This window comes from Manis javanica, chromosome 13 (assembly GCF_040802235.1).
Source record: "Manis javanica isolate MJ-LG chromosome 13, MJ_LKY, whole genome shotgun sequence".
NCBI classification, from domain to species: domain Eukaryota; kingdom Metazoa; phylum Chordata; class Mammalia; order Pholidota; family Manidae; genus Manis; species Manis javanica.
Window position 1 is genome coordinate 6113938 of NC_133168.1, and position 1083156 is coordinate 7197093.

Genomic DNA, 1083156 nt, shown 5'->3' on the forward strand with positions numbered 1-1083156 from the left:
GTGCGTTACTAAGTGCTCGCCTACCTGCTTCCTCACAGACATGATCTCCTTTACTGGAGAGTTCCGCCTCCACACCCCAATGCAGTCTTCAGATACTCCACTCTTTCTTCTCTTCATTTCTCTATCCATCCACTCTCATTAAAATAGCCCCTTATTCATGGTAAATATAATTGGCATTAATCGATACTTATGTATTTCATCACCAGACCGCACTGTAGCTTCTGACAGTCTGAATTCTGCTGTAATGTTTTCACTTCCATCTGCCGCTTTACACTATTCCGATTTTCCTGCTGTTTCACCAGCCACATCTTCATTCTCCTCATAAGCTTCTCCTCTTACTACACCCTCAGGTGCTTGTTGTTTGTAAGTATGATAATATCTATTTTTCCTCTCTTCACCTTATATCATTTCCCTAGATGATATTATCTGTATCCTGTTTTAATTATCATCTGAATGCTGATAAATTCTAAATATATATGTTCATCCCAAATCTTTTTCATGAATCCCAGACCTATATATCCAACTATCAAATAGACGTCTACACTTGGCTTTTCCAAATGCTTGCAATTCACCTCAATTCTTAGACATTTCAATTGCTACAAATTCTAAAGTGACCTCATAATTTACATAGCACACAAATGTTTTTCATTATTCTATGTCTTAAATAATTAGATAATTAAAAGACCTTCTAGTGACTTGGCTATTTCAAGGTCAAAATTAGCAATAGGAAGTTTTGGTAAAATTATACAAAATGTACCCTCCATATATATTTGCCAGGAATGAGACCTACTTTGCTCTAAGGAGGCACTGACCTTGACCCAATGTCCAGCGAGAATCTTTAGTTCTACTTCTCAAATCTTGAAAGGCAACACCTCTAATTCTCTCACTAACCACGTGGGACATCCAGCATAACCTCACTGGTGTTTTACAAAACATAAAATGTTTCCTAGAACCATCATTTTTCAGTCCTGCCGAAGATCCCAGAGAAGAGTCTGGTGAGGGAGCTTCCAGGAAGGAGAAAACAGAGGGAGCACACACAAAACGTAATCCAACATTTCAGTCATTACATACAAACTGAACAATATTTTCAAATATTACTTAAGTTTCAAACTTTTAAGTATTTTAAGTTAATATGAGAAGCTTACAATAATTTTATCATATCTTTAAAAGGATCTTGAAATCATTTATGTTTGAGAAACAGGAATACTGTCTACATTCTATTTCTCTCCCATGAAAGGTTTCAGCGTAGGACTGTCAATAATCGAAGGCACACGAGACCTGAGCAACGCACCACCCCAGGGCACGTCAGCCAGACGGCAGCTGCCTCTCTTACCCCCCGTGCCCCAGGAGAACGGCCTGGGGGCCTGAGGCTCTAAGCTTTGAGTCTACACGTGCTGTTGAGCCAACTTAGCCTTCTATCTTGTCGGCTGGTCGCTCATCTCCCTCCTGACTGCGGAGTCTCAGTTCACCACGGCTTTCCACCCCCACGTCATAGGACCCAGTATGCCTTACCGTTGATCCAAACGGACGTTTATCTTCATAATTCTCTTTACTTTCTTGTCAGTGACTGAGTCCTCATCTTCTCTGTTCTCCAAACTTCTCCCTTATCTTCTGAAACTGTCTCCTATTTAGCAACTTCCTGAAGCCCTCAGTCTCTTCTCACTTTCACCACCTCCTTCCTTTAGGCAGAACCAGATTATCTCCTGAGGACTTTCTCCATTATGACCTTCAAGTCCTCAAGTTCTCCGCTGTTCTCTCCTAACAGCTAGTTATTCTGTGCCAGACTCTAGTCCCTTATAAACAGTTTTTGCCTTAATACTTATTCCCTAAATTGGGAGTAATAAAATAAAGTTTTCCATTTTCCTTTTGACACCATATCCTAATTTTCCAGCAGAAATTGTTCTTTTCTGTCTCATTCCATGGAGTCCTGGCAATGTAGATTTCAGGTATATTATCTGAATTTCTTCTTCTACAAGATTTATAGACCCATTAAATGACTCACCCAATAATCTAGCCCCTCAGTTAGCGAAAGTCCTACTTTCAATAACCTTTTCTCTTTTACTGTATTGATGTTCAAACTTGTCAACAGTGGGAAGTTTTATATCCCAAACTAGAATTTCCTCTTTGACCAACTATCTTCTCTGCTCCAGCTTGCTTTACACAGTCATCTGTGCACCTTACTGGATGCTCCAGACTGTTCGTTCTTCACTTTTTCCTACTCATTGACTGGGATGGGCCTAATGTTCCCATCAGCTTGACTAAAGTTTAGGCCAGGTTCTTCCTGAAGATAGGCACCTGACTTCCCTTTTCCTAGAGTATTTACTTTAGATTGCAATTATAAATTCACTATCTGCCCTTTTGAAATGGAAATATTTTCCCAACCTCTTGACAATTTTATAATCCGTGAATATATCATGGTAACCATACCTTTGAAATGTAATTATCAAGAAACACAGTGCCCTTCTCCCTTTGTCTCTGTGAGAGAGTAAGGACCTGACTTCACTAAGGCCAGTTAGTGGCCTGATCACATCACCCAGCTTCCCATCTAACGTCCTCTAGTAGTTTTGAACTACCTACCTCATCACAGGGCTTATATATGATCCCAACTTTTACATCAGCAAGGAGCTCAGCTCAATCTCTCTCCCATATACCAGTATTCTTAAATAAAATCTTCCTTAACTGTTCAATTTGGTGCAATTTTTCTTTCACAGCATTAACACCTCGTATCAAACATGTTTATAAACAAACTGATTTCCCAAAGCGTTGGTCTTCTCCAACATGCCTACTGAACAAATAAAATGACCATGTAGTAACTTAAAACAGAAACCTATCACAAAATTGTTTTCACTTAGAAAATATGTATTATTCTGATTCACAACATTATACCCTTATTCAAACTATCCTTAGCTTTCATGTATGTTAGATTAACAGAGTTTAGTCATGTCCATTGCTGTGCCCTTCTGACCTCGTTATCTTATTTCAATCAGATTAAGTCTCTCAAAATATAAATCAGACCATATTCTCTCTCTTTAAAATTTTCATGGATACGCACTGCTCTTAAAATCAGAATTAAAAACTTAACATTTCGCAAGGTCTTGAACTGTGTAGCCTCTGCGTATTTCTCTAACTTCAGGTTTTCCCTATGTCCACCCTTCATTTCTGTGTTTTGATCTGGTTAACATTCTTTCATTTTAAACAAGCTACCAAGATAAGTGTTTTCTGAGGGACTCTACAAATATCCTTCAGTCACACCGAACTATTCAGCTGCGTTTACTGCCTTCGTCTTAATTCCTAGTCTTCCTTCAAAATATAGCTCATTTCTTCAGAAGAGCTAATGAATGCATGCGTGACAGACTCAGCAGAGGCGGGTAGAAAAGGAAGGTTTCACCACGGAAATACAAAAGTTAATAAAACCTGGGGCAACTGTGATGATGAGTAAGTAATCGTAGATCACAGACAGCCCATCTCTAAAAAAAATTTACATTGCCAGATATGTGATCCCTTGGGAGCATTATCATTGTTTGGTGGAAGGTAGGAAGAATCAGGTAGTAAAGTAATGAATTTGGAAGGATACATGTTTCTGGCCATGAGAATGAGACATGCTAAGAGATCTGGAAGAAGCAGGATGGAACATAGGTCATTATGACAGATGAACTGTCAGTGGGGAATCAAGCTCTACACCCTGAACAGAGGCTGTAGATGTGCTCTTACGAGTGTGCACTCCACTGCCCAAACCACATGCAGAGAGATGTGTTTTGGCAGTGTGAATTTTTTTCATAACTTTTTTCCGAAGGAAACATAATGCATACACTAAGTATCATCATTATTATTAAACAGCCATGGTGATATCTGAGACAACACTCCATAACCATAAACATTTATATGGCTTCAATGAAATACATACATGTTCACACTACTTCAGATAAATAAAGACTTAAATTGTCACCTGTAAATGCAGATCAGATTTTCTAACTGAATGTAATTATATCAAAATAAAACAATGCATGTTATACTTCTGAAGACTTCAGATATCAAAATTACAGAAAAAAATGAATGTGGATCTTTATCTCTTGAGTGTCGGAATGCATTAACAAAGTTAAAATTAAGATCAAGCACTTCAACATATGAATTGGAAATGAAGGTATGGAGTCCCTGGATTACCTATGATAGAAATAATTACCTTGTTGTAATTACTTTAAGGTCACAAGAAAACAGAGGAAAGGAAAACGGAAGGAAACAGTGAGTGGCTAGAGTACATTTATAAAAGTTTAAAGCTTTAAATTCTGCAGTAATAGCTGGCTTAAATAATCAGCCATTTAGTATTTCACATGCTGAATTCCTCAAGTAGAAAACTCCCTGACATCTCCGACCTCTAGGAAAAATTACCTAATCTCAAAGTATACATAATAAAATGTGAAGGTCTTAGACTAAAAGCAACAATCTTTGTGAAGATTATGAAATATTTAATTAAAATATATTTCTGTACTTGTTTGGAAGAAACTAAGCTTTAATGAGCTTATAATAAAAATAATTAAGACATTTTACTTCCTGGAAGACATAATTATTTTTATACAATGTAACACTAAAATGTTCTGAAATAAATATTTCTCTAGGTTTTTTAATTCTTAGAAGTGTTCAAAAGTTATAATATCACACCAAGTTTAAAAGACTAATGAACACAACTAGCTTAAGTAATGTTATCAATTTAGTTTTATATAGAACTCAGATTATAATGTCAAATTGACTCCTTTATCACAGAGCATTAAAAGATTTTTAGTAGAGTTATTTTCCTTTTGTTTTCTAAATGAAATTCTACATTTCACCAATCTGGTTTAATTGAATGATAATTTTTCAAGATTTTACATGCTTTCCTGAATTTTGCCATAAACACCACGTTATTTTTTCATTTTAAGCATTAAAGACCCACTTTTATACATCTGATTTTTATCCCTAAAATAATCCTCAGATTTTTTTCATCTCTATTCAGTCTTCGACTGCCATAGCACATGACCTTACATCTTGTCACTTGGATTGCCGCAACCTTTTCCTACAGGTACATTCTATGATTCTCAGAAGCTTTTGCCCATGGAGAGAAATAACTGAAAAAAATGTGTTTTACTTAATATTCAGTTACTGAAAATATTCATCCAACACCAAAATCTTTGTGTTTTAGGGTTCTCCAGAGAAATGGAATCAGTAGAGTATATATACATGTAAACAGAGAGAGGAGAGACAAAGAGGTTTATTATAGGAATTGGCTTGTGCAGCTGTGGAAGCCATGAAGTCCCACAGTCTGTTGTCTGCAAGCCAGACACGGGAAAGCTAGTGTCATATAATGCAGGCTGCGTCTGAAACCTGGGGACCAGGGGAAGCAGTGGTGTGACTCCCAGTCCAAAGCCAAAGGCCCAAGAATAAGGAGCTCTGATTTCTGAGGGCATGAAAGATGGACTTCTAGCTCAAGAAAAGAGAATTTGTCCCTCCTGTGTCATCTGTCGTATTCAGGCCCCAGTGGATAGGAGGATGCAGGTCCACATCTGTGAGGACAGGTTTCTTCTTTCAGTCTAGCGAATCAAATGCTAATCTCCAGAAACACCCTCACAGCCATCCCCAGGATCAAGGTTTCACAAGCCATCCTTTCTTTAGGGGCTCTCTGGGCTTCTAGGACCTGGGTGTCTATTTCCTTCTTCAGATTGGGGAAATTTTCAACAATTATTTCTTCAGAGAGACTTTCTACCACTTTGTTTCTTTCTTCTCCTGGTACCCCTATTATGCAAATACTGTTTCATTTAGAGTTATCATGCATCTCTAAGCATCTTCTCATCTCTAGGGATTCTTTCTTCTCTCTGTTTCTCAGCTTCATTGTTTTCTGGTTCTCTAGTATCCATTTCATTGATTGTTTCCTCCGCTTGCAGCAATCTGTTATTCATTTCCTCCATTGTGTGTTTCGTTTCAGTTACTGTATTCTTCAGCTCTGAGTGGTTATTCAACTCTTCTGTCTCTTTTTTGAAGTCCTCCCTGAGACTGTCAATACTTCTTGGCAGGTCAGTGAGAGTGTTTATGACTGTTACTTTGAAGTCTTTATCAAAAAGATTGGTGATCTTTATTTCATTTAGCCTTCTTTCTGGTGTCTTATCCTATAGTTTTCTTTGGAAAATATTTCTCTATTTCAACTGACTTTAATGTAGGGAGATTATCCTGGTGAGCCCAGTGTAATCACAAGGGCCTTTAATGTGAGAGAGGCAGAAGTTTCAGTGTTCAAGTGATGCCATGTGAGGGAGGCTCTATCAGACATTGGCTGACTCTGAGTCTGGAAAAGGACCAGGAACCAAAATATTATGGCAGATTCTAAAACCTGGAAAATATAAGGAATTGGATTTTTGTATAAATTTTCAAGAAAGCAATGAAACCTTTCTGACACCTTGATTTTAGCTCAGTGAGACAGACCTGTGTAAGATTTCTGACCTACAGAACTGTAGGATAATAAACAATAAATTTGTTATTTAGTTTATGATAACTTGTTATAGCAGCAATAGGAAACTAATACACTCATGCAAAACACAGATATTAAAGAAGAAATGCTGAGCCAAATTTATATTCTAATTTTGTTTTTGTATAAATTAATAGAAAAGTATTAATAAATCTATGTATCAAGTATCAACAAAAATACATTTGTTCTTCAATGTATGTTTATATCTACTCATGTTTTAAACTCTCACTTCCTCTATAGACCTTTCCTTAAAAAACTCAAAATATACTTAGTATTTCATATTTTCTAGGTTTACATAAAACATTTTTGAGATGTAATATATAACATCCACATAATCAAATATATAAATCTTAAGTGAAGAGTTCAATGAATATTTAAGTTTTGAATAATTTAAAACAACTGTTTTTAGCATCTCAACTGGTTTTAGAATATTATCAGGACACTCAGAAGTTTTTCTCATTATTCTTCCCAGAAATTTATCTTGCCAAAGAAAACAACTATTATTGTGAATTCTATACCTTAGATTTGTGAGAAGCCTAAAGTTCAATAGTTACATTTATATAATATCGTTAATTACAACTTCAGACAGCATGTTCCATGCCTGCCCTCTGTGAGTTTGGTGTCTTATGATGTCTGGAATGCTCTGGTTTAATTTCTTTTGTGAGAAGATGTCTGTTTTTCTGTGGAGGACATGCAAGTTTAGGTATCTGGTTACTTGATAGATGATCTGCTTTCTTCAAGTTCTGAGTATCTCAGGTATTTATTCTATAAATAAACTGATTTCTATATTAATCTCTGTTTCTCATGCTTAGATTGTAATTTCTTCAGCATTCACAAGTCAATTTGCATTCTTCTAGTTTCTATCTTCCAAAAACGTTTTAAATATTTTATCCACTTTTCTCCTTTCTCCAGTTCTCTTTGTCTTTGCAGGGTAACACTTTTATTCCTCTAATACCAATTTATTAAGGTTTTGGAAAGAAGAACATACAAAACATGTAGCATGTTTTCCTCTCTCTATACTCCTCACAGAGAGATCTCAATCATTATAATGACCTTAAAATAGTCAAATGTGCAGTTAATTCCAAAGCAGTCACTTTATGTCATTACTATCACACAGCCCTCAATTTCTATTGTGTAATTGATATTGAATAGTCCTTGCCACTACAAATACTACATGTTTTAACAAAAATTTATAAATTCTCCAACTTTCCACTCCTATACACATTGATATACCTCTTTTGGTTAATAATACCACTTTTGTCTCTGTTATCCACATAAAACATTGTGCAGATAATTATTTTTTATTCCTACCTCATGTCACTCTGTTTTCTCACTTTCTCCTTCACTTCTTGTCTCCTTGCATTACCGTACTTCTAAGATCTCTAATTTCATGCTTCCTTAACTACTTAACCTGAGATTTAATGTCCGTTTGTCAAAGAAGTGAGAAACAAAAGTACTAAATATAAATTTTATACTGAACACTAATATATATTCTTTACACATACAATCTAATTCAATGTTCACAATGTTGTGATATATTTTTCTTTTTTCAAACATTTTAATGAAATATGAGTAGGCTGCAATAAACTGAATTAAATGTATTAATTTTCAGTATATACCTCATTGTATATTTACATGTACGCATACCCAGAAAAGTTCTTTAGTGCCTTTTTCTAGTCAGTCCTGGCCCCTAAACAGCATACCTAAACATTATTCTGACTTCAAACACTACTGAATAATTCTACCTGTACTTGAACTTCATATAAGTAATGCCATACTATATGTACTATTTTGGGTATAGCTCCTTTCACTGAAACATAATGTCTGTGAATATTTTCAGGCTGTATCTGTTAACAGTTTTGTTTTTAAAGTGCTTTGTTATAACTTGCTGTTCTTCTGTTAATGGACATTTGCACTGTTTCATGTTTTAAACTATTATGAGTAGCATTGCTAGAAATATTCTTGTACATTCTTATAAATGTGTTTTGGTGTATATATACATAATCTCTTGGGAATTTTCTTAAGAATGCAACTACCCATTTAAGTGTGTTTTTTGATTATTGGTGTTGCCTTTAGATTGTGTCTAGAGTCATCTAAAAGCTCGACTAAAATAAATATTGAAAATGGCTCCATAACACAACTGACCGTTAATGCTGGTTATCAGATGGGAGTTCCTCTAGGTATTTCAAACACTAGAAGGAAAGCTCTAAAAAGGCCAAGAAGTTATTAAGGGTTAGATGTACTTTTCCCTAGAACAGAAGACATCCATTGTCAAGTCCTGACTGTCTTTACTAGCTGTGTGGCATGGAGGATGGTGTTACCATTTCTGTAACAGAGAATGTTTGCCTTCAGATTATTTTTCCTAAATCCTGGGCATAAAGTTAGACTATAGTTACTGACATCCTTTCTTAGTTATGACCATGTGACTATGTGATAAATTCTTGGCCAGTGCAATATGGGCAGCAGTGATGTACAGCTCCTCCGTTCTACACAATAAAAGCTTCCTGTGAATTTTCCTCCAGTATCTACCTGGCTTAATCTGCTCATTGAGTATTAATGCCCAGGACAAATTCAGAAACTACATATTGAAGAAGGCAGAGCTTGTATCAGACTGCATTCCAGAACGCCTGTGCAAACCACGAGGCCTCCCCCTTCCCCTCCCCTCTTATTTTGCATGTTACTGTCAGAAGCACCAAGAGCAAGAAATAAATGTCTACTGAATTAACTCTATAGGATTTTAGGGTTTATCTATTTTAGCTAATAAAAGATCTTTAACTAATGCAATACCCAAATTTCAGTCATCCCAAAAGCAAAATGGGATAATACGCTACACAAAGCTCTTGTCAAAGTTAAAAAGTGATAAAGAAATGTGTAAATCATTAAGTACTATATAAACATAGTTACTCATCTTCTTGAATTTTCAGGAGTGTATATATCCTCAAACAGACTTAACAGTGGGCATCCTAGTGATAATGTAATAAATAGTTTTTATTATTTAAAGCAATTAGTATAATGTCTTAGCCATAGTAGGTAATCAATTTTATTGAATTATTTTAATGTAATGTAGCACATCAATTAAGAGGTTGACATTCTGGCTTCCAAACTCTATCATATTTGAAAATTATCAATACGTTTATAGTTTAATCTGTATCCTGTTTTGCATTAAATTTGGTACTCATATAAAATCTTTTTGAATATTTAAATTTTTTTTAATTTACCCTTTCTGTGTAAATTTGTTTTTTCTTGTACTAGTTACAACAGTTATAAGCAATATATTAGAAGAGTAACAAAAAACAAATCACAACACTGACATTATCTTTGCATCACAAAGAGGAAGAAAAGCTATTTTAATAATCAAGGGGGTGATTATAGTAAATTTTAGTAAAATACATATTTAAAAATACTCCCTCATTTCTAAATCTATTGCTTTTTTGTTATACACTATAAATACTAAAATTAACTAAAACTACACATATAATAAAAACAAAGTCCCCAAACTACAAGGATTTGTTTCAGTGACCATCTCCATACAGTAATATGAAGTTTTATAACACACTTGAAAATTACTTTTCTTGTACACTTCAAATTGAGGCTCTTTTCTGGGATAAAAATATATATATTGTTTGTAGAAGCACTCGTGTGTAAAATATAGTTCAAAAAATATTCTGTAAACTCAAGCAAGCATACAATTTCCAATTTTAAAATGATGGGTTCCATTTTTTCTATCTTGCAGAATAGTTAAAATGGCCAAGTGTTTTAAAAGAATAAGGAAAGTAGCATATTTAGTCTTGATTTATTTGCACCATTGTTTCCCTCTTCCTATCAGTACCAGAGTCATAAAACTAAAAGGTAACATACAAGAAGTAGTTCTGTAGCTGCTGCATCCGTCTCTTCAGGAGTACCATTGACAGCGGTGCTCCTACCCCGGCAGTTGCCTGAGGCTTTGTCGAAGATTAATCTGTTGAAGGATAAACTGTCTTTAATACATCGCTCTTTCATAATCTCTTAGATTTCTTTGATATTACATTGTATTGCAACTCCTACTTCAAAGATCTCAGAGTGCTTTACAGATGTTATGTACTTCATTTCAAACTCCCTCCAAGGTCAGATCTACAAAGGAATATTTCCCCTTTTTTCATGACGGGATTACTCTAAACATGCAACAACCATAATGAAGTGTTTAGCCTATCTGTCTCTTAACCTGCAGTTACAGTGATGTGGGGGAATATGCAAAAGTAAAAATAACCGTAAGATAACTGAATTTTTGGTTGTAATGAAGTTTCCAGTTTAAATTACATCATGATTATTAACGATTGATTAGAAAACTTTCCAGGACCTTCGTTATTCCGATATATGCATCCTTTAAAATTAATCCTTACAAAAAATAGCTTTATTTTTTCAAAATGAGGCAGTATGTTCACATGGAAAATAAATTTGATTTGTTTTGAATTGAATCAACCTCTATTTTGATTCTGGCACTAACTAGCTATCTGATTTTAATATGAGGAACATCAATTAAATACCAAGTTTTGTCCACTGTAAACTATTACTTCCCAAACTCAATTAATAAAATAGGAAAAAGGAGAAATACACACACACACACACACACACACACACACACACACACACACACACACATGCATATATTTTTTATTTTAGAATTACAAGAAATAAAGGCCAATGTATAATAGATACTATTTGATGAGTGTCTACCATATGCCAGAAAAAAAAATGGGTAAGCTCTGTTTACCAAGAAAGAGAATAGTAATATTTTACAGATCAGGATATTGAGACTCAAATAGGGTGACTTTTTAAATTCATACAGTAAGTGGATTAGCTGAGAGGTGAACACAAGGCCACTAACTTAAAATTTTTCTATGATACTGCAATGACATCTGTTATGCAGTGAACACCTCATGGAACTAGAGTGTCAGGGGAGAAAGCCAGAGACACACCTGAGGGAACCCTCAGACGGGGGTCGTGTATGCCGAAATGCCCCCTGCTCTCTATGGGCAGCAGGAGGCTTGGGCTTGGGCAGGTGACCACGCTCCTGGGACGCAGCAGCCCAGGTCCAGTTAGCTGGAATCAATCACAGAGGAGAGGCACCCGAGCACGCACAGCAGGGCAGCCGCGTCTCCTGGCTCAGCGCAGCTCTCATTTCCTCAAACAAACCATCAAGACAGACGCAGCCGAGTGGGCGAGGAACCGCTCAGCCTAGGGAATTAGCATCTCTAGCATCTCAGGGTACTTGCGTGTGCCGGTCACAAAGCCCCTCAGAGCGACGTGACTAGCTTCTGCTCTAGTTTAGCACCATCCCATCCATTAATGGTCACTCCTCAATTCGCAGTTGTAAATAAGCAATCTCAGCGACCAGATGGCTACATGCTAACTCTGGCAGGGTGTCATTTACCATATTGCTTTATATGAGTAAGGGATACAAGATGTATCATATGGAGAGTCGAATTCTGAGGTATTACTGGTGTTAGAGGAAGACTACAGGACAGCTGCTTAACCATCCCTTTTGAGACCCTGTCAAGCTTATGCGCTTGACTTAACTGGAAATACATAAAGCCAATTCCTTTCTGCCAAAGGCTCTCTTAGATGTTTTTAATTTTCTTTTGGGGTGATAGATATTTTTCTCTTCATAAAGAATCTATTCATAGATACCACTAATCTGCTCTTTAGGAGGCAAGGGACCTCTGTTCTGGTCATACTATTTACTAACTTGAGAATATTAAGGAAATATGTCTGACTCTCTGGGCCTCTGATTCTTAATTTGTAAAGTAAGTGGGATTGACTAGATGATACCAAAACCTATTTACAAATATAATTTTTTTTAAATCTCTGATTCTGGTAAAATCCTCACATTAGTTGGCTGGAAGATTTGAAAAGCACTCTTTATAACAATACACATTTTAGTTGCTGATGAAAAGGGAAGTTTGGGGACCAAGAGAGACAGCTCTGCTGGCCTGTGTGCTCATTTTCTATTGTATTCACACTCCGAGTCCCTGTAAGGATTACACACCCCTGCTCTTTGCCATTGGCCTGTAACCTGCAGGGCTTTCCGGCGGGAGGAACACCCTGCTTTTCCTGTTGTCAGGCCTGGTCGCGCAATTTTTTTTGGCATGAGAAACTTTGAGTAGAACATGACAGCTCTGAGGAGAACCTCTAAGAGCCATTACATGCTTCAGCAGCTTATTTGAACTTTTCATCTGCTCCAAAGGCAGCATTTCCCCACGGGGACATTGAAGAACACAGCAAGTTTGTATCCTACATGTAGTGAGACAATAAATGTTTTATTTGAAAGTCACTGAGACTAGAGTTGTCATCAATTATAGGCTATTGATCAATCCAGGATACTCAGGAAACTATCTCAAAAACCAGATTTCTGCATAGCAACATCTCGATAATGGGTCCCAAAGGAGACTCACCTAAGACCACATCACTTCATTGAAAAGACTTTTCTGTTCCTATTTCATTTGAGTTTCTAGAGTATTTAAGTGTTGACCAACTGTCCCTTTCAGCTCTTACCGCCTCTAGTCTGTTTTCTCCACTCTTCTACCGGCTCAGTCTAAAATCTCTGACTCCGAAAGTGTTCCCAATATGTGATGTCAGCTCTATATACCCAAGGTTTCCAAATTTGTGTTCTCTGTCATCCTACACAATTTCTAATTAATTGCCTTTGAATATGTATAGTATTTACCCCACAGATTTGGTAAATATTTACTTAAGATTTTTCTTTACCTCTTCTTTTTATTTGTTTTTTTAAAAAGTAATTTAACTCCTTGGGGACTTGTGTTCCTTTGAAACCCTAAAGCTTATAAAACTGTGGTTTGTACATAGTAGGCACTTAAAACGTATTGACAAACATGCCTTTCAGAAGGAGTCTTATTATAGTTTGGTGCCACATTATTACAGCCTAAGAGCAAATGCAAATATCTTTAGTATTTATGGTAATAACAAGCTTGCAAAATTAGTCTTTAATAATCTTTTTCATTATGATGACATCATTTAACTTGTTAATATTTTAGAAATGACTTACTTAGAAAACTAAAATGTCAGTTTTAAAAATCCTCTATGCAAAGCAGAATTTCTTGATGTATGGTCCTTAATTTCAAAGCTAGATTCTTTTTCTCTTATTACATTTCACCATTTTAATTATTGAATGGGCTCAGAGATGAAAATGACTGTGAAATGAAATGCCTTTTTTTTTCACAACCAACACTTCATGATTATTTTGCCCTAACAGGTACTTTGGGAATGAAACACAGTTGTTCTGTGCATATAGCCTATTTGTCCTCTAAATTATGAGACATAGTCACTAGGCATCCACTTAAGTAGCAGAGGAACTAATATTTCTGATGAGGGCAATAAATAAGGCAATCTATGCTTCTAGTACAGAGTGTGTATAAGCAAAATGGAAAAACTAATCAAGCTAACTATACTGGGTGATGATAAAATGAGATGAAGTATATGAGTTCTCTTTTAAATCGTAAAGTAAGACACAAATGTAAGATAATAGAATAGTAATTATTCTCATAAATTGTTAATAATTTACTTAAAAATATATGCAAATTTTTAATTAAATGTTACATATTGAAAACAATTTTAAAAATGTGACACTCAAAGGAAAATAACAGTTCCAACCTTTTAGCACCTCACAGCCAAAAATAAGAAAGGGTTGGGGTACAGTGCAAGGGAAAAAGAATGGGGAAAGGGGAAAGGTAATTCCCATACATGACAGTTTGGCTGAAGGTGAGAAACAAACAAGTACATGAATATTTATTGTCATTGTTATTATTTATTATCATTATATAAAGGGGTCATAGTTGGGCTCTGATGAGCTTTATATATATATGTGTCATATATATAATATATATAATTTATATTATAAATCTACATATATTCTTTAAAAATTCCAGGGCATCTCAGTGCTCCGTAATCACCATATCATATTTCTCCATTGAAAGATGAATAGCCTTTTCAGATCTCTTTAAATGTTGGAAATAAGGATATAGGTTTATAGACTGGTAATAAATTATTTAGAATAATGAATTCAAAAGAAATCTTGAGTATATCTGAGATCTATGTTTGAGATTATATTATGAGGTTGGTTTAGGGTCAGTTGGACTCTTTTAAAGAAATTGATCCAAATATATGTGCTTTACTGTTTTGTTCTCCATGAAAATTTCCCTGTATTAACTTTGTCAGATTATTAAACTTTATGTAAGAGCTGCTCATTAATGCTTTTTGAACCATAGGATTAGAAGTGTATTTGATTATTAACATGTCAGCACAATTCTAATTTCCTTCGCTTTTAACCCTCCATTCATGTTGCTTCACAATATTAAAAATCTCAAAATCTTGTTTATAGTATGACCCAAATCAAAAATATACAATGGGAAAAATGAATTCCCTGCTTTTAACATCAAGGCTTCTCATGTTAGCTGCAATGCTCATTTATTGCTTTGTAATATACATTATGCCAGTAAAAGTTTTACTTTTATTTTCTTAGTGATATTCAGAAGTTGAATATGAAACATTAATAATTTGACAAGTCTGCTTTCTTCCCTCACCCAAATATTCTAAAATGTGTACTTCCAATGAATTTTGACCTTTTAAGTAGGGAATATTTTTTCATTTTAAGAATGTTTCTTCGGGAGTAGCCTAGGGTAAATATATCTACCTCAAACTGTCTAAATGTTGTATGATACCATTGTCCCCAAACTTGTTCTTTTTATATGCACTGATTTTGGAGAAACACTTCACCCTGCCAGTACTAGAACTTTAGCTCCTTTTTGAATTAGTGCCCAAATTAAGTGCCAAGTGGAAGCACAGAGATACAGTGCCCTATAGGAAAAGAGCCTATGCAACTGTACAACTTTTAGCCATCAAACTTATGCAATTACTTAAATTCTAAAAATACCAGTGTTCTTAGATATCACACATTTACAAATAAAGAAAATGTAATTATATGTCTTCTACCTAAATCACCACTTTAATGAATACATAAGATATACAAATGAAATGTTTAATGTAAAAGCCTAAAAGTACATAAAATAATACTCTAATTAATATGCTGCCTGATGTATATGTATATGTCTACAATTTGTTAAAAATGCCATAAATGGGTAAATTGGGTATTAAATATGAAATGATAAAAAATTGTCAACTCTTCCTGTAAATTAGTTCATGCTGAATTCTCTAAAGCATATTAACTGAATTCCATTGTTTTAAGAATACTCACAACTTGGCCAAGAACTTGATTATTAATTAATAGTTAAAGTATCCAAGTTTGGAGAATTTCTTAAGAAATGTAAGGCAACATATAATTAACAGGGGAAATGCATATGCAAACTAATGATTGTTTTCATATAATGAATCTGATCTTTATGTTCATTTAAAAATAGGCAGATTATTGTGGATCTAAACTAAAATTTTATTCTGATAAAACCTTGATCCTTGGTGTATAAAATAAAGAATTCATAGTGTTTTGACTAAAATATTATGGTTTACTATTATATTGATACTCTTCCCTATTATATTTTCTGACTTTTGTGTAAGAAAGTGAAACTATATCATCAGGCTTAAAAACAAAGTCATGTGTATTAAATATAACTTCAATACTTCCTAATATATCTTCTCAGGTACATTATATAGGCTATAGACTTTATTTAAAAGTAAACAAATATTTAGAGGAATAAAGAAATATATTTAGTTTTATACACACAGACCCTGCATCAAAACTAATTCTTTATAGTCATTGAACATTGAAAATATATAAAGAAAAAAGAGGAGTAAAATGGAACATGTATAAACATCCCAGGATAAACTAGAGCAGATGCTGACCCTAACAATGTCTTTAAGTAACTTCCGTGTGTACCGCTTGCTTTCTGTCTACAAAAATTAAAGACAATTCCATGATTAATTCAACAGATAGTAATCTAACCTGTCAAAGTACATTAGAAGATAAAAGCATCTAAAATTATGAGGCAAACTTAGTTCTTTCTTAACAAAAAAAACACATTAGTCAGCAATATATTTTAAATGGCAGTTTTTAAATTGTTGCTAAAATAATGGGAATATATTGTTGATTCTTCACCTGAAATACTGCCAGTAAATTAAATGTGTCTTTGACCTCTGTCTTATCATCTCCAGGATCCTTACTAATCCTAGTTAATAAGGTAAAAGTACAGAAACGATTGCGTATTGACAAATTCATCACTTAAACATAATAGACGACATTTACAATTATGTGGTGCAGTAAATCTCCTGGGTATTCCTTCACATGGTAAACTACACATAAGCACCCTTTTGAAATATAAATATTTTATCATATCATCATCAACGGAAGGGCCCTTTGACATTAAAACCACTATTTCATGGCCCTGCAGGAGGAAACTCCTTTATGCCTTTCAGGCAACTCTATAAAGAAGGTGGAAAAATGTTCTATACCATAAAGTAATGATTGATTTCAATATTATATTTTTCTCTTGTTTGTGCATACCTACAAACTATTTTCTTCAGTCATTTTAACATTAGACCAGCTATCATGTATATTATTATAGCATTTATATTTAAATCTTATCTTAATTTTAAATTTATTTGAATATTACTTCATTTTATAGAAAGTTCCTTACATCATGTTTGCCTGTGAAAGCCCTCCTGTATCAAAGTATAAAGACATAAAGACAATGTACACATTATGTTACTGATCAGAGAAGCATGGAATATCATAGACCTACATGATATCAATTATTAGGGGAACCCACTCTGGGACAGGGCAGGACATTTCTATCAGCTGTCACTATGGTCTACAAACCTATAGGGAAGCATATGATTTCTCCTTGGAGGAAACAGAGCACATACACAATATTTAAAAGCTACAAAATTTGCTCCAATATTTCTATACAATGACTAGTGCCCTAAAAGATTAGTTCTCAGACTTTAGTGAGAGTCAGATCACTTTGAGGACTTGTTAAAACAAAGATTTCTGGCCCACCTCCAGGATTCTGTTTCAGCAGTTGTTTGGGGAGAACCTACATTTCCACCAAGTTCCCAGGTGGTGTTAATGTGGCTGGTCCAGGGCCCACACGTGGACAACCGCTGTCCTACGAGGCCCGTCTCTCCAACACACAGCCATCCCTGGGAGATCTTCCCGGGCTGGGGGAAGGTCTCTACTCTGGATTTTCAACTGGTACTAGACACATACCTGCTTTTTTATATACTAGAAAGATAAAGGACTGGCAATCTTTACATATTTTTAACTTTGTACCTATGATATAGTAGCCATGAGGATACTAAATAAATGATCAAGGCCCTTTCTTTTAACTAGTGTAACCTGGTGTAACCTAGTGGGTTGTAAAGAGATAAAGCATGGTAAGTCCATGGTAGAGAACTGTTCATAAGTACAGAACATACAAGAAAGGCAACTAATGCAACATGGACTCTGAGTCATATAACAATTTTTTTAATTGAAGTATCATTGATATACAATCATACTGGTTTTAAGTATACAACACAGTGGTTCAGCAGTTACCCATATTATTAAATCCTCATCCCAACTGACAGATAGTGCGGTCACTGTCTGTGAACATAGAAAGAGGTTACAGAATCTTTAGCTATATTCTCCATGCCGTGCTCTGAGTCAGAAAACTCTTTTAGAATGGGGTGACTCAAAGGTTATGGCTCAAAAAGATGGATGGAAGTTACCCAGTGCCACAGTGAAATATTTTCAACAATGGAACACTCTGTGATGTAATCTATTCCATCTTTGTGATGTGTGTGGAACAAGACAAAAAGAAACTTTCTATTAGAATCTTCTCACAACATGGTTGACTCTATGCCCTTTTTCTCTTGATGATTTTGCCCCATTCTGAATACAAGTTTTTTTTGTTTGTTTTGTTTTTTAAGTTGAGTTGGAGGTATATTTGTATTTCCAGGTATATTTCTCATTTCATAAAATTGTTTAAGATTTCTTCACTCAAAATGAGAAAATTGCACTTTGAAAAAGTTTTCAGATGAATTGTTACGTGTTTCCAAAAAGAAATAGAAGTATAAACACAGACTGGCTCACTCAGACCTTCTAATATAAGAATGACAGGTCACAGGGGTGCCGGGCCTGGTTTCTTGTTGCTCCGTGCTTGCTCACCAAGGAGCCTGAGGGCCACACTGGCCTGGGCTTTGGTGGAGAAAAATATTACCATACTGCATGAATTTTCTCTTCCACTCTGTCTTTTCCCCCAACTCCTCTTAGGAGTTTGAAGGGAATTTTTGTGTAGGAAACGAAAGTCTGAACATTTGCTAACTAAAAATACTTGTTGATGAGATATTTAGTGAAGCCATACTTGTTCCAGCCAAGTCAATTGGGGTTTAAAACAACTATTCTTACATATTTCAGTATGCACAGCCCCCAAAGTGACAGAAGAAAAACATTCCATGCAGACGAACTTTCATGCACAGCATCATTTAGGCATAAATTTCGAAATGAAGAAATCCAGTGATTCTTTCTGAATATAAAATTAGAATGAACTAAAGCTGGAGCGAAATAAAGCACGTCAGACAGAGGCTTAGGCACCATCCACTGACACATGGATGAGTTTCTGTGTTCGGCGTGTGTGTGTGTTATGATCATGCACGATGCAGTAGTGCATGGCTATCAAGGATACTGTTTTGAAGAAGATAAGAAAACCCTTTTGTTAAATAAGCAATTAGGTTGTAAATTTCTGTGTAATATATGACCTTAACTACATTTCCACTCACTTACTCATCAAATATTTATTCAGAATGCTATCATGTGTCAAACACTGTTTCATAACACTGAGGACGGTGTCAAACAGCACCATTTCCTGCCCTCATCAGGATTACAGTCTATATCAAAGGGATGGAAAATAAACTGGAAAACAAGAGGGAACATATACAATGAAAAGTAATGCAAATACATAAGGGCAAATGATTGCAATTGCAACTATTTAAATATGGAGATCAAAACATTATCTTAGGGTGTGAATGTATTAGTTATCACTACTGACTATCAAATAATTGAAAATTTAGTGACTGAAACACAACAAACATTTATCTTCTTACTTTCTATTGCTTAGGATTTGGACATGGTTTAGTTGGTTGTCTCTGCCTCAACGTCTCTTAAGAGATTGTAGTCAAACTTCAGCCGGGGCTGTGGCCTCATCTGAAGTTTCAACAGTGGGGGATCTACTCCAGAGCCACTCACACGGTCGCTGGCAAACCTCAGTCTCCCATCACATGGGCCTCTACACACGCTGCTTCACTCCAAGGCAAATGGAGAGCCAAGAGAGAGGATGCTTAAGTTGAAAGCCACAAATATAAACTATTTTTTGAAAGTGACATTCCGTCGTTTTGCCACATACTATTCTTATTCCAGTCCACACTTAAAAAAGGAGAATTATACAGCAGTATGAATACCAAGGTATGGGTGTCACCTAGGGCCACTAAACCCTGCCTGAAACTTCACATAAGCTGAAGTCTTCAATGCCTATGAAGAAATCAGCATGACAAAACCAGGCACAACAATCCTTCAAGTGAGGCAATGACATCATGTGTTTTGTGATGTCATTTTAACCAAACTCTATTTGTAGACAGGGACATCAGAAAAAAAATATTTACCTGATTCAGGGCAAACCCTAGCAGGGGCCCTGCCTCAAAGTCTAATGTTTCTTACTTACTTCCCTTCAGCTCCTTCCCTGGTAATTTCCCACCACATAGCCCCTTTCTGCTCAAGCGGCTACACCTTACAGGGCTTTGCCTTTTAAGCCAGTCTGAGCTGCCATTCACTCCTTGCTGTCCACTTGGCATCTTTGCCTTTCTAAACCCTGAGAATGCTGGCTGCCCTCCAAAGCCATGCTCTGCACTCTCTTCCAGTAGCGTTATGTGTGGTCCAACACGTGTTTGCAGCTTAGCAATATCCAGCCCATTGTGACAAGTGTCGTGTGTCTGCACAAATCATTCTTTTAAAATACTCCTTACATGCATGCAGGAGACAGGGGAGATACCACAGCAACACCCTACCTAGTAAGACATGAACTTTCTTCAAAGAATCAAGTTACTTTAATTTTTTATGTTTATAGAGAGAGAGCAGGGTGATGAGTTATATGTCAGAAGAGCAAAATGAGTCTTCCTAACTCAGAACACATCTTATAGATGCATCTGGCATCTACATTTAGAAGGAAGCAGTGCTTGGCAGAAATATTCCCCTGCAACATCCTGTTACAGTATCACTGATAAAAACTTGAAAGTTTGTGATAGATAGGTAGATAGATAAAAAGACTTATCTTCCACCCTTCAGGTTATTTTAAGAGCATTAATTGCATATATGTAAAATTACTGGATAAATACATACGAAACATCTTAAATCTCTTCACTAAAATAATTTTTAGAAGAGACATTGGAAGGTCATCTCATGAAGGACACCACCAAAAAAACAAAAACAGAAAAAAAGAAATAATGAAAACCAGGGTTGTATAGTATAAACAGCCTTAAGACAATAAAGAGCTTCAGTAGGGCGTATGAGATAGGGAAATATAATTCAGCCTAGTGCCATTTTTAAGGATGACAGCATTGAAATATAATGTAAGTGCAGCGCTCACATTTTTCAAGGATTAACTTCCTTTAGCTGACCGGAAGAGCTGATGCATGGCACGTATTTTCTTTTGAAATGCCCTCTTGGAAGTCTCTCCTCAACATCATATTCTTGTCCCATTTCTTCCATTGTGATGCAGTCCTCTGTCCCTTAGTTTCTCCTCTCTGCCTAAAATGGTAAACTTTGCCCCTCAGAGGTTTTTACTCCGCTCCACAAGGTTCTTAGATAGTTGGCTCATGAAAGGCAGTTTTCTCTTTTCTGTCCTTTTTCGAACATTCTCAATTTTCCACTTACCTTCCCAAATAATTTTATGTCTTCTCATTTCATATTCTATATGCAGATCATTCTTTTTCCTGAAATTCTTTGTTCACTCCACAAAAATATTAATAAGCAATAAAAAAATGATAGGTCACCAAAAGCTTTGTTTCCTTTCATTAGCATAGGCAATGGCACTTACTCTGTGCATACTGACTTGCTAGGTTTTCCTAGTAATTTAAAAATCATAACTATGAAGGTAAATATGATTTACAATCATAAATGTGAATATAGAGATCTTTACTTCTGAATGAAAACAATATTGAAGATTCAAAAGTTTTCCAAGAAAATTAGCAAGTTATATGCAATTGAGCATAAAAAGAAACATGTACATAATTAATTGTACCTAAAATTATATATAAAGAGAAACATGCCCTCCAGATAGAAAAAAATGTGTAAGTGTAATCAATAAGAACAGCCAATATCTGAGAAAATGCACAGTGCAATATTATTTTGAATAATAAAACTACAAATGATAGTTAACATTTTTTGACTACTTTGTATATAGCAGGAACTGGGCAAAGTGATTTATATGTAAGACTTGGGAATCAGAAGATTTAAGGTTCAAATTTCAGATGCACCACTTAGTTGCTATGTGACATGAGGCAGTGACTTAATCAGTGTGAAATTCAGGATGCTCTTCTGTAAAGTGTGATAATAAAAACAAATAGCAAGAAGTGTGGCATCCAAATTAAATGATACAACACATGAAAATACCTGGTAAAAAAAAAAGGGGGATTTCCTCTAAATTAGCATTTCATATCTGTAGTAATAGGCTGCAGCCTGGTTAATATTTTAAAGTCCATAGTTGTAATATTTATTTTTATTGTAAAATTTGCTGCCACTCTATATATTAAAACCAAAACAATTTTCCTAAGGGGCCAATTGCTAAACTTTGCTTGAAGGAAATTACAGAAGCAAGGATATTAGTTCATGACTATCATGTCCGTACTGAGTCAATACTTAATATCTGCCTAAAAAAATGGAAAAAAATTGGAAAGCCAAATCTCAAACTGTCTTCTATGATTAGGAATATTGAATACATAGATAAAACATTTCAAAAAAGCAGAAGTGTATTGACTGGAGTTATGATTCCTTGTGGGGTTTTTTCTTGAATACAAGATGATTAAGAACTGGGAAGATGAAATTTCATAATACAGGAAAGTATAATTGAGACAGCAGGTTTAGAAAAAATGTAGAAAAAAGACAGAACAATTTAGAGTCCAAATGTGAGTGTCCCTCTTGAATAAGTGTGGTGATTAAAGAACAGACAATTCAGGTGTGCGACTTTATTTAACAGAGAAAAAAAAGAGAATACCCCCTACTCACCATCTCATTATATAACCTGTACCTACATACAAACAGGATAAATAAAAGGAACCAATTTTAATGACTCTAACAGATATTACTTATCTCAGTTACTAGGATAAAATTTATCCAAAACTGAGTGTTATAAAACAGCCATTTTACTGTGTGGGGCGGGAATTCTGAAAAGGCGTGTCTGGGAAGCCCTGTCTCTATTTCACATGTGGTGTCTCAGTTGGAAAGCCTCAAACAGCGTGCAACTTACCCAACAGAGGGCCAGAATTATCTTGATAGTTCATTCATATTTCTGCCATCTAGGCTGAGATGACTTATAGATCAAGTTCGACTAGGAATGGGGAACCTGCATGTGACCTCTGTGTGACCTGAGTATCATCTCCACTTAGTGTTGAAGGTTTTAAGTAGTGGCCGAGGGCTCCGGGAATGGGTGTTCATGCCAGCAGGGCGAAGACTAAAGGTTCACGTAAAGGGGACATAGACTCTGCCTCTTGTTGGGAAGAGAGCAAAAGATACAGTCATATTTTAAAATCACCATACAGTGGGTGCTGCCACATGTCTTCAGTCTGCCTCCCCAGACGAGGTCATTCCCTGACATGCGACAAGCATTTGGTCAACTGCTTGCTGCGTGCCTCAGCTTACCAGAGAGTCAGTGGCCCCAGGGCTGACACTCAAGCAATAGACAACTGGAATCAGAAAATGAATGTTCAGCGTCTCAGACTTCAAGGAGACAAATATAAGATATATTCTCATAATTTATTCAGACAGCCTTCTGCAAGATTGGGCCAGAGTTGCACACCATGGCCACTTTAGTAATTTGATCTGTTCTTGTCTTCTGTTTTTTCTCTGTTTCATGTTCTTTGAGCTCATGCTTTCACAGTCCTCACAAGTCTGATTTTGTTTTTGGACAAAGGGTAAAAATAAAATAGAAATCAATCTCATTTATGAATGAACACAGATGCAAAAATACTAAAGCAAAACAAAGTAAAAAAACACAAGAAACCATATTAAGCAATACATAAAAATAGTAGTACATTGGGAAAACATGGTGTAGTTTATGAATGCAAGAGTCTTTTGCATTTATTGAGGTATAATTGATATACAATAAGCTGTACATATGTAAAATGTATAATTTGATATATATATACCCATGGAATTCTCATAATTAAGATAATTTACATAGCCATCCTCCCCAAAGTTCCCTGGTGCACTATTTAAATTTCTTCCTCCTGTTCCTCCTGAATTATAATCCCAGGCAACCGCTCATCTGATTTCTGTCACCATAGATCATTTTGCATTTTGTGTAATTGTGTGTAAGCAGAGTCGTGTGGTATGTACTCCTCTTTCGCCATGCTTTAACATTCTTCCATGTGACAGCATCGTTAACTGTTTATTCTTTTTAATGCAGGGGCGTATTCCATTGTAAGAGATCCATTTGCCCAATGATACCATCTTCTTTGTTTTATTCTTCTGTTATACATGAAATGGCTGTGAACATTTGTGCATGAGTTTTTGTGTGGATATATGTCTTTATCTTTGGTAAAAGTCTAGGAATAGAATTCTGAGTATTATGGTTAGCATATATAGGGAGACAGAAAGATATAATAACTTTTTAAGAAACTGTCAAACATTTTATCAGAAATCATTGCACCATTTTCCAGTGCCACTAGCAATGTGTCACAGTTTAGTTCCAGAACATTGCTAACACTTGGTTTGATCGGCCTTTTTAATTTTAGCTGTGTGAATACATGCAGGGTACCGTGGCATTTCTATATGACTAATGATACTAACCTTTTTTTCTGGGCCTATTTGCCATTCCAATATTACTGTTGATGATGTCTGCTTAAATCAAATCTTTTGTCAGATTTTAAAGTTAAATTTTGCCTTCTTATTAGTGAGTTGTAGGAATTCATTAGATGCATTACGGGCAAGTTCCTTGTTAGATATAGCTTTGCAAATAATTACACCCAGCCACTGGCTTCCCATTTTGTGTGTATCAGTACGATTTGTGTGCATTTGAGAAGAATAAGCATTCTGCTCTTGTTGGGTGTATTGCTCCAGTGTTAGTTAGGTAAAGTGACAGTACCGTTCATATCTTCTAAATCCCTACTCATTTAGTGACTACTTGTTCTCTCTGTTACTGAGAAAGGGTACAATTGCTTCTAAATGTAATTGCAGATTTTTTGCATCATGTATTTGGAAGTCCTGTATTAGGTGCATGAACTTTAAGATGTTATGTTCTCTTGATGAATTGACCCCTTTATCATTATGAATGATATTTACTCTGTTACTTACTCACTCTGTTACTATTCCTTCTTACATAGCATCAGAAAAAGAGAATTGAATAAAAAAATCAAGAAAGTCAGCCAGACTTCCAATTCTCCCCTCCCCATTTCTCTACATAAGATCACCAACTATTAGTCATTTAAGACAATCTAACAAGCTTTAATGTCCAGGTCAGAAAGCAAAGGAGTATGGTAATATGATGTAAATAAAATTAAGCAAGTGGGTACAGATATGAAAGTATACATCAAACAAATTCAAAATTCAAAACAGGAACAGGCAAAAAAGAAAAAAGAGGTTGAAATAACAGCTTTTGTAGCTCAGGACAGAGGCTGAAAAAAAAAAAAACACCAAACCATTTTAGTAATGAATAAATTAAAGGTGACAAACGGAATACAGATATAATATGAAAAGCATAATTAAGGATAAAGCAGAGAAAAATGAAGAAAAGAATAATTAGGCCAAAAACAATTATTTGAAAATAAAGAAAGAGATAAAGGAGGTCAGAGAAAAATAGATATAAATGATAAATGTACAGAATACACAACATATAAAATTTGAGTATCTGATGATGAAAATGAACAGATTAAAGAGTAATTCAATGAATTACTAATTGCTACTACTAATAACTCAAGAAAATTTACTATTTATTTACCACTAATTCAAGAAAACTTACCTGGAATAAACAAAGACTTATAACTATAAACTTTCCAGAAAAAAATACATTAACTGAAAGTGGTCAGTTCATATACATTAGATACTAAGTGATGTGAATTAATTACTTAAAAAAAAATAATAAGAAACCTTAGACTCCAGTTTAAAAATAATCCAAATCATAGATAAAGGAGTTCATAATGGCAGTATCTAGCTCAAACTATATAAAAGAGACAGCATTTGAACAATGTAGCCCTAAAACTCATAAATAAAATGTGTGAGCTAAGGATTATATACCCACCTGAATTTCCCTTCACTTATCAAGGTGACAGAAAACACATTCAAATGTGGGGGAACACAGGGAATAACATGTACCAGGAGCCCTTGCTTAGGACTCTAACCTGGTGCCTGTTTTTTTGGGTTTTAGTACCGTTCCCCGGGAGAAGGGGGTCTTGGGACTGGTGACGGGCTGTGGGATCTGGGGCACCTAAGGTAGTGAGCATGTGCAGAAGATCGGGTCCCGCTGCGAGAGGCTTACGTACGCAAGACTGGGAACATTTTCAGCACTGAGGAGAATGTTTTTATCTGATTGTTTATAAGAATAAACAAAGAAATCTGAGTCCATGTTGATATACAAAAAGAAGGGAAGAAACATCTGATAATATTTGTGGTGACTATTAGATTAACTTCTTAATCTGAAAATTGGTCATTGAAAGAAACAAATTAAGCTCTAATTCTCATCTCCAGTCAACGAGGACAGTACTTCTCAAGGAAGAATGCCAGCTAATTAATGTAGAAAAGATAATGGAATTTTAAAAAAACACCATTTGCAGCCCCTGATAAATTTAATTTTTGCAGACCAGGATCATCAATGGATGTTGAAACCATTAAATATGGTGCTAAAATGATGCCCTATACAGCTATTGCTATTCACAAGGTGAAATACGAACTTTAAAACTGAAATATGTGTGGGCCCCCACCTTAGACAAGTTACAACGTAGCCTTGCTAGTGAGTCTGCCTGGCCTGATGTGCTCACAGACGGCACGACGCCAGGGAAATGTCCGCCCCAAACAGGCTTTCACCTGAGTCTAATAAGTTCTTCCACCCTAGCACGCATTTTCTTGGAAATTCAAGAAATGGAAAAATCAGTTTAATAACACTTCAAGGACACAGTCAAACAAATCCGGAATATGTGAGATCCTCAAAGACAACAGCACTTGTCTGTTCAAATAAGTAATGTCATAGTGTCCCAAAGTGTTCTACAACTATTTTCATTGAGTAAAATGTAAGAGGATGGTCTGCTTTTAGATTAAGGGAGGCTGGAAAGATATCCAGTATGAAGTATGTACTTTGAAAAATCAAAAAACTCATGTTTGAGACAATTGTGAAAAGATGAATATGGGCTAGACTAGATTTTAACTGTTTTATGGAATTATTCTTTTTGGTTTAAATGTTTATAATTATTCAGAAAATATCCCATTTTTAGTAAATTCATCCTGAATTGTTGCTTCACATATATGTAACAAATGTGGCAATATGTTAAAATGATTGAATTTAGCTGTTCATTGAAATTTTATTTATTTATTTGAATTTTTAAGGAAAGTTTATAATCATTACAAAATTTAAGTCTGTTTACTTGAGTATGTTGAAAATAAAATATACCAGCTTCTTGCAGTCTCCCTACATTCTTCACATTGCTGTCAGAATCATCTTACTGTAACACAGATCTGAGAGAAACTTTTTATTCCTCAAAGCATAATTTAAACAACACCTGTTCTGAGAAGTTTTTTTTTTTTCCAGAGGGCATCTCTCATATTTATTGATCAAATGGTTGTTAACAACAATAAAATTCTGTATAATAGGAGAGTCAATGCTCAATGCACAATCATTAATCCACCCCAACCCTAATGCTCGTCAGTCTCCAATCTTCTGAAGCATAACGAACAAGTTCTTACATGGTGAACAAATTCTTACATAGTGAATAAGTTCTTACATGGTGAACACTACAAGGGCAGTCATCACAGGAACTTTCTGTTTTGATCATGCATTATAAACTATAAACAATCAGGTCAAATATGAATATTCGTTTGACTTTTATGCTTGATTTATATGTGGATCCCACATTTCTCCCTTTATTATTATTATTATTTTTAAAAATAAAATGCTGAAGTGGTAGGTAAACGCAAGATAAAGGTAGAAAACATAGTTTAGTGTTGTAAGAGAGCAAATGTAGATGATCAGGTGTGTGCCTGTAGACTATGTGTTAATCCAAGGAAGAAAACGGCAATAAAACATCCACGGATACAGAAGATTTCTCTCAAAACAGGGGGGGTAAGGTCCTAAGCCTCACCTCTGGTGATCCCCAATTTCACACCTGATGGCCCCCCTGCGACTGTGCCTGTCTTAGGTTGTTCCTCCCTTGAGGAATCTTACCCGTCTCTGGCTAACCAGTCATCTTCCAGGGCCACACAGGGAGATGTAAAGTTGGTAAGTGAGAGAGAAGCCATATTGTTTGAAAAGGTTAGCTTTTTACTTCTTTGCAGATTTATGCCCTGTGGCTTCTATGCCCAGCATTTGTCTTGAAGTATCTTTACCACTTGGAGGAATTATGATACTCGGTAAATTCGATATGAGGCACGAATTCTATTTAAGGGTTGTAATTAGGAAGGAAGAAGAAAAGCTATAGAGGTAGCAGACGGAACAAAACATGGGAAGATTGATTATTTCTTTGACATATCTTCTTGTACAGTAACATCAGCATGTATAGGTTTTAAACTACTAATTAAATTGCGCGCACACATTAACACAATAGGAATACAGTTACATAACCAAAGCAGATCTATAATTACCAGCCATCTCCAGTGAAACCAAGAAAACCAGTTAGGCATCCTACGCATTTGTGAAAATTTATCTATGATATGATGGATATTGTCCAACTGTACTTGAACAGTCTGAGAGAAATCAGACAAATTAAAACAACCCATTCCTGGGAATTGTTCACATCCAATATGTTCTTTTAACAGTAGATAGTCTGTAGTTGTAAGATTTTGGAGCGCTACAACTTGCACTTCCTAATTCTTGGTTGAGTTCCAACAGTATAGATCCAGTCAAATTTGTTGTTTTACTGTATGCACAGGCCAGCTTAGATATCTCCTTAATTCCAATGGCAAGTCCAGGAACCAGTGGGATGAATGCAGCTACAACTGCAGCATCGCTTGGATCTTTATTGAGGTTTTTTGATGATCATCTTCCGGTATGTCTCTTCCAGAGAGTGCTGAAGTTGGAAGTTCTTCTTCATATCGTATCTTCATTCATTTTCTGGGTAGCCAAATTAGGCTTTGATCCTCTGTATAAACACAAGCACACCCTTTGCCCACACATTGATATGCCCTTTATACCATTGTGTAGAACTCATTGGAGGTCACCACACAGGAACTGCTTTTTTTTTTAAGAGAAAGGAATATTATCAGAAAAATGTACCTCCATAGCCAATCATCTGATACCCTTTAAGTGATCAAAATTAACGATATTTAAAGCATGCATTAATCGTTGATTTACAGTTAGTTTTATCCTATCAGGGAGTAATCCCCCTTTTCTTTCTTTCTTTTTTTTTGTTATCATTAATCTACATTTACATGAAGAACATTACTAGGCCCTCCCCTATACCAGGTCCCCCCTATAAACCCCTTTACAGTCACTGTCCATCAGCATAGCAAAATATTGTAGAATCACTACTTGTCTTCTCTGTGTTATACAGCCCTCCCCTTTCTCCCCCCCCATTATGCATGCTAACCCTAGCACCCCCCTTCTTCTTTCCCCCACCTTATGCCTCCCTACCCACCCATCCTCTGCAATCCCTTTCCCTTTGGTACCTGTTAGTCCATTTTTGGGTTCTGTGATTCTGCTGCTGTTTCTTCCTTCAGTTTTTCCTTTGTTCTTCTACTCCACAGATGAGTGAAATCATTTGGTATTTCTCTTTCTCTGCTTGGCTTATTTCACTGAGCATAATACCCTCCAGCTCCATCCATGTTGCTGCAAATGGCAGGATTTGCCCTCTTCTTATGGCAGAGTAGTATTCCATTGTGTATATGTACCACATCTTCTTTATCCATTGATCTATCGATGGACATTTAGGTTGCTTCCATTTCTTGGCTATTGTAAATAGTGCTGCAATAAACATAGGGGTGCATCTGTGTTTCTCAAACTTGATTGCTGCATTCTTAGGGTAAATTCCTAGGAGTAGAATTCCTGGGTCAAATGGTAAGTCTGTTTTGAACATTTTGATGAACGTCCATACTGCTTTCCACAATGGTTGAACTAATTTACATTCCCACCAGCAGTGTAGGAGGGTTCCCCTTTCTCCACAGCCTCGCCAACATTTGTTGTTGTTTGTCTTTTGAATGACAGCCATCCTTACTGGTGTGAGGTGATACCTCATTGTAGTTTTAATTTGCATTTCTCTGATAATTAGTGATGTGGAGCATCTTTTCATGTGTCTGTTGGCCATCTGTATTTCTTTTTTGGAGAACTGTCTGTTCAGTTCCTCTGCCCATTTTTTAATTGGGTTATTTGTTTTTTGTTTCTTGAGGCATGTGAGCTCTTTATATATTTTGGACATCAAGCCTTTATCGGATCTGTCATTTACAAATATATTCTCCCATACTGTAGGGTTCCTTTTTGTTCTATTGATGTTGTCCTTTGCTGTACAGAAGCTTTTCAGCTTAATATAGTCCCACTTGTTCATTTTTGCTGTTGTTTTCCTTGCCTGGGGAGATACGTTCAAGAAGAGGTCACTCATGTTTATGTCTAAGAGGTTTTTGCCTATGTTTTTTTCCAAGAGTTTAATGGTTTCATGACTTACATTCAGGTCTTTGATCCATTTTGAGTTTACTTTTGTATATGGGGTTAGACAATGGTCCAGTTTCATTCTCCTACATGTAGCTGTCCAGTTTTGCCAGCACCATCTGTTGAAGAGACTGTCATTTTGCCATTGTATGTCCATGGCTCCTTTATCAAATATTAATTGACCATGTATGTCTGGGTTAATGTCTGGAGTCTCTATTCTGTTCCTCTGGTCTGTGGCTCTGTTCCTGTGCCAGTACCAAATTGTCCTGATTACTATCGCTTTGTAGTAGAGCTTGAAGTTGGGGAGTGAGATCCCCCTTACTTTATTCTTCTTTTTCAGGATTGCTTTGGCTATTCGGGGTCTTTGGTGTTTCCATATGAATTTCTGAACTATTTGTTTCAGTTCATTGAAGAATGTTGCTGGTAGTTTGATAGGGATTGCATCAAATCTGTATATTGCTTTGGGCAGGATGGCCATTTTGACGATATAAATTCTTCCTAGCCACGAGCATGGGATGAGTTTCCATTTGTTAGTGTCCCCTTTAATTTCTCTTAAGAGCCACTTGTAGTTTTCATAGTATAAGTCTTTCACTTCTTTGGTTAGGTTTATTCCTAGGTATTTTATTCTTTTTGATGCAATGGTGAATGGAGTTGCTTTCCTGATTTCTCTTTCTGTTGGTTCATTGTTAGTGTATAGGAAAGCCAGATTTCTGTGTGTTAATTTTGTATCCTGCAAATTTGCTGTATTCCGATATAAGTTCTAGTAGTTTTGGGGTGGAGTCTTTAGTGTTTTTTATGTACAATATCATGTCATCTGCAAATAGTGGCAGTTTAACTTCTTCTTTAACAATCTGGATTTCTTGTATTTCTTTGTTTTGTCTGATTGCCATGGCTAGGACCTCCAGTACTATGTTAAATAACAGTGGGGAGAGTGGGCATCCCTGTCTAGTTCCCGAACTCAGAGGAAAAGCTTTTAGCTTCTCGCTGTTCAGTATAATGTTGGCTATGGGTTTATGATGTATGGCCTTTATTATGTTGAGGTACTTGCCCTCTATTCCCATTTTGCTGAGAGTTTCTATCATGAATGGATGTTGAATTTTGTCAAATGCTTTTTCAGCATCTATGGAGATGATCATGTGGTTTTTGTCTTTCTTTTTGTTGATGTGGTGGATGATGTTGATGGATTTTCGAATGTTTTACCATCCTTGCATCCCTGGGATGAATCCCACTTGGTCATGTTGTACGATCCTTTTGATGTATTTTTGAATTCGGTTTGCTAATACTGTGCTGAGTATTTTTGCATCTACATTCATCAGGGATATTGGTCTGTAGTTTTCTTTTTTGGTGGGGTTTTTGCCTGGTTTTGGTATTAGGGTGCTGTTGGCTTCATAGAATGAGTTTGGGAGTATTCCGTCCTCTTCTATTTTTTGGAAAACTTTAAGGAGAATGGGTGTTTTGTCTTCTCTGTATGTCTGATAAAATTCTACGGTGAATCCATCTGGCCCGGGGGTTTTGTTCTTTGGTAGTTTTTAGATAACCGCTTCAATTTTGTTGCTGGCAATTGGTCTGTTTAGATTTTCTGTTTCTTTCTGGGTCAGTCTTGGAAGGTTGTATTTTTCTAGGAAGTTGTCCATTTCTCCTAGGTTTCCCAGCTTGTTAGCATATAGGTTTTCATAGTACTCTCTAATAATTCTCTGTATTTCTGTGGGGTCCGTCGTGATTTTTCCTTTCTCGTTTCTGATACTGTTGATTTGTGTTGACTCTCTTTTCCTCTTAATAAGTCTGGCGAGAGGCTTATCTATTTTGTTTATTTTCTCGAAGAACCAACTCTTCGTTTCATTGATTTTTGCTACTGTTTTATTCTTCTCAATTTTATTTATTTCTTCTCTGTTCTTTATTATGTCCCTCCTTCTGCTGTCCTTAGGCCTCATTTGTTCTTCTTTTTCCAATTTTGATAATTGTGACATTAGACCATTCATTTGGGATTGTTCTTCCTTCTTTAAATATGCCTGGATTGCTGTATACTTTCCTCTTAACACTGCTTTTGCTGTATCCCACAGTAGTTGGGGCTTAGTGTTGTTGTTGTCGTTTGTTTCCATATATTGCTGGATCTCCATTTTGATTTGGTCATTGATTCATTGATTATTTAGGAGCGTGTTGTTAAGCCTCCATGTGTTTATGAGCCTTTTTGCTTTCTTTGTACAGTTTATTTCTAGTTTTATTCCTTTGTGGTCTGAAAAGTTGGTTGGTAGGATTTCAATCTTTTAGAATTTACTGAGGTTCTTTTTGTGGCCTAGTATGTGGTCTGTTCTGGAGAATGTTCCATCTGCACTTGAGAAGAATATGTATCCTGTTGCTTTTGGATGTAGAGTTCTGTAGATGTCTCTTAGGTCCATCTGTTCTAGTGTGTTGTTCAGTGCCTCTGTGTCCTTACTTATTTTCTGTCTGGTGGATCTGTCCTTTGGAGTGAGTGGTGTGTTGAAGTCTTCCAGAATAAATGCATTGCATTCTATTTCCTCCTTTAGTTCTGTTAGTATTTGTTTCAGATATGTTGGTGCTCCTGTATTGGGTGCATATATATTTATAATGATTATATCCTCTTGTTGGACTGAGCCCTTTATCATTATGTAATGTCCTTCTTTATCTTTTGTTACTTTCTTTATTTTGAAATCTGTTTTGTCTGATACTAGTATTGCAACACCTGCTTTTCTTCTCTCTGTTGTTTGCATGAAATATCTTTTTCCATCCCTTGACTTTAAGTCTGTGCATGTCTTTGAGTTTGAAGTGAGTCTCTTGTAAGCAGCATATGGATGGATCTTGCTTTTTTATCCATTCTATTACTCTGTGTCTTTTGATTGGTGCATTCAGTCCATTTACATTTAGGATGATTATTGAAAGGTATGTACTTATTGCCATTGCAGGATTTAAGTTTGTTGTTACCAAAGGTCCAGGGTTAGCTTCTTTACTATCTTACTGTCTAACTTAACTCACTTGTTGAACTATTATAAATGTGGTCTGATGATTCTTTATTTCTCTCCCTTCCTGTTCTTCCTCCTCCATTCTTCATATGTTGGGTGTTTTGTTCTGTGCTCTTTTTCGGAGTGCTCCCATCTAGAGAAGTCCCTGTAGGATGCCCTGTAGAGGTGGTTTGTGGGAGGCAAATTCCCTCAACTTTTCCTTGTCTGAGAATTGTTTAATCCCTCTTTCATATGTAAATGATAATCATGCTGGATACAGTAGTCTTGGTTCGAGGCTCTTCTGTTTCATTGCATTAAGTATATCATGCCATTCTCTTCCGGCCTGTAGGGTTTCTGTTGAGAAGTCTGATGATAACCTCATCTGTTTTCCTTTGTAGGTAACCTTTTTTTTCTCTCTGGCTGCCTTTAATACTTTGTCCTTGTCTTTGATCTTTGCCATTTTAATTATTATGTGTCTTGGTGTTGCCCTCCTTGGATCCCTTGTCATGGGAGTTCTGTGTACCTCTGTGGTCTGAGAGGCCATTTCCTCCCCTAGTTTGGGGAAGTTCTCAGCAATTATTTCTTCAAAGACACTTTCTGTCCCTTTTTCTCTCTCTTCTTCTTCTGGTACCCCTCTAATGCAGATATTGTTCCGTTTCGATTGGTCACTCAGCTCTCTTAGAATTCTTTCATTCCTGGAGATCCTTTTATCTCTCTCTGCATCAGCTTCTCTGTGTTCCTGTTCTCTGTTTTCTAGACCATTAATTGTCTCTTGCATCTCATCCATTCTGTTTTGAAGTCCTTCCAGAGCTTGTTTTATTTCTGTATTCTCCTTCCTTAGTTCTTGCATATTTCTCTGCACGTCCATCAGCATGGTTATGACTTTTGTTTTGAATTCTTTTTCAGGAAGACTGGTTAAATCTATCTCCCCAGGTTCCTTCTCAGGGGAAGATGTAGCAGATGCCGAAGCTGTCTGGGTTAGTCTTGTCTGGATCATATTTCTTTGCCTTTTCATGTTGACAGGTGCTATTGACTGTCAGCTGGGAGGGCCAAACTTTCCACTTGCTACTGGCCTTTCTTTACTGGGACAGCTGCGACCCCTAGTGGCTTGTGTTGGGTAATTGCGTGTAGGCTGGGTCTTTGTGTCTTGCCTGGCCTGTATGGAGGAAGCTCCCTTGCTGAGGGCGTGGCCAGCCTTAGGTTGCTTCTTTGCTTTCGCTGCCCCATAGGGGTAATGGACGGGGGGGCTGTTTGGCCGTTTACCTCCGTGAGGTGTCTCAGTGCTGTTGCCCAGGGGGTTAGTGTGCCCAGTTTTCCCTGTAATTTCCAGCTGCTGGACTGTGACCTGTGTTGTGTCCATCCAGCTGTTGCATCCTTGTCCCTTTAAGACTTTCAAAAAGCACTCGCTTTTCTTTGTCACAGGGGCGCTGGCTTTGGAACCCACTCAGAGGTCTTGCTGCCCTTTTTCCCTAGTTTCCAGCCCTCCACGCATGCACTGTGTCTGCGCTCTGGTGCGGGTGGCTGGGGCTGGGTGTTTAGCAGTCTTGGGCTCCCGCTCCCTCCCCGCTCCGACTCCTCTCCTCCTGACGAGAGTTGGGGGGATGGGCGCTCCGGTCCCACCGCGCTGCGGCTTGTATCTCACCCCTTTCATCAGGCGCTGGGCTCTCGCACATGTGGATGTAGTCTGGCTGTTGTCATGTGTCTTCTGGTGTCTCTTTTAGGATTAGTTGTATTTGTTGTATTTTCAAAAATATATATGCTTTTGGGAGGAGATTCCCACTGTCCTACTCACGCCACCATGTTGGCTCTTCCCTGTGTTCTGAGAAGTTTTATTTAAACTCCCTTGGATTCACTCTGCTTGTGTGTGTGTGTGTGTGTGTGTGAGATTCCTTATATTTTTGTGATACGAATTACATAATCAATATTCTATCTTAATCTACTTTTATAATACTTAAGTTTTTAGTTCTTTTTATCCAACTGTAATGTCTTTTATTATGCACTGATCCCCTGAGATTTTTGTCTCTAAAATTCAATATTTAACATTTTTTATATCCCAAGTTATGGAAGTGAGAAACTTTAAAAGTTACACACTTATTCAATATACTGTGTGGATGTTCAACTTGCTGAAAAAATAAAAAGATAAGCACCTTCTAATAAGCACATCTATAATACCTATGCTTAAACATTTTAACATTTTACTATTTAAGCATTGCATCAAATAAAAATGCCACTTAATTAAAAAATCATTACAATTAGCTATTATGTCAGATATGAAACATAAATGTCATTATGTATGTTGAAAAATAAAAACTTCCCAAAGGTGCTATATGTTACTTTAAAAATTAGAAATATCTACATCAAAGCTCCTATTAGTGTGATACATCCTAATACATACATTTTGGCAAAAACTGTGAATATTGACTCAGGGAAATTTAAGCTTTTTATTTTAAAACTCCTTTGTAATCATAGAATTTTATGCCCAACCCAGAATATCTTGAGAGACATTTTTGACAGTGTTTTTCCTTCTGAGTTGTTTTTAAAATGATGTGTAATAGACATGAGATAAAATTCCTCAATAATAGAAGAAATTTTGACCATCGAAGCTACTCTAATATTTCTGCATGTGGGTCATTGATTCCATTACTTTTGGCTTCTTAGGTTGTTACTATTACTGACATTTTAATACCATTCTTTGTTGAGAGAAAATTTAGGTAATGAGAGGTTTTGTATTTAATTAGCTCTCATGGATTTTATAGTCTGTATGATGAATCAATTCCCTTAATATACAAAACTAAATGAAAAGCAAACACTACCTCGTTTAGTCTATTGATTTCCCCCATGTTTTTGCTGTCTTGCTTTTATTTGTTTAGTTTTTATATTTTTCTTGCCATGCTTGGATTGAAGCCTAAGCTTTTCAGCTGCCACTCAAGGTAGTTGTTACCATCGAGCTAGTCCTGAAAGTAAAATAAAGTTCTCTCCCCTAGCTGACCTTCCCGGCCTTAGCTTAGACTTGGGTAACTTATTTTTCTCTCCTATACCAAAGGCAAAGCTACTCTGCTCATGAAAAGCTGCCCCATTCATATGCATTAGACAAAGCATGAAGCGCTGGTGATGCGCTGGCTGCTGGGTAACGCTTTCCTAGCACACAGAGCTTGCTCACCGCTTATATCTCAGCTCAGGAGACAAACAAAAAAGGCTTAAGGAGGCTTCTATTTGTTCTCAGGTCTTACTTTATTCTGCCAAGTAGAACTACAAAAGGCTTTATATTTCTCTATCCTTTTTGATCATGAGTCTACAAAGGAAATAACTTATATGGCCTCCTTCCCAATATGTTCTCCCTTACACAAAAGAAATACACATGAAAATAACTGGTATAATTAAACACTCAATACACTCACAGACTTGAGCCTCTGCTTCATGGATTGTCAGGATTCCATGATCATGCAACATAAATAAACATTCTAAAATGAGACTGGAACAAATGAGAAGTCAGTCATCCTTTTACTTTTGCCAAATTGCACCCCTCCGCGGTGGAGGGGTTAGCCCTGCAGCGATGCCCAAGCACGCCCATGGCCCCAACCCCAGTAATGACAGCGAGATGCTATCTTTTACTCTGATCCTTCACATTCACCAAGATCGGCTTTGGATCCTGACACATGTGTGCATATTTAATATTAGTTTAGTGAAAACCAGGACTGAGACCTCTTGAGCCAAGCCTTTCTTAATGTTAAGAAAACCATTAATTACAGACCACGTTCTCATATCCTGGATGCCACTTCTGGAGGCGATATATCACAGTGCTCAAGGACTTGGAATTCTACGTCAGGCTGTCTTTTTTTTCAGTGAGCTTTTTGTTCGTTTGTTTGCTTTTCACAAATCCTGTTAGTAATAAACTTTTGTTTCAACTTTGGTCCATTAAGTAACTTTTGGCAGTTCACTTAAATTTCTGTGCCTTAGTTTCCTCAAATATATGTCTGGAGGACAAATAAGACAATAACCAAAAATTGATGGGACGTAAGGTGGCTCAGAGAAAACATGAGTGTGTGCGCACTTGGTTTTTGCTTGACCTGGTTTGTCTGCCTTTGCTTTCCATGTGATTTCATATCGCCCACTACAGTCATTTTACTGCCCTGTCTTTAGCCACAAGAATTGCACCACAGAAGCCATTGACCAATTCTGTACCGCATGGATGTTTTGTGGGTAAAAAATTAGGAGGGACTGAGATGGATTCTCACTTGGGGTGTCTCCTGTGTTTACCATCACGTGTCAGGGAGGTCTTTAGATATCTGAAGGCTCCACTGGGCCAGCTGGCCAAGATGGGTCACTCCCATGGCAGCAGGCAGAAGCCGAGGGTGCACCTGTATGCTGCCTCCCAGGCGTCGTGATGTCGGTTTCCTTCCACAGCAGCTCTGTGACCAAGCAGGGAAATGGCATTACCTTTCATGACCCAGACTCAGAAGTCACACTGCATCAATGCCCTTACAAAGTACAGGTTATAAGTGTCATAAGCCCACCTAGATTCAAGGGAAACAAGTATAAACCCCATTTCCTGGATGGAGGTGAAAGAATATGTGGGACTGGGGATGTGAACGAATATGACGGACTGGGGGCATCGTTTTGGCCGTTTCTTTTAGAAAATAAAATTTGTGACAAATAGAATATTCTTTTAATCTTGATAAATTTAGCACTTTTGAATTCTATTGCTTCCTAAAAGGATATTTTTAAATTATTCCCTAGTCATTAATACCTTTAAAATGAACAAGACATAGGTGGTTCTTCATGTATATGTAAATATTTTCATTTGATCGTAAAAGTAATTATGTTGACTTCAAATTGAAAAGAAGTTTATGAAGATCAGTATCATTATGAATGGACATATGGCTTTTAAAATATGATAAAATAAGTACAGAAGTCATTTGCCATAACTTTTTTGGCATAATTTTTAAGTGTTATAATTTTTCTTGTAATGAAACAATAAAGGAGTCTTTTTTCTTCCTTTAAATCTTTATTCACCCACACTGCATCTAATTACTTCAAACAAAAGATTAGTCACTAGCTGGGTAAATGGTTTTAGAAGATAATAATATTATGAAACCACATAGTTGTGGCAAGAGATACTTAGGATATTAAAGAAATTAATATGGCCTGTTCTCCATGAACTAATAAAGATTCAAAGTATTTGATTAGTCAACACTTATAACTTAGGAACTTTACACGATGGTAAAAAAAAAGCTGTGGTATACAAAATTAATGTTGTTATATGATAGAGAGCTTTTGAAACTGATAATTAAACAACTAAATTCTCCTAGATGACACAGGCACATGTTCAACATGTCATACCTCAAACCATGTACTTGAAATGGTGATCATGATAAGTTAATGCTCTGTTCAGAGGCATGTTTTATTTCAAATGGCTTAATGATTTCACTCTCTAAAATAAAAACCCAAAGCTCCAGGTGAACAGGCTGGTGCTCTGTGAAGAGTTAGAACTTTATCTTATGTAGTGTGGAAAACCGCAACAGCAGCTACAAAGGGGATGCTTGCCTGTTTTGATAGCTGAAGCCCACAGTGAGTGAGAAGATGACTGCAGACACCGAAGCTTATTGCTGGGTAGTGTGGAAACCTGAGAGCAGATGCCAGAATTTTACAAAATAAATAAGAGAGTCTGGAGAGATAATTTATTCTGAGAAAATTTAATAGCTGTTTGAGAGCCTTTAAAGCTTGGAATTCAGCAACAAATAAATAACAATAAGTTGCTTAATACTTGCACTTCAACTGTTAGCTGAGTAGGAGCAAAAATGATGGTCAGGAAAAGGGAATGGACTGAGATTTATTACAGGTCATAGAAAGCATTAAAAAACACACAAACAAGCGGTAAAAGAGACGAGATGAAGTGAGAGCTGTGGTTAATAATACAATCCTTCAATTTTAAGTTAGACTTGTGTTTCTTTCTCTAACATCTTCTATCAGCTTTCAATGAAAGAATTGCTAAGTTGGGAGACACTATCTACAGTAAGTGCTATTTTGGGGCATTAAAAGGCACAATTAAGTATGCTTTTATCTAACTTAAATATCTCTGGTTCTTACTGGCTTAGTCAAGAAGTGTCTGTCTCACTCCGATCTTTAATTTATCCATGTTGTTACCCTCTCAGGCCCCAGCTGCAGGCAACCGAAAAAGCAAACACATCAACAAAAGACGCTTCCCCTGTAATGTCTGGTAATTTTCGATGGTTGTATCTGCCGAGTAGCCTGAGCAGTTAGCCATTCCTGTCTTTTCTTTCTTCTTTTTCTACTACTCTCTCTTCTTTCCTAGGTCATGTAAGCTAATAGAATTCCATCTTTTATCTACAGCTGTGCACGAGAGGAAAGTGGCATACTCCTATCCTTAGCACAGAATCACCAATCAATTATTCTAATGACAAGTGTCGGAGTTTCTGTGTGTGTCTGGGCGGGTCTGGTAGGAGGAGGAGGAATAGGCAGGCAGGAGGGAAACAACCACTAAAGGCCGTACCCATATCTCCAGAGGATGTGCATTGGTTAGAAAACTCAACACCCACCGCCGCCACCACAGCTTCAATTCCGACACAGCTCCTCGGCTTAGATAACAGGCACCGTGATGTGGTAACAGGCAAGGGAAGAAGCATGAGAGACGAGCTTTGAACACCAAGAAGGAAGAGCTCATGCTCAACCTTACATTGCATCCAGGACCACCTTGGCCAGCCTCCCGAAGTGCACACGAACCATCTTCACTCATTTCCTGTCATCTTTCACTGAAACTTGACTTCCGTTGCCCTTCTCCAGGCTGGCTGTTTGTATGTAAAACCAACGGTTAAATGAGAACATTTGACTAGATGCCCATATAAGTGTTTCAAGTACACTGACAGTTAAGAAAGCTTCGTTTGCTCAGAACAGATGGATGTTCTGGGCAGGGTGAGATGGGATGTTACCTGATCCACATACTGGCAATTCAAAGTCTAAATTTCAGCCAAAAATGTTAAGAAAATTATCACAAATATGCCAGATTCTTCAAACTTTCTTTTTTCTCTTCATCCAAAAAAAGAAAAATATTCAGTTAGGTCCTGAATTAAAATCTAAAAAAGTGTTCTGATGTGGATGAAATCTATGCGTAATTGTTGTGCATTGACTAATAAGTAGAAAGGCATCTTTTCACACTAGAAGGTAGTTCCTTAGGGACAAAGAACGATGTTCTATCCATTTAACTTGTATTTATTCAATAGTTTATCTCAAATATCAAAGGCACTTTCCTAGGAGCTAAACCCACCTATCTGGGCGTTACATACTTGCTTAGAAAAAAGATACTTAGGTCAATCAGCATCATACCTTCCCCTAATTGGCATGATGAGCATACGTACCATGCTCTGTGGGGACAGGAGGGACACCAGTTCTATGGTGTGGAGGAGAAGTCAAGGTCTCCTAGAGGAAGTGACAAATGAGGTGAGTTGTGAAGTATAATAGAAGATGGGTGGATAAAATGCACAAGGGTGATAGATGAAGTGCAGTTCATGAAAATGTAACAACATCGTGAGAAACTATGTATGTTTGGGGAAATAATGGTAGAGACCAAGAGGAGCTTGAGAGAGAACACAGATGGAAGGGTTTTGTTCTTTATTTTGGAACATATGGGACCACAGAAGGATTTTTTTTACAGAAAGTGGTGTGATCATATTTGGATCTTATAAATATCCCTTTTGTAGCAGCAAAATTCTTAGGAGGGGGCAAGATCGAAAGCAGAGGTACAAGTTACATTTTACCAAATGTAACATCCTCTTATGGTTCATATATTGCATTCCATCCAGTTTTAAATTGGCCCAGATCTTTTATTTTTTAATCAAAGCTTTATTGTTAATAGCTTTATTAAAATAAGCCAGAATAGGTTTGGTGGTCAGTGGTTCCAACTCTGACCTGGTCTAGTCTATTAATATGTGAGACTTATGTGCAATGAGAAGCCCTACCTTTGCATATAAAATCTGAAAGGTAGCCCTTCTCTTCCAACTACACTTGTAACTCAGTGCAACAAATTCCTGTCTTTCAAGTAGTGCATTTCACTAATAAAAAACAGTGACTCCAACCTGAATAGGTAGCACCTTCTGTTGGTGATGGCGGGAGAATCATCTGCTATTTGGTAGATGGTCAAATGTAGGAGAGTGGCTAGTGCCTTGAAATGCATGAGGTACACAGCTCACCAGGCCTGGCTTTGATGCAGTCATAAGGAAGTGTGGAAAGATATCTTAGGAGTCCACGTAATATGTGTAGGAAATGAAGACTGAAGTTCCTTCTTTTCACTATCAAACATCAGTATTTGAGAGGAATCATTGTACGAATTCCTGTATTTACTTCGGACAGTGTATACCCTATACTGAAATAGGATATTTAATAAGGCTGTGATTTTTCAACACTTCGTTTGGCAGACTCTTCAAAAGAAGCAGCCAGGTGACATTTTAATTGTTTTGTCTTGTAAATTCATTCATTGAAAAAAAAGTGCTCTGGTGGTTGACAAAAAGATAGTGGTTGGTCAAACATATCACCTCAGATAGCTATACAGTTTAAGGAAAAGTCTTCAATTAAGACTATCCTCTGTTTTGTAGCATTGGCTCTGATCTTATTAGATGAACTTCCACTAAAAAAATAAAAGAAAGTATCCCCATAGTTTTGGCTTCCTAAAAATAGGTAGCGTTCTTGAGAGCAGAATTGACTGAGGGCAAACTCTCAGAGGAGGAGTAGGGCACAGGCGGGGTCACAGGAAGGAGGGCGAACAAGGGGCCTTGGCAGGGGGTTAACGTCAGCCTGGTTTGGAGGGTGGGGAAGCTCAGAAGCACGAATCACACCAAAGAGTATGTCCTACATAAGGCCACTGAGCCACATTCTTTTACCTCCTTTGGTGGAGAGGGGCATGTTCAGCAAGGCAGCAAACATTCTCTGCCTGTTGAGAGCTATTCTCCAGGAAGACGGAGCAGCTACGTGAGTGAGCGACCCCGGAGCTCAGCTAAGAGCTGCGTCCTGAAGGGCACTGCCACCGTCTAGCAACTGGAAACCCGATCTGCATGTCTGTGTGCGCCTTAGCTGTGCACTACATATGAATCGCCCATAGAATTTCACTCTTATGACTGCTGCTGCATTTAAAAACAAAATCTTCAACTCACTGCTTAAAAATCATGAAAATACCTTCTTATTCTTGAGTAATTCACGGGTCCAAATTACCCAGTAATTTTTCTAATTTAATTGGAAAAAATATTCAGTTACCCTTTAAATATTGAATGCCAATTTTCACAGTACAGCTTAAAATCTTTGAAAAATAAGGGTTATATTGGAAGTGCAGAGACAACCTTAATTACGGCACTGGGAAAAGTAATGCTCTAATAGCTACATAGTTGATTGTATTTCAACTGGAGAAACAATAAAATTGTAGACCAGGTTGTGCAAGTGGGGTGATGAGACATATGTCTCAATCATTCAGCCTCCCCTAAAGTAAGAATTTTCAGACCCACTGGGATTCTCAATCAGATAACTTTATCAGGTACAAAGAGCTGTCATTCTCTGTGGCCATTTAAACATACCTTGTAAAAGGTGTAAAAGGGGGCTCTGTTTCTTTTTTTTATTCCTTGGTGCTAGACTTTGCAGCAGTGGAGTTTGCTCACTTCTAAAAGCTCAGCTCACTTTCATTTATGTCTTTTTAATTTTTCTCAGAATTGATAAAATTTTAAAACACTGAAGAGTTTAATCAGAATCCATAGCAAAAAAAAAATAGCTAAAACATTTTCACATGTGCAATTATTATTTTTTCTCTGGGGACTGCCATACTTTTTCTAAAAGGGATAACTTGTTAATTCAAATAAGGGTTAAAAGTCTTTTGAAACCTGTTTGTCCAGTGGAGGTGGCTGTGATTAAAAGCTGTGAAGAGCTAAAACAACTATGTAAAACTATTTTAATCGGTTATACTCAGTGCCAAGTTTCTTCTAAGACTGAAATAAAATGCAACATTAGAGGAGAAATATTTTTACTCATAAAATATGTCCCTGTGTTTTCCCTTTAAAAAACTGTGCTTTATCAGAGTAAAGATGGCGGCATGAGAGGAGAGACAGAGGCTTCCTCCTAAACTGGATACAATTAGATAATACAGTTGGCGCAACTAATCCTGAGAGAACAACAGGGAAGAAGACGGCACCAGACTGCACACACCTGGAGAAAAGAGCAGACCTCAGTGAACAGGGTAACGTACCAGAGCTGTGGCTCTGCAGGACCCGAGCCCCTCCCCCACCCCAGCTCACCGGCGGGAGGAAGAGAAACGGAGCAGGGAGGGCATGGAAGGCCTGGGACTGCTGAATACCTAGCTCCGGAGATCTGCTCTGGGAGCACAAACCTACATTTCACGGTGCTTTCATGAGACTTGCATGACTACCGGGTTGGAAAGTTAATACAGGCAGAGTTCCTGGGGAGACTGGGATTCTGGCTGCTTGTGGAAAGCAGGGATCCACATCTGGCTTATCTGGGACAAAAACTTATACCTGTGTGCCCGGCCCACTGGCTCAGACAGTAGAGACAGGCACAGGAGCCAGGAGTCGGGAGGAAACAGCTCTTTCCTACCCCCGGGCACCAGTACTGCTCCCCTGCGACCGCCAACATTGCTTCAGGGGCTCAGCAGCTCCAGAATAGAGCTTCTAGACACTAGAGGGCGTGATATACAAACATGAAACGCCAAAGGAACCTTGTCCAGAGTAAAATTGTTAATACAACTCCAGAGAAAGATTTAAATGATATGGACCTCGTGACTCTTCCTGAAAGGGAGTTCAAAATAAAAATTATCAACATCCTAATGGAGGTACGGAAAGACATCCAAGAACTCAGGAATGAATTCAGGTCAGAGATCCAATCGTTAAAGAACACAATGGAGGGTATTAAAAGCAGGTTGGATAGGGTGGAGGAGACAATAAATGAAATAGAAACTAGAGAAGAGGAATACAAAGAAGCCAAGGCACAGAGAGAAAAAAGGATCTCTAAAAATGAAAGAATCTTGAGAGAACTGTGTGACCAATCCAAGTGGAACAATATTCGCATTATAGGGATACCAGAAGAAGAAGAAGAGAGAGAAAGGGATAGAAAGTGTCTTTAAGGAGGTAGTTGCTAAAAACTACCCCAATCTGGGGAAGGGCATAGTCTGTCAGGCCATGGAGATCCACAGATCCCCCTACACAAGGGACCCAAGGAAGACAACACCAAGACACATAGTAATTAAAATGGGAAAGATCAAGGATAAGGACAGACTGTTAAAAGCAGCCAGAGGCAAAAATAAGATCATATACAAAGGAAAGCCCATCAGACTAACCACAGATTTCTCAGCAGAAACCTTATAGGCCAGAAGGGAGTGGCATGATGTATTTAATGCCATGAAGCAGAAGGGCCTGGAACCAAGATTACTTTATCCAGTGAGATTATCATTTAAATTTGAAGGAAGGATTAAACAATTTCCAGATAAGCAAAGCTGAGAGAGTTTACCTCCCACAAGCCATCTCTGCAGTCTATTTTGGAGGGACTGCTATAGATAGAGGTGTTCCTAGGGTTGCTAGCTGTCACCAGAGGTAGTAAAATCATGGTAGGGAGGGTGGAGCAGCTGATTGCAAGGCAAATGCAAAATTAAATTGACAATTCCCAAAGCCAATCAAGGGATAGAGAAAAAGTATAGAATATGATACCTAATATATAAAGAATGAAGGAGGAAGAAAAAGGAAGAGAAATAGAAAAGAACCTTTAGATTGTGTTTGTAACAGCATACTACGTGAGTTAAGTTAGACTCTTATATAGTAAGGAAAGTAACCTGGAACCTTTGGTAACCACGAATCTAAACCCTGAAATGGCAATAAGTACATATCTATCGATAATCACCCTAAATGTAAATGGACTGAATGCACCAATCAAAAGACATAGAGTCACTGAATGGATAAAAATACAAGACCCATCTATATGCTGCTTACAAGAAACTCACCTCAAATCCAAAGACATGCACAGACTAAAAATCAGGGGATGGGAAAAAAGCAGGTGTTGCACTACTAGTATCAGAAAAAATAGACATCAAAACAAAGAAAGTAACAAGAGATAAAGAAGGACATTACATAATGATAAAGGGCTCAGTCCAACAAGAGGATATAACCATTATTAATATATATGCACCCAACACAAGAGCACCAGTATATGTGAAACAAATGCTAACAGAACTAAATGGGGAAAAAGACTGCAATGCATTCATTCTAGGAGACTTCAACACACCACTCACTCCAAAGGACAGATCCACCAGACAGAAAATAAGTAAGGACACAGAGACACTGAACATCATACTAGAACAGATGTACCTAAGAGACATCTATAGAACTCTACACCCAAAAGCAACAGGATACACATTCTTCTCAAGTGCAGATGGAACATTCTCCAGAATAGACCACATACTAGGCCACAAAAAGAGCCTCAGTAAATTCCAAAAGATTGAAATAGTACCAACCAACTTTTCAGACCACAAAGGCATAAAACTAGAAATAAATTGTACCAAGAAAGCAGAAAGGCTCACAAACACATGGAGGCTTAACAACACGCTTCTAAATAGTCAGTGGATCAACGACCAAATTAAAGTAGAGATCCAGCAATATATGGAAATAAATGACAATAACAACACAAAGCCCCAACTTCTGTGGGATGCAGCAAAAGCAGTCTTAAGAGGAAAGTATATAGCAATCCAGGCATATTTAAAGAAGGAAGAACAAATCCAAATGAATAGTCTAACGTCACAGTTATCAAAATTGGAAAAAGAACAAAAGAGGCCCAAAGTCAGCAGAAGGAGGAACATAATAAAGATCAGAGAAGAAATAAACAAAATTGAGAAGAATAAAACAATAGAAAAAATCAATGAAACCAAGAGCTGGTTCTTTGAGAAAATAAACAAAATAGATAAGCCTCTAGCCAGACTTAGAGAAAAAGAGAATCAACACACATCAACGGAATCAGAAATGAGAAAGGAAACATCACAATGAACCCAACAGAAATACAAACAATTATTAGAGAATACTATGAAAACCTATATGCTAAGCTGGAAAACCTAGAAGAAATGGACAACTTCCTAGAAGAATAGAAACTTCCAAGACTGACTAAGGAGAAAACACAAAATCTAAACAAACCAATTACCAGCAAAGAAATTGAAGCGGTAATCAAAAAACTACCCACAAAAAAAAACCCTGGGCCAGATGGATTTACCTCAAAATTTTATCAGACACACAGAGAAGATATATTACCCATTCTCCTTAAAGTTTTCCAAAAAATAGAAGAGGACAGAATACTCCCAACCTCATTCTATGAAGCCAACATCACCCTAATACCAAAACCAGACAAAGACCCCACCAAAAAAGAAAATTACAGACTAATATCCCTGATTAATGTAGAAGCAAAAATACTCAATAAAATATTAGCAAACAGAATTCAAAAATATATCAAAAGGATCAAACACCATGACCAAGTGGGATTCATACCAGGGATGCAAGGATGGTACAACATTCAAAAATCCATCAACATCATCCACCACATCAACAAAAAGAAAGACAAAAACCATATGATCATCTCCATAGATGCTGAAAAAGCATTTGACAAAATTCAACATCCATTCATGATAAAAACTCTCAGCAAAATGGGTAAGTACCTCAACATAATAAAGGCCATATACAATAAACCCACGACCAACATCATACTTAACAGTGAGAAACTGAAAGCTTTTCCTCTAAGATCGGGAACAAGACAGGGATGCACACTATCCCCACTGTTATTTAACATATTACTGGAGATCCTAGCCACAGCAATCAGACAAAACAAAGAAATACAAGGAATCCAGATTGGTAAAGAAGAAGTTAAACTGTCAGTATTAGCAGATGACATGATATTGTACATAAAGAACCCTAAAGACTCCACTCCAAAACAACTAGAACTGATATTGGAATACAGCAAAGTTGCAGGATACAAAATTAATATACAGAAATCTGTGGCTTTCCTATATACTAACAATGAACCAATAGAAAGAGAAATCAGGAAAACAGCTCCATTCACAATTGCATCAAAAAGAATAAAATACCTAGGAATAAACCTAACCAAAGAAGTGAAAGACCTATACCCTGAAAACTACAAGTCACTATTAGAGAAATTAAAGAGGACACTAACAAATGGAAACTCATCCCATGCTCGTGGCTAGGAAGAATTAATATCGTCAAAATGGCCATCCTGCCCAAAGCAATATACAGATTTGATGCAATCCCTGTCAAATTACCAACAACATTCTTCAACGAACTGGAACAAATAGTTCAGAAATTCATATGGAAACACCAAAGACTCCGAATAGCCAAAGCAATCCTGAGAAAGAAGAATAAAGTGGCGGGGATCTCACTCCCCAACTTCAAGCTCTACTACAAAGCGATAGTAATCAGGACAATTTGGTACTGGCACAGGAACAGAGCCACAGACCAGTGGAACAGAATAGAGACTCCAGACATTAACCCAAACATATATGGTCAATTAATATTCAATAAAGGAGCCATGGACATACAATGGGGAAATGACAGTCTCTTCAACAGATGGTGCTGGCAGAACTGGAGAGCTACATGTAAGAGAATGAAACTGGATCACCGTCTAACCCCATACACAAAAGTAAATTCAAAATGGATCAAAGACCTGAATGTAAGTCATGAAACCATAAAAACTCTTAGAAAAAAACATAGGCAAAAATCTCTTGGATGTGAACATTAGCAACTTCTTCATGAATATATCTCCCTGGGCAAGGAAAACAAAAGCAAAAATGAACAAGTGGGACTATATCAAGTTGAAAAGCTTCTGTACAGCAAAAGACACCATCAATAGAACAAAAGGTACCCTACAGTATGGGAGAATATTTTCATAAATGACAGATTCGATAAAGGCTTGACATCCAAAATATATATTGAACTTACACTCCTCAACAAACAAAAAGCAAATAATCCAATTAAAAAATGGGCAGAGGAGCTAAACAGACAGTTCTCAAAAGAAGAAATTCAGATTGCCAACAGACACATGAAAAGATAATCAAATTAAAAAATGGGCAGAGGAGTTAGACAGTTCTCCAAAGAAGAAATTCAGATGGCCAACAGACACATGAAAAGATGATCCACATTGGTAGTCATCAGAGAAATGCAAATTAAAACCACAATGAGATATCATCTCACACCAGTAAGGATGGCCACCATCCAAAAGACAAACAACAACAAATGTTGGTGAGGCTGCAGAGAAAGGGGAACCCTCCTACACTGCTGGTGGGAACGTAAATTAGTTCAACCATTGTGGAAAGAAGTATGGAGGTTCATCAAAATGCTCAAAACAGACCTACCATTTGACCCAGGAATTCCACTTCTAGGAATTTACCCTAAGGATGCAGCAGCCCAGTTTGAAAAGGACAGATGCACCCCTATGTTTATCGCAACACTATTTACAATAGCCAAGAAATGGAAGACACCTAAGTGTCCATCAGTAGATGAATGGATAAAGAAGATGTGGTACATATGCACAATGGAATATTATTCAGCCATAAGAAGAAAACTAATCCTACCATTTGGAACAACATGGATGGAGCTAGAGGGTATTATGCTCAGTGAAATAAGCCAAGCGGAGAAAAACAAATACCAAATGATTTCACTCATCTGTGGAGTATAAGAACAAAAAAAAACTGAAGGAACAAAACAGCAGCAGAATCACAGAACCCAAGAATGGACTAACAGTTACCAAAGGGAAAGAGACTGGGGAGAATGGGAGGGTAGGAAGGGATAAGGGCGGGGAAGAAGAAAGGGGGTATTATGATTAGCATGTATAATGTTGGGGGTGGGGGAAAGGATAGGGCTTTGCAACACAGAGAAGACAAGTAGTGATTCTACAACATCTTACTATGCTGATGGACATTGACTGTAATGGGGTTTGTGGGGGGGACTTGGGATAGGGGAGAGCCTAGTAAACATAATGTTCTTCAAAAATAAAAAACTGTGCTTGTAGGACAATGATTATGTTTAGTTATCCTTTTATTACATCCTACAATCCGATGGGAAAGATTTGAAAAGGGGAGATGTACCTGAGATTTGATCTCTTACTCCCCGTTTTTTTTGTTTGAAGTTTTTAAATCAAATTACATGGGATTAAAGATGGCAGCATGAGAGGTGAGACAGAGAACTCTTCCCACAACCATGTATAATAGGAAAATATAGTTAATAAAATTAATCCTAAAAGAGCAATAGGAAAGAAGACTGTGCTGACTGCATAAACCTGGAGAAAAGAGCAGACCTCACAAAACAAGAGTGTATATCAATGATACCTTAATATAAAAAAAATGCCATCAAATTACATGGCCTCCCATTTCCAGACACAAAATTGAAAGGAAGAAGCCTAAAAAAGAATGAATGATGGAATGAAGAAATACCAACACACACACATTTTATACTCATGTATATTACTCCCAACTGCAAAAATAGGAACAAAATGTCTTCACTTGTCACAGAATTATAAAATCCAACTTTATTTTTTCAATCAGATACTATTCTCCCAATACTTACTAAACATGTTTTATATATAAAAGATGCTAGGCAATAGTCAATAAAGAAAAGAACTGGGTTTTGAGTACTTCAGAATTTGGCTAGTAGGGGAAAGATGGCATGTGGGTGAAGGTGACAGAGTCTCACAGTGACAGGCTGTGGGGCAATGAGATGTAGGACATACATGTGGGGAGCAATGAGGCTCTGAAGAGGAATTGAAAGGACAAATATAAACTAGGCCAATTACGCACACTTATTAGAACTGTTTTACAATTTAATATCCATTAGAGGGCTGATAAGGAAATTAAAAAATAAAGCCAGTTGACCCCCTCTCCTTCACCAGACCTTTAGTTACTATAGAGCGATAGTGTTTGGATTATTGATTCCCAGTCCCTTTAGTTGGGACTGATTATCCATATTTTTAGAATCATGTTAATAAGAATTTCCATGGTCATTTTAGAAAGGTTGTACTTCCTTAGAAACTTGAATCGCTACTAAAAATTTGCCTTTCTAGGAAAGTCAATTGTTGCAAAGAGATACAGCCATTCCTAGCTGCCAGTTCCAAAGGACACCTTTCTCAGCTTCTCTGAGGCATGGGCTTCTCCTTATCCATCTGTTACTGACTGAATATGTGACTTTATATTCAAAATCTCTACAGATAAACATTTTCCTTTTTAGAAATAGAATACAGTAATTCTTTGGTTACAAAGAAAAAAAAAGTTAAGATTATAGATCATTAACAATCTGCATGTAAGATACCTTCCATTTGGGGAATATTAAAAATCAAGAGAGATTAAAGATAAGGAAAAGGGGGAAACAATGAGCGAGCAAACCACAGAACACCACCAGAATTTGCCATATTCACAAAACATTTAGAATTCAGTGAACTAGAAAATATTTTAAAAAAGGGTAAAGCAGCCTACACAAAAACCAAGCAACATAGGCAATTAAACTATTTATTTATAAATGTGGCAAAACTTGATATAAGCAAAGTGGAAATTGACTATTAAAGCTCTTGCCTCTTAAAAATTAAATGTGATTTTAAAAATTGTATGTCAACATCCACCATACACCAGCGGCTTTTCTTAAAGTGTTTCATCTGTAAATAATCTCTTCATCCTAATTTCCCTATATAATCATAGAGAAAGAATAAATGTAAGTGGCTGTATGTACAATTCTCTCAGCTAAATGAACAAAACTTCGAAAACACTTTAAATGTCCATTCATAGAGTCTATGAGTGAGAAATTTACTAAAAGCAAATAAGGGAATAAGGATATAGTTGGATTTTATGATTCATTTATTATCAAAACTGCCTGTACTAACACAGACACCAATTTAAAACTAATTACATTATGTTATGATTAATTTTTTACAAGTTTGTTTTACACAGGAGATTGAATTAGTGTGGGGACAAACCTGTGTTACAAGGAGAGATCCAGTGCAATCTAAGACACCCAATCCAATCCTTAGACCGAATGAGAAGGGTGTAGTAAAAAGAGCCAATGTATGTATTAAAAGACAGAGGATCATGGGAAAAGTAGATTAGTGAGTTTATAATGACTGTGGGTAAAATTGTAATATTTCCAGAATCTCTCACCTGGCCTTAATACATCTCCATGTCAATAGGTGTTTCCAAGGGGTGGAGAAAAGTAGTCCATCTCCACATCAATAAATGATTATAAAGAAGGTGGGGAGCGAGCACGCAGCTTGACTGGAGAGTTATTTTGGGGGTCCTTTTGCAGCCGGGTTGTGAGAGACATGAGCAGAGTGGACCACTGCTTGTAGGCAATAAACAGTTTCTCCTACTTTATTTCACCCTTTGACTGATTTCGGCTTCAAAGGTTATTTGCCCCGATCTGGGAACTTATTTTCCCCAGTTACAATGACAAAAATGAAAATTTATTAAAATTGTGAAAAGAGTACTGTTTTAAATTCCTGAAGCCAGATTCTGTAAGGAAGTCTTTTATTTATTTGAATTGGGGAAGATATTCAGCATAGCTCATCAAATTCTCCTAAATACCTTTTAAAAGCATACCTCTCAACCCAGCCCCTTCAATCCAAACTTCCCACAACCATAGTGAAAATAGAAGACTTACTTCCTGTTTCATGGAAATTTGTTTCAACCTAATTTCATGTTTCTCAATCCACTCAGTTTTGAAAACATTCATTTTTGAGAATTTAACACAGTAAACGAGGTTAGCAGGAAAACTGAAATAAGGGGGGTGAAGAAGTCTACTAAATTTCACAATGAAATTATGCAAATTCTATAAAAGTTTTTCCTTCTTCAGGAGTCTTTCTCAACATGTACTCATACAGTAACTGCCAAACATGCTATTCTTTTCTAGTTTTCTCAATCTCTCTCTCTCTTTCTTTTGTTATTTATGGAAACAGAATCGCCCATTTTTTATAGGCAACTTTTATGTCAAGTATCTGTCTCAACATAGAGATTCAGTTAATTTCCAAATTTTGCATGTTTTCAAAGTTAATTATTCTGATATTTGAAAAATTTTAGAGGGAAGTGCTGTAAATGACTATGAAACTCAACATAATTGAAAATAACAGGTATAATACTATTTATAACATTTAAAATAGGGGTCTATGTTAAATATTGAAGAACAGTACAATAGAATTAATTTTAAAAATAAAGATTATGTATTTTAATATTTCTTCAGCATTGTATTTTTATCAGTTGGAGTTAAATAAAAAACAGGAAGGCTAGCAAATCAAAAATTTCTACTAAGGAACATAAATACAGCTTTTATTTATAATGTCTTTATAGTGAATACTCTGGTTCCATAATTGGTGCCTCAATTATTTTTTTCTTTCTGAGTATAATTTTTCCCATTGGACTATATACTTACTTATTGCCATGATCATTGTGAGAAAAAAATCATATAAACATCTCTAGAAAGTTCGTACCTTGCCATTAATTATTAGGCTATGCTTCTTATATATGGCAGCACCATATTAGAAATAATAGAACACTACGGCCAAAAGAGTACCTTAGCAATTCAAGTAAAGTACTCAGAATACTAATCGTGTTATAATCTGATCAGTATTTCAGTTTTGAACTTAAGACATTGTCCATTAATTCATTTTATTTTTAAAACTTTCTTTAAGTGATTAAGTGGCTCATTTCCAGGAAGTCACTAATATTTTCATATACACTAGTTGGAAAAAATAAGCTTCTACCTAGTTTGAGTGATTAAAATAAACTTCCCAAGGACTAACAATTAGGTCAATGTAAAAATATTAGAAAATTCTAATCAATAATTGAACATAAAATAACATGATCAACTGAAAATGATTAGAAAATTGCACCCATAAATCTATCTTTCAATCAATTAGGTATATCTATTGCCAGCAGGAAATGGTATTTCAATAACTATAAATGGTACAATGAATTCTACAGCCATCTCAGTCTACTAGTGAGCCCCCATAATATTTCAGACTTAAACTGAATAATGCCTGGCTATATGTGCAAGACTGCTCCATTCAGTCTTTGTAAGAATATTTCCATTAACTAGAAGAAATTTTTCCACTCCTAACTACCTTCACTTTAGCCATATCAATTCCAGGAGAATGCATTTTAAAATATCTTGTCTGTGTTCAATACTGCTTAAGAACTGAGCAGTTGAGAGGAGAAAGTAAAACACCAATTGTCTCAAACCAACTTTTTAACATATTTTAAACAGAATAAATGATCCACATAAATGAGACTCCATCAGGGGTTACAGGAACAAGCCCTCTCCTCATTATCAACAATGTTTATCAAGTATAGAGAAATGTGTTGATGAAATACAATTATTCCAGATAATGGAAGCTGGCCATATCTCCCTAAGGAGGTCACATGGCTACTATGGTAACAGCTGAAGAGCTGACAGCTTCACTCATTTAAGATGGTCTGTGTGAGCTCAATATGATGGAAGTCACAGTCATCTTGGTACCTTGATATCTGTTCCCAGGAGTCACAGAACCTCGACTCTTCCCATGGCTACGACTGTTGGTGTTGTGCCTTCTTAAATTCTATGCATGCCTGGTGTTCAGTGAAGGCTACTGTGTTTCATGAATTTGATTTTCAATGTGAACCCAAACACACCAACAAAGTTTTCCATCCCAAAGTCTTTGCTTCAAACCTAGAATAAAACAGACATGCATCTGGGCAAAAGTTACACTGAACCAAACCATATCAAACAAAACAAAATAAAGCACGATGTGCACACACACACACACACACACACACACACACACATACATCCCTCTATCATTTTAAATATTGATTTGTCTTTTTTATGCTGCTTGTAGAAATTTAATTGCTACAGTATAATAAATCTTTTGGAAAATGGAAAAAAATGTAAGTTAAATCTGTATCTAGGCAAGACTCAGGTTCATAGTAGGAGATATGAAATCTCAACAGCTTTGCTTATGAAAGTTAGCATACTTGGTAAACTTAGGCAAAGATTATTTTTAACTAATGTTAGTTTTCAGACTACATATCCTGCTGTGCATTTGCAATAAAAGGTCTTATGCATATAAGGCTAGCTTTCATGGTGCCAAAAAATGTGATAATTTACAAAGAGAAAAAGTCATCAGATATAATTAGCAGAAGTGTTAACCAAATAGCTCATATGCTTCAATGAAATCACATATTAAACTAGACACCTATGTTTTAATCCACATAGTTTAAGTACATTATATATGTTTAAGTTCTTATTAACTGGTCCACACATGAATCAAATAATACTTATTAATATCTCCTAGGTACGAGAGAGTCAAACATAAATTTGATATTCAAATGATTTTCTTGCCTAGAAAAGACATTTAAAGGTAAGACTAATTAACAGCTAAATGCATCTATAATAGATAAAAGAAAATTCAGCTAAAAGGATTTTTAATAGGTGCATTTGGCAAAGTGACTTAATTTAAAAGGAAAAAAACAGAATATAACAGAAGTTAAAGTTTTTGAAAGATAAAATTGCAAGTATTTAATCAGCAAACATTTTGAACTAGAACTTTCGAAATTAGGTGGTTAGTTTCACAGAATTCAATTTTCTTCCTTGAATAACTTCAAAAGTTTAAAGTTATGTATTTAGTAACAGATGTTGTATTGAATTACATGCTCTTATATCTGTTTGAAACAAGAATTATAAGGATATATAATAGGATTTTCATTTTCCAGATGATCAGGTCTGCCATGGGCCACAAAGCATTTTAGATTGTTAAATTCATTGGTATGGAGGAAAAACAGTTTCAAGAACATAAATGAAAGTACTTAATTAGTAAACCTGTTGAGTTTATTTGGGGGATTATAAGAAACATAGTTTTTATAATGCCACAAAGTTTTGCCAAGTTTAGGAACCTCAGAAAACATGCATTTAACTATCAGTAAAGAACATTCTAGGCTTAACCACTATCTGAAAATCATCCTCAGATCACAAAACTACTAAATGTGTTTCTTCTATGCTCATTTTAAATTAGGAATATTTGAGAAGATTTAGATATTCTGTATGTTTCTTGGTAGTCTTATTAATGTAAGTCATTCTTAAATTTTAACAATGGAGTACTAGAGGGGGCTCCTTTTACATCTGGGAGCTGATTGACACTGTTTAAGAGTTTTGTGCACACATCAGTAGTTTAAAATTGGCCATGGTGTGAGTATTTATACCATGTATTCAGCAAATGCAATAAATCTATTTTTCTTTTTTTCTTTCTTTTTTCCTGTTTTTTTTTTTCCTGCCCTGGAGAAACAGTTAATCATTTACTAGAGAAGTAGGGTGCTACTTAACACTCATAACCAGGAAATGAAGACAAACAATCAGAGGCTGAGAGCATTTATCCCAGTAAAATATCATGACTCCCTTGTTCACCTCCTAGATTTGAAACAATTTTTTGGTTTAAAATATGTTGATTGAAGAGGTAGACAGGAGAAAAGGACCCTGCAGTACCAGAGTAACCATATGAAGGACTTATTCCCTCAGTTCTTGCCCAAAGGGATCTTGACTCTATACTCTAGGGAAAGGCAAATATTAGGACGTTTTGAGGACTATTGGACACAGCAGCTGAGCTAACACTGAGAGCAGGAAACCCGAACTACCATCGTGGCCTATTTGACAGAGTGGAGACTTACAGGGACCAAATAATAAATGCATTTCTACTTGAAGTCCAGCTCACAGTAGGCCCACCTCTTCCATGGACTCATTCCATGATCATTTTCCAAGTCTCTACTTATATAATTGGAAATGATATACCTGACAATTAGAGGAGATTAATATTGGGAAAGACCAAGGAGAAATTTGAGAGAAAATCAAAACTATTATTAAAGAATTAAAGAATGCAGGACAAGTGGTTCCTATTACATGGCTCTTTAACTTGCCATTCTGGCCCCTGCAGAAACAGAATGGATCCTGGAGAATCACTGTAGTCTACAGTAAGCTTAGCCAAGTAGAAGCATCGATTGCAGCCACATACAAGATACAGCATCACCACGAGAGGAAATTACTAAAGCACACGGAATATGTAGGTCCACGGCATTCAGCCATTGGGTTGGTGAATGCAGTATTTTCTATTTCACTTACAAGAGAGAATCAATAAAACTTTTCATTCATATGGAGTGGAAAATAATAGCCACTTACTATTTGCTTGAGGACTATGTCAAGAAGAAGAAAGCACTCCAAAAATGGCTTGATAAGGACATGCACAGAATAGCCACACTGTCAGACGGGAATAACACTGGCAGATTCAAAAACACAGAGAACAGACTAGTGGTACCATAGGGAAGAGGATGGGTGATTTAGGTGAAGGGGATGAAGTGGTACAAAATTGTAATTATGAAATAAATGAGTCATGGGGATGAAAGTACAGCACGGGGAATGTAGTCAAGGACATCGCTATATCCTTGTAGGTTGACAGATGGTAACAACTCATCGTGGTGAGCATTTAAATAAAATATGTATGTAATTGTCAAATCACTGTGTTGTACACCTGAAACCAATGTAACCTTATATATCAACTATATTTCAGTTAAAAAAAAGAAAAAAAACAGCTTGGACCGCAACTTACGAGTACCAATACAGCTACTGTGGCCTATGAATGTCCAAATTGTGAGCAACAGAGATCAAAGTCGAATCCCCACTGTAAAACTATTTCTTGAAGAACCCAGCCTGTAACTTGGTCTCAATTTGTCTAAATCGAGCCCCTTCCATACAGCAAGGGCCGAAAACCTGTCTTCATAGGGATAGATATCTACTCTACATAGGAGTTTGCATTCCTGCCTTTAGATCCTCAGCCAGCACCATTATCGGGGCGTTTATGGAACACCAGACCCACTGGTGTGGACAGAGCACCTGGGCAGCCTCTGACGGAAATGAAACTCACTCCTCAGTTCACAGCGAAGCACGAGTGGGAGCGGCCAGAAGCAGCCAGTCGCTGGACCGCAGAATGAGCTACTCCAAGTACAGCCGGAGTGACAGCTTGGAGGCATGCTCTGAAAGGAAACTGTGTTACTCAAGATGCTGTGCATTAATTAAATCAGAGTTTTTTAAATGGTGCTCTGTCCTCAGTGGGAAAATAGACTGGTCCAGGGAGGAAGGACTAAAAGCCTAAGTAGCTTCTCTTATCATCACTCCCTGTGAACCGACGTGGGAAATGTGTCGACTTCCAATGTCCACAGTTCTGAGCCCTGAAGGGTTCGAGTCTTGTCTCCGAGGAGCCAACTCTCCGGAGCACAGCAGGGATCGCACTGAACTACAATCTGTGGCAGCCATCAGAATACTCTAAAGACAAGTGAAGGAGTTGCCCTCTCTGCACAAGTACTTTACCTTGACCGACAGGAGTGATTTCCCTTGACATAAGGCTGCTTTTATACAGTGGGTACAGGGGAGATGTGCTGAGCTCAGGTGACCCAGCTAGATGTCTCCTGGTGCTCATTAGTCCCATAATGCCTGTGAATAGACAAGTGTGGCACCTCTAGCTTGAGAGGGTAGGATTTGTCCCAGACTCCCCAGGAGTGTCCGTTTGGATCACACCGCCAGTTGAGAGCGGAAGGCGAGAAAAATTTTGGATGCCTAGGGGAAGATGAAGAGAATGAGTACGTTGCATTCCAATGTCAGCTAAGTATTGGCGCCTACAGATCTTCCCATTAAGCTCCGTCGTTTGAGTCTCCGCACAGTGAAAGAGATCTGTGAGAAGAACGGAGGAGTATTCCTTGAGCTAACATGGAAAAGCAGGCTCTGAAGAATATGCTGTGCACCATGGTGTCCACGATACGTGCCAAGCAGATCTGCGCTTTGGGGAGCAGAGTTGACTGACAGCTCCAGCTACCCTCCCTCTAATTACCACTGTATTTAGGCTAAGGACCCGCCCACTCCAGGATGCCCCAAGCCAGTGACAGAGCTTAGCAGATGAACTAGTTCTGGGCCCCTCCTGGGGGACTCCTCTCATGGGCAGGATGTGTGTAATTTTTAGGAATTTTATCTAACTTCGGAAAATCGCTATCAAGTTCCTTTCTTTCACTCACAGACCGTTACAGATGAATCTTCTGTTATGGGATTGCTACAGCTTTGTGCCCTACAACATAGGGAACCTTTTAAATTCTATATTTACCTACAAAGCAAGAAAAAAGTATATGGAAATGGAACATCTTTATAATTTTTATGCTACATTATTGAGTATATTCCGGGCAAGAAAAGTGTTAAGTTTTAATTAGGTATCAGTTAGAACTGAGTCCCCATTTACAATATAAAATGTGTATGTCTGATGATTGGAACAATGTTCCACAGCTTAGTTTAAGACTCAATACATATCAAATTTTGTTTTTCTTTCCTGACTACCTATTGCTGGTGCCAAACAACAAAGAATATGTTAATATAAGATGAGCCCTGCCCTGTGACTTTTTATTACCTTGTAGATAGGTTAGCAAACGGTGGATGGTACAAGTATTTCTGGAAGTTATTTCTGCAAGAGGATATTAACAGTAAGCTGATCTAAATACAGAAGTGTCACAAATCCCACTAAAAACAGTGTCCCTGACTCCAAGTCCCATTAGCCAAATCCCAGTAATTCTTCAGCCTCTTTGATATGTGCCAGCAACAAATTAGTGTGACAAAGGGGAAGTTTGAGTGGAAAGAGATGTCAGTTACAACTAATTTGGATTAACCAAATTTTACCAAAATGAGAATTTTTTAAAAAACATACAATCTTGTGAACACATTGCTGCTAAGACCACCACCCAACATCCCTGTGGCCCTGGAGTTTATACCTCATTAAATTCATGGTATATCATTTCTTTTTTGCCTCCAACAAATTTACAAATTTACTTCTACTCTTATATTGCCTTAGTTAATAAAATCATCTCAATCTCAAAGTAGACCCTCAAATCCATCTTTGACTTCTATCTGTCACTTTTTTTTTTTCCATCCATGCTGTCACACTATTATCTCAAATCTGTCACATTTTATAAACCCTTTCTTCTTCTCCATTCTTTTTGTACAACCATATAGCAGGGCTTTTTCTCGCCTAGACTGCTACAGAGCTGCCATACTCCCTCTGATCTCTCATACTGATGCTAGAGGTTCCTAGCTGTGCATACCACTACCACACAGAAACTCAGAAGAGAATGAAGTTCAAACTACTCTGAAAACTACAAAAACCATCTCAAATTGTCTCCACTTATCTCTCCAGCTACCCTGCCAAATGTGTCTTTCAAACTTTTGTACCTTATGTTCATTTATCCTTCTACATAACATATTCTTTGATGCTTTCTTTTGACAAATGCCTGGATACCTATCAAGAGCCAGGTCCTATGTGATCACCTGCTTCATAAAGACCAATCATTTCACCTCCCCCAAGTCACAGAGTCACTGTACTGCCATGAAAGGTGTTCACATGCCCATCTTTATATAGGACCTAGTCTTTTTCTCGGGTTGTGAATCCTCTAAATATAGGGACTGTGCCTTACTCATTTTTATTTTTGAAGTAGCTAGTAAAGACTTTATTAAGGGTCTTTTAATTCATCACTTTGAATGACTTTTAATTTTTCAAATGCTTGGCTCATCTTGCCAATCAGATTCTAATTGTGTGTGTGTGTGTGTATATGTGTGTTTGTGTGAAAAGACTCTGACCAAACAGATCTTTGTATCCCTATAGTTGAACTTGTGACCATTCTTGCCCTTCTAATTCATCACAAAAAGAACCAAACACACAAACAAGTGTAACAAAATAAGAATTAAAAGGAGTTGGGTACTCAAAAGAATGAATAACGTGCAAAAAATGGCCTTTGATAGTAATTACCCTATAAATTTACATGCCTTATAATGTAACCAATTATTATTACTCATGTTATTATATGGCAAGTGTTCAAAATCATCACTTTTGATGTGAAAAAAACAAACTCAGACCCATTAGTCAAAAAGGACCACATTTATTTAACAATGTATTTCTGGTAGCTTTTATATAACTGTTTTCACTGGCTATATTTTTAATGATATCAATACAACAAGAAATATCTTAAGGTAAAAACAACTGTCATTATAGGTAATAAAAATGTGAAAATAGGCAGTAGATTATGAGAGATGACAAGTAGTAAATAAGCATAGTGGGGAAAAAATAATGACATCTACTTGAGAGATAAAATAGAAATAAAATAACCCAGCACTCCACAACAGATTGGATATACTATTAATAGAGACAGAAGTGTAGAAAACTAAATGGGAAATTCAGTATCTAGCAATATGGATTTCAGAAAAAACCCCGCGATTCATCAATAGCCAGAGCATATAGAAGTAAGACTAACTGATACCTCTACGGCTCCGCATCTACTTACCACACAGATTAACCACCCTGAGACAGTGACTTCGTGACACTAAATCTTTTAGGCATTAGAATAAAATACAAGTGCATTCTGGGACAAGTTCCTCCATCCTAAGAACCGTAAATCCAGAGAGATGGACCAAAATATATAACAAAGCCCCCAAGGGACGTGTGGGACGATTAACAGAGAGTAAAAGATAAAGCAGTCACATTATATGTCTCTTAAAGCAAGAAAGCCAAAGAAACAACAAATATGAACAAATCCTATCACATTTTTAGGCGTCCTTAATGAGGAAAATGTTTCATCATACACATCCGTTGCATTTTCTCTGTGCTTGAACATGAGACCCGTAAGGAGGAGAAATTCACTGTCCGCTTATGGAGGAATGTGACTGCGATGGTTGATAGTCTGTGTCAGTGTGACTGGGTCAGGGGCTCCCGGGCATCGGGAGGAATGGCATTCTGGGTGTGTTTGTGAGGGACTTCCTGGGTGGGGTTAACATTTAAATCAGTGACGGAGTCGAACAGCTTGTCCTCCCTTCATCCAATCTCATGAAGACGTCAATACAACAAAAACGCTGAAAAGGGGGGAGCTTCACCCGCCTGGCTCCCTTGAGCAGGAACATCTGTCCTTTAGCGCCTTCGGACTCAAACTGAAACACTGCCTCTTCCGGAGTCTCAAGCCTGCTGATTTTGGGGCGAGGCGCTACCCCACTGGCTGTCCTGGCTCTCAGACCTGCAGTCCAGCTGGAACCATACGTTCGCCTCTCGAGGGTCTTCAGCCTGCTGACGGCCGTCGTGGGGCTTCTCAGCCTCCGTGCTGTGTGGGCCAGTTCTTTGTGATGAATCTCTGTCTGTCTGTCATCTATCACCTAGCCCATCGGTTCTGTTTCTCTGGAGAATGCTGACTAATACAGTGACACATGGGTTCAAATGCCAAGTTTTCTGTAATTTTCCATAAAACTTTCTTTAGGCCTATACCTAGACAGATACCAAAAATTACTAAGAAGTATGTGAACCACTTTGGTATACATAATGCCAAATTGGGAGAAGATGTGGTATACCTACTTTTTCTAACTTTTTAATGATCAAATCCCTTCTTTTCTTGTCTCATCATTTTACATTAAGAAAACCCTGTTTCTTTTTTTTTTTTTGTATGCACTAATTTTTATTTAAAGTCACACTTAGAATCCTTTATTTGGTATCTCTCACAGTGAATGACTAAACCTTATTGTTTGTGATTTTATGTGACACTTAGCATTTGGAACCATACAATGTCACATTTCTCCTTAAGTAGATGTTTAAGTCTGTGTTCTGTCTTTTCCCAAAATGCACACAGAAAAGCCCACAGGGTTGGGGGGAAGCAAAACCACAATTTTATTTTAATGAGATTATGATGATGTATAGTTTGAGTGGTTCTTAGTTTTGCTCCACTGCCCCTGTGCTGGGATCTGGTTGGGACTGGTTTGACCTGGTCCCAGTAGTCAAGGAAGTAATCTCCCTGTAAAGCCTTTCTTGGTTTCAAGTGGGACCCCCCCCAACTGGGTGATTTTTTTCCTTGAACCTTATCTTCCCCTTCCCTGGCTGCTCAGGTCTATGTTTCTCAAGAACCTCAAGTAGTAGAGGAAATTTCTTCCTCCCCAACAATGTAACAACAAAACATGCATGTTTGTACACACCTGCTTATAACTACCCATACTGTTGCCTGTCAGATTATAATAATTATTTCAGTTAAGTGTTATAAATATGTATTGGTAGCCATGGAAAACAATGCTGACTGGCTAACACAAATGCTATAACCAGCCCTTGATACTTTCACTTTCTTCTGCTATAGAGGCTATTAAAAAACAAAAACAAAAAAAACAGACATTTTCTTTCTTAGCCTCTCTTATAGCTTGTGGTCCCTGTGGGTCACTTGTCCCATAATGTGTAAAGAAAGTTTATAATAGAATAAAATAATAACACAAACAACCAAAAAATATGGCCAAAAGTTTTGGACAAACACTTGATAGAAAAGGACATACAAGTGGCCAATAAACACATTAAAAGATACTAAACAACATCTGTCATCTGGAAAATGCACATTGAAACCACAATGAAATATCATTCTATACCCAATGGAATGGACACAACCATTCATTGATGAGGTTGTGGAACAACTGGAACTTCATAATTATGCTGAGACAATACAGCCACTTTGGTTGGTGGTGTTGGGGAGAAGGAAATTTATTCTACTCCTCAAGGTTCTTCTAGCTGATCTAAGAATCAAATTGACATGGACAGATTAACAGGAAGAAGAAAATAAAGTCTAATTATAGGGATCAGATTCCCAAGACAGTCAGAGACAATGAGGTATATACATCATTCTGAATCAAGAAGAAGGGGTAGGGGTCTGAGACTTCAAAGGAAAAGGGAAGCAATTCACAAGAATATAAAACAGTAAATGTTTAGTAAACAAATACTGGATGGGCCACACAGAAAGAATGGGGCACAGAAAACAATTTTCACAGACTTGGCCACATCTCTGTCTGTCTTGCTCACCTAGTTTATGTTATAAGAATCTATGGTGGCTTCTCCTGGACCAGTTTCTCCATCTGAATTCTTTCTATGAAGTAAGGGTGGTGTGGGGCTGGTAGGTCAAAGTTTCTTCCTGAACCTTTGTGGCCTTAGTAGTTCTCAGCTCTGAAATAATCTGCATGTCACAATGGTTTGTCTTGGGGCAGCCTGCCCTCTGCCCCTACAGTAGGACCGTGTAATGTTGACCATACACTTAACATTATGAATGAACAATTTCACTCACCAGTATTTTCCCAAAATAAATGAAAACATAGGCTCAGCAAAAGACTGGGCTATGAATGTTTAAAGCATTTGTATTTTTAGTGGCTCCAAAGTGGAAACAGGTCAAATCTTCATCAACAAGTAAATGCATAAGAAAATATTGTAAATAATGCAATTAAAATGAAAATGAGAAGGAGTGGCCTACTGATGACTATAACAATGTGGATGTACTCAAAAGTATTATGCTGAGCAAAAGAATCCAGAGCTACCATATGACTCCATTTCTATAAAATTCCAAAATCTCATCAATAACCTATAGTGATAGGAAATAGAACAGCGGTAACCAAGGGCCAGAGTGGGAGGGCAGATGACTGCAGAGAGTCAAAGACAGTTTTCTGGTGTGATCAAAATACTCCCTATCTTGACGGTATTTTTACTTATAAAATTGTATTCATTTACCCAAATGAATCAAACTGTACATTGAAAATATGTGCATTTTATTGTGGGTAAACTATAGCCCAATAAAGTTGAGGTCAAAGTTTAAAAATAATAACCTAACACTATCCATCAGATTATCTTATTTTCATTAATACATGTTATGAATAAAGCATTAGTTTTCAAGCTGTCATTCTTCAATAGTTGTTTCAAGTATACATAGATTTTGATTTCTCTAGTTAAAATCTGTACTCCCTATGACTAAATAGTGCCATGAAATGTGTGTGTATGTGTGTATGTTCTGATTTTTACTGTTTCCGCTATCAGAAATCAGCCAAAGATTTTGAGTACGAATATAAATTCATTAAACTACGGATATCTCATATTTCAAAATTAAAATTGTGTCAGATAAAATCATTAAAATCCAATATGAGCTTCAAGGATATTCATTCTCCTGGAAGCTTTTTATTCTACTTCAGGAGGTGAATACAAATACAGTAGTAATGTGATAATAATTGTGATAAAGGAAGTGTGCACACTTCTACAGCTGGTAAAAGAGCAAAATGCTTTACACTGATGCAACTATAGTAATTGGTTTGTTCTGCTCTCAGTTCAATTAAAATTGGCAATAATTTCTTGAATATGTGATTTAAATCTTTCAAGATATATGACAGTAAAGAGGAAAAAAAGCTTTGGAATTGAAATGTAGACTCACACAACTAGTTATGGAGGAGAAAATTAGTGCCCATGAGATAACATTGTGACTTCAATCAAGAATGACTTTGAATTTTTTGAATGTTTTATGAAAGCATATGAATGTATAAGGCTAACTATATATAAATGGCTTTTAAATTTACAGTTAGACCCTAGTTAGACATACTAAATGAAATCTCATTCAAAATGACCAGCTGTGCAATCCTCTGCATATGAAAATATCCACCCCAGGCTATTTCATGTGTTATCACATTCATATTTTCACAACTATATGATATTATATTGCAAGTAAGACTCTCTTAAGAGTGAATGATCTCAGTTCACTAATCTAAAATTTAGAACTGTTCAAGTCAAGGAATAATGGTTTATTCCTTTTCTTCACAAATATTCATCAGCAACTGTTGTAGAGATGAATATTAAAAATACAATGTGTGGTTTTACAAAATGATGGAGCCTGTCTATAATAATTCACAATACAGTTTGAAGCAACAACATTATCATTACAATCAAAATTCCAAAGGATAAGAATCTTGGGAACTTATAAATTATAGTGAGACTCATGATAGTAAAATCAGCCTAGAGTTACATCATTTCCATGCAAACCAGGAAAATGTCATTTAATAATTCAAAACCATATTGGGGGATGTACATAGATATGTATAAAAATAGGACACTGGTCCAGGGAGTTTCCTTAAATTAATTTTACTGAAGATTTATTATTCCATTTCATTTTTCTTGTTGTAATACACTAGAATTCATAATGTTTCTGATTTTTATTTTACAGTGATGGGCCCATTTCCCAACCAGTTTAGTAATTCAAATGGACAAATTAAGCTGATCTTTGGCTGTCCTATTACTATCAATATTATTTCCTATTTATTGTATGGAAGGGGACTGATAAAAGTATACCTGCTACTGTTTCAATTTACATTTTTATTTTCATTTGGCCGTACTCAGTCCCCTCACTTAAGGACAGTTTTCACTATCACAATTATTAATGCCATATTAGCAAAAGGATGAGGGAAACAGAAGCTTAGCATGTTGACAGAAAGCAGCGCAAAGGGGCTAGTGTAAGTAGCTACAGGTCGTCTGGCTAGGGGACATCCCAAAAACAAATGGGTCTTCTTAACCAGTTGGAGTTGAATTGGAATATAAATATTCAAAGGGAGGAGGAAGCAATTAGTATCATATACTTACACCAAATTATGAAATATTTTAGACTGTTTTTCAGTAGCACAGCTACATAAGATCAGAGTTTGGTAGGGATGGACTTCAGTTACTCTGAAAGTATCTGTTAGGAGCAGATGCTGCCTTAGATTCTTGCTGCTAAAAGCATAGTTCAAACAAGAAAATCAGCATCGCCTAGGAGCTTACTAAAATGCAGAATCTTGTGCTAATCTTACCAAATCAGAATCTTCATGGTAATTATTTCCCTGAGGTGATTTTTTATGTACAGTAAAGTTTGAAAAGCTTTGATCTAGAGTAAAGTAGTTCCCCAAAAAACAGTGTATGTGAGGATTCAATGGAGATACAAGTGTTAGCACGGTCAGGAGCAAGAAAGATTTATGCAGAAGATTGACTTTCCTTTTTCATATTTTTTCTTCCTAGATCTACCCAACTTGTATATAAACAGATGATGTATGTGCAAGACAAAAATAGTTAAACAGTATTATTAAAACATGTAATTGTTGTATTTATTGCTTGGAATAAATGCACTCAATGATTATGGTTTTATCTGTGATATTATACTAGCAGTTCACAAATGAATACCTTGAAACAACAGTGCTGAAAAGATATTGGGAGAAGAAAGACTGCAGTCAGTAAGTCTGAACGGGTCTGCATGCTTTATCTTTCTTATATAATGTGCACTAGCATATCAAAAACTTTGAACACTTCAGCAATAAAGCAATGCATGTAGTGATTACCTCTGTATCCCAAACTAATTTGCAATGGATACCATTTATCTAAACCCCTACCAATAGGTGAGAGGATCAGTGTAGCTGAAAAGTGTGCGTGAGCCCGGTTGTACACACGTCCAAGTTTAAACTGCAGTTCGACAACTTCATAGATAGAATTTTAAGCAACATCTAACACTACAATTCCCAATCAGCTCGTGCATAATGTGAGGCATGATAATATTTACCCATGTCACAGTGCTACAGGAAACGAGTGGCCCAGATTTTGAGTAAGCTATTATTTATGAAAAGTATCTTGGGAAAAGCTGAGCTATATATCTTTAGGAATATATGTAAACACATATATATATTTACACACATATGTATGACCTATAACATTGATATGACATATATGTATATATAGAGTTGAATATATTTATGTATAAAATAATCATAAATGATATACATAGCTCTATAGTCATTCTATGATTTCAAAGCTTGTAAAGCATTAACATGCTCTTTATGCCTCACTAAAGCCACAACTTAATATATAAAAATGTACTGACTTCATCAATAACTTGTTGTAAGAATGCATGTTTTCATCAAGTTCATCAATATTTTTATTTTATAATTCTCTTTGATCTCATTCTATAACTTTCCTGTCAAGATCATCTTAAATAATCATTTTCTATGTAACTCCGGAGAAGAGAGAAATGGCTAGAAGCCTCAGATGCAGTTTGAAAAATGGATTTCTAATTTTGCATTAATAAAGTTATAGTTTTTCATGTAGGCAGGAAAAAAACCTATGCTTAAAGCTTTAAAAGGATATGTCTCAATGATCTGTTCAGTAAGAGTCTTAAAAAGCCTGGCAAATTCGTATTTATGCACTCAGAAACAGCTATACAATCAAACAGAATAAGAATTACATTGTTTGCTAAAAACCCCCTTTCAAGTTATCACTGATAGCAACCTGAACACAAAAATAAAAACTTTTCTTTATGAAATGACAAAAAAATATATTTTCTAAAAAAGAAGGGTCAAAAATAGAGCTTTTTTTCTGATTTTCCTATGCCCAGTATTCAATCTGATAGAATATAGACCAACTTCAGATACTTTTTATATGTTAAAAAGTATTGGGTTTTGTTTTTTTTAAGTGGGGTTAATTTATAATATTTTATAAGTATTTATTTTGTATTAAAATTTTCTATTTACAGTTAGACTTACTGCTAAATTTCAATGCCATTTGCCATCTATTCTAAAATAAACACAGAATTTCTCTTTTAAGTTATTGACATTTGTATATTTATGGATTTCTGACAGTAAACCATTTTTGCATTCCAGAAACAAAATTAGCTCAGTGTGTTAAAATTTTCAATATACTACCAAGATTAATTTATCTTCTTATTATTGCATCTATAATCAAGAGTGTTTTTGTTTGCTTTTCTTAATGTGTAACAAGTTTTGGTTATTGCACACCAGATATTTGGAAAATAAAAAAACAAGTCATAATTCTGTAAAAACCCAGTGAACCAAACCAGTATGATGTTGGCCAAATGTCAGTGAACTTGAATGCACCTGACCATTAACAGAGATCCACAGCTTGTTCCCTCAAATGTGTGGACTTGTCCTTGTACAATGATTCTGAGCTTGGTAAGAGATTAGGCTCATGACTTTTCATTCAAGAAGAGTGTGTAGGTTAGACACCAGGAGTTGGAATTAATTTTCTTGGGGATGCACCTAAATAATTTTCTGGCCCTTAATGTGAAGAGCATTACTTAGGTTTCCTACCTGTCATTTAACTTCATGATATCCTTCATCCAGTGTATCCTCAATTTGTGAGGAGTATGGCAAAATAACTGTTATTTGCTCTCATTAGGTTAGTATTCCGTAAGACAATAAAATGTATGCTTGGGATTATATTTCTAAAGGCAGAAAGTCAATTTTCTCTACAGTACATGTTATCTATCTGCATTGATAAGGACAAGAATAATAAGTATGACTGTCTTTATTCAACAGTACAGCCTATATACCTACAAAGTGGTAAAATACACTGGTCTTTATATAACGACCATCGAAGATGCACAGCTTTATATCCTGATGAATCCTAAGGTGCCCAATGTAACAAACACTCTTTATTTATCGTATCACTGCAGGAACGCTTTATTTACCGTATCCCTGAAGAACTTATCATGGTACTGAAGAACAAACAGTAGTGTCTTTTGCTCATTGACAAGTATTAGAAAGTATTTCCTGACACTTTTTTTTTTTACCTTTTACCAGCATCTTCCTATTTCCCATACTCCCAGCCATTGGCAGTCACCATTCCACAGTCTCTTCCTACGAATTTGGCTTTCTTTTCTTGTCTTTTTACATTGCACATAGGGAGATCATACAGTATTGGTCTTTCTCTGCATGACTTATTTCATTTAATGTCCTAAATTTCCATCCGTATTGCACAAATGGCAGGATATCCTTTATTCTTATAGCTGAATAAAGTTCCACTGTGTGTGCACATGTGTGTGTGTGTGTGTGTGTGTGTGTGTGTGCATATCACATTTTCTTTATCCACTCTTCACTCATCTGGCTAGTATGAAGATTGACACAAGGAACGTCATGATGCAGATCTCTCTTCAAGACAGTGATTTCATTTTCTTCAGATATATGACCAGAAGTGGAATTGCTGGACGATAGGGCTCTTCTATTTTTAGTTTTCTGAGTAATCTCCATGCAGTTTTCCAAAGAGATGGTTCCAATTCACATTCCCACTGTACTAGGGCTCACTTTTCTCCACGTTCTCTCCAGCACTTCTTACCTCTTGTCTTTTATATATGTCATATATTTTGTACCCTTTATATGATATATGGCTTACAGTTCTATAGGTTCCCTCTTCATTAGGTTGATTATTCTTGTGCTGGGCAGAATTTATTTAGTTTGATGTTGTTTGACTTTTTATATTTGTATTTGCTGCTTGTGCTTTTGGTGTCAGATAAAAAAAATCATTGCTAAGACCAATGTCAAGCTTTTTGTTTCCCCTGTTTTCTTCTAGTTTTATGGTCTCTAGTTTTATGGTCTTGTATTCAAGTATTTAATCCATTGTCAAGTTGATTTTTATAAATGGTACAAGTAGAGGTCTAATTTCATTCTCTTGCATGTAATAATCCAATTTTCCCAACATCATTTGTTGCAGAGACTATCCTTTCCCCATTGGGTCTTCTTGGCTACCTTGCCAAATATTAATTGATTGACCATCATGTGCTGATTTTGGGGATCTCTATTCTATTCCATTGTGCTAAATATCCTTTTCTATGTCAGTACCATGTTATTTTAATAACAATAGTTTTGTAATATAGTCTTAAATCAGGAAGTGTGATGTCTTCAGCTTTGTTCTTCTTTCTCAACATTTCTTTGTCTATTCAGAACCCATTGCTGTTCCACATGAATTTTAGACTTGCTTTTTCTGTTTATGTGAAAAATGCCATTAGGATTTCAATATACAGGTTGCATTGAATATAGATGGATCTGGATAGATGGATATTTTAGCAATATTAATTCTTCTGATTCATAAGCATGGAATATCTTTGCATTCATTTGTGTCTTTTTCAGTTTCTTTCATCAATGCCTTATAGTTTTCAGTGTACAAATATTTCACCTCCTTGGTTAAATTTATTCCCTAATATTTTATTTTTTTATGGTGCTACTGTGAGATAGTTCTTTAATTCTTTTTCAGATAAGTCATTGTTGGTATAGAGAAACACAACTGATTTTTCTATGTTAATTTTTGTGTGTTGTAACTTTACTGAATTTGTTGTCTAATTCTAACAGGGTTTTTTTGTGTGTGTATGGGTGTATGTATGTATGTGTGTGTAGTCTTTAAAGTTTTCTGCATAGAAGATCACATCATCTGCAGACAGACAGCTTTACTTATTTTCTGATTTGGATGCCTCATTTCTTTTTCTTGCTTGATTACTCTGGCTAGGACTTGTGGTACTACTCTGAATGAGAGTGCTGACAGTGGGCACTCTTGTCTTCCTGGTTTTAGAGGAAAACAATTCAGCTTTTCACCATTGAGCATATTAGCTATGGGTTTGTCATATGTAAGTTCTATTATGTTGAGGTATGTTTTTCCCTACATCCAATTTGTTGGGAGCTTTTATTAAGAAAGAATGTTGACTTTGTCAAATTCTTTTTCTACAATTGATGAGAGGATGATATGATTTTTATCTTTCATACTGTTAATGTGATATTCTTGGCAGTTTTTAGCAATTCCAATTAGTTTCAATAATAGACAGGAATTCTCAGGAATAAAATTACTGAGTTCAACAGTTTGAAAATTCTTTTCATACAACATAGAATTAATTAATAGATGTGAAATTTTTGAAAAAATTGTGACAATATGACTTCTATTGATATTTCTGAAGAACATCTTTTCTAAGAGTATTTCTGCAATTGAATATTACAAGACTAAATTATTTATAAAAATTGTTAATTTGCTAGGCAAATAAAAGGTATTGGGGTCAATGTTAGGTAGTTATAGATTTATTTATTTATTTTTACTGAGGCTCAACATTGAAAACATTTGGAAGTCCTTTGTGCTTTTTTAAATGTAAATGTTCTTTTTGTGCTTTTTGACATTATTTCCAGTTTAGACTATATTAGTGCCATTATTGATTGTTATTACATATACATATTGAGAATATTGATCTATTTTTATAGCTATAGCAAATGTTTTTCACTTAAATTAGTTTAGCCTTTTCATTTTAATTACACACTTGTGGTTCCATGATTTTTGTATTGATAGAAATTCTTAAGACTTTAGAGGCAAATCTGTCAATGTCTTGTTTTTGAGATTTACACTGTTTTTAAATAAAAACATTTCTAAATTCATTTATACATACAATAACTTTAACTGTATCTTATCAGTTATATCATGTGTGTGCATATATGTGTATGTTTGGGGTTGATGAACTGTATATCTCTATTTCCTTCTCAAATTACTGACTTGTTAAAAATTATCTTATTCCCATATTAAAATTTTATGTTAATTAAGATTTATTTCTGGGCTATGAAACCAAATTATATTATCTATTACTGTGCTATGAGCATGTCATATCATTAGTATTTTTCTAAGGAAAAACTGTTACCATTACTTCCTATTACATACCAGTGCTCAGCAGAGTTAGAAAGTAAAAAAGAAATTTATTTCCTACTCAAGGATGTTTATCAATCTCTAATACACAAGAGTCATTTCTGTTAGTTCCACTCATTCAAAAACCAAATCACAGCCAAATAACTCCCGAAAACTCATTCTAGAATAGATCAATTGGCTTTCCTCTACCTCAACTCCATCAATCCTTAGACAGAAGTGTGGTCACAAGAACCTTGCATATTATGTTTTTTTTCTTCCACCACCCCAAGCTGAGCTAGGGAAAAATGGAGAAAGAGATATCAAGAGAGATAGTTGAGGAAAGACATTATATATTCACTGTTATATATATGTGTGCAATATATTTAATACATTTATATGAACATAATTTATATATTTAGAAATTATAAATGTATGTCTGTGTTAATATATGTAAATGTTATATATATGTATTAAGATATACAATTGCAAATGTTACATTGCATTATATATATTATTCCACTCATATATATATATACAGGTATATATATTTCATCTCTACCATCTTTTTTTCTTCCTTTCTCTCACTTTTAATCAGTTAGTATATTATATAACTATGCTTAAGCTATAAATCCATAGAAAATAATCAGATTTCCTGGCAAAAGTAGGTAATTGCTTCAAAATGACAACATAGAAAAAATGTACTGGAAAATTTTCTTCTTTTTCTGTTTCCATCATATATAATGAATGTTGTAACCTACAAATCCAGAAAGAAAAACCTGGGGTGAATGACAAATGTTTTATTCTCCCTACCACAGAAAATTTGTGACAAAATGAATCATTTAAAGCACTACATAAAGTATATTTCTTCCCAGAATTGTGATATTTTGATATACTCATTTATATTTCCAATCAATCTCTTGCCGTCCTACCTTGCTGTAGTATTTTGGCCATCTGGTCCCCTCTACTCTTTTGACATCTTCCTCATTGTAAGGGTTTGGCACCATATATATGGCACCAACTTTAACACCATATATAGTTTTTTAACTATGGTCTCAGTTGTGTCATAGATAAAGTGTCAACACCCACTAGCTTCATAATATAATGTCTCTGTATACCCCAGGGTGTATTTCTTTACGTGAATATTGTTTCTTTGATTGTTTTAACAGAATTGATGTGTTTTTCCTTGGGTCCATCTATCACAAAACAATTCACAGTGCCCTGCAAAACCCCACTACCTTGAAAAAAATATATTTATGTTTTCTTTGGCTCAGGGTGAATGACTCAGGTAGTACTATATCCCCGAGGCCTTGTTCTTTAGGTTCTTTCTGTTTAAAGAAAATACATTTAGGTCAGACACTGCAAAGGGAGCTATGTTTAGATGGCTGTGAGAACAGGTATAAAATTGCGTGGGAAGTAAACTTTCTCATCAAAAGTTTGCTGAACTTAAAAGCTTTGATGCTTAAAAAGCCTATAACTATGCATTATTTTAATATGCAGAAATTTTTCAGCTACTATTTAAGACAATAATTAAACCTTTAATTAATAAAATAATAATATATGGCTGTGGTTTTCTACCTCTGTCAGTGATACTTGTCCTCTATGAGTCTAAAGCTAAATGGAAAACACTGTTTTCATTCCTGTGCCTACTTTAAATGGGCTTAGCATGTAATTATATACCTGACATGCACTACCGAGTCCACAGCATGAAAGCAGTAATATGCAGAACCTCAGGGAACATTTATTTTTTGCCCATGTAATTTGGTAAGCGCACAATCATAATAATGTAGTTATATATTATAGTGGGGTTTTGCAAGGCACTGTAAATTGTTTTATGGTAAGACGAAGCTAAGTTGGAAATGTATTACCTAGTTTCCCATTCCCTGTATGTTTTTGGGTTAATCAAAAGAAAATTAAGACATGGAATCTAAGTTACAGGCAAAAAATAGAAGTGATAGTTAAGCATAAATAAATGTTGGTTTAAAATGTAGATCATCAAAAAATAAAATTCCAGGATATTATAACAAGAAAAAGTTATAATGAAGACAAAAGATTGGAATGACAGAACAAAAGCGAGTTAAAGATTTCTTATATATGGGAGTGAGGAGGTCCTAGGAAGTGAGTTATAAATACTGGGTAAGTCTGTGTATCATTGAAAGAACAGTATTTGCAGAAAACCTGTATTAACCAAGAACACAACCAACCAAACACCAATAAACTATTAAGAATGATTTTTTTAAAAGTATTGACAAGGTTGCTTGAAATAACAAAAACATAAAAATCAATAGAATTTTTCTACTGAGAAATAACCAACTAGGAAATACAGAACATAAAATAAAATTAATTATAGGAACAAAAATACAAAGCTGATTACTTTCTAAGCATACACAAAAATGTCATGTACATGTGTGGAATCATTTCACATTACAAATAAGGTGACTTGATTTTAAAAATGCATATATTCCAAGCAATTCCACTCATTATTCTGGCAATATGATAAAAAGAACTAAATGAAAAGTGTATGTGGAAAAATAAGCTCCACACTTTTTTAACAAGATTAAAGAATGATATTCAGCCTGCCAGATTTAAGATAAACTGCAAAGCCATAATAATAAAAATATTTTACTGGAACTGAAAAAGAAAACAAATAGCCCCTAAATAGCCCCAAATATAAAAAGAAAATGAAAACTGAGAGAGGTTGCATAACCCATCAGTGGGGGCAACATTTATGGGCCTGCATAACTAGATCAACATATGGAGATAAATTAAAATATCAAAACCAAACTCCCAATAGATTAAACCTAAATGATAAGGCAATGGTGTATGATGCCAAAAAGCTAATAGAAAAAAGAGACTGAGGTTTGGAAAAATATTTCTTATAATGATACCCAAGAAGCACAAGCAACAAGAAAAATTAAGGTTTTATGACCTGTGAAGAACAATAAAAGCAAAATTAAGGAATTACAGATCCTGATGTTTGCAATGCCTGAAGACTCAAAGCAGTAATCCTATAAATTCACAATAAATGGATGAAAGAAGATGAGGAGAGAAAAAAAAGTGTCAGTGTGTGTCTGGAGAAGGAGAGTAGTTAGGGGGGTAGGATAAAATCAATGGCTTTAAAGCAACTAAAAAATGTAGAAAACAAATGAAGAATAGATTAAATATAAAAACTAACAATTCACACTGAAAATTTATAAATCAAGGTGAACTTACTAGATCGATTTATTAAAGAAATATCTAAAAGTAAGAGACACATGGCTAAAGTGTAAAATCTAATGATGCAGCTAAAAGTACAATGAGAGAAAGTTATTAATAGGAAAGTTAGGACAGTGATTCATTTTGGAGGATTGAAAGAAATTTGGTTTCCTCCCATTTGGCAACACAGAAGGGCCTCTGTTTTTTGACCTGAGTAGTGGTTACAAGTATGTTCACATTAAATTTTTATCGTTGTGCATGATTTTAACATACTGTTTTATTTTCTAATAAAACAGTTTAAGAATTAAAAAGAGCCTGTGGGTGCACACGTTATTCAGAACCCATCAGTCGGCACTTGGCTCAGGCGAAACCAATGCTCTACATAGTCCTTCTCGCCTATGACAGCTTTTGGGTTCTGGAAAAACCCTTCTCCAGAACTCTCGCTTTATGTCTTTAAACAAATTGAATCACTTCAGAATGCTGATAAATTCTGTTCTTTGAAATCTACCCCAGAGAAAAGCTTGCAAAAATGTACAAAAAGAGGCATGCAAATTACATTCATTCAAGCACACTTCATATTTTTGGAACATTCTGTGTTTATCAGTAAGCTATTTGGAATAATAAGCAGCTGTTAAAGAAAAGGTGGAACTATCTGAAAGATGTATTACTGAGCAAGCAGTATTGCCAAGATGGATTATAGCAAGATACTATTTATATAGAAAGAAAAATAATACCAAAAATATAACACAATATGTTTGGCCATATATGTATAACTTTACATGCATAGAAAAATACCTGCAATGGTGTATTCCAAATGATCTCTAATCAAAGCAATAAAATTTTTCTTTCAAAGCTTGAATATCCTAGAAAAAAACAAGAGTTAATTGTGGTAAATTTTAAAACAATATAAACCCAATCAAAATTCCAACAGATTTTCATGGATCTCCAAATTTAATTTTTAAAAGATACATGAAAATATTTAAATACTGAAAAATGTAGATACTTTCCCCATACCCAAAATAAATCCCTGATGGATAAAAGAAGCAAATATATATATATAATACTGGGTTAGGAAACATCACAAAGCAAATATAAGATGAAGAAACCACAACTAAATGAAATACATTCCTTTCATTGACAAATTGCACAAAAAAAGGAAGTACTTCAAAAGATAAAAGAACAGTGGTGACCTTAAAGGAAAATGCTATTAATTTTCAATGATTATATGTTCAAAATATTTTTTGTCTGAAACTATTTTGAAGAGTTGAAAGTATAGAAAGCAAATAAAGTTTTTTCTTGGCTTAATCTCTATTCGTTCAGAAACCAAACATTTGAGATACTCATTATCACTTATTATTATTAGTTTCCTCTTTATGGATGTAGATTTAAGTTCTCAATCATCATAGCATTTGAAGAGTCATAATTATCAAATCAAAAAAATTTAAACACACACTTTTTGATAATTATATTTACCATACACTGACTTTTCCTATTCTATAATCTGACCTAGGTTTATTTCTTGACGTTATAAAATAAACCAGTGTCCATGTAAATTTAAAATCTAACCTTTCAAAATGTTTTATGATCATAGTAAATGATTTATAATTCTTCAGTCTTTTAAAATATTGATGTCTTTCTCCTTTCTGCAGATAGTTCTTGGTATTTCATAAAGTTTAACTCTGCATACAAAACAGTTTACTCAAAGCCATCCGTTGGGTTTCTGAGAGTTTAGTACCCTATATTGTTCTTAAAAATGCCTCTTCCTTGCTTGATTTTGCCAAATTAAATACGATTCTGCAAACAATGGCGGTTCCTTATAAACAGTTTTCTATATTGTTTACATTAAAATGACTTTAGTGAAATTCATGCAAAGGAGTTTTCAAATCAAACATGTAATGAGCCCTTAGACTGACATCAAGAATACCTAGTAACTGCCGAATTTGCTCAGGAGTCAAATACATGTTTTGGATTCACCATCTCTAGAATCTTGCATCTGAACACATAACGTCTAGTGTCTCATTTTAATGGAAGAAGAGGAAAGCAAAACAGACAAAGATCTAGAATAAATTTGGAGAAAATTAAGAATAGGAAACATTATTAGGAAGGTAATTGAATGTTGAACTTACCTGTGTTCTTAACTTTTGTATTTTATTGTATCTTACCTGTTTCTTATCTTTTAAAAAAACACAATCATTTTGATTAATATAAAGTTCAAATTTTTAATATTTCCACAAATAATTACCCTTGGAGATTTAGTAGTTTATTAACTTTTTGGAAAAAATAATGTAATAGTCATGACAAACATTTTGAATATTTTATATTCCTTAAAAGCAATTTAGACATAATGACCACTGAAGAAGTATGCAATTTGAATTTAAAATTTGAATACTTAGGCCTCTTAATAAAAATAATGTCTCAAAAATTTCCATTACACTTCACAAAGGCAATTAATTTATTTTGCCTAGTGAATCTAAAAGCAAGCCAGTGTGCCAAATGAAAGCCTTACCAAGATTTATTATACATACAGCCTCAAATTTAACAGATCAGTTTTCAAATATTTCATTTAAAAAGGCAGAAATGTATATATTATGAGAAAACTAAATGAAAAAACAACTACAGAAGCATCCTGAAGGTGAAATAATAAAAAATCTGATAATGAAACATTATGAAACATAACTTGAGTCAAAAAGTAATTTTCATGTATATAAACAATGACAAAACTTAGCAAACCTGCCACCTATGCATTAAAGTTTTGACATTTAAAAAACTTACTCAAGTTTTCATTTCTTAGCTATCTTTTTACAATTTTCCAAATGATTTCCTTTTCATCATGTTCTTGACATTTGAGTTATTTTCACACAAAAATATTCTTTTGCCAAAAGAAAGCTGTTTTTTCTGCCAAAGGAAAAAAAATCCTTAAGACAATTTGAAACTCTGAACAGGTATAGAATACATCTTTTCTCTTCTTTAAAATATAAATCCAAGATGATTCTCCTTTATATTTTACTTTTTTCACTACCTATCTTAGGGGAACCCACCCCCCATCTTATTTGCGTCCATCTTAATTATGGGACTTAACATGTATACATTCTCAATGCCTAGGTTACATGAAAAATTGTCTACGAAGTTAATATTTGTCTTTTCAATTTGTTCTTAACATTACCTATAAACCAGTTTTATTTCTTATAATTTGACTTACTTAAATGTGAACACAGTGCGAAGCATTGTTGCTTATTGTGCTCCCTAAATTGCTTAAAAATAATGTAATTTTAAACTCTGAAATATGCCATTATAAACATTGAAGGGATTTTAGCAAATCAAATGCACATTACATTATATTCATTAAACTTTTGTTTAGGAAATTGTTTTATAAAAAACAAAAGTTTTAGAAATAGAAATATTTTAGTGATAGGATTTTGTAACAAAATAATTATGTACTAATACTTTCAAAACTTCTCCTCTGAGGTATAAAGCATGGAAGAGCTCTCCACCAGGCAGGAAAGAACAAGATTCTAATTAGGGAATCCCTAGTTGATTGCCGTGGGAAAGTTTTGGACGTGGTAACTGGGTACTTCTGAGAAGGCCAACCAAGATAAGGAATGTATCGGATTCCACCCTGTTCCTGGACTAAACCAGAATGAAACGGGTGGCGGGGCAACCACGCTCCTGCCACTGATCCAGTCTCACAGTTTCCCCCAGTAACTGTGGTTCTACCAGCTCTGATGTGTATGTTCTTTGACCATTTACTTGAACTTGTTGGCTTGATACCATATTCATAGCTGCTCCTCTCCTTTTTAATAGCGCTTTCCCACATGTCAGCTCACACCCCGGCATCGCAGCTTCCCTCCATGGCGTTGCACGAACTTTCATTTATGTCCAAAATATCCTTTCCCTTTGCTTGGTAACCTATTCCTTAGAACCCAAGTCAAGTATCGTTTTCCGTTTTTGCTTTTCCTTATTTCCCTACCAGAAATAGATGATGATAATCACCATATTTTGTAGCAATTTTGTGGTATCTGCATATTCCTAGGAAGGCATATAAAGTCATAATTTTAATTATTTGTTTGCAAGTTTTACCTCCCTCAGCCAAATATGTTTTTCAAGGACAAGCAACATTCATCTTTTTATCTGTCTCTTAGCAACATGCCTGAACTACAGTAGACATTTGATAAATTTGTTGAAACTGAAATCTGCATAAAAACACCACTCAGAATCTGCTGTGATGGAAATAAAAAAATATTTAGAAAATAAAGTTCAAAGCTACATTTTGAATGAAAATGATGCCACCATCTGGCTAATCTAAAAGAAAAAGAATTACAAAATAATTTCTTAGAGTACTGATTGCAAAGTCAAAACATACTTAGTAACTTAGACAAATAAAAACTTTACTAGCAATATTTTCTTAAAATGTCACTCATAATTTCAAAATCAAATTAGAAAATTTGAAAAACTATCTGTTTAAATTTCCAAGGCAATGGACAGAGCATCTGAGCATAGCAAACAAATGGCCTCACTTGGTCACAATACCTGACCGATTGATCCAAAACAGTACCTGTTATTCCTGTCGCATGTATCATTTATTTAGTTACGTAGTGCTGTTTTTTTCAAAAGTAAGCAGCTTACAATAATGATTGGTTTAAAAATGTGATTTCTATCTGGTCATTTACCCAAGGAAACATCTCCCTGAAATTTATAGGTTGCAATTATTCTTAAGCTAACTTGTACTATGTATCGTATATTTCATTTTTTAATAAAGATTTTTCTTTCTTCTATACCACACTTCATGTTCTCAGATCATTGGTAACAATTTACAAAGATAGTCGACATTTAGATTAGTCATTCAGGAATGCAGGAATGCATTCAAGCAAACTGAACATGCGGTAGTTGTCCCCTTGCACATGGGAATAGTTTTATAAGTAGACATGCAATGAAAATACTTCAGGTGGGAGGAAAGCCCTGAGGGCTTTGGGGAACCAGCAAAGCGAAGACGCCTGCCCAGCACTTCTGAGGGGGACTTTAACTCGGGGAATACTACATTCATCAAGCATTATCAAATTTTGTAGCTCTGATGAAAAATATATAAATTCTTCTTGGGTAGAAGATAAAAATAAAGTTGGCAGAAAAAGTAATGCTGTTTTGAGGCTTTGAAAAACATGTTAGAAAAATTAATATTAGTAGTAAAACGTATAATCTGTAATAAAAAATAAGTATACCTAACAGGAGTGTTAATTGACTCCTACTATCTTTCATTAAGTAGCATAAAAAGCCACAATCAGTCATACTTTAACTATTAGTTTAATTTATTAAAAAATAAATTTTACTATGGTTACACTCATTAATATTCTAAACATTTGTATAAATTTCTATTAATATGTATTATTTATTTCATAACTTGGCTTCTGCTTTGTAGAAACAAAAACAAAAAAGTTCATTGACCTAAATATCTATTTCTTAAAATGACTTTTTAAAAATTTATTTATTTATTTTGTTGTCATTAATCTACAATTACATGAAGAATATTATGTTTACTAGGGTTCCCCCTTCACCAAATCCCCCCACAAACCCCATTACAGTCACTGTCCATCAGCGTAGTAAGATGCTGTAGAATCACTACTTGTCTTCACTGTGTTGCACAGCCCTCCCCGTGCCCCCCCCACATTATACATGCTAATCGTAATGTCCCCTTTCTTTTTCCTGCCCTTCTCCCTCCCTTCCCTCCCTTTCTCCCCAGTCCCTTTCCCTTTGGTAACTGTTAGTCCATTCTTGGGTTCTGTGATTCTGCTGCTGTTTTGTTCCTTCCGTCTTTCTTTGTTCCTATTGTCTTTGGCTTTGAGGTGAGTCTCTTGTAAGCAGTGTATAGATGGGTCTTGCTTTTTTATCCATTCTATTATTCTGTGTCTTTTGATTGATTGATTGATTGATACATTCAGTCCATTTACATTTAGGGTGATTATTGAAAGATATGTACTTATTGCCTTTGCAGGCCTAGATTCGTGGTTGCCAAATTTCAAGGTTAGCTTCTTTAGTTCTTACTGTCTAACTTAACTCACTTATTGAGCTATTTTAAACAATGTCTGGTCGTTCTTTATTTTTCTCCCTTCTTATTCCTCCTCCTCTGTTCTTTGTTTGTTGGTTGTTTTATTCTGTGCTCTTTTGTGCTTCCTTTAACTGCTTTTGTGGGTAGTTGATTTTATATTTTACCTAAAGTTAGTATTTGGTTGGTCTGCTTTCTTTGCTGTGATTTTATTTTCTCTGGTGACATCTGTTTAGTCTTAAGAGTGCTCCCATCTAGAGCAGTCCCTCTAAAATACCCTGTAGAGGTGGTTTGTGGGAGGCAAATTCCCTCAGTTTTTGCTTGTCTGGGAATTGTTTAATCCCTCTTTCATATTTAAATGATAGTCGTGCTGGATACAGTATCCTTGGTTCAAGGCCCTTCTGTTTCATTGCATTAAGTATATCATGCCATTCTCTTCTGGTCTGTAAGGTTTCTGTTGAGAAGTCTGATGATAGCCTGATGGGTTTTCCTTTGTAGGTGACCTTTTTCCTCTCTCTAGCTGCCTTTAAAACTCTGTCCTTGTCCTTGATCTTTGCCATTTTAATTATTATGTGTCTTGGTGTTGTCCTCCTTGGGTCCTTTCTGTTGGGAGTTCTGTACACTTCCATGGTCTGATTGATTATTTCCTCCCCCAGTTTGGGGAAGTTTTCCGCAATTATTTCTTCAAATACACTTTCTATCCCTTTTTCTCTCTCTTCTTCTTCTGGTACCCCTATAATATGGATATTGTTCCTTTTGGATTGGTCACACAGTTCTCTTAATATTGTTTCATTCCTAGAGATCCTTTTATCTCTCTCTGCATCAGCTTCTATGCGTTCCTGTTCTCTGGTTTCTATTCCATAAATGGCCTCTTGCATCTTATCCATTCTGCTCATAAATCCTTCCAAAGTTTGTTTCATTTCTGTAATCTCCTTCTGGACGTCTTCCCTTAGCTCTTGCATATTTCTCTGCAGCTCCATCAGCATGGTTATGAGCTTTACTTTTAATTCTTTTTCAGGAAGACTGGTTAGGTCTATCTCCTTCTCAGGGTTTGCCTCTGTGATCTTGGTCTGTATCAATTTCTTCTGCCTTTTCATGGCGATAGATATATTTGTGGGGAGCTAGTGCATGTATTGGGTAAGAGAAAGTCCCTTCTTGCCAGTTTATGGCCTTCCTCTCCTGGGAGAACAGCGGCCTCTAGTGGCTTGTGCTGGGCAGCTGCGTGCAGACAGGGCTTCTGATCTTGCCCAGCCGCTATGAAGTTTGTTTAGCTCTGCAGTTGCTGTGGGCATGGCCTGCCTCAGGCTGCTGCTCCAATATGGCAGAGCCGTGTCAGAGGGGGAACAGGCAGGAGGCTGTTTATCATGGTGAGGGGCCTCCGAGCTGTGTTGTTGGGGTTCAGGCACCCAGAGTTCTCTGGGATTCCCAACTGCTGGGCTAAGTGTCCCAGGGCACTTCCGTCCAGCTGTGGGGTCCCTGTCCCTTTAAGACTTCCAAAAAGCACTCGCTTTACTTTTTCCCGGGTGCACCGGCTGCGGGGACCCACTCACTGGTCTTGCTGCCCTGTTTCCCTAGTATCCAGGGCCCCGCGCATGCATGTGTCTGCGCTCTGGTCCGGATGGCTGGGGCTGGGTGTTCAGCAGTGCTGGGCTCCCTCCCCCTCCCTGCTCCAAGTCCTCTCCTCCCACCCGGGGCTGGGGGGAGGGGCCTAGGGTCCGGCTGGGCCGGGGCTTGTATCTTACCCCCTTCGCCAGGTGCTTGGTTCTTGCGGGTGTGGATGTGGTCTGGATGTTGTCCTGTGTCTTCCGGTCTCTATTTTAGGATTAGTTGTATTTGTTGTATTTTCAAAAATATATATGGTTTTGGGAGGAGATTTCTGCTGCTCTACTCACGCTGCCATCTTGGTTTTCTAAAATGAATTCTTAAAAGTTATTTGTCTTCTAAAACTGTTCTAAGGTGAAACCACAAATTTAAAAAATGAGAAATTTAAATTTGAGGTAGTTTAATGAAAATATTCCCACTAGCTTTGAACTGCTCACAAATATAAATAACAAAAAGTAAAGATAAGCATAATAATGATTAATATTAAATTCTACTTTACTTTCATCCTTATTAAACCTATGAAAATATCTGTGTCTTCCTTACACTAGAACTCCTCATTTATGTAACAGTTTAAGGTAATTACTTTTGAAAATTCACAATGCAAATTTTTGCAGGAAAATGTCTTAAGTAGGGAAATTTTCACCATTATTTCACATGTGTTCACTTTTGCTTTGAGGTGATTTCCAGGCAAACCCAAATGAGATTGTGAAACAGTAAACTAGAGGTTCCGTACAGCCACTAATTTTGATGCCAATTTGTGAAACTATTTTTGTCATCTGAGCAAATGTATTGTAAAACCTTACAAATGTTCAGAATTAACATTTTTTTCACCAATTAGGAGTAACTATTAAGAGTGTCCCACTGCAGTAGTTTCTTTACAACAAGAAATTGTGACCTTCCTCTAAATATTAACTATTTATTTTCATTTTTATTTAAATATCTTGTAGATAGGCTAATCTCAAATAATAGACTATTTTATTGCCTTTTTATTGACTGTTCTATTTTATCTTCATTAATGCAGGCTAGGCAAGAAGACATTGATATATTACTATTTACATAGAAATAGTATAATTAATAGTAAAATTACTTGAGAATTAGCAGACCATTGTATAATTTATCTTATTCTATTATCTTCAAAGTGATTATAAAAATCACTATAATGATAAACATGTTAACTTATGTTGTATATAAGTAGTCTAATTATGTTTGTTACATTGTTTTGATATCAAAAGACCATAGAGACATTTAACTTTGAATTGACTGAGAAATTTTTCAGTCTCTTCTTCAATATCACAGGATATTTTTTGATGGAAAGGCCCAGTGACCCATGTATCCAAATACATTATAATTTGCATTTGGAACATTTTAGCAGGCTTCCTTTATTTTTAATTTAGTTTAGCTTTGGAAATACATTGTTAAAGACTCATAGGAGAATTGACCTAGAGAAAACAAAAATTATATTCATTTTCAATATGCTATATATTGAAACAGACTGTATTTTTTGGATAGAAACAACAATACATGCTAAGTTGTTTACTAAGAATAGTTCTAATATGTATTTTAGTATAAAATTGGGTCAAGAACAATGATTCTTATATTTTTGAGGATGTATTTCTCTGGAATCCCAAAATTTTCAAAGTTCTAACAAATAACTTGAAAATGAAGTAATGAACCATGCATCCATTAATCATGGCCATAATTACCATTTAAAATATTTATAAAGATATTTAAAGAAACCCTTTTTGCTTACACATTACAGTTTGGAAACCAAATACAAGAGGCACCAGTGGAGTTGGCGTGCAGACATGTGGAATAGATAACCACCTACATAATCTATTTTCAGATGCCCTCATGATTTAAAAAGCAATAAGAATTCTAGAAGTTAAATAACTAGAGATTTGTTTCTTAAATCTAAGGATTACATATCAGATTAAAAGGAAATATACTTAAATCACACTTTATTTTTTTTTACTGTGAAAGTATGAATAAGTTTCTGTGGAAGAAACTAGAAAGATAGAAAATTAAGTTCGTTAGGTGGAGCTTAATAATTATGCTTAGGTTCTGGTTTTTGTACAAATGTTAACTTGTAAACTTGAAAATGGAGAATTTTGTTTCACCATGAGCAAATTAGCCCTCCAATAGACTGTGAAAGGTTATATAATTTACTTACAATTCTCTCTCCCTTACCCACCACTAATTGGGTACCTGGAAATGTAATGTAATTCCTACCCCACTGCCGTTGGGCGAGTCCACATGATTTGCTTTAGCCAGTAGAAGGTGGGTAGAAGAGACAAAACACCGAGCTGAGCGTTTACTCGGCCTCACCTTTTCCCACTTGCCCCTCTAGTGGCTCGGCCCTCTGCTACGAGAATGCTGTGCTGGGAAGTCATTGGTTTAAGGAAAACAAAGAGACACTTGGAGTTCACCTGAACTTACACACCACAGTGCTGCCCGACTCATAAGTAAGGGAACATTTTTTTCATCATCATGTCACTAGTTGAAATCCAGTTAATTTCCCTTTTAACTCAATTAACCAGCCATGATAATGTATTCTTCTATCTATACTTGAAAATAGGTACATTGAAAAGCTTAGTGTGTTGGATTTTTTTCTGTGAAGGAAAGCCCAATCGTGGGCCCTGCATTGTTCCGCTGCCGTCTGCCTTTCTGCGCTGTGAACTCACACACCTGTGTTTGCAGTGACACTGTCACACCCTTTAAGATAGTTCACAGATCCTGGGCATACTTTTCCTACCCTTGTATCTGGAAAACATTTTATTTTGTTAAAACTCTAATCTGGGCAGGCTCTTCACAGTATGTATTTGTACTAACCGCTAAATCTATGCTCATCTTTGTTCTAATACATATAATTCAGGTCAATCAGTTTTACAAATGCAGTAATGTGTTGAAAATTTCTGGCAGCTGTGCCTTTATTTTTAAGTAATTTTTTTCTACCTGGGAATCATTCTATGTACTAGCTTTTGTATTCCCTGCACTGAGTTCTTACCTCAGAACCAAGAGGCTGAACATCTTGAATTGAACTAGTTGCAACAGTTTCTAACCAAAAACAAAACACCAACTCAAAAACAGTATACATGAAAAGAGAGAAGTTATTTTCCTCTTTGTTTTCTTTGTAAAAAAAATTTTTTTAAGAAAGATACAGAAAGTATGAAAAGATACTGAGAAATCCTGGTTTACAAAAAAAAAAAGAAGATATAAAGAAAAAGATGTCAAAGCAGATGTCTTCAATACTCTACCAGTGGAGCAGGAAATAGACCAAAAGAGAAGGTCATCTCTGTGTGAAGTCAAGTAAGAAAGATATAACCCATTTCTGAAATTTTTATCTTAAAGAGCAAAAAGATAAAATACAACCTATTATATTCCAAAACAAAATGTCTCTTTCAATTTTCTTCTTAAGTCTGTCGTACATTTACTTAATTTTCTTTGTATTAATGGTCATTATTCAGAACAAACAGAACAAACTAGTTTTAATGTCTGTTAAAGATTGAGAATAAAGAAAAATTGGCAAAGAAAAAATTCTATTCATTAAGAGTGATATATTTCATAAATTTTGCAGATTTGTTGTGGTTATGACAATAATAGTAAACTAGCATGCTTTTCTACATAATTAAGTTATATACTTGTTAACATTATGAAAATTTGTGAATGTAAATGCACAAGTGATATTTTGTTGTTTGAAAAGTTATATTTTTTTGTCTGTGCAGAATCCAAATACTAATGATATGATATTTGTTCATATCAGTACTGGAACAAACTCTCTTTAAGATTTTTCTTCCTTAACATTTTTTATCTATATAAAGCAATTTTTAAATTTGTAAATTAACTATGTACCAAGAAATTATAATATCTTTTCCAAATAAAGTGCATTTTAATCTTATGTCACATGGCAGTGAAGTGAACAATTGAAAAGATTCTAGAATTTCTATTTCTGGTAAACTAAAGAAACGTAATGTTCTGTGCAAGAGGGAGGCCAGGAAGTTTCTACGGTCAGTTTCTGTGAAAGTGAGCTCAAAGCAAGGTAAATGTTGGCCCCAAGGAAACTTGATAGGATTTTATGCAAGACACATTTCTTTCTGGTATTTATAGGCTAAAAGCATCAATAAAACAGAAGATACTGCTATTTCAAAATATGCCCATAAGAAAAACCAGATATTTCAGAATTTGAGAAAAAGTGTTTGGTATGTAAAATTTTTTAAAGCTGATGTAATTTAGAAAATGATCACATTTCTTAGTTTAGTAACCTAAACAAAATATATAATAATAGACACAAAAATCAGCCTAAGCATATTTATATTAAGTCTCTGAGATAAATTAAAACTGCCAACAATTTTGAGCACATGCTAAATCTTAGGAGCTTTAGTAAGAATATTACAGGACAGCATAACTTAATCACTGCAATGATCCTATTAAAAGGCATTATTTTTAGTTTCCAGAGAAAACAGAAGCTTAGATTATCATTTACCTAAAATTTCAAAGTTGTGGACCTGGAATTTAAACGTCTATCTATGCAGGTCCAAATTCTTAGGTATCATACTTTACCATTTACTCCTTTACATGCTATTATTCTGTCATTCTATTAAGGTGGGGTACTGAGCTACTTCTGTGTTCCAGGCACAGTTCTAGGTGACAGAATAATGAACGAAACAGGAAAAACACTGCCTTCCCAGTGATACAAGTCAGAAAAAGCTAACGATACACTAAAGTGGGGAAGAAGGAAAGGAATTATGGGTTTGGGGCATGCAGTTTAGAGTCAGCTAGTGAAGGCCTAAGTCAGAGGAGAGAGCTGAGCAAAGTCTGCGGACGGCCTGGAAAGAGGCCATGTGGATATTCTGGGGGGGAGGGGGGGGGGGCGGATTCCAGGCAGGAGGCAAGGGCGCATCCAAAGCTTCGAAGCAGGGGCCTGCCAGCTGCGCTCAAGGAACAGCGACGAGCAGAGTGTGGGCGGCGGAGGGAAGAGGGCCAAGCGGGCGGGAGATGCGCTCGCAGAGGTCTTGAGGGGCCGGCCAGCCGCGCTGGAGCAGGTTCCTAGCCAGACAGAAGCAGGGGGAGGGAGGGACGCTAGGGTCGCGGGCTTGCTCGTACTGCACAAATTCCGTGTAAGCAGTTTTCATGGGAAGTGGTGAGAATAACAGACTGGCTCAAACTGGCTGGCTCCAACATGGACGATAAAGTGACCCAAACTTCACCCCAAAACCTGCGAACAGAGGAAAAATCACTCCCTTCCGTCATTAGCATAGCAAAAACCACACCTGCCTGCGCCCTGACAGTGCCAAGGAGAACCAAATACAGCCCAAAATCCCTCCCCCGACGTGAGGGTGGAGTAAACTGAACTCCAAAGACTCTGTTCCCTTGGAAACCTAATCCCAGTGACTATTCATCACTTTTCACATAAGAGAGGCTCCCTATCGTTCCCTCAGCACCACCCGTGTGGGTCCTGCCTGTACCCCAACTCTCCAGCACATATTCTTGCCTTTCTTTGAACTCTAAACCTGCAAATAAACTCTTAATGCTCAACTGCTTTTCTGCATCGGTTCATGAATTCTTTCTTGCAGTGAGACTAAGGATCTGTCTCCGCAACACCTTGCGGTAAATCCCAGGTTTCACTCTGAACGGTTTCCAGAGCATTTGGAGAATTTTGAGCAGAGCATTAACGTGAAGTGGCTTACATTTGCTACAATCACTGTGGCTGAAGTGCTGAGATAAACTGAAGGGGAGGGAGTAAAAATGAAAATAGCATTAATTTTATGAAATGCACACTCAAAGTGAAAATGGAATGCAGACTATGGGTTAGGACAAGAATAAAATAAAAACTGTAGAGTCCAGGAACTAAAAAGACATTTTTCCAAAGGAGACCTACAAATGGCCAACAGGTACATGAAAAGATGGTCAGCTTCACTAAACATAAGGGAAATGCAAATTAAAGCCACAATGAGATATTACCTCGCAGCTGTCAGAATAACTATATATAATACTGTACGATCTCACATATGTAGAATCAAAAATAAAACAAATAACAACAAAAAATCTAAACATATATATACAGACAACAGATTGGTGTTGCCAGACGGAGGTGGTGGGAGGTGGGAAAAATGGATTAAGGGAATCAAAAGGTACAAACTTCCAGATATAAAATAAGTAAGTCATAGGGATGTTATGTACAGCACGGTAACTAAAGTTAACAAAACTGTTAGCTGAAAGCTGCTAAGAAAGTAAATCTTAAAAATCCTCATCACAAGAAAAACAATTTTCTGAGCTATGAATGGTGACAGATATTAATTAAAGTTATTGTGGTGATCATTTGACAATATATACAAATATTGGCTCATTAAAAAACTGAAGAGCCCAGCAAATGATAATCCTTAGAAAATCACATCACATGCTTTGTTCAATATTGGAGGTACTTAAGCAAAAGTTACAAATAGCCCTTTCCAAATCATACTGAAATGACTTATTTACATAGGGTAAGAGCTAGGAAAAATTAAGTTTAAGTAAAGCAGCTAGGAAACCATTGAAACAGCAAAGAGAATAGAGAGCAGCTATTTTCATGAGGGTGACAGACTTGAAGAAACCTGGAGAGATTTATTTTAGATACTTAGAACATAAAGATCAACAGACTATTTTGGTGGGTTACATACAAGCATCAGAGAGGAAAGGCAAGTGTTAAGGATATACTTGACTTTTAGGTTTCTATTGTGAAATAAAAATGAAATTCAAAAGTAAAGAGCTGGTGCCTTGCATTATCCATTCTCTGTGACATGAACATGGGAAAACGACTGTAGATAGGAGAGGAAGCAATGAGTATGGTTCCAACATAGGCAGTGATGGTTTTAAAACATGCAGACAGCAATGGCAAGTTGTCAGGTCTTCCCTCACAGGAACAGTTTTGAATTGGTATCATATTTTATGATTGATTTGACTATTGGTGATAAGCCATTGATAAAGATGAGATCACCAGAGGAGAAAATAAAAAACACCAGAGCCTGACCAAGGAGGTATTCTGATGTTTAGTAGCATGGTGCAGATAGGGCTCGAGCGGAGATGTACACAGGGAATGCGTTTCCTGTGAAAGCAGTGGTGGGCCAAGGAAGCAAGCATAGGATATCCTGGCAGGATCACACTACCTTTTCCTAATTTAGAGCAGACACGCCTGGAGGCATGGGTAGACTACAGATGAGAACAATTGGAATTCATTCTACCTGCAGACCATCAATAGCACAAGCCGCTGAATGGGGAAGAACCGGGATTACGCAGACTGGCAAATGCTTGGGGTTTTCCCTGGTGCACCAGAAAGAGAGCTTCGCTTCGCTACTACCAGGGCAGCTGGCAAGAAAGCCAGGTCAATCATAGTGCTGAATGCAGAAGCCTGGCTCCCAGGGCAGCCACCTCATTTACACGGAGAATAAACTATGCAGAAATGAAGTTCCTCTGCTGGAACTGCCCGGAGCTATGGTTCCCTTGCTATTACAGTCATTCTGTGAAATCGCTGTACAGGAAATATAAATTTATATCAACAAGCCCTCCAGCTTAAGATCTGAGGAGAGTATTAAAACAGCAACTAGGTAAACAGTGAGGAAATTTCAGTAAGAATACACCAGCGCAAATTATTAATATATGCAGATGGAATGTATATATAAATTCAGGAGAAAATGAATTAAAAAAGGATAAATGGATAAACATATTTTACTCTATTAAGAAAAGTACGTACAATGTAGCACAGAGAATACAAGTACTGACTCTATAGCATCTTACTACACTGATGGACAGTGACTGTAATGGGGTACATGGTGGGGACTTGATAATGGGGGGAATCTAGTAAGCACAATGTTGCTCATATAATTGTATATTAATGATAACAAAATTTTTTTAAAAGCCCATGATTAAATAAATTTGATTTATAGTAAAAAAAAAGTACGTACAGTAAAAGGAAGTAAACGGAGTCTATACGCTTGTTTGCAGAATAATTATAAAAATGTCAGCAATTATTCCTAGCCCTGTGTTCCTGTCTACGTCACAGAACTTCGGAAGTCCTCCGGATCTGACGGCGCTGACCTGCTATTTGCTTTCCAATGCGGCACCAGAAAATGAGATCCAAGCACGTGAAGAGTGAATGTGTGCGGGGCTTATGCTCTTATGGAACCCTGTTGCCCGTAAGAAGAATGGGCCAGCCTTGCTGGGTCAGAAAGACCAGTAGACACAGTCACCCATGTGGACACGGCCTACAGCAAGTCACCGAGTGAGGCCATCTAGGACGAGCCAGTGTAGTGGGACCACTCTGATCACCTGAGCGTGGCACAGAACAGAAGAAATGCCCAGTGGCAAAATGAGCTGAACAACCGTAGTTGTTTTACAACACTGTTTTGAGGTGATTTATGTGAAATACACAGTAGTTGATAGAGACCACGTTTCACAAAAATCCTCTAATTAAGGGTCAGAAAGAACAAGCCACCATGACTCCGATTGTGTGTTTACCTACGATTATGATCCAGTTGATACTGACCTGGGCCACATGAGGTAAAGTGGAGGGGTCATGGCTGGTCAAGGGAGGATATTGTTTTCTTAAACCATTGACAATGTGCTATAAATAATTTCTAAGCAAGTTGAAAATTTCATAAGTAACTCTTGCAAATTAAGAAATCTGACAATGAGAATATAAAAACAGAGGTGATAAGGGTCTGAAGTCCCATATTAAAATATACTAAATGGGATATGAGCAAGGAGAAAGAAGAAATGCCATGCTTAATATTTTGAATTATAGAGAAGAGACTCAAGAGATAATGTTTTTGTTTTTACATAATTAATAAAAAACAAGACTGCTGTGATGTACATTTGAAACCAACATACAATTGTACATTTAATACAAAAAATCAACTATGTATTTCATTAAGTACTATTGTTGGAGTAGTAGAGAGCCAGACATGAGCGGGGCAGCGGTCTGCGGGCTTCACCTGGTGTTTACATTCTGTTAGATTCCTGTTTACATTGTACTTATTCTGCATAAGGTCTTCTGGTGGGATGAGGGGAGTGAGCATCTAGATAACAGACTGGCCAGAACTGGCCACTTCCAGCATGGAAGAGAAGTTGATGCAAACGTCACCACAAAATGCATTATATGCTCATTGACATAGTCAAGTCATGCCCCTCCATCATTAACACACCTCCCTGAACCATGACAAATCTGATAAAAATCAAATGTAGCAAAAACGTCCTCCAACTGTCACGAGGGTGGAGTAAACCAGAGCTTCGAAAATATCTCCACCTGTTCCCTTTGAAAACCAACCCCATTTTGTGACGGTTCATCTTCCTTGACATAAAAAGGGCCCCCTGTTGTCTCCTCAGCATGAGGCCCTCTGGGTCTGCCTGTGCCCCACTCTCAGCTGTGCACTTTTGCCTTTCTCTAAAACCTTATTCTCCAAATAAACTCTTAATACTCAACCACTTTCTGTGTCTGTTCTTGAATTCTTTCTTGCAACAAGACCAAGGACCTGACTCTGGTAACATTACCACTAGTAAACTTGAAAATAGGATGAAAACTTAATAAAGCCTGCAAAATACATGTAAACTATATAAAACACAAGTATATAAGTTATGTGATTAATAAATGTGAGATAAAAATATCAGTTTTTATAAAATATATAAAATAACAAAATCAACATTGAAAGACAAACCCTCACAAATTAGTTAAAACAAGTCCATATGTATTTTTTTATCAGAGACCCATTTAGAACAAGTTGACTGATAAAGATTAAATTTAAACTAACAGAAAATATGTACTGGGTAAATGCAACTAAATGAAACTGGTTACTCTAATAGTGTCATAAGAAAAATAAAATTTTTTTAAAGGCTAAACTCATTAAAAGATATACTCCTTTGATTTTTATGGAAGGTATGATCGACAGTGTAAATGTAACACCAAAAATCTTCACAAGCAGAATAGAACTGACAGAATGAAAGCAAAGAGCTAACAGATAATAACCTTAGAAATGTAACAAGAAATTAACATAAATTTGGTGTTAGAAGATTTTGTTATACTTTTTCCTTCTGGATAAATAAATAACTAATAAAATAAAAAGTTGCCAAATCTAAATTAGTTAAATAAAAATTAATTTTATATCAAAGTTTGAATCCTGCAATAGAGAATATAACTATTTTGAGCAATATACAGAAATAATACCCATTTCACAGTCGTAAACTAAACTACTTCAAATAGGAGAAAATATAGTAAATTCCACAATGAGGATGTATTAAGATTAAAATTACTATTAAGAATATTAACAGAAAGAACCCAATCTGAAAATATTTTAACTCATTTAAATAATATTTCTGACCAAACCCCCACAAAATTGTAATTATGTAATATTCACAAAAAATCATTTCAAAATTTCTGGAGTGAATCCAAAGCTATACTCAAATAAAAATTCTCAAAATATTTCCATCTTCAAATAAGAAAAAATACATGCTTAAAATTAAGCAATTAATTCAATAGTTAGAGCAATTAAGCAGTTGAAGTATGTTTAGTAAACATAAAAACCCAAGGATAAAAGTGTCTTCAGACCAGAGACAGTGAAGAGGAAAAAAAAAAAGGAAAAACCCTCTCCCCACTCCCAAGACTCCTTCACCTGTAACATTTCAAGTTAGCCTCTTTTATACGTGCTGGATTTTGCCCTAGCATTTCACATGGACAAAGATTTCAAAGACTAAGAACAGTATCTGGAAACAATGCTGTTTTACAGTGATGCTACTTGTTATACTGATGTAATTGTTATACATAAATGGCAATCAAATACAAAAATAAAAAACCATATCAGCTTTAGATCATGGATATAATAACTTACCACAATAACTTACTATTAGAAAATCTAAAAATAGAAAGCAAAACTTGTCTTAGTCAAAGGTCCAACAAGAAACAGAAAAGATCTTCATGGATATGAAAATGAATTTAAAAGTCACCATGCACATTGATAAAAATATTTTAAAGTTAGAAAAAAGACAAAACTTTGTATCGCTGCTATTATTTTTAAAATTTTAGTAGTTCTAGTTAACACGAAGGAGAAGTGGCAAGAAGTGTTGTACAGAAGGAAATAAAATTATCACTCTGTGCATATTTTAACAGTGTCTACTACGAAAACCAAACAGTATCAACTGTAAATGTGCAGAAACAACATAAGTTTGGGTAACATGGGTAGTTTAAAATTAAGTTACATGTAAACAAAAACTAGATCACAATAAATATCCTAGTTTGGGAACATAATTCATGTTGAGGTCAATATTAGGAAATAAATATGACTGTTTTTGTTTAATATAGTAGTGATTCATTTGAAAGCTATGAGTTTTCTGACAATACACCTAAACTTAGAGGCTTATCAATTTTGTTCCACAGGAGCTAGCTACCCCTCTGTAGTTCTCAGTGATCATTAAGCAGTTTAACACTTCTAATTAAACTGAAATACTATATGAATTTCTCCACATGGACAGTCGGAAACGCCAATGCCGAGCCCCACCTAAACTACCGAAATGAGTGAAAGGAACAGGGGCCCAGTGGCCGACAGGACCCCTCGTGTCCCTGAGAAGGGCCCTGGCCTCTAAGCTTTGCTTCCCTGTTCCCACGGGGGAATGGGGCTCTTTCATTTTTCATATGAAATCTCCCTGTTTTTAATTATAAGAAAAGAGTTCAATTTCATTAAATCAGTGTTCAGGCCAAGTGCACACCATTTGGTATGAGAATTACCAAGTGTCATCTCAATTTTACCCATACAGATATCAGTAAAAACATAAACATTTTTGTAAAATAACAAAACGAGAGAACTTGGGACGTGGCTCCTAAAATGTCTAGGACACAAAATAAACATTACAATATGCAACATGCAATACAACAAGCAAAAAACATGTCAACAGAACGGAGACCAAGCAGAGCTTCCAGAAAAAGGTGCTAAAGTAAATACGAGTGTCACGCTGAGCTCTCATCTTGCTTGGATCAGCTGCAGACACTGCGGCTTGGACAGACCCTGGTGACACACAGTCCAGGTGGGGAGGCGAAAGGGAGCGATCCAGTCTGCAGCACGCTGCGGCGATCGCGCTGTGGGAGCGAAGGTCACATGACCTGGTGTGCTTGTGCCCCAGGCAAGGCTCACAAAACAAGGGACCTTACTGGTTCCTTTAGCTGGAGAAAAATCCGAACGACGTAGTTAGGAGAACTGGAGGCAAGGACGTCCTAATGACATAAAAGATGTTGTCATTTATTATGTGGAAGTCCTAGTGACGTAAGAGGCACAAAGTATTTACTATTAATAAGGATAAAATACATTTATTAAATGCTTTATCTACTTCACTTTGTATAATCGGAGCAGCAACAAATACAGTGTATTATCCCTATTTTTTATGTAAAGAAATTAATATTGAAAGAGGGTAATGAGTATACCAAAGGACATACGACTAGTAATGCAGATTCCAGAAATAACATTATATCCAGCCCCTCCATGCAACGTGCTGCCACTGAACAGGCAAAAGGGAAGACACTTCCCTAGTCAGGCTTCCGGAAAGTATGGAGGAAAGAGAGGCGGACACAAAAGTCTACTTTATTACTGACTTTCAGTGCCAATCATCTTGCCTTTCTTATTTGTGAAGATGAACCTGAGTTTGTTAAAAAGGGTCATCCAGGAAATTCAGTTAAGGTCACTTTAGCTTCACGGTTTCTGATTTTAAAAAAGTAATAATAATTAAAATACATTTTTAATTATTTTGTTTCAAAATAACATATAAAAATATAGCATATTGTGTAAAAGATAAAAAATTTCAAATATTAAGAAATGCATACAATGAAAATTCTCTATTTCTAACTCTGGAATCTACCTTCCTCCCAGGTGTAGCCCTGTTGAGGGGTTGCCTATACGATCTCCTAGAACTGATATCGTATGTGCATATACATATACATATATAGTTCTCTGTCTTTATATGTCTATGTATGTGCATGTAATGTGTGTATAAATGTATATATACATATGAAAATAAAAATGTAGTAATTACTAAAATATCATCAAATACCACAAATTCTTCTGAAATTTAAGGTCATCGCTATTTCACACATAAGTACTGTATCAAATACATCTCACTGTGGCTTCAACTATATATATCTAAATAAAACAAAATTAAAAATATTTCTTCAAAAAGCTTAGCAGCACTGTTTGACTGTAAAAGGAAATTGAAACATCCTGCTTCAGTACAAATAAGATAATTGGCAATTATCTGAAATACACTTGCTCTCTTATAAGTAGATAAGAAAATATTTATGTACATTAATGCCATAGAGTTTTCAATAAAAATAAAAATCAAGGAGTGAAGTACAAATCAAGAGCCAATATGTTCTGTAGTATTTTCCATCTTTAATAGAATTTAATCTGCTTCGCATACTCATTTTGAATTTGTTTAGTCTCTGAAATTTTATACCCTCTTTAAGAGAACTTCAATAAAATAATGATGCTCTTCTACAGGAGATAGGAAAAGACCTTTCTAACATATGGAAACAAAATATTTCTCTTGGTATTAGACTATTAGCCTGTGATTATACCAAAAGTACCCCTACAGCTTTATTTTTTTAAAACAGACTACTGAAAAATACTTTGTTCATTAACTCAACAATCATTATTGAGATTTTAGATGGTTTATTTAAAAAAGAAAAATAATTATTCTGCTAACTTTTTTTTTTCAGGTTGAAATCACTAAAATTCCAAATTAAAGCTTTTAGAAATTAAAAACAAACAAACAAATCAGCTCTGTGTCTTGGCCTCTATGTGGATATCCTATAAGCTGTTTACAGCTTGGTCCTTAGAAATCCTCCCGTTGCTTTGGCTGTTAGAAGTTCAGAATTAGTCGTATTTTTGTGCTTGTAGCAGTTTCACTGAAAAAAAAGGATCTTATTTCATGTTGATCCAAGTAATAAGGTGTAGGTTTTTAGAACTTCGGTTGGCTCCCTTTTAAAAGCATCTGCCATTTAATTAGGAGCTTATCTTATACTTTCACGAGGGAATTTATGCTGGATTGCTAACCCCAAGATCAACAGGAAAAATACCATGAGAGGACTTTGATCTCGCCTCACATCTCACCCCTTATAGCACAAATGAGGCGACACTTCCAGTGATGACCGTTCCCTTAAGGGGAAGATGCATGCTGCTTCTGCTACCGGGATGCTCTCATTCCCTCCTTGGCACAGCTCCTGCTTGCGGGGCACACACTCATTCAAACCTCACTTCCCCAGAGAAGTCAGAGTGTGTCAGGACTCTGTGCCATCTGTCCCCATCCTTCCTATGCCACTGCTGCTGAAAAGCAAGGCTCTGTTGGACAGACTTGGTATTAATATTAAGCTCCACATAAGTCTCTGCAAGGTTATGTACTCACTTCCCAGGAACAGGTTAATGTAAATTCATGAATCACTAGTTAGCAATTAACATTAAAACAAATGAAGTACTGTATTTTCTCCTAATCCTAGCACCTCGGTGTATTTCTAACTTTTAGAAATTTAACTCCATGATTTAGAAACTTTTATTTTCTAAAAAGCAAAAAAGAAACTAATTTTAACTAGCCACAAACAATAGACTATTTTGTGCTGTTGAATTTTCTTTCTGGACCATCTGTCTATGAAGCCGGAATTCAATGATAAGTTTGAGCTCAAAATAGTACCACTCTCTGAAATCTCTCATTCACCTTTAAACCCAAATGTCTAAAATTAAATACATCATCTTTTCACAGCTTCTGCTCCTCCCTCAGCACCAGTCTTGTTTAGGCTGCTTTCTCTTCATTTCTCTATAAAAACAAACCCCTTTATCTCCCACCTCTATCTCCAGTTTCCAAATCTCTGTCTCCATTGCATCACTTTCTTTGCAGCAATGTTCTCCGTAGTTTAATTCTTATGCGTTAGCATCTAAAAAACTGCAGCAGCGTAAAACTGGTGTGCTTTACTAGAGTTGTGCCTTCTCAAACCCATGCTCACAATGCTGTCAAAACGATCTATCACATACCAGGTATGTTAATGTTACACTACTCTTTAAAATGACTTCTTTTCTACTTCAGAAAAATTTTCCTTAGGTAGCTACTTATACTCATTTTAAAGATAAGGAAAAGCAGAGTCTTCTCCAAGTTGCATTCTCTGGCACTGCCATGCAACCTCCTCCCAAACTGCAAGGCTGGCACTTCAGTGACATCTAGTAGGCGACGCCTTCTGAGAACAGGTAGTGTGTGCTATTTACTGTCTTACTGAGTTAGCTACCTGAATTGTGGACATGATTTTTGAGTAAATCGACCAACCACCTTTACCACCTTTACTACCAAGGTGGTAAAGGAATAATTGAAATCTAAATGTAATGCACATATTCACATAAACAATCCTGATAACATCTTCATGAAGCAAGTCCTTTATATTAGTCCTCTAAAGAAGAAGTGAAATGAAGACATTTAGGTTCAGAAAGTTTACAGAGATAAATGACACTCAACCTCAAGTATGACTGACTTCAAAGTCTTCACAACTACACCGTCCTGCCTTGTGTGCCCAATCTGTGCAATCTTGGAAAATTATTTAAATCATATAGAATAAGGAAATGCTTATAATCATAATGCTGATGCTTAAGGTTTCATAGAGTAGTCCTACACCAAAATGTGTAGTTGGTACACTTTAATTAGAAATGCAAATTCATGCTTCTCACCCCTTAACTCTTTAAATCAAATCTCTGAGGTTGGCACCCAGCAATCTGTGTTTTAACAAGCCCTGCAGGAGTCTCTAATGCAGTCACAATCTGAGAACCACTGCCTTTGAATATTATTACAACCTTTGAAAAGATAGAAAGTACTTTCGTGCTCATTTAGTATGATTTCCTCTTTTCATAGATAAAGAAATTGAAGGTTTCCATATAGTTGACCTTTTTAAATTCTTATAATTAACAAGTGGCCAAGCAAAAACTAAAGCATCTTCTGATTACCAAGTCTTCCCTTGCACCTCAGTGAGTTTGCTGCTTGTCACACATGTCAAATTCTGACTGTCAATAACATTAAAGTTTTGTTTCAAAAGGAATCCGAAATGGAGATATATATATATATAAACTTATCTAAATACACTGAAATGACAATTGCTCTTGGGAGGACATGCGCAGAGAACTGTATCAGCAGGCTACCAAATCAGCTGGAATAGGGCAGTGACAGGTGAGGTCCACCAAAGAAACATGTGTAGGACACACTGAACCCGCATGACTTGGTGAGGCTTGGAGGTAGGGCGCTGAGACATAATCACAACATAGAGAACAGGCAGGAGCCCTGAAATCAGACAGGCTCTGCAAACATCCGCTTTAACCCAATAAAATATTACTATTCACATTTGCCCAGGGTAAAATAATCTTCTGGGCACATTTTACCAAACCTAGAGAGCAATTCTGAAACATGAGATGGCATAGATGTGTGTGTGTGTGTGTTCCATGTATCGAAATGACCTAAAAACAAAGCCAAGAGATAGCTTTCTATGGTGTGAAAAGTTCAGGAAAAAAATGGATTATCATAGCTTGGATGTATACTATACTTTCGTGCATACATTATCCCTTATATAAATAATGTCTTATAGCAAAGACAACCTTTCATGTGCTGTCATCACCCATTCTTATTTGAGCATCGATTTTCCAACAAGTGTATAGTCTGCTGCGAGGGACGGACACCTGTCCTTGTAGTCTAAGGACCTCAGTGTTCCTGCTGCTATTCTGCTGTCCAAAGAAAAGCACGGACTACGTAGGCCAAATAGCACTAACAATCCTATGGGAAAGCAATCACAGGATGCAGAGATTCGTACAAAAATCTTGGGGTTTGCCCACTCTTGGAAGAAAGAAAAAGGACAGAAATGGGAAAGGACTATGCATACCTTCCTTGGAGGCGATGATTAGCATACCTGTGGGTGGCGGTGCGATTTTGCAGAGGCCAAGGGCTCCTTTCGCCACAGTGCCCACCACAGCCTAATTCACTCAATTATTTTATGTGCTTGTCCCTGCAAGTTTCAGGATTTGTTTTCTTGGCTGTGGGACTTCGACAGAAGAGTCGTTTCCTTCAGATGACAAGACATCGCCAGTGATTTACATGGAGATTTGCCATCAATTACTGTGCAACTTTGAGAATTTTATTTTTTCTTAAGCTATTTGCTGATGATAGCCGTAGGTCTGAATGCAAATACATATTTTCTACTCCCACAGTCCCACTCCCATTCTCTTTGATTTTAGTTGAAAATAGTGAAGCAAAGAAACTATTGGTAATATGTTACCTGAAATATACATGTAAATCAAAAACATTCCCCCTATGCTGTCATCAAATGATTGAAAAAATCATATCATCTCTGTTCCTTGGAAACACAACTTCCATTAATTAATATTAGAGGCAATGCATCATCTCCTTGTGTGTGAGGGAATCAGTTTGCCATTTGTTTTTATGCTATTTAAGCATCTGTGAGGAACAAGAGTAAAATGATAAATATGCTAACCTTCTTGTTTGAATTGCTCTTTAATATGATGCCTAGATTTTATTGTTTGAAGACTGTTCCTTGGGCATTAAAATAATTATTATTTAAAAAGGAAGAGAAAGCGTGGGGATAACACAGTGTATCCAGGGTTTCTCTCCTCTGCTCTCCAAGAGCTGCCTCTCTGCTTCCTTCTGGGCGTGAAAAGAGGGTAAGTGAGTCTGACTTCCTTCTGCTCATTTTTTTTTTCTTTTGGCTACGTCTGTCCCCGAGCGGATAGGAAGTGTCAGGAAGCTTAGGAGGCAGCTTGTGGGTTGTGGGGGGGGGTGGGGGTTCCCACTGTCTGCCTGCTCAGTAGGAACCACGGGGCAGCTGTCACCGTCCGCAGTCCTGGAGGGCCATTTCAGACAAGGAGGAAAGGGTGACATGGGACATTCTTTAAAGCTTTCTGTATGTAGATGATTTTAGGTTCACAGTAGAGTTAGAAAAATAAGACACAGTTTCTACACACATTCCAACCAGGTTTGCCTCATGCTACCAAGGTACATAAGAATAGAATATAGATCAAAACTAAGCAATCAATATTGATACAACGCTACTTAAACCAAAATACAGAATTTATGTGAACCGTACTGTTGTTTCTACTGTTGCTCTTTTTCTGTTCCGGATCAATTCTAGAATCTCACATTGCATTTTTTGGCATGTCTCAGTCTAAGCCAGGAGAGTGCCTCAGTCTTCCCATTCTTTAAAAACTTAATACTTCTGAACGTACATTTATTCTGTAGAATATTCCTCAATTCAGGTTTGCCTGATGTTTTCTCTTGATTATATTGAGGTTATGCTTTGTTAGGAATGAGATCATATGCTTTTCCGAGCGCATCGTATCAGGGATACACGATGTCCACATGTCTTGTTACTGATGATGTCAACCTTACCCCTTGGAGAAAGCGGTGTTTGCTAGGATTCTGGGAAGTTGATATTTCTCCCTTTTCAATTGCTAAATATTTTGTAGAACACTTTGAGACAAATATCCTGTGTCTGCTTAAACTTAGGTCCACTAATTTCTACATCCACAACGGGATTGGTGATTTTCCATTTACTGGTGGAAGAAAAATGCCACCACTGATATTTGAAAAATTTCTGTAGAGGGTATTTGTTTATTCTTCTCTACTGATTTGTTTTCTTATTTATCATATAACATGGACTCATTCATTTTAATTTTATTTTTGGGATTAGAGTTGTTATTTCTTCCAGGTCTTCCAAATGTGGTTACTGGGAGGGCTTGCAGGATGGCTCATGTGCCCTTTCTTTGTGTTTATTGAATGGGACTAGCCAAGAGTGCTGTGATTTTCTAGTGCCATGTACATTTTATCTTATTTACCATTTCCTACTGATTGAAGATGTACATAGTCTGTAAGGGTAGCTACTGATTTGTATAAAATTGGTAGCACAGCAGATGCTTTATGTCAAAAAGAAATGCAAATGAATTGTGAGATGCAAATAGAGAGATCACCCCAAAGTTTTATGTATCTGATATTGTTCAGTGGGGCATCAACCAGTTTTGTATGTTATATAGAAATCTTATTCCAGTATTCTGTCTTTCTGAATAGAAAAGGAAAAAAAAAACTTTGAATAGAAATACTTTGGTTTTTCTTAAGCTTTTAAAAGTCATCTTATCATAAGCTGATTTCTTATTAAGAATACATTCTGACACATGGTTATTCTAAGTTTCTATGAGAATTACACCTTTAGCTTTTTGGAATGTTCCATGAGAATTTAAGTAACAGGCACCTGGTGGGCCTGTGGGAATAGGGGAAACTCAAATAGCTTAAGTTGTAAAATAAAGATTCTGGAGCTGCTCATGACCCTGAATACTTCTGCAAACCAAAATGTGGAAGGTGTAGGATCTACAGAAAGAGGAAGACGGGAAAGGAGAGAGCGCAGAAGGTAGGAAGAGTCCTGGCATAGTTCAAATAATTCCACTTTTTGCGCTGATCCTGTCTTTGACTTCCACTAGACCGCTTACATTCATAACTTCCCTATTTCTGAAGTTAATTCACGTGGTTATGTCATTTAGTTATTTGTTTGTAATATGACCCAAAATAGAAGAAATTAGAGTGTTTCCATTATAGCATATCTCAGAATACGTACCTGGTGTGTAGTACATCCAAGCCTTTCTTCACAAGGGGTTGATGGGTATGATTCTTTTTGCTATCGCCTATTTTCTCTAAGGCACGTTCTAGGAAGCCACAGGAATTGGAGATTTAAGGAGATTGGTAGGAAGATGTCAGGCGCCGGTTTGTATCTATATATCTGAGATGTGTGAGCTGTACTTAGGGACCTAGAAAATATAATATTAATGAATTAAACTGACAAAAATCTCACAAAGAAGTTACAATTTGTTAAAGAGTTTTTCTTAGTGAAATCCAGTCCTGATGGATGAACTGCCTGAGCTTAATAAAGGACTCACAATATGAGCTGATTTTGTAGAAGGAAACCCTTTCGCCTGCCTTCGGGTATATGTGAGAGAATGGGAGGTTACCAAGACCAAGAAAGACATTCAGGGATATTGCTGGGGGCAGGGGATTGGGTGGGTGGGTTTGGGGAGATAGATTCTAAGTCTTATAACCCAATACCATTGCTGATCCTCACCAGCAGGCAAATGACAATATATCTAAAAAAGAAAGACTGATTCTCCAGACTAATCCTAAGAAACAGAGCCAGAACAATGGGGTTCAAATTAAAATGCAAGATTTCATCTGTTTACTGGATTTTGATTATCGGCAAATGGAACTCCTTCCAATGAAATTGCTAATAAGCAAAGTTTTAAGGATTAAAAAGTTTAAAGTAAATTAATACAGTTTGTATCACTTTTAAAAGATTGCTATTCTATAGAAGCAACCTAAATTTACTGAAACCCTTAATTAAAAGATAGACATGATTCATATCTTCTAGGAGCTCATAATTAGGCTATGTAAAGTTATGAGGAAATAAATAACAGTACATAGTAGGGAAAAAAAGTCCAGAGGGATGAGCAAAATCATAGATTTTGCTACTGCCAAAGGGCCCAGATTTACTCTGAGCCTGGATCTATGTACTTGACATTCAGAGCAAAGCCAAATCGCACTTTAATGAGACCATTTTATCATCAGCTACTGCCTTTCTTCATTTAAGTAGCTAGCTGGTAAGAGCAGTATGTTATTAATCTACTTTCAAAGCAAACTTTGAAATAAGTCCTAAAAATATTACCTTACTCATGCACCATTACATTTATTTAGCAGAATATTTCTTTAATCAGTGACTATGCTTTCTACTATGAATGTATTTGTAAATAGTGCCTTAGTGTCCTGTGGACAGAAGAAACACAAATACATCCAAGAATAACAACAATGCTAAAGGAGCAGAATATAAGGACACCTAATCCATGTAATCTCAGATTTTAAAGCTAGACAATGGTTTACAGATTGTTTAAATGAATTCCTTTCATTGTAAAGATAAGAAAAGCCTAGATACAATATAGCACAGAGAAGACAAGTAGTGACTCTATAGCATCTTACTACGGTGATGGACAGTGACTGCAGTGGGGTGTGTGGGGGGAGACTTGTTAATATGGGTGAATATAATAACCACAATGTTGTTCATGTGAAACCTTTGTAAGATTGCATATCAATGATATCTTAATAAAAAAAGAAAGGAAGGGAGGGGATGGACGGATGGAGGAAGAAAAGCCCAGAAAGGTTAAGTACATGTATACAGCCAGGAGCAGACACCGATATTCCAATGAAAGTGGAAGCCAGAACAGAGAGGAACCACAGATTTCAGTATAGTCTTACAGCTAAAGACACACACACACACACACACACACTCACACACACACACACACACACAGAAGAGCGCCACTCTGAGCTGTTCTCATTTTCATCAATACACAAAACACCAAATCTCACTGATTCAGTAAATATGTACCCAGGACGCACCGTACACCAGGTAGTCTGTTAAGTATGAGCAAATGGAGTGTCTGCTGAAGTATTTGTCCTCTGTCACAAACAAAGTCTGGGTGAGCACGCCCTTAAAAAAAAAGGTCATGTTAAATCAAGTCTTGCCTGTCCCAGAAAGCTCTGACTCCTAATTCTCACTGAAGTATGATTCTAAAGGCATAAACATCCTGGAAATAATAGTCTCAGAAAATTGCAGTGGGTGACATAAATAAATAGCATGCCATGATTCAATTTCCTATAGGACAGAGCAGACAAAGTTAGGATTGCCACAGGATGAACCAGAGAAATTAATAGAAGGATATTAGTCACCTGCAGAATCAGACCTTCAGTTCAAGAGGGAGAAATAGAGAATTCAAATTCAAATTCAAATACATCCAAGAATTACAACAATGGTAAAGGAGTAGAATATAAGGACACCTAATCCTTGGAATAGCAAATATGACCAACGATGTTCATTCCGAGATGATAGAGAGTAATACGTGGGGAAGGATTTCTGCAAAACAGACATTATTCACCAGAGCAATTTTTCAAAGCTGTAGAATGGGAGGTTTGCCAGGTTTAACCAGAGGGTAACCAAAGGATGGCAGTAACCCCAGGAAAAGTCCTAGAAAGCAGAGAAGTATGTAAGGAAGTCAGATATTTGCAGCAAAAAATTTGCATGAGGGCCATGTTCCAAATGGAAACATTTGGACATGGAAAACAATTCCTAAAGCAACATGGGCACTTCATAAATGTGTTGAATTAGTGAATGAATTAATGACATCATCATTCACCATTGTAACACATTACACTCGGTCTTTCTTTGAGCACAGGTTGCTTTGTTTTGATACCAACAGCAAAGTATTCTGATTGGTTCTATTGATGATACAAAGTAAAACATGTGGCTCTGATCTCAGTGAGCACAGCGTTTAGCCAGGGAACTATGACAAGCATATCCGTGTCTAATTTATCAGGTGACACAATAAATGCAAATAATGGGCAGGTTATAAAATTTAAAGGAAGGAGAAGTCACTTGTGGTCAGAAGAAAAAGTGAGAGTTATAATTTGATTATGAGTGAGAAAGCAACTGAGATGTAATGAACAGATGTCCATTAGCATCGATGGGAAACACACACCCATGGCTGGGCCAGAATGTGAGGTACAGAAACAATGAGCAGAGTGATTGGAAAAGGATTTTACAAGTTACAATAGAGTCAAATCCTGAAGAGTCTTGTAAAATACTCTCAATTTTCACTTTACTTTAACAGTAAGAAGAGGGTCTGAAGGGCTGTGGGCAGTAGAGTCCGAATCCAAGTGGCTTATTAATGGCCATTTTGGCAGCTGTTTGTGGAATAGGGAGAAAGGGAAGAAACTGGATGCATATAAATCAGCGTGATGGCTATTACAAAGGTCCAGATTAATCAACTTGTAAAAAATAATTTCCCAGGGGTTTCAATGTAGGAAGATGTAGTTTCACATAAAATAATACTCTGGTTGATATAAATGGGATATTTTACAGTAAACTGTTAAAAATCAAATATTGAGTGTTTTAGGAATGTCAGAAGTAATAAAAATTAATGCAATATTAGTTATCGTACTTTACATTATAGCAAACTCCTAACTACTATCGACTAATGCTTTGCAAGTTCTTTAAAGAACATTATAATAGAGTTTTTAATGGAAAAAAGAAGGTCAGTTTCACAGCCAGAGAGGTCTCCATCAAATGATAGGAGAAATTCACGGTTCACTGCCTTTTCTATAGTGCATCGTTGGTTTCTGTTTCTTGCTTGAAATTTGGGGCCAATAACAACGGCAGGTGGAGGTGGCAAAGGTCAATTTTTTTGTGGAGGTGATGAACTGAGTCATTATAGAGAAAAAAATGATATAAAAAGCACAGCAGAATTCTCCAGGAAAAGAAATCTTAAAAACCTTTTGCCGCTGTCCTACAAAAAGCTAGATTTCCATTCTCGTAATGTTGCCATCAGTTCTTGATTATCTACACTAATTGGGAAAACAGTGGTACATTCATCTCAAATTCATTTGTACGTAATGACTGACTCAAGGAGACTTGATAATATTCACCGACTGGTGAGATTCTCCAGGGCCTATGTGCTAATAATGATCTAAAACCAGCATTCTAACCTAACACCCATTCTTAGGAACCTTGGAGAACCCTTGAGAAAACTGGAAGGGGCGAACCAAACAGAAAGACGCGTATTCATTTTGCTTCAGTAACTGCAGTGGACAGGATGGACGTGACAACATCAAGTAAAATACAATTTTCACAGGGCTGCCCTGGGATATGCTAGCAGGCAAAGTTGTGAATGTAGCTCTCTACTGGAAACAGATAATCTCCTGAAAACTTAGACAGAAAATTAAATCAAACCGAAAATCAACCGACTGTGTGGGGAAGCACTACACAACTACATCAATTCAAAATCTGACTTGTGAGACTGACAGATTCTGCCTGTCACCATGTTCAGACGAGCCAGGCTTGCAGGGAGTAAGCCCAAAGCCGCTTTCTTGCTCTTTTTCTCTCTGTCTCTCAATCCATCTCATTTTATACGTGGGGGGGGGGGGGAGAGGGGACCCGGGGGGCGCGGTATGTGAATATTATTCACAGGCCAATTTGCAATTCTGATGATAGTTATAAAGCCTAATTTTTTTTGTTTGTTTATATACTTTCTATGGAAGTATCTAGATGTACAATCTTATATTGGCTCCAAGTATACACCACAGTGGTTCAGCAGTTACCCAAACTATGAACTCCTCGTGTTCACAGTGTAGTTACTATCGCCCAACATAGGAAGATGTTACAGAATCATTAACTATATTCTCCACGCTGCACTAACCATCCCCGTGACCAACTTATACTATGACTGAGAACTTTTGTGCCCCTTTTAAACATGCATGAAATGTGCCTAATAATTTGCATGTAGCATGAGGAAGTTCAGCAGTCCCCTAAAACCCTCTCCAGTCGGTGAGATATTTTTGTCTAGGCTACAAGGCCTTCAGTTCTAGTCGATATTATGCAGTGGTTAGTAAGGCCTTGTGTTCTTGAGAGCGAGCTGTTGTCCGAGGTTATTGTCCAGTGTAGCTGGGAAATGAAAATAACCATGGTCATAATTATGAAACTACATCAGTATCAATACCAATAACTGAAGATTTTATTTAAGTTTCTTAATTTAAAACAAGACTTTCATTTAAAATAATTAGGAGAGATGAGTCCATTGTTTTTATAAGTGATGGATAAATAGAAAACTAAAACATTTTTTAAAGGCTACCAAATCCAAGACAATAAACTTAATCTAAATGTTCCCTTAGAAGATGAAGCTCTTAATGTTGCACTTACTTTAACTAAAGCAGTGTTTTGTCCACAGTCAAGCTGTTCTTTAAAAGCCTGGCACTACTTTTCTTTTTAGTTTAGGTACTTTATCAATTTTAGGCATTTCTGTGATCTGTCTGCGGTTTGTGATACACAGGACAATTTCTAAATTACTTGAAAGAAGAGGGTCAGACAGCTCTGAGGCCTTTCTGGGGAGTCTAGGGGAATGCCAAATGGGGTCATACAATGTCCCTGGCATGATAACTGCCGACTTGCCCAAAGGGTGGGAAGAGACATGGAAAGCCAGGGTCCCAAGAGCGGTGGCAGGATACCGAGGGTAGTCATGTAAGAATGACAAGGGAACTTCCTGCAAGCTTCGTGGGGTCATCACCCTGATGAAGTGGCATCAGAGGCAAAGGGACTGGCGGGCCAGGAAGCCCGTCCGACCCAGGGCACTGCTGTGTCCTCTCCGCTCTTTTCCCATATACAGGGAAATTGAAACATTTGAAATCAAAATATTTGCTTGGGGAGTTTGAAATGTTTGTGTTAGTCATCACCTCCTTGTGACAGTCAGTACATATCTATTTTAAAGTGATTTAGAAAAACGTGGGTATTCTATTTATAGTAATGCTATGAAAGTTTATTTCGAAATATAGAAAAATAGAGACAATCTAAAGAAAATTGTGAAGCCAATAGAAGTGCAGGTGGCCTGGAGATACGGTATAAACCTCATTTTCTAACTGAAGATACTGTATTTGGGGAAGTAATACGGCGTTTTCCCACCTGAATTTGGTCTTCTGGGTTATCCTATCACCCACATAACTCCTTCCTCTGTTTCCTTGATGGTGGCTTCTTCCCTTCACGCATCTCCAGCAGACTTCTCAAGGCTGTGACGTTGGCCCTCTGTTTCTTCCATACATAGAGCCAAGACAAAACAAAAAGGAAACATCAAAAATAAAATATTGACTGCATTTTCTAAAAAATGTGCATCATTCTCCCCTTGGTGGTAGCCGCTATCCATTGTCAGCACTCATTACCTCCCCATCAGACCAATGCACTAGCCCTCCTCTGGGGTCCAAAGGCCCACACCTCTTACATAACCACCCTCCACGCCTCTCCTTCTCCTGACCCCTTTGTACAAATGCACTTGATAGTAGAGAACAAATTCCAGAGGCCATCCCCCACCTTGAAGTATTTGGATCTAATCTCCCTTTCCATCCTTATTGCCGATCATCCGGACATCCCCCAAACCTTCACGTACAACCACGCCTAGAACTTGGTTCTCAGTGCAAGCCCGCCTTTGCTCTCCTGGAAACACACCGTCTCGTCCCTCTTTCTGGTACACCTTCAGTTTTCTTTCTTGATTTCTTTCATGACCACTTCTTTCATTAATTCATCCATGATTTTCTAGGTCATAATATTCACTCTCCTCTCAGTCTATGTACTCTTTCTATACTTTCTTCTACAGAACTATATTTAATTTTCCACTTCTATTTTCATTCACATTAAATTTGCTTAGATTTCCTTTGTTTTTTGAAAAGGCTGCCATTTTAAAAATATTTAAATTTGTTTCTTGACATTCACATTTCTCCAACATTTCATACTTTCACTCCAAACTTACCTTTTTTTGTCCTACCCTTTCTCATTCTATTCAGCCTCAAAATACTTCAGAGCTCACTCACTCATAATTTTTCTCTTCCCTGATGTTTGCAAGAGGAAAGTACCATTGAAGAGAGGATAACTGAGGTCAAACTGTTTTGTGATCAGACAGAACTTGGTTTGGATTTTGCATTCAGTGCTGCCTGGCTGTGTGAAATTCCTTGTCATTCTTATCACTTCCAGCCCAAATTCCCTCATTTTACAAATAGTTATTATAATACTTATCATTCAGTAGTTTTAAAAGATAGGTGCATTATGATTGTTTATAGTTCATAATGAGTGATCAAAACCGAAGGTTTCTGTGATGACTGCCCTTGTACTGTTCACCATGTAAGAATTTACTCACTACGTAAGAATTCGTTCACCATGTAAGAACTTGTTCGTTATGCTTCAGAAGATTGGAGACTGACGAGAATTAGGCTTGAGATGGATTAATGATTGTGCATTGAGCATTGACCCCCCTATACAGAATTTTATTGTTGTTAACAACCATTTGATCAATAAATATGAGAGATGCCCTCTCAAAAAAAATAAAAAAATAAAAAATAAAAAAAAATAAAAAATAAAGATAGGTGCATTAATGTATGTTAAGCCAGTAAGAGAAATTAAAATATGTTACTCTCTTCTTCCTGTTGTTTATGCCTCGGCACGAGTAAAGGAACAGGTAAACTTAATTATAAACCATGTAGAGCAAAATTCCATCACTGGGCTTTAACCACAGCATTAAGGATACTCTTTTATGATCCTCTCTGAACCATGTGAATATCCCAAGTGTCTCATGGTGAAAGAAACCTGAGTTCAAATCCCAGCAATGTCACTCCCTTATGGTGTGACCATGGGCAAGTTGATTAAACCTAGTTTCAGTTTATGTATCTGTAAAAAAATCAGTATAATAAATACTTACCTCCCAAAGGATTGTTTGAGGTAGAGTTTGATGCACAGTTAGACATATGCATAAATAGGTGGTGATTCTTGAAGGAGACTGTCCTGTGGTTTGCCTATTTCATAAATTTGAATAACATGGCAACCAGAATTAACATGACACCTTATAGAATAATCCAGCCACGCCTAGTAGGAGGCTGGAAAACATTTCCCTCTATGTGCTCCTCGTGTCAGGACAGAAAGCAAGCCAACAAGAGCTTAGGTGTGTCAATATTTTACAGTCTTACACACCACCTTTTCTCTTCACGTCATTTTTATCCATGCTGTTCTTATTCCTTGTGAATTGGACTCTAGAGACGCATGTGTCTTTTCATATTCTTTTCTGTGATTCTCATGCTTCACAACTCTGGCTACATGTTAAAGTCATGTGAAGAGGAAATGCTTATGCTCCAGATCGACTCAACTGCTATCTTACAATTGTTCTTAAACTTTACCATGAAATAGGATTGTTTAGAGGCATCATAAAAATACAGGTTTTCTGGGACTCATCCCAAGTTTCTGATTTAGCAGGTCTGTGACAGAGCTCAAACATTTGCATTTCTAACTGATTCTCAGGTAATGCTGCAGGTGTTGGTCCAGGAAACACTTTTGAGAACCCCTGCACTGAAGAGTTAAGACTCAGATACAGTATTTTAATAAAAAGCTCTCAAATGATCCTAATGCAAAACAAGGGTTTGAACCCCTATGTATTGTTTTCTTGGCTTTAAAAGACTGATTGGAACATTTATTTCCATGTCATAATGCTTCATCCCACAGCCTAGACCTGCCGTTGTGGACTGTCAAGGTAGTGGGAGTGAGCCCGCCCGTCACCCATCCATCAGTCCAGTCCTCCGTGGAGTCATCCATTCATTCAACACTTACAATTGACATAAATTCCATGCCTTCAGGATTCCAGGACCTACTGAGGAAGACTAACAAACAAAAATGTCAGCATAATACAAATATACTAACTCTGGGGTGTAGAGTTAGAAAGAAAGGCTCATACTGACTTTATGGAGCACATGATAATTAAAGTCAAGTCTTGAATTACAAGGACTAATTCAACAAGTGAGCCAAGTAAGGAAGAAAACTCCAAAACACAATTTTGGTTTGGTTTTTAATATTTATTTTCCCGGAAGAAGGATGCAAACGGTAATGACTTCATTTCTTAGAAGACTCACTTTAGTATCAACGATGTTCACCACTAAATGGGCACAGGGTCAAGGCTCACTCTGAGATGCCTGGGTGGGGAGTCGGTGGGAAGGGGGCAAATAAATCTGGCCGAACTGTACTGAAATTCAGTAAAAGTTTTAAACCCAGTGTCAGCACTAATCCACATTCTGTAAGTCAGAATAATCCTTACTTAGCAAAAAGAGTAATAGGACACAGGCACAACGATTTTCACCTAAACATTTCTCGCAGCTTTTTATGCCCGGGCCCCTCCAGTGCCCCTGCTGCATTTGGCATCCGGAGCTCCTTGCGCCCGGTCGGTGCCCGCTGAGACAGGCTGTAAATCAGGTTCCTTGCCCGGACCTCCCCTGATGCCACTGACGAATAATTAGCACCTGCGCCCCAGGCTCAGATCCCGACTCTGCTTCCGGTTTGTGCATCATTCCTAGTAAAACACAAGCTGCTTCTCTGCCGCCTCGGACCACCTGCCGCCCTGCTTTCATCCTGTCTCTAAACACAACCTTCAGAAGTAGACTGAGGTGTGCCAGACAAGCCAACAGCTTTTTTGAAAGGCACAGTTCACGTGCCTGTTCATTTGAAAGCTAAGCACCAATTATGCGCGTTCTTTGTAGAAGCGCCTACCTGCTAATTTTGTACCACCAGTTTCCATATTCTTGGTATTAGCAATTGCTGGTGTGGCCAAATCTCCATTTAAATGACTGAGGTGAGTGTATAGTTCAAATACACTTGTGGCAAACATAAAAGTGCTTAATTTGTTCCCGTGACTCACGCATGAAGGAAATGACGCCTGAACTGCTCCTCTCTGACGCCTGCAGGGAACACTCAGATCTCTCACCTGCTTTCCTTTCAAGGTCCCTGCAACATCTACTTGCCTGCATTCACCAAGTTATTTCCATGAATCATCTCAAATTAACCTCAACTAATTTGCAATATGTGAAAATAATAATATACAACTTTTTGTAATGCATGCAAGGTAACCAAGTATTTTGGCAGAAATATATTCAATACTAAATAGACTATTTACAGGATCAGAGGATCATAGCTTTCCAAAGACCTTGGGTATAATCTAGTCTTCATTTATACATAAAAGAAATCAAGACCTAATGAGTTTATGTAATAGAGACCCTCAACGAAAGAACTAAAAGTCCAGATTTTCTGACTTCACATTCAAGAATATTTTCTTTACACTTAATTTTTAAAGTGTCTCTAACTAGGGTAAAGCTGATGTAGAGAACTAAAATAAAATTACATAGTATTAAACCAAAGTGACACCTTAAAAATTTTTTTTCAAGTTCTGTTTGTGCAAAATCAGAATTTGTGCTTAAGCTGTTGTCTATGTTCATTTGTGAAAGATGCTCTTAGAGGGCTACTGTAATATATTTGCTCTGCTATAATGATGCCATTTTCTACACTTTTAATCTGACAACAGTATTCACTTGTCTCTTTGGAGCATCACAGACAGCTGCAGAACAGAGATCCAACCGCATATTGGCAGGAGCCCCCAGACATGTAAGGCTGTTTGGGGTACAATTGTGGTTTAATTTAGGTTGATGAGAAAACACACCAGAGTCTGCTTGTCAGGAATTTGGCCACATCTTCTGATGAATATTTATGTGCTTCTCAATTTCTACAATTCTTAAAAAAGAAAACACACAATTTTTTGTCGCTTTCACATTCTATGTACTGAAGATCTCAGGGTTTTCACACAGCCCTTATTAACTTTCAGTTGTAAGGTTATTTAGTCCAAGAAGAAGTTTCACATAGAAGAAAACAGATTCTGAGAGGTTGAGGAATGTTCTCACATTCACAAGGCTAGTTGGTTGCAAAACTAAATTCTAGGGTTCAGGGTTTCTTCTAATTACACCAATGTTTTTTTAGAGGGCGGTGTTAGGCAAGCATCATGTTTGAAAATAATGTTTTCTTAAAGCAATTTCCAGCCAAAATAATTCAAGAGTGGTGACTACTGCTTCCTTCTACCCACATACTTCAGCCATATTACCACTGCGCCCTCAATAAACTAGTCATCTTAAGTCATCCACTAATTATTTTCCACTCTATTTTGCTCCACTGTAGTTAGATTTTATTTATTTATCAAAGAGTCTTAGACGGAGTCTGAGAGTTCATCTTGTACTATCTCCCTCGTACTGGGTAATCTCATGCGTTATTCCACCGTGTGAGCTGGCTAACCTCTCCTTGAACACTTTGATAGCAGGAGGCTGTGAGGTAAGTTTCGCTTATTAGGCAATCTTAATTTGATGATCATTTTAGTCAACTCATACTTAGTTTAGGTCGACTATGAGCAAATGATGTGCTAAGCCCTAAGCATAAACAGAAAAATAAATCACAATATTGCTGATATCCCTAGTGCATACTCCAGAAGAGGAAAAAATAAAATAAATGCTTTGATGCACATAAGGATAATGCAAATTGCAACCATTGAGTTCAGTAAAGCATTTAGGTGGGATAGAAAGATCTGATAGCTCCTGCATCGCTTCTCTGTTCAAGGCACTGTCTGTGAAGTGCAAAGTACACAGGGAGGTACAGACTGTCACCCTAAACGCTGCTGATGAGGAGATCAAAGCCATCTCACAGCCACACAGTTAGTGACGAGCCTGGACTTTCAGTCAGTCTAACCAACACTCCCGTGCTATGATACTATGCTAATCTTAACAGAAAATGAGGATTCGTAGAGTTGAAGGTGGGACAGAAAAATTATAACGAGAGAATAAAATGGACAAAAGCTGACAGAAAGAAACCTTTAACAGTAACCAATAAAAGTGTTTCAGTTTCGAGAGAGATGGCTGTGGGAGAATAAGGCAGGAAATGCGGGCTGCAGTCCCATTACAGAGAACCTGGAGAGCCAGCTTAAGAGGCTTGTTGCTCACTGAAACTTCCTGAGCATGAAAAATGACACAATCACAGTGAACTTGAGGGATATTAATTTTGGAAGAGCTTGCGAAAATAGTGAGTCAAGCCAGAGCTGGAAAGGCACTAAGTTCAGTGGTGTCAGGGACAATGAAAGTGATTTTTTTTTTTACCATGAGCCAGCATATTTCTCCCTAAATTTGTTATGGCTTTGATTATATTTATGCCTTCTGGAGGGACAGAGGATACATGCCCTGACATTTTTTTATGGCCTAATATTTAGTTTCAAGAAAAAAAAAAGTATGTCTGAATATATGTATTCAAATAACAAAATATCAAAATTATCAAATGCTCATTAAATATTCTCTTCTAGAAACCCAGCTTATAAATGAACATGTACTTCTAGGTCCCTTTAAAATACACAATAACACCTAGACAGCAACTATATATCAGGTTTATTAATGTTTTCAGGATTTATACAAATGTATTAGCAAAATTTCCAGAGTGCATAAAAGAGGGTAATGTATGTTTGCATCTGATTGATTTATGAGAAAATGGAGTTTTTATGGTCTGACAATAGGAGTAAGTAAAAAATATATATATTTTTATAAAGTCTAGTACTATAGTGAAGTATATAGGAATTGATTATACCAATTATTAGAGAACTTATAGCATTAAAATAAATATAAACATTTATCTTCAACCTGTATTCTGACACTAGATGTCCTTAAGCAATAAAGCAACAAAAACAGTATTTATATTTTGCCTTCTTTTATGCATATTTGTTTATATTTCCCTTGAAAACTAAATGCTAAGACAATCCTTCGTTAAACAATTGATCCATTTAAAATGTAATCAGGATTTAAAATATATTCAAAATTCCTAAGAATGCATCCACTATATGAACTATCAATTTCAATTTTTTCTGGGGATAGACTGATGGATATGTGCCAAAATGTAACTATAAGAATGTCTACTATACTCTGCTTTATCTTAAAGAAAATTTGAGGATTGATTAAATAAATAACAACCTGACAATTTGGAATTTAGTTTTGTAAATGCATAGTTAATAAATAGAAAACTATTTTAAACTAATGAAAAACCCAGGCTGTAAGACAATACATAAGGAATGAAATAGTCATATATATATCTCTATATATATTATATGCAGTTATATTATAATTAATAATATATTATTTTATTATACATACGCTATATATATATATGTATGTATATAATACATTAATACCAGTTTTCACTGGGTGGCAATTTCATAGGTTTTTTATGCTTTTATTCTTTCAGCGACTTTCTGCATTAGGACATACCTGGGAAAGGACATCTTTGAATAGTTCAGGTATGTTCTGTGATTTAGAGATGCCCCTGGGGTAGGGATGGTAGTGTGAGGACAAAGCACCCTGGGTCACTCAAAATAGTTTGCATGCTATAAGATCTTATCCATTTTTTAATATTCATTTCTGCTTTTTACTGTTTTGAGCCTAAGACCAGATGTGAGGAAGAAGTGGACCATTCTTAGTGTTTTTCAGGGAAGATATTTTGGTCATTGTCTGCCATATGCTCTCCTGACTGATACAGACAGTTTGGGGTGGTGCTTGATTTTTGAATCCAGATGCATCATACTTGTCGCTAGTAGAAATATTTCCTGAATTTTATTAATAGGTTAATTATCATATTTAGTTTGGGTTGCATTCTGAGTTTTTAAATATTTTATGTTTTTATAGAGATTTTAAAGAGAATTTGAAAGAGAGAGTAGCAAGTGTTCCTGGTTAGATGCAACTTTAACTAACGTTACTTCCTAAGGAATAGTCCATGATGCAAGTGTTTAGAAAGCCAGGGTTTTTTCCTGCCCTGAAAAGAAAGATTAATAGAAGGAAGTGCTAATAATTCATTGTGCAAATGTGTAGCACACTCTAGGACAGCAGCAGTTTTGGTGCTTGCTAACTTTCCTACCAAGAGGCCATTTGTATGCCCAGAATATTTCACAGTGAACTGGATAGAATTTCAAGAGATGGATGGATGGATGGATGGATGGATGGAAAGAGAGAGGGACCCCCTTCAGATGAACCTCAGCTGATGAAATTAGTAAATGGCAGAGGTGGTTGGAGGGGAAAGAGAAGACTCTTACCTGTCTGTTTTCAGCAGTTGAGTCTTAAGTTGACATTTAATGGAATAACAAATCATAAAGAAACTACCCAAGTTTGGGGATTGATAGTAAGTCAAATTTTGGAAACAGTGAATTTGATATGCCAATAGGACATCAAAAGGAAATTAGCAGTAAGCTGCTGTAAAGAAGGAGAGAAGTTTAGCCATATTCATTCACAATTTATTTAATATATTATTTAATATCAATGCTACATACAATATAACAGATACTGAACCAAGACCTGTGCTACAACAATAAGTAAGACAAAATCGACTCTTCCTGTCCTGTTAGAGGTTTATAACTTAGCAGCATGAACCAGAACAAACTCCACAGGCTGTCGCTGATAAAAATAACAGCTTATGTTTTGTTAACTGGTTTCATTTTGTTTTGCTGTTTGCTTTTGTTTGTTATTCAACCAACACAAAATACATGACATCATCAAAGTATACGTGAGAGACAGCGACCATCAATGGCTCCCTTTTCCTTACAGATGTGAGATCAAAGTTCCAAGTGTGTGGATGAGGAATGAGAAACCTTATTCCAAGAGTGTGGACAAGGAATAAGAAACCAAAACAGGGCTCCCTGCCTCTTATCCACTTTAGACAGAAAAGATTGCGTTAACAAGGGTCTGTCTGAGGAAATTCTTGCTGTAGCACAATTACACATTCGCATTTCTTTCCTCACACCAGGTCACTGTTTCCATTTGAGGTTTCAACAGACAGGTCTGGGTGGTCCAACTGCAGATACACAGTAGGTAATCCTATCCCAGTAAGGGAAATGCTTCATATAAAACAGAACAGTGCACATGACTAGAATCTAGTGCTTGGTCCCTAAACTAAGGAGGCTGCAGTGGCGTTCCGCAGGGATGCCTTAAAGATATGAAAAGCTGTCTTGTCCTGGAGGAACTTTGTTCTAGGAAAAAGAAATAGCATAGAGCAGGAACAAAGGTCTAGATGAAAGGAAACAATCTAGGCAAATTAGAAAACTATATGTAACTGTGGCTATCGTCTGCCCTTCCTTTCCTTAGATTTTTCAGAGGTAGATCATCTTAAAGGTGTATCTTAAGCATTAGAACCTGAGAAGCAGATTTAATTATTTGACAATGGAACTCATTAAAAAGAAATTCAAATGTTGAAAAACTATCCAAGAACAATAGTTGGGAGGTGTGACATGTCCTAATTCAGTATTCAGTTCCCACCTCTGCATCAAAAAAGTGATGTCAGCTACTTCTGACAATACTAGGTACTATTTATTAAACGCCTTTTCCATGCCACCCTTGGAATAAACACATTTTTAAGTGTGTCCAGGGGGAAGTTTGCATTTTACGTGAAATATTGTTTTTCTTTGGCAGTAATCATAATTGCAAGCATTCAGTTCTCGATAACTTTCCCCTGTTTCTCTTACGTATCACTAGAAGGAAAGACACAAGAGGGACTTTAGTCTCTCTTTCTGGGATGACAGACTGAAGTTCTGGGGGACCGATTCACTTCAAAGGTAACCGGCAGAGCCAGGGTTTAAATCCATTCTCTTTCCCAGGTCCACACTAGTTCTTCACAACTGCAGGTGAAACAGGAGTTTACAACCATGCTGAAGTATATCTGACAGACTTTTGCTTTCACATTAGAAATATTTCAGTGTCCTACATAAGGACAGTATCCTGGGAGTTGTAAGGGACTTTGTAACAACACAGCCAACTAGCTTCATGATAACATCATTTCAGTTAACAGTACCTCTATCCCAGTCTCTCTGATCCAGCTAACTAATACATGAATGCCCAAATCTTTCCAAAATGTCATTGCATCCATTAAATGCATATTCCTGCAATATTTGAGTATAAAATAAACTTTTACTCTGCAGCTGTTAGACTGTGAGAGAAAGCCAGGGGCAGTCTAGCCTGGCGTGGGCTAAGACCCTTATGGACGGCATAGACTGGGAAGCACAGCCAAGGGCTCCCGGGCATCGCCCTTGAGCTTTTCCTGTATTTCATGATCCAAAGCAGAGAAATCATTTTTAAAGAAAATAATTAGAGAATGAGATTTTTATCCCTCCCTCCTCCCGTTTATGGTAGAAAATGAGACTTTTATCTCCCTCATCCCCTTCATCTCTTTTAACCCAAGTAAAATGGAGTAAATAGAAAAAGATTCACTACTTTAATAAGGCATTGCAGTTTTGGTATGAAAAGCATTCAATAAGAGCAAGAAAAAGCTTTGTCTTGTAGATGCTTCATGTCGAAGCTCATTGAAGATGTAAAGCTTCCTTTAGAATACTAAATCCAGTGTATCCATGGTGGTGATTTGCCATATAGAGTGAGAAGTTACAATCAGAACGTCGGGTTCGCTGGTACGTCCGTCTGGAGCAGCTAGCCTTCAGGAATAGGGTCAAATATGAGAATATACTGAGGACATGATGGCAGAAGTGAGGAGCAGAAAGGCAAAGAGAAGAAAGGGGAGATCATGGAGATAAGGAGTTCTCCAGAAACCCCTCTGAGACTCTGTCCAGGCCCAGAGAGGACACAGTGGAAGAAAATAAAGGTTTTTCTTCTTGACCAATGGTTGGCCACTTCTACATTGCTTTTATATTGGTACCTACAAAACTTTGATACCACAATGATTATATGAGGATATTTCATCTTCCCTAATGAAATGTAGCCTTCGCAAGATTGAAGAACTCTCTTTCACTTCAGCACTTGCACTACTGTAGCCACTGTTTTATTAAATGTTAATAAATGAATTAGCTGGGAAATGGACAGGTTGTAAGTCAGAACTGCACCATAACCATTGAGCTAATATTTATCCCTCTGATTACTCAACTGAGGTAAATAAGACCCTTCCTCGGAGTGTCTTCATAGGTTTAGAGTTTACCCTGAAGTCAGAAATGTTGGAGGCATTTATGACATCTCATTATTTCCTTCTGCCCACATTTTACCAGGTCCTTCTCCATTAAGAGTTCCTCATCTTATTAGACAAAGTTCAACAGTCATGGAGTCATACCTTAACAGTACAATGAAAGTTAATTCATGTTCATGAATTCATTGTCTCCTGTTTCCCGAGTAATTAAAGAAAGCGTTTACTCATCTGGTTGGCCTCCTCCAGTTTTTTTAACCATGCTTTATCTTTCTGAATCCACACACAGTGAACTGTCTTGCATTTCTCGTTCTTCCTTGCAGTAAGTACACCCTTTCTAGGGCCTGATTTCTAGTTTGTCTTCCTTGAGGATTTACTTCAGTTTGGAGGAAGGAGATAGGGGAGATCTTACTTATACTTCTAGGAATCTGTCCCATGTCCCAGAAAAAACTTTCTCTACAGAGAAGGCCTTCAGCAGGAGAGGAAAACAGGGACTGCCTGGAGATGTTACGTAGCCACTGGTGTTCCCAGCTATACTTTATTGCATATATTTCATGTCAGGATAAATCTTTGAATGTATATGGAAACCATAAGGCTGAATGATTAGATTAGGAAACAAATTTCTCATCCCTGACACCTACCAGCAGGACAAACTGGAAGCACTTTGATACAGTTTACAAACTGTCAGAAACAATCCTCTTTCTGATAAAATTTAACATTACCTATTGTCATATCAGAGGACTCAATGAGGAGTCCTGCAAAACTAAGGTTATATTTATTCTTATTGGCATGAATCAATTATTTAATTATTTTGGTAGCATAAGGGCCATTTTTATCAGAACATCTCCTGCAGAGCCATTTCACACACTACCATTTTTCATATGTGCATTATTCCTTGTATTCTTTTCTTTCTCCCTCTCTAACTTCCTCTTATTTTCTGCAATCCTTCCCATTTCTCCTTCCCTGTGAATATTTATGTCTTTGTAGTGAACTCATGGGAACTGCTAACCCCTGTAGAATAAAGTAGGTGTGTGCCTCCATTTAGCCCAAATGCTGATCTGTACTTCCCAATTGTCAACTAGACAAATTTTATGTCTCGTAAACACCAACTCAAATATTCTATTATTTGTTTTCCTTTTTATTAAGGCAACTACTGGGCAATAAAGTGGCTGTCTCTGCCCTCTCAGCACACTCTGATGGGGCTACTTTAGTACCACGCACGAGTTGGCAACACTTTAGGAGACCAGTGATACGGTGGCGCATTGCTGGGAGGTTATTGAGCCGTATCCACTGAGACTGAAGAATTCTTCAGCAACATTGAATGGAGAAAATTAGGCATGAACTAAGAACCCAGAGGATTATGTTACTTAAGGGCCATGAAATTACTTGAAAACTTAATTATGAAAAAGAATGAGATGATTCTAGGGCAGGTGGTCAACTTTGCCTCTGATTTTTACTTTTATTAATATGGACAAAAATATTTTTATGTGACATGAAATGGGCATCCCCATTAAGTTTCTCATTATATACTTACTAATTAAAAGTTTTGTAACCTTTAAATGATAAATTACAAGTAAATATCTCCATAATGTTCACATACCTGGTATAATTTCTTTTAGAGCAAAAGGTAGCCAGCATAGCATTGTTTATTAAGAGAAATTGAGTTCTTCATAAAGTATGGGGAATGTGTTCCTCTCACATATTCTAAGCACAGATGCTTGAAAGCACTCAATTAACAGGGTGTTGAGTTGTATCTGTGCCCTACCCGCTAATCATAGGATGAAAACATACCTTCTTTCAGTCTTTTCATTTTTAATATTTAATCTCAAAACATAAATTTTCCCCTACAGAGAACATCAAAAGACAAATTCCTTTAGTGACATTTTGCAATTAATTTTAATATCCGTGAACTAAGCACATAAATTCCTCTAGTTGTAGCATATGCAAATGTGTTTCTGCATATCTTTGAAGTAGCTGTTATTAAATGCAGATACCATCTTTGCTCAAGGCTGAGCATTAAAATCGTTTTTACAAAATAACAAAAGATACTGTATGTTATTTTCTAGATGGTTTGTTTTATTCAATACATTTCCTTAGACAGGAAGGGCAAAAATACTGCAACTTAAACTCCATACTTACAATCATGAAATGTGAGTCTAAGTATGTATAAAAGTTTTAACATAATTAAAGTCCATATCCCCAATCTAGAGAGGAAAGGCATGATAGAGAGGAAAGCATGCACAAAATCCATCCCAAATAAAAAATTCCATTCAGGAAGTTTGAATGCATGCATGATAAAATGTATTATCCCAAATGATGAAGAGCTCACAACATTTTCTGCATTGGTGCCCATATTTTAGTAATATCTCCCTATATTAATCAGGGTTCACCAAAAAGAACCAATAGGAGATAAATATATATGTGCATATATATATATATATATACACACACACACACACATACACATGTATGGAGATATATATAGTATAGAATAAATATATATATTTATAGAATAAGTTAATATGTAATATATAATTATATATAAATGTAATATAAAATAAATAGTATAATAAAATACAAAATTGGCTCACACAATTATGGAGGCTGGTAAGTCCGATCTGCAGAGTGGGCTGGTGGGCTGGAGCCCCCGGGTGGACTGCTGTAATGGGAAGGCTGTCAGGGGAGGATCAGATGTTGCACATAAAGTGTGAATGCTGCCTGTTGCAGAATTATCTCATACTCAGGAAAGCGTAGGACTTTTTGTCCAATTCAGACCTTCAACTGACTGGATGAGACCCACTCACATGTGGAGGGTAATCTGCTTTACCAATTCAAATGTTAATCCTGGGGGAAAACACCGTCTCAGAAACACACAGAACAGTTAGACCAACTATCTGGGCACCCCATGGACCAATCAAGGGGAGACATAAAATAAACTGTCACCCCCTCTGATTTATTTAAAATGAAAATACTTGCCTATAGATAGCAAGTTGAAAACTGAGATTTTACACATCAAAATATCCATTAAAATAGTCATGTATGCAGACCTCCTCTAAAGTAAATTTAAAATAAAATACTTAACTAACCAAACTTGACAGAAAAAAAAAAGCAGATTTTAAATTGAATGTTCTGTATCATTTTCAAAGCACGGTGCAGACTAAGACTTTGGCATTAAGACCGAACAGTGTTGTCCAAATGATAATCGACTGCCATTAAGTATTACTGGACAGTTCTCAGGAAGTCATGAAACGGACACCTGGGGCACTGAGCTAACCTCTCGGGGTAGATGCATAGTGGACTGAGTTCATTGTGTTCTAGGCAAAAAGCTTTGAAATTATAAGGGCAATCCTATCAGTAATCTTTGAGGAAAATATGTAGACATTATTAAAGGAAGAAAATATTCATGAATTTTGAAAGATGGCTTAGTAGCTAGAGTTTCCAAAATTCTAGAATGTATTATTGAGTGGATGCGTGGAGGGCATCCAGCAGCTATTAAGTAGTAACTGATTATCTTCCCTTTTTAATATATATAAAATAAATTGGTATATCAAGATAATGATACATAAATGTCTATAAAGGATATGGCAATAGTGTGTTAGAGAAGTTGGAATTCGGCTGAGCAAACATCCCGATTCCGTTTCAGCAAAGGGTAATATTTGGAGGAATTACAAAGGCTTTCCCTGTATCTCTGCCTTGTTTACTCTTTTCCTTATGAATAGGATCAAGTTATAGGGAGAATTTTGACTATAGAGGCAGTCCCCAAGTGGGAGGAATATTTAATGAACAAATTGTGATTTTAAAAAATAATAAGTGTTTCATAGTTACAGCAGCACTGTTTTGTTGTTGTCGAGCAAAACTAGGAGGATCTTACAGGTATAATCATGTCCAACAGCTCCTGGCTGAGATTGTGCGGAAAAAAAATCAAGGAAAAGGTCTCCGTTTCTGCCTGTCTGACAGTCTACAAATCCTGAAAAATATCACCACTAGGAAGTGACTAAAATAATAGTTAAATATTTTAAAGCATGTTTTTAATTCAAAGAATATAAAGCAGGGAGTTGATTTCCCCAGAAGCCAGACCTGGTTTTTCTTAAACAATTATATTGAAGTATAACTGACATTCAATAAACTGCACATTATTGAAGGGCACGATTTTTAGCTTTTGACAAATGCATAAACTTGCAAAAAGCTCACCACATTTAAGGTAATGAACTTGTCTATCCCCCGGAAGTCTCCCGGGGACCGTTTTGTAGTCCCGCTGTTCCTTCCCAGACAACCACTGATAGGCTTTCTGCCCTTAGAGATGACTTTGCATTTTCTAGAATTACATATATATCTCTCAAAACATACAATATGTGCTCTTTTTGTCTGATACTGTTCAATCAGAGAAGTCACTTTGACAGTCGCCCATATTGAAGTATCAGCAGTTCATTCTATTTTTTTGCTAAATACTATGCTAATATAGTAATATCCTACAGTTCATCTGTTTACCAATTGATAGACGTTGGGGTTCTTTCTAGTTCGGGGCTATTACTGATGCACTGAAAGCAGTGATGAACATTCCTATACAAGTCTTCTTATGCACATATGCTTTCATTTTTCTTAAGTAAATACCTAGGAATCGAATGGCTAGATCATGTCGTAGAGGTATATTTAACTTTTTAGGAAACGGCCAAACGGTTTTCTAAAGCGGTTGCAACATTTTACATTCCCACGAGCGGCGATGCGGGCCCCAGTTTACAGTCACTCTTAATTTTTAGCCATTTTAATAGTTTCGTAGTGATAGTTCATTGTGGTTTCATTTGCATTTTTTCCAAGAACTTATGGTAGAGCATCTCTTCATTTGCATATCTGCCATCTGTGTACCTCCTTTGATGAAGTGTCTGTAGCAGTGCCCTCATTGGAGTGTTAAATCAAAACTTTGACCCACGTTTGTTGGGTTGCTTATTTTCTTGCTAATGTATTTTCATTGCTTTTACTTTTTTAACCTATATACTTACATATATAGGTTAATACTGTCTACAGGAAAATGTGATACATATGAAGAGAAAACTGTATCAAAACTGAAAGTTATCAGAATCAACAGTTTTGATTGATTTTTCTCCTCATGATGTGTCATATTTTCTTGAGTTTTGCATGCCTGGTTAATTTTTATTTGATATCAGACATTCTGACTTTACTCGTTTAGGTAATTTCTGAATTTCTTAATCATCTCTTTATTTCTATAAATATTCTTGAAATTTTTCCTGTGACACAGTTATTTGGGAATCACCTGATTTTTTTCAAGTCATGTTTAAAATTTCTGAATAAATGGCTTCTCAGGCTAGGGATATTTTATTTCCTACTTGTAAGACAAAAACGTTCTCTTGACTCTACAAAATGTTCCATCACGTGTGACTTTTCCCAGGTGGTCCAATGGGAGGTGGCACTGTTTCTGGCGCTTTGCATGCAACAGAGACTGCTGCCTCTCTGCTTCTGGAGTTTCTTTTCTCAGCGTTAAGTGTTCTCACACATACGCACTGGTCAATACTCAGCTGAATGCTCATGGGCAATTCTTAGCAGATCTCTGAAGTCATATCTCTGTGAATCTATCTCTTTTCTAACACTGTTTCCTGTGAACTTTAGATACCTTGGTCTTCCCAAGATTCTCAGCTCCATCTCCTCGACTCAGGGGCTTTTCCAGGCTCTGTTTTTGTTCTCCACCCCTCCCCTGTTACTTTGAAACTCTCTCAAGGCAGTATGCTGGGACAGTGGTAGAGATACATTTTTTTTTATTCTTACTGTCTGCAAGATGAATGAATCATCGTCCTTCATTGTTTGGTGTTCCGTGTCTTAAAAACTGTTGTTTCATTTATTTTGTCCATTTGGGGGATGTTTCACATGTGAGGATAACTATGGTCATGTTATTCCATATTGGCCAGAAATAAAATGTAACACAGAACTTTCTAACTGAGGGGACAAAGAAGAAAGAGAGGACCTTACACAAGGTGGGAAGTCAGAATGGACACTTCTGCATAAAAATGGGACTGCCTAAATGCACCTCTTCTGTGGGAGGGTAAAGAAGAAAAAATATTATTATGCTAAGGGAGATGGCATGGAAACTCCCATCTTTGGGTGTTCTCTCTTAGATGAGAGGGAAATCACCAGACCTGAGAATATGTGTTCATTAAATAAAATTTATGGTTCAAACAAATCCAAGCTGAGTTTAGTGTAAAATGATTATCCAATGGTAGTGTCTTCAGACACTTGGAAGAAATTTTAGCCAATTCTCTCTGAAGGAACATATATTTCAATACATGGCATCTGAGAAGCTGCCACCAAAACTAGACTAGATGGGCAAGAGATTTATTTGAGTAAACACCTGTGAAATATAAAGGGCTTGGGAAAGAGTTTAGGAGGAGATCTCAAATTGTGATGTGGGGCTAGCATTTCCCAAAAAAGAGAGTGAGGGGGAGAGACTGGGTAGAACGGACACAACATAATCAGATTGCTGGTTTGCTTCCAGTTGGCGTCCTCGGTGAACACGGCCACGTCAGGAGCTCAGCATTGGTCTCTCGGTCACCTGGCAGTTTGGATGTTGTGAACCAGCAGGAGCTTCTTATCGGCATACAGATTGTCACAGAGACCAAGAGTAATGATAAAGTTAGAGATAAATTCACACATATATGGAAACTTGATATATAGCAAGGCCACATTTACCATCAGTAGTGAAGAAAGGTATTTAAAAAATTGCTAGAACACTTTCCTAATAAAGGTGTTTTCCCAATGAAACAAAATAAAAGGAAAATTGTAACTTACCTTTCAACTATCTTAATGCTGGATAAATTTGGAGCTGAAATGTGAAATGCAACTCTTTAAAGGTCTTTAAAACAATGTAGTAAATATATTCCTGATTCTGAGGAGAAAGAAGATTTTTGTTTTGTTTTACAAATGAAATAAGCAAACAATCACGGAAAAGTGATAAATTAAGCCATATCAAATTATAAAATTCTGTGAAGACACTATAAAGAAAGTGAAAGGCAATGTTTCTCCTAACCCAGAGGCAATATTTCAGTAGAAAAAAATGGAAAGTGTTAGTGTAGAGAATACATACAGATTTTTGCAAATCAGTAAGATAAGAAGAAACAATCTGATAGAACACTGAAGAAATGTTGAAATGAAAAGATATTTTAGTCTAAAGGAAACACAAATGAGCCACAAATAGATATTAGGAATGATTTCAACATCAAGACATGCTTATTAAAATTACAATGAGAAATATTTATAGCTTAGAAATTTGCAAAATTTAAAATGCATTGCTGGGGTTGTAAAGCAGGGGGAACTATATACTGTTAGTACAAGTTTGTACTGTTACAAACACCTTGGAAAGTAATTTAGCATTAGTTTCTGAAACTGACTATTAAATATCCAAGTCAGGCAGCAATCTAGGTACAGCAAGCATCTAGGGAAACGGTAGTGAAAACTTCATCATGCAGAAACAGACTTACTGGTCAGGACCTGGCAGTAAAACTTTCAGGGTAGTAACAAATTTAGGGAGAGTAGAAAATGTAAGGATAGTAGTAAATTTAGGGACAGAAACAAATTTGGGTAGAACAGTCATCTGTCACAGGTGTAGGAAAGGAGCAGCGTTCTCACCTCAAGCCATCTGGAAAATGGTAACATGTAAGGAAGGATTTCAAAATGTTACAGATTTCTGAAAATTAATAGAGTTGTCTATAGAAGTGTTTTTACTCTGTATGGTCTCAAAAGCAAAAAAAAGGGCCAGTAAATGAATATTCAAAAGTTTTATTTTTGCTTAGAGAAAAAAGATTTTTAAAAAAATCAGCCTTAGAAAATATTGCCTTTCAGAGGTAAAGGGACGTAATACCTTCAACTTACTCCAAGTGAATTATTGAGGAGATATGTAGATGTACATATAAATATAAATATAGAGAGAAAGAGACAGAACAAACACAATGTAAACATTTGGTGCATCTGGATAAAAAAATATATCTGGTAGCTTCTTGACCTATCTTATAAGTTTTTTGGAAGAATGCATTTATATTAAGAATAAAATCTACCAAAAAGGTATTCTGATATTAATATTTTGTGTATAAAGGGAGTTCAGGAAAAGATAGAAAGTCTCTCCTAAGGAATATATATGAAAGGAGGCTGACAACAAGAGTGGTTTTTAGCAGAATTACCTCTCCTAGTCCCAAATACCACTGTGGATCTAAAAAGATTAGTTTTTCCTCTATTGCTCAAGCAGATCTTAATACACATTTCTACAATTTCAGCATTTCACAAATGACATTTTAAAAATAATTATTTCAGAGGTACCCTAATATGTCACCCAAGGATCTAAGATTGTGTGGCTTCTGCACAATCTAGGATGACTTCTGGACTAGAATAGCCGTTTTGTCTGAATGAATTTATCAGGAATCAAAACCTCACTTTTTTTCTTATTCATACTACTAGATCTTATAGAGAGTTTTATGCTACCCTCAAAACTCTTAGAAAGAAAACTTGTATACCCAAACAAGAGTTTTAGTCAAAATGTAAAATTTCAGGTCATCCCCTTGAACTTTGAGACAGCAGTTCTGTAAGGAACATTTTTACTCTATTGGCAAAATTAGTGGTTGTTCACTACCTCCTGTAAAGCAAGCAAATGTGTCATAATTTATATCTAAGCAGAATGTTAAGCGATAATTGCATATTAAGCCCAACAGGAAAAATGCACTTATGTATCCGCAGTAGGCAGAGTGCCGAGATAGGGTCAGGTTGCCCTCGTCTCCGAGTGCGCATGTCAATAATCCGACCCCACTAATGCAGCCAGAGCCTGTGAATTGACCGGATGTTACTCTCATTATTAGGCTAATAATCAGATGACTTTGAATTCATCCAAAGGGAGATCATCTAGTTTCCCTGAGAGCCAGGCTTTATGGTTTGTTCTGGTTCAAGTGGTGCTGGTTTGATTGTCGCATGTCCGTGCAAGTGACCTCAGTCCTTTGGGACGTGTCAGTTTGCCGTGAACTTTTGATTTACGTGCAATGTCCGAACCCACTAAATCCTACACACACACACACACACACACACACACACACACACACACACACAGGTACCGCAGAAAATCAAAGAACACGCAAAATTTTAAACTAAAAAGAAAAATGATTGTAGCTTTCAAATAAAAGTAAGGTTACAGAAAGGAATGGTTCTCTTCTAACGTTCTGTAGCTTACAAGTTTAAAATATGTCATGAAATTCAGATTTTCTGGTTCAATATTTTAGTGAATTCAAAAATGTACTTCTTAATGCTTCCTCCCCTGAATATTTTCATCTTGTTCTCTCACAAACACTAGTGACTGACCCACTCCTGCATAGAGGAGAGTGAACACTTCAAAGTACCTGCGGTGTACCCAGCACGGTAGGTGGTATGTGAAATCCAGCCACTTCAAAGACATAGTTTGTCTTTCATGTTAGGGGAAAACAAATAATTTTAACATACCCCCTGGTATTGCCACTGGGATTTTTTTATGACTATTATTAAAAGCACCATACCTCCATTATCTTTGTTTCTTTACAAATATTGTATCTAATTCTTAAATCCTTCAGGTGTTGTGCTTTGGTTAAGATACAGAATAAATCTGCTTGTCACTATCTTCCTCCAGCATCGTATTTACAAATAATCTCATACAGTAATTGAGAAAATCACCATTGAACTGTCCAGGCCATCTTTATAGGAACTGACCATGGTCACACTGAGCCAAAAGGAGGTGTTGGAACCTACCTTCTAGAAACCTATGCGGATTATCTTTGCTCCATTAAGATGGCAGTATTGGTGCACGTGGATTTTATTTTTAGTGAATATCAAAGTAATCGTCTGGCAGGAACTGGAGACACAAAGCATTGCCAATCATCCTTGAGAAAGTTTGTATCAGTGTGAATTCCCGCCAGTACTGTCAGAATGGGAATATGTCATTCTCATCAAATTATAATAAATCTGCTCATTTTCATGTTAAAAAATCACTTCCCAGTGTGATAAGCAACATATTAGATCTTAAAATATTTTAAATATTCTTCCTTTATTACTAGTAAGGTTGTTTGCTTTTTAAAATATGAATTTATTGGTCATTCATTTTTTTTCTTCTTCCCTGAAAATATTCATGTCTTCACCCATTTCTAAAACACTTCCTTTTCATTTAATTACCTTGTGGCTTCAGATGGGGTTCTCCACAGAACACTCAAACACTTCCCTCTTTCTTTCTCCTAAAAGATAATTTGTAAAGGAAACATTTTGGCTTTCTCAGTAGGATCCATATTAATGCATTTGTAATATATTTTTTTAATTTTTATTATGAAATTAATAACTGCTCATTAGGGCAATTATCAATAGACAAAGGCTCATAATTTGTTCTTTCAAAAATACTTATTAACTGGAAGGTATTATTCAAAAGATAAAGTACATAATCAACCTTAGCAGAAAGAATAGCTGTATAATTTTAGTGACGGTAAAATTCATTATCTTAAGATTTTTCCCACATTATATCTCCAATAGTAAATATTGATCTTATCCAGTACAAATTATTTTCTTTCATTTTACTGTTTCTAATATTTGGTAATAATTATATTTTATATTTAAGAATTTACCATCTTTATAAAATTGTTTCTGTTGCAGTCTTTCTCTATTTTTCTCATCTTCTCCAGTTCAGCCATGCTTACAGTTAAGAAAGCTTAGACAAAATAGAAATAGTTGTAAACAAACTGCTTGACTTCTTTTACTAAGATTTAGTATATCTAGATAATTCTAATCTGTGAGATGATAAATATTAATAGTTGCATATTGGAATGCATATGCTAATTAAAAATAAATTACTACAGTGAGTTTTGAATAAAACTATATATGCTCCATCTCAAAAACTAATCTGTTTTATGAAATACTTCTCTTATTCAAGGAAATAAACCTTAAAAAAATGTCCTAGGTTAACCATCCTACACTGTTGGTGGGAATGTAAATTGGTGCAGCCATAATGGAGAGCAGTATAGAGGTTCCTCAAAAGACTAAAAATAGAAATACCATTCAATCCAGTAATTCCATTCCTAGGAATTTACCCAAAGAAAAAAAATCCCTGGTTCAAAAAGATATATATGCACCCCTATGTTTATCACCACACTATTTACAATAGCCAAGATTTGTAAACAACCTGAATGTCCATCAGCAGATGAATGGATAAAGAAGATGTGGTGCATATATACAATGGAATATTATTCAACCATTAAAAGAAAAGAAATCCTGTCATTTGCAACAACACAAATGGATATAGAGAGTATTATGCACAGTGATTTAAGCCAGGTAGAGAAAGACAAATACCATATGATTTCACTTATCTGTGGAGTATAAAAACAAATCAAAACAGAAGGAACAAAACAGCAGTAGACTCGTAGATACTGAGAAGTGACTAGTGGTTACCGAGGGGGAGGGGCTGGGTTGAGTGTGGTGGGGAGGGTGAGGGGATAAAGGGGCACAGCAATTGGTAATCACATATAAGCTGGTCAAGGGGATGGTAGTACAGCATGGAGAATACAGTCAATGATTCTGTAACATCTTCCTATGTTGATACATAGCAACCACACTAGAGGGGGTGAGGATTTAATAACATAGGTAACTGTTGAAACACTGTGATTTAAACATTTGAAACCAATATAAGATTGTATATCAATGATACTTCAATTTAAAAGTCTTAGATTTTTGCTATTCATAATGTGCCAAAAGAGATAATAGATGTTTTCATCATATATATCATATATATTTCAGTGTGTGTGTGTGTGTGTATATATATATATATATATACACATATATACATATATATGTATGTATATATAATACATAAATGTAGCATAAATAATATGTATATTCAGGATATATATAAAATAACCACAGTTTCATATTTTCACCTTCAGTTACTTAAAACATTTATATAAATAAATTGATCACTTTTATAAAAAAGGAAGTATGTTAGTTTTCCAATGCTGCTATAAAACATGATTACAAACTTAGTGCATTAAAACAATACAAATGCATTCTCATAACAGTTCTGAAGATCTGAGGTTCAGAGAAACTGTCGCTGGGCTGGAATCAAGAGGCTGGCGGGACTGTTTCCTAATAGATGTTCCAAGGAAGAATCTATTCATTGCCCCCTGTACTTTCTTGAGGCTGTGGGCTTTACTTGGTTTATGGTCACATTTCTCCAGTATCTGCTTCTTTAATTACATCACCTTCTCCTCTCTGTGACCTCTCCTCTCTGTGACCTCCTGGCTGCCTTTTGTAAGGATCCTTGTGACTACATTGGACACGCCCAAATAACCCGGGATGATCTCCCTGTACGGAAATCCTTGACCTGATCACATATGCATATACCCTTTGCCCTGTAGAGGAATGTATTATGGGGATTAGAACATGGGCAACTCGGGGGCAGGGCCCATTATACAGCCTACCAAAAGAAACATCTACTAATCTTTTAAAATGAGCAAATATGATATAAAATTGCTATCTTGAAATCCATAAAGTTTTATCCATTCTTCAGAAGAGGAATCTTTTTTCCTGCAATAAACATGGAGATGAGCTGAACATTGCACCAGGTAGAAACCTGTGCTGTGACTTACTTTTGCCAATAAGCACCACTATTAAAATACTCTTAATATCCTGAGAAGAGTTTAAAAAGACTTATGATTGATCTATTTTGTTCCATACTTTTTTAGTAAAAATGTGTATACTTTCCCATATGTCCAAGTATGCAGAAAAATAAGTTTTAAAAAGCAAATTAAAGAGATCCATCCTCGGCTTATATTATACACTGATTTTCAGCTTGAAGGCTATCTTTACTTCCAGAAGGACTATCAGGTGAACTGTAAAAAGAGAGCTTATAGCCTATGAAATTCATAAAATTTGAGGAAAATACCTTAATCTAGAATCCAGGAGTTTCTACCTTCATGGATTTTCTCTGCCTATGCTTATCACTCTACTTGGTTTTGAAAAAAAATTATCAGCAAGGTTCTTAAGAAACAGGCAACATTTCAAATAAGTAAATAAATGTTTATACTCAAGTCAATGGGGTATTTTAAATGCTCCACTTTGCATAACTACTCTCTTCAACTTCTGCTCTGAACCCAGAAAATAAATACAATTAATTATATTTTACAGAGCATAGTCCCCATTTTAACTCAATGACATGTATATTCTTGGTACAAATCAATTCTTAGCATTTGCTCTTAATATTACTATTTACTCCATAAGCGTCAGAGTTAATATACTAAAATAGAAAAAAAATATTTTGTTTTCTTAGCCACACTCAGGTTGGCAATACAAATAAATAAATTTTGAAAAGTGATGTTTCTTACCCATTCAAAAAAGATTAAGAACTTTAAAGCATACGTGTTTTAAACATAATAGCAGATTAGGTATGTTTAAGTGACATTACATACCCAAATGGCTATATATAATCCCATTTTTACTCAGCCATGTTCAGAAATTATTTATGAACTAAATACTTGTAGTAACTATTTTCAGCCTGTTCAGAAAATATTAATCACTTACTGCGCATAAGACAGGGAAAGAACAGATCAAGTCGTTGCCTATGCAGCGCTGGGCTGGACGTGGCTAACACGGCTGGTGAGGGCGGGCTGTCTCTGCCTCAGTGATGTCACTTTGATTGCTTCACGTGAGCCAGAAGGCAGGTACTGACACGTAATACAAGTGTAGGGATTTGGGTCCACTGGGCACATGTGCGTGGAGGTAGGAGATTACAGACTCGCTATTGAGATAGTTTTTTTCTTTTTCTTTTTTGGTTTATTTTCAAAGAAGTTCCTCCATTTAAATAATGACTAGGTCTAGGATATGACCATGGTTGAAAGACAAAATCACTGGATGATAGAAAGTCTATGAAACGCGAGGAAAGGACATTAGACGAGTCAAAGGCTTCCTGATCAGTGTGTGTTGGTGACAGTGAGCCAATGTATTAGAAGTTTCCAGAGAAACAAGACCAATAGCAGACATATAGGTAGAGACAGAAACAGAGATGAAGGAGGGAGAGAGAGAGAGGTGACACATACAGAGGCAGAGAGAGACACACACAGACACACAGAGATAGAGAGAGAAATAGGGAGGGAGAGAGATGGAGATTTTAAGGAGTTGGCTTACATCATTGTGAGGACTGGCAAGTCTAAATCTTGAAGCCAACAAGCCTTCTAGAAACTCAGGCAGGGTTTAGAAACACAATTCGTTATGATTATGGTGCACTGAGAATGATTTAATAGATAATACAAATAACACAGTGACAGTTTTCAGGCAGAATTTCTTCTCTGGGAAATCACAGTCTTTTCAGCCAAAGGACTGGATGAGACCCACCGACATTTTGGATGGTAATCTGCTTTTCTTAAAGTCCACTGATTATAAATGTTAATCTCATATGCAAAAAAAATGTCATGCCAGTGTTTGACCAAAACTTTTACTTTTTATGCCAGTGTTTGACCAAATAACTGAGCACCATTGTCTAGCCAAGTTGACCCAATAAATTAACCATCAAGAGCCAGGAGCTAAAATCCCTAAGGAATGCAGGGATAGAAGACTGAAAAGAGAGGGTTTGAAGGTAGTGGGTCTGTAACAGGACGTTAAAATTTGGGTGCAGAGGAATCTTAAATACATATTTCTAAGTGAAAGTAGCCCATCTGAAAAGGCCACATACCGTTTTATTCCAGCTATTTGAAACTCTGAAGAAAGCAAAACTATGGAGATAACAGCAGTGGTTGCCAAGAGTGATGGGTGGGGAGATAAATGGGCGGAGCAAGAGGACTTCCAGGGCGGTCAGAGCACTCCTGCGACACTGTAATGATGGGCTTGTGTCACTCTACTTTTATCCCAAACCACAGCATGCACAACATCTAGTGAAACCTAAGGTAAACTATGGGCTTTGGGTGGTTAAATATCAATGTAGGCTAATCTTTAGTAAAAAATGTACCATCTTGGTGAGTGATATTAATAATGGGGGAGCCTATGCATGTGAGTGGGCAGGGACTGTGTGAAAATCTTTGTGCCTACCTCTCAATTGTATGTAAAAGTTAAAGTGCTCTAAAAAATTAAGTCTTTGAAAAAAACAAACAAAAAGTATGATTCTGATGTAGAAACAGGAAGACTAGGTCAGCTAGATGGCTAGTACTCCGCAGTTTACGGCATGCTTTCAAATGCTTTCTCCTTTTCAATTTAATCACCTGAACATTCCTAAATGTTAGACAGCTCAGTCCTCACTCATTTGCGTAACACATTTACTAGGAGGCTGACTTACGCCAGCATGTGGGAGATACAGTGGAGAAGAGGGTCTCTGCCTTCTTGTTTTTTGAGTCTCTGCCTTCTTAAAGATTTTTGGGGAACACACTGACATATTGAGAGTTGAAATGACAATTAAACGGGTTTTCTACAATTAAAAAGAATCTGGCTCTACTTACAAAGTACTTTTTATGTAAGTTATCATTCTGAATTGTACTATTATTTTTGGGCCTGTTTATCTCTGGATGAAGACCAGAGGTGTACAGATTGTCACATTACAGGCAGGCATTTTCAGTTTACCAAACACTCCAATTTTATCCTCAGGCTTGTACTGGGAGATTATTTGAAAACTGACAAATGAAATTGCCTTAGAGATTCTAATAAAAGCTGAAGAATTAGAATTCATTGTTGTCGCGACCCTTCAGGGACCGAAGCAACACGCCCAAGGTCTTGATTCTTCTCTAGGCTTTATTCTCTAATCTCTCACGGTGGTTACAGTGGTTGTCGGGAAGCTCCTCTCCCTCCCGGCGGGCTCCCTTATATTCAGTCACCCAACCAATCCGGGACAGTATCATGCGTGACCTTTAAGCGGATAGGTGTCACGCGCCACTCTAAGCGGGCAGCACGAGCTGTGCACAGGTATGGAAGTCTGCTGGGCCAATCCCCAACAGGGAAGAGGGGAAAGGGTGGTGAGCAGGAAGCAGGCGCCATCTTTAGGGTGTTGTCCAGCTAGAGTGGGGCTCAGCCTCGGCCATAGGCCGGGCCCCCACAATTGTGATTACGGTGTATTGAGAATGGTTTAATAGATAATACAAATAATACAGTCATGGTCTATGGAATTTTAACATTTAGCTTTATGACTATACATGTGGGTTTATGACACCAGAATTTATACACAATTTTGTAGAAATGTCAACATGTTATTTTTAAATATACATACCTTGTAGTTTGGGGAAAAAATGGTAACTCGAGAGATTTCTATGTCTACTTCATCACTTTAAGGATTTAAGAGAAATATACTTGGAATGTTTCTAAGTTTGTATTAAGAAGTAGAAGAAGAATTTCTTCAGGATTACTCCTGTACAGTGAAACTTTCTCAAAATATGGATGCTGTTTTTCATTCTCAATTTTTTCTTTGTTTAGGAAAGCCTCAAAAGTAAACTAAGTCAGTAAGAAATGAATGCCAACATAACTAGCAGAATGGTTGAAATTCAGTGTGTTCAACTGGATCTTCTAAACACAATAAAAATAATTTTTGAAAAAATACTTTATTTGTTTTTGTTATTGTCTTTCTGGCCCTTAAAGGAACAATATTAATTTATAACAGTATTCAGGTTATGTCATTTCTATTGTTCTGTCTTCTAGTTCACCAGTTCATTCCTCTGTGCCTTTATTCTACTTTTGAACCCATCCACTGAGCTTTCATTCAATTCATATTTTTCTTTTTAGTTATAAAATTTGATTTGTCTTCATATGTTCTGTTTTTTGGCTGAGATTTTCTATTTCTTTGTTGAGGCTTTCTATTCATCATTTGTTTAAAACGTTCATAATTGCCGTTAAAACATTTTTATCACTTCTGCTTTAATTTTTAAAGTAATTCAAACATGTCATCTCACCATAGGCATCTTCTGTCTTTACATTCAGCTTGAAGTCTCCCTGGTTCTTGATATAACAGATAATTCCGTTGAAGCAGACATTTTCATTTTATGTTAAGGGGACTCTGGGTCTTACTGAAACCTTTCGCTTTAACTGGATGTCCCTGGTACCATGACAGCAGGAGAAAGGGGGCTGCTTTCGCAACTTCTCCAGGAGTCAGGCACCATTGTCCTCTACTGCAAGCGTGCATTGGCACGTGGCAGCCGCTCAGCAAATGTGCTATATGAGTGAGTGAAGAGTGAGCGATCCAGCTTATTAGGAGGGCTCCGAGGATTAAATTGAAATGTCAAGTGAAGCTGGAGGTCCAGTTTTACCAATCAGCCTCTTGTGACACCCTGCAGCGGGGACAGGCCGAGCTCCTCGCAGCTGCTAGCGCAGAATGAGGGCCCCGGCCTGAGTGGCAGCAGCTGTCAGCTCAGGCACCTGAGCCTCAACGCCACCCACATCTCAAATCACAACATTGGCACACAAAAAAGGAGGAGAAAGTCCAGTCCTGCACTGGGGTGGTCAGGCACAACCTCCTTAAAAAGACGGAAATATAAATGCAAATTAAACCACTGCCCCCATTTTTAATCCATTTTTTAATCACTGAATTTAAATCTCAGTGGCTTTGAAAGAATTTTGACCCAAAGTGAGCCCAGTTCTGTTTCTCTCTCCTCCTCTCATCTCCCTCACACCTCTTTTCTTCTCCTCTTTCTCTCTACCTTCCTTTTTCTCTCCTTCTCTTTCTCCTTCATTCCTTCTTTTCTTCCTTATTTCATAGTCCTAATGGAAAATTGAAATCAAATTAGTGTCACTGTTATACTGATATTAGTTAACTAACTGACAAAGACATAATCCTACTCTTGCAACAACTTATCATATTTATTTAGATCCATTTTCTTTCCCTTCAACCTGATTTTTATTTTAGTCCTTATAATTCAATGAATTAGATATGTTCTATATAATTTATCTCCACTTTGATGTGGTATTTTCATGAATTAATTACTTGGAGAAGACTATTCTCTTTATTTTAATCTCAAACAGTGAACAAAGATAAATATAGAGAGAGAGGATGGGAAATACATGAAAGAAAGTGTGTATTTATGTATTTGCATGTGCGTGTATGTGTGGAAGGACGCATTTTGTTTTGCATTCCCAAAGAGTAGAAAGGAAAATCATGATGGTATAGGCAGAGGTGAGCTGGAAGTAATTTAGTGACTGAGTAATTTGAACATCATGAAGAAGAAAGAGAAAAAAAAGCTCTCTTACAATAATTATATTGAATTGATAGGAGTCAGAAACACACCATACAAACAAATGAGAGATCAGCATTGAACTTGAAAAGTCACAAAAAGAAATGAATTAGCACTCTCCTTATTATCAATCGAATTTATAGCTTCGTGAAAGACATCCAAATAAGTTTTAAAAAAGAGGTCATGTTTTGTGTATTTATTTATGACATCAATTGTCTCAGAGACGTATGGGATTTAAATACTTACTTTACTTTGCTTTAGCTATTTGTCTGTTCATACGCTCTCTGCTCTCAAAAACTGTTCAACTAAAATTCTGTCTTTATAATTAAATGTCTCCGTAAACTCTTGAACACTGTGTCTTTTATTTTAAGAAATAAATATATCACACTGCCCTTAGGCTAGCATGTTGGGCAGGGACAGCTTGTACCACTGTGAATGTCCTCCAAGAGCTGGAAATAAGTAAGGTGACATCTCAGTTTGCCAAGCAGTCCATGCAGCATAAATAGGTTTGTGGCTATTGTTCTGTCATAATTATTAACAGTGTATCTACTGGCCCAAACTTGTCCTAATTTGGATGATAAACAACTAAAAAAGGAGGTCAAGAAGGTTGTCATCAGGGACCAGAAGTACAAAATCAATAGAATAGATCAATCAGAGCCAGGCAGGTACATCCTAAAGCCAGAATGAGCACTAATTAGAAGGTAATATCTAAAGAAATGCTATTCAATCAGAAAAGAGTTAGTGAGTAATAGTAACCTAGAAGAGTTATTGCCACAGATTCTGCTGGTGCACGCATGGCCCAAGTGCACCAATGCCTCGGACCAGGACATTTCTGGAGCCATTTAATCTCGCAGAAGCCCTCCCTGTATTGTGAAGCTGGGCGTACACGGCAGTCTGTGCACGATGTTATTACTCATTTGGAGCGTACAGCTTTCTTTCCCTGCTCTGCAATTGCTTATCAAGTAGCCTTCCAATTATCTTTTGACTTTTCATGTACAGCTGTGCACACTTACTCTTTTACTCCACTTTTATTTTATTCAACACCTACCAAGTGTCAAGAATTGTGATGTCTACTGGGAACACTAAGAAAGATCCTGCTCTCAGAAAGCTCACAGCTGTGTTGGGAGAATGAAAAAGAGGGACAGGGAACCAAGGGCCTGATATGGGAAGAGGCTCACATCAGCCTGGTATGTGGAGGATTCCAATTATTAATATTAAACAACATCCAATAACCGTTATAAGAATAAACAGAAAATAATAACCTGAGAAGATACTAACAATGAAACACGGAAGAGCATGTGTACTTCACTCAGCCTGATGTTTACAGTGGGACACTTAGTCTGCTGAAATGAATTAAACCGTGTTTAGTTCTCTAAATAAAACTGCATGTGCAGACACAGTCTGTATTGATTTAACCTATTATTAGGAAACATTTTATAGAAGACATATTATCAGAAACATTCTTTAAAATAATTTTAATTAATTGTACCTAATTGTTATATTAGTTGTGGATATAGGTTGATATGATAAGAATGCTGTTTGAAATGAGCCAGCTCTCTCTCTCTCTTCCCAAAACTCAAATGATGCAGGTTCCTTTAAAACTACACATTCTTTACAATAAAATTTTTAGACAACAGATGTTTTCATGGTGGAAACATATACTATGAATAATTTTGATACATAAGCATAATATTTTGCTATTCCTTCCATTATACATTATAATAAATTTTAAAGCAATTAATATATGAGATTCTTATTCAAAAATTAAAACAAAATCTCAATTTTCTATGCAATACAGGTAAAAAGAGACTCCAGAAGAAATGTAGATGATGATGTAATAGTGAAATTTTCTTCTAATGATTACAATTGTTTCCATGTGAAATCCCTGTTTGTTGGCTTAGAATGATGTAATTATTTCTCCACATTGAATTAACTGCCAAGAGGGTAGGGTTTCTGGTGCTTGAAACTCATTCTCTATATTTTGTATACTTGGGCACAGAAGTTGGTAAGATGTGACATGAGGATATCAAGTCAGAAGACAGGTAGACCCCATAGAGCCCATGTACGCCCTACAATGATGACACAGTTTTCTACACATTTGGCTGTTTGCCTAGGTTCTTCTACAATATCATAACAGCAATATCTGAGGTATTTGTGATCCACCCAATTCAGAGCTAACAATGTGAAGGAAAGTAGGAAGGGGCTGTTGGTTAATGTTTGTCCTACTACAATGGCCCTGTTCTCTTTCTCTTCCAAATTTGCATATTTCTTTAATCAGGTGTGAACTATTGGAACTCAGGCCTGTCTCTAACATATCTTTAGCAAAGTATTTGGGAAGGTTTAGGAGCAATAATATATTCCATTATTGATGCATTTTTTGATGAAAGACTTCATTACATAAAGTCTGCCACTTAGAAAACTGGTATTTGGGGAATATCTGCTAGTGGAAGTTCCTACGCCAGGATCCTCACCTGACCCTGAACTACTTGATGATGTGATTGGCCCACTGCTGGGCTGCCGCTTCCACACCCTCAGGCAATAAGCTGTTATTGACTGAGTCACTATGTAGAGTTCTGCCCAGTGCTCTGGGTGGAGGTAGAGACAGAGGTGGATTTGAACCTGCAGACTGCAGAAAGCAGACATGATTCTAGTGCTCAACCTACTGCTATGAGGATAAAGCCAGGTATAAGCCCTTTAACTGCAAGAATCTTCTACTGTCATTTCTCAGTCTCAAAAACATTCCACTGTTATTTCTCAGTCTCAGTGAATCCATAGTGGACTTGCCCAGGGCTGAAACCCTCAGGCAAGACAACAGGCATAGCTGGCAGGATTCATTGTAGACCAAAGAATGCAACAGTCTGTCCCATGGGAGAGGTGTTTCAGCAGGCTGCCCCAATAATGGGGAGACATTCAAGTGTCCCCCAGAGGGCATGTGGTCTGAGGTGGTTGCCTCCTAGAGGACTGTGCTTCACCCCAGGACTGGGGGCAGGTGGAGGTGACGCCTGAGTCAGTAGAGGTGGCCCTCAGTGTATAAGGAGGTCCTTTGAGAAACAAGTGCCCACGAGGCAATGGGAACCACAGGTTGCCTTTTATTCACTATGTTAAAAAAGGGTGCAGATGAGAAGAACATGCTCCAGAGATGGACATGAGAAATGGAAGCACAATGTGAGGTGCAAAGCGCTGTGGATTTGTTGAAGAAAGAAAGGGCATTGACACGAGAGGAGGCAGCAAGCGAACACGAGCTGCGAGGTGCTGTGGAGGAAGTAAAGGATTCGTTAAAAAATGAAGTGACATTGCTGTGAGACTCTGTGGAAGAGGTAACGGCCGTGAAGGAGAAGGATGTCCTCCTGCAGAAAGCACAAGAGGCAGCATGAGAATGCCAGCCGCGAGGGATTGAGGCGGCGGCTAGAGAGCTGTTGAGGACTGAGCCGGCGTTGCTGCGAGGCACTGTAGAAAAGATAAAGGGTGTAGCAGAAGGGGCACTTGGGGGAGTGGACAGAAAGGTCCTATCAGCACCGGGAGTGGAGGAGGAGCCAGGGAAGGACAAAGGGCTATGCCTGGAGTACCAACCCCTCCTCTATTGAAAGCCCATCTAGGTATAGTAAAGAAAATAAAGATTCAGCAACCACGTGGTCCTCTGGGAGACGTGCACCCCCTCCCCAGGTCATGGAGCACTCTATTCTCTGCTCCTATACTCAGGCTGAGCTAGTGGATCTGGCCTCCTGCTTTGGGCAAAAGCCCTAAGAATCGATATCAGCTTAGCTCCTGCATCTTTGAGATCAAGGAGGGGATGGAATTGTTCCGTCTGGATCAGAGAAGGGAAAGTTGGCTTTCCTGACAGTTCATCCTGCCTTGAGGCAGTGATTGCAAAATTCACAACAAACCACAGAAAATCACTCCCTCCTCAACTGGCTTATGCCCATGCTTCATGATGTATGGTCCAATCAGGATGATTTAGCATCCTCCCCTGCTAAATGGCAGACATATGCTGAGTTTCAACAGGTGTTACAGAAGTTAGGCATGAGAATTGTAGTCCAGAGAATTACGGCGCAGATGAGGAGCCTTGTATTGCTGGGGTGAGAACTGTGGCGTTTCAAATGGCTTTCACAAGCCTCTTTGGGCCTGTAGTGGCCATTCTTGCCCCTCACTTAGGGCAGTCCATAAGTGAGGTTACCCATATGGTAGCAGACTTGGGAGAGGCTGATACAATGAAAGCATGGAAGAAAATAAAGTCTGCTACTCAGGGGAAGAATTTAAAGGGCACCATGAAGGTTATGAGGACTCAGATGTGGCTTGATTTAATACAGGCAGGAGCAGACAGAAGGAAATCAGATGGGAAGTCAAATAGAATCTTACTGGAGCTGTGGCAACAACTGAAACTGGAACATATACTGTACATGGATTCATACACAGAAGTATATATACAGAAGATGAAATCGGCCTTGAAAGGGAACAAGAGCACACAAGGAATTAGCAGCTGGGACAGAAAACGACTTTCCAACCAATCACTATACACATATGTTAAAATACCCTATGATTTAATTATTTTGAAAAAATAATGTTTTGTTTATCATTATATGGGTGTGGAAAATTAGATATGGGACTGTTAAATAACTCGATCAAAGTCAGACCACACTGAAGCCAAGATTAGACTCAAGCAGCCAGCTGTATCACAAAATCCACTTTTAACCTCGGCCTGTAGAAAATGCAACACTTGTTTTTTTCATAATGCTCATTTGCGTGCTTTGTTATATACCAAGATTCAAAACAAAGCAGCTAAATATATGCAGACAAAAAACCTGGGAAAGCATATGCTACCATATAAGTTAAAATGTTGATAAGGTTTGCTTCGAGACATAGCACTTTGAATGTTTGATTTCCTCAACTTTGATGTTTTTAAAAATGTGGCTCAAGATCACCTATATACAAGTCATCTAAGGTGGGGTTTTCTGTGCTGACCCCTGACACACACATAGTATCAACTGACCCCAAATGCTGAAGTAATGGGTCAGAAATGTCCAGTTTAAAAAATTTCCTAGGTCATTTTCATGCAGACAAGTGTTGGCTAAAACCTCTTTCTTTTATTAAATGTTGCATTCTTTAATATTCTATAAAGGCTATGTGCATTTTAATTTTAATAAAAAATACAGAAATGTCCCTTTTTGATTTCTACATATCCCAGAATGTTATTTTACCTTAACCTACATTTATTTCTCCATCACATCCCTCTAAATTAAATGAGTGAATGAATATATCTTTTTCTGATATATGTTCTTTCAAACTCACTTTTGCTCTAAAGTAAAATTGAAATCTAATCATTTCAATTTTTGTTACAACTTTCCTTGCTTTGTGTCTCTCATTTCTTACCTCCAGTTCTTTGAGAGAAATATGAATGTGGTGGGCAGTAAGAAAATGCTGTATGAAAAACACTGAAACACTGCATTACACTTCTGAAGCTAATATAATAGTATGTGTCAGTTATAATTCAATAAAGAAGATGCTGCATGAGCTCATATTCAAGGATGTCAAAATATAGCTCCAGAGAGATTCCAAGTGGTGCTCAAACTTGTCTTAATCATCATTTGCATTATGTGAACTATTAGGATGCAATCATTTCGGAGAAACACTCAATTGTCATTAAACCTTATGAACAATTTCTAGCCCATTATCAAATGAGTAAAGATAGAAATTAAAATACCTCCTCCTTTTTTTCTGTTATTTCTTATTTGGATTTTTGCAATAATGAATGGTATTTTCCCCTTCAACTCTATTTACTGTAATCATCTTTCATGAGTATAATCTGACTAGTCATTCACGTATCAGACACAGAAACTGATTTAGGCTGAAGAGTTGAAGAAGGGTCTCTGGAGAAAGTGTAAGAAATGCAACATGAACATGAGTGTGCATTCTCCAGGTGACGTAAAAGAAGTTCAAAAGAACCAAACAAGGGATTGCGCAGTGTAGTTGGAAATACATTCAGACAGTGAGACTTCAGCTTCCTGTGGGTGGAGGAAAAAAAATGGGGTGGTTCAGAACATGGAATTGAGATGCTATTGAGAGAGAAAGGCAGAGAGTTAAACAGAGGCTGTGCAGGGATCTTATCATTACTTCTAATAATGGAGTGGAGTCAGTAAAAGTTTCAAAGCAGGTAGCTGGAATATTCGGATTGGAATTTAGGAAGACCATTCTGGTTCTATAGTGTATTAGCCTATTGGGCTGTTATAACAGAATGCCATAGGTTGGCTGGTTTATGAGCAACAGGAATTAATTTTCTTACATTTTTGAAGGCCAGAAAGTCCAAGATCAAATGCCAGCATCTTCAGCGTTTGGTGAGGGGCCCCTGCCCAGATAGTGTTTTCACTATAAGCTCTAACTGTACACGCAGAGAGGGACAAGGGACTTCTTATTTAGAGGCACTATTCCCATTCTTGAGGGCTCCCCCACATGACCTAGTTATCTCCCAAAAGCTTAACATCCAAATACCATCACATGGGGATTAGGTTTTAAGCTATGAATTTGGAGGGAGGGCTACAAATATTCATTGTACAGCAAATGGTCAGGGGGATTTTGGACCTATATTCAGAGGTGGCATCCTCCTCTTTGCTAGGACATATATATTCTTTATTCACTTCTCTGTATAAGGCACTGAATGAAAACCTCAAAATTTTCTAAGATAGGTATCTTTCATATTGTGTTTTTCTAATATTTTATTGTAATACAATTTAGATGTGGTCTAATTACAGAGTGTTGGCAACCTTTTTGAGATACAGAGTTGACATACAGAAACACTGTGCAGGTTTATAGGTACAATCTGACAAGTCTTGACACACGTCAACACTTGTGAAACATCAGCACAAACAAAATAGTAACATATCCATCACCTGCCAACAATGCGGTAGAGAGTGGGGGACGCCGATGTCTGGCTCCTTATCTCTTGGAGGAAACATTCAGTCTTTCGCCGCTAAGCATGACGTGAGCTCTAAGTTCTTCACAGGCAACTTCTGTCAAGTTGAGTCAGTTCCCTTCTATTCAGTTTGTTTAGAGTTGTTATGAGGAATTGATGTTGGAACAAGTGTTTAGTTTCATTTATTTTTTTTGTCCATTTTGTTGATTTCCACTCTGATATTTATTTCTGTTTTTCTACTTTTCTTTCCTTTTTTTTTTAAGGTGGGAACTGTGTTCAATGACTTGTGAAATCCTTTATGTATTTTGCACACAAGAACTTGAATTAGATGTAAGTATTGTGCCTGTTTTCTCATAATCTGTGGCTGGAAGGTCTTTTAATGAGTAGAAAACTTTAATCCATACATTCTTTTATACTTAATTCATATTACGTATATTCTCTGTAAGGACTCAAGTATATTCTGATGTAATTTCTTAGAATCTTTGTAGTTCTGGACCCATTGTTTAGGTCTGTGACCAATTAACTCGGCAATTGTTCAAAAGTCAATTGCAGATCTACCTCAGAACTTGATTTTGTTTAATCCATCCACTTTTTTATCCTCATGCCAATAGCATATTCTCTTATTATATAAATTTTATATTTTATCTTAAAATTAAAGTATGCCCTCCAATTTTGACATTCAGTTGTTCATAATATTCTTGTATTATCTTCATTCTAAAAAAATGTAGTAATATGTTTCAATCATGATATTATTTCTATTTTTCTTGCCAGGGTCTAATTAATATTTTCAATCTTTTTAAAATAACCATCTCATGGCTTTCAAATATTTTCCCAATAATTGTTTGATTTTCCTGTCATTGATTTTAATATTATCCTTTTTCATTTATTATGGATATTATTTAGTTTTTTTTCTCCAGCCTCTTAATGACATCATTGGTACTAACGTCTTTCTTTTCTAATATAGCCATTTAAGTTATAAACCTCCATTTAAAGACTTATTTAGCTTTATCCTACAATTAGCTTTGATGTTTTATTTTCACTGTCTTTGAGTATAAAGTATATTTTGATATATTTTGTATTTTCTTCTTTGACTTATGGGTTACTTATATGTCAATTTCCAATCATTTGCAGATTTTCTAGATATTTTGTTATTCATTTTTAGTTGATACCCTTGATTTCTAATTTAATACCCTTGTGATCAGAGATTACAAACCTTTACATTTTATTGAAACATTTTTTTTAAGACTTGGCATATGATCTATTTTATTGAGTGTTCCATATGCACATTGAAAAGAATGTGAATTTTGTAACTCTGGTATATAGTGTTATCTGTCCAGTCAAATGGATTGATAGTGTTCAAATTTTCAGTCCTTATTGCTTGTCTATTTGTTCAATTACCAGACAGGGCATTTAAATAAAGATTTTTAACTATGATTAATTATGATTTGTAAACTTTGATTATTTTAACTGAACTGTGATTGTGGATTGGGTTTGTCTATTTCTTCTCTTAGTTCTAAGAATATGTTGCTGTGTTATTGAGTGCATACATATTTAACATTATATCTTCTTAATGATACAATTTCTTCATCCTGTTATCATTATGAAACATCTCACTTTAGGTTTAAGTAGTACTCCTGTTTTGAATTCTACTCTTTCTGATAATAACATAGTCTTATCAAGATTTTCATATTATATGATATATATAAATATATGTACTATCATATGTGTATTTGGTATATATACACTATGCACTTTATATTCATCTTTTACATTCAATTTGTCTTTATATTTATAGCAGGTCTCTTGTAAAAAAAGATATCCTTGGGATTTGCTTTTATATATTATGATAATAATCTGTTTTTAAATGGAAAGGTTGGCCATACTGGTATCAAACCCATCCTTTGGAAATTCTTGAGCTCTAGGAGCCATGTCACAAGATTCCACCAAATTAGTTAAGTAATAGAAGCATATTTCCACTTAAATGAAATCTGAAGTTTATCTTCTAGATTTGGAATAGGTAGGATGTTTGAGACCATTGACTAATTTCTTGGTGCTGACATTGAGAAACAACTTTTTTCCACATAGTAATTCACTGTCTTAGTAATGACCCATCATAACTGATCCTTTGGCCCCTTGGAATATGTACAATTTAGCTTACAAAATTATATTTATCTAATAAAATATGTCCTCTCATAGTAATTTTCAATATTAAATAGAACAAAAAGTCATGAAGCATTTTTCCATTATATGTGAACTGCAAATATGCTCATAGTTAATTCTTAATAAGCAAATAAGTGATTTAAACCAATTATAAAGAAAATATTTTGTGATGTGTAAAAAAAAAAGATGACAATCAACTTTATACTTGTGATATGCTGATTCATAAAAAAAGATGACAATTGCCTTTATACTTATGATGCATTGATTCATGAAAATCATATTTTACACTAGAATTTTATCAATAGTTCATTCTTCTTTATTTTCTGATAAGTTTGTCATTGATGGGCAGCTGTTGTCATTAATGTAGTATTAATGGTATAATATGAATATGTTTTTGTCCTTTTAGGTTTTTTTCTGTAAGCAATACAAGTGTAAATAACGCCTTTTTAATTATAGTGTCCTCTCTGCCTTTAAAGGGAAGAAATGATGATAGTACACATTTTAAAAAATCATTATTTTGGTTTTTGTCATAAAACATATAGTTTATTTTACCTACATATTGCTTTCTCATGCATGAAAGTTAACCTAAAATATTGATGGCTTCATTATATTTTTATTAAAACATTTTGTAATGGTCAATAAACTAGTAATAGGAACTTAAAAATTGCCTGTTATATGCAATCTAATTCTCAGATGTTCGTAAGTATAATAATTCTTTGTATTTTGCTTTCTGACTGCCTGAGAAAGGTCTTCTACATGGAGACTCACTTTTACCAGCACATTCAGATTTTCATTCTGTATTTTTCCTGTTGATTTTATTTACAAGTAGGATATCATTCTACATTGTTATATATTATGACTATATTTATTACCATCTTTATATCTCATTAAACTTCTTTTGTGTCATTTGCTCATTTCTATAAAAGGGAATTAAAATGTAACAGCAATCACAGTAAATGTGCATTTAAAACAGTTCGAAATTACAATAAATCATACAAGACAGACTGTGAATTAGTTTCTAAATACAGTACTGTAGCAAATATAAAATCTTTTAGAACCTTTGTTGTTAAATACATTAAAAAGCTTATGAGAAAATAATAATTAATATTGTCATGCTGTGAAATTAATGTAAAACTATTTTCATTGTATTTTCCCATGAAGCAGCCAAACAACTGTGGCACTATTGAGAAACACCAAGAATTGAATTTCAATAAACATTTATGTAGAATTCGTTTCAGAGTAATGAATTTCAATTTTTTCACTGTTTAATACCTAAGGGTATTATTTTATTTTTCTGTGTTGTGTCAAAGATCCCCCATGATTTTTTTTATCAGGTGCTATAGAAAACAGTTTATGTACAAACTTTCTGATCTTATTGTAACTTTCCTTCTTCCCACATATTATATAATGGATTTAGATAGTCATCATGCTTTAGAGGATTATTTTGAAAGTGAAAGTTAAAAGTTTTTATTGGTCTTTTTTTTTTAATAGTGTTCTTTTGGGAAAATATGCTTAGAATTTTTCTCTTTAAAGAAGAGAAATCTGGAAGATACAGACAAAACTGTCCACTTATCTCCACCCCCCAAATAAAGATCTGAAAGCCTTGTGCTAGATAAGAAACATATTACACCTAACTTGATACACTGTATGTGAGAAACCTGAGGTTATGTGACTGGGTTCAGATTCATACAACTAAGTCAAACAATTCACACTCATGATCATTAGAATCAGAAATCCATTGTCATTTTGCATTATATTACCTTTTAAAGGTTAACAAAAAAGTGATTTTATATGTAGATTAAAATTCATTGTATGTCAAAGTGAAGCTCTTGAACTATGTGCATTGGAATTTGGAGTACTTACAAAATATAAGGCATGCTTTTTAAATTTGACTTAAACATTTCTTGTTGAGCCCAAATATTAAAACTATTCTCAACCACAGCCATATTCTACTGCTAATATATTGAAGTTCAAACTAAAGCTTATTTTCTATTTGTTTTTTAATCAAATATCAGGGGATTTTTTTCTCATGCTAGTCAAATAAAAAGTTTTGGCTTCATAAGGTGTGGATTTCAGTTATTGTGTTCCTTAGAAATGTAGAATTCAAAAGTATTTATGCAGTTTTCATACAAGCTCTGTGGTTTATAGGTGTTCATTAGTATGTTTCCTGATTTATCCACAGATTTGCAGATAAATCATTGCCAAAACTCAGTCCTCATACATTGACATTCATACATTTTATTCATTTTATTTTCATGATTTCTTCATTTACCCAGAAATATTGAATTCTAGAAACTCACTGCAATGTATTTCTAGGGATAAAACCTTAATATTACTGTTTTCCTAAGTGTAAAACCTCACTTTTAAATTATATAATCTACTACAGGTTCACTTATTTTTTTATATTCAGGATAGTAGTATTCTTCAGCATTTCCAGACCAGATCAGTGTTAATTATGTCTGAACATAGATGCACGGTTCATAGATAATTTGGACACTCATAAGAACTCAAAGTAGCGGTCACATTATTGCATCTGACCTGGCATCTGCGAATGGAGGGGCCAAATATAAAGAGCATGAAGAGAGTTTCCCCACAGATGAAGTTAAGTTTTCTGCCTATAATATTTAAAAAGTATTTGTTAAATCATTTAAGATTTCTTGACACGTCAGGTGACCTAAATCTAATGACTGCTCTCTGATTTGATCAGTTAATTAAGTCAAAACAGTTGAGAAATCTTGTGTATGTAAGCATGACAAAAGCCATTGAAAAGGTTAAGAACTTAGAACTTGTGAGTAAAGAACCTTCTGGTAGGCGGAGCAGACTGGGACTGTAATGAAAAGGATGGGAAAATTGCTTCTCCTTGAAGGAGAAAGAAAAGTGAAGAGAAAGGAGTCCAGTCAAAATTGAAGCACAGGAAAAGGGAATCCCTGATGTAAGTCACAATCTGCGAGCCTCCATCACCCTACAAGGCCTGTGTGTGATGCGTGGCCTACTGGAGGAGCCATCTCTCCTTTCTCAGGCAGGCACCCTGAGAGGGGTTCCCGAGGAAGTTTCAGGAAAAAGGTAACTTGATGCTCTGAGTGGCTAAAAGTCATAAAACTCAGTATCTATGAGTTTCATAACACCAGCAAGTTTTGTATCTGGTGTTATGAAAATAAGAGCTGACTTCCCACGTTGTTTTCTTAAAGGGTAGAGAATACTTGATAAACTAACATACATTTATAGTGCATTTCAGTTACACAGATAATTTTTCACTCGGGTTAAAACATAAGTCTACTGATTTTTTGGATAATGCTAATCAGCATAATCTGAATCTACACCTCGAGAAGCCATAGCTGACGCAGGTAGGATGCCGGGATGGAGACCCAAGGAGCCTCTGATGAGGCGATGCTTAATACCAGAAGCTCTGCAACAGAGACTGGGAGAGGGAGTGCAGGGCATCCACCACAGGTTTCTTAGGTCAAATAAAAAAGGATGGTTGACAGTCAAATTCAGGCAAACAGGGTGCATATGCCAAACCTAAAGTGACAGTAATACGTAATTATTTACTAGATTCAGTCAAGATTCAATAAATAAACAGCCTGGGAGAAAAATTTCCTTTCTTACTCTAGAGTTGCAGTGTGCCATCAAGTAGCCACTGGCCACATGCCCCTATTTACACATAAATTTAAAAATAATTAAAATGAATAAAATTAAGTTCTGTTTATCAGTTGCACATTTCAGTGCTCAGTTATTCCATGTGGCCAGAAGTTACTTTACTGCACGGTGCCGGTCTTGAGCATCTCAGTCGTCACAGACTATCGGGCAGCACCACTCCACAGTGACGGTCTCAAACATCTGTAAATAATAATAGCAAGTTGCATTTGTGTGGATGCATCTCCCTGGTTTAAAGGTGCAGCTTTCAAAAAACACAGTTCTACAGAAGCCAACAACTCCTAATAAAGATGAAGAAAAGTTCTGGACTTTTCAAAATTTGTGACTAGATCTTGGACTGCGAAGACAGCAGTAATGTCTTGTGGAAACACACAGTCATCTTTCCTCAATTTCTGTCTCTCTCAGACTCTGATAGAAACAAGAGGGTGTTTCTGCTGGGTGTTCATGGATTGATTCATTCAGTCAGTCATTCAAAAAGTATTCAGAGTAATGAACATTTGTTGTGCATTATGGTAGAAGATGGAAATTCCAAGAAAATGGAGATGCAGCCTGTTTCTTACAAGAATATCATAGCCCAGAAGTAGAGAAATACCTGTGAGAAAATCATTCCAATACACTGTGTTATTAGGGTTATAATGGAAACAGTTCTGGCTGATTTTAAAAATGTGATTCTTTCTGCAGTTTCAAGGGTAATTTAAGGGATGATGAGATGGAGACGAGAAAATAAGTTAATGTACCAACTCTGAAATGAGGCGGCCATAGAGGTAATGGGAAGAAGATAAATGCAAAAATACTCAGGAGGGCAGTTGATTGTAAGCTCTGTGAGGCTAGGGACTCAGTGTGTTATCTCAAGTATGTTATTTACATGACTAAATAATCACTTGTTGAATCAAAAAATGGGAGGAAAAGTTAATACAATTTAATAATAATCGGGTGCAGGGTTGCTGGAGAACGATGGGTGAAAGATAACGCTCGCCCGTGCCCATGTGTTGCCTTCTATGCTCTCTTATTTGTTGAAAGGCGTACTCCTCACGCTGGCGCGCCAGCCGGGAACCTGGGGGTCACGTCCCTCCCTCACCAGCTCCCTACAACAAGCTACATCTTATGATTCTAACTCAGTTTCTCTCCAAGCTGTGCCAATCTCTTCAGCCCTGTTTCTCTTATGTTTTGTTTTGCTTGGTCTGGTTTGCTTTGTCTTTTGCTTTTCCCCACAGACACTAAACAACAGCCCCCCTATTTCTTCTTGTTTTTCTGAAGACTCCAATTGAGGTCTTTTCAGACCCATTCTCACCCTGTCACTGAGGTAATTTTTTTTTTTCTAAAATATGAACATAACCAGATGGCCATCCTGTTGATGTTTCAGTGACTGTGCGTCCCCTAACGAGGCGGTAGGACCTGCTCGGGGTGGCACAACACCTTTGGGGGCTCTTCGTTCTACTCCTCACGTATATTTACCACCTACAAATGCAAGCTTTGGGCCATATTTAAGCTGTCACAGTTTTTGGAATAAAGTGGCTCCTGTTCCTCTTTTCTGTCTTTGGATGCATCCCTCTCCTGTCCATGCTTCCCACCAAGCCCCATACTTGGCCCAGTCATTTCTGTTGGTTCCACTATGTACCATGTCCTGAGGGGGGCTCTCCCCATTCCCGGCCCCCCATCTGGATCAGGTGCCTTCTCCACAAGGTCATAAAATCCTGTGCCTGCCTATGGAAGTACTTCTCACAAAGGATTTCGATCTGTTTATTGTAATACATGTGATTTTGACTTCTCAGCATCTACTCCAGTGCTCAGCAGTAACTTTTAGCAGGATATGGAATGCAGAGAGAGGAGACTTGGGGGACGCTGTAGATGCCCAGGGGGTTACACAGAGGCGTCTGGAAATCAGAGTATTCTGGGCTCAATATAAATGGGGGAGTCACTGATATCCAGCTAGTAATTTAAGCAAGGAGGTCATATAAGATGTCCACGGAGGACAAAAAGAACGGCGGTGTCTCTAGCTAATTCGTTTTCCCTTTCAGTTCAAAGTTTAATATTAAAAGCTACATAAAAGATATACTTACACTTGTAACTCATAACTTGCTTCCATCTTTCTATGTGGTTATGTAACTAGCTTGGTAATATTAATGAATTTTTTTCATATCGTGTTTCCTTGATAATTTCTTTAATTTTCCCCTTGACTCTTGACTCCTAGCAACCTGACCGCTAGCACTTCCATATCCCCACACCCCCAGCGCAGCCTTCTCCGCCGCCCTCCCCTCGTTCCCTGCCAACGGGCTTCTAACTGCTCATTGGTCGCTTGTTAGCTCCCTGAGATGCGACTGCTCTTTTTTTTTCCAACAAATATTTATTGAAGGTCTAAAACCTTCACAGACATGAAACAAATTATGTGAAGGAGAAAATGATGTTGTCTGGAGCTGTCCATTGAATGATCAAGGTTGTTTTTTTCTAGTTCTAGATCTAAGACTTTTTTTTCTTTTTTACTGGAAAAATCAGGAAACTAACTTTAGTGTGTGTGTAGATTCATACATTTTCAACATTTTGTGTAAGGTGATGATAGCCTCACTGATGTCCCTCAGGGATTTTTGGGTGCTTTTCCTGGAAACACAACTGCCAAAATTACCTGTGGAAAATTCAAATTTGATCACAAAATTCGCCTAATTAAAAACTCTTGGTGTTTCTGCTGTCCTAAACACTGAATTCTTTGTAAGTAACAAGGCCTTGAAGGATTCAGTGTATAGGCCTTGAATGCTTGAGTCTGTGGCTAGATGCCGATCCTACTCTCAGATCCATCCCTTCCCTTGCTCACTGCACTTCGGCTACACCAGTTCTCTGTTTTCCCTGCCTCTGTGTTTTCATATGTGCTATTCCTTGAGTGGTTCTCTATAACTTTTGCCCTCCCTCTCTTTTCTTATCCCATTCCAATGTTCACAGTTAAATCTAAAATTTCATTTACTCAGAGATACCCTTTACTCATGAATATAAACCATATTCTTTGTTATGCTCTGTAGTCATGATACTGGGTAATTGGCTTAATACATAACAACATATTGACTTGTGTGATTATTTGTGCAATGTTTGCCTACCCATCATACTGTAAACTCTACCTGAAAAATTCATTCTGTTTGCTAATCGTTGACTCCTTAGCTAATGGCATAATATCTGGTTCACAAGAGGTGTCTGGGAAACATTTGTGGAATTAACATGCTTCAAATTATTTTCTTTAGGAGGAAGGCAATCATAAATCATGATCTACAGACTCTCAAGTGGCCTTAACAAAAATATTACTGACACAAGTGACAAAGAAGGTTTGCTGCAGTAAGGACTGAATAATAAATTAAAACCACAAGCATGGCAGTGTAGACACAAATTCTTAAAACACATCATTATGTACTCAAAACTATCATAAATGGATGATGTGTATCAGTTCTATGTCAGTTGCACTGCAATTGCCAGATTTTTCTTAAAATTATATTTTCGTGCTTCCCCTCCTGAAATTTAATTGTTTAAAACTGAGTTGCTCACATTTTTTTCAGACTACAAAATATAAATTAAAATCATTGCTGAAAGGAATATTTACATATCACAAATTATTGTGCACCTACCATGTGAAAGACACTATGCTAAGTCCAAAGACCCTAAAAGAGATCTTGGTACACTTCTCCTTGCAAGCTAGACCATGAAAAAGGAGCAGAAGGTTCTGATAGGGAGAGAGGGGGTTAGAGGGAGTGCCTTGCAGACACAGCAAGGGAAGGAAATGAGAAAATTCATGGCAAAATTATTACCATTATTAATAAGTTATTTAGCATGTGTGAAGCTCAGGGTATATTACAGGAAATAGGGCTAATGAGACAGCTTGGAGTAAGTTTGTGTAGCATGATAAATGTCTCTAAATGGCACGTCAGAAGGCTATTATTTATATTGTTAAGTAACACTGAAACAGTCAAAGACTATTTGCTCTCTGCAGCAAATGATTTATCAGGTTCTATTTTGATACAACTCTATTGGGAGTGTGAGGAGAGGATTAAAAAGCAAAATGCTGGAAAAAGGAAAACCAGAAAGTGGCTGTGTTGGAATAGCAAAAGATAATGAGGGTCTGCCTTCAATACAGGCATTTAGTTGTTCAATTCTCTGCCTCCTGCACCAAGTCTCTCTTTGGGGAGGGACTGGAGTTCATATGTATGTTTGTAACTTGAGGGTCTGCATGCTCTTTGAAGCCTAGGGAGAGATCTATATAAGTACCAAGGAGGAAGGGAAAAAATTAGGTGGAGATAATCATTTAAGCATCTATCTCAAAATACTGAGAGGCAAAATTAACAGTGTCAAATAAGTTGGAAGCACTTCTTTTAAAGTCAGGAAAAGGCAAGATGTCTATGCCACCTATCACATCTGACATTGTGTTAGAGTCCCTAGACAGCTTTGTAAGACAAGAAGACACTTAAAAAAGAAAGACTGAAATAGGAAATAGGACATTCATTATTTGTGTATCATGTTCCTGTTTACATAAAAAATCCAAAATTACCTAAACACAAGTATGTAGAAATAAAAGGAGAGTTTAAGAAGGTTAATAAATATATATTATTATATATATAGATGCAGTAGTATATACAAGCAACAAAAGTATAAAAAAGAGCAATTTTAAATGGATGTGATTTATAATAGCTACAAAAGTATAAGTTGCCTAGGTATAAATGAAACAAGTACGTGATATATGTGTCAGAACTTTATGCAAAAAAAAATTGTAAAGGACATTAGAAAAGACAATTGTTTATGAGTAAGAAGATAATATCAAGTAAATACAAAAATTCTTTACAAATTGATACAATGATTTGACTTGATTCTGATTAAAATTCCAACAGTCATATGTGTATAAACTCGAATGATTGATTATGAAATTTAGGTGATAACAAGATACTTCTGAAGACAAAAGAATAAGAAAGGATTAAATATAAAACCCAGAGCAGACCCATGCGTATATGAAATCTTGTTATGTTCCAGATGTAGATAGCAGGTTACCCACAGGAGGCACCGTTCAACAAATTACGTGGGGAGATGAAGTGGCCACTCAGGTGGGGAAATAAAGAGGAATGTATACATTCCAATTAAATGAGAACTATTAAGTAGAACTTTAAATTTTTTAGAAAAACACATAGATAAATATAATTCCATTATCAGTAAAGGAAGATTCCATAAAGTGGTAATAATCATACAATAGAATGATAAATGTGGCAATATTAAAATTAGCAACCTCTGTTCATCAAAGAGACTTCAAAGAAAGTGAAAAATACGTAGGTAACACATGGGGAGGAGATGTTTGCGGCAAATAAAGTCAAGTAACAGATGAGCTAATACCAATAGTCTACAATCTCCAAGAAATGATAAAGAAAAACAATTCACTACAAAACTGGGTAAAAGACCTGAGTAGACATTTCAAAGAATATGAAACACATGCAGCCTAATACACATGGGAGAAGATGGAAAACACTAGTCAACAGGGAAATGTAAGGCACGACGCCAGTGGCATTTCGCACATTTAATAAGTGAAAGTGTCTTTGAAAATTTGACAGAAACCAACAGTTGGAGAGAACCTGGCTTACTGGGTTCTCGTACATGGATGATTAAGGGGCTGATGGGTAGAGTGGTGGTTTTGACAGTGCTGTAGAGGAGAACGTCAACATACCCCGAGTGTCAATTTCTATATTCGAGAGATATCTTGACACATGAGCACCAGAGGACACACAAATATATGTACATATATAATTACCACAAAGTATAAGTTAAAAATTACAATTGTAATATCCCCTGACTGGAGAACAAATAAATAAATCATACTAGGTTTAGTCAATAAAATTATAGAACAGTGAAAAATGGTGAACAAGAACTATTGGAAAAAACATGCACAAATCTTAGTAACGTAACTGTAAGATATAAAAAGGAAGTTTTGGAAGCCATTCTCTGTCTCTCTCTTTCTCTGGACATTGTCATTTCCGCCTCCTGCTGTCTGGGGACACACAGAGGAGACGTGGGCCACAGTGAAAGCGCTGAGAAGCTGGAGGCTGGTGAGGGCAGAGGTGGACATGGGAGCGGGAGCGAAGGAACTTGGCACAGACCCGAGAAAGTGGAAAAAGAGACAGCAGGGGCTTTTGTTGAGAGTTTGATACCCTGAAATGAGGGCGTATTCCTAAGTGGTTAGACGGGTGGGTCACTAAAATGGCCTCGGGGCAAAGGAGGCTCTGTGTAGTCATCAGGTCCCTATTGTAAATCATGTTTACTGTTCTTGGTCTGCTTTAAAAAAGCTGTTATTTTCTATCGATCTTATTTCATAGTCTGTTTAAGAGCTTGTGAGAACTCTTACGAATAGTCTACGGCTGTGCCTACTTTGCCAGTGGTGTAAGCAGTGGGGGCTGCGCACAGTGTTCAGCCACAGGCTGAGCCCTCCAGTCCTCAGGAGAACTGCCGGTGAGGCAAATAGAGTATCTGCATTCCTTTAACTACCTGGCAATCTTGTTTGGGGAATAGAAAATAAAGGACTTGGAGTGGCACCTCCTGGACACAGCCTGCCCAGCGGGGAGCTGCTCCTCCTTTTCAGTGCTACGGGTCTCTGCACACAGATCAGGCATGACGTCCACGGATGCTCTCAGGAAATGGCACCAGACATGGGCAAGACTTCCCAGGCTTGCATCAATCACGTTCCATTCACTGAATGAGCTTCGTTAGGTACAGGATGGCAAGATCCAAGTAGTAGATGGACCAGTGTTACTCAGAGAAATGGCGGGAAGATTAAGATAAGAACTTTCTCTGGGTGGATTTAGTTAGTGAAGGTTCCAGAAGGGAAGAACCCAACCAACTTCAGTACAGCATGCCGGCCAGTATTACAAGAAGATATGACACGGATTTAAACTTCATTTTCAATGTCAGTAATGGTCCAAAATGCCAGCAGATGCTTCTCCCAGGAATTTCTCAGATTTACACTGTAAATACCATTACTGTTCTTCTAGTAGTCAAAGTTGTCATAAATTAACCGTGTTCCTGCAGCATGGAATTTGAGATCATGCTCATTATCTGTCTGTAGGACGCTAAGGGCTGTGGGCATTAACCGAGGACAAGGCTGTATGGACCCTTCTGTGAGTAGCATGGTAATATTATGAAGTTGTGAAACATCATAGTTGTATTTCTCTGGCCATGTATTCACTATCTCCTTTACAAACCCAACCTCACTACCCAATTTATTAAAGCTTAGAGGCTTAGTTAAGCTCAAAAGCAGGGCTTTGTCTTAAACCCACATGTCCCCTTATTCTGTACTCTTTATTGAGGCAGTCTTGTTTATATTCACTACTTCAATTAATATCTCTATGCTGCTCTTTAAAATTTACGCATTAATTACACTCTCTAACTCAAATATGCATAATCAATTTCATTTCAAGGAATTTACATTTGGACATTGCAGAGATACCTCCAGCTGTGTTAAGGTGTAAATACAGAGTCTTCTCCACAAATGTAGAAAATTCTTCCACTTGCTTTCATTTCTTATTTGAGCTGATGATACTATTAGTTGAGAAAGCCATAAGGTGGTACATAATTGCTTAGCATTGTTGATATTACAAGTTCTCAGAAAACCAGTTTTCCTCTCCTAGATTGCAACCCTCTACAGACTTTGTGAGCCCCTTAAAGTGGGTCACGAACAAGTGACTAAGTTGTGCTAACAAGCCTTGAAGGTGATCTAGGAACTATCCTCACGAGGATAATGAAAGGCTGAAGCAACTTGGATTATGAATTACCACAGGGAAGACAATAGCCATCCAGAGACAGTCAAAAAACCCACAGCAGGATTTTCATGACTACAAATAAACCTACATTTTGATAAGCCATTGAAGTGCCATTGTTCGTTACTGTGACCAAGTACAGTGACAAATGGCACTGGAGTAATTGTGAATGAGCTGATACCTGTAAGACTTTAAAAAATTTATTTAAATTCTCTCATCAGTTGTTTCCTTATCTAAAGTGTGATAATATCGCTCCTAGCCTCATAGGAATGCTTAGAGAATTGGAACAGATAATTCTATAAAACACTCATTATAAATTATGGCACAACAGTTGTTAGCCATCTTTATTATTGAACCACCATTAGATTGTGTGAATTTTGCCTATTAAATAACCTCTTGAATTTGCCTTTCTCTTCTATTCACTGCTGCCAATTGAGTCTAATCCAAACTAACATAATATTTTACCCAGATTACTTACTGATAGGGCCTCCTCACGAATCCGTATCCACTCTGGCACCTATTTAGACCATGCTCCAAATGGCAGCCTGAGTGGTCTTAACAAAATGCAGATCTTATCCAGCAATATTGCTTCTGCTTAAGAGATTTAAGTGGTTTCCCATTGCTCTTTGGGTAAAGATCACATTAAGGTCGCCTGCATTCCTCCTAGCTCTGTTCTAAATGCCTCCCAAGCACGCGTCCCCACGCCTCCCTGCACTCCCTTAGCTCCGGAGGTCTATGAGGACATGCTGTGCCCCCTCCTGTCACAGGACTTTTGCATGTACTTTGTCACAAGCTTGCTCTTTGGGTACCTCATTCATATCTCAGTGCAAACATCACTTCCTCACAGATGTTTACCCCATCCCCCTAGTCTAAAAAAGCCTCCTTTGTTATAAACTTTCATGAAACACTATACTTGACCTCTTGCCACCTGTGTTGAGAGAAACTCAAGCACATATTTTGGGTAAATTTTTGGACAAGGGCTAAATGTTTGAGATTTGACTCCATTGTGCCCCATTTCAACAAAATATAAAGTCATTTTTAGGACACTGTTTACTTCTTACCCTGCAAGACAAGCAAGAAATTAAAAAGAAAAAAAAGAGCTCTGACAAAAATACTTTCTTGTACCTATGTGAGGACAAAGGGGAAAAAACGTGTGATGCAAATAGGAATAGTACAGGTCAGAGAAAAACAGCTATGGGGCCACAGTGTGCACATTAATGAGAACTTGCCACCCTGAGTAACGGACCCGCAGCCTGGTTCACACCTCAGTTCACGTTCTCCGTACTTGGAAGAATCCTACCCTGTGCCACGGTTTGAAGCCAAAGGAAGTCACGTATTTCTGGGAGGAAGACACAACCCAATAATACGTTCCATTACACCAATAAATGCTTGCCTGTGCATCCTTTATACATATAAAGCAGTTTTCACACTTTCCACTAATAAAGTTTAGCTTGAGATCCAGGGAGGGAAGTCTTGTCCCTTATCAGAATCTAAGGAAAAGAGACGCTTCTTATGACAGCTCTTTGCAATTTGTATTTATGTATTCAGCCCATTTGATCAAGGTCAGCCTCCCCTTCTAGACTCTAACCTCTGACAGCAATATCATGTCTCCTGATCATCATACCACACCCCATGGCTCATCTGAAGCTTGTTTGGTAGGGTCACTGTTTTTTTAATGTAAACAAATGGGTACATACTTGACTAATTAATGATGGCAGGGCACAGAGCAACAGGCCAGTTCTAATAAAGGTGTCAAGGTTTTTAAAGACTGAGAAAGGTTATCTTGGGAATCAAAGTAATGGTTAAGATAAGGCAGATCTTTATAACTAAATGAAAGATATTCTGCAGAGCAAAGAAAGTACCAACTATTTTCTCTTTTGATGAGTTTCAAGACAAATAGGGTCATAAGGGAGAATCCAGGTTTCCACTAGGGAAAGAGCTAGAGGAAATGTAAAGGAAAACAGTAAGAAGTGAGGGAATCGCATATAAAAGAGAGCAGTAGTAGTAGATGGCATGTAAGTGTAAATGAGCACAATAGGGGGTTAGTAGAAACAAGGCAGTTTAGAGGCCTGGGATGAGAGTCTGCAAAACACCATGAGGGCAGAGAATGAAGTTTGTTTCCCACGTATGTTTGCATCTATCCTTAGTAACAGAGCCCCTGACTTTCAGCTAGCACATGCTCCCAGAATCGATGTCTACAGTTCCTCACCTACCTCAGAGCTCAGCATGGACAAATGACTAAGGTCTGACCAGTGTAATGTACAAGTTGTGGTACATGTATCCTTAACAAGGAAGGAACAAGACCTTTTCTTTCCTTTGTCTTTTTGCTCGTAGAAATGTGGATACAGTGGCTGGAGCAATGGAAGCTATCCTGAGCCAAATGAAACCTTTGATTAGAAGCTGAAATATAAGGTAAATGTTAAAAGTGTTTAAAAATATTATAGAAGAATATCTGGCGTGTGTCTTTTATTTCCCCCTTTAACTTATGAATTTTGGTCAAAGTAAGTGGAATTTATGATTTATGTTAGATTTTTCAGTGCATTAATGATGTTGGTTAGATATTAAAACCTATAGATTGATCTATGGTTAACTATTCTGGTAATTGAGAGTGTTATATTTTTGAAGTATAATAGTATAGAAATTTCCAGTTGAAATGTAGGGAAACAGCAGTTGTCTTTTGTAAATAGGCAGGGATATATATATTTTTAAATATCTTTAAAAATTACATTCATAATAAATGTAAAAGTAAGGTACAGTGTAAAACCACACATTAAAGATGATTTTTAAAGTCTTACAATTTAGTGTGGTTCACTAACAAAGTGTTCATTATCTGCATTATAACACACGTTTCTTGAGCTTTATAAAATAGAAATTGGAATATTTTAAATTCGACCTAAGCCCTTAGGGTATAAATTATATTGGCTTCCAATTTTAACATTATCTGGCAGATGTGTCAGATAATGTTAAAATTGGAAGAAATCTCCCCCATTTCAGAAAAATTCTTCAGCTCCATTTTGTGAAATTCATTTTCATTGTGAAAATAAAATAAGCCTTCCTTTTTACCTTACAGTTAGAAAATTATTTGGTAAGAAGAAAACACTGGCAATATTTACGTTTTTTATAATTAAAAGAGCAAGATCTGTTCTGTTTCCACTCTGTCTGAACCAGAGTTCTTTGAATTTGTTTGTTTTCTATACTGCATTTCTGTAGTATATTTTCTTTAAAGAAAGGATTCTTGTTCCAGATAAGAGTGAAGGATTGAATGCATGCATCAAATTTTTCTCCCTATTAGCCATAAAATTACAATAGAGATATTTTTTAATGCATAAAATTCCAAAAGTAAAAAGAAGAAGAAAGATGAGAATTTCAACAAAACTTTGAAAGGAGAAAAGCATATGAACAAAGATAGTTAACTAAGCAGACTCAAAAAAACAAAACAAAAAAAGAAAGAATCCCAAATGGACAGTGTGAAAAGCTGTCAATCAATCAGATTAGATCACAGAATTTTTCGAAGGCCCAGGCAGGAAGCAGTTGTGCAGCAGACATTCAAAACTAGTAGCATGGGAGGGAGAATACAATAAGTAGGACTTACTGAATGCAAACTGAAAACAATGGATTCCTTTGTTCCTCTCACTTTTCCTCAAAGTGTAGGGAATTAGTCTCAAAAGGGGAAAAAAGGACTCCAGGCTGCAGGGTACCAGGTTTAGCTGAAAGTCTCAGTACTTTATTTAAAGCAGTTGATTAAGTGACCTTAGTCATTCTGAATATAGGATGCAGAGATCTCAAGCCCTCTTAACCCATGCTTACCAGAACGTTGGCCACCAGGGTCCTAATTTCCCCACAGGAAATTAAAAGATACTTCTCAGGGGAATCTAACAGCCCCAAGAGGAGATATCCAAAGATAAGAACGTTTTGAAGAATTTATCAACAAATAGTGCATCCAGACCAATCTATAGTGAAGCTCAAATTAGTGATTCTCCCCTCCACTGCTATGTGACTAGAGCTTCCAAATCAGATTTTAATCCCTTTTTCTTAATCACTAATGGGTTGCTAAGAATTAACAAATGTCTGAAGAAAACTTCTGCAGAAAAATATGGAAGATAGAAATCCAAATGAGCAAAAAGAAAAATGCAACTGGGAGGTAAGGTGGTTCTGTTCAGGAAGATGGATGTCGTAAGATTGCCATTAAAGGTTTCAATGGAAAGAGAAGATATAACCATAAAACAAGAATTCATAGAAATGACAACAATTCAGCAGAAATAAAAAACTCCCTACTTCCCAAATACAATATTTGGAAGATAAAAATGAGAAACTGGAGAGTAAAGGTAACAAATTTAGACTCAACAGTTCAGGAGCTCTAATGTTAAGATAAGAGAAGCTCTTAGAGTGAACAGAGAAAGCAGAGAAAAGGAAAGTTTTCCCCAAATGGAAGGACAACAGTAGTTAAATTGAAAAATAAAGCAAAAGCCCAGTACAATGGGTGAAAGATCCATGCCTATCATTGGGATATTTCAGGAGGCTGGGGACAAAAAGAGATCAAACAAACCTAAGAGAACGTTTTAAAAACCATAAAGAATCAGGGACCTGAATGACCCAGGTTTGTCCACAGCAGAGTAGAAGTAAGCAAGCAGTAAAAGAATGTCTTCGAATTTACCTAGGAAGATGATCTTCAACTTAGAATTCTATGCCCAGCAAAACTAACAATTACTTGTTAATGTAGAATAAAAGCATTTCCCCATATGAAATGTATCAAAAAATGGACCTCTCTGGCAATCCTTCTCTAGAAGCATCCAAAATTACAGATAAACCTAGAAATGGAGGGCATATGTTATAGGCAACAGGGACTCTTCATGGTAAAAAGACTAAGGAGACCCCAGAAGGCCATGGAATGGAGGGATTTCACAGTAATAACTATGCTGTGGGCCCAGAGGGCCACTCATCAGTCCATACTGGAGCAACGTGACCACTCAGATTACAGATACACTCAGGACTGCCATGACCAAAATCCGGACTTGCTATTATACCACCTTTTAACCCTGAGGACAGGTGAGCCTGGCTCATATAGTTATCCAGACTTTGTTTGCCTTGATCAGACACTAATGAAATTCTTCCAATTCTTTCCATGCCTGTTTCCTGAAACACCTGGGCATTGTCTTCTCTCCATGAATGTATTCTGATTAAATCTGAATCTGCATTTCTGTAGTATATTTTCTTTAAAGAAAGGATTCTTGTTCCAGATGAGAGTGAAGGATTGAATGCATGCATCAAATTTTTCTCCCTATTAGCCATAAAATTACAATAGAGATATTTTTTAATGCATAAAACTCCAAAAGTAAAAAGAAGAAGAAAGATGAGAATTTGAACAAAACTTTGAAAGGAGAAAAGGTGAGTGACAATAAGCAGAGTCAATTAATATATAGAATAGCCCATTCCCGATGAACAATAATTTTTGGTGCATACAACAGCAAGATGCCACGATCCTGTTGTACATCTGAATTGTATACAATCTGCTGCATGTATATTGCATAACAAACATTACAAAGTTATCATTGTGCTAGATCACTTTTAAATCACTAGTATTTAGTACATATATGTGTTCATTAATAACAAGGAACTTACGTTTTTTAAAAAAACATAGCCAAGTTGCAAATATTTGGAGCATTGCACTTAATAAAATATGCTTAAAACATTTTTACATATTTGTAAAATAGAATATATCCCCTTAGTATTCTCACTGTAGTTAGGGTTATTCAGCTGTAATTATGTGAATATATCTCCTTGGTATCCTCATACTCATTAGGGTTGCTTAGCTAGAATATATATAAATATAAATTCTTGCATTTTCGTCTGGCTAGGGTGATTTAGTTGTGGTATATGCAAATATATCCCCCTGGTGCTTCATACTGGCTAAAATTATCTATTTGTGGTATGTGCACCTCTGCTGATTACCTGGAATTGTCAGGTAATCATGTCAATGTTGTTGACTAGAATAGATATTATTTTCCTCCCCTTATAATTTGAGTGTTAACACTAGAGAACAGTTTACTCCAACATACTGCCTTCTCAGAGAGAGGAGACGTTCTTTCGTTGCTTCAAATTATTTTGAAAGTAATCAAGAGTTTATGAAAATTAACAATAGCATCCCATATATGCATAAGCACCTAATAAGTAGGGAAATATCTGTTTCGGCAATAATGTGGAAACCTTTTACGAAATGGATAAAATTTAAATGTTAGACATTATTTATTCTAAATTACCTTTAGAATTAAGATATAATGAGCTTTTTATGCTTTCCAAAGTTTGTTAATTTAATTCTTTAAAAAAAGGCTGTCAAATTTTATCAAAAACCTAAATAATTATTTTCTGGCTACTTAAAAAAAATAAAAATGATCATTCCCTGCCTATTAATAGGTTAACAAACAAACTGAAATTAAAAAGCACTTTAAAATCCAATTAGAATCTGATAAAAATCTTACTATTTTATATAAAATCTGAATATTTCATGAGATATATTATTTAAGGCTATTTACCACTTTGAAAAATCAATGCTGAGATTTTTAACAGTGACATGCCATCTCTCTCTAAAATTAAATTTTGGGACACAATGATCATTTAAATATGAATTTTACTTTAAAGTAACCCGGACTCCAGAAATTCTGAAATCACTTGTGCATTTAATTTGTAATTAACTATTAGCAATCTGATTATGCAACTTTTGCAGAGTTGAAGAAACACTTCACAGAGCTTCATTTTCATATTTCTTATTTGCTCAGGAGTTCTATGTAAAGGGGATAAAGAGATACAAAATTCCAATTATAAAGTAAAATAGTCACATGGAAGAAAGTACAGTATAGGGAATATAGTGAGCAATACTATAATATATTCGTGTGTTGACCGATGGTAACCATTTATGGTGGTAAACATTTTGTAAGGTATGTAATTGTCAAATGTCTATATTGTACACCTGAAATCAATATAGTTTGTGTATCAACTATATTTCAATTAAAAAATAAAAATAAAATGGGTTTCTTTTTGCTTAGTAAAGTATGCTTTAATTTTTAATTTAGAAAAAGTTCTAGGGTACTAACGTCTAAACCACATCATTATTAATTGTTGATATTCAGCCTATCTCTCCCTCTCCTTTTGCTGATTTACACTGAATTATCAATGTACAAGGAACTTTTAAATTAGACATGAGTTGAACTTCAAATACAATAACAGTATGTGGTTTTATACAACCCTATGAATAGAGTTAATATCCGCCCATGGAAGAGATGAGATCATGACTGCTGCCTCTAGAACTGCCACTTTGCTCATTTAAACTACCTAACCCTAAGGATCACATGGCATAGTCCAGCTTTTCCTACTTTTGGGCAGCTTATCACCCGAAGAGTTGTCTTCTTTTCTCCAGGTAGCAGAGAAGCGGCCATCCTTGATGACCCAGGACTCAGGAAGTGTACTTCCCTTAATGCAATGAGCATATCGTGATTCATTTACCCATGCAAGAGAAAAATGAAAGTCAAAGCTGAAAGTAAAATGGACATAATTTTAATGAATTTTTTAAATTTTGTGCATTGGATTCAAACAGCAAACTGTGTGCACTCAACTGTTATCACAATGTTGTCGAGAGGCCTGTGTCTTCACCATTTCACACACAATTGTCCATTGCAGCATGTTATCGTCCTTGTGGAAGCCAGGGGTGTGGCGTGGTAAGCAGGGTGGTAGTGCACCTAGCTTTTTATATCCTCTAACTCGAAAATATTTCTCTGCTATGATTCCTCTTTTTCTTGATAAAAATAGTTTTCACCAAACGTTGGTGGTGCACACGCACTACCATTCATGCTCGACATCACACCCCCGACAGGAACACGTGTTCTTATTTTGTTGATAAAAAGTATTACAAAAATTTCCATACAAAAACTATTTTCATAGAAATCTTGCATTTCCACAAATAAACCTGAACATTTTTTTGAAAAAAAACTGCTCAAGAATTTTGTTCATTTAACACTGTGACTGTATTGATAAATGCAGTCCGCTTCAAAGTTCTCTGCACATATTTTTCTCTAGAACTTTTTCCTTTCACCAAGATCTACCCAGGCTCCATCAAGTTCATTTACAGCAGGAACAAGGGTTTGGATTAACCTATCTGAACGTTAGAATGGAGCTTCGGTCTTCCACATCACCATCAATACTCAGTCCTCGTTTACAACTTAGGACAAAGCTTGCAAAACATTATCCTTTTAAACTCAGAATCTCTGAACCTACTGTTGCTTTTATATTACTGGTGTAGGGCTGGGGAAAGGGTCTCTGGGGGCAATAGGTAGGGATATGGTAGAGTTGCATGTGCAATCTCCTGTCTTGGTGAATTCAAGAAAAATATTATTGCCTTGGTAACTGACATTTCTACCTCGGTCAGTGACACAGATTGTCAAAAAGAAAGAAAGAAAGAAAATACTGATGAGGATCTGCTTTATATTCCACTTGCCATGAAATTCAGATTTGTTTTGCATTACATTGTTTTCACATCCCATAAACACATATCATCTATTCACTGTTATACTGAGTAATCGGGGGCTGGTAACATGACCACCTCATTATCTGGGGGCTCAGAAGACTGTACTGTTTCTTTTAACACTACAGTTTTTGCTCATTCCAGGTATTTTTATTCATAATGTTTTTTTTTTTTTACTGGTTACGCTTGGGGCATTGATATTCCATCTCCTGGCAACAGTTGGACTTCAAAAGGAACCTGTAATTTCTTACTGGACTGCATTTGAAACCAGCCACGAGATGCGCATGTCACATTCACTCAGAAGAAGGGAGGAGGAGCCCACGACAGTGTAACCCTGTGTGACTGGGTCGATCCATGATGCTTGTACATCAAGTCTGATCACGGCAACTGCTTAGATCACAGAGTCTCTAGTTCATAGACACAGCGGCATGAGGTAACTCATTTTATTTTGCACAGGTTGCATATTTCCACAGGAAACATTCTCGCTAAATTGTTTGGAAAAAAGACGACAGTTTGTGCTTGGGTATTTGGTCTCCCAGCTTTACGCCATGGTCTCTTTACCTGGCAACCTTCTGTCGTTAAATGTGTGCATGTTGATGACTTCCTCTGTTTTCACGATCACCGGGGCCTGCGGCTTGTGTTTTAACCGGCGCTGGCACTGCAGAGACATCCGCAGTTCTTCCACCATGGCGCTACAGAAGGACCTCTAAGAACGACACGGAAAATGCAATGTTACCAAACAGACAAAGGGCGACTGTCCAGAAGCAACATTCAAATCATTCTCAACAGACTTGTCAACAGAGTAGCCTTGAGCTTTCAGAAGTTTCATTATAAAAGTGGTAACAGAACTGTTACACTTTTAATACACATGATAATTAAAATATTTCATCCAAGTGGGCTAGTTTAAAGAAAATCTCCACCTGATCACCATTATGAACTGCCTACTAGGAAGGCATGTATTCCACATCCAGTGAATACGATTGTCAGATGGAAAATCGATTAGCATCGTAAGATACAAATCCACCTTAAAATTTAAATACAAACTTATATATACAAATCAATCACCAGAAACCTATTTTTGATCTTAAAGGAAATGAAATGTACTATTTCTTTGATCATAACATGAGATAGGAAAATTTTCTTTAAACATAGGTTCTTCATTTTGCATCTCAAAACAGAACAAAAATAGTACTCACACACTTAGACATAAAAACATGGAAAATAATTTCTGGTATTCATTATATTTTTTTGTGATTATGCCTATAAAACATATGATTACTAACACATATCATGAAATGACAAATTATAGCACATTAAAAATCTGTGAACAAATATTACATATTTTTATCATCAGCTTGATAACTGAGATCTGGTAAATAACCACTGCATGATGATGAAAGTATATATTTTAATTTCCATTTCATTGGCAATATATTTCTTAGAAATTCTGTATATCTGGGGTTCATATGTAAAAACCCTTCAAAATTCCTACCATGCTCATACATATAAGTGAAGCAAAATTTGCTAGTCTCCTTCCCCAGTTAATCGAGATACATGTGTTAGTTACATTAATCAAATTCATGAACCAGTTGCATATTACAGTTAAAATTCAGATGGGCTGAGACTTGGGCTCTTTCTGTGCAAGAACTAAAAATGTGGACAACCAAAAAGGTGGACAAATATGAAAAAATCACACAATTCCATAAAAAGTGATATGAGAACATAATGAAATAAATCTAATCAAATATGCATGTGAAGGGGTGTTTTTTTGTTTTAGTTGTTACTGCTATGAGGCTATTTCCAAAAGAACACAGGACAAAAATATTTGATACTATATATATGACTTATGTTTTAAAAATATTTTGCATACATAATCTTTTATGATGTTCAATTTAATTCTTTGAATCAAAGTGGGCATCTATGTGTCAGAGAAAACTGACTCAGAGAGAGCGTAGGTTAGGCACTTTCCACAGCTCTCATCTGAGACCTCAGCAACACATCCCGACACACTATTTGGTGATTTTGAACCCTGCTCCTGGACCTTCTTGTCCAGTCCTGTCTGTATTCTCATTTTTGTTTTGTGAGTTCCTGAACAGTTTCCATGGTCGTCTTCTCAAATCTAGGTCTAGGCTATTCCTACCCAAAAGGCTTATGACCAGAATAATCTATTTTTTTAACATCACTTATTAATAACATTATTTTGTCCAAAAACAGGTGAAACCCAAGTCTCTTTTTCCCATCATGATTTCTGTGTTCCAGCTTTCCGCCTTCCTCACCTCACCCCAGTTCCTTTTTCTCTCCACACACCCTTCCCTGCTTGGACTGCCCTGGTTTCTCTCCTTTGCTTCTATTTGCTCTGGCCCCCTGCTGAGGTCTTACATCCTTCATAGCAATCCAACTGTATCCCTTCCTCAGGACGTGACTCAAACTTTAACTTATTCAGGAATTGCTTTCCAATGGACCAGGCTCATTATTCTCACTCAATATAGTTTTTTGTGCTCATTATCACATTTTTCTATCTGGGCCCTAGGTCTTCGCCGAATTGCAAAAAGCAGAGATCAAGTTCTCGTGGGACTGACTGTACACCCGCGTGTTCTTTAAGTGCTGACTAACGTACTAGCTACACAGGATGCAAGCACCTTAATTCTTATTCACTAACGTTCTTAATTCAATTGCTTCAAAACATTTTCTCAGAAGCTTAGTAAAACACCTTATGTATAAGTCATCTCATTAATTAGGTAAAACTTTGGTATCTGTTTAATAACATTAAATTAGTCAAAATAATTAATTTATAAGTGCTTGTAATGGGTGATGAATAAATGCTACATGTGAATTCCCCACTAACTACAGAGTTATTGTCATGCATTACTTATTATGTGTTAAATGACACAGTTCTGAAAATCATGAATTTCTATTAGAGAATTTATATGACACCTGACAGCCAGTACATGGGCATGTTTTTCTTGTCATTTTATACCTACTATTAGATGTACTTATTAAGAACATGATGATAATGGTGGTGAAGATGGTGATGATGACAACACTGTAGAAATGGAAAAATCTGACTCCAAAAGGGGGAGGAATACATAGTCTTGAGGTAACTTAGTCTTGGCTCTCTGTTGAAACATTTAACAGAAGAATTGATTAGATACTGTAACAAAGTCAAAACGTGATGCCATTGACACTTAAACATGTTATACGATGTGAATAATGCTGGTTTGAAATAAGCCTTCATTAGAAATGTATGAGTTTCCCAAATGTGAAATCCTTTATAACGCCCTCTTCTTGGCAAATTCAATTTTTAGGTATTTTGATATTAGTTTCAAAAAACATAATAGAATAGACTCATTGGTTAATTTTTTTTATCATACTAAGAGAATGGTCTAAACAACCGATATTCTTAATAAAAGAATCTTATAAATGTATATCCCCATTCAACTATGACATGACTTTATTTCCAATAAGTTAAGGAGTAAATTTACCCTATATTTAACTTCAGATGACAAAGACATATAAAACTCTTTTTAAGCAATTTATGTAACATAACATTTGTAATGCTAACATAAAATGTAGACCATAATACTTTCAAAGACCATAAACAACAAAGACCACAGTACTTTCACCTTTTATCATTTAAATTATCTTAATTATATTTACATATGAGAAACTCTGAAAATTATAAATGTAGCCCCACTGTTACCTTTTTAGTCTTGTTCTTTTTGATAAATCTATTAGAGAGTGAACAATTTAATCAACCAATGAACAGCTTTAATTATATATTGTCAAGTTACTATTATTAATTTTTCTCTCTGAAGAAGCTGCATTTTGCCCCTTCTTTTTTGATATGTCAATGTAAGTTTATCTGGAAAATTATTTTATCTCCATCTCCATGAGACAATAGGTTCTCTTATCACTTATAGACTGTATCTAATCTTTCACAAAACTATGAAAACCTTTAGATTTGAATAAGAGTTTGGAATCAACAGGGCAAGTTAAAAGAATTTAATGGTATCATAAAGTACTGTTCACTTGTAGCACCAGGGCAAACACATATTCCTTTCTATTTTTAAAGCATTAAAATACTCAGTCCATATATTGAATATCTAAGAATCTATAAAGTTGAAACTGTAGAGATGTTTGGGAAATACAGTTTCCCTGTGCTGTACGTTGCCAAAAAAAGTACCATGTCTGACTTAACAAAGTTCAAATTTGTCACTCAATAGAGACAAATTGTCTTTCCTACTTCATATAATGATTGGAATTTTTAAAGTCTCCTTTTATTAAACTACGAAATAAAGCTTTGAAAAACTCAAGTGTACTTTAACAGGAATTTCTGGGTTATAAAAAGAAGAAGGAAGGAGAGGAGAGGGCGAAGGACAGGGAGTGTAAGAAGGAAGCCAGGAGGAAGGAAAAGGGGAAGAAGGAAGAGTAAAGGGGAAGAGAGAGGTGGAAGGAAGGAGAGAAAGGAGGGAGAGAGGACAGAGGGGCTGAGGGGCGGGAAGACGGCGGGAGGGAGAGAAAACTCTTGCTTTTCACATCACTTCTTAGGGATGGAGCCCCACAAATTGTGTCATTAAATAAGGTAAGTTTCTTAGGGTGAAAACAACAGCAAAGATGTTTCTCCACATTCATATAACAGACTACAAAAAGAAAAAAAGAAAGGCACAGGATACTAACCATTATTAAAAACCTCTTTTAGTAAGTTTCAAAAGTTTACTAAACAGTGTCTGGATGGTAGGGTGGCACTAACCAAATAGAAGATTCCTGAAAATGAAAATTTAAATCTTTGAGCTGTTAGCATGTATAATTGCATTTAAATTAGTAAAATTCATTATAAAAATTCACTATATTTAATGAGGCAAGCTGTATTTACACATCTCTAACGGCTGAAACAATGATTCTCTAGAAATCTTAGAAGTATGAATTTGGTTATATTTACATTGCTTTTTAAACTGGCTATATATACTTCTTATTTTGAGTGTAAGAAGACAACATAGTAATCCACAGATTAATGTTTCTCAAGAATATCATTATTGGTGTGATTCTTAGTAGCTTAACTTTTAATTTATAGGTATGTTTCTATGATAACATCATATGACAGCACTTGAAGCATATAATTTTTTAATATTAGAAATCTAGTCATAAACATGCTCCACATCAAACACATATTTAAACTCCATTTTTAAGTTAAAACCTTTATATTGAGCAATGTCTTTTTTAAAGCTGCAACTGATGAAAAATAACCAGTTTGATTTTTTTAACTTTGAAGCTCATCCCTTTCATGTTGAATGTTTGTAGTCATTTATCACCTGAAGGAGAAATAATCATAGAATATTATACATGACTATCAAGTCTGGATTTGGTAATTACTCTTTAAAGAGGGAACTCTATTTTATGTGTTCTGCTATCCTATTCTCTGATAGTATAAAATTATGATATTCCAATATTCAACCATTTTGGCATACAGTTCTTATTTGAAGCCTTACCAACACATCTTAGAGCTGTCACTGTCAAATTCTGTAGCTCGATGTTCTAATACCATCTAGCATGTATCTGCCAAATTGTTCTGATTTGTGTTGACAATAATTGTTAACTGATTATGGATACCTAATCCATTCTCAGACACTTTTCTAATGAATTTCTGAAGCTGTGGGTCATTTGGCCAAGAATTCAAACCACACGCAGTAGAAATAAATTCAAGCAGTCATAGTGATGCCTAGAGAAAATTATTCCACAGGAGACAATAATTAAATTAACTAAAAAATAACTAATGTGGAATAAAAAGCATATAGAGTGTAAAATGCAATATTTCATATAAATACTGTATTCAATGAGGAAAATAAATGTTATGTAATGCAGCGCATTGCTTTGGACTTATGTTCTTTTTACTTGGCACTTTAAAAAATATCAAATTAGCTAATGCTACATACACATCAGAAATATGAATTGACCTAAGGCTTTATGAATGTAACAGTGAAACAATGAGAGATGAAAAACGACTAGTTCAGACTCATGTCAAAAATATATACAGCAACTTTGATCTTCAGAGGCAGTTTTAGAGCAGCTCTCATTTTGAAAAAATTATATTATTTGGATAAGCTGTGCAGCAGCACACAAGAATTTACATGCAGGTCCTTTCTTAACCACTGTAATTTTGCAGCTAGAGAAATTAAAACTCAAGAAGTCAATTTATCTATCGATGCTTAGGCACTTAACTAGTATCAGTGCTAAAACAGGAGCACGGTCCTCCTGGGTTCATCCTATGGATGCTTTGCTGTATCAATTTGCCTTATTAACAGTGATTTGAATTTCACGCGAGTCTTTTGCCTGGACTCTGTTAGTAAATGTTAAGTTTTGAATACTACATAATAAATCAGAAAAAAATTATGGAGCAAAAGCAATACTATTTTTTCTCAGTAAGTAAAATGACAAAGCATCCTTTAGCCTGGAGTATTTTATAATGATAAACATAACCAAAGATTAAGATATTCTCAGAAACCTTGACTCTAACAGAAACAGTTACTGAATATCTTTATATGTATTTTGCAAATACAATGAGACAGAAAAATGGGGCATCATTATAGGTTTTTACACTTCCTCTACTTAAGCTAGAAAAATCAGTAAGTAAGGTCAGACAAGCTTCAACACCTCTTTAGTCAATACAGCTATGAATGAATTTTAAGAAACAGCACTGTTAATCATCACATTCTTTCTAGGATTTACAATGATACAATTTATCAACAAAAAATATACAACCAAATAAATAACTAATGCTTAATTCCAGGAAAGCTCTCTTTCTTAAGGTCCAGCGTTAAAATGTATCAGCTTTATGAATAATGGTAATTTATATTTAAAAAACAGCTGTTTATTTCATGCTAGTCAAAAACCCCACACATATTAGCTATCTTAATTGTTAAACACTTTCATTGATGGTGTATTCATAGCCCATTTATTTATTTATTTTAAAGGATGAATAGAAAGGTTAAGTAATTTTATCCAACATTAAATAAAGTTGAGAAATGAACCCAAGTCTTTTTCCTTTCAAAATTGATGCTTCATGTCGAGGAAAGTGAAATAACTAGACAGTGCTTATAATCAAAGCCCACAGTCTATTTAGTTCAAACTCCTATTCCAACATTTTACTGATGCAACTTGAGAGAGAAAGACTATCATGAAAAACAGTTAAATATTCTCCTTCCATTATATGCAGTATGATATAGTGCAAATAGTGTTAGACAAGGCATCTTTGATCTTGGAAAGCATATTTGACCCCTGAGACACTTATCCTCATCTGCAATATATGGATAATAATATCTGCAGAGTGTTCAGGCTAACTCCATCCTCGAATAAGGTATTATACTTTAAAAACTTAACGCCATTTACAAAAATGTTGTAAAATTATCAGCTGTTGAGCTACAATCTTAAATTTAAAACACCATTTGTGGGTTAAAAGAGTATATAAACAAATCAGCCTTTTGCTGATTTGAAAGATTAGCAAGTAAATGAAGACTGGCATCTCATTATAAAGTATGATTTTATGTTCATATGTAAAAACATTTAAAGGAGCCATCCAGTCAGTCCTTATATAGATCATTAATGGAAACTGAGAGATGTGCTCTCAGAGAAGGGTAGTAAATACAAAACAATACAAAATGGACTATTTGTCCAAAGTTTATTTGCAACTTTTAACTTCTGAGTAGCAACGTGCATTTATGAGCTAAACTTTATTATACTGAAAATACACTTAAAACTTTCAATGTCTAAAAATTGAAATGCAATTAAATTTTATACATTAAATTAATGAAAACCACAGATACTCTGTGTAATATTGAAACTGCAATATTCAGCAATTACTTAGAAAACAGCAATTACTTAGAAAATGTAAATATTGCAATAAAATCATTACTGATTTAAAAGAGTGCTTGCATTCCTTTATCTTAATCAACAAATGGCTTCTTTTGAAAAGAACTGCTCCTGTTAGAACTAATTCTGCAACACTCTGAAAACAATTTGTGCATAAGGATGTATGAACAACTTGCTTTCATTCTTCTGGTTCCATGAAATAAAAACAGATTCTGCCAAAATGTTTGCCTTGTGAATAATCCTTGACCGCAGATTTAAACCAAACCACTCTGATTTTCTGCTCATCCTTCCCCAAATTGCACTGCTACATTCATACCCTTGTACTATGAGATATAGCTGCCTTCTACGTTCGTTACTCAACTATAGACTGAAGAACATTCTATTTGCCCTTAAACATTTTTTTTGACTTTCAGTGACTACACTGACTAAAATGGACTATATGCTTCAAAACAAAGATACTACATAGCTCTTAAAATGTACTTCAATTATCTTAGAGGAAAGTTAGAACAAGAATATATGTCCAAGACAGGGCTTACAGCTTACAAATTCAATATCTCATCAAGAACTTGTATTTTTATTTCTCAGACATATTTATTGCATTTGGTTTGGACTTAAATAATAAGAAAGGGAATATTTTTGTTAAGGTTTTTCCTGTAAAATTCCAAGATTCACGTTCAAAATGTTAAATAGAAATAATCGGTATAGGCAAATCCATATTCAGTTACATGGGAAAGGAAATATGTCTGTATACAAACCAGACAAAACAAAAATCAAACTATATAAAGTATATTGCTATTCTTCTAGAAATCAAAGGAAGATAGAATTATGTATATATTTTAAAAGAGAACATACTCAAATATTTAAGAAATAAAAACTAATTTAAAACAAATCAAAATTATATCTTAAAACAGTTTTATACAAATTAAAATTTTTACAATCACTTATAATTCATGCTTACAATCCCAACATATTATCTTGAAGAGTGCCAGGGAAAACAAAATTCTGTATATAAGCAGCTTTTCTCAGTTATAAATAAGACTTAGAAGGATCCCTCACAGGATTTTTCAAATAAACCTGCATAACTTGAAATACATTGATTATTGGTTCAGATATACAATAGTTTCTTGGATTGCCTACTAAATGAAACTTAAGTAGCAGTATTTTAAAACTAGGGAGAAGTTAAGGCAAAAAAGAAAACCAATTAGAAAATGCATATGTTAATTATTTACTGTTTCCGACATATTCAGGAAAGAAAACCTTTTTGAGTATCTTTCCAAATGATCAAGTTATACTTTGGAAAAATCAGAAAAATAAACACCAATTTATCTTAAAATTTGAATAAATTAAAAGCAATGTGCCTATGATGCATCAATATTTGCATCAAAATTAAAACCACTAGATATTTAAAAAATCATAATACACCATCTTGTGGGTACCTGAAAGGAATACAATTTACAGTTTAAAAAATTTTTTTAAGGTCTACATGTCTCAACATTATCTTCTGTTTTCAGTTTTAACCTGCCTTCATTTAAAAACGATACATTCTTCAAGCAACTTGGAAATATAGAAAAGTTATAGTCAGCAAGACCTATTAATTCCATTAATATTTTACAAACTATGTGCTATAAAAACATTTTGTGTTCACCTTTAGTAAAAGCAATAATTGTTATTAATTTTATCATCATTGTCATTAAAGGTAAGATCTGGCATGGAAAGATATTAACTATTCATAAATTTTATCCATAAAGTCCATATCCATAAAATTTATATCCAAGACTGAGTGTGTATTATATCTGCTAGCCTATTTAAAAAAGGTAGAGAATTTCATTTGTTCTTTAAAAATTACTGAAATACTATAGACTAAAGAAAGAAGAAAGAAATGGAGAAATGGAAGGAAAAAATGTAGCAAAGCACTTTGGGATGGAAATTGTGAGTAATACATCCTGGTTTACCTTCAACTTGCAAAACAATTCACTGCATGTTTGGTTCTCGATAAATAATTGTTGAGTAGATGAATCATTTCACAACCACCTCATTTTTACAATTTAAGAAATTTATGTCAAAGGCACAATTATAAGTATAAAAAAGTGTGAATTTCTGTATGTCCTCATGCACATATTTTGATAAAATTAAGGAATATATTTTACAACTAATTTTAATCAACTTAAGTAAAGTGTTAAACTGTGTAGTCCAACAAAATAAAATATTTTCTCAAGAGAAATGAAGAAGAATCGAGCCCTAAACCTAACTGATCATAATAAATAAACTTCAAATAAATCTTCAAATGAACTACAATTATTTCTTCACTTCAAATATAATAAACCTACCATTATTTCTTTTATAGACATGGTTCTTTTCAGTTATATAGAAATGTTCTTTTTTATTTTTATTCTGTATGAAAGATTTTTCTGAACAGATTGCTGGAATCAACTTTATGATTAATTCAAATAGAAAGAAAGATAAAGGTAAATAGAAGGATAATTGATAGATTGATCTATCTTATGCCAACAGACACTGTTTGAGAGTTTGGAGATACAAGCCAAAAACTCTAGGACTTTATCCTAAAGAAACTAAGAGTCTTATTGGGACAGTGGCATCCATACACACAAACCACAAATATATATAAAATGGTGTGCCAGGGGAGAATGCAGTGCATTGTCTTCAGAGAGAAAAAGTGTTTAAGCGTAATGACGAATGTAGTTTGAAATGCACAGCATGCCTTCCCAACATTCTCTAAGTGGGAGGAAATGCGTTTGGAATGCTGACAGCACCTGAAATCATTGAGGGAAGAAAATGAGATACACAGGTCATATTTTTTTTTTATTAGAATAGAAAATGAAACCCTAACACCTCCTTGTGGAGGAAACAGCCATTCCCTATGTCCAAACCCATGGTGCCTGTTCCTTAGGAAAAGCTTTCCGGACAAGCTGATGACTTGTCTTGAATGCTAATCTAAAATAGCTAGCGGGAGTTTGCAGGGTAAAAAAATGGACAAGTTCTGCTCAAGTCAAATGCAAGAGGATTTGAAAAAGCTGGATCACCTTGGAAAACTGAAAGTAATATTGTGTGGCTAGAATAAAGGTATAAAGGTGCAAACTGGGGAGATGGAGAAGGAACAATTTTGGAGAGACAGGGTCCTGACGTGGACAGAGACAGGTCCTGAGGTGCTGCGTCTGCTGACAAGGGAATTAGGATTTCATTTTGGAAGCTGTGTGGAATCAGTGTGAGTTTCTCGTGAACATGAATAATGGTGCTCATGTAACATCAACACAGTTCTCTCTTTCCAATGCAATGTTTCATCTGCTCTCAGTCAAAAAAGGAATATTAATATTCTTTTAAAAAGGTTTTGGCAGGTCATGCAGTTCCATAGAAATTCAAGAGAGCTGGTTGATATGTGAAAAATTCAACCAAACTACTTATTTATAATAACAATGAAGAAGGTTATTTTGCAAAACTAAATCCCCACATTCTTTTTTATTAAACAGAATGTTTATAAAATAATTGTGCATAAAGACATGGACAATCTAGATAAATCATATGAATAGGACAGGAAGAAACAAGGGCAGAAGAATACTAAATATTAATCAAGATATTAATTTGTTTTATTTTAATACTGGGCTGTACCTGAAAGAAAATTACAGATAGATGATTTGAGATTCTAACTAGAACATAAAAATCTCTTCTATAATTTCTGAACTCATTTTAAGCATTAACTAACCAAATATCACATTTACTAATAAATTATAGTAAAAATTGGAATTGATGATTATTTTCATCTTTGATTAGTTCTTTGGATTTGATTTCAAAACTCATTTTGCTGTCATAAAAAGGATCATAACATAAAAAGTGTACTTAGACCTAATCATCAGTCACACCAGTGATTAGCCAAGTCCACAAATATTAGCCATTTGAACGCTATGTGAAAATATATCATGTGATTGTCTGAATTTTTGAAACTTTCGAATTGATACTTTACTCAGACATAATAGTTATCAAAATATATTCATTTATGAAAACATATGTGTAAGCATTAAGTGCTTCAGTTCACTAAAAATGTGGAAATGGTGTATCCCAAATTTTTGTTTCAGAAAGGATAAGAAATTGCAACATAAATTATTAAAGACAAAAGATAACGTTTTTGTTTTTCAAAGATAATTTTAACGGTGTAAGTGCTTCAAAAATATTGGCAGAATATATTTGCCTTATAGTCATCTATGATATTATTTTTAAATATATTTATGCTCTTCATATTTACTAAGAAAAGTTAACAAATCTTTCAAATATTATAGAGAATATAAGCTCACTCTGATACAGAGTGTAAAAGTTAAGCACCCCTACAAATTTTTTTATTAAAAACAAAAGAGATATTTTATATAAAAAGACTAATAAAGTACCAGAAGACTTAAAGAAACTATTAAAGCAGTATTTCATGGCCAGAGCTATAAATTTATATAAAAAAAGGATCATGTGCCATCTCAGAGATTATTCTATGTTCTTTCTCATACTTACAGAACTAAGAAAATTACAGCACTAGAAATGCATAATATGAATGAGATTCATAAATTTTTCAAGAAAAGAATATTGACGTTTCTACAAAATAGATTAACTGTATTAAATCCCAGCATGTATTAAAATTCCAAAAACAATTGCAATAGTCTCAATATTTTGGGGGTTTATATATATATATATTCTAAAGACTACGGTACAAGGAAATAAAGGGCTCTTTAAGCATAACATGAAATGGCAAAAAAAGAAACCATAATATTTTCACAGATTCTTTAATGTAGAAAATTAATTATAACTTCCATAACGCAAGTTAAGATTTTTTTCAATTAGGAATTTATTGGATGAAATATCTTTAAATAAAAATTTCAGTTCCTCTCTAACTTGCAACTGTGCATCAGTACTGTACCTTAAAACATTTTTTATCTGCAGAGTATTTTTCCTTCATTTCAGAGTTCCTAATTTTGGCTTCCTTCATTAATTATAGTCCTCCTTTCAACTAACTGCAATGACTTTCAAATAGCAAAACTTTGTCTCTTTTTTCAGGCTTCAGTAGGAAGAGAAATGGTCATTTGTCCCGAAGCGGGCTTCCATTAAACATGTTATGCTTAAATGAGAAATCACAAAGATGATCACGATTCTTTCTGTGGACCTTGGTTCTAAATGAATGGCAGAAGATAGCTAACACCACAGTTCTAAGCCTTACACCCTTGGTTGGAAAGATTAAAAACGGTTTGTTTTATTATAACAACAATGATTTGAAATCGTAAAAAAGCGACATTTACCTTTTCCAACTGAGCGTTTTTTTTGGATTTGTATAAAAACTCTCCCACTGCCACAAACACTGAGAGCACCAGGCCGGCTGCCAGAACAATGAAGATACCACCGATATTTTGCACCCCCAGGGCACTGGCTTCTTTGCTCTCCTCCTCGGGGCACCCGTTGCCTCTCCACCACTTCTCCTTCATCAGGTGCAGCTTGCCTTCCTCCTGCAGCTGGAGAATCGCTATGGTGATCTTGTCCCTGTAGGGGGAACCTAAGGGGAGAGAGGGTGCGTTATCCGCCAAGTCACTGAGAATTCCGTGATTCAAGATTAACGTGAGAGGACAGAGCTGCTTCCAGACACTGCAAAGTGTGCCAACATTTATTTTCAGTAGAGAAAAACAACTAGAAAATGACAAAGCGAATTTAAACTAGATAAACGAGGTGCGTGGCTTTTCTGATTTTGAAGGGTAAAAGGAATTTTGTTTTTAAGGAAGAAAATGTCTTTCTAAAGGCATTTTAGAAGAGTCTGGCTCTTCTAAAAGGCAGACTCAACTCAGAGCATTGGAAAATTAGTAAAACAGAAAGAAATCTACGAAAAGCAATGAATAGGATACAAGGACACTTAATGTCTAAGAATCATGCTATACTGAAAACAGAGCTTTGATAAACCAGGAACCTCTACTTCTAGGAAAGTTGTGAAAAACATTGTGGTTCCCATGATTAAGTGCAGTTATTTAAGGCAATCATGATTAACATGCTGTATTCAGGGGTAGCCAATACCTTACAGATAATAGGTAATCACTCATATTTGTTATTTGATGGGAATAACAGAAGTAACATGTTGGTACAGACTTGGATGCTTTAAAAATCATCACAGCAGTGCCCTGTAAGATTTTTTTGGTTGCTGTTTATCATTTTATGCTTTGAAAGAAATGTTCTTTTCAGTGGAAGCAACAGTATAAATGAAATTCAGAATTTATGCTGATGGGTTCGATATTCATCGGCCTTAGCTATAATAAGCAATAACTTCTCTAATTGGTTGCCTGGAAGCATAGAATAATATTAAACTGCATGCATCTTTCAGCATCCATCCCAAGGGACCTGTCTGATCGCTCTCTCCCACCCAGAAATAACCTTTCTCCAGTTCAACCTTCTTTCCTAAACAATATATTGCACATTATTTTTTCTGTACAAATTCATGTGTAGTTTTTCTACAGAAAAATACTGATTTTAGCTTGCATTTGACGTTGACAGTGATATTGTTTTGACTTACACATACTTATACCTGTCCCTAAAATTTTATTTTGGCTAAAAGCAAGTGAAAACCTGGTCAGGAAATTTTTCTGCCTCATAAGGGAAATCATTATCTATCTTGTTTTTACTTGATTGATAGAATGGAACTAATTCAGCCTGACTCTTTCAGCAAGAATATGCTAAACATAGACAAAGAAAATCACAGGAAGTAAGTAGCTGGTTGAAAAAGCTGGGGGAGTGAGGATCTACCAAATTCAACTGGAGAGCTGTTTCTTGAACAAAATTCTTTATCTTACTCAGGAGAAATGTTTAAGCATATGGCTTCTACACAAAATTTTTTCAGTTTTAGTCTAAATGGGCATGTCCATCCCTATAATTAGAACTCAAATATTTTATTTTCATTGCTCTGCATCTCATTTTCAAAGGACTCCTTGCTCAGATAAGTTTGAAGAACGTGCCGTAACAAATACGTCTCTTGCAAATTCACATTACACATTAGCAAAATAATGGCTTTTATCTAGCTATTAAAGGAAAAAATAGTGAAAATGTTTAAAAAAAGTTTTTATAATGGTTACATTTATTTTAGGGGAAGAAATTCTTCCTTCACATCTATTAGTTTCACCATCAATTATTTTAACCTCAACTTGCAAAGTACTGGCTTAGATAACAATAATTAGTCATCACTATCTCAGTCCTCTCTGTAAAAATATGTGGTTCCTTGTTAGATCTTTCTCCTTGTCCCTAAGTCTCTTTATAAGATATATTTTGAGGGCCAAGAGTTATAAGAGTTGTGTAAATATACACCAAAAGGGATTAAGGCAATTTGAGGGGGTGGGGGGAAGTATGTAGCCTTTATTCTTCCTAATAGCACCCAGAGCCTCTAAACATTTCATTAAAATTCTAAGGGTCTGGCTATGTATTACTGTTTTTCATAATGATAAATCCTCTCCACTTCCTAGGAGACTTTAGTTTCCTTGTTTTTACATTTTGTACTTACTCAGATCATCTGATGTTACGTGTTGCGTGTGACACAGAATTAAGTAATATCCTGGTAGTTGCTCTCTTTGGGTCTGGGAATATATTTCTATGAGGTAAACTGCTGATAATTTAAAGTTTTTTCTGGCTTGTCATTACTCTAAGCTATTGTGTGCTTTCTTGAAATATAGTGATTTACCTGCGTTCTGGGTATGTGACTACACCGTAATGACCTAGCATATAGTAATCCAAGGACGTGACTCAAAGAACTTCAATAATTCCTCAACTATTTCTCTTCTTTGGAAGACTCTAGTCTGATAAATGTTTCTAACATGTGTGTCTGAAAACCCCAATCCCTGTAACTGTTGGCTGAGGCCTAGGCTACCTGTCAGTTACAGGTCATCAACCATCCATCATTCGCCTTATTTCATCCTGCAGCCAGCACAGTGCCTGTCACACAGGAAGCTTGCAGCAAATGCCTTTTGAATGAAACAGTGAATCAATAAAATCAATGATGATATTCCCAATATAATGTCAACGTAGAAGCTCTGATATTAGACATCTTCACAGCTTCCTATTAAATTCAGTAGAGTAAGAAGAGTCCACAGACACACTTAGTTCACACTTCTGGTATTGAATATGTAGAATAAGTCAGGGTCACAAATAAGCTTATAGATGTTTATGCCGTCTCTGCATTTACATCAACAGTCATTAAGTTCCCTTGCTCAGGGCCTTAACAAAGAAAAGACCTGCCAGGACCAAAAATCCAGGGGTATCTGCTGGGACTGTCAACTTCCATTCTTAAGTTACAGTACTGCTGGCAAGGTTAAAGGTGATGAACTGGTTCCCTGTTTCTTCTGCTAAGATGAGTTCTGGGTGTCCTAAATACACAGTGAATTTTGGCTGATTTTAGAGCTTTACTTTTTTTTATTGAAGTATCATTGATATGCAAGTACTGGTTTCAAATATACAACACAGCGATTCAACAGTTACCCATATAATTAAATCCTCAAGAGCTCTACTTGTTTTTACACTCTTTCCATGATAAAAATCTTCCAATGAATTTGGAACCAGACCACATTGCTTTAGAGTCTTTACCTCAACAGAGTCTTTATTATCTCAAGACTCTTTCTCTATCATATCTGTTTTCAAGCACTAAAATAAATTTTATATTTGTATTTCAGACTGAGAATTATATTGCTGTATTCCCAGTTTTATGTTTTATTCAGTCGATAGTACTACCCGACCATTAATGCTCTTTTCCTCTATACACCTTGTCTTAGTTGCAACTAAAAAATAATTCCTTTGATTATTCAATATTCATTTACCATCACAGGCTGTAAACCCCACAAAGACAGGGGTTATATCTGCTTTGATAGTGTAGCACCTGCCACACAGTAAGGACATAATATTTGTTGAATCAATACATACGTAAGTAAAAGACAATTTGATATTCAATACAATTTCAAATTATAGAGTATATGTTTCAGCCAGTTGCCTTACTTATTATGTGAAAAAGAACAAGAAGGGCAAAATATTATCAGTATATAATGAAAAAGTAGAATTATTTTCACTGACTCTGACATACATGTACTAATTAAAATTAAAATTTGAAGTCACATTTCTTCTCTGGGTATCAGATCATGAAACTTTGAAACTAATCATGGAAAGAGAAATAATTTTTTCCTAGAAACACTGCCTTCCTTACAATTTTTCATCTGCATAGTCATCATTGGAATAGTGGTAGAATGGAAATGTCAGCCCTGTTTTCTTATAATTTATTTTTCCATTTCCAATATCAAACTTCGATGAACAAATTAGAAATGTTGGGCCATTTTAAACAAAATCATCACCATAGTTCATCACGAAGAACACAAAAATTGGGAGAGAGGATAACTTTTTAAAGAGAGTAAAGTATCCATCCTTTAAGGCAAAGCCCAAGTCCATTTTCAGTTTGGCCTGACTGCTTTGGTGTTGATCAACTCCACCAATCTGATTCCCTGCATTATATAAGAGAACTCTTGTTTGTGTTGTATTTTCCCTATTTTGTGTTGTTTGTTTTTCTGCATTTGTCTCCTTGAGAAAAGGGAATGATGTATATCATCTACGTTTTATGTTCATTGTTTTACAGAGTCCAAGGTGTATTTGGAGAAGATTCTCTCTAAAGACATGTTTGCTACGACAGGAATGGTCTCCTCTTTATAAAGCAGAAATCAATTAACTTCTTCTCCCAAAATGATGGTTACCTACCTACAGTACACTGATTGGCTGACAATAAACCCTTGTCAGGTCCCATAGGAAAAGATTTCTAATTGTTCAGGAATGGGTCATATTAACAATCCTTCTTATCTACAATATATTCAATATTTCTGAATAAAGAGCAAAAAAGGGTAAGAATCAAATAACTTAAAAACCACAAATACATCCTTTCAATTATTATAAACATTTCTTCAAAATAGTCCTTTGGAATTCCTTGTGGTGCATATATTCCCATCCAAATACTAAAAATACAATATGCATAATCCTTAGCATAATCCAGTATATAGACAGGATTTTAAGCATTTACAGATGAGGACAACAAGTCTCAGAGAGCCTTTGGACTTCATCAAGGACTCCCAGGACACTCAGGTGGAACTCAGATTTGCACATAAATCATCTGACTACAAAAGCCACACAGTCTATACAGCAGGCTAAGAAAACACCTTTCACATGAGGCCTGGCAAATGCAAAGCATTCATTTTTGGAATTTAATACTAAACATTTTACTTCTCTGCTTTCGACTTTTTTTCTTTCCTGACTGAATCATTGATCTTACTTAGCCCTGCTAACCAATGCATGACATTCTGGCATAGTCCATCTGGCTGAGGTACAATGGAATTTTAATCCAGAGCCCTAAACGTATCAGCACAACACTAACTAAATGAATTAAATGATCCACTATTTGCACATAAAATATATCAGAATTAACTATTTCCATGAGGTTATCCATGTATGCATCATCTGGGTACCACTTGGTCAGCATTTACAATATTAATGAAGACTGCTCACCCTGGTGCTCACAATTCATCAAGTTCCTTCTGGAAGCTACCTGGATCCCAGCAAACGGTTTGTTAGTGATGTTTGTGGAGCAGGTACAGCTCACTGAGGCACTCACAGTTTTCAGTGACGTGAAATTTAGACTTTTAACAAATATGCCAGGAATGCTACAAATGTAATTTGACTTTTGCGTGTGTTGCTTGTTCAACTCAGGCCCTAAAAATGATTAGATCTTGATTTAGCCTTGCAAAAGCACTCCACCAACATTAATATGCTGCTTTATGCAGTGAAAAAATAGAACGCATCTTAACGCAAGGTTTGATCTGCAGAAAGACGAAAAATTTGCATCAATTTTTGTGCATTATGTTCAACTAATGAAGACAAATGTATGCATTCATTTCAGTAAAGCTGAAGAACTGAAGGTCAGCAATTGTATGCATCTATAATGATGAACATTACAGCACTTATTACATGATAAATTGGGAATTCTAGAAATGGATGGTGAGCAAAACAGGGGAAAAAAATGTTCCTCATACTGATTTCTATTTTTATAAACATGGGCATCTGCCTTAAACAAACCACATGCCTTGCTTAGTACCAATTCTACATCTCACTTCATTAAACAACGAGAAACAAAGCAGTGAGATCTCATGCATTGAATATTAGAAAACAGACGTGAACAAAGAAATCTCACACTGTTCACATGTCAACGTGGCATATTGATACTACAAAGACTCAATGATACAACCTATTGTACTAATTGTTACTTTAGGCTGATTACGTGTAAGAGTTTTTTTAATGAGATAAGAGTCACTTGAAAATTATTAATAGGATGACTGCTACTCTGCTACTTTGTATTAATTAATATAAACAGTGCTATAAAAGTTTATAGAGGTATCACTGAAGTCCAAATACGAAACAAGAATGTATCCTAACACTTATAATTAAATAAGGAAATATGATGGGAATAAAATGCATATGACAATTTCATGTATGTTAAAATTGTCTTTAAATTTAACCTTAACATTTAAAGGCATTATAAATATATCTTCTTTATGCTCATCATTACATTTCCCCTTTACATTCTTTGTGTATTACAAGTATTTCAGTAGTTCCATGAATACAACATGACTAATGTAATTTGAATTTTTTTCACAGAAATAATCATTGATTGACTGACACTTATTATTGATTTAACCTCACAAATAAAATGTGAACAAATGAGACAATAGAAAATTTTAGCATTATCAATGATATACTCAGACAGGAACACAGTACCTCCATCCCCTTTCAGCCGGCACATATTGCACACATACTATCACAGTTGTGAGGTCCTAACAAATGAAGGAAGTGTGTCCCTAGCTCACTGTTAAAAACAGAAGCAGTTTTAATGAGACCCTCAGTCACTTCACAATATTTCTATCAAACGGTACACAAAGCAAAATAACGCCAAAGCAAAATAACACCAAGTGGCCCTAATGGATTTCTTTCTAGGCTGTCGCTTTCCCACCAGCTCGTGGGCTGCTGAGTCGGCCTCGTCCTCAAAGTGCAATATGCACTCAGCGTCTGAACGGGAGAAGCCAAGTAGGCTTTTAGTCCGGGCGGTCAGGAGCGAGGCCCTGCAGCTGAAAATGCCATTAAGTGTAACTTCTTCCTGCTCAGATAAACAGATAATCAGCTATGGTGAATTAAGAGCAAAGACTGCAAATGCTCACACATTTCGAGTATTCCTTAATGAAACCTGCTGTGATTTGCTTTTTTGCTCAACCCCATCCAGAGTTGTTGTTTTTTTTTAATTCTTTTGAATGAAATAGGAAGTTCAGTTAACTTACGAGACTCGTAAGAGCGCCTGCAACTTCAAAAAATCTACCATAAAGTAACAACCACATTAAAATGATATTGCTGCAATCTGGAAAACCATGAGAAAGATTTAATGTCACCCCAAACTTAATTAAACCAGCTTGTGCTTATTTAGCATTTACCTTCGCATCATTGTTGATTGCTCCACTAAGGTATTTTTGTGCAAACAGAGCTTCACTAATTAAATAGCTTATATCCGAGCCATTCAGTGACCTCACAACATCCACTGGGCAGTGATCATCACACTCGGGGTGACGGACGGTGAAGGCAGGGGCGGGACAAGGCCCACAGGAGGAGGCCTAGCGAGCTAAGAAGATGCATGGGCTTTGGGGGGGGAGGGGAGGAAAATATGCATAATTTCAGAAATATTTCTGATATCCCACTCCAAAAGAGAAGTATGTTCTGTTTTGACCTCCTGCACTTAACCACATATGCCTATATGACAATATCTGAATATCTGAGCAACAATACAAGCAAAGGGATCTCTTTGATTATGTTTATAATATTAGTGAAGTGATATTTTCATTATGGATTATAGTTCCTACAGAATATAAACTCACAGTCCTGGGGAATTTCTGGAACTGACCTGTATGTCCAGAACCTGAACCACAGTGCTGTGATTTCAATATATTTGTCTCAGTAACTCTTGCTGAGAAGAGAATGAGAGCCTCAGATAACATTTTTTCACACCTAAATGCATTCTTTTCTTTGCTTATGATTAAACTAAAATTTACCAATAAGTAACATATTACATATAATCTTCAATATGCTTGAATGGTGGTGATATAAAAGGCGAATGCTAATAAACTAGTTGAGAAATGCAGATAATGATGTTGGTTGACAGTTTATGGGAAGTCAGAATCCCAGTCAAGTACTAGAGTTGCATGTCATTGCGTTTATTAATGACTAAATAAATATAAATAACTCATGAAGTCAGATTTCTAGCAGAGGCATGACATAGCAGATCTTAAATTACTTCTTGGTATCTTTTTCTCAAAAGTAAAGTATTTGAGGGACTGAAGTGTGAAATGCCTCTTTCCAGATTATATGTTTTTGGTGAAGGTACAGAAAAGGGTTAGGACTCACTTATATACTGAATCTCAAAATCATTTAAATTTTATGCTATGTGATCAATGAATAAAATATAATTCACTGAAGTTAAGAACTTAATATTATCATGTCAAAGAGAAGAAAATGATTTCTGTAAACAAGAGAAAAATATATCACAATACCTGCAGGTGAGTGACTTGAATATTATTCATTTACATTTAAATTTCATGTTCAAATCTGTATCTTTCAGAATTAGGCTAAATACAAAATATATGTATACTATATATTGAGTGCTAAATAACTTTTATTAATAATAAGATATTTAAATTCAATTTAAATTCTTTGTTAATTGTCAATGAAAATAAAGAAGAATGCTCTAAAATATTCTTCCTGGTCTATACTTTTGCTATACCAAAGTATTATTCAGATATTTTGAAATTTAATTAATATATACTGATAATTCCACATTCCAAGAAGGTCCTCATACAAATTAGAAACTTAGGAGCTACTGTGTAATTTAAAATTTTTATTTTAATGTAAACAGTAATATGTAACACTGCTTTACCACACTAATCTACACATGACAAGAAATGATTTCATTTAAATGTATAATCCAACTTGATTTTTATAAGTTTCTCATGCAAGTGACCTTGCTAATATCAATGAATATTTTCTTCAATAATCAGCTTTTTGTTCTGATCTCCTGAGTTGTTCTGATCAGCTGAGTTGAACAGATAAAAGGAAAAAAGTCTACATCCTAAGGCTTAGAGTTTAATTTGTTTTGTTCTCTCATCTTATCTATAAGATAAGGTTAAAATGAGAGGAAACAGAAATTTTAAGTGCTGTGCTCAGTGTTTTCCTCAGTTAAAAAATTTACATTACATTACAGTTTATGTATCTAATCAAATTTTGAATTATTTTCTATTTTCCTTAATAAATCACTACCTTTTAGGTAACAGTGTTAGGATTAGGGAGTGACCAAAATTTTCTTTTTATATAGTTCCAATAAACTATAAGAGAGAACTTCCTTAGAACTGATTCAACTATTACATTTCCTTCAAAAATAGTTTTCACATCTGAAATATCCCCTTGGGTTTTGAGATTTATATAACATAGTATTTTGATTTATTTTTAGCATTACCTCAAAGCAAGAAATATGATAGAGACATTCCTGGTGCACTGTTACATTGCATTTACAAGACAAGCAAACAAACAAAAAATCAAGTTTAAGGTTTTATATAAAGTATAAGTAAAAATTACTTATTTTAGAAATTTTGAAGTTATGAGTGCTATTATCTAACTACAATTAATGAAAAATACCTGTGCTATACTCCAAAGTCCTCATCCTCCCCAAATCTTACTCAATTCTCACTACATTACTGGATTACTCAAGTTGTTTAATCAGGTCACTACATTTAATAATGCAAGATCCTGTATTATCATTAGCCCCAAAAGTTGTTTTTCTTTTATAAGTCTTGCTGCACCATCACATTTTCGGTGTAGAATTCATTTGCTCAACAAATAATAATTAAGAGTTCATGGAGTGCAGACAATGTTGTTCTGTGGTCTGACACCAACGATGTAACACAAATCTCTGCCTTCATCTGGATAATGTACACCAGCAGAGGATATATTGGAATCTCACTCCTTTCGGAAATAACACTGGAACATGGATATATTTGCTTCAGCTCCTTCTGGATGAAACTCTATAAGGTAATGGGGTCGTAACAATTCACTGCTTCCATCCCTTGTAAGTGTTGAAGAATGTGCCTCATTTTTAAAATTGGTTCTAATCCTGTTTCTCCATGTAGTTTCTAGCCTAATTTAGACCAAATTCGTGGAATCTGACAGGTACATTATCTGAAAAATTATTATACACTTAGCATTTAAACAGACTTAGACTTTACTAGTACAACCCTTTAATTTTACTGATTTAAAAAAAAAAGAAGTCTATAGGCCAAATAATTTGTCTAAGATCACAGTAGGTGACAGGGCTAAATCTAGAATATCATGGGTAATATTGCAAATCCTGGAATTTATGAAATGGGATTTCTATGAGTCTCTGCCCAACTTCCTAATGTGTACATATGTTAGTTCATTTGAAAGAAATCTTCTTTAAAATTAGAATGAATAAAATAATGAGTGAGGATCAATTGACAAATACGTCTCTACTATTTATTAAACATGAACACCTGAAGCTCAGTTTTGACTCAGTCATCGACAATTTTGCAGACGTTAAGTCTCAAAAAAATTATGGTGTTTTATTTATTACTCTGGTAGGCTCCTAGAGCTATAAGGGCTTTTCCTTTCCATCCCAAAATACAGTGGTGTAATTAAAACATATTAATCTGTGGCTTTTTCCTTTTATACAGTATTTGTTTCCTGCTTCTGCTGTTATCAAATTACTACAAAATGAGTGGCTTAAAACAACATAAACTTATTATTTCCATAGTTCTGGAGATCAGAGGTCCTAAAAGTGGGGCGTCTGCAGGGCTGCCTTCATTCTGCGATTTCTAGAAAAGAATTTGTTTTCTTGCCTTCAAAACTAACTTCCAAAGATCGTCTGCATTTCTTGGCTTCCAAGGATTAGGCTGTGGACAATCTGAGGGAACTAGTATTATGTCCACTGCATATACACACATGTCCTGTAATATTACATATTTATGCATTTCTTTATTGTATCTATCTATGTCTATATACATGCTTATACATATAACACGTATATATGCAGTTCAATAACTAAAATTTTTCTTTGTCTTTTCTGGCAATTGTTATCCTTTATTTCATTTCATGATTATTACTGAAAACAATTTTTTGATATGGGAGAAAGCTGATGTTACAATTAAATAATCCTGGTGTCAAGTATTCTAGGTATACTTCTGGCAAATAGCCTGTTATTTCTCTTAAATAAAACAAATAAACATTCACAGGAACCCATTAGTTAAGTTTCTAAGTCAAATACACCATACATCTGAAAAAAAATTAGCTGCAAAAACTTTATTCATAAAACTCTTTTTAAATGTAAGAATGAGAAGGTCCTTTTGAGGGGTTCTGTGCATTTTTTTCAATATTGGTAAAGGAAAAATGTCTAGTGACGTTCTTGGTAAATATCAATTTTTCTTTTCCCACTTTTCCATTTGGAAGCAGGTGTCCAAATTGCTTCCTTATTTTATACAGTAACAGAACACAGCAAGATACATTTGTTAAAAACAAAATCCCTAATGACATATGGAAGCTGTTTCTTCCCCTTTCTCATAGCGAATAAGATTAATGAACGAAGAGCAAATGGCTGACATAAAACCTACCCATGGGGGTGCCCACGCCATAACCTTTGGAGTCTATAAGGCCGCCGATCTGTGTCAGGTTACAGTTCCGCTGGGTAACAAACTCGATGGTCGTTGACTCCATTAGGAAAGCGTAATCAGAGGTGAGGACTCTCTGGATTCCTTCTTCATTACTTTTGACGAGCACCGACTGCCTTCTGCTACTCATAAAGGCCCACATTTTGTCATATGTGGAGATTTTTGATTTCTGGGGAAAATAAAATATACAAGGAAGATTATTCCTTAGTTTCCATGAGAACCTACATTTAGATGGAATTTAAATGGAATATTGGGTTTACTCATGCTACCTTGGAATTGCATTATTAATAATAGTGATATCTAAACAAAAAAATCTACATCTTTATGAAAAAGTTTTTCATAGCAATTCCTCATCATATTTCCAGGTATGGTAAAGATTTATTTGAAACATACAGTAAATGAAGAAGGCAATAAAAAAGAAAATAAACAAGATTAATGAGGAGCTTTTGTGCTTATATCTCACATGAGGATCTCATATGTATAATTTTATCTTTCAACATTACTATAACATTAAATTTGGAAAACACAGACATTAGACATTGATGCATAATGTACAATTTTAAGTTTGTCCCCTCCCCCAATTTGCTTGATTATCAGACAGGTATCACAGAAATCCCCAAGTGCATAGGCTGAAGAAATGAAAGGAATTTGTTACAAATGAGGATGTTACAAAAAAGGATGGTAACAGTTTGGCTGAGACACAATCTGAGCACCACAGAACTTCCTTCAGCCTGTTTGAGGACAACAGGAAATCTGTCATTCAGGTTTCCTAACTACCTGGGCCAATAAAACTGAGTAGTTTTTATATCTGACTGAAAATTCTCAGTAGGGCTTTACTAGGAAATCATTACTAAAGGCAAGAAATGGGTTTGTTCAGAAGGCCCTGGTGAAACATAAACATGAAAAAGGTGAGCATCTGCTTATGGACAGGTCACCTGTGAAACCCTTGCCCTAGTTACATTGGGACATAAATACACAAAATTATACGGAAGCTGTGAATACAAGGAGGGTATCACCATGTTGGTTGCACTGTCATAAAAAGTCCAAACTGTTTGCAAATAACTAGATATGCAATCTTTTCCAGCTTCAGCGTGCATTTAGTCCAACGTGCACCAGGCAACAAATGTGATGACATCATTTCTTCCAATAAAAGGCAGGTGCAGAAAAGTATGTAGAAAAATTCTGGCACTATTTCAATGATAAAATGGGAGGAAAACCCTGAATTTACTGGGAAAGAAAACTAAAGGTACGAATTTGTGCTTTATTCTAACAAGAATAGCCTGCAAGCTAAGGGAGGGTAGAGATGTGAGCTTTGGTTCTCCAGTGAAACACTGCAATGCGCTCAAAGGCCAGTGGCTCAAAGTTTATCAGAGAGCAGCTAGGGTATCTCCAGTAAGGTTGGTAGGATTACAAATGTGGGCAGCTATGGTGGCACGTCAATTGTTTTCAAATAATCAAATACTGGCAACAGAACAGGGAGATGAAACGTTTAAGGTTATGATGAACTTCTTAACGGAATAATCAAGACCAATAGTGAGATTTTGCATGGACTCATCTGAGTACCCAAACCAGCAGGATAAAGAGGAGGCTCAAACAAGCTCACGTCCTTTCAAAGATGAATTTTTCTCCTAATGTTTTGGATTAAGTAAGGCCTAAATACAAAATAAAGTAAAAATTAGATCTCACCTGCAGATTGTAAGGCGATTTTAGGTAAAAAAAAAAAAAAAAGTTGGACACAAGTTTTGATTTAGTGGATCTGTGACTGATAATAAACACAATCCCATAAATGTTAACACGAAAATTATTTACATAATCAGAACCACCCACTCATCACCCCACAATTTAAACTGTTAACATCTTTAATGGACAGTGATTACGTTACATCCTAACAGGGCTCTACTATCTGAAACCAGAAACAGGCAGAGAGATAAGAAAGTGTACAAAAGTTATATGTTCCTGCTTTGGCCATAAACTGCCTAAATTCTCTGTTTGCTTCCGTTACAAGAACATTAGCAATCAACATGTCTTTTTGCTTTAATTGCACGATTTCCAATTCATGGTAATGTGTTCTACCCAGTGATAAGAATCAAGTCAAATAAAACTTTGGGATTAGTATTTTTTTTTCCAAAAGAGAGGGGACATAATGTTTACAATGACACTAATCATGTAAATAGTACGTCTTTTTCTTTCTAATATTAAAAATACCACTTTCTAATTCAAAGGTTATACCACACAAGCAATTTAAAAGAAAGGAATTACATTTCTAAACAGTACATGAAGGTATCCGTTATTACTATTTTCCTGTGATGAATGTAGTAAACACATCAAACATTTTTTACCACACCTGAAAAGCAACAAAGCAATAAATTTATCCTTACAAATATATGTAATTCAATTTTAAATGAATGTGAAAAGTAGTAGTATTTTACATTTGGAATTTCTAATTGATGATATTAACCTTTAATTGAAAACAAGGATTTTACAAAGCACATTTTCATGTAAAATTCTTGGAATGCTTTCCTGGACCAATTTTTTATTTCAATGAGCACTTCCTAGAAAGCATTACTTATACTCATTTGAAACTCATCATTTCTTATCTTTCATTGCTATATAATTATTCTTATTTGACTTTCAGAAACCAATTGTCAATGATTTCGTACAGCTTTACGCATCTTTCCTGTGCGGAAGATGTATTTCTATTATCTTATCATCGCAGAATAGTTTGAGATGAAAAAGTCACCCAAATTGTTGTTTCTCATCATAAAAATGAAAAGATAAATAATATTTCAGTTTAGAAATACTGTTAATGGCAAACGATCTAGGAGGCTTATTTGCTTCTTTTGTTGTCATCTTTTGACCAAAGTTTCCAATTGAGCACAGTCATTTCTTTGCACCTCCCAATTACAGCTGTAAAACAACTCCGTGCAAAAGAGATATGGGAGATGGGATTAAAAGTCATCACCGAAAAGTTGAAAAGGAGGATCGATCTTTAGCATCTCTGGGCAATTTTATTACTTCTATTGTTTTTAGTAATGAAGAGAGTATAGTGCATCATAGGTTTAAAAACAAAAGGTCTGCACAACATGGATTTTCCTGAAACCTGTAGATTTAAAGCAGCTGAGATGGCCTCCGTGGTATCTAGACAAAGCGTCTGATAAAATCCTAGGCTGAATATGAAGCTTAGGATGCTTTTTACCCTCTAATTTTACCACTCACACATAGTTGATTACCTATATCTACATAAGATGTAAACTCTGAATAATGTAAGACTAAGTGGGAATGATCACTAGTTCTATATTTCTTATTAATGGACTATGCGTTCCGTGAGCCACTTCATCTCTCTAAATGTCAGCTTACACAATAGTTTAATATCTTTGCCAACCTCACAAGATTTTTGTGAGAATTAAATAAGACATTAAATGTAAACACACTATACAGTAGTAAGATACTTCCATAATTTTAATTATTTTTTTAAGAAAGAGAACACATTACTACCACAGGCTTGTGTGCTATTTCTCTTAAATGAATACCAACAGCTCTGGCCAAGATGGCAGGTTGAATATAATGTGTGAACACCTGCTCATGCCCACGCCATGCAACAAGGCAAAAGAGAATGGGACAACAAAAACAAAATTTTAGAGGCTGAAATCATTCTACTCAAGGCAGAATGATCTAACAAAAGCAGACTTTACTGAAAGAATGTCTTAAAAACAGATCCTCAGCTGCTCTTTATCTCTGAGAAGCATGGTGATTGTTCCATCCCACAAAGCAGAGGATTAGGGGTTTTATTCTCTGCAGAAGAAAAAGGGCACTGTGGACATAGGTGAGCCAGTGAAGGCTTATTGAGGCCAGAAGTTGGAGTCTACAACCAGTGCTGAAACTAGCCAGCCCTGCGTCCATCTTGGTTCTTAAAATTACTCCAGTAAAATAACAGAAGATTTATTTTTCAAGCAAAATCGAACTGGTCCTGAGAGATAATAATATTAATAATAATAAAAATAATAGCAGTTAGCATATATAAAGTTCAGCTTATGCCAGACACTCTAAAGTATTTATAAGTATTGAATCATTTTAATTTTAGGAGATTTCTATTAGATGGTAGGTATTTTTGTACTCATTCTGCAAATGAGAAAAACAAAACACAGAGAGTTAATAATTTGCCTAAATTCATGTGGCTACTTCATAGCTAAACCAAGAATCAAACATGGGCAGGAAAAGCTACAGCATTCATATTCTTAATCATTTCACTGTATCAACTCTGTCTAAAGACATGTATTATGGATTCCAACAAAATGACCCACTACATCACCCTACAGTGAAGCTTGTAGTTTCCCCACCTTGAGTAAGCACCGAGAGTTTACAGCGAGCCTTTTTAGAGCCTATTATGTGTCATCAAACAGCCAAGGATAACCAGATTATTTGAGGGGATCCTCTAATATGAAATATAAAGAGCAAAACAAAATGGTATAAGTGTCCTCAGAGAGGTAAAAGATACTACACAAATAAAAAAAACAAAAGTTAACTTCAATGAATTCTGTTGAAATAAAATACATTCAGAGAACACACATTAAAAATCTGATATCAAAAATGAAAACCTCAAGTGAAATGTTAGAAAATAAATAAATCTCCAGAAAAGTAGAACAAAAAGTTGAAAAGACAGAAGGAAGGAAAGAATGCCCTGAGGAGGTATCATGAACCAGCATCTGAAATATGAGTCCATGCCAACTACATAAGAAAAGGTCAAGAACTTTCAAGACAGAGGAAAGACAGCTAAGAGATACTATGTGGGACATGAATTTGATGGATTGGGGTAATTGAAAGAAGTACTCTTTGGCTGGCATGCACAGAGTCAAAGAACATGGTGCCGGAAGATGATAAAGAAATAGATAAGGATGACCAAGATGCCTTACAATTTCCCTCCGCTTCCTAAACTTTAGGCAAGTTTCTTCTTTCCTCCAGACCCCTGACCTCACTGTTTCCCAGGCCTTTCCAGAAGTAAGATGGTTTAGACACTGAGATCCCTTCCCTCCCCGCCCCCCTTTTTTTTATTACTTATTCAGGAAATGTATTATTGCATATTTTTCTTTTGCACCTTTGAGATGTAAATCTTTTTAAAAGCCTCTTGTCAGCTTTACAATCCAAGGCTGTCTTTCTCAAGAACCCAGGAGTCATTCCTTTGAAATGTAATTATCAAAGAAGACAGTTCCTCTATCACCTAGTCCCTGTGGGAGGGCAAGAATTACCTTCTGTGGATACCTTGCTCCAAGTTGCCATGCTAGTTTATTTTCCCTTGGGTAAGGCCAATTGGAAAACACAGATGGTTACAATGCCACCCGACCACAACTCTTAAGAACTCCCCCGCTTTTAAAAATTCTCACTCCATCACTTAAACTCTCCCATTTCAGAGGAGTTGAGCTCAGACTAAGTTCTGGTCTTTTTCTCTTTTGCAATAGCCTTGAATAAAGTCTTCCTTGCCTGTTTCACTTTGTCCAGTACAATTTTTCCTTTGTTTAGGGCAAACCACTCTTTTACATAAATTATGGGTATTGAATGACTATGTTGCAATAGGCACAGAGTATCACTCATAGTTACTGACCAGATACCAGTATTGCAAATAGTTAACATGCAAGGACATCACACCTTCATTACAGGAGCAGTAAGAAGCCAGAGCAAGTATGAAACGGATTGGGGCACAATCACACTTGTGCTGTTAGGAGATGACTAGGGTTATTTTGGGGAGAATGAATCAGCAGTGGCAAAGTTGATGTATGAAGATCATTTAGGAGCACATAGCAGCAAGTCTAGGTAAGAAAGAGTGAGCATATTGGGGATGCGGTGTTAGAGAGAAATCTAAAAATTCACGGTGTGTGTGTGTGTGTGTGTGTGTGTGTGTGTGTGAGAGAGAGAGAGAGCGAGATGCACAATGTTAAGTCATTATTAGACTATAGAAAGTAAAGAAGTTTAGGTTAAATGACTAGTGGGCTTCGGCTTAAACTTGAGACTCACTAAAAGAGAAGAAAATGGAAAGATCATGTGTTTTGGGCGGAAATATCATACCTACTAAGTTGGAGATGTTCTTACTAAGGAACATCTAAATAGATTTGTCCTGTAAAGTTAGATATGTGGGGTTCAGTGGAAAAGTCAAGGCAAGCAATGTAGATTTTGGAGCCCTTTTAAATATAGAAGACAAAGTAATGGATGAGAAAAAGATTACAGAGGGAGAGGAATCCTGGGAACAAACTTTGGGAAATTTTGAATTTCAATGGCTGGCAGAGAAGGGTGAGCCTGCAAATGAAACATAAAAAAGAGCGAACAGAAACATTAAGGAAGAAAATCTGGACATTATGGTGGTGCAGAAATCAAGACAAGAGAATGTTTAGTGAGGTAGTGGTCACCTGTAGTGATTTGCCAAAAACAAGAAATACATACAATTAGAAATGAATAATTTCCATTGGATTTGGCCAAGGAGAGTTTCTTGGTTATTTTAGCAAATGCTAATTTAGTGGAATGAAGCACTCAGAAATCACATAGAAGTGCATTAATGAAGGATTGGGGAAAGTAAAATGGAGCCCTGAAGTGTCAAAAAAGAAAAAGATATATATCAGAAAGTAGGACTCTGAAGAACAGGGGAATTGGGGCTAGAGATATTTTGTTTTAGATAGGATTTGCAAAGTTTGGAGAGATTTAAGTCATGTTTAAATGTCAGTGGGGGAAGGTGTCAGGAGAAAAGAGAGGTTTAAAATGCCAGAGGAAAAAAACCAATAATGTGAAGTTTCTAATAACGTGAGTCTTGACTAGAACAAAAGAGGATTTAAAACACTACAATCAGCTTGACCTCTGATTTCAAAGTATTTATATCAAAAACATGTAGGATTATACTGACACTCTCAGACCTATTCTGTAAGGGGGAAAAAAGAAGCCTCAGCTAGATTTATTTTTAATAAAATTGAAAATTACTGAACACTTTCTTAGTAAAATAGACTATAAGATCTATAAGGTTAAAACCAATAGATGGGAAGCCACGCAAATTAAAGATTATAAATGAAAAACACACTTAAGGTCAGTAAGTAGGTGTGGAGTAAACTGCAGAATTTCCAGAATCTCCCTCCTGGCTTTAGTCCATTTACACATCAGCAGGTGTTTATCGCTACAGCCTCCTGCAGCCTCGGGGGCAAGGGGTGGAGATACAATGCTCATTCTCTCCGCCCCTCTGTTCCTGGTACGTAATTGGTCTGGCGTCTGCCAATCACCGAGGGCCTGCCAATGGAGTTCCTCCAGGAAGGAGCGGGATGTAGAGGGCGTGCCAAGGGGGTCAGAGAGAGTGGCCGCCAGAGGAGGTAGACGGGGCCAGACTTAACCAGTGGATGCGAGCAAGCTGTGAGCAATAAAAAGACGGTCTCTCCCAACCTATTCTTTCCCTTGACTTATTTCAGTTTCACCAGTTTCATAGGAGAATTTGTACCAACCCTTTCCCCACTGGAGAAAGGTAATTAAAAGAGAGTGTGACAACTGAATGTAAATTTACTTAGAAGAAAGTACACATCAAGTTGCAATATGCGATAAAGACGGTCAGTAGAAGCGGGCGTGTTGGAAAAACCATCTGTACTGTTTTGCTCAATCTCTTGTGACCAATGTTAGTTCCATTCAATGAAGTACATGCTGATCATTGTCAAGGGAATTAATAAAATTATGGATAAACTGCTAAGGTAAAAGTGCAAGGGTTTTTAAAAGTCCTCTTAGCTATAGCGATAAGGAGAAATGAAGACCCTGACAGAATAGGAGGAAAGATTCAGGAATTGGAAATCAGCTTGGCCCTGGGCATTGCTGCTACCAAATCGATTAGGATAGACTTTCCAGAAGAATGTATTATTTAAGCAAAGTATGAAAAATGAAGTTAGGTAAGAAGCTAAGCATGAAATAATATAATTCTCTGTAAGGAAAGGACTGATATCATGACAAATTAGAGCATACTAGAGAAACTGTTCCGATAGAGTGTAGCCAAGTGAAAGAAATATTAAATTAGTAAAAACAACAACATAAAGAGCATCTTGTTTTCACTCCTTTAGTTCACAGACGAAAATATGAAGGCTATTTGATAAGAAAAAAAATCACCAGTGAAGGTATATTTGTAAAGAGAAAAATGATGATAGGATCTATAACCTCCCGATTTTACAGAAGAATTTTAATGGCACAAGTTAATAACTTCTCTGGCAAAAATGAAAAGCATTCCTAAGTATTTCCTTAGAGTTACGTTACGCGTAATAATTTAGATAAAGCCAAGCAAATAAATTGGATCATGTCTCAGAGAAATTGCTCGAAATGCATATGAACATCAAAGCACTATAGAGGAAAAGCATACTTAAAATTTCCTAAATAAAATCATCTTATTTTCTCATGCAGTTTACACTGTCACTCTAAATACTTGAATATATTTCTTTGTGTGTGTGTGTGTGTGTCTCACTTTAAAGATTTTTTTTTCTATGTTACTTTGGATAGATTTGGGATGTCAGTGTTCAACAGCACTTACTTTATCAAAATGCTGAGGCTTGGAAGCTGATTTGGGTTTTGCTACATCAGCACAAAACCAATAAAACTAGTTCTTAAGGCACTGACTTTTATAATAGTTTTAAACTAGTTTTTAAAGCACTGTGTTTCTATAATAGTTTTGATGGGGACTGAAACATCAACAAAAGATTAAAAGAAAGGGTTCTTGTCAAGAATAAACTTACAAAGAACAAGAAATACAACATTTTAAAAAAGTCACAGATGCCAAATAATTTTATACTTTAAAACAACATTCAATGTACTTATTTAAAATATTTTAAATATATAGCTAACAATAGAAAACTTAAGGATGTATTAATTTCTGCTTCTGACAGAACTCTGAATATTCAAAGTTTGCAACCTGAAATTATTTGTCTCCCTGCAGATTTCAAATAACTAATAGGTCTTAGGCAACATTTTAGAGAGCATTTTAGAGAGATTTTTAGAACTGGTAAGATATTAGTGTAAAGAGAGTGCTTTGAAATTTTGTTTCTATCCTTTCTAAAATGCTCTGAAAGCTAATAAAGTAAGGATTACTCTTGCACTTCTTTTATTGGGAGCAACACATTTTACAAATACATCGCTATTTTCTTTTTAAAAAATATCTTTGGCTTAAACTCTTTAGTATACAAATGAATTCTTCATATCCATTCATTTTGTTTTCTGTCAAATACAAATTAAATTTTGGAAACCATCTTGTGCTCATTGGACCCGTTTTTATAAACCTGTAGGATAGCTTAAAAGTGATAAGAAAACAACATTATCAATATTTATGTGACCCTGGAAGCATGAATTTAAATCAACTTTTTAAGTATGTCCTAGTGGAAAGTTTATTTTCATGAATGAGATGGAAAATCTTTAACATTAATCTTGTTTGAACTATCATAAACACAAACCACCAATAATAAAAGAGTACTCGTCATGTGAAACCTTCATAAGAGTGTATATAAATGATACCTTAATAATAAAAATAAAAAACTGCTGAAAGGGTAAGAGAATGTTTAAAGTAACTTTATTGAACCATAATTTACATGCCATAAAATTCACTTACGTTAATAGTAAAATTGAAGAAGTTTTAGTAAATGTATAAAGTGTGATCACCAAAATATAATCTGAATAAATGAAAAAATAAAAAAGAAAAGAAAATCTGGTACTATATTATGACATGTGGTATGATACATACAATTAAGAGTGTTGACTACAATCCAGTCTTTAAAAAAAAAAGTGTACATCTGAAACATTTTGAAGTAACCAAAAAACTTAATGTTAAGAACCTATTTATTTTGATTTCAAAAGCAAACATAAATGAAAACAATGTTTTGTCTCTCAAACCATAATACCTGGGAGAATTAGCTGGTATGTGGGCAGCTCATCTTGTTATGAAGAAGTCCCTAATAAGCGGTTTGCTAAAAGTCCACACCAAGGTTTCCCTTGGCAAAGCAGAATTTGGCTGAGATTGCATTTTAATTTTTTATTGCAGCAAATAAATTACAAACAATACCGGAACATATGCGCTAGGTAGGAACAGCTGAGCCCTATTTGGACCCATCTGACCTTGGTCACTAGGAAATCAGAGTTAATTCAGGAAAACAGGACTGAAGCCATATGTGGTTCATATCAAAGATGGATCTGAGGCTAGTGCAGCGATCTGAAAGCATTTGGCTGTTAGCAAACCTGTCAGCCCTTGGAATAATTTTGGCAGTTTTATCTCAAAGCATCTGCAATCTCTTAAAACAGGATATTTGAAAGGGAGGAAGGACAGCGGAGCAGAGAATTGCTCTTCTCAGCGATCTTGAGAGTTAATAGAGGAATAAGGGGGAGCATTATGACAGTGCAATAGGACGGGCAGCCAGATTAAAACGATTTGGTGCAGTTAAAGGCAGTCATCCTTCGTAGGCGGTCGAACTGGTATTTGATAGTTCCTTTTGCACTCTTCAGAATCCCTGATAAAGAGCCTTCTGTTCACTGCATTTAATTCTTTAAATGAGGTATCTTGAACTTCCCTGGCAAAATGTTTTCTTTTCTTATAAATAATAGCAATCAACAATATATTTTACTGCCATTTGGCCACATTTAAATGAAATTAGAAAACTTGACTTCATTGAGTCATATGGAGGACTTTGAATAAACCACAATTTCTTAGCCGTATCTAATAAAAAAAAAAAACTTCCCTACCAATTTTACAAATGTTACAAGGAATAAATGAGCAAATTCACCTAAAGTCACTTTGACAAGCTATAAAGCTCTCTAAAGATATCAGGGTTTTATTCTTACTGCACATTTTACCATAGCAACCAAAAGAGAACTATAGTAGCTGTAGCATGTGCCACTGCATTCTTATACCTTTTCCTTTAAAATAATTTATAGTTTTTAGGAATATGGTAATACTCACTTGGTTATCATTCACTCCCTCATTTTTTCATTTCAGTACTTATTGAGCACCAGCTTGGTGTAAAGGACCATGCCTGGTACTGTGCCTGCAGAGATGAGTGTGGCCCCTGTCGTAGCAAAGCTCTCACGGTTGCATAATGCATGACAAGCAAATAAAGAGCTATGAAATGGTGTGGTAAATGCCACCCAAAAGTCAGATAGATTGGAACCTAAATTATGAAGGGATGGGAGAGGGAACAGAAGTAGTTCCCTCTCCTCTAAGATTCAAATAACTTTTCAGTTTTGTTGTATCTACTTCTCGGTCGGTGAGCTTGGAGATTGAGCAGGTGTGGCACGCACACACACACACACACACACACACACACACACACACCCTTAACATTCGAAACTCTTAGTAAAGTTTCTCACTTTAAGAGTTTCTTGTCATTCTCACTTTAAGTCAGCACCTTCTCTAGAGTTTCTAAACTTTATTGGGGAATGATGCAAACCTCATCAAAATATTTTAAGGGCGATGATATGTGTGTGTGTGTGTGTATATAGATAGCTGTAAACTTACATACATTAAAATATACACAAAATGGATGTTTTGTTTTTACATAGTATATAAATGGCCTCATTTTGGTCCTACAGAGTAGGGTAGAAGAGATAAACAGTTTTAATAACATCTCCCACCAGATGGACAATAATAATCAGAATAATCAGAATTTAATATGTCTAAATAATTGCATTCATGATTATATGAATCCTTAAACTAAGGCACATTTTAATTAGAAGATCTGTACTCTAACCTAGGGGCCTAAACGTGTCCTTTTCTCCAGCTGGTGTCTACTGTGCTTGCATATCTGTGTGACTCACAGATAGCTATGTTGTATATTACATGTTCCTTATTTTTATTGTATCTGTTCAGTTCTTATCTCCATCTGCTATGAGATAAACTTCATGAAGACAGAAGTTTTTGTGTTGTGTTTTGTTCATTCTTATAACTCTTATACATAGAACAGTGTCTGGCATGATAGTAGGTGCCAGCAGAGATTTACTGAATAAATGAAACAAAAAATAAACTATGAATAAATGCATACAATAGAATAATTTCTGATGTGCCAGAATTTAGGTGATAGGGATTAGTATCAGCTCCAGCTTTACCAAGGTAGGGGATTATTTGATGAGCAATTTCATCTATCTAGAACTCAGTTTACTTATTTGCAGAATAAATGGGTGAAGCCATATGAATGCTAAGATATCTTTTATCAGAGATAGTCTATATAACTACACATATTTAGAAGAATATCTAAGCACACTTTTTTCTTTCATATTCTGTGTGGGTCTAATTTAATAAGGAAAAGAATACCACTGATCTAGTTAAATCAAAGCATAAAGCAAGTCATCTCATTTGTACTACATCAAGAATTTTTAAGTTCTATTTTAATTTTTGTATGAATGAAGAATACTACAGTGCATTTCACATTCCACATATCTAAAGAAGGAGAGGTGGGACTTGGGTCCTCTGTTCCTCTCCCAGTTCTAGGTCATCACTGTCCCACCCCCTTTTGAAAGCAAATCGTGGTATAAAGCCCTGATCTAGTAAGACTTCTGCCATATCCTCTTACTCCCTCATTCCCTTAACTACAGTCTTCTGTTCATTGTCTGGATATACCCATCATTCTTAGAATTTTTTAATACCATTTGTTTCTATCAGTGATCAACTAGTAAATATTTAACAATTGGGTCCCTAGACGAGAAGACAGGCCTGGATATGTGGTGTTTCCTGGTTTTTATGGTTTACATATTCCCATTATTACCATTTTATTATGGATGCCATATCAACCGAAGTATACAATTCTTGAAAATTTAACTCTTGCAAGTCAGTGCAAGCCAGCTCCAAGACACCACTGTTTCTTCCCAAAAATCTTGAGCGACTTTCCAGTTGTTCAACAATCATTCCCAATGATTTTCTTTTTATGCCTCAGCCACCCAAATCCATGGTCATATAATGTTGTTTTGACTAACCCCTGAATTTTCTTTACTTTCAAAATCAATGACTCAAATGTCCTACTCCATGACTGTAAGCCCTTTTTTTCCTAGTTGGTTTACTCAGTTTCTGCTCTGGTCAAATTTTCCCCTTTCCTTGGTACCTCACATTCCGTTCATTAGCTCCTTCTATCTCTTTATAATCCCCTTTGTTCAGGTGACCTGCATGACCCATCATTTCAAAATTAATTCTTGCTGACATCCCAAACTCATAACCCCTCCCTCTTTCCTTCGGGCCACCTATTCAACCCCCAACAGTGAATAAAGCCAACAATCCATTTCCTCTAAATCTATATCTTAATCTTCTAAATCTTAGATGTTTGACAACATTTAAGCATGCATGTCTTTTTTTATCTTAACTTCCCCTTTCTCCATCCAGTAAGCATACTTTCTCTTTCCTCCCCTTTAAAACAGAATTCATCAGAGTTGCCTTCATTATTTCATCCCCCAGTTTCCAAAATGGCCCTCTGTCCACTCCAATCTTACAGCCACACCTTTTGTTGAAATACATTTGGCTTAACATACCAGTGACCATCATATTTTTTTATTTAAATAGTTTTTTTGTCCCCAGATACCTGACTGTCCTCTGACACACTATGCTCTTCACTATTCTGCGTTCCTGACGCGCTCCCCTAAGAACTCTCTTCACGTCCACTGGTGCCCCTTTCAGTCTGTTCTCTACACCGAGCCGCACTGAGCTTCCTAAATCTCCCCCTTGGCGATGTCAGCCCACGTACTAGGTTCTCTGCTGCTCTCTATTACTCCTACGATAAAACACAGGCTACACAGCTCTGACAGGGAGAGCTAGTTGTCTGCATATTTTCTCCTTATTCCTTTCTAGCAAGCCTCTTTCTGACAGAAAATACATTTCCTATCCTCCTGTTCATTGCAAGGCAGACATGTGACCCAATTTTGTCTGGTGATTTATCAGAAAATACTAACGGAGCTTCTGATGAACTCTTCTAACAGGGCATATTGAGCAGACCTGTGCCCCCCTGCACTAATTCTGTGTCCTCCTAGTACACTGTGGCCAATCTTTGCCCATTTTCATTCTGCATTCTATTTAGTGGTTATTTGGTAATGACTCAACCAAAATTAAGTCATAAAGACTCAAGTCACGAAGACTTCATTGTTCCTGGCCCCTCCTGAGTCCTGACATCCAGTTGTACCTCTGTACCTAGGGCAGGCAGTGACAGAAAGGCCCGCAATAAATATTTGAAAGAATGAATGGAGCGCGCTAATGAAGTGACAATCAGCTATGAAAAGCCACGTTATTATCAAAAATATTACAGCAGTGAGGGTGTATCCTAAGGAAAATTCAATAAAACATTTTTATCACTTCTAAAAAGTATTAACTGTATATAAAATTATTAGGAATAGCTGAAGGAAATTTCAAAAATGACAAAAATTTATTAAATCTCATTTTCATGCAGATAAATTTTAAAAATAGCTAATTAACATTAACATTAGAATCCATTAAGGAAGACAGGTCAATATTGCTACTGACAGTATAAAAAACAGATATTCTTAACTGCTTCTCTTGAAACTATTTTTAACTGAGAACTTTTGTGCAAAATGCTATGCTAAGAATTTTAAGAACACAATGCTATTTAAATCATCATATCCCTGTGAGATAGGTTTTGTGATACCCATCACAAGACAAGAAAAGTGTGATTAGGGTAGTTAAATGTCTAATCCAAGGTTTAAGGTAGATTCTTAATTTACATGCTAAAGCAAGTTGGTGTGAGTTACAACAGTAAGCACAATTTTGCTGAAATTTCTCTTCTGTAACTAGTTTAGTATTATTTAAGGCAGTGATTTAGAGACAAGCCAAAATATACCTCCCAAAATAACTACTATAAGATGAAGTAAAACTGATGCAAAACAACAGATTAAATAATATGCTTAAAAAGTTTATTATTCTTAAAGAGAATAACATATATCGAAACCCAAACAATACAAAAAAATCTAATAGTAATGCCAAACGAAAAAAACACAACAGAATTATCTGCATGTGCAACTGAGTTGAAGAGTTTTCAAGAACCTCCTTTAAAGTTAATTCCAAAAATGATACTTCCAAGTATGTGTTAAGTGATTCCTAAATAAAGATAAATGTAATCTTTAGAGAGTGGTAAGAATAGTCTGGGTGTGCGGTAGGATGACATCATATTCAACTCCCACTGCATCCCCTGAGCAGGCTTACACCCACTGGAGAATACAAGAATAGTATCTCAAGAAGCTAGAGGCTAAACTGACCCAATCTCAGCCCATACAAGCGAGTATCCACCATTAGCCGCACGGGGTTTCCTACAGGCAGCAGTGCCAACAAGAAGACGTGAAGCAAGATAGATACCCAGTTACAGGGTTTCTTGCTTTACCCTGTCATCCACTTAAGCAGTGGGAGAAACAACCTGCATGTATTCTATTCTTAATTTTAACTAAAATTGCCTTCCTCATGACTTTATCCTTTGTTTTGACACAAACCTCTTCTAGAAACTTCTCTCCTGCCTATACTTTTGAGTGGAGATAGCTAGGTCATATGTGACTATATCTCTAATTAGTATTCACTTCCTATCATCCAATAATTATTATTTGGTAAAGTATAGACTTTTAAGTTGGCTTTTTATATTCTGTCTTCACCATACTGGCAATAAATTTTCTTTCCTCTTCTATGTAAGTATTCAAGCATGCAAGTACCCCGCTATTCTTTTTTTTTACTACTCCCCATCTCTGAATTGAGAGGCCCATATCTGGGTGGCTACAGGTCTGATTCCATTTCATTTCCGCTTGCAAAGGCTTAAGCTTTACGTTTTGTTCAGTAGGTTCCATCATAGGAATTCCCAAGCCAGACCTCTTTCTCCAGAGATGCTGTCACTTAAGAACAGCCGATCAAAACAAACTCCCATCAGGGACCTGTGTGTTTTCCAAATTCGTCCAAACTTGAACTCTATGTGATCACAGATAATCTTTTATGTAATCCATAGAAACTTTAACTCCTTTTCCAGATGGAATACCCACATTTTTAGAATAGAGTATGGAAGTATAAGGTGCAATAACATACAAATAAGCAAAACCAACCCAGGCTTCAAAAATATTCAGAAAATATGTATGTGCATGTTTGCATATATCCCTATTTAATCACTTGATACAAATTTTTGAATGCGGAATAACTACTTAATTGAAAAATCTGTCTTTCCTCTAATTCATTTAACAAAATACATAAAGCTTTCTATCATGCCTTATGGACTTTATTTTGAAATGTTACCTGGTTTAGTGAATATAAGATTTGTCAAATTCTAACAAAAAGACCAATTTAAAAGTAAAAGTAAAAGAAATTTCACTCTAAAATCTAGAGAGAAGAATTATTCTTAACAATGCCAATGAACTGAAAAAAGTAATATGCTTGGATGAATATCTAAATCTAACTATACTTATAAAAAACAATATACTTCTCTGACATACGTATAGCCATAGCTTTTATCTTTAAATGTGTTAGCATCAGCCTGTCCATATTGTGTTTGAAACAAATGAAGAAAGGTACAATCTACTATTTAAAGCACACACTGTCACAAAATGAATTTTTTAAAATTCAAAATTCATTTCAGATTGATTGAAGTTTCAAGGGCACTTTAAAGAAATTATAAGCATAATTCAACCTTCCTAATTCATAGGCATGGGAGCTCAGCTGTGACTAAAAATGCATTAAATTAGGTATGTATGAATTTAGTTAAATGAAAGAAAATTCAACTGAAAATATGGTGAAAATGAAAAACTTAAAGCCAGCTTAGGAATATGAATAAAAATACCAACAAATACCTAAAAAGACAAAACAGTAAAATTCTAGGTCATCACCTCTACTATCCTTAATGGGTATTAAAATTCTATTAAAAATATCAGGTAACAAATTTCTAGCTAAAAGCTAATGAATAGCATTAGGGAAAATTGCATTATAAGTAATATGAAAATTATCTGAGAAGGAACTAAAATTCTGCAAATGTAGCACAGATGGACTTTTTATCTGTTATGCTTACATAATTATTCATCCTGTGGAGACTATAATTTTACCTGTTTAATTAACATCAGAGAAACTAAAAATGAAGGACTGGTTTATTCTCAGTATTTATATTGATAATTTGTACTGATATATAAGTGATAATTCAGTATTCATTTTTTCATTTAAGAATTTTATGAGAACAAAATACTTGTCTACTCTCATACTCGGTCACCAGGGAGATAATAACAATTACAATATTTAATTCTATAATGCAACATTATTTGAACTTTTACTGTTTAGTTATCCACTTTTATCAGTCAGATTATTCCATCCTGGGTAAGAAGGCAAAAAAAAAAAAAAGGAAATGTCTTCCTTAAAGATCATTATTCCTTTCACTAGAATGTATTTGTTACATTCTCTACTTCTGGGTGTGACCAGGACTGTACCCACAGAGCACATAATTCTGAATAAAGAGAAAATGAAAGGATAATTTATTTTTATATGGATATTTTCAAATCAAAACATCAAATCAACAAATGATTGTTGCACTTTCAAAACAATCACCTAATTTTACACATATTTCCATTTTTTAAGTTGCTTTTTGGAATTGCCTCAGATGTTATAGTCTTTTGAATATCCTTATTATTTACAATTTTAACAGTATAAGGATAGGTTTTCTTTTTAAAAATAGATCAAAGCATTTGGAGTAAAACAAAGCAACTTTAAGCCATGCACTATTTTTGTTGTTACTGTTCTAAAAACAGAGATAATTATAAAGTAAAGGAGCTGGTTTTCTTGCATTTGTGTGTATGCATATCCTAAAAACTGTTCTAAAATGCAAGCTCTAAGAATTTCTCAGCAGTCACAACCTAATGGCAGCATCCTAAGGAGTTTCCTTAGGTATTCATTCCTGTACACAATCTACAGTATATGTACACAGTGTACATATACAAAATACAAAATACATATACATATATAAAAGATACTCTGTCAAGGAGGCATCAAACCAGATGGTGAAGACAAGTTTGGAGGTGGAAGTTTGACCGACATCAGCCCAAAATTTGGCTGATATCTTTTCTGTGTTGATAAGAGTAAGCAAAACTACTAGCACAACCAGCTAATGTGCCTGAGCAAATGCTACTAACAACATACTTAAATTGATATACTGGAGTGTTTTTATTAAATATTTTTATTTATATAGCAGAAAAATATGTTCATAAAAAATAGATCTACCTATAGTCTCTTCAATTATTGTATGATTAACAGGATGCTAAATTGGACGTTTTTCTTGAGGAACCAAGAAAAAATTGACATAAAACACCAGGTATAGCGTGAAACAGACAGTAATGACACCATTTCATTGTAGATGGAGAAGCTATTAGGTGATCGATCCACCAGCGAATATAAAAAGATAATGAGAAAGATTAAGACCAGACACCTTAAGGACAATTGTTTAAGAGGGAGACGTGCTCTGGCTGTGATTCCCAGCACTGTTATGCCCTCATTTGGGTAGTGGGGTGTATTGGAACTCACCTCATGATCCCTTGTTGGTTGAGAGACAACAACTAGAAGAGACTGACCCAAACCCCCTGCATCTATTGACCTAGAGAACTGGTGTCCCTGCCAGAGTTAGGAAAGCTGAAGAGTGAATGCTCACTGATGGGAAGGGACAGCATCCATTTCCGGGGTGACCCAAAGGCATTTGGAGCCCCAGGATGAAACATGGGCGTCTCTGAGCAAGGATGCTAGTCTAGGGCCAGTGTGACAGTAAGTTTGCCCAAGAGGGCAGTTGCCATGGGAAGAGGCAGCTGGCATTCCAGTCAGCACAGATCCGGCATTGCCTAGGTCAGTGTCACAGCTGCTTCCCCAGAATCCTGTGCTTCTTTCTAAGCGAGTTGCCGGTGTTGAGGAATAGTGCCTTTGCTGAGGGGGAGTTTCTGGTGCCATCATCCATCAAAAAGATACTATGTCAAGGAGGCATCAAACCAGATGGTAAAGACAAGTTTAGAGGTGGAGGTTTGACTGACTTCAGCCCAAAATTTTGGCTGATTAACATCTTTTCCAGTTTGATAAGAGTAAGCAGAACTGCTAGCGTGACCAGCTATCTGCGTGAGCAAATGCTACTAACAACATATTTATTTAAATGAAGTCAAGGCAAATTTTAAAGTGTTTTTTAAAGTTTAGGCACATAGCAAACTGACAACATAATACTGAACTACTTCTTGCAATGCTTTCATAGGAAAAAAAAGTTTGAAAATGTATTGCAAACAAAAGAAAATGCCATTTGAATGCCTCATAGGGTATTTTTTAAGTGCTGCTTAAAAATATTACCTACAGTTGCCTACAGAAATCAAATTGCATTATTACTAAAATAATTAAAAATAATTGTCTTCAAAATCTTTCTTAGCAACATTACAAAAGTTTGATTAAATTCTCATAAAGCTGTAGTTATTTATTGCACTCAAACTAGGGAAGCAAATACATGCACAAGTGCCTGGCTCTCAAATTTCATGATTTCCAAAGTCTTCTCACTAATGATGTGTCGTCGTGTTCCCTTAGGAGACTGCCTGCAACTATTTAACTAGGTGTCCTAGATAGAGATGATTCTCTACCTTAAATAGTATGCAGAATTCTTCAGTGTGCCCGGGTAGCCAGTACATAGCAGACATCAGACGATTATACAGAAGAAGTTGAGGGAAGTCAAGTCAAGGACAGGATGATACATGTAGGTAAGAGGATGCTCATTAATTGAATAAAGGAACTGAGGATATCAAAGACATAAACTCTCTCACATAAAATGTTTTAAATAGTGACCTGGAAGTCGTTGTCTTCCATTCGAAGCCCTTGTCAGTCCATAACCTCCCTTTACTGTAGTCACTTGGGGAAAGAGAAGTTTCTCCTCTTTAACAGTATCTATTGAAGGCATTTCACAGAGAGTGACATGCAGATAAATAAAGAAACTTATCTTTAAAAAAAATCACATTGATCTAAATTTAGTAAGCTTGGAACCAGCAATAGTGTAGAATTGTAGAACTGGAGATGCACACAATCTCTTAAATAATTGCAAGCAGACCCCAAATAAACTTGGAGTTGATAAAAAAGCCATGCCAGAAATAACCATTTCAAAAAGATAAGACATTGTTCAAAATGGGACAAACAAAAATAAGTCCATGGGACTGAACTACACAATGAAAAAGTAAGTTTTATTACTTGAGTCAGCCAATTCTTTTTCATTTTTTTCTGTTCAGGGAATAATAATATCTACATGATCATGAAATACTCAAAAAACATGTAATAAATGCTTTGCTACACATGTTTCAAAATAACTGGCTGGGCTAATTTATTTCCATTAATTTAAATGATAATCTTTTGTGAGGTTAATTTTAAATAACTTGATCTAAACCTGCTCTTCTGTAACTTGCATTAGTAAAGAATTAGTTCTGATATAGTCATTATGTGTATGTATATATGCACATGCATGTTTACATTACTTATTATATATAAATATTACATATAACACAATACCTTATAATAACGCCATGTTGTTAATTTTTTCCCAAATATGTAGAGTATAATAAATAGTGATGGTTCTGGCCATACATGTTTATAGGAACCTACTCTTTTTCAAACTCCTGAAGCACTCACTTTCGTAAGATTCACCATGTTGTACAAGGAATAACCCAGGTTCCTTAGGACATTTTGAATTGATAAATAAAATCATTTTGAATAGATAAATACCCTTAGAAAACATTTCCTAATTGGAAAAGCCAAAAGTAAAACCTTAGATGAGTCACCTAATATTGATGTTTCTCATGTTTTAGAGGCAGAACTATTTCTAATTTTCCGATCTCCGCACTTCCAGAGGGTTTATGGGTGACGCGCCACCACGCCAGTGAGTCTTCGCTGCTGCTCGTTTCTGTCGACCTCCTGCTGCCTGCGTGCATGGAAACACTTTCTACTCTTCAATCACGGAAACCTGTCATTGCTTGTTTTGTCGCCCGATGACCCTGCCTCCCCTCTTACTAAAGCCATTCAAGTCAGTGTCCCCCAATTCCTTATGCCTGCTTTGCATACTACCAGAACTATTCCCTCCTGTATGCACCCTTCTGAATGTTGCTTAGTCCAGGGTTCTTCTGCCTCTCTAAGTCTTCACTCCAAAAATATATGTTCCTCCTCCACATCTCTTCATCTCTACCTTTCAAATGACTCCTTCTTATTTGTACACTGAGCCTTTTAAGTCACAGACCAGTCAGTGGCTTTCTCACATTCCACGCCATGTTTTCTTGACATGTGTCCTATTCTCTCTGGCATCACATGACACTTTACTTTCCTGGTTTTGCCCTTCTGATCTGCTTTAAGTTGCTCTTTCCCTTTTTCCTGTTTTCCTATGTTTTAAAATTTGATTTCTCTAAAGGTCTACCATTGATTTTTCCTCTCAACTTCACCTTTGGTGAAACATTTAGCTTAAGAATTTGAACATTAGTATGTTAATGGAATTGTTTTTCGCAACTTAGTCTCTCCTAGAAGGCAAGAAAACATGTCTAATAATTTATTTAACATCACCATCTACTGTAATTGCAGCCTCTTAAACTTGAACTGGGTCATATATCCTTCCCCAAAGAACATCTTGTTTTCCCAACTTGCATTTTTATCAATGGTGTTACCCCCTTTTTCACGTTCCTCTGTCACTATCGGCTAGAAACAAAATTGTGGATTCATGTAATTCAATACAGTTGAATTTTAATATTTAATGTTTTATGTAAGTTGTTTCATGCTATTTCTGTGAGAAAAATAAAGAATGTGGTACACTTTCTGCCTCCATGCAGCTTGGATGTTAGTAGTAGGGTCAAAACAAGAATACAAATGTTAATGATGCAAAGTAGAATACGTAGAGCCACAAAGTGAAGGTGGAAGGAAAAAGAGCATTCCGACAGTCTGCAAACCCTGTTTCTTTCCCTGATTTATTCTTCAAATGTTACTTTATTTCAGGACTTTATTACTTCTCACTCAAACTCATACCATGAATTCTTAAATCAATCTAGTTTCCTACAATTCTTCTCCCTTTCATTTACTTTCTGTATTGAAATCCTAATCCCCCAAGACTTCAAAATATGACCACATGTGGAAATAGTTGCCTGGACACAGGTGATGAAGTTAAAATGAGGCCCTTAAGGTGGATCCTCATCCAACCAGACTGGTGTTCTTAGAAGAGGGAATCTGAACACAGGGAGAGGCCCCAGGGCCACGGGCACAGAAGGAAGGCCATGCACAGGAGGAGAGGAACTAAAAAGGAAAGCTTCAGGTGGGACCAATCCTGCCAGCATCTCAATCCGGGATTTCAGCCTCCAGTGATTGTATGAAAATACTCTTCCGTTGTGTAAATTACCCGGTCGGTGGTAGTTTACTGTAGCAACCCTAACAAACTAATAAAATTGATTAAGACAGGAAATATATTTTAATTTAATTTAAGCTTTGGTTAAGTCAGTTTACTAGACAAAGTGTCATTGCAAACAGGAATCCAATAGAAAACTTAATGCACTAAGAAGTGTCTAATATATCAATGTTAAAGCTTATCTATCTGAAAAGATTGGGTCAGTGAAGAGAATTATGTCATTGAGTTATGCATAAGACTGAGTAACTTATGACATGCAGAAAAAAAGGAAGACTGATCATATTTAATGCAAATATGAAAAAAGAAGATTGGATCTGGTAAATAATAAAATCTGATAGTTGAAATGATATATAAAATAAATATATAGCTATCCCTAAAGAAAGCTAACATGATTATAACTTGTCCAGAACATTGTTGAACTAAAAATGAGGGGGGTGGGCAGGAAATAGGGAAATAAAAACAAAATTTCAATATATAGTTAAAAGGATAATATAGTAAGCAGATTAATAGAGCTTTGAGAATCCAAAACAGTATAAAAATTTAAAAGTCTACTTCTAGTTACACTGTGTAGAAAGTCTTAATATTTCCAAGAAGGAAATCAAGTCAATTGAAAGTTACAAGTATTGTAGGTTGATGGGTCTTCACAGCAGCAACCTGAGATCTGAGAAGCCAAAGGACTAATAATATTAAATACCTGGCAGAAGGAAATTTGGTATATAAGGACACTCTTTGCTAACACATTGGAACAATGTATATTTACCCTAAGAACTAGAGAAAGAAGAGCAAATGAAACCAACAGTAAGCAGAGAAGGAAAATAATATAGATCAGAGTCAAAATCAGTGAACTAGAAAACAGAAAACAGCAGAGAAAATCAATGAAATAATAAAACAGCCTAAGTAAATCTGTATCTATGAAAAAAAAAAAGAATTTATCACTTAAAAACCTGTTCACAAAGAAATCTCTACGCCTAGGTAACTTCATTAGTGAATTCTACCAAATATTTGAGAATTAATAACAATTCTAAATGAATTGTTCAAAAAATTGAAGATATAATACTCCTAACTTACCCTATGGGGTCATTATTCTGATACCAGAACCAGAGAAGATATGAGAAGAAAACTGCAGACCAGTATGTCTCATGAATATATGTATACAAAAGTCCTTTAGAACATTTTAGCATACAGAATCTAATAATACATTATATTATATTAATTATTATATTATATTATATTATGTTATGTTATGTTATGTTACGTTACGTTACGTTATGCTATGTTATGTTATGTTATGTTATGCTATGTTATGTTACGTTACATTAGATTATAATCTTATAAAGACCATGTTGGGTTTGTCCCAAGAATGGAAGTTTGCTTTTACAATATGTATATCTCATTAGATGCAAAATTGTCATTCGGGGAAATCCAACTGCCAATTCTGATTTTAAAAAGAAAATTTCAGTAAACTAGCAAAGAGGGGGCAAATCCTCAACGTGATAAATGGCTTGCTTCTACAGAACCCTGAAGCCAATACCATACTTGATAGAATACTGAATGCTTGCCCCTAAGTTCAGGAACAAGAAAGAGATGTCTACCTTCATTACTCCTGCTGAACATTTTAGTGGAGAGTTCAGCCAATGAAGGAAGGCACAAAAAATTACACTCTTCTGGATTGGAGAGGATGGAATAAAACTGTATGTACAGACCATTTGATTATCTATGTAGAGAATTCTATGGACTCTACAAAAAATATATGCAAACTAGTAAGTGAGTTGAGTAAATGTCTCAGGGTACAGGAACACTATAAAGTAGTAATTTATGTTTCTACATGCTAACAATGCAAAATAGATAGTTTTTTAAAATATCATTTAAAAGAGTATCAAAATTATGAAGCACTTAAGGATCATTTTGACAAAATTTATGTAAGATCTAGATATCAGAACTAAAAACCGTTGCTGAGAGAAATTAAACAAAGCATTAACAAATGGAGAAATATACTGCATTGATCATAAGTCTCAATTTTTAAGACATCAATTCCCTCCTCCCACCAACCGAATGATTTATAGATTCAATGCAATCCCAATAAAATTTTCAGTTGGTATTTTTGTAGAATCTGACATGCTGCTTCTAAAATTCATATAGAAATGTAAGGACGTAGAATAGTCAAAAGTTTTAAGAAAGAACAAAGTCAGAGACTATTCCACCTGACATCAAGACTTATTATAAACCTACAGAGATCAGCAGGTTTGGCATAAACAAATAAATAGAACAGACTGGAGAGTACAGAAAAAGATGTAATATACACAGACAATTGATTTTCAGACGAGGTGCAAAAGAGATTTAGAAAAAGATAGTGTTTTTCAATAAATGGTCATGAAATAACTGAATGTTCATATGCAAAATTGAATTTTAAAAAAACCATTGTTCCCTGCCTTACACAACACAATCCAAAAAAAACCAAGATAATTCACTAAAAGTAAGCACTTCTGCTTTGAGCACCACTTTTAAGAAGATTAAAAAGACAATCATGGAGTAGGAGAAAACATGGATTGATCTCACAATAATTATGCAGAATAAAAGAAGAGTAAGAGCACATATTCTCCATTACATTTATATAAAATTCTAGAAAAATGCAAATTAATCTGTATCAAAAGAAAACGAATCAGTAGTTGCCTGGAGTTAGGAATGATCTAGAGGAGAAGTTGAGAGAACAGAATACCAAGGGGTATAAGAAAGCTTTTCGGGTAATAAATAGGTAAGTTCACTGTCGATAGTGGTATTGCCTCATGGGTGTATTTGTATGTTGAAAATAACCAGTTTACAGGCTAAACGTGTCGTTTGTTGTATGCTGATTTTAGCTCAAAAGAGCAGACTTTTTTTAGTCCTTCAGTAAACTTTCTATGGTACATTAGTTAAAAATAAGTTGGGGGAAATATACAAAAAGAACAACGAAATGTAATTAATACTTCAGGAACAGAATAGATGACACAGAGATAGTAAAAGACAGATGATGATTATGATGGAAACATACAGATTAGTGACAGATGATAGATATAGAGACAAACAGATAATTTGATACATGGTATCAGTGGCACCACAAATCCATCAGGAAAGACTGTATGAAGATGACTATTGAAGAACAGTTCGTGAGAGCAGGAAATTGAAGAGATGGAGCTTCTATACTAGCAGAATGGCAGCATGTAACAGACACATACTATGTAAACTTTTGTAGAAATAGAAACAATTACTTAATAATCATGCTGAGTGAAAAAAGGATACATGGAAATTTAAAATATAAAAATTTAAAACATACATTTAAAAAATCATATATTCTTTAGGATATAGCCACAAAGGTAAGCTTTTTACACATTAGAAGGTCTTCTTATGGGAAGAATGAAAAGGAAGGGGGTCTTCAGGCTTCATGGGGCTGAGAGGGTAACAAAATGAAATTTCAAAAAATACTTTTGAAATATTAATATAACTAGGGCCTTGCAAAGGCTAATAATAGTGTTAACTGAGGATAGAGATTAGTGGAACTAACCACGCATCTTATAAGAGAAACAAAGACAAACTGAACTATTTCTTATCCCAGTGTAGCTTTCCTTTAAAATTTTTGCTTTTTACATAAATAAAAGAATGGAATTCCTAATGATGTTAGCAAGTTATAAACCTATCTATAACATAGCATGGAAAAGAGCACAATTGACCATGCTTAGTATTCTTTAATGGAGCTCAAATATAAGCAAACAGAAATATATCTAAAAGTCATGTTCTTTCGTTTTTTTAAATGTGGAACGCTTCACGAATTTGCGTGTCATCCTTGCGCAGGGGCCATGCTTATCTTCTCTGTATCGTTCCAATTTTAGTATATGTGCTGCCAAAGCGAGCACTAAAAGTGATGATTTTAACAGTTAAATCCAAGGCTTAAAATAATTCAAGATATATGAAACACTGAGAAATTCTACCATTGGAAACACACATCAAATAGTCCAATGGTGGAGGAAACGGAGTTTCTAAGTAGTGTTTCAATGTAACAAATCCACGGCCAAGCCTTGGTGAGGAAGCGTAAGGGACACAGATCTGGAGGGAGCAGATCCCAGCAGCCATAAGAACACTAAGGCCAACTAAAAAACTCTGTCCCCTGTGCCTACTGAAGCAAGGGCATTGTGATGAGGGCATAAGCAGATGCAAATTACCGTGCCTGATATTCAGCAATGATAACCTCTTTCTTGTTACTGGTGAGGCTCCATTGTATATTGGCAATTACAAAAAATAACATTGTCAACTTAACACTCGAAGCAAATAAAAATAGCTGTGTGCATATTCTGCACATGAAAGTTGCCCTGGGGAAAGATTTTAGTGGAAACAGTATTTTTGGCTATATACAAAAAGTTAATAATCAGACCGTAATTACTAAATACAGCAAGAGAAAAACCTGATGGTAGCATGGGTGAAAGACTATTTGTCACCATTTGAAATAATCTCTGCCTCACCCACTTCATTGTCCAGTTTTTTCCCCTCAAATTATAATGACCTTTCTTGGTAAAAAATCCAACGAATTAATAATCAGGGAATAAGATCAAATATAAAATACTTGTTACCAAACTGTTCACTACCTCTATTACGCTGGAATTTGGACTTCAGCACAGTGAAATATTTAGAATAATTTTAGCAACACAAGTAATTAAATATTATTATGGTATTACATATAGTAGAATCTCCAATAATAGTTGAAGGAATGAAAACTGAAAACAAATTAATTCTAACAGCTCACTGTAAATTTTCAGTCCAATTATATTCAGGGATGTTACAAGGACCCTATAGTTCATATGTTTTCCTTGAAAATATCTCCAGTTTTGAATACTACAAACATACCTAAATAGATGTATACATTTTAAGCCAAAATAGTCATCTGGATGAAATAAAAAGAATAATCATATTAGTGTCTTGTTTTAACCCTAGACTTATTTAAATTATTTTGTGAATAGACATGCCCAGAGATTTTTCATTTCTTTCTATAATAAGATTGTCAGAAGCAATTTTCTCTAGGTTCTTGCAAGGGTTATGTGCCCTTCACACACACACACAGATGGACACACACACACACACTCCTTTCAATTCTCACTTATCCACACTATATACACACCCTGGGCTTGATAATGTGAACAAATCTGAACGTCTGTCAAATCACTTCACATTTGGAAACAGACTTTAAATGACCGGTTTTGCAAAGATATTGAGGAACATTAGAGCAGTCTGCCATTTGCTGTAGAAAATAATAATGATGACTTACTAAACAAAATTGATTTTTGAAGTGGAACAAAAGAGCCAAGGTCATTAATATTGAGAGCTCATTTCTGAAAAGAAATATATGAACTACAAAAGAAAATAAGGATCTTTCAAAATACATTCAGTTTTCACACCACCAGTTTTAAAGCTATTAGGTCAAAGAAAACTGAAAAAATGTTAGTTGGGTAGTTATTAGTTTATATCGAGACCACAGCCTAATACCCATTTTGACTTCTGTTCTCCTCATCAGACTTGTATTCTGATTAATTTTGAAACAGCGTCTCTCAAGTCATTCAATCTGACTCAACTGTTACAAAGTAAGTGACTCAATTTCTACATCCTGTCTGCTGGCTGGCTGGCTTGTCAAACTTGACTATTTTGGATCTACCATAGGCGGCCCATTTTCATATATGGTGACATCTTAAAATTATTTAGACAGCATTAAGAGGTACTCATAAATAATTCAGTTTTCAAATAATGGATAAAATAATAAGTATCTATGTCAGATAGTTATAAATACTAATATGGTGAGTTTTCTATTCTATGAGTCTTCTAAAGAAGATTATTACATCATTAATGGTCAGAAGCTAGTAAGATCTAATCAACATTGACATCAAAATAACATTTTTGGTACAGTCTGTTTCTGATTGTCTTCTTATTTCTCACTTTGAGCTGTAATGGTGTCTTTATATTTTATAATTTATTCATACTATTGAGAGTGAAAGAGAGCACAATTAATGATCAATTCAGGATACCAGGTGTTAACTGAGACCGTCCTGGAAAAATTGGGGCATATGTTCATCCTACCTCTAGTGGAAAAGATGCAGGGTTCCCGGTCAGGAGTCCTGGATTCTGTTACTAGTTTATCATTCCGTAGGGGAGAAATCTTTGGCAAGTCTCTTTATCACAAAGCTTCCCCTCTATGAATTAGAATGTTTATTCTTACTGTGTCTGAGTTCCACTCAGACTCAAGGACACTGTGAGGATTTGATATATATCGAGTCCTTTCTGTGTTCAAAAAATTGATATATTCTTTCATTTTTACCATAATTCTGTGTAATTCTGGAACAAGAGAAAAAGGAATCTTCCAGTATCACAGACATACTTAGAGACATTGTGAAGTCGGTTCTGGACCACAGTAATAAAGTGGATAAAGCAAGCCAAATGAATTTTTTGGTTTCCCAGTTCATATAAAAGTCATGTTTGCACTATATTCTGTACAGTCTATTAAGTGTGCTATGGTATTATGTCTAAAAGTACATATTTTAATTTAAAAATACCTTATTGCTAAAGAAGGCTCACCATCATGTGAGCTGTCAGCAAGTCATACTCTTTCTGCTGGTGGAAGGTCCTACCTTGATGTTGATGCTGCAACCGATTAGGGTGATGTTCTCTGAAGGTTGCAGAGGCTGTGCCAGTTTCTTAAGCAAGATAACAATGAAGTTTGCTGCATCGACTGACTCCTACGGCCATGAACAATTTCTCTGCAGCATGCAGTGCTGTTTGCTAGCATTTTACCCACAGCAGTACTTTTTGCAAAATTGGAGTCAATCCTTTCAAACCCCGCTGCTGTTTTATCAACAAAGTTTATGTAATACTCTAAATCCTTCCCTGTCCTTTCAACAGTCTTCACAGCATCGCCACCAGGAGTAGATTCCATCTCAAGAAACCACTCTCTTTGCTCATCCATCAGAAGCAGCTCCTCATGTCGCAAAGTTTTATCATGGGATGGCAGCAATTGAGTCACAGCTTCGGGCTCCATTTCTGATTTTAGTTCTCTTGCTAGTGCCCCACATTCTGCAGTTACTTCCTCCACCTGGAGACTTGAACCCCTCCAAGTCGTTCATGAGGACTGGAATCAACTTCCAAACACCTGTTAATGCTGATATTTGGACCTGCTCTCATGACTCGTGACACCTAGAACGGTAAATCCTTCCCAGGAGGCTTTGAGTTTACTTAACCCAGAGAGGAATCACTATCTGTGGCAGCTACAGCCTTACAAAATGCAATTTCTTAAATAAGACTTGAAAGTCCAAATCACTCCTTGATCCATTGGCTGCAGCATAGACACTTGTTTTTAAATGTAGTTTCATGAATTTAGAGAAATGTGAATGATTTGATGGAGCTGATGGGATCAGGGAGAGAACTTCATTACCTGTCTTCTCAGCATTTGTCGAAAAGGGATTGAGCAAGCTCAGAAGAAACAATTCACAGAAATATTTAAAAGCCTTATAAATATGAAGAGTGCCTATATTAATTATGGAAAATATCTTACAAATACATCTTTAAAATTATACGTGCACACATATATGCATCATCTGCGACATAAAGCAATCTCTAAATTATGTGTGCTGAATAAAACCGGCACCCCTTTGAAATCCTTTTTTAAAAGAAGCCAAAGTACTGAAATTCTTTCAATAGAAGCAACTTTTATAATTTCATTTAACCTTTAGAATATTCCATGACTCTCCTACTGATTAAAAAAAAGACAAAACTTTAGTTTGTCTGGGTCGTTCAAACTTGAGGGCCTCTCTTAAAAAGCTCTGCTGAGAAGTCATTAAAACATGCCCACTGTGTTTCTGCAAGCTGAATCGGATTCCATGACCTTTAGGTCTCACTTTTAAAATTTCAATCTGTCTGAAATCACTAGCTTAGTTTTTCTTTTTGCCTTTACCAAAACCTTCTCTGTTGACCTCAGCTGCTTTGACCCTCACCCACATACAGTGTGATTAATACCAAAGTGGAGTTGCATTAAGCATTTGCTTTGATGGGCTCATTATCTTTCTTCTTTGTATTTTTCTTTGAGTCCTTTTTGATATGTATAAATTCACTGGAAACTGACAAGAGGCTTATGGTGATCTTGTGCTCTCCTAAGTAGGCTTCTATCTTCACCATTTCAAATGCTACAGCAATATTAGAGTGCTTCACCCTTTCTACTTTGAGGACATAGAGCAATCTATTTATTCAAAAGAATCAAATAATAGGGAAGAGACTAATCTGAGGTCATGTAACTGTGTCTTTCCTTGGGAACAACATCCTGAATCTCGGTGGAAAAGCTGTTTACAGCTGATTTCTGCAACTGACTGTCTGCTCCTTCATATTTATCTCTGAATTAACATTAATATTAACACTATAGACTATAAGAAACCTTGCATCAAATATAAAACATTTTCCAGTTATTGCAAATAAAGGACTATTCTAATCAGTAATCCAACACTAAATGAGTTAACTGAAAAAAATTCTACCCTATCTAGAAATTCAAAAGCAGCATAATTTCTATGAATGAATGTAACACTATAAACATATATGTATGTATATCTGTATACATGCATGTGTTTATACATACATACATATATACTTATATTCATACATTTATACATTTATGTAGTACATATACATACATATAGATTTATATACATACATATATATCTTTTTTATCACATACATGGCATGCAGCACATACATAAACATTCCCAGAGAATTAGGTTATAATGTTGAATAACTAAACTAGCTCAGCTCTGGCATATATGATATAACTTGGCATCGTTTCCTCCCTAAGTGCACATTGATACTGTTATTAAAGAAACAAGGGGAGAATGCAGAACCTTTCAACTAAGTCATAAATCAAATTTGCAGACACTTGCGTATTAGTGCCAGCAACAAGACAGACATACAATGTTTCCTTTTATTCTCACTAAGTCCCCAAATCTAATTATGAATATAAAAATAATTTTTAGATTTCTATATCCCAGAGAATAGACTTGACACTGAATAGAACACCATGATTAATTAGGGGGTCATTTGCTATAGTTTTCTGCTTACTTGAATCTCCATTGGCATGTTGAGTAAAATAAATATTTATCCCTTTAAATATTGTATTTTATTTTGCTAATATAGAAACCTGAACTCATAAACAGCTACATATCAAATGCTTCCAGCATAATCATAAAGAGTTCCATATTTTTTAATATTATCTTTATAAAATGAAACAACAAAAGTAGCCAGTTGTAGGAATATATGGCAAATAAGATACTGGGTTTTGGTGAAGATACTGGGTTTGGGTGAAGATACCGGGTTTGGGTGAGGTTTGTAACAGCTTCACACTACTTGGTTGCTATAGGCAACTTACTAAACATCCTCAAGCTTCAGTTTCCTCATATATGAAATAGGAATGGAGAAAAAACTAAGCCATTTAGCATGGGAAAGACTCAAAAAAGAGTGCTGTTAATAATCATTGTTAGTTGAGATTCATCATTAGTGGCTAGGAGTGGCTCCACAAGAGGAAAACCTGGCCAGGCAACAATTGTGATATTTGATAATATTATTCTAGTATACATCAGTAAGGGGTGTTTGTGAAATATTGGTCTGCACTCTAACATCAGTATCTTATAGGATCTTCCAATGAAACATTTTATTGTACACAAGAAGTTACTTATTTGTATTTATCATTAGTATGTACATTTACCATTAAAAGGGAAGAACACTAGGATTTTAAAACTCTCCATTTTATGGTATCTTCCCTAAGGTAAACCTAGAAAAGAATTAAGAAATGTCTGACAATGAAACATGTGTTCCCACAATGATTGTTAGTTATTACAGTTATCTGTCATTTTTCAGTATTCATGGGCTTAACATAGGTCTGAAGAAGAGAAATGACATTATTTCTAAAATAAGACACCAAGACACCACTTGAAAAATTGGAGTAGACTTAAAAGTCCTCTATTTTATTGCTCTTCACTCAAATTAGAGCAAGACTTTTGAAGGAATTTCTCTTCATGAAGCTTTTCAAATGATACTCTTACATTTTCATGCTCTGCTCTGTCCAATTTTCCATTTCCTTCCTCACAGATACGCAGACTTCAAAGTGTGTTTAGAAGCATTTGTTATCATTACAAATGATCAAACTCATGGATTATTTTCAGATAACAGGAAGTATTAAGTAGGAATATGAATTAAAAAATTAACAGATACAGTATATAGTAGCTTGGACTGGTGGCTGTGAACTAAGGCCTGAGTTCAAATCTTGACTCTGGCACTTTACGGCTTTTGGCAAGTCCTTAGGTTCTATAGATTTTAATTTGTTTACCTTTATGTGTGAATTAATAGGAATGCCCAGATAATAGCTTGGTTTTAAGGATAAAATGCCAAAAATGCATAAAAAGGGCCTAAAATGGTGTCTGGTGTATACTTATATGTAACACTCACTGAATAAAAGCATGCCTTGTTATTAGAGTGGCAGAAATAAACAATTTTTCCAAATAAGAGGGAATTCACATGTGGTGATCCTCTATAACCAGAAATATTGCAATTACTTAATGTATTATCCACATTGAAATGAAAGGCAATTTCCTGTTAGATCTCTATCTATTACAATTATAGAGAAGAACCAATATCTATGTATTTAGGTGATTGCCTTATTTCTTTGAATCTCTCTCACATTTCCTCTACTGACTCAAGAAGATTCGTGAAGCATAATCTTGAGATTGTACGAAATCCTTTTGTCTGCTGTAATCATATTTTAAATATCTGCTTTTAGAAACTAATACGAAATGTCCAAAAGTAGCAAAAACACTTTTTTAAAAACTTCATGGTTTTCACTAAGGAAAAAAGGAAACTAACATGTATTGTGTATCAATGCGGAGGCTGGCCCACTGTTCAGTGCATTTTATAACTGCCACATAATAAGAATACTGCCCAGTAGAATCTCTTGGCCCCATGATGTACTGAGGAAACTGAGGTCTTGGTGAAGCAATTTTTCAAGGTAGCACAAATGAAAAATAAAAGCTTGTGAGTTCTTATAAAATAAAAAAGTTACTTACTGTAGGGAATTGAATTTTCTTATTTGGACAAAACCATTGCTAATCCCAAATTTATTAGCTAACTAAATTTTCCAACTCACAGTTCATTTGCTTTCTTCTCCCAAAAGAGTGAATTAGAAGATATGATATCAAATAAAAATGCGCCGAGTGATATGCCAAGTTAAGAATCTAGTATTCTAGCCAAGAATGCACATCTCAATCTATAATGTAGATAACACACTCAAAGACTCTAAATTAATAAATATCTTTGATAAAGAATCTGAAAACATTAAAACTGTTTTGAAGTATATTAATGTATCAAAGCTTTGAGGTGTGGAACAGAAATAGACCATTTACAAAGATATCCACAAATAATTAACAAGCTCTTTCAAATTCTTTTATAAGACTGTATATATTTAATATACTTTAACTTTGAAATTGGAGCTGAAAATAAATGTATGATATTTATGCAGTCCAGTTTCTTATTAATTAACACCTAACACCCAAATTATGAATTTATACATGTAAATTGAATTTCCCTTCAGATAATCAGCAATGTATTAGCATAGGTTTTAATTAAGATTTAAGATCGATTTTTTTCAAATCAGTTGTTTAAACCCATAACATGCATTAGCCATATATTCTAGGTACCTACAAGAAATAAGTCTAATAACCCAAGGCGGACACTTTTACTGTCCCCTTTGGTAGATACATCACAGGGCATTTAGTAGCTTGTCTAAAGTCCAAGAGCTAGTATGCAGTGGAATGGGATTCAAATTAAGGCCATGCAGCCCTAGAACTTGTGTTCTTTGTCATTACATTGTTTTGCAGTCTCTTTTGCAATCTGCAATCAAATCACTCATAGAGAAGATTAGAGTTAAAAACATCCCCCCAAGACTATCTAATGTAAGCTTTTATAATATTGTAAGTATTTCACTGGTGAAAAACACATAGTACAGATTCAGATATTAGAATACTTATTAGAGAAATTATCTCAGAATCCAGCTTTTAGTCACACAGGAAAACCCCTAAAATACAATGGTGTAAGGCAATGTACAAAATCATTATGATTAAGTTTTATGAATCAATCACAAAACATAAACACCCACACATACACATTTACACAGACCTAACCCTGGCATAAACCTGCACATACCAGTTCCCACAGTCCTAAATTATTTGAAGCAGTAAATGAAGAAGAAAGGCGGCAGTTTCATGATCTGACAAAACAAATAGTAAAGAGATGCTCTTTAAACAGTTTCCAAGGTAACTGGTTATGGACTCAGAATCTATAAATAGGGATGTATAGAGGATTTTAAGCCCAGTAAAAAAAGAAATTAATGGTACCCTTTCATAAAAATGAATGCAAAAAAAATGAGAGATTAAGCCTATAAAAAACAATAAGCAAGTTAAAATGTATTTATGTTGATTATATATACATATTATCTATCTCACAAATTTATACTAATTGGAATTTAGAGAAATAAAGATACTATAATGTAAGACTGTAAGTATAATTTGATCAATATAAACATATTCCTATAATTTATATCACTATTATAATTATTTATATATTTATTAATATATATAATTAACATATAATAATACATCATAATTAATACAACTAATACAATAATACAGGAAACCAATGGTGTTTAACAGGAATTCACTAATGGGGCAGCATATATTTAATTAAACCTATGTTTTATATAAAGTATCATATACCTAATAGGAATTAATGAGCAGTTACATTTTCATTACATTTATATGCAAGGTAAACTTACTATTAAAAATGGTCAAAGAACCATCTGCATCAAGCTTAAAATTTTAGATTTGATAGAAATTACTAATGCAAAATTATGTAATTATTTATGAGATTAGTAAAGGATTACCACCTATATTTTTGTGTTTATTCTATTTGTATAAAATTACTTCATTTGCTATGACTCTAATGTAGCCATCTTTGTCTTCACTAAAGTCTTATACGTATAAAAATGTTCAAAATAATCAGTATGAAGTGACAATATACCTTTCATGTAGTGATAGGCAGGCTATAGTTCTGAAGCCTAGAGTGACTCAGTTTTTTCATACATGTAAGATATTTTTTGGACAGATTTCACACATTCAACCAATGAGTGCTAGACACTGTTTCAGGCATGAGCTATATAATGCAATGATTCTTTGCTAACGGTCTGGGGCAATAATATAATCAGGTCCAGACATAATATTCTTCCACAGCCCCACCAGCTCACACAGGGAAGTGAGGCACCAATGTGTTAAAACAAGATGGAAAATATGGGCTTCTATGCTCAAGCATGCCTAATAAAACATGCAAATAAACCTCTGAATCTTTCACCAAGACATCACTTGAAATGCTTTTATCTCCTTATGACTATCAGGACTGGTGCAATGACAAGACAAAGCTGTCAGAGTCAAACTATGCAGAAGAAAATATGACAACTGACTAATGTGTGGGTAGTTGAGGTTAAGGAGTCAAACCACACCAACACATTCAGCCATCGCTAAGGCACTCTCTTCTCTTTTTGGGTATGAGGCATCACTCACACGTACACTAAAATATAATGAATGTAAAAGTAAAAGAATAATTTAAGGATACATTTCTGTTATTCTGATCTGAATTCTGTATTCTTTTGTCACTTGAAGAAAAAAAAATGTTTTCATGTTTTGAATACATAAATTGGGGCCCACCATAATAAAATCATCATATTTGTGAGTGCTCTGAAAAAGAATCGAATAGCATTTAAATCATATCAAAACTGCATTTAGTTCAATTTAATTGATAATTTGAAAGAGACTGAAATCCAGATGAGATAAAAGTGCATAAATTTATATTCAAATGCAGTTCCTCATAGTATAAAATGCATATGGCATGAACTTTGCAAGAGAGACATGTTTTCTCAATATCATGAATATAAAATATGCAGTGGGCTTTATATCATACCTTCTCTCTTTTTTGACAGAAATGATATGATGTAATTACATGAGGGCAAAATGTTACATATGCCACAGTTTTATATAAATTAAGTCCCAAGCCTATGTGAACCTTACCATTGCCTTTTCTTCATTCTCCATTCTATATATTGCATTACTGCTTCCCTTTTCCCCTTCTCTTCCTCTCTCTTCTACTACAAGGCATGCTCTCTGCACTGAATCTTAGAACTATTTCAAGGCCATCCTGGGCTATTACTTCAGAGTTTGTACCACACAGCGATTAACATTTGGCATCTTCTATTAAGGATTAAGAATATTATGAATATTTATAGTCCTGGAGTTCATCCGATAGTGATGAGCCTCATTTACTGGCCACCTCTCCTTCACTAAGCAGAGCTAACGTTCGGAATAAGGTCCCAAACGTGTGAGATATATCCAAAGTCAAACTATCTCCAAAACCCATGGAAGACTTCATGTTCTGTGCTCAGAGAGGATGGGAAACACCAGCATGTCATAGATGTAGAACTACTTCTCTGGGCTACTAGGAAGACGACTATCATTTTACTAGACCTGAAATATTAGAAGCATGATGGATTCTCAGACAGATGTCCTCGTTACAATAAATGGACAAAGGATCCTCTAGCAATGTCACAATGTGTAATCTAGAATACATCACAGAAGCACCCCTTGAGGACAAAACATGGTTTCTAAAGGTGTTTTTTTGACCCACGAAATTTTCCCATTGCATTTTGCTTTACAGGATGTATAGAGTCTTAAACTCACTTCGCTCTTACCAGTGTTGATTGCCCAGGCCTGGTACAATTGGCTTCCCTTGCTTATTGTCTGGCCATTCACTGAGTTTGGGGACCTCGAATGCAGAGCAATACATTTTCCACTGTGTTCTATGGAATTCTTGAATTTAATAGAAAAGTCCCTAGAATTTTAGGAGAAGGAGGCATAGTGTGGAGAAGGTAGGGACCATAAGCCACTGAAAAGCTCAACTTCCATACATTTTATGTATTGGACGTCTACGGACTACTTTATTTGAGAAGTACTTTGCTTCCTTAAAGAAAAATGGATGCTTTAAAACTACTAACAAATTGTCATTTAAAACTGAACATGAGCCAAAGCTGTGTGTTCCCAGTTCTGTTCTTTCCCCACTATATAAACACCTATAAAATCCTTAAGAAATTTAAACAAATATTGTGAAAACTTTTTAGTAATTGTATGCTTTTGACACTTGAATATTGCATCTCAAATTATGAAGGGTTACTTTCATGTTGCTGTACTTTTAGAACATATAAGAGTCTTTTGGAAAGCGTGGCTTTGTTCTGCCTTGGCTTTGTTCTGTGAAAATATTTAATTTGCTTTTGTTTTGCTCAGAATAAGTGACCAAAGCTACCTGGGCTTAGGCAGAATCGCTATGCAGTCTTTAATTCTCCCTGCCCAGTCCTCCGCCCTTCCCTGCATTCTGCTCCCACCCTCTTGCAGAAAGGCCTGAATTGCTGCCTGAAGGCATTCCTTGCCCTCTCCTGCCCGCCCCCCCCTTCTCTTTCATCCTTCACAGACATTCCAGACAAATCTTGGCACCTCTAATTCCTTCCTGGTCTTTCCCAGAGGACTCAGACCGGCCCCCATAGTATGTGCACTGATAAATAGGTAGAAACTACATTCTACTCACACATTCTCTTGTAAAAAGTCCCTCTCCAATTTAATTCCCATCATATGGCTGTATAACCTCTGTCACCTCACTACTGTCACTATGTAATGCCTGGTCACTCTGTCACTCATTTAAGACATTAACAACGGTGCCACAGTGCTTATTCCAATTCTTGATATGATACAGGCAATTCTATGTCCATATTGACAACTGGTTAAAAGCCTAACATCTGTGTCTTCTCAAAAACCACCTCTACTCTTCCACAGCACCTGCCCTCCTTTAGTATGCCATCCCCCTGCACAACGCTCCCCTCTCATCTTTCTGGCTTATTGCTGTTTCTGTCACAGCACTTTATTTGGGGGGGGTATTGCCTGTCCACCAGCCTTTTTCCCCCCTTGAAGCTTCTCCGTGTGTTGATATCACTTTTTCCAAATTCATTCAGATTCCACAGACCTTTTCAAACCACTCTTTCATAAAGAGGAGCCAAGCTCCTATACTTCATCACGCTTTCATCATACTCACCTAAAAACCCTGCATAAATCCAACCCTTTAGTCCAAGACTACACTTAGGCTTCATCATTACACCGGGGAAAAAAATAGCACAGAACAGACTATAGATTCTTCAAGGTCACCAATCTCCACAGTGTCAAATCGCCTTATAATTCTACTGTTCCTCAATCAGTTCTCTAATTCTTTGCAGTTAATTTTTAAAACAATTTCCATTTTCTTGAAATCTCTCGTCTTTCTACTTCCCCCTCACCTTGATTGACCTCTTTTTCCTTCCTCTCCTTCTACTTCATTGAGAGACCCCTCTGTCCCTACCCGTAGATTGTGGCATTCCAAGACTTCTCAGAGCTTTTGTTATGTTACCATGGTGACTTAGGGTACTGAGCTGTCATGTACAATGCAACATTTCTTATACATATTTTATCACCATCAAGCTTTTGGGTCATACTCTATCCTAAAGAATACTGTTCCAAAGATTTGCCTTAGGTAACACTGATGATCTAGAAGTCCCTTGGATAATTTTATATACACCAATATTATCACATTCCTAATCCTTTAAAATTATTTAATACAAACAACCTTATAATAAATTTTTGGAAATGATTATGCCATTGAAGTGACTATATTCTGTACTATAGTTTTCAAACACTGACAATTATCTCAATATTACTCCTTGCACTGTCCTTTAGCATTTTTTGGGGGTCAAAATGAATTACTGAGGCCATTATTAATATTCTCATGGATCTCTTAAAAATAACAAGTGACAAGTTGCAGGAAAATGCAAGTGAAATCAGAAGTATGTCTTTGAGAAATAAAATTAATGTAAATACAGGCTACAAAATAAATCTTCTGGAAGTTACAAAAATCTAAAGTGTTTACCATGGAATCAAAAAAATTGTGTTTGCTATAAATACCTATAAGTATTCATATTATAAATAAAAGTATTATATCACCCTGTAAATGTATACTGTGGAATATTAGTACAATGGCAATTTGCCATCCACAATCATATGCTTTAAAAATAAATCCATGATCAAACTCATCTCTTAACAGTTAGAAGTTATATATAGTTCCTTTTTTCTTTGAAATAATATTGCTATTTCACATCTGCCATTAGATTTTAGGTTAAGGAAATATATTTTTGCTTTAAATTCTTTCATTAAATCACCTTATTTATACTTTCAAACAATCATTTATATTTAATTAAATATCACTTAAAATTTGTCCTATCATGAGTCTTTAAATTTCAAAATACTATTCTGCACTGAGTTTCCATTACAACTATTTTTAGATACAACCAGTGAGACCAAAAAACTTATAAACAATATGTAAATTTCTATTAGAAATGCATCTCTCACAAGAACAAGGTGAAGGTTTACTGTGCTCTTAATAAAGGAGGCTTCTTTAAAATCTTGATTCTATTTGATTTTTTTGTTTTTTGACCCATTGTGGTATTTTTATTTTTTACCTCAGAGAACAAACATTTGTGATGGGTAGAAAAAGAACCAAAGATTACCAAGTAGTTACATACTAGGTACTTTTTTTAGCTTTATAAAAGTTTTTAGCAAGTGTTGCTATCATCTTATTTTCTGTATTTCTTAAAAACAAATAATCAGAAGTTGAATACAAATGCTTTAAAATATTATACACCCATGAAAGTGAATTCTCACATATGCTGTAAGTTGGCCTGTGTTGTCTTTACTTCTGTTTGCTGATTGATCTTCAATAATTTCTGCAGATATTCCTCATCCACAGATTATATGCAGAAGTAAAAGCTGACCAGCAACTTTATGAAAATACTGGGAATCATAACAAAGGAGGTCCATTCCTAACTGAAGCTCTCATCAACACATTCCTCATGAGCAAACTGCACAAAAAACATCGTTTCCTGATGGGAGCCAACACTTTAACTCTCTCTCCGTCACTTGGTGCCTCAATAACTATCTTGCAAATTCTCCTGTGGTTGGCATCCGATTCCCAGAACTCTCTGCACCCTATTAGAATACCATTTTTATCTACGAAGACAACCAAGCTGGCACCATGAAAGGCCTTTGTCATGACTTCCTCAACTCTGTTCCATCTTCCTGGAACTGTATTCCAGTGAGTACCCCAGTTTTGCTTCTGTGAGTTTTTCATCTACACTTTTCAAGAGACTAGTTTTCTTTTTATCTATTACTTCTTTAAGTATTAAGTTTGAGAAGTGCAGGTGCCAAAGGGAAGTAAGAAAGAACAGACATAAAGCATGCACGTGTAGCATTCTTTTCAGGCAGATACATGTTAGGAAGCATACGTATAAACGTTGAAAAGCCAGAGATATTAAAATGATTGTTTAATATTGTGGACTACTGGATGTGACGTATGAGAACCCTCTGAATTCTATCTGATTCTATCTGGTAAACTCCCTTGACTGACCTTCGATTGACCAGATTATTAGTAAACTTGTAGGAGTAGATGTTGTCTTCAAAAAATACAATAGTAATGCAAATATTCTTGTCCATAACAATGCAAATTTATGTTATACATTAGAGGAAAAAAATGGGTTTCCACCCTGTAGAAAAGTTAACCCCAAACATTTCATTTTATTGCCTTAAATCATTTTAACTAGCTTTGTGTCTATTAGCAAATGCATTTCAGCAATCCCAATTGAGTATACCGAAATGTGTGGTTCTTCAAATTCTCCTCTGAATAATTAATAAGTGAATAAAATACTGCTCATGTGTTCATTCTATGCTCACATGAGACTTTTCTTAACTTTTCAGAAGTTAGACTTTAGTAATTTTTGTAGTTCATTTACTAAGATACCCAAGTGGATTCCCTAGAGAGAGCTAAATAAATTGTGTTCCTGGAAGAGTGTACCTTTGGGGCTATTTAAGCTAAAGCACACTTTTTCTTGGTTACCAGAGTGAATTCCAAGAATCAATAGAACTTTAACTTTTCTGACTCTCCAATTCTCATTTTTTGTTCTCCTTTAGCTCTACTGTTCTTAACCCTTGTTTTTGGTTCTAGATCTTGCCAGTGAATTTACCCCCCGTCGCTGACAGCACTGATTTGGGATTTAGTCTTCTCTGGCCACGTGGTGATCTCTGTCCGATGGAAGATGGAAAGCTCTTCTTTATTAGGTGAAAGTTGACTGGGAATCTGGTTGTTATCAGTTCTTTTTATATGTCTCTTTGCTTATGAGTTCAATTAGGAAAACATTTCATGCCCACTGGGAGGGAAAAGACCTATTTCGTATCTAGACCAGGAACTTTTAATCTTTTTGTATTTACTTTTGACCCTCCTTGGCTAAAGTGTTAGGACTGCAGCTACCTTTTTGACTATTTATATCTGCATCTGCAAATGAAGAAGGTCTTCAATCTCCAGAGGTTATTAATAAATTATAACATCTTGTACATTAAAAAATCAATATCTGATAAGTTTACAGATACAAATACTTATATAAGATAATATTCCCAAGTACTCAGAAAACAAAAAAAACCCAGGACTTCTAACCCATGAATTAAAATAACAATAATAAATGACCATTTTCTATAAAAATCCAAATCAGACTGGTTCAGTAATTATGATTTAAACAAGAAACAATAGTTATATGACTTTATATAAATTATCAACACTGTATTAAATAAGGGGATATTTCATTTTTGTAATATTTAGGTTTGATTTCTCATGAGAAATCCATTTAATCAAAATTTATAAAAGTTATTTTATTGGTTTACTAATAAATAAGCTAAAATTATTCCTATGTCAATGTTTATTATGAAAAATATAATTTGTAAAACATTTTGAATCATACTTTTCTCAAACTTTTTATATCAAAAATAATTTCATGTTGTAGTGTGTTGGCTTAAACACAATTTTAAAAATATTTAGGGGACTTAAACCTTGGATTAATATTAAACTGAGTTTAGTTCATGGATAATCACTGACCACATAGCTAATTTCTAAAATAAAACACAGAAACATTAATTACTGAGTATATTGGTTTATAATCTTACATGCTATAGAGTGGCTACATCTTCAGGTTAATGAATATATTCATTTTTGTCACTATAGGAAAGTATAAAAGGCACATGGTTGACTGTAGAAAGTTGTATATGTTTATTCATGGGCTTTGCTGGGCTGGTAACTTTTGAAGGACAGAAGTTCTCACCTAACTACCTTTTTTCTCCAAGAAATAGAAGTCAGTTTCTTCTGTTAAAAGTTAGAATCAGAAAGCTGTTCAAGATGGTGGCATAGGAAGATCCTGAACTCACCTCTTCATTGGAACACACCTACAGCTACAAATGGAACAATGCTGCATGAAAAAGACTTGAAAACTAGCTGAACAGCTACTCCACAACAAAGGATAAGGGGGCTCTGCTGAGATGGGGAGGGAAGGCAGAGACCCAGTCTCACCGTAACAGGGCAACTCACAGTAAGGAGGGATCTCACAAATATGGAGCCTCTCCCCAGGAGCATTATTAGGTTTCTACAGGTAATGTGTCCACCTGCAGCAGTGTTAATAGCTAAGTATAAAAATCAGTCAGTGCACACCCTTACAGATTCAGATAACCCCTTATATCCAAATCCAACACGCCACTGAAGGACACCCAGGAACCCTTTTTATCCATTTCCAAGTCTTAAGACAATATTTTCTGACTGCCTTCTCCATTGCAATCCTACATAACTTACAAAGATTATTCTTGATCATAAAAACCACTGTTCTCTAAGGCTTGGCCCAATTACTTACATAGATGTAGCAAAAATCTTAATTGTACAGACTTACTTGAGTTTATTTTGCAATCTAGAGCCATGGAATATATGACAGCTGCTAATTCACAGAATTAACTTTTAATGGAAGCTTTTATGAATAGTCCTTTATTGGTATTTTAAAAGCTATTACTCGACAAAGTTAAATAACGTTCCCCATCAGATTTCACCTAAAGTCTCAATGTTGTAGGCGAATTCCTTTATTCTTTAGGTCCTTAATTTTCTGTTTGTTGGCCAAGGAGGAAGTGACTTTTCTTATCACTGGTAAGACTAAGAACTTTAAATCAAATAACAGGCCAGTTTTAATTTAAATTACATCCTACTAAAAAGGAAAATACATTCTTTTAGAACCCATACAAGTAATTTATTGCTAGGAAGAATAAGGGACTTAATAAGAGTTTCTGAGTCTCAGAAGACGAGTCAGAATCAGGTATCATTTAAATATTATCATTTCCATTTGTAAAACAAAGGCTACAAATTGAATATTAGAGAAAACTTATGAAGGAAAAAAAATGTTTTCTTCTAAAGCCATGAAAAAGAAGACATGAATACCAATAATGACAATATTCTGAACAAATAGCCACAATTAAATTCCTCATCAGTTCATTCATTCTTCTGTAATTCATTCTTGTTCTTTCAATCATGGAACAACAATTTGTTTCCATGAAGTATGCCTGATTTTGGATTGAAAAGACCTGGAAATCCTGACTCATTCCATTGTTACAGTCTGAGTATTTTCTAATATCACCTCAAAGTGTAGATTCTATTTCTTTAAGGTATGAAGAATTCAAAGTACTTGGTACAGCCTTTCCATGAGACTTTGAGAAGGCCTTTTGTTAAGGATACAAATTCTAACCTGTAACTTACAGGAGAACTTTAGGCAAGCATCAAATTCTGAATAATTTGTTTCAATAACCAATACTGAAAAAAATGGGGGAGTATAAAGCTCTCTTTTAGGGTACAATCATAACTGTTTTATAAAAGTTTGATTATAAAACTACAATGAGGTATCACCTCACACCAGTAAGGATGGCTGCCATCCAAAAGACAGACAACAACAAATGTTGGTGAGGCTGTGGAGAAAGGGGAACACTCCTACACTGCTGGTGGGAATGTAAATTAGTTCAACCATTATGGAAAGCAGTATGGAGGTTCATCAAAATGCTCAAAACAGACTTTCCATTTGACCCAGGAATTCCACTCCTAGGAATTTACCCTATGAACGCAGCAATCAAGTTTGAGAAAGACAGATGCACCCCTATGTTTATCGCAGCACTATTTACAATAGCCAAGAATTGGAAGCAACCTAAATGTCCATCGGTAGATGAATGGATAAAGAAGATGTGGTATATATACACAATGGAATACTACTCAGCCGTAAGAAGAGGGCAAATCCTACCATTTGCAGCAACATGGATGGACCTGGAGGGTATTATGCTCAGTGAAATAAGCCAAGCAGAGAAAGAGAAATACCAAATGATTTCACTCATCTGTGGAGTATAAGAACAAAGGAAAAACTGAAGGAACAAAACAGCAGTGGAATCATAGAACCCAAGAATGGACTAACAGGTACCAAAGGGAAAGGGACTGGGAAGGATGGGTGGGTAGGGAGGGATAAGGGGGGGAAGAAGAAAGGGGGTATTAAGATTAGCATGCATGGAGGGGTGGGAGAAAGGGGAAGGCTATAAAAGACAGAGAAGACAAGTAGTGATTCTACAACATTTTGCTATGCTGATGGACAGTGACTGCAAAGGGGTTTATAGGGGAGACCTGGTATAGGGGAGAGCGTAGTAAACATAATATTCTTCATGTAAGTGTAGATTAAAGATAACAAAAAAAAGAAAAGAAAGAGAAGGGGGATTACTCCCTGATAGGATAAAACTAACTGTAAATCAATGATTAATACATGCTTTAAATGTCCTTAATTTTGATCACTTAAAGGGTGTCAGATGATCAGCTATGGATGTACACTTTTCTGATAATATTCCTTTCTCTACACAATGGTATGAAGGGCATATCAAAGTGTGGGCAAAGGGTCTGCTTGTGTTTATACAGAGGATCAAAGCCTAATTTGGCTACCCAGAAAATGAACAAAGATACGATATGAAGAAGAACTTCCAACTTCAGCACTCTCTGGAAGAGACATACCAGAAGATGATCATCAAAAAACCTCAACAAAGATCCAGGCGATGCTGCAATTGTAGCTGCATCCATCTCACCAGTTCCTGGACTTGCCATGGGAATGAAGAACGAGATATCTAAGCTGGCCTGTGCATACATAAAACAACAAATTTGACTGGATCTATACTGTTGGAACTCAACCAAGAATTAGGAGAAGTGCAAGTTGTAGCGCTCTAAAATCTTACAACTACAGACTATCTACTGTTAAAAGAACATATGGGATGTGAACAGTTCCCAGGAATGGGTTGTTTTAATTTGTCTGATTTCTCTCAGACTGTTCAAGTACAGTTGGACAATATCCATTATGTCATAGACAAATTTTCACAAATGCTTAGGATGCCTAACTGGTTTTCTTGGCTTCACTGGAGATAGCTGTTAATTATAGATCTGCTTTGGTTATGTAACTGTATTCCTATTATGTTAATGTGTGTGCGCAATTTAATTAGTAGTTTAAAACCTATACATGCTTAAGTTACTCCACAAGAAGATATGTCAAAGAAATAACCAATCTTCCCATGTTTTCTTCCATCTCCTACTTCTATAGCTTTTCTTCTTCCTTCCTAATTACAACCCTTAAATAGAATTCATGCCTCATATCGAATTCACCGAGTATCATAAATCCTCCAAGTGGTAAAGATACCTCAAGACAAATGCTGGGCATAGAAGCCACAGGGCATAAATCTGCAAAGAAGTAAAAAGCTAAGCTTTTCAAACAATATGGCTTCTCTCTCACTTACCAACTTTACATTTCCCTGTATGGCCCCGGAAGATGACTGGTTAGCCAGAGATGGGTAAGATTCCTCAAGGGAGGAACAACCTAAGACAGGCACAGTCGCAGGGGGGCCATCAGGTGAGAAATTGGGGATCAACAGAGGTGAGGCTTAGAACCTCACCCCCCCTGTTTTGAGAGAAATCTTCTGCATCCGTGGATGTTTTAATGCCCTTGTCTAGCTTGGATTAACACATAGTCTACAGACACACACCTGATCATCTACATTTGGTCTCTTACAACACTAAACTATGTTTTCTACCTTTATCTTGCATCTACCTATCACTTCAGCATTTTATTAAAAAATAATAATAATAATAATAAAGGGAGAAATGTGGGATTCACATATAAATCAAGTATAAAAATCAAACGAATATTCATATTTGACCTGTTTATAGTTCATAATGCATGATCAAAACTGAAAGTTCCTGTGATGACTGCCCTTGTACTGTTCACCATGTAAGAACTTATTCACTATGTAAGAATTTGTTCACCATGTAAGAACTTGTTCGTTATGCTTCAGAAGATTGGAGACTGACAAGAATTAGGCTGGGGGTGGATTAATGATTGTGCATTGAGCATTGAGTCCCCTATACAGAATTTTATTGTTGTTAACAACCACTTGATCAATAAATAGGAGAGATGCCCCCTCAAAAAAAAAAAAAAAGAATGACAAAAAAAAGTTTGATCAATATTTCCCTGGAAGATAAGAACTGTGAAACCTCTAGCATCTTCAGAAAAACTTAAAATTTAAAATTACTTAGATAGTTATAATATTTAGCCTATACCACTACACTAAGGAAGAAAGTCCCCAATTAGGAATCTCTTTCCATTCAAATAATTCTCATTCATAAAAGTGGAAATGAATTTTATACATGAAAGAAAAAATTGATTCACAACCTATAGGAAATTCTAAACATTACATTTTATTTAACTTTAAGAAATCAACAAATTTCACATATATTATCAAATTCACTTTTGCATTCTTGATTGCTTCAATTCTCTTTCGAATGAGTCCTTACACTAAAATCTTTGATATGTGTTCATTTATATTCTCAGGAGTCATGTTTTTAACTTTTTAAAACTTTGAACTTCAGCATCACAAATATTTGGGAAAGTGTCTATGTACCCCCAAGTATACACTTAGCCAAATTTGAAGGATGATAATGTAAAGCCACTTTTCAACAGTACTTCACTATAACTGAAGAAAGTGGCTTTCAATAACTGTATGTTCTTTAAAAATCATTGTCAAATTTAAAAGAGAAACTACCAAATATTCTTTCGGCTTCACTCCCAGAGATTTTGTTTCAATTGATCTGAGCATTTATATGTTTTTTCAAAGGCTGCCCTTGTGATTTGAAGGCATAGCTGGGGTTGAAAACTTCCTCTGAGCATCATCTTAGGCCACAGCTGAGAGCAAATGAATATCAGACAAAAACAATATGACCATCTCAATAGTCTCATAAAAAGCGTTGGACAAATCCAGCCCCTCTTCAAAAGAAAAACGTTAAAAGAAATCAGGGTAAAAGGGAACATGTATTAATGGCGCTTCTTCAGAGAAACAGAACCAATAGGATATAAATATATAAATAACATATAAATACATATATATCTGTATATGTATGTATGTATGTGTGAATATATATATGTATATATTAAAAAAAGAAACTAACCCCAAAAGTTTACACACTGGATGATTCCATTTACATAACATTCTTAAGGTAACAGAGTTATAAAATGGAGAACAGGTTAGTGTTGTCAAGGGTTAGGAAGGGCCAGGTAGAAGGGAAGTGGGTGTGGTTATAAAAAGTAAAACATCAGAGATGCTTTAATGATAGCATTGTCTTGTATCTCGCTTACATCGATATCAGTATCCTGATTGTAATACTGCACTACACTTTTGTAAGATGTTATATTTGGGGAAACTGGGTAAAGGCTACATAGCATGTCTCATTATGACAACTTCATTTGAATCTATACTTCTCAAGATAAAACATTCCATTATTTAAAAAGTAAATATTAGATCCAGAACTCAAACCCATTTGTGAATTACATCAAAAGCCATTCCATGTGCCTCCTCTAATGTTTTTAAGATCTGTAGCGACTAGAAAGTAGTAATGACAGTTGAAAGACAGATTCCATCTGGTTTGCTATTGGACTAAATGTTAGTTTTCAACTCTCTTTTAAATTAAGAAAAAATCAGGTTTACTAAGCTATGTTTGCCATATAACATTTGTATAAGTTTAAGCTGTACTTACATATATTGCAAAATGATTACCACCATTGAATTCGGAAACATTTTCATCATGTCACTTAATTACCATTTTTTTCCTGTGGGGAGGATATTTAACATCCATCTTTTAGCAAGTTTCAAGTGTATATCACATTATTATTAACTATGCTAAGTATATGTTCAACTCTCTTTAATACTTTCTATTCATCCTCTTAAAGAAGATTGTGTACAGAAGCAGGGAGTTCGCTTCAGAGTTCAAGGTCTGGAATGACGGCACTTTAGGTGGCAGTATATGCAGATAAAACATTTAAAAGAAAATAAAGGTGATGAATTTCCAGTTTTAAAATGTTTGGGTAAGTGAACCGAATGATTTCTCTATTAACATCACAGTTAAATATATGAATATGGTAAGGAACACCAGGAGATAACTAGTCACAACCCCGAAAGTTAGCACAGATAGATATTTTAATGCTGGGGTCTGAGAAATTTATTTTAACTATAATGATGCTTAAGCTGTATTAAAAATAAAACCATTGTCCCACCCGTGCTGGGAATAAAAGGCTACTGCCAGGTGGAAAGGACACAGGCACAGCAATGTTGTGACCTCTGCAGCGCTGTGCCCCTTGCATATTCTCTTCAATACGACCTCGGCAGCCATCCTTTGCCTTTGTAGACACTAATTCTGAGACAGGCAGAGTGTGTTTCTTGGCTCTCAGTACTGTCTGTATTTCTGTGTTAATTTAGGGACTATGACTGGTAGAAAATAACTGGGCAAGCACTGGGAAGGAAGGGATTGTCTGCAGGAGATGGGGGCAGGCGCTGGTAGTTAGCCCTCATTTGTAATGATGCAGGGCAGATTTTTGGATGCTGTGACTAGGGCTGCAAATTATACATGCCACCTTGCTTTGAAGCTTTAGTGGATGAGAAGTTTATTCAATGGGTTTGGGGTTGACATCAAATCTGTATCAAATTCTTCTCGATTGAGAACAACCAACATAGGGTCAATTAATACGGAAGGTGTATTATCTTGATGATTCAAAGAGAAGAACATATTTATGACAATGACTTAACACTAGCAACAGCAGACAAATTTAGAAACATATTGTTCAGGCCCAGTGTGATATGAGTGTATAAGATTTTATGGAACAGGTGGAAACTCATAATAAAGCAAAAATAATCGAGAGTTTTTTTAATGAGGAAAATAAGAGAGAGAGACATGGGGATTATAAAAGGTTCAAAGGAAACTAACAGAATAAAAACCAATATTGCAGCCAGTAAAATGTAGAATAATATTTTGAAAATGGAATCAGTTGTATGGAGGGCTAATTTTAAAGTCTTTCTCATAATGTTAGAAAAATAAAAAATAAAATAAAAATGAGAGTTATTTGATAGACAGAGGTCATAAAACTGAGGTCAGCTCTCATTGCTCCTGGCATTTTTGTTCCATCCTGAAAGATGAAATCAGCATGACTAGAACAGATAAACTTATCAAGAAGATAATTGAAGAGAAGTTTCCAGAACTGACCAAAAACCTAAGTGTATAAACCAAAGGATTTGATATATTTCTATCATATCAAATACAGCCACTTAACATAATTAAAAAGCTACATTTAGAAATCCTGTGTGAAATAAAAGGCAAAGAGCCTAAATACCAAAGAAATATGCGTTTCTAATAAAAACATGAAAATGTTTACTGCCTGCAATGATGAAAGAAATTCAAATGAAAAGAATGACTACATTTCCCTTATTAAAATTTATCGATATTCTAGTTTATAATCTACAGAAAAACTGAGTGTGTGATGAAAGAACCATTCTTACATCTGGTTAGGACTAAAAATTAGGTCAATATTTCTAAAGGGGCTTATGTCAAGTAGTCAAGACAGAGTTAACATTCTCTTCAGCTTGACTAAACTTCAGACAAGCTTCTTCCAGACTGTAGGCCCCTGACTGCTATTTTGTTAGAGCATTTACTTTAGAAACCTTCAGTTTCTTCCCTTTTGAAGTGCAAAACATTTTAAGGGCTTCTTACTGTCTTACAATCCAGGACTGTCTCTCTCAAAGACCTGTGAACCATCCCTTTGAAATGTAATCATCTAGAAAGATAGTGCCCCCATCTGACATAAGACTGTTATTAAGGTCTTCAGTAATTAAGGTCTTCAGCATATTGATTCAAGTTGAAAAAATGTGTAAAATCATTTTTATTGACTTAGATTATGTTGTTTCCATTACCACATAGATTATTTTAATTTTCTACTTAGATCAAAAATAAGATATTTTTCTTTCCTTGGAGTTTCAAATTCAGTTTATTAATGTGATACATGACAGTGAAAAACATAAATAGTGCCATGTTTTATCTTTGCTTATTCAATGTCCGACAGTCCTTAATTTCTTGAAAATTTTGAGTTAGAACTAAGAATGCAGTAACTCTTATAATTTCCCTGACTCAATGAAAAATCATTGGTAAAAAACTGCAAAATCACCACTAAGCCACAAAACTGTCTTTTATTTCTTTCAATAGTTCTATACACTGTCAATGAGTCACAGCATGTAAACATGCACGCTGAAAGATGGTAACAACTCTGCGCATTTGTCATAGAGTCTGTTTCAGAAAACCAACACAAATAATTTCAGTATCACATGGTAAAACAAACCATAGGGAAATACCAGTCTGCTTTAAAATTCTAGCAAATCTTGGCTGTTTCACCTAACCTATTTGGATCACTAGTTATCGTGAAAGAAACTAAACTTTCTATTTCTAGCTGAAATTCTTTGATAGCTATGAAAGATTCAAAAATGTCTATGTCACTAGTTTTTTCTTTAGTTTAAGAGTTAACATTCCTCCCAAAATTTGGAAAAATGAAGAAAAAATGTAGCCAAAGTATTAACTGGACAGTGTCTCTTATATTGCATAACTTACGTAAATCTACAAGAAAGCATTGGAAGTTTATAAAGTTTTCAATCAATAGATATTTACTATTGTCAAAAAGCTCCTATGAACTATTTTTGTTGTTTGGGTAATTGTTTGTTGGCTTAACTGAAGATCTTTTACTTATTTTAAAATATTCATTTTAATCATTTCTTCATAATTTCCTAACATCGTTATAGATTCTGCTTCAGAAAATAATGGAAATAATAGTAATTGAAATTGAAATAATATCTTCTACTGTCTTCCCACCTAAAGTATTTTTCTTGGTTTACTAATCCAAGTTGTTTAATAGAAGTCCAATGATATATACTCAGATCCTATTAAAAAGCATTAAAAATTTTTTTGAACATTTGACTTACTTCAGGCAACAAATTACACTGATTTTTTTTACTGCTAAGAGGGAACCGCTTGTCAAATTCACTATGTATTTTCTGAGACTGTTTCTTGATAATAACTTTGCTATTGCTAAAAATATTTGACATCTTGAGAATGAATTTTACTGGTTTTCTTGAAGTCACTTCTAACTCTTTTTTCCTTACAGACATAAATAGTGTTAGTGATTTCCCTGCATTTCAATGGAGTCTCTGTTGAGAACATCTTCTTCAACATCTTCATCAAACTATCATCACCAAATTTGGGGTATTCTTATGAAACGTTCTAAGGATTGGAATGTTCCAGACAGACCTAAAAAAAACGGTTGTTCTTAACCATGCTGATTTCTTCGTCATGGCCATCTTAGAGAGTCACCTCTTTCCATTTTGACATTACGGATTCCTAACTGACTCAGTTAAGTCCTATTTATTTGTTGCAGTCAGGCTGAGTTATATTCTCCTAGTGCTGGAAGAGAGGGCTGATAAACGAAATATCTGTGTAAGAATAGTTAAAGAATAGAAACTGACATAGTGTCCCCTGCTGCTAGAACATCCTGGTGTCCCAGTATGGCTGAGAAACTGAATTCCAAACCAAAGCATTCAGTGTCGACTCTTTGTGAAATACAATCACAGGCATGCTAAGTGGTTTTTCTCATTCATAGACACAGAATGGATAGATGACCTGCAGCCAACAGATAAAGATATTTCTCTGATCATTCTTCCAATCGCATATTAATACAGTTTAACTGAAAAGAGGTTAATGACTATTACTGTATATTTCTATTACATAACTTTTTTCTTCCTTTTCACTTGAAGACAGGATTATATTGTGAAGCCTAAACAGGTAACCTTCATATTACTTCTCTACTAGTTTTCTGTTAAGATTTGACTAAAAACATTTATTAAATTTAACACTGAAAGCATTGAATTTCTGATATTTTATTGCAATGGACATTACATCCCAGTTGCCTAGGCTTTTAACTTCTAAGTGGTTTCCCTGCTGTAGATGTGTGGTTTATATATAAACATACTTTGAGATTTTGCAACGACTAGTGACTGGCTTTGGAAATGAGCAAAAGACTGTTTTAGATTCTACCTCAAAAATTATTTCTGAAAATATCATAAGAACATTCTTATAAACCTTTTTTACCAATAATGAAACTTTAAAACATATTCCTGAAAAGAGTATCTTACCTGTGTTCAGTGAAAATAGATTTGAATAACTATATTAAGGCTGTAAGACTTTATCACTGAAACAAGACAAAAAGCAATGAGATCAAAATGTATCTATAGAGGAAATACTAGAGGTTATTGTGACAAGATATTAAGAATTGTCATTGTAGGTTGGACTTTAGACATGTTTTCCTAAAATTCTGTGCTTTTCATGAGTCATATGTAGTATGTTTATAAGAAAAAAAGAAACTTGCCTAAAATTATAATGGTTAATATTCATGGAGGAGAAGTACAACTAAAAATGGGAGGTTTTTTTCTATTTAAACACTAATTTTGAACATGAATTGTCTTTCAAAACACATCTCACACATTAGTAAAAAATAAAAGATTTAATTCAACATTAGTAAAGACCATTAAATAAAAGACTATATGTAATATATGGGTAGAAGTGATTTCAAGATGCATTTTATCTTTTCACCAATGCAAGAAAATAATATAGGATATTTTTGAATCTACAATCAGAATCAAATTATTAATCAAACATAAATGCCATGGAGTATCAGATCTTGGCATTAACTTTAGATAAACCAGTATGTATTTCCAGGAACACAAGCATTCATATTGGGAGAAATGGTTGCATCAGCTACAGAGTTCAATGATTCAAGTATTAAGCTCTTTATAATAAGGATAGTAGTAGGTACATACTGGGAGTTTATTACATGCTTAGTGGTTTATATAAACAATCTGTAAGACATATACTTCTTCCCCCAGTTTATCCCCCATCTCTAGTGAGTAACAGACATAGGATTTCTTTTTACAACCTAGTTTTGCATTTAATCATTTTGTTAAACTGCCTTGTATTGGCTCTACAATCCTTTATATCCACTGTTAATGCTGCTCTCTGATTCTATTGTCTTTAACTGTTTTTGTAATAAATTAAAGTGAAGCATAAACTCAAAGTGTTCTGAAAATAGTCAAGGGACCTATGGAGCAAACTAATTTATTGTATAGCCTCTAATTAACTGTAATTACAATATTTAATAAATGAAACACCTTCCTTTAGAGATAATCAAATCCTTTAACTGAACTCCACTAGTGCTTTGTGTATATAATAGGCTAATAACAATCAAAAGGATTATTCAAATGTTGCAGGAAATATAAAACTACAATTTATTGTCAACCCTGAACTATTCTTCCACTTAAAGAGATTCAATACAGAGCCTGGGTATAAGAAAAACAAATCATGTAATCATCTATAATTGAGCTTCAATTAAGGCAACACATCTTATTCCAACAGGACACATTCACTCATGCACATGCGCACATGTGTAGACACATTCACTCATCTAGAAAGTTCTTTATTTATGAAACACTTTAAAGGATTTCTCTGAAAACAGGTGGTCAATGAAAGCACTCACCAGTATGACATGAGACATTTAAACAACTGTGGGCACTGCCAGCTTCACTAATATCACAGCAAAAAGAAGAATTTGAATTATTCCAGAATCTGATCCCTTTAAGACTAATACTTTTAGCCCTGAAGTTTAATCTAGTCATACTTTTAAAGCAAGACTTTTGAGGAATCTAGTATGTTCAGTTTGCAGTTATCAAAACCAATTTTATTGTTTTCCCAATCTATATGGGGCTAGGGGAAAGGACATAAAAAAACCAGGGTGATTTGTGAGTTGGTTTGCTATTTGTGAGTACACACGACGAAGCAATAAGATCCTTGAGTCCTGAAAGGGCTCATGGACTTATATTTTGCTTGCTTCCGAGGGCAAAAAGCGGTTCTGCATCAAAACATCAAAGACGGCGCAGCAAGTACTAGTAAACCTCTTTTCGCTTTATGAAATAATGAAAGGAGCAGCTTAACTACCATGGGGTACCTTAAATCAGCTCTTAGTATCAAAGAACAACATGGGATCCCTGCTACTTGGACTTACAGAAAGAGATACGAAAACAAATGCACAAAAGAAAATGCAGCAAAGATGCTAATTAGTTTGGAGTTCATTTGCAAAATAAAAAATAGCTTCCCACGCAAAAGGCATGGTGCGTGGAAAATCAAGAACGCTTACTGCCAAGGGTATTCTGGATGAAGCACAAGTTTCAGGGTGTTCACACTGTAATTAATGGGCAATCTCAAGAAATAAGGATAATACGCCTTTGTTGATATTAAAAATTTGGCCCCCCTTGCCCCTAAAATACAGTAAGCATGATCAATATATCTTTCTTAGCAATAGTGCCAATAAATATAATTTCCTAAAGAATTTACAAAGCAGAGTGTCTGGAGTTTTGTTTGTGCATTTGTTTTAGAAATGCTAAATGATGCTTTTTATTCAGCCATATATATAGAAGAAAATGAGTTTTAATTTAAGTTATGTTTATCTAAGCAAGAAAACTATACTTTTAAGTGACAATTTTGTCATATTTATCTCAGCCTATATTTTTGTATCCAAAAATATGCACACCCAGAATTTCCTTCAAACTGTTACCTATCCAGTGGCTATAAACTCTTAGAGTGACAACTGTTATTCATTATCTAGTGCTTGACAGGTCGGCTCAACATCACTCTATTCACCGACTTTTGAGTTTTCTGACTCCCTGTGGGGCCCGCTCTCCTAAGATTGATGAGGTGCGACGCGGTGTCTGAGCTGCCATCCTGACTTGACGAACAGCAAGAGTGACCCCCGCACAGAGTGGAGGAGGGAGGGAGCCGCGGGGTGTCCTGGAATGGCGACAGCCTCCCTCTCTCAGACGCAATTAAAACATTGTTTCTCAAATTTTACACTTTAGTCAAACACGTAACTTCTTTCTTCAATTAAAGTGCTCCAGAGCTTCGTTGGCACATATTGAAAATGTTGCAATTAGAGAGGTCTTTCATGTTTGTCCCTCAAACATTTTAGAGAAGCTATAAGTTGCTGCTCCTTCCAGGTTTAAATACATTGAAACTCTAATCGCCTCTCGTAATCCCCCAAATGGTGTTGTTCTCTCTTACTTTTTAACTATTGAATTCACTCTGGCAGAGATAGGGTAGTAAAACTCATCATAGTCTAATTTTCAGACAGCTCCGTAGAACCAATGTTCTTAGTACAGATAAAGTGTAATGAAGCACTTTCTTTCCCATAGGAAAGTCTTCAGCTCTTGTGCTTTGATGCCAACTAGCTTTCCCATCTGCCGTCGCACCATTGATAGCTGTAACTTGGCATGCTGAACTAGTGTCTGATGGAGCGGCTTTACTCAAAGGCACCATTTTATTTCTTGCAATGGGAACATAGTAAAATGGTATTAGGTTTCCTGTAGGCCTTATGCAAATCCCTGTAATAAACATACGAACAAGCTTCACATACAATAAATTGTGTGTTAGATGAGGATAGGGGGAGGAAGACAACCTCCTTGGGTGAAAATAACCTTACTAAGCCAATAAATTAAATGCATAATAAAGAACAGTTTAAATATTTATTTCCAACATGACTAATTAGTATCGAGACCATATTAGACACTAATAAGAATATAACAACACTTAAAATACCAACCTTATTTGTTTAGACAAAACATTACCATTTAACCTAACGTTAACTGTAATCTATTACCCACAACCAATATCTTAATACCATTAATAAAGAGAAAAATAATTGGGGAGAGTTAAAGAAATGATATAGCTACAAAAATCTTTGTTGAGATGTTTCTTTTAGATTTCTAGAAAAGGTATCTGATGGTAAATGAAGAAAACATCCACAGAAACACATGAAAATTTCAATAACAAAATTAACCATTAATCTAAAATGACTACTTACATACACTGTTATTCAATCGCACAAAGGTTTTGAGTTTTGTTTCATTCATTTAAGTATGTAGAAAAAATCAAAATAGTCAGCCAGATTATACACAAACTTGAACACATGAAACAGACAAAAAGTTCAAAATAAAATTTCTATTCATTCGACATAACCAGAGTTATTTCCTAATTAGCAACTTGCAAAAAACTTGGCAAGGACAGGTTTTGGTGGGGAGCCTAAGTATATACAATTTTCCATCCCCCAAGTTACAACAGAATGTCATGTTTGAGGAGCATTTTGTTTTGGTTTAGATCTGCAGAGGGATATTGAGGAATTTTCAAGCAACACAAAGGAAAATATCAGCTAGAATTTGGTGATATTTATCCTCATCAATAAATATAGGTGCATTTTCATTTCCACATCAAGGAAGGAAGTGAGAGTAGTTCACCAAGCATTAGAACAGCACAAAGGAACTACATGAGCCCAGGTCTCAAACTGCTGCTCAGAATCTGACCTAGCATCTACCTACAAAGTAAAGACCTTCATCTGTCCTTACTCTGGCGCCCGTTACGTAAACACAAAGATCACATGAACAATTCTTCTAAGCCTCTAATATGCCCCCTTACGGTCTTTCCTATAATTACCCCTCCCTCCCTCTAGGAGAGTGGGGGAGGAAGAACCCTCAATCAAGGCTTACAAAGGAAAGGTGAGTATTTCACTGCCCTGGCCCCAGAGAATATGTATTTTCTCAACTTTTGCTCAGACACATAACCAGAAGTCAGGAGTAACCCCAGCCCACTTCCCCAAGAAAGGGGAAAACGCCCTTCATCCCACCATACGGCAGTTCTCCTGCGTACCTCCTGGGGACCTCTAGGTATATTGCCAGAAAAGGTAAAACTGGATTATTTACTCTCTGCAAATCCCTGTTGAAAAGGCTTTTAACACAATCCAGGTAAATCATTTGAAAAATATAAGAATATGATCAGCAGACTTACAATCATTTCATGCCTCTGTTTGATATTTTGTGAGTGGCTGAGTTTCAGAAAGAAAGAAAATACCCTACCTAATATGAGAGAATTAGAAATGGATGCAATCAGTTATTAACAATTGATACCCAGAATGGATTACTTAAATTTCAAATGAAATTAACTCTTCCTGCACATTAGAATCACCAGAGGAGATGAGAATAAAACCTCAGGTACCTGCGATCTGCTCTTAAGATATTTTAATTACTTGGCCTTACTATTCTCTAAAGATCCTCAAGTGATTCTAATGTGCAGAGGTGAGACACTGATTTAAAAAAATGGATATTTTAAAGATGCTTAAAACTCAGAGTGATATATACCCAAGTAGGACAAAATAACGACTCTATCCTTGAAAAAGGGAAATTGATGTGAAAATCAAAACTAACTTCTTAATTTATCAGGGTGATTGATAGGATTGCCTGACACAGAGGAGACTTGTGTTTCCAGGTGACATACATGCCAATCAGTCCCACTGGCTGCAGTACAGCCACATCCCCTGTGACCTTCATACACCTGACACTGGCCTCCTAAGTTGAAGTAGTGCTTTAACTCCTTTAGGGAATCCTGACAAAATAATATCATCAGCCTTGCTGGGCTATGGTCTAGAATTTATGACACGTACATAGGGAGATGCAACCTATCAATGAATCAAAAATCTTAGTCACAAAACTGATGCTAATATACCTATGCCCAGGTTAGTATTTAATTTTTAAATTTGTTTCTAGGCACAGAGATAGTATCCCTCATGTGAGACCCAAAGCTAAAATGTGAGACCTTTTCCTCCTTAACTTATTAAGGAGAAAAGGGAGTGTCATTACTATGCATAAATAGACTTTATGTAAACACGAATGACCTGAAAACTGCCAAGTCAGTAGCAACTAAATAAACAAGACAACTCTTACATGAACAAATATTTAAGAATTAACCCCTGTACACAGTGAAGCGCCATAACAAATTTCTAATTATTTTAATGTCAAAGAATCTCTTCTAGATAGTGGTGGACAATGTTTAGGATATGTATAAAAGTAAATATGGTACACAATTAAACACATATCCAATTTCTATCCATGTGCAGACAAATAATCACTGAACCTTTTCTTTTTAATGACCATACTTAATTGGAAATTTACTATATAAAATATAAAAGGCATTTAAAGTATAAGTTCTGGAGATCTACCGCACAGCATAGTAATTATAGTCAACAAACTGTGTTATAACCTTGAAAGTTATCTTGAGACTAGATCTTATCTGTTTTCACCCCCACAAAAAAGGAATGCTAATTATGTGATGTGTTGGAGGTGATCAGTGGTAGTTATACTGCAAAACATAAATTTATTAAATCAACATGTTGTATATTTAAAGCTTAAACAATGTTATACATGCATTATATCTTAGAGAAAAATCAGTAAAATTAAATAAATTCAAAAGTAATTTTACATGATCTTTCTCATCCTCAAAAACTATTTTGGGTCAATTTTCTACAAAAATGCAACTTTTGAAAGGTTTTGCCACCAATATAGCAAAAGTAAAACAAACACTCACTGCAGAAGGCACTTTCCAATGTGTAAAACATATTATAGATGCCATTTTGATAATTTACTTTCCTAATTATAAACATCTTTATAGTAAATATATTATACTTGCATTACTATGAGGGCCTTAAATAAAAACAACAAACAAAAATTATGTTTTGCAGAAATTAAGAGAGATAAGAGAAATGTCTAGCGAATGGCATATTTCTACATCCATTTATTAAGTGCACGCAGTTAACTGCCAACTTTGTGTGTTCTACTCTCAACCCCAAAATTACCTATGTTCTTTTGGCATTTAAGAAGCAAATATCACTCAAGCTTTCATAAACTCATTACAAGCATGTGGCGCAAGCAATTCAAGCTTAAAAAACCTATACTGTCTCCCCAGCGTAATTTAATTTTGGAAGGCCATTCAACTGATAAGCTCTGAATACACAGCAGACTATAAAGAATATGTTATAGCCGTACCTGCCCCAATGGCTTAATGCAAACGTTTTAGCAACTTAATATGATCAAACAGTTGAGATCACGTAGGTGAGCCAAATAACTAATGTACTTAGCTCTTCTGGGTAATGATGGTTATGCCATGCTATCCTGGGCTATTCCTTTTATTGTTGATACTGTAAGTCTCCTGGTTATTGCTTTCATAATTAATAAGTGACTTAACCTCTGTGTGGCCCAGTTTCCTCATCTGTTAAATGAGCATAATTATAATTGCTTCCTACCTTACTTAGCGGTTGCTGTGAAGATTAATGAGCTGGGATTTGGAATATACTTTGAGTTCTCCCAAAATGAGTCAATGCACAAAGAAGAGTAAAATGAAACAAAGCCCTCTTCATTGCCAGGTACCTAACGATAAAACTCCTCCCCCGGCCCCCACCCCAGATGGATTCATCTATTTGCTTGCTTTCATAACACTATAACCTTCACTTCCAAGTAGGTTGACTTTTAACCCAAGATTAAGATGGAAATGCCACAGAAGACTACAAATTTTAAAGAAACCTTTTTAGCTCCCTGCAGAATAGCAACATTTTAAAAGTAATCACACATTCTACCTAAAAGCCCCTGTCATAGGTGTTCCTTCAGTAAATGCAATATTCATTGTACCAATGCATGATGGTACAGAATTTGCTACAAGTGAGCTGCTGCCATAAAGATAAAAAAAAAAACTAAACAAATGTAACTTTGTTTTAGGATCACAAAGATGATGACAATGAAATCATTAGAGGAGGCTGGGAAAGTGAGAATCTGAATAAGTATGATTTATTAAAGTATGACCTGTAATAACTTGGAAGATAGAAAATGCACTAATAATCTCCTCTTCTCACCCAAAGAAATATCCAGACAAAATGGCAAAATATTCAAGGCATTGGCTGGTTACTTTTAGCTACAGAGTTTAAGGTAGTATAAGAAAGAGACAGACTCGCTCTGAGTGGATGGGATTCTAGTGATTGACCTGCCACCATGAGCATAAAGTTGGATATAAACCCTTTCACTCCGCCCCCCAAAAAGAAAGACAGAATATTAGTATTCACAAGAAGAACAATAAAGGAGAGGAAGAGACAGATAAAGAGGAAGAAGAAATAACTAAAAGGAATTGGGCAGTTTGCAAACAGCATCTAGAGGTGATATAGAGAAGTCAGAACCTGCATGGATGGGTGACACCAGTGTTTCTGACCGTCAGTGTCTCTAGCCAAAGTTCTCAAAATTGTTTCCAGCAAGGCACTGGGCCTTAATTAAAGATCAAATTAGGCATGCTGCTTTAAGGTGTTGTGTTCAGACCTCTGAACAATGCCTTATAGATTTTTCTCCTCTGGATAAAGAGCTTCTAGCCCAAAGTAGCAATGATTAAGCCTAGAGAGAGGCACATTTTGACAAGACCTGTGGATGTGTTTTTTTAGATTATAAATGGACTCAGTTGGATACATTTAAAGGCTGCAAAGGTTGAGTAGAAATGTCATCAGCAAAGTACTGTCACCATACGTAAAAGAAACGGTCTGTTCCCAGTGCAGAAAAGCGGCTGAGCCCCTAGGTTTCTAGGAATAGGACAACTGACACACGAGCTGGATAAAGGTGTGTGTTCTATACCACTAAGAGTTTTTGGTTGTACATCAAAAAATACTATTGTGGCAACTGGTAACTAATAAAGCCCAAACCGCATGCAAAGCTTGTGCTGGGCACTAGAAATCCCAGGGTGATCCTGTCCCACCACTGTGCAGTGCGGTGTGGAAACAGAGAAACCAAGAGAATACAGCTTGGGGTGACAATTAATGATAATCGAAGCAAAAAGTGCTCAGAGAACATAAAAAAGGAGCACTTTACTCAGACTGGGTAGATCTGGGGGGAGAAGGATCTGAAAAATTTGCCTGCAATAACTGAAGCATGAATTAGGATCTAAGGAATAAAGAGAATATAACCAATTAGGTTGGTAGGGAAGGACAAGGATGGAAAAAACAGCCAAGCAGGCATGGGAGAAGGAGATGCACCAGGTATTTGCGATACAGCTCGAGACTGACAACTAACCTGGTTGGCTGGAGTTTTCAGTTTGAGAGCAAGGGGCTAAAAAAAGAAGCCAGACTATAATGTGTTTTGGAAGCTTGCTAAGGAGCTAGGTTCTCATCTTAATGCAAAGGGGAAGAGGTAATTTTGGGGGATTTTAAGTCATCTTGGTAGCAGCATAGAGAACAATAGGACAACATTAGGAAAAAGAAAAGATGGTCACTGCAAAACTCTGGACAGAGATGACACTGGTCTGAACCAGGAGAGCAGCAAAGGAAACATAAGATACAGGAGGTAGAAGGGGCTGCAGTTAAGAGGTGCTGGGAGACAGAGAATAAAGGTCTCGGACTTAACACAATTTCAGCCACATAAGAAATCATCAGTGAATTCTTTATTAAATAAAAAGTTGATGTGTTACAGCTGAGCGTCCATATCATATGATCTTGTGTTGATGTGTGGTGAAACTGGCTAAAACAGGAATCATAATCATAAGGTGAAAAAACGTTAAAATTAAGAATGAGCATTTTTTATATTATTTTTTAAACTTCCTTTATCTGTCATTTGGCATAAATGCCCAGAGAATTGTTAATTGCATCCAACATACTATTTCAAAATACATAGTCTAGAAATGAGCTTCTAGAAACTTCTCTACAGACTTATTTCACTTATCAAATTTTTCCTTCTTTATAACAACAATAATCAGAAGAATTAAGCAATTTAAATTAAATAAAGATGGCATGATCTCTTTGTAAATCTATTTTAAAATTATGTCTCCAATTGAGGGCCATAGAAACATAATTTCCTTGACTATGCTGAAAGTCCTTCTAAATTCTGAATTTTTAAAATTAACCATGTATTCTAGTAATGTTAATATATACTATCTATGAAGCTTTTCTAGGGACTTAGTATATTGTCTGCTGCTTTCCTTTATATTAAAAAGAAAAATTACGGGAATGGTCCTGTTAGTCAGACGTTCATAAAGCGCAGAGTCTTACCTAAATTCAGCCAGTAGGTGGTGAAGCCAGGAATTAAGCTCAGGTTTCCTCTGATTCCAGTTTTTTTTTTCTCCTAACAACTATTCTAAATTGTAGATGCTATGCTCGTGTAAGTATTAAGTAATTTAATTAGATATTCGATACCATTTACGTGTCCTTTTAATATGTGGAAGAGTTTTTTTTATAAAACCATAAAAGAGGACATCCATCACCTTTGACACCATCTTTTTTTGGAAGGACAGACTATATTAGTACACAAAGTGGCAAAGTCAGAGATTTCAGGGAGACCAAGCCCAGGGAGAGGATTCGTAGAAATCAGAAAACCTGAATCATGGGTAGGACAGAGACAAGGTCATTTATCACTATTTTGTAAAACATGCAACTCAATTTCAAAATACATGGATTCTCAAAAGAGACCATAACACCTGCAGGCTCTGAGGCATTTTTGAGCGGGAGATATATATGTATAAATTCTCCTCATCCTTACACTTCAAGGAGAAAAATGTGTGCTTGCTGCTTGGTCAAATGTTGTATAGTGTTCAGTCCTGGGGTGAGAGTTCATTTCTCCTACACCAAGTTCCCAGATTCTAAGGAGGTTTTGACAACTCCTTCAGTGTTTTTCAACATGATCCCTGGGCCCTCAGCTATTTTATTATCTTAATGAAATTAAGAACATGGCGATGCGAGACAGTTTTCTATGGTTTATGTGGAATAACACTGCAGAACCACCACTTGCTTAATTTTGAGGTATTTTGCCCGCATGGCTTTACATTTACCCCTGAGAAGAATGCATGTGGAGTGTAATGGATACAGAAGAAAAGAAAGAACTCTTGAAGACAATATAAACAGAAGCCCAATGAACAAAGTCAAGCATGTTCTTTGGAAAAGGGATTATTTAATGTTATAGAATGGCTATGTAACTCTGTGATTTTGCAGTGCTGACGACTTAGCCCCTTTTTAAGGCCAGGTGTCTTGAGCCAGCCCTTCTTTCTTGTAGTAACAAAACTATACCATCCTTTAAAATAATTTTCTGGAACTAAGCATTCCAGAACAATTCACTAACAGCAGGGTCTTGTTAAATTAGCAAAAACAAGATGGAAATTCCTTTAGAAATCTGCCTTACAGATGCTTCCTAGTGTGTTTGTATGCATTGCTGTTAATTAAGAAATAAAAGAATGGTATCAAATGTAAATAGACTATGCACAGTAGTCCCTGGCTCATTACTGAGTTTCAAAATGAGCATGCAAAAACTTCGATTCCAGATTGCTAGGAAATTTTTTTTTTCATCTCACATCCAAGGCTTGTGTAAGTATACAGTTTAGCCAAAATATGAAGTGAAATTAGTATTATTTAAGGCTATGCTATAATAACTAAAGAAAAATCAACATTTAATGTATCCTTTTCACTTCTAACTCCCTTTTTTCTAATTTCAACTATAAGAATTCAGCATGTGATAAAGTTATCAACTGTCACTTAGTGATCATCGCTGAGTGGTTTTTATTGTGACTAGTACATTCTAGGCTTCAATTCTGGAGAAAGTCTGCTGTTGCAACCAGAATTGTTTCATGTCAGTTTTTTTCTGGGTGCTGGAGGCACTTGTATTTGAGAGAGAAAAATAAGAGATGAAAGACTATGACGACAATGCAGTACCAAGGATAAATGACACTACGGAAAGCAAATAACCTAAAAAAAAAAAAAGAACAGAAAAGTGGAAAGACTGGAAAAACAAAAAAGAAGAAAATAAAGATGAGGAAAAAAAAAAGGATTTTTTTTTCATATTGATTTTCCAGAGCAAAACTTTGCTTGTAATACAGAAGAGCTTTGAAACTTAAGATATTTGACTCTTATGTAGAATAAAAATGAAAATGGAAATATTTGTGAAACAGAAATCATCACTTCCGGTATCAAGTCACTTGCATTAGGTACTTGAGTTATTTTACAAACTCAACTTCAAGTCCCTTGGACACTATAATAATTTCAATGCATCATGTATTCACCCCCTCAAAGTTATTGACACTGATAATGCACATAAGCATTTTCAACAGCTGGTTTCTTTTTCTTTTCATAACAACAACAAAAAAAGAAATGCAATATCTATTAATTCTAAATAACTCATTTGTGGAAAATTAATCAACTGCAATTAATAATAGCCAAATAGCACCACGGTGATCACAATGCTCTGCTCATATTTGGATATTCAGTAAATTTGATTTAATAATAATGATTTTGCAGTTAAATGTAAAATATACACCCAAGCTTTAAACTAGCTATATGAAATACTCGTTTTGAAAAGAGTTACATTTTAAGAATTACATAGATTTGATGAGCAATCAAACTTTTCTCATGCTTTGGATATTTGGTATCCTCCTGAACTTTAAAAAGAGAGCTGATTTGGTTTTGTAAGAATTCTTATAAAGAAAATTACATAATTATTTGGCAAAATTGCTGTCACATAAAACCCAGTTCTGTGGTTGTTGATTTAGTCTTCCGTATCTCCAGATAAACTATAATCTCCTTGACAGTGACAACTAGATCTTATTTTCTCTACAACACCCAACATGTAGTGCAGTTTCTGGTACTTAATAGGCCCTTGATGAATATTTGATGAAAGAATTTATTTTTGCTTGACTCAAACATCTTTAAAAAAGAAAAAAAATCTACCACCTCTACTGTACATTTGGACTGCTAATTTCATTTGCGTAAACAGTGAAGGATAGACCAGTGCTTAGAAATTTGCCCAACCTACAAAGAATGTAAAAATGCTTGGTTAAATCTGAAAGTTATTAAGAAGTGATATTGACTCCCTGAAGTGAAATTTTCCATTCTACTCAGGCCCAGGGAGACCAGCTGGAGTTAGAAAAGATGATTAATAAAGAAAAGCCAAGTTCTGTATGGCTGGAACCTGATACAAGCACATTTCCCATCTAAATGCTCCACAGGACCACCGCTCTGGAGACCACTGGGCGTTCAATGGCATAGTCCATTTTCAGATTCTGTGCCTACCAGAATACTAGATTAACGGGCATACAGGTAACAAGAATTGTTTTTTGTTGTTTCTGTCCGCTTTTATTTCCCTTCTTTTTCTGTAGGCTTTTGAACAAGAAACCCTTGTCTCATCTTAACAGAAATAAATGTATGTATGGGAAATATTCCTACATACAGTCAGTCTATTCTTTTGGAATAGCCAGACCTTGTAGAGTCTGAATCTACCGCTATTCAATTTTTAATAAGTATATTAATTTTTTTTTTACATTCAAAGATAAAATCTTGTGGGCGGAAAACTGTTATCTTTGGGCAGATTTTCCTCCAAACAAAAATGGCGTATTTGCCCGGCCAAACTCCTTGGCATTTGCAAAGCTTTGATGGCCATATATTTAGTTGAACACCTCTGCAGCCCCTGAGGTGTACACTATTGATTATTCTACACAAATAACAGTGTTGCTACAACCTTACATTCACTAATAGGAAAAAGGCTTATTTGTTTGTACTCCTTGATTTATACATAAATCTGAGATAAGAGTAGGACTTACCTTGAAAAAAGTCATGGTGGCCCCGTCCTCCACGGCCCCGTACTCAATCTTGGTTTGCTTGGCTAGATCATCCGCAGAGTCAATGGGGGATTCCATGCGCTCCACTGTCAGAAAGGCGGCTAGGTTAGCAGTGTACGAAGAAATGATGATAAGTGTGAAAAACCACCAAATGCCTCCCACTATCCTGGTGGAGAGCGCTTTGGGCATGAGCTCAGAACCTAACAGAGAGTGGGGGGAAAAGGTGAAACGAATACAGAGAATTTGATCAGCAGTGAAGTACTTTCGGTCAGACGGGCAGAATGGAAGCACTTGGTCATAACAGCTTAAATCACAGATTTACATACGGCTTTGGGAAGCAAGCGACAACGGTGGGAGAACAGAGGCTGATTCAGATAACAGACACTCTCTTGGGGCATTTGTGTTTACGTACAGGGACAACGCAAGTTCTACCGGAGACAGGCCAAGGCACTCATTAAATACTAATGAGTGAGTAATCTTTGTAAAAACAGCAATGGAAGGGAGGAAAAAATCTCTCTATAGACCACATATATATTTCCATATTCTTGTTAGTGATGCAGGTTTTAGAAGAAATGATTTAACATGTTCAAATCCATTTCTTAACAAGCTTTATATCAAGTTCAATTTTTCCTGTGCATGAAACAAAAATTCTATCTGGCCACTTAAAAAAGTAATGTATAAAAATAATTTCAGTTACCCACGTGCATTCAGATGTGGGGTTTTTAGTTCAGTTTTATTTTATAAAGATAAGGTAATAAATTATTTCCTAATGTACAAACAGAAGTCTCCGATCACTATAGTTAGCTTTTATGAGGGAAATCAGAATCAGAATTAAGTTAAACTGTCCCAAATTTATTTTTACACATATAAAATATTTCATAAATATATTATAATACATGACTGGAGTTGCCTGTACATGGTATTAATAAGAGAATGGGATCTGATAATTCTATTTTACTTCAGACTATTATAAATTTTCATTAACTTAGAGTATAAAATAAAATCCTAACAATTGTAAAATCAAATCTTACAGTGTCACCACATTATTTACATTATATGTTATTTAGAGCCAATGATGAAATGAATATATATCAGCTTGTGATTTTTTTAATAGAAAAGTATACTACATGTATGGCTGAATATATTACTGTTCACTTTTAATCATTTTGAATCTATAATCAAGAGACTATTGGCTACAAATTACTTGATTTTTAAGTCAGGTTTGAGTAAAATGGAGCCAAGATGGACTCCATTTGTTGATGTGTTGTGTAGTCATATCTTAAATACAATCGCTGATGCAGTAAGGTAAAGCATCTTTGGATAGAATGAAAAATACAACAAATCATTCCTGTTAACATTGAAAAGCAGAATCATGACTGCAATACATCAGAACAGCCCATCTTACACTACTACAGTTCATCTTACCCTTGCCATTTCAAACACACACACACAATTTTAGACAGACTTGGACATGACAGCCAACTCCAGTTCCAGACTCTGCCCACCCCTCTGTAAGGAAGAGAACAGAAAAGTACCTTTCTGATGTAGTTGCTCCTAGGCCCTGTCAGACACACACTTGGACACCGAAACACTACAGTATTCCCAAGATGATCTCCAGCTCTGGTTGCCCAGTCTACATTTTTTTTTTTTGAACACCACTAATAAAGTCAAACAAGACTGGGAAAGAAAAGGACAGTGGAGACATTCGACAAAAATGGCCCAATTACCACAAGTTCATATCTTACCCAAGGACTTAAAGCGAGTACTTCCTAGTCCTATGGATCAGAGCCTGGTTAGGGGCTGACTGTCATGTACTCAAGGTAACGTCATGTCCAGCACTATATCCCACTAATTCCTGGGGAGCTGGGCATCAGCCAGCATAGTATGGGTTCCTCTTTCATGTATCCACCAGCACTAAGTAGTTGTTTGGCAAAGCAAATGTATATTTGAACTATTCATTGCTTGGATCATCTGTCACCATTTTCAGAGAAATCTGATAAAGCCTTATTTCTAATTGCTAGCTTATAGATATTAGTTTTGTCTTATGAGTATACAAACTCTCAAACACCTCCATGGGAAATATGCTAGGTGGAAAAAAAGAAGAATGTATTTTCCAAAGTGGTATGAAAAATGACTTGAAAAAATCTTTGTTGTGTTTGGACTTTTATTATGAAGATAATTTTCTCCACACTTGTTAGGGTTAGTTATTAGTATGGGATTCATAATTCACCTGGTTGAACGGAATTACCCATTGCTACTTGGAAGGGAATTTTGTCTCCTATGACAGGTTTTTATTCACTTTTAATATTTTGAAAGATCTCCAATATTGTCTCCCAAATGTAAACCTAAGGAGAAAAAGAACATTGGACCCAAAATGTAGGAAAGGGAAACTACAACTACTCACTGATCATTTTTTATTTAGAAAGAAATATCACAAACTCAGATAAGTTCATGTAGGAATTCTCTGAATGTTCAGGTGTTAGGTTTAAATATCTCTCTATATAGATGCTCATATTTTTAGAAAGGAAAAATTTATTGCATCTCAGTAGGCCTTGTTTATAACATGTATTTGTTAAGTTAATATTTTTCTTTTGACATGTAGTTATTTATTCTCACTTTAGGAAGTAGTTTATGAATGAAACAGTAATGAATTAATGGATTTATGCATAATAAATCATACAAGAACAAAGTATCTGTTTTTATAAACAACATTTTATAACTGAACAATACATTTTCACTTCTTCAGATATGTAATGCAATTACAAATGAATTTCTTCAAAGTGATGATAAATACACCACTAGAATTTAAGGTAAGCCCTTATGATAGGTGTGGTAACTCCTAGGAAGGAATACATTTTTTTCCTTAATTTATTGATTGTCAGTTGTTCAAATTTGGGAGATTTTGCTTTAATTACTAATTTTAAAATTTTAAAATACTACATTTTAAAATGCATAAAATAGTCTTAGATCTTGGCTAATGAAATATTTTATTTTGAGTAGTAGGTTTGAAATACTAATTTAGTGAACTTTATGCAAAAATTAAAATACTGATAAGAGAAACCATTGCAGCAAAAAATAAAAACAAATTCAGATTGGAAGAACTGGGACTAAAATAATGAATTCATAGTTATATATAAAGCATTAAGACATGTTGCATGTATTATATAAATTTCTAAGAAATACAGTCTTTACTTGTAACATTAAAATCATGTTTTAAATAATTATGACAGTATTTTTGCATGCACTTTTGAGCATGCAATATTTTATATCCTTATATGCTATCAGATGCAACTAATATTTTACTCAAAAAGGAAACTCTAAATCGCTAAATATTTTAATTTTGCAAATTTATATGCAGTAGATTTACTAATCATGCAATACAAATGCATCTAATCATCAATAATTAATACAAAAGAGAACTTTTTACATCAAAATGAGACAGGAAACAGGAATATTATACTGTCTTCTTGTCTCATGGAGATGTAATCTTAGTATTTTAAATGCAGCTTCTAGCTAATGGATCAGGTCAGCTTGGTTATCTATGAAATAATGTACCTACTGTGGGTTAAGAAAAAAAATTAGATGAGTCTACTGTATGTGCATTTGCAGAAGCTAAGTATAATTATTTTCTCAGAATCTCCCTTTTATGGGATTTGAGAATGCCTAAATGCATTAGGTAGATGAGGAAGCTGGATTATGGTTACATGCACAGAGGCGCCCATGCAAGCGACTTGTGCCAGCAAGAGCTGTCACCCCCAGCAAAGAGTGGGACATGGTACCCAAGGGAAATAGCAGGCTGAGTCGTATACCTTGCTGCATGAGAGCTCCAACTCCAAACCAGAAACTATTTAGCAAGGTAAAATTGTTTTCCACCACGTCTGAGTCGGGGTTGCAAGGGTGTGGATTATACCACTCATAGGGACTAAACCTGTGGTAATTGACAGAAGAAAAGAATATATTTAAATGGCAGTGAGAAGAAACTCTATCCAGCATTGCTGCAAAAGAAACAGAAAGACAGGTAAGATTAAGTAGAAACCAGAAATAAACATTTTTATGGCACAGTTTCATATGCATGATAGCAAGTGTTAAGTTTTAAAGATCCTTGTCCTTATCAGCTAACTTCCATACTAAGATGATAAATGGCATTTCTTTGCTGTGTACCTCCTGTGATAAGAAAATCTGTATATCAGTACCAAGAATATTTTTTTAATACTTAGGCTTTTTCATGTACAGCATTGAAACAAACAAACATTAAACAGTCTAGAAAATGATTAAAGAAGAAAGCAAACTTAGTTATGAAATAAACACTTGTAAAACTGGAAAAACTGGTAGAGAGAGAAGAAACAATACAAAATCAGATTAAGAAATTTTATGATATAATAGGAACTACTAAAGTGACAGAACAAAAGAATCAGTGGATAATTATATATCTAGGAAAATACTACTATGGATTTACATCCTTACGAGCAATAAACAGAAAACAAAATAAAAGTGAACTGCATTCTAATATGTGCTTTGAACATCATTATACATTTTAAAGAGTACGACAATGTGATGTCAAAGCAATGTTAGAAGCAGAAGCATGTAGTGAGGCTGATTGGTTTCCTTTTACCATGTGATTTCAAAGCTTTAATTCATTTGAATCACTGCTTTAAGCAAAAGAAAATCAATCTAATTTTTGAGGCCAGCTCTAGATGATTTTAGAGATACTAATAACATCTCTCAAATAATCCAAATTGAGGACTTTTTAAATTGTCAACTGTATACATAAATTATACTAATTATAATCCAGATATATTTATCATTAATGGTACAGTTCAAAAATTTTACCTCAGTAATTAAAAATACTATTCTAATTACTAAACTAACAAAATATTTCTCCATATATCTCAAATTTTAAAGCCACTCTTATAAACCAAATTAGTGTATGTGTACTTTATGAAAGCATTAAAAAAATGTTACATTCAATCAAAATTAGTTGAATAATGTATCTGTCACTTCAGAGAGCACAATTTTCTTCACAATAATCTTTCTGACATACTGAAATTCTGAAGATCAAATAAACCATTTTCATCTCTCTAATGCAATTTTAGAACACCCCTGATTTAATAGCCCTGTCCTTGACAAACAAAGAAATGTTTTGAGTCTCTAAGTTAAAATGACACATTGAACAGAAAGGTTGATTGGATAGTAATTAAACATTCTGATCTCATTTGTTGTATCTGACTAAAGTAGAGCTAGCTTTGGTTGTAGACATTTTATTTTGATTTAAATTCCCTTATTACTTTATCCTACTGAAATTGGTTATATACATATTTTAAAGTATTTCCAAGTATCAAGACGTTGGCCATTAATGTTTATACAAAAATGTTTTCTTTTAAAATACTACCAATTGTAGTTAGCTATCTAAACAACTCATTACTCATCAGAGGCAATTCAGTTCATATAGCTGGATTCCCAAGCTGTACACCCTTGGGCAAGTTATATAGCCTCTCTGTGCTGCTCCCTATCCGAAAAAGAATGACAATAGAAAGACCTACCTCCTAAGGGTGTTGTAAGGATTGTATGAATTAACACAACACTAGCAGACAGCAATTACTCAACAGTTTGACACATTATATTATTTAAATTACTGTTAAATGTTGAGACTTTGTAGATGTATATTCAATCTCCTATTTTGATTTCTTGATAATTCAACTCTTCCTATCCCTGTGTTTTAACTATAAACATAAAGCTGGTCTGTTAAGATCTGGTTTTAGTTTTTGCACACAACAAATCCTACAAACATAGGCACAGATAGCAAGAAAATGAGATTTGGTTGATCAAGATCACTTGTTTGCACCCGAAGTCCATGAGTCATAGTTTTATAGAGGTGCTTTGAGGGGTTCCATGAAAAGAGGGGAGAGAGAGGTGGTGACAGGGGTTGGATAGATGGAAGTCAGTGTATGCGAGGTTCTGCTCTCCATTCCCAAACCCTATAATATGTTATATGTATAATCCTGAGACGGAAGGAAAGGCGGAAAAGGAAGGGAGAAGGAGAGTGTGGGACATGGAGGGTCAGCTTGGTTATCTATGAAATAAGGTACCAGCCATGAACTGCAGGGCTCTGAGCAGGGAAGTAAGAGAAATACGTGCTTTCTGATTCCCAGCACTGTGCTTTTTGTCTGTCTTTGTTAGGGAAGCTTCATCAGTACTGGAACGATTTAGGTAGCTCTTCTCTTCACATGTGTAGCACTAAGAGCTTCAAGTCATACTTACTATAACCTGGCTTCTTTACTATAAATTAAACACATGCCTCCTCTCCTCTGTTAGATTGTAAATGAATATATGCAAATACAGTTTCTGATTTATCTAGCCTCTCTTACAATTTCTAACACAAGGTTTTAAACCTGGTGGGCATTTAAAGCCTATTTGAATTACTCCCATGTTCCTACTTTTCTCTTCTCTTCATTCAATTCCTGGCCAAACATCTAAAATGATAATCTTCTTATTTTTCTACACCTAATTCCTCCTTAACCTTAACCTTCCATCTCTGTAAAAATCTTGTTTTTGAATCCATTGTCTTTTCCTTATGTCTATCTTTTAACCATTTTGCAGCTACCAATGAAATTATTATTGAACACTGGCCCTTTGGTATCTTCTAACTTCTAAGACATGCCCTCTTGTTTCTCTCTGACAAACTAACAGATCTCTTTTGGCCAAGTCTTGACTCTCAGATCTAGAGGGTATTATGCTCAGTGAAATAAACCAAGTGGAGAAAGACAAGTATCAAATGAGTTCAATCATCTGTGGAGCATAAGAACAAAGAAAAAAACTGAAGGAACAAAACAGCAGCAGACTCACAAAACCCAAGAGTGGACTAACAGTTACCAAAGGAAAAGGGAGGGATAGGGGGAAAAAGGGACATTACAATTAGCACACATAATATAGCAGGGGGGGCACAGGGAAGGCAGTACAGCACAGGGAAGACAAGTGGTGACTCCATAGCTTCTTATTACATTGATGGACAGTGACTGTAATGGGGTGTGTGGGAGGGACTTGATAATCGGGGGAATCTAGTAACCACAATGTTGCTCATGTGATTGTGTATTAATGATACCAAAATAAATAAATAAATAATAAAACAAATTAAAAAAAAGACTTAATACACTCATGGCTTTAACCTCTGTGCTGCTCATTATAAAACCCACTTAATTTACTGCCATAAATTCTCACTCCAAGTACTTCCATCCATCTTTGCATACGTCTACTTAGCTACCTCACCATTAGCTCATACTTAAAATGCTTAAAACTGAATGACTCTCCAATACTAGGTCTCTTTCTCCATTTCTAAAATAATATGACATTTCTCTGAATTCCTGAGACTTAAATTTATTTCCATTTTCTTTTACTTTCCTTCCTTAAATACAAACAAATATGACATGCCTGAGCCATGCGGACTTCTGTTTTGTGACACTTCTTTGTTGTATCCCATCAACTTCCACTGCACTTTTACCTCAGTACTGAATCATGGACTTTCAAAATTACTTACTACTCGGTTCCCCTTTTCTCCATTTGGTATTGCAAACTATCTTCAAATTAAGTTTTGCAACATGCAAATTCTCTTCTCTAGAACCCATCCATTTTATTAACTACTGAATCAGGTTTAACATTGTATGCCTCTGAATTTCAACATTCTAGGCGACTCAGTATTTCTTACCTTATTTAAACTACCATGTAGTCTGGCCAACCGTCTGCCTTTTTTAATGCTGTTCCTACTAAGTGAAAAGTCTTTTTCTCTTCAGTTGACTCAGATAGCTTCTATCCCATTTCTTTTTGAAATTCCACAGTGTTTACATTTCCCCCAAAGCTTGTTTCAAATGTCTATATATCTTACCTACTGCCTTGTGCTTACTGGTGGTGTTCCAAATATGCTTTGGTATTTCAAGTATTAGTATTCTCAAAGTTTTATGAGACCCTTGAGAGATGGGCTTTTTATCATTATCATTATTATTAATATATTTGTATTACTTCAGTGTCTAAAAGTGGCATATAACAGAATGATTACAGGTTTGAGGACTAGAGGACTTGAGTTGTAGCCACATACATATTTTGTACTTGGTGAAATATAGCTAAATCTCTCTGAGCTGAAGATTCCATCCCTAAGGAAGGGTGGGGGGGGGGGGGTAGAAAAACTAAGCAGGAGAAGTAATATATGCAAAGCATTTTGCAAACAATACAGGGCTAAATAAATGTTAGCAAAAAGTATATAATCCTTGTTTAAAGATTTCTTACTCTGGAGCCTTTTATCAAGAAAATCATTTAGAAAATATGTGAAATAATCTACTGCTTATTGAGAAAATCCTTTTTTACCATATTATGTAAATGTTAATTCAACATTTATTTGAACATTTTATCTTATCAGAGGTAAACTGCATCACAACTAATGGAGAGTACACGTGATTTTTATATACTATTTTGGGGCAATAACTGTATAACATCACACATTTGGATACTTGCTGATTCCGCAAGCTCAAATGACCCAAGTTTCAAGATTTAAATTCAGTATGGGTTGAAATCTTCATCAATACATAATAATCCTCAACTTTTATTTGATTAGAAGCTTAAAGCAAATCTGGTTTGAAAATTTACCAGTGGTAACGATGCTACTTTGAATTTCGTGCTCTGCCTTACTCTGTTTAATTACTATGGTTATCACAGGTGACAATTACTTAGTTAACATAACATGACTTAGTTGTTAGCTGATCTATTTCTAGATTACAATTGAGTAGATCTACAATTAACCTATCTCTGCTCAAACTGGTTGGAATCTGGAAAATGAGTAGCTTTCTAACTGAATTTGACTTAAGCAAAATAAACACAACTATTTCCAAAAATCAAGAATGAATGAACATGCCAGTAAGAAAATTACAAAGTTTTTAGCATTATACACTATTTACATATTGACTATGGTTTTGTTTTTCCTTTCATGGGCATTTAATTAAGCTGATGATGAGATGACAAGGGATCTCTTACTACTTTTCAGTTTAAGTTCCAAAGGAATTTAAAAATATAAAATTTGATATTCAAAATTTTAAGGGATAAGATTATTTTGAATGTTGATAATTATTTACCAAGGATTGATACATTTCATTGAATACAAATATAGAATTCTCAAAAGAAAATAAAGTAGTCCTTAATAAGAAAAGTTACAGGAAGCAATCTTCTTTTTCTTTAATAAATCAGGTGACAGGGTTATGCTGACTAGATTGTTTAGGATAGAAATGAGAAGCAGGTAAGTGCCACATAAAAAGTTCACATATATTAAAACCCTTCACAGAATTACTATAAACCAAATTTTCAGCTATCATTCTGGATATTTTTGGAGGCCACCCTCCACTTCAGCCATTATCAACTGTTCATTTTTATTTAAATGAGCTGCATAGGTGACTGGGCCAAGTTGGTGCTAACACAGGTTGCGTGCAGCCTGTGGTGTATTTAGTACTTACTGGAGAAGCTGAGTGTGGAAATCAGTGCAATAACTATCTCCAGCATGAAAGCAAACAGCTACAGATGAGGCACTATTTCCAGAAATTGGATCTAAATGGGCAGAGTTGCAAAGGTAACTCTACTTCTAGGAGATAATGTTACTGCTGGTTTAATTCAGTAATGCCCTGGAGACAGCTAGCTATAAGATCTATCACACTTGGGCAGAAAAGCATATTAAAAACCAAGAGAAGAAAGGGATAAAGCATGTACGTTCTACTGAAATTATGTCATTTTGATGATGTCTCTGGTGCTAAACAGACATACAATGAGAACTTCTCAAGCCTTTGAAATGCAGGGTTGCCTTCTACTAAAAGAAGAGTTTAAAACAAGGCATGGAAACACCAAACCGAGGTCCTCTAGAAAATGTAAACTTAAATAATAAACTATTTAAAATGAGACATGATTAATGGCAATATTATCACCCTATGTTTGTCATACTTGCCAATTATTAGAACAAATCTCTAGCCACATTATTTCATTTTGAACCATATTAAATGACCCAAAATAAAAATGTTATTATTGAAAACAGATTCAAAGAGATCAGGGAACTGCCAGAGCGCACAGGTGGCTGGAGCCGGGTCTGCAGTGAACGTCCTCAAGGCAAGTCCCTGCTCTCTCACTGAGACCCGTCCAGTCAGGATTCACCCTGTATCACCTACTCCTAAAAAATTCCTATGATCTGATTTAGTTCCCAGTGACGGAAGATATTATTTCCAGTATTCCTGCTTTCTGGTCAACAAGGAATTGCTTGATTCCTACTGGGAATAGAAAAGACTCTTTATTTCATCACTTTCTACCCTGTACTCTGCAGAGTCAAATTTTGCATATTAAAGCATTCAAGAATTAAGATTTGGTGATTGGGAGTTGATGTCATTGGAGTACGAAAAATATTGACAAATGTTTAACAGAAAATCTTGTTTTGATTAACAAATACAGTAACTGCCATCTGATCTTTTCAGAAGTATTGCAAAATGAATGTTATTTCTTTATTTACCACCACACAGAGCCTAATAACAGAAATGCCTTACATGTTAAAGTTAAATAATACATGCACAGACATGAAATCCTTACAGGATGCTCAAATTCGTCTGAAATCGGAACTTCTTCTACAGTATTATCTTTGCTCCATATTTTGCCACTGTGGCTTGAATTCTCTTTTGCACGTGGAATATAATATTGCTTCTCTGACATTGTTAGGAGAAGTTATCTCTTTGAATCTATGAAGAAATACTAAAAGCAAGAGCCTCAGCAATTTTTGTGAATAAACACAGTGTCTTGGAGATGAAATAAATCAAATTGAAGGAATTTAACTCAACATATTGTAAGAGGAAAAAAGATCTCCTAGGGTAGACTGATTATTGTTCCAAAATCATTTGTTTCCAATTAACTTTGATTTCTGAAAAGAAAATACCAAGCAGTAACCTTAAACTATTTTTGTGGGCCTATTAAAAAACAATGACCAGTGAGAATGCCATCTGACTACAAGAAAAGCACCATGTCAAACACAGAAGTGTTCAGTTCTCTTCCTGAGGCCTGAACAAAGCACAGGGGTTCATGGCAAGAAGCTTCTGTAAAAATGCCCTCGCCATTCTAAAGTCTAGTTTGTCTATTTATCTTTATTATAAGGTTATTGAAAGTCTGAAACATGAAAATGATTTCCCTTAACACTGATGGTTTCACTCCACAGCAAACAAACCAGAGAGTCTTTAGCAGCCTGCTTCACCGACGTACACAACCGATGCTGAGCAACGGCTCTTGGGACACGATCTCATTACATTTGGCAAGTATCATTTTTGTTTGTGTTGCTTTCTGAATCTTGACTATCAAATAGACTATTTCCAGGGCATAATTCATCCTAAATACTATCCTTAGCCAGAAAATTAATTTTGGGATCATCCCAAATAAACCATTTATATAAATAAAGTAACAATTTCTTTTCAGAAGTAAGGACGATTGATATTGTGTAGCAGTTGATATTACCCATCTTATATTGATAGTTATCAATAACAAACATACATACTAAAGTGGTTTCGATTGTTCAGTACATTACCTTTGTTTGACTTAAAAAGTAATTGTGCGGGCTTTATGGCATGTGAATCACAGAAGCCCATGCTAGAAATTTTTTTGATTGAGCATATGTTAAGTACTTTAAGAACTGGTTTCTAAGGAAAAGTCTTTGCCGCTACCTATAGTTAATTTTAGTTACCTCCCAAATCATTAATGAGCAGGATATTAGTTAAGGCTATATTATGTATTCTGTGCTTAGATGTAAAAGATTTCATAATGTAAAATGATGTAGTGAGGTTTTGAAGTTGAATGAAGTTAAACTATGGTTCAGAAAGAAATGAAAAGAGCAGAAGATTTGGAAAACATTGTTACATAAACTAAGAAATAATATACACATTTGCAAGTTAAAAAGGTGATTTTTAAAGAAATAAACATAATTGAACATAAACATACTTAGTTCAATTCAATACAAATCAAGGCTTAAAAATTACCTGTCATTCATACATCCATCATCCCACACAGAGTAGATCAACTCTCTCGGAATGTATTATCTAGTTAGTACTGAGTCAAAAGATGTCCAAGTAGAGAGACAACTGACAAATCATTGAGCAAAAGAGAATGACTTAAGACTCCAAACCAAAGTAACTCTCACATTGTTAAGAACAGTAGTATCAATAGGTTCTTCATGTAGATACCATTATCCATATCACTTTAGAACTAACCCTGTGCTCTTTGATATTGTCCCTTGCTGACTTCAAATTAACTTGAGTATCTGCGCATCTGCATCTCACTTGAATTCCCCGGTGCTTCCATCCTGTATTTGCAGCTGTCTACATTGTAGAGATTTCCACCTGGATATACAGCCATGCCTCAAACGCAGCATGAAGAAAACCAAATTGATCATCTTCCCAACAGTAAACCAATCCATGTCTATACTGGACCAATTTAGCAAATTATCTAGGCATTTTCCAACACTAGAGATGAGAATTCTTGAAGTTACCTGTTTTTCCTCTTTTTCAATGTCTGTATTGAGTGTATCACCAAGGTTTATTGTATTTTTTTCAATGTGATTATTGAATTAGATTCTTCATTCCCATTCACAGTCCCCTTATTACTCTAATTTTAGTTCAGGCTTTCTTTACCTGTAACTCAACAGGTCTTCCTGATTTTTCATTCTCCCAATCCTATTTCTTTTGTCCATGCTACATAAAACCATCAGGCAAATATTTCCAGACTTTAATACTGTTTATTCTTCATCAAAACCCTATAAGAAATTAGTATTGTTTTTCAATCAACTCCAATCTCTTCTGCCCAATTTTCAGCTTTAAAAAGCTGAGTCATCTCACTGTTTTTCCTACTATGCCCCAACAAAAATCTTTAATTTATTCAAGTAAACTAATAAATATTTCATATGCAGTATTCATATGAACATTTTCACATTTTTGCTAATGCTGTTACTCACAGGTGAAATATTCCTCCATTACAGACCATTAATTAGCATCTTATTTAGATTTTAAAGCATAATTTACCTATTGGATGATAGGCCCTTGGACAGGAGAGATAAAACATATTTATTTTAATCTCCTCCACCTGAAATGCTCTCTACATTTTCTTCTATTTGATAATTTTCCTCATCTTTTAAAGCCTAATTCACTTATTAACATAATAGACTCTTTAAAGTTAGGGAGTATGCCATTTTAATTTTATATCTCCTCTAGCTTTAGAGCAATATTGAAAATAGATGAAGTGCTCTATGAATACTTTATTTTACTGAGTTCATATATATAGGAAAATGAAATCCATATACTTTGTTCAGTGCTCTTTAGAATATGTGATATCGTGGGATGTAGAAGATACGGTGCAAAGTCGCTCTTTAATGAATAATTAGCATAACAATGATTCTCAGTCCACAACACAGGGAAGTTTCTTAGCTGTTCTATAAAGGTATTCTTGAGTTTACAAAATAATTACTACTAAGATTTATCTGTGTTTCAGTCTCCAGTGTTATCAAGCCAGTGCAATGTAGCAATACTGACAGCGAGTAGCAATTTTAGACTCAAGAGTATTAGTCTTAATTCCCTGCTTACCTTGTGTACCTCTCTCTTTCATGATCCAGAATAGGATTGTCTCACATTTCAGCTACTGATGGAATTATTCCTACGCTTTAAATCCAACGATAATAAGATGTAGTTAAATCACATCACTGGTATATTTTACTCAGTTAACTCTTTTCCTGAACAATAAACAAAACACCAGGATGGCTGTAAGCCTATGCATATAAAAAAATAAGTCGAAGTAAAAGAAACAAACCCGACTTACTATTACTTTCATAGTAAGCCCAAGGTTTATCAACAGATTGGTGAGACTTAAGACTTGTTTTGAAACACTACTTCATAAAACTTATTTCCTTTAACTACATCAAAAAACTTATTTCCTTTAGAAAGTAAAGGTTAGTAAGACCCTCAGGCAGCGGCTGGATGACTAGTCTAGAAACAGCAACCAAAAAAAAGTGGGCACAAGATATTTTTTTCATGACACAAGATAAAACAACATGGACCTGGATGAAGTGGCTCAGAAATATTAAGGAACACAGATCTCTTCATGGAACTAAAGTCTAGGCACAATAATACCCACCCCTGTTAGCAGGGTTTTGGCTATAAATGAAGGCACAGGTTTTAAATGTGCACAGAGAAAAGTCTTAGCCATCACTCAGCCCTTTCCGACACAGCTTTTCTACCACTGGTGATCCTTTCTGATGACATAATCCTCGAGCATGACATAAATTTTGGGAAGTACATTTAAACACTGAGCACTGGCAGGGCAGAAGGACTGAGACTGGGAATAACTTCCACACTTAGTAAAGCTAAGTTCTGGGAGCTGAAACAACTGTTTAGAGAAAACTATTGGTTTTGCTGCACCAAAGATGATTTTTTTTTAAATGTCCTAACATAAGATTACCTTTTTAGTTCTATTTTTGCTTGGCATTTTTGAAATAATGCTTTCTCGTACCTGTGGCAAACTGGTTTCATGCCCAATGAAGAATGTAAAGATGATTGTTTTGATAAAACAGGTGACACAGTTTTGTCTGTGGCGCTCTCTGCTCGCTGTCTGTCTGTCTCTCTCTCTGTGCCTCTCATTGTTTAATTGGGTAGTAAGACAAACCATGTTGCCTCATTTTCTTTCTTGGCAAAATGATAGCACTGGATTAAATGCCCTCAAGTTCTCTTTACTCCCTAAAACTCATGATTTCCAAATATGGAATAAAAAATGCTTTCTAAGAATCTTGGCTGGGACCATTGTGTGCATCGCTTTTAATGTTCAGTTGCATTAGATTGAAGATGAGGAAGAAGTCAATGTTAAAATATTTAATTATCAAAAAATGTTTAAATAAACAAATAAAATTATTAAGAATGGGCTAACAGTTACCAAAGGGAAAGGGACTGGGGAGGATGGGTGGGAAGGGAGGGAGAAGGGGAAAAAGGGGGGCATTATGATTAGCACACATAATATAGGGGGGGCACAGGGAAGGCAGTACAGCACAGAGAAGACAAGTAGTGATTGCACAGCATCTTACTACGCTGACGGACAGTGACTGTAATGGGATATGTGGGGGCGGGACTTGATAATGGGGGGAATCTAGTAACCACAATGTTGCTCATGTAATTGTATATTAATTATACCAAAATAAAAAAAAAGAGGATATCAGATCTGTACAAAGCTTAAAAAAATATTACCAATAATGATTATCTTTAAGTTTAAAAAAGGTCTAGGTTAATCTTCTTCTAAAATAAAACATTCTAAACCAGCACCAGATACGCTAAACTACCCCGGTACCTTTATTACATTTACGGGAATAGATACATTTTTTCCTGAACTCCTTAAAACTTTAAAGAGAATGTTATGTATATTTATAGGTCTTTCCTTCATTCCATACAGCTGCTGCTTCTCTACTTTACACAACATTAAACTATTCACTGAAATATTTATAAGACATGACAAAAAGGGTGAAAAGCATTATGTATATTAACTCTTCAGAGAATCAGAAGCCATTAGTCAAAATCATTCTCTGCAACTTTAAAAGTATGCTATAGATTTAAGCAAAATTTAAGAAAAACTTAAAAATTAATTTCTTACTTTGCCTTCAAATTTTTTATCCTCAAGTATTGTGTCCATCAAATATGGACAAATCCATGAAAGCTCTAAATTAAAAATATATTTTATAAACATAGAATATATGTGTGTGTAGTCACTGTTGAGCAAAAATATTATTATCGAGAGATGCATTTTACTATGACTCCTTTTAGCTAAGGTCATCCAATTATTTTGCTAGAAATGCCTACAGCATTCTTTTTTTTAAATTTTGGTATCATAATATACAATTATATATTATATACAGCATTCTTTAGCCTACGATTCCATCTAATTTTTTTCAATTTCGAGATAAAAGGTAACATATAATAATTAAAAGGAAGGCTACCTAGTTACTGTCTTTTTTAGAAAATGGAAAAATGGATACATCTGAAAGCCATATGATTTAAATAGACATCATGACCAAATATACAGAATGATTGGAACTATGTGCCTTATTTATAAATACATGCTACATATTTATGACCAAAAACCTCCCAAAACTACAAAATGCTTAGACTTGATTTGAGTTGAGGACATCCCATCTTTATCTGTTTATCTTCTGACGTTTATCAAATTAAGATGGAAGAATAAATTTTGTTTGTTATGTTTTCACTTAAAGACAAAACAAAGCAAACATTACATTAGCTTGGATTTTGCACCTGGTTAAATTATTTTATGCTCTAATGCATGAATCACTAATATGTTTACAGCTTTTACTTTCACTATAAAACAGATTGGCTTTGATTCAATTAAAATCCTCTTCACAAATATGAATAAAAAATTCCTTAGTTAAGAATTTAGTACTGGGAGTACATAAAAACATTAACAGGCACTGTGAAGATTACCTGAATACTATAAAAAAATGGGCATAAAATTAATAATGCATTTGTATACAAAAAGTGGTTTAGAAAATTTAAAACAAATAATTTTCCTTGTTATGCAGTTTGATTTTCAGGTAGTAAAACTGATTTGGCATATTTCCTTAAAACTAGAAAAAGAATGATTGCCTTGGACTATTTTATTAACATCAGAACAAAATCTAGATTTTGATAATATTCTGTTGTTTGGATGTAGGTATCCTATGAATTTAACACATATTTAGAAGGCAGATCATCGAATTATTTTTACATATATAAAATAATGTGAAACCTCATCATTAATGATTAGCTTTTACCAGCAGTTAAAAATCTACCCTGCAGCCCTGTCATCACTCAACCTTCCTATTCCCCAGAGCTTGCATCCCATTTTGTAAATTATGGTAAGTAAATTACAGTAATGAATTTGGAAGATAATATAGAAGTTTCTACTATTTTTCTAATCTATTCGGAGTATGACCATGCAATTATTTTAAAGATCTATGATTTTCTGTGGTTATTACTAACAGGGGGAACAAATTCCAGTTGCAGATATGTTTTATGTGGTCAAAACCATGCCTTAAACATTTTCTTAAATTCGAAACCAGTTTGTCCAGGCTTGTTCCTACAATCTTTTTCTTTCAACTATCCTCTCAGAAAATAGCTATGATTATTTTTGTTTATTTTATAGTTTTCTTATCTCATCTTTCTCAGTACATTTATTGTCAGAAATATATTATAGAAAATACAACCATAATAATACATCTTGTATAAAGCCAACATTGACTCTGTGACCACCATACCTTGTATGTGATATTTGGTTTATTTTGTGGGTAAAAGCAGCAGCTTAAATTTCTCAAACTGTTTAGGTAGGAGACCTGGGGTCAGAAGGCAAAATATAGTATTAGTAATCTTTAATCAGGAAAGCAACTATTTAAAGAACATTTTGTACTTTTAAAGGTATATAGATGATCCCAGAATTTCTAGTTTAGTCAATCAACCAAATAAACTAAAAATCATGACAGATAAATTTATAGGGAAATTGTAAAATAGCTTTAAAAAGTTATCTAACATTTATTCAAATTAACATAAAATATAGAAAAGTGGATGATTCAAAGAGCTGCAGTTTTGATACACAAAAGGAAATTAGATAGCAGCAAACAGTAATAGATTACTATTGACTATAATTTAAATTGGATAAGAATTCCCTATCACTTTTACCCATGAAATTATTTTCATTTATATTATTTCCTTCTACATCAGATATAAAACTTTAGAATACAGTTAATAATTTTAAGGAAAAACATAGTATTTCCTAAATTGTACTATCTTTTTTTTTACTAAAGAAAATTTCCTAATCCTGTGGACTTGGCAAATAGTATAGAATTATAGTGGTCAGTAGTCATGAAGTCATTTATTTCCAACATTTTAACTTGCAAGTAATAGTTTTGAGTACAAAGAATGACTTTAAGCTATTTAAGATATATATATATATATATATATATATATATATATATATATATATATACACACACAACATGTTGTATGCATTAGATTATAATCACATATCTTTCTTCTGCTTTATTTTTTCTTCTTAGATTCTTTTTTCCTCCGAGTTTTATTGAGAAATAATTGACATACGTCACAGTATAAGTTTCAGAAATATAGCATGATGATTTGATTTATATATATTGTGAAATGATTCTCACAATAGTTCACCTAACATGCATCTTCTCAGGTAGATACAATAAGAAGCAGAGAAAAAAATTTTTTCTTTGTGATGAGAACTCTTTTAAGATTTACTCTCTTAACCACTTTCCTATATATCTTACAGCAGTGTCAGCTGTAGTCCTTACGTTGCATGCTACATACCTAGTACTTATTTATCTTATAACATCTGATAACTGGAAATTTGTACTTATGACCACCTTCTTCCAATTCCTCCTTCCCACCACTTCTGCTTCTGGGAACCATAAATCTGATCTCTTTTTCCGAGTTTGATTGTTTTTATTTTTGTTTTACAGTATTTGTCTTTTGTTCTTTAACACAGAAAAATATACGATTGATAAATGTTTCTCTTGTTCTTTACAAAATATTCAATTGGAAGTAACTTAAGTGATTCTGTTTGATGCTCAAATTTTATAACTACATATAATACAGGAGGTTTTTAGAATACATATATTTTAAAATAATATTGAAATAAGAGCTTATATACATCATAACATTATGTGTTCTCAAAACTAAAGATTTCTAATTTTACCAGATTTTTTTCTGTCAGTGCTTCTTTCTACAATGGTTATGTGATTGAATTGTCTGTTTGTTTGTTTGTTTTTAATTTTTGGTCAGTGGGAGTGCATGTGTGTGTGTATGGTGTATATGTATGTATATACGTGTGTGTGTGTGTATATATACACACACATGTATATAGTTATTGTTTTTCAAAGAAGCAAAGAACATATTTTATCCATTTTCAAAACATGCATTTTGATTCATTTAAAAAATTTACTATCCCAAGCCAATAAAATAGGAAATGTGTTCATGAAAGAAGGCCAAGAAATCCATCTGTGTCTGTTCATTTCTCTGAGCTATCAGTTCTTTAATTTCTCAAAATATTTTTTCATCTCAAGCTTGACTGTCTGCTTAGTTAAACAAATAGACTGTTCCAACTTCTAGCAGCGGATACCTTTTTTTGCTAAATCCCAAATGAATTTTTTAAAAGAAACTATCTTCTTTCAGCATCTACTACTTCTCCATTCATGTTAAAACCAGCACTGTATGTATTTAAAGTATTTAAATTATGACTTGCTGCCCCTCTTTAGGGGGATTTCCTGGACATCATGTCAGTAATCATTTCTATAAAAACTTCTTTTAAAATTGTGGGTGCTTCAATAGAATTTTTCATAACATTTAACATAAAAATTCCCACTGTGCTTATGACAGTCAATAACTAAATCCTTCTTATTAATGATGCTTTATCCCTATGTAACACCTGCTAGTTATTCAATAAATTTTCTAACTTTGAATTTAGTTTTAATAATAAGTTTAAACAGGTAATCTCTTTTTCAAAGAAAACATTTTTAATTTTTATCCATATTGACAATGTGACTTCCAGGAAATCTTTCAATTGAATACCTCAGTTTTCTTATGTATAAAATAAGAGTCCCATAAAATCACCTCATTTCAAAAGAAATTTATAATGCTTAGTATTATTGTTCTTTTTAATTTACCTTGATTGTCTGCATCTGCTATTTTTTGTGAATGTTATGTCCCCATCTCTACTCTTCATCTCACCTCTGTCTTTTCAGAGTGAATGTACTCGTTAACTATATTACATTCTGGAAATTTGTTAATTGAATAATAGTGAACTTAATGAGTTAGTCTACATTGTTATATAATTACTTATTATTTCTACTAAATCCTAATATCTATTTTCTCTTTTGCTTCTCTGTGAACTCTCCTAAGCTGACAAAATTGACTTTTAGTTCCAGAAATTTTCAGATAAATGTAATAAGCAAGCAATACTTACTTTAATCCCTACTGAAATGTATTGAAAAGAGATGATAGTTAAAGAATAGGTAAATTGACTGGAGCAAAAATCTTACCTTATTCCATTAGCTTAGATATGGGCTTGCACATATTCTCAATACTACATGAAAAATAATAAAGAGCAGACTTTACAACTTCCGGTATGTAAAGAAGCTATACATAACATGATGATAAAAAGAATTTCCAATGAATCTAGCTTAGCTTTACATATTTTATTTATATTTTAAAACAACCAAAGACATTTAATAAATGAAATTGTCTGATGGTTTTAAATTAGATCTGTAGCAAACACCACTTTGGACAGAACAATAAAGCACTGAGAAAAAGTGGTCAAATCTTGCTGAAAAGCTCTCACCAGTTAAGATTTGATGACTGGGAGTCAGGAAAGGGAGAGAGGACAAATTCAGAAACGTGCATTCTGTATTAAACAGGGACAAGGAAGGTGGAGGAAGAGGTGAGAGAGGAGGGAAAGACAATCCCGGTGTCTCTGATTGAGCACAGTGAAAAATGCACATTGGACCAGGATGTATTTAAAATCATCTCAAGAATAAATGAGGGACTAAGTGACAAACCGGAATGTGGTTTGCTTAATACTATGTAGCTGATGGAACTCTAAATTTATGCTACAGTCATGTTCTAAAGATTAGAAACATCATTAAGGGCTTCTAGGGGGTGGAAAAGAGCAATGAAATGTAATAACTCAATACCTGAAATATTAAATGCAATCAGCAAATAGATTTCTATGAAAAATTGTAAAAACACATTGTTAGGTACACTACCTATTAAAGTCTTGCAGGTTGGAAACTTTAAATTGTAAACTTTAATTATAATTGTGAAAGTGGGGTTCTGCTCATGGGTGGGTGGCTAAATTTTGCATTCCTGCCCTGGTGACCTGCATGGAGTTGGCACTCTGGCTTCAGTTCTATGATATATACAGGAGGACATTTGTCAGGTTCCTTTGTTTCTACACACTTTAGCTTCTTCATTTTTGGCATGAGGTGCCACTGATTATATATTGACATTTTGTTTATCACTCACAGACCTAGAACTTAATGGACTGTTATTATATTTGAAATGGTGTTGGTAGTTTTATTGTTTTTAAAGACATAATTTTGTTTTCTTAAATGTCTTAATGCATTTAAACAATAGACAATTCTTGTCATCCACTAATTGGTTCTACTTAAAAGTGTTTCAAGAACTTACAACTTTGTATTGTAAATTAATTTATGTGCATCCTAATGTCTTATTTAAATATTTTATATCTATCTGGGTTATAGTCCTTAATATTTTTATATTGTTGCCATACTTATTTATACTTCGGCTTTCAAAATATCATATTTACATGATTTTCAGAATTGTATGCAACAATCTCATTGCCTTTATATTGCAAATATCTGGAAAACTGATAGCAATCATTTTAATATGGTCATTTTATTGCTCTTTTCATTCTGTTTTGTGCCTTTGTTCATATCATGCTGACTATATAGGTGCTTGGATTTTAAAACAATAAACAAGGAAAAAAATAACTATCAAAAACAATCTGTTGGAAACACATGGAGGCTTAACAACATACTTCTAAATAATCAATGGATCAATGACCAAATTAAAACAGAGATCAAGCAATATATGGAGATAAATGAAAACAACAGCACAACACCCCAACTTCTCTGGGACACAGTGAACGCAGTTCCAGGAAGAAATCATACAGCAATCCAGGCCTATTTAAAGAAGGAAGAACAATCCCAAACGAACAGTCTAAATTTACAATTATTGAAACTGCAAAAAGAAGAACAAATGAAGCCCAAAGTCAGCAGAAGGAGGGACATAACAAAGATCAGAGAAGAAATAAATAAAATTGAGAAGAATAAAACAATAGAAAAAATAGTGAAACCAAGAGCTGGTTCTTCAAGAAAAACAACCTGTTGTTTGCTGTGCTACCGCTTCAATAGTGTGGACTAATATTTACTAATATTTATTAGGCCAGTAAATCAAACCTTATGTAGGTAACAGGTGAGTAACAGAAACAGAAACGACAAATGGAGTAGCTGTTTGGTGGGGTCTGGCATATAGCCTTTAGCTACACCACAGGACACATGTAGTGACTGGGTACCATCTGTAGTCTGTGCTTAACACTGGAGCCCCAGTTCTTTTCTAACTTCTTGAGCCTACTACACAGATTTTATGTCCTTTTAGAAAGCTGCCTCACCCTTCATGCCTTTGGGAGTGCTGTCTCTGAGTACAAATTTATTCTTATTTTCTGGTATCTTCCCATGTACTTTGGTCTCTTCACCAAATTTTAAATTCTTCCATTTAGACTGAACACCTATTGTTTGTATTCCTCCACATTGTTAAGTCAGTATTCCAGAAAGAGTGGGTATTCAAAAATTTGGGAGTAAATGAATTTAAGTCTCTGAAGTTTCTGGACTTCATCCTAAGGTTTAAACACACACACATTCATACGTAGGCACATGTACAAGATTTCGCTTTATAATTAAAACTGAAAGGAGTCAAAACATTTGTAGGAAATCCTCTCACACAAAATTCCTTTAAAATACCTATATTAAAAAGAAAAAGAAAAAATACAGCTTTTCTCAACAAATCGGATTTTTGAAATAATATTTTGTATATACTTTATTTCACAGTGGAATTTCTGAATGGGTTTTCATATTTGAATTAAGGAAATGAGATTATTTTCTCCAAGTTGCTGTATTATTTTGTAGTAGAAGTAATTTTTATCACCCATCATATTAATCCACATAATTGTGGCTGCTTTATGTAATGTTTTTTCATTTAATCAAACTTGAAACATAAAATTCTAACTCTTTATTTCTGAATAAAGTATAATCACTATCAGTTTATCTCAAATAAATTTATATTAGGAATTATAAATGGGAAACACATAAGGAAATATATTTTCATATTGTGATTTTTTTTGGCTAATACTTATTGATAAATTGATGGATGGAGGAGAGAGAGGTGATTGATACATCTGGAATAATTTTCAGCAATGAAAAGATCATGACCAACAACAAAAATCAGTGTATTATTATTCAGGACCTGATCAGAACTTATATAACCTCAGTCATGTTCAAAGTTATGATTATAGGCTTAATATTTTGGGTACATATTATAATCACAAAGTAAATAAATAACATACCTTTACTGATTTTACAGAACAAATTAAACAACACTCTGTCTAAATTTGAGAAAGTAACTGCCATTTAGGGAGTTTTTAATCTAACAGCATCTTTCATTTGAAATAGGCTAAGACCTGAGTGATAATACTTCCCATTAACTATAAATTAGAGTGTGTAAGAGGATCAAGAATGCCGCAAACAAAAGATTAAAATGAGTGAATGCTTTGCAGAATGGAGCACATAATCCTTTGATAATTGCATTCATTTTAACATGAGCCATTCAAAATTTGTACCTGTCCAACCTGCATAAGATGAGCAAACTAGAATTATGTAGATAAAAATTGCTGGTTGTCCCTAGACAGGTCATTTTAAGACACTGTGGTTGACTCTAAGACACTCTAGGCTCACATGTGATCTGAATTTGCTACTTACTTTCTGACTTTTTACCCTTACGGTACTTGGATTCCATTTACAACTAGAACACTAATGATTATCATTTGATATTGTCAAACATGTAAATGAAATTTAAAATATAGCGACCTTCCTCAGCCCTGATTGTACTGTGTGGGTTATAAGGTAGACAAGTAAGACTACAACAGAAAAGATGACAACCTTATAAAAACATGTAGCTGCAAAATTATGTCTAAAATTAGAGTCTGCATAATTCATCTACCCAGAGTGCTGATAATTTATAGAATAGATAACTAATTCTGTCATTGCAATAACACAAATTATCAACTATTTTGTAAAATACTTTCTCCTTTAACACATAAGGTAAATTACTGAAATTTACTTAAGCCATGTCCATGCTCTCAAATAATTTTCCAATATGGAAAAGAGGTTACTTGCTAGGCTTACCAATGTTCCATAGTAAGGTTTTTTTACTTTTTCCAATTATCTAGTTATTTTATAACTTTCAATGCATGTAGGGAATGTTTTCTTAAATATTCAGTGAGTGTCTTTCTGATAATTCCATAACAAAACTTTATTTTCTAACCACAAATAAGTGACAACTAATTGCCCTAAAAGCAGAAATTTATAAATGAAGGAAAATTTTTAAATTTCATAATTAAATATAAAATTTTCACATTCACTATTTTATTTTTAGAGAGCACATATTAAAAATGGAAGCAACTAAAGTATCCAGAAAAATTTTTTTAAAGTTAAAAATATTAGTTAACTTACACAAGTACTATTGTTATAAGCTGTAATTTAAATAGATGTGATGGAATCTTATCTTTCCATGTGTATCAGCAAAATAAACACATATTAATACCACAAGGGATCAGGACCACAGATGCTAACTTAATCTCATAACAGGTGATTTCATCTGTATGGAATATGTATGATGAAAAAAGTTCAATGAATTTGTACATTAAAGAAATGCTTCACATATTTAATTCGGCAGATTATTATCAGTAGAAAACACAAAAGAAGAGATAATAGAGACATTAACAGGAGAAAATATGTCACATGGCTAAGAATGTCTGGAAGATGTGTTAAACAAGCTTACCCAGATTTCTTTATTGCAAGACTTCTCAGAGCCTTTGTTAATGGTAAATGTCCAAGAGGAGAATCAAGTCATAGTTCTCCAGACCTTATTTGGTCATAGAACTCTCTTGGGTTCATTTTTTCCCCCCTAGGAACAGATTTGCATCTGATGCTTTATAAGCACTGCCCTTGATATGCTATAATACATTGATATTGTACAAGTATTGCAGAGCCTACCACATGTAGTAGTTTCTTTTTTGGCTCCAACTTCTTCATGTTTTTTTGGAAAGTTAGGGAAAACATTGATGTACTGGAATATTCCACATCAAAAACAAACTAGAGTTATTTTCTTATGGGATTGAACATTTATATTTTGATAGTATCATTTAAGATAATTAGTTATATAATCCATGCTTCTGACACTAATTTGGTAAATTCATGCCTCAAACATATGGGCCAGGGCCAGAAAGAAAGTACAAAAGGACTCTAAAATATTAAGTATTTACACTTACTTTTCATAGATTTTTAAACAAGCGCCAATCTGTTTTAAAGAGAAAGCTCGTTTAAAATAACAACCAGGAAGGAAGTAGGCAGGCTGCTAAGAGACAGGCACCCAGATGACAGGTAAGAAAGAAAGACAAAGAAAACTTCAGAAATGCACACTTAAAATAAAAAATCTGAGAGAATTTCATGTCTGGTCAAACATTACTTCACAGTTTACTAATCCCTATGGCAGACACAGCCAATGACATTCTCAACGACATCTGTCCTTACAAAGGAACTGAGATGGGCTCTACCCAGATCAAAGAAACACATCTGCAGCCTTTTGCAGGAAGGACTAGTCAAGTAAAATAATTCTACCCAATATGATGCCGATAGAAGGAGAAGTTCCCTTCTGAAGTAAGAGGCAATCACTTCTGTTTTTTGCCTTTTCCTTTCTCCCTGCTCCCTAGCTGAGACACAGCCATGATGCCTGGAGCCGCAGCAACAGTCTTGCAATCAGGAGGCAGAGGATAGCACATAGGTAGAAGGTGCCAAGATCCTTGATACCAGCTTTCAGCAGCTGTTTCAACCTTGCCCTGACTAACTTAAGATTCCAGGGGAACAGTCATGCCCCAATTTACTTAAGAATTATTTGTGAGGCTTCCTTTTATCTACATATGAAGTGCTTCCTACTAACACAGGCTCTGACCTGTTACTAAACTTCCAGAGGACATTAATCAATTTTTATAATATTTCTACTGAATGATCTTAGACAATCTTGTTCCTTTCACAATTTTGATTAAAAATTAAAAGCAAGGAAGACCATTTCATGATTAAAAGTGTTCCATGTAAAGGGTTAAAGTTTTCTAATTTAATGATAAAATCTCAATCATGGAGCAAACAGCATCCGTGACTCCATGAGACTGTCAGATAGCTAAAGTTTCTGTAGTGCATTTTCTTTTTTCCATAGATATTTCAATATGTAGTTAACTTCAAAAAATTAAACTAATTGTTTAGGTATCAAATTATTTTCATGATGAGAGGATAAATTGGTATTTCAGTCTAGAACTTCTTCAAAGGTTCCAACTGTATTACTAGAAACCCAACTCTGCTTTTGATTTCAGGGCTCTACGCCCTTGACATTCTCTTCCCCACATCCTGATACACCCTGTATATGTATATACACGTTCTACAGGGACTACCTGCTACCTGCTACCTGCTTTCATGACCTGTGCTTTTCCCTGACTTTGATCATGTTATATATTAGTAGTACACTGCAGCCAGCTCACATTGGCTTATGAGAGCCAATTTTGCATCTATCTTCCCAACTCCACATCCAGTGACACCCTACATGCAGTTTCATGTGGACCACTGTGGTAGCACCTACAGCACAAAAATGAGCAATTGCTACAAACCAAAGCCTCTCTCCTTGTCATAGTCAGCCATTAAACAATTACCAGCATACTACTTACTAATGAAAAATACAAATTGTTTATGTTAAATTTTTATGCCCTACATGGTTCAGTCAGTAATCTTGGCATTGTTTAATTGGAGGCTTTAGTACTAGAAAGTCACCAGATTTATAGAGTGAAGCTCAAGGTTATCTGCACATGAATGCTACAATAATATGCTAGTGAACATATTATTTAGTACATTAAATGGACTGGAAGGGCTTAATGAGATGGTAACAATGATCAATTCCATTGATTTGCAATTTATTAAGGACAGATTTAAACCATGATACATTTTTATTAAAAATATAATCTTGAAGAGAATAAATATCACGATGAGCTACACGTGCAAAACTAGAAACTATAAATGTCTTCAAAATGTGGGGCTTCCTATCGATTCCCATTTAAAATTTATGGTTGACATAGGAAATTAACCTCAACAATAGGCTGATTTCAAATCTTTGTGACCTACTCTTATCCTAAGAAATATTTTTAAAATAAAGTTAAGTCATAATGTTATACCAAAACTTACTTAAATTTTAAACTAGCTAAGATTATTTTTATTCTTATAGAATAAAAAAGTCCTTATTATAATCACCTATTGATCATTTTGAGATTTCGTAAAGGCAGGAAAGACATTATTTTGATTGCCATAAAATTCACCCGTAAAATAAAAAATATAATTCTACACTAAACAGTTGTTCAATCAAATTAAATTAAGAGTGGCTTTAAATTGGGAATAATAAGGAGAATGACCCACCCGTCAACAATGGATAAGAAAGCATTGGTTTGTGCTATCAAGAACTTCTTACCAATATAGCTGTTTCTTTGCAAGTGATACACTAAACATTAAAAAGTAGTTATTTTAAAATCAATATGAGCACAATTTACATTTGAAAGAATCTCTTTAGACTTACAGATCAGAGGCAAGTGTTCAGCTTGCAACACACTTGCTAAGGATTTTAAAAGCAGTAAGTCCAGCATTAAGAGGCCCAAGACAGACTGTCCTCAGATCGGACAGGTGGTCATTGGTTTCCAATACAAAAAATGAAACAGACTATGATTTTTTAAAAATATGGACACTCAACAAGTAAATGATGGTATCAGCAAGAACTTGAAGCTAGCATTGGAAAAACAACATTTGATTTTCTAGCATCACTTGGACATTTAACTTGATCTAGCAAATATGCAAATATCTGGATTATAAGAAAATTGCAAACCAGCCACCATAAACATGCAAAGCATATAAGGTTTTTCTTTTCTCATTGAATTTTTAACTAGAAAATTAATTTTAATAGAAGTTTTTTTACATGGTTAAATGGGCCTTCTTTTCTTCCAATTAAATATCTTTTGAAATTGTACTCTGTTGTATCAAATACATCAATAAAATATTTAAAAATTAAATGGATACACTGCATATGCAGTTTAGTATCTAAGACATCTGAAGTATGTTTGGAAAGCATTCACTATTTTTGTTTTCAACTGAAATAACTGAATTAAGAAATAGCATAAATATTTAAAAATTCTTGGTAGATGGAAGATTTTCAACATTCCTTTAATGTCTTCCCAATTAAGGTGTTTTGAAGCCCTAACTGAAAATTGAGGTAGTAAAATTTTTAAATTAACATACATAACATAAATTTCACTGAATATGAATCTCATTTTTGCATGTTCTTCTACAGGTAAAATTTTCATTATTTTCAATCTTTTATGGTACAATCCCTTAAGTAATATCAGTTTCCAAAACATATCTTCAGTCAGTCTCGTGAACCACTTATTTTATATTAAACCACACCTCCCAACACCCCCATTCTCAATACCAATGATAGAAAGGGAAGCAGGGAGACACTTACCTAATTTTATTATGTTAAAATAATATTCAGGTGCATATTCTGAACCAACTTAGATGGCAGTTGTAGCCCTATTCTGTTTATAATGTTTATCATGCCAGTAACATTCAAAACCTAAAGTTTCACCTTTGCTTCAAATATTAAGTCCATTCTTTGAGTAGGAAAATCTACTGTAAATTCATTCACCTAATTTTATCATCTCGGGAGTCATCATACAGGGCACATGAAAATGGTGAATATTTTTAAATAGTTAGAGTCAAACATCTCTCATGAAGAATATCAGGGAACTAAGTTATATCCAGGCCTGGGGTTGGGGATTAACTCTTACATGTTTTATAAGGTGTTGAAACAAAATTATGTTTTAATTCAGTGTACATTAGACAGCATAGAAAGGCTTATTATAGTTTTAAATGCAGGTGTGTATAATTACTTCATTAATAAGGTTTTTTGTCATAAAGGTTGTCAAGTTAATTTCTGGGCTTCCAAACAAAATTTCAAAAATAATATATCAAATCGACGTATTTCTAGCAGAGACCATCACATTTTTATAATCTTCTTCATTATGCAGGGCTTCACTAGAAATATTGAAAACTATAGGTGTGGAAAATCAACAGAATAGTTTATGTTATTATTTGTTTTATAATATATAAATGATATAATATATCATTTGTATATAATTCTATTTATATACAATATAGATGTTCTCAAGCTCTTTCTATCCAAACATATTGAAATTCCTATTGCTATTTGAGAAAGTAATAATAATTTTCCTAAAAAATCCAACAGGATTGATATGAAAACAATTTAAGTTGAATGATGTAATTATGTGATGGAATGTAAGAAATTATAGCAATTAAGGTGTTGTGACATGCTCTAATGAATGAAATTAACACTGGGTGATGACACTGTATCTCCTACTCATTAATTATTTGGATAGAGTATTTTATTTTATATATCATGAAGAAATAAGTCATAAATTACCATTAAAAATTACATTCATACATTTTCATTTAATACTGATGCTATTTCCCCCACATCCATGAATTATGAAACAAAATTAAGATAATATCAATAGCGTTTTGAGTTTCTAGGAAGCTCACAGTGTGGTTCAATTCTTGTACTATATGCAGCAAGTAATTTTCAGAAGGAAACAAAGTTAGCATTTCTAGAAATTAGGTTTCTAATGCAAATCCACACAGGTGTGGCTTGCTAATGTCTCTTGTTTAGGTGCCCAAGTGTCTGGAAATATTAGTTTCTTATTTGCAAATCTAAAAAGAAAGACATATTTCTTAAGTGTAGCTAATTAAGGTGATTCTTCTCAGTAATCACCTGCTATTATAAAACAATATACTACTAACATGTAGTACAAATATTTTATACAATATTCTTTAAAAAAAAAGTGTCCAAGGTCTTTTTTATCCTAAAATTTTACAAGGATAAAGTTGAATGTAACATGATAATCAAAAAGAATGAAGCGATACAAGTTCCTTTTCTAAGTCTGTTTTCTGTTTTCTTCCCAAAACAGATTTAGACCAACCTTCCCCCCTATAGTAAATTAGAATCTTAAAAGTGTAACAACAATAGCATTAAACAAAGGGAAAACACCTCTAATCTCATTTGCAAGGGGTGTGATTGTGTATTTGTTCCTTTAGTCAAACCATTAAAAACACAGTCACTGAAAAAAGAAGCTGATAAATTAATCTCTCAAATATGACCTGGCTATTGTTGACATGAGATACGTATGAGTTTTCTGCCTTTCTCTCAATGACTTCATCCACATAACTCAGCAGCCCAGTTCAAAACTATATCCAGGAAAACATCAGTCTGAAAGAACTTATTTACCCCGGTAATCTACAGCAAAAGGACAGTTTTATCCAGGTGAAAATGTTGTTAATGTAGGTGTCATGCTTACCATTAAAAAAAAACACAACAAAACCTATTTCTCTCTATTTCTCAAGACAACTGCCTTGTTTTGAGCCAAGTATTCTCCATCATTGTACAAAGTCAAATGGAAAGAAAAACACACATAACCCCTAGTTTTAGCTGGAGAACCCCCACCCACCCAAAAAGTCCAAGAGGACCATTCTCCTGGTGGCCACGGAGAAGCAGAAGTGCAGTTTTGTTTTGAGAATTAACAAAAAGAAGAGAAGCTGTGGAGAGGGGTCCCGGCAAGCATTTCCAGCGCCCCACAGCCGTGGGGAAGCAACGCCTAAAGACTGCAAAGCAGAGAACAGGGTGTCATTGGTGAAAAATGCTTGTTCCTCTTTATCTTGTTGGTTCTTAAGAGTCACCTCAAATATTTCTTATTGTCCACAAGAAAGAAAGAAAAAAAGAAAGGAAACAAAAGAAAAAAATAAAAAGGAAGAGAAACCATTTTCAGTACTGTTACTTGCCGGAGAAGCCACTACATCCCTTTTCCAAATCTTTCCAAGTTTTTCTAAAATAATTTCTTACAGGAGTACTGTTTCTCATGGAGGTGTGTGTGTATGTGTGTGTAAAAGCTACAGTTAGATGTTCCAAAAAAGCTTCATTGAGAAGTGCCATTGTTTGGTAGCAAATATAATTAAACTTTCAACTTCAAGATTTTAGCATCCTTGTTTCTTAATGTGACTCTGTGTACCGTAAGTTGTTAAAAATAGTTTCTGTGATTTGCAGAGCTACCCACTGTGGAACATCTAAATTGAAACAAATCATCGTATGATCACCATAGTTCTCAGAAACTCATCGGCCAAGATATTTGTTGGCTGGACACGTCTGCAGTGACTAGACAGAGAGGCAGCTTGTTTCGCTTCTAGGGGCCTGAATTCAATTTGGTGATGCAGGCAGACAGAGAAGCAAATAATTTATCCACAGGATATGAAAAATAAAAAATGGCTACTAAAGTTTTGTTCTCAAATTTATACTCAATTGTGCCCTACCAATGAAAAGTTTTTCATGAAAAAATAATTTTGAAAGAGATGTAAGATCTTCTAACAGATACTGAAGCGCCATCATCTTTAAAAGAAAATGTCACCAAGCATTTGATTACAGTTTACAGAAAAAGCACTTTAATTTCAGATCTCCTTTCTCTTACTCCTTTTTTCCCTCAAATCTTTGATTCTTGTAAACGTCTAGCAGGTTTATAAAACTGAGAGGTGGAAAATATGTTTGAGAACATATTTATGATGTTCTCGCATGACTGAGATTCTCTTCTTTATCCAAATACTTTCAGTTGAAAGCGCTAGTGCCTCAGTAATTAAGAAACCATATTCTCATAGCAGAAAAGAAGTCACTGATTTAACTTAGTTTCAATTATTTTGGTTCTACTGATTATGGAAAGTACGATTTTTTTCTGGCTTAGCGATCCCATGTCTATATTGCAACCACGAACATTATTGGAACCATACAAATTAAGAGGTATCTTGTTCTGTAATGGATTTACCAAATAACAATTTGTGAAGAAAAAAAAAAACTGTTAATATAGAAGCAACTTCGTCTCTTATGGAACCATGGTCTGAAAACGCATGTAGTTTTACTCAGTGTCTATGGATTTTTAGGTCCATAATTGAGGTAATTTTTAATATAATCAATTTTGATAATCTCCTATGTGTGAAAGTCACATTAGCAAAACTGCACTATTTCAAACCAAATATTCATTAAATCCTAGGAAAACTGCTAAAAGGGAAGAGGGATAACATATATTTCCCTTCCATTTACTTGAAAAAAGAAGTGACTCAAAAGTAAGAGTAGAATGTATCTAAAATGTTCAGGAAAGGTAAAAATGAAATGGTTTTGTAGTAAGAGGTGGGTAAGTTGGTGGCAAAGGCACAACGAAATTGGCATTTCATTTCAATGTGACAACAGTCTTTTTGACAGCAGATTAGTTTAACACTGAGCATCCCACCAAAACAGTTATCCATTTCCAAGTGCATAATAATTCACTGTTGCCCTTCACAGTGCATTAAATGTCACCCATCATTGTGACAGGATTATAAAAGCTACTGCACGCTACTCAGGAGTCAAGATCAAAGCTGTTAATGCAAACACTTTGGACATGGTTTTCTAAACTCAGTCAAACCATCAAAAACACTATGTTTAGAACATCTTTACCTCTGAGACCCAAAAGAAATACAGAGCATTTTTACAGATATAAGAACTCTCAGTAAAGTGATATAACCTCGTGATCATGTGACCACAGCTCATGTTAGAGCCAAAATTGATATCCAGACAGTCCTGGTGGTCACTGTAATAATAAACCCTTGAGCCGATTCTGGAGACCAACTCCAGCTGCCTACACCAATAATACAATAGATAATATTCTAAAGTTCATACAAAGTAATTAAACACAAAAATACACAAGAAATTCCTATATTCTTTTTAGCTTAGGAAAAACTAATGTTATATATTTAAAACACTGAATATTCTTTGATTTTCTGTTCTTGCTAAGAAGCCCAAGTTAGTCACTTTTGCTTGCCCACTTTTACTCTTTCCCTATATTTGACCATATTCATTTTTTCATTTAGGTAACCTAAAAAATTACTGTGTAATAAAACTCTTACTACAAAATTTGGTATGGCATTATTCCTCTTCTATAGAGTTCATTTGTATTTCAATTTACAATGCTAATTTCAGAATAAAATAAGCAATATTATTAAAAGTGTAGTGAATTAAGGTTCCATCAATCCTGTTGGAGGGAAATGTGTGCACCATTATTCTCTTCTTTTAAGTTTGGTCTTTAGTTCCATCTTTGTATACAAAACTCCTAAGAACCCTAGACTAAACTTCACATGTTGAATTTCAAAAGAGCTCTGGTGGTCTTGGAGATGGCTATGGTTAAGGAAAAAAATTCTCTAATATTATAGGAATTTAAACTGATTTTATAAATAGTATCTATTGTATCAATATTATCCGTTGTTTAATAAAGGCAATATTTGAAGCAAGGTGAAAAATACCTCTCATGGATATAAAGGGTGAGTTCATTAACCAGACGCTTTCGATGTCTAATGGCCATCTCTACACTAATGCACCTAGGTTAAAGAAAAAAAGGATAGAAAGGAAGGGGAAAAGGTTTAGGGCAAAATCTGGTTAAGAACAAACCCATCATGTACAAGATCTCTTCCTGATCCTCTGTCAGCTAAGAGCTATTGCTACTATACCTACTTGGGACAAGGCCATTCTATATCTAGAATGCAGTACCTCAGGCCATCTTAACTCTTAAAATCAGAACTGATCCAGTAAGCATGCTGATTATGTCATTATGCTATAAACAATAATGCAACTGTTTGCAAAAGATCGTAGGTTATAAAACCATACCCAGACAAAAAATAAAAATAAAATAAAATAAAGACCAGACATGTCTTTCTTAATACTAGTTAAAAAAATAGAATGTTTGTTAAATATTTGTTAAATAGTCATTTTGTATACAATAAGGGACAAGGGACATTTTTAAAAGTATAACAATCACAATCTACTTTTAAATCTGATTTTAAAAAACATAAATTCCAACAATTATGATCCATTCTTGATGTGTCATGAAACTAATATTGCTGATATTTTGATACAGCAGATATTCAATAAGCCCCAAATAATAGTAGTTTGATGATAACTAGCAATCTGCTCAGTGCCTTATTTCCTTCATAGTTGCATATTTCTCTCTAGTAAAATATATGTTACAAGTCATTTTCTAGACAAATATATTTTAAATACATGGCATTCAAAAACAAACTTAGGGTAACTATCAAATATTTCTATGAATTTCATTCAATATCAGTATATAGTTATCTTCAGATAAATGCCTTGATTATGAGTTTAATAATGAAAGAATGTATCCAGTCATGTTTGTCCTTGGATTTAAACATCTGGTAAAATTCTCAAAATATTATAGGTAGCCGGTATAGACATCTGTTGAATAAATTGATGAATAGATGAGGGATATAGATTAATTTTTAATACTTTATAGGACTGTAATTATTCAGTGCTTACTGGAGGTTTAACAAATATTTGACCAATTGAGTGAGTAATTGATGGGATAATTAAACTAGAGTGGATGCAGAAAACAAATTGAAGTTGTGACTTGGTAGCTAAAAAGATACAGAAGATTAATGATAGAAATACTATCAGTGGATGACCATAACAAAAGTAAAATATTAATTAAAAATTTGAATGGTATTTAAGTCATTTACTATATTTTAACTTTGAGATAAACCTTATTTTCATTTCTAAGTTGATATCTCATAACTTCCTAAAATTCCTAAACTTCCTAAAATAGGACCCAACATCCAATAATTTATAAATATGAATTTGTTGCTGGACTGGTATTACTTTGGAACTTGGTTTCTGTCATTTTCAGTGAGAATGGAACATAGCTGAGAATTATTTAAAAATGTAATTTGTCTTTTCTTTCTCTGTCGGTGTTAGGGAAATAGAGATGAAGAATATACCTAAAGATAAAGAAAATGCTCCATTTATTTTAACATCAACAATGATGTTAGTAAGTACATAAGTGATCTCAAATGCCATAAGGCATAATATTTATTCACAGGTGAAATCAAAATCCTACATTCATTTTGAATTGGGAGCAAATACATTGATTCCACTTAAATTAGAAAGACAATTAAGTTCTGCAGTTGAAACTTGGACATTTTGTCTGCATTTGCACATCATGAACTTCTTTCAAGGTGGCAACAGTTCAAAACCATGTCAATGTGGATTTTAATTATACAAATTTATTTGATTTTGGAGGTTCAGTTCAGAATTTAAATGGACTCTATTCAAGAAGTGTCTTTTGGTGTATTAGTGTTTTTTTTTAATTTGGTAATATTTATATAAGATTATAATAATATTAAGAATTGAACAAAATATACAGAGATAATATATAAAGAGTTCATTTTTGTATTATGTATTCTTCACCAAGAATATCTAATATTATGTGTTACTTAATATAGGATATCTAAGATTGTTTATTATTTGATAGATTGTTAATTTGCCCATGAATGAAGATACTACACTTCATTTTTTAAACAATGTGATTTTGTTTCCACAATGTTGAATAAGATGCTGAAATAGAATCATTTTCAAATCCATTCATTGAATAACTAATGATAATATATAATAGTGATATTCCAAAGTTTAAAGACACTAAAGCAGTGGCCCACCAGCTCATGTTATGTTCTCAAATAGAATGACATGGATGCATTTCCTTCATGTAAAATTAATAAAGGTTACCACAATTATACAGATAGTATATTATTATATTATTGGATGGTTTATCAAAGTGGGAGTTAGAGAAATACTTGAAAGTTAGATAAGTTGTATAGCCATACCACATGTCTATATTTGCAAACGTACTTTTGAGCTGGGAAAGAATCCAGATGTATTGGTACTTGCTTTTGAATCTAATTTCAGATGTGTTGGGTTCAGAAAATTAGGAATATCTAAAATTCCTAATACAAATTTGAGGTAACCCAATAGTCTCTGCTTAAGATCCCCTGAAAACTACACTGAACTTAATTCAGTTTGACTGATGCTCACATAGTTGCCTCAGAATCATCTCAGGACCTTTTCCTCTAGCTGTTGTTTGTGTGCCTCCTATAGGAACCTTTGTTCCTGGAGTTACAAGTTTCTATTGTTTTGGAATATTTATTTTTCTGTCTGCCCTCTGGGCAGGCTGCTGAGTTCTCTAGACTAAATCATTTAAGCTGTAATTCTTGAACTCATTTCTCTGAACACTATATAAAACAGGATAACTCTTATTGGTCACTATAAAAAAGATCTAATTGTTGCAGAGATGCTCAAAATGAGAAGGCTGTTTTACTTTCACAATGTATGGATAATCTGGAGTTACAAGTTTATAAACATCTCCAAAATTCATATTTTTTGGAAAACTTTAAACTTAAAATAAAGATTTTAACATGCATATATATATATATATATGCACATATATATATATGCACATTATATAAATGCTATATGTATATATGGTTCCCATATAAATTTTCAGGCAAATGCAAATGATAATAGTCTGAAGGACTCATGTGTTAATATTAAATCAATTAGGTGGAAAATTATAAATCTGTATAACATTTATGTGTAAACATTTCAAAAATATCTGTGTATAGTTATCAAAAATGTAAGCATATCAAAAAATGTCATACTACTTCTGTAACTGATTTTATTCCATTTTCAACTGAATGAACTAAGTTTTTTTTATTGCTAGGAAAAAAAAATTACATGACTCCAGTGGAAAAAACTGTAAGTTCAAAAAAGACAAATATCCTTAGGGATAAATTGATCAGATGAATCTATCTAATGAAATGAAAAAAAAATCCCCTTACTTAATATTTAATTTTGATGATAGGACAAAGAAAATTATAATTATATACTGCAAGTATTATTATCAACATGAAAAAGTATATGTAGTATTCTAATTCATCTTGGATTTAGAGCTATCCTTCTGATATTTAACAGACTATAAAAACTCAAAAACTATGATTATGTGATTTTCAAAGTCTTTAGTGTAACAATAGAGTTCTGAGTCCTGAGAGATAGTTTTAATCTTCTTAATTAAGGCAAGAGTTAGCTAAATCAGATTGAAATGATCTACCTGTTAAAAATTTGATCTTTGGGGAAACATAAATGAAAAATGGTTATAAATTTCCACTTCCTGAGTTAACAATAAACTAGCAAAAACACCAAGATTGGTCTGTATCATAGATTTTAAAGGCCATTCCAAAAATACAAAAGTCTGCATTTTTCAGTTACGCATTTAAGTTTCTGATCTTATGATTGAAATATACCCCACGTGACAATGAAATAAGGTAATTTTTGGTGATGATATATATATTCTGTGAAAAAAAGGACAAATTTTATGCAGAAAGTAATGATAGTCTTTTTATACTTAAAATGCTTATTCTTAATTAGGTTTGGTTTCATTTAAAAAAAAACCTTTAAAATTTTACCATTTTGGTTTGTCTTATGACTGTTTACAAGTCACATGAGTGAAACATACTATTTTTGCTGTCTCGTTCAAAAGAAATCTTCAACATGAGACAATAACTTTCTCGTCACAGTTATTTGGACAGCTCTCAGATTCCGACCAGGAAGAGCAAACTCAACCGCCCTTGCAGCTTACTAACACAACCAGCATGCTTCCTGCCCCCAAAAGGCAGCACGTATGTTTTACTAAGTTAAGTGACTTAAAAGCTCATTGTTCTTCGGCATCCCATGGGAAATAAAGAAAAAGAAAAGTAAAATCATTGTGACTTTTGACAATTATTAGTTAGAAAAAGGAGTTAACAATTGCCAAAGAAATCACAAAAGTGAGCATGTTACCTGGCTATGACAAAGAGCACACAACTGACACCCAAGTAGGCCAGCAGAATATACATCCAGATATCAGGGGAGAGGGGGTTCAGGAAGGAGAAGACGCCTGGGTTTGTACCATTGGGCTTGCGGTACAAAATGCTTATTCCAAGGGTCATAAACGGCTTGGAAAAGTCGATGACCTTCTCTCGAACGTAGGTAATCGCCAGCGGAGCAACTGCAAGGTCAGCTTTCTGTGGAAAGAAACATAAAGAAAGGAAAAACAAAAATGGCCTAAGTCACAAGGAAGAAGTCAGTAACCAAAAGAAACAAAACAGACTTTCTACTTGAGAATTGTGTCAGCAATGATTGCATTAACCTTACGGCATTCGTCACTCTGAGGCAAAGCATCTGACTTACTCTGCCACTCACTTCTATGTGCTTCTCGATTAGCAAACGAGCATTTACTGCAAGTAGGTGTAGAAAGAAAAAAACTGTACAGGATGAAAAAAACGAGAAACAGTGCACTTTCAGTACCTGACCCTTATGATGCTACTGGACCTGCTCATAATTACTTGAAATCTATACTTTAAAGACCATATGATACAAATTATGATTTTCTAAATAACTTGGCCAAATTCTAAATAGTAATAATAGTAATAATAACAACATAAAATCACTTAGCTAATAATCAAGAAATACATATTTTTTGGTTTTAAAACTATAGACTATAGTTAAAAGGTTTTAGTCATTAAGCAGTTAACATTGTGAAAATCATTTTTTAATGTGGTTGTGTTTATTGCCCCTGAGTTCTGTTTCTATTCCTCTAATTTGTTTTATATTATTTAATGAAAATCCTTACAGCCTTGCCTAAATTGCATCAGGAAATGAGTTTTTCAATTTTTACAAAGTTGCTAATTTTCCACGGTAGCTTAGATATGTTAAATTACTAAAGCTTTTCACTCGTCATGTTATAAGCATCTGTCAGGGATGAACTTAAGCTCTAATACAGTGAAAGAAATAATTATGGTTTTTAAAAGTCATAAAGGTATCTGTTCTCACATATGATGGGATGCTATATTTCCACATTCTTTTTATTTTCATAAACCCACTGAACTTTCAGAGAATATATAAGAAATGCTCATTGTAGAGAGCTACAGAGAGATGTTCAAAAGAGTTCCCAAATAAAATAAGTAAACTGTAATGAATGAGTAAATAAATCCTAAAAAATAATGAGAAAAAAGGTAGGTAAGTACTGTTGGTTAGATAATGATGTCATTAAGGTATCTCAGTTTTTTCTATGTGATACTAACAGTGTGGCATTTTTAATACTTTAGTCTCTCTCTTTTAGTAATAAATACTGAAATATATAAATGTATATATACATTTATATATGTATATTTGTATATATATGCATATATATTTATATGATGATATATGTATGACATGATATGAAGCCTAGAAACTGCCACAAAATTATACACGTAGCAAGAAAATTGGTGGAAATTGAGATTAAATGAGATTAGCCAGAGGTGTTTATAACCCCTGAAACTTGGTTGGTGATGGATACATGGACCTTCCTTTTTAGCACATGTTTGAAAATTTCTATAATATAACATTTAAGAAGAGAAGAATCAATAAGGGAAAGAGATCAAGCAAACTATTAATAGTGTTTGTTACTGGATAGTAGAATGAGGTTGTTTTTATATTTCTAAATTTTATAATTTTTGTATAATGAAAAAATATTATTTTTACATTCCAATGAGGAAAAACAATATATATCATTTAAATAAATATATTTTTTACATTACAAGCCTTCACTAATCAAATAAAACACAATTATAAACAATAAAATAAATGCATAGTTTTACTTGCCCTAAACTTACTAACTTCAGCATAAATACAACTCTTTTTTGAACATATCAATTAACACATGAAATAAGTAAATACTGTGTTGCTTTGATTTTAATTTCTGAAAAGCAGCTGACCTATTTTGTATTTTGGGAGTAAGGAAAAATAAGCTCCACTTTCATAAGTATTTTAACCTGAACATTTCAGATCAAATGTGTGATGTCAAATACTAAATAACATGTTGGAGAAAAAGCTACTAAATTTCAAGGACTACCAATTTTAATCCTTTTCATATGTTCATATAATTTTTCCAGGGCTAACTAAGAAGGCACAAAAATGATCAGATTATCTTTCTGTAGATATGAAAAAAAAGTTTGAACAAAGACTAAAGACTAAATTATAAAAATAGTAAATATCCATGATTTTAGAAGGTAATTATTATTCCTTCACTGGTTTAAAAAGTTCACATAAATATACACTATAGTAACATAAAATAAGCTACTATTTTCTCAACTGTGAAATAATATGACAGGATCTATCAATCAGTATTTACTGGTAGACCAGGCAGAATGGGAATGCAAAGACATTTAAGCATGATCCCTCCCAGAACGTATATAAGATTCCTCGAAGCAAGAAAAACCAAGAGCAACTATTAAGAACTCAATGAATTGTGTAAGGAAAAGATCAATGGAGTAGTTACGAAAAGATTCATGGAACTTAAGGCTTAATATTAAACTATATGTAGTTAATAGTAACTGCTACAACAATGTAGCAGTTAATAAGCATAGATTCTGAAGTCATTACTGAACCCAACTTTCTAATCAGCAGCCAGACTTTGTTTGCATAGTTGGTGGCCCAGATGAGGGGTATATTTAACCTGCCAATTTGTAGCTTTCCACAGGGCAGACCAACACCCAAACCACTGACGACAGCTAAGTCACAGCTCAGTGGTGAGAACGGCCTTGAGTTCTGCCCACCAATAAATTCGGGTTCTGCATAGTTAGCCCTGGGGCCGGACAGTCACAGGAGCTCCGCGGATCGCAACACGTTTCAATTTGTCAGGGAAGCAAGCCCAGACATTCAGGAAGTCCACAAATATAGGGTCCTCTTGATCAGCAATGTTGATTAAAGCTGTGGGGTGAGGGACAAAATTTCCCCCGAAAAAACTACCTCTTTAAAGCCAAGATGTTACTTCCGCCTGGTTGGCTGAGCTCCTGAATATACTGTTTCCATCTTGTAGGAGAAACTTTGGGGTCTTTCCTACATTGTTAACTGTAAAGTCCAAGTTGACCTACCTCAAAATAGGACCATCAGGCCCTGGAGTCACAAGGTTTCTGTGGGCCAGACACTCAGTTTCGAGAAGGGTCTAGCAACAAGGTAATAGCTGCTTTTTGAAAAGGGGTGTAGCATGGTAGCCATGCCTGGAAAGTGATTCGTACAGAACCTGAAGGAAAACTTCAGATACAGGACAACAAAAGGCAAGATCATCAGTCACGGAGACTTGTGGTTCAAAGGGTCATTGGGGTTATGGAAGTCCTAAAGGCACTAAGAGTTTTCTAACATGTAATTCCTTATGATGCGGAGAATCCCCTCTGGGCCTTGTAGGACGGCATAGATGAATGTATACATACAGATGTGGAAGCAACAATGACAGTATATTGAATTGGCCCAAACAGCCCTTAACACAAGGTCTTGTTAGACTCATTTTCTCTGCTGGGAATTCCGACTAACACTGATTGGCAGAATCTGGATGCCCTATGCCCCCAACAGGACTGGGTAGGGGGTAACTTGGTTGCCTGTTTTCAACAAAGCCCTGTAAGTTCCTTACCTGACCAAAGTTCTCCGGCATACACGGACAGGTATTCATGGCCTTGGGAACAGGGAGACCTTGGTGTATCCTTACTAATTTTTGTCCTTAAAGTAACTGAATTCAAGATTGGGATAAAAGTGGCAAGAAGGGTCAGAGAGAGTGAAAGCAACGAGCAGCTTTGCACCACAAACAAGACGCATTTCCTCTGTTCTGAGCAGAGCAGTGGTTGTTTGCGGTCACTCAGAGTCCCAGTGATTTGGGCCAGTCTAGTGTTCTATGTGGGGTAGCAAGGTGCTTAGTCTGAGATGATCTCTTTCCTCTCTGAGACCCCTTAAATAAGCAGCCACAGGCGCACTGCCTTCCAGCTGGAGCTACGGGGCTTTTTGCATCATTTGCATGATGGTATACCTCCTACCTACCCGATTCACCGTTTGAACAGTATATACCTCAACACTACCTCCTGCTAACAGAAGGATAATCAGAGTCCCTTTATCCGTCTTCTCATCCACCACTTAGGTATGAGCATTTAGTACCAGATGCCAGGGTTCCTTATCACATAGTCAAACCCAGATCATGGAGCCATTGGCTTGCTCTTCCAGGAGCCCACGTCTGTTCATATTCCCTTCTCACTGCCAATGTGCACAAGTTCTTAGAGTCTGAATACCTAAAATCCTTTGTCCATTACATGCATTGGAAATTAACCTGTGCTTTATCTTCTGGAGTAAATTTATTTGTTTGTTTGTCTGCTTATTTACCTATCCTGTCCTTGGCAGAAAACATTTTTGATGTAATGGTACATCTTTACCAAAATTCCAGCCAATCCTCAGCTGTTATCTTTTTCAATGTCACTCCCTTCCAGTGTCTTCTTCTGGAACACCCTAGATACATGATGGCGTTTCTCGTCCTATCCTCCATGTCTCTTAGCAGTTTTCATAAATTGGCTTATCTTCTAATGTGTTTTTTTTTTCTCTGTTTACTTTTGTATTTTTGCATTGTATTTTCTTGCGCTGTGTGCCGATTAAATTAATCAGTATTTGTTTTTGTGCTGTGTGCTGATTAATCATTATTGTTTTCCATTTAACTTACTCTTTGTACTTAGCATATCTCGTGTATTGAGTTTTTAAAAATGATACCTTTTAATGATACTTTAAAAATATTCATTCCATTTTTCATATTTTCATATTTCATTATTTTTACCATGCAACTGATTTTCTTTTTTGTACATATTTTACAGAATTTTAAAAGATTTTATCTTTAGTTTTTATTGTACATCTCTGTCAAATCATTCTATAAAATTTATTTCATAAGTTCAATTGAGTTTTTTTCACATAAGCTCCATTTCATTTCCTCTCCTTCTGTCGTGTACCCTGACAGGTACTTTCCTGGTGGTTCTGTGACTCCTTTCACTCGGCGCCCCGCCCTAGTTTTCCACTCCGTAGCTACGTCTTGTAAGGGTGACTCGAGGTTCACTACCCCCTGGTGATATTGTTGATGTTTTGAATCTAGTTCCAAAACAATTAGGTAGCTTGAGAGAGTTCCTAATTATCTGGCTGAATCTGTGCCTTTCCACTTCCCTACGTCCACAGCTTTCAGTCAAGCCAAAGCCTCGGGCACCGGTATTTCCATGCTGCTTTCACAAGCAGGGAGGCCACACGCGAGGATGTGGTTGCAGCAGCCAGTCCGCCTTCAGACTTGGATCCCACAGGGAGCACTTTCAGACCATGGCCTGCATTCTAGAACAACGTGCCTTGCTTTGAGATCAGAAGCCCTGACACCTGCAGCTTAAACAGGCTTCCTCCGCCTTTTTTCACATGGATTGTATTATGGGTATTAGTCAGAGAGGAGTTTGTCAAAGCTTGATGTTGCTATACCACCTTGACAAGAAACAGAACAGTTATTCTTTTGGAATTTACTATAATATACTCTTTCTAGTAGCACTTAAAAATTAGTCAGAAGAGGTAAAGATAGCAAATAGAATGGGGAAGCAGTGACCTAAGAGAGAGACCTGGAAGAAAAAAGGAGAATGTTGTGGGACCACTGGAAAGAATACTCTCAGAACAGAATAAGTTGAACAAATAGCTTCTTTCAGATCAAATAAGATAAAGCCTGAAAAATACCCAGTGGAATGAACAGCTTTGAGACAGTAATAAGTGCAATTTTTGATGACCTGTTAATTCAAAAGTTACTGTGTATAATGAGCAATGCAGATAGCTAGTGCGACCAATTGGATAAAGAAGTTCACCTCAGAGGGAAAACTGAAATTTCCAATGACTGTTGAAAGGATTTTTTGTTTTTTTTTAACTTGAGAAACTATGATCTTTTAAAGATACAAATGGATGTGAATCAAAGGCAAACAGCCTAGATGTCTAAAGCAAGGAAAGAAAGAGACATGGGTCTACACATCCCTGACTAGGGCATTGGAATGGAGAACATGAAAAGAATATCTTTAAGCAGTAGAAGGGTTGACTTCTCCATCAAACATAGAAGAGAGAAGAGGTGCTAAGTAAGCAGTGTTTGTGAATTTCATCGTGGAGGGCTGACGTAGGACTCTCATCTAGTCTTGCCTACTTCTGGAAGAAGGATAGCAGGTTTTCTGCTGCCAATTAAGAGGGACTGTTAAGATAAGAAATAGAAACATCCGATAATAGCATTGCAAAATACAGGAGAGTTTAGTGACTGGAGTTTATAGCAATTGTGGCAGCTCTGGCCACTCACGTGTGATCACTAACTACCCATTTACAATGGGTCCCATTCTTCACAGCTGGTTGATTTTTTTTCATCTGAGTTTATTCTTTTAAAGGTCAAGTTTTGAGGAGGTAAATGCTATAAAACAAGAGAGGAAAATTAAATTTGGTACTAGAAGAGAGTGGTTATAACAATAAGCCACAGAACTCAATCTAGATATGGAGAAATGTGAGAAGAGGAAATCATTAATACGTAAAAACTAATAGATATGCAACACATGAATTTGATAGGGTCAAAAACGAGTGCTGTTGGGGTCAAATGAAATTCTAAGCAAGAAGGAAAAGAGTTGAATTTCTGAGTTATGAATCTCAAAGTTAGTAACTTGGGGTCATGATAATAATCATGATGTAATTATAGGCATGTATAAGTATTACGTGGCTGAGAGGCCCCTAGAAATGAATAACTTAAGAAGCTTAGAGTCCACATTGATGGACAGGTCTCTGTAAGACACTGAATTTCTCTAGGATAGTGAAATCAACCATTGTAAAATACAGCTATGACCGGTAGCTGAAATCAGCAGTGGGCGAGTAACTATGATTAAGGAGTAGAGGACGGCGTAAAAAGGAAAGGAATGGCATATCCAGAGACGAAAGGTTCAAAGAAGCATGGCTTTTCTGGAGCTTGGAGAATTCATGGGCCGGGAGCAGCGGTGGGAGATTCAGCCGTAGTCCAGTCTCTCTTTCTCTGAGCACTAGGTGGATGTGTCCTCCTTTTCTCCCCAAAGTTGAGCACAGCCATAGGATTTACTTTTGTCAGTGTGATATAAGCAGCCCTGATGTGTTTTCATTTCTGGGAAGAAACATTTAAGAAACAATGTCCGGTTCCCCACGTTCTCCGTCTTTTCCCGATGTGATGATCCTCAGGGCTCCCAGAGCCGCATGTCCATCCGCCGGGGCTCTTGAGTGGGAGAACATGGGGCAGAGACCTCAGCTGGCCTTTCATCTGTGTGTGGGAGGAGGAGAAATGTGTCTGCAGGTGCGAACAGAAAATATCTGAGCCCGGCCCACGCTGCCTAATGCAGGCGGCCCAGAGGACCTGACCCAGCCCCTGGAGGTGAGTGGGAAAGACAGAGACCGAGCAGCCATCATTGACAGGCCTACAGAGAGAGTGATTTCAACGAGACAGAGGCCAGACAGGATAGGGAATAATGAAGGAAGAGATTAGAAATAAAGGGAGATGATTAATGATGAAGTGGGTGGGAATCAAAGGCTATAATAAAAGGCTTGTTAGAAAGAGACAGAGTGGTAACACAGCCCAGCACATTCTGGAGGTGAAAATACAGGGAGAATTAAACAGACCACAGTCTCACAGATTTTGCAATGTCCAATAGTAATAAGTTTGTAGGTACATTTCATTTAGATTAAAATATCATCTTCATGTTTAAGAATACACTACTAGGGATACAAACTGCAATTTCTCATGACTTCCCACTAAATTCTCAAACACATGGATATTTTATGACTGGGATCAGGTGTCAACCCTCTATTCTTCCTTATCTCTGGTCTCATATATATTTTGGGCTATGTAGAAAAAGCTTGTCATTAGGATGGCCCCATCCCTAAAATGCAGACTTCTCCTTATTTGTTTATTCTATTGATAATTTCAATTGGAAGAAGGGTGAGTAGAAGAGGCAATAACATGACTGAGTTTACGTTTCATTCATTTCAGCTATTTTGCTATTATTTCTATCGACAAAAAAATACTGTCAGCTAACACTGATGAATGCTTATAATATACTTGGCATTATTTTAAGCGCTTGATATGTCTAATGCCATTTAGTCTTTAGCAGGAAGTGTATGCTTTTGTCAGGGTCCTTGGCAATTTACACAAGTTGCCAAGATCACGCTTCTGATAAGGAATGGAGGAGGATTTTGAAATCCGGTTGATTTCAAAGTTATTCTATTGGTTGTAATTTTGAAAGCTTTTTAATATATATGAGGGGGCTGATTCTTTTCCAACATAGAATGAAATCTATTAAGGAACAATTAATTGGAAATAGATTCAGTAAGGTTAGCAAATAAATCCATGATCAAGTCTTCATTAAATTACACCAGTTCATACTGACATTTAAATATGAGGCGTCGTCCTTGACGACACACCGAACCTTAGTTCATTCAAATAACTGTTTTTTACTCAGTTTTACTCTCCTAAAACTCTCTTTAGTATATACACATGCATACGTATACTGTTTGCATATATTCAAAGACATAATATATGTACAGTATTGCATATGTATATATATGTGTACACTGTGTGCATATAAAATATATATAAACATGTATGTGTGCATGTACTTACAGTATTGCACTGACTACTTAAAAAATTGTAAAGGTTAACTTTGTTTTATAAGTGTACCATAATTCATATAGAGGAAATATGAGAGCCCATTAGAACACTAGTATTACCTGTACACATATTACATATTCTGTTTTAATTCAGAAATTAAACCTCCCCTGTTATGACAAACCCTAACATCAATCATTTATATAGAGTTGTATGGAAATGAATCTATCTATGACAGCATATGCGTAGAAGTAACATCCTTCACGTAGGGTCTTGGAATGACTTAAAAATACTGACTGGCAACAAGATTTATCATAATGCAAAAAAATCTTTACACAGCAAGAGATTGATTTGAAAACAGAAGGACTCTGGTTGTTTTGTAACTATGGGTCCTCCTGGCAGTTATCCAGGCATTACAACTGCACAACCTTACCAACGGCATAGAAATGGACTGTTTTGACAAAGGGTCGCAGCAGGGTGAGGAGTGGTGCCCATTAATCTTCACTGTGCATTGATGAGCTCTTTTTGAATTTTGCCAAGGTTTAAACAGTGGTGACGGGACCCTGGCACTGGCAGAAAATGTGGGTCTTGAAGAATGCTTCAAGGATGAGGTTGGTTTGCTTTTGTTTTTCTGGGAAACCACGTTATAATCATTTAGACTGGGTGTTGGTTCTAATTAGACTGGAGTCTTAAACAGGTTTGTGAAATATCAAAAAAGAATCTTTGTCACAACTGCCTTCTCCCCCCTAACAAAATGGATCTAGAGTTGCTTTTACATTAATCTTTAAAGCTTATATGTTTAAATCCCATGGTAAGAAACACTTCTGCAAACCTTTTAATGGTATTGTAAGTAAGGAAAATGAGTGGGTTGAATCATATGAAATTCTCGATATTTAATTTTAATCTACACAAATGAAAATTTTTTTCCATTTAATATTGCTATTTACATAATTAAGTGATTTTTCAAACCATTTATTTTCTTATATTTTGAATTCTCAAATATTGACTTCAAATTTTACATAGGGCTCAAATTACATTTTTATTTGTAATGTTAATCCCAAGGTGAGAGATCATTATATTAGACTTTAAAACATTAATTAGCCTTTTTGTGCAGGCAAATTGAACATAACAAAATATCTGCACATGTGTGTAAGTGCACACACACACACACACACACACACACACACACACACACACGCATATTCCTGCAGTTGATTCATTACAGTTACTACCCAACTTTGACCTTTGTCTCTTTATTCACTGATGTGTTAAAAAGGCTTCTAATCATATGGATGAGGAATAAGAATGCTGAGAAGAACTGGTTCCTGTTATACTCACCTGAAAATTAATATTCTGATTTAAAATCAGTTTTGTGCATTTAGTTAGATCCATAACTCCTGAATAACTGCATAATGAACACACAGCAGACTTGTAGGACTCGAGTCCTGACCCAGAATCTGTACTAAGAGATCTCCACGATGGAATCACAACCATGTGTGCGTAGCTCAAGATCAGTTTTGAACATGCTTAACTCAACCATCCCCAGTTCACAAAGCACAGCTCAGAAATCAGCTTTTTGTCAGCATATCTTTAAAAGTACCTTCAAATCATTTAAATGCTAACTGAAAACAGACATAAAAGTTACCTAGTCTGTGTAATGGTTTGTGTAGAAAAGCAGGTAAATTGAATGTGAGCAAGTCTGGAACAAAGAAAAGATAACAGGAAATAAGCTGAAAATATAAGGTGACATACAGTGTGAGGTAAGCACATGGCTCTTCAGAGGTGGGGGGGAAGTGAGGACAGGTTGAATCAGGCCAGAGGTGCCCATTTGAACCTTTTATAAAGGAGGTTAAGAGAGTAAAAGGGTGTGGTTACTGAGCAAACGTTTGCAGCATTTCAAGCACAAACCATGGATAAGAAATTTGGGTAGATATGAATTTCACATTCCCAAATATTTGCCAACATAAAATATAGAATTATCATGAAAGTATCAAGACAAATATGAGTTTTTAACTGGAGTTTAGGTTCACAGTACTTCAGTTTCAAAGAGTGAAATACATGTAATGCATTCTAAAACTATTTCCATCCAAAACATTATATTAAGGTGATTAAAAGATAAACCCTCAGATGACCAGAATGATGTGTTTTCTTAAGGCACTGTTGCTAAAATTGTTACTTTTATATTGATAGCCCTTTGATTACAGAAAACAATATTTATCTTCTGCTTCTGCTCTAAGGACAGGCTATCTGTTCATAGTGTCAAATGTGATCAAGTCTCATTTGACTTACAGAAATAACACTGTGACAATTCTAACCTTTGTGAACGATTATTTTGGGGGATTTGAAGACAAAGCTACTTTGTCTGTCTTATCCTGAGTGTTTTCCATAACTCATGCTTCCCTATTATCTCATCATGTATTGTCTGATATATCTGAAAATATCTGTTTAAAAATGACTTTGAAAACGACTTTCCGATATATCTACATTTGGGATATTGTTTCAGAATGTCTTTATCTATTATTCCATAGCTATGCCCCATTTCCCCACTTTAACATTCTAGCTTCTAACAAGTTCAACACTCTAACTGATTTTACTTTTTTCAGAAGGAATCTGTGATGATATCATAGATATGATTTAGAGAAATCACAAGTGTAATATAGTTTTTATACTCCCATATGTGGTGAGTGGAAAAGGCTGGGTGGATAATTTATATCCATCCATCTCTTCTAAGACATTTATTGACCATCTCTACCATATGTGAGGCCCTGTGCTAGGAGTTGAGAGATACCAATAACCTGAAATCATTCCTGCCTCAATCGAGACAGTGGTGCCTGCACAGAGGGTAAAGACATGTTCTAGAATATGATGGCTGGGGAAGTTCATCTGAGGCATATTCTTATTTAAAAGTAGTTTTGTAAGTGGATTTGGACAAATTGGCAGGGATAGAAATATAGGGTTAATTTATTTAACAAATACTCACTAAATGCTTATTATGTATTAGGCACCATGCTAAGTCCTGGAAATATAGTTTCTCCAAGAGCTTATATTGCAACTGAGAGAGAAGCCTGAAGATGTATGTACTGAAAACCAGATATGGACATTTAAGAGAATGTTTTATAATCTAAATACTGCTAAAAATTAATCTATGGTGAAAAAAGAGAGCTTAGTGTTTTATAATGTATCAAAAAATTAACCATTTATATGGAAAAGAAATACAAGGACATACATGATAGTTTTACATTGTCTAGTTCTAAACTAGATATTATCACATAAACAAGTAAATAAATTGGTACTTGAAAAAATCCCATCAACAATACTTCTGATCTTCCAATGACCCAAGTTAAATAATATTTAAAATCAACTTGATCAGAAATATCACCATAATTAAATATGTAAAATAATAAACTCTGGTTTAGTGGCTGTATCTTTAGATGTCCTAGGGGAGACAGAGAACCTTAAAATGAAATTAGTAATGATCAGGAAACTATATAAGTTGAAGACACATGATTCTGGCACAGCACAACAGTAGTTAATGGTAGTGTGACTACATACTACGAAACAAATACATTCTCAATAGATGGTTCTTAATTAATAAAAATAAAGGTATCAAGAAGAGTTCTTATTTTTACTTTAGTTAATCCTTTCTTTAAAAAATTTCAGAGTTTATCTAAAATTGTTTTTAATGTATTTCAATGAACCTGGGCAAGTTGTAGTTCACTGTTTTAAGTTACGTGTGACATTATATAAAATGACTTCCTTCAGGAAAACTGCGAGCTGAAATTCAATTAACTGCAACACTAACAATAGTGTATTGGAAAAGCATCTGCCATTTTATTATAATTCAATCTAAATGACTTCCTGGACCCTTTTCCTCCCAGACAAGATTTGATATATACCCTCAGGTTTTACAAAACATCTTGGGACTATCTCTGTTATTGCATTACCTGAAGTACACACAAATCTTTTAAGTGTCTATCTCACTTTGGATTCATATTTATCTTTATATCTTCAGTGCCTAAAATTGTGACAGGCACAGAAATGCTGAATTAATGAAACTGAATTATACTGCCACTTAGGGATATCACAAAGAATATCTTATTTTAGCAATTGTATTATTTCCATTATTCATACTTTGAAAAGCAACTCCACGTACTATCATGTGATAGGAAAATCCAATAACAAAGAAATTATATTTGTTTTATTAAGAAAATTCATGCTATGGCTCCTTTTCAAAATGTTTTAGTTTTTGTTTAGGACTTTGTTTTGTTTCTGCTTAGATTTGTTTGATATTCTAAAGTCAATGTAACCTTAAAAAGAACCCCACATTTGTTTATCTCTGTTTGCAGTTAAATTTGTTCTGCTTTTCTAGAAATAATTGATGCAAATCAATGTTTATTATTTAATAACACACAGATGTTCCATATACCAGATATTCCAGCCCACTGCTTCAATAGTGTTAGCGTAAATTCACTCTCTGCATCAAACATAAACTTTTCATTACTGAACTCAAGTAAATATATATTTTGGATCTGCTCATGTGGGCAGTTTTTTCCCAGCATACCCTGCCATTAATTTATATTTCTACTTCCATTTTTACATGATACTTTGAGTTATTAAATTCCAGCTTCAAGCCTTCTCCATTCCAATCAGTTTTTCTTTGTTCATTTATGAAGATTTTGAAAAGATTTCTTTCTTTAAAGAAGCCTTTCCTGACTATGTTAAGGAAAAATTTCAATGCCCTGCAGTGTAAGACTGAGTAGTTGTATACTTTTTTAAAGGGGCAAAATTATGGGTTAGATGTATAGGAGTACATGGGAGTTTCTCTGCATCTATGAGTCTCTGTGATACCAACCTAGCATTTAATGTCTTCTTAATCTTCAAATTATAATTTTGTGTTATTTTTTTACTGTAATGTTTACATCCAAAGCATTTATTTTACTGATATTTTAAGTATCTTAAGTTTAGGGATCATATTTGAAGGACTTAGTTGTATCCATGGGGGATATTTATTCAGTAATTCATAATATGAATGCAAAGTGTTTTTTTTAGCTCTGTTTTTTGTTATAAATTAAAACTAAATAGTAAACTAGCCAAAGATTATTATTTAGCAATTTCTTTTAAAGACCTTAAGAATTTATCATCAAAGACATTTTAAGTGTTTTTAATTCTAAATTTACAAAGTAATTCAGGATTTCTAAATATAATGTCGATATTACTGTGAAAATGCATAGGAGAAATTCTTTATTATATTAGTATTAAATGAAATATTTAACACATAACATGACTTATTTGTTTTTTAAAAAAGCATAAATGTAATCATTATATTTAAGAGATATTGTTAATACTGTGTCTTTCCCAAAAGAGACGTTCAATAAATGGTTACTGATTATCAACTGTGGGATAATTTCCAATGACTCATTGGAAATCTATAAGATAGTAAAAATCTGAATTATTCCTGCTTCTGGATTAACTTTCTCAATATCCTTGCCTCTGAACTATTTGACAGTACATTTTCACTTGCAACAGCTTGCTGTTCAAATCTACTTTGAGAAAAAAGTTCAGTTAGAAAGAACTATACCAGCCCTTTTCTAAGGCTTGTGTAGTCACATACTATCCCCAATTCCTGGCCTCTGTAAGGACCACGGGCAGGCTGCCCCGAGATGTGCCATTGTGACACGCAGATTATTTGAGCTGAAAACAGGCCCCAAAGACTCAGGAAGATATCTTTACCTTCCCCAGCCCCAAAACTGCATAAAAAGAATTTAGATGGAGAACCTGCTCCAGGCAGAGAGCCGTCACCTTAGACATCTGTGTGATAATGTGTGCTAGGTGTGGCAGACAGAAAGGACTCAAGGAATCTGTCTGTGCCTCATTGTTTCTGTGTGGCCCATACAGTATTTTGCTCACTAGACATCTGCTCTTTATATATTCCTGTGAATTACTTCCCTTTTCCTTTGAAGTCTCAGACCCCTACCCCCTTTACCTTGGCTCAGGATGACATATAGACCTCATTCTCTCTGACTGTCTTTGGAATCCATGTCTATGGCTTATCCATACCTAAGTAATTCAACTTTTTTTCTCCTGTTAATCTGTCTCATGTCAATTTGATTCTTAGACCTCAAAAGGGAGCAGAAATTTCTTCCTCACTAACAGCTCTAATGTGCGAGATAGTGGTCATGGTATTGAGGTGGGGCAGGCACATGGAACAAGCATCGTGATTAATTTTTCCTGCCTATGATGAAAAAAATGCCAAGATATAAACAGTACAGTCAGAGCAGCAGGGACTCCATCTTAAGGCTGAGATTCCATTTTAAAAACCAGGGAGTTAGGAGGTTAGATTCTTAAACACTGTTTGGTAAGCAGTTAACAACCTACCAGAATGCAGAGCAAGCAGTCCTAAATGATACGTTCCTAGTGCCTGAGGATAACCACTATCTTGGAGAAGAATAGGATCAATAAAGTCCTTGTGTTAAGTTTATCTTACAGAATATCTAGAGGACTGACTGTGGATGGTGACATAATATCTCTCACTGGAGAAAGGCATTATGAGGCCACATATCAAGCCTACAATACTTCCCACCTCTGCCCCTGCCCTGCTCTTGAAAGCCTTAAAAGATAGAATGCTAAGCCCTTAAGTGCACCACATCTCTGAGGTTGCCTACACTCCCCTTTCTTCGAGTGTGTACTTTTTGCCTTAAAGACTTCTCGTTACTCAACATAATGCGTTTTGTCTCTGGGTTCTTTCAATTGTAAGTGCCTTTGTTATTTTGCTATTTGGTTCTATTTTTCAGACTTAAACACAAGTCTCTGCTCTCTCTCTCTGTTCTACTAAAGACCAGCAGGGAAGGGCTACTGAGATCTCTGATTTGGGTTTGCAAATTTCCATCACCTGGGTGCCCAGGCCAGACTGCAAGTGTACAATCATGCCCTTTAGTAGCTGCCTGAAAGTCTCCTTTCTTTGCATTTGCCTTTGGGAAGTTCTCAGAACATCATCTCACTGCATCCAGTGCTCTGTGGCTCTGCCAAATCCTGGGGTGGTGGGGGCTTGGCTCCTACACCATGAAGATTCAAGCAGACACTGGGCACCCCGTGACGCTGGCTTCAGGAGTTGGCAGGGGATGTGCCCTGTGCCCAGCAGGAGCTCAATGAGCTTCTTCCCTCCCGCTGCTCTTCCTTGCTCCCTGCTGCCTGCACAGCAGCTGCCATTCCCTGCTACTCTTGCCTTAATGGATTCCTTCCTTACCTGCGCATGTCTGACCTGGCTGAGAATTTTTTTTCATTCAGAGTCAAGAACTCTCCCCCATCAAGGCTGAGGTTTTGTCTAGTGTTCAGGAAGAGACCTCCCCAGATGAGCTGCCTGACAACAGTATTTCTTATTAAAAGTATAAAGTCACTTGTTTCCAAAGTTGTCTTTATTTTTACAGAGAAAGGAAAATTAATATCAAATATGTTGTAACTCGGCATATCTAGGATCTATTTTCGTGAAAGTAGTGAAGGACTCAGACTTTTACTTAAGTTGAAGTCCAACCAGTGTGGACTTAAGGAACAAATGTCAGGTGGGTGAAATAACTTGGAAGACAAAAACCTTAAGACTCCTAAATAACAGGAGAATATCTTCATGAGCTATAATTAAGGAAAAATTTCTCTAATAAGGCATAAAGCTATCATAAGCCATAAAGGAAAAATAAGTAAATTTGAGAAACAAAATCTTTAAAATTTTCACACCAATACACACACACACACACACACACACACACACACACACACAACTTAAAACTCAAGATCCTGATTGGGATAAATATTTTCATTATTAATATCAGAAAATGTAACAAATTACTATGTATCAGTAAGAAAAGTCAAAGGAAGTAAGTAGGACATTCAAAAAAGGAAATGTCTATAAATATGGGAGGAAAGGAAAGGAATGTTTCAGGGAACTGCAAATGAAGGCAAAGAGATTCTATTTGTATGCAGATTGACAAATTTATATAGTGAGCAAAATCTCAAGGAAGTGATTTTGCAGACAAACTGTTTATACTACTGGTAGCAATGTGAAATGGTAAAACAGAAAAATATTTCAATATATAATGAGATTGAAAATATATATGTACTCTGACCAACAATTCCTTTTTCAGAACATCCCTTACAGAATTATGTATGTGCCCCAGGAACAAGACAGCAAGATGTGTATCTTCATGACATCACTGATTTTCATAGCATAACACTGGAAATAAGTTCACACATCTCCCAGTAGAAGGATAGTTAAGTGTATATTCCTATTAGAGAATACCACTGAGCAATTTATACAAAATAGACGAGAAAATACCAAACTTAAGATAGTGATTACATGTAGAGAGGAATGAGGGAAATGGAATGCTATCCTTTGCACTTGTTGGAAAATCACTAAATTGAAAAATTTTATGGTGAATAAGGGCTTTCAACAATATCTATAATGTCTCATGATCTTCACATTAAAAGAGGGAAACTTGAAGCAAAGGCAAAAAACATGTTAAATGTTGCCACTTTGGGCTCATGGGAAATTATAAATAAATTCGCATTTCCATTTTTAGCTATTTTTCCTAAAATTAAAAAAGTAATAGTGCTACTATGATTTCTACTCTTCAATTTTTTTAAAAATGAAAATACTAGCTTCCACTAGCATGCAAAATGGAGATAAGATGCTACCCACATTCAAAGCTTTGGCACAAGTCAATTCCCACTCAGTAAAAACGTTTTTTGATTTCATCTTTCCATTTTTGTGATAATACCTGGAACCTTTTTAAGTTCCCTGAAAAACAAATATTTGATTTCCTCCCTAGGATATAATAAAAGAGCAATCAGGAGGTAAAGGCAAAGTATAGTGAGGTCCTCTAAGGATCATTTATGAATCATAAAAGGCTTGATAGTATTAAATACCAAGTGAATGCTAAAGCCGCAGGCTGGGAAGCTGCTGCTGGGAAAGCACAGCATCAAGGGTCTTCTTAGAAATAATGTAAAATAAGAGTGAATTAGATCCCAACAGACTCTCCACTTGGCCAGCGTTGTTTTATAAACTGAAACAGACTTGCTTTCTTGCTATTTTTTTTTTAATTCTGTCAGATGACCAAGTTTTTGTTTGTTTGCTTTTAAAGCTTCAACAGCGCTTTAAGTTTTAAAAAGAGGCTTTATTACAAAGAATAAAAAGAAGCTTGTTTGGACCAAAACATTCTCTTTCCAACCACAAACAGTTAACAATATCAACTCACAAGTCTCTTTAAGCACAAAGAAGTTGTAAAGTTATTTGGTGTCTCTTAAAGAGCTAAACTTTAACTGTTACTTACAAGAATGAAATTCTCATAGTCTAACCTACACAATTCTAATGTGATACAAGGGCTGGGAATATGTCTTTTAAAGTCTCTCATTTTTTAGTTGTAATTATAAAAACATTGCCCTTTGCTTTCATTCTGTATCACACACACAGCCATTGATTTTAAATATAATAATTAAGATTCAACAGTCATCTGGTAAACTCATTTATGGCATTTAATAGTGAAGATAAAACAAAATAAAAGAACTATTTGGTACCCTTTTGGATATATTGAGTAATAGTAGTGACAGTAGTAACTACCTGCCCTCCGTGTTTCCTATTTGCAGGCATCACACTCAGATCTGTGCAAGGCATTCATGTCCTAAATTAGAGTCAGCTTCTCAAGTATGATTTGAAAATTTTTTAAATAGCCCAATTGTACCCATCTGTGGCAGGAGCTTGTCACACGGTAAGTCCTGAGAACAACAGCAGGATCCCCATCACCTTCCAACACCATTTAAATGGTCCTTCCTTCTGTCATTATCCTTCTCGTTTTCCCTGTCCCCCCATTTATCCCCCATCTCTGCCATCCCACTGATGAATCCAAATTAAAAGTGGCTATGGTACTGCCCCATTCTCAGGCATGTTTAATCCAGCCCATCATCCCATGAGGTATCGTTCTTCCTATTGTACAGATGATAAAACTGATCTTAAGACACAGTAAGTGACTTTCCCAATGCTACCCAACCCAGATAGATAGGTAACTGTGGACACAAGGACACAATGCTCTCTCAGGCATCTCATCAGCATTCTGACCGTAGGTGAGAGACCGCCCAGCAGGTGACTGGCTTAAGAGCATGCTGAAATTTGCCTCCAGCTGGGGCTTACTCTGTATGAGAGGTGAAAGGACACCCGACTTGAGGTAACAACGAGTGTCTGTGATTAAGCCCCAGAAGGAATCGTTCTTTAAGTGTTCAAAACAGTGAGCTCTTGAGATGGGGGAACAGGTCAGGAAAAGCCTTGTGAAGCAGGGTCCCCGTGCAGAACTCTGGAGGTGGACTTTAAACAGGTGACAAAGTAAGAAAGCGAAAGGACAGGGGAACCATTGGGTGTCGGGGGACAGTGAGAAATGAAGGTCAACATGAGAGCTTGAAATTTTATACTGCAATCTTTTGGTACCTCTGCAGTGCTTTAAGTGGAAAAACCTTGAGAACAATGCTGATTAAAGAAGAATGTGACTATAATGTATAGGTGGATTCACAAAGACAAGGCAGGAAGTATACAATAAAGAAACGAGGTGGCAGAGGAGTTTGGAGTAGATTAGGGGGTGTAAGACTGTAAGGTAAGGATGGATCTGAGGTCTACCTTTTAACCTTCACATACAGAGATTTGCGTACTGCTTTAATAATTTAAAGATCGATGTTTACAACTGTAAATATTCCCAAAGTCTTCCACTGCCAAGGCAAACATCATATGAGATTTCAAAGTAATTTACCAGCCTTTGTCTTTTATAAGCAGCCCTATAATAATATGTACCACTAGTATTGTGCAGCTTACGTGTTTTCCCTCATGCTGATGAATAACTCTAGCTGGTTTTATAAATAACATACAACAGTTGTCTCATGAGCCCTTCAATGAGTTATTAGCCAGAAGGAATACACAGTCCAAAGCTACAAGCAAAATTTATGCCCAGCTTAATACAAGGGTTGCATTAGCAAGTTTCTGTGTATTCATTTTTACTATGTCAGGCTCAATAGCTAAACTTGGTGTTAAGAATGAAAAAAATCCATAAAATATTTCATAATATCCAAAAAGTTATGATGCTTTAATTTCAAAAGGAAAATATGCCATTGTGTATTTCCTTACTCAGTCCTTCAATACACACTTCCACTGGGGCCCTTGGAAAGCAACATAAGAATAAAAACATTTGGAAAATATGTAGCATATTTTTGAAAGACCAGGGTGCTTGAGTCCAGTTTTTGTTGTGGAACATTTGTGTCATTCTTTCTATAATATTGTTGAATGCTGAACAGGTGGTGCAATTGTACTGTTTGTGTCTTCCAGTTACTTTGAGTATATTTGAAGCAAATGAATAGTATCGAGTATACACTACAATACAGAGGACCACAGATGCCCTGGACTGATACGGTAAAATGCTGTCCTGATTTATATTTAATCAGTCTGATGACACAAAAAGGACCAACTTTTATAGCTGCCCAACAAGCTTCAAATAGAACGCTCACATCAGCAGTCTTAGAAATTCAAATGATGGTTAGCCTGACGGAAAGACCTCACAGCTGAGATATTACAAAGAGGTGGTCATCTGTATAAAGGGGAAACTGTCTAGATAGTTCCATTTCACCCTATTTCCTTAGAATTCCACCCACCAAAGTCAGGGTTCAACTGTCCCACAGAAATTCAGAAATAGGGTGTAGCAGGACATATACTATTAACATTTTTAATGTAACAAATGATGAGTTTCTGAGTAATTTTAATTTAAAAAATGTATTTGAGAAGTGTTGGGTTAAGATTTTAAAAGACTTAAGCAAGGAAAATGAATCTCTTCACTTTTAGTCTTTGATAGTCTTTGATAGAATTCAAATTTGACACAGTAATAAGCCACAGAATAAGTATAAGGAGGTCCAAAAAAATGTTGTGATTGCTCCTATAATGATTACTTTGATTTTTTGAAAAATGTCAAATAGTAATTTTCAAAAATTAGGTGTCTCTGTTTTGCTTGTATCCCAAACATCATTTTCTCCCAACTAATCTTGTCTATTGCTAATCTAACAGTGAATGTGAATTAATTCTTCCCTATGTTTAATTAATTTGAATATAAAACCAACATTCATAAGACATAGATCATTTCTGCAGGGAGGCAATGAGATATTCGAACACAAAGATCCCAATTAATAAGCTTTACTATTAAACTGAATGTTGATATTATTGACTATGATTTAATTCAAAATTAATATCCATAGCAATGATAACCCCTACATTTTTCTTATTTAATAGGGTCTAAATGTTTTACATTTTAGCCCTCAAAAAGAATGCTCATAAACAGTACAATAGAAAGAATAACTAAGAAGGCATACAATTTGGACTTACTAGGTATATCTTTTATTATACATCAGGTACTTCATTAGGAAATTTATATATATCTTCCTAAATTATTAATATGATATTATTATTTCTATTTTAATTTTGAGAAAATTAAGGCTCAAAGAGTTTAAGGCAATGTGCCCAACACATAAAACTATGTAGTAGAAGGATTAGGATTTGAACCCACATCTGCCTTACCAAGCACTTGCTAGTACACGAGGCTGTGCAGTCTGCTGTGGAGATAAAGCCGGGAGGAGGGTGATTTCACAGGGAAGTCCTGTCATTTTTCAAGGACTGATTGCCTCAGAGAGCCACTTTCTCTTAGTATCTTTCTGAGCTCTTATCTTCGTATTGCATTAGCGAGAATCATCCCTGGTTAGGTCATAAAGAATTTAAAAGATCATACTAAAGCCTGTACACTGAAGTTCCTCTCAGAAAGGAGGATGGAAAAGAAGAAGGTGGTAAAACTAGCTTTTCCTAAAATAACAAAGACTTGCAACTAAGGGAAAAAACAAATTAAACATTAGAGGCTCAGTTTTCTTGTTGAAGGGAAGAGATCTCCTGTTGTCTTAGAACGTTTAAGTTAGAAAACCTATAAATTGAAAGTCCTTTCTCTTTCTGTTTGAAATGTATATAAACTTTAAAAAAGTTAATTAAGCCTCTTGCCAGCCTTATCATCCAGGAATGTCACATTTCTCACAAGGATCTGGGAAGTATCTCTGAAGTATAATTGCCAAAGAAGATAGCGCCCTATTTCCAAATTTCTGTGGGACAATGGGAGCCCAACTATGGTGGATGGGAGCCTAAAAACTACCTTTTTCATAAAGACAGGAGAAATGTATTTTTCTATTGGATAAAACCAATTAATTAAAACAGATGGTCACTCTAATTACCAAATGAATTTAGGATCAACTTCGGTGCTTTCAAATCTTACTTGAGACTAGTCACTGTTTATCTTGAGAACATGTATGTAATGAGTTGTATCTGCATGGCTACAATCTTGTGCATTGTTTAGGGCTGAGCACCTCTAGCTTCTGCAGTATCCTCATCTCCTGCACCCAGTAAGTCATGACAGTAACAAAATATCTTTCAGTATTGCCAACGTCTCTAGGAGGAAAAACTGCCACCAGGTGAAAACCACTGGCCTAGAGCTTCCACGGGCTGCCTTTGTCACCATATGGAAATAACATGCTTAAGAATAAGACCTATAGAGAGGAGAAGAGAGCCAGCAGATAACAAGGCAGTAAAGAGAGGCCAGGCAGTACCAGCATGCTTTCAGGCCTTGAATCCAGCTGTACTTGAAATGAGAAGCACACACCTGTCATAATGTGAGGCTTTTAAAAAAAATACATTCATAGAAGCTAGTTTTAGCCATGTTTCTGACATTTGCATCTTAAATAGGCTTGATTGACAACTACCATACAACCTACATGGAAGTAAGTAGGACAGATATTAAGCTGGTAAGTAAAATAAAGTGTGACAGGTGCTATGTAAGTAGAGTAGCATGGACACTGGCAGCAGGAGCGCCTCCTGGGGGTGGAGGGAGGAAGCCTCACTGGGAAGCGCTTCTGAAGCTAAGCAGAAGTGATTCAGATGAGGTGAACTGGATGGAGTCTGGGGAGAATGCTGCGGACGCAGGACCAGCCTGCAAGCACGGGAGAACAAGACCAAACAAAGCCCGCGCAGATGGAGCTAGGGACAGCAGGAGAGGTGACACGACAGACAGGTGAGTCAGCAGAGGCCTCATTAGAAAACAGCTGGCGCGCTCAGCTGAAGGTAACTGAGCAGGGTTTTTCTACAAAGGGACTAATTATACAATTCTGGGTGGAGGGTTGATTCTTGAACGAACATCAGAATCATCGTGAAGCCCTGTTAAAATAGAGGTTCAGGGGCTCCACCCTAGAGCTTCAGATCCAGCAGGTCCAGGGTAGGGCCTGAAAATCTGCAATCCTAACAAGCTTGAAAGTGGTCTCCTGATTCTGCAAATCTGTAGAATACACTCGGAGAACCACCGATACAGGGAAATTTTAAGGATGGTGCAGGAAGCCAGTAGTTAGCTAAGTTGTAACCACCCCAGATACAAAGGAACAAGCTATGTGGGGTGTAAACTGGAACTGCGAACAAGAGAGAGGTTTGTGCAGAGCAGGTATCATACCAAGAAACTGTGACATTCAGTGTAGGGACCGGCCAGCTCCAGGCAACATCTCGGGAAGTGAGGAGGGAAATAAATACCCGGATCTCACTGTCCTCCTTCCCTTGTATCTCTGGCCGGGGCGCCCTGTTCATCTACTCCATAAGGAAGAACTTCCCAACACACTGGGCAGGGTGCAGACGGCCAGGAAGGTCAGAACGAAGATTTGCATTAGATAGGAAGAAGAGAAGCATTAACCAAAATGTGGAAGGGTTTACAAGTTAATTATATAGTTGATCCTATATCCTTGGGACAATGCAAATTACTGAAAGATTTTACACAACAGAAGGGCATGACCGGATTTTTCTTTCTGAAACAAGACTCGAAAGATAAGTACAGAATACAGTTAAGGAGGGCAAGATTCTCATATTAGGATATTATTCCAGGTGACAGTGGAGATGGAGAAAGTGGGCAGCTTTCTGCATTATTTAAGGAGCACATTCAATAAACCACAGTGGAATGAAGAGTAATTCAAAAATCACTAGTAAATTTTTGTCTTGGGAAATCTATTGAATACTTTTAGCATGTCCTGATACAGGAAACTCTTCAGAAGGGACAGGTTCAGGGAAGATAAATCATGAATTCAGTGTGGAACATGCTAAATTTGAGCTGCTTATGGGGTGGAAAATATACCAGAGGTAGATAGATAGGCCTAAGGCTCAAGGCTGAAGATGTAGAATAGTGAATTTTCAGTATAAGAATGGTAATCAAGCTATGAGAAAGGCTAAACATGACCAAGGAAAGTCAGTAGGGGGAGAAGTTCAAGGCGTCGATCTGATGATCGGTAAGAGTTACTACTTCACACTAAAAATTAGTATATTAATGATTATGCAAATTAGGCTGAGGTTTACAAAGAAAAATCTATTGATTATCGTCATTATTCTTATTTAAAATGACTCACACTAAATATTAAAGACCAAGGCTAGGCCAGCAAGATGAGAGATGAGGAAGGCTAGTATCTCTAAGAAGACTAACTAACCAAGAAAGAGCTCGTATAACAGGGCAGAACTCTGCAAGGGAAAACCAGAAGCCGAAAGGACTGGCACAGCAGCAAGAAGGGTGAAAGGATCAAATAACGACAAGGCCTCATCCGTGGTCTCAATTCAAAACCAAAAATTTTCAGAGAAATAAATATCAAATAATAATACCACTTCCTATCCCCTCAGTTCATGTACTATTATCTTTCATGCCACAGCTCTAAATCATGATCTCTTAACTTTCACTTTCTGGTCTTCAATTTCCTTAAAGAACTATATATAGGAAATCAAAAAGGAATACATTCTAGAAAAACAAAACTTGTAATCCATTTTGAATCCCAAAGCTTAATTCAAAAGCACTAATTAAGCACATATGACAAATATATACATAAAGACATTGGTGATCTAACATCCGGGTTAAAGGAGGCTGGCCCCACCTCCTGGTTTCTCGAAGGAGTGTGTACCCAGGCTGTCCAATGAGTACATCACTTCCTTCTGACTAGGATAATTGCTTCAGGAGTTAGTGTATCACCTAGGTCAGGGCAATAAAACTAAATTTGGGCTCTCTTGATGAAATGATAGGCTCCAGGTACTGTATTTCGAGCTGGATGGTTAATCTAGAACTTCTGCTGGCAATTTTTCTTGCTACCTACAGAGACGCACATATTTAAGAGTGAAATAAATACAGGGAAGCAAAGATTAAATTATGGTAAAAGATCACGGAGATTAAATTCTGATACTCTGCATCTAGTCACACTACCACTGGCCTTTATAAAGATGCAAACCAATAAATTACCACTTTTGCTTAAACCAGCTTGAGTTAGGTTTCTGAGAGTTACTCCTATAATAGGAACTAATCTATCTATTCCAATATTTTCACATCTTCAGTGGATTTTATGAAGTTCAAATATAAATGTACCACTTAAGCAGAATTTTTGGGGAATAATTGATAAAGTCTAGAATTTAGGACCTTATTGAGTAAATTTCAAAACATTAAAATAAATATTTTAAAGATTTGAAGAAAACGGAATTTTTTAAAATGATGCTTTATTTGTATTGCTCTTCTGCCAAAGCCTAATATCTCCTTTTAGATAGACAGATAGATAGATGGATAGATAGATAGCTAAGTCTCCCTTATTCCCTTATTCTTGATAATGAATTTTGTAATTAATAGCAATAAAGTATTTTCAAAATGCTGTAGAAATCACCTATATTTTCTGCTTCCATTGGTAAGGATTTTTATTGTATAGTTCACAATGATTTTTAAAAGAAAATTATTTCTGTTATTTTGTATGGTTTTTAGCAATAACTATATGCCTTAATATTATGGAAAATGTCAAAATAAACTTATTATTACAAAATATAAAGGCAAATGAAATATAATGACATTTTAAAAATAAGAGTTTATTTGAAAGAGATGAGTTAATTGATACTAACTAAGAAATAATGCTTTCCTGGCCAAGAAAGAATGCCTGGCTTATTTAATAAAAAATAAATAAAATAAAATATATGTCTTCCTGTTTCAATGTGCTTAATATTCTTGCTTTATATTTGTCAGATATCCTATATTATGCTTTTTCGACATATTTCTCACATCTCCAAAGATAAGAATCGTCCTATCTTAGTTTAGGAAATTTTGATCATGAAATTTAGTTTGCATCACTCATTCCTTCTGTTGATTAGGAAGTTACCACTATAAAAGTGAAAAAGAAATTCATTGTTGGGAAACAACATTCCAATTTACAAGTTAAGACCAAATATTTCATGTGATTAAATCATTAAATACTAGTTAATTAAAGGCAGACATAGCTGTCTAATAGAACTATACATCCCCTTTTGATTCTTTATATTTAGTTACAAAAATAATGTATATTTTGAATACAATAATTGAAGGAATTACATACTTGAAATATAGTATTGCTCTTCACCATTACTAACTCCTGACCATCAAAAATAAATAAATAAATCTTATGGCACTATCAATGGTAATAAATAATGAGACCAGGGACTTACATGATCAATTAGTTCACGGACCATTCCATTCCACTGTCCATTAGCATCATCCTGGGCTCCGTATTTGCCATCCTCCACAAGCCTGATTTCATACGTAAAGCCAAGGATTGTAGATAACTCTCTGAGCAGGTCAATGCAATAGCCCTCAAATCGATCGTTCCCATAGAGCGGTTTGTCAGACTTCTTAAACAGGACGTAGGGTTCTTCCTGAAAACAGTGAACAGGAAGGTACGAGGTGTCAGTTAGTCATGAAATTTACTACCAGAATTACAGTTTTCCCATATTAGCTAGAAAATTTCACATAAATTTAGGACAATGGTCAATTTTTTCTTCTAATTGTCATTAATGTAGTTTGAAATACTAAGAAGGCAGATCATCTGAGGAATATTCATGCTCCCCAAGAAAACAGTTAACTATAATAATTTTAGCATGACTATATAGTATGACATATTACATAGCTTATACAATATATCTTATATCACATATAATAAATAATATAAAGTGTGATGTATTATATGCTATATAAAAATATAATTTCATCATGATTATAATACCCCAATTTGAATTCTACCATTTAATGAATACCTGGAATGCTGTTTCAGTGGGATCTTTTGAAAGAATGAAAAAATGTCATTGTTTAATTGCTTACTATGTGTTAAAACTGGAGCAGGGTCTTCTATATACATCATCACATTTTGTCCTAATAACCATAAAAACTACTACTACTGTATTTACTTACAGGAGTAAAAGCAGTAGCTTACTTTAAAACATAGAAAAGGAAACTAACATTTATAAGTGCTTATGAATTCATCCAACAGCATTTTTGGGGAGCACCTACTAAGAGCCAGCCCTTCTCCATACAAAAGAGAAATCCCTGAGTCATGAAATTCATGATATACAGGAGGAAACCAATAATAAGCCCCTAAACAAATAGAACACATAACTTCAGATTCTGATAAATGGCATTAAAACATAAAATAGGGCAACAGAATGCAGAATGACTACAGGGTACTTGGCAAGATAAGAGAAGTCTAGACAAAATTGAGTAATACGTCTGGAAGCCTTTTCTAAGGAAATGAGAGATGAGGTAGAATCAAAAAGCCGAGGAGTCCAGCCATCTGAAAATATGAAAGATGAGCATTTCAGGCCAAGGACACAGAAAGCAAAAATCCCTGAGACCAAACACACCAGAGTGTTCTGGGGAGAGGACAATGGCCATCGGTGTGGCTGAAGCCACGTCCGGTCAGCGCGGGAGTTTGCTGAGCAAGGTGCGAATGGCAAGTGAGAAGCCAAATCCTGTAAGTCTCTGCAAAGCAGCCCTATTAAAAATGTGTATGTTTGACTAAGTGCTCAGAGAATCCTTTTACCTCCTCATTGCCAAATCCTTTCTCCCAATGGAATTGAGCCTCCCTTTCCCCTGGTCACAACTGCACTCTGAATTTTTCCAGGAAATGATCTACCTGTAAGTTAGGATTTCTAAAATCCCATTCATCTACCTCATTATCCAATCACAGCCATGCTTACAATTTTCATTCCCGTAAAGACCTCTAACCCAGTGACTTCTGTACTTTCCCACTGTCCATCAACTGCCTCCTAACCTCACTTCATTATCCGGTCTAGCTCCCCAGGTCCCCTAATATAATTGTTATACTGTACTCATGCTCATGTCCCTCCCTGCTTTCGTGCTGCAGTCCCTAGCTTCACAAACACCACGCCTTACATGACTTTTTATCTTCTCTGTGCCTACCCTTGAAGAGCTGAACATTGCTAATTATTTACAGTAAAAATTAATACCCTCTAATGTTTTATGGCAGGGTGTTTCCAACTCTATGAGAAGAACACTTCCTCTGTTTTTCTTTATACTCACACCTTTCTACTTGAACACTTTGTTGACTACTTGAGGAAGGAAATAAAAGTAATCACAGGAGATAGTCCTACCTTCCCAACACTGAACTCAGGGAACCCATTTATCTAGGGTCATTTTCTCTCGCCTCTGTCTACTACTATAGAGTAACTGGCAGTCTGCTCATTGGACCAGTCCCTATACTTAAGTTCTGATTCTTGCATACAGTCCCATCACAAGACACCACTTGGAGCGGAACAGGGATCTTCGGCTGAGAAATACAGCCAGTGTAAGGCAACCACAGGAGGGAGTCAACAAAACAGAGACCATGACCTCACTTCCCTCTTCTCCTCTGATCTCCTGCTGGGACTTCCCATTTATCAAATCTAATCAAAAGCCAGAGGGTACAGGAATATATTGATAGAATCCATACAGGTCAGCCTCCTGGGTTAGAAAGTAGGGTAAACAAGAGGGGAGAAAGAATCTGCCTGGACAACAGGAAAGATACACAGCACCTTCCCACCACATTTCACTTGCTCCAAGACCTAATTAGCTGACTCACCTTCTCCCTTCCTCATAACCAATTGGTTCCTTTCAGTAGAATCAGTTTCAAAGTATGTGTACTTGCTCCAATCACCTGCCCTTAATCCCACAAATTGCTTCTGCCATTGACTAATTTCTGTTTCTCTTCATAGACACCAGTCTGGAAAGATCCATTGACACATATGTCTTGATTTATATGTGTTCCAATTACCAGCCCATCCATCAAAATGACTTCTAGTTTCACTCCGCTTAACGAATCTTGACACAAGCACTAACCATTTTTAATTTGCTGAATCCAATAGGTATGGTTCTGTTCTCTTTTCACTCAGTCTCTCAGCTGCAGTTGTGCAATTGACTACCCGCACCCCCAACCTTCTTATCTAACACCCTGCTCTCTAGGCTCTGCCACACCATTCTGCCTCAGCTTTCCCCTCCCACAATGGCAACTCCCTCTCAGGACCCTTTGTTTCTATTTCTTTTCTACTTTATTGATGATCCCTCGGACTTGGTTATGGCCCCTCTTACCTTCTTTTCTTAAATTTGTCCCTGCATGAGCTTATCCACACACACGGAATTCAACATCTTTAGGCTGGTAACCCCCAAATGTATATATCTGGCCCAGACCTCTCCCCGTGAGCCTTAAGCATACATATCCAGCACCACTGGTCAGCACCATTCAATGTCTCACGGACATCTCACACTGAACATGCCTTGGGTGGAATTATTCTTTTCCCAACACCTCCGTACCTTTTCAGTTTTATCCGTATTCAGAAAATGGTACCATCATCTACCCAGTTACCGAAGCCAGTCACTGAAGCATCATCCTTACTTCATTTTCTTTTATCTTATCACTACAGAGTGATAAAAATGATCTTCTTGAATAGTTGAATTAGATTAAATTTTATTCCCACCAGGACTTCAAAACATCCAATAGAACAACCTTTAAATTTCTTGTCACGATCCCTGAAACCTATAGTTTTATCACTTATTCTCATCTTGGTAAATGACTCCAGCGTTCGCAGGTCAAAAGCTAGGGACTCACCCTTACTGTCTATCAGAGCTTTTGGAAATCATACGAGTTGAATCTGTCTATAACCACCTTCCGTGACGAGCCCCCTTGCTTCCTCTGGGGCTCAAATGGAACGTGAAAACTTCCATGAACTATTTTCCTAATGAGAATCCTGTTATTCCCTACATCAGTTTTATTTTTCATGTCAGTAATTAATTCATCTGTAATTATTTTATTTATTCACTGGCTTACTTGCTTCCTGTCTCAATTCCCTGGAATACAACATCCATGCTGATTCATTGTAGTGCCTCCCATGCCTAACACAATGCTGGGCCTGTCGTAGGTGCTAAGGAAATATTAATGGAATAAATTGATAAATTGATTGACAAGATAGTGAGATCCCTAACTCAGTTTTCTCAACTCTAACTGGATGTAGCAATGCTTTTTAAGTTGTTCTAAGAACTAAATTGAAAAAGCCTGGTAAATACCAGCTTCTTAATATTAATTAATTATTTCAGCTTCTCAATAATTTTCCATGGATTTTTAACAGACTATTTTTTAAGAGCAGTTTTGGGTTCACAATAATATTGAATGGAAGGCTCATTGGGCTCCACAAATGCCCAGCCAACCCCACTATCATATACCTCACCAGAGTGACACATTTGTTAGTTTTGATGAATCTACACCTACCCATCATTATCACTCGAAATCATAGTTTACATTAGGGTTCTCTCTTGCAGTGTAGTCTCTATGGGTTTTGACAAATGTATAATCACATACTGTTTTCCGCCATTGTAGTATCATACAGAATAGTTGTGCTAAAAATCTTCTGTATTCTGCCCATTCATCCCTCCCTCCCCTCTGGCCCCTGGCAGCCACTGATCTCCTTCATTGTCTCTATAGTTTTCTCTTTTCCAGAATGTCTTATAGCTCGATTCATAATAGTATGTAACCTTTTTAGATTGGCTTCTTTCACTTAGTAATATGCATTGAAGGTTTCTCCATGTTTCTGTATGGCTTGATAACTCATTTCTTTTTAGTGTTGAATAATTTTCCATTATGGCCCGTATGTTTATTTATCCATTACGGACGTACTATAGTTTGTCTATTCGGCTACTAAAGGACGTCTTGGTTGCTTCCAAATTTTGCCAATTATGAATAAAGCTGCTATAAACATCCATGCACAGGCCTGTATGGATGTAAGTTTTAACTCATGTGGTTAAATACCAAGGCGTTCAATTGTTCGATCATCTGGAAAGAGTATGTTTAGCTTTGTAAGAAACCACCAAACTGTCTTCCAAAGTGGTTGTGCTGTTTTGCATTCTCACCTGCAATTAGTGAGAGTTCCTGTTCCTCCACTCCCTCACTAGCACTTGATGTTGTCAGTGTTCTAGATTTTGGCCACTCTTAACAGGTATGTAGTATCTTTTCATTGCTGTTTTATTCACAGTTCCCTAAGGACATATGATGCTGAACATCTTTTCATATGCTTCAATGAGTTTTATTAGGACTATTTTACAGTTGGCATTTTTCAGAGAGATTAAATAATTTCCCCAGGTCATAGTATAGCTAAGAAGAGATAAAGAATACTTAAGCAGACACAAAGAGAGCTGAACTGAAGTTTTCTAAATTCTGAAATATATACTTTTCCCACTATTTTATGTTGCTTTCTATACTATAAGATCATTTGTGGAAAATCCATATATGTTGGTTTTTTTTTTTTTTTTTATATGTTGGATTTTTAAGTGGAATTAGGTCAAACACATAGGACTCAAAAATGTATCTGAAACTAAATTCAAAGCTACATAGTTGGGCTTACCAGACAGTAAAAGAAAAGTTAGGATCCTGTCTATTTTTCTGTACCATGTGATCACATATAAAATTTATTCCCCAGGCATACATGGAGTTCTACAACTGTGTCAGAGTCCCCTTCCATCCTGAGGTTTATTATGCCCATTGTCTTCTCTGCTCTTTCTAAGCTGATAGTCTTTTAGTTAGATAACACATTTCCATGGATCACAATTTAATTGTTTGTGTTACCTTGGAAGAGGAGAGAACCCTGCAGCTAAACAGCTTTCCTGTGCTGGGTAGTCACATTTCAGGCATTTTCGGGTGTGTCTTTTAATGGTTCTCCCACAGCTTTTGAATACTTTTATCATAAAATTTATCATATTGAATTGTGAGTGCTAATTTTACATATATACCTATTAAACTAAACTCAAGCAATTTATATGGCAAGATAGTTACTTAAATTTGAGTTGAAAGCACCAAACATCACCAGACCCATAGTAGGCTTACAGGTAAGATGGCTGTTGTAATGAACTGAATGGAAAGAGATTGCTCTGGTCAAATGGCGAAGCTGAGGGAACTTTAACTTGAAGGAAAACAATTTTAATACAGCTAAGCTCCTCTATAGCATTCGGGTATGGTGGCGACAGAGCCTCAGGTTCCTAACCATGGGCACAGGGTTAAGGGAGGACTCTAAGCACATAGGCTTAAGAGGAGACCATGTTCCCCTGCAGAGGACGGGACAGCCTGAGAATTTCTGGCTGGTGGTGTGGGAATTAAAGGAGGCATGTTGGTTAGCTCTGTTAACTTCATGCTTTGGCTTCAGTCCGTTTCCTATTTATAAATAAATGAATGCATATTTTTTTATTTAAAGGGTCACAAAGACTTACGATTTATCAAGGTCCAGACCCTAAATAACAGTACTATCTAACATTTTCCCAGCACCCAATTTGTGCCACAACCTGATCTAAGTGCTTTCCTTGGATTAATTTATTCCTCATTACAACCATATTAGGTCAGTAACATTATTATTTCTGTGTTACAGATGAAGAAACTGAGGAGAGGGGTGCTAAGTATTTTGGCCAAGAACAAAAGGCAACATACAACTCAAACAGTCAGGATTCTGAATTACTTGCTCCCACACTTTCCTCACTTTAAATGGTTTCTAGTGAACATTTCCAAACTCCAGGTGAAAGCATAATTGCTCATAGCTCATTCGATAACTTCACATTGGTTATATGGCTTTATTATTTTTTCAATCAACTGGGATTAGCCACTGAACTAATGTACTGCATGCAAATGGCAAAAAATTTCCTAACTGAACAATGCAATCAAAACGTTGTAGGAAAGAATATAAGGAAATACATAATCCAGAAAACTAATTTTCTATATCCCAAATTATCCCCTTTCCAAATAAGAGCATGTATTTTTAACATAAAAGGATTTTAGTAATTTGTGAACATAGCATATTTTAAACCCAACCAATTCAGGCAGCAATACACGAGTGTCTAAAAAATGTTTTTCTCCATTTACATTATTAAGTCACCATTCTCTAAAATTTTTGTTCCAAAATATCTGTGGTATATTTTTCACATAAACTCCCATGAACATTGGGAAAAAATAAGGTGAAAGTTAGTGATTAGCTAAGACAGTAGGAAGCATATGAGGGATATATATGAACAAGGTACAAAAGCAGGGGAAAAATTTCAAAAATTATTATGCTGCTTACATCTCATTAATTCTGCTTTTCGAAGTTACCGTCCTACCTATTAACTTGATTTTCTTCACCCATAAGCTAAGAAGAAAACTTCTGTCATTGGCAAATAAATGTGTTGATCCTTATGAGATTAAAGTCTATTTAGATAAATATTTTAAACAGGTTTTCCTATTACTAGTTAAACAATATGTGGTCTGAGCGCCTCCTTTTAGTATTTATGGATCTCCACAATGTCAAATACTATTCTCTCCATATTTAATTCTGATAAGTAAGACACATTTTCCAGCCGTGATTCCTATCTCCAGCTACACTGTGTCACAAGATAGTTTACATCGAGTTATGATTCTTCTTTAGACTCTCTTTCTGTTTCACACAGCACAAGGATAAATAATAACCTCATGTAAGAAAAGATAAATGGTACCAGAAGCAATTACTGTACCACATACTGAGTTCAATGAATAATATGATAAAACTCTCCTGAGCAACTTTACTGATTTCTCATATAGTCTTAAATCTCCACATCAGCATTTGCTAGGGCACTTCATTCCACTGGCATCTGGAATAAGGATTTGTCAGCATTTCCACTATCAAACCTAGTTCTAAGGAACCCAATAACTCATTGTTTTTATACACATTAGACTGGGAGTTGGCAAAAAATATACCCAAAGTTAAGTTCTGAAAAAGTGAAATATGTTTTAAGGTTGAGGGGTACAGGATTTGTATTTAAGTATAGTACAACTTTATAATTTTTAAGCATATAATTCATATATTCCTCAGCTCTTACCTAGAGCTAAATTATCTTTTTCACGTTAACCCTTGAACTGTCACTGTCTTATTCATGATATTGAAAATATAGGAACATGAAAATGTGACAATTTAATAGATGTATAACATATCCTCTGCTATTACAATAAGACTAAACTAAACTAATTTATTTATTCAAACATACATTGAACTCATTATGTACCATTGCTCTTTTAGACACCAAGCATACAACAATGGAAAACAAAACAAAGCAATACAGAGAAATTTCTGCCCTTATGGAGCTCCCAATGCAGAGATGAATTTGAGATTAGCAATTTTATATTATTCTGTATTTTTACATGGACATTTTGTTTCACTAATTACCAGAGGGGGAATATTGCCTGCCAAATAGTATGTTTTGGAGAAACACCACTGTGCGTCTTTTTTTAAAGCAGTCTGGTGAGTGAATCTCAGGACCTATGACACTATGTTCCTTAAATCCTTAAATAATCTTTTGGGAACACAGAAATGGGCACTCCGTTAGCCATTTGCCTTTATGAATTCACTCTTATGACCAGAACACTTTTAAATTTAGTTCGTGGCATCTAGCTGAAGCCCCAGTTGCTCTGGTAACCATGTCCTCAGCTAAGAACAGTCAGCACTGAGATATTGTTAACAGCTCTTAATATTTCTTTAACAAAGATAAGGTTGACAAAAACAAAACAAAAGCCACCATACCTTTTTAAAAATAGAATTCTTATGGGCCCGAATGAAAAAGACACCCTGGTTACAATAATAACATCAGATTTAAAAAAAGTGAGGAAATTAAAACTTAAACCTGAGTAATTTATATTTTCCTGACAATCATTTATTTCCTTCTATTTTCTGAGTCTCATGTTCATACACTTTGTATTCTGTTACTTCCCTCACACTGAAAGCATTAAATAAGAAATAATAACATAATCATAGAACAACTTGGTTTTCAAAGAGGGTATAAATCAAGGAAGGTATTACAAACTTGACTGAAAGCAGGTTAATGAACAGGTGTCATGAGCGGCAGGAGCAACAATGTGGCTGAAGTTGGCTGTTTTTTAAAACTATAGAACCTACATGGGAAGAAGGGGAAGGAAGAACAGATCTCAACACCTTGGGCTGCGGTGCTTAAGGGAATGCAAAGAGGAGAATTATTCTCTTAAAAGGGACATTAAGGATGAAAGGACATTACCATAGGTAGCAATACTAAGAAGATGGATATTTCTTTATAAATCAAGTTGGCAACTCACTGCAACTATATGACCATGGCCTCTTCCACTGCTTTAATAAACAACACTCTTGGATAGATTAATAATGCATAATGTATGCTGTGACCTAAAAAACAAAGAAACAAACTGCAAAAACAAAAAACAGCTTATGATAACAATAGGAATGTTTTAATGGACCACCACCATTCTTGGATAGAATAGTGACCTGTAAGTAAAAATAGTGCCTCCAAAGATGATCAATGAATTATTCTTCTTCGCTAAGAGAATATAATTCCTAGTTTTTATCTGATGCTTAATAAGATGCACATAGATATCTACATCTGATTACCTCACGCTAAAATATAACTAAAATATTTTTCTTGTTCATCCATTTTTCATCCATCAATCCATCCATGCAAGCATTCATTAAAAACATATTTTAATATAAATTCTGTAAAGATTTCTAGAACAGAGGTCAATAAATTTTCTCTTAAAATCCAAATAGTAAATATTTTTGTCTTTGTGGACAGTACAGTTGCAACCACCCAATTCTTTCATTGCAGTCAGCCATAAAAGCACTATTAATAACCTGGCAAAAACTGTCAGAGTTTTATGGAATCATTTTTTAGGAACTCTGGAGTCTAATAAAACAACTTACAACAACCAGGGGAATGCTTTATTAAGAGAAAAAAACTCCAGAATTTTGGTAGAAGAGTTCTGTAGCATGTCAATTTGCCCTTTTATCACCATCCTCCATTCCAAGTTCTGTAGCAGCCTTGAAGATGGCAGCCAACATTCCTGTTGCAGGTTCCTGTTCCTTTATAGGAACTGCCCTTGACATACAGCATAGTTGGGACCTACTAAACAGACTTAAATCGGTTTTTTAAAAACATGATCAACATGATAAAGGAAACAATGGACAAAAATCTGAAAGAAGCCATGAGAATGATGTCTCATTAAACATAAAATATCAATAAAGAAATAGAAATTGTAAAAAGGAAAAAATATAAATTATGTGGTTGAAAATTATAATCACTGAAATGAAAAATTCACTAGTAGGGTACAGACCTAACTAGGCAGAAGAAATACTCAGTCAATTGTTTCTGATTGAATATAGATCAACTGAAATTATTCAGTCTTAAGAGCAGAGAGAAAAATGAATACGAAAAAATAACAGAGCCTAGAGGGCTGTGGAATACTAGTGAGAAGACTGACAAATACACTGGGACTCTCAGGAAAACAGGGAAGAAGAAAATGGGCAGAAAGTATATTTAAAGAAATAATGGTCAACTTCTGAAAGTTGCGGAAAACCATTATACAACAGACTCAGTGAACTCCGAGTAGAATAAACTAAAAATGGTCCATAGCAGGACACATTATCATCAAACTGCTGAAAAACAGAAATCTCGAAAGCAGAAAGTGAGAAGTGGCTTGTCATATACAGAGATGTTCAATACGATGCCAGTTCTCATCAGAAACCATGGAAGCCAGGAAAGAGTGGGGTTTTAAAGTGTCAAAAGAAACCAAACATTCAATATCCAGAAAAGCTATCTTCAAAAATGAAGATGAAATCGAGATATTCTCAGATCAACAAAAGCTAAAGGAGTTTGTAGCCAGTAGACGTGCCATGGAAGAAATGGGAAAGGCAATTCTTTGGGCTGAAATGAAAGGACACTAGACAGTAAACTGAAGTCATAGGGAAAAACTTAAAAACACAGGAGAAGATCACTATTTCAGTAAATAATATATTTACACCCATATTATTTTCATGTTTGGCTTGCAACTCCTCTTTTCTTCATATATTATTTAAAAGACAAATGCAAGAGACAATCATGATAAATCTATGTTAATAGGCACACATATATGTATATGCAATTGTGACAAGAACAGTGTAGAGGGGACAGAGCTGTATAGGAGGAAAGGTTTTGCATACTATTGAAACTAAACTGGTATTAATTCAAACTGTATGGCTATCAATTAAGGCCTTAAATGTAATCATGATGAAATTAGGTAAAAGGTATACAGAAAAGAAAACAGAATATCAAAACAGTACACTACAAAAAAACACAATGCAAAAGAAGGTAGCAATGGAGGAATAGATGAATAAAAAGCATAACACATATGTACAACAAATAGCAATATGGCAGAAGTAAGTCCTTGTTTATCAGCAATTACATTAAATGTGCATTGATTAAATTTTCCAACTAAAAGGCAATGATCGTCAGACTGCATTTTTAAAAAAACACCAAAAACCATGATCCAACTATATACTGTCCATAAAAGACTCACTTTAGATCCAAAGACACAAATAGATTGAAAGTGAAAAGATAGAAAATGTCTTATATCCAAATAGTCACCAAAAGAATCACCATACTAATATTAAACCAAGTGGAATCTAAACCCAAAATGGTTACAGCAGAGAAAGATCATAAAGTACTGATAAAAGGATCAATCCATCAAGACAACATGACAATTATGAGCATAAAAATATTTAAAACAGGGAACTAAAATATATGAAACACAAACTGACAAAGTTGAAGGGAGATGTAGGCTGTTTTATATTAATGGATGGAGACTTCAATACCTCACTTTCAATACTGGATAAAACAACTAAACAGAAAATCAACAGGGAAATAGAGGACTTAAAAAATACTATAAATCAACTATATGTAATAGACAAATATAGGACACTATCCAAGAACACCAGAATACTCATTCTTCTTTATTGCACATATACTGTTCTACAGGATAGTCCATATATTAGCCCATGGATAAATCTCAGTAAGTTTAAAAAGACTAAAATCATACAAGGCACTTTCTCCACCTACAGTGGAATGAAACTAGAAATCAATAAGGAAATCTGTAAAATTCACAAATATATGTCAATTGAACTATATAGTAAACTACCAGGTCACAGAGGAAATTAGAAGGGAAATTAGAAAATATCTTGTGATGAATGAAAACAAAAACAGAACATATTAAAACTTGTTGGATGCAGTGAAACTAATGTTCAGAAGGAAACTTTCAGCTATACATGCTTACATTTAAAGAGAAGAAATAAACAGGTGAAGGGAATAAAGAGGCACAAAATCTCAACTATAATATATATTAGTAACAGGGATGAAAGTACAGCATAGAGAATATAAGTAATACCGTATATCTTTCTATGCTGACAGGTAGCAACTATACTTACTGGGGCAGGCACTCAATAAGGTAGATAACTGTGGCACACTATGTTGTATACTTGGAACCAATATTGTATATCAACTATACTTCAATTTTAAAAAAGTGGGGGAGAGAAGAGAGACCTCAAATCAATGACCTAGATTTATACCTTAAAAAACTAGAATACTAAAATCAACCTAAATGCATACCCAAAAAAGAAAGAAACAATAAAAATTACAATTGAGATAAATGAGAGGGAGCAGAAAAACAGTGGATAGAATCTATGGACAAAAGTTGGTTATTTAAAAAAATCAACAAAATTGACATATCTTTAAGCAGACCAATGAAGAAAAAACTAGGGAAGTCTCAAAGGACAGAAGAGGTCATGGCTACTAATTATAGATAAAAAATGTTTATACGGCAGTTGTAGGAACTATTGTAAAGTAACAAATTAGACAATTCTGATGAAACCGAAAAATTCCTACAAAAACACAACTACTAAAACTGATTGAAGAAACAGAAAATCCCAATAAACTTGTAGCACATAAAGAGATTGAATCAGTAATCCAGAACCTCCCCAAAAAGGAAAATCGAGAACCAAATGACTTCCCTGGGAATTCTACCAACATTTAAAGAAGACTTGGCTCCAAAACAATTCTTCTCAAACTTTTCTGAAAAATAAGAGGAGAATACTTCCTAATTTATTTATGAGGCCAGGATTACCCTGATACCCAACCAAAGACTTCATAAGAAAAAGAAAACTACAAATAAATATCCCTTAAGAATATAGATGTAAAAATTCTCAAGAAAGTACAAGCAAACTGAATCTAGTAGCATATCTAAAGGGTTGCATAACTTGACCATGTGAGTTATTTATTAAGGTATCATTGATATACACTCTTATGAAAGTTTCACAAGAAAAACTATGTGGTTATTACATTCACCCTTATTATTGAGTCCCCCCATGCCTCATTGCAGTCACTGTCCATCAGTGTAGTAAGATGACAGAGTCCCTCTTTGTCTTCTCTGAAGTACACTGTCTTCTCCATTACCCCAAACACACCTTGTGCACCAATCATGATACCCCACAATCCCCTTCTCCCTCCCTCCTCCCCCACCTTCCCCCACCCCTCACCAGTGGATAAAGAAGATATGGTATATATACACAATGGAATATTATTCAGCCATAAGAAACAAACCCCACCATTCGTAGCAACATGGATGGAGCTGGAGGATATTATGCTCAGTGAAATAAGTCAGGCAGAGAAAGACAAGTACCAAATGATTTCCTGCATATGTGGAGTATAACAATGAAGCAAAACTGAAGGAACAAAACAGCACAGACACACAGACTCCAAGAAGGGACCATGTGAGTGTTAATCGAAGAATGCAAAGATGCTTCAACATGTGAAAATAAATTAATGTAACACACCATATGAACAGCATAAAGGAGAAAAGTTACACCATCTTCTTAATTAATGCAGAAAAGGCATTTAACAAATCCAACTCCTTTTCATGATAAAAAAATAAAAGTAGTAATAAAGGGAAATTTCTTCAACATCTGAAAGACATTTATAAAGAAACCACAGAAGACATTACGCTCAGGGGTAAAAGACTGAACACTGTCACCCTAAAATCAGAAATCAGACAGGACACCCAATTTTATCATTTCTATGCAACATTAGAGTAGAAGGTGTAGCTGGAGCAATGAGGCAAGAAAAAGAAATAAAAGGCACCTAAGTTGGAAAGGAAGAATTGAAACTCTGCAGATGACATAATGTTGTGTATCAAAAATCCTAAAGAACCCACAGAAAAAAGAATTAGAACTATTAAAAATAAGAAGCTGCCATCCAATATGTCAGTGTAGGAAGATCCTGAACTCACCTCCTCCCACAGTCACAGAAAATCTATAGCTATATATGGATCATTTCCCTCTGAAAAATACCTGAAAAGTAGATGAAGTGCTTTCTACAATAAAGGATTAAAGGTGGTCCTGGATTGGGACAGCTAATATCATGTAACCTAAGTTAGGGAACAAATGTTATTCCTATAAAATTCTGACCACCACAGCTTGAATTCATATTCTGCTTAGAAATGGCATTCTCTTTCTTAACTTTACTTTTCAGCATCAACCTAAAGCCAGTTTTGGTGAAGCTGAGAATACTTTTCCTCCAATATTCTCCTTTGAGGTATTTACTCAGTATTTAGACATTAAGTTTGAACGCATGTCTGGGAGAGAGATGAAGCAAACCTAAAAGAAGAAGCCATAATTTGTCAAAGTATGGCCAAGTGGATTTTCAACTGTTAGGATTCTGTTTCTTCTTGGAACCACTTGCATCTGGAGGCTCTTTATCTTATAAAAGAGGCTGCAACAGCTGGCCCTCCACTAGGTCTACTTAGGTTTCCCCAAAAAAGGGCACAAAGGTGCTGATAGGAAAGTAGATTAGAAGAAAGAACTGAATACTAATGGACTTTCTACCCTCATCCCACCCAGATGTTGATCAGACAGTGGCAAGCTCTTCAGAGTTCCTGGGTCTGCACGTAGAAGAGTCATACGGACAATGAGGATTATCCACCAGGGATCAGCAGTAGTTAGCAGCCTGGATCTGCTCAAAGTTCTTTTTTTGCATAATAAATGGTGAGTTTAACTTTCAGCTGCTGCCCTTTGTAATCAATAAAATCAATAAATGTTTATTGAGTCCCTATCATGTAGAAGAAAATACCCTACTCTAGGACAGAGTTGCTTCTCCTAAGCACCTTTTAATCTGGCTGAAAATAGAGAATTAGCAGAGAAAAATGTAAACTAATAATACCAGTTTTCATGTAAGTGCTTAAGGAATAATTGTATAGATAGAAAAAAAACATACCCATTAAGAGTTTTAACTTACTAATAATTTTGGGGCAGGAACTGTTCTATATTTTCCAAATTTGTATCTGTAATATAAACTTCAAATTGTATCTTATTATTATCCCCATTACAGAGTTATGGTAACTTGCCCCAGGTAAATCACCTACTAAGTGGCGAACTCAGTATTCAAAACTAGATATTCTCATTTCTCTGCATCACTTTCACCTACAGAAAATCCCTTCCTCAGTTAGGCATTCAATTCAGATACCAAGTGTCAAGTAATTGTAGACAAGTTTCTGAATACGATCAGCAGTGTGGCAGGGTGAGGTAGGCAGTTGATGGATTTGCATATGTAGGTAAATTCCATCGTAATCATCAATAATGACTTCAAAGTTATTGTGGTCTAACCTAGCAATGTCCACAGTATATTCTTCTGGAAAATTATTCTACAAGTTTTATTTTCAAGAAAACATTCTGCAATTAAAAATATTTTGAGGGGCGGAGCCAAGATGGAGACGTGAGTAGAGCAGTGGAAATCTCCTCCCAAAACCACATATATCTATGAAAATATAACAAAGATAACTCTTCCTAGAATAAAGACCAGAGGACACAGGACAACATCCAGACCACATCCACACCTACGAGAACCCAACGCCTCGCAAAGGGGGTAAGATACAAATCCTGGCCCGGCGGATCCCGAGCGCCCCTCCCCCAGCTCCTGGTGGGAGGAGAGGAGTCAGAGTGGGAGGGAGAGGGAGCCCAGGACTGCTGAACACCCAGCCTCAGCAATCCGGACCAAAGCGCAGACACAGTGTATGCGCAGGGCCCTGGATACTAGGGAAACAGGGCAGCAAGAACAGTGAGAGGGTACCAGAGGCCGGCACCGGAGGACAAAAGAAAAGCGAGCAGCCATTTGTTGTTGTTGTTGTTGTTGTTGTTGTTGTTGTTTTGTTGTGGTGAGTGCTTTTTGGAAGTCTTAAAGGGACAGGGAACCCAATACTAGGGAAAGAGGGTAGCAAGACCAGTGAGCGGGTATTGTAGACCGGCGCCGGAGAACAAAAGAAAAGTGAGCGGCCACCTTTTTTTTTTTTTTCTGTTGTTGTTGTATTGTTTCGGCGAGCACTTTTTGGGAGTCTTAAAGGGATAGGGACCCCAATTATAGGGAAAGAGGGCAGCAAGACCGGTGAGGAGGTGTGCGAGCAGCCATTTGTTTTTTTTTGTTTCTTTTTCTTTTTCTTTTTTTTTTTTGTGGTCATTGTTTTGCTTGGGCAGGTGCTTTTTGGAAGTATTAAAGGGGCAGGGTGGGACACTTAGTCCAGAGGTAGGCAATCCGGGGATCTCTGGGCACCCTAAACCCCTGGGCTGCAGGGAGCATGGAGGTCCCTTATGGAGATAAATAGCCTCCCGGCCGCTCCCCCTCCAATGCAACTCCACCACTTTGGAGCAGCAGCCCGTGCAGGGCCACGCCCAGAGTAACAGCGGAGATAAACTCCATAGCAGCCGGGCACGAAGCAGAAGCCCTGTCTGCGCTCAGCTACCCAGCACAAGCCACAAGAGGTCGCTATTCTCCCAGGAGAGGAAAGCCACAAACCAACAAGAAGGGAAGTTCTTCCAGCCGTCACTAGTCCCAGCTCTGCAAACTATCTCTATCACCATGAAAAGACAAAATTACAGGCAAACCAATATGACAGAGACACCAGAGAAGGAGACAGACCTAACCAGTCTTCCTGACAAAGAATTCAAAATAAAAATCATAAACATGCTGACAGAGATGCAGAGAAATATGCAAGAGAAATGGGATGAAGTCCAGAGGGAGAGCACAGATGCCAGAAAGGAGATCACAGAAGTGAAACAAACCCTGGAAGGATTTATAAGCAGAATGGATAAGATTCAAGAGGCCATTGATGGAATAGAAACCAGAGAACAGGAACACATAGAAGCTGACATAGAGAGAGATAAAAGGATCTCCAGGAATGAAACAATATTAAGAGAACTGTGTGACCAATCCAAAAGGAACAATATCCATATTATAGGGGTACCAGAAGAAGAAGAGAGAGGAAACGGATGGAAAGTATCTTGGAAGAAATAATTGCTGCAAACTTCCCCAAACTAGGGGAGGAAATAATTGAACAGACCACGGAAATACACAGAACCCCCAAACAGAAAGGATCCAAGGAGGACAACACCAAGACACATAATAATTAAAATGGCAAAGATCAAGGACAAGGAAGGAGTTTTAAAAGCAGCTTTGGAGAAAAAGGTCACCTATAAAGGAAAACCCATCAGGCTAACATCAGACTTCTCGACAGAAACCCTACAGACCAGAAGAGAATGGCATGACATATTTAATGTAATGAAACAGAAGGGCCTTGAAGCAAGGATACTGTATCCAGTACGACTATCATTTAAATATGATGGAGGGATTAAACAATTCCCAGACAAGCTAAAGCTGAGGGAATTTGCTTCCCACAAACCACCTCTACAGGGTATCTTACAGGGACTGTTCTAGATGGGAGCACCCCTAAAAAGAGCACAGAACAAAACACCCAACATATGAAGAATGGAGGAGGAGGAATAAGAAGGGAGAGAAGAAAAGAATCTCCAGACAGTGTATATAACAGCTCAATAAGCAAGCTAAGTTAGGTGGTAAGATACTACAGAGGCTAACCTTGAACCTTTGGTACCCACGAATTTAAAGCCTGCAATGGCAATAAGTACATATCTTTCAATAGTCACCCTAAATGTAAATGGACTGAATGCACCAGTCAAAAGACACAGAGAAACAGAATGGATAAAAAAGCAAGACCCATCTATATGCTGCTTACAAGAAACTCACCTCAAACCCAAAGACATGTACAGACTAAAAGTTAAGGTATGGAAAAACATATTTCAGGCAAACAACAGTGAGAAGAAAGCAGGGGTTGCAGTACTAATATCAGACAAAATAGACTTCAAAACAAAGAAAGTAACAAGAGATAAAGAAGGACACTACATAATGATAAAGGGCTCAGTCCAACAAGAGGATATAACCATTCTAAATATATATGCACGCAACACAGGAGCACCAGCATATGTGAAACAAATACTAACAGAACTAAAGGGGGAAATAGACTGCAATGCATTCATTTTAGGAGACTTCAACATACCACTCACCCCAAAGGATAGATCCACCGAGCAGAAAATAAGTAAGGACACGGAAGCACTGAAAAACACACTACAGCAGATGGACCTAACAGACATCTATAGAACTCTACATCCAAAAGCAACAGGATATACATTCTTCTCAAGTGCACATGGAACATTCTCCAGAATAGACCACATACTAGCCCACAAAATGAGCCTCATGAAAATCCAAAATATTGAAATTCTACCAACCAACTTTTCAGACCACAAAGGTATAAAAGTAGAAATAAATTCTACAAAGAAAACAAAAAGGCTCACAAACACATGGAGGCTTAACAACATGCTCCTAAATAATCAATGGATCAACAAATTAAAATAGAGATCAAGTAATATATAGAAACAAATGACAACAACACAAAGCCACAATTTCTGTGGGATGCTGAGAAAGCAGTCCTAAGAGGAAAGTATATAGCGATCCAGGCACACTTGAAGAAGGAAGAACAATCCCAAATGAATAGTCTAACATCACAATTAACGAAATTGGAAAAACAAGAACAAATGAGGCCTAAACTCAGCAGAAGGAGGGACATAATAAAGATCAGAGAATAAATAAACAAAATTGAGAAGAATAAAACAATAGCAAAAATCAATGAAACCAAGAGCTGGTTCTTTGAGAAAATAAACAAAATAGATAAGCCTGTAGCCAAACTTATTAAGAGAAAAAGAGAATCAACACACATCAACAGAATCAGAAATGAGAATGGAAAAATCACGACAGACTCCACAGAAATACAAAGACTTATTAAAGACTACTATGAAAACCTATATGCCAACAAGCTGGAAAACCTAGAAGCAATGCACAACTTCCTAGAAAAATACAACCTCCCAAGACTGACCAAGGAAGAAACACAAAAGTTAAACAAACCAATTATGAGCAAAGAAATTGAAATGGTAATCAAAAAACTACCCAATAACAAAGCACCCAGGCCAGACGGATTTACCTGAGAATTCTATCAGACACACAGAGAAGACATAATACCCATTCTCCTTAAAGTTTTCCAAAAAATAGAAGAGGAGAGAATACTCCCAAACTCATTCTATGAAGCCAGCATCACCCTAATACCAAAACCAGGCAAAACCCCATCAAAAAAGAAAATTACAGACCACTATCCCTGATGAACGTAGATGCAAAAATACTTAATAAAATATTAGCAAACCGAATTCAAAAGTATATCAAAAGGATGATACACCATGACCAAGTAGGATTCATCCCAGGGATGAAAGGATGGTACAACATTCGAAAATGCATCAACATCATCCACCACATCAACAAAAAGAAAGACAAAAACCACATGATCATCTCCATAGTTGCTGAAAAAGCATTCAATAAAATTCAACATCCATTCATGATAAAAACTCTTAAGAAAATGGGTATAGAGGGCAAGTAACTCAACATAATAAAGGCCATGTATCATAAACCCACAGCCAACATTATACTGAATAGCGAGAAGCTGAAAGCTTTTCCTCTGAGATCGGGAACTAGACAGGGATGCCCACTCTCCCCACTGCTATTTAACATGGTACTGGAGGTCCTAGCCACGGCAATCAGACAAAACAAAGAAATACAAGGAATCCAGATTGGGAAAGAAGAAGTTAAACTGTCACTATTTGCAGATGACATGATACTGTACATAAAAAACCCTAAAGACTCCACTCCAAAACTACTAGAACTGATATCGGAATACAACAAAGTTGCAGGATACAAAATTAGCACACAGAAATCTGTAGCTTTCCTATACACTAACAATGAACCAATAGGAAGAGAAATCAGGAAAACAATTCCATTCACAACTGCATCAAAAAGAATAAAATACCTAGGAATAAATCTAACCAAAGAAGTGAATGACCTATACTCTGAAAACTACAAGTCACTCTTAAGAGAAATTAAAGGGGAACAATAACAAATGGAAACTCATCCCATGCTCATGGCTAGGAAGAATCAACATCGTCAAAATGGCCATCCTGCCCAACGCAATATACAGATTTGATGCAATCCCTCTCAAATTACCAGCAACATTCTTCAATGAACTGGAACAAATAATTCAAAAATTCATATGAAAACACCAAAGACCCCGAATAGCCAAAGCAATCCTGAGAAAGAAGAATAAAGTAGGGGGGATCTCACTCCCCAACTTCAAGCTCTACTATAAAGCCATAGTAATCAAGACAATTTGGTACTGGCACAAGAACAGAGCCACCGACCAGTGGAACAGACTAGAGACTCCAGACATTAACCGAAACATATATGGTCAATTAATATTTAATATATAGGAGCCATGGACATACAATGGCGAAATGACCGTCTCTTCAACACATGGTGCTGGAAAAACTGGACAGCTACATGTAGGAGAATGAAACTGGAACATTGTCTAACCCCATACACAAAAGTAAATTCAAAATGGATCAAAGACCTGAATGTAAGTCATGGAACCATTAAACTCGTGGAAATAAACATAGGCAAAAACCTCTGAGACATAAACATGAGTGACCTCTTCTTGAACATATCTCCCTGTGCAAGGAAAACAACAGCAAAAATGAACAAGTGGGACTATATTAAGCTGAAAAGCTTCTGTACAGCAAAAGACACCATCAATAGAACAAAAAGGAACCTACAGTATGGGAGAATATATTTGAAAATGACAGATCCGATAAAGGCTTGACGTCCAAAATATATAAAGATCTCACACGCCTCAACAAACAAAAATCAAATAGTCCAATTAAAAAGTGGGCAGAGGAACTGAACAGACAGTTCTCCAAAAAAGAAATACAGATGGCCAACAGACACATGAAAAGATGCTCCACATCACTAATTATCAGAGAAATGCAAATTAAAACTACAATGAGGTATCACCTCACACCAGTAAGGATGGTTGCCATCCAAAAGACAAACAACAACAAATGTTGGCGAGGCTGTGGAGAAAGGGGAACCCTCCTACACTGCTGGTAGGAATGTAAATTAGTTCAACCATTGTGGAAAGCAGTATGGAGGTTCATCAAAATGCTCAAAACAGACTTTCCATTTGACCCAGGTATTCCACTCCTAGGAATTTACTCTAAGAACGCAGTAATCAAGTTTGAGAAAGACAGATGCATCCCTATGTTTATTGCAGCACTATTTACAATAGCCAAGAATTGGAAGCAACCTAATTGTCCATCAGTAGATGAATGGATAAAGAAGATGTGGTATATATACACAATGGAATACTACTCAGCCATAAGAAGAGGGCAAATCCTACCATTTGCAGCAGCATGGATGGACCTTGAGGGTATTATGTCAGTGAAATAAGCCAAGCGGAGAAAGAGAAATACCAAATGATTTCACTCATCTGTGGAGTAAAAGAACAAAGGAAAAACTGAAGGAACAAAACAGCAGCGGAATCACAGAACCCAAGAATGGACTAACAGGTACCAAAGTGAAAGGGCATGGGGAGGATGGATGGGTAGGGAGGGATAAGGGGGGGAAGAAGAAGAGGGGTATTAAGATTAGCATGCATAGTGGGGGTAGGATAAAGGGGAAGGCTATAAAAGACAGAGAAGACAAGTAGTGATTCTACAACATTTTGCTATGCTGATGGACAGTGACTGTAAAGGGGTTTATAGGGGGGACCTGGTATAGGGGAGGGTCTAGTAAACATAATATTCTTCATGTAATTGTAGATTAATAGATTAATGATAACAAAAAAAAAAAGAAAAGGGGTATTACTCCCTGATAGGATAAAACTAACTGTAAATCAAAAATTAATGCATGCTTTAAATATTCTTAATTTTGATGAATTAAAGGGTGTCAGATGATTGGCTATGGATGTACACTTTTTTGATAATATTCCTTTCTCTTAAAAAAAAAAGCAGTTCCTGTGTGGTGACCTCCAATATACACAATGGTATAAAGGGCATATCGAAATGTGGGCAAAGAGTTTGTTTGTGTTTATACAGAGGATCAAAGCCTAATTTGGCTACCCAGAAAATGAACAAAGATACGATATGAAGAAGAACTTCCAACTTCAGCACTCTCTGGAAGAGACATACCAGAAGATGATCATCAAAAAACCTCAACAAAGATCCAGGCGATGCTGCAGTTGTAGCTGCATTCATCCCACCGGTTCCTGGACTTGCCATTGGAATGAAGGAGATATCTAAGCTGGCCTGTGCATACAGTAAAACAACAAATTTGACTGGATCTATACTGTTGGAACTCAACCAAGAATTAGGAGAATTGCAAGTTGTAGCACTCCAAAATCTTACAACTACAGACTATCTACTGTTAAAAGAACATATGGGATGTGAACAGTTCCTAGGAATGGGTTGTTTTAATTTGTCTGTTTTCTCCCAGACTGCTCAAGTACAGTTGGACAATATCCATTATATCATAGACAAATTTTCACAAATGCCTAGGGTGCCTAACTGGCTTCACTGGAGATGGCTGGTAATTATAGATCTGTTTTGGTTATGTAACTGTATTCCTATTATGTTAATGTGTGTGCGCAATTTAATTAGGAGTTTAAAACCTATACATGCTTAAGTTACTCCACAAGAAGATATGTCAAAGAAATAATCAATCTTCCCATGTTTTCTTCCATCTGCTACCTCTATAGTTTTTCTTCTTCTTTCCTAATTATAACCCTTAAATATAATTTGTGCCTCATATCAAATTCACCGAGTATCATAATTCCTCCAAGTGGTAAAGATACCGCAAGACAAATGCTGGGCATAGAAGCCACAGGGCATAAATCTGCAGAGAATTAAAAAGCTAACCTTTTCAAACAATATGGCTTCTCTCTCACTTACCAACTTTACATTTCCCTGTATGGCCCCGGAAGATGACTGGTTAGCCAGAGACGGGTAAGATTACTCAAGGGAGGAACAACCTAAGACAGGCACAGTCACAGGGGGGCCATCAGGTGAGAAATTGGGGATCAACAGAGGTGAGCCTTAGAACCTCACCCCCCCTGTTTTGAGAGAAATCTTATGCATCCGTGGATGTTTTATTGCCCTTGTCTAGCTTGGATTAACACACATTCTACAGGCACACACCTGATCATCTACATTTGCTGTCTTACAACACTAAACTATGTTTTCTACCTTTATCTTGCATCTACCTACCACTTCAGCATTTTATTTAAAAAAATTAATAATAATAATAATAAAGGGAGAAATGTGGGATTCACATATAAATCAAGTATAAAAATCAAACGAATATTCATATTTGACCTGATTGTTTATAGTTCATAATGCGTGATCAAAACCGAAAGTTTCTGTGATGACTGCCCTTGTACTGTTCACCGTGTAAGAACTTATTCACTATGTAAGAATTTGTTCACCATGTAAGAACTTGTTCATTATGCTTCAAGAGATTGGAGACTGATGAGAATTAGGCTGGAGGTGGATTAATGATTGTGCATTGAGCATTGACCCCCCTATACAGAATTTTATTGTTGTTAACAACCACTTGATCAATAAATATGAGAGATGCCGTCTAAAAAAAAAGGAAAAAAATTTTTTGAGATTGTTTTGCATATGAAATGCATGTTTGGATTCCTTTCAGATATGCACAATACATATGAACTTACTAAAGTCTCTGTGATAGACATTGAATGAGTTAGGCTTAAGCTCAGTATTTGCCAAACATCATTTAACTTCAGAATAGTTGTACAGTGTGCCTGTATCACAAAACTAACAGAACTGTGGAGCACACTCATACCTTCTTTAGTAACCAAATAATAAATATGGAATGTTACTGCTCCAGGGCATAGCACGTGCATGCTGTGGTGATTTGTCTGTAAGGTCAGAGAATATTGTATTGCCAAGAATTGCAAATTTACAAGTTCAAAAAAGAAAACATACATTTAGATTTATTTTTAAGAACACAAAACTGTGACATATATCAAAATAGGTTATGGTCTTTGGTTCTAAGTACAATTTGAAGGTAATATAAAATATTCTGCATATAATATGAAATGTTTCCCAAATATCTGTCTGGTAAAGGCATTTCTTTTGTATTAGTTCTAAGATGAAGTTCTGAAAAACATTTTGCTTTTTTGTACACTATGAGTTTACTCAAATAAGGGGGTGAAAACAAATTCATGAGTTTTTTAAAAATCAATTACTACATAGAACAAAACTAAGAGAACTTAGAACATGTAACTTGTAGGATTCAAGTTAATAATACTCATCCTTGATTAGACATCTAATTAATGGCATATATTAATGGCATTAATGAGGAGTAGACCTATTAAAATATATCAACTGATAAGTATAAAAGAACCTGAAGACTCCTCTGATCGTCTGGATTTCTAGGTGAAATCACCTTAGCGATGCCAGTAAAGCAAAACACTTATACTTTTCTACCAAGAGAAGAAATTTGTCCCTTTCTTTTTGAGTCACTGCGGTGGGGTTAATTCGAGTCAAGCTATAGTCTGTCATTAAGAGTACCATTTAACTCTCTAATAAAGAGATGCAATTAGAAATAAATATCAAGTAATCAAGTTGTGATTGAAAACACAGAGATCAGAGCCCAAGAATCAGATCTTGATCAGAAAGTGACGTCAGGTTGGAGATACCTGGCATAATTCAGGACTTAACCATTCTTGAAAGTCTCGTGATTGTCACGTTTCTACCACCACTTCCCAATATGAGTAAAGGATTCTTAAGCTTGACTCAAAGGACAGTATATATATATATACAGTATATATATATATACTTTTTTTTTTTCTAACCTGAACTCTTTATCTTCCTGGAAGGCCTTGAATTTATAATTGCTTGGCAAGTCAAACAGACTATGGCAAGTTTTTAAGACAGAATCAAAAGGAGTATTAGGAAAGAAATGTGCAGTGTACAGACTCACTGAAAACACACATGTGCTCTCTAAGTGAACAGTACCACTAATAGTCAGCATGTCAACTACAATCTATTTCGATAACTCCAAATCTCATCTCAAGCCTAAAACATTCCCTTCAGCCGTGGAACTACTTGTCTAACTGCCAACCACGAAACTCAAATATGTACAGAAAATGGTGTGTAGAAGAAAATTGGTAAGTTGTACGCAATATTATAAAAACAATCAAAGATGGGGAACATGTCATCAAAAATGGCTTCATTCTACTTGAGCGATAAAGCATGTTCTAAACTGCTCTTAAGAAATAAGTTGTATAAGAAAGTTAAAAAGGAAGGGCTGGCTGTGCAGGGTGGGCAGTTGGCTTACGCATCCAGCTAGAATTCATGATCTTTTTTTAATTCTTGAAAATATACAGAGTTATAAAGTATTTGGAGAGAGAACTCCACCTTTCATTTTAGAAGAATTGACATTAAATAGAAGGCCACAGAATATCAAGAAGCCAAGTGTCTCCTGGAGTCAATTGTAAAACTATTTTGTTATTTTCCTCACCAGAATCCTTGCTCAGAGGTCTGCGCTCTGTACCAACTAGAAAGCTAGGTACATTTCTGGGAAACCACCCATCCTCCCTTGCCCTTACGCTGGCACAATTTCTACTGAAGGAGAAATTGAGTCTAACTGGCTCTGGATTAAGAGAGTAAGCACCACGCTAAAATCTAGAGGGCCAAATTAACTTTGCATCAGTCAAAAGTTCTCCAGCCTGTTTTCCCTCTTGACTGAGAATGCCAGCAGCCAGCTTTGTGTAGCCCAGAATACAAGCTGAAGGATTCTTTTCAGAAATCACGTAACACAAGAGAATAGATATGTAGATATAAGTATTGGACCCCCCCACATGGAAGGCCAGCCCACTCACCACCAGACCATGCCTGCCACACTATAGTCCATTTGTTGGGTGATTCTCCTCACGCACATGGGGTGGTCTCTCCCTTTAACAGTGCCCCACTCTAAAGTGTGAATGAACATTTGAGAAAACTTGAGTGGAGCCTTTAACATCAAGACAGAAACATACTCAAAACACACATACACATACAAGTAAAGAAACAGTATAAGGAACTTCATAAAATAATGTATAATGAATCAATGTTACTAATAAAAAGGAACAGAACTTGTGAAATCTCTTAGAAATTAAAAATATAATAGAAGTCAAAATAAACGATGTGCACTCAAAATATAGGAGCTACCAAGCTATGAAAAGACATGGAACAATCATAAATGCATCTTAGTAAATGAAATAAGCCATTCAGAAAAGGCTACATACCGCATCATTCAAACCATAAGACTATGGAAAAGGCAAAATGATGGAGATGCTAAAAACATCAGTGTTGACAGGGGTTGTTGAGGGGATATTCAGTGGCAGAGCACAGAGAATTTTCAGGGCAGTGAAAATGTTCCGTATGATACCATAATGACGGATGTAGGTCATAAATTAGTCCAAACCCACAGAATGTCAACACCTAGACTCAAATGAAATGTAAACCAAGTACTTGGGGGATTGTGACGTGTCAATGTAGGTTCATCAAAAGTAACAAACGGAGCCCTCTGGTGGGGAACGCTGATAATGGGGGAGGCTATGGATGTCCGAGAGCAGGGAAGTTATAAGGAAATCTCTGTACCTTCCCCTCAATTTTCCTGTGGACCTAAAGCTGCTCTAAAAATATTAAGTCTTACAAATATAAACAGACAATTGATGAGCTGGAAGACAAAGTTGAGAAGCCTTTTCAGAAAGTGGAATGAAAACAAAATGATGAAATTACATGACAAAATTAAAGGATTATTAGAATCATCTGGCAAATGAGAAAAGACAGAGAGTTAGACCAATAAAAAAATATCATAATTGTTTTCAAAGAAAAATGTTGAAAATTTTAAGGATTTCAGAGTCTGGCCCTTTTGCCACATAATTTATGGGTGGAATGAAAATTAGCAAACATACATTCTTCATAATAAAAGGGAGAAAGCACTGACTGACATCAGTCAAATAACGGTCCTAAGAATGGGAAGATGACATTTAAAAAGATCATAAACACTAAACTCAGTCAAAATAAGTCTAAATTTCTCTCAAGATAGGTAAAGAAATGTACACACTTTCAAAATAATTTTCAGCGAGCATATTATTTAAATGCACTATCTAGTGACTACCATCTGAATTTCAAAGTTTGGTGTGGTTTGAGAGAGATGAAGGGTCCGCTTGACTACAAAGTCCTTTTGTAACCATGAAGTGACACTATTTTTCATTTTTAAAGAAGTATCTTCAAAGCATCTTTCAGAGAAAACGTCAGCCTTAGCTGAACTTTTCATGAAATAATTAAAAACAAAATAAATAAATGGAGCATTTAATAAAAAGCTAGAACATAGAAGCAGGAAGAAAAACAGAAAGAAGAAAATAAGAAATGCAGAAAAAAGAAAATATGGAACAGGAAAAAGTAAGTGAAGTAGAGAAATGGAAGAAGAAAATGGCTAAATTATAAATGATTTTAGTAAAAGCAACAATATCTCAACCTAACTTAAGAAAAAAAGAAACGTTTTTAAAAACAGAATAATACATGAGAAAGGGACTCAGCAGATAGAGATGATGAAATTTATATGGTGACATTATATGGAAGTCTATTTTAAAAAATTTGAATACCTTGTTATCTATCAATGACAATATAAAATTGACTCAAAAAAGAAGTCATAAAATTAATGTCAATAACCATAGAATAAATCCTAATTATTCAAGAACTCTTTCCAGGATATATTTAAATATTGTAGAAGTTTTATTTTTAACCTAACACAAAATAAATTACATGATACATAGACTGCTTTTGAGCATAGCAAGTGCTATGAAAGCAGTTTCCCTCCTTTTAGATGAAGTTAGCATAAAGCTGACGTAAGCACCTAACAAGATGATTAAATACTGTAATTCCAGAGCAGTCACTACCACATATACCTAAAAACAATATAGCAAATCAAACATAGCTGTCCATTGAAATATTTATCAGTCATAACCTATAATAGTTTATCTCTGGAATATAATTAGTATCATGATTCAGAAACTGATTAATGTATTCATTAGAACAATAAACACAACTAGAAAAATGAATGATAATCTCTGTAGATGACTAATATACTCAATAGTATTTATTGGTCATGATTGAAAAATAATTTATTGGAAAGCTAGGTATAAAATGTCTTAGGATAAATCTATTATTATAGTTAATTATAAGAAAATACTACCAAAACAAGGAAGAGAGGTTCAAATAGTAAAGTTCTCACCAAATGAAAAAATAAAATAAAACAAAAGTTAGTAAAGGAAGAAATGAAATTATAGCTACTGTAAGATGCATGATTAAGTATCAAAACAACCAAAGAATTAATAGTAGATATCGCAAATACATAAATATTTCCACAAAGTGACTCAAAGAAATGGAAGCATTCACAAGTAAAGTATCTTCCTAAATTTTTGGCATAAAAGCATACAGTCACACTGTATTTGTAAGTAGGGTTCACACATGTTATTTTAGAATATAATGAGCTATCTGTCCCCATAAACTCTATTGACGGATATTCTACTGATATCATGGTATATGGTCTCCTTTTAGCTTATAATTTCACTTTATGACATTATAATACCACTTTAGCTTATAATATCACAACTTTTATTGGTTTATATACAAGTAAAATATATATATATATATATATATATATATATATAGAGAGAGAGAGAGAGAGAGAGAGAGAGAGAGAGAGAGGAGAGTATTCCTGAGTATTTTATTGGAAAGTTAAGAGGAAGCATATCTTTTAGAGTGTTGATGAGGGTAGCTCCTATTACAGATATCTAGTGAATAATTTGATTACTGATTTGCAGACAATTCTAATTATTAGCACTGTGAAATCAGTAGTAGAATTTAGAAAAAGGAGCACCAATATGGAAACAGTAGATTTAAGATGGAAAAATAGAGGGCAAGTTTGAACAGAAACCTGGGGACTTAATAAAGGAAAATTATGTTTTGTTCCTAGCTTCTGTTTTTCTTAAAATCTGACTTCTAAAATGGTCCAACCCTCGTCTCCAACTTGACAGCTGGCATGGAGACACCATGCCATCTGCCGAATGGGAGGCCAAGCACTTCCAAGCAGAATCAAGAACACATTCTCATGTCCTAACTTTTGAACAGTCTGCAATTTTTTCCCCTCTGAAAATGGTTGGTTGTTCTTATGTTTATCCTAAATTGCTTCAAATATATATATTATTTTTCATTATTTAAGGTTAGTTAATGGAGACATTTATTATTGATGGTAAAAAATAATAGAGATTTTAAGTTATATTTTTAATTAGCCAGTGTTTGATTAAAAAGTATGAAAGAAATTGTGGCTCTCATAATTGGAAGATTTAAAAAGAAATGAGTTTTGTATTTTTCAATATTGTGAAATAAAATATATTTAAGTGCTAATTTAACCATGCTTTATAAATTACTTAAAAAGAAATTCAGAAGTAAAGATTGTTCCATTATTCATACATGATTCATCTATAAGGTATTTGCATTAATTTAAAAATGGTATTTTTAAACCTGATGAGATTTAATGAGAATCTAGTATCATTAACATTTGTAAAGATCAATGCCTCTTTGGTTTTATAACTTACACTGTCCAAGTCCTATAGACAATATCAAGCTTGTAATTTCAATTCTTTTAATAAATAGCACCACTCACCTAAATAACATTTTAGTCACTCTAAAATAATCTTGTTATTTTTTTCTTAGCTAAATTAAGAAAGTTCCATAAATGAATGTAGTAAACTTTGATTTAAAAAAATGGTAAGGGATCATATATTTAAGGGAATGAGTTGATGATAAGCTTAGCTACTAGTATTTCATAAAATTTTAATGATTTGTACTACCATAAATATTGCTGGGAAAATGCACATAGAAATTTCATTGACAGGCCAAAGAAATTTCACAGTTCACAGTCCTAAAAAATGGCCAAAAAGAACAAAGAGGAGTAAGCAATAGATAAGCATAAATAATAATAATACAGCTGATTGTTATTTTACTCCATCGGCAGGACAGTATTATTCAGTTCTTTCTTCAGCCTCTGCCATTCCAAATGTGCTTTTATTGCTGTAGAGCTAAGAAATGTCTCACCATTGTCTGGGTCCTGGTCTTTCAATTTCTTTCTATTCACCATGGCCCTAAATGCTGAATTCTGCCATCCCTAATTAGCATTCAGGTCAGAAGCCTGTGGATCACTACAGGTTATCACGACCGGGATTGAAAACACCAGGGGGAAAAGAAAAATTAACAGCTATCATCAGAACAACTTAGTGTTGTCAAGAAAATTCAATGTGAAGGATAAATGGTTTGTTAGGATCAAAAAGCTACTGATGAGTTTCCATAGGGGCTCCAATATCGTGCTCTTGTCTGGAAAACAAGCTTCATTTCAATATCAAGGCATTATTTAAAAAGCACTTTCACATGATCTTTCTGGGTAAGAAATTAATAGCTGTCATAATGTGGGGCTCATGTTTTCATGCAACAACAAAATTGTATAGCAGGCCTGTACAGCAATGTTTTATGTTAATAATGTTTTAATAAACTGTGCTTATTATTTACCTTCCCCCGTCCCCAAAAAATCAAGTGCATTCTGAGGCAATCTGCAAAGTTTCTTTACCTTGTCTTTTATTCTGTAAGTTTGTCAAGCAAAGGCATTTTTTTAATGGCTGATTCTCTCTCTCTCTCTCTCTCTCTCTCTCTCTCTCTCTGTGTGTACGTGTGTGCCAGACACACACACATATGCACACACACAAATCCTTTGAGACCCTACGGCAGGCATAATCATCACATTGCTGCAAACTGTGTTTACCTCCTTCCAGAACAATAACTTCAGAGAATTTACATAATATACAAAAAAATGTGTCTTTATTGGCCGTAATTATCATTCTAAGAAGAGATTTATATTTTTACTTATATCTATGGAAAATCTTCTGGGATTTGGGAAGGTGAGGAGAGTTTCTTTCTCCCTGAAATGCAGTTATCTAATCACCTGAAATTGTAGTGAATCCTATAGAAATAATGACTGTAATACACTGAAATCAATTTTCCAGAAAAAAGGGTTATAGTTTTGCAAGTTGAGCTCTTTACCAACATTTTGGGAAAAACTTCATTAATGTGAGAGCAATAAGAATATAAAGGGCGATTTGGCTTAGTGACTATCATTCATATTTTAGTAAGAACTGGTATACTATTTAATTCCTCCAAGCGACTGAATTATCAGTTTAGATTGGAGAGTTTGACTTTTACCGTCTTTCTATTGGTATTTGTATTTTGGTGATTAAATATTTCATTAGCTTAGTTCACAGGTGAAGGAGGAAAGGAGGCGGGGGTGGGGGAGGGGAGCTGAAGCTCAAATCAATCAAATATGCGATTTTACTGCTCTTCCAGTAAAAGGTTTTACGGGAAAGGAGATTGTACCTACTAGCTAATCTCCAAACTGCATTTCATTTCTGAATCTAATTTATTATCCCCTTACATGAATAATCAAGATCTGACTACACGAAAGTTATTTTCAGCATCTCCATTCATATATGACTAACTAGAGTTCCTTATCTCCCTTCCCAACGTCCTCATGATGCTCTGTGGCAATGCTAATGCCCTGCCCCTCAGGCTTGGAACCTGGAAGTCCTCGACCACATTTCTGTTGTTTCTATCCCATATGTAATTCATCCTCAAGAAATCTCATATCTGACTTTTCAATGCTACGATCTCTTCCCTCTTTCCTGTAGGGACAATGCCTCCCAAATCAGACTCTATAATAACCCCCATTCAGCACTACCCATGAACAAACCGTATCTCACTTGTTCAAAATGTTCCTGACTTACTTCTTTGTTAAAGTCTCTTAGAATAAGCCATCCTTATTTTTTTTTTTTTTTGGTATCTGAATCGTTAATTCAGGATTTACAGAGATTGAGGTATCAAAGAGAACAAATCTCTGACTTGAATGAACAGAAAAGTATGGAATCATAAATAGAATTTAGAATAGAGGGGAAACAGGTGTGGTACGGTCTGAATCGGCTTGATGAATGTTGAGCTTGATACTGGATATCCAGGTGGATATATGTCCTATAAGTAGTAACAAATTTACATCTGAATCTCAGAGCAGTTTACACGGTTCTAGGGTGGTAACACCTCTGAAAGTGCGAAAGCTGCAGCAAAAATATTGTATTTCCATGGAGTTTGCTGTGGTTATGCTGAACCAAATATTCAAATTTCTCTCTTCATTCTTCCATATACCAAACTGAACATATTGCTCATGATAAAACACTCTTCAACAAAATTATAGCACTGAAAACAATGTTGGCAATGAAAAATAATAAAACAACAAGATGAAAATACTTAAGAATATTATGGTAGTGTTTTTAAAGCAGCTTTAGTAAATAAGGATGAAGGAAGCAGACGTGTGGATATGAGTGTGTGGGGAAAAAGTAAGATTCTGGTCATTTACAAAGCCTTTCAAGATTGATAAAAGATATGACTGATTCCACATTAAAACACAGCTTTCTTTCTCTAGCATACCAATAGTTTTACGTTTATCTTGCTCTTCTGAAGGGTCAAGAGAATATGGGAAGTTATTTGAAATAAATTATATTGAGCTAGTAGAACACAAATGAAAGGGAGAAGTGTAGTGTCAGCACGATCCCTCAAGTAGAAGAAAAAATATGGCGAGAAAAGGTAGGATTGCCTTTGAAAAGGTAAGGCTGCAGGAATGGGATATGAAGAGACTGCGTCAGGACGAGGCACTCTTACCTCAGGTGTTAACGCTTAAGCAATAGTTGTACGTGTATACCTACCATATCTTTCTTAAATTATTTTGATCTTATTATTCCACAATAAATTTAAGTCTGCTTAGAATTGGTGTAGGGGTTACTAAGAATGAAAATCCCTTTCTTTGTGAAGCAGCACTGCTTTGAGTTTCCAAGCCCAAGCCTAGCCATTCGCTAAGAACTATGTGCCTGACAGCCCTTTGGTGACAGAACAAAGAGAAGAGTCAGAGGCAAAACTTACTGCGGGGGCAGATTTTGAAGCCCTAACAATCAGCTTTTGTTGATGTCATAGAAGAAGCTGCAGACCCATTTAGAGGCTGATTTGGTCACTTCTCTCTTTTGTACCATGAACCTTCCCACTGTCCTTGGAAATTTGCTCCCAGATAAGCTTTCTGTACCTGTGCGCTGCAACAATGAAGCTTCACAAGGCTAAGCCGGTGAACTGGACACTGAAATACACAGCCTTCTAGCAACAACTAGGCAAATAAAAAAAGAAGACTATGTTGTAGACGCAAGGATGTTTCTTAAATTCATTGACCAGGAAGACAGAATTTCCTTCAAAGTAAATAATTTGTCTGAAAAAGTAGCCAAGTTCATATTCATTTGTATGCTAAGGCACTCCTAGCGATCAGGGAGAAGAACATGTGCAAGTGGCATGTTAGTGCTAGGAATCTTTTGATGGAAAAAAATCAGTTACCATACAGGAGCAGCCCAGTAGGAAGCACTCAACATATGTAGACAGGTCTGAAAAAATCTATTGCAAAGCAAAAACACAGTAGGGAAATAGGCTTTCTCTATACGAATTTAAGAAATATTCAGTCTCCTGATACTGTCCCTAACTAGTGGGTCCCGAGCAGTAAGGACAACAGGCTCAGATTAAAAGTTGAAGAGCATGCATTATTCTTGGAAAGATCTCCAGATCTCATTCGGATTGAGTATTTTTGTTATTGTTGTTGGTTAGACATTTATACTTTAATCATCTCTGTGCAATAAATGAAATCATCATAAATGAAAACATGATTCTATGGTTGATATTTTTTAGTCCGGCTAATAATGATAAACATAAGACTCAAGGGGATGTTAATGACAATTGAACCTGAAATTCAACCAGAGAGGTAATATAAGGAATATTGAAGAGGAGAACAGGAGTAGAACTGAGCTTTAGGTCTACACCTGCTAGTAAAGGTACATAAATGTCCCGATTGTATGATATCATGAATCTTAACTCAAAACTAGAAAACAAAAATTAGAAGAATATTTAGGGTTTTCTAAATGAATTCATTCCATAATATAACTATAAACTACATCCACACAGTACATTAGGCATAGGTTGTATTGTTGACTGGGAACAAAAGATATTTGTAGACAAGATGCTTAATCTTAATTCTAAAGAGAAAAAAGGAGATAAGCCCCAATGCTTTTTGGATTGCCCAGAAAAATCTGAGACTATGGTTTAAAGAGGCTGAAAGAAAGCTGAATGCTAAATTAAGAGAGGAGAGAAATGTAGAGCCCAAGACATCCAAATAAGAATAATCTGTTCTTGGCTTCTGTAGAGGGGGATGTCTAGATGTTTGGAGACACGCTCAAATCAGCATCACACTCCACTTTCTAGCTGTGTGACCGTGAGAACACAGGCAATCTGTTACTCAGGCAATCTGAACTTCAACTTTCTCACTTGTAAAAATAGAATTAATAATGGCATTTCCTTCAAAACACTATTATGACAAATGAGTAAATACACGAGAGGTGCTTTGGACATTATCTAGCATATATAGTAGGCATGCAATACACATCTGCTGTTATTTTTCTGTATTGGACCACATCCTATAGTCAATTTGTTGAAGCTGAGAGCAGACCAGAGGACCAGCCCCCGCTGTCATAGTCTTTTTCAGTTTTTCAATTTTTCTAAGATTTTTCCTGCTTTAAAGCCCTGGCATATGCTGTTCTCTCTGCTGAATACTCCTTTCTCCTTTCTTTACCTGTCTGATTCCTTCGCGAGATTCGGGTCTCAGCTGTCGATTCTTCTACAGTGAGACCTAACCTGACTTGTCCTTCCACTCCTGACTCCAGTAACTTATGATCATCTGTAAAAGGCATCATCCCACTTACATTTCATACCAATCACCAGGGGTATGTGTGTGTGTGTGATTTCCCCTATGAATCCTTATCATTTTCTAAGCATGAGGGCAGAGACTGACTATTTTGTTCATCAAATTTAGCTTTTTGTGCCATATAATCAGCATTCAGTACATATTTTTTAAAGAAACAAATGGATGAATGAAGATAATTAAAAGTTAAGAGAGATGGAGCTGATTGTGATTAGCACACTGATAATGTCGAATTCTAAATTACCTCACTGTTTTTTTAAAGACACATAATAAAAATGTTGAACAAGAAGTATAGGTGAATTTCTCTGCCATTATTCTCAGTGCAGCCAGAATATCCTCTTGAGATTTTCCAAGAAAGAAAAAGCTGCAATGACCATCACATAAATCAAATGATTGTAAGCACCTTATGAAATATAAATTAAACACCAATAAATTGCATTCAGCATAAGGCTTACACAAGGAAGGTAAATAATCCCTTAAAATCTGTTTTTTTCTTGATTGTGGATACTTTGTGATCAAAGTATTCAGAAAAATAATTTTTTCCAACTAAGTGATAAAAAACAAAGTGATTTTTCTTTTAATAAATACCATAATCTCTTAGAACCAGCAGAGTGATGTAATCTAAAACATATAGAAACTATTTATTAAAATGCAGGCTTAGTGTCTGTTTCTCAGTTGATTCCACATCTTAGTTACCTGGAGTGTCCTAAGCAGTAGCTCTCAGTCGTTGTTATAGATCAGCATTACCTGTGCAACTTAAGGAAATGAGGGCGTCCAAGGCTCAATGCCCATAAATACTATTTCCAAAGGTATGGAGTGTGGTTTGAGTAGCAGTACTTTCTAAAAAAGCATTTTGCCTGGCTCTGTATGAAGTTAAGGTTAAATACCACTTGCTTATTGCTAGATACAAAATTGCTATGACTGAGAAAAATATCTGCCTACTTCTTACAAAGCAATGCTGAGTGATGAAGCAAGATTGAGACATTATATGTGTAATATTAGTCACCTGTTTTGTTTGCATAAGCAATTTGCAATGATCTGCAGAATTGAAAAGTATTTAAGTATAGTCATTTGAAAGTTGCTTCTATCTTCTAACTTTCCATTTAATTAAATATCATCATCAATTTTATTTAACAAATATTTACTGAGAGCTTGGTATGCCCAGGCACTTTTCTCTGACAGAGAGAGATAAAAAAAAAGTGTAAAATTTGATCACTGATCTTGTATAAATTCATATCAAATGGAGACACAGATATACACGTATCTTTTTAAATTTAAAACAACTGTGCCTGGTAGGCCCATGATAGAGTATTACGATACATAAAATCTACACTCTCCCACTTACACATACACACAACTTAATGGAGAGACCATTAATAATGAAAAATGGAAACATACTTGTAAATAAAATATTGTTTACCCTCCTGACCATGTGGCTTTACCAAGTATTGTCTCGAGTAGTTTCATACAGTAGGTGCCATTTGAGATGGGTGTGCAAGGAGGAGTAGGATTTACCAGGGGAATGTAGAAAACTGAGCAAAGGTTTGGAGCCATACCATACGTGATGTATCTGGGAGCTGGGCTGCATCAGGAGAACATAGGAAGGAGTGCGGAGGCCGACTGCTGAAGACTACAGCTGTCCCCTGTACAGTGTTCTTTTTGAGCATTACAGAGACATACACAGGTCAAAACTGCAGTTGGACCCCATTCCTCCAAGAATGTGCAGTGATATTTGGAGAAATATTACAAATATGAAGTAACTAAAACATAGTTAATTCTAAATAATATAACACACTGAAAATGCTATAATTATTTAGAAAATGGAAAGAAATGTTTTGCAAACAAAGGGGAAAGTCCTAACATAATCACAGTAGTATGCTAACTGGTTATCCCAGTTCCATTTAAAACATAGGGTTCCTGAGAGAATAATGGGAAATGAAGGCAGAAAGACAAGGCTGTGGAAGGTTTTGAGCATCAGCGTTGGAATTTGGGTATCTTTTTAATAGTGGATATGGATTCCCTGATTATTTCTAAGCAGAAAATCAGGGAAATGAGAGAATTGGGCCATTTAGTGCAGAGTGGGGTGGACTGCAAAGGGAGAGCTGTCAGTGGGAGGAACAGTTACGTGGTCACTGCAACAGTCCTGGCGGGAGACACTGCTATCCAGGACACACTGGAGGAAAAAGAGTATGTAGGCATCCGATGAGAATATTCCAAGTAAGGAAAGAGCTGTGGATTGGTGGGTATGAGAGTTATTTTTGAAAAGGGAGAGGAACATAAAATTAAGTAAAAGAGGATCTAGGAAGTCCGGATATGACAGACCGGGAAAAAGTACTCCCTGATGCTCTTAGCAAGGGAATAATCAAAAAGCCTTGAGAACTGCCGTCATGTTATTTAATGATCACCAGGTCTGCTTCATTACCAAGTCTGACCCAAGCTATTTTATTTTGACAGGCTTAGAGGTCCAACATCCCCTGTTGTTACTAAATGGACAAGATTATGAATTCTTCCTGACTTGATGTGCTACCATAAATCAAACCTATAAATTATATAAATGATAAAAGTATGTGGTGATTTATGCTGGACATTAATCTTTCAATCTTATTAATGAGCTGGAGAGACCTAAGAACTAGCATTAATAAGCTTAGTCCGTAGGTAGAAAGTATTAACTAAATAATAGAAGAGCTCCTTGTTTATCCTAAAATTAAAATTCCCATTTGCAAATGGCATAGTAGGCATAAGTCAATATTACTGTGTGATCTAATTAAAATATATCATTACAAGAGGGGTAAAAATACCTAGCTTATCAGTATGAATTTAATGACGTTGGCGAAGAAATATTTCTGGCTTTAAAAAAGCACTTGCCATTTGATTTAATTAGGGAGACTGGTAAAGTAAAAGTGAATCTCTATCATAAAAACAATCAAAAACAAGGTTAAGACATAATTGTAATAGAAAACAATCCTGAAAAATAAATGGTCTGCACTCTAAAATATACTTGCAGGAGATGAGTGCAGAACTAAAATTCACATGCAGCTCTTCAGTAACTATATTTCATACAGCTCCATGTCTTAACATTGACAATTATTCAATAGTAACTTATTTTATAGAAATGTACAGAGTTCCAGTAATACCTAAAGCTATATTATTAAACATCATAAGCAGCCCAAACATTACTATAACTTACATCACTGAAGACTAACAAAATAAAACAATGCCTTAAGTAACATGAACTCCTCTGTTATACAGTAATTGTGCAATGACTGTAAAGTGCAATACACTCTGTTCATTACCATTTCAATTATAATGTCCACTTCTATCTGCCTCCATCTTTATCTACATTTATCTAAAAAGATTGGAAAAATAAACACTTACCAAAATGGTGGTAATGATCAAAGAACGATTGGATAAGGAATCTGTGATGTTGGCTGGCTTTCCCTTTTGACTTTCTGTCATATTCAGGCCACTGGCTGGATCCCAAGTTCCAATCTATAAAACAGGATATGCACTTTGTAAATTGTTCATCGGGCACCTGGGAGAGAGAACTGCAAGGGAGAGTTGAGACGGCGAACACTTATTATTCGCCGCTGCTGCATTATCTGTTCCCGTTAAAGTGAAGGCTGCTTGTTTTAAGCATGATTCACTGCTCTGTGAAGTGTGTCCAGTGAAGTGTGATACTGAAGACCAAAATGATCCCCTGCACTTCAACAGTCAGGGTGGAAGCTTAATTTTCCATTCAAACCTTCATTTACCAAGATAAACCCATTTGATGAGACCTCGCTAGCTGGCTAGAAACTCATTAATAGCACATATCTTTTACGGTTTAATGGTTCGATCTCATCCTCTCTTTACAAAGAGAATATGCCATATTATATGGACAAAGCTAAAAGACAGAGCAAAACCTGGAGATCCAGGGGAAAAGTAATAGGTGAACCTGACAGTAGAGGCACTGACCCCCAGAAAGGCAAAATCATACCCAGAATTAACTATGGAGCTTTTAAAAATACACTTATGCAAGTTTTAAAATATATTCTGAGGAAAGATGATTACAGCACAATCTCATCTGATAACCCGTTCCACCTGTATTCTATTTAATATGTTCCTTAAATAATACCGTTTAATAGATTAGTCCATATACTCTGTTCGAACACATTATACCCACTGAAGACAGCCTGGGGGATGACACAGACCGCCTCTGGGAGGCGCATGTAAGTGTAGGTCGGGCTATCTACATACACCGTTGCACCATCGCACGTTTGTGTAACACTGGTTACCACAAAGGAGAACAGAGGCAGGAGACGCAGAACCAGTCGCTCTTTTCCCCACCGTTTCAAGCCTGGAGTCCTCGACAGCAAAATCTGTCTCCCATAATCCTCAGCCAATCACCCAACCTGCTTTACTCAACGGAGAGGAAAACTACCAATTATCACTGTATCAAATAAGGCTCTACATATAAATAAAATCCTTATTCAAGTCACATGTATTTAGCAGGTAATACTTATCCTGGTCTACCTACATAGGCTAACAAGGGTCTCATCAGCATAACCTCATCCAAATTCAATATTATGATCCTTGTGTTTTCTTTGTATTTTATCAAAATTACTCTTTTGATACCTTAGTTCATTTGTATAGCTTTCCTGATAACCTCTGAAGACATCTATCTCCTTGTAAATTGCAGAAGCACATGCATAGAAATATTAGTAATTTCTGGTCCTCATAAGAATAGATATATCGGTCCTCCTAGTGGTTCTATATAAGTGTAAACACTAATATGTATTTTTAAGAATGTATATATCTCTACCAGAGACTCAATGTAAATGTTTTCTGGTGATGTCTAAACAAATCTCTTGCCATATTTTCTCCTATTGAGTTAATTTTCTTCTTACCATTAAAACTATATATTCCTCAAGTTTGTGTCAACAAAATAAAAAAATACAGTGAGAAAAAAATACTGATTCAGCATTATTTCCAAAGTAAATTACCTACTGGCCAATTGCAATTTTTTACTTTAGACTATGACAACCAGATGCCATAAAGAGAGAGTCTAATTATAATTCAGGGTCAATAATGGGAGGCCTTCAAGGGTCAGATGGGTAACATCAACTTGTAAAGTGGAAGAATGTTAAATTAGTAGCTAAGAATTTCCAGGAAAGGGTATGCAGTTTTTAAATAGCACAAAATATCCTGGCAGAACAGCAAGTGAGGGTGTGTGCCTGAGGGCTGCAAATTCCCCAAGCAGGCACTTTTTTGAAGTTCCCAACCAGTGTTCCTAGAGATCTTGCCGGGGACCTGGGTGGGGAAAGGCAGAGGGGATAGAAAACCGAGAATGCCTGCTGACCTAGTGAAAGTGTTTAAAATTCAAAATCATGAAAACAGCACTCTGTTGGCTAAATAAGACACATCTGCAGATGGTTATTTTACAGTGACTGCCACTTCTCTGTGCCTGGTCTATAATTAATACCTATTATACATTCGTTCCCTTAGATTTTATTTCCTTTTTGTTTCCCACCATTGGCTAAACAGCTGGATTTTTCAGACGTATGATTCTACCAGTCAAAGCAGGGGCAAACATTGTCACCTGACTAATGACACCTTCACCATTGATCAGTAAGTTTTTCAACTTTCTAACCAAATTACTGACACAAAATATGGCCTGTTTAACATACCATCATTCTCCATGAGTACGTTTATAAAATAATTTTATTAAGCATTTACTCATCAAAACATACCTGTCTAGTTACATTCTCTGTCAGCTGCTCTTTAGCACCATGTGGACTGACAGCATATTAATCCATAAATTTCTATAATTCCAAATATTAGGTATCTGTTTTTTTGTAAAATTCAGGCTGCTGAGAATATTATGAAGTTTCTGAGATTCCGGTAGCATAAAATTTTAAACCAAATAAAGACTTTTGTATAATCCTTTAGATTTTAAGTCTCCCGGGACTGTATAGTTCAAATGTTTCCACTTTGAGGGAATTGTCATCAGTGGGTTTTTTTTTTTGTTTGGTTTTGCTTTATTTTAGTCACAAAAACAATGGATGAAGTCAAGACAATCTTTTTGTCTTTTCTTCTATTTTCAGAAAAATGACTTTGTTTTCATTATATGATTTAATCAAGTATTTCAAGTACTTTTATTTGGTTCTATTACAGAATAAAGCTATCTAAGCACTCAGCCGCACAGGGTTGTTTTAAGTGAGTTTATCTCAGTTTATTTGGATAGTTCAAGTTTACAACTGTATTCCTGGTATAAATATGAACAGCACTCTCTTATGCAATTAAAAATGTCATGGTTTGGATAATACATAAGAAGTCACCCTAATTACAATAATCAAATTATATAAATAATATGAAAGTGCTTCAAAAACCATAAAGAACTATAGCCAAGTATGGTATTATTCATTTTTTATTTTATTTTATGTTCTGAATGTTCTTAAAATTTGAACCTGTACACATTTCTGAATCAATCATAGCTAATGCTTTACTGCACTTCCTTCATGTCCCTTATTTTTACATATTTTGTTCCTTGCATAATTTCCATCCCAGCCTTACAGTAAATGGCCTAGTCTCAGAGGAGGACGCCAGACTGCCTGGATCCTATTATATCTCCACCACTTACCAAGAGGTGACTTAGGCACATTACTTCTCTGTGCTTCCATTTTCTTATCTAGAAATGGCGAAACAACATCATACACCCCACAGAGCTATTGCAAGGATTAAATGGAAAAGAAGTTGATGTAATGTGTTTATAAGTATGCTATAATTATTATATCAATTATATGAAATATATCCTATTTGTCCACTATTACGAGAAATTTTCCTGGCATTAAAAATTAAACTCATAATTTTAATGATTATATAAAGTAAACATCATAGGAACATACCATGATTTAACTATCACTGTTATAAGTAGGGCTTTATAAACACAATTATTTATAAATATTTGTCCATGTATTTTATAATTTTAAAAACAGATTCCCAGAATTAGAATTATATTTACTGAGTCCAAATTATATGAATTGAGCTATGTTTTATGTATGTTAATATAGATTATTTATATAGTTAGGTGAAAAGATGCTCAACACCATTGATCATCAGGAAAATGCAAAATCAAAACCACAGGGAGATGTCTTCTTGCTTGTTAGAACGGCTATAATCAAAAAGACAAAAAATCACAAGTGTCGGTGACGAGAGAAGGGAGGTCTCTGTGTGCTGTTGGTGGGAATGTAAAATTCGTGCAACCGCTAAAGAAAACAGCATGGAAGATTCTCAAGAAATTAAAATAGAACTACTGTATTATCCAGCAATCACACTGTGGGTATTTACCCAAAGGAAAGAAAAGAACACTATTTGAAAAGATATAATGTACCCATATTACATTCATTACAGCATTATTTACAATAGGCAAGATATGTAAGCAACTGAAATATCCATCAGTGGATGAATGGATAAAGAAGATGTGGTGTATGAGCATATAATGGAATATGATTCAGCTGTAAGAAAGAATGCAATCTTGCCATTTGCAATTACATGGATAGATCTTCAGAGTATTATGCTAAGTGTAATAACCAAGGCAGAGGAAAACAAATACCATATGACTTCTCTTATATGCAGAATCTGAAAACAAAACAAAACACAGAAAACACAAAAACAACAACAGAACAAGCTCATAGATACATAGAACAGAGTGGTGATTGATTGCCAGAGGCAGGGGGTGGAAGTTGGGAGAAATGGATGAACTGAGTCAAAAGGTTAAAATAAAATAAAACATGTTCAAAAATTTTTTCAGTATATGATATTGTTAAGCAGGGAGCCAGAGAGAAGCAGGAGGAAAGGTTGGGGTGACCATAGAGAAGTTGAGACTACAGATAGCATCCACCAGTAAAAAAAATCCCTGGCAGGAGGAGACATTCCAAAAGCTAGGGTCCAACTGGGCATGCTCCTGAGGTGCCCTAAAGTAACTTTTCCTCATTTTAAAGTCATCGTAATAAATCTGCATTGCAGCTTTGCTCCCCTGGTGGGCAATCAGAGAGAATTCTGGGAAAGGGCATGCACAATAGTAGTTAGCTTACATCATTGCCAGTCAGTCAATCAATACTTGTTTGCATAGCAATACCTCTCCTAAAAACCCCTTGCAATCCCCATCAGAAAGGAACTTTCACTGAATATTCAGGGCCTTCTGACAGTACCTCGAGGCCCACTCTATTAGCGAGCATAGTGATAAACTTGCTTGTCTGCTTTATTGACTTTGATTTCACTGATTTGCCTGTATTCCTGAAGGGAGAATTCATTCCTAACAATACGGGAAAAAAAAAATAGACTTCCATGCCTAACCTACAGATGTTATCATATTTTTAGGGATCTTACTATATGAATTACATGCATGCAAATTACTGCTTCTGGTAACAAATGCGTGCCCCCCTGCTGAATGAGGCAAGGTCAAACAAATAAATGAATAAAAGTAAACGTTCCAAGTTAGGTTTAAAAATAATCACTGTAAGTAAAGTCAAATTCATTTAGAGTTTAGAAATAATTTAACATAAATTCTCTACTAAAAGCACAGTTGGCATAATAGAATCTGTCAAAATTCTATTTACATGACCATATTGACATTTACTAACAAAATATACATAGATGTGTGTTGGGGGATGGAAAATTAAAGCAATACAAATTTTCTAATGTAGAACAATGTAAAACAGACAAAGAAAATAATTATCTGATTATACATTGCTTTTACTTAATGTCAGACAAATATATTTGTCAGAAGCAAAGAGCCTAGGCGGTGCTTTTCTAAAGAAGTTCTGTGTCGTGATCATAAGAAACCACACTGCCCGTTATGTTGAAATAGTCTTAGGACCATGTGGAGTGTACATCAAAATAAGCTTGCTTTAAAAAAACTATTTGCAATAATTAGTTGCCTCCAACCATATGACCCATAAAATATAGTTTGCTTTGAAGTATATTTACCATTCCTTTAAGAAGAAAGGGAAATACCTGAAGGTATTGAGAAGTAGAAAGCGTTAGGAAGGTATTGATGCTAATTGCTAAGTTATATTTGAAATGAATATTCTCTCCAATTGATTGAATATACAATGGTGGACGGTATATTTTTCTGTTAACATAACTAGTGTACCCATTCTTTCCAGAAAATTTACAGACTCAGGTTTTTCAAGCTAATATGGTGTATGAATAGCAAAGACTGTTTTCAACATAGTAGTTTTCTTGCTAAGTATTGCAGGTAAATTACAGGGTATTTTTTTCTCCTCACTCCACTCCTTCCAATTTTTAAGTGAACAGTAGACATAGTTACTTGCATTGCTGTCTAATAACAGTATACTGTCTAATAATAATTAATAATAGTACACTTCCATTGGGCTAAGTAGTAACAGGTGATCCCTTTAAAGGAATCAGCACCTGATCTCTCAAAGACAAGAATGCAATATTTCAAAGCAAAGCCTATGTGCTGTCTGACAGGGAGAATTCAAAGAAAAGAACAATAACCTGGGAAATGGGCTACCTTTAATCATAAGTAATTTGGACTGTGAGGACACTGCAAAGAAACCATAAGTTAACACTTTCCTAAAGGTATCTATCCATCAGTTTTCAAACGGTCTGGAATTTCATCTTTTGAGAACTACAGTGTTAATATGAGGACAATAAATCAAGAGGTATATAATCATCTCAAGGAAAAAGATGACTAATCTAAGTGCAGATTTTCCACCTTTAGGGTTTTTATTTTTGTCTAGGGCCAAGTCAACCCTAAATGTAATTGAAGAGTTAAGAGACAGGGGGTATTTCTGACTTTTTAAATAAAATTTGAATCAGTGAATTAACTGTTCTCTAAGAGAACAAAGTGGTAACATACAGTTAAGGGTCATTTTTCCAAGGATAAAAATGTAGTGAGATCAAACCAATACATCACAATTATGCTTAGGATACACATTAATTTGAATTCAGTAATAGAAAGAAAAAAAATGGCAATCTATATTTGGTGTGCTGTTAAGGGCCAAAAATAATAAACTGCATGTCCTCAAATAAGCAATCCTATGGATTTCTAAACATAACTATCATCTGTAAATACTTTTCTCAAATATTTTACCATCCTGAAGGTTAAAAGTTATCAAGCAAAATAATAATTACAAACACACTTAAACGAAACCAAAAAAAAAAAAAAATGCCAGGACAGGTGTGAGACAGGGCATGTAATGAATTCTATACGACCCAAATGAAATCATTATTGTCCTCATATTAACATCTCCAAAGAAAGACATACTTGGCTTAGATCTTGCCCAGAATACATTTTTGCTTCTTAAGAAACAAACACACATGTCAGGCTGGCTTAAAGATTATTAGTCAACATCGCCACTAGCATCACTTTCCTACAAGGAAGCCAAAAAACAAACAAACAAAAAAAAAAAACACTTAGTTCCTGGGAAAGCTGCAGGTCATTGCTGCCATGGGTATATGTTTCAAATGCCATCAAAGAGAGGGAGATAAAAACTATGCATCAAGTACCTAGAAATCTATCAAAGAAATAGTTCTCACCTATCTAGTGAGGGTTTTCAGACTCAGATAAAATTTGAAGACTGTAAGTCCCATTCAGACACCTTTTTCATAGGGAGTTAATGAGTACAGGATTCTACAGGCAAGAGAAAGGTCAATAGTAAAGATTTCTATGGAAATTACCATTTTTTCTTAAAAACAAATTCTGCAAAAAAAAAAATTCCTCAAAAAGCACTTTGAAACATGTTCTGATCCTGAACATACATGCCTGGAAACTCAGGCAGGCAGGCTTTCACTACTAATTCTCACCCTCTCCATGTATTTTTAAAATATTTGAGTTTTTAGCAAGAAACCCATGGATTAGTGATGTCAGTTTCTGAACTGGTAGCTAAAAATGCAAGCAGCAAATATTCAGAAAAGATGTTAACAGTTGAAATAAAGCTTCACTTGATACGAAAAATGACAAATTTCAACTTCTTAAAGGTTTGCAAATATGGATTATCTTGCTTTATATTCTTATATGAATTAACTTTGTAGACTTCTCTTTTTTAAGATTTTTCCTAAGGATGTACAAGTAGTGACCAGCTGATTTTATCATAAAAATATGCTCAGGCAAACACACAGCGTTACTGTTCATAGTTCTGAACACTTCTAGACCTCTAAGCACCATCTATGGTCATATAAATGAATTGACTTCATCTTTCTGTCTTTTCAAAATTAATATAATGTTGACATACAAAGGCAATTTTCATAAGGATTTATTAAACCCTCTCCATTGAGGAGACACAAAACTCTCTGGTCCATGTTATATTTCAATACAAATATTACATTCAAGAGAATTTCAGCAAAAAGAACCAGCAAAACTCTGATGCTAGGCAAAGGACAGGAGACGTAGGTTCATAAGAATGATTTCGGTTTAACACCTCCACTTAGAAGCAAATATTCCTTAGTACAATAAAAATTCACTTGAATAACTATCAAGGTGTAATAGTATGAAACCATTTTCCCTTTGAAAGCACATAATGTACACAGTGGTTACAAAGGCCATTCAGTATAAAAATTAAAAGAGATTTTGGGAAGATGGTGTAGAGAGAAGCTGAATCCACCTTCTCCCACCTACGCGCTGAATGTACACCTATGCACAGAGCCTTTCAAACTGAAGAAAACAGAGACCGAAGTGAATACGTTCTATACAACGAGAGGCAGATGTATCACATACACACATCACACACACAAATGCAAGATCGTAGGGGAGACAGAGACACAGTAACAGTGGAATCCCCACCCCCAGCACAACCACCAGAGGAGGGGCGAGAGAGAGAGATGTCCCTGAGACAGCCAGCTGTGGACTCCCTGCCCTGATGTGCAGGAAAAAAAGCCTTGTGGTTTAAAGTGCAACTAGATCATTATGAAAGAACCTGTTTCAGAAATAAACATCTTGGCAAGGAAACCACTGGAGGCGATCTGGAGTCAGAGGAGCCGGCTAGTGCCACTGCTTGTGCTCTTCCTATATACCTAGTGCAGCCAGAAGTAGGGACAGCAGGATATGGAAGCACCCATCAATCTCAGACTCGGTCTAGGCAGACCTTGACCCCCCCTCCACGCCCAGGTGTACCCGCAGGAGATCCACCAGGCCCACCTTGCTGCCCACTGTTATCCACTGGCCCAGGCCCCATCAGCAGAACTCGAAAGTTCCCTAACTAAGAAGGAAGGTACAAAAATCTGTGGGCTAGCAATTCCCCTGAGCAATGTGGGGCAAGTGGGGGGCTGAGACCTGGCCACCACAGGCACCTGGAAGGCACCGAGCAGGGATTCCCCGAGCATCCCAGAGCACACAGAGGATGTGGGGGAACACATGTGCACAATGCCTGCTCACAGCCCACAGTGGGACCAGCAGGTGCCTTTGTGGGAGTAGAACAGCACATGCAGGGGCTGCACGAGAATGCGCACATGCACAGTGCTTGATCCCAGCCACCAGCAGTAGCATGGACGCCGATGCAGGGGTTTCTGGGAACAGCCCAGAGTGCACAGGGCCAAGGGGAATGTGCACAGAGCTGGACTCCACACCACCAGCATGACATGGAAGTTTCCTGCAGTGGTCCTGGAAGGCCCTTAGAGCTCACAGGCAAACAGGTGAGGGGGCACAGAGAACTCAGTTGGTGCCAATTCAGCAATTACCTGGAGTACACCCCTGACCCGCCACTGGCCCACAACCCTCCCCCAAACAACACAGAACCCACAGGTGTCCACCTAGGATCCCCTCAAATAGCCCCCCAATGCTGTGCCCACCAGACCATGCCCTAGGAGACCTAGGACAAAGAGAAGCCCATCTCACACTTACTTGGCCTCCAGCTTGCCAAAACTACTAGGCACACATCTACACAGGGGACTCTACCACACAAGGCCAGTATTTCAAGACTGGGAGAGCAAGCAATTTCAACTCATTCATAGAACCAAGCACAGAAAGTTATACAAAATGAGGAGACAGAGAAATATGCTCCAATTGACAGAATAAGAAAAGAAGAAAAACCAAATGAAACAGAATTAACCAATCTATCTAATAAAGAGTTTAAAACAATGCTCATAACAATATCCAGTGAACTTGAGAAAACAATAGTGGAACTCAAGGCAGACCTCAACAAAATGAGAGAAAGTTTAAAAAAGAAACAGATGAAGAATTCAATAGATGAAATAAAAAATACACTGGAGGGAACAGACAACAGACTACAGGATACAGAAGAATAGATCAGAGACTTGGAATACAGAGTAGTGGAAAGTACTCAGGCTGAACAGAAGAAGAAAAAAAGAAATGAGTATAAGGTAAGAGAGCCCTGGGACAATATCAAATGTCCTAACATTCACATTCTAGGAGTCCCAGAAAGAGAAGAGAAAAAGAAAGGGGTACAAAATTTATTTGAAGAGATAATAGTTGAAAATTTCCCTAGCCTGGAGAAAAAAACAGTCTACCAGGTCCAACTTCAAAAAAGTTGAACCCAAGGAGGTCTACAACAAGATATAATAAAAATGTCAAAGAGCAAAGATAAAGAAAGAATCTTCAAAACAGCAAGAGAAAAGCAACACATTACATATGAGGGAAACACCATAAAGTTATGAGCTGGTTTTTCTGCAGAAACTCTACAGGCCAGAAGGGAAAGACATCATATATTCCAAGTGCTGAATAGATACTTACTCCAAACAAGAATGCTCTACCTAGCAAGGTTATCATTCAGAACTGAAAGAAATATAAAGAGTTTCACAGATAAGCATAAGTTAAAAGAGTTCACCACCACTAAAGCAGCCTTACAAGAAAGATTAAAGGGAATTCTTTAAGAGGAAAAGAATGGGGCATAAATAGAAGCAAGAAATTTAAGAAAGGGAAAAATGTCCACAGGTAAAGCAAACACATAGTCGATCAATTATTAGGAAGCTAGTGTGAAGATCAAAAAGACAAAATCAGCAAAAACAATCTAAAAATTAGTTAAGGGAATCACTTAACAAAAAGGTGTAATAGAAGATGTTAATTACATAAAACATGGAGGAGGGCAGGTAAGAAATGTAGTGCTGCTAGAATGCATTTGAACTTAAGTGACCATCAGCTTATTACAGATTGTTAGATAAATAGGATGTCATTTAAGAACTCCATGATAACCACAGCCAAAAACTTGTGATAGATACGCAATAAAAGAGGAGGGAACCCAATCTTAATACTCAAAAAAGTCATAAAACACAAAAGAATAGGTTAAGATAGTTAAAAAGAATCAAAGAAGAACCAGAAAGACAATCAGGAAACTTTTAACAAAATGGCAATAAGCACATACATATTGATAATTACTTTAAATGTATGTGACCTAAATGCTCCAATCAGAAGGCATAGGGGGACTGAATGGATTAAAAAAAACAAGACCCATCTATTTGCTGCCTACAAAAGGCTCACTTTAAACCTCAAGACATAAACAGACTGGAACAGAAGGGATGAAAAAATTATACCATCCAAACAGAGATTAAGAAAAAGCTGGAGTTACAATACTTGTTTCAGACTAAATAGACTTCAAAGCAAAGAAAGTAGCAAGAGACAGAGAAGGATATTATATAATAATAAAGAGGACTGCCCGATAATAACAATCATAAACATCTATGTAACCAACATAGGAACACCTAAATATGTAAACCAAATACTAACAGACCTGAAGAGAGAAAATGACAGCAACACAAAAATAGTAGGGGACTTTAACACTGCAGTTACATCAATGGGTAGATCATCCAGACAGAAAATAAAAGGAAATAGAGGCGCTGAATGACACAACAGACCAAATGGACTTAACAGATATATACAGAACATTCTTTGCATAAGCAACAGAACAGACATTTTTCTCAAGTGCACATGGAACATTTCCAAAACAGATCTCGTTAGGACACAAAACAAGTCTCAACAAATTTAAGAAGATGGAAATTGTATCAAGCATCTTCTCAGATAACAATGGTATGAGACTAGAAATGAATTCAAGAAAAACTGGAAAAAAAACAAATACATGGGGGTTAAACAACATGCTACTAAATAATCAATGGATCAAGGAACAGATCAAAAAGGAAATCAAACAATACATGGAAAGAAATGAAAACAGAAATACAAGGGTTCAAAATATGTGAGATGTAGCAAAAGTGGCTCTAAGAGGGAAGTTTATAGCCATACGGGCCTACCTGAATAAACAAGAAAAACATCAAATAAACAATCTAACCCTACAACTAAAGGAACTAGAAAATAAGGGAACAAACAAAGCCCAAAATTAACAGAAGGGACATTATAAAGATCAGAGAGAAATAAATAAAATAGAGACTAAGAAAACAGTAGGAAAAAATCAATGAACCCAAGAGCTGGTTCTTCAAGAAGATAAACAAAATAGACAAATCTTTAGCCAAATTTATCAAGAAAAAGAAAGGACACAAACAATATCAGAAATGAAAAAGGAAAAGTTACAACAGACATCACAAAAATTCAAAGAGTTGTAAGAGAATTCTTTGTGAAGTTATTTGCCAATAAATTGTACAACCTGTAAACAGAAAAATTCCTAGAAACACACACTCCTTCAAGGCTGACACAGGAAGAAACAGAAAATCTGAACAGACCAATTACGAGTAATAAAACTAAAACAGTAATAAAAAAACTCCCAACAAACAAAAGTGCAGAGCCAGATGGCTTCACAGGTGAATTTTACCAAACGTTCAAAGATGACCTAATACCTACCCTTTTTAATGTATTCTAAAAAATAGAAGTGGTGGGAACTATTCCAAACTCATTTTATAAGGGCAGTATTACAAAAACAGACAATGGCACCACAAAACACTAAAACTACAAACCAATATCACTGATGAACATAGACACAAAAATCCTCAACAAAATATTAGCAAACCTAATTACAAAACGACATCAAAAGGATTATGGACCACATCCAATGGGATTTATTCAAGGAATGCAAGGATGGTACAATATTTGTAAATTAATCAATGTGATAAATCCCATTAATCAAAGGAAGGAGAAAAAACATGACCATCTCAATAGATGCTGAAAAAGCATTTGACAAAATTCAACATCCATTTATAATAAAAACTCTCAACACAGTGAATATACCTCAATATGATAAAGGCCATATATGACAAACCCACACAGCCATTATCATATTTGATGGAGAAAACCTGAAAGGTTTTCTCTAGATCAGGAAGAAAACAAGGATGTCCACTCTCATCATTTTCCTCAGTATAGTACTGGAAGTCCTAGCTACAGCAATCAGATAAGATAAAGAGAAAAAAGGCTTCTATTGGTAATGAAGAGGTAAAGCTGCCACTATTTGCAGATGACATGATATTATGTATAGAAATTTCTAAAGACTCCCCCATAAAACTCTTAGAACTAATAACTGAATTCATCAAAATCACAGGATACAAAGTCAAAATACAGAAATTGGTTGCATTCCTATATACTAACAATGAACAAGCAGAAAGAGAAATCAAGAAAATAATTTCATTCACAACAGCATCAGAAAGAACAAAATACCTAGGAATAAACCTAACCAAGCAGATGAGAGACCTGTACTCTGAAAACTATAAGACACTGATGAAAGAAATTAAAGAAGACACAAATAAATGGAAATCTATCCCATGTTCATGGATAGGAAGAATTAATATTATCCAAATGGCCATCCATCCAGCCCAAAGCAATTTACAGTTTAATGCAAGCCATATCAAAATACCAATGGCATTTTTTAATGAACTAGTGCAAATAATCTTAACTCATATGGAACTACAAAAGACCCTGAATAGCCAAAACAATCCTGAGAAAGAACAAAGCTGAGGATATTATGCTCCCTGACTTCAAGATACACTACAGAGCTACAGTAATCATAACAGTATGGTTCTGGTACAAAAACAGACATATAGATCAAAGGAACAGACTAGGGAGCCCAGGAATAAGCTCATGCTCATGTGGTCAATTAATATACGTGAGAGGAGCCACGACTATGCAATGGGGAAAGGCAGTCCACTCAATAAACGGTGCTGGGAAAACTGGACAGCTACATGCAAGAGAATGAAACTGGATTACTGTTAGAACCACACCCAAAAGTAAACTTTAAATGGATTACAGACCTAAATATAAGCCCTGAAACCATAAAACTCTAAGAAGAAAATACAGGCAGGAATCTCATGAATATCAACATTAGAAATTTATTTCTGGATATGTCTCCATGGGCAAGGGAAACAAAAGTACAAATAAACAAGTGGGACTATATCAAACTAAAAAACACAGCAAAGGAAACCCTCAACAAAACAAAAAGGCAACCTACCATATGGGAGAATGTATTTGCAAATGATGTAGCCTGTAAGAGGCTAATATACAAATATATAAAGAACTCATACTACCCAACACCAAAACCCCCAATAATCCAATTAAAAAATGGGCAGAGGACCTGAACAGACATTTTTCTAAATAAGACATATACAGATGGCAGACAGCCACATGAAAAGATGCTCCCCATCACTAATCATCAGGAAAATGCAAATCAAAACCACAGTGAGATACCACCTCACACCAGTCAGAATGGCCACTGTCCAAAAGACAAGAAATAACAAGTGTTGGTGAGGACGCAGAGAAATGGAACCTCTTCTACACGGTTGGTAGGAATGTGAATTGTTCCAGCCTCTGTGGAAAACAATACAGAGGTTCCTCAAAAAACTAAGAACAGAAATATACAACTCAGCAATTCCACTTCTTGTAATTTATATGAAGAAAACAAAATCATTGATTTGCAAAGATATATGCACACCTATGTTTATTGCAATATTATTTACAATAGCAAAGATATGGTAGGAATCCAAGTGTCCATCTGTAGATGAATGGATAAAGAGGAGGTGGTACATGTATACAATGGAATATTACTCAGTCATAAAAATGATGGTAATCTTGCCATTTGTGACAACATACAGCATGACCTAGAGGGTATTATGCTCAATGCAATAAGCCAGGCAGAGAAAGACAAATATCATATGATTTCACTTATATGTGGAATCTAAGAAACAAAGCAAACAAACAAAAAAGAAATAGACCAGTAAATATGAGAACAGATTTTTGGTTGGCACAGGGAGAGGTTTGGGGAGTTGGGTGAAATAGGGGAAGGGGATAAACAGGTACAAATTACAAATTGTAAAATACGGTAGTCATAGGACTGGAAGTACAACATACATAATACTTAACATCTTACTATCTTTAAAGTCATGTGTTTTGTTCCATCTGAAGCTGGTCTTTCCTAAGCACGTAGCTAACCAATAATACTGTCTATCTTGGTATGGTAGCAGGAAGAACTGCACACCCATGGCAAACATCTAGTAATGCATATAAATACGAAGTCACTATGTTGTACATCTGAAACCAATATAATATTGTCAACTTTATTTTTAAAAAAGAAGAAAATAGAGTCCACTATACTACTACAATTAGTAACTCCTTTCCCATATAGTCAAATCAAGTAAATTTATTAAAAGAAAATTCAATCATGGGGTAGGATTAAGTGCTTTTATTATTGCATGATAGTTTCTTAGAAGAAATTCATTAAGTATAAGTGTTGTTTTCCCCAAAACAGCCTCTCAATAGCTCATCGTGCAATGAAAATGCACCATTTTCATGCTCTGTCAACTACTCAATTTAGACCTATTTCCAAATGTTGTTGCTCTAAACAGAATTCTTTTGAAGTTATATTCTAAGAACCTTCTGAATGCTTCTTAACATCTTAGTATCTTTAAAGTCATGTGTTTTTTTCCATCTGAAACTGGTCTTTCCTAAGCACATAGCTAAGCTTTCAGAGGACTAGGTAAGTAAAGTTAAGCCATTTCCAATGGTAAGTCATGTTCTAGTTACCTATTCTAAAAAGCAACAAAAACTATAATCCCTTATTCTACTGTCTATTATGAAGATATTTTCATGTTCCTTCATGTTAATTTTTCTTGACCCTTACTATTTTTGCTGTTCTTCCCTCTCCTTCCAAGTGACTTCAATAATTCCTTTAACAGACTGGATATACAAATATACAGTGGTCTGACCTCATACAGAATCTCGAGTGCAAACACCCTGCAACGCCAAACCAGAACCTCTGCAGCCATCTCCCCAGACTGGGCAAGATTTGTTCGATAACCCTCAGCTTCCTCACGTTTCATCACCTTTCCAATTCAGGATCAACCAGAGAAACTCAAATATCCTCCAAACTATAGCCAGGATGCCCCACTTCTCATTAGCCCATCCCCAGTTTCCTCAGGCCAACCGTCTCCAGTCAGAGCCCACCTGAGACTTACCCTTTTTCCCCCTAGACCTGCCTGCCTTTGACTCTATGCCAAATGCAAATGATGGTGGGGGGCTCCCTTGCGATAGCAGCTTGAATGAGAACTTCCATTTGTTCTCATTTGAGTGGTCTTGTACTTCCACTGCTTAAACTTAAATGAAGGAAAAAAGGGGGACATTTGTATATAGAATAATTATTTTTATTCTTTTAAGTTACATGGCATGTTACACTGGAATGTTAGTGGGTATTCATTTAGATGGTACTATGCAGGGGACCAGATACGCCATTGGTACAATGTGCATCCTTGCAAGCTTGGGGACATTATTACAAATGTTTGCTTTCTCTCCAGAATTGTTTGAATCAGCGTTTAGAATGCTCCTATCTCTCAGGCCAGAAGACCCTTTCTGACTCAATTTCCTTCTTTAATTTCGATCCACAGATAATGCTCCATGTTCAATTCTAAGATGAAATATAAGGGACCTTACTATCTTTAAAGCAATATGACCACAAATATAATTTCTCTCAACTTATCACAGTATATTTTTAACCTCAATTTTCAATGAATCAGAAAAAAATATCTGAATGCATGTATTACAGATATAAGCAAACTTATACTAAAATATTCTTAAAGGAAGCACATACCCAAATTCTATAAGCCTTGCCTGTCCTTTACTTCAATCCGTGGAAATAGAATTAATTAAGATAGATCCAGTGTAATAGGTTTATGTTCATATGTAATTAGCCTTGTCTACAATAATTTAGACACTTCACTTGAATATGACCCAGCAATGGAAACATGTTTCTGTATTTAATTCTTTTCATTTTCTGCTCCAAGTAGGAAAGTCTATATGAGCAGATACATAAATATTTTCTAATTACTATATTAAACCTTAAGGCTAATTAAAATTATAGGTGTTTCAAAGTATCAGAAAAACTTGATGGGAAACTAAAATGTTAAGTTGTCTTTAGACACCCTCTATCCTTGACTAATTGTCAACTGGTTACATTTAACATAATGAACTGAAGATGTATTTTTCAGTTATTCAATAAAGTTAAATGTCAATGAAAGATGACTACAAGAGGGACTATATCCTTATTTCTCCATTAAGATGTTTTATTCAATACTAAAAAAAATAAGATGACTGCCCCCAGTACCTTTTCCAGACCTTCCTCCTTGAGGCTGATTACATCCAAGTCAAAATCTGTTCGTAAACCATTGGTTTTGTTGAAAGTTATTCTGCCTGTGAGACCTTCCCAATGTGCCTATTAGAAAAGAAAAAATTGTAAATAAGTAAAGGAAGAAGAGAAGAGAAAATATTTTTTCATAAAGTATAGAAAACATGATTTTCTTACTTCTCATAAATTTACATTGATAAAGATTTTTAAAGCATTTTTTATTCTCTTCTGAACTTTTTGAGGGATTTTTAAAAAATAAGTTATGGTAGTATCAGTATGAAATTTCTTGTAAATTTTTCATTTTAAATAGTTCATTTTCCAGGTATGGTTTTTTATGAGAAATTTGAAGATTACATTTTAAATAGCAAACTTCTTTTAGCAAAACAAGAAGAATTCAGTCACTTTTTTATGATATATGAGATAGTGAATATATCCCTGGAGATTACAAATAGAACTACTGTTATAAAATACCACTCCTGAATTCATACCAATATGAAAATAAACTTATTTTATTGCAATGAAAGCAACTGAAGCTAGGAAAACCTATGTTATAAAACTTCAATTATGCACTTTCATTTTAGAGTAATTAAAACTTATTACTTTATTTCCCTTTAAGTGAGATTTGGAGAAATGTATCAACACTACTTCACACCAAGCTATACTTCCTATAGAAGAAGCTCTCCATGTACGAAGTGAGAATATATATAATAATCTAGTTATATAGTGGGTTCCTCCCTCAAAGGTGAGCAAGTATCTGGTCTTATTATTATTATTTTTGAGACACAAAATGTTTTCTCATTCTGCTATCTAGACAAAAATTAGATGCTTTCTATTATTTATCACTTGGAAATAGCATGGAAAATAGTTATATGAAAAATTTAATTAATGTAATATATACTTGGAACTGTAATGTTTGAAAGAATATACACCAACACCCAAAAAAAGTAAAAGCCAGTACACGATAGGTAACATTCCAATTAGGACCACAATAGATATGATTATTACTATATTTCTTAGGCTCCATGTATTTCTTGAGAATTTATATACCCTAGAAAATATTCTAAAGAATATTCTAAAATATTTTTGGCTAGAAGATTACACGCAAAAGAGAAAAAATTATAATACATATCTACATGCATATTTCAACATCATCACTGAGTTTAAACCTGTTAACATTACTTTTCAACACAACTTCTTCCAAAGAAAATAATTCAGGTGTTTAATAAAAACGCATATTAGTATTAAAATTTACAATGTGATCAAGAAGTGCAGGAGCAGAACTGCAGAATAGTAAAATATATGTGGGATACAGCACAAAGACATCAGGTGAAACTACAATCAATAAAATTAAATCACAGATTCAATTCTGAACTTCTAGCAATCAAAGCAATGAAGGATAATATGATCTAAACACAATATACAAGGTTTATAATTTAAGACATACCAATGGCCCAATACTAGATTTTCCTAGTACTGAGACCTGAGAACTGTCTCCTTTCGGTCCCCGTAAGAGTGGCCCTGTGTGATGTAGTGGACAAGGTGCTCATTAACACTCTAACATAAATATAATAGTGAGTTTCATACAGTTGTTTCTAACAAGACCGTTGGGCATATACCTCCAGGTTCAAGTGCTGCATTCAGAAAGCAGTTCTTCAACTAACCAAAGCTGTGTACTACGTATGCAGCTCTCTTATGCTCAATTTCAAACCAAAAATAAATGCAGAATGTGGAGTAATAAATTAACTGCGTATTCGTCAGGGAGAATCATTTCACCTATCTGAGAGCTGGTGGGACTTAGGCAAGGAAAAGTGAAGGTACTCTTTGCCAAGGACTAAGAGACTCTTAATAATGAACCTATTTGCACTTTTATATTCATGATGAATACTTTGTCATATGATAAACCGATATCTTGTAATCCACTAATGAAATAGCTTATATGGAAAAACACCTGTAATTTTTCATAACAAAGATTAAACTTTCATATAAAAGCTTCTATTCTAACCAAATGAGAAGTTTCCTAAGCTGACAAAGGAATTTTCTTCATGGCAGGAAGAAGAATGTGTGTATATGTATGTTTGGACTTTAAGAATTTTCCCTTTTTTTCCTTACTAAGGACATGCTTTTTCTATAACAGACATAACAGAAATGATATTTGGCTATAAGAATGGTGCGCTATGCAATACAAAGTAAACTTTGCACGTTTGTGAATCCATGTATATGTTTTATGTTAACTGCTACTATAATTATAATTAAAATAACTAGACATTATATTTAGGAACTACAGATCTAAATAACGATTCTTTTAAGACTTACAAATTGGGTGTAATTTAGAGTAGTGTAAATGGAGTTCATGTTAAAAGCTCATTGCATATTTTGTTGCCTAAAATATAAACAAACATTATTTAAACATATATATGTCCACATAATTGAAAACTAACACATATAAAGATTCAGGATGGTAAAGATTAACAATGTCACAAATCATAGGTCACAAATTTTCAACTGTTTACACAATCTTAGATATTTTGAAGGATATTCATTTATTAGGTACTTTCCTCCTTTTGTTCCATATTATTTATTAGTCAAAATGTTAATTTTACTTATATGGGGTAATTTTAATTTAAAAGATACAATAAAAGGACTTTTAGAAAAACTGCAGTCATCTCAATTCATTCACCGTCAGGACAAAGAAACCAGGCAGTGTGTTTCTCCTGACATACCTCTTTAATCAGGCTCATAAAGCGGGTCCCGAAGCGCCAGGGTTTGTGTCGGTTACACTGTAAGGAGCTGACTGTCATCTGGGGAAACTGTTGGACGCCCACAGACACCACGTGCACTGCGTCGTACATTAGGGCAGCATCGGTCTGAAAGCCGAGAGAGAAGGGAACATGGGTCAATACAATGGGTGAACCTATGGGAGGTGGCTTGGGAGGGAGGCGAAGAGAGGGGAGAGAGAAATACACAGCCAGTTTTTCTCTGTTTGAGGGAGAAAACAGTATCTCCACATTCTCTGATTCTCTTAAGTAAGATACTGTGATCAAATTACTACATCCAGCTCCATTATGGCATTTGACCTATGCTCCCTTTCCGGAAGCGATAACCCAATTCATATTGTCCCGCTTCTGTTGAAGTAGGAAATGTGTGAAATCCATGATTTCATCTTTTGTCACTCCTTCTGTCTCTAAAGAGGAATGATACTTTATCTCACTACACACAACACACACACACACACGCGCACACACGCACGATGAATGCAATTGGGGACATTTCGAGTGGTTACATAAACTGCATATTGTATATAAAAGTGAGTAAGTAAAAAATTTCCTTGTACAGGAAGAAAAAAAGAGACTTGAAAGTAGATTCACCTGAAAGAAGCTTAGAGACATAAAACCTGATCTTTTCTTCAGTCCAATTTTTCCAAAGTTTCAATTTCAGAAATGATGCTACAGTTTTGACTCCCAGCACACGTATTAATCCCTTTTCAAGAAACTAGCCTTCATCTCCTGTACTGTTTCTTTAACCAAGATTTCCATATGAATAAAATTCATTTTGGCTTCTCAAGTAAAACAAATATGAATTTTCTACTGTGTTTGCACCTGCTCAAATGGCTGACCACTTTAGAGGTTGATGATAAGAAACAAAATGTTTGTAAGTCCCAGCAAACCAGACACTCGGTGACTGTCAAGTGCTGTGTTAAATGGACCTTCACACTGTGTTTGATGGATCGATGCCAGGCTCACTACCTACAGAACAGGGCCACCCTGACAGTGCTGGTAGCAATGAACTTCGGGCCATCTGCCTGGCATGCTTCGGAATAAAAGCATATATTTCCTCTGCTCATTCACACAATTAGTGAGCTGTGAAATGAATTCCAAAATGAATAGGAACCCTGTAGATTATAGTGTTCGCCACAATACAATGCAAAATGAGTTCACATGGTAGCTTTCATGAAAATGGATCCTAGGAGCTTTACACCACATAAAATGGAAGACTGCTAAAAAGCACAAAGCAATGACAGGACATAATAATAATGCCATTTTATAGTTCATAAATCTTTGGGGAATATCGGTCAGATTCATAACCCTCATTTTGAAAATGCCAGCTGACTTCTTTCACATACGCTGCTGAATGCTGGAATAGGGGAGTTGACACAGGCAGACATCATGAGCTAGAGCACTAGACTGGTAACTGTCTTCGGCCCGACGTAAAGCTCAGAGGAAATAGTCCATGTCCCACAAAGGGTCATAAAAGTAGTTACCAAAACATGAAAGACACACGTGATTTCAAAATAAAGTGAATTTTTAAAAAAACATCACTGTTAACAAAGGTATAAAGAAATGAACACTGTCAGACATACTAGAGGGAAGATAAAGGGCAAATTTGCCATTTGCACCACAAGGGACCTTAAAAACTTCCTTGTTTTTTAACCTAGTAATTCCTCTTTATGGAATTTCTCCTGAGAAAACCAGAGATAAGAACAAAGACTATCTATATTATTTATTTTTTTAAAAATTTGAAAAGAGTGGAAAGTTACTGAATGTTCAAAATTAGGAAACAAAGTCACAATGATATTTTATATAACAGTTTAAAGTCATGTTTTGAAAAATAATTTGATGGGAAATTGCATGTGATTTGATGCTAAGTGTACAAATAGATATATACAACTGTATTTCCAGCATAAATCATTATAAACATCTTTATGGGGACTTACTAAGTATTTTTAACTTACTTAATTCTCTCAGTAGTTTAGTAACATTATTGTTCCCATTTTTCAAATGACTAAACCAAGTTTGAAAGAAGTAGCTAACCAAAGTCACACAGTTAAAATGTGGGAGGCCCAGATACAAACAGCGTCTTTGCTCATAACTATTATTTACAACCACCATGCTGCATGTTATATAAACAACAACAATAAAAAAAAAATCAAAGGGAAGAAAATACACTATTTTTTTTCCTTTTCTTTATCTTCTACAGGTTTTAAGATGGAAGTTTACTGCACACCGCTGCAATTATTCCCAGAATGGAAATTTTGATCTATTGCCACAAAATATCTAAAAGAACACAAACCTATGATATTCTTACATCCTACCATGATTTACTGACTTATATGACAATCCTAGAATGGTACCCTTATCTAAAATAGCAATGCTAGGAAAGAATTTTGCTTAATTAAGAGTTGGGAAAATTGTTTTTGGTACATGGCTGCAGCTTCAAGATTAAAGAACACACTAGTTGATAATAGAACTATTTGAGCACTATGATTTTAAATGTAATTATAAGAGGAAGACAATGTTTATTAAATTGTTGGTTAATACTAGAGAAAAAACTGCCAATTGTTAAAAAGTTGTTTATCAAATTACTTCTTGAATTCCCAATTTAAATGATGTTGATTTATGATAAAGCAATAGAACTTCTGAAACTACTCTTTTAGACTAGTTGTTTTATGTGATGATAGTTATTTTCCATTTGCACCTGACCGTTTTCCATTTACTTCTACTGTCTTATTTGCAAAACTGTACATATGCAAATTCTTCTACCTTTGAAAATTTGTGAGAAAACTCGTGTTTCAAAAAGTATTTATTATTTTCACAAGAATGCATATGCTTGAAAATTTTTCTTATATTAGTAATATTATTAGTTAACATTCATTCTGTATTTTCTATATATGAAGCTTTCTTCTATGATCATTTCCTTTAATTTTCATTATCATCATCCAGTTGGAAGCCCACTGAGTTTTTATCAAACAGGAAATTGAGGCAGAAAACAGTTAGGTAACTGGTTTAAGAGCCTAGAATGTAGAGGTGGACTTAAACTTAGCATCTAAGTCCCGTCTATCTAAGCAGGGTCCACATTTTCTCTAGTTTTTTGCTCACTGCTCTACATTTAATAAAGCAAAATAGGTTAAATGATTTTGAAGTTACAAAGTATAAGAAACGTCAATAAGTATCCGAATGCATTAATTTTTATTTTTATTTTTGATGAGCAATAAATATGCACATAGATGAAAATGTACTGTAAAGTTAGGAAAGCTCGATTGTGGAGAATTGATAAATACAAATGCACAAAAAGAAACATCAATGTATGGGTTTGGGTCAATAAGAGGAAGTTAATAATATTAATCAGGAACAATTTCATAAAAGAAGTAGATTTCCTTTATACAGGTGCTGCTTGGGAGATTTTCAAAAGGCAAAGGTCCTAAAGTATCTTTCAAGATCAGAATTCAGGGGCCTCTCTTACTCCCAACTCTAAAATGTATAGGTTGATTGAGCTGCTCTTGTAAGTCTTCCACCTTCTCATATTGACTTTATAATCCCTGCCTTGACCTCTCCATAGAAAATAGGAGAAAAGAATGGAGGGGTGGAAGAGAAGAGGAAAAATAAGAGAGATGCACAATCCATTGCTTTGTCATCATTTTTATAACATTGTATTACTATCAAGTTACACTGCACGTTTATTTTAGGCCACACAACTGCACAAATTTCTTTACATGCACTATCTTTTAATTCTCGCAAAGACCATACGTTTTAGGGGGTATTACTATTATCATTTAAGAGCGGAGAAAAGTAGAGTTTTACAAAGTTCAAGTAATTCTCTCAAGGCCTGAAGAAACAAGACTCAAAAAACAAAATTTAGCTCTTAGAACTATCATGCCAGTTACCCCAACAAGACTCAGAAGAAGGCTCAGAAGCCATTCTTGGAACCACCATCAAGACTTTCAGGACTTCCCACCTCTCCTCAGCCACAGTCCCACAGAAACCGTGACAGGCAATGCAGCGGAAAGTGAGGGCAGCAGTCTCCTATTTTTTGAGGTCCTGCTGAACACCAGACAATGATGTCCCCCAGTCCCACCGAGGGTATGTCTCTAAGCTGAGATTCAAATGAAAGTTAATTTGGCTCCCAAGCCAATTTCTTTTTTCTTTTTACATCATAGACACCTCTAAAGAAAGCTTCAGGGCTCAACTTAACTTTAATGGATGAATTAAATGACAATGGACTATGTATACAGTTTGGCCATTAACATCCACAGAGGCAGTTAGATAAAGTCATAGTCATTCAAATCCTAAACTACAAAGACAAAGTTAAGCAGAGGAAAGGAAAAGAATAAAAAAAGCAATGAAGACAAAACAATCTATCCTATTTTCTCTCTTTCAGGTATACTTACTCATTTATATATAAATAGCTCACACTTAATGGAAAGCAGCTTTTCACCCTGGGAATATGGCCCAGAAGGAAATGCTGACTAGATGGACGCAGACAGAGCTCAGACCTCCATGCTTCACTGCTTGATCAAGCATGTATCAATAGCCCATAGGAGTCCCCTTGAGAGCCTGCCTTGGACTAGACTGGAGTTGGAACTTAATTATTCTTTCCCAGATAAGTTAGTGAACCCATAAAGAATGTCTGTCAGCCAAAAACTTGTTTTGCAAACCTTTAAAATTGTGCAATATAATCCTATCCATTTCAATGAAATGGATTTCTATAGTGATCTTCTAAATGGGTGGCCTGGAAAGATCATGAGAAGCACCTTTTCATACATTTTAAATATGCATTAACCATCCTACTAGCTTATTGCTGAGTTTATCTTATACCTCGTCTAATTACTTGTAGGTGTAGAGTGTGGAATGCGGACGCAGGTGGGAAGTGACAGGTGCTGCTTTTTATGGTTGAGCTATTGCCACAGAAAATGCTGTAGTCACCCAACACTACTTCATCTGTCTCAGGTGACCCCATGTCTGATGACCACACATTTTTAAATAATTGAAGAATCAGGGATACTGGGTGCCCTCAAAAGTTTCAAATGATAAAAATTACCATTGTTTAATATTATTTATTTTGTTTCTATGATTAAAACACTTCCCAAACTATAAAAGCAGGAATAAGAATGGATGCTGTGAATAGTTAAAATATTTCTATGTACTTAGATTTAATTTCCAGAAGAATCTGGTACCAGGGAGTCATTAGCAAGCACGTCCCTGTTGAGTGCCTACATTATTTCCGGTTCTGACCACCGCAATTATCATCACTAGACATCTCCTTTGTAAAGTTCTGGGATATGTGGTCTAGGAGTTACAAAAAAATTAAAACATAGCTTTTATTTGCAAGAAGCATGAATTAAATAGAAATGAACAATTCTCAACTATATAAAACATAGAAGGGAACACTGGTTCATACAATCTCATACACTAAAGACTTCTCTTAGCAAAGAGCTTTCTGTAGAATTCATTTTTCTTTCCAGTGAGGAGACAATCTTTCGGAACAGTCTGTTCCCCAGGTAGTGTGGCTTTTGTGTACCCCCACGGAGTTTGGACTGGGGGGACTTGGAACATGGTCTTTTCCAATTTATTTTCACTAATAATGCAAACGGAGTTGCATTTGTGACAATGTCATCCTGCTTAAGTGCATTTTGCATATTTGGGCTCTTGGCCAACGCTCCAAACACATCCGATGTTGTATGTAACGATTTACATGTAAGTGTAATCATGCTACAGACTCATGTGATATATGTTCATATCTTGATTTAGGGATGGTTTCATGGGATATATACATTAGGTAAAAAAATGTATCAAATTGTACATTTTGATGAGCTTCCCAAATATGGGAAGTTCACAGTATGTCAATTTTACTCCAGCACAGCTATTTTAAATTAAAGAGTGACTGCGCAGTTTTCAGGGAAGATGGTTCATAGATTTCATTTTATTGTAGAAGTATCCTCCCAAAATAAGCATCGCTGATTTGAATCTTCTTTCTTCCTTGCACATTCAAGTTTTAATAAAACGGTTCATGCTCCCTCCCCTCTCATCTTCCTTTCTAGACCACATGCATCTTTTGGATAATAACTGAATGCCTGCCTTTGTCATATCCCACACAGTACTCTGTACGTTGTCTTACCATAGTAAGCATATAAAGGCATTTTTCAATAAATTGATGAATTCAACCAAAAAGTTCATTTAAACTGTAATAGAAATAGGTATGAGGGAGCTCTGAATAACAATCACATTTGCCACCTAGCTAGGATGGGTTATGTCCCAGAGGCACACTGAACCAAATCTGCCAGCAGCTCAGCCCTGGGAGGAATGGGAGCGCAGCCTCTGTCCCTTTTCTAAATGAATTTATAGTAACAGTTCTGTGAACACATTTATCTTTCCATTAAATAAGTGCAGGCAGGTCCCCTTTGAGATCTGAATGCTGGCTGGCAGGTGGCAGATCCATTCTGGAACTCCTAGGTCTCGGATTTTGCTCATTTCTGAATTCCCACCTTAAGTATAGTACATAACACAAAGAGCAGCTTGGACTAATAAATGGAATTTAGGTTTATGAATTCTGGCTCTCTCCCTGCCTTGATTTTTTACCTAAAACAATCAAAAACAATTTTTAAATCCCCTTAGCCTTGTTTGCTTATTTTACAATTGGAGAAAAAAATAACAAAAACCCAAAACAGAAATGATGATCCGCCCTTTATTTTCCTTGTTGGAAAATCACTTTCAAAAACCAGACAGTTCCAAGAGAAAAACAATAATACTGATTCTTCAATTAGACAATGCGGATCTTGAAGGTGGTAGGGAAAGGCGTGGACTCTGACCGCTGGCGCGCCCTTGGACAGTCAGCAGAAGCCCAAACGGGATGGGTTATCACGCATCCCTCTGAGCAAGGCTGAGGGTCACACGTGGAAGGCAGGCTGGTGTTCATTCCCTGAGCTGGCACCCTGCACCCGGCAGTCTGCCCAGCACACAGCAGGTGTGCAGCGGCGCTAAATGAACTGAGGGACCGATGAAGAAATGCCCTCAGTCCTAGTCGGGAGCCAATTGTCAGAGACAATTCTCCCAGTTACGCTGCAGCCGCCATTATGCTTCCTCTGCGGCCGGCTCTTTGTGCTACACTGAAACAGTCCTTTACCAGCAGCTGCGTGGACTGCCCAGACGGCACGAGATAACGCATCAGAGCAGCTGGCACAACCCCTGGCCCATGGTGCATAGGCAGGTGTTGGCCGATGATGACAACAATAAACAGAAGAGCGGTCATCTCTGCAAGATGGATACTATCCAAAACAAGGAACCGGTTTAGAAAGTATAATGTTTCAACCCTTGTGCACCCACTGTTAGCCAAAATGAGGGAACAGGCCTCATGCTGTTCAAGAAAGCAGATCAAGTTTTGGAAAGCAAAGGGAGGGCAGGAAGGCAAGTATCACACAACAACACGATCCCGAGGAATGGGGTGTGGACACAATGCCACAATTCAGAGCTCAAAAAAAAAAAAGAGGAAAGATTACTGAATACACACGTGTTACCTGACAAGTTTGGAAGTTTAGAATTTAAGAATGAATATAAGTGGTAAAATATTATAGTCTCTTGCACTACTTACTAAAAGAAAGCCACTGTTGGTAATTATACACCAGCAGTGTGAATTACACAAATCTGCCTTGTATTTTTTGACTCTTCAGTATCTTCATTTCTAAGAAAAGAGGCTGGAACCAGGTGGCTTTTAAGGTGTCTGTTGTTTACAATCAAGGTCCTAGAAAACTTACATTCCATTCTGGTTTTATTTTGGCCTTTTTACAAATCAAAGCCTTAATTATTTACCTACCGTCTCCCCACAATTCCTTATGCTTTGTAATGCTTGCTTAATAAACTTTTGTATTAACATTTCATACATATTAATAAACAAGGGAAATCAAAAATCACTTTTCTTTAGCCACTGTCTCTGTCCCATACTCTCCGTAACTCCTGCCTGGACCAATACAATCTGCTAATATTTATATTTTCTTTGTTATTTTTACTTCACTGTTCAATGTTTTGCCCATGTTAAAACCCTCCATGGCCCCCTGATATTCTACGGGGAAAACTAAAATCCTTTCTTTCCTATCCAAAGTCACTCACTAATACCCCAAGATTCTGTCTCCCTTTGCCCCCCCTCTTACACAATAGGATATGAATATACCTATATTTCATGTTTTGTAACTAACCACAGAAACTCTTGTACTACAAATTAGCTGAATAAAAGGAGATTTCAGAAACTACATGATGAAAGACCTTTAAAAGGAATATGGATTTTTGTAGCTACCTGTACGGTGTTCAGTACCCATGAGGGTTAAAGGGGGTAAGAGCTTGAAGGATGATGAAGAGGAGCAGAGGGTGGAGAATAGAATGGGTTCAAATTCACAGTCAAACTGATGAGTTAGGAAGAAAACTCATGTTCAGCAACGCTCTGAAGGTCAAATGAAGGAGACAGTGCCGGATGTAGTCTAGTTAATACTCAGCAAAGAAATGGCTTAGGCTGCGATTAATGCCATGAGTAATTACTAGCTCCATTTGTTGCGTGTTCCTGGGAGTCTGTGACTTTTAATAAATACCTATGCTCTATGGCTTAAGCAAAAAGCTACCTAAAAATAGTGACAGTTAATGTTTTGAATGACTAATAAAATACAGTCTAAAATGTGGTCAATGTTAATTTGGACATAAGAGTTTTCATTGACTCTTTATGTTTATATTGCACAGTTTTGGGCTTTCAATCTTGCAAGAACTCCTGCTGAGTGTCATTTTCTTTAACAACTCTCAAAAAGAGAATTTTACAAACAGCATTATTTCCCTGTAAGCTTTTAGAGCTTTATAGGGTATGAAATTCAATCCATGGAGTTTTAACATTGCAATTGTGAAAGCTTTAGGAGATGACTATTTTGCATTCTTTCCAAGAATTATGTGTATTCACCATGAATATTTTCTATATAATTTTCTTTCTTTCCTACACATATCTTTAAAATGCACCATTTGCCAAGCAGAAAATCCCATTTGTTTTTATTGCCACACTTTCTTAATTCCTTTAAACTTTAATAGACAAATTCCAAGATGTTTAGATGTTCCTCAAATGCCAGGTATAGAAACTCTTCACTTTTTAAATATAAATGATTAAGGGGACAGCTGTGAAGCAGGTTAGAAAATGCCAACAGGTTTTCGATTAAAAGTTTCATTTAACTAACGTAATTATTCTTACCTAATTAAATTTTTCCCACTAAGATCAGTCCATTGAGATATCTTATTTTCCTTTAAAATGTTCCATGAGCTCTTACTAACATCCAAGAACCACGCTGTATTGATGGGACTGTTAATGAACTCTCTAGCTACAGTGTACTGGCCTTAATAATTTAGGTCCTGTTAAATCTTGCCGCTTTTTGCTACAACTGGAACTGCTATTGATCTAGAGAAGAGTCAATATCAAGGGGAAGTATTCTTTGCACTTTCAGCTGCTCGCCAATACACCCAATTATTCTTGATATTTGGAGCTCAAATTAGCTTCTTGCATTTAAAAATTTATATTCATCTATATTGTTTTTATTTGTTTTTTTCAATATGATGAGTTAAAATTGATTTTTATGCTGTTAACAGGCTAATTCTTTCTAATTTGAAATCTAGGAGTATGTAAATCAAAAAATATACTAGAAATCTGTGTTCATAAGTTCAAATATTCATGTAAATCCCAACCAAATACCTGTAAATATTGAGAGCCTAAGAATTCATATATCATCTACCCACCCAAAATTTAATTAAGATCTATTTTAAGCATGATCTGATATATAAAGTAGATATTAATATAGACAAAAACAAAATGTCAACAAATCATATTAAAATTTGTTCTTAACTACTCTTGTATTCTCATTGCATGTCTTGTTTTTTATATTATGCTTATTACTCTATAAAATATTGTAATAGTAACTTCTTAGAGGAATGTGAAAAATATTTTCAAAGAAAGTTAGTGGGACTTAGAGATTTCACTTTTGAATTTATTAGTCACTATGGGAAGGCATGTTATCTTTCTTAGCTTCATTTTCTTCATCTTAAAATAAGTAGAATAGTAATCTATCTCACAGAGTTGTAAAGATCAAGTTATATAAATTTACAAAAATGTGAACTATAAAGTTTTAACTATGTCCTAATTTATAGGGCAGAGTAACTGAAAATCTCAAGTATGCTAGCCAGTGATAATATCAATTTAGATCAGGCAGAGTTCTTCATGGAAAAAAACAAAGATTGACTTGTATACTCACATTTTAAAGTATACCTTAGATCCATAACTCGAAAACTTCTCATCTATTAACTACTTTAGTTGATACGATTATTCCGTTTCAAAAATACATTGATTTAACTAATTGCTGTTTTATTGCCCTGAGGAAATTCCTTTGCTTACTCATTCTTAGGTCTCTTGAATATTCCTTTTCCCATTTGAATATATACTTTCCCAATTGTCTTTATTCATTTGTCTCTAAATGATTTACAGTTTGATTCATTCATTCAATATTTTTAAATATTTTATTGTGTTACTGACATCAAATACAATTATGATCTTTTGCAATAAAACTGAAAAGTCAAGGATGATTTAGACCTTTAAGGTGTTCACAGTAGGTGAGTTAGCCAAACAAGTAAACCAACATTCTTAAAGTAATGCCATATACAGGGTAATATAGGGGTATCTAATCTTTTGTCTGGGGCAGTACCCATCTATTGATATATTAGAAAGTATTCACTGTTAAAAATATTTTTTCTATTAACATCCATAGCTTCAAAAGACAAAATGGGGTGGCAATGCTAAGAAAACAAAAGTTGGAAAAAATGGTGGGGTCAAGGGAAAAGGTCAAATCAGAATTCTCACCAGTTCTTTTCAAGATTATACTTCAAATTCTGCAGTTCTGAATATCTCCTTTCAGAGAAGTGTACCTGACCTTTTGAGGGACAAACATTAAAGGATTTCCCTAAAGTTGAGTCTTTATAAAGAACCCTTCATCTTAGAACTGATCTAGGCGGAAGACCCAGAGGACAGAACACGAAACTCAGAAGACCCAGGAACATGATTCTGATGAAGGCAGGTAACATTGTTTGGATGGGATCTATTGTTTTGCCACCTCAGCTCCTATTCCTCTCACAGCAGAACACGTTTCCCCTCCAGCTCATTCCCTGAACCTATCTCCTAGCTCCTATTGTCCCAGGCTGGCGACAGCCATGCCTTCAGGCCTGGCCAAGTAACACAAGCTCAGCTCATCAGTGGAATTCAGGCATTTTGATGAAGCCACTGGGAAAGAGGCACAATCTTCCCCCCCACCACCCCCACCTCTGTACCACTGAATGTGAACCCCGGGGCCACTGTCTGAGAATGAAGGCAGCACAGACGGAAGAAGAGGTAAGAGAATAGGAGGAACCTATTTATGACTTTTTTTTGCATCTGGATCCAACTGTGTTTGGAGGCAAATTATCCTGTATTGTACAAGCCAGAAGACCAAAATGCTTTTTTTAAGCTATTGACTAACTTTAAGGGAATTCGAAACAACTGGAACTGAAAGAGTTTTGGATAATGCAGTCTTAGGCTTTTGTTTGCCTCTGAGCAAAGAGAGATCATTGCTTCTATCTCCTCAAACATTTGGGATATACATTTAAAAAAATTAAAAGATGTATGTAAAAGCATGCCATATATGATCATACATATGGAAATAATAGAGAACATAATAGATTTAATAAATTCACCAAATGTATAATTATTGTCTTCTAATTATTAAGACTCTTAGTTCTTGGTTGAAAATCATTCAATATAGTAGGAAAATCTTGGATGACTCCTGAGATCTCTCCACAGTATTGTGAATTGGTAACACTTAGAAAAGCACAAAGTAGGGAAATTATAAGGTAACACAGAAGTATACACTATGCCTGCCAAAATACGTAAATCAAAATTGTGTCTGAATCAACACTATCCTTCCTTCTGTGAACTATACAGGTTCAGGGACAATCAGAATGTGAACTGAAGCAAAACAACCTCTTTAATGGTACACTGCTGTGAACATTATTAGAGAGAAATCACAGAGGACTCCAAAACCAAATGCAAACTAATACTCCATGGCGTCCTTTTAGTCAGTGGGCTAATAGACTGATATCAAAATTGGAAATGACCAATGAAGCGGCATCAGTTAACTCTTGACATTTATATACTTCTGAGTTTTGTACCTGATGAAACAAATTATAAATCACAAACCAGAACATAAAAGATTTTCATGACAACAACAATTTTTCTTTTTCCTCTGAATTCTATGCCACTCAGGAAATGAATTCAAAGTAGACAAAAAGCAGGAGGTGAGAGTGATGCCACTTTACTCAGGAGAGAAAATAGTTTGATAATCTTCACCTGCTGGATCTGACAACTAACTGAACAGCTGTAGCCAAAGTAAGAATGGGAGGCGATACACGGCGAGGACTCCGGAGAAAGTCAGAAGGAGTAGCAGTTCCACAGAGAATCTGGCAATAAGAGGATGTTAAGAATGTCTTAAAAGTCATTAAAAAACAGAAGAAACAAAGAAGTTTAAGAAATGATGAGGCAGTAAAGATAATATACAGTTAAAACTTTTTTCCTTGTTAGTTGAAACACCGAAATTTAATAAACTTGTAAGAAAATGAGAATAAAATTAAAAGACATTTAGAATTTAACTTTGTCTTTGAGCTAGAGTTGGGGATCTCATGAAAGGGAGTCCAATAAAGCGTGCATGACTCACATCTCACTGATGGCATCTGAGTGTATGCCCACGGGACCTCAAGGTGAGGCTGTTAATTTTTGAGTTGATACTGGGGTTCCAGAGGTCCTGGCATCAGCTCTTTCTTCTGCTTTTGCATTCCCTATCCTGAACCCCTCCATTTCCCTCTTACATGATTGTACATCCTTCTCTTTCCTGTATCACCTCTTAAATATGGGCTACCTCATGAATACCCCCATTCAATTGCATTTTGAAGAAAAGTTACTGCAAACCTTAAGTATCATTTTATGTTAAATGCTGAACAAAACTCAACACATTTTATATTTAGGCATTTGCACCTATTCTTGTTCCCAAGGAAACAGTACAAAGGTGTTACACATATCTAACATGCAACACAGAAGAACACAGTTTATTTTATTTCATTGTTCTTTGAAATCAGCTGAATCACAAGGACTATACTTGACCAAAATACAGATATGAAAAACGAGTAATAAGCATATCAGCTCCAACTTCAGCCTATCACAGCAGTCTGGAACTATGTGGATAATATTGCCCTTTTAGTCTTAAATCAAAGAAAAAGTAAATATCTTGCAAAGAAGTTATTTGGTCAACAGATTATTTTCTATAACATCTACCATATGGCACTGTGGAACTTTAAATATATTATTAACTTAATTTTCTTTGATAATACGATCTAAGTTATCCTGAGGAGCTGTGGCTTGAATCAGCCCAGTAAGGGATGTATATGAGCTTTGAACCTTGGCCTACCTAACTTCAAAGATTCTGCTTTTCCTACTAACCATGATAATTTGATGATATAAATTACCACTATATATAGTATGCCTAAACATAAATCAGGCCCCTGTTTTAGAGACTAGCTCCACTCATGTTAAGATAATGCAGAGTATTCTATGAAATAAAGATCATTGAAAAGACAGCTTTCATTTCTTGATGACATGAATTTACTTTCCTTATCCAGAAGTGAAAGAATCAATGAAATTTCTAAGGAAGAGAAATCACTATTTCTTTACCAAACATAGGTGAATAATGACATACTTTATCCACGGTTGGGTGCTAGAAAAAATTGGTAATATTGTTCTGGAGAACAACCTGGAAATGTGTGTCAGGCACAAACTGGGACACTATTATTCCTCTTGAGGAATTTACTCCATGGAAACAAAACGCAAGTGCACATAGATGTGCAGAGAAACATGTGCAGTACAATATAGTTTTTATTTTAAAAGAAATGTTCCTCACGAGGTTAAGCAGTAAGGTATAGTTATATAACTGAAGAGCGTTAACACTATTAAAATATCAGGGCCCAAAACTGTATTTATTGACTTGTAAAGATGGATGTTAAAATTTACACATCCATATTACAAAATGTACATTCCAATTACAAGAGTACAACATTTGTACCAGTGAAATATTTTAGAGCCCACCATCCATGTTCCAAACTTCCTCAGAATTATTCTCAATAGCCTAGATCTATAAAGACACATACACATACTGTGTTTAATCAAAAAGTTTGATATATTATAATTTACTTAAAAATATACAAGGAAATATACCCTTCCAAGTTAGTATTGATAGACCTACTTCATTATTTTTAACTGAATAAATTTCAATAATGAATATTCTTAAGATATACATTGTTTATGTATAAAACAGAATGTAGCTTATGTCCCTCATATTAACTGTAACTACATCTGCCTAACTTCATATACACAGAAAAAGAGATTTCAATAAATCCAAATGTTTATAAGAGTAATAGAATTATAGAAAAACTAACCTTTCTTCATATTTCTGTATCGCATGAAAACAATACTCTTAGGTAGAAAAAAACTGCTCAATTATTATTACTATTTGGCATAAAATAAAAACAAAGCACAATTTTACTCGTGCTCGAAATGTAAGAATTATGTGTTGCGCTTGTAAACAGCCAAATTAATGGACCAATAGCAAATTAAAATTTCCGATTAAAAGTAGCAGTTGTTTTTTCTGAATTCTAGATGACATTCACTGTTTGCCTGAGTCACTTCTAATTTCCCTGCGGTTAACTCCAAATTTTCCATCCTCTCATATGTAAACTCATCTAAAAGTAAGAGTCGGGCCTCAAGATTGCAGATGGAATAGAGAGAGCTGCCTGGACCAGTGTACAGACAGCCCCTTTCAGACCACCGCAACCAGCTGAGACACCTACTGCATCCGGGGACCCACAGATTTTCTAAATACGGACATCAAAGGAATAAGTGATTCATCAAGTAGTATCTTAAAGCTTTTCTACAAGCATTGTTCTGTTAATTAACATGGTGTCTGCTTCCTGCAAATGAAGCCCCAAGCTATTAAAGAAAATTACAGCAGCTCACTAAGAATGGGGCTCATTTGGAAAAGCAGTAATATGCCTGTTTTCTGTCTTCAGCAGAGTCGTTAGCAGGCAGCTCAGCGATAGAGGATGCCACTCCCAGAAGTCATTCGGTTACAAAGAGATACTGTATTTACCTAAAGCACAGTTTGACAATTACATGTCATGACTAGATGTTTTTAAACATAGTTGTTTCATGTATTTATTTATATCTGAATTTATTATAAAAAAAGGTATCTGAAGCAAACATAGCAGATTTTATTTTCCCAGCTGAATGCTATAGACATCCCAAATGTGTTCATTTATGTCAAATATGACTTTGAGGGAGATTTAAGATAGTTCAGGAACTATTTAGGATAGACATTATTTTGATCTTCTTAATGATATCAAATCTTTAACTTCAAGTTTTAGAAAACAATGTTCAAGAATAATTATTAGAAACATAAAATTGATGATCTGGCTATTTTACTTTAAATAAACATCTAGTACATATTAAGATTGATTTCCTCAGGTTGCTCTGAGACCTACTCTCTGAATCACTGAGGACTTAGCATAAGCATAAGTGCATTGAGTATGTAAAGTATTCAGGCAGGTATTTCCCAATGACAGCAGTCCTTATTTATCATTTTCATAAAATAAACAATCTCTTCATATTAAAAATGTTTTCAATTGAGATTTGGCTCCATAATCTAACCAATGCTTCTTGCACAATAAGGTAGCCTAAAATGTGGTTTTAATCAAGAACTGTTTAATTAAAATTTTAATGGTACTAAATTTATATACAACACTTTGAAATGTAGCTTTTATTTGTCACACACACACACACACACACACACACACACTGAATATTCCATAAAAATGATTCATAGAATTTTTAAAAATAAACTAGGTTTCATGACATGTACAGGAAAATCCAAATTTGCCATGCTCCTAACTTCCAAATTAAGGGTCATTTTAATCATATGAACCCAGATTAACTCCATTTAAAGATAGTTCCTGCCATTTCTACAGACTTTCAAGAACAGGTTACAAGATTAATTTCTGCTTGGTAGAGAAAGAGCAGGGGCTGATTTTGTAAAAAAGGACTTCTTGGACAAAATTGTCTTCTGTTTTTATTTGCCTTCTCTAGGCAGTGTGTCAGGTCTCTGCCTCTGCATTAGGTAGATTAACTTAACTAACCCAGGTAGCTTTTGCACAAGAAGTAAATTACTTGCTAAAACTGGAATTCAATATGAAATAACCACATCACTCCATTATTCTTCCTAGGAAAAAATGCCAACTATGAAGGAAGACCCAATATGATGTGCCCAACTGCAGTCAGCATTTGTATTTAGATGATAATGCATTACATATATATATATTATTTAAATTCAGAAGGCAATCAGAGAGACACACAGAAAAGCCACCCATGCATTCCACAATAAGCTGCCCTGTGCTAGGCACTGTGCTCATGCTAGATAGAGATAAAAATAAAAGCAGGATAGATGTAGTGCCCTTTTTTTTATGGACTTTATACCTAGTAAAATGTAATTGAAGATGCAGTAAAAATAAAATGTGCTGCATGCTAAAACTGAAATGCTATTGCTGGCATATACCAGCAACTTTAATTTAATTTTGGTGACTCAGAGAAGGCTTTCAGAAGAAAGTGACGTTGATGCTTAGGACGTCTAAGAGTTATGAAGATAGGGAGAGGGTATAGGATGGCTAGAAATGAGAGCAAGACAGTTCTGAGGAGCTGAAGAAAGGTCCCTATGGCTGAAGCACAGGTGAGGCTGGGGGTTGGTAGTGATAGTGGGTGAGACGGAATTGGTTGCAAAAATCAGAAAACTGAGGCTTTTGACAGCTGCTCTCAAAAGAGTAGAATTTATCTGCAGGATAAGGGGAAGCCATTAAAGTGTGTGCAAGGGAGAGAGACAATCTGGGAGGAGTGTTCCCTGTGAGCGTGGGGAATGAACAGCTCTCTGATGCAAGCTGGAGACCAGGGCACTTCAGACTTGTTACAGTGGTACCAGCGAGCGATGTCAGTACTGTGGATCAGCATATTAACAACAAGGAGAAAAATGGATGAATTCAGGGAAAATTTAGAAATAGGCTCGATTATTGATTGATTATTAGGGAGAGGAAGGTAATGATGACAAATGGAAATGAGGCCACAGTAACTCCCAGGTGTATTATAATTTGGGCCAATGAGAAGATGGTCATGATAGTCACCGAGATAAAATTATGCTATCAAAAATGTACCCTCACAATGACCCTATTCTTTTACCTTTCTTTACTTTTCTTCAGAGCATTCATGACTATTTGATTACACACACAGTGTGATTATTTTTCCCCCTCCTTCAGAACACAGTCCCCGTGGGTACAGAGACTTGACTTACTGCTGTGTCCTCAGCAGTAGGTGAGGTTTCAGGAGTGAAGGTGGTGGTGCATTTTAATTTGTCTCTGAAACCTGCAAGTCGAAGTGGATGGTAGATGGATTGAACATGTAAGTTCACGTCTTAAGAGACAAGAATGGGCCGAGGATATACATTTGGGAATCATCAATTGAGGGAGAAGGATTGAAACACAGGGCAAATAACATCCAGGAGTAAAGGTGGAATGGAGTAAGGGATGGTGATGTTCCTGCCCTGGAAGGGCAGATACAGAAGAGGCACATGAGAGGGAGCCCGGGAGCGTAGAGAGTCAGGAGGCAGTGGTGTCGGGGAAGCTGAGCCCAGGAATTAAGTCTTTTTAATTATTATTTTTGTCTGTCCCACTGTAAAATCAGACAAAAAAATTCCTAAATTGTTTTTGCGCTCGAATTACTTAATTGTGCAAATGGAGATTCTATTTAAATACTAGCAGCACTCCAGACTGTTATATAATTTGCAGGGCCCAGTGAAAAAGAAAAATGTGTGATCCTATTCAAATATTATTAAGAATTACATGGTGGTGATAGCACGGCATGGAAACAAGCCTGGGTCCTTTCTTAGCACGGAGACCTGAGTGGCTGTACAAGTCACAGGACCATGGAACCAGCTCTGGAAACTACCTCCGTCCTTCAGTTTCAATCAGACTTAAATGAGTCAAACAAGAACATGTTGTTTTCTTTGAAAGACTTAAATTATTTTATCTAGCCAAATTTCTTAAACCTTGAGTGAACAAGGGAAAAGAAATCCCTCCTGGCTACTTGCAAGGTAACAGAAGCACAGGAATATAGGTTCATCAAAAGGGGATTGATTTGAGTAAAAAATACAGATGATTTGACTGGCTGAATAAAATGATCATGATTATAAGATGGTAACTTCCTGCTATTAAGAAAAAAAAGGGAATGTAGAAGAAATGTTGATCTTCTGGGATACACACACATTTCATTATCTATCATCCGAAGAGCTAGTTAATATGAGTTGTTTGTCAGATAACTAACAGTAACCGAGTAAGAGACAGTGGCTAACTAAGGCCAGTACTGCACTTCCAGAAAGCTCTGATTCAGTCATTTTCAAGACTGAGTGAATTAGGACAATTACACCAGCCCAGAGCTTTGGTACCTGGGGAGTCACTCAGTTGTTAAAAACAAATCCTGTGACTCCAAATGTTCTTACCACATTGTCACTGAATCAAAGCAGGAGAGACAATCCCTTTGATTTTCTGCCAAGACCCTCGATCTGTACATTGTCCTTTTGTCATTACTTGTTCCTCTAGAGGACAGCCCTGATGGTCTCTGAAACAGTATTTCATTTGTACATGAGCATCTCCAAGGAACACTCGGCATGATTTGTTCTGGCACCGCAGCCTCTTGCAGACAGCGCTGGGATCGGTACCTGCTGCTGGGGCCGCCCGGGCTGACAGTAGGAGATGCAGTTAAACACAAGCTCTTTTATGCCCAGTGATTCAGTCATAAGGAAGTTTCTCAGCCAACTGGTTACACAAATAGGAAGAAAGAGCAGAATGTACTGAAAACATTACTCTTTGATGGAGACTTTAGTTTGCTTCTAGATTAACCTTACGGGTGTCTGGAGCTGACCCGCATGACATATCTACTCTTTAGCTGAATAGAAACTGGACAAGAAAGCTGTAATTAGCATCCTGAATTTGGACACATGTCAAAATCCTGTCGAGGCATGTACCTAATAACACCATTTTAGACTAAGTCATTTCTCAAACTAGACCAGGGAAATGCTGTTCTTGTTACCACGAATACACAGAGTCAGAGTCAAATATGAAACAAAGTCATCCGCTCTCATTCGAAAGATTAGGACGTACCTAATTAAAGACAGAAATGGGAATATTATGGTAAGATGTGATTAAGAAAACCTTTGTGTCTGGTTTTATTAAAAGTATAGCCTTAAAATATTCTGGCCAGAGGAGCTTTTACGATGAGTTTAAGGAAAGGTCATATTGCTAGTAAATAATTTTATAAGGTGTAAGTTCGCTGGTATAGTGAGTTTTGCTAATTTTGTAGCCAAGAAAGGACCACTGCAGAATGATGGGGAAGGCTAAGCAGGGCCAACGGGCATAGAGCCGGGTGCCCTCAGGGAGCAGGGGGAAAAAGGAAGGGGCCACAATTACCTGATTTCATATCCTCACCCATTTCCTAACAGGTCTGTCAAATTTCTCTTGAGGCAATCTGTTTTAACCTAAATTGCTGCTTAGAACGAAAAAAATAAATAAATAAATGGCAGATGAAATCACCAGTCATACAGACATGTGCATGTTTCCCTTTTTTTCCCTTAATATAACTGATCAATAGCAGACACAGCAGAATGACTGCTCAACTGTTCCTGTTGTAGCCCTGGGACACAATGAGCGCTGACCCTAGAAGTGACTGTGTGTGCAGGTGTGTTTGAAGACTCATGCGACCGGCACTCCTCTGGTCACTGGATGCAACCATCTCTCTAAATGGGGTCAAAAGAGGACACTCAATATGTGAGTTCTTGGGGACATTTAACCAGCTTTGGACAGTTTCATTCAGATTCACTACTAACACTGACTTCATGTCATCCATCCACCAAAAGCTGACATTTGATTCTCATTATTTTTTAACATGCATTTTTCTTATATGAGGCAGATATTGTGCAGATGATACCAAACACACAGCTGTCAAAGTCAAGACATGAAAAGTTAATTTTCTCTGACCCTGTTAACTTTGTCAAAAATTGTACTTGCTAAGCAAAACTGTCAAAATGATACGCAGCACAAAAGGCGTCGTTTCTGCTAACCTTGTGACATATTTTTAATTCTAAAATCTCACTCAACTAAATATTGCTAAATTCATATTTAGGTATTTCATAAAACATTTCACAGATATATCTTCATTCAGGATAATTGAAAATATGTTTTTGTTTAAATATAAAGAGCTATAGCCATCCAGCTAGTGATCGCTAAAAGACAAACTTTATTCTAACAAAATGAATTAGTATTGGAATTTCATGGGTTTTGAAAAAGTACAATACAGTTAAAACTTAAATAAAATTATTTAAACACTCAAAAACTAATGATATTAAGTGTTGCTGTTTAATGTATAGCAGAGAGCATTAACGGTTTTGTTATAACTTGAACTGAAATAATCAGGGCAGAATCTGTTCTGCACTTAACAGCAATATGTCTTCTAGTAAATCTTAACTTCTCCAAACACCACTTTTCTCTATTTATAAAATCGGGGCAATAGTATTGTAAGATAAATTTTAGCCGAAATAAGTAGGCGAAGAGAGGCGACAAAGGGTGAGGTAGTTTATTTGAACACCCCGGGCGAGGTTCCCTAGTTTATGGAAGAGGCTGGGGAAGTCGCGCGCAAGTAGGCAGGCAGCGAGTTTTTAAAGAAGGTAGGGGGAGGCGGAGCTTAGATTTACAGCGGTGCGCGGATTGGCTAGCTTAAGACACGTTTCAGGTTGGGAGGGGGCAGCAGCCGGGGACTTTGGCACGTCATCAGTGTCTTCCGTGCTCACCCCTCCCTCCACTGCCTTCAACCTTACAAGTATTAGTTACTGTACCAGGTTGTAATGAGGCTCAAATGATACACTGTGTGTAAAGACACAGTTAAATCCGTACACAGTCATTAGCTGCTGTTTTTGTTATACCAATCAAGAGACTTCCAGCTTGGGGGGAAGCTCCTTCTGTAAATAATACTTTTTTTCAAACCCAACAAAAGAAAAAATTAGCAATTTTTGGCCTTCCATTTAAGGCCTTCCTTTTTACTAATGAAATCGTCCAACTGTAACTTACAGTCTTTAATAGCATGTTCAGACTGTCTAATACTTCTTCAAATCTTGAAGAAAACTGAAAGACTACTTCTTTCAAGTGTGAAAGATAGGAAAAACTAAGTTTTAAATATAAAATATTGTCCATTTACGGCAAAGCTTCAATAGCACTGATCATTATAGATGCAGAGAGTATGTCTAATAATTTTTTAATATGCTACTTAATATGCAACATTGAAACTCTGAAACTCCAGTGTTGTCAAGCATCATTTAGTCTGGGGACTCCGTAAATAGACTTCAAAAAAACTGATCAATTCTCCTTGAATGCAAAATACTTTAACCTATTTCAGTCTAACCTTCGTAAGATTTCAGTGGGATAGTTTTACTCTTTTGAAATTAAACAAAGTTAAGCAAAAGCTTTTAATTGTTCCCAACTTATTTATTTTGTTTGCAGAAAGCTTTCCTATGCAAGCCAATTATTTCCAAAGAATGAATTAAGAAGAAATAGCTCGAAAAAAAAGAATGATTCCCCTACTTTATCCGGTAATAAAATCTATTACCCCTGAAATCATTTCACTTAATTCTCACTTGCTCTCATATCCCATACTCCATTTTGCTGAGTGAAATTTAATAAATCTCTCAGTCCAGGATTAAATTTTACTGTTTTATGAACTGTTAAATTGCATTGTATGCTTATTAAAGCTGGTGTTCTCATTCCTAGACACATTCCCATCTCTACCCTGAGGCACAATTAAACAAACAGCTGAGATTCTGTTTCCACCACTGGAGTGTCTTCCACCAGGGAGCAATACATGAAAGTCAGCAAGTTATTTAACTATAAACAATGTGCACTTAATAATAATCTGCATATGCCTTGAACTACATAAACTATCTTTAAAGAGGATAATAGAGCAAATGAGGAATACCCACATCACCGGTTCTGACATAGGTAAAACAAGATAATTACTGGAGATACACTGTAAGGAATATATTAAAATACCTTACGTCACTTAAAGAGTATACTTTTTATGTAATCGAGTGATGTTTAATTATTTTTCCATGCTCATACACTGTGGTTCCCTGGTACAGCCAGCAGCAAAGCTAGTATTTGCAATTCTGATGCCACTTATAAGAAGGAAGTCTACTAAATGTAAAGAGCGGAAGAAGGAGAGGATAAAGAAGATGCATTTGAAAGGCAAAATGCATGAAAATACCCTTTTCCATCTGCGGATCGCTCCAACAGACTTTCCAAAGTGTGCCTGGGAGAATCAGTTCTGTTACTGTAAGTTCTCCCTAACTCATGCCTGGACTTAGAAATTCAGACTGTCAGACAGGAGGGAAGACAGGTTTCTTCACTGGGCTCTGTGTCCTTGGGCAAGTTACTTGACCCCTCTGGACCTCAGGGTACTAAACGATGAAATAGGAATGACACTTGAGTTACCTCAGTTGGATGTTGGGAAGTAAGTTAAATTTAGTCCAAGTCTGAAAATTCAAATGAAATAATGCACGTGGCATGCTTCACTGAACTAAATGCTCAAGAAACTTGGCTATTAATACTATCAGCATGTGTAATAAGAGTTGTCTGATTTCTATTTAATGTTAACATTTTAATAATTTAACATATTCATGACTTTCTATACTTACTATATCACATGCTTTAAGTAAGAAGCAAACTGTTTTTGAAATTTTGTATTCTCCCACAATGTTAGATACTATATATTTACAGAAAAGAAAAATGGTGGCTGAAGTCTCAGTTCTCCAGTTTAAAAATATATTTACTTTGATAAATAATATAACAAAAGGCTTTAACATATGGTGATTCAATGGCTGCCAAAGACTGATAAGCCAACAAAATAATAGCAATAACTTGACCGATGTTTTCTTTCCTCCTTTCCTGCCAACACTGACTGTTCCAATAGTATTGAAAGCAACATGTTTTAGAACTTGAACCTCAGCCACTAGAGTTTGTAGCAGTAATTATTTACAAGATTTCAAAGTTCACTCTTCAAAATTAAATGTGTGTGTGTGTATATACATTCATACACATATATATACACTTTAAATATATGTATCTATATCTACATATAGATAACACACACATACTGAATATGTACTTGCTTTTAAGAACATCCACTTGATTCAAGGATTATGAGAATTAAATCCTCAGTAAGTGTAATAGCAAAAATTAATGTCAATGTATTGACCAAACTTCATGAAAATCAGGCAAATTTCTGAATAGTAACTACAAGACAAGCCGTGTGTGTATTTTAAGCTAATACACTGATTAAGGCTACTTGTCTAACATGTGAGTATTCTGCTCTTTTCTGTTAACTCAGGATTGAAAAAAAAAAAGATCTTTTAAGTTCAAATGTTGGCCGCCTGAAGAAATTGTTTTCAAAGAGGGTTGATTTTTCATACGAGGCCTCATAAACCTGTCCTTCGATAAGAGTCTGTAGCAACTTTCTGTGTTCAGAGCAACCTCTGAGGTTCATGACTGGTATGACGCCTTTGCTTAGGAGAGAAAATATCTTTTAAACAGTATTGGAATAAAATGCTTAAATTTTATAAATGTATACTACTGTGGGAAGAGGTAACTTGTTTTCCTAAGAAAAATTATCATCCCCGTTTCTTTTAGGACAGTAGTGGGGAGGCCAAGCAAACCGTTGTTCTCCCACCGTTCTTATAACCCTTTTTGGTTCCTGCCTGTGTTTGATCTTGACTCTAATTTGTTTTCTAAATATCCCAGTGCCTCCCTCCACTTAATTAATTTTCTAACTGCTCCCTTAGGGAAACTTACCTCTTCTGCTAGTCTTGTCTGAACTGTGCAGCGGTGGTGCTAACGAGGAAAAGCATTGCGTTGGCCTCAGATGTTATTAGAATGCAAAACCTGGAGGGACGGAGCTTTACGTCCCCTATAAAAGTCCTCCAGTATAAAACCTTCCAAATGAAGTGCCTACATGCCCTCTCTTAACAGGCAGTATTCCTTATAAACATTTTCCCCCAGGTGTTAAAAGTCTTCGTGTCCAACAACTAATTGAGAAAACACAATTTCCATTGTAATAACGTTTCATAAATTGCTTTCTAGGATGAAATGCAGTATAGACATCAGTTTTGCCAATAGCCTAAATCTACTTACAGGCATGCCCGTATGACAATAAGCTATCTCGCAATATTTAGCTACTATTCTGTCAAATTTTATTAATGTCACTGACATGCTGTATCTGATTCTGCTCTGCTTCAAATGACTGAAGACATCTCATACCTACATGGTTGATAACACTTTCAAATTAGGTTTTTATTAGTGGCTAGTGTGATTTCTGATATATCTGGAGAGCTGGGGCAGATAACGCTCCAGTTTATCTGGAAGATAGAACTAGTTTTCTGTCATTATTGGGAAAACTTTATCAAAAACTCTAGCATCTAGACTAACTAGAAAAGACTCCGGATTCATATAGTGTTAGGAGTGATTTTAGAGATGATGTATGCTGTCCCTGTCATGAGGGACAGTGAGTTTAAATGATGAATTTTCCCGTCATGTACCTCTCTTCTGCTGTTACAATCAACTCTCCACACTCAAGCCTGAGCGAATCCTAAAAGTCCTCAGAAGTGCTTCACTGCTGACAGGATTGTGCCCATCATCCCACAGGTGGCTAACAAGGCTCTTCACATTCTAGCCTCTCTACCTCTGGCCTTTTTCCTGTCTTCCTATCCGCATCCCCCTGATTTCCATAGTCCGGACACACGGAACGGCCTCACTTCCTCACAGGACCCGCATTGTCTTGCCTCTGAGGTTTCGCACATGCTGTTCCCACCACACGGATCACGCCTCCTTGTCCTTACAGCCCAGCTCCTGGTTAGCCTGGGCCTCAGCTCGCTGACCATCAGGCTGTGGGCGAGGAGCCTCTGCTGTGTGTTCACCTGGTAGCCCTGCCTCTCTTCACCGCGTTCATCACACCATGCGGAGACAGAAATATCTTTGTCTGTTCCCTTCATGAGACCTCGAGCGCCATGAGAAGGCTTCCGGCTCCTCCGGTTCCCTTGATATCACGGCTGATGTCACGGGTCTGATGAATGGTGCTCACTAAATGCTCAGTAGCAAACGGAAAGGCCCCATGCGAGAGAGCGAAGTGGGCCACAGAATCTGACGTGGAACCTGGACTGTATCAGAATCCATTACACCGCCTTCTACACCAGAGTATCTTTTGTTTCTAAAGCAAATTTGAGACAGGACAACCAATGATATGCAAAATACAGCTTAAGCAGCTATTCACTTTTCAGAAGAAATTTACTTGGGTACATATTAAAGTATATTTTTGGGGTGAGATTATGGTTAAATGTGTGTAAAGGCTAATTAAACTCTGTGACTACTTTTACCTAGATTCCAAATACTGAAAATAATCCAAAAAATGAAGATTCACTGCACCAACAGAAATTTTATAGCATTATGATTGTATTTTATAGAAGAAGGCGTAATCTATATAGAGAAGGGAAAATGTGACATTTCTTCTCCAGCAACTTTTAGTTCGATATTTTCTTCTTTTTTTATTTACCCAAAGTAATTTATCATTATCCTTCATTCCTTAACTCAGTGCACATGATTTCTAATAATAGTTGGTGGTTATGATGTATGAAAGTAAGTGTATTAATTAAAATTTTAAGATATGGTTTGAATACTCTTAAAAATAAATTTTTAATTAATAAAATTACTGCATACAGTAAGATAACTGTTTTTCAATTGATTTTATTTGTATTATAATTTTAATGTATTTTACATTAATGATATTTGTACTACTTTTTACAGTAGAAAACCCAGCAATATCCTATGAGTATGTCAGGAAACTATCAACTGTCGTGCAGTAAAAATACAAGCCACAAATTTTCAATAGAGTTCTGTTCTTTCTGCTTCTTTCTTTTTGTCACACTTACACATAACCCAATTGATTAGGAATTGTTAGTGGTCAGAGTCTCTTAAAAGTGAAGACACAGAAAGGAAATGAGTGTTCTAATATAGTATAATTTGAAATCAATAATTCTCTTCCATAGAGTATATTCATAATGCAGATTTCAATTGTAGGTCTTAGGAAGGAAGAACAAAGTGTTTTCATCCCTTGAAACAGTCTTGTATCTTTGGAAATCTTATAATGCTCTTAGGAATGTAACAACAAAGGTTTTGGAAGAGGCATAATGGTGATAGTCTTAGTATTTTCTATGTTGATTTAAAATGTTCAATTTCCACAGTGTTGCAGGTTTACAATAAAAAATTTACCTGCTGATATAAGTTCTGTATCAGCTTATATTAGATACCTGGTAATTTCCTCCTTTTGGAGACTGATGGAAATACTTCCGAAGTATAATGATTACATGTAAAACAATTTAACTTTGTACAGAACTTTGGATTTACAGGTACTTTTACATATATACAATATTTTTTGTCATATTTATTACCATTTCTGTGTTAGTATTGGTATTGGTATTCTGAGATTAATATGTGTGTATGTGGAGTAAAGCAAATGACTTAGTATGTGATATCTAATTCTATCATTTCTGGAATCATTGAGAAACTGGATTCTCACTATTGAGGAAAGGAGGTGTAGATAGAAAATAGAAGAAGATAAATAAAAATCTTATGCTTCTAAATCTTAATTTTCACAATAAATTTATATGTGTTTTATCTTATAGTTAAAAACAAACTAAATATTTCCCAGCTCTGTCTACTGAAAAGATCTAGAAATGATGGCCAATTTAATAGCAGTGAGCATGCCACGTGTCCATATTATAGTCTTGCAATACCATTTCCCACAAAAAGAAACCAGACCCTTTGATGATTCTAGGGCTGGAGCAAACTAATTTGCAGGACAAACCTGGGCTGAGCTTTGTAATGTTTAATTATATGCTACTGAGGAGAAATAGGTCTGAGTCAAAATTATTTAGAAGTTTTCTTAAAGAAATCCACAATGGCATAACTTGAAAATCAAAAACCAGAATGAATTAAAATGCACTGAAACATATTAAACATATTTAATCATAGTCTCTAATAATGTAAAATATAAATTAATTGATCAGTGTTGATGAATGGTAATGAATTTATTTTTTTGAAACTAGTAAATAAAGAGAAATAATTATTTATTTTTCTTTTTCTATATGAATTATATGTCTGGAAAACCAAATAGTAAATATGGAAGATTTTTATTCCACAAGTTTCTCAGCTAATTATGAGGAAGAAATAGGAGAAATAGAATCGCCTCATATGGCCTTTTTGAATTAATGGGTCTGGGCATTGATCGCCATTGGTTGCTAACATCACAAGAGGAAATGAAAAATTAAACGCCTTCTGATGGAAAACAAGGCTATTTATGAAGTTTTGCCTCTGAAACAGATAACCCAACCTAAACGTGATCAAGTCTTTAGAACCAAATATCAAATTACAGAAAATCGAAAGGACAGGTGAACTTGTTAAAGGTGACCTGAGGATGCAATCAGCAAACTACAGGCAGTGGAAGACTGTCAGCCTATCATAATGAGTGGACCGTCTTATATCCCCATTCGAAGAACCCAAATGTAAAGGAAAATAAAGAAAAAAGAAATCTGCAAGATGACTGGAAATTAGAACATCATCTATTTGGTGATGTTAAAGAATTATTAATTAATTTTCTAGGTTCTTTTTTTACTGAATGACTTTGCCTGAATGCATCTCTTTTGCCTGAGCTGTCCCTTCTAAAAACTTCTAAAAACAGGACAGTCCTGTCTTCTCAAGTGAATGGAGGTTCTCATGGCAAGAAGTATGACCTCTTCTCCCATTTTAGGTCTCTCCTTATGTTTTTTCTTATGTTTCCTTTTAGCTTTTAAGAGCCATCCATCTTTTGTATCTCCAGTATCCTTTTCCTGACAGCAGAGACTTCTAAATCTTTTTTTTTTCTCGCTGTATACAAAGTTTTATTTATACAAAGTTCAAAGAACAGGGAAAATTACTCTGCTGTTAGCAATCAGGATGGCATTTACCCTGGGAGTGGTGACTAGAAGGGGCCCGAGGGGATTCTGAGGTGCCGCTCACATTCTGATTTTGACCTCAGTGATGGTCCCCCAGGTGTGTTCACTTTGTGGAGATTTGAGGCATTGCACACTTATGACTTGTATACTTTTCTGCATGTGGAATACTCTTCAGTACAACTTACAAAAACTAAACACCTCGCGTGGCTGCCCTGGGATGAGAGCCAAACTCCTTTCCGTGGTCTGTAAACCCTGCTGGCCTCGCTGCCCTGACATGCCATCCTCCTCACCACCGATCCCCTGCCTCTCAGGCCTTCTGGTGCTCCTGACACCTGCCAGGCCATTTTCCACCTCAGGGGTTCTCTCTGGCTGGTCCCCCTGCCTGGAAAGTGCTTTATCTGGTCTTGCCAAGACCGCCTCCTCCGTACACTATGCATCACCCTAAAGAGAGACTTCTAAATCTGAAAAGTTAAGAAGTTACTACACTGTTACTTAGCTTATATATGTGTATTTTAATGAATTCTTGTTTTTTACTGATATATAATGTAATATTTATGAAAAAGATGATGTACATCTGGAATTCACGATTATATAACATGAGAGGGGAAAGTAGGAGGAAATGGAGATGATATAAATGGCAGAGAGAGCTGATAATTTTTGAAGCTACGTAGAGTACCTGAAGGTTTGCTATTACTATTTTGTTTTCTTTTGTACGTATTTAAAATTTCCCATTATAAGAAATAAAAAGGAAAAAAGAAAAGAATAGAAGAAGTTTAGAAAATACATGTGACTTTAGAGATTTACAGTTAGTATATGGTAGAAGAGAATCTCAATGTTTTGCTTTCAAATACAGGACTCTTTTCACTGAACCACAATATTCCAGAATGCTGAAAGAACTTGAAATCAACTTGAAATTAAATGACAGTATCCTTTTGGAGAAACAGTCTTGAACCATTTGCCCTGTTTAGTCTAGAAAATGCATGAAAGTAAATGAAAAAGCAGTGAAAGAAGTAGCCAGTGGGCCTATGTAGAAGGAAACAGGGAAAGTCTACCATGTTTTCTCCACACATGTCCATTAGCAACTAACCCATACCCTCTGACCAAATTATATGCAGTTACAATACTTCTTTCCCTCTGACCATTCAGCTGCTAATTATCCCAAGTAAGAAGCTTGGAACTACAGAAAAATAATTGCATCTTTCTTCCTAAATGCTTTTTCTTGCCATAGCATGGAGCCACTGATGAATCTTTTTTACTACAGCTGGTGATAGATTTTGTGCAATAACCATTGCAACTTTGTGTGCCATAAAATCAGCCCCCATGGAAGAAATTCTGGTTTAGTCACTGAGAAGAAAAGCTAAGTTTTGATACTTTCATTTTCCATCCAATTTCCAATGTATATGATTGAGTAGTTTTCAAACACACTTATCTGAGTTTTTGTGAGCAGGGTAGAAGAAAGGATCATGTACACATCACAAAATCTGTCTCATAGAGAAAAGAAATATTATCTGTTGTGATTACAGAGTAGGGGCTTGGATTCTAAACTTACGTTCAAATCTCAGTTCTGCCATTTACCTACTGTGTGGCCCTGGACAACTTAGTCTCTAAGCCTAAGGGTATACAACTCAAAAATGGCAGAAATAGTAACTCAACCAGGAAATTATGGGTTAAATGAGGCAGTTTTTAGGTAAAGCAATAATCATAGAACTGGCACATACAAGTATCTGATAAACAATAGTCATCTTGTGTTGCTATTGTTTTTTCTACAGAAAGAAACCAGGAAGTGAATTAACATTGAACAGTTGCCTTTGTTAAGGAGTCTTGCTTATTCACCATGAAGGGAAAACTGCTTTTCTTCATACAGAGCGTAGAGATATAAAATGCTTTAATATATAAAACAAGTTCATTTTTTAACCATCACTGATACACTACTATGTAGAAATATTATCACCATCCTCAGCTCAAGGAAGCTACATGTTAGGATTCATCACCAGACCAAGTTTAGGTCAGGCTCAGAACTGAGCTTCTCATTGACTCTGCTTTGAAATCTGTTTGGCAGAAATAACAATTATTTTATAGTGTGTAAATTGAGTAACTTAAATTTCTCTTTCTTATTCTAGGTACTTAATATATATTGGTTCCTTTTCTTTACCCTAAGTCAGCTTTATTAAAGTTAAATAAGAAAAATGAAAAAGCTATACTTAAACTAGGCCACTGGCTCTTTTTAAGCACTTGTGGCCAATTTAATAATTTTTTTTACACTAAAATCTTGGAGTTTTTCTGAGCCACTTCTTCTTAGACAAAAAAATATATATATTTTTTAAAATGTTTAATATATGTGTATATGTTTTATGATACAGATAACATTGTAATGAATTAAAATGTAATCTGTAACCAACTAAATTATATATATAGATATATATTGAGTCATAGTCAGTCAAAATGTTGGAGACAATTACACTGGAAAATAGGCACAAGTTTTTATCCAACTAATTCTTCCAATCAACATTATTTTAAACATCTACTGGGCATCAGGTATTGTGATACATATCCTGAGCATACATATATCAATAATCCTGCCCTGGCAGTACTCATAGTCTGGTGGAAAGGGAGAAATTTGCATAAATATTTATGATGTAAATAATGTATTAAAACAACTTGGGTTGAACCATATGAAATTATAGACACCACCCATTTTTCACTTATGAAAATGGCAATTTCATATGGTTTAAAATATTGAATGTCCTTCTTAAAGTCTTTAGTTGTACCAGAATTTCCTAACATTAATTTGTCCTTTAATTGAATGAGGATGATTAACTCCCAGAATACAAATTTTATCACCACTAAATAATTTTTATTTAATTATCTGCTCTGTCCTAAATTGACCAAAGAAATGATAGAACCAAATTATGACTGTATCCCATGACATTCCCTAATAGATAATACATCTTAATTTGTATGGCTTCTAACAACTCTTAAGAATAAGAAATAGTTAACTCCAAAGTATTCATTTATTTTGCCTGGAATATTTTTCAATTATGCACTTTCGATTTTCATGTTATTCTATAAATTATGGTAACCCAACCAGGATTTGTCCCTAGTTAAATATAGTAGGTACTATGGTAACATAAGTTTGATTATTTTTATCTAAAATACGAACCATTTTTCAGGAGGAATTCTAGCAAGTGCAATGCCAGGTCCCTTTGGGCTGGTCTCTCTCTGAATCGGCACTACTTGAAATCCTCCTACAGAGACAGACACTGGCTGTAGCCTCTACAGCACACGGCCTGCCAGTCACAAAACAAAGTAGGATATCATTGTTGTTTAATAATATCCGAAGATAAATTCTGCATTGCAGTTTTCACTCTTCTATGCACTGTGGCCTAAAAAGTCATAGACATGGGCTTTTTATTTTCATCTGAATTTAATTAGTATCCACATATAATTTAAGCAACCCAAATAGTAGTGAATGATGTGCCTATCAACATTAATGTCTATATATTATTAGTAATCTTTGTATTATTTTTGAAATATGTTATTATAAGAAAGGCATATGCATATGAATTCACAGGTATGAGGCACAGAACTTTCAGGAGATGCAAGAAATCAGGTATTAATGGTGCAGAAGGAAGTAAGAATCTGTTTTTCAAGAATGACTGAGCTGAGGGCCATCTAATAGGCTCAAGCCTGTCACTCACCAAGAAGAGTGAAATTTATGCAGATGCAACATGGCCAAATAGAAAGTGCATTGTCTTTCTGGAAATGGGTCCAGGGCATGATAGAAAAACTACCACATTTGCTGACAACTACCCATGCCTGCTGGTTCATTTGGCTACGAATGATCCCGTCACGGTAAACACGCAAACCATTTCTAGAAGCTACGACGTCCTGGGCAGGAAACTGAAGGGTTCCTGGGACCCAGGTTTTGTTTTAAACTCTTCCTTAATTTTTACTCTGTGATTTAGAAAAGGAAAAAGTGCTTGGCTGCTAGTTCAATAGATGTTGGCAATACTATGATTTAAGACACCAAAATTGCTGGACATTGGAATGTATTTTCACAGGAAAGATCATTATTTTTCTGGTGAATTGCTGAGGTAACTTGGAATATTTCAAAGTAAAATTTACAAGGAGAGGAAAATAATATCAAAATACTGGCAAGGATTTTAAAAACCATACTAGGTGTGACACAGAAAGAAAAACATTAGTGAGTTTCCCAAGGTGTTCATAGGAGAACATACTAGATTATTGAAAAATTCCTGTGTCTCAGATAACTATGTGTCAATGGCCAGAGTATTATAACAAAAGTGATATATGGGTGGGTGGGTGTCCATTCACATGTGCCCACATGAATTTGCCAAAGGAAATTGAAGGATTCAATATTAAAATGAAGCAATGCAAATGTACACTTCAGTTGAAAAAATGTGTTAGAAGGATAGAATAATGAAATATATCTTATCTGCTGAGATAGAAATTTGAAGGTAACAAGACACTGGCAATAATAAGGGACCAGACTGTAAACAGCATCATTTGTGTGGATGACATAGACTATTTGGTTAGATGATTGAAATGGACTGTTATTCCACATCACATCCCAAAATGCTAGAGTGCTTAGCTATACTAATGATAGGAAGGAGGAAAGAACAGGAGTGCTTAGCTCTCCTTGGAGTGTTATTCAAATGAAGAAGTTATTTCTTTGCTTGCCTGGCTGGCTGGCAATTTACTGCCTCAGATCCCAGAGAAAGCAGTACAATGACTCTGGATCAATAAGAACACTGAGGTTGGGATGATGGGATGCCATGAATGCAACTTGCCCTCCTGGTGTTCGGGATAATCTTGGGAAGGACAGTTAGGCGATGAGAATTGTGAGATACATTTATGATTTAGTCTCTGTTTTAAGAAATTAGATTTCAAAACCGTCAGAAAACAGAGACACTTCAGATGCCAACGTGGTGTAACAGCTCAGTCAGGAAGGATTAAAAAGGACCCCTCTGAAAACTGAAATTAAAATGTTACAATGGTACATGGTCTTGAGGAGGAGGGAAACTGGGAAGCATCTAAAAATACAGCTGCGTGGGGAGCACCCCGAAGAGTTAAGGTTTAAAAAGACATTTACAAGAGACAGAAAAAAAAGCTCAGGGCTAAGAAATTTCTCTTCCCTTATTTTTAGTTTTGGAAGTGGCATCAAACTTCTGAGACTAAAAAAAAAGCAAAATATTTCTCTTACATACAATACATAATCTCATACTGCCCATGTATTCACAAGGAAAAGGTCCTTCTGTTCACTTGGATAAGAATATCAACAGCCTTTTTAATGCGCATAACTTTGCCAGGTGCTCTGTAAGCGCTGATTCTTGGTAACCAGCAGTAGAACAGCAGACCCACCATCATGACCAGCTGTTGGCCACGCATGAAATCTCAAGTACAGACAGGCCATCCTTTGTGATACGGCAGCTTTTCGCCCTGATATACAATACAACCTAAATTATAAAAATCTAAATTTTAGATCTCCAAAATTTAGTTCTTGTTTATAAAACTTTTCACTACCAGTAGATTCTTTCATTGGATAGCTTATTGATATTAAATCCTCAGTTTTTATCAAAAGTTGACAAAACTAAATAACTCTATGAAGAATGTTGTATGCAGTGGCTGTATGGTGGAATTCCTAATGACAAACAGTCGTCAGGAATACAGCACAGATGTGTTTCTGTGCTCAAATGAATTACACCCCACTGTACTGAGAATTTTTTTTTAAATAAAATGGTCAAGCCCCTCTAAGATGCTAAAATTTGTAGAGGTATAAATATGCTATTTCCAGATAGAGAAGATATATTATGATAACCATCCCAAACAAAATGTTTCGATAACTTACTAACCTGATTAGAACTCTATAGTAAGAGTAGGGCATATATAAACTCTAAAACCGTGTAGTGGGACATGTCAGGAACAGCATGGTATAATAGCATGTGGACCTCAGAGTCAGATAAACCTGTATTTAATCCTGGCTCTGCTGTTTATTAGCTGTTGAACTTGGGCAAATTATTTGGCTTACCCGAACAAAATCGGGACACAGTAAGAACTCAGTTTTGCTATACCAGTATCATTGGCTTTTTTGATGCAGTTATGGGTCATTCTATACTTCTCTGGTTTTCAGAGTTACCAGGGATCACAGTTTGGGTGTAAAGACTATTTGAAGTGAGAACATTTGAACTACAGAAGATAGAGAAAGGGACCTCATCTGAATTTGCCTCCTTTAACTATAACATCCTCTCTGGAGAACACGCTGCTATGGACCCAGCCCCAGGGGAATTGCTTACGAATTCAGCTGCCCTGGAGAAAGACTGCCCATCCTATTAGCATAAAAAAGTACAATAAAACCTTTCCCCCACTGAAGCACTAACCTCTTTCTCTTTTTTGACAGGATGGAATATAATCCTTTATTTCTAGCTCTTCACTGAGTTGTTCATCACCGAGTTCTCTGGTGTGTGCCTGCGCACTTATCTGGTTTTCCCTCCTGTTATGTGGTCCATCCGCACTGAATGTGCAGTGCAGGCCCAACCATTGAACCTAAGATCATAAAGGAAAAGCTTCCCTCCTACGAGATGAATTCTGCAGACAGGCACATCTGGATTTTAACAGGGCAGTATGTGAAATGTCTGGTAACATCTTTGTAAAGAGAACGAGAAATCTGGGTGAGACGGTCAATTTTATCGGATGCCTCACTATTTGAATATATGGCAGCTCTTGACGCTGCTTCACATTAGAATCACTTGGAGAATTTTGAAAAGTTCCGACACCTAGGTCGTTCCTCTATGCAATTTATACAGTCAAGGTTGAGAACCACTGCCCTAAGGGGAAATCCCTAGTTGTATACTTGCTCATGGCATTCTCTGAACTTGGCCTGCTCACAGTAGGAGCTGGTTTCTGTTTTATTTTGTTTCCTTTTTTCATCTGGAATGAGAACTACAAAAGCCAATTAACTTTGCAGATAAAGAGCAGAAACTTAGGGTCAAATCTTACGAGATCAAAGATAAACAGGAGCATAGGTGAAGTTCTGAGCATAGTTTAAAAAGTAAAATTAGAATAACCACTGTATTAATCAAAGCACACACACACAGCCATGTGACTTAAGAGCATCCGTGCCCCCAACGCTTCGCCTTTTCTACGGATGGCTGTTATTATTAAGTATCAATAATAAAGAACAGTTACATGTACCCTGCGCCAGGCGCTGTGCTAAGTGTTTTCTACTGGCCCCCGCACAGTGGCCACAACCCAGGGGCAGCAGCTATCACACTGTTCCCAGCTGAAGGACCGAGCACAGACATCAGTGACTCCAGAAGGATAAGCCCGCCTGGAGAGCAGGGCTTAACGTGAGGGCTGCCAGGTGGGCGAGCCGCTGGGCCGCACCACAGCCGCGGCAGAGGCGGGCTGGGCGGATCTGCTGCCAAGCTGCTGGGGATGTGAAGTCTGACTGAGCATCGTGAGACTCTGAAACACTCATTCTCCACGACGGGGCGACGGGAAGGCTTTCCCGCATCTCCCCCAGAGAGCAAAGCTGGTTCCTGAGCAGGAACAAATCTGTGGTGTTGACATTTCATGGGGTGAGCGATTAGGAACCAATGTCTAAAGAGGTTCCTTGGGAGTTGGGGGCGGGGGTTGGTGATAATGAAGAAGAAAATCACTTTCTAGAACAAAAGCTTCAAAGATCTCACTGTAGTTTGCTGAGTAGGCCACATCTCACAGAACAATTAGTTTTCGAAGGAACATGATAAATGCGGCAAACTGGAGGGAAATTGACCAGGGAAGTGCAGGGACCCAAAAAGGCTGGATGAGAAAAAACCCTGAGCGATGGGAATGGTGGTATGTGCCCTCTCTGGGCTTCAAGAGTGTCTAAGACTTACAAATTGTCTTTAATCTATTTACAGGACTTTTTAAAAGATTACATATATATTTATAATATTTTTTAAAATGCTTTTACAGTTACCACATCATTTCTTCAAAGAAATCCATGAAGTAAATGACGTCTAACGGTCCGCTCTTAAGAGAAGCTGCCCGGGGTGCAGTGATTTGCCAGCGGCCCCCCAGCCAGTCAATAACAGAGGCTGAACTAGAATCGACACGTGCCACTCACAGCCCACCACTCTTTTATTTATCACAGCCCCACAGCCTCTCCCGTTCAGAATCCTGACGATTCTGAAGCCATAAAAATGGCAGACTCGCTTACGAGATATTAAGTGATGTAATAAACAAAAATTAATGGAATGCTTTTAAATAAATAAACTTTCCACCCTCCCACTGAGGGCCTATGTGACTTATTGATATTCGTGTTCTTCCCAGGGGCAGAAACAAGACAGCAAAATCGATAGCGTGTGATAGTCCATTTGAAGTTATAAATGCTCTCTATTCAGTTGAGGTACTTGACATACTCCAAAAACATCTTACTGTGACTGTGGCATTTTGTAAATAGTCAAGAACCAGAAATAATTAAATCATATAAATAATATATCAGGCTCTTGCCTTAATTGACAATTTCATAGACAGGCTCTCAGTGAACGATAAACATCTGGGAAAAGAGAAGCAGGGCTTGTTGTGTCTGTGCACTATGCAGACCCCTGTCCTTGAGGAGAGATGTGCTCCTGCGCCTGTGACATCTACCGCCATCCCAGTTCCTATTTTACTTCAAGCACTTATAGCCACTGCTATTGCTGTTCTGTTTGAGTATTGTGTATCTCCTCCCTCTAGAACTGCGTTTCTCTCCAAGGGTGCCTTGGCCACCCAGAAGGTATGTGGCACTGTCTAGAGAGAGATACTGTGGGAAAGAGAAAGTGGCATCAATTGCAGGAGGCCAGGGATGCTGCTAAACATCCTACGTGTCACAGGACACTCCACCCCCCACCCCCACAACAAAGAATTATCCAGATCAGGTTTGTTAAATAGCGGCAATGTTGAGAAACCCTGCTCTAGAATGTGGGCTCTGTGAGAATGGAGACTCTGCTCTTCTGCTTAAGAAACATTTACCCCATGAATGAATGAATGAATGGATGAATGAGTAAATGATGCCAGCATCACTGAGTATAGAAAAGGCAGGGGGTCAAAAAGCTGTGAAGATAGGGCTGGTGGGACACCAGAACAATTCTCAGGGGAAGAACACAAACTGAAATTGGACTACATCATCTAAGCACAAATCCTAAAACTAGTAAAAAAAGAGAAAAAATGCTATTAACCTCTTAAGAATTTACTTCATGTAATTCAAGAATTTAATTCAAGAATAAACTAACTCTGAAAATAATTACAAAGGGAGGTTATTTTTTTAATATATACATACACACGTACACACACACACACACAAAGGACCGATTGTATTTTATCTATAATGTGATGATTTTCTAATTCTTCCACACAATTTAACTCTAAGGTACACATGAAAAGAGCTGTCTGTTTCTTTTCACTAGAAAAACAAAGAAGGAAGTCATACATCTCAATTTCTATCTCTTAGACTGGATATTTCTGAGTAATCAATAAGTAATTTGCCTCTAAAGTCCATTTAATTATTCTCATCCTAAAGATCCTGTTGACATTGGAACATTTTCCAGATTTAAATCAGTTCTGAAGGGGATTGATTTTCACTCAAACCCTTCCAGAGCCTCCTGTCCACTTTCACATCTACAGCCAAAGCAGACCTACAGACTCTGAAAGCAATTTGCTGACAGATGCAAAAATAAACATAAAAGCAATAAAAGTTGCAACACTTATTAAAATGTGACCCAAACCTAGAGATGGAATAGAGTCATGGTTTCTGCACATTTTCCACCATAATGCCACTTTTTATGGACCTTGATATTGCTGAGATATAGTGTGACTGTTGGCGTATTGGATACAATTGGAGCAAAGGACACGAAGGGTCCCTCCCATGCCTCCCCTTTTCTATCCGTTGAGTACTGGGTACCTTCTCATTAAATCCTCTATTCTTTTCTACGTCCATCTTCTTTCCCTAAGGAATCTGGCCACTCACAATGAGCAAACTCACCCCAGACATCTGCACTTCAGAACTGCCATCACTCAGGGGTGGCCCTCAGCTCCTCTGACCTCACATCTAAACCTGAAATCAGCACCTTTCCCCAAAAACTTATTTCTTCCTTAATTTCCTCTCTCTTTGTAAACAGCACACTGTAAATATATCTCCTAAAACTGAAAACCTGGCAGCCATTGTCGACTCCTCCCTTCCTCACACCCCAGAGCAAGTCAATCTCACTATATTTCAAAACTGTCCATTTCCTTCTCCACAGAGACAACTTGAGATCAAACCATAATTTCAAACTCCAGTATTACCCTGGATCCCTGGATTTCCTACAACATCCCAACCCCATCCTGCGATCTTTCCCTATTTTAATTAGATTTCTTGACTCTGTTCCTTAAAGCTTCTATTTGGATAGAATTCCAAATTCTTTAATGTGCCCTTCAAGGCTCTGTAGGGTCTGCTCCAGTCTCTTTCTCCCATTTTCCATCAGGACCTGCATCTCCAGGCAACCTGTGATGGTTAACTGTATGTATCAAATTCGATGGAGGCCACAGAGTACAAAGATATTTGGTCCAACATTTTTCCCAGAACGTCATGGGATATTGACCCATGTTGTTAACATTTGAATTGGAAGCCTGAGCAAACCTATTGCCCTCACTAATGTGAGGGCATGCCATCAGCCAAAAGCCTAGGAGAACAAAAAGGCTGGCCCTACCATGAATGAGAGGGACCCCTCCTGCCTAACCACCTTACCTTACACTAGGACATCAGTCTTTCCTGCCTTTGGACTTGAACTGAAACATCAGCTCTTCTTGGAGGCTGAGTGGCCAGGCTTTGGGTGAGAACTATACCACTGACTCTACCAGCTCTCTAGTTAGCCCGCTGCAGATCTTAGGAACTTCTCAGCCTCCATTATCCTATGAACCAATTCCTTACAATAAATCTCTCCCTCTCTCTCTATCCCTATAGATAAATAGATAGATGATAGATAGATAGATAGATAGATGGTTTTGTTTCTCTAAAGAACCCTAATACAGGTGATAACCTGTGAGAGTAGGTTCCTGTCCTAACAAATACGTAAACACTGGAAGCAAGCCTGGAACTACACAGTAGGTAGAAGCTGGAAGAGTTTGGAGATGGCAGAAATATGGATGTTAAGAGCAATTCTGGTGAAGTCTGGATGGAAATGAGGAACATGTTATTGGAAACTGAGGAAAGGTGATCCTTGTTATAAAGGGCAAAGAACTTGGCTGAACTGCATTCTATTGTTTTGTGGAAGGTAGAATTTGCAAACAATGAAATTGTATATATAGCCAGGGCGATTTTTAAGTGAAGTATTGAAGGAGTGGCTTGGTTCCTCCGCACAGTTTATAGAAAAGTAACCAGACCTTGAAGATTTGGAAAATTCTTAGTCCACCCGTATGTCAAAAAAATTAGAAAACTCATTCTGAAGAAAACACTAAGGGTATGGATGAACAACCATTTGATAAAGAGACTACGAGTGGGACTTACGGACTTAATCAGCCACTTCAGTAGAGGCCAGGAACAGAGATGAGATTATACCAGTAAAGGCACTGTAAGTTTGAAATAAAGAAGACAGAGAAGATAAGGCAGAATGAAGGAAGGCTGTTGACGTCTTGCATTCTACAGGAATGGACCATAGAAATATTTGGCTACTAATAAGCCCTATTCTTAAAGTTCAAGAAAAAGGATGAATGACCTCAGATGCAACTCAGAAATCATCAGGGCTGCCAGTTATTTTCAAAGGCCATCGCCTTGGTGTCAATAGGTCAGAGGGCTTCTGCATGGAGCCCTGGGACAATGGCTGCCCAGGATCCTGGGGACAGGATTCCCACCTTGCAAAGCCTTATGGGAGGGATCCCTGTCCTTTAGGGCCTTGGGGGCATGACCTCTGTCCTGCGGAGCTGCAGGACCACTGCTGTCCCAGTGGGTCTGGGAGACAGGACACTTGAGTCAGAGAGGATTATTCTCAAGCCCTATGATCTAACAGAATTTACCTTGCTAGGTTTTGGACTTATTTGAGATCAGTTACTTTCTTTTTTCTTCAATCTTCCCTTTGGAATGGAAATGCCTATCCTATGCCTGTCTCATCATGGTGTTTTGAAGGCACATAACTTATCTGATTTCATAGGTTCATAGCTGCTTCCCTCAGGATGAATCACACATATTTGATTTAGATATTTAGATGAGCCTTGGGACCTTAGAGTTTAGAGTTGATGCTGGGATGAGCTAAGACTGTTGGACTACTGGACTGGAATAAATGTATTCTGTATGCGAGAAGGACATGAATTTGGGGGACCAGGAGAGGAAAGCTATAGACTGAATTGTATCCAGATCCCAAGTTTATATATGTATATGGAAGTCTTAACCCCTAATGTGATTTTATTTGGAGATGGGGACTTTAGGAAGTAATTACTTTTAGATGAGGTCATGAAACTGAGGACCTCATGATGGGATCAGTGCCCTTATACGTGGAGAAAGCGGAAAACTTCCTCTCCAACTCTCTCTCCTTCTCTCCCCAGCAAGAAAGCAGCCGTCTGCAAGCCGGGAGGAGGGTTCTTACCAAAATCCAACTCTGCCGTCACCCAGATCTAGGACTTTCAGCGTCCAGAACTGTGAGAAAATTAACTTGGTTGTTTAAGTCACCCATCCTGTGTTATTTTGTTATGACAGCCCCAGCAAAGTAACATAATCCCAGATATGTTAAGCCTCTATTTTTTTGAAGTCCAGGCTCTTTACTACCTCAAAATCCTTTACTACCAAAAAATTTACTTCCTCCATTTAGATTGCCAGCTTCAACCCATCACTCATGATGCAACCTAAATATTAAATATCCCTACCCTCTTCATTTAAGTGGTATGAAGTATTAAATTAACCACTGCATCCCCTTTGGAGAAAAAATGCAATCTAAATGGGGAAGAGGACACATTTTTTCAAATCTATTGTCAACCCTCTCCCAAAAAAAGAAAAATGGGAAGCATATACTATAGACTTTAAAAGACATTGTACTGAATTCATGTGAAGAAATATAAATTCAAACATGTCACAGGCAGATTATTATTCGGAGAGATTTTATATATAATTCTCCTCCTTATTCAAAGGTAATTAGACAATTTAAAGGTAAAAAGGATAATACTATGGGTGCCTCAGTACTTCTCTAGAGAAATCTCCCATACTTCCCTTCATTTATTTCACTTTTGAGCTGTTTTTATTTGTTCAACTCTAAATGTTCATCTTAAACTTGCCTATAACTACTTCCTTATATAAAACTGATAATTTTAGAAGCTCATCTTGTTTATTTCCTAAAAATTTTATCATTTTCTTCTAAAAGGTCAATGTGCGACTGAAGTTTTGAATATGAATACAAAATAAATAATTTGGTATACCAGATATAAAGATTGTCAGAAAAGGTTTTTGCAAATCTGTTATTACACAGAAATACAGTTCACATGGTAAAACACAGAAACAAGTATCTATCTAAGTCAAAATGTTTTTCAATTAGTAATCAGTAATTATTTTAATTAATATATATTCTAAATGTGTAAGGAAAAGAGTTCTTTGAACAATTTATTTTGTGGAATATTAACAGTTATTACTTTGGACATGATATGACTAACACAGATCTTACTTGTCATGTCACATTCACAAAGGGAATTAATGACAAACAGTACATTCATGTATTAAACAAATACTTACTGAACACCCACTATGTGGCATGCATTGTATTAAGCCCTGAAGATAGGCGTGTGGGAGAAGCATGCTATGTAGTTCATAGTCCAATGGGAGTGCAAGCAATTATCAAGTCATCCAACAACTGGATGTAATTACAAACTGCAACAAGAGCTACAAAGGAAAGTCAAGATGCTGTGATCAGGACGACTGATCTAGCTTGGGGTGTCAGGTGCGATACGACGTAGGAAAATAACTTTTGAAAGTTAAACTGAAGGATGAGTAGTTGACTAAACAAAGGGTGTGAGCCCAGAGTAAGTGTGAGAAGAGTCTTTTAGTAGCTGAAGACAGACAGGTTTTCTACAGGACCAAAGTAAGAATGGGTGGGTGAGAAGATAAGGAAGGAGAGCCTGCAGATGCCACAGGAAGCAGTGCCGGGACCTCAGTAAGGGAGGCGACCGCAGGGCTTTTCAGTAGAAAGTGAAGCGTCAGGATTGCTTGACGTTTTTTAAAGAATAATTTAAGAGACATATTTGGATTTAGGCTTGCTCCTTTCCAAGTACAAAAACAAACATATTCTAATCAGTGTGCCACGATAAAGATAATGAAAACACAGAAGTGATCAGAGTATGAATATTTGCAATTCCCTATATATTTTTTTTGCCTTGAAAGAAATCCCATATAGCACCATTTGAACTGAAGTTAAAAGAAATTGAACCTCAGAATAAAGATAACTGGGTAGTTATTGTATTGATGCAAAGCCTGATATTTATAGTATCTTTAAAATACTAGTGAAAAACAATCACATATCTTTCCTATTGAAAAGTAAATAATATAATTATTTAATGCAATCTCAATAAAACAATAGTTCATAAAAATAGAGCCTGATTAACTAAATAATCATACCATTTCCTCTACTTCAAAACAGACTGTGTAACTCTACCCCTAACCAAACCCTTACACATTTCTTTTAAAGATCCACATGACGTTAATTTGTTTCATCCTCAGAAGAAAGAAAATACATCATCTCAGAAGATTAAATCAATTGCTTAGACTATGTGAAATGTTAAGTTCTATGTAAAAGGTTAACCAAAATATAAAGCAATTATCATCCTAGGAAAGAAGCATGTGTGTGTGTTTATGTGCATGTGTACAAACACCAAGAACTGAAAAGCCAGTTGTTCAGTAATTTCGACAGTTAAGGTTTCTATCTTTTGTAACCTTCACGATATGCTGTTCACTGCTCATTTGAAGATGATGTGATGACTAATATTACGGTTCTCTAGGTTCTTGATCTTACTATTTGAAAGAAAATGTTCGTAAAAAGGGGAAATTATGTAATGTCTTACTACTCTTGACCTTGGCAGACCAAGATTATGATTCTATGGAAGATAAATTGTAGGGATCTGACACACAAATTCTGTCCTGTCTCATAGGGGATCCATTTAACTTCCCCCCCCCCTTCCTTATGGAAGAATACTTTTGCCCCTATGTGCATATTGCTGGCCTATAATTCTGTCTGTTCTTCAAAGTTTCTTCTCAAGTGGTTTTAACATCTGCCTGGTTTCCTTGTGAGTGAAATAAAATATGCAACACATGTTCATTTTTATATCTGTCTGAGAATCATGATTTTCCCTTTTTATTTAAACACTATTATGTATTTTGTGACTTCCGTAAAAGGTGGCTTTAGGTTCTTTTTGTCATAAAAGAAACCCAGAGTGAGAATATTTTTGCCACATGTCTTTCCAGTTTTACATTCTACAATTTACACTGCTTTTTAAATTTTGTTTTTACATAGCCTCCAAAATTGCTTATGAGTTGTACCTTATTTCATCATCATGTCTACCTTATTTACTTTTTCCCAAATACAGCGAACTCAGGAGGAGACTGTGTGCACCTTATTTTCACACCTGCTAAAGTTCTTAGGTACAGACAGATTTTCATGGTAGTCCCGTTTCTAGTGTTAGGAATGTTGGGTAGAAAGACAGGAGCGGACGAGGAGGGGGAAGACAAGGCTCAAAGGAGAAGCCACCCGGGTCGGGTTCAAGGAAAAAACTGCCCGAACTACCCAGGGAGGGGGTTCCATGGGCAGACAACAAGAGCTTTGCACGGAGAGAACTTCTTGCTTACAGGGACCAGGCCAAACCGGTCCCAACCAGGTCCCAACAGCAGCTCAATCAAACTAAACTAAGAATTGCTGAAAGCATACTTCATCATAATCTTATTAAAATAAAATTTTGGTTTTGCTCCCCTTACCATGGCTTTTTCTGTGTGCATCTTGGGAAAAGGCGTGTGCCACAGAGGAATGAGCGTACAAGTAGAACTGTCAATCAAATGGCCTCACCCTGTCAATCAAAGTCACCATCTGGCTAGGATATGACAACTAGACTCTCCCCTAAAAGATTGGGACTTTGTCCACCTTGACTCTGGCCTGCTCCTCCCTTGGAGTGCATTCAAATAAAACATTCCCTCTGCTTCACTACTGTGTTTCTGCCTTTCAATTCTTTGTTGCGGTGGGGAGAGGAACGGAGGGGCACCGACTCAGCCCGTAGCAATAGCCCTCGTCAGAAAAACAGGAAAGTGCGCTGTATACAGTATGTGAGAGCAGGGATGGGAAATCAATAAAAGAAGCAAAACAGTCCCTTTGGCAACCAGGATGGGCTGCTGTCCTGGAGTGAAATTTTCCATTTACAAGAGCCGCAGTCCAAGGCGAGTTTAAATCTATTCCCTCCTTAAAATGTGTAACGCACTCTTCACTGCTGGGATAATCTCTCAGATTATCTACTGCAACTGCATAGAAGGACTTGAAGATTTGCTTGGAAAGCGAGTTGAAGAACTGTGAATAGTAATCAATCATCTACTTTGCATTTCAAAGCAGCAATAAGATATGATAACACTTTGAAGACGAACATTCAAGTAAATTGCAGCGTGTGAGGAGCATTGTTTACTGACACTTCACACTCAAACAGCTCTCCCCCCGTCTCTTTGCCTCCCTGTTGTTCCTATTAACTTCCCATTTTACTCTCTCAAGCTCTGGTTGATCCTCCCGTTCTGGCTTCTTGCTATGGGACTCTTTCCCTCTGTGAAGTCTCTGTTTTTCTCTCCCTTTTTCTTGCTGTTCCTCTCCCTTCGTTTCTTCTTTTTCTCCTCTGTGTCTTCCCTCTGTCTCCCTGTTAGATCCGGTAAATAGCCAGACTTGAGCAGGGACGGTGGGTGACTTGCATCATTGTTAACTGCTGGTGGTGTTTAGATTCTGGCTGGATGCCTGTATTCTACACATTCCGTGTAAGCTGAGCTCTCTCAAGATGAGACGAGTGAGAATACAGATAACAGACCTGCCAAAACTGGCTGGTCCCAACCTGGAGGAGAAACGGACCCAAACTTCCCCACAAAATACTTTACACAGTCATTGACACAGTAAAAATTGTGCCTTCCCACACTATGACAGCCCCAGTGAGAACCAAATACAGCCAAACACTCCCCACTGTGAGGTGCAGCAACCAGGAAGGCCAGGAAGACCCCACCTCTTCCCTTTGAAACCTATCCCCACTTAGTAAATATTCATCTCTCTTTACATAAAACAGCCCCCTATTTTTTCCTCAACACAACCCCCTCTGAGCTTGCCGATGCTCAGCTGTCAGTCTTGTACTTTGGCTTCTCTCTAAACTCTTCCTTTCCAATAAATTCCGAAAGCTCAACCACTTTTGCTCCCTTCTTGAAATCTTTGTCGATGCAAGACGAAGGACCCATCAGTAACTCCAGCTCTCATTTTTCACTTGCTTTTTTTTCCTGCTTCCCACTCATATTAACAACAGAACAGAACATGGGTGGAAAGCCATTGGCCTGTAACAATTGTACATATCAAGAGCTTAGCATACATTAATGACAATTATTTTATAATCACTTCTCTGTTGGGTGGTAAATAGCATGACTATCAGTACATCTTTTACTTCAGTGGCCCTTGTGGGAAAAAAGAGAATACAGGAGGTGGTAAATAAACTCCCATCCAGACTGACCACCTTTGAATGCATGAGGCCACCTCTGGCTATCTCACAAGATAGGGTTAGTGCAGATTTTACTGTAAGTATTCTTAATTCATATTCGCAATCTCATTCTCACATACATGTTAAATATGCTTTAATATGTGAATTTTACTTCTGTGTGACTCTGTTGATTTATTCTGCTCTGTAGGCAACAGGAGTTGTCTGTAAAAAATTCTTCACTGCCTCAGATTTAGACAAGATACAGTACATCAGCATACCTAGATTCTGCAGAAGTAAATAAATAGTGTTTCTTACTTAGTGAAATGAAAAAGGAGATAATAAAAGACTACCTAGTTTATCCTTAGATATTATTATGAAAGTCTCCAACCACCATTTCACTTGTTGAAATTTATGGATCTGAAAAACTGAAGGCTATTTACAACTAACTTGCAAATAATTATGTAAATATTGACTCAACAGTCAACTAATTGACAATCATATAGTTCATCATTGTTGATAGTAGATTTATAATACAGATAATGCCTGTTGTCCTCAAATGTTATTTGAAATGTCATTATTATTATTATTATGTTAGAAGTTAAATGACTATAAATTTCAAATACTCTACTTCTGAACAAATGTTGTTAGATAAAACCATTTTCACAAAATGAAAAACAGACCATACCATCACATCAAAACTATGCTCCAATGACTGATCTTTTGTGCATGAGAAAGATTACAATTGCTTTTCCCCCCCTTCCTACAATCCTATTGCATTGATTGGTAAACTCAGGAGTTCAGGATCTGACAAATGGTATATTTCCATTTTTCAATTTTTTGGAATGTTAATCAACAAATACTATTTTAATTAGTGAAGAAAGACATTTATTAAGGTGAAAAATAATACATCTAGAAAAGCCTACAGAACAAGAAATTGATTCCTATATGTGCAATATCCAATCCACTTAGATTAAGTAACAACATACATTTTATAATTGTATTAACTAGTACTTTCTATGTATACTCCATGGAACCATTAGCCAAGGAATTTTAATTCTTTCAAAGCAATAAATTAATATCTAAATAATGCTTTGTATAATTCTGTGTGAGCATGTGTGTATGTGTGTGTGTGTGTGTGTGTGTGTGTGTGGCATGTACATGTACATATGTGTAGATGGAAAGATGCATAGATAGATTGATAGGAAAATTATAGAAGTGGGGGAAAATGTACTTCTCTAATTAAATGCATAATCATGGATGCCGATCCATGTTACTGATGCTAAATGGTTTGCACTTTAATGAGCCATTTTAAATGAAATGGTTGCCTGCAATTAGACATCTGCAGTCCAAGGAAAGCAAGCCAACTCTAGTCTGGCTGCCAGAATTACAGTACATTCCTCAGCAGGACAATGAAGAGAAAGGATAATTATAATTATAATATATACATCTTTAGTGTTCTGTGGTTGAAAGAGTGTGCAAAACAAGGCTTCTTAATATATTTGATTGCTGACTGTTAATAAAGGGTTGTCAAAAAGAATTGCTTTCACTGCATCCATATTCCATTAGCAGTTCTACAACCAATGGTCACAAAGTACTTATTTCAACACAGAACCTGCAAAGAGAGAAGCGATAATGGACTCTTATGCTTTATGAACCTCAGCTATTTGGGGTCACAACTAGGGATCGGATAGGTTATGATATTCCTGACTGAAGACAAATCAAACATTCTTTCAAGTATTTGGAGGAACATCAACAGAGTTTTAATTAAGTCAGTTAAGGCAATGTATCCATCTCAACAATACTGAGCGCTTACTGTACATACGGGTTTTCCCATGTTGGAAATGACAGAACCCAGACGCACATGGGGCAAGGAATTTACCCAAGTTCACGCAGCTGCTCCACGTCAGTAGTAGTCAGGACTGAAGTCCAGGATTGAAGGTGACTTTCTTTAAAGCCCATGCTCTCAACCACTCTATCACCTTATGTAACTAAGGTAATTTCATTTTCTTGGTAAAGCAATGCTGGATGGCAGAGCTGCGGATGCCGAGCTTGGCTGCGCCACTTCACTGTGACGTGGGTACGTGTGTCACCTCCAAGCATCAATTTCCTCATGTATCAAATAGAAATGCAAATATTTAGAATGTAGGGTTGTTTATATAATTCAGTGACATAAGGTCCATATTGTGTGTAGCACACAGTATGTACTCAATGGTCTCATCTGTTATTACGAGTAGTCGATGACAGTTCTCTAACTCATATCGTCTGATTCTTACACCGGCCATACCTGTGATAGGTTCATCAAATTAATTTCAAATATCTTCGTTTCAGATTAGATTCGTTTTATTGCCTCAACAAAGCAATTCATCGAAATTATTTTTGAACCTCATTTTACTTGCATTTGGCTAAGGACCATTTGGAAATTAATTCACAATCACCTGCACATAGGTCATTTTATTATTTCTTCTTCAGACATTAGTTTGTGTATACTGCTTACCTCTAAAACATACACACAGATAACTCTGAATTACCTATAGGCCATAACTTTGCCTTATATTTTTAAATGTTAAGGGCCTTTCCCCTCCTGTCTCACTTCACACTCTCGCCTCTTTCCTAGTGCTGTGCCTTTAGTATTCTGTGCACAGCTCAATGGGAAATGGACTGGGCCCTCATTACAGCAGAGTCGTAAGGAATAACTCTGAAACCAAGATTTTAAATAGCATCACTTTCCTCCCAGGAAAAGCAGAAATCAGCCTGACAAACCATTAAAAATAAAAAGAGTTGAAAGAGTGTGCAACGAATAATGTGCCTATTGTGTACTGTGCTGGTGAGCAAAGCCAGATGAGCTCTGGGAAGCTGGACCAGCAGCAAAGGAGAGCCAGGCCAGGCCACCCACATGGAAACGCCACGGACTCACTTGTCTGATAAGGTTTCTGTGCACTCTGAGAATATCGGACATGCTAGTATTGGGCTTTATTCTTTAAAGTACATTCGCATATCAAATATCCTGCCCTCTTTCTACTAGCTCTGTATTATTCAGGATACTATTACTTGAAATATGAAATAATATCCATTTTTTTCTCCAATTTTTTTCCCCAAAAGGATTGCCTGCTTCTGTGTATCAATATAAAAAAACATGTAAATCAGAATTACTTGTCTCATATTGCTAAGTAAGGAATATTTGGTAGAGTTCATGTATTCACATATTAAATATATCTCAGTTCCTAGCATGCAGTAAATATTTAAGTAATTATTTGTATATGAATTAACTGATAAAAATAATGCTTACATTTACCATATATAAGATTAATATTTAAGCTTAGAAATATAAAATGTCAGATACTAAAAACAAAGAGAAAGTACAGTTTAGGACAAATACTGTTAAAAATTAGTATTTGTGATACTCTCAAGCTGGTAGTAAGTTTCTGTCTCAGCAACTTGGCAGATGGCTAACAAATATTACAATTTCAAAATACAATATTGCTTTGTTTGCTTTTCTGACTTGCTTCCTATGTTACAGAAATGTTCTAAAAAACAAAATTATTGGCAGGTACAGGTTTTCACTTCAAAACACAAGCTCAGTGTTTCATATCATCCATACTTTTTCAGTTTTAAAAATATGTAAAAGACATACAATTCAACCGAAGACAGTTATACACACAAAATGCTAAAAATATGCAGCGCTCACATAATTTTATAGTCTCTTTATGTACATTGTTCAAACATTCAATCACGGCTTGGTACTTCTGACAATATATCACTATGGATGCGTGTTGTAATTTCCACCGATATAAATTCCTATCATTTGTAGGTACTCCAGTCATCAGTGTAACTGTCACAGATTTGGTTCCTATCAAAGTGATTATAAAGGTTTATGTTCCTTGCTGTCACACTTGATACCTGTTTGTATGCATATCTGAATTACAAGTATATCATCAAAACAGAAGTATAACCAATTCATGAGGGTATTATGCATCCTTATTTTCTTTATGCATTGAAAAAATGTACCAGTTAGATTATTGACTCATTTTAGTACCTTTCATTAGCTCCTAGAAAATCACTGCCATAATCTTCTGAATCAACAGACTATCTTTGCACTAGCGAGTCTTGATTTTCTATTAAACATAGAGGCTAACCAAGTATAACCACTTTTAATGAGGATTAGATGTTTTTTCTGGGCACTGTTTGCATAAGAGGTTATCCAACACATAAGGATTATTCTTCAAATCCTCTTATGAAGAGAAAATTACAATAATTATCTAAGGCCTATCTTAGTATTGTTATGTATGTAAGTGCCTTTTTCAATCTTAATGAAGTTTTAAAAATCCTGAAACAACAGTGGCTATATTTAAAACTGACTGGTTGGTTAACAGAATTCACACAAAAGCATTACTGCAAATAAACCTCAATGAAAATTGGTGATATAATCATCATGCAATTGACATTATGAGTACCAAAAGCAAATATCATTTACTTTAATAATGTAAGGAACAAATGTGCACTTTCTTTGTTGGTTTGAACAGATGAGTACCACGCATCAAGTTAAAAGTTTCCAAATCAAAACAGTCTCTGGACTTGTCCGTGACCAGTGCAAAGTGATGTTCTCTTGAATTATTTCCAGAGACATGGGTGCTTAACAAACATCCAAGGCTAAAATGTGTGTTTAACAAATAATGGTATAGCTAAAGTAAAGATGCACTAAGGCCCAAATTATCACTGAATCATTCTTATGATTATCCTGCCTGAATGGTAATATAAAAAAATTCTATCTTTTCTCAGATGATTTCTACATGAACATAAAGGAAAAATATCTTCTGAATAGAAATACGTAAGAAATAATCAATATGTCTATTGTTCCACAGATGTACAAGGTAAATACAGATAAATTATCACTCTGTTCGATTGAGATTGAATCAGAGGAGGTGGTTGAGGGAAAACATTTTAGTCAGAAATTAAATAGTGATGATTCTAGATTTAGCATTTATGGAATCCCACAGAACTAAAATTAGAGCTCCCTCAAAATATGGGGTGATCAACAACTCCAGTGTACTTCCTAATGGCCTTTCTTTTGGGCAATTCTGCGTCAGGGGAAGAGCAGACAAAAGGAAAGAAATCAATAGCTAAGAGGTTCATCACGAAGGACCATATATGTTGGATATGAGGACAACCATTTAATGTATGAATAATCATTACCTGTGAAAACCCATAGCCTGAATCATTGTCTCAAAATAGCAAGTAGATACATTGAAGTCAGAAAGTAAAGCTGAAATAAGTTCAGTGCAGTTTAATGCCAGAGGAGACGGGAGCGTAGCAGAGCTACTAATACAGAGAGCAATGAAATGAAGACAGAAAAGCCATGTCCAGATGGCAGGAGCCCTTCCACGAGGGACTTATGGGATAAGGAGATGTCAGAATGGAGAGGAGGGGGAACTGGTCATCCATCCCGCCCATGAGCCTCCCACTCTTCTGGGTTCTTATATTAATTGGTCATGTCACTTATTCTATCATTTCATTAGGTACTGTCTTAACCATTTAAAATGTTTCTTTTCTTAACTAGGCACCAATTTTGAAATATAGGAATTATGTTTTGATTATCTTGCATTAATGCCTTCTTACAGAGCCAAATGCATGTATATTTAAGTACCCAATAAATCCATTCTGACTGCTGAGTGAAGAGTATACTTAAGACAAGAAGGACCATATGATTTATCATTCAAACTGAGGAATTTTTGAGAATGGAAGATGCATGATTAACATTATACTATGACAAGTAGGAATGTCCAGGACACAACAGATTGTATGACCACCCAGCCTAAGATAAATGGGGCCACCCTACAATGTCATTGAGTCTTTACATGTCAAAATAGGACAACAGCTACTGATCTACCTGAAGAGAATACATGTTTTCAAATTTTTTCCCCTTATAAGGGATCATGCCATCCTCAATTTCAGTGAGAATGCAATCTTCCAGTGGTAAGAAGTTTCTCTCTCTTCAATGCTATTTTTAAGCTTATTAAACATGGCATTGATTTGCCTACCCCTAGAATATATTAAGCACAAAATGATCCTGGAACTGTATTTAAGCTTTTCCAGTTTTGTCAGAGCTGACATTGGCTTGGTCATGGTATTCCTGAAGAGGATCAAAATACTGTTTAAATGAGGTTTTGCAGTAGATGTGATAATGAGCTTCATGACAGCTCTAAGTTCCTTACAAGCATTTAAGCCCAAAACAGTTAGTGGAATTCAAATGTTAATTTAACAGAAAACAATATCATACTCATTTCTATTCTTAAAAAGCAAAAGCTAAGCTATGAATTGTTTTAAGTCAACAATGATCATGTCCTTAGAAAATTACAAGTAAATAATATAGATATTTGAAATGTAATTGAGAAAAGTCTTTTGGAGATGATTTATAGTATTAATTTTTAAATGAATATTCTTTAATTATTCACTTTTCTCCTATTTTAACCAATTTGACTTTCTCTTTTGAATTTCACTCTCTCTTATCAAATAACACCAATGTTTGATTGATATTGAGAGTTTTGTCTTTAGTATTTTAAGTCAGAGATTTAATTAAAATATGCCCTATTCACTCAATCTCCACATATACAACCCCAACTGGGAAAAGTAATACAAAAATGGAATGATGTTGAGAGAGGAGAGATAATAACAAAAAGTATTTTAAATATATCAGTAGTTGTATAGACACATTCAGTGACTCTCTACAATAGCAGGAAAGAAATAGTAAGAAGAGTTAAAGGAGAGAGGCTCTATAACAATATGTATTAAAATTATCTATGAGGACTTTCTCAATAGGATATTAAATTCAGTTGGGAAGAGAGAAATCTAACTTCTCAACTTAGCTCTTTTATGTTGCCCAATGGTGACATCACAATTTGAATTTATATCTGTTATTTATTACATAAGTGCCATGGAGTTTGTCACATGTGGCATTGGATTTCACTTCCTATGTATTCACTTGGCTAGTTTAGTGTTTAGACTCCTCAGCTGTAAAAGAAGGGGTCACAACAGTTGATCACTAAGGTTTGATGCAACTCTAGGATTCTGATTCTACAGTTACAGAATAAGGTTACACTACAAAATGTGTCGAGAGCCATGGGGCAGGGAATTGCAAGGTATCCCTGAGATAAATACTTTCTCAAGTTTCTAGTAACTGGCTTACTCAAAAATGTTGCTAGGCATTTTGCAATGTATTCTATTTTTTTTTTATTTCTGAAATAAATTTCTCTCTTCAATGCTATGGTGGAGAATTTTTCCACTTTGCTGATATAATTGATAGTTGAGTTCTATGTCTAGAACAGAATGATAAACACTGTCTCTTAGTTTCTGTGAAACAAGAGACTTGTAACTAAAAAGATGTATGTTGAACATCAGTCCTTTCTTTATCAACCTTGGTCATCTTCTTATCCTTTATATTTAAAGATAAAGCTTGTGACCAACTCAAAGTAGTGTATTTGTTTTGAGTGCTTTTATTTTTAAGTGACTATGGATTTCATTACTTTGCCATCCTTTCTGTCTTACCTATAACCAGCTATGACCAAGTGTACTTTTCTGTGAAGTGTCTGGTATCCAGACAAAGTCTCTGTATGTGACATCTTTCAAATGAACAATTATGTATTCCTGAGTAAATAAGTCTGGTCCCTTTAAAAAAGAACTAAAAGTAAAAATGGCTGCCCCCCCAAATTTTTCTATACTGAGCACATTTTAAATTGCTAGTTCCACATCTTTTGTGTTCTCTCCTGTCAATTCTGCCCCCAAAATGTCTTGGTATGTGACTCTGCTGCTACTGCTACCATCCCACTTTTATCCTTGGATGAAGAATTAGGAGCTTTCCTCTCTCTACCATCTCATAGAACTTCATCCCTTCGGTCCTTAACTTGCTTCACAATGAGCATTTCCAAAAGTGGCCTTTCCAGGTGCCACCCATTCCAGTGTGGAATGTTCGTGCGTATCATCCAGGTGGACTGTCTGGCTGAGGAGAAGGGCAAGTCCTATAAAATGGAAGTAAAAATGAAGTTTGAATTCCCGGGTTTGTAGTCATTAACGTAAATTCCAGGGGTATGAGTTGTTATCACATATATTCACTTCAACTGTATGTCCAAACAATTCATCAGTAATAAAAATGGTGAAAAATATATAAATTAATACAAACACAACAGATTATGTAGGGTCAAAGGCATTGAGGGTGCTTGGATCTGAAAGTAAAAAGAAGATGGGAAAAAAAAAAACCCAACCAGAATTAGAACATTTTAAATGTAGCACGATAACGCTGAATCACAGAAGTTACATATACATTTAAGTTATATATATATATATATTTTTTATTGGTGATCTAATAAAAAGATTTAGTTGATATAGGTTCTGTATAGATATAGAAAAACAGCAAAATCCTTAATAGCCACTATCTCATACCTTAGTCTGTTTTCAATATAAAAGAGCAGTGGTACTAATGACTACATTTTTTAGACATATCTAAGATGTAGATGTGAATAGTAAGAATTATACCACCATTATATTTCATCCTCATTGCTAGTACTTTTAGTAAAGTGTTGTCCCCTCCTATTAGTGAGTATAATGAGGCAAAGATGGATTAAAATAATATTTTTAGAGTTCATATCGATTTAACTATAATGAAAAAACAAATCTGAAGAAAAGACATAAGTGAAAATACTGAATTCCCTGAAAAGCATATAATATAATTTTGGAATTTGGAAGTAATTTCTTTAATTCTAGTACAATAAATGATATATGCATGTTGTGTATTTAACAATATATGTGTTGTGTATAAAATATCAGAATTCCGTACTGGTCAATGAAAAATTAAAGATGAAATGTGAATAGTGGGAACATCAAAGCAAAGACAGATAATTTTAAAAAGATAGTCAATAAAACTAAAATGTAGAATAATACAGATAAAGAAGAAGAGACTATACCACAAAAATTAACAAATATTAAGTTTACTCGAGTTGTTGCTATAAACCTGGCTTTTAAAATAGAAAAAAAAAAAGCCATTCACATATTCTGACAGCAAAAAAATGAATAATGAATAAACTAAATTGTCCTGAGTACCTACAAATTAGAGGAAGCTACTTGATTTAAGGAATGGAAAGATTATTAAAAAGTTCTTATCCTGAAGAATAAATGGGCATATTAGGTACAACCATCTTATGCAAATGAATAAATACATTCACCTTTGCCAGTCAATTGGGAAATTACAAGATTGCTTACTGATGAATCTCCTAAGTCTTGGCATGAGTGTGTTTTAATAGTGAAGGATCCTAGACACGAAAATGATTAATCTGTGATGTAAGAAATACAAATGCTAAGATTCTGGCCTTGAAGGTTTTATACTGTAATCTGAAAATAATTCTTTTTTATTTTTTTTTCCAGTTTTGTTGCGATGTAATTGACATATAGCATTTTATAAGTTTATGAACATAATTCTTAATATGAAACTCTTTCATCCAGCAGCCAAGTAAGGATGAAAGGACAGTTTTTCATTTTCATTTTACCAGTGTGCAATAAAGTTGAGTTCAACTCAAACTGTTTTTATCTTTCTGGGCTCTTTTAAATTTGTTTTACTATAAAGCTCTTTGAAGATCGACATTTCCATATCTAAGCAAAATATTAGATGACTGAATCATTACCTTTATTATGATTTTCAGAGCTACATAAAAAAATAGATGTATTATATGTTGATCACTTAAAGGGTGTCAGATGATCAGCTATGGAGGTACTCTTTACTGATAATATTCCTTTCTCTTAATAAAAATAAAAAAAATAAAAAAAAATTAAAAAGCAGTTCCTGTGTGCTGACCTCCAATGAGTTCTACACAGTGGTATAGAGGGCATGTCAAAGTGTGGGCAAAGGGTCTGTTTGTTTCTATGCAGAAGATCAAGGCCTAGCTTGGCTACCCAGAAAATGAACTAAGATACAATATGAGGAGGAGCTTCCGGCATCAGCACTCTCTGGAGGACTCGTGCCGGGGATGATCATCAAAAAGCCTCCACAGGGATCCGGGCGATGCTGCGGTTGTGCCTGCGTCCACCTCACCGTTTCCTGGACTTGCCATTGGAATGAGGAGGGAGATGTCTAGGCTGGCATGTGCATACAGTGAGACAACGAATTTGAGTGGATCTGTACTGTTGGAACTCAACCAGAATTTGGGAGGCGTGCAAGTTGTAGCACTCCAAAATCTTACGAGTATAGACTATCTACGGTTAAAAGAACATATGGGATGTGAACAGATCCCAGAAATGGGTTGCTTTAATTTGTCTGATTTCTCTCAGACTGTTCAAGTACAGTTGGACAATATCCATCATATCATAGACAAATTTTCACAAATGCCTAGGGTGCCTAACTGGTTTTCTTGGCTTTACTGGAGATGGCTGGTAATTATAGATTTGCTTTGTTTATGTCACCATATTCCTATTATGTTAATATGTGTGCGCAAGGTAGTTAATAGTTTAAAACCTATGCATGCTTAAGGTACTCTGCAAGAAGATATGTCAAAGAAATAATCAATCCTCCCATGTTTTCTTCCATATGCTACCTCTATAGCTTTTCTTCTTCCTCCCTAATTACAACCCTTAAATAGAATTCGTGCCTCATATCGAATTTACCGAGTATCATAATTCCTCCAGGTGGTAAAGATACCTTGAGACAAGTGCTGGGCATAGAAGCCACAGGGTATAAATCTGCAAAGAAGTAAAAAGCTAACCTTTTCAAACAATATGGTTTCTCTCTCACTTACCAACTTTACATTTCCCTGTATGGCCCCGGAAGATGACTGGTTAGCCAGAGACGGGTAAGATTCCTCAAGGGAGGAACAACCTAAGACAGGCACAGTCGCAGGGGGGCCATCAGGTGAGAAATTGGGGAACAACAGTGGTGAAGCTTAGAACCTCACCCCCCTGTTTTGAGAGAAAGCTTCTGCATCCGTGGATGTTTTATTGCCCTTGTCTAGCTTGGATTAGCACATAGTCTACAGGCACACACCTGATCATCTACAATTGCTCTCTTACAGCACTAATCTATGTTTTCTACCTTTAACTTGCATCTACCTATCACTTCAGCATTTTATTAAAAATAAAAATAATATTAATAATAAAGGGAGAAATGTGGGATTCACATATAAATCAAGTATAAAAATCAAATGAATATTCATATTTGACCTGATTGTTTACAGTTCATAATGCGTGATCAAAACCGAAAGTTTCTGTGATGACTGCCCTTGTACTGTTCACCATGTAAGAACTTATCCACTCTGTAAGAATTCGTTCACCATGTAAGAACTTGTTCGTTATGCTTCAGAAGATTGGAGACTGACGAGAATTAGGCTTGAGATGGATTCATGATTGTGCATTGAGCACTGACCGCCCTAAACAGAATTTTACTGTTGTTAACAACCATTTGATCAATAAATATGAGAGATGCCCTCTCAAAAAAAAAAAAATATCATGAGCTCCCTCCACAAGAAATTAACTTGTTTGGATCAGTTTACCATTGAATATAAATTTAATGGACTTCACTTTTGCTTGCCTTACATTCATTATCTCTCTTTGGATAATGAACACGATTTTTTTTCCCCAAAAAACAAAAAATTGATGTATTATAAAAAAAGTGATGTTCTTAAATAAAGACAAGGAATCTAGAATGTTTTGGTAGAATCAAGAGCAATACAACGGCCCAAGGTATTTTGAAGACCTCTAGTAGGAACAGTAGGAATTATTAACAGATAATGCCAATTGTACACGTTAAAACTAAGCAAAATTCTATTAACTGAACAGAATATTTGTTTAAGAAGAGACAAAGTAACTTTATGCTTTAACAAATGATGGAATAATATATGCTGGTATAGTCAACCTACAAACTATGAGAATATAGAACATACAGAAGAAAGAGAAAAATAATGGGAAAATGCTTTCAATGGTAAATGTACATTAGCCATTTCTTTAACAAGTGGAAATTTGAGTTGACAAAACACAATTTCTCCGAGGGTGTTGGGTTGGGATGACCTCAGAAGGACACATTCACTTACAGTGACCTTTGCAGAGATCCACAGAGGATGAAGGATGCAGGTTGGGGCAGCAAGAGGGAAAAAGAAAATCATCCCAAGCTACAATGAATATTCAGTAAAAATAAACACAGAAAAAACACAAATATCTTTCTTAAAATAACTGAATTAATGCAATTATCATTAATGCAAGATTCAGTGTTCTGCCTCTGTCTCTGTCTCTCTCTTTCCCTCTGAAAATGTATGAGCTCAGAAATATACCAACTTGTGCTTCTTTGTGAAATGAAAATAAAGAGCAATGTGGCTCTAGGAGGAGAGTCAATGGACTATTAAATGAGAAATCATGTGTTTTCAGGTTTTACTTTGCTCCCATTCCATTCCTCTAGTGAGCCATTATCTGGTAAAGGGGGCCTTAATCGCCTCCTCCATGCTGGCAGAAAACCTCCATGCATTTAGTACAGCTATTCATATCGTAATGTGCAATCACCTCCACGCAAAAATTCCAACTAAAATATATGCTCTCCCAGCACAGCACTGCCATTAGTGCTTCTCGCTGCCCACAGAACTCCAAAGACTCAAAGTTATTCTATTTCAGACTATTGAAGAGCCATTATTTAATCTGTGCCTATTTGATGATTCACAGTTACTTAGTTAATTCTCCCCTTTTTCTTTCTCCTGTTGGGTGTTAGTCCCTTGGCATAAGACATACAGAGACATAAATACATGATAGAAAATCAAATGTTACTGGTAGGCCATGTATATGTTTGGCTAGCAGTGAAAATATATTTTGTTAACAACTCCTTTGCTCTAGCTGCTGTGGAGTTAGTGGTGAGAGGACATGAACGCTAAGTAGTAACCAGCGGCCTGGTGAGGACATGTTTTGTGCTTTCCTCAAACAGCTGCTGTTTGATTCGGGAAATCTGCCATGCAACAAATTAAAAATGCTTAGGACACTTATGTAGTCATGAAAAGAAAGTCCTTGCAGTATGTTGCGCATTTCAGAACATATATTTATGTGGCTTCTTTAGAATATAGTCAAACAAAAACACTTCATTCATATTGTTCTTGGGAAGCAGAGAAAATCATGGATTTGAGGGAGAAGGGATGAATACATTAAGGGAAATACATGCTCTAAGAACATATGGTTTATATTTTACATGCTTACTCATTGTCAAAATTTTCATCAATTTGTATTTTCTTAAGAGATGTGATTATGTCATTGGACAAACTATGTAAGAAAGTGATGGCTTTATTCAGAGCATGATGACAGCGTGTCAGCATGAAAACCCTCTCTTGGTTGGGGATTGTGTTTTGGACTTGTCAAAACTCCTCTTCTTAAGAAGAACTACAACAACACAAATGACATTTCTGGGCTCGGTGTCTTCATCTAAAAGCACAGGGGGTGAATTAAATAATCTCAAAGACCCCCTACAATTACAAAGGAGTGGAATCCTCTACAGACTGGCAGCATGGTCTCACGAGGCTTTTTGACAATATACTGGGAGAAGCGGATCCTAGGTAAGGGAGGGAAGGCCACGGCTGGGGACAGAACATTCATAATCTTTTCTCTTTCTTCATAAAACTCTTGTAGCATAGAGATAATCTGTAGTACTTGCATATTTTCAATTGTTCCAGGAATATCAATATTCAGCAATACTAAAAATACTTTCTTATATCCAGATTAAGATCTGAATGTCTGACCTTTTCTTTAATATGTGATATTTGTCACTATCATCCATAGAAATGTTTATAATAAATTGATTCTTCTAACTTCTATCATAATCATGCATCTGACACTCAATTGTTTTCTAGTTATTTTATGATATAGATATTCTCTCTCCCACAATGTACTGTAATCTCCTAGAAAAGAGCAAACATGATCTCTCTTTATTTTTCTTAAAGGGCACCTAAATTAAGATACGTGAGTTTGCCAATAGCAGAGTTGAATCTTCCTGGAGTATTCAATCAATATTCATAAAAACATCGCCAATCCAAAAATAATTTGGAGGCAGAGAGAAGATAATAATTGGTAAAGCAGCAAGGGCAGGAGGGTAAACAATGTTTTACTAATAAATATGTTTTCATTATTATGAAGAATGGCTTATATAATTTAAAATGACATTATATGATTAATAGGAACCAACTATTAATGAGCTTGGGCAGCATGGTTTAACAAAAACTAAAAGGCTTTTCCCAAATACATATTATTTTGGTAAATCCATAAATCAATTTGGAGGATTATTGTAGATATGACACACCACTGTGGATATCAGTTGCTTTAGTTGGAAAGTGTACATGCACACACACATGCACACACACACACATGCACACACACACACACATGCACACATACACACATGCACACATACAGACACACACACACACACATTCCTTACTCCTAATCCCACTAAACAAATATAAGGGCAGAGGTTCATCCCATTAAATCTGTTATAAACAAGAAAACAGGCTCAAAATGGAGTCACTTATGCTAAGCCCCACCTCACCAAACTAAAACTTAATTACCCTTTGGGTTCTTCTAGATGGAATCTTAAACTAGTCACTCAGGAACCCCTGATCAGCACAGGTTTAGCAATCCACCTGAAACTCCTGCCATCCCCTGAAGGAAAGTAAAAGTGCAATAATAACCAAGCCACTTTTTTGCCTAGTACAACTTCCTTGTTCTTGTTCCCTTCTGCCTGCAAGTCTTTTATGTGACATCTCAGAGCTCCTTCCTATTTGCTAGATGGGTGCTACCTGATTCAAACCAGTTTGTGTCCAAAGAAGCCCTGAATTTTTAAAACTATGCCTCCATATATCTTTTAACAATTCTCATGGCAACAAGTGACTGTTTCCTAGGGAAAATTATCATAATATATTCAAGGACTCCTTTTTTTTCCTAATTATAAGTACACTCTGTAAGTCCTGAAGCCTGAACAAAATTAGTAATTTAATATATACATTTTCAATGAGTGATATGTCGTCCATGTGCACATGTCACTCAGAAGTATGAAAGGAAACAGAACTTTAAGTCATTCTTAAAGTTTATTATTATTTATTTTACTTGAAATTGTGTTACCATTAGGGAGAGAATGAAAATGAAAGGCAGTGTGCTTCCCCAGGAAGGGTTGTCAGCCATTACACTTGCATGCGCTCATCTCATCCAACCCCCTGCCTTTCTGCTCTGCTTCCGCTGTTTGTTCCCACTCAGGCCTGCTTTTTCTATCCTCACTCACAAAGCCGGCTACACCAGAAACACCCCTAGAACAAATCCAAACACTGCCATTCTTCTTTCAAAAACCCATTTCCTCCACAAAGCTACTTAATTAGATGGAAGTAAAGTGCTAATTTGCTAAGGGGAAAAGATCATTTGCATATCAATTTACACACTTTTCTCCAAGTATTTATAATTAGAGAGCAATCAACAAGCTTTTGAAGGGTGATAGAAAGAGGAAAATGATTCCTGTGGATATTAAAGTAGGCAGTAGAGGATGGAAAGGGCACCGAGGAGGAGCCAGGTGTCCTCATGTAGAGCGATTAATTTAAGCTTTTGCAATCTCAGTTTTTTAGCTATAAAATGGGAATAATTGTGCCTATTTTAAGTGTTTCATAGACTGTGAGGGTTAAGTTTAATATGCATAGAGTTTCAATACGAAGCACTGTTTCTCCACAGGTTGTCAGTGGAGTCAGGGAGATACCATTCTGTAACCCCTGTCAGTCATATCACCTTCTCTGCAGCCAGGAATTACTGTATCTGCCCTAGAGTGGTGGGAGATTGAAACAAGATCAAAATATTTAAAATACAGAAACATAATGAAGAATCAATGAATAATTATAATTTGTCATTTTTGTTTCATATTACATTATATCTTAATGACTTTTCTTTGAATCTCCATGTGCTTTTTTTAAAAACTTTTTTTATTGGAATATAATTGATATACAATGTCTTAATGAATTTTCTAATCAATCAGATCATCAGAACTTCTAGAACCTTCCCTGGTTACTGCCTTCGTCTACTGCAGTATGCTTTCCCTCTTCAGTAGATCCTGCTTATGCTGAAGGGAAACGTCTAATTGAACCCAACTGTATTTTTGGCCATTGCCTCCAAAATTCCCTCTTTCTTGTTTTCCTTCTCTGCCCTTTACCATCAATTAAATACAGATCAAACACCATTTAGTATGAAAAAATGCTGCCTAAAAGAACATTAGAAATTAGCTGGGCATATAATTGTCAACATGTGTTCATGAAGCCTTAGATTTATCCATAGATGCTCAAGAGTTGACATAGGAAAGAAAAAATATGAAGATAGGAAAATGAGGACAGAGAAGAGGAGCAGGTGGAGGGGGCAGGGTAGGGGGAGCTACGGGATGAGGGACTATGACTAGGAAAGGTTGGAATTCAAGAGTTCTCCCAGGATTTCCAACAAAGACAATCACTTTTTATCTCCTGAATGACACAATTTTTTTAAAACACACATACACACACACTACTTATTTAGACCAAATATTATTCTATATTTAAGAAACATAAGGGCAAGCACGGCCTCTTTAAGAACAAAACACAGGTTTATGAACTGAGTTGGAGGCAGCAGCAGAGTATCAGCTTCCCCTTTCAATGGTTCTTGCACATTTGTTGCTGAATCGCAGGGCTTTCTTTTCATCCTTTTTCCATGTTCCTTCCTCCCCTTGCAAATGTGCTAGTTTGGCAGCTATGTTAGAAATACTTCTGTTTCATAATGGGATTAATGAAGATCAGTATTTTTGTTTGAATTAATTCTATATTATCATTTCCTGATTTATATATGAATTTAAATGGTTTTTTAAACAATACAATAATATTAGAGTCATACTGAAGTTGTTCAAAGTATGCTCAATATTGAGTCACATGGTTTGTTTTTATATTATGCATTTTATATGATGTTATATAAAACGTTTGTGTTTTTATATAAAATAACATTATATAAAACATTGTATAAAATGTTATATAAAATAACGTTATATAAAATAACATTATAATATTATGAAAACTTGGGAGACACTTCAAATTACAGTAGTGTTCTAGTAAAATAATTTGTTCTATATCAAGTTATTTTAAAATCAGTTCCTCTGATTTGGAATTCAAAATGACAATAATCATTTTTAAGGATTTTAAGTGGAGAGATGAACCCTATTAAGGATTAAAAGAAACAAAATGGTAAGTAAACACGATTTGATTAAAAAAAAGAAAGGGATTAAGAAGTGTTAAAAGTGAAATTAGACAGTGTAAAGGATAAAACTTAAACTTGGGAACAGATGCTACATCAAAAACAAATGAGCAGTTGTATGTGATCATCTCTAAAGTGAGCCTTCAAGGAGAAAAAAAAACGGTGGATAATTCAAGAGATAACATTTTAAAAGTTAATGTCAAAATAGTATTTTTTAATGAATTTCTCTAGAAAAAATACTAAGTCCAATTTTTAAAAACTCGAAAGTGTTAAAAAATCTTCTTAGAGAAGATGTAACACATCACTTTATTAAAATCATGGGAGTCAAGGCATAAAAACGTATGTTAATTCCTGGTTATTAACAACCTATGAAAAAAAGACCAAATAAGTCTTGCAGAAAGGGTATCCGATAGTTAGTGTAAAAACGTAGTTGTTAATTCACTTTAACTTTATTTTTGGAGGTATGGCTGACATTTTAATTTGGAAGGTATGGTCATTTTCGTTTTCATATTAAAAAGGAGGTTTCCAACAGTTAAGATACATCTCTGAAAAACGGACAACACTAAAGTGCTTTATCAACTTGGGAGAAGTGCCTCAGCAACTCCATTCTGTATGGCTCCTGTAAATAACAAATGAATATGCTACTCTAAAATGCATTAGGTATTTCTCTGTGTCTCAATATAGGAAAGAAGGGGGGGAAATTTATTTCCCTAAAAACAAAGCTTATTTTGAAAGCAATAAACTTCATCTGACAGCTTAAATAAAAAGAGGTTTTTAACCTTAACTCAATCTAACATAAAGGAAAGAAAGCAATCTTTAAATCAAGTTTAGGGTTTTTAGGGTATGTCTACTTCCTCCTTATCCCATTTTCACTTTTTAGAGAATAGAGAACAGGAGACAAAGGATAGCTAGGTTGTTCTCTTTGCTTCAAGATAGATAACATTAAAGAAGACAAGGAGGAGAAAGTTTAACTTTCTTTGTCACAAATGTAGCCACAAGTTTTCTTATTTTTAATCATGATCATTAGAAAAAAATCCAAAGGTCCTGATTATCACTGAGATAGTTTATACAACAGTACAGAAGCTAGCAAGAAATAGTTACTCATCATACAGACTTAGACTGAGAAGTAGCTAGAATGGAAATGTCAAAGTGGCTACAGTGAGAAGAAACTGATTTATCATCTTTCATCACTGAGTATCTTTACAGGCATACCTCAGAGATATTGCAGATATGCAGATATGATATCAACCACCTCAGTAAAGCAAATATCTCAACAAAAAGAGTCCATCAGGGGAATCACTACCTATGGGCAGCTATAACCTTACAAAATGCATTTCTTTACAGATCCATCAGAGGAATTGCTACCTATGGCAGCTATAGCCTTTCAAAATGCATTTCTTAAATAATAAGACTTGAAAGTGAAAATCACTCCTTGATCTATGAGCTGCAAAATGGACATGTGTTAACAGGCATGAAAACAACATGAATCTCAATGTACATCTTCATCAGAGTTCTTGGGTGACCAGGTGCTTTGTCAATGAGCCTTAATATTTTGAAAGCAATCTTTTTATCTGAGCAGTAGGTCTCAACAGTGGGCTTAAAATACTTAGCAACCATGTTATAAATAGATGTACTGTCATCCAGGCTTTGTAGTTCCATACAGAGAGCACAGACAAAAATAGATTTAGCATAATTCTTAAGGGCCCTAGGATTTTTGGAATAGTAAATGAACACTGGATTAAACTTAAAAGTCACCAGCTGCATTAGCCCCTAACAAGAGGGTCAACCTGTCCTTGGACGCTTTGAGCCAGGCACTGACTTTTCTTTAGCAATGAAGGTGTCCTTGGATGGTGTATCTTCTCCCTGTAAAAGACTATTTGGTCTATATTAAAAATCTGTTGTTTAGTACAGTTACCTTCATTAATCATTTTAGTAGATCTTCTTTATAACTTGCAGCTTCCCCGTCAGTACTTGCAGCTTCACCTATGCTTTTCTATTATGGAGACAGCCTCTTCCCTTAAAACTCATGAACTACTTCACCAGTTTCAAACTTTTCTTCTGCAGCTTATTGACCTCTCTCATCCTTGGTGGAATTCAACAGTTAGGGCCTTGGTCTAGATGAGGCTTTGGCTGAAGGGTATGTCATGGCTTGTTTGATCTCCTGGCCCAGACCACTAAAACTTTCTCCATATCAGCAATAGATTGTTTTACTTTCTTATCATCCAAGTATTCACTGGAGTGGCACTTTTAATTTCCTTTGCATTCACGACTTGGTTAAGTGTTTGGTGCATGAGGCCAGGCTTGGCTTTTGACATGCCTTCCTGACTAAGCTTAATCATTTCTAGCTTTATATTTAAAGTGAAAGATGTGTCTCTTCCTTTCACTTGAATTCTTAGAGGCCCTGTAGGGTTATTAACTGGCCTAATTCAATATCGTGTCTCAGGGAATAGGGAGGCCCAAGCAGAGGGAGAGAGATGGGGGAACAGCTGATCGGTGAAGCGATCAGAAAACACAGAACATATATTGATTAAGTTCACTGTCTTATATGGGCTTGGTTTGTGGTACCCCAAAACAATTACAATATTAACATCAAAGATCACTGATCACAGGTCACTGTAACAAATATAATAATGAAAAAGTGTGAAATATTATAAGAATTGTTAAAATGTGACACAAAGACATTGTGGGGAAAATGGAACTTTCTGACCAGGATCCTCTCCTGGCCTTAAAAGAGCCCATTATGTATATCATAAGAGCATGTTTGCACATCTGTGGGATGTTTATCAGTGGCAGAGGCCCTGGTCAGTCACAGGAATACCTGCCCAGGGGAGGAGTAGAGAGGAAACACCCATTCTCTCCTCTGCCTGTGCTCCCGGTATATAACTGGTCAGACATCTGCCAATCACCAGGGACTGGCCCACAGAGTTGCTTCTGGAGCATGAAGGGAGTGGGGCCACAGGGAGAACAGAGAAATATAGTCGCAGCCCCAGTGCTCTTGGAGAATCAGGCCTGAGTGTGGGAGCAGGGAGCGTGGGAGTGCAGAGCAGGAATGGCTGAGAGCCACGCCTGGAGGATTAAGCTCTTGCTGGGGAGCAGGACCCGTAGCTAGCCTGGGGTGTGCATTCAAGCCAGCCGTGTGTACTGAGCTGTCTGTGGCCACCATGAGAATAAACGTGGTAACCCTCTTTCCCCCAGTGTTTTGTCCTGGACTTCCGTCAGTCCTGCAAATTCATAGTGAACTTGCCCTGGGCGGGAAAACCCCTCCTCCCGGAGCTTCAGACATGAAGGGAGCAAATGCCAAGGGACATGCTCGACAGGGTTGTCTCAGACCTTCAATTTGTAAAAAATGCAGTATCTACATAGCACAATAAAGCAAAGTCCAATAAAATGAGGCATGCCTGTATAGCTTAATAGATAACCTTCAAAAGAGGATAAACCCCACTCTGAGGTTTTTTTTCATTTGATAAACATATTTCTTGAGTGATATCCATTTTTTTAATGAAGTAAGACTTACATTATGACATCATATACTTATAAACAAAGTATCCCATTGACATGGGTTCCTACTAAGCCAATGATCTGAAGGAAATTAATATCCTGCGTTACCAAGAAAGCAATAGCACCATTTAATAAGCCCTTAAGGAAACAGCAGTCAGATGAGTTATAAAATTTGAAGAAGAAAAGGTCAGGAGGATTTTTTCATGCATACAAATCAGTAATGATGGCAGACATCATGAGTCTAAGCAGAATACTGGCATGACTTTCATTTTTAAAAAGAACAGTCTCACAATCCAAAAGTCAGTGGGCCTTTAGTCACAGCCATCTTTTTCTGACAGCCTTCCTTCCTACACTTGGAAAAAGGACTGCACTGACGCTTCCCTGTTTCTTTACTCTTTGTGACAAATTTCCATTGTAAAATGGAACATTGGAAGGTTTTTTTCTGACACGGAACATCTCAGAAGTATGGTTTTGCTTATATAGTCAACCCAATAATAATACAGAGATGGGCCTAACCTTTTGAAGAACCGTACTTTTATTGGGGAAGCATATAACATATCTGAGGAAAAATGTTTGATTATATGATTAATTTAATTGTTGTGCCTTCTTATTTAATTTTAAAGCAGGCAACCCTGTAACTAAACTCCCATTGGAAACCATAAATAAGATCTAAGTACTGTGTTATTGCACAGTGACTTGAATAGAAATTTTCTAGTCTGTTAATGGCACCGGATCCATGTGAGAATACTATGTCCCTCGGTGGTGATAAAGTGAAAATTCAGCTCTGATACCTTGCTGCGCACACTCTGTCACCCAAAGGAAGCATTTAGATAGCTTTAAATCTTTAGTAGTAACACAATACCAATACCTGTTCAGCAGAAAATAAAATAAATATCACCTAGCCTCCGCTTGGGAATCTGGCTTTCTTATCCTCTGATAGAGAAAGCCTAATGGATATTTGACATTTCATGTCAAAATTAATATTTTTATTGCCGTTCTGCTTGGTAAGAGTTCACATCCATTATTATAAGAAAAAAAATGAGAGTCTATAGTGATGCTCTAAACGGTGCTTGTCTCACTTTAATGGGCATACAAATCACTGGGGATCTCGTTCGAAGGCAGATGCCAATTCGGTCGGTCTGGTGTGGAGCCTGAGATCCTATATTCCTGCACTGATACCGCTGCTGCTGCTCGATGGACCAAACATAGACTGAAAAGATGCTAAACGACTGCAGTCAACTATAATCCTATGGCCCAAACAAAAGAACTTTAATGTGTTGAGGGGCTAAATATAATTTTTTCTATGGCTGACTCCATTCAATTTCAATTATGTTTCTAATCATGATTGAAAATTCTAATTTCAGCTTGGCTGCAAATTTACTCAGTCATTTGGAGTGATAAATTTGACCTATCAAGGGAATGATTTGTAGTTCATATTTTAGCAGTTAAAGGAAATTTGGAAAGCAAAATAAATGCAATCTTAGAATCAAATTGCTATGAAAATATTGGTAGAAATAACTACCATAACAAACTTCTCCAAATGTCAAGTATAACGCCACAGTCTAGTATTTTGGAGAGAAAAAAAAGTGGTTGTTAGATTTCATCATGTAATATTTTGGCCAACTGTTGCTAATTTGTGTGCCCAGAATACGTAAAAACGTCACTATATGTTTTTAGTTATGATACATTGAGTTTAGATCTTAAGTGAGAATTCTCAACTGATTCTGATTTATCTGACATAACACACTTCCTCTTTTGATCTTACATGTAAGTCAATAGTATCTTTTGAGATTCAAATTCTCATCACAGCATTAAAGAAATTTTATATCTATGCTTTGCTTCAGAGGGTTTTGATATAAGTCACTGGCTTCCTAAGAAAGTCAAGTAGAAGTACGGAAAAAGCTATTTAAATTTAATTGTCTCTTTTAATACAAATTACTGCGTTACATAGTTTATTAATAGTTAACATTACTATAATATATTTAGAGAGAACATGTATAAGCATATGGTCATGAATATTACTCTTGATTTTATACTAAAATTATGAATTTTTTGTATCTCAAATCACAGAACCAAATTTAGGATACAGACAAAATGTAAGCTTAGGATGATTTTTAAATACTGTTTTGTGGGATTTTTTTGATATGTTTGTCAATGTATTTGCTATATAGTAGGTGAATTTCATGGTCACACTGAATGCATCTTGAAGAATGTTTTAAGTTTCTCTAATTTTAGTCAGAAACAGTTATCATTTATATTCTAAAATGCAACAGCCAATGAAGCTGCCAATGCAAAATTAAAAAACAGCCAATGTTAGCTGGGACAGGGACAATCCAATACAATCATATTGTACAAACAGTACAATCAATAGCACAATCATTAGCCACCTTAGAAAAGGTGTGCATTTCCCTTATACACACCTATCATTGCCCCAGTGGTTCTTAGTGTTCCAGAGAATCCTTACCAATGTGACACCTCTAAAGGAGTAGGTGGCCATCTGGGGGTTTCCACACAGCCACACCAGCAAGGTTCCACCTGCTGCATAGAAACTTCAAGATTACTAAACCCCAGGTGGGTGCCAAGGTCTAACAAGAGAGAAACAGCCTGAGTAAAACATGATAATTCTTCAAAATAATTACTCTAAGGCTAAGAAATTTGATATAAACCTACGTGTACTTATTTAAATCACCCTTTCCTTTTCTATTTCAATTTCTCTCACCTTTCCCACAGACAATGTTTTCACCCTGGTGCTGCAACTCTCCTCTTCTGACTTTTAAAACATATTGTAAGTACACATTTCCCTCAAAAATAAACATTTATTGAGCACTTACTAGACACTGTGATAGATGCTTTAGATATATTTATATTCATTGTTCCATATAATTATTTTAACAACTCCATAAAGTAAATGTTAGGATCTCTCTTTTTCAGATGATGAAGCTTAAGTTCACTCATTTCTTCATTCTGTTCAATAACTTAGTTTGTTACGGAGGCTGGAGCTATAATGGTAACCGTGCCAGGAAGATCCCTGCCTTTGTGTATTTTGTGTATCCTACCCTGGGAGGAGAGCCATTATCCAGTAACTACACAAACAGAAATAAAAGCCGTGAGAATAGGGACGGAGGAGGAGGAGGAGATAACACTGTGAGTAGCAGGGGGTGTGCCGCAAGGAAGTGGGGGGCTGGGGAATGGCTCAGAAAGTGTGATATTCACGTGAGCCCTGAATGACAGGAGGGGCCCACAAATACACGCGTGGAGACAAGGAATGGGAGTCCCCCATGCAGGGAATATTCCACCACTGTGAATCATGTCCAGAGAGGAGAAATACCTCCTGAGATATTTTGAGTGAAATGCTAGAGGTTGGTAACTTGCCTGTACAACAAAAAGGGAGGAAAAAATGAAAAAGAAGCAGTAGGGTTCCTAAATATATAAATTAATGGTTTACTAATGTTCCCTCTGGTGTCTTTGTTAGGGAAGCAGATAGAGACGGTCTCTACGGTCTTTATTAAGGAACTTTACATGATTTGGCCTCTTGGTCATTGTTAGAGCAGGACGGGGCATCAAATTAGCAAACTTTTAATTATCTTCCCCATTTAGAGCCACCCAGAGCTCTCAGCCTCAGGAACAGGGCCGAGCCTCCACGTTGAAGCCTCCCATCTGTGGTGGCTCTGACTCACTTATTTTCTTCGTGGTTTAGTGTTAGGAAGAGAGGGTGAAGGGTCACGAGAATAGTTTTGAAATGTCAACTCAATCGTCCAAATGCCTGTCGATGTTCAGGCAGATGAAAGAGGGAGCCCTCATTGAGAGGGAGCAGACAGAGGGTAGATTTATACTTTAAATCATGTTTCCAAACATCAAATCTGCAAAGATAGGTTATCAAGATTAGTAGTTATCAGTTTGGCCCCTTTGGGACACACAGACCTCGGGTTTAGGATAAGCCCACGTAGAAAGTCAGGAACCCCCAGGACTGGGGGAGTGGGTGAGCGAAGGAGGGGCTACGGGGCAACCTCTGAGGACAGCACTCTTGCCTAGAGTCAGCCCCTTCAAACAAGTTTTAGTTATTACAGCTTTTATTTCGTATTTAATCTACGGTGTAAATATGACTCAAACATTTCTAAGAGAAGAAATAATTATAGGTCACAAGGTCCAATCACTCTTATTCAAGCTAGAATGCTACATCTGAAAACACCGTACATATACTTAGCAGTATGTGTTTCCAAAACATCTGCATAAACGTGGTTGCATTTGATCCTCACAACAACCTTTTGTGGTACTTTATAAGCCCACCCGAATGATGAGAAAACAGGTTTACAGTCATCTTTCCATAGACACACAGCCTGTAAGCCGCAAAGCCAGGAGTAAAATGCAGGTCCCTATCCTCTGCTCTCCCACTTCACCACTGGTGCTTCATACTCGGCAACTAGCTCATCCCAGGAGATGCCATTTAAATTGCTTTTTATTTGAAAAGACTTCACAATAAGCACTCATCAGGGGGCTCTCTTGGATTTAAAACAGAGTAAATGTCGTCCTGATCAAATCAACGTAAGACCAACTATCGCTGACCTGGCATTGATGAATGTTTTGTGGAAGTGTCTGCCTGTCATGATACAATCCCCAGAGCTAAGTATACATGCAGAACTTCCCCGCACTGACACTGTCAGGAAGCTCTTTCCCATCCAGAACTAACTCTGCTTATTTCAGCAGCACAAAGTCTTATGAGAGCTAGGCTGATCGCTAATGACAAGAATTCTCTGCCTTCTATCGCATAGAAATAGCAGATGATTCTCTGCCATCCCAGGTCTGTGCCAAAACCTGAAGCTAAGAGATAAGAAGCTAGCCAGAAAATCACAAGCATAAGGTTTCAACCCTGCAATCCACCACTACAGCCATCAGCTTAAATACCCAGACTTTGCTGGGAAGATGACCCCTGAGCAAAGCTACCTATTTATTTAATGGAAATTTCCCTTCCTTTAGTTTTAGAGCATTTTTTTGTATATTAGCAAAGGAATTAAATACCAAGAATGCTCAGTCTGGAGAGAGCATAAAGAAATACTGGAGACGATAAAGAAGCACTCTCAAATATTGTCAGAGGTTATATGAGTCTAGGGCTGTCTCAGCAAAGCACCACAAACTGAAATGACTTAAAATGTAAGTTGATTCTGCCTTTCTCCTAGTGGCTGGTATTTGCCAGCAATCCTTGGTTCTCCTTGGACTGCAGATGCCCAACTCCAGTCTCCGCTTCCACCTTCACCTGGGTTCTCCCTGTTTGTGTCAGGCGGCATTCTCCTCTGCACATAAGTGTGTCTCTGTTCACATTTCCCTCTTCTTTCAAGGACATAAACTATACCAAATTAGCGCCCACCTCTACACCCTGCTCTTAACCCAATCACATCTGCAAAGACCTTATTTCCATGTAAGGTCATATGCACAGGTACTAGGAGTTAGGACTTCAATATATCTTTTCGGAGACACAGCTCAACCCATAACAGAGAGAGCACTGGAAAAAAATTATGAGCTTGGAAGTGATCTGGAAATACACAGCAAAATTCAAAATGTGCACACACATTGATCAAGTGTATCACTGATAAGAATTTGCCCTAAGGAAATAATAAATGTGTTAATGGAGTTGATAAACACGAAATACATTTTCCATAGGATTGTTTATTAAGTAACTATTATCTGTAAATTATCATTACTAACAGTAGAGTCAATGTAGTGATTAGAAAGATAATTAAAAATGACAGTGAGTTCAGTAAATTACATATAAAAGCAAAGTCACTGAACACCATGTATAGTGAAATTTAATTCATGTTAAAAACAGATTAGTGGTCTGGGTTTACACACTAAAAATTGAAGACTATATCTCAAACTGTTATAGAAGTATCTTTGAAAAGTTGTATCATCCAATTTTGTATAACACTTTAATTTCTTAAAATAAAAATGCATTCTCAGATAAAACAATTAAGATATATTTAAAGATATAATAGTTGTAAAGTAAGAAGTATTGAATGATGTTCATTTCAGTTTATCTTTCCATAATGGAATTCTTTATCCTTTTTATTGAGACACAAGGTGTCTTTTAAACATTCTGTATCTCAAGTTGGGTTCTATATGGTAGAGTTTACAGCAAACTCTATTAAAGAATTCATTAGTATTCAACATGGAATAAAAGATTCTATCTATAAAGAAAGATTACACAGCTATTAGTCAGCTTGTTATTTCACTTATTCATTAATTTGTTTTGTCTGGTTTTCTTTTTAATTTTTAAAAATGTACTGCAGTCTCCCCAGTGACCAGAAAGCAGCTGAAAAATACATATTCTATTTATCTGAGAGGGTGAATGAATGAAATTTCCACTAGCCAGAAGGGAAGGGTAGTACCTAATTTGCTTTCCCTGGGTATTAGCAGTACCCAGGACAATGTCTAGCACATAGTCAACATTCACTATAATCTGTTATTGAGTCTAAAGTTGTACTACTGTACAATGACAATTAATTTTAAAATAACTGTAATAAATTCTCTAGAAACACTGAAAAATCCAGCAATCTTTGTAATTGTGTGTATGTATGTGTGCAATCAGACTTTGTAATCAAAGACAAAGTTATGATCTCCTAATTAAGATACAGTAAGTAAGTTGAGTACCCTTCAGAGCTCAATGGGAGATCCTATTCACTTTCCCTCTGCCATAGAGTTTTAGTTTCAGCAGGACTATATTACCAGAATTCTTTAAAAATATATAATGCATGTGCAGGCCATATGTCTATGCCCAATTAACTCCATCACTAAATCTATGTGCTTTGTTTTCCAATTATACTATTTTTCATGTTTTCAAGTTTCTCTTCCTATTTTGTTCGACACTACTGGGTGTTCCTCAATGAAATATAATGACCCTTGTATATTTTTGAATTAACTTCTTACTAGTATTATGTGTCAAATTAAAACACGGTTATTCATTTGCAAATACATAGAAGCTTAAACTGTCCGATAATCAGGACATCTGTTTTGCAATTGATTGATTTAGCTATTTTGATTGTTTTTAATCCAGTATCCATAAAGTAGCTACACAGTCCAACCTTGGTCTCTCACCTGGTAACACTTTCAGTACATGGTAAGTTAGGAGTGGACTTTATAAACTAAGGAAACTAAGAAAGAAAAATCTGCTATTATCCCTTAACAAGAGCTCCACTAAAAGGCCCAAAATATGTACATGCGATGGCCACAGAGAGCCCTGTTCAAATCTTCCTTCAAAGTTCCTTCAAATCTTAGCTGATTAAATTCCCTCCAGATTCTGCACCCCGGAATACATCACCGTGTTCCCCAGGTCGCACTTCAGCGAGGCGGCTCCCAGCTGATGACGGAACTTGGCAGGCTTGCTAGCATCAGACCATTCCTGCCTGACGCAAAATTCCTCCCAGGGGAAGCTCTGGCTTCAGGAATCCCCTTCTGCATCACTGAGAATATCTGCACTGCAGGCGGAGGCTCTTTCTATCCAACGGTAACTTGTGTCTCCCCTTTCACAGATCTCAGACGTGCATCTCAGTCTGAAGACTATCTCCGTTTTCTAACTTTCTCCCTCTTTATCCTTCACAGGCATGTCTGCCAATAAAATCTGCTGCATGTCTAATCTCATCTTGCATTTGCCTCACAGAAGACCAAAACAGTCACAATATTTGATATCTTTTTTAATATAAAATTAAGAATTAAATTTTCTGCATAGTGTAGGTATATGTTTGCAAATATACAATATGAGAAAATAAAATTTTTCAAAATAAATATACCCACAGGTATCTTGGGGTGGTATTTTATTTTTTTAGAGGGTGGGGAAACCTACTTTAATTTTATCTTATTCTGGTTAATATTCTCCAATGTATTCAAAAATGATTCATTAGAAAAAAGCTATGATACATAGGAGGTATTTGGTAGAACAAAGACAAGAAAACTCAGCTTTTACTACAGGAGATCTGAAACAAGACATGATAAATCTCTCTATGGGTGGTGTCCTCATGGTGTTCATCTTTGAACTAAAAACAAAAATCAAAGCCTGAAGCACATTCACTGATTCGTAGCTGAGTCACTTATAGGGCAACACAGAGCTATGAAAGATCACAGGAAGATGTTCTGTCCAGCTGTGTTCTTGTGGATACATGTTGATGAAGGCCAAATACTGAATACACCACTAGCGAGATTAGAATTTTACATGTCTCCTTACATATTTCCTAACACTGTTGGTTTATCTTTTATTACTGCACTTCTTAAAGAGTTCATTTTAAGTGGCTGATTAAAGAAGGAGAAACAATGCCGCTTAAAAGATTGTATATTCAATATTTACTATTCAAAGAGCATCAAAGTAGATGGAGAAATTAATTGGTATGCAAAATATTTTTTACCACATTTAACTTTGTCATTTACTTGCAATTATAAATGATTGCTGCCTTATATTTGTAGAACATTAAAACAGTGAATTCTAACATTAACTGTCACTAGTTTTATCTTTCATATAATTTGATACAAATTACCAAATTTTATGTTTTCTTTGATTTGTCACCAGTTGAAACATATGTACACAGTTGATAAATATTTTTCTATTCCTTCTAACTAATATTATGCTACTATAAAAAGACATGGACATTAAAAGAAAATTTCCTGGCAGCCAGAGACCAGTTAAGGCCAATTCCAACTTGTAAAGATAAGTGTTTGCACATTTCATCTAATGATGAATTGTCTCAAGTGTTGGTAGTTACACACCATTGAACACTCTGTCCTCAGAATGCTTTCTTCTCTGGGGCTTCCACGAAATCAGATTCTTTTATTGTTTTCCTTCTACCTTAAAGCTGCACACCTTTCTTCAAATACCTGTGATGATTCCTCCTTCTCTTTTTTACTTTGTAGGCCAGTTCCTGGCACTCCTCTCCCTCTGATCACATTGTGTTCCTCGATGATCTAGTCCCTTGACTTTAAATATCACCTATGTCCTGTTGACTCACAGATATGTACATTAATTCTGATCTTTCATCTGAATTTTGAACATATAAAATATTTGTCATCTGAAAATAATTTGTTCCCCAAATAATTATATCCTTTATTCAAGGAGTAGCGATTGAGTGTCTATTATGTGTCTGACACAGTCAAGGTGCAAAGAACATAGTAGGAACACAATCAGTAATTAGACATTTGAATGTCTAATAGGCAATTCAAACGTAATGCATCAAAAAGGTACTTTGATTTTTTCACCCCCAAATCAGTTTCACAGTGATTCTTCTGTATTTTTCATATATGGTCCATTTCCATCAACTAGCTTATTCAAAAGTCACAGGAACACCAACAAGGAAGGGAACAGGTGACACAGGGAAGGGAAAGCCACTAATAAATGGTGATTAAACCGGCTACCCTAATGTGCAAATGCAGCTTGATCTCACAGGGAAATTTTGAGAAATTATGTAAAGTTCACATGTCAGAATTGTCTCATTCTAAGACTGAGGGAGGGGGAGCTGGGATATTTCTAAATTGATTCTCATTGGATAAGGGCTTTTGGGGCTGAGGGAAGGGGTGTTAACTGCCAACTACTTTCAGCTTGGTAGAAATGTGAGCAGAGATTCTTCTGAAAAATGTCCTTAGACACAGAGAAGCAGGTCTACTGCAGGTCTACACCTGGCAACTCCAGGTCTTCTGGGCATCCTGAACCGTAAAGTCTGAGAGCTATGGGCAAGGCACAGGCAGTAACTGCTACATCCTCCTTGATTCAACCCCATGCCCCAAATTTACTCATTAATGAATCCTATGGATATCACCCTAAACTGTATCTCACTCAAATTCTATCAATCATTCTAGCTCCATGGCTAAAACCTGAGTCCAGGTCACCTGAGCATCTCCCATCAGCATCACTGCACCATCTGTCTAACTTGTCTCTTTATTTTACTTTTGCTTCCTGCCTACTAATGTCATGTGGAAGCCACGGGCATCATCTCAATGCCTGAATCAGACTCACCCCTCCCTTCCTTAAAGCCCTCTAGGGGCTCCATTGCAATTAGATCGAAATCCAAACTTACCTGTCCTTCAGAGACCTAAATGATATGTCTCATAATCATTTCTCTGATCTAGTATCATTTTTCCTCTTACTTTAAATCATCCAGGACACTTTCCCGCAGACACAACTTGCTGATTTCCACCGTGACAGTTTGTCCTTGTTCCTTCCGCTGACAATGCTCTTCCGATGAGGCTGTGCATGGTTCTCCATTTCTCATTCACCCTGAAGAGCCCGCCCCAAGCCCAATCACTGTCTACCCTCTCACCCTAAATAAGCTGTCTTCAGCTTATCCTTGTACTTCCCAAATAGAAGATAAACTCTGTCCTTTTCCTGTTCACCACTATATCTCTACCCGAAGAACAGGCCTGACACGTAGCAGATTTAAGTAAATATTAGTTTAAGAACATCATGCAAACTGTGTACATAGGATCCTATCTCTAATAAAATACGTACAAGGATGCAGAAACATTAATAGAAATAAGTACATGGATGACTTCTTTTCCAAAGCAACCAAACTTAAATTTGTCCAGTTAATTAAGATGATTGGTTAAAGCAAATATATGTAGAAGTTTTTATTTCAATGTAAAACATCTACCTGTAAGTTTACCCCTGAACATGCTAAGGTAGAGCCAAGACCCTTTCCATGGATTTGCTGACTGGGATCCCTCTGCTGTTGTGCATAAGCCCTAAACATAATGGATTATCATTTCTAGCTTTGGTTTCTTCTAATTGAAAGAAGAATAGAGAGACTTGCAGAGCAAACTATATGCAGTATCTACCTTTTGGAGCTGTCTTGCTTGTACTAAAAAGATCTTAGAGGCTTGCCTTAAGTTTTTCCAATGTAATCAGCTTTCATTAAAATGATATTTTGTTTTGTCCTTGTATTTCAGTATTTTATGAAATATTTAATTGAATTATGTCATTGGTAAGTACAAGCATAAACATTTTTTGGAAGAAACTCTACTGACCTCTTTTAAGAATACACAACTGCAGGAACAAAATGTAGAAATATAATAGAGAAGGCCACTAGCAGTGAATTTTCAGGCTGCTGCGGTCATCAGTAAGTACATTTTGGAAGCAATCTAAATGTCCATCAATATAAGAAAAGACAAAGAAGATGTGATATATAGATACAGATAAAGATATCTCCAATGGAGTATTACTCAGCATTAAAAAAAATGAAATCTTGTCATTTCCAACAACATGGGTGGACCTAGAGGGTATTATGCCCAGTGAAATGAGTCAGTCAGAGAAAGACAATTACTGTATGATTTCACTTATATGTGGTATCTAAAAAACAAAACAGATTAACAAAATAAAGCAGACTCGTAGATACAGAGAAAAATTTGGTGGTTGTGGGGAGGATGAAATGAGGAAAGGAGATTAAAGGCACAAAATTCCACTTATAAAATAAAGAGACATGGGGATGCAGTGTACAGTGTGGGGAATATGTGAAATTAAAAATAAAAAGGTTAAAAATAATGTACATTGTATGCTGACAAATGGTAGCTAGGTTGATCAGAGTGACCACTTCATGATGTATAAAATACTGAATTGCCTGTTGTATACCTGAAACTAATATATTAATTGTATGTCAACTATACTTCAATAGAAAAGAAATCAGTTTATTTTAACCAATGGATAGAGAATTTTGGTTACTCTCGGGAATCACTTAAGCGAAGACAGGTTTAGGGAACTTTTGTTGTTACCTAAATATTAATTGTCATTCTTTTTGCCTGGTGTGTTAATGAATAGAAATTTTTAATTTCCTCCACATAGTTTTTTTACTTAATAAATTTTCTACAGTATGAATACAGTACAGCAATAAAATTTAAATAGTATAAAATTTTCAAAATATTTATGATGACTTTAAAAGTGGACAAATGAGTAACATCTGAATTTATTTCATTGTGATTTTGATTGTTTCAAATTTACTTGAAATGAAATTTTTAGCCTAGCAGACTCTCGAATCTAGAAAACTATACATGACTTTCATCAGGTAAATTTATGCGCACCTCCCTTAGGGGCTAGAGAAGTTCATATTTTAAAGGTGTGTCACAGTCTCTAATTTACCACTTATTCATTTGCCTTTTCCCTTTGATTAAGTAAAGGATTTGGAGAGAAGAATAAATATTTAAAAGCTGCAAATGCAGTCTGAGAAGTTGATTTTTAAAGGTAACATTTAGCAGGAGTAATATTTTCCTTGAAAGCTGCACTGGAATTCAAATAATACCTCTTTTCCCAAGGCATACTGCCCAGACCCAGACACATTTGGTGTGGAGCCTCAGGCTGTTCTGGCATGACCACTGAGAACCAAAGACCCTAAAGATGCAGTAATTCTTTAACTCCTGTTCAATATGACTTAAATTTTCTCACTTTCAGGAGTGCTTAGTCTAGGTGGCCAAACACACGTTGGCTAGATCTTTTTCTATGAAGCATTGTAAACATACACCCATAGAATCAGAAATAGACGTTTCCCTCTATTTCTGAAAAAGACACTGAGACATTGCTGCAATGAGAAACGATACTCCAGCTTCCAAATTTTTTGCCTTTCAGTATCACCATCAACTCAGATTCATTATGAGTAGAGGCTTGAATTACCGCTTCCTGCCTCCTCCTGAACACAGTGTTAGACCTGCACGAAGCCAGGTGAGCCCTCCTGGGACAGGGCGGAGCAGGAAGCGCACGAGGTTTATCAGGTTCGGAAGGCCTAGACTTAGTGCGCAGCCTCCGCCCTCTGAGCTGAATGTCCCTGGAAGACGTCTGCACGTTCATACTCCAACATACTAAACATATTTGAGCCTTAGTTCCGTCCTCTGCAAAGTGAGAAATAATTCTCATCTTGCAGCATTTTTATGAGAATTGGAGAGAGTGTAAGGCAAGCATATTTTTATATAAATAACCCAAAAGGCATAAATGCTTAGCAGAGAGTGGATATACAGTAACTGGTAGAGATTACCTTTATTGCACTTTCATAGTCTAAAGCATGTAACAATGGCTTTCCATTCTCTTCTTCCAACGCAGCCTTCCTGCTCACGTCCAGTTCTATCAAAATGCTATTCTACATTCAAATTCAAATTCAAGATCCAGAGCAAGCACTACCTCCTCCAAAATTCCCTTCCCAGTCACACCAAACTATCAAATTCTTACACTATAGCAGGTGTGCCCACTACTTGGTGATGTAAGTTAATAATAAAAAAAATAAAATTATTATTATTAATGTAGCTCTGTGTTGAAAGACAGAAACATCAGTTCTCATGGCGTGTAGGTTTTCTTGCTCTCAGTAGATCCGTCTAAGTGACTTTGTGACATTATTTATTTATAATGTGGTGGCCATGGCAACCGTATAATTGTTTTTACACAAACCAGTCTTCCTTCTACTCCTTAGTATCAGGTGCTTGGAAGTTGCTGGGGAGGAAATGGATACATTTGCAAAGGGTCAAGGAAACTCTCAGGAGAAAAACAATGGAGACCCCAATGCAGAATACCTCTGAAGAACGGAAGATGCCCAAGTGCGGTCAGGTGAGAGAGAAAACACTAGGGAGGTGGGGGAGTGTGACTGACATGCAGCTCCTGACGCAGCCACGCCAACTCCCAGGTGCATGTTTGTTGGGTAAACTAAAAGCTAAATAACTGAAAAGCTAAAAGCCGGATGAGGGAGAAGCCAGGCCAATTTGGCAATGAACATGAGCCCTAGCTCCAGCGGTGAGTGACCAGACAGCTGATGGAGAGACAGCTGGCAAAAATGGTTTCAGCCACCAGAGGCAACAAAGGCGTAGAGATGACTATTTGGCTAACACAATTTTGGCAGAAATACCAGGATCTCAAGTCTGGCAGCAGCTCCAGGACTGTGGTCCCACTTTCTGGAGTGCCTCGAACTGGTAGCATCCATGGAATTCTCCAGCGTGAATAAGGCACAGCTGAGTGAAGCGTCCTGCAGTGAAGCTGCGGTCCCATCACCTGGCCTGATCACCTGTTCACGTCTCTTGAGTTCTTGGACTGACCTCAGGATGCTAGATGTGTCACTATGTCCAGAGAGGGAACTACAAAGCAACTGTTCTTTCCGTAAACTTACGCATATAATATTCTCAAGCTGTGATTTTACATGAAGTTCTAATTACATCCTAAAGCAAAAGTGATTTTGAACACACTATTTTCTACACATATTCCTTATTACATGTCAGCACTGTTTTCATTATTTCAGACTATGTTTTACTTTCCTTACTAAACTGATAATTCTTCAGGTGCAGACATCGGGTAACAGATATAGGCATACCTTGTTCTATTGCACTTCCATTTATTATGTTTTGCAGATATTGCAATTTTTATAAATTGAAGACTTGTGGCAGCCCTGCATCGAGCAAGCCTATAGGTACCATTTTCTCAATGGCACTTGCCCACTTTGTGCCTTTGTGTCACATTTTGATAATTCTTGCAATATTTCAAACCTTTTCATTATGACTTTAGTTGATATGGTGATCTGTGATCACTGATTACAATTTACTAAAAGCTCAGATGATGGTTGGCATTTTTTAGCAAGACAGCATTTTTTAATTAAGGTTATATACCTTTAGACATAATGCTCCTGCACACTTAACAGACTTCAGTATAGTGTAAACATTACTTTTATACGCAATCAAAAACAAAAAATTCATTTGACTAGCTTTATTGCAATATTACCTTTATTTCAGTGATCTGGAACTGAACCCACCTGAATCTCCAATGTATGCCTATATAGATATACATATTTTTTCATATCATCCACATGGTATAATAACACACGCTGCATATAGTAGGTGTTCAATAAATATTTGGAGACTGAATTAATGAGTAATAATATGCAGGAATTTTTCATGAAGGACTGATTTGGTACCATTTCAACATCTGTGTCTGTTTAATAATTATACTTTTCTGGTTCATTTGGTCACAGGGCATTGTGAAGATTAATGAATGAAATATTTATGACTTCTTTTAGGAAGGGAAATGAAAGATCAACATAATATTTCTTCTCTGCATAATAAAGCAAGAGAATTCCTAATATCCCTTAGGCAAATTCACCCTAAAACTCCTCATTTCATTTTGTCTGAAATATTCTTTTGATTTATTAATGTGGATTTAAAGAGATTGGCCAAGTCTGTCTTGGAAGTTCGTGCATCTGATTAGATTCTGAACACATTTCTTAGGCTTTTATATCACAAAACTGCATAGGCTACACTTATTGAAAAAATTGTCTTTCTAATATAAATGTAATTACTTAGGTACCAGTGTCACAAAATGAAAAGTAATTTTGAAGTAAAACTAGTAATGATTCATGTTCATTCATTCATTTGATCGCATCCAGAGCCTCAGAGTAAGCAACTACCTACTCTGGTGTTTTTTTATAATAGTATTTACATAGTTACATTCTTACTCAATTGTCATATGTACAAACAGGGCATAAGACTCAAAATGATGGAAATAGCATCTAAAGTGCAAAAATGTTATTTGCCTTGAAATAAATGGATTTCATTTTTGGGGGAGCTTACTATGTGCCAGACGCCATCTTTGAGCAGTGTACAAATTATGCTTTAATCTTTACAGTGATACTATGGTGTAAGCATTACTACTTCTGTTAAAATGAAGTAATTGAGGCTCAGAGATATGATATAATTAGCGGGAGCTTATAAAGGAAGTAATAAGCAGAACTTGGTTTCAATTGTCAAGTGATTCTGATCCCAAAGTACTTGCCCTAAGATGGAAATACAATAAATTTAACTGGCATTAAAAAAAAAAAAACCAAAGCAAAACCCATCCTTTAATTCTGTGCCCAACAAGCCATCTTCTTAATCTTAAAAGGAAGTGACCTGACAGTGAGAGGAAATAAATGGCACATGTCATTTTTATAAACTTCTAAGTAGATTTAAAAGCTGCTAAATAGGGATATATCCTTCTAATAGCACATTTCAAATCATTGTGGTTGGGCCCATTTGGAAAAAAAAGACTACTAGATTCAAGTACTAAGATTCTGTATGAATCCTTCTAAAGATTTCTATGCCAATGATCATCTCACACACACACCCCCCACCACCTCACTGCTAGCATACAAGAAATATAACAAAATGATGCTGATGTAATATGATTGGATTAATTAAACTATAAGCACTGCATCAAAATTCTTCTATTTTTATAAGGCTCTGGGAGTTTAACAAGAGGCAATAAAATAGCTTCTAGTTTCAAAAACCCAGGTAGGTTTCCAGTATTTTTGTAAGTTAATTAGGAGCATTAGAAAGGGTTTGAAATGGGATTCAGATGCTGGCTTCTGATCCCTGTTTGTTAGTTTAAATCTATTTGAGGAAGAAATAGGAGGATTTCGTACACCAACTCCCTGCCTCTCACCCAAAATCGGTGTGAAACGCTGTACATTACAGTTGAAGCAGCAGGCAATAAGTGTGACATGTTTTGCAGGCTTCTAATTCATCATGCCCAACTTTTATTTCTGGATGCTTAAGGATTCCTCTATATTCGCTTCTGATTATGGTACAGGGATCTTCCTTTTTAGACATAAATTACCTATTCTATGGATCTGCATCTATAAAATGAGCATTTTAACTGTCCCATGATGTGGTTACCAGGCCGTGAGAGCACTAGGATGTAGTAAGCATTAAATACATCTCACAATTAGGTTATTTTAGAGTAGAGACTGTCAATACAAATGCAACATGTATGCAATGTAACATGCAATAGGAGGAGATTTAGAGTTTATATATGAAGACATTGTTTGGATCAACTTCTTACGCTGCTGTACATCCTAAGGTCCTGACTATTTCCACTTTATATATGTGTAGGCTCCTATTTCTAGTATCAGAGTCAGATAATCCTTTGGATCAAATAGGCAAGAGAATTTGTGCATTGGTGGGAAACAGAGGTAGGCAATTTAAAGACAAAAAAAATGGAAACATCTACTGTGATATATATTTATGTGAAAAAAAATTATGATTGTGGTTTTGTTACATATAAACGTTATTATATGCCCAAGTTATTGATTCATTTGTAATGTCTTCCAGCTGTCTCAATTTTTAAATAAAATTCTTCTGAAATTATGATGACAAAAAAGCTGAACTTTGTTGTTACAGATCACAGTAGGGGACAGAGAAAAATGTGTTAAAATTTGACAGACATAATTGAATCCAAAATTAAAATCTATAGTTAAATGTTAAATGTTTATAAGTGAACATTTTTATAAGTAATTAATTATTAATGTTTAATAACAAAACTATCAAAATCTTATACATATTGATGTATATATTATAAATGCTAATTACCCTATTAACATTGCAGCCAAAAACATTCTTTGCAGTAAATAAGAGTACATAGATTACTATTCATAACAGCATCTGAAAGTAATATGAACTGATATAAATACAAATGTATAAACATTATATGCTTTTATATTATCTTTATATAAAATTGTATATAAATGTAAGTACTTAAAGGGAAATGTGTTTTATTAAATTATTATTAAATGTATTTATTTTAAAGATTGTAGTGAGGCCAAGATATATATTACCTGGTGTTACATTTTAATATTTTTTGGAAATAAATTCCAAAATTCTGGAAATAACAAATGCAATTCCTAAAACAAAGTCCTAAAATTTTGAATAAAATGAAATAGTGCAGGGAATCCTAGTTTTAAGAGCAATTATTACCAGTTTACTTCCTCCCAGTCCACCCCTTATTGCCAAACAGAGAACGTAGCTTAGGTCTATGTACTTTATCCTAAATGCAAACAGCCAGAAAACATGTGTTGCACATTTTAGAAATAGATTTACTAATAGAATCCGGACAGGAGTACCGCCTTTTTGAATAAGCCCACCCGCCATCTCTAAGAGACCCAGGCTTCATCTTCCCTAGGCTACAAGCATTCATCAGCAAGCCACAAGTCCACCTTTTCCCGGACCCCTTCCCTCAAAGAGCCCGGCCATAAAAAGCCTCTTAGCCTGTAAAGGCGCCTTCTTTGTTCTGCTGCTCAGAACAGACGGGCCCTCTTAGTTAGGCAATAAACTGCTTGGACTGTTGAGTTCGCATCCCCTCTTTTCCTTTCATTTACTTTTCTTTCTACTTGAGAAATGGATTTAATGCAAGAGAAAGTACAATTGTTTATAGGAGCCGTTAACCTTCCTAAGCCAGAACTTTTCTGTAGTTCATTATGAATGTTTCTGAGTAATAATATTCCTTGTTATTTATAGCCCTCAATGTCATCTCTTAGTGTTTTTAAATAATTTCAACCACTATTTCATGCTGACTTGAACTATTCTGAATTCCTATATGTTAAATGATGCACATTTATAATCATTTATTAATTAACTTATATGTAAAAATTCTATCTCAGCTTTATCTCACATTGCTTTGCAATCAGTTCTTCTAATCCAGGACATTGAACATTATGTCAAACTTGGTGTGACCCGATCCTAACCTGAGGGCCTGCTCTAGTGAAAGCATCTATTGCTTATTTTCTCAACCACCCTGTGTTCCCTGTGTTCCCTGTGTGCTGTGTCCTACACTTGCTTTCCCAAGTTTGAGGACTTGTTGCCCTTTGTAGCCTGCCTGATGTTTTGGTTTTTCAAGGTTGCATTCCTTGTTTACTCTTAACCAATTTTACTTTGATGCCCAGTACCTATGGGGAGCCCTAAACCTCCGAATTGGCCAATTCCCAGCTCAGCAATGTTGGTCTTTGAGCTCTTGTTAGGATCTTTCTCTCTCTGTCTCTCTTTCTGTGATTGCTTATATCCACATGTAAATATGTAGCCATTAAATATGCAATAAGAAACTGAAAAAAAATGTGAGCATAAATGTTTTACTCCTTTACAAGTTTGTACTGTATGATTTTAGATCAATGCTTTGAATACAAATTTTGCTTTTTAGGACAGAAGGGGTAAAAATGTTCTCTTGATTTTTTTAAGTGAAAGTTTAAAAAATGTTTCATTGCAACTGCCATTTTTCATGTAAGGAACAATTGCTTCAAATGGAAATTTCAACTCTTTATCAGCTTTAGATAAATGCTGATTATTCAATCTGCAAATGAGCAAAGGCAATTAGGTGGAATGCTCTATGTTAATGAAATGATGCAGGTTTTAGGTCATTTTATTTATTTGTATTCAGATTTACCTTGCAGCTTTGTACATCATGGAAGATTAATTAAGTATACAAAGTGAATAAATATTCTGTCATTCTATTATTAATGCCACATCCTCTCTGTTCTTTTACTGTGAATTAAATCAATGCTATATAAGTGTAATAAATATTGTTCTTATGCCCTCATTATACTCTAAAGTATCTTACAAAAACATTTATGCTGAAGTTGATTATAATATAGACCCCCAAGTATTTCTTCTGGGGTGAAGACAAGAATAAACCTCGCAGTTATGCTAATAAATTTTGTAAACTGTCACGCATTTTCAGCAAAAGGCAAAGAAGTTATCTAAAACCTCTGGTAAATATATGGTGTCTTGCTACCACAACACTGCATGGGAACCAAGGAACCTGAACAGAATTTGAAGGAAGACTGAGGTCACTAAATCAATCAAAGAAGCTCCAAAGTGGGAAGAGGTCAACAACTGAAGTTCGAATATGACTTTTGTACCAACAAAGATGTGAGATGTGATAGTGAGACATCCGCTACCTTCTAGTTTTGCCAATTCTCTACGTTTTGTGAGAAAACAGAGATACTGTCTTTCATTGCCAAATCCTGGACGTCTGGTATCAAACACTGAGTACAGTGTGCAACATATACAAAAATAAAATTGATCCAAGGAAGGGTAATTCATTCATTCTTTTGCTACCTTTTTTACTTCTCTTTCAGTGTTTTAGTAGTACTTGAGGTAAAACGGACTTTTTCAAAATGCTTTTATTGAGTAACAAATGGTGAGTGAGTTTGATCCATTGTGTGGCAGTCTTACAAATATTCTCTTTTCAAATGAATTGAAGAAAACAGCCACAGCTAATGAAGATAAGGAGGCAGCAGCAAAAGCAGGCTTGTAGTTCTAGTAGTAAATGAAAGCCTGCCTGGTTATATCTTCTTTTTCTATGGTTCTATTTTCTAGAGGTCAATCTTTGTACAGTAACAGGATGATCACAGGTGTCCCCTTACTGCATGAGCTAACTTCCTCCTGTGAATTGTATACACAAGATGCTGATCGTTGACGTTAATGAAATGAAAGGAATTATAAAATTTTGGGGCTATGGTCTATTGTTATAAAGAAATAATTCTTGGGAGGACATTGGAACTTAAACACAGAAAGACTCACCTCTCTCAGAAACTGTCTCCCTTCATTAGAGAATGGGAGCTACTTGACTCCCTAAACTTTCACTATTTAATCAAAAGTATTTCTACACTTTTGCCTTTTAAGTTATTTTTCTAACAATTGAGTCTAGCCTAATTGCATTTTTCAAATGATTAGATATCTTAATAATAAAGTACCAGTTGGTAAATAAAATTAATTCTCCAGAACATATTTGGGGAAATGAGGGTCAAGTGATTAGAAGACAGATGTCATGTGATTAAATTCAACGGACACACGTTCATCCAGTCAGGCAGTCCCTCCTCCGTCATGAGCGCCTACTTTGCACCAGGCACTGGACTAGGTACAGGGGCTTCAGGGGTGACAAAACCTCATTCTCATCTCGCAAGAGCTTACAGTCTATTAGGAAAGATGTGAAAAGCAACAAAAGAACCAGAATTAAACTTCAACAGGGGGTTTAAACATGCAGTGCATGGATGAGGGAGCACCGAGGTAAAATACCAGAAAAGGTCACAGATGACCTGCAGATCATGGCATGAGTAGGAATACGCTGCGCATTCAAATGGTAGGTGGTTCAGACAACGGGGATGTCCTGTGCTGAAATGAGGCAGACCGGTACCGCTGACACTTCACAGGTGAGACGGGAGGCTTGGTAAAACAGGGAGGGGGTAGCTATGAGGGCTGGACAGGTGGTAGGACGCAAAGCATGGGGGGCCTTGTAAGCTTGGCAGAGGCTTAGATTTCATTTCGTAAATGACAAGGAATCATGAACAATGTTGGGGTAAGGCCACACCAGAAAGAAGGTAGGTAGGTGTAGGAGGGAGATGTTAGGAGTGGGTTATCAGCAGGGGACTAGTGCAACAGCCAGGGGAGAGACCACTGGGTCCTTAACTAAAGCAGAGCTCTGGGGTGGAGGGGGAGAAGAACAGAGTTAAGTAAGATATTGATAGATTAAATGTGACAGTGTTTGATGATTACTGGATGTGAAGAGAGGAGAAAGGAAAGGGGACAGCAGTTGGTATCCAGAGTTTAAATTGCCAAAATAGTAATCTCTTTATAGTAATCCAAATGATAGAGCCAACTAAGACAATCATTACTGTGCTGGAAATTTACATTATCCAGGACTATGCATTGTATTATTTTATATCAACATAGAAAAAACGGTATTTTTAAGGTACAAGATAGATTACAGGTGCATTAGCTTTAATATGCATAGGCATCATGGGAAAACTGGGGAAGATTTTTAGGATGTAACTAGACTGTTTAAAATTTGCCTTGTGGTATCTGTACTTGATTTCATCCTCTTGAATTGAGATTGCCGCAACCTCAACAAATCAATAATAAATATAACCATCACCTAGCTCTAATGGGGTTCAAATGACCTTTACTAACTCTGGTTGGGGAGGTCAGATGACTGGGTGGAAGATGGAAGAAATGTCATCTGATCATGTAGTAAAAGACAGTGACAGGGTTCACTGGGAGGGACTTTTACAATCCCAGGAGCATGAAAATAGGTGGACAATTAATTGCAAATGCCTAGTAGAGAAAAGACTTGATAGCAAGGGCTCCTGTCTGGAATTTAGAGCTCTAACTGGATGGCAGTGTGTGGGCAATGGGGGAACTATCTTACGCAGGAAGGAACGGATTTGGGCTTCCTTTCTTCCTTCTTCCTTGACTAGATCAGGCTTAGATGTGCCATGTGACTTGGTCTCTTTATACCACATAAAGATACGAATTTTACTGAGCTATTACCATTAACACTGTTAATATGGACTCCAGACCACAGAAGAAGAAACTGCAAATGCAGGATAAATGGTCTTGTAGTCAATATTGATTTAGCTGATATTAATCCAACAGTCAATTAAGGTGCTCACTCAACAGGAAAAAGTCACATGAATACAATTAATTGTTCCCTTTTAGAGTTCAAACATGAAGCAAGAATGTGGAAGTATAAGCACTATGATTTCACATACTGACAAATGACTATGATCCTGATAATAACACGTCTTGCTCCAACCACTAGGGACTTTGCTGATAATCCTATTTCTTTATGGGACCATAGTAGGAAAAAAGGAACAAAAGATATATGAACACAGAAATCTCATGAATTGACTGAAGGGAACATTGCCAACACCACAATGCCAAGCTATAATTCTTTTTTTTTTTTTTCTAACTAGAGTTCTCTTAATTTCCTGACTCCATTTATGGTGGAAAGAGCCTACTAATTTCTTTTCCTAAACATTGAGTGACTGAGAAGATGCTTACACTATAATCTTAAATGGAAAAGAAAAAGAATGCTCATGCAAGCAATAAATATACTAACATTTTTATACAGATTTCACATTGCATTTACTTTTATAATAATCATGCACTGTTTTATAATTAAGAATTAATGTTATGTAATAAAATATCTTACATATAATCTTCTATTATCATAATATAACATTATATTATATTATATATATATATAATGAAAAGATTTTAGAAGATATTATTGATTTTTGAAAAGGAAAATCATAAAAATATAATCAATCTGTATCCATTTGGAAGAAATCATCATTTTAATGGCAAACTTCATGTCACTTCCAAAATATTTTGTGTTTCATGTTCTGCTAAATAAAATAAATAGCTGGTATACATTTTTAGATAAGAAATATTCATAAAATGGTCATGCTGATAAATTTCTTCCCCACACTCATTTTTAAAATGTTCTCATCTTCTGGTGAGATCTTTATATTTGCAATTACGCAAATACAAATAGATAAATGAAGGGCAATTATCATATAGAAACTTTGGTGTTTTTTTTTTTTTATTTAAGAAGGCACTTAAAAAACATTTCATGGCTATTCTAAACCAGAGTGTTTGCATTCAAAATTCTTCTTAAGAGCTCAAAATCCATGGTCTAAATTCAGTGCCCAGAATTTTCAATAAATAGACTCATTTTCTCACCAGCTCACTTTTATTCTATCACTTATTCATTCCCACCAAAGCACCTGCAGTTCAGAAGAAGGACAGAGTTGAGGAGGAATGGACTTAGCTGGAAAGAAAGGACCCAAACCTGTGTTCTTCCTGACACTCGCTTTTTATTCCATCTTCTGAAGGTTCATTCTCTCCAAAAACCCTTACTTCTCTGAATAAGAAATTAATACTCCTTCCTTTGTATTTATCTGACTTACAATAGCCTAGGTAAATTACTAAAAGCTAAAGACTACTTTGTTTCAGGAAATGACACATAGAGTCATACAGCGAATCACACAGAAATACGGAGAGTACCCAAATAAAATGGGACAGTTTTTGTGATTCTGATACATACAGAGACACACTAATCCTGGGACATATCAATGGAAGTCTTACAATATATGAGCGTTAAGACTGTCATATGTCTATTGATTTACTTTTCCTAAAACCATTCAATAATTGTTTTAAATTAACAAATGGTAAGATAAACATCCTGAAATTAAAGAATGGTAAGGAGAACTAGAATGTATATATCAAAAAATTATATACATGTTAAAATGTCAATTTAAAGATGGTACACATTTTAATTTTTAAAAATAGCATTGTCTTATTAAGTTTCAAACATCTGATACACCATATTTAAAATGGAAATCAAGTATGATATTTGCAATTTTTGTCTAGATTTTATTTTATTTTTAATCTGGATGAAGAGTGATCATATGTTGGTTGTTAAGATTACAGGGCTATCAGGTTAATGTCTTTCAGGCTTTAATTTATCTCATATATGACACTAATTAATTTTAGAGAAATCCCTACATTGTAGTATTCTAACAATTGTTGTAACGCCTTTGGAGATACTTGGATAAAGGTGTAAATTTGCCATATAAAATTGATTTTAAAAATTATTAATAGAATTCTTTGTAATAGTAGCTCTGATATTATGCCTTTACTATCAAACAATTAAAGTTTAGATCCAGATGATATAAAAACTTATGCAATATTACTAAGAAACACACAAACTAATCTTTAAGTGGGTATTCATACCGTCATAAATCCATCCAGCAAACCTGAATCGGGTTTCGGAGGCGCCTGCAACCGTTCCATTGACCACTTTTCAATAATGGAGGAGACTTGCGTGTTCTCTGTATTTAATATTCTGAACCCTGTCATGTTAACGCCACTGTATCGGTAGGGCTCCACGTCAAGCGCAAAGAGGTCCTGAAAGACAGGTTCCTTTGTCTTATAATCAAAAGAGTAAATTCACAGGTACATGTAATTGAAAGAGTCACTTATTCTTGCTTTCCTTAGGACAGTTAACATCAAGGTGTCTCAAGCGCTGTTAAACATCGCAAATCACCAAAATTCAGACTATCTTCATGTTTTGCCAATGCAAATATATACACTCTACATAAACATGTATTTCTATATTATATTCTAATTCTACCAAGCGAACAACAGGCTTTTATTTAAGATCTGCATAAGCTTTCTCCTCCATGTGAAGGGCAGCGTCCCTTAAATTTAAAGCATTAATATCTGACTTGTAACTGGCTGTAGGTATCTTCTGTATGCCCTCCTTGGCTAGTTACTGCCATTTTGTTTTTATTTGGTTTTTATCTTTCTTTAAAAAAAAAACAAACAGGTCATGAAGTAAGGCTTTTAACTAGTGAAGACTATTTCAAAGCCGAGGGAAAAGGTTAACAAGACTGGCCTTTTTGGTTGTAGAACTCTTGAAATTCTTGAACACTTTTGTCTTTACACACCACCTCCAGCGACTTCCCCATAAAAAGCCTTCAGATTGGGGTTGTCGTTTCCAGTTTGTAGTGAATACTTTGGCTTTGGCCTTCGGGTTTTTCTGGGAGAGAAGAGGCCAAGCTCTCAGGGGAGTTGGATGTCACTATGAGAACATGAAGCATGGGACTTCGGTCCTCTTTGAAGCTGGAATTAGCTAATCCTCAGAGTTGGCAGACAGCATGAAGAACAAGGGCGAGATCAATGCAACTGGTCCTGTGCACAGCTTGTCTTGGACTCACACAGCCACCACAGATTAAAATGTAGAAATAAAATGCAGTGGAGGGCAGCTGAGAGTGGCCTGAGCTGTGCTATGTGCTGTGAAAGATATAAGAGACCTTCAGGTTTTTAATTTTCAATATGCGTGATCTAGTCAGGGAGACATATGATATACAATTTTATTCCGAAGGATAAATAGACAATGTATTACAATATATGCTAAGGGGCCAAAGGATTGAAATGTTGAGTACAGGGGGTCAGAAGCAAGACAGCTGACTTTCAGTTTTCATAGTTTGGAACAGCTTCATAGAGCAGGTGAAATCTGAGCTACCAGAAAGAATGGCCCAGCTTTGATAGGAAAACGGAAGCTATTCAAAATGTCAGTAGAGACACAAAACTTAGAAAAACAAAATCTATTCAGGGGACTGATATAAATCAGTTTGTCTATAAGAGAGAATTCCTGAAGGAGAATAGCAGCATAAGAAAATGGGAAAGTTAGGTTAGAATGAAATTTTAAAAAGGTCTTCATTTATAGGCTGGTAAGTTCCATAGATCGTAGTTCTTTTTTAAAATTTTTTCTTTATTAAGATATACTTTTTATTTCCTTACAATCTTTTGATTATGGCAGAACTGAGTTGCAGCAGCATGGAAATATAATTTGCTGATGAGTAAAGGCTTCCACTTCTTCTCTACCAGCCTGCTACTAAGTTTCTTACAGGCTGCAAGAGGTTGCCTGGTAAAAGGGATAAAGAGATACAGCATAGTTAACCCTATAATTTATCAGTAAAAATACAAGCTACTGTGTGAAGAATCTCTACTGGAGGAGAGTTATTATTATAGGAAGGCATTGTAATCAACTGAATGTTAGTAATTTGATCTGTTAGCTTTAAGACTCCTAAAAGCAAGGAGACCAATTGGAAGAGTTTTGATCAAACAGGGAGGGAACACCCGTTTGACTCATTATTGTGGGAATAGACAAAATGCATGCCAGGGACACTAGAGAGGAAAAGTTAGATTTTGTTGGTGATACAGGAACCAATGGACATTTGAAGGAAGTCAGAAGAGGGGTCAACTTAGAGGATGATATATTAGGGTTTAAATAACTTGAATTGATGCCACCACAATTAGAATTGTTCTGTAATGTAGCAATAAACAATTCAGGAATACCACAGAGGGACATTTAGATCTCATTTGAATAAAGGTAATAATTGAAGCTCTAAATTCATACCAGTTTTGAGGACAATAATTGGAGACGGGAAAAAAAAAATAGGAGAGAGGCCCAAATTTGGAGATACTCTCATAGGTTTGGAATGGGCAGTGGAGGGGTGCGGAATATGCTTCTCCAACACACACCACTTTGGTGATTCTTTGGAGCTGAACGCAATTAAGACCCAGTAGATTCAGGAAAAACTTTTACCTCTGCCTTTACTGCAGAAAATAATTTAGATGGGGGCCCTTTACTAGAAAAAAGAGCTTTTCCCAGAATAACCTTTTTTATCTGAAAGACATATGGGCACTACAGGAGAAGCTTCTAATCAGCACACATCTGCTCTTCCTATCGTCCTATGAATTACTCTCCTTTCCTTTGAAGCCCCAGCCTCTGTCCCAGTCCTTAGCTCAGGATGGCATATAAGCCTCAAATGCCCAACTTCCCTCGAGTCTCCTAGTTTAGGGGTTCCCTTACACACAAAATTAAATTTGTTTCTTCTGTTAATGTCTTAATGCAATTTAATTCTCTGACCACCCAAAGAACCTCAGAAAGGAAGAAAGGACATTTTTTCTTCCCCTAAGGCAGGAAAGAATTAGTGACAGAGACAGACAGCTGCTTTATAGAGGAAGAGAAATCAGGATAACATGTTAGGAAAGAAATAGAGCTAAGAGTAAGTAGGTCTGATAGAAGGGTAAAGTCAGATTTTCATATGTAGTAAAGAAAAACTGTGTGGTGGGTATGTAAAGACAAAAGATAAAAGGTAACATACAATTTGCTAATTACAAATTAAATCATATTGACTTTTAGAAAATCCAACTCAACGTAGGCAAAAAAAGGATATGAAATTTAATCTAAAAGAGCAGCTTCAGTAAATCTGATTTTCGTAAAGCGAATAGAGCTAACAACATAAGAATTTGTGCTCTTCTAAAGCATTGATTTCTCAGCAAACTAATTTTAAAATCTACTATGTCCTGAAACTCTTCTAAAGAGGTACATAAATCAGTATAATATTTTGAATTGATATCTGAAATTTTGTTATTTCAGAATAATTCTGCTTCCTGCCAAGAATTATTAGTTCTCTGTGGTGTTTAATTCACCTGGGTTTTATCAAAATAAAATAAAGTAGAACTACAAAAGTGCTAGTAATTACAGTATTTCTTCTCACTCAAAAACCCATTTTCATTCTGAAAAGCCATGATAATAAAATTTAGAGCATTATCTTTGTGTTTTAATAAATTACTTACCAGAGTGGTAAAAATATAATGATAGTATTCTGTCATCATTCCCATGGCTAATGCCTAAGAAGTAAAAATAAACAAATAAACATACAAATATTAATACTGAAAGTACACATTATATGAAAAAATTATGTCAATAAGACAGGTGAGAGAAAATAGTAGAATGTAATGTAGCATAAGTCTATAGTATACAGGTCACATTGAAATTGAGTCAGACTAAATCTTTTCTCCATAGTTAAAGAAGATAAGTGGTTATTTACTAAAGGAATTTCCGAACTAATTCTCTTGATAGAAAAGCTATTAGATGAAAGTTTGCAATTGTGAAGCTTATGACTTTACATATTAAAGGAGCCATCCAATTTGACATAAAAGGTGAACTTAGCACATCTTAGTTCATTATATTTGTAATATTTCTACTGCAAATACTCTAACAAGAAATACCATTTTATTTTGAGGAACAGTGTTACTCAATTAGGAAAAAAAAGTGCTACAAAGTACAGTGCCAACAGGATTTGTTTTTCTTTGTACTTTAGAGACAGTTCCTTAGCATAAAAAAGTGCCTGTTTGCACTTGTACCTGTTCGACATCCTTGTGAATTCTTTCTCAGGGTCAAGAACCCTTTCCCAGGTTGAGGTCTCACCTAGGGTGCAGGAGCTCTCCCCAGACTGGATCCCCTGACAAGAGAATGAGCCCCCAGCCCCCAACATACACATGCAGTGGAACTGGCTACACAACACTTAGGAAAGAAATTACCAATGATATTTTGTGAGTGGATAGAAATTATATGATCCAAAAGTGCTGTGATAAAGTTCACATCTTAGCAAAATAAGAGACAATCTATCTTATTAAATAAAATTCTATAAGATTATCTTTGTAGAAGGTATTCATTCTTCCTGATGGATATATCAGAAGGTTTCCCAACTCCACAGCTACTCAAGAACAGCTCAGTGTTATCCTTGCTGAGAGCTGTTACTTTATCAACATGATAGGTGTAGAAATACAAAGACAATTGAAAGAAATAAAGAGGCAGATAAATAGCTATAAATAACCCTTCATAATGCCTAAAATGTGTTAGGTACTATTCTAAACACATTACACATTTTAATCAATGCAAGGCTCATAAAAAAAACTCTAGGAGATAAGTCCTGTTATTATGGTTATTTTACTGGGACATAATAAGAATGAAAAAAGTGGCCAACAAATTGAAGACAGTGAGTAAACATCAACTTCAACTCTTTAACTCTTAGAGTCTGTATACAGAGTATAATCTATGTCATTTTATAAAATGATATTTAGACAGGCAGGGAAATGAAACAAGGTTCATGCTCTTGTAAAATCTATTTAGCCTGTAGACAAAGGCCCAGCTTATTCTTTAATTTAATCTATATGCTGTTCTTCCTCTTCTTCCGGCCCCTTAATCAATTAAGTAACTTTGTAACCAGGACAGGAGACTACCAAAGGGTAAATGAATTGATGTGGATAAAGAATGCAGTGATCCAGACCGACAGTCACCTAAATAATTCAAGAAACAACTTCGAAGGAATGAGTCACCTGTATACATCATGTCTTATGCTGACCCCTTCCCAAAGGCCTTATAAAACTGCAAACCCTAAACCCCTAAGTGCACCTCCTCCTGAGGTTGCCCACACTCCCCTTTCTTTTAGTGTGTACTTTTTGCTTTAAATAAAGACTTCTCACCACTCTACTTACTGCATTCTGTCTCTGTGTTCTTCCAGTGGTGTCTCTGTTACTTTGTTATTTCATTCTATTTTCCAGACTTAAGCACAAGTCCTCATTCTGTCTCTGTTCTACTCCAGACAAGTAGGGAGGAGCTGCTGAGAGCTCTGATTTGAGCTTGCAAGTTCCTGTCACCTGGGTGACCTGGACAGGGCTGTGGCTGTAAATCATGCTCTTTAGTAGCCTGCCTAAAAATCTCCTTTCTTTGCTTTGGGAAGCCCTCAGAACATAATCTCGCTCCATCCAGTGCTCTGCAGCCCCCCCAAATCCTGGAGTGGTCGGGGCTTTATTCTCATGCTGTGAAGATTCAAGGGGACACTGGATGCCAGGTGACCCTGGCTTCAGGAGTTGGCAAGGGATCTGCCCAGTGCCGAGCCGGAGTTCAATGAGCTTCCCTTTCTTCGTCCCTCTATTCTTTCTGGTCTCTGCTGCCTGCACTGCGGGGGCCATTCACCACTATTTTCTCTGTAATGAATTCCTTCCTTACCTACACTTGTTTGACCTGTTCAAGAATTTTTTCTCATTCAGAGTCACAGGGAGAAACCTCTCAAGACGCAGCTGCCCAGCAACAGTATATTTTGTGTTCCCAAAGCTGCAGATCCATCTAAGGATCTGTACACTCTAAAAGTTTTGCCTTGTTTCCTTCCTGATAGTTTGAAAATCTGAGCATCTCAGGCCTGTGCTGAAAACTGTGATTTGGAAGCAGGGACGGGCAGGGGTTCAGAAGCTGGTGTGGGGAGGCCAGCTTGCTTCTGACCTGAGTATTCTGTACCAGTTACAGGTTCCCTCTGTATCACTTTGGGAAGAAGTCTATAAGGAATAACTGAGAACTGTTTGTGCCTTTCACTGACCTTCCCTCAGTCTTTGTACCTGAAAACGAGAACCAATAATGGACTATGATGTATGATATAAATAGAAAAGTTCAATTATTTTTGATTGAGCATCTACACTATAACGTTAATAATACTGAAGAGGAATTCTCTCCTGAAAGATAAGTTAATACTTTCCAGTGTGATTTTAAAAAGAACTTGTTCTGGACCTTTTTAATTATAACATTTTGCATGAACTGCATGAACACTTCAAACCACATTAAAGAGAAAAATTAGTATCCTCTTATATATAAACAATAAAAGAGTGGCCACAATAGAAAATTTGTTGTACTATGTTATCCCTCCTGGGAAGAAATACCACTGTTTAATTTTTCCAAAGTCAAAACATTATTAAAAATCCCCAACATTTAACTGTTGTAGTGTGAACAATGCCATATGACAAATTAACACATGCAGTTATCTGGCTATGTAATTTGCAACCAGTTTACCCTTCAGGTTATACTCAGAAGTTACAGTGTTTAAGGTTAACAATTGAAGGGGTGCACTTCATAAATGTTTCTTAACATTTAATTTACTTGCTGCTGTGGGAGTTTATTGCACCTTTTACATTTTCCCTCATTAAACTTTTGATTTCACACTCTCTGATCTAAACTTTCATGTTCCATATTTATATTTGTAATACAATTTCCTCCTGAGGTTCTACTGCAGAGCATCTTGGCCCTGCCATAGAGGATTTTTCTTTGGATGAAAGTAGAATCTTTTGCAATTAAGGCATGTATACCAATCAGTGTATTCAATTTGTTTCAATGGAAATCTAGCCAGCCCCAAGTGTTTTTAAAGCTTTCAAGGCAAGAAAACTTCAAATTCACTGTTGGTCAATATTTAGTAAAAGTTCAGTTCATTTAAATAGATAAAACAAAGAAACAAAGAAGGCTAACTTGATAAATCCAGCCCTATTTCCAGACACTTCTAAGGTTTGTTCTTGGCTTAAGCACAGCAAGCTGAAGCTCATTTATGCCTGCTCTCCAACACCTATACCATTTCTCTGGAGTCCCATCATTAGCCATGTTGAGGAATCTCAGAAAAATTTTACGAATCATAAAAAGAACCCTATAAAATATACTGCTGCATTTGTGAGAAAGGAAACTGTTTCCTTCTTGAATTGGTTTCTAAAATAATTAAGATCCAACTTGTGACAAATGCTCTCTGGGGCAAGTTAAGTTAAAAAAAGATACCACCATATATGTGATCAGCCAGTGCTGTAGGATCTAAAAGCAGGAATTCTGTGTAAGAATGTTCATCTAACTTCATCTTAACTTTCATCTTGTCATTTTACTTTTGCTATGATTTTTCACCTATTAAACTTTGTTAAAATTAGGCAACTTGTTCGGTTGCATATATTTTAAATGTTATCTTCATTCTGTTTTCATTCTGCAAACAGAGCGGGTTATGTTACAGTAGGTAGGTAGCCAGACATGAGCAGGGAAGGCGAGAAGAACTCCAGTTGGGTGCTTGCTTGCATTCTACAAATTTTGTATCAGCTGTTCTCCCAGGACGAGGGGGTGAGAATATAGGTAACAGACCATCCCAAACCCCCTGGTTCCAACGTGGAGGGGAAACTGAGCCAAACTTCTCCCCAAATCCATTGACACAGTAAAATTTCAGCCCTTCCATTATTATCATAGTAAAAATCACACTTCCTCATACGACATTTCCAAGGGACACCAAATATAGCCAAAATCCCTCTGCCTGATGTGAGGGTGAAGCAAAGCTGACTCCAAAAATGCTCCACCTGTTCGCTTTGAAACCTAGCCCTACTTAATGAATATTCATCTCCCTTTGAATAAAAATGGCTTCCCATTGCTTCCTCGCCCAGCTCTCCGGCATGGGCGCTCTTACCCTTCCTACAGTAAATGAATCAGTTACTCGAGAATTGTTCTGGTATTACATGAAAAATAAATCCCTACTCTGGATTTCAGTGTTTACTTTATTACATTAGTTCATTCATTACCAAAAAAAAAAAAACAACCAAGACCAAAACCAAACAAAAAAACCCACATATGCTTTATTACCCAAATATAATGCTAGAGCAATTTTCCAAGTCCAATTAAATATTTTACTGTAGTGAAACCAACATTTATACTAGAAGACTGGACAAACATCTGCTCAATAAACCAACCATGTTATAACAGGCACTTTCTCTTGATAGTTATATTTTACCAGATATAATTTGACATCTGAACCTGTGTGACTCTCCAGTAGATAGTCTGTCATATACACGAGACATTTCAAGACAGTTAACTGATCCAAAAGTCACTGTGATTTCAGTCAGTGGGGCATAAAGATCTTAAAAAATAAAGTCCAAAGACTTGAGTTCAAATGTGGGCTTTACCTCAGAGTAAATATATAGCCTTGTACTAGCCACTTAGACCCCAACATTTGTTTCCTTTTCTGTAAGATACGGGAGAATATAATTGCTGTATTCCAGTGTGCTGTTAGGTCTGAATAGTGCTGAAGTAACCTAAAGAGGTTTTACTGCTATGAATTGTTTCATTTGATTGATTTAGCATCCTCTTTTCAGGGCCAATGGTTTATTCCAGAAGGAATACTTCCTATCACTGGGTGGGATATGAATTCCTCTGCCATTCCCTTGCTGCTGGACATTGGTAAAGTTACTTAACCTTTCTGAAGCTCCACTTCTTCATCTGTAAAGTGGACGTAGCCCTGACTTCATTTGGTCGTGGTGATCATTAAAATGTGCAAAGGATCTCACAGTAGCTGTCAGCCAAACAGTGAGCCTTCTCTTCTTTTTCCTATAGATTGATTGTAATGGTTGAACTGCTTCATTGTTGACCCTTAGTTTATTCCTCCATTTCAGTACAAAACAGAAATATCTATCCCATTAGTCAATACTCACATTAACTTGTACGACATTATAGTCTTTGGAAAGAAACCTCAGGACTTCAAACAATACGTTTTGAAGATCATCAATATTTACAATACTTTTCTTAGAAGACAATTGATTAGAAGCAATTGTCACACTTTTTATCAGAAAATTACATCAAGGTCACTACTTGGGCTTTTTTTGAACTGACTGTGTAACAATAATACCTTGGTTTAAAAAACAAAAGACCATAATTTAAATGCAAATTTAATAAAGAAATGAAGAATTAGGTAATTTAAAGATTACCTGTTTCAAAATGCCTGCTGCCATTTCATGGCTACAGTCAAAGATCACGTGGAACTCCTTCCCTCTTTTCATTTCTTTTAGTAAGGGTTTTGCATCCTTCGTGTCAGCAGGTAGTTGACGGATTTTAAGTCGAAGATTGTACCTTGATGGAGCTTTGATGAGCTCCTGCAAACGAATGAGACCTTCAAAGAAAAAAAAGGAAAAAAAAAGAATATTAGAGAAAAAATAGAAGAAGTCATAAAGTCACAAAACATACTCACTACAATGCCTGATTTTCTTGAGCATGGGTGTGTGCATTTCATGGCGTGACCACTGAAATCCCTTCTTCAGACTCCAGGTTCCCAGTTATTTTTGTTAAAATAGTCACTTCTCAAATTCTTTAAGGGATTTTTCAAATTATATAAGATATCCATGACTGTAAGTCGATGTAAATAATTCAAATATAGAAAAGGATATTCAGTAAAATAGTGTCCTTCTGTGTCCCAATTCTCTCAGTGGGTTGCCACTGTTAAGGGCTTAAAATACCATTCCTCCATACACCTTCTATTCATTTCCACATATATACGGAGAGTTTTGCATTGATTTATATTTTATTAGTAGTTGTTTCGTGACAATGTCTTATAGGTCATTGTAAGTCAGTAAATATTATTCTTTTAGACTATTAACAGTGTTTTATAGTAGATGTAATTTATGTAATTATTCTCTATTGTTACATTTTCTGGTTACTTCTTTTTTGGTTTTGTTTACAAGTTATGGTCTAGTAATCTAGTGTATATGTAAGAATGAAATAACATTAATAAAGTAGACTTCAGTAGGCTGAACCATAATTAAAATGATAAAATTTTCTTAAAATAAAAGGAAAACATTTATAACTATATCTAGAATTTGGATATCTCTCTTGTTCTGTGTGTGTGTGTGTGTGTGTGTGTGTGTAGTTATTTTATCTGCAAACAGGAAAATATATGTAGATATATATATATATAGCTATAAATATATATTTACATACTACATTTAGAAACAGGAATAAAAATATATCTTATTATGACAAAAATTACTATATATTAAAATAACTACACATTAAAATGAGATCTAATGCTAGGAATTTTTTCAATGTTTATATAAATAGATTTTCATATATATAATGTTATAAATATTTCAATATGTTGCCAGATAGTTAATAAAATTAACATGACTAATTTTCTCTAATTTCATCTTCAAATGAGACATACAATTTACAAAATACATAAATTCATAAATATACTTAATATCTTTTGCTTTGCAATATGGTGACATAAAATTTACTTCATTTTAAGTTATTTTAGAATTCTGCCATTTAAAATTCTATTCATAATAGCTGCATAAATTACACAGTATATTATTATTTTTGTTTTACAAATTTAAATATTTGCTAGCTATAGTAAAATAATTATTACATAATAGATAGTAAATATACTCATTAAACATAATATGATTCAGCCTAGGGAATTAACATGTATCTGAGTACGGAAGTTAACACTGAAATGTACAAAAGTGAAAACAAATATTTGAATCTATAACACCTATTTAACAGTAGTAGAATTTAATGCTGGGCTTATAAAATCCTCCAAAATGTGTATAAAAGGCTACACATTTCTTTGCACGTGGGAGTACTCTACAACTAAATTAGAGTGCATTTTTAAAGGGAGGTCACATTGTTTAACTACTTTTTATAAATAAACCAGAATATAATAGAGTAAGGCAGTGGCTCCCAAACTTTGGCAATAATCTGGGCAGCTAGTTACAACCTAAGCAACTGAATCACAAACTTCAGGGGATAGCCCTGCTATCTATACCTTTAACAATCTTCCCAGGTAATTTTCCTGATCGTCAGACAGGGAGGCCAATTTCCAAAGACAGATCTGGTTTCAGGTAAGTGTCATACAAGAGCCAGTCTTTCAGCAACTTGGACATACCAAATTATGGGATAATAGCTATATTATATTAAGCAGTAGCACAAGACAATAAAATAATGAATTCAAAGAATGATTTTCAACAAGAAAAAGTGAATCAGAAAACTGTGTATACAACTAACAGTAGGAATAAGAGAGAGGAAAAAAGACCATTTACTCATTTACTAAAAAAAAAGTTTTGGAAGTTCTTACTATATAGGTCTAGCATTGTTTTAGACATTGGTGATACAACGAAAGATAAAATAGACAAATTTCTTGCCTACACCATGCTAAAAACATAATGAGAACAAAGACTGTTAAGCAAGCAACTATAAATGAAAAGTGATAGATAGTATTTTGGTGGGGAAAATAAGACTGTTGAAGAACCATATAGCAGATCATTTGATACCAACCCTAGCTGAATAAAGAAAAGAAACCTACCCTTGGGCTGACTTACCTCACAAGATTTTGTGCAAGTGAAATGTAAACATAGGGGGTTTAGTCTACCATAGTAGAAATAGACAGGGCTTGAACTCAGTTCAAAAATCTATGATCTGTGTGACTTTGTGCAAGACATCATATCTCTCTTAGCTTTGCTTTGCTTTCCTCTCCTCTATAATAGGGTAAAACCATCTATGTATTAATACATGAAACACCAGAAAAGGAGCAGTCATAAATTAGAGTCTCAATAAGTGGCAGTCCTTGTCATTGTTTAGGTTAAAATGGGAAGAATATAATTATTATTTTTTAAATGTGCTGATTGCTAAGTCTGTTCTTGGAAGTTATTTTGACACTGAGTTAAACTAAAAACCTAACTTCAAAACTTTAAGAGAGCAACTCATTACCAAAGGAAAAGGAGCAATATATAGTTACAGATTAGCCCAGCAGTTTTGAATTGAAAACACAAAACTGACTGAAAAATAGACATTTTCTGAGGAATAAAATTCCCATCTAGTATTTATCCCTAAGTATAAATATTGTCAAGTATTTTCAAGTCTCTTCTGAGCTCATGTGGACAGTCCAATAGCCATCAGGTACAATAAATGTTTATGTATTCTCTTCACACATACACATCCCCCCGCTGGCAATAATGTAACAGATTTCAGTTCACCAGCTTCCCTGGAGAATCACATTGAAGAGCTGAAAAATAAAAAAATTTTTTTAAAAAACCTGCTGTTAGTAGAAACTGCCATCTCCTACTTGAGAATTCAAGTGAAATTCTGTCTTCATTCTTTCATTCACTCAACATATATTTACTGCAGGTCTGCTATGTCTAAGATATTGTTTGATGGATAAGTATAATCATTGGAATCATAGAATTCATTCAGTTTTCAACAGTCTGAGATAGAGTTTGGCATTTCTTTCATACAGAATTTGTGCCTACAGTGACTTTCACGTTCAGTTGTTGGAATAAAAATGGTTTAGCATTTCAATCAGAGAGAAGGAATCTTGAGAGTTGTTTGAATACTGAAAGTAGAATCTTCATTTTTAAATTCTGGCTTTCCATCACCTCCTGCATCAGGGCCTTACACTCTGCTGGCTTCCCAGCCTCTGATGCTCTGCCCTGTGGTACTGTTTCTCTTTTATTTATATTTCCATCCTAGATCCCTTGCCATCCCTATTATCTGACATTTAGGTACAAATCCTCATCTGAATTCTGTTATTTAGAACACCTTGGAAGACGAAGACAGGGTTGACAGAATGGAAGATGCCTTCAAGACACCCCTGTTTCATATGAGTTATTGGATGGAATCCCTGTAATTTATTGTATGTGGATGAGGGTTTTATCCAAAGGAAAGTGGGTGTATATAGCAAAGATGTTTTTAAATGCAATACTAGGCATGTTTTTTCCTCTGCAGATCTCTACCCGTCTTACCTCCTCCGATGTTTCTCTGCAAGCTATTATTTTCTAAAATTGCCAATGCCAGAAAAGACTGGATCTATCAGATCCGTTATATGCAAATAAAGGTACATGCTTTGTAAAATAAAGCAGCTTTTCTTTTTCCTTTTTTAGGAAAAATAAGCTTTGCAAAATAATTGGGATGATTTATATGTGGACCTGTCCAATGGTCCTTTGGTTAAAATAAAAAGACCCATTTATTTGAGGAAATAAAACAGCAAAATCTATTTTGTTGAAAATGTGGTTAAAACAATTAATTTCCAAATAGCAATTTTCAGAAATACAGTTTACCTTAACAAATTTGGCACCCAGTGAAGCTATTTAATGAAAGAGTAGAATTATACCTCCTCAAAACAGCCTTTTAATTAAAATGCCCCCTTATTCCCTAATGTAATTAGCTGATGTAATGATAATAAAAAAGAAACTATCTGCACAGATGGGTTCCTGAAAATCTTCTAACAAAGACGAGCGCCACGTTGCAATCATCCCTATATTTGGAAGACGGGTAACATTCTATACTCTCTTATTCCTTCACTGAGAGTAGGTTTTGTAAGCTTTTTTCTACTTTGAGATATTTTACAGTAGCTGACATTAAGGCTTATCTTAAGCTTACAGGGGACCAAGTTTGAGCTGCTCTTTTCAGAAGTTGCCATCAATTTGGCTTTTAAGGAGAATCCAGAAGGAGCCATTTATGCGCACTCCAGCTGGCACTTCCTTCGGAAGAGATCGATCACACTCTCTCCCCACAGGCCCGGCCTCCTCCAGCCCCAGCAAGAGAGCCCCAGCTTTCCTCCCATGCCCAGGTACCCACTCCAGCAGCCACACCAACGAGAGCTTCGCCACCTGGCTTCCTCATCAGAACTATTTATCATTTCAGTTAATATGGGTTTGTGCAGGCCAGACTTCCCCACCCCCAGATGCACTGTACAATGAACTATGTAAAATGATTCATCCACATTCACGGTTTCATCATCAACTTTTTTTATTTCAGTTGAGAAAAGATAATTCAGTGTGAGGCCAAAATAAAACATTTCAAGGAGTTATTTTTATTAAAATGTCGTATTTGTGCTACAGTGTTTTCGAGAAAATAAATAGAATATGTATGCCAGTTATAGACTTTGCAATGTTTGGTAATGTAAATACGGAGAAGGGAGCTAATCATAATTAAGAAAATAAAAAATGACTTTGACAGGAGAGACAAACTGGCGCTGGGAAAAATTCTTTCTCCAAATTTCTAACAGGGCTCCTCTACTTGAGGGTGAGGTGGATTTGTTCATCAGCACAGGGGAAATAGAAAAAAAAAAAAAGAAAATTGGTATCTAGGAAAAGAAGGGAAGGGAAGATGTGCAGTAACTTCCAAAGCGGTTTCCATCTTCTCAGAAGAGAGAGAGAAAGCTATGTAAAGTGAAATTAGAGGGCTGGTCTCCTGCAAAAATGCTCAAATCCTAACACAACACTTACAGAAAAGATTGCCTCATCTCTTTTTGAAATTTGCTAAATTTTTAAAGGATGAGAAACTCAAAACTCAGAACATGTAAAAACACTTCAGTTTTCCAAGTGGCAAATGAATTTCAACTCACATGCTCAGGTTAACTGACAGGCAGTGGCCACCTGAAATACTGTGTTGAGATTGCTTTTGAGACCAGTTGTGTGTTGAGGGCATGTTTCAATAAGAGATTTGAACCGGGTGGTGGGGTAGGCATGGCGGCATCATGGATCAATCATCCCTATATCAAATCTTATGCATGATACTGTTTTATCAATGGCAAAGCCTTTCTATGTTTCAGAATGGAAAATACAGTACAGACCACACATTTTAGGCACCATGCTCTCTATTCAAGTCAGGATCCATGCAGTTCAACCCTGAACTATGATGCATTTAAGTAAGTAGATTCCAAACAGGAATTCTGGTACTTACAGATTCCTGGAAACATTTAAAAAGTGCATACATTTATCATCTGAAGCAATTTATTAAAGTTCTACTTTCTTTCCTCTTCTCAAACACCACCAAATCCTGAAAACTCACTTTGACACATAAAACATGTACATCCGTGTCTTTGTGTGTACAGATGCCCATGTAGGCACACGCACACACACCACTCCTGTGCTTCTCTTACCCTGGGAAATCTAATCTGCCTGTAATCTATCTCTGCCCTGACTTCTCCCCCAGGGAGAATTTGGCCATGATGCTTTGTTCGTTCTGTTCTGTGCCCATTTGCAATGTCTGTACCATAAATGCTCACAGTGCTGACCTAGCAAAGCAGAGCCTCCCCACCAGGCCTAAACGGGGAAGTCACTAACCAACAATAGCTGAATAACCTTTAGCAGCTAAGTCACAGAGAAAGGCTGAAACATACAGGAAACTCTTTCCCAGTCAGTCTTACACGTTGCATCGTGATGTCACCTTTCCAAAGCACATGGCGGCACGGCACTCTGCAGGGGGCAGAGGCTGGGCTGAGTCGCATCTCAGTAACTTCCTACTGAATGACTATAGACAAAGGTTTTACATTTTCTAAACATTCGTTTTTTTATCTGTAAAAATGTGGTATTATTACTCTACAGGGAGTATCAGGCTAATAATGCTGATGAATCCCTGAGTACTGGGCCTGGTACCTATGAACTTTCTCACTGGTTTATGGTGAATGACTTCTGCCTTGGAGCTCAGACACTGCTATTGTGTGTGTGCATCAAGAGGTTCTGATTGCTCCCCGAACCCTGCCTTCAATGTTGTGAGTAGTTTCTGTCAAACTCTCTTCATTTCAAGCATCTACGTGAATTCACTGCCTGCTAGGAACCTAACTGATACTCCATCTATATGCTGATGACTCCTGCATTTATATCTCTTGCCAGACCGCTTCCCTGAACTCCAGGCTCCTAAATTCACTTTCCTATTTGAGAACTGTGCAGTAAAGAATTAACCTGACCCAAAGAGAGGTCTGGCCTTCGCTACTGACTCCTGGGAAATATTCTCCAAAACCTTGAAATGTGCTGCCTGACAAGAGCATCCTTCTTTATCTGGGGACCTTGGGCCACACAGGATAGTTTAGCGATGTGAATTATGGTAGGGCCTCACGTCATGTGGTATGAACTCAACCCCTGGAGGGGCTGAGGCTCCAGGTCAGCCAGGGGGGTGATCCGCCATGTCTCCCTGGATGAGCCCCAAAAAAGACTCTGGTCACCAAGGCTCTGGTGTGCTTTCCTGGCTGACAGTGCTCCACACACACTGTCACTCACTGCTGCCTGGAAGTCATCACTGCCCACAAATCCACCTGCTGGGAGAGGACAGCTGGAGCTTCTGAGCACGGCCTCCTCCTGGACTCTGCCCATGGGTGTTTTCTCTCAGCTGATCTTATCTGTATCCTCTCATTGTTATAAATCATAACAGTGAGTATAAAAGCTTTCATTCTGTGAGTTGTTCTAGTGAATTATCAAACTTGACGGTAATCTTCGAGAGCTTGGAAATTGCACTTGGTGTTAGAAGGGAAGGTCATCTTGGAGACCTCCGAACTTTGCACTTGGTGTTCAAAGTGAGGGTGTATTTGGGGACTCCTGGATAAGGCAATATATGTATGCTGATATATAGTAAATACTACACAGCATTCCAAAATCAGCTCTTCAGCTCCTCAGCCTACAATATAGTTCCTCCTTCAGTTGTCTCTACCTAGGGTAATGGAAGCTCCTGTCACTCCAGTTGCTCAGGCCAAAAATCTTGGTGTCATCTTTGATCCTCTCTTTCTAGCACACGTTATACCCAATTTATTAGAAAAATCATACGTACATAATATATAGAGAGAAAACTACCAATTCTTACCACTATTGACACACTGGATTGAGCTACTATGCTCTCACAAACGGACTAGTGTAAAAACCTACTAACTAGCATTGTCCTCACAGATTTGTACATCCACATATATTCAGCAGCAATTCACAGCCTCTGGGGCTTATTTCATGTCTGGTGAGTACAGCGCTCTGGACCTTTTCAATGTAAGAAGGTGGGAATGAAGAAGGCAGGAACAAGCAGAAGGGTTTCAGTACAGACCTGGATACTCTGAGAGCACTTAGATGAAATTATGCTCATTGGCCTTTGAAATATGGAATCCTTAGGCATGACTCAATACACAACGAGTTGCAAAGCTGGAGGCACATTCTGACAGTGGTCTGAGGTTCTCTCGGCCAAGTGCAGGGAGACACGGTGCTTCCAGACAAGCAGTTCATCTGAAGGAAGTTGTTCCAGTAACAGTTCGGAGAGCATACTGCTGTCTGGCTGCTATTAAATTTTTCTCTGTCCAGTTCATGGGAGAATGAGCACATCGGTGGGTGATTCCCAACCTTCTGTGCTGAGCTCACTCAGGCCTCCGTGGTCACGGTAGATCGTTAGCCTAGGCTGACCCAGCCTTAGATCCATGCTATCATGTATTTTTTCTTTATCCTGTTCGCACAGCTGCTGAATGTGAGCTTATGCCTGGTGGAAAGAGTTAGGGCAGGTAAACATTTGGACAGTTTAACGAGAAGGCAGTCGTGTTTGTCAGGACTCCTGGCAGTATGTGCAGACCTAATGCACACCATACTGAGCAAACACAGAACTTGCTGCTCAAAAAACTGGAGAGGCCCCCCGGTCCCAGTTTTGTGGGAAGCCTCTTTCTTCCTTGCACAGCTCTCTTTCCTCTACATGGCCTTCATTACCCCGTAAGATTTCCCTACTGCATGGCACACATCACCACAGAATTTCACATTCATCAAGAGAGATTTTCCTCACAAGTTCTGTCAAAACCTTAAGAAGGATTCTCTGTCCCAGACTAGGGCTATTTGGTAACAGTAACTGAGGTTCAAGGCATCAGTTGTGGGGGAAGAAAGTGAGCCTTGTGCAAACTGGAGAGACTGAGAAGATTCCCTCAAAGGGGTTCTGGGAAAACCCACAAACAAATAAACCCCAGAAATGCATTTGGAATGCTCCATTTTTAGAATGTCAGTGTCTTAGAAAGTCTCTAAAAAGGATGCCTGTGCTTTGATTTGTGACCAGAGTTTGGTAATATTTTGATTCAATTGTTTATAATTAAAGTAACTTTATCACTTTTTCATCAAACTGTCTTTCAAGAGTCTAAAGAATCGGCCTTAAGGGCATAGCAGTTAGACCAGGACACAAGCAGAAGCCAGGAGCATTATGGGGGAACTGGGAGTTCTGTACAGCCCTCTTCTTTTTCTCCATCCTTCGTCAGAGACACGTCACCCTCTGCCGTCCTGGCAATGCTACTAACCCACCCACAGAGGGTCTGGCACATCCATTGCTCATGCCCGACGGCCATACTGCAGGCTCCTTTGTCTTGAGACAATCCTGCTCGGATGTCCACCTGTCCTTCGGTCACCCTCCCTGCGCTCTCAGCTTGGGGTTGCCCACCTTCGGCTCTCCAGACAGCGGCTGATTACGTGGACGGCTGTCATTTGATCCCCACTTACGTCCAGGTCAGCACAGTCAGGAAGAGGCAAACGATCCTTCCCATCTCACCTTTCGGCTGCTTTATTGGTTTTATCCTGCCACTTACTACATCAAATATGATTTAAACTTGACATTGATGAAACAGCTTAAGAAGCTTTATGTGGTGGGTCCATGACTCACAATAATTACCGGAACTACTACGTGCTGGTGGGAATGCCAAGTAGAATGTGACTCTTCCGTAGCTCAGACTTTATTTTATCATTCTTTCCCAGGAAAGAATACCATTATTTCCCCAAACCTTCAGCAGTTGTGTTCATTGGACATATATCTTATCTTATGAATGGCTGGAAGATGTGAAGAATCAGGAATACATGACAGCACATATAATATGCTATGAATTGGGAATGCATTACTGAAATGCAAAAACATAAACAGAAATGATTTCCATCTATGAGATTATAGGATAGTGGAGAGACAGACATGAAAATCACTTTTCTACAACGGATTATGTGTAATAATGTGAGTATCGCTGATGTGCAATGGAATGGTAGACAGAATGCCTGAGGGGGGCACCATTTGGCAGGTGCAAAGGGATGGACTATACTTGTAGGATGAGGAAATTAACAAAACACAATGATATGAAAGTACAGAAAGTTCAAAAATATTGTGAGTTATTTGGTTGGTACTGCTCAAAAATAAAATATAAGCTATGACAGGAGGTGAGCTGGACCAATAGAAGGCAAGAACCAGTTGTGAAGGACATCATACTACAATGCACTATCTAAATGCAGGAACATTATAGTTACAAGTATTTAAAAAACAATTCAGGCTGGTTTAATCAGAAAGGAAGAAATGATTAGAAAAATTCAAATAATTTCATGAAACCCCAGTGGGGAATCCAGTAATTCCTTAGTAACAGAACCAAGTAGGAACAGGCTTATTAAGGTCCCTCCATACTTCTGTTCTTCACTGCGGGTCAGCTTTATTTTCATCTTTCTAACAAGACCAGCTTTCTCTGCTTTACAGTTCACCCAGGAGACATAGCCACCCTACAAAATCCCTCCTGAGTTTACTTGTAGGTCCAGCAGGTGGCAGAGACCAACTATTTCCAATTCCAAATTCCTGGAGAAAGAATTTAATCGGCCCAGCTGTGTTAACCCTCAGGCTAATCAACTGTGGGCAGGGACACAGAGTCCCCTCAAGGAATGAACACCAGCCTGGGCCCCACGTCTGGGGGTGAGGAAGTTGGCAGACTTGGGGAGTGAGGTGTGCTTCCCCCACCCATTATGCAACCAATGGAGAAATTAAGGCAAGTGAGAGCAACAAATGTTCCATTAAAAGATCATTTTGGGGGACAGAGCCAAGATGGAGGCATGAGTAGAGCAGTGGAAATCTCCCAAAACCACATATATTTACAAAAATATAACAAAGACAACTCTTCCTAGAATAGAAACCAGAGAACACAGGACAACATCCAGACCACATCCACACCTGCGAGAACCAAGCGCCTAGTGAATGGGGTAAGATACAAACCCTGGCCCAACCTGAGCGCCCCTCCCCCCAGCTCCCGGGGGGAGGAGAGGAGTCAGAGCAAGGAGGAAAAGGGAACCCAGAACTGCTGAACACCCAGCCCTAGCCATCCGCACCAGAGCACAGACACAGTGCGTGGGGTCCTGGAAACTAGGGAAACAGGGCAGCAAGACCGGTGAACGGGTAGTGGAGGCCGGCACAGGAAAACAAAGAAAAGTGAGCGGTTTTTTTTTTTTTTTTTTTTTTGCGAGTGTTTCTTAGAAGTCTTAAAGGGACAGGGACCCCAAAACTAGGGAAACAGGGCAGCAAGACCAGTGAATGGGTCCCTGAGGCCAGCACCTGAGGACAAAGAAAAGTGAGCGGCTTTTTAAAAAAATTTTTTGTTTTTTTTTGTTTTGTTTTGGTGAGTGCTTTTTGGAAGTCTTAAAGGGACAGGGCAGGACACTTAGTCCAGAGGCAGGGAATCTGGGGATCTCTGGGCACTCTAACTCCCTGTGCAGCAGGGAGCACGGAGGCAACTTACAGAGATAAATAGCCTCCCTGCCACTACCCCTCCAACACAGTTAAACCACTTTGGAGCAGCAGCCTGAGCCAGGCCACGCCCACAGCGACAGTGGAGATAAACTCCAGAGCAGCCGGGGACGAAGCAGAAGCCCTGTCTGCGCACAGCTGCCCAGCACAAGCCACTACAGGTCGCTGTTCTCCCAGGAGAGGAAGGCCACAAACCAACAAGAAGGAAAGCTCTTCCAGCTGTTACTCATCCCAGCTCTGCAAACTATTTCTATCACCATGAAAAGGCAAAATTACAGGCAAACCAAGATCATAGAGACAACACCAGAGAAGGAGACAGACCTAATCAGTCTTCCTGAAATAGAATTCAAAATAAAAATTATGACCATGCTGACGGAGATGCAGAGAAATATGCAACAGCTAAGGGATGAAGTCCAGAGGGAGATCACAGATGTCAGGAAGGAGATTACAGAAGTGAAACAAACTCTGGAAGGATTTATAAGCAGAATGGATAAGATGCAAGAGGCCATTGATGGAATAGAAACCAGAGAACAGGAACGCATAGAAGCTGATAGAGAGAGAGATAAAAGGATCTCCAGGAATGAAACAATATTCAGAGAATTGTGCGACCAATACAGAAGGAACAATATCCGTATTATTGGGGTACCAGAATAAGAAAAGAGAGAAAAAGGGATAGAAAGTGTCTTTGAAGAAATAAATGCTGAAAACTTCCCCAAACTGGGGGAGGAAATAATCAAACAGACCATGGAAATACACAGAACTCCCAATAGAAAGGACCCAAGGAGGATAACACCAACAGACATAATAATTAAAATGGCAAAGATCAAGGAAAAGGAAAGAGTTTTAAAGGCAGCTAGAGAGAAAAAGGTCACCTATAAAGGAAAACCTATCAGGCTATCAGACTTCTCGACAGAAACCTTACAGGCCAGAAGAGAATGGCATGATGTATTTAATGCAATGAAACAGAAGGGCCTTGAGCCAAAGATACTGTATCCAGCATGATTATCATTTAAATATGATGGAGGGATTAAACAATTCCCAGACAAGCAAAAGCTGAAGGAATTTGCCTCCCACAAACCACCTCTACAGGGCATGTTACAGGGACTGCTCTAGATGGGAGCACTCCTAAAAAGAACACAGAACAAAACACCCAACATATGAAGAATGGAGGAGGAGGAATAAGAAGGGAGAGAAGAAAAGAATCTTCAGACAGTGTATATAACAGTTAATAAGCGAGCTAAGGTAGGCAGTAAGATACTAAAGAGGCTTACCTTAAACCTTTGGTAACCATGACTTTAAAGCCTGCAATGGCAATAAGTACATATTTTTCAATAGTCACCCTAATCATAAATGGACTTAAAGCACCAATCAAAAGACAGAGAGTAATAGATGCATTATATGCTGACGCATCTATATGCTGCTTACAAGAAACTCACCTCAAAACCAAAGACATGCACAGACTAAAAGTCAAGGGATGGAAAAACATATTTCAGGCAAACAACAGAGAGAAGACAGCAGGGGTTGTAGTACTAATATCAGACAAAATAGACTTCAAAACAAAAAAAGTAACAAGAGATAAAGAAGGACACTATATAATGATAAAAGGCTCAGTCCAACAAGAGTATATAACCATTCTAAATATATATGCACCCAATACAGGAGCACCAGCATATGTGAAACAAATACTAACAGAACTAAAGGGGGAAATAGACTGCAATGCATTCATTTTAGGAGACTTCAACACACCACTCACCCCAAAGGATAGATCCACCGGACAGAAAATAAGTAAGGACACGGAAGCACTGAACAACACACTAGAACAGATGGACCTAATAGACATCCATAGAACTCTACATCCAAAAGCAACAGGAAACACATTCTTCTCAAGTGCACATGGAACATTCTCCAGAATAGACCACATACTAGCTCACAAAAAGAGCCTCAGTAAATTCCAAAATATTGAAATTCTACCAACCAATTTTTCAGACCACAAAGGTATAAAACTAGAAATAAATTCTACAAAGAGAACAAAAAGGCTCACAAACACATGGAGGCTTAACAACATGCTACTAAATAATCAATGGATCAATGAACAAATCAAAATAGACATCAAGGAATATATATAAACAAATGACAACAACAACACTAAGCCCCAACTTCTGTGGGATGCAGCGAAAGCAGTCTTAAGAGGAAAGTATATAGCAATCCAGGCACACTTGAAGAAGGAAGAACAATCCCAAATGAATAGTCTAACATCACAATTATCGAAACTGGAAAAAGAAGAACAAATGAGGCCTAAAGTCAGCAGAAGGACAGACATAATAAAGATCAGAGAAGAAATAAACAAAATTGAGAAGAATAAAACAATAGCAAAAATCAATGAAACCAAGAGCTGGTTCTTTGAGAAAATAAACAAAATAGATAAGCCTCTAGCCAAACTTATTAAGAGAAAAAGAGAATCAACACAAATCAACATAATCAGAAATGAGAATGGAAAAATCACGACAGACTCCACAGAAATACAAAGAATTATTAAAGACTACTATGAAAACCTAATACCAACAAGCTGGAAAACCTAGAAGAAATGGACAACTTCCTAGAAAAATACAACCTCCCAAGACTGACCAAGGAAGAAACACAAAAGTTAAACAAACCAATTCCGAGCAAAGAAATTGAAACGGTAATCAAAAAACTACCCAAGAACAAAACCCTGGGGCCGGACAGATTTACCTCGGAATTTTATCAGACACACAGAGAAGACATAATACCCATTCTCCTTAAAGTGTTCCAAAAAATAGAAGAAGAGGGAATACTCCCAAACTCATTCTACGAAGGCAACATCACCCTAATACCAAAACCAGGCAAAGACCCCACCAAAAAAGAAAACTACAGACCAATATCCCTGATGAATGTAGAGGCAAAAATACTCAATAAAATATTAGCAAACCGAATTCAACAGTGTATCAAAAGGATCTTACACCATGACCAAGGGGGGTTCATCCCAGGGATGCAAGGATGGTACAACATTCGAAAATCCATCAACATCATCCACCACATCAACAAAAAGAAAGACAAAAACCACATGATCATCTCCATAGATGCTGAAAAAGTATTTGACAAAATTCAACATCCATTCATGATAAAAACTCTCAGCAAAATGGGCATAGAGTGCAAGTACCTCAACATAATAAAGGCCATATATGATAAACCCACAGCCAGCATTATACTGAACAGCGAGAAGCTGAAAGCATTTCCTCTGAGATCGGGAACAAGACAGGGATGCCCACTCTCCCCACTGTTATTCAACATGGTACTGGAGGTCCTAGGCATGGCAATCAGACAAAACAAAGAAATACAAGGAATCCAGATTGGTAAAGAAGAAGTTAAACTGTCACTATTTGCAGGTGATATGATACTGTACATAAAAAACCCTAAAGATTCCACTCCAAAACTACTAGAACTGATATTAGAATACAGCAAATTTGCAGGATACAAAATTAACACACAGAAATCGATAGCTTTCCTATACACTAACAATGAATCAATAGAAAGATTAATCAGGAAAACAATTCCATTCACCATTGCATCAAAAAGAATAAAATACCTAGGAATAAACCTAACCAAAGAAGTGAAAGACTTATACTCTGAAAACTACAAGTCACTCTTAAGAGAAATTAAAGGGGACGCTAATAAATGGAAACTCATCCCATGCTCATGGCTAGGAAGAATTAATATCGTCAAAATGGCCATACTGCCCAAAGCAATATACAGATTTGGTGCAATCCCTCTCAAATTACCAGCAACATTCTTCAATGAATTGGAACAAATAATTCAAAAATTCATATGGAAAGACTAAAGACCCCGAAAAGCCAAAGAAATCCTGAAAAAGAAGAATAAAGTAGGGGGGATCTCACTCTCCAATTTCAAGCTCTACTACAAAGCCATAGTAATCAAGACAATTTGGTACTGACACAAGAACAGAGCCACAGACCAGTGGAACAGATTAGAGACTCCAGACATTAACCCAAACATATTCAGTCAATTAATATTTGATAAAGGAGCCGTGGACATACAATGGCGAAATGACAGTCTCTTCAACAGATGGTGCTGGCAAAACTGGACAGCTACATGTAGGAGAATGAAACTGGACCATTGTTTAACCCCATATACAAAGGTAAACTCAAAATGGATCAAAGACCGAATGTAAGTCATGAAACCATTAAACTCTTAGAAAAAAACATAGGCAAAATCCTCTTAGACATAAACATGAGTGACCTCTTCTTGAATATATCTCCCCGTGCAAGAAAAACAACAGCAAAAATGAGCAAGTGGGACTACATTAAGCTGAAAAGCTTCTGTACAGCGAAAGACACCATCAGTAGAACAAAAAGGAACCCTACATTATGGGAGAATATATTTGAAAATGACAGATCCGATAAAGGCTTGACGTCCAAAATATATAAAGAGCTCACACGCCTCAACAAACAAAAAACAAATAACCCAATTAAAAAATGGGCAGAGGAACTGAACAGACAGTTCTCTAAAAAAGAAATACAGATGGCCAACAGACACATGAAAAGATGCTCCACATTGCTAATTATCAGAGAAATGCAAATTAAAACTACAATGAGGTATCACCTCACACCAGTAAGGATAGCTGCCATCCAAAAGACAAACAACAAATGTTGGCGAGGCTGTGGAGAAAGGGGAACCCTCCTACACTGCTGGTGGGAATGTAAATTAGTTCAACCATTGTGGAAAGCAGTATGGAGGTTCATCAAAATGCTCAAAACAGAGTTACCATTTGACCCAGGAATTCCACTCCTAGGAATTTACCCTAAGAACGCAGCAATCAAGTTTGAGAAAGACAGGTGCACCCCTATGTTTATCACAGCACTATTTACAATAGCCAAGAATTGGAAGCAACCTAAATGTCCATCGGTAGATGAATGGATAAAGAAGATGTGGTACATTTACACAATGGAATACTACTCAGCCATAAGAAGTGGAAAAATCCAACCATTTGCAGCAACATGGATGGAGCTGGAGAGTATTATGCTCAGTGAAATAAGCCAAGCAGAGAAAGAGAAATACCAAATGATTTCACTCATCTGAGGAGTATAAGAACAAAGGAAAATCTGAAGGAACAAAACAGCAGCGGAATTACAGAACCCAAAAATGGACTAACAGGTTCCAAAGGGAAAGGAACTGGGGAGGATGGGTGGGCAGGGAGGGATAAGTGGGGGGAAGAAGAAGGGGGGTATTAAGATTAGCATGCATGGGGGGGAGGGAGAAAGGGGAGGGAGGGCTGCACAACACAGAGAGGACAAGTAGGGATTCTACAACATTTTGCTAATCTGATGGACAGTAACCATAATGTGGTTGTTAGGGGGGACCTGATATAGGGGAGAGCATAGTAAACAGAGTATTCTTCATGTAAGTGTAGATTAAAGATTAAAAAAAAAAAAAAAAGAAAGAATGAAAGAAAAGGGGGATTACTCCTGGATAGGATAAAACTATTGGTAAATCAAAGATCAACGCATGCTTTAAATATCCTTAATGTTGATCACTTAAAGGGTGTCACATGATCAGCTATCTTATATTTCTTATAATATTCCTTTCTCTTAATAAAAAAATTTTAAAAAAAAGCAGTTACTGTGTGCTGACCTCCAATGAGTTCTGCACAGTGGTATACAGGGCATGTCAAAGTGTGGGCAAAGGGTCTGTTTGTTTTTATGCAGAAGATCAAGGCCTAGCTTGGATACCCAGAAAATGAACTAAGATACAATATAAGGAGGAGCTTCCAGCATCAGCACTCTCTGGAGGACTCGTACCGGCGGATGATCATCAAAAAGCCTCCACAGGGATCCGGGCAATGCTGCGGTTGTGGCTGCGTCCACCCCACTGTTTCCTAGACTTGCCATTGGAATGAGGAGGGAGATGTCTAGGCCGGCATGTGCATACAGTGAGACAACGAATTTGACCGGGTCTGTACTGTTGGAACTCAACCAGGAGTTGGGAGGGGTGCAAGTTGTAGCGCTCCGAAATCTCATGACTATAGACTATCTATGGTTAAAAGAACACATGGGATGTGAACAGATCCCAGAAATGGGTTGCTTTAATTTCTCTGATTTTTCTCAGACTGTTCAAGTACAGTTGGACAATATCCATCATATCATAGACAAATTTTCACAAATGCCTAGGGTGCCTAAATGGTTTTCTTGGCTTCACTGGAAATGGATGGTAATTATAGATTTGCTTTGTTTATGTCACCGTATTCCTATTATGTTAATATGTGTGTGCAAATTAGTTAGTAGTTTAAAACCTATACATACTTAAAGTACTCTACAAGAAGATATGTCAAAGAAATAATCAATTCTACCATGTTTTCTTCCATATGCTACCTCTATAGCTTTTCTTCTTCCTCCCTAATTACAACCCTTAAATAGAATTCGTGCCTCATATCGAATTTACCGAGTATCATAATTCCTCCAAGTGGTAAAGATACCTCGAGACAAGTGCTGGGCATAGAAGCCACAGGGCATAAATCTGCAAAGAAGTAAAAAGCTAACCTTTACAAACAATATGGCTTCTCTCTCACTTACCAACTTTACATTTCCCTGTATGGCCCCGGAAGATGACTGGTTAGCCAGAGACGGGTAAGATTCCTCAAGGGAGGAACAACCTAAGACAGGCACAGTCGCAGGGGGGCCATCAGGTGAGAAATTGGGGATCAACAGAGGTGAGGCTCAGAACCTCATCACCCCTGCTTTGAGAGAAATCTTCTGCATCCGTGGATGCTTTGCTGCCCTTGTCTAGCTTGGATTAATACTTAGTCCACACCTGATCATCTACATTTGACCTCTTACAGCACTAAAATATGTTTTCTACCTTTATCTTGCATCTACCTACCACTTCAGCGTTTTATTAAAAATAAATATAATAATAATAATAAAGGGAGAAATGTGGGATCAACATATAAATCAAGTATAAAAATCAAACGAATATTCATATTTGACCTGATTGTTTATAGTTCATAACACGTGATCAAAACCGAAAGTTTCTGTGATGACTGCCCTTGTACTGTTCACCATGTAAGAATTTATTCACTATGTAAGAATTCGTTCCCCATGTAAAAACTTGTTCGTTATGCTTCAGAAGATTGGAGACTGACGAGAATTAGGCTTGAGATGGATTAATGATTGTACATTGAGCATTGACTCCCCTATACTGAATTTTATTGTTGTTAACAACCATTTGATCAATAAATATGAGAGATGCCCTCTCAAAAAAATAAAATAAAATAAAATAAAATTCAAAAAAAAAATCAAATGAATATTCATATGTGACTGTATTGTTTATATTTCATAATGTGTGATCAAAACCGAAAGTTTCTGTGATGACTGCCCTTGTACTGTTCACCATGTAAGAATTTATTCACTATGTAAGAATTCGTTCACCATGTAAGAACTTGTTCGTTATGCTTCAGAAGATTGGAGACTGACGAGAATTAGGCTTGAGATGGATTAATGACTGTGCATTGAGCATTGACTCCCCTATACAGAATTTTATTGTTGTTAACAACCATTTGATCAATAAATATGAGAGATGCCCTCTCAAAAAAAAACAACAAAAGAACAAAAATAAATAAATAAATTAATTAATTAATTTAAAAAAAGATCACTTTGATGGCATTTGTGAGCACGGTTTTGTGGGTGGTGTACTAGAGACGTTGAAAGAGTGGAATATATAAATGGAATGAAAGTTGTCTTGTGTTTTAGCCTCTATCAGCGTGAGTGAGGGAGCAGCAGGAGGGATTTTCTCTGCGCTCTCCCTCGTCCTTGATTTGACTAATGCCTGACCAGGTATCTGTACGCGTGCTTCATTATTTACATCTCTAGAAACATGATTTCTTAGAAAGAGTTGTTGCTGAATTTAACTACATCTTTAACTGAAGCAGTGAATGTTGGATTTTTAAATTTTGACTTCAGCTCGAAATATATGCCAGACGGCTAACATAATAGAGTCCCATTAATCAAAATCACTAGAGTGACATACAATACTAGAAATCCAATCTATTAATTTATAGTGAGAAATGTATCTGTCACAGGCATGGTGATACTTGGACTGCATGGCCACGGCATTCCCAAATGACACGAGAAACTTACGGTCTGAAGGTTACTTAATGTTAGTTTGGAATCAGACCAAAGGGAATTGCCCAATGAACTGGAATAATCATAGACAGATTTATTGTGGGTTTGTGTTTTATCTGTAGCAACTCTGCAAAGAAGTACTGTCGTCAGCCCCAGCTTGCAGATGAGGTGAAAACGCTGATATCCGGGTTATTAAGTTCAAAGGGCCAGTAAGTCACCAAGGCAGATTCAAGCCCCAGAAGTCTTTGTTCCAAATCCAATTCTCAGTCTTGCATCCAGAACGCAGTAAGTTTGGTCTTATTGGTAGTGAATCGACTACGAATCTACTGTCCACGAACAATGTGTACATGTGTCATCTGTGTTGTCCTGTGTAAGTCTGTTTTTAAGAAGATCAAATAGCCAACCCGTCCACTTTCTGATGGACATGATCGTTCTTTGGTTGTATTAGTAACTTCAGACAGGATATAAGCAAATCTGCTCACCTTGGAAGCACTCTGTCCTTTAAGGTAGCTTTGCAACTTTTCATTTTCATTCATTGTATTTTGATTTTACTGTTTTAACTCTCAGAGGGTGACTTAATTTCCAGGTGTTTGCAAAATACTTTACTCCAGCCTCCCACAGAGACGATGGCGCCCCCAGAGTCCTTTGGATCGGGCTGCGGGTTGAATTTTATCTGCCCATAATGAGTTGGAAGTCAATCTATTCTATTTGTTATCTAACCATGAAATCGGTCATTGCATTTAAGAGCAAATCTTATTTTAAAATTTCTATTTCAAAATTTTTTTTAGTTTAAATGTTTTCTTTGTTTTTTTTATTATCTTGCCTATCTTTCTCTTTTGCCACTAATTATCACAAAAATACCATTTCTATTGCTTTTCAGATCCTTTCCACTTTCCCACTAATCAACTAAGAATTTTTCAGCTGTAGTAAGATGAAGGAGGAATCCTTCTTCCCTTCTCGAACAGTGAGCGTATGCGTTGTGTAGTCTCTCTCAGGACTGACATTAAGCAGTACCTTTTCTGGTCACTGCAGGGGGAACTCGGGGATAAAGGTCCTGGTCAGCATCCCCGCCACCAAACACACAGGTGTGGATATTTAGACAATGGGCTTTGCTCCTGCTCCTTATGAGTGGGAAGGAGTCTTGCCACTCTACTTGGTCCCTGAATTGTGTATCTATGGCCCACTTAGATTCATTCTTAACATAAAAAAAAGGGAAGTACAAAATAAGTGGTTCATTATTTGTTTTCATTCTGTAACTCAGAGGAATTTTGATAATGATATTTGAGACTACTTATGATCACTTACTATATGCAAAATTGGTGTTTTACTAATTCTGCACAAAAATTCCGAGAGGTATTTTTCTTTCTTTGTACAGGAAAAAGGGGCACAGGGATTTGAGTCCGTTGAAGATGGTTTATATCGAACAAGTGGCATGGCTGGAATCCGTACTCATTGGTGTGGCTAGATTTTTCTTATGAGCAATTTTCTTAAGAATAGGTGGGAAAACCTCAGTTAGGTTGAGATGCCCTGTTTCCTTTTGCCCAATCTGTCAAAATATATAATGATTTGCCTTAAGGAGAATATTTAGCTATTTATACAATAGGGGGAGTACATTTGTACAAGACATTTCTATTCTACCAGAAATTCATGTGCCAGACTTTCTGCCAGAACATAGACTCTGTGCTCAAGCCTAAAAGGCTTTTAGCAGCTGTGCTGTATGAAAATGTGTATGTACCTTCTTGGACAACTGAAGAAAGCCTATGAATCTGAGAGTTAGAAAAAGAAATGGGGAATAAATAAGCCATTTAAAGTCAGAAGCACTCTGAAAACTGCTAACTTTTCATTAGAACTAGGAGAGTCACTCATTTATCATCTAAAGTTCCTTAGCTCTCTCTATAATATTACATATTGCTACAGCATTCAAAGGTCAGCATTAGTGATGCCAGGACTTGCAACCCCTACATGTGAATCATGTGCAATTCCAACGTCTTGATAAAATTTAAAACTGCAATAAAAATACAATGTAGGTAGGTAACACAAGAGCTGAGAGTAGTGCATGCAAGTGGAAACTGGGAAAGAGTTCAGAGAAGAGGTACGTAGGGAAATGGGCTGGGCACGCAGACAGTTCAGAAGGTGGGAGTAACAGCAGAGCCAAAGTCAGACGTGAGGCCCAGAGACTTACGTGGATCTGTAAGTAGGTCTCGTCCACGAGACGTACTGACCCCTTGGGTGGGCAGAGGAGAAAGAAAGCGTTAAGCTGGAAGTAACTCTTACCTAGCCAAGTAAGTTGGCTGAGGTAATGCAGGAGACGGATAGCACTTCCGCCCAAATGCAAGCCAAAGCCACAACATAAAGTCTGTTTTGACGTGGGCTGGAGTGAGTCTTGAAACATGTCACAGGGTTGGGTGAGGAACAGGAGAGAGAAAAGTGGAGTAGCAGTTGATGCTGTGCAAGGAGGGCCTCCTAGCCAGACCCTCTCTGGACATCACAGGCCAGCTGCCTAACATGTGGAAAGGTTCTCTTGGCTGGAGGGAGAGACGTAGGAACCAGAGAGGAGCAGAAAGAATCAACCTGCGGACAGTCAAATCAGTTGTCATTCAGGTACAATCAGTCTTTGATTCCAACAGAGGACAGCCAGGTGTGGGGAGGCACAACAAAACAAAGATCAGGGTCCCAGTTGTACTTGCGAGTACCAGACCTTGAGAGTACCAAGGAAATACGACCTTGATTTTTGAGTAGCAGATGGACTCTAAACCCAACTTAGATGAAGTCAGGGCTTCTGTTAAGTCACCTGGCTTGGTATTCACACATTTTGATATTAGACATTTCTTTGATTTTGGATAAGCACTTATTAAGAAGATACTATGTAACTGACACTATCCTAGTGCACAGGCACTAGATAGATACTATGATAGAGGACTCACAGTTTAATGGGGCAGATGGACAATAAACCATCACTTGCGATGTACTGTGGTTAAGTCTTAGCATGCTGGAAATGGAGACGCAGGGAAAATTCAGAAGGGTGTTTTAAATGACATTTTAAAGGACCATGAGTTAAACAGGCAAAGAGGTGGTTTGACTTTTGGAGGCAAAGAAAAATATTTCATGCAGAGGTTAATTTAATGCACAAAGGCATTGGTGATAGCCTGGTGAGTTTAGGGAATTCCAAATAGCTCGGTGTTCCTGGTGCTGAACCAGGAGCCACCGTGGTGGTGAGAGATGATGGCAGAAAGGTCGGTGGAGGCTCTGCCCCCAGCCAGGCTGCAATGATGGTTCAGACAGTCAGAACCAGGTACAGAATCAAGTTAGGAATCTGGGGTACATATTGCCAGGCAAGAGTCTGAAGAAAGAGGCAGGTGTAATGTTCTGAGTGGATAATTTGGTGTAAAATAAGTGAAAACGGCGTGGGGCAGGGTGCGATGCCAGAGGTCTGGGGGATGGGGTCAGCCGTGTGACCACTGTGGTGACCTTTACGGGCAAGCTCTGGTCTTGCTCTTTAAATCTGTTTACAACCTTGAGACAGCTTTCAGCACATCTTTGGTATTTTCCAAAAGAAAACCTCCAAGTGTAGATTTTACCGAAAAGTTAGTGGGAGAGACAGGGGAGGTTTATATCACAGTACACACTGCACTCCAAAAATCCTCATTTCTCTCCTTGGTTATGTGACACAGTCTCCTTCCTAAGCATTCTGGCTTTGCTTCATGCATTGTCCAGTTATCTTCCTCTTTCCACTGGCCAACATAAACTCTGTATTAACTCTCTCAACCTCACTAACCAGCTGAGAGAGCAGCCCTGCAGATCTCCCAGCCACGTGAGATTATCAAAGTGGTCACAAATTGGGTCTCTGCTTGGAGGAGACAGTTCTGCCACCTCCTAGGAAAAGTAACCTTTCCTCATGTTGTTGCAGTTGGCCACAATCCCCTCTCAATCCTGCATCATCAAAGACTCCTTCTCTACTGGCTTATTTTCTTATTCTTGTGTCATTTTAAATAAATTTTCTCTTGACACTGATTTCCCCACCAGCTACCACCTCATCCCTCAGCTTTCCTTTGTAGGAAAGTTCCTAAAAAGAGTTATCTATGTTCACAGCCTCTGATTGCTCACCTCCCACTTTCACTTAAACTCTAATTAGGTTTTTGTTCCTACCATTTAGCTCCATCTGCTTTTGGCAAGATTACTGGTGGTCTCAAGGTTGCTAAATTCCGTGGTCAAGCCCCAGCCCTCATCTCACCTGACCTTCAGCAGTGTCACTCCTGCTTCCTTAATAGAATTTCTTCACTGATTTCCAGGATACCATGCTGTTGTTTTCTTGGTTTTCCCTCCTGCCCTACAGAGCATCTTATCTCATCTCCCAGTCTTCTTTCAATATTTATACCCACTCCCACTGTGATCTCACCCAGTTTCGTGGCTTTACTTCTGCTCTTGAATGAATACTCCCGCCCGAGCCCACTGGACCTCCAGATTCCTGTAGCCAACTGCCTGCTCCATTACACGTCTTTGCAGATGTTAGTGGACATCAAAAACTTCACGCATGCAAAGCTATATGATCTTCTCCATTCATAATCTTCCCAGAGTCAGTTGCCACCAACTCCATTGTTTAAGTTCCATCTTAAAATATTTCCATTACTTGTGATGTTTTTCTATTTATCCACGTTTTGCTCTGCATCTACCTTGACCCACCCTATTTAAAAGTACAGTCTTCTCCTTTCATACTTCAGATCCCTCTTCCATTGCTTTATTTTTTTCTCTGTTGCACTTAGCACCCTCAACCACACTCTTTAATGTACACATTTATGACATTGATTACTTATTCTCTGTATCCTTTCACTAGAATATAAACTCCATGGAGGCAGGGATTTTTTGTCTGGTTATTTCTCTGATGTATCTCAAGCGATTAGAGATGTCAAGCACCTGGTAGATGTTCAAACACATTTGTTGAATGAATGAATGAATTACATGATCTTTAATCTTGAGAAGCTTGCAGTCCATTTGGAGAAATAAATTACACGTTAATAAAAAGAATGTCTGCCAGTACCAGGCAGCATGTGCCAAGTGAGAAGTGAGTGGAATAGACCCAGAGCACTAAGACATTGTCTTTGCTAAGGATTCAGAAGACTGGGCTCAATTTGAATAATTCATTCTCGGGGAAAATTGATCATAATCTAGTAAAGTGAAGATGGGAATAAAACATTTTAGATGAAAGCAATTTAGAGCTTCAATGCCTTTGTATTTGTGAATTTAAAAGGAAGCTACTTGTTGCCAAAAAAAACCCACAAAACCCCAAAACAAAACAGAAAAGAGTTCATTCCAACTGGAGGTCTCTTTCTTCTTTGTCTACAAATGTGCAAAACAATGCCCTACTCATGGTCTTTTTGGTTAATGCATATGCAGGGGCTGTTCCTAGATGCTGGGGGTGGGTGTGCAGAAGGGAAGAGGAAATAGGTCTGTAAGCCCCTTTCAAATCAGATTTCTTTAAGTCAGTTAACTGCAAAATAAGAAGGGAGGGAATTAAATAGTTACTCAGAAACAAAAGGAAAAATGTAAGTGGGCCAAGGGAAAAGCTTTTAGTACATGTGAAAAAAAAGTCGTACTGGCACTGATGATGGCCACTTAGGAGCGATTATTTCTAATGGAGCAAAGGGGCAGCGGGTGCTGTGACAGGCGTCCAGGAGTGTCCTCTGAGTGGGCTTTCCGGCGGTCACTTTCTCTTGGGGCTGGGGCAGACTTCTCTGCTCATGCACCCCCATCGCCACATCAGCCGTCCCTCAGCACGGCCAATTACGAGATGAAAGAGGTTTTGGGTCAGCTTCTGTGTGTCATATTTTTCAGGGGCAGTCCAGGGCTAAATGAAAATGGAAATGGAAAAAATGTATCTTTGCCCCAAGACTCCCCTCTTGTTCTTTCTCTCTCATCAGTGACCCTTCTGATGCTTCAGGAACCAAATGGACTGTAGGCTTTTCCCTCTTGTTCCAGCCAAACTGAGGAGATGCGTTTCTGGTCATTGAGACTGACATCCTTACTAACTGGTTTCTAAGATGCATCTTCTCTTGGGATTATTAGGATTTGAAATCTTTGCTCTTCAGCTGTGGTCTGAAAAATTCTGTCTGCTCTGGAAGGTTAAGGAGAATTTAAGTATCCCAATTCATTCTAAGAATAATGTCCAGCCTGCTTTCAGGATGCTTTGGTCAAAGGAAACAGTAATTTGTCTGGATCTCCCAGGAAGCCCTGCTGCAAGGAATTTGTCAAGGAGACTGAATCAGTTTTAGCTGCATTTAGGGGCAGTAAACATCTCTTTGTTGTACCAGCTGCAGTTGCTGCCTGTAAGGAAATTTGTTGGGGAACATTTTTAATATTACCCTAACCTACTGTGGTCTAGAGGTGAAGTGGGAGAATGGCAAAAGCATACGACTTAAGATTCAGCCAGACATGGGTACTAATGCATGTGTGACCCGGGCAAGTTATCTAACGTATTCACTTATTTTATGCTTTCTGTGATTTCTCTGCTCTTCCTGCAAGAGTTAAATAAGATGATGAAAATGAAGTATGTATTATAGTTCCTGGAGCTATTGTTATTTGGCTTCTTTATATTTATTGGTTTTTATTCCAGGAGCTGACTACCTTCTTGGAGGGAAGAGACAGGTGGGAAGTAGAAAACACCTTCTGGAAAGAGAAATTTCCTGGAAATTATTCAGAAGGCTTAGTCCCTTCCACAATTCTCTACAAATAGAAATAATTTAAAAACTATAATTATTATTGTCTCAAATAGTCAATACATAGAATCACAGGTTGATGAACAATCACAGCTCTGAATGCCAGCCTTAGTTTATCATGTATGAAATGGCCTCTGCATGATGGACACTGAATAGTACAGTACACGATATCTTGCCTTATCACTTAAAAAAAAACACTAAAAATAGTTTTAAAGGTAATTTTCATATCCACGTCCCAAGCAAAACATGATAACTCAATGAAAATATCTGTCTATAGATATGAAATGAAAAGTCCCACAGCTGGTTGTTTCTGAGGATCTCACAGAATACAAGAACACACCTCAGAGAATCTGGACGAATGAAGCTTATGAGATCCTTCGAAACTCACATATGTCCTAAATTTTGAAACTCTCAGAACCTAGAAGAGTGACAGGCATTTAGGAGGTAACTAACAAATGTTTGTGTGACCAATGAATACACTGTTAGCCCAGTCTGCTTTCTACTGAGCTGTGTTTATTAGCTTCTCAGCTATAGATAGACCTAAGCCACCATGTATCTAAAGTTTGTAGCCTCTCTTTATTGCAAGTCTGCAATGTATTTAACAAAAAAACTTATGCATAGAGAATATATGAGTTGAAGCCAGCGGGTCTTCACCAGGAAGTATTATTTCCAGGGGACTTCTGGCAATGTCTAGAGACATTTTTGATTGCAACAACTGGGGTGGAGACTGCTAACATCTCGTGGGGAGAGGCGAGGGATGCTGCTAAACATGCTACAATGTGTAAGACACCTCCTCACGACAAAGAATTCTCTGGTCCCAGTGTCAACAGTACCAAGGGCGAGGAACTCCGGCGTAAGCAGCAGGTATTTGAGACTGAACCTGGCATATCACAGTGACAGGTCATTCTGCCTTCCGCTTCCTGTGCTGAATGCTTTATGTATTCATCCATAAAATGTGTATGCCAGCCATTTAGGTAGATTTTCCATTATCTAACTTTACACTGCCTGCCCTTTTACAATATGGCAGAGGCTATTCATCTTTAGTAAAAAAAAGCAAATGCCTGCGTGAGCTGTATGAGGGGCATTATGCATCCTTTTTATAGTGACAGTCTGCTGGTTCAGATATAATCTTTACGCTCTGTAAAACTGGAGATACTATATACCATTTACTCATTTCTGCTTATCTCCTATTTTTGTTTGTCTGGCTGCAGTTTCTTAGTTTCATAAAACAAAACCCTGGCTTAATGTCATCTTCTATAGCCTGGGAGAAAAGTTTGGGTCCTCAGAAATGCATATAGTGCCAAAGTTACAAAGATCGTATCGTATCATTACTTCTGTTTAATGCTTTGCGCAGACCTCAGCACTTCTCCACCTGGAGTCCGTGGCCTTCCTCCGCGCACAGCCGTGCAGGGACGTGCGTAGTTCACTGGGACCCTGGCCTCTGGTTTTGCCTCAGGTGCCAATTCCCTTCTCACCCGCCAATACGTAAAGAAGTTAACTTTCTTTTTCTCATCACCCCTTCCTTGGGGTTTCTTGGTTTTCCTACTTGTGTTGGTTGTGAGAAGGGAGAGAGGTGTAATGAAGAATCAGGGTGCTGGATTCCACATCTGGGGTTCACACCCTGATCTTGATACTTAGTAACATTTTTACCTCGGAAAGTGTTTTAATGTCTTTATGATTCAGAGTCTACGCTTGCATCTATGGACACAGTAGTGCAAAGCAGAGAAATGAGGGCGGCAGGCCAAGTGCTTAGAATGTAGCTGCTGGGCAGCAATTTTTCCATAGCAGATGTTGTCACGATGATCAATATTGATATCTCTCTCTCATGCATTAAATATTCCCTGTCTCTCTTTTCTGTGCTAACAGTAATGGGCTATTTCCTCTCCAAATGTCTCTCTTTCTCTCTTTTCCATACATTCCTGGTAGAAGATTGGAATTTTAAGATAATGCTGGCAGAGACAAAAATGCAACAGTTTTCATTTCTCTAGCTGGCAGGAAATCCTATGTATTCTGCTGACAAAGAATCTCAACAGTCATTTTCAAATTTCCGTAGCAATGTATTTTGCAAATCTTCAAATGTAGGCGCAGAATATCTACAGAAATGTTGCGGTTTATAAAAGAAAGCAATTTGATATGCTGTTTTTGTCGTTATTTTTTTTCTGGTATAACTTAAGTAAACTAAAGTATACATATTTAAAGTGTAAAATTTGATTAGTCTTGACATCATGAAATCACTGCTAGTGTCAAGGTCACACATATTTCCATTATCCACAAAGGTTTCCTCATGTTTCTTTGTAAGTATGTTCACTTTTTACTTTATCATATGGCCAGGAGGCAAGAATTAACTAGATTTACATCAACACAAATAAAATCTTGTGCTTTCTCAACTGGACATGCATAATTATAATTAAATAACCAAGAAAATGAAACATTTTCTTTTGAAATTCAAGTGAAATATGCAGTTTTATCAGAACCTAGGTTCTTAGGCCCAAACTATAGGATTCACTCATTTGTTTGCTCAACAAATAGGCACTGAGCATCTACTATGAGCGAGGCTCTGTGAGGACACAGGGGGTGGGGACACACAGCTAAAGAAGAGGAATTCTCTGAAACAGTTCATTGAGGGAGAGAAGCAATAAACTAAAAGTATTATGAGAAGGGGAGTCTCAGATTATTTTTTTTTCTAATGTAATAAAAAAGAAATGGTAGAGATAGAAAATACATCCAATGCACTAATCTGTGATACGTTTTACCACAAAAAAAAGAATTTGTAAACATCATTTGTATGTAATAAAGCTTCAATAACAAGTCTGGGTGTTTACAGTTGACCCCAGTGTTAGAGATAGCAGAGAACAGAAGTGTTACTTATATTCAAAATAAGTGTACATTGATGCAATTTAAAAATAGTATATTGATATCAAAATTCTTAAAGGGACCATAAAGGCTAATCAAAAGCAATGACGTTCAGGATTTTTTTAGATAATCGTGCAAAAAAATGTCAACTTATAAAATCAGTTCTATAAAGAAAATTTTCAACTGATAAAATGAGTTCATTTTTTTTTTAAAAAAAGAACAACACAGCATTTACTTTGTTAGGGGAAAAGGGGAATTTTGATATCATGCTCCAGTTTTGTTGAACAGAAATGGTTTATATCTTAAAGGTATCAGATATTTTAAACTCTAGTAAGGGAACTTTAGAAAGACAAAAGAGCTCCTCCAGCACCTATTGTTTAGGTTACTTTGTGACACTTATTTTACATATGTTGTCTCACGTGGATTCAAAACAACCTGCTATGTATTATGCTTTTCCATGTAAGGGAGAAACAGATGAAGCCAGTTGACAGATCTGGGGACAAAAACCCATACTCACGATTGCAGGGTGGGTCATAATATAATGGTTACTGACAGAAAAGCTAATCTCCTGAGTAACGATAGTGTAACTTCAGCAAAGTGAACATCTGTCACAATTAAATTATTTTGGCAGGATAAACTAAACTTTTGTAAAACAACAAATATATTTAAGAGGTAAATATCAAAATAGTTAATGGCCTCCACCTCTTTTTGGTAAGATTATGGTTGATTTTAAGTCTGTTCATTCTTCTCTTTGTTTTCAAGGCTTTTTACAGACAGTATGTCTTTTTCTGTGAGTCAGGGTTAAGTGATAAAAATGGTACCCAAATCTCAGTGGCTTAATAACACACATGTTTATTACTTTCTCTCACAACTTGTCTAGCATGGATCAGTGAGGTGGCTCTGTACACTGTGGTCACTACTAGACCTCTGTCTCAACACAGGCTCTTATCATCCTTTTCCTGGTGTGAGGTAGAAAATGTGACAAAATGACCACTGGCTTTCCAAGCATCCACCAAGAAGTGATTCAGTACTTCTGCTCACATTTCATCAGTGAAAGAAAATCACACAATTTTGTCTTGCTTCAAAGAGGGTGAGAAAGTGCAATTATGTTCTATGCCTAAAAGCAGAGCCAGATATTTTTGGTGAATAGTACTAATTAGCCATGACAACTAAGAGCTTTTTAATGTTTTAAATATGTTATATAATATTAAAAACCTGCTTATTTAAAGATTAACTACATCACTTTTTCAGAGAAAGTTTATTGATTCCCGGTAACCAACATTATGAGGCCTGAACTAAGATAGGCCCTACTATCCATGCTTGTAACTTACTTAGGCTCCTAACCTGTCCCATTATATTCAGTAATCTCAACTTCGAGGGTCAGCTTTTTCCAAAGATTTACTTTGACTAACCTTTCTTCTTACTTAAATGGTTATAATGCTCTGCTTTTTAGGTCATGTCAGACCCTTTATGATCTCTTTTGTCCTACTTGTTCTTATTCTTGGGACCCCTTGCTAACATACCTGTGTCTCAACACAGTACATGTGTTCCCATGCTACAAACTCAGCACATTATCGCACAGCTCTGCACCTTAGCATTTCCTGTCCTTCCCACCCTTAACACGCCTTGAGACCCAGCTTAAATGTCATCTACGTTTGCTTTCTCTAACCAGCTGAACTCCCTGCTCTCACCTCCTGTTTTGCCATAACACTTATCATGTGACTGTCTTTTAGTTAGCACTTAGCATTATACTGTATTATAGTTTATTTTCAACACCAGATTTTAAGTACTTGGAGAAAAGGAAACGTCTTATTCATGTTTGGTTCTTCTTTGGACAACATGATGCTTGGTAAGGAAGTAGCTTATGTAATCAGTATATATCATCACTATGTAATAAGTTTATGAAGAAGAAAATGATTTCTAAAATAATATTTGCCTTCAAATATGTCTTCACATTAAATATGATGTTAGGAAAGTTAATGAGAGACGACATTCCCCCATGTACCATTAAGAACTGATGAAGAAGTGAGTCCAAATTAAAGAAGAGTGTTAATACCTAGCTGAAACATCACATGTACTATTTTGGGATCTGATGTCCATAAAGGGTCAAAGTTAGTTGAGTGTCTATCAAATAGGCTAATAAGCTTAAAAATAAATATTGTATCATTTATAAAGTGTACTTTAATATAACTCAAATTTTTCTGGATTTAAAAAATCTGTAATACATTATCCAAAGTAATGTACAGACTTAAGGCAATCCCTATAAAAATCCCAGGGCATTTTTTTTTTCAGAAATAAAAATAGCTATACTAATATTCATGTGAAATCTCGAGAGATTGTGAATAGCCAAGACAATTGTGAAAAGACAAAAAGAACAAAGTTGGAGGTCTCACACTACCTAATTTCAAAACATATCACAAAGCTATAATAATCAAAACAGTATGGTACCAGCATAAAGACAGATCAATGGAACAGACAATCCAGCAATAACACCTCACATATATAGTCAAATGATTTTCAACAAGGGTGCCAAGACCACTCAATGGGGAAAGTATAGTCTTATTAACAAACAATGTTAGGAAAGAGGGGTATTCACATGCAAAAGAAGAAAGTTGGATCCCTCATAATATACACAAAAATTAACTTAAAATAGATCAAAGATCTAAAGGTGAGATATAAAACTATAAAAACAGGGGAAAAGCCTCATGACATTGGATTAGGCAATGATTTTTCATATATGACTCAAAAGGGACCAAAAACAAAAGCAAAACATAAACAGGACTATAAAATTGAAAATTTGTGTCATCAGAGGACACAATAAACAGAGTGAAACAGCAACATATGGTATTTATAAGTCATATACCTAAGAAGGAGGTAATTTCCAGAACACATATAGAACTCTTACAACTCAACACAAACATTTAAACAATCCGATTTAAAAATGGACAATGGACTTGAATAGACACTACTTGAAAGAAAATATACAAATAGCCAACAAGTATATGAAAAGATGTTCAATGTGTCTGGACTAATCATTAAGGAAATGTAAATCAAAGCTACAATGAGACATTACCTCATGTCTACCAGGATGGCTACTATCGAAAAGAACAAAAAACAAAACAAAACCATAAAATAACAACTGTTGGTGAGGATGTAGAAATTGGAACCCTTGTCCAATGTTGTTGGGCATGTAAAATGATGTATCCTCTATGGACAACAGTAGCATGTTTCCTCAAAAAATTAAACACAGAATTCCGTATGATCCAGCAACTCCACTTCTCTGTATGGACCCAAAAGAATTAAGAATAGAATCTTGAAGAGCTATTGTGTACATAACAGCATTATTAATAACAGCCACAGGGTAGAAGTAACTGAAGTGCTTGTGGATAGATGAATGCATAAACAAATGTGGCAAAGACATACAGTAGAATATTATTATCCTTACAAAGGAAAGGAAATTCTGACACACCCTACAACACATATAAGCCTTGAGGACCTTATTTTAAGGGAAATCAGTCAATCACAAAAATATAAATAATGTATGATACTATTTATGTAAGGTATCCAGAGAGTCAAATTCATAGAAACAGGAGGTACAACAGTGGTTGCCAGGAAGTGGGGTGTTTTAATAGGTATACTGGTTCAATTTTGCAAAATGAAAAAGTTCTGGAGATTGACTGTACATTAACAATGTGAATATACTTAATACTACTGAACTGTATACTTAAGAATGTTTAAGATGGTAAACTTCATGTTGTGTGTATTTTACTACAAATAAAATTTTTAAAAAATCTGAGTACAATATTATGGTGTTCCATATATGTTTAAAGACAACTGAAACTAAAGACTGCACAAATCTTTATGTTATCTTTACTTTAAACTAATAACCAATAGACTTACAAATAATATTGTCAGTTCTACAAAGTCTTTTAGAGTCTATCCAAATCTCCTAATGATGCAGTTACAACAATAAGTTAAATAGTATTGAGGAAAATACACACACAATTATGTAAATGATATCATAGTAGGTCACTGTGTGTGCAAAATTTGCCCTGTACAATTTACATGAACTCTACCAAAAAAAAAAAAAATAGCATGTTCAATAATTATCATGTAAGTAGGCAGAGAAAACAATTCCTTGTATCTATGGTTTGCCAATAGCCTCTGTCAATGCTCTTTGATCTCTGCTGTAGGCTAAAGGCACAAAAAACCCTCTGTCAATAGACCCAGACAGTTAACACCCAGAATGTGTTTGAAACCCCACAGATACGGCTTCTTTTAACATATCAATTATGTTTGCCACGATACTTCTTTTTTTTCCCAGTTGTATTGGGATATACATGACATATAATTTTGTGTAAGTTTAAGGTCTAAAATATGATGATTTGATACCATGTTATACATTTCATCCCCAGAAGGTATTATTGTTATAACTGAAAGTTGTACCCTTTCACCAATAGCTCCCCATTTCTCTCACCCTTCTAGTCTGTTTCTCTGAGTTCGGCTTTTCTAGATTCCATATAAAAGTGAGGTCCTATATTACCTGTATTTCTCTTTCTGACTTAATGCACTTACTGTAAAGATCCCTGAGGGTCCATATGTTCTTCCTCATAGCTAAATAACATTCTCATAGCTAATAACAATATAATATAAACTCACATCTTATTTATCCATTCATCCATAGATGCTTAGGTGGTTTCCATACCTTGTGAATCATGCTGCAGTGAACATGGGAATACAGATATGCCTTCAAGATTCTGATATCGTTACCTTTGACTAGATTCCCAGAAGTGGAGTTTCTAGATCATAGAATAGTTCCATTTCTACTTTTCTGAGGAACCTCCCTACTGTTCTCCAAAGTGACTGCACCAATTTACATTCCCAACAAAGGTGCCAAAGGTTCCCTCTTCTCCTAACACCTGTTCTCTCTTGCCTGATGAGAGCCCATCTTGTAAGCGTGGTATTTCATTGTGGTTTTGATTTGCATTTCCCTGATGGCTGGAGATATTGAGCATCATTTCCTTGTCCAACCTGTATGACCTCTTTGGAAAAATGTCTGTTCAGGTCCTCTGTCCATTTTGTAATTGGATTACTTGTTTTATTTATTTTTGCTTTTTGCTATCGAGTGTCATGTTACTTCTTAGTATATAATAGGTACTCTGATTCCTGTAAGAACAGACTAAAACAATGATGTTTAAAGATTATGTTTAAACCACTGATCTGAGTTTCCAATGACATCTGATGGTATTTAAAAGGAAAAATCTGCATAATTTGTTTTGGTCTCCAAGTATGTCAATGAGATAGCTCTCTGACCTTCAGCTATACTTAGGAAAGGGAATTACAGCTTGTCATTTCTCATTGTGTAATTAATAGGGTAATTAACAAGTTAGTGTTAAGATTTCAAGGGCTTAATTTTCTTTCTTTAATGTCAACCCAATTATTTCAATTGGAGAAAAGGATATAAAGTTCACTGTAAAAATGGAACAGGAGATTTTAAAAAATACTTAATTGACAAATCAGAATCATTAGTCATGCAATTAATACTTTTTGCAGAACTCTTAAAGTAAAACTATTTGTACATTTGCTGGAATGTATATTATGAAACATTAGATCAATGCTAGATTATTCTAAATCTTACTAATTTGTACTTGACAATTTTTACTATATTTAAAGTGTGATGTACTTCCTCTGTATTAAAAGAAATTCAAAACTGTTTAAAATGCTCTAAGGACAAGACTAGTTAACAGAAGTAAAACTACTCAGTGTGGAAGTTCAGACAACTGAATAAATATTTTTAATAAGTGATTGATATTTGTTGATGTTAAAGCTCTATGAAACTATTCCAGGTTTGCTTTTAAATTTTGTTTTTACCTATAAAATTATGCCTTTGTTCATTTTACTGATGAATTTGATTTATTATCAATCATTTTTCAAAACGTGATAATTTGCATATTATTCATGACTAGATGGATCAGTGGTTTTTAAAGTTAGTAGAGATGAGGTGGATCAATGATGCTCAAAGCATGTCACTAGACTGTCAGCACTGTGATCACTTGGGATTCCTGAAAGAAAAAACTCTCAGGCCACATCCCATACCTACTAAATCAGAAACTGGAAGGATGGCCACCAGCCACCAGGCAGTGTTTCAACGCACTTTCCTAATGATGTTAATGACACTGATTTTGAGGACTGCTAAGCTACGTTATGCTGTAGGAAAAAATCGTCCACTAAATCACAGCGATTTACCAGAACAAGATTCTATATCTCATAACAGCAAGATCTGAATAATTCTCCAGGACAGCTAGTTTCAATATTTTGGTTCAGCATTTTGGGATGGTTTGAACTTATAGCTCAATTGCTATAGCAGTAAATGAGTGAGATGGAGAACTCAGGGCCAGGCAGTTAACTGCTTCTACCTAGAAATGAGCAATACTAATGCTCACATTTCGTCAACTAAAGAAATCCACACAGTCACACCAAAATTTGAAGACTAGGAAACTGCGAGGCAGAGATAACCAGATACTGGTGGACACAAGTAATGTCTACCACACTTGGCTAGGTTTCCTATTTCTGCTGAAAGCCCTTGGCTAGAATCCAGAGTTACTGAGTCACAGGAGTTGGCCTAGGAATCTCTAGTTTTAACAGAAGCCCAGCAAATTCCATTCCTTGATAGCAATTCAATTTAAGAACCAGAGTTTTGGAATTTAATTTTAAGATAAGTTATATGATAAATTTTGTTTATCAAAAGGAACATGGTTGGGTTTACAGAAATGCAAGTATCTATTACAGTAAAATAACATCTTTGGTTGTTATCTGGGGCAAGGAGAGGCATATGTTAGGTTCTGTATTATCATTAGCTTTTACTAAGCAAGGCTCTCTTTATCACAAGATAGATTTAATATGCATTTATACAAAAAATTTACTTCCTGATTCCTTTCTGAGTCCCTGAAGCACTATTAGCTTGAACACGGTGATAATCTTCAAACTGGAATAATTCTGAAATAATGATGGACAATTAGCCTGTCTAGAATTTGGGTTTGAACTGTTTCTTGTCTTCTCAAAATTTTTGATTCTAGACTAATTTTGTCCCCAAATACACTTTACATACCTTACAGTTAAAACAAGATAAACATTTACACAATGTCAAGTATAAAACAGAAAACTCTATTGGAAGACAGTTGTGTTAACCAAATGTATTGTATCAAAACTAGGTTTAAATCTATTGAGGATTTGGGCTTTTAAAACAGTGTTTCTTATGCAGCATTGATTATTTTTAATCATGTGTACAATAAATGATCTATTACATCTTGCAGAAATGGATATATGTTAGACTTATCTCTTTTCTTTCTCACCTGAAGTCTTATTATAATTAAACATGAACATTGTCATTTTTTTAGGTGTTATTGCTGTTAATCATTAATAAGTAACTCATAAAAATGGAGGCTCTAAAAATGGAAAAGTCTCTGCAATGAGTTATTTTTAAAGGAATAGCATTATTGTTGCCAAGACAGTAATGGAAAATATACATATATAATCATGTATGTACACATATGTAGATGCACACACATATAAAACAAATGACAGATGTCACAAAAATCTTCTTTAACTTTGTTTCCCCCAAATCCTTTTCCAACTTAAAACTAAAAACTCTTTTATCTTGAAAATTCTTTACCTCTTTCTGCATTGGTTATTTTTTTTTTCTCCTTAATTTTTGTCTGAAACACTTCCTTCAGATTCCCATGGCATATTTCCTCAGCATACTTCAAGTCTCAGCTCAGCTGTCACTTCCCAAGAAAGGTCTCCTTTGACAACCCAACTTGATATCATAATACTCCCTCCCTTACACTCCCTAGATACCCCCCCACTTCATTTGTCTATAACAATTATCACACTCAATACTAGACTATATATGTATTGGTTTTGTTATTTGTTGTTCATCACCCTATTCTACAAGGCAAGCTCCATAAGACAAATAATTTTTGTTTTATTCACTCTTGTATCTCCAGTACTCAGAATAGTGATGACACCTAGTAAAAGTTTAATAATTATTTGCAGACCAAATAATGGAATACATTTCATTAAAATGAAGTGCATAAATCGATACATTAATTATAAATTATTCAGAGATCTCATGCCCAGGAAAGCTAAATTGGTTATATGATTATTCTAGAAATAAGATTTACTACTGAAGTGATGATGAACTATACTATCAAATAAACTCTTACATCATACAAAAAAACAGAATTACTGACTCACACAGGTAGGGATCAGGGAAGCTTACTTGACATTTATAGTTTGTAAGAATATTTTATGATGCATCCTGAAGGTGGTGAATGGATCACTAAATGAGAAGGGCCCATCAGACAGAGAACAATTGGTGCAGAAAGCTGAGACTTGAGACAGCAGAATATGACTGTAAGACAATCCTACCATTTAAGGAAAGCTATGGCGTAAGTATTGAGAAGAAATACCAGGTACGTAACATCAGAGGCATGGGAATGCCAGTGATGGAGGACGCCTGTGTCCTGCTGAGGAGTTAGAACTCATTCTTCCAAGGGCTGAAGAGCCACTGAACAGGGTGAAGCCTGTATTCATCTTATTATCTGCAGTAATATGAATTATATGATTAGCAATATTACTTTTGTCTTTTAGGGCTGGGGTAATTTTAATGATTTTAAAACTTAGAGAAATAGTTTCATGAATATATTTAACAATATCCAGTCATCATGTAATCAGGACCCAAGTAATAATGTTCTAAATAATTTTTATGCTTGCTTAAAGAGGAATAAAGAAACTATGTCTCAAGCAAAACCAACTTTGTGGAAACACTAATCTACCAAACTATGTAATCAACTATATCCAAATAATTAGGTTTAACCCATAATTGCTAATTGTACTTGCACTTGTAAGTAGAGAACTTGAAGCTTTGTACTTAGAATGTGCAACATATAATCATCTTCCACCCAAATTACCCATTTCCTTAAATAAAATTGAAATTTTTTGGTTATATATTTTACAATACAAAAATTGTTATATTATTCAAAGTTAGTGTACTTCAGGAATACATATTTTCATATTAACTTATTCTATTGTATTATTTTATTTTACCCTATTTCAAACATTGGCCCAAGATAAAATAAATTTTTACTGTTAACTGACTTCACATTTTATTAAACTAACTCCAAAAGCACATTACAGATATATCTACAACATAGACTGTAAATATATTCCACCCAGGTTAATAAGGTTAGTAAAGAAATCACTTCTGCTTTTACTTATAATAAAGGCTCTGGTCTTTATTTCTATAGCCATACCACAGAAATGAATGAAAGCTCGGGTTGTTGAATATTACAACACTTCATAAAACAATGACTGATTTTCCTTCACTAACTAAAAGAATTTATATTCTCTCCCCTAAACTCTTCTCATTTTTACATTCATCTCCATGACTGCCTACTCAGTGACATAACTCTGAACTTCTTGTACCATGACCTTGCTTTTTGTTGAATTTTTTTTCATTTCCTCATACTGCAAAGAAGTGTAAATGAAGGGCAGAGCAAAACAGCAACTGGGGTAATATATGCCCAAACTGAATTTCTATTTTTCAAGATGCATTGGTGGAAATATTTCATAGATGCTTTCATAGAGGCTTAACATGTGAAGAACAAAATTTACTCTATCTCCCAAACCTCTTTTCCTTGTTTTCCCCTTTTAGCTAAATGTGCCATTGATTAATATCGTTCAGACCTGAAACACAGAGGTCATTCTTATCTTCACTGTCTCCATCATCCCCTCTCCTTATTTTCTTACTAAATCCTGCAATGTGTATCTCCTAAATATTCCTAAATTCTCTACCTTATCATTCCTCCATCAAAAACTCCTTAATTGAGAATTTCTTTTCAATGTGACTAATTCAGAAGTTCTCTTGCTTCCGGTTTTGTGCTAAGACCCTCTGCATCTCAGTGGCCCCAGGACATTCTCCACATTGCCATCAGAGAGCCTTTACCAAAAATACTTAGGATTGTGTCTTTCTCTTGCTTAAAGAACGACAGCAAAATGAACCAAACCAAACCAAAACAACTAACATCGCATCATAGTATTTAACAGAGTGTGTGTGCTCTGAAGTTGACTGCCTGGGGTCAGAACCCAGATCAACCATTTACTTGCTATGTAACTTTGGGCAAATTATCTCAACTCTCTGCACCTAAGTTTTCTCACATTAAAAAAGTGGGATTGATAATAATTCCTTTTTTATAGAGTTCAATATGGAATAGAAGACACATCACACCTGACATTTGTATTATTGTGAGTCTTAAGCTGTTACTATGTGGACTTTATGAGACACTTTACATATCTCACTAATGGTGACAACAGACCTCTGAAGTATGTGTTGTTTTCAAAGACAAATACATCAACTTAGGCTTTTAGACTCAAGTAGCTCGCTGAGAATTATACAACAGAGCCAGAATTTTAATCTAGAATGTTATGACATCAAAGACCATATTAGCCAAGACAGCCCAGTTTACTGGATGCCTCTCTCTCTAGGTCCTTTTTTGAGTTCCCAGGAAAGGAGCTGAATGGGTACTTGCCCAACCCTAAGACATTCAAGGTGGCTTGGAAAGCAGGGTCACAGCACACAAACATGACTGGTATTGCTGTAACCCGCAGATTCCAGGGCAGAAAGGGAAGATACCGCAGAATAGTGAGTAAAAAGCTCTTTGTGACTTCTCCGATGCTGACCTTTTGTAGACTCCCTGTCATCCTTCCTCATCTGCCCTGTTTCTGATGCTCAGTCACAAGCTTCTGCCAGTTCCCTAACAAACCGGCTCCGTGAAGCATCCTCACAGTTGGACATGTTGCTCCCTCCAGCCCCTTCTCTATTAATCTTTCATGATAACTGCATGATGATATCACCTTCTCCAAAACTCTCCTCTGCCTTTATCAGGAAGCTTTAAAATCTTCCTCTCCTGAGCTGCCACAGTATTGTTTTTTCATCTCTGTCTGTACTTGGTACAATATAATAACGCCCTGCTCACCAGTCCTCTCCACCCCTCACTGTACTCTGAGTCCATGGAAAGACTCAGTTTCATCTATAAAACCATCCCTTGTACTTCATGTAGCACTGATATACAGAAGATGCTTGATATCGATTGTTCAAATAAGTAAATTAATGAATGTATATATTTAACTGCAGTCGAAATAAGATATAAGCACAATTCACTCTAGCTTTCTTATAAAATTTGAAATTATGGAAGAAATCATGTCTATATACCTGAAAATTATTGGTGAATCTATTCAATACAAGTACTAAAAGCTACCTAAGCTTTGTTGACCTTGAGCAGATTATATAATCCATTGGAGTTTCTTTGTCTAAACAATGGATATAGTAATACCATTCATGAGCCAGGAAATATCCAGGTGCTGATGACAGAACAGTCAGCAGCCTTAGGGCCCATTCTGCTTAGATGTACACTTGATCCAGTAGAAAATGCAGCCGTTAGGAAAGTCATTCACATGTGATGAATGCTCTCTTGCGGGAAGGTCATGGACGTACCACATGAGATGTGTTGGGAGAGAGCTATTCTAGGCTTGGGAGCTGGAATAACGGCAGCCTTTCTTTGTGATATCTAAGCCAGACGGTATGCACGAGCATGTGTGTGTGCACTCAGTGGGTAGAAGGAGTGGGGGCCAGAATGAGAGCCTGCCAGGTAAACTGCATGGTATTTGCAGCTGTGGAAAGAAGTTTACTGGGTCAACTAGAAAGATGTAAGTGAGGGATTTAGATTCAAGTGTCACCGGGCAGGTACAGGTACTAGATCATATCAGGTCTTATAAGCTTTTAAAAACATTTGACTTCATCCTTAGAGCAATGACAAGGTATTAACAAAGAGAATGGATCAGAAATTCATTAAAAAATAAATACTCTAACTGCAATGTAAAGACTGAATTAGTAGATGCAGATTTGAAGTAGAGAGACCAGCTTGGAGGCTGGTTAGTGATAGCTCAGGTGAGAGACAATGGGAATCTTGACCTAAGAAGTGGTAGAGAGAATGGAAGAAATGGACAGATTTGAGAGATCACCAAAGTATAGAACTGACAATCATTAGAGCTTGACTGTGGGGCCAAAGAAAGGAAGAAATCAAGGAAGACATTCAGGTTTCTGTCTTGAGATGCTGGTGGGCAAACAGCCAGTCATTGGAGGAAACAGGTGTGGTGGGGTAATAACGTTTTTCCTAGGCCTCATAGAATTGTTTTAATGATTAAGTGAAATAGTTTATATAATAGAAACTAGCACAATGTCCTAGTACATTAAAGCTCTTTTCCGAAATCATTTCCATTCCCTTCTTATTTTCAAAGTTGTACCAGTAATTTAGAAGCAAAACTGGGAATCGAGTCCTGTTTACCAGTTCAGAGTTCTTTGTTAATGGACTGCTGATCTATAAACAAAGATGAAACACAGGGATTTTAAAGCAAATATTCAGAACTTATCCTGGAATTGCTTGCAAGCTGACAGCTATCCAGCTTATTTTTAGTTTATATTTAAAATGAATCATATGTTCCAAAATGACTGACATAAACAAAGCTTTGTTTTTGCAGCCAATTCTTTTCCATCATTTTTGGACATCACTCAGAGCTATAACAGACTTTCAGGGTGTTTAAAAGCATTCATCCATGACAACAACAAATGCTAATTATCATAAAAAATAAACAGCTCCTGTTAACATCATTCTAAGAATTTCTCCTACTCCAGCGCTATATTTCTCATCTTTCATCCCATCTGTTTTGGGGGTGGGAACAAAGACTAGATGAAAGTATAATTATCATGTATCAAACTGGACAACACAACAAAAAAGAAATGAATATAAATGGGAGGAACAGCATACATAATAAATCAATCTGGAAAAGAAAAAAAGGAAATGTAAATAAAATGGCACAGTGTGTCCTGCAGTAAACAGCGGATATGTAAACTCATGATGCAGCCAACAGTGTTTATCTTCTTGGGCATGAGGTGGTTTTTTTTCCCATTTCAGTTCACGGTCCTGCTGTAATCAGATTTCCTCCCACATGATCAAATAGTCACCGTGTTCCTTTGGGAAGCTTATAAATGCTATCTGGTGAATTCTCTCATGAAAATTCCACCGTGATACTTTTTAAACATATCCAAAAGAACAAAGCCTATTTCTATATACTTAATACATTTCAAAGACTTTGATTTTTGAGTCATTTCTATGCTATACAAAAAACAAAAATAGTTCTTAAAAGTGTATCAAGAGGGACTACAAATGGCCAGTTAAGAATGCAATTAACTCATTATAAATATTAAAAGCATGAACAATCACATATCTCTACATAGGAAGAGAATACCTCTTCATATTTAAATACTCAACAAGGATTGGGATTTTATTTTACTGTCATGACCTTACTCCTGTAACAGTCCCTGGCATGAAGCAGGTGCTCAATCAATATTTTTTGAATTAAATATTGCATAAAATGGAACTTTTTCTTTTCTTCGCAGAGGATTTTAAAGGGATATGTATTCTAGGAATAATTCTGTAGTGACTCAGTTACCATTAATATTGAAATAATCAAGGACCTTTGTAATCTCAAAGTATGTCAGTCACCTTGAAAGTGAAGAGAGTGGAAAAGTATATTTTAAATAGTAAAAAACTATTTTAGTAAATTTAATCTGAGGTCCAGTATCCCATCAAAAGACTATATACCTAATCAATTAACTATATATATTTTTATTTAAATTTGTTTCAATGATATAAATGTTTCGAATATTATTTAAAGCAAATCTCAATTACACATGGAGATTTATCAAACTGTGATATGAACTTGATCACAAATTCCATTATCTCTTTATTCAATCACTCAAGAACCACCTGCATGAAATAAAAATGTCACATTCACACATACACACACACACAAATGCAATAGTAAAGAAAGGTGGTATATCTATAAACCTTTGAACATTTGAAAATTTTCTTTCTACTATGAGGAGTTTTAGGATAATAAGAAATAAATACAAAATATCTCATGTACAACATACACATATGTGTGTCTGTGTGTGTATCTATATCATGTGTGTGCATTTTTGAGGATGTGTGCCGTTTAGGCAGAATTCACCTGAATTATATAAGAGGGAATAGAGAAGTAAATAACCCATGAATTCACAATGCATGAGTACTCATATTTATACATTTCTGTGTATGACATCCATAAACATATGTGGACCAATTTGTAACTGAAGATACCCCTGGACCATCACTTTGTGCAACCCCAAAGAAACCATTTACAGAGAATTTGCCATCCATAATTGGACATACAAAATTTTACCAATGACAGAAAAGTAATGACTCAGAATAAAACATAATACAATAAAATCAATAGGTCTAATCTGAGCTAAACAACACATCAAAAATAGGCTATTTTTAAGGGCATTTATTGATGTATTTCTTAGTTAAGATTATTTATAAGCATTTCACTTTTTTAAATCACAAAAACAAAATTAGTCTTGTGTATTTAGACTCAAAATTAGTAATGTGTATTTAGACTCACTCTTTTTTATCCCAATGAAAATGTTTTTCAAATTATCTTCATTGTTTTCTCACCCCTGTAACTCCCTGTTCCCTGATCTCTCGGGAGAGAGTTCCTATCTGTCAACTTGCAGATGGTCAATTTTATTGGCAAATGGACTAATTTCTGTGCAAAGTACTAAATTCTGCATGAGTGAACAAAGTGTGCTCATACTTTGGGAGGATTTAAATTCAAATGAATTTCAATTTTGATATAAACATGCAGACAGAACTGTCTTAGAATAAAATTCTTTACATTCTAAAATAAAGGCACTACATGCCTTAATGTGACCTACCTTATCACTACCTAATAACCAAAATAATATACACTTCCTTCATCAATGTAACAGCCAAGGAAAATTAATACTCTACTTTAATTGCTTACTTTCTTATGTTTATCTAGAAGACTTGTTTTTAATTGATACCTCAAGATAACCATCATATATAAAAATAATAACATATATTAAAACAAGAAAGCACAACTGCTGGCCAGAAACTATTCATTAAAATATTAATTGAAGACACCAAAATGAAAAACACTTCATAAATTCTATTTTCCAAGTTCCTATACTGTGTCTACACATAAATGGTTCCAAAACCTCTGAGTATTTCAGTGGGTATTAAACTGTTGCAATTTGAGAAAAGAACCTTTTTGAAACTTTAACATGCTACCCAGATATAAAGGTTATTACTTTTCATACACGTTCTCTGCACATGAAGAGCTAGAGAAAATGTTAAGACAAAATTCTGAATTTCTTGACAAGTTTCATTGACTGCTAATCATGACACTTGATGTTGGGAAACTATCCTGAACTTAGTAGAAAAATTATTGGAATAAAAAATTCAATATTATATTTCACACTCTCTCCTTCCTCCAATATTATAATTTATACTAACTGACCCCCACAGAAAAAAAGAATGCCTACTGTACAAATACAGACCAAAAAATGTATGATTAAGCTGCTCTTTGTTTGAATGTGTCAAATTAGTGTTGTTTGATTGCCAAAGTCTTTTCAGAATACAGTAAGACTCTAGGATGAGTTTCAGAAAATTGTGTGTATTTAAAGCACAGCCCCAAGGGCCACGGGCCTTTCTTACCTGTGCTGTCATCATACACGACTGTGACAGTTTTCCACTTGAAGAACTGCACCAGGTCCAAAATGGCACGGCTGAGCGAGGAGAAGTCTGGGTAGAGACTAACATAGAAGGAGTCTTTGTTGTCTGACACCTGGTGCTTCCAGCGGGTCTGAATGTGGGGCACGCCCAGGGCGTTGCAGATGGACTGCACAGCGTTTGCTGAAGAGCTGTGCGAAGGCCCGAAGATGGCAGCCACCCCGAGAGAGAGCTGATCACAGGCTGGAGAGAAGACAGAAGTGTGTCAATAACGAGTGAAGAGACACCAGTGCACCGACATTACCGCATTGTTATTGTAAACCCAAAGGTATGATCTTGAAGATTTGTTTTTCTTTAATATAACATCCACATTTAGCTGATTTTACATTTTTTCTGCCTTGCAACATTTTCAGTTTGTTAGAAGGGAAATGCACTCAGGCACCTGAAGCTCAATGTTGAAATGATTCTACAAATAGTGTTAAGGGCGGGAGGGAGGGAAAGAGAGAGGAGGATTGTTCTAGAATATAACAGGGAGTGTTCATTTTGGAAGCATAGTTTGTATCAGGGAGTTGGGAGAATAGTGTTCCTTCCCAGATGCACCTGACATCATCTATATTTCAAATTCTTCTTGAGAAGCCATTTGGTTCTCCCTCTATCCAAAAAGCTATGGCCACACATATCTAAGCATTTGCACATAACCGATTAAAAGGTCAAGCTACGCCTACAAATGCCCGTCCAAAACCTGATATGGCTCACAGAGGATGATTTCATATGCGTTGATCTTACTGAATAGAAAGAACATGAAAGTCGTCAGATAAATATTTGATCATCTTTGTTTATTTGGCTTTGGGAAACTATGTCTTTTATACTGTTCGAACTTATTTTTTTAAGTTTATATTTACTCATACGAAATTTGGCTCACATCAGTAATAATTACAGTAAGTAACAAGTATGCACAGACTGAAAGGCATTCAGGTGAGAAGCGATGGCCTGTGACAGGACCTGAAATTCTAGAAGGTCCACTGAAGCAACTAGTGAGGGTGGGCCTAGAGTAAATAATTATTGGAGACATGAAAATCATCTTTAAACATCTGAAGATCTGACCTGTGAAAGAAGCTTAAGACTGCTCCGTGTCAATATAAAAGGAAGAATAAGGGCAAATGGTTAGCGGCTTCTCACAAATTTTCACACAATTTAAATTAAAAAAAAATTGAAAGGGAAGTGAGAAATGCCCCCAAGTGGTAGTCTGTTCCAAGAGGCAGTGGTTTGTCCGTCCTTGCAAACAGTCAACCAGGACTAAGCAGAATTGTTATGGGAAATCTGGGACATCAATTAGGTGTTCAGATGCAATCTATCCAAAATAGTTTATGATTCTCTTGTGGCAAATTTCTGATATTTTCCTTCAGGGTTTTTGCTGCATAAAATACAATGGTATGGATGGATTCTTAAGCATAAAGATATTTAATAATGAAGTAAGTATTACCTGAAAAAATGACTTTCTTAAATTTTCTTTGAAAATCCAGTGTGATCTAAATACACTGATTTTGCCTATGTCGATTCTTATTTTTTAAATAATAATTGAACTCTGAATCAGGAAGAGGTCAGAGATTGAAATTTTTCACTTACGTGGATTTTAATTAACATACACTGAGAATAAAAGATCTTCCTTCACCAAACTTTTGACAAATCACAAATCAAGTAAAGTCAAAACATTATGTCATATATACAGGATGCCCTGAAGAGTGTTTCAAATAAAGTGTTTCAGTTATCGGAAGTCATTTAACAGCAATGCATGATTCAAATAATTCAATCTCTAATGCATCAACATATTCATTTATTGAGCAAAACAGTATTATCTATTAAAAGTGTAAGACCACATGTCAGAGAAAATGTTAAAACTTAAACATTTAATTTCTTATGATTTTCTTGCTTTGGAAATATAATTTCATAAACTGTAAGAATGTCCAAATTAATCATTTACATTATTTTTAAATTAATCATTAACATCACTATTTACCTGTCTACTGATCTCTGCAGGTTCAAAAGCATATTCTATCTTTCCCCATATCATCCTTTTACATATTGCTGTACTTTCCAATCAGTAATAGCTGAACAGCAAGAGCCTCACAGGTAAGATCCAAAGCATAACCATCACCCTCCAACATCTCACAAAGAAAGTTACTCATACACTTACCTGGGCTTTTCCTAGCTTCAGGCAAAAGTCAATTAATGAATTTGATTCCCAGTGGAGTTTTAATGGGTGACAAAGTCTGTAAATCCCTTTTAATATTTTGGAAACCAAATGAGTTTAACCCCTCATCATTTTAACTAGGGCATTTCCAAGATAGGAAGTTTATTGTCAGAACATCCTAGTCCTATTTTATGTCACTCCTTTGAAGTCGCCATTGAGAAATCTATTAATATTTTATTTACACTGCACTCATATTCCCTATTCTTTGGTCTAAATGATTTCATTTGAGACAGAGCTGCTGCTTCTTAATGGAAATCATCATGAACTATGTCACTAATCAAATGCACTTGTCTTGCAGTTAATGACTTATTTTGCAATGATGATGACAAATACAGTATTTCCCAATAACCTTTACCCTTTTTTTCAGCCTTTAAAACCTCTGTCACCCTGACATGGTTCTGAAATGTGGCAGCTTATTTGCATTCATAAAGATATGACATAAGACAGGCAGAATAGAGGCTTTGATAAACACTAGTTAGCTGGAGGGAAAAAAGGTACTTTCATCTCAAGAAATACTGTACCTTATCAGCTATCATTACTATTAATGAGCTTAGAGGAAATTTGGACCAACTCAGATTTGGAAATAATTATGTATATTTCCATCAATGTAAAATAGCTAATAAAACAATACTAGCATTACAGAAAAGCAAATGCTTTTTAAAAAACGAATTCAGAATAAATGTTTTGCAAGCCTGCTCCTGTGAGAAAAATCTACGTAGTGAAAATTAATTCCCGTTACATGAATGCTACCTATACAAAAGAAAAGGTAAGTTGGTTATACAGTTAAACTATGGAAACGTCTCTCAAAACACATTTACTACCAAGACTGCTGTTTGGTTAAAATAATCTTTTGAAAATAAAAATGTTCCTCTATTACTACTTTCATATATAAATGTTAAATTCATATTCTACAAAGTTATTTTCCTATTTTGAATGTTTAAGACATAGTTCCACAACATAGTAAAAGGAATAACAAAATTCATAAACATTCTAATTAACTATTCATATAATCAACTTTTCATATAATTAGCCACTTATTTTCAGTTACAAGGAAACATAAGTGATTAAAAAAAGATATGAAATATTAATAAATGAAAGGTTGTTCAATATTTTCCAATAAAGTTTTAAGAAAGGACAGACTTTTTAAAGTCACTTGGAACCACAGAACTTTCAAGGTACTCAGTAAATTGACACCACAGTAATAATACAGTAGAATCAACAAATAATGCAAATAAAACGGAAGAATGGATTGCAAAACATGGTAAAATCCACTCATGTATGTCATTTAATGGGGTCTTAAAAACAGGAATAATTTAGTAACTACATAGAAGGATTGATGGGAAAAAAACAATTTCCCTATCACAGATTCAACTGCATTATCTTTTTACAATAATCATATCAGCTTACCTTCCCTGATAAAATTTATGTGCATTCTGAAAAGCTGCATTTGCAAGAAAACATTCCTAACGACTTACTCATTATCTTTGGAATTAAGAAATCTCTTAAGAAACCTAGAAATTTGAATTGCAGAAGCCATAACGGTAAATGTCTATACATCACCTTTCTTGGACGCTTCAAAACTGTCATAGAGATTTATCTTCTGGGTGTCATAGGTTAGGGTGGTATTGGGCAATAAGGTTCTGTTTCTGTTGATCGTGTTCACAGCAAATCTGAACGCAAGCTCCTCAGCTCCCATTGGACCAGATTCCACATATTCAAAAATACCACCTGCCAAAAAGAAAGAATAACCATACAGTTCTTACAGGATAGAGAAAATGTGGGAAGTTTTCTGTAATTTTAAGTATGTAGGTAAGTATGTGTATGTGCTTACTAGTTCTATAAATTTGAATATTTGGGAAGTGCTCTTTTAGATAAATCCACATAGGCAATATTTCTTTGGTACTGCTACCAAAATTAACATGATTTAAATATGATTTTGCCTTTTTTTTTAGTATGAGCTTCTTTTTGTGTGTAGATATATACAGATCATGCCTTAAGTACTGAACATTATCCTGCAAAATTTTGCCCACAATTCCAGAATAATCAATCCTCTATGTTGGTATGAAGCTACAGAGTCAAGCATTGGGAAAATTACATTTTTCTCCATTAATTAAGGAACCAGAGTTCTTTACCACCATTGTTATGGCAATTACTGTGTTAAGATGTCAAAATACATGTTCACTTTCAAATTCTGGCATCTTTCTGGCAAGAAAAGAGAACAAGGTAGAATTTCCTATTTGTTGTACTGTCAGTTTTATTCCAGAAGAACTTGACATTTGTGAAAGAGAACGCTCTCGAACAGTGCAAATCCCTTAATCAAGGAATAACACTGTAGCATAAAATTTTGTGCCTAAAAGATACAGTAAAATCTAAAAATATGTCCTTTCCATTTCTCACTTTCTAGCAGCTCTGCTCAGTTCAGTTCTTGTCCCAGCCTTCCTTCTTGATAGCATCTCTCCCCTCCTCAGTTATGAGTGACCCAACTTGGTCCTCTGTCTCCGGCAGAATCGCTTCTTTATTGCTGCTTTGGTGAATGGACTGAAATGGGAGCAGCTGATACCTGACACCCTCCAATCTCTGACCTTGGGAAACTAGTCTTTCAAAATAGAGAGCAGGTATCTTTCCTGTTTCGAATTTCACACCCTATCCTCTCAGCACAGTCATTCATTCACGACGTGTTAAAGTCTCCTGAATAAGCCATTTTCACAGCTTGCGATTCACACTACAGTAAATGTCTTGGGACACATGAATTTCGGGTGAGTATACTATCAAAACATGACCTGTTCTAAATTAGTAAGAACCTAAGGTATTGTAACCATTCCTGTAAATATGAGGAATAAGGCCTCTAGAATATACCACAGTAAGCAGACAAATATATTCAGAAAGATCTGGAAAATTTGCTATTTGACACCATATTATTTTGAAATATTTCTCCTATTCTTCTAACTAAACTGATGGTGTACTTACCAGAGCAATCCATTTATTGTGAAATAGTACTCTGAATATATTTAAAATCTTTGGTGACTTGATGCTAAGCAGCAGGGTAAGTATCTAAGTGTCTAATGGGCGTCAAGAACCATATCAGATGTCTCCTATTTGTGAAGAAGGGTAGTGGTGTGAGCATGGACTCTGCAGCCAAGCTGGGTCGACATTCTGGCTCCGCCACACTTGCCATCCATGTAAATTTGGGCAGTTGCTCAAATCCTCAGTCTGAGTTTTTTCATCTCTAAAAGAAGGATGATGGGGGCTACTGCACAGAGATGTCATAAAGATTAAATATTACGTTATAAAGATTAAACAAAGCACTTGGATCAGTGGCTGCCACAGAGTAAGTGCTCCATAGTGTTTAAAGTTTTACTGAATCTTCAAAGTACTCCAATTTTACAGGAAAGGACACTCTGGGCCAAATTCTGCACAGCTATCAAGTGCCAGAGCCAGCATGAGAATCAGTCCATGTCTGACTTCAAAGCCCTTGCTTATCTCACTATAAACTAGTAGTTTTCTTCAAAATTTCATTCAGGCAAATGCAGAGAACTTCCTAAAATTTGAGACATGGTGACTTTAATAATACCACGTAATGAGAAATGTAAAATCTTAAATATGGAATAGAAAAGCAAACCCGATATTGTTTCTCAATGGCAAAATAAAATGAAAAACTGAGTCTTCTACTTTCCTCAGTTCAAACTGTAGTTTCTGTGTGGTATAAATGGTGTGTAGACATGGTCAGTAGTTGATGATAATGGGCTAAAACTTTCCTATCCTTTACCTCTCTTCAAGATAAATAATGCAAATTCAGGTTTACATATTAACTACTGGTTTGAATATTTAAAGAAATCTCTGTAATCCCATAGGAAAACCCATTTTCTACTTAATTTAAAAAATGAATAATTAATTTTTATTGATCCAAAGCCAAGGTTTAGAATTTTGCATATTAAAAAAAATGAAAATATTCAGATGATATATGCTTTCTGGGAACGATATCTTCTATCACACCTCCCAATCGTATTAACTCAAGACAGAGAGATCACTACCCCCGACATGCGCAGGGCAGGTGTGAGCAGGGTGGGTAAATAAATGTCAGTTAAGATTTAGAAGGTCTAAGTTATACATTTAATGTATTTGTCTAATTAATATTGATGAAATACCTAGTATCTTGAAGTGACAAAATAATATATTTTTTTCTCTTCAAGTATATATTTACCAAAACTGATCATAAGGTGAGTCATATACTAAATCTCAACACATTTAAAATGATTGAAATTATTCAGAGTATGTTCCCTAACCACAGTAACACTAAGCTAGAAATCAGTAACAAAAAAGATAACTTGAAAATACCAAATTTAGAAATAAAAGAATACATGGCTAAGTAATCTAAGGGTCAAGGAAGAAATTATAATGAGAATTATAAAATTTGGTGAACTAGCTAAAACTGAAAATGTGGCAGGATGTATATTTGTAGGATGCAACTAAGTTAAGTCTGTGCTTATAGGAAAATGTAAAAGACTGAAATTCAGTGATCTAAGTTTCCATCTCAAATATCCAGGAAAAGAAGAAAGCAAATCAAATCTAAAAAAAATAAAGAAAGAAAATAATAAATATTAGAGCAGAAATTCCTGAAACAGAAAACAAACATTTAATAGAAAAAAAATGGATAAAACCTTAGCAAGTCTCATAAGAATAAGGAGAAAAGGGAAATTACAAAAAATAAAATTATACACCAATTCTTCATAAGCATAGATGCAAAATAAAAGCAAATTGAGTTTAGCAATATATAAAGATAATAATACATCAAAATGACGTGAGTTTATTCCAGGAATTCAAGGTGTGTTTAACATTTGAAAATAATTTAACATATTTAAAATATTAATTTTGTCCAGAAAATGAATAAAAATCAAACAATCCTTTTGACAGTTACAAAAATATCTGAGCACTATTAAAAACTCAGCAATTTAGAAATAGAAGAGAACTTTTAATCAGATAAAAAGTATCTATAAATAATCTATACCAAACATCATGCTTACTGGCATAATGTTAAAAATTTTCCTCTGAAGACTGGTAAGTAATAAAGGTGCCAACTACTGACCGCTTTATTTAACATTGTACTGAAGGTCTATTTTGATGCAGTGAGTAATGAAACATAAATAAATGAACAAACAAATAAATGAAAGTATAAGGTTTCAAAAGAAAGAAACAAAATGGATGAAATGACTGCATATGTACAAAACTAATACAGATAAATTATTATAATTAAAAGAATGAATTTATTAGGAAGCTGTCATTGGATATAAGATCGATATACAAAATGAATTGTATTTCTGTACACTGACAACAAACCAAACGGAAAAGTATTCAAAGTTCCATTTTCAACAGCATCAAAAACTTGAAATATCTAGAAATATAACAAAAGATGTGCAAGATATCTATGATGAAATTATACAACATTGAAAGAAAATAATGAACTAACTAAACATATATTGAGTTTTTGAAATAAAGAACTTAGGATACTATGAGATGTTAATTATCCACAAATTAATCTACATGTCCCAATCAAAGCCACAGCAAACTAAAATTCAAATAGAAATGCAAAGGGCCTAGAACAGTAAAAGTAATCTTAAGAGAAATGGAAGCTGAAGGATTTACACTCCTGTATTTTAAGAAATTGTAAAACAGAAATTCATTCAGTTGTAAATTACTCAATTTTTGGTATTGGTTTAAAAATAGGCTAATAAATAAATGGAACAGAACATATAATCCAAAAACAGGCTTCTACTTTTACAGTCACTGACAGAAAAAAAAGTAATGATGCTCTAGTGCCAAAGACAAAGGATCGTATTTTCAATAAATGTGTCTGATGAGCTGCATAATCATAAAAAAATAAGTTCAGTCTTAAGACTAAATGTGAAAGTTAAACAATAATACGAAAAGAAAAATTCAGGCTAAGAAAGGACCTTTTAAAAAAAAGGGGGGTTATTATAAAAGCAAAAAAAAAAGTTATATTAAACCATATTAAATAAGAACTTCCTAGTTCAAAATGGAATCCAGAATGTGTGTAAGTATGTATGTGCGTATTCATTTCTAAAATATTCATAAAAAAGAAAATGGCAGTCAAATCAGTAGAAATATGGGTAGAAAACTTGAACAAATACTTCTCCAAAAAGATTCAAATGGACAATAAAATTCAAAAAGTGTTCAACTTCATGGTAGTCTGGACAATGAATATTAAAATGACAAGTCCACACAATTTTATACACCTCCAAATGACTAAAATGAAGAAGATAAGTAGCACCGAGTGTTGGTGAAAATCTGGGGCAATGAGACCTCCGTACAATTCCGGTCTTTCTGGAAGCCGGTGCAGCCTATTTTGAAAATTGTGTGTCAGAGTCCGAATTCTAACACTGAAAATACATAAACCATGAGCACTAAAATTTTACTCCAGGAAACACACCCAACAAAAATGTGCATATATGTTCATCAAAAAACATGTACTACAAGAATATTCATAGCATCATGGAATACCGGCAGCGGTGAGTGACTACATACAACTATACGACATTAATTTAACATCCAAAATGTTGAGTAAAAGAAGTCAGACACAAAAAAATACTGCTGAATGGTTTCATTTTTTAAAAAGTTCAAGAAATAGTGGTTGGTGGTAGGGGTAGGAAGGTGCATGATATGATTCTGGGGTGCTGGTGATGTTTTTTAATCTAGGTGCTTGGATATATGTTATTAAAGCTTTATGATCTGGGCACTTTGGTACATACAGCTTGCCCTTTAATAAAATTTTACTTTGAAAAACAATTGCATAAAGGTGCTAAGGCTTTTCTATGTTTTATAACATAAGCAGTAAAATAAAGGGTGACACTGCTGAACATAAATTAAATATTTGAAAAAAAATCCATAATCAAACACCTAAGCATCATTCAAGTAATATCCATGAGAAAATAGACAAAGATATATTAACTAAACAAACATAATACATTAGACAAGGGTTGGTATATTCAATATATAAATAATATTAAGAAATAAAACTATGTTCATTCCAATGGAAAAATTGTCAAAGAATGTGAGTAGATAATTTATAAATAACATAAGCAAATAACCAAGAACATAAGAAAATGTTCAAAAATAGGGAAAAAGTTAAAATATAGAATTTCTACAGATTAAATTTGTTGGGTTTGAGAAAAAGCACAGTTGAAAAGAGAAACAAACTGACACAGATTTTCTTGAAAACCTTTTTTTAAATCTATGAAGCTTTAAACTTAATCCCACTAATTCTACTTACAGGATGCAACCTTAAGAAAAGGTAGGTGATTTAATAGCTGCAAGGATTTTCTCTGTGATTAGAAACACTATACATACCCGATGACAGGGGATTATTTACATAACTTATGGTACACTAAATTAATAAAATTATATGCATCTAGCCATTTAAAAATTATTCTATAGAAGATATTTGATAACAAAAATGCTTTCATAAGTAGTTGCAATATGAGCTTATGCATAACAAAATATTGTGTAGTTCGTTTTAGATGATAGGCCTTTGATTAATTTTCTTCTTTTTGCTTGTTTTTATATTTTAAATATTTAACAAAGAACCTGTGTTAATCTTGTATTTTAAACAAATGAATAAAATTTGTTTTAAAATAAAGCTAGACAATTAAGGGGTAGCAGAAAACTGAAGAGTAGCTATGGAATACTATGAAATCTTAGGGTGTGCAAGAATTTGTTTCTTTTATGATGAGAAAGACAATATGCATAGATGATGGGGAAAGAACCAGTAGAAAGAGAAAAGCTAAAAGCAGAAAAGGGAGGGGAAAACTGCTGAAGCCGGGTGGCTCAGGAGTAAGTGGGGATCGAATCCAAAGTGGGGGAAGTAGGCTACGCCTTGCAGAGGAGGACACCTCACTCACTCAAGCAAGAGGCAATGAGCTGAAATCTGCTGATGTAAAGATGGGCAGGAAATTGAGAGAATGTATATTTTATCTATTTTCTTTGTTAAATAAAAAAATAAGGGTCTATAAACTTGATTCTCTGAAGAAGAAATCAGCTATTTTTATTCTAAAAGCTTATAAATTTGCTAAGAAAAAACTGAAAAGCAAAGCGTGTTTCTCCCCCTGTTCATAAAGCTACAAAATACTAATTGCCCACATGATTTCTGAACGGGTTTTTTTCTCTTCAGATAGTTTGAGGAAAACATATTCATTTTGTATGATGTACCTCCTATAAAAAGTGTTTGCTTCTAGACCTACTTCTATTAGGAAGCATCAGAATTTCATAAGCATGTGGTACATGAGAGAATTGCTACCCTAAGGAGTTCACAAATCATGTTCTGTGAGTAAAATACATCCCAGAATAATAGAGAACATAGAACTATAAGATCCTAAAGCACAGTCTTAGTAATCCATAATTACGTGCTTTCCTGAGACAAGATTCGTGCAATTTCACATTTTCAAGAATCTAGAGACCACCTTTTCTTCATCATCAAATTTCCTATTTTCTACAGTATACAAGCAAAATTTCACTGCTTTCTTATACTTACATCTGGCTGTTCGGGATTTTTTAAAAATCACCTAATATAATCATTCTCACAGCTTTATTTTGGTTTGGTTTAGTTTTCTTTCTTTGTTTTAAGTCAAGAAGAGCCATCACATCTCATATAACCTCTACATCAAACAATAAATTGCCTACAGTTCTTTCTCCAAGTATACTGTAAAAGCTAACAGTTCTCAGCACTCTATGGCAGGTTTGCTAAGGAAAGGAGAGAAAGAGAGAATGGCCTCCTTTTCTATAAACCTAGTTGCTCCACTTGGTTTTATAGGAATAGAAGGACAAATGGTAAGGAATTTCCACAGAACTCCCAACACTGACGATTTCGCCAGTAACAGTCTCTCCACTCACAGAAGAATAACATTATACAAGATTTTAAATAAATGATTTATATTAGTCAACTGCGGAAGCCAATCCAAATCTTTTCTCTTTTAGATCAATTTGAACTCCTACTGAAGATTGCATGACTCATAAACGTGTGATATGCCAACCAAAAGTCGTATTTAGCTTCTGAGTTTGTTCAGATAGGTCCTATCGTAAAGTAGGAACGATCAGGGTTTTATAGGTATTTAAATAAAGAAATTGATGATATGAATGATATTTGTTATTAACTTAGAAGGTAGGCTGTTTTTTCCAGTCAACTGACAGAACTTTATTTTCTATCTAAACAAATGCAACAGATATTCTCATTTAAATTTTGTACAAATTCCTATCCAAAGGATAAAACCATCATGCTTTTTTATAAATGTCAAAGGCCATTTTTAAAATGCCCTAGATATTATTAAATGACATTAGGGAATTACTCATTTCTTTTTTCTTCTTAGGCAAAATAATGATATAGTGGTTATATAAGAAAATATCCTGTGCTTAGGAGATCCATAAGTGTCAGAAAAACAAAGATAGGAAAATGTTAACAATGATTTAATCAAGGTGTTGAGTATATTAGTGTATATGCTATCATTTGAATTTTTCTGCGCATTTAATAATTTCATAAAATTTGTGGGGAGAAAAGAAAAAAGGACAGGAGGAAATAGAACTCCTATACTAATCATTGTGTCATCAGTACAGTTTTTTTAACAGATAGCCCCAAAAGACAAAATAATCTGCAAGTATTTACAAAATGTTTACTTTGTACTAAAATTGCACTATTACTGTGGGTGTAAAGGAGAGAGGAATCTAAGATGACACAACCCAAAAATCATCTAAAGGATGCTCAGATCGCTTCTGCTACTGACTATGGTCTCTAGGAATGGAAAACTTGATGCCATCTGAGTCAGTCTCTCACTCCTCTGGGAGTCAAAAAATTTAAGTCGACTTTTAAATGATCATCTCCAGAATTTGAAAACAGATTCCATCTTCCTTCTGAATTTCCTTTTTTTCCAGGTTAAAACTTTCAAACCTTTCGATTGATTGTCACATGACTGTTCTGATCCTTTCATTTTTCTAGTGTTTTTTTTTCTCTCAACATACTATCTCTGAACACTGTATCCACAGTTCAATGTGGGTCCATTTTCAAATCATATTCCAAGCGGATCCAAGCAAAGCAAATTCTAATGAGGATGCCAATTCCCTAAATTAGTGTAGTAGATAAAATATAAACAGTGGATTTTTTGAGTACATCATACTGATTGTTCATCTTAAGCTATTGTTAAAATGTTTACGTTTCTGATGTACTATTTTTTTATTTTTTAAATACTTATTAATGTTATCTATTTCTAGTTCATCTAATTTTCCAATTAAGACTGTCTGGATTACCATCCCATCATCAACTCTTTATTAATATTAATGATTCAAACATCTAATGTATCAAGGCAAGTTACCGATACTACAAAGATGTGTGGAATTCATTTCTTTTTCCTTTGCATATTTAGGGCATATTCAGTTTTGTTTCTAAGTCCAAGTCAGTGATAAAAATAATGAGCAAGAGAGAATTAAAGACAGGCCTCGGGTCCTACCCCCTGCATATCCTCACTGAGGGCTCTTCCTATTGTTTAACTAATAATCTCAATTCTAGCTAACAGTTCATAGATCTCTATCAATACTAGAGGAATATCACTGTAACCTTGTCACATGCCTGACTAAGGCCAGATACACCACGTCTTCTATGCTATTATAATGCATCTCCACTGGATTTCAGTCACAGAGACTTGCCCCCATTCTGGCTTTCTTGGGTAGTTATCCCCAAACTGTAACGACTAATATTTCTAAAATGCGATTTTGACCTTGTCATTTAATTCCTTCAAATAGTTCAATAACTGCCTAATTTTTAAGCACAGTGCCATTTACAAAGTTCCTCATATTCTCTCTTCTGCCTCACTCTGCAGGTTCCTTCCTTACCACTTGCACCTCCCCAGTGTTACATTAAACCACCCACTTTTCTCTCCGTGAGAAAGAGGCAAGAGCCAGCATCCCTTCCAAATGATATGCTGCTGCCCAGGAACTAGTTAGCCCCTACCCACCTACACACACGAACATAACTATACATACAAAGACACATACATACCATACATACACATACACGGAGACACACACACACATGAACAGACACATCTGCAGCTTTCTCTCCTGATGCACTGTGAGCCTTCTGCACAGCCTTCCTCTCTGGGGAGACATTTCCCGCTGGTCCTGACCCCCACCTGACTGACTTCCCTCAGTCACAGGTCCCTCGCCAGCGGACTCCTGCGATCCGAAGCTTAAGAACATTAAATCGTTATGAAACCTGTGAACCTGAGCTCATTCTGAAAAGATGAAAGCTTCTAACGGTCACCAAGTGTTGAAAGCGCACTCCCTATCAGGCACGGTGACAAATATTTTATGAAACAATAGTAGAAACTTATCAAGTCATGTACTTGAATCACATTTTCTGTCTTCAGTGTATTTCCCATTGTTATAATATTTTTTATTTTAATTCTGAATATAACTCTAATATTTTTAAGGCATCCACGCTGAGTCTAAGAACTGTCTTCCTCTTTCATGCTCCATTGTCCCTTGGCCAAATGACAAGCTTTTTTGAGTCTACTTTGTTCTGCTTTAGCAGGTCTTGGGGCAGGTCCAGCATCCTGGGCATCTTGCCATGGGTCACTTACGTAGTCAGTAAATGTCGCATACAGGATTGGGACACAAGAGTTCTCAGTCTAGGTCCCGCCTTTTAATCGCCCTGCTTCCTGCTTCCGGCTGAGTAACACTGCAACTCTGCATCTTCAATTTCTGGTTGTTTTCATAGAAACTTTCCTTTTTATGAATTCAAATTTCTTACAGCAGATTCTTAGGGTTTCATGTCTATAAGAAGTCTGACTATAACGTTCTGCAACTGATTGGTTTTGGGTGGAGATGGCGGCTGCCACCCTGGTCCCCTAAGCAGAAACAGTAGAAAAACACATACATACAGAGACCTGAATGTCTGACACACAACAGAAACATGGAATTAGTGGGTCGCAGCTCCCCAAAAGGGGACCATACGGAAAGCACACAGCTGTGAAGTCCTGAGAGCCGCCTCCCATTCTTCCCGCTCGCTTTTGACGCAACAGGCATTTCTAATTTAATGAAAGACTGATTCCAGTATTTTGAGCCACTTTTCTAATAACAGTAACGTTCTTCATTATGTTAGTAAGTCTCACCCAAACATAGAAAGTAGTACCTTTGTATTGTGTTTGTATTTCAAATCATCTAAAACCTATACAGACATAGGACCAGTGAAAATTTTTTCTGTGGAATGTTCTGGAATTGTTTGCAATTCTAGCACTCTCTAAAAATTTTTCAAACGGAGAAGGTCTGGCAGCTACCCTTGCATACCTCCTCCATCTGTCATATTCAGCTCGCCTCTAACTTGTACTGGGCATTTAGGGGAAGGAAGCTGTTGACACAATCTAAAATAAAGAGTATGGGTAAGAAGGCAATATATAAACTGAAATCAAGTCACAGGAAATAATGTCAGAGTCCCACTAACCTAAGACTGATTGTGCTTATGCATATAAATGTGCTTCCTTATTTTAAAAATAAACAATCTTTTAACTTTACAAACCTCCTACTGCTGCCAGTGTATTTTTCACTAATGGATGGAGAACAGGTGTGGACTTTTCTATCTGCAAATGGATCCTTAAAATCATAGGAAGGATCGTGGGGTTACACATTCAAATAATATTAATTTTAAAGTAGATGCAGTGCCTACTGAGAAGAAAATTTGGAAATGGCTACTAAAATGTTAGCAATTTAAGACCTAGAAGGAATGAATACTGATTGGGAATGCAGATGCTTGAATAATATTGAGATATAAATAGAACAGTTCAAACTGAGATAACAGGGGAGGTGGCCACATGAATAATCACCATATAAACAGTAGAAATAACACCAACTATTTAAGGGCCAAGAGGACACACTTTAATTATATTGATTTTTAAAAAGTAGATCAGCTAAATGAATAGAAACTGCAGAAGTCATTGGATGCGCCAGCCCCTTCACTACCCAGATCTCTGTTTTCTCTTCTGCAGTATCAAGGGACTTGGTGAAATGATCTTGAAGAACAGAGATTCAAAAAACTTCCATGATTCTCAGATTGCTTCAGGACTGCACGATTGTGGAGCATTATTGATTCTATAGGAATTTAAGATCTGGTTAAATGGTTAAATCTCTTGCAAATAAGGTATACTCCTTAACACCCTAACTTCTGTTTCCCCCCAAAAAATTTGATAAACCATGTGTCAACATATTACTGAATTCAATCAATAAAAAATAGAGTTGCAAATATGTTTTGAGTTTGCAAAGAGTATTTAGTTAGATGTTATGAAACATCTAAATTATAAATTAAAATAAACTTTCTTGAGTTTTAATCTATATAGAGTAATGAAAAAGGTGGTTAGCAAGTTTATATTTAAAGAAACAGACACCCATTAAAAGTAATAGCAAAATTCATAAAACAACCTAAATATGTAATTTGATATTATCCACAAAATAATTTACATTACTTATATAGATTTATAACTTCAAGAAAGTCTTTTAATCTCCCATTTCACATTTATTTTGTAGAGTTTCTTTTTAAAAATCTTTATTAATTGGACTATTAACTGTTATAAATAAGGCATGTATTTTTGTGTTTGTTATTCTGTATTCACTAAGGAGGTAATGGAGAATAAAGAAAGGAACTATTTACTTGTAGCTTTTGGGGCAAGGTTTCTTAAAATCCTTAAAAATATTTTTGTTTCCCCTTTTTTAATACTGCTAAATATTAATCAGACATAAAGCATTTCAGATTGCTAAAAAATTTAGCATTCTTGTTACCATTAATAACACCTCATCATCTCCTCTGTGAAGCCGGCCTGTCCACAAACTCCACAGATAGAGTTCAAGCCTACACTTGGAACATTTTGTTCATTCCTCTTTCCCAGCAATTCTAACAGCATCAAATGGCATAACCTTCTGTGACCATACATGGTTCCTCTGAAAAGTCTTTGAGGACCAGAAAGATAATGTGCTCGCCTTTACTTGTTGGACATAATTTGGTACCTGGTATATAGTGTGTACTTAGTAAGTGTTTGGAGAATAACAACTCATATGGGGAGGAAATATGGTTGCAAGTATTAACACAAAATAAATGGAAGGAAACTAAAAATTGTCTTTTTATATCGATATAATATAAAAGAAGTATTGTAGAAATTGCTCAAAGGGCCATTATTTCTTTTCCTTTTCCCACATAACCAGGAGCACCATGTGGGTTACCGTCTCTTCCTCTGCATTTCTCTTCACGGCGATCCAGAAAGCCTCGCTGATTTGCTGAAGCCCTTTGTACCGTACGAAGTATTTTGAGTTATTTTTATAATTAGAGTGGTCTGTGAAATAGAGGACTATACCTGTAAACTGGAATTTATACAAAAATTATTACTCTTCAAAACTAGTTTTAGCACTCAATAATGGATACTATTTCCCGAGAAATTTAAAAATGGAAAGAATCCAAAGCTGGTGTGGAAAGAAAATACTGTAGAAAATTGTCAAGGAAAATGTAAATATGTAAACAAAATATTGAAGTTAGTAGCTTTTCTTTTCTAAACATGTAGTTCAAAAAAGCATTGTGCAAATTTTGATTGCAGATAATGTGGCTAAGCCAGTAAGGATCTAAAAAGAAATAATGTACATATATGGGAGTATGCCTGCAGAACTGATATGAACCCACATTGACTCATACACAAGAAAGATCTGAAAAAAACGTAAACAACTAAATAGTTAATCCAGAGACAAAGCAGGAGAGAAAAACATAGTGGCCCTACAGTGTCAAAGCGACAGGTCACCAACCCAAATGTTTACAGTGATTCTATCTAGACACACACACACACACATACACACAAACACACACACACACACACAAACATACACACCCCAGATTTTCATTTAAAATTGGTACTACTCCTAAAGAGCCCCTGAGAAGTGAACAAGAGATTTATAATCAAGAAAAATTGTTTTTTTAATGCTCCTAAAGTCCATTAGTTAGTGAGAATACTTCATAAACTCTTGTGCATTTGCTCCATGCTGAATTCCCAGCTCTTGGCTGAGTGTCAAACAGTAGGTGCTCCAGAAATATTTCTAGCATTAATATAATTTTATTGACCTGCAGTATCAAGTAATAATCTTTAAGTAATTCTGTAAAGTAAGTGTTATTAGCAGAAAAGGCAAACTACATATCAAAGAATTAGATAAATTATACTAGAAATTATGCAAGTTCAAATACATTCATAGTAGTATCTTTTTAATAATGAAATAAACTAGAAATGACATAAATATACATCACCTGGATGTTGGTTCTATGGAGCATTGTAAACCATCAATGGGATAGTGTGCAATTATTAAAATGCTGGGTAGGTATACGTTTACTGAAATGTAAATTTTTTCAGGATATATTACTAATGAAATAGCAGGTCAAAACTCAGCATGTTTTTAAGAGGCAATACTGTATAGTAGCTAAGAGTAAGGTCTCTGGAGTCCACTTTAGCCTTAAGGGTGAGTGGCCTTAGACAAATCACTTAATTTCTTTACACCTCAGTTTCCGACTGAAAAAATATCTCATTTGTCTTATCAAGTATCAACTTCACAAGGTTGTTGCAAAGATTAAATGAGACAATATATTAAAATTCCTAGAACAGGGCTATCTCAGCAACATTTACCTATTCCATTTTAGTTCTGTCTCAATATTTATTTACAGATATATAATATAAAAATATAAATACATAGAAATATGTCTGAAAGGATATACACCAAAATATTAATGGATGATATCTATGAATAATTGGATTATAAGAAATTCTGTTTCCTCGAATTCTTGAAATAAAAAGAATTTTTATATATATAATAGACCTTTATGAACAGAAAACAATTTTTGATGATAGAATGATTTGGCACAGAAGATTCTACAGTTTTAGAGTCTTAGGGATGAACAGAACCCAGGCGAAAGGGAGAATGCTTCCAGTCTTAGGGAAATACCCAAATACAGGTTCAGCAAACAGCCCATCGCTGTAGAAATGAACCACCCGCCCTTACAGAGCAATGGCCTTGCAAGTTGAATTAAACAATGCCCCGGTCTGAGAGAAGTGATTCAGAACAGGCAGAGGCACTGCGGCCTTTGCGCCTCCCACATCCCCCAGAGCTGCACTTTCCAATGTTTCCTGAGTATGTGAGTGACTTGGTCAAAACCTTCTCCCAGGCCTCAGCTGTGCTAAGAAATTCGAAATAACCATGGTTGCTGTGTAAGTCAGAAACCAACTGTAAGTTGCATGGAAAAATAAGTCAATAAAAAGATACTTAATTTCGAAAATCCATCAACATCATCCACCACATCAACAAAAAGAAAGACAAAAACCACATGATCATCTCCATAGATGCTGAATAAGCATTTGACAATATTCAACATCCATTCATGATAAAAGCTCTCAGCAAAATGGGAATACAGGGCAAGTACCTCAACATAATAAAGGCCATATACAATAAACCCACAGCCAACATTATACTGAATAGCGAGAAGCTGAAAGCGTTTCCTCTGAGATCAGGAACTAGACAGGGATGCCCACTCTCCCTACTGTTATTTAACATAGTACTGGAGGTCCTAGCCACGGCAATCAGACAAAACAAAGAAAAACAAGGAATCCAGATTGGTAAAGAAGAAGTTAAACTGTCACTATTTGCAGATGACATGATATTGCACATAAAAAACCCTAAAGATTCTACTCCAAAACTACTAGAACTGATATCGGAATACAGCAAAGTTGCAGGATACAAAATTAACACACAGAAATCTGTAGCTTTCCTATACACTAACAATGAACCAATAGAAAGAGAAATCAGGGAAACAATTCCATTCACAATTGCATCAAAAAGAATAAAATACCTAGGAATAAACCTAACCAAAGAAGTGAAAGACCTATACCCAGAAAACTACAAGTCACTCTTAAGAGAAATTAAAGGGGACACTAACAAATGGAAACTCATCCCATGCTCATGGCTAGGAAGAATTAATATTGTCAAAATGGCCATCCTGCCCAAAGCAATATACAGATTTGATGTAATCCCTATCAAATTACCAGCAGCATTCTTCAATGAACTGGAACAAATAATTCAAAAATTCATATGGAAACAACAAAGACCCCAAATACCCTAAGCAATCCAGAGAATGAAGAATAAAGTGGGGGGATCTCACTCCCCAACTTCAAGCTCTACTACAAAGCCATAGTAGTCAAGACAATTTGGTACTGGCACAAGAACAGAGCCACAGACCAGTGAAACAGATTAGAGACTCCAGACATTAACCCAAACATATATGGTCAATTAATATTTGATAAAGGAGCCATGGACATACAATGGCGAAATGACAGTCTCTTCAACAGATAGTGCTGGCAAAACTGGACAGCTACATGTAGGAGAATGAAACTGGACCATTGTCTAACCCCATACACAAAAGTAAATTCAAAATGGATCAAAGACCTGAATGTAAGTCATGAAACCATAAAACTCTTAGAAAAAAATATAGGCAAAAACCTCTTAGACAGAAACATGAGTGACCTCTTTTTGAACATATCTCCCCGGGCAAGGAAAACAACAGCAAAAATGAACAAGTGGGACTATATTAAGATGAAAAGCTTCTGTACAGCAAAGGACACCATCAACAGAACAAAAAGGTACCCTACAGTATGAGAGAATATATTTGTAAATGACAGATCTGATAAAGGCTTGACGTGCAAAATATATAAAGAGCTCACCCACTTCAACAAACAAAAAACAAATAATCCAATTAAAAAATGGGCAGAGGAACTGAACAGACATGCCTCCATAAAAGAAATACAGATGGCCAACAGACACATGAAAAGATGCTCCACATCGCTAATTATCAGAGAAATGCAAATTAAAACCACAGTGAGGTATCACCTCACACCAGTAAGGATGGCTACCATCCAAAAGACAAACAACAACAAATGTTGGTGAGGTTGTGGAGAAAGGGGAACCCTCCTACACTGCTGGTGGGAATGTAAATTAGTTCAACCATTGTGGAAAGCAGTATGGAAGTTCCTCAAAATGCTCAAAATAGACTTACCATTTGACCCAGGAATTCCACTCCTAGGAATTTACCCTAAGAACACAGCACTCAAATTTTAAAAAGGCAGATGCACCCCTATGTTTATCGCAGCACTATTTACAATAGCCAAGAATTGGAAGCAACCCAAGTGTCCATCAGTAGATGAATGGATAAAGAAGATGTGGTGGATATACACAATGTATACTGCTCCGCCATAAGGAGAAAACAAATCCTACCATTTGCAACAACATGGATGGAGCTGGAGGGTATTATGCTCCGTGAAATAAGCCAAGCAGAGAAAGAGAAATACCAAATGATTTCACTCATCTGTGGAGTATAAGAACAAAGGAAAAACTGAAAGAAGAAAACAGCAGCAGAATCACAGAACCCAAGAATGGACTAACAGGTACCAAAGGGAAACGGACTGGGGAGGATGGGTGGGTAGGGAGGGATAAGGGGGGGTAGAGAATGGGGGTGTTAAGATTAGCATGCATAAAGGGGGGGTGGGAGAAAGGGGAGGGCTGTACAACACAGAGAAGACAAGTAGTAATTCTACAGCATTTTGCTATGCTGATGGACAGTGACTGTAAAGGGGTTTATAGGGGGGACCTGGTATAGGGGAGAGCCTAGTAAACATAATATTCTTCATGTAATTGTAGATTAATGATAATTAAAAAAAAAAAAAGAAAGGGGGATTACTCCCTGATAGGATAAAACTAACTGTAAATCAACGATTAATGAATGCTTTAAATATCCTTAATTTTGATCATTTAAAGGGTGTCAGATGATCAGCTATGGAAGTACATTTTTCTGATAATGTTCCTTTCTCTTAAAAAAAAAAAACAAAAAGCAGTTCCTGTGTGGTGACCTCCAATAAGTTCTTCACAATGGAATAAAGGGTATATCAAAGTTTGGGCAAAGGGTCTGTTTGTGTTTATACAGAGGATCAAAGCCCAATTTGGCTACCCAGAAAACGAAATAATATACATTATGAAGAAGAAGTTCCAACATCAACATACTCTGGAAGTGTCATTCCAGAAGATGATCATCAAAAAATGTCAACAAAGATCCTGGCGCTGTTGCAGTTGTAGCTGCATTCATCCCGCCGGTTCCTGGAATTGTCATTGGAACGAAGGGCGAGATATCTAAGCTGGCCTGTGCATGCAGTAAAATAACAAATTTGACTGGATGTATACTGTCGGAACTCAACCAAAAATTAGGAGAAGTGCAAGTTGCAGTGCTCCAAAATCTTGAGACTACAGACTATCGACTGTTAAAAGAACATATGGGATGTGAACAGTTCCCAGGAATGTGTTGTTTTAAATTGTCTGATTTTTCTCAAACTATTCAAATTCAGTTAGACAATATCCATCATATCATAGATAAATTTTCACAAATGCTTAGGGTGCCTAACTGGTTTTCTTGTTTTCACTGGAGATGGCTGGTAATTGTAGGTCTGCTTTGGTTATGTAACTGTTTTCCTATTATGTTAATGTGTGTGCGCAATTTAATTAGTAGTTTAAAACCTATACATGCTTAAGTTACTCCACAAGAAGATATGTCAAAGAAATAATGAATCTTCCCATGTTTTCTTCCATCTGCTACTTCTATAGCTTTTCTTCTTCCTTCCTAATTACAACCCTTAAATAGAATTTGTGCCTCATATTGAATTTACCAAGTATCATAATTCTTCCAAGTGGTAAAGATACCTTAAGACAAATGCTGGGCATACAAGCCACAGGGCATAAATCTGCAAAGAAGTAAAAAGCTAACCTTTTCAAACAATATGGCTTCTCTCTTACTTATCAACCTTACATTTCCCTGTATGGCCCTGGAAGATGACTGGTTAGCCAGAGACGGGTAAGATTCCTCAAGGGAGGAACAACCTAAGATGGGCACAGTCGCAGGGGGGCCATCAGGTGAGAAATTGAGGATCAACAGAGGTGAGGCTTAGAACCTCACCCCCCGTTTTGAGAGAAATCTTCTGCATCCATGGATGTTTTGTTGCCCTTATCTTGCTTGTATTAATACTTAGCATATAGGCACACACCTGATCATCTACGTTTGCTCTCTTACAGCACTAAACTATGTTTTCTACCTTTATCTTGCATCTAACTACCACTTCAGTATTTTATAAAAAATAATAATAATAATAAGGGAGAAATGTGGGTTTCACATATAAATCAAGTATAAAAATCAAACGAATATTCATATCTGACCTGATTGTTTGTAGTTCATAATGCGTGATCAAAACTGAAAGTTTCTGTGATGACTGCCCTTGCACTGTTCACCATGTAAGAACTTATTCACTATGTAAGAATTTGTTCACCATGTAAGAACTTGTTCGTTGTGCTTCAGAAGATCGGAGACTGATGAGAATTAGGCTTGGTGTGGATTAATGATTGTGCATTGCGTCCCCTGTACAGAATTTTATTGTTGTTAACTGTTAACAACCATTTGATCAGTAAATATGAGAGAAGTCCTCTCAAAAAAAAAAAATACATATATATATGTATATATATATATATATGATGCACTATAATTGTTGGGTATGCTTTTAAAATGGTTTGCTGTATATTTTTATGTTAAAAAATCAAAATAGAAACCACTGGAAAATGTAAATACTTATGAATCAGACAGCCCAAATGTAAATAAGTGATTTACAAATGCTTTACAATGACATCAAAGAAATTATATATGGATTTTTACAAAATAAAAAATCTTCGCAGCTAAAAACAAACAAACAAACAAAAAAGATACTTAAAAACAAATGCAAAATGAATAGATGAAAAATAAATGTTTAAGTAGTATTTTTAAATGTCTTCTGCTTGCAGCCAAGTTGATAACGGGAAAGGTAACCGCTAAGCCTCCCGAGTCCCGCTATCACAGAGCAGCCACTGCGCGCAAGGGATCAGAAGAACGGGCAGAGGTTCCTAGGCAAGGCGATCTCCTTCTTGGCCCCTGGATCTCGGGTCTTCAACTCTTCATTCATTTGGGACGAAGAGCGATGTGCGTAATACTCATTTTATCCATTTTTACCAAGGGGCCTTGGCTCCTTGGTCCAAAATTTACCAAGAACATAAGGAAGTGATGCTGGTTGCACATTGAAGAACCTTTGCTGAGCTGTCTTGAGGTTATCCTGACATTATCGGTTACTTTAGCCGGCGCCTCCCTGCAGCCTCTAGAATGCTCAAGCTGCTCCACAGATTGCTGAAAGGTTAACCTGACTGATTCCAAGAAAGACAAATAACTCCCTCGCTGGGCAGCACCCATGGGAGAACAATAAAAGCAAGCTCCCTTTCTACCTCTGGTAAGTTAAAGAATGACAGTTTTCGGCACCATTTTCAAACATTCTCATTTGCATAAAGCCACAGATCAGAAGAGTGACTTTTAGTACTGAACAATTCAAAAATCAACGCTCATTCACTGTTCTGTTTATCATAACAGATGTTCTGATCAGCATTCCCAGGTCGCCGTGTACAGTGTACATGTTTATGTAATTACAAGAGGAAAGAGGTTGAGACGTTGTGCCTCATGCAGCACTGTCAAAATGAACCAACACGATTCACACAGGGGAGCAGCGAGAGAGGAAACGCAAGCACTATAAATATACATAAGCCGCAACCTGAACTGTTTCCCAGTCCAACCTCCAAAGACGGATTCCTCCCAACAGACGGGTAAGTACCAATCTAATCCCTAAGTGCCTGGTGTGAGCAGGTTGAAGGTGGCCTGCAGGCAGAGATGGAATTTCCACCACATGCGTAGGATGCTAAGAATATGGACTTAGCTTTTGCCAGGGAAAACAAATATCCCATAGTCCTAAGCTGAGTAAAAGTGCCATTTGTTTTCTTTCCCACATACCTGTTTGTGACACAGAAAATGTGGCATAAAGTACACTTCAGAGGAAAGAGAACACTACTTATGGACAGATTCGTACAATGAAGATACTGAGAAAATGGTACAAATGTAAATGCCGATATTCATCCTCTAAAGCAGGAAAAGGTTTCCTTGGGCTGTTGTGTACCCTGCCTGCACCTCAACCCATATGAGTTTACTCTCACATCTGTTATTTAAATGTTATATAATTAAGTGCTGATAAAATATATGATGCTTAGTCATACTCTACTATGCGTATGTGAATTCCCAGTAAATTTTTTTTTTACTTTAATTAAAGATTAAAATTATCATAGTCATGGTGAGTGTGAAAGAGTGTGGTAGGTTTGAGCCTGAGCATTGAGTCCTGACTTGGCCATTAACTAACTGAACCTTAAGCAAACCAGTGAAGTGTTCCGGGTCTGTGTCCCTAGCTGTGAATTGAGGCGTTTGAAGGCTTCAAGTGATGCTGAGGCCCCCACTGTTCTTTCTCATCTCTTTGACTCCAGTGCCCAGCAGCGCTTAGCACACAGGAGATACGCAATGAGTATCTGTGGAAATGAATGAGTGACTTTATTTAGTGAACTGCTGAACACGGGCACCCAAAAGATCCTTCCCAATCTCAACTGTCCACGATACTATGTAGTTAATTTGCATAGCAAACAAAACCTTTAAAATTAAATCCTGGCTCTGAGAGGAATGCATGTTTTCTGAAATGGGGAATGGTATCTAGAAAGTAGTATTACAGCATCAAAACTCAAATCCTCTGCCAATCCAGTCTGAATCGTGTACCTGTCTGGAGGTAGCGAAGTTAATATAATGACTTAGCTGAGCCAGCCATCCAGCCAGTGCCCTGTAATACAGGCAAAGGTGGAGCCCTCATCCATGATCAAATTTTCACTGGTGGTGACTTTATTAACTATTGACCTTGCACTGAACAGCAGAAATCATAACTGTGGATTTGTGTCAGCCTATGGCCTTTCTTGTTCATGCCACGGCCACCAGAAAATTATTTTTTCTATCCAAGAATAGGAAGTGGGCTCTACTTCCTAGGAAAAGGTCATGTATTTGAAATAATTCAATCATTATATTTCTACTCTATGAAATTATTATGCTAATGAAGTACTCAACATAAAGTCATTTTCTGTGGCTTTTATTTGAGCTTGGAAGAAAAGGTTAGGAAGAAATAACATTGATTTCAGCCTATATCAAGATTATCACAGGAGATAGCATGTCACCTTGCACTTGTAGGACACTTAGATATCTGCATAAAAAGTGAGAAATGGAGTCAAAATATTTTTAAAAAATCATACCCAAGTTTGAACAATTTAAAAAAATGATGAAAGTTTTGATATTTTGCCTTTTTTTTTCCTTTTAGATATCTTCTCTAACATGGATGGCTATTGAGAGGAAACTGAAGGAAAGCAGAGGTGAAGTGGGCCAGGAGGGAGGGAGGAAAAGGAGACGAGGAGGGATGTAAGAACTACTGATGCCAAAGTGCCGGCGTGAGCACAGCATCTCCACAAGCCGCACAGGTTCCCTACCGGGTGAACAAAAGTATTAAAATTTCTCCATTTTCCAGGTGGGAAACGAGTCTCACTCAGAAAAATCTGTGACTTGTTCAAGATTGCACAGCGCAGAGGTTATGCAGTGGGGCCTCACACGCAGGTCTTCCACAGATAAATATCAAACCTTTCCATCTTACTTCAGCCACAATACATGCATTTTGTTGATAGGTAGTGAAAAATTAAAAAAAGAAAGTGAAACAAAACAATTAATCTCTCATAAATGGTATCCAGCCAAAATGGAAGGGTATAAATCAGTGAGTTTGTCTCTTCCAGGAATTATGTTGGACCAAAATCATTAACCCCTCCCACTTGCTATATTCTTGTTACTTCTCCAAATTTGTAGGGCTACTTTAAAATTTCACGGTTCAAGCCACCCCTTCTTTCAAGGACTTCGTATACTTAATTGTACCTAAAAAAGGAAGGTATTGAATAGTATTTTTTAATGCTACATATTACCATAAGGCAACTAAAATATCATATCTTGCTTAATAAAGAGAAGAAAAAAAGGTTCATTATCAAACAGGTCATTACATATTTAAATAAATTATTGGCTTTTTAAATTGTCATTAAATTATGTGGATAAATTAAACTATCATTATAATTATGTGGATAATTAACCAATCTTGTCTTCTAACGGCTTTTCAAATAGCATAGTTCATCATCCTTGAGCCTGAAACTTCCCTTTGGCCATTGATTAAAATGGAAATAAAATGAGTGTTACCAAATTTGGGAAATGTGTACTCTTCCTAAGTGCGGACTGACTTCTGCTAAACTCTAAGAGCACTTGAAGCTGTGTTATTGATCACTTAATTACACATTGTCTCGCCTGATTCTTTATTTCTGTCATAGTTTTGAGTATATTTAAAGTAGGCTCCCACAAAATCTCATGGTTCCAGAAAAGCAAATGGAAGATAAACGACAAATTTTAAATCATATTGTGTTAGCTACCAATATCATCCATTGGATATGTCCATATACATGCATCTGTTGTCCTAAGACAACTGCATATTACAGACTACATCAAGCTTTTACTTTAAAATACTTATATTTTAATTTTATGGACAGGCAGATTTTAAGCCAAGTTTTCAAGTGGTAACAATTAACCTTTTAAGAAGAAGCAAGGGATTCAATCTGCTTTTTAATTTTCTTGGGATAATTTATAACTAACCTTTTCCACTCCTAACAAAGATAAATCCTTAAAAGGATTTCAATTCCAATTTTAGTACATTGCTACCGTGCTACTATATACTTTCAGGACACTTCATTATAGACAAATTTTTATATTTTTTACATAAGTATTATAGAAGTGATTACTATACTTTATATTTACATTTTATATGACATAGTATTCCCTCACACCTAAAATCTGCTCTGAATAGAAACTAATGCTGTAAAACTTTAAAAAAAAGGGAACGCACAAAGTTCTTTTTCTTATTCTTAGCAATTATAAAAGTAATTATGAACAAGATTGCTGTTCAGATGTGTGAAATTCCTGGTTGTTAAAGCCCCAGCTCATAGCCTCTGCTTTAATGAAATATGTCATACAATGCATAGTTCTCTAATATCATTTAACCTATAAATTGTGCTTCTGACCCTTTCATCACTCAGACAGAGAATACAAAGAATAGAATTTCATTAGAAATTCATGGAGCTTCTAAAACATGAAGAGATACTGGCGATAATTCATTCATGAGTTATTTCCAGTTTATGAAGGAAGGTCCTGCCCAAAGAAAGTAAAAGCAAACCTCATTAAATCATAAAATTATATTCAGACCTGCTGAGCATGGTCTTTAAGTTTCTCCACACACAGTTCTGGCCTCCATCGCACTCTACTCTTGAAACGAACTAACTCTTCTTTCTCATATTGTAAACTTCAATATCGCAACCAAATTGTCTTGATGGGAACACAGTGGAATTTGTGGGATTCAACTGACACCCATGATGTACATGCTGATTACTTGCTCTCTTAGGTCAATTTCATGTGCATATTTTCAGTTAAATGACAGGTTCTTTGAGATCAGGGATGGTGTCACTGATGTGACCTATGCTGGCCTAAAGGAAGTTGTTATAACATACAGGACATCTATCATCCACATGAAAGCAACAGTAGAATGATTTCCACAAGAAGTAGGCTGACACTGTGCAAGATCCTAGCCTAAGAAAGTAAAAGATAATATAAGAAATACAAAGATGGTAATCTTATTCTGAAACATAATTTTCTTTGATTAGGGTTTAAACCAATGCGATGTGAATCACTTAGCAATTCAAATAAGTGATGAATCCACATTATTGTCAAACAGTCACCTTGGGAGATGTCTGAGAGCAGGACTGTTTCTTTTCTATACTGATTCCAGGTAAAAACTCATTTTTATCCTAGAGTTACATACCATCAACAAGGAAGAGGGCAGGAACAGTAGTACGTAGAGTTGCTTGGCTTCAATCCTGGGATTGAGACACAATTCAGACCTGCATGTCATCTAACAAAGTCCTCATTGTTTAAATGTAGGGAGAGTCACTGTATTATCTCTAGTTAGCCTCCATCTCTAAAAATAACCCTACCATTCATTAAGTCTTCACCTCTAAAAATCAGTATAGTTTTTAAAATGAAAGAAGGAATGAAATAATTTCTGCTTAAGAGGTATTATCTGGTGTCTTAACCATTGTTATAACTGTAAGAATACTTATGCTACTCAGCTGTCAGTAAAATCCTAGAAGCTGCAAATATACAAGTGAGGAGTTCAACTAACAGTCTTCAAAATAATACTGCGGCACATCTGAAAAACAGTTAATTTACCCTAAAAGAACAGGGTCACTTTCCATGGCTGCAGAGAAAAGCAACTGACCAAAATGAGGGCATAATGGGCTCTGGATTTAGAGCAAAGGACTACAATTTGTTTTCTTTAGCAGAGAGGAAATAATTGCACTTTAATGTGGACTACTGAAATCCTTCTGTGAGGCATATTTGTCTCTGTTTTGTGAAACACATTAATAAGATACATTTTTTTTCTTTAAGAAGAGAGCCCTTGAAGCAAGGTAACGCACATAACTAACATTTAAGGAGAGCTTTCTACCGGACCATACTTTTCTAAGTGCTTTACATTTATCAATGCACTTCATTCTCATAAAAACCGTATAAGAAATGAGACCATTTCATATAAGAAATGAGATCCGCACAGAGTCGGCAGGGTCACAGAGCTAGGACAAGGGCCAAGGAAGACCCCGACTGGATGCACATCTTTCATACTGAACCATGCTGCCCCAGGATGAACCGAGACGCAGGAAGGGGAGCCTGTCCTCCTAAGAAGTAGCAAAGCAGGGGTGGATGCAAGTGAACCAGGAAGAAGAGTTGTGAGGGGGGCTTGGAGCAGTTGGGAAGCCCGGCAACAAGCAAGGTAGACATCACACAACTGGGAAGGACTCAGTGAAAATGCAGGAGGTGAGAAAAAGGGCATGATTCAAATAACTTTTAAAAATAGGGAGGTTTAATGTTCAATTCAATTTAAGTTACTACATGTGCTCTACCTGTATGTACAACCACCCGTACATTCTGTCGCACTGAGTCATGTCTTTGTGGGGTGGGGCATCTGGGGTAATCACGGAATAGAGACTCCGTCCCCCATCTGGAGGGATGCGGTAACAGCTGCGAGGCCTGAGTGAGGTGGGCGAGTTCAGAGGAACTGGGTGAAATGCCAGCCCTACCTCTGCCACAGGATCTTTTAAGGACTCAGTGGCGCCAATGACTGCCTGGTTTTATTTCAATACTATCTCTAACAGCTCTTTAACATCTTTTATACTAAAGACAGAGAAAATCCTTGCTCTGCATGGAACCAGCTGATGTCAGTGGAACCACGCAGGGAATCAAATAACTCACAATGTTTCCGGATGCTTCTATCAAAACAGATACCATTACCTCAGAATTGTTTTTAAACTGAGGATGTTCTAAATTAATTTATCCAAACAATTAGTGTTCCAGATCTGCTTCGTGTCAGCAGATAGAGCATTCTACAAAACACATATTTCTGGGCTCATGAGCCTTACATTCCTATGGGTCTTCATTCTGGGTCACTATTTACTGCTAACCATCATAAACAATGGGGATCTAATCGCTGTCATTTTTACATATACTGACATCACCAGAAAACAAAAGTTCAGACAGGGATTTATTGAAATTCACATAAAGACATTTAAAAAAAAGAGTTATCTACTCTGATGATTCCGTTTCAGGTATCACCTGCATTTTTATTAAAGGAAAATCCTCCTGGGATCTAGAAGAGCTTTAATTACTGTTCCAAGTCCCTGAGTAGTTAAAACACTGCCTTTATTTAAGGGATTTTGTGATTACTTTTATGAGAAAGAGGTAGAAGGCAAATCGGGTTTTTCATCTCTCATCATAACCTAAAATATCATCAAGCCCACCTCCAAAATGCATCAAATTCTAAACCCTGCTCACTTGCTCTTCAAGAACCTGCCTTTGCCCTTCATCTTGACCGTATCTCTTGATGCTCCTCAATTCTCCTGTCATCTGTTTAAATGAAAAGGACAATACCAGCCATGCAGAGGTGTTATAATCACATGGAGGCACATAACTCAGATGATCTAGCAATCCAGACCCCTTTCTTTTAAAAAACAAAGAAAAAAACCCTGATATTTCTGAGAACAAACTAAGCCTGAGGTAAAAGGTGAATTTCTAAAAGAGGGGTGTTGGTAGAAATGAAAATAATGGAAAAGACAACGGAAAATCTCTCTATGGCACCATTCATTCATTTTGCCTGATAGTGAATAAAAAAAAGGAGACAGACAGAAAGAAAAATTGTATGTATCAGTTTAAAACCAATTCTGTGTGGGTCAGCTGACCATTGAGGTGAGAATCTCTTGGGGGCATGATGGCTGAAAGGCCTTGTAACAATAAGAGTGTCTAAAATAGGTTTGAACTGTGAAGTTGTTCGCTATATGACTCATGACGTGAGGCCCCCCAGAGGCCTGTGTACCGTTAGTCAAAGGAAACTTGGTGTTTCACACGACATTTTTGTACTCATGGATTTGGAGTTGAGGTGTGGGGGAGCAAGGATAAGAAACTGTGAATCATATTTAGGCTAAGCCCAGAGCAGAAACAAAGAAAGGGATGCAAAACACAGAGGAAAAAAATCAGTAGGGACAGAAAATTAGTCCCATCACAAAACCAGTGGTGACGAGGGGAATATAAGGCCGATAAAAACTGGGTCTGTGACAGGCTGGTCCTATTTCGATTCAACGAGTTGGAGATACCAGATGGCTTCTGGTCAGTGCATGTGTGTATGAAAATATATATACACACATATATACATATACCTATTGACATATGTACATATGCGTATGCATAGGTGCGTGTATGTATGTTCTCACATTCAGCAAAGTCATAAAGCCATGCCAGTTTGGTTTATCTGTAACCAAATAGATTCAGAAATCATCTGGATCACAACTCAGCAAACTATGTCCCTTAGGGTCAAATCTGACCAACCACCTATTTTAGTAAATAAAGTTTTACTGGAACACACCACGACCCATTGAAATACATATTGTCTAAGGCTGCTATTTGCTACAAAGCAGAATGCAATAGTTGCAACAGAATTTATGGCCCCTAAATTCTAAAATCTTTATTATATGGCTTCTTACAGAAGAAGTTTGCTTACCTCTGGCCCGGATCATCACCGTCCCAATGTCCTGCCTTCTCTCCTTCAGTCTATACCTCCTTCTCTCCCACCCTTTTCTCTCTTCTCTTCCCTCTCTCCTTTCCTGCCTTTTTTTTTTTAAAGAACATTCATGTATTGAGTGCCTATTATTATTACTTTATCCTCATATTTTGACATTATTTTAAAGAGCCATGTTAGGTCGACAAAAACATTGAAAGTAAGGTACAGATGTCTCCCCATCCCCACAGATACACAGCCTCCCCCATTACCAATGTCCCTCACCATACTGGCATATTTGTTACCACTCATGTGGCACATGATAATCACTCCAAGTCCACAGTTCACATTAGCATTCACTTTTGCATTGTACATTATTCTGTGGGTTTTACAAGTGTATAAAGACATGGATCCATCATCATAGTATCGTACAGAGTATTTTCACTGCCCTAAAAATCCTCTGTGTTCTGTCTAATTACTCCCCAACCCCAACTCCCCAAACGCTGGCAACCAGTGGTCTTTATCCGGCCACAGTTTTGCCCTTTCCAGAATGTTACAAAGTTGAATGATAACGTATATAGCCTTTATAGATTGGCTTCCATCATTTAATAACAGACATTTAAGTTTCCTCCATGTCTTGTCATGTCGTTTCATGCTGAATAATATCCCATAGTCCAGATGTACCACAGTCTATCGATCTATTCACCTTCTGAAGGACATCTTGATTGCTTCCAAGTTTTGACAATTGTGATACAACTGTGATGACGTCAGTGTGTGGGTTTTTGTGTGGACAATCACTCTTGGCTCATTTGAGCAAATACCGAGGAGTGAGGTTGCAGGACGGTATGGTAAGAGTATGGTTAGTTCCGTAAGAAACCACCACTCTGTCTTCCGAAGTGGCTGCACCATTTTGCATCCTCACTAACATTTGGTGTTGTCATCATTCTCAATTTTGACCATTCCAACTGGTGTATAATTGTATCTCATTGTTTTTTTTAATTTGCATTTCCCTTGTGACAAATTATGTGGTGAATCTTTTCATACCTGCCATCAGCATATTTTATTTGGTGAGGTGTCTGCTAAGGTTTTGGGCCCCTTTTTAAATCAGGTTGCTCATTTTCCTATGGCTAAGTTTTAAGAGTTCTTTGTATATTTTGGATGTGTTCTTTATCAGATGTAATTTTAGCAAATAGTTGCTCAGTTTGTGACTTATGTTCTCACGCTCTTGACTTTCCTTACTTTTTTTTTCTTTCGTTTTCATGTTTTTGTCTCCCTATCATGTTCCCTAAAGTAACTATTCCAAACTTCTCAGGATTTTGAAAACGGGATTTCGAACTAGAAGTCTCTCTGTATCTTCACCTCCCTCTTTCTTTCACTTCCATGTTCCTCAAGCTTAACCACCCAAATTGCCGTGACTCGGTGCCTTTCAGACTGCATTATCTTGCCCAAATCTATTCCCATATGCTTATCAGTCTACTAATATTCTCTGTCCTCCCTAAAAAAGCAACATGAAAGTTTCTCCCATTCTTATTCCCTGTAATTCACCACCCTCTCCATGTTTTTAAACTTACAAATATTTCTTTAAATATAACCCCTATGCTACTGTCTCTTCTTTATTACACCCATTCACACCATAATTTCCTTCATCTGGCTTTGTCCTGCTAGTTCACTGAATTTTTCTGAGAAGTCACCAAGAACCAATTGATGACCTGTTTTCTATTTTCTTCCTCCTTAAGATCTCTTTGGTATTAGATTTTGTGGTATCTTTATTGAAAGTCTTTTCTAAGACCCTCTAAAAATTCCACTAGTGTCCAAGTAAAATCCTAACTTTTCCTCAAACACATGCTATGCTTCCCAAATTGGGCCAATTTGTATAGTTCTACCATCTTTGAAATAAACAATGCTTTTTTGGTTGCACAAACTCTATCTCTTTCAAGTTGTGACACAACAATCCACAAACACACACTACTAGTATATAAGATGCAGGCAGACATGTATATTTCCTATTCTCTGTTGCATTTCCAGTAAGTTATACACTAAATACTAAATAACAGTTGAATAAATATATTTAATGTCTGAAAAAAAAATCAGAGATTATGGACTATAACCCCCTTTGGATTTCCCATGCTAATAAAGTAAAGTATTGGAAAAGCTGGAACCTGAGCGCTCAGGCCAGTGTGTGTCCATGATTTAAGGCTGCTTCCATTGTGTTATTAATTGTCATGGGATTTTTTTTCCTTTCCAACGTATTTTTTCAAAAAGCAATGACTGACACTAAGTTGAAAAAACAACCTATTGTGATTATCAGGACTTGTGAGCTTAGCTAATGTATTAAACATATACAACAACCAACACGTCAGAATTTGACTCTTACATATGCTTTTTATTACTGACATTTGGGCCAGGCAATATAACTATGCCCAAATATGCATATATTTTCCATTGGGGGTGTTTTCACTTTTAGAGAAATACTTAAAGAACATTCTATCTGAAAATTCTGTAACATTTTCCAGTAGCATGAGAAGAGGCCCCACAAATGTGACATTACACCTACAGTCACGTATGAAGCTGTCATCTCTTCAAAAACTAAACCTTCCTCATTCAGAAGTAAAAAGTGAAAAAGTCAACTTTAATATTACTTGGAGTCATCCGTTGGCAGCATTATCTATAACACTTAATTTTATGAGATTGAGCTCAAATACGAGCTCCCAGTCATCCCAGTAAAATCTGTAGACAGCCTTTCATATTCAAGGCACTATTCTGTAAGGATGGAAGTGAACCCTGTAGCTCAGCAAAGTTTATACTGCAAGAAGGAAATAGTAATAGTACGCAAGTGGATTTAAGTTTTCATATCTAAAAATAGTGATAAAAATTTCTGTCCTACCTTACTCACAGTATGCTGGGGAGGATCAGATGACCAGCAAAAACACCCTTAAAATATAAATTATACAAATCCTAATAACTATTATTATTATATTATACAAATTACATGACAGCAAATTATCAAAGAACAAAATGCAAAAGTAGTAAGACCTGTGGCAGAAAAGAGAGGCAGAAATCCGCATGGGGCAGAGAGTTAGGGAATCTTCATAAAGGAAGCTGCTTCCATATCCATCGTCACCTCCATTCCCTCGTATCTAGCTTGTGGAAATTGTCTGTCAGGACTCTGCCCCCCTCTGACACTCACTCTATTCACCACAGCCAGACCAAGTTCTTGTTAATGTCTTCACAATTCTTTTGTCAGCACCTTCTGACTCTCCTAGGAACCCAGAAAAAAATAGTTTAGAGGCCTTGTTTGGAAGCACTTCAGTCTTATTTCCTACTGCTTGGTTTTCCTAACTTTCTAGTCCCACTAAACTCCTGGAGCAACAATTGCCTATACCATTAATTTGCTAATTTATTTTTATTTGTTCCAGCAAAGATTTAAGATGGCTCATTTGGCAATCAATCATGGAGAGTAATTCCTTGTGGCATCTGTTCTGCTGTTGCATCAAACTATTACTTATATTTTCTTTTCACTTATGCAGTTTCTCGATTTATTGATTTACTTATGTTTCCCAGTCAGATACTAATTGCCACTAAAAAATGACACCATGTTCCATGTTTTAATCTGCCCTCTACACTCACACCCGCAAAGTCATGCAGATGATTTTGCTTCAATCTACAGATGTATTGATGGACAATTCTTCACGGCATAGTCCTTCCTACTAAAGAGAGATGATCCAGTTCATGTTACACAAAGCAAAGCAAATAAATACATAAACAAGATTGAGCAATTCTGCCCTGTGCCTCCCAGGCACCTTTTCAAGACTGAGGTAAATGCTAGGTCGCTAGGAGAGTTGTCTGCAGGCCTTCCCAGGTATCAGCTCTGCTGGGGCCCCTCCCCCGAAGCACATCTCCGGCTCAGGATAGGTCACACCCAAGAACTCCTCAGTGCCAGGGAACAAGGACCAATTCCCTCACTCCAGTTTGGACCACTGTGAAGGTCCATCTCGGTGTCAGAACACCCCCAGGGGTCGGCTGAGTCCGTTTTGTGACTCTCCTTCGGCCGCCTCTCTCCCTCTGCCCCTTCCTGCTTCTTTGTCTGCCCTCTGTCGGCCCCCCTGCATGCACCAATACCCATTTCAGTCACCTTTCCAGGAATCCAACCCCGGACCAAAAACTTGAAATAAACACAGGTGAACACAAAGCCCAAGTTCCCCTTTTGACTCACCTCCCAGGGACTCTTAGCCGAACTTAATGCTCAGTCAAGAAAACTTATCTGTGCTTGGTCTGCAGTTATTCCTCCCACCTCACCCCATATTTCACAGTTAACCCACTTTTATATTTTAACAAGTATCTGTGGTGTACCTTTTTAAAAATCAAAATTGGTCTTAAAACCTTCTTTTAAAGTATATGAAATGAAAGAATAGTCTTGAGAGAAGAAAAGAAAGAAAAGACAATTTCCCCATACACGCAAAATTCCACAGACATTCAAGGAAGGGATATTTGAAGTTAGATTGTGATCATAAAAAAAGAAGAAAAAGAAAAGAAAGAAGAAACATTAAATAAATTGAATTTGAGATGGATCTTAAAATGGGGGTTGGCAGATAGAGGCCTGCATGAAGCAGGTAGGGAGAGATGAGCCTGGAAAGATTGGTGGCCCCAGAATATGAGCTTATACCACAAAGGACAATCAGCATTACAAGAATATAAAGGAGAAAGAGAAATGCTAAATGGAGAATTCGTTAAATTCAGGTTGCAGAGGTAGAAATAAACATTATGTAGACTTATGTGGAAGAATTAAAGAAAAAATAAAAGGACACCTTAACTGGAACAAAAAGACTGACCATTGTTTTTGAAATGAATGCCACATCAAACAGTCAGATACAGAACCTCCAGAGATTTCTGAAAGTACAACACTTTAAAACGACAAGTCAGCGAAAATGCCACATACATGCCAGTCCTTCACCATTATTTCAGAAATCATCTTATTTGTTTCCTACAAAAGGATAACGACTCATTTCTCTGCTGAGGAAAGTTTCTGACTTCCAATCAACTTCTTCTGTAGTCTATGTATTTATCAGTAAGGGCCCAGGAAAGGGACACAAACTATAGCAATAATTTAAATAGGAAAACTTTGGCATAAAGAACTATTAACTAATAAAAGGCATAAAACAATTCTTTAATAATGATGGGAAGCAAATTTATGGAGAAAGTTCTACCCTTAGGCCAAGGGAGAAAACTTAGTAAAAGGCAACATTGTAAATGCTCCCATCCCCCTGTTAGAAGGTTGACATTCAGACTTTGAAGGTATGACAGCAGCGCACTGGATGGCTAGAATACTGGTCGCATTTATCCCGGCTCAGAGCTGATTCAAAGGAAGTCACCCGCTGGGTTGCCTTCAGGGTTCACTGGAGCAGAGTGGCCTGGAGCTGGTTTACTTACAGGAAACTACCTGCCGGCAGGTGGCATGGGCTGAAGTCAGCCTGCAGCTGCCGGGGTGCTGAAGAATTCTCCAAATGTTGGGTGGAGAAACTCACTGAAGGGCCAGCACCACAGGGTTCTGCCACGCCTGTCGCCACACGCTAAGGTCACACCAGCAGTGGAAAGGGAAGCCCTTCCTCCTGCTGTGACTTACACTGCCCTCGAGTGTCCTCTATTGACAAACCTAGCTAAGTCATCTGATAAGGGGGAACTCTTTATAGGGTCCAGCTCCCGTATCACAGAACAGGGAAAAAGAAGGGTGGATTTAGAGCTGAGAGATAACAAGCTGATACTGGTGCGGTTTATCACAGAATGAACTTTGTTAAAAGAAACTGTAAGAAACAGAAACACACTCTGAGGAAAAATGAATCCGAGCTTTTTCACACATGCTCTGTTTGAAAAATGAAGAACTATGCACAAATGCATTCTGAATATGTAATGTAGACACATAGATACACTGAGTTCTATATACAATATGTACTTCAAAGCCAAGCAAAAATTCATCTACCTTTTTGAAGTACTTAGGAATATTAAAAATTTATCATTACCCAAGTTACTGTGAACATTTTCTTTAGGTATATAAACAAATAGAGTTAGTAAATAAATAATTCATTACCTGAAATGCCTGAATCCCAGATTTCTCTCTCCAAACTACTTTTCTCCTGAGCTCTGGACACATTTAATCTGCTATCTACTGAACACCTCTATTCAAATGTCCAATCAGTACTTCTAGCACCAAATTCCCACTCATATGCTGGTAAACCAACCCTCAAAGAAACCCAATCAATCCTGGTTGCATTTTTTGCCAATTTCTGCAGTTTTTGTTTGAAAGTTATTCATCATTTTTTGCCTGCAGAAGGCAAAAGCTTGTGTTCCCAACACCAGCGCCACACACACACATCTTACTGTAGGTGGAGAGTATCCTATGAATATTTATCTCATTATATTATGTTTGTACCTTTATTTATATTGTACCATACATCCTACATAATACTTATCTCATTTTATTATGTTTGTCTCTTTATTTGTATTGTACCCCCTGCAGAGTATGAATTACTTGAGATTAGGATATACAATTTATTTATCATATGTGGGAGCATAGCACCTGGGACTCTGTAGATACTATTATTGAATGATTAAATGATTGAATAAATACATTAATATTAGCATAATAGACAAGCACACTCACCTTCTTACACATTCAACATACGTACAGACATTCACATACATATATAAATTAATTGAAAATTAATTTTATAAAACAGCTTTTGAGTTTAAATACACAGCCCCAAAATAAACAAATTTGAGACTGTAAGAGAAATTATTAGGCAAATTTCTGACATTCAAAGATCTTACTAATTCATTAATGTTGATTATTTTTGGGAAAATCTCCATTTTTTAGATTATAATCATGACTGAGGGTTATCAGGACATTATTATAAAATTTCCAATTGCTGAGAGGTCAGCACTTGTGCTAAGGGATTCCTCTACTTCACTTTTCAAGTGAAAAAGGTCCTTAGTAGGAGCTTAGGAACATGACAAATGCTGGTTTACTGATCAGAATCCTCCTTCACGCAGTAACATCCCCATCTATTGGAATTTCAGCATGGAACTAAAATTCACATCCCATAATCTTACAGTTTTGCAACTTGTGACATATGTATGCATATGTTTGTAAATAAATTCTGCAGTGGACAGTGAATGCCTTGTCACGTGACCCATAAGGTCAGTTCTTCTTCCTTCTCATTGTGTCTTCTAGGTCACATTACTATAATCTTAGATGATCAGGCTGATTTCAAACTTTTTCTGCTATGGTCTTTAAAAATATTGAAAAATTTAAAAGAGAATACAGTATAGAAGCAGCTAGTAATAGCTTTGATGCTGATTCACTTGACAAAGAGAAATGACTCCTCCTTGACTTTGTTTTTCTAAATTTTGTTCCTCAAGCAGTTTCCCTATATCTAGATTTTTTTATGGCATTTTCAAAATGTTAGTTTACTACTGTCTCCTGATGCTAAGAAAATATTTCCTGATGTAGAGCAAAGCAGCAGGTGCTGTCAGTATCCTTATGAGAAAAAAAAAGTTCTGTGACATTGCAATAAACTAAACCATTGTAATTTGAAAACTCGAGAAGTATGGATCACCTGGCAGAAAAACCTTCCTCTAGAGAAAAAGCAGCTAATTCTGCTAATGCAGAAAACAGTATGAATTATGTCTAAGTAAATGGGAAAAACCAAGAGGAGAATGTTCAATTTATTTTATTATTGCTTTTAAGTGACCTGCTTTGCATCACTAGGTCTAGCAAAGCAAAAGAATGTATTACAGATGAAGCAAGATTAAAATATTCCTCTACCTTAGAAATACAAATTTATGTCAGAATATTACAATATTTATATTTTTTTCTTAAGAGAAAATTTGGAAAATAGCACATGCACATAAAACAAGATTCATTTCTCATTGAATTTATGTATAAAATAACATCAGTGGCAGCCATCATGCCAATACTCAATGACAGATGGCATATGATATAAAGAAATCTAGTTATATACATCCACATCATATGAAATCTGCCACATTAAAAAGACTTTTGTTCATATTAAAGCTACTACTAATTTTCCCTGCCAGAGTAAGCAATTTATTAGGCAGCATGTTTGATGACAGCAATTAAATTCCCATCTTCCCAGGATGGTAGCGTAACTTCCATGGACAAAAGCACCAGATGAAATGCAAAGGAGAAACAAAGAAGAATCAGTTGCACAAGTGTGCACTAAGCTAGTTTTTTCTCTGTGCATCTGGCAAAATAAGACAATAGGTTATTTTATGATAATACCATTCTACATGGAAAACACACACGTAAACGTCCAATAGAAAAAAAAATCACAGATTATTTTCATTGCTACAGAGATCCTCAAATGACAACCAGCAAGTTCACTTCAGCTGGCGCATCAGAGGCCAGAGAGGAAGCAAATGATTAGGGGCAAGTGGTTTGCACGAGGATCTTTCAGTCCCAAGTATCGGTAATGCACTCAGGCAGTCTGACGTAAGGGGACATAGGCTAGAGCTACAGGGGTGATAGGCATTCTCGCAGGAGTTAAAGGAAAGACATTTCAAATCATTCATGGTCCATGCAGCTCTCATCTTGCTGCTCCAACAGCAGTATGAGCAGGAGCCTGTGCCCATCTTCTTGACTTCAACTCACATGGCTTGGGTTCTCAGCAAGGCCTGACTTCTCTCTGTGTAAGGTCGTCCTTTATTCTGTATGTTATTTTCTCACTTCAGTCAGCGTCTCCTCAAACATACACTAAACAGCTGCTTAATCAGAGCTTCTTTATACTTGTAAATATCCACACAACTCCTGCTCACTAGTGCCTCCTCGTGGTCTCTACCTGCCTTACAGCCTTTCTGCTATTTTCTTATTGCTCTGGCCTGATTGTCCCTTAAGTTCATAGTACAATTTCCTAAGAGCCAAAGATCTGATTTGCCCGAGTGATCTCTGCTGTTCGAGAGAACAGCCCTTCCACACCAGGCTACTGACAGGCCTCTGCCCACCACTGATCTTTTTGGCTATGGACAAAGAAGTTAGAAAAGGGCTGAGTGACCCGGAAGCCCTGTATTTGCCCTGCTCGAGGAATCAGCGGACAAAAGCTTCCATTTGTGAGGCACTACCTGGGAAGAAGCACCTACTGCACATAACTGACATGGCCCACTGTCCTTATGTCTATACTCCGTACTCTCCTCAAACGGAAACGCACACTACTCGCTGTATATAACCTACCAGTTCCATCTCCATATAGATTTGCTCATGTCATTCCTCAGCCATCCTCTGATTCCCATCTCATCTCTTCTAGTTGAAATCCCACTACACATTCAGGGTCCATTCCTAAAGGCCAGTTTCTCAAAGAAGCCACCAGATTCCCCTTAGCATTTCACTTCTAATTTGATACTGTCTTAAACTGCAAAATTCTCTGTGCTTAATTTCCTAACTTAGATTTTAATTTTCTGGAAGGTATGGCTTATTTTTATCCCTTATGTATCTTCATCAGTACCTAGGCCAAGGCTGCATGTTTAATGCTCAGTCAATTTCCACAGAGTAAGTTAATTCAACCATTCCACGAATACATATGTCATGCCTCATATACACTAGGCACTAATGTAGGCTCTGGGGACATAGAAGTGAACAAACTGGGCAAAAATCCCTACTCTCTTGGAATTCACATTCTACTAAAGGGGAAAATAAGCAGCTAAGTAAAATATAAAGTATGAGAGAGGGTGGCTGTGGCTGTTGCTATGGAGAAAAATAAAGCAGGGAAGAAAAATTTAGTGTCCTAGGAATTGGGTGGTAATTTTCACAGTGTGGTCAGGGAGGTGCTTCTGGAGAAGGGGACATGTACACAGAGCTGGGAGGGCAAGGGAAGGGTGCTGTGCATCTATCTGAGGGAAGAACCCTTCGGGTACAGGAAACAGAAAAGTGCAAACACCCATGGGCACATCTAACATGGCCAAAAAAGAGTAAGGGGCTCATGGAGGCTGAGGGAAGGAGCCAGGAAAAGGGCTGAGGGCAGGGCAGGGGAGGGCTTCATAGAAGTGGTTTTCTCACACTTGAGAAAAATCACTTGGTTGTGTTCAGAAGAAACTGAATGTTGGCAAGAATAGACACGGGGGAGGAACCGACTCGTAGTGGGAGGCTCCTGTAGAAATCAGGGTGAGAGGCAATGACGGCTTGGACCAGGAAGCCAGTGGCAGAGATGGTGAGAAGTGGTCAGATTCTGGGTGTAATATGAACATAGAGATGAAAGATTTGGCTGACAGATCACATGGGGAGTATAAGGGGAAAAGATTTAAGAATGACTTCCAAATTGGTTGGTCTGTGCAACTGGGAGGGCAGAGTGGCCATTTGCTGAGGCAGGGAAGATTACAAAAAGCAGGTTGGTGGCAGCATGACATCCGGAGTTCGGTTTGAGATGTCATAGAGGAAGCCAGGTGTAAGAATCTGTATTTCAGAGGAGAGAGCAAGCAATCGAGATATAAATCTGGGAGTCATCACAATATAGAGAGTATTTAAAGCCACAAATTAGGTCAGATCACTTGAGAAGAGTGTAGAAAAAGAAGTGCAGAAATCTAAGGATTGAGTCCTGGAGACTTTCCAAAACATAAGGATGCCTGTTTATTCATTTAACTCTACGCGTTATACTAACTTCTGTTGAGATTCCCATTTTATAGAGGAGGAAAGTGAAGCACAAAGAAGTTCCATGTCTGCAGTATAATTGCATTTTCTACTAGATAATGGCAGAAGCTCTAACTCAAACCTGGGGGAGATCTGGTTTCAGAACTGCTCTTAACCAGTTTTGTTCTGCATCTCAATGAATATAATGCACATGGTGCCTGATGTTCACTAAATTTGAATGCAGTATATCAGCAGTAGCTTCATTCCTAAATACAGGAATAAACCTTCACGAGATAGCCCTTAGGCAGTTTGGAAAAACATCCATGAAGCCAAAGAGGAATTTTCCTGGGGGAAAGGTGGGAGGGCCAGGGGTGTGATTCAGGCCACCTACAGGTAGGGGGCCCACAGCTGCTCTATCGCCTTCCCACCACTCCGAAGACGACCAAGCAAAACCCACACGCTTCTGAGGCAGTCCAAACCCAGAACCGGGTACGTAACATCCATTTCCTTGTTCAAAGGTCCCCTAGGCTGTACTGTGATTAGCTCTTTGGGCACCAGCACACAAACCAAGCCAGGCTGGTTGCTTTCTGGCCTGTCAAGTTCTGTAGTGGAGCAGAGACTCAAATCAAATGAAATCGTTCAAGCCCCGACCATTCTGACCTTGCCATCTTATTCAACACTTAGTACATAGGCACAGTTCAGATTTAACCTGCAGAGTAGTTCCTGGGTGCCCAGTGTAAAACACAAAGGGCATATTTCAGTTTTCCCAAGCACTTCAGCTTGTTTCTCACAAATTAGGCACCCTTGTATATAAGCCAAGAAAAGAGGGAAAAGAGACCATTTAGTGTTGTGGGAAAAATGAATCAGTAGATTCCCGGCCCTAGTGAAATGCTCTGTTGAATGTAAAATATAGCCAGTAGCTGTCCTGGTGTCTCCTGTGGATCAAGACTTGCAGGTCCCAGTCTTACCTTGGGGGGCCCCTGGGGTGAAGAGCTGGGGTTTGAGGTGTCATTCATCCACACTGCATGGAAGGTTGTCAGCTACAGCAAGTCAAGTTTGTGACCAAGACGCAGACCTTTCAGAAGTGTCCCACTCTATCTCCCCCTTGTCCCTGCGTCCAGCACACACTGGAGCTTTATGTCCATTCACTCCCCAAATCAATGGTAGCCTTCCTCTGCCCCTTCTCTCCCAAGACTGTTTCATCAGAACCAAGGGACCATATATCGCATCAACTTCTGTCTTCCTAAGACACGGTCAATGTAATGAAAGATCTAGTTAATAATTTATTAACTGTTTTGTCATACTAAGGGAAATAAGTTTAACAAGTCATACGTTCTTCTAAATAGTCGTATTGACCTGTTTCTAATTTATAATACAATTTAAGACAAATGTATTCACTTACATGGACTCTAAACAGCCATTCTCCTGGTTTAACGTTTTTATAAAACATTTGGTTTTATTTTGTCGTCTAAAACTTTAACATTTGGGTTTAGTTAAAGGCTTTATCATGTTATGATATGTGTTCTACTTTGAGGTTTACTTATGGATTTTCTTATTCAAAAGGAAGATTGCAGTTTCTGTGACTATGTAGATTATTTTGAATACTTTTTGATCAATATTCATAACTGAGAGATTGTTTTCATAAAAACATTGTGCTAAGAGACAGATATTTGAAAGTATACAGGGAATGTTGTTGTCATGTTATTTACTATCATTTATATATATTTTTAATGGCATATTGGTGACCTATGAAACCAAATACATCAGCTTAATTAAAGTTCTTTCTTCATAGCGTAAACAGCCAGTGAAGAAGTCCTGTGTCAGATGCAAACTTACAATTAGCCTGTTTTTTTTTGTTTTTGCCCATTTATAACCAACCAACTGTAATCAAGCTGTTGAAGAAAACAAGATCTAATTAACTATTACTTGATTTCCAATGACACTTTTAAAACATCTCATTTCTAATGCCTAAACAACATTGTAAAGGCCTTCCTTAAGTAAGGTTGAAATCTTCATCATTTGCTTCTAAAAACAAGCTGATTAGATTGCCAGATATAAAAGGCAAATAAAACTGATGTGTTCATTATACATTTACAGAATATAGCTTTACGCAGCAGAAGGCCATTTTTTTTTTCTGAAATGGCTCTTGTTTGTGACTCTCTGGTACTTGCCATAGCAAAACTCTTAGATAATAGCACACACTGAAAAGACAGACAAGCTAATAGTCAAAATTTGTAAGTTCAAGTATCTATATTTCATAGCAATTCTCACTTGTACAGGACAATAATATATAAATGCTATTTTTTGTAAATAGTCAGATACTTAACTATGTTTATGTCATGGTAGGAAAAAACAAAAAATATTAACTTAGCATAGGAGCTCCATATAAAAATTCATTTCTTGCATAATGTGACAGATATTTACCCAATGTGCATCACCCTGGATATTTTGATAAAAAATCTCCATAAACATGTCAATTTCCTACCCACAATCATTGGGGTAGAGCATACTTACCCAAGATAAAGAAAAATTTCCTCTGGGCAAAAGAGAAGAAAAAAGAATAATGATTTCTTTAATTTTATAACTCATATGGATACTAGAGAAATATCAAGTTTAGATATCTGAACAATCATCACTGCATAAACATCATAAAGGCCACCATGACTGTGGCTGTGCCTGAAGATTTCCTGCAGATTGCAAAAGTTCCTTCAGGCTCAAACAAGTCTAGAGCAAGAAGCATGGTTTGCAATATCTCCTAGAATCAGCGACTGCCTAGTAACCCCTGCCAGTGCAGGCTGACACTGCAAGCACTTAGAGACATGTTTCTTCCTTACCAGTGGTAGCTGAGCACCTCATAGAGCATGTGTGGAAGTGCGATATACTCAAAGGACAACCCATACTTACTATACCATAATTTGGTCTTTAAAGACACAAACTTCAGATTCCAATACTCTGGTCATTCAGCTGAATCACAATTGTTTACTAGCTAGACTTTCCAGAAAAATCTCCAGATTGAAAGTGGAAGGGGTGGGAACAGAAATTCTCACAAAGGACACCTTGAATGCCAGGTGAAGTCATGAAATGAAATGATGATGAGGGACATGCAGAATAAGCTAAAGATGTTAATTCAAGATAATATAAGACAAAATGTAACCAGCTGCAAAAGCCCCCAAATTAATCTCCTGCCTTACTGTATGAAGATTAGAAAGCCAGGGAGAGCTTAATGGTTTTAATAAAAACAAAAATAAGATTACTATATCTCTGAGACGATCTCAGAAATATATTCAATTAACAGAATTAAGCAACAGAATGCTATTTATATATTCTATGTGAAATCATGGTTCAACTAAAAACAAACAACCCAATATACAAAAAAAGATAAAACACCATATTCAGGTATTTTATTTTCAAATTACCAACAAAATAAAAGATGTGTTTAGTGGAATGGTTACCCCCAAAATGTCTTAAAAAACTCTTGAATGGAAATAAAATGAAGCTTATGGATTTAGAATATGATTATTTATACTTTATACTATTGCATACATTTATTTTTTTCTTAGCTCTTATTTAATTAAACCATTTGTTTGGAAGTTAATGTCTAATTTTTACACCTGTATTTAATTAAAAGCCTTGTCTAATAATGACAACAAAAATAAAAAAGTATTACATTCATGATTTGTATGTACTGAATTAATGTAACATTATCAAGTATAATGCCAGTGCGATGCTACCATCAATAATGGGGGAACTTAATTGATTGAGGCTTAGGCATAATTTCATTATATTCTATCTCTTACATTTGAAAATAATGAAAATAAAGTGACATGTTGCAGGTTAAGAAGTAATAAAATTATCCTAAAATATGAATGAAATGTATGATCATATTAAATAATATCAGGTGCAACATATTTTCATTTCAAAAGTCAACTCATCTTTCAAAAGCCAACTACTACAGAAGTATTTATTTCAATCTAATTATCCCTGGCATATAATAAAGAACAGAATTTTTAAAGAAATGAATATAGGAATTGTTTCACTCAATCATTTCATGCCAAAGACCTTCAGTAGACAATACTTCCACCACCACTAAGACATATAAATTATCTAACTTAAAATGATTGTACAGGAGGAAGCTAAGGCCAAGTTCTAGGATGAAGTTGCCATGGTAGAAAATAATACAGCTGCTTTGGACAGACAGTATCTTGTGGTAAATTTTGAATTGCATTGTAGAGGATCTCTACCTACATTTATGCTCGAGTAACTCTGAAGGAAACATACATCCACCATAGATTTTCAACAAGCAAAAAATAAAACAACTAACCTTGGCCTCATTGTGAGAAAACATCTCTTGTTCTACTTCTGTTTGTTTCTGTTTTTAATCATAAAATGAATTCAACTTTAGTTTAGCTCAACTATTTTAAATGTTTATATCACATTGTATTATGAATATTTACTATAAAATACTGGCCTGAAAAACTAAGGGTATCAGAGTGATTTCAAACTCAGAAATAATTATCATGACAAGTAAGCGCATGTTGGTATGAAACTCTTTGCTAAAAGTAAGAAAAACAAAACTACCATAGATAATCCATTAGCTCTACTAACCAAGAAAAAAAGAGAGAAGACTCAAATAAATAAAATCAGAAATGAAAGAGGAGACATTACAAATGATATCACACAAATAGAAAAGATCAAAGGGACTACTATGAAAAATTATATGCCAGCAAATTGGATAACCTATCAAAATGGATAAATACCTAGAAACATAAAACCTACCAACACCTAATCATGAATAAATAAAAAATCTGAACAGACCAATTACTAGGAAGGAGACTGAATCAGAAATCAAAACCTCCCAACAAAGAAAATACCAGAACCAGATGATTTCACTGGTGAATCCTACCAAACACTTAAAGAAGAACGGATAGTAATTCTCAAATTCTTCCAAAAAAGTAGAAGATGAGGGAAAACTTCCAAACTTATTTTACGAGGCCAGCATCATCCTGATGCCAAAACCAGACAAAGAACATCATAAGAAAAGAAAAGAAAATTACAGGCCAATATCCCTGATGAGCACAGATGCAAAAATCCTCAACAAAATATAAGCAAACCAAATTCAACAATCCACTAAAAGTATCATTAACTGTGACCAAGTAGAATCTATTCCACATATATGCAAGGATAGTTCATCATACACAAATCAATCAATGTGACACACCACTTTAACAAAATGGAGGATAAAATCATATGATTATCTCAACAGATACAGAAAAAGCATTTGACAAAGGCCATATATGACAATTCTGCAGCTAATATCATACACAATGGTGGATAGCTGAAAGCTTTTCCTTTAAGATCAAGAATAAGACAGGAAGCCCACTCTCACCACTTTTATTTAACATAGTCCTGGAAGTCTTAGCTAGGAGAATAGGCAAAGAAAGTAATAGAAGCTTTCCAAATTGTAAAGGAAGAAATAAAGTTTTATATGAAAATGACATGATATTACACTTAGAAAAGCCTAAAGATTCCATCAAAAACTTGTTAGGAGCAATAAACAAACTCAGTAAAGTTTTAGGATACAAAATCAGTACGTAAAAATCAGTTATGTTTCTATATTCTAACAATGATCTATCAGAAAGAGAAATTAAGATAACAATCCCATTTACAATTGCATCAAAAAGAAAAAAATGCCTAGGAACACATTCAACCAGTATATTGAAAACTACAAGACATTAATGAAAGAAATTGAATATGACACATAATAAATGGTGAGATACGCTTATTGGAAAAATTGGATTGGAAGAAAATTAATATTGCTAAAATATCCACACTACCTATATCAATCTACAGACTCAATGCATTCCTATCAAAATTTCAATGACACTTTTCACAGAAAGAGAAACAAACAGTCCTAAAACTTGTATGAAACCACAAAAGACCCTTAAACCAAAAGACTATGGTTGCTTATAGTCAAAGCAACTATAAGAAAAAAGAACAAAGCTGGAAGCTTCACCCTGTTCATTTCAAGCTATGTTATAAAGCTATACAGTAATCACAACAGTACGACATTGGCATTAAAACAGACACATAGATGAATGGAAAAGAATACAGAGTCCAGAAATAAATCCATGTATATCTGGTCAATTAATTTATAACAAAGGAGCCAAGAATGTACAATGGGGGAAAGGATAGTCTCTTCAAAAATGGTACTTAGATAACTGAACAGCTACATGCAAAAGAATGAAACAAGGTCCCTATCTTATGTCACACACAAAAATCAACTCAATATGGATTTAAGACATAAAATAAGACATGAAATCATAAAACTAAAAATATAGGGACGACTATGCTCCTTGACATTGATCTTAGTAATGATTTTATGCATTTGAGACCAAAAGCAAAAGCAACAGGAGAAAAAAAAAGTGGGACTACAACAAGTTGAAAAGCTTCTACACAGCAAAGGAAACCATCAACACCATGACAAGGCAACATACAGAATGAGAGAAAATATTTGCAAATCATGTAACTGACAAGAAATTAAATATCCAAAGTATATAAAGAGCTCATACAACTGAATAGCCAAATCCAAAACACAATAACAAAAAAACAACATGGCGAAAAATCGGGAGAAAAACTGAATAGACATTTTGATAGAAAGACATACAGATGACCAAGAGGTACATTAAAAGATGCTCACTACCACTAACCATCGTGAAAATGCAAATCAAAACCACAATAAAGTATCCCCTAACATCTGTTAGAATAGCTAGTATCAAAAAGACAAACTATAGGGGGGTGGAGCAAAGATGGCACGTGAGTAGAGCAGTGGAAATATCCTCCCAAAACCACATATATTTATGAAAATATAACAAAGACAACTCTTCCTAGAAGAGAGACCAGAGGACACAGGACAACATCCAGACAACATCCACACCTGCAAGAACCCAGCGCCTCACGAAGGGGGTAAGATACAAGCCCCAGCACCGTGGGACCTGAGCGTCCCTCCCCCCCAGCTCCCAGCAGGAGGAGAGGAGTCAGAGCGGGGAGGGAGAGGGAGCCCAGGACTGCTAAACACCCAGCCCCAGCCATCCACACCAGAGCACAGATACACAGTGCATGTGTGCGGATTTGGATACTAGGGAAACAGGACAGTAAGACTTGTGAACGGGTCCCTGAGGCCGGCACCCTGGGGACAAAGAAAAGCGAGAGGCTTTTTTTATTTTTTTTTGCATGTGTTTTTGGAACTCTAAAAGGGACAGGGAACCCAAAGACAGACGGAAGTGTCCTGGGACATTTAGTTAGCAGCAGGGAATCAGGGGAACTCGGGGTACTCTAACCCCCAGGGAAGCAGGGAGCATGGAGGCCCATCATGGAGATAAAGAGCCTCCCGGCCGCTACCACTCCAATGCAGTTCCACCATATCGGAGCACCAGCCCGAGAAAAGCCATGCCCACAGCAACAGCAGAGATAACCTCCATAGCAGCCAGGCAGGAATAAGAAGCCCTGTCTGCATGCAGCTGCCCAGCACAAGTCACTCGTGCCAGCTCTGCAAACTATCTCTATCACCATGAAAAGGCAGAACTTCAGGCAGACAAAGATCACAGAGACAACACCTGAGAAGAAGACAGACCTAATCAGTCTTCCTGAAAAAGAATTCAAAATAAAAATCATAAACATACTGACGAAGATGCAGAGAAATATACAAGGCTAAGGGATGAAGTCCGGAGGGAGATTACAGATGCCCAGAAGCTTACAGAAGTGAAACAAACTCTGGAAAGATTGATGAGCAGAATGGATAAGATGCAAGAGGTCATTGATGGAATAGAAACCAGAGAACAGGAACGCATAGAAGCTGATGCAGAGAGAGATAAAAGGATCTCCAGGAATGAAACAATATTAAGAGAACTGTGTGACCAATCCAAAAGGAACAATATCCGTATTATAGGGGTACCAGAAGAAGAAGAGAGAGAAAAAGGGATAGAAAGTGTCTTTGAAGACATAATTGCTGCAAACTTCCCAAACTGGGGGAGGAAATAATTGAACAGACCACAGAAATACACAGAAATCCCAACAGAAAGGACCCAAGGAGGACAACACCAACACACATAATAATTAAAATGTCAAAGATCAAGGACAAGGAAAGAGTTTTAAAGGCAGCTAGAGAGAAAAAGGTCACCTATAAAGGAAAACCCATCAGGCTATCATCAGACTTCTCAACAGAAACCTTACAGGCCAGAAGAGAATGGCATGATATATTTAATGCAATGAAAAAGAAGGCCTTGAACCAAGGATACTGTATCCAACACGATTATCATTTAAATATGATGGAGGGATTAAACAATTCCCAGACAAGCAAAAGTTGAGGGAATTTGCCTCCCACAAATCATCTCTACAGGGTATTTTAGAGGGACTGTTCTAGATGGGAGCACTCCTAAGACTAAACAGATGTCACCAGAGAAAATAAAATCACAGCAAAGAAAGCAGAACAACCAAATACTAACTAAAGGCAAGAAAACAAAATCAACTACCCACAAAAGCACTTAAAGGAAACATGAAAGAGCACAGAATAAAACAACCAACATATAAAGAATGGAGGAGGAGGAATAAGAAGGGAGTGAAGAAAAGAATCTCCAGACAGTGTATATAACAGCTCAATAAGCAAGCTAAGTAAGGTAGTAAGATACTAAAGAGGCTAAACTTGAATGTTTGGTAACCACGAATCTAAAGCCTGCAATGGCAATAAGTACTTATCTTTCAATAGTCACCCTAAATGTAAATGGACTGAATGTACCAATCAAAAGACACAGAATAATAGAATGGATAAAAAAGTAAAAAAGCAAGACCCATCTATATGCTGCTTACAAGAAACTCACCTCAAACCCAGACAGGCACAGACTAAAAGTCAAGGGATGGAAAAACGTATTTCAGGCAAACAACAGAGAGAAGAAAGCAGGGTTTGCAGTACTAATATCAGACAAAGTAGAATTCAAAACAAAGAAAGTAACAAGAGATAAAGAAGGACACTACATAATGATAAAGGGCTCAGTCCAACAAGAGGATATAACCATTCTAAATATATATGCACCCAACACAGGAGCACCAGCATATGTGAAACAAATACTAACAGAACTAAAGGGGGAAATAGACTGCAATGCATTCATTTTAGGAGACTTCAACACACCACTCACCCCAAAGGACAGATCCACCGGGCAGAAAATAACTAAGGACACGGAAGCACTGAACAACACACTAGAACAGATGGACCTAACAGACATCTATAGAACTCTACATCCAAAAGCAACAGGATATACGTTCTTCTCAAGTGCACATGGAACATTCTCCAGAATAGACCACATACTAGCCCACAAAAACAGCCTCAGTAAATTTCAAAATATTGAAATTCTACCAACCAACTTTTCAGACCACAAAGGTATAAAACTAGAAAAAAATTCTACAAAGAAAACAAAAAGGCTCACAAACACATGGAGGCATAATAACATGCTCCTAAATAATCAATGGATCAATGAACAAATTAAAATAGAGATCAAGGAGTATATGGAAACAAATGACAACAACAACACAAAGCCCCAACTTCTGTGGGACGCAGCTAAAGCAGTCTTAAGAGGAAATTATATAGCGATCCAGGCGCACTTGAAGAAGGAAGAACAATCCCAAATGAATAGTCTAACATCACAATTATTAAAACTGGAAAAAGAAGAACAAATGAGGCCTAAAGTCAGCAGAAGGAGGGACATAATAAAGGTCAGAGAAGAAATAAACAAAACTGAGAAGAATAAAACAATAGCAAAAATCAATGAAACCAAGAGCTGGTTCTTTGAGAAAATAAACAAAATAGATAAGCCTCTAGCCAAACTTATTAAGAGAAAAAGAGAATCAACACACATCAACAGAATCAGAAATGAGAATGGAAAAATCACGACAGACTCCACAGAAATACAAAGAATTATTAAAGACTACTATGAAAACCTATGTGCCAACAAGCTGGAAAACCTAGAAGAAATGGAAAACTTCCTAGAAAAATACAACCTTCCAAGACTGACCAAGGAAGAAACACAAAGGTTAAACAAAACAATTACGAGCAAAGAAATTGAAACGGTAATCAAAAAACTACCCAAGAACAAAACCCCCGGGCCAGACAGATTTACCTCAGAATTTTATCAGACACACAGAGAAAACACAGTACTCATTCTCTTTAAAGTTTTCCAAAAAATAGAAGAGGAGGGAATACTCCCAAACTCATTCTATGAAGCCAGCATCACCCTAAAACCAAAACCAGGCAAAGACCCCACCAAAAAAGAAAATTACAGACCAATATCCCAGACGAATGTAGATGCAAAAATACTCAATAAAATATTAGCAAACCGAATTCCAAAATATATCAAAAGGATCATACACCATGACCAAGTTGGATTCATTCCAGGGATGCAAGGATGGTACAACATTCGAAAATCCATCAACATCATCTACCACATCAACAAAAAGAAAGACAAAAACCACATGATCATCTCCATAGATGCTGAATAAGCATTTGACAAAATTCAACATCCATTCATGATAAAAACTCTCAGCATAATGGGTACAGAGGGAAAGTACCTCAACATAATAAAGGCCATATATGATAAACCCACAGCCAACATCACACTGAACAGCGAGAAGTTGAAAGCTATTCCTCTGAGATCGGGAACAAGACAGGGATGCCCACTCTCCCCACTGTTATTTAACATAGTACTGGAGGTCCTAGCCACGGCAATCAGACAAAACAAAGAAATACAAGGAATCCAGATTGGTAAAGAAGAAGTTAAACTGTCACTATTTGCAGATGACATGATATTGTACATAAAAAACCCTAAACACTCCACTCCAAAACTACTAGAACTGATATCGGAATACAGCAAAGTTGCAGGATACAAAATTAACACACCGAAATCTGTGGCTTTCCTATATACTAACAATGAACCAATAGAAAGAGAAATCAGGAAAACAAATCCATTCACAATTACATCAAAAAGAATAAAATGCCTAGGAATAAACCTAACCAAAGAAGTGAAAGACCTATACCCTGAAAACTACAAGTCACTCTTAACAGAAATTAAAGAGGACACTAACAAATGGAAACTCATCCCATGCTCGTGGCTAGGAAGAATTAATATCGTCAAAATGGCCATCCTGCCCAAAGCAATATACAGATTTGATGCAATCCCTATCAAATTGCCAGCAAGATTCTTCAACGAACTGGAACAAATCATTCAAAAATTCATATGGAAACACCAAAGACCCCGAATAGCCAAAGCAATTCTGAGGAAGAAGAATAAAGTAGGGGGGATCTCACTCCCCAACTGCAAGCTCTACTACAAAGCCATAGTAATCAAGACAATTTGGTACTGGCAAAAGAACAGAGCCACAGACCAGTGGAACAGATTAGAGACTCCAGACATTAACCTAGACATATATGGTCAATTAATATTTGATAAAGGAGCCATGCACATACAATGGTGAAATGACAGTCTCTTCAACAGATGGTGCTGGCAAAATTGGACAGCTACATGTAGGAGAATGAAACTGGACCATTGCCTAACCCCATATATGAAAGTAAACTCAAAATGGATCAAAGACCTGAATGTAAGTCATGAAGCCATTAAACTCTTGGAAGAAAACATAGGCAAAAACCTCTTAGACAGAAACATGAGTGACCTCTTCTTGAACATATCTTCCCGGGCAAGGAAAACAACAGCAAAAATGAACAAGTGGGACTATATTAAGCTGAAAAGCTTCTGTGCAACAAAAGACACCATCAACAGAACAAAAAGGAACCCTACAGTATGGGAGAATATATTTGTAAATGACAGATCCGATAAAGGCCTGACGTCCAGAATATATAAAGAGCTCACCCACTTCAACAAACAAAAAACAAATAATCCAATTAAAAAATGGGCAGAGGAACTGAACAGACAGTTCTCCAAAAAAGAAATACAGATGGCCAACAGACACATGAAAAGATGCTCCACATCGCTAATTATCAGAGAAATGCAAATTAAAACTACAATGAGGTATCACCTCACACCAGTAAGGATGGCTGCCATCCAAAAGACAAACAACAACAAATGTTGGTGAGCTTGTGGAGAAAGGGGAACCCTCCTACACTGCTGGTGGGAATGTAAATTAGTTCAACCATTGTGGAAAGCAGTATGGAGGTTCCTCAAAATGCTCAAAATAGACTTACATTTGACCCAGGAATACCACTCCTAGGAATTAACCCTAAGAACACAGCACTCAGGTTTGAAAAAGACAGATGCACCCCTATGTTTATCGCAGCACTATTTACAATAGCCAAGAATTGGAAGCAACCTAATTGTCCATCTGTAGATGAATGGATAAAGAAGATGTGGTACATATACAAAATGAAACATTATTCGGCCATAAGAAGAAAACAAATCTTACCATTTGCAACAACATGGATGGAGCTAGAGGGTATTATGCTCAGTGAAATAAGCCAAGTGGAGAAAGAGAAATACCAAATGATTTCACTCATCTGTGGAGTATAAGAGCAAAGGAAAAGCTGAAGGAACAAATCAGCAGCAGAACCACAGAACCCAAGAATGGACTAACAGGTACCAAAGGGAAAGGGACTGGGGAGGATGGATGGGTAGGGAGGGATAAGGGGTGGGGGAGAAGAAAAGGGGTATTATGATTAGCATGCATAATGGGGGCGGGTGGGTGAAAGGGATGGTCTGTACAACACAGAGAAAACAAGTAGTGATTCTACAGCATTTTGATATGCTGATGGACAGTGACTGTAAAGGGGTTTGTGGGGGGACCTGGTATAGGGGAGAGCCTACTAAACAAAATATTCTTCATGTATTTGTAGATTAATGATAACAGAAAAAAAAGAAAAAAGAAAGAAAAGGGGGATTACTCCCTGATAGGATAAAACTAACTGCAAATAAGCGATTAATGCATGCTTTACATATCCTTCATTTTGATCTTTCAAAGTGTGTCAGATGATCAGGTATGGAAGTACATTTTTCGATAATAATCCTTTCTCTTAAAAAAAAAAAGCTGTTCCTTTTTGGTGACTCCAACAAGTTCTTCACAATGGTATAAAGGGCATATCAAAGTGTGGGCAAAGGGTTTGTTTGTGTTTATACAGAGGATCAAAGCCTAATTTGGCTACCCAGAGAACGAATTAAGATACGATATGAAGAAGAACTTCCAACATCAACATGCTCTGGAAGAGTCATTTCAGAAGATGATCATCAAAAAACTTCAACAAAGATCCTGGCGCTGTTGCAGTTGTAGCTGCATTCATCCCACCGGTTCCTGGACTTGCCATTGGAATGAAGAAGGAGGTATCTAAGCTGGCCTGTGCATGCAGTGAAGCAATAAATTTCACTGGATCTATACTATCAGAACTCAACCAAGAATTAGGAGAAGTGCAAGTTGCAGTGCTTCAAAATCTTGTGACTACAGACTATCAACTGTTAAAAGAATATATGGGATGTGAACAGTTCCCAGGAATGTGTGGTTTTAATTTGTCTGATTTTTCTCGAACTATTCAAATTCAGTTAGTCAATATCCATCGTATCATTGATAAGTTTTCACAAATGCCTAGGGTGCCTAACTGGTTTTTCTTGGTTTCACTGGAGATGGCTGGTAATTGTAGGTCTGCTTTGGTTATGTAACTGTACTCCTATTATGTTAATGTGTGTGTGCAATTTAATTACTAGTTTAAAACCTATACACGCTTATGTTACTCTACAAGAAGATATGTCAAAGAAATAATCAATCTTCCCATGTTTTCTTCTGTCTGCTACTTGTATAGCTTTTCTTCTTCCTTCCCAATTACAACCCTTAAGTAGAATTCATGCCTCATATCGAAATTACCAAGTATCATAATTCTTCCAAGTGGTAAAGATACCTCAAGACAAATGCTGGGCATAGAAGTCACAGGGCATAAATCTGCAAAGAAGTAAAAAGCTAACCTTTTCAAACAGTATTGCTTCTCTCTCACTTACGAACTTTACATTTCCCTGTATGGCCCCAGAAGATGACTGGTTAGCCAGAGACGGGTAAGATTCCTCAAGGGAGGAACAACCTAAGAGAGGCACAGTCGCAGGGGGGCCATCAGGTGAGAAATTAGGGATCAACAGAAGTGAGGCTTAGAACCTCACCCCCCCTGTTTTGAGAGAAATCTGCATCCGTGGATGTTTTGTTGCCCTTGTCTAGCTTGGATTAATACTTTGTCTATAGGCACAGACCTGATCATCTACATTTGCTCTCTTACAGCACTAAACTATGTTTTCTACCTTTATCTTGCATCTACTTACCACTTAAGCATTTTATTTAAAAAAAATAACAATAATAATAATAATAATAATAATAGTAATAATAAGGGAGAAATATGGGATTCACTTATAAATCAAGTTTAAAAATCAAACGAATAATCATATTTGACCTGATTGTTTGTAGTTCATGATGTGTAATCAAAACCGGAAATTTCTGTGATGACTGCCCTCGCACTGTTCACCATGTAAGAACTTATTCACTATGTAAGAACTTGTTCACCATGTAAGAGCTTGTTCATTATGCTTCAGAAGATTGGAGACTCTTGAGAATTAGGCTTGGGGTTGATTGATGATTGTGCGTTAAGTCCCCTACACAGAATTTTATTGTTGATAACAACCAATTGATCAATAAATATGAGAGATGCCCTTTCAAAAAAAGAAAAAAGAAATACATGCACCAGGATTTGCTTAACTATAACACGGTTTTCTTAATTCTAAGGAAAGCTATCATTTTCACAAATGTCTCAGAATCAGAAATGATGCTAAGTTACCATTCAGCTTGCAGCAATTAGAGCAATGCAGCTTACTGCTGCAGTGAAATTATTATAATGCCACAGCAAGTTTCAAAAGAACCAAATATCGAACTGCCCAGTCAGTAGGAAATGGAGCTGATTTGAATATATTTTTGATGTATAAGTCTACTTAGCTTTAAGATATATTTTTAATAAAATAGAAGTGATACTTTCTGGCCAAAAAAAAAGACAAACTATAAATATTGGTGAGCACGTGGAGAAAACGGAACCATGTGCACTGTTAGTGGGAATATGAATTGGTGCAGCCACTATAGAAAACAGTATGGAGATTCCTCAAAAAAATTTAAAGTATAACTACTGTATCATCCAGCAATCCCATGTCTGGGTATTCATTAAAAGGAAATGAAATAGGATTTAGATAACATGACCATACCCCTACATTCACTGCAGCATTACTCACAATAGCCAAGACGTGCTCATGAGCTGAGTGTTCATGTACAAACGAATGGATAAAGAAGATGTATATCATATGGATGCATATACACCCAATGGAGTACTACTTAACCATGAAGAAGAAGGAAATCCTGCCTTTAGTGACAATATGGATGGACCTGGAAAGCATTTGTTAAGTGAAGGAAGTCAGAGAAAAACAAATACTGTTTGATACCACTGATAGGGAGAACCTAATAAAAAAGCAGAATTCAAAAACAAAGAGCAGGAATGGTGTTAGCCAGGCATGGGGGTGGAGAGAGGGGTGTGTAGATGTTGGTTAAAGAGTAGAAACTTCCAAAAAAAATTAATATATAAGGAAATTAAAAGCACCAGGGATGGGGGAAAAAAAGAATGGGCCGGCTACTAAATATCATGATGACTTGTTTGCTGAATAGAAGTTAAGATGCCCTCCCTTGGCTAGTAAGACTCACTTTTTCATCAAAAAACGCAACTTTTCAAAGAATGAATGAACTAGAAAGGAACAGAAAGCATAAAAAGAAGGCATAAAATAGTCATGAGGACCAGCAGTGTGGAGAACCACTATTACAAGTAAAAATTGACATGGCAATGATATATGCTGGCAGGAGAAAATTAAATAAAAAACAGTTCATGGAAAGATGCTAACAGACTTTCAAGCATCTAAGCGCAGTTTTCTACCTTCCTTTATCTTGACTTGTCCTTCCCTATCAGTAGATGCTGTTGTTATCTGTTGCTTGGAGAATATCATCACAATTTGTTGAGTATTTATTAATGTCATGCAGTGAGTTTAAGTGACTTCTGTGATCAGCTCACTTATTCCTTGACTTGCTTTACAAGATTGATATTATAACCCTGATTCAGTAAACTAAATGTTGCAGAGCTGAAGTAACCTCTGCGAACCACAGCAGATGTGGAAGTCAAAGGTCTTAGATACAAACTCGATTCCATGTGTTTCCATGTGTTCTGAACCACTACACGATTTTCAGTGACTGAAGAGCATAATTAAGCTCTGTCTGCATGCTTTGGGCATCATATCCATGTAGCTCCATTTTCTACTCCATCATTACCTGTAGCTGAAGCTTTAGAGTGCTTCACAATAAACAGAGTTCAGGAAGATTACTCTGATTCAATAGGAAATGTTTGCATCAAGCTCAATACACTATTTGTTTAAGAAATCAAGAAAGAAAGTAATTTTCAAAAAGATTTCCAGCAATGATATTTAAAATAAGTATACCCAGGCTTAAGATGTGAATATTGTTATATAGGAATTTACTCGTATTTCTAGAATTAATCCTTCTGAAAGGGATACAGTTGGTTAAAGATTTACTCTTTATATGATTATTTGGATAGAATTATCAACATATGCAGGAATATGAAGAATTCACTTTTATTTGGGCAACAGATATGGGACATAGTAAGAATGTATATATAAAGGTCAGATTATTGTGGATATATATCTCTATATATAATTTATAAACATGCTAAATACATTTAGAAGATTTTAGCAACAAAGTTAAGCCACTCAGTTCTATACCATTTAGATTTTACGGATTTACTAAGGAGGTTAATTGCTTTATATATTTCAAGGTAATACCCATAAAATAAATTTGATTGGAATGTAATTCCATTTGGCTCATAAAATTTAATATCTACGTAATTATTTTTAAAACTTTGTAACATTAAATTCAGAGTTTTAACTTCTTAAAGAGTCACTTTATTATGAGGCTTTAAGCATTTCGCTTAATTTATTTTTCCCCAATTTAATTTACATGATCTAAATACTTATCTTTAATAATTTCCCTGAATGCCAAAAACAGATTTTTTTATAGGAAAAACTAAAACTACTTGAAAGACTAAAGTTCATATAAGCTATATGTATTACCAAAGGCCCAGAAATAGCAAAGCTATGGACTTTATACAGAATATGTGTTTCTTTCAAATTCCAGAAGCTTCTCCTTCATTGATATACACTCATAGCTAGGAATGAATGTGAATGTCAGGGCTCCCAAAACAAGGCCTTTTCCATAGAGGGTGCTTGTCTTTGTAATTACCTCCTTCTCTTTCTCTGTAAGACTGTTGAAACGTGGGATTCCAGGCAAATTGATTTTCACTGTGAGAAGGAACATAGTTGATGTACGAGGACTTTCATTGCTGTGGAATAATGCAGTTTCAGGCTGCACTATTTTCTGTAGACTTTCACATGTGAATGTATGGGCTTGTTACCAGAATAAAAAAGAAATCTTTAAAAGTAATTCTAAATAACTGAAAGAAATCACCTAAACAAAAATGTATTAAAGGCAAATTCTAACCATGTCTATGAGTAATAGAAATGGTTACAAATTTTTTAAAAATCCTTAGTACCATCATTTATATGTTCAAATTATATTCATTAAATATCTCCTTATATATATATATATATATATGTACAATGCTAAGATTTCTGTGTAATAAGGAGAACAAGTGTAGCCTATGTTGAGAGGAGATTGTTTTATAAACTATATGAATAGAAGGGACAGTCATATAAGCAGGGCTGGGCACAAAAGGATTTACTACTACAATCAGTATTTCTTAGTAAATATTTAAAAGCAGTATCTATATAGGATATGATAATGAACTGATGACATGAAAAAGGACATTAGGAGTTGTCCACTAACAAACATAACATTACACACTTGGTTTAAACCTAGCCCTGCATGTATGTAATATAAACTAACAAGTACAAATAATAGTGGGCCATGTATCACAGAAACATATTTTAGTAATTACATTTGCTTTTAGCTCTTTATAAAGCATGGTGCCTACAAACAGTATAGAAATATCATTATGTTTCATATGTTTAAGAAACAAGCAGATGCCATAAGTTAGGTACCTCTGGAATTTGCAGTAACTCAAAGACATTAAATACTATTTAATTTTATTAATTTACAATCTGATGAGCTATTTTTTTTCACTCATACATAGAGAAGGGAAATTAACTATAATCACTTTAGAGGAATAAATTCTGTATGGATATCCTCCTACGAGAAAGTCTTCCTTCAAAGAAACTCTACTGCATTTATGATGTGTGGTCTGCAGTGACACGAGGAAGACAGGTGATCTGGATTTTCCTTGGACTGATCACTTTTCTTGTGTCTGAGATAAAGAGATGTAAACGTTAAGGAGATGAACAAAAGATGGCTGGCTGGCTGGCTGGGGTGGATGGCTACATGAAAGAAACAGCTAACAGACCTCAAGAGACAATAACCTCAAGACCCTTCGAGCTGACAGCGATCCCTGACCCCAGCCTCATCCGCATAGACTGTGTTCTACCATAAAAGGGTTTTCATGCCATAAAAAGACAAAGATCAGGCTTATAATTTTTCAGTGGAAAGTTGAAAAAAAAATTGTATCTGGGATTTGATTAAATCTGTGTTTCTCAGTCATTGATTCTTCACAACTTTTGCAACTGAATAATTGAATTTAATAGAAATGGCATCCAGGGATGGAAGCCTGTTTAGCGCCCAGAGAACCACATGGGATGCAGGTAACTTTGGCATCAGTCCCTGTTGCTGTTAAACTCACTACAGGATGCTGAGCAGAAACGCCTCAGACTACAGTACAGAGAGCTAAAAAGTCAAATGAAAAAATTACATGAAATATTTTGAAAATGAAAACATTAACATATATGTGAAATTTTACTTGACAAGAAAATGATGCTTCAATACAAAAGTACTTCTTTTTTTCATTTTCTAAAGTAGAGAAATGTATATTCTACAAAAGTCTCCTCAGATGCTTTTACAAGTAATTTTAAGTAACAGGAGCATAAAAGTTCATATGTGTACAAGGTCAGGATTCTCTTTTAAATTATGTTTCAGAACTAAATATTTGCCTCTGTTTTCTGCATCTGTAAATAATGGCTTTATTTTTAAATGTCAGATTAGTTTTCTTCTATTCATTTCATATAGTATCTTATAACTACAATTCATTGCATTCTGTTAGGAAGAATCATTTTGGAAAATAAAGAACAAAATATAATTGTATAAGCAAATTAAGAAAGGATTAGGGTAGGTACCTAATTGATGAGTTAATGATGGACTTAGGATGGTGGTATTCAGTATGTCTATGTTATGGAAAGAAACTACCATATTCTTTCACAAATCATCTCTGGCTACCTTTTTAAGAGGTAGAATCGTAACTGCATTGAGTAAAGGTTGATTCATAATAGGGAGCCAACGCAAGCACCCACTGTGTTCCTAAATTGTGGCAAACCCAACAGAACAGATCTTTTATAGCTCAAGAGGAAGGGTGGTTTGAAGTGGTGCGGTCCATGCAACTTACAAAATTCAGAGACACTCCCTGAAGGCGGCAGCATTAGAGTTGGACTTAAAATAATTCTGGAGAATAAGTTCATGCAACAGGAGGTCTGCCCAGAATGTGAGGCTGATGAAGAAAATGTGCGTTATGAAGCGGAAAACAGAAACAACTAAGCAGTAAATGGCAACACCAGTGTTGAGAGTTAATATAAAGTTAGACAACAATAAGAGACCCCCTGGAGTCTTTTGAGAAAGGTAGGAACATGATAGAGTTGTATTTATGAATACTAATCTGGCATTTATCTTGTAGGATGGGCTGGAAACAGTATTTTTTGTGAGAGAAAATAATTTGGAATATTATTAAAATAGGCCAAGAGAAATGATAGAAGCTTGGAATAAAACAGAATATGAATGAACATGAATCTAGGTATAGAGAAGTTGTACAATAAACACACCCCATCACTGTTATCATTGGCAAATATTTAGGGTGCCTACAGTGAGAAGGCACCTGCTTACTCAGGAAGTACAATATATGTTCATAGGTAAAACCATTCCTGCCCTTCAAACTGGCAATGTACAAAAATCACAGAGCTAGAGTTTGTTTCTTATAGAGTCTCTCAAGGAAATTTTTATTTGAGGACATATACAAATGTAGAGCAGGAAAATAATTTCGTGTTCTATCCTCATTGATAAAACAGACTGATTTTGAAGTGGTGAATAAGAGCAGATGAGGAAAGTAACAAAAGGTCTTTTGATCATGCCAAAGATAACTGAAAAATTGAAACTCTTTCACTTTTAGGTAGAGTGAAAATACATGGAACAATACCTTGGCAAAGTTTTTGTTAAGTTTATTTTTTGTTTGACTTCATTTAAAAACTCAGTTTCCTATTTCTTTAAATAAAAAATTATATGATACTGAAGGAAAAATCTGAAGAAAATCCTTTTTTAAACGTTTGGAAATTTTAACACAAAATTCATTCATACATATAAGGCAAACAGTACACCCTGGAGGGAGAAAGTAGCAAAGAGGTAGATGTTTTTATGTGAAAACAAGCTTGTGGTTGTAAAGGACATATGAGAGTTATCTGTGGTATTAGCCGCAGTTCCAAATAGCATGTAATATTATTCCCTCAGAAGGTGAGTATTTCTTTCAGTGCATTTGAAGTTTTACATGATTCTGCCATCAGATGAAATTCAAGATTTCAGAATATACACTGAGCGTCTTACATATTATAAACAGTTAACAAGGAATGGCTTGACCAAGACACTTGTGTTTGGATGTCAGATGCAGTTAGGAATTAATTAAATCTAATTCCTACAGAGAAAGTGACAGATGCTTATTTTATTTATTGGCATGAAATTCCTTTTAGAAATTTCTTTCATTACAGTTTGTGCTTTCAAAATAATTTTTGCTATCAAATGTTTCCTCACTGAAGAAGGCGGTGACATGACTCAATCTCCTTCACCATTGTGGTATTTGACAGTTGAGTGAACTGGATATTCCACAGAACGTATATACATAAGATGCATAATATTTTCAGAAATATACCCATTTAGAAACCCTTCAAAATAGAAAAATTCAAAAACTAGAAAAGAAATACAGTGTGCTAACTGATAAAGACTGAATCTAATACGTTCTTTAGAAAAGTTAGGAAAAGTCTGGGCCAGAACTTTGTGGCTTCTTGGGAGTGAGACTGGCAGAATTATATTGAAAACCAACTAACCCTTTGCTGTCAGAGGGACCGCTCGAGAAGGCCCTACTTTTTATTCAGATATTCATATACTGTACAGTCCTTTGAGGAAGGCCTGAATACAGAGAGGTGAACGAAGCACAGATACTGCAGACTGAGATGCTAAGGGCTCTGTTTAGAAAGGTCGTTGGTTTATCTTTCAGAATAATCCAACCTCTGTAAACCATGTTAAACATATCCTTTCTATATCTTAAAATCTAGATTCAGTTAAGCTCCTGTCTGAAACATTACTGAGAGCCTACCAAGCGTTAGCAGAAGGATATTAGGAATGGTGACGAAACAACTGCAGGAGGCCAGTAGAGTCCTGAAGGGCCCTTCCTCCTCCACAGTGCATGGAATTAAAAGTGTTAGATAAAGTACAACGTGGGTCAGAATGGTGCCCCACACACATATTACTAAGACTGAACAATCAAGAGTTTGGCAAGTGTTATTCTGGACCCAAATCACCATGTCGGAGCATGGTACCAGACCACATGCTAAAGGAGGTGTGGGCTGAGAAAGTCCCTTAAAAGGACCCGTCAGGGGAAGAAAGCCGTCCGAGGGGACACGGTGATGGTTACTGACCTCTTCCCAGTGGCTGGGAATAAATGGCTGACAGTGCAGCCACTTCTCCAAGCAGGCAGATATTTAAAAAAATATTTCATTGAGAAGAAAACTGACTTCTCCTATGGGGAGGCCAGCTAGACACCAGGCAAAGAGGCACAGAGGAGGGCACCTCAAGTCACGTCGGGGCATCTGACTCCTAAGAAGAACCACTGGTGTCAGGGGACTGTACATTCAATCTTCTTTCTTCTGTTATCCTAAAGGCTCTGGCCCAGGATGGTGACTTTAGTTTTAGTTTCATTGTGAAGAAGTGGGAAAGTCTTATGCTGACTTTTTGAAGGGTTCAAGAAAAGAACCGAACTCATTCCACGCTACCGCCTAGATTTCATCAAAGGTCACTGCTGAGGAAGAGCTGTGCATCATGCAAGAGCATTCGTCTCTGGGCATCATGTTAGTGGAGGCAGCATTGTGGCAACTAAATAAGAAAGGTACCTGTAGTTTCTGTGCGGAGCACACAAGGCAGAACACTAGAAAACTCATAAAAAAGCTTCCAGGTGATCTGAGGGACACAATTTCCAGTAGTTAGCTGAATGAGAAAGGTCTGCTTTAATAATTTGAATATATCAAATAAATGTGTCTTATTTTGTATTCAGGCTGGAAGGGATCTAGGATATATATATATGTTGAGAAAGTAATGAAGTAGTTCAAGGAAATATCCATACATAGTGTATTAATATAGAAGAATATTTCATCTCCTGCATTATCATTTTAGTAGTGTTGGTGGCACTTTTTATTGTTGAAGTTTATGCTTTTCATGCCTTTCACTAAAGGAAATAATGGAAAACTAAAATGTGCTACCATCAGAAAGTCAAGGCTAATAGGCACCCAATCAGCTTCGTAGTGCTTAGAGGTAGGGTGTTTGGACAATGCAGGTAGAAAGGTTTTCTAATTTTTTTAAAAATCATACACATACAAGATAGTCCTATTACTTTAAATTCTAATTCCAAAATGTTTCACAAAAATTTATCTAATGTCTTGTATTTGTTACATTTATAATTTATAAAACATTTTTTTAACTTTAGAAACTTATATAGTCAGGCTTTTTTTTTTTCAATTTTAAGATGCAAAAGTTGTTAGGGGGAAAACTGTGGGGGGGAGAAAAGCATTTTCGAAAACCACTGATTTTTCTAATAATGTAAGTACCTAAGTACAAGATTGGAAAGCATTCAATCGAAGTTCAATTATTAAAACTAATGCTCTACATGTTACAATATCGGACAACATAATGTTTCAACAAATCTAAATAGAATTATCAAGATGTTTGTTGGAAATAAGATCTTCCCTTTATTTATAAATAAAATTTTCTTGTCGATCAGTAACAAACTACATTTTCTTCTCTCAGAACATGTCTTTTAAGCTTTTAAAAGCCAACAATGATGTTACTGACATTTTAAGATACTTAATAGAACCAAAAATTACAATTAATGAAAGATGCTCTACCTGCTGATACACTGTCCCATCTTTCATGACTCAATTCTTATTCATCCAGCTTAGAGAGTTTAAAACATTTTGCGTTACATATAAGCAGATGGAAATTAGAGATATGGAATTATTAGATGGAAAGGAAATGGACCATGGATGAAAATGATGCACGCTTTAGAGGTCTGAAAGGAGCAACTGCCCTATTAAATATATTCATGGTGAATTTTCTGTGAGAGAAGATGCAGCCCCATTACAACTCTGGCAGTCCATACAGCTATACTGCCCTTTTATCGTTTCTAGTCTTTATTTAAAATTATTATTACACAGAATCAAAAAAAAAAGTACAGAGACCACAGCTGATACCTGAATTCAAATAAATGAGAAGCAAATTATCTGTAGGCTCACAAAAACCATGGTCTTAAAAACAAGATAAAAAATAAAAAATAACATTTGTTGTATGTATAGCAATTGACTTGACATTTTACACACATTACTTGATTTAAGTAGCAAAACAACCACAAAAGATAGTTATGATAATCCCCATTTAACAGATGAGAAAATGTGTTCAGAGAAAAAAGTTGCCCCATATCAAACATCCGCTAATGCTTGAGGTGTTTGATGTTCTTTGCATTCCACCAGAGCAGTCATCCCAGAGAAAAAGCCACTGCACATGAAATCAAAATCAAAATAATAGCCTCCTTCAATGTTGTTGTTGTTTTTTTCAGGAATTATGGCAGATCTAAATCACTTTAGTTTATAGCTAATTGTGAAAACTGTCTTGTAAGGAACATGAGGGAATACAATAGACTTTCCCCTTTTCCACAGACACTCACGGAGCTGAAATTAGAATAAGAACAGGCATATAGCTATGATATTGCTTTCTGTACTTCTGCCAGGCTAGTTGGGGTGGTATCCACTAATTCAAGGTAAGTAAAGTTAAGCCCTGCTAGTATAATTTAGTTCAGAGACATTTAAGATAATTGATAAAAGAAAACAATACATGCACAAACAACATATGTTTAAAAAAATGACTTTCTTCACCATGCATCCTTCTGTAACTACTGTGCAATATTTCTCTCCTTCCTTTCCTTCCTTTTGCAGCCGAATTTCTTCCACTCCCAGATATATTCCAATGTAATTTCTTTACCTCTTCATTTCACCCAAATTGTCTTCACTAAGATTACTAATGACTACCAGTTTGCTAAATTAGTTAGATATTTTTCAGTCATTTTTCTTGACCATACTGTACTGTATGTATCGTTGCTGTTAAATGTATTTGCCTTCATGCAACCTACTCCTCCGATGGTGTCTGCGACATCACTTTTGCCTGATGCCTCTCTCCCTGTGACAAGGTCTCCCTAAGTGCAACACCCTCCTCAGAAATAAACAGTGACATGGCATGTCAAGGCTTAGTTTCTGGGCCCTCATCTGTCATTACACAAAGGAATCTAATCAACCCCCACAGCTTGGTAACCGAAGAGTTACCAAACCAATATATCAGACTCTCTACTCAACTTGCTTACCACACAGGCACCTTAAACCCTAAGTGTCAGAAACAGAATTCACTCTTTTTTTTCTGAAAGTCTGGTCTACTTTCAACACTCAGCTGACTGTGCTAGTGAGAAACATCTCTTACCCCCAGTCACTCTTACTCAGTATCTCCAAGTCCCATGGATTTGTCTCTTAAAATATACCTTAACTCCTTTCAAATTCTCCCCAGTTTCTCCCCCCTCCCTGCCCTCACCAAGTACAATCTACGATCATATCTCACCTGGAACACTTTAAATACCTCTTAATTGGTTTTCTCACATCTATTCTTTCTCTCTCCAATCTTTCCTACAAAATCTAGCCAGAGTGCTCATGTCAAAATGCAATGTGATCGTGTCACTCTTGTTTCAAGAGTGGTGCTCCATTGAGCTTAGGGTACAGAACAGAAATCTTGGTATTGTGTCAACCATATTTGCAAATCTGAGCTATCCCACCCCGGATTCACACCACTCCCTCCTCACCTGCACTGTTTCAGCTCCCTGGGTTACCTCCAGTTCCTCAGATGTGCCACGCACCTTCTCTTAGAACTGTCACACCTACTATTCTTCCTGCCTGGTATTCTCTCCTCTTGCTCTCCGTCTTTACTGATTGATTCCTACCTTCCTTGGAGGGTTCAGCTCTCAGTCTTCTTCAGGCAAGGCATTCTAGCCCCTGAGACTAGACAGATCAAGTCCCCAGGTACCAAGCCTCATAAATCCCAAGCAATTCTCCTTAATAATATGTATTAAGATTATAACTGAAATTCACTAGGCAAGCATTCCTGCCAGACTAAAAAGATCCACGACTGCAGGGACTAGTTCAGCTCATGGCTGTATTCTAGACACAATGCTTCGTACATCATAAACTTACAACAAAAGAATGTTGAAGGACTGGACTGGGCAATAGGTGAGAATCATCTTCACTCCCCAACATATTTTGCTCTGGTTTCTACTCTTTATGTTCTAACAAAATCATTTTATTTTCAAAAAGTCACCACTAATCTCTGGTTGTCAAAACTGGTAAAGATACGATGAGCTTATAATGCTGAATTTCCCACACCCTTCAGCGCTCTTGCTCACTTTTCAACTCCTGAAATGATCGTCCACCTAGTGCCCCATGACATGACTTATTTATCTTCTGCTTCTCCCAGTTGTTGGGCCTTTGTTTCTGGATGAATCCTTTTGGCACACCGCTTGCTTGTCCTTTGAATGCTGACAGTCCTAAGGTTACAGCTCCAGCTTTCCTCTTCTGCAAACGCTCCTTAGGAATGTAGTCAATGGTTTATTGAGTATATTACACTACTTTTTAAAGTATCTTACAGATATTGTCTCCTAAATTTTCACAAGCTTTGTTATTATACCATATCCATTCTATTGACGAAGAAATCTGGATATTAAAAGATGAACTGACTTTCTAATGTTCCACTGTAACTGAGGAATTTGGGATTTGAATCTGATTAGTCGGTTCAAGAACAGGTTTCTTGATCTCCTTCTGTGTCGCAACCAATTTAAACCATTGAGTGAACTATCCCTTCACAATGATAACTCTGTAAACTTTTTCTCTAGCTCAATGTACTCTAACACGCTCTCATGGTTAATATCTACCTGCCCACTGACACCCCACTTCCTGCCCTATAAGCATGTGGAAAGCTACATGACCCCAAAACTGAACTCTCACCTTTGCTCCAAGTATGTTTCCTCTAAATTCCTTGGATTGTAAAACAGCACCATGACCCCACACAAGTCCCAAATATCCAAGTCCAATCTCTTCCTCCCCCTCCCCCCTACTGATCTCACTTCCAGTCCCAAGTTTGGGAGATATTTCCATCTGTATATGCTTATCTACATCTTTTATTTTGCATTCCCTCCATTGCTCTGACAGTCTACATGTTCAATATTGTCTTACAACAACACTGGCTTCCCAACTGGTCTGTCTAAACCATCTACTGCTCTTTTTATATACTTCCTAATGCTGCAGAAGTGCATTTTCTAGAACATAAGTTTGATGGTGACATTTCTCTGGTTTACAGCATTTAATGACCCACTAAGGCTTTTAAATTTTTAATTATTTAGCACAAAGTTCAATGGTCTACATTTCTGTCCATCTGTTGCTTACATATTCATCCTCACCTCATATCACTTTGTTTGCACCCTAAGTTCTAATCATACTAGCCACTTAGAGTTCCTCTAAGGTAATTTCCTTGGGACAAGAATCCTTTTAATCCCATCATAAAACTATTCATATTTTAGATCCAGCTGAGATGTTGCATGTCTCAAATGAGCTTCCCTTGACCTTTACCCTGGGCCTAGTCATCCCAAATACCCAACCCACAGACTCCTTAGAGCTTTCTTCATTCTTTGGCAAAAGAACAGCTTAAACTTTCCTGAAACTATGTATCAGCCACCTGTTTCTAGGGTCCATGGTTACTATCTCTGTTTTTTTATCACATAGTCCAATAACTGGCCCATAGCTGAGATCTTCAATGAATGACAAATAAAGTTCTAGGTAACTAAAGTCTACATTTTTTCCCACATCCTCTACTATGGACATTATCATTTAACATATATTCTCTCAAGTCTACATTTTTTGGGACATTAAATGTGGGAGATATTTTTACAAATTGCTTTATAATTTTTATTTTGAAAAAAAGTAATATATCCTTAAGACAGTACTTTCTTTTAAAAAGCATTACTGAACAACATCCAAATAGCTATTATGTCTGTTTTCTTACCACACAAAAGTCCAATCTTCCAACTGCTAGCACACTGATGATAAGAAATGAATAGAAATGACAAGTTTTGGACTGTTACTAATGACAACATGACTCAAAATAAACCTTTATAAACAGTGAGATTTCATGGGGTATTTTTCTGTTTAAGACTTACTATTTTCTCCGTTGAGAAATATTTTCACTGCAGCAAAGGGCACTGAATTATCTTACAGAATTTAGAGATGCCTGAATGGTTTACATTAGAGTTAAATAATGTCTTTCAAATTATTGTCATTAAGCACGTTGCTTTGTTTTAAAAGTTTTTCTAGTTGTTTAATTTCCCCAGTTATTTTTTTAAGCCAGTTGCTAATTATCTTCAGTATGCCCCAAATGACATCAAACCAAATTGTCAGATGGCAAGACTGGAAGAAATATCATCAAGATCATGGAAATGCTACCCTTGCATTGGAAACAATAACATGACATTTCATTTTTAAGCATGAAGATACCTAATAGCCAGTCAGATGGAATATTTTTAGTGACCCTAAAAGCCTGAAATACATTTTGACAAATGAAAGTAAGTACTAATTTGCTCATTAGTTGGTTAATTTATAAAAATCAAACTCATCAACATGTATATAAAATTGTAAGAAATATTTTGAAGATAAAATCCACAAAGAACTAATAAAAATAAAGATAGAATATTGGAGGAATATATCCCAGTCTCTTGACACTCATCTGATGGCATGACCCACACTCGCCTGCAAACTGCCCATTCTTAGCGAACTAATAAAAATAAAGATAGAATATTGGAGGAATATATCCCAGTCTCTTGACACTCATCTGATGGCATGACCCACACTCGCCTGCAAACTGCCCATTCTTAGCGATACTGGAGAGAGGAACATTGGACTGTAACTCTGAAGTAACAATTCTCAAGCATCTTCTCTAACAGTGCATCAAACAGACTGACCCATTCCTCTGCTCTGGGGCACCGGCAAGTTGGGAAAACCTTCCAGAATTCTGGCTTTGTTTACAGCCTTTGCCCATTTCTCTCATTACTTGACACTCCACTTCTTAGACAATTCCAGACCTCCCTGACTCCTAACCTCTTGTTCTCTCCCATGCACACTCACATGGTGTTTTGACTCTGGTAAGTGATATGGTTCCTTTGGCACTAGTCTTTGTTATGAATTACACACTTGCTTCTCTATTATCTATTCCCAAACTTTGCTCAGGATACTCCTGCAGAGTCCCAAAGTTCCTGTATTTATCAGGGCAGGCTATGTTTGAGCTGCAGTAATGAACTTCAAAATCTCTGTGGCTTAAAACAGAATCTCTGTGGCTCACTCTAAGTCTGCTGCAAGTTCAGCAGCTCTTTGAGAAGACTCAATCCCCAGTGACTCAGGGGTTCAGATGGGTTGCCCTGTGGCTCCACAATCTTAACAGGAGGCTTCATGATCACAACAACAGGAGAAAAAGAGAATTCAAGAGCCTCACAACAGTTTTTAAAAGCTCTGGCCTCAAACGGGCAAAAGTCACTCTCACAGCCTACTAGCCAGATAGTTCCCATGGCCCTACCTTATTTCAAGAACATGAGAAATGTGAAGGAATATATACATCTTTGGTAACCAATAAATATCTAGAGAATTTGATACTTGTTCTACTTAAAAAGGTAGTGGCAGCCCCATTAAATCAGTTTTATACTCAAGTCAAAAAGGAACTACTAAAATCAACAAAAAAATAATGAAATTTAAATGACAAATTGACTACTGAAAACCACATATCCTATATTTGTTACTCAAGGAGAATGCAACCCTTGAAATTTAATGTTTTCAGGCAGCAGTGAACTAGAACTCTGTTCCTCACGTAAGTTTCTTTTTCTTCTGTAAAATGAGAACATCAGAAAAAGAGGGTGGGGTAATTACTAAGAGAAAAGGCTATATCATTATAGGCATTTCTAATTGCTAAACAAGCTGATTCAGAACAAACATCCGGAATTTCACAGTAATATGAGCCACGTTATCTTTCATTGTTTATATATATGCATATATATGCATGTGTACCCCCCACCCCCCAGCCCACACACACTGAGAACACCTACTGACTTAAGGGACTTCATAGTCTAATAAAGACTTTGACATAAGTAAATACAAGGCCAAATTGTGAAATGAGTATGGCGATAAAAGAAAGTCCAGTGTCTTTTCAGCCTGTAGTAGAGTCAGCTCTGTCAGACTGATTATTTGATAGAAAGATGGAAAGAGATTCAAAGGAATAATAAATACGCATAGCTTGCAAAGAAATTTTCTTCCCCTTATTGTTATTAAAATTATAAGGCAGTTAAGGATGAAGGTATTAAACAATATATATTTGAATAGTTTTATGTGCCCAACATCCTTGGGAGTAGGTGATTATAAAATATAGCTAAATCCTTGTCCTTAAGATACTTACAGTCAAATGAATGTATCACATACAGTCTTAATGTCCAAGTAACTGAGAAATCTATAGTCAGCACACACACACAAAACACTAAAACTTGAATAGGAGGTTGCATTTTAACTCAGACTATAATGTTCAAGTAGTATAACTACAAGTATTATTCTAATAATCAAAGTAGATGCAAAACTATATAAAGTATATGCTTAAGAAATTTAAAATCAAATTTGAGAAGTGGATACATTAACCACTACTCTGAAACAAGACAGGATACATGGGCATTATTAGAGGTCCAAGTCATGCTGAGGAAACACCAAAGACCAGCTGGTTTCCTTCCTACTGGAGTTATGCAGTAAGTTACATGGAAGGGATGCTAAAAACACTGGGCCTTAAAGGAAAATAGTTCACTTTGTGGAGAGGAAGTGAGGCAAAGGGCTGGATCTATGGAATACTGAGCGAATTCTCAGGGCAGTGGAGGAGCATGCTCAGGGAACCGATGGAATACACAGTAGGAGTGGCCATGCGGGGATGGCAGGACCACACAGAGAACACTAGAGAGAGTCACCGGCCTGGAATGTCAAAGTTGGGTTTTATTCTGTACATAATTGAGTAATAAGAAACTGAGAAAGAAGACAAGTTATTGGCTTAAATTATAGTTCATATAGTTTCATATTTTTAACTCTAGTATAAAAGACAAGTTCAAATACTTCAAATACCTTGATATGGTTCAGGTAAAAATAATGGTTCCATGATGTCATGAAGTAGGTGAGTATGAGAATAAGGAGTCAGACACAGCAGGGATTTTAGTAGGACATCTAACTGGACGTCAGAGACATCCAGGGGGTAGAAGGAAAGGCTGACACACCCTCCCTTGGTCACAAACATGAAGGGGGCAGTCATTGAATGAGATAAAGAATATAGAAGAAGCAAAAAGATTTTAGATTAATAATATTTTGATTTGACTCCATTTGATATGAGGTGAGCTGACATACAATATGAGATGAAAATTCACATCTGTTCAGAGCAGAGGTCAGGAGCAGAAATTTGTAGACCTCAGTAAACCAACTGTGCATGCCTCATATGATGGCTGAAGGTATGAAGTAAGATCACATCACCGGAGACAGAGTGTAGAATGACACCACGTGAAGGAACAGCTGTTTTTGATGGGGTAGTCTGAAAAACTGGGAGTCAAAGAAAATATCACAGGGGGTGGGGAGGGGGGACAAAGGCAATAGGGAAAAGTCTCAGATGTGTACAGCCTGGCCCTGAACTGCTTCCAGCTTCCCATGTTCCCCACCCCTAACCCAGCTCCAGGCATTACAAGCTTAAACCATACACTCTATTTCCAGAACATGCTTGTGCTTGTTTCCAACTCTGTGCTGCCTTGTACTATTTAATCTGCGTGGAATTTCCACCCACTAGTCCTTGCAAACACCACTTCCTCTGCGAAATTTCCCCATTGCCAGACAATGCCGTACTTGGCAAACAGCTGCATCAGAGCATGCATCTCTCCTTGGTCATTGTTTTTGCATCTGTCTCCCCTAATTAAATGAGAACTCGACGTAGGCATCCGTCAGCCTTAGCCAAGACCTTGCAAAAAAAATGGGCATCTAGAGAAGGCGTACTGAGCATGGAAGACTTGAGTGAACCTTAATGCTAAGGCTTCTGCGTGATTAAGGAGAACAAGCACAGAGAATAGGAAGCTGGCTTTGCTCTTTAGAGGGAAGTGGTGACCTTTGTGGGAATGATCCCGCTGCAACGCTGTGCGTAGAAGCCAGATAACAAAGGATTAAGGAAGGAGTGGGTGGTAATTAGATAGAAAAACTGCACATCACTTTACACTTTGCTACTAAAGGGCAGTTGAGAGAGAGAGAGAGTAGCTTGAGGGGGAAGCAGTGTGGAGGGAAGGAACTTAAGGATAAGGAAATCTTGAGTAAATTTATAAGCTGAAGGTAGATATTTAAGAAACCAAATAATAGAGGTAATTGTGTGATGTGGACAAGGATGAAGAGGGAGAAGCGCCAAACGCCCAGGTAGCTGCGAGTGAATAAAAACCGTCCTCCTCTGAAATCACAAGGTGAAATGAAAGGGAATGTCAGAAATCTTTTGTTGTAGATGAGAAAAAATAAGAGACTTCTTTTCTTGTTGAGTGGCTTCGGTGAATAAGTGGTGATGATTCTGCCACATGCCACGACTACACGAGTTAAGTACAGGATTATATAAAAACTGAATGTAGAAGTAAGGAAGGCTGCATGACTATGTTATGTAGAAACAACAACTACAAAACCCCCTTTACTGAATTGAGCTAAATAATTAAAAGTCCCGTAATGACGTAGCAAATTAATGAAGCTTAACCTCTCTGTTATAACAATAAATAAGAGTCTGGTGAACAAAATACCTGAGTTAATAGAGAGCTATATAAATCATGAGCTGGTTTGATAATTATGACAGAGATATGATTTTCCAAATTCCCCTTTGCACGGAAACTAGATTAATCGTAACTTTGACTTTGCAACAGACAAAAGTCCAGGACCTTACTCTGCCTTAAAGTCAGGGGTACCACCTTTAATTTTCATGGTACTTGAGGGGTCTAAAAACATAAGTCTAGAAATTTCAGGTCAGTAGAAACCTAGAAAAAAATACTGAACCATTGATGTTATGTTATATTATATACCTAAGTTTACTGTATTAGAATGTACTAACTCCAAAGTTAATTGTTCAAGCATTTAAAACCATCTTGCTGTGAATAAAATTGCAATACTTCCAGAAGCTCTCACCTGGCCTTAGTGCATCTCCACATCAATAGGTGCTTCCAAGGGGTGGAGAGAAATAGTCCTTCTCCAGATCAGGAGGTGATTACAAGGGCGAGCAAGGGCATGTCTGGACTGGAGGGTTTGGGTGGTGCCCCTTTCTGCTGCCCCTGGGTTGCAAGAGAGACACAGGAGAGCAGAAGGTGTGCAACTGCTTATAAGTGGGTTCCTCCCACTTGATTTCTCCCCTTGACTGATTTCGGTTTCAAAGGTATTTTGCCCTGGGATTTTCCCCCAGAGTTATGCTCATCGAGAAAATGTGTGTAAATATACAGCAAATAAGACACTTACACTTTAAAAACATAAATGCTTAAATGAAGTAAAGAACAATTTAGAAATTCTACAGAAATTTTTTCAAACTCTGATACTTAAGTTTGTCCTACTCTAATCCACTATAAAGTACCACAAATTCATGGTATCATTCATTGTCATCAAAATATCACCATGGAGCAGGTTCCTGAAATATACAACAGTGGTTAAGAGTCTGAGGCTTGGCATTAAACAGGTGCATTCAAATGCTCAATCTACCACTTACCAGCTAAGTGATCTTGGCAAAGGCTTAAACTGTATATACCTGTACTTAAACCATTTAATAAGGTGCCTGGCACAGGGTTGGTGCTCAATAAATGGCAGCTATTGCAATCAGTGGTGGCTTCCTACAGCTCAACCGTTTTCCTTTGTATATGTTTCTTCTGTAACTGAAAATTTTGAAAGAAATAATTAAAAGTCCCATAGTTTGGGGGACAAACACCTATTGAAGGACAAGTTGTTTATATTGTGAAACAATTTAAAAATATTACCAATACATCACAAAGAGTCATAACAATATTTCTTGACAAGTTAACTTTTAAAAAAGATCTATTATAGTAGCTAAATTTGCTAATGGAAGTCAGGAAACTAAATTAGGAGATTAAACTTTTATTACAAAATATTTTATAGAAAAAAAGACCTTTGGATAACTTTCAGTAATGTCATGTGCCTATGATTAGCATTTATGGAGATATATAGATATTTGCAATTTAGAAATACATCTGCAATATACATATCATTATAAATAAAAATGTACTAGTTCAAGCACCCTCTGATGAAATGCTAACATTAAATAATGTAATCAATTACTGAAAACTTCGGTGTTTAATAATCCATTCATAATATCATTCCTATTGCCCTTCTTTTCCTTCACAACTAATTAATTTATCTGGGTTTTATTTCTTATATTAATACGTAGTGTTCCAGTGGTTCATCCATATAAAAGATCACCCACTTATACCATAGCCCTAGCACATATTATGCATTTACTTTTGAGTGGTTAATATAAACATGTTTGATATGGGGAAAGGGTCAATATTTAAATCAGTATATTTAATAACAAAGAATATTACACATCTGAAAGACATTTTTTTCCCAAATTCCTCATACATTGCTAATGCTTATATCAGCATTTACCTCAACATAAATAGTTGGGGTAAACATTAAATCAAATAATGCAGTCAAAATGACCAAGTATTTAATAATGTTTGTTTCCACATGCATGAAAATGTATTTGAAAAGTAACAATTCCTGAAACAATTCATATTTAAAGGTTTTACAAAATATTATAATGTTGGATTAAATAGATATATGTCATAAATATGGCCATAAAAAAGGGCTTTGTAAGGGGAAGGATGTAGCCAATAGAAAGACAATTACATAAAATTTCAGATGAAAATATTCAATTATGGATGTGCTTTACTCTTGACTAACCTTGAAGTTCAAATCCCTCTGGACATAGAAGTTACTCTAAAATATCTACATGTCTCATAACATAAACACATCAAACTTGACATTGAAAAGAAGAGCTAAGAACTACTGAGCCAGATGTTTTCTGGAAATCGGCACAGCCACCACACATGTGCTGCCTGCCAAATGGGGATGTTCTCGCTGACCTTCCCTAGGACCCCGTGGTGACAGCAGAGGGGTGGCTGGAGACAAACTCCACCTCAGCACGGCGCACATCTGCACAGCTCAATCACTGTGTGAAAAGCTCATTTACTCTGAAGACTAACAGGACCTTTGTTGTGAGTCCCTGGCATCAAAGTGAAAGGTATTAACACAACAGAAATAGGAAAATCAAATAAGCCCTAGTGTGGAAGGAAACCCCAAAACGAATGAATGCTAAGAAGCATCTGAATGGCATACGTTCTGTATTTAGTACTGAAATTTTTCTCAATCATGTTTCAACAGTACAAAAAGATGGTCAGGAATGATGTGGGGATTAAATTTAATTGCGACTCCCTGTTGTAGTCTTTTCTTGTATTTTTGTATCCATTTAAAAGATCACCCACTTATACCATAGCCCTAGCACATATTATGCATTTACTTTTGAGTGGTTAATATAAACATGTTTGATATGGGAAAAGGGTCAATATTTAAATCGGTATATTTAATAACAAAGAATATCCTATCTATACACAGGCACAGATTTTTTCAGCAAACATGCATCAAGAACTTAGTGCCAGACATTTTTGTGGCACTGTGGTGGATGCTAAAACAGAAACAATAAATAATTTGCACCCTGACCCCTAGAAGCGTACCACTGAGTGGAGAATAGAGACACAGAGTCCCATTAAATTTCACAGCTATGTGGATTGCCACGACAGGGATCCATATAGAGTCTGATGGGCAGTTCTGGGGGCCACGTAAACAAGACAGGGGTAGACATGGGGCAATTAGAAGAAAAGATTTGAATTGTTGTCTTCCAGATAAAGTGATGGAAATGCTTTGACACACACAATTTTCTTGATTAGTTCCACCTAATGTCCCAACAGAAATAAATTAGCATTGTGAATGTTTTCACTGGCTTTGTAAGGTTCCAGAGAGCAAAAGTCTCCCTGAGGTGTCTCTAACAACAACGACTCTTGTGTGCGGCGGGTACAGTCCTAAGGACACGGGCACTGGGGATAAACAGCCTTCGGGGCCTTGGCAACAGGGTCCCTTTGTGCCTCTCAGGGGCTGTCTGGGGGTCTCTGTCTGGGGTAACTGAACTCAGGATCTCTGTTTATCCTGCATTATTCTTCTTTCCCGGTGACTTCTGCTCTCTCAACTTCTGCAGTGGCTCTCGTGGTGCAGGTCCTACTGCTGCTGATGTTGGTCTCTGCTTGCATAGATGCACATGCCTCAACTTCTCATGCCCAGGTCAGGAGAATGGGTGGCTGGCAGTCCCCTGTGGCAGCTGTGCCTGGCAGTGGGCTCTTTGTTTGGCACGTGGTACAGGCAGGCAAGCATGGACAGGCACTGAGTTTTAAGACATCTGAGAAGGTGTAGGGCACATCTGGCTGTCTCCTGTTTTACCTTCTGTTCTTACTACTTCAATTTTAGAATCCTGTGGCTCTTTCCAGTTCTCTAAAGTTCTATCTATGGCCTGCAGAACTTGACTGTTTTAACTGAATTCCCAAATATTTGCCCTGCTGCCTTCCATGACATAAATTTAACTTGTTCACATAAGGAAAGAAACTTGAATTTATTAATTCTCCACACAGCCTGAGCCCTTGAGTTTAAACTCCCTGTGGTCAAATCTCCTATGATTCTATCATCAAATTCTGATGGTAGTATTTTTTCCTTTAAGGATAATTCATTCATTCATTAAATATTTATTTAGCTTGTACTACATGCCAGAAACTGTTGTAAAGCCTGAGGTTATAGCAGAGTACAAAATAATTCTCTACTAATTAGAAATTCCTAGAAAATAACATATTTGAAATGATGACCATTTCCAGAACTGAAAATTGTCTCTTTAGCTAATCTATTTTGAACTAAGTCTTTCTATGATAAACTTGATAAATTACAACCTTTTAACTGAGAATCTTGGAAGCAATCAGCTACCTTCTAATAATGAAGGAAACCAATAGGAACACCTACTGTCATGTCATATAATACCTATGGTATAAATCTAGGAGAATGTTTATGATATTATATGCCAATCGTGTTGTTTTTCTGTCTCATTTCCAAAAATGTGAGCTCCTTGAAGAGATTTTCTGTTTCCCCTCAGTGCCTCACAGGGACCTGGCCTTTAATGTTGCATGAGTGAGGATGAAATATTCACAGGGATGGCACTGAGGGATTAGTGATTCGATCGTGCACGTTTCCAGTGTGATTGCAAGTGGCAGGTCGAGAGCACGCTGCTGTGCAGACCACTCAAAGTGATCAGAGTCCGATAGCCTCAACTTCAGACAGACTGTTTCAAGAGTATTTCCTATTGATCATCTCTGAACACAAATGAAAGAGTAAAAGGAGGCAGGTGGCAGGAGAGGCTTTCTCATCAGTGGCACTGGAAGTGCCTGGAGAAATAAGCTTACAATGGAATGCTGAGCGCTGCCCTCCCAGTGCTTGGCTGTATGGATGGCAGGTTAGACACATCTGTGCTCAGCACCACACTGTGTGCGGTGAAGCATCCGAAAGGCCAGCAAAGCTAACTGGAGCACCCTCCGCACACATAATGCCCAAAAGGAGCGTGGCCAAATTTTGGGTGGGTAGGAACCACTCTTCGAGAACCACTAACGATTATCTTCTCTGAATCTTTCACTGTTTGCCCTCTAGAAAATGAGGAGATAATGCAGGGACAGGAGGGGACCCCTAAGTGTCAGTCCCAAAAAATCCAGCCAAAGCATAAGCTGGAGACTATGCTGCATGTGACCCATAAAATATTTCCAGAGAGGAAAAGCAAGCGATAGAGATCCTCTGGGTAAAATCTCTGGACTGCCCTCTTAAAACTAGAACATCGAGGATGCTAAATCCCATTGCTTCAACCCTTCAGGTCCAAAACTTCTGAGTGACTTTTTGTATAATTCTGACTATTCATTTGAAATCTAGCACAGATTTCCTCAACCGCCAAATGACAGGGCCGCGTGATTTGTCTGCTGCACCTATGAATTTGCTTCCACTTGCAGAATCTTCTCTTTTCCAAAACACAAGCAGATGATCCTTCTCTCATACCCTCTGGCTGTGGCACTGAGAGAAAACCACAGATGCCCCCTCTCTCCCAGCCCCTCCCCACCTTGACAGCACCTGATGATAGATTAAATTCACCCTGTATTTTTCATGTGTGATTAATTTCCTTAGGTCAGCACTGTGCTTGATGTTGAAGCCTTACACCAATCTTCCCAACTCATGATCCTTGCCACAGGGAAGGAGAAGCCACCGCATCATCACCTTGTATCTGTTCCACTAATGCTCCGCCCTTCCCTAACTCTGTACGGACTTTGTGACAAGACACAAATGCAACAACCCAAAAAGCAGCAGAATGAAGGGGAGAGTTACACAAGTCAGCACAGAGATGGTGGCTGGGTGAAAGCATGCTCACATCTCTGTGCTGAGCTCTTCTTGGTATAAGCCTTAGGAGGTCAAAGGTTTCGTTTGTCTTGTTCACATCTGTGTCCCCAGGGCCTAGAAAAATGCCTGACACATGCTGGGAGCACAATAAATTCTTGTTTATTCCTGAATGAATGGACATAACTGGTATTCAGCCAGATTCAGATAAAACCATGTCCAGTGACTAACTAAAAAAACATACAGACTCCTAGATTATAAATGTCTCACAGTGGCTTCTTATTTCCCTAAAATGTTCTTTTTTTTGACCCTATTCCCCAGGTCTCCCATGACTGTGGGTAGTGGTAAAAATGAATAGTATAATTATGCAAAATGTAAGATGATATTCAAAGATGAACTGGAATAGTCTTTATGAGCTCAAAAAAGTGACCATTCTCCACCCCTCCTACACACACAATTTTCCACAGCCAGGAATACCACCTGAGCCGCCTATTCACAAATGCTATGCACAGTTTTTCCAAAGGAGCACAACACCTTGAATAGTTAGCTGGAGGCTTACTGTTTACCAATCTCAAAAAAATGAAAAAAATCCTACATTCTTACACCTTTTCTCTTGAATGCTTTCTGGACAACCTCTGGGGAAACACCCATCTCTAAGGGTAACGGGAGGGGGAAGTTTGAGATCGCAGTGATTCGGCTACAGGTGTCCATTCTTGGGGAAACTGCAGCATCAAGAGAAGAGACTTAGGTGGGTGCTGGCCTGAGGCTCCCTCAGGTCCTTGGAACAGAGGAAGCACAGAAGTGAGAATAACAAAACTCCCAAGATCACAGATATCCATGATTCTACCCCAAATGGCCTCCAAAAGACGTAGAATAACCCCTTCGCTTTACAGGTGAGGAATTAGAAACCGAGGGAGGTAAAGAAACACACCCAAGGTTACCCAACTTATCAGTGGCAGATGGGTGTCCTTTCCAAATGGTAAATGCTTTGAAAGGGCAATTTCGCCCACAGCACATTTGCACACGCTGCATCTGTCGCCTTTCACTGCACACGCAGGCACATGCTATTCACTTTTGACTAGAAAGGTAAAATTGGGCCAAATAATATTTAATTCCCCACTGTAATAGTAGTTTTACATTCCACATTCAGACAGCTGGCATAATTGAAGGCAGCTCGGAACCCCTGAGGATACGCAAACTGTCGCAATTGGAGAGAAGATTGAAGTACCCTGCAGTGTGAGACCTACTCAATGACATTGCAAAGCTGATTCAAAATACCATCTTTGTGGGAGCCTCAATATCCAATCTATGAACAATAGACATAATTAAATATAAAAAGCTGTAAATTAAGCAAACTAAATGATGGAGCAAATCATTCCGTTTTTGCACCTGTGCAGTACAGTACGCCATTGTTATTGTCCCAAAGAAGAGAGAACAGACTTTTGCATGGACAATTATCAAAAGGGTTCAGAGCAGTAGCAGCTATAATGGACAATAGATTTCTTTCCAAAGACTAAAAAGATATCAATGAATGTAGTTTTCAAGTCAAAGTGAGAATACACAGCTGCTGCCACAGATTCTATTTAATGTGTCTCAATGTTACTAATTAAAAGAAAAACTTAGGTCTCCTATTCTCAAGCTGGTAAAAGCAGAGAACAAAGAAAAACAACTTCTCGTTATAATTTTGTATGTCTCTGCAAAAGAGCTTTTGGCTGGTTTTGCGCTTGACAGCTACAGAAAAGTCCACTTGACGAGGCTCGCTGCCTAGACATGACTGTCCCATAGGAGGTGGCATCCTGGTGGGAACCACGGGTTCTGTGTGATTTCATGCAATGTCTTGTTACCTCCTGAGTTGTGCCAAGCAAATTATTTAACCACTCCGAATTCTGTCTTCTTCAGGGGTAAGCGTGGATAATTATTATCCCTACCTCATTGGACCGTTGTGAACAGTAAATGGTACAATCCAGGTAAAGCATAGACACTCAGTGACCATTTAGCAAGTGTTGGCTTTTTATTATTCTGGTCTAAAATATTGCATATGAGATTTTAAGTTAAGTCAGGAAGAACAGGTATCTAAACACCTATTCCTACCTTAGAATTGTAATGGCAGATTCATAATAGCTATCAAGGGACTTTTGTGCATCAAGTGGCTCTCTAAAAATTTAAAATAAGAGAAGTGAGGGGTGGCTACTACTGGGGAAGGGTTGGGATGGGTGGGTGAAAGGGGTAAAGAAGCACAAAATCTCAATCATAATACAGACTATTCATGGGAATGAAAGTACAGCACAGAAATATAATCAACTACATCCACTGGAGTGAGGATTTAATAATGTCTATAACTGTTGAATCACTATGTTGTACATTTGAAACCGATCTAATATTGAGTATCAACTACACTTAAATAAAAAATATTTATCAACAACAAAAAGAAAGAAAAGAAACCTGATATATTGAAATCAATTTTAAAAATGTAAATTAACGAGCATTCTAATACTCTAATGTGAACTGGTGAAATTCTAGTAAGGTCATTATGTGTAGATTGTCAGCAGAGACACACAGTGCCACCTCCATCCTGGATTTTAAAAAGCCAAGGGAAAGATCTGCCAATAAGCCCACCATGAGCTAGCATAAAACCACCTGCAAACTCCATTCAGGCATCTGTCTCTGTGGAGTGCCAAGCCCTCTCCTCCCATTCCACCAGGCTGGCCCCGTCTACCACAGAGCAATACTGGAGGCCAGCTTTGTTTTTTCAATTCATCATTGTTAGGCCTCCTGCATTTGATCATTCTAGAAGGCATCATGTGTAACCCCACACAGCAACTCTTTCTCATTTGATGGCACAATTTGTGCTGTATATGCTTCTTCTTCTAATTTAATACCTGCCAATCCGATCAGACTGATCCATGTGTTCAAGTATCAGATATTTAAAGTTCCCCAAAATAATTTTCCAATTGTCGCAAGGGAAATGATGCATATAATACAGCATCCTCCACTCAATCAGTGGTCGCTGGTCAGTTTCTGAGGGCTCAAAATGGGGAAGGGTCAGGGGATCACCTATAAGGGATTGTTCCAGCTATAATGATTCTCTGAGTCAATGCCACAGTAAAACAAGCAATATGAGTAACTACACTCCTACAACATTTCCACATCTGTAGCTGAGGATAGTAATATTACCTAGCTCATGTAATTTTTATGAAGAGTAAATGGCTCAATAAATGCAGATAGGGTTTAGACTAGTTCCTGGCTGGTCCTAAGCACTCAATAAATGTTAGGTATTATGCTACTAGGTACACGTCACCCCATGCGGCAGACTAATAAATGCAATCCAGAGAGGGCCATCACCATATGCAGCTTATCCACTGCCTTCACATGTGGTAGGAGAAAACAGGAAATAGTAATGGTGAAGGCACACATTTATTTCATAATAATGAGACATGAGCTAGAGGAGCAAAGACAGATGGGAGTTACGAGAAAAAAACAAAAGCCATGGGTATGAAAGAGACACTAGAACTAAGGAATTATCAACAGCTCAATTCAGAAGGTAAAAGAATAGCCCAGAACAATAGTAATTAATATGCACACAGCACTTGCAATGTGCCCGGCACTATTCTATATTCTTTACACATATCACACTAATTTAATCCATGCAACAATCCTGTGTGGTAAGAACTGTTATTATCCTCTGAAACTAGGGCACAGGAAGATTAAATAATTTGCTCAAGGTCACATAGCTGATAAGTGGGGAAACCAGGGTTTAATCCTTCCAGTTGGTCTCCACAGTGGCTCCTCCCCGCTCGACTACAGTGTCCCTCAATATAAAGGAGATTTTTCAAGAGCCTTTACTACTTAATAGAAAAACTAAGACAAATTATTGGTGGAGATATGGAAAACGCTTAAACAAAATTACCAACATAAAGTTTTGACATTTCAACAGGAATCAGGTTAATCATTAGAGGTGATTACTATGCAATATTTACAGCAAGCACATTGTGTCCCATGACAGAAATGTTTCTTACTCTTTTTCCAAAATTATTTTCGAGGGAATTGCAATAATTTATGTTCTCATTTTGATAATAAAGATGCTTAGTCCACAGAAGATTTTTGTGTTCTATTATGTCATCACAGCTCAGTATCACTCTTAGTCAGCCATAGCATAAGTGAACGGAAATAACTCATGCCCTATAAGAGTCTGCAGTCCAAAAGTGAATAACCATGAAAAGTGCATGCAATACATTTAAATAACAAGGTAGACGTTTTACTCAATTTAGCTGCATGGGAGAAATGGATGGGCAAGGGAATGAGAAAGCTGGAGGGATCTGTAGAAAAGAAATATTGCCAACTAAATGGCAGCACAGAAAAGCTAGAATTCTGATCTCATGGAAATAGGAAAAAAGAGGTAAAATAGTAAAAAAATTCAGATATACATAATAAAGCTAATTATAAAAAGAAAAGCTAATTATAAAATCTAAATAAATCTTCAGGAAGTCTCTGTGAGAAAGATGTCAAGGTCTATTGCTTAAGAATTGAGTGATACATAATTATGGTTCCAGTATCTCAAATTAATTCAAAACCTTAGCCAAGTAAAATGTTGCTTTTCTGAAAGAATACATATTGGCACTATACTTATTTAACAAATTCATAGTCTATTTTTTTCATATCTTACAAAATCTAGCCACGATCTATGAAACATAAATAGGCACACTTACACATTTTATCATTATACAAGGTTATGTGTTCTCAGAAAGGCTTCCATAATATCGCTGTGCAGATGCTGAGAAGACACAGCTCTTCTCAAGGTCTGTGTTTCTGAGTAAGGGCTCTTCTATCCCCCGAGCATTCAGGCTTGTGCTGGGATACATAAACCATGGGATAGACATGGTTCCCCAATCTGGTTAGGCACATTTCCTTGACGATTTGAGAAATAAACTGTTTTTATATTTCCATAAAACCTCTGTATTACAGAGTAAAATGCACACTGTGCATAAAATTTAAAAGACAAAACAGTAGACACTGAAGAAATTTGCTCTTAAAATAAGCCACAATAGTCTACTTAAGCTGAAACTAAGCTCATGACCAACTAGGCCTTCAGTGGCTCTTAGAAGACAAAGTGTAAGAAGCGCTGCTTGACTTTGTTCTGGGGGAGAACATTGGCCAGGTGGGTCACCGCAGCCCTGGGACACACAAGATCAGAGAAGCGCTCAACTGTTTATGCAGTCAGGGCAAAGGTCGACCCTCTGTGCGTGTCTCCCCCATGACATAACTAAATATTCTCAGAGAAATTATAAGTAATTAAGAAGAAAATCTAAACGTAAGGAACAATTCGAAAGTATGTCTTAAAAGGTTCAAGAGGAAAGAAGGAAAGAATGGTAGAGATGAAGAAGCAAGTATTTAGCTTCCAAAATTTTACTTAGAGAAATAGAAAACATGTGGGAACCACCCTTGGGTGGTCTTTATTATTCTACACAAGGAGAGACAAATGCTCTATATTCGGAAGCACTGTTCTGTGTGCAGCCTTTGAGCCCAACCTAATAGGAGTCAGAAAGAAATCTGCTGAGTGTGCAACGAGAGACCAGGGTTTGGGATTTCGGCTGCACCACACCCTAGCCTTGAGCAAACTGAATTTTCTGAATCTCAGTTTCCCAGACTGAATAATGAGCAGAATAAGTACATCAAAGAACTAATTTGAAGATAATTTGAAATGTGTTAAGAGCAGTCTCTCAAAGAAGCTTAGTTGACTCGAAAAACAAATGTCCATATAGTATAAAGAGAGGAGGGTATATCACACGTATGAAATCCGAAATAAACTAATAATTGAGAGGAGAGACAACAGTAAGAGACACTGTAGTGTATGCAGGACCCACAACAGGGGTATAGGTGTTACAGGGTGCAAGAGACTGAGTCACAGACACCCTACTTCTAAGACAGGACCAACGCCCAGTTTTCATTCTCTAGGGAGCTGACAGCCCAGCTCCACAGGCTAACATCACTGTCATGGAGGTTCGGTGCATCAAAAAGCAGAGCCCAGCCTGCTTTGGCTTAAATAATGCGTGATAAGAATACCTTACAATTCTGCTTCAAATACAAAATAGCCTATAATCTATCAGTCCAAATTCTATGAATGCTCTCTGGAATGCTTTTCAATGTTAAAAGCAGTACTCTCATTTTTTCCCTTAGTACTACCCTTTTTCTGCAAATGATTTTCAAAAAAAAAGGAAAAGGGAGAAGAAGGGGAGGGAGGGAGGATAAAAGGCAGAAAAAACGAAATTGGTCACATAGATTAAAAAGAGGTGAGCACTAAACCCAGCGGTGCTGTTTTGACACTCCTGCATCAACCCCGTCTAGTGTCTGTCTAAGTAATTACAGCCCTGTGTTCTTACATGCGCTCAACCCAGCATCCCACTGAGATCACAGCACTTCTGCTATATACCATGCTCACTCAGTCACTTTCTATCACTGGGCATTGTTTGGAACTTACCAGTAAAAGCAATATTTTGGCCAACTCCTTAGCAAGAATTACCCTGTAAAAGGCAATTTATTGCTTGGATTATGTTTTTATTTATCTAACAAAATGTTTGTAGCATTGGCTGAGGGCCAGCCACTGTGTAAGCATTTTCTAAAGAATACCTCATTTAATCCTCATAACAACTCCAAAGGCTAAGGATCTTATTCCCATTTTACACTGAAGAAAACCTAGGCAAAGAGAGGTTGAATATGTCTGGGGCCACCCAGCTAAGTGGCAGCGTCTGCGTTCACACCCAGGCTCAAGAGTCCGTCTTTAAATAGTACCTGATGCTGCTCTTCAACTAGGGCTAAACGAGTTAATATGCATGAATACCACAGAATACTGCCTATCACAAAATAAAGGCTGAGTAAGTGTTAGGTATTCTTCACTGTTTCTGTAATGATGTCGTTGAGATCATGTATAAATGTATTGGGTGGACATTCTGGTAGGGTTTATTTGAAATGCACCCAACTGGCCAAAATTATAGCTGATCTTCTGTGCAGAAAAATTGGGAGGAAGGTTTATGCTTCCCAGGTTGTTAAAATATGGTTCAGAATAAAAGACAAGACTCCCTAAGTCAAGTTACATTGAGACTTTGACTTCAGAGGGATCTACTATGTCTGTCACTCTGGCACAGAAGGAAATTAGATTAACTCAACAAGACCGATCCTCGTGGAGTCACATTGATTTTTGCCTGCATTAGATGTTCTTCCGTGTGCTTACAAAATTGATCTATTTCAGGTGAGCAGAAAATCTATCATTTTTGGGGGGTTGTCCCTTTTTTGTTGTTTACTTGTTTTTAAATGGCTTTGAGCTTACCTGTTTCTAAGCATATTTTCCAAAAGCACAGACAGAAGAGAATCCAATTTTCCATAAAACCCAAATCTTTTTTTTTTCTTCTGTGGCTTAGCAGATAGGTAATTCTCCATTAAGTATCTTCCTAATGATTATTTGCATTTTCTTACTCTCGCTGATAACAAGGGGTTTGGACCTTATCCTTAGTAATCTAAACACATGGCAGTCCTTAAATCAAATAGCCACTGATGGCATTATAAAAGTAAATAGGGACATAGTTATAAATATGGCATTCTTAAAATGACTGAATTTTCATTTTATGTGGCAACATTAATATTTCAGAGTTTAGTTAATTTTCTGCTTGAGCTGGGAGGTGGTTTATACTCTCACTGTTATTACATAATAATATAACTATAAAAAAGCTCCAAATGCCTCTAGTCTTCCCAAACAGCTATTTGTAAGTAGGGTCTACAGACCGCTGACTTGTAAATGCTTTGAACTTCTGCATAATACTTGAAATAGTACAAGCTATTATCTTTTATGTACATTTGCTGACAACAAGAAAATGTGTTTTCAAGGAAGATGTCACCACTTCTTGCAGATTCTGTGCACCAAACACAATCTTCTTCGTATGGTGACCATTCTTTAGGTATGTTTGTTACCAATACGGAAACATTTGTATAGATGATGTGATTGTAAATGCAAAGAACCCTGGGTTGCTGGTGATATTTATCCAAACATGGATACAATGAACATGATACATATGCAATTTATTTTTCAAGTAGTTATTTTCTGATTTCAGCAATCATTTCAGCCCTATTAACAGCATTTGAAATTCTCTTATGATTCTTTTTTCTTCAAATTTATATGAAAAATCTCTCAAAGCTCATTATAAACTATGATTAGGTCTACTTTTGAACAGGATTTCATCAAAGCTTAAAAAGATGAGAGACTTGATTATTACAGTTTCCTTAGAAACACAAGAAACACTAAAAACACCTTAGTATCCAAGGCTTTCTGGCAGAGACTTATAGTCTATCTGCTGTGTTCAACTACTGTAAAAACACAAACAGAAAAGCTTTCAAATATCATTGTGTATAATTATACTTCGTTAATAGAGTTTTTACATTGTCTTTATGATCTGTAACTGTTATAATTAATACATATTAGAAGAGACCAAGAAAGAAAGGAAGGGGAAAGAAGAAAGAAAAGGAGGAAGTAAGAAAAGAAGGAAGAGGGGAGAGAAGAAGAGAGGGGGGAAGGGAGGAGGACAAAAGGAAACCAAAGGGAAAGAGGAAGAAGAAAAAGATGAAGCTAACACCTGCCCCACTATCCAGTGGCCAGCAGATCCTACGGCCTCTGGGTCCACAGTTCGCTAAATTGTATCCTTTATATCTACTGAAGGTGGTCCAATAAACTTCTAAATTATATCATTTAAATTCACTTAGTGACTTACTCATTTGCTTATTCAACAAATACTTACTACACAAAATCATATGTGCCAATGCGAAAGAAGCCAGGGATTTAGCAATGAATATGACACAATTCTTCACTTTAAGGAGCTTAGAAGGAACCAGGGAGACAGAATTTAAAATTACACACTGTTTTCTCTTCTGAGCACTCCTCATCACCTCCACCCTATTTTTTTTGGTGTCCTTTCCTTTGGGTAGCTTCTAACCCATCCCTTCTTCAAGAGCCGCTCTCAAACAATATTCTCATGACACCTGGAATGAATCTGGTGGGGCTGGCAGTCGGTACCAAGGTTTCCTCTCCTATCAACCACCTTTCCCTTTCTCTGCTTTGGCCACAGGAGTATTATGACTTAATTTAGTTCCGTCCATTTTCCCTGGAAATTTGAATACAGAACACAGACATACAGGAAGGGTTCTGACACTGAGTCACCAACTCATAGCCCACACATTCTGCTATTGAGATTCAGGGCTGCTGTGGTTGCCATCTTTGCCTCAGGCTTGATTTCAAATATTCATCCAATTCTGCAAATTGAACATGGATATCCTCCCAAGCAAGAAGCTCTTTCTTGCTTACTCTAATCACATCAGGGTTGAAACCTTGACTTATTAATTAATAGCTCTAATATATCACTGTAGCGTATGAGGACTATTTTCCCATGCATTAACTGAGAAAGACAGATGTTCCAAGTAATTCTTCGTGGAATCCTTACTCAAGCAAAATTTCCAGATCAATATAATTATATTTTATTTGGCACTCGTAGAAACTTAAAATTAGAAAGGATGTTTAAGACAAGGTCATCCTGTCTTCCTCTCACTGGTTTTGAAAGTCTCCATGATATATCCACACAACGGCTCTTTGAATACACCGATGATGGGGAATCCACACTGCACAAGGCGTTTACTTTCCTTTTGACTGATTTTCGCTGTTAGTGAGGCCTGACATTTAGCTCAAGTGTGCCTTCTCATAAATTTTCATCATGACTCAGGTGAACATTAGATTCTTTGTGATTTCCTGCAAAGATCTAAACTCAATTTGACACTTGCATTACCAACCAGTGTTCTTAAATGTTCCAATATAAAGTGTCAGAATAGATTCAAAATCCTAGAAAATGGGGCTACAAAACAATGTATGACTTCCCAGACCACAAATGTGAACACAGAAAAATAGTCATGCTTGAATGAATATTAAAAGATCAGATAAAAAAAATGTCAAGAAGCTCTTGACATTTCATGACAAGCTTCCAAGAAAATAATTATTTCTGGCAGGTAGACCAGATCCAAAGACCAAATATCAATGGATGGACATTCACCCTCTCATCTTTAATATGACTCAGTGACCCTTAGAGTTGGTGAGAACTTTGGAGATCATGAGCTAAAATCCCATCATTTTACTGTAAGGAAACTGAGGCACTCACATTTAATTCTATTCTCTAAATAAAGTGATTGGCACTTTTTTTGAGAAATCTGAGCTCTAAGGTAGAATCTCTGGTGTTTTAAGATGCGAGAAAAAATCTACAGCTAAAACATTACTTTTCTAGTACAGACATGACTTAAGACATTAAGAATTGAGTTCCTTTATGACTCACCCATCTAGAAGGCACAGTATGGGACAAAATAAACTTCATGTACTTGGGAGATGTCAGATTAGCAAAGAAAATAAAAGGATGCTCACTAAAAACCCACATGAAGAAAGGGAGATTGCTTGTCACTTATTACTACCCCTCCCAAACAGATGATCTTGGTATTGAGACCCAAAAGTTTAACTTTAAAACTCATGGTAATTAATCCAAGATGATAAATCATAGTCATTTCAAAATTCAAATTTTCTGCTTTAGTCATTGAAATTTTTTGAAAGAAAAGCCTTCAACTAACCAGATTATTTTCTTTCTTCCATTCCCATGAGAGTTTCAGGAGTATTATGGAATTTGGGGTTAAGTTTATAGCAATTTATATTCATTATATATGCCCATCAGGGAAGTATTTTTTTTTATACAGTCTATTTCACCAAATATTTATCTTTATCCTATGCATGGTTGCTACTACCATCTGGTATATTATAATCTTTGCAAAAAAACATAATACAATAAAAAGTTTAGATTTACTCTCTAAAACATAAGTAAATTGCCCTTCAGAAACTCATTTTTTACTTTAAGAGTCTATTAGTCATTATCTAACCAATGGAATGAAGTGACAGTTCAATCTGTGCCTTTAAGTAATGATTATTTGTTGACTGACTCATTATTTAATTGACTTGCTAGACGAACTCTGAAACTTTCTCTTTTTCCCTACATGACAGATTTTTCATTTGCACAGTTCTGTATCTAATACTTTCAAAACATAACTCCACATATCATTAAGTTACCAATCCAGCATTCTCAATCATGTAAATTTTGCTGGAATTAGATGTTGGTAAAAGAGATCTTTGGGCAGCAGAAATCAACTTTGTAAAACATTCATTAAGGTGCCCACATTTTAATCATAAGAAAAGTCTCATGTATTTATTCAAAGCCTGTTTGTTCTTGTTCTGCAGATATTCTAACCTATTCACATAAACAGGAAGGAGGGATAAAATGAATAACATGAAGGAACACTGACAGCAGTGGTTACAGTTGATGAGAAGCACACACTGTAGCCTACTGGAGCCATTTAGAGTAAATACAAGCAGGGCTAAATAAACAAAAGGAACTGAGACTATCTATGGTCACAGCAAAATACTATAATTGAAAGTCCTAATTTTAAGCCCAGACTGTCAAGAACAATGTTTAATGTGCTTAATGTACTATAAGAAAGCCAGGTAAGAGTATACTACTAATAATAGATTTTTCTATAATGAGTGATGAAAACTTTAAAAAATTACTAACGTCTAAAATGGTCATTTTAATTATATGAAAAATCAGGCTGGGCAGATAGTATATCCTCTAGCATTGTGAAATAACACACAATGCCACAAGAAAACACAGATTAGTGTCATTTTTACTCTCCAGTCTATTTGTACAGCTGTGAGTCAAGCTACCATCACCAAGCTTAGATTAATTGATACTATATTCTGAATACAAAATATATTCTGAACAAACTATTGAGCATCATAGCATCTTGAGACAGTCCTGCAAATATAAACTGTCAGTATGCATTAGAGTAAAAACACAAAACCAAAATCATTCTGTAAGCAAAAGATGCTAGGTTGTTATGTGCTGTTAACAAGTCTTGTTGTTTTCAAATGTTATTGACATTGTGCAAATTTTCTTTTTTAATTGAGGCATAATTGGTCTCCAATATATCAGTTTCAGGTGTGCAACATAGTGATTTGACATTTGTATATATTGTTACCACTTGTTACCTTACTAAGTTATTACAATTATTATTGGGCATGTACCCCATGCTGTATATTACATCCCCATGACTTATTAGTTTCATAACTGGAATATGTACTTCTTAATCCTCTTCACCAATTTCACCCTCCCCAAACCCCTCATCTCTGGCACCACCAATCTGTCTTTCCTATGAGTCTGGGTTTTGTTATGTTTTTGTTTTTTAGATTTCACATGTATGTGCAATCATACCATATATGTCTTTCTCTACCTGATTTATTTAACTTGGTGTAATACCTTCAAAGTATATCCACATTGTCACAAATGGTTCACATTTCATTCTTTCTTATTGCTGAGTAGTATTCCATTTATAATATATGTACCACATATTCTATATCCAATCTATATCCACTGATGGATACTTAGGTTGTTTCCATATCTTGGTTATTGTAAATTATGTTGTAATGAACATAGCAGAGCATGTATCTTTTTGAATTAGTGTTTTCATTTTCTTTGGATAGATACCCATATTGGAATTTCTGGATCTTATGATAGCTCTGTATTTAATTTTTTGAGAAACTTCCATAATGTTTTCCATAGCAACTACACCAACTTACATTCCCACCAACAGTGCACGAGGTTTCTCTTTTCTCCACATTCTCACCACTTTTTTATATTTCTTGTCTTTTTGATAACAGCCATTCTGATAGGTCTAAGGGGATATCTCACTGTGGTTTTGTTTTGCATTTACCTGATGATTAGTGATGTTGAGCAACTTTTCATGTGCCTATTGCCCTGCTCTGTTTTCTTTGGAAAAATTGTCTATTCGGATCCTATGCCCATTTTTAAAAATCAGATTGTCTGTTTTTGAGTTGTATGGGCTCTTTATATATATTGGATATTAATCCCTTATCAGATATATGATTGCAAATGTCTTCTCCGATTTAGTAGGTTTCCCTTTCATGTTCTGATGGCCTTCCTCACTGCACAGAAGCTTTTTGGTTTGATGTCATCCCATTTGTCCATTTTTGTTTTTGCTTTCTTTGCCTTTGGAGGCAGACTCAAAAAACATCACTAAGACAGATGTCAAGACACTTACTACTTACATTCTTGTAGGAATATTCTGATTTCAGATCTTACATTCAAGTAGTTAATACACTGGGAATTGATTCTCATATATGGTGTCAGTATTGGTCCAGTTTCATTCTCTTGAATGGAGCTGTCCAGTTTTCCCAACACCATTTACTGAAAAGTCTGTATTTTCCCTGCTGTATATTCTTACCACCTTTCTGTAAATTAATTGGCCATCAATGTGTAAGTTTATTTCCAGGCCCTTTATTCTCTACATTGATCAGTGAGTCTGTTTTATGCCAGTACCATACTATTTCGATTACTATAGCTTTGTAGCATGGTTTGAAATCAAGTAGCATGATACCTCCACTTTTGTTCTTTCTCAAGACTGGTCTGGCTTTTCATGATCTTTTGTGGTTCCATATTAATCTTAGAACTATTAATTGTAGTTCTGTGAAAGTCACTGGAATTTTTAATAGGGATTGCACTGAATCTGTAGATTGCTCTGGGCAGTATGGACATTTCAACAATAATAATTATTCCAATCTATGAGCATGGAGTATCTTTCCATTTATTTGTGTCTTCTTCAGTTTTTTCACCAATGACTTATAACTTTCAGTGTACAGGTCTTTCACTCCCTTCGTTAAATTTATTCCTAGGTATTTTATTTTATAAGATTTGTATTGGGATGCTTTTCTTGATTTCTCTATCTGATAGTTCATTACCAGCCATACAGAAATGAGACATATTTTTGTATATTAATTCTGTATACTGCAACTTTACTAAATGCATTCACCAGTTCTAACAGTTTTTTGATATACTTTCCTGGTTCTGTGGTAACAAGTGAAGTTTCCATTGTAGTCAGTCTAAGCTTGAATATTTCATCTTCATTATATTTCAGACTTAAGTAAACAACACTATCAGATGGTTTTAGGAAAATCTTAAGTGTGGCAGGCATGTGCTAAGAGATGACTGTTCACATTGAGATAGTCCTTCTAGAACTGCTGAATTGTTGAACTGTTGAAAGTGTTGGGTCAATGGCAGCAGCATATTAAAACAGTGCACTTGAAATTAGGAGTCTTTCATTTCCTCTCCAGCTGATGATCTGTTGAAGTCAATTAATGACTCTTGGCATGTTTCTTCAATTAAGTAGCACACTATGGAAGCTATTAGTAGGTTTTGTTTTTTTTTAAGTTTATAGGACATTATGAAATCCTCTCAAGACATCTCACCTTATCAAGATGATAACCCTCTCTCTGCGGCACAGAGGCTCACCTGGCCACAAATAGTGGAACATAGATAAAGAAATCACCAAAAAGTCATTCTGTCTCTGTCACAGTCTGAAATATTGTCAAAAACATTGATTTGGTTAAAAAAAACAAAAACAAAAAAGTAACAGCCACTCTTGTTCTGTGACATAAAACAAGTCATTAAAATGATTAGTTTTTATCTACTGGCTTTTGAGGAAATGACAATGGGCACACTCTGGCTGGAACCAATATTCATTAAGCAAAATAAAATCATCTCCGTTGATTTGTCAACAAAATGGAAATAGAACAGATTATAAATTCTTTTGTAGTCCTTATTGAAAAGAATGGTTCATATTTTAATATGAATTACAAATAACAAGAGTCAAACATGGAGAGCCAGAAGTGCTCCATGGGAATACGCGGATCAGCCTCACAAGTACTTTAATTCCTCTGGCCAACTTGGATATTACTTTGAGTTCTATCAGGATAATAAAATAAATAAAACTCCAAGGACCTAAGGGAGCTAGCAGCCTGTATTTTGATTCATTTCCACAGCAGACCAACAACTTACCACTCACTTCAAAAGCCATGCATTTAGATTTTTTATCCTTTTACTCCTCATTATGAATAAAAATTGATAATGTTAAGCCCATTTGAATTGTAAAAATGTAGCAGTGATGAAAACTTCAATAAATTTGGCCCCTTAACTGAGAAGTATTACCCACTGAAAGAATCTAGATAAAGATATATGGACAACTTTTCACTAAAGGAAAATGTTGATATTCATAATAATAAGAACGATTTGATTAGAACCCAAATAGGTTGATAAGTACCTACCTAAAAATATTAAAGGCAATTCTGGAGACAGAGCAAAATCATGTTATGTCTTAACACATAATAGAAAGGAGAATAAACCTAATAATAAAAAGACAATTAGAATCAATGGAATGTAATTCCTATAAATGCCTTTTCTAAGTCTTTCTTAGGCATTTGTGTGCTATTCATTCTCACTCCCACCCTGCTGGATTCTGTACCTGGAGAAAATTGGAAGTACAGATTTCCTTCAGATAAAATCAGCATACAGGGTGAATTAGAAGAATACAGACATGCTAGAAATGAAAAAGAGATGTGTCTATGTTCAGGATCATTCTTTAAAACTGAATACATTTCTTCTGGCTTAACAGCATTCTACCCAAGATATTGCTAAAACCGGGTCATCTCTGGTGCACAACATGCATAGAGTTTATCTGAGCAATGCACATCACTCCTGCACACCTTTCATTACCAAAATTGTGGGGGTTTAAAACCAAGTTCACGAAAAACAATCTCTTTTACCCTTTCAAATGTCAATGAAACAAATGGGAAATGGAATTAATAACAGGTAATTAGCATAATGATCTTAGATGACCATGAAATTATAGTTTGTACATCAAGATTTTCTATCTGCTGACATGCAACTAGGAAGAATTAAATCCATGAATGTCACTAAAGAGAAAAATGCATTAAAACCTGCTAGCAGGCTATATACTTTATCTCTGAAGCAGGGTTTGCTAATTGGTTTGATGTGTTCCTTAAACACTTAAGTGTGTGTGAACAAAATATTTGCACAATACTTCATTTTAGGTGCTTATTATCTGTAGAAGCAGCAGTCTGCAGTCTGCAGCAACGAGATGTCGTGTCTTCATAAAATATGTCAGCATTGTGAATGAACCGGAAAAAAATTTAAAGTGAATTGTTTAACATAGCTCATCCATATTATATACACGTGTAATGCTATAATTATTTTTTAAATAGAAAAGAACCCAAGGTACAAGGTAGTCCTAATTATTTCCTACACTAGGGTTAATTCAATGGAAGAAAGATGGGATGTGAGCAACTATACTGAGAACTGAAGTAAGAGCCCTGGAAATTATTTGGTCACTATTTTAATTAAAAAAATGATCAGCGGTTTGTTCTTCCCTTGTCTTCCTAAACAAAGCCGTCTATGGTACAGTGGTCTGGCTCTTATTTTCTTTACATTAAAAACAAAAAGTTATCCGAAATGGACAGGAAAAGAATTATACCTTAGATCAAAAAGTAAATTTTCATTTTCATGCGGTACAACCAGGCAGTTATATTCCGTTAGTTGACAAGTACGATATTGCTACCATACTGATGTAATCTCAGTTTAAGCCCAATATTTCATGAATGTTTCTCATTTCTGGCCAAGATTTAGAGATATCAATAGTAAACACATCATGCCTTTATGGAGGTTTTCGTTCCCCTCTGACACACCATTTTAGTGATACATTTTGTTACACTAATAGAATTCAGTTTGTTTGTTTTTTACAAGACTGGAGCAATACCTAGTTATTTTCAGAGAAATTGTACTTTTTACTACTTGTGGAAAATGGGGGGTATTATGCCACAAAATGAAACTACTTTGCTTTTAGTCATAAGCAATATGTTAATGATGTAGCTCAGAACCCAGCAAAATAATGTCAAACTAAGCTGCAGTCTGCCCAGAAAAAATGAAATGTCAGCCAATTCTACCAAATGGCAAATGGTTTTGCTGTACAAGTACATGCCTTATAAATGTGCTGGTTTAGAGTAAGGGAGGTATAAAGGAAAGAGAACCCAAAAGCTTTGAAAAATGTGCTATGGTGATGATATTTTATTCTTCCACAGAGAAAAATACTAAAATTTTGTTGATGATGTTTTAATTGGCAAGTTTTATGTTGTTTTCATTGCTGTTAGAATGATTGATCTAGCAGCTCAAAGATATAAGTTAACAGTTTTCAGGGTTTGTAGGATAATATGCTTCCAAGGAATTATAAACAAAGAGATAACCATCTTCCTCCAACATTATTAAAAATAGCCTTTATAATTAAAATCAATAAGTGAAATGTTGTACATGGTCATCTATCTGTGTCAGTGTTCAAAAGGATTCACTGGGAGTGTCTCTTAAAAATAAGACCAACCATTTGGGCTAATTTCAGAAACTCCTCATAGTATTAGCACGCAGATTTAATATTTGAGGGGTCAGAAAAACAAAATAGCACATCCAGAAACAGCATATCTTAAAAAGTCATCCTTTTCTCAAATCTGTGAACCCCGCAGACTGGCTGAAGCTTTTCTGTGTTACAAGAAGAAATGGAACGCTTTCTGTAGTGCCCCTTAATAACAATTAATAATAATTCTGTAGTGTCCCTTTATAATCAAACACTATCTAATAAATCTTATGTCAGGCGTTCATAGATAGCAGAAGATACCAAGTTGTGAGGGTCTTTCAATTCAGATTATTTTCCTAAAACTAGAAATACTGTTAAGTTGTGTAAATTACATTTGGAAAAAAATTAACACCTGATTAATATTGCAGTTTCTGTTTCTGAGCAGCTGACCACCATCTATTGTTTTTTTGATAACCATCAACTTTTCAGATAATAATGTTTTAGATAATTAGGGGGAAATGTTTATATTTTCCTCTTCTGAATGCACCATTTTGGTAAGGATTGTTTTCTCGAATCTGTCAATTATTTTTTCTTAATGCCAATGAGTCAAGAAAGTATGAAAGGAAAGAGGATCTGTGATATTAACAATTATGACTTCCAGTTAGGAAAGGGCAAATGCAAAATGAATACAGAAGTGCTATACAATTATGATAAGTAAGTTCCAGTGGCAGTGACTGGATAGTCATGGACTGTGATTAACTGTGAGGGCAGATGTTTAACTCCCTTCATAATACAAATAAGTGGCTGAACAGCTGTCATGCAGTAAAATCGCTGAACTCTCGTAGCTAGGCACTCACACTCGAAACCAGAGCCCAGGTCACATGGTCTCTACAGCGCCCTACCAGCATGAAAGGCCAAACAGCACCGTCAGCCTGCAAGGTCTGAGAGCCTTGGGTGGCATCTCAGTTATTTAAAACACCATTTAAAATCTTCAGACAGGCTTGCTTTCTCTGAAGAGTTTTGCAGACTAAAACGCCTTTTGTATGTAATCTGATCCTTTCGTAGAATAAAGGACATGCCAAAGAGAAGGTGAAACAAGCACAAAGAAGAATTATGCCTCTTCTCTAGCCCCCTGTTGACTGATCTTCAATGTCTGCCTATCCTTCCTCTGACACACTTCACATCGATGCTTCTTTTTGCTCTCATTGATAAATTAATTCTACTCTGCTATTGCTGCTTGGATCCTTCGATCAATATGCAAAGATGTACACAAAATCCCCTCCCTCTTCACCTTCATCCTCTCTTCTTTATAGAGAAACATATTCTTAAATCTCCAATCTGTTTTCTGCAGTGGGTCCTTTCCAACAGCCCACACTGTCTTTTAGGTCTTCCCATCCCAAATCTCTTGCGACTCTGATATACACTCCTTTGAGATTCCATACTTTGTTGTTGTTATTAAACCACATTCAGTGCATCTAATTCTTTACTCCCTAATTCCTCAAACTTCTGAAATTTGTCTCTATTGTTACCTGTCTCCTTAAAGTGTTATATTAAGGTCACAAATAAGAACCTAATTTAAAAAAGAAAAGAAAACTCTCTCCTCAGTTCATCAATATCCTTCTACAAGAAGATGGTAAGTATTTATCGGGTGTTTACTGTCTGTTAGGTGCTATACCTGGTGCCAGACTAAAAGATGACGAAGATAGTCTCTACTGCCATGGGATTCTCAGTATAAACCCTTGTCTCATAGGCATGCAAATGCAGTAATATAGGATGCACTCTATACACAGCATAAGGCACATTTAGAACATAACAGAGGGGGTGCTCAGTCCTTTCAAGAGAGGCCAGAGAACAAGGCTCAGATGGGGAACCCAGCAGGCACAGGCCACACCAGGTGGGTGATTTGCAACTGGAGAAACTGAGAGCCACACAGCATCTTAGAACAAGGAAATAAAAGTGTTTGTGTTTTATAAAGATAATTCTGTTCTCTAGCAGTGGGGGCTGGAGGGCACAGCTCAGCCTGGACCAGGAAGGTGAGTTGGGCTGCTGCAGGGATTCGTGGGCAATTACAAGGACTGGCATCGATGTGAAGCATCAGGAGACTGTGGGGACAGAGGAAAGTGTACACTTAAGAGATGCTCAGGAAGAAGATCTGACAGAACAAGACTCAGATGGGGGCACGAAGAAACCTCAACTCCCAGATCTCTGATACACTGAACAGCGATGCCCTTAACCAAAGAGGGTTCAGGGAGGAGAACTGACAGTACGGGGACAGGCATGACGCATGCAACAGGAGAACCCTTCGTTTTTAAGAGGACCATTCAGAATGCAGTTTGGTTTATCTGTGATGCAGGGAAGAGACCAGAGGTGTAAATATATATATATATATATATGGAAGTCTCCAGAAATGAGGAAATAAACCTATATGCATATATATATATATATATATATACCTCTGCCAAGTGGGTGGATGAGCTCAACCAGGGGGGAGGTGTGTTTACAATTACGCAGTCTCCCTTGAGGACTTCCACTCCCACTGTGCTATTACAGCTTCTGGGAAGATCTTAAATCTGTTTTCTTCCTTAGCACCTTTCTTATTTATTCATCTAGACAATTTTGAAAACTTAAAGTACTGGCATTGGATTAAGCACAGCATATATATATATATACACACACACATATATATATATATATATTTTTAACAAATAAGCCACGGTTCCTTCCTTCCTGAGGTGTACACGTTAAGTGGAAACCAATAATCTGTATAAATTAAACACAATTTAGTAAATGCTCTGTTAGAAGTATTTATCATTCTATGGGATGACAGAGGGGTCAATTTTGATTAAATATTTCGAAGGAGCCTGATGGAGCTCTCCCTGCACATTCCTAATGGGTTTAACAGATAGCTCAAATGGGTATCCTATGGACTTCAAACTCATTGTATCTAAACTTAATCCTTAACTGTATACATTTTGGTAAGTCACTTAACCTCTCTTTCTTTTTCCTACGTACAATGAGAGCAAATAAATAAAATCACTTCCAGATCTAGCACTCTCTGACTTCTCTGAACTTTTCTACAAACTTGTAGCTCTTTTATACCTGCTTCATTTAAGCTAACACTACCAGTACTGGGCAGCAGCTCTGACCCCTCCTTTGTCCCCCTCACCCTGACAATGTGAAAGTTCAATTCATCCTAAAAATGTTGGTACCTATGGTTCTCTTGCATTCCTCTACCTCCACTGTCAAAGCCCCTGTCCTCCTGGCCTCCCCTGCAGAACACCGCATTAACCCCTTAAACACCCTCCACAATTAAACTCTCAGTCACCAAAATTCTCTTCTAAAAATTGTTTCAAGAACAACTTCTACATGAGGGTTTTTATAACCAAAAGAATGTCATGAATTTGTGGCACCACCATGCACTGAACATAGATAATGGAAGAAACAGACAGAATGAGTTAGTTTTTGGATATACCATAATTAAGTAGATGGTTTGGTATTTTCTTACCTAGAACGTCAAATCAACCTTCCAACTAAACTTCATTGCCCACACAGGCACTCCTATTGCTTAACCATAGCAAAGCAGCAATGTGGGACCTGGACGTAGGCACTAGAACCTTGGAGGTGAGCCCCTGTAATGGCATCAGTAAAGCCCAGGAGCTTTCTAAAAGAAAATGGGGTGAACCAAAACCAGATGCTTCTGTGGACACGAGATGCAGCTGGAGGCATCCCTGTTACAGTCTCGTGTAGAGGGAAATCTTGGAAGCAGTGAAGCAAGACCAGATTTTGAGAACGTGTTTTCTGAAAATCAAGCAGAGAAATTTCAAAGATGAATAATTTCCTTCCATATGTGATCTCTGTTCAGTCCTAACTGAATCTTGGGACCCCCATAAAAGCCAACCTGCTCTGCAATGAGGCCTGAGTCAGCAATCCTTGAGGACCACAGAGAATGGACCTGCCCATCTTTGCGAGGATGCTCACCATCCTATTACAGGGTCTGCATTGGTTTAGGGACATGAGAAAATATAACAGGGTCCCATAATTCCTTATCTGAACTTTTAAATATCTAAAAAATCTCTAACAAAGAAAGTTTCTTTGGTAACTTAGTAACGAGACTTAAGATTAAACCTGAACTGATATGAGGTTATTTATAATATTGTCTCATCCCATGTAGTGTGAATATTTTATAGATTTGGCTGCAGAACACCAGTCAGTGTTTGAGGAATACTTTCTGCCCCAGACCCTAAAGCGGGTGTTACATAATATACAGTAGAAGTAACTTATAAAATTAAAAATATTCTTAATTCTAAAATCTATGGCCCCACAGGTTTTGAATGTAATTCATTCATATTATCATAGTTAATATTTACTAGGTGCTAGCAGAGGGCCAGGTGCATTTTCTAAGCATTCAATATGAATTAGCTCATTTAGTTCTCATTTTTAAGAATCCTATGACCATCCGCCTTTGAGAGTTGAACAACCAGGTTCAGCACCTTGTCCAGCCACCCATCGCACCAAGTGGCAGAGTTCAATATGAGCCCAGCAGCCGGATGCCTGAGCGCGCACACCTACTGACTCCGTGCTCCCCATCCATGCTGTGCTGGAAAACCCTTGGGGTTGATCTGCCCTTTGAAGGAACTATTTAAAGGACTGTGATAAAGCCTTGTTCTACGAGGAAGCATTCAACACATAATCACCCACCAGTTGTCACGTGCAAAATTTCCTTAAAGGATAGTGGGTGGATAGGGAAGAGCACCCATTATTTTCTACGGAATGTCACTGAACTCTTCCCGCTGGGCTGTGCCTCTGAGCACGAGACATCGCGTCCTTAGATGAACTGTTAAGATGTCCACACTGGCGCCCACTCCCAGTGAGACCTGCGGAACAGCAAAAAAACCTGTGCACAGCCTGACATTATCCACGAAGTGATGTAAACAGATCAGTCATCAGAATCAGAATGGGAAAGTGGTCGACATATTTTGAGAAAACATCCCTCCTGGTAACTGAAAATAGACTTTTCAGTTGAAAACTGACTTTTTTAGCCAATTTTTGTTCCACATTTTAGTCCTATGTCATCAGCATAATAAATCTGCCTTGATAACAGGGCTCAGATGCCATCCTCTTGCTAACTAAGCTTTAGGGGATTTTCAAACAAATGCCATTTTGTGCTGGGACTTTTTTTGTTCTGAAGGACTCAAAGCCGGTGGGGCACCAACCTAAAATCAGCCAATGGAGTTTGATCTCACACAGTGGTTTTAATTTGGGTGGCAGTACTGTGCGTGTAAGTGTGTGACGGGTTTATAGTTGACTTTTCTAAAAGGCGAGCAGATTGTTTTTGCTTGGGGAGGGGCAGACTTAGGGTCCCTGCCATCCTTGATGTGACTGGGTACCTGGTGCCTTCTCTGTCCACTCCTAGAAGAGGAGAGGCCACATTTTGCCCGATTCCTGGGAAAGAGACCCTGCAGCCTTCACTCTGGACAGCCTGAGGCTCTGGCTCTCGGGTCACGTCTGGGACACTGGCATGCACCCGCTGGAACCTGCCGAGAGAATGCAGCCTTCCCCTGAACCCCAGCAAAGAACTCAGCTTTCTACAGGGCCCAAGGCTTGAGGGGCTCAGTCCACTGATCTTCTGGGTCTATGCCATCTGCTTAGGCTAAAGCCTGTGTGCACAGATGAGAAACTGCCACCTTTACCTTCCTCCCTGACCAGGGATTCTTCCTCTCTCGGTGTCTGAGAAGCAGCAGGCGGCATTAAGCTCTGAGTCTACGTTCCCTATATGAAGTTTGACCTATCTAGAGGAAATGAGGTTCTCCAACTACACATCTGGAATTAGAAAATAAGCACTAATCAATATATCAGCCATTATTTAATCTGACATATTTATGGCTACTACCTTCATGATTTTCAATTATCCAGCAAGTATCTCAGCAAACAGGTTGACATACTCTGATCTATGTTTATTTTCTTTCTGGTTCAACATTTCAAAATGAGCAGTTTTGTATAGTTTTATATACATGCCCTAATTATTAGAAATTCTAACAACTTTCCCAGTCATTTTTCTATTTTTTAAAAAATCCTGTCAGTAAGTACCATATTTTAAAAGTATCATATTTGGTTACTAAATCCTGATTACACTGTAAGAGTGAAAACCAAAGGAATCATCACCCTATTGAGAACATTAATAATGATCACAGGAGTGAAAACTCTCTTTTCTAAACTGAGGTCCAGAGTGGTTATGGAGGATCCCACAGAGTGAGCCATCTGCAGAGACGAACTCCAGAAGGTCCAAGATGGACAGGCCGGTCTGTGAGCGTATCTAGGGAATCACTTCTCTCTGCTGCTTCTCCCAGCATCACTGCCTGCTTCTGGTTTACACATGCTAACCTCTGCAACCTCAGTGCAAACTGCCAGACTTCACTCCCACCTCATTCTTCACTATATCACACTTTCCACAGTTTTATTCAGCACATTATATGGTCCTTAAAACAGCACTGATGCTCAGAAAGTGGGAAACTGCCTTCCCGGTTAATGTGCAAACTTGCTAATCCTTCATCATATAACAGAATTGACAGCATGTAATTACACAGCCATATGTATTTTCATAAAGCTGTTCACTCGGGTCATGTTTGAAATTCACAGAATACTTAATTTTTATAAAGAGGTGCTGTATAACTGGGAATGTTGACATCCTAAAACACAGAAAAATAAAACCAGAATATGGAAGTATATGAATGATGTCAATAGCTTTGCTCTCCCCTGAAATTCAGGAACTGGTCCTTTAAAGGTATGAGATGTTTAAACCAGTAAGAGGGGAGTTATCAACTAAGCTCTTACAGGTTTCCACATCAGATGTGTTTTTCTCTACTTTTGCAGTTTCCTACGTATTTGGCAGTAGGATTCAATCTTCCAAAGGTGAAGGGGATCTAATTCTTTGTCATTAATTGATGTGTCTTGACAAAAAGCAGATGAGAACTTATTTAAAGAAGACGATGCATACATGTTAATTTCCACTCAAGAAGAGCACAATTTTTTTTGGATAGTGTTACTTTCTGTTTCTCACATACTCAGTTGCACAGAGATGATCATTTATGTTGAGAGTGGATTTGTTTTATCAGCAGGATGAATATTGGTTCTGGAGGTGAAGCTGACATTTATGGTCAGCTCTATAAGTTAAGACAGCTACATGAATTATTGATTCTAGGGGTTTCAATATTTCACCAAATATGGTGGTGTGTAAATTCCTATTAATAACAAAGACTTAGAACCCGCTATGAAGTTACCCTTTTGGCATCATGAGGGGGAAAAAAAAAACTGACTGAGTTATTTTTTAATAATGTCCTCAAGAAGCCTGCAACTCAAATTTCTTACTAATTTGAGGAAGATGTTAGCCAAATAATTGGCAGTCTTTCTGTCTACTGTCTATTTGGGGATTACACTATCTGGGCCTTAGGCTTTTCCAATTAGGCCATTTTTAAATACCTTGGTCCTAAATTCAAAGTAGACAGAGAGATATGAACACAAAATGACAGCCACATCTTTAGTAAATAATACTGAATACGATCCTAATTTTCTAACACCAATTCCCTTAGAAACTTAAAAGTCTCTTACATAAGAGAGCATCAACTATTATTTCTACTGTTGGTCAGGAAAACTGGATTATGCTATAGTAACAATCAAATTGAAATGTCAATGGTTTTAAAGAGAAAATGTTTATTTCTTGCTCATTCTATGTGTCCAACGGGTATTGCTGGAAAGGTTTCTGATCCATATTTCTCAAGGACCTACACTGACGGACGCTCTACCATTTAATGACGCTCTGTCTCAATCTAAAGTTTCAAATCTGTTGAAAACACAGAAACTAAGAATGGAAAAATTAAGCATTGCCTCTTTAAGAATGTGACCCAGCAATAATAAACAGCACTTCCAATTACAGATCTGAATTAGCCTAGGCCCCATCTGATATTAAAAGAGTTAAGAAACATCGTTTTCTGTTTCTAGAGTAGAACTGAGAATATTGATGAGCGCTACCCATGTTTATCAATACTTAATAAATATGCATACAATAGAGAGGGTCTCTGTATTTTCCTCTCAGCTTGGAATGACCTTCTGCCCTTCTCAATGTGCTCATGCCTTTAAGGCCTGATCCAGTGGTCCTTCCTCCATTAAGCCTTCCCTGATTTCCCCTTCTTGAAGCATTGTTGGTAGTTGATCTAGGAATTAAAGCCCCAGCTCTTACCCCTTAATGCTGCTCTGACCTTCTGCAGCAGTCAGGATTATACATACATACTAACCCCAGTAGACGGTCCACTCTTTGAGGATAGAGATCTGGCCTCATTCACCTTTGAATCCCTTTCCCCCATCTTCCCTCCAGCAAATGCTTAGTAGAGCTACAGAAAGTGTTTTGTTAATTGGCTGGGGGAGAAGAATAACAGAAATACCTTATGGAAAAATTATTTCTGGCTACAAAAGGAAGATTCCTCCTACTTGCATGGAAATATAATCATTCTCTAAGACAGGTTTCCTCAGATAGTGTCAAACACATAATATGTACCAAATAAATACCCAATTCATCCAGTAAGAGAGAATTCACTTGTTGCATCCTGTGTGCATGACATCATAGATGAAATCATGGGAGAGTCAAATGAAATGAACACTGATTCAACATGATCACTTAGCATTCCGGCTGGAAGACTACAAAGCATGGGAAGACATTAGTTCACTAATTCACCAAACACATAGTTAGCTGCTTATTGTATGCCAGTTATTATGAATACAATTATAAGCAAAAATAGATGCCCTTCCAGAAGTCATGGAGACTATACTCTAGATGGAAAAAGATAGACAATTAAACAATTCATTATGATAATGGCTGCAGAAAAGAAAGAACGAGGTGTTAAGAGAGCTTCTGGAGACCAGGGGAGACGACAGAGCTCAACAAAAGACACACAAATTTTTGATGTAACTGAGTCGGGTAGACATTACGAAGGCCTACAAGCATTCTTCTTCCTGGATATGTAGCCAAAGTATACTTCCAGAAAGAAGTACTTGAGAAGTGTCGCATGATTTTTCATGCTCTCTTCCTCTGTATTTTTCCTATTGTAGAATCACATGTTAAGATGAAGATACAAGATGGAAGCAACGGGAAGACAGAGATACTATATGAAGGACGTGACCTCTCCTGACACTCACCTCCATCTAAAACGGGCTTGTATGAGGGAGAAATAAATGCTTGTAATGCCAAGCCACTGAGGTTTGGTCTTTTTTTTTTTAATGCATCTTTACTTAGCATCTCTGGCCTAATGCACAGAGATCAAAAGGATGAACAGCAATCAAGTAAATGAAAGGGGCGGCTGAGGCAAAGCCCCGGCGTCAGAGATGAACAGGTGCTTTTGAGAAGCTGAGTAAAATTAACTTCATGGTTTATATTGCTGAAAAAGTGCCTAAGTAATCACTTTCTAGGGGGGGTTGTTGAAAGCAGTCTTTCAGCCTTAAAACTCTGATAGCTTTGAAGGAGATGTTATGTATGTATGTATCTAATCTATAGCAATGCTGCTTCTAAGGAGACACTGTCTCTATAATATCTTCAAAATATTCATAAAAACAAATGCCAAAAATTATCCCTGAAATTTCACTAAATGTAAATACTCTGTCTTAATTTCAATGTTTTACTTTACTTCCCATTTAAATGAACCAAAACCAAACAATGTAATCTTTCTTTTTTCATATGTGGATTAAAATAAAGTAGAACACTTTCTATTTGGTTGCTCCCTATCTTCTCTCTGACATGCATAAATCAGCAAAAAGAAAGGAGAAGGAGTGGTGATTTTACCCCACATCACAACTTATTTCTAAGTAACTCTAATTTATTATTAAGAAAACAACACAACACTTATCCCCTAATAATAATTGCTTTTAATTAAAAGTTAGAATTTTAAATGAAACAATTCTACTCTACCAATTTCTGAATAATACATTGCTAATTCTTTACCAATTTTTAAATTTTGCCCCAAACTTTGATTTGAACTGAAAATTAAAAACTTCAATCGTTATGCAAAACAGTCTTGTACTGCCAGTTGATGCAGTACAATATTTGAAAACAGAAATAAACTAAATAACAACAAAAAAAAGCACAAGTAAAATTCTACATCAAGATGCCTTAAGTGGGCAATTCCTAGAACTAATGGTTCCATAAAATAATACTTCTGGAAATTTACAGGAAAAAATCGTATAAGTGTTGATTTACTAATAAAATTAATGATGTCGCAATATTTTTACTTTTAATAAATACCAGTAAACTGGTCTGCTACTAAAACACAACTCAAATTCCCTTGCAACTGGATAGTCTTACAGAAGTTTCCTTTTCTCAGCCAAAACAGATGTGGCAACTCTAATTACCAGAAATTCAAATTTGTATTTATCTTTGAAATAGTAATTTTTATGCTTTTATATCTTTAGAGAAACTAAATATAGAAATTGGTTATAAACTTTAAATCTAGAAATCTTATTTTTCTGAAAAAACACATGCATAATTATGTGAGTAACAGAAAACTAACATGGTCAAATATGATTTTGCTTCTTTTATTTGCTAAACTTCCTTTTTAATTTTAAGGGTGTATTTTCTGGCAGCTGAATTTCCTATACATGTAAAACATGTTATATCAACACATACATACATTAGTAATTACAACAACTTTGAACATAAATGAATATACTTTCCATGAAGACAATCATAAACAAAACCGAGTTTTTCTCTGAGACCTCCGCATATTGCTCTGCTTTGTGGCACTGCAGTAACAATTTCTTATTGCATTGAATGTACATTAGGAATATTTAGGAGGTTGTGTTCTGAGTCGATGTGACCACTTGGCTGTTTGCATTTTTAAAATTCTAATTCAGATTGTTTACTATCACAAACAGTTTTCTTAGAAAGGAGTCGCAAACAAAATGCCAAGTGGAATTGGATCCCAGAAAAACAAGTCCCTGGTCCTCTTACTGTATTCAAGATCTGAGAACATCAGAAGCATAACATAACCAGTGTTCTGCCGGTGTCTCTTCCCTGAGCACCTTACTCTTTCTCTTCTAATTTGACTATTCGATACCTATATTATCAATCACATAATGGTTGTTTATTAATAGTTACACCATCCTCTGCACATACTAATTCCTGTGTTCATTGTGACCTATCAAACATCTCACCTATTAGTTTGATTCGTGAAAGAATATATAAACGCTAAAGAAGGTGCTTCATGTTTGAGGGAAAAAAATCCCTTGAAAGAGCAGTTAACTATGAAAATTGAGAAAGTTTGGAAATATTGGTACTTAGAAATTTGTCGGATGAAAAATATTTCTCTCCATTTAAAATAATGTCGAAAATAATAATATGAGGAATTGTCATTAATTTAGTATTCTAAACATGATCCTTTTTATTAACAGTTTATTAATTTGGACTAAAAAGGAAAAAAAGTCAGGCTCCCCGTGATGTCTATGGCATCTCTGTCTTCCAGTCAGTGTTTTCAGATTAGATATATTTCTCATATATTCTGCTTTTGAGAGAGTATAGATTAGCTTGTTTCATAAGCCAAACATCAATCTCAATTCTGACTGTACTAAAAGAGGAAAACAGACAAGTAAAAAACTATCCCATATGAACCCTATAGAAACTGGAATTTATAGAATTTCTCAAGAAAAAGTCAAAATAAAAGCCCAGATAACTTGATTGGTTCCATTTTGAACCATGAAAATTTCAGAATTTACAGAAATAGTTTGATACTTTCCATGCATATGTACAATTGCAACTCAAGTGATAGTCATAATCGTTTCTATTTTTATATCACATCAATAAATCAATCAAAGATTGTGGGTTTCAGAAATAACAAAGTAATAGGGAGGACACGGAGGAAAAGGAACCCTTGTGCACTGTTGGTGGGAATGTAAACTGGTCCAACCACCACGGAAAACAGTTTGCAGATTCCTCAAAAAATTAAAAATAGAAATTCCATATGATCCAGTAATTCCACTATGGGTATTGATCCAGAGAAAATAAAAAGGTATTTTGAAAAGATACATGCACCCTATGTTATTGCAGTATTATTTACAACAGCCAAGACCCAGAAGGTATTATGCGAGGTGAAATAAGTCGAGAGTCAAATACCATGTAGTTTCATTTACTTGTGTAGGCTAAAAAATAAAACAAATGAACAAACAAAACAGAAATACACTCACCAATACAGAGAACAAACTCCGGGTTGCCACAGGGGAGAGCAGCAGAGAGGCGGGTGAAACAGGTGGATGGGATAAAGAGACACAAACTTCTGATTGTCGAATAAGTAAGTCATGGGGATGAAAAGTAGAGCATAGAGAATACAGTCAATCATGTCGCAATAACTGTATGGTGACATCCAGTAACTCCACCTATGGTGAGCATTTTGTAATGTATACATAATTGCAAAATCACCATGTTGCACACCTGAAGCTAATATAATATTGTATGTCAACTATACTTTAATAGAAGAAGAGATTCTGGAAAAAAATGTGGGTTTCAGTAAAGAAATCACACTTTCCCCCTCAAGAATGAGATTGAGAAGATACTTGGTACTCTGAGAATAGGATGACTCTCTTATACCAACATAACAAAATGGCTAAAAAGCAGGCTCTGAGATGGTTTATGAATCTCCAACATTTACTAGCAGCGTAACCCAACTAGAGTACATAAAATATCAGAAATATCTACATAAATGAGGAAAATAATAATACTCATATCTGGGAATGGTTTTGTGGACTAAAAGAGATGTAATAAAGTGCGTGGAATGCTGCTTGGCATATAGTAGCAGAACTAGCCAAAAAAAAAAGAAAACCACAACAAGTCTTTAATTAACTCCACATTGTGCCAACTGCTCATTTTGGACTTGGAGTACAGAATATCAAGTGTAAAATGACTTCTCTCCTACTATCAAAATATCACCCATCCACTGAGGCTGATTTAAATCCCACCTGCTCCGTGAATCTTTTCCAACCTTTCCAGCCTCCATAAATCTGTCTCTATTCTTCATCTCAGCAGCACATATCGCGTATGCCAGTACATCCCTAGGTGTATTGGGAAATGTTGCTGAGGATATTGAATGGCACGTTGATGGGATTACCTTTAGTTCAGAGGCAAGGCTTAGCCACTAAAAGCTTTTGAACATGGATAAATTTCTGGAAGCATGACTCCTAAGCCAAAGAGTATTTATATCTTATGTTTTTGCATGTTTTGCCACATTTTCCTCCTGAAAAGATGAAGCAATCCCCACTGCCCTCAATAATGTATTTTTAAATGTGACAGTTTTTAAATCAGCTTTTCATCACAGAAAGAAAGCTTTCCCCTCCTTTAAAGGGGTGCTCTGTTGGATTAATTAGATTTTAAATCAAGGAACATTTCCTAAAGTAGGTTCCTATAGGAGATACTGAGGCCATGGCTAAAATAAGCTGGGAAAATTGCTTGTCCAGGTAATGTTTGCTGGCTTCTTTACTGCAGGCCTTCTCCGACTCTTTAATATGCTAGAGTGCTGTAAATCTCTGAAAGAGATATGTATTGGGCCACATTTCCCAAACACATTTGGCCATAGAATGTTTTCCTCAGATCATTTCAAGGAAATCATGTTTCACAGAACACTTTGGCAAATGCTATCTGTCACTTAGTCCTATGTCGGCTAATACTGCTTTCATGTAAGAATCTATTGCGTCTCCAATGTGATAGGAAACTTCTTATCTTGCCTCACAAGGTATCCTGCTTAACTATATGGTAACATACATTGCAGAAAAGGTGTACAATAAACTTCTGCTAATTAGCTGACAGATGATATATTTTAAAAAAAGAAAATAATATATGTTAGAAGTTCAAACAATGTGCATGAGGAAAAAAATGCTCCTAAGTAAGTAGAACCCAGAGCCATCTCCATCTTTTTAACTAATGAAGGTACTTTTTGCCTTTATCACACACAGAAGTATCATTAAATGCTGCAGTACGTTAACAGCGACTGTTTGCTCTCGAAGTATAATTAAACAAACACTTGCTATGGCACTTTTTAAAAACTTTATGGCCAACATAGTTGTCTTAACAATAAGACCAACTCCAATAAACACATCCACCATCTTAATAACTCAAAACATTGGGGATCCCAAAACATTCAAAATGACTCTTTTCATGAGGAATAAAAAATATATGTCTGCATGTCTAAAGATTAGCATTAGGCTGGAAAGAGAGGCAGCCTAAAATAATCACGTAATCGTATGATGGATAACAGACACCAGAGAGCCAACTCCTAACTATGAGAAAGTAAAAAGAAAAAACAGTGGATATGCACTATGGCCATTAGAAGCAGCATTGGCTCTCTCCCTGTATATACCTTTTAAGATATCTTTAACAGAGTAATAAGATTGTTAGGTAGCAAAATATTACTTGGAAAACAGAAAGGCACTGAGTAAAGTCACTATGGACATGTAATTGACTTCAGAGGAAGCTAATAAATATTATACTTATTTCTGCTCAGAAGGCAACACCTTTTCAGTAAATAAAGCACAGATTTGAAAGTTGAAACTCTCTTTGTCCACTTGACTGTTGCCTGACTAGGCCCACCAGGCTGCTTGTTGCTGAAGTGCAACGTTTACAGTTGGAGACCTTTTTTTAGAATGCTTTGACTTCCTACACAGATGCATACTGTATTTAAAATTTTAGTAAAAGTAAAAAAAAAAATTATATTGGCTCAAATTTTCTTTGAATCTTGTATAACAGTAATATATTGATCATCTACTGTGAAAACTCCTTTGAATACATTATAATCGTTCTAACACTGAACCTCGCTTCTCAGACGTCTAACTGAGACTTACACAAAGCAAGGAACTTTCCTCCAGTTCTGCAGCTAGCGAGTGATAGATTCAGGCTTTCAACTCAGAGTCTGGTTTGAAGCCTGCCCTCCTTCCCTCCACAACACGCTGGCTGCCCTCCGTATTTTCATATGCCTCCACAAAGTCTCCCATTCAGCATTATGTCCTACCGACTATGCAGACTTGTTAAAGGAAAAGAAAAAATGATGAAGATAAACACCTAATTTATTCAATAAAAAAAGGCAGGGGACAGAAAATATATTCCAGGAAAAAGCAATTGACCATTACTTTTAGAGTGACCTGAGAATTTGGCCAATTTATTCCATGTAGTAGTGAAGCTTGGAACACAGACTACACACTGCCAATACCAGTCATGGATTGCTTTTCTGCCTGGGAATTTACCAAATAGAGCAAAAATATGTTGTGTTATCACTGAAAAAAATATATACATATATATTAGGGGTTGAGGAGGTCAACTTGTTTAACAGATGAAGAAACTCAGTTTTTATATACTTGCTTTTTGCTAGGAAGGCAGCCAAATTTCTAACTAAAGCTAAAAAAGTCTGCATTTTATTGTACCTATGTACATGTAAAGGACCAGCATATAAAATATAGGTTGTCTCCATTCAGGTTATTTAAACTCTAAGAGATCAGTGAGCCATTAAGAAACATTCTCTATTCCACCTTTTCCAGGAACTAAAGATTCCAAGACATCTTCAAAAATTATATATGTCTTTTCAATTTCAATGTTTCTATGAGTCTACACAAAAGAGTTGCTTTACTTTATTCCCCACCCCCAATAAAAACACTGAAAAGGCTATGCGATTATTACTTCGCACATTTCCATACTTCCATATCTTTGCTGAGGTTTAATTTACCATCACGATCTTGTCTCACTGAAAAAGGCCTCTATTGCACCATCACGACCTTCACTCTTTCATGAGTAGCATTGTTACACACCCGACTCAAACATGAATGTCTGTAACATGTCTCAGATTGGCGTATTAGATTATTTCAATAAAATACAGCATCTACTTTTTATTGTTAACCATTAAGGGAAAGTTGCATTCTAGAATTTGTAACCTTAATATTAAGTGAGTTCCTTAAAAAATAATATTTTATGGAAAGACTATGTAACAAATGACAACTGTGAGTTTACCTGGAATAAAGAAAAATAGCAAAACAAGGATACAGTAAAGGCACCACAGATGGAAGTCGCTGGTTACATTAATCACAGGCAAAACATTAAGCCAAATAACTTGAAGCCAGTTGTCCAAGTGTGACAGCATGTTGTCAAAGTAGTTAAATATGTGAATAGAAGACTTTTAAAACAAAATGAAACTTGATAATTTTTGCAATGAGATGGGATGACCATAAATGTTATTTGTGCTACATACAGATTTTCTGATTATGTTGTGGCAAAATGAAAAGACAGTGGTTTATTGAAAAAAGTTAACACTATAAAGAGAATATGATAAAAGCTGATGTTTAGAAGTATTTGCATTATGTGAAATGCTTCATAGGATTTTAAACACATTTGTCAAAAATCTGTATGTTTAACACCTTGTGATTAGTTTACAGCTCATCGACTTCAATTGAGATGGAAATTCATCAACTTGATTTCAGTAAAAACCTTTGCATTTTTTGTGGCCAACAATTTGCTTTCTCCATTTGCATCTACACATCTTTGTGAGGAATCATTTCTCAGTAAATAGCCATTAAAACCAATAAGCCAAACTTTAGAACCAGATTTCCAATCCTCACAATTCAAGTGTTAAGCCCATTTTTAAAACAACAGTGACTCATATTCAATTGCATCTTCTCACAAAGTTAGTATTATTCCATTCTATATTTTAGCCAGAGCAAAAATACTTACACCATGAAAGTAAATAAATTTCTTTTACTAATATATCAGTATTATCTTACCCTTAAATTTCTACCTTGTATATTTTATAATGTATATAATATAGGACATATATATACATAATTCATAAGCAAACACAATGGAGGTATACTTAAAGACATTTTATGTATGCATATGTATATATATGAGTACTTTATAAACAGACGTATTCAACAAAAGTATTCTTAAAGACCATGGCTTTAGCAAATGACACTTTTAGGGCCCAACTTTTCATAGGCTGCTTCCATGGGTCGCCATCTAGTTCCACGTAACTGTTCAGTCAGTAACTGCTCTGTGTTCTGTATGTTCAAACTGAAGAATCACGTTATGAATTCAGTCACTGACTGGAGGTGATTTCATAGAAAATTCAATGCATTTCCTGAACTAGTCATTTTTAACCAACATATAAAGCAAATCATAAGTAACACTACTTTAAAATATCTCAAGTTGGGCTCTAAAAGTGTAATTTGCTAAAGCCATGTTCTTGAAAAAGACTTTTGTTTCACCATATAACTGTGATTAAAAAGAGTCTCATACCACCACTTTCTATTTTCATTTTGCTAATTTCCTAGCATAGAAATCTTGAAATAATAATGTATTTTATATATTGTGCTTTTGAAAAATAAATTTAAATTTTTAGAAAGTTTATATATGGTGTACACTTCTTGAGAGTCCAAAATGCTTAATATAGTGAATTGTGTGCTGTCTGAATGAATTTTACATAAACATTAAATAATCATCACATTCATACTTGTGTCTACACAGCTGTACTTGATGTTAATTTTATTTGTGCCCCTCCAATCATAATGTCTTACAGAATTAAAAGGAATCTAAAAGATCTTCCCCAATAGCTTCACTTAACAAAGAAGGGCACAGGGAACCAGAAACTTGCTAGTTAAAGATCAGGCATCTAGGTGCATATAAATCTTCATCCAGCATTTCCCCATTAAACTGCATGAGTGCATGAGACCCACAGGCAAATTAAATTGTAGTGATCTGTTGCTGGGATAGAGAGTCTCCAACGACAAATAAATTTTTTAAGTACGCTCTTGTTGTAAGGTAATTACAATCAGTATGCTCAGATACAGATTTCCTGATGCCAGAGCCACCTCCCTAATGTCCGGGTAACTGAATGTCGGTAGAAATTCCTCAGTTCTCTGCTGGTGTTCCCACTTGGCAGAAGAGCTGAGTTGATAAGGTGGCTACATGATTTGCATTATAAAAGGCAGAATATCTTTTGGTCTCATCTTTTGGTCAAACATTTTTTTGCTTATTGCATGCCTGGAATTCGCTATACCTTCGAGGTAATAGCAGTCCTATCTTGTTGTTGTTTAAGGATCCTGTTCGGCTTGTTCTCTCAAGGCTTAAACCATGGCCTTAGCTGGCCAAACAAAAAGACTGTGAGCCTCTAGGACACAATGACACTTTTGCTAACAGTGTGGGGACAAAGGCAGCCTGACAAGACCTGGAGAGGACGCTGGCACTGGCATGGCTGCGGCCAAGTTCCCACCACCCACAGCCTGGGAACATGGCGATCACACCCACCTGCATGCACCCTTTGATGGTAAGTCTCCCGGTTTCCCCCCTTGGCACAATCCCAGACAGCACTCTTTCTCCTAAACCTGAAAAGCAGCTCTCTGTCATGCCAGGGATGGTACAAATCACAGAAGTGTTAACATGTCACCAGTGAAAGTCACGTTCATTCCTTTATGCACAATTTCTGTTAGTTCCATATACAACCAACTCATTATTCTCACTTCCTTTTTGATATAATTAGATGAAATGAGACACAATTTCAATTGCTATAAGCCTTTCCTTCTCTCTTTATGTGCCATACTTCATCAGTAGGTTAGGCACAGTTTTATCTTTTAATTTTGGCTAAGATACACTAATACAAATACGTACCAAGCTATGGTTTTAGTTTTCATATCTAGAATTATTATTGAAAGCCTATAACATCGATTATTATTGATTTTCATATAATCTATAGTCTATCTTTGCAAGTTTTACCAATATTCAATTTTGAATAAACAAATTTTTATTATTCACTGTCAACTATAAAAAAAGTTTGCACACATAGCCCATCTTAAGTAATGTTCAAGTCTGTATATAACACAACTTTTAAATTTAGATTTTAATGTGATTAATTATACTTTCATCATTTACACAGTCTGCACATGTTTAATTAGTAACAATTTTGTGCCACAAAATCTCTAATTATCTATTAGACCAGTGCTTCTTAAACTTCATTGCACATATGAATTACCTGGGGATCTTGTTAAAAGTCAGGTTCTAATTCAATAGAGCTGGACTGGAGCCAGAGAATCTGCATTTCTAACAACCTTCAAGGAAACATCAATGCCGCTGGTCCATGGAGCACCCTCTGAGCATTAAGTTAATAAACTCTGACACTAAAATTGAATATTGAACCTTCTGATCATAATTGTTATGGAATCTAGAACTGAACTAAATACTCCTTCTTCTTGACTAAAAGAAGCCTAGATGTATGTACAAGTTTCCTTATTTATGAAATGTGTAACAAGATATCACCATGTTATTAATGAAACCAATGGCCTGATAAATACATTGAAAGGTCCTCTTCAATATACATTCTTTTTCTATATATATGCAAATGTGCAAAGATTATGAATTGCTTGGTGACATCTAAATGTTATTTTCTCCAAGCCAAGGCTACAGAAGATAACACAGGATTAAGGATGCAAACTTTGAAACCTAACGGAATTTTGGAAAGCAGCACGGTAATTCCAAAGCTAATCATGGTCCCTTTACGAAGAGATAAAATGTAATAAATTTCTGAATTTCAGTTCAGGTGTGCTAGAAAATAGAAAAATATCCCCAATCCTGTATGTTCTGCCACTGAGTGTTGAGTCTCTTTTTGCTACTGGAAAACAGGTACAAAGAGCAAGTCACGCCCAAGGATATGTAGCTGTTGCACATTTGGCTAAATTCTGGACTATTGAAAAATCATCTTCTTTAACTGATACATAGTTTTGCCTCCCATCAATGTTCCTCTGAAATGTTTAGATGTTGGCTTTCCAAATGATCTAGAATTATGATTCTTAGGTTGGCCTGAGCACCTATGGAATGATTTTGCTGCTAAAGAAGCAAAGCATTGTCACAAACCAAGATACATCTCTAAGTAGAATTATAAACTATTATTTAATGTTGCAAAAATAACAAGTGTTTTTGAAAGTTAAATTCATCTTAAATATGTTTACCTCTCACCACACCCTCCATTCCCCTAAAATGCAAAGTGCTTGTAGAGATATTCGGTTGATGGAATCCAACCTTCCAATCCTTTTTTTTACAAAGACTCAAAAGAACCTTTACATGCTTCTATTCTAAAAATGAGGTTATGGGTATTGGTTTTAAGAAATTAAGCAAAACCCATTTCAGTGACACTGCGGTAAGTTTACTTATACCTCTTTAAAAACTGAGATAGGCATGCATCTAAAAGGAATTAAATGTGTATTTTTATTAATAAAATATATGACAGAAAATTTTGCCAGTTCATTGTAATTAAATAAATGTGTGTTTGGAAGAGACACATGTATATTTCTAAACAAGTAGTAAAATATTACAAATATAATACTTCCTGAATGTTTGGTTCTTTTTAGGAAGGAGGGTTGAACAGAAGAGATGGGAGGAGATTGAAATGTAAATGATGTTCTTTGCACTGCACTGTGCACACAGCAGTGACATTTCTACAGTCAACTGCAATAATTCATACTCAGGGAGCAAAGCAATAGAGCAGAAAACACCAAATTGCAAATAATCCAAATATCATTTGGAATTCATGTGTTGCCTTCTATTTGATTATAAATACCCTTGATACTCTGGAATTTACAAGCAGGACTTCAAACTAAATAACAAAGCCAAGGTTAATATCTAATTCAGAAACACATGGGAAGTTTCCCACATTTTTCATCTTCCACCTGGATCATTTCCTCTCTGCACGCATCCTGTCCCAGGCCGCAGAAAGAAGGTCATCTGAGCGTCTCCATAACTTCTTCCTAAGCTTTCAGTTCAGGACAGAAGGAAAACTGCACATTTTTGTTTAAAAAGTTGTTTACTGATAGCTGATCAGAGAGTAACCTTCAAATACCCTTGACTTTCAGCTTTTAATGTTTAATTCATTTATAAATTCAATCACTCAGCCAAAACGATGTTCTAGGACTAGGGAATTAATAGTTCAATGTTTAAAAAAAAATCCAATTTGCATGCCCTGAAGGCCTTATCTTTAAGTGGCCTTAAATCCCATCTGGCATTATGGTCGATATAAACAAATTAACGATCACTGTGGTCAGGTGGTTAGGCAGTTTGTATACATCATAAAATTTAATCCTCACAGCTCTGTCTGGAAGATATTACCAAATCTATTTTATAGGTGAAGAATTTGAGGCTTGGAGAAGTTAAATAATTTACCTAAAGTCATATAGAAAGAAAATGTCATATTATTCAGCCATAAGAAGAAAACAAATCCTACCATTTGCAACAACATGGATGGAGCTAGAGGGTATTATGCTCAGTGAAATAAGCCAGGAAGAGAAAGACAAGTACCAAATGATTTCCCTCATTTGTGGAGTATAAGAACAAAGAAAAAAACTGAAGGAACAAAACAGCAGCAGAATCACAGAACCCAAGAATGGACTAACAGTTACCAAAGTGAAAGGGACAGAGGAGGGTAGGTAGGAAGGGAGGGATAAGGGGGGGAAAAGGGGCATTATGATTAGCACACATAATGTAGTGGGGGGCACAGGGAAGTCAGTATAACACAGAGAAGACCAGTAGTGATTCTATAGCATCTTACTACACTGATGGACAGTGACTGTAATGGGGCATGTGGCAGGGAGTTGATGATGGGGGGAGTCTAGTAACCATAATGTTGCTCATGTAATTGTACATTAATGATAACAAAATAAATAAATAAATAAATAAATAAAAACGTCAGAGATGGAATTCAAACAAAGTCTCTCTAAAACTTGATGCTCTTTTCAACACAACACACTGATCCCTACAAGAGGTAAAGGACTTATTAAATAAAATACAAACTATAATACCAACCAGGTCAAGAGTTCCTTGTATAAACATATTTTTTTTAATAGGCTACATCAAGGTTATTTCATGGAAATGAGGTATTTGTCTTTACATCTTAGTATCTCAGAAAGGCAACTCCTAAGGATGGGGAATATACAAGCTTATGAAATAAAGTAAAGAGAGAGTTGACAAAAATTAAAAAGTGTCATGTTTTTCTTTGTAAGTTGTCATATAAATCTTTGATTTATTCACATTTTCTTGTAATATTAAGGGATGTATTAGTCTCAAGTACTTCATTTAAGTTTATGCAACTTGTGCTCAAAATCATACTAATTGGAATTACAGTCAGACATACTTTAGCCTCCTGTCCATACTGTATGTCAAGATCCTAAAGATCAGAAATTCATCTCACTGACTCTGGGAATACGGCAGTGCCCAACACGCCATCTGACAAGTAGTATGAGAACTTGGTAAATATTTGTTGAATTTAATTTTCTCTTACATACTTTAATTTTCTCTAAATTTATCCTCCCCTTGAAGCAAAGATTAAATAGTAAAACAAAATATGAAGCTTTAAGACAAGATGATTTAGTCCTACGTTAAAAAAAAAGTCACTAAGCCTACTATTTGATTTCATATGGACATAATGGCTATTTGATTGACTCAGTGTCCTACTTCTCTACTTTCTTTGAAGACCTATATAATGACAAACAGGCAAATATTTATTGTCTTCTAGCTCTTTCTATGATGTTGTATTTGATGGATCCAAAATAACATATATTTATGTAAGCTATGAACTGTGATGATAAAACTAACATTTGTGATAAGTCCTAGAATATTACAATTGTCTTCTCCCCAGATTCAGCCCTCTGCCTGCCTTCCCTCGGGGGCATTATCATGATTTGGGTGCTTACCGTTTTTCTTCCTTCCTTTTTAAAAATAGTTTCACTGCATATTTGTGTGTTGCTAAATAATACACGACTTAGTTTTGATTGTATTTGAGCTTTATAAAAATGAGACTATATGTTATCCTCTACAACTTTCATTTTTCATTCCACATTGTGATTCTATGATTCATTTTTCTTTAATTTATCTGCAATCCAGTCACACTATGTATACTGAATAAAATTCCATTGTGTAAATATACCACATCTTCCTATTTTTGAACGTTAAGGTTTTGGGACTTTTTTTTCAAACTCAAGTTCTCAACCTTTGACATTTCAAAAAAGACTTGGCCTTAACTCTGATAAGAAAATTCTGATGAAAACCTATAATAGGAGATAATTCTATTTCTAAATAGAATAATATTGGTATGTTTAAGCAAACATGCAACAGATATATCTCTAAGGCAATAATAATTTATCTCTCTAAAATCAATTAACTTCTGATTTTTGGAGAAGCACAATTTATTAATACAAAATGCTCTAGTTAAAGAACATATTATGTGTGGGGTTTTTTTTTTTGTCTTTTATTAATTGTGATATACTGTTTTTTTTTCAATTGAAGTATCACTGGTATATAATCTTATATTCGTTTCAAGTATACAACACAGTGGTTCAACAGTTATCCACATTATTAACTCTTAACTGCCACTAAAGTAGTTACTATCTGTCAACTTAGGAAGATTAACAGAATCATTGGCTCTGTTGTCCATGCTGCACTACCATCCCTGTGACTAATTTATATTATGACTGAGAATTTTTGTGCCCTTTTATCCCCCTCTCCCTCCCCACTCTCCCTCTCCCACCCCTCCCCCATGATAACCACCAGTCACTTCTCAGTGTCTATGAGTCTACTGCTATTTTGTTCATTTTGTTTTGATTTTATATTTCAAAAATAAGTGAAATCATATGGTTTTTGTCTTTCTCCACCTGGCTTATTTCACTTAGCATAATACCCTCTAGGTCCATCCATGTTGTTGCAATGGCAGGATTTCTTTTTTATGGTTGAATAATATTCCATTGTGTGTATGTACCACATCTTCTTCATCCATTCATCTACTGATGGATCTTAGGTTGCTTCCAGAACTCAGCTACTGTAAATAATGTGGTGATAAATATAGAGGTGCATATATCTTTTTGAATCAGAGATTTTGTTTTCTTATGTGTGGTTTTAAAGAACAGATTTTTCTAAACTAATAGCAATTATATTTGTAAAGAAAGTGAATTCCTGAATGAGGTTATAGGAGTCAGTGTATGAACTCAAGATTTGTAAAACAGATTCTAAAGCCCATGAAAAAGAAAACATCTGACCCTAACAATCATGTTTAATTAAATGTACAAAAGAGTTCATGGGAACACAGTGGTCTTCGTAGGAAGTCACATGGCTGTCTTTCCTACTTTTCACAGAGAGCAGTCTGAATAATTCAAGTGAACATCACATTACTGATACTAAGAACTAGAGGGTTTTCATCTGTGAATCATTCCAATCTGATTGAGGTAAATCTCAAATTAATATAAAGGTTTATTTGGTATGAAAACCTAAAATGCACTTTATATCAGTCTCATTTCTGCAAAATGTCCCTCACATCTTTTCCCAATTCATAGGTCCTACAAAATATGCGCATAGGTGTATGACTTGAGACCTTTCATATTTATAAAAAGACCTTTAATATTTACTAAAATATCAGTCATTTGAAATACATCAGGAACTAACAGTATTGGCAGCTGCTTTCAAAATTAGGAAGAAAAGCTCTGTTGATCTTTATCAATCGCTAGTCTACCCTGATAAAAAATGAAAATGAAAATGAAAACACCCATAAATGAATATTTTAACTGCATTTCATGGCACTCGATCTTTTTAAAGTACATATTCATCTAGTATACATAAAGTCAAATATATAAATGGGAGTAGAAAATTTCAGTCCTAAAATCACAAAGTTAGAAATACCCATATGTGTACAATTTTTAAAGACATTTTAAGCAAAACACTTGGAATAATTCAGGCATAGAACACATACTCTCTATACTTCTGTATTAAATGGAATGATTAAGTCAATGGGAAGGGTATAGATTTTAAATTTTCATGCAAAAATAAGAATTTTTAAAAGGAAACATTTAGTCCAACTTCTATCAATAGGAAAGAAAGAAAATCCCACCCTCCAAACCACGTTCTGACTCCCATGAAGTGCTCCTGCCCAGAGAGCAGCCCGGGGGGTGCATTCAGCCCGGGGTGCGTTCAGCCTGGGGGTGCGAGGGCCAGCTGCCTGGACTTCCATCCCAGCCGCGCCACATCACAGCTGTGTGATGTGGCTAAGGTAACCAATACCAGATGCATTATCTTTCTCATCTAAAAAGTGAGGATAATTATAATACCTATTTCATGGAATGGTAACAAGCAGTAAATTAGTTAAATTATGCAAAGCATGCTAACAATTCCTGGCACATAGTTAGTACTCAAAAGAAGTGTATATGCTGATTATTAAGTTGTAATTCATTAACCTATTCCTAAACAATCTATTCTATCCTAATTAAAATCTTTACATGCCTTTTTAAATTTTACTTTTAATATGTTTTTTTAAAAAAAATTTTATAAAGGGAATGATTAAAGATTGCCACTCCTTTTGTTCTACTTTTCAGATGAAAAGTAATCATTTGAAATTGGAATGTCTACCACAAATATTGATTTTGGACAAGCGATGTCTTTTGTTTTTAATTGGCTTCAAAAAATCAGTAAGATTTAGGTCATCAAAAAGCCTATCCCCATTTTACCTTCCAGCTTCCTCCCATTCATAGTCAAATGTCTTGAAAAAAGAGAGGTGTACAATATCTATTTTCTCCCCTCCTACTCAAAATTTATTTTGGACTGGATCCTACCTCCCCTCCCACCCCCTCCACTGAAGCTCTTCTCACCAAGGCTGATAATGACCACTCTGTGCTAAGGAAAAGACTACCTTTTTCCCAATACCTAACGCATTTCACTTCTGTGCAGGTCCTGACATGGCTGACCACTCCTTTCCTGTTTAAGACTCTGTCTTTTTCAGGCTCCAATCATGTCACCATCTCCTTACTTTGTCCTACCTTTTTGCTTACTCCTCGGTCCTCTTTGGGGGTCGTTTTCCTCTGCTTTTCTCTTGGATGCTGGGCAGGCCCTCTTCTCCTCTCTAAGTGAGCAGTGTCCCCTGTGACACCCACACCCCTCCTGTCAGTCCAGCCTCACTAGACCAGCATGCTCAGCAAGGGCCAGCAGGCATTGAATGTGAGCAGACGGCAAATGCAGCCGGAAAAGCCCTGAAGTTCTACGTAGGCATTGTTTGCACGGTAGTATTAGCCCCTCCCATTTTGGGTGAAAATCTTTAATGAGATAATGACAATTCTGAACTAGAATGATGGCAAGATTGATAATAAAGGAAGGAAGGCATCACCCCATTTAGTTCTTTTTGCAGTTATGTGTTTTATCTTTCATGTTTCAATTTACACATTACATAATAATGCATTCACTAGCCCCCAAACCCCAGATACCCTAGCATGCTACCCCACAAAAGGAGCTGCTGTCAGTGAATTGTATGTCATTACAGTGTTCTTTGAAGTAATTACAACAGTACATAAAGTACAGTATTACATTAATTAATATACAATATGTAACTGCATATTGATTACCTTTATAGTTCTTCCATTTTTATAGACATAATGTTATATTTTCCATGACCTGGGATTCATTTTTCATTTATGTTTCAGAGGTCTTTTCATTCAGGACATTCTTTATTATGCTGCAATGACTATACCACAGTATGATTCATTTAGCTCTTCCCTAATAGTGGATACATTTCTAAATTTAGCTACTATAAATAACGTTCCAACAAACATCCTTGTACATGAGTCTGAGTGTACCAACACACTTCTGTAGAGTATATTACAAGAAATGATATTACTGAGCCAAAGGGAATGTACCTCTTAATGTTTAATACATAATGTCCAATTATGCTATAGCTGTGTTTTTATAATGAACATCCTCATCAACAGCATGTGAAAGTGCCTGTTTTGCTATGTTAATTCATTAATTTTTGCCAATAAGATAGTAATATTGCATTGTTATACTATCATCAGAATATTACAGATGAGGAAACTAAAATTCAGAGGTGCTAAGGAATTTTCCCAAGGTTCACACTGTTAGTAATCATTAGAGTCAGGTTTCAAGTGAGGTTATTCTGGCCCTTTCTACAGACTTTGCTGCTCCTGCAAAAGTACAAATGGGTGAACCAGATGTAAAATCTAAAGGTCATGCTGATGGTAATTGCCTCACTTGTCAATTTGAATGTAAAGCCCATCAGAAGATGGCTGGACACAAGGAAGTGTACTCACTGAGAAAATACATGTGATTTATGTTGCCGCTGAAGGATCTGTGTAGCAAATATGCGATCTAAAATTATAAGGAAAATACTGGGTATAAGTAATTTGATAAATATCATTGCTTACTCTAACAATTTCAAACTTTATATTAAATGCATAATATTACCTGATCTCTGAATTTTTAATTAATGGCATAGTCTACTTAGTTTTAGGAATTATTTAAAAACAGGTGTCTAGATAAAGTAGTCCTCCTTATTTAATGGAATTTTAAAAACCCTGCTCCCATATATCTTTAGGTAGAACCATATATTAACACTAAGATACAGATTGACGTGCCTGAGAGTTTTTCCTAGGTAATTCTTTTATTCAAGATGATTTTTATGATTCTAAATGTATTCTGGAAGCTTTGCTCACTTCTAAATCTGTACTTACGTGATTGTGAATGGAGTTGGTCCCGAAGCTGAGTAAACATTCCTGTTATTCATATTGAAATAACTCAGCATCATAATTACCTCAAGATAATGTGGCAACCTCCATTTACTGATAAAAGAACAATCTAGAAGAAAGTTATCAGAACTTATAAAGTACTGATAACAATAACTAACCATTTATCAAGCACCTCACCAGGCAGTGATCTAAAAAGGATTTGATATATATTACTCTACACTAAATCCCTGAAAGGGAGATATTGTTACACTCAATTTAGATTTATATTTAACCTGATCAAATCAGAGAACTGGTTTGGATTTCGGTAATGGACACTTTCCACTGTACTACATTGCTAACAGATGCAGAATGAGCTATTCCCAATAACATGAATTGCCAGTAAATATGCATGAGAGCCTGGGAGGGATAATGGTTTTCAAACAACAATTAAGTCTTTCAGAGATTTGCTTTTTTACTATCAAGGAAACTATCAAAAAAAGCAAAAGCACATTTGTTTCTAACATTTATTTTTCCTATTTAAATTCATGCAAAATTACACAGAGGAATATTCATCAACTATATTAAAACTCATCCAGATCATGTTGAAAACCATTCACCAAAAGCAGTTTTGCAAATTCACCTTAACCTAAAAGTTAGTCAATTGTCTGTTCCAACAAATTTAGTTCTATATAAGAACAATGGGGTTGTCTAGAAAACTTACAGATCACACCAAATCTCAGCAATACAAATAAGTATTAAAGAAAAACAATTTCTTATCCCTATGTAAATCCCATATATCCATGAGTCATAAATTCTAATTTATCATTATATCAGCAGACCTACACTTAGCTGAGAATTTAGAATTCCTAGACTCAAGATTTTTAAAATTTGGTTTTCTTGATGAAAAAAAAACCCACACAACTCTCTTGCTCTCTAGAGAGAGAGAAAGTAGAGAGGTATAATCAAAGAAGAGAGAGAGATACAATCAATACTGACAGTTTGATAGGGATAGACTTGACTTTAAGGTCTTTAATCCAGAATCTTCCATTACTTAGATTAACTTCTAGGTCAAATTATTTCACTTCACAGGGTTTCATGTTCTTTAATGTTTTTAAGTGAGGATGACGTTTCCTACCAACAGTATTAGGATTATAAAATCAAAAATTATCTATTACATAAATAGTATATCAATGGAAGCAACCTAAATGTCCATCAGTAGATGAATGGATAAAGAAGATGTGGTACATATACACAATGGAATATTACTCAGCCATAAGAAAAAAACAGATCCTACCATTCGCAACAACATGGATGGAGCTAGAGGGTATTATGCTCAGTGAAATAAGCCAGGCGGAGAAAGACAAGTACCAAATGATTTCACTGATATGTGGAGTATAAGAACAAAGGAAAACTGAAGGAACAAAACAGCAGCAGAATCATAGAACCCAAGAATGGACTAACAGTTACCAAAGGGAAAGGGACTGGGCAGGTGGGGTGGGAAGGGAGGCATAAGGGTGGGGAAAAAGAAAGAGGGCATTACGATTAGCATGTATAGTGTGTGGGGGGCATGGGGAGGGCTGTGCAACACAGAGAAGACAAGTAGTGATTTTACAGCATCTTACTACGCAGATGGACAGTGACTGTGAAGGGGTATGTGGGGGGGACTTGGTGAAGGGGGGAGCCTAGTAAACATAATGTTCTTCATGTAATTGTAGATTAATGATACCAAAATTTTTAAAAAATGAAATAAAATAATAAATAAATATTATATCAAATAGATTACATTTGTAATACCATGAAAACCGAAAGTACTCAGTCTAGTCCTTCCCAGCTACTTAAAATAGTATAAAAATGTCAGTTTACTGTGTCCCTTGATCAGTTAATTAAGGAAGGAAATGAATATTCACTGAGCATTTAGGAAGAGCATAGCCCTGTGGCAGGCTCTGCAGCACATGCCTACCCTAAGGCATCTTAAAACAGAGTACACACTTACACTACACTATGCCTACAAACCTATGAGTGGCGAGAAAATAGCCTAGTTTGAAAACCCAATTTTAGTGGCAGAAGTAAGAACTGTCAAATATTGCAAATAAAACAGTTCTGCAAAATTAATAATTTTTTTTCCAAAAAGAAGCAAAAAGGAAAACATAAAAATAAAGCAGGGGACTTAAGGGAATCACATAATCAAAGCATATTAAAATATACTTAAATATCACTGCCACTTTCATAATAAACCAATGCAATCCTAAGCTTTAGTTGCTACAGAATTAATTGAATGTTCTATAACAAAACCTTTACATTATGACCGCAATAAAATATACTAGCATATCAATAAAAAGCATAAAGTGTGCTAAAGAACTGGAATATTTTATTTTAAATTGACCAAGACATTTGGATTGGTTAAGTGAAAGAAAATACTATAGCTACTTCAAATATTGACTTTTTCCAAAGCACCCTTATCATTGCATATCAGTCTTTTGTAAACACAACCCATCTTTACAGTACTTATAACACTGTTTATTAATAAAAAGAGCTTGTGAAAACAGTGCTCAACATTTAAATTGGAGTATTCAATTAAGCTTAATTCACTACATCTTAGCCATAAATTTTCATTTTTTATTTTAAAGTAAAATTTCTTAACATTTTAAAGATGCAGAATATAAAGATAACTTTAAATCAGCTATGAATGTGAACATATGGACATTTTTAGATAAGAAATAAACCTTCGGTCCTAAGCATGAAATTTTATATTAGGTACATAAAAAGAATAACCAACAATAAGATCAGCATTCTTTACAACTTCATACTCCCATCTGGTGGGATAAAAATGTTATTACCTCATTTTAAAATGCAAAACTCTAAGGTACAAAATATATTTTAACAAAGCTCAATAAAAAATGAACAAATGATTCTACTCTAAATTCTTAATATACATATTTCTTATTCATTCATTTTACATTAAGACTAAGTATTTATTGAGCATTTACTATGTGCCCAGCACTGTGGCAGGCATTAAAAACAGATGGTTGAAAGCAGACATGATGTCTGACATGGTGGAGCTGATCACTGGATGCAGGAGGCACGTACTGAATAAGCAAAGGAAAAATGAATACAGAATCCCAGGTTGCAGTAAAGTCTATGAAAGAAGTGGGAAAAAATGTGAAGAGAAAGAACAGAAGGGGAAGCTTATTTAAGCTGGTTTACTCAAGGAAACAGACTAGTAGAGAATGAAAAGGAGAATAGATGAAAGAATGAATGCACTTAGAAGAAAACATCACTGCACGTGTGGAAACCTGGGGTGGAAAGGCATTTAATGTGGGCAAACCACAGTGGCTGGAGCAGTGAATGAGAAGGACAAAGGAGACAAGAGTGAATAAGATCAATTATCCTCATGAAAACTGTGTAATTTTTACTTAAAGAATTCCTTAACCTACATAGTCCCCTTTACCAAGCACAAAATCAGGAGCAACCGAGTAACAGGGCTATTTCTCAAACCATGATGGAAGCTATTTCAAAGGTTTATTTGATCAGTCTCTTTAAATCCTTACGCTATCCACTCAACTGAGTGAACCTAAAATAGAAGTGACCTTGAATCTCAAGATAACTACAGAGCTTCCTTTTGAAATTGACAAGAGTGCTCTAAGTCATTACTTGGGGACTAGTGTTAGTAAATGATTACTTAAACTTCAAACAAACCCAAAACACATGCTTCTTCATTCAACTTGAAAGCAATAAACTATATTTCATGGTGCTTAGTTCCTCTCCAAACCTTATTACTTTAAAAGGCACAGATTTTGTTTTCCTTGGGCACTGAAAATGAGGCATTTTTCTAGATGCCAAGTTAATCGTTGTTGGCAAAATACATACAGTGCATAGTGTTTGTGCAATTTATAATTACAAACTGACACCCACTGACAGTACAGAAAAGCTTCTATCCCAGCAAGTCGTTACAAATATTGAAGACCATTGTCTGATCCCATAAGGCATGTCATTAACTTTCATTATTACTAATGGGAGTTGTGGGCACACTTCCAAGGTAAATCACAGGCAGTGTGTCACACCACTGCTACTAAAAGGCCTTTGTTTTCAGGTTGGGTATTTTTGGCTGTGTAGGCATTTTGCTACTTTATTTTTCTCCTTAGGTAAATTCAGAGACATAAAATACCAGCGCACACCTTTCCTTGCTCAACACATTCCCCTCTTACTATATATTTAGGAAAGAAAATAAAATTAGTGCAAATATCTACTTCAAAGTGCATATGTACTTGCATAACAGCACCTCGTGTGGGTAAGAGAAATGTGCATTAGCATGTACTCTGAGGTACCAACGCAAAGCACTTCCGTGGTGATCTGGAACGTGAATCAGAAGCCCAGGACAACTCATACTGTTTTCCAGGTCACCACACTGGCAGAGTGAATCCCAGCCTCAAATGAGTGTGAGGTTTTGTTTTTTGATCCCCTCATCCAGAAACAAGGTCTAGAATGACAAATAGACCTGTTTCTGTATTTGAAGAGATGGGGTTCACTTCTTTTTTCTCATTCACTCACTGCAAGAGTAGTCCCTTTGGGGGCTACAACTTTATGGTGGGTATTTCCCATCCAATGTGCCTCCAGCTGAGGCCCAAGCTCAGCTTCTGACCTTCCTACACGTGCTCACTGATGTCAAAGGGTTGCCAAGGAAGGGCAGACCTCTTGAGAAGACTACTTTTTCACTCTTTTATCTCTGAAGATTTCTCTTACTTTCTCGGGAGATCAGTCATACTTTCAACAATGTGTGTTTGGTTAGGGGTGGGGGAAGGTGGCTAGTATTTCCCATCATCCAGTTCACCACATTGCTGTAAATGGAAATGAGGATTCAGAAAACATTTTGTGAGAAGCATTTAGTACAGCACCTATATCAAAAAAGGATTGTGTTATTTTTGTTTTCCTTGTTATTATCATAACTTTCCTAAATCTGCTATGTCATCGGTTGTTTGCTATTTGTTCTTATTGGAAAAGTTATAGCAGAGGCAGGCCAAATATCCACAAAAAGTATACCTGGTAACCTTACAAATAAACTGTTAACATTAGTGTCACCATAATCTCCTTTACCAACATTTATCCTACAGCAATTCAAGACAAACTGAAGATGTATGACCCTCCCTTCAAAATTCATATGTTGAATCCTAATCTCCAATATGACATGTGGATATATGAATCCAGGGGCTGCAGGGGACATAGGGTACATGTAGTGTGTGTCATGTAAGTAGAATCCTGCCCCAAGCCTGTCCAGCCAGAATGTTTCATAGTGTTAGGAAGGCTGATTTTCATGAGACCAGTACAGTCTTGCTTAGACTTGCTTAATCTTTATTAAAGAATGTAAAGAGTGCTTATAAGCAAGTCAGAATAATCTGGTTAGATACAAGGCAGATTATTTACAAGGAGAATAGAAGATACAATAAAAATATTATTAGAAGCACTAGTGGTGCCTAAAATATTTTAAGACTCATGCGTATTTAGAACTTCCTTATATTCAGTTTCCAAATGCAGTCCAAATAGAAGGGGAAAGATGAGAGCATCTACCTTTATAATTGACATTCACTTTAGTCAAAAATCAAAAGGATTAGGGTTTGTATTTCTAACTCCAAGGAGTCTAGAGTTGATGTACATTTCTTGATAATTAAAAGATAAAAGTACAGTTTTTCCTCTTAATGGGCTGTGTTTTTCCCACTGATGAATGAAATGAAATGATGACCAGTAAGGTCGGTCGGAGCCACGGCCAGGGGGACAGTCAGAGCCTTTGACCTTTTAGACGTAAACACTCTGGTGCTCCTGGTTTGTGGCAATCCTGGGGGATTCTAACCCCGTTCAGGCAAAAAAAACATTATTAAACATTAACCATGAGTCATTGCTATTGTAGTAATGCAACATTACTTACTGATGTTCTGATTACTTTAAAACACTACTAAACATCTGCCAAGAAAAGAAATTACTTTTATCGGAATGTAAGACTGACTCTACACAGGAGCAGAGTATGTCGCTTACCCACGTGGTATAAACTGAAAAACAGTGCCAGCCTTCTTTCCCCCAAACTCTCCCTCGTCTATGACACTGCCTGGAACAAAGGAGAGGGTGTGAGTGAAAGACAAACTTTGCCTTCTCAGTAACGCTGCCCAGGTGCCTGATTTCGAAGTCTAGTGCGCCGTAACCAAACATCTAGGCAGTATTTAGAGACTTAATCTTGTGCCGCCTGACTCGGTCCTTCTCAGGACGCAGTGCCACTTTCAACACCTGATCATCAGCTGATTAAAACATCCTCACAATGATGACAAAGACTATCACGTGGGCAAGGGTTACAAGATCACTTAAGCATAAACTCTGGCCCCTATTCTTCTTGGTTGTTGCATATTCAGCAGAGAGAGCTGCACACTGATTTACTAGTGTCAAAATGCGGATAGAGATGTGACGGAATGCATTTTTGAAGCCCACCTGTTGAGATTCAATAAACAAAAGTAGAAGCAAAGAGCGAATCGACCACGAAGGTTCTTTCCTAATCTGGTCGTTTTTCACCCACCAAAGAAGGACGCTGAGAGTCCACCCGGAAGGATCCTCTGGGCGCTCCGCCTCCCGGCAGTCCCTGTAAATACCCTAGTGACCTCCTTTCACAGGGAGTCACAGCACAGAGTGAAAGCCCTTTAATTGGGTGGGCTGTCCACGGTCGGCTTGCTAATCTGCCACTCCCCATTCCACCGATCCAACAGGAAGCCCCTGCAGACCCCGCAAGCAAGAAGCCTCAGAAACACTTGGTTGCTACTGATCCACACCTTCCCTTCCCGCACACCCACGCAAACTGAAAACGCTCCTCAGTCACACCCCTTCTTCTACTTCAAGGCTGAGTTTCTATTTATTTAATTTTACCTAAATTTCACCACTTAAAAATTCTAGGGAGAAGAAGATTAAAAACATTATGGTATGGCTTTCCCCAGGCAACATCTCTCCCAGGGAAAAACCCGATAGAAGATTAAGGCTCACCATTAGTCACCAATGTCATTACTAGAAGGTTGATAGACTGGATTTCATATCATCATAAAACAGCATAATCAGAAATCATAACTAGAAACCTGTGGTTTTCATACATAATGCTTTGCATACACATCATGAGTCTACCCCCAAAAAAGTAAAGCTATTTTACTAAATATAAAAATAGCATAACCATGCCTACTAATTACATTTTCTACCAACTGGAAAAAATGGCAACATAAATTGCAAATATAAAGCTTGTTTGGATCACATATCATAGTTCAAAGGAACTATAGCTTTTCTCTGCCTATTATGCAGAAATGTAGCTGTAATTGTGTTATTTCTCTAACACAAATATTCATATTAAAGACTTTCATTTTATATTCATGTTTTATCATCTAAGTATAAATCAATATAATTGCCCTTCTCCCTAGAAAACCTCCCTGACTGTTATAATCAATTCTACCAATATTTATGGTGTAAATCCTTCTTTAAATTCCATAAGAATTACTTTTCAGAATTAATGACTGAAACAAAATGAGTAAGATATCACCATAGTTTATATAAATATTGCAGACCAAGTTCCCCCAAAATGCCACAAGTGAATTTTGCACCTAGAGATCTGGAAGTTTTTAGAAGTCACACAAGATTCCCATAAAAGGAAAATATTTACATTTGAAAGATTGAAGAAAATTACTAATCTCTCCAATTAGTTTATTATGCCTAAAAACTAATTAAGTATAATGCAATGCAAAAAGTGTGCTGGATGGGGCTGAGGTCATGAATGTCACATTCTATCCCTACAACCATCTGTTTGATTGTAGGAAAATCACTTAACCTCTAAGGGACTTGAATGTTCTCATCTATAAAATGAAGAAACTGAATTACCTCATTGCTAAGATACTGTCAAATTATATGATTCTGAAACTGTAACTACCTTACATAATTTGGAGTAAGACACAGGATTTAGTATACCGATATTCAGACCCATTCTTTCTGCAACGATTTGTGTTTAGTCAAGGTTCTCATCACACTATGTAAAGTCTAGGGTATTTGATGCTATTTAGTTTTCCTGATAGGAGAAATGTGTTGCAATTGAATTCCGACATGTTTCTGCAGCCTGATTCTTGCAAGACGGCAGCAATCTGCTGTCTGTCAGCCATGCCAATAAAAGTGATAAATGCTTCCAGTGATTAAGCTATTTGTCAATAACAGAAGCGGCATTTTGAACTCATAAATTCTCTACCTATAATTTCACACTTGTCTAAAAATGTATTACCTATTTAAGCATTGAAATGTAACAGAAATAGCTGAGAAAAATCAACAGTACATTTTCCAAGACAAAAAAATAAACTTTACCTCAAACTTCTCTGCCACCTGAGAAAAACCCCAATAACCTACAAATAATAATACTAATGGCATTAGATTATTATTATCACTGAGGTTTTTCACTGCCCCTCTGAGATAGTTGCTTGAATATCATCTTAATATTATCTAACCAGACATAATTCCTCATATCAAAGACATACAGTTATCATATCACACACGTTTATATATACGTGTGAATTTTCACATGTCATACCAATATAGTGTAAGAATCAATTAGCAAACTTTCAAAACAGAATGTATTTGAAATTATTTTTAAAATCTGGTAACATTCCCAAGGAAAGCTTTTTAGAAAATACAATGCAAGATAATATGCTAAAGCAGTAATATTCGGGCTGTAGTGGGTCTTTGGGGAAATATTCAATGCTCTCTTGAGCTTTCATTGAAAAACTAAACAAAGCACAGCCAGCAGGAAAGTTCCCCCTCTGGAAGTGGATGGTTATAGATGTATTAAGGAGTATAACATATGCTATTAAATATGGATGGTGAATAATTCATATGTGCTATCAAAAGGCGCAAACAACCGGGACTAGTATCTACTCTGCCAAAATTCTCGTTTTGTTCTTTGTTGTCTTTTGCAATCAGTAGACTCACCAAATATCTGGTGTCAATGAAAATAGGGTTGACTGCAAAGTTATAAAAATAAATTAATTAAATGCAGATTATAAGTCAATGCTAACCTATTTCCCCTTACTTCAAAATCTGTGCAAAACACTCTAAATAACCATCCATTATTTCTCATTATAATCTAAGTAATGTGTTAGCAAAATGTCCATATTAATTTCCTATTTTAAGTGATTTTGTGGTTGATAAGAGTGAAGGTAAATCAACAAAAAATGACACAAGGAAATAGAAGAAACAGTAATAGAAACTGCACCAGTTACATAAGGCTTTTAAAGGTGATTATTTATGAGTGACATTCTGCTTAAAAGATACCTCGATAAGCAAGAATGGGACTCAGGAAAGCATCAGGCTGGCATGGGCCCAAGAGGATCAGAAATGGCATTTCTGCACCCACTACCAATCGTCCTGGAGATCTGAAAGAAGTGGAAGCTGCTTACTCACTAAATGTTCTTTGACAGTGAAAATCACTGCAAGTTATGACATTGCCCCTTGCCCAGCACAGCCTCTGTCACAGTGACACCCTGAGGAAAATGGGTCTCAGAAAGTAGAATTTCATAAAAAGTTGAAGGTCCACTACAAACTCTGCAACACTTTAAGATCTATGAAAAAAACAAAATCAAATTTAAAAGCATAACTACTGTTTTGAAAGATACCTATCGAAGAATAATATAATACTGCTAGGGTACATTTGTAAACCTATTTGTACTAAACATCTTTATATCACATAGCCAATATACACAAAATTACACTGGAGGCAAATAATTGCTTATTAAAACTACCAAATATGAAAGTATTCTTTGTTTGGCATTCTATAACGTGTTAAGGCTACAAGCAAAAACATCCTCTCATGGACATTGAAAACTAGCTTTACACAAGTTGTAGATAATGAAGGAGATGCTTTTAAAGACCTGCTTTCTCATCATTTATCACTTCCTCTTACTCCCTAAATTATACTGAGCAGCCATCCCGTTCTCCATTCACCACTTCTCCATTCCCACTTCACTACTTTAGTCCTGGTCTCTTATTTCTTATCTGGGTACATCAACAGTCTCCTAACATGTCTCTCACTTTGTTTCTGTATTTTAAATGCACCTACACACCCTAGCCATCCCCACCCCAACACACACATACACAGTCTCACATTACATTGCTTCCAGAGTGATCTTCCTAAAATGCAGAGTTGACGCCATTCCTCTGCTTTTCCGTAACGTCTATGCAGTCATTCCCAGTCTTGAGTTTAAGTCATAAAGCCTTTCTGATCTCATGCCTGCCTGTATATGCAACCTCACCTTCGGCTCTGGCCTCACATAGACCTTTTTCTCTAGGCAAACTGAATTTCTTGATAAGCCCTGACAGCACAGGGCGCTGTCCCACCCCCAGACCTTTGCTCACAGGGATTTCCCTGCAAGAAAATACCTTTCCTCTCTTTTCCAACTCACGAGAATGCACCCTTTAATGTCCAGCTGGCCTCACTGCTTCGGGCAGCCCACACCGTCCTGTCTGCTGGGGGTCTCCATCTTTTGTGGCCCGTGTCACTCGCGGCAGCATGTGCCAGCCGGAGATGCATCACTGACAACTCACCCTGCCTGTTGTTAAAGTGGGACAACCATTGAGAAGAGGAAGTGTGATTCATTTTATTTCCGGTGCTGAGCGCAGGCCTGGTAATAGTGTTCAATAAATGTTTGTTACATGACTGAATCTAAGGGAGAAAGTTTAACCTACTGAGGGGGATAAAAATACCAGTCCTGTGGTTTCACTGGTGCACATAATAATCAATGACATATTTCTGCATTCATCCACCTATGAAACCCAAAATCAAGTACTTCTGTGTAAAAAATGTTTTAGAAACACTTTTTAGGTCAATCTTGGTCATTTGTAAGTAAAAGTCATAAAATTGTATTTACCTAAAAATATGTATATAATACTCAAAAATTATCTGGAATTGCATTTTCAATTAATACAAATAAGTACAAACTTCAGCTGAATAGAAAATAATTTGTAATTAAATTATAATACAGCATTGTTTCATGTATGCTGTCTTCTTGGAAGCAATGTCTTCTAAAGTTTAGTTTTTACCTATAGCTGGAGTTATCTATTTATCTCCAAGGATACACTCCAAGCCTCCACATGTAGGAGAGGGCTAATAAATTGGTAATTGGTAATCATGATTCTAATGAGAGCAAAATGTGAAGATGCCTTTGAGATTTGCTCAGAGTATACTGGCTAAAATAGCCTGCATTGATTCCAAACACCAAAAATAGCCTATATCCCTTTCCAAAAAACCAGGTTTGAAAAATTATGCTATTAGCTTCTATTCCTAACTAAAGAGAGACCCTGAATAATACAAGAACAATATATTTCTTCAGTTACATAAAAGAAAATCAATATGTCACTGTTTATCTTTTAATTACATGAAATTTGAGTAAAATGAATCAGGCACAGAGTTATTTTGACATCAAAATTATCCCTGGGCTTAGCTTATCTTCTGATTTTCAAAATATGCTTTCATACAGAATCATCTTATGTCCATCTATATCATTCCTGTTTGTCAACACACTACTCATGGAACAGTTTGCTTGCATTATATAGTTTATGCTCAGGCTTTTTACTGCTTCCAAGTTCTCAATAACTGATACAATATTTCTTTACCAATATCTGTACTTACAGGACACTTCTACATTTTTTTCGGATAGACTAATATTTTCTGTACTGACAAAATAATTGAGGGAAAAGCAGTACAGACCACTCAAGAGAGCATTTTGTAGGAATCCCATTTTTTTAACCCTTTCTCAGTAACAAATTAAAAATAAATATAAATAAAGGGCTATCTTAACAGTTAGCACAAGAATTTCCATGAAGGATGAAACTTCCTTTCCCTGGGAAAAAAAAAATGCCTTCCAAGCTACAGAAAGCAACCCTTTTGCAGAGGAAGAAGCCAAAGTCACGTAGATACAAGCTGCAGTGAGGCTCTGGAGGAAGTGAGAGGATGAGATCACCTTTGTAGTACACAAATGTGATTTATTTTCCTCTTGGCAAGGATGAGACAGGACAGTAAGGAAGGAAGAGGAAAGGGGAGCCAGTGGAACTGCTAAAAAGTTGGGGCCAAATAAATTTTCTGAGAGATACATTAAAAGCAAGGTTGACGTAAGTTCCAATTTAAAGTCATTTGCATTGATGTGATATAACATCCGCCAAAACCTTCCTCTCCTAAAACCATGACAAAGTTTATTGCTCTTGAGAATGATTGACATGGTTATTCTGTGGTCACTGATGAAGAAGCCGGGTTTTCCAGCATGAGTTCATGCTTTGCAGAGGAGAAATTTCCCAGAACAAGCAGAAACCCTCCTGCAGGAAAACGTTGAGAACACAAGCTTTCCCCAGTCACACAATCCTTTGCAAATTTGCAGAAATCGTGGAAAGGTAACTGACCCTGCCTGGGTGTGGTAGGGGAGTTTGAGGCCAAAATTTTTTTGGCTTTTCTGCTAATACCGGTGTTGCTTTTTACATTTATGAGATTTGGTAAGTCCCATCTTTCACCCTATTGAATACAGTATGAATTTGCACCTCAAAATCAGAATATTTTCAAATAAAAAAACTTCACAATATACAAGTCAAGATACTGCCCAAATAAAATTACCCAAAATACCAGAAACATTCAAAATGAAAAGTCTCTGAGTTTCAATCACTTTTATTCACAAGGCAAAGGATTTTTCAGTGTCGAAAGGTAAAAATTAAAAGGATATCTAAGTGCTGGCGTTTGACAGAGTGTATGAATTCACAGTAACAACACCTATTTCATTAAATAGGTAACTTACATATTCATAGTAATAACCTATTTATTGTTCTAACATAAGAACAGAGTTAAGTTAGCCATAAATGAAATATGTTGAAGTTATGAATAATAATAACTTCATCAGTAAAAGGATTTAGAAAACTCAAAAATACTAGCATTAATTTTTTTCAACTAATTTTTAAAAGCAAATCATTATTTTGTAGACATCAAGTGAAAGTTTTTGTCTCCTGATCTCCTTGGAGGCCTCTGAACAAATACACATGGTCAACAGCCATGACAATAAGACAAGGCCTTTCAGCTATGTCAAAATCAAATCAATCTTATAAGGAAAAATTCTCCCTCACTGAAAAGCAAATACCTAAATGATACAGGCATCCTACAAAGATCGCTTACAGCACCTTTGAAACAAATACCCTCCCGATCATTGCTAATAAAGTTAGAATAAGTGATGCAGAATGCCCAAGAAGTAAAGGTTAGAAAGAAAAATAAGGTCAAAGAAGTGAAATGTAAGTGACTATAGCAACAGGAACAAAAATTTAGATCTGTCTAGACATTGTCTCTCTAATTTGTGTAATTGTGTAAGACCAAAATTTAAACCAAAATAAAATGAGGACAAGTTACTATTAACTTTCTGGTTCTTGATTACACATTCTTATTGCTTTTTGGTTTGTTATTCACATGCCTGTTGTATCTCATCTTTTTTCTCAACTGAAAAAGTCTCTGATTTTGTAGCTGTGAACAATATAAACTTTTCAATAAAAATGCCAATAAATATGAAAATAAATATATTGATACAAATAACATACAAAAGGCTAAATATGACTAAACAATATAAAGGTGGTAGAATGAGGCAAAATGGATGTTACATTCCTTAATATTAGACCCAGGCTTCAATTTTTCACACTACCTTTTTAAAGCAGATGTTCTAAAAACACAAATGAAAGAACAAGTTTGTACCTTTGCACATAATGCAATTAAAAAAAATCTCAACCTTGTTTTTATTTAAAGCCTTTTTTAATCATTCATCCAGTCATTAATTGGGTTTTGTTTGTGAAAACAGTGAACAAAGAAATGTAAACATTTGTTATAAAACACAGGATGCAAAGGTATTTAAGATATAACAACAAAGTGTCATTTATTAAATTTCTGGTGAGAGTTGGGTTTTTGAAGTACCTCATAATTTTCAAGGACTCAAAAAGAAAAGAAAAATTTATTCATGAAAATTTGGGTTTAAAGACTGTACTCATTAATTTTTCCTAAATTTCAGTGAATTGATTAATCATAAAATCCTATTCATATTATACATCTCCACTTAAAACTGTACTTTTTAGTAAACATAGTTCCTAGACCATTATCTACCTAACCCCTGTGACAGAAAAACAAAACAATCAAAGATGCTTGCTCAGCTTTCTTAGCTTAAGTTTCAAGTAGCATCTGCCACAAATAGTAGATATTTGATTTTAAAGACATTCATATTTTTAAAAGCTACTTGTGCTATTTCTAGGAATGGCACCATAATACACTGATAGATTTCACAGCTATTACAATGCAATTGACAAGAGAAAATGTAAATTATGGTCTAAACCAATGAAGAGGGGGATCAATTGGTGCTTGATCTATTTGAAGTTCTTTCTAAAAGTCCCTAAAAATGAAAGACACATTCCTCCTGTTGCTCATTTAATATTGGCATTTCTATGTGGCAGATGGTGACCTTATCTTTGTGCTTCAGCTAAAAAGATTTTTATTATGGCTAAACAAGTGTGAACAGTGCTAATTTTTTGCAGCAGACAGATCTGAATAATCCTCTGGAACGAGTGTAAGTGCCTTGCCTCACCATATGGTCGAGGCCCACATTCTGCCAACAGATGGACTGAAAAGGAGCCAGGTTGCTTGCATCCTGTCCTGAGTCCCTGTTTCATCGTCAGCCACCCAATCAAAGCACAGCTACAGAGGAAGGGAGATCACCGTGGAGGAGAAACATAACTGATGAACTGTTTGGTGGACTAAGCTCTGAGGTAGGGCCACTGTGAGTAAATTCTAAAATATGAAATACTTACCCACTCCTGTGAACTTGCCACTTTTCTCCCTAATACCAACCTACTATCCCCCTTCTGTCAACCCCAGGCCCAATACTTAATCGTTGCTCTGGACATAGCACCCAAACTGCTCCCTTACATGTGTGTCCCAAGCTTCCAAGGTGTGTCTCAAACTTAAGGACTGTTTGCACCTCCCTTAAAGAACACAGTATTTTCATGGGCCCCTAGCCTTAACTTCTTTTAAAAGTTTTCTTAAACATATGCAAACATAAGCTAGGTAGACTGTTAGTATATTTTTAGTCCATAGGGTGTTTGTGAATTTACCAAATAACATATAAAAGCCTCTACAATATGAATATGGTACAGGTTTCTTGTAGGTTGGCTAAACTACTGTACCCCGAGTGACGATTCCAAGATCCCACCAGCTTGCCTTCCTGGAACCATTGGAAAACTCATTCATGGAGGCTTTGCTTGACATCACTCGGTCCGAATATAGTATGAATGCTGTAGCACCTGCTTACCGCCCGGTCATCTCAGTGGTCAGTCAGGTAAGCCAGAACAGGTTTTCATAGATCATCAAAATGAACAGTAAAAATTAAACATTCTCATGAGAAACTCAAGTATTTTAAGACCCACCGTTCTAAAATTATGCCTCTTGTTTCTCCCACCAAACCATGATATAAATTAACATTCAGTGACCTCTTTCCATGTAGCGAGAAATTTATGTCTTATTTCTGGAGATCTTTCTAATAGTTCTGTAAGGTAGATCTATAATCATTCACAATTTACAGATTAAAAAACTAAAATCACAAGATTAGGATGAAAACCAAGTCTCAGTGGACTCCAGACCACCTTTCCCTTAATTAATACAGTAAAAAACTCTTTTCCCTTAATTACTACAATACACTGTCTACTAATCTGTTCTCAGCTAGTCGTCCAATTGAAAGGTTCCTAGCAGTTAACTGTCCTTAAATAATTGCTGCCTCTCTTGAGAATACTTGTATTTCTCCACCTCTTATCTTCCCATAAGAACAAATACAGAAGTAAAAATAATTGAAGGTTCGTGGAGAGAGAAACAAATAATTCTTTAATAGCAGAATATTTCAAACAGAAGATGGGTGAAGATAATATGAAAGATACTAGTTACTCTCTCCAGTAGTTCAATCTGACTGTATTAGAGAGTATGTTAATAGCTGAATCCACTAACAGTTATGCTTTAAATTAATTGCACAATATTCCTCGAGTTAGTTGTGTATTTGCTGAATAAAGGAAAAGGGTCGTACAATCCTCTCAATATTTTTCAGCATCTCACAACAAAGAAAATTGAAATGTTTCACCTTATGACATACTTATATCCATTTGTCCTTTCACAAAATTCTACAGATTAAGTAGCTCAAATGTGGTATTTTCCTCTTTTCACTCTGCATCTAAAAGTGTCTATCTTTTATATGTTCCTTTACTCTTCCTCTACTCTTAATCTGTACAGATCACAAAATCTTGGTCTATTTGTATAGGTATTAATGATTTTCATTCCTATGTATCTTCTTCATACATTCCATTCATTCATATAAATGTCTTTTTTAGATTTTAATTCCAAGTTTATACAAATTTTACATCAATTACATATTCCATATCTAAAAATAGTGCCATATTATGATAAAAGTATTTCTGAATACTTTATGCAACTCTTTCCTTCCTTTCGCTAATGAAATAGAGGTAGTATACCCTGAGCTCTTCAAAAAATACAACGTGAAGTCTAACAGAAATAAAATAGGACAAACCAAACACAAAAATTCTCATTAAGGAGAAAGACATTAAAGTGATAAAATAGTTATGGGTAATTCACACATTTCTTAAATCTGATCCAACGTTTAAACTAATTTAAAGTTTAGAGTCTACTATACAACTTTTTTCTTACCCAAAATAATTCCTTTTCATTATATTCCCTATAACACATTTCACATGCAATGTTAATGTATCATTTTTAAGGATGCAAACACAATATCTGTGATATTAGAAAAATAAAATAAAAAGTCAGTGATGCGTTTGCTCACCAGGTTGACTTTAGTAAATTCACAAGACATAAAAGGATGATGGAATTCTAGCCAGTGAAGGAAAGCGTCAGCTCTCTGGGGCACAATACACCTTCCCTAAATGTGTGTCAGCTTCTGAAGCATATTAGCTTTTAGCTTTGTTATCAGTCATCAGAGAGAGTCGGGCAAAGCAGATAAGAATTTCTTTCAAGAATTCTTTTTCTAAGGCCTCTAGGGAAGTCTCCTATAATTGATCAACACAAGTGTTACACCTCTGGTTATCTAGGAAGCACAAATGATCCATGTAAGGAAGCAATCAAGTGTTTGCTTTCATGGGACTTCGGGAAGAATAAAAATCTCTCAGCTGCAATAGCAGAAATCACTGATAAAAAGATGTACATTTTAGATTTCCTAACACAGTATAATTGTAGATATTGTGATAAGCAGTATTATGGGGGAGCTTTCTTTTAAACAGTATCTATCATATATATATACAAATCCAATATTGCATTACTTATGAAATTTACCTAATAATCCAATTTGTAAATGCAATTCGGGTAGTGAAAGTACAAAGTGAAGAAATATACCACTCTTGTATTTTCCTCCTATGGAATCTTAATATATTTAACTGACTTAGATATAACAGTGATACATGTAACAGCTTAGGAATATAAAATAGAGGGTAAGGGTCTTGGAATATGATTATCATAGAAATAAGATGTTTAGAGGCATAATGCCTTTACAGAATATTAGAAAAATCCACACCAAAAATGCAAAGCACAATATTTGAGTCTGAACTTCTCACAGTAAGCCAAATATTTTAATTGATCAGATAAATCTTCAGGACATTTATTATATTAAAAATAAATAAGATTGACACTAGGTAAGAGGCATAGGCTAAAGGTTTTCCCAATATCCTGGCCATCTGGGCCTTCCTCAAACAAGCATACCACTTAATACTTTGTGGCTTAAGAAAAAGAGCCCTTGCAATTTTAAACCTTCAGCCCTAATGATTAGGATACTTTCTTTCTAATTGTAGACACATAAGGTCTTCATCTCAAGCTTTTTAGAAATTATTATTTACTCAGTCAGTCAGATTATTATAAATGAACAGCCCAATGGTAACATTTGATTCCGTCCCAAACAATCGAAACTCCGGCCCAGCAAAGGGAAGTCTTGCCTCTTCAGGACCCCCCTCAACTCGAACCCACTCTACGCACCTCTGAAGGCACCCACACGGGATGCGCCAGGGGACCATGCCAGGGTTCTCAAGAGGCACTAAAAGACTAGATTAACCATGTTAATTTAAACAGAGTAAACAAAGTTATTCTGATAAATTAAAATTAGTAAGTAAAACAGAATTGGGCAACTGAGTTTTTATGGCTATCTAACAGTGAGAAATACACACTATTTCTACAAAATTTTACATGCATTTAGTTTGTGATATACAACACAAGGCAAAATGAGAAAAGGCAACATCTGGGGCTCATTTTTTGTGCTTGCCATTTAGTGATCGATCACCATATCTATTCCTCAAAATTATGGATGTGTTTTCCTGTATGACAAAGCAGATAAATAAAACCTGTCACAAACCCAAGGGCATCCACTATGTTGGAAACATGGGCAAAAATAGACCCATAACTAGAAATAGAACAAACTGACTCAGTTATTATTTGGTTTCAAAACAAAAAGACAAGTTATCTCAAAGAGGAGATGTGCAGTCTATCAGAACTAGTCACTGAAAATTTTTAGTTCAGTTCCAATTCTTATTTTGTTTACTGGAAGAAAGTACTTGTTCTCTAATAAATAATGTCAGGCCGAATAAAGCACAAACCACTAGCAATGCTAATTAAATCCAACTAATTTTTTACATGACTGCTATCTGTGTTATTCAATAACAATGAATGACATTCTAATTGTTTACAAAATATAAGTAAGTATATAGGGAAAAACTGGGGTGCCACTTGTCCTAACAGCCTTAAAATTCCCTAAAAATCCTAAAAGAAGCAATGAGTGAATGAAATTTCAAGATTAAAACAAATTACTTAATCTACCTTTCTAAAGTAGCATATCAAATTCTGAATGAAACCCAAAGAGCTTTTTAAAAAAATAACTGTCATTAATTTTATTTTTTACATGAAAAATTGCAAAAAAAAAAAGCATTCTGTTACTGTAGGGCTATAATCTCAAAAAAAAGTGTTATGAAAAATCATACAGATATGAAAGAATTTCTTTGAAATGGGCTTAATAAACACAAGATATGATCAATTAGAGACAGCCTCAATTTTAGTTATTAAACCTCTTTTTCTTCCCTCCTCACATCTATTCTAAAGTTTCTATTAAACTGATAAATTGAAAATGAATACAATTTGTTGCTTTCCAATTCTGAATATATAACATTTCTCATTTTGAAATGAGTATCATTCTTTAAATTAGCAATCAAAGAACTTTGAAAGCGGACAGTGCAACAAACTGCATAATGATTTTAAACCACTAGAAGGAATAGCTGCCAATCAGCTAATTGTAATTATGTATTGTGCCTGCTCAAAAAGAACCTGAAATGGAAATTGTTTCTTATTCACACACTTAAAATAAATTTTGGTCTGCACAAACTTCATGAATTTTGAACATTCGTTAGGCTGTACATTTTATCTGTCAAGCCATGGGAGGATTTCTTGATTTTAAAAGAAAAAAAAAAAGCATCTTTATATTTCTGTAAATGTGTGAATGGGTTTAATTTAAATGCATATATTCGCTATGGGAAATCTATGGTGTATCTCTTAGGATGCTCTACTGAATATTGAAGTCAAATTATATAACCCTGATTATTTTACAAAATGCTGAAACAAAAGGTAATCTCTAATACCAGTGGTTCTAAACAATATTCTGTCTCTGCAAAGAAAACAGATGTAAAAAAAAAAAATAAGGCACAAAGGAAAGGATGTCTTTGAAAAGGCAATCTTTTTGGTGCTCAAATTTCCAAAAGGTAAGTTATTCCAAAAGAGAGTTCTTATGAGAAATCCAGATACTATCAATCACAAAAATACCATTTACCAAAAAATATATGTATATATGAAGGCACATTTTTTTAGAAAGGTTATTGCCCTATGGCAACAAATGCTATACCTAAATAGTCTACATTAAATAACCATAAAATGCTTGACAATGCAAATCCAAGATCAAGTACCTTGAAAGAGGAAAAGTATATTCAAATATGGTATGACAACAGGAAAACATTCTTTATTGAAGAACATTTCTGTGTGGACACCATGACTTCTATGGAATGTATAGCTTATCTGGAATGCTTAAAATATTGGCCTCTTTTCTATTCATGTATGTGTGTGTGTGTGTGTGTGTGTATATATATATAATTTATTATATATATATTAAATTAAACTGTGTTATTACTGAAAGAGCAGCATACTAATGGAAAAGCATTTCTCTCATATTAATACCAACCTACAGATATGTTCATGCTGTAGTTACATATGCATGCTTAAAGGTTTAATTATCTTTAAGCCATCCAGTTAATGGATCAAGAAACTAAATATTTAAAGAACTTTACCACAATTTTCAAATAATAACTGCAAGACTGAAACATCAGTGTCAACCTTAATTTCAAAAGAGTAAGCGCCTGTCTAAAAATCAAGGAATCTCAGTCTCATGTTAACTACTATTTATAATGTTTGAAGTCATTTTCATGACTCTGGTATTAAGCTGTAAGCCATGTTTATTACTTTATATCTGAACTGTCATATGGCAGTAATCAAAATAATTAACTCAAACTAACTAAGGGCTTTACTCTAAGAGGATCATGTAAAAATTTAGATACCCAATTTTTTATGGAGCATCAGACTCCTGGGGACATAGTAAAATAGAGTGATGCTCGGCAAACATAGAGCAAACATATTATTAACTCAATGGAATTTTCTAAAAAATTAGTATTAGTATAAGGCATAATATGAAGTTACACATAATGTTCCTAAATGTTCCATTATGTCCACAGAAGGTAAGAGAATTGTCCAAAGTCACACAGGGACACAGTCACGCAGAAGAGGCTAGATTTGAACTTGTGTTTTCTGAGGTCAAGTCCAGCACTCTTCCCAATACACGTGCAAACAGAAAATGCCTGTTGTATATTAAGAGAGGAAAGTGAGATATGAGACTGTTGCAACCATAATTATCATTTTACATAATGACACAAAATGAATGCATCAAAAGGTAGCATTCATCCTTGAGCTATTGTATTCAAGTTAATAATTCCTCCCCAAATGTTTACTGTTTTTCCTAACAGAGTTGTACTGTAGCTCATGCAGCCCACTAAGTGATTTCACATGTGTAAAATATCTGATGGTCAAAAGACGTCACTGGCTACTTCACTGCAAAACATTAGCTAAGAATTTGTTAGGCTGTTTTCTTCCTATTTTCCTTACACAGTCAGATATCAATGTGTAGGAGGATAGTGAACAGAGAATGTCCTGTTTCTCAGAAATTGGTGACTAAGATCACAGACTGAGGACAAAGACTCACTAAGTCTCTGAAGATAATGACCCTCCTGCAGGGCTTGAGCCCATCCCTTCAAGACAGGCCATTTCCCTACCCTTCCCCCATGCCCAGGATGTAAAAGGGGAGCACTTGGAAGAGAGTTTTCAAAATGGGCACAGTGAGGGGTCTTCTGAGGGACAAGAGGGGTTTTCCCTCCCAAGACCAAGTGCTTGTGTGAGGGTGAAGGTGGTGTGCAAGAGAATGGCACCGGAAAACGGAAGACTGCTCTAGGAGGAGACTGGCACTTTGCTCTGTATTTAGAGATTTGCTTATACAACAGACCTGATGGCCTCCATGCATAACTGAGCAAGGGAAAGGGACACAGAAAGAGACAGCAGGGTGAAGAGTGAGGGGTTACAGTAAAGCAGCTCGTACTCCACCAGCTGCCATGCAAGGATGCCAGTGTCCTGCAGTCCCTGTCAGGACGGAGACCCTGGGCTGCATGCACCTGGGCTGCATGAGGCACAGCTGAAATAGGACGGTGGCAGAATTCAAGCCGAGCCTCCCTTGTCGAGGGCCTATCCAGCAGGAAGGCCCCAGGGAGCCCTTTTCCTCTCACTCCTCTGCACCCTGGAGGGTCAGGTCCTGAAGAGAAGGACAGAGAAGGTGTCTGGAAGCACACTGTACCCCACACCCGTGTTCCTCCATGGACTCAGGACCCCCTCTGCCCCAGGCATGCGGCTAGAAGATGACACGGGAAGAAATGGAAGTGCGTTAAACTGGACTGACTTATAAAAGTGACTGGAAAGTGATGGACTCTGCTCAAGGGATGATTGCAGGATGGGAAGGGATACTCCTTGCAACACGGGTAGACTTTGGGGGAAAAGGGACGAGCCACTGAAGGCTGCAGAGCCCACCATCTACTGAATTCAGAGACTGAAAACAAATGGACCTGGCTTTACAGATGTGCAGCCCACTGGTGTTTACTTATCGCTGGTATCAATTCTTCATTGGTAAAAACAGAAATTCTATTTAGACAGTCTATTAACCTAAACAGGCCCAGTACATTAACATCCTCTAGAAGAAAGAGAAAAAGGAATGCTATTTTGTATTGTAAATAATTTCCTTTAACTGGACTTGGGTCTTGCCTTAAGGAGTGTGGGGCAGACACCTGTCTTGTCTTGCATGCCAATAACAGTTTTTCCTTTTTTCATTTGCACATTGTTACAGTCTGATAAAAATGATAAATAGTATCCCATGTGTTAAAAGAATTTAGGTCATTGGTCAAGAAATCTGAAATTATAAGTTCTAACAGTCTTGAATAAACCCCCTTGTCTTCTCTAGCATAGGGTTACAACCACAGAATGTTCTAGTTGGTAGATGATTTGAGAACACATAGTAAACTTCCCTCTCATATCAAAATGGTCCCTTCAACACTTCTGAAAGATGACCGCCCAGTACGGTTTAAATATTTCCCGTGACTGCTTGTCCCAAAGGCTTCCCTGGAGCCGGGGAGCCCTCTGGGCTCCTCACTGGGAACCCCGTGCATCGCATGCACTGCTGGCCAAACAAATGACTGTGGGTGATTTCTGTTGTGTGGGGGCGGGGATAGAGGGGATGGAGAGAAGGATTGGGTGAGAAAATAGAGGTTTATTTTAATGTGACAACTTACGAAAATTGGCGAAGTTTCCTCTCAATCGCATTGGAAAGAGCACATTACCTAAGTCTGTGGTTATTGGACTATTAGGGTTCAAGAAAATCTCCTAATCTCCTTTGGTTCAGGAAAATCTTCTCCCTTTTCCGTTTCCTGGTTAGTTGTATGAATATCCAGTAAGGGCAGTTATACAGGGGAGCGTGTCCTGGTACCTGTACCAAACGGGTATGGGTCCCTGCAGCCATTTCAAAAGCAAACTAAAAAACCACAAGAGGAAGCCACTCACCTTTTTTAAGTTTTTTGTCTAGAACATTTTCAACTTTTTTTTTCTAATTACTGAACTAAAATCCGCCCAGAACTTCTGCTAGAGTTCACATGGATAGTAACAGAAGCTTTGGGTCCATGCCAAAACTCAAGGATACTATATAAAAAAGACATGTAAGTTGACTGGAATTTGGAATTAGGTTTCTATTTGATCTAGTTCCCCAAGATGAATAGAAAACTCAAAAACTGAATGTTTTCATGTGAGGTAAGCTTTAGTACAGGAGCACAATGTGAAAGTGAATTGCTGGAAGGGATCCAGAAAAAAAAAAAATGAGAAAGGACTATGGGAGAAGCACATACTGGGTATTCAGTTATGAAATATAATGTAGTTGACTTTCTACCGTAGGAGGTTCCGTATGTGTGTGCAGCATGTAAGCTGAAGTGTAGCATGAGGCTTTTATGTCCATATTTTCCTAGGTTGCTGAATCTGAATGTTACACGAGGGTGGGGACAGAGTAGATAGATATATGTCAATGTTATCACTCAGGGTGTAAAAATAGTGTGTCCCTAGCAGTGTCCTACCAGGATTTTTTCCCTCTGTCTCCCCATTACATCAGGTAAGGACAACACTGGGTAAGGGGAGCTGGGGTCCTGGTTTTATCAAGTAGTGAAAATAAGGATGGAAGACTCTAACTCACCCTTCTCTGTTTTTGAATTATTGTGCATTTTCACCAGTCTCTACAGAAGCACTGAAAATCTGTCTCTGGTCCAAACCTTGAAAGCTTTTTGCCTTGTGTAAAATCTCTGATTATGTTAATAAAACACAATCCATAATTGGCCTATCTCTGTTACTTAAGCATCTGGCAGTTTTACAGACTTGACTAAAAGTATATGTTTAAAGCCCACCACTGTACAATTAAATGAAAGGTTGGCTTTATTCAAAAATGCAAATGAATTCTTGGCTCTTCTCTTACACACTTTCAATTATTTATATATATTTCCCATTCATAGCATAGTCTCTGGTCCAGAAACAATTCAATTTCAACAGACTTTCAATTTGTTTAAAACTTTACAATATAAAATGGCTTTAAATTATACTATAAAAGCATATTTCTGTTGCTGGAAAAGGGGATGAAATAAATCTTACAATATGCAACTTGCCAAACCAGAAATGAATGAATACACATTTTATTTCTTTGTGTCATTTGACACAACTACTATTTATGTATATTAGCAAGTGCATACATCAAATCTCAGAGGAAAGGATATATTTTTACAAGTTATTTCAAAGCAATGAACACCTTTAAACTTCATCCTTCCTTTGAAATCTAATCAGTCAAAAAGTAAGTATTTCCAATTCCATATTTTAAATAGTCAACAGCAGAGTTGACTTCATCAGCAGAGTTCCACCTTCACCATCTGCCAGGACTTCCTGCTAAACCTCACGAAAGAAACTCTATCAAAGTACACCAGAGCTTTCGCCGTTGCCCGAAATAGCTGGTGCCTCCTTTACTCAAATAAAGGTTGACCTACCCTGAGAGTTATTTATGTCCTGGAAAATGGATGAATGAAAGACAGACAATATATGCTACATGACAAGTTTAAGCACAGAGACAGCTTTTATTTTAAAAATATTACAGTGTCAAAGTAAACAGCAAACATGTTTTCACTAACTCAGAATGGTTTGATTTACATAGCATTTGACTACTAATCACAAAGGAAATGCACGCTACCAGTTGCAGCACACAAAGGACTTGCTTCTGAGTATGAGATCTTCAGAGCTGTTCAACTCATTGGCATGCTACTAACAATAATATCCCAATATTAAGCACATTACAAAACTGGCCCAAGTTGCATATGAATTGTTTTACTTTATATATAAAATAAAGTTCAGAAAATAGAAGCATATTAATGAATGTGGCATCTAGTATTATATCGTCTATAAACTACAACTGTGTGAAGTAGATGGGATTAATTCAATATTGGGTCAGTCTAGTTTCAATGAATGGATGGAGACTGAAGAGCTTCAAGGCGGTGAGACCGGGACCCGGAAAGAAATACCTTGGCAAATGAAGAACACTGGAATGACAGAAGGAAGTATTTTGGAAACAACTGAATAAGTGTGAACCATAGCAGCCGAGGGTGTCGATGAGAACAGCATTGACTGGAGGCCCAGATTTAAATAAACCTGCCTTTGATTTACTGTTGTCGCTTTAGAGCTCGTTTGGGAAGACGATCTTACCTCGCATTTAGACATTGCCCACCTCTCATCAAAACAGCACTCAACCTCCATAAGACTTGAATTAACCTTATTCTCCAAAGTGATGATTTTCTTTCTGAGAAACGCTGCTAAATAGTTGACCTGAACAGATCTAATGTATCGGAACTCCTGTGATTTAAGTAACACAAATGTCCAGGTAGAGAGGGTACTATTACTTCCACACATGTTTCAGGACACTTTCCTCAGAGTGGTATATTAATAATAATAATTATTAATGTCTGGGCCTCCTTACCTCAAAATCATCTAGGCAGCTCATCAGAAATGGAGACCCTCGGATTCCACTGCAGACCTTTTGGTCAGACTCTCTAAATATGTGCGCTAAGAACACGCTTTTATAGTAAGTTCTCTTAAGAAAGTAAAGAACCATTGTTCTCCTATGTCACCCCTTTGGCCATATTATATTTCAGAACTATTAAAGTGATTCAGAGAATGAAATAATGGGGTAAGAATTTAGGAGTCCTGTTATCGAGATTGGCTTACAAAGAACTATTGACCTAATGCCCCCATGTACTCCTTCTCTGCCGGGTATGAGCCTTTTAAAAAAGCCCATATTGTTTCACCTTCAAGAGTCTATGAGAAAGCCTTTTCATAAGAAAGTATGGCAAATACTAAAATAAAGTTTCATGAAATTGCCTTTCACCACAGGAAAGGTTTACACCTGTTCTAAGATTGGCACTTGCCCAAGAGGAACCACACGCACACACACACACACACACACAAATGTCTGAAATCTGAGTAGTAGATTGCTTCATTAATCATGTTCTGTTCACTCCACCTCATGCATCCATCCCTGTACCGTCCATCACTTACTGACCTCTATCATTGCTAAGGCCATCGACCCTCTCTATGGCTGACCCAATCTTTTGTAGGATATTCCATCTTCCTGACAGTCTGCTCTCTGCTCGTTGTCTTCCCGCTCTGCCTCACGTGTTCTCCTTCACTCATCCGATCCACAGACACTTCACTTAAGTGGGTTCCTACTACTAAAGAAAATATGCCACTGAAGAGGGGGCACTATAATCATGTAATTTTCAGGCATGCTATATACTTTATATTTTACTTTCTTTTAGAGATTTACCATGCACATTTAGTGCAGTGAAGGAGCTGAGAATTCTGGCAGTAAAGAAAAGCCACGAATACATTTTAATCCAGTATCCCAAGGGAACCCACTTTTGGATTTACACAACCGTGTTCAGTGGTACTAACACTCCTCAGAACAACCTTAGGATGTGCTGTTCTTTACACATGTTGGACACCCTTTGCCTTGGGCTCGGGATCTGATTCTGTGTTTGTGGTGGAGGTGAGAACCCTAGAGCTGTCGTTGGATAAAGGCACAGTTCTGCAGGCGCCTGCAGGAAAAGAAGCGTGTATCTTGGATGCATGAGAAATGGTCCCCTGAGAAAGAGTTAGGGCAGTTCAAGACCATTCTTGCACAGTCGATTTTAAGGACTACTCCAACGGATCAGGCACCACATTCCCAGGTGAAACTGAGTTTCCTAGTTTAATGTAAGGGCAAGCAATGTAGAACATGAAATAAGTTCATATCCTTCCTATTCTAGTTCCATTCCAAACATTATTTCTGACATCAAGAAAGTCAGTGACTCTCTTGAGTAGGAAAACAAAATCTCCTTTTTAACCAAATTTCTTCGAAGAAATAGTAGTCACCATCACAATGATAAGAAGGCATTTACTAAACAATAATGTGATAAAAAATGCTACCCAAAGATATTTAGGAATAGATTGTAGTTTCTTTTTTTAACCTAAACATTTTGTATGGCTTCTCAAAGAGTATAAGCACTTTGTCTTTAAATTACTGCCTGTAAAATGCCATTATTTAAGCTATTAGATTATTTTAATAGAGTATTTTTTGGAATGATGATTTGCCATATTGCTGTACTTCATTTAAATTTTCAACAAAAAGGTTTGATAGATGATTTATCAGAAAGATACATGCCTGGACTGTTTAATATGGTTAACTATTAATCTACATTTTAATGGATCCATAAAAAAAGGAAGGCATTTGCTTTTTTTAACACAATAGTCTTCAACATTATACACTCTTTTCTTAATGGAACTCAGATGTTCTAAGTCGCTGGAAGTCGTCTTCCTATAACACCCACCTGACAGTCATACAAGCCCATCCCCACTGGTCACTAACCATGCCCTCCCCCGACAGCTTTGGGAATCCCTGTGGGATGCATGCACGGATGACACATCAGGTCTGAATGGTAACTGTCCTCCTTGGCCAGAAGCCCAGTCCACTCCTCTGCCCTCCTCTCATTTATCCATTCTGTCTTCACCTGGGCTATTCCAGTTACCTTCCTCTTTATAAATCCTTTACAAACACTGACATGGGCCTGACTTTAACTCCCCAGAGCACAGGTAAAAGCAAACCAGAGAGTGTGTAATGAGATATTTTTGTAGGCTCTGGGCCATATCATATCATAAGCAAAGATGAAAAACGAATGTTCCCAAAATCTACAGGGAAAGCCTCTAGCCATCTCCTTAGTCCCCACCTGCAGCGATGCACGTAGACTGGCTATCCACTCCCCAGGCCCCCACCCTCACCACAGGCCCTTCACTATGGCTTTTTTTCCTCAAATCCTGGCTCCCTATTCATCCAGAGTCCTAGGGAAGACAACCTTTGTATATCCTAGTAGGAAATATAATTTCTAATATGCACCTGTACCTACAATAAAAAAAAATTATACTGTAAAGCAGAGAAATTTGTTCCTAAAATCTTGAAGATCTCTATTTTAGAATAGCATTTTGATTTTACTTTTGCTGAAAGAAATAGCCCAGTGACTTATTTTTAAAAACAAAGGGACATTCTGCCCTTTTAGGTGAATTCAACCTTCTCCTGAGAATTAGAAAATAGGCTGTCAACTTTAAAACAACAATTTCTCAGGATCCTCCCCAATCAGCCATCAGAAAAAAAACAAACACCTGAGTCCAGTTTCAGATGGAGCACACTGTTATATTGGAAAAAGATTTATTAAGTGAAGGGCATTGGGGGATACTTAACAGCAATGCATGATTTGATGATAATAATATAATGCCTATGCAGTGCTAGGCACTAATAATTCCAACCAAAATATATATTAATGTATTAACATTTAATATCCCAGAATAGATACTATTACTACCTCTATTTTACTTACGCAAAGTTAGGCACAGAAAGGTTACATGACTTCCTCAAGATAATACAGCTAGTATGTCAGAACTGAGATTCAAAACCAAACAGCCTTGTGAAGCAATTCTCAGCTTCACCCGTCTTAAAATAGCTATGAATGCCAGCAAAACCTCTTTTAATGCTTTAATATGTTGCTCTGTAGAATAACTACTCTAAGTCAAAAGACTTGGACTTTAGAATTTACAAAACTAAGTTTTTACTCAGTTCTTTTCTTTAGCCCAGTTTAAACCAACTAGGATTCTCCCTGTGACCCCTAACATTAAATGATTTTTGGCAAGTGAGAACAACTAAGATCATCTTCTTCAGCATTGTGGTACATGGAAAAATGGTCTCCCAAAGCTGTCCACATCTTAACCCCTGGAAGCTGGGACAGTGTTATGGTACACGGCAAAAGGGCCTTTGCAAATGTGGTTAAGCGTGTAGGGATTACTCTCATGGATCATCCTGGTGGGCTGTCTAATCCCATGAGTCCTTAAGAACTTTTCATGGCTGTGTCAAAAAATACGTGAGGTCTTGATCGGCTACTATTGGCTCTGAAGATGGAGGCTGGAGGCCGTGAGACAAGGAATGAGGTGGTATCCAGAACCTTAGAAGAGCCATCAGCTGACAGCCAGAAGTAAGCAGCATGTCTGTCCTACACGTACAAGGAACAGACTGCTAACACGTGGATAAGCAGGAAAAGGATTCTCCTCTGGGGCCTGGATAAGAAATTTGGCCCTTGTGGCCCTTTGATTTTAGTCTGGTGAGACCAGAGAAGACTTTTGACCTATAGATTTCTAAGATAATAAATTTCTGTTGTTTCCAGCCATGAAGTTTGTGATAATCTATTGTGTCAGCAATAGAAAACTAATATAAGGCCCCTGAACTAACATTTTTAAGGTTCCATATGGCTTCATCTCCAGGATTTAGAAGGGGGAAGTTAGCTCAGTTTTCTGCCTTAATTAAACATGAAAAGACCTATCATTTTATCTCCACATTGTACCATCCTGTTTTGTCTCCATGTATCATCCTATTATTCATCTAGGGTAATGTCACGCACCCTGGGTGCACTCGTGCACACACATGCACACGCACCCACACACACATGCACACTGGTACTCCAGTAGTGCTGTTAAAATAGTTACATGTCACCTCTAACTCTCATCATAAAATGATGACCCCCCTAAACTTCACTACAAGCAGTCAATTTGTTGTAAAAACAAAATAAAAAAGATAGATGACTTTTCATCAGAGTAAAAAACTGACTTGTTGAAAATGTCCTTCCATTTTCCCTCAGGGGTTTAAGGACACACATTTGATGTTAGGGAACTCAAGTTTATTTCTTCCTGGTGTCCTTGCAGAGAAAATGAAGGAATTGCACGGCAAAAATTGAAGATTCTCCATATGGAGATAACCCCCTGCTGTTCAAAGATTAAATGCTAATTTCTCCAGGACTAGGGTTATAAACATCCTCTGTATCTATACTAAACCGACCAGAGTGTTAATGTGCTGTATCTTTCTTACTATATTAAAAAGTGATCCGAACTGCAAAGGATGATTCTAGTTTATTTGCAACATTTCCCAGCAGTATTAAGGGTGCATGTTGCTACAAACAGGATTTTAAACTCATGTTACATCACCAAAATAATGTTTATTTTAAGACCTACTCTCCTCATCGAGAAGAAACAAACTTCTGATGGAGGAGTAACACCTTTTCCACCCGTTAATTCCATCAGAATACTCTAGGTCTTAGGTCTTAGGTCTAGGCTCTTAGGTCTATCAAATGGTTACCCCAGCAGGCTACTTTTCCTCCTTGGAACATTTATTTGTCCATGGATAAACAGACCTAAATGGCGCCAGGGAAAACACAGTGGCACTTGATGGAGGGACAGAAAGATAGAGAGAAGGTATGAAAGGCTTTGCAGATGACGTGTTATTTCAACTGTGGCTTCACAACTGCAACAGCACATCTAGAAGCCATGAAGAGAGTGGTGGAAGTAGCAGGGGCAGCATTTGGAGGACACGGTTGAGGATGACAGCAAGATGCAACTTCATGGCACAAGGCATAATACCGCCATAGGACAAGAATATAAGAGGCACAGACCAAGAGTGCCTTACAGTGAGCATCTGTGTTGTGGGATTTGCTCATTGGCCACTACAAATGGTCCAATCTAGTTCAAAAACTACTCATCTGAAATTTCCCATGAAGTTTCTTTTTTGCATAGAAAGAATCATCACTATCATGTTCAAATAAGCTGCATGTCATCTAAAAAAGAGCATGTAGCCTCTGTATCTGTGAATAGAGCTATATTGTGAATATACTAACAAAGATTGGGAAAGATATTTCAGTGAGATTATATCATGATGGATTTTCTTAAGGTGCATAGCAGATGTATTTGAGCCTTTTAAATGGAAGAGTAGACGGTTTCTTCCAGATCAGCAGATATTATAATATATGGCTCTTACATTTTTCCTCCTTAGACTGAGTCTCATGTGCTTAAAAATTACAACATTCAAAGGTTCAATTCAATTTAGGTAATCATCAGAAATGTCAGCTGCCTTTCAAAGGACCCTTGGAGTCTGGCAAATTGGGCTAGAAATCATGCATGGATAGTTTTCATTACATGTGAGCTGACAGTTCCTACTTCTGGTCAAGAAAAATACATTCCTGCAAAAAAGGTGTGGTGGGCTCCTTAGCCCCTGCCCAAGAATGGCATAGAAGCTGAAGACAGTAGACCAGGAAGCTTTTATCTTTCTTGTTTTTAGGACCCAACTTTAAAAAAATGAGAATGTTGATGCTTAGTACTTTTGTACTTTCTGAAAATATTAAAGTAAAAAATTGGGGATTATAATCACAAAAAGATTCAGCTTACTTATCAAATTACCAACAACATTCTTCAACGAACTAGAACAAATAGTTCAAAAATTCATATGGAAGCACCAAAGACCCCAAATAGCCAAAGCAATCCTGAAAAGGAAGAATAAAGTTGGGGGGATCTCGCTCCCCAACTTCAAGCTCTACTACAAAGCCACAGTAATCAAGACAATTTGGTACTGGCACAAGAACAGAGCCACAGACGAATGGAACAGAATAGAGACTCCAAACATTAACCCAAACATATATGGTCAATTAATATATGATAAAGGAGCCATGGACATACAATGGGGAAATGACAGTCTCTTCAACAGATGGTGCTGGCAGAACTTGACAGCTACATGTAAGAGAATGAAACAGGATCACTGTCTAACCCCATACACAAAAGTTAATTCAAAATGGATCAAAGACCTGAATGTAAGTCATGAAACTGTAAAACTCTTAGAAAAAAACATAGGCAAAAATCTCTTGGACACAAACATGAGCGACTTCTTCATGAATATATCTCCCCGGGCAAGGGAAACAAAAGCAAAAATGAACAAGTGGGACTACATTAAGCTGAAAAGCTTCTGTACAGCAAAGGACACCATCAACAGAACAAAAAGGTACCCTACAGTATGGGTAAATATATTCATAAATGACAGATCTGATAAACGGTTGACATCCAAAATATATAAAGAGCTCATACACCTAAACAAACAAAAAGCAAATAATCCAATTAAAAAATGGGCAGAGGAGCTGAACAGACAGTTCTCCAAAGAAGAAATTCAGATGGCCAACAGACACTTGAAAAGATGCTCCACATCGCTTGTCATCAGAGAAATGCAAATTAAAACCACAATAAGATATCACCTCACACCAGTAAGGATGGCCACCAACCAAAGGACAAACAACAACAAATGTTGGAGAGGTTGCGAGAAAGGGGAACCCTCCTACACTGCTGGTGGGAATGCAAATTAGTTCAACTATTGTGGAAAGCAGTATGGAGGTTTCTCAAAAAGCGCAAAATAGAAATACCATTTGACCCAGGAATTCCAATTCTAGGAGTTTACCCTAAGAATGCAGCAGCCCAGTTTGAAAAAGACAGATGCACCCCTATGTTTATTGCAGCACTATTTACAGTAGCCAAGAAATGAAGCAACCTAAGTGTCCATCAGTAGATGAATGGATAAAGAAGATGTGGTACATATACACAATGGAATATTACTCAGCCATAAGAAGAAAACAAATCCTACCATTTGCAACAACATGGATGGAGCTAGAGGGTATTATGCTCCATGAAATAAGCCAGGTGGAGAAAGACAAGTACCAAATGATTTCACTCATATGTGGAGTATAAGAACAAAGAAAAACTGAAGGAACAAAACAGCAGCAGAATCACAGAACCCAAGAATGGACTAACAGTTACCAAAGGTAAAGGGACTGGGCAGGAGGGGTGGGAAGGGAGGAATAAGGGCAGGGAAAAAGAAAGGGGGCCTTACAATTAGCATGTATAATGGGGGGTGGGCATAGGGAGGGATGTGCAACTCAGAGAAGACACGTAGTGACTCTACAGCATCTTTTTACACTGATGGACAGTGACTGTAATGGGGTTTGTGGGGGGGTCTTGGTGAAGGGGAGAGTCTAGTAACCATAATGTTCTTCATGTAATTGTAGATTAATGTTAATAAAATGAATTTTTTTTTTAAAGTAAAGAAAAGAAAAGATTCAGCTTAATTTTTTAACCAGTATCAACCATATTCTCTTGGATAAAAAATTAATTTTAAATCATGAAATCTGTGGCCTTCTGGAATGAGAAGTCCTATGTCTAGAAATAAACTTAACCTTTTAATACTCTGTGTGGATAAAGTAGCTTCCTCAGGAGGATTTCTGGCAGGGAATTGGTAAAGGTACCACCTTTCTATGAAAAGTCTGGGTACAGCTGCTGGGCAGAGGTGGGTCAGGGGTTACCTTTGGGGCAGGAACAGGATACAGATGGAGCTTTGCACTCGTGGTGCCTACAGGTGTGGCCGAGCCAGTGCTCAGTGCGTGATGCCTGCATCAGCGCCTCTCACCTAGTGCACGGGTCTGGGGTGAGCTCCTGGCAGTTGGGAGGCACCCCTGGGCCAGCAACCTCCACCTGCTGGCATCCTCATCCTTCAGCTTTCCCACCTCAGTCATAGATAAGCTGATTATTTCCTATGTATGCCAAAATGTGAAAAATATTGGGAACACTCAACTAGATATGAATGAATATCTTGGCCAAGGAAGTACCTAACAAACCTGGTCAAAAAGAGATTGGCTCACAGCTTTTGATGAACATAATTGTGATGGGATAAGCTGGCTGCATAAAATTCTTGAAATAACAATATGGACATTTTTTTAATGTTAAGATTTTTCTGGAAATTTTCTTTAAAAAAATATTAGATATCCTTCCAGGATGGAAAAAAAATGTAGACTAAAGACAAAAATAATTGGATCTGGCATTATTGCCACAATAATACTATCTAATTTAAATAACAGAAATCTATATTTTAGTGTTTGCAAAAAATATACACACTGTTTTTTCATGGAATATTTATTTTCCACAAAAGAGTTCTAACAAAATGATGTTTAAGTATTTTTGCTTTTTGTCTTTCAAAAATAAGTAACTTTCAAGATCTAAACATGATTTTCATCATTCATATACAAGCATTACAGAAAGATTCAATGACTTTAAATTTGCTGTAAAATATTATTTTTTTGCTCTCACTTCAAAAACCTGTCACCTTTGCTTTCATTCAGAGGAGCGGCCGTGGGATTCTGTGACATCCCCCGAGTCGCTGCTAAATCAGGCAAGGCCCGTTATCATTTCTAATTCCAGGACACCTCATGTAGGAGAAAACATTCAGAGGAATAACCTTTCATGAAGCACTAAAAGCTTTAATGTAGTTGAAATTCTTAATTCAATAAAAGGGATGAAAAAAACCCATCAGAGCATTTAGCAACTATAACCATAACTCGACTATGTTCAGAGACCAAAAATTGTGTTTAGAGACCAAATGGATATTTATTTTTAAAAGTAGAAAAACACAACGTTAAAGGCAGAGTTAGCTAAGAAAATAGATACACACATCCCATAAGAACAAAATGTGGGCAGACAATCTTGGCTAATAAAAATTACAGACAAATGTAAAAATATAGACATATTGAAAGCTCAAGTGTGCTAAGTGCCATAATGCCGGTCTGTTAGTTTATATGAGATTATCCTGTCAGAATTTCCAAAAGTAATTACTCCGCTAAATGCACATTAAATATATCAAGATGTGTTGTAGTCAATAGGTTACAAACCTCCTATGCAATGGCTCGATTACTGACAGTTGCATATCTGCAGCTGAATAAGCATGTCAGTTTTACTCACTCATACATTCAGGTTCTCTCAAGCATATGAAAACACCAGTGTTCCCTTTAGAATTGTTTAGCGATCAGTCCAACAATTCAATGGTAAAAATGCTACATTTTTATCATAGTTTGCTTCAATTAGGTAATTAACTTCACTGTGCTTTCATGCTCCCCAAATACTTCAGAAATAGTCATATAAACTTTGGGTTTGTCCTCTAGCATTGTTTGTTTTGGTATATTTTCTTACCTATATTTTTTCTCATTTGATTAAAAAATATGAACAGATTAAAAGCCTTTAAGATTTAGATTTGAAAATATACATTGTTGAAAATGAAGTCTTCACAATGTAAGAACCCAAGATTAATAAAATAAGAAACAGAGTAAATAAACTTTCTTCAACTTTTTTTCCAAATTAATGTGGTATTCACACATATGCACACATCAAATACATATTTAAAGTTGAATTTTTCTTTTCATTTTTTCAGCAAAATTTCATGAGCACTTACTATATGCCAAATACTGTTCTCTGAAAGCAGTGGATACAGGTTATGTGTATTTCAGATAATTACTGGTTATTTGATTAAACTACACTGTTTTTTAGAACTTGAATTTCAGAACAACTCTATCTAGCAGATCTTCTCCCTCCAGCCTCACCACCAAGTAGCTTCCTGGACAAACAATATTCAGTCTAAGCCAGTTTCAGTATAAATTATTCCAAGGAATAATTCCACCTTAAATTGAAATATTTCAGCATCTTATTCTGGATTCTACGAAAGCATTTCTGAATCTTAAGCATTCATAATAACCTTTCCTATCAATTCAGGCCATAGGCAATAAGAAATGATGACAGTAATGAAGTTTTCCTTTGGTGCCTTCTTAAATGCACATGCTCTTTGCAATATCCCCCATTTCTTTTTTAAAAATCTGCCTCTATTCCTTCCAGGGTCCAACAACCTAAAGGTATCTAAAACCCCCAAAACTGGCCCTTTCTAGAAGTATCTGAGATTCTAGATCAAGTTCATACATCAAATATGCTACATTATCTCCTCTTTCAAATAACATGACTGTTTCTTGAGAGCTTGTTCTGAATTGGGTCCTGCCCCAATGCCCTCTGGGACATCTTCTCTGATGAAAGGCAGCCAGTTCACCTGATAAGCTGAGCTAATGTGTTAGAGGATAATGGATTGCTTTCAGAGTAACAGTTTACATGTTAATAAGAGCTTTCTGGAGATAGTATCTTAATCAGTGGAAATTATTGTGATAATTGAAATTTCAGGTACCACGACAAGCCTATATTTAAAGGTCATTTTAGATCTGGAATGGACTTTTAAGACCATCTAGTCAAATTCCATTTACAGAAATCCAAAAGTGTTACATGATCTCCTTAAAACCTTTTATCTGCTTCCTAGAAAAACCAACATTTAACTTCCAGTCTTCTTGTGCCCCAGGCTTTTCAGTTTTCACTTCTTGATTCAGGATAAACTACAAGTTATTTAATTCAATTATATATTGAGCAGATCTGTGCTTATGGAGCTATAATTCTGATTCTGATGACATCCACCATCAGGAGTACTATAGTGCAACAGATGACACACACACATGAAACACCTTACCCTACCAAGTCGTGAATAGCATTATTTTCTCTCCTGCTAACCCTTAATATGTTTAAATGGGGATACAAGATTAAAAGGGTTTATCATGTTTATAATAAGATTTCCGAGCCAAACCATTTTGTACTTGTGTTATCCAGGTAGAGGGATCACTAAACAAGAATCCAGGAAAATTATTTAACTCTGAACTTATAAGGATTCCCCAAAATGCATCCATTTTGGGAAGTGTAACTTTAACATAGATCCAATCATTTTAAGACAGAGCACCTATAACACTCTTATAATAGTGCAGGCTGGCGCATGGCATGTCAGAAGCAGGATGCAGGGGCAATTCAACAGGGAACTGGGGCAGTAAGAAAAGAAGTTAAAAAAGAATGACTTCCCACTCCTTAACCCCAATCTCCTGAGGAGAATTTTGCCCTACTCCTGCTTTAATCATATCAAAAACATTGTTTTAAATTATAGAATATTGTTTGGAGAAAGTGGATTCAGCTCATCAGATACAATATAGGGCTAAAATCATTGGAATTAAAGAGCCAACGTTTCCAAACACGTGATCCACCTTTCGTTTTTTCTTCTCATAGACATCAAACACAGACAGCAAGAAGCAGGCAAATCATCGCACAGGGCCAAGAGTCTTGCCCCCTTCCCTTATACCCACCAACCCCCATGCCTGCCCCCACACAGTAACTCCCTAAAATAATAGTTTATTCCTGTTGTCACTAAATCCAAAGCTAAAATATGGAAGATGGTTACAAATTAGAGTGTCATGAAAGTATTTCAAATAGCAGTTAAAGTTCAGAATTATATGAAAAAATAAGCATTGAAGAAACAACGCTGTTAAAAGTAATATAGCGGCTACATACAAAACTTTGTGAAGAAATTCCAGAATCCTCAGCATAATTTGAAGTCTTTGTAAAAAAAAGAATCTCCACTGTTTCAGTCTATGGAGAAGTCTGAGTAAAACTGAGCATGAAATAAAATTAGTTCAGACATCATTGAATATCCAGTGAATCCAAGAACTTCAATGAGGAGAAATAACTTTTAAGTACTAAAATATGGTGGTGATTATCACCTCCACCTGCTAACTGATGGATTGCCTCACATCTCAAGCTGCTCCCCGCCTTTATTTACTAGCTTTCTGTCAGTTTCCTGCCCAGGTTCCTTCAACATTCTTCTTTTCTGATAAAGAGGAGATTCCACTGTTAGAACTAAAGTCTTAACCTGGGAGTAAATCCTGGATTTCTAATCAATGGACCTGACCACAAATTAAAAATAATCACTATATTTTTAACCTAAGAAATAAAAACAAAACCAAAAACCTAATGCTTAAAAACACCTCACAGCAACATGGGAAAACGTGTATAAGTTAATCTTACGTGCAATAAAGCCAGATACAAAAATTATTTATGAAAAAATAAATGCAAAAGAATAAACTAAATTGCTAATAAATACATTATGGGTAAAATAATGGGGGAGATCTTTTTTTCTTGTTTCTGTTTTCCAAATTTTCCATGATACCATCACTTAACTTCTATAATGAAAATGTTTAATTAGAAAAGTACTATATTAATGTTATTAAAACCAAAATTTTCCTTAGGTTACCTTAAAGTGAACATTCTGTTTTACCAAAAGTACTATCCATATAATACATAGAGTATTTTCATTCTGATTTAGCAATGCCCCCATATGATTTTAAGATCATATAGACTGTTCATTCTCTTTCATAAATGACATACAGCTTCAGACCTTAAAAACAGATCATTAAAAATGGATTTATTTAATTTAAAAAGTGGAAAATAATTCTGGTGATGGTGCACTGTTGTTGGTCTGATTTGGAATCCTAAGGTAGAGCTAACACTGAATTTCAATGAAATATAGATACTGTCATATGAACAATTGTACAAATATTCATGATCAATAAATGAAAATCTGGAGAACCCATCAAATTTATACCAATGGGATTAAGTTTTTCCTGTTTTCTTAGGAGAGCGCTAAAATTTATGATCCTATCATCTTCACAAGCTCTGCCCAGGTAAGGCGTATGCCTCACCAAAGCAAAAAGCTACCTGTGGTTTTCCCACAGAGAAAGGGTACGGCAGGCCTCTTCAGAACGCTGCAACATACAGAGCGGAATTCAGTAAAAAAGGCTAATAGTTGGATTGGCCTCCCCAAGGGTTTAGTTTAAGAAATTCTGGAAAGAACTCGGTGGAGGGCATATTATACTCAGCGGCCTCGCGGCCAAGCCTACTGCTGTGACTGGCCCGTCTCCCATGTGGAAACCGAACATTTAAACAGAAGGCCTAAACCGCACCAGCGCTTGCCTGGGACAGTGCACAGCTTTCCAGGCTCTTCCCTTGATGGAAAGCACGCTTAGCCATGTTCACGCGAGGGCTGGAAGCGGGACAGCAGCAATCCTCACGGCATCTCATGCATTCATATTGAATATCTCACACAGTGTTAAAAATGATTTATCCCATAAATCATAGGCCATTCTACTGTCATTAGAGCCTATGATTATAAACAAACAGCTTCTGTTGTTCTGGAATTTTAAAATTCTGAATCATTTCTTTGTCTTGAAGAAAACTAGATGGAAAAGCCTGTTTTATACAAAATCACATGCTTTAAATCTTCCACTGGTGATGTGACCAGAGAAGACTGGGCGGAGGCGGCAGCAGTGAAACAGGCCTGCCTGCTTCCGTCTGCAGCAGGGAGAGCCCCAGTCTGCCTCTTGCACGACGGGCGTGAATTCAGCTTCTCCACCTTTGCTTCCTGACTGTTTCATGTGATGATTATTTGGTGTTCAGCATTTCTTGATTATTTCCTTTTTTTATTTCCTAGGCTTTGTTCAAACAACTGGGAATCACCAAAGCCTATCACTGGAAAGAAAGTTGATGCTTTACATAAAGTTTAAAAATTGTACATTTTTGAAGGGACATGTCAATGAAGCAGGAGGGAAAACTAATACATAAAAGTTGACGTGTATGTGCCAAAGGGGTGCTTGTCAAGTCAAAGCATAGGCGTAAAGCACATGGGATGGAATAGTCTACACACTGAATACCAACATTCTGGGGGGTCATTTCCAATCGATATTTCAGAAGAAAAATATTACATGTGTATTGCTATAGCAACTGCAAGATCACAAACAAATTAGACATTTGAGTGCATCACAACTAATAAGACTGTGGAAGCCTTTCCTTATTAAACCAGGTTAATATGATCAATTTAAAGCCTGTTTCTGACAGTTCAAACGTGTCTTTTGGCCATGTAACAGGTTTGCAAATCTTAAATGGTTTCACATTTCTCTAAACTATAATAAAAGCATAACATGAATATATAAGCAGCTTAGCTCTGATTTAAATATATTTGCTCAGGATATGCTGGCAGCAACTCAAAATGTAGTGTAATACCCTCAAAGCCGGCAATTCCAAACTCATTTAAGAAAGCAGATAATATGGGCTGCCAGCATTAAAGCAAATAAAGTCAATTATTTTTTTTTTCCCAATTTGTTTCTTCTAGCTTGAAATTGCCAGGGATGGATTAATTCGAAGATGAATGTAAAAAAAAGAAATTACTGGGGAGGGAAGAAAAACAAACAAAATGAAAAAAAAATCTAAAGCTGCTACTTCTTATTCTGATCTTAACGGCAGGTTACAGCTGTATAATGACATTATCTATTGAAGGTCACTGAAATGTACAGAGGCAAACCCATTTTTGAAACTTTGATACATGGGAAGTCAGTACATCATTTTCACAGGCAATACCCTAAACAAATAAGTAAAAAATTAGCACTGTCATGTTACAAAAAAACTGCATTTTTATAGTAACTGAAAGATGCAGACTTACTGCAAAAATAAAACCATCATTTTCTTTTATTACCATTAATTATATGGTTTGAATTTTGATTCGTTGGTGAAGCTAAAACTATTAAGTCATGTGACATTTCTGCAGCCCACATTCAGACAGCATTCTCCGTGTTTCACCGCCCCTCTTCAGCTTGGGTTCGCTCTGAGACTGTAATATGGTTTTTTTAAAGATGGGAAAGCACTAAAAAACACAGTGAAACGGAATCCTAACTTAGCCTCCAAAAAAAAGACAGTTTGCATTATTTAGCTTTTGCTTGAAGGTGCTTCAATTTTTGATGCCTGGATTGACTCCACTTAAGTGTTGTGCAAATTTATCTTTCCTACAATCACTGCCACCTTTTTTAGGAAAAAAGAAAGCATAAAGTAGTTTTGGAGGACTTGAAAGCAGTGTTATATTTGATTTGCTACTCTGATGTCAATAGTTCTCACCACTGGTTACACACTGGAGAACTCGAAAGAAAAGAAAATTCTCTTGCACTGCAACCCCAGATCAATTAAATAATAATGTATTCAGGTGAGACCTCAGGCTTTGATAGTTCTTAAAAGTTTCCCACATGATCCTAATATGCAGCCAGACTTGGGAGCCACTGCTTTAGGAGTAAGTTATTTGTAAAATGTTTGTTGGGATTTTTACTACTACTACTACATGAAGGACTCATCTTTAATTAAAACAGGGGATCCTACCACCCTGATTATCTGATTATCAATACTATAAAACCATGTTTCTTGAAGAAAGTGTAGAACATATGGAGATCCGTATGTTTCGCTAGTATATCCATATGCTGTTTCTATGTATGTTTTTGAAAATACCATTTTAGCCTTTGCATGACTTTCATAAGAAATGTGCTTTCCATATTTTATGAATTAATAGAAGCATATTTAAATTATATATATATACACACACATACACATACACACACATATATAATGATTTAAATTAATTAGATATTATCTCAAGCTATGATTCATGGAAAACTATTAGGATTAAGTATCAGATGTTAGTGGATTTTTTTACACTTTTATAGATAATACTGGATATTAAGAGTACCTCTGTAAGAAGTATAAAATAACATAAAATAAGTAGTATGAAATAAAGTTTCTAATAGTCACTAAAACAGTAATAAAAAGCAAACTGACATCTTATGGGCACATCCTCTGGTCAGTCACAATAAACAGATTATTTCCCCTCTCTTAAAAAAAAAACACAAGTCCCTAAGAGGTAAGTAGCACCCACCATTAGAAATGAATATTGTGATTTCAGAAAAATTCATCATTTATGCAGATCTACACAATCAGTAAGTTAAAAAATGGACCAGATTTTTTTGGGTACTTTCTTCCTACCAGTACATGCAATCTTCAAGAAAAGGAGCTTTTGTATAGCTAACTTCCATAGACAACAGAAACAAATATCTTGAAAGAAATGCTATATTTAATCCAATTCCATCCAATTAATGTGTTGACTGCCCAATACAAGCAAGGGATGCTAGGAGCTAAGAAAGATACAAGAATGAAACCCTTATGACCCTTGCTTTCAAAGATATATATATAAATAATAATAACTGATGATAAAATATATTAAGTGCTATAAGCGAGGCATCAACCGAGAAGTACTATAATAAGTAATGCAGAGGGAGGAGAAATTAAGTGCGTCATTAAGAATCAAGAAGAAAATGGGGATGACAACTGAGTTCAATTATCAGGATAAGAATTGTGACAAGACCAGGAGTGTGGGAAGACTGTGCAAAGATTAATCTGCAAAGGGAAAAGAATACTTTAGAGACTTAAAAGCTAGCGAGATCTGGCTGAAGTACAGAACACCTGAAAAGATGGAGTGGGAAAGCAGATCCAGATATTGCCATGGTATCAAAACCAAAAGGCCTGAAAGCCACTTTTAAGATTACCAAGTAGGACCCTGTCTTTTTTCATTGAGGCCCTGTGGCATTTAATGTTTCACCAAATATTACATGAGTAACAACTGACAGTTATACACACAATAAATTGACCTGCCTTCTCTCTGTCCACTCCTGCATTTATTTCTTCTTCTTTCCCTCCTTCTCCCCCTTCTTTCCTCCCTTCTATTCTTTTCTTCATGATTTTACAGTTTTCTTTTTTCTTCCAGTTCATTTCACTTCTTTTTTTGGGAATATTTTTGACAACACTATTTTTAAGTACAGTAAATACCAAAGAGGTTAAACTGAATTATGTAGCCATGATAAAAGTACCATGTCCTTTCTGCCATACTCAGAGGTGCCATTTACTCACTAGCAAAATAAGTGTTTGTCTCTTATCTATACATCACACTGTAAGCCAGCTGGGGTTTGGACCAGAAGTTCTCAAGCTCATCCTGAAATTGCCACTGACCTAGAATCATATCCTTGATGTGGTCTTGAGTCCCCAGCATCTCTGGAAAACTGCACTGGCTTTCAATCTACCACATTTCTAAAACCCCACAGAATTAAAAGCAGCGACAAAGAAAACAATGTTATGATAATACATGACCACATTTTAATAAGGTTCATTCCCCGACTTACTGTGATTTCATTAAACAAAGACTCCATGATGCCTCTTGGCTGTTTTTACTCTCCCTCTCCATATTTATTATTATTAGAGCTACGAAATGTCAGGCCATCTGGATGTGACTTGTGATTTTCCAGTTTTCTCTTGTTTTCCACATTTAGAAGCCATGGTCTATAATACATTTGAAGTCATTAAATATATCACCTGAATTCCAGGATGGATTACAATAGACAGTAATATTGTGGTTTCTATTAGTCAATGTATTGAACAATAAGTTTACCAAAGCAATTTATAAACAAAAAAGAGTGAAATCTGTATGCTTTAGTATAAAAATAATATCATGTAATTCAATTTTCCCCAACTTTTTCCATATTGGAAAGACATTCATACTTTTCAGCTGTTCCCAAAGTTTTATCTTGGTACTATAGTCTCTGTACTTCAAAAAAATCATGTTCAAAGTCTTCCTGTCAGAAAATTCTCCTCTTTTATACTTTCAAAGATTTATGAAAACCATCTGAAATATCTTGAAAGATTAATTTATTAACAAATATGTTGAAAGTAGTCTACCACTGACACTAAGCAATATGAATTTTCTAACAAACATACTTCAAAATCTCACTTCAATAATTTTAAAAGTTGTAATTTTCATGGATTAATTGTACTTTGCAGACAATTTATTATATAGTTTGATTCATTATTAAAATATTGGTGCAAACAGTTTATCCTAAATCCAAACAAAAAGTTTTGATCAGTGTTAATCAATAACATAATTCCTTAAATTTCCTCACTTTGGCATTGTTCGTACGCCAAACATCATATAAAAAAATATTAATTCAACCACTAAGGAGCTCAAAATACTCAAATGTGAGATATAATGTTGAAAAAATATTTGCTTATGTAGTAAATGTAGTAAACCTTTTTCAGTATGAACACTGAAGTCAAAAAATAGTTTAAGTATTTTATATATAAATCATATATAGGTACATATGCACATATATTTATATACATTCGGTACATAATTTCAAAATTCGCATTAAGTAAATTTTCACCATATTATTAGGAAATACATTTGTATATCACTGAATTCAAATTTGAAATGTAGGACTAGACAAAATACGTCAGCTCTTGCACAGTCATAATAGAACTTAAATTCCATCATTCTGCTCAAACTGATCCTCCTTCAATATCAGAATATCTGTATTCTAGACATTCATGAGATGTCCCCCTAAGCTGATTACTAACCAAGCTTTGTCAAAAGTATAGTTGACATAGTTGGCATATCAAAGGGTTGGGGGAGTCACCTTTTGATTGACATTTAGCATTATATTGCTAGATAATTAATATTGCTCTCAGACAAGCCTAACCATATTATATTTTAACATTAACACTTTGGAGTGTTAAAGGGGGAGATCTAGAAACATCCAAAAGCAATCCCAATAAATCCATTCTGCTGTTTCTGTTTTGATATTTAAATCAGTGGTCCTTTAAAACTCAGATTATTTATGGACAATTATGAAAAATACATGGTTATTCTCCCAAAGAGGTGATGATAGTGATCTAGTAATCCATTTTCCTTTCTCAGGAATTGTTCCAAAATATATCTTACTAGCAAGAGGTTGATTAGCAGATATAATTAGACTGTTTTACTATCTTATATCATTAAAACCATAAGGCTCTTATTGTATAAAATACAGATATTGCCAATGAAGAGAAGCATCAGTGCCACTTTAGATCTGTTTATTGTAACACTGTAGGTTTGATTCTATGTAATAAGGATTTTATTCTTTGTAATGAAGTATAATACTGAACTATATAGATTAAAAGGATGAAAAACTCAGATAAGTCCTATGAATAACCCATAAATTCATTCAAACTTGCTATCAGAAGCATGCTTTTAAATTTACACAAATTACCCTTCAATTGAATTTGGCTCAGCAAAAATGTATTCTGCTCCACTAGATACAGAGTGTTGGGTTAACTACTAACTGGGGACACCAGGACCATAGAATCCTGTATGCAGGATTATCAAACACAAAGATTCACTCAGCAAAGCCAACAGGAACAAGCTGAGTGCTGAGTGGGAAGAGCTCGCAAAGTAGAGAACAGAATTTAAGTTACATCTTGAAGTCTGGGGAAGGATATTATATGCAGAGATCAGGACGAATGACACACTTCTGGTAAAGTATGAGATGTGCCCATGAAATGACAATAAGCCTTACAAACTCCATGTTTATAAACATTATCTAAGTCCTTACTATGCCCATTAATGTAAGAAGGCAAATATTTCGGCCTTATTCATAAGCAAAGAATCACACAGAAATAGTTCCTATGTGTGCCAGGGCAGGAATAACCCCGTAAGCCCTGAAATCTGGACAGCTTTACCACGGCTGCATCAGTGAATGGGTCAGCTAGAGAAGGGGAGATGTCCGGTCAGTCAGCGTTCATGTGGCTCCAGAGCCCACATCAAATTTTCTGGCCCCTTACAAAAGAGAAAACAGACACAGGAGAATAAGCCTAAGGAAAGATGAAAGGCCACTGGCAGAAGATCAAAGGAACAATGGATTCTATAGCAGGCAGTGTGCTTTTGAAATCACTGTCCCGGGAGTACAAGCTGAACATTTAAGCAGATGAACGAGAATGAATAAAATGTAGCGGGCATACGAGAAGGACAGAAGGACTCGGGGGAGGAAACAAGTAGGTCCATTAAGTGGGTGAAGGGTGGGGTGCAGAATGGAGAAGAGGATGGGATGAGATGTACTGCTCACAGAACATTCAGGGTTAGAGATGGCGGAAATGGAATACTTCCAAGTCATGACAGAGTATGATCGTGATGACGGGGAGCGGAGACTGACAGCAACAAACGCCACTACGTTTTAGGAGGTGAAAACAATGAGAGACTGGGACGGTCAAGGGTTATCAGCATGAGTAGTGGCTCCAAATACAATGGTAAGAAAAAGCCACTGAGGAAGTCCAAACCAAATCCTTACGTTACTGAGGAAGAGGATGGTCGAATAGTGGGGATGAAGAAGTGTGTGCTGAGCCCGCCTCGTGGTTCCCAGGTATTTGGGGGTTGATGGAGAAGCAGCCTACCCCAGAAAGGAAGCCCAGGGATGCTGTCACATTTAAAGTAATATAAGAAAGAAGAGGAAGAAATGTCTGAAGAGAAGCTGAAGTCTGAGCATTAGTTTGTTCCAACAGAATGAGACATGCGTTCAGCGAAGTGGAGGCAACTGATAAATAGCAGATGGGGTTGGGGTAGAGCTGGGAAAGGGTAAGAAAACAGGAGGATATAGGAGCGAAACAGCAAAGCTTTCATCCAGGAGGGAAAATGGTCATGGTTCACTGGTGACACAGGGAGGGGTGAGGAGACTTCAAGTAGTTAATGATGAGGCTTTTAGTACCATCACACATGCGGGTCATGTGGTTACTATTTTTTTTTTAATCTGAGAAACTATGGATTTTTAGTAAGAAATAAGGACCACAAGCCCCAAATTGAAAATCTTTAGTGAACAAACTGTGCGGTTCCACAACAAAATGCAACTAAGGTGAACCTGGCATATAAATTGAAGGGAGTTTGTAAATATGAATCATTACCACCTTTAAGAGAAAACTAGAACCGAAAGTCATCACAGGCTCCTATAAAACAATGTTTTCTTTATGAATTCAGAAACCTTAATACATTTTATAAACAGTTTTAAAAACCATATTGGTAAACTGCCAAAGCTTGGGGATGAAACATTTTGACTAAATTAGTTACTTAATATAAACCTGAAATATCTCTAAAAATTATTAAAGTAACAACTATATGAATAAATACAAGTAAAATTTCCATGGAGATCTTATCTCAATATATAGGATATGTTCTTACTCGAGAAGGAAAGGAAGTAATTTAAGAATGAATGTAATTTCAGACTGAGATATGGCAAATTATATTTAATTCAGTGCAAATGGTTTCAGGTAGTAACCTTATTTCTAGAGTAAGTAATCAAGAAAAAGAGAAAACTTATAATCTGCTTTTAGTTTGAAATCTTCCAAGCATAGGCACATATTCAAATGATACATCTTATTAAAAGTTGCAGAAACAATTTTCAGCGATACATAATAAATCGTATGTAATCATTTTCAAAGTGACCTTTTAAAAATATTTCCTTGCATCCCCAATGTGCTTGGTCCCTTTAGCTTTATTGTTGCCTCAGGTGATAAGGCTGAACAACACTGGATTTTTGGATTAAAACTCAAAAACATGTATTCACTCATTTGTCTTGGGAATCACAATACACAGCCATATAATTTATTTTGGTATTTCATGTATTCCTCTTTTCTACCAATCACTGGATATTTTTAGTACTTTCATATATGAGCATTCCTCTATGTAAACTGGAATTCAATCACTTTTAAAATATATATTTTCCATATTTAGAGAATTTTTCCTCCTTTTATTTTCTCTCAAGTGAGTAGCTTGATTCTTGCTGTATGTTCCTCACTTTTTTATTTCCGTGTAGGATGTTTCTGGCCCCTCTTGTGCCTTAAGGACATCTCTATTCTTCCTTGAAGACTCCTTTCCTACTTTAGATATTTAGAAATGGAAATCAGCCATCTCAAAATAATCACTCGGTGATGCACTCTGTTACGCCAAAAAGAGGGATGAAATTAAATAGTGTAATGCAGAGAGAGAGTAGAGAAATGAAGGCATTCATGTCCAGTTTTATTATAAACATAAGAAAAAGTAAAACAAAAAAAGTCTCGCATTGTTTCTTTGCTACTTCACCATGACTTGCTAACATGAGGCACAGTAAAATTCTGATTCACGGAAACCTGGGCAAAGAGTCTAGACAGGGGGCGAAAACTACCCCCTCAAACCAAATCCATCCACTCTCTGCTTTTGTAAATAGTTTTATTGAAGCACAGCTATGCCTCTTAATTTATGTGCTGGCTAGTTCCACAGTACAGGGTTGAATGGTTGTTACAGAAACCATAGATCCTAAAGTTGAAAATATTTACTGTCTGGCCCTGTACAGAAAAATGATGGCAACCCCAGGTTTAGGTTCACAGAGGTCCTCTGTTAATTTGTAGTTCCATCATTCCTTGTGTCTTATACTTCCTTCTAAACCCTGTGTCAGCATATAGAAAACATATGTTCCTGGTGTGTCTTTCACAAAATCTGGCAGCCTATCGAGTGATTACCAAGCGCTAGGACACATCTGTGGTGCAAGCCAGGACTCTGTGCTGTGCTTTCCTGACATCTAGCAGACCCGGGAATCTCAGCCAATGCTTCCTCCCTCTTTAAAATTACCCTCATCCACTCTCACCTCTTGAATTACCCCTCTCCCAAGAATTAGAGAAACTCTGCTTTGCTCATCCTTTTCTTGTGTCTTCCAAAAGACAAGTATACACATCCTTTTACTACAAAAAAGTTTCCCAAACCACTTTCTTATGCTCTGTAACTCACCAAATAGACGCTTTATTTCATAAAGCTTTTCCCAGACCAAAAAGCCAAACAAGTCAGAATTATTGGTGAGCTATTGCCACAAGCGGGTAAATCATCTCCTAAAGTGGGTAAGAGGGAAAACTGGCTTTTGGAAAGGGTCGAGCTTGTAAAGAATGTAAAGGTTTATTATGGCCTGAAATATGGAAGATAGCTACACAACCTGTGATCTAACACTCTCCCCTTTGTCGTCAGCAAAATTGAAAACAAGCAAACACACAGAACACTTCTTGTGGCAAGCAGCAAAGCAGATAAGTCCTTAGGTCTGAATCTGAGTCTAGGAGGACTGGGTCCTGAAGGTCCTTGCGGACCTAAGAGCATCACGGTGGGTGGGAGTGGGGGGGGGAGGGACAACAGGAAGAAGTAATACATTATATATCTAGGAAAAGAGCTTTGAGCTGCCTTAGGCCCTCAAATGGAAATATGACTGAATGTCTCAGTATATCCCAGGGCAGAGAAGGACCCCCTCATTTAGAATCTGATCATCTGTTTTAATTTCTGAAACTGCAGACAGCTAGGAAGTGCAGCAGTTGGACAGTCTGCAGGGCTTCAGGTCTTATTACACAGGGAGAAAGATGCACAGCTTTCAGCTCCTCAGTCCAGTTACTTCCAACTGGGCATAATAATCTTCCTTAGGTGATTTCCCTTCAAACTTGACCAGACTTAGAACTGGCTGATCAACCCCATCGATTGCACAAGTATTTGTCCTAGAGTTCTTGTGGCTCCAAACCATTGGGTAAAGAAATAGTGATACAAGTGCTTCAGCAGGAGTATCTTAATTACTGATTAACTTAACCACTGAGCCAAATTGCAACTTTGTTCATTTCTTCATAAAAACTAGTATTTCCCTCTGACTTTCGCTGACATCAATTGACCCTTGTCAAATAAAACTTGGTGCATACTGTGTCTTATACCTGTTTCTGTTGAATTTCTCTCTAATTGCACTTTGATTATTTCCTAGTGTTTTATTACTTTAATAGATTATTTTTAAAGGACTTTTCCATGAAAAGTTATTTTTATTTGATATTCCATCATATTTTTCTCTGCATGGATGACCTTAGACATATTTCCTAGAAATTGTTTTTTCCACTGATACCTACTAACATTTGTTCATTCTCTAGAATTTTTGATTATCTCATTGAGATGGTTATCTGCCGATACAAATTTTATTACTGTAATTGAAGTCTTTTAATCCCAGATTGTCACTAAGTGTCATGAACCAAATGAATATTCCCTCAGAAATCTTTTCAAGAGTCTTCTTTCTACAGGACTAAAACAGAACCTTACTCTTCTTTACAAATTGCATTTAAGTTTAAGGGAAATATGTTAATTTTAAACCAAATCTCCATCTTAACGTAATTTCACAATGGATAACTACCTGTAATACCTACATCTCAGAGACATTTCCTTGTTTTTGTTGTTTCAACTACAGTGCATTGCGTTTCCATAGTTAGTGCTCAGTATACATATTCACATGCCCAATAATGACAGAAAGTTGAAAAACAGAATATTTATTGGTGTCCCTAGAGTATAATGAAAAAAAAACGCATATCTTTGGAAATCAGAAAGTTATGGGTTCAAAGGCCTATTTGTGTGGGTTTGGGTAATTTAGTTTAAAATTCAGTTTATTCATCTAAAAGATGAGATTGGGAATAATTTTTATACAGTTGTTGTAAGGATTAAATGAGATAGTACACATGCAATGGAGCTTATAAAGCACTAAGTGGCTGCCAGAGCCATGTGTTCCTTCTAAGTCTGGAAATCCCAAGATATTCTTTCTGTATTAAGTTGTTATTATGATCCATGGACATCCATTGAAACTACTTTCTAGAATAAAATTAACTGGGAAAGGGACTAGTGGCCAAACTACAGACAACTTCACATAAGCTTAGCTCTGAAATGGGATCCATGGAACAACTAAAAGTAGGAAGAATCCACATGATATAAACATATAAGGACCCAAGGGAACCCACATTCAGGAAGTAAGAATGCTCAGGACCCCCAACAAAGTGGGTACCGAGTTCCAGCTGTATGCTGCAAGCTGCTGAAAGATTAAGATACATATGATTAATTTTATATCACAAGCTAAGAAATTCCGAGGTAAAATTAGGACTCAAGGTTAATGAAACCAGGAGGATCCAAAAAATGCCAGATCTCATTAGTTTTCTATATACTCACCAACAACCTCAATAGTCATCATTATTACTGTCACAAAAATCAATAGAGCTTACAGAAAGTTCATGTCACCTCATAGACATAGATGTATCCTCTCTAGGAAGTGGAATCTATTCCCAGGGATTCAGTTGCCATCTATATGGTGGATAAATCTCCGAGACCCCTTATTTGTGACTTTGTTTTAAAGCACAGTGTCCTCTGTCATTTCACTAAGAAAACCACTGATCACACTTCACATGTCACTTTTAAGTGTTACTTTATATGTATTTACTGGAAAGTAATGATATCATGCACTTACTAATTACAAATAAGGTGATTTGCCTTATATTATGCCAGGGACAAGAAAAAAAAGATGTTGGTCCATGTTTGTTGACAGTGACCTCACAGTGCGGCTGCATTAGCCGGGTCTTTCCATAGGACCCTGTAGAGGAAAGATCTCTGTTCCACACAGGAGTTCCTCCCAAACATTTATTTGTAAATGCAATAATGGAGCTATTCACAGGATGCATTATCCTTTGTAATTTTCAATCTCTCCAATAAAATGCATCTAAAAAATTAAAGCAATTAAATTAATGGCCAGTGTCACTTCAGAACAAATTGTTCTGATCAGTTAGGTCATTTGGTGAAAAATTAATACGTATCAGTTGGCTGACATCAGAACAGCAACAGATGAGTGGCTTCACTTAAACTAGCCAAATCCCAATCAATCTCTAAAGCTCACTTCAGGTCCCGCTTCCTCCACGTTATCTTCCTAATCACTTACTTCAATCCAGGAGGAACCACTGACTTACTAAAACTACAGTAAGCCTTGCCTGTATAACAAATTTGGCACTTAATCAAAGAATAGCCAGTTGAACCTTCATTAGCTGGATAAATGGAGACATGGAAAGAGACTCTGTGATCAAACCAAGATTTGAGAGCAGTTTGGTGGCAAAATCGGAGTTTAGGGGTTTCATGCAAACTTTTTTCTTTCCACCGCACTGTGTTCTCTGACCACCACCTGGTATTTTATTTCCTTTTATGTATGTTTTTGTCTCTCACACCAAAAAGGTCAGATCTTTGAGGGAAAGCAGATGGAGCGTGGAGGTGAGCAGGGAAAATACTAGGCACCTTGTTGGCTTCTTTACCCAGGTCATTTATTCTACTAATTAAATGATGCCTGTAAATCTCTCTCCATATTTTACAGGTGAGGATCTAAGGCTCAGAGAGGTTCTGTTAGTTGTCCAAGCTCCTCAAATGGCCAGTTGGGCAGTTTAGACACTTTGAGAAAATGACCAGTGTCACACTGTGTGTACAGTAAGGAAATCACTATGCTGCTCTTTCCCCGGCTCTCGCAGATGTTAAGAATGTGCGTCCCCATCTATTTAGAAGACCTTTTCATTCCCAAGAAATGTCCTATAAAAATTATAAGTTCTTAAAGGCATAATAACAGAGAAACAGAATAGGAAATTTTTAATCACAATATTTACTGTACAGTAACAAAGAATAGAAAAAGAGTCTGAAATAAATGGAAATGTAGCAATCCTTTTTGTTCTAATTGGCACCATTTTTGGCAGTGGTAAAATACATAAGATGCTCCCCACATTATGCTTCTATTACTTAGCTAGACCATTATCAATAAAAGGGAAAAGAACGTATTTGCTAAGATTTCCATTAAGTAAATAGGCCTCATGAAGGAATGCAAAGAGACATTTTTGCTAATGCCTTTCCCCTTGTGACTGAAGACTTTTCCCAGCATGGAAATAAGCCAGCAATGTTGCTAACTACTTCCTAGCATCATGTAACAGGAATTTTATGTCTCTTTCAGTCCTTGATAAGTTCAGGAAATTTGTTTGCTGACTACTGGCTGCAAGAACGATACTGTGTTTTAAAATTTTTTTTCATGAAACAAAATATATAAGTCCATGCAGGTAATCAAATCTGAAAGTATTTTAATCATTAGATGTAATGTATTAAATAATTATAAATAAGATCAAAATCTCTGCTTTAAAACTATGATAGGGCTAGTTCTAATCTCAATTTAGAAGAAACTTACAATATAATTTTAAATCAAAGAGAGCTTTTTTTTTTTTACTTTCAATCATTATTGATTTTTAATAATAATAATAAGAAAAGCCCTTAAAAGAACAAGAAAAACTACAAGATCTTGAATCTGGTGATTTAGTTCTAGGAAAAGATTATACATGATGAAGAAAGAAAAATCTGGAAATCCTTTGAAGAAGATACCAATTCCCCAAATTATATATTTTTTATCTAGACTATACTTGCTTCCACATAAAAATCTTGCTCCAGTAAGAGCAGGGGTAACATAAATCATAGGATCTAAATATGGAAGAAATCTAATTATTCACCACACCCCCACTCTATTCAAGCTTCGCCACAGAACATTTTTCTCACAAGGCAAATGCTAAATGTCTCAGTACATAGCATGGCAGCTGAAAAAAAAGAGTAACAATGTCACTAAGAGTTCAGTACAGGAAAAAGACCATCATCTCAATCAAGCTTTATGTTTTGGGAAATATTCTGAAACACCCAAAATCATGCTGTAGGAATATAATATGCACGAACCTTCAAAAGCACGGTTTGAAAAAACAACTCACCTGCTTATATCACAAAAACTAATAATTAGCAAATTATAGTTTTAGAAAGATCTAAATATATATGTATATAACTATATCAACTGGTTCAAAAGGTTTACTCCGGAAGAATTCTGAATACAATTTGTTAACCAAATCTTACCTTCAATGCACTAAAAGCAATACACTTACAGACAACCTTACATTGAATTTTGAGAAGGACAAACAACAGACCCTAACTTTAAAAGAATATGTGCAAATTTTGCTATTTCTATGTGAAATAATGAAAGGGAAGAATGCAGATAGAGAAATAATGTAAGAAGCTACTGGAATCATCCACATGAAAAATACAGAATGCCTTGCTATGAAGAGGAGCAAAGCCAGACTGAACCAGGAGAGGCTGAGAACTGCCCAAGGCTTGGAAAACGGTGAGCTATGGAAGTAGGAAAGGGACAAGTCAAAGACGAATCCAAGATTCTGAGTTCGAGCAACTGGAGAATGTGAGAGGCATTCATAGGAGCAGGAGCGTGGATTCTGGGCAAAAGAAAATGAGTTCTGTTTGGGCACGTAACTCTTGAGGTGTCAAAGGATGTTTTGGTGGCATGAAAGGAGGACAGGACCAGTGATAGAGATTTAGGAATCATGTGTGTAAAGGGAACTGCTCGAGCCACTGGTACAGGGGCAATGGAAAAGGGAGAGAGGGCATATAGAGGGCTAGCGGTGGTCAGCAGCCAATGAGGAGAGGAATGCTTTCCGGGATACAAGGAGAAGCCTGGAGGAATGGCTTATTTGGGGGACAGGAGGCTGGGCTGTAGCTATGTCCTGCTTTAAAATGTGTTTTAAACCTCATCTATTGCAAAATAAATACATAAAAATCACCTGTGGGTCTACAGGATGTAGTTAATGTCTGATTCTTGGCACAGATCATGCCGGGTAGGTGGAAACTGCATTGTGCGGAACAGCAGACAGAACCAGCGTCGGACAAAGGAAAAAGTTATCTCTCAGCTCATACAGCTGCTGGGGAATTAAGCAAAACTTCATCACTGCTGCTGAGTCACTCTGTACTTAAAAAAGAGGAATAGAAAAGTACACGCTTGGTTCTCGATGAAATCACTCAAAAATATGACCTAGCAACGGATGGATAGTGAAAAATAAATAGTGCAAATGAAAAGGAAAAAATAATAATGACCAGAAGATCTCGGACTATGTGATCTATTGTTTTCTTTGAAAATGCAGGTTCAGCTTCAACAACCTAAGTCTCTACAGACAGAATTTTCTTTTCTCCTCAGATTCCAGCAGTGAAAACAGATTTGCCAGGTGCCCAGGGTTCCCACAGGGAAGCTGCAGGGAAATAAACAATACAGGTCTTTTTTCCCACAACTTTTCTTTCCCCGTCAGGGATGATGGAGACTCGTTGAGGAAAAAAGTGCCCCATTTGTGCTGGTGCCCCCTACCGACATGTCTGACAGGCCCTTGGGAAGGGGCAGCCCTCCACTTGGGATCAGGTATGGGACTCATTAGATGACCACAGAAAAGCCAGGCAACCCCCTCACGTATAAAACACTCTCATTCCAGAAAGTGGCAGAGAAAGAGAACGTTTTAAATCTCCTTGTTCAGAAAGTGATATTCAAACCATTCCCTTAAACTCAATAGAGCTGTAGAAGTTTACCCAAGATTCACGAACTTATCGGGGGAAAAACATATGAAAGACTTGTCCTGTTCTTGTCCCTTCCAATAAAAAAAGATTCAAAGTAACGAGAAAAGTCTACATGTCAGCTCTCCTGTTCATTGAACTGGATATCTACAAGGTACTTTGGGCTTTGAACTAGGTTAGACAGCCACTGATATTCAAAATCCCTCCCAACTCTGAGAATCTACTATTTCGAGCTTGCCTTCATAAAGGGAAACTTTTCTGAGAATCCATTAATACGGAGATGACAGGGCCATGCCTCCCCCTAGCCTTGATTACAGGGACCTTCCTTCACAGATGAGCTCAGGACACGTATTCCATTGCAGCCTCTCTGCTTGGAGCTTCTGCTGGAGGCCCCTGCGGCCGGAGGTCCCACCTCACCCTTAGGCGAAGCAGCAAGCATGGAAGCCTACTTTGCACTATTCGCCTGTCAGTGTCTTAGAAGGCCCTGGTCAGATGTTATTCTATACTGAAGAGTGATCGACATAGCACAAACACACCCCTGTATTAGTGGCCTACAGTAAAATTTAGGGCCACTGTGTTGCTGTGATTGGTCATGCACTGTTTATTCTAGCATAGTAAAGAGGGATTTCAAATCTCTAGCCGCTATTTGAAGATCTATTCCTGGCCTGCAAGACTCATAAAGTGTTCTTTAAGCTACTCTTGGGAGTAATTTTTGCATAGGCAACTGGTGATCATTAATTGGGTGACTGCAAATGTAGGCAATAGGGGACAAATAACTGTAATGCTTTCTCTTTTATCACCCTGCTCACCTCTAAAATCAGAGTGAAAAAGAAGTCTTATCCCCAAGGACCACCTGCTCTGTTGTGTCATTCTAAACACAGAGTTATGTATCTTGTTCTTCAGCAGAGCAAACTGAGTTAAAACAGTAAGCAAAAAATTAAGTACCTGACGTAGGTACCTTTTGATGAAGAAAAAAAAATGAAGCTAAGTTTTAGACACATTAGATAACATGGAAAGAAGGGCAAAAAGAATACATTTCTCTTCTCAGACATAATATTTATTACACCCTTATCATGTGCAAGGCACTGGGCGAAGCACATTTTATATGTTCTCTCTCTTAATCCCTATAACCATCTTGTAAAATAGCTGCTAATACTATTCTCATTTTATATAAATGAGGAAGTAGAGGCTTGAAAAGGTTGAGCAATTTGTTCAAGATCACACAGCTAGAAAAGCAGTGAGCTGGGCCAGTCTTTTTCTTTGGATGTTTTCAAACACTGAAGAAGTTAAGTTCATTCAGTCCTGCCAGAAGAGAAGGCAAACTGGAACACGGAAGTAGGTTGGACTTCACAAGCAATTTTTAGATGACAAGCACTTGACTGGACATTTCACATACCTTTTCTATGTGATTTGCACAACAGCCTTATGACCTCCAATTCACAAAAAAAACACCACCTGGGGTTCCGCCAGTCCCAAAGCCTTCCACAGCCTCTGTCTAGGTCGCCTCGTCCTACCATGAAAGACCTACTGCTCTCAACTCGGTGTCTGTACCCCAAACTCTCAACCTCCAAGTCCCCATCGACCTGATTACATTGGGCCACCCAGGTTTCTCTCTCCTCCTCCTCCATCTCTTTAATACCATGGAGTCTGGAAAGGGGAGAGATTTTCTTCCCTATGATTCACATCTTCTTTTCCTCTGACTTTATAAAGCGGTAGCAGTGGAGAAGGTTACCCCACCCCTCTGCTCTCCATTGTCTTTAGGAGGTCTTTTTAAGAAAATAGCCTAGCCTGTATGGTTATTATATGCTCGTTAATCCTATTCTAGAATGACAGCTGAATATCATCACAGCCTTTCTTAACAAATTCTGATCACCATGCCCTCCCATCACCCCAAGTGGACGGATGCCTTGACAGTATAGGATGAATTTGCTCCCAAGAAGACAAAGGAGAAATGAACAGTTACTTTTAAATAGCCCCCTCAATAAGCAGGTTATCAATTTCCTCCCCTAGACTACTAGAATATGGGACCAAACCTTATTCATCTTTGTATTCCTATACCGCATATAAGTGTTCAATTAATGTTTACAGAGTTAATTGTTGGTGAGTGTGACTGGGCAGGAAATATCACTTAATGTCTGAAATGGATACAAATTAGTTCATCAGAATAACTCCCCAGAAAGGTCAAAGGGATTAGGACACTAGAATGTAAACTTCTCTGGAGTGAGGACTCCATCCTTCTAGCAAGGCATCTAGGACAGAGCCAGGGACGGGCAGGATCCCAGGAAACATTAGTTGGATGGGTGACTCATGAAGCAACCCTTCCTACCAGGAAGCAGAAGAGAAAAGTTCAAAATGTGATAAAATACTGGAAGAGGGGCCTGATTCCATTACGGATCAGAGCCCCAGAAGGAGGCTCTGAGGAAGTAGGGAGAAATATGAAGGTGCGGGGTGTCTGGAGACGAGCAGAACAGGAGACCTAAGGAGACAGTTGCATAGTCATTGTATTCTTAAAAGTGCATAAAAGTAGTAATTTCTTTAACAATTGCTCAAAATGGATTTTTAGCTTCTCGGAGGTAGGAAATAGAAGAAAATGGAGATCCTACCTTTTAAGAAGGAATTATATTTTGTTAGGAAGATAACACGTGGAGGGATTGCATGATTCCTACCACCAGTTGTCCATGTCTGGGCAAAACTTGCATGGGGCTACACGAAACAGCAGTACCATCACATGAGGAAGCCTTATACCCCATCACCTAATTCAGTGTTGGAAACTTCTCCACTGTACAAAGAATATTAAATCAAATCAATACGTACAAGGTATCCACACAGGCCAATTAACAAGGCCATAATGTGTGTTCTCATTTTTCCAAATGGCCAAACTGATGTTAAAGACAAGTTCTACTCTGGTGCATAAGAACATCCGTTTGTTTAGGTCACACCCTCTCCCCGACACATACACAAACACACCAAGCACACATATAAGGTACAATTTCTCCTTTCCCTGAGGAAGTCTGTTATCTTTTTCTCCCTTCTTATGGGCCTGAGCCCTTTTTATGGCTCCTGACCAAGAACTTTTCCAGGTTGCCACTGAGAGGAAAGATGTTAATTATCTACTTAGCACTTTCATTTTAGACTCTCAGTAGTAACTGCTCTTCATTTCTCTGCCAAGATAATTCTTGGTCTATTATCTGAGCTCTGAGGTCCTTATGCCATTATTCTGACTCACAGCTGTGAACTGCCCTGCTCAAACTATATGGGAGGGATGCTGCCTGTCTAGTTAGGTGTGCTGTACATCTCTCTTTAATTAAGTACTAATGAATCATTTAGGAGTGACAAGGGTATCACTTCTCCTGGTCCCGTGTGAATCTTCCCTTCCATCTACAATATTGTTTCCTTCTTAATATGCTACTTACAAAACAGAGGCTCTTGTGATGCTTGAATTAGAAATAACAGGTAACTAATGACTTTTGAAACATTTTGAGCAAAAAAGATCTGGTCCTGTTCACATGTGTCACTCCCACTAGACGCTGTGGGGGATGCCAAAATCACCAAGACTTTTACTGTTCCCAGGAGAACTTACAATGGAACAGCAACATACAAAAAAAAATGGGCATTTTATACTCGGACTGAGAAGCAAATATAAACATGTTTAAATGTGGATGAAGAAGTCATTTGATTTTTCAAAAGGCTTTATTTTTTATTCCAATGTAGCAAATTATAATAGGAAACCTAATAATTTGAAAGCAGAAAGAAGAATCATAGAATAAATTTAAGAGAATGACAGTGGGCTGTAGCGGAAGAGTGCAGGGCTGGGGGTCAGGAGACCCGAGTGGGGACCGAACCCCCATCTGCAGACTAAGGCTGGTGAGTGGCTATTCTGACACTCACATTCCTAATGGGAGGAAATGACGGAATTGGATGTAATCATCTTTAAGTTACTCTCTACTTTTAGACTCTATATTTTTTAGATTCTCACTGTATTTGCTTTTTTTAAAACTAACACATGAATTTTCATCCACACTTGGTTCTTCCAAAAAGTAGAAGTTTTCAAATTGCTTAATGATGGTAACAATTTCCCTACGTAACTACAAGAAGCCCTTTTGATTTCAATACAGTTCTTATATCCTCTCAAAGTCGCCATTAGGCCTTTCAAAAATCAAATAAGAAATAATATAAAGGGCATTCTCCTCCTACCAAGATATTTTAAATTATTTTCCACATGTTATTTTCTTTTCATGACCAAAGCTTTAAGCCTTTTCTTGGGTGTTGACAAACGACTGACAAATGGATTCCCATTTTTGTGCTTCTCATTTACTGCTGTAAAAATAGTTACCACTGGTGAAATATATCTCCCTCACTTCATTACAGAGGGCAACATAAACAAGCTGTATGTTAACAAATCAAAGCCATACTAAAGAATTCTCAGGGCATAATCAGCCCACAGAGTTAACAACAAGGTAATCACCAGGCTCAAGAGAAATCTGGGTTTTTTGTTTTATTTTTAACATTGGTGTTTGATATTCAGAAATTATCACTGTGTTTATTTGGTTGACATGAAAGAAAAATCACTGACATTTTTGTTTACAGATGATAAAATGTGGACTGAGTCTTACTTCAAACAGAACTATTAATTCTGGTTAATGAGTTAATTAAAGAAAAGCCTCATAACAAGATATATTGAGCAAAAGATGACTCCTGAACCATTCCTTAAATATTATGATAACGTTGATAGCATTTAAAACTCCTTATTTTAAAAAAATGTTACATTTGCTTCTGTGATCCATCAGATTAACCCAGAAATTCTACAACAGCTTAGAGGGCACCTCTATCTTTTAGTTGTGAATTGCTGGCATTCGTTGAATGAATGAATGATCGGTAAAATGACTAACCAATAGAATAACCCACAGACTGATCAGTTCTCTTAAATAAATCATTTAATTTTACAGAGCATTTCAGATTTTCACTTCCTCAAAGAATTCAGAGACAAAATACTACCACAATTCAAACTTGCTAATTTCCAACCACTATGCAAAATAGTAGGAGCACAGGTAGATTCTTTGCCAGGAAAAAAAATATTGAATATGCGGCTCAAAGTTGTTCACTCAGCAAATATTGACTGATAAGAACACTCGAGAATGGATGCTGAGATGAAAGGCTTACAGTCTCTGCCTCCAAGCAGGTTTTCCAGCTACCTAGATAATCATACACATGTATACAGTTCATGGATAAAATAAATTCAACAAAGGGAGACAAATGTGTAACTTCCAAAATAGAGTTTTTCAGAGGTGCTCTGTAAGAATGAAAGTGGCCTTTTAACCAGGTGTTCTTCAGTGTGTCGGAATTTCAATAAAAGCTCAGTGAGCAAAGAGTGGGTGCCAAGAGGCAGGCACCCCAGCAGGGCTGACATTCTATTGGTATGCCTCAGTGTGGCTTTGGAAGTTGTTAAAATATTGGCGTACTTCCAAACCAGGTGGTAGCTAGCCCGCGGCCCAACCTTCTCCAGAGCCCGCCTGCCATCCCAGCTGCACAGGACCCCCTCCCAAGGCCTCCTGCAATAAAACAACCAACATTTTACCTCGTTTCACAGCAGGGCTCCCCAAGACCCCGTTCCAGCTTGCAGCCTGTGCCTGTGCTGTATGAGATGTTAAAGGTATTAACTATCATCCTTGCACTGGACCCTTTAAGGAAAAAACAGCTGTAGTTTGGTCAACTAGTGTGCAGGGGACTCCTGGAGGAGGTTCTGGAAATCTGATTACATTTTGAATGCCAGGCTGAGGAGTCTGGATTTCATTTAGAAAGCAGTGTTTATGGGGGTTGAAGGGTGAGAGGAAAACAGGGATGGAATTAGTAAGAGGAGAACTATGTTTTAGGATAATCTGTCTGGCAGTAGTGCATAGCACAGAACAGAGGGGGAGAGACAGGCATCAAATACGATAGGGGCTGTACTCTTTGCCCACTAGTGTCTAATGGGTAGTATCCATTACCCTAGTGTCTAATGGATACTCTGTAGTCTTCACCACAACCTTGGATATAAATTCTATTATGTTACCCATTTTGCAGACCAGAAGTAGGGCATTAAGAATCTCGCTCAAAGTCACAAAGCTAGTACGTAGCGGAGCCTGGGTCTGCCCCAGTCCATGCAGCTCCAAAGCCCGTCTCCTGAAGCTCAGAGCTATACAGAGACAAAGCGGAAGACATGAACACCTGAATGGGAATTAGAGGACTTAGAAGATTCAATGATCATATGACATGTGGCATAAAGAAAAGGAGAAATTAAGATGCCTCCGAGCCCTCAAGTCTGAAAGAATGAAAGGTCCATCAAAAAATAAAAAAGAAAGATTCAGTTGGAAAACCTAAGTTGGGAATAATAGGTGATAACCTCAGGGCATCTGAGACACGCCAATCAGTGTGGCCTTTCAGGTCCTAGAGAGGGACACCGATGGTCAGAAGGCAGGATTCTTCTCTTCTGGAATAATCACAAGGGCAGTTAGGAGAAGCCAGGGGAGTGCTGGCCGGGCAGAGAAGAGAAGGACAGCTCTGGGAGACACTTAGATATAAAGATGTTCAGGAGGAATAAACGAAGCTATCCTAAACTGGAACTTGCCTGTGATACATAGGTTTGGTTGTGAGAAAAGTTAGCCACTTACAAACATACATGCTCTGCTGTCTTTAAAATGTTTACCTTATACTTCATGTTAATAAATGCTTCAAATTAGTGACACAAAGTAAAAAAAGGATAACACTGTATATATTCATGGTAAAAGTTAGGGAAAAAACATGCAATCTGAAAAAAGTGGAATTGAATTTGAATGAAATCTATCAGTGGTTGTGTGAGGTGTTGCTCTTAAGAGAAATTTATTTTACTACCTGAATTTTCCATGTTTTACCTGTGATATAATTTATCTGACTTAAGTTACGTTAACTAAAACATAATTGAATTGGCACAACCCAGCACTGGTCAACATTAATATAACTAACTGTTCTACTAAGATATAATCAATTGTGTTGATCTCATCTAATGTCTCTACTAATTTTTATGCTTGACTAGTAAAAATTTGTGAACAGTAAGATTCATAGCACTTGCTATTAATTCTAAACACTTCACTGCAAATTGAAAATCCTGTTTCTTTGCAGAAAATAATAAGAATCCCCATGTACATATATCTTCCAGGAGAAACCAAGCCCTCACGAGTCATCTGTATAACCTTTGCTCTCGCTCTAGACATTTTCCACCCCCACAGCTACTCCGCATTCTAAATTTGGGGAAACTTCCCGTGGGAAGGGACCCAGACTGTCCAAGTAGTCAAAGCTTTAAAGAGTACTTCATTAAAGATAAATAATGGACAGCTTGGTGTTGTCCCAGTTTGGAAGGAACCCAATTCCCTATAAATGTCAAGTGTAACATGGATTTGTGAGCCCTTTTATAAAAATGGACATAATGGGTTATGTAAGTCAGGATTTCTTCAACTCAATTTGGAACCAGCACATCGCTGTTCCCAAAGGGACAAACCGCAGTTAAATGTCAAGTAGAGCAAAGGTGTCTGTGTTTTCCCATCTCAGGGTCTCTTCAGGTTTCAAAAACCCATCTGTTTCCATATTCCGTCTTGACCTGCTCCACTTCTTCCAATGTCCCGTGCCTAAAAAGCACCTCTCCTTTCTCCTCTGTCCTCGGTCAATCAGAGGGATGCAATCAGATAAACCAACATGTACTAAGCTTTGAATAACAAGGGTATCTCCCAGGAATACTTTTACTTGGCCATTCATTTCTGTTTTTATTTTTCCACCTATGCATGTAATCACACATATGCATAACTTTACACAGACACATAAAGTTTCCCATGTGTCTTCCTTTTATCTCCCTTTTTCTCTGTTGTTTGATTCCTCCCTTGGGTCATCCTGTGCACCTCCACATTCCCTGCACATATCTGTGCCTCTTCTCTCGGCATGTGTGTTAACTATCCATGGGTTTTCTGTCATCCTATAATCTCAGACTGACTGTACTTAGCAGCATTTGGGCACACATGCACACAGACACACACACAGTACACCGATGGATGTAACATATGCATATACATGTACACAGGGACGTTTTGCCACTGTTTATTTAAAAAAGGAAGAAAATATATATATATATATATATATATATATATATATATATATATATATAACATATTCCTATGTATGTACTTGTTGACTTATGTGACAATATCTTGTGGAAAGCCCCCTTAGTCACCTGGTATAGTCTTAATTGGCTCTTTTACATAGTGATATATTATTACCTGGCATGATTATATCATCACTTATTCAATCATTTTCCTCTTAATGGAAATTCACGGCATTTTCATTTCTTTGCCACAACAAACAACACTGAAATAGACATCCCTTTACTTATGTCTTTATACATAGTGCTTTTACTTCTATGGGATGGGAACTTATGAGTATATTGCTTGCATGTGCACATTTTGTTTTAATAGATATTGCCAGATTGCTTTCCCAAAAGGCTGTAATGCTTCACATTTTCACCAGCATTGCATGAAAGCACTCTTTCCCCCACACCCCAGCCAGCAATAGATGCTGTAGCTGTATTCTACCTCTCCCAGGCCAATGAGCATGAAGTGATTTATCACTTGTTTGTAATTTGCCTTTCTGACTGATGGTAAACTTGAACATATTCTCATATGCATATTGGCCAAGTGCCCTGAAAAATGAATTAGTCCATGTTTTTCTTCCTTTCCAGGGATGCCCTAGTAGTATACCTAAAGATACTATAGTATACTAAAGATACTCTACTTAGGTATATTTAAAGAATTCCTAAGAACAAGTTTAACTGGCCCACCATGTGTGTAAAGGGGGTTCCCTCTAGATATTCAAAACAAGTCAATATCGAAAAAAATACTCATATGTGCACTACATAGAGTCATTGAGGAATTCCCTAGTTCCAACCTGAAATAAACAAGAGTGCGCAATTTGGCCAAGGGTTTGCCTTGCGGGGTTCTGGACTGAAAGAGAAGGAGTAAGACATGAAGACTCAAGTTTCTTGGCGGAGTCTGCCGGACACACAGCATTGCCTGCAGAGTGGACTTGGGCATGTACACAAGCCCGTCCATCTGCTGCCCGGGCAATAAATGACAACTGAGGAAGCACCCAGGCATTACACAACATGAAGGCTCATATGAATTCCCCTAACAGCCATAGAAAAACAGTGCGCTCCTAATCAAGCAAAATACACAAAAGATTCCATACAGAGCTGTCAGTGATGGCCACATATATATTCACATAATTAGTATTCCTTGCCATGCTCCAATGTGGAATAATTCAAGTAGAAATACACATCTGACATCCATATCCTATCAATTGATTGTCAGTGGCAAGGAAATATTTGTGAGCAATAGACTGAATTTATATTCAAAAGCATCAATTTTTTTTTTTCCTTTTTACTCAGGAGTAGGGATGGAGTAAATATGAAAGCCTGGGATTGCTTCCTTCCAAGAATCTACTCGATGAAATTTTAAACTTGAAGCGTTTCTCTAAAAGGACTGGAAAAGAAAGGAGGACGCATCAGGTAGGCCCCAAGGCGCCACACACTGCGAAATCAGAGCCGTCATTAGGCTCCGGGTTGGCCTCCCCAAGGAGGGGCTTCTGGCCGCAGCCTTCGCTAAATGCTGTAATGTGCAGTGAGTATGATGAATTATTCATGTAATCCCTGAACATACTCTGGGCATTTCTGATGGACTCCAGGAGAAAAACATGATACTTTTTTCAGGTGATAAGAATCTGGACCCTGATTTCAAGCAAATAATACAAAGAGCAGCTTGCTTTGATTTCACAACCTGTAGAATCCCACTCCCCTCAGTGGAAGCAGAGGACATGTAATTTATGCAACTGGGTAAAAACCTGCTCTGACTACGCCTGTGAGCGCTCTTCTGAATTCTCAGAGGAAGGGCTTTCCTGATGCACGATACGCACTCAGCTTGCCTTTGCCAAGTACACAATTGCTCCTATTTGTGTATGTGAATTATTTCCCCTATAACAAGCCTGGAATTACACTTGGGAATTTAATTCAGATTAAGTACTAATAACAGGAGTAACCTTTTTAATGTCATAAAAAAGTGCCATCCGTACTTAAAACGTAAATCATCGCAAAGCACCCTTCCCCTCCCTGCATACTTCCAGATTCTAATACCATCATTAAATTTCATGTCAAATTATTTTCTAAGTTGTTACCAAGGGAAGGAAGGGAATTCAAGTAAGATTCAATGCTCAATTACTTGAGATGGCTTCAAAATCCTTTTCCTTTTTTTTTTTTTAAGAGAACATACAGCAGATGTTTATTCCCTTTTCTTTGGGAACTTAGTGGCATAAATGGCCCTGGGATACTTAAAAAAAAAAAAACAGGAATTTATTTAAGCTGCATTATTTGTACTTAAGTGTTATTTATAAAAAGCTGGCTAGTAAAGATTTAAGGAAATAGGAAAAGAGAATGATTCTAATTTCAAAACAGTACTCAGCAAAGTAATGTTCTTTAAACTTTCAGTATAATTGGCTTCACGTGGAACAGTATTAACACTGTCTCCCTTAGGGGTGACAAGGGTTGAGGAATAAATGTTAAGGAGCACGTGCCTCAGACTGGGGGAGACCCAGACTATGGGAAGGTCCCAGTCACTGCCCATCACACCCCTGACCCCTGCCTCCTCCGCGTCCCTCCTGTGACTGTACCGTACAGCGAGCTCCAGGCTGCTGAAGGCCGAAGCATCCTCTGTATCACACTGCAGTTTACTGGAGATAGAAAGACCGAATTCTGGAATGCAGCATTTTCTGAGACCTTGCCATCTGAACCCAAAATGAAGCTCCTCAGAGCAAGAGAGAGCAGCCGATCAGTGGCCAGATGAACCAGCGGGCTGGAGGACAACCAGGTTTTACCACAAACAGTCCTAGTTGCACTATGCTAAACACTGGACTTACTGTAGCCTTCTCACCCCAAACACAGCCTCGGAGTGCAACAGAGACACCCTGCCTACAGGAGGCTGAAGGAAAGGGTGGAGAAGGGGCCCAGGATGTCTGGATTGTAGGCGCTGAGCCCTGAGCACCAGCCCACCCTGTTCCCACCCCCTCACCCCTGGCCTTGAGCTCATCTCACTCTGTCTTGCCTGTCATGGGAAGGGAAGGTAAGTCATTATTATCTTCATCTTGGCCACACTCTAAACTAGAATAACTCACGTTCTTCTGTGTGTTTTCTCTCTGTAAGAGGTAACCCAGAATTGGGAAACTGCTTGAGGGTTATTTCAGAGGAGCAATGGCTCTTCTTGCTACAGCACATAACACCTGCTCGAGTTCCAACAGTGTGCTTGGAGAGTGCCACGTCCCAATCAAACAGCAAAATTCAACTCAATTCAACTAAATGCTGTGGAAATAATAGGACCTGCAGACCTAGTGTCACTGCTCTAGACCAGCGTCAGTCCTCAATATCCAGGGCACTGGGGGACAGTTACTTAGCCTTTGTCAGCCCGTTGCCTCATCTGTGACAGGAGATCAACAGCGCCTACATCTGCTTATTATGAGGTTAAATAAATGCCGCGAGTGCAAATTCATATAAAATGCAAAGCATTACGTGTTATTTATTTCTATAATATGTAGTGAACAGTCCCAGTTTCAACCACACTATTCCGCTCTCCTCATAAATCCACCCATGCATGTCATGCCTGTGTGTTAATTTAGAGCATAAAGTGTGGTTGCTGTCACTGCATGGTCTCAATTATCTCAGAATCTCAGCCATCATCCCAGGTTCCCATGAGGGTCCGAGGACCAGCACCACGAGCCCAGGCTCTGTGTACAGGCCTGCATGGGGGAAAGAGATGCAATGAGAATAGGGGGCCTATGGGTAGAAGGAAATGGAAGTGGGTCCTGGAAAAGTGGAAGGTGATGGGAAAAGATTGTGCAGCCACCAGAGAACAACAGCTGGTATGACAGCACCAAGTCAGGGAGTGTATAAAACCAGCCTGCTGCCTGGGCTGGGGAAGAAGGGGTAAAACAAGGCGGTCAAGCTGTCTACCCTGGGGAAGGGATGAGTCAGAGAGGGGCAAGTAAGGTGGGAAGCTATGCAAGTGGTGGAAGAGGCCTTCTTCTTTCCTGTCTTGGGCACAGCTAGGTGGAACTTGTCTCTGCTTGTAAGGCTGGGAAAGTCAAGTAAATATTGCCATATTAAAGACAGCACACTCAGGAAGTCCAAGTAAAGATTCTAAGTCCCCTTGACATGTCAAGATGACCCTGTTCCCAGGGGCTCTCAAATAAATGAGAGAAAATGGAAAATGGACTGCACTTGGGGGCTCATTTTCTTAGGTTCTGAAGCCTCATTCTGCATGCGCTGTTTACAGGAGCTTTTTCTCATCCAGTTGATGTTGAGAACATTATGTTTCCATTATGATTATTTAGGGAAAGGGGACCCAACAGAGTAATTGATGAAAGGGGATTAGCGGAGGGAACAGGAGCCTCCTCTCCCCCCGCCCCTCACCTGCCCCACGGTCAGCCCCATCACACCCCCTCGGAAAGATCAGCTGGCTGCTGCCTTCTTGGCTCATTAGTGGGAAGAAGGAAATGAAGAAACAAGAAACAGGCATTTGCAAGGCTTATGATCTTAGATGCCTCCAGAGTAGGATTTGAGTCATGGAGACTTGAATCTGAGATTTTTACAGATGTTGGTGGACAAACCACCTTCACCCCACCCCTCCATGTGTCATCTAGTACCAGCCCCAGAAAGGGCTGTTAAACTCTGCACAGGCCGCTTTATGATGACAGGACCTTTTGTCTGTTGCCAGAATGCAACAAAAGAACTCTTGCATGTCTGGGGAGGTTCTAGGATTTTGTTAGGATGGAGACTAGGAAGACAAATACTTGCTAAAATACTGTCTGTTACTCCCAGAATTGCTATAGCAATACCCATGCCAAGCAGCACAGAAAAGCTTTAACACACTATGCAATTCAGCTGCAACTCATCACTGCCACTCTAATTACAGGTGCCTGCCTTCCTCCTCTCAGATCTGGGGATAAAAGCCTAGGGCTGAATTTGTATCTCAGCTGCACAGAAGCCGAAGCTAGTAGTCAATAAACACATAGAAGGCTGCATTTTGACAGACAGGCTCTTGTAGAATATAGAGCTAACCTATTGTTCAACAGCTCTGTCACACTCAGATTTTCAGGATAACAAAAAAAGGAAGGGATGTTTGGGGATGCTTCCTAAGTGCAAGAGCTTTATTTCATTTAAGCTCCACAAGAATCCTATAAGTGAGGTGTCATTATCCTTATTTTTTAAATAGAGTGAGACGCAAAGGTTGGGTAAGCCGCCTTAGGTGACATGCCTCCCAAGGAGAGGAACTGGCCCTGAAATTCCCATCTGTCAGACCACCCTGCCGTGCCTTTTCCAGATCGGTCTGGATTCAGGCTTCTGGCAATAGTAGGTTATCAGTAACACCCTGTGGTTCTCATAACTCGCAAATACCTCTTAAAAGCTGACGTGTGCCAATATTCAAAGGAGAATTTTGCACCCTCATTCCTTTAGGGAGAAGTAGGATGATGGATATTTAAGATTCCACTGTGGCTGTATCCATGTTACGGCAAATCACAAAATACTGAATTTAAAGGCAACCGAAAAGGTTAAAAGGAGCACATCAGACTCCTGGCTGGAAGAGGGACGTTTCGGAGAACACAGAACGGCAACACACAGAACCACTAGAATCTCTGTCTTATTAAAATGGGACTGGAAACATTAGTGCTGAGGGTTTACAGTCTCCAGCAGAAGATGGGGATAATGTCCACCAGCCACATGGAAACGTGCCTTCTGATACGTAATTAAGTCACCCTCAGGCATTTGAGTTGTACCAACACTGTAACCACTTTCCTTCTCTCTGAGTAAGCCAAGAAGTACCTCCCAGTGGTGGAGGCTATTTTCAAATACAGACCCAGGATAATCACCTCCAATTTCCCACTCTATAGATCACAGCACTTTCTGCCTCAAAGACTGCAGCCACGCATTTTTTGTGCCATTTCACTAGGGATTTTGAAAGCTTAACGTGCCCAGTTTTTAAAAATATGATCTCAAATAAGTAGAACAAATAAATAGACTACTTAAGAGAATGCCCTTTAAAGAAAAAACTGGGTAAGTTCACCTAGCAAACAAGCCCTGAGGAATTACCTGTTTCAAAATGTTAATTGTTACATGGAAGTAGCTTTTGAAGTTCAATTTAATTTCCTGAAAGCCCCAAACAACTCTTACTTCCCTACAGAAAATAATGAAGCATCAGAGAAGATAATGTGATAAGCAAGTAAAACACCTGGAATTTGCTCAGCAAATCAGAAAGCGAAGAGAGGACTGGTATGAAGCCACTGACACCCCAAACTCAGCATAGTGCTGACGGACCATCCTCATCCTCAGAAGCAGGCAGGGAGGCCCGCGCCGACGACTTACAGAGAACTGCATGACATTTGCATGACACCTTTCTCAAGGTCTACTGGATCCTGGTTGATCGCTGGCCCCTCGTGTTTCTGAAGACCTCAGTAGGAGTTCGGTAGGGTCCAGCTACCCTTGTGAAAATCTAATCTAAATGAGCCTGAACCAGTCACAGAAATCAAGTATTTTGTGTGGCATAGTTAGTTAAATGATTGGCTGACTCACTGATTATGGTAACGCTTATTAGGTACTTACATGCCAGGTACTCACTAAGCACTCTGTGTGTTATCTCTCTTAATCCCAAGAACAGCTTTGTAAGGTAGATGTTGTTATTCCCATTTTACAGGTCCGGAAACAAACGCAGAAAGTCTCAGCAGCACGTCCTGATCACACAGCTCCAAAGCAACAGAGTCCACTTCAAACAGTATGTCTGACTCCTGCACCCAAGCTCATGACCCTACAATTGAGGGGCTGGTTAATCAATGACAAATATTATAAAATGGGTAGTCAAGCACTGTTGAAAATTGTTACAGAGAAATACTTGATGACAGAAAGATGTTCACAATAAGGAATTAAATGGAAACTAAGTAACGAAACATGTACAGGATGATTCAAGGATAAATCTTAAAATGTCACTTACAGTGGAAATGGGTGATATTCTATTTTTTCTTTATAATTTGCTATATATTTTCCATTTCGTTCAATAAATACATATTAGTTTTATAACCAAAATGCTTTTGTTTTATTTTAATTTGAAAAAGCTAGTAAATAGAAACAAAATGATAGGAATGGTGTTGGCTGAATGGCATAATCATGAGAGGTTTTACTTTTACTTGTACACTTCCCCCTATTTTCCAAAGGTGCTACAAAGCATTACTTTATAAGGACAAAAAAGTTGCAAACTCTAAAGAGCCTCTTTCTGACATATTTCATCGGAAGCCGGCGGCAGAGACCACGAGTGGTTCTTCTATATTCATTCTCCATGACTTCCCTACAGGACTGCACCCTGAGATGTTTCAGCTGGCAACACCTCCTGTGTGCCCAGGTAGAGCCATGTGACTAGGTTCCTGCCAACAGGGTGTGGGGTAAAGTGGTGTGTACAACAGCCAGGGAGCATCCATCCCGTTGCTGGGAAGGCTCATGAGATCACTACAGCTCCATTACAGACCGTGAGAGAGGCACACCAGATGCCAGGATTGACGGTTGGAAGTACCAGGACCCCAGAAGGCTGTAGTCCATAATACCATCCCTGAACTGCCCAAATCCACACTTGTATATGAGCTATAAGTGAACACCTATGTTGTTGTCTTTTCTTTTACCAGGGGGTGTTTCTGTGATATTCACTGAATCTATGTCCTAACAAGACAGTGCTCAACCACTTACAATTATTTAGACTACTTTCTCTCCCTCTGTGTAGATCGATAGGTGTATGTGTTTGTGTCTGTGTGTACAGAATAAATACATTAATAGCATCACTACAATTTGAGACAAAAGGCCCAGCTGAAGGATTCTGGTGCTGAGACCAGTGGGAAGAAGGGGCAGAAACATCACAGCCACCCTAATCTGGTATCAAGAAGGAAATTTCTGCATGAAGTCCTCAGTGGATCACAAGTCTTAGGGAAAGATGCAAACAACAGACTTTAGAAACTCTGTCTTGCAGGTGCAGCTGAATGCCCCTCTTCATGTTGCAATAGCTGCTCCCGTATCACTTTATGCACTCGTCACACTGTCTTGCAATTTTCTTTTACCCAGCTGCCTATACCTATGGAATATGAGATCCTTGATGCTGTGACCATGTTCTTTTTACTTTCAAATTCTGATGGCCCTTGAGCCCAGTATAGTGTCTTGCATATGGTGGCAACTGAACATTTGTTAAATAAATGATCAAAAAGATGAATGAATGAACAGTGAACTGGATTACTGGTTGCTTGTACAACAAAGACATAAGTATTACAGTATGTGTAGATTATAATTATGCAATACACTACAATGTATAGAGTATATACTCTAAATATGAGAGAAAAATCAGTTCCATGCATATATACTTTCTGATGTTATATCAAACTACATGTGAATTTTTAGAGCAAAGGTTAATAAGGTAAGTCTTTAATTCTAACAAGGTTTTGAAATAAAATATTGAAACAGAAACTATACTATGGAATTGAAAAATACACATCTTGTTCCCTATCAGTAAAAAAACAGAATATCATTAGGAACCTCCCCATATAATGAAATTTTTTAAATGATCAACCATATTTGAAGGAAATTTTCACACTTGCTGAAGCTTTAATTTTATCTTGCTTTCCAGTTACTATATGATGTCAGTAATTGAAGAACTGGACAAAAGATACTAATGCTGAGTAAATATTTAGTGAATTGAATGGCAATTAAAATAAAAAATGAAATAAAAATTGGAATCGTTGATAGGAAGCTTTCATCGTCCTCTTTATGACCACCATAACATTTATTTTCTGGTAAACAAATTTGGCTTTATCCTTCTTGAAGAATAACACCAAAAGAGAGAAGGAGAGAGACTGCTTATCCTAAACAGTGCTTTTTCTTATTATTATATAACAGTTTTTTTATATTCAAGTTTAGTATCCTCATAATATACATAGTAGAGAAGAAAAATAAACAAATATGAGTTAAAATTCTCTTCACAGTCCACTTACAAAATACGATATTTTGAAATCCCAGCTAGGGTTCTATCCTTGTTTATATTAAAAATGCTGATGTAGTCTGCTACCTGTTAGGAAATAACACATGTCCAAAATTCAAAGAATTTCAAAAAATTCACTTCCATTAATATTTGCTTGTAGCTATCAAGTTTAGTAAAGTTAGAGTCTCCTACCTAAAGCTAACAAATAAGTTTCCTTGAATAAATGTAAATTTGTTTTTATTCTCTACCGAGAACACTTTTTCATAACCTATATATGTATTTTCCCTACAAAAATGGGAAGATTAAAGTAATTCTAGAACTACAGTTTGATGAATATATATGAATAAAACCTACTTTGAAATATATGCCGTGTACATGAATTTTTCATAATTTGTCGTCCAGAGAATTGCACACAACCTGATATGTTGCTTTTGGAAATTGTATAGTTACATACTCTTAATTGTTAAATCCCCTCTGAACTATTTTAATTAAAATAACTGACAATATTTAAACACATTGGTAAACATAGCTGAGTACAAATAAGAAAACTGAGAACTAGTTAACTTGGGGAGCTTCTTCAATATATATCTAAAAATTATCATTAGTATGTGATTATGATGATTTTAACACCTAAGAATCTCTAACCAATCTATAATTGTGCTTTTAAATTGTACTATCAATAAGGTGTTTTCCTACACATAATCTTGTATAAATTTCCCAGATGGCAAGTTAAATTTTAGGACTATACTTAAGAAATTGATATTTTATGTAGTAGGCAATAAATAATGCAAAAATGTGTTACCAATAATTTGGACAGAGAAGATATTATTGTTTTAATACTAAAGTATATATTACTGCCAATGTCCACCTGCACAAATACCTAAGAACATTCTGGTTTCATTCCAAACACAGTGTCCAGATTCCAGCTCTCAGCACCATCTAGTATGACCACAGCAAGTAACCAGGGAATGGGACTAGGGATAAGGCTGAGCATAGTGTCATGCAAGTAATACGTGATGACCGCCACCTGTGCCGGACTCTACTCTCAGCCCAGATTGTGTGCCATTCGTATGTATTCACGGCAACTGAGCGGGAGAGCTCTCATGCAGGGCGCAAGTCTGCTACCATTTTTTTTCTGACAGACTTTGGAAAAACAAAATTCTAAATTGATTAGGGACTCCTTTTAGTAGGAGGTTGAATGGGGAAGATCCCACTGCTATACATCATCTTAGACATTATTTGTAAAACAACACCTGTTTAGCGTCCCTTTGGGCTGTGAAGTCAGATATGTGAGTGTGAATATTATAAATGCTTAGCTTTGAATCACTCAGCCCTTCAGCGGTATGCTGAGAGCCCATCACCATACGTGTTCTGGGAGGAATGAAAAAACATCCAAGCGACAACCCCTATCCACAAAATTTCCTTATTGATTTACACAGCCAAGTCATGATTACCAACGGCTAACCCAGAAAGTTGCTGTATGTGCCCATTATAAACAGAGAAACTGTCGTTTTGAAGGTCAAAAAACTCCTTAGGATTTTCTGACTCAGTAACAGCTTCTCAAGCTGCCCAGGAGTTTTGTTTTGTTTCCTTTAAGGACACTATTCAGGAGTTTTCCAAAAAAAAGGAAAGCTGCTATGCAGTTGTGGAAAATGAACGTGTTAAACCACAGAATCTCCAGGTTTGGGAACCAGTATTTAAAATGACTTGAAACAAGGTTTGGGAACCACTGATCTGATCAAATTTTGTTGCCAATGCTTGAATTTATTCTACAGAATCCCTATCGAAAACCAGACCTTTTGGAGGAAGCTAAACTTTATCTAGGCTTTAAAGAATAGTTGATACATGGAACAGCACAAGGAAGAGAATTGTATCTTAGAGAACAAGCTACGGATGAGTGATTGGAACCTCACTCCCAATATCTAGGAAGGCTTCTGAGGGATCAACCCAAAATCCTCAGGAAAAGATGACTGAAAAGAGTACAGCTCTTTCCGATGGCCACTGGAGGCCGTTCTGCCAAAATAAGCAAGCTGCTTCCAGGAAACACAAAACGTAGACAAGATAGGAGAGTGTTTTTCAATGTGCATTTAGTCCATTCCTTCTTCAGATTATCATAAAAATTTTGAGACTGCTTCTCCTTCTTCCAACTCCTTACAGCTGGGAATTACTGATCTAAAGCCTCATCATTCTTAACATCTAGGAAATTTTCCTAATAACCTTCATATTTTTAAATTTAAAACCTTTTTAAAAATCCCCAAATATAAATGCGTATTGTAGGTTGAATACATTTTTTTTTCAAACAGTCCCCTGGATTCTCCAATGTGGCAACAATGGGTGTCTTCATCTCTCTCTACCCACCTCTATGCTGATCCCCCAAACACTGGGTTAGATCTTGGAAAAAAAGAGCTAAAGGTAACTTAGGGAAGAATGATGAGATTAGTGGTGTAGAGATGGCACCTGGTGTGCCTTAAGGAGTAAGCCCCAGAAAGACTGCTGAGGGTATCTCCTTGTTGATGCTGTTGTAACCACAGGGAAGTCCCACTGACCTATCAGAAACAACCGTAGCATACCTGAGTATATGTAAACTGTCCTGAATCTACACGAATGGATCTACAGTCACTTGCGTGTCTATAAAACTGGAATAATTGCTAAAAGTCCCTCATGGACAGATGGATGAAGAATAACATGTATATGAAATCGGGAACAGGTTTTCAGATAATGTTTGTGAACATATACTAGAAAACTATGCATTAGTGCAAAAGTGAAAACTCTTAAGCCACAGGACTTAGCATGATTTCTTTGCTTATTATTTCTGCTCTTAGTTGTGATTTGTTTACAGCGTATATTCTGGGTATTTGAAAATACCAATTAAGCTCCTGATGTTTAATGAAGAAACAGAAGCTATGGACTAGTTCTTCTTTAAAACTACAAACTCAAAAGAAACCTAGTTCTATTAGACATTAATCCTTTTCAACACATTTGTAACAGCTTCAGGTGCATTCCAAAGAAACTATTTGAGAATAATTTAGAAAAGTGAGATTATGTTAATTGTTTATGCAGTTTAAGAAGTTGAATGAAATGTACATGAGTGATGACAAATTTGCTTTTTTCCACGCACACAGCAAACAATAACACTTTTAATTCCAAAAGTCCTTTTCTGCCAATAAGCTCAGAGTTCTACACATTTTCCTATTAATTCCAACATTATCCTTGGAAAGTAGATACACAGGAAGTAATACTCATTCTACAGAAATTTATGTCAAGGACCAGTAAAATTTAATTATTTTTCCTAATTTATGATCACTAGATAACAAAGTCAAGAATAAATTCATGACTCAACTAAATTCAGGATCTGTGCAAAGAAAAACAGAATCTCTGATTCAAAAAGACATATGCGCCTCTATGTTTATCGCAGCATTATTTACAATAGCCAAGATATGGAAGCAACCTAAGTGTCCATTAATAGATGAATGGATAAGGGAGATGTGGTACATACACATAATGAAATATTATTCAGCCATAAAAAAGAAAGAAATCTTGCCATACAACATGGATCGGCCTAGAGGGGCATTATGCTAACTGAAATATGCCAGGCAGAGAAAAGACAGATACCATCGGACTTCACTTAGATGTGGAATATAAAAACAAACTAGACAAAATGAACAAAACAGTGGTGGACTCACAGACACTGCTAAGTAACTAGTGTTTACCATGGAGGAGGGGTTGGGGAGTGTGAGTGAAATAGATGAAGGAAATAAAGAGACACAAAAATCTCAGCATTATACGAATCAGTCACAGGATGCAAGTACAGCATACAGAATACGGTCAGTAGTTCTGTAACGTCTTTCTAAGTTGACGGATAGTAACTACACTAGTTGGGGTTAGGATTTAATAATGTATATAACTGTTGAATCATTATGTTGTATATAATATAATATTGCATATCAACTATACTTCAATTAAAAATATATCAAAAATTTAAAAAAATGTATTTGATTCTATCATAAATAAAATAAAATAAAGTAAATAAATTCAGGGTCTGGGGTCCTGAGTTCATGTAAAATTGTTGAATATTACCAACAGTGAACCCATTCTATTAAAATTGTTTTAATTTAACTTAAATTCTGGTTTAAAATAATTTTATTACATATTACATATAATTATACATATACTAATATACATGAGTATAAATATGTATATCCATATAATGCTTTAGGTAATAGACATCTCTGGGAATCAGACATAAAATATTGAGAATTCCTTGGAGGCAATTTATTGTATCCTTCAAAGAAGCTAACAATACTTTTAAATTATCCTCCAATAATCTAAAGGAAGCTTAATTTAATTTCCTTTAGATTAACTGGAAACTCTTCTTTGATTAATCATTTGATCTGACCATCTGTTTAAAAGGCATTCCCCTTTACTTAACTTCAGAATTTTGCTTAGAAAGTACCTGTGATCCTGGGCCAAGAACTTCAAGGCTTCAACGATCAAGAACAAGGATGGAATCTTTGCTTCCATTTCAGTAAGACAGAGAAAAGAGATCCACTTACTCTTCATAAAATGCAAGCAGCAGAGTGATAGCCCCCCTGATTGCTGGTTGTATACAAGTCAAGTCTATCCTTTCACCTTCAATGGATTTCCAGGGGCTACAGACAGGAGTCTAAAGCTTATAACCTAAATACTAAGCTCTGAAAAAGCAAGACCTTATCTATCCTGCTACCCAGCTGGACATTCCTTATCCCAAAGCTCACCTTTGTAGTTTCTGCCCAAATTCCTTTTCTTGTGCTGAATCTTCTCATATGTTCCCCACCCTCCCTCCCTATCACACAACTTGTCCCAGGCACCAGTGAGCGTCCTATCCCTAATATAAAAATTCAAGCCTCCAATAATATCCTTTAAACAACTATTGTATATGTTTTCTACACCACTCCACTGGTACTGTAATATGTATATGTCTTTTCTCTTTGATTACAAATTCCTTGAATTCAGAAGCTGGTCTTAAAATTTTATTTGCCTGACACATAATATGTACTCAATTACTATTTGTTGAGTGAACAGATGTGGGCAAAGCTTTGGAAACGGGAAGGGGGACCTTGGCAGGCATGGGAGGTGGGAATAGAGAGCTCTAAAAAAGGAGAAAAAGAGGGAATAGGTATAATGGATGAAATAATGTTTTATGAAAGAAAAGGTGAAGGAAACAAAGTAGGCAAATGTCTAAGGGAGCTAAGATGGGTGTCTCCTCCTAAAATTGATAGAAGAGACAGGTTACAGTGGAAAAATTGCATAATTCACTGAAAAATATAACTAGACTGGCAGTCAGGATATTCATGTTTTGGTCAAAATCTGACACTAACTAGCTGTGACCAGAACAAGCTATCTAACTACCCTAAGTTTAGAGATGATTGCAATTCATCTCTAAACTTGCAATGCTAGACTTGATGATCTCTATAGATTCCTTACGCTCAGATACTACAGGATTCTACAGTTTTTTACTTCATTTCTTCTGGGCAAAGAGGGGCCTGAATTCACTAAAAGCTATGATAAACTGAATCTAGACAACTGCAGTTGGCCAAAGAAGGGCAGAATTTTAAAAAACAATATAAAATAGACCAAAAGCCTATGACTATACTGAAGGAATAATTTTCTGTAATATTTGCTTTATTTGATCATTTTAGCAGAGCAATACTTGCATTGTGATGTCAAGGACTCAGAGTGAGACTGAGTTGGAGACAGACATGGATATTAAAGACAACACCTTCCAAATACTTCCTTTAATTCAATGATGGGAAAGCAGCTTGTTGCTTTAAAAGGGCACAAAAAGCATTTTAAAATCCTCATGACTGGGAAGAGATATGACAGTGCAAGAATATCACTGACATCTTATTTAAAATAATCACATATACCCAAAGTTTTAGACTAAAACAAGCAAAAGGATCAATTTACAAAGCATTGAGATGCCTGGCAGTAAATCTAGAAAAGACTGTGTATCAAGCAGTATTTGACTTAACTGTTTTCTCAGCCACCCCTTCACATCAGCGCTAATCACTCACACTCCCTTAGGCACCTGGTATTCTCTTTTGTATCTGAGCATCTCTGTCAAAGACAGAATCGATTGATCTAATAAAGTCATCCTAACTTTACAGTCTAGGGACTATATGTCCCCATTCAAGGATATACTTGTCTTAAAACAAGGCCACTGGAGACACCAAACGCTTAACCAAAAAGAAAGAGTGACAGAATTATATTTATTGGGAGGGAAATATCTGAAAGCTACAACCTCCTCAAACCCTCCAAAACCCTCACACAGAGCTCTGCTTTCTAGTGGCCTGGCTCTTTACTAAACCTAAAAAAGAATGGTTAATTTTTAGTTAAGAAAATAAAAGGCTTAAATCAAGCGATAGGTAAACACTATATCTGAATGCTGCTGCAAATGGACAGGAGCTCAAAGCCCAAATACAGAAATGAAATGGGAAAAAAAATTCTGCAGAAAGATTTTGAGGCTCTTCTCTATCCTCCCGCTCACAATGGTTTTATCAGCTTAGCTGTCACTTTGAAAATACAACAATATTAAAATGTTTGCCTCTTAGGGCATGAGGCAAGAGACAAATGAGATTTCCTTGTCTGGGGATAAATTAGGAGTGAGAAAAGTGTATGTCCTACGAGCACCTGCAGAATGCGGGGTGGGCTGGAGGGTAAAAGCCGGTGACCATTGGGCTACAGCCCACCTTGCTAACTACCTTTCGTTTGATCAACTCAGAATTTTTAAAACAATTTGAAAAATTATGTACAATTAAAATTTGGCAGATTTTTATATGAAAACTTGGGTTTCAGGTTTCTCTGGAATAGTCAAAGGAAATGACAACTTAGAGTAGACAATTCCACAAAGAAAGCAAGCGCTGGACTCTCACTTGCCTTTCCGTTGGGATTGGCTGTCCTTCAGCCTTCCCATTGGAAAGCAGGGAGCCACCCTTTTTCCGGGGCAGAAGGGACCTGAACGCACTGAAGAGTGGTCACATGACTGCAGAATTTCCAGTAAGAAAAAAGGACCGGTTTGAAAAGACAGAACAGATCAAATACCTATGACTATCTTGAGAAAAATAATACTTCTGTATTATCTCTGCAATGTCTCAACTACAAACTTTGTTTATAAGAAAAAAATTACAAATAGTGAAACTCTGAAAGTCAGATTTGTTCTTTTCAGTTACATAGAAGAAAGGATTTGCCGTCAACATTTACCTTCAACAACCTGTATGCTCCAAAAGAATTTAAAGTCTTTTGTGTTTGAAACTAGTCATATTATTCCATCTATTAAGTCAGCTCTTAAAAATATTTCTTTATTGAAACTTGCTCCTAAACCTAGGTTCCCCTATATGAAGAAGGTCTAAAGAAAGCTTATTTAACCTACATTAAATCTTAATAATGCATTAATGAGTCTTTGAAAGGGAAAATTTTAATTCCCCAATCTTCAACCATAAAGACTATATAGAGCTAATCTGCCTTGCCCTTTCTATTAAACCTGTTAAGGGCATTCTATTTAGTCAGCACCGGAATGGGCCATTAAAATTCTTGTTCTGTAAGAGTTGTGTTCTGTGCTCTGTTGTTTTAAATTCCATTAAATCCAAACTGTCTTTATCGCCCCATGACCACCGTGACTTCAATCAGCCCATTTAATTACCTTACAAAATTGTCAGCAGACGCAGCAAAGAAGCCCTATGACGTTATCAGATGGAAATCTTCTTTGGTGTTTAATCTAGACCAGTCGATAATGATAAGGTGCAACTACTTCCTTCCCTTTTAGGGGCTTTTGACCTTACCTTTCATGCTAAGATTTACAGTTTATGATTCATTTGAAGCATTTCTAGTACCTAGATAACTGGACAAATTGAAAGCCCATAAAAGATACAGCTTCAACACCCAAACGTTAAACAATCAGTTCCATTTCAATATATCAGGCCACCCTACTAAGGAAAACCTGGGACCTCCTGCAAACCCCAGGCATTATGAATTTAGCAGATTAATGGTTTAAGTAGAGCGCAGTTAAAAGACAGGGCACTTGCTTTCTACTCTGATGTGTAAATCGGACATCAACAATTTCCAGGGAATAAATTTAACCAGAGCTACAATTACACAGGAAAATCCTAAGAACAGAAGGAAAACATAAACTCCTCTCACTTGAATTTCTACCACAAAAGAGCAAAGCATTTCCTTATCATCAAGAAAATAAGAATAAAAAATCATGTCATCATTATGACAGAAAACACTTTATTTAATAGTGAATAGACTTGGAAAGGCTGTAATAATCCATGATACATCCCAGGTTTGGTGTATGGTATATTCATTCCTCTTCTGCGTGGATGTGATTCACATTAACTTTGCTGAGCTGAGTAAATGTTGAAACAGTGTCATTTGAGAATTCAGGGAATGAACACACTGCCACGATCACTTGATTTAGACTAAAAAGCAAAAGGTGTCTGTCTGAAGAAATGTCTTTTGGCACATGAACCCTTGTTCACTTCTGAAAGACAACTGCACAAAGCCAGAAAATGTGCTGAGCTCCACGCGTCTTGGTGGAGGGGACGTGCTATTTCTAGAGGACGAAAAGATCATTTTTCAAAGTCACTTTCTGAAATGAGTGTGCCTCTGTTGATGGATCACATCAGAGTTACTCTTTGAAGATCTGAGAGCAAGTGAGAATTCATGTGAAAAAGCAGACTTTTTAGGGTGGTGGTGGTGGTGGTGATTCTTGGAAAGATTCTCCTCCCATGTTTTCCGGAGCACAGCTGAGCAGGTGTTGGGCTTGATCTGGTTCAGACAGTCACTAGTATTATGACTCCCCCATTCCCACCCCCCACGAGCCACTTGTCCTGTTCCAGATGTAGGCCACTCCTCCCTCCCGCCCACCTCACCTCCCAGGGGGAGAAAAACCTCTTTCAAAGAACTCGTAGACAGGTGGCTTCTAAGCTCAGTCAGTTCACTCACACTCCCTGATGTTGTAGGACATCTGCTACTAATTATTCCATCTAGGAGCACATGGGATGTCCAGCAGAGAGGCGGATTTCCAGGGGAACCGCCTCTTTCACTGTTCCCTTTCACGTGTGCATTTCACCTGGGCTGTCCCGTTGCTGCCTTCACTTTTGCCAACGCAGGAGGTGGCCAGTGGGCAGTGCCAAGCGAGTCTGGGGAGAAAGTCCTCTCCTGGGAAGCCTTTAAGAAAGCCATCCTACTGGCATGCTTCAGAGAAAAGCTGGGCCAAAACATCTAAAGGGAAGTGGCTCCATCACATGTGCAGCTCTGTGAAGGACTACTCTGAAGAAGCTGCCCAAGAGTGTGAGAGAAAATTTGGGTTGATGTCCTGGCTCATGATGTTCTAAATGCCAATTCAGACAAGGTCTTTGGAAAACAACCTGACCTCTAAGATTGTAAGCAAGTGGTTAGGAGTGACTGCTTAAAGGAGATGCCAACGGCCCAAACTCCAAGCCGGACTGCCAGCTTTGCACAGAGTCCCCGCCAGAGCTGGCTACAAGTCCCCATGCTTTCCCAGGAGCAGAGGCCGGAGCACACCCGAAAGAATGGGGCAGCTGAAGTAACGGAGATGTTTAAGTTCCACTGAGCCTGAGTTCAGCGGGGAGGCGGTGGGATTGGGGGCCACGCCCCCGCAGATGTAAGGATCCAGACTTGCCCTCTCTGGGGGCGAGCAGGACACAGCTGCGGAGACCCACAAGTGTCCCGTCCACCTAGCACCTCGCTGGGGAAGCCCTGCTCCCAGAGGCCCAGTGCTCAGGAAAGACCCTGCTGGGGGCGTGGCAGATGCAGCGCCTGGAAAAGGGGGCAGGGAATGTCTAACCTGACCTGGTGCGAGGGACCGGACTCTCCCACTGCCCGAGATCCGCCTTGTCCCCGTCTGCTGGGTGGACGCTCCGGAGAAGCCTAGATGTGCTAAGGCAGGGTCGAAGGCAGGGAAATGGCCAAGACCTGCGGGGAGGTGCCCGCCTGCCTGCTTGGGAGGAACTGACCCTTGGCTGACCCTCAGCTCACCCCCACCCTGCACACACCTCAGCTATCCGGACCGCCTTAAAGCTTCGGGACAGCGCCCTGGGTCCAGCGCCCGGATGCCCTTCTCTCGGAGTTACGTTTGCTAAGCAGCCCCGGAGGGGCAGGCCCGGGTGTGCAGCCCGCGGGAGCCGGGCGGTGGGGTTGGGTGCCCGAGGGGCGCTCCCGGGCGCAAATGCAGGAAGTTTCCTTGGACCCTCGAGAGGAGTCACTGTGCCCAAGTGTCAGACTTGCTTTGCGAGAGTGCATTTGGCCGCTCGTGTGCGCGCAGGGAGGCGGGGGCGGGAGGGAACGAGAGAGCAGAAGACAGAGCGCGCCAGCACCCTTGCGCACCCAGAAGACGGCCGGGGTGGCGAGGAACTTGGCAAAGGTCAGACGTCTGCGCGGGGCTGCTCCCGGATCAACAAAGGTGACCGTAGAAAGCAGGGTCAAGCTACAGCCCTAGGACGGCGTGCAGCCGGCGCGGGGCTTTTCCAACAGCAACTGGAAGTGGGCCGGGGCGCCTCCGGGCCGGGCAATCCAGTTGCCATGGCGCCGCGGTGGAGGCGCAGGGCGGGCGCGCAGCAGTTCCCAGCCGCGCCGGGTCACCGGGGCAGTGGGGAAGGGGCTGGATGCCCCCCGCTCAGCAGCCGGCGGGCCGCCGTCCCAGGGAGGCTGCTCCGCCAGCCACCCCAACCCCTTCGCTTCCAGGGACGGGGCCAGGATATGGCTCTGATTCGCCTTTTGAGCCAAAGTTGAAAATAAGCTTTCTCATGAGAGTGGTTTATATGCGCTCAACCAACTATCCACCCTACTCAAAACACAATTTCCTCCAGAAGAAAATAAAACTCCTACTATTGCATCAAAATAGCCCCAACAGGGAAATGTTCCAGTGATTACAACGTACACAATCCTTCCCCACAACTCAGGTCAGAAATCAGAGAAAATGGATCTCCATGTGGAAGATGTTTGAAGTTAATGGAGAAAATAACAGGTTATGGAAAACCTGGGTTGTTGTTTAGGATATCAAGGCACTGGTGGGAAGGTCTTTGCCTACTCCCCCTATTTCTTAAGGACATTCTTAGTAAGCATTGGTCGAGGAAAATGTATTTTTGTGTGTGTGTCAGCTCTTTTGGAAGGCTGCTACACACTCTGCTACAGTCGCCAAGATTTTTAATATGAAGATATGAAATGATCAGCGAATGTAACCATCTAATGACTCAGCAAATGTTGTGCTGAAAGACCAGAGCAGCCATAATTAAATCTTCAGAGTATTGGTGGCAGTTTTTGGCTCCAATTCTTTTTTCCCCACCCAGTCCACAAACATACTAAGCCACACTCATTCACAAACACTTCAGAAGATTCCTCAGTCTTCCAGATAAGTAGGTTGTATTACTCAAAATATTGGGCAAAACTACCATACTGTAGCATTTACCATGCTTGAAGCAGAACAGCTGAACACACCACACACATACACACGCGCACACACACACCACATTTCCAGTTATACAGAGACCTGTTTAATGTCATCCAAAGAAACAAGCATTTCTGTGGATGCTTGTTGCTAAGAGCAACGTGCTTAAGTACCATCTAAAGGCATGAAGAAAGCAGGGAAACCACTACAGTAGGAATCCAGCGATAACCCATTGTCCTTTTTTGTCATTAGCAGCCTTCTGGACTCCAGGTGTCTATGTGTATGAGGTGGGGGCGAGGGGTGGGTTTCCCTGTTTTAATATTGCGAAAAGTATTCCCACGCCAGTTCCACCAAGCTGGAGAGAGATGGTAGATTTTACCATCCTGGGCGGGGGTGGGGTGGGGGGGAATGTGAAAAATGAAAGTGACAAGGCACTGTTGACATAACAGGAGATGCAGGAATCACTCTTCAATTCAAATGTGACTGATCTGATGTATCTGCTTTTATCTCAAAGACACATACTCAAGATTATATGGTTTCCTGCACTCTTTGGTCTAAATCCACTTGAACTGTCAAAAGATGAGCACACAGTAGGAGCGTTCAGGCCGCTGGGTTCTCTCTGGCTCTTACCCACTCAAGGGAACTTTCCCTGACTAGTTGTGCTCCTCCTGAAACTCCATTGGCCATCGAGAGCGGCTGAGCGCGGCCCACGCTTCATTTCCTCCAAGCAAACCTTTCTGACCAATGTTTCCACGGGAATCCCACGTTTAGATTTTCCTCGGAGCTCTAAGGGAACCCTGATTCCTTAGGAAAGCAACAGATCGCCCTAATACGGAACTGCCACCTCGGCTCTGTTACCGTCCGCAGAGAAATAACGACGGCGACTGCCTCCCATACCCACGACCCGCCGCCCCAGTCACCACTGTTACTCCTTTATCAGGGCAGGACGCTCGGCGAGGAAGCGTGAGCCTCGCAAGTTAAAAACAAACAAAACCCTTTCCTATTCCACTTGAGGTGAGCAGCCTTTTCGCCCTGGTAAGTAAAGCCTCCACCCTTCAACCGTATATTTTAAAGCCCCGCGTCCCCGTAAGGGCACCGGGTTCTGGAACAGCGCCGAAGTTAACGCAAGGGGCTCCCTGACCACCAGCGCCATCAGAAGGGGTCGCGCCTTTCGCCCGCGGGCCAGTCCGGGTCCCGGCGGAGGCGGACAGACGCGCCACGGCGGCCGGGGCTGAGCCGCCGAGCCCCGCGGGCAGAGGAGCGGAGCCCGGTGCGCGCGGCGGGGCGGCCGCCGAGCCCGGAAGGCGCCCGGGAGCCCTGCGCGCCGCCGCCCGCGCCCCGGCGCCCTCGCCGTCCTGCGACAGCTCCTGCGCGCGGGGAAGGCGGCCGCGCCGCCGCCCGCCCGCACTCGCTCCACCCTCCGCGGCTGCAAAGGGTCCACGGGAAAAGGCAAATGCAAAGCCCCGGGGGTCCTTGAAAGCCCTGGGAGGCGACGCGGTGCAGAGGTCGGAACGCAGGGAGCCCACCCGCCTGGCGCAGCGACCCCCGCCTGTTTACACCCGGCCGCCTCGGAGCCGCGTACCAGGCAAAGGGCAGCGATGGGGAATCTTACCAAATCTCAATACATGTGTGGTTCCTTGAGAATATCCAATCCACAGTAAGCAGAGCAGGAGTTTAATGGTGCGCCTGACGACTGTATGACTTAGAATCGGGGAAATAATCTTCATGGTGTTTCTGTGTCCACACGCGCGGCACCCACTTCCCCGATCTAGCGTTAGGTTCCCGGCTCGGGTAGCAATGAGGATGCGTCGGGTGGTGGCCGCGGACACGATCACGGCATGGTCACAGAGAGAGGAAGGAGTCTCCGCTTCCCAAACCCATTAGCAATCGCTGCATGTTCTTCACTCACTGCGCCAAGGAGCAACCTTCCACTGCAAGGGATGGTGGGACATCCATGTTAGTCGGGAAGCATCCGGGAGAAATCCAGCACGCACACCCACAATGCCCGGCCGCGCGAGCCTGGGGAGGCGAAGGAGGAGGAAAATCAATAGGAAATCCAGCCTTGGAAACCGCCTAAGCGTCGGTAGCGAGCCACGGTCCCAGCACAAAAGGCTCTTTGCTCGCAAAGGTTTTGCCAGGCCCTGTTCTACTGCACTGCTGCACAGCTTCTGACGTGAAGCCAAGATTAAGTGAGAAAAATTGAGATAGCTGCTTGCCTCTTAAGGCTCCCTGCCAGTTAGCTTCCCAATATCTATTATGCAACCGATCTGATCACCCGCCTTGAGTTCCAAGAAAGAAGTCGGATTTATTTACTTGGAAGAGAGTCCTTTTATTTTCAATAAGAGTCTTTGCTAAGAGAGTGACTGGTGTATGCAAGCTGACTTCTTACAATCAACTGATGAATTTTAATAAAGGACAAGCTAAATCAAAATCATTTCGCCTAGGAGTTGTAAAAAAAGAAGTGGTCTGAGGAATTTACTGCAAATACAACTTCTGTTCAGGTTGAAAGAGGGTCTTATTTATAATTTTTAAATTTTATCCAGGAATATTGAATACAGACTGGAGTGCAATTGGAGAGGTGAGGATAGTCTTTAAAAACTTGAGTTAAGTTTCTATGAGAAAAAAAATTTTTCATAGAAATTTTTATGGGAAAACTATTAAAATAAAGGAATCATTTTCCCACCCATTTTTTTAGCTCATCTAAAATAATTGGCATAATGTATAAAGACAATGATGTTTGAATTGGTGCAGCAAATTCCAATGTCTTCAGTTATTTATGCCCAACTTTCTTCTCATTTTGGTTTTCTGAATATGTTTTTCTTTAAAAGGTATAATATGGTATTACAGCTGGAGTAACACTGAGTGTCACCGTTTTATCTAAAAATGCCTTATTATTTTCTAGTGTTCTGGTCAGAATACTTAAGAGTCCCCAGGCAGTGACTGTCTTGGCTTTCACAAGTAGCAATTTATTTAAGAAAAAGGTACAGAAATATAGTCTTTAAATATAAAAATAAATTTTACTCCCCCAGATATATAGGTAAAAATATCCAATCCTAATATTTTATATTAGTAAACAAAACCCAGATAGATAGTAATAAATATATTACTACATATTAATATTTTTAAGTGATCAAGAAGCACAAAAGGCAAACTGCAAGATCTGTAGCTTAAAATTAAATTTTCTCATAACTGGTTAACAGGAACATAGGTTAAAACTTATTAGAAAGTGATAAGAACATATCTTATTTGAAGATATTTTTTATAAGGAATGAGATGAGTACATTTCCTCCAGGAACAAGTAAACAATTTCATGTTTTCACTCCATTATAATGTTTTCTTCTATCTACTTTTCTTAAATATTATAAAATGCTGATTTGAAAATAAACCTACATTTTTCAAAGGCATTAAGTGGGCACTGATGTTTTTGGTAAGATGGAGGCATAACTGCAGTGTCAAAAAATAAGTATTATGAATGCCCAGTTCTGCAGTGTAGCAGGCAAATCAATCAAATAATGTGACTGTCTGAGCACTTTAATATGAACACCTTGTGGTAAAACTAAGGGTATCTAGCGACTCCTTCAGTTCATGTTTAAAATCTCTCTTGTAAGATTTGAACAGCCCAACATGGTTCTGTCTTGTATTTGCTGTCTCATATATTCCATTCTATTTGTTCTTTTTCTTTTTGATCCCAGCAGAAATAATAATGACTGTCAGGGCAACAATAAATATTCTTAGGTTTTTCATCTGTCATTATAATTGATAACTACTACCTAAAATAGCATGGTCTGTTGTGACTAATCAAAATACTGAATTTTTGCAGTGTAGTTGACATTTAATGGAACCTGAGAAAACAAAATCTACCGTAACTCCTTGCTCATGTATTGTGTTAACACAATGTCATTTGGTATTACAATTGTAACTTCTCTACTTAAAACTAGCATTCTAAACTATTTAGTTTCTGTAGTATTATTCATGGGATGTCTAGTTGGAAAAGTGAAAGATCAAGCTTACAGATTCATGAAGTTCTTACATAGTAAATTAAACAGTAAAAAAGTCTATCATTAATTTTTCTTACTATTAATTGGTCCCCAAAGAACCAGTTTTGCACATATGCTAAATTAGGTTCATTTACATCCATCAACTAATCTGAAACACTTCAACACCATAGACAGCAGCCCCACCTGGGTAATTGGACTTCTGTAAGACAGGAGACAACCTTTCTTCAGGACCGCGGACAGCGCTCTAGGCATCGATTTATTCCAGAGTAGTACATTGAGAGGGAGAGGGTAATGTGCGATTTGAGGTGACACTGTGCATATTTCCACTACACGGAGTGAGGGAATTTGAATTATTGCATTGTTCACATTGTCAAGAGGACTATTTTGTCAATTGTGTTGTGGGTATATTTTCAGTGTGACTTACTGAGATTGCTTGCCATTTTATCAGGATGTGCTAATAGTCATCCCTTTCCAGGGCATACTACTATAAAAGCCATTTACATTAACTGTGAATTCCCTTATGAGCACTAAATTACTTGTTTCTCAGTAAAAAAAAAAATTACAAATTGTCTGAGAGGCCACCAAGAACTCATAATACTGATAACATACTCTCAATGTCCAATGGCTAAAGACATTTCTAAAAAGTACAATTAGTGATTGCTTTAGAATTCTCCACCTCCAGACTTCCATCTGTTACAAGGTATATCATACTAATTCTTACTCTTTCTCATTAAACTTCACTCACTCCCAGGACAAAGCAACAACAAAATTCCTTAAATTACCTCCCCAGTACTAGTACAGAATGATTCAGTGGCACAGAAGATGCCTTATAATAAGTAAATTTTGAAGTTATTACAAGTTTCTCCTCAATACTGATCCCACACATCAAAGTTCTAGGGCTATATAAAGTTATTATATAGTACTCACTGACCAGATTTAACTGTCTTTTAAAAATGTGTCAGTTTTGTAATTTGCTCCTTTCTCAAAGAAAAAAAAAACAGTATTCATGCCAGGCGATCATATATATTTAGTAATGGTGAGATTTACACACATTATTCCATGGTTTCTCTTGCTTGCTTCTCATTTTAACCATATGGCAATCTTTATTTCTAGAAGCCAAAGCTCTGTAGGTTCCAAGGTCAAAGCAGAGATGACAAACTGCAAACGCATACATATATGCACACACAGAGAGGAGCTATGTCTAAAAGAAAGCCTCAAAAAAAAAGAAAGAAAAGAAAAATCCTACAGAAGGCTGACATGAAGAGATATTAAGCCTGTGATAAATCAGCCAAGAACAATATGTGTATCATGTTCGTGCAAAGCTTGTTCCAACAACAAAAAGCCATTAGCTTCATCTTTCACTGTATTTTTATATTTACTGACACTAATGACCTCTGATTCCTGGGCACTATTACTTGAGAAGCAATTTTAGTTTTCTATTCTCCCAGTGAAAATGAATCTTATTCTAGTTAGCTGCCACCTGCTGGGGCATGTACAAATGTGTAATAATCCTTACAGCACAATGTTTAAAAAGACAATGCCTATACCTTTCACAAGAAACAGCAAATACATAGCCCAGAACAACCTGAATTTCAAAGGTATCTCAAAGGTTCTCCCATGACATATCTATACTTAAATTTTCACGTGGAATTCCTTCTAAGAATAGAATTCCACTTGACTTGTCACCGAAGTCCTGCTGTTATGGTGACATTTGAGAAACCTCATGTTATAGTAACACCTGATCTGTCCTTTCATGCATGTGGCCTGCTGTACTGAAGCTAAGTGAAAACAAACAGCCTGTTTATCTACAGCATTACGGGTGCCACAGAATAAGTCAGAGCTGATAGCAGTTAAAACCACATTGTTGCATACTTGCACTTCACTCTTTCCAACTATGAATGCTTTGCTATGCAATCCCTTGTGATTCTGAACACAGTATCAGCTGTTGCACCAACATTCTGCTGCATTGATGATTAATGACATTTAGCATTTTAATTAATTTTTAGATCCCGAAAAGGTGTGTGTCTTACTTAAGAAATTGAATTGGGATAGATTTACATGTCCTGGAACCTTTTTTTTTTTTTTTTAACTCCAGCCTGTGCAGTCTTCAGTGGGTTTAAACAAAAGAAAACAAACAGGTAAGACTTCTGGGCATCGCTTATTTCTCCATCACCTCGCTTCTGTGTGTTTTATTTTGTTTGTTTAACTAAATTCCTAAGGCCCCTGGAAGCTGCCTAGGAGGTTACAGGAGTGATTTCTATAAAAAGTTATAAGGTAATGAATGAACTTAGACAAATCAAGAGTGAAATACTATTGCCTATCTTTCAGTAACTAAGTTACAAACTAAGATTCAAATGAATCAATCATCTCTTGTGAAATGAAAATAACCATTAATCCATAAGGTAATTTTTCATGACAGAATACTTATAGTATGAAGATGGAGAAATGATAGAAGGTAATTTGTGTGGTACCACAAGGGTAGTAGCAGTGTAAGCTGTCTAATATTCCCTATTTCCTAAATTGGGAATCATTATCTAAGGCGTCTCAGTTATGTCCTGCTGTTTAGTAAAGAACTCCTTGAAGGTAAAACAAAACAAAACAAAACAACAACAGGGGAATGAGAGTCATCAAAAGTTCTGGACGTTTCTGATGCGGGCAGGTGGCACCACTCCCCTTACCTGATGGGACGCCCTCCCAGTCCTTACAGACGCTCCCAATACTGGCTCAGTATTGAGAGTGCCTGTACTTCTCAGCCCAGAACTAAGGAGCAGGGTTAATGGAAGAACGGGACGGTGGAAAGAAGGCTGCGGGCTCGTCCGCCCCTGGCAGACGCCGTCCCGCCATCTGTCTCCCACGGCCACGCGGGGGTCCCAGGAGCGGAGGCCGCTTCCCGACGCGTCGCTCACGGAATTATTTTAAGTGGGGAGCTGACCGAACCGGTTGCATCCCTGCCGGGAACCGGCCGAGGCGAGCGGGGCACAGCCACTCGCCGCGAGAGGGTCGGGCGGGCGCCCCGAGCGCACGGCTCCGCCGCTCGCTCCCCTCCGGGCGAGGAGCGCCCCCCGCGGCCCGGTCCCTCCCGGGGGCGCAGCGCGGGGGCGGCCCGGGGCCGAGCACGCCGCGGGCGCCCTTACCTCTCTCGGTGCGGCGGGCGGGGGGGCGGAGCGGCGGAGGAGGTCCGGCGGGCAGTCCCGGCGCCCGGACGGAGCAGCGCAGCCGCGGGCGCCGAGCGCGAGTGACGGCGGCGGCGGAGCCTGAGACCGCGAAGCGGCGGCGGCGGCCACGCCTCCTGGGGGCGGGGGAGACTCCGCGCCTCTCGCCTTAAAGGAGCCGCGCACCTTTCCCCGCGGGCCCCGCGCACTCCGGCCTGCCGCGGCCCCCAGGGCGCAGCGCTGGCCCCCTCACCGCAGGAGCGAAAACGCGAGGGTTCTGGGCGCCTCCAGACCTGGCCGTCTGGATTCCCCGGGCCCGGGCTCGGTCCCCTGCGCACAGCCCTGCCTGCTCTCGGCTGGGGGGACGGGGACCGAGGTGTTCGATCAAGGAGTGACGCAAAGCCCCGAGGAATCTGCTTGGCCCTGGGTGGTGACAACAGGTATAGGGAGCCCGAGCACGTTTGGTTCTGGATGGCCGCTTTTCTACCTCTCCGCACTATAGCAACGAAACTTCTCTGCCATCAAATTTGGGAAGCAGCTGGCAGTCTCCAAAGTGACCCTTTTAGTCCAACTACTGCCATTTGTTTCCCTTTCGGGGTCTGCGAGACAGATCCTGACTGCTCCTCACCCGCACCTACACCCCCTGAGCACACGACCAGTGCGCTCCCCGCGCCCCCTAGACGCCTGGACGCAGCCTTCTCCAGGCCTCCAGTGCCGAAAGCAGATGGGGACTTGGCCCGCGTGTCCGGGGGTCGGCGGGCAGTCTCTGTGCCTGTCTGGCGCCTTGATGGCAGACGCCTCCTTTCCCCCCAGCTCCCTGAACTCCCCACCCAAGCAAATCACAGAAAATAAGTTGGGTTTCAGATCTGATGGGCCTCCAACCTGACGTCGCAGACTCGAAGGTTGGAAAAACGAGCCTGGGGACCAGTTCCAGCCTGGCGGCCACCTGTCAAAATTCTCTGACAGACGTTTTAATAGGCCCGGGATGGGGAGGAGCGCCACAGACCCCCAGCCTTCCCGCAGCCCGACTTCCAGGGAGGGGCCCCCGGCGGCGAGCACGCCAGGTCCCCCCTGCTTCTTAGCAGAAACAATTACCTTCTGCAAACAATCCCTGGGTTCTGCTCCTCTGGGTCGGAAAAGTCAACATCTACTCAACGCCGTTGCTATGTTATCCTCGGCCCTACACTATGAACTGGAGCAGGGACTAGGGGGTTTTCCCCAGCGGCAGACGGCGAGCAGCGATTGGCGAGGAGGTTGAAGTGGGTCCGAGCCGGCACAGCAGACACTTTTCACCCGGGCCGTGCAACGTAGGGGCCTGGTGCGATCCCGTAGCTCGGCCGAGGCCGCGGGCAGCCCAGGGCCCCTGCGGCGGTCGGTTCTCTAATTCCGAAGGCCGGGAATAGAGAGCCTCTGCGTCCCCGGGGATCGCTTGTCTTAAGTGGAAACAAGCGTTTGCCCTTCGGCTGCTTCGTTGCCCTCCCAGAGGTAATAAGCCTGGCGCAGCTTCGCAGGCCTCCACACCCCAGGGCAAGCGCCTGACTCAGCCCAGCCCCGGAACACACTTAGTCCTGCCAACCCTACCCGGTTATCAAGGAAAATCACGTCTCTGTCCCCCACTAGGGATTCTCCACGCCCTTACATGCCTATGGCACCTGCCCAGGTTGGGAAGACTCGGGCTTTGCAGAGGTTAAGAGAAGAGTTACTGGCAATGGAAAGTCCGTTAAGTCATTTAAATATCCCGGGGGGCGGCAGGGAGGCTCCTGTAATTAAGTCAACAGCGGCCTTGTTGTACCAAGTAAATAAATAGTCAATGACTCCATTGTGCCTCGTGGAGCCGGCAGCACAGACGCGTGACCGGCTCTGGGCGCCTGGGCTCCAGCTGCTGTGACCTGCAGCCTAATGGGCCCTTGAGGCACAGCCGAGTTTGAGCCAGGCGGGGAAAAAATGCCTCATTCAGTCCCATTGCCCCATAGGAGTACTGGAGACAACTTGTCTACTGGCCAAAGATACTCTCCTCGCCATCATATAACCCAGCCTCCCCGCTTCCAGGGCGGGAGGAGCGAAACACCGGACACAGATCAGATGCCAGCGCAAACCCTGGGTAAAAGCATCCCTCTCAAGTGACAGAGGGTTTCGAACAGGGAGTGTGTTCCACTTGGCTTTAGGTGTTAAGCACAGAGTCTGGGAGCAGTAGGTGCAAAGTGAGGGGATTACTGTGATCAGCCTTCTGCCTTCCACACTGATGTCCCCAGGACCACGTTGTATGGGGAAGGAAAGGATTCAACAACCTCCCCTGAGCACTATGTGTATTCTTAGAACTTGGTCATGGATTTCTTTCCCGGAGCAAACAGGACCCACTTATAAAGAAAGAAACAGCAGGCATTAGCATAGGCATGGGGAGGCAGGGCAAGGGGGCTGGAAGAGGAAAGGAACAAATCAAAATGGTGCATATTGTGACGAATTCATTACCCGGGTGACAAAATGTTACCCGGATTCTGATGACAAAACTAGACTAACTAGAGGCATTAGATTGTATACACGCAAATTTAACCTTTCAAAATCAGTCCCTTCAACACTATAAAGACATCTTTTCCATAATTTTCAAGGTTTACGAGGTTAAACTTCCAGGAATCAGACCCCAAATTTCTTTGGGGAGAGAGATGAAGCTTTTTCTTCTCTGTCCCCCATCATCCTTCAGACGTTTTCTTTAAGAAGGTTGGTGAGTCCCTTGGCTAGAGCCTTATGCAGGTCTCACCTCTCTCAGCCTCCCATTCTTCCCGCTCAAAGGGCTCTTCGAACTTGAGCAGCCCTGCCATTCTGACTTCTGAGGATCCGGGAGAGACCAGTTTGAATTCCCAAGCTTATTACCAGGTTTTGTTTCTTTGTTTTGGCCTGGTTTGTTTGACCTGAATGTAGAATTGGAAGGTATTATTCTGGATCATTTAGTCCAGTGCATTCACTTTTACAAGTAATATAAACTGACCTGAGAGAAGAGAAATGACTTGCTCGGGATGTGGCAGAATTGAGCCTGCCGTCTAGCTGTGCAGAGCAGCGTCAGGCTGTGTCTCCTGTCATCCTCTTTCAAAATATTTAGAATCATATGAAGTTAGGATGAATAGAGATTTCAAGTACTTCTACTCCATTTCAGGGTCACAAACCTTTCTCTTCCCTGGAAAAAGAAAATGTACACCTGTGCACATGATCTTGAAATTTTGCATGCAGTAGGAGATGCACAAATCCTCTGAAGCCCATTGTGGGCTGAGGAGTCCCCAGCCCCAGGCTAAGGATCGCCAGTCTAGTCCAGCAATGCCATTTGGCTGATGATGAAATCCACACCAAAGAGGAAGACTACAGGAGGGGCGGGTTTGGAGGATATTGGATGAACAATGAGTGAGGATTTGGACATAGTAAGTTTCTGACATGCATTAGGCACCTATATGGAGGTGCTGAGTAGGCAGTTGTAAACAAAAGGTCTGGAGTTCAGAGAAGAGGTATACATTGGGAGTCATCAGCTCAGAGGTATGAGTCAAATGAGATCATACTGGGGATAAATGCACACAGAGAGGTAAGAGGTTCTCAAGACTGAGCACTGAGCTATCCAAGAGTATAGGCACTGAGGAGATGAGAAGGAAACAGCAAAGGAGATTGAGAAACAGCAGCCACTGAGCTAGAAGGAGAAGCAAGAGTTTCCCAGAAGCCTAGTGAACAAATTATTCCACCAAACAAGCGATTGCTCAGCGGTGCTGAATGCTGTTGATGGGTGAGATGAGGGAGTATTAAGAATTGGCTGTTTGATTTAATGATGTGGAAGCCACTGGTGACCTTGATGACGACAGCAGGTTTAGAGTAGTGACAGGGATTAAAGCATGCTGAAATAAGTTCAAGAGAGAATAAATGGTAAGGAGTTAAAAATGGAGAGTAAAACCATTTTTTTCCCAAGGAATTTTGTTTTTAAGTGGAGAGGAGGAACAGGACAGCGTCTAGAGGACAAGATGGGGTTAAGGGATTTTATTTTTCAACAAAAGATAGTGCTGCATGTTAGTATTCTGATGCGAGTGGCAGTGGGATAAACTGATGTTGCAGAAGGAATGAATGGATGTTCTTAACTAGTCAAGAGAGGACGGGATCTAGTACGCAACCAGAGGGGCTAGCCTTGAATAGATGACTCCGTTAACTCAAGAACAGGAGAAAGAACATAAAAAAAAAAAAAACAGATGTAAGCTGGCTTGTAAGTGTGCTATTGAGAGTCTCCTTCTTCTATGTGGGCTCCAAAGTCACATACTGGGCTGCCTTGCTCCACGGATTCCTTACCATTCTGTGGCTCCCACCACCCTAACTTCCATGCAGATGCCTGCTTGCTTGGTCCCAAAGAGCTTATGCACTAAATTTTTCAGGAAGGAAAGGAAAAGGAAGGTAAAAAATATGAACTGGAAGAAAATGTGAGGTCTTCTTGTTATTCTTTGTATATTCTTCATGAAATAAGGGTGAAAAACATAAGCTGAGGGTCTTGAGTGGTGGGAGAACATACTAGATGTTTAAGGAGAAGAGAAAAAGTATGAACATTTTGTGGAGGAGAATGAAAGAGTGGATGAATAATGAAATGTAGCTGGATGCTTGGCCAACACTCAGGTCCACTTGAGGTTAATGGTCGAGAATCTAGACAGTACACATGGTTGTGTACTTTTCTTTAGTTATGTTTAGTGTAAAGGGCAGGTTCAGAGTAGGTGAAGAGTTGCATTTAAGCAGGATTGGGGTTTGCCAGCAACTATGATGAGGAGATAGGGACAAAGAAGCTAAATGTGTGTGCAAGGCCATGCTTGCGTGGCTAGATCCTAGAAACCAAGAGTGACGTGAGGACACAAAGAAGCAAGAAAGGATAAAAAAAACGTGGGGTCACTCTATGTTGGAGGTTTTGACATAGGTGGGGTAATAGAGTGGGTATGTTGGAAAGGTAGGAGATGATCACTTGAGAGTTGTTAGTGATACTTAGTATCATACAGAAAATTTAGGATTATAGACAGGATATGCTTTTGATAATGATAAGGTATAGGACCTCATTGTTAAAAATAGCCTCAAACCACCTATGGCTATTTAAATTTAAATTTTAGTTTATTAAAATTAAAATCCATTTTTTCAATCAGATGGTCAACAGTCACATGTGGCTGGTGGCTACCCTATTGGACAGTGCAGATATAGAACACTTCTACCCTTATAGGAAGTTCTGCGTGGCAGTGCTGGAGGAAGTGACTCAGAGTGGGTGACTCAGGTAGGCAGAGAACAAATAGAGGAGCAAAGGTCAAGGTAGAGAGGCCAGGGTTTTGGAAGTATCACTGATGCAGATATTCAAACCACTGATGCAAATATTTCTGGTGAGAGTGGCAGTGAGGAGCCCATATCTTCAAGGGATGGGCTGGGAGTGACAGAGGTACAGAAATAAGGGGTAACAAATAACACAGTCTGACTGCACTAACTGTAAAGCTCAAGTGATTTAGGGTGGAAAGTAATCTCTAAGAGCAGCAAGAACAACTACTCCATCTCTAAGCCCAGCAGTAGTTGTGGTGAGGAAGGGCAACAGCCGCCACAGGAGAGGTCTGCGATTCTCTGAAGGGAAAATTCCAAGAAGCTAGTGACAGGCTAAAAGTTCCAGGGGGGACAGTGGAAAAAGGCTTTGTCTGGAGTCAGAGATCAGAAACAGCTGCTTCTCAGAGGGAGCCAGCTTAAAAGCTCTTCTTCTCAACCTTTATCAGAGTCCAAGGAAAACCCCAGAACCTGACCTGAGCCCTTACCTATGGGATATTCTTTGCCAAGAGTTCAGTTCTGGCAATCAGTGAGAACTAAAGATGAAAATATTTGTAGTAATAACCCTCCATCCATAACAGTACCTTCCTAGCTGTTCTTTCTATGTGAGCATCTATACCTGCCAGCTATATAGTAACTCTCTATCCCACTGTCCAGTGTCTTCCAAACTGGGAACTGGAGATTCTTTCTAAGAACACATGTCCATCCATGGTTTGTTCTAATGATAGGACAAGGTTCAGTTATATACATCACAGGATTCAAGCAAACTTTGTAAACTGGTTCAGAATGTCGAATAGGGCTTTAAATTTATTTTTTATCGAGCCCCAAAACATTCTGATTGATTTAGTTCATCATAAAAGAAGTTGCTGGATGGGGAACTAAAACTGATTTCTTCCTGGGCTCTGCCTGGGGAGGTCATCGGTGCTGTAGAAAGCTGCTATGGAGAACTTTTAGGAACTGACCGGGGTGCCAATTGATTGTCATTATCCACTTTAATGTAGTGATTCTCATGAGCAAAGCGTTGGAATCTCTTACTGCAGGTGAGCCCAGCTTCAAGGGCCGACACTCATTAAGGATATGGATGCTGCTGACCGCCTACCTTTCACATTCCTCCTGACTTAAGGAGTGCACAGGCTGCTGGGCAGGGCTGTGGTGGCCATGTGTGGACACACACTGTTGAGGGCACATGACAGAGGTAATAAAATTGGGTTATGGTCTTTAATTTTGCAAACTAATGGATGAGGTGATAAACTTCAAATGAAAAGGAAATGAACAGAGAGGAGACTTGCATCAAAACGTAGTCCATACTCAATATACTAATGGGAAGTGTCAGAATCAGAAAATAAACTTTTATTTTGCAATCTGTTGTCCCAGCAAACTTCTAATATGTAACTGTTTCAGTCTGACTCCACATTAGTGTCCTTTGGTAAACACAAGTTAAATTTGAGTACAAAGAGATGAATAGAAGTGACACATGACTTAACTGCACCAACATTTTATGTAGTTTATCATGCAAAATCAAAAGCAGCTTTAGCCTCCTCTGTGGACTGTAAGGACTAAGGGTCCGTTGGACCACATTTCCATTTCACAGATGGAGCTGATCCAGCCGAGGACTGTTTACAAACTGGAAATGTGGTCAAACACACTGTCCCTGATATTTTGTTTGCTCCTCGAGGCCGACAAGTTGATGATTTTAGAGTTATTTCTACAAAACTAGATAATACATAATTAGGAAAATAGATGAACAGAATCTGTGATATGGTAATGAATGATATCTTACAATTAGAAATTGTTATTTTGTCACTTAAGATAAAATAATGTAGTAATTTCTATATTATTTCCCAATACTTACTCGTTGCAAAGCAAAACATAGGTTTCATATTCACATGCACCTTATTGTATTTATAACACTAGAGTAAGGGAATCAGGCACGAAGATCTAGTTGTCAGAAACCAGAATTATGGGAAGGGGTCCATGCGAAGATGGAGGCCGAGACAGGAGTGACCTATGTGCAGACCAAGGAGCACAGGGGCCAAGGGAGATAGATACGTGGGGCACTCTCTCCCTCAGAAGCCCCAGACGGAGCCAACAACTGCCAACTCCTTTTGGCCTTCTGGCCCCCTGAACTGAGAGAGAATCAACTTCTGTGATTTCAAGCCACCCACATGGTGGCATTTTCTTGCGGCAGGCGGAGGAAGTTGGTGCAAGGACAGTCTGGCCAAAGTTAGTCATGGTAACTACTCATTTCAGTTGAATCCTAACACTGACCTGCAAGTTTGTTTTCTCGTTCTTCTATAAAACTATTACACACCTTCTTTCTTCTCCTCTAAGTCCTCATCTCAGCTTATAGCACGCTTCATTCCTACTCAAGACGAAAAGGAGCCGTCAGATAGGAATTCTTTTCCTGCCGGTCAGCAGGCGCACCCCGCCGGGGCCTGCCCTCCTACCACGACACATCGCGTACCTTCCAAAACATGGCATGGCCTCACTGTTTCTTTCAAAGGCCACCCTAGTGTGCCCTGGGTTCCATGCTCTCTTACATCCTCAGGAGTTCTGATCCTGGTGTTCAACATCTCCTCCTTAGGGGAAAAGAAAAGAAAAAGAATTCTCCATCTCCTGTCTCTCTTTGACCCCATTTCTTTTGTCATCTTCAGATCAAAAGTTCTTGAGCCATCTGGCCTCGTCTCTGTTTCCTCACATCACCTCCTAGATGCACCCCACTCGGGCACCTATCCCCTCCTTCCCACTGAAATCGTTCCTGCCAAGGTCACCAGCCTGCTCAGAGCTGAGTCCTCTGTTCATGTTTCTCTCTTCGGCATCTTGATTTCTCAAGTGCATTTTATACTTGCAGATCAACATCACTTTCTTGAAATGCCTTTATTACGATGATTAAAATTTTTGTTGTTCTGTTGTTATTTTAATATTTTTGTACCCTGTTTTTCTGCTTTTCCTTGTCAGCCTTCCATATGGAATCTTCCTTATCTTGCCAATGTCTCAGTGTTGGGGTGACCCAGGTCTAGATCTTCTTGCATAATTCCCAAGTGCCATGGCTTTTAAATGCCATCTGTATGCTAAGACCTGAAATAGTTTATCTTCGGCGCTTACTTCCCTCCCAAGCTCTGAATGCTTGTAGCCAAATTCCATTTGAATGTCTAATGCGACCACACCCCGAAGAACTGCAGACGCTCCTGACACCTTCTGATTTTGCTCTGTCCCATATCGTGAACAGCAGTAACACGTACCCCACTGCTCAAGTCCAAACCTTGAGTCGCTCCCGATGCTCCTGTTTCTCCCCCCATGACCCCCGTGGGGCATTCCTCACCAGCTCTTAGTAGCTCTCCTTCCAAAATATATTAAAAAATCTTCCCATCTCTTCGTGTTCATTGCCTTGACTTTCTCCAAGCCACCGTTATCTGTCATTTAGCCCAAATGCCATAACAGATTAAGCGGTGTCCTTGCTTTCCGCTCTGTCCTCTGCAATCCATTTCGCACCCAGCACCACGGTGGTCTTAGACATGACATCCCCCTGCTCGCAACTCCATTCCTGCCCCATTCAATGAATTTTTATAATACTCAACCCCTTCCCACGGGCTGACAAAGCCTTCTCCTCTCTCTAGCTTCATCTCCCACCACGCTCACCCTCCGGCACAGTGGCCCAGCCACACTGGGTTTTTTGTCCCTTTCACTGAACACACTCAGCTCCTCTGGACCTCATGGCCTGTGCCCTCGTTTGTCTCCATGCCATACTTCCTGCTCCCTCCGCCTGGACTTCTCCTGCCCTGAGCTCCACGGGGTTGAGTTATTCTCACCTTTCAGGTCAGATGCTACCCTCACCAAGACGGCTTCCCCAGCCATCCCCCCAACTCTCTACACTCCATCATGTTGTCTTGATTCCCGTTCTTCTCGACGCTTAATACCATCTGCCTCACTATAATATGAGCCCCTTAAGAGCTCGTATTATAATAAATACCATTATTTCTTTATTCATTACTTTATGTCCAGACAACAAATATTTATTGTTGAAGTCTTATTATCCCACCAATGCCGCACAAAATGTAACTAATTTAATCACAAAGTGATGGTAATTTCTAATGTAGAAACACCACATTATATGATATTTATCCCATATTTTTCATATTACATATGTAATATGAATTATAAATATGCCCATTCATAATTACTAGTTAAAACATTTCAAAAATCATTTCTCCAAACTTATAAGTTTCACACCTGCTGTTGTTTTTCAAAGACAGCGTTTCATGATTTGATACAAGGAGTAAACTGATCCATGCAGATGCCCAGTTTTCAAAGGTTACCCTCTGTTTTGATGGTCATTAAACAACAATACCAGCAGTCTGTCTCTGTGCTCAGGACCACGGCTTTTGGTGCTCGCACCAGCTGTACATTGGGCCCCTATGCAGTCACCAGGACAAAATTACTAAGGACATTCTTTGTATTCTAATGATTTCTCCTCTTCCCTGAGATTACTCATTCATCATTGTTTAAAGCTCTGTTGGGTGGTCCATATTCAACTTTGCCCTATAAAATCTGATGGGAGGGAAGAAAAGAGAAAACTTATTTGTTATTCTTTTTCTGGGTTTTATACCCCTTTGAGGACTGAAGGAACAAATCTTCATTGAATAATTTTTACATGCAAACACTCTGTTAGGTGTTTTGCATATTCTATTTCATTAAATTCTCCTAAAATAACCTTCAAGGAAGGTAGGAGACCAACTCTGAGGGGTCTTCACTGCTCACTCTACTCGGTGACTGTCGAGCACAGCTGTGCTTCCTTCCAAAGTTCACACTCTACACTCTATTCTCTGACAGCGACTTTGATAGCAAAGAAATACCCTTTTCAAAATGAAATGTCTTAGGTCAGATGGGAGGCCTTCTCCTAGCTGAGTATATATTTTGATGATGCACTTGGTTTCACATTAGTATCATCAAGGAACCTTCAAAATGGTATTTCTCTGTTTTCTGTAAGCGTGGTTTTATTCCTGGAGGACAACTCTGAAGCACTTTGAAAGCAAGCTAATTTTCAGGGCCTTATCTCCACGTATTGTTGAAATGACTCATTTATACATCAGTTTTCTTATACTACTGCATACGGACAACAACTCACAGTGGTTCACTTTTTTTTTCCAAGTTGAAATACTTTTAAAACAGAAAAGAATGCAGACATCCAACTCCATTGACCCTGTGTAAACTCTTCAAGCTCACAACTGATTTTAAGTTTGGCAGTTTCTATTGCCTACAATATAAGGGTGAGGGAAATCTAAGATTAGATCTCTGAGTGTGGAAAAAGGGAGATGTAATTGATAGAAAACAGGAGAAGATGAGGGCCCAGCTCACTTCAACTGCAAAATGAGAATTACCTACCTTGGGTAAAGATATTTTTGACGATTGCAGAATATTAATGATTAAAACATTCTAAGGCGGGGGTGAAATCCTCTCAAATGTTAAATATGTCAATTAATGTACATACATCTTATATACTCCTTAGCACAGAATTGGAACACATGGTCTGAATATAAAACAAAATACTTGATGTCAGAAAGTTGCCAGAATATTTTAAAGTTATGTCAGAAGAATGTATAACATTTTATAATTAAAATGATATATATTTCACAATATGGATACTTGTTACAAGTACATAGTAATTTCTGCATCTACTCCTTAACTTCCTCTATCTCCCTTACAAAATACAGTGATTTTTCTTTTTATAAAAGAAAATGCTACAATTTCTAAGGCTGGCCATTGAGTGTTTCTGAGCCATTGCCAAGAGCTATTTCAAAATGAGGACAGATTTCTTTTCTCTCTGGGGACAGACAGCATGATGTTTCCCCAGCCCTGCTTTCTAAACCTTTTCTCCCTCAGATCTTGTCCAATGCCAGGTGTAAAAAAACAAAACAAAACACTTCTTCCACTATTACAATCCTGACAGCAATCAAGGAGGGGAGTAAGTCCATTTTTTATGCATTTCATGTTAAATTAAATCATCTGTAGTTCCGTAAAGATGAATTTCGCCATTCACTTAAAGAGAAACAAAGGAGATTTCAACTACCCGTTGGAAAAGAAACAACAACCAAATTGTTCTCAGATCCGGGTCAACAACAGGTCATTGTGAGGGTCGTGGAACATAATTACGACATACATTCATAATTTCTGGCATTGTCTCCATTCTCATCAAAGAGTGACCAGAGGGGTGCTTTCCGTACCAACGGTTACAACCACCTTAACTGTCTGACTGTATCACTGTGTTTCCTCAAGCCTGGCTTCCCCCTCTAACCATTTGCATCTGCTATAGTAAAACAACAGAGCATTTTGTTATTGTTGCAGAGTTTTCCCAATATAGTGCCTTTTTCATATTTTCATAGAACTTGAACAACCTGCAGATGACTTCTCACAACATCCCTTCAGACTTCCCACATGGATTCAAACGTAATATGCAATTATGTCATTTATATCAGCACAGAGAAACCAAGAAAGGTTAATGTTCCAATGGTTTTAACGGAGTTCTTTTTGCATCATACCATTTTATTTCTCTGTGAGAAAAAAAAAATGCAGTTACAGATGGTGATAAAAGAATTGAACTAAATAAGTCTGATATATGAGTGATACTGAGTGAAGCCCTGGCCCTCATATTCTACCTAACTTGCTACAATATGAGCACCCTTGAAGCTACCAACATTCTTCCAGATTATTTGGATTTTCTACCTATTTAACCTTTCTATTAGGAGGGAGAGGGGAAAAGGGGGAGTAATATATCTTGCATGCAAATCATGTGTGTTTTAGTGTTAATCAGTAAGTTTCAAAGTCCCTAGTATCAATCTCATTTTGAAATGAAAATGAGAAAAAAATATTTTAATAACTTACCCTAACTACTCTTTTGGTGTCTTTATTAGTTTTAGAGTGTGTGTGTGTGTGCATTTTTTACTGGATTCATGCAACCACTGTGGAATGCTCTCATCGAGACCAAGATTACTAGCGTGCCGCTTGGAACAGGCTTCAGTTTAGCCAGAAACAAGTGCACAAACATTCCTGAAGCATTACTGCTGTTCCCTGCCTGTCAACTGCCATCCCAGGGATCCAGCAAGAGTAGGATTTCACACAAGGAAACATCAAGCAAACCTGTGGGTTGAGATGCCAGGGACTTACTCAAAGACCAGTTGCCAATAAGCTAGTAAACTCTGCAGCATGCCAAAAAAAAAAAAAAAAAAAACCCAACGGATCTGAGATGAGAGATGAATGAGTAAAAGAAGGTGGGCAGGCAGGACTCAGATTCCACAGAACACTTAAAGAGAGAGCTTGGGGGGCCAAATCTAGGTACAGTGAAACTGGAAGTCAAGGGCAGGGGGGAAGGAAGGAAGGAGGGAGGGAGGGAGAAGCTATCTAATCATAAAAAGAGAGGGAAGGATCATAGATGTCTATTAGTAAGTACAAGAAGCCAATCTGAAAAGGCTATGTATTTTGATTCCATCTAAATGTCATTCTGGAAAAGGCAAAACTATGAAAAGAGTCAAATGGTCAGTGGTTGCCGGGGTTTAGGAGGGAGGGATGAACAGGCAGAAGGCAGAGGATTTTTAGAGAAGTGCAACTATTTTGTATTAGGTTAAAATGGGGGATACGTGCCATTTGGAATTTGTCGAAACTCATAGAATGCACAGCACCAAGGGTGGCCCTAATGCAGATTATGAACTTGGGAGCTAATGACGTGCCGATGAGGTTCACGGACGGTGACAAGCACGCCACTCGGCTGGGGGTCGGCAGTGGGGAAGGCTATGTGTGTTTGGGGTGGAGTGTCAGGGGGGTGATGGAAACTCCCCGTACTTTCCGCTCCGTTTGGAATACTAAACCTGTTCAAAAATATAACATCTGTTAAAAAGAAGAGGAAGAAGATGCCATCAAGGCCACAGCAGCACAGCGACGGCCGCAGCACTGACCAGGACACCAGGCGAAGGTTCCCAGGCACCCTGGCTGCCCCGCCCTTCCGGGTGGGGGTCATCTGAAAGCCAGGAAGGCAGCGGGCACCCCGGTCTCAGACCTCCAGCCTCCAGAGCTATGAGACAATGAATGTGGTACTCGAGCCACACCGTCTCTGGCATGTCGCTGTGGCAGGGTGAGCAGCCCAGGACAGGTGCTATCTGCCAGGTCCCTGAAGCCCAAGATAAAATCTGGATGCGGTAGACACTGACTGCAGTCTTCCGTCCTTACAAACTCCCGGGCCTTTCTATTTTTGCTTGGTAGCCAGCGGCATTTAAGGCTTTCATTAGGGGCAGAAGAATTCTCTGAAAGCAAGAAAAAGGATTTTGGCATCTACAGTCCAATTCGCTTTGCAAACAAATACTGCGTTGCTCTGGATGAATACCTATTCTTCAATATAAACGATGTGAAAAATGTTTAAAAGTATAAAACTACTAAGGGGGTGATGAACCCACAAGCCCCCTTGGCCTTCCGTGCTGAAAATGCAAAGGAAAAACAGAGAATGATGTGGATAAATAGGATGCTCTATTTTGTTTGTTTTTAAAAACCCTGTCATTAAAACACTTTAAAGAAAGGTTGTCCCCTGGTTTATCTTATTTTGGATTTACTGAATAATTCCACATTTACCATAGCCATTCTCCACTTCTTCTGACTGTTATTTCTTAAGTAACTCAGGCTTATCATTCCGTCTGTATTCAGAAGTTACCCTAGTGTTTCGTTTTATTTTTGCTCTTCTCTCGAGGGCCAGCGATGAGAATCTGGTGACGTGCTCCGGGTAACAGCACCCTCAGGCTTCGTAAGGGGTCAGTGGTGAAGACTGCTCACGTTCTTCCTGACTCTGTGCTCGGGACTGGGGATGGGGATGTGGGGTCAGGGTTCCTGCCTCCGTGAAACAATCTGTATGTTCAAAAATTCATGTGTGTGCAATCGCGCCCTGTGCTGTTGTTAGTCACAGTAAGAACGTAAAACTCTGAACGCTCTTTTGTGACATGATGCCTAAGATGGCACTAGCAATACTAGAAACTAAAAATGAAGTTGATTTCAATTAAAAAAGAACCTCAAAATTTCCATAGACATTAGAAGGTCAGCTGAGGATCTCCTAGCAGAGAAGGAAGGGTGGGAGAAGTAACATTCAGGGGCAAAGGCAGGGGTCAGGAATCCTACTGACCCCTAGGGAGCAGCCCATTCCCTGGGTATTATGTTCCTAAAGTGCCACCTCACGGGGTTCGGCTGTCACAGCTCCTCCCAGCCCTGCATCTGCTCCCCTGCAGGGAAGGCAGACGCTCTGCCAAGCTTAGCTCCAGAGGCACTCTGCCTCCCAAAGGTACACTCTTCAAGAGGTGTCCATTCCTCCCCAGTACTACCGTTCACTAAAAGGACAACTTCCGGTGGTGGTGTCATGTACTGAGGGCCTACTAATGCACATCCTCTCATTTACTACTTAGAGCAAACTTCGTAAGTGTCCTTTCTCTGCAGGACACAGAGATTCAGAGCAGGTAACTAAATCGACTAAGGTCACAAAGTCAGCAAGGATGAGAGACATAATTTTAACCCCAAATTTTACTTCTTGAAAACTATAGCCCATTTAGCCAGAAGTATGTGGTGCTGTATTAGGCTTATAACTAGTAAGCAATTTGACACATCATTCTGTATTAAAATTAACATGAATGGCTTTTTATATAACACAGTGCCTTTATAAGAATTTTAAGAAGACCAGGGACCTCAAAGACTTTTCTGGGTGTACTCAGTCATTGTGGGCTATGTCCCAGGTCCTCTTTCAGTTTAATTTTCCTATGCTATTAGATGCTGTCAGGTTGAAAAGTGGGAACTATGCTTTTTCCATACTTTTATAGCAACTACTTTTTTGGCAGTCACAATTTCAGCTCATAGATAAATTTTCTGAGGACAAACGGAAGAAAGCATGCCTGATAAAAAAGCGAAAGCTAGGCAAGACCGCCTGGATAACCAGCCTGCTGTGGACTCGAGTTGCTGCTGTGCAGAGGGTTGGGGGCATTCTAAGGGCCTCGCACAACTTCTTTTCTTGCTCTGCTTCAGGGAAGTGTGCCCATTTGGGCTCTGCTCCCCTTCAAGTCCACAGCCATCCTGACCTGAGGAAACACCTTACCTGGCTCCAAAGACCCTCCAGCAAGCCATTTCACACTAACTCCGCAGACGACCTCACCATCTGAGAGCCGGGGACACATGCTTGCAGATGGTCCTCTTCCCCGCTCAGATGCCTCCTCGCTGCAGGCACCCCCACATGACTCTCTCCTTTCACCTTCTTCATTCCTTTGAACAATAACTAACCTCCCTACCAACTACTGTTTTAAGACGGGCCCCCTGTCCAATCTAGACAAGTACAAGAGCCGGTCTCCAGAGTGTTCAAATGACCTCATTATCTGCTCACATCTTCCAAGCAGAGTATCTCCTGGTACTCCTGGCCAGCCAGAGGCCATCACTAACTAGCAGGAGTGTTTCCCCAAGGTAGGAAAAGTTGGCAATCATAGGACAGAAGTCTTTGGTTTTACCCTAGGTTTCTGTAATCCTGAACCAAGTAAGAGCTTACTATACACAGCAGACACAGTTTTAATGGAGACAAGATCTTGGCACACATGTCCAAGCATATCTCCAGAGACACAGTCTCCTCTTCCTCTTTTTCTCTCCTACCCACTGTGCTCACATCAAAATGTCCAGTCAGTGAAAATGCATCCTGAGGCAGTCACCAGGAAGTGGTGAATGAACAAAGAGCCTTAACTTCCCTCCCACGATGAGAACTTAGTGACTCCAATGAATCCCCCGTGGGTGGAGTGGGTGGGAGAGTTCCTGCTGCAGGCGGGGGGCCGCCACTCTGTTTCCATCACCACTTTACAGACAAGGAGAGCTGGCAGCAAAATCCGTGGAATCCAATGGCCTAATGTCATGCACCTGCTATCCTTTACCTTTGAAAGCAGCTTCGTTTCCCCTCAGTGAAACAGTGAAAACAAGTCTTTCAATAGCAAAGAATGTGTTTTAAAACCTGTGGTGGAAAGAAACCGAATGTTTTCCTATTCTGCTTTTTCCTATTTTTGCTCTGCAGCAAATTCTGTAATGAAAAACTGTAAAGAAATAACTCTTCATTATCCCCACCTCTTTCCAAATGAATTTGCAAATCTTCTGGTCTGCCCTTCCATCAAAAGATTACTAGTTTTGAAAGCCTACAAGATGTGACCCAGATTCACCCCCATTCTGCCTCCAATCACAAAGGCATAATATTCTTTCATTTTTTAAGAGAACATGACTTTGGTGTAGAAGTTCTTTATTTTGATACGAATCTCATTCTGCAAGAAAACATGAATAGTCAATATTTCCTCATGTATCTTGCTGCTCATCTACAATAACCAATTTATTCAAAGAGATTTATTACCTCACTCCAGCCCAGTGCTTAGCACTGACAACACTGATAAAAAATTCACTCTATTTATGAAACGGCAACTGTTTGGTTAGGTGAAAAGGAGGTACCCACTTAGACATGTGCAGGGAGTATGTTCTTACATAACTAGAGATGGAATCACGGGGTGTTGAAATTGGCAGAGCCACCTTAAGGAACCAAGGGCTGGTAAACATGGCTGAGGGTCCCTGGGGTCCTGCTTTGCACTTCCATTAAGCAAAAACCGTATGTATGAAGAAAACGGTTCCTTCCTGTCTTTGACAAGTATGTGTCAGTGTTAAGTTCTCATTAAATGCAAATTTGATCTTTTATAAAATCATGCTTAAAGCTAATATCACAGAGTGGCAATTAGACTTCTGTATGCTTCTAGGAGGCTGAATAATCACATTCATTTAGAAGCTACCTTGTGATATGTATAAAAGAGAAATTTCATCAAGTTTAACTAATTACAGCACAAGTTAAATCCCATTGCTAATATGTAAATAAAGCCATCTCACTATTTGTTTACCTGCTTGGTTCCTGTTTCCTCAGAAGAATTCTGGCCCTTGAAATCAATAGTAACTGATTTATTCTACAGTAAAGCTATTTGCCAGTCATGAGATTGGGGAAAGGGAAGACTGTAGATCCTTTAAACTATATGTTCAAACCTTAAATATTTCAATCATAATAACACAATCTTAAAAATATATATTTTCACGACTCAAGGAACATGCATTATTCAATTAGATTTTAATCCTCTCCTGCACTCTGCAAGGTAGGTATTTTCACCAAACAGAGGGAAAAACACACACACAAAACTGAAGCTCAGAGAAGTTAAATGACTTTTTCAAAGTCACTTATCTTGTAAGGGGAAGACAAATATCAGAATCTACAGAATTCACAAAAAATGGCGTTTTTTTTGTCAAGAAAGTCTTTTGAAAATATACTTAGTTCTCTGCTTTATAAAAGAGAAGTTTCTCAAAATATTTTAAGGTTATCCTGGTGTATCAAAAATTTTTTATGGGCAACTGACAAATTGAACTATGCGGTAATATGTTGCTATTTGCCATTCTCCCAGTATGAAAGATGGCTTTCTCCACCTGATAATTCCAGAATGCTGTGCTATTCTAATTGGTTGATTGGCACTAAGAATCCCTGGAGGATTACTGAGTGGTGTGGAACTTAATCTATCCTCACACCAAATGTCCTGAGAATATTGTGGTATTTCAATGCATGTTTCTCTCCCTCTCTGCATAGTTTTCTGTGGACACTCCCACCATCGCTCAGATGTCAGCAAGTTGCCCCAGCACCACTTCTAATCCCTAAGGTACTTCCAATATCTCTTTTCCTGCCGTTCCTATTTTTCCTTCTCTGTCTTCTTCAGTCTTGCTAAGATTTAAGGGATAACATTTAACATCCAGTGAGAGTGTTCCTTTCTTCAGTTTGATGAACTAAATAATTACAATTCCATTTCCTATTAACTTTTTATCTTTGTATCTGTTGGTTCTTTACATCTATGTTTTATTTCACTGTTCACATTTTATTTCACTGCTCACAATTGAAATAGATGTATATATTTTAATTTTGAGATTGAATTCATGGTTGCTCACAACTGTGATCACACATAAGTGGGGGACATTGTTGTTCTAAACAGAGTGAATTATTTGGAACATGTAATGCTGACAATATCATTGAATTGATAAAACGAAGGGAAACAATGACTCTCAGTGTGGTAGATGAAGTATTTCAAGGGATATTTTGGATCCCTTTGGTTTCTGATGTGGAGAATGCGGAATATGTATAGTGGGAAAATGGGATCATGGAATGTCACGAAGTAGATGGCCTGGTGACCGTCTGAATTAGGCCCTGAAGTCCCCAGTCTCTTTTTTTGGATCCACACATAAGATGATAGGCACAATCATGAACTACTTCCCAAATTTACTCCTGGCACATAAGCCACAAATCTATCTTTTTTTTTCTCCCACTCACAATTAGTATATAAGAATGAAATTTAGTGTGAATGATATTATTCCATATTATATTACATTATTATATATTAGGAGTAGCCACCCTAAAATAAAATGTAATTCCTTGGCACATTTGTTACTTTATCTACCACTAGAAATAAATTAATTATAAAAAATACCATATAGACTTTGATGTAACAAAGTGTCATAAATGAGAGTTCAAGTCTTTATGCAAAAACTGGGTCCCAGAGAAGCCGAGGGATCAAGATCACACAGGTCTGTCGGTGTTCAGAGCACACCATGCAGCCCCACAGTTAAAATATAAGACCATGATGTATTAAAACACTGGAGAAAGATAACACAATGGTTTATAAGCTGCACTATAATATTGGAGTATAATATTACTTCTGTTAATAATGTAAGCCATACTAGTTATTAAAAAGTATTAATTAATAGTAATAACAGCCAAAGAAAAACCTAGAATTTAAAAATTACCAAAAGAAAAAAAAAAAAGGATCCACAATAAAGTGGATCTAAAAGTGGAACTAGTTAGTACATTTGCTATCACAAACACCTGATTTCTAGGCCACATTGCTTCTTTAAAAAGCTTCCAAAGCAATAGCAGCATAATAATCAATAAATATGTATGTGATACAAGATGCAATTTTGATACTGAACAAAGTAGTTTCTAGTAAGCTTGTATCTACACGCCCAAAGTAGCAGGTGGAAGAGTGAAACTGTCTTCATGCAATTATTTTGTGTATCTGGCTTAATTTATTTTTAATGGAATTGGCTGATAGAGTTGGAATCAGGTAGAACCCTTTGCCGTTAGGCACTTAGAATCTAAAGCAGACATCACTGTTGGTACTGACAGTCACCTGGGAACTAAAAAATGTACCCCAATCAGTAAGAAAAAGTTAATATGAATGTTATCAAGAAGCTGTATAAAATCAACCCAAAGGGAAAATGTATAAAGGTCCTGTGGATAAGGTTCTGCAGATCGGCCGTAGTCAGCTCAGGCTGCTGTAACAAAACACCCCGTACTGAGCGGCTTAAACAACAGACATGTAGTTCTCACAGTTTTAGAGGCCTCCGTGGTCAGGTTATGGGGGAGGCCCACCTGCTATATCCTCACTTGACAAAGGGGCAGAGAGAGAGAGAGAGAGGGGAGAGAGGGGAGAGGGAGGGAAGGAAGGGGGAACAGAGAGGCTGCTCTGGGCGTCTCATCAGTGCATTGATCCCGTCACGAGGGCTCCGCATCCCAGTGACCTCATCTAAATCTAACTCCCTCCCGAAGGCCCCAGTTCTTAATATCATCACATGGGGCCTAGAGGTTCAACATACGAACTTGGGGGTGACACCTTCAATCCATAACAAGATTAAAGTGTTAGGCTTTGTGATTTAACTGTAGAAGTAGATTTTATCAGTGTCTAATAATTAGCACATATATAGTATCTTTTTAGAAATACGTATGTTCAAAAATACTACTTACAGTTCAGTAGAATATGTCTTGCTTTTTCTTAACAGGTGATTTTAATTCCGTTAGGCCAACTGCAGACAAACTGATGTTCAGATACATGAAATACCCCACCCACTTCACACAAGGTTCACTTATCTGCAGTAATAAAACTGTATTACTTCATGTGAAACCTTCATAAGATTGTATATCAATAATACCTTTAAAAAAAAGACATCTGAGGTTGGATTTACTCCCATATATCTTTAAAAACCCTACAACTATTTTCCTTAGAAGGGAGATTTCTCCATTTGAAGTAAGTAGTATAATCTGCACATATATTATATGAATTTAATCTTTTGAATTTATATGAATTTAACTAGGGGCCTTATTTGATTTCAATCATTTTTCTGGATTATTGTAAAGTTAGGGAGAAGACTTTTATGCTACATATATCTTACAGGTGGAATTTTGACACAAAATATGCATGTGTACCTGTAAGGTGTTAAAATAAACTGTATTACATCCATTCTTTGAGGGTGAAAACAACACATCCTACTTTTTGCTTGACCCTAAACCACCTCTTCTATGCTTTGTCAATGCTTATTACCCTTTATGAGTAGTAATGCAAATAATGTACACCCACACATACACACACACACACACATATATATATATATAACAACATGAAACATGGTGCACTTGACTTGAAACCATTCTGGCATCAAAGCAGTGTTTAATGCTGCCTACCTGTCAGCTCTTCTGACAAGATAGACAAATCCTGTAAATAAGCCCAGCCCCCTTTTAAAGTGAAACAAACCACCAGACCACTGGAAAACAACCAGGGCAGATGAATGAAATTGGCCATTGTCAGTAAGGAGCTTATGGCTTGTCTTGAACAAAGATCCTTAAAAGACTCTAAAAAACCACTTAATTGAGAAAGAGTATCAAAGACTACAATGGTTGCTTGAATTGCACGCTCACCTTGCACAGTATAAAACAGTCTTTAGAAATGCAGATAAATATTTTCTCTAGACATGAAGCCAAATCTTGTATAAATAATTAAAGATGAATGGTTCAATACCTTTTTTAAAGCTGGAAAACATTCATTTTTTGCAAGCTTTTTCTTTTAATGTACATTAGGGAATTCAGAATGTGCTTAGTATAAATAGATTTAAATGTAGAGTGATTTCAAGCAGCAAATTTGCATCTACAATATTTAATGCTTCATAGACTATGCATGTCAAGTACTTTGAACTTAAAGAGAACCATCAACAAACAATCGTTGGCCTTTTGTCTGGGGTAAAAAAAAAGAGTAGAAAAAATTTATCTAGACTGTTCAGTTTCATAAAGACAAGGACCTATTTTAGGAAGAGTTGAGTCTATTTGGGGATGTTAAATAAGTGGTAAGAAAAATGTGAATCTCAATTAAACCATTTTGTTCCAAAGCTCAGTAGAGTAGATTTTACTCTTTATGAGCTTAATACTCTATTAAACCTGTGTTAATTTGATTGTGAAAGAAAAATTTTAAAAAGCAACCATATCTGCATAGAAACTTGAGAAATTTAGCTACATGTGTATGATTTCAAGAATATTGGCCCAAATGGACATATTAGAAAATAAATAAGCCTCTATTCTAAATACCTTTGCATTCCAAATTCCAAAGTTAATATAAAAACTCAATACATTAATGAAATTTGAGGAGTACCAAAGGTGGATTATAGAGTATTTTACAGGCATGAATTTTGTGTTATTTTCAAACATTTAAAACAAAACTAAAATATTAACTCCATATTGACAGTTCATATGGATTCTATTTTTAATAATCAGACCCATTTCCTGTTTATTTAAGTTCATAAATAGTTCAAATGTGTGCTTCTAAAATATTTAAGAAACTTTAACTCCAGAGTAATTCAAACACTGCTCAACTCCAGGTTTATTAATCTCTACCTTTAATAGGAGGATACTAAAGCAACACAGGACACACCTATCCCCTGCCCAAATGTCTAAATCTAAAATCAATTTTGATTTTAGGAATCAGTATTGATATGGTTTTATTTTCGAGAGTGTAAATGTGAAGAGAGTATTTTTGTCTGTTTTTTTCCTCATTCTGTTACCTCCAGCACCTAGAATAATGATGAGCACGTGATGGTTACTAAAGTCTTTGTGGAATGTTGAATGAATATATTGTATTCCCAGTTCTGTTCCTGAAGAGAGCCTGTTATTCCTTTTCTCTGGTAGAGCAAGGCTTGCAGGAAGGAAGCACTCTAATACTTTTTCATCTGGTCCAGACTTGTTTCAGTCTCAAAGTTAGTATTTTCTCCAATAATCAAGTGCTGTTATTTTTAGAAATGAGATTTTATTATACAATGTTTCTTTTAATCATGTTGAATTGCAGGAGATTTTAGAATGCATAAAGTCACTTCGGGTATACTTAAGGCAAAAAGCTCCTTGCTAAGCTTCCTCCTCAAGGAAGTTAACTGGCTAAGTGCAAATGTTCCAATTTATTCAGTGTAACCAGGAGACTGATGTGAGCTGGAAATTTTAAAATGTTCCAAGGATTAGCATTTCAAAAAGACATATTACTAAATCCTTTTCTAAAAAATCCTCACACTCAATTTACTCCGAGAACATTTCTCAAACATTAGTAGAAATAAAATGTTTCACGAGATAAAATAAGGAAAATCACAAAGATTTTAAAAAGTCACTTTTTTTTAGCATATCCACTGACAGAAGTTAATAAGTAAAACACTGCATAGAGTTCTTCTCTTTCAAGGCAATATATTTCAGAACTCATATAGGAGAGATTAGATTGAACATTTTGCTATCTATTACCCAGAAATAATCCATCATTTTTTGTTTCCCGGAAACTATGTTGAGAGATGCTGTAGACATTCTTCAGCTTGACTTGTGGCCCTGCATCTCTGTTAGATGGAGCAAAGACCCAAAATATGTTTCAGGGATGTCTTTACGCTTACTGCTTCCTTTCAATTTTTTTAAAACTCTGCTTTACTTATTTCTTTTTTAAATGTATGCTGGTTGTTAAAAAATGAGAACATTAACAAAATGTGTGTTAGAAATAGAAAATACCCAAACTCCAAAATTAATGACTATTAACTGGTAATGAACATATTTCTTACTATTTTTTACTCTTCCTATACTAAAATGTGTGTTGTGTGTTTACCTAGACAGCTCTACATGTACATTTTTATAAAAATATAATCATACCAACTCTAGTGTTACCATAGCATATGCATTTTTGTCTAACAAGATATCTTGCAAACCGTCCATGATACTACAAGTAGATAAATCTCAGATTGTAAAATAGCAGCATATTTTATGACTATACTATGAAGTGTTTAATAACAGACTGATAGACATGTAAGTTTTTCCTTTTTTTCCCTTTTACAAGTGAACATTCTTGCACTTAGATCTTTCTTGTATATTTCTGTATGAGTTTTCTACAGATGGAATTTCTGGGTCAAAGGGCATATATATTAAAAGGTTCCAAGTAGCCAAGTTTCTCTAGGAAAAAGATTACAGCAATTTACATTTTCACCAATATGAACAAAGACATACTTCATTATACCTTTGCTAACACTAAGTATCACTGTTTATAACACTTGAAAAATTTTTGGATGATAAATATCTTATTTTAATTATTGTGAAAGTTACTGAATAGTTTATATAATTTATATCTTTATGATTATTCAAGAAGTCTGTCTATTAGGGACATATGCTTTTAGCTGTCTCATTGCAAATATTCTTCCCAAGTTGATGTTTATTTTTAGTTTGATCATGATATTTATATATTTTTGTTATAAAGTTTCTGTCCCATGTTTAATAAGAGTGTCTACATATATGTACACTAATATCTAAAGATGGGAGAGTAGCCTCAAAATGTATAGCACTATGCCAGCTTGAGTTTAGATTTATACACTAAACTGGTACGGAGAATAGGTATATAGATATGCTATATATTCCATGCCACTAGTATGCCTATACTTGTTTGTACAAACTGACATCATCCTTCATCTGTTTTATTCTTTTTATTGTTTAATTTTTTTAAATTTAGTTCTTTCATCTATGTGAAATGTATTTAGTATAAGGAGTGAGTGGGTTATATGAGGAATATAACCCAACCCTCCAAAGGCTAAATAATTTTTCTCTTATCCTCTATTAAATAATCCATTTTACTCCAATGCTGTGAAATTGTACCTTTGTTTTGTATAAACTGTGTACATATTTCAGGAAAGAGCCTTCCTGGAAGACACAGCAGCTGGTATGCAGGCTGTAGCAGAGAAGGCCCGGGGTGTTCGGGGAAGAGCAGAGAAGCCCGTGTGGCTGGAGAGGACAGGGCCCCACGAGAGGAGCAGAGACAGGGTCACGGGGAAGGTCACAGGGAAGTGGCAGGACCCGCGTCGGGTCGGGTCTCCGAAACCAATGTGCATCTGAAGGATTTTTTACTGCTTTCCTTTGTTAGGTCAGTTTTTTATTTTGGTAGCTAAGGATAGGTAAACATTTTTTTAAATCTCAAAATATATCTCATTGCTATCTGCTCATTTCAATTGTCTTTCCTTTTAAGATCAGTTTTGATGGTTTATTTTTTCAAGAACATCTACTCTATCTAGGGTTTTTCCAAAATTCAATATGGAAAGGTACAAAGAAATCTTCTAACATTTAAAATATAAATTCCCCTCAATTCATGGATATTGCTTTTTCTTAGTGCTATTTATGCTTTGCTTTCCCCTTTCCTTTACTTCATTAAGCTACTAGTAACTTAGTTTTTTTCAACAGGATTTTTTCATGAAACCAGTTCTTAGATTTATCTGTATCATTGTTTTCCTTTTTTCTAGTTCATTAACTTATACATTTAACAATTATTTTTCTCTGTATTCTTTGAGTTTATTTTTTCCCAATTTCTTGAGTTTGTTATTAAATGACTCACTTTTATTATTTTATTTTTAATAAGCTAAATGTTTAATACTCAGAATTTTCCTCTAGGTACATTCTTAGCCATAACCTAAAGTTTTTTAATTTATAATGTAGTATCTTTACGTCCTAGAAATTCAACAATTTGTTTTGATCTCTTCTTTGACCTAAGAATTGAACGGTGTAGAACAAGAGACATTTGTGTGTGTGTGTGTGTGTGTGTGTGTGTGTGTGTGTGTGTGTGTGTGTGTGTGTGTGTGTATTTTATTGCTTTTGGTATTTTCAGTTTCTATTTTTGTTCTAACTTCCTGCTTTATTGCTTTTTATAAAAAATACAGTTTTTACTGCTTTTTTTTCTTATGAGCTTTAGGTTTTATATTCTCATTCAATATGAGGCTCTTTAAAAATTTTTAATAGTTACATTTTCACTTAGTAGTGAACCTGATTCAGCATTTGAAATCTATTCAAAATATTTTTCACTCTTTCTCTGAATTGATAAGAACTATACAATAAAATGAAACCACTAATCATTAAAAAAATAAAGTGAACTTACTACTTGGCATTAATGCATTGGTCCTATTAATGCAAAGTCATATCCATTCCATCATCCAGCCAAGCCCAACGAAGCATCAGGCTCCATGCGAAATACACGAGGCAGGGTCACAAAGGAGCCAGAGCCTTTTCTCTCACCAGAAATGAGTCAGTGAGTAAACAAGGCTGTGGTTAACACCAGAAAAGAAAAAGAAAATGTACAGAGGTCACATACAAAGTCTGGTGCGGGAACCCAGAAGGGAGAAAGGAATTCCGAGAGGAGGATCGATGGGGAATGATTCCTTTCTCTAACAGGGTGTCACCAGGGACTGCTCAACACAGTCCACGAGAGGAATCAGACAAGAATTGTCATAATATATGAATAGGGTCTCAAAATGCCATGACGTCTTGCTGTGGATGCCATGGTTTGGATCCTAAAACCAAAGCCGGAAAGATTTCATTGCCCATCTTCCAGGGCACATCTTCTGGCAGGACTTCCTAAACTCTCAGAGGCCAGCAAGCCCCCACCCTGCTTCAGCCCACACAACTGGAACAGGTATGTCTTAAGGGAATTTATGTTTGGGAGCATGAACCTCTGAGGCCATACTAAACGTTAATGGGAAGACTGTCAGTAAAGGAAAATAAGGTTTTATAAAATAAAAAGGGACATTTCTCTTATTATTCAAACATGCCATGGAACTCCAGCGATTGGGGTGCTCAGGTGCAGAATAATAAGCCTTGATTTGGCAATGGAAAATTCCAGGAAGGGTCCAATAATACGTTATGCTTCATTAATATAAGAATTTTTACATTTACACTGTGATTTTCATCCTTCATTATCCTAAAATACTTTATTAACTGGAGCTATGAAGAAAACCTCACCACCACCTTGGGAGAAAGAAGATCCTGGTGATATGTTTTTAAATTTAAATATCAAAACCAGTTTTGTTTAAGGAAGTGAGAGCGATATGATACCTGAACAGTCATTTCAGAAATACCTAAAACTAACAAATCTTAGCACCATCTCATTTTAACTTCTGATTCTTACAGTCAGTTATTTGCATGGAGAGTAAGGACAAAGGGCTGGCCTGAGCTGGCAGTGGATTGAGACATCCCCCTTCGGCCACACAAGTCCTCGAGTGGCAGTCTCTGGAAAGCCCAGCGCAAAAGTGCTGCACAGTATACTTGTGGTGAGCACTTCTCTAGTCTGTCCCGGCCCCAGCCCCTGAGAAGCATGATTCAATTTTTTTTAGCAAACTTCCCTCATTCCTAAGTTTTCTCTGAAGCTCCTGGTAGAAGAATTGTGGAGAGAGAATGGAGATCACGGCCGAGACCTTTCCCCAGACTCCCTAGAAAAGGGGAGATCTCCCACCCACTGCAAAAACACACATTCCGTGGGCTGACGGTGGCGTTTGTTGCTCAAGTTTGGAGCAGCTGCAGTCAGGGTGCTCTTGGTTTGGGGTTCACTGAAGACGACCTGAGCTATTTTGCAAAGGTGCCTTCCCCAGGGTAGAAGCGGCAGCCTCATCCATAACAGGGTACCGGGGGGCTGCCAGCCAATAGTCTGTGGCTGCAGTGCAAAGTGGTCAGAAGGGAAAGATTGAGACTCCAGCTACAATAGTGTTACTGTGATCATAGCAGCTTTCTAGGGTTCTGTTTTGAAGCAGGATAGTATTTGAAATGCTTTTTAAACAGAGCAAATGTAAATTTTTATTCAGCAAAAAGGCAGAACAGACATGATTGTTAAAAGCTCTCAACTGCCAAAAATTTCTTCTTCTTCCAGGCCTTGGGTGAGGTCTGCCCAATACATGGTCTCTAATACCCACCTTCTCAGAACTTAAAAACTATTTTCAATGTTGATTTTTTGGGGGAGTCAGGTGGGGAATGGCCTCCTGAGCTTATGAGTTGGGTGACCTGGGGCAAAGCACCCAATAACTCCCTGCCTACAAGTCCACACCTGTAAAGTAGGGAATATGATCATACTTTCTTTCATAGGTTTGCAAGAAAAGCCTGTAGAATAGTACCTCACACATAAAACATACTTTACATACACCGTTATTGTTGATGGCCTGGTTATACAAGGTATAATCAGATACAAAGTTTGAAAATACAAAATTAACTCTGAGAAAATTAAAACTCAAAAACTAAAAAGTAACACTTTACAAATTTATATATTTAAAGGCAAAATGGTTAGCATTTTATCATATTGATTTCCATTAATATTATAGTGGGAGCATTTTCTCCTATTACTAATATTTTCAAAAAAGCTGTAATGGTTTTATTATAGTCTCTCGTATGAAGATTTATTGTGATCTATTTAAATTCCCCTATTGAAGAAACAGACTTTTTCCAATCTTTACTGCTTACAAAATGCTAGCATAAATATCCTTGCATGTACTATTGGACTAAATAGTTGATTTGTATTTCCTCAGGATACAGTCTATGAATGGGATTTCTTGGTCAATAGGAGTCAGCGTCTCAGGGCTCTCAGTGTAGCTCACAATTGCTTTCCCAAAGGCTTATTCTCATTGGTGCTTGCACCGGTAGAGTATGCGGGCCCTTGTCAAACTGCACCCTAGTCAGCACTGAATATTACCTTTAAGTCATCTTTGCCAAGGTGATAGATAGAAACTGTATGTTAACTAATGTTCCTTTGGATGTCTTTGCTTACAAGGAGATGAAATTTTTTTTCTCATAGTTAATGAGTTTTGCAATTCTTCTGCGAATTGTCTTTCGACCATCTTTTTTATGAAAGCATCCCTTTTATTTTGGTATTGTTTAATATATAAGCCTTTGTCATATTTTGACAAGTTTCCCTCACGATAGCTGTTCCTCTCTTACTCTCATGTCCATTGATATTTCATTCACTCCACAGGTACTTACTGAGCACCGGCTATGCTACAGCCGCCGTCCCAGGCTCCAGGGACACAAGGAAGTGTCCTCTGCAATCAAACAAGACTGGGAAGTCCTTAATTTCGTGGAATTTACGGTCTAGTCAGGGATGATAGATATTAACCAAGAAAACAAGCAAGCAAAGAATGTAATAAATAACATAATAAAATTGAAGTCCACCTGACAGTGATCATTTTCATCTGCCAGAATAATCCAAGATCTGTGCCGTCTCTTCACTGTAAAGTTTAGGCAGTGTTTTGCAGAACACAAAAATGAGGGGTTTTTTTTTCTCGTCAGGTTACCAAATAATGAAAGTGTCTCTTCTCGAGAGGCTTCTCAACCCTAGCAGCACATTAGAACTTTGAATGTCTGTGTATCCACATCTGGCCACCCCCACTGCCCCATGACTTGGTCTCAGGTAGGGTTGGGCATAGATATTTTTTTAAAGTTTGCCAGGTGATCCTAATCAACTTGAGTGCAAAGAGACTAGGACTTGGCTTTTACGATAAAACTAGGCAGTGGTCTAGGTCACCTTGGGAGAGTGATGAGAGACACAGCTCTGTTCATTCCTGGGTGAAATCCCGATGACTGGAAATCACACTGTCAGCTGATTATAGGGAAGGACTATGGGAGTATGACTAATACCATAACTGAGGATACAACTAAGAGAGACCCATTGGTCAGGGTGGAAAGCAAGCTGAGTCGCAGTGAAGGGATACGTGCCACAGAGGTTCTATTGGTCAGGATAGGATTGCACTACAGCATTCAGGAAGACTAGAAACCCTAATTTTAGTGATTTAAAACCACAAGACTTTATTTCTTGCTCAGAAGTAAATATCCGACAAGAGTTAGCATGGGGCTCTACTTCACAGTCAACACTCAGAATTTTAGCCTAACATAAATTTAAACGCAAAGACATAAAGGAAAATGAAAATCTGGGAACCCTATCTAAGTTAGGGCTATGCCAGTAAGAATACTGCTTTTTGCTCTACACTCTCAAAAAGAATGGTAGCGGGTACTTGCACTGATGTGCACTATAAATGTTGATTGTTATTAAGTTCAGATTATATCTCATGGCAAAACTAGGCTTATAATTCTCTAGCCAAAGCCGAACTCAGCAGCATGGAAGAAGAAGATAAATGTATTACTGAATTTTTAATACATATTGCCCCTGCCCACCAAGGATATGGCTTAAGAATTTCAGCACTCAGATTAGCAACGGTTCCTCGCCTCTAGATGGGTATAAGGGTGGCAGGTAGAAGGTAAGAAGGAAGGTAGAGACACAAAGCTGCTTCCTGCTATTATGAATAATGAAGTGGCATGGAATGTGTTCTGTTCTCCTAAGGTGCTCTAGTGTCGTGCAATATGTGGAGAAGCACGACAAAGCCTGATAATGTCAAGGAACAAGGCACGTGGCTCTTCCAACAGGAAACATCAGGCCACACAGACAGAATGCACTGTGAATGTCATCATCTGATACCTGCTGCTTCAAGCGAGCGCTGCTGTGCAGGTCATCAGCCCAGATGACCGAATGCCATGCGCCTGAAAAAATCAGTGGGCAGCATGGTCCAGGGAAACCGCTTCCCCACATGTGACTTCCATCTCTGGGAAAGAGGGGGTGATATGACAGCGCCTGGGTGATCAGTTCAAATACCTCCCCCCTTGTCACAAAAGGATGTCAGAGAGGATGGGCCTCTTTTAATGTTAAAAACGATACTCCAGAAAAAGAATAGTCATCCTTGCCCAACTTCCACTGTGTTCTTGAAATACTCTGCTGTGAGAATATTCACTACTAAGGAATTTCAGACTACGTGGAAAAGGGTTTAGGGAATTGATGGCAAGAGGGGACCTAAGAAAGTCCTAAATATATTTTTACATGAGCCAAAAGAAAAAGAAATTACTATTTATTCCACTAAGTAGAGTGGCAAGGAGGAAGACCGGCGAGCACACGTCATATGCATTTAAATGAATAGTAATGAATATGCAACAAGTATTTTCCATTTTCTTTTCCTTCTTTTCTGGAGCTACTTCAGGATCTTCTGTCCCCACTGTTTCAGTGAGAGACTTAAAAACTGTCTTCCTCGGGAAGCTCAGAGAAATTAATATATGAAAATAATATGTCTGAAGCATGAGTTGGAAGCTCACAAAATTAATATGTTTTTATTAAATATCTACTGTGCTTCTCCCACATTTTTCTCTTCCTGTCTCTATATGCAGGTAAATGCTCAGTTTACCAATTCCTAGCTTCATTTTTTCTTCAAGGGCAAATATTTTTGTAAAACAATTTTGGTATTTTTTTTCTTCTAATAAAATAATGCAGCATAATTTGGAAACTCTAACCCCCTTGCAAGAATCTCAGAGGATGCTAAACTTACAGACCAGCATTACTGCTAATCATTTCAAACATTAAAAGCTACCATAATGCTTGCTTCTTTATCTTCCTTTATGTTTGTTTCCCATGTGTTTAAAGTGCTAATGACATGCATTGCTTTTGAGACTTACCAGATCAACCCCACTGTAACAGTTTATGGGGTTACATTTTACAAGATACATTTAATATAATTTTAATTATCACTGAAAAATGGCTTCTAGTCATAAAAGTACTTTTAAAATTACAAGCTAAACCCACCCTAAATTAAAAGTCAGGGCTTGTGCTGTTCATAATAATTTTATAAAATGAGAACATCACATGGCACAGTAGCTCAAAATTGAAATATTCATAGTTTGAATAACAAAGTACATCTCAAAATATAAAACTGCCAAATAAAACACACTCTTTGTGATAATACTTTAAAGCATTGCAGAAAATTACTGTTGTGACAATTACAGATTATTGGCAATGTGTGCTATTTCAAGAAACAAGATATAGTTTGAATCTTGGCATTGTATCACCATACGGTGGTTCCAAAACATAATGTGATAGTGAAAACAGTACAAGAGCCCATTGGATGCTAAGCACTAGAAGATTGTGTCTAAATAAAAGACATACCTGGTTTTGAATCATCTAGAAATAGAAACTTAATAAAAGCTTTAAATAATGATTCTGAGGAACCAATATAGCCAAGGCTCTCTAAAGATTCTGCAAAGAATTTTAAATTCTAGAAGCTCCATTTCAAAGGATATTATAAACAAAACAATTAACTCTTTATTCCAATCAAAACCACTTAATAAATTAGGACATTTACTATTTTACATAACTGTTCCTTCCTAACATGCTATAGGATTGCTACTTTTCCAATTTTGCTTAAATTACTTCCCCTACCTCTTACAGGGATGTTTTCTATGTTTCTCATTTTCTGTGTATCTCCTACTACCCACCTCAATTTGTATTAGGTCTCATATTACTTTCCAGACATTTTTTTTTAACACAGAGGGTTTAAAAAAAAACCTGAATTATATGTAATTCTTGTCTAGGCTTAGGCAAGTGATGGGCCCTGAAAGGTTGGCCAACATTGGCAGGGATGAAGACATTGGAGACGTGAAGCATGAAATCATGGGTCTGAGGGCAGATAGGGAACCTGGAGATGAGTTAATCAGAGGAAAAGTACACGTAGGACCAAAACATGACTAGGCAAAGGTTCTATACCTGACCTGGAACTCCAGGCATCTACTGAAGCCAAGGTGTTCGGCAACAGCAGAAAGGGCAGAGAGACAACTAGCTAGCATTCGGAAATCTGGCGACAGATACTGGAAGATCAGCTCTGAGAAGTTGCTTCAGGGATAGAAAATTCATTCTCTGGGAGGTCAGGGGCAGGATGGGGCAGCAGGTGGGAATCCATCCACAGAAGCCCCACGGAAGCTTGATTACTGGGAACTTAAGGTGGAGGACAAGGATTTACTCACAGATGCACAAAACAGGAACTCAGATACAGGATGCTGAGGTCAGAGTGGAGGCAAGAGCCTTGAGAAGCAGGGTGGCCAAAGCCTTGGGCAGAAGTCATCCCAGGCTGGGAGTCGGGGGCCTCAGCCATAAGCAGAAGAAATGTGGTCCTTAACATGTGGGAAAGCTCTCACCCCTGCAAAAGGTAAGTACATATAAATGAAAATTCCTATGAAATTTCAGGGGATTCTGGTCATTTACGAAGTCTGTCTGTGGGTCCTTTGGTGGCACATGGATCACTTTTACAAACAATTGGATTTCAAGACACGGGGCTGCAGCCTGCGAGACCATTGCCCTACCTCTCTCTGGTGTTGCCTACCTGCCCCAGCTCCTGAACTCCTGTAGCAATTATTATTTCCCTCATTTATTTGACATTTGGAATATGCTACCAGTGCATAGTTTAAAACCTATATTAGTGGTTATGATCTTCCTTTTCCCTGAAGTCTGAAATATGATATTAAACTTCTTTGCCCTTTACTTCCCAGGAACCTGTCACACTGGGTATTGATAAAAATTTGCAGATGATGGTGAGTTTATAAGACAGGATAAAAACTGGCAAAGACTTAGACTTTGAATATTCAAAATGTCCAACAATTTGGAGGGAAAGGCCTAAATTTATTGACCTTGAAAACCAGGTATTGCACCAGTGAAATTCCAAATATCAGAGAAATGTGTTCAGATTAACCAGATAAACCTTACATCTTTTCCAGGGGAATTATATACTTGTCAATTTTATGTGAGAGAGAGGGAGGAAAGGAGGGGAGGGAACAGCATGATTAACTTAAATTATTTAAATAAGTAGAATTTTTATAACCATCTTTCAAATAGTTATAGAAAGAGTGATTAAATACATTGAAAAGAGGACATTTTAAGAGGCTTTAAGAGTGTATGATTAAGATGAAATGAATGGAAAGAAGAAAAAAGGAGATGAGGCTCAAAATCAAGAAAGATTTTGGAAGGAGAGCCATTATCCAGAAGTAGACAGGAGTGGGCAGCAGGATAAACGATGCTGTGAATAAATAAAACTCATCGCCCTGGAGAAGAGACTAGATTTCTGAGTTAATCTTTCCCCAACCAACTAGTGAGATGCTTTGTGAACTAACTGATACTATTGTGGTTCTGAGAAATGTTGCGCTCATTTTGCTTATAAGTGTTTGTGTTTATGGCAGGATTGATGATTTTCTACCCCAAATCATTTCTTTTGTGCTTGTGGAGCCTCATATATACACACTCATGCAACTACACACCACACACACACACACACACACACACACACACACACACACACACATATACACAGCAGGAAAAGGAGGGGCCTTGTTCCACGTAGCTTTGAGATATGAACTTAGAGGTGCCTTATTTTTAACTTGAGTACAGTCATGACTTACTCAGAAGTCCTACTGCCGCTAAATGGAAATTGAGAGTCACCAGCCCCACAGTTAAGTTGTCTCACCAGCTGGTTTCAGTGACTGGAGCATGTGTGCCCGGGGGCACTGCTTAGGGACACAGAAGCCCTACAGAGCTCTGTTCCCCAGTGGAGGAGGGGCAGAGGCACAGCAACGACAAGTCACTAAGAGCTAAGGGAGCAGGAGATCTGCTGCTACATTGTATTGAAGTGTTACATGCCATGTACTGTAGGCTGCAGTCAGCAGTCAAGGTAGATCCTAGAATCTAAATTCATAGGTTCTTGTAGAGCTCTCCCAGCAGGCTAACTTGTGGTCCTTAGATGGAGAATCTGCAACCCCTTGAAGCAAAATTATTTGCCTGGGACCATATGCCTGGTTAGCAACAGCAGATCAAACAACATTTCCAGACTTTTGGAGCCAAGACTTTCAGTGAAACTCTGTGTTAGAGGCAGGTTGCTAAGCAATGCCTGCAGAAGATTTTCATTTAGAAAACAAGGGTGTGTCTTTATGCATGAATAATGGAAAAATGTATTGGTTGCAAATAGTTTTTAAAAACTCCTTTCAGTTATATAGATACACATTTCTGTTGTAGTCACATCTTCAAAGAAGAGAGGGGGCATCACGTGACCATAGATAAGCTAGAATAAGCACCATCATTTTCACTCAAATCTCTCACTTAGCAACAGTAGCTCTAACAATTGAGTTAAGTAGTTTTGTTCTCCTCGGTGGAAGCCCCTGCAAATGCAGTGTGCTTTCTGGCTTAAAACGCTACTTGCCCCCACTTTATTCTGTTAGTTTCCTAAACACACATCCATTCACTCTTTCATTCAATAACTCTTTGCGTGTGCTTACTATGTTTCAGACAGGAGTAAGCATAGAGACAAAATAGAGTAAGTCCTTTTCATCATTGGACTTAAATTCTTGTGGATACAACAAAACAGAGTGGACAAAATATCACATGACTTTCCTGAGGTTGTACATTTATAGTTTAAACTGCTTCCTCCAAAAGGAAAGAGAGATTCACCTTGATCATTTTCTATTGACATTTTTCACCCTTACTCTTATACCTGCCAGAGTAAGTGCTGGGTATTAGAAGTGTAATAGTAACTGAGAATTTAAACAGCTTCTCTGTGACAAACTCTCATTCAAAGAGTAAAACACAATATCCAAATATGTTGCCTTTCTCTTTTTCCATTGGGCAGTCCTATTTACATTTTCTGTAAATAATCACCATTTTTATCCCTAAGCTCAGAATAACAAATAAATTTGGGCAGAAGCGATAGACAAGTCCTAGCCAAGGTCAAGGTGACCTCGGTTCCCTTGTGTCCCTTCCTCCCTCCGGCTCTTCTTCCCAGCGCTCGCGTGACACTCTGGGCTCCATGAAGGGAGCACTTGGGATGGAGAGAAGAAGTCACTTTCACCTTGACTCCCTCCGGAGCCCAGCAGATAGAAAATGCACACAGTTTTCTGAAGCTAATCGCTACTCAACACAGATGCATGCCCTGAATCTAACACAGATCAAGTAAGTGTGAAAAGATATTAGAAAATAAAATACTGTATTTCAAATGCTCCATTCCTTTTCATTTTGGTGTAAGTACTCTGGCGGGCAAAAGATTTAATGTAGAATAAACTGAAGTAAAACCCTGTGATATAATCAGCAAATAGTTTGCTTTGCATTTATTAGCTTTGTTCTTCAAAAAAATAATTAGTATCATTTTCTATGTTCTCTAATTCCACTCTCCTAAACTTGACTTTCTGAGGAATATTAATATTAAATCACTGTGAAGTGGCATATTATTCAAGGGAAACATAGTTGCCAACTAAACAATGTATCAAAATTCAAGTTTGATTTTTTAAATTTCATGTTTTTATTTATTGCTCCCGAGAAATGCTTGTGTGCCTCTGAAACCCTAGGAAAGTGTAGGGGCCTGTGCTTTTCTTAATCAACAAATATTTATGTGGTAAATAGAATGCCTTTGGCCAAGAACTCGCATGTCGACTTGCATCCTGATGAAAATTTAAATAGCTGATTAAACTCCTCTAACAGAGGATTTATAATGGATGCCACTATCATTTTGCAAAGTAATTTAATGCATATTTAGTGCAATTATTATGTGCTCTCTTTTCATAAGGAGACCCAGCTGTGATTTTGCAAGTGCAAGAAAGAGAGCAATTGGTATAAGGGCAGCAGTTTGTTGAGATTTGTGTGAAGAAAGTCTTCCGAGCTTGACTTCAATGGAGATACATAATTGTAGCTTTGAAAAAAGCTTCATGATGTTGCTACTATATATTTTATGCATTTTGAGTAAAGCAGATAAACAAATGTAATATTAAACACTCAAGGATTGAAAAAAATCTATGTGGAAGTTCCTATTGCTAATTAGATACACACATTTCAATGAGCACACTCCAGTGATATACCCTTTATTAGACTAGGAGGTCCAAGCAAGCTAAAGGTTAGCAGAGTAATGCCTTATAATGCATTCACTATGCACACACACACACACACACACACACACACACACACACACACACAGTAAACACAACAAATGAAGACTAATGTCAATCTTTTATCACTATGTGAATGAACTATAAATACTAAGGTCTGTCTTCGTGGATTCTCTCCCTGTAATCACACCCAGGCACTGCCCAATCTCCCTCCCCAAACTTAACCAGTATCCTGACTTCTAACACCACAGAACAGGAAAAAAAACCTCAAATCTATTTTAATTAAGCCAAACAAAAATCTTCTCCCAATTACCAAAGATTTTGTTTTCCTTAGAAATTGTCCTTGCACTCTCTCTAATTGAGTACTAATTTATTGAAATTATTATTATTATGAAATCTCTCTTCATGTTCTTTTAAGGTAGTATAAGTTCTCTGAAGAGAGCCTGTCAAATCAGTTTTTGCCAAGAAATCATAGAAAACATGGTGCTTCACAGATAAAGAAAAGGAAGATAGAGAGAAGTCAAGGAAATGAGGGGAAATATGTTTTCAGATGAGAGCTAAAGTGACCCTAACTAATGTAGTCCCGTAATTTATTTCTAAGTTGTCTGGAGTCTGTACCACTAACATATTCTCATTTAATATTCTTTTATGAAAAGAAGGAAAAAGACTTATTCAGTATCATATCTTACATATTTTATTTCTATTGCTTTTTATGAAAGTGTTATCAAATCATTACAGTGCATTTTGGCGTCACTGATTCACAGCACTCGACCTGCATGTGCACGTCTGGATGTACCCTGCTTCCTGGAAGCACCTGAAATCTGTTCTCAGCACCATTTTCTCTCCCAGGAAGCATAATAAATACCTTGGTCCTCTGAACTTTACTTGAATTGACATGTTTAGGCAACAAAAGAAAAAATATGTCAATTCTCATTTCTCTTTAAATGAAATCCGGGATTAGCTATAGAAATTGAAGATAATTGGGAAAAGCTGGTCTAGAAAATAATAATCTTTAAGGGGAAATAATATTTCTTAAGAAATATAAGCATTTTGCTTTAAAGGGAATGCCATAAAGGTACCATGTGCTATCTTCATCATTCCGTCTGGTACTTTCTGGGGAAAACACAGGGAGAGGGAGGAGAATTACCACCACCCCCAACTTTTTAAAGTGGGAGAATAAGCAAAAAGGGCATCAAGATACAGATTTTTAAAGTTGGATTTGCATGAGTATAAGGGAAGGTACTAGGGCCGTGGGAGCCCTCACGGGAGTCAGTTAGTTTGTTGTTTGGGTTTCTAGGAATTAATCCTCCCAATCTAATGCTTAAACCACAAGGTAACCAAGGAGAGACAAGAAAAAGCGAACAGCCCAGAGCCTCATTTATCATGACTTCTCTTGCCTAAATTCACAAGGAGCTCGAATTTTAATACTTTGGAGTCCGTATTTAATAACCACTGTTGACTTTTTCAGCAAATGTTTATATACTTGTTTATGCTCATCAGCAGGAGCTGGAAGGGAAGAAAAGCGTTCTTTCAATAACCTTCAAAGTAGCTTAGCTCCAGGGGCAAGGAGAGGCGGAGCCGCGGGGAGCAAAGAGGAGGGACTGACTTAAAGTGACTCTTCCTCCAGAGAAATCATCAAATTGAGGCGATTTGGAGTTCTGCTCCAAGTACATCAAATTTAGAGACCTAACCTCAACACTGAGAGGCGCAAAAAGAGGTTAAAGCCTCTTAAAAGCATTGGGGTAAGAGACCAAAGTAATTCTTTTCCTTAACAGAATTGTGTTTTCACAGAATCATTTAATACGTGCTCTTAAAATGCATGAATTACAGAAGAATCAGATACAGTCATATTCAAAACCAAAAATAGCATTAAATTATCTGGCAGTCATGTTTTGCAGTCTTGCGTTATGAGCTTCATTGCTCCTTTTCACCGGCCACCTTCAGGTCTCTCCTAAAGCTCTACTCCACCTCTTACAGTAAGAATTAAGTTAAGTTACAAATGCAGGGGATGCATTATAGAAACAAAACAAACAAACAAACGTGACCTGTGAGGTAGTCTCCACCCGAGAGAAACCTACAGTTTGGTCTAGATGTCTGCCTCAGAGGTCCCCTAATGACGCAAGAAGGTCTGTGCCTTGTTCTGGGTGGACAGGAAACAGCACAGTCCGAAGGAGTGCGCGAAGGGCCCAGCTGAGCAGCAAGCCAGGTGAGTTCGGCTAACTTCTCCAGTTTTGAATGCATGTTAATGAAGCGGGCTTTTACAGTTACTGACAACTAGAATGCCAGGCTGTGATACCTAGAGTCACAGACTCAGCTGGTGACTTTTCTACAGCTTATCCTAGGTTGAGTTGATTTCTACAGCCTACATTCTCGGCTCTTATCCCTGTTTTTACTTTGTTTTCTGGCAAACACTTGGGACTCAATAAGGCAGCTAATGGGTGTGTAATACTGCTGGGATGGCTGCAAAGACCCAAGGGGAGGTGGCCAGACTAGAATTTGTAAGGCAAGTTTTAGAGCTGCTTGAGGAATCTTAAGAGAAAGGTCAAAGAAACATTTAGGGGATGGAGGAAGCCTGACATAGAATTACTGCAACTGGGGCAGATTTACCGACCTCTGCACTAACAGGAGCTGGAAGACAGTTTGGCGGGAGGTGCGTGATGACAGCAGGACGTTGAAGAGAAGAGTGGGTGCTAACATGAGCCTCTGGGAGCAGGACCGGCGGAGCTGCGCTGTAATGACCTCACGGAGACGCGAACCGAGTTCCCACTCCTAGGAAGGCGTCCCCAGCACCAGCACGGCCTGCCTGCACTCTCTTTCAGGAGAATGGAGCCCGCTTTCCGGTTAGGCACACCCAACAGTAAAAAGGGCTCGGGAATGCACCCATGATATGTGAAGATCTGTATCTTCATAACATAAAATAACTTTAAAAGGATAACAGTGGTGAAATTTTAAAATGTTTAAATATTCTTTTTAGTTGATGGGACAAAACTTTTTTGCTCCTCCTACAATTTTATCTATAGCAAATGTGGTAGATGTTTTATTATTTTTTAAAATTTGTCCTAAATTTCATGATTCAGCTATTTGAAGATCTGGTTTTAAGTCCAGTTTATTTGAACACATGGTTTTATTTGCTATTATAGTTGAAAGGATAACTCAAAAGTATACATAGTTTCAAATAGAAGGGTATCATTAGCTATGCTTACAAAATTGTGAAACTCATTCTTTCAGTTCTATCTACCAATTCTACAAAAATTTTTGTCTAAGTTCAGATAGAAAATTTCCATTGTCCATGGTACAAATCAGTTGTTTTTACAAACAAATTGAAAGGTGATTTTTCTTATTTTTAAAAAGCATATTTGTTGAAAATTCAATGAATAACTTTAACTGAAAGACTTTTTTAAAAAATAAGTTAGGAAATTCAGTTTCCCTGTTTTGTAAGTACATAGAGTAAGTAGGTATAAGAGTTTTTATAGTTGACACATTATTCTCAGCAGCAAAATTACACAGCAATGGAAACATTTCCAAATATTCATTTTTGAACTGTTCTCTCTGTAGTGACTTAAAAAAAATAACATTTACTTTCTCATTATTGTTTAAAGATCATCTTTACCCTAGAGAGGGACAGATTCAGTGGGAATTTAAAAAAATATCTTCTAAATTGCCTACTCTTGAAAGCTATTTCCCTTCCAAAAAAGAAGTATCTAGTGAATTTAAAATACTTTTCTTTTTATAAAAAGGAAATGTAGAATTTTTAAGTTTCAACAACTATTTTAAATATTTCACCATAAGATAATGGCAAACCTCTATGTGGAACAGATTTCCAAAGTCATTCTACTGCTTATTACAAAACATTTAAAAATTATAGTATTTCCAGGTTTTGCTTTTATGAAAATAACCACTGTGGTGGCAATAAATGGCCAGTACACTATACTTCAACCATGCCATAGTAAAATCAAGTAACTGAGGGCAACACGTCAACACCTCCACACTGAGAAACTTCCATTTTCCTGTCAGGAGGCCTCAAGGGTCTGATTGGTGGAGATGCCAGTGGGTATGGGAGCCAGTGTTACTCCATACGCTGACTGCCAGGAAAGCTTGACTTTTTATTTGAAAAGTGATATAAAGGAGGCTGTAGTTGCTTTGTCTCTGCTCTAATGAGTTCCCTTGCACCCTCCAGAGAGCACAGCCACTAGGAAGAGTACGGCAGTGTGTGGTAGCTTTTGTCTGGATTTTTCTACACGACCAGCAGCAGAGGAACTGTATTAGAGGAAGTGAAGACTTGGGATTGTGAAGTACCGTAAGTTCCAGAACTCACCTTAACTGTCTCACAAGCAGTCTTTGCGGTGGAAGGTGAGACGGACGGCCTGCCCCACCCAGGTGTGTGTATGACAACAGACAAAGTCAGAAGAGACGCATCTCCTAAGGACCTAGGCACAGAGGGGCAAGTGGACCACTGGTTTCTGTCCATGGGCCACAGAGAACCACCATGCGTGGAAGGACCAGTGAGCGCCCCAAACTCTGGCCAGAATACATTGTTCTTCTTTACTGGGTAGAAGGACTAAAAGGGGAGTTGAGTGAAAAGGCCAAATAATTCCCACTGACACTCTCCCAAATTTAAAGAATAAAGGAGAAAAGCCTTCCCAATGGGCTGAGCTCCGCCCACACCTCTCAGCAGTTGGGATGACTCATTCTACCTCCGTGAGCCCTTGTGGCCTGCCACCTCTGCAAAACTGATTAGCATTCCTGCCGCCAGCATGAAATGATTGTGTTTAATAAAGTGTAAGACATCATAAATATAGGGATGGATCAGGTAGAAGGGAAAGCAGAGCCAACACCCAGCCCAGAGGGAACTGGTGGGGGAGGGAGGGAGAAAATACTTTCTAACTAAAGCAATTTCAAAGAAATTAGTTCTCAGTTCCCAGCTTGGGTGGGGGTACAACTGTTCCACCCACCGCCAGCTGTGCACAGAGAAAACCTAGTCCTGTGTTGGGTGGCACCTGGTCTGCCTAGAAAGTTTGAGAAACAGTTCTATTTCTGGCCATCTCGAAACTCCCAAGCACTCCTCCACAACATGTAATTTAATCAGCGCTTTCCTGGACCGCCTGCTTTCTCTTTGTTCATATTAGGCATTATAAATGCTTTGGAGGCTCAAAGAATTCTCATTAACATGCCTTTTTGTCTTCCCAAAAGAGTTAGCCAAAGCATGACTCCCTTTCCTCAAGGTTTCTTGTAGAAACCTTATTCAGCAAAGAAGAAAAAGAAAAAAAAGAGACACCCTTGTCTAAAAATGCTGGTTTTTGTTCTACAAACCCTTGAACTTGTCTCTTACAGAACTTCTTATGAAAGCTTCTTTCAATGCAGTATTGGGTATAAATGACAAATGAAATGAATAGCATAATTCATAACGAGATATATCATGGGTCTCTCGCCTTTGCTAAAAGTCGGAACTCTGCCATGCTTCTCTTTATTAAAAGCTCCCAAATAACCCATCTTATTATAAATCTGATGCTCTGTATGTTACATATCTGAGAGGCAGGCATGTATTATGTAATAGATCTGAAGATAAACTTCAGATTCCATTATGAATCAATTTCCTTCCTTCTAAATCGACTACTCCCTGTTTCTCCTAATCTATACCATTATAGGTCTATAGCGATCTGTCTGTCCCATCTGTCATCACCCTGTGGCATGCCTACCTCTCTCATCAGCAGCCTGGAGCTGCTCTCTAGGAGACCATCAGCTGAGACCTCATCCATTTCAAAGTTATGAAACATCTGACATTAACATCCCGTCCTAGAAACCCTCTTCTCCACTGATTTCAAGCTTTTTTCTCAATTCCTTCTCACCCCTCCAGCTTATACAAGGCTGTCTGTGCTGACTCCTCTTACTTAGCCACCAGTCTTAGGCGAGCTGCCCGCAGGACCTCCCTTGCTCCCTTCTGATTCACTTCACAAGTTCTCTCCTTGTGCAGCCTTCTTTGTCTATAATCTACGTTCCTTCAAGGTTAGTACTACCCTGATCTGTCTGCCAGTCTTTGGGCTGTAATTTCTTGTAACTCTTTAAACTTTTTCAGAGCTATCTACCCCAAATACAGATTAAATCCTATCATTCACTTCCTTAGAACACTCTACAGCTCCCCATTACTTGTGCAATGCTGTGTAAACCCCCTAGCACAGATGGCTATCCCAAGATCTGACTTCAGCCATACTTGCAGTCTCATTTCCCAGACGCCCCTAGGGGAATTCTTCTCTTCCAGGATACCAGATGTTGTATTGTTCTCTGAGGGTACTGTGCAGTTTTCAGATCTCTGTTCTCTGAAATGCTGTATTTGAAGAATGAATGGGATTTCAGTAAAACCCCACACAAATGGCCTTGCCTCTGAGACACCATCCTCAATGCCCAATGATAGTCTGTCTCTCCTTCCTTTGTCCCTTGTCCCTCCCCCACCCCCCGCTACACACACACAACCTGGGGGCCGTCCCCTCTGCTAGAGCATTCAGGTGATTCTAGCTTGTGCTGGTTGTCCAGATGAATGTTTGCCAAGGGACATTTTAAGATAGAAAAAACTCAACAAATGTCTAGTGCAGGAATTAAAGAATGATTAGAGATTTTGTATTGAATTGCTATAGGTAAGTGGGAAGGAGCAGTAACTTTTTTTTTAATTGAAGTATTGTTCATATACAATCCTATATTGGTTTCAATTATATAACATAGTGGTTCAACAGTTGCCCATATTATTAAATCCTCATCCCCTGTAGTGTGGTTACTATCTGTCAAAGTAGAAAGATGTTATAGAATCATTGACTACATCCTCCACGTCGTACTACCGTCGCCGTGACCAACTTACACTGTGATTGAAAATTTGTGCCCCTTTATCCCCTTCACCTGGCCCCCAAACCTGCCCCCACCTCTCCTGCTTGGTAACTACTAGCCATTCTCAGTGTCTATGAGTCTAACGCTGTTTTGTTCCTTCTGTTTTGCTTTGTTTTTATATTCCACAAATAAGTGAAATCATATGGCATCTGTCTTTCTCCACCTGGCTTATTTCACCGAGCATAATACCCTCTAGGTCTGTCCATGTTGTTGCAAATGGAAGGATTTTTTATTTTTATGGCTGAAAAATATTCCACTGTATATATGTACCACTTCTTCTTTATTCAAAAAACTAAAAATAGAAATACCATTTGACCCAGTAGTGCTACTCCTAGGAATTTCCCTGAAGAAAACAAGATCGTTGATTTGAAAAGACATATGCACCCTTCTGTTTATCACCGCACTATTTGCTACAGCCAAGAGATGAGAGCAACTTAAACGTCCATCAATAGGAGCGGTAACTTTTTTAAAAAACTACATAAAATTATAAAACAAAGGGCAGAAATTATTACAATAAACATTAATGTGCTATCCAGAAATAATAAATAAGTAAATAACAAATGTTGACATTTTGTGTTATTCGCCACAAATGTTTTTTACCTTAACAGAGCATTTCTAATACAGCTGTAGCCCTCGGGTTTCAATCATAGTTGCACTTTCTCTTCTTTCTCCCTAGAAGCAACCTCTCTTGGAATTCGTTCTGGATCTTATCCATCTGAGTTTTGTGTTTTTAGCTCTTTCTATACATTCAGTAATCCATAAATAATGTTAGTATTGTTTTCTGCATTTAAAAAGTTTAACTCAGTGGTGTCACAATGTAACTTGCTTTTTCCACTCAATATTATACTTTGAGATGTGTCCATATTCGTGTACGTGGATCTAGTTCATTCATTTGAACTGCTATATATGTCATTTTACAAATGGGCCACAATTTATTAAGTCATCTCCTATTCATAGATATTAAAATTCCCCCAGCTTTTGGGAGGAGAAACAGTGCTGCAGTGAGCGTATCTGTACCTCCCCCCTCTGTACAGACCCAAGGGTTTCTGCAGAGCACATGCTCAGAGGCAGAACTGTTGGCTCACGGGATGGTTTGTTCATTTGCGTTTGCAACTTTGATATTGCCAAGCCGATCCCCAAAATGGTGGTTGAGGATGGAACTATTTTAATGAAATGTATATGTAATTGATGATGTCATCCATGATGCTCAGTGCTAACTAAAACACCAGGAAGCTGAGGAATACATGAATTTTAGGAATTGTCAACTCGCTTATTGCCTAATCTATAGACCCTAGGATCAACAGCTCTTGTGATCTTTTCCCAGTATACACACTTTACCATTTTTTAGCAGATGAAAATCCCAAGTATGCAAAAATGGAAGCCTTTTTCTTTTCTTTACATCAACTATATTTTGACCTATGTCTCTGTTCTCTTTCCCCCACCCTCGGGTATTTACATAGCACTGGGGCTTCCCACAGTCCTCCTGAGTGACTGTGCCCTCTTATCACTGAACCCCATTTGTGCCAGGGTGGGGGGACCCCATTCAGATCTGGCAGCTGCTCTCGCTTGTCACATGTGGAGCACAGGAATCTCTGTTGAAGCGAGTCCCCGTGCCTGGGGCTCAGCGGACTTGGAAACACCATGCAGGCTTCTGGGGGCTTTGCCCCCCCTTTGGGCCCCTCTTAGGGAGTGTTGATCGCCTATCTTGGGACTTTCCTATGTTTTTCCTTTTCCCCAGTTTCCTGGAATTCAAACCCTGTCTCCTTCCCTTTTTTCTTCCCTCCCTCTCTCTTTCTCTTTCAAACATGTACACATGCACGTGCCCCCACACGCACACGCATACACACACACACACACGCACACACAATCTTTCTCTCTTTCCATTATCTTCAAAGGTCAACCTCTCTATTCCTTTCAACTCCAAAATATTTAGGAAAACACCTGTGTTTTATGAGAACAAAGAATTGCCTTTAGACTTGGTGAAGGGGGGAGTCCAGTAAACATAATGTTCCTCATGTAATTGTAGATTAATGATACCAAAATAAAAAATAAAGAATTGCCTTTTGTTCTGTGAGATTCTATTAATTTAAAAGTAAAGTCCAAGGTATTTCAGGGACAACTGCCACTTTTCATTGATGAACAAAAAAGGTAATTAGGCATACCAATCAGCCAGAGTATGGTTTTAATTAGATTAAATAATTATTTTCTGCAGGACTTGGAAGAAACATGAGTAACCACATCTTAAACTACTGAACAGTTTGGGGAGGACAGATTTGGAATTACCAGTTCCCATTTCTTCCCAACTTTTCTCAGTTACGTTGTGCACAGAGTGTTCAAGCACAGAATGAGCACCAGGGCTGGACAGTTACCAGCAAACACCAGTTGGCAATGCCTTACCAATTATAAAGAAATAAAAATTACTGGGGGCTCGGAGGTTACAATAGTTTAGTGAAGAACTGTTCCCAGGTTATTAAACTGCTCAATGATCTAACTCTAATTATAAATGGGGAAAGTCAAAAAAATCAGGAAAAACTTACTAGATGTTTGGATTCCAGCCCGATTCACCTCCAGCCGTCCTTGTTTTCATAGGTCTCTGAGTGGACACATGAACAGCGGTGAGGCTGTGAGCCTTGCCTCGGCCTCTGCTGACCACGCTCTGTAATTCCTTGTTCACCCAGGTCCTGGCTTTAGGGCTTTAGAGACTTAGCTATACCAAGACAAAGACTAAGGGCCAAAAGCCGTAATGAACCCATCTGACTGAAATAGTGGTCTGTATTCTACTCACAAATTAAGACCTCTGCGTTAAAAGTAGTCATCATTAACGAGGAACATGTATGTGGCTGACCATAATCCATTTATAACCTGTGCACCAGGACCAAATTCTATGTGCCAAGAGGCAATTCAAGGTGAGTATACCAGCTGACTAGAGTTTCACTGTTTATCTCACACTCAGTCTCAGCAACAAAGTGCAGACACACTTTCCAGCTACTTTGTTTGCAGGCTATTAAAAATATTCCTCTAGAGAATATTCACTGGATTCAGGGGTAGAATATAACCCTGAGGGCATCACGACCCAGAATTGTCTCAGCGCTCTTTCCAAAGTCGTGCTTTGGGCAACTATAAACACATGGCAGTGGACAATCAGTCCCTCTGACATTGGTGAGCACGTGTGCAGGAAAGCCCGGTAGGTTGGGACTTAGCTGAAGGAACTACTCACAGACCTTACTTTGTGAGAGTTATTTCTCAGCATCTGGCCTCTAATCAGCAGTGGAATTTAGAAGCTTTTTGTGGCAAAATTACTGGAGATTGTGGGAGTGAAGGAATCAAGAACTAACCTTTTATTTTTCCCCATGATGACGATTCAAATAGAGGGATATAACTGAACTTCACTTAATATAACCAAGAAATATACCTGTGAAGAGAAGAGACAAGGAATCCAGTACATGACTTTTTAGTACTTGGAAATAAGCTTAAATTGCCCTTAAATATATATTTTAGATATGGGAAAAGTGTCAAGAAAACAGGGATCAGTCGGCGTTCAGTATTTCACTCAATATTCAGCTAAGATAAAGGAAAAGTGTCCTCTTACCCTCCAGGCCGGGATAACCAACACTAGGAGGCCAGAGTTAAGGTGCGAAGACTGTCAGGAAGGAAATTCACAGACTTGGGAAATTCCTGGAAAGCCAGTGATAGCTGACATCTGGAAGCCAACTTCCTAAGCACTGGCAGGAAATCCTAGGCCTCTCCCTATGCACGAGCTAAGAGGAGGAGTGGGTCTGGGATTCAAAGTAGGCCAAAGAAATAATTTCCTACCTGTGGGAGAATATGCAGAATAAAAGCAGTCAAGTTGGAAGCCAGTAACCAAATGGCCTGGAGAGGAAGGAGAGGAAGCCGAACGCTGGGGCACGTGGGAGACAGGAAGCTGTTTGCACAGGGACACGGGTCCTCACACCTGCGCAGAACTGGTTAAACCAGAGACACCACAAGATGCCTAGCAGACTGGTGGGGGCGGAAGAGCTGGGACAGCTAAGGCTGAGGTGGGAGAAACTTACAAGAGTAATAAACCTGGAGGAATAAGTGAAGAGCAGCTCCAGATGAGAAAGACGCTGGACATTAAAAAGTAACAGCACTTCAAAATAACTGAGTGAAAAAAGAAAGAAATTGTAATGGAAATTAGACACTACGTGGAAAAGAATGATCATAAACTTACAACACAGCAAACCTATGGTATGCAGGCGATGTGTGCCTTAAAGTTACCTACAACTTTAAGTGTTTAGAGAAAATAGTTAGATAGAAATTATGTTTTTTATACAGGTTAAGGGTTATACTTATGAAGTTTGAAAAATAACAACAGACTAAATTCAAAGGACAGACAAAGAATGGAATAAATATGATAATAAACATTATAAAATAGAATCAATAAATCCAAAATATGGCTTTTTTTTTTGAAAAGCCTAAAGGAACTGACAAATTTATGACAAGATTTATTGAGAAAAAAAACAACATTAACAATGATAAGAGTAATAACTATAGACAGAGAAAAAATTTGAAATATATAAGAATACTATTAATGTCTTTGTGCTGATAAATGTGAACCTGTGAACAAAATAGGCAGCTTTTTAGAAAAATAACTTACTAACAATGAATCAAAATGTAAGAAAAACATGAATGAAACTAACCATTAATTCAGTCATTAAAAACCTATCAACTTGTGCTTTGAGAGGACCAGATTATCCTATCTTATGAAATAAGTTGAGAAATCAAAAGAATTTTAAGGGGATAAAATGAAAAATCGCATCCTAAAATTTAGATAACTTAGATAAAATGGACAGATTCCTATAAAGACAGAAACTACCTAAAATGACTCAAAAAGGAATACAAAATCTGCATAGACCTATCACAAGGGAAGACTTGGAGTTATGACCAAAACAGTATTACTATTCTCCTCAGCTTCACTAACATGCAGACAGCCTTTTCTTGACTGTAGACCCTGACCTCTCTTTACTGAGAACATTTGCTTTAGAAAACTAGCAACTATAAATTCTTTCTCTGATCCTTTGAGATGCAAATCTTCTCTCAACCTCTTACAAGTTTTATAACTCAGAAATGTCTTTCTCAAAGATCTGGAATTAGCCCATTTCTGCAGGAGGATAAGAGCCTAACTTTGGGGAGAGATGGGGTGCTTTGGCCTAAGTTATAAAACTACATCTGGTCTTGAGGATAAAGGAAAATTTACTTTTCCTTTGGATAAGGTCAATTAGCAAACACTGAGCATCCATAATGCCCAACACCACACCAACTCTTAAAAGCTCTGCAGCCCTTTGCCAGGGTGGGACTGGGTATCCAGGCTTGGCTCTGCCCTCTCCCCTAATGTCAGTATGAAATCAATTTCTGTCTACTCATCTTGTCCAGTCCAGTTTTTCTTTCTTACAGGTAGTAATTTTTTTAAACACCACAAAATAAAACTCAGAACCAGATGGCTTCACTGATGAAATCTACCAAATGTTTAAATAAAAATTAATACCAATCCTTTTAAAACTATATAAAAAAATAGAAGAGGGAACACTTACTACCTTATCCTTTGAAGGCAGTTCCAAGACCAGATTCTAAAACCAGACATCACAAGAAAAGAAAACAACAGATCAACACCCCTTATCGATATAAAATATGGATGGAAAAACCCTCAACAAAGAACTGGTAAACCAACTCCTGTAACACAAATGCCCAAGTGGGATTTATCCCAGGCATACAAGGTTAGGTCGACATATGAACATCACACATTGTAATGCTCCATGTTACTAAAGGAAAAAATGAATGATCATCTCAGTAGACACAGAAAAAGCATTTGATAAACTCCAATACCGTTTCATGACAAGAAATACTCAACAAAATCAGAACAGAAGGGAAAGACTGAAATCCTTCCCTCTAAGATTAGGTATGAGAAAAGGATGTCCATTCTTGCCACTTCTATTCAACATTATACTAAAAGTTCCAGCTGAGGCAACTAGAAAAGAAAGACAAATTTAAAGGCATCCCTATTGGAAAGAAAGAAGTAAAACTAGTTTCATTTGCACAGGACATGATATCCAAAATATATAAAGCTAGTAATCAAGTTCAGCAAGTGTGCAGGGTACAAGGTCAACATACAAAATCAATTGTGTTTCTATACACAACCTGAAAATGACATGAAGAAAATTCCATTTAAAATAGCATCAAAAAGAATAAAATGCGTTGGAATAAATTTAACCAATGAAGCACAAGTTTTGTACACTGAAAACTGCAAAATATAGTTCAACAAAATTAAAGGAAATCTAAACAAATGGAAAACTTTCTGTGCTCATGAATTGGAAAACAATATTGTTAAGGAGGTAACATTCTCCAGACTGAATCTGCAGATTCAATACAATCCTTATCTAAATTCCAATTTCCTTTTTAATGAAAACAAACAAGTTGATCCTTAAATTCTTATGAAAATACAAGGCGCCCCAATAGCCCAAACAATATGGAAAAAGAGGAACAAATGTGGTGTTGGCTTAAGCAATATCTATATAGCAATGGATAGCAATTTTAAGCAATATCTACATAAGCAATATCTATATCTATATAGACCAAAGGAATAGTGTTAAAAGTCTAGAAATAAACTCCTATAATTATGGTCAATGGATTTTTGATGAGGGTGCCATTATCATGCAATAGGGAAAGAATAGGCTTTTCAACAATTGGTGCTGGGACGACCCTGGATATTACCCATGCCAAAGAATGAATCAATCTGACACCTAACTCACACCATATACAAGAGTTAATGCAAAATATACTTTTTCCCAGAGTTATACTGGCCTAAAAAGTCTTTTTTAATTTTAAAAACATATACATTAAAAACCACTAACTCAAAAAAGATCAGAAATCTAAACGTAAGAGCCCAAAGTAGAAAACTCCCAGAAAACTTGGGTGTGAATCTTTATAATCTTGGATTATCAACATTTCCTACAACGATCAAATAAAGATAGCACAAGAAAAGAAAATTTCAGGCCAATATCCCTCATAAGTATGCATATAAAACTCAAAAAGATATTAGGAAATTGAGTCCAATAGCATATAATAATTATTCACTGTGGCCAAATGGAACTTAATCCAGAAATGCAGGAGTTGTTCAATATAAGAAAATCAATGTAATACCAAATATCCATAGAATGAAGGAAAAAAACCCACATAATCATCTCATTTGATACAGAAAAGGCATTTGACAAAGTCCAACACCCTTTCATAATGAAAACTTTTGGAAAACAAAGAATAGAGAGAAGATTCCTCAGCTTGAGAATCAGACCTACCTAAATGTAGTCAACTCATCTTTGACAAAGGAACAAAAGAAATTCAATGGAGCAATGAAAATGTTTTCAATAAATGGTATCTGGAACAACTGGACATGTGTATGCCAAAAAAAATCTTTTTTTTTCAAAATATACAAATAACTCTTAAAATTCAACAATAAGAAAATAACCCAATTAAAATGCTAAAGATTTGAATAAACATCTCAGCAAAGAGGATATGCAGATGGAAAATAAACATATGAAAAGATGATCAACATCATTTATCATTAGGGAAATGAAAATTAGAACCCCAATGAGATATCACTACACAGATATCTATTAGAAGGGCTAACTTTAACAGTCAAAAAACAACCCTACATTACCAAATCCTAACAAGGATGTGGGGCAACATAAACTTTCTTTAATTGCTGGTGGGAATACCATTTGGCACAACCATTTTGGAGGACAGCTTGGCAGTTTCTTCTAAAGTTAAATATAGTCTTGTTATATGATCCAATAATCATGCTCATAGGTATTTACACAACTGACTTGAGAACTTATGTCCACATAAAAACCATGTGTGAATGTTTATAGCAGCTGTATTTATAATTAACAAAAATTGGAAGCAACCAAGATGCCCTTAAATAGGTGAATAGATAAATGAACCGTGGAATAGTTACACAGTGGAATATTACTCAGCAATAAAAATAAATGAACTATCAAGCAATTAAAGGTATAGAAAAACTTGAGTGCATATTTCTAGGTGAAAAGTCTACATACTATATGATTCCTACGACATGACATTCTGGAAAAGGCAAAACTACAGAGACAGGTAAAAGGTCAGTGGTTGCTAGGGGGTCAGGGAGATGGGGGTAGGAACAAACAGGTGAAGCACAGAGGTGAAACTGTTCTGCAGATACTATAATGGTGGATATTTGACATTATGCATTTATTAAGACCAAGAGAACTTTACAACATGAAAAGTGACCCCTAAAATATGTAAAATTTAAAAACTCATTGCATTATTTTCACAAAAGATTCTAGATTATTGGCAATGTTTTTAAAACTCTATGCCTTCATAGATTTGCTAATTATTCCCAATGACATAGGAAATGACTGAAGAGTATATTTTATGAGAATTCAGGTTTAGGGGCTATGGTAGACAGAATGGTCCCCCAAAGATACCTACATCCTGATCCCTGAAATGTGGGAAACCTTAGATTGTAGGGGAAAAGGGACTTAGATGTAATTAAGGTTACAAATATCAAAGTAGGTAGATTGTCCTGGATTATGTAACTGGAGTAATCTAATCATATGAGCCCTTAGACACAAAATTTTCCTTGGTTATGTCAGATGATAGAGCACAAGTCAGATCCAAAGTGTGAGAAGGACTGGACATGCTCCTGCCGGCTGGAGCATGGAGGGGCAACAGGTGTGCAGGCAGTGTTCAGGAGATGAGGGAGGCTCCGCTGACATTCAGCGAGGAAACAGGACAGTCCTGCAGCTGCACAGGTCTGAATTCTGCCAAGCAGCCCAAGTCAGCTGAAAGCCGATTCTCCCCGAAGAGCCTTCAGATAAGAGCACAGCCCCCTGACACTATGATTTCTCATTGGTGAGACCACCAAGCAGCCCCTCAGTTGTCTGTCTCACACAACTGTGAAACAATAAATCTATGTGTTTCAAGCTACTAATTTTGTGGTAATTTGTTACAGGAACAAATTGTGATTTTTGCACCACTTGAGAACAGCTTTTAATTTGACTTAAAAAAATGTTAAGAAACGCTCAGTCTGCATTTCACACAATGGAGAGCTGAGCACCACCCAAGGAAATACCAGCCAAGAAGCGCTATGTAAATATTCCGGGACACTGCGCGGCCACTGCTACCCTACTCTCATGTAGGCATTAGTTCATCCAACAGGTGTTTTAAAATGGAAGCGCCAGAAAGTCTTGGAAGAGAAAAAAATTAAGAGAAAACAGCAACATAGATGTAAATGGCATAAGAAATTAATTTAGCTTTATGGATGAAAGAGAAAAAGAACAAGAGCAAACAGAAGGAACACTGAGAAAATACAAAATTAACAGTCACCTGACGGGTTTAATGAAAGAGTGGTAGAGGCCTGGGCTTTAGTTTCAGCTCTGCTGCAGGCTGGAATTAGAATTAAAGAATTTAATTAATTTCACCAGTGAGCTTATAGAAATTTTCTAGACCCATCCAAATTTCAAACCAATTTTTAAAATGAGAGAGAGAGAAAGAGAGAGAGAGTGAAAGAAAGGGAAGGTAGTGGGGGAGGGGATCTGGAAGAACATTCTTGTATTCATGAAGCTCTCCCCTTGGACATATTACCATAGACTCTAAAGGATTTCAGAATCCCAAACTGTGCCATGACTTCCTGCCAGGAAAGGACACACTTTGAAAAGGCAGTTATGAAAAATCCAGAGAAAACTAGGCTGATATAAGAATAGAATGTGACTGTTTAAGACAAAGTTCTCTTAAGGGACTGAAATAATATGAATGGAAACTAACTATTCAATCATGAATACGGTCTTTTTTCACCAAAATAATAGCTCTCTGAAGACACAAGAGCTTAGCAGACAATTGAAAATTGAGTTTTTAATAGAAAGTTGCACCCGTTTGTTCTTCTGTTAGTGACATCTCTTTCAATTACACTTTTACGTTAACTGTTACTGAGATAGTCCTATGTTAGTGAGTTGACAATTCGGTGAGGGTATTAAGGGGAATTCATTTTGGCCATTAACTGTTCCCTAAAGGTTTCCATCAGAATGGTGCACCTCACTGAAACTGAAGCAAAGGTTGTGTAAAAATTCCCATAAGAGTAAATTGCAGGACTCTTTCTGTTTCTCCTGTTTCGTGAAAATTTGGGTAACATTGGCAATGAAAGGGAAACACAATGAAGTCATTTTTACCTAATTACTATCATTACAAGCTTCAAATGAGCACATGAGTGATTAAAAATGGTGCTGAAAGCAAGGTTGTCTAAGTTGTCTGAGGACCTGCCAATGCTAGGGAAGAAGGGCTCAGGCTGAGGGGGGTTCTCTGCAGCCATCTGAATGTAAAGGGGTGACAAGGTCTCCACAGAATCCATTACACAAAGGTAAACTGTGGTTGAGTAAGACTAAATTATATGCACACTATAAATTTAGAATTTCTGGCTTTCTTCATACAATTTGGGGTTTTGAGAAAAAATGGAAGAGATTAAGGAAAAGGAATTCTGGGCCAGGAGAAAATAGGGAAATGGAGTGGTAAAGGGGAAGCAATTAAAGTTATTATATAAAATTTCCAATTATCCTGTTTCTCTGACTTGATAATTTCCAAGATATAGCTTTGATTTATATTTGAATTATGTCAACTAGAGTCAAACGAATCAGTTCACACGGGAAAAAAAATCTTTCAAATGCTCAGTCTCATGAAAAATAGGATGATCAAATGAGTAACACATACCCTACAGTTTACTACAAAATTTCCAAGAATACGTGGGTCAAGTCTATACCATAAAAACTTTATTTAAAGACTCTTTAATTTTCATCTTAAGACCTAATTTTTTTCAGCCAAGAAGACACCGTGGGCACATCTGCCTCAACTCTCAGGGCTTTGAATCCTCCTCAGATTCCTGAAGGTTAACGATCTCTTATTCTCCAACTGGCAACAGACTTTTTACATATGGGATTGTAGTCCTCCCCTCAGACAATGCTTACGTACCAAAAACTAGATTGAGGAATTACAGTAGAGGAATCAGCCTTTTTCTCCCCCAGCTTTATTGAGGTATAACTGACAAAACTGTAAGATAATCAAAGTGCACGATGTGATGACTTGATACATGTATACACTGTGAAGGGATTCCCTCGATCAAGTCAATAACACATCCACCACCTCACATATTTAAGTTCTATTTTCTTAGCACATGTCAATCATACAGTACAGTGTTATAAACTCTAGTCACCATGCTACACATTAGATTCTCAGTCTTCACTCACCTTATGAAAAAGTTTGTCCTCTTTTGACAACCTCACTCTATTTTTTCACTACCCATCCGAACTCAGCCCCTGGCAACCACATTTCTACTGTTTCTATAAGTCCCACACTTTTTAAAAGGTTCTGCAATGATATCATGTAGTTTTTGTCTTTCTCTTTTGGACTTATTTCATTTAGCATAATGCCCTCCAGATTAATCCCTGTTGTTGCAAATAAACAGTATTTCCTTTTTTTTAAGGCTGAATAATATTCTACTGTGTGTGCATATATGTACACACATATAATACACAAATACACACACATATAGATACATATATTCCACATTTTCTTTATCCATTCATTGATCAACAGACATTTAGATTGTTTCTATACTTCGGCTATTGTGAACAATGCTGCAATGAACATGGGGGTACAGATATCTCTTCAGATCCTGGTTTCATTTCCTTTGGATATATACCCAGAAATGGGATTGCTGGATCATATGGTGGTTTTATTTTTAATTTCTAAGGAACCTTCATCTTGTTTTCCATAGCAGTATGCCACTCTATGAACAGTGTACAAGGGTTCCCTTTTTTTCCACATCTTTACCATCACTTGTTATTTCTTGCTGTTGAAAATAGACATCCTGCCAGGTGTGCTGTCTCATCTTGGTCTTGATTTGCATTTCCCCAATGATTAGTGATGTTGAGCACGTTTTCACATGTCTGTTGGCCATCTGTATATCTTTTTGGAGAAATGTCTCTTCATGTCCTTTGCCCATTTTTTAATTTTGTTATTGGGTTATTTGTTTTTATTGCTATTGAATTGTACGAGTTCCTTGTATATTTTGTATATTAACCCCTTATCAGATATGTGGGTTAATCTTATCTTCCATTCCATAGATTGCAACTTGTATCTTCCATAGATTGCCTTTTCATTTCGTTGATCTTGTCCTTTGCTGTGTAGAACCTCTTTAGTTTGATGTAATCCTACTTGTTTATTTTTCTTTTTCTTCTGTTGTCTTTCCTTTTTTTGTCAAATCAAAAAAATTAAATAAAATAAAATAATTGCCAAGGAAAATGTCAAGTTTTTCTAGGAGTTTTATGGTGTCAAGTCTTATGTTTGAGACTTTGATCCATTTTGAGTTAATTTTTGTTAATGGCATAAGATAGTGGTCTAGTTTCATTCTTCTGCATGTGGCTGTCTGGTTTTCTCAGAACTATTTATTGAAGAGACTATCTTTTCCCTATTGTGTATTCTTGGCTCTTTTGTTGGAAATTAATTGAGCATACATGAATGGGTTTATTTCTGGGATTTTTATTTGTTCCATTGATCTACATGTCTGTTTTTATGCTAATACCATACTGTTTTGATAACTATAGCTTTGTAGTATAGGTTGAAATCGGGAGGTATGAGGCCTCCAGGTCTGTTCTTCTCAAGATTGCTTTGGCTGTTCAGGGTCTTTTGTGGTTCCATACAAAATTTAGGATTTTGTTTCTATCTCTGAGAAAAATACAATTGGAATTTTGGTAGGGATTGCTTTGAATATTACATATAAGTTTAATATTTCTCAGAGTCCTCCAGCTAACAATACTAGCATGCAAATCAGCAATAAAAAGACCCTGAATGTACATATCACTGTAGTGTCTACAAAAAAAATTTAATATATGATGTATGATTTCATCTTCACAAGAAACTTGTGAGATATTACAATGCTTATTTAGCTAATGGCCCATTTATCAGCCTTCTCAATTACTGAGAGCATGATCAAGCATCTGAAGAGAAGCAAAAAACAAAACAAAACATTTTAATCAACTCAAATCAAGGTCTGGAAGGCCATATAATGAAATCTGTATTTTATTTATATTGTAAGCATTTATTATATTTATTTTATTTTTGAAAGAAGTGTATCATATTTATTTTACTTCTGTTTTACTGTTAGGATAGCCCCTCAGTTCTACTCTGAGCCGACATATTCTTACTTTAGGCACAACCCTAATCGGGCATGCCTGATTAGCAAACAACCAGAAGAGGTGTGGGGCAGAGTAGCGACTTGCTGCCATTGATGGACACATGACGGATAATAAGAAGTCATGTCTTACATTTGAAATACTGACACATTATTTTTATTTTAAAGCAGACTTAGAGGCTCAAAATGGAGTCATTTATTGGAGGCACACATACCTCAAGTTATTTTTTCAAGTATAATATATTAATTGCAGTTATTCACATTTCCTGACCATCACATTTGAAAGTAGTTTATATATAGGTCAGAGTATAATGTTAGTAATAAGACTATGATGTGGGAACTGTTAGTATCCACATTTTACAGACAGGGCCCCTGAGTCACAGAGAATTCATACAACTTGTCCGAGGTCTCACAGCTACACAGGGATTCCTATCTATGCAGTCTAGCTCCAGAGTTCATGTTTCTTCACTGTCCTATTCTTGGACAGCTGTGACCCTGCTCAGCCAAAGGACAAAGGTATTATATAGAGTGTGTATGCTTTTAGAATACAGGGAAGTAGATTTTTTTTAAGAAACATTTTCTTCAAAGATATTTCAACATTTTTTAGTTCATACATTTGTTACATGAAAAAAAAAACTTAAAAGATCCATTCCTCAATAATACTAGTGGGTTTTACCTTGTTTTATTTTGTTCATTTCTTTTGCAGTATTTAAAACCTCTGACTGCTTACAGACTAGTTGTCCCTCTGGGAAGTTAAATAGCTGGAGGAACGAAAATTAGAAACCACCTCTGACCACTTCATCAGAAGGAAGAAAATAAGAGGCGGTTCAGACTAATTTGAACTTACTGTCTTCTATATGCCAGGGTCTTACACATCAGATGGCAGAGAGGAGAAGCAGAGAGGTGGCTTTTCTAGGCCCACAGAGAAGCTGGAGGTATGTGCTTCTGCTTAAGGGCAGGAATCCCCGCCCAGCCCTTCCTGGCACCTGGAGACGTGGCTAGACTTCAAGAGTAAGTGGCTGCATGAGGGTAACTAAGCAGCCCAACTGGCCTGGAGAGGCCCATTCTAGGCCAGTTCAGCGAGTACGGCCTTGGTTCACTCTCAAAATTTGGATTGTAAACTGGTGTAGCTAAGAAAGGCTGAATGCTAGGCACCAAATCCCCAGGCCAACCAGGTATCTTCAGAGAGGTGGAACTGTGGGCCCGGACCAGGAGCATTTCAGGAGTAATTCATAGAGACTGAAGACCAGGAGCCTTCAGTGTCTGCAAGTCCTTGCCCTCTAAGCAGGGGTGCTCAAAAAATGGGGGGCTTGTTTGCCAGGCTAGTAGAATGGGATCTGGGAGTCATTTCAGTTTAAAAAGTAGTTAACATAAAGTGAGATTTCTACCCTGTGCACTTAGGAGCAGGGCGGCCTTCATGGGCATGCAACCTGGGCGGCTGTGTAAGCACCCGTGGCCAGGAAGGCAGTGCTAGGCTTAGTGCTCTCTGGTTACCATACTGAAATCCTCAGTTTTTGAACAAGGGACCCCACCAGTATTTTCACTGTGTAGTAGGCCCTTCAAATTATACAGCCAGTCCTATTTGTGGATATGCAGAGTTAAACTCACAGCTATTACATAGGGTTTTGGATAGTTTTTCCATCTCCACGCCACCGGACTTGAAACTTAACGTAATCAATAAGTCTCAGGGCTGAGTTAGACTTGCACATCAAAGACAAATACAAATAAAAACTCACACCAAAGATCATTTTTCTTCTGTTTCCAATTTAACAATTTTGTTATCAAATTAAATTTTAGAGCACAAAACCTTCCAGGCAAAGTGAGTTAAAAAAATCCTGGTAGGAACGTATATTTTAAAGCCAAGTAATAATTGAATCCCTGCAGACTAAACAATATCACTTAGCAGCCTGCACAATATGAAAGACTAAAAGCTTTTAATTAGACTTTTACTCAATAGGGGAGGAAAAAATAATTTAAAAGACTCAGGGCTAAAGCCGAATTGTTAGTTTTAACTTTGAACACAATGAAGAAACAATTTGACTAAATTAGTTTAGCTGTGTATTCATTAGCCTTTAATAGAAATGTGAACGCAAACTGACTCCAGGTAATTGTACTTAGAGCCAGCTTTTTAATTAGTGATTGGCAAAATGTTTATCTAGTTTGCTGTTGAAACGTTGAACCATTTACACAACAGGCCTTTTGTAAACCTTTATGTAATCTTAATTGCATCTTTCAAGAGAACAAGATTTCATGTACATAAAATCACAAACTATAGTAATAAAGTCCACTAATTTATGTCAAAGTTGGCATTTACAAAGAAAAAGTTGTGTTATGTGGCTCAATAAGGTGTAGAAATGGTTAAAATCTATTTAAACTTAATTAAACGTGAAGCTCTGTTGAACTTGGCCAAATTTCAGTTACCATAGGCTTTGAAGTTAGGCAGCCCTGATTTCCAGGTGGTAAGTGGATTACTACTAACCCTGTAATACTGGCATATTAATTATCCCGTCTGAGACTCAGTTTCCCTATCTTTAAAATGGGAATTATATAATGGGTCTTAGTTACTGTGAGAACTGAAGGAAATATATGAAAGACCATTGTGAAGCTCTCAATATATATGATAGTTACCAGTAATATTATCATCATAAGGGTTCTTTATTTCTAACATATTTAAGTAAAATACTTTTGAATAGAAAAAATTTTCATACATACTGCAAAATTCAAATGCTACAAAATTCAAAATGAATAAAAGGGCATAGAGAAAAAAGTAGTTTCCTATTTCCCATGAATAATGTGGCATTATGTACATTGATAGATTTCTATCTTGTCATACTACATGTTATACATAATATTTTAGTAATTTATTCTAGATATTCTATATGAATGCATATAAAATATCCTCATCCTTTTTAATGTCTATGTGATATACCATAATTAAAATAAGTAGTGCCTTTTTATCAGAAAACTAATTTATTTCCACCTTCTCACAGTTACAAATGCCACTGAAGTAAACATATTTATGTACAGATTATTTTGTACCTGTGTGAGTACAGGTTTAAGATGCATATCTAGAAACAGTGTTGGTAGTGAAAGCATACGTATCTTTTTTCATTTTCATAGCTATTACAATTTTACCTCCACAGAACTATACCAATTTACACTTCCACCAATAACTATGAGTAATTGCTTCCCTGAAATAATTAGACCAACTTCTAAAAATCTCCGCCAGTCTGAAATATGAACACTTTCTTTCCATAGTTTCCATTTGCTTTTCTTTAATTGTGTATGAACTTCAGACCCATTTTATAAGTTTAAGAATAATTTGTATTTCCCCTCCTATATACTATTTCTACATGGCCTTATCTCACATTTACTGGGTTATTGTTCTTTTTCTGGAATTTATTTTTATACTCAGAAAATCCATCCTTTGTCAATTGTACTTAGTTTTCCCACTTTATCTTCTCACATTTCTTTTATTTTTATATAAGTTATACATCCTTCCTTTTATAGCTTAAATGTTCTATACTACCTCTAGAAAAACAGTCTCCAAGAATATTTGTAAAATCTTTCATGATTTCTTCTAGTATATTTATACTTTTACTTTTTATATTTAAATCTTTGAATTTGTTCCACTTACCCATTTAACTGTTCCAGCCTTATTTGCCAAATAATTCATCTGTTCACCATTAGAATACAATATGATTTGTAAAATCTGCTAAATCTTTTATTAATAAATTGTATCTTTTACTAGACTCTCTGTTTGGTCCCATTGATCTATTTGCTTACCCAAGCAGTGTTGTCAACTGTTTTAAGTTCTGTAGTATTTATACTGTTCAAATTTCTGTAATATAACCAATTCATCCTTCTCTTTTTTAATATAAAGTTTAGAATCACATTATTCAGTTCCAAAAACATGCTTGTTAGTATTTTTATTGAGACTGAATTGAATTTTCACATCAAGTTAGAGAAAATAATGCTTTTATGATATGTCTTCCCATTAAAGAACAGAAAATGCCTTTTCTTTTTTCAGGTATACTTTTGGGTATCTTATTAGTACATTAGAGCTTTCTTTGAAAATATATTTCATATTTCTTATGTTTGTTACTAAACATACTTTCTCTTTTACTGAAACTTTCTTCTCACTTATATTTTCAAAATTTTTGTGTGTAACTACATAAAAAGACTATTGATTTTAGTTATAATTTTTATAAAAAACAACCCTCAGCAACATTACTGACTTTCTTATTGATTGGAAAATTTTTTAATTTGATTCTTTGGATTCTTCAAATCAAACTTCTTGTCTTTGGTATGAGATTATAAAATTTGTTGGGAAAAATCATCATTGTATCTTTTACTTTCCATTTTTATATCTCTCTTTTATTTCTCTTTTATAATTGTTGAGACTGATATCTCCAGACCATGTTAAATGACAGTGGTGCTAGTGGACTCACCTAGACGAATGGACACATTTATTATTTCACTGATTCGGGGGTTGAGATAGGCGTATTTTACCAAGTTAAGAAACCATCTATTCCATCCTACTATATTTAAAAAATTGAAATAGATATTGAATTATATCAAGTGTATTTTTTGTTATCTTTACAATTAATCACATGATTTCTCTCACTGGAATTATTCATTTACTAAATTTGTTGAACCATTTTTATGTCACAATGCTTATAGAAATTTTGACCAAGACCTAGGTGAGAGACCAACCACCAAAGCGAGTGGCAAGACAACACTCGGAAGAATTTGCAAAAAGTCAGTGGCCTGGAATAAGCTGCAGTGGAAAGACTTTGCCCCCCTTTTCACCCACGCCTGCCTGTTTCTATCAGCAGTAAGTATTTTCTTAAGCAGAGGAAAATATAGGATCAGACTACTGGTTATACTTCAGAGTGGATATTCTAATCGCTCATTTAATGCAATAATTTATTATTTCCGTGAGACTAAAACAATCATGGGGCTGCTCCATGGACCGAAATTTAAATAAACAGGCCCATTAAGCAAATTTCAGAAGACAGTAGGAGACAATAGAACCACCATTTATAACTCTTTCTTCTGGGCTGAGAAAAAGTTTGTAGCATTTAAAATTATCTTTATTTAATGATCCAGTAGAATTCATGTGTAACCTATCTTGCCCTGGTGCATTTTTGTCATGACTTTCTTCAATAACTTATTTTCTGCTATGGTAATTGGTTTGTTTAGAATTTCTGTCTTTCTATATTCATTTTCAATAATTTATATTTATAAATTATATTCATGTTTTCTTCCATTTGTATTTTCATATAGCGTCTCTTACTCATTATTGTGATACAACTCTTTAATTTCCCCTAAAGGCCTGGTTATTTCTCCATTTTCATGTACTGACTGGATAAGCTAATATATTTTCTCTTTTATTGTTTTCTTGTTAATGTTATTTCTGTTCTTATTTTTACCCAATCAGCTTTTGGGTTTGTTGTTCAGTTACGGCAATTTTTTTTTCAGATTTTTAGTCTTTCTCCTTTTTTCTTTGTCAATTCTGCTCTCATTTAACCATTTTTTTTCTTGTTTTAGTAACTTCTTGATTGGAGGCTTGATACATTTTATCCTTACTGTTTCATTTATATGTGTTCTTAAGTATTTGTATTTTCTCTGAGTATTATGTTAGCTGGAAACAATTGGTTCTGCTAGGGAATGAAGCAATTATTATTTTCCAAATAGTCTTTAAAAAATAAGAGTTTTTTTAAGTAAGTTTTCAGGTGAGAGGATTTTTATTTTTTAATTTTATTGTCTTCTGGGCACAAAATGCTGTCTAAACTCTTTCTATTTAAAAGTTCAGAAGGATTAAAGATGGTGGCATGAGAGGAGAGACAGAAGCTTCCTCCTAAAACTAGATACAATTAGAAAATTTAATTGGTGCAACTAATCCTGAGAGAGCAACAGGAAAGAGGACGCTCAGACTGCACACACCTGGAGAAACGAGCAGACCTCAGCGAACTGGGTACTGGAGCTGTGGCTCCGCGGGACCTGAGCCCCTCCCCCACCCCAGCTCACCGGTGGGAGGAAGAGAAACAGAGCAGGGAGGGAGTGGAAGGCCTGGGACTGCTGAATACCTAGCTCCGGAAAGATGTGTGCTGGGAGCACAAACCTACATTTCATGGTGCTTTGAGGAGACTCACATGACTACTGGGTTGGAAAGTTAATACAGGCAGAGTTCCTGGGGAGACTGGGATTCTGGCTGCTTGCGGGAAGCAGGGATCCATATCTGGCTGCTCTGGGACAAAAACTTATACCTGTGTGACCGGCCCACTGGCTCAGGCAGTGGAGACAGGCACAGCAGCCAGGAGGCGGGGAACAGCTCTTTCCTACCCCCAGGCACCAGTACCGTTCCCATGCGACCCCCGACATTGCTTCAGGGGCTCAGGAGCTCCAGAATAGAGCTTCTGGACACTAGAGGGCACCATATACAAACATGAAATGCCAAAGGAACCTTGTCCAGAGTAAAATTGTTAATACAACTCCAGAGAAAGATTTAAATGATATGGACCTTGTGTCTCTTCCTGAAAGGGGGTTCAAAATAAAAATAATCAACATCCTAATGGAGGTACAGAAAGACATCCAAGAAGTCAGGAATGAATTCAGGTCAGAGATCCAATCGTTAAAGAACACGATGGAGGGTATTAAAAGCAGGTTGGATACGGTGGAGGAGACAATAAATGAAATAGAAACTAGAGAAGAGGAATATAAAGAAGTTGAGGCACAGAGAGAAAAAAGGATCTCTAAAAATGAAAGAATATTGAGAGAACTGTGTGACCAATCCAAGTGGAACAATATTCGCATTATAGGGATACCAGAAGAAGAAGAGAGATAAAATGAGATAGAAAGTGTCTTTGAGGAGGTAGTTGCTGAAAAACTCCCCAAGCTGGGGTAGGAGATAGTCTCTCAGGCCATGGAGATCCACAGATCCCCCTACACAAGGGACCCAAGGAAGACAACAGCAAGACACATAATAATTAAAATGGGAAAGATCAAGGATAAGGACAAACTGTTAGAAGCACCCAGAGGTAGAAATAAGATCACATACAAAGGAAAGCCCATCCGACTAACAACAGACTTCTCAGCAGAAACCTTATAGCCCAGAAGGGAGTGGCATGATGTATTTAATGCCATGAAGCAGAAGGGCCTGGAACCAAGATTACTTTATCTGGCAAGATTATCATTTAAATTTGAAGGAGGGATTAAACAATTTTCAGATAAGCAAAAGCTGAGAGAGTTTACCTCCCACAAGCCATCTCTGCAGTCTATTTTGGAGGGACTGCTATAGATGGAAGTATTCCTAGGGTTGGATAGCTCTCACCAGAGGTAGTAAAATCATGGTAGGGAGGGTGGAGCAGCTGATTGCGAGGCAAATGCAAAATTAAATTGACTATCCCCAAAGCCAATCAAGGGATAGAGAAAAAGTATAGAATATATATACACCTAATATATAAAGAATGAAGGAGGAAGAAAAAGGAGGAAAAATAGAAAAGAACCTGCAGATTGTGTTTGTAACAGCATACTAAGTGAGTTAAGTTAGACTCTTAGATAGTAAGGAAAGTAACCTGGAACCTTTGGTAACCACGAATCTAAACCCTGAAATGGCAATAAGTACATACCTTTCAATAATCACCCTAAATGTAAATGGAATGAGTGCACCAATCAAAAGACATAGAGTCACTGAATGGATAAAAAAACAAGACCCATCTATATGCTGCTTACAAAAGACTCACCTCAAACCCAAAGACATGCACAGACTAAAAGTCAAAGGATGGAAAAAGATATTTCATGCAAACAATAGGAAGAAAAAAGAAGGAGTTGCAGTACTTGTATTAGACAAAATAGACTTCAAAACAAAGAAAGTAACAAGAGATAAAGAAGGACACTACATAATGATAAAGGGCTCAGTCCAACAAGAGGATATAACCATTCTAAATATATGTGCACCCAATACAGGAGCACCAGCATATATGAAACAAATACTAACAGAACTAAAGGGGGAAATAGACTGCAATGCATTCATTTTTAGGAGACTTCAACACACCATTCACTCCAAAGGACAGATCCACCAGACAGAAAATAAGTAAGGACACAGAGGCACTGAACAACACAGTAGAATAGATGGACCTAATAGACATTTATAGAACTCTACACCCAAAAGTAACAGGATACACATTCTTCTCAAGTGCACATGGAACATTCTCCAGAAAAGACCATGTACTAGGCCACAAAAAGAGCCTCAGTAAATTCAAAAAGACTGAAATCCTACCAATCAACTTTTCAGATCACAAAGGTATAAAACAGAAATAAATTGTACCAAGAAAGCAAAAAGGCTCACAAACACATGGAGGCTTAACAACATGCTTCTAAATAGTCAATGGATCAACAACCAAATTAAAATGGAGATGCAGCAATATATGGAAATAAATGACAATAACACAAAGCCCCAAATTCTGTGGGATACAGCAACAGCAGTCTTAAGAGGAAAGTATATAGCAATTCAGGCACATTTAAAGAAGGAAGAACAAGCCCAAATGAATAGTCTAATGTCACAGTTACCAAATTTGGAAAAAGAAGAACAAATGAGGCCTAAAGTCAGCAGACGGAGGGACATAATAAAGATCAGAGAAGATATATATAAAATAGAGAAGAATCAAACAATAGAAAAAATCAATGAAACCAAGAGCTGGTTCCTTGAGAAAATAAACAAAATAGATAAGCCTCTAGCCAGACTTATTAAGAGAAAAAGGGAATCAGCACACATCAACAGAATTAGAAATGAGAAAGGAAAAATCACAACGGACCCAACAGAAATACAAAGAATTATTAGAGAGTACTATGAAAACCTATATGCTAACAAGCTGGAAAACCTAGAAGAAATGGACAACTTCCTAGAAAAATACAACCTTCCAAGACTGACCAAGGAAGAAACACAAAATCTAAACAAACCAATTACCAGCAAAGAAATTGAAGCAGTAATCAAAAAACTACCCAAGAAAAAACCCCCTGGGCCAGATAGATTTACCTTGGAATTTTATCAGACATACAGAGAAGACATAATACCTATTCTCCTTAAAGTTTTCCAAAAAATAGAAGAGGAAGGAATACTCCCAAACTCATTCTATGAAGCCAACATCACCCTAATACCAAAACCAGGCAAAGACACCACCAAAAAAGAAAATTACAGACCAATATCCCTGATGAATGTAGATGCAAAAATACTCAATAAAATATTAGCAAACCTAATTCAAAAATATATCAAAAGGACCATACACCACGACCAAGTGGGATTCATCCCAGGGATGCAAGGATGGTACAACATTCGAAAATCCATCAACATCATCCACCACATCAACAAAAAGAATGACAAAAACCACATGATCATCTCCATAGATGCTGAAAAAGCATTTGACAAAATTCAACATCCATTCATGATAAAAACTCTCAGCAAAATGGGAATAGAGGGCAAGTACCTCAACATAATAAAGGCCATATATGATAAACCCACAGCCAACATCATACTGAACAGTGAGAAGCTGAAAGCTTTTCCTCTGAGATTGGGAACAAGACAGGGAAGCCCACTCTCCCCACTGTTATTTGACATAGTACTGGAGGTCCTAGCCATGGCAATTAGACAAAACAAAGAAATACAAGGAATCCAGATTGGTAAAGAAGAAGTTAAACTGTCACTATTTGCAGATGACATGATATTGTACATAAAAAACCCTCGAGAGTCCACTCCAAAACTACTAGAACTGATATCGGAATACAGCAAAGTTGCAGGATACAAAATTAACACACAGAAATCTGTGGCTTTCCTATACACTAACAATGAGTCAATAGAAAGAGAAATCAGGAAAACAATTCCATTCACAATTGCATCAAAAAGAATAAATTACCTAGGAATAAACCTAACCAAAGAAGTGAAAGACCTATACCCTGAAAACTATAAGACACTCTTAAGAGAAGTTAAAGAGGTCACTAACAAATGGAAACTCATCCCATGCTCGTGGCTAGGAAGAATTAATATCGTCCAAATGGCCATCCTGCCCAAAGCAATATACAGATTTGATGCAATCCCTATCAAATTATCAACAACATTCTTCAACAAACTGAAACAAATAGTTCAAAAATTCATATGGAAACATGAAAGACCCTGAATAGCCAAAGCAATCCTGAGAAAGAAGAATAAAGTGGTAGGGATCTCACTCCCCAACTTCAAGCTCTACTACAAAGCTGCAGTAATCAAGACAATTTCGTACTGGCACAAGAACAGAGCCACAGACCAGTGGAACAGATTAGAGACTCCAGACATGAACCCAAACATATATGGTCAATTAATATTTGATAAAGGAGCCATGGACCTACAATGGGGAAATGACAGTCTCTTCAACAGATGCTGCTGGCATGTAAGAGAGCTACATGTAAGAGAATGAAACTGGATCACTGTCTAACCCCATACACAAAAGTAAATTCGAAATGGATCAAAGACCTGAATGTAAGTCATGAAACCATAAAACTCTTAGAAAAAAACATAGGCAAAAATCTCTTGTATGTGAACATTAGCAACTTCTTCATGAACATATCTCCTCGGGCAAGGAAAAAAAAAGCAAAAATGAACAAGCGGGACTATGTCAAGCTGAAAAGCTTCTGTATAGCAAAGGATACCATCAATAGAACAAAAAGGTACCCTACAGTATGGGAGAATATTTTCATAAATGACAGATCTGATAAAGGCTTGACATCCAAAATATATAAAGAGCTCATGCTCCTCAACAAACAAAAAGCAAATAATCCAATTAAAAAATGGGCAGAGGAGCTGAACAGACAGTTCTCCAAAGAAGAAATTCAGATGGCCAACAGATACAATAAAAGATGCTCCACATCGCTAGTTATCAGAGAAATGCAAATTTAAACCACAATGAGATATCACCTCACACCAGTAAGGATGGCTACCATCCAAAAGACAAACAACAGCAAATGTTGGCGGGGTTGTGGAGAAAGGGGAACCCTCCTACACTGCTGGTGGGAATGTAAATTAGTTCAACCATTGTGGAAAGCAGTATGGAGGTTCCTCAAAATGCTCAAAACAGACTTACCATTTGACCCAGGAATTCCACTTCTAGGAATTTACCCTAAGGATGCAGCACTCCAGTTTGAAAAGGACAGATGCACCCGTATGTTTATCGCAACACTATTTACAATTGCCAAGAAATGGAAGCAACCTAAGTGTCCATCAGTAGATGAATGGATAAAGAAGATGTGGTACATATACACAATGGAACATTATTCAGCCATAAGAAGAAAACAAATCCTACCATTTGTAACAACATGAATGGAGCTGGAGGGTATTATGCTCAGTGAAATAAGCCAAGCAGAGAAAAACAAACACCAAATGATTTCACTCATCTGTGGAGTATAAGAACAAAAGAAAAACTGAAGGAACAAAACAGCAGCAGAAGCACAGAACCCAAGAATGGACTAACAGTTACCAAAGGGAAAGAGACTGGGGAGAATGGGTGGGAAGGGAGGGATAAGGGTGGGGAAGAAGAAAGGGGGTATTATGATTAGCATGTATAATGTGGAGGGTGGGGGAAAGGGGAGGGCTTTGCAACACAGAGAAGACAAGTAGTGATTCTACAACATCTTACTATGCTGATGGACAGTGACTGTAATGGGGTTTGTGGGGGGGACTTGGGGTAGGGGAGAGCCTAGTAAACATAATGTTCTTCAAAAAAATTAAAATTATTATAAAACAAAGTTCATTTAGTGTTTGACATGCATAATATATACTCATATTTTTTAGTGTACCATGACCACTTTAAATAAGATATATGCTGTTTATTTTGAAGAGTTTTATATTTATCTACTTTATAGTCAATTAGATATAGCATCATCATTTACTTACTATATACTGCTGTATATTTCCTCCTTTTAACTTACAATTTTATGACAAATAAATTAAAATCTCCTGCTACCAATGCAGTTATGTTATATTGTATTTTCTATATTTCAAGTCTTGTATTCAGTAAAATTTTAAAAAATGAATAAAAGGGAACACCAAAAATAAAAAGGAACACCAAAACCTGTCAAAAAAAAATTGTTCAATCCTAGACGTACTGAAATAATTAGGACTAAATTTAATAAAATACATGCCAGATCTTTATATTATAAATTGTAAAACAATTACTGAGAGAAACTAATAATCTGAATTGATAGAAAGGTATGCCTTTCCATGTTCATAGATCAGAAGATATAATATTGTAAAGGTATAATTTCTACACAAATTGGTCTATATATTCAACATAATTCCAATCAAAACTTGAGAAAACTTCCTTTTACAAATTGACGATCTGAGGTTAAGATTTCCATTGAAAAGAAAGGATCTATAAAAATCAAATAGAGGACTCTCTTTTGCAAAGTTAACTGGTAATCAAAGAGACAGACCAGAGAGTGTCAGGTCTACACTCAAAGAGGTGTTAACGGGAATAGCACAAGTTCAAAGTTGAGGAGTTACTAAAAAAGTAGGGTAATTAATACAGTGTGGTATTGACCTAGGAATAAAATATATAGAATAATGGAATAAAATACAGAAATATACTCATCAATATAATACCAAACAATTTTGAGTAAAGGAGCCATGGTAATGTAGGAGAATGAATACTTTTTAACAAACAGTATTGGAAAATCAAATAACCATATAGAAAAAATATGAAACTCAAATTTTACATTCCAGTACATATGAAAATTAAAATAGCTTTAAATGCAAAAAAACACTAAAATTTTAAAGAAAAAGAGAAGAAAATCTTTTGGTCTGAGATAGGCAAATACTTGTCAGGTCACAAAAGAGAAAATTAATAATTGGACTTCATCAAAATTAAAAGCTTTTTCTTTACAAAATACATTGCTAAGAAAATTAAAAGACCAGCCACAGATTGGCCAATTATTTTATTCATATATATGACTAATGATTTGTACCCATAATATATATCAATAATTCTTACAACTTGAGAAGAAATATATATATATTATCTGCCCCCATGTAATATATATGTATATCTCTCTATAAAATATTTGGTCTTTGACCCCAGGCCCTGACACAGATCTCCTAGAGGCTGCTCAGCAGAAAGGCCAAGCCATGATTACATGCTTGGAACTTCCAGCTTTACAACCCATTCTTTGCAGAGGGGATGAAAATTGAGTTGATGATTGATCACGCCTATGTGATGAAGCCTCCATAAAATTTCCAAAATTACAGGGTTTGGAGACCTTCCATCTTGGTGAAGACATCCATGCACCAGGAGGGTTGATACCCCAAGTCCAGAGAGAAAGAAGCTCCTGCATTCAGGACCCATATGGATCTTGCCCTGAACATCGCTTTATCTGGATGTTCATTTGTATCCTTTCAAACATCCTTTGTAATAAATCAGCAACTTTTTTCTGGGTTCTGATAGCCACTCAGCAAATTATCAGACCTGAGGAGGGGGTCATGGGACACTGTGACTTGTTGCCAGGTCAGACAGAAGCTGTGGGTAAATTGGGGACCACTACTTGTGATTAACATCTGAAGTGGGAGGCAGTCTTGTGGGACTGAGCCCTTTATCTGTGGGGTCTGCACTAACTCTGGCTTGTGGCAGAAAAACATTGAATCAAATTGTTAGAACACCCAGCTAATATCAGAGAATTGTCAATGTGAGAAAAAATTCCACGTATCTGGTATTAGAAGTCTTCTGAGTAGTGAGTAAAGGAAATAAGTATTTTCCTTCATAAAACTTATTAAGAAAACAACCTAATAGAAGGTAAATGAATGGCCAATAAGCACAATAAAGGTGCCTAACACCATTAATCTCAAGGAAATGCAAATTAAAACTACAGTGAAATCCAACACATCCCCACTAGGATGGCTAAAATTAAAAGGACTGACACTACCAAGTTTTGGGGAGGATGTCGATTAACTGGGGTGCATATATTGTTGCTGGGAATGTGAAATGATACAGCCACTTCAGAAAAGATTCGGGCAGTTTCTCATAAAGTTAAACATACCAGAAAACACAAAAATCCTAACCCTAGACATTTGTCCAAAAATAATGAAAACATATGTCCATATAAAATCTTGTTCAAGAATAGTCACAGCTTTATTCTTTGTAGCCAAAGAAAGAGAATAGTGTAAATGTCCAACAGTAGGTGAATCAGTAACCATATTTGATATATTCCTACAATAGATTAGTACCCAGCAAGAAAAAGAAAGTAGCTACTGCTATGTGCAACAATCTAAGTGAATCCCAAAAAAGCAGTATGTTGAGAAAAAAAAGCCAGATATAAAAGAATAAATACTACATGATTCAATTTACATGAAAGTCTGAACAGAGGCAAATTTCATGTACAGTGACAGGAATTAGGTCACTGGTGCCTGGGGCCAGGGTGGGGAGTGGGAATGGACAGTAAGGAGGCATAAGGGAATCTTTTGAGATGATGGAAATTTTCTTTATTTTGATTGTGGTGATGGTTCTGTTTGTCAAAACTCATGGAATGCTACACACTGGTGTTTTTCACACAAATTATACTTCCATGAAATTGGTTTTTTTTTTAAGTGAAAGCTGATCCTTTATGTTAGAGATGGTGATGATTCTGTATGTGAGTGATGGGTTTTTATAGGAGGCACTTGGTTTGCAGTGGGAGAGCAGATTCTCTAAGGAGACAGATTCTGGATTTGGGATTTGTATGTGCGTGCGGAGTATTCAGCTGGTCCTGAATGAGGCTCATGCCGTTCCTCTCCCCACATGTAATTGTGGAGTTAGGCACAGCAGGGCCAAGATTTAGCAAAAACAGAGGCAGTTGTTGTGAGGCGTCCTCCCCCTCACAGAATCTAAACACTGCCTGAGTTCTGTACACAGATTTCAAAGGCTGATTTTGAGTGTCAACTTGACTGGGCTAAGGGATGCCCAGATAGCTGGCAAACATTGTTTCTGGGTGTGTCCATGAGGGTGTTTCTGAAAGAAATCAGCATTTGAATGGGGAGACCGAATATCACCCTCCCTGGTGCAGGTGGCCATCATCCATCTACTGAGGGTCCCACTAGAAAAGCAGGTGGCGGAAGAGTGAGTTTGCTCTCTTGCTGAGCTGGGCACCTGCAGCTTCTCCGGCCCTCCGACACTAGAGGTGCTGGTTCTCGGCCTCGGGTTTTCCTGGGTCTCCAGCCTGCGGTGGGCAGACAGGGGGACTTCTGAGCCTCCAGAATTGTTTGAGCGAACTCTTCATAATAAATCTCTCTATCATCTATCTATCTATCTATCTATCTATCTATCTATCTATCTATCTATCTATCTATCTATCTATCTATCTATCTATCCATCCACCCATCTATCTATCTTCTATTATATTCTATTATATCTGTTTCTCTGGAGAACCCTAACTAATATAGAGGTATAGGATGGAAACCTGTTTGAATTTGTTTCAATGTAAAGGGCCTTATATATGGAAAAGTAGAGGTGCACGTCACACTTTTATACTTTGTATGTATATATATATATGTGGGGGGTGTGTGTGTGTGTGTGTGTGTCGATTTCTCTAATTTGATCTTATTATTTGTCATTTTATGCTTTTAGTGTGTCCTGATAGATTATTTAGTTATCTTTTTTTTACAGGGGAAAGCATGAACACAGTCCCCCACTACCACAAATCATGCAGTGGGGTTTCCCACATTTGGGGAATTCGCAGGGATCCGCACACCCAGAGGGCAGTGGATGAGATGAGCCTTGCACTGGGAAAGCCACCTTCGCGATCATGGCATCCCCCCTGCCGGGTGAGTATTTTAGTTACCTTCTGCTTAGCAGGGCCTGTAGCTAGCAACATTGTCCTGTGTGGTTTTCTGTGCTGTATTGATAACTATGGTGCTGTATCCAGGTATGTAAGAAGACATTAAACCTAAGGATTCTAAGTGTCCCCATAGTAAATGTTAAACCACACAGTTGAAAATAGAGTATCTTAGGTTATTTCATCAGTGGTAGGTAATAAGGTTAAATAAAGTTCTCACTAGGCCTCCACTTCTACAATACAGAAAGCAAAGTCTTGGACTTCTTTTCCTTGTTTCCTTCAGCTCATCCCTTACATGTCATGTGTAACTGAAAAGAATGTACTGTTTCAAGGAAAACACATCTACGTTCAAATGCTGGCTTTGTCACTCACTGTGGCCCTTGAGTGACAGCTCTCTGATTAATATCTTACCTTCCTCTTTCATTAGATGGGAATAATAATATTACCTTTTATGAGTGAGAGAGAAATCAGAGAGACTAGGCATATCAATAAGATTTCATGGAGTTAGTGACACTTAAACCTCCTTTATTCACAAGTAGCTTATCAATAGACAGAAGGAAGAATGTAACATTTAAAGCAGAACACTGCCTTCAACAAATGAAGAGGTAAGAAATTACAGGGTGCACTTAACAGCTATTCCAGGTTGTATATGAAGTGGGAAAGTATCAGAGGGGCTGTGGGAGATAAAACTATTAGAGGACCTTGAATGCCAAAACACAGAATTTGGGTTTACATAATTACTAATGTACATAAATAAAAGTTCTTGACCAAGAGAGTTATTGATCAGAATTATACTTCAGGAATATTCAGGATATTCTGATGACCATGGAAAGAATAACTGGAGCTTGAGAAAACTGTCACCAAAATCCAAGAGAGTAGTCATCAGGAGTTTATAAAAAGTGGGACATCAAATCTAAGACACCACAGTTGTAAGATGCACCATTATTTAATGTGCTATTATGAGGTAACAGAAAGCACTGTTAATGTTTGAACATATTCATGTTAGAGTTGATGAAATGTGGTACAGTGGTTGTAATGAAAAGGAAGAAGAAGAGATGAAAAGTTCTGACAGAATCTGATAACTGAAGCACTGAAAATAGAGTGAGAAATAACAGTTGCCAAAGGGAAAGGGACTGGGGAGGGTGGGTGGGAAGGGAGGGATAAAGGGGATAAAGGGGCATTACGATTAGCACACATAATGTAGGGGGGGCCATGGGGAAGGCAGTGCAGCACAGCGAAGACAAGTAGTGACTCTATAGCATCTTACTACACTGATGGACAGTGACTGTAATGGGGTATGTGGGGGGGACTTGATAATGGGGGGAATCTAGTAACCACAATGTTGCTCATGTGATTGTATATTAATGATATCAAAATAAAAAAGAATAGAGTGAGAAAAGAAGGAATCAAACATGGAGGTGAGATTTTTAGTTTTATTTATTAATGCCAGTATCAAAAAAGGACAGTGATTTCATTGTGGCACCATTGGAACCTCTGGGGTGTTGTCAATCAAAGAGTCGGAAATGTGAAACAGAAAAACATGGTTGTCGTTGAAGAGTGATGTTTGAAAATCATGTTCTAGAGATAATCTTTGAAGTCATGGGAATGAGAGTTCACTAAGGAACAGAGAATAAAGAGAATAGGATTCAGGACTGGAAGCCACATTGTGAGGGGAGGACAAGGAAGAATGAAAACCGGAAAAAAAATAGGGAATAAAAGAACAGTCACTCTAGAACAGGGAACCCAGGACGGGGAAGAAGAGAATTTCCAGGAGAATAGATTGCTCATTAGTATTAGTAGCTGTAGAGTAGTGAAGGAAGCCAAATTACTAGAGGAAAAAAAAAAAAAACACCACCAAAAAACGTGATTCTATTTCAAACCAAAGTTAATTAAGTGAAGTTAAGATTTCACATGCTGAAAAATATTCTCAAAGAAACATGCTGAACAGATTTTATGTTCTTTTCTTTTTGGAGAATTTTCCAGCATTTAAGAGGGACACATTTTGTTTTAAAAGCTAGGATATAGGTGTTTAGAATCTGCCCCAAATTTTTAAAAGCTAATGCATGCAATTTACCAGTAATCTTAACCAAGTCTGAAGCATAACTGTCATAATAACTTCTCCAGTTCCTGGTACTACAGATGGTCATTAGAATTCTCAGAGAAAAAATAAATGTAGCATCCAGAAATATAAAAACAAAGAGCAAAACATTTCTCCAAATGAATAAATAAATATTAATATGAATCATATTACAAGTACTTCCTAACAGAGGGTAAGGATACCTGGCAGACCTTCCTTGAGAGCCACAGGCTCTGCCTGGCCGTGCCTTCCATGGGCGCCTGTTCCCATGGGGAGGAAACATCTCATCTGTGCCCACCTCCTCACTCCCCCCAACAGCAACCCGCTGAGGTCACGTGAGCGGAGGCTGGGATTTCCGGGTCCCCACATAGGCATGAACCTCTACTTCCATGCCAACTATTGCACCCCCAGCTTCTAATGTATTTTAAGGTGAGAAGAGAAACCCAGCGTCCCAAGCCATGTGTTGTTGGACAGCCTGGCCTCTGAGGAAATCGTAAAGTGAAACGCATTTCTAGGACTGTGACTGGGGGAAAGAAAAGAGGTAAGAAAGAAGCATTCAAGTTATTCAACTATTTGCATCCTGAACGTTTCTCTACTGGCAAAGTCACAGTAAAATGAGCACAGTGGAAGCCTTGAGGGAAAAAATGCAGGTTCAAAACGTCGGGATGAAAACTAACATTTTTAGAGCATTTAACTAAGCCGAATTTCCTGCTAAGTGCTGGAGATATTATTTGACTTTATTCTCAAAACTACACCATGAGATATGTATTATTGGTCCTACTAAACAAGTTTGGATACTGAAGACACAAGAAGTTATTTGCCTACAGCTGCAGTGTGACAACTCAGTGTTCAAATTCACATCTGACTCCAAAATTCATGCCTTTCCACCAAACAGGGTTGCCTGCTGGAATACGTGGAGGAATACCAAGAATTTGAAGAGTCCCCTTAAGTACATGATTTTAAATAGCACTCTTAAGTAACAACCATGTTCTCAAGGTCTATTTCACTTTTCCAGCTCTTTGATTGACAACTACCCAGAATTTCCAACGGCACCACAAGGAAGAGAATTTGGAAAATTCTCCAAAAAGAAATTACTCTACACAGCCACAAAGCTATGGTGGAAGCATATTAATAAGCAGTTTTATGGGCTGATTGTGTGTGCGAGGATTCAGGCTTCTTTTTTGTCATCCTTTTAAAAAGATCTTCGCACCACGTGCTTCTCTGTGTCACTACTCGCCTGTCGGCAGGAGACACCGAAAATAGTCAACCTAGGGTTTGAAGCCAGTCTACATTTTAAAAGACTTTATAATATAAACACTTCTATAAACTAGATAAACATAGTTTGTTATTAGCTATTTCTATTTGCATGTAAATAATACCCTAAAACCTTTTCAAATTATCTTTTAATGGGATAAAGGTGCCCCACCACACAATCTTTTTTACTAGAAAGCCTCTGTTTTTCCTATTCTAATATGCTATATATTACCTTTAGACAAAGAACTGGAGAAATACAGCTACTGTGTCTCAAGCACCCACCCAACACAACCGATTTGGGAAGGTAGACCCCCGATCTGTAACACGGGTACAATAATTACCTTCTAATATTGTTCTGGACATTATTTATTATTCAAAAAATATTTGTTAAGTGCCTGTTATCTGCCAAGAACAGTCCTAGTCATGTGAGACACCAGCACTGGGCAGGTCACGGACCTGGTACTGAATGAGTAAGGGCCTGGAGTACACGTCAGGGTCACCAGGAAACAGAGAAGCGCTCCCGAAGGGAGAGGTGAGAGGTGTCCTTTGCATGGTGTCCACTGACAGCACAGGGATAAGAGCCACCGATCTCCCCCAGGGGCCACTCTGCTACATTTCCGTTCCCCACAGCTGCTTACCTGGGTAACACAGCGCCATACAAATGGGCCAAAGAAGGTCCCTGCTACAACTGTGGCCAAAGCCCACTGAACTCCAATTCTCATACATACAATGGCTTTAACTGCAGCCTGATAAGCCATTTGGCCACTTAGAGCCTGTCTGCTTCACTCACCCTGAGAAACTGAACCCAACATGTCTTAATCATGGATAAGTCAAACCACGTAGGCACAAAAACAACAAAAAGCAGTTTTAAGAAACCAGGGAGTTGCCACTCAATGGACATAAGGTTTCAATTATACAAGATGAATAAGCTCTAGAGATTGGCTATATGACATCATGCCTGTAGTTGACAATACTGTATTGTGCACTTAAAAAATTTGTTAAGAGGGTAAGTCTTAAGTGTTATTAAAGAAAAAAAAATAAGAAACTAGTCATAAGGAAAAAAACGCATGTTTCCAAAAGTTGAATGATACCCTTTCCCACCCACACCCACACAAACACAAAATCTCTAATAAAGGACCATCAGCATAAAGTATTAAGCTTAAGATTACAACATAATAAACTGAAAGAATGAGTATTTATTTTGCTACCTTATATACAAAATAAACTCTACCTTATTAATATGTTAACTGTGGGCATTGGAGATATAGTAGCTATATTTCTACATTTCCTTGTCAAAAGTTAACACATACTTATTAGAATAGAAAAAGTAGGGGGCTTTCTAGCAAGAAAAACTGAGTGGTGGGGTACGCTTAACCCATTAAAGATATAATATGAAAAGGTTTTAGGGTATTATTTACATGCAAATAGAAATAACTAATCATAAACTGCATTTACTTAGTTTATAGAAGCGTGTTTTATAAATTTAAAGGTATATACTGGGTTTAAATCCAAGGTTGCCCACTTAATAGCTGTGAACCTGGGCAAGTTACTATCTTCTTTAGGCCTCAGCGTTGTGCTCTGTGAAATAGAATAACATTTAGGATGATCTGTATGAAACTGCTGATATTTGACAGTTTCTGACCTACAAAGAGGGTAATTTCCTATGGTTTAATCTAATAACTATACTATGTATGCTGAGGGGATTACAGAGACATGTGAAGAGAATCTAGCACACTTCCTGGAATATATTCAAGCCAAAATAATGTTCTCTCATATTTCCCTCTATTCTCCATGAAGGATGCTGACCTTTACACATAATCTGTTCTCAATTTTCTGTGTTAGTGAAGATAGCCGTGGGACGGAAACCAAATACTGAAAGGATAATCATACACTCCAAGAGCAGAATTGGACCTTATGCAAAGTTACTCTAGCCAACTAGTTTTTCAGATGTTGAATCTGAGCTTAGGCTCACTGAGAAACAAACCTTTGCCATCTTAGTTTAGGATCATGGTCTATAAGCACACAGTTTTTCTTATAAAGCCAGTCCATCTGGATGTCACAGAATAGCTCTCAACCCAAACTTTAAATGCCGAAACATCTAAAAGGGCCTTTTTGTGATCATTAAAGTTCAAAATATAATTTAACATCAGTGGCAATTTAGACCTCTATGAATACGCTAAACATTACAGACTAACCATTTCATAGGGTTTAAGTCACGAAGAACACTTAATAGAACACTGAAAGAAAAAACACTCTAAAAGAGAGCTAAAATGTTAAAATAGCTCTAATTGAACAATAAAGACATTAATACACTTTCCATGTTACTTCCTCTAACTTTCTTTCCCTTATGTCAACTGTTCACATATTTTTAGGGCCTCCTAAGTTTACTTAAGCTATGCAAATGTTAACATAGTAACATAATATTCTCAAATCTTTAAGAACAGAAGGCCATCCTCTCTGATTTGGGGCCATGCTGTTGGCTTGTGCACTGTTACAGTTACACACACACTATATCCAAAACGAGAATACCAGCTGCACACAATGGCACTGTCAGGACCACCTCAAGTACGTGTAGTCATTTGCTGGCTTAATTAAGACTCTAGGCTTTGTTCAGAAAAGTGTTGACTAAATTTTGGCCTCAATTAGATTCCAATTTGCCAAAAGTAATATATATATATATTACTATATATATTAATATATATATATAGTAATATATAGTCACCGATGAATGACAGCCTTGGAAAAATCTGTTAGAAAAATAAATTATTTTCTGGGTGTGAAATATAAACACACTATAATCCATTTTCCTCTGCTTACATCTGCCTACGGAATTCAAAAAAGCAATCTTTTTTGCTAACATTGCGCTGCTCCAAGGAGGCCAAAAACTCAGAAACATAAAGCATACAGCTGTAGCTCATTTTCAATAAAGACGAAATAATTGGCTGGGTTTTTATTGGAGTGATAGCATTGTTATCCATAGAGAAGGGGGGAGAGTATAGTGGAAGAAATTAAGAGAAAAACAGAAAAAAGTGAAAGATTGCTTCAGAGATGACTGACATTAACAAGGCCACCGTAGATCCAGGATCGTAGCACCACTGTGTCATCTGTTTCCCCAAAGTGTATTACAGGGCATTTCCAGCTTTATGTAAAACCCTAAGGGATCCTGGAAGTGCTTATCTTCGTCTCATCTATGCTGCGCTCACTCCAGAGTCTAGCTGGATATCAGTTCATTTTTTCTGATTAAGTTGACAACAATAATGCAAAAACAATCGCACTGAGTTCTGCCACTGATACCCCAGTCAAGCAAATATAAAAGTGGCATATGGCGCCAAAGCAAGCTGCAGATGGCCCAACAGCAGCCACGCACATCTGGCACATGGCAGTTTGATTCTGTGTTTGCCAACTTGCCAGATGCCGCTTTCTGGAGGGAAGCCCAATACAAGAAATTCACTCATCTTCCTTCCTCTGTAGGCTCAGTGCTCCAGCCACTCTCCTCAGCCCCATCCACACAGCCTGAGACAACTGGGGAGTCTCAGCAGCCCTACTAAGAACAAAAAAACAAACAAAAGAAAACAAATTTAGTCGGGTTTGATGATAAGTAGTACCCAGGTTTTCGGATTTTACAGCCTGTGACCACTTCAGAGCTCTGTCTGTCGGCGCTGGTTAGGTAGCCTATAAAACGGAAGGACATTTGGTATGATGGGCCTGCGGTGGTAAGAATGCATTGATAGAAATTCAGGAATATCAATCTCCCTCCCAAAGCTTTGCAGCTAGATATTGGAATCAAGCCGTCAAGATATTTTAAATCTTACCCAATTTGACACCGGGCGTCCAACTGGACCCAGAATGTGAGGAAATCACTCTTTTGTTACAAAAATTACTTTATATAGTAGATAATTTATAAGCTCCAGGGAAAGAGTGCACGCTCTCTCCAAGTATAAATTATGGGCATAAGATGTCTGTGGTGGTCATTTGTGATCTCCTCACATTTCCAACTCTACCAGACAATTTGCATTTATGTAAATATACCATGACTTATCATGTCTTCCTTGATTTACATATGCTTTTCATTCCACCTGAAATATTCTTCTCCCACTTTTCTACTTAATGCCATCTTGTTCGTAAAGCAAAATTCAAAATGTTACTATTTCTTTAAAGATTTCTCTTGTACCTTCTTTCTCCCAGCTCCTAAAAATACTTTGTGCTGTGAAAATGGCTTTTTTTTAAATGCACTCACCCTAGCTTATCCCTCGATTAGTATATCGGTTTGCTAGGGCGGCCATAACAAAGTGTCAGGGACTGGGTGGTTTAAACAGCAAGAAATCATTGTATCAGGTATGGAGGCTTGAAGTTAGAGATCAAGAGGTCAGCAGAATTGATTTCCTCCGAGATCTCTCCTTGGCTTTTAGATTGCCGTCTTCTTCCTTTGTCTTCACATGGATGGCTGTCCCTCTGCACACGTCTGTGTCCTAATTTCTCCCTCTTAGAAGCACACTAGTCACATTGGGTTAGGGCCCACCCTACTTTAACTCAATTGGCTCTTTAAAAACCCTCTTCTCAAATACTGTCACATTCTAAGATACTGAAGGTTAGGACTTCAACATATGAATTTAGGAGGGACACAATTTAGTACATAACAGCTAAGTTATAAATACTTTGAGAGTCAAGACTGTCTTAGTCACTTGCATGTTTCTAGTTTCTAGCACAACCTCCAATGTATAACTTGAGAGCAAGATCTCATATCATTTCTTCTAGGAATAAACAGAGCTGGAAGTTGCAGAAAGGTCTAAATCCACATGGAGTGAACATGTGAACAGCATCAGAGCACAAGATTCAGTCAATGATCTAGGGAGCCGGTCAGTCATGCTGTGGTCCATCCAGATGAAAGGTAATCATAAAAAGTAAAGGTGAAGAAGTCATTGCCACTGCGAGTGGGATGGGGTCAGCCCCAGGTGTTGGGAAACCAGGACACAAATCAGCAAATGTAGTCTCTGACATAAAAAAGTAAGTCACAAATCCTAACACTGAAATGTGGGACTGTCATTGATGGTGACTTTTTTGTAATTATAGCCTCCATCAGTTAGCTATTACCACATGATGCTATATAACAAACTGCTCAAAGTTCATTGGTTTCAAACAGCAATCATTTATCCTTACTCAGTTATCTGCGTTTCTGCTAATATTTTGCTGACCTCTCTGGCTAAATCAGTCAGCTCTGCTTCAGGTGTTCATTGTTTCTAGACTTATTCCCTCTTTGTGGGTTGGATCAGGTCAGCTCTGTGCATATTCATTCTGGAGCCTAGCCTGAAGAGGCATCTTTTACCCAGGAGATATTCTTCTCATGGTGACCACAAAAGTGATAGAAGGTAAGCTCAATCATGTAAGTCCACCTCAAGCTTTTGTTTGCATATCTAGTAACATTCCATTGGCCCAGGCAAATCACATGGTGGAGCACAAAGTCAAGGTGAGGAGTTCACTTCAGTGGGAGGCTCGCCAGTGTCACGTGGCAAAAGCCATGTATGTAAGAAGTAGTGAACAACTGGGGCTAACAATGCAATCTACCATCAGCCCTTAAAGATCCTGAGGGTGACTTTACAGAACTCAAGTTGATTCAGTCACTTTGTAGACTATTTTACTTTGATCTATATAACCCTCACTGAAAAAAAAAAAAACCCACAACAGAATTCCTCAAATAATATTCAGAGATTTATGTAGTCATCAACACAAAGTTACATAATCTTCCCGCAATTTTAGCTCTCTCTTACACATTGCTAAATTCTACTCCTCACACAGACTCTCTGTCACGTTGGACATGGTACTCTACTCCCACAGCACTCTGAACGACCCTGATCTTTGCAAAGTTCCTGATTACTTCACTACAGAGCAACCAGGTCTGTGGCTATACTGTTAACTGCTAAAACTGGAACATCTAATAGTATCGACCACATATATACCAAATAAATTTGTGTTGAATGAGAAGGAATGATGTCTTTGACTTAGAGATAGGCTTCTCCGAGTTAAGAGGTAAATCTAATCCTGGGGGCCAATGTGAATAACTTAAAGGTGGATTAAGAAATTTTGCTGAGAAAGAGTATTATGGACCTTAGGAGGGCCTGCAACTGGGTCCTGCATCTCAGTCAACAGGACTCCTAAAGGATGGTCACAGAAGGTCTCTGGATGTGAAGAGAATGCAATGACTAACTCCATTTTACATATTTAGGCTTCTCTGATATACATAATAATGCTGATTTCTTTTCTAAAGCATGTAAGGGTCTATTTAGGATGATTTTTTGGTTTATGATCTTTGGGATGAGAATAAATAAATTATACTCACATTAAGGGGACTCTGAAATTAAATGCAAGTACCCTGTTAATAACAAATCTTTCTGGCGCTAGTAGTTAACTCAGGTCTGTGCTGCAGCTTGCATGAAGACCACAGGTGATCATCGGCATGTGTGATGAACCAACATAAGAGTGGCAGACAGCCTCTACGGCCCAGGAGAAAGGTGATGACAGCTAAGGTGTCATGGCTAGGCCAGGTTTCAATGGTTCAGAGGAAAAAGGGTGAGGCATGGGGCTCCTCAGGAAAAATCAACAGGGATTCCAGAAAACTAGTCATCCTCCTAAATTTGCTACTGTCTAATATAGTGGGTTATTGGAAGCATTAAAATAATGAAGGCCATATGTTAAAACAATAGTATTTGTTTTCATCCTCTAAATATTCTTAAGGACTTGTGTAAAGATAATATCCAGTTCCAGTTGCTTTTGAGGTGATGGAGCAGCAGTGCTAATTAGGCAGTTGTATATAAGCCACCCAAGCTCCTGACCTCACTTTCAGGCCTTGGTGATCTGCCCTCCCATCCTCACCAGCCCCTTCTCATCCCAGAAACATCCTTGGTCCCCAAGGTCCAGTTACACTGGTATTGATTCTGAATCTCTGAAACCCAAATATGCCAAACTCATTCTTCCTTCCTGCTTATATCTCTACCATTTTCTCTACTGGAATGTTTTCCTAAAACATCTTTCTGGGGTGTCTTCATCACCTTATTCAGATCTCTGTCCAGATGCCATCTGCTGAGAAAGGGCTTCCCTCACCACACTGTCTAGCACAGTCTCTCCACCCCAGCCACCTTTGGTTCCCTTGCTTGGTTTTTCTTCATAATACTTACCATTCTCCAAAGTTTTCTAATTTCTTGATGCATTTCTTGTTTACCATACTATTCCACAGTGGAATAGAAGTCCCTCAAGGCAGAGAGTCAGTACCTATCTATTGAATGACTATATTCATGAACGAACAAAATAAGTCAAGGAGAACCTGAAATAAAACTGATGTTGAACTTGAGGCTTAGTAGAGGGTTACATATCAGACAACCACTAAACTTATTATGGGATTCATCCAAAAATTTGGTGTGGGACTGAACTTTATAATTAGAATAATAATTATTAATAAATATCAATTCACATATATAGAACATTTATGTGGGTTAGGTACTGTCAAGCATTTTACATGCCTTAACATTTAACCTTCAAATAACCCTATGAGATAAGGCAGCATTATTACCTCTATTTCCCAGCTCAAGCAGTTGATGGTTCCAATGGCTAAGCTACCTGTTGAAAGACTTTTGATAAGTAAAGGGCACAGAGATGGGATGCAGAGATGTTTTACTTAAAGCACAGACCCAGTGCTGCAACGCCTCACTATACACATGCAGTGCCCTTTAGACCTCTCTTTTCCTGGCAATTATTCCACTAAGATATGTAGGTAATTACCTCATAGTTTTTCTTTTTTGCTTCCTTCTCACTCCTTGTTTCCCTCATGTCACAGAGGACTTGCAATTTTGAGTAAATCTTACTTCAACTCCTCCTTTCCATCCTGGGTCACTGTGACCTTGATGATCCAGGGGATCTGCAGATCTCTGCTTGTGGGCCCCTAAGTTCTTGCAATGTTTCCTTCACTGTCTATGTTGGTTACTTCTTGGAACTCTTGCTTCCCTGGCGCATTACTCATCTTCGGTGCTCTGTTGTGGACCAGTGCGTCTCATAGAGCATTCTAACTAAATGCAGAATCTCTTTAGTACATGCAATTAGATTGTCTTTATACAAATCGGAAATTCTGACTTAATAGTGGATTTACTTTCTATTTCAGGGACTTAATATTCCCATATGAGTTAAAGAAGTTTAAATTGAAAGAAACATCTCCCAGGCAATTTCCAAGATTCTAATTTCTTGTTTTGTTTCCTAAACCTGACATATACATAGATATTCAAATTCCTAGAGTCTACATGAGATAAGCATGCTTGCGATTAGATATTTTGCATCTAAATAGTTTCTTCTCTTCAGTGTGTCCACAAAACAGAATGATGAGCAAAGAAGTAACTGGTATACCAATTAACTAACCAGAGAGAGAGATTAGACTTAGAGTCAATATCTGCAGTGGTAAGGGCAATATTGGAAAACTAAGCTGGCAGTGGTCAAAACTAGGCTAAATTCCTAGGATTTATGAATCCTGACTGTGGACGAGGGTACCATGGTATAAGGTTTTGTTTCAAGAGCCCACTTTTCCAATGCAGTGTTCTTTGTATTATTAGCATATCTTACCATTCAATAAAATGTACTGTTTGCAAGGCAGTACAATTGAGGTTCAGCCCAAAGTTAGTGGGCTGGTTTAGCAATTGGTCAATCAATCTGACAGAAGCTCACATAAATCCCAGTTCCAGTCTATTTATTCTTTCCTCTAATTCATAACTCTAAAGATGAGCCTGTCCATTTATTTTTGGCACACTTTCACATGGTTCCTTCAACTCATATTTTTACATATGACTGCATATGACTGGTTAAATAAAAAGTGACATGAAAATCAAAGTTACATAAGTAATAATCAAAGGGCAAAGCAGAAACAGTCCACATCTACAGGGATTTATAAGGAGAGGGCTTAGTGATCACTGAGGCATGTATTTGAGAACTGCTTCTGCTGCCAGTACCTCTGGAGAATATCTGTATTCTAATCAGATTTGATCTTAACAGGAAATGCATACATGAAATGCCCACGTGTAAGAAGGTCTAAGGTCATGACTCTGGAATTAATCCCAAACTAAATCCACACATCAAACTCCCTGAATAACTGAAGCTGGGAAAGACAATTTCGTGACCTGGCTGTAGGTGGATTATTTATGATGTAGTGTAAAATAAAGGACTTTCTATACCTGGGCAACACACAGAACCAAATTTACTGTTGTCAATTACTTTCATACAACGGCAGGGTTACCTCGGCCCCCAATTACTCGTGTGCAGAAACAGCACCGGTAGCAAGAAAATCAACACATCCTCAGAGGTTGTGCAAGAAACCTGGAAGCAGACCGAGCAGGTAACATTGGTCTCTCCAGTCTCTTCTCTGGGCACCAGGAAAGCTCTAAAACCTTAGGAAACTCATAGCCAGATTTTCTGAAATTCCGATTCTGAAAGAACATGTCGACTTTGTTTTTCCTTATGCGTGTAGCAGGGTACAGGCTGGGGAGGAGTTAGAGCCTACTTGGAAGCATCGCTCACCCCTCTTTTTCCCGCCACCGATCACTGAAGCAGACCAGGAGCGCTGTCTTGGTACCAGAGAAGCTCTTGAATAAAGAAATTCTATGCGGAAGGGAAAGTTTTCACCCACCAGCTCACCAAGATTCAGCCTCTCCCTATGCATGGTACATGTTACCTCTACCAAAGGGAGTACGAAAATAGACGCTCATGGATCTGCCAAAGCACAGTCCAAATCTCTCCTCCATCCCCATCACCCATTTTTCTACCTAAAGGTGAGGAATTTGGACCAGGAGAAATTGGCCACATCTTCTAACCTCTGTCTGTGGTTTCCAACAGTGCCTCCATGTCCAGGGTGCCGCCTATTCCTTGATTCAACCAGAGAATCTCTGAATGTATTAGATTTATATAAGTGAATCCCAGATAAGGTTTTATTAGAATTAAGAGTTATATGGCTAAAGATTTTGAAAATCATTGCTGAAGTGGGAGCTCAAATTTTTCTTTAGTCCTCATTTCTACACCTGAACTACCCTTGAAGAGAATGGACAGAATGCTGTTCTAAGGAGGCCAGAAGTATGGAATTGCAAGTTCCCACAACTGGGGCCCCTCAGCCTAAGTGAGATGAAGTTCCCCTTGTCTCCTTTCCCAATTTTTTCCTTCCTCTTTAGAGTGGAAACTACGGGAAAACCCATAGGCATATCTAGTAGAAAACAGAAAGACTTTTTCTACGTTTAGTGTGGGCCATTTATATAATGGTGAGAAATGTGCTCTTGAGGCTCATCTGTGGTTTAGTCCAGTTTCGTGGAAGGAAAAAGTAAGTCAGGGATTGGAGTTCAGTGCTCTAGCTAATGACAAGTAGATACACACTGCCTGGGGCATCTTCGGAGGATATATCTCAGGGGTAACAGCAGCTATGATGAGTTCAAGCTTCAAGTTTGTAGTTTCATGACCCCAGGGATCTTTCTTCAGAAGAAGCATGAATAGTAGAGAGGTATAAGAGCCAGAGATCAGTAGTTTACAGAAGTGAGTTGTATACTTTTTGAAATGCCCACAGTGGGTAGAGACCTCTCCAAGGAACTAATGTGAGAGAACAGTCTCCAAGCAGACATAAATTTTCAGGAAAGATAGATCTCTAAATACTTTTTCTTACCTTCAGCAATTTCTTCTACACCTAGTGGAAGACTTAAGTTCATCTGGTTATGCAGCAAAGATAAAAAGGCCTGGGAGTTTGCAGGTATTCAATAGCATAGTCAGCATCTACCACATACAAATTTTAGGTTGGCCTTTAGTGGACCCTGCTTCAGGAGATGTAGGACCTGGAAGGTATAACCTGCCTTACTCTGCTCAGAACTCCAAAGAGTGGGTGGCTTAAGCAGAAATGTATGTCTCATAGTTCTGGAGACGGAAGGCATGGCCAGGTTCTGGTAAGAGCCCTCAGTCTGGCTGGCAGATGGCCACCTTGCCTCCCCATTGTGTCAGCATGTGGCTGAGGTGGGAGAGCCCTTTCCCAAGTTTCCTCTTGCAAGGACAATAATGACCTCATGACCTCATTGAAACCTAATTATCTCCCAAAGGCCCCATCTCCAAATACCATCACATTGAGGGGTAGGCCTTCAACATATGAATTTTGGGGAGACACAATTCAGTCCATAGCACAGGATTTCTAAATACTTATAACATTGCCATGTATCTATAAGCACACAAACTGCCAAATTTATTATGATGAAGCATTAAGAAGATTCCCTGGGGAACATGATTAAACCTTTAAAAGATGCAGCATGATTTCATGAAATAAGCACGGGTACCTGAGCCAGACAGATTTGTATTGAAATCCCACTCCAGCTCTTGCTTATCTCTGTGACAGGAGAACTCTGGACAAGAGTAATACTAATTGCTTCCTAACAGAACTGCTGAGAAGATTAGTGAAATAATGTGCAAAACATCTATCACCATGGCTGGAGCTTAGTAACTACTCTGAAATATTATTTCATCCTTTGGCTTATATCAGGAATGTTTTCAACACAAATAACAGTAGCCTTATCACTAAACACACTTAATTGTCTCAAAATTAACAAGTCTGGAAGCATAAAGATCTAAGCTTGGAACAGTAGCCCAACATCCTCCAGGACCTTTTACAGTCTTTCTCCACCCCCCTTACATTGTTTGGTCAAATAAGAACATCCTCAGTTGCCCCCAAGAGCAACATGTGTATCACGTACTCAGGTGGCTTGGGATACAGGTGTGTCACCTCGTGATCACCAGATAGATGGCCAATGTGGCTCTATACCTATGCAAGAATGAAAACTCCAGGAGCACCTGTTTATTTTATCAAGAAAACAACAGTTTCTCAGTAGTCTTCCAGTGAATTTCCTCTTACTGCTTCGTTGGACAGGTCAGCTAATCACCCCGTCTGGAAATGAGGCTGAAGAGCCCTGTGTGGCTTTCCAACTTCTAATACTGGGTATGGTGACATGGGAGAAGGGAATCAGGAGTGACTGACAGGTCAGCCATCTGCGGCTTAAATTCCAAGTGGCCCCAAACTGCCAGCCTCTGGTGTACTCGTACCTTCTCTAAGTTACACAATCAAACTCTGCTGTAAGTACTACTGTGGAGGGATTTTTGCAGACTTAATTAAGGACCCAGATCAACTGACTTTAACAAAGGGAGATTATTTGGTGGTTTTACCTAATCACATAGCTCTTCAAATATGGTCTAGATGTCAGAGACAGAGAAGCCAAGAATTCAAAGCACCTTTGCTACCTGGATGATAGAGAAGGCCAAGCGGCAAGGAATCTGGTAACCTCTAGTGCCTTAGAGGGGTCCCCAGCTAACAGCAAATAAGGATGGGACCTTAGGCTATAACCTTAAGGAACTAACTTCTATCAACCAGATGAGCTTGGAAGAAGATATTTTCTGCTCAAACCTCCAGACAAGAACACAATTCAGCTCATGTCTCGATTTAGCTCTGTGAGACCCTGAGCATGGCCATGCTGTGCTGGACTTCTGACCCAAAGAGCTGCGAGCTAACAAATGGGTGTTGTTCCAAAGCCACTAAGGTCATGGTAACTTGTTACACAGCTTATAAAACCAACACCATCCAACACTGATCCTCTGACTTTACTATTAAGATATTCTTATAAAAAGTAAAAAAGTCATATTTATAAAATCAAAAAAAAGTAATGTAGGAAAATAGCATGCAGTAGGAAGGTAAGAAATTCTTTGAGGAAAAAAGAACTTTAATTAGGGTCAGCATAATGAAAAGAGGCAGGGTGAGTTTGACTCAAGTCTCTAGACTGTCTCACTTTGAGCCCTAAAGCTGAAAGTCACAGGAAAAACAGCAAGTAAATCAAATTTTCCTAAGAATAAGGAAATTTTTTTAACTAAGTCAAAAGAATGATAGTATTAACATTGCTTTATAAAGCAATGAGACCATTATTTGTCCCAAGAGAAATGTGGACATGAAACTAAGATATGAACTTGGCTATATTGTAGCTTAGCTAAAAAGCCCTTCTCAATGCCTGCATTTGAGAGGCACTTGTATTAATTAAATTTGCTTAGATTCTGAATTAAAAAAAGAGCTTCAAAAGTCATAACTGATTACCCAACAAATACACATTTAATCTAAACACATATAACATCACTGTATAAATACAAACCCAATATTGTTTTTATACAAACTAAAATATTGGATGCAAAACAGTTGAAAAGCTACCAAGATAAGAATTCAGTACCTATATCAATGTCAGATAAGTTGATTACCATGGGAGCCTTTGGCACTTATTCAGAAATGGAAAAATCACTCCTCGATTCCATAAGGTCAACAGGAACACTGACCCCACACCACCTGGGACAGGTAGGCACTTACCAAGCTTTCCTCTTCACTGGAAAAAAGAAATTAAGCCAGATGTGCCCATAATCCAAACCCTGGCACCTTGCAGAAGACATGGTCATTTGTCAGAATGACACTGGGACACTTTGAGGAGAGTGTGAAGCCTAAATATCATTTAGCGCATTAGGATTCTGGAAGAGAAAAGTAAAAATCACCTGTCACTTGAGGGAACTGAAGGCTAGAAAAATTACACTTCCTCGTGATTAATGTTAGTGACTTCAGCTTCCACTCTGTCATCTACTTCCATGGAACCTGGGTTTACATCGCGGGCAGGAGGAAGCAGTTAAAGCATCAAAGCAAAAACAGAACCAGCTTTTACAGAAAGGTTTCTTTAACTCTTCAAATAACCTCCCCTTTCACATACATCATGTCTCTTTCCATGGCTGGCTCAGCTCAGCGAGTAGAATTAGACTGAATCGCTAGTGGCAGGGCAGGTGGCAGCTGAATGGCTAGAAAATCACACAGTTTGCCTCTCTGCTACCAGAAGCTCCCGTTTTTCCCATTTCTGATTTTTTTCTTTGGAGAAAAAACTTTTTTCAAAGAACAAATTTAAGTAGAGCTCCATTCAAAATTGTTGTGAAATAGCTAATATTGTGGGAAGACAGTCCACACAAATATAAAGTCCTGTTGAATATGATCAGTAAGTTAATAAAACATAATCTTAATAGCAACTAGTCGGGGTAAGGAAGAAAAGTAGTGACATCAGTTATATACGAATTATTTCAAGTTTGCATAAAAATCTAATTGTACTTATTTGCATAAGATGAAGAACTTGATCCTTTCTTAAGTAAACATGCTTATTTTCATCTTGGACAGTAAGAATTAGCTAAGAAGGAATTCTCTTAAAGCAAACTTTAAATTTAGAAAGTGATTGAAAGAGACCAGTGGATTATTTAAGAAAAGAAGGTGATGGAAAGGGGAGGCAAGGCTTTCCTAGATGAAGCAAGCAAATAGAGAAGATGGTTATTTGGACAGAGTCAAGGGAAAGGACAAAGGATACATAAAAATATACATAGGGACATTGAAAAAGTGCTTTGAAACCAGAACACAAGTCTGTTGCAAAGAGCAACAGATGCACATGTGAAAACTATAAAGGGTAAGGACCATTTGCAAAGTGGTGTCAAAAGAAAAAAGCAGAGGAGTTAGAAGAAATCAACTTGATGGAAAGGACAGTTTATTACTTGACTAAAGAAATTGAGAAACACAAGGCATGGAATTCAATAATAAATGACAAAGCTTAGAAATATTAAAAATAAAGGGGTATCAGAGAACTGAGGCATGATGGATTAATAACTATGGTGATAAACTTTTAAAACTGAAGTCATTTCATTACTTGATTTATGGATGCAAGAGTGTGATCCAGACATGACCCAGGGGTGTGTGGGGGGGATGTGGGGGTTAGAGACACATTTTACTCATTATTCTTTGCCTACAAGTTTCCCTTTCAACAGGACTCTTCCAGGGATTTCCAAGAATCTGCTTTGCATAGCTATTCCATAACATTCATGAGATATCCTTATGTGTGTACACCTTCTGTTTTCTTGATAAGTCTGGCTAGGAGTTTATCTATTTTATTTATTTTCTTGAAGAACCAGCTCCTGGTTTCATTGACTCATTCTATTGTCTTATTCTTCTCAATTTTATTTACTTCTGCTCTTATCTCTATTATGTCCCTCCTTCTACTGACTTTGGGCCCCATGTGTTCTTCTTTTTCTAGCTTTATTAATTGTGCATCAAAAGGAATTCCTGAATTTCTGAATCAGAAATTAGAAAGGAAAAATCACTATGGACACCACAGAAATACAAAGTATTATTAGAGAATACTATGAAAAATTATATGCTAATAAATTGATTAACATAGAAGAAATGGACAACTTTCTAGAAAAACACAACCTTGCAAGATTGACCCAGGAAGAAATAGAAAATCTGAACAGACCAATTACCAGCAATTAAATTGAATTGCTAATCAGAAAACTACCTAAGAACAAAAACCCTGGACCAGATGGCTTCACTGCTGAATTTTATCAAACATTTAGAGAAGACCGAATACCCATCCTCCTTAAAGCTTTCCAAAAAGTAGAAGAGGAGGGAATACTCCCAAACTCATTCTATGAAGCCAGCATCACTCTAATATGAAAACCAGTCAAAGACACCACAAAAAGAGAAAATTACAGACCAATATCCCTGATGAACGTAGATGCAAAAATACTCAACAAAATATTAGCAAACTGAATTAAAAAAAATACATCAAAAAGATCATCCATCACAATCAAGTGGGATTTATTCCAGGGATGCAAGGATGGTACAATATTTGAAAATCCATCAACATCATACACCACATCAACAAAAAGAGGGACAAAAATCACATGATCACCTAAACATATGCTGGAAAAGCATTTAACAAAACTCAACATCCATTCATGATAAAAACTCTCAACAAAATGGGTACAGAGGGCAAGCACCTCAACATAATAAAGGCCATATATAATAAACCCACAGCCAACACCATACTTAACAGCAAAAAGCTGAAAGCTAGTCCTCTAAGATTGGGAGCAAGACTGGGATGCCCACTCTCCCCACATGTATTCAACAAAGTACTGGAGGTCCTTGCCATGGCAATCAAACAACACAAAGTAATAAGAGGCATCCAAATTGGTAAGGAAGAAGTTTGACTGTCACTGTTTGCAGATGACATGATATTGTTCATAAAAACTTCTAAAACTACTTTAACTAATAACTGAATTCAGCAAAGCTGCAGGATACAAAATTAACACACAGACATCTGTTGCATTCCTATAAACTAACGATGAACTAGTAAAAAGAGAAATCAGGAAAACAATCCCATTCACATTTATACCTTAAAAATAAAATACCTAGGAATAAACCTAACCAAGGAGGTGAAAGTCCTATACCTTGAAAACTACAAGACACTCATGAGAGACATTAAAGAAGACACCAATAAATGGAAATACATCCCATGCTCATGGATAGGAAGAATTAATATTGTTATAATGGCCATCCTGCCTAAAGCAATCTATAAATTCAATGAAATTCCTATCAAAATAGCAAAAGCATTCTTCAATGAACTAGAACAAATAGTTGTAAAATTCATATGGAACCACCAAAGACCCCAAATAGCCAAAGCAATCCTGAGAAGGAAGAATAAAGTGGGGAGAATTTCACTCCCAACTTCAAACTCTACTACAAAGCCACAGTAATCAAGATAATTTGGTACTGGCACAAGAACAGACCCATAGACCAATGGAATAGAATAGAGAGCCCAGATATAAACCCAAGCATATATGGCCAATTAAAATACAATAAAGAAGCCATGGTATAAAACAGGGAAATGACATCCTCTTCAACAACTGGTGTTGACAAAATTGGACAGCTACATGTAATAGAATGAAACTAGATTATTGTCTAATTCCATACACAAAGTACACTTGAAATAGATCAAAAACCTGAATGTAAGTCATGAAACCACAAAACTCTTAGAAGGGAAATAGGCAAAAATCTCTTGAATATAAACACGAGCAACTTTTTCCTGAACTCATCTCCTCAGGCAAGGGAAACAAAAGCAAAAATGAACAAATGGAACTACATCAAACTAAAAAGCTTCTGTACAGCAAAGGACACCACCAGCAGAACAAAAAGACATCCTACAGTATGGGAGAATATATTTGTAAATGACTTATCCAAAAAGGGGTTAACATACAAAATATATAAAGAACTCACATGCTTCAACACCCAAAAAACAAATAACCTGATTTTAAAAAATGGGTGAAGGACCTGAACAGACACTTTTCCAGAGAAGTTCAGATGGCCAACAGATACATGAAAAGATGCTTCACATCAGTAATTATCAGGAAATGGAAATTAAAAACACAATGAGATATTACCTCACACCAGTAAGGATGGCCAACATCTAAAAGACAAGGAACAACAGATGTTGGCGAGGATTGGGGATAAAGGGGAACCATCCTACACTGCTGGTGGGAATGTAAATTAGTTTAACAACTGTGGAAAGTAATATGGGGGTTCCTCAAAAAGCTAAAAATAGAAACATCATTTGACCCAGGAATTCTACTCCTAGGAATTTACCGAAAGAAAACAAGATCACAGATTCAAAAAGACATGTGCACCCCTATGTTTATTGCAGCATTATTTAGAATAGCCAAGATATGGAAGCAGCCTAAGTGGCCATCAGTAAATGAATGGATAAAGAAGAGTGGGACATATGTACAATGGAATATTATTCAGCCATAAGAAGAAAACAAATCCTATCATTTGCACCTACGTGGATGGAGCTATGCTCAGGATATAAGCCAGGTAGAGAAAGACAAGTACCAAATGATTTCCCTCATTTGTGGAGTATAAGAACAAAGCAAAACTGAAGGAACAAAACAGCAGCAGAATCACAGACTCCAAGAAGGGACTAATGGTTACCAAAGGGGAGGGGTTGGGGAGGATGGGTGGGGAGGGAGGGAGAAGGGGATTAAAAGATATTATGATGAACACACATAATATTGAGGGGTCATGGGGAAGGCAGTAAAGCACAGAGAAGACAAGTAGTGACTGTATAGCCTCTTACTGTGCTGATGGAGAGCAACTGCAATAAGATGTAGGAAGGACTTGATAATATGGGTGAATGTTGTAACCACAATGTTGCTCATGTGAAACCTTCATAAGATTGTATATCAATGATACCTTAATAAGAAAAGTACATCTCATAAATTACTACAAATGCAGTGGCTTCAGACTGCTGTTTCAACCTACAGTTTTCCTCAAGAATGTTAAGTGTTTTCTCCAATGCACAGGGCATGTATATGCCACCAGAACAAAAATGTCAGAATACAATAGGAAAGGATATTTTGCCAGGTGCTCAGAAGTATCTAGAAGAGAAACTGGAAGCACATATACTGTTCTGTCATATTATTTTCATAGCAACATATCCAAATATAATAGTCTGCATGTAGCTTGACAGAATTTTTTAAATATAAATCTGTATATAATTAAATAATTACAAATAATGATCAGATCCATGAAAGAACCCAGGGAAAATAAGGACAGTTGGGATTTTCTTCCAATAATTAAACTAAGAAATGCAATAGATAAAAAGGCAAACTCTGGGTAGCAAACATTGACCATAATCTAATTGATATTGTTGATATAACTCAGCTAAGAACATGTTATTCAAAATAAAGATTGTGCAGCTTTAAGAGCAGAAAAATGATTGTGACAGAGGAAAACATCTACAGTATAAACACTAGTCAGGAGAGAAGATGGCTTTCCAAGCAGGCATAGGTATAGAGTTAATGTGCTTGGAATATTTGCTGGACAAAGCAGGCTATCAAAGATGGTTGCTATTAGACATTGATCCCATTCATCAGATACTCCTGCTTCTAATTAAATCATCACTAAATTCCTAGGTTGTTGATAGAAAAAGAGAGGCAAGTTAGGTCAAGAGAAATACTTGATCTTGCTAATAATTGCATTTCTCATTTTAAATTAATAAATTGCCCTCTTGATTTATATATGCTGGCCTTTTGTGAGGTCTCTTTGCTTGATTCAACATGCCAGAATCTTACCACTTTGAAATACAGATGACACTGAATTTCTAACTTTACAAGTCTGAGTGCCATATTCACCAGTCATCCCTAAAACATATCCTTTTAAATTACATGCTTTCTCCCAACACAAATTTTCCCAATAAAAAGGGGGAAAAATAGAGTGATTGGCACCAGTCTTAAGAAAACATTCTCCCAGAAAAATGACGGTAATGAGAAGAGTAAAAGCAAAAAAATTAAGACAAAGGTCAAAAGATCCATCTAAAATAAAGAACAAGAAAGGAGGGGGGAAACTCTCCCACTGAATCCTGAAGTGTGATTGTAAGGAGGAAAACAAAGGCAATGATGATCCCCAAAAATATATATAGTCATCAGATCACACCCTTAGAATTCACAAGGATGTGATTTCAATGGACAGAAGCGAGACTGCCAAGAGTCAAGGAGGAAGCAAGAGAAAGAAAAGTAAAGCAATAATATAAATCTTGCACAAGGAAAAGTGACACAGTTAAGATTTACACCTACATAAATCTGAAAGCTTTCATGTTTTGCTCTCAGACGTACAGGAAACTGTTCTGGTCATGGGACTGCAGATGGGGCTGTAAGCAGGAGATTTCAGAAAGGGTGTCCCCAAGAAAAGAAGATGGCAACCAGTGCCAGCCATGTATGAACTGGAATGGCTCTGCATCTTTGCTTCTCACATCAAGCCAAGTTCCAACAGGAAAAAAATCAAAGTTTAGGTGCTAAGACAGAAGATGCTACACCCCTTGGAGATACTGTGATTAGGTCCCTGCTACTTCCCTAAAACAAAATACTGCTGTGGCGTTTTGTGCTCAAGTACAGATTTTGCTACCAATTTATGGGCAACTGAAGGAAGACTCTCAAGTCCAATTTGATAAAATCAAGGAACTTTTATTTAACTGTAAATACATGTGGATTCCTCTTACATAGAGGGATAAAGGTTCATGATTTTTTGAAATGGAAACTTGAAGCGTAAGAGAATCAGTGACACATACTTGGCAAAGATAATCTAGACCACCAGCATTTATCAGGATTTATCTAGCCTTTAATGCTGAGAACACTTTATATTTAAATTTAAATATAGAACTGGGCTAAGCCCAGGCAGTTATTTGTTCTCTGAAATGGTCTCCTGAAGCAAGTAGTTCAAGTTCAGTAATTTAAAATTTCCAACGTTAAACTGGAAATTGTATACAGGGCTATTGAGAAGGTAATCCTTCACTGGCATGGGGCCAGCTGCCAAATGGATCTTTTCCACCTTTTATTTCTGCATGGAGAGTAAAAATTCTAAGACCTTTCAACTCTTACAGGATTAGACGAACATGAGCAGTAAGCTTGCTAAAACCACACTGAAACCACGCCTAAAGCAAGGCTGTACGCTCTACGATGTTACAGCAGCCGAGCTCAAGCTGTGGAGCAAATTACGTGATGTTGAGTAGGGTCAGTGTTTTTATCTAGTTCTGCAGGGAGTGGAGTGATGAGAAGGGAAGAGAATGAAATGCATAACAAATATGACATATTTATTTGAATTCTTACAAATATCAATCAATAAATTGCTTATCCAAGTTAAAGATGTATGTAGGAAAAATTGGAAATAACATTTCCAAATATAATTATTTATTTACTTAACTATTTCTTCCTACAAATCATGGATCACTTTAGACTTTCACAGCTCTCTCTCTCTAGTAAGAAAATAACATACATAAACACACACACACGAGCACACACTCATACACAGACACACGTACACATAAACTGATACACCTCACAATTTCACAGGCTTCATAGATCCGTTGAAGCAAGAACCACTGTGTCCATCCTAACTCTCCCCAAACCCCCTCCCATGATAAAATGATGCTCTCTGTTCTCGATCTGTGTCACATTTACTGGGAAGAGCAGCTCATCAAGGGTTTATGAAGCATCATGCATTTTAATTCCCAGGGATCAAAACTCGGCGTAAAAACTATAAAAACTCATGAAAAATATAGTTTCATTTAGTGAAAACCAATGGTATACCACAGTGAGATCCTCTTTAAATCTACTAGAGTAGACACAATTGAAAATACTAATAAAAAATTTTAGCAAGGATATGGAGCAACTGCAATTCTCCTATATCGCTGGTGGGATTGGAAAAGACAACAGCTTCAGAAAACTCGTAGGCAGTTTCTTACAGTGTTAAACATGCATGTACTCTAGGACCCAGCAATGTTGTGCCTTGATATTTACTCGAGAGAAATGAAAATGTATGTACACCAAAAGCTTGTTTTAAAGATGGCCATCGCAGCTATATTAACAATATCCAAAAGAGTGGAAAACAAGCCAGGTACTCATTATCAGGAGAACGGATAAACTAAATGTGCCGTAGTTGTAAAATGGAATATTACTCAGCAATAAAAAGAATAAACCATTAATACAACATGGATTTCCATAAAACCTAGGTTAGATGAAAAAGTCAGATACAAAACTGCATATCATGTAATCCCCTTTATATGAAGAACAAAATAGCCCATGGGTGAAAATCAGAAGAGTGATTATCTCTGAAGGAAGGGATTGAGGGCTTCAGGGGAAATTCCTTGGGTTTTGAAAATGTTTTATATCTTGAGTAGGTGTGGATTAAATGGATGCATATATCTTTTAGAATTCATCAAACTACATGTTTAAGATCTGTGCATTTTAATGTATGTAATTTGTACCTCCATTTAGATATTTTAAGAAATCTAAGGATAAACATCAAGTTTACCTCTGCAACAAAAGAAACAGTAGGAAATAGGAAGGGGCTGGTGAAACCAGAAGGAAAGCGCTAGAAAAGATAGCTAAGGACTTGACTACAGGAACATTCTCCCAACAAATGAAATTGCTTTTGACTTTTCATAAAATCTGCATGTGGAAGCCCACCACCCATGTCCCCTAGCATTTGTTTCTTCAGTCTTAATACTTCCTAGCGCATGCCTCTCTGGAATTTAATCCCTGCCTCTGGGTTCTGCTCCGGGGTATTCACAGATTGTAGAAAGGCCTTTCCCATGTGATAGTTGTAAAAATGTTTACTGAGAATCACCATGCCTCCCCACTTTAGTCTTCCCTATCCAAGCTAAATAGTGCTAGTACCTTACTTCGATTCTTCTATATCCAGCATGGAATCTGAGGCCCTGCCCCCCTCTGATCCCTCTCTTCTGGACAGATATTCATTTGTTAAGGGGTTATGTTTTTATTAATCAACCTAAGCTTATATTAACATTTTTGGAAGTTATGTCCCTTTTTCAAATGAACTATTAAGCCAGCCATGTTTCTCTTATCCTCTGCACATGAGTGGATCCAACCATAGAATGTTAAAGGCAGAAGGCACCTCAAGAATTGCCTAGTCCCAACTACTCCTTCCACATCTGAAAGAAACGGAGGTTTGGAGACTGATCAACCCAAAACATTCAGCAGGTTTACAGGAGAATTAGATCGATGTCCTGTTCTTGTTCCCATGTACTAGAACATCTACTATGACCACATGCGTAGTCTCAGCTCTCTGAGGTCCAAAAGGATCTAAGAGATCTTTAAAGTTGAAACATAAACTGGGATTTCACATTTAAAAATCTTAACAGGAGCCAGGTAGGTAGGGACCTAATTATTTGATAAATATTATCTGTCTGCCTCATCACCATCCTCATCATAATGTTGTCCTGGGAGTTCTGACTTAGTCGCAAGGGCTGGACAGTTGTGAGGGTCAAAGTGTTTATTTAATTTCTAGCTGTGTGCTGAATACTTGGATTCATGATTTTATTTAATTCTCCAAGGTGCTTTCATTGGTAGATACCATTATATCCTTACTTATTAGATAAATTAGAGAAAACTGAGGCATTATATCCTTACTTATTAGATAAATTAGAGAAAACTGAGGCCTAGACAAAGTTAATAAAAATTTTTTAAAAGTTTAAATGCTTTCACTAAGAAAAAAAGGTGCGGAATAAGTATGTGAGATAATGGAACTTGACGTGGAGGATAAAAGCCAAAGCAAAAAAAAAAATGTTAAGATCACATAGTAAGTGGCAGAATCAGGACTTCCGATCACATCTGCGTAATTCCAAAGCATAAATTACAACATCCAAGCCAACCCTAAACAGGGCACAGATACTGGTGATGTTCATAGATGTAAAGACTTCCCTGTCTCCTTCAAGTGTGGTATAATTTCTTCAAAGGTCGGAACTATATCGCCAACATTCACCACAGTACCTGTAACCTAAGGGCTACAAAATTCACGTGGTATCATATTAAATATGTAATATTTTACTGAACTTCAGGTTACCATAATAACTAACACATCAGTTAACCATCAGAACTAACAAGTACTTTCTAAGTTGCTCTACACCGAACAGTGGTTTGATGTAGTGTGTATATACACAAGATTGTATTTTATAAAAAGAACTTATTTCTGGAGTTTATGGTTCATTTAAGGAAAAAAAATTTGTGGGGAAAAAATAAATACTATAGTTGGTAATTAATATAACTGAGGGCTAAAATGTGTAAGCAAGAGAAAGGAGAAATCAAGGAGAAGGCTGAGATACTATCTAGATAGTATCTGGATTTACAAAGAGGAGAAAACAAGGCCTATTATGGAGTTGGAATGAAATGACTAAAAGCAAAGAAGTTAGAATAAGCAAGTGAAGGCAGTGGTAGAAAATTAATGTGAAAGAAATAGGTAAAACTTAATGTAGAAAGCAGTATTCGATGCATGGCATTTTGTGCTAGAAACCAATAATCCTGTTCTTGAACAAAGATCTGACAGAGTCGACGGGCTGCCTGTGTCAGAGAAGTGAGCAGAGTGAACTCAAAGGGCTTTGCAGGACAGGAGAGGGCATGACGCTACCACAAGACTGAGAAAGTTCAAAAGCCAGCTGGGCTACAACCTTGTAAGGTAACAAGACTCAGGTTGGTGTGAGTCCTGAGGTTGGACTGGGCTAGGGAGACTGGACGCCAGGCGGCAGACAAGAAAGGGCTGTGAGGTAGGTGGGGATGACGGCCATGGAGAGGCCGAGCCCAAGTCAGGCAGTGCGGCATGCTGACAGGAGGGAAGCGGGACTAGCTCAGGACTAAGGAAAAGCCCTTTAGGAACCCTTAACAGTGAAGTGGCGCTTTTTCATGTTACAACTAGCTCCTTCCCAGTATAAAACCCGGGCGTAGATACTTCTAAGTAGAGATGTCCTTGGAATTAGAATTCATCAATATAGAAGATTCTGACCCAAGTGAGAGCCATATCTGGGACCAGTCCCCACTGGGACAGTCTGAGAGAAGAGGGGAGGAATCCTGAAGAGGATACTCACACCTTTCAGCATCATAATTCTCACTGCAACTTACAAAGTTGCCAGTATCCTGAAAGTAGGGAAACTAGATCTTGACAGGATTGAAAGGTGAGTCTGGCAATTCTCTGGCAGGATGAATCCCAGAGACCCAGTTGGCCATCTTCTGTAAAACTGTAGCTCTCAGGGGATAAAGCTAAGGGCCAGAGTGGTTAAAAAAAATAAGAGCAATAAATTATAATAACAGATCAATACAAAGAAAGAACTCAAAGAAAATGGTATCTACCTAAGGCTAGGGAATGAAGACAAACTGTGACTTTAGTATTACCCCCTTGATTTTGAACCTGAGAACATAAAAGCGGGATATGAAAGGACTGGGTTTAGTGAAAGTTGAGTTTTGTTTGGGACGTGTTAATTTTGAGATGGTGGCAAAATACCGAACGGAAATCTAATGTAGGAAATTAAAGGTAAGACATTTGAGCTCAGGGCTGAAGCCAAGACCAAAGATTCAGATCTAGAAATAAGTGCAATTTGGAACCCTGGGGACTCAGGAAATACAGAGGTGAACTGGAGAGTGGAAATGAGATGGAAATGTCCACAAAGACAGTATCAGTTAAAGGGCCAGGTGCCCTTCCATCTTCTGACAAGCTGCCCATTCAATTGGAACCTCCTCTAGAGCAAAACTACTGTCTCTTGTTCTTCTGTGTGTGCCGACTTCTAACACAGTGCATGGTCCATAGTAGATATTTAACAAGGTATACTAAACTTAAATAAACAGAAATCATGGGATTTGGAGTTGTTGCATTCTGTTCCAACTGACAAAGCTCCTTTTCAGGGTTCAATCCTTATCTTAGCACACAGAGCCCTCCTCTCTGGCTTCACCAGCCACTTCTCCCCGGAGCCCATGCTGTGCTATAGCTAAACAAACGTAACCATTTAAGTTCATGCAAACATAATACTTTGCTTAGAAATTGCATGGTATGCACATGCTGTTTATGCTAATAGACATCAATTTCCCTGCCCCTTGCATCCTTTTATCTAGATAACTCCTGTTCAGCCACCAATTTCATATGAAATGCAGATTCCTTCAGGAAGTCTTCCTTATTGTTTCCCTAGTCTGACTTGACGTAACAGTACTTTTGAGTGGTATTACGCTGGCAGTGCCTCATTCAGGGTGTGAGAGCCAATTATGCATGTTTGTTCCCAATTCTCTGTTCAGTGGCCTCATGTAGATAGCCCCAAATCATCCATCAAAAGTCTTTGATAGAGATATCCACACTATGGGAATCAGCAGGGATGGATGGTTTTGTTTTCCTCTGTGGAACTAATCATTAAACATACATCAGCACATATGGCTTTTAAGTCATTTTTCTGTAATCCCTTAACTCCCCATAAATCATGTTGTCATAAATATTACCCCACTTGTACTAAAGTGATGTTTTTGCGTCTCCCTTTCTAGGGCATACGTTTCTCATAGATTTTTGTATCTTTAGCTTCCATCATATATTCTAAGTATCCAGTAAATGTTTATCAAATAAATAAATGAATGAGAATATGATTGGTTCCCTTTTTTTGATACCTTGGAAATTTTTAGCCCCGAGTTATACCCTCTGATTAAGCCTACTACAGAGCCTCGAGAAGAAGAGACCAAGTGATTTAGCCTATTTCTTTAGAGGTAAGAGCTATAATTTTGAGAATAAATGAATTCTATAAAAAAAAAACCACACACATATATTGAGAGCAGCAAAAATCCAAGGAATGAGCTTTGGATAACATACCAGGAGGTGTTTTGAGAGGAGAAAAGTAGAGTTGGGGAAATCAGGGGGCAGGGAACAGAAGAGGCAATAAAAAGTGTGCTCAGAGACACCAGGACCATATATCCTGGTGGAAGAGGAGAGATTCATGAAGACGGGGCTGAACAAAAGCTACTGGGCGTAACTGATAAACTTTATGGGGAATAAGTTACAAAGTTACAGCACCAACATTGAGAACATAAACATCACATGCTAACGAATTGGCTTTAAGATCACATGCAGTTGTTATCACTATTTTATTAAATAGAAATGAAGGATTATTAGTAACATTTCCTGAGAAAATAAGTAGCACAAATATTTGTGGGATTAGAAAAACAAGTATACACATACATACAGATACACACACATTCTCACACACAAGAGGGCAAATTGACTTCACTGGAGAAAAAATACTTATATCTTCATAATATTTTAGCAGTGGAAAGAAATCTTACATTGAAATTTATTTAGAAGCAATACTATGAAATGTTGAAGTGATAACCTGATCATTTTACTGATCCTTTCAAATATTTTTTTCCCATTTTTCATTGTGGGGAAATACATATAATGGATTTACCATGTTAATTGTTTTTATAAGTGTATAGTTCACTAGTGTTAAGCATATCAACATTGCTGCCCAACTAATCTTCAGAACTTTTTGATATTGTAGAACTGAAACCCTGTGCCCATTAAATAATTCCATTTTCCCTTCCCCTCACCCACCATTCTACTTTCTGTTTCCATGAGTATAACTACTCTAGATACCTCATGTAAGTGGAATCAGACAGTATTTGTCTTTTTGTGACTATTTCACTTAGCATAATTTCCTGAAGGGTCATCCATGTTGTAGCATATATCAGGATAGCCTTCCTTTTTAGGGCTGAATAGTATTCCATTGTATGTATACACCACACTTCGTTTATCTGTTCATCTGCTGATGGATCCTTGGGTTGCTTCTAAATTTTGGCTATTATAAATAATGCTGCTAGGAACATGGGTGTGCTCAAATGAAAGTTTCAAGTTATTTTTCTTAGTGGTTATAAATGGTAACTATATTAAAATTAAGCAAAACTAGAAACCAATAAATCAAACATGATTTTGCAATAAATCTTGGCAATAGACTAATAAAAGTTTTCATAAAAAGTAAAAAGTCAATTTAACAGTTTTTACTAAGTTCAATATGAAAAACTATGTACTTGCCAAATACATAATTAGAAGGAACTTTTAGAAAATGAAATAAATATGCTTTAGTTTTACATACATTATATATGTAAAGTCTTTAAATTTTACTAAGTCAGTTGAATAATTAAAAGCTAAAAGCAGGCATAATGCCATTGCTTTAAAACTGTTCAGTGTGATACAAGAAGATGCTTCCTTATTGATCACTGTAATTAAACTCCTCAAAAAAATTTTTCTGTTTTAATAGGAAAATATCCTGAGATGTACTCCACAGGATTTTTGGACAATAGCAGTTGAAGACTTTTTTTTTAACTGTACACATTGAATTAAGAGAAATGATTTAAACATATGGCTAGTTCTGGAGCTATAACTTAGCAGATGGTTAATACTAACTTTGAAAAACGAAAATGGAATTTCTTAGCATCTTAATATATCATGTGATCTTATTTACCTGTTCAAAATGCCTTTTGCATCTTTCTATAATGCAAATTGTTTAAATTGTGGCATAAGAGGCAAGATTACAGCAAATACTTGTTAAATATAAGAAAAGGAAGTGAAGGAGCCATAACAATTTACCGTAAAATAATAACACTGGTTTATTCATAAGGTCTTTAAGTAAAAGTATAGTAAAGCACCAATCTAATTACCTTATTACAAGTTCTACTAAATCATGCCCCTCATGCCCTGCATGTGTAACTCTGACTCTAAATCAAGAAGCCTCTAACACTTATGTTAATTATTCTGTTTCTCCCAACCCCAGGGAGATGACAGAGTTCTATGTCTCTAAAAATAATAAAATACCTGATAAGAAAAACTCCTCTCCCCAAGCCAGGCTTATGTGTTTACTAGAAAATTATCCATCTGGATTGAGATGTGGCCAGAGAGAAGTATTTTAAATCTTACTACTGATAGTGTGCATGTTTTAATTTTTCATGCATAGAGTCCTAAAGAGACAATTATCTTTGATTATACATGGAACAGACAAGAACTGCACAAAAATTAATTGTATTGTTTAGGGAAATGGGTGTGTAATAGTTCTAAAAAGGATTACTCACTGACACAAAGTAGCAAAGAAATTTAATTTGGTAGAGAAAAACACGAAAGTGATTAAACACACACAGTTGATTCTCACTCTTTGCAGTAGTTATGTTGTATAAAGCTGCGATGAACCCTGACCTACTACTCTTAGGAGAAATACAGGGTAGGCTCCTGTGAGCCCCTGGCCATAAAATTTTTGTCAACAAAAACACCATTTGCACTATAGAGGCTCATTTGCCAGTGTCCTTGGGAAACAAGCCAGTCTCATCAGTATTGAAAATTTGTTCTTCTGTGTAACTCTGGTTATGTAACACTTAGCAGGTATTTTAAAAATTCTCCTGCAGCTTCCTGATCCGCAGAGCCAGTCTCGCCCGCAAGTTTAACATTTTTCACACCATATCACCTTTTGAAATGTGTGAGCCAGCCAACACTATCCAAGAATGGCTAAACATTTTCCTGACCCTGAGTAATATGACTATAAATTTCTTGGCTTTTAGTCACACAGCAATGCTTTCCACTGCATTTTAAAATTCAGTTGTCACCTCACGCGTCCACAAACATAGCCACTTTCCATAGCTTCACCGCACACCACAGATGTTACTTTCGCACTTTCTGGAGCGACCTCACATGCAGATTGGAGAGTGGCCTCTTCCTTTTTCTAGCAATGCATGTTGTTGATTCACGAAGATTGCACTCATGCCTAAACAAAGCTTATCTAACACATCGAACACAGGTATCTTCTCCATAAGACACCTCACAGTCTACTTGTGACTAAATAGCACTTCAGCACTATATTTGGGAACCATTTTGAACAATGAAATCACCACCAAAAACTGCAAAAATGCAAAAACAAAACAAAAATCATGGTACTATAGAAACCACGAGAAGGATCCTTTTTCACTCTGCATCATGAGGGCGACCTCAGCTGCAGTGTGTGAGCCAGGTGGGCCACTCAAATTTTTTGCATTTCCGTGTCCACAAATGACGTGAAAACACTGGAGTATTAATTTTAATACAAATAAATGTTAGCAAGTAGGAGACTTTATGAATAGCAAGCATTTCATAAAGAAAAATTGCAAGCTTGCCTTTGGGAGCAGGGCTGACAAGAATTACATCAGTGTGGCAGAAAGTTCCAAAGCAAAGCAGAGGACTTACAGAGGTGAGAATATCTAGACAAGGTTCTAACACAGCATTCACTGACCACAAGGATCCACCTTCTTTAACATTGTTTTACTCAGTATTACTTATCAGTTAATTCAACATAAATTGAAAAATCGAAGTCAACCCCAAAGCCCCGATGTATGGGCAGCTTAATGGCACAGAACTAATGTTCATTCCAATTTCAGTTTTCCTGTAGTTGGCACAAGTCCTTGAAAATAAATAATTACAAGTAGGAGACATAAGACAAGCAGAAAAAGAAAAAAATATGTATTTTCCATACATTAGAACTGAGAATCTAAAAGGACAAGGAAAGAGGAGCTAACATTTATCAAATCTCCTATTATCTGCCAGGCATTTCAATATTCCCATTTTACAGAGGAAGAAAGCTGAGATCAGGAATAGCGTGCTCAAGAACACAGTTCAAAGCCATGATTCAAACCCATAGTTACAATATACAGGGAAGTTCTTGCCAAATAAGAGCTTGAAACTGACATCAGTTTAAGGGACAATGTTTTAAGTCAAATTAGTGTCTACTAGGGAGTATGTAGAAGTATCTAGGCTTCCAAGGATGAGTTGGGAAAACGGACTTACTCTCTGTTTTGCCCCACCCCATCCCACCCATTCTCTACCTTTATTTGTTGTGGGCTCTGATCTGTGGATGCTGCATAACAGGCCTCTCTGGCCCTCTGGCTTCCCGTTGGGTTTAGCCAAGGGGAGATGCCAGCAGGAGAAGAAAGCTCAGGATGGGCCAACGAGGCCCTCACAAGGAAAGGTGATGATCTGACGTGTGTTCACAGTTCAGAGATGTGCCTAGGAAGCGGTCCCAAAGTTGGATATCTTCCCGGTTGCATGTATAAATGCAGACCTTACCGTTGTTTTGAGGATTGAATGTAAAAATGCTATATGGAAAAGGAATACAAATTCCCCAGAACCAATATATAGTAATTCCGTTATATTTACTTAAAAATTAAGACAAAAAATAAAAACTTTTTTAAGAGGAAAAATAAATGACTCACACAAGACCAATGACAAATCATGGAGTTGTAGATAAACCTGAAACTTCTCCTTTCTACTTTCTTCTCAAAATATGAGGTTAGTAGAGTATCATAAAGATTACAGCTCAGTCAGTCCTGTGAAGCACCCCAACCCCAGGCTCCGCCAGTCCCCAGGCCGAGACCACCTTAGTCCAGCTACACACCCCAGGTTGAGTTTGAATCTTAGGAACTCAAGCACTGTGTCCTTCCATCTCCCTGACAGGAGGAGAAGCGATCCTTGTTCTTTTCTCTCCCCATGTAACCATAAACCCAAAACTCAAAGAAATAAATTTTAAAGTTGAGAGAGCCTTTTTTCTAATTTTTTTAAACAGCTGTATCATGGGAAAACTGACGTAAAGTAAACTTCACATATTTAAAGTATACAGTTTGATAGGTTTTGACATGTGGATAAACCTACGAACCATCACCACTAAGTAATGAAGACATACACACAAAATTTCCTCATACCGTCTGACGACCCTTCCCTCCTGCCTGTCCTGACCCCTCACCCCACCCACTGTCTCCGTGCAATCACTGACCTGTTTTTCATTGCTACAAATTAATTTGCACTTTCTAGAGTTTTATATAAATGAAATTATCCAGTATGATTTTTTTTTGGTCTGGCATTTTTCGTTAAACATAGTTTTTTTGATTCATCCATGAGGTTGTATATTTCAATAGTTGGTTTCTTTTTATTGCTAAGTGGCATTCACTTGTGTGAATATATCACAATTATTTGTTCAGACTTTTTGGTGGACATTTGTATTGTGTCCAGTTGGGGACTATGAGATTCATGTACAAGTTCTATATGGACATTGTTGAGAAAAATGCTCCAGAAGTATTTTCACTTTCTGCCTGGTCAGGGCTTTCTAAACAAAGAGTACTGGCATTTGGGCTTTGAGATAACTGAGTAGTAACCCTAAAGATAGAGACAACTAGAGAGCTATGGAGTTTTATCCTTCCCTGAGGCCATCAGTTGTTTCTGTTTCAAAAGGTAATGGACCTAGAGACCTTCTTTCCCCTCCCCAGAAGGGATTTGCCTCCATTCTATACACTCCAAAGTGTATACACTCTCTTGTTCTCTCTCTCTCTGGAAGGGAAAAGGGGTATATTTGCCAGCTATGCTATGTAAACTCTGCGATACGTAATTTTGGAATTCCTCTCCTGTGGGGAAAATCCCTCTCTATGTACAGGAACATTAGGCCCTTACTGTGTCAGCCCATGGAGTACTGAGGCCTGGAGAAATGACACTAAGATACTTTGTGAAGAAATAATGGATTTGTTCTCTCATCCAGCAACTTTGTATTTCTTGTAAGGACAAATAAATAAATATAGATTAAAAAACTCACCTGAAGAGGGGGTACATATATACAATGGAATATTATTCCACTACAAAAAAGGAAATACTGCCACTTACAAGAATATGGATGGATGGATCTAGAGGGTATTATGCTCAGTGAAATGAGCCAGGCAGAGAAAGACAAATACTATATAATTTCATTTATTTGTGGATTATAAAAATAAAGCAAAACAGAATGAACAAAACAGCAGTAGACTCATAGACACTGAGAAGTGACTGGTGGTTACCAAGGGTGGGGAGTTGGGGTGGGTGAGTGGTCAGGGAGACAAAGGGGCACAAAAATTCTCAATCGTAATACAAGTTTGTCATGAGGATAGTAGTACAGCATGGAGAATATAGTCAATGATTCTGTAACAACTTTCTATGTTGACAGATAGTAACTGCACTAGAGGGGGTGAGGATGTAATAATAATAATGGGTAACTGTTGAACCACTGTGTTGTATATTTGAAATCAATAAAAGATTGTATATCAATGATATTTCAATTTAAAAAATTCAATTGACATATGCTTTATTTCTCTTGGATAAATCTCTAGGAATGGAATAAGTAGATGATATATGGTAGGTGTATATAAAACCTTTAAAGAAACTGCCTAACAATTAAATAAAATGGATGTAACATTTACATTCTCATCAGCAGTGAATGAGGGTCCCCAAGTCTTATCTTTTCCAACACTTGGTGTTGTTGATCTCTTCTTTACTCCCTCGAGTAGAGGTGTCATATCATCTCACTGTGGTTTTAACTTGCATCCATTTCCCTAATGATGAATGATACGGAGTGTAATTTCATGTGCTTATTTGCCATCTGTACATCTTTGGTGACATGTCTATTCGAATTTTTAACCCTGTTCAAAAATTGTCTTCTAATTATTGTGGCTTCTAACTACGTGGCTTGTCTTCTAATTATTGAATTGAAATATTCCTGTACATACTCTGAGACACAAGTCCTTTGTCAGGTACTTGTTTTGCAAACATTTTCTCATGAAAGGGATTACCTTTTCATGGTCATAATAGAGTTCTCGGAGAGCAAAAAATTTTAATTTTGAGTCCAGTTATTGACTTTTTATTTTATAGTTCATGATTCTTGTGCTGTGTTTAAAAAATCTTTGCCAAACTCAAGATCACTATTTTCTACTACATTTTCTTCTAGAAGTTTATAGTTTCATATTTTAAATTTAGGTTTATGATCAATTGTGAGTCAATTTTTACATATGGTGTAACATATGGATCCAAGTCCTTTTGTTTTATTTTGCAGATGAATATAAATTATTTTAGCACCATTTATTGAAAAGACTATACTTTCTCCAATGCATCTTCATTAAATATAAGTTGTCCATACATGTGTAGGGTTTTTTCTCAATTCCCTCTTCTCTTCCACTGATGTAATTGCCTATCTTTATTCCAGTGCCACGTCATCTTAATAACTGTAGCTTTATATGAGTCTTGAAATTAGGTAGTGCTAGACCTTTAATTTTGATTTTCTCTATCAGAACTGTTTGGCTTCTCCTAGGCCTTTGCAATTTCATATGAATTTTAGAATTAGCTTGTAAGTTTTAAAAAGGCTGCTGGTATTTGTTTTAAATGCGACTGCATTGAATCTACACACAGATCTGTGGAGAACTGACATCTTGACAATATTGTCTTCTGATTTATCAACACATTGTCTCTACATTTTGGGGTTTAATTTCTCTCAACAATGCTGTTAGTTTTCAGTATATAGGCCTACACAAATTTTATTAGATTAATCTCTAAGTGTTTTATATTTTGGTGCTATTGTAGTGTTTTCAAATTTTGTTTATTGCTAGTATATAGAAACATAATTGATTTTTGTGTATCAATCACATAGACTGTAACCTTGATATACACACTCTTCCTTTCACTAGTTATACTTTCATAACTCTTTAGTTACATTTTTATAGATTCCATAGCTCACTGATGCCCTTTTCATTTTTTTCCCATTTCTTTTCTCAGTTTTATGTTGGAAAGTCTCTATTGTGAAGTCTTCAAACTCATTCACCTCATATTCCTCATTGTGTAATCTGTGTATTTTTATCTCAGTGTATTAATCTTACACAGTGTATTTTTCATTTCATTGTAGATGCAGAGTTTTCATCTCTAGAAGTTCAGTTTGGATCTTTTTCATATCTTCATATTTCTACTTAAGCTTGAATATAAGGTATACAGTTATAATTGTTCAATAACCTTGCCTTTTAATTCTAACATCTGAATCATTTCTGAGTCAGTTTATCTTGTTTAATTTTTCTCCTCATTATGGGTTGGATTTTCCTGCTTCTTTGCATGCCTGGAAATTTTTAATTGGATACAATTGATAGTAAATTTTATCTTGTTGGGTGCAGGATATTTTTGTAAGTATTCTAGAGCTTTCTTCTGGATGGAGTTAATTTGCTGGAAACAGTTTTATTCTTTCAGGTTTTGCTTTCTGAGATTTCTAAGGCATGGCCAGAGTCATGTTTTTGTTTAAAGATAATTACTTCCCTCTACTAAGTCAAGACTCTTCTGGGTGTTCTACTTATTTCTCTGATAATTATGAGATTTCTCTAGTCTGGCTGGTGGGTCTTTTCATAGCCTTGTGGTGAGTGGTGGTAATATTCCCTCTAATAACTTTGGGTGGCTTTTTCTGAGCCTTAAGTACTTCCTTTGCGTGCAAGTATGACGGAATAATCAAGGAGGACTCTGAAGATGTCTGGAGTCATCTGTGCAGATTCCCTATATCTGGCACTCCCTCCTACAGACTCAAACTTTCTTAGCCTCCTTCAGTCAGGAGTCTGTTGGCCTCCACTTTTGTTTCTCTCTCCATGAACCCCAGCTGGGAAATTCCCGTAAGACAACAGCCTAAGACAATTGCAAGCCACACCTTGTTTCCCATTAGTCAAGGTTCACTGTACTTCATGGCCTGATGTCCATTATCTGAAATTCACATATTATGCTCAGTTTTTTTTTGTTATTATTTCTCATAAGAAGGTACATTTGGTCCCCATCACTTGTCACAAACCAGAAGTCGTCTCTGCTCTGTTTTCTTCTGAAAGTTACATCATCAGAAAGCTTCTTCCTTTTATTTCACGCAAGTTTTCAGCAGTGGTGGACTGACGTCTTCATAGCTCTAGATCTAGGAGGAAAGATCTCAACTCCTTCCCTAGCAACTGGAGTTAAGATCCCCAATTTTGGTTTTGACTGAACTTGAGCAGCTTGGCATCAGTCAGGTGACTACACTGTGGTCTGGGAGACACAGGTTCTAGTTGGAGCAGCTCACCTCTCTCTCAACACTGCAGCCAGTGTGCACTCAAGGGCACCACATACAAGAGCAGAGAGTCAGGCAGAAATGCCTCCCAGAAGATAATCAGGGTGTCACTGCAAGAAGGGCAGATTGATGGCTAAGTGGAGGAAAGCAAGACAAAAGATGACCATAACCAAAAATGGTTTATATTATGTGCTTATTATGAGAATTATGAAAAGGCAAGTAGAGGCAAGTAGTCATTCAATTAAAAAACAGGTCTTTTTGTTTTTTGTTTGTTTGCTTTTGAGTCATTTTTTAATAGTTATGACTTCATAATAACTCAACTGAGAAAAATTAATTTCTGGTTCAATATTTTAAATGCTCTCTGTTCAAGATTGTCTTGCCAGTAGGTTTCAGCCCCAGACAAGTTCATTATGGATGCAGTTAGACTGAAAAAATGACAGTGGAATGTTCTTCGGGTGAAAGGGTTTATACCCAACTTTATTCCCACGGTGGCAGGTCAATCACTAGAATCCCATCCACTCAGAGCTGATGTGCATGCAGCAAGCCAGTCTCTGCCTCTGGGCTTCTTTCCTCGGCACTGCCACCACTCCAGCCTCTGCTCTCCTGCAGCCTCAGCCCTGCAGCAGCCCAGAGCACTGGGCAGAGCTCTTTATACAGAGTCAATAACAATGAATCCCCACATCTGTGTAGTGAGCAAGCCGACCAGGGCCAGGTGAGAAACCTGGCCATAGGAACTTTCTCCACAAAGTTAATGAAATACCCTTTACTAATAAAATATCCTCAGTGCAGAGAAAATAACACTGAAAATAATAACAAGACTTTGTCTTTGGTCAGGCCATCATCAGGCCATGAAGTACAGTGAACCCTGAGAAATGGGAAACAAGGTGTGCCTTGCAATTGTCTTAGGCTGTTGTCTTACGGGAATTTCCCAGCTAGGGCTCATGAGAGAGAAACAAAATACATGTCTGCATCATTTTTTCAGTTATTTAGCTTCTCAAGTTGTCTGTTTTCAATTCTGTAAAATAAAGACTGTCATGATTTATTTTATATTAAAGACGAGGAATATGTAGATTTATAGCCATTGTCAGTAGGAATTTTATCTTATCCTAAATTAGCTTAAAAAAGGTGATGTCTTGCCATTGGGTTTCAGCCCTGGGCAAGCTCACTATTTCCTCAGTGAGACTGAGGAATGACAAATGTTGTTGGGGTAAAAGGGTTTATAACCCAGTTTCGTTTTCCCGCCAATAGATAGAGCACTAGAATTATGTCTGCATCCAACAATCTGCAGGTCCATAATCCACCCCCCACCCCCCATCCTCTGGGCGGAGCTCTTTATATAGTGACTCAGTCAATAATAGCTCATTGCCTAGGGTGTGGAAGCAGCAGCCTACCAGTATGCCAGCTACATCAAGTAGTTCAGGTTGAAGTGAGGATCCTGGCCACAGGAACCTTCACTTTATCCACAGGTGGCCTGTCCCTTGTTGGATTTCACACTACCTCTGGTGAGTAGAGCAAATGAGGTGCAAGTGCACGTTTTCTCCCCTCATTAGTATTTCTAAGTAACTGGTGAGTATGCAAATGCATCCTAGGGAAGATAACAACATTATCATCTGAGTATATTACTGATTTTACATGATCTTTTCTGTATTTTCTGGTTTCCTTAAAAGTAGGATCACTATTAAGATATAACTGACAAGTGTTAGTCATTACCAATTTCTTTTTTTACCATGAATGAGTAACAAATAATCAACAGCTTACATTATAATATTTTCCATCTTCCAACTCCAGCTGTTTAAAGTGGCATGAAATTCATTTCGAAACTTTCAGAAGTATTGTACCAAGAGTTCTTAAAACCAAAATCCTGTGACTTAAATAAAGGCACCCCTGCCTGGCCTTCAGAATAATGCAATGCCTACTAGGAAGTGCTAGCTGGGAGTTGCCTCACTGGATGCATTTAATTTACACCTGCTGTACTTCTCCTCTCAAACCACCCCTATTGCCAACAGGTATAATTATATGAAGTTTGAATGACTTTTTTTTTTTGCATGAATCAGCACATCATATTGGATATGCTTAAGCTTTCCATTTTGTTCTCTATTATTTCCTAAAATGTTAGTTCTTTGAAGAAAATGATATAGGAGCTCATCAAGTTAAATTGAATAATCCTTTTCATCCTAAGGACTACATCAATGCAATTTATATGATTTCATTATTTATCTCTTATCTTAACCAGGAGCATGTTGATTTGTCTCTACTTAAATTTTAAAAGTACCTAAAACTCTTCTCAAAGTTATAAAATAATTCTTAATTACAGTACTCCTTCTGACTAAATTTACAAAAACAATGAATCAGAATGACAGTGGAAACAATCAGTAATGTTTTCTGCTTTCTTTTATTTGGCTACACAGCATGATTTCATTTTTCAAGATATTTTTTATGAACTTTTCTCATTTACTTTATCTTACCACCGTGTCAGTTGAGCTGAGTAGCTGCTACTTCAGGACAAACACATAATCTTAAAAAGAGCTTAACTGATTCGTGACACAAACACATCACTTAATCATGTTTTAAAATTACCAGCTATTCAAATACTAATAGATAAGTATTTACAAAATCCACTTAAAAATTGAGGATTAATATTCAGAGTTGACATCAGAGACTCCAAACCTCCAACAATGGGTTAAGTCTATATTTTGTTAAAAAGCAATCATAGAGCGGATCATAGGAATTCCAATTCTGGCCAAGATGAAGACACAGAGACTGGAAACAAATGAGGTAAGCCCAGCTATTGCTCCGAGCCACTGCCCTGAGAACATTTCCAGGCTGTGACCCAGAAAGGGAAACCCAGACGTAGTCTGGAAGTGTCTATAATTGATGAGATGGAGGTGACAGTGTGTGGAGAGCAAGTCAGCTAGCGTTCTCAGAACAGAGAATCGGAGCTGTAAAGAAAAAGCAGCCCAGAGCTCCACAGAGGGTTTCTCTCAAGTATTCAAAGTACTGTGAGCACATGCAGGCTAAGGAACGATCTGAACTTAGAGAGTCATCTGAAAAGAAGGAAGGGCCAGAAGTGATATCCCTTCCCACAAGCCATGAAATATTACCAATATTCTATAATTCATGAGGCCTTAGGTAGAGTTATTATAAGGGTACTGCCCCACTAGAGCGAAATAATTAGCCCTAGACTAATGATGTTTTGGCCTTACATAACAAATCTTAAATGCAAGGCAAGACAATCAAACTGTTCCCAAGTAACTTAACTACATTCTTGAACAAAGATTAAGAATATTTATAGTAATATAAAAATGTCCAGCATTAAACAAAATAATATTCTGTTCTTTGACAGATACTGAAAAGAGAATGTGAAACCAAATCACAGACCAAGAGAGAATATTTAAATATTTAGAACTCATATATCTGATAAAAGAATTGTAGCTACAATATATAAAGACCTCTCAAAGCTCAAAAAGAAAATAAGCTATTTTTTAAAAAATAGTTAAAATTTTGAACTGAGATTTTTACCACAGAAGATATACCAATAACAAATAAGCATATGAAAATATAATCAATATCATAACCAACATTGTTAAAAACTGAAACAGTGAGATACCACCACATACCTTTTAGAGTGACTAAAATTAAAAATACCTCACCAAGTGTGGTCAGTACACTGCTGGTGAAAATGTAAAATAGTACAACCACTTTGTAAAACAGTTTGACAGTTTATTAAGAAGTTGAAAATATATCTATCCCATGATCCACTGTTCCATCAAAAAATTATTTACCTAAGAGAAATAAAAGCGTATATGTCCATGCTAGGCTTGTATATGAACATTCATAGTAGAATTTCTTTTGCAGTAGTCCTAAATTGGTACCCACCCATGTCCATCAACAGGTAAGTGAATAACAAATTGTGGTCTACAATGGAATGCTTCAGCAATGAAAAAGAATGAGCAATAGATACACACAACAATATGGACGAATTTGAAAATTATGTGTCTGAGTAAAAGCAGCTAGACAAAAAAGAGTACAAAGTGACCAAATCCTTTTAAATAAAATCTAAAAAAATGAACACTAATCTATAGTTACAGAAAGCAGAATAGTAATTGTCTGGGAATAAAGAGGGAGAGACAGGATTACAAACAAGCAAAAATAAACTATGGGGAATGACAGATATGTTCAGTGGATATATATATATATATATATATATATATGTCAAATACATCAAATTATACAGTTTTGACATGTGCATTTTATGGCATGTCAAATATATTAACTAATTAACTGTTTTAAAAGTAAACCAGACCAAACAAACAAACAACAACAAAAAAGACAAGCAGGGATAGGAATTACCAGGTCCATGGGGCATGGTGGATCTAGCCTGAAGGGAAATCCCTGCACCCCTCCACCCCCCACCTCCACCCATACTTTTAAGTGTATGGTTGTTTTAGGTTGTATTTCCTGTCAGTACAAACGAAAGAAGTCTTAATTGATGCAAAGTATCTTTTCTATATCATCTTCTGTAGTGAATTCTCAATCTTTCCAAAATGCACAATTGCAATGAAATTGAGACTTGACATAACCAATAAAATACCACTTAGTCTTCAAAGTCTTGCATTGAACATATATATATACTAAAATATTTTTTTTCTAAAATTCAAATTTAACTGGACACTTTGCATTGCCTGGCATTTTTGGTGAGATAATTGATACCAGATTTGTATCTTTGATGGTCTGTATCCTGGAACCATTTCTTTTTCCAAACAGAAATCATTTTAGGTATTTTGTGCAGCATGAGAATGAATAAAGAGAATTCTATATTTAACAAATATTCTGGAAAAGGTCAGGGAAGTGTCCTTCTAAATCTCTAGTGTACCACTAGATTTTGGGAAATCTAATGCTTCGGTCAGAAACTTCAGGAAATCAGTTGCCCTGGTCATGGCCAACCTAAAGGCAATTTATGGACTGGGAAAAAATATTTGCAAACCACATATCTGATAAGGGGTTAATATGCAAAATATACAAAGAACTTATACAGCTCAGTAGCCAAAAAATAAATTAAACCAATTAAAAAGTGGGCAAAGGATCTGAATAGATATTTTTCCAAAGAAAACATACAAATGGCCAACAGGAAATGAAAAGATGCTCAACATCACTAATCATTGGGGAAATGCAAATCAAAATCACAATGAGCTCCCACACATGTTAGAATGGCTATTATAAAAAAGACAAGTGACAACAAATGCTGGTGAGGATGTGGAGCAAAGAGAACCCTTACACACTGTTGGGGGAAATCTAAACCGGTATAGCCGTCATGGAAACCAGTATGGAGATCCCCTAAGAAATTAAAAATAGAACAACCATACGATCTGGCAACCCCAATTCTGGGTATAAATCCAAGGGAAATAAAGCCAGGATCTTGAAGAGATATCTGTGCCCCCATGTTCACTGCAGCACTATCCACAGAGCCAACACATGGCAACAACCCAAGTGCCCAAGGATGGATGAATGGATAAAGAAAATGTGCACTATGGAAGATCATACAGTCTTTAAAAATGAGGAAATCCTGCCGTTTACAACAACATTGGGTGAACCTTGAGGACCTTGTGCTAAGTGAAATAAGTAAGAAAGAAATATATGTTCTCACTTATGTGTGGAATCTAAAAAACAAAACAAAACAGAAGTTGAGTCACAGAAACTGTGTATATGCAAGTTGGTTGCAAGGGGCTGGCAGGTGGAGGAGATGGGGAGAGGTTGGTAACAGTATGCAAACTTTTATAACTTTCAGTTATAAAATGATAAGGTCTGAGGACTAATGTATAACATAGTGACTGCAGTTCATAACACTGTACTGTAAAATGGAAATTTCCTAAAAGATTAGAATGTAAGTGTTTTCACCAAAAAAAGGCGAAACAAATATGTGAGGTGATGGAAGTGCTTTTTAACACTTTGGGGGGAATCCCTTTACAATGTATACGTATATCAAATCATCACATTGTACACTTTAAATACCTTATAATTTTGTCAATTATACCTCAATAAGACTGGGGAGAAAAGGAGTACATACTGTGGGAATTAATTTATGTGAATGCCAAAAACAAGTAGAATGTTAGAAGTCAGAACAGTGGTTACATCTGAGTTTGGAGAATGAGTATTGATTGACATGTGATAGGAAGGATTCCTCACGGGTGCTGAAAATACTGTGTCTTTATTAGGGTGTTCATTACATAGATACGTATATAAATATTCATGAACCTGTAAAGTTAGTATCAGGGCACTTTACTGAATACATGTTATAGGTTTTTCAAAAGTCATGTTTGCTGAAGTCCACAAATTTATTTACCATTAGTGGAGGAAGGAAGGAACAATATTCTTTCTAAAAAAAATCCCTTACTATTTTCAAATTTCAAGTGCCTCTCATTGGTGTGAACTGAAATCATACCAGCAAGAAATTCTTGAGAATTCAGTTCCTAGGATTCTGACCATACAAAATATGAGATAATATATAAGGGAATAGAAATAAAAGCTGATATTCCTCACAATTCTTTTATCTTATGGCAAGTTGATGAAAAGCAAAGAATAAAAAAGTGTTCTAGAATATGGTGCTACAGATGATATTTTTAAAATAATCTTTGGAATATCCTAGGATCCATAATTGAAGTCCAGGAGAGACAGAGAGTGTGTGTGTATTTTAACCTGAATGGCAATAAAGAAAACATTATAATACATGGTTGTCTAGGAAATAGGATATTAAAATTGTGAGTCCATGTACAATTGCATGATAAAAATTTAAATATTCTTAGAATGTAGGAACAACAATTTTAATTGGACTATACTCGAACAGTACAAAACACTAACACTGATTGTCCAACAAAAGAATTGTTACCGAAAAGGTAGAAAATGTAACAAAGCAAAAACACAGTTCAGTAACTTTCTTATCCTAAACCTTGACATAAACTACATATACCACATTCATATTTTTATTTTCCTTGTTTTATTTACTTTGCTTGGAAACTAAATCTTCGAATATACCATGTCTAGCTTCAAGCTAATTAATCCACTTTTATGACCTTTTTAATTAGTACATTTTATGACAAAGAGAAACATTTTGTATATTATAAAGTGTATTGCCCTGAATGGTGTATTTCTCAGGGTCTTTTTTCAAGTTAAAAAATTTGTGATTATACATGCCACAAACCAAAAGTTCAATGTTTTATCACACCATGTCACAATTATAAAATATACTCCATTACAGAGAATCATACGTGTTATAAGGTTTACACAGAGCAGTGAAAATATCTTTTGAAAGATCTGTCGCCTCTGCTAATTTTCATCTTTAATACTATACCTGTTGCTGCACAGAGAATGTCACCTGACAAGCCATGCCCATGTAATTCTTTCTTAAGTGGAAACCTCCAGTTGTAGTCTGGGTATAAATTCGGTGCGTCTCCTTATGGGGAAGAGCACAGGGCTGCCCACGTAATAAAGCCGCTTCGCTCACTTCCACCTGTCATTTCATCTTTTCCCTCCCCTACCAAGCGTGGCCATCCCAGGCTCATTTGCACGCGGTGTTCTCACATCTCAGCACGGTCCGAGGAGAAAAACACAGCCTTTTGGACCTAACCTATTCTCCCTACCCTCCTCAGATACCGTATTTTGTAATTTCAAGTTCACGAGTCAATTTCCTTCCGATTCGCAGTGTGCCCCTGGGCTGCATGGCCATCCGAAGAACTACTCATGAGAACATTTGCAGCAGGAGTACTGAAAAACAAAAAAGGGGCCTTGAAAACGGCACTCACCCACGTCCAGGTCCTCTCTCTTGCCCGTCTCGTTTTAAAGTAACAATTAAGACTGTAGGTCCATATTGTAGGTATTTGACATTTTCCACACATCATTGAAGACTTTCGTCCCAGTTTGATGAAAACATTTTGAAACATCTTCTAGAATTCAGCACGACAGCTCTCAGACCCACCATAACACCTGCGACTTTCCCGGGCAACAGCTTTTGTTTATTTACCCCTCCTTGGACTCCCATGGGCTCCTAGGCGTTCTGTCCCTCATTCTGCTTGTGACCTCTGAACCCATTTGGTAAAACGTTTTCCATTTTTCCCTCTTTTTTTATAGTCACCTCTATAAAAACATTCAACACACTTTGCTTGGAATGCTGTAGTGTACCACAAGTTGTACCTACTTTCTTGTTCGTGTACTTTCTGCCCTTTCTCCCTCTTAACCACATTCTTTCATTCTTTTAACTGTTTGTGTTTAAATTTCCACTCTCACTTTTTCTATCTCTGTTTTAACCACATTGTTTCATTCTTTTAACTATTTGTGTTTAAATTTCCACTCTCACTTTTTCTATCTCTGTTACAAGTGGCCCCAGGACACGGTGCGAAAGCATTAAAGAGACACAAAATCTGGGGGTGATCCTGGCACATGAACTCTCCTTTTGAGTGGGGCACACCACTGCCCTCTATGGGCCTGACTCTCCGCACCCGGAGTGTGAAAGCTGATGGCGATGCTCTGTGTGGCTACTGCTAGTGCTGGACAGTCCGTAATTCCAGGAATTAGTAACTGCATCTATATCATGTATCTATACGTATCTATTTCCTCATTGCTTTTGATCTGCTTCTTGGACTAAAACAAAATCCAACAATTTTTCTCCCAGTTTCCAGTTCTGAATTCTGTAATATTATATTACTTATTTTGTTTATTCTTGCTTTACCTTGTCCTTTATTTCTCAACTATTTCCTTATTGTTTTGATCTCAACTCTAGAAAAATCAGATTGTGAAATCTGTAAGTAGCCTACTCTGTGAGTCTCAAACCTGGCAACGTTTGTTAAGCTACTTAGTTCAGGAGCACAGGTGGACACACACACAGACACAGACAGACAGACAGACACACACACGTGCGCACACAAGCATGGCTGCCTCGAGAATCCTACTGGGCTAAGTTTAAACCCAAGCTATATACTTCCCTCTCTAAGCCACAGTGTCCTCAAATGTGACAAGAAAGTGCTGTACTATCTTAGAGCTCTGCTGTGAGGATTAAGTAGGAGAATGATGCACTTGGCACAGTGCCAGCACATTAGGTTTAAGTTGTTTCTCCTCCTTCTCCTCACTATTTTAATATTACTCCAAATTTAACGTGGAAATGAGCCCCTTGAGGCAAACTTGCTTTGTCCTTCACACTGGGCACCAGAGCTGGGACTCCAGTGGGAAGGTGGGGTTCCTCAAATCCCTGGATCTATTTTTAATAATACCTAGAAGGTTCTTTTTTGAAGATCATCTAAATGAAAATGATAAAAGGATTTGTTGGCAATGACTAAATCAACCCATAGAGAAAACTACACAGAGTTTATTACATGGTGTGAATGTCAGTTCCAGTTCAGCTCATCGTCAGTGAGGAGCGGGTGTACCACTTGGCCAGTGTCATCAGCGGGATAATGTCTGTTCGGCCCTGCGCAGAACCCCTTCGGGATTTTGTCACATGCAGGTTCCTCCTTGTTTGCCCAGATTCTCACCACAAAGTCAGTGACCCCACCTACATCCTCACCCTTATTCTCTGCTCTCTCTTCTGTTGTGATGCGAGACACACCCTGCCAACCGTCCCCCAGGGCTCCACACCCTGCTTCCACTCACCTTCCGTGAGGCTTTCAGTCCACCATCACCCCTTTCGCTTTTGCATTACTGATCCCTTCTTCTCTAGCACGCCATTCCTGACTGCCACTGACAGGCTCCAGGCCATACTCTTTCAAATATAACCTTCTTCCCCTCAGTCCTGAATCCTCTGGTAGATAGTATTCCATCGCTGATCCTGTGCAGAGCAAAACTCAAAGATCTGCCCTTTTGCTCTTCACCTCCTCATCTCCCATTCACTCTTCGAATGCATTCTTCAGTCACTGGCTTCCTTCACTTCCGAATCAAAGCTGTGCTCTCTATAGCCGTCCATAAACCGCCCGGTCCAGTCCAGCCCACTTGGCCGGCCTTCTTTGCCTTGACCTCAGCAGCATTCCCAGAGCACTCACTTTTCTTCTCCCTTCATTTCCACATCACAAAACCTGGTTGTCCTTTTATTCTATCTGTTATCTCTTTAGCTCGATCACCCTCCTCTCTGACTTCTAAATATTGGAGAACCTTCCGGCTCAGTTCTGAGAGGTTTGGTCTTAATCGTTCTGCATCGATTCTCTCCATCTCTAACATCTCCCAGCTCCATGGCTTGCTTTCGAATTGACTTCCAAAATCTTATCTTTAGCACCAAACTCTACTCTTATGGATCCTGTGCCTCTACCTAGACATCCAACAGGAATCTCATGCTTGACGTGTTCGAAATCCGTTTCTTGGCAGGACCCCTGCAGCTCTTCCACTCCCGTTAAACGGCACCGTCGTCTTTCCTGCTTTACCAGCTGAACACACAGCTTTACTTTTGACTCTTCTGTTCCCTCCCCCTCTCCCAATTTAATCTAGTTAATCCCTGCTCATTATTTCTGCCTATGAAATGTATCTCAGAATATCTATTTTTCTCTACCTCAGATGTCATAATGCCCAGTTAAGCCATCATCACCCTTCCATGTTACCTGGGCAGAGAACTTGGAGTGAAGAGGGATTGCATCTTAATGCTGATATGTTTACATGGCAAAAAGTCCCTCCCTCTTCAGTCCTAGCTTTCCAGGAAGGGATTTCATGTGTAGTACAAGCCTAAGATGTTATTTTATTTACTCCATTAGAAGAAGGACTGGAATGAGAGAATAAATAAAAAGAGCACACAGACCAAATGTGTATGTGAAGTTTCCTTTTTGGAAGGTCCTTAAGGATTGACTAGAGAAGAGCATGATAGAAACGTTTTTAAATTAAGTTAGAAAAATCCATTTTTTGAATGTATTAACCAAAATGACTTCAGAATGCAGCAGCTCTGTCTTTCTAATCTGAATATGTTAAACCCACAACTTTTTTGAAGGATCAGAAACTTTGTGCTTTCAATATGATTTGGCAATAAATGAGATTTAAAATAACCTTTGATAGAAAATCTTTCTTCATGTGTGAAGTTAGAACTCAAAATAGTTCTCATTTATTCCTCTTGTATCTCCACAGCCCCAACTCTCACATATCACCAGAAACAGTTGTTTGGGATGACTACATACTCCCATCATGCTTTAAAGTAATAAATTTAAAGTACATAATTTAATATTGACTCTATGGCACAAAAGTACATAATTTAATATTGACTCTTTCTATGTTGAGATATAGCAAATATCTCTTCCCATGTGTGTGAACCCTCCAATTCTGCTACGGTCACCTCACTTTGGGGAGCAGGGAGTAATTTTTTTTAGCTCATTTGTTCTGCTTAGCCTTACACCATCTTTCAAGAGCCTAGCATGGAACAGATGATGACCTGCAGGGGTGGGGAGACTGTCACCTTCTGGGGATCCTCGGCTCATGTATATAGTTTCTGGACCTCAGTGGTTAGGTTTCCTTTATCTCTGGAGAGGACAGTCTCTGCTATGCTCTTTTCAAATATTTTAAGAGAACTAAAATCTTACGTTGGTTCCCTCATTACAATCTGTATTTTCCTAGCTTCTACCAACCAACAGCGTTTCTTCTGTCCCGCACCTCCCAAAACGATTTCCTCAGTTATTCCCTCAAATGCCTTTCTGCCCATCTGAATTCTAATGCTGCCCCCCCCCACCCCCCCGCACACTAGGCACTCCCTGTACTTCTGCTAAATCACTGTGTGTTGCTCACTCTCTCAAGGTCTCCTTTGAATTCTCTCTGGCTCTAGTGTCACTCTGTTTGACTGTATTTTCCAATTATGTTTTCTCTCTTCTGTATTTTCACTTCTGTTACAGCTTCTATATTTTTTACCTCTTTAATTCATCGCATCTCTTAGCCACAGTTTTTCTCACCTTTGCTTTTTTCATGATATTCTTTATTTTTGGCTTATTCAGAGAAATCACTAAAATTATTTTGAAGTCCTGGCCCCTTTTTATTTCTTCATGTATCCTCTCACGTTTTATCCACCCAATCTGAACCTTACAGCAAATACGCTATAAACAAGGATTTTAATTATCTCCGACATGCCCCTTGCGTTCAGTCCAGCTGGGTCTCTGATCGGTGCTCCCCGGCTGAACACCCCTCTCAGCCCCCGTGGCTGTGATTCTTCGGCTGAAGGCATCGCCGGCAGCCTTCGTATCCTCTCACAGACCCAGCAACCTCTTGCACACTTACTCTCAAGCTGCTCCCTAAATTCGTCCTTATTAAAAAAAAAGCTAAACCAGCAGGGTGGGTTTGCCTTCCTCTTTCTTTCCCTTCTTTCGCTTCTCTTTCCACACTCAGGAGTGCCTCATGATCACCCCTCTCCTTCAAGGTCCCCACCTGCAGGTGCCCAGGACCCTGGCAGTGGGCTCAGCTGGAGCCGAGGTGCACCCCGAGGGCACCGGCAGCCAGCTGCACCCCGGGCGCCCCTGCTCCCCAAGGACCGCAATAGCCTGTTGTCCCAACGTCCTGAACTGCCACTGTCCCACGAGTTCCCCACACCTGAACTAACTGAGTCTTGAGCCCTTATGGAAAACTGAAAGCACTGAAAGTTGTTTTTGAAGCCCTGGACAATTTGTTTAGGAGTTGTTTTAGGAGTATCAACAATATTTAGGAGCCCTGGAACCTTTCCTCTTGGTATTTTCTCTAAATTAAATGTGCTGTGCTTCCCTCGCTCTTCGTTCTTCTCACCCCGGGGCAGCGATGCTGAGTTGCCAGAAAGCCCCGCCTCTCACACAGGTGCAAGAGGGGCGCAAACTAAGTCTAGTAGCAACTCTACTTGAACGCTGTTCGCTCTGGTTCTTGGAAAATACGGGGGTCTGCTGTGGCCTCATCTGGCAGGGCATCATGATCACAGTTACAAACAAACAAAAGGAAAGTCATTTCAAGTATGCATTCAAATCTTAAGAAAGCCCAGAGAGCCTAGGGAAATTCCTCTAAAATCCACTCAGCCGCCACCGCCACCCCTGCTCTCCACCCGGATGCAGACGGAGCCAGTAACGACCCACGTGGCTCCTCCCTTCCCGCATTTTCTCTCGCATGTTAATGGCTAACAAGCACTTTTTCTGTAGCTCACCAGTGCAGCTCGCTTCGTCCGCACAAAACGTCCCACTTTCCCTTCCCACAGCCTCATGCTGTCCCTGCGTCCACACCACGCTTTCCCCAGAAGCCCAGGCTGTCCATTCAGGGAACATCCCGCGGTGCCCAGGAAAGGCAGGTAGCAAGTCCGCTTCGCTCGCGAGAATCAGCACATCACCCATATTCTGTACAACAAAAGAGGGCCATGAGCTGACCATCAGTGAAGAACAGAATCCTCTCTCCTTGAAGGGGGCACAGGAGTGAGAAGGCATGTGAATATGCCTACTTTGTGACTGCATTTTCTTTCATAAAGTTCAAATCTGTATTATTTGACCTTATCCTGCACAAAAAGAGCTGGGAGAGAGATTTCCTGTCCATACTTCAACCTCCATGAGGTGTTTAATGCAACCTTTCTACATACAGGTCTATAACTAATCGATATCTAGAACACACAGAACACTTCTAGAGTGTGGTAATGAAAAGAACGCTAGTCTTGGGGCTAGAAGAGCTGGAATTAAAAGTCCACACTGTCCCTGGATAGAAGACACTTAACAAGTCACTTGCTGTCCTTCTTTGGGTCCCCAGAAGCAAACCCTAAGGCAAACACTTACGTACCGGTGGTTCACTGGAAGATGACTCTAGGACACCAAAGGAGTTGAGTGGAGAAGTGAGACAGAAAAGGGAAAGGGGAAAGATGTCCATAACAGATGTAGTATGAATCGAGTGTCCAGTGTGGGCAACTGGAGCTTAATCCTGCTGGGACCCCCGGGAGACCGTACAGGACAGAACCCTCAGAGTCCTCCCACTCCAGGATGAGGGACACGGGGCATTTAAACAGAAGTTCCTCCTGGAGAGCTGTTTCTGTAGGGGGAGGAGGTATTAACTGCAGCCTGCCCTCAGAACAGACAGAGAAGGATCTAATGACCAGTCAGCACTCATAGAGTCATAAATTCTGTAGCTGGAAGATTTGGGGTGGGAACCATGGACACAGCAAATACCAAGGGATGCGGGTAGGACAACTGCAGAGTCCCATCACATTCCTTCCTTGCACTACACAAATTCACTCAGACCCCGTAGGAGGGTCACTCCATTCTGTCACTGACTCACAATTTCTTTTGTAAACTACCCTAGGAGTGTTAGTGGAATAAGCTTCAGTCTCCACTGCTTCGGCTGATCCTGAGACCATAACTGATGCGCATTATGTCTGTCTTTCATCACCCATGCCTGCTCTTCCTTTAGTCTCAGCTAGTGTTTTAGCTTCTCTAGATTACTTGGCTGGTAGGGTGGCCAGACGCTAATCCCTGAGGGGTCTGAGCTCCTGGTTACTTTGTCTTAGTCAAATACGGCTGCTGCAGCGCCCATCAGAGTCATCCAGCCTGGAAGCACTCAGAGGCACCTCACTGAATCCCCAGACTCCAGACAGGCTCCTTCCTGCCCCACTAGGTAGCGCAGCTCTATCTTCTTTCGCTATTAGGGTCAATTATCCCACCGTATCATAATGTCTTTCTTTACTTGCTTATCCACTGTTATGAGAAGTGCAGAATTACCAGCTGGAAGCCATGGCTAAGGTTTAATGGCACACGTGCCCTGTTGCTTGGCAGAAGACTTACTGCCCGTTCCTGGGAACCAAGAGCTCTAATAAGCCAGAGTAAAAGCTTTGGTGCAGGAATCACAAATTCCCCAACCCATCAGACTGATGTTAAGATGGGTCACTTTTACTTCCAACCTTTGGTTCTTTTTCTATCAGGGACATAGAGTCATACAATACCAATCAACTCAAAGTATATAACCCCTCTTGAAAGCAGGCTCTTCCTCAGAGCTTCGTCCAGCCAGCTTCCTAACTGCACCTTTAAGAATGAAATCACGCAGCATATCATCAGGCCAGCATTTTCTGGGTGATGTATATAATGGTAGAACTGAAGTATGCCAAGGTCATGTACCCACTGTTGAGTCTCCATCCCAGTAAGTGATTCCCTTGATCTAAGCAATGTCATGTGGAATTTCATTATGATAAGAGTACTTTATGGCCCTTTGGTCACAGTGCTAGGAAGGCAGAGGTCACATTTATTGGTAGTTGGAAAGCAAGCCTGCGTGCAGAAATGACAAATGCCAAAGGGATTTGGACAGGACGCTGACATTATCTGCTAACTTCCTGAATCTCAGTTTCTTCACCTATAAATTGGACTCACCAATAATAGATTCCAAAGGATTTCTTCAGGAACCTGCTTTTTAAGTATTATATGAATATAATCTATAAATGCTCAGTTTTCTGACAGAAGCAACAAAATAAATAAATATCATCACTCCCACCTCCAGAAACTGAGAACCTATCTTGAGTACTCTCTTATACTAAACAGTTACCCACCTGTGGCTAACATGTGCCTTTACATCTAAGATATAAAATTTGGCAATTAAAAAGAAAAACAATCTTAAAGTCTACATGAAAAACAGAAGTTTAAGATTTCCATTTCCAAAAAGATTGTTGCTATTAATAACACACCAAGGAAACTAAGAATTTTAAAAATAAAATCTGCAATTAAATACTTGGGCAGGTGACAGAGGGGAAGGTCATTTCCCAGTCCATGTTTGATTGACATTTTAATCTAATCTACTAGATCAAAGAACTCATTTATTCAAAAAAATATGATCACTGAATTTGAATATGGACTCTTGATTTCCAAGATTAATAAAAGTAATCCTTAGAGATTTTTAAATATTATTTCAAAACTTTCTGAATTGTTTTAATGTTTTAGTAGTATTTTTATTCCTGTGAGGGTCAACTAAAATTATTTTATATTCAGTAACTACATATCCATTTTTGTCCAAATCCAGTTTCTATTAAGCTGTATTAATTTTTGTGGACTTTATAGAGAGAAAATGATGGGATAGCTGTAGGAACATGAGGCCACATTGTGAAATGCAAGAGCCAATCTTGTAGAAAGCAGAGGTCTGCTAGGAAAAAAAAGGGCACTAGGCTGAGGCTATAAAGAAGAAAATTTTATGACATGGGGAGAGCATTTTTGTACGAAGAAGTTATTTTTATAAGATTAAGGACAGATCTGACCTAGCTGGCCCAAATAGCAATGTTCATGAGTGAGATAATCTTGGGGAGACAACGAGTTCTCAGAAGAAGGAGTATCAACTGACTGTCAAATTTAACTATCAAGTACATCTTTGAAAATATTCTCAAACAGAAACAGTTTCCATTTTCATAAATTTTCTCTATTTGTCTTTCCTTATTCACTTGTTATGCTAAAATATAATTGCTTTAACTAAAAAGACATAGTTGCTATAAATAAATATCAGTAATAACTTCTATGATACCACTGTAAAATCTGTTTGCACATTCCTCAGGCTGACCAGTTATTCACCTATAACTAAGAAACATCTAGTGTCGCTTTCCACCCAGTGCCAGCCACATGAGAGAGCAGAAAAACTTAGCAGCATTTGAGAAGTCCAATGAGGACCGTCTCCAACCTCAAAGCAGTAGGAAAATAGTGGGAGGAGTTACACCTGGTGAGAGGACACGGTGAGATCTTTCACGTCCTTTTACAAAGGGGAAGCATGAACAGAAAAAATTCAGTCGTGACAACAGGCCTGTCTCTAGGCCTAGGGCTTGACAGACCCAGTTGGTACATGACTATACCAACATTCAAGATTAATATTCTTTCCTGTTCACATGGAGAACCCTGGACATGGTTACAGGTTTGTCTCTCAGCCACATCCCCTCTTGCATTCTTCTTGTTAGGAAAGAGTATAAAACCTAAATGTGAGTTATTCCCACTAGGATGTTTAAACATTTTAACAGTAAGGTATTAACAAAGGGCCACGTGGTGGAAGCTGCTCAGGCTGAGAGTAGGGGTGGGGGTGGGGGAATTGATAAGGGCCTGGCAATACCTGTTTGAGTTTTTTAAACCTACCAATAAGATTAAGAAAGAAAAGATATAACTGGCTTAGGAGACGTCAGGGAAAGAATGTGAACCTGGTAGTATGCAGCCAATGAGGAACTAGGGGAGGGACTCGCGTACTAGGAGATAAATTATTGGCACCAAACTTCCCAGGTGTGCCTGCCCACCAGACACCAGATCTTGCAAGATCGCAAGATCCTCATTAAAGCCTCGCTCTGCTGTTCTCTTTGTCTCCGTGTCCACTTATTGAATTTGGACTGGTGAGTGTGTTTCTCACATTCTCACAGGAAATGCTTTCCTTCTCATCAGCCTTGGAGAGAGTTATACCATATTCTCATCCCCACACTAGGGAAAAATGTACATAATACTAGAAAGCAGGGAGACTTATGTATTTTACCACATGCGATGTAAAACCTGGTTAAAAATAAATATGTAGGGAGCCAGGATGGCAGCGTGAGTAGAGCAGTGGAAATCTCCTCCCAAAAACACATAGAGCTATGAAAATATAACAAAGAAAAATCTTCCTAAAATAGAGACCACAGGACACAGGACAACATCCAGACCACATCCACACCTGCAAGGAACCAGCGCCTTGCGAAGGGGGTAAGATACAAGCCCCGGCCCGGCGGGACCCGAGCGCCCCTCCCCCCGGCTCCCGGCAGGTGGAGAGAAACCGGAGCGGTTTTTTTTTTTTTTCTTGGCGAGCGCTTTTTGGAAGCCTTAGAGGGACGGGCCCCCGTTTCTGGGGAGGCAGGGTGGCGGGACCGGTGAGCAGGTGCCTGGGAACGGCGCCGGAGGACAAAGAATATCCCGCGTTTCTCCCTGCGGGACCGGCGGGCGGGTGCCTGAGACCGGTGCCTGAGGACGGAGGAGGTCGTGCGTTTTTCCTTTTTTTTTTTTCTCTCTTTTTGGCGAGCGCTTTTTGGAAGCCTTGAAGGGACGGGGACCCCAGTGCTAGGGAGGCAGGGTGGCGGGACTGGTGAGCGGGTGCCTGGGACCGGCGCCTGAGGACAAAGAATATCCCCCGTTTTTCCCTGCGGGACCGGTGGGCGGGTGCCTGAGACCGGCACTTGAGGACAGAGGAAATCACGCGTTTTTCCCCTTTTTTTTCCCCTTTTCTGCGAGTGCTTTTTGGAAGCCTAAAAGGGACAGGGACCCCGGTGCTAAGGAGGCAGGGCGGCGGGACTGGTGAGCGGGTGCCTGGGACCGGCACCTGAGGACAAAGAATATCCCGCGTTTTTCCCTGTGGGACCGGTGGGTGGGTGCCTGAGACCGGCACCTGAGGACGGAAGAAATCGCGTGTTTTTCCCCTTTTTTTCTCTCTTTTTGGCGAGTGCTTTTTGGAAGCCTTGAAGGGACAGGGACCCCGGTGCTAGGGAGGCAGGGCGGCGGGACTGGTGAGCGGGTGCCTGGGACCAGTGCCTGAGGACAAAGAATATTGAGCGTTGCTTCCCTGCGGGACCGGTGGGTGGGTGCTTTTTGGAAACCTTGAAAGGACAGGGACCCTGGTGCTAGGGAGACAGGGCAGCAGGACCAGTGAGCGGGTGCCTGGGACCGGCAACTGAGGAAAAAAAAAAAAATCGCTTGTTTTTTCCTTTTTTTTTTTCTTTCTTTCTGTTCCCTCTCTCATTGTTGCTGTTGTTGTTTTGGTTTGGAGAGTGCTTTTTGGAAGTCTTAAAGGGGCAGGACAGGTCACTTAGACCAGAGGCAGGGAATCTGGGGATCTCTGGGCACTCTAACCCCCTGGGCAGCAGGGAGCACAGAGCCCCCTTACGGAGATAAATAGCCTCCCGGCCGCTCCCCCTCCAAGGGGGCTCCACCATTTTGGAGGAACAGCCTCAGCCAGGCCAAGCCCACAGCAACAGTGGAGATAAACCCCAAAGCAACTGGGCGGGAAACAGAAGCCCTGTCTGCGCACAGCTGCCCAGCACAAGCAACTAGAGGTTGCTAGTCTCCCAGGAAAAGGCCACAAACCAACAAGAAGGGAAGCTCTTCCAGCGGTCACTTGTACCAGCTCTGCAAACTATCTCTATCACCATGAAAAGGCAAAACTACAGGCAGACAAAGATCACAGAGACAACACCTGAGAAGGAGACAGACCTAACTAGTCCTCCTGAAAAAGAATTCAAAATAAAAATCATGAACATGCTGACAGAGATGCAGAGAAAAATGCAAGAGCAATGGGATGAGATGCAGAGAAAAATGCAAGAGCAGTGGGATGAGATGCAGAGAAAAATGCAAGAGCAGTGGGATGAAGTCCGGAAGGAGATCACAGATGTCAGGAAAGAGATCACAGAAGTGAAACAATCCCTGGAAGGATTTATAAGCAGAATGGATAAGATGCAAGAGGCCATTGAAGGAATAGAAGCCAGAGAACAGGAACGTATAGAAGCTGACATAGAGAGAGATAAAAGGATCTCCAGAAATGAAACAACACTAAGAGAAATATGTGACCAATACAAAAGGAAAAACATTCGTATTATAGGGATACCAGAAGAGGAAGAAAGAGGAAAAGGGATAGAAAGTGTCTTTGAAGAAATAATTGCTGAAAACTTCCCCAAACTGGGGGAGGAAATAATCGAACAGACCATGGAATTACACAGAACTCCCAACAGAAAGGATCCAAGGAGGACAACACCAAGACACATAGTAATTAAAATGGCAAGGATCAAGGACAAGGAAAGAGTTTTAAAGGCAGCTAGAGAGAAAAAGGTCACCTATAAAGGAAAACCAATCAGGCTAACATCAGACTTCTCAACAGAAACCCTACAGGCCAGAAGAGAATGGCATGATATACTTAATGCAATGAAACAGAAGGGCCTTGAACCAAGGATACTGTATCCAGCACGACTATCATTTAAATATGATGGTGGGATTAAACAATTCCCAGACAAGCAAAAGCTGAGGGAATTTGCTTCCCACAAACCACCTCTACAGGGCATCCTACAGGGACTGCTCTAGATGGGAGTACCCCTAAAAAGAGCACAGAACAAAACACACAACATATGAAGAATGGAGGAGGAGGAATAAGAAGGGAGAGAAGAAAAGAATCTCCAGACAGTGTATATAACAGCTCAATAAGCGAGCTAAGTTAGGCAGTAAGATACTAAAGAAGCTAACCTTGAACCTTTGGTAACCACGAATCTAAAGCCTGAAATGGCAATAAGTACATATCTCTCACTAGTCACCCTAAATGTAAATGGACTTAATGCACCAATCAAAAGACATAGAGTAATAGAATGGATAAAAAAGCAAGACCCATCTATATGCTGCTTACAAGAAACTCACCTTAAACCCAAAGATAAGCATAGACTAAAAGTCAAGGGATGGAAAAACATATTTCAGGCAAACAACAGTGAGAAGAAAGCAGGGGTTGCAGTACTAATATCAGACAAAATAGACTTCAAAACAAAGAAAGTAACAAGAGATAAAGAAGGCCACTACATAATGATAAAGGGCTCAGTCCAACAAGAGGATATAACCATTCTAAATATATATGCACCCAATACAGGAGCACCAGCATATGTGAAGCAAATACTAACAGAACTAAAGAGGGAAATAGACTGCAATGCATTCATTGTAGGAGACTTCAACACACCACTCACTCACCCCAAAGGATAGATCCACCGGGCAGAAAATAAGTAAAGACACACAGGCACTGAACAACACACTAGAACAGATGGACCTAATAGACATCTATAGAACTGTACATCCAAAAGCAACAGGATATACATTCTTCTCAAGTGCACATGGAACATTCTCCAGAATAGACCACATACTAGCTCACAAAAAGAGCCTCAGTAAATTCCAAAATATTGAAATTCTACCAACCAATTTTTCAGACCACAAAGGTATGAAAGTAGAAATAAATTCTACAAAGAAAACAAAAAGGCTCACAAACACATGGAGGTTTAACAACATGCTACTAAATAATCAATGGATCAATGAACAAATCAAAATAGAGATCAAGGAATATATAGAAACAAATGACAACAACAACACTAAGCCCCAACTTCTGTGGGATGCAGCGAAAGCAGTCTTAAGAGGAAAGTATATAGCAATCCAGGCACACTTGAAGAAGGAAGAACAATCCCAAATGAATAGTCTAACATCACAATTATTAAAACTGGAAAAAGAAGAACAAATGAGGCCTAAAGTCAGCAGAAGGAGGGACATAATAAAGATCAGAGAAGAAATAAACAAAATTGAGAAGAATAAAACAATAGCAAAAATCAATGAAACCAAGAGCTGGTTCTTTGAGAAAATAAACAAAATAGATAAGCCTCTAGCCCAACTTATTAAGAGAAAAAGAGAGTCAACACAAATAAACATAATCAGAAATGAGAATGGAAAAATCACGACAGACTCCACAGAAATACAAAGAATTATTAAAGACTACTATGAAAACCTATATGCCAACAAGCTGGAAAACCTAGAAGAAATGGACAACTTCCTAGAAAAATACAACCTCCCAAGACTGACCAAGGAAGAAACACAAAAGTTAAACAAACCAATTACAAGCAAAGAAATTGAAACAGTAATCAAAAAACTACCCAAACAAAACCCCGGGGCCGGACGGATTTACCTCGGAATTTTATCAGACACACAGAGAAGACATAATACCCATTCTCCTTAAAGTGTTCCACAAAATAGAAGAAGAGGGAATACTCCCAAACTCATTCTATGAAGCCAACATCACCCTAATACCAAAACCAGGAAAAGACCCCACCAAAAAAGAAAATTACAGACCAATATCCCTGATGAATGTAGATGCAAAAATACTCAATAAAATATTAGCAAACAGAATTCAACAGTATATCAAAAGGATCATACACCATGACCAAGTGGGGTTCATCCCAGGGATGCAAGGATGGTACAACATTCGAAAATCCATCAACATCATCCACCACATCAACAAAAAGAAAGACAAAAACCACATGATCATCTCCATAGATGCTGAAAAAGCATTTGACAAAATTCAACATCCATTCATGATAAAAACTCTCAGCAAAATGGGAATAGAGGGCAAGTACCTCAACATAATAAAGGCCATATATGATAAACCCACAGCCAGCATTATACTGAACAGCGAGAAGCTGAAAGCATTTCCACTGAGATCGGGAATCAGACAGGGATGCCCACTCTCCCCACTGTTATTTAACATAGTACTGGAGGTCCTAGCCACGGCAATCAGACAAAACAAAGAAATACAAGGAATCCAGATTGGTAAAGAAGAAGTTAAACTGTCACTATTTGCAGATGATATGATACTGTACATAAAAAACCCTAAAGACTCCACTCCAAAACTACTAGAACTGATATCGGAATACAGCAAAGTTGCAGGATACAAAATTAACACACAGAAATCTGTAGCTTTCCTATACACTAACAACGAATCAATAGAAAGAGAAATCAGGAAAACAATTCCATTCACCATTGCATCAAAAAGAATAAAATACCTAGGAATAAACCTAACCAAAAAAGTGAAAGACTTATACTCTGAAAACTACAAGTCACTCTTAAGAGAAATTAAAGGGGACACTAATAAATGGAAACTCATCCCATGCTCATGGCTAGGAAGAATTAATATCGTCAAAATGGCCATCCTGCCCAAAGCAATATACAGATTCGATGCAATCCCTCTCAAATTACCAGCAACATTCTTCAATGAATTGGAACAAATAATTCAAAAATTCATATGGAAACACCAAAGACCCCGAATAGCCAAAGCAATCCTGAAAAAGAAGAATAAAGTAGGGGGGATCTCACTCCCCAACTTCAAGCTCTACTACAAAGCCATAGTAATCAAGACAATTTGGTACTGGCACAAGAACAGAGCCACAGACCAGTGGAACAGATTAGAGACCCCAGAAATTAACCCAAACATATATGGTCAATTAATATTTGATAAAGGAGCCATCGACATACAATGGCAAAATGACAGTCTCTTCAACAGATGGTGCTGGCAAAACTGGACAGCTACATGTAGGAGAATGAAACTGGACCATTGTCTAACCCCATATACAAAGGTAAACTCAAAATGGATCAAAGACCTGAATGTAAGTCATGAAACCATTAAACTCTTGGAAAAAAACATAGGCAAAAACCTCTTAGACATAAACATGAGTGATCTCTTCTTGAACATATCTCCCTGGGCAAGGAAAACAACAGCAAAAATGAGCAAGTGGGACTACATTAAGCTGAAAAGCTTCTGTACAGCGAAAGACACCATCAATAGAACAAAAAGGAACCCTACAGTATGGGAGAATATATTTGAAAATGACAGATCCGATAAAGGCTTGACGTCCAGAATATATAAAGAGGTCACACGCCTCAACAAACAAAAAACAAATAACCCAATTAAAAAATGGGCAGAGGAACTGAACAGACAGTTCTCCAAAAAAGAAATACAGATGGCCAAGAGACACATGAAAAGATGCTCCACATCGCTAATTATCAGAGAAATGCAAATTAAAACTACAATGAGGTATCACCTCACACCAGTAAGGATAGCTGCCATCCAAAAGACAAACAACAACAAATGTTGGCGAGGCTGTGGAGAAAGGGGAACCCTCCTACACTGCTGGTGGGAATGTAAATTAGTTCAACCATTGTGGAAAGCAGTATGGAGGTGCATCAAAATGCTCAAAACAGACCTACCATTTGACCCAGGAATTCCACTCCTAGGAATTTACCCTAAGAACGCAGCAATCAAGTTTGAGAAAGACAGATGCACTCCTATGTTTATCGCAGCACTATTTACAATAGCCAAGAATTGGAAGCAACCTAAATGTCCATCGGTAGATGAATGGATAAAGAAGATGTGGTACATATACACAATGGAATACTACTCAGCCATAAGAAGTGGAAAAATCCAACCATTTGCAGCAACATGGATGGAGCTGGAGAGTATTATGCTCAGTGAAATAAGCCAAGCGGAGAAAGAGAAATACCAAATGATGTCACTCATCTGAGGAGTATAGGAACAAAGGAAAAACTGAAGGAATAAAACAGCAGTGGAATTACAGAACCCAAAAATGGACTAACAGGTACCAAAGGGAAAGGAACTGGGAGGATGGGTGGGCAGGGAGGGATAAGGGGGGGGAAGAAGAAGGGGGGTATTAAGATTAGCATGCATGGGGGGGAGGGAACAAGGGGCGGGTCGGCTGCACAACGCAGAGAGGACAAGTAGTGACTCTACAACATTTTGCTAAGCTGATGGACAGTAACCGTAATGTGGTTGTTAGGGGGGACCTGATATAGGGGAGAGCATAGTTAACATAGTATTCTTCATGTAAGTGTAGATTAAAAATTTAAAAAAAAAAAAAAAAAAGAAAGAAAGAAAGAAAGAAAAGGGGGATTACTCCTTAACAGGATAAAACTATTGGTAAATCAAAGATCAACGCATGCTTTAAATATCCTTAATGTTGATCACTTAAAGGGTGTCAGATGATCAGCTATGGAGGTACTCTTTTCTGATAATATTCCTTTCTCTTAATTTAAAAAAAAAAAAAAAAAAAAGCAGTTACTGTGTGCTGACCTCCAATGAGTTCTGCACAGTGGTATAGAGGGCATGTCAAAGTGTGGGCAAAGGGTCTCTTTGTTTCTATGCAGAAGATCAAGGCCTAGCTTGGATACCCAGAAAATGAACTAAGATACGATATGAGGAGGAGCTTCCGGCATCAGCACTCTCTGGAGGACTTGTGCCGGGGGATGATCATCAAAAAGCCTCCACAGGGATCCGGACGATGCTGCGGTTGTGGCTGCATCCAGCCCACCGTCTCCTGGACTTGCCATAAGAATGAGGAGGGAGATGTCTAGGCTGGCATGTGCATACAGTGAGACAACGAATTTGACCGGATCTGTACTGTTGGAACTCAACCAGGAGTTGGGAGGGGTGCAAGTTGTAGCACCCCAAAATCTCATGACTATAGACTATCTATGGTTAAAAGAACATATGGGATGTGAACAGATGCCAGAAATGGGCTGCTTTAATTTGTCTGATGGTTCAAGTACAGTTGGACAATATCCATCATATCATAGATAAATTTTCACAAATGCCTAGGGTGCCTAAATGGTTTTCTTGGCTTCACTGGAGATGGATGGTAATTATAGATTTGCTTTGTTTATGTCACCGTATTCCTATTATGTTAATATGTGTGTGCAAATTAGTTAGTAGTTTAAAGCCTATACATACTTAAGGTACTATACAAGAAGATATGTCAAAGAAATAATCAATCCTCCCAAGTTTCCTTCATATGCTACATCTATAGCTTTTCTTCTTCCTTCCTAATTACAACCCTTAAATAGAATTCGTGCCTCAGATCGAATTTACCGAGTATCATAATTCCTCCAGGTGGTAAAGATACCTCGAGACAAGTGCTGAGCATAGAAGCCACAGGGCATAAATCTGCAAAGAAGTAAAAAGCTAACCTTTGCAAACAATATGGCTTCTCTCTCACTTACCAACTTTACATTTCCCTGTATGGCCCCGGAAGATGACTGGTTAGCCAGAGACGGGTAAGATTCCTCAAGGGAGGAACAACCTAAGACAGGCACAGTCGCAGGGGGGCCATCAGGTGAGAATTTGGGGATCAACAGAGGTGAGGCTCAGAACCTCACCCCCCCTGCTTTGAGAGAAATCTTCTGCATCCGTGGATGTCTTGCTGCCCTTGTCTAGCCTGGATTAATACTTAGTCCATAGGCACACACCTGATCATCTGATCATCTACATTTGCCTTCTTACAGCACTAAACTATGTTTTCTACCTTTATCTTGCATCTACCTACCACTTCAGCATTTTATTAAAAATAAAAATAATAATAATAATAGGAGAAATGTGGGATCAACATATAAATCAAGTACAAAAATCAAACGAATATTCATATTTGACCTGATTGTTTATAGGTCATATTGCATGATCAAAACCGAAAGTTTCTGTGATGACTGCCCTTGCACTGTTCACCATGTAAGAATTTATTCACTATGTAAGAATTCGTTCACCATGTAAGAACTTGTTCGTTATGCTTCAGAAGATTGGAGACTGACGAGAATTAGGCTTGAGATGGATTAATGATTGTACATTGAGCGTTGACCCCCCTATACTGAATTTTATTGTTGTTAACAACCATTTGATCAATAAATATGAGAGATGCCCTCTCAAAAAAAAAAATAATAATAAATAAATAAATATGTATATGAGTACTTGTGTATACACACAGACACACACACACACACTTATATATCTTGTATATATGCTGTAAGTTTTATTCTTAACTTCTTAAGTAGTTATGCTTTTCTCCCAACAGTGCAGAATTATTTCCATGTAATATTTGAAACGGTATTCCAGAGGAAATAATATTTTTGGCAATATCTAGAGAAAAGGAGTATATTTTTCCTATTACAATGCACAAATGCAAAGAGGTTTATTTTCTTTACACTTTCACACTTGGATGGTATTTCAAATATTATTTTTCATAGTACTTTAAACGAATGTTAATCTCAAGGTACTTAGTGATAGTTGCAATACCCCCAAACAAGGAGATATGCAAAAAGGAAAAAATGAAATGTTTAAAAGAAAAAATATATGTGGTTGCCAGGACAGGAAATATTTTTAATTGGAAGCTGATGATTAGAACCAGGATTCTAAACCCCTGGTCTTACAACTTACAGTAGCACAATTCTTTGTGAAAGTTAAATATGTAGAACTTGGATTAAAGTCAGTCAAAATGGAAAATTGGAGCAAATATTTTGTCAAAAGTGGATGTTCAGTCCAATTTGAAATTTTAAAACTGACCACCATTTGTATTATATAAATTGAAACACTTTTTTTCTATTCAAAGAAGAATACAAAAGAATTAAAGGACACACTTTCTACATTTATGGTATTTGAAGACCTATTATTTTATGTATTTAGTCTATTATGCTTTCTTGCATAACAATTTGATTAGGCTTAATTTACATAACTGAGGAGACACCCAGCTAACCAGCTCACCATATCACAGTTCTAAATATTAAATATCAACAGATACACAGCAAAGTTTTCCCTATTTGCTTCAAATACCTGGGTTTTCAAAGATAGCAAAGTTTAATGCAAAGGTAACCCTATTAAGTAAAGACATCACTTTCATATAATACTGCTATTAAATACCTAGTACAATCATCTTGTAAGTTTACAACAATCTGTCTTAAAACACTTTAGCTAATTAATGTACAGTTACAATATTTAACAAAAAGCAGTGACTCCAATCTAAATTCAAATATACATAAGTATTGGAATAAGTAAAACTAGTAAGTAAATGCATTTGAGTTTAATAGTATGAATATGCTTTGAATATTTTAAATTTTCAAATTACCACGTAAAAAAAACGCTGAAAAGAAAAGGGTAAAAGGATAGGAAAAGAGCTAATACTTGTTGAATGCCCTTTGTTTGTCTCTGTTTTGGGTGTTTTATATGTATCACCTTAAATAGCAGTTGTCTTCTCTTCATAATGTACATCAAGTGTAATGAAATTTTTTTCTGTAAAGGCCTAGTTAATAAGTATTTTAGGCTTTTCGGGTTTCTGTCACAACTACTAGCTCTATCAGTATTATAAAAGCAGCCATAGATAGTATATAACTGAAGGGCCTGTATTCCAATAAAACTTTATTAAGACTGAAATTGGAGTGTCATATAATTTTTTCTGTCAAAACTATTATTCTTCTGATTTTTTAAAAACTCCTTTTAAATGTCAAAATTATTCTTAGTTTATTAGTTGTACACAAACAGGTGTCAGACTGGGTTTGACCCACAGGCTGGTGTTTGCTAATTTATGCTCTACATTTATGTTGGTATGATTTATATTTTAGCAAATCAAAGTATTGATTATTTTGCCAAATTGAACTAAATTGAAAGTGTAATTAAAGATCTCTTTACCTTTACGCATTTCTTAGGCCTCTCTGGATTACACTTGCTTACGTATTGATGTTTCAGGCCCCAGAGCAATCCCTAAACATGGGTAGAAATATGTAAAATCAAAATGATTTGTGCAATGTTAAAACTTAAAATGTCATTAATTTTAAAATTAAATTTGAAATGTCATGCCTATTGCTCTACAGTGAATATTAAAGTACATTTTAAAACATAAAATTTTAAAAGATGGTCTGTATGGTGTCCAGAAAACTGTGTATTTTATAGCATATGGAAAAATGTGTTCATTTAGACAAACTGTGAAAACAGATATGAATTCAACAACACTTGAGATGGCGAGAACTTCAGCAGATACTTTTGCAGAAACTATCGTGGGTGCTGTGACAGCCCCATCTCCTGATATTTTCCTTCTACATCCTGATCGCTTTTTCAGTCCTCTTCACTTCATGACCCTTCTGCGGCCACTCATGTAGGTAGGCCCTGGAACTCAGTCCTCCTAAGACTTCTGTTCTATTTCACAAAGACACAAACTGATAATAATAACTATCATGCGATCAGACCATTTGTTTGAGCTACACACTTCTGTAGCCAACTTTTTACAGGATAGATCAGGTGGGATCTCTAGTGGGTGTGTGTGGCGGAAATGGGGACCCGTTAACCTTCTCCCTCCAAAGTGCCCAGCTGTTCCTGGAAATGGCTACTCTTGCTAGGAAAGGACAGCACTTCCCAGGCCCTTTTTATCTTGGCAAGACCATATGGCTAGTTCCCTTCTCCCCAAAGGACGGTGAACAGAAGGGATGTAAGTCATCCTGCTCCTAGATGCTAAGTAGCAAGCGAGCATCCTCCATGTTCCGTTCCCTTTTCCACCGGCTGAATTCAGAGGACTCTGGGGCCTTACACCATGAGATGCAAGGTGGAAATAGCCTGAATCCTAGAGTCCTAGATAGACAAAAGCCACCCCCTATTCAGGAAACCAACCTTCTATTTTACTGAGCTACCCAGATTGAGAGTTTAGTTGTGGTGGTAGCTAACATTAGTCCAACAAACATAACACCTCACATGTCACATGTCCAAGTAGAACTCCATTCCTCCAGAACATTCCTCTTCCAGCCTCCACCTCAGCAAGGGTAGCTCCAGCCACTCATTCTCTCAAGGCCAAAGCCTTGGTGTCACATCCTGATATCTATCTCTGAACTGTAAACCAGACTGTAACAATTCCCTACCCTTCAAGTGTTTATCAATGAACTGAGGCAAAAATCCCTATTTTGTATTAACAGTCCTCCGGTATCTTTAACCTCAGCTTTTGGCCACAGACCCTCTCAGTCTTTACACTCCAGGCTTCTTTCAGCTTCTCAAACGTAACAAACTCTTTCCTACCTCAGGAAATCTGAGCACGTGTTACCCTCATCCTGAAATGCTCTTCCCATCTTACTTGACCTAGTTCATTCAGACCTACCTTCAATTATTGCTTTCTCAGAATGGTCTTTCCAACCTTGTTGTATAACTTAGATCTCTCTTTTCCTCTTTGTCTCAGAACATGATATTTTTCATCATAAAATTTATTATATTTGTGAGTATATACACACATTTTTCTCTCTGTTTATTAGATGCTTATCTCACCTGCTGGGCAGTTTCCCACATGGGTAGAAGATGACACAAGAAATGCATCTGAACACAGTCATTCAAATGTTTCCTTTTATCTCATCTTGGCAAAATTTATTCTAGAATTAGTTTATTTTATGTACTTTGTATGCTAGTAAAATATACATGCATGCAATTTATAAATAAATATGCATATATTAAAGGTGCATTCTCAAACGTTTTTGCTAAGAGAGCTGTACAATCAAACACATTTTAAAAACACTACACTAGACCATAAACTCCACCAGAAGAGCAATTGTGGCCATCCCTGCACCCTTCACAGGGTCTTACACGTGATTACTCCTCAATCAATTTTGTTTAAAAGGTGAATGAATAATAAGCCTCTCCAATTTACTGTCTTTAAAAGAAGTTGGAATTGTTATATGTACGCTGCAGTAACTAAAACTGTTTTTGCAAAAACAAATTATTCCAGGCTTGCTTTAATAAACAGACAAAAATCAATTCATTAATAATAGCACCCATTTGCATATAAACAATGTTTAAAGTCTTCCAAAATCATGTTGTCTCTTTCATAAAGGCTAAATACCCCTCACCACCTTCTTTAAGCTATTCACTATTCAGTTAAAACTTTCTTTGAGATAATACAAAGGGAAATGTCAGCCTTGGCAAATGGTAGCAAATTCCAAATTAAGCAGAACCTGAATTAATGAGGTTTATCATATCTTCAAACCAACAAAAATCACAACGTTCAAGGTCATTACTTCCATTTTTTAAATAACTTTAACTTTTAAGTAAACGTGCACTCATTAGTGATTCTGTATGCCCTATGGTATATTCACATCTGGAGAATCATGTCTTGGGAAACATTAAAATAATTATTGCTCTTAAACTTCATGCCTTCAGTATAATCAACAAGATATTTTTAGAATTTTTCAAATCATGTAGTTGCCTTATCATTTCTTTTACTACAATCTTCCTAGACACACCAAAAATATAAAAACTTTCCCTGATTTTTAACATAATCTTTTGTAAACAATAGTTCTTTGTTTAAAGCAATGCCTGGCCCAAATTCCATTTTTTCCCTTCCTTTACTTCTATTTGAGCTGCAAGGACCCCCCCTGCCCCCTGCAAGCCAGCTATTAGAATCAAGTAACAGAAAGCTTACCAGGGCCTTGATCTCTGATATCTCCCAGTCAGTTTCCCCTCAATCAAAGTGAGAAGACTAAGTTGTGAAACCCAGTTTCCCCAGCTGGTGACAAACACTAATCCTCACACACAATCACTAGTAGGATTTCTTCTCATTCATTCATTTTTCAATAGTCAGTATTTACAAAACACCCTTATATGCCAAGTGTCACAGATCCATACCTGGTGAACAAAGTGGGCTTAGATCCTGCCTTCACGGAGTTCACTACCCAGTAAGGGAGAGTTACACCTGTGGACAGATAAATGAGCATATCCTTAGAAATTGGGATAAATGCTGAAAATCAAAAGAACAGCTATTTCAATCATATTCTACCCACACACTGGTGCTTTAGTAAGCACAACCAACCGTAAGAGAGAGGAGAACTTTTTTTTTGCATTCCGGATATTGGCAAATAGATGAGGACCAGCAGAGACTTGCCTGGTTAGAATTCAGACCCAGATGTGCTGACCGCTGTCAGTGTTGTGACCATGTTACACTTTGCTTTTCCTTCCAGCCTCGATCTCAGTATTCTTCAGTCCTCCATGGCTATTCTGTATAAGAAAGTTATGAAGGACACGATGGCGCATGCGGTTTAGAGGGAGTCAGAACTCAATCTGTTTACTGTATGGGTGAAATAATAAAATGTTTACCACGTTAGACATTGAGAATCACTGAGATAAAGGCAGGGAAAAGGAAAAGGCAGTTAAAATGCTGGCAGTGCAATGGTCAGAATAAATACATGCACAGCCTGATTTCACTGGCTATGGGATACATATGCAGTTTTAGCCAAGAACGATATGTATAGAGAAAATATGTATGTATATTCCTTATAGTGTATATATATATACATAAATATATATATATATATATACACACACACGCACATTCTTCAGCCAAATGCAATCAAGCCAGTTCTAACTGAAATGAATCTTTCTCGAAGCACAACTAGGTTGTGGTGGCCAACAAAATCCAGTATTCTCCTAATGTTCACATATTCCAGGCCAAAATAGCATTTTCAGTTGTACATACCAAAGTATTTAATATAAGGAATAGTTTGCCTTCAGTTTCTGCTGCAAAATATACTTAATTTTATCTCTCTTTTTTGTTTTGAGCTTCCAGAGCAATGATCCATTTAAACCTATAAGATAAATGAGAACACCGCTCGATGATGATTATTTGTTGGTTCACAGCCTCAGGAGTTGTCTGGGTGAAATCTGAAACCGGTGCTCAGACGCAGAGGGCAGGGAGACACCAAGGAAAGAGGCAGGTCACTCCAGACTGGTAGGGGGCAGGTTTACTGAGCAAGGGGACTTACATACGAAGCCTGCCCTGGGTGGCTGCGAGATGAGTAGCTCCTCCTATCCCTGAACAGAATCTTAAGAGTTTATACAGAGGCCCTAACGGGAGTCGGTCATACATGCTGATCAGACGGTCTCAACGCCTTCCTCTCTCAAGACTGTCCTTGCCTATGGCTCCTGCTGTGGGGCTGGTGGGCCAAACGCACATTCCAAGGACAGGGGAGGGGGTGAGGATCCTCTCATTACCCAGGTCCAACCTGAGGGTGAGCCGAGGTCTCAGCCCCTCCGTGACCTCCCCCAGCACCGTTAGTCCAGGAAATGCTGTGAAGAAATCCACTGAGGAGAGAAGGCTCTAAACACCCACCGCATTCAGCACCTGCTTTCTTCCCTTCTCTTCCTGTCTTCTCCTTTTTATCAGACATTCTTCTTGTTAATGTTAGTATTATTTGAGGTTTCTTTTATTCGACACATAGGAAAACAAAATATATTCTTATACAAAAGTACAGGTTTACCAATAGATTATTTCTATGTGCCAGCTTTCCCAAAGTAAACTTACTGGGTCATACTTAGGTGCATTTTTAGTTCAATGATTATTTGCTGATCTAATTAACATATAAGAGTATGCAGCTTTCTCATATTTCTAGGAAAATTGTAATCTCTTTTCCAATTTTGTGATGGTTCAAATACATCATTTTTGTATGTATCTACAAATGTTTGAATTTTAGAGTTTTAGAACTGTTGTATTTCTTCTATTATGTGTTGTCTAATGTGATCTTCTGTCCTTATTTTTTTTCCTTCTTGTTATTTATCTTGTACTTACGTGGGTGAATAATTTTAACTGCTAAAGATTTCAACCCTAAAGATTCTCAACATGTTACATTCTCTACATTGTTATAGATTTTTCCTACATTTAATGACTGAAATACACTTAAGTTTCATGGCATTTTGGATTACAGTATTGTTAGGAAGATATTATCTTCTCTACCTCTATAAGGTGAAGTGGACATGTCTTTCCATTCCTTCTTTTTATTTTTTATTTTTTTTTCCATTGAACTTGTAAGCAAGCCCCTAGAAGAGCCAACCAGCAACAAATGCCTGAATAGATTGCTGTGATACTTAGAGTTGCCGAAGCCACAGTAATGTTTTCAAAATAAATAAGTAAAAGCAGCTGTGACCAAATACCTCCCACTCTTCTGCCAAGTCCAAGAGCACTGTGGTTCTGAGTTGTTTGCTCTCTCAAGAAAGAACTTGGGACTGAGAGTGGGACTGAGACTTGAAGTGAGCCCTTCCTCAGAGACGCGTGGTCTCAGCCTTCAGTCCTGAGGTTGCCTGGGACGGCTCTGCGTCAGCCGCCTTAACCCTGTTGCACAGCCTTAGCGGAGATGTTTCACCATTGACTGGGAACACTGCGCTTCCTATCTAACGCAGGTTTAAGTTCAAGAAAAATAGCATCTCTCCCCATCAGAAGAAGAAAGCGCAGGATAAACGAACCCTGACTAAAGGAGAGTTAGCAGAGTTAATAATTCCATCTGAAACTGAAAGAACAAGGAAAGTGAAACAATTTTTTACAGTAACAAAAAGAAACAGATAAACTGAAAATAACAATATAATTATTACTACATAATGGCTACATTAGGAAGAGAAGAGACAAGACGGAGAGATGGTATGAATGAGTTAAGTCCTTTTCCATTGATGTCCTGCTTGAGATGATTATAGGTAAAGTTGATTAATCAAAAAGTAGAGCATAAGCATGTTATTTAGATGGCCAGATATAATGATAAGAACTAAAAATGGAAATAGCTAAATTTTGGACTGGAAATAGTGCAGGGTAAAGCAGAAGGTAGGGAAAATAGAGCCATATTAGACATCTCTGCAATTTTATATTTTAATCATGTGTATTTACTAAACTGACAAAATTTAAACCAACCAAATTCCATATTAGACCTCTGTGCAATTTTATATTTTAACCATGCATAATTACTAAGTTAAATTGACAAAACTTAAAACCAACCAAATCCCCATACATCAGACATTCTAAAGGACCCAGTTTTCTAAGAAATCAACAACAAATAAAAAGTATAGGGGGGAGACTATTATGGCATAAAGGGACTTAAGAGGCATAAAATATAAACACTGAATGTGAAGTATGATTTATTCCTGATTAAACAAACCTACTGTAAAAATGCATCTTTGAAAAACAAGAAAATCTGAATATAGACTGGATATTGGATGACATTAAGGAATTACAATTAATTAAGATAGGCATGATAATGGCCCACAATGAGTATTTTTTTAAATGTCTTTGCAGTTAGAGATTAATATGAAAGTATTTGTAGGTAAAATGGCATGATATCTTGAATTTGCTTTAAAAATATTCCAGCAAAATAAAATGCTCAGGTTAATAGTAAGAAATGAAAAATGATGAAAATAAATGGTGACTTTTTACTCTGGCTGATAAGTACATTGGAGTTCACCAGACAGTACTGTGTTCTCTACTTTTGTGTATATTTGAAAGCTTCTATAGTAAAAAGATTTAAAAGTTTTAATAAATGGTCTCAGATGTAGTGGGAGATTTTCTTTAGTAATAAATGATCATGTAGAAAAATAAAAATTTGTAGATAAGCAAAATTAGGATTGAAATCACACAATGCCATTGTAATATATACCATTTCCCATCTTTTTCCACATATGTGGGCATGCAAGAAGGTGTTGGTTTCCACTGAAAGAAATAAGATCAATTCCTAGAGACAGGAACTGCAGGCAGAAGGAAAGAGCCCTGAGCTGATTCTAGGATCGGTTTGTGACCACTTGGAAACCCTCTGGACCCAGGTACTGTAAATTGCCTTGGAAACATGCCTTCGAGGGAACACAAAAGAACATAAGTTTGGGAGTACCGCCAATCTCGGTGTTAAGTACTTCCAGCTGAGAACAAGCAAAGGCCTTTCCTGCCTCACACCCTGAGGAGCCACTTGGGCTGGGCAGGAGTGTTCCCTGGCAGAGGGGACGGTGAACAGAGCAGGAGGCTCAGACCTAAACATACCCCTTTACACTGATGAATTACAGGGGCAAAATCTCCCTGCCTTTTTGGAAGCCTAGAGGGGGTAGAGTGATGTATTTTAGAGCAACCAGCATTCAGGTATAATGTATGGTCCTTTAATCTCAAGGCAGAGCTTCTCAGTTCTGGCTCTCGCAGCATAGCCAGGAAAACTACAATGGGTCCTTGGGGTGTGATAAAACAGCAGTAGGTATTCTTGGAAATATCACTGAAGGAGCCCAAGGTGAGGAAAACATTTTACTAGTCTTTGTAGGAAGGTGCCCTACTGCTGTGCTTTGGCTACTACTGAAAAGCCATTATTTGCTCCCTAAACAATTAAGCAAATCTCAGTTAAACACATATTTACATAAATATGATCACTGTACATACTGTTAGCTTTATTCCACCTAATAAATTGTGAGCATGTTAATGAATAAACTATAATGTTATCTTGCTATACAAGTATTCCATTATATTACTACTCTTAAGTTTGTTCAATGTACCATCTATATCTAGATAGTTAGATTGTTTCCCAATTTTTACTATCATAAAAAATGATCCAATGAATATTTTGTAGTTAAATCTCTGTGCTCATGCTTATTTTCCTAGGATGAATTTTAGCAAGTAGAATATCTGGGTCAATGTGGAATTATGAATGAGCAAAACAAAATGAATTGCTTCCCAACAGAGCTTAGTATGTGTAAAGAATTAGATATATGATAAAATAGACATGATGGATTAGTGTAGAATGAAATTGTTTTACAATTAATATTGCCAGGTCAATTGCTTAGCTATTCATCAGATTTATTTTTTTATATCCCTCTTTGTTACAGAAATAGTTTAAGATGGCTTACTAAGATATATATCATAGAGCAAGATAAGGTAAATTTCAGAAGGGAGAATGAATTAAGGAGAACAGGAAGAGAAGGGAAGAGGTAATTTTTTTATTCATGCCTTAAAATACTATGTACTTGGTAGACATAAGCCACAAACTAACTTTTTTGCATTAAATGAGGAGACAGAGTAGTAGTAGCTATTTAATTCACATAGATAATGAGATCAAGACAAGCTAGTTGCTAGTAGGAAGCACAGATACTGTACATTAACCTTTGAAGGAAATCCCCCCTAGTTCTCTTGGAAAAACGAAGTGTAAGTGTAATAAACAAGAGCTTACAGTATGCATTAATGCATTTCACCCTCTGGTTTCCTGCAGCGTCCTTCAACCTAAGTTAATGGCATTGTGTCCAAGTACAAGTCAATACAAACTCCACCAGGAAAGAAGAGGAGCGCAATGCAGTCACACAGGAGCAACCCATTAAACAGATTTCATCCAGGGTCCGAGTATCTGATGGAGGATGAATTACATATTTTTAAGTCAATCCTTCTCAAATACAGTTTCTCTCAACAAGAGCTTTGATAGAGGTTGGACAGCAGTGAGCTGATACTTTCTTGTAGCCATGCTAAAAGGGGAGCACAAGGACAGCCCTTCCAGGTACACATAGACCTTACTGGAAGTCCATCGCATCTCTCCGAAGGAAGCAGGGCAAATTACTTTAAATAGTTTAGAAGGAACAACTAGTCAACGAATGGGTCTATACTGTTTATATCACGGTTGTAAATAAATAGTTATGTACTGATTTACTTAGTGTGTAATCTCCCGCTAGGCTGTAAGATCTGTGGCAGGAATCATAGCTATCTCGCTCATTGCAAAACTGAAATATCACAGGCATTTACAACCTACCACCACTACTGCCGTGCGTCTGCATGGAATGTTGGCCTGGCAGTTCAGGCTTATAATTTACATACCAAAGAGTGGAACACATTTGTGGACAAAATGTCTAGTAAATTAACAGGCTGTACTTTGGGTGGATTAAAAGAGCTTCTGTTTTATGAAAAGGAATATACTAAAACTTGGAATCTCACATAAAGTCTAACTGTTGAGTTGATAGAGTTGAACCTACAAGAGCTAATGGCCAAAATTCAGAGAGATTCTTGACATCTGGAATGTTAACATCAGGAATCCCTTCCCAGCTACTTCATTTAGCTTAAAACTTTCACCATATTCTCTCTGGGTCCAGTAAAGTTGGAAGCAGGGACCTTTGGGTTATAAACTGGGAAAAGTGAATCTTCCAGGTGGTAACTTTCCAGAGGGACTGTACCTATTAAACAAACGAATCTCTGATAGATGGAAATGTAGGCAGCTGTAGAGATCATATTCTACAGCTTTCTTTCTTATGATACTCTGCCTATTGGTGAATGAAAAGGGGTAGAAGAATGGAGAAAAGGAAGAAATATGTGAGCCCCATTCTCTTCCCTCTTAGTCCTTCTTTTCTTCCTAAATGATTTTGTAGCATGTAAGCCACTTTACAATGTGTCTTGTACTATGAAATGCTTGGATCCTACTTTGCATAATCCATATTTTTAAATGAATTGTCACATATTTTGGAATTATTTAACATAATATCCAGTAGTATGTTTATCCTAAATAAACTAGCAAAATAATAACCCTCCCTGAGATTCTGCCATCTCCCATTCATTAGTTATGAAGAGTCCAGAGAAAGTTACAATAAGGTCACAATGAATTTTATGTTTAGAATATTAGCTCTATGGAAATTTTGTTATTTCTGTTTTTGATTTTTCTCTAGCAGTACATGTAAAAAAAAAAGGGACCTTACTGATATAGCTGTGAAACATTGATATGCGTAGAAGTCTTGTTTTTTCCTAATATTACTTTAGATAATATGCACAGCAAAACTAGAAATTCTAAGCCAAATATTTAAACAGATTTAAAGTCTGTCCCTGAACTTTATATTAGGGGGGGATAAAAGTAAATTTCTATAATTCTGGTTGAATTGAACAAATTTTGTATTTAATCCCTGAAACCAAATTAAGCTCAGCTAATATTTCATTTGCCTATACCTCAATAATCAAGATAACTATTTTTTCTTGAAAGTAGAAAAAAATGAATTCATTTTGAAACAACAGTTTGCACAATTACTTGTAATGAAAAACAACATTAGAGTCCCATGCTAAACAAAAACAATGGGCAGTACGGCATATGTGTTCAAGTTTCAGGGGCCTAAATCAGTGCTGCCCATCAAAGGGGCACAGATGACTCCAGAAAATTACAAAGTATGAAAGAGGAGATGAGATGATGGGGCAGAAAAAGGGGGCAAAGGAGAATCAATGGTCTGAAACCTTAAGAGAGACGGACAGGGTCCCTCAGAGTTTGCTAGACAGACACAAAGAGAATTGAATCAACAAACATGTGATTTGATCCACTGAATCAACAAACATCTGAATGCTTACAACACCCCAAACAATGTTTAAGGAATTACTATGACATTAATTTCAAGTAACTGACATAATACTTTCAAAGTAGACCACAATAGTCCTGGCCAAAATATTACATGACTTAAGCAGAGTGAGAAATGTGGGTACCAAGAGATGCAGAGCAAATTAGCCAATGAACAGGACCGGTACCTGCCAGGTTCAACCCTCATGACTAAAACACATCATTAGTTGAGGGATGCCAAAGGACTCAGTGTTTCTTTACTCTTATTTTCTACCTTGATCGATAAATATGCTTCTTAACCAACTTGCATATTAGAACATGATGTACATTTCACAATTAAAAGAGTCAGTTGTAAGTTTATGACAGAAATAATTCCTTTCTCTGATTGCATACATAGAAAAACATACAGCATCTCCAGACCCTGACACAAGCTCTCCTAACGCTCTTTTTATTTGGACTCATGTGCAATTTGGAGCAAGATTCATGACAACAAAAACCCTAAATATAATAGTGACTAAAATTTTATTTGCTTGACAAAATTAATAGTATTGCACAAGATCTAAAACAAAAGCTTACCTAGGAACATACAATATTTCAAGGCTCCCTGGCCATATATGCCCTGACAGTGTCAGCTACTCCCTTTTGACCCAATACTACTTGAAAAATTGCTGTGTGTCTTCTCTCTTTATCTGAGTTAAGCATCACATTTATCCTCTGGCCTATCCTCAGTGAGTGTCACTAAAGACCTGGTGTCCTCCTTCTGTCAGCTGTTTGCTGCTCATTGCTGACTAAAATAACAAGACCCAGATAAAACCTTAAACAGCTTTACCTCCATTCATTTGGAGGCAAACTTCTTAGGAAAATACCAGGCGCCATGTACCATTTTATAAATGGCAACCTAGTTTTTAAAAAACCAAACGGTTATTATCACAAACATCCAAAAGATATATCCAAATGTAATACAAGTTCAGTAAGTATTGGTTGAGTCAATGAATAAATGAGTGATAAATAAAATCAATCTGCCCTTCTACTTACTGAACTGTAGAACTGAATTACACTCATTTAATGAAACGAATTTACTTGTTCTACATAATATTGTCCATGATTTTGATAGTACTTTTGTCTTTTCTAATCTATGAAATACTATGTTCTCTACCATTTACAAGTGGCAAATTTATAGCCTGGGGTCTTTTCTCCCCCCTGAAACCTATTTTGACCCAGAAGATCACAGATCCAAGAGCATTTTAACTTATTTGGTCAATGACAACTGACTTCAAATGTCCAAAATTTGTCATAGCAGAGGAGACACTACTAATTGAAACAAGTTGTTAGGCTGTTTCAAGTTCTGACTTCTTTGTTTTTTCCTAGATAATTATAAGAAAAATGAAAATTTTTTAAAAAGACATTTTTTACATCCTCATGCAGACATGACATTTAGACCTTCATAGTTCATAATTTCCACAAAAGCCAAATGGCTAGTACCAGTCACCCAGAGCTGTCACAGGTTCAAAAGCAATTAAGATCTTTTCAAGAGTTCATAATGACTATTATTTCCTAAAATACTATGGCAAGCAACAAATGACATTCAGCTACATTTAAGTCATTTTAATGGTTTGATTGGATTACATTTATCATTAGGACAAAAAAACTCAGAGGCACATTTTTCATAATCTCTCTGTACAAACTATTGCTGCACATGCATTGCTTAACAGACTGTTCTCAATTCCTAGGTACCAGGGCATAAAGGTAGTCTTGAAATTCTAGCTTTACCTCTATTACCTTGAATTGCTACATTAACACTGAACTGTATGCTCAGTATTTTATGGGAACTATGTGTGTTGCCCATAGGATCTTTGTGTCTACATATTTTTATGCATGAGAAGATATATACAGTTATGACCAGAAGGATGCATTTCTGAAAGCGATCCATAACCATAGCTAAGTCTTTTAAGTGATATGGAAGACAAATGCATTGAGCAAATCTGTATACTGGCTGGAGTGACAGGTGCAGATAAAGTCAAGTTCTGGTTATCAAGAAAGGAAAGACGGAAGCTCAGTGCTTAAGAAAAGTGAACAGAAATGTGCTGCCTGAAGGCTTGAAGCAAACGCTGAGGTCTGGATGACAGCTTCCATTTTCACTTACTGCTTGTAAAAGATTGATGACAAATGGTAGACACAGAAAAAAAGATAGCCTCAGTCCTATATGTACTCAGTATATTTCAGCAGTTTCCTGAGGAAAATTAAAAGTTCTTTTTTACATATCCTAAACCCACATATAATTCCAAAGAGTAATCAAGAACCTAACCAAAATTACATGAATCGATGGAAATTGAAAGCATGGGATAAAGAAACCTAAAAATGCATTTACAAAGAGAGGTCTGAAATTTAAACTAGTTTTTCATAATTTTCAACATATAATTGATCTGATGTATGCACTTAATCCTATCATGCAGTGATATATTATTTTCACTCAACTTAAGTGATCACATATCATTTGTAGGCCAACCATGAGTCATTGTATACGTTGAAACCATTCCTGTTCGGTAGCACGAATATACAGGTCAATAACTAGTCAAAAATTAAGCTATCTCCTATCATTGCTGAGCTATAGCAGAAAAGATTATTGATCGATAGACACTAACAGTTACGGTTTGCTGATTTTCTATTTGTCACCTTCCTGGTGTATACTCTCTTTGTTCATAGTGTCAGTTGTCATCATCATCTTCACCACCAGCCTCCTCCTTTAAAATGATAGAGTATTAATACTAAAAAGAACATTGGAGAGAAAGTTGCAAACTTATTTTCAAGAAATTAAAGTCTAAAGAAGCTAAACAATACAAGACAATCGGGCAAAGGAGCAAGATTCATATGTTACACATAAGGCAATATTTTGCTGTCCATTTTGTGCTACTCAAAATAGCAATTTTTATACTGTATTACACTGAGTGTGAGGCACTATCAAGTATATGACACACCATAAGTTTATACACTATTTCAAAAACTTAAAATGACACTAAACTATGATATACTGTCAATTATATGTCACGTCCTAATTTCAGAAGTGTTAGATGTGGAAAAAAACAGGAATCTTAGAGTTGCTGAGATACACTGTACACTGTACATGAAGAAAAGGATCACTTCCTGGTTCAACCAAATTCATAATTTGATAATTCATGATTATCTCTTGCATAAGCAACTTTAATTTTATAATAAACAATTGGGAGCTAGAAGACGTGGATCCAGAAGAATAGGGCAAGTGACGTTACCCTAAATCACATAGAGATATGGTAGAAATACTGAGACTTAAACTCAAAGTTGAACCAGCTGTATGGTAGCTTCCATAACTTCAATTCCTACCTCAAAGAGTAGGCCACTGCATGGCTTGGGTGAGTCACACAGTCCTCCCCTGGATCACTGGATTAAGAAGAGAGATCTACAATAAAAAGACAGCACCAAGGGGTATGTACAATTCCTTCCAGACTTAATGGTCTTTAATTATTATGAATCTATGCAATAGTATATTTTACACATAATACGTCATGCTTCTTATTAATTACTTACAAGCAAACTGAAAAAATGTATTGATATTTTTCTTCATCTTATACTGAATTCAGTAGAAAAACTGTAAAGTAAAAATTCAAAATGTTTATGAAGTATCTGATTCTCACCGCTGTCTACTACAATCAGCACATTGATTGTTTTATTGTTTGTACTCCACCTATTCCAGAAATAATTCGAGGGAACTTAAAGGAATAGATGAATATATTTTTAAAAGTCACTAACATAAACCAGAAGAATAAGACCTAAGAAATAAAGGGCAGAAGATAATTTCATCATAAAAATCTAGACCAAAAGAGCTTCAGGAATTGAACCCTCAAAAAATTACATCTGAAATTTGCCCAAATTCAATACAACAAAAAATAAAGAAACATCTAAAAAGCACATTCAATATTTACTACAGTACATATTAAGTAAGGGGGATTTAAAAGGAGAACTTTTAAAGCATTAAAATTAGAGATTCTTCTCAGCATTGAGATGAAGAAAGACAGGAAAAGAAATGGGGAGTGGAGGGCTAAAGACTTCTCTCCAAGATGTATCTGGACAGCGTTTTGAGTCAAATTAATAAAGAGATTCCTAACTTTTATTGCATCAATGACCTTTTAACATTTGATTAAAGGTCTGCCCCAAATTTTCATAAGCAAATACATATAAAACGTTGCATACAATTTCAGGGAGTTCTTGAACCTAGAATTAAGAACTTCTGCCTTGGTTTCTAATTCTTCTTTTTGTGTTACAGATTCAGGTCTGCATTCAGGGTCCTTCCCTTCCCAGTGATTTCTCCTGAACTCCCTCCACTCTCGGGCAGGTCACACGCTGTACTGGGGGTCACTGGGATACACTTTTCAGCTTTGCTGAAGGATGTGGTTCCCACTCTTGGAGAGAAGTCTTTAGCCCTCCACTCCCCGTTTCTTTTCCTGTCTTTCTTCATCTCAATGCTAAGAAGAATCTCTAATTTTAATGCTTTTAGTTTGAGAAGTATGTTTATCTTTACTTAAATGAATCCTGATTGTTACTTCAAAATTGTTTTCTTTAAATTATAAAAGTAATACAGTCTATCACAAAGCACTTATAGCTTATCTAGAGGTATAGAAAGTATGAAATCATATATAAAATCATCTCGTGCTCTACCTTATCCTGAAATTTCAGTATAATTTTCCAGAAATCTATTTGGGTTTTAAACAAGCATACTTAGATATATTCAAATATACAGATCAAGGTATAAGAATTTATTACAAAAGTAGATAAAACCATGCTCATTGCTTTTTATTTACTTAATTATTTGACTCCACAATACGATGTGTACCTAAACATGGTCAAATAGGAGTTTACCCTAAAATTAAGGCACATCTTCATTTGCCCATGAAAGGAGCCAATATTTTTGGAAGATGGCCAGTTTTAACACTCAAACATTTAGAGGATGTAGATAAAATATTCAATATCTGCTTATAATATTGAATTAATTTTGGAAGGAGACATGCTTTAAGTGACAAATTATATAAAACATCACTTCCTTATACCACTCTCCAATTTGTGAAAAAAAAAATTGATTGGAACTCTTCTGATATATGTTGGACATCAGTATCTTTGTGATCACTGGAACCAGTTTTGGAGTCTCCTAACGTAATTTTTCAAAACCCTTCATCTTCAACTCCATCTAATTGTTTGGGATGCAGACTTGTTCCAAGTTACCTGCAAACTTGCTCAAAGCCATAAAAGCCCATTCACAAAACACTGGAACAATGGTTTTTCTTGGGAATTTTTCATTGATGCAATGGAGCAGTGGCTGTCAAAGTGTGATTCTGTGCGAGCAACATCAGGACCACCGGGAAACTTGCTGAAAATGAAAAATGCCAGGCTCCAAATGAGACCTACGAATGGCACACTCTGAGGCTGGGATCAGGTAGCCTGTGCTCTCAGGGGCCCTCCGGGCGCTGGCGCACGCCGAAGCCTGGTGGTCACTAGAGTGGATACTTAGTTCCATTTTCCTTTACAACTGGACATTTAAAAATATTGTTTATAAACAGTTTCCAACACATCTGTTTGTGAAGGAATATGCACAGGAAAAATAACCAAATCTGCACTAAATTTGGGGGAAAAATATTTAATTGATTACATTAGGTAGTCAATATAATGTGGTATTGACAAGAAAGCACAAATAGCATTGACTGAAATTATTTCAAGCTAATATGTCTTCCCCCGCATAGTATTTCTTTGGTTTAAGCAGTGTAATTAAGAGAATATTCTGTAATATAGTATCTTTTTAGGAGTTTGGGGAAGAAAAATCTTTCCTTAAAACCAGGCATATATACTTCCCCACAGCTTCGTAAGATTTATCTGCTGAGGAGTATTTACACGGATGGATTGAAACTCAGTTCTGGCCACAGCACCCCACCTGCACTCTATCTGCCCCATAAGAACCTCCGGTGAACAGTGAAGAATATCTAATTTGCATGTTTATAAAATCTAAAGTCAGATGGAAGGTTATCACAGAGTCTAATGTTCACTATTCACAGTTAGAACCAACATTTAGTGGGAGTTTGTTAAGCAGTGATTTCTGGAGATCTAAGGCACAGCATAATAAGCTTCAAATTTCTAAGAGAAGAGCTCTTAGTTGTTCTCACCATAAAATAGAAATGAAAATTACATGACATTATAGACGTGTTAGCTAATGCTGCAGCGGTAATCACATGGTGGTATCATACCGTAATTTATAAATATATCAAATCAACACTTTGTACACCTTAAACTTACATAATATTATTTGTCCATTATATCTCAATTTAAAAGTATAAATGTGTCATTTCTGTTTCCTAATTGGAAAAAAGATTCACAGAAGAGGTAAGACTTTATAGATGCCTTAAAAGATATTTTGTCTCTTCTATTCATTCTGAAAAATGTGGATAATAGTAGATCTCAATGCATGTTGTGTACATTGCAGGAATACTAACTGGAAGTAACAGTACCCACTTCTCCCCTCCAATGCTTTATGCCACCAAGAAAAATCTCTTTGCAGAGAGTGGTTTTGAAATAAGTATTACTGACTGACAAAAGCAGAAGAAATTTTAAATATTTTTAACCAATTGCCTCATTTCCATTTTTAAAAATTAGAGCTTAGTGAGCTCCTCTGAAGTCAAAGCAGCTTGGAAAGTAGGAGAGGATTTGAGGGCAGGCCAGTAACCTGATCCAAAACATTTCATACGCCTAGAATAGATGTGAATGTAGCTCTGCACTATAAAGACATGATTAATCCTACTCACATGGAGGGGGCGGTGTGAGATAAAATTTACTATAAACTGATTATCTTCCTTTCCTGAATTCAGGTTTTCTAAATTTCAAGCTATGAGTAATGACAAAGAAATGAACTAAACCCTATGTTGACTGAATCTAACCATCTGCTATTCAAAATTGTTTAAAAAAGACATATAGGGACAAAACAACAAGAATCTCTTCTGCTGCAAGCATTCTTTACATTTTTTAAAGAAGGAATTTCCTTATATAGCAAGGATCTCGGATGAAAATAAATCTTGAAAATGTAGTCATCGACTTGACCATGAAAACAGCATTGAGACATTTTTAATAAAAATGCCATATCAGTTTCAGATTTGAGCCTAATGCTTTTGAACTACAAAGCACTTAAAGTTGTTTACAGTGTTTTTTTTGGTTACAACAAGGCTGATTCCATATATATGGCTTTTTTAAAAAGTCACTCATAGAGTACTGAAAATGTAGTCCTAGTCTTTAAAACACACATGCAAGCACACACACATACACACACATAACTTTGTAGCTATTTACAGATAAAAGTTAAATTTTAAAAACATTATTTCTAGCATTTGTCTCTTCTAAATATGAACAGATTTTCTGGGTGTTCTCATAATTACATCACTGTATTTTCTATGTCTAGTTTAATTTGTTCTCATTTTTCCTATTAATAAAGTAAATCACCATCACTGATAAGCTGAAATAGTACACATCCTCCCCCCACAACAACAAAAATACATTTCTTTTGGAATAAATTCTGTCCCTAATATCAAGAGGCAGCGCGTGAAGTGGATAAGAGCATGCGCTAGAGTCAGACTCCCTGGGATACGTTCCCAGTCTCGCTATGTATGACCGTGACTTTGAGCAGGTGTCCAAATCTAGGCCCCAGGATCTTCATCCCGAAAACTGGAGATACTGTAATACCTACCTGGTAGAGTGGCTGTTCGTTGTGTAGATTCAATTGCTGATGCACATAATGTCCCATGAACAGCTTCCAGCACATAAGTGATTAATAAATATTAGCTGATAGTAGGAGACAGAGCTGTACTAGCATTCTGGAAATTTACTGCAAACAAATTATAAAAACACAAAGAAGAATACTAATTTGGGAAGCTTTAAGATCCAATATTTAACATGAGCACATCTCAGAGAAAATAATCTCACTATAATTTAAAAGTTGAACATTGCAGGGCCTGACAGCTAAAGGCTGGCTTCCGGCAACACTCACAAGAGGGGCAATAAGCTTTTCCTTGAGGGGGGTCTGGGCAAGTACACCACAAGGTCTACTATAAAGAATCAGCGACCTTGTACAAAGAAGGACACTGCAGTAAAATAAGAAATATGTACATTTGTGTGTATATATATATAGGTACATATAAAAAATACATATGTATACACACAAACCTAATTATTATCTTCAGAGGAATTTGCACCCATAAATCAAAAATAAGCTTCAATGAAAAAGGAACAATCAGAGAACAAGAAAGAAGTTAAAAAAAATATGCTTACTTAACTAAATAAAAACTCAGTGCATGATTGGAAAGAAACCACCAGTGAAAAATTGCTGAGAGTTGTAAGAATGGGTGAATATAAAATACTAAAAATAAAATTTCAGAGTTTAGCAGAAGCAATTGTCTGGTTTAATGCAAAAGAACCTATTTCACTAAGAAGCCGGAAAACCCAGAAGCCTAAACAGTGAGAATGAAGTGTGGAAAGAATGTCTAACAGCTTTAGACCCGTTGTTTCATCAGCCCTGTAACTTCCTTCACATGGGAGATGAATGCAAGGGGTTTTAGCAGAAGAAAGAGATGAGGCTTCCCTACATAACGTCTCTCCATCTGTCTAGTCTGACTTGTCTTGGAAGCAGGAAATATTAAAGGATAATGAGAGGCTACAAGGTAATTCGAAGACTCCTTCCAACACAAAACTTAAGGAAAATGAGCCAAACCTGTGATGTCCCATCAGAGGCTGTTTCAAAGAACAGAACCTGGGGGTTGGAGCACCAGCTTCCTTCATGATGAGGCAGCAGATCTGGGAGAAATTCCAAGCCAAGGTACTCAGCTGCCAAGCAAGGGGAGAGGTGCCCGCTGCAGACGACCCCCAAGCCCGTCAGCCCAGAAGAACAGTCCCTTCAGAATAAATGCCTTAGAGCGAAGTTAATTGAAAAAGGCTGAGAATGAGTGGTGCTGAAAAGACACTAGGTTGAATCTAGCTTCTTGTTCCTTGTAACTCTAGTTCCTTTTATATGTCCGTATCTATCAGCTTCATGTAGCAATATTTATTTTAGCAATATTTAGTCCATAAGATCTTTTTAAAAATGTTTAGCTGTGTCTGCCCCAATGTGTTTCCATCTTTCTGTTTGTAAGCCCCAGTCTGCACTCCACCACAAAGTGCCTCCTCTACCTTATACCAGCTCCGTCCCTTTTCAGAAATGAGCCTGAAAACAACAATGAGCCTAGAGAGGGCATGCCTTGCCAGTGTAGTATGATTTTAGTAACAGCTCATAAGATTCAGAACTGAAAGAGGCATTAACCACCCCTCATTTTAGGTCAGGGCTCTGAAGCTAGAAAATATAAATAATAATAAAAAAAAAAGGTGTCTAAAGTCACCTGGCTAGCCAGTGACAGGTCTTGGACTAGAACCAGGTGTCCCAACACCTAAACTTACGTGACTCCCACAGCACCGTTCTTGGGAAGTGAGTGTGGGAAGGTGGAGGAAGCTGGCTCTGCAGCTGAAATCTCAGGCAGCTCTCACACAGGAGAGTCTGAGACCCAGGGCACGGGTCTCTCTGACTTCTACCCACTTCATAGTTACAGAGAAGTGTGATTAATGAAAATGCTTTTAGAATGTGCCCCCAATCCAATTTATGCACCACCCAGACCCCGAGGGGCTTCCCTCGACTTTCCCCCTGGGCCCTCTGCTGCGTGCTCACGTAGAGCTTCAGCTCCTGCCACCACTGCCTAACTTCCAAGCATCGGCAGGGCCTCAGTCTCCCCGGGAAGAATAGCAGGCCCTGGCGAGGCCAGCGCAGCAGGAGACCCAGCAGCCCCTGCTCCCACACCCTGTTGAGACCAGAAAAGCGTGGGTTTCTCCATCCTCTTCTGGATGCAGTTGATGTGTCTTCCTGGGGGACCCAGTGGAATCTGGCCCCACTGACACCGCATTCAGTGGCTTGCAGAATGCCTGATCCTTCAACACTGTACCCTCACATTACTTTGGATCATAACATTAATTTTTTAAAAATATGAGTTAAGACAATGGATTCATGACTATGAGAGCTTTGTCAGAAATGAAACCATCTGTTAAAACCCCACTGAAGTCCTAGCTTGGGCCAAACCCTTCTCAGGACTGTGGTGCTGTAGCATTTGCACCGTGGCCCATACACGGTGCTGTTTCCCTAACAGCTGGGAGGTGTGGGCAGTGGAACTGGGAGATGCCCTTTCCACCCTTCCTCCCAGTGACCACCTGGCAAAATCTGTGTTTTTCTCAAACTGAAAACATAAAGTCTGCAGGCTGGTAATCTTGAGCCTGAGAGTGGGATGGCTCCCACTTCTTCTGGAAGACATACTAAGATATCCGTTGAACTGGAGACTGTGACAACCATCTAACTACTCTGACCTCCTCCTGGCCATGAGTGAGCAGGTGGGAGAAGGAGGATAGCATTTGGGGAGTTAATTAACATTAATTAGCATACAAACTAGGATTACAGCACCATGTGTGAGATAGAAGTGTGTCTAAACCCTCGGAATTCACTGGAGCTTCTAGTACAACTTCCGTGTCCAGCAACACCTGTCAGTAGACAGCAGCTCCATCTCAGCAGAGGCGCGGCCAGTAAGGACTTGGACCCCATCCTGGTGAGGGCCCTTGAGGTAAGAAACCCTTAAGGAGGATGATGCATATCAATGACCGTAGCAGGATAACAACAGCAGAGGGGGCTGTAGTTCGTACTAAGCCTCTTTAAAGCTTTTTCAGTGACTATGTCTCACCACCATCTTTAAGGGAAACCTGTGATTGGCTGGATGCATACCTCCCTTCTTGGGCGACCCCTCTTGAATGAGGGCATCTCGTTCTTACAGAAATGGAGGTCGCACATTATGATATCACAGGAGGGTGTGAGCAGATCTGCGTGGTGCCAGGGGAGGACTCTAACTGGGCCTGATTTATGTGTCTCCCCAGACCCACGCAAGCCCCCTGCCTCCTGGCCTGCCAACACTCTGGGCTGTCTCCGGGGCACCCCCAGCGGTAGGCGGCAGTGCCAGCATCTATCGCACCCACTCAGGCAGGGGACGCCACAGCCCGACCCAAGGTCTGGCTTCTCCCACTCCCCCACACTCAGGTGAGGGGCTGTGCCAGGCGGTGGAGGACCTGGCTTCCCCAGGCGCTGCGCAAGGGAGTCAAGTGGAACGACCCAGAAGCGCAGGGATGACGACGAGAGCATCCCCCTCCCTTGCCCCCTCTGAGGCTGTTGGAAAGCGCAGTGGTTCTCGAAGGCTCATCCCCTCCACGTGGTGGAGCAGTCAGCTGCATCTCTTCAAGAAGTCACGCCAGTTCGGCAGCGAGCCACCGCCTACTTGCTGTTCCTCCTGCCCAGCCTCCCCTCCCTTTCCCCCCACTAGGGAGACCCCCCTGCAAGATGCCACCATGGGAACCGCTGCCTTGGGCTCAGTTTTCTGGAGAATCCTGGCTAGGAATAAATACTTTCAGTGTCTCCTCCAAGAGAGATACTCCACAGACTGAAACCACATTCTACGTGCTGTTTCTCCTGAGTATATTGCAATGAAAGGACTACACTACTGCCCAAGGATTATATTTCAGTGGATGAACAGTCTCAATTTGTACTCACAATAAAATAAAATTAATGTTGCTCTATTCCTCATTCTTTCATAATTCTCAGATATGCATCCCACTCCACTAAGTTTATCTAAGTGTACTTGAAAGTCTTTTACTTCTGGTTAGTTTACTTAACCAAAAATCTTTTCATACACTTTAATTTGAAGATGTATTGTTAAAGCTCAAAATATTTCCACATTTTAAAAATAACTTTGATGGGAGTACACCAAAAACTAATATATAAACTCTATTTCAATTAAAAATAAAAATTACATTACATTACATTAAAAAATAAAACTAAGGAAACCTTAATGGCACATTGTTATGACAAAATATATTCTTAAAAATTTCTCTCCATAAGTTAAAGCTTTAAAAGGGAGGAAGATTGTCTTAAAATTGCAGAGTATGAGCACATAAGAGAATAGAGTCCTTCATATTTTACCAATTACTCTTCTACATAAAATGGATATCTAAGACACATATTTTTTTGAGGATAAAATATAAAAAGAAAGGATAGTTGTTAAAATATTGTTCCATCAAAGGTGGAGCCAAGATGGCGGTGTGAGTAGAGCAGCGGAAATCTCCTCCCAAAACAACATATATTTATGAAAATATAACAAAGACAACTCTTCCTAGAATAGAGACCAGAGGACACAGGAAAACATCCATACCACATTAACACCTACGAGAACCCAGCGCCTTGCGAAGGGGGTAAGATGCAAGCCCCAGCCCGGCGGGACCCGAGTGCCCCACCCCCCAGCTCCCGGTGGGAGGAGAGGAGTCGGAGTGGGGAGGGAGAGGGAGCACAGGACTGCTGAACACCCAGCCCCAGCCATCCAGACCAGAGTGCAGACACAGTACACGCGCGGGGCTCTGGATACTAGGGAAACAGGGCAGCAGGACCAGTAAGTGGGTCCCTGAGGCTGGTGCCAGAGAACAAAGAAAAGCGAGCAGCTTTTTTTTTTTTTGGCGAGTGCTTTTTGGAAGTCTTAAAGAGACAGGGACCCCAAAACAGGACAGAAGCGTCCTGAGACAATTAGTCCAGAGGCAGAGAATCTGGGGATCTCTGGGCACTCTAAGCCCCTGGGCAGCAGGGAGCAAGGAAGGCCCTCATGGAGATAAATAGCCTCCCAGCCGCTCCCCCTCCAAAGGGCTCCACCATTTTGGAGCAGCAGCACCAGCCAGGCCACACCCACAGCGACAGCGGAAATAAACTCCATAGCAGCCGGGCAGGAAGCAGAAGCCCTGTCTGCACGCAGCTGCCCAGCACAAGCCACTAGAGGTCGCTGTTCTCCCAGGAGAGGAAGGCCACAAACCAACAAGAAGGAAAACTCTTCCAGCCGTCACTCGTACCAGCTCTGCAAACTATCTCTATCACCATGAAAAGGCAAAACTACAGGCAGACAAAGATCACAGAGACAACACCTGAGGAGACAGACCTAACCAGTCTTCCTGAAAAAGAATTCAAAATAAAATCATAAACATACTGATGGAGATGCAGAGAAATACGCAAGAGCTAAGGGATGAAGTCCAGAGGGAGATCAGATGCCAGGAAGTGAAACAAACTCTGGAAGGATTTATAAGCAGAATGGATAAGATGCAAGAGGCCATTGAAGGAATAGAAACCAGAGAACAGGAATGCATAGAAGCTGACATAGAGAGAGATAAAAGGATCTCCAGGAATGAAACAATATTAAGAGAGCTGTGAGACCAATCCAAAAGGAACAATATCTGTATTATAGGGGTACCAGAAGAAGAAGAAGAGAGAGAAAGGGATAGAAAGTGTCTTTGAAGAAATAATTGCTGAAAACTTCCCCAACCTGGGGGAGGAAATAATTGAACAGACAATGGAAATACACAGAACTCCTAACAGAAAGGACCCAAGGAGGACAACACCAAGACACATAATAAGTAAAATGGCAAAGATCAAGGACAAGGAAAGAGTTTTAAAGGCAGCTAGAGAGAAAAAGGTCACCTATAAAGGAAAACCCATCAGGCTATCATCAGACTTCTCGAAAGAAACCTTACAGGCCAGAAGAGAATGGCATGATATATTTAATGCAATGAAACAGAAGGGCCTTGAACCAAGGATACTGTATCCAGCATGATTATCATTTAAATATGATCGAGGGATTAAACAATTCCCAGACAAGCAAAAGGTGAGGGAATTTGCCTCCCACAAACCACCTCTACAGGGCATCTTACAGGGACTGCTCTAGATAGGAGCACTCCTAAAAAGAGCACAGAACAAAACACCCAACATATGAAGAATGGAGGAGGAGGAATAAGAAGGGAGAGAAGAAAAGAATCTCCAGACAGTGTATATAGTAGGTCAATAAGCAAGCTAATTTAGACGGTAAGATACTAAAGAGGCTAACCTTGAACCTTTGGTAACCACGAATTTAAAGCATACAATGGCAATAAGTACATATCTTTCAATAGTCACCAAATGTAAATGGGCTTAATGCACCAATCAAAAGACAGAGAGTAATAGAATGGATAAAAAAAGCAAGACCCATCTATATGCTGCTTACAAGAAACTCACCTCAAACCCAAAGACATGCACAGACTAAAAGTCAAGGGATGGAAAAACATATTTTAGGCAAACAACAGAGAGAAGAAAGCAGGGGTAGCAGTACTAATACCAGACAAAATAGACTTCAAAACAAAGAAAGTAACAAGAGATAAAAAAGGACACTACATAATGATAAAGGGCTCAGTCCAACAAGAGGATATAACCATTCTAAATATATATGCACCCAACACAGGAGCACCAGCATATGTGAAACAAATACTAACAGAACTAAAGGGGGAAATAGACTGCAATGCATACATTTTAGGAGACTTCAACATGCCACTCACCCCAAAGGATAGATCCACTGGGGAGAAAATAAGTAAGGACACAGAGGCACTGAACAACACAGTAGAACAGATGGACATAATAGACATCTATAGAACTCTACACCCAAAAGCAACAGGATTCACATTCTTCTCAAGTGCACATGGAACATTCTCCAGAAAAGACCACGTACTAGGCCACAAAAAGAGCCTCAGCAAAATCCAAAATATTGAAATTCTACCAACCAATTTTTCAGACCACAAAGGTATAAAACTAGAAATAAATTCTACAAAGAAAGCAAAAAGGCTCACAAACACATGGAGGCTTAACAACATGCTCCTAAATAATCAATGGATCAATGAACAAATTAAAATAGAGATCAAGGAATATACGGAAACAAATGACAACAACAACACAAAGCCCCAACTTCTGTGGGATACAGCAAAAGCAGTCTGAAGAGGAACGTATATAGCAATACAGGCACACTTGAAGAAGGAAGAACAATCCCAAATGAATAGTCTAACATGACAAGTATCGAAACTGAAAAAGAAGAACAAATGAGACCTAAAGTCATCAGAAAGAGGGATATAATAAAGATCAGAGAAGAAATAAATAAAATTGAGAACAATAAAACAATAGCAAAAATCAGTGAAACCAAGATCTGGTTCTTTGAGAAAATAAACAAAATAGATAAGCCTCTAGCCTAACTTATTAAGAGAAAAAGAGAATCAACACAAATCAACAGATTCAGAAATGAGAACAGAAAAATCACTACAGACTCCACAGAAATACAAAGAATTATTAAAGACTACTATGAAAACCTATATGCCAACAAGCAGGAAAACCTAGAAGAAATGGACAACTTCCTAGAAAAATACAACCTTCCAAGACTGACCAAGGAAGAAAAACGAAATTTAAACAAACCAATTACGAGCAAAGAAATTGAAACGGTAATCAAAAAACTACCCAAGAACAAAACCCCCGGGCCGGACGGATTTACCTCGGAATTTTATCAGACATACAGAGAAGATATAATACCCATTCTCCTTAAAGTTTTCCAAAAAATAGAAGAGGAGGGAATACTCCCAAACTCATTCTATGAAGCCAACATCACCCTAATACCAAAACCAGGCAAAGACTCCACCAAAAAAGAAAATCACTGACCAATATACCTGATGAATGTAGATGCAAAAATACTCAATAAAATATTAGCAAACTGAATTCAAAAATATATCAAAAGGATCATACACCATGACCAAGCAGGATTCATCCCAAGGATTCAAGGATGGTACAACATTCGAAAATCCATCAACATCATCCACCACATCAACAAAAAGAAAGACAAAAACCACATGATCATCTCCATAGATGCTGAAAAAGCATTTGACAAAATTCAACATCCATTCATGATAAAAACTTTCAGCAAAATGGGTATAAAGGGCATGTACCTCAACATAATAGAGGCCATATATGATAAACCCACAGCCAACATTATACTGAAGAGCAAGAAGCTGAAAGCATTTCCTCTGAGATCGGAAACAAGACAGGGATGCCCACTCTCCCCACTGTTATTTAACATAGTACTGGAGGTCCTAGCCATGGCAATCAGACAAAACAAAGAAATACAAGGAATCCAGATTTGTAAAGAAGAAGTTAAACTGTCACTATTTGCAGATGACATGATATTGTACATAAAAAACCCTAAAGACTCCACCCCAAAACTACTAGAACTGATATCGGAATACAGTAAAGTTGCAGGATACAAAATTAACACACAGAAATCTGTGGCTTTCCTATATACTAACAATGAACCAATAGAAAGAGAAATCAGGAAAACAACTCCATTCACAATTGCATCAAAAAAAATAAAATACCTAGGAATAAATCTAACCAAGGAAGTGAAAGACCTATACCCTGAAAACTACAAGCCACTCTTTAGAGAAATTAAAGGGGACACTAACAAATGGAAAATCATCCCATGCTCGTGGCTAGGAAGAATTAATATCGTCCAAATGGCCATCCTGCCCAAAGCAATATACAGATTTGATGCAATCCCTATCAAATTACCAACAACATTCTTCAACGAACTGGAACAAATAGTTCAAAAATTCATATGGAAACACCAAAGACCCCAAATAGCCAAAGCAATCCTGAGAAAGAAGAATAAAGTAGGGGGGATCTCACTCCCTAACTTCAAGCTCTACTACAAAGCCATAGTAATCAAGACAATTTGGTACTGGCACAAGAACAGAGCCACAGACCAGTGGAATAGATTAGAGACTCCAGACATTAACCCAAACATATATGATCAATTAATATTTGATAAAGGAGCCATGGACATACAATGGCAAAATGATAGTCTCTTCAACAGATGGTGCTGGCAAAACTGGACAGCTACATGTAGGAGGATGAAACTGGACCATTGTCTAACCCCATACACAAAAGTAAATTCAAAATGGATCAAAAACCTGAATGTAAGGCATGAAACCATAAAACTCTTAGAAAAAAACATAGGCAAAAACCTCTTAGACATAAACATGAGTGACCTCTTCTTGAACATATCTCCCCGGGCAAGGAAAACAACAGCAAAAATGAACAAGTGGGACTATATTAAGCAGAAAAGCTTCTGTACAGCAAAAGACACCATTAATAGACAAAAAGGTACCCTACAGTATGGGAGAATATATTTTTAAATGACAGATCCGATAAAGGCTTGACGTCCAAAATATATAAAGAGCTCACCCACCTCAACAAACAAAAAGCAAATAGTCCAATTAAAAAATGGGCAGAGGAACTTTACAGACAGTCCTCCAAAAAAGAAATATAGATGGCCAAGAGACACATGAAAAGATGCTCCACATCACTAATTATCAGAAAAATGCAAATTAAAACCACAATGAGGTATCACCTCACACCAGTAAGGATGGCTACCATCCAAAAGAGAAACAACAACAAATGTTGGCGAGGTTGTGGAGAAAGGGGAACCCTCCTACACTGCTGGTGGGAGTGTAAATTAGTTCAACCATTGTGGAAAGCAGTATGGAGGTTCCTCAAAATGCTCAAAATAGAAATACTTTTTGACCCAGGAATTCCACTTCTAGGAATTTACTCTAAGAATGCAGCACTCCAGTTTGAAAAAGACAGTTGCACCCCTATGTTTATCACAGCACTATTTACAATAGCCAAGAATTGGAAGCAACCTAAGTGTCCATCAGTAGATGAATGGATAAAGAAGATGTGGTACATATACACAATGGGATATTACTCAGCCATAAGAAGGAAACAAATCCTACCATTTGCAACAACATGGATGGAGCTAGAGGGTATTATACTCAGTGAAATAAGCCAAGTGGAGAAAGAGAAATACCAAATGATTTCACTCATCTGTGGAGTATAAGAACAAAGGAAAAACTGAAGGAACAAAACAGCAGCAGAATCACAGAACCCAAGAATGGACTAACAGGTACCAAAGGGAAACGGACTGAGGAGGATGGGTAGGTAGGGAGGGATAAGGGGGGGAAGAAGAAAGGAGGGTATTAAGATTAGCATGCATAATGGGGGGGTGGGAGAAAGGGGAGGGCTGTACAACACAGAGAAGTAGTTATTCTACAGCATTTTGCTATGCTGATGGACAGTGACTCTAAAGGGGTTTGTGGAGTAGGGGGAGACCTGGTATAGGGGAGAGCCTAGTAAACATAATATTCTTCATGTAATTTTAGATTAATGATAACAAAAATAAATAAATAAATAAAAGAAAGAAAAGGGGGATTATTCCCTCATAGGATAAAACTAACTGTAAATCAATGATTAATGCATGCTTTAAATATCCTTAATTTTGATCATTTAAAGGGTGTCAGATGATCACTTGTGGAAATACATTTTTCTTATAATATTCCTTTCTCTTAAAAAAAAAAAGCGGTTCCTGTGTGGTGATCTCCAATAAGTTCTTCACAATGGTATAAAGGGAATATCAAAGTGTGGGCAAATGGTTTGTTTGTGTTTATACAGAGGATCAAAGCCTAATTTGGCTACACAGAAAATGAATTAAGATACAATATGAAGAAGAACTTCCAAGATCAACATTCTCTGGAAGAGTTATTCCAGAAGATGATCATCAAAAAACCTCAACAAAGATCCAGGCGATGCTGCAGTTGTAGCTGCATTCATCCCACCGGTTCCTGGACTTGCCATTGGAATGAAGAAGGAGATATCTAAGCTGGCCTGTGCATACAGTAAAACAACAAATTTGACTGGATCTATACTGTTGGAACTCAACCAAGAATTAGGAGAAGTGCAAGTTGCAACACTCCAGAATCTTGCGACTATAGACTATATCCTGTTAAAAGAACATATGGGATGTGAACAGTTCCCAGGAATGTGTTGTTTTAATTTGTCTGATTTTTCTCAAACTAATTTAGACAATATCCATCATATCATTGATAAGTTTTCACAAATGCCTAGGGTGCCTAACCGGTTTTCTTGGTTTCACTAGAGATGGCTGGTAATTGTAGGTCTGCTTTGGTTATGTAGCTGTATTCCTATTATGTTAATGTGTGTACTCAATTTAATTAGTAGTTTAAAACCTATACATGCTGAAGTTACTCTACAAGAAGATATGTCAAAGAAATAATCAATCTTTCCATGTTTTCTTCCGTCTGCTACGTCTATAGCTTTTCTTCTTCCTTCGTAATTACAACCCTTAAGTAGAATTCGTGCCTCATATCGAATTTACCAAGTATCATAATTCTTCCAAGTTGTAAAGATACCTCAAGACAAACGCTGGGCATAGAAGCCACAGGGCATAAATCTGCAAAGAAGTAAAAAGCTAACCTTTTCAAACAATATTTCTTCTCTCTCACTTGCCAACTTTACATTTCCCTGTATGGCCCCGGAAGATGACTGGTTAGCCAGAGACGGGTAAGATTCCTCAAGGGAGGAACAACCTAAGACAGGCACAGTCACAGGGGGGCCATCAGGTGAGAAATTGGGGATCAACAGAGGTGAGCCTAGAACCTCACCCTCCCCTGTTTTGAGAGAAATCTTCTGCATCCGTGGATGTTTTGTTGCCCTTGTCTAGCTTGGATTAATACTTAGTCTACAGGCACACACCTGATCATCTACATTTGCCCTCTTACAGCACTAAACTATGTTTTCTACCTTTATCTTGCATCTACCTACCACTTCAGCATTTTATTAAAAAAAAATAAATAAATAATAATAATAATAATAATAATAAGGGAGAAATGTGGGATTCACATATAAATCAAGTATAAAAATCAAACGAATATTCATATTTGACCTGATTGTTTATAGTTCATAATGCATGATCAAAACCGAAAGTTCCTGTGATGACTGCCCTTGCACTGTTCACCATGTAAGAACTTATTCACTATGTAAGAATTTGTTGACCATGTAAGAACTTGTTCATTATATCTCAGAAGATTGGAGACTGTCAAGAATTAGGCTTGGGGTTGATTAATGATTGTGCATTGAGTCCCCTATACAGAATTTTATTGTTGTTAACAACCATTTGATCAATAAATATGAGAGATGCCCTCTCAAAAAAATAAAAAATTAAAATAAAAAAATAAAATAAAATACTGTTCCATCACCTCTAGATTACTGAGAGGACCGGTCACACCATCACAAGAAGAGAATTGGTACATTAATGGGGAAGACCGAAAGGACCTCAGATAACAAATACTTAACAGAATTATTGAGGAGGTTTTGTTTCTATTGATTCTGCTTAAGCTCCAGATATGTTTACTAAGTAAACTCAATGACAGTGATAGATCATTGAATATGAATTACATTTTCTTTAAGGATCCAGAGAGACTAAGTCCTACAGGGGGTTACTGCAGATATTCCATTTGCACTTGAGGACAGGATGTTCAAGTAATGGAAGCTTATCATAGGTCATTACAAGCAGAGTGAATGAAGAATTCACAACAGTACAGGCCCCCAAAGAAGGAAAATATTAAGCTCCCCTGCTTTTAAAAAAAAATCTCTACTGGAATTTTTTAAAGGTGTTATTTCTGAGACACAGCAGAGAGTCAAAGAATGCTTTCATTAAGTTGATTCCAAAACAACAAAAGGAAACACATCCCTCAGAGAATATCAGTTAAAATCTCAGCACAGATTTGGTGATGTCTTACCAATAACAAATAACCGACCTCAGTGAACTTCGGTTAGTCTGAGCAGACAGGTGTGTACTGCTTTACAGAGGGAGCTACATACCCACCTTGCTTTCCTCTGTGCGAAGTTGAGTGGATTACGGGATATGCTCTCATTTTCAGTTTTGACACCCTGGCCTTTTAGAAAGTCACCGAATCTCTGAGAACATAAATTTCCTTTCCACCAATTTAGCATTCGTTTATATGAGAGAGTCGTAGGAGAAATGTATAAAACTCTTCTCAATGTGACAGCCACTCCTTCGCTTGAAGCAAGTAAAACTACACAAGCCCACACATCTTATTCTTATTTTTTTATAAAGTGTATTATGTTAAAAATGTGTGTGAAAAAGTAGGGAGAAAAAAAGCAACTTTGAAATCAGTGGTATATTTGCTTCAGTAAAGAAAACAACTCTATCTTTAGAAGCTAATGATTAGGAGGAAAAGGAATAAAGAAGGGAGGACCTAGGTGGGGTGGTTGCCTTGGCCAGAATAAAAATAGAAATAGTCTGAGATTGAAGCTTAGAAATGTATAACGATTGCTGATCGGAAGTTTGGCATCGTAGGGAGACAGGGGAGAAAAAGAGGGAGAAGGAATAGTTTATTTTTTATATTTATCTGCAATAGGCAACGTCAAGCAGTAGCCTTCCCAGGGACTGTGCTGTAACTAGCCTCCTAGGCTGTGAGCTCCTTGTCTGGCTCCTCTTTATATCTTTATTCCCAGCCCATCATGCAGTATGTGGCATACAGAAGGTGTGCAGTAGATGTTTACTGAATGAATAAATGACCATGTGGCTATTTAGGAAGAGGGAAGCACAGGGAAGCAAGCGGGACGCTGCCTGCCAGCAGCTGCCACACACAGAGGAGCAAAGACACGGGTGCAGCCTCGAAGAGCCTTTGTCTTTCAGCTACTGTCTCCGCCTGGCAAGTTAACGCATTCCTAACGGAAGTCTCCTTATGCAAAGAAGTTGAAGTTGTCTTTGTATTTTATAATATTTCAATCACTGCTGCAACCTAATATTCTTTTTTGAAATATTACATTATCTTCTGAAGTAGCGCTGTCAGAGAACAGGACACCCATTCCTCCCCATGGCTTCACTCCGCTTTCCCTGCTCACTCTACAGGCAGCTCAGTCCTACTCCAGAAACAGAGACGTGCATATTCAGAGTCACATTTACTTTATTTACCTGTGCAGCCCACAGATTCATTGCACCCATTTGATTGTGGAATGGCTTGGGAATGTATGCTGGTCACATTTCATGTTTATAATTAAGAAAAATACTGACTTGAATTTCAAGTTGCAGAAATAACTTTCTCATCTACCACAAAATGTATTCCATGGCTATTTGTTTGGGATGTCTTTATGTCTCCAAATACCAATTCAGAACAGAATGCAGGGTATGTCGTTACTTAAAGCATAACTACATTTTAAATAGAGTGTTTAAATGACCTTGTGAATTTCCGTTTTCTCTAGGTGACATCCACATTAAGTGTATTGTTTAACACACCAGCATGTGATTCCCTGGATGCAAAAGCACTACTGGCCACTCCTTGTGATGGCGCCCCACAGCAAGGGTGCCTGTCCTAGATGCACACCCAGTTAGCACACACAGAGGTGACCAGACTCAAGTCCCCTTTGTGGCTGACTCCAAGCTAGCTGACACCTTGGTCTGACGCATGATCCTGTTTTCGGCTCCATCTCTCCACGTAGGCAAACACTGCCACAAACAAAGCCCTTTTATTTCTACCCACACCAGAATGCTTGGACCCATATATCACCCTAGGGGGCACTTTCCATCTGGTGTGTTCCCCACCACGCAGAAAGAATTTGTATAATATTTTAATCTACAGTGGAGTATACCATATGAATAATGCACTATTACATGCATTGATAGATTGTTTAACTATACACTTTCTTAGCATGAATTATCAGCCAAATAGACATATGAAACTTTTCCTTTCAATGCTCATCTTTTGCCAGCTTATTCAACAAAATGTCATAGTTATAAAATATACACACACATACTTGTGACCACGCCCATCTTTATTTACTATTGTTTAAGGATTAGCAGACCTCAACCCAAGCTATGAAGTCCCTGTTTACCTCCTTTGGTCAGATTCCCACTCTCAAGCCTCATTTCCCTTTGAAATTCTCTTTTGCTTCATTTCTACCATCCCTGTCTCATGGTTCTACTGATATCTACATAACCACTCAAAGATAGACTCACCCCTCTACCAAAATGTGCAGGCACCAAGTCGCCAATGCTGGTAAAGCTTATTATGAAATCAGGCCTGCAGTAGCTTCATTCTAGTAATGGACAATTGTTTATTACTAGTGAAATCCCAGTCATCAGCAACAAAATTAAGAGGAGAAACTCCATGGAAGAAACCCTTCTCATAGGAAACTACCTCTTCTGTATAAAATGAACCTACTTCCTACCTTCAGTCTTCAACCTTCCAAAGTGTAAATGATCAATATGCCTAAACCCTGAGCATCCTTGAAAGACACTAATATAATGATAGTCTTTCCAAGCATCACTGTCAGTGATTAGATTTCCTATCAGGTCCTGCTGTCTTTTGTTAACAAAATGTCAATTTTACCAATTCAATAAAATAGATATAACATTATCCCAGGATGTACCTGATGAATTCTACCTTGTTCTACATTGGATAAAATATCTTCTTGACCCTAGAGTCAATTATTTCATAAATGAATGCCTGTGATTTCATTGAGCACAACCTAGCAAATTCCACTGCTAAGAGCTTTAAATTTATGTGCCATTAAATGATCAGGCCATGAAATTAAATCAGAAGGTCTCTTTCCAGATTGGACCTCCATACCACAGGCCCCAAAATCTCTCTCAAGATAAAAATAGTAAACCTTCTTCATTATAGGAGAAAAAAGAAAACTTGATTGGTAAGTGACTTAAATAGCAACACTTCGGTTTAGCAAGAGGGTTGAATGTCCCAGTCTCAAAAGTAATTATCCTAAAAGTAATGGTGAATGAAATTGAGTTTAAAATTCAATCTTCAAGTTGAAGAGTATTATCAGTTCTAAATCTGAGATGAAAAGAAAAACGACACTTGCTAGTTTTCACATCATGTCCTTGGTATGATTCCAGCCTGTGTGCGTGCTTCTCCCTCTGGCTGGAATGCACCTCTCTCCTCGACCACCTGGCAAGGCTCTTTGAAGATCCCTTTCCAATGCCGCCTTTCTGATGAAGTCTTTCCAAATGATGGTGGAACACTGATGGCGAGCCTGCTATACCTTATGGGCTTCCTGATGCGAATGGGATACTGTAGGAGATATCCACCTCTACCTAAAAAATATTATTGTGAAAAAAGTAGAGCCTCCATCAAATCAAGCTCCTCCATCCAGCAATCAGTTTATAGGAAGCATATGAATAAAAGAGCCAGTTAAATGACATCCCAAAGAAGCAATTAGCCAAATCCAGAGCAGGGATGTTCTGCAGAACGGATTAGTGACTTTTGATTTTTTCTTAAGTTAGAGAGACTATTAGGAATCAAATTTACTGAGAAGACATAATAACCAAATGCAGTGGGTGGTATTGTTTTTATCCTGATTCTAACAGAACAATTCAAAAAAGATATTTTTTCGTCGACTGCACAAATCTAAGCAGGGACATGTGTCCGATGATATTAAGGAATGATAGGTGTTATAATGATATGGTGGTTACATAAAAGCTGTTCTTTTCAGCTAGAGAGTCATGCTAAGAAATGACATGGGATTTGCTTTAAAATACTTAAGAAAAACAAAAACAAAAACAATAAACAAGGAGTGGATGGTTGTTGAAATAAGATGGGTGAAATAAAGGAAATCATTGAAACTGATGACAGGTACACGAGGATTCATTAAGTGACGTTCTCCACTTTTGTGCATTTTTGAAAATTTACATAATAAAAAGTTTAAAAATGAACATCTACAGTGGGGTATAAAGCCACAGAACTCTGAGTATACAATGCTGAATAGGAGCCCCATGCGAGTTTACATTCTCAAGCAGGAAACGCATTATTAAGCAAATTTTTTTCCCAAATAATTAATACATTACAATTTGTTAGTGCTCCAGGAGAAAAGTACAGAGCGACCCGACACTGTGTGGCTGTGACCACGCCTGCCTCCTGCAGGTCCCCTGCATGCTTCTCAGGACTCAGCTCACACAGCACACCTGCTCTGAGTTACCCTGTCCCTTCTAGGGCATTCAGTCATGCTCTCCTTTGTCCCTTAACTCTTACACTGCACACAGTTTTATTCATAATACCTATTATAATTTGCTGCTCGTATTTGGTTATGAGTCCCCAATGCATGCCTACCTGCAAGTTTATTAGGCCCTTACTGACAAGGATACTATGTGGTCCAGTATTCAGTTAGCTCTGGGCCCCTGGAGACACTGCCTGATCCCAACGTAACGAACTTCTTACCTAATCATTTGGGTACCCACTGGTAATCATTGCCCAGATATATATTAAAACCAGTTTTTAAAAATAGAAGTTCACTGAGGGTACAGGCTTCTGACCGGCCCTCCACCTCCACTAAAGCCAGTACATTGGGCCACATGCCAGGACCCAAATGGACAGCAGTGCCGTGATGTGGCCTCCGACACCTCCACCCACTGATTCCACTTATCATGTCTCCTCACTGCTGTTCACCCAGGGTACGGTGGGAGTTCTTTCTCTGTCCCTTAAAAAACCTGTCATTGGTGGTAGAAAAACCTAGATTTAGAGTAGAATGAAGCCAAAACTCCTCCGCCAAGTATCCTCCTTGCGTGCACAGAGCAGTTCCTGCACCTTATAGAATCCATCCTACCTAATACATGACCAGCAAAGGACCCAGCCAGCACTTAGGATGGTGGTAAGCAGCAAAAGCAATTTTTTATTTTAATCTTTTGGTACACCCTACATGTAAACAATAGTCACATAGGCTTTGCAGAGAAGAAAAGGCCAGTGAGTGAAAAGGATTCTGACCTAAATGCCTTATAAGAAAGCATGTTCCAGTCTCAGTAAAAACAAACAAAAATGTTCAACTGGGTCATGGAATAGGAGATGTTTAGTAATTTCATCTGAGCTAAACATAAAACATGATTAATCCTGCTGAAAAAAAAATCTGCTGTGGGCAGAATTTTACTCAGAAATACTTCATGGCATAAAGGTCGAGCCATTGGACATGATTAAGAGGAACTGGGCAAAGTATTGCTGTGGTAGGCAGGCCCCTCACTTCATGCAACCTTAGATCTGCAATAAGGCGAGGATACCTGTCTACTCTCTCACCACATCTATTCAACATTGTACAGAGAGAGACACTAAAGATAACAAGAAACAGAAAAATTATGTTATCCAGATTGGAAAGGAAGAAATAAAACTGTCTTTGTCCACGTACAATATGATGATTTGTAAAGGAAATCCCATGGAATCTACAAGGAAGAGACTAGAACTTACTAAGAAGTGAGTTTAGTAATTCATAAGAATAAATGTCAATACATATAAATCAATCATACTTTTGTACACTAGCAATGAACAACTAGAAATTTAAAATTAAAAAACAATAGTACCACTTGAAATAGTATCAGAGAAAATGAAATGCTTAGGGAAAAATTGGACAAAAGGTGTGGAAGAGCTGCACAGTGAAAATTTCAAAGCATTGCTGAAAACAGTAAGGAAGTCCTGCATAAATAAATAGTATACTGGGTTCATAGATCAGAATCTTAGATCCTGCTAAGATGCCATTTACCACAAATTAGCCTATACATTAAAGGCAACCCCGTTAAAAGGTGGGAGATAAAGCTCACCCATCAGTTCCAACAAAATGTATTTTGTTTACTCATATGCAGGAAGTAACATTTCAACATTTTTAAAACCTCTGGATTAAAAGGCAAGTGAATTGATTCCTTTCCCAATTTTACACCTGAATTGTACAAAGCTGGGCAAGTCATTTAATGTCTCTGAACTTTGACTTATTTAATGAAGGGATTGACCATTTTGATTGTAATTTTATTATAAATACATTTATTTTATTAGAAATATTTTTATAAATATAGAAAAAGTATAAACTAGTACATCTTCTTTATTGGTTCTAGGCTTATTTGTAACCTTTACCATACCCATTTTTACTTGACTCCAACCTTTCGTAAACCTAGACTAACAAAATTTTAAATGGTTAAAATAAACTGTATTTGAGAAGGAGGGGCATGTGTAGATGTGAGACAGAGACAGAAAGTTCATGCCTGAAATAACACATATGTGTTCAAGATATAGCAAATATCCTTCTTTGCAAAAGAAACCTAGGTTTAATTTTGTTTGAGTTCTGTGTTTACACTGCTAACCCCTAAAGGAGAAGGAACACAACTTCAGAATGATTCCACACTGCGCCTGTCCTGGTCTCACAGGCATTTTGGCAGTTAAGAAGCATTGTGTCCATTAGCATTGTTTCTTCCCCAAAGAATTACTCTTCCTTCACTTCCACACTTCTACTGACGTACTTCCCAAAAGGCGTAGTGTTTTCCATGCTGTGGCACTCAATCAGTGCTGGTGGAATGGGACCGAATACTAGCCAAGTGAAAACAAAGCACAAGGAACAGTTTCTGCTCCTAGTTCAGGACTTCTTTGGTGTCTCCGTCCATCATGCCAGTGAAGTCTGCCCTTTCTCTGGTTGTCAGCCTGGAAACCTCCTGCAGCCTAGCCACCTGCTTCCTGAGAATTAACACGCTTACACCTCCCACACCAGATGGCTCTCTTCTCCTGCCCTTGCTTGGCAAGAATTCACAAACATATTAGCACCTGTCCAGCCTGGGACATGGATGAACGCATCCAAGAGCCGAGGCTCTGAATGGACATCAGCCGAAGACGTCCAAGTAGCCTCACGGAACTTGGAAGACCTGTATTTCTACATTTTATGTTCTCTTTTCATTCACGCTACATTTTTTGTGGGGGTTTTTTTTTGCCAAAGAACAAGTATGTGTTCTAGAAGCTTCATGATTCCTCACAAATTTCTGGAAGTCCACTCAACAAGGCTTCTCAGAAAACTGAAAAGATTTCTTCAAGTTTCATATTTGACCTCACAATTTTGTGTGACCTGATTATCAATTCCCACACCACCAGGACAGTGAGATGAAGAGTGGAGTGCTCCTTCAGGGCTGCTGGAACTCTAGGTTTGGAGGGGAAAGGATGTGGGGGAGGTGGACTTTATAAGTTGCTTAGAACCCAAACTGACAGAGCACTTGTAAGAGCGATAAAGGCAAACTTCCCCAGTCACATTTCAGAGACGGCTATCATTTCTCTCCTTTTGATTTAAATTTTAAGAAGTGAACACGGCTGTCAAGATGTGAGTATAACCACTATAGAGTTGGAATTGAAAAGAACTTGACTTTCTCTTGGTTCTTCTGCTATGGAGCAGTTGTGGGGCTGAATGAAACAAACCTTACGTCTACCTCAGTCCCTCCTATTGCATTTTAAAAACTAATGTATGAAAATGAGCAGGAAGTGGAACATAGCAGCCTTGAAAAGAAGAGAAACAAGAATTTTATTCTGTCCCTCTTTAATAGCCACCTTCCTTCACTGAAAAATCAGAGATATTTCTGAGTCATTTAGCTCAGTTGCTAAGATCCAGAGCCTCAAATATATGTGAGGAGTAGTGACTCCTTAAGGTGTGCCAGGTAAACGCCAGTGTGGTCTTGGGTCATGACATTTATGATACGGCAGAGCCTGAGCTAATAACTGCAAAGTAAATCAGTAATTTGCTTAGCATTTTTTGCAGAAACCTTAACTAACAATATTTAAAAACTGTCAAATCACCCCCTTTCTCAGTGAAGTTCCTTGGGGTGTTTAAGTTGATTGGACGGTTGGTTAGAGCGGAAGTCAAGAGTTAGTTCGGATGATCCTTGACTGTCTCTCAACATTACCAGAGCCACTGTACGTAATTCCAACTACAATGTATTTATTTACATATCCTCCAACCTCACAAGGATCCTCTGCCCACTTGGAAAAGGAAATAAGAAAACCAAAAAACATGATGTCCTCAAATAACTTCCACTCCTACACTTCCCTTAAAGTAGCAGCCATGGTAAAAGCTTTAAGATCAATCAGTATCACAGCTGGCAGAGGGAGGGAATCTTGCATATCCATCAGTTCCTTAAATATTTTCCTTTAATCCAAGGAGATCCTTTCACTGACGGCAGTCTACACTGAGCCACCCGGAGGGTTAAAACAAAGACCCAGGGAAGACTCCGGACATCTGTAGCTGCTCTGCCCCCCCCGCCCGTGGCTGTGGTCCGTCTCCGTTATCCCTCACCCGCACTCGTCTAGCATAATGCTCCTCCTGCGAACCAAAGGTCCTCAGGCCAAAACCCAAACCTTGAAGAAAAAGAAAGTAATGAATATAAACATCACTTTTCAATCACTTTGCTGGCTTCTAAAAGCATTGGTGCATTCATTTTTATTACTTTCCCAAAGACACTTTCCCTAAATTGCTCTCAAGAAGGAGCCGAGGGAAGAAGTTAGGGAGGAAGAGAAAGAGAAAGCGAGGTAAGTAAGGGACTGAGGCTGAAGGCTGGTGTTCCGGGTCAGCGATGCATGCGGCCGCTTACCTGTGTCCTTTCAGAGAGGCTCCCTCGACCCCGCGATTTCCTTACCCAACCAGCTTTCTAAGGTTTAAAATGCCATTATTAGACTTACATGAGTTTGAATTACAATGCTGGCTCCTATTAAAGTACAGACACAAACCCTGAGAAACCTTAAATAAATTATTTATGTGACACAGTCATAAGAATAGATTCGATAGCAGTAATGGAGGAAGAATATGAGAAATCTGAAGATTTTTAAAAAACAAGAGGAAGGAAACGGAAAAATTACTGCTTAGCATGGTACTAATAAACTGTTACCACCTGACTTTGAGTTCAGCATTAGGTCTTAAGTAAGAAGAAACAGAATTGCAGGTTTTTTTCTTACATGTACATTATTTTCCTTCTCTATAGTAGCAGTGAAATGTGCAGATTTGACATCACAGTGCCTGCTTTGAAGCCTGACTCTGCTACAAGAAGCCATAACTTTGCTCGTATCATGTAACTCTTTCCAGTCACAATGTCCTCATCTGCAGAATGGGTATAACCATGCTTAGGCATCTGAAGATCAGTGACATAGTATACATAAAATGCTTAACTCTGCGCCTGCTATGTTAAAAAGCTCTAAAACATGTTTCTCATCATCATGATCATCATTATTATTATATGAGAATACCATGAAGAAACATAGAAATTGTGTAAGAAAATTAGGTAGTAAAAAGGTTATTTTTTAAAGAAAATATTCCCATTTGATAATATTTCCTATAATTAACTTCAATGACAAATTGTGGTTTGCGTATCTTGAATAATAGTAGCCATTTATTGAGCAACTACCATGTGTAGAGCGCTGGATTATTTATTATGTGCATTTACATTTAATCAAAGACACTTCTCTGTACAAAGTCTTAGTTACACGAGTTGAACAACACAGGGCCAAGAGTTAACAGTATTGCATTGTGTACTCAAAAATGTGATTAGAAGGTAAACCTTATGTCAAGTGTTCTTACAACAACAAAAAATAGATTTTTTTAAATAAAGGGGGCAGAAGGTAACTTTCAGTGATGATGGAAAAGTTTATGGCCTTGATTTTAGTAATAGTTTCATGAATGTAGACTTATCTCCAAACTTACCAAGGAGCATGCATTAAATGTGTACAATGACACCTCAACAAAGCAGTTTTAGAAAAATAAAACAGTATCCTGAAGAAAAGACAATTTTTTAAATAAGCAAATTAAAATTTTAGATTCCTTCTAACACAGCAATTTACCATCTAGAAATTATCCTAAGAAGAAAAATCAGACACATGCACAGAAATACATGTCCAATGTTCATAGCAGTGTTACCTACAATTGTCAAAACAGTGAAGAGAAAACCTGGCTGCCCAATAATGTAGAACAGCGTAAATATAGAATGTTCACCCTTCTGATGAAATATGATTAAGCTATTTCAAAAAAAAATATTTAATGCCATGGGAAATTACTCAAAATATGTAAGCAAAGAAAGCATTTTTCAAAACGTTGTTTATAGTATTATTTCACCTGTATAAATATTGATACAAAGTATTTAGCACAGAGCCTAAATCAAAAAGTACTTGTTAAACATACATAATCCGTAGAACAAAGACAGAAAGGATGTTTAATATTACCAATGGTTACATAGGGGTGGAGGGATCACAAGTGATCTTTGATTTCTTTATATTTCTGTGTTTTTCCAAATTTTATATAATGAACAAATATTACATTTCTAAAAAACAGACATACTGACTGTCTCAGTTAGTAAACAATTCAAAGAAGCTCAGCAGAGGGGATGTATTTATAGGAGAAAGAATGAAAAATCCTACAAAGGAGATGAGGGAGGGCTTTAAAGACTGAGGACAGGAAGTAGAATCTGGACAAATTCCCTTCACAGGACAATGGGAAACTGCAGGTGTTAGTATATGCCACGTGCATGAACCAGGAAGTAGGTGTTAAAGATTCCCACCCACCTGGACATTCACCAATGTCAGAAACATTAACCGCTACTACAACTGCTCACAGCATATAGCCATTCTCCAGCAAGTCGCTTCACGATCCCTCTGCAGCATCCCATGAGACCAGATCATTCTAGAGTTTGGTACCCAAAGGAACTTCGCCTCTGAAGAAGCACTTTATGAAAGCTATGAACCATAGTCATGGAAGGGTGTGGGCTTGGGGCCGGAGCACCCCATGCTAAGCATCCCTCTGCCACTTACAACCTCAGTGATCTTAGCCAAGCTACTTACCTTTTTAGTCCATTTGTCTTCTTATGGAAAATGGCTGTTATAGTAGTAACTACCTCATAGGCTCTACTGAGGACTTTAAATGAGATATTACATGTATAATAGAAATTGCTCATTAATATCACCTATTTTAATAACTATTATGAAATAGAGAAGCTTATATGACACCCATTCTTTGCCCATTTGCCTTAGCTTCTAGGAACTCCTGAACAAAATTTAATCTTCAGTTATAGTAACTAAATTAGCCCTTATGAATAGACTATTATCTTAACTTTGCTTTCATAAAATTTTACTTTTTTATCTCTATGTTCAGACAGTAGCATATATTCAGCATTTTTCACAAGGGGACTCAAATTACTTTCTGATGGAAGTAACTCCACTTAAAAAAAAAAACCATCCCATTCCATTTCTTTTTCTAGCTATCAGCCTACCTCATGTCCTTCTCCTAAGGGTCTTTTATCCTCACTCCCTTCTCTCCTTCCCCCTCAGAGCTCTGTGATCTGATTTTGCTTCTTGGTTGCCCAATGGTGCCATAGCCCTTTCTTCTCTGTCTTCTTTACTATCTCACTCTCCCTTAGTTGGCCACTTAATATTGGTATCTTAAGGTGATAGACTTAGTCCCTCTTCTCTTTGCACTCTAAGCATTATACATTTATTGACCTCTCTGGTGATTTCATCTGGCCCAGCTTATAATCCATCTGATGATTCCCAAATTAGCCACAGCTCTGGGACTATATATTCAGCTGCCTACCAGATTTCTCCATGTACACATCTCAAAGGCAATTTATGTTCAGTTTTCTCAAACCAAAATCATAGTTTTCCCCATAATTTTAGAATGGCTTCATAAACCAACCAAAAACAAAAAACAAAACAAAGGAGCCTCACTCTTCCAACCCCACATGCAATCTATTAATCTGTCATATAATTTACTTCTCTCTCCTCCCTGAAACCAACTTAGTTCAAACTGTCACCTCCTATCTGGACTCATGTCTGGACTCCTAACCAGTCTCCCTAGATCCATTTTCCCATCTCAAAGACCATTCTCCATGTATCTATCAGAGTATGCGATTTGAATTATAACTGGCTTTCTGCTGTTTTAAACCCATGGTTCTTTGACTAAGGTGCAAAGGTGGAACCTGGGCAGTGACCCTGAATGGCCTCTCCCTGCTTGTGGCCTCACTCTCGTGTCACACTGCTCCCCCTGTTCCCTTCTGCCTCACCTGCTGGTTTCCTCTCGGCTGCCTGAACCTAACACCAAGTTCTCTCTCACTTCAAAGCTTTTGAATATGCTGCTCTTTCTACCTAAAATGCTGTTCCATCTCCCTCTCTCATTTTAATATTTAATTCTTACCTATTATTATTTCATATGAAATTACTTCCTCAGGGAATTCTTCCCTGCCTCCAAAACCTTGGGTCAGAGCTTTCACTACATGCTCTTCGAGAGACAAGTTGTATTTCCTTTCTAGCCCATTTTGTGTTTGCAATTACATTATATGAGATCATTTGAATCCAATAATCGTTGAATTATGAGATCACTTGTCCACTACTACATTGTAAACCTTATGAAGGTAAAGACCATTTCTATTTTGCTCAGCAGTATTAATTCAGACCCTGAGTATCCAATACATATTAATTGAATGAATGCGCAGCATATTTTGTTCATCCACTTCTTTCCGTTCCCACCATCTCTGTCAAGCCAGATGTGCATCATCACTTTCCCAGGCTACTACAATTGTCCCTTTACTGGAATCCCTCCCTTCCAGGTTGGTCTCCTTTTAGCGCACCTTACAGCTCACTACCAGATTAATCTTCCAGAAGGACAGCTCTGATCATTTCATTCCCAGTCCAAACCCCTTGACTGGTTCCCCATTACACACAGAATAAAATCCAAATTCTTTTGGGCTTCCAGCCAACCTCTCCAATCTTACTTCCCTATGCTCTGGTTATTACACTGAGTTGCATGCAATTTTATATACAAACACGTGTGTGTATGTGTGTGTGTGTGTGTGTGTGTGTGTGTGTGTGTTTTGCTACACACTGGATCTTTTACAGTTTCTTCCACCTAGAATATTTTAATAATACCTCCAGCATCTCAACATATACAAAGTTTTATGACCTTCCAAACTTAGCCTACATCTAAAGCTCCAAGAAGCTCTCTTTGATGTCTTCTAACTAGAAATAATTTCTCTTGCTTCTGAACCCGTCTCCTTTCTTTCTTGTACTTCTAGAATGAGGGGTGCCATATTCCACCATTCATTATAGCTATTTATCATGTGCAAGCTCCACTAGACTGTAAGCTCACTGGAGACAGGACTGGAACATCCAATCAGTGTCTTGTACCTTAGGGGAGCTACATAAATATTCATCAAATTTTTGGCTCAGACAAGTATTATTTATTTTAATAAGATGCTCCTTAAGGATTATTTCATGATTAGAAAGAGAGAAAATCCATCTACTTTGCCTCTCTTGCAGGCAAGGAGAGGTTTTCATTAATCTAGTAAGTAATTTTCTCTGTGCAGTTGTTTAATTTTTCTAATCACTAAAGTGGCAAAAAAATGATACGGGAGAAAATTAGTTTTATCCATTTCCTTCTCTTCTGATGCTAACTTCAGGAAATTTCTGCTTAGAGATTCTTTTGACAGAATATAATTATAGTCTATAGTTTTATCTGTTCCTTGTTAATTCCATTTTGGAGCTCATGCTGGCAATTGAAATTCTCTGTTTTCCTTTTTGCCTGAGCTGTTCCATCCAGCTAGCTCGGACAGCTAAACCTGGGCACCCAAGCAACTTCTCTCAGGGGGCTCCTACCATCTCTTCTGAAGTAAGAAGGCAAACCAAGGAGAGAAAGTTCCTTTTCTCAACACATTTAAAACATTTAAATGCAGAAGGAAGGAATCAACCCATCAGCACAGCAATGTAGACTGCTGCCACAAATTTATCCTTAAAAATTCAGAATCAGATGAACTATAGGGAAATAAATTCAGGTTAGGAAATCTCACAATTAAGGCTTAATTTATACATTTAGGGTGGTTCTACAAATAAAAGGTATTTAATAATAAACAAATGTGATCCAAAAGTCAAAAAGAGATTTAATATTAAATTGTGCATGAGGGGTGCATTATGTATTATTTGAGAACCTAGAATTTTTATAAAGAAAATGACTCCGTCTCTACCTCTCAGGCATAGTGGCCTAATGTAGAGGGCACTATAGTAAAAGTCAGAAAACCTATATTCTGGTTCCAGCTGCCACTTACTGATCATGAGTCCCTGGGAAAAGTGCTAAACCACTCTGAGCAGCAGATGAAATCTGAGCTTCAGATTTCCTGAAATGAAAACAATATCTATTTTACCTGCCTCTCTGGATATTTGTGAGAGTCAAATAAGAACAGATGGAATGATGTATACAAAAGCACAGGATTTTAGTGAGAAGTTGTCAGCCTAATCTAGTTAACATATGATGTGAAATTCAAGTAATTCCAAAAATATTTAACATAGACTGAATTTTAACTTTTTCTACCTGTCAAAGAAGATGATAATAGCACACCTCTGTACATAACTAAATGCAGCCTGTCCTTACTTTTTCAAATAATGTATTGTTTTTAACATGATTGAAGCCACTACCTTGAGCCTTTTTTCATAAGACCTATTCCTAAAGTTGAAATCATTCTCCTTTTCTCTCTGCCTTTTCCAAATTTCAAATTTGATTTAAAATGCTGGCCTTAGGGGTAGACATACTGAACCAATGGATATCAGTTTATGGCTGACCTTATTACCCCACAATCCTTCCTTCATGCTATCTATCTCAATACCATTTTCACTTATATTAGCATCATTCATTCAATAGCATTTATTTATCATGTATTACACGGAAGGTGGTAGAGAATGTATTCAGTATAGAGAATACAAAGAAAGGTATGTTCCCTTCTATCAGGGCTTTCCAGGAGTTTACACTTCTGATAGATGAAATAAAACACACAGAAAGGTAATTCTGTCAGGGAATGGTTTGGTGCCAATAAGGAGCTGAGAAATTTTTAATCTGTGCAAGGATTACTCTAAGAAAGTAACTTTAATTGATGTTGTCCATTGAATCTTACTTGAAAGAATATTTTCACTTCCCTCAGGAGCAGTTATATATTTAGGTGCTAAAAATCATAGGCTACCAGCATGTGGAACTTTCTTCATATGTTTAAATAACATTCTTTCCCAAGACCAACATACCACCTGAATCTAATCAAGACCTTCCCAGACTGTGTTGTCCATTCATTTTTAAGCATGAGACAATGATGTTCTTTGTGTCATCAAAATGTCCAACACCACTGATACCAAATGAAAATATAACCTAACATGGCATTTCAAAGAAAAACAGGATGTTAGAAATCTTCTGATCCAAGCTCTTATGCAACCGATTTGGACAACTGAAGCCTAAACAAATTCAGAAGCTAGCCTAAGAATCCACAAGTAATTAGTAACTCATCTGTTCCTCTCTCTCCTCCCAGGCCAGTGTCTGTTCTACTATACTTCAAAAGTAAGAACTTGTAGACGGTGAAGAAAACCATCAACAAAATGAAAAGGCAACCCACTGAATGGGAGAAAAATATTTACAAATCAATATCTGATAAAGGGTTAATACCCAAAGTGCATAAAGAATTCATATAACTCAATAGCAAAAACAAAACAAAACAAATAATCCAATTGAAAAATAGACAGAAGATTTGAATAGACGTTTTTCCAAAGAAGACACACGAATAGCCAACAGATAAAGGAAAAGATTGTCAACATCACTAAACATCAGGAAGATGGAAAACAAAATCACAGTGAGATACCACCTCATACCTGTAGGATGGTTATCATCAAAAAGACAGGTGATGACAAGTATTGGCAGGATGTGCAGAGAAGGCAGCCCCCGGGCGCTGTTGGTGGGCATGCGAATGGCCGCAGCCACTGTGCAAAGCAGTATGGAGGTTCCTCAAAAATAGAAATACCATATGACCCAGCAATTCTGCTTCTGGGTATATATCCAAAGGAAATGAAATCATGATTTTGAAGAGGTATCTGTACCCCCATGTTCACTACAGCATTATTCACAATAGATAAGATATGAAAACAACCCAAGTGCTCATCGATAGACGAATGAAAGAAAAGGTGGTACATACAATGGAATACTATTCAGCCATAAAAATAATGAAATCTTGCTATTTACAGCAACCTGGATAGACCCTGCAGGCATTATATTCAATGAAATTAGTCAGAAAAAGACAAATACTGTATGATCGCACTTACACATGGAATCTGAAAAACATACCAAGCTCATTAATACAAAGAAGAGATTGGTGGTTGCCAGAGGTGGGGGGATGGACAAAATGGTTAGAGGGTCAAAAAATATAAATTTCCAGTTATAAAATTAGTAAGTCATTGGGAGGTAACGTGCAGCATGGTGACTATAATTAATAATACTGTATTTCATATTTGAAAGTTCTAAGAAAGTAGATCTTAAAAGTTCTCATCACCAGAAAAAAAATTTTTACAACCAAGTATACATCACCAATCCATGGTGGTGATGGATTCTAACTGGACTTACTCTGTTGATCATTTTGCAATACATAGAAATATCAAATCATTATGTTGTACACCTGAAACTAATATGTTATATGTCAATTATATGTCAACTAAAAAAAAGATAACGTCTTGGATATGCAGATGCAGGAAGAGGAGATAAAGCCCCCTGAAGGATGGAAAGGCACACTGGGCCCCCGCAAATCCTACCGATTTAAAGCTTCTCTTTCCTCGACGCTTGCTTCTGCCAGTCATGGTGAAGGGAGGTGTGATCCCAGAGGAAGCGCTGTATCCCCATTCCTAATGCCAACACTCAGGTTCCACCTCCATTTAAACAGCTTTGAGAAACAAGTTGCCCTCTTCTGTAAAACAGAAATCAAATTAAAAGAAGTTAAGAGACTCTTAGAGTTCCAAACCTCTGTGATGTTTTTTTCTTCCTTTGCCTTCTTCACCCTGTCCACAAGTGTGAATGTTAGTCCTAGGAGATGTGTTCTAGGCTTGTTCTCTGGCTCTGGAGCGAAGCCTAGGAATCTAGGTGGTTAATACTTCCGCGCAGTTCACTCACATCCCTTTTCTTGATCCTTAGGTTGAAAAGGGAACATTGCTGTTGCAGAAATCACACAGAGATATGTGGAGAGGTTGCTTCCAGACACTTCCAACCCCAAATCAAATGTGATTGTCTCCAAATTATTCTGTCTGCAAAAACTATGAAACTTAAGAGCAAAGAATCCAAATGAACTTTCTCTTGGACTATGAAAATAAAAGTAACAACTTTTCAGATAAATCCAAATATCTCTAAGTTTTTATTCCCCATTTCTTTTACAATTCAACACTCTTTTCTATACTGCACTGAGCCTTTTCCACAAAGCTCCTTAGATTACTAGCTCACAAGGGCTACTACCATGAGCTGAATCCCAGTGCCCAAAATGACTGGATATAGAAGGACTTAATCATTTTTTAATAAATCAGATGATAGCTTCAAACAAAGAGATGACTGTCATTATTACCAAATAATGCATGATAATTCAGAGAAATCATCCATTCTTAATCCTATTTACTTGTATGGTTATAGCAAGTTTGCTATTAAGAAAATGATACTGACTCATTCAGAATTAAAAGTCATATCATCATGCTTACCTTATAGTTTATTTTTCTATTTTTAGGATTGGATTCCTTTTTTGTCTGGATCCAAAATAACCATCAAGTTCACCATGCCTGTGCTGGACTATTTTAAATAATTGTAGATTATCATTGAAGATAAAATATCCTAACACCAACCCTTTAAAATTAATTTTTGCTGAATAAATAAGTCAGTTGATTACAGAGGCTATGCATGTGGATAATTTGGAAGATTATGAAGTAAAGAGAAAATAAACATCATTTCACATATTCTAAAACTTTTAAAGTTAACATTTTTGATCAAATCAATGCACTCCTTTGTCATGAAATGAATTTAGGGTATACTACCTTGAGAGAGAAATAATTTTCTTCTTTTCTTGATATTTTAATACTGCATCAAATTTGTCACAATGATTCAGAGTTTGCATTTTCATTTTTCAATCACTTGTGACGATTATTTGCCTAAAAAGTTCACTTTCACTTGACTCCTATTGCTTCCCTCAAATCTATCATAGATAAAATTTCTAAAGTAATACTGAATTCTTAATTTTTAGCAGTGCTCCTTTGAAATTAATAAGGTATCTGCAATAGAAGAAACAGAGGGAATTAAAATCTAAGTATGAAAGTGTCTGTAAAAGAACACAAAAATAAGCTAAGACACCTAGAAGATCTCAACCCCTTCAACTCCATAGCCACAACCACTGTAACACACATATCGTTTAGTATCTGCGAAGGTGGGCATGAAGATTATTTTATTTCAGCACTCTGACTGCAGTTTCCAACTGGTGAATCGTAGAGCCCTGGACTTGTTATTTGAACACTGGGTCATTCTAACTCCACATTTATCTCAATGTCAAAAAATCAACATTTCTGGGTGTCATTTTTCTGATTGTGCCCTAAGGATAAGATGTGTCACTTCTCTGCTTCACAAGTGTGAGTGAATGTTCGTTATCTACAGTATGTTCCAAGTAGTCTAAGGACAGCACTTGAAGAACTACGTAGAACTGAAAGACTTCCTAGAGAGAAGCAGAGTAAGGGAGAGAAAAATGAGAAAATCTGTGTACAGGCTGAATTGCAAGTTTTAAAAGATGGCCAAGATATTTATTCAGTAATGTCAGTAATTTCAATGCATTTGATACAAAAAACATCACAAAATCATTACTGGATGTTACACTGTAGACAGACAGCATTCTCTTAACAATATAGCAAAAGTTCACGAATGGAAAGCTAAGTGTCATTTGTGTTGGCGGGGATGCTAAAAAAAAGTACGGACAATTCCTATTTAAGGCAAACATTTCAAGAACAGACCAGATTGCTCAGTTTTGATTTTCAACTACAAGGAGGAACAGTGGGCACCTTCAGTTTTCCTTTGGGGAAGGGCATTGCTCAGAGGGTTCCCATCATTCCTTATTTGCACAGGATTCTGTTTTATCTTTGGCCTGAACTCTTAGATGTCACTGATTTCACAACAACTTACTGTGATCACATTGTGAGTAATTGGCAAAATCTTGATTTATTTAGTGTAAACTGAACAGTGAACACAGCACATCATAAAGTGTCTAGAATTATGTCATCCATCTCCTTGGGGCAAAATCAATAACAATGACATGATAAAGCTATTTTATTCTCAGGACCCTACAAAGGAGATATTTAACTTGACTCCAACATTTGTATTATGGGAAGTATTCATAACTCATTTACTATTTATATAGTAACATTCTCTAAAGTGTTTTCATAACATTATTATTCTCAGAGCTATTAAAAGCAAGTTCTTTTAGCAGTGAGGTTACATTGCAAAGCTAGCACTGGAACCTAGGTTGCTGGTCTCAGGCAGTATTCTATGCCACACTTCATTCATTCATTCCTTTTTCAAGTAGCTAATGAATAATTACTATGTGTCATGCAGTGCTTTGACGCTGGGAATATACAGCTTTGGAGCCCAAGTGTTCTGCCTCTGAAAATGAGCCTAATTCTTACTAAATGCATGACCATGGGCAAGATCCATAACCTCTCAGAAACTTTGTTTCACAAAAGATGAAGATAATATCTAGCAGAATAGGTTATTTCGAAGAGGCTAGTGTATTGTAGATGCTCAGTAAATGTAAAGGAGGAAGAGAAGAATGAGAAGCAGGAGTACCAGCAGGAGAAACTAAAACTACATGCAACAGTGACACTGTGATTGTTTCTGGCCTCAACTCCTTCACTATAGCCAACGGTCAACTTCATTCTCTTCCCTGTCTCCCCAACTCTAAAACACAACCGTAACAGAAGTCCACAACTGCACTGATAAAACCAACTGTTCACCCTGAATTGGCGCTGAGAAAGTAATCATCAATCCAACCCTTCCTAAAAGTGTTTCCTGCCGTGGGCTTCTCCTGGGCCTCCTTCCGTCCCTGTCCTTCTCTGCTCCCGGTTTTGTTCCCTTCCACTCCTCTGTATCGTTTTTGCTGTCTGCTCTTTGTTCTCCTGTCTCCTAATTAGAGCTTTTCATGAAAGTTCTAGCCTGTGGATTTATTCCTTCTTTCTTTATGTTCTCTTTCCCCATGATCTCACCCACTCTCGCATCCTCAGCACTTCAGACCTCGGCATCCTTAGCCCAGCATCCGTGCTGTGCTCCAAATCTCCACTCTGAACTCCCTGCTTGGCATCTGACCTCAGGCACCCCACACTGGTGCAGGATAGCTTTCATCTGCCCACCAGATCCCACTCCAGCCTGCTGTGTGCCCCGGGAGGCTGGCCTGAACGGATGACATTATCAGAACTCTGGCTTCCAGGGGTGCGCGGCCAGGAATCAGAAGGACAGAGGGGAGGAAGGTCAGGATACTTCCCCTAGGCTGTTGTGGACTGGCTGCCTCTTTCTACTAAAAGTTTTCTGCTCCACACAGTTCTGTCCTGGGCTCTGCCCCACACTGCTTTAGACGCCAGGGCAGTGGTGGTTCTGCTCTAATAATTTCCAAAGAGTTCCCTATCTATCCCTTGTACTTTCCCCCACTGGTCTCTCCTTTGAAAATAGTCCCTTTATTAAGCTGTCCTCAAATTACTCACATTGCATGTGCCATTTATTTCCCATCCGGATCCAAAGTACTACTCCTTATATCTTCACTTTACTTTCCAATCCCCTCTTAATAATCCAGGCATTAGGGTATAGTAATAATTTCACAACTCATCTCCCCATTTAATTCTGTCTGCCTAATTTCTGCCAGACCACATTTCTTAAACCATTACATCAGACCTACCCTTCTTTTCCTCAAACTCTTTCAGGAGCTCCACATTACCAATTAGTACAGTTCGGGTATTTCACCTAATATTTAAGTCTGCAGTAAGTCCACCCTGACCTTCTAACTTCATTCTCCCACCACTTCTCCAAGGATACCTGAGAATCCCGATGTATTCAGCTATTTTCTATTCCAAAATATAGACTACATTCCCCTGTCACAGCTTTACTCTTCTTTCTCCAATCCCTTTACACCCCACCAAATGAAATCCTACCCACCCAAATCCATACTGAGTGGAAGATATGGAAATAACCAAATGCCCAATGATGGATGAATGGATGAAGACAATGTGGCACATACAGTGGAATATTATTCAGTCATAAAAAAGAAAGAAATCTTGCCATTTGCAACAACATGGATGTACACAGAGAGTATTATGTTACATGAAATAAGTCAGGCAAAGAAAGGCAAATACCATATGATTTCATTTATATGTGGAATCTAAAAACAAAATAAAACGAACAAAACAGCAATAGACTCACAGACACTAAGAAGTGATAGCTGGTTACCATGGGGGAGGAGATGGGGTAGATGGGTGAAATAGGAAGGGGATAAAGAGGCACAAAATCTCAATCATAATATAAATTGATCACAGGGATGAAAGCACAGCATAGAGAACAAGTCAACAATTCTGTAACATCTTTCTATGTTGACAGTAACTACACTAGTTGGGTTGAGCATTTAATAATGTAAACAGCTGCTGAATTACTGTGTTGTATACTTGAAACCAAATAATATTGCATATAACTACATTTCAATTAAAATGAAAACAAAGAAAATCTGTTCCACTACTTCATGGGCCTCTTCGTACACTTGAGTTACTCTTGAGAGTGGGGGTACTTCCTCATGACTAAAGGAAGTCTTCAGTTAATACTTCAGTGCTTTTATTTGTTTGATTTTTATGCAAGCTGGTGAGAATCTTGAAGAAAGAACAGTACAGTAGTTCCTGCCAAGTCTGCATGAATGAGGAGTCCAAGGATCCAGATGATGTGAATTCAAGGAGCAACGGTTGTTCGGCCCGGTCCTCAGAGGATGCTCACAATGCAATGGTCTAGGACCAGCATCAAATTAAAAATTGTATGGCTCTTGTCCTCTAGGAAACAAAGACCTAGTTTGGTTTTCCTTTATAAACAGAATCCTCAAGCGGATCAGCTTTCATTTACTTTCTCAGTTTTACATGGAAACAATACAAAGCTTCCCTTTGCACGGTGGACACCCTGTATGATCTAATGGAATGTCAAGAGCAGTGACTCCCCAGAGAGGATTTTATTTCAATTGAATAACCTTTAGTGACTTCCTGGCTGCCTGAGGGCCAGACCTAAAGCAGCCAAAGATCCTGTTTGTGCCTAGTTTCTGAAAATAGCTTACCTGAACCCCCAGTTTTGATCTAACAGAGAGAGCAATCATCCTTATCCGTCAAGTCACACTGTCACCAAAAGTGGAGTTCAATTTCACTTGAAAAGTTCAAAAAGCCTGAAGAGAAAAAGAAAGAAAACCTGTGTCGATAGATAATCACAACATACATAAAGAGAAAATAGAGGAAATATTTCTTTTAAAAAACTAATTATTCAGAGTAACAAAATAATGAATAGAGAAACGTTATTTCTCAATACTTTGTGAAAAGAGAATAAAGACATAAAATAGTGTCTACTGTACACAAGACAAGAATAGATAAATCAAAGGGAGAGAAAGCAGTGAAACAACACTCAGCGCACTGCCTGAAAAGTGCCAACCAAAGCAGAGGGGAACAGACGTTTGTTGACATTTCTATCTGGCATGTGAGTCTTTCTAAATCCCCCTTCTCATATGTATTTTTCATCAAATCCTTGTGATCAAGAACCAATGCTAAAACATGCTTGAAAACAACAAAGGAGAAAATATTTAATGACCAGAAGCTAATAACTGCATGAAGGATAAGGGGTTTGGACAAAGCAAAACATCCCATAGTAATCTCTTAACGGTGTAAGTTAATCTTCTTCATCATTTTATTGGAACAAAGGAAATGTTGAAACATAAGCATCAGCTATTGATCTTTCATCCTAAAGAGCTGATCTCTCTGTAATTGCTTCAAGAACAGCTTGATTCAAAGAAAAACAGAAATAGGAATATAATATCACTAACAACAAGAATCCAAGTGTCTTATTTGTTAGGCAGAGATAATCACAAATATTTGAAAGCCTCCTCTAAATATGAAAAATCAGTAGTGTAGTCTGCTTCTAATGTTCTTTCCTTGGGTTTGACAGTGGTCTGCAGCCATGCTATGGAAATCTTAAGCCAGATGAATTTGCTAGTCGAGGCTAAAGCTTCAGCCTCTGCCATCAGTCATCATTTTGCAAGTGTTAATAAGGTGTATAGGTTTAATTGTAGCTCCCAATAAAATTCATATGCCGAGGTCCTAACTCCCCCAGCACCTTATAATGTGACCTTATTTGGAAATAGGGCCATTGCAGATACAGCTAGTTAGCATGAGACATTACTGGAATAGTGTGGGTCCCTAATCCATAAGACTGGTATCCTTACAAAAAAAAGGAAATTTGGACACAGACATGCACACATGGAGAATACTGTGTGAAAATAAGAGTTATGGTGTCATAAGCCATGGCAACTACCAGAAACTGGGAGAGGCCAGAGAAAGGTGCTAATCCTTCCTTGGAGCCTTCAGAGGGGAGCATGATCCTTCCGACACCTTGATCATGGACTTCTACCCTGCAGAACTGTGAGGCAATAAACTTCTTTTGTTTATACCAGTCAATTTGTGATGCTAGAAACTAATACAGTGGGGTTATAAATCATCAATTAGATTAATAAATAAATCTAGTTTGTTTACTGCCAGTCTCATTCTCATGCTAGGAGAGACATGACACGTGGTCAAATTCATTGTAAGGATAATTAACGTGTATATCAAAACTCGAAGAATTGTTCAATGACCAAGCCACTCCAGATGAATCTAAATTATTGGAATAGAATATTACTGGGAGATGTAGCCTTGTATAAGTCTTGAAAAACCCTAAAATCATGGAAAAAGGAACATCCAAGTTACTTTAATACTTGACAACTATACAGATACATGTTTGTTTGTTTGTTTTTCTAGAGGAATATCCACTGTTGGATCACCAACTTTGAAAGCTGAAGAGCTAAATGAAAAAGGATAATTTCTACAGTGTATTCCCAGATCTCTGAGTAAGAACTGTGATTAAAAGGCTCTACAGGTAGAACAAAATAAATGGATGTACATTCTCAGAATGCCAGACAGTGGGCATACAGAATAAAGCATGTGTAGTTTTATGGTTAATTTTAAATTATGAACCTTGAGAACCATGCAGGAACACTATTATTTGTTCATATACTGTAGAATATAGCAGATGAGATCCATTAAAAGATATTTACTGAAAATCTCATTAACTAATATAAAATGAACTTTACATGCTGCTATATTAACAGTTATTTAGTAAATACTATCTCTTTAAATAAGAAAGTTGGTGGCATTACAAAAGGGAGAGAAAACCCCTCATGAATTACATGTATCAAATGTTTTACTCTGAAGACAGTACTTCGAAAATTAAGATGACAACTAAGATATGGTGTGTACTTATGGTAACATTTTCTCTTTACTTCATAGTCTTCTAAATTATCCACATGCATAGCCTCTGTAATCAACTGACTTATTTATTCAGCAAAAATTAATTTTAAAGGGTTGGTGTTAGGATATTTTATCTTCAATGATAATCTACAATTATTTAAAATAGTCCAGCACAGGCAAGTTGCAACACTCCAGAATCTTGCGACTATAGACTATCTCCTGGTAAAAGAACATATGGGATATGAACAGTCCCCAGGAATGGGTTGTTTTAATTTGTCTGATTTCTCTCAGACTGTTTAAGGTCAATTGGACAATATCCACCATATCATAGATAAGTTTTCACAAATGCCTAAGGTGCCTAACTGGTTTTCTTGGTTTCACTGGAGATGGCTGGTAATTGTAGGTCTGCTTTGGTTATGTAACTGTACTCGTATTATGTTAATGTGTGTGCACAATTTAATTAGTAGTTTAAAACCTATACATGCTGAAGTTACTCTACAAGAAGATATGTCAAGGAAATAATCAATCTTCCCATGTTTTCTTCCGTCTGCTACTTCTAAGCTTTTCTTCTTCCTTTGTAATTACAACCCTTAAATAGAATTCATGCCTCATATCGAATTTACCGAGCATCATAGTTCTTCCAAGTGGTAAAGATACCTCAAGACAAATGCTGGGCATAGAAGCCACAGGGCATAAATATGCAAAGAAGTAAAAAGCTAACCTTTTCAAACAGTAAGGCTTCTCTCTCACTTACCAACTTTACATTTCCCTGTATGGCCCCGGAAGATGACTGGTTAGCCAGAGACGGGTAAGATTCCTCAAGGGAGGAACAACCTAAGAGAGGCACAGTCACAGGGGGGCCATCAGGTGAGAAACTGGGGATCAACAGAGGTGAGGTCTAGAACCTCACCACCACCCCTGTTTTGAGAGAAATCTTCTGCATCCGTGGATGTTTTGTTGCCCTTGTCTAGCTCGGATTAATACTTAGTCTACAGGCACACACCTGATCATCTACATTTGCCCTCTTACAGCACTATAAACTATGTTTTCTACCTTTATCTTGCATCTACCTACCAATTCAGCATTTTATTAAAAATAATAATAATAGTAATAATAATAATAATAATAATAATAATAAGGGAGAAATGTGGGATTCACATATAAATCAAGTATAAAAATCAAACGAATATTCATATTTGACCTGATTGTTTATAGTTCATAATGTGTGATCAAAACCGAAAGTTTCTGTGATGACTGCCCTTGTACTGTTCACCATGTAACTTATTCACTATGTAAGAATTTGTTCTCCATGTAAGAACTTGTTCGTTATGCTTCAGAAGATTGGAGACTGACGAGAATTAGGCTTGGGGTGGATTAATGATTGTGCATTGAGCATTGATTCCCCTATACAGAATTTTATTGTTGTTAACAACCATTTGATCAATAAATATGAAAGATGCCCTCTCAAAAAACAAAAAACAAAAAAACAAACAAACAAAAATAAAGTACAGACTTCCAATTGTAAAATAAATAAGTAACCGGGATGTAATGTATAGCATAAGGAATATAGTCAAAATATTGTAACAACTTGGTATGGTGATAGCTGGTACCTAGAATTATCATGTATATAAATGTTGAATCACTGTGTTGTACACCTGAAACTAATGTAATACTGTGTGTCAACTACCCTTCAATAAAAAAAAAAAATTGCTGAAATGTTTTCCACAGTAGCTCTACTGTCAGCAATGTACGAGTGTGCCCACTGTGCCATATCCTTAGTCATACCTGGTACTACTACCAGGGTGGTTTTCCATTTTAACCATTCTAACAGATGTGGAGCGGCATCGCAGTGTCGATTTAATTTCATTTTTCTACACTGTGCCTGACGGACAGCAGGAGTGTTTAATCTTGATGAGGTCAGTTTATGAAGTTTTCTCTTATGGACCATATTTTTGGTGTCCTATCTAAGAAAACGACAACTAACACGAGGTCACAAAGATTTTCTCCTATGTTTTCCTTTAGAAACCTTATCACTTTAGGTTTTATATTGAGCTCTGTCATTCATTTTGAGTGAATTTTTAAACTGTTGCACAGTACGGCGGGAGATTCCTTTCTGTTTTATATAGATGTCCAATTGTTCCAAAACCATTTGTTGAAAACAAATCCTTGAAATTTCCAGTTTCAACTCCAACATGTAAAGAGCTTGGAAGCCATTGCTCCCATCTTCACAACAAGGAAAAACCTGAACAAACTGAAAAATCAGTGACTTTCATTGGACCCAGCAGAGAATTGCAGTTAAGGGGCAAACTGCCATCCCTGAAATCTGGAGAGACAAGTGAATGCAGAAAATCACAGCATGATCTTTTTACCTGAGCAGAGTCTGCAGGACCAGAAACTGGTGGGAAGGCCTTAACGCTGATTGTGACTAAACACTGGAAGTGGAGTGTGAACTAGCTTGAAAGTGAGAAACTCCTCGGGCCACAGTCTCAGGAGCGCCCCCTGCCCGGGGAGGTTTTGCCTGCAGAAACCACACCAGGTTCTCACAGTGAAGAGTCAGTAAACAAGAGGGCCCTGGGGTCAAAGCTTTGTTAGACCCTAGCACCTTTTCATCTTTACATCTTCTGGGATTATTTTTAGCATTTTTCAAACTTGGGGTTTATTATTTACTTCTGGATCCACAGTTATTTCTTATAATTAAGGGTGCCAAGTAATTGGAATGCTAACCATACTTATTTGTTTGACAACTACAAGTCAAACATCTATCAGCAGTCATGATGAAAATATTTGTGAGGTATGTAAGGAGAAATGGAAGTATAAACTACCATACCTATTAGAATTTAATAAACGGCAAGCCATCTTTTAAAGGAACTTATTTTAGAAGTTACATAAAAAATAGCAATCTAATAATAATGATAGCTTATATAATTTTTTGAATTCAGTTATTTGTTTCTGAATTGTTTTGTGTATAGAAAAAGTAGAATTCAGAGTAGATTAGTTAAGGTTAAGACTAAATTAGGTAAATGCAGGAGCATAGAAAAACTGTATAAATAACAAATGAAAAACAGAACTCACTTTCACTGATAAAAGAATCTTTAAGTAATGTAGCTTGGAAACATGGAAGATGGTGGAAAAAAGAATGGTACTAGAATGCTACAAAACCAATAAGAAAAACATAAAAATGCACAAGGAGTTCCTTAATTAATGGAAGAAATGTCTGTATCTTTCCAAATGAAAAAAGAAGCCAAGCAGAAAAACAAAAGTACTTCCTGTCTGTAGAATTCATGAAAAAGATCAAGGAACACTGTAAATAAGAAAGGACAGGGCAAAAATGAGCAATGGGAAGAGAAGGAAAATCAGCATTCAGGTACTGGCAAGCCCAGATTACACATACAGAAATGAAGAAAAAATAATTAAAGCAGAAATACAAGATTTGGAAAAAGTCACAAAGACAAGAGATGCAGCAAAAATAAAAATTAGCAAAGCAGTATGCTTCAAATCCTGAAGCAATGGAAGAAATGCCAATCGTATGCCAAGAAAATAAAATAGCTTTGAACAATAAAACCCTCACTTGAAATGAGAGGGAAGGCCCCCAAAAGTAACACAGAATACCTGAAGGTCATGAAAGTATATAACCCAGTTGAGTTTACCCACAAACTGCCACAACATCTAGTTTCTCACACGGTGGTTGCGCCGATTTCTTTAATGGATTTGACACATGACAAACACTGAAGAAAGGCCAATGGTCTAGAGTATAATTATTTTTAAAATGACTACAGTAAATAATGTACAAGATTTTTAAAGGAGATAATTAACATTATCTAATGCCTGTTATACACATAAGCATGACATTTGATCTTCACAGCAACACTTTAAAGTCAGTATTAATTTTCACATTTTACAAATAGAGAAACTAAACTCAAGGAGTTTAAAAACTCAACCCTAGGGCAAGGGACTAGGATTCTAACGCAGGGGAAGGGATTCTAATATGGGTCTCTGAATGTAAAGCCACATTCTTTCCACTTTCTATGTTGTTTCCCTACTACTAGTAGATCTGGTGCTATACATAACAGAAAAAACGATGATAGTGTAGATTCTAGGAATCATGCAACTTTGTTGTATGTTTGAAATTCTTCAAAATAAAATGTTGGCAGTCATGTTGGGGAAGACACCCGAGGGTTTAAAGATCTGATCAGAAAGGACACTGTAGACATTAAGGTTGAAATGTTACCTACAGTGAATATCAAAAGACTCAGAGGCCCATTTTCTAAATGGGCACCTTCACCAGGTGCAAAAAAAAAACACTAAGACCTCTTTTGGTTAAGGCACTTGCAGCTCTGCAAACCTCATCTTGCAAGATAGGTTTCTGGGTTGAGATCGCATCTTAAACCGTTTAAACCCATGAACGCTACACTGACTACATTATCTTAATCCTTCAGAAATAACGGGACAAGGAACAGATAAGGTTTGCCACAGAAAGCAGTAATAATAATGATGGCTTCCCACTTACACCGTGCTAGTTTACAGACACTGTTCTAAATACTTAACAGGTAATAACTCATTTGAACTTCGGAACAATCTAATGAAGTCGGTATCATTATTACATAATGGATACCAAGAGTTTGGCGCAGGAGGTCACACTCAGCCTTTGCACTGCGCTGCCTTTCTGAGGTCGATGGCTTTCTCTTTGGCATACATGGGGCCCCTGGATACCTAGGAAATGGTAGAAAACACTGAAAGTGATGATAGTCAGGGTTACTGGTGGGGAGAGGGGTTGGTGTTGAGGTGGGATTGAAAATAAACAGAACTTCTGTGACTTTGCTTAGGTTCTTATATAGATCTTAAATAGATCTTTTAAAAACCAGTGCATTTCTTAAGATAGGAGAGAAAAGGAAAACAAGATACATATAAGACTTTTTAGATTAAATAAGTGTGGAGAAACAGGATATAAAGTCACTTAGAAAAGAAGCCAAAAAAAGAAAGAAAAAAGGGAGGCTTATGCATAGGAAGAAACAAGAGTTGAGCAAGAAGAGGAAAAAACGATAGTGAAGAATTCAGGAAAATCAATTTTGAAAAAGGAGAAATGTAATATAACTTGTCGACGGTAATAACATAAATAGAAAAGCGTTAGAGGATATAGTGCATGGAGTTAGTCCACTGGGGCAAATGTAAGGCGCATGCAAATTATTATGCATTTCTGGGCAAATGTATTGCCTTTTAAATGTTTCCAGCTGCATTATTTCATTTTATTATGGCATTTATTATGTTTTGTTGCTCAGCACCCAAATGTTTCCTTCCGGGGGAAAATCCTCCACTGCATGTTGTGAGGGAAGTTCACCTCTCGGACACCCAGAAACTCCCGTTCCCTGGGGGAGACACTCATCTGGGATATGAAACCTAAGAGCAGCGGAACCCACGCTTCCACGAGGGCCTGGAGGTCTGGCAGGCATGATGCACTCAGTGCTTGGAGTCTGGCGTGGAGGCCCCGGCCAGAGCCCCATTAGGTCCCGTTGGCAGGCAGAGGCTGGCGGCCTCCAGCAGTGTTCATACGGGTGACACTGCCCGCGGCAGGCGGCCTTACTTGTTGCCATTGCGAAACTTGGTCCTTCGGTGTTGCTGTCAATTCTATGAGCTCTCTTCCGATAAATTCACTTTCTGCCTACATTGGTCAGGTTTAGTTGCGTTGCTTGTAACCAGAAAACCTGACAAAATCTGTAGGGGGCCGTGGCACCAAGGGCAATGGGAGGCCACACCGCAGTAAAGCAGTCCTGGGAGTCCCAACCCGCTGGCAGTGCTTGTTTCAGTGGCACTTAACTTGTTGAAAGAGAGGATGGCCAGCTTGTATGTTTGGCTTTAGGAACAAACTGATACCTGGAGACTACCTCTGAAGACACTCAAGAATGTGTTGAGTCTTCAAACTTCCAGGACCAAAGGGATCTCAAAACATACTTAAGTTTTAGGCAAGTAATTTTTTTAATTATGTCCACTGAAGTTCATAGCCTCACCAGGTTCCTTCTATGTAAAAGTGATGATATTGATGAAGGAAGAGAAAGACCTTATGAAGTGGGAGCGGGATAAATGAAAGGCTTCAGGGGACACAAAGCACCCTGAACCCCGAGCTCTCATGCCCACCTCTGTGGGCCTCCCTTGTCAGCTATCACCACCGGTCATTCGTGAGGCTGTTCCTTCCTCACCTGGGAGTTACCTTACGAGTGGAAGTCAGGGTTCAAGACCACACCTCCCTGCCCCTTCTGCCTCAGTCCCAGTGTGCCGGGAAGGTCAAGTGCATCACTGCATGATTCAGTGTGCTGCCTTGAGCAGCTGGCAAGGATTATAATTATTTGCTCAGCTAATTATTAGAAACTTGGAATCTGTGATGGACAACCCTAAAATGAAGTTGACATGCCAAAAAGTCCTTATTTTGTTAGTAAATCCTGTTGGCTCTACACTCAAAATATGTTCAGGATACGACACTTTTAACCACCTCCACAGCTACCATTCTGGTCTGATGGTCAGATGGTCTAAGGGTTAGAGCCACCATCATCTCCTGAGAATTACTACAGAAGCCTCCTACCCTTGCTTCCCGGCCCCCCATCTCCATACATTATTTCCAAATCTGCAGCCAGATAGATCTTTTAAAAACCTAAGTCATAATACGTCATTTTCTTCAAAACCTTGTAAAAGCTGTCCATTTCACAGAGGGCAAATCTCAAACCCTTATAGTGGCCCATAAACTTCGATACGATATAGTCCCCAGTTGGCCCTCTGACCCTTTCTCCTACCACCCACCCCCTCAGCCACTCTGCTTCCAGCACACTTGTCTCCCTGCAGGTCCCTGAACTTACCAAACAGTCCACGTCAGGGCCTTTGCACTTAGTGCTTCTTCTGCCTGCAAGGCTCTGCCCCTGGATGTCTATACGATGGTTTCCTCACCTCTCTCAAGTCTTTGCTCACCTTCTCAATGAAACATACCCTGATCATCCCATTTAATTCTGCAACCTGACCCCTCCTTCCCAACCATACTCTCAATCCCCGTTGTTTTTCTCTACTTTTTTTTTCCTGTTGGACTCATCCTCTCCTAACACACTACATAGTAATTTTCTTTCTTTCTTTTTATTTCATTTTATTTTTTTTATTTTTGCTATCATTAATTTACAATTACATGAAGAACACTATGCTTACCAGGCTCTCTCCCTCACCAAGTCCCCCCCCACACACCCCACTACAGTCACTGTCCATCAGCATAGCAAGATGCTGTATAATCACCACCTGTCTTCTCTGTGTTGTACATAGTAATTTATTTAATATGTTTACCATTGATCATCTATCTGCTTGTGGTAGAATATAGGCCCCACAGATCTGGCTTCATGTGACAGCCAGTCCTTGGTTCACCTATTTGCCCTCAGATTATGTCTGAGCCCTTCCTCTGCTCAAATCTGTATGTAAAAGGTGTTGATCCCTAAAGGCTGCATCCCCAGGCTCTCAGGTCAGCTACTGTGGACAAAAGGGAACCAAGAAATATAACTGAAAATGGTTGGCAAGGTAAATATTCTATCTTTTATTTACCTTATCTTTTATTACCACCAAACCATGGCCTTCCAGAATCCAGATGTTTGTAGAAAGATCTTTAATGCTATCAGTCTACTAGGATTCCATTAACTGCAGTGCAGATGTAGTTTACTAAATAGTAGACTGACATTTAAAAAAGTTAGTGCCACTTTAAAATTGGCTGAACATAATCAGGCCATGTCTTTAAGGTAAAGGAAGAAATGGGGTTTTGTTCAATTTGTGCTTAGATACTTGTTTTGCTTTGTATGGTTTTCCTTGAAATTCTAAGACTATTATTCATTTGAAAAGGCATGTAAGTTGAAAATCATTGTAGAACATTTCTTAAGCTAATTTATCTTCTTTTGATTATTTTCCATAAATATTCCCTGATGTTTCCTTCTGTCTTTTATGTTTTTTGGAGTAGTATTGAGGCATTCAGAAGTAGTCATGGTGAGCTAGCTGCATGCTTCCATTCCGAAGTCTGTTTCCATATTTCCATCCGACAGTTGGCTATTTGTTCTTGGATATGTCCTGAGGCAATCTTGGCAGAGAAATGCAAAGTAATCACAGTTATCTGGAATCTTTGATTAAAACTTACAGTTATAGCTCTGGTGGAAGAAATATTCTCATACACCAAGGTGTCATAAGGCTTGTTTTTTAGACTGTCATTAGATAATGACCACATAACCCTGCAGAAGTACACTTAAATTTATTGTAAGGCTACTATTTATTCGCCTTCCTATGTGCCAGGCATTTTACAAACATTATGCCTTTCAATTCTCACAATGCTGTTAAGGCTATATTATTATCCCTGTTTTACAGATGAAAACCTGAAACTCAGTCATACAGTTATAAGTGACAGTGGTAGGATTTCCACACAGGTCTCCATGATCTCAAATCCTCAGTTGTTCTAAATCTGCCACCTTGGGCTTTATAAAACAGATAGGAATACAGAAATAATGACAAAACATTTATGATCCCCAAGTAATACCAATTCATTTCAGGAGGGAAATGTCTGGAGAATGAAGTGTATGCAAGCCAGCAGATCCGGTTGGAAATGGAGCCGACTGGGCATTCAACTGCCTGTTGTCTTTGTGGTGGTGGTGCCTACATGTAATGTATAATAGCAATTTAATTATTTTTAAGTTAGTAAGGAAAAGGCTAGGCAAATATTTGGTTAAGGAATCATTAAAAAATCCAGGAAGAATACACAGAATTTTTCTCTACTACTATTAAATAATAATACTAGCTCATGTTTTCCAGGGTTTTATATGTACCTGTTACTGGGAGAACTACATAATTCTCCTTCAAACTCTTAATCAACTATTATAGCTGAGGAAATTTAGACAGCTTTAGAATTTGTCCAAGGTAGAAAGTGGTAAAGTTGGCAATCAAAGCTCATGTTTTTAACCAAAATTATCTTAAACACTAGAAAGAATCAATGGTACTGCCGCCGAACTGTAATGTAGCTTCCCTGCACGTCTCCTACCTCATGCAAGGCCACAAGACCTTAGGAAAATAATTATAAATGTTTAAAATGCCATGGTGCAGAACATTAAACATCGTAATACTTGAAATCAGCTATGTAAAGTTCTAAAATATACTTTACAGATCTATTTTGTTCTATGACAATAAGAAAATCATCAACTTTCAATATAATATTTCAGATTTTATAACCACTATAATGTCCACAATGAGCCATCCCTCCTGCCTTCCATATCTTTGTGTGGTCCCCCCAACACTGACTCTCAGTATGGCCACATGCCTCACTTGGGCCAGAACAATAGAGCTTAATAAGTGCTAGAACACTGAGTCATGTTCTTCTGGAACACTACCACCATCGTGTGAGAACTCAGAATATCCTGCTAGAGAAACCGCATGGAGGGGAACCAAGCAGCCTTGGCCAAGAGCCCCAGATAACCCCTAGTCATATAAATGATCATTTTGTGGAACAGCTAGCCTCAACGGAGCCACTAGATGACCACAGACACGGGAATGACTCCAGGCAAGATCAACACAAGAATCACCAGCTGAACCTAGCCAAATTGCAGAATCATCAGCATAAAAATGGTGGTTACTAATCCAGCAGGTTTGGGGGTAGCTTATTACCAACAATCAATAACTGATACACAGTTTTTTTTTAAATGCATGTACAAGTGGTTGTGTGTGTGTGTGTGTGTGTGTGTGTGTGTGTGTGTGTGTGTGTGTTGGGGTGCATGAACACACACAATCCTCCTGTCAGCCTATTTTTGCATATTACCTTTGTTCTTCACATTGGAAAATAGATTGTTACAAAATGTCTGGGCCATGTGTCTCTACATTGTGTGCATCATCAATATTGCTAACTTTCCTTTGGCTTATACTTTTACTGAGCTTATAAATACTTCACAAATACAAGTTCACTGCATTGTGGAATAAAACCACCTAGCAAATATGATGCATACTGAAACACAAGCTATTATTTATTGAAACTTTTACAGATACAAGTATGTAGGCCCTACCTTCTTCTTCTAGTGACTATTAATTAATTAATTAACTAATTAATTAAGTAATTAATTGAAAGAGTTTTGCTCCTGCTCCTCCTAAAAACCTACAGCACAGAGAAAGGGAGAGCCACATAGGCTCTTGCAGAAAAAGATAATTCTGGAAATACAGTCAAAGCTCTGCTACTTTGACCTAAGTTCCCCTAGTCCATTCCTTATGAAAAATGAGAATAATAAATCATTCTTATGTGAAGATTCTAAGGCAAAGGTTAGCAAATTCTGGCCCATGGGTCAAATTTAGCCCACCGTCTCTTTTTGTATAGCCTTTAAGCTATTTCTAGTCTAGCCTACGAGATACACAACATAACCAGCAATGTGGCATTTTTCTTCTTCTGATCCTTACAAAAAATTCAACAAAATAATTTGTTCCAAAATTTAATAATAATAAAGATGTCACTAATAAATACCGCTTTTAATAAACTCCTGAGAGCACAAAACATGTGTTTTTGTTAACTACTGAGAAGCAAAAAGTGTTTTTAGTACTTGGATGATGTTCATGGAAAATGTTTTATGTGAATGAATCCATTTAAACATTTTTATCCATTACTAACAACTAATTAACTATCTTATTTGCGTATATATAGCCAACAAAATCCCCCCAAATACAGGGAATATTGGGTAAATTAGACTAATATAGATAAGAAAACCAATTTGCAAGATGGAATTATTCAGACTGGCTCCCTTTACCACTCTAATTACATGTAATAGCTCTGTTCCTGTCTGCTTTGACTTGCTTGTGTGGACTTTGTCTTAAATGACAAAGTGGAGTATTTGAGGGTAAAAAAAGCAGAAAAGGGAGTATTTCTAAGAGAAACAGAGGAATCCTGGGAGCAGATGGGCAGATGAGAGAAAGAACAGTAGAGCTGAGGCAGCAACTGCACCTGTCAAAATTTGGCTGGAAACTATGTTCCCAGTTGATCTGATTTTAGAGTAACAGGATGGATCCATGAAATACTTATCCTGACACTTTAAAATTGTGGATTTTACGGTTTGTTGACGCTCCTGCTGGGCTGCCTGTTCCATTCAGCTATGCTGAATCCACAGATCTGGAAATGGCAACTCTTGTTGGAGGGAGGACTGCTTCCAGAAAGGCCAGGTTAGCCCAGAGAGGCCCCAGATTGGCAGGGAGCTCACAAGGCATTAAAAAGCTTGGAGTATAATAAAGGGAAGAGGGGAATGTTGAAGAAAATAGTGCAGCATTCGTAATCGGTGAAATTGATAAATCATAGAAATATTTATTTCCTGGCTCTGAATCTTGAAAAGAGTAAAACTTGGTTTCAAGGGGCTCTACAAGGCCTTTAGTGTTTGAATCTGTAACTTCATTTAATGTGTTTGAATCTATAATGAATAAAGACCAAGACAGTGGAGACTATGACTCCTGTTCTGGTAGAGTTTTGTGATGTGGACTCTCTGAACACAGAGAAAGAAAGAAGGGGCCAGTGATGAGCCTCAATACAGACTGGCAACCCTGGACCCCTTCCCGCGCCACCACATAGCCTCACTCCCCACTGCCTCCTTAACCTACTAGAATCTGACTGGAGCCACCTACCAATTTTGTGAATTACTCACCAAGGTTTCCCATGGTCGCCGGTACTGCCAGCTCCCTCCCCAGCAATCTGGTGAACTGAGTGTCCTGACTGCAACTCCAAAACTCTTGCCAAAAAATAACCAACAACAACAAAAAAAGGAACAAAATGTTGGACCAAATTTTTCTATGAGTTGACAAGAAAAGTAAGAAACACTGAGTGAAGGCAAAATCCCGAAAGATAAGGTTGGCTTTCACCTTGTGAGCGTCTGCCAAATCCTGATACATTTTCAGTTCAGGTCTATGGCTCTGAAATTGGAGAGGGTAGACAGGAGCGGGGAGGAGCCCAGGATCTCTTAACTTGGAGAATATGAAAAGATCTTCCCCATAAAAGCTGGACTTCAAAGGGCTTCAGTCTCCATAGAACGGTGAGAATAAGTTTGAAAAGATCCCACCCAAACCCCCACTCCTCCAAGAGGGGCCGCAAAGAGGGCTCCTTGGTTCTGCATTACGGGGAACGCCATGGAACATTCTGAGCCACAATCCGGTCCCCACGTGGGTTTTACCTGAATTAATACTACTTAATTTCAAAACCCTCACGCTGAGAACTTCAAGTATTTCTGGACTAGAACTAGCAGAAATGCAACTCTTTTCTGCATGGACTTATCTTTATCCCAGGTCTTAATTTATTCCTACAGTTAAACTTCAAGATACATTTCCTTCCAACCAAAATCACAAGACACAGAAATAAATAAGTCACCAAGTATGACAGAAAACAATTGAGAGCAGAATCAGGCATGCAAACACTTCAGATTTGAAAGTATTAGAATATAAAGCAAGTATGTTTATTGTTCTTTAAAACAATAATGTATGGAACAGTAATACAAATAAAGATTAAGAGACTTAAAGTATTGCCAGCCATATTTGAATATAATCAAGCAATTTCTATAAATGAAAAATATAATTATTAGAGAGACAATTAAATGGATTTAAAGATTAAGAAAGTTTTATTGAACAGTAAGATATATCTGAAAATTGGCACAAAAAGACAGAGATAGAAAATATAAATGTTGAAACATAAAAGAAAGAATGACAATATCTAACATTTCAATCAGTTAACTTCTCTGTATCTTAATAAATGTCATGGGAAATGAGTAAAAAAGACATCTATTCCCTAGTTAAATCACTATAACTCTACAGAAAAATAAGAGAACATCATTAAAAAGAAGGAAAAGGCAGATTTACTTTTTAAAAAACCATAATTTTCTGACAGCATACTTTCCAAAGTGGAATATTTTCCATATATTGGGAAAAAAATCAATCTGGAATTCTACATCAGTAGAAAGTACCTACCAAAAAGACGACAAAAAAAGACTGTTATACAATAAAATTAGGTTTGCTCACCAACAGACCCTTACTAGAGTGAGATCTAGTGAGTGCCTCAGGGCAGCGAGTCGGTGCCGGGCTCTCCCAGGGATCTCTCTCCCCCTTCCCTCCTCTGGTGGCAGTGCTGTGGCGGGGTTCCCACCGTTATTGTGTCTCTGCCTTCCCTGCCATTTTAGGCTTTTTAGAATTTGATCTTTTGTCCCTTGTTGTAAAGAAGGTATTCACTTCAGTCTCCATCCTTCTTCAGGGTGAAATGCTCTGCGTGCAGGTGCAGATTCAGTGTGCAGGTAGGAAAAGGTGGATTCAGGCTCTGTCTACTTCACCTGCCCAGAATCCCCCGTGACTAAATTTCTTAGATTTCCGTCATGTATTTATTTTCAAATGCTGTCTATGAAAAACGCATCTAAGATTTAGAATTCAGAAACATTGAAAGAAAAATGAGGTAAAAAAATACCAAACACTAACCAGAAGAAACTGGTGTCATTGTCTTAGTTAGACAAAATAGACTTTTAGCCAAAAAAATATTGCTGAAGATAAAAAGGTCACTGCATAACAAAAGATTCAGAAATATATAAAATACCTGGACATTTATTCATATGATGTTATTACCTTTAAATACAAAGAGCAATAATTAAGAAAAGTACAGGAAAGAATTAAACTAGGTAGACAATATATTGTAACAATAGTGAAAATTTCAATTGATGCAGTTACGCTTTATTACACTTAAACATATATAAATAACTGGATTCAGTGACTGCAGAGTAAACATTATCTTCAACTTCACAGAGACGAATTACAGAATTCACTATATAAATGTTTATAGTGTTCATATCAATAAATTTCAAGGGCTAATATTATAACCATTGCATTTTCTGATTCAAATAAATTTAGAAGCCAATAAAAAATGATAACTATTACAAACTCCATATATTTAGAAATTGACATGTCCTTCTAAATAATCAGGGGCATAAAATAGAAGCCATCAGGAAAATTAATATTTCCAACTAAATAAGAGTGGCAATACTATATACTAATTTAGAGTGCATCTAAAGCAGTATTTGCAACCTTAAACACATATTAGTAAAGAAGAAAGCATAAAAATTAACGAGGTAAGCATGCAACTAATTTAAGTAGTTACTATCTTTGTGACCTTGAGCAAGTGATTTCACCTCTCTGGGCCTCAGTGCCTAAGTTTCCTCATCTGTAGAACAGTAAAAATAGTAGCACTTATTCAGGGTTGTTTTGAAGATCGACTGGGTGTGCTAGACGTTCCACACTGGGTCCTTCAAACCACTTCCCCAGCTTCTCTGCTCCCACCTGCATCGCAGGGGGCTGACCTCTACGATCTGCAACTACCAGGCATTCTTGCTCTCTGCAGGTTTCAAGCACCAGCAGGAAATTGGTTGGTAGGAGAAATCCCATTTATAGAGTAAGAAAAAAAGGAGCTTTCATAAATACAATGGACATTTTTCAATTCTCCCCTTACTTGGCCCTCTCAGGAATCCAATTCCCCTAATCACACCCTGAGCTGAAACACTCCTTGCCCTCAGCCCTCATGACATCAGATTGGCCTGATCTTCCTCCTACCTTTACGGTTATTCTTTCTCTTTTTACAGCCTCCTTTTCCTCTACTCACTCCCCAAATGTTGGCATTCATAAGGTTTTGTTCTGTTTTCTTCTCTTTTTCTTGGATGATTTCATCACAGACTTGCTGCTGATAATTCCCAGATCTCTGCCTCCAACCTGGACCTTTCCCCTGAGTGTTGAACCCATACACAAATATTCTTAAGTGATCCACAGGTACCTCAAACTCAGTCTTTCCAAAGAGTTCCTCATATTTTCCTCCAAGTTTGCTCTTCACCTGATGTTCCTGATCTCAGTTAAGGCCTTACTACCCACTCGGGTATCCATCCCTGAAACCTAGAAGATCACTTTGGATCCCCTTTGTCCCACACCCCTCCTATCTGCTTCCCCCATATATCTCAATTCCACCTGCTTTCCATCTAACTACCATCTCTTGCCTGCACTATTACAACAGTCTATAAACTAGTCTCATAGTATGTCTCTTGGTCTCTTCAAAATCATTTTCAAAGCTGTAACTTTTCCTAGTAATTAGGTTACTCCTGCTTAAGATCTTTCAATGGCTTATTTTTTTCTGTAAGGATAGAGTCTGAACCTTTAACGTGGCTTTGAAGATCCTTCATGAACTGATACTTCCAGACTTGCTGCTGGGTTACCCCTCCCTCACTCTATCCATACTGAATGTACTTCAGTCCCTAGAAAACGGCATTCTCCCCTACTCCAGTCATTGTTATGTGTCTACATGCTGGACATCTATGCATGCTGTTTTATCTGCCAGAAATTCTTTTCCTCTTCACATGGCTAATTTTTAAAGCTTGGGATATGTGCCTTTTATGTTTTTATTCAACTTTTTATGGGAAATATTAAGCATATACAAAATTAGACAAAATAGTTTAATAAAGTCCTGTTTCCCATATCTCATCTTCAAATATTATTGACTCGTGCCAATCTTGCTTCATCCGTACCTCCAACCACATAGCCCTTCCTATATTATTTCAACAGTAAAATCTTAAGTATCTATCTCTAAATTATAAGGACCTTTTATCTTAATTTTTTATACATTTACTACTCTTATATTTTAGAAAATTAGTTAAAACCTTTAAGTTTCCAATAATGTTCAACTATCCAATTGTCTCATAAATTCCATATACATGAAATTATTTATACCTATAATTTGTTATGTAACTCAAGATCCAAATAAGTTTAATACATTCTGATTAACTGATATAGGTCTTAAGTCTCCTTTAAATCTCAGATTCCTCTTTCATCCTTTGCAATTTGTTAATTGAAGAAAATGGGTTGAATGTCCTGTAAAGTTTCCTACACCCTAGATGATTCTAATTGCATCACTGTTGTATCATTTAACATGTTCCTCTGTCTTCCATATTTGCTGTAATTTGGTAATTGGATCTGATGACTCAATCAGAATCAGGTTTTTTTTTCACCACAAGATTATACCATAGATTGTTCGTATTCTTCTATGAAGAGATATATATATATAGTGTCTGTTTTGTGTCTCTTATTGTAATGTAAGCAAGCAATGATGGCCAGTGTTTAAATCTATGCCTAATTAAGCATTGGTAAATTGCCTGACTAATGTCTAGACATCTTAATTCACTCTTCATGTCTGACTTAAAACACTCCTCTTTGGGGGAATTCTCCCCTGACTTTTCCCATCAATGTCTACTTCCATACTAAGTCACGCTCAGATTCTAATCTATACCTCACATTGTTGTTACTTGTTAAATTGAACATCTTTCCCGCCACAATGGAAGTCTCATGCGCACATCCGCTTATTCACCATTAAATCCTCAAAACCTAACACAATGTGTGACACACAGTAAATGTACAAGGACGGAACGAAGGGAGGATGGAAAGAAGGATGGAAGTTGGCAAACGTTTTAAAAGGTTGGTGAGAGGGAGAGGTTTAGACATGTGGATCACTGACAGTAAACTTCAGTCATTTGTGAACATAATGGAAGCAGAAAAGGACAGCAAACAGGATTATCTGGATTTATTTTTCTTGCTAGAATTAGGTCATTTTGTTAAATAAAAGCATGTCTCAGCAATTTTCAGATATAGACGGATGGTTTTAAAGTTTTAAGTCCCCTAGATGAGATAAGAACAGTACAGAAAAGAATGCATTAAGAGGAAGCTGAGATACTAAGAAATACTCTGGAAGTCTTACAGTGATTGGGCTAAAAAAAAAACCTGAATGGTAATGGGCAGAAATGCCAGAAATGTTTTGCCTACTGTCCATCCCACAACCCCACTCATCTGGCTTCCCTCTTTGATAAGTATTTTCAAGTCAGTTTTGGAGAGGAAAAAAAGCAAAACTCTTCTCTCTCTCTCCCTGCCTTACACTCTGATTCAGATATTTGCAATGGTTCTGAGAATTGGACATAACGGGGAGTCGCCAGTAGTTTGTGTTTCTGTAGGTAAGAAGGTAACTCACTTGTACTGGGGTAAAATATTTTTTTGGAAATGTGAACAAAGAATGGGTAGGCAAAACAAATAAAATATGCACCCCTGTTTCTGTAGAATAATAAGATAAAATGGCAAGTAATCAAAATCATGTTTGTTGATAAGAAAGTTCCCTTTATGATCCATCAAAACTCAGCTGTCCAGGAGGACTTCCTGAATCCTCAGGTGGGGTCGAGGTTCCACCTCTCTGTTCTGACAGTGTCATGGGTATATGGTACAATGAAGTCTCTTAAACTGAAATTTTCTGACAGCCTCATTTCATGAGTAACTCCAGGGCAGTGATAATGTTACCTTCACCTGCACTGTAGCATGGACATGTGTGACACATGGTATGGGTTTAATAAATATTTTTGAACAGTAGCACCAAGGTGATACCATATAAAATGCCATATAATGCTCCCCTTAATCTAATTACCACCAAAAGTAGCCCTCTAACACAACGAGACCATATTTAATTTGCTGTTACAATAAAAGAGCAAACACAACAATTTTAATACAAACAAGAAAATATTCCACATGCAGGCTTTATCTCAACTAAAAATAAAACTTCAAATGATGCCATTGATATGTAATGCATATACCCCACGCCAGGTGAAGTATTGTTCAAATTCAATTTTGAACACAGATATCTTCTCTAAGTGCAGAGCTTTTATACAACACATCTCTTTCTTTCTTGGCAAAATTGTCTCATCTCTTCAAAACACTTTCAAACATTTTGTTTAATAATGTAATATGATTTAATATAATGCCCTCAAACAACCTCATGGTGTATGAAAGACAGTATAACACAATAAAGGAGTTCCTGAAACACCTTCAACCCTGATTCCCTCATAACTTAGGTACATAATTGTATATATATCAGATAAAATCTATGTGTCCTATATTTGTCAAATTTCATGAGAAAGTGACTTATGACTTTCTATAAAAATATATTTTTATTAATATTTGTAATAGAAAAATTAACAATGTTTTTCTGTAACCTAAATTTTTTTTAAGCAAACAGATTGAGAGGGTTGAATGGTAGGAATGTGAATTTTTCTTTGTCAGTTCTAAGTATTTAAAATTTTATGCAAGTTAATACAAATGCAGCAACTCATCCTTGCAATGAAGTGGAAGTATCAGATGCGAAGTAGAGAAGAAACACGACCAGCATCTAGGTCGGGGTGAACCACAGTAGGAGAATACGCATTACTTCTTCTGCCCCCTTCTACTGACACCTCTCAGCACATATAGGATTTGGTTATGTGTGACTCCCATTGGGAGCCGATTTTTTGTTCAACATTCTAGAAAGCAGTATAGCACCTCCGGTGGAATACTCTCCTGTTTCCTATAAGGAAAAGTCCCAAGAGTGACAGGGCTTTTCCTCAGACCTCCTTCTAAGAGCCTACCAAAGCCTGCACCTCCTCTCTACTGAGGTGGCCTGAGCTGGCTACTTTCAAAGTTGAGCCCCACTCTATTATCATAGAAGACTGAACTTAACTATTGAGAGATTCTTACGATTGTTACTGGGAGCTCACTGCAAGGCTGAAAAAATCAATAGCTCTATATTTCAACTGTTTTCTGCGAACCTCTGAGGCACTGCCCTAGGTAAGCATGTTATATAAAAATTTGGAAAATGATTCCTGCCCTCAAGTAGCGTATAGTAAGACTTAGCATGGCTTTGAGGACTCCGTAAGCATTAAAGGAAGTGGAATACTCAAGACCAGTAGTACACATGGGGATAAAGAGTCAGACATAGAAGCCAAGGCAGGGCAAATGCTAAGTTACTTATTTTCAAGTTACTTATTTTCTTATTAACTTCTTGAAACCTCCACTTCCTTACCTGCAAAATGGAGTTAATGATTATTTACCTCATGGAGCTATTGAAATATTAAATTTGATAAGGTATACAAAAATGCTTAGCACAATGTCTGGGATCTGAGAAGTATGCAAAATAGGAGGGTTTTTAAGATGCAGAAACCAATTAATTAATATATGCAGAAAGAGTAAAATATTTAACTGTTTTGCTTTCTTTCCAATAAAATATTTTTTTCTAATATATCCACAGCTAAGAATTTCTTTACTTGGAATTCTTATTTACTTCTTTACATACATTAATCTTTTTCTCCCCTCTAATTGGTTTTGTATTTTTATCCTTTTTCGAAGAAGGTCCATTTGAGGTTGACTCTGGGTTCTTTGTACAGCAAACGTACAAACTGCAAAAATGAATTTCAGGTTGTTATATATGTGTTGAGGGTAGGAGGACTGAGGGGTCTTAGCTAATATGAATCTATGTTTTTTAGATCACATACATTTCATGTATTTTGCTACTGAGTGGGGCATAGTGGTTTATGAATCAAATCTCACTGTATCTAGGCTCTACTGAGTGTCCCTGTTGGGACAGGATTAATGCTTTGTTATTTTGAATAGCTTTTCTTTTTTTTCTTAATTCTATTCCAGTTCCTATAATGCCTTGTGCTGACAGTTTCAGTTTCTACGACATTTAGCACTGTTAATTTTATTTTCTCTGTATTTTCAGTAATGCCATTTTATTCATTTTTAATAGATCCAATTCAAGTAGCCTTCTATCACATAAGGGTACAACTGCAGCATAATGAAAGGAAACATGTTACATTAAAGATCTCATATGCCTTCTGCATGTCCTCCGGTCACTGTGCTTTTAAAGCTGGGGGTAAACACTAAAATTAAAACTCTGCCACATCAATTTTATTGGGGTACTAATAGGTTGGCAGAGTACATTTCAGATTATGGTGATACAAACGCTTAATTTCTGAGCAAAAGGGTAAAATTAAAAAACATAACATTCCTTTGGGGAGAGGAGTTGCTTTTGAATGAGCTCAATAAAAAAAAAATGCCAACTGATTACTCCAAGAACACTGAAAATTAGACATTGCCAGAAGGAACGTGTAAAAGGCTTTCTGATGGCTTGGATTAGAGACAAACTGTTCCCACAAAGCCTATCAGAGATAAATGAACTAAATGGAAGGAAGACACAAACTCGGTCTTTGTTCCAATAACTGCCGAATGTCATATTGGAATTCTCAACACAAAACCAAATGGCTGGCAAGATCATCTGTATGCAAATGCAGAGTAAGTGACCCCTCCCCAGCTCTGTAGCTATTTTGAGATAATTGAAGTCTATACTACAGGAAAGTCATTTTTTCCAGAACTATGTTGCCTTTTCAAGAAACCTGAAAAATTCTTTGGGAGCGCTTAATGCCTAATAATGTTACTATCGTAGTTTAATAGACATGTGCCATTTCTTTAACTGTCCAGCATCTGAAACCCCTTCTTACCTGGTAAAAGGCAAGGCTTCATGTCTCTCTGAAAACCTCAGTGGGTCAGAGGCTACCTCTCCCTGCCACTGACACATAGGGTGGGTGACCCAGGCATGGCCAAATCTGGTGATCCTGCCTGCCACTGTGAATTGTGAACAAGTGACAGAAAGAAGCAAGGCAGTTTGAAATTCATCCAAGAGGCATCTCCCAACGCCAGCAGCAGAACCCATGTCCCAGGCGGCGGCCAGGAAAGGGGCGGGAGCAGCAAGGGTGCCAGGAGTGTCCTCCCCAGCGGGTCCTGCAGCATGACTTTGGCTGCAACTCTGGCTGCTGAACCTGCCTGCGTTTCTGCCAGTTTACAGGGTCTCCAGGCCTCTCTGAAAACAAGTGAGTTTCTTCATACCCTGCCAAAAAATTTCCCTTTGCTGAAGTCAAGGAAAGTCAGCTTCCAATGCCTGCAACAGAGAAGCCTAACTGACACGTGGAGGGTTTCCTTAGAGTTAAGTATTGTCAGCACCACTCCAGTATGTTTTGTCCAATATGTTTTTATCTTTGATAAAAAGAAGAATACTTGATCTTGATGGGAATGTACCCAGTCTTCCACACACCTATTCGTATAATGAAAAGCCTCAGAATTGCAAGGGTTCACTGGATAAAAATATTGTTTTAGGGATAGATTAGGGTAGTTTGAGTTATTAAAGATTAATATTGTGGTTGTATTACTACGTATCATAAGAAAAGTGCAACAAAGGATGTTACTAAAAAAATTTTAAATGGACTTCAAGCTGTTAAAGCTTTCTTTATCAAGAATAAACATAAAAATTCACAGACACCGATTCTATATAAGTAAAAATATCACTTCAGAAATATGCATCCTTATTATCACTGCAGATTTGCGTTTCAGTTCTGACTGGCCACTTACTAGCCGTGTAATTTTAACCACCTGCATCTCAGTCTCATCTGTAAACTGTTATCCTGGCATCATTTAGTTCAGAGGGCTAACGTGAGAACTGATTAAGTTACTGGATATGAATGTGTGAACACAGTACTAACGGAGTTTATAACTGACAGAAGCCTTTGCCCTGGGTAAGTCCCTTACACAATGATACGCTTGTTCCCACTTAGCGGTGTGGGTGTGCACGCACAGTCTCACCACCACTACCAGTCTTCCCTGTACTCCCAGATTGGGATTTATGTTGGAAAGGCTAACACAGCTCAAACGAGGCTTCTTCCCCTGGTCTCTCAGGAATTTCATCTAGAAACCCAAGCGCTTCCCTTGGCTGCAGTGCTGAGGGATCTCCTCGTAGGGGTCATGCTTTTGAAAGTGTTTTCTGCCATATGTCACCTTTAATGAAAGGAAGAAACATGTACACACCCTAACCCAGCACCTCCATTATATCCCAAGAATATTAGCAAATTTGCTCTAGAATGAAGCATGCTAATAAGTCAGACAATGGAAGCGGTGACCAGAGAATACTACTGAACTCTTCCCTTCCCCTTTCAGATCAGCTCCTCCGTCGTTTTCTCTTCCACTCTTGCCAGGGGTGCCACCCCCCAACTCCTCACGTTAGACCAATAATTAGCTGATGAAAAGAGCATCTTGAAACTTCAAGTTACAGACTTGAAAGTAGAGGAGATGGTCCAAAGCTGTCCATTATTAAAGGACTGGTCTAAAAACGTCCCCTCCTGCACCCTGACCCAGCCCGCGCTGCCTCCCAGTTGATCTCCCTGCTGCCTAGTCTGCCCCCACCAGTTCTCTAGCCAACATTGTGGACGGTCTTTTGAAAACATTAACCAAATCCTCTCACAGCTCCCCACCAAACTTTCAGTCACCCGCCTCAACACTTAGAAGCAAGTCTAAACCCACAGGGAGCCCCATAATCTGCACTTCAGCCTCCACCCGTTTATCCTCAGCTCAGACCACTCTGCCCTTGCCCCCATGTGCCAGCCAGGTCAGCCTGCATAGCCTGCCTTGAACAAGCCATGGGCTTCCGGACGTAGGGCCTCAGTGTCTGCTTCCCCTTTGCCCAAACCCCCTTCTTTCCCAGAGCATCTCCTAGTTCTACCCTTGTCACTAGGCTGTCAGCCTAGATGTCACCACCACCCAAGTACTCTCCATCCCATCAATCCATTTTATTTTCTGCAAAGCTGTATTCTAAAAAATATCTTGCACGTTTATTTTAATCTCTTCTGTGTACCAATGGAATTAAGCTCCATGTAAGCAGGAACCAATCTAGCTTTGTTTACCAATGTGTCCCCAGTACCTCGAGCCATATTTGATGAGTAGAAGTTATGCAATAAACATTGGTTACCTGACTAAATGAATTTTTGGTCTCCTTTTGGAACTCCAGAAAATAATGATCTCTCCCACAGGCCCCTTGCTCCCCTTTCTAAAAGTTCCTCTTATGTCTCCAGTAGAATTCTGCCAGGAAGAAAGAATAATGGCTCCACAACTACCAGCAACTTTCAGTTCTCCTAGTAAAAGGGACTTAACAGTGTTTATAGCCTCTGCCAGTTCCCCCCCAAAATAGCCTGGACTTTCCTTTGTCGACAGGGTCTTCCACGATCCTCTCTAGATTAAGGAAGCAGCCATCCGGGCTGAGCTTCTAGATCAGACCATAGTGAACCATCTCACGTGTTCATACCGTACCCAGGCTCTGGCCAGAACACTTCCTCACCACGCATCAGGTAACGGAGGCACCTCAGTGCACCTTCCTATCAGGCTCCCTGCTCCCCACACAGAGGGTGAGGAGGCAGCTCATTAACCAAGTTAGAATTTAAGTGTAAAATACCATATTTTCACAGGAGGAAGTAGATGTGTTTTCTGTGAAGAATTCCAGTCTGAGTTCTCACTCAGTCTTTTAATTCCTAAATGCAGAAAAAAACTAAATAATAAGCTTCACAGAATACATACATAAGAAGCCCTATTTAACCCTAAGCTATTTAACACCTCAGTGGTTTTATAAGCGCCAGTCTCATTAAGTCTTGTGTGCGTGTGTGTGTATGTGTGTGTGTGTGAGTCGGGGGGGGGGGGGGGGGAGTAAGGCAAACGGTAGCCCCAGGAGTGATCGCTGCCGCACTGAACAGTCCCATTGAATGAACTACGGAGGGATTGAAATCAGGAGGCGAGCAACAGTGCCATCTAGTGTGAGTAAGAAATGCTGACACAGGCACTCTGCTCTCGCCGCAGCACGAGGGAGGACAGAATAGAGAAATGGGTGGTAAATGAGGGTCAGAAAAGTAATGATGAGGGTAAACATGAAACCAGGATGCACGCATAATAGATGGCTAAAGAAAAAGTCTAATCAAACGACATTGCCAACAAATTTTCTCCCCAGTTATACATTACGTTGCACCTTCCCACCACAGTCCCTAAACTGACCCAGCCTCCCACCTGTTTTTCCCGTCTCCCTATGCCAAACCCTCTCATTGTGCCTCTGGAATCTGCAGTTCTTCACCTCTTGTTGTAAAGAGGCCTGCATGGGTACCACCTGCTCTGAAACCATCTTGAGGAAAAGCTTTCCTGCTAATTTAGCCCACCCGGCACTCCCAGCCTACGATCGTTCTTTGGCCTCACCTATCTTCCTCCCTCTTACAAAAACCCCTGCTCCTTTGGGCTGCGAAGCGGGTTTATTTATTCTATCCCCATCAGCCAAACCCCTGCTCATTCACAATCAGTTGTTGACTATTTTAACTCCTGATGCAGATTCCCCTAGACCACGTAATTATCACTTGCAGGGTCTCTACTTACTTCACGTTCCACCAGTGCGCTCCGGGACTCACTGCCCGCCCCCCACTCCCGCCCATGCACTCGAGGTCCAATACTTTATTCCTTGCCTTACAAATATTCACAATTCCTTTACTCCTTTTTCTCCCCACCAAACTGATAGATAAGATGGCTTATCCATGCCTACAACTGAGCTGATGAACATTCCTGAAGGAAAATTACTCAACCCAGATCACATGATTCACTTTAAATCCTTGATTTAAACCTGAAAGTATATGCTCACCATTGCCGGGCAATCCTACTGTGTTTCTCGAGTAGTATTGCTGCTGACTCACCAAGAACTATTTTATACTTCATCCTCACTAGAATTAAGGCCTCACCTCATTGGTCTTTGAAAATAAGACAGTCAATGATCTGCTTTACACCAACACCTGCCTCCATTTTCCCCTTTTTCCTTCCTTCTGTTAAAGCCCAACTCCCTCTCGTGTGCCCAGGGTGCCGCCTTCTCCCTCTCACCTTCTCTTGGACGGACATCACTGCTTTAGCCAACTCCTCCCCTTCTCATTAGCAGTTCTCCTTTCTGCTGAAGCAGTTCTATATTTACACAAATATGCTGCAATACTGTGGATCTAAAAACACAACTCTCTCAACCCCCAAATATTCCATTCCCTCCTTTATTGCCAAATTCCTCAAAAGAGGCATTACTTGTGCTGCCTCCCCTTTCTCACCTCCCGTCCGCTTTGCAGCCGCTTCACTCTGGTGGCTGAACACTCGTCTGTCCCTGACCCTTTCCTTGCCCTCCCCACCCACATCCAAGTGTCAGCAGCAGTTTCTGAATGCTTTTATCACCAATATACATATTGAATTAAAGTATTTCGTCCATTTTTACTGCCATTTCAGCAGTAAATTACGGCCATGATTATCTCTTACCAGGTCTCTGCAAAAGTCTCCAGAATTAGTCAAATAGATTAAGCAATGCTGCAGCAAAAACCAGTCATGAAACCTGAGCAACCAAGAAAGGGGGAAAACTAGAAGTGGTTGGCATTTGGCACTAATGACTACCACAGTCTGCCCTTCCAGTAATCAAATACTCCATTCACAATCTTTCCCACAAGCCCGATGCTTACCCCATCCCCATGCTAGGAAGCCACGCATAATGACATCTGGCCATGGCATCAAACTCAGTGACTAGGATTTCTTGGTGACATGTGACATGCTCTAAACAACTAAAAAGTAAATATAAATCTTCCCCACATATACCCTGGAACCGACTGCCAAATAAAGACAGGATAACTTTAATAGAACACTCCCATTCTGCAATGAAAGAATGAGAGAAGAGACAAAGTAGTCAACATTTCATAAGATCTGTGAAATTCCACCTGGAGCTGGAAAATGCTCTTTGATTTAGACCTAGATTCTTCTCCTGGAGAGGGTTCCCAAATCCACTGTTCTCCATGACCTTGTAAAACAGTTCTGAGACCAATTACAATGTGTATGTATGTGCATGTACATGTATTGGTTGGGTGGGGCAAGCTCTCCCACAAACACCACCAAGCACTTCTCAGACACCAGTGTGGTGTCTGAGAATTCAGCTCAATTCAGAAACGATCGACCTGAGGATAGCATCAGATTCCACAAGTTAAGGGTTCTGTCCCACAGTTCTGCCCCCTGCACCCCACTTCAGATGCTGGTCACAAGTCCCAGACTGTCACCTGTGCTTCTGACTAATGGTCTACAGATTGGAGGTTCCAAAAATCCCCATGTGGTCACAAACCCAGAATCTTCCTGAAGCTTGACCTTTCAGATTTTCATGGGGGCTTCATTACATAGGCATGATTGATTAAATCATTGGCCATTGGTAATTGGTTCAACCTCAGGAGGCAGCGACTGGGACTCTGATCACTGGGTGGTTCCACTGGCAACCAGCCCCACCCTTAGGTGCCTTCCAGGAGTCACCTCATTAACATAACAAGAGACAACTTCATCAACCCAACACTTAGGAAATTCCAAGGGTTTGGGAGCTGTGAGCCAGAAATAAGGACCAAGACTAAATACATATGTCTTATAATAAGTCACAATTTCATTCCTTGGCTCTGACCTCAGGATGGTCTTTCTTTTCCATTATGCAACTTGGCCACTTATAAATTGATCATTGAAGAATATCCTCCCACACGTTTCACCTTTGAGTACCGAGCCTGCTTCCTACCTTTAGAGATTTGGGCACCCAGGGATTATTTTTTGTCTCAACAGTCACAAACAAGTTTAGTTCTTTGGAATTTGACTCTTTCTCTCAAAAAATTCATTTCTCATCCATTTGATTCTAGTGAGCTCTGTGTGAAATTTGCTACACCTACAATTCTGTCAAGATAAACTGCCCCTATTCTCTCTGTCTCCCTTCCTGACTTTCTCTCTCTCTCCCTCTCTTTCCTTCACTAAACTTTTAGCTCCTTGAGAACAGCAACTCTTTTGTTTACTGCTGTGTCCATAATACCAAGCTCAGTACCAGTGATACAGGTACAAGTAAATAGTTGTTAAGTGAATAATTAAATGAACCTTACTTTAGCTTTGGTAGGTAATTCTGTTTTCAGCTCTACATTTTGCTTCCCTTAACTATTTCACTCTTCCATTTTCTTATTTTTTTCTTTGTAAAAATGCTGTCACCTTCTGGCCCAACTTGAGTGACTTCTAGTTCCAGTCTTTTTCATTCTCTGTAAGTACTATCAGGCACCTGCATTTGGGGAGGTCTCTCCCTGTGCACTAGGTGAAACCTCAACCTGGGCAGGGAAGGGTTCTTGACTCTGAATGAGAAAGAATTCTCAAACAGTTCAGAAGAGTGTAGGTAAGGAGGGAATCCATTAAAGCAAGCATAGAAGTGAATGTCAGCAGACCTGCAGGCAGCAGAGAACCAGGAAGGACATAAGGAAGAAAGGAAAGCTTATTGAACTCCTGCTTGAGGTAGGGCAGATCCCTTGTCAACTCCTAAAGCCAGGGTCACTTGGTGTCCATTGTCCACTTGAATCTGCACAGTGTGGGAACTAAGCCCCCCCACCAACACAGGACTTGGGGAAGCCACAGAGCACTGGACAGAGTGAGATTATGTTCTTAGAACTCATCAAAGTCAAAGAAAGGAGATTTGGGGGCAGGCTACTAGAGAATATGATCACACAGCCGCAGTCCTGTCTGGGTCACCCAGGTGATGGGAACTTATCAGCCCAAATCAGAGATCTCAGTAGCCCTTCCCTACTTGTCTGAAGTAGAACAGAGAAAGGAAAAAGTAGTACTTAAGTCTAGAAAACTGAATGAAACAGCAATGTAACAAAGACACTTACCACTGGAAGAGTGCAGATACAAAACGCAGTGAGTTGATCAATGAGAAGGCTTTAAGGCAAAATATGCACTTGAAGAAAGGGAGTGTGGGAAATCTCAGAGAGGAGGCATGCTTAAGGGCTTAGGATCTGTCTTTTAAGGTTTTCAAGAACAAGGCAAAGGGTAGGGGTGAGGATGGGCATAGGTTTGACATGTGATTTCATGATGTCTGTCTCCAGTGAGAGAGAGATATCATGTCACCACCCATAGTCAGTCCTCTAGATATTCTGTAAGATGAACTTAACACAAGGAACTTCTTGATCCTGTTCTTCTCCAAGATAATGGTTACCCTCTGTGGATAAAATGAGAGTTCCTGTGGCCAGGATTCTCACCTGGCCCTGGTTGACTAGCTCACTGCACACCTGTGGGCAATACATGGCTGTTGACTCTCTAAAAAGAGCTCCGCCCAGTGCTCTGGGCGGGACACAGTGGCAGGGCTGCAAGGCTGCAGGAGAGCAGAGCAGAGGCTGGAGTGGTGGCAGCGCCAAAGTCAGAGGCACAGAGGACGGCTGTGTGGGATGACTGTGCAGAGAGGCCCAGAGGATGGCTGGGCAGACAGAGGGGCCCAGAGGCAGAGACCAGCTTGCTGCACGCCATCTGGCTCTGAGTGAATGGGATTTTAGGGACTGACCTGCCACCTCGAAATAAAGTTGGGTATAACCCTTTCACCCCAAGAACATTTTGCTGTCATTTTCTTTGGTCACATTGAATCCATAGCAAACTTGCCTGGAGCTGAAACCCATTGGCAAGACACCCTCACACAGTGCAGACATACCATTTAGGACTGCTTGCCCTGCCTTAAGATAGGGTTAGTTATTGGCTGATTACCATAAAATATGTTAGGAATCTTATCTCCTAACTCCCTGGTTTCTAAAATGGAATCTTAGCCTTAAGATGGGGCCCCTCCTGTTCTTACTAGACTATTTCTATCTTGGCATTTTTCATCAGAAGCAGGAAAAATTAACTATGATGCTTGTCCAATATCCCTGCCCTACCTTATAAGTTCTCACTTTCCTCTCTCATGTACCTCTCTAATATTCTTCAGCTGTTTCCCTAAAACACTAATATTCACCTTCTCTAATTCTACAGCAGTGGTTTTCAACCTTGATTGTACATTAGAATCAGCTAGAGAACTTTTGAAACTCAGCATACCAGCCATGCACCAAACCAATTAAATTAGAGTCTCTGAGGGTGGGATCCAAGCACCAGTATTTTTTATGGCTCTCCAGGCTATCCCAACATACAGCTGAAGGTGAGAACCACTGTTCCAGAGTCAGCTTCCTATCTCCTCCTGTCTTCTGCAACTTGGAACCCTAACGCCGATTGCTCAACCTCTGGATCCAGCATCGTCCCAAAGAGCAAATCAAGAAGTGCTGAATGCTCTAAGTATTCACATCTGTGACTAATTTTCCTTCCTCCTCACTCTTTTCCCTCCTCCCAACTGCATCTCTCCAACTCTGTGGCACTAAATTCTTGATTTTAACAATTGCACTTAAATTTCCTTTATGATTTGATCCCATGTCTTCTCAACCCCAAAACTTCACTAAGATTTCAAATATAAATCTACAGTTTTCTCATCCAGCATCACATGTGCTAAATCTCTCTTGCTTTCACTTATTCCCACCCACTCATCTCTGTTTTGCTTTAATCATAAGCAAGGGGGTATATAGAGATTTTTAGTAACTTTGCTTAACTCTTCCAGTCTGTCCTGACTCTTGCTTTTTTTAGTGCAGTTGCTGATGTCATGTTCCCTGCAAATATCTTCCTAAATATGATACTCTAACATTGTTATTCACTGTCTCAGTGTCTGAAAAAAATCCATAAAATGTTGGCCACTACTTCATATGCTTTGGTATGGACCCAGTGATTAATAAACAGGGTATATTTTAAAAGTGAATGAAAAATGGGTAACTGAAGATCCATAATTTTAAAACTATATAATAAATACAAAAATATACGATGAAGAGTAGAAACATCTTCTGACATTTCACCAACCTTCCTTAAAATGCTTAAAATGTCAAAAGGTCCTGTGAATATGTGTTTGTAGAATATCAAACTCTTGCAGGGTCCGAAGCTGGGGCTGGAAGGTGTTATCTCTGGTCAGCTGCCATTTACACTTCTTCTGTAGATTCTGTCACACTCTAATTGGGACAGAGCAAGTGATTGGAAGCCTGACTGGAATGTTCCTAGTCCCCAGTACAGTTTGCAAAGGTCACAGTTACTTGCAGCAGTAGAATTCAGTCCAGACCCAGCTGGAGGCAAGGGGCTGGCAGTAGAAACAATCATGATCATGCAGAGAAAGGATATTCACTGATCTGTTCAACAAATGCTTATTGATTTCCTAAACTGCCCTAGGCACAGGGCAAGGCGCTGGAATTAAGGGAATCAAGGACAAGTGAAGGAGGTAAATATACTAAGATAATGGTGCTATAATCCAAAAATTGACATGCTGAGTAGAAATATGACATGAGTGAGCATTTGAATAGTTCCCTTAACTCACTGGGAACCAGGAAATAGAAATTACAGAATCAAATTAAATATGTAAAAGCGCATTGCAACAATGAATTAACACACACAAAAAAATGTACTGGGCTGTTTTGAAAAGTAATGAACTTCCCACCAAAAGAGGCTGATCACATCTGACAGCAAGTTGGAAATTTCTTCAGAAGAGAAGACAACCAAGAAGCCTTACTGAGTACTTTCTCCCCTGCTCCTGTCCCGGCAATCTAGAGTTCAGTTCAGGATGAAGAGTTAAAAATGGAATCAGGTAGGTAGATAAAGATATTATATAATACAACACGAGAGTGAGAGAGAGAAAAAGAAAGAAATGTGTAACAATCTCTACTTATTACATAGAGTTGGAAATTTTAACAGGAGAATCATTATTAGCAAAATTAATGAAGTCAAATGGAACAATTTCACTCACAAAATCTTTCCAAATATACTACCTTAAAATAACTCCAAGACTCTCATGATTGAGAGCAGTGGCTGCCATATTAACTCATGCAAAAACACTTCAGACACGTTCAGTAAGCTTTATGGGAGAGCACACCAGTCAGCTTCACAGACCCCTTCCATCTCCGGATCTTCAGCCCGTGGTTATTTCTAATCACTTTTCTAAACGTCCTCCTCAGATGATTTCCCATTGCACAAGTTTTCTACTCTTGGTTCCACATTTTATAAGCCTCCCAAAAGCTTCTCATTGCTTTATAGGTTGCATCTCCAATAATGTCTTGATTATGTTTTAAACACTTTAATCTACTCTATAGAGTATTGCAGTGATAGTGTTAGCCAAGTATAATCAGAAAGCACAAATCTCACAATATTCCATAACACCAGTGAAGCAGGGGTTAATGATTTTTCAGCTGCATTTCTTGGTGGTGAATATGCCACAGATGAATATTTTCTAAATGAATATGAACAGTTTTAGATGAGTGTTCCTTAAATGTCACTGTGCATTAGTCATGCCAGGATCATTAAGGAGTATGAGAGGTAGACTTGCACATTTCATCCAAGACATAGATTCTCACTGTAGACTGTTCCTGTCAGGTTGCCAGGTTAGACTCTGCTGGTAACGATTATTAATGTAACTGAAGCATTAAATGGTTCATTTTTATCCATATACAACAATAATTCCAAAATATTTAGGAAAAAAAAGAAACATTTTTCTGAATGAGTCTTTGGGGGTAGCAAAGACTACAAGGTAAATAAAATGCTACAAATTCCAAAATAACTAGATGAAATGGAAATTACCTTCTATTAAAATTTCAGAATATATCGATGTGCCTGTGTATTGGCAGAAAGCACATTCCTGCCAATAAACCCTCCCCTCAATTCTTTAGGGAAATATGAATAATTGAGTGTCTTGAATGTTTAAACGCTAGTCGATAACTATAGGTTTTCTTCCTTTTTTGACAATTACATCAGATATAAGTACTCTGGGTTATAAGTACACAGGCACAGTTAACCTTGAGATGATATCTGGTGCCCCCTCAAAGATTTATATGACAAATGGGAAACACTTCATAATCCCTCTCCCAGACACACTGGGTGTTCTATCATTTAGATTTTGTTAGGATTTCAATTGTTTGCAAGAGTAATGAGATGGAACAACAAAGAGAGCCTTTGAAATATGCCTAGTTGCCTACGACAGGGCATCTGGGCCACAGGCAATGTTCTCAGGGCAGCAAGAGGGGGCAGTCTGGGCCAGTGGTCTGGGTGAAGTCCTACAAGTTATTCTAAGAAATAATACCTTTTCTCAGTACCAGTCCTCACACACTCATTTCCTTTCACTCTGAGCAATCATTTAACTTCTCCATCCATAAAGTGAGAAGCAACTACCTCATGGGGATGACAAGGTTGCTTAAGGCTTTTAATAAGATTCTTTGAAAAATCGAATACAATTTGCTGGTAATTATAATACAGCAATTTGAATTTAAAGAAATTTTTTCTCCTGAGTAATTCCAGTTACTGAGTACTCTTTGTTGGTGTAGTTAATTATTCTGCAACTAGGTAAAGCTGGCTGACAAGGCATGAAAAGTTACTATCAGCATCTTAACTCTGCACAAAAAAACAAGCTATCACTATAAAATAGTGAAGGCTTTTATCTGATTGAAATATGAGTAAGATAGCAAATAAATGTGATTTTAAGCCTCATTGTTAAACAATGAGTTTTTAAATTGAGTAGAAATCCCTATGCAAGAAAAAGAATTTGGTGGTGTCTATTGTTATTACTATTATAGTTTCAGAATCCATAGCTTTATATTAAAAGCTATAATTAAATTTCTAAAAATTAAATCATATCATAAACAAAACTTTCTTTTCTCTCCGTAGAATAAAAATGATTTTCATTTCCTGACAAAAATATGATTTCTCTGAAAGAGGTCTTTCTTATCTACCTAACTCTATTCATCTCAGAGAAAAGTCTCCCAAGGCAACTCAGATAATTAAATCAACCAGGCCTACATACCACAACCTCATTAAATGAGCTTGTGGCAGAAGTAGCAGGACACACATGCATCATAAATGCACTCAGACCAAACAGGAAGATAGAAACTATAACTTCCCTGTCATATATTATTTTCACTAAATAGTATGTACGTTCAGTCCCACTCCCATTAATCTGAGACCTGTCCTAGGAGTGTAACTGTGAATATAACCATCTTATTAATTAGGATGCTAAGGCACAAGGACATAAATGACAGATCCAGGATCCTTAACACATCAGAAGCACGCACACACACTAGCCCCTCACTTAGTACTGTGGGCATACGAAGAACCACAAACAGGGCTTCCAGGAATCCTTGCCTCAGTCAGTCCACCCTCCACACTCTCAGCATCATCAGGGTGAAGACTGAATGTCTTGGCAGCACCCCTACAGGCCTTCATGCTTGTCCTCTTTCCCCCAGTCTCTCCACGTACATTTCTTGCTAGTCCTCCATATGCATTTCATGTTCTTTCCCTGACATAATATACACAAATGTACACATATGTTAAGTGGATTATCACTGCAGGAAGTACCAGAGCCTTTAATATGCTGCCCTTCACTGTGGCTCTTCAAGAGGGCAATATAATATGCACTGTTTCCCAAACAATGTTGGCCCTTTCCTCTCAGAACATCTGTTAGAGTTCAGGTTTCCTAGAACACACTTTGGGAAATGTTGCAATAAGAATGCATTACAGTATTCACTTCGAAGTGATTACAAGCAACTGCAAACACAGTAGTGGCACAATCAATTTAAGACTCATCACCTTAGGTCAGTTTTTCTCAGCAGTGGCATTACTGATACTTGGGGCCGGATAATTCTTTGTTGTGGGGGACTGACCAGTGCATTGTACTGTGTTTAGCGGCGTCGCCCGTCGCTCCCCGTGCCAGTGGCAGCTAGCTCCTCCGCCAAAGTGTAACAGTCAAAAACGTCTCCAGACATTGCCAAACGTCCCCAACAGTAGTAAAGAATACTTATTTGAGGAATTAGGCTGGCAAACTTTGGCTAAGTTCAGAATTCCCAGCCCCAGCTCTCCAGTCTTTTTAAATATAAGCTGCCTTAACACCTTGCAAAATGTCTGTCTGCTCCAGCAAATGCAGAATGTCATCATGTTACTTTTCTAAAACATCATGTCAAAAAGAACCATCTGTTAAAATGCTGCAGAACACTTCATCATCATCTTATCTACATAACATTTTGACGAATGCTTAAGTTAAAAAAAAGTTACAACTTACAAACAAATGAAAATGTCCTCTTTTTTAAAGTTAATTACAACAAATAAGTGTTATTGGGGAAAATCATTTACTTAGAGCCTTGGTTTCCTCACACACAAAATATGAGATGGGACCATTGGCCAAGATTCTAGAGTCCCTCCCAGCACCAAAACTCAATAAATATCATAAAAGCTGACTATTTTTCATTTGTGATATAAAATATTTTACACATTAAACTTATTTTCTGGTGGCTGCAATACTTTCAACTGGCACAATGCTACACTGAGACACTGAAGCACATTGTGTTCAAAAAAAACCAGGAGTTTTGTCCTTTATACTTTGGAAACCCAAAAACTAGGGAAACAAGCTATGAGTTTATCAAAAGCAGTAACACAAATATGTAATATGAGTAATGAGAAAAGAGATATAACTTCAGAAACAGAGATTTTGGAATTACAAATAAATGATATGCTAACATTAAAATGAGAATTATTGATAGAAATAATTTTCTAGAAAAAAGATGAAAGAAATGGAATAAGTTGTCCAAAGAGAAGCTAAGCTCAGTTTTATGGCAAAATTCTTGCTTCAAAACGCAGACCACTCCTGGTATTTTGACACTTTCAGTGTAGAAAAATCTTGAAAAATCTGTTGATTGTTTTCAAAAATCTATCATAATCCAGTTATTAAAACTAGACTAATACATCACCCCAAACAAGAATATTAAAATAATCTCACCAACATAAATGCAAAAATGCTAAGCAAAACATTAGTAAATTATATCCTATAATGAATCTAAAGAAGTATCTGACAGAATTAAGTGGGGTTCGATGAATCCATTAATTCATTCAACAAATGTTTATTAAGTGTCTGTAATACAAATCACAATTCTCAGTGCTTGCAATATACCAGCAAACAAAGCAAAGAAACTCTGCATCATGGAAATTATAGCAGGAAAGGAAATAAAGACAGTAAACAATTGGTAGTGTAAATAAATAAATTATACAGTAAGTTAGCAACTGAAATGGTATGGAAGTTTTAGTTTTGATGGAATGAAATATAAATCTCCCAATAAGCTTTACATGATAACAGGTCAGTTTTGGAAGAGCGAGCCAAAGAGAGCATCAAAACGTTTATCCCAGACCCAGATAGAAATCTGAACCTCTGAAAACACTTCCAGGAAATAGGATTGAGTTCTTTTAGAACACAGCATCTAGAGGGATGGTTTTCCTGAGATATTTTCCCATTAAGAATGTGTCATAGTCATGCATCAGGTGGCAGAGAACAAACTGAGCATTCATGAGCAGGCAGGAAAGCAGGCTAAAATGATTGATTCACACACCAGCCCGAAAGGTTGGAGACCGGAATTCTAAGTCAACCTGCCTGTGGATGACCATCATGCATTGCAGTTGTGCAGTACTTTCACAAGCATCTTATTTTCCCCATCAGTCACATAAGGTCGCACATAGAGCACGTGCTACTATTCCCACTTGATGCAAAAGAGAAAACCTAAGCTTCTTAAAGACTAAAAGACTTGTCAGAGGTCACAAAGCCAGTGAGCAGCGAAGCCTAAAGGTGAATCCAGGCCTCCTGACCCTGAATCCACGGTCTTGCTACTATGCCTGCATAGCCCTGGACCAACCAGTTCACTTCTCTAAAGACTCAGTTTCCTCAGCTCTACAATATACAACCAGTAAAGGTCCGGTCCTTCTGGGTCTATATTCTTTGTGTTTTATACAAGTTAAAAAAGAAGTTCAAATTGAATTAAAAAGAATATTATAAATGGAGATTTATACCCTATGTCTGATCACTGAAAAACTTACTGCATTTTTAAAACCTCATATACATCCCTCCTGACTTTTTGATACTACCAGCCTAATCTTAATCCTCTAATTTCAATTTATGTTACCAAAACATGGCTGATTACACTGCTGGGCTAATTGTGCGATATAGATGATACCAAGCATCACAACACTTACCCGCTCAAGGACTTTTAGCATTTCACCACATTCTAAATGTCATCACTTGAGTTTAGTGTTCAAGTTCCTTCTGATCTGGTTCCATCCTACTTACCTCATCTTATCTCCCAACTTGTACTGCTTTCACTTACTGGACCAGTGTCCTTGCCAACCAAAGATGCCAGAATTCAGTTCCACATTTGTAGCTGGCCACCTTATTCCTTTGCCCAGATTATTTCCTTCACATTCCACTTACCTGAGTGCTATGTCTCCTTAAAGACTGTTCCCTTTCTGCTCTCACCTGAAAGTACTTACTACAACAGAACGACTAAAACCTCTTTAGCCAGCTTCTCCTCTAAAAGCCTCAAAACGCCAGAGAACTCAGGGTCTCCTCCTGAAGATCCTGATTGTATTTATTGCAAAGTAGGTATTTCTTTATTCATGACCACAGAGAATTATTCATGCCCACCAATATCAAAAAAGTAAAGAAAAATCTAGTTCTTTTGTGTTCAGTGTACTACATCATCACCAGTCCTTGAATTCTTTGTAAGACGCTGCTCCAGCATATGATAAATTGTGCCATCAAATTATTTTCTAGAAATCCTATGATTGTATGTAGCTCTGGACAACTACCTGGACCTTCATTGGGAAATATTTCCCCAAGCAGGGTCCCTAAAGGAAACTAACCAAGTTGATTCCCAAATTCCTCATGTATTGCTATAATGTAATATATAACTATTTAAATATAAAACATCATTTAATATACAATTATAATGTAAGTATAAGATATATTAAGGTAATATAAAATTTATAAGAAAATGTTAAAAACTAGGGATTCTTAAGTTCTTTAATATTGCTGGGTTATGGGCAAGATGTAATATTCAAAATATTTTAATAGGTGAGGCATGAAATATACCTTATGGTTCTTAGAAAAACTTAACTTTATACTTTCCTGAAGGCTTATATCTGAGTAACTTACTTGGAAAAAAAGCCATTTGAATTTAATGAATATTCTCACTTGAATAATTTTCTGCTGACGGCTGTAATCAAAGGCCATTTTCCTTTTAATTTCTTCAGTCAGGAGAAGATAGCTATACTTCATGGGAATGAAACCAAGGAGTGTGTATATGTATGAAAAATATAATTAATTGTTAAAATAATAAGCAAAGTGATTACCATGCCACATACTATTTGGAAGGAAGAAGGACATGGTCCTTCTGGAGAAAGCACTGCCTTTGGCTCTATAAGATCCATGTTGTATGACAGATACTAACAACATAAACAGTTGTGTGAACCATCATCTGACATGGAGAGAAGTTAGCATAAGTATTATATGTTATAATGTATATGAAAGTATTTTGTATAGTATAAAGAGCTACATAATTTTTCCAAAGCTTTCTTACTTATTTATGATTATAAAAATGTGCCAAGAAAAGAAATACAAAACCTTATTAAAAAAGAAAAAAATTTCAAATCACTAATAGTTTTATCATGAAGGAATAGTCATTATTTCAGTTTGTAACTTTCCAGCCTTTTTTTTTTGTATATATATACATATATATATATATACATATATATATATGTATATATATATATAATTTATTTATTTATTTATGTATTTATTTGTACATATAAAGGTCTTTTTAAATTTTGAGTTATGCTACACTTATTGCTTTGAAAGCCTCTTTTTTCATTTAGAAAGTACACAAATTTAGATCACTAGGTATATACAACAATGGCGTTATGTAAGTGTAAACTTAAAACCAGTATTTTGGGACTTGGATAAATAAAACAAAGATAAAAAGTGTGTCTTGAGGAGGCAACTTAACATTGACAATCTCTCTGGGAACCCTGAGATATTACACAAAAGACCCTCAAGATTAGTCTTCTTGGTTTTCCAGGGCAGGATACCCTAACCTCCTGCGGTTGAGAGCCCTGTTTTCACAGGCAAGGACAGATCGCCTCAGAATTCATCCTGAAGCAAGGCGGAGGCAGGGAAAGCTTGGTGGGTGCTGCGGTGTTCTGACCAGCCCCATCTTCAGACCAGAGGCACCCCCGCCCCAGCTGCTGGGGCCGTTACTGACACTGCACCGTGCCTGCTCCCGTGCATGCCCCTGGCTGGGGACTGCCTGAGCCAGAGGCGGCTCCCAGCCACCAACCGACGATGCAGGGACCAAGACCTGGCCTGTTTCCCCATCAGGGAATGATTCTGAAGGGCTTTCTTCACTTCCTTACAGGGGTATCTCCAGAGAACTTCCCCCATAAACCAACCTTCTTCCAATATACTCAAGTTTCCATCTCAGAGTCTATTTGCAGAGAGCTCATAACAAGTCCCTTTCTAGCAAAAAAAAAAAAAAAGGAGGAATAAAGAATTGAAAATATCAACAATGAAGTTTTATGGCAAAGTAGCAGGACGTTGGGATCCAAGGTGACTTTAAATAAAATACTATTGCTTTATAGCACTTTGCCAGATACTAAAGACTTCCACATATATTATCTTATTTGATCTTCACAATTACCCAGTGAGATGTGTTTCATTGTCTCATTTTATAACTTAAGCATCTGAAGAAAGTAGACTAAATCATTTGATTTATGGAGAGTCCTATTCAAAGTTGTCTTCTCAACCCATGGACCCTCGGAAACTCTGAAGATTCCCAAGATACCTATAGAAGAAGTAAGGTATTTTCTATTGATTTTCTTTAGTAAAAATTGCATTGCTTTCCCCACATCTTCTGAAATGTAGTTTTTATGGGAATTTTTGGGAGATGAAATGGTGGAGGAAGACATCAGGGAAAAAGGTAATCTTAGAGGATAAGAGGCACTTCCAACCTCCATACCTCATAAACTGGCACATCCTACCCCAATCTCAATCTCCCACTGTTCCCCATCTCACAGCACACCCCATCCTCTAGCCAAGCTTAAACTCCAGCCCTCCTGTAGGCCCAAATCATCCACATTTTACACAGGAGTTTGATTTTCTCTGCTTTTTGTGCTTGGAAATTTTCTATTCATCCTTCAAGATACATTTCAAGTTCCTTGGAGTACTCACTCCTTCCTCCATTCCCCAAAGAGAGTTGAGCTCTGATCTTTCCGTTCCACATCCCTCATTTCACCTCTTTGCTCCTTGTTCATGCTGTTATACTTCTGAAAACACACTCTTGAAATTGTCTGCTTACATTTCTAACCCCACCATTTGACTCTGAGGGCAGAACTGCAGCTAATTCATCTCTGAGTTCCTAGGACTTCAGTCAGTTTCTGGAAGGTAGTAGGTTCTCAGGAAACGTTTACAGAACACATGAATGAACAGGGACTGAGCCGGCTAAAGAGTCACAGAAGGATTGCACGGAGGCAGTTTAAGGGTATAAACTCGGTTTTGGAAGGTAAGTAGGAATGTGAAAGTGACTTAGTTTCTATTGAGTGGTTTATCTTACCACATTTTACTTTATTTATTTTGATAGTTTAGAATTCTATATTAAAAATTGTAATGCATCTGACTTTCATCAAGTAGACCAGAGAAGGAAAGGGGGACAAGCAATGCCAAGTCAAGGAACAGCACAAGACGCTGCTGACAACAGTGCAGTGAAATCTCCATTTTATATACTCACAGTCAGGCAATAGCAGTGACTAACTCACAAGAAATTACCTCAGATAAAAGGGATTATTTAGAAAGCTTACTATCAATTTGGCTACTTATGATTAAAATAAAAGCAAGAAATTAGAAAAATGCAATATTTCAAACTGACTTCAGAGGGGAAAAAATGGCTATGCTCAAAGGAAAGTAAAGAAAAACCAAACACAATCTTTTGGGAGAGAGTTATGGTTTCCTCATGGATTCAAGGCAGAAAGAAAAATAATTATCATTAACTTTAAAGACTAAAATTATTCTTATGATACTTTTAAACAGCATGTTAAAATGTTTTTACATGGCTAAATTCTAAGACCAAAAAAATAAGAAGGTTCTATTTTTAATGTATAACATGTAATTCAATTCCCTGGAATATCTGAATGGTGTGTGCAATGTTTTCCTACTCAGATAAATCAACCTGTTCAGAAAAATATCAGGGAAATTCAACAATTGCTACTTATTTTCTCCTGAATCTTGCTTCAAGTGTTGCTTGAATACTTTATCTTATGAATATTTTAGTAATCAAATTATTACTTATTATTCATATTGAAAACATAAAAGTTAAGTAAAATATCTAATTACTGCTATAAATTAATGGTTTCTAAGTAACATTTAATTTGAAGTTCTAAAATTAAATTACTTACAGAAGGAATATATTCAATAATTAAACATTTTAAAAGTAACTATGTTACACTGGTTCTCTTAAACATAACATCAATTAATTTCTATAATTTAATATTTCTCCCTTTTATTTTATCATCTTTTGACATGTGCAAACTTAAGACTGCCACTATCTATACATGAACCAAACCAATATAATTTTTCTGTACAAAACTATATAATGATTAAGGCAGAGCAAACAGAACTATTGACGTCAGGAATGGCACATGGGAGTGGTATGAAACAGGTACCTGTAACACTTAATTTAACTAATGTTGGCATAACCCAGCTTGCCTGACCCCTGACCACTGAATCTGAGGGACTTGGTATGTATCTACACCCAAAATACTAGATTCTTAAGCTAAAAATCACAATGACTCATGTGAACTGAGGATCGCTAATGAGTCACGTACTATTCTACTGAGTGTGTAAAATACAATTTAGTTGTCTTTAGGACAATTGGCTTAATATTAAGCTGCCAAAACAGCTTAATATTAAGCCAATTGCATCTCAAATGTGTAATCTTGTCAAATTCACCTTATTTACTTCATGGAAATATTAAAGGACCATGCTGCATTTGTACTACCTCAAAAGGTATGGTCAAATGCTACACGTGGTGCCAAGTCTCCTCCATTTGCCCTTGGCATGTTCTCCATCCTTCTCCACCATGCTCTATGCCCGGGAGGCTGACCTGTATGCTTTGCCGTCTGGACTCTGCTTGGGTTGGCAAATGAGAGGCACCATGTTGTAGCCCATCAGTGGATGAAGGGTATTTGTCCCCTGACCCCATCTCTGCCGAATGCAGGTCAGCAGGGGCTACATTCATCTATCCAAACTCACAGCTCCTCAGGGGTCACCCTCTCCTTTGGCTGAAGCTCTCTGGGGATTCAGGCAACCACCTCTTCCCCTTGCAACTGCGGACCTTCAGATCCCCTGTGATTGTCAGCCCTGTTGGTTTTACCTTAATTCTGCCACACATTACAAATAGTCCACTCAGTACATGAGCATAATTGCCAGACTAGAGTGTGCTATTTGTTGCCTGCCAGGACCCTAAGTGATAAAAGTAATAAAGCAGAATACTATTTTAGAAAATAGTATTTTTCTAATGCTATCATGCTAAACTAAGTTACCCCTTTATATACTATTTATTAGGAAGAAATCATTCATTTGAGAAGAAACTATATTTCTTGGAACAGGGAACCCTGAATTGTCTTTCTTTGGTACCCATTGGGCATCTCAGCCCCCAGGTTCCTAGGGGTGAGTAGAGTGATGTGCATTTGTTCGCAAATGGACACTGATTTTAGACACTGAAATCTAACCTAAGTAATTTCTGTAAGTGATTACGTTATGATCGAAACCACCTCCATAATGTTACCTGGGACAAAAATAAATAAATCATTTAGAAAAACAACTTCATATCATCAATCAAACAGAAAATAGAAAAGAGTATATAGCAGTTTCAAAATCAACAGCTTTTCAAATTTCTATGGCCACCTCTGGGAATTGCCAGTAAAATTGAATAAGCCAGTTATATAGAAAAGAGATCACACTTTTTAATCAAATGCAAGTCAAATAACTGTATATGTATACTAATAGATAGAATTTAGTCTTTGCTTGTTTAGGTGTGTATTTATATGCATTTTTAAGAAAATTTCTTAAGAAACAAGTTGATTTAATGAAAATATAAACTTCCCATCTCCTGGATTTTATCATTACAAAATTATGTATAGCCATCTTATAATATCTCAATAATTATTATAGATAAATTGGAAGGGAAAATACATAAATATAAAAGAAAATCATAAATAAGGCAAATAATATTATTCACAGCAGATTCAAATAAACATTGAATCATTTTTCTTATTTGTCATTCTTACCAAGTTATAAAAACTTATTCGCACAACTTAAAAATAGAAAATCCGTAGAAATTGAATCTTGCCGAAATTTGCTTAACTTTTCATCATGTGAGTCGAAGAAGCAGTGCGCGCACAGCTTTGACAAATGAAGGTCGAGTGCCTTATTGGTGTTGGGTGGCTCTTTCACAAGGCGCAGTCCTACAGGAAGTGGGAAGGGCTCCATTCCGGGTGGAAAGACAAAAACTTTTAAGTCCAGAAAGAGCGAATCTGCCTGTCCTCAACCTTGCCTCCCTAAGGGAGGCTAAGAGAGAAAGGGGTCAGTAAGCCGAAGCTATCAGGGAATGTGTTACCCCAGACACTGAAGAGAAAGTCAGGGACAAACTATCTGAGACTATGCAGAAAGTTTGCAACCTGCTCTGTGTGTAATAAGAAGTTATACTTAATAACTTCATGGCAAAATACTCAAGCCTCAGGGCCTTAGAAACATGAAGCTTAGTTTGTAATTGCCATGAAAAACATATACAACAATAAAAATCTTCAGAATGAGGAACAATGTTCATTTTGTAGTCACTAAAAAAATAGCTTTCCCTACAAAAATGGAATATAACTCAACACACAGAAAGAGTAATTTCTTATTTTATAAGTTATAATAATGTTCAAAATCCTACATTATACAATTTAAAGGTATATAATTATAATCAATACTGAAGTTTGTGAATTCATATAGAGAAAGATTTCAAATATCAAGCTGCAAGAGCATTTGTTCTAAGAGAAATTTTTTAAAAACTTTTAATTACAAACAGTTCTAATTCACTATTCTTTTTTTCTCAATCTATGACCCTCAAAAGCAAAGTTCTTGATCATTTTCCTCTTCAAAGTTCTCAGTAAAATGGTTTTATGGTGGTATTTTTAAATAATATTAATTTCTGATGGAGTAAATGATTTTTGAATTTTAAAATACAGAAAAATGTAAAGAAGAAAATAAAAACCATCTGTAATACACCAACCAAAGGCATCCCCTATTTAATTCTGGTACTGATTATGCCATTTGATTCCTCTCTTAGTATTTAACATCATATCATCAGTGTTTTTCTGTGAGTTAGATGTACCATAATTTAGCTATTATAAATAACACCTTGATTTGAACACCTTTTTGATTAAAGCTTTGTCTGCATTTTAAAAAATCTCCTTAGAACTGACTTATAATACTGAGAGAAAGATTGACATTTTTAAGATACTTGGTATAGATGGATGGCAGTTACTGCTTTCAAAAGAAATACCCACCGGTTTTTTTTTAAATACCATTTTTTTCTGTAATTTTAGACTTCAACATTGTTAGAAAAAGAAATACAACATATCAAAATACTGAACACCCACCACAAGACCGAAGTTTACAGGATAATTAGGGCAGTGACCAGAAAACACTTCTGTTAATCATTTTGGAACTATATACTGGCTACTCTTGACAAAGAAAAATTGTTCTGGAAGCTGCTACACAGGCAAGAAAGACCTGATTCAAGAAAGACTACTGCACTGTGGATAAGAGGGTGAACTCAGTAATTTTAGACTTCAACAGTTATAGATTTACATTTCAAAGGGACAGAGAAGGAATTGTTAGAAAAAGAAATACAACATATCAAAGATGTGCAAATGTACCCAGATCCCTGACAGTTAACCTAGTGATTGCCCTGGTGATGTCCAAAATCTCAGCTATGCGGAGTAAAATCCCCACCGGCCACCACTGGCTGTATGTGAGTGAGAAATAAACCTTTAGTGTAACAAGCTCTAATGATCTGGGGATTGTTTCTCAGTTACCATTTCTCCCTACCCCAAATAATTCAGCCTGGAAGAATTAGCAGGAATTCAAAAGATGAGAAAGACAAACATCCTCTAAACCTCAAGACAAATTTCCAGTAAAATTTTCAACTACATGGACCACACAGTATTTCTAAATTTAATTACTTAGCCTAATAGTATTCACAGTCTAAAATACAATGTCTATTTTCAATAGCTTGTAACTAGCTATACCTTAGATAGTAGGTCTTTAACATGGATAGATCATTGTAGTTAAAACAATACAAAAAAAAACTATTGTATATAGAAGTAAATGTCTGGTGGGATAAAGATAAAAAATTTAATGTATATATTCAGAGCCAATATGTCAGTATATTACTTGAGATTTCTCTAATTATTTAAGGATTCATATTTGTGTAAATACAATTTACTTTTCTTAAAATGGACTAATTCGTGGCATTTTAAAAAACAAACTTTAATACTGCTTGTTTTTTATAGATTAATTGTGAATAAAGTCTCCTGAGGTCCTTTAAAAATGTTAGGAATTTGTCCAAATGTCTATTCCTATAATGGGCAATTCTCTTAGAAAAATGTCCATCTAAAATGTCCACATTACCAAACAATTCACCCATTTTACCAACTTAATGACTTTGGCTCTACCTAACATGTATATATATAATTTTTGCAAAAATTCACTATTAGTAGAGCAAAAGCATGCTAGAAGGAATGGGGCAGCAGCATACGGACATAGCCTTTCTGAAATCCATGTCTTTCATACATCCCTGTAATGGTTTCTGGTGCCTTTTTCAAAGCACACTTTGACTTATTATTACAACATGGCTAGTAAGAGTTAAAACTCACTCTTTAAAAAAAAAAACTCTGCACTTTAATTACCTGGGATTGGCAATCGTCTGAGAAGTCGAAAGTGTAACCCATACAAAGTATTAATTATACCTCAAATTCAAGTGCCTTTATCATCTTCTCCCTGAAAGGCTTTTCTTTGGCCTCATCTCCCTCTTTAAACATGGCCTCGTCATCATTCCTGTTATCCTGCCTTTCAACCGTTATTCTGCTATCACCCTCTCGTGTCCAAGGCCAAGTCCTGTTAAGTCTGTATCCAATGTGTCCTCTCTGCAGTCTAACCCACACAAGAGTCAGCCCTCTTTTTAAAAATACAAGTTGAAAGCACAAGATATCACTATAGACCCCCAGAAAGACAAAAGTGAACAAGATTAAATATACCAAGTGGGTCAGTGATGTGAAGAAGCCAAAACTCTCTTACAGTGCTGGTGGGAGTGTGAATTGATACAACCTGTGTAGAAGTCAGTTTGCAGTATATACTAAAGTTGGATATGTGCACACCCAGCAACTTTACTCCTAAGAACATTCCCCAAATGTCAGGTAATGTTTTCACAAATGCAACTTCCTTTGTTGTCTGAGATAAGAAAAACAGAAAAAGAGAAGTAGCTGGTTTTAACTAGACTACCAAAAGGACACAGGAACATACGTTTTATTTCAACATACTCATGTCTGTAATACAATTAATAAAATATTGTACTTCGATTCAACTTTAATAAACTGCATTAACTATGCAGCAAATTATATACATTCACTTGAATTTAGCAACAGGGACATTGGCCTGTGACTGTCCATTCTAGTGCCCTCCGTCCTTCCTGCTTGCGGTCTAGCAAGTGCTCAGGCCAGAACGCCTGCATTGGGGTGCTCGCCCACTCTTTATCTTCCTGGCTTTATCAGTTTTCTTTTTTTTTGGCCTTAATTTCTTCAACTATTTACCGGTTGTTTTGTATAGTTTCTTTGCACACCATCTCAACTTATTTGTACATGAGGGTAGAATATAAATTAACTTAAAGTGGCTCTTTATTTTTGTTGGAAAATTTTAAAATAATTTAAAAGATCACACCAGAGTCAAAGAAGAGCTAACAAATTGTTATGTTGTAAGCAAATTTTTTATCTCCATTCTGAACAGATAAGAACCTTGTTTTTTTTTTTTTGCAGAAGGGAATCAGCAATTGTCATCATTTTAATTGCTATAGCTTCTACTTTATTAACAGGCATATAAGAATTATTCCTGTGAGATCTTGGCTCCAATCCTCATAAGATAAGGTGAATCAATATACAGAAGATTGGTGCCCCAGAGACAGATGGCTATAAATACTCTATATATTTGTCCTTTTTACTTTCAATGTGAAGCACAAAGCATCTTCCATAGCTGGAATATATCAAATCATTTTTGCTGTCATAATATGCTTATTCATTAGTTTGAACTACTTGTGTTGAAAGTTGAACTATGTTACACATATCCACTTCCCTAATTGTGACAGGAAATCAAAAAACATATTGCTTTATTGTGGTGGGATAATCCGGGACAGTTTTTTCTGTCAACACAGCCACTGCAAAAAATGGATTTCAATTATAGTACTTATTCTGGCTGCTTTTGTTTGTAATGAATCATTTTGAGCGTGTCATGACATTTTGCTCTGTCAGATAATTAATCTGTACTTTTCCTTAATACTCATTGCAACTCTATGAATCATGTTATAGCTAATAAAAGATATTGTGTAACAAAAGCTTGGAATATGTGAAGATGTGTGGTAACTGCAGGTGGGAGTTAAAGCCATATGCTCAGCAGGCTCCTGGTCTCTGTGTACCAGGGACCCCGCCGGTGAGAGTCTCTGCTCTTAAGGAGACAACAGCCTAGGCAAATAAGAGTAAAGAATTACAAAACAATGAAAAAAGTCTGTAGGAACTGCCTGCTGTAGGATGCCAGATCAAAGAGTGACTGGCATGGGAGATTGGAGAACTCATGGAGATAATGCATGGGGGTGGGTGCTGCAGGACTGACTGGCTGCCTAGGAATAGGTCCTTCCTTGGTAAGAGGCCGAGGAAAGGCATGACGGACCCCAAACCACATGGGACCTCCAGATAAGAAGACGGTTATCCTGTTTTAACACCAAAAGACTGCACACTCTTTGCTTTGTAAATCAAGTAACGGCATTGGGGTGCTCCAATGATTCTGCATTTATTTGGAATGGAGGAACTTTCTAAAGGAATTCATCTCTTGCCAGAAAACTGAGTTTATTATTAAAGCCATTAAGGGAAGGCATTTAAGCAGAACAATTGCAGAGTGTATCTGTCAGTGCACTTTGCAAGGTGCTAAAGGGCTTTTTTCCCTGGGTTTAATAATCCAATTAAAAGCTACAGAGTTAGACCCTAGAGAAGGAAAAAAAAAAAAAACTTTCTTCTTTTTGTTCTAAATTGTTTCTTTTGACCCATGCTGGTATTTTGAGTTCACTTGCATTGAAAGCAGTGTGGTCTTATCTCTTCAACTGTGGTGTCTGGCTTGGCCTAAGAGTGAGATGACATGAAGGGGAGTGGGCCAGAAGGCAAGCCATCTCTAGTAATATTTCATTTAATACTTTTATTTAGGCTGGATTATTTTTAAAAAGTGGAAAATGTTACTAAGAGTTGTTGATAATCTCTTATGATGTGTGTTCAGATCAGGTTATCTTCAAATCCCTAGTGTATCATTCCTGATAACATTTCATCCACTGAGATTCACCAATGACAGCAAAATGGGCTTAACATATGAAGTTGCATATCATTAGTATAATAAAGGACTAGGTTATTTACCCCATATAGTGTACTTACAAAAATGCCTTTCTTGTTCTGAAATGTAAATGTATTTTTTAATTATAGAAATCAGAATGTCCATGATGATAAATTTTTAATGAATTTAAAAAACAATAACATCATCTCCTCTTCCTGGGGATCCTTACACAGGAAATACACATACGGAGGTTCTCAAACCAGCACATTAGATAGCATCTGCTGTGATCCTGTCTCACTGAGTGAAGCACTCCTACCTGCCTCTCCTGACTAGCTCCAGCAAAATCTAACACCAGGTCCCTCATTGAGTTTCACTGCTCTTTTTGTCTCTTGAACACACTGAATAATTCCCACCTCAGGATACTTGTACCTGCTGGTTCCTCTGCCTGGAAACATCTTCCAGCAGATTGATCTTTCTCTCTCTCTCTCTCTCTCTCACTCTGTGTGTGTGTGTGTGTGTCTGTGTGTGTGTGTGTGTGTGTGTCTGTGTGTGTGTGTGTGTGTGTGTGTGTGTGTGTGTGTGTGTCTGTGTGTGTGTCAGGCAGCCACACTTGGAATCCAGGTGCCATATGGACTAAGTATTCCAGTCAACAGCCCCAGCAAAGGTCTCAGCCAACAGCCAGCATCACTGCCAGACGTGAGCGCAAGCCTCCAGATAATTTTAGTTCCCACCCTATGAGCCACTCCAGCTGATGCCAACTTAAGCAGAGATCAGCTATCTTTGCCAACCCCTGCCCAAATTATGAGCCAAATGTATGCTGTAATTGTTTTAAGACACAAAGTTTTTGGGTAATTAGTTCTGCATCCATAGTAACTAGAACAGAGTTTTGGTACACATAATATAAAGTACACACACGTGTGTGTGTGTATTCAAAATAATTTAAGTATACAAGAAATACATTCCTGGTTTTGTATTTCCAAACACAGTATTGTTTTGTCCTGTCAATATTCATACACTCATATATTTTCCCTTTCCAGTGTTCATTCTTTCCTGCACCTTCATGTTTCCATCTATAATCATTTCCTTTACTTAAAGAACACCCTTTAGTATATGTTAGTTTGGGTCTGCTGGTAACAACCCTTTCACTTTTTGTTTAAAAATGTCTTAATTTTGCCTTAATTTTTAAGGATATTTTCACTGAGTACAGAATTATGGATTGGAAGTTATTTTCTTTTGGCACATTGAAGACACCATTCCTTTGCCAGCCCAAATTATTCATCTATCAATTGCTCTATTAAAGACAATATGTCTTTTTTCTCTACCTGCTTATAGTATTGCTGCTTTATCGTTGGCTTTCAGCAGTTGAAAGCCATGGGGTCCCTAAGTATGGTTTCCTTTGTATTCATTCTGCTTGGGGTTGATAGAAGCTTCCTATATGTGGTTTTTCAGTCATCATCCCTTCAAATGTAGTTTCTGCCACATCCTGTCTCTCCGTGCTCATTCTGTGACTATATTTATACATGTGTTGAACCTTCTCATCATATCCCATATAACATATACATTTCTTTCTGTGCTCAGTCTGGACATTTTCTTCTGAACTATCTTCCAGTTCGCCAATTCTCTTTTCAGGTGTGACTACTCTGATGATAAGCCATTCATTAAATTCTTAATTTAAATTGTCTTTTCAGTTTTAGAAATTCTATTCCTTCTTTTTCTTATAATTTCAACTTTCCTATCAAAATACTAAACTTTATATGCAACTTATAAAGCATATCAATCATACTACTTTAAATTCCAAGCTTGATAATCTTATAATTCCCATATGAATCTGCTCTGGGTATGTTCTATTGCCCAGGTTTTTTTTTTCTCTTGATTTTCATTAAATTTTTATCTTGTATTTTTCTTTTTTACCTCTTTATCTCCTTCACCTACTTTACCCATCCCCTCATTCCACTCCCCTATGGCAATCACCAGTCTATTTCATGAATCACCTATTCTCTGTGTTTATGAGTCTGTTTCTGTTTTGTTTGTTTGTTCATTTGTTTTGCTTTTTAGATTCCACAAACAAGTGAAATAATAAGATATTTGCCTTTTTTCTGTCTGACTTGTTTCACTTAGCACAATACCCTCTAGGTCCACACATGTTGTCACAAATGGCAATATTTCATTCTTTTTATGGCTGGATAATATTCCATTGTATGTATGTACCACCTCTTCTTTATCCATTCCTATTGCTGGGTAATTGGATTGCTTCCATATCTTGGCTATTATTCCATAATAATGCTGCAATGAACATAGGTATGAATATATCTTTTAAATTAGTGATTTTGTTATATTTGGGTTTGGGTAAATTTGCAGAAGTGGAATTACTGGTTGTATGGTAGCTTTATTTTTTGTTTTTTTTTGCTGAACCTCCATCCTGCTTTCCATAGTGGTTACACCAATTTGCAATCCCACTAGCAGGGTATGAGGGTTCCCTTTTTTCCAATTTCTCGCCAACGCTTGCTATCTCTTGTATTTTGTAGAGCATAGTAGCCACTCTGGTGTGAATAGCTCACTGTGGTTTTGATTTGCATTTCCCTGATGATTAGTGATGTGGAGCATCATTTCATGTGTCTGTTGTCCATCTGTATGTCTTTTTTGGAAAAATGAGTATTCAGGTCTTCTGCCCATTTTTTAAACAAATTCCTTGTTTTTGAGAGGTTGAGTTGTATGAATTCTTTATGTATCTTGGATATGACCCCCTTTCCAGATACAGTATTGTGAATATATTCTCCAATTCTGTAGGTTGTCTTTCTGTTTTGTTGATGGCTTCCTTCACTGTGCAGAGGTTTTTAGTTTGAGTTAGTCCCACTTGGTTATTTTTGCTTGTTTCTCTTGCCTGCAGAGACATATCTATAAAAATGTTACTTGTGCCAGATGTTCAAGAGTTTACTTCTTGTGTTTTCTTCTAGGAATTTTATGGTTTCAGGTCTTATATTTAGGTCTTTAATCCATTTTGAATTTATTTTGGGATATGATGTAAGTAATCCATTTTTGATCTTTTGCATGCAGCTGTCCAGTGTTTCCAACACCATTTATTGAAGAAACTGACTTTTCCCCATTGTATATTCTTGACCCCTTTGTGATATGGTAATTGACCATATAAGCATGGGCTAATTTCTGGGCTTTCTATTCTATACCTTGGTTCTGTGTCTATTTTTGTGGCAGGACCATACTGTTTTGATTATTGTAGTTCTGTAGTGTAATTTGAAATCAAACTGGGTAATACCCCTAGCTTTGTTCTTTCTCAAGATTGCTTTGGCTATAGTTCTATCTTTTTATACATCTAGTTACTTTGGAATGAATACCAAATACTGAGAAAGCCCTGAATGATACCCTTTCCCCTAGAGATTAGTTCTTTGGGATCCAACTACAAACTTCAGGTGTTCACTTGGGCCTCTCCTCCGTAGAGAGCTCCAAACTCCAGTAGCACCCAGGGACTGCTAAAATCTCTGTTCAATTTATCCGCTAAGCCAAGGTTTTATCTTCAGTTTCTGTCTGCCACTTTTGAATCATAAAATGCCTCAAGGGGAAAACTAATGCCAAATGTTGGATTCATTTCTATGTATTTCCTTATCCATCCTCACCCTCTTGAAATCTTTCTGATGCTATTAAATATATTATTTTTACTTATTCTACCTTTATAGTTATTCCCAGTGGAAGAGTTAGTAGGAAACAAACTAGTCTGCCATTACGGAAAATTGATGTCTGGATACCTTATTCTTACACAGCAGATAACTGGAAATTACTCAAAGAGGCCTTATTTCACTGTGGATTAGCTAACTCATTCCAACTTCTACTTCTTTGATTTCCTTCATACTATCTTTATTTCCTTTATAGATCCATCTGAAATTATCCTATTTAATTATTTGTGTATTTATTAAAGATTTTTAAAATTATCTATTTCTCCCAAATAGAACACAAGTTCCATGATAACAGGAACATGAACCTCTTGATTACTGTACCCCACTGCCCAACAGTTTGCCTAAATACTCAATAGATATTATTCAAATGAATAAATTTCTTGATAACCAGCCAGGAGATTCAAGAGGAGGTGATTTTACAAAAAGAGATAACTAAATAAAGAACCAAAATATCAGAGGTGATATGCTATTAGTTGCCATGAACATTTTGCTATGTATTTATTGTGAATGCAGAGTAAGAATGTTCCTCATATTGGGGTTGATAAAGTTTGGATAAATCATATCTAAATTCTGCAACAGATTGTCAACCATGTCAGTCATTTAGCAAGTATTTACCGAGTGGTTATTATACTCTGTGCTAACAACCTTTCTCTAAAAATTATGAGATGCCATGGTAACATTTGAAAACAAGCACCCCTTCATGTCCTTTCTTAAATCAGTAGGTATTATGGCCACCTCTCTTCTCTCCAGAATACTCTGCAATTACTATTACTACTATAACTGCAAAATAATTTTGTTCTTTCAGTATTTCTTTTTCTCATCTTTCTATTTTATATCTCTAATGGTTTTTATTAGGGAATGCATTATTTACCTATTTACTTCTGTAAACTGTTCATACTGTCAGAGTTATTATGTATGTGCATATGTATGCATACATGTATGTTGGGAGTAAGAGGAAGGATAGAGAAAATCAAATGATGGCAGGGACTCTGAAATATATAGTTAATGAATTCATTCTAAGTAAGCTGGGTATTCAATCTGCCTGAATCTCTGAACCGTGCTCAAGAGGACAAGGAAATTTTAATGGAAGTTTGTTTTTACCTCTTCTAATATTCATGGAGAAATGTGCCTGCAGCTAACCTGAAACTTTATGTATGTGAAAAACACAAAGAGCCAATTCTTGGAATCTTTTCTCTAGATCCACATCAGGGTGGGTTGTGACAACTGGTGATAAAGTTCTGCAAGTTTACGCCAGATCAGTGCCTCAGTGACCTTTTCTCCACACAAAAGAAGAGGTGATGTTTAAGTAGAGCATAGCTACAATAATTCTTCCCAGGTACTAGTAGAAGATAGAGCTTCCAGAAAGGGAATGTTTTATTTACTTTTCCAAAAGAGTTATCTCTGTCCTATTACATCTGGATGGGTAATAAAAAGGAAAGAAGCTGGAACCAATCTAGTATGTACTGATTACTATTGGAAGGCTGACAGAGAAGGTAAAGAACATAAAACATCCCGCCCTTCATTCATTCTCTTCTAGTCACAAAATTCAGCCACAAACTGCACAGATAAAGCTTGAGTTAATGCTTGAACATAGGTCAGAAATCAAAATGTTAGAATAGAAGTCGCAAACTGGCAAGCTATGGACTGAATTGACCGTCACATATGTTGTGTTTGGCTGGCACAGTGTTCTTAAAATTGTGAAGTTAATGCCTTTGTATTGGACACATGTCCTTCACCCTGTGGATTCTCCCATTCTGCCCAGTATTTTACACCAAGCATGAGTGACTTAATTATACTGCATGTCTAGCTTCTACAGGCATTTCAAATTGCAACCACAATTTTAGAATGTATATATTCAGGTTTGTTTAAATAAATAAAATTATTCCATTAAAAAATGAAAAGTATCAAGTAGCTTGCAGAATCTTCAAGGATACTTAATAATAATCATTATGATTTTTATGTCAAAGGAAATATTCAATATAATCAATCATTTAGATGCCAGACTATCTAGAAACCACAATCTAGAGTTGGTAGAAGAGAGAGAACACTTGGGTTCCACTTCACACTATTCTGTTGGCTTGCCCAAAGCCCCCCAAATCATAAAAGTTATATATTATTATAATTTTCATTCCAATTTATCTTTACAACTTAGCTATAAAATAAGAATGACAAATAACCACAAGACACGGTAGCATAGTGGCATACAACAAGAAACACTTGTGCTCGGAAGTCTGTGGGTTGACTGGGTGATTCTGCTGCTTGGAGCTGGATTCAGTGGGGCTCAGCCACATGTCTGCAGGCAGGTCAGGCAGGGATAGGCTGGTCTAAGGTAATCTTATTTGGACAAATGGTCTCTCATACTCCACATACTAACCTGCCATAGCACGGTCTCCAAAGAGAACAGGACAGTACAGGCGTTAGTGTGTTCCAGGCCCAGGGTCGGCACACCATCACATCATGAATTTAGCCAAAGTAAGGCCACATGGCCAGCCTAGATTCAAGGAGTGGGGAGACAGTCGCCACCCTTTGACATAAAGTCACAAATTAAAAGTCACATCACAGGAAGGGTAGACAATTGAGGCCATTTTTAAGATTAATCTACCAAAGGAGCATTTTTTTAATCTTTTTTCAATATACCACAAGATCCTTAGACATAATTAATGCCCACAACCAATTTCTTAGAAATGTTTTCACATTAATTACCATAGAGTTTTAATGTTGCCTTGGGGGTCTATTCTATTCTGAGAATATGTTTGAAATTCGTAACTTTGAATCTCACGTATTATAAAGACTAAAGAGGCTAAGAAAAACAAAATAATTTAGTAGCAGAACCAGACATAGGCTTTCCTCAGCTCCTACTCTGATTCTTCTGAAACCTTATTGGTTTCTTCTTCTCTTTTTTAATTGTTATGGTTATCTCCCAAATGGAATACAGTAATTCCCGAGAGCTTTCTGCTTTCAATCTAGAAATTCTTTCATTGCATTTTGCACACAGGGCCAAAATGACCCACAAAAAATATCTGACATAGGACTCCACTCTGTAAAACCCTTCAGTGCTTTTCTCATTCCCTCAGGATAAGGTCCAAATCCTCGGTTCAGCATCATACATGCATGCACACCACACAGCACCCCAAACCATCTGCCTTCTTCCCGTAACTAACTTCATCTCCTGTCACCTCCACACATTCCTTATGTCCTAACTGTGCCTCAACATTCTAAGAATGTGCTATGTTGTATCACATCTTTGAGACTTCGAAATGCTGTTCTCAGTTGTTGCTTATGAAACTGATGAAGTTGAAAAGATGGTTAAAGTGTAGAGAAACAGATATTTAAATGCACTGTTGGTAAGAGTCCAAGTTACAACCAACTTTCTGGAAAACAATCTGGCAGTATCCAAATCTTTATTTTGTATTAAAATACAAGATATTTCCATTTTAGAGGGAAAAGCACATTAAATCCTGATCTTTCGGCTTCAGTTTCTTTCCTGAAGCTAGTATTAGAATAAGGATGAGAACTATAAAATGAAACTTAACTGAAATTTACTGGTAAGAAAATTGTTAAGTAAGTGAGATTCTAAGTAATTAACAAGTATCGTATGGCCTGAAAATCCAGATATACACATTTGTAGCCACTGAAATTGTAAGCCTTTTTCCTAAGAGTGTTTTCTTTTTGTACATCTCTTCCAAGCATCAGAACATATAATACATTAAAAGAAAGCTAAAAGCTTGTACATGAGAACAAAATGGACCTAAAAAGCCAAGCTATTACTAGAAATGGCCTTCGAGCAATCCTGTGCCTCCTTAGGCCCTCATTAAAGTTTATTTTTGATAAGATACACACTGAAGGTCAGTCAGCTGCACTGAGAAAATTGAATGTGGAGGCCCCTTTGCATTCAGTTGTGAGGAGGACTTGCACCAATTCCAAAAATGAAACAAGTTAACACTGTTTTTGAGAGTAGAAGACACTTGCTAGCATTTTAGTGAAGTTTGCGGTTTTGCTGCTGAGTCCCTTCTGGTGAGTCAGGTGGACAGCCCGAGCCAAAAAACTGTGAGTGATGGACAGATGATGGACTAATACGGCCAGAGTGTTCAGAGAGAGACAGCGAGACATCTGCTGACCCCTACCTCGGTACAGACAAATCCACGTGTCATCAGCTAAATCGGGAGAAAAGAGGCTGATTGCCTGGATTTTGAAACTGGCCCCACACATCCTCATTCACCCCCTCATGGGTGACCTACTTATCCATCCTTAAAACATGTCTCTTCAATGAAGCTTTTTGATACTGCAGTAATAAAAAAAAACTATCTAGAGCACGGTTTATGGGAAAAACATACTCTTCAGATCAAATAGAAATAAATTGCAGGCCTACAATTGGCACTAATTTCTTTTTATTCTTTCAGGGTTTTATTAAACATTTTTCATAAAAATATAAATAAATCACTTCAAGCTTACAGGCAAATACAATTTAGCTGTGAAGTGTGGGTATTTGAACAAGCACTTACTGATGAATAACTCATTGTTTACTATTAGCCAATGTGTACAACAGAATTGAGAACCAGAAGTTAACAGCCTAGGAACCAAACATAAATAGCAAATTCCTTAAACTAGTCCTAACTTCAGATATGCCCATAAAGAAACTCTTATACCAATTGTATGGCAAAATATTAGTAACAGTTTTATAAGGGGATATCAAGAGAAGGAAACAAAGCTCCTTTCTACTCTCAGAGAAAAATGTGCCAGCACATATAGACACTGACCTAAAGCAGGATTAATGTTCAAATCACTGAAAAGTGTTTAGGGGAAGAAAAGTAAAATCTATTTCTTTCATGTAAATTCTATTGCCATTTCTATTTTTCAAGATCAAATACATCGCTTCATCACTAGCACAATTCAAGAGTCATGTGATTTTATTTTATTTTTTTAACTAGGAGAATAATATATTATTTATTTTAATTGGAGTTGGAAACAGCTATTCCCAAATCCTTAACAATATTCCAGACGAGCTGGCCCAAGGCAGATGGAGCCCAATTCACTCAGTGTGGCTGTAAGAGCATTTTTCTCCATTTCTGAATTGGAGCTACATCTTAATCTCATAAAGGAAAAATGGGTCATTTTTGAAAGTATTCAAAGAGGAAAAAAGCTCACAAACTAAACTAGGAAAATACTTTATTCTGGATATGTTTGCTGTTTCAACATTTTAACACAAACGGGACTCTCCTGTTCCCCAGTGTGGCACGCAGAATTCTGAGATGACCCCAAGATTCCCACTGCTAGTATATTACACGTTGTACAATCCTCTCTCTGTGAGTGAGGGAAGCACCTGCAGATGTGATGGGATATGTAAGTAGATTCATTACATGGAAGAAGTTAGGAGGGTTTGCAGATGTAATTAAGGTCTCTAATGTGTCACTTTAAGTCACTAAAAAGATTATCCTAGGGGCTGACCTCATCAGGTGAGACTTCTATTAAAAAAAGAGAGTCTAGATTTCAGAGAGAAGTCAGAGAGATTCTCCAGCCAACCTTGAAGAAACAGGCAGCCTTTATGTGAACTGCATTGGGAGGGTACCAGCCATGAGGAGCTGAGGTCCTGTCCTACACTGCAGGGAATTTAATCCTACCAGCAACCTGAATGAGCTTTAAAGAGGACGCCAAACCTTAGATGAGATAACACCCCCAGCGAACATCTTGATTTTTACTGGATGAGATCTTAAATAGAGCTAATTCATACGTGGACTCCTAACTCACAGAAATTGTGAAATAACAATTTATGTTGTTTCAAGCCACTAGGTTTGCAGGTAATTTACTTTTAGAGCAATGAAAACTAATGCCTCTAGTAACCTGTTGGTCGGGTTTCATGGTACATTTTCAAGTAGAAAGGACTTTAGAAGTCATCTAGTCCAACTTTTCATCCAATTAGTTATCTAAATATATTCTGATGAGAGATATTAATTAACCCCTCCTTGCTTCCTTGACTACATCTTTATAATACACTGAAGGGCTCTGTGCAGCCTTAAGGAACTGATCCCATAATCCATTCATTTTTTCAGATATCCTTCACATGCTCACCCCTGTGACTGGAACCAATACAGGCAGAGAACGTCATGATGGCACAAAGTGGTCCAGGGCTATGTGGTGCTTAGCTGGTCCAAAACAAGTCTGAGATACAGCTATCCAGTTTAGCTCATGAGGATGTGTACCAGACCAGGATAAAAAGACTGAATTTGGACACATATGAGAAGGTCAACTCTGAATCGAAGGGAAGTTATGAATGCACATGACTTTGAAACAGGAGTCTGAAGGTTTAGATGCAGATTTTATCCCTGCCACTAATTCACTGTGTCATCTCAGGTAAGGCCTGAATCTCTGTACATAAAACTCTCTACTGACCCTTCTAATATAAATGCTCTAAGATTATGTTAGTTTATAATTATTTCTTTAAGTGGGGCTCAGCCTACAACACTTCAGGTGATTGCTTTGGTCTACCCATTGGAAATACTGTTTTTTTATATTTCCTCTAAATGAAGAGAAACAGTATAAGTCACAGAAGTGGCATAATAGAATCTTTGGAATCTACCCAGCTAGTAGCCCATGTCATAGTGGATGGAAATATAAGAGGCTAAGAAGCTGAGGTACCCAAGGCACTAACAGGAGAGAGGGGATGGGGACAAGAATAAAGGTGTGGAGACAGGCATTATAAATGTTTAGGGCAATGGCTCCAAACTTCCTCAATCTCATCTACTTCCAGAGAAGGAACTCCAGATATGAAATTATTCGAGTCCCACATAGAGAGGGGACTTTATGTAGACCCCAGGATCTATGAAATCAGTAAACAGTCTCTAGCCTACCTGGACTATGAATTCAGGGTATTCCCAGAAACAAGTAGAAGATACATAGATTCTTAAGGCACTTCAGATTTAACTTAGAAGATTCTACCCATATTAGAGAAGATTCAGTCCCTGAGAGGTACCCTGAAATGATATCAATAAGATCCTACAAGGCAGAGCTAATGTTTAACAATTTTCTGCATTACTCGCAACACTGCTGCATAAGATATTAGTTCCTACTAAGTGCTTCTCAAGACCTACTGGGTCGGTGTTATGTTAATACCACCAAGAAGGGAACAGTTTAACCATCCGTCCCTTTTACATGTCATTGAGCTATCTTTAAGAATTTTAAAATAAGAGTATGTGCAGGGGGATGTGCAGGGGGCCAAATGGTACATGATATCCCTTAAAGAAACCTAACTCCTAGGGACCTCATGGATCCCGGTGTATGCACCAAAAGTAGACTACTTGGATGGTGACTAAAAGGGAAACAAATGCATTCTTGCTAACAAATGTTCCAATACAAAGTCCATGGAAGATGGGGTTCATATCATTTACATCTGTAGGGTTCTTGTTGAGATAAAGAATAGGCAAAGTAGGGGGGTCTAAGGCACAAGCACTAACAATATTGTGAAGAAGTAAGGCAAAAATTTTGAACTTTATAGAGCCAACCAAAAACATAATTCAATAGAGGGAAAGCTGTTATTTCCCCCAGATTTCAGCCTAACTTTCTATAGGAGATAAAAGTAGATGCTATATTAAGAAACTCTTTTGTGGAAGAAGGTCCTAAAATCTCCAATTACATCTCAGAAAGGGGGGGAGAAACCCTCAACAGTTACTCATCACAGAAAATGACACACATTTTGAGATCAAGAGTCAGCTACCTGACTGGTACAGAGAGTGAAAGAAAGATTTTTAAAAAATCTATCCTATAGTCTGTGATAATATAAGTTTGATAAGAAAAATGACAGGGAAGATTAATACATAGCACAGATAGCATAGCTACATGCTCATACTTAAAATCACTGGCCTTTTGAGTTCTTTCCCGACTCTCTCAGGGGTGCCCAACAAAGCCCTTTTGAAATCTATAAAGTTTCGTGTTGCATATTGGGATCACATGGCAAAAAATCAATTATGAAATCATATTGCAAGCCATTTTTATTTCTCTACAGTAAAAGTCTCATGAATGTGCGCATATATAATGCATAAGTGTATGTATACATATGTGTGTATATATGTAAATATCTTATTTTATATAAAAGATTATCATTTATATATATACATACACATATAAAAGATAATTTTTATATATGTGTATATACATATATATAAAAGATCAGAAACAAAGAATACACACACATATATAATTTTCTGTAAGATGCTTACCATTCATACCCCTACTCCTTTAATCTTTATCACCTTAAGTTTTTAATATAATGATAACTAATAATTTAGAGTTCTATCTGTGAAACATTTCTTTCTCAGATAGAGACAAAGAAATCCAATGATAAAAGGTTAATAAACTACAGGAAAGCTAGAAAAGGCTAGAAAACTATTTTGAAAGCAAAATTTAAAGAGCCATACAGACACCAAATAAGACAACAAAATGATCATTGTAAAAGTTTGGCAGAAGCAAAAAGAGAATGATACACATGCTCATAAAGAACCTGAACTGTAAGAAAACGACAGAGAAATTTGGGGACTGAATGGCAAGGATTAGCTGTTGTCGATACATTTTCTTGCCAGGAGAAAGCCATCTTTAAATGAATAGAATTATTGATTTGTCACGCACAAGCTCTTAATTGAAACCTATTTTAAGAACAAGGAAATAATTTTGTGACTTATTGCAAAGCCCACTTTCTTACACAAATGTACAGTTGTTCATCATTTGCAAGATAAGTACATTCATTCTTATGATCCTTATCAAATAAATACTGTATCTATGTACTATAGTGACAGAGAATATCACTTAAGAAAAATTCAGTGAAAAGGGAAAGATCAGGAAGAAAGTGTGGAGGCTACTACCATTTGTGGGAAGGAAGCAGAGGATGTACTGAAATGTGCAGAGACTATCCCAGGAAGGATCTGTGAACAACTAGTTGCCTTGTGGGACTTAGGGATGAAAGTTGCTCTGTACACTCTGTATGCTGACCTAATGTTTTACCATAGCACCTACTACTTTTTCAAACAAATAAAAATGGCATCTAATTGCTATCTACGACATGTAGTGCGGGTTATAAAGACAGCGGCGTACAGAGCCGCCTCACATATAGCACTGGATCTTTCATCCAGAAGTCCCACACGCCTGCAGACCTCAGGTACACAGACACAGTCCCCCATCGCCAAAGTGAGCAAGACCGAAAAGGCCTCTGGATTGGGCTGTAGCTTCAACATAACCAACCCCCAGGTCACTGGGTCATGTCGACCCTGATAATGTTGAAGTGGTGATCGCTGAATGCATATGGACATCGCCTAACTCAATCTCACAATGACTGTGCAAGGCAGGTGTTCTTTTCTGTCCTTAAACACAGGCTTGCTGAGGTAAAAACACTTGGCCAAAGTCTCACAGATCCCAGGAAGCAGAGTGAGGATCCCCTGAGGATATATTGCCCCTAAATATGCTCCCCTGCTGCTCAGGAATTGGGGATGCAGTGTTAGGAGCAACACAGTAATAAAAGTAAGGATGGTGGTTGACAGCCAAGAGGCTGGAGAGGAGAAATAAAGCAACTTCAGAATTGTATCATCCTTCAGAGGTCTAATGAGGATCCAGTTAATGCTCTTAGTTAAGAAAATCATTGAAGTATGTTACACTGTATTAGTTTCCTATCGGTACTCTAACAAATTACCACTAATTTGGTTGTTTAAGTCAACACAAATTTATTATCTTATGTTTCTGGAATTCAGAGGCTAAAACGGGTCTCACTGGGCTCAAAGCAAGGTGTTAGTAAGGCTGTGTTCCTCTGGAGGCTGCAGGGGACAGTCCCATTTTCTTCCCAGGCCTGTGGCCCGGTTCCATCTGCAAGCCAGCAGTGATTATCGCAGCCTTTCCTATGTCACCTCACCGGGACACCTACTTTTCTGCCTCCTGATTCCTCTTGTGATGCCTTTGGGACCACCCGGATAATCCAGGATAATCTTATCGTAAAGTCAGCTGATTAGCAACCTTAATTCTAACAGCAACCTTATTTCTCCTGTGCCGCATAATATAACAAACTCATAGGTTCCAGGGATTAGAACATGCGCAGCTTTGAGGGGCCCTTATTCTAACTACCACACATACTTTTTAGGAACATTTTTTATCAATAAGATTAAAATGAAGTGACATTCAGTATTCTAAGTATCTAAACTATATATTTATACATGATTCCTTGATGTTGCTGGGGAAGAAAGGCATTTTTCTTCTTGGAAGTTAGTTTATTCTGAAAAAGAAAGCCATATTGTATGCAACAGTACTTACACATTTAGGAGCCTAGATAAAGCATATAAATCATAATATGTGACTATATTGTGAATTTTTTAACTTGCCTTTATCCTGCTTCTTCAACAACCCCACTAGCAGGCTGTGTGCACACTGCCCAGGTGCCCAGGTGCACCCATGTGACAGGTTGGCCCCTGCCGTGAGTTCCCCTTCTTGTCCTCTCCTGACTGTAACCAGGTGACATTCAAGCACACCAGTGAAGGCCCCTTGTGCCTCTTACTTACACGCTCGGCCCCGCCCCACAATAAAGGCACTGGCCGACGGGTGCTCACTCCCTCACAGCTCTCACCCCTGTGAGCTGTGGCCTCTCCTCATGTGGCCCCCTGCGTGCTGTGAATGCCTCCCTCTTCCAGGACCCACAACTATAATAGACCCTCGAATTACATGTAACTCTCCAGGTATCATTTCCAGGGACATGTTGGAGTGATCCTTAGAGAACCCCATAGGAAGACTTACTCCCCCATTTATAGCACAGTGACTGCTTCATAACATATGACTTCATGACTGCTTATAAGGTTCATAATAATCAGTCAAAGACTTCAATTGATAAAATAACTGGTAATGATGTTGTGTGCATGCAGTTTTCCCTGTCCATGAATAACAGACATATTCATGTGGTGAGAAGGCCCTGCCAGTCTCATCCAGAATGAATGTCCCCACAGGCACACAGCTCTCAGCTATGCTTCTCTCTGGCCCTACATCATTACTCGAGGACCTACCTTCTAACATCCCAAACCCTTACGGGACCCAATAAATCCAACTATTTCCCCATATACACTAAAGGAGATTAAATTGTTTTTTTTTAATTGAAGGGTAGTTGACACACAGTATTACATTAGTTTCAGGTGTACAACACAGTGATTCAACATTTATATACATGATAATTCTACCTACCGGCTATCAGCATACAAAGTTGTTATAATATTTTGACTATATTCCTTATGCTATACATTACATCCCGGTTACTTATTTATTTTACAATTGGAAATCTGTACTTTTGTTTGTTTGTTTTTTGTTTTTTGTATTTTTTGTTTTTTTGAGAGGGGATCTCTCATATTTATTGATCAAATGGTTGTTAACAACAATAAAATTCTGAATAGGGGAGTCAATGCTCAATGCACAATGATTAATCCACCCCAAGCCTAATTTTCGTCAGTCTCCAATCTTCTGAAGCATAATGAACAAGTTCTTACATGGAGAACAAATTCTTACATAGTAAATAATTTCTTACATGGTGAACAGTACAAGGGCAGTCATCACAGAAACTTTCAGTTTTGATCATGCATTATGAACTATAAACAATCAGTTCAAATATGAATATTCATTTGATTTTTATACTTGATTTATATGTGGATACTACATTTCTCTTTTTATTATTATTATTTTTAATAAAACGCTGAAGTGGTAGGTAGATGCAAGATAAAGGTAGAAAACATAGTTTAGTGTTGTAAGAGAGCAAATGTAGATGATCAGGTGTGTGCCTGTAGACTATGTGTTAATCCAAGCTAGACAAGGGCAATAAAACATGCACGGATGCAGAAGATTTCTCTCAAAACAGGGGGGGTGAGGTTCTAAGCCTCACCTCTGTTGATCCCCAATTTCTCACCTGATGGCCCCCCTGCAACTGTGCCTGTCTTAGGTTGTTCCTCCCTTGAGGAATCTTACCTGTCTCTGGCTAACCAGTCATCTTCCGGGGCCATACAGGGAAATGTAAAGTTGGTAAGTGAGAGAGAAGCCTTATTGTTTGAAAAGGTTAGCTTTTTAGTTCTTTGCAGATTTATACCCTGTGGCTTCTATGCCCAGCATTTGTCTTGAGGTGTCTTTACCACTTGGAAGAATTATGATACTTGGTAAATTCTATATGAGGCACAAATTCTATTTAAGGGTTGTAATTAGGAAGGAAGAAGAAAAGCTATAGAAGTAGCAGGCAGAAGAAAACATGGGAAGATTGATTATTTGTTTGACATATCTTCTTGTAGAGTAACTTAAGCATGTATAGGTTTTAAACTCCTAATTAAATTGCGCACACACATTAACATAATAGGAGTAGAGTTACATAACCAAAGCATTCCTATAATTATCAGCCATCTCCAGTGAAACCAAGAAAACCAGTTAGGCACCTTAGGCATTTGTGAAAACTTATCTACGATATGGTGGATATTATCCAACTGAACTTGAACAGTCTGAGAGAAATCAGACAAATTAAAACAACCCATTTCTGGGGACTGTTCACATCCCATATGTTCTTTTAACAGTAGATAGTCTGTAGTTGTAAGACTTTGGAGCGCTACAACTTGCACTTCTCCTAATTCTTGGTTGAGTTCCAACAGTATAGATCCAGTCAAATTTGTTGTTTTCCTGTATGCACAGGCCAGCTTAGATATCTCCTTCTTCATTCCCATGGCAAGTCCAGGAACCGGTGGGATGAGTGCATCTACACCTGTAGCAGCGCGTGGATCTTTGTTGGGGTTTTTTGATAATCATCTTCTGGTATGAGTCTTCCAGAGAGTGCTGATGTTGGAAGTTCTTTTTCATATCATATCTTAGTTCATTTTCTGGGTAGCCAAATTAGGCTTTGATCCTCTGTATAAACACAAACAGACCCTTTGCCCACACTTTTATATGCCCTTTACACCATTGTGTAGAACTCATTGGAGGTCACCACACAGGAACTGCTTTTTTTTTATAACCCCTTTACACCCCTTTACAGTCACTGTCCATCAACACAGCAAAATGTTGTAGAATCCCTACTTGCCTTCTCTGTGTTGTACAGCCCTCCCCTTTCTCCAACCCCCCCAAGCATGCTAATCTTAATACCCCTCTTCTTCTTCCCACCCCCTTATCCCTCCCTACCCACCCATCCTCCCCAGTTCCTTTCCCTTTGGTACCTGGTAGTCCATTCTTGGGTTCTGTGATTCTGCTGCTGTTTTGTTCCTTCAGTTTTTCCTTTGTTCTTATACTCCACAGATGAGTGAAATCATTTGGTATTTCTCTTTCTCCACTTGGCTTATTTCACTGAGCATAATACCCTCCAGCTCCATCCATATTGCTGCAAATGGTAGGATCTGCCCTCTTCTTATGGCTGAGTAGTATTCCATTGTGTATATGTACCACATCTTCTTTATCCATTCATCTATCCATGGACATGTAGGTTGCTTCCAATTCTTGGCTATTGTAAATAGTGCTGCGATAAACATAGGGGTGCATCTGTCTTTCTCAAACTTGATTGTTGCGTTCTTAGGGTAAATTCCTAGGAGTGGAATTCCTGGGTCAAATGGTAAGTCTGTTTTGAGCATTTTGATGAACCTCCATACTGCTTTCCACAATGGTTGAACTAATTTACGTTCCCACCAGCAGTGTAGGAGGTTTCCCCTTTCTCTGAAGCCTCACCAACATTTGTTGTTGTTTGTCTTTTGGATGGCAGCCATCCTTACTGGTGTGAGGTGATACCTCATTGTAGTTTTAATTTGCATTTCTCTGATAATTAGCGATGTGCAGCATCTTTTCATGTGTCTGTTGGCCATCTGTATTTCTTTTTTGGAGAACTGTCTGTTCAGTTCCTCTGCCCATTTTTTAATTGGGTTACTTGTTTTTTGTTTGTTGAGGCATGTGAGCTCTTTATACATTCTGGACGCCAAGCCTTTATCGGATCTGTCATTTTCAAATATATTCTCCCATACTGTAGGGTTCCTCTTTGTTCTATTGATGGTGTCTTTTGCTGTACAGAAGCTTTTCAGCTTAATATAGTCGCACTTGTTCATTTTTGCTGTTGTTTTCCTTGCCTGGGGAGATATGTTCAAGAAGAGATCACTCATGTTTATGTCTAAGAGGTTTTTGCCTATGTTTTTTCCAAGAGTTTAATGATTTCATGACTTACATTCAGGTCTTTGATCCATTTTGAATTTACTTCTGTATATGGGGTTAGACAATGGTCCAGTTTCATTCTCCTACATGTAGCCGTCCAGTTTTGCCAGCACCATCTGTTGAAGAGACTATCATTTTGCCATTGTATGTCCATGGCTCCTTTATCAAATATTAATTGAACATATATGTCTGGGTTCCATTGGTCTGTGGCTCTGTTCTTGTGCCAGTACCAAATTGTCTTGATTACTATGGCTTTATAGTAGAGCTTGAAGTTGGGGAGTGAGATCCCCCCTACTTTATTCTTCTTTCTCAGGATTGCTTTGGCTATTCGGGGTCTTTTGTGTTTCCATATGAATTTTTGAATTATTTGTTCCAGTTCATTGAAGAATGTTGCTGGTAGTTTCATAGGGATTGCGCCAAATCTGTATATTGCTTTGGGCAGGATGGCCACTTTGACGATACTAATTCTTCCTAGCCGCAAGCATGGGATCAGTTTCCATCTGTTAGTGTCCCCTTTAATTTCTCTTAAGAGTGACTTGTAGTTTTCAGAGTATAAGTCTTTCACTTCTTTGGTTAGGTTTATTCCTAGGTATTTTTTTTTTGATGTAATTGTGAATGGAGTTGTTTTCCTGATTTCTCTTTCTGTTGGTTCATTGTTAGTGTATAGGAAAGCCACAGATTTCTGTGTGTTAATTTTGTATCCTGCAACTTTGCTGTATTCCGATATCAGTTCTAGTAGTTTTGGGGTGGAGTCTTTAGGGTTTTTTATGTACAGTATCATGTCATCTGCAAATAGTGACAGTTTAACTTCTTCTTTACCAATCTGGATTCCTTGTATTTTTTTGTTTTGTCTGATTGCCGTGGCTAGGACCTCCAGTACTATGCTAAATAAGAGTGGGGAGAGTGGGCATCCCGGGTCTAGTTCCCGATCTCAGAGAAAAAGCCTTCAGCTTCTCGCTGTTCAATATAATGTTGGCTGTGAGTTTATCATAAATGGCCTTTATTATGTTGAGGTACTTGCCCTCTATTCCCATTTTGCTGAGAGTTTTTATCATGAATGGATGTTGAACTTCATCAAATGCTTTTTCAGCATCTATAGAGATGATCATGTGGTTTTTGTCTTTCTTTTTGTTGATGTGGTGGATGATGTTAATGGATTTTCAAATGTTGAACCATTCTTGCATCCCTGGGATGAATCCCACTTGGTCATGGTGTACGATCCTTTTGATGTATTTTTGAATTCGGTTTGCTAATATTTTGTTGAGTATTTTTGCATCTACGTTCATCAGGGATATTGGTCTGTAGTTTTCTTTTTTGGTGGGATCTTTGCTTGGTTTTGGTATTAGGGTGATGTTAGCTTCATAGAATGAGTTTCGGAGTATCCCCTCCTCTTCTATTTTTTGGAAAACTTTAAGGAGAATGGGTATTATGTCTTCCCTGTATGTCTGATAAAATTCCGAGGTGAATCCATCTGGCCCGGGGGTTTTGTTCTTTGGTAGTTTTTTGATTACCACTTCAATTTCATTGCTGGTAATTGGTCTGTTTAGATTTTCTGTTTCTTTCTGGGTCATTCTTAGAAGGTTGTATTTTTCTAGGAAGTTGTCCATTTCTCCTAGGTTTCCCAGCTTGTTAGCATATAGGTTTTCATAGTACCCTCTAATAATTCTTTGTATTTCTGTGGGGTCCGTCGTGATTTTTCCTTTCTCGTTTCTGATTCTGTTGATTTGTGTTGACTCTCTTTTCCTCCTAATAAGTCTGGCTAGAGGCTTATCTATTTTTTTTTATTTTCTCAAAGAACCAGCTCTTGGTTTCATTGATTTTTGCTATTGTTTTATTCTTCTCAATTTTATTTATTTCTTCTCTGATCTTTATTATGTCCCTCCTTCTGCTGACCTTAGGCCTCATTTGTTCTTCTTTTTCTAATTTCAATAATTGTGACATTAGACCATTCATTTGGGATTGTTCTTCCTTTTCTAAATATGCCTTGATTGCTATATACTTTCCTCTTAAGACTGCTTTTGCTGTGTCCCACAGTAGTTGGGGCCTTGTGTTGTTGTCGTTTGTTTCCATATATTGCTGGATCTCCATTTTGATTTGGTCATTGATCCATTGATTATTTAGGAGCATGTTGTTAAGCCTCCATGTGTTTGTGAGCCTTTTTGCTTTCTTTGTACAGTTTATTTCTAGTTTTATGCCTTTGTGGTCTGAAAAGTTGGTTGGTAGGATTTCAGTCTTTTGGAATTTACTGAGGCTATTTTTATGGCCTAGTATGTGGTCTATCCTGGAGAATGTTACATGTAGACTTGAGAAGAATGTGTATCCTGTTGCTTTTGGATGCAGAGTTCTGTAGATGTCTTTTAGGTCCATCTGTTCTAGTGTGTTGTTCAGTGCCTCCGTGTCCTTACTTATTTTCTGTCTGGTGGATCTGTCTTTTGGAGTGAGTGGTATGTTGAAGTCTCCTAGAATGAATGCATTGCATTCTATTTCCTCCTTTAGTTCTGGTAGTATTTGTTTCAGGTATGTTGGTGCTCCTGTATTGGGTGCATATATATTTATAATGATTATATTCTCTTGTTGGACTGAGCCCTTTATCATTATGTAATGTCCTTCTTTATCTCTTGTTACTTTCTTTATTATGAAGTCTGTTTTGTCTGATACCAGAATTGCAACACTTGCTTTCTTCTCTGTTGTTTGCATGAAATATCTTTTTTCCATCCCTTGACTTTAAGTCTGTGCATGTCTTTGGGTTTGAGGTGAGTCTCTCGTAAGCAGCATATGGATGGATCTTGCTTTTTTATCCATTCTGTTACTCTGTGTCTTTTGATTGGTGCATTCAGTCCATTTACATTTAGGGTGATTATTGAAAGGTATGTACTTATTGCCATTGCAGGCTTTAAGTTTGTGGTTACCAAAGGTTCAGGGTTAGCTTCTTTACTATCTTACTATCTAACTTAACTCGCTTGCTGAGCTATTATAAACATGGTCTGATGATTCTTTGTTTCACTCCCTTCTTATTCCTCCTCCTCCCTTCTTCATATGTTGGGTGTTTTGTTCTGCGCTCTTTTTAGAAGTGCTCCCATCTAGAGCAGTCCCTGTATGATGCCCTGTAGAGGTGGTTTGTGGGAGGCAAATTCCCTCAACTTTTGCTTGTCTGGGAATTGTTTAATCCCTCCTTCATATTTAAATGATATTCGTGCTGGATACAGTAGTCTTGGTTTGAGGCCCTTCTGTTTCATTGCATTAAGTATATCATGCCATTCTCTTCTGGCCTGTAGGGTTTCTGTTGAGAAGTCTGATGATAGCCTGATGGGTTTTCCTTTGTAGGTAACCTTTTTTTTCTCTCTGGCTGCCTTTAATACTTTGTCCTTGTCTTTGATCTTTGCCATTTTAATTATTATGTGTCTTGGTGTTGCCCTCCTTGGATCCCTTGTCATGGGAGTTCTGTGTACCTCTGTGGTCTGAGAGGCCATTTCTTCCCCTAGTATGGGGAAGTTTTCAGCAATTATTTCTTCAAAGACACTTTCTATCCCTTTTAATCTCTCTTTTTCTGGTACCCCTATAATGTGGATATTGTTCTATTTCAATTGGTCACTCAGCTCTCTTAGCATTCTTTCATTCCTGGAGATCCTTTTATCTCTCTCTGCATCAGCTTCTCTGCATTCCTGTTCTCTGTTTTCTAGACCATTAATGGTCTCTTGCATCTCGTCCATTCTGTTTTGAAGTCCTTCCAGAGCTTGTTTTATTTCTGTATTCTCCTTCCTTAGTTCTTGCATATTTCTCTGCAAGTCCATCAGCATGGTTATCACTTTTGTTTTGAATTCTTTTTCAGGAAGACTGGTTAAATCTATCTCCCCAGGTTCTTTCTCAGGGGAAGATGTAGCAGATGCTGAAGCTGTCTGGGTTAGTCTTATCTGGATCATATTTTTTTGCCTTTTCATGTTGACAGGTGCAATTGACTGTCAGCTGGGAGGGCCAAACTTTTCACTTGCTACTGGCCTTTCTTTACTGGGACAACTGCGACCCCTAGTGGCTTGTGTTGGGTAATTGCATGTAGACTGGGTCTTCGTGTCTTGCCCAGCTGGTGTGGAGGAATCTCCCTTTCTGAGGGTCTGGTCTGCCTTAGGCTTCTTCTCTGCTTTCTCAGCACCCGGAGGGGTAATGGACGGGGGGGCTGTTTGGCTGTTTACCTCCGTGAGGGGTCACAGAGCTGTTGCCCAGGGGGTTAGTGTGCCCAGTTTTCCCTGTAATTTCCAGCCACTGGGCTGTGACCTGTGTTGTTTCCATCCAGCTGTTAAATCCCTGTACCTTGAACACTTTTAAAAAGCATTCGCTTTTGTTTGTCACAGGGCCATCAGCTTTGGAACCCGCTCAGAGGTCTTGCTTCCCTCTTTCCCTAGTTTCCAGCCCTCCACGCATGCACTGTGTCTGCACTCTGGTGCGGGTGGCTGGGGCTGGGTGTTTAGCAGTCCTGGGCTCCCTCTCCCTCCCGCCGGGAGCTGGGGGGAGGCGTGCTCGAGTCCCGCCGGGCCGGGGCTTGTATCTTACCCCTTTCACCAGGCGCTGGGCTCTCGCACATGTGGATGTAGTCTGGCTGTTGTCCTGTGTCTTCTGGTCTCTCTTTTAGGATTAGTTGTATTTGTTGTATTTTCAAAAATATATATGTTTTGGGAGGAGATTTCCACTGTCCCACTCACGCCACCATGATGGCTCCGCCTCTCCTCAAATTTTTAAAGTGCCCAACTGGTCTCTGGTTCCATATTTAGTTAAATGGCCATCTGCCCTTACAGCCCTCTGCTGAAAAACCAAATGGCACCAAAGAAAAAGGAAAAATCTGACTAGTGCCAGATTATAGGATTTTAAAGAATCTAGACTTCATTGAAGATAATATTAAAATTATTTTTAAAGATGTAGCAAAATGTGATAAAGTCAATCAAATTTGTATTTTTCTTGCTAAGAACACCATTGGCTAAAGAGATGGAAGATGAATGGTTCCAAAAGAATTGAAAGAAAATACCCAGTTTGGGGATTTGGGGTGTGTGTGTGTGTGTGTGTGTGTGTGTGTGTGTGCGCGCGCACGCACATGTGTTTCAGCTGCAGCAAGTTTTTCCAAACACTAAGTTATGCAGCAAATAATGACCTGTCAGGTGTGGCACTGGGCACTTATAGTTATTAGTTTTGGTTCAATGCTTGCAGCCTTAGGAACAAAGGCATTACATTCTATGCACACTTAAAAAGCAATTTCATAAGCTTAAAATGCCAACAGTTTCCCATAAATGTTGCTGTAATTATTTTAAATCGCCTAATAATATTCCAAGAAAAAAAATGATTTAACTGTGTTATGCCCGAATCCATTTCACAGGAAACAGCATGGCCCAGAGTGGGTTTTCTTTGTTTTTTTTTTCATCAAGATATCTGTCATAGTTCAATTATTATTATGGTTTTCAAGAAGTCATATTTAGGCAGGCATAAAAAATGACTGAATTGATTGAAAGAATACTGACAAATGTGGAAGATTAATAGACTAGGGAGACGCACAAAAGATTTCTTTTGTGGGCTAAAAATCTCCAACCTGATCCATATCCACCAGCATGGGAAAACCATAAAAGAATACTTTACATTCAAATCAGTTTGCATTTTATTGTTAGCCTGTATACAGCTTCCTCCAGGAATCCCATGTCAGGTGAAAATAATGAGAAAAGATGATCTATGCAAATATGAAGGAAAGTCTAAATAATGATCTGTAAAGGCTTTTTTCATAAAGGCATCAGAACTTCTGAATAAGCAAACATATTTCCCACTCCCAACAATCAAGTTTTTTTGTTGTTTTGTATTTTGTTCTTTATGAAGCATTCTTATTATCTGGGTTTATAGTGACAGCAGATGAAATGTATTTAGATAGCATTGTAGTGCTATGCAACAGGATCTGACCTATAACATTTCTCAGTACTTTCCAAAAACAGTCATGCATAGGCACTGCCGTCATACTTGAGTTTGTAGGGTTCAGGAGGCCAAAGAACAAACTGCTTCAGCTCTCCGCCTAAGCTCACCTGGCCAAGGTGTACTAGGTAAACAAGACGAAATTGCTGTTTTGTGGTTAACAGTGAAGTACTATTTCTAAAAAGATTCTTCCAATGTTACCATACATTTGAAGTTTTTCATAATAAAATGTTGGAGAAAAGTAAGGTTAAATAAAAGCATATTCATATGATTAACCTAGTATTCCCTAATTCTGTACCTTTGAATTTCTGAAAGCGGACTCCCAAAGCTTCCACGTCTTGATGCCCAAGTTCTGGCTGTTTCCGCTTAACTGATCAGTGCCCAGCCCCTATGCAGGCTGTGGCCCCAAACCTACATAAAACACAACAGTGAAGTTGAATGGATGGGGCCTCCTGCTACCTCCAGGGAAACATCCCTCCAGCTGACTTCCTACATTTCTGAAAACAGGCCACCTAAAAGTTTCTGTGGGCAAGCTGTCCCTAGTCACCAACACAGAGGCCAGACAGGCTTTTGTGGAGCGCCGGCTCCCTCTGGGATTCCTTCACACAATCATCTCCATGTGTGTCAGCTACTGGGTTCCCCATGCGCATTCCTCATCAGCCTGCTACCTGCACTCTGTGCCATCCCTGCAGCTCAGGAAACAGCATGGCCCAGCGTCCTGCAGGCTTTCCCCAGTGCAGGCTTGCCTTCTGAAGTAGCACTAAAGCCTCTTGGGCACAGTCTGTGATCACGAGGACTTGCCCTCTGCATCCCTGCACGCAGACAGGAAAAGTCAGTCACACGACTTATTTTGAGTGGTTATGGTCCATAGTTTCAAAACGGATGCGCACAGAGGGAACGGGCTCCAGAAGGAAGAGAAGCCAACCAGACCATTTATTAGGCGTTCAAACAACATTTACTGAGCCAACAATCTACTGTGATAGCCTGTCAAAAACAGCTTCTTGCCATAACCTTATGCTGACTCTCAATGAATTCCAATATACTTTTTATAGTAGTTTCCATTTGTAATTTTTCGAAATTTTAACAAATTTCCATAGATTATTTTAGTTTCCATTTATAATTTTTAGTTGTTTCAATATTTATTTTTATCCAAGTGCCATATTCATATAGCTTTAAAAACCTAATAATATTATGAGTCCTCCAATAAAAATCAGCAGCACCCCAACCCAACACATTCCCCACTGAAAATTTCCAATAAAAAGAGGGAACTGCTGTCAACTCTCTTAGCTAATTATTTGGTAATTGAGAATGTTTCTTTTAGTGATTTAGTAATGGTACTTTTACTATGTGCTATCAACTTTCTAAGTGGTTTACAATAGTAATTCATTGAGTCCTCATCATGACTTACAAGGCAACTATTCCTACTTTCTAGATAGCCAACAGAGGCAGAGAAAGGTCAAGAAACTAGCCAAGGTCACACAGTTAGTAAGTTGCGGAACCAGGATTCTAACTCAGGCCAGCCCGGTTCAAGCCCTCAAGTATAATCACAATAATGTGTGTGTGTGCATGTGCAATGTGTATATATGTTCAAGTAGTAATCTTAACTGTCCACACAAAGCACAAGCACACACACAAAACACAAATGTACACACTCATACACACATTTCTCTTTCCTGCTTCCCCTAATACACTTATGTTTTCAACTTGAAAAGCAATATATAATGTTACATATATATTGATAAGAAAGTTCGAAATTACAATATAGTTCCATTTATGTCAGAAGTTATCAGAATTATGAATCCCAACATTTTATTTGTAGATAATGTTTTTTAGACCATATTACTGTACCTCAACCACTTTGGAAAAAGTTCAGTGGAATTTAATCTTGTATCCAGCACCCAATCTTTCTGTGGTACAAGCTTTGAAAATATTAACATTTTTTCCCCAGTATCAGCTCAACACAGTAAGAGAGAATAAACCACATGGCATAATTCATTCTGTCAGGAAGGAATCTATCAAGTCATCCTAGACAGCAGAGACTCTGTAAGAGCACATGAGTAATGGATCAGGTCCGGGAACCAAGACGGTTCAATTCTTAGGGTACATAGCAAATTGGCACGAAAAAAAAGGGGAGGGGCAGCACGTTTCTGACAAATAAACCATCTATACGTTCATTTTTTATCCTTTGTACAGACTAGAACTTTCAGATACAGAGCAAAGAGGGTAAGTTCGACAAATTTATCCGAAAAAAAATATCAGAGGATTTGATTCAAACAAAACTTTCAGCAACTAAACGATTTTAAAGTGCAGTTATCAGCTCTGGCATCCTCACAACTATCTGATCCTGATCTCTGAAACTAAATGCATCGTCAGATTTCATAGGCTTTACTAGCAGACTCAGGCCTGTGCCGGCCCTGTCTCTAATCTGACAAGAGCAGGTGATACATCTTGTGAGGCTGGTACACTTGATGGCGATGCGATTCCAAGTTCAGATGTAGTGACCCAGAATCAGCTTCAGGACTTCTGGTCACCATGTTGCCCTAGTCCCCCACCACTGACAGGCTCGGTTTTCTTTTTAGATACAGACCTGGGGTCTGGGACGTGCATCTGAGTGAGGCAACTCTCCCGAAAGGTTCCCTGCATGCCGCTGGGTGGGATTCTACCAGGCCCTAAGGTCCTATATTGCCAAGTTCCAGAGGGGCAACAAATGGGACAGGCAATAGTTCAGATGACTTTTGAGAACTTGATATGATTACTCTGAAGATGTACATATATTTCTTGAAAATGTGGAATTTTATGTAACTTACCAAAAAACTCATATAAAATGTAAGGGTAGACAAAGAATCAACCAGAAAGACTTGAACTAGGTTTCTACTCCTGCTATAATGAAGTAACACAGTCTAGACTCACCCTCCTAATGTTAACAACTAAAACATGAGACAGAATACTTCCAACAGCTATTATTAGACAACAGGCAGCACAGACTACAAGAAATTCACTTTAAAGATAAAGACATGAGTAAATTAAAGTGTATGTGTGTATGTGTGTGTGTGTGTGTATATATATATAAAGAGAGAGAGAAAGACATACAATGCAAAAACTGGAGAGGCTATTTTAATATTAGATGCAGTAGACTTAAGAACAATGACTTTTATTTTCTCTAAATGAAGAGCAGCAATGATGGAAACAACTCACAGACATGGCGTAACAGAATCTTTGGCATCCTACCCAGCTAGTACCCTAGGTCATAGAAGAAAGAAAAGATGGGAAGCTGAGAAGGAAAGCTTCACAAGACACTAAAAGAGAGAGGAAATAGGGATCAGGAGAACATAGGCTGTAGAGAGAGGCACTATAAACGTTAAGGGCAATGCTACCAACTTCCCCAACCTCATCTCTCTCCAGAGAAGGAATGCCAGGCATGCAACTATTTAAGAGACCCACAGAGAGGCTTTTATGTAGATCCCAGAATCTAAGAAACCTATTAACAGGCCTCTAGCCTACATATCATATCCCTGGAAACAGCTAGAGGATACACAGAATCTTATGGCACTTCAAATTTCACTTATAAGACTCTACTCATATTAGAGAAAAACTGAAAAACTAACATCAAAATGTGTGGGATGTTGCTAAAGCAGGGCTTAAAGGAAAACTTAGCTTTATGTGATCATTAGAAAACCAGGAAAGTCCAAAATACATTATTTAAGCTTTCACCTTAATAAGTGAGAAAAAGAAAACAAAATCTCACCCAAAGCAAGTTAAGGTGACAATGTGAATGCCCACTCGCCCAGAAGCATTTGCCCATCCAGGCAGCAGACTGTAAGAAGGCCTCCAAAGGCACTAGAGGCCAGGGCTTATTAGAAGTCTGGCTCAGAAGGTATGCAATCAGAAGACAAAATAATACAAATAAAGATCAGAAATCAATGAAGAGAAAATGTACAAAAGATAAATCATTAGACAGAAAATGAATTTTTAAAAATATTCATTGACAATTGACAAACATCTAGCAAGACTGTTCAAGAAAAAGATAAAGACAAATTATCAATATCAGACATATTACCAAGGATTTTACAGTCATCAAAAGGATAAGAAAACACTGTGAAATATTTTGTGACAATATATTGTCACATTACCAAAACTGACTTGGGAGGAAACAAATACATAAATAGCTTGATATGCATTAAAAAAAATTAAAATTATAAAAGCTTCTTACAAAGAAAATGCCAGGCCTACAGGTTTTAAGTAAGAAATAATATAAATGGCAAATAAAATCTTTAAAAGGGGGAGGTTCCATCTCATTGCATAAAGCCAGCAACATCCTGATGCCAAAGCAGATAAAACATTACAACAAAAGGAATACACAAATCAGTATCTTTCATGAAAGAGAAGCAAAAATTACTTACAAAATTATAGCAATACAAAATTCAGCAACATATGAAGCCAAGTATGGTATACCTTCAAAGCTAAATAGTAATTTAACAGTTGAAAACCTGTCAATGTAATTCACTATACTAATAAAATAAAAAGAAAAACCATATAATCATCTCAATATATTCAGTATTCAACACAATTCAACAACCACACATTCAACTAAAAAAACACTTAGTAAACTACAGCATCAGTGCAAAACCTACAACTAATTTCATACTTAATAATCAAAGAATGAATATTTATCTTAAAATCAGGAATAAGACAAAGATGCATGCACACATCACTTCTATTCAAAATTATTCTCAAGGGCTTAGCTAGTGAAATAAGGCAAGAAAAATAAAAAGCATACAGATTGTAATCAGAAGGGTAAAAATGACTTTATTCCTAGCTAATGATAATATATGGAAATCTACACAAGTCACATGACACAGTAAATACACAAAAATCAACTGTATTGCTATATACTATAAAAATTGGAAATTGAAATTTTTAATGCCAGTTAAAATCATATAAACCACATGAAATCATTAAGAAAATTTTAATAAACTATATATAAGACCTTTGTGCTAAAAATTATAACATATTAATGAGAGATAGTAAAGATCTAAATAAAAGCAGAGATATATACTTCACGCTCATTAATTGGAATATCTGTTATTGTTAAGATTCAGTTTTCTCTAAATTGACTCGAGATTCAATGTAATCACAAACAAAATTCTAGCCAGGTAAAATTTTCAAGCTGATTCTAAAATGTATGTAGATATGCAAAAGACCTAGAAAAACAGAACTTCAGAAAAAGAAAACAAATTTGAAGAGTTCTGAAAGAAGAAAGGTGCAGTACTTATATAAATATCAGATAAAATGGTCTCCAAGGCTAAATGCATTTCTAAAGTTAAGTTGGATATTAGAATGATGGTTCAATTCATCAGTTAAATATAGAAATTTTATTTACAGTCATGGTGACTTCAAAATATGCTAGCTAAAATTGACAGAACTATATGAAAATGTAAACAAGTTCACATTAGTAGATTTTAATCAATCTCAGTAATTAATAAAACAAGTAGACAAAATACCTATGAATATAGAGGATTTCATCAATGTGACTAACAATTGATCTGGTGAACATATAAAGAACATTTTCACCAACTTAAACAAAATAGATGTGCTTTTCAAACACATAGGAAACATTTACAAAAACTGACCACGTTCTGTTCGTATGTGGGCATATATGACATAGGCAGCATTGAGAATAATTGGGAAACCTAGCAACATGTAATAAGAGTAACACCTCAATACCAAGTAGGGTTTATCTTGGGGAATGCAAGGCTGATGCAATATTTAATAATCAATGTAATCCATATCATTTACAAAGAAGAAAAACCAATCTGATCATCTCAAATGGATACTGAAAAAGTACTTGACAAAATTCAACATCCATTCATGATCTCTTGACACACTAGTAATGAAAGGGAAACTCCCTTACCTAGAAAAAGAGTATCTGCAAAAAACTTATTATACAGCTAACACTATACTTAATGGAGAAACACTGAATGCTTTTCCACTAAGACTGGAAACAAGTCTTGAATGGCTTTTTTCCAGAAAGTTAGCATAAATGGTAAACTTTCCAAGTCTTGCCTGTTTATGCTTCACTGACTGGCTAAATTACATTTCAGCAATTTTAGGAGGAACACCCTTCTCCATATACCAATTTGTGAAAACTTCGCCTTTCAGGATCCCACTCTTAAACCTTTTCTCATTTTTCCACCTAGGAAAAAATCTGTTCATCCAGGGATTCTCCCATTCTCTTTGTAATTCTTGGATAATCCGTCCTGTTTCATGGTTACTTTTGAAATTCCTTCTCCCTGGTCAGTTAAAAGCTTCTTCAAGAGACTTAATCTTTCCTATCTTTTCTCAGCAGCACCCAGCTGAACTCTTCCCCTACAGGTGGTAATCAATTAATATTTCTTTAAAAGAATAGAAAATTGCTGCTAAACATTATAGAAAAACTGGTGAAACATTTCACCTTACCTGTCATCTAAAATCACTGAAGCTTGCTCATTTCATTCATTTAGAGCACCTCTTTCTATTTAATGCACCTTCTGCTAACATAGCTGTTAAAATTCAAATGAGGCATTAATTAACTGCCACTCAATTCCTTTTTACAAGCATCTAGTGCTCTGGTGGCTTCACATAACCAAAGAATTATAGCAGTTAAATAAAGCAAATAGGACTCTTTCTAAATAGAAAAATATAATTAACATTATTTCTTCTTTACCAACTAAAAATCAAAACACCCTCTTAGTTCTCCTACCATGGGAAATTACTAAACTGATGCTTCACAAAATTGTGCACAATCAGGAGCCACAACAAAATTATGGAAGTGTAGGGACAGGTAATATTTTTTCTCCATTCATGTCACAGATGGTGAGGTAGATAACTTTGAGAAGTTTATCTGAAATAGAATCGGCTCTTTCAAAAGCTAGGGAAAAATAGATCATTTATTTATGAGGAAGTTCAGATAAAAACTCTGTGTCTTATTGCCAAACACATTTCAAAATATTCTTTTTTAAATCACTATTCTGAAGCACAGAATTTTTGGAAAAAGGAAAACAGCATGAAAAAGGAGAATCACCTTTCACGAATAACATGGTATTTTACAAAGTGGTGATATCCGTGCTCAGTTACAGCAAAGGTTCATTTCCTTTATATTTGATATTGGAATCATCCTTACCTATGTAGATAGTGTGTGTGTTTAAAACTAGTTAAATGTATGAAATAACTATGTGTTCTACATATTTAGCATTATATCTTGTATATACCCTTTTGAGAAGATTAGAAAGTAATAGTTTTTGTTAATAAACACAAGAATATTTTCTGGAAGAAGAAAAATACAGAGATTCAATCCTCAGCAAAGTGCATGGCACATGATAATCACTCAATAAATATTTATAAAGGAAGGAAGGAAGGAAGGAAGGAAGGAGGGAGGGAGGGAAGAAGGTAGAAAAGAACAAGTCAAACAAATGAGTCTTTTTATACCTATTAAAAATAGATGCATTGCAGTTATAATCATAAATAAAGATGAGTCAAAAAATGCAAGAAACTATTTAAGAATGAAGGGAAATTCTTCACTGAAGTCATAAATTAATTAATGCAATTTTTTCAGATTGCTCTAAATGATTCTTTTTAATCTCAAACAAACCTCCATGGGCTTAATTAGGATTCTTTTTTTTTAGACTTTCTCCCTTAATCATGATATTTTCCTTGGTTTTCCTAAGTAGTTCTAGAGCTCAAAACTTTGGACTCAGTTCTTGCTATCACCAAAATAAATGATGTTTGTTGAAAGGGCCTCACCTTCTAATAACAAATTATTTTCTTTGAGATTTTATAGGTCTGTTTGGCTCAACCACTTTTGCCTGAAGCTTTTAAGGCTAACCAGGAATAAAAGTATGTGAACTTTGATATTACCATAAGTAGAAGGGAAATTGTAATATAGGCAAAGGGTTTAGAGAGAAATGAGGGCATTCTGTCTACAGATTCAAGAGGGTGGTTCCTCTTACACAGAGGGTCTGGTCCCATTAAGAAGTTCATCTCCGAGGTCTTCTTTCTGCAGTTCTGAGACTACAAGTTCTCTTAGCTGCTTAACGATCTAAATGCAATTTCCCAAAAAGCCTTTTTTACAGGAAAGACTACACTGATTGGCCTAAGTTAATATTATTAGCAGCAATAGCAATACTATCTCTTATTGGAAAGGACTCAATTTACTTTCTGGTGCATGCTATCCTCTTGTAAGTGTGGGGGTCTGTAAGTTTTGCTCTGGGTCTGGTCACCCCTAAATGACCTGACCATCCAAATTTCATAAGGCAGAAAAAGGAACAAAGCCCTGAGGTTCAGAGCAGTAATAACCAGGTTTTCCTGACATTACCTACTAGTTACTAGTTCAGTCCAGTGATTTCTTTTTGGGGTTGGAGCAAGTGTGACTCTAAAGTCAGCGGGTATGGCAAAATCACTTATGCAAAAGTATATTTGAAATCACTTATGCAAAAGTATATTTGAAAAATTCCTTAGATTCCTTTTGATGTAGTATTTGGATAATAAGGGTTGTACTGAAAGAGAAAAAGGCCACTTCAAAGACATTAGATGCAAGCCAAAGGACCTAGGATGGCCAGTTGCATTGTCTAAAATCAACATCCCTTTGAAATCCTTCATATATAACTGAATAAACAGCATACAGCAGCAATTTCACTACTCTCCTTACTTAACGAAAAATAGGCAAAATTTCATGCACACCAACTTATTTACTGTATTATTATTTATGATAGCAAAATATTGGCAATAACATGGTTGCCTATAAATAGGGACTACTGAATAAGCTAGGGAATGTCCTTGAAACAAAGTACTATGCAGCCATAAATGGGAGGAAGATCTCTGTCTTTTTACCTCAAGTGATTGTCAAGATACACGTGAATAAAGCAAGTAGACAAAGAGATACACTACTTTTTCTGTGTAAGAAAGTAGGGAGATTCAAATAGATATGTGCATTTGTTTATATTTTGCAAAAAGAAAACACTAAAAGGATAAATGAAGAACAAAAAATGGCAACTTATAGGAAGATAAAGATGGAGAAAGGAAGGATACAGTTGACTCCATTCAATATACCCTGTTACATAGTTTGACTTTGGAATCATGAAAATGATTTACATATTCAAAAAGTAGAATTAAATAAAAAGAAAAGCAGCCCATAAAAAATGAAAATGAACTTCAACAACAAAAAAACTGTGTTCAATTAGCAGCATAACCACATGAGGGAAGATTTGTGTCAAATTACTTTAGAAGGCAATACTGCTGCATAATCATAGTGGAATACACGCAGAAGGCAAAATTTCTTTCTTTGCACCTTTTTGTTTGCCTTAAAATTTTCACCAACAAAGTTTCTAAAGGCTTTTAAAAATCAGGCCTAGATCACATTTTCTAGGCAAAAATTATCACTTTCTGTAAAAGTAAGAATAAATCCATTTGTGCAAATCAAAAAGTATGCTGTAATTTTGCTCAAAAGCACATTTCAATAGGAAACCTACTGTAATTGATCATCATATTTCATCTTTTCAAAATAAGCTTTTCTTCTCATGAAGGGGACCCCACATGTCTAGAGCATTTTAAGGACAGGCAAATATGGGGTTTACCTTCATCAGACTTGTTAGATTCATGTTCCCCCAGAAAGAACTTGCCCTCCATACAGCACTATAGCTTTTGAGTTCCATCATGTTTATGGAAACGAACAAAAGGACTTGTTCAAGAGTCAATTATAATGGAAAAGAAATAAAAAAACTAATATCATTTTCTAGAATGTTTAATAAAATTTTTTATGCTGCATTAAATCTCTTACAATCAGGTCGTTTCAAAAGATGAATGAAAGAGGATTGATACAAGATTAGTTGAGAATAAAACAGGCTTGTATTTAAGTGTTTGCTATCACCTTTCAAGATGACATTTATTTTCAGGGTAAAAAGTAAAAGATTTATATATATATATTCCACTTGGTTTACAAGAATATTAACTGAGAAGCTGCTTCAAACCTCCTATGACCATCAACTGAACACTAGAATTTCATATTACTTTAGCTCCATTTTACGTCACGTTCTAGGAAGAATGGTATGAAAGCCAGGGCCCACCCCAAAGGAGGAGGCTCAATATGGCCAAGAGGGAGGTTGCCCAAATTAGTCATTGTACATCCTGCCAGAACAGAAAAAGCAAAATTGTACAAGAAAGAAGACAAAACCTGAACTGAATCCAAGACCCAAGAATAGAATGTGATAGAGTAAAATAACCTCAGTGGGCTGAGAGAACCTGAAAAAACAGGCCAAGGGAAAAGTCAGGGTTGACTTGCACTGTTACGGAGCTGGCTCCCAGCGAAGGTGGACATCATTTATGAGTGTCTACAAGCATGTAAGGCAAGTGAAAAATCACAGGGCATATTTCTTTTCCAGAATTATTATTATTTTTTTAAAGAGTTTACCACTCAAATAACTACATTGTATTGGAAGAAATGGAACAATTGCAGAAGGGGGGGTATGCAAATGTACTGCCAGCATGGCCATATCTCCACTTTCACAGCCTAGGCAATGTCATCAGTTCCAATCAATGCTGCCAACTGAAAATCTACTTTTAGGAACCATGATATAATTGATATGGTACTGTGAGGGATAGAATGACGGGCAGGGCAGAGGATTTGACACCAATTAATTATGATTATTGACACTGGGAAGGGGACCTTTTCCACTATCTCCAGGCCACACCCCCAACTCTCCCACTCCCAAACTCGCTCACTGTAGAAAGAAATTGGCCAGATTCGAAGATTCCAACTGAGCCAGCTTTACCAATAGGTAGATTAAATTTTTCTTTACAAATGAGAATTCAGAAAGTCTCCCTCCCACACATACCCATTCTTGAGGTTATACTTTTAACAAAACAAGGGAGAAAATAAAGCAATTCAGGAAATGGAGGACCCAACTGAGGAAGCAACTGAAGGAAGTGCCAGAATAGTCTCAGGGTTTGAGAGCAACCCGCCTGGGGGGAAGAAAGGTTTCCCAGAAGAAGGGAGGCTCCACGCAACGGCACTGGATTGAGAGGCTATATAACTTCAGGACAGAGCAAAGACTCATCTTTTTAATCAGCAATAAAAAAGAAAGATGGATAGATATTGAGGGGGAATTAATAGGAATAGGTGTACAAGAAAATAAAATATGGCATGAGATTACACAAATGTTTGACATGTAGGAATAATAACCCATTTTACTTTGTTGCTGGGAACATCCTCCTTTGAGTAATGGAGGAGTCGTTATTTTGGATTCATAATGAAGGAAATGTAATCCTTAGCAGTATCGACATTATTAAAAATATAAACATCATTTATTGGATTTTTACTTTTATTCATACACTGGCTACTATTCCAGGCACTATTCTAGGGACTGATTATAATTCACTTAAACAGACCGTCAGAGAAAGCGTAGAAGACAGGCTGATTACAGAATGGAATTAAGTGTGACAATGCCACAGAAATTAGAGCTCAGAGACATGGGAGATGTAAATGATGGTAAGGGAAGGTAAAGAGATACTACAAAGGCCTAATAGTGCCCCATTATTTACATAAATGAGAATCTGCAGTGATTAAGCTGGAGGAACAAGAAATGGAAGTAAAAATACATTGTTGAAAATTCCAATAAGTAACAAGATTTGGAGTGGGAGAAAGAAGGGAATGTAGATTCAGTGAGTTAAATTCTAATCACTCATAGTGGGAAGTCTGTAACAACTGTATTGATAAAGCTGATTTTCAAGCAAAAGAAACATGAGCATGTTATTTTGAGGTATAAGTACAGGTTTTCCAAACTCCTGTGGAAAGACTGCTGAATTTTTCATTGATTTGTTCCTTGAATTTATAAAATTACCTAAGAGTAGCTGGCATTGTTTTCCATGGTGTATCCATGAGCAAAAAATGTATTTATATTGATTAAGACATTTTTATGTAAATCTTATCCACAAAGGTCTTGTGTATTTATTTTTTCAAACATTCAACATATATTTATTGAACATCTACTATGTTCCATGCAATGTGCTAGGCACTAAGGATACGGCAGTGAACAAGACATATTGTTGATACGAAGACTTGCATTTTAATGGAGATATTCTTTAATAAATTCCTAATTATAGTTTTTGGTGTCATTTTAAATGACGTCTTATTTTCTGTTGGACTTATTAGTTTGTTATTGCGATTACAGATGAAAGCGATTGATCTCTGTATGTCCATTTTGACTTGGCACACTTCCTGAAATCTCCTTTTACAATACTTGGTCTATTAGTTCTACATAAAGTCTTTATCATTATTACCAGTAAATAATGCTAATTTTCTTTCTTTCCTTTCAATCTTTATATGTCATGTTTTCCCCTGTTGTATTATCTAGCCTCTTTTTTCAAAATTTGAATCATGTCACCTCCCTGTTTACATTCAATGGTTTTCTATTACATTCAAGATGAAGAAAAAACTAGACTCTGTCGCATTCCAGCTTCGTCTGATACCACATACTCATCCCTTTCTCTACTCCACACTCATTCACCTGTGCCTCCGACACGTCTTGACCCCTCCCAGCGTGGAGCGTTGCCCAGCGCTGCTCTTGTTTGCCTAGAACACTTCCCTTCTTCATTTAATCCGGTTAACATTCTACTTGACCTACAAATCTCAGATCAAAGGTCTCGCTTAGTCAAGGACTTTCTCCCTGAATTAGACCAAATCTCTTTTGTATTGGCTTTAATAGGAATTTATTTTACATCTGTGGGCAAGATTGTTATAGTAGTACCTGTATCTTTTTTAGGGACTGTCTAAGGGAGAAATAGTAACTTTTTTTCCCTACTTTAGCTCAAGCCCCTTGCATTATTCCTGGCACATGGAAGACATTCAACAAATGTGAACCTCCTGAATGAGTTAATTAAAGTTAGGAATTTAGTTCCTCAAGAGTGAGTTTGCATGAGGTATAATGTAGAAAAATTTAAATATTTCAAGGCCTCAATTTTTTCATTATAAATGAGAATAACCTTACTAAATCCCACATAAAAATATTTTTTTAATTTAGAAAATAAATTTTCCCAAATATAAAAATGTTACTGAGAAATTCGACACTCTTCCTTTTTTTTTTTTAACCACTAAGATGTTTCAGTGTGGGAATATTTGAAATAACATGGAGACAGCTTTCTAAACTGTCAGCCCTTTGATGTATATATGGTATCTTAGTGCTTACACATTTTCTCACTTCATTTTCAAAGGAACTCCACAAAGACCTGTATTTAAACTTGTATTTTAAGATGGAAGAAAGGGGGCACAGGGGGGACACATGACTGGTCTCCAATGCAGTATCGTCTTGGGGCCAGTCTCTGTGCTAAAAGCTGAATAAAACCTACTGTCTACTCTCACCTCTACCCACCTGGTTGTAGGGTCTCTTGACCAGCTGGTGGGCCGGGGCAGGTTAATTTATGCAACTAATGAGCAATAGCTATTTCAAATGACAATAGCTGCTCAATTTTCATTTTCTTTATTGCATGAAATTTATTGTTTTATTAACATGAAATTCATGGTCTACACCTTGCCCTCAGATTCTCCTCTATCCCAAAGAGGGTCAGGGTCCAGGCTTGAATTTCTTCTATTCTTTTTGCTGGCATCTCTCTACATAGGATAACTGGGAAGAAAGTCCTGATTAAAATAAACTATTCTGGAGGAGGAAAAGGGGAGGGATAGGAATCTAGCCCTTAGGGTGTGGTGGAGAATATGTTAGGAATCTTCTTAACTCTCTGCTTTTTTAAAATGGAATCTTAGCCTTAGGAATCTTGGCCCACCTGTTTTTAGTATACTGTTTATAGCAGCATTTTTCATCATGTGCAGGAAAAGTTAACCATGATGCTTGTCCCATGTCCCTGCCCCGCTTCATCAATTATGTTGAACAATTTAGAATGTATCATACCTATGTATTACTGTTCAGTGATATGTGGTGGCAGGGACATGTCACTATACACTTAGAAAATAGATATAATAATTTACAACATAGATTTATTTGTTCCATTTTTATAAACCACTCTGGGCTTGTGGTGGGAGAGGCAGCCCTGACAATCTGTGAATCACCTTTGGGGTCCTTCTTCCCCCTTAAACAATAGCACAGATTCATAGCCAAATAGTTCTGTGGTCTGATTCTGTAGGGCCTGAGAAGTCTGACAGTCTCCTTCTGTCCTGTTTATTCTGTTTTCCTTAATCCCAACTTGCACTGTTTCTGTTGGTATAATCCCCCCTCTATTTCAGGCTTTTGTTGAGATGGTTGATGGAATCCATGCTTCACACCCACACTAATCTCCTTATCTACTGTCTGTTGTGTAACAGCGCTTGCTTTAACAGCTTTCTCATTTTTATAATATGGATAGGCTGAGGATTTTCAAATTGTTAAAGATCAGGTTCCTTTTTGCTTAAGAACTTCATCTTCAGTTCATTTCTGTCCTGTATTTTACTGTAAGCAGTCAAGAAAAAGCAAGCTGTTCCTTCAACAATTAGAAATCTCTGTTGTTAAATATTCAGTTTCATCATTTCCAAGTTCTACTTTCCACAAAACATGAAAACATGAATACAATTCAGCCAAGTCCTTTGCCACTTTATAACAAGGACTACCTTTTGTGGGTAAAATTGCAATATTTCCAAATCTCTCACCTGGCCTTAGTGCCTCTCCATATCAACAGGTGTTTCCAAGGGGTGGAGAGAAGTAGTCCGTCTCCTTATCAATTGGTGATTACAAGGGTAGTGGGAGTGAGGGTATAACTGGACCAAGTAGGTTTGGTGGGGTCCATTTTTGCAGCTGGTTTGTGAGAGACATGGATGAGCAGAAGTGGATGACTGCTCATAAACAATAAACAGCTTTCTCCCACTTTATTTCTCCTTTTAACTGATTTTGGCTTCAAAGGTTATTTGCCCTGGCCTGGAACATATTTTCCCCCCAGAGTTACATCTTTCCTCCAGTTTCCAATAATATGTCCCTCATTTTTTTCTGAGATTTCATTAAAATGGCCTTTACTTTCTGTTCATGGTTACTTAGGTATTCTCTAAGAAGATGGAAGCTTTCTCTATAGCTCTCCATTTTCCTTTTTGACCCTCTCACTGGAATCACCTTTAAAAATATGTTCATGGACCCAAGAATGCACTAACAGTTACCAAAGGGAAAGGGACTGGGGAGGATGGGTGGGAAGGGAGGGATAAGGGTGGGGGGAAGAAAGGGGGCATTAAGATTAGCATGTATAATGTGGGGGGGGGGCATAGGGAGGGCTGTGCAACACAGAGAAGACAAGTAGTGATTCTATAGCATCTTACTACGCAGATGGACAGTGACTGTAATGGGGTTTGTGGGGGGACTTGCTGAAGGGGGAAGTCTAGTAAACATAATGTTTCTCATGTATTTGCAGATTAATGATACCAAAATAAAAAATATATATATATATATGTTCATGGCAATTCAGACCTTTCCTGGCATATACTTCAAAAATGCTTCCAGCCTTTACCCATCACCCAGTTCCAAAGCTGCTTCCACATTTGTAGCTATTTGTTACAGAAGCACTTCCATTTCTAGGCACCAATTTCATCTTAGTCTACTCAGGCGGCTATAACAGAATACCATAAACTGGGCAACTTATAAACAACAGAAACTTATTTCTCACACTTCTGGAAGTTGTATGTAAATCTGAGAGCAGGGCACCAGCATGACTGAGTTGTGGTGACAGCCCTCCCTTGGACTGCAGACCGCTGACTTCTCATCTTATCAAGACAAGAGCAATGATCCCATCCACGAGGGCTACACCTTCATGACCTAACCGTGTCCTAATGGCCACCACCTTCTAGTACCATCACACTGGGAGCTAAGACTTCAACATATGAATTTGAATGGGGGATACAAACGCTCAGACCATAACATCATTGAATAATTTCCCCCATCTATAGTGAAAGAGAAATTCTCCATTTCATGAGATTCTATAACAATCGGTATGGCAACTATGATCAAAATTCTATATGCCAGAGAACTGGAAGTGTTTTTCTAATGTAGTATAGGAATAGCTTTGCTATGGAAACCTGCCGATTTGTGTGGAATCACTATAGAGTGCATATACTCTATATCTAGTCCTAATACATGGCAATATAGAACATGATTCCTGGAACATATCATGTGTAAGATGTTAGAAGATCTGACTGGGCACCAAATAAACTAAGGACCAAATTCTGGTAGGAAAATTTGTCTCCCAGTTATTTTTCCTCCAATATCCAGAAGTTGTCAGCGTATAACAATCTTAGATAAATATACTATAATAGAGGATTACCCTGAAGTTCTGGAATTAGTAAGACAAGGAGTAATGATTTGAATGCCAATAGCATTAAGAGCCCAATAATTCTACGTAAATGAAACATTATAAAACTCAATTGCTTGGTGCAAAGCTCTCTAAAAATAACTTTCTATGAAAGTCAAGGTTGAACCTTCCTCTGTGGTACCAGAACCTCCTTTGGCATTGCTTCTAGCACCACACAGGCACTGATGCTAGTCTAAAGAAGACATTTTGTTTTGAAAATGGTGAGGTCCCATTTTGAATATCACTTGCATTTAGAAACAGAGTAAGTTGAAATGTAATAAAATGCCTGAATTTGAAAAACAAACTACTCACCTTCCATCTTGGATGAAAGAATTAGAAATCATTTGCAAACCAATTACCATGCCAGGTAATCTCAAAATAGGTAAATTAATATATGTTTCATATCAAACTAACTTTTTAAATATGTACTCAAATGTAGTTTATATACAGGAGAGTTGGCAGTCGTTAGAGAGTTGGCGGAGAGATGTCCATTTTAGTCAGTCTTATCCTACGATAATGTAACAAGATAGGAAAAGATAAAGCTCAGACCCACTTTTCTGCTGATTTACTGTCACTCACAAGGCGACAAAACATTGCACCCAAGACATCAATATTGATCATTCCACAGCTGTTCTCAATTTACCTCTTGAGCTTCTCAAATGTTAATGGCATATACTAGCCCAAAATGGCAAAAAGAAAAGTTCTAAATAAAGATGTAAACATTTATTAGGAAAGATAAAGATGTAGATGACATTATGAGTTATACACTGAAGCAAATAGATGCCTTGTATATGAAAAAGGGACTTGTAAAACATGTCTGTTTTTAAATTTGTCATAAACTACATATAGAACTACAGTGTTTAAATAGCACTCTTATATTTTCAGATACTGTTCATATGAATTTGTATAAGCATTTCCGCAAGACTTCAGAAAATCTATGAAAATTAGATGTCACCAGACAGTTCCTCCAAACAAGAGAAAGTTTATTATTGCAGATGTTAAGAAAAAACAGCTTGATTTGTGGGCTTAGACTTTTACTATGTACAAGCAGTCAAGAAGGAAAATGGAAAATCATTACTACATATTTTTAAGAAAATGAGATAGCTTGCTACTATCTCAACTCCTTTGCCTACCTAAATTTCCTTTTAAGAATGGTGAGTGAAAGGTTAAAAGAATAATTTTAACCTTAATTCATTTGAATAAAACCTAGGAAATAAAATTCAGCACTGACCATCTCTCTGTGCTTACTGAGAGTTTACAGGACTTCAAAATTAATTTTAGATACAAAAATTGATTCTCTTCCAAAATGGCTTTAAAAATGTTTCAGAGAAAATAAAACCTTGGGTGGTAGATAACTCACTTAATCTGTCTCTGAACTTTTAATTTTTCATATCTGTAAAATTAAAACAATATTACCTTCAACATAAGGGTTGCTGTAAAGATTACATATGATGATTTATATTTTTAAAACCTGGACAAATAATTACCAACTTCTCCGGAATAAAAACTACAGAGTTAGAAATTAAAGTAATTCCCAACAAGAATGTATATAATGATCATCTCCTTTCTTTTCTTGCTACATGCCCGGCTGGCTAGCTCGCCACCTGTAGGAATAAAAACTCCAGTGTCACTTTCCTGGCTCTTTCTCATGTCCCACTAGGCTCCTATGCTGAAACAGAAGCCAATGGACTAGATGGTCCGTGGGTGTGACCCATGACAGAGCGGCCTTGTGCAGAAGAGAACAGGGCAGAGAAGGATCAAGAGTGAATGTGGAAGGGCACATGGAAGACACCTGGCCCATGACATTTTCACTAATGTTCCCTGAACACCATGAAGGTTGGGACAAAACCCATGACAATTTTTATAAAACTCTTTATTTTCTCTCCCATCAACTTCTCACACAACTCTTACCACACTGCGCCCTCCCAAACTACCAGAAAAAAACGTACTCTGGAAACCCCTCCCAGGCACGTTCAGGCCCAGTCTTTCCCTAAACCTGAATAGTCATCTGATCGTTTTCTCCAGTACAATTAGGAGTCTTCTTACAGCTCTTCCTGCATTTTGTCTGCTCTATCTTCTTACTGCTTTTCCCATTGCTGTTAGAGTAATTAAACACAAATTTGATCCTACCATTCATCACAAAACATTTAAACAGCTTCTATTGTAAATTGCAAAAAAAAAAAAAGGACCACAATTCTCCACTATTCCCTATAGCCAGGCCTTTTTGCAATGGTGATGTTACTGGTCTTACTGGGTCCTGTCTAGGGTTTGTCACCCTCGGGAACCCTGCCACACTGTCTGTAAACAAGCCTAAGCTGCCCCACTGGATGATGAGAGACACTTGGCCCAATAACCTCTGCCACCCCACCTAATACTCACTAGACATCCTATCCAGCCAACCACAGACCAGTAAGTAAGTCTAGCCAAGTTCAGCCAAGCCTGGCTCAGGTCAGTATTACCAGTCAGCAAACTGTTTGGCTTGTATTAAAGAACAGTTACTATTTTAAGTCATGAAGTTTTGGGACTGTTACACAACAACTAATAACTGATAAACTCCACATCACACATTAACAACCTGAACTTATATGAAAATAAGACCTTTCATTAGCCTAACATAAATGTCCAGCTTTACACTCCAACCTCTAAAACTATCTACATTGCAGTGTAGCCCTCTGACCAGTGTTTTGCAACCAAGTGTACACTTTCATACCCCTGTGCTTTGCACAGCAGTTGAAGGACAGAAAAGGATACTGAAACTAACACATACAGAATACCTATATAGGCATTTTACATATGCCTGCAAATTATACCTTCACAATAACCCTGTAAAGTTGTAGGTATCCCCATTTTATAGTTTAGAACACTGTGGCACAAAACTGAGATTTCTCAAGGTTATACAACTAGCAAGTAATGGATCTGTATGATTTCAAAGTTCCTGCACTTCATATTGCAAAATTGGTTATCAGTTTGGTGTGCGGATGGGGGAGTTGCTGGGATACAATTCATTTCAAAACTATCTTAATAGTGCTTTCAAAAATTATTTGCCTACTCTATTTATGCTGATGGACACATAAGAACTTTAGCAGGGATGGAAATGGGCTCCTCTAGTACAGCTCTCCCCCTCCACGTGCCCCTCTTTGAAAACTATTATACTTGCTTTACCTATATTACTGTCTCTGGCTGGAAAATCCTCTCCTCCTATTCCAGCTGGCTAAATCACACTCATCCTTCAATGACCAACTAAAAATATAATCTTCTCAATGAAGATTAAGTAGAAATATTAGAAATAGAAATAAATGCCCACTTCTCTGAGCTTCAAAGGCACTCTGTCGAACTCTACCAGAGTGCCCTGAGCCTGGGTGTTTGCCTTTCCCTTCTCCCTTATGAGCTAACTGAAGTCACCCGCCATGTCTTATTTGCATCCCTCAAACTTAGCACTATATATTTGTGTACATCAAGTGCTTAGTACATATTTGTCTAATTAGATGGATAGCTTTCCATGTGCTCAACGAAAGAGGAAAGAAATTTCTTTTTCAAAACTTACGGTAAGAGAGCTGGTTTGGGCTAGGAGAGATATATTCACTGAGACCCCAGATTCTGTTGCTATTCCTAAATAAGAAAATGTTATTTTCAGATTCCTTTTATTAAGGAATTTACAATATAATTAATGCCAAGTATTAAAACATTAAGCGCTCTAGAGAAGAAAAACAACAGCAACAGTGTCTGGGATAATTGGGAAATGTAATCGTGAATTTGCACGATAGACAAATAGAACTACTGAAGAGATCCATCCTACTAAATGTAGTTATTAGTAAAGTGCATATTAATCTTCCCCTGCCAGATAAAACTTAGTACTTAAACTTTTCCTAGTTGATTTCTTAGGTGACAAAGTAGTAATTATAGCTACAAATTTTAAAAGAAATGTCAAGATATTGAAATTGCCTGGACCAGAAGTGTGAAATTTATTTGTGTTAAGCCATTTTCATAGATAATGCCCTTTTGGGGAAAAAAGATGACAAAGAGAAGAGTACATATTATAACTCAATTTCTGGGCTCTTTTGAAATATCTTCCAACCTAAACCTAACCTTCCAAAGGGAAGGCCCTCTAACATTTACCCTTTGAAATGTGGCTCTCTCAGGAATTGGGGATCCCTTAAAATTTTACCTATTTTGACATGGTGATCTGTATTTCAGAGTTAATGATGCTATTTTTAATTCTCAGATTAAGTTTGACCTTTTCCCAGTTCATTTCAGTGACTCTCATACTACTACATACTCAGTAATTTGGTAATTACTGCCTGCAGGAAGACATGAAGTTTATTTTCTCTGTCTTCAATGGATTTCATACAAATATCTATTGTTCAGGATAAAAAAATAGGCTTTTTAAAAATAAGTACACTGGTTAATGGCCACAATGAGATATGTTGAATTGTATATGGGAATCTAGCTACATGGAAAGTTTGTAGGAGCATAAAGACACATATAAGATCACAGAAGAAAGGGGAAAAATACTATAGGTGAAATGATTTAGGCAGCCAAATTGATCACAAATCATGGGAAAATGATCACTTGGTAAAAAGCAATAGACTTGAGGATGCACATGATTCATTTGATTAGTACCATGCAGGATTAAGCGATCAGAATGCAGGCCCTGACATGGGCTGCTTCGGGTACATGAACAGCCAGTCACACAAGGCAGGTGACTGCTGGCTACCTGGGAACACTTTAGTCACACACAGTTCTAGCTTTATACAACACTGCCTTATTATAAATGTGTGAAGGGGAAAGGGAACTGCCACTTAGACCCAACCATGAAATTTTCTAAAATTTAATCTTCAACTGTCTAGGGCAAGTATGTGTATGTATAGATATGGATTGATTCATTTCTTTAAAAAGCAAAAACATAGAACAACAGCATCTTCAAAATTAGCTATTTTGGTAGCACTAGTGAAGTTTACATCATGAAAAAGCAGTTGAGAAAAAAATAATCAAAATCTCTAAAAATAAAAATATCATAGTAGAGGTGAGAAAGTCCATCCTAAACCAGGTATGTATCTTTTTTTTTATGTCTTAGAAGAATGATGATGGCTCAAAGAGAAACATAACTGAAACATAATTTTGAAACCTAACTGAAAATTTGGGACCAATTCTACATGTTTTCTTGTATTTTTCCCCACTAAAGATTTTGATTTGAATTATATTTCCTTTGCTATTTTCACCTGCCTCAAGTCATAACTTCCAAATATAACATAAAAAAACATTTCTGTAACAACCAACTAGGACACCTCAGAGGACTCTCTTTGAGACTCGAAAATGCAGCAGGAAATGACTGTCGAAAGTTTAAAAAAAAAAAAAACTCCCAGCAAAGAACTAAGCAAGAGAAATTCAGAGAATATAATGTAGAAACAGAAATGACCTTCCAGAGGATGTCTACTCTTCCCAAAGGGATTTCATGGGTTCTGTTAGGCCACTTTCACAAAACACAGTCAGCCAGGGTTCCTTTGGAAACAATGACAGAGCTTCAGAATGCAGAGAATTTAAGGCCCAGGAATCACAGTTCTAAAGAATCTCACTCTTCCAAAGGGAAATCTCCAAGAACTAATTTCTTAAAAGTGATTGAGTAAATATTAGTAAGTCAAACTGAGATAATTATGCAGAAAATAGACAACCAACAATAGAAATGTTGTAACTTCCCACTAATTATATACTGCTTCTATCTATTGAGAGAATTTTTAATAATCGGAGAATTGGTAGACTAGGTAACAAAAAACTGACCTGTATAGAAACATGAAATGTTTTTAAAATGAAGCATTTAACTCATGGTCTTTGGAAGACATAATTAAATCATAAAAAAGAAAACCCCAAATTAATTGCATGATATCTATTGCTCAAAAATAATGTCATCCAAGCTACTGAATGGCCTGATTATTGGAACGCTAAAAAGAAAATCTATATTGTTGTGAGAATGAAAAGAAAATTAAAAGAGGAGGTAAGATCTGCTTGCTTTTTACCTAGCTTTCCTAAAGGCTAGTAACTCCGTTAGTCTGGATTTCCCTGAAAACAGATGAAAATCTCCTTGTAGGTGGGTTTATTGTGGAGAGAAAGACACTAATAAAATGGTGATTGTTGAGACTGCCGCAGGCATCAGGGGCCTAGCTGCACCAGACTTGCATGAAACATGCGGAATGGTCCACTTAAAGAGGACAGGCTGGAGCTTTATCTGCTGACTCTAGCCTCCCCTGGGTTAGTGGTTCCCCCAGAGCATTAAGACCCTCAAATTTCCAAGCTATGATTGCACAGGACCAAAAGGCTTGTACAGCACTGGAGAAGACCCAGGGGTAGAAACAGGATGGACACAGAGCATACCCTTGAGGTAGGATGCTGCCAGTGTGACGTGAGTCTGAGCTTACACAGAACTATGTGCAGAACTTAAGACTATGTATTAGTTCTCTACTGCTGTATAATAAATTATCACAAACACCAGCTTAAAACATCCAGTTTCTGAAGGTCAGAAATGCAGGCATAAACTAGATTCTCTGCTCAGTGTCTCACTGGATTAAAGTCAAGGTGTTGGTACTATGATCCTCATCTGGATTCAGGGTCCCCTTACAAGTTCACTGGTTATTAGCAAAATCCACGGCCTTGCGGTTGTAGGACTGACGTCCTTGTTCTCCTGCCAGCTGCCCGCTGGAGACTGTTTGGCGTCTAGAGCCTGCCCGCATTCCTTTGCTATGTGGGCACTCCCTATGCACTCATAAGACGGATGTTTGCTTTCTTTTAGGCCAGTAGGAACACATCTCTCTGACTGCCTTTTCTGCCACCAATGGAGAAAACTGTCTTTAAAAAGTTCATGTGATGAAGTTAGAAAATATCCTTAATTATAAGGTTAACCGATTAAGACTTTAGCTGCACCTGCAAAATCCCTTCACAATAGCATCTGGATTAGCGTTTGACTGAATACCTGGGAAAAAGTGTGTATACCAGGCACCAAGAAATTGGAGAGCAATGCTGCCCACCCCAATATGAACTCACAGATGGGCTGAGGGGATGTGACATGGGACACCAAAATCATCTGCTATAGCAGTTTTAAAAAGTGAGTGCAAGTAAGGGAGAAGCCAAAGTCTAGCAAGATGGGTCTAAATTAAGAAGTACCCCATTCAGTGGCTTAGGGAATTAATTGATCACATTTTTCTGGTACTTAAATAAAGAACCAAATAGAGTAGATTTCAAAATCCATCATAACTTAGGTTTTTATTATTTCCTATGGTATCTTCTACATGGGGTGCTTAAATAGGTATGTCCGTTAAATAAGAACTGTACCATAAAACTGATTGCTCTGAAGAGCTGTGCAACTACTAAAGCAGGAAAATGGGAGATTTTTAAAGATTTACTTCCCATTTATCCTGTATTGTGAGCATTATTTGAATGAATTACAACAGACTCAATTAATTTTTTCATACATAATTGGTACATTTTATCTAGCCTTATTAAATCTAACATTTAAATTAAAAAACCCAGTTGCTATAAATTAAAAAGCTGCCAATTTTATGGCTATATGCACATGCTAATCTTCAGGCTGGAAGATGAGCCATGCAGATTGCAAGAAACCAAGCTATATTTAGAAGCACATTAGTAGAGCTGGGTATTTAAATTGGAGCTCTGCTAGATCTTATATGAAGTTCTTTTCCATTTTGTAAAAAGTATGTTCATCAGTCCTTCTAATTGTATAATTTAACAACTGGGGAGCCTAGGTGACGTTACCTATCTCTATGCAGACAATAGCGGGGCTGTGTTCACGGTTGCTGACACACAAAAGCCGCACTCTGATCTTTCTGAATTCATTTCCAGATCTACATGGCATCTCTGGTCATCTCTGCTGAGGCTTCCTGAGCAGCTGCCCGAGGTAGTGATGAGCAAGTGAGAAGAAAATGAAAATACAAATGGCGGGGGGCCCCAACCTTCGTCTCTGTGCACCCTGATCGCCCTCCTGCTTCCTGCCAGGCTTGAAAGAGTGTCGCACATATGTGTGAACATTTACAATATGCCCTGTGCTGTGCTGAGAACTTGATTTATATGCTTTCTCCTCATTTAATCTTCACAGAAACTTTAGGAAATAGGCATTAGTGATATTCTCATTTTACAGGTGAAGCTACAGAAGAACTTATGTGACTTGCATATGGCTAATGAGGTTGCATAGCTAATAATAAGCTAATAAGGATTCAAACCCAGGCAGCCTAACTCCTCAGCCAGTGTTCTGAACTTTTATACTATACCATCATGAATGTGGTGAATAGATTAATTTTTTAAAATTGCTACTCAAGGTCCAGAGAAACTAGTAAACTTTCCTTCAGGTCTTTAGAACCAAGATGACTGGAGGATACAGACTCATAAAGAACTATAAAATGCTGCACATAAATGCCACCAAGCACACTTTAATATAAAGCATTTGAAAATTCCTAGGCTTCTTTTCCTCTTATACAATGCCATTTATTGAGCCATAGAGAGAACGTTTATAATCCAATGTTGATTACCCAAATGGAACAACGACTATAGAATTATTTTCTACTTTAGAATGAAAAATCTGACTACCAGAAGAGCTGTCTCAAGATCAGAATTTTTTTTCTATTTATTTTTTTCTTAAATGTCAGTCACTTTTGAAAAATAAGGTAAAAATTATCTCATATCCCTATCAGTCTATGGCCTTCCAGAGGAAGCACACCCACAGACAAGTGCTTATATCTCTGGGTCCTATTTTTCCAGATTCACAGCCAGTTCTCATTGCCCTCACTCAGACAGGATTCATGATGGGTTTTAAGGGAAATCATTTACAAAGGCAAAAATGATAGAAAACTACTAATGTGTGCACTTACTATTATTTTTCAGGGAAATTATCCTCTTGAAGGCTGATTCTTATATGAAGGGAAGAAAGTATCTTCAAGAAGTAAAAGACTACAAATGGTGATTCATAGCTCCAATGTCTTGGTTCACATACTCTAAAAGCAAACCTTTAAATTGCCCATGTGGATTTTGTAGGTGAACTGAGGTCACAAACTGAATCACTGAAATGCATCATGGATAAATTTCAACAAATGAATCAAACTTAGTGTTACAAACTTCCAATCCACATCTTATAGAATTTTGTATAATATTGGGAAACAAATATTTAAGCTCATGCATCTCTTCTTCCAATAAAGAGTCATATCCTGGGATAGGAAGTGCTGTGCCACAACTAGAGATGATCACCTGTATTCCACCTTGGTACTGATATACCATCACAATGTCAGAATAAAACTACTGGGTTTTTTCCAGTTTGTTCAGCAAAACATTTACATATTAAATGTAAAATTTATAGGATCAGTGGACAAAATATAGTATTTTAAGATACTTTTAATTAAATGCTCAGCATGAGTGATCTGTATTTTTATCAGAAAACCTTATTATGCATGTAATTTGTACAGGTCCCTGTTATACATTATACTAAGAGAGACAATGAGTATAAGAAATGGTCTTTCAAAGAGTTCATAATCTACAGATAAATTATTAATATCATAGTTCCATAAAAGTTACATATAAGAAAATTCTCTCTTTAAATGAAGGAGAAAATTTGTTTATATTTTTTAATGGTACATTTTTTTCTTTAGAATAGCAATTAATTCAGAGTATAAACTCCAAAATATTATACTCAGGTATTACAGTAAAATTGTAAGCATGTATCAAATTCTAAATCCTAGATGGATGCTTGATATACCATAATTTGTTGCATATTGAATAGAGAAAAAGATTAAATAAATATAACAGATAAAATACATATTTCTATAACATATGTGATATGTACATGTATACTTATGCATATATAAATAACTGATAAAAATCAGATGAAACAGACATTTTATGTTCTTCATTAGGCAGATAACCTAGGGTAGGTAAGAAGTGTAGTGTTAGTGACCGTGGCCTTAGATGACAGGCTTATGCTTAAAAAGAGCTCTTATTAACCAAATGAGCCCGTGAATCTAACCTCTTTCCTATAAATGGAATTAATACCGTAACCCATTCATTTGTTGTGAAATGATGCATATCAAGCAATGAATGAGGGAAAATATACTGGAAACAGTAATTGAAAGAGAAGATTATTTAATCATTACAACAACCAAGTTAAATACCATTTCCTCATTTTTTAGATAAAGATATTGAGGCCCAGAGAGGCTAAAGAACTTGCTCAAGAATACCTACCCAGAACATGGGAAAAACTAAGATTTAAACCCAGATCTGTCTGTGACTTTTCACTTATATCACACTGCCAACTATATTCTACAACTTTCAAAACCCCCCAAGGGGAGATTTTTATTTTTATTTCATTTTTAATTTTCTCATTGTCATTTATAGTCCCTGCATTACTTTGCTAGGACTGCTGTGACAAACTGCCACAGACTGGGAGCCTTAGAATACAGGAATGTATTTTTCACAGCTCTGGAGGCTAGAAGTCCCAGATCAAGACGTTGGCAGTGCTGGTTCCCTTTGAGGGCTGTGAGGGGCACCTGCCCGTTCCTCTCCTCTGGCTTCTGGTAGTTTGCTGGCAGTCTCTGGCATTCTTTGGCTTGTGTTTCATCATCCTGATCTTGGCCTTCATCTGCAATGACCCTTTTTCTAAATAAAGTTGCACTGTTGGGTATGAGAGGAACATGACTTCAACATATAAATTTGGGGGGAAACAATTCAGCCCATAACAGTCCCCAAAGGTAAAAATAAAATCTTTTCATGTAGGCAGGTATAGATGATATGACTTGCCCATGCAGTGGTTGGTGTGTTGATGTGGTCATGGTGCCCTGTGTTGTCTGGTGGCTTGGGCTCTTCACTACATTCCAAATGTATGGTCAACTGTAGTACCCAAAGCCAGCTTACTGACCTTACGTTTCTCCAAGCCAGCATCCTTTGATCATTCAAGGCTCCCACCCCCCTACGCCTCACCAAGTCCATCCTAGATGACATGGCATTTTTCCTGCAAATGGCTATCTTTCCAGATGCCACCAACCTAACTCAATTTGTTCTTAGTTTCTGAAATCCATTACATAATAGCAAACTGTGGATAAAGCGAAGGTTCCTGTGACCAGGACTCTCCCCTGGCCCTGGTCAGCTGGCTCACTCCACACGTGTGGGCAATACGTTGTTACTGACTCTATAAAGAGCTCTGCCCAGTGCTCTGGGCGACATGGTGGCATGGCTGCAAGGCCGCAGAAGAGCAGAGACTGGTGTGGTGGCAGCTCTGAGGACAGAGACTGAGACGGCTGGTGGGGGAGAGGCCCAGAGGCAGAGACCGGCTTGCTGCGTGCAGACTCGCTCTGAGTGGACGGGATTCTAGTGACTGACTTAACACTGTGGGAATAAAGTTGGATATAAACCCTTTCATCCCAAGAATGTTCCACTGTCATCCTTTGGTCTCACTGAATCCATAGTGAGTTTGCCTGGGGCTGAAACCCATTGGCAAGACACAAATACAAGCACGTGTTAGATTTCTCTGGACATGTAGGAAGCAAGATGTTGGGACCTGAAATGCCATGCTGTTTGTGTTTTATGGGTATGTCCTGCTGTTGAGAAATGGGAAATTCAAAAACCCAACATTACAGCATTGTTAAAAATAGAACTATAAACATAACTATTTGTTTCTTTATAGAACACCTGGATTTCCACAGGTTCCCTCAGTAATCAGTTCCAGGCAATATGGAATCTCGTGGAGTGGCAGGATAAAACTGCAAGCGCTCAGACCGTAGGATCTGTCATGACCAAGTGCAAGTCCTATTTTGGCCACCACCCCCCCAGTTCTGTGACCTTGAACAAGTTAATTTACCTTAGTAATTTCATGTGTAAAATGAGACATGAAAATAGCATCTACACATAAGTTTGTAATTGTGTGAAGCAATGTTTCTAAACCTTGCCTGATGATAAAAATCACCTGGAACACAGTAAAGATACAGAGTCCAAGGCCCATCCTCCAGAGAATGGGATACAGAAGATCTGGGAGCAGAGTCCCAAATCAGTATTTCCAGTAAGTACCCCAAGGATCAGTATCATGAGACAAGTTTAAGGAATACTACTGTATTCACATCCTGGCCAGCAACTGTTCGTGTTATTTCCATTTATCAAAATTAATTTCCCAGTGACCGCAGGCAGGAAGCTGACTGTGGCACCTTGCTAACTAAACACACAGCAGGGGTTGAATAAACCCTTGCTTGCTTGGTTGCTGAACTGACATTATAAGGTTTTGTATCTCCTTTCTTTTGTTAAAACTGTTTATTTCTGGAATGTAGTACCTCCTACAAAGTGCTGAGATAATAATGTTAGGTGACAGCAGCTAGGGAAAGTATTCTATTTAATGATAGGCAGTGGAGTGACGAAAAACTGATGTTTTCTTGATTGTCTAAACACACTGAAAGCAGGTATATACAAGGCACACGTCAGTTCCCTATGTCCTGATAATTATTTGTTCCCAGTTACTTAGAGGTTTGGTACAAATAAATTAACTGAGTCTTTACTTTTTTTTTCATGGGTAATGTTAACTGAGAAAAGAATCACAAAAATTATCTATTCCATCCCCTTTGTTTTTATAGATGGGGAAAATGGCATGGCAGAAAAGGACTTCCAAAAGTAAAGTATTCTCTGTGTGGTCGCAGCACAGGTGTGGTTTGAGCAAGACACTTGGTCTCCCTGGACTTCAATTCATCATCTAAAAATTAAGGGAACAGGATGATATTTAAGATACCTTGTAGCTCCAGAATTCCAATAGTACTCTGTGTTTTTTTAAAAATAATGTTAATTTATGAACCCACATAAATAAAACAATTGCTCTATACAATAGATTTTGGAAAAGTCCTTATACCAAGACTTGAAAAATTCACAAAACATACCAGCTTAATGCATATGCTTGATATTCTACTTAGCAAAAATATGGCAAAACTAAGTTAATGAGCTCTTATTTTAAACTAATAGAAGTGAATTACAACAAAACTAAAATTTTGGACTATCTTTTTGGAATCAATAATAAATGTTTGCAAGTACTGCTTTATTTAAGTATTTTTGAGCATATAACAAGTGAGCTTTCTCCAGGACCTAGGTTATGATATGAACATAAATTAAGTGCATAAAGAAAATGAACCATTGCAAGCCATCTCATTACAACTCTTAGGGCATAGGGGAGATCAACTACAAAGGATACCCATAAGGATTTTTTTATGTATGCAGCTGTCAAAGTGATTTGTTCCAATAATGTTGCCTAAAATATAGATCCATTTTTATTCACTATGAACTGTTATATACTGTGCATATCAGCATGAAACCCTCCACCCCTTGAGCTCTAAGTAAAATTGTCCCCAAAGTCCCTCCCCTGACTATATGGCCTGTGAAAGCCCAAATCCCTGCTTAGGTTTTCTGTGAATAAAATCATGCATTCTCTGCATTCTCCTGGGTAGAGTCTCTGTTTTGCTCCTCAGCAAACCAAATGTGAAATTCAACAGTGACTTCATCTGCGTCCACAAACACAACACCAAAGCATTCATGAGAAGAGAACACCTTACTGAAGAGTAGGGATCATGAGAAGGAATCACACAGCAATTTTAAGATCCTTACTAGACAATCCTTTCCCCAAGGACCCTTCAACTTCCCTGTCACCAGCTGTCTCTCTGTTGGCATTACCCTATGTAGCATATTTCATCTTTCATCATACTAAGGAGCAACAATAAATATACATATATATATATATAAATATATATATATGTATATTCATTTTTCCCTTTTCTCATTCATAGAGAGCAATGCAGCTTTTACTAACAATGTCTTCAATTCTCAGGGTCTTGGGGTAGTGCCTTTTGTCTCTATAGCCTAATAAGGTATTTCTCTAAACAAAGTTCTCTTCTCTGTAAGTCAAGATTCTTTTTGTTGCAAGTTACATTAGCTTAAGCCATTACATTGGCTCATGTAACTGGGACACTGGGGGTGGATCCCACGACTTGAACAGTGCCATCAAGACTCACTGACCCTCATGCTCCTCTCTGATGACAACTCTGTCCTCTCAGAACTGGCCATGCTGTAGGAGACGCGGCCCCTAGGAGCTCGCTCTCACAGCATTAGAGCTCACAGTTTAAGTGGAAAAAGAGACCCACTGAATATCTGTTGCCTTTCTACAGAAGCAGGATAGATCCTTACCCAAAGTCTGTATCAGATGTCAAGACGGATGACACCACAAACTCATGATAAGAGTATGAAAGAGGCTTGGCTTACGTAAGGAGGTTGTCTGGGGAGGGCAGGATGGGATTTCTAAGCTGGTCTAAAATGGCTTGAGAGAGCAAGGAAAGGAGACTGGCTTGAGGCTTTTATTGTGATTAGGAGGTGAGGCCAAAGTGAGGGTCCCTGGGCTTGGGTAGGAGCTTATATGGTTTGAATCTCCCATCTACACCAAAGGAGAAGGACTGGCTTCTTAATAACTTGTTCAGATGTGATGCAGGAGGGATAAGGGAGGCGTGAAGCTTAAACACTTGTCAGCAGTCAAAACATGGGATCAAGACTCTATTACAAAATATCAATTTGAGTCAAACGTCCAACTGTCAACATCATCATTGCATCTAGAAGGCTGCAATCCTATGATAGATCCTGTGCTCACATCTGTGGCCAACAGGCCAAGAGGCTGAAATTGGTAGCCCCACCAGAGCAAGTGTACTGTGGGGGTGGGGAGAAAAGAGTGGGTCCTCAAAGAAAAAAGATATGCTCTTGCTATAAGAAGTTGAGGTAACATGCTAGGCAGAAAATAAGTAAGTAAACAGAGTTAATACCATACCCCAATAAAGAGATCATAGAGCTATTTGATGAGATTTTTTATGTTATATGTCACTGGGAGCACAAGTAATCAGCAGAGGTACATGATAGTAAAAGCACTGGAGTTTGGATAATGAACTAGGTGGAAATGTAAGCCCTTGCACTAGCTCTGGGGACTTGGATAAAAGGAAAAAAGAAAAAAATAAAGAATTACGGAGTGCTTACAAAGTGCCAAGTAACAACATGCTAACTGCTTTACATGCATTATATCATTTAATCTCCCATAAAACCCTATGGTTTTGATGCGATTATAATCTTCACATCATATATATGAAATGGAAGTTTAGACAAATTCAGTAATTCCCTCAAATCCTACTGCTGGAAAATTGTGGATCTGGAATTAAACTCAAGTGCAAAGTCTGAAAGCTTGACCATCATGGCTTAACTTCTCTAAACCTCCATTTATTCTACTGTAAAACCTATTGCATAGATTTGTTGTGAAGATAAATTATACAGAGAGCATTCCATCAGCATCCTAAACACAGAGAATATGCCACAGCCATTAATAAACTTCTCTCCTCCAGTTCCAAATATACATATCTATGTGTGTGTATTTACCTATTATCAACACAGATTTTAAATTATATTTTTGTAAAAATCTATCTCAGTGTAAAGATGTTAGTTCAAATTGAGAGTTATGGTATTTGCTAAGGTATAGGTAAACTGAATACACATTTTGGCTAAATGTCAAGTAAGGAAGTGTCAAAATTAATATTTGACCAATATAAATATTACCATGATTAATAACATTTCTTTGATATATATGTAAGATATTATTATAAATTTTTAAATAATCATTAGAAATTTATTATTAAAATTTTTAGCAGCCAAATTTAAAACTTTGACATTTGATGTTGAAACAATCATTGATCAACCCTATTGGTTTCCAGATTCCTCCAGAGGTCATTGTGTTGTATATTTTTTATAATAATCTGAGAGAGGGGAAATTTATTTTAAGAATTACTCATTTTTCTGCTAAAGCTTTCTTCTTTACACTTTATGTGTCCATTTAAAGTCATCATATTAGTCAAACAGGCTATGTTATGCCATAGTAACAAATTAGCTCTGAAATCTCTGCCCTCAATTAGTCCTTCCAAATGCAACTCCAAATATTTTTTACTGTATTCTGTAGAGTATATTCCATCTCCTCTTAATCCTTACTGCCAAGTTTAGTCTGGTTCTTTGAAGCTCACCTTCAGCCCCAAACACTACCAAAATATTTTTCAAATTAAAATAATCCTCTCCCCAAGAGGAATTTTAGCACTGTTAAGGAGAGATAATTTTCTAACTCTTGAAAAATAATCAAAATAAAAATGATAGAGAACAATGATGGCATTACTATCTCACATGTGATAGTGGAATCAAATTTTATTGGGGTATTGGTTAAAAATCAGGCAAAGCCAAAATTGCCTTTAAATCCATCCAGGTCCTTACTTGAGACCACCATTTAATTTGTAATTTAATATACAGCACAGCCAGATCTTTGTTTGGCACTGAAGAATACCACTCTTCCTGATTGAGCCCCATGGAATATAAGGCTTTGTCTAAGATGTCACATAAGAAAAACATCTACCTTTAATCACTAAAATTAGATTCAACACAATAAGAAACTCACCCCTTAGCAGGTATGAAGAAATTAAGATTAGTTGTGATAAGAATAGATTCAATGTGCCTTAGAATAAACATGATAGAGACAAGATCATATTCGCATTTTAGAAAGATTATTCCTGTTTCAATGTAGAAAACAATTAAATGGAAAGAGACCAGCATGTAGCCTATTGTAGGACTCCAAGTTGAAACATAATGACAGTAGCACTGGGGGAGAAGAGAAGGAACTGATTCAAGTATTACTAAGGAGGTAGACATAATAGAAGTTGGTATTTGATTGGATGTAGAGGTTGAAGGAAAGAGTCAAAAATAAATACTGGATGATATTAAGATGATTTATGTATCATACTATCAACACAGAAAACACTGAAATAATCAGTTACTGCCTCTCCATAAAAGCAACAGACATGATTATTCTTTCAATATCATATTAATCTTTCAAACAACTAAATTCTCAGGTTTTTTTAAATATATACTGCCAAGCCAATGTTTCCTAACCCTGCAAAAAGTTATTGAATTCATGGTTGTTGAATGCTACACTGCACCAGACATGTGGCTTCTCTGAGAGTCTTGTAATCTTCCTAGGATACCCACAAGAAAGTGAAGCATTGGTCTGAAAAATTTTGGATTCACATAAATATATCTGGTATTTTTACCTGCCTCACCCCAGTTTCCTTCCCTAATACTGTGTTCTTTGCCTGTTTTTAGAAACGAAATGACAAAAACTAAGTGACTTAAAACAGCCATCATATATTTTCACTCAGACATCTGCAGGAGAGGAGTTGGGGATTAGTAAACCTAGACAAGGTTGGCTGACTTAGCTCCAAGATGAACGTTGGATACAAACCAGCTTCTGTTTCTCATCCTCATTGGCCAAGTGGATTAACCAGGCCACATTTTTCCACCGGCTATGGCAGAAGTACAAGGGGTCAAGCCCAGCATAATTACATTTCAAGTTTGTGCTTATACCGTATCTGTAGCCTCCCATTGGCCAAAGCACTTTCCACCTACTATGAGGGCAAATCAAGTCACATGACCAAATCTGACATGATTGGAGTAGCGATGTATATCCCATCCATGGAGATGAGGATGAGGCAGGAGAATATGTGTATGTGATATTCTAATCTACTCTTATAATCTAAGAGACCATATTTCTCCTAGCACTACCCAAAAAGTTCTCTTATTTCCTCTTTCAGTTTGACAGGAAGAGGCAGGAACAGAACAAATCATGTGACACTGACTCTCCCATTTTCCTTCCCAAGGAAGGATTCCATTGGGTTGCTGAGAAGAGAAAAAACATTGGCTAATATTTCAAATACATTATACCCTAAATAATTGCTAATATCATTTAGTCCAGGCCTGTAGTAAGCCTGTTACTGGTTCAAATCACTTAATTCTTATTACAACATAGGTGACAACTTATTAGTCCCTGTTTACAATTCTGGACAATGATAAAGTTCAGAAAGTTGACCAAGGTCACCAAGGCAAATGAAAGAGACAGAACTCAAACCAAATTCTAAATGACTCAATAATTTATTACCAGCAATAATTCAAGTTCAGCAAGGAAAGCTATCAAAATACTTTTAGTCCCTGAAAATATGCCAATAAGAGAACTCTAAATTTGCTAGATCTTAATGGCTAAATTGTAACATTTCCTATAGTGTTTTTGTTTCAGTGAGCATTCATCATATTGTCTTGGTGGTCACTGGCATGCCACTAATTTGTTTTGCTTAGACCTCATATTTTGCTCCAAAATTCATGGTTCATGAGTCAGAAACTAGGACATTTCTTTATTTAGCATCAACTAGTCTCCAGATATAAGGCCTCTATCTGTCATGGTAACTTTATATCTTAATTTGGGAAAATCAATAAGAGCAATAGGGAAAGAAGTCCTAGCAGTAACAGAGATCAGAAATGAAAATGTACTTGTGTGAAACAAATAACAAAAGGGCCATCTGAGAGATGCACACACAAACCATAAAACACCAGAAGTCCCCAAATCTGCCACCATAAATTATTACTATCACACGGTGTGATATCAGTAATGACAATAGCAATGATTCAAGTTAATTGAATTCTGAGCTCTCTTATTGTTATCTTTACTCCCGAACAGGTGCTCAGCCCTTTCTTTCTCTGACTGAATCATCTGTATGATATCTTGTACTTTTTCCTTCCAATATGCATAATATAAAAATTTTTCTTTCTGTAAACAGTTCACAAAATGGTTGAGTGAGTCCTGTGCCCTTTGCTCACTTTTTCAGCAAAACTATCCTCAGTTCAAAATAGCACATTTCATTTTATCTACCAGGCATTGATCTAGACTCTGGAATAGAGGTGAACAAGAGAAACAGGTCACTGCTTCCCAGAGTTCATATTCTACAAAAGAAATACAGACAACAACAGACACGTGAAAGATAGTTTTATGCTGTGATAATTGCTATTAATGATGTTTGAGAAGGGGGTGGCAATTTCAGATTGGGCATAAAGGAAAGATTTTTTTTTAATTAATACCAATCAAGATAGCCAATATTCTTCCATAGTAACAAATGACCCCCAAATGTCAGGAGGGCTGTCTGCTTCTGATCAGAACAACCCTCCAGGGTAACTGATATTTGTATGGTGATTCAAGAACACAGGTTAGTGGGGTCTGTACTTTCCTGCAGCTGCACCCCCTGACAGAGCCACTCCTTCTCTGATATGGCAGGGAAAGGAAGACAGGGAAGTAGTACAATCAATGGCTTTTCACTGTCACTTTCCCTCGAAGCCCATTGGACAGAATCAGTCACACAGCCCTGCCTGACACCAACCATTCACTGACACTCTGCCCTAGGAATGTGTGCCCTTTAACTTGGTAATCTGTGCACTCCTCCGTTAATCTCCCCATCCTCTGCCCCTCTTTAAGAGTGACGTGTATTCACTTCACACATTTGCTTCCAATTCCTAAGCGATCTTCCTGTAACCATTCACTGCCTTCACTTTATCTGAGATAATTCTTATTCATAGTTCATATGAAGTTACTTGTCCTCTCCTCTGAAGAATCTTCTGAGACCCTCTAAACCTGGATTAGTGTCCTCTTCTGTGCTCCCATATGACCTCCACTTATCTCTATACTTGTCACTCTATTACTTGTTTCTCTGCAAGGCTCTCCCCTAAACTGAAAACTTACAGAGAACATAACTGTGTCCTCATAATTATTTTGGAACCCCAAATAGTTTCTTAAAAAACATAAGAGATAGTTAAATATTTGTTGAAAGAAAAAAATGGGAAGAAAAAGATTAATGAAGAAAGATGCTGAATTTCCCACTGTCATTGACTAAGAATATAGTAACACTCACCAAAAAATAGAATCATGATAACAAGCAGGCTTGATATAAGAAAGAGAACTAGAAATTTTTTGAGTGCCTATAATATGCCAAGTACTGAGCTATAAGCATTATGGATACTCAGTTAAAGTTTGGAAATAGTGAATTTGAGACACTACTGGCAGAATCATGAGAACATGTCCAAAGATAGTTTAGACTGAAATTTAGTGGTCATGGATGAAGACGCAGATTTGAGATTTGTGTACAGAGGTGATAAATGCTGCACTGAGTGGATCTCTGCATCTCAAACTCTGCATAATTAACAGGAATCAACTGATAGATGATAATTGATAGAAACAGAGTCTGGTTGAGTTGACAGCCAGTGAGCATTGGGTGACAGTGAACAAAAAGCACATCTTATTTGGAGCTCTAGAGGGTACGTTCTATGGCAAATGGGAGCTCACAGGAAAAGTATGAGGCTCAGACTACTTCCTCCATGCTTTTTATTGATGTTCAGCTTGATTTTGCTCTCCTGACTGTGTCCCACATTATTCTTATATACCCTACAGTTCCATTATGCATTAAAGATATCACCATTCCTGAAAGGGGTCAACCACGTCTTTATGATGAAGAGGAAAAAGAACCATAAGGATCGAGAGGGACAAGAAGAGTGAAATAGGAGAGAGAAGTAGAAGGCAGGAGAGGGGGTTTGGCACAGAATCTTAAAGGGAAATATATTTCAAACAGGAAAAAAGCAGCTTAAGGGCAGAGAAAGAAACAGATATACAGATGTGGAGCATAATCACAGTGAATTTTAATCATTATTTCCAAAGTCGTTAAATAGATGAAGAAGCCAGAGGAAAAGCAAGAGAAGAGGGAAAGCCAACAGGAATAAATGCAAATTAGTTGTTATTTGCTTAATGAGGAAACAAACTATTTGCAATTTACAATTAGCCACTGGGAATTCTCTGAAAAGAAAATTGTTTTATTCACCAGTTGAAATGCTGCTTCCATTTGATTTTACTTTTCATATAATTTGTCTTTGGTGCCAGCACTAGTTAACTACCAGCACAAATATAGGGAATGCAACATATTTGCTAGGTCTGCCTGACTGCAGAGGAATCATGTCATGAAGCAGTCCCTTCGATATATAGTATTTCAGCTCATAACAACAATCCCTTGAGATCACTGCTTGAAACTCCCCCGTTTCATGCCGTTGGTGGAGGTGTAGTGATCGTAGTAAACTGAAGGCAGAAAATCCTCTGTTCATGTCAGCTGAAATCCAGTCCTGCAAATATTGCTGTCATGGAATGTCCCTCTAAGCCTCTTTTATTTTTATTTCATTCATCCAGAATCTGCAATAGATTGATTTATCTGGGATGAAGTTTATTTTTCCTAAAACCTAAAAAACTCCAGTTTTCCAATCTAGAAAGCACGTAGTCAAATTATTTTTGAAGTATGTTCTGCAGAATAAACATTCAGGTACTTTTTTAAGTGTTAAACTAAGAACAAAGTTAAGCAGCTTTATTTACTATGAAATTTCTAAGATTTTTAAAATATGTTAATGTCCCAGTGAGCATTAACATACTAAAATGGAGATTTTTCTAAAAGCAGATCTACTATGAAACCTTTCCAAAAGTTTTTTGACCTTGAAACCCCTTTTTCATGGAACAAATTTTGGGAAATATTAATCTGGCTTAAAGCATGCCAGTACAGAATTCATTTATATTGGGAGCATCTATTTTGTGACAGGCATTGTGCTAACATAGTCGGAGAAAAAAACCTAATTCCTATCTGGGTAAGACAGACATTAAATTATAGTTAATTTAATAACTCTGAGTGGACAAATAACAGTAATAAAAATAAAGGAGAATATGACCTAACCTGAGGGGTGAAGGGAGGTTTCTCTGAAGTGATGTTCAGGCTAAGGCCAGTACCACAGGTGTGAGTTCATTACATGAAAAGGGAACAAGAGCATTCCAGGTAGAGGAAACAGCGACCGTGGTGGCTCAGAGACAGGAGAAAGCACGGCCCGTCTGAATGTTGGTAGTAATCCAGAAGTGCTGAAGGGCAGGAGACGGCCCTCATGAAGCACACTTTCGGGTGGGTGAGGAAGATGTGTTCTGTACTTTACCCTTCTAATTTCAAACCATGAGGAATTGCCTTTTCCAGCAAAGGATGAGGTAGTTGTTCAGGACTGACACCCCACTGAGGATCACCTGAAGAGCAGGAATAAACATAGAAATCATGTTTTGAAGGCATTGTAGCACTACCAGAGCAAACACCTGAAAGAACAGAATTCCAGAAAAAATGGGAAGCTAAGAGAGGTGAGGCAAATGTTGAGACCTTCTCATTAATCGATTTGAAAGCTGAGAAGCTCAGCGGTTTCAAAGGGTTTGTGGAACAAAAATTATGTCCAGGGCCTGCCAAGGAGAAGGGACACAGATTAAAATTCTGAAGGTGTCCATCTGGGGAAAACCAAAGGACTACAACCTAGGTGTAAAGTGAGTGCTCACAAAGGCTAAATCCCAGTTTCAAATCAACCTGACCTCTGCTTAGATGAAAGTGAGCCACCCTAACTGTCTACCAGAAGCAAAAGTGAATTCTCTCAGGAGGGGGAGATCATCAATCCAAGCCTCAAGTTATCTCTAGAAATATCTAATTCACAATGGAAGGCACTGAAGCTAAGAAAGCACCAGACTGGAAGAGAGAAAGGAAAAAAATATGGGAAATACAGAACTCTGCTTAAGACATACTTAGGGCTTGGGAAAAAATATCTAACATAACCTTGAAGCTACAGCACAAAAGGCATGAGAAATGAAGCAAAAGCAACATTTCGTTTTACCTAATGAGAAATATTAAGCCATAGATACAAGATGCAACTTGCCAGGTTGAGCTGGCCCCTCCAACCTCCAGGAACTAGCATTACCTTAAGTCACCTGCCAGACTGAAGAAAATTTCTTTCCATCAACACGCTTGTTAGATGGTGATGTTCTCAAAGTCTTAGATATGTTTGCATCTTAGCCCCTGCCTTTACAAAGCAATTCTTAAAGATACTAAAAAAGACTACATAAGTACCGTAATTAGGTGACATGTTGGCACCTCCCTCCTGGGAATGCAGAGTTCCTCTTAGTCACAAGTCCTGTAGGGCACGCAGCCACCAGGGGACTTACAGCCAGCAGGGGGTAAAATCCTGGAGGTAAGATGAGAGCTGGCCCTGAGGTACATTACTGTTTTCTATTTTCTGGCTTCCTATGATGTAAACCTGTAATAATACATTGTATATAAGCTGTAACAACTGACCCTAGTCAAGTTACTCTCAGATTTACATTGTTCCCCATTGTGGTTGAGATTTTATTTTTATCTGTCTTTCACGGGTCTGAAAAAACGTGTCACCAAAACTGGTGTCAGGACACTCCACAACAGGGAATTTCCTCTTTTCTTACAGAGGTATAAGCAAGCATCCCTTGAGAACTGCTACAGAAAAAGTTGTCATTTTTCTGACTGAAAACACGTGAAATAGGACCAAGGGCCATAAATTGGTAGCATCTGTTCAAGAACAAGACAGTGAAAGTCATTCTCACAAAAAGCATTGCAAAAGTATCAGTTAAATTTCATTGGGTTATGAACAACCTACTCAGCCTCTTTTCACTAATTTTTGCTTGATAGCATTCTAATATTCCACTTTTGCTAGAATAAAGGCAATACTCATGTCCCGCATACTTCTGGTGAATTATAAGCAGTTCTTTTTCCTTAGCTTAATAACTGTCTTTCTCAGGCTGCTCAATCCTTCTTTCTGGTTTAAGATTTAATTAAGATATTACCCTAGTGTTTCTTTAAGCACTAAATTGATGACCATTTGTCATTAGATCATTCTTTACATAGAAGTAAACGCCATTATAACTTCCACTTTTAGGTATGACAAAGTAGCTACTTAGTAGATCAAAACTCATACTATAAACAACTAGAAAAACTGGACAAAAAATCATTTAAAATAACTTTGGAGGTATTGGAGGGCTTCAAAGCAGTCAGGACTTGAGGGATAAATCACTCAAAATATGAAATGCTTATTGGAATGAGCTTGACATCTATGTGCCAATTTCCCCCTTTGAGGCTTTTTCCAAATCTTAAGGACTTTGGAGTGAGAAACAAGAGGCTAGTCAGTAAAAGAGGCAGAAATTAGAAGATGAGTAGAGTGGTCAGTGGTCTCAAGTTGTGAGCAAAATAAAAATTTGAGTTCAGGCCTGACAAGGAAGCCAGGACTGAAAATACTGAAGAAATTATATTTTTTAATAAATGGTGCTAGTGCTAAGGAATATCTGCATAAGAAGAAAAAGAGAATCTTGACCTTTACATTGCACCATCAAAAAAGTCCCTTCCAGATGTATTGGAAGTTTAAGTGTAAAGTTTCAAAGTAAAGCTTCTAAAAGAGAACAGGAAACCGTATTAAAGTTGACAAGAAAAAATGTAAACAGAACCTCAAAAGCACTAACCCTAAAAGAAAAGATTGATCAATTGGGCTACATTAAAATTAAGAAACTCTATGTTTTTCAAAGGACACATTTAAGAGAATGAAAAAGATTAGCCACAAAATGAGAGAAAACATTTTCAATTCATATACCCAACAAAAGACTTGTACCTAGAACATATGAAGAGCTCCTACAAATGAATTAGAAAAAATAGGCAACCCGATTTAAAAATGAACAAAAGACTTGTACAAGTACTCATTAAAAGATATCAAATGGAAAATAAACATGACTATTAGCTCAAAATCACTACTTATCATGGAAGTGCAAAGTTAAATATAATAAGATTAACACAATAGTGGCTAAAATTAAAAAAGAATAACATCAAGTGTTCATGACCTCACAGATAACTCAGACTCTTATACAATGTTCAAAAAATGGAATTTGGTACGACCGTTGGCAACATCTGTTAAAGTTCTAAGTATATGCATAAGTTATGATCAAGCATTTCAACTTCTGTGTATACACACTTCAGGGGTATAAAAATCTGTTCATCAAAAAACATTTATAAGGAAGTTCATTTTAACACTACTTCTAATACCTCCAAACTGGAAACAACACATATGCCCTTTAATGATAGAATGCTTTAATAAATTATAGTATAGTCCTACAAAGATATATTAACTAGTTATAAGAATGAAATGCTTACACACCACAACTGTTATAATGTCAATGAAGGAAGGAAGGCAAACCAAGAGAATACAGAATACACAGTTTCATTTACTTAAAGTTCAAAAATACACAGAAGTAATTGGTGGCAAAGAAGTCAAGACAGTAGTTGCCTTTGGAAGAGGATGTTAGGGACAGCATGGGCCTGAGGGAAGATTCTGGGCTGCTCGTAATATTCTGTTTCCTGATCTGAGTAGTGGTAGTGTTACAACTAGTGAAGACAGTTCACTGGGCTGTACACTTACGATTTGGCATAATGTTATATTTTATATATGTGCGCTATATTTTAGCATAAAGTTTATGCTTTAAAAATTCTATTACAAATGACATGACAAAACAATATTAATGTCCTAGGAAAAGCCCATAGAAGTTGTATGTGGTGGTCAGGTTGTAAAAAGAAATTCTGACCTCATGCATAATTTCTTTTGATTAAGATATCCTTTTCTTCTTCCTACCACTTATTTTCACCACTCGACACTACATTATATGAGAAGTTGTTTATTGCCTGTCCTTCCAGACCAGCATGTAAATTACATGAAGCCAGAGAGTGTCTATTTTATTCACTGTTTGTCTATTTATTCATACTCAGAATCTAAAAGTATACATTAAAAAATCCTTAATAAATATTTTACTGGATGAATAAATTAATGAATAAATGAAAAAACTAATCATGGCCTTTAGTGATCAAAGATGCTTTCATTTAAATTTTGTTTAAATTTCACACACATTTGAACCTTTCAGTAAGCCTTCAGTAATTCTGGGTCTTAAGCAACTTGTATGAGGTGGGCAGTTGGTAATGAAAAATTTTAAAGTTCTGGAAGATAACCTGCTTCATAGCTACAATGCAGACACTGTAGGGAAAAGAGCAGAAAGCATTATAAGGTGACTTTTTTTGGCTTGAGAGTGTTTTTTGCCAATCAGATTCTTCTCCACAAAATTTTTAGTTTCTTAAAGGGAGAACATAGATTTTCCTGTCACAGAAAGAAGGGGGAGGGAAATATGGGTCAATGGCTATCGGATAATGTGATGACTAGACTAGTGTCCAGAGTGACGTGACCATTTGCTCACTGGTATACACCCCTAACTAAACCACAAGGGAAAGGTGAAGTAATGGTGGATGATCTAAATAAGAGCACCCCCTTTATGAGCCAGGTGACACAAGCCCTATCCTTATGAGCCTGATAGCCTCCGAGCATATGACCTCTTGGCCCAGCTGAGCAGCCCAGAGGGAAGGCCAAGACGTCAGGGACCGTCTGTGCAGCCTGCCTGGTATGGGGTGGCCTTCTGGAGGTGGCCTGACAGGGTGAGTGCAGAGGGAAGGGGCAGCAAGGGCCACTGCAGGGCACAATGTGGGAACACAGAGTTGTTAATACAGAGAAAAAGGGAGAGAAACAGTGGGACAGAAAGAGAAAGCTAACAATTAGAGCAATTTCACGAGAAAGGGAAAATGAAGATGTTTGCCTCTGTACCCAGGAAAACAAAGCCCAGTTACATAACTGAGCACTGAGTAAAGACTGAATCCGTCCACGTAAAAAGATATGGGAAGAGCAAAGAGAACTACTGATAAGGCAGCAGGACCAACGAGACGGCTGTGTCACCAGGGGCCAAAGCTGAATGCACATTTGTGGTCCACACAGTGTTGCAGAGGCCTAAGTTAGCGATTTACCACTCAGTTAATATTTCATTTTTAAAACTAATTTTAAAGAAAACTAGTAAGTCTCCAAAAAGTTCTTAAAGACCATTGGTTTGTATATTTTTAGTTACCAAATTCCAAAGGACTGGTGCCTAGGAAACCTGTACATAAAACAGAGGCATGTACCCTCCCTACACAGCAGAAAGGAAATGGGAATGTTTTGTGGCAAATTCCCTACAAAAGGGTGATGTCATGGATGGCTATGACCCAGATGGCTATTTTTCTGTAGGATATTTCTTCACTATGCAAGCAGAGTAAAATCTAGTACACAAATCGGCTGTATTTGTACCCTGAATCCATGCATTAGGATTTGATCTTTCTTCATAACATAAATAGGGTTTAAACTCAGTATTGAAATTTTCATTGGGTCAATAGACAATACTAGGAATTCAGTATTAATATGAGAATCTGTTAGAGGCTTCAATTTTTTAAATGCAGGCTCACGTAAAACATACCCTAGGTAGGTTATTAAAACTCTGAGCTGAAATAATTTTTTTTCCAAAGAAGTTAAAATGTTAATGAAATGTCATTACTGGGGGCAAGGGAAAGGAAAGGATTAAACAAACTAGTGTTGTGTAACTCCGACTTAAGGGACAATATCCATGATGAACCTATTATCTCTTTTTCCAGGCAAGATATTTACTGAATCCACTTTTAAAACCAGCCAGAATTGCAAAATGCAATTCATTCGTTAAATAATTGGAAATCAGTATTGTGAATAGATTTTGATTGCTAGAAAAAAAACGTTAGCTTTTTCTTATTAGCAAAGCACAGCTGAAAATGAAGATGGAAGACAAATAAAATAGGGACTTGTTAATGGACCCTGGAAAAATAAATGAGGTTTTCTTAATTTCTTAGTGACTATGGAGAGAGTTTTGTGTCACAATGAAAAAGACAGCTCTGTCACAGCTCTGAAAATTAAGTAGGAAGCGTAAAGAAATGGGTATTGCATTTGGTCATTTTTTTTTCTCCTTAACAACATTTAAAAAAAGACTTTTATAAATAAAAAAATAAATATTAAACCACTTATTCAGGTTTGATTTTTTCCTTATATATTTGCTTTACTCTTAAATATCCAGGAAATATATAGGCTCATTGATTCAGAGGTGAATAGGCTTTCAACGTATGTAATTTGGTATAAATAGTTGAGCCTTAAATCTGAACATAGATTGAAAGAAAGGACTCTTCTCCAGAATGAATCTTTAACTGTATGTATAGATTAGAGTTGGTCACTTAATTTTTTAACTTTCATTTACTCTTTGTAAAGTGGAGAAAATAATACCATCCAACAGATCTCAATACTCATTGGGAAAATCAAATTAGATAACAGAAGGTACAGGCTGTTGATAACGATTTTTCCTATTTCTAGGACCTAATTCCCTGGCTGGACATTTGCTGATTTGCAGATGCTCAAATACCTACTACTGGGCTGTCAGAGGGAAGAAGAATGATGAGACTCTATTAGGCTTCTCCAGAGACACAGAACCAAGAGCAGACAGACCTATCTTTGCTATCTATCTATCTAACTATACTTTAATGTTAAAAAGGAGATTTATTATAAGGAATTGGCTTACACAATTATGGAGGCTAATAAGTCCTACAATCTGCCGTCTGCAAGTGAAAACCCAGAAAAGCCCCAGGAGAAGGTGAGATGAGATGCCCCAGCTCAATCAGTGAAGCAGGAAAAGTGGGACAAATTTCTCCTTCCTCTGCCCTTTGGTCTTGTCAGGCCCTCAAAAGAATGGTTAATGCCAGCCACACCCGGGAGGGCAAGCTACTTTACTGTCCACCAGTTCAAATGCTAATCTCATCTGGAAACACCTCCATGGACACACCCAAAAACAATGTTTGATCTGGGAACCTGAGGCCCACTCAAATTGACACATAAATTAACCATCACAGGCTGATATTGAGAGAACTGAGCAATAGTCCCCCAAGAGACCTATGCTTGCTTCTGCCTGTAAATACAAAAGTCTGGCTGAGTATCACAAGGTCAAGGCAAGGAGAGGCTGCAATGCGCAGTTCCCTGTAAGCCAAGTGCATGCCACAAAGGTCACCAGACTTAAGCAGTCTTTAAGTTACACCCACCCAAGAGGGTGGCCGGCATTAAGATCCTGTGGAGGATTGCCAAAGGCAGCAGTCTGTGGGGCGAGGAAATACTTACAGGTCAGAAAGGGAATTCATCTCAGCTTTGGACAATAACTGTCTTAGTTCATTCAAGCTGCTGTAACAAAAATACAATAGACTGAGTGGCTTATAAACAGCAGAAATTTATTTCTCAGAGTTTTGGGGGCTGGAAGTCCAAGATTAAGGCAGTGGGATAGATCCATTGTCTGGTGTGAGCCTGCATCCGGGTTCACAGACAGGCTGTGTCCTCACCGATAGAAGAAGGAAGGAAGCTCTGCGGTGTCTTATAAGACCACCAATCCCATTCACGAGAGCTCCCCTCTCAGGACCTAATACCTCCCAAAGGCCCACTTCTTAATACCATCATGTTGGGCATTAGGACTTTAGCACATGAATTGGAGACGGGGAGGGATGTAAACCTTCATCTATGGTAGATGCAGGGCAAATGTGCCTTCAGGCCTCTCACTAATTACCAATATAAAAATGCCCACAACTGAAGGCTTGCCACACAGAGCACATCCACACCTGATTACAACAGTCCCAGGGATGTAAGAAATTTGATGATTTTCCACTAACCTGTTCTTCTCTTGCTGGAGAAACAAGAGTAGGAAGTAGATGGGGAGGAAGAAGAACAGTGTAAGGGAACAGAACCCCCCTCCCCCACACCACTGCGGAGCCTCTCTCTACCTGACAATTAGGCTTGAGCTAGGAAAAGGAGAAAAGTTTTGGCTAGGATGTGAAATTAAACTTTATTTGGACTAGATTGGACCAGAAAGCTTTGAGACCTGCCAATGATAGCACCAAATATCAGGAAAGGAAAGCCTAGTATAAAGATGGTGTTTGGGAAAAAAGAGAACCATTCCCAGTGGGTACCCCCATGCCTACACTGATTCAATAACCTGGTTATATAGATAATGAACATATTTTTAAATGTTTAAAGTTTTTACAGAAATGTTAAGGCTTACATCTTTTGTGTTTATAGTTATTATCACTAACAAATCATAGACACAGGTGTAAAACAGGAATTTGGGGGTGCTTACTCTTTTAGTTCTTTAGTTTAAAAAAACAACTAATATTAGTAGGTAGCATTTACCATTTCGATTTTGTCATTGCAAAATTCATCTTCAAAATTCTTGAGTGGATTCTCATCCATATAAAATTTGAATGAGTTCTGTGTTAAAGATTGAACACGGGGCAACTTCTTACATCTTCTCACTTATTAACTTCTTTTCTAAACATTGATATCAGTAAGTACAAATGTTGCATTTCATGTGCTTTAGAATTCTTTAAGAATATTTTTCCCATATTGGCATTTATTAAATGAAAAGTAAAACTTTCTTTGTTTTACAATTAATTTTTTCTGGCCTTTCTTGATTAATCATATAAAACTTCCCACTTCTTAAAAATATCCTTCTTATCTTCATTCAATGATTAAATCTCATTCACATGTGGAATCATAACCGATAGACGTGCACCTCCTTTCACCACCCAGAACTGTCTTTAGGCATAGAGATGTGGAGCCAACTCATCTGAACCTTACAAACGTCATCCTCCTAAGGGTAGACTGTCCTCCAGGTGTGTACACCACAGACTGGGAAATAGCCGAGGGGTGGCTGCCTGTAGGAAGTGTGTTAGAGCTTGTATCATGGGTCACTGACTATACTGTGTGCGAAAGGATGTCCCTCACAAAGCTGGAGATAGGAAGAGACGGGGGTGGGGGGGGACCATCTTACCTGAGTGCAGCACCTCATGGCATCTGAAATGTCTGACTTTAGATTTGGCTTCCCAATCATTACGAAAGCCCATTTTTAAAAGGAAGAGGATGAGACACATTTTATATAAGAGTTTGTCGGCTTGATTTGTAGCTTCAAGTATTTAGACATTTGAAGTATGGGCCTCCGTTTTTACTCTTGCCTCCTCTGTGATGTCAGGGGCAAGCAGGATGGAAGGCTTACCGCACAGAGCACATCCGCATGTGCCAGCAGTAAAGCTGAGGGGACACATGGAAAGATCAACTGAGAAGCAACTCTAAAATTCTGTTACCTGAGAAGCAGGGGTCAACTACAGCACACTCTCATTCTCTTGTATTCACTTCCTTTTCAGAGTGTTGGCTAAACCTCACTTAAGTAATTAATCATATCTAATTAAACTATCTATGTGGCTTCATTTTGTTATGTCATTCTTCAATGTTCCTAAGTTGGATGAAATATTTTTCAAGCATATCATTTTGTAAAGCTCTGCAGAGTGAAACATGAGCTTACTGTAAGGTCATAATCATGATGACTTTAAAGTGTAGCCTTAAATTTATGTTCAAAGTGTCTATAATGATTTGAGAAAAAACTTTTCTCATTATAAAATGTGATCAGTGAAAATGTATGCCATTTAAATTTTAAAACTTAATTGCTTAGGAGATTCCTCAATCGATATTTTCTGCTTTGTTTTTGCATGGCTTCTGTAAAATGTTCAAGCCCATCTCTGAAACCGATCTCCCAGGTACTTCCTAGTCAATTTCCCTGTCAGTGCATGCCTTTTCTAAGAAATGTGGCCACTTACTGAGTGGCCACGTGGGCAACTGACCCTCTTGGCCTATCTGAGTGAATGAGGGTAATTACCTGACCTGAGCTGGATCAACTGACTTGAGGTAGACCAATTGCTAACCTGAGCTGCTCTCAAAAATATGGTCAAGGACTCAAGAACTCTTGTCAATCTGTGTTGGGCATTTGACCTGATACAGAATGCAATACCAAGTTGGGGGGTAGCTATATTAGGCTCATAGGCAAATGGAGCCGAGGAAGTCTATCTGCAAAAAGAGAATAATGAAGCTCACATATAGAGGAATTAGTCAAGAGCCTTTACAGCCCAATAAGACAGAAAGAGAGGAATAAAGAGAGAGAGATTGCTCTGACTTCTGCTGCTTTCCAGATCCTGCTTCCAGAAGGTACATTAGGTCCTTTGAATTCTAAAAAAATGCCTTTGAATCCTTATAAATTAGACATTTTATTATAGTGACTTAAGTGGTATCTAAGAGCAATCATCTTACAATAAAAAATAGATTTTACCATCTCTAATTCTGTAATCCTATGACATTTTGTATTCAGCTCACATGCAGAAATGAAGTTAAACTCAACCCTCATAAGGATCCTGATACAGGTGCTATTACAATCACCATTTTTTAAATAAGAAAATTGAGGCACAGAGAAGCTAAGTAGCTTGTCAAATGCTATTCAACTAGTATTTAAGGTCGTTCACTTAGGAAGCAAACACAGACAGCACGGCTCCAGGACCCACACTCTTAAGACCTATATAATTTACAGCGTATCTACCATTTTTCTATGATTCAATAAACATATTTTAGAGAAAGCTATGGTAACTCAAAATTTATTCAGAAATTGAATTAAGCAGAGTAAATAAAACAATACAGCCATTAGAAGGAGCCTGAAAAAACTGTAATTATTTGGAATTACAAGTTTAATATGCAGATTAAAGTCATAAAATCTTTAACCTTATTTTATAGAATGCCTCATTGACCATCCTTTCTCAGAGGAGTTACAAAGAAGATTGATATATGATAAAGTCATAATGAAAATTAGAGGATTTATTTTAATTTTCCAATGAATAAGCAAACATGAACGAGAGTAATAAGAACAAATATTTATTAAGCACTCAAGAGAGCTTGAGTAACAGTTCTTGCCCAGCTGAGAATTCCTTTCCAAGTTAAAATAATTCTGTGGATAGCATTCCTTCTATATTTCCTATAACATGTAGTAACATAAGCCATAAGAAGCTAAGACGAGAGCATTGTGTGGTTAAGTTGACATTTTTAAGATTTTTGGTGTTCTCTTCTTTTTTTTTTTTTTGCTAAAATCTATACCATTTTAAGATAAAGCCAAATATAATCTCTAAGAGCAACTTTTAAAATGTTAATGACCAAGAACATTGCAATAAGAAGCAGGGCTAAGGTTTGGATCATTAAGAATTGGGCAATAATAATCTGTTGTTTATACTCTTGAGTCAAACTATGTGAGGCACAGGAGGAATAAAGGGCAAAATCCCTGCCACTAAAGTGTACATTCTGGCTTGGAAGACAAAAAGGACCTGCATGAAACAAGTGCAGTCTGATAAATGACGATATATTTTGTTATTTATTTGTACTCTTAACCCATTTTTTGACAAAGATACGGTCAACTTCAAATAGCAGCTTATAATCTGGCCGTACATTATGTGATACAAAATAAAAGTTGAACAGAGAAGAGAGAGAATAGGGATGCAGCAGTCAAGGAAGGTATATTGGAGCATCTCGTAAGGATAAATCCTTACCTTATCCTCACCAGATGAGAAGTATTCCAATAAGCAGAAGGAAGGGAGGAGTCTGCGTTTAATTCCAGAGAAGCAGCATAAATGTAAAAGGCAATATTGGGGATAGGCAATATTATTTGACTGTGATGGTCCTAACATCCATGCTTGCCACTATATGGATTAGAAGACAATGGCCCCAGTTCCAGGACTGAACTGGGCCCCAGGCAGTCAGGATAAATCCATCCTTCTTTCCACAGTCACTGGTCCAGGTTATGCAGGCCTAAGCCAATCAGTAAACTGTATCCACTGGTGTTGGTGGTTCAAGGGAGGACTCTTGATTTGGGTGTGTGAAGGGATGCTTTCTCTCACACTGGGCATACTGAACTTGGGGCTCTAGTTATCATGAGTATTCTTGAGTATTGAAAGATGAAAAGTGTGATTCTTCATAATCATAGGAAATAGATATGCTTCCTACCAAAGACTGTTGTCATCACATAATACTACTGATTAGCGATTCTATTCACAATCCTTAAGATATGACCTCTATAAGGAGGAGTTTTGTTTTTTGATTGTGTAATACTCTCACTGATAACATATATCAACAAAGAAGAAAATATATAGGGGGATTTATAAAACATTTCTGCATAATACCATCTGATCTACTTGATTTTAATGATTGTCACTTCATTAAAAGTGAAATCATTTTTATTCCTCTATCTCACAGAGGTATTTCAACCTGGGTTTAGAAAAGGAGTACATTGTGGTTATGCACAGTAAGCATTTAGGAAGAACATAAGCATAATTGCACTAAAATGAAAATCACTGCTCGTCCAGTTAATGGACAAATTTATATTTCTTTTCAATAAATAAATGTTATTAATGTGATCTAATTTCTCCGACACCCAGAATACTAGTCATAAAGCTTCTTTAATCAATCAGAATTCCTCTGAATCATCTTCTTTTCCTTAATAGTTGAAACATTTGGAATGGCACAACATAGGCAAAGTAAGAATAAAAGATAAACTTTATATAATTCCTACTTCAAATAAGGAAAAGTACAGTGCAACAAATCCATATTCCGTTGAATTAAAATCAGTTACAATATTATTTCAAATAGCTAAATTTATTATTTTCCTCTCGAAATCTGAACGGTCCTTTCATACTTGCAATCAGTGATTTTTAAATGGAATTTAGGTCACCTGACCATCCTCTTTTCCCCCCCAACCTAGTTTCCAAATCTCTAAATCTCATCGTTTCACTCTTGGTCAGCACAATATATAAATACATAAAATCAATACTCAATTGGATAGATATAGGACTAATTTTAACAAACTGTATCTCAGTCCAATCTTATTTAAAATGTTATCTGTATTTTAAATACCTTATATTACTTCAGGTTTTAAAGTTCTTATTTCACTCTCAACAACTTTCTTCACATTGTCAACAATAGCATATCTATTTTTTCTTATTTTTGATTCAGAAGTTTCTGCCATCAAATAAGCAGCAATTGATTCTTTTTTTTACCTCAATTACATCTTTCAAAAATATTTTAATGGATGGAAATACTTTATTACCTCCTGAAAAGTATATGAATTAACACCCATAGACTTCTGGTTTATTAGACTTCCATAATATATTTAGTTTTTGAGCAAATTTTAAAAAAGAAAAATTAAAAAGTCAATAATTTACTTTAATCTCTTACAAAATTAGTTTTCTAAGCTCCTAAAGTAACCCCTTATACAAAAATATGAAATCTAAAATTTCACCAGAAACATAAATTCTATTTTCTTCAGGCAGCATTTGTATTACTTCTTGCTGTACTCCCCAAAATATCACCCAACAGCCTGTTAATAAAGCCAAACTAAGTTTATTTGGATTCACTGCATTAAGGGAGAACACCACCTTGACAGTCTTGGCACTATCTCAGAAGAATGTGAGAAGTGAGATGTTTGTAAGGCGGGAGTTTGAGCTCAAGTGATTGAAAGTGCCTCTTTCAAGGCAAGGGACTGATTAGGAGTCAATAAAAATTTATGACATAATAGTTTAGGATTGGCAGACATAGTAAAGATAGCATCTTGAAATGAACCTTGGAATATAAACCTGTTGGTAAATAAGGAGTTTGCCCAGGTGAGCAGATTATTATCTCCAACAAATAGATCTATAGAAAATTCCTGAAATATCCTGAAATATGTTGGTTTCCAGTATTATCTCTTCCAGGCAAAATTTCGTGGAACAAAAAGCTAAGTCAGACAGAGTTGGTCTAAACTCTTAATTGAAGTCCTGTTGAAACAGATGGTTTTATTTCTCAGTCTTTTGGTTTGATCACTGTTCATTATGACCTGGAATATAACAGTTATCTTAAGGGGAAATGATTAAATAGATGTTTGTAGAGTCATCACTATATAACAGGGTTCTGTTAGTGGTCATTTCAACCATTACATCAGATTTTCTTGTTCTTTTTGTTGGATTATCATTTGGTGGAATAGTGCCTATGAAAGGCATTTAAGATTCTAGAGGTTATATATTTGAACACCATAACACAGTCAAATACTAAGAATACTCTGATCAGATTCTATAGTCTACACCTAAGCCAACAGCCAAGGATGGTCTAATTCAATTAAGAGACCACATTGCATCTACAAAAAAGCCTACAGACTAACTATGGTGCCCAATTATTTAGTCTGGTAATTTACTTCACTTGCTTTACTGGGCCTTCTTATAATAGTAAATTCTCAGAAATACATATAGGAATATTCTATAGGAATGCAAATACAATATTCTTTTTCTAAAGTGGTACATGCAATACCTCTGCAGACCAGTTATGTCTAAGATTTCTTTTTCTAAACAAAGAAGGACCTGAATGGATTTCTGAATTATCTAATTCCCCTTTCAGTCTCTGAATCATAGCATATTAGGATTTTCCCCACTATCCATGCCTCTAGCAAAGAGTGATATAAAGAGGCCAAGGACAAAAGAAAACCATCCATAATTTCCTTTGAGTAGTTAAGGTTTCAGATCTTGATAGAGGTGTTTTTTTTTCCTTCTTGGAACAAGCTATATAATTACTTTTTTTTTCTGAGAGTGTCAAATAGTAGACCAAAATGTAGCCTGACTGATATCAGAGACTACCTGACTACCCTGATATATACATCAATTTATTAAGATAACAAGTACCTGTCCAATTCGTTGGTAGTAGGCAGTAAGCTTTTGAATGACAAATCCAATAACTATGGTAGGAGGCTCCCCAATGATAAGTTCTTAGGCAAAATACCCCTATCTGGATGCCAAGTATTACTGTACAGTTTTGGTACTGTTCAGAGGTATTTTGGTACCAGGTGAGAGAACATATAGTTAAGACACCATGAAATACATGAAATGTTATATCTTAGAGGGATTTTTTTCTACATAGTAAACCTTGTTTGTGTGTTATCTAAACATGAGACAGGTATTAAATAAATTCCATAGTTTCCCTGTGTGAGTCTTACATCTGTGAAAGTTCAATTACATAGAAGCGTGTTCCTAAAAGTGATACCTGGGTGTTACAGAAACTTCCCTTCCTACCTTCCTAGGTATAGCAAAAGAGGGTGTTTTCGTTTTTGGTTGTCTGCCTGACATGCTATCCTCCATAAAAAAGCAAACAACAACAAAACAAAAACAAAAACCATACATCAGTAATTGAGCCAAATGACTGATGAAACCAAGGGACTGTAACTAAAGGGAGCTCATTGACACTCTAGCCAAAAATGGGTGCAAGCCCAGCAGATGGCATCCAGGTATTGGACTTAAATTTGGTAGTGAATAAGTATGCAAAAAGTAAGATTGATTATAGAGAACTCAAAAGTAATGTAATTAAGAAATAACAAGTATGTTTGTTAAAAAATCAGAATTTTAACCAGAAAAGAGGAAATTAAATTGCTAGAAAAATAAATTTAAAAAGCATGCAGATTAAAGAATGAAAATCTGTGGCTCCAGTCTTCTAGAATGTGTTCCATAGGTTTGGAGTGGAAGCTGTCCATGTTTTGCAGTTGTTCTCATTCAAAGCTCTTGGATGGCAGCTGTCTCCTTTCAAAGCCCATCTGCTGCTGAAAGATTCTTAAGAAACCTGAGTTTCAGAACAGACCTTAAAATGGTAGTCTGGGCATCAGAGGATGTTGTAGCCTACCACTTCTTGGTATTCCTACCCTTGTGCAGCCCCACATTTACCAAAGTATGTCTGTGTGATCAATACAATATGGAAGAAGTGATGGCATGTCATTTTGCGAATAAATAACAAATTACACTGGCTTTATTCTTAGTTATTTGTTTCTCTCCCTCTCTTTCTCTTTCCCTCTCTCCCTCTTGTCTCAAATCATTTTTGCTCTAGGGAATGTGAATGCCAGTTGCCATGTCATGGGAAGCTGTACAGGGCATTCATATGAGAGCCCTATGATGAAATACTAAGGCCTTCCAGCCAATAATCAGGTGAATAATCTTGGAAATGGATTGTTGAGCCCAGTCAATCCTTCAGATGATGGAAGCCCCACCATATCTTGGCTGCAACCTCATGAGAGACGCTGATCCAAAATTACCAGCTACGCCATTCTCAATTCCTGACCCTCGGAAAATATGTGGAATATACTAAACATTTGCTGCTTTAAGTCACTAAATTTGGAGGAAATTTGTTGAATAATTTGTTATCAGCAATAGATAACTAATATAAGGGGATAAACTCCTGTGTCTTTTTCACTGGGAGATATAAATCCAGGGGTCTACACCTGTTCTGTAAGTGCTGTTAGAGTGGGTTCAAAGTATCTAATACAATTCTTTCCAACATGGTTCCACGTAGGTTTTTTTCCCCCTGTAGTGTCTTTTACTGAAGAGAAAGTCTCTAGGTTTTAGGCGGTAGAGAGTTACTTTGGGAGACATAGAGGAAAGACAACTTGGCGGTAAGACTGAACATATAGCATGAATGCCTTACGATAATTTGCATGTATGTCTGAAGAAGAGTCTGAAATCAAAGAAGTAATCTCACATGGTAACTTGTAACAAGTCTATGAAGTAAGAGTTCATGGGGGCCAGAGGATGTGAACCTCATGATCTGGAGAGTCAAAAATAATAATCTTGGCCAGCAAAGTCCAAGAGTGTCGGGCAATTTTGCTAGTTCGTTTTTTGAAAAATATCATTAATTCTCTCTAACTATCTTGAGGTTTGAAGGTGATAGGAAAAATGAAGTTTCTAAGCTCAAGGTTTTGCAAAATTTTTCAACAGTCCCAGTAAAATGAGTGCTTCCACCACTGGAGAGATAAATTGGAATTCTCCAGGTTGGGAACATGAAATCAGTGGATGTGTTTGCTATTGTCAAAACCATAGCTCTCCAGAAAGGAAATGTTTCAGTCCTCTGTAAGAATAAGCAAACATAACCAGGAGGATATATCCAAAACCCATCTAGTGAAGGATGTTAGCTAGACGTATCGTGGTGGTCATTTCTCAATAAATACAAATATTGAATTATTACATTGTATACCTGAAACTAATAAAATGTGATATTGTTAACTATATCTCCATTAAAAAAATTGAAGGAGGTAGTTATATGAACTCCATTTAAAATGTTCCAGGGATCTTGAGTCTTGGGCTCTTGGCCAGGTCCCATCTTTATAGACATGTACTAGAGATACCCTCTGCAATCTTAGTCAAAATCCTCCTCCTCAATGTTGATTGACTACAGTAGTTAATTTGTCCTTGTTATGTATGTAATTTCATGTGAAATGTTTGGTAAGGTTTTAGTTAAGTTCCTCTAGCCACCAAGTATTTCACTATGAAGAATCAGAGATTATTTTCAATACAACTGGAATTTTTCAAATAATACTTCAGATTCTGGAGCCAATCACTGGTTTCTATAATAGCCTCCTTAAACCTCTCAAAAGAATTGGCTTCTAGGACTATCATGAGCCCAGGACCTACGTGAGACCTGTCTGCTATATTGACTATCTAGGCATTTCCTTTGGCCTGCATGCTACCCAACTTTGCATGGCTTCAACCTTTATGATAGTCAAAGCCCTGGAAGTATTAGAGAAACTAGAAGTTATTTAATCTGTTTACCATCTTTAAGTAGGTTAACAGCTAAAGTTTTGCACAACATTGTGCATGCAGCTAATATCACTAAATTGTACACTCTCAAACAGTTAAAATAGGAAACTTTATATAATATATATAGAATGCATGCATCTCCCCCAAATTTTTACGTTGAAATCCTAACATCTATTATGATTGTATTATGAGGTGGCTCCTTTGGCAGAGCCCTCATGAATGGGATTAGTGCTCTTGTAAAAGAGATACCATCTGGGGATGTTTTTAATAAATCTTTTCAAGGCTTGGTCAGTTCTTAAACCAGTTCTTGGTTTAAGAAGATGAACAGTCACGGGATTCCTTTTCTTTGGGTAATGAAAGAAGGTAAGTAGGATTTAAAATATTATAATGATGGACACAATGTGTGAAGGGAAAGTAATATCATTTCATAGGACATAAGCCATCTGTCCAAAAAATGTTGTATCTATTTTCAGTAAGTAACCAAGATTACACAGCATGAGACACGGTCTAGTTCAAGGAAGATCCTAAAATCAAGTCAGTAAAAGCCCCCACTTGTTTGGCCGCTGCTGCTTAGACAAGGGGATTGTGGTCTAGGGGAAAGGCTGAAATAAGCAGTTGGTCTGTGATGATTATTCCCTCGAGTTTGTATCAGAGCACTAAGGGATTATCCAGGGCATTCATGTAGATATTATAAATTCCTCTGTAAGTTCCTGTCTATTTTATATAGGCTTCTGGAAAACTTTGACAATGGTTTCAAACTTAAACTAGTCTTGATGTGACTTGGGGTGTTATATCAACCACACAAACCTTACCTTTTCAAAAGGGGTTTGATTTTACAAAACAGTTGAGCTTTGGAGGTTTCTGGACACCCAGAAGAAAAGAAATAAAAGAAGCAGAGAGTAATGGAAAAGCAAAAGATGAAGAATAGTAAGATAAAATCCATTAGGTTCAAGTTGTGATTGGGACTATCTAAAAGAAAGTCTTAAAATTTTCACATTTTTTGTCTTAGATAATCAATCTTTTAAGGGAGTAATTTGGAATTGGAATTTCTTTAGAAGCTTCCTCATAACAATAAAATCAGTGCAGACAATTGGGTATCTGGGATTTTTCTCTCCTTCCATTCCAAAATGCTTCTCAAATGAACAATTTCTTTTGAAAAGTTCCCCAAAGTGACCACTAAGGGCTAAATTATCATTGCTGAAATTATGTTATTCAGGAAGATATGAATGTGACTAAAGACATGTCAGAAAAGATCTGACCAAGATGGGTACAGACTTAGAGTGAGATAAACCCATGAGAGTCCAGCAACAATTCATCTAAAGCATTGTTGATACACTGTGTGTCTCGGGTCCTCAAAATGACTGTCCTTCGCTCTGCCACATCACACAACCTCTACATCAGTCAGTCAACTACACAGACCTGAAATCTGAGACAGCAGAGAGAAGCTTTGTAGAGAAGATACTCTCCAGAATCATTCTCATGGGAAAAACAAGACAAGGCTAAGGAAAATTCTCTTAAGATTCTCACTGATAAGTAATGTGAGGCAACATGTACCCAAAGGAAACTCCCGAGAAAGATTTAAATGAAAAGGAGTTCAAAATAAAAATCATTAACATTCTAATGGAGGTATGGAAAGACATCCAAGAACTCAGGAATGAATTCAGGTCGGCAGAAGGGATAGAAAGTGTCTTTGAGGAGGTAGTTGCTGAAAACTTCCCCAATCTGGGGAAGGAGATAGTCTCTCAGGCCATGGAGATCCACAGATCCCCCAACACAAGGAACCCAAGGAAGACAACATGAAGACACATAGTAATTAAAATGGGAAAGATCAAGGATAAGGACAGACTGCTAAAAGCAGCCAGAGGCAGAAATAAGATCACATACAAAGGAAAGCCCATCAGACTAACATCAGACTTCTCAGCAGAAACCTTACAGGCCAGAAGGGAGTGGCATGGTGTATTTAATGCCATGAAGCAGAAGGGCCTGGAACCAAGATTACTTTATCTGGCAAGACTATCATTTAAATTTGAAGGAGGGATTAAACAATTTCCAGATAAGCAAAAGCTGAGTTTACCTCCCACAAACCATCTCTGCAGTCTATTTTGGAGGGACTGCTATAGATGAAAGTGTTCCTAGGGTCATATAGCTGTCACCAGAGGTAGTAAAACCATGGTACGGAGGGTGGAGCAGCTGATTGTGAGGCAAATGCAAAATTAAATTGCCTATCCCCAAAGTCAACCAAGGGATAGACAAAAAGTACAGAATTTGATACCTAATATATAAAGTATGAAGGAGGAAGAAAAAGGAGGAGAAATAGAAAAGAACCTTTAGACTGTGTTTGTAACAACATACTAAGTGAGTTAAGTTAGACTCTCAGACAGTAAGGAAAGTAACCTGGAACCTTTGGTAACCATGAATCTAAAGCCTGAAATGGCAATAAGTACATACCTATCGATAATCACCCTAAATGTAAATGGACTGAATGCACCAATCAAAAGACACAGAGTCACTCAATGGATGAAAAAACAAGACCCATCTATATGCTGCTTATAAGAGACTCACCTCAAACCCAAAGACATGCACAGATTAAGTCAAGGGATGGAAAAAGATATTTCATGCAAACAATAGGGAGAAAAAAGCAGGTGTTGCAGTACTAGTATCAGACAAAATAGACTTCAAAACAAAGAAAGTAACAAGAGATAAAGAAGGACATTACCTAATGATAAAGGGCTCAGTCCAACAAGAGGATATAAACACTATAAATATATATGCACCCAACACAGGAGCACCAGCATACGTGAAACAAATACTAACAGAACTAAAGGAGGAAATAGAATGCAATGCATTCATTTTAGGAGACTTCAACACACCATTCACTCCAAAGGACAGATCCACCAGACAGAAAATAAGTAAAGATACAGAGGCACTGAACAACACACTAGAACAGATGGACCTAATAGACATCTATAGAGCTCAACACCCAAAAGCAACAGGATACACATTCTTCTCAAGTGTACATGGGACATTCTCCAGAATAGACCACATACTACAACACAAAAAGAGCCTCAGTAAATTCAAAAAGATTGAAATTCTACCAACCAACTTTTCAGACCACAAAGGTATAAAACTAGAAATAAATTGTACAAAGAAAGCAAAAAGGCTCACAAACACATGGAGGCTTAACAACACGCTTCTAAATAGTCAATGGATCAATGACCAAATTAAAATGGAGATCCAGCAATATATGGAAATAAATGACAACAACAACACAAAGCCCCAACTTCTGTGGGACAGAGCGAAAGCAGTCTTAAGAGGAAAGTATATAGCAATCCAAGGAAGAACAAACCCAAGTGAACAAACATCACAATTATCAAAATTGGAAAAAGAAGAACAAATGAGGCCTAAAGTCTGCAGAAGGAAGGACATAATAAAGATCAGAGAAGAAATAAATAAAATTGAGAAGAATAAAACAATAGAAAAAATCAATGAAACCAAGAGCTGGTTCTTTGAGAAAATAAACAAAATAGATAAGCCTCTAGCCAGACTTATTAAGAGAAAAAGAGAATCAACATACATTAACAGAATCAGAAACGAGAAAGAGAAACATCATGACAGACCCCACAGAAGTACAAATAATTATTAGAGACTACTATGAAAACCTATATGCTAACAAGCTGGAAAACCTAGGAGAAATGGACAACTTCCTAGAAAAATACAACCTTCCAAGACTGACCAATGAAGAAACACAAAATCTAAACAAACCAATTACCAGCAAAGAAGCAACCTAAATGTCCATCAGTAGATGAATGGATAAAGAAGATGTGGTACATATACACAATGGAATATTATTCAGCCATAAGAAAAAAACAGATCCTACAATTTGCAACAACATGGATGGAGCTAGAGGGTATTATGCTCAGTGAAATAAACCAGACGGAGAAAGATAAGTACCAAATGATTTCACTCATCTGTGGAGTATAAGAACAAAGAAAAACTGAAGGAACAAAACAGCAGCAGAATCACAGAACCCAAGAATGGTCTAACAGTTACCAAAGGGAAAGGGACTGGGGAGAATGGGTGGGTAGGGAGGGATAAGGGCAGGGAAAAAGAAAGAGGGCCTTACGATTAGCATGTATAATGTTGGGGGGGGCATGGGGAGGGCTGTGCAACACAGAGAAGACAAGTAGTGAGTCTACAGCATCTTACTACGCTGATGGACAGTGACTGTAATGGGGTTTGTGGGGGGGGGACTTGGTGAAGGGGGGGCGTCTAGTAACCATAATGTTCTTCATATAATTGTAGATTAATGATAATAAAATGAATGAATAAATAGATAAATAAATTCTATTTATTCCAGCTCATTACTATTTTCTCCCCTTAATTCAAAATACCGACCACTACTCAGATTTTCATTGAGTGTTGGACACTAGATAGCTTTCCTATTTTTATGGTAAAAAAGGCAACCTATAGAAAATGAATGATGGTCACATATGTGGCCCAACATACATTGAAATAAGCCTGTGCTGGTTTCATTACCAGAAGCTAGGTCCCTTTCAAACTGTGCCTGAGTGATTTTCTGATTATCTTCCAGGGTCCAACTTCCCAAGTGCTCTTATATACCGTCATCAGTTTCTTCCTCAGACTAGCACTGCTATTTTGATCTGATGACCCTCCTAAGATTGCTTTACCATCGATCATAATTCTCTTCATCCAGTGGCTTGAGAGAAAGAACTCTTCCCATTCATTGTCTACTTTATCATAAACATTGTACTTCTCTAATTCCCCATAGTACACCATCAACCCCCTAGTTACATGAGAAATTAGAATTTATAATGTTCTTATTAAAGGATCGGGGATAACGAAGGCGACATAAGGGAACCTCCACCCACCCATTGCCGTCATTTGAGTAAGTCATAGAAAAGGAGGGTCAATAGAGTTCCACCACAAAAACAGAGTAAAGGGGATGTTACTCACACAACTCTATTTCCCTTGCATCACTATGTACTCCAATGAGCTGATAAGCTATGCTCTTTCCATATACCCAGTCTTGGATACCCATTTTCTCTTCTCAATAATTAATCTGTCTTATAATCCCTTACACCTGAGGTAAAAATGTTTTTCCAATTACTAAATTTTGCTACCTTGGCTTTCCTTGAAATTCATCATTTCTGAATTATTACAATATTTGCTTTTGCAACACTAGAGTATAGATATTATATTACAACTTCTTATTTACATTTCATTCATCTGAATTCTATCTTCACAGCTAAATGGCTAACATTTCAAGGACAGACGCTAGTATTTTCTTTTTCATTCTCTATAATACTTTGCAAAATACTAGAAACAGAGCAGGCTTTTGATACTCAAAAATCTAAGTGAATTTGGCTTCTTTGACTAGGATAATTTTAGACTTGAGAAAGGAAGGCAATGGTCCTCTTCAAATGTTTATTCACTTTATTTGGTGATTTAATTTAAATACCTTAGCCCTAAATCGAAGAGTGAACATAAATCATTGTAGACACTATCAGGAAACAATAAGGAATGGAGTCCAGGACTAGAGAGAAAATACTATGTATATATATGATTAGTTATTTGAATTTTGCAACCCTGTGTTATTTTCTTTCTTTATGTGATTTGCTCAACTTTTACTGACAAAAATAGTCTTTGAAAAATTCATTCTATTTGACTATCAGTCCAAGAACACGCATGGATCAGTAGCATTCTAAGCACATTAACTTGCTGACTAGAGACTATCTTAAAAACACAACAAATCTAACATCCATTCACTGGAACAAGGACAAATAGAATATAAAAACAATCCACCTCCAGACTCAGGCAATTAGTTTTAAGTATGTCTGCTACGAGAAATAAATGCCCTGAATAGTAACTATGAAAGAAGATAAATTGCAAAAGAAGACGAGATATAAGTAAATATCCTAACAGAAGGCACTTTAAAAAAAAAACGTCACTACTAGTATTGGAGAGTTTGAAATATAAAGACCTATTAAATTTAATTTTTGTATTTCCGTAACTGTCCGTATGTTAACAGTCTAGGACACTTCAGATGGAAAACTTGAAATAAAACCTATAGGTTGGACAGAAAAAACAAATGTCCATAAATCCTAAACCTAATTAGCAGAAGAATTCTGGCATTCATTTCTTAAAAATAGTAATAAGCCTTCTGTCACGATCAGGAGATGGGGTAATGTGAAGAATCAGACAATATTTTGTTTAAGAAGGTGAATATAGAAATACAACAAATATTCTGAAGACAATATTTACCTTTGCCCAAAATGGCAGACATTTCTTTCTAAATAAAAAGACTTTTTATTCTATTCTTATCATGAAATACCATTCAACCCTTTAATTCTACTTCTGGGAATTTACCCAAAGATAAAATCACTAATTTGAAAAGACATATGCACACCTACGTTCATTGCAGCATTATTACAATAGCCAAGATATGGAAGCAACCTAAGTGTCCATTAACAGATGAATGGATAAAGAAGATGTGGTACATACACACCATGGAATATTACTCAGCCTAAAAAAGAAGGAAATCTTGACATCTGTGACAACATGGATAGACCTGAGGGTATCACACTAAGTGAAATAAACCAGGCAGAGGAAGACAAATACCATATGATTTCACTATATGTGGAATCTCAAAAACCAACAAAAAGAATAGACCTACAATACAGACAACAGACTGTTGGTTACCATAGGGAAAACAGTGGAGGGGGATGGGTGAACCAGGTGAAGGGGTTAAAGAGGTGCAAACTGGAAATTGTAAAATAAGTTTGACATAGGAATATTAATTACAACATAGAGAATTTAAACAATAATATAATATTTTGGTGTGATAGTGGGGTAAACTATTGTGGGAATCACCTAGTAATGTATACAATTATCCAGAAACTATGTGGCACATCTGAAACCAACATAATATTGCGTATCAACTTCATTGCAATAAGAAGTTCAAAATAGACACTCAAGAATCATGTACGGCTCTCTAGCTCCACCTTTGTCTTGCCTGCCTCCCTTTATTCCCTGCTTCTCACTGTTCAAAGGCTTTATGTCATCAAAGTATACTTTTATATAAGTAACCAAAGTATACCTTACTTATTAAATATTGTGTATTTTTCTTGTTCTGAATGTTTTAAACAATTGAATATTTTACATTTAAATTTTAAAAATTTAATATAAATATAAATTATATATTTGTATGCATGCAAACTGTATAGATTTGGATTCATGTTTTTAAAAAAGCCCTTAACAAAAGTGTTACAAGTATATGTGCCTCCTAAATATTGACAAATGATGAAATGGTCAATATTTGTGCATTTAGTTACTAAAATATTATGCACTGATTAAAATGACATTTTAAAATGCTAAGAATCCAGGCAAACAAATGCTTATATTTTATTACATTAAAATCTGAACCTATGGAGATAGCTAGGCAAAATTTTAGTAATTTTAAATGCTAAGAGAATATGGAAAAACAAACAAACTATGGATATATGGATTATAGAGAAGAAGTAAAACAAATGGTGAATTATATTTTATTTTTTGGTATTATAATACTACTTGGAAAATTAATAGTTTTCTTAAAATGAAATGTATATCCCTCACTGTATTTTTTTTAATTTATTGGGATGATTAGAAAGCTCACATGTAGTCAGTTTCACAGAGCTATTATCCTAAAAATGCTCAGCTGTTCCACTGTGATACTTCTAAAATAAAGCATTTCAAAAGAATCTAGTATCTTTGGGAAATGGAGGTACAACTTCATGTATCTAAAAAAACAAAAACAAAAAAGTCTTTCCATGATAGATGTGATAAAGGATGACAATTAGAAAAGAATGGAGAGTTCCAGGGAAAACTCTGACCTCCTAATCACCTCCAGTCCCCAAATCTAACTCCACCCTTCCCTATCCTCCTGCAATAGCAAAGAACCAGTTTTCATTTGGGATCTGAGATTTGTCTCTAACATTCAGTATTCCTGCAGAGAACACCAAAAAACTAACTTTTGCCCCCTCTTTGCTTTCTGACAATTCATTTTTGGGTTTGTAATTTGAATGCACTTAAGTCCTCCATCATATTAAGTTCTGATTATGCATTCACTTAGCTTTTCTTTCTTAAAAGTAGTTTTCCTTCCCCTGAGTTTAGAGTAGCAGGCTGATAAAGGCTGGCTTACATGTGCAATTTCATTAAATTAATTCACATTCAATGGAAACATTCAGATATCATTATTTTACTATTCATGATATGTAATTTGTTTCCTTTGAGAAATTGTTTATTCCTCCGACAAATAACTTCAATAAAACATAGTAGTATAAGATTGAATACATAGATAGACACTTTTCATTATGAGGAAATATTAATGCTTATTAAAAATACAGACTTATCCCATAAGAACATCTTAAACATCATTTCTAAAAAGATGAAGTAAAAGTCATTTTTATAATAGTACTAAAATTTCTGGCAGCGTAACTGAAATAAGATTCTGATATAAAAATGTTTACTTTTTATTGTTTATATCTTCAGATTCATTGCCACTATATTGTTTTGGCTGCTGGCTATGACATAGTTTTCATTTGCTTTTATGCCTTATTTTTTTTAGATCTATGGCAAAAAAGAAAATACGAAAAATTTATTTAAATGACATTAATGATTTTTATATTAACTGTACTAGAAAAAAATTTTAACATTACCACTATAAGGTATAAATTTGAGGTGGTGACTGTGAAGCAGGAGCATGCTTAGCACACTCAACACTAACAAGAGGACAGGATGAGTGGAGCACAGAGAGGCAGGAAGGGCGAGTGTGAGTCTAAAAGGTAAGGTTAAAAAGATAACCAAGGGGACAGGCATAGGGCTATTGATGTCTTTAGATTTTATTATATGGGCAATGGAATGCCATTGTGGGGTTCTGATCAGGGTAATGCCATAATTTTATTTATGTTTTGAAAGGCTCACTCTGGCTACTGTGTAGTGAGTATACTGTAGAATGAGGAAGAGTGAAACCAGGTTAGTGAGGATAGTAGCTTGAGGTAGGTTACTTTGCACTGGGTAGTAATGTATGGTAGATTCTGGAGATGTAAAAACCTAAGGATTATACCCTTTACCAGGTTTACCTATTATTACTATTTTCTTTATGCTTTATCATTTGCTTTTCTCTCTCCTTCTCTCTCTCTCTTTCACTCATGTCTCTCTTTAAGCTTTGTTAAAATAATTCCTCTGAATTTGATGGTAAGTTATACTCATCATATGCCATGGCCCATAACTTCTAAATTATTGAGTGTGTATTTCCTAAGAATAGGAATCATCCTTTCTATAACCACAGCAGAGTTTTCAATACCCCACTTATATCAATGGATAGATCATCCAGACAGAAAATCAATATACAAACAGTGGCTTTGAATGACACATTAGATCAGAAGGGTTTAACAGATATATACAGAACATTCCTTCCAAAAACAGGGGAATACAATTCAAGTGCACATGGAACATTCTCTATGACAGATCACATATTAGGCTGCAAAACAAATCTCAACAAATTTAAGAAGATTAAAATCATATCAAGCATCTCTTCTGACCACAGTAGTATGAAATTGGAAATCAATCACAAGAAAAATTGGTAAAAACACAAACATGTGGAGGCTAAGCAACATGCTACTAAACAACCAATAAGTCAATGAAGAAATAAAAGAGGAAATCAAAATATTCTTGGAGACCAATGAAAACAGAAACACAATGGCTCAAAATTTGGGGGATGCAGCAAAAGGAGTTCTAAGGGGGAAGATTATAACAATATAGGCATCCCTCAAGAAAAAAGAAGTATCTCAAATAAACAGTTTAGCTTTATACTTACAGAAACTGGAAAAAGAAGAACAAAGCCTAAAGTTAGTAGATGGAAGGAAATAATAAAGATCACAGTAGAAATAAATGAAATAGAGACTAAAAAAAATACAAGATGTAAATGAAATTAAAATTGGTTCTTGAAAAGATAAATAAAATTGATAAACTTTTAGCTAGGCTCATCAAGAGAATAGGAGAGTATTCAAATAAAATCAGAGATAAAAGAGGAAAATATAGAACTGATATCATGGTAATACAAATGATTATAAGATATTACTATGAAAAATTACATGGCAACAAATTGGACAACATAGAAGAAATGGATAAATTCCTGGAAACATACATTCTACCAAGACTGAACCAGGAAGAAATAGAAATTTGAACATCCCAGTTTCTAGCAATGAAATATAACTGGTAATCCAAAAACTTCCAACAAACAAAATTCCAATACTAGGTGACTTCATAGGGGAATTCCACCAAATATTTAAAGAAGAATTCATACCTATCCTTCTCAAACCACTCCAAAATAATTGAAGAGGAAGAAATGCTTCCAAATCTACTCTACAAGGCCAGCATTACCATGATACCAAAACCAGACAAGGACAGTAGAAGAAAAGAAAATTATAGACCACTATCCTTGATGGATGTAGATGCAAAAATCCTTAACAAAATATTAGCAAACCAAATAATAAATATATTAAAAAGTTCATTGATCATGGCCAAGTGGCATTTATTCCAAGGATGCAAAGATGGTTCAATATTCACAGTCAGTGTAATACAGTACATTAACAAAAGGAAGGATAAAAACCTCATCTCAGTAGATGCAGGAAAAGCATTTGACAAGATTCAACATCCATTAATGATAAGAGTTCTCAACGAAGTGGGTATAGAGGGAAATACTTGAACATAATAAAGACCATTATGACAAACTCACAGCTAATGTCATATTCAGTAGTAAAAAGCTGAAAGCTTTTCCTTTAAGATCATGAACAAGACAAGGATGCCCATTCTTGGCATTTTATTCAGCTTACTACAGAAGTTAGCCATAGTGGTCAGACATGAAAAAGAAAGACAAGACAACCAAACTGGTGAGAAAGAAGTAAAATTTTCAGTATTTGCAGATGATATCATCCTATTTACAGAAACCCTAAAAACTCCATCAAAAAACTATTAGAACTAATGAATGAATTCAGTAACATTGTAGGATACAAAACCAATATATACAGAAATGTGGTGTGTTTCTATACACTAATAACGAACCAGCAGAAAGAGAAATCAAGTAAACAATCCCATTTACATTTGCATCAAAAAGAATAAAATACCTAGGAAAAAATTTAACCAAGGAGATAAAAGGCCTATACTCTGAAAACCATAAGACATTGATAAAAGAAATTGAAGATGGCACAAATAATGGAAAACTGTTCCATGTTCATGGATTAGAAGAATAAATATTGTTAAAATGGCCATAGTATCCAAAGCAATCTTCAGATTCAATGTAATTCCTATTAAAACACCAATGGCATTTTTCACAGAACTAGAATAATCCTAAAACTTGCATGGAACCACAAAAAAACCCTAATAGCTAAAGCAATCTTGAGAAAGAAGAAAAAAACTGGAGGTATCACACTTTCTGATTTTAAACTATACTACTAAAGCTAGAGTAATCAAAACAGTATGGTTCTGGCACAAAAATAGACAGAACAATGGAACAGAACAGAGAGCCCAGAAATAAACCCCAGTTTATATGCTCTATGAACATATTATAAAGGAGACAAGAATATACAGTTGGGGAAAAGACAATCTCTTTAATAAACAGTGTTAAGAAAACTGGGTAGCTATATGGAAAAGAATAAAACTGGACCACTGTTGTAACCCATACACAAAAATAAACTGGAAGTGGATTAAAGACCTAACCGTAAGACCTGAAAACATGAAACTCCTAAAACATAGGCACTAAACCCTTGAACATCCGCATTAGCCTTTTTTTTTTTCTGGGTATGTCCCCCTAGGTGAGGAAAACAAAACAAAAATAAACCAGTGGGACTTCATCAAACTAAAAAGCTTCTGCCCAGCAAAAGAAACCAAGAACAAAACAAAAAAGGCAGCCTATTATATGGGAGAATAAGTTTGAAAATGACATATCTGATAAGGGGTTACTATCCAATATGTAAAAAGAATGCAACATAACAATTTTTAGGTGTTTTTCAATAAGAAATTGAAATTATTTGAAAAAAAAAAAGAAGACATAGCTGAAGAAAGAATTCCTAAGAAAAGATATGAATATAAATATGAGTAATGCTTAGAGCTTTGCTGGGAAAAATCCAAAATAAACTTGCAGATAGACTTACAGGCAAACTTATTATAGGAAAAATGTATTAAAGGAAAATTCCTACATAAACATCATGTGAGACTCCTTTGGATTCCTCTGCTAAATAATAAATGTCAATAGAAAGTGTAACATTTTGAGTTTTGAGGAAACTATTTTTTTTTTAAACCAAAGACTGGGATAGTTGTCTTTTGTTTGAAAGCAACTGAAAAAAATCTTAGAAATGTAGAGCCCAGAAAATACACCACCCATGTACTGTACTGTGAAAATTTACAAACATATTAAATTTCAGCAGCAAAATAATGAGTCAAAATAAAGACCTTAAAATGGTATATCACTGTATGGGAAAGTCTGATGGGTCCTCCCATCCTCCTTCTGAACACCCAACTAAGGAGTATAATTAGATTTGGCTTTCAAGCAGATTATGTGCTGAGGAAGGGATGTGGGCATGGGAAGGGACTGAACCTCTTCAATGCTAATGTGCATAAGAATCGCCAGAGAGGCTGTTAGAAATGTAGCACCTGGCCCCACTCCCAGAGGTTCTGATTCATTAGTTCTTTTAGGTGATCCCAAGTGAGTCATCCTCTTTGAAAACACTTGTCTAGGGGCCAAGCAGAGAGTTGTTTCAATAGAACAATCCAAGTGCAATGTTTGGATAATAGTTAAAATCATAAACTTTTTATGTTTATGATTTTAACTATTAAGACACCAAAAGGATTTTATACTACTACTTAATACTTGTGTGACCTTGGATAAGTTTTTTAACTCTCTAAATCTCTACAAAATCTTACTCCCTAGGGTTGTTGTAATATCTAAGATATATGAAGTAATTTAAGTCTCAAGAAATGAGACTAAAGCTTCCTGTTTAAGTAATTTTTTGTTTTACTGAGGAAGTACTATAACAAAATGCCTCATTGTAATAAAGGGACTTAGGAATCAGTGTAGGCAAAGGCAGAAATGGAAAGAAGATCCAGAGCCTGTATGGATGAAGAAAAATAATTTGAAAGAGATAAACAGAGATATCTGACGAAGAAGCTTGCTTAAAATTTGCCCTGTTGTGTGCAAGGAAGGTTTCCCAAAGGAAACTTTGTCAACATTAACATTATGTTATATTATATTACCAATGTTTTTGAAATTGGACTTGCTTTTGCAGGGAAAGCCAGAAGGAGTGCTGAGTCTGTTCTTCAGGGGGACTGGGTACAAAAGAAGAGACTGCTCAGAGGTTATAGTCACATTGTTATTAAATGAGTGAAAGGATGATAGGTTGGCACATAACGAACCTCCAATAAATGGTAGCTATCTCAGGGTTCTTTCTTCCTTGCTCGTCCTATTCCTGTTGCCATCTTTCTTCCTACTCTATCCTTAAGTATTTCAGTTAATATCCAAGAAACCCTCTTACCTTATTACTCTTTTCCTAACACTTCCTCTTTGACATTACTGTCTTTAAACTAAACCCTAAGTGCATCACTTCCCTCATTAATTTCTCTCACAGAGATCCATTCATTCATTCAGTCATTCAATTAACACCTACTAACTGAGCAAACACTATGTGCTGGGCACTGTACCAAGAACAAGAACAGGGCAATGGAAAAAACATGGCCCCTGCCCTCATGGAGCTTCAAATCTAGGGAAGTAACAGACATTGATTACACAAGTTAAGTACCTAATCACAAACAGGAAAAGGGCTAAAAAAGAGAAGATCAGTCTGTGAGAATATACAGTACAAAGCATAACCTGTCTAGACAAAAGAAAGGCCTGCTACATTAATAAAAAGTCTTTATATGCTGAGCCTCTATTATGCCTAGACAGTAGGAACATCTATTATATATGACATAATATATAAGTACACATAGTAAATAAAACCTATGGAAAGAAATTAACATTTATACTATAGTGTGATACCCGATTGTTAAAAAATAAGCTCAATAGTATTTGAATAACTGCTAGCAGTCAGGGAAAACTTCCTAAAAATAAATAAATAAATAAAATGGTAAAATAAATAAATAAAACAGTAATAACCCCAGTTTGTTTTAGAGTCATGTGCTCTTAAAAGAGGCATACATTGCTTGAATGATAAGCCCTCTTTCCCTAAAAAAATACATGTCCACATCATAAACCCCAGAACCTGTGAATAATGTCTTAAATAGCAAAAAAGTGCATATTACTGAGACAGGAGCAGAAAGTGACAGGGTGAAGCTAATGGCTGGACATAGTCTGTGAAAGACCTGAACTAGTTTAATGACCAGGATGCAGTGGAAACTGGCTGAAACTGGGTTGAACCAAGATGGTGAATGATCTGACCAGCAACAGATATCTAACTTCATTAAAATCTCATTTACGAGGTAGAAATCATGCCCACTGGTGCCATGACAATTTATGATTCTCATGACAACCCCCAGGAGAGACTAAGTAAGGAAGAGTCCTCCCTCTCCTAAGAATCGTCCCAGAAAAGTCATGCCCTGCTTTACATACCCAGTGGATTTCCTTTAAAAGAGCTAACAAACCATCAGAGAGGGCTGCCCTGCCTACGAAGTATTCTGCTCCACTTTGCTGTATAATCTCTTAATAAATCTGTCTCATGCTGCACCTGGCTCAGTTTTGATTTCTAACCTGCATTTAGCCCATACTCCTCCACTGCAGAGGAGGTCCAAGGGGTTGGGCCTCCCACAGCTTCCTGTAACATTACCTTATATGTAAAAGATGTGACTAAGTAAAGATTTTGAGAAGGGAGGTTTATCTGGATTATCTGGATGGGCCCTAAATGTGAGCACACACGTACTTTACAAATATGAGGCAGAGGTGTTTTGAGATCTAATAGAAGGCAACGTGACCAGAGAGATTAGAGCCACAAGCCAAGCATCTCCTGGAGCCAAAAAAAGTGGAAGAGGCAAGGAGGGTTCTCCTTTTAGCCACTGGAGGGAGGAGAGCCCTGCTGACACTTTGAATTTGGACTTGCGGCTTCCAGAACTGTACAAGAATACATTTCCGTTTTCTTCAGTCACTCAGTTTGTGGTAATTTGTTACAACAGCCAGAAGAAACTAATACAAAACACTTAACTCACTTTGTAAATGTGGAGATTGCTTTCTGGACCTGAAGGAACCCTAAAGGGCAGAAAACTACTACTCTACCACATGCAAAATACCAACTGAAACACAGAAGGATACCATACAGGAAACAACATACTTTTTTCTGGGAACTGGGAACTGAAGCTGTGGGGAGAGGTAAGAGATGAAATCAGAGATGTAGGCAGGTTCAGTTAGGTTCTGACTCTGCCTCCACCCCAGGAAAATTTAGAAGCTGAAGAGAATGACTAACGGCATGATAGTGGAGCCAGAGAGTGTGGTTGCATGAGGATTGGCCCTAATTCCTAAAGCTTATCACAGCAAGGGGTGTGAGCCAGGGAGAAGAGAGCTGGAGTTCTGGCACTGATGTCAGCTCTGGGCAATAGTAACCTCTGCATCTGCAGGAGGTGGTTTCAACGTAAAAACTGCTATTGCTGGGATATAGCTGTCTACCTCTGGAGTCTCAAACTATGAGAGGAGATTATACTATTTCTGCTTTTATAAAAGGAAACACTGTAATTAGTGCAATATACATAATAAAAAAATTGTTGCTTAAACTTGTTTTGCTTATATATATATTCATAATTTCTTGCTGTGTCTTTGTGAAAGCTTAAAATGAGAAATTCTCCCACAGAGCACATATGTCAGCATTTACTTTGTAAAAATTCACTTTAATGGATGTTAATTAACTGGGTCTGTTCAGAGTTGTGTTGAGTCTGAGACTTTATGTTCAGGCGAGGGCAATTTTTCTCTTTGTTCATTAACTATACCCAACTTTTAAATTTAAAATGAGGTATTAGTGAAATCAACATTACATTTTCAAAGAAGAACTTATTTTTAAGCAATTGTGAATATACATTTAAAGTACTAATATACTAAAATTAATTATCTGTCCCTACTTTTCTATCTTTTTCTGCATAATAGCAAAATAAACATTAAATGGCTGCTGTAACTAAAATGAGCCCCTTCTCCTGGTCTAGAAAAATACTAAAATTCTAAATGATAAACCATTTAATAAAGAAGAGAATAAGGTAACCCTTGATGAGTTGTCTGTCATCAGTCCTTTGACTAGTGGTTCTTTAAGAAATTCCACATCTTGCCAAAAGATGGGCCTCTCACATCCAGCACAGAAACTGAAACTGATAGAGAAAATAAGGACAATTTTTCAGGTACGGAGAAACTGCATCCTTAAAATCGGTAAGGACCTTCTGATAGCAAGAAAGTTCACTTTAGATGGTAGGTCAAGGGGCCTTTGGACATTCTCTTTCAGACTGTCCATCTTTTAGAGACTTAATTTCCTTAGCTGTGAAATCTAGACAATAAAATTGTGAATAAAAAAACCTTCTAGAGTTCCAGGAAGAAATGTTTAGCACAATGCCTGGCAAACAGCAAAAAGGTGATCAGTGAGTGCTAGCTATCGTCCATAAAGGCCCACAGAGTATTAGTCTAGTCTGTCACTGTGACTGCTGGCTCATAGTTGGAGCTCAATATGTATCAACTGAATGAATGGATGAATGAATAAACCTCCCAGTCATCCTACAGAATTAGCTAAATTTAGCTTTCAGTCTGAGCCTCTTGAGCCTATGAAGTCTTATGCCCGACTTGAACCTTGCCCTTCCTGACTGTAACAGCTGCCTGTCTGACCTGTGATATGATTGACTACAGCTGCTCTGACCCTGCTTGACACCCGGTGGGATTTTATTCTCTAGCCTGTCTCACAACTTACATCCTTTATTTCTTCTATATCTTAACAAGAACAACAAAAAAATGCTACTTATATCTAAACTAGGAAAAACTAAATCTATCACAATAGTAATTAAATTTTATTTTAAATAGAAACAAGTGGCACCTTAACCTTTAAATCTTTTTAAACAATAATGTTAGTTCTTCAGTGAAGACTCCTCAACACATTTATGCAAAGAAAGAAAGTTCAAAATGTAGTGGCAATTTTTTGACAGCTTCACTGTTGTGAAGGAGGAGGATGGAGGTCTTTGGGAGTTTATACTCATTCTAAGGCATTCTTATACACTAACCCAATCCCCAAACCTCAAAATCACTGAAATGTTGTTAGAGTGTTTTTCATTCATGGTCAGTTCTAGAATTATAGTCTACTGGGAAACTCTCAATTTTATTTTGTAATTGTTGACCAACTTTAAAAAGAATGCATCACAGTTCAGTAATCTTAGTAGAATCCTCATATGTACGTGTGTGTGTGTGTGTGTGTGTGTGTGTGTGTGTGTGTGTGTGTCACTATTACTACTCCAATCTTAATCCTCTTGTCAAATATGCTGAGATCCTTCATGATCATGCAGAATTTTTAAAAGTACAAACTCATTAATCATTGAGAAATAACTTTTTTTTGTAAAGAAACAATTTACTTGCAGGGATTGGAAACACCAAATTCTCCAGTTAGAGAAGCAAAGGTTTAGGAGCTATGTAGTTAAGAATCTGAGCTTGCCCAGACAGAGAGAGGCCTGGCCTTTGCCCTCAGTTGCAGAGAATCTGCTGTTTGGGGCCTTGGGTGATACTAACTAGTCTAACATTGTGATTTAAGGTGGAGACTGGCCACACCCATACAGTCTTACATCGGAGGCCGGCTAGGCCAAAAGGCAGCGGTGTGACTTAGGTTGGGGGCTTCAGGTCCCACAGTATCAGTGAACCTGGAAACTGAGATTAACCAAGTGGGCAATCAACCAATCAACCATGCCTACATGATAAAGCTTCTCAACAAGCTCTGGACACCAAGCTCACGTGAGGTTCCATAATTGGCAGTACTCTGTGACACTGTCACACATGGATGCTGGAAAGTAAAGTATTATGTCCTGACTCCATGGCTAGAAAAAAAACTGAAACTCTGCATTTGAAACCCCCACCCTCCCCACCGGGACTCTGCTCTGTACCTTCGGCCAATCTTCATCTGAACCTTCTCTTCAATGAACCATAACCATGAGTGTAATAGCTTTCATTGAGTCTGTGAGTCTTTGTAGCAAACAATTGAGACTGAAATAGTTTGAGGAATCCCTCCACAGCCCTGAAGTTAGTATCAGAAGTGAGGGTGGTTTTGTACAGGGACTGTGCCTCTGACTTTATAGTTGGCCTAAATTCCTCATAGAGGATTTCCAGGTTGGTTTAACTAAGAAAGTCACAAGAAGTTAAATTGATTGTCATTTTTGAAGTACTAAGTTTACTATAATGGTTCCGGATGGAGGTTATGCAGACCTTGCCTGTGCTTAAGTAAACACAAGCTGCTGTCTTTGAAGTTCAAAGATCAATGGCACCTCTAATGTGTATTACTGTGTAATAAACACTGTTTATCGTTTTCTTTCTCCCATAAAAAAATACTTTTAAAATAGGGGGTGGGAATGGTGTGGGGGATCATGGGGAGAACAGTGTAGCACAGAGAAGGCACATAGTGGATCTGTGGCATCTGACTACACTGATGGACAGTGGCTGCATTGGGGTGTGGGTGGGGACTTGATAATATGGGTAAATGTAGTAACCACATTGTTTTTTCATGTGAAACCTTCATAAGAGCGTATATTAATCATACCTCAATAAAAATTTAAAAATTAAAAATTAATTAATTTTAAGAATGAAAAAAAATAAATTGAGGGTGGAAATATCTCTTTCAAGTATCAAGAAGCATCACAAATGAAGGCCAGGTTAGCAACAGCATGAAAAACTGCTGAGTAACGTACTATATGAATTCATTTGTATGAAATTCAAAAGGAGGAATACTAATCTATGTTGACAGAAGTCAGACTAGTGACTACTTGGGGCTGGTGGGGGTGGGGAGGGTTTGGGTACGGATTGGGAGGGTCATAAGGAAGTATTATGGACTGTCGTCAATGTTCTGTGTCTTGATTTGGGTAGTGGTCACGTGAGATGGTATAGAGCATGCCATACGTAAGATCTGTAGCCTTTGGCAACACCTCAATTGTTTAAAAAAGTTGTATCTTTATTAAACAGTGTAAGTCCTTTGTTGCATAATAAAAGAAACATTGATTATAAAAGGAAAATTGTATTTATTTAACAAACACTTGCTGTCCACTATGTGTCAGGCATTCTGCTAGTACTTGTAGATACAACAAAGAGCAGAAATTAGAAATGAAACCTGTTTATAGACTACCAAGTTAGCCATTCTTAGCTTTTAGGCTACCACTGGCCACAACTTGGATTTTTAAATTCAATTATTCTCTAGAATCTATCTTGCAAATAAACCTTTCAGGATTTTGCATATGAATTCTACCTCTTCTTAAAAAGCCAGTTCAATTTTTGATTTTTCCACAAAGGTTTTTGATCTGCAGCCACCAGAGGCCAATCTTTACTTTGGACTCATTTTGAATCATAAAGTATCACACATCTCAGCACTTAATTGTTCTCAAGTAGTCTTGTGTTAAATTTGTCTTTTACCCAAACTGCAAGTTCCTCTAATTTCCTTGAGAATAGAAATAATTTTCTTCGAAAAGTTTCACAATGCTTAATAAAATGTGAGTTACACAATATATGGTTAATTACTGCTGGGAAGAATGAATGAACAATTCACTCTGACCATGTTAAATGTGCTTCAGAATAATTTAAACTTCAGGAAAAAGTAATCCTTATACAATTAATATCTGGCATTTTATTTTGCTATTTTTTTACTAGCTCACTGTTTATGTACTTGAAAGAGAAAGTTATTCTTCATATTCCAGTCTGTTCCCCAAGGTTCAATTCTGATAAGAAGTAAAGAGAGGTTATCTTTATCTGTTTAATTCAAGTATGTTGTCTTAATTGAAAAGGAAGAGCATTCAGGGTGAAACATTTGTCTCCAAATACTTCTTGTCTCTCATGGTAATAAAATTTCTGACTTTTTAACTGAGTATACAGTTGCCTAATAAAAACTACATTCCCAGCTTCCCTTGCCACTAAGTGTGGCCATGTGATTGAAAGTGGGTGTTTCAGCACCTGTTCCCAAAGGAATGTGCTCTTAATTGTTCCTCCTCTTACAGGGCTACTTGGAAAGTGGTCATAGCGGTGAGTCATCTTGGACTATTAGATGAGGACAACACTCTAGAAATGGCAAAGTAGAGGTGCCACTGATCTTTGAACTTTAAAGACAGCAGGTTGTGTTTACTTAAGCATAGGCAAGATGTGCATTAAGTAAGGCAGAGTAAGGAGCAGATGCCTGGGTTCCTGGATAACTAAATCGAGCAAGCAACTATACCATTCTATGGTTACCCATCTAGCCTGTTATGTGGGAAGAAAACTTTATTTTTTCTGGGTCTTATTTTATACAGTTTAACCAATTTCCTAACTTACCCATTGTGAGTATAATAGAATAGCAACAATTGGCAAGGGATGATTCTTCCTTTCCCAGTGCTTTCAGAAATAAACATGTTTTAGCCTCAAACTTGGGGAGAACAATTTCCTTGCATAAGAAAGTCAAACATAGCAAGTGAAATCAAAAGTCTAGTTTAAAATGATTAATTTTGAAGCTAACTGCCCCTAATCTTCTATCAATCCCCACTCACACACACTAACATGTATTCATATGCATATTCACACGTACCATGGGGTCTCACTGGCATTTGGGAAACCAATTGCATATCAAGTTAAATTTAGCCAATGAAAACTGGGTGACTTGTAGTTTCCATTTTGTATGTTTATGCTGTTTTTGAGTCGTACTTTTTAACATATGCATCCTTGAAATTGATTTTTGTCTGTATTTTGTAATATTTTATGAAAATTTAATATATTTTATCTCATAGTATATAGCTAAAAATATTCATCCACTGAACAATTCATAATTTTCAAGCTGCCAAAAGAATCATACCTTTCATATTGGATATTCAACTGTGGAAATTTTATAGTTATACATTCCTCAATATATTAAACTTCCTCTCTATCTTTAAGCACCCTCGACTTCTGACCTGTCTCACAGGGAAACACCCCTTTACCATGGTTAACAATAACTTTACCCGTGGTCTTGAGCACATTCTTGTCTGTCTTTACCTCATTATATTTTTATAGGTTCTTTCCCTCTGTCATCTCTCTCCCTCTCTCTCTTTTCTTTTCTATCTTGTATCTTAAAAACACACACAGAGTCTTTCTCTGGACCCTGATATTTCCTCCATGTATTGCTTCTTTCGTGCATTTATTAGACAGAAATAATTATCATCACTGCTTCCATTTTCTCACCTCCTATTTACTCTCTTACCTTTGCCATCTGATTCTTTATCAGGTTACTAAAATTGCTTCCAACTCATCACTCACCTAAACTCCAGACATTTACTCAATCTCCATTCACCTTGGCTTTGAAGCAGGAATTAATGATGGCTTTAAAAAAAATACTCCTTGTGTATATCACTGCTTATCTCCTACCTCTCTCGCCACTCTTCTCCTCCTGTTTCTCCTTTTCTTCCTCTCAATCCTAGATGTAGAGGATGTGTATTGTTTTTGCCCTTTTCCTGATACTATGTTTCCTAAATTTCCTTTAACTATTTCTTTCCCTATTTTATCCTTGCACTATTTGATTTACTACAACCTCATTTTTTTTTCAAATCCCCTATCTTACTGTCTAATAGTCTACTCAATTCTCCCCTCACCCAGTGTCTCCCATAAGACTTTTCTCTTTAAGTCTTTCTTGGTCCCATCTACACTGCTTGCTCTCTAGACTTGCTACACAATTCTCTTCCAGGAATTTTTCTTCTCCTTTTTCTAGGTTTGGGACACATTTTCCAGAATTACATGTTTTCCTCTTACTTTTTGCCCTTATTTTCCTGGGGTATATGGTCAAGTAACTTCCTAAAAGATCACATGGGGTGAAAATGCTCTGCAGTTCTACATCCTTGAAGGTCTGAAAATATCTTTATTTTGCTCCTGACAGTTTTAGCAAGCACAGAATTCCAGGTGAAAAAAATATTTACCTTAAAACCTTGAAAATATTCTGTCATTGTCCCCTAGTATCCAGTGCTCTGACAGTTCTGATTTTTGTTCCTTTGTTAATAACATGTCTTATGGTTAGAAACTTTGGGGATTTATTATAATTATTATTAGTAGTAATATTGACTATTATTCATAGCTTTTATTCTTGGTGTTACATAATGCCTCCATGTATTGGTTTTGTTTTTGATTTGTCTATTTTCTGCTACCCTTTAGTCTACTTAATCCAAAAACTTACTTTCTTCTACATTTTATTAAAGTCTCTCATAATTACAATTTTTTTCTCACTTTTAAAAATCTTTCTTGTCTACTAACTGAATATTGGTCTACTGGATTACCTCTCCATGAATCTTTTCTTATCTTTTCTATGTCACTGTATGCTATGGTCTAGATTTATTTGATTTTAACTTCAGGACTTCCATGGAATTCTTAAGTAATCATGTTTTAAGTGCCTAAAAACTCATTCTGTGGTACTTTTTCAAACTACCTTGTTTGTATTTTATAGATTATAATACATTCTGCATACTGCAATATATTAATTGAAGTGCTTTTTAAAAAATGTTCTGAGTTCACAACTCTGTTGTTTTAATTTTTCTGTTTTCCTTTGTCTTTCTCTTTCATAATGGCGATTTTCCTGGTTTCCTATTGATTCTTCACTTTACATATGCCCACATACATGAAAGAAGAACTGGTCGTTACATGATCTTCTTCTGCTTTTAGCAAGTGAGGTATCTCCCAGTCCTCTCTCCTATG

General features: G+C 37.0%; 1 protein-coding gene and 2 non-coding genes across 12 annotated transcripts; all 3 read right to left on the bottom strand.

Moving 5' to 3' along the window:
• Positions 1–164245: 164245 nt before the first annotated feature.
• On the bottom strand, positions 164246–741612 carry GRIK2 (glutamate ionotropic receptor kainate type subunit 2). 10 transcript variants are annotated; one of them, XM_073220909.1, is made up of 18 exons: positions 739911–740020; positions 734391–734797; positions 528091–528258; positions 524265–524522; positions 479549–479730; positions 473798–473851; positions 470381–470554; positions 379350–379493; positions 376609–376716; positions 359504–359617; positions 321259–321465; positions 295034–295257; positions 261056–261174; positions 257229–257446; positions 190861–191086; positions 179401–179651; positions 169231–169365; positions 166822–166955 (listed from the first exon to the last, which is right to left on the bottom strand). In XM_073220909.1, exons 2-17 carry the CDS (start codon positions 734503–734505, stop codon positions 169246–169248), a joined length of 2682 nt encoding a protein of 893 aa, XP_073077010.1. In that variant the 5' UTR covers positions 734506–734797; positions 739911–740020; the 3' UTR covers positions 166822–166955; positions 169231–169245. The 10 variants fall into 10 exon arrangements, with proteins under 10 accessions (XP_036868189.1, XP_036868186.1, XP_073077009.1 ...); XM_073220910.1 differs by having other exon boundaries at positions 166845–166955; positions 169227–169365; XM_037012291.2 differs by lacking the exons at positions 169231–169365; positions 739911–740020 and adding an exon at positions 741024–741610 and having other exon boundaries at positions 164247–166955.
• On the bottom strand, positions 217047–217153 carry LOC118971329 (U6 spliceosomal RNA). The gene has a single exon (XR_005059734.2). It is a non-coding gene; the product is annotated as a U6 spliceosomal RNA (small nuclear RNA).
• Positions 741613–811905: 70293 nt separating the features above from the next.
• On the bottom strand, positions 811906–812074 carry LOC140845892 (U1 spliceosomal RNA). Its single transcript, XR_012124800.1, has one exon. It is a non-coding gene; the product is annotated as a U1 spliceosomal RNA (small nuclear RNA).
• Between the last annotated feature and the right edge of the window lie 271082 nt (positions 812075–1083156).

What these genes read in the sequence shown, in the direction of transcription:
- GRIK2 (XM_037012291.2), bottom strand. Translation starts at nt 734,505, where the DNA reads ATGAAGATTATTTCCCCGATTCTAAGTCATACAGTCGTCAGGCGCACC. An exon ending in TGATCATTACCACCATTTTG is followed by an intron (nt 321,466 to 359,503) that starts GTAAGTGTTTAT and finishes CACTGTTTTCAG; the next exon opens with GAAGAACCCTACGTCCTGTT. An exon ending in TGGCGTGGGCACCCCCATGG is followed by an intron (nt 179,652 to 190,860) that starts GTAGGTTTTATG and finishes CTCTCCCCTTAG; the next exon opens with GTTCCCCCTACAGGGACAAG.